The following is a 1,016,100-nucleotide window of genomic DNA, read 5'->3' on the forward strand; positions in this document are numbered from 1 at the left end:
TGCACAACTAGAAAGATGGTAGTTCTGGCGAAAAATAATAAACAGCGGAGGAATAGACTTGCAATTGAAATTCAATGTTTTGTTCAGAACAGGATAAATTTATTGTGCTAGTAACATACCAGTATTACAATAGCTAATATTCAATAAGAGCTTTGTGTCAGGTGCTTATCAGAAGGTAGTTGAAAAGGCTCACAGGGCATGCCTATATATATATAATTGATTGCATTTACTACCTCTGATTATCATACTGTGGCTATTACTACATCGAGTAGCATACTTTTTAAGAGACTTAACTACTCTTCAGCGAATCTTTGGATCTTTTTCCCAAAGTAAGAAAATTATTATAAAAATTAAATGCACTAGAATTATACTCAAGTAATTACTATTTTGTAATCATTCACAATAAAAATGAGAGACATTTTGTCTGGAGGTCTGCTGCCAAATGCAGCTGTTACTCCAACCTGGCATTTGTCTTCAGGATCCCTGTGGAGAAAGTCACACCTGGAGGCCCAAACTCATTACTTGTAACGGGGACACTTTAAAAGGCCTCTCCTCTCTCACCCACACTCTATCCCATAACATATCTTGAAACCAAAATGGCTCATGGCCTTTAACCACAGAACACAGCTAAAATAGCTGGCCTACATAAATAAACCAACACATATAGCCTTGCCATCTCTGGACCAACTAAGTCATCAGGTCACAGAAGATTCTCCATTTACATAACTGATAGCTAATTTATTTTTTTGAAGAGGCACTTTTGACTAACAGGCTTTCTCACTTAAATGACCACCCGGAACACACAGCTCATTCACCAAATGGAGAGCTATACTGATAAAATGAAAGAAGGCATTTCACTTGCTGTTAAAAGACAAGCAGTGACAATTTTCACTGTACAAATACCCTAGCCAAGAAGCTGATTCTGTAAAGAAGACATTCAAAAAGCAGCTATCACTTACTAGAACACAACAAAATGTTAAAGATGCAAAGCCTTGACTAAAGCTACTGCCACACAACGTGAAGACTGCCCAATGTCCAAAAACCTGTTTTGGAAGTAACTGAAATCCCAAAAGAGCCCATTACCACCTTTCAGTTAAATAAGCTGTAAATATGCAAATAAATGTCTCAGAAATAGGTGAAATTACTACTCAACAGTGGCAAGATTTTAAGAGTTTCATTTTATTAAAAATATAACACAATAGCAACATTTGATAAACCTTTTCTAGTACCATTTAGAAGTAGCCCTACTCACATAAATATACACCACCTATGCAGCATCTTTATGTTTACATTTTAAACTCTTTCCTTGATAATCATATTATTATGTAAAGAAGAGGACTATTGTATTAACCCAGTTAAGATGAAGGAGAGTGACATTTAACTATGCAACTGAACTACCTCTACACAAGTACACAGTACACTCAAATGCAAACTTCGGTGGAAATCAGAGAATTCTGTAGATTGCTTCCCAACAGTTTGTTGCCTTCCAGAAACTGATAACACTCAATCTCTTCAACTCTAATTCTTTCAGCATGATTTTCATGAATTTGAACTTACATTAATACTTAAGAAATTATCTATCTAGCAAATAAAAGTCAATCAAGAATGGAAGGAACTACAATTCCATTCCAATCCTGGGAAAATAAAACGCTAGTGGCAAAATATGTGAAGTTTCCAAAAAGTTGGCAATTTCCAAAGTTAAAATCTTAGCTAGATAAAACGTAAATTAAAAAATCAGGCAACGGACTAAAAACTTATTTTTAAAAACAATATATTAAGAAATGTCATATTAGATATAAATGCCTAATTGTAATAAATTAATTGCTATAAACTATAAAAGTACCTTAAAGTAGAATGGAAAAATATGTACTTCTTAGTTACTAAATCCAACCTAACTGAATATGGACCAAAAATCAGTAACAGCTTTTACTTTTAAAATAATGTATCAATCTTTAGGCAGAATCACCAATAAAAGTGTATTTAAGAACAATTCCAGGGGCCGGCCCCATGACAGAGGTTAAAGTTCCGTGTGCTCTGCTTCAGATGCCTGGGTTCCGGCGTGTGGATCCCGGGTGCAGGCCTACTCCACTCATCAGCCGTGCTGTGCCAGCACCACCCATACAAAGTGGAGGAAGATTGGCACAGATGTTAGCTCAGGGCTGATCTTCCTCAAGCAAAAGAGAAACAGAGGAGGAAGACTGGCAACAGATGTTAGCTCAGGGAGAATCTTCCTCACCAAAAAAAGAAAAACAATTTCACCTACAAACCCAAAAGTAAGTAGGGAAGTCAATTTTATTTTAAAAGATTATTTTTTTTTAAATATTTTATTTTATACTTTTTCTCCCCAAAGCCCCCCAGTACATAGTTGTATATTCTTCGTTGTGGGTCCTTCTAGTTGTGGCATGTGGGACGCTGCCTCAGCGTGGTTTGATGAGCAGTGCCATGTCCGCACCCAGGATTCGAACCAACGAAACAGTGGGCCGCCTGCAGCGGAGCGCATGAACTTAACCACTCGGCCACGGGGCCAGCCCCTAAAAGATTATTTTATTACATTATACTTGACTCCTGCTTCCAGAAACATAATTCATCTTTCTAAGAGCACTAACTGTGGAAATCTGAAAACAAATTTTAAATGAATATATTCGTAAACAAACATGAGAAAATATTAAGCATATAGGTAGTGAAAATAAAAGAATATTAAACACGTAAGAAACATAATTAATTTGTGGAAATGGCTCTACTTCATAACCTGCTCCCCACTCCCCCCCCATACCCCGACCAGTTAAAATCAGCTACTATTTTTTAGTGAAAATATTAAGAAATGACTCACTGGAAAGTAAAGTTATTCAATCCATCCCTCCGAAGGGATTTAATTGCTAATTCAACTACTAAAGAAAAATTTAAATCAAATCATACTATTTCTATTAGATTTTTTCAAACTTTTAAAAGCCTATTACTATACATTACAATCCTTAAGTTTGAATAATATATTCAGTTGAGAGGTTTGGATTAAGGTTTTTTTTGTTTTGTTTTAAGATAAAGATAGCAACATATACACGAATGAATGAGGGTCCTAAAAATGACTAATATCACAAAAGAAATTCTTTTCTTGACCAAAAAAAGCAATTCTAAATGCCAGTTTTTATTTTTAATTTCGTGTATCAAAATTTAAGCCTCTGACACTTTCTGAAGATCAACAGATCAACACAGTACATATTAAACGTCTTGAAAAAAAGAATTCTAAACATAAAATCACAAGCTGACTAGTGTTTGCAATTATAAGTTAATTAAATGGAAAATAATTAGAGATAGCTGCAGAAGTTAACAAGCTGTTTTCTCACACGAAACTGGCTAGGCTATGAAAGACCATCTTATACTACCAGTTCAGTGTGCAGTGCTGAAAAGCAAGAACAAGAGGACCCACAGAATTTGTCTAGAATGATCAGTAGCAACTACAATTTAAGGAAACAGAGTGTACTCTGTAATATACAAGCTAAAAAAGATAATTACAGAAGGTATCAAGTGTAAAATGGCTATCTTCTTGGCCTTACCTCAAGTTTTACTGACATCATCTATGTGGGATAAAAAAGAACAGTCTTAAAGAAAAAGCAGAATGCCTTCAAAGAAAATAATAGACAAAGAGAAACATATCAGCTCTTAAAAGCGAACGGAGAGGAAACCTGTCTCTCCCACACACACAGCTCCCCCATTCTCGCTCGATCCTAGAAAGCGTGGCTCCCATAAGCCCGTTTAGGAAAATGATTTCACTTTGTCCAGATCTCTTGTAGTCCTACTCATGCCCAACTTTTTTACAAGTCAATGTCTTTGAAGATTAGTATGATTATTTGAAAGCTGAATAAATATCATCAGCAAGAAAAATAATTAGCAGTAGGAATCAAATTAAATGTGTTAACTACCAACATAAAAAACATTTAATAGAGTCCGGAAACACTCAAACTCTAAATGATTGTTTTATAGACACCACACAAACATGCATTCTCCATGTCAAAAGAATTTCTATGCCAACTAAAACAAGAACAAGATAAAACTAAGATGCTGTTTTGAAATGCATAAACAAATACTTTCCTCTAAAATACTTAGCTTTATTAGAGAAACAGTACTAAAAATAACAAAGATTCAAACATTTGCTCTATTCTACTTACATATCATAAATAAGACAGCTGTTGATGCAAGACACACACTCCTTCAATCTTTCCATATGCACCCAAGCATTCTTGTATCAGAATAAGCTGTTTACCAGCCAACCGTATGTGGTTGAATGATTAAAATGACCATCTATACTTTACATAGTAAAGCATTTTCAAAACTTTTAATGTACAGTGACAAAAAGGAAAAAAAAAAAACACAGTAATTCTGAACACATGAAGAGTAATCAAGCAGCTTCATAATCAAACCAGGTTTCATTACTTGCAATAAGGGCAATTCTTTCCATTCTCCACCAAATACTTAAGTTTCAATAGTATTAATATTAAAAGAAAACTCAAGTTGAAACCAAGTAACTGATGTGCTACTCAGCTTTTTAAATCTATAAGTAACTCTTCCCATGAGGTAAGGCAACTGAGTAATTTGATTGTATTAGATTGCATTAAAATAATTATACTTGATTTTTTTTAATAACATGCTAATTAAAAGGTATAACTTTTTGGAAATATAACAACAATGAAAGAGTTCTGACACTATGAGTTATGGTTTTGGGGGAAAATACCAGCAATGTTGTCATTTTACTACTTGCATACTTTCTGCAAAAATTGAGCCTAAGAATGACGAATGACCTGTATTTTAAACTCAAGTAAACATACCCTTAAACATAAAACCACCTCATGTATTCTCCTTTAAGTATAATTTCTGCACATCATTTATGAGAAGATGATTGAGAGGTAATAATTAAGGCCATCCGATGTAGACAACTAAAGAGTCTGCTTTGATTTAAGTAAAATAAGAACATGCTTCATTTTCAATTATCACAGTATAAAACTGATGGTCCCAAAACTGCATTGTTGTTTTAAGCTCTAAAATCACTCTTGAAAATAGGACTTCCCTCTCATATTGGGTGAACTAAGTAAGAAGCTCTTCTGACATACCACTTGCACACTTCTCTATGGGAGTGAATGGAATATCCATCTAAATTCCATATGAATTGAGAGTAACTACCACATATAAAATTCTAGAAAACAGTATACCACATTGTAGAAGGCACTAAAGCTTCAGCTTGTGCTCCCATAGCCCATTTTGAAAACCCAGTTTTCTTTTTATAGTGGCACTTTTGCCACCTACAGCTGACAATACACACTGCAATATTATTCATAATAAGCTTGGAAATGTCAAGTTCAAAAGAAATGCTCACTTTGTGGGGAGACCCAATGATTCTAAACACTGAATACTAATACATTATTATTAGTATTCAACACAGTTGCTCTTCCTTTTAAAAGAGAACAGTAGCATGCATTGTCAGTTTTTTTAATCCACTTATTTAAGCAATTTTAATCTGTAAAACTATTTTAAAGAAAAACTGCTGTCCTAAACAGTGAGCAAAAGAAAACACAATAGTGAGAATTTAACACAATCACTACAAATCCTGTGAAGTAAATGTTAAAACTTCTCACATACTCTGCGCTTACAAGAGTGTGTATATATTTGCACCGATTTCAAGCACATCATCCATCAATCTGTATATATTGAAATTTAGGGAAAAAAAGGTAAAACAATACAAAATTCAGTAACTAGCATTTTTTTAAAGAGAGCCTCCAATGCTTATCTTCAGTCTTTATGGATAATCCAAATTTGAATCTTTGCTGTCCCATTTCTTTGTAATGGTTCTCGGCAAACACTAACAAACCACACAACAAGTGTGTCAGCCACCATGGAAATGCACAGATTCTAGAATGTGAGGGGTTTGGGTAACATCTGTTATTTTCATCACGTCCATGCTTTATTTTCTTACTCAGTAACAAGATGGCCACAAAGTCACCTAACAACTAGAAAAGCTGTCAGTTCATATTTTTATGCTCATCTGGATTTCTTCACTGTTTAACATCTTGTTGAGAGAATTAAAAGCTTTGGATTTTATTCCAGCGTGTGTTCAGAGGTGCATTTGTCAGTCCTATACTGCTTCTGTTTTGGTAGAGAGGTTTTCTTCATTTGGCTGACAACTCCCATTTTGCTGTACTTTGTTTTCCTCAGTCCTTGGTGCATCCTTGTCATCTACTTCTTTGCCCACACTTGAATCTGGTTCTTTATTGTGCTCCTTTTCCTACAATAAATGTTATGGTATACGTTTAATATTTTTCTCAAGAGCTGCCTGCTATTAACTTGGGTTATGGCTAAAATACGTGACTTTATCTTCTGTGAACTAATAAAACTGGATATTTTCTGCCATTACCTTTTCATATAAATAGGATATGCAAACATCTATCAATATGTCCTTTATACTTATAAAACATGGACAATCCGTGGAAATTGAATTAAAATAGGTGAACAGAAAGTCTAAGGAAGTATTCCTTAGTTGAATGTTGAAGTGAATGTTGCTGACTCACTTGAAAAAGTGGGTCAGATCCGCTAAAAGACTAAAAAAGGTGCCAAGACAGATCTGTAATCTGGGTATCAAAGAAGCAAAAATAAGGGGATATAGGAAAGGAAGTCACTATTCCTCACAGCAAGAGCTGTTCAAGAACAGTCCAAATTCTGACCTCAGCTTAAGGGAGAATTAAATGAGAACATGTGGGGACCAATGTCTGGCACACGGTAAGTGCTCAAGAGATGTTCTCAATGTTATTGAGGATGACGACAACCTTCTATGAGTATGAGAGGAAACAAAACTCTAAGATAAAAGCTCCAGAACTCATAATTGATTTCTAAATACAAATATACTTACCAGTATAATAAGGGAATTAACATAATTCACAAATACTTTAAATATTTATCCAAAAAAATCCTTATGTGGTGGAATTTGCTTTTCTATTAATTATTCTACTTCCACAAACCTAATTTCAGTATATATTACAAAACCAATGACGACAAACATTTGTCAAATTTGCTGAAACAAATATACTGAAAAAAATGGCATTGAAGTAGAAATCTTAGTATAAAATCAAATACATTTGTTATCTATAGATAGTCTAAAAATCATTGTATGCCATTCTATGATTCTCTAAAATAAGGAATGCAATTGTTTAAATTTTAATTAGCTCTTACCTCATCCCTTCAAAAATTTACTTTAAAAATATTATCAATTTAATAAATATTATAGAATAACAAAAATGTACAAGACACTGTTGCCCTAAAGGAGCTTTTAGTCTGAAACTAGTTCAATACAATAAAGCAGATCTCAAGCATTAACTGAGTGCTTAAGCACTGAATGACTGCTGCTTACTTTAAGTGAAGTGCTGTTCTTCTCCAGCTTTTCCTTCCCATCTCTGTCATTAGAACTCTTTCTTGTAGAGGTTGACCGTTCTCTCTCTCTTCTTTCACTGATGTGGTCCCTTTCTTTTTCTCTCTTTTTATCCTTCTTATTTCTGCTACAAGAATATTGATAATATGTCAGTTAACTTCTAAAATTACAGACCTACTATATTGTTGACAAAAACTTCTTACCTAACACTAACACATTGTAAATAAGTTAATCAGTCACCTAGTTTCACCAGGTAACATAAATGGGTCCTATAACCCCTCATACTCCCCCACATACCACAATTAATTTTTCAAAGATAGATAAATCATTTTTCCAGAGGCCACCATGTGTTCACATAAAACAATTTGGCAGTGTCAATTAGTTTTGAAACATTCAAGATTTATTTATCTAATATAATTAGAATAAAATAAACCCAAATATAGTGGTTTACCCACTTCTTCAAAGCAAAGAATGTGTAAGCAAAAAGGAATGAAAAGGATAAAGAATCAGATGTGGCTCCCAGGCAGGGCTGAATGACTCCTAGCAAAACCTGGAACTTCAAATAACCCACTGTGCCACAGGCCCCCCTCATTCACTACTACAAAGAAGTCCCACCAATTCGAGAGCAAAAGTGAAGCGGAGGATGGAATGACAGTTCCATTTATAAAAATAACAAACCCTAATAATTAGAGAGAAAAAATGATGCATTTCATATAAGAAGCGTAACACACAGTTTCTACTCAAAACAGCCCTAATACGAAATCCTAAACTTCTTTCTCTTAATTTGGAATAGTCTAAAAATAAACACAAAGACCAGTGGAACAAAGACACTTAGGAAACAGATCCAAGTACATACAAAAATTTAATACAACAATGGTGGCATCTCACATTAGGAGGGAAAATATGGTCTTTTATAAATAAAAGGCTTGGAGACAACAGGATTATTATTTGGTAAGTGATAAAATTTGACCCATATCTCATTCCATATAAATAAATCCAAATGGATTAGGGACTTAACTTTTTTAAGTGAAACAATACAAGTACTAGAAGAACACATGGGTGAATTTCTTTATAACTTAGGTGAAGGGAAAGTTTTTTTAACCATAACTAAAAGTCAAGGTACAAGAAAACAAAATATTAAAATGCCTACATAAACTTTTGCAAGGCAAAAAAAAAAAACATTACCATATTCAAAAGAAAAACTGAAAACCAAGAAAAATATATTTGCAACATATTTGCGTATATGTATTTTCACACAAAACTCTTAAAAGTCAAGGGAACAACCACATCAAACAGAATAAAATTCTTAGGAATAAATTTCACTGAGGTAGCAAAAAATTTGCTAAATGAAGTAAATACAAATAAATGGAAACACATCTCATGCTCATGGACTGGAAGACTTAAACACTGTTAAGACGACAATAGTACCCAGAGCGAACTACAGATTCAATGCAATCCCTATCAAAATCCCATTAGAACCGTTAGCAGAAATTTAAAAAAAAACCCATCCTAATATTCATATGGAATCTCAAGGGACATCAAATAACCTAAACAACCTTAAAAAGAAGAAAGTTGGAAGACCCACAATTCCCAATTTCAAAACTTACTGCAAAGCTACAGGAATCAAACAGTGTGGTACTGGAAGACGGACAGACATATACATCAATGGAACAGAATAGAAAGCCCAGAAATAAACTCTCACAAATATGGTTCAAATGATTTTTGACAAAGGTGCCAAGATTCCATCAAAGGGGAAAGAACAACCTTTTCAACAAACAATGTTGAGAAAACTGGATATCCTCATATGGAAAAGAGTGAAGTTGGACCCTTACCTCACACCATATATAAAAACTAACTCAAAATGAACTAAAGACCCAAATGTATAAAACTCTTAGAACAAAACCTAGGGAAAAATCTTCAAGACACTGGATTTGGCAATGATTTCTTGGGTATAACAACAAAAGCACAGGCAATAAAAGAAAAAAAGTAAACTTGGCTTCATCAAAATTAAAAACTTTTGTGCATCAAAGGATACTATCAAGAAAGTGAAAAAACCCACGGAATGGGAGAAAATATTTGCAAATCATATATCTGCTAATGGATTAAAATCCAGAATAAAAAGAATTCCTACCTCTTTCTTAACAACAGAAAACCAAATAACCCAATTTGAAATGAGTAAGACTTAGATGAATATTTCTCCAAAGATATACAAATGGTCAATAAGCACATGAAAAAATGCTCAACATCATTAATCATTAGAGAAATGCAAATCAAAACCACAACGAGATAGCACTATATTCTCACTAGGATGGCTGTACCAGAGAGAGGCAATAACAAGTGTCAGTGAAGATGTGGACAACTTGGGACTCTCATACACTGCGGATGAGAATGCAAAATGGCACAGCCATTTTGAAAAACAATTTGGAAGTTTCTCAAAAACAGAGAGAGTTCAGCAATTACCACTCCCAAGTATATACCAAAGATAAATGAAAACACATATCTGCACAAAAACTTACACAAAAATATTTATAGCAGCATTATTCATAATAGCCAAAAATGGAAACAATACTAAATGTCCATCAACTAATGAACAGATAAATAAAACATATTTTTATCCATACAACGGAATATTATTCACCCATAAAAAGGTAGAAATATTGGATTCATGCTACAACATGCATGAACCTTGAAAGGATTACATTTAGTCAAAGACAACAGACATAAAAGACCACACATACTATGAGTCCACATATGAAATGTCCAGAACAGACAAATCCAGAGAGAGAGAAAGAAGATTAGTGGCTGCCAGGAGCCATGGGAAGTAACTGCTAATGAGTATGGGCTTTCCTTTAAAGTGACAAAAATTCTGGAATTAAGCAGCAGCGATGGTTACACAACATTGTGAACATACTAAAAACCACTAAATTGCACATTTAAAAGGGCAAATTTTGCGATATGTAAATTATTTCTCAATATAAAAAATAATTCAAGGGGGCTGGCCCGGTGGTGCAGTGGTTAAGTGTGCACGTTCTGCTTCTCGGTGGCCCAGGGTTTGCTGGTTCGGATCCCAGGTGTGGACACAGCACCACTTGGCAAAAGCCATGCTGTGGTAGGCGTCCCACATATAAAGTAGAGGAAGACAGGCACAGATGTTAGCTCAGGGCTAGTCTTCCAGAGCAAAAAGAGGAGGACCAGCAGTAGTTAGCTTAGGGCTAATCCTCCTCAAAAAAAAATAATAATAATAATTTGAGGTGGAGGCAGAGCTGAGTACTGTCACTGACCATATACACACACAAACACACAGACTATATATATCATATGTATATATCATCTTTTGTGAAGGAGGAGAAATTCAAATATATGTATATGCTTAATTCTGCAAAAAGCAACAGGAATAAAAAAACAAACAACTGATCACTTACAGACAGTGGATAGGAAGCAAGGTAGCAGGAATGGGGAAGGGAGTGACACTTTGTGAATATGTCTCTTTGCCTAATCTGAGTTCACAAATGAGAAAAGTTTTTACTTTCATGAGCAAAGCATTTTTTTAAAAAATATAAAATATGGCCGACCTCTACAGTGCCTTAGGCTTTCCATTATTCTCACCTAAGAACAATAACCCATGAGCAAATAAACAAAAGATCCCTGTCTGAGAAACATGCCCCTATACTCCGGTAAGGCTTTTTATAAATTTCTCTTTTTTATACCTAGGAAACCAACTGATCAACTATGACCAATCAGGAAGGTAGTGCGATGAAAGAATAAGTATAGAGACAATAATAGCTCTACTATGTACAAACCCAACCACCAATTAGATGACAGAATGAAAGATCACATTTACAAGAGAAACAAAAAAGTGAAAAATAACTAGGAATAAAATTAGAAAACACATAAACTCTATATGAAACAAACAATGAAACATTTCCAAAAAACACTAAGAAAGGCCTGAATAAGTAAAAAGATATACTAGGTCCCTAGACAGACTCACCACCATAAAGGTTTATTTATTAATAAACCTATTTATCAATTTTCTCCAAGTTAAATTTTTTATTATTTTTTTAATTAAATTTTTTTTTTTTGAGGAAGATTAGCCTTGAGCTAACATCTGCCGCCAATCCTCCCCGTTTTGCTGAGGAAGACTGGCCCTGAGCTAACATCCATGCCCGTCTTCCTTTACTTTCTGTGGGACGCCTGCCACAGCATGGCTTGATGAGAGGTGCTAGGTCTGCATGAGGGATCCAGACCAGTGAACCCCAGGGCACTGAAGTGGAATGCACAAACTTAACCGCTGCGCCACTGGGCTGGCCCCTCTAAGTTAAATTTCATGCAACTGTAACACAAATCATCAACAGGTTTCATTTCTAGAACCCAGACAACTGACTCTTACCTTCAAAAGGAAAAATAAACATACAAGAATAGTCAGAAAAGCCCAAAAAAAGAGCAATGGGGAATGCAGGGGAGAATAGTCTTTACTAGACATTAAAAAGTACTATACAATCTGAATAATTAAAAGCATGGGGCACTGCTACATGAATCATCAGTCAAAACAATCTAAAAGTATAGAAGGCCCAGAAATAGACCCAAAGACAAAGAGAAAAATTTAGTATATGACAAAGGCAACATATCAAACTAGGGTTAGAAAAATTGAGTTTTTAGTTCTAATCCCAGGTCACCTGTCCTTAAAGGGACCACGTTTCTCTGCTGCAGACTCTGTCACGCTATGACCTGTACCAAATCAAAGGAAGGATGCCAAGGGACCCAAGAAACTTAGAAATGGCAGGTTACTTAAAAAGGAAAAGAAAGAGAAGTGACATCAGCATCTTGATGGAGTGAGCTCCCCTTAGATACAACAAAAAAGACATCCATAAACTAACAGAGCACATTCACACAATACAAAAGACGTCTGAGAGACCCATGCAGCCATACATCTGAAGGTGGAGGTGCTGGACGCCCCAGAGGAAGTGGAAGGAGACAAGGGGATCTCCTTCCTCTGCAGAAGTGACCCAGGGTGTGGGACCACACAGCTCTGAGAAAAGAGGGGCAAGGAGGGGCTCTCAGTGGGAACACCTTCACGTTCCAAGTTCCCTCATAGCCTGAGCAAAAGCCCCACAGAGATGGCTAAGCTAGTGCAGTGGCACATTCATCAAGCCAGCACCCCAAGAGGGTAGACAGCGAGGGCAGAGCAAGAACACCCCCAGGACACTACAGAGATACAAAGGATTATAAAAGAATACTATGAAACACTATATGCCAACAAACTGGACAATCTAGAAGAAATGGATAAATTCTTAAGACTTATACAACCTCCCAAAACTAAATCAAGAAGAAACAGAGAATCTGAATAGACCAACCACAACTAAACAGATTGAAACAGTAATCAAAAACCTCCCACAAAATAAAAGTCCAGGACCAGGAGGTTGGTGTCAAGATGGCGGCATAGGCAGACTCTGAACTCACCTCCTCCCATGAACACAACCAATCCAAAACTAACCTTGGAACAATTATCCCTGAGAAACAACTGAAATCTGGATAAAAAGAACCCCCACAACAATGGACAGTCCTGATTGAGGCGCAAGAGGCAGAAACTCCTTCTGGAGAGAAAAAAAGCCACTTTCACAAGCTGCAGCACATCACTGCCAGCCAGGAGCAATCCTAAGGTACGGAGCCTTCCCTGGGGAGTGTGGGACCTGAGCAGGGGAGTGTTGCTGCTATCAGCATCCTTTGGACTCAGCACAACTGAGAGGAGTCTCATAATATCTGGTTTTGCTGGCTATTAACTACAATGGGGAATACCCCTAGAAAAGCTATGGGATATAAGTGGAAAAAAGGCATCTCTTAAAGGGCCCACACACAAATTCACCCATTTCAGAAAGCAACCTAAAATCACCAGAAAGAAAGGTGCACAGTCCTTTGGTGAAAAGAGACTCACCTGATAGGCTCTCGGTGCATCTCAGTGAGAGGTGAGACCTCTCCAGGAACTGAGCCATTGGCAACAGCCATTACTGTGACCTAGTAGAGGTGTGGTGACATAGATGCTGGCAGATGCCAACGGAGTTCTTCCCCTGGCCTGTTAGCCCAAGGTCTGCCTCACCCACTGGAGTGCAGATTTAATCTAGTTCAGCCAGGGCAGGCAGCCTGTCCTAGGGACTGCTCCCACCCAACAGCAAGCCCTTGGGCAACTTTTCAGCCTGCACAGACTGGGTGCCTGGATCTTCTGCAGGCAGGCAAGTGTCTGCCTCTGCAGGGCAGGGCCTGCATAAGGAGTAGTGGCGTGGGTGGAGCATTAGTGGAATGTGTGGGGGCCTCTGCAGTGGGGTGACTGCATATAGTACAGGGGGCCAGAAGATGTACATGGCCAGGACTGTGTTAACAGTGTGTAGGCACTTGTGGTCCGTGGGGCTTATCAGCAACAGAAGACCTATGCTTCACAAAGAGCAAAATAAGCGATCAGTCCTGCCGCCTAAGGCCTGATACAACTGGATGCCTCCATGCTTGGGGCAAGGCACACCCAGCTGCAATCCTAAGAGGGCTCACAATAGCACTGCAGGCCAGAGGCCTACAGCAACTGTAAGCCCCTGAACCTAGCATCCAGCCACACTGAGGGCCTACTCACTTAACTGAAAAACTGCAACAGGAATGTGCCTTTAGATCTTGCAGCCAACTGTGCTGGGGCTCCCCAAACACAACAAAGTGACTAAAGGGTCCACAGCAGCCACACACAGCTGAGAATTACAACCAGCTGGCCAAGGAAACAGCCTAGACACCCTGGGCACCTGCAGCAAGAGCAATGCTGCCACAACAGAAAGACACATGTAGCCTACACAGGGGTCAGTCCTAGAACATTTGGAACTGGTGATGAGAGGGAAGCACACCGCTGGGCCTCAAAAGGCATCTCCCACATGAGGCCAATTCTCCAAGATCAGGAGACATAGGCAACTGACCTAATGCATAGACATAAGCACAGAAAAAGAGGCACAGGAATATGTTCCAAGCAAGGGAAGAGGACAAAATCCCAGAAAAAGATCTTAATGAAACAGAATTAACAATCTCCCTAAAAAAGACTTCACAGAAAAAGTCATAAAGATGCTCACTGATCTTGGGAGAAGAAAAGAACAACACAGTGAGAATGTCAATAAAGAACTGGAAAATATAAAAAAGAACCAATCAGAAATGAAGAATATAATACTGGAAATGACAAGTTCACTAGAGGGACTCAATAGCAGAGCAGATCATAAAGAAGACCGAATCAGCAACCTGGACCAAAGACTATGCAAATCACCCAAGATGAAGAGATAAAAGAAAAAGGAATTAGAAAGAACAAGAACAGTCTGAGGGAACTCTGGGACAACATCGAGCACACTAAAATTTGTATTACAGGTGTCCCAGAACAAAAAAAGGGAGACAAAGGGGCAGACAATGTATTTGAAGATATAATAGCTGAAAACTTTCCGAACCTAAGGAGGGAAACAGACATCCAAGTACAGGAAGCCCAGAGAGCACCAAACAAGATAAACTCAAAGAGGCCCACACCAAGACACATTATAATTAAAACATCCAAAATTAAAGATAAACAGAGAATACTAAAAGCAGCAAGAGAAAGGCAACAAGTAACATACAAAGGAAAGCCCATGAGGCTATCATCAGCTGACATCTCAGCCAAAACTTCACAGGCAAGAAGGGAGTGGCACAAGATATTTAAAGTGCTAAAAGGAAAAAACCTACAACCAAGAATACTCTACCTGGCAATGTTATCATTCAGAATGGAAGGAAAGAGAAAGAGATTTCCAGAAAAGCAAAAATTAAAGGAGTTTATCACCAAGAAACCAGTTTTACAGAAAATGCTAAAGGGACTTATTGAAGTAGGAAAGAAAAGACCACAAAGAGCGATAAGAAAATTATCAAAAAAAAACCTAGGAAATAAAATCACTGGTAAAGGGAAAAACACAGTAAAGATAGCAGAACAATAACCTATGAAGACAACACAAAGAAATGGAAAGATATTCCATCCTCTTGAACTGGAAGAATCAACATAGTTAAAATGTCCATACTTCCTAAAGCAATCTACAGGTTCAATGCAATCCCTATCAAAGTTCCAATGACATTTTTCACAGAAACACAACAAAGAATCCTAAAATTTATATGGAACAAAAGACCCTGACTAGCCAAAGGAATCCTGAGAAAAAAGAACAAACCTTGAGGTATCAGACTCCCTCATTTCAAAATGTACTACACAAAGCTATAGTAATCAAAACAGCATGGTACCGGCACAAAAACAGACAGACACAGATCAATGGAACAGCATCAAGAGCCCAGAAATAAACCCCCATACATCTATGGACAGCTAATTTTCGACAAGGGAGCCAAGAACATACAATGGAGAAAGGAAAGTCTCTTCAATAAATGTTTTTGGGAAAACTGGACACTAACATGCAAAAGAATGAAAGCAGACAATTATCTTTTGCCATACACAAAAATAAACTCAAAATGAATCAAGGACTTGGAGGTAACAACTGAAACCACAAAACTTCTAGAAGTAAATGGAGGTAGTACAGTCCTTGACATTGGTCTTAGAAGGATCTTTTTGAATACCATTATCTACATGGGGAACAGAAACAAAAGAAAAAACAAACAAGTGAGACTTCATCAGACTAAAGAGCTTTTGCAAGACAAAGGAAACCAGGAACAAAACAAAAAGACAACCCACCAACTGGGAGAAAATATTTGCAAATCATATATCCAACAAGGGGTTAATCTCTAACATATAGAAAGAACTCACATGACTCAACAACAAAAACATAAACAACCCGATAAAAAATGGGCAGAGGACACGAACAGACATTTTTCCAAAGAAGATACACAGATGGCCAACAGGCACATGAAAAGATGTTCTACATCACTAATCATCAGAGAAATGCAAATCAAAACTACACTAACATATCACCTTACACCCGTTAGAATGGCTATAATCACAACGAAAAATGACAAATGTTGGAGAAGATGTGGAGAAAAGGGAACTCTAACACACTGCTGGTGGGAATGCCAACTGATGTAGCCACTATGGAAAACAGTATGGAGATTTCTCAAAAAATGAAAAATAGAAATACCATATGACTCTGCTGTCCCACTACGGGCATTTACCCAAAGAACTTGCAATCAACAATTCAGAGACTTATGCACCCCTATGTTCATTGGAGCATTATTCACAATAGCCAAGAAGTGGAAGCAACCCAAGAGCCCATCGACTGATGACTGGATAAAGAAGATACAATGGAATACTACTCAGCCATAAAAAGTGACAAAATTGTCCCATTTGCAACAACATGGATGTAACTGGAGGGTATTACGTTAAGCAAGATAAGCTACACAGAGAAAGTTAAACACCATATGATTTCACTCATATGTGGACGATAAACAAATATATGGACAAAGAGAACAGATTAGTGATAAGTGGTAAAGGGGCACATACATATGGTGACTGACAAATAATATACAAATGAAATTTCACAATGTTATAAACTGTTATGACCTCAATCATAAAAATAATTTTTAAAAAGTAAAAGAAAAATTGAGTTTTTAATAAATGGTATTGAAGCCACAGAGAGGATCTGAAAAAATAAAATCAGAACCATATGTCACATTGTACATAAGCATAAACTCCTAATGGATCAAAGACTAAAATGCAAAAAGAAGACCATAAAAGTACAAGAAAAAACAATGGGGGAATTCTATCATAACCCTGGAATAGGAAAGACTTAAAAAAGTCTTTATGACTCAAAATCTAGAAGTCTTAAAAGAAAAAAATTGAGAAATTATATAAAAGTCAAAAACCTTTGTAAAATCAAGTCTCATAAACAATTCCTAAAAAGAAATGACAAAGTAGGAACGAGCCTTGAAATCAAATCACTAAATAATCTCCCTAATACAAAAAGAGCTCCTGGAAAGAATTTTCAAAAAACAGACCCCACAGAAAAATGGGCAAAGTATACAGACAATTCAAAGAAACGGAAATACAAATTACCTTTAAATATATGAAGAGATGGTCACCTTCATTCTTAAGAGAAAGGAAACTAAAAATTTTTATATACTGGTACCATTTCTCAACTATCAGATGGACAAAAACCACAACTTTCATAACATTGTTGTGGCTGTGGGGAAACGCACTCTCACACTCAGCTGGTTAAAGTGCAAGCTGCTGCCAATCCTCATGGAGGGGAATAAGGAAGTATCTCTCAAAATTACAAATACACTTACCCTCTGACCCAATAATACTATTTCTGGAAAATTTTCCTACATACTTGCACACTACAAACTGATGTAATTTCAAAGCTATTCAGTACAGCATTGTGTAATTTATAATAGGAAAATTAAGAAAACCTATTCTGCAGGCTGGTTAAATAAACCAAGGTATTGCGAAACAACGCAAGTCCACGCAGTTATAAAAAAAAAAAATGAAAATAAAAATTATATATTTTCATCTTTTATCTACATACAAAACCTGAAGAAGATTCCAAAAAACTAACAGCCTTACTTAAGGGGACAGAGTAGATGGGCACAAAGGTGGAAGACCTATCGAAGTACCACTTTTTATGCTACTGTGATTTCTGAACCATACAAATGTATTACATGTTACTCACTCAAAATAGAAAGTTTAAAAAATAGACTGAAGAGAGAATATTTTCCCTGCTCCCGCCTTAGTTTTAGCACATGCTTTCAACCTACCTCCTAGGGGACGGAGACCTAGAAGACTTTCTTTTCATGGTTTTTGATGTTCTTGGTGACCTGGAAGAACTCCTGCTCCTTCTCCTACGCCTTTCCCTGAAAGTCAAAGACATGTCACTGAAACAAAGAGCAATTCAAATACACAAAAGCAAAAGGGTCCTTAATGCTTTCAAGGGAATAGTATTCTTTAGAGGCCAGTTTAAACTCATGTCTTTTATAAGTATGTTCTGCTAACTAATTTTAGTGCAAGTTAAATTATGAACCATAAATTTCACAGACTGATGAAAACATCTTCTAAGATTTCATATTAGAAAGGGCATAGGACCACCTTTTTATATGATTTATTTGAACAATAATGTGAGTAGAAAAAATATTAATGGATGTTTCAGATTCTCTCAAGTTAAATATGTTGCTCATCAGCATCTAAAAAATATTTTGCTTGTCAGAGCCTTTGTCATGCATCTAGCTCCTTACTGCCCCATTGTGGATTATTTTATAACAAGATAATAGGCCCTTTTCAAGAACTGAAAGATAAATTTGCTTGCAAAATGTGAACTTCCTAGACCCAAGTATTTAGAATGTCTCTCAAAAGTATTTGCATTAGTTCATTTTACTCCTCCAACCTCCTACCATTTCATTACTGTTGTTCTATTCATTTAAAATTTAGTGTACAAGTTGCTTGAGAATAGTTAAAACCTAAGATTTAAATATGACAAAGTAAAAAATAATTACTAAATAGATTGACAGTGTTTATTATAATTAAAAACTATCCTGCTTCACATATTAGCAAATGATGCATATTCTAAATCACTTCATTTGTAAGAGTGGTCAACTTGGAAACAATGAAATTCAAGATATCCATAATTCAGGAGATGAGGCATGAGAATATATTTATCAATGATTAATGTATCCAATGACCTATCTCATAAGGAACTCTGATAATTAGTGGCCACATAGCTGAAAAAACCAAATCCTCTAGAATTCAAGTTCTCCTTACCATTTCAGTAAGTTGATTCTAGGTTAATGAAACATTCTGTTTTTCATTTATAAAATAAAAAACCAGAAAATGCTCAGATGTGGTATATGTGGTAGATGTTAAGGACAAAAAAGCTCAAGATCATTGAGAACACAAATCAATTCAAGTCTACCTAAGGCTCTCTCCTCCATTATCTAATTTTATTTCCAAGACACCCCAAAATTCTACTTCCTAAGATGGAAATTAAGATAATGATGTTCCATTCAATCAATGCCATTCTGTAAGTTTTCATAGCATGAGAATGTCAGAGTATCCCAGACTTTAAGTCTGCACAAAATCATTCCACCTTGATCAGTATAACTCTTCACTTGTTTGTTCACAAAGCATTATGTACAAGTGGGCATCTAGTAACTACCAGTTGACAATAATGAGAACCAAGGCTGGACAGACGGCAATCTAGAATGTGAATTAGTTGAGAAAGAAGGTGTTGGCTGTAGTATAAAGAACTGGAGTTGGTTAGACTTAGCTTTAAATTTTAGTTCCACACCTTACCAGCTGCACAACTGGGTCATATGACTTAATCTGAGTCTCATTTTTCCAACCGGAAGATGGAGACAATGACTCAAGCCTTGCAGTGCTGTTATGAGAATAATATCTGTAAAGTATCAAGCATAGTGCCAGGCACACAGTAGGCGCTCAATAAATATTTTCTCCTTCCCCTTCTTGGTCTCTTTATTGATAGTAACTTTTTTAAGTATTAGAAGTATTTCAAATATCAAAATTTTATTAGAAAACAATGTTGGAAATAAAAATATTAAGTAGACTTTTTCTGAGCAGTTAAAATGTTTCCCATTTACTAAACAAATCAGAGCACTTGAAAAGCAGAAAAATGCTAAAAGATGAGAAATTGAAACTTCACACTAAGCTTTTCTGAAAGCATGAAACATTCCAAACTGCTGGACCTTTAGGAACTAACGTTAGTCAGCATTTATTTTCCAGGCCCCAGAGGTTATTTAAGAATATATTTAGGACTGAATCTGAACGTCTGAACTTTCTTAAATATCAAGCCACTTAAAACGGCCCATGAAAAAATCCAACATTCCAAAGTCGTCAGAAAAAGTAAATTCAACTGAATTTGAAAGGAATCAGAACATTACTTGGTGTTGTTAAGGGCAATGTCTAAATGATCTCACAAACTCAAAGGAATGTGTAACACAAAACCAACGAAATCACTTTGCAGTAAAGTGCTGTCACAAAGGTCAACTGACACCCAACACAAATGAGGTTAAATTAATGCTTCAGTTTTTGGTTCACTGTGCTGAAATATGGCAGTGATCTGTTTATTTTAAGCCCATTTTAACCTATGCTGTTGTTTTCAACTTTATGCTTCTGAGGCATTTTTTTGAAGCAGATACCAAGTATTGATTAGAGAATTCTCTATTAAACTTAATAATCCCTAAAAAGAGAAAGAGCCACCACACTTTTTATACTAAAGTGCAGAGCAAATGGAAAATTTCCTCGAAGCTTCGGTTTCCTAATGATTTAAAACAGTGGTAATAATCAGTCTTCTCACAGGCGTATTGTGAAAATTAAATGAGGTTCATGAAAAACTCTGCTGAGACATAAAATCCCGCATATAGTAAAGCACTCAATAAATGCTTGCGATTATCTTGTACTACCTAACCAAAAACTAGTATTAAGAATAAGCTATGAAATCACAAGGTTAAAAAAAACAGGAAATACACATCCCTTTGTCTCAGAAATTATTTTCTATGAAAAATCATGTTTAAAATATCTTTAAAGCTTGCTAAAGTATATATATTTTTTAGTATTTTTTAAAATATAGTTTAACACAAATTAGAAATTTCAATTTATTTATAGTCACAGTATCATCTGGAGTAATGGATGTAGGTTTAATCTTGAATCAAGGAAGGTCCTCATTTTTGCAGGTGTTACTATGGCAACCTGCCGCCAACTGGTGGCAGTGTACCTATTAATAAATCAAGGGAACAGTCCTAAAAAAGCAAAACCTTAAATTGACAAATAAAAGAAAAACAAAAGTTAAATATCATGCACTCAACAAAATCCAGCAGTAAATATTAACTTAGATGACAAAAAGGGCTAACATGCAAGTTTGGAAATCATTTTGCACACTAAAATTTACCACACTATTACAAAGAAATATAGAAGCCTAAGAGATCAATTCTTCTATACTAAAAAAAATATATACAGGGGCCGGCCCAGTGGCTTAGTGGTTACGTTTGCATGCTCCACTTTGGCTGCCCAGGGTTCGTAGGTTTAGATCCCAGGCACGGACCTATGCACTGCTCATCAAGCCATGCTCTGGTGGCATCAGACATTGAAAACAGGCAGGTTGGCACAGCTGTTAGCTCAGGGCCAATCTTCCTCACCTATTTGCCCCCGCTATCCCACTCTCCCAAAAAAGCACCAGCAGTAGCCACCAGGTTAAAATAGTGGATTACAAAGATAGTTAAAACTTTCCAAATAATTTTGCCTAATATCATCTCTTCTTCCTCATAGGTGCAATACTGTGGCAATCCTGCTAGAGAAATGTTTACTCTGCAATTAGACGGAAATGTTCTGATATTATTGTGTTCATTCCACCCGCATGGAGTATCTTTTCCTCCTCAGTTAACATTTATGTTCTCATTCATCACCAGTAAACCCCTTGGTAAAAATCTTAAGCATTATCAAACCTGCTGGAACTACGAGATCTTCTTGATGCATTGTAACTTCTGGGTGGTGTTCTGGATTTTTTATCCTTCTTTCTTTTCTCATCTATCTCTTTGGATCTGTCCTTTTCTCGGTCCTTTTCTTTGTCCTGTTCCTTTTCCTTCTCTTTGTCTCGCTCCTTTTCATGCTCTTTTTCCCGCTCTCTCTCTCTGTCCTTTTCCTTGTCTTTATCCCGGTCCTTGTCCTTTTCCCGGTCTTTATCTTTGTTTTTACCCCGTTCCTTTTCTTTTTCACGTTCCTTTTCCCTGTCTCTCTCTTTATCCCTTTCCTTTTCTCTATCTTTTTCTTTCACTCTTTCCTTTTCCTTGATCTTTTCTCGGGTGTCTTTTCTCTTGTCCCTTTAAAAAACAAAAATAAATAAGTAAATTCACAACTAAAATAATTCTACTCCCCAAAAGGACTTCTCTTTCCTTCCTCCACAGTTATCAATACAAAACAACCTATAATATCTATAAGGCATTACAAATTTCTATATAACTCAGGTGTACATAAAGCTGCAAAATGAAACTGTACATAAAGATGCAAAATGAAACAATTACCAGGCTGAATTAAGTAGTTTGGAAACGTCATGAGATTCAAATCAATGGCCATCAACATTAATCATTACTGAAACCAACAGAAAAAAGTTTAATTTCTCTCATTAAAAACCTAAACCACAACAGATTTCTAACAAATGAAGCCACGAAAAGATTACCCTTAATTTCCCAAAAGCTCACCGTGAGCGCGAACGACTCCTTGACTTCCGTCTCTCCCTCGATTTAGAGCGTTTTCTATGTGGGCTCTTAGACCTACGTCTGTCTTTTTGTCTTGAACGTGATCTATTATGGGATCTACTCCTAAAGAAAATCAAATTTGTTACAATGTCAAAACTTACACTTAGATTTCAATTTTTAAAAATGTCATGTCCTTCATATAAGAGAATTTTAAAACCTATCCCAACATATTTATCAATATTTAAAAATTCTCTATTACATTTAATGCTTCAGTTAGATTATCTGAAATAAATTTACTGGAAACTTTACCAGATAGTTCTTGTCCAGAACACAAAGAGAAAACAGAAAAAGAATTTATTTCCCATGTTAGACTTAAGTTGTATTTTCAGGTGTGGCTTTCTTTTGTGCTAATCACTAATGTATCAATTAGTATAGATGACCTCCTATGGTCCAAATTTTCATACCATGTAATCATCTTTAACCCTTGACTTGCATGTAATATGACTACTTGTGGTTTTGACTTATCTTGACAGAGAGTAGTAGTAGTATGGTTCGATAGTTTCTATAAATGGCTGTATGCTGTTTATTATAAGAGATATTAACAAGAATGTATAAGAAGCACAATACTAATGATGGTATGAGTGTGACACTAATGTCACACTAATGTGTGTGACAGGAAAATAAATGTCATTACTTGTGAATTAAAGCCATTTATAATCAAACGTTGATTTGTAAGGCCTTGATTTTACAACTATATAAACATAGCTATTGAAAGAAACCTTTATTACCAAAATTCCTGCAGGAAAAATAAGTGTTATTCCAATTCTGAAATCCTCTAGGCTCCTTTTCCCCACTGAAATAATTACTTATATGATTTTTTCATAATGAGGTATCCTAGGAACTATTCATATAACAAAACTGAATGTACACAATTTAAATAACAAAGTGATGAGACTCACCGGCTTTGGAGTCAGACAATCTGGCTCTGACACTCAGCTCTGCCACACACTAGCTCTGAGAACTCTGGCTAGTCACTTAACCTCTCTAAGCATGAGTTTCCTCACCTATAAAGTGCAGTAAGAATCACACCTACATCTCCTAGAGCTGTCATGAGGATTAAATCAGATGATGCGTAGAAAACTGCCTAGCAGTCTCTGGCACAGAGTAAATGTAAAACTCTTAACTTGCACTATTCTCCATCATCGTTATTAACAATTAACATAAATGAAAACTTTAAATTATATCTATCTTTATTCCAAGGAGGTCAAATGAACTTCCATAACTATGCTTCATATAATTAAAACTCATCTTGATAGTCATGTTTAAATGAATTATTAAAATAAGTATCTATAAAAGAAATACAAATAGTTAAATGCTTGTGGTATGCTATGAAACCAGAAAAATCTCCAGATAATCCTCAAAAATAATGAAATCTTGCTTTGTAAACACATTTTTCAGTTAGCTAAAATTTGTTTTCCAACAGCTAATTTTCAACTAAACCACTCATCTATTATCCGGCTTCAACAATTATACATTTATCTTCATACCACATTTTTAAGAGGATAATTCATTGTTTGTTGAAAACTTTATTACTAACAATCTAAGAGACAAGGGTCAAGTAGTAGGTATTAAGGCAAAACGTGGAACAATTTTAATCCATTTACAGACATCCACATACAGTAACATTTTGAAGGGCCTTTGCTTCTGTGTACTTAATAAAAAGTCTTAAGATTTTTGTTTTAATTAAACTTGCTAAAAAATATAAATTTTGTTTTCCTCAAACAGTGCTTTCCAACCTTCATTAAGCAAAGAAACTCCTTTTAAAAAACTAAGCATAGCCCTAATAAAAATTAATAAAAAAACCCACTGATCACTTGGCTTCCTGCCTTACCCTGTGCGTCCTCAGAGTTTGAAAGTCACTGTCCAAGAGTAATTATCATATTTTAATTTTGGCATTAAATATTTTTATGTCTCAATCTCACCCACCAGTCGCCCACAAGTTTTCTGATTAGGAATGCTAAAAGCTTCAAATCAAGAGCAAATCTAATCCAACCAAAGATAAAGATTTGAGTATCATTAGCAGTTCTCATTTTAGCATAATGTGCAAAATTGCATTTATAAATGAAACTATAAATAAGCGGCAACTTACCATTATGTTGCATCAAAGTTCATTTGTAAGTCAGTTGTTTCCCATTAAAATATTATAAAATGTCTTACAGTTCCTATGCTGGTCTGTAAAGGTTACTTAACTTTAAAATATAATAATTATAGTACTACCCATCTTTTCTAACATTGTCCCTATGAAAAAAAAAAACATAAAACTTTGGACAAAGTGGAAACATAACTCCCCAGTTCTAGCCAAAGTCACAAGGACATGAAACCCCTTCCTCCCTCTTGCCATAAGAAGGGGAAGGAATAGGGAAAGAATGCAGGGAAACTCTAGAAGCATCTGAGAAGGCTGAGAAGGAATAAGAGGGTAGGCCTTCAAGAGCAAGGGCTCCTACAACCCACGCTCCTGCTAAGTCTAGTGGGTCTGGGTCAGAGTCAGAGCTGAGGGCAGACCCCACTAGCCGGAGAGGAGAAGCCACGAAATGCCTGCCATCCCCCTCCCCTATTGGAGAGGTGGAGTAAGGGAGTTCCTTCCATGTCAAAATCCTTAAGTCAAATGTTTTTAGGCATGGAATTTTTTTTTCCTTTAAACAGAATTCATCCTCTTTTGTATTTATGAACTTAGTAAGGGCTATGTGTGTTTCTCTACACCATGTTTAAAAACAGTATATGCTTACAAAAAAGATATATATATATATGTGAATGTGTGTATCTATTTGTATATGTGTGTGTGTGTATGCCAAGAACAAGTAATCTCTAATGCTACATAGTTAGATAGACCTACATGAAAGTATCCCATGAATAAGAACAATAATTAACAAATTTCATTTTAGACTGAAAAATCCTTCCCCCACTAATAACCCTTGGAAGGGGAAAACACCCACATGTATGTAAAATGATAAGAGCAAAGACCTTAAAATTAATAGTTAAAATTATTTGCCCTAATATAGAAAGCTTCACAGAGATTATCAAGGAAACAACGATATTAATCATCAAGTTTTGCTTTTTTCCAGCCTTAGACAAACACTAAGTTATCAGACTTGGAGTATGGCTCTTGTAATCAACACAAAATGAGATTCAGGTCATTGGTCTTTTTTCCCCTCAGAAAAGAAGTTATTACTCTTCAGCTCAATTCTGTATTTCCTTGATGTCCTTTACCTTCACCACATCCTGTCAACTTATGGAATATCCATAATCTAGTACCACTGTTTCTATACCACTTTCCTCCTCCAATTCTGGCTTCTGTTGCACTGCCTTATTCCTTGTACATGAAACAACTTCCTTCACTTGGATCTGAACTTGTCTTACTGTAAGGCCTTGGATGGAGATAGAAAGTAAAACCATATTCCACAAGAGATGGTGCAAACTAAGAATCACAGAGAAGTATATACCAGCAACTAGTTAGAAATATAGTTTACCAGAGTCAAAGAAAGAATGTCATTATTTTCCTATCTCATTGCTTCAACATCCTTGATCATCCCAGAAAAAGAGACTAAACTGAGCTTGCTGATGAGGTTCACCCTACAGCACACTGGTTCCTTTTTTCCCCTCCTCTCAAACCCTCCTTCTCTAATACCTCCACACTATGCACACACACTTTGCTCTATCTCTTCTCTTTAGACATAAGTATAAATATGTGTGTACATATAACAAGTAATTAGGATCCACTATACACATTTTCACATTTCAATAACAGCCCCCTCCACATCTTAAAGAAGACAACAAAACTTATCACTTAAGACATGATTCTCAGGGCACTTCCAATCAAGATGGTGTTGCAACTTTATATTTTGAGGTACCAAACACAACATGAAGTTAAAAAAAAAGAAAATTAAAATGACAGCTATGCTCAAAAATAAGATAAAACAGAAAGAGAGCCTGAGCACAAAACAACAGTTGGAGGCAAACCTCCAAGTTACTCCTGTGTTTCAGGACCCAACGTGGGTGGAGGAGGCTCTTATCACCAAGAGTACCAAGGACTTAAGGTGCTCCATTAGACTCATGGTCTGGAGATAGGTATTTACCTGAAACCAAGATCTGGGAGTGGTACTCCCCAGCCCTGCGTAGACTATGGGAAAGCAAAACAGCTGCAACTTCAGCAAGATTTTCAGCATCACCATACATATGGTCCCTGTCCTCAATATGGAGAAAAGTTTCTACCAGTTCTGTATAGACTAGTTTACTCTTAGAAAAATCAGGAATAGAGCATCTTAAGATAGAAAATCAACTTCTAAAACTGAAAATTAGTTGAATAAAAATTATATATTAATTAGATAAAATTCCATTCTTAACTATAACTAATTAAAGCAATATTTACTTGTAACCATATTTCCTGGTAAACTCCACTGAAATTTCTAAATTCCTATATTTAGACAAAAATGCAGAAAATCTTTATTTTAAATAGAAAACTTAAAAAATTTAAAATACGATAGAAATTCTCACCTGTGTTTTGACTGTGACCTTTTCCTTCTAGAATGGGATTTTGAGCTAGACCTGGATTTTGAACGAGTGTGGGAACGAGATCGACCGCCTTTTCTTTCATTGCTCTTTCCAGACTCTGGGAGGAAAAAACCACTTTGCAGTGTAAGCTCAGAACAATTAAAGATCCCAGTTAATAATCAGGCACAAGTGGAATGTACCACATATAGTGCAAGGGGCCTACTCTCTGTACATCCTCCTCCTGTGCAATTATCCTTCAGAAACATCCAAGAAAGTCATTGCATAAACTCGTTGAGTGCAGCCACCCTGCAGCAGTACATATAAACCAGATGATTATAAACAGCTGTTCGTAGTATTTTGTTGCTGCCATAACGTACGATTATAACATGTCTGTAATTCCTATGACAGTGATTTTAAATCCTTTCTTCATTTATTTTGCTAGAATTGAAGCTTAAATTCTGAGTGCTAATTTAGAAAATTTGCTCAAATGTAAATCACGTAGACATTTTTAGATTCGATTTTTAAATCTTAGTTAGCAATGCAAAAGTTTGAATAGGTGTTCCTTTACCTTGCTAAAACAAAGTCTCTGAATTTTTCCTAAATCATGAGCTCTCTTTTCTATTTTTAAAATTAAAGCCTTGAAGGAAAGTGAATCTGCTTAATCATAACATTTTAAATATATTTATTCCTGTTTTTAGCCTCACAACAATATTTATACTTTGCTTTAAGCAATCAGTTTTGAACACTAACTTTGCTATTAAAATACAAAGAACCAACTAACTCAGGCTAATGTGCCTCAACTCAGTATCATGGGAAAAGACAATATTTTGGCTAAGTAGTTCTTTGACCTTTGACACTACTAAGTCACTTACTCTTCTTGAGTTTCAGTCTTCTTGTTGGTAAAATGAAGGGACTAAACAAGATAATTTCTAAAGTTCCTTCCAGTTCTAAGACTCTATGATCTTAAACTATGACCTATGTAATAACACCATGGCCTTACCTGGTTCAATAGCTGCTGAGATAAAGGACTGAGCCTCTCGTACTCGCTTCATTACTTCTTCTAACTCCTTAGCTGCAGCCTGAGGTGTCATCTCAGGGGGTTTTACTATTGCATTGTTGGAGTGATTTATTCTAAATTAAAAATATTGGCATATCACAAATACACACCATATTTTACAAAACATGAAACAACTGTTTATATGATACACACATTTATAAAGCTGAGGACATCTTGAAAGCACATTAACAATGATATAGCTAAATACAGAATAACCAAAACATAATCAATCTCATTCCTACCTGCCATCATCTCTTGCTAACAAAGCCAAAAGCAAGGGGAAAAAAAAGAAAAACTGAACCCTAGCTGACTTCTTTAACTTGAACAGACCAGGACAAGTCCTTTTCCACACAGCTTTGAAATGCAATAAATTAAAATGTTGATACCAATATTAAAATGAATCAGTTCTATTCTTAGATTATAAGATTTTGCTGATAACTTCTGCACCTGGGAGGATGAAGGGGAAGCTGTGTATTATGTGCACCATTTTAAACAATACTGGATCATGCTGAGTCAGACACAGCTTCAAATGCGGGAGGCATCTGATAAAACTCTTCCCATACTGGGCAAGGGTGGTTTCTCTGATGCACATAAAGGAATTCTGTGCCTCACTTTACCCCTCCCATATTAAGACAGGAAATCACTAAGAACAGTTATTTATCCTTTAATAGCAGAATCCTGATCAACTATATAACTAACCTATGAAATTCAGACAAAACTGTTGCCTCAATAATCTACACAGAATAGAATTTCTGGTCTCTAGTATTTGAAAGGCTACATCAATTTTTCATTTTGCAAACAAGGATGTGAGCAAACCTTAAAACTCAAAATGTATGATTTAAAACATTTGTGGGTAGTTAATATTATTTTCTTCCTGGGATTCTGGATTTACCAAAATTCTTCTTACTGTGTTACTATAAGTTCAACCCATTTGTTAAATTGTCCATTAGTCTAGTCATAAATGCACAACCAACCTGACTTGTTAGAGCTAATGGAAAAAGACCTACAATCGTTATGTAGGGTATATAAATAACATTAACATAAAATTAGACCTTATAAAATAAAAAATAAGATGTCTTCAAATACAACTTTAGTTTAAAGGCTAAAATGGGAAGTATCTCGTGTATTTCATTTATACTTAACACAAAGTCTTCCTTTCCACAAATTGCCAAATACTATTAAAAAGAAAAAAAAAAGCCTTAATTATATCAAAAATACTTTAAATTTTTTCAAAATTATTAAAATTTCTTTGTTTAGGGTTTCTTACTTCAGTGGCCTGTCTCCAAACATAACTCCATTAAAAGCAAGGGCCCTTGGTACAGAATTTTGGTCTGCAAATTCCACAAAAGCAAACCGAGTTGGCTGAGTCTCATCACCTGCCATCCGCACAAACTTCACTTCTCCAACTTGTTTAAAAAATTCAAGTAGCTGATCAGCTGTTGTTGTCTGAAGAAACAAAGTAACATTTTAATAAAGTATATTGTTTTTAAAAAAACAAGTAAATATTACTGTATCAACCAATAGGATTTTTAAGAAGGAGAAAAGAGTAAGAGGTCCTACCACTGTTTCTTCTTAAATTAGTTACCTGGGAATTCAAATTGCCAACATAGACTGTTCTCCTAATCTCGTCGATCTTGGAAGGGTCCACATTTCCCATGAGCGGCGGCTGTGGGATCTCTCCAAGTGTTGCGATGTTGGGATCTAGTGCTGCTGCCGGTATAGCCCCCAAACTACTAAGGGAAACACCCAGCTAGAAAAGAAAAACAAAATAAAAAACAGAGCACATATCTTCCACTGCTACCAAAAATTACCATTCTCTAATTGTGAAAAGAATTAATCAACTCAACAAGAATGGGAAGAGACTAGGGACTCCCAACTTTAAGCTGGGTATATGTCTAGATTACTCAGAGTGAGGTCACAGTAGTTCTAAATGTAATTAGAAATACAACCTATTTCTTCACTATCTGGGTATTTTAACACTTTTAAACTCAGCACTAAAAAAAGTCAATTCTCGTTATTCGCAGTAGTTATGTCCTTTAAAGTTACCACAAACACTGAATTATCAAATATTGAGTCAACGCTCCTAGGGAAAATACAGTGCTAGTTGTCTGCGAGCCTCTAGTCACAACATTTTCATCAACAAATAAATACACAACCTTGTTTTAATGTGTACTTCAGTGTAAAGACACCTTATTTAATATAAATTGTTAATTTTATTAACATTGAACTCATGGCCAGTGACACTATCAACTCATGCCTGAATGAATTTTATCAAACACGTGTATTTTCTCTGTAAGGCAAATCACAGCCTTTCAGCCCTCAGGAACACTGATGACACTTTAGTAGTAGGCATGGGGCTAATTTAAACAGCAAAATCACCCCAAAAAAGCACAAAAATGTGAAAAACACGACACTAAAGAGACCACAAAAAAGACTTATTTACAGCATGAGAGCTAAAACAAGAAGGCAGAGTGTTGCTCTTCTGACCTCATCTGGGAGCAGACACATCAAGCACCTCAAATTTTTCATCATTCTACATGTGTCAATGAATGACTGCAAAAACACCACAATTATTGATTTTGAGGTTTCAAATAAATTTTAGCTAGTAGGTAAATTAAAAAATACAGAATTCACAAATAATGAGAATCGACTGTACCTTGGGCATTCAATGACACTGATTGTGTATGTGAGTTACTAACAGGTAATAATCATAGCACCAAACTTTTGATGACTTATTAACTTAATCCTCATATCAACCCTAAGAGACAGGTATTACTATTATGCCAATTCCACAGATAAAGAAAAAGACTTAAAGAAATTAAATAATTTTCCCAAAGCTACTCAACTACCAAGTGGTAAAAGCAAGGTACTACCATGCAAGACTAAAATTGAACCAGGGACAAAGTTTACCTAAGAAAAGACACCTAAAATATTAAACGGTTATTTATACTATGGTAGGAAAAGGACAAAAATCTTTGAATGATCTTTCATAATCTTACTAAATTGAGTTTTCAGTTCAAGCACTAAGGAACATGTTTTTAATGTGAATTTAAACTAGAAAAGATAGAAGATATCAGAATTTGAAAATGGAAAACTTTGCAGAATTAAAAAGACCTTTCAAGCAAAAAAAACCCTGCAATTTTCACTGCCATTTATGAGAGTTAAGAAAATTTTGAGCAGTGACTATATATTGTTGCAAAACTACTAAGATTTAACAACTGTTAAGTAACAACAACTTCCAAAAGGTGAAAACACAAGTTTTACGAAATGACTATCACTTAGGCTTGTCATAGCAGCCACTGTGTGATCTTTCTAAAACATGTCAGATCACGTCTTACCCTTGCTTAAAACCCATCAATGGCTTCTAATTACCTTTAGAATAAAACTCAAACTCCTTTCCATGGCCTAAGATGAACTACATAATCAGTGCCCTGTCTAGCCCTCCAATCTCAAAACACATACTCTCCTCCCCCTTACTCTCCAAGCTTCAACCACACTGCCTACCACTCTGCACCTCAAACACACAAGTTCTTCCCACATTAGCACTTTTCACTTGGCATTCCTTCTGCCTAGAAAGCTCTTCTTCCAGTTTCTGCCAGCTGAATCCTTTAAGCATCAGGTCAATCATCCCTTCCAAGAGACTTTCCTAGACTTTATATAAAGTCTCATTTACTCTCTACCACATCACTGTTTTATTCCTTCACAGTATTTATTATAATCTGTGGTATCTTGCTACTAACAGATCTTAGATTTGTGGCTCACTATCACTATTTCAAGTTATCATAAAGTTGTAGAAAATATCTTAGTGCAAGACAGATGAGTGACGTCTGAGTGAAGGCTCCCACCCTGAGCCTAGCCTCCCTCCACGTGTTGCCGCTGTAATCATACTCCTTTTCCCCCCACTTCACCCTCTATGGTCTAAGGTACACAGATGAATGAGGGTCAGACCTTAAATTTTTTCACTATGCAAGAGAATTATTATATACAGTTGAGTTAAATTAGAAATATGAGTCCTGTTAGTTTTGCATGAATTTGAAGCATTTCCAGGTATTCCCAGCTGTCAATCCCTGTAACTTGCAAATTTCTCCACGGGGACATATAACTGCAGATCCAGAATGGGTCTTCCCAATCGTCTAATCCAACCCCTTTGTTTTTCAAATTTAAAGATCACTCAGTTCTTTTTTAGACACTTTTTCCTGTCTCTCTCTTCTTTTCACTCTATCATTCTTCTATACCTGTGCTATTTAATATGGTACTCACTGATCACACGGCTATTTGAATTTTAATTATTAAAATTCAGTGTCTTAGTCACACCAGCTACATTTCAAGTGCTCAACAGCCACATGTTGCTAGTGGCTACCATACTTGATAGTACAGATATAGATTATTTCGCTCATAGCAGAAAGTTCCATTGGATGTGGCTGCTCTCTAACAGTACAATTACCCTTCTTCAGATGAGTCTGTTTTCTAGACTGGTCTGAGGGACCTAAGCACTTAGTTGCCCTTTCAGTCACTGATGGGTTAAAGATGACCTAGACTCCAGATATAACACTTTTGCCTTCTGACACAGAAACTCTGACCTCCCTGAAGATGTGACTTTTAAGCAGAAATATTATGAAAGAGTGAACCTTTTTAATGTCTGGAAAAGAAACGTTCCAGGCAGAAGATAAATAAGTACAAAAGCCTTAAGCACAAATAAGCTTGGCATGCCCAAGAAACAACAAAACCAATCCAGGGAAGCAGGTAGGAAAACAGGTCAGAGAGGTAGCCAAGAGCCAAATGACAATGGGCCACCTTTCCCCTGTTTTCTAACTGACACTCCTCTTCATAAATTAAGTTTTATAATAATAGATATGTATAGCTGAATTAAGAGGAAACCATCTCCCCTCACAGCAAGAAATTAAATAACAAAAACTTTATATTGTTGTTCAACAACCCCTAAAAATTTTCAAGACAGCAAGATAATATTCTCTCTGGAAGGGGCAGAAAAAGTGGTGATCCAGGAATTACTATGTTAAGATATACCAAAATAAACTCAAAATAAAATTTGTAGAAAGCCCAATTCAAATGATCAGATGTTCAATTAAAAAGCATTTTCTCACGATCACAATGCAGATTTCTGGCAGAATGTCATGTAAAAATTACAAGAGCTAAAATTTTGTACTTCAAAGTCTCACAAACTACTTTTATAACTTGGATAAATTAATTACGATCATAAAGTTTACTACGTCACTCCCTAAGAATCCAGTACTACAAAGATAGATACAACTTTCAATTAAGGTGAGTTTTGCATTTTGTCTTGGGTTTATTTTTGAAGAAAAATAACCCTTCTTGAGTTAACTTTTTGAATAAAAATGACCCTTCTTTTAAAATAAACATGACCAGAATCTTTTATATACAAAACAAGAGCCCAGTAACAGCAAAATCTATTTTGATCCCACTTGGAAACCAAAAGGGAGGCATTAAATTACTACTTAATTCCACACAGTAAATGAAAAAATATTTTTGCCATGTTTTTACCTTGTTACTTTTTCTCAACATCAGACAAACGCTTCTGTGAGATATTTTTTCCTACTACCAAGATTGTGGATCATTTCACATTTTTTAAATGTATTTAGTCCTCATGAACTGGGAAATATAGTTACCTAGATTCTCCAATTCCCCATGCTATCTAAAACGCAGTTCCAATAACTGATTACCTAATGAATAAACTATTTTAGTTGTCAAATTTAAGTGAATCCCCAACTACTTCAGAAGTAATTCCAAAAGGCAGTTTAAGTCAGTGATAATATGGGGGGAAAAAATTGAGTAGACATTTCAAATCCTCTCCACTAAAAAAAAAGAAAGATTCAAAATGGAAATAATTTTCTAAGCTCTTTCTCCAACTGACTACACAAGTGAACATTCACCCCTTTTAGAAGAGGGTGTACAGTACTTACTGTAGTCAAGGGATTGGGGGTCGGTATGGGGAGCAAGCCTGCACCAGGCATCAGACTTGTCATGGTTGGAGCAGGAGCCAATAAAGAGAGGGCTTTGGATTCCTCTGGGATTTTACCTGCAGAGGCAAGTTCCAAACATTACCGAAAGCAGAAACACCACACAAACTTTACACTATGATTTTACAATTACCCTTGCACTTAAAAAATAATAATAATAAATGAATCTATCAGATCCGTATAAAGAAATAAATAAGAACTTAAGTCTTTCCTTTTATCCTGCTCTACTAGGAAAAACAAAAGTGAGCAAAACTTCAAAGACTAACAATCTCATTAATGGAATATTATTTTAAAAATTGAATAATGTAGACAATTATTTAACACTTTGAGCTATGGGTCACCTGTACTGGAAACTTAATGTTCATGAACCAAACGATATCAAGCATGGACGCTTTCCCAGGACGGTGTTTTCGCGGTGATCGAAAGTTGTGTTACACATGACAACCGTTCGTGTTGGCTGCATCACTAATAGCACACAGAACATCAGATACAGAAAAGAAGAACATTTTTTAAAGTTTAATCCCCAGAAATGGCAAATAACCAAATTAGTCAAAAAAAAGAAAAAGAAAAAACAAATATGTGCGAATTGAAATTTGTTCCTTACTGAGTGCCCCTATCCTGTTACTGAACTACCTACTTGTGATGCGAACCATTTTGATACCCTTCCATCAGACTCCATTCAATTCCAAGTAGACAGAAAAAAACAAAGGCCCACTGCTTGTAATTAGCTTCAATTTAAAAGGAAGCCTGTACCCATTCAATTAATAAGGCATCTCACCAACACTGGAGATGCCTAAATCCAGTTCCAAATGTGCCTTGGGAAACTTAAAATTTTTGAGAAGGACTTACAAAAAAAGTTCCCTACTCTCAGGAAACTTCTTAAACTACTGACTTTTAGCATCAATTTATGTATACTTATCTGAAGAACAGTGGCTAACACCTAAACGTCTTGCTTATAAACATCTCAATTGCCTAATGACAATAACACTCAAATAATCTTAGACGCTAAGAAGAAAAAATCCCTACGACTAAAAAATGAAAAATTTACTCTGAAATAAGTACATCAATTTGCCAGACTTAATTACTGAATTCCAAGCAATTAATTTTGATAAGGACTGCAACTTTCATGCATTTTTCCTGGTCCTCTCTCTTCCCCGTCAGAAAAAAATATTAAAAAGTTGACTACATATAGCTATTTTAAAAGAACTACTCATAATTACGTGCTAGTTGGCTACATATTTCCATATGAATTCTTCAAAAGTAATTTAAAACACAGCGTACAAAATCACGCTAAATTGAAAGTAGCTTATGGAGTAAATTTTCAAAAGCATCGCACTAGGTTTTAGCAGTAAAAATTTGATTTAAAACAACCAGATGTGCAGGAATAAATCTCTAAACAATATTATCTGAATATATCTTTAAACATGGATGGAATTCAAGACGATCTGAAAACTTGCTTTAAATAATGGTTACATCTTATTATAGGAAGAGAAAAATTACATTTTATTAGCTTTAGCAAATGCCTACTTTTTCTAAGCTTTGCAACATCTAAGTCCACACTTCCTTAATTTACTAATTTCAAAAACAAAGTTATTTTATTATTTCAGTGTAAATTCTGCATAAGCACAGATTTTTCAACATGCATAAAGACAAATAAAAGCTAAGTAGGCCTTACTGAAGACATGAGAAAAACAATAATTTGTCTTATATTTATTAGTTACTAGTATTAACACATGTATCTGTATACCCACACATATACTAAACTATTTACACTGCTATCAGACATGTTTTATGATAAATAGGTATTATTCTTAAAATGTTTGTAAAACCTGAACACATCTTGAAAAACCAACTGAGGTCATGAGATACAAACTCTATGCTTCACTACCCTAATTTATGTACCTAAAAAGCAAATTAGGAGTTCCAATCTAATAATGTCCCCAATTTAACATTACCTGTCAATTAAATAAGCAAAACAATCCATATAATACAGTGTAGAAAAACTACACAAAAAGGGTATTCAACATGTGCCAAAAGTTGATTACTTAATATTATAAAGTCTTTCACTTTTGGCTTAAAAAAACTATCAGTAAAATTGTCTGACTCTCACTGCTTCTAACAGTAATAACAAACTATTATAAATATCAAGTCTAACTGTAAGCAATATAGTTTTCTCATTCTAATTACCATTAAAAATACTTAAAGAAAATAGTTCCATCACTTAATGTCCAAGATAGAATTCTATCAAATTTACCCTCCAAATACTATCAGAGTGTATAAAAGCATAAAACAAATAAGCATTTTAGCATTTTTCCCAAACTATACTCCTCAAAGACAACTGAGAGGGAAAACAACATCTCTCACAGTATTAAACTAGTGATCCTAATCTCAGAATCCATTTAAAAGCTAGTAACTGTAAAAATTTTTCAACAAAAAATTCAAGAGAAACACACACTAAAGTAAATATTCAACAGTTTCTCAAATATCCATTCCCCACATAGGAAACAAAGTCTTTATAAGTCAAGGAAATAAATTATTTTCTATAATGAATAACTATCATAAAAGTGAAAGTCTCCTTTTGTCCTCTACCCTCAGATTTTTATTAAAAATGTACTTATTTTCCTTGATGATTTTCTATGCCTAAAATTCTAGGGGGAAGGACAAAAACTAAAAGCTACCAGTTGGTTTTCATGAGAGATGTAGACCTGGAAGAAAAACTGCAAAAATGTTGCACTGAGACCAAAAGTGTTCCTAAGAATCTGATCAGTGTTTTAGTGTTTCAAAAACAAAATGTTCTTATCAGTCTATAAACACCAGTTAAGACTCACATTGAGCTTCGTGACACTGTATCCCAATTTACTGTGAAAACTGATTTTATCTTAAGGTTGAGCTCTGCTAATCATCTCCCAATATAATCTGTAAGGCAATGTTATGAACCCTTAATGGAATACCATTTAGAAAGAACTGGAAACCAGCTCACAAGTTAAAGTGAAAGAGATTTAACAAAACAAAAACAAAACAAAAACAAAAAAAGGGACAAAATAAATAAAACGAAATTAAAGTAAAACAATAAAAAACAGAGACAGGGCGTCCATCTTCTGCGGTTCAGACTCCGATCTCATTTCCCCAATGAAGGTTTCACTTGGCGGCAGGTTTAGTGGCATGGCAAACAATGCCTAACTCAGGCAAGTGTAACAGGTCTGCCTTGGCCAGTCTAGTCATCTAATAATGCACAAATATCACATAGAGAAAACATACAAAACCAAATTAATAGTCAAAATCCATCTACCAGAAAATGTGGACATAAAGTTACGACTGATGATTAGGCTGACACCCTTGTTATGTTCGACCTTATCTTTTTCTAAGTGTTAACATTTATAAAAAGAAATCTGAGATGCACGCAACAACAAAAAGAGGTCATCTTTGAATGAGTATAATGCAAGTATATTTTATTTTGAAATGGCATGTTTTATTAACAACAGCTAATGCTTAACATGTATAAAACTACTACACATCAAACATTACTTATACAGCTTAGGAACCTCTCAATCTGTCTGCATTAAAAAACCCAGCAAATTGAAAGAAACTGAAAAAACTTTTCTTAAAATTGTTTCTATGGTTTTCTCATTTTTTTCATACTGCTGTTTCTATAATATCAAGGAGAGAATGCAAGCAGTGAAGTAAACAGAAGTCTGCTCATAGCACCACAGAACATCTCCTCTTACAGAACTTACTCCACTGGAACTCTTTCCTTTGGTTTATTTAAAACTCACTTGCTATCTTTTTTAGTACAATAATACAGTATTACTTTGCTTAGAGTGCATAATCAGATCTTTAAATGCTCACCGTGACATTCTTCAGGATCTATAAACTCATCTCTGTTGTATTTAGTTTAATGAAAAAACGTATATATGAATGTTTTTCTGATACCAATTACTTTATAGGTTAGTGTTCTAAAATACCTATAACTAAACTGCAGTAAAAATATGCTTAAATTTTCATGTTCAAAAATAGTGAAACTTTGACTCAAAATGGTAATATTAAAATATTCAAAAGCTATTATAATACATGTATATTTACTCATCTCTATCAAGTAAAACAAACAAAAAAGAGGAACCTCTACATGCCCATAACCTTGAATATTTACAACAAATCCCGGTCAGGGCTTCTCACATATGTGACAAACTCTATGGGAATATAGCAAGGTTCCAACAAAGCAACACTGATAAAATTCTTTCTTACAATTCAGTAATGAGCTAACATAACACAAGATCCTGTGCTGCTGGTGGCATAATTTTCTGATATAACTAGTATTCCCCTTTAATAAACTTTCTACCTTATTTCTTTTTTCCCATGCAGTTTACTTGGTACGAAATTGATATGAACTTGGTATGCAGAACTAAACCATAACCAGCTCTTTTCTCACCTTGCTCTCCAATTTTGGGCTCATTGTCCTCTTACCCATCAGTAGATAAGCATAGTTTTAGCAAATAATTAACTTTAATACATTTTTATTCCCCCTACCCTACTCTAACCCCCAAGCATGGGAAAAATACTTTCAATTTATCTGAAAAAATCCAGAATGTCCTACTCTGCGACTTCAAAAATAACAGAATGGTACTCGCTGTATCTGACCGTAATGTTTCTGACATCCCAGAATAGGCATCCTGAAATAAGCACAAAGCCTTGAGAGTGTAGCAAACATATATTAAGTTATTTTAATGTTAGCCTGGTTTCTAAAAGATGTTTTAAAACATTACATATGAAAGCTCATTAAATTGTTTCAGATAAATTTTTTATGTGGCAGTTACCCCATCCACCAGTGAAAATACATATTAAAGACAGTGAAACTATAATAACCCAATTCTAAAATCCATGTACACATGCCATAGTCAGTGCTCCGAATAAAAGTTAATTACACACCAGAACTGTCAAATTCAGCACAGCCTATTATATGTGAGTAGCTCTGTAAACAGAAGCTACTAACAAAATAAATACTAGTAATAATTAGCTCTTAAAGCAGGCCAAGCCATAAAATTTAACAAAAAACTATAAGGCCTTTAGCCTTGTTCCCATCTTCAACAACTATTTCCTTGACTCAGGCTTTGGAAAATTGCTTTCCGTGATTTTTCTTCAACTGCCCCCCTCACTCAAAAAAAGCCAGTGAAAGAAAAAAGAAAATTCCAGTTGCATAGCAAACAATTACACTGAATATGAAATAATGGTCTGAGTAACAACTAAGGTAAATTACCTTAAGAGGATACTTTAAATCTTAAATCATGAAAATTTTTCTTATATCACTTAACCCCAATTTGGCAAAATGTATACACTATTTTTGTTTATGTAATATGATTAATATTGTATCCTAACATTTAAAATAATTTCCCCTACCAACTTAATACATTTTTTAAATTCAAAAAGCTTTACAACTCGCAGATTGACTACAGAAAGCCAAAGCAAACCAGTAAAGTCAATTAATTTATGAATTTTTAAATGTTTAGCTATAAAATCTCAAACATACATAAGTAATAAATTAACCATTTTAATATATTTCATTATTAGGTACAAATTCTTTCCTTCTCCAAATTTCATTCTTACTACCTCCCCCTCCCCCGCCCTCTGCCCCAGTACTATCTACTTGCCAATTTCTAGGAAAGCCAAAGGCGGTGACAGACAGGACAGAGATTTAAATAATAGAAAAAAACATGTGAGATACCAACCTTCTGCACAAGGAACAACTATCAGAGCTCTGTCAATAAAAACCGTGTTAGTTAGATGCTGGGCCACGCCAACACTTGATGGGTCACGAAACTTAACATAACATACTTTGGAAGAAAAAGCAAGAGGTGCGTTGCTGCAAGATAAAAAGAAAAACAATTGGACTAATAAACAGTTGGTTTTTGTCATTTTCATTTAAAATTTCTTACATCTTTACATAATCTTACATAATCAAGGCAAAAATTTTTGTTGCTAAGGATCATTAAGACATAAAATAGCAAAATTTAGTACTTTCATGGTGATTTGTCTGCAAAGACTGAGGCAATCTAGGCAGGTCTATAACCTTATTTGCCAAAATTTGAAATTTAAATAAACGCGCTTTTTTTTTAAGATTTTATTTTTCCTTTTTCTCCCCAAAGCCCCCCAGTACATAGTTGTGTATTTTTAGTTGTGAGTCCTTCTAGTTGTGGCATGTGGGGATGCTGTCTCAAGGTGGCCTGATGAGTGGTGCATGCATGCACTCAGGGTCCGAAACAGCGAAATCCTGGGCTGCTGAAGCAGAGCACGTGAATTTAACCACTTGGCCGTGAGGCTGGCCGCTAAATGAATTCTTAATCTGAGTGAAATGTGCAAACGGTTGATTTAACCCAAAGATGTTCAACCATTGTATCATCATCAATAGGCAAAATCCCTTTATAAAAGCCCCAATTCTCAAGACTCCAAATTTTGTAACCACTTCAACCTTTCCTAATGTGAGTCCCTGGCATTTAAATCACTAAAAACTTCACAACAGTCTTAGAAACAATCAGATAAAATGCAACTAAAATTAAGGACTTACTGGACTATTTTAGGCTAGGCCACACTGTGATTTTCCAGACAAAAGATTTTACAAACAAAATTTGACATATTTTATATGCAAAAGAGCATATACTGTTACAAGCCCTAGTAGATTCAGTTCAATCTAAGCAGGCCTGTACTAGAAAGGAACTAGACAGCACAGGTGAAAGCAATTTTCCCATAAGACGACTCCATCTTTTTAGATGCCAAAATATCCTATCCTTATGGATGATCATTTTGTCAATCTGTCCATAATTATTTTCAATTAAAGTCTACAACTGTCTTCAGCAAGAAAAAAAAGACCCAAACTAAATATCTATCTAATATACAACATAAATGTTCAATCCTTTAAAATATTAAAATTTTCACCCTGAAAAAGAAGAGAGATCACTTGAAAGATATCATATATGCCGTGTGCAATAACAGTAATTTACTTTACAAAAGAGATCAAGGAATCATAATCGTAGACCTGGCAAATGGCAAAGATCGGACTTAACGTCTAATCATCTAATTACATATCTCATTTAACCTTAATCATTCAACTAATCAAGAATTTTAAAGCCATTTTAATGCACTATTTAATTAGTAATTTCACAAATATTCATCACTAAAATAAAAAAATCTTCTATATATAGCAACAAATTAACCTTGATAATGGTTAAACATACATATGTGTGCTATTAACCAAAAACTATGATGATAAATTATATTTGCATTTAGAACTTGAAACTATTTATATTATTATTAACCAAAGTAGTCAGGCTAATTAAAGTTGCAAAAAGAAAAATAAGACCCTATCTGTTTCTCATCCTACCCAACTCAATTCATTCCTGCCTAAGGCAACCAATGCAGTCTTCAGGCCAACCCACTCCAACAATCCTCCACCATTCAAGATTTAAGTCAAGTACTTTATGTATTCGTCACTGAGGTAAATGTATTCGCATCCAGACTTAACTCACCTTTACACTACCAAATCTCCTGAGCTCTAGACTCCCAGATCCAAGTGCCTGCTGGAATAGTACACCTTGATGGTCATGGGGCCCACCCCTTAACTTACTGTGTCTAAGATAAATTCATCCTCTCCTTCCTCAACAATCCTGCCCTTTGTCCTATACTTTCCATCTCAGTTAAAAATACATTACCCAAGTCAGAAATCTTGGAGTCACTAATGTTCACCAAATCAGTGGTCAATTAATCTCTTCACCAAATATTTCCAAATCTGCTTCTGATTACATGGCAAAATTGCATTTCATTGTTCCTTGAAGTTTAAATGTGGCCATGCAACTTGCTTTGGCTAATTAAATATGAGCAGAACTGACATATGTCACTATTTAGTACCTTCAAGTGGCACTACCCAGCTCTGTTCCTCTGCCACAGGGACCAGTAGCATTTGAGAGAAGGGTCACTGATATATAAGCTTCAACCCAGAGTGAGGGACCACAATGAGTAGAGCTCCCCACCCACCAGTTCAGGTGTAAGTAATCATCTGTTTCTAACGAACTACTGAGATTTGGAGGCTGTTTCCATCCTTGACTCTTCTCTCCTCTTCATACAATTGGTCATTAAATCCTGTGAAGACTGACTCCCAAATATCTGTCACATTAATTCTTTCACCATTCTCATTATTAGTGTCTTAATTCAGGCCCTCATCATTTCTCACCTGGATTACTACAATGGCTCCTAACCAATCTTCCAATCTCAACTCCTTATTAATGGTCTTCCACAAAAGCTGCCAGAGTAATCTTTCTAAACCCTAAATTTCGTCATGTCACTCCAATCCTTAAATTTCCTCAAAGACACCTTTCTGTTCTTGCCTCATCGCTAAATGCACCAAAAAATCCAGGCACAACAATACTTGTGGTTGGGGCTGACCCCGTGGCTGAGCGGTTAAAGTTCCACACACTCCGCTTGGGCAGCCTGGGTTCACAGGTTCGGATCCTGGATGCAGACCTACTCCACTCACCAGCCATGCTGTGGAGGTATCCCACATACAAAAATAGAGGAAGAACGGCACAGATGTTAGCTCAGAGCTATCTTCCTCAAGCAAAAAACGAGAAAGATTGCCAATGGATGTTAGCCCAGGGCAAATCTTCTTTCTCACCAAAATAAATAAATAAATAAAAATACTTGTGGTTCCCAAAACACATCCTAAACATCTAGGTCATCTTTGTACATGTTGTTCCATTTGGCTATGATGTCCTCTCTAACTCCCTTTTTGAATGGTAATTCCACTGTTCTTCAAGGGTCAGGTTTCCAAGTCTTCTGGAAAGCCATTTTAAAAGTGATCAAGTGCCCCTCCTACAGGTACTACCAAAACATTCTATGGACTTTCAGCACAGACCTTATCAATTTCCTTATGTGAAACCCTCAACAGATCTTATAAGCTTCCAGCCACAACTGATTACCCACATGACACAAGGGCCCCATTTCACTGGCTAACTAGCAACCTATAATTTGTGTGGCTTGACCAAACAAACTTGGAACAATCAGATAATCTCTCTTGGGCTGGAAAATCACTTAGAGTCAGGACTTCCGTCAGATGCCAGATGAGTGAGCACAGAACAAATCTGCAAAGAAATTGAGTGGATACACAGAAACAAATTGAGCTGACAGTAAAGCCTCTCAGCAGACGCAGATAGTCACCTTGTTTGCTGATACTTTTCTGGGTCCCAGTCCCAGTTCCCAGGAGACCTAGCTGTACTATAGTCCTTATTCTTCAATTTAGGGAAATCTCCATCTTTTTAATACTGTCTCGTCTTTAGCTAGACTGGTAGCACTGTTTCTGTCCTTTGCAACAAAAAAAAATCTGTAATTAGAAACAGCTACTAAAGCCCTAGCAATTGCAACAAATACACTCTTATCACAGACATCTTCAAGAACCTGACAAGCCACTACTGAAAGTACATTTCCTAAATTGATAGATCCCATTGTGAAAGAATGGAAACCTAAATAATCACTGTTGAAAATAGAAACACATTTCCAAATACTCCTACTTGAAACGCACATCATCTCAAATTTAAAACATCCACAGGAATAGGAAATACAAGCCTGGTTATAGTTACTAGGCAGAAAAGCAACTACACGTTAAGACTTGCCCCCAAGACTTCAGAAACCCAGGAACTGCTTAAAAAATACTGGTCTGTTCTGAACAGCATCCTCACAGGAGCATGGACACTAGACATGGCTACACCACTGCTTTAAGCAATTTTCTTCACCTTCATCTCCAATCACCTTCTTCAAAAGGAAAAGTAAAGATCAATTTATATTTACTTTATAAAAATGTAAACATTTGGGGGCCTGGCCTGGTGGCACAGTGGTTAAGTTTGCACACTCTGCTTCAGTGGCCCGGGGTTTGCAGCTTTGGATCCCAGGTGCAGACCTAGCACCACTCGTCCAGTCACACTGTGGCGGCATCCCACATAAAGCAGAGGAAGATCGGCAGAGATATTAGCCCAGGGCCAGTCTTCCTCAAACAAAAACAGGAAGATTGGCAACAGATGTTAGCTCAGAGCCAATCTTCCTCACTAAAAAAAAGGTAAACATTTGAGCTTTTCAGGAGAAGTAATAACACTATTTATTTTGAACATTATAGGCTAAAATACGATACAGTGGCAACCCTAAATACAGATGATGAATATCTCACCAAATAAATGTGTATTTATTTATAAATTACCATGTTTCCAAGTCTTACATTTAGATCTCTCTAGTATATCTCAGGTAGTGAATAGATTTATTTTTTAATTATACAGGACTATCATTTTAAAATGTAATTCTGACCTACAGTTTTAATTTTTAAAAGGGGGTTACATATTACATTTGGTCTAAATGTCTGCTTCTAAAGAAAGCAGCAGTTCCCAAAGCAGTACCAAATAAAGCAGATTTTACTTTGACCTCATTTGTTGAATCAAGTTTTGTTTTTTTAAATATAAAACTTCCTACAATCGTTTTTCAAAAAAATCAGAATTTCTCATTGAGAATTTAATGCAGAAAAGACAGAACCAACTTTCTGAGCATCAGGTAAATTCCCTGGGCCCTAACTGTTTATTTTGATTCTTATTAAACATGGTGATGGCACTGTACAATCTTTTAAAGGGTCAATGTGGTAATAATAAATCCAATGTTTTATTATATTAATATACATCCTGTGAGGATCAACCAAAAAGGATATAATCCAGAACATGGACAGAGTCTACAGTTTGAGGCATGAGAACACTGACATACAAATATTTAGAACAGGCTTTCTCAGCAGGGCTCCAGGGAGACTTTGGCCGGCACCATTCTTCCCTGTGTGAGACTTTCTTATCAATTACTAACACTTACCATCAGATGCCAGAAGGCCCTCCAATCATTGCTGACAATCAAAAACACGTTTTCAAATGCTTCTAGCTCAAATCCACTGACTTATAAAACAAACACACACACACACACACACACACAGCAACTAAATATCCAATGACAGAATATCAAAAATACATTAACACCAAGGACATATTACAGTCTTTAAATATAACTGTAAATAAAATGCAGCAATACGATAAATGCTTATTACAGGTTGAGCCAAAAAAGTTTACAATCACAGTGTATAAATCCTTTGATTACAGTGTATTACAATAAACACATATAAAAAGGACTGAAGAGAAATACATGGAAGTGGAGAGAGGTTTTGAGAGGGTGTTAGGATCACATGTAGTGTTGTTCACTATTTCTCAAAGCGACTATTGGTTATATTAATTTTTTTAACTAAACAAACTTAAATAAGTAATTGACGGATTTAACCTTTCCTATTAGTACTTTTGAAGACCAGAGAAGTGAAGAAAACCAGCAAGCAAGAAAATCAACACAGGTGTTCATGTCAGAAGTGGTGTTAGAAATCAGGACAGGATTACTCTTTGGGGGTTGTCACTTGAAGGGGGGCGCGGGGGAAATTCCAGGACGCAGATAATCCTGATCACGGTGCTGGTTATACAGGTATTTTCACTTTGTGAAAATCCATCTTTTCTGTATGTACATTATACCTCAATAAAAAGCTAACTGAAAAAACTACAAAGATTTCTTACTGCTGTAAAAAGGTTTTCATAACATACGAGATTCACTTATTGTGCAGAAAGTTAAAATAGAAATTCTGGATACTTATCATCTGGAAGCACAAAAAAGATGACAAATAAGAATTTTTAACGTTTACAATCAACGTTGACAAATCTTTAATGTTTAAAAACTCAAAAACTGAATTGCTGCCTTGTGCCGAAAGAATTAAATTTAAAATCTGAATTTTCATATTAGCAACTGAATTCTTCAAAACCTAATGAGAAATTATTATCATACTCTATTAAAGAAATACATTTCCAAATTTAAAACAAATTTCTACTCAGCTCCAAAGATGTCCACCACACCACGACACAAAACAATTATCTGGGGCCAGCCTGTGGCGCAGCAGCCAGTTCCCACGTTATGCTTTGGCGGCCCGGGGTTCGCTGGTTCGGATCCCAGGTGCGGACCTAGCACCGCTTGGCAAAAGCCATGCTGTGGCAGGCATCCCACATGTAAAGTAGAAGAAAATGGGCACGGATGCTAACTCAGGGCCAGTCTTCCTCAGCAAAAAGAGGAGGATTGGCGGCAGATGTTACTTCAGAGCTAATCTTCCTCCAAAAAACAATTATCTGTCTTCAATACAGCTACTACTATTGCATTTTTACCCATTTCTGCCCAAATTTGCAAACACATCTTTAACATAAACACCAGGTTATGACAACTTGATTACAAAGCAGAAAACGGGCTGTTAGTAAAGCATGTCAATATTTTTGAAAAACAGGAATAAGGGATTCACTTATGGAAAAACTGGTTAAGGATTCTGTCTGTCCCACGTGTGTTATATTTACGTTACAATTTTGCAAAATGTATTACAATCTGTGACACACTAACTCCATATTAATGCACCATGTTTCAGGAAAGAGCTTTTTACTCTCTCTGACTTTTAAACTCCAACTATCCCTTCTTTCAAAGGATTCTGCACAACAAAATACTGAGGATTTTGAGATTCTAAGCTCTATTTCATAAAAAAAAAAAAGCGTATGAGTGTAAGAATGCGAACAACCCGCAAACCGCCTAGAAAAACAGTACTATACAAGGGGAACCTCACTTCAAAATACACAGCTTGGGAAGTGTCCGCGACCTACGAATGCCAGTCGAGAGCTGGACTTCTAAAGTATCCAGCAGGGATAATCCTGCGCCGACTGACACTTTGTCTGAAAGGTTCAGGACGGTGTCACCTTCCAGGAGGAAATTTTAATTTGCTGCCAAAAGAGGGCATAGACATGATCTTTAACAACATGGATGGGCTCGGTTACGTTAACCCCGAAGATGCTGTCTGTGCACACAGCCCCGGGGACAAATGGAGCCCTGATTCCATCTTGTCACCAGCCACAGGCTTTCTCGTCAGTAATAACGGCCTGACACTAAGGCCCTAAGAACCGGATAGTTTCTCCGGCGCAGTCTCCGCGATTTTCACGTTGCAAAAACGCTATCAGGCGTTGGCCATGAGGACTATTCCGGGCCCATCAGCGGCCATCTTAAGTTCGGGAAAAAAAAGCGGGGGGCGGGGGGGGGAGGCAGGAATTCGAGAACTCGGCGGCGACCACAAGTCCGAGAAGCACGCAAAAGGCCACCTCTCTGAATCCTTTGTAAGGGATCGGAGCAGAGGTTAACTCCCCAACTCCGACTAACAAGGAGAGCAGGCCCGCAGGGCGCCAGGCCCCGCTGCCCTCATCAAACATGGGCACCCAGGTAAGCCCGGCGGTCACGTGTCGGGCCCCGCGCGCCCCCGGCCGCGCTCTCCCCGACGCCTCGGTCCCCGAGGGCTCTATGGCGCCCGCGCCCTTCCCCCAGCCGAGCTCGAGCACTTACTCCGGGGGGTAGAGCCGCAGCTCCTCGATTTCTCCTAGGAAGGAAAAAAGCGTCCGCATCTGCTCGCTCGTCACCGCCGACGAGAGATTCGTCACCTGAATCACCGCCGTGGGGGTGAGGCCGAAGCCTAAGCCCAAACCGAAGCCGCCGCCGCTGTTCATCCCGATCCCGCTGCCTCCCGCTCCCCAACGTCCAAGACGCGTCAGCGACGGAGCCGGGAAAGCGAAGAACGCGCGGCCGCGAGCGCGCTCCCGCTGGCGAATTCACGGCGCCGGGCAGGTCTAGCCGCCCATTTCACAACTCCCCTGCTCCCAGGGCTGCGCGCGCCTGCCGGAAGCGTCGCCTCGGCAACCCGGCGGATCTCGCGAGGCTGAGACCTGGGGCTCCCGGGTCCCTGAGGCTGTTGCTGCCGCGGTTCTCCTCCACGGGTTTTTTATTGATTTTTTTTTTTTTCCCGGCTGCGACTCGTTCAAATTCTGTGCTCCTATAAACATGGGAGACCCAGCTCTTTCCGGTCTTTGCTCTAAGTCAGACTGGGAAACCCAGAGGCCTGGCCTGCTGGTGCGGGCTGTGAAGGAGGAATGACACTCGGGCATCACAGACAAATAGTTGACCAAACTCTAACATGTCATTGTTATATACAGGCAGCTCCCCCGCCCCAACTCTTTAAAAAATTGGTCGGCATCCTAATTGTGAAAAAACTTGGAAAACTTTACAAAACGTGTAAGTTCAGATTGAATTAAGAAAGAGGCAGTAAGATGAGGGCTGTGCGGTCGTTGTTTATAACTTGTCATTTATTCTCTCATTCCGCAGGTACTAATATTGAGTGTTATGTACCAGACACTTAGATAAGGGCACATCAAAGACAGTTACAGACAGTCCACATAGAACTTGCAACTTAATGAGAGACAATAGTAGTATGTGAAACAGGGCAGCTGTTCCCAAAATGCCATCCGCAGAACCCTGAGGGTCCTGGAGGCGCTCTCAGTGGGTCTGCAAGGTCAAAACAATTGTCACAGTCATATAAGACTTGTCTGGGGGCCGGCCAGGGCCGAGTGGTCAAGTTGGCGCGCTCTGCTTCAGTCGCCCAGGGTTTCGGGGGTTCAGATCCTGGGCGCGGACATGGCACCGCTCTTTGGGCCATGCTGGGGTGGCGTCCCACATGCCACAACTAGAGCAACCCACAACTAAAAAAATATACAACTATGTCCAGGGGGCTTTGGGGAGAAAAACGAAAAATAAAAATCTTTTTTAAAAAAAACGACGTTTTCCTTTTTCACTTTGTTTACATTTGCACTGATAGTGTTGTAGCAATAGGAGATTAAACTGCTGGCACTTTAGCAGGAATCAAGGCAGTGGCGCCAAACTGCACAAATAGTGGTATTTTATATTCTTCATATCCTTGCACTCATAGCATACAAAATTTAAGGTTTTTTTTTTTTTTTTTGAGGAAGATTAGCCCTGAGCTAACTACTGCCAGTCCTCCTCTTTTTTGCTGAGGAAGCCTGGCCCTGAGCTAACATCTGTGTCCATCTTCCTCTACTTTATAAGTGGGACCCCTACCACAGCATGGTGTGCCAAGCGGTGCCATGTCTGCACCGGGGATCCCAACCAGGGGACCCCAGGCCACCGAAGCGGAAGGTGCGCATTTAATCGCTGCGCCACTGGGCCAGCCCCCAAATTTAAGATTTTTAAAATAAGCTAGTTTGAACGTCCATGACCGGGGCCGGCCTGTGGCTGAGTGGTTAAGTTCAAGCGCTCTGCTTTGGCGGCCCAGGGTTTCGCTGGTTGGAGTTGGGTGCGGACATAGCACTGCTCATCAGGCCATGTTGAGGCTGCTTCCCACATAGCAGAGCTAGAAGGACCTACAACTAGAATATACACCTATGTACTGGGGGGCTTTGGGGAGAAGAAGAAGAAGAAAAGAAGGTTGGCAACAGATGCTAGCTCAGGTGCCAATCTTTAAAAAAAAAATGTCTTTGATAGAGGAGTAAAAATTATTGATTTTGTTAAAACTTCACCATAGCCTACACGTCCTTTTAATATGTGTGAAGAAATGGTAAATACTTCTGCTGCATGCCCAAATAGCTTGGTTGTCTCCAGAAAAAGCACGTGTGTGGTTAAGTTTTCAAACAAAAATCCAAATTTTGTAAAACTGGCATTCGCCACCTTGAGCTTGACAGCTTCCCACTACTTAAAGACTTTTCTGCTAAAAATACCAGTGATATTAACAAATGTACTTTTTTGACATTATATAATGAAATGTGAACGTTTGGAAGATCTCTACAACTCAATGAACAACTGTTTTCAAAATAACCAATGCAGAGTCACTGAAGTGTAAGATAGATCCATGGATTTTAATGTAGCAGAATATAAAAAGTTAATTGATATGGTTTTAGATTCAGTCCTCATGGCAACTGCACTTTTTTTTTTTTTTTGAGGAAGATTATCCCTGAGCTAACTACTGCCAATCCTCCTCTTTTTGCTGAGGAAGACTGGCCCTGAGCTAACATCCACACCCATCTTCCGAGCTAACATCCATGCTCATCTTCCTCTACTTTATACGTGGGATGCCTACTACAGCATGGCTTTTGCCAAGCAGTGCCATGCCCCCACCAGGAATCTGAACCGGCAATCCCTGGGCCACCAAGAAGTGGAACGTGCAATCTTAACTGCTGCGCCACCAGCCTGGTCCCGGCAACTGCACTTTAAGAGACTACCCCATGTCAAGTTTGGTGTAGTATCAAAGAAGGATATCTAGGTTTATCTAGAGAGGCTATGAAAATAGTTTTGGCTTTTCCAACTCCTTATCTGTGTGAGACCAGATTTTCTTCACATTTCAACCAAAACACCACAACCTTGAATGCACAGATGAGAGAGTACAGCTGTCTTCTGTTAAGCCAGACATTAGAGAGGTTTGAAAAATGTAAAACAATCCCCCTCTTCTCAAAATATTTTTTGGAAAATATCATTTTATCATAAAAATACATCATTTATATTAACCCATAATGGGTTTGTAATTATTTTTAAATCAGTTTTAAAATATTAAATTTCACAGATCTGATTTCTAATATGGTAAATATGGATGAAATATCCTATAAATCTCTTAGGATCCTCAATAATTTTTATGAGTGTAAAGGGGTTCTAAGACCAAGATGCTGAGAACTACTACCAGAGGGATAAACACAGGGAGAATTGGGAGCACAAAGGAGGGCCACTTAAACATAATCCTCACGGAAGACTTCCCAGAAGAGCTGTTGCTAGAAGTGAATCTTGAGCCAAAAGGAATTAGCCAGTCAAGGAGAGAGGAACAGTGAAGGGCTTTCCAGGCTGAGCATGCAGAATATACAAAGGCAGGGAGGTATGAGAGCCCAAGCGACGTCCAGAATATTCAAAGTTTATTATTGCTGGACCAAAGGCTGACAATGACTAGAGATGCATGCGAAAGAATAAGCCTTGATGAAAGGTGTTGTCTGTCATGCTAAAAGCTAACTTTATCATAAGCTATTGGGAGCCATTGAAGGTCTTTTAGCAGCAGAGTGACCATGATCAGATTCATGTTTTAGAATGATCATTGTCACTGCACCATGGAGATGCACTGAAAAGGGTGGAAACTAGAGGGCAAAGGGTCTAGATCAAAGGGTAAGTGGTGGTAGCAATGGAAAACAAGGAGCAGTCCCAAGTTTGGAAGTCTTTGAACCCATTTGAAGATGAAAGGAATAAAAGCACTCCTCTCAGAAAAATATATATGAACATACACGTGGTTTTAGATACAATTGCAGATGCTTTTTTGGTCCTCCTAAAGCCCAATCATGGATCCCTAGGATTAACAACCACTTGTTTAGAATACTGGTCCTCAGACTTTAGTGTGCCCTAAAATCAGCTGGAGGGCATGTTAAAACAGATTGCTGCGGGGCTGCCCAGCAGCATAGTGGTTAAGTTCGCAAGCTCCTCTTTGGTGGCTCAGGGTGTCCATGGGTTCAGATCCCAGGCACAGCCCTAGCACCGCTTGTCAAGCCACACTGTGGTGGCATCCCACATAAAGTAGATGAAGATTGGTACAGATGTTAGCTCAGCAACAATCGTCCTCAAGCAAAAAGAGGAAGATTGGCAACAGATGTTAGCTCAGGGCCAATCTTCCTCATGGGAAAAACAAAAAACAAAAAACAGAGTGCTGGATCCATCTCCAGAGTTTCTGATTTCATGGGTCTGGAGAGAGGCCTGAAAATTTCCATTTCTAACAAGTAGCCCAGTGATGCTGCTGCTGGTGATCTGAGAACCCCACTTTGAGAACCACTGGTTTAGAAGGTTGTAAAAGTAGTATATAGTAGATTTAGTAATCTTCTGTTGATGGTAAAGCAGAGGAGGAATTTATGTTTCTGGCATGGGAGATTGTGTAATAGCACTAATGTAGGACCAAATATATTTAGGACCAAATAATAGTTTAGGACCAAAAATAAGAAGGAAGAACAGCTTTGTGAGGAGGGAGCAGAAAATATTGAGATCCATTATGGACAAGTTCCTGAAATTAAATTTAGGGATAATGTCTAGAACTAAGATATAGTATGTGATTTAAGCTTGAAAGTAGATATAGTTATGCCAGGCACACGTACAGCAGAAGTGCAGTGGGTAACACTGAAGGGACAAATACAACAAACAGCCCAAAACAAAACCAAGCCAGAAGACAAACCAGGAGGGAGGACAGTACAAAAGTTTTAATAAGAAAAAGGGAAGAGTTGGGAGGAAAGAATGATGAAAAGTGTCAAAATTCTGCAGAAGAATGGATCAGCAAGCTAGATGAAAGACTAGAGGAAATCACCCAAGCAGAACAGAAAAAAGAAAAAAGAATTAGACAGAATGAGAACAGTCTAAGGGACTCTGGGACAATATCCAGTATGCTAAGATTCAGATTATAGGTGTCCCAGAAGGAGAAGAGAGAGACGAAGGGGCAGAAAATTTATTTGAAGAAATAATAGATGAAAATTTTCCTGATCTGAGGAAGGAAACAGACATCCAAGTTCAGGAAGCACAGAGAGCTCCAAAGAAGATAAGCCCAAAGAGCCCCACACCAAGACATATTATAATTAAAATGTCCAAAATTAAAGATAAAGAGAGAATCCTAAAAGCAGCAAGAGAAAGGCCACAAGTGACATATAAAAGGAAGCCCATCAGGCTATCAGCAGACTTCTCAGCTGAGATCCTACAGGCGAGAAGAGAATGGCACAACATATTTAAAGTGCTAAAAGGAAAAAACCTACAGCCAAGAATAGTCTATCCATCAAGGTTGTCATTCAAAGTGGAAGGAGAGATAAAGAGCTTCCCAGACAAGCACAAATTAAAGGAGTTTATCATCAAGAAACCAGGTCTAGAAGAAATGCTGAAGGGACTTATTTAAGTGGGAAAGCAATGACCACAAATAGAGATTAAAAAAAATTATTATCAAAAAAACAAAACAACAACAACAAAAAACAGGCAATAAAATCACTCGTAAAGGTAAAAACATAGTAAAGGTAGCAGATTAACTACCTGTGAAGATGATATGCAGGTTAAAAGACAAATGTACTAAAGTCACCTATTTCAATGATAAGAAGGTAACGGATGGACACACACTAAACAAGAGACTATATATGATTTGAAAAATATAAAATGTGGGAGGAGGGGAGTGAAAAAGTAGAGCTTTTAGAAAGAAGTCAAGCTAAAGAGTCTATCAACTCGATATAGACTGTTATATACATAGAATATTAACTAGGATCCTCATGGTAATCACAAATCAGAAACATATAATAAGTAAGCAAAAAGTAATACAAAAGAAATCAAACATATTACTAAAGAAAGCCATCAAACCACAAGGGAAGAGAGCAAGAGAAAAAGACAGGAACAGAGAAGAACTACTAAAACACCTAGGGGAAAAAAAGTAACAAAATGTCAATAAACACGTATTTATCAATAGCTACTTTAGATGTCAATGGACTAAATGCTCCAATCAAATGCCATAGGGTGGCCAATTGGATAAAAAAACAAGACCCATGTATATGCTGCATACAAGAGACACTCTTCAGACCTAAAGACACTCACAAAGTGAAAGCGAAAGGATGGAAAAAGATATTCCATGCAAATAGCAAAGAAAAGAAAGCAGGGGCAGCAATACTTATATCAGACAAAATAGACTTTAAAATAAAAACTGTAACAGGAGACAAAGGCGGGCACTACATAATGATAAAGGGAACAATCCAACAAGAAAATATAACACTTGTAAATATCTATGCACTCAACGTAGAAGCACCTATATATATAAAGTGATTATTAACAGACATAAAAGGAGAAATAGACAGTAACAGAATAATAGTAGGGGACTTTAACACTTCACTTACAGCAATGGATAGATCATCCAAACAGAAGATCAATAACGGAACACTGGCCTTAAAGGACACATTAGACCACATGGACTTAGTAGATACATACAGAACATTCCATCCAAAAACCACAGAATACACATTCTTTTCAGATGCACATGGAACATTCTCCAGGATTCATCACATATTAGGACACGAAACGAGTCTCAATAAATTTAAGAAGATCAAAATAATACCAAGCATCTTTTCTGACCACAAAGACATGAAACTACAAATCAACTACAGGAGGAAAACCAGAAAAGCCACAAAAATGTGCAGATTAAACAAAATGCTACTGAACAATGAATGGGTCAATGAAGAAATCAGAGGAGAAATCAGAAAATTCCTGGAGACAAATGAAAATGAAAATATGACATGCCAAAATCTGTGGGATACAGGAAAAGCAGTTCTAAGAGGGAAGTTTATAGCAATTCAGGCCTACCTCAACAAAGAAGAAAAATCCCAAACAGACCATGTAAAATCACATTTAAAGGTACTGGAAAAAGAACAAGAAACAAAGCCCAAAATCAGCAGAAGGAAGGAAATAATAAAAATCAGAGCAGAAATAAATGAAATAGAGACTAAAAAAAATAGAAAAAATTAATGAAACCAAGAGCTGGTTCTTCGAAAAGATAAACAAAATTGACAAACCCTTAGCTAGACTCACCAAGAAAAAAAGAGAGAAGGCTCAAATAAATAAAATCAGAAATGAAAGAGGAGAGATTACAACAGACACCTCAGAAATACAAAACATAATAAGAGAATACTATGAAAAGCTATACACCAACAAATTGGATAATCTGGAAGAAATGGATAAATTCTTAGAAACATAAAACATTCCAAAACTGGACCAAGAAGAAGTAGAAAATTTGAATAGACTGGTCACCAGTAAGGAGATCAAAACAGCAATCAAAAACCTCCCAAAAAATAAAAGTCCAGGACCAAATGGCTTCCCTGGTAAATTCTACCAAACATTCAAAGAAGACTTAATACCTATCCTTCTCAAACTCTTCCAAAAAATTGAAGAGGAGGGAAGCCTTCCTAAGTCATTCTACGAAGCCAACATTATCCTGATACTGAAACCAGAAAAGGACAATACAAAAAAAGAAAATTACAGGCCAATATCACTGATGAACGTTGATGCAAAAATCCTCAACAAAATACTTGCCAATCGAATACAATAGTACATTAAAAAGATCACACATCATAATCAAATGGTTTCACTCCAGGGATGGTTCAACATCCACAAATCTATCAACGTGACACAACATTAACAAAATGAAGAATAAAAATCACATGATCATCTCAATAGATGCAGAGAAAGCATTTGATGAGATACAGCATCATTTATGATAAAAACTCTAAATAAAATGGGTATAGAAGGAAAATACCTCAAGATAATAAAGGCCATATAGGACAAACCCACAGAAAATATAATTCTCAACTGAGGAAAACTGAAAGCTGTCCCTTTAAGAACAGGAACCAGACAAGGATGCTCACTGTCACCACTCTTACCTAACATAGTATTGGAAGTCCTAACCAGAGCAATCAGGCAAGAAAAAGAAATAAAAGGGATCCACATTGGAAAAGAAGAAGTGAAACTGTCACTCTTTGCAGACAATATGATTTTATATCTAGAAAACCCTAAAGAATCCACTAAAAAACTTTTGGAAACAGTAAAGGAATACAATCAAGTCGCGGGATACAAAATCAACGTACAAAAATCAGTTGTGTTTCTATACACTAACGAAGTAGCAGAAAGAGAAATTAAGAATACAATCCCATTTACAATTGCAACAAAAAGAATAAAATACCTAGGAATAAACTTAACCAAAGAAGTGAAAGATCTGTACACTGAAAACTATAAAACATTGTTGAAAGAAATCGAAGAAGACACAAAGAAATGGAAAGATATTCCTTGCTCCTGGATTGGAAGAATTGGCATCGTTAAAATGTCCATACTTCCTAAAGCAATCTATAGATCCAACGCAATCTCTATCAAAGTTCCAACATTTTTCACAGAAATAGAATAAAGAATCCTAAAATTTATATGGAACAACAAAAGACCCCAAATAGCCAAAGGATTCCTGAGAAAAAAAGAACAAAGCCGAAGGCATCACACTCCCTGATTTCAAAATATATTACAAAGCCATAGTAACCAAAACAGCATGGTACTGGCGCACAAACAGACACACAGATCAATGGAACAGAATTGAGAGCCCAGAAATAAACCCACGTATTTGTGGACAGCTAATATTCGACAAGGGAGCCAAGAGCATACGATGGAGAAAGGAGAGTCTCCTCAATAAATGGTGTTGGAAAAACTGGACAGCCACATGCAAAAGAATGAAAGTAGACCATTCCCTTACACCATGCACAAAAATCAAGTCAAAATGGATTAAAGAGTTGAATGTAAGACCAAAACCATGAAAGTTCTAGAAGAAAACATAGGCAGTACACTCTTTGACATTGGTCTTAGCAGCATATTTTCAAGTCCCATGTCTGACCAGGCAAGGGAGACAAAAGAAAAAATGAACAAATGGGACTACATCAAACTAAAAAGCTTCTGCACCGCAAAGGAAAGCATCAACAAAATGAAAAGACAACCTAACAATTGGGAGAAGATATTTGCAAACCATATATCAAATGAGTGGTTAATATCCAAAATATACAAAGAACTCATACAGCTCAACAACAAAAAAACCAACAATCCAATTAAAAAATGGGCAAAAGGTCTGAACAGAGACTTCTCCAAATAAGATATACGGATGGCCAACAGGCATGTGAAAAGATGCTCAACATCGTTAGCTATCAGGGAAATGTAAATCAAAACTACAATGAGATATCACCTCACTCCGGTCAGAATGGCTGTAATTAACAAAACAGGAAACAACAAGTGTTGGAGAGGATGTGGAGAGAAGGGAACCCTGTACACTGCTGGTGGGAGTGCAAACTGGTGCAGCCATTATGGAAAGCAGTATGGAGTATCCTCAGAAAATTAAGAATAGATCTACCATATGATCCAGCTATCCCACTGCTGGGTATTTATGCAAAGAACTTGAAAACGCAAATGCATAAAGATACCTGCACCCCTATGTTCATTGCAGCATTATACGCAATAGCCAAGACTTGGAAGCAACCTAGGTGCCCATCAAAGGACGAACTGGTAAAGAAGATGTGGTATTTGTACACGATGGAACACTACTCAGCCATAAGAAATGATGAAATCCGGCCATTTGTGACAACATGGATGGACCTTGAGTTTGTTTTTTTTTTTAAAGATTTTATTTTTTCCTTTTTCTCCCCAAAGCCCCTCAGTACATAGTTGTATATTCTTCGTTGTGGGTCCTTCTAGTTGTGGCATGTGGGACACTGCCTCAGCGTGGTTTGATGAGCAGTGCCATGTCCGCGCCCAGGATTCGAACCAATGAAACACTGTGCCGCCAGCAGCCGAGAGCGCGAACTCAACCACTTGGCCACAGGGCCAGCCCCAACAATAATCAGTTTTTGGCTGGTGAGCATGATGTAATCTACACAGAATCTGAAATATATTATGATGTACATCCAAAAGCTATATAATGTTATAATCCAATGTTACTGCAATTAAAAAAATAAAATAATTTTCAAAAAAAATGTCAAAATTCTTCAAAGATGACAAAGTCAGGGATACAGTGCTCCTGTTAGTAGATAGAATGTGACTATTGATACAAAAGCTACACAACCAGTTTAGAGAAGCAAAGGTCACAGTGTTGCTTCCATTGTCTCCTATATGAACCTCCCAGCAAAATTCCCCAGCCCTGGCCTGCCCCAGCCCTGCCAGCCCTTCTGGCCAGTGTCCAACTGCTCCACCTCTGACATACATTTTAGAATTCCAACCTCCGTGCCGTGTTCTGCCTCCAACCTCTGTAATCATTCTCATCGTCCCAGTTTGCAGATATTTCTTCATCACCAGGCCTCTTGGTTTCATCTGCCTACTGACCCAACACCTACTAACACAATAAGACAGGCAGTGACAACGTTTCAGTGCAGAAAGAGAGGGCTTCTCACAAGTAGGTTCCGGCCCGTGAGAGCAAACCAGAAGCCAAAGATAAGAAAGATAAACTCCAGTAAATAAGTTAACCAAATAAAGAGGAAAGATATGCATTAAAATTGTATGCATTTACTGGATTTCGAGCCAAGGGGTGAATTTGGAGAGAGCAGTTCCAGAGAGTACTGTGAGAGGAAGAGAAAGCTTGAGCCATAAAGGCATGCAGATGCGTGTAGACTGTATTTACAGGAAGAGGCTTTGGTGCCTTTGTTTAGTCTTCTTGTTCTGTTTTTCGAACAAGTGAGATCTGCAATGAGTCTACTCTATGGCATTTAAAGGAAATTTCGGCAGTAAGAGAATAATTTAGAAGGAATTTCAGGTAAGGAAGTCTCTATGAGTAGCCCTATCGTTGAAAGAAGAGTGCTAATTATAGTCTTAGGACAGTGAGAAAGCACTGGAAGAGGGGAGTGACAACTGCATACGTGAGTGCACCTGTGTGTGTATATGTGTGCAGGTGTGTAGTGTGTTTTCAAACAGGATTCTTCCAGAAATGAAGCAGAAACTCTCTTAGTCTTTTCCTGCACTAAACCACATGGCCCTCTTGTTTCAGTATCTAGAATTCTCAATCAGATCATGATGTCTCTAGTGGGCTAGCTCAGGAACCTTATCACTGGCATGTCATTATGTTTTTGTTTGTGTTTTTTTCTGATTACTAAAAATTAGCTTAAACAGAAAGGAAAGTGTAAACAATGATGGAAATGTTATTTCATGGAGTGGAAGAAATGATTACACAACCAAATCTTGAGAAGGGTGTGACTAGGGCATATTTATAACAGACTTTGGCTACCCTAAATAAAACAGAAAATATGTAAGAAGGTGGCTTAGGTATTTAAAGGAATTGCAGGAAGAATTGCACAAAGAAATCCTAGGAAGGGAAATGACCTGGGCAGCTCTGGGGACGTTAGCAGCCAACATTCATAGACCATCTCAAGAGTGTTGCCAATAAGGTAAATCAACTCCAGTAACTCCCCAGCTCCTGGCAAGCACTGATTTGCTTTCTGTCTCTATACATTTGTCTTTTTTGGAAATTACATGTAAATGTAGTTATATAATACATAGTCTTCAGTGTCTGGCTTCTATCACTGAGCATAATGTTTTTGAGGTTCATTCATGTTGGAGCATGTATTAGTTTATTCCTTTTTAATGCTGAATAGTAGACCATTGTATGAATGTTCAATGTTTTGTTTATTTGTTCAACAGTTGACGGACATTTGGATTGTTTCCTGTTCGGAGCTATTATGAATAATGCTACCATGATCATCCATGCACAAGTCTCATTTCTCTTGAGTAGATACCTAAGAGTAGAATCGCTGGGTCATATGGTAAGTTTGTTTAACTTTTTATGAAACTGCCAAACTGTTTTCCAAAGAGGTTGTACCATTTTACATACTGACCAGCAATGTGTAAGAGTTACAATTGCTCCACATCTTTACCAACACTTAATATTGTCATCCCTTTTGATTATAGACATTCTAGTGGGTATGTAGTGGTATCTCATTATGGTTTTAATTTCCATTTCCCTAATGGCTAATAATGTTGAGCAATTTTGCATGTGCTCTTTAGCCATTCGTATATCTTCTCTGATGATATGTCTATTCAAATATTCAAATCTTTTGTCATTTTTTAATTGGGTTGTTTGTTTTTATAGAGTTGTAAGAGTTCTTTATAATTTGGATACAAACGTATTGTCAGACATGTGACTTGCAAATATTTCTTCCTAATCTGTCACTTATCTTTTTCTTTTGTTTTTTTGAACATGCATCAACGTTTGTCTTTTCATGCTTTAATAGTGTCTTTTAAAGGGTAAAAGTTTTTTATTTTGTTTCAACAAAATATCAATGTTTTCTTTTATGGACTGTGTTTTTATTGTCACATCTAAGAAATCTTTGCTTAACCCAAGGTCACAGAGATTTTCTCCTGTGTCTTTTCTAGAAAACTTTAGTTTAGCTCTTACATTTAGGTCTCTGATCCATCCCTAGTTACATTTTATGTGTGGTGTGAGGTAAGGAGCTATGTCGCTGTGGTGGTGGTGGTGGTTCTGCCCCTCCTTCCCCTGTTTCCTCTCCCTGTTCTTCTTCCTCCTCCTCCTCCTCCTTCTTCTGCGTTCCTCTTGTTCCTCCTCTTCTTCTTCACATAATATCAAATTGTTCTAGCACCATTTGTCGAAAAGAATATACTTTCCCCATTGAATTGCCAGAGCACCTTTTTTTTTTTGAGGAAGATTAGCCCTGAGCTAACATCTGCCAATCCTCCTCTTTTTGCTGAGGAAGCCCGGCCCTGAGCTACCATCCGTATCCATCTTCCTCTACTTTATATGTGGGATGCCCACCACAGCATGGCGTGCCAAGCGGTGCCATGGCAAACCCCGGGCCGCCGAGAAGCAGAACGTGCAAACTTAACGGCTGCGCCACTGGGCCAGCCCCCAGGGCACATTTGTAAAAATCCAATTGACTATAAGTTGAAGGATTTTATTTCTGGACTCTCAATTCTGTCTTACTAATCTATGTATTTATCCTTATACCAATCCCACACTGTCTTAATTACTGTCTATTCATAAGAAGTTTTGAAATTGGGTAGTGTAAACCATACAAGTTTATTCCTCTTTTTCAAAGTCCTTTTAGCTTTCCAGGTTCTTTTCACATCCTTATAAACTTTAGTATCGGCTTTTGTGTTCTACAAAAACCTGCTGGGATTGTGACATTGAATCTATGGGTCAGTTTGGGAAGGACTGTCATCTTAACAATGCTGAGACTCCCAATCCATGAATGTGGAATTTCTTTCCAGTTTTTTAGATCTTCTTTACTTTCTCTCAGCAGTGTTTTGTAGTGCTTTTGCATTTTGTTAAATGTATTCCAAAGTATTTTATTCTTTCTGATATTTTGGAGAGTGGGATTGTTTTCTTAATTTTATTTTTGGACTGTTCTTTGCTAGCATACAGAAATGAAGTGGGTTTGTATATTGGTCTTGTACCCTGAGACCTTGCTAGACTAGTTCTAGTAGCTTTTTGATGATTCCTCGGGATTTCTGCATACAAGAGTGTGTCATCTGTCAATAGGAGCGGTTTTATTTCCTTTTTTCCTTCTAATATGTATGCCTTTAATTTATTGTTTCTTTTCTTATTGCACTGACTAGAACCTCTAGTATAACACTGAGTAGAATTGATGAGAAGAGACGTCTTTGTCTTGTTCCCAATCCTCAGGAGAAGAAATCATTCATTCACCATTTAGTATGAGGTTAGTTCTAGGTTTTCTTTTTGTTTTTTTTTTAAGATTTTCTATTTTTCCTTTTTCTCCCCAAAGCCCCCTGGTACATAGTTGTATATTTTTAGTTGTGGGTCCTTCTAGTTGTGGCATGTGGGACTCTGCCTCAGCATGGCCCAATGAGCTGTGCCATGTCCACGCCCAGGATCCGAACTGACAAGCCCGTGGGCTGCCCTAAGTGGAGCTCGAGAACCCAGCCACTCGGCCACGGGGCCAGCCCCTCTAGGTTTTTAAGAGAGGTTCCTTACCAGGTGAAGAAAGTCTCATTATAATCCTAGATTGAGTGGATGTTGGATTTTTAAAATGCTTTTTCTGCCTCTATTGAGATGATCATGTGATATTTCTAGGCTAAATTCCACTTGGTCGTGACGTGTAATCCTTTTTGTATGTTGTTGGATTTGGCTTGCTAATATTTTGTTAAGGATTTTAGTATTTCTTTTCATGAGGGATATTGGTTTATAGTTTTCTTTTTTCACAATGTCTCTATTTGGCTTTGGTGTCTGAATGATGTGGACTCGTTGAATGAGTTGGGGAGTGTTTCCTCTTCCTCTATTTTGTGAAGGATTTAGGTAGGATTGGTATTATTTCTTCTTCAGTTATTTCTTAGAACTTGCCTGTGAAGCCATCTGGCCCTGGGATTTTCTTTATGGAAAGATTTTTCATTACCAAGCTAAATTTTTACTTCTTATAGATCTATTCATATTTTCCACTTCTTAAAGATGTTTTGGTAGTTCTTGTCTTTCTCGGAATTTATCCATTTCATCTTAGTTGTATAATTTGTTGACAAAAAAGATGTTGAAAGAATACCTTATTATCCTTTCAATTTCTGTAGGGTCAGTAGTAATGTTCTCTCTGTAAATCCTGATGTCAGTAATTTATGCCTTCCTTTTTTTCTTGGTTGGTCTACCTAAAGATTTATCAGTTTTATTGATCTTTTCAAAGAAGCATCTTTTAGTTTCATTGATTTTCTCTATTGTTTTTCTGTTTTCTATTTCATTGATTTCCTCTCTGATTTTATTATTTCCTTGCTTCTGCTTGCTTTGGATTTAATTTGCACTTTTCTAGTTCATTTAGGTGAAAGCTTACATTATTGATGTGAGACTTTTTGTTTTCTAATATTAACATTTAATGCCAAATATTTTCCTCTAAGCACTGTGGGGAATTCTCCCTTTAGAGTGCTAAGGAAAGCTGTTCAGAGGTAAACGTCTCACCAGAAGCACTATGCTACAAAATCCAAATTTCTTTTTGTTATTGATTTATACTTGTTGTGTTGGAAAATATACTATGAATGATTTTAATTCTTTTAAATTTATCAAAGGGGCTGGCATGGTGGCACAGTGGTTAAGTTCATGTGCCCTGCTTCAGTGGCCCAGGGTTCACGGGTTTGGATCCTGGGTGTGGACCTATGCACCACTCATCGAGCCATGCTGTGGCGCTCTGCAAACGAAATAGAGGAATATTGGCATAGACGTTAGCTCAGCAACAATCTTCCTCAAGCAAAAAGAGGAAGATTGGCAACAGATCTTAGCTCAGGGCCAATCTTCCACACCAATAAATAAATAAATAAATGAATTTATCAAGACATTTTTTATGGGCTAGCACATGTTCTCTTCTGGAAATTGTGTGCACTTGAAAAGAATATGTATTCTGCTGTTGTTGGGTGGAGTGTTCTGTAAATGTCACTTAGGTCAAGTTGGTTGATAGTGTTGTTCAAAACTTTTATATGCTTGTGTGACATGCTGTGCAGGATCCTAGTACTGGAGAAGCTGCCCCTGCTGCAGAAGCATGGGGTAGGCAAATCAAGGACACTGTAGGAGCTGGACTCTGGTGAAACCATGTACCCTTCTGGTGCTGCCCAGCGAATGTATGCCAGAATCAGGAAGAAAAATCCTTTCCTATGGCAATGATTCCTCATCACCCTCTACTGAAAAAGTCTAACATTGTGCCGTCTGGCAAAGGAAAAATATTAAAAGTCCAGATTCTTTCCCACAGAGCTGACAATCAAGGGTAAATTTGGAGCCAAGGGATAATAAACACGTCTCTCCTGTGGAGGATGGCCATTCGTGTCCCTGCTCAGTTTTCTTTTTGATCCTTACTTTCATGTTTTAGCTTGCTTCCTGGATGTTGTCCCTCTGTCTGCATAGCCTGGTAGTCAGCCACTGATTGGCCCAAGGCTATGCTAAAACACCTCAAACTAGCAAGGTTTCCAACCCTTGCCCGTGGATTTGTATGTGGGTTTACGAGTACATTCAAAATTCAGGGATTTGCAAGGTCTGTCCCAGGTTTTACTTCTTACCAAGCCTCCCCTGGGCATGCTTGCAGGCTACCAGTTAGCCAGAGATGTATGGAGAGCTTGTCTAGCCTCTCTCTCTCCACCTTCATGACTTAATCACCTCCCAAATGCCCCACCTCCCAATACCATCACATTGAAGGTTAGAGTTTCAAGATATGAATTTTGGGAGGACACAAACATTCAGTCCCTAACATTCCTCAGCAATAAATTAGGTGTGAATAACACTTTTCAGTGTAAAGTGAACTTTTGAAGAACTTTACCTTGTTTGATCTGCATAAGAAATCCTTGAAGTAGGGGGGACGGCCCTGTGGCCTATTGGTTATGTTTGGTGCACTGTGCTTTGGTGACCCAGGTTCAGTTCTCAGGCGTGGACCTATACCACTGGTCAGCAGCCATGCTGTGGCAGAGATCCACATACAAAAGAGAGGAAGATTGGCACAGATGTTAGCTCAGGGACAATCTTCCTCAAGCAAAAAGAGGAAGATTGGCAACAGATGTTAGCTCAGGGACAATCTTCCTCAGCAAAAAAAAAAAAAAAAGAAAGAAAGAAAGAAAGAAAAAGAAATCCATGAAGTAGAAATTTTAGTAAAAGTTAAACTGAAGCATAAAAGGAGTGTTTAAGGGGCCGGCCCCATGGTCAAGTAGTTAAATTCAAGCGCTCTACTTCAGTGGCTCAGGGTTTCGCTGGTTCGTCCTGGGCGTGGACATGGCACCGCTCATCAAGCCATGCTGAGGCAGTGTCCCACATGCCACAACCAGAAGGACCCACAACTAAAAAAAATATACAACTATGTGCTAGGGGGCTTTGGGGAGAAAAAGGAAAAATAAAATCTTTAAAAAAAAAAATGGAGTCTTTCAAAGAAAAGACACACCCAAGACTTAAGCACAGTCTTTGTAATACCTAATTATTTCCCTTATTTATTAAACCATAATATCTTAGAACAAAAACCTTAATACGTGAAAAAACTTTATAGTGTAGATAATACATGCACATAATTCAAAAGGTACAAAAGGGTATCTAGTTAAAAGTCCATCCCAGCCCCTGTTTCCCGGCCACCCATTTTCCCTTTCATGGAGAATAAATTGTACTCTTGACCAGGGACTCCATCAACTAGGTGCCTAATAGGTCCTAGCAAAAGTATTTCAAAGTAAGCGCCTCCACACAGGATAGTGTTAAGACCGATATAAAGACAGCTGGATTTGGGGGAGCAGGGAATAAAACGGTACATGTTTATTTCTCAGTCATGGGTGACTGGGAATTCTGCTCATTGTGGTCCCCACACTATAGGAATAGAATCTGACATGCAAGATAGAATAGGCTTGACTTCTTACCCTAGTATAGCCTGTGATCTTCTAAGGAACCGAAACAAATTGAAGAAAAATCTTCTCCTAACCTATTTCAGTAAGTTTTGGAGGAAACATTCGCTAAAACCTCTAAGGAATAAACATTCTTATCTAATTTTTTCCCACAGAGACGCATAGGAACACTTGCAAATTTTAAGAGCAGAAATTTTATATTCTTCTCCTGTTTGACTGTTTAGACTTAGCTGTCCTTCTTAACAACTTAACTAAATAATAAAAATTGAAGCAAACTTTTCCACTGTGAAATGCTCAAAGCTCTTCACTCTCCCGTCAAGGAAGAGAAGTGTTGCTTGAGATGGGTCAGCACAAGGAAATGCATTGGTCCAACATGTTAGGCCATGAAATTTTTAATGTAATAAGCAGAAAAGTCAAAATGTGTCCTTCTTTAGCAATAGTCTATTTGTATTCACAGCTTGCCACTCTCCCCAAAGCTCCACGTGCTCACCAACCCAGAAGCTCTCTGAACCTCATCCCTTTGGGTGTTTATGGAGACTTTAGTACATAGTCATGATTTGTTAAATCATTGGCCAAAGGCGATTGATTCAACCTCCAGCCCCTCGCCTCTCCCCAGAGGTGTGTGTTGGGGGGGTGGAGGGGTAAGGCGGGACTGAAAGTTCTAATCCTCTAATGACACAGTTGGGTTCCTTGGCAACCAGCTCCCATCCTTAGGTTACCTAGATTGTTCAAAAGTCACTTCATTAACATAACAAAAGATACCTTTGTGGTTCTCATCAAGGATCATCCCGGGGGGGGGGGGGGGGGGGCGGGGGTTGAGGTACCAAAATCCTGAGATGCTCAAGTCCCTTAGTCTGCCCTCTTTATCCACATGTTCCGCATCCACAGATGCAGAGGGACGACTATATTTCTTAGTGTAAACCACAATATCACACCTACCTAAGCTAGAGATTTGTATCTCTAACTGCCTCCTGGTCATCTTGAATGCCCCAAAAGCCGCTCAAACTCAAAATGTCCAATAGTGATCCATTATTATTCCCTGATCCCCATATCAAACCTGCTGCTCCTTTGCACTTGTCAACCTCTCCAGGTGTACCTGTCCCTCAGACCCTTACCTGCCCTGCATTCTGTACTCTAGCCTTGTCAGGCTCCAGCTAGGTCCTCCAAGGTACAGTACTGTTATTCACATTTGTTACAGAAGGGCTTCTGCACCACGTAAGTGACTTAGTGCTATCCACAGTTCATTGTCCCTAACCCATTCCTCAGAGTCAGTTAATGCTTGGCACTTACTGCTGCATGGACGCAAAGGAAAAGATTGATGGCACCAAGCACTCAGCCCCCTATTCTCTCACTGCTGAACCCTGGCTAGAAGGCTATCTGGAGTCTGACTATTCTTCCTTTGCAAGGGATGTGGCTTTCAAGAGTTACAATGTTATTGGTGCTCTCCGGCCTCTGACTTGGCCTCTCAGATCCCAATCTGGCCCATCCCAGTGATAACTGGAGGAGTGAGGTGGGACCTTAGGGTGCTATCCTACCAGGAAGAATGTAGTTCTAGCTGCAGCCATCCAGTGTGTGACTCCTACCCCAGCTCCTGTTCACGAACCCTCTCCCTCAAAGCTGATACATCAGAAATAGGAAATGTAGCTCTCATACATATATTTCCTCATATGATATATGCAGAGAATTGTGGAGGAGGGTCTTATTACTAATGGTATAACTACTTTATGTAGGGAGACAAGTTTAATAAACAAAAAATTTCTTCTGACTTATGATGACCATTAACATTTATTTTTTGATTCATGATACATTTTAGCAGAAACATACTCTCTTGCACAACCAGAGACACTCATAACTAGAATATACAACTATGTACCGAGGGGGGGAGGGGCTTTGGGGAGGAGGAGGAGAAGAAGAAGAAGAAGGAAAAAAAAGAAGATTGGCAACAGATACCAGCTCAGGTGCCAATCTTTCAAAACACAAAACAAAACAAAACAAATATACTCCTAATTTCACCCCAAATATTATTAGCTACTTGGTTGTTTATTTTTCCAAAAGTAGAAAAATATTTATAAAAGAAATTGTCATACTCCAGCAGATGCTTGATTTATTTTTTTCCTTCTAAAAATCCTGGGTTGAGTAATCAAAAAATAGAACTTTAATAAATATCTTCCACAGCTTATTTGCCTTGTTTTCACGATATTGCTTCCTTGATCAGGAATGCTGTGTTAGTTTAATAGGTCTGCTGTAACAAAGTACCACAAACTAAATCCATAGACTCCATTGCATTTATTTATTTACTAATCTTTCTTCCCCTATGAGACTGTAAGTTGTTTGTGGGCAGGGACCTATCTTGCTCATTTTTCACCCCTTAGCATCTAGCAGAGAGAGTGTCTGGCACATAATTCATGATAAATAAATATTTGCTGATTGAATGAATGAACGGATGAATTGGGTATAGGCCAATTTAAATAGGAGAGGAAAACAAGCTCAATCCTCAGTATCTGTTAAAAAAAACAGGAGAACACAGGGAACTTGCCCATCAGGCTCAGCATTTGAGAGAACACAGGTGAAATTCTGTGGATCTGGGTCTGTAGTATCCAATATGGTTACCAGTAGCCACATGTGGCTATTTACATTTAAATAAATTAAAATTAAATACAATTAAAGAATTCAGTTCCTTAGTCACACTAGCCATATTTCAATGATCAATAGCCACGTGTAGCTATTTGGCTGCCATATTGCACAGCACAGATAGAGAACATGTCCGTTATTTCCGCAGATCCTATCGGACAGTGCTGATCTAGACCATACAATACTTTTAAGGAGACAATCCTTTCTCTCAGAGACAATTCTATTTAACAGTATTAATCCATCCTTTCAGATGAGACAGGTGCCACGTTTGGTGCTGACAAGAAACAAGAAACGAATAAGCTAAGTCTCTGATCTTAAGGGACTCACCATTTACTAGTTTTGTAAATTTGTTTAGAAATGTTATGCTAAGGAGAAATTTATTACATTTGAAAAGTCATCTACAAAGCGAACAACGTAAGGAAAGTTCGGAAAATGTTTACCCAGTGACATACCAGGAGGTGGTAGTCACTGTCTCTCTCATTATTGGATTATGAAATTAACAACTTAAAAATAAAAATGAAAATAGACTCCATATCCTCTAGATCCCTGTGAAGGGGACGGCTATCTTGCACACGTGCTGACCACGTTGTCAGAATGGAATCGGGCCACATTTTGCTTTAACAAACAGGTATCCAACCTGAGACTTCTTAAAATCAGTTTAATATTTAGCTGTGTTCTAGAATCTTATGAAGCACAATTAAACCAAACTAAATTACATTTTCTTTTGGTTTAGAAACTGCCTCAGAAACATCTTTGCTACAAATAATCAGATCAGGTAGGACCTGGGATCTAGCAGAAATCTAGGGAAAAACAACTTTCCAATGACATATGGCAGAGCTCCCTCAGGCTTATAATTAGACTGTAATAAACCGAAAGTCACCTTATGTGTCACAGAGGGTGTTTGTGCAAACATTCGAGAAGACCAAGTTGAATTCCAAAATGCATATATTGATTAACTTACAGATAAACTAAAAATATAAAGAACTTTGGAGAAATTAAGAGAAACCATTTAGTATGGAAAATAAGTTTCTTGCCTAGTAAATTCAAAAGCATATATATATATTTATTTTTTGAGGAAGATTAGCCCTGAGCTAACATCTGCCACCAATTCTCCTCTTTTTGCTAAGGAAGACTGGCCCTGAGCTAACATCAGTGCCCATCTTCCTCTCCTTTATCTGTGGGATGCCTGCCACAGCATGGCTTGACAAGCGGTGCTAGGTCCACACCTGGGATCCAAACCAGCGAACCCCAGGCTGCCGGAGCGGAACGTGTGAACTTAACCACTGGGCCACCAGACCAGCCCCTCGAAAGCATATTTATAGAAATATTTCAGTCCTTTTCAATAGAACTTTACCTTAAATATAACATTTAGCTTTGAGTTATATATAATACCTGATTTCATTGTTTTCTAGCTTTATTGAGACATAATTGACATAAAACCCTGTGTAGGTTTAAGACATACAAGGTGTTGATTTGATATACTTACATATTGCAAAATGGTTCCCACCATAGTGTTAGCTAACACCTCCATCATCACATCACACAATTACCATTTATTTTTGTGGTGAGAATGTTTAATCTACTCTCTTTATCATGTAGGCTTTTTTTCTGTTTTTGTTTTTTTAAATAACCGCAGGTTCTAAGTGTGCATTTTTGTCAAACTTTGCAACAGTTATTTCATACAGATGTTTAATATCTAAGTTATTGTGCTCTTGTCTGATAAGTATTCTGATTTTCAAGGATTACTTTTTTGTGTTATCAAAAAAGACATTTGAATTTAGCATTAAAACGAAACTTGGAGGGCCGGCCTCATGGCCCAGTGGTTAAGTTCACATGCTCTGCTTTGGCGGCCCAGGGTTTCACCGGTTCGGATCCCGGACACGGACCTAGCACCGCTCATCAGGCCATGCTGAGGCGGCATCCCACGTGCCACAACTAGAAGGACACACAGCTATGTACTGGGGGGTTTTGGGGAGAAGAAGGAAAAATTTTAAAAGTAAAATAAATAAAAAAAACACACAAAACTTGGCAACTTTAAAGTATATAATACAGTATTATTAACCATAATCACCATTCTGTACATTAGATTCTCACAATTTATTCGTCTTGTAACTGGAAGTCTGTACCCTTTCACCAACATCTCCCCATTTCCCCACCCCCTTAGTTCCTGGTAACCACCATTCTTTCCGTTTCTGTGTGTCCAGCTGTTTTAGATCAGACATATGTGATATCATACAGTATTTGTCTCGATCTGACTTATTTCACTTAGCACAATGCCCTCAAGGTCCATCCATGTTGTCACAAATGGCAGGATTTTCTTCTTTCTCATGGCTGAATAATATTTCATTATGTATCTCACACATCTTTATCCATTTGTCCATTAACAGACACATGATTTTCAGGTCTTTGCTATTGTAAATAATGCCACGATGAACATGGGATTGCTGATATCTTTTCAAGATCTTAATTTCATTTCCTTTGGGTATATACCCAGAAGTGAGATTACTGGATCATATGGTAGTTTTTGGGTTTTTTTTAAAGATTGGCACCTAAGCCAACAACTGTTGCCAATCTTTTTTTTTTTTCTGCTTTTTATCCCCAAATCCCCGCAGTTGTACATTTTAGTTATGGGTCCTTCTAGTTGTGGCATGTGGGACGCTGCCTCAGCATGGCCTGATGAGTGGTGCCATGTCTGCACCCAGGATCTGAACCAGCGACAGCATGGGCCACTGAAGCGGAGCACACGAATTTAATCACTCGGCCACAGCTGGCCCCCCATATGGTAGTTCTATTTGTAATTTTTTGAGGAGCCTCCATACTATTTTCCATAGTGGCTGTGCCAATTTACATTGCCACCAACAGTGCACAAGGGTTCCCTTTTCTCCATACCCTTGCCAACACTAGTTATCTCTTTTTGATGACAGCCATTCTAACAGGTGTGAGGTGATGTCTCATTATGGTTTTGATTTGCATTTCCCTGATTATTGCTAATGTCAAGCACACTTTTACGTAGCTGTTGGCCATTTGTAGATCTTCTTCGGAAAAACGTCTATTCAGTTTCTCTGCTCTTTTTCTTTTTTTTTTCTGAAAAAGATTTGCCCTGGGCTAACATCTGTTGCCAGTCTTCCTCTATTTTATATGTGGGTCAGTGCCACAGCATGGCTGATGACTCGTGTAGGTCCACACTCAGGATCTGAACCCACGAAACTGGGCCTCCAAAGCAAAGCATGCCAAAATTTACCACTATGCCAGGGGGCTGGCACCCCTCTGCTCATTTTTTAATCAGATTGGTTTTTTTTCTTTTTTCTCTTAAGTTATATGAATTCCTTATATATTTTGGATATTAATCTCTTACAGATATATGATTTGCAAATATTTTCTCCCATTCCATTGGTTGCCTTTTCATTTTGTTGATCATTTCTTTTGCTATGCAAAAACTTTTTAGTTTGATGTAGTCCCACCTGTTTATTTTTTAGTTTGTTGCTTGCATTTAGGTGTCAAATCCAAAAAAATAATTGCCAAGACCAAAGTCAAGGAGCTTTTTCCCTATGTTTTCTTCTAGGAACTTTATGGTTTCAGGTCTTATGTTTAAGTCTTTAATCCATTTCGAGTAAATTTTTGTGAGTGATATAAAATGGGGTCCAATTTCTTTCTTGTGCAGGTAGTTATCCAGTTTTCCCAACACCATTTATTGAAGAGAGTATCCTTTCGCTATTGAATATTCTTGGCTCCCTTATCAAATATTAATTGACCACATATGCAAGGGTTTGTTTCTGGGCTCATGATTCTGTTCCATTGGTCTATGTGTCTATTTTTATACCAGTACCGTACTGTTTTTATTACTATAGCTTTGTAGTATAGCTTGAAATCAGGAAGTGTGATGCCTCCAGCTTTGTTCTCCTGTCTCAGGATTGCTTTGGCTATGTGGGGTCTTTTATAGCTCCATACAAATGTTAGGATTAGTTGTCCTATTTCTGTGAAAAAATGCTGTTAGAATTTTGATAGGGATTATATTGAATCTATAGATGGCTTTGGGTAGTATGGGCATTTTAACAATGTTAATTTTTCTGATCAATGAACACAAGACATCTATTTTTGTGTGTCTTCAATTTCTTTCATGACAGTCTTGTAGTTTTCAGTGTACAGATCTTTCACCACCCTGGTTAAAATTGTCCCTAAGTATTTTATTATTTTTGACGCTATTGTGAATGGGATTGGTCTCTTTTTTTTCTTTTTAAGATATTTAGTTGTTAGTGTATAGAAGTGCAATTGATTTCTGTATGTTGATTTTATATGCTGCAACTTTACTAAATTTGTTGATTAGATCTAACAGTTTTTTGGGAAAGTCTTTACACTCTCTCTCTATAAGATCATATCATCTACAAACAAAGATAATTTTACTTCTTCTTTTCCAATTTGGATATCTTTTAATACTTTTTCTTTCCTGATTGCTCTGACTAGGAATTCTAGTCCTACGTTGAATAGGAGTGCTGAGAGTGGGCACCCATGTCTTGTTTCTGACCTTGGAGGAAAGGTTTCAGCCTTTCACCACTGAGTATGGTGTCAGCTGTGAACCTGCATATGTGTGTATCATATATGGCCTCTATTATGTTGAGATACGTTCTTTCTATACCCAATTTGTGGTATAGAGTGGTTTTATCATGAAAGAATGTTGCATTTTGTCAAATGCTTTTCCTACACCTACTGAGATGATCATATAATTTTTATCTTTCATCCTGTTAATGTGGTGTATCACATGTTTTGATTTGTATGTTGAACCATCATTCCATCCCAGGGATAAATCCCACTTGATCACAGCATAGGATCCCTTTAATTTCCTGTCAAATTCAGTTTGCTGATATTTTGTTGAGAATTTTTGCATCTATGTTCTTCAGGGATATTGGCCTGTAATTTTCTCTTCTTACAGTGTCCTTATCTGGCTTTGGTATCAGGGTAATGCTGACCTCGTAAAGTGAGTTTGGGGGTGTTCCTTCCTCTTTGGTTTTTGGGAAGAGATTGAGAAGAATTGGTGTCCATTCTTTAAATGTTTGGTAGAATTCCCCAGTGAAACCATCTGGTCTGGGCTTTATATATTGGGAGGTTTTGTATTACTGATTCAATGTCCTTACTAGTTATAGGTCTGTTCAGATTTTCTGTTTCTTCATGAGGCAGTCTTGGTAGGTTGTATCTTTTTAGAAATTTATCTATTTCTTCTAGGTTATACAACTCATCATAGTTTCTTATGATCCTTTGTATTTCTTTGGTATCAATTCTACTGACTCCTCTTTCATTTCTGATTATATTTGAGTCTTCTCCTTTTTTCTTAGTCTAGCTAAAGGTTTGTCAATTTTGTTTACCTTTTGAAAAAACTAGCCCATGGTTTCATGATCTTTTCTATTGTTCCCTTCCTTCTGTTAACTTTAGGCTTAATTTGCTCTTCTTTTTCTAGTACCTTAAGGTATAAAGTTAGATTGTTTATTTGACGTCTTTCTTTTTTTCCTAATGTAGACATTTATCACTATAAACTTCCCTCTTAGAACTGCTTTTGCTTCCTCCCATAGGTTTTGTATGTTGTTTTTACATTTGTGTTTGTTTCAAGTTATTTTTATTTCCCTTTTGATTTCTTCTTTGACTTATTAGTTCTTCAGGAGTGTGTTGTTTAATGTCCACACTTTTGTAATTTCCTAGTTGTTCTCCTGTTATTGACTTCCAGTTTCACACCATTGTTTTCAGGAAAGATGCTTGGTATGATTTCAATCTTAAATTTGGTGAGAATTTTTTTGTGACCTATCATATGATCTATCCTGGAGAATGTTTCACATGCGCTTGAGAAGAATGTGTATTCTGTTGCTGTAGGATGGAATATTCTGTATATGTCTGTTACTTTCTCTAAAGTATGGTTCAATTCCAACATTTTCTTGTTGATTTCTGTCTGGATATCTGCAACTGTTATTGTATTGTAGTCTATTTCTCCCTTCAGATCTGTTAGTCTTTGCTTTATACATTTAGGTGCTCTGGTGTTGGATGCATATAAATTTATGATTTTATATCTTCTTGATGAATTTCCCCCTTATCATATACTGACCTTCTCTGTCTCTGGTTACCATTTTTGGCTTACAGCCTATTTTGTCTGATAGGAATACAGCTACCTCAACTTTCTCCACTTGCATGGAATATCTTCTTGCATCCCTTCACTTTGAGCCTACGTGTGTCCCTGAAGCTGAAGTGAACCTTTTGTAGGCAGCATATAGTTGGATCTTATTTTTTTTTACCCATCTAGCCACTTTGTGTCTTTTGATTGAAGAATTCAGTCCATTTACATTTAAGTTAATTATTGATAGGTAAGGACTTACTAATGCCATCTTATGAATTGTTTTCTCACTGTTTTGAAGTTCCTTTCTTCCTTTCTTCCTCTCTTGCTGCGTTTCTCTCTGAATTGATTATTTTCCATACTGGTATGCTTTGATTCCCTTCTCTTTATACTTGTGAACCTACTGTAGTTTTGCTTTGTGATTACCATGAGGCTTACATAGTAAACATAGACATAACTGTTTATTTTATGCTTACAACAACTTAACTTTGTTTACGTATCAAAAACTCTACACTTTACCTACCCCCTTATGAGTTTTAATCACAATTTACCTCTTTTTATATTGTAGAACCATTAACAAATTGTTGTAGCTATTTTTAATACTTTTGTCCTTTAACTTTTCTAGTAAAGCTAAGTAGTTAACAAACAACCATATCACACTATTAGAGTATTCTGAATCTGACTATATGCTTACCTTTATGAGTGTGCTGTATATCTTCATATGTTTTCATGTTACTAATTAACATCCTTTCATTTCAATTTGAACTCCTTTCATCATTTCTTGTAAGTCAGGTTTGGTGGATAATGAATTCCCTCAGCTTTTATTTGTTTTGGGATTTTTAAAAAAATTATTTATTTTTATTGAGTTCATAACAGTTTACATCAATGTGAGATTTCAGTTGTACATTATTTCTTGACAGCCACCACATAAGTGCTCCCCTTCACCCCCTGGCTCACCCCATACCCCCCGTAACCACCGAACTGTTTTCTTTGTCCATGTGTTTGTTTATATTCCACATATGAGTGAAATCATCTGGTGTTTGTCTTTCTCGGACTGGCTTATTTCGCTTAGCATAATTCCCTCTAGGTCCATCCATGTTGTTGCAAATGGGATGAATTTGTCTTTTTTTCTGGCTGAGTAGTATTCCACTGAATATATATACCACATCTTCTTTATCCAATCATCAGTCGATGGGCACTTGGGTTGCTTCCATGTCTTGGCTCTTGTGAATAGTGCTGCAACAAACATAGGGGTGCATATGTTACTTTGGATTGTTGATTTCAAATTGTTTCGGTAGATACCCAGTAGTGGGATAGCTGGGTCATATGGAAGTTCTATTTTTAATTTTTTGAGGAATCTCCATACTGTTTTCCATAGTGGCTGCCCCAGTTTGCATTCCCACCAGCAGTGTATGACGGTTCCTTTCTCTCCACACCCTCTCCACCCTCTCCAACATTTGTTATTTTTAGTCTTAGTGATTATAGCCATTTTAACAGGCATAAGGTGGTATCTTAGTGTAGTTTTTCTTTCTTTTTTTTTGAGGAAGATTAACCCTGAGCTAACTATTGCCAGTCCTCCTCTTTTTGCTGAGGAAGACTGGCCCTGAGCTAACATCCGTGCCCATCTTCCTCTACTTTATACGTGGGACGCCTACCACAGCATGGTTTGCCAAGCAGTGCCATGTCCACACCCAGGATCTGAACCGGTGAACCCCGGGCTGCCGAAAAGCGGAATGTGCACACTTAACCACTGCGCCACCAGGCTGGCCCTCTTAGTGTAGTTTCGATTTGCATTTCCTTGATGCTTAGTGATGTTAAACATCTTTTCATGTGCCTAGTGGCCATCTGTATATCTTCTTTGGAAAAATGTCTGTTCATCTCCTTTGCCCATTTTTTGATCAGGTTGTTTGTTTTTTTCTTGTTCAGTTGTGTGACTTCCTTATATATTTTGGAGATTAACCTCTTGTCAGATACATAATTTGCAAATATTTTCTCCCAATTGGTGGGTTGTCTCTTTGTTTTGATTCTAGTTTCTTTTGCCTTGCAGAAGCTCTTTAGTCTGATGAATTCCCACTTGTTTATTTTTTCTTTTGTTTCCCTTGTCTGAGAGGACATGGTATTTGAAAAGATCTTTTTTAGTTCAATGTCAAAGAGTGTACTACCGGTATTATCTTCCGGGAGTATTATAGTTTCAGGACGTATCTTCAAGTCTTTGATCCATTTTGAGTTTATTTTTGTGTATGGTGTGAGATAGCGGTCTACCTTCATTCTTTTGCATGTGGCTGCCCAGTTTTCCCAACACCATATATTGAAGAGACTGTCTTTTCTCCATTGTATGTTCTTGGCACCTTTGTCGAAGATTAGCTGTCCACAGATGTGTGGTTTCATTTCTGGGCTTTTGGTTCAGTTCCATTGATCTGTGTGCCTGTTTTTGTAGCAGTACCATGCTGTTTTGATTACTGTAGCTTTGTAGTCCATTTTGAAGTCAGGGATTGTGATGCCTCCAGCTTTGTTCTTTTTTCTCAAGATTGCCTTAGCAATTCAGGGTCTTTGGTTGCCCCATATGAATTTTAGGATTCTTTGCTCTATTTCTGTGAAGAATGTCATTGGGATTCTGATAGGGATTGCATTGAATGTGTAGATTGCTTTGGGTAATGTGGACATTTTAACTATGTTTATTCTTCCAATCCAAGAGCAAGGAATCTCTTTCCATTTCTTTATGTCATTACCAATTTCTCTCAATAATGTCTTATAGTTTTCATTGTATAAGCCCTTCACCTCCTTGGTTAAACTTATTCCTAGGTATTTTATTCTTTAAGTTTTGATTGCAAATGGAATTGTATTCTTGAGTTCTCTTTCTGTAAGCTCATTATTGGAGTATAGAAAAGCAGCTGATTTTTGTAAATTGATTCTTTACCCTGCAACTTTACTGTAGTTGTTAATTATTTCTATTAGTTTTCTGATGGATTTTTTGGAGTTTTCTATATATAAGACCATGTTGTCTGCAAACAGCGAGAGTTTCACTTCTTCACTCCCTATTTGGATTTCTTTTAGTCCTTTCTCTTGCCTAATTGCTCTGGCCAAAACCACCAGTACTGTGTTGAATAAGAGTGGTGATAGAGGGCATCCTTGTCTTGTTCCTGTTCTCAGGGGGGTGGCGCTCAGTTTTTGCCCATTGAGTATGATGTTGGCTGTGGGTTTGTCATATGTGGCCTTTATTATGTTGAGGTAATTTCTTTCTATCCCCATTTTGTTCAGAGTTTTTATCATAAATGCTGTTGGATCTTGTCAAATGCTTTGTCTGCATCTATTGAGATGATCATGTGGTTTTTATTCCTCAGTTTGTTGATGCAGTGTACCATGTTGATTGATTTGCGGATGTTGAACCATCCCTGTGTCCCTGGTATGAGTCTCACTTGATCATGATGTATGATCCTTTTGATGTATTGCTGAATTTGGGTTGCCAAAATTTTGTGGAGAATTTTTGCATCTATGTTCATCAGTGATATTGGCCTGTAGTTCTCCTTTTTCATGCTGTCCTTGTCAGGCTTTGGTATCAGAGTGATGTTGACCTCATAGAATGTGTTAGGAAGTGTTTCATCTTCCCTAATTTTTTGGAATAGCTTGAGAAGGATAGGTATTAAGTCCTCTATGAAAGTTTGGTAAAATTTCCCAGGAAAGCCATCTGGTCCTGGGGTTTTATTCTTTGGGATGCTTTTGATTGCTGTTTCAATCTCTTTCCTTATGATTGGTCTGTTCAGATTGTCTGTTTCTTCTTGACTTAGCATTGGGACATTGTAAGAGTCTAAGAATTTATTCATTTCCTCTAGGTTATCTATTTTGCTGGCATATAGTTTTTCATAGTAGTCTCTTATAATCCGTTGTATTTCTGTGGAGTCTATTGTTATTTCTCCTCTTTCATTTCTCTTTTGTCTATTTGAGCTTTCTCTGTTTCTTTGTAAGTCTGGCTAGGGATTTGTCAATTTTATTTATCTTCTCAAAGAACCAGCTCTTTGTTTCATTGATCCTTTCTACTGCCTTTTTCGTTTCAATGGCATTTATTTCTGCCCTGATTTTTATTATTTCTCTCCTTCTGCTGACTTTGGGCTTTGTTTGTTCTTCTTTTCCTAATTCAATTAGGTGTAATTTGAGATCGCTTATTTGGGATTTTTATTGTTTGTTAAGGTGTGCCTGTATCGCGATGAATTTCCCTCTTAACAGCTTTTGCTGCATTGTTTTGGGAATTCTTTACCTCTCCTTCATTTCTGAAGGACAATCTTATTGGGTAAAGTATTCTTGGTGGGCAGTTTCTTTCAGCACTTTGAATATATCATCCTATTCTCTCCTGACCTGTAAGATCTCTGCTGAGAAATTCACTGATAGCCATGTGGCAATTCTCTTGTATGAAAGAATTTTTTTTTTCTCTTGCTGCTTTTAAAATTCTCTCTTTGTCTTTGATTTTAGACAGTTTTATCATAATGTGTCTTGAAGAAGATCATTGGATTAAAATTGTAGGATGATCTATTAGCTTATAAACTTGGATGTCCTAATCTCTCCCCAGGTTTGGGCAGTTTCCAGCCATTATTTCTGTAAATAAGCTTTCCACCCTTTTCTCCTTCTCTTCTCCTTCTGGGACTCCAATGGTAATGTACATTGTTTCTCAATGGTATCCAGTAAGTCTGTTGGCTTTCTTCACTCTTTTTCATTCTTTTTTTGTTTATTTGCTCCTCTGATTGGATAATTTCAATGGATCTGTCTTCTAGCTCACTCATTTTTTCTTTTGATTTGTCAAGACCACTGTTGAAGTTCCCTATTGAATTCTTCGGTTCAGTCATTGAGTTCTTCAGCTCCAGAATTTGTTTGATTCTACTTTGTTCCATCTCTTCGTTGAACTTCTCATTTTGTTCTTATTTTCCTGATATTGTTAAATTTTTTATCTGTGTTCTCTTGTAGCTCTCTGAACATCTTTTTTTTCCCCTAATGGTTGGCACCTGCGCTAACATCTGTTGTCAATCTTCCTTTTTTTCCTTCTTCTCCCCAAAGTCCCCCAGGACATAGTTGTATATTTTAGTCGTGGGTCCTTCTAGTTGTGGCATGTGGGACGCCACCTCAGCATGGTCAGATGAGCAGTGCCATGTCCTTGCCCAAGATCCGAACCAGTGAAACCCTGGGCTGCCAAAGTGGACCATGTGAACTTAACTACTCAGCCCTGTCCCATTGGCAGTTGCAAGGCATTATAAGGGTGAGGAGAGGCCTGGGAGAGGATCTCAGGAGGCTTATGTCACCGAATACAAATACCTGTGGGGCAAAAGCTAGTAAAATCTGTAGGGCATCTCTGGAGGATGTACTGGCTGTTAGTTTCTTCAGTGGCAAAAATGCTAAGTTTATCTGCAGGGCAGGTCACTATACACCGCATTGCTCCCACTGTGTGGCTGCTCCTGGTAGCCCCTGCTTTTCTTTCTTGGTCCTAGCCATCTCTGTGTCTCAGCTTTGCCCTTCTAGGTGAAGTGAAACCAAAGCGGGACCTTCATGCAGTGCCTGGAGAGGCTGGAGAAGCTGGTCGCTCACCCTGCTCTGCCTTTCCTGGTGAGAGGAACTCTTTCAAAGCTGGGAAATTCCCTCCTGGCACTGCCGGCTTGGGGGCTGAGATCATGCAGGCAAAATAAAGCTGTTCTCCTTCTCTTCCTACATGGTTATTCTCAGGTCTTTTGTTCCATTTTGTTGCTAAAATTTCTTAAATGGACTCCAGAGCTCTCCCAGAGTCGTCCTTATTCATGGATAGCTGTCTAATTGTTCATCTTTGGTGGGAGGGACAGTTGTTGGGATCTCCTACATTACCATTTTGGTCTACAACGCCTGCTTTCAAACTTCTCTGCTAGTTGCTAGTGGCAAAATATTTACTACTATATTTGATAATGACTGATCCAAGATCACTTTTTTCCTTTAAAATTTAGAAAGACAACTAACAATGACAAAAAGTTTTGATAATAAGGTAACAACTTTCCATTAAGCTATCACTTCAGTCTTTACATAGCATTTCTGTAGTGGCAATCATGGGGTACATATAATTTTATAAATTGCCTTTTCGACTTAACATTATGTTTATCTATATTGCCTTTCTATTATTTATGTTGCCCGCTTATCTTCCTAGTTATTATTTTAGTAATTTATACAGTAGACCAAGTACCTGTTTATTTAATTAATTATTCTCATATTACCACCTATTTGGGTTGCTACCAGTTTTTCGCTTTACGTATGGTACCACCATGAATACCAAAATAACTTTGTACAGCTCAGTGACATCAGGAATCCCATTTTGTCTGACAACAACCAATTCAAGAGTCGGTATTCTAGTTTGTACCCTGTCTCTTTTATATTTAGCACAGTTTAAAGCAAACTTAATAATACAAGCTTTTAGAAATTGTCTAGAATTAAATAATACCCAGATGTTTTTTACTGTTGTAGAAGGCTTCTTTTTCTCAATTTTCAGAGTGATGGAAAAATTTAGTGGATTTTTTTTGTTACTGACCAAAATAAAAGATGCTCAGGGGCTATTAAATACAAATAATGGAACATTTGATTTTTCCTAATCCAGTGAAATCCTTCCCTCTTTTTAAATGTTTCAATATACATTGGCTTTTGTCAATATATATGTATATTTTTTGAGGAAGTTTAGCCCTGAGCTAACTACTGCCAATCCTCCTCTTTTTGCTGAGGAAGACTGGCCCTGAGCTAACATCTGTGCCCATCTTCCTCTACTTTATATCTGGGACGCCTACCACAGCATGGCTTGCCAAGTGGTGCCATGTCTCCACATGGGATCCGAACCGGCGAACCCAGAGCCACCGAAGTGGAACATGCGCACTTAACTGCTGCGCCACCGGCTGGCCCCACCAGTAAATTTTATAATATAATAAATGCTTGATAAATGAAATTCTTAACTTATTAGTAGTATCTCCAAAGCTGTAGCACAAATAATGACATTTAAAAATGTAAGATTATGTACAGCTGTATACCATTTTCTTAACAGAGTAGCAAGAAAGTTTTCAAAAATATTAAGGTAGAAAAGCTGATGTTCTCTACCCTGGCATCTGTACAGTTGCCTGATGTATCAATAAATAATACTTGAAAATCTTAACCAGTTAAATCCATTTTTAAACCATGAATATGGTGATTAAAGTAGAGATGGTTTTGCCTTTGTTTCTAGAGATAATGAATGTGCTGTTGGGTTGTGAAGAAACTGCGGATAGAGAGCAGATGGGATTTTTGGCACAGAGCAGGCAAGTCTGACTGTCGGCAGCAGGAGCTGGCTAATGCTCCAGCATACAGTGCTGATAATACCGCAATCAATTAAACAAGTGCCATCCAGGATTTGACAGTCAGAAGACATCTTAACTACTTTCTCTTAAAGCCAAGAGCAGCTTCATTATAACCTCCTATGGGCCAAGCAGCCAACCTAGAATTCACTTTTGACAGTTGGCTGATGTCAGTTTTTCAATGAATATATGTTCATGCCTGGAAATACTGCTAATGGGAAACGTTACTATTTGTATAATACTATGTTACCATCTGAACAGCACGTGCATAATTTATTCATCAGCCACAAATATTTATTGAACTCAAATGTTGAGTGCTTTAATATGTACATAACAAATCTTGTTTTCAAAGCTGATTGTGCCACCCGTCAGCATGGGGCTTCCTGTGAATGCCATAGCTCTTTCTCCTGCGCCTCTCTTCATGGCACTTGTTACTTTCTTTTTATACTCTCTCCCTCCAAGTAAAAACCAGAGTCACCCTTACAATGGTCTAACAGACCCTACCCAAACTTCTCGTATATGTCTGACCTCTTGACCTCTTCTCCCTTTCTCTCTCTGTTCATGTGTGGATGAAATGTAAAATCTCATTGTAGAGAAACAAACTGCCCTTCCCACTGTGTGAAGTACTTATTACATACTCAGTACACCAGAGTGGATATAAAAGATTCTTCCATCAAGGAGTTTCCAGTAAGTTTGGAAATGAGACTAAATAATACACATGACAATATGAGAATAAATAAGTTGCTGCTAGATTGTGTGGTATAAATTTTAAACACCAAAGAATGGGAGAGTTCAGAGTTCAGAAGGGCATGATGAGGACTTGTCTCTGGTTGTATCCAGTGATCATGACAACAATAACAAACTGAAGGCCTCCAAATCTGGACCTCTCCCACTGCTTTCTCCTGAGCGCCACGGGAGCATTTCTAAATGCTCCAAACTAAGCAAGGGCAAGACAGAATTTATTATTTCTGATTTCAATTAGTGCCATCACCACCTATCCTCCAACTCCAGCCAGAACCGGAAGTCACCCTTAATTCCTTCTCTCCAGCTGCCTCCTCACCCCGTCTGCATCTTATTAGCCTGGCATTTCCTAAGTACGTCTTATATGTAGATCCCCTCCTCTAACATTTCTAGTACCTTGGCTGGTGCCAATGTCTCTGTCCTGTGTCTTACCACAACCTTTTAACCATGTCACTAACTCTAAGTTTTTCCCCCAGCCACTGCTACCCCATCCGTTTTACATACAACAGAGTAATCTTTCTAAAATTTAAATCAAATCATTTATGTCACTCACTATTGTCCTCAGAATAAAATCCTTTGCACGACATCAGTGGTCCTGCTTGTTATATATCCTTTCCTGATGATATTATGGATGCTCTCAGGTCTGATGGAAGGGAATGGGGTGCTCTCCCTATTAAGAAATCTAACAAGTCCCACTGGGGTCAATATTAATCGAGGGGTCTGATCCAAGGGAGTGGAGTTTGGGGGAGGGACTTTGGAAATGTGGTTCTAGGCACAAAGCCAAGGCCATGTGGTTAGGCTCTCGGACAGGCTCTGCTCCAGCTCTGTTGGAGAGCATGGGGAGTGGAAGTAGAAACTGACCTATGGCTAGTATCGGTTTTCTATTGCTATTGCTGCGACTACAAACTTAGCAGTTTAAAACAACACACATATCTCACAGTTTCTGTGGATCAGGAGTCCAGGCACGGCTTAGCTGGGACCTCTGCTCAGCTGGGCTGCATTCTCACCTGGAGCTTGGGTCCTCTTGCAAGCCCATTCAGCTTGTTAGGAGGATTCAGTTCCTTGCAGTAGATCTAGGGCCCTCAACTGCTAGAGGCTGTCCCTCTCCACAGGCAGTTCACAGTACAGCTGCTTCTTCAAGGTCAACAGGAGAGTATTTCTTTTGCTTTAAGTCTTTCTTTTAGAGAAGGCCTGGTCTCTCTCTGTCTCCTGTCTCTTTCGAAACATATCTCTTTAATTTTGTAGCTCCTCTATTTTATTATCCCTTCCTCTCTGATACTAGCTGTAAAAATACATTATGAAAAGGGAATCCTCTTTCTTGCTTGTTTTTTTTTGGATAACGTTGAATGGTTACTGTCATCCATTAACTTACAGAACTCCACACAACCAGTACTCGCTAAATGGTAGATCTGGAATTCAAGGGAGGGGACGATTGGGTAGCCTATGTCCTGCTCACAGTGGACCCTGAATGAAAAGAATGCAGGCGGAGAAGTAGCTGGAGACAGAAGTTGACTTTTTTTGTAGAGGTGGATATGTAGGTGTCAGGAGAGGGCATTGACAGTAATGATGTCAACCTGAGGTTTCCTTGGAAATGGGACTAAACGTCACTGGTACCTGCCATTTAAACAGGATCTACCTGACACAGACGATGAGATCACATTTAGTGTGAGGCTTTTGCTAAAATGGAGGGCCTGTTTATGCCACCCTTTGGAACGAAAGAGGAATTATGAAAACAAAACTCAGTGCATTTTTCCAATGAACTAGATGAAAAAAAAATGCATGCATACCACATTTGTGGAGTGCAAGGAGTTAGAAGGAATAGCAACTTCATCCGCTTGCAGAAGAAGGATTCAGAAAGATCCCGTTAGGTACAAATAATAAGCCTCAGCTTACAAATTCAATAATAAATTCCATAGTAATATAAGGTTCTGCCTTTGGACTTGACCTCTTTTTTTTATTGTGATAAAAACACATAACATGTACCATCTTAACCACGTAAGTTGTACAGCTCAGTAGTGTTAAGCATATTTACATTGTTGTGCAACAGATCTCTAGAACTTTTTCAACCAGTAGCACTGAAACTCTATACCCACTGAACACTACTTACCCCGCCTCTCTCCCTGCAGCCCTTGGTAACCGCCTTTATATTTTCTGTTTCTATGCTTTTTGACTACTTTAGATACTTCATATAAGTGGAATCATACAGTTTTTGTCCTTTGGTAACTGACATTTCTCTTAGCGTAATGTCCTCGAGGTTCATCCATGGTATAGCATGTGACAAGATTTCCTTTTTTTTAAGATTTTATTTTTTTCCTTTTTCTCCCCAAAGCCCCCCAGTACATAGTTGTATATTCTTCGTTGTGGGTCCTTCTAGTTGTGGCATGTGGGACGCTGTCTCAGCGTGGTTTGATGAGCAGTGCCAGGTCCACGCCCAGGATTCAAACCAACGAAACACTGGGCCGCCAGCAGCGCAGCGCGCGAACTCAACCACTCGGCCACGGGGCCAGCCCCTCCTTTTTTTTTTTTTAATGAAGGTTTTTTTTTAAAAGATTGGCACCTGAGCTAACATCTGTTGCAAATCGTTTTTTTTCTTCTTCCCAAAGCCCCCCAGTACATAGTTGTGTATTCTAGTTGTGAGTGCCTCTAGTTGTGCTATGTGGGACGCCGCCTCAGCATGGCCTGATGAGCTGTGCCATGTCTGCGCCTGGGATCCCAACTGGCAAAACCCTGAGCTGCTGAAGTGGAACCTGTGAACTTAACCACTCGGCCACTGGGCCGGCCCTCCTTTTTTTTCTTTTTAAAGGCTGCAGAATATTCCATTGTGTATATATACCACATTTCTTTACCTATTCATCTGTTGATAGACATTTGGGTTGCTTCCATATCTCGGCTATTGTGAATAATGCTGTGATGAACACAGGTGTGCAAATATTGCTGAGATCCTGTTTTGAATTCTTTTGGATATATTCCCAGAAGTGGGACTGCTGGATCATATGGTAATTCTATTTTTAATTTTTGGGGGAATCTCCATACTGTTTTCCATAATGGCCTCACCATTTTATATTCCAACTAACAATACAGCAGCATTCCAACTTCACATCCTTGCCAACACGTTATTTTCTGTTCTTTTGATAGTGGCCACCTGGTGGATGTGAGGTGGTATTTCATTGTGGTTTTGATTGGCATTTCCCTAATGATTAGTGATGTTGAACATCTTTTCACGTGCTTATTGGCCATTGTTATGACTTTGTTAAATTAACATTTTTTAAGTGGAGCACAGAAGGGTGAGCCAAAGTTCAATGACAGATCACAAGAGAAATTGAAATAGAGAAGTTTATTACTGATAAGTCCTAAGTCCTAGAGGAAGCACACTGTACTCCTTGAGGGGCCACACAGGGAGCTCAAGGCAGAGTGCAAACAGAGAGAGAGAGGCAGAACCTGGGGCACATGAATCCATGGGTGGAGGGCTTTAGGGTTCCTGACCTAAGGCTGGATTGGTCAATTCAAACCAAAAGAGTGGAGTTTTGGTAAGCCCGTAGGGGTCTTTTCTAAGGGGCACATAAGGCATACAGGTGCCGGGAGGCAGGGAGACTCCATCACAAGGGTTTTGGGGAAGTCATATTAGCACTTCCATTTGCGTGTGACTCTGCAACGGTTATCTAGGGCGTGCGCTTGCATGAAGGGGTTAGTGTCAGTTTAAGGTTCCTGCAGGCCTCTTGACCAAACTAAATGAATGCTGAGGCAACAATATCATGGACTAGCTTAGCTAAACTCTCAAGAGCCACTTGTATAATTTCTTTAGAGAAATGTCTATTCAAGTTCTTTGCCCATTTTTAATTGTTTTTGTTGTTGTTGTTGAGTTATAGAATTTTCTTATATATTCTGGATATTAACCCCTAGTCAGATATATAATTTGCAATTATTTTCTCCCTTTCCATACATTGCCTTTTCACTCTGTTGGTTATTTCTTTTGATGTGGAGAAATTTTTAAGTTTGATGTAGTCGCATTTGTCTATTTTTTGTTGCCTGTGCTTTTGGTGTCATATCTAAGAAATCATGGCCAAATTTAATGACCTGAAGCTTTCCCTTATATTTTCTTCTAAGAGTTTTATAGTTTTATGTCTTACATTTAGGTCTTTAATTCCTTTTGGGTTAATTTTTGTATATGGTGTAAGGTAAATGGTCTAACTTCCTTCTTTTGTATGTGGATATCCAGTTTTCCCACCACCATTTGTTGAAGAGACTGTCCTTTCCCCATCTGTAGTCTTGGGACCCTTGTCAAAAATCACTCGTCCCTCTATGCAAGAGTTTATTTCTGGGCTTTCTATTCGACTCCATTGGTTTATATATCTGTCTTAATGCCAGTAACACACTGTCTTAATTACTATTGCTTTGTAGTAGGCTTTGAAATCAGGACATCTGAGGCCTCCAACTTTGTTCTTCCTTTTCAAGATTGTTTTGGCTATTCAGGGTCCCTTGAGATTCTATATCAATTTTAGGATAGTTTTTCCTATTTCTGTGAGAAATGCCATTGGGATTTTGATAGGGATTGCATTGAACCTGTAGATTGTTTTGAGTAGTATGGACATTCTAACAGTATTACATCTTCCAAGCCACAGGCACAAGCTTTCTTTCCATTTATTTGTATCTTCTTTGACTTTTTTCAGCAATGTTTTGTACTTTTCAGTGTACAAGTCTTTCACTTCCTTACTTGAGTCTATTCCTCATTGTTTTATCCTTTTTGATGCTTCAGTAAATGGGATTGATTTTTGGACCTGCACTTTACTGAAATTCTTAGTTGTAATAGTGTGGAATCTTTAGAGTTTTCAATATATGTGATTATGCCATCTGCAGAGACGATTTTGTTTCTTTTCTAATTTGGATGCCTTCTATATGTTTTTCTTGTCTAATTGCTCTGGCTAGAACTTTTAATACTATATTGAATAGCAGTAGTGAGAATGGGCATCCTTGTCTTGTTCCTGATCTTAGAGGAAAAGCTTTCAAGTCTTTCACCATTGAGCATGATGTTAGCTGTGGGCTTTTCATATATGGCTTTTTTCTTTTTTTTAAAGATTGGCACCTGAGCTAACATCTGTTGCCAATCTTCTTTCATTGATTTATTTATTTTTTCTTCTCCCCAAAGCCCCCAGTACATAGTTGTATATTCTAGTTGTGAGTGCCTCTGGTTGTGCTATGTGGGACGCCACCTCAGCATGCCTTGATGAGTAGTGCCATGTCCGTGCCAGGGATCCGAGCAGACAAAACCCCAGGCCGCTGAAGGGGAGCACTTGAACTTAACCACACCGCCACAGGGCCAGCCCCTATATATGGCTTTTGTTATGTTGAGGTAGTTTCCTTCTGCTCCTTGTTTGTTAAGTGTTTTTATCATGAAAGGATGTTGGATTTTGTCAAATGCTTTTCTGCATCTATTGAGATGATCATGTGGTTTGGGTCCATATATTGACTATTTTCATATGTTCGACCATCCTTTATTTCAGTTATAAATCCCACTTAGTCATAGTATGTAGTCCTTACATATATTGTTGAATTTAGTTTGCTGGTATTTTGTTTAGGATTTTTGCATCAATATTCATCAGGGATATTAGTCTGTAGTTTTCTTTTCTTGGGATATATTTGGTTTTGGTATGAAGGATAATGCTGGCCTCATGGAATGAGTTTGGAAGTATTCTCTCCTCTTCGATTGTTTGGAAGAGTTTGAGAAGAACTGGTATTAATTCTTCTTTTAACAGTTGGTAGAATTCTCCAGTGAAACCATCTGGTCCTGGGCTTTACTTTGCTGGGAGGTTTTAAATTAATGATTCAGTCTTCTTACTAATTATAGGTCTGTTCAGATTTTCTATTTCTTCATGATTCACTCTTGGTAGGTTGTATGTTTCTAGGAATTTATCTATTTTTTCTAGGTTATACAATTTGTTGGTGTATAATTGTTCATAGTAATCTTATGATCCTTTTTATTTCTGTGGCATCAGTTATAATGTCTCCTCTTGCGTTTCTAATTTTAGCTATTTGAGCCTTCTCTCTTTTTTTCTTAGTCTAGCTGAAGTTTGTCAATTTCGTTGATCTTTTTAAAAAACCAACTCTTGGTTTCATTGATTTTTTCCCCATTGTTTTTCTATTCTCTGTTTCATTTATCTCAGCTCTAACCTTTATTATTTCCTCTCTTCTGTTAACTTTGGGTTTAGTTTGTTCTTTTTCTAGCGTAAGAAAAATGTAAGTTTACACCTTTACAAAGGTTGTTGATTTGAGAGCCTTCCCCTTTTTTAATGTAAGCATTTACCACTTATAAACTTCCACTTTCGTACTGATTTTGCTGCACCCCTAAGTTTTCATATGTTGTGTTTTTGTTTTCATTTGTCTTCAGTTATTTTCTAAATTTCCTTGTGATTTCTGCTTTGACTCATGGTTGTTTAAGAGTACCTTAATTTCCACATATTTGTGGATTTTCCTGTTTTCCTTCTGCTACTGATTTCTAATTTGATTCCATTGTGTTCAGAGAAGGTACTTTATATGACTTCAATCTTTTAAATTTTGTTGAGACTTATTTTGTGGCCTAACGTGGTCTGTCTTGGAGAATGTTCCATGTGCACTTGAGAAGAACGTACGTTCTGCTGTTGTTGGGTGGACTGTTCTGTCTGTGTCTGTTGGGTCTGATTGTTCCATAGTGTTTTTTAAGGCCTCTGTTTCCTTATTAATCTTCTGTCTAGTTGTTCTATCCATAACTGAAAGTAGGATATTGAAGTCTCCTACTATTGTTCCGCTGTCTGTTTCTCCCTTCAGTTCTGTCAATATTTACATCACATATTTGGGAGTTCTAATGTTACGGCATTTCTATTTATAATTGTTATATCTTCCTAGTGAATTGACCTTTATTATATAAAGTCCTTCTTTGTCTCTTGTGACACTTTTTATGTCTGATGTAGGTATGGCCATCCTTGTTTTCTTTCAGTTCCTGTTTGCATGGAATATCTTTTTATACCCTTTCACTTTTAGTCTATGTGTGTCCTTAGATCTAAAGTGAGTCTTCGAAACAGCATATAGTTAGATCTTATTTTTTATCCATTCAGCCAATCTATGTCTTTTAATTGGTGCATTTAATCTATTTACATTTAAAGTAACTATTGGTACAGAAGGACTTGTTATTGTCCTTTTGTTAGCGGTTTTCTGTATGCCCTGTATCTTTTTGTCCCACCTTTCTTCCCTTGTCACCTTCTTTTGAGTTTCATTGATTTTTTTTTTGTAGTGACATGTTTTGATTCCCTTCTCATTTGTCTTTATGTATATTCTTTAGATATTTTCTTTGTGGTCGCCACTGTAATTAAATATTTTAAAATTATAATGATCTATTTTAAACTGATAACACCTTCAATGGTGTATAAGAACTCTACTCCTTTCACCTCTGCCCCTTCTTAATGTTATTGATGACACAGATTAGCTTTTTATATGGTGTATTCATTAACATACATTTACAATTGCTTTTGTTTTTTGAATTATTTACTAGATATTAAAGTGATTTACACATATTTATTAAATACTACAGGATTCTATATTTGTCTATATATCTACCTTTACCAGGGAGTTTTATATTTTCATACTGTTTTGTGTTGCTGTTTATTCTCCTTTCACTTCAACCTGAAGAACTGTCTTAAGCATTTTTTGTAGGGCAGGCCCAGCACTGATGAACTCCCTCAGCCTTTGTTTATCTGGGAAAGTCTTAGTTTCTCCTTCATTTTTGAAGGATAGTTTTTGGTTAGCAGGTTTTTTCTTTCAGTACTTTGAATATATTCTCCCACTGCCTTCTAATCTGCAAGATTTCTCTGAGAAATCTGCTGATAATCTAAAGGAAGCTCCCTTGTATGTGATGAGTTGTTGTTCTCTTACTGCTTTCAAGATTCTCTCTTTGTCTATGATTTATGATAGTTTGATTCTGAGGTATCTTGGTAAGTCTTTAGATTTATCCTAGTTTGAGTCCTTTGGCCTTGTTGAATTTGTATGTCCAATCCTCTGTCAGATTTAGGAAGTTTTTGGCCATTACTACTTAAAAATAGGTTCTTTGCCCTTTCCTCTCTTTCTTCTCCTTCTGGCACTCCAATAACACATATGTTGTTCTGCTTGATGGTATCTCATAAGTCTCTCAGGCTCTCTTCAATTTTCTTCATTCTTTTTCCTTTTTGCTTCTCTGCTTTGGTAATTTTGAAATCCGGTCTATGAATTTGCTGGTTCTTTCTTCTGCTTGGTCAAGTCTGCTGTTGAGTTCCTCTTGTGAATTTTCCAATTCAGTTATTGCATTCTTCAGTTTCAGAAATTCTGTTTGGCTCTTCTTCATTGTTTCTAGCTCTTGGCTGATATTCTCATTTTGTGCATGTGTCATTTTTCTGATTTCATTTGTTTGTTTATCTGTGCTCTTTAAATTCATTGAGTATCCTTTGATGATAGCTTTGAATTGTCAGGTAATTCATATATGTCCATTTCTTTAGGGTCACTTTGTGAAGATTTCATTTGTTCCTTTAAATGTGCCATGTTTCCTTGTTTCTCTGCATGTTTTTTTGTTGGGATTTTGGCATTTGAAGAATCAGCCTCCTCTCTCAGACTTGCAGTCTGGTTTTGTATAGGGAATACACTCTCCACTCAACATGGCTAGAGATTCTGGAGACCTCCCAAGCGTTTTCTATGAATGCATCTTCTCCAGGCTATTTGTGTAATCTCCTAATTGAAGAAGTTTGCTGGTTTTTACTCAGGAGTTCTCCCTAGTGTCTATTTGCAATACTGGGACTCTCTGGTGCTATAATAAGTGGTGGTACTAGAGCCCCACCTAATGTCTGTCTGTGGTATTATAGGCTCTGGTGTGCATTGATGTCTGTTTTTAGAGACCCCCAACCTTGCACCTCATTCCTGTCAGTGCATGGATTCAGGTAAGACAGAAACCAGTCCCTCAGGCTGCACTCCCTAAGAGTTAGAATGTTGGATGTACATTCTACTCCTTCTTCTCCCCAGGGAGTAGAAGGTAGTTGGGGGTTATCTCCTAGTCACACTGCACAGCATGAGGGGGCTCTGGCAAGATGCATTGCCCCAAATTTTCCTACTAGGATTTGACATGGTTGGCTTTGTGTTTGCCCGGGGTGAGGAACCATTTAACTGGTTTCTCAATTTCTCACATAGGTGTTCGGTCCATGTATTGTTGTTAAATCTGTGTCTCCATGGAAGAATGAGGGTCTAGGGCTCCCTATTCCACCATTTGTTGACATCATTCTGGGCTTGACTCTCTTTTAAAGGTCTCATCTGATTAGGGTGCATCTATACAGGATAATCTCCTTTTTGATTCACTCAAAGTCAACTGATTACGTATCTTAATTTCATCCACAAAATTCCTACACTTTTGCCATATTCTATTGATTAGAAACAAGTCACAGGTTCTCCCTGTACTCCAGGGGAAGGGATTACACAAAGATGTGGACTCCAGGGGTCAGGAATCATGGAGGCCATGTTAGAATTCTGCCTACCACACTAGTCATATCTTAGTTGGGGGTGTGGGTACTTAGAGAGAGGCTAGAGCCTCACCCTAATATTTCCAGGAGCTGTATTAAATCTTGGCATAGAAGTGTTTTCTGACCCCATTTTTGATGGTGAAAATGGAGCTCTTGTTCTGATGTCAGCCTTTGCTCTCAGAGTTTAGGGCCTGAGAAGGGTTAAAAGTGTAGGAGGCAGGGTCTTATTGTCAAAGATTTTATTTTCTGGTAAATGATCACATTTGAACTTCCTGGTGCTCTCCAACCCAAGAGCTTCATGCCACCATTCCCTGAATAGTCCATATCTTCTGAGCCTTTGTTTGGATGGTCTCATAGATCACTGAGTTGCACAAAACAGAAACCCATTCAAATGAGCTTTGGCAGAAAACGAGAGGATTTTTAGTGTGGATGTAGAGGAAACTCCCAGAATCCAAGGGTATTAATTGGGTTTTATCAGGAACTGAAACTAGTAGCTGGAAACCTCTCAATCTCTGTGTAATGTTTCCTTCTGGGTCTACTTCATTCTTCTCTCTACTTTTTCAGCTTCTCAAAGCATACTATAGAAAACGGCTTTACTACAATAGAAATTTTAGCCCCTACTTTCCACGTTTACACAAGTCCAGTACCTGCTACTAACTGTCTAGAATCACTACCCCAATTCTGAATTCTTGAGAAGGGGAATCTGATTAGTCTGATTTGAGAAGGCGGTCCAATCAATTATGACCAATCACCCACCATGTTGATTTTGGCTGAAGTCTCTTATTAATTCTAAAAAAAGTTCTGTTAAATACATTAAAAAAAAATTTCTAGGTAGATTATGATGCTGTATGGAAAAACATGTTCTCTATTTTTCCAAAATCTATACTCAATTTATTTACTTATTTATTACTTTAGCTAGGATCACACTACAGTGTTGAGTAGTGGTGGTAATAATGGGTATCTTCCTTTTCTGCTGTGTTTAGCGAGAGTGCTTCTACAATTTCACCATGATATATTTTTATTTCCCTTTTGATTTCTTCCTTGACCCATTAATAGTTCAAGAATGCGTTGTTTAATTTCCACACATTTGTGAATTTTCCAGGAAAGGGGTTAGCAGCTTAAAATAGACTATCTCTATAAGATGTTTTATGTAAGCCACACGATAACTACAAAGCAAAAACCTGCAGTGGATTCACAAAAGATAAAGAGAAGGGAATCAAAGCATCCAACTGTGGAAAATCAATTCCAGTGGTTCTGGAGCAGTGTTTAATCCAGGGCTAATCATTTCCCATTCCTGAGACCAGACTTTTCTGTGTATACTACCTGACACCTGTGAATCTTGAGGTTTTCCATGCTTGCTGATGGAAACAGGCATTTTTACTCCTCTTTGTGAGCAGAGGGCTCTGTCACCTGCAAGTGCAGGTCACTGTTATCTCAGATCCTTTCAGGCAGTTCTTTACCCTGCTCTGAGGACTTTCTTCACACACCACACACGTGCTGATGAGTACTCAGCTGAGTTCACAAAGTGGACCCTCTCTGAAATTCTCTCTCTTTGCAACTCTCTCCTTTCCATTATTCTGCCCTGTGAACTGTACCTCCCTTGGTTTCCCTGGACTCTTAGTTCTACCTCCTCAATTTGGGGAGTCTGACAGGCTTGTCTGGGCTCCTCCTTCATGCTCCATGGCCTGGAAATTCTCTAGTAGTAAGCTGGGGACAATCATAGGGCTTACCACTTTTTTCACTCTGTACCTCAGGGATCACCATCCTTTATTTCCTGATGTGCAGTATTTTGAAAATCATTATTTCATACATTTTGTCTGTTTTTGGTGATTTCAGGAGTGAAAATAAATCCATCATGGCCAGAATAATCAGTGCTAACAAACTTACTCTGAAATGTACATGGAAAAATAAAAACGTACATATACCTGAGCCAATTTTGAAAAACAGGAGCAAAGAGCGAAGATAGTGATTCTCTGTTCTCCCCCTGACCCCAGCCTCAGCATCACTCAGAAAGTGGCTAGAAATCGAAATTCTTGGACACCAACCCAGACTGACTTAATCAAAAGCTCTGTGGGTGGGCCCGACAAGCCCTCCAGGCGACCGACGTGGTAAAGCTTGCGATTCACTGCCATCAGACATTAGGATATATGCAAAGTTTTAGTTATAAAAGTAACAGTACATCAAAGGAAATATAGAAAAATGTTAATATAAGAATCTAGATGGTAGGTATTCATTATAAAACTTTCAAATTTGCCGGGAAAAAAATGGTACAGATGGAGGAGCAGAAAAACAGACCAAAAGAACACTATAGAGAGCTCAGAAAGCGTGTGTATGCATGGGTACCTGATATATAACAAAGATTGCATCTCAGACCAATAGGAAGAAATAGGCTTGTTTAGTAAATGATATAGAGAAAACATGGAGCTTGACCTCAATTTTACACCATATACAACAGTGGACTCCAGGTGGATTAAAATCTCAGCATTAATAGTAAATACAGGGGCGGCCCGGTGGTGTAGTGGTTAAGTTCGTGCACTCCACTTTGGCGGCCCAGGGTTCGCAGGTTCAGATCCCGGATGCGGATCTAGCATTGCTTGTCAAGCCATTTTGTGGCAGCGTCCCCCATACAAAATAGAGGAAGCTCGGCACAGATGTTAGCTCAGCGACAATCTTCCTCACACACACACAAAATAAAGTAAAATCGAACAAAGTAAATATATATAGCTAATAGAAATAAATATGGGAAAACAGCCTTTTGACTCAGGAATGGAGAAGACAAGAATAATGAATCATAAATGATAGATTTGTCTTCATCTATGTTCAACTTTTTTTTATTAAACAAAGGACACCATAAACAAAGGTAAACAGAGTGTGGACTAAGAGAAGATATTTGCAATGTTTAAAATGACAGGAGAGTAATATCTGGAATAGACAAGGAACTCCTATGAATCAGTCTTAAAAACATCAGAAAAATGGGCAAAAAGAATAGGAAAATTACAGAATGGTAAAGCATAATGGCTAACAAGTATAGGTACTTGTCAGTAATCAAAGGAATGAAATTTAAACTGTCAAAATACAGTTATATTCATCAAATATACGAAAGGTAGAAAGTCACATAATACTATTTGCACATATGTGGGGAAATGAGATCCATGTTTAGCGAGTCAAAGTATAAACTGATGCAGACTTTCTGCAAAGGACGTTAGCAGTACTTAGTGAAAATAATAGTATCTATGACCTAGCAACCGTACTCCTAAGTATGTATTCTGGAGAAATTTTCACTTAGGTTAAAAAAATGACATGAATGATACCACCGTGGTGTTTATGGCAGCAGGGAGGTGAAGTGGAGGCATCACAGGTGTTCACCACGAGAAAAATGGGCAAGTCAAATGCAGTGGAGTCAAACCATGCATATATACACCATTGTGACAAAAGAAAATCTACAGCCTATTGCATTTATTTGTAAAAACACATAATACTAAATATTTATTCTTTGTGTAATCATTATTCACCCCATGAATTCCAACTTAGACTTTTTTATAAGAACTTAAAATTAACCGATATGTATAGTTTCTCTTAGAAAAAGTCTCTCTTCTCACTTGTAAAGATCATCAAGTATTTTTACATCCACATTCTTATTTGCTATCAATACTAATTACACATTTCTGCTCCACTACATGTGCGTTTTGGTCAACATTATTTCTTGGATCCGAAATCTCCTTTTGAGATTTATTTCTCATTTCATTCAAATATATTCCAATACATTTTTGGGGAAGTTTTGTGGGAAGTAAATTTTGAGACCTTGAATTCCTGACACTGTCTATTTCACCCTCTGACTTTTAATACTTTCGTTTTGGATATATTGCTTTACTCTATCCTTGCATCCAAACTTGCTGATCAAAGTTCTGATATCAGTCTGATTTTTCTCACTTTGCAAGTAATTTCCTTCACATTTTGGAACTTCGCAGGATGTTCTTTATACCTGATCTGAAATGTCATGAAGATATATCTAGAAGTGTGTGCATGATTATAGTTTTGTTTGGTTATGAATGGACCCATTCGGTCTGAGCACCTTTGTTGTGCTTCAGCTCTAGGAAATTTTCTTGCGTATTTTTTTCCTTCATTCTGTATTCATACCATTCCTTCTCCCTTCGAATTCCTATAGGTTCCATGTTGGAACATGGATACTTTCCTTCATGTCTCATTTCCCACTTTCAATTTCTTAAGTCGTCCGCATTACATTCTATGGACTCCAAAACCAAAGAGCTCACTGATTTGCTCTTTAGATGTAACCTTCCTACTCTTCAGCACAGCTGTTGAATTTGTGACAAACTTAACATGATATTTCAAAGATATTTAAATGCTTTCATAAGTTTGGTTTGCAAATTCAGTATTCTCACTTATCCTTCAGAAGACAGTTTTAAATCTCTTTGGATGTTTTTGCTTGTTTGGTGACTTTCTTCATGGTATTGCTTTTCTTCAGATGTTCAGTAACTATTGTCCTCATCTTAGTAAAAGCTTGCCTGAGAATGTTGCTTGCTTACCGCAAACTATCTGCACTGATGGTGGGCAAAAGGAAGGACATGAAACTGGGTAGGCCACACCACCTCAAAATGGCTGTACTGGTTTTCCTTTCTAGTCTAAGCATCCATGCTGATTGCTCCTGCCTTCAGCCAGACATCCTGCACACCGCATGGCATTTTTTTTTTTTAAAGATTTTATTTTTCCTTTTTCTCCCAAAGCCCCCGGATACATAGTTGTGTATTTTTAGTTGTGGGTCCTTCTAGTTGTGGCATGTGGGGTGCCACCTCGGCATGGCTTGATGAGCAGTGCCATGTCCACGCCCAGGATTCGAACTGGTGAATCCCTGGGCCGCCGAAGCAGAGCGCAAGAACTTAACCGCTCGGCCACGGGGCCAGCCCCTGCATGGCATTTTTAAAAAGGTAGTTGTCCTAACCAATTTCTTATGATGCAGTCAGTACCCCAACCATTATCTAGAATTCTTTCTTGATCTTTTATCCTGTCTCTACTTTTGAGGCATCCCTGAAGCCAAATTCACCTTTCTTGGTAGAATTTTCTGGCCCTATCTGCCCTAGGTCTTCCAAGAATTCCTCTAAATTTATCTATCCAGTGCACTCATTTTGCAGAACTGTGGAGACTAAATAATACTTTTACCTATTATAGTATTAAATAATAATCTGTTCTGTCACTTCCTGGAATGTGGATCGGAGGTGGAGCTTAAAGCCTGTGGCAGCATGCAATCTTGAACAATTTACTTTGTGCCAGTTAAGCCTGCACATGGTTCCTCCTGTTCTTGAGAAAATGAACGCTCCTTGAAGGATTGATCCAAATGTGAAAGCTGTTTTAATATCCATTCTGGGATGACATTAGTTCTTAGAGAGTATTAGGTTTATCCTTCGTGAAAATGGGGAGCCCGACAGTCATCCATCCTAAAAATCCACTCCATGCATTAATTTTTCTTCAATTTAAATTTTTATTTCATTTCTTCAATATTTAGTCTATTTTAAATTAGTTGAGAAGAGCACACTAAAAACGGATCCTTCTAAAGCTGTGCCTTGGAGGAACAAAACTGATTTGATTAGATTTAAGGGAGGTTGACTCAGGACAAACATTTACAGACTTAATACTTTTCATGCAAAATAAAAATAGTTTTATTAAATAACCAGGGGAGGGCCATAATTTTAAAGTTGGATTTCTTCCTTTATCACTGATACATGAGCTTCTCATATTTCATCCTGAAATGAGATTGAGAGATGATTAGGAAGCTAGACCCTCCACGTGAAATCCCATGGGAGATCATAACTGTCCCTAGTCGCTACATTTGAAAAGGAAATTGTACAATAGGATCATTTTTTCAGCCTCTTTCCTAACAATCCTACAGAAATGTTCAGGAGTACCTTAACTGTTCTCTAAAGAAAATCTGAGGACATTCTACTGAGGGGTTTTCCCTGAATAAACTTTCTCACAGTTTAGAATGGGCTTCTCAGGTGCTTGGATTTTAAGACCGTATATTTTTTGAAACCATAAGTTTTAATCTTACAAATTGCTTCACAAAGAGTCCTAAAAAAACAGCATTCTCTTAAGAGTTTTCCAAAACGTGACTGACTATGCTTACTATCCCCTGGGCTTAAAAATTCTGCAGAGGTAAAGAAACCGCAGCTTTAGATATAAGATGGACAACGTTTTCTCAGCTGTTAGAAACAAAGGGAATACCTGAAGGTTTGAGCTGGCTGCCTAATTCATCTAGATTACATTTTTAAAACGTGGTATCTTGTCCCCTTGTACAGTCACGCATCACTTAACGATGGGGATACATTCTGAGAAGTGTGCCATTAGGCAACTGCATTGTTGTGCAAACGTCACAGAGTGTACTTACACAATAGATAGTATAGCCTACTACAAACCTAGGCTCTATGGTACTGATCTTATGGGACCACTGTCATATGTGCGGTCCATCATTGACCAAAACATGGTTATGTAGTGCATGACTGTACATCATCAATTATGTGTATTCATTAATGCTTTTGATGAAACATAAAATTATTTTGATTTCAATGTTTCTTTTATAAGAAATCTATTTACTATACATTAAACCAAAAGGATAAGTAAATAAGAACTTCAAAGGAAAGAATTTTAAAAATACCCTTTCAAATGGATTTGACTGATCACCAATCTTTAACCAGAAAACACTTGCCATCCCAAAGGCTTCCTTTAGAAATAAAAATAATTTAAGGTAAACTACACTTCCTCCATACCCAGAAACACAAGAGTTTAAATGGTCAAAGAAAACAGTTGTATACCTTTTTATCGCAATCTTTCTCACCCTGAATTTCATAAAATAAATCACACAACTTTAAACAGCATTAGTTTATTACCTATTGACTGTTACTTCAAACAATCTAGATATATACAAAAATCTGGAATGTTTTATAAATGCTGATTGACAAAAAATATTACATAGCTGCTAATGGGATTTTCTTTTAAGCACAGCAAATTAATACTTGAAAGTTTAGTTCTGTTTATGGCAATGTTTGTGTTTAAAGAATTTTTCAAGTATATACACATCTTCAAGTCCAAAGAAGTCAGAAAAATATTTACAAAATAAATATGTAGGGAATTTTAGAATTTCAGGATTCAGATGAACTGATGATTTCTTAATGAATCAGCATATAACTTTAGTTTGTGTAAACAATTCTGTACTACATAAACTACTCTGAACATATTTTTAATGGTTTAAAATTTTAGGATGGTCAATTTTAAACACTTAAAAATAAGACAGTTTTGGTCTTGATGGTTTGCTACATAATACTTATTAAAATAAAGTCAGTTATAGGTATGGGCCTTAACTACAAATTACTCAGTAATATAGAAACTAAAAACGTCTTCTCTATTTCCTCAAAAGATTTAAATTATTACTCTTTTATTCAAATCTTGAAACTTTATCATTGCCAAAACAAAAGATCTAATTAAGAGTTCTTTTTATTTAATTTTCCAGTATTTTGGAAGAAAACTTTGACTATTAAGTGAAGAACTTTTATGCTTTTAGGTTTTTATATCATATCATGTATCACATTACTCCTCTTGGTAAACTTTCTTACTCAACTTCGTGTTACAAGAACATTAAAAAAATTTTAATTAACTAGAGTAGAATAAAATACTAGTGCATATAACACCTGTTGCCCTAGTACTATTTCAATATAATATACAGACAATTAACTTAAGGTTAGACCACTGACAAATCAGTTGTTCTTTGTGGCTTATTTCCTTTTCCAAAATTACACTCTGGGTATCTGATTCAAGGTAAAGTAGTTGAAAACGTCATAATTATACCGATTTTATGTATTCCTTATTAAAAGCAGAATGTGACTCTAAAAAACTGAAACCAAGAAAAAATGTGAATATCTTTTGATACCAAAATTATTTTAAAATAAACTATGAATAAAGGGAACACCGAGCCTTGTCTTAAAGAAGCTGTTTGTCATTCTTTTTTTTTTAAGAGATTACAACACACATACAATAAATGAATTTTATCAAAATACAGCACATTTCTTCTACTATATCCATAAAAATCAATTCCTATGTAAATAGTACTGAAAATCAACTAAAATGAGATAAAATTTACAAAGAGTTGTTGTTAAAGGGTTTCAATCAAAATTATTAAAACTATACAGTACAATAACCAATTGATAACATCTCCAGAAGTGCAATATTTGAGTTCACATCTTTTTAAAAGTACTGCCTATTAACTCTGACTAGCAAGAAAGGAACAAGTCCAACTCTCTTTTGCAAAAACAATGTAGATTGCTGTTTCTGCTAGTCCTATAAAAGTCTTAATTAAAACAAGATTGAAGAACAAAGGATAACAGATTAAAAATTCCAAAATTATATTTCTTAGTAATTCAAAGTGAATTGCAATAACTGAATATTGCTCTAATGAAAGGCTCCAGACTAGCCTCGGCTAAGAACAGTTATTGGTCTTCTATGGCACTTTTTTCTGGTCCAAATAACCATGCATTGATTCTTACCCTTGCATGTTACTCAAATTTTATTTGATTACATAGAACAAAAACAAAATTAATGGTTTGGATAAACAAAATTAATAAACCTCTATCAACATTTGTTACACTAACAAGGAACAAAGGCAGGTGGTGGCAACACGCTATTACACTGATACACTGAGAAACCCTTCGAAGACTCTGAAGTGTCAAGTTCACATTTAACGTTACCTGTAGGAACAGCCCTTTATTTGAACACCTTTACAGACTGGCAGGCCCGAAGGACCCATCCCTTTGCTCTACAACTCTCCACAGCAATTCTCTATCACTGTGCCAGTTTCACAAACTTGCTTTGGTTTCCTAGCTCCATGCGTACTGTTTCCTTTTACTTTACCAAGGCAATGTGAGGCCAAACAAAATCAAGAGGCTTTCCTAAATTTTCTTACATTTTGTGTTACAGCAACACCGTCTTAAAACTGGCCACTTTAATTTGCTGCTTAAGATAAAAATTATAAATTAAGATTAAAATGGAGTACTAATTATAAAAACAGATTGCAAGTACTACCATTTGCAAAAAATCAAGGGATTTCCAGATCACAGAAAATGCAGGGACATGCATTTACTCCATAGAGTTAAAAACTTCCTGTGACTAAAAAATTAAAAAAATTGAATCACCAGTGGCAAATGTATAGTCAATGGCTACGATAAGAACAAATCCTGTGGAGCTCATAAAACACAATTATCGTCTTTTTATTTCTTTAAAAAGACATTACATTTTTTATTGCATTATTCTATTAATAAAAACATACTAACAGACAGCTGTTTCTTCATTCTTTGCTTCCAGATTTTTTATAGGAATTAACTGTTTTAATCTGGCCTTGGAAAGTGAACCCACCAGCACCACCTTCACCTACTCACTCTTCAACTCAATATGCACATAGCAAAAGCCAACACTTCAAATCTCTTGCCCACATTAAAAAAAAAAAAAAAAAAGTAGTTTCAGCAGAAAAACATTAATACCAGTTGAATAAAAATAAGGGCATAAAAGCTATGAGATAGACAGCTCTGCCATCTGTCTCTGGGCTACAATCAAGGCTAACTAGAGCCTTGCACAGAGTTCAGTCATGTTTATGAAATCCAAAAATAAACCTACAATCTATACAAAAACAACATATGTTTGTTTTTGTAGCCTTGATTGCTATGTTTAGAAACCTAACAAGAAGCTTTATATGCTATGAATTCAACCGTCTCCCCTATATACTGTACAGTGGTTCTTTCCCTCTAACCACAAGTTCCATTATTTCATTAATGTACAAATGTGAACATAATTTTTTGAGTTCATCTTATATATAAAAATAGTCAAAATATTAATTTCCCCTGCAAGTCTCTTCCAATAAATCTTGCTCTGTCTTCCCCCCGCTATGTCCTCAGTTCTTATGAGGAAACCTCTCGGACAATGATGAGTTCTACTGTGTTCTGGAAAGTTTTTAGCAAGGACACTGCTTGTCCATGTTCAATATTGATAAAACTGTAGCCATTAGCCTAGAACAAAGAAGAAAAAGGCTTTTAAGAAAAACGTTTCATAGTAATTTATTTGCATTTAAAGTTCAGCCAGGTAGCACACATACCTGGCAGAAAATAAGAATCATTTTGGCAATTAAAACAACTTCTGGACTCCCAGGCCCTACTCCACATCTATGAAAATGAAATCTCTGAAGGTGGGACCCAGGAACCCGTATCTTGCCCACATTTTCAGATGATTCCTATGTAGCAACCTGTCATCAGGAATCACTTGTCTGAGACAAAGTGTCAGACATGGTGCCGTGAATATGCAATAACATGCAACTGAGGTCACCAAAGTTACAACGGTAGCAGAGGGCAAGGCCTGATCTTCTCTTTGCCTTAGAGCCATCAGATCAGCAAAACTACACTTCTCATAATTTAAGTTAAACATTTATTGAGGTCTTACTGTATACCAGACACACAATTCTAAGTATTTCACATGAATTAAATCCCTTAATTATTGTAACACACAGAGAAGATTCTTTTATCATCTCATCTTATAGAAGTTAACATTCCTGAACTTAAACAAAAGGCTAAGACATATCAAACAATGTATTCAACAATACCAGTATGATTTTCCAAGGTACAAGGTGGACATTTTTTTTTTTTGAGGAAGATTAGCCCTGAGCTAACTGCTGCCAATCCTCCTCTTTTTTGCTGAGGAAGACTGGCCCTGAGCTAACATCCGTGCCATCTTCTTCTACTTTATATGTGGCACGCCTGCCACAGCATGGCCTGCCAAGTGGTGCCATGTCTGCACCCAGGATCTGAACCGGCGAACCCAGGGCCGCTGAAGCGGAACGTGTGCACCCAACCGCTGCGCCACTGGGCCCACCCCTAAGGTGGAAATATTTTAAACTATGAAAGCACTAGAGGGGGCTGGCCCCATGGCCAAGTGGTTAAAGTTCTGGACACTGTGCTTCAGCGGCCCGGAATCACAAGTTTGGATCCCGGGTGCGGACCTACTGCACTCATCAGTCATGCGGTAGAGGCATCCCACATACAATGTAGGGGAAGACTGGCAGAGATGTTAGCTCAGGGCTAAACTTCCTCCAGCAGAAAAAAGAGGAGGATTGGCAATGGAAGTTAGCTCAAGGTAAATCTTCCTCACCAAAAAAAAAAAGCACCAGGAGTAGCCTATAAGAAATACTACTGTTTTCATTCACAAATATTTAAAGATAAATTTCATAAAATGTTTATTTTCAAATCCGGCATTTAATAATTCCTTGATGAGGAGGTAGATGCTATAAAATGAAAAATAAATAATAGAAAAGATGTATCTTAGTTACCTGAATAATTTTATCACCTGGTTGCAATAACTTTGATGCTGGTCCTTCAGGCTGTACCCTTGTTACAAATATACCCTTTAATAACAACAAAAAAGATAATTATTCAATGGAAAATAAAATAAATAACGGAGTGCCACAGAGAAATCTTTCTTTCACAGTAGGCAAATATCTGAGTCGTGGCACAAGTCTTCTCCCTCTTTTCTCTGAGTAATATTCTGACAATCCTATGTGATTTTTGCCCCTGGTAATTCTGACTTTACTAGAGTGATTTCTGTTAAAGTGATGAAGTTACTTCTATAGATATGCAGAAAAGTAATAAAATTAAAAATCACTTCACAATATGATAAAAATTAAAAATTTTGGTTAATTTTTATTCTGCAAACAATTAATTTGAACTGATTACATTTCAAAACAAAAAGCTGAACAATACAGAGGGAAGTCAAAAAGTGATGCCTGTCTAGATTTATATAAATATCTGTCAGATTTTTACTTATGTATAAGAGGTATTAAATTAGTGAATAAAACTTTATGGGAATTTCAAGGATATATGAACAAAACTCACATCGTCATCAGGTCTGAATGGGTTTCCTCTTCCCCCAACACCTCCTGATATGCTAAATCCAAGTTCTGGATCCTTTTCAACTCTCACTCGAATCTGAGTTAACATGAAAATAAAATAAACTATTATTACTATCTTAGAAAAAGCTACAATGCAATAACACCCATATTTAAATACTGGTAAATTAAAGCTAAGTAAACATAAATGTGTGAGGATTCATCTAAAATAAATATTTAGGCACATGAGGTGAAACTATGACAATATTATGTTAATGAGTTAGTGAGTTAAAGGCACAGCTGGGATTATAAGCATAGCTCCTAACTTAATCTACTGTTGTCTAATGAGGATAGGCAACCTAATTAATGTAGACCCTATTCTATTTTTTAGACGTCATGGATTTTAACGACATAGCGCATACACACAAAACATGTATTTTATCATCAGTTTCCATTTGTGAAATATTTAAATTACATAGCATCTCTCTCTATTGCATATTTCGTACAGTATCTGAAAGATTCCTGGGTGGTTGTTGGATATTAACTCCTTATTTCCTGAATCTGTTTATATGCTTCAAAGGAGTCAGGACTGATGATGAATTGATAATATTTTTTATAACCAAGCTATCAGGAAAGATGCAAAAACTAAACTTTTGTTCCTAAACACTCCCTTTGCCCAGAGAGCAATCCAAAATTAATAAAGCATCTGTTCTCCACCTAAGTTTCTCATAATATTATTTTACCAATAAACTATCAAAATGTATCAATATATGACTAGTGACTTTCTAAGTACTTTGTAAGATGTAATTCCCAAAGTAGTTTGGAGACTTGTCAAGTTTCAAAAGCTGAATGTCAAATGACAATAGCAAACCGTAACATGCCATTCAAGTTTAACGGTCTACTATTTATGTTCTTGAAGAGGGTCTGATTATTGGAGCATCATCAACCAGTTTTGGAAAAACAACCACTTTAGGGAAAAAAACCATAAGCAAAAGACCACATCCTATGTAATCAGAACGGGGGATCACAGAGTCAAGTTAAACCACAAAGTTGAACACCTTATAAATTTAATATGAAACCAAACTTTTGAACAAAATGGTAAAAACTACATTAAAATTCTATATGGATTTTATTGCTAATAATTAAATAACCTATAAAATACATGAAAAGCTTAGTCTCACATTTCAAATATTCTTGATTATTCTTACCTCTTGCCTTGACAGTTCATGGCCTTGTCTAGGAGAACAATGGGGCTGTGTATATGGAGGCTGGTGGGCCACTTTCAGCATCAAGTAATCAATTAGTTGTTCTCTAGAGGGATGCCTTGCCACAGATGCCTGAGGAAGGGGGTGATGTATTTGACTATAATTTGCCTGAGGCCTGAGAGGCTGGCCCATCTGTCCATTACCCAAAGGCATCTAAGAAAAACACGAAGTGTCTTAAAATGACTAATAATAATGTCTTATTACAAAATTTGGATTTTCTTCTTGGAGCATTACAAAAGCACTAGAGTTTAACAGTCTAAATCACACAATATCACGCCACTTACACTATTTTTTCTAATTTTACACTTTTAAAAGAAAAAGAAGCTAGTAATGTCTTAATTCGAAACTTGCCTGAGTGCTTACAGATAGATTCATTCTTTGAAAGTTTCAAATGAAAGTAAGTCATATCTACATTTAAAATTATTTGTTTTTCTGTTCGATATAAATGTACCTATCTTTGTTACAGTAACCAAATGTTAAAAAGGTAACAGTATGCCAAAATTTTAAAACTTAACCCCATTAAAAGGGTATCTCCTTCCATACTATACTTAATCTCTCACACACACACACAAAAGATGCATTTGCTGATGTTTTTCTTAAAAACAAAAGTAACTAATTTTGTGGTAGAATTTTTTCCTAATCTGAGTGTATTTTTCTACCTATATTCCTTCCTTTCCAGAATTAACAAGCCAAGTCAGCTATGTAATAGAAAATTGACTTGTTCCTCATGTGTGTCTGTCAGTTAGCCACTTTTAAACTCTCTAAATACTAATACAATTGAACATTAACCACAAAAAGTAAACCTTGACATTCCAAGGTTTGCTTACAGAGCTAAATCAAACACTTGAGATTTTGCTGTTGTTAAAGAATTAGCTTTCTTTCAATGCTTCTCATTTTTTAGAGACTGAATCTGAATTTTAGACTTAAAATCACTTTTGTGGAAATGTGGCTGATAGCTTATTCTGTTAGTGTGAGGAATCTATCTGAAAAATAAGAGGTTACATTTGTATTATAAATATTTGCATATAGAGATTTTTTAATAGAAGAAGAAATATGTTTAAGTTATTCAATCATTTAAAACTTCACTGTTGATTATTAATAAAAAGGTGACTTCATTCACAAGGAAATTACAGAAAAACTGTGAGAGAAATATTTGAGCCCCATTTCCCTAAAATTATCCAAAAGTAGAAAAGTTTGGCACAAGACTATGGCAATAGTTTCAGAACTACATGCTCCTCTTATGTGAGCCTTGCTGAAGGATACAAAGAGGTTGGCTTTGGTGAAGATTTTTACTTTAAAAAAATTCTCTTCTTCACTGTGTTATACTTGGGAACTTGGTTAATTCTGAAGTCTGGAAACATACATGATTTTCTGGTATTACTCTATGACAAATCTTACACTGGTGGGAGGGAAGGAGAAAGAGGTGCTATATTATTTCTATATCTTTTTTTAAAAATAGTTGTTCTTTACTACTTGATCACTGTAGATTTCAAGCAATTAGTCTGCTGAGGAGTATTTAAACAGTTGTGCTGTTATTTTATTATTTATGCACAACCCCGTAGACAGCACTTGCTTTTCTCCATGTTTATATCATTTATTCCTATTCTCCTGGAGAGAACTCTCTAGACAATTACTTCGGACTCATTATTACGACTTCCTGATGTCTAGATACTTGGTTGTGCCTGACATTTTACATCAATGTTAAACACGCCCATGGAATATATTAAGCTATGATTAGCAGATGGCTCAGGAGAATAAAAAGCTGAAAATGAACTCAATAACCCAAACCACGAAATGGATATTAAAAAGAGACTAGGTAACAGAGCTCAATTCAAAGAAAAACAGAAAAAAAAAAAAGGTAAAATAAATGGACACGTATGAGCTTATATGGATGGGTTCCTACTATCAAGAACAATGTAAAAGTTTATATAATATATAATAACTAAGCTTCCTAATTATATCTGGTTATACTAGGGATGTAAGGGATTTAGTTAAGAGAAAGAAAACCTGAGGAGAATACTAAAGAAAAGAACTATCTGGCATTGGTGACAGAAAAGTAAACTCTCTAAAATGAGTGATGCTTTAGTGACAAAAATAGTAAGAGTACAACATTCTACCATATACAAAAGTCTTTCAAGGTGATTTATAATTACATTTAAAGTATTTTAAAATGCCTTTAGTAACAGTAAAACTTCCTCAAATGAAGAATCTTTAACTCCCCAAATAGGTATACTATTAGGAATGCCAAAAAGCCTTTGATTCAAATGATAAAATAAGTAGGTGATACTATAAAAATCGCCCCCCTCCCCGCCCCAAAAAGCAAAATGATTCTCTAGTGGGGAAAAAACCATGGAATAATTTGAGAAATAGCAGAGCGAAATTCTATTTACTATTTCTCAATTATTAAAAAATAAATCCTTACTAATCAAGGGGGAAAAGTCCTCACGAAAGTATTTTCAGTGTTAAAGCACATATGATACTTCTAGTTCAAAAGCTGTAAAGCATAGGAAGCTCACAGACACTACTTCATTTATTTCCTGAGCACCTACTTTCATCAAGCTGTCTGGAGGAGCATCTTTGTGACTAAGTGTAGCTGATGAGTAGTTCTGCTGTCCTGAAAAGAATACATCATCTTGACAGGGATCTCCTGGACAGGATGTCTGGGGATGCTTCACATGAGGGGGAAATAAAAAGTAAACAAACAATGATCTTTAAGATGTAAAATCAAACTAATGATGATATCTGAGAGGAGATTAGGAAAAAATACTGCTAGATAATGGAAAGATGAAGAACCAAATTAAACATTATCATCACTATTAGTACCTTTATGACAGATGTTAACTAAACTTGTTGTGGTAATCATTTTGCAATATATATATCTCTCAAAGCATCATGATGTACACCTTGGATTAATACAGTCATGCAGCACTTAACAATGGCGATATGTTCTGAGAAATGCATCATTAGGCGATCTTGTCGTTATGTGACCATCATAGAGTGTACTTACACAGACCAAGATGGTTTAGCCTTTTACACACCTGGGATATATGGTACGAATCTTACAGGACCATTGTTGTATATGTGGTCTGTTGCTGACTGAAAAATTATGTGGCACGTGACTGTACAATGCTATACGTCAACTGTTTCTTAATAAAACTCGAAAAAAAAATATTAGTACCCTTAACAGTCTTCCAAAGTTACGTGGCAAAATGTTTGTTCTTGTAAGTGTGAAAAGTATATACGAATATATATACTGTTAAGCTATTTCTTTATAGTGCTTTTAGTTTTATTTACAGCAATATCTAGCTTTTAACATGTGAGCAATAAATTTAATTATTAATCCAAGTTAAGAGTCCCAAATTTTAAGAGCAACTAAAATATACTCCTGTTGAACACTACAGAAAGTTTCTTGGTAAAAAAATTAACTGCTGTTCTTTTACCAGCAAACTATAGGCCAGGATTTTCTTTTTAATGACAAGCAGTACCAAGAAACATAGTCTTATAAAACTTGCTTCAGCGTAATTCTGGCATACTAATATTAGCTCAATATTTTCAAAAGCACTGGTTTGGTGAAATGCTTTTAAAATTAACTAACTAGAGTTTATATTTTTATGCATCAAATAATATCCTTATATTATTGTTTATCCCACTGATAACTTTAGAGAAAAAACAGATTCAGTATCTCATTATCTCTGAATATTTCTTATAAATATGCTAGCAAGCAAGATGCCTACATTTTTCATTTTAATTTAGTTCTCGAAACACCTAGCTATATTTTAGAAAAGTAAAGAGATTGTGATAAATAGCATTATTGTTACTTATGCAAACTACTTCATCATGTTGAAAAATAATCTGAAATCTCCTTCATTACAACATGCCACAGGATACATATAAACCTGAGGGTTTATAATTTAATTTTAGAAACTATATCTGCCACAGATCTATCATGTGTAGTTAGTTGCTAGTTCAAACTATGGCTTAGCATTTTTAGATGTAGTTTCTTCTAATTTTGTGTATTTATGCAATGAATACTTTATTTTCCTTCTCTGTTTTTTGAGATTTGCTTTCAGAAAGCATAATAATCAACTTAGCTCACAGCTTGGAGTTTAAACTCAAGCCTGAATGGACAGCCATGTTTATCTAGTCTTTAAAAGAATAAGTATATTATGAATGAAAAAGTAAAATCCAACAGACTCAAAGGGTCTAAATTTAAGAATAACAAGCAAAAACTACTACTGTACAAGAATTTGGAAAGAACAATTTTTCCAGCTGATTATAAGGATTACCCAAGTTAATAAAAGCCCCTGGTCTTTACTCTGTGGCTTCAGTTGGAATGAGCACCAGAAATGCAGGCCTTAATAGTCATTACCCTTCCCCCTCACTGTTTCAAACTGAGAAGTTCCAGAACAACTGCTGCCACTATAACATAACACTGAAACCAAGTGGTAGCAGGTGACAGAGGGCAGAGTAAGATGGACAAGGTTCAGCCAGAGCAAAGTGAATCCAGGAGACTGCTCTTACCCTAGCACATGACAGAGCAAAGCCAGGAGGGAATTAAAAAGCTGGGGGGATGGGAAGAAGTCCAGGAAAAAAGCAAAGGACCCAGAAGTAGGCAGAGTCAATATGGAGAGAAAACTATGAGGAGGAGTGAAAATAAAGTTATAAGGGGAGAAAGGTCTTTTCAGAATGGAAGGAGAGGGGCAAAAGGAAATATTTATTTAGAGGCCATGCTACCACCCCAAGTTGTTATAGAGAGAAAAATCCTAAAACAGTCACACCAGAGTTGTTCTATTCTTTCTCCTCTGCCATTGTTATCCCCTATGCTTAAACTTTTATTACAAGAATAAACCTTTCTTTTTCACCACTAATGACTATGCTGAAATGTGGGTAATAAAGCATTTGGGTTTTGCCTTTTCCTTGGTACTTATTATAATTTCTCTAGCCTCACATTTAATCATGTTCACTGAATTATGATTAAAATTAGTTCCAGGTAGTGCTTTTTATCTGCCAACTCTCAATCACTAAAGTGAAAATCATTCTTCCCCACAACCCCTCTGTGGATTACATATGGCATAGCCTTAAAACCTTGAGTTAGGGACAGCAAGCTAATTTTATTAATAGAAAGCACTGCAAAGAATAATAATTTTTAAAAACCTCTCAGAGAGTAATTCCTATCGCTTATCCCTTTTTAAATAAACAAGAACTGACTACTCTTTAGTTGTTATCACAGAAACTTAAGAGAGAAAGATTAAATCAGCTTTCCAGGAAGTTTTAGAACTAAGCCATCGAAGAACTTGGAGTTAATCAAGATATCTAACCCACAGTAAAGATTTATTTTCTAGAGACATTTAAAATGTGGGGTTTTCTTTTCTTTTTCTATATACTAAAAGTACTGGTCTACTACAGGTACTCACTCGAAAAATGTGCCCACCAGAACCTCTTCCGTCTGCAATACTCAAGGCAAGACTGCCCTGGCTGCCATGCAGATCCCTAGAGCTGCCATAGTGAAAGCTGCTTACAGCAGTAAAATTGGAATTAAAGGACCTTGACAGCATGCTCTGAATAAAGAGGGGACAGATTTAACAGAGATTAGTGCAGCATGCAAAATTCACAAGACACGTTATATACATAGACATGTTTACAAGTAACCCCAATGCCACACAGAAATATCATACAACACTGAATTTTCAGTGCCACTGGAAGACACTGGCACTATTTACCATATTTTACATGACAACACACAAACATTCAAATTACATGTAAATCCAACCATTCACATGTTTAAACACCAAAGAAGAGAAGAAAGTACACACATATAGCTGCTTTTATAATGCTATTATTTCCTTTACCCCTAATATATCTTATTAGAAGTTTGTCAGAACAACTTCTGTTCGGTACATATATAGTTATACATGGAACACAAACTAATTTCTCTCTAAAGATATATTTTACCAACAACCAGTTACTTCTAGGTCAAAATGGACTCCTAGAGAGTCTGCTTCATTTTACAGAAATTGTCTTGCTATTAGAAAGTTTAAACATACATAAAACACAAAACATATCTGCAGAAAATATTTGGCTTTTGGCCATTGCCAATTTTAACAAAAAATTATCTTCCGCATTCAGAAAAATGTCTTACATTAGAGAAAAGTTTGACACATATGCAGAGTTTTAGGATGTAAGATTTAAAAGGCTCTCATTGCTTTATAATTGTTAGAAAATAAATAGAAAATATAAGTGTAAAAATTTTTCCCATTCAAATAAATATTAAAGATTATTATATTTTAGGAGTTAATAGTGGCTTCTACTGCTTAAACTTGAAGAACCACTGACGGAATCTTTCCACAGATTGAGTTTACACAAACGCCTAATCACTAATCCCAGAACTGCCTGGAAAATGCACCTCAATAAATGCACTGCCTGATTCTCCTTGTTTCTGCCTGTTCATGCCCAGAGTGGTTAAATGCTGTTCTTTCATGTGGATCCTTTTAGCCATGTCCCTGAATACTGAGAGTCTGATAAACTGGGAGAAACCACATTTTGAGCATGGCTTGCTATTAACAAATACAGAAATGCCATAACAAGCATTTCTATATTACTCTTAGGGAATATATACCTTCTCCAGATTAGGAAGTTGATTTGTAATACCAAGAAACAGTAATATGACATTCCACAACGAAAAGAGTCTATAAAATTACAATGTATACTCTTAGTTATTTTGTGGATTCTCAAGTAATGATTAAACAAAAAGCTAAACTTAATAGGACAGGTCTGTCTTTTCCCAAACCATTTCACTAACAATAAGGATTTGGCACAGGCAATACAGACATAAACATTTGATTGGAATGTAAAAATAAAGAGATTATACACACACACATCACATATATCTATGTGTGTGTATATATATATAAACACATAAACAACACCTCACTCATGTTATACAGTTTTAACATATTGTCAACTTGAGCGGCCTGACTGACCTGACCCTTTTCAATGATATGTAGATTTTGGAAGAAAGCTTTTTCTGTCATCTTTGAACATATATGGGGTTTTTGCAAATACATCAGTGACTCAGAAGGCTGAAGCTCAGAACAGGTCTGGTTTTGAATTCAGGCTTGTGCATAGAAATCCACATAAAACCGCTGCTGTCACAATACATCAACACATTGTGCAGAGCTCAATTAGGTGCCGGGCATATGTCCTGCGCACTGTTGTTCATTACATGCCAATAGTTACAGAATAGCAAGTGAACATGGAAATTATCATATTGCGTTAATCATATTCTGGTCCAGCGTGTCTCATCTGAGTTTTTAATATAACAAGGAATATTAGCAAAAATTCAACTTTGAAATAAGAATTTTTATGCCTTTTCAGTGTTCTTGATCAGTTTAAACAGGTCTTGAGATTTTTGAGGTGAGATCTTTTTTATATATTTGGGTTCCAGGTACAGTTTGTTGGACTGGCAGGAGGGATTACTGCTGTAAGGTTTAAAAACCTTACAAGTAAGTGTCAGTAACTTATCTATTTCTGTATTATTACTAAAGTCCCAGCTGGACAAAGAAGCAACCTTTGACTTTGGGACGTAGCTCTAGAGGTGGGGCAGACATTGTGAAATCCTCTGGGGAAATTTTTCACATGTCCACCATGCCACCAGAACTACGTTTGGGGGAGAGAGGTGGACTTGCAAAGGAGGGAATAGAGATCTTCCATCACCTTCCACCCATTTCCAACCAATGCTTTCAAGTTTGGAGTCTAAATCATGTTGCCCTGTGTCCTCACAAGACTTTTCTTAATTTCACTGAACTAATTCTCACCTCTAAATTACCAGTGGGCCCAACTGGGAAACTACTCTCACGTACTCTGCAAGCAACAGATTTCTAAATATAAAAAGCAGAGAGGCACAGTGAAAAATGAGGTGGCTGTTACTTACTAAAGTCCAGGCACATCTCTGTCAGACAGGAAGGTAATGGGAGAATAGCAATCTGAGACGTCAACTAATATAATGATAACCAAACTCATCTCTTCCTCCAAATTTGCTATTCCTCCTCTATGTCTAGTAACAGTTAATGGCATTCTCAACAACCAGTTATTCAAGGCACCAATCTCTGTAAGAGTTTACATCTGATTGGAATATTCCTGTAATCAGTCATTGAGGAAAAGGGATTAAGCTCGAGATAACTGCCTCTTGAATTCGTTCCTTTGTCTCCATCCCACTGATACTTTTTCTCACTTCATTTATTTTCTGGCCCACTAGACAGTCTCATAATTCAATCAACTAACTAGAGCCTCTTCTTCCCCAAATCCAGTTCCACACTATAACCAGAAGTTTAATTATAAAACAGCTACGTTACTACTCTAAGAAATTTCCAAATTTCTTAGAAAAAGCACACAAGTTCAAAGAACCTCAATAGTACGTACAAAGTTACAGCTGAAACAAAATGGACAGATGAGAACGAAGTTGCCTAACGCCTACAGATGCTCAGCTATTTAAAGTTGAGGGGACAGCACTCAAAGAGCTAACAATTACAGGCAGAGGGTCAATGCGAATTGGTAGAAGGTACTCATCATATTTTAGGCATTTATTTCTGAAAAATTTGACTTAAGGAATTTTTTAAAATAATGACTAACTGAAGTTATATACGTTTGGCTGTTTTTAAAAACATATATTTAACAAACAGAGGTAAGGTAATTCTTGGGTAAAATCCACTGCGAGATATGAAGCCAAATCTTAAAGAAAGAATATATCTTATACACTTGGGCGACAGAACTGTGGCACTAACACATCAGTTTTGCACAATTTTAAAACAACTTTTAACTCCTTTCAAAAACTGGACATTTACAAATAAAGTTAGAAACTGAACATGAGCATAAGTTATTTTACCAAATGATTTCCAGACTATATTAGAGCCATAGACACCTGAGTTCAAACAGGTCAGAAATGCAGTTCAGAAAAGTCAAGAGTAAATGCCATGCCAGAAGCCATCTGTGTCAGTGACAGTGTTAGTTATATAACATGGACTTGGGGGAAAACCTTAGATAAAATGTTCACATTTACAATACATTTCTTGTTATTCTGTTAACTATAAACTGCTATTTCCATACACATATTTATATAATTAAAAATTATTAATAGATGAGAATGGGAGGTCAGAAAATGCTAAATGGAGGTACACATGTATATACATGTATAATTTATAGCATGTGTGGCACAAGCTACAAGAGATACAAACATAGATACATAAAATGAATGTAATCCCATAGGAAAACATTGGGGAGGAAGAGGAGAGAAAGAAGCTTATGCTACCTTTTCAACTGTTTTGAGTCTGGCTAAATCTAAACTTGGAACTCTAATCTCAGCACCAAGTAAAAACGACAATATAAGTATATATTCAATAATTCAGAGTATCTTGTTTCCCGTTGTTTAAAAAACAAAGAATGCCAAATATGTTTAAGAAAAATGAGTAAATTCATGAAGAGAAGAATGAAAAATTCATGTTTAATTACCTTTTCTAACTTTTTGGCTTCAATGTGTCGTAGTACTTGTTCTCGCCAATCATGAGGAACTTTACTTTTTCCTGGAGGATCTAATAAAGAATGCTCAGAACCAACCCTCGCATTTGGTCTTTTTGAAGGACTAGTTCGTGAATAATTGAAATCACTGACTGACATAGTTCTCTCTGGTATTTCACTAACAGAGGGTCGAGCACTCTGAGGCCTTGATGCGTTTGGACCATCAATGCTGTATGTTCGTGCAGAAAGAGGTCTCTGTGATCCCGACATCATTGGAGGAGTTCTTCCCACTGAATGTAACTCTCTGTAGGATAAATAATCTCCTTCAGGAATTTGGGTCCGCCTCGTGGGACCTGGCTCACCAAGATTTACAGAGGCTGTAGAGGACACACTACTTTGTCGCTGAATTGTAGTTCGAGTTGCTCCGGGAATGAGTCGGTCATTTGGTGAGATGGCCCACATTTCCCCATGTCTTCCTGGCCCAAGTCTCTGATGTAAATGGTATCCAGTATTAGCTCGAACGTTGTTATGGTTAGAAAAATTCATATTGGCAGAATGCTTAGTATAACTGTGATTTTCTGTGCTCTCTGATCTAGGAAGGCGCTGAGGAGGAAAACTGACATGATCCATTTGGGGATTTTGTTTGGAGTGCCACAAAGTGTCCTTGACTGCAGCACTGCTACTGTACTGGATATTATATTGTGGAGGACCATATATTTGAGGTGCAGACTGTGGGCCACTTGTTGTGTGGCCTCTTATTACATTTGGCTCTTCAGGATTATGATTTGAATCAAACTTGAAAATCGCCTTTGTACCTGATATTAAATCAGAAGATGATGAAGAACCTGTAAATACCTGTAATGGTTGATCATACAAAAGTGTAGCCGACTTGCTCCTGACTATATTTTTTCCATCAATAGTAGACGTTACTTTAACTGTTGCACTTGGTTGCTGAGGTCCATTATCACTAAGAATGTCATAGATTTTGAGTCCTCCAGTCTCCATATTAGTTATACTATGAGATTTCACAACAGATCCAACTGGCCCACTTCTCTGAGGGGAGAGATCTTCGGTGCTTTTGGAAATACCTATGTCAATAGAAGAATCAGTGTCATGTGGTTCAGGCCTCCTAGGGGTCTGTGGAGGTTCCTCAGAATGTCCATTTACCTTATTTATGCATTCCAGATTAGGAAACTTGTTTCCATGTTCCAAGTGCTCAGCTTCTCCTTTAGCGTTAATACTTAAAAAGCCCGTTCCAAACACTATATCCTGTGTCTTTGATCTTTCCACTATCTCTGGTTGAAATGTATCATTAGTCACAAGTTTATTAAGATTCATATTGATATGGTCTAATTTGTGACATTCATCAGATGTGGCTGCTGGGTCAACACCTTTCTCAATAAGAACTAATCGCTCTTCAATATTCAAATCATATTCAGGTAAGTTAAAATCTTTTTTATCACGAACCTTGAATTTTTCCTCCGTTGAATGGTTTAAAATATCTCCATTTTGTAAAAGGTTGTTAAAATTTTCATCTTCTTGCCTAAAACAAAGATAATTTTATCACAAACATCACAAAACCCAGTTTTCTTAGTACTGGGGAACATTAATAACTAATGTGTAGGTACACAAAGTCAAAAGAGTTAATGGGAGTCAGAGATGAAAGGAATTTATTATCAAGCAGGTAATTTAAAAATATTATTGTAATAGTGAAATAATATAGATTTATAGTAAATGGAGACAAGTAAAACATATTAATTCATAATCAAGATTAATTTTCATTATCATAAATCACTTTGTCACAATATACTTTAATAGAGCTAAACAGTGAAGAAAAATGGACTTATTATGTATCCTCTTGTACTGCTGCATCTTTTCACAAATGTGCTAAAACATGAAATGCTTGAAAGATAGATATTTGGAGCAAAAGCCAGTAACCTGAATAGTTAAGAGCACGGAACATTTTTCCAAATAATTCTGAAACCTTACATTATTAACCATAGTTAATCACATTAACTAAAGAGTTATTATTAGATTCAAATATATACATAAGGAAATTGTACAAAGAACTAAACAATCACTCAAAGATCTATAAAATATGAAGAAAGATCAAAAAAACTAATCACTCTTCTAAGTGACTACATTGTATTTGGCAAATATTTACAGATATGCCATTTCAAAATTATAGAAAATATTTTATTTCTACTTGGTGATATGAAAATGTTCGTATCCTCTTGTATAAATATTTAAGTTATGTTTCAACAAATATTCCTTAATACTGATCTTCCTATTAGGTAAACAGATAATATTCATTATTAGAAATGCAACACAAAAAAGTGTGGCTATATCCATTTTTGAGCCTTTATTTCCTTATATAAAAAACATGATTTAGAAAATACTAAACTACTTCCCAACAATATCAGTAAAATTTCATTATTCAACAAATTAATCATTATCTTAACATCTCAGAGGTTATAAAAATTCATATTTTACCATACTGGGTCTTAGCCTCAAATTCAGAGAACAGATATAAATGATTAATCATAATTACAACTACATAATAGCTAAACTCATTTTGAGGCATAAAATTCATCTTCCTCTTACAACAATACATATCAATACATGCAAAAATTTGACTTAAATATGCCTGGAATTTAAGAACAACTTAACTCTAAAAAATAGTTAACAACATCCATACAGTAAGTTTTGGGTTCAGTAGCAACCCATACCTTTCTATCAAGCACTCTAGCTGATAGATTACCAGGAAGGTAAGATGGCATAGTCTTCCTTTGAGAACGAAACTTCTTGAGGGCCCAAATAATAAATGTGTTTTAAACTTCAGCAAAATTCCAGGCTGTACGAATTAAGTCTTGTTTCAGAGAGTTTGACCTACTAATTTAAGTCTAAGCCAAAGATACAGACTAATTAAAAGTATTTGAATGAACCTTTTAATGGCATCCCCTAAAAATGATTTTGCATTTCTATCTCTAAAAATACCCCCTTCAACTTGAATTGCTCCAAATAGGCAGTTTATGTTGTAAAACCTAGAAATACTGTAAAACCGGTACAATCTTTTAATGAAAAGAATTAGAATACATTTTAAATAGTTTCTTCTCTATTTAAGAAACTAATTTAAAATGACAATGTATAAAAACTAATTAGTAATAAAATGGAGAAGAAACCACATACTGCCTGAACCACTTCTCTAATATTAATTTGTGAAATCCTTTATGTTTTAGTCATATATCTTTGCCTTGCTATCTCTACTTATTGTACACATAAATTATTTTGTTAAGATGTTCACAAACCTGATTTTGGAATTAATACCAATATGAGTTTGTTTCACTGGAGAGCAGAGTGAGGTATCTTGACTACTATCAGTATTAAGAGAAACTGAATCAGACATCCGAGATGGAGAAGAACAGTTGCTGTTATTCTGATTGCTATTATGTGTAACTTCATCTGATAAAGAATCTGTATCCTTTGTATCATCTGAAACAAAAAAACTTAAGCCGTTGATCAAGTCACCAACAATTTGTGTGAAATACTTTCCAGTGAGGACAAATGACATTTATATTGTCCTGTTCAATATATAAGGTAAAGAATTATATGGATAAGATAACCAGGGGCACTTCTGAAAATTCAGTCCCAATACAGAGAAAATTAATTTACAAATAGTGACACCTTTTGTTTTTTAAAAATATAATCAATGTAGGGCTACTCAGAATTTGATTTAGTTTTAAATACTGACAAAATGATATTACACAATGTTTTCCAGGCCATCAATTAGTTTTAGTGAATATGCTTTTCCACTCATTTATAATTTTAAAAAGTCATAATAATAAAAAATACATAATGCAGTTCACAGCTTTGGTACACTTATCTGGAGGAAGTATTTCATACACATATGGAATTGTTTTCATCTACTCTGACAATAACAATGAGCAGCATAGTCAATCAAAAAACAAACATCAAACAAATCAAGGAATTTTCACAAGTCCTCCACATTTTAAAATCATTTCAAAGAATTATATAAGAATAGTGAACTCTCCAGATGTGAGATGGTTTTGTATGTAACAATTATATAAACAGAAATAGACAATATTCATATTCTATTACGGCAGGTAGTATAAAAATTAGTATTTTTTAAAAATAGTAATAAAGGGGCTGGCCCCGTGGCCAAGTGGTTAAGTTCGCGTGCTCCGCTGCAGGCGGCCCAGTGTTTCGTTGGTTCGAATCCTGGGCACGGACATGGCACTGCTCAGTAAACCACGATGAGGCAGCATCCCACATGCCACAACTAGAAGGACCCACAATGAAGAATATACAACTATGTACCAGGGGGCTTTGGAGTGAATAAAGGAAAGAATAAAAAATCTTAAAAAAAAAAAAATACACAACTCCTTTAAAAAAAAAAAAGTAATAAAAACATAACATAGTATCTTTACAACCCTAAAGGTTTTTTTAACTAAATCAATCCTAGCCAAATCATAGAAATAGTATATACAGACATAGTCATAGGAGATTATATGAATTAAGGATATATTTGTTGTTCCAAATATCTCAGTTCAAGTAGTCTGGATTGTGTTTACAGTTGAAAACAGTAGCACATGGGCTCTTCAACTTTAAGGTATTTGAGTCTTCAATTCTAAATTTTTTTTTTTTAAATTTTTCCTTCTTCACCCCAAAACCCTCCAGTACTTTGTTGTATATTTTAGTTGTGGGTCCTTCTAGTTGTGGACTCAGCATGGCTTGATGAGCAGCGCTAAGTCTGCGCCTAGGATGTGAACTGGCGAAACCCTGGGCTGCCGAAGCAGAGCGTGTGAACTTAACCACTTGGCTCCAGGGCCAGCCCTTGGATTCTGAATTTTTAAGATACTGTTAAAACCATATGGCACTTAAGTTCTTTCCTAGATATATTCCTCTTCTTCCACCTCCTTATCAGGGGGCAATTTTGACAATTAGATAATAACATGTAAAATATTTAGCATAGTAAGTAGCAATCAGTAAATACTCAGCAAATATCACTACCACCATTATTATGAAAACCAAGCTATCCAAGGGCCACCTTGATACTAAGTTTCATTAATGCCATAAGGGCAAAGGCTGGATAAATATTTGGTGGAGATAATGCAGAGAAGTTCAGGCACTGGTGGGGAGGAGTGAGGGAAGGATAAAAAGTAAGGATAGATATCCTGCAAGTTCCTTTTCATTTCTAAGAGTCTGAGGTTCTACGCTATATGAAAAAATGGCTTGGGGGGAGGGTTTAAAAAAATGTTTTGGGATAGATAAATAACAACAAGCATCTAATATACATTAGGAACTGTGCTAGATCTGAGTACACTGAATAATCTAGTACATTTGATATTCACAAAATCCTTCATCAGCCTCACTGTATGTCAAGTTAAATATGTACACACGGATAAAATGAAGTAGCTCAAGGATCACACAGCAAATAAGTGGTAGAAATGGAATCATAATCTAGGTTTGTCTACCTATAAAGTCCATGCCCTTATAAGTAAACTTGCACGAGGCAAAAGATCTATCAAGATTTTTCTTTAAAAACAAGACAGGTAATGATCAGACCTTTTAGAAAGACATGTTTTAAAAACTGTTTCTAAAAAAGTGTTTTCAATAACATAATGACATTTAATTAAAATTTACTCCAAAAAACATCTATAAATTTTATTCAGCCCATTTCTATTCTTAGTGCTTTCCTTTAATGTCTAACCTTTTTTGTTACTACTAAGTGCTACCACTTTTGGCTGGTTAATAGAGGTTTCAATTAATGGTGGTCGCATCTCCGCCATTTTCATCTCTTCATCAGAAGAAAGTTCTTCAGATTCCTAATTTAAAGAAAAAAAGAGAGAAAATATTTATAAAAATAAATTTTGGTTTCTTTAAATGAATAAATACTAAGTCATAAGAACTTCAAAGAGAAAAGAATATTTAGAATATGCATGAAACCTTTTTATTATAATAGTGACTAAAACTAGTATATGATTAATTTTAAATTTTTTAAGATATGGCAATTATTAATATGCCAAGTACTTCTGGGATAATTTTCTGTGACAGGCTTTAATTCAAGTGTATTCATCATTCCTATACTCTGGGTACTATGTCAAGCACCAGAGAAACAAAAATGAATAAAACACAATCCCTGCCATAAAAAACTCAGTTTAGTGAGGGTACTCCAACAAAAAGTCTCATCCTAATCCTCAAATTGATCCCCTCAAGGATCACTGGATTCCAAGGAATCCGGACTGAAGTGTTCTTCCACTAAAATAAATTAATGGCAATTTTTGCCCAATTTGAAGACAGAATTTTTTATTACTCTCTATGGATTTTTCTCTAGTATTTGGCAATCATCCCAGGTTATCCACCATTGAGTGTTATTAGATAGGCAAAAAAAATGACCTGTTAGTCAACAAATATCAACAGAAAAATTTTAACACTATATATACTATATATAAAATCAGATCTGGTGCAGGTTCAATTATTCCCAGTTAAGATGATGAAAATAAATAAAAGGTCTTAAAAAGGTGTCCTGTTAAAAATACTAAGACTTTTAGGTACTCATAAACGCCATAATAAAGATATGAACAGGAGTCAGTAAACTTTTTCAGTAAAAAGGCCAGAGAGTAAATATTTTATGCTTTGCAGGCCATACTGTCTCTGTTTCACTTATTCCATTCTGCCATTGTGGCACAAAAGTAGTCACAGACAATACGTAAAATGACTGTGGCTATGTGCCAGTAAAACTGAATTTCATCTAATTTTTCACATCATGAAATCTTCTTTTGATTCAACCATTTAATAATGTAAAAACTGCGCTTGCTTGCAAGCCATACAAAAACAGGCAGTGGGCTGGATTTGAGCCGTAGGCCACCATTTGCCAAGCCTGTTCAAGACGGTACTATAATGGAAAGTCAGACTACTGATTAGCAGAACAGGAAAAGAACATATATTTGGTTTAGTCTTGAAGGATGAGTTAAGAGGGGAATGACATTCTGAGTAGAGGAAAGCATGGAAATAAGAAAAGGCATAGCAAGTCAGCTCCATGCAGCTGGAGCTCAGGTTAAGTGGCAGGACAAAAAGGAGACTGGACTGCATGGTGAAAGGTTATGCTCTAACTACAGACTCAGTTAAGGATGTGTTGGTCATTATTGGAAGCTGCCAAGCCAGGAACTCACAAGATCAGATTATCTTTTAAAATAGTAACTCTGGTATTAAGAATGTATAGGAAGAGGGGGACAGCCCTGATGGCCTAGTGGTTAAGTTCGGCATGCTCCACTTCAGCAGCCTAGGTTTGGTTCCTGGGTGTGGACCTACACTGCTCTGTTGGCAGCCATGTTGTGCTGGTGGCCGACATACTAAAAAATAGAGTAAGACTGGCACAGATGTTTGCTCAGGACAAATCTTCCTCAGCAAAAAACAAAAATAAGAATGTATGGGAAGAGAAAGAGATTGGTGGAAAGGAATCTAGCTATCATAGAAGTCCTGAAGGAAAAAAGACCACCTCTGTCCTTGGGCAATGGCAGTGATGGTAGGTAAAGAGAAAAAGAATCTGACAGAAATTTTGGAATTAACAGGATTCAATGACAGAATGAATATGAACAATGAAAGAACAAGACAAGGAGAGGCAAATGGTCTGTTCTCATCTTTGATATCCGCAGCATTTAAATTGATGACCAGTCTTTCTCCTTCAGGAAATTACAGATCTTCTGAGACTAACGACAGGATTATGTCCTGATAAACCTATCCTAAGTTGAAAACATCATTTAATCAAAAACGCATATAATACACCCAACCTATGGAACATCATAGCTTAGCTGAGCCTACCTTAAATGTGCTCAGAACACTTACATTGGTCCACAGTTAGCCAAATCATCTAACAGAAAGCCTATTTTATAATAAAGTGTTGAGTATCTCATGTAATTTATTGAATACTGCACTGAAAGTGAAAAACAATAGTTGTAGGGGAAGAGAAAGGTTGTCAGTGTATCGGTTGTTTACACTCATGATCTGTGGCTGACTGGAAGCTGTGATTCACTGCCATTGCGCAGCATCATGAGAGAGTATCATCCTGCATATTGCTAGCTTGGGAAAAGATCAAAATTCAGAATTCAAAGTATGGTATCTACTGAATGCCTACTGCTTTCACACCACAGTGAAGTAAAAAAATCAGAAAAATCTTAAGTTGAACCATTGTAAATTGGAGACCATCTGCATATTACCACAGGCTTCTGCGAACTGCAGTCTCCTGAATCTCCTCCCACCTTTCTGTCCCCTTCGCTTGCAGGAATTAACCTTCCTGCAGTTAGCTCATATGTCTTCCTTTCTTACCCTTCCCCCTAGATATTGCGTTTTCTTCAATGATTATGTTTCCTGTAGACAATTCTCCAATTTATAACCTAGCTTTGATTTCTCTTCTGAGCGGAACCACATGTCCAGCTCCTTATTGAATTAACTACCTGATGGCCCTGTCAAATGTTCAAATTCCACATATCCAAAAATGAACTTGACCTTGTGAGTCTGTTTGTTCTCTAACATCCCTACTTCTGTTCATTGCATCATCACACTATTCAGGCATGGTTTTGTGGCTTTTCCTCTTCTCCATTCCTCATAGTCAGGGATATTTATACACAACATCTATAATATTCTTGTATAACTTCTAGTCTGCATTTTCTACTATCATTATTCAAAAGCCCTCAAACTTGGGAGAATTCAGTAGCTACTGCCAGATAACTCTCATACACAGCTCTGTCACAAGTAATGCCCTGCTAAAAAGCCTTCAGTGGTTCCCCAAAGATTACAGAACATCCTTGGTTCTTTGTAGCCAGAAAATATCTCTTTTCTAAATTTCTGTAGCACTTAGTACTTTCATTACTACTTTTCTTACACACTTAGCACAGTCTAACCTTGATTACATTCTATATATTCATTTATCCATTCTGCCTCAACTCCAAACAGTGCCTCAACTCCAAACAGTGCCTCACACATAGAAATTATACTAAATGAGACATAAGTTCACTGGGACAAACCTAAAAACCTTTCACAACTATGTTATATCACATTCAATGTATATAACAGTCTATTGAATGATGTGATCCATTTAGTACATTCAAAAACCATGACATTTTTCCTGCAGAAAATACTAGCTCACAGGATAACTTTGAAGATAAATGACGTACTTTGAAGGCATTTGAATTTTCAGCAATAAAGATGCTATTATAAATCCACAATATCACTATTTCTATACACCAGTGCTCCAGTGAAACCTTCTGTCATGATGGAAACCATCAGTGGGTCAACATGGTAGCCACTAACTAGACAGATGAGGTACTGAACATGTGAAATGTGGCTAGTGTAACAACGCAGCTCAGTGTTTTATTTAAATTTAAATAGCTACTTGTAGCTAATGGGTAGCATAGTGGATAATGAAGCTGTAAATGAAAAACACTTCAGAATTTCATTTTTAAAGGTTACAGCTTCACCATTTTACATTACCTCCAGCAGTATACGAGGGGAATGTAAAATGGTGCAACTGCATTTGGAAAAAGTGTTTGGCAGTTTCTCAAATAGTTAAATATAGAGTTACCATATGATCCAGCAATTCTACTCCTGGGTAGATACCCAAGAGAAACTAAACATAAATCCACACCAACACTTGTATGCAAAAATTCACAGCAGCCTTATTCACCATAGCCAAAATCAGGAAATAACTCAAATGTACATTGTTGACGATTACATGGAATATTATTCAGACATAAGAAATGGATGAAGTAGTACCAATACATGCTACAATTTGGATAATCTTGAAGGCATTATGTTAAGTGAAAGAAACCAGTCACAAAGACCACATACTGTATGATTACATTTATATGAAATGCCAAGAATAGCCAAATCTTTAGAGGCAGATAAGGTAGATAACTAGTTGCCTATGGATCAGCGGGATGGAGAATTTATGGGGTGAAGGCTAAGAAGTATGGGCTTTCTTTTTGGGATAATGAAAATGCTCTAAAAGTGATGGTGGTGAAGGTTGTACAACTTTTAGTGTTCTAAAAGCCACTGAGTTGTACCTTTATTTAAATAGGTGAATTTTACAGTATGAGTTATACCTCAATAAAGCTGTTTTTAAAAAAAGTTACAGCGTTTATTGATCCACTACAAGAAACACTAAAAAAAAAGCCTCAGACATTCAACAACAAAAAAAATACTTCACAATCAATGATAAATGCTTAAATAAGTCAAATAATTGAAGTATACCTATGGCAATCTTTTCATTTTTAAGTTACAGAAATAAAAGGAGTCACTATCATGTATTTTACAGAATTAGACCACCACAATCTAGCTTACATTTAAAATTAAATTAACTCAAACATTTGAGTAAAACGGGTATAAAAATTTTAAGTCTAAAGTGATAAATGAGTGATATTATAGCAAATATTACGGAATTTCACAATGGCAAATGCATGAGCTTATTTTCTGCTATTCATACCAGGTTTTTCCTGTCTTTACTTGGCAACAATGAAATGCTAAATTCTTATCAGTTGTTATGATCATTCTAGAATAATCGTAAAGCCATACCTCAAAAACATCATCATGATTAACAATATGCTTCAAGTTCTCAGACACTTTCATATTTGCAGTCACTGGTAGATTTCCAGGACTGATCTCAGCTTCAGGTTCACTGGTCTTCTGTGGAGAGTTTCCTATCACATACTTTTCTCTTTCATCGGGTTTGCTTCTTACTGGAGTAGTACTTTCTGAAGTCTAAGTAAAAGAAAGGATAAAAAATTCATATTCCTTAAGCTTTATATCTACCTATTCTTGTATTAAAGTTCAGATGAAAATTTAAAAGTAATTTAGCATGACTAATGTCAGCGTCACAGCAGAGTGAGCTCCTCGCTTAGACTGTCTCCACTCAGTTACAACGAAAAGCACACTTATAAACCAACAGAGGACATTCACACAACACAACAGACGTCTGAGAGATCCATGCAGCCAGATGTCTGAAGGTAGAGATGCTGGACCACGCTGAGGGCAGTTGAAGGAAGTAAGGGGAATCTCCTCTCTCCACCAAAGGGCAGCAATCTAGGGTGCAGGACCGCACATGGCTCTGAGAGGAGAATGGGGAAAGGGTGGCCCTCTACAGAAAAGCCTTCTCTTGGAGTTGCTTCCCAGGCCATGGTAGAGCTCCACACAGAGGAGGCTAAGCAATCCTGGGGGCATCTTCACCAAGCTGAGTACCCCAGGAAGGCAGATAGCAAGTGCAAAGCGGGAGCGCTCTCAGGATCATGCATGCAAAACAATGCAACCCTCCCCAGCCTACTGCACCAGCTTGGCTGGTTGGTCAAAGCAAGGGACCCCTGCCAGAGTGCCTGTGCATAACTGTGTAAAGCAGCGGCATTAAGTGAGCAACCACAGACAGACACTGTCAGCATAGCTTCCAAAGGACAGGTACAACTGCCAGGGATCACAGCAGGCTTAGAATTCACAGTTCCTGACCTCCCCACCCAGTGGTGGCAGGTGGAATCTCTGGCCAGATACTACCACCATGTGATGGCACAAATCCACCCCATCAAATAGTATGAAGAGGTATATTAACTTTGCAGACCAAAAGGAAAATGACAAGCACCCAGAAATCAATCCTGAAGGCACAGAAATTTACAATCTAAATGACAGACAATTCAAAATAGCGATAATAAAAAAAGTCAATGAGTTACAAGAAAACTCAGAAAGACAGTTCAATGAAATGAGGAATAAAATTAATGAACAGAAGGAATTCTTCACAAGAGACTGAAACTATATTTAAAAAAAATCAGAAATGTTGGAGATGAAAAACACAGCGCAAGAGAACAACAAGAAAAATCTCAAATAAGCAATCTTAAACTACACCTAACCAAATTAGAAAAAGAAGAACACACAAAGCCCAAGTCAGCAGGAGGGAAATAATAAAAATTAGAGCAGAAATAAATGTAATTGAAACCTAAAAAGCAGTAGAAAGGATCAATGAAACTAAGAGCTGGTTCTTTGAGACGATAAGCAAAATTGACAAACCCTCAGACTAAGAAAAAACAGAGAAGCCTCAAATAAATAAAATTAGAAACGAAAAAGGAGAAATCATAACAGATACCACAGAAATACAAAAGATTATAAGAGAATACTATGAAAAACTATATGCCAACAAAATGGAAAATCTAGAAGAAATGGATAAATTCTTAAGACACATACAACCTCCCAAAATGGAACCAAGAGGAAACAGAGAATCTGAATAGACCAATCACAAGTAAACAGATTGAAACAATAATCAAAAACCTCCCAAAAAATAAAAGTCCAGGGGGCCAGCCCAAGGTGTAGTAGTTAAGTTCACGTGTTCCGCTTTGGTGGCCCAGGGTTCACAAGTTCAGTTCCCATAGGCGGACCTACGCACATGAATCCATGCTGTGGCAGTGTCTCACATAAAAAAGAGAGGAAGACTGGCACAGATGTTAGCTTAATGACAATCTTCCTCAAGCAAAAAGAGGAAGACTGGCAACAGATATTAGCTCAGGGTCAATCTTCCTCACCAATCGATAAAATAAAAGTCCAGGACCAGATGGTTTCTCTGGAGAATTCTACCAAACATTCAAAGAAGGTTTAATACCTATCCTTCTCAAACTATTCCAAAAAGTTGAAGACAACAGAACACTTCCTAACACATTTATGAGGCCAATATCACCCTAATCCCAAAGCCAGAGAAGGACAACAGAAAGAAGGACAATTACAGGTCAATATTGCTGATGAACACAGATGCAAAACTCCTCAACAAAATACTGACAAACCAAATACAGCAGTACATTAAAAGGATCATACACCAAGACCAAGTGGGATTTATACCACTAAGGCAGGGATGGTTCAACATCTGCAAATCAATTAATGTGATACAGCACATTAACAAAATGAGGAAAAAAACCACATGATCATCTCAATAGACACTGAGGAAGCATGTGACAAGATCAAACATCCATTTATCATAAAAACTCTCAATAAAATGGGTATAGAAGGAAAGTAGCTCAACATAATAAAAGCCATATATGACAATCCCACAGCCAATATCATACTCAATTGGGAAAAGCTGAAAGCCATTCCTCTGAGAACAGGAACAAGACAAGGGTGCCCAGTCTCGCCACTCTTATTCAACATAGTACTGGAGGCAAGAGCAATTAGGCAAGAAAAAGAAGTAAAAGGTATCCAAATAGGCAATGAAGAAGTGAAACTCTCACTGTTGGCAGACTACATTTATATATAAAAAATCCTAACGAATGCATCAGAAAACTATTAGAAATAATCAACTATAACAAAGTTGCAGGGTACAAAATCAACTGACAAAAATCAGTTGCATTTCTACCTTCTAATAATGAACTAACAGAGAACTCAAAAGTACAATCCCATTTACAATTGCAACAAAAAGAACAAAATATCTAGGAATAAATTCAACCGAGGTGAAAGATCTATACAATGAAAACTATAAGACATTACTGAAAGAAAACGATGATGACATAAAGAACTGTGAAGATATTCCATGAACATGGATTGGAAGAATAAATATAGTTGAAATGTCCATACAACCCCAAAGCAATCTACAGATTCAATGCAATCCCAATTACAATCTCAACAACATTCTTCATGGAAATAGAAGAAAGTATCCTAATATTCATATAGGGCAACAAAGACCCCAATTAGTTAAAGCAATTCTGAGAAAAAAGAACAAAGCTGGAGGCATCACAATTTCTGACTTCAAAATATACCACAAAGCTACAGTAATCAAAACAGCCCAGTAATGGTACAAAACAAACACACAGATCAATGGAACAGAATAGAATATTCAGAAGTACAACTGCATATCTATGGACAGCTAATCTTCGACAAAGGAGCTAAGAACATACAAGGGAGAAAGGAAAGTCTCTTCAATAAATGGTGTTTGGAAAACTGGACAGCTGAATGCAAAAGAATGAAAGTAGACCATTATCTTTTGCCATACACAAAAATTAACTCAAAATGGATCAAAGACCTGAAGGCAAGACCTGAAACTCTTAAACTCCTAGAAGAAAATAAAGGCAGTACACTCTTTGACACTGATCTTAGAAGAATCTTTTCAAATACCATGTCTACTAGGGCAAGGGAAAGAAAAGAAAAAATAAACAAGCGGAACCTTTATCAGACTAAAGAGCTTCTGGAAGGCAAAGAAACCATGAACAAAACAAAAAGACAACCCACCAACTGGGAGAAAATATTTGCAAATCATAGATCCGACAAGGGGTTAATCTCCAAAATACATACAGAACTCATACAACTCAACAACAATAAAACAAACAACCTGATCAAAAAATGGGCAGAGGATATGAATAACCATTTTTTCCAAAGAAGATATACAGATGGCTAACAGGCAGATGAAAAGATGTTCAACATCACTAAACATCAGGGAAATGCAAATCAAAACTACAATGAGATATTACCTTACACATGTTAGAATGGATATAATTGCCAAGATAGAAAACAACAAATGTTGGAGAGGATGTGGAGAAAAGTGAACCCTCACACACCGCTGGTGGGAACATAATTGGTACAGCCACTATAGAAAACAGTATGGAGATTTCTCAAAAAATTAAAAATAGAAATACCATACGACCCAGCTATCCCACTACTGGGTATTTACTCAAAGAACTTGAAATCAACAATTAAAAGAGACTTACATACCCCTATGTTCATTGCTGTATTATTCACAATAGCCAAGACATGGAAGCAAACCAAATGCCCATCGATTGATGATTGGATAAAGAAGATGTGGTGTATACATATATATATACACACACACACACACACACACACAATGGACTATTACTCAGCCATAAAAAAGACAAAATCATCCCTCCCATTTGCAACAACATGGGGGACCTTGATATTACGTTAAGTGAAAGACGCCAGACAGATATTATCTTATATTACGTTAAGTGAAATGAGCCAGACATAGAAAGACAAACACCATATGTTTTCACTCATATGTGGAAGATAAACACACAGACAAAAAGAATAGATCAGTGCTTACCAGAGGGGAAAGGGGTTAGGGAGCAGGCACAGGGGTGAAAGGGTGCATATATATAGTGACTGACACACAAAATATACAAATGAAACTTTGAAATTTCACAATGTTATAAACTATTATGACCTCAAAGGAAAAAAAAAGGTAATTTAACATCTTCTTCTTCTGGATAAATTAGGGAAACTTTAAACACAGAAATCTGTAGCACTCACAGACAAAATGCTTATTTTGGAAACAGGTGGTCCCGAAAGGTCCATGAGACATAATAACTTTACAATTTAGCTGAGGCTACATTTCATCATATCAGTTGCACAGGTGATGTGCGTGAGTCATATATGTCAGCAGGCTCAAACTCAGGAGGGTTAGACTATTTTCTGCTCCTGTGGAATGCAGAGGAACTCTAGTGACAGGATAACATTTCTGTTTCTGTGATATAACGTGAGGAAAACAGTCCATTAAAGGAACACTCAATTTATGGATTTGTATAGGCTTCTGAAACATCCCAAAGAAATGCCAATGGTCTGTCATACTATTTGCATTTAAAATTGAAATTGGGTAGTGGATCAATATTACCAGGGTAAAAAAATTTTTTTCCATAAAAAAGTTATTTCTATAACAATGAATTTTCTTACATTCATTATTTTATTCTTGGTTTAGGCACTGATTTTTTTAAAGGCTATGTTAACACTCCCCTGCCCATCTGGACAGTCTGTAACCACACTGAAGCGGCAATAATAGCAATTAAGGAGTTCGCTGATTATTACAGCTTTTTGTTCAGGTAGCTGAGAACACCATCCTAGATTTGAGAGCACATTTTAGTGTATATAAAAAGGATCATCCTAACAATTATCATTTTAAAATTTTAAAGAACTTGAAATAGGTTTGGTCAATTCCTTTGAAATGAGTTTTCTAACCTTCACACCCACATCATTATTTACAACTTGCTGATCTTCGTGTGGTTTCAAATCTTTTCCCGAGTCTTCATTAGTTTCTTCATCTTTTAATCTATGTACAATGGTTTGAACAGTTTTGACCATATTCTTAAGCTCGTCTGGGTATGGTGTTGGGTATCTCTTTAAATTTCCCTCCTAGAAAAACAAGATAAGTGAAATTTAAAATATGGACAAATATTTCTAATTCCAATCTCAAAACAATCTATAATCCATCCCAATTACCTTGGATATCTAGGTCACACGGGGAACTGTGAAGACAGATGATAGGCTTTTGCAAGCATTTTAGACTCTTATAAGTATGATTTTATCAATAGCCAAAGACTTCACAGTTATAGATTTCAAGGTTTTAAAAGCTTTTTTAGAAGACATAAACATACTCCATTTGGAGAGATATGGTGTGGATATTGCCACACCATCACTTGGCTTTGAAACAGATATATGTTGTTCAGCTAGATATTTATCTAGGCACATGTAAAATTCCTACATTTATACACTATGTCTTATGCCCTGCAAACCAAACACTTCCAAGGTCAGCCTAATTGTCATTTTCTGTGATTCAGCTGGTTTATATAAGGGGAAAATAACCACATCCATAATTACATCCAAATACACTTACGTAAAAAAACATAAGTGTATCTGCTACTTCTATCACTGTGACATACATTCTCAATTCCATAAAAAAAAAAATGTTCATAATAAAGAGTTCTCTATCCCTAAAATATATATATATATAAATAATTAGAGAAAGGGAAGGAGGAAAACAATAATCTATTATTCTCTTACATTTACATACACTGTGAAATTTGGCTTTTAATCACATGGTTTTATATTGTTCTCAAATTCTTTCACAGGATACATATATTGGATCAATAAAACGTCACGTGCCTTGAGGGCAAGAAATGAAACCAATACTTCTTTGTATCCCCAAAACAGCACAGTATAGGTATATAGTACCCAATAAATTATCAGCAGAACTGTTTCAAATTTGAATGAAGAACACACTCACCCTGGGAGGTGCCTCCCTTTCATCTTTGTCTTCATCACATTCAAATGCCACTTGAGCCCGCTGTTTCCTCTGTTCCTCCCACAATGAGGGATTAAAACTTTCATTATCTGATATGAACATAACTAGAGAAAAACAAACAAAAAACAAAAACAATCCACTATATTTTACTGCAATTATGAAAAACTATTACCTGCTCATAATTTTCTTTATAAGATATGCTTATTAAGGTTAAGTCACGACTGGTCAATGCCAGCAGCTATAAATTCTACTCTAAAAACTAAGCTGTGATTCTAACAGTCTTTATAATATCAATCATACATCTTTTCTTCTCTAAAGCTAATTTGTCTTGTTTTGCTACCAGATGGGTTCCTGAAGAGAATCTAACAATTAAAACACTATAGGTATGTGATTTTGTGCAGTTCCCTACAAAAGGTAACATGGTAATATCTAAATTATTTCATCCAAGTTTTTGCATACAATGGAGAAAGGAGAGTCTCTTCAACAAACTGTGTTGGGAAAACTGGACAGGCACATGCAAAAGAATGAAAGTAGACCATTATCCTACACCATGCACAAAAATCAACTCAAAAGGATTAAAGACTTGAATGTAAGACCCAAAACTATGAAACTTCTAGAAGAAACCATAGGCAGTACACTCTTTGACATTGGTCTTAGCAGCATATTTTCAAGTCCCATGTCTGACCGGGCAAGGGAAACAAAAGAAAAAATAAACAAATGGGACTATATCAAACTAAAAAGCTTCTGCACAGTAAAGGAAACCATCAATAAAACAAAAAGACAACCTAACAATTGGGAGAAGATATTTGCAAACCATATATCAGATAAGGAGTTAATATCCAAAATATACAAAGAACTCATACAGCTCAACAACAAAAACACTAACAACCCAATTAAAAAATGGGCAAAGGATTTGAACAGAGATTTCTCCAAAGATATACGGACGGTCAACAGGCATATGAAAAGATGCTGAACATCATTAGCTATCAGAGAAACGCAAATCAAAATTACAATGAGATATCATCTCATTCTGGTCAGAATGGCTATAATTAACAAGACAGGAAACAAGTGTTGAAGAGGATGTGGAGAGAAGGGAACCCTTGTACACTGCTGGTGGGAGTACAAACTGGTGCAGCTACTATGGAAAGCAGTTTGGAGCATCCTCAGAAAATTAAGAATAGATCTACCATACGATCCAGCTATTCTACTGCTGGGTATTTATCCAAAGAACTTGAAAACGCAAATGCATAAAGATACATGCACTCCTATGTTCCTTGCAGCATTATTCACAGTAGCCCAGACTTGGAAGCAACCTAGGCAACCATCAAGGGACGAATGGATAAAGAAGATGTGGTACATATACACAATGGAATACTACTCAGCCACAAGAAATGATGAAATTTGGCCATTTGTGACAACATCGATGGACCTTCAGGGTATTATGCTAAGTAAAATAAGTCAGAGGGAGAAAGTCAAATACCGTATGATCTCACTCATAAGTAGAAGACAAAAACGACAAACATACACATAGCAACAGAGATTGGATTGGTGGTTACCATAGGGGAAGGGGGGAGGGGAAGAGCAAAAGGGGTGATTAGGCTCACATGTGTGGTGATGGACTATAATTAGCTTTTGGGTGGTGAACATGATGTAATCCACACAGAATTAGAAACATATTACAATGTACATCTGAAAGCTATATAATGTTATAATCCAATGTTACTACAATAAAAAAAATAAAGAAATAATCTTCCTAATTCCACTATTAGTCATTATGTATTGGTCAGGGGGTGGTTTAAGACAGAAAGAGTAAGATATTTTGCTAAAAAAGGATTACTCTGATGGCATATAATTACATCTTCACACTAAACACTGTATATAATATAGCTTTACTAAGTAAAGTGCTTACAAGACATTTTCTCCATGAAAATGCAAGAAAAAAATGAGAATTTAACATAAACTCAACACTTACATATCCTGCTATCCAATAAAATATTGAAGGTGAAGATTTAACAACCATTAAAGTTTTCTGCTTATCAGGGAACTAAAAAAAAATCTAAGGCTTAAAAAATTAATTCATTTGACTATTGTATATCACTCTACAGAAGTCTGCAATACAAAATAAAATCACAACTTGTTTTCTGCTCAATTAATAGAAAATGATTACACTTCTTCAAAACAAAAGGTATTAAAAGCACCTAAAATAAGCTAACAGAAAATCTAAGATTCCTGGAATACCCAAATATGGTCAATTCGAATATTTATGCAAAAGTAGAATAATTATCATTTATTTTTAGTCCTTATTTTAGGCTTCTTACCCTTTCTAATCTCATATCTAAACTAGGAATGCCATGAAACCAAATACTAACAATGAGAATGAAGTTGGGGATTCAGTTCTTCCTTTGTTTTCATTGTAGTCCAAGAATTTTTTCTTTAATTGCTTTGTGGAGTTGTTTAATAGTTAACAAATTAGAGTATTTGTTTTTGTTTGTGGAATGTGGTTCAAATTCCTAGGAATCCCTATTTACATACTGTTGTGGTATACTTGAGAAGGTAAGCAGAGTCAAGCAGTTTCTGACAAAGTCTATTTCCAGAATTCAGAAGATTCCCTTCCCATCTTAGGCAGTAATTCAATCACCAGCCTAAACCAGAGATCTCTAAGAGTATTAGATTATGTTAAAGCAATTTTACACCAGAATTTTTTCAGAACCCCGAGGTAAGTAACTTTTACTACGCCTCTCTCATTCTTGTCAAATTCCGGTCATCTACACTTTCTACCCTCTAGCATATATGTTACATCTTTTGAGATGCCACTAGACCCAATCATTTGGCATAATCATTGAGGACTCTAGTATTTACCTACAGTCTCTCTCTCTCCATCTGAAACCTGCCAATATCCTGAATAATGACAACGTGTGATGACCCCACCTAAACATTAAAAAACCTCATAGCTCCTTCATGGCCTCTATTCCAATGCCCATCTGCACTTCACCCCTGTGATTCACAACCATGCTATTACGCAAGACCTTGGCTTGTATAAAACTCTTCCACCTCCTTGACCACTACATTTGTCCTTCCAAATCATTCACTTCCTTATTATTGTTAGTAAACTTTGAGTTCCTTAACCTCATTTCTTTTTCTTCTTGTAAAATCACTCTAGGCTTTACTTCCTTCTCTATTTGGCTTAGACTTCATGAGGTATTATTTTAACCACTATCGCCTCTCTTGGGCCTTTTCTGTAAGTCATATCTATCTAACAAAACCCAAAATGTGGTACTTCAACCACCTACACTTTTCGCTCTGCAATGCCGAATTCTACCAGAGAAAAATGATATAACCTTGTTGTATAGAATCACTACAAAATTATGGTATTCTCATCTTTGCTCCATCTTCAAAGCTGTCCAGGAATCCTTCTATTTACTCCTAGTCAGTCTTTTTCTCCCACTCCAAATCACTACCACTTCCCTTAAATGTCCTCTCCCCAACCTCTAGAGGCAATTTTCTCTTTGACTTCACTGTGAAAAGAAAGGCAATAAAAACCATCAGACTGATACTCCCCCTACAACATCCTGTTTTCCCTAGCTACAAATTTATTGTTATATGGAAGCATACTTCTCCTTCTTGCTGTTCAAGACTGATTCCTCTAACTAGGCCCAAGACAGCATGCCTTCTTTCAGATTTATCCATCATTATCCCCCTTTAGGTCATGAGCTTCTTTTTTTTTTTTGAGGAAGATTAGCCCTGAGCTAAGACCCGCTGCCAATCCTCCTCTTTTCGCTGAGGGAGATTGGCCCTGAGCTAACATCCATACCCATCTTCCTCCACTTTATATGTGGGACGCCTGCCACAACATGGCTTGACAAGCAGTGCATAGGTCTGTGCCCAGGATCTGAATTGGCGAACCCTGGGCCGCTGAAGCAGAGTGCCCGAACTTAACTGGTACACCACCAGGCCAACCCCAGTCATGAGCTTCTTGAAAGCAAGTACCCTTATCTTTAAATTCTTAGATCTAAGACAATGCCTAGCACATGAATGGTCAATAAAAATGGAATAAATTAAATGTGAACAGACTGTCTACTTCTTTCAAAATGTTATAAAACTCCAACCCAAGAACATTATATTTTCTGACTCATCTATTTTTTAGAGACACTGTGATAAAGGAAAATCTTTTCTTGCAGTTGAAAAGAAATTCACCCACCTGACCATACCAGTGTAGTTTCTGATTTAGTGAGTGCAATGTGTTACAGTCCTCTCCTTGTAATACTCATAGTGAAATACTTTAAGAAACACATGAACTCTAAAAGGACTCAGAATATTATAAACATATCTCAGACTTTTCCCAGTAAACACTCTTCCACTCTAAAACACATCACCAAAATCTAAAATTAAAAGTGGCAAGATTTGGGGCCCTGCCCCGTTACTGAGTGGTCAAAGTTCCATGTGCTCCGCTTCTGTGGCGCAGGTTCAGATCCCAGGTGCAGACCTACTCCACTCACCAGTCACACTGTGCAGGTGTCCCACATACAAAAAAAAAGAGGAGGAGTGGCACAGATGTTAGCTGAGTGCTAATCCTCCTCAAGCAAAAAAAAAGAGGAGGATTGGCAATGGATGTTGGCTCAGGGCAAATCTTCCTCAGCAAAAGAGAAAGGGGGAGGAGTGTGGCCAAGATTTTATTTTGCTACTTCTACTCTTCCTATCAGAAATAAACTTTTTACCTGAACTATGACCTATTTTAAGAGGAAACAATAAGGGAATAAATCGAAATGACAGAAAAACAAAGTGGAGGCCAGGGGTCAGCCCCATGGCCGAGTGGTTCAGTTCGTGTGCTCTGCTTCAGCAGCCCAGGGTTTCACTGGTTCAGATCCTGGGTGTGGACGTGGCACCCCTTGTCAGGCCACACTGAGGTGGCATCCCACATGCCACAATTAGAAGGACCCACAACTAAATAATATACAATGATGTACTGGGGGATCTGGGGAGAAAAAGCAGAAGAAAAAAAAAAGGAAGATTGGCAACAGTTGTTAGCTCAGGTGCCAATCCAAAAAAAAAGGAGGCCAGGTGAATTCAAATCAGGGAAATGGAAAACAGTAAGAGACATCAAGGTGGGAGTATACCCATGATTACAACAGTTTAGAGCAGGGACAAGCAAACTTTTCCTGTAAATGGCCAGAGAATAAATATGTTAAGCTTTTTGAGCCAAGAGACAAAACTGAGGATATTATGTAGGTACTCAAATAACAAGAGAAGTAAAATTTCCACAAGATTTTTGACAAATTTAAAATATACTAATAATTGAGTACCATTTCAGTTAATACAGTTCTACTAATGACAAGACTGAAATTCTTATTGTTGGAATAACATTTTGTTTAATTGGGGTTCAACATCAGTGTTAACTATCACCAAACTGATGTAAACATTCTCCTGTAAAAACTATTCTTAGCTTGTGGGCTACACAAAAACAGGCAACAGATCAGATGTGACAATGGGCTATAATTTTTCAACCACTTTTTTTGGAATAAAAAGTGTTATGAAGGACCAGGCCCGTGGCTAAGTGGTTAAGTTCATCTACTCTGCTTCGACAGCCCAGGGTTTCACTGGTTTGGATCATGAGCGTGGACCTACCACCACTCATCAAGCCATGTTGAGGCAGCGTCTCACACAGCAGAACTAGAAGGATCTACAACTATGTACTGGGGGGTTTTGGGGAGAAGAAGAAGAAGAAAAAAAAGACTGGCAACAGATGTCAGCTCAGGGCCAATCTTAAAAAAAAAAAAAAAGATTCCATTGCATGGATGATTTAAAAAAAAAAAAGTTATGACACAGGATATTTATGTGTTTGTTCCCTGGAAGGGCCTCTCATAACTGTTTATTTAAAAATTTAGTTCATTACTCAAATTAAAATATATGTATACATTTGAGTAGTTTTATTCATTGTTTGAATCATGTTTGGTTATTTTAGCACAAGTAAAAGTGAAAGAAAAAAATGAACATTTTGAAGTCTCTATATGACAACAAAAGCAGGGAGGTAAAGCACTAATAATACAATATAATAAAATCATCAAAGATTAAACATGTCCTTTGGAGACTTGGTTCAATCACAGGGGGAAAAAACAATTTTGTTTGAGAATCTTCCTTTGGAATGATATCTCTGTTTGATTTCTTTCTAATATTTTTCAGTTTCTCTTATTTTTCTGAAACAATAAAAGCAGCAAAACAGAATAAAAATGAATTTTCCAAGTTTGGTTTTTCTATCCTCTAAGAAAGGGGACAGAAAACTATTACACCTGGCCCACTTCCTGTTTTTGTATAGCCTGCAACCTAAGAATGGCTTTAAAGTTTTTAAATGGTTGGAAAAAAAAAAAAAGAATATTTTATGACACAAAAATTACAAGAAATCTGAATTTATCTGTCCATTTATTAGAACATACCTATGCTTATTTGTTTACATACTATCTGTGACTGCTTTTGCACTAAAACGGCAGCGTCGAGTAGCTCCAACAGAAACCTTATGGTCTACAAAGCTCAAAATATTTATCAAATGGCCCTTTACTGAGATAGTTTGCCAACATATGCAATAGGACATTAAAGTCTCTTCTCTACACTAAGAATTCCTTCCCTCTCTTTCCTCACAAATATTTTAAGTTTTTTTTTTTTTTTTGAGGAAGATTAGCCCTGAGCTAACTACTGCCAGTCGTCCTCTTTTTGCTGAGGAAGCCTGGCCCCGAGCTAACATCGTGCCCATCTTCCTCTACTTCATATGTGGGACGCCTACCACTGCATGGCGCGCCAAGCTGTGCCATGTCCGCACCCAGGATCCGAACCAGCGAACCCCGGGCCGCCGAGAAGCAGAACGTGCGAATTTAACCGCTGCGTCACCAGGCCAGCCGCTCAAATATTTTAAGTATTAACATTCTACCTTCTCACACAAAAAAGCAATTATTTGAATATATTATATAGCTGATTGTAATATTTATACGATACTCACACTTACTTACTATTTCTTATTATCCAGAAATCACCTTCAGAGATGAAGTGGAAAACTGAGACATGAGTCCCAGTGATTAACGCAAACAAACAGAAAAACATCTACTGATGTATCCAAACATTTACAATAATTCCCTACACTGCACAAGTAGAGGCATAAGCCAGAGTTGGTATACCTATTTTGAACTTAATTTTCTAATGTACACACACAGACTACTTGCATAAAACACAACACTGACCATCTTTAAAATTAAATATACTACATTTTGTTATAGATATATAATTCCAAATTATATTGCTAAATATGGAGACTGGGGTAGACTTAAATACATGGAAGAGAAATCTAGTTTATAAACCTATTTTCTAATTCTTAATTATAGACCCTCCAATGAATGAAGCTATTTACATGTGAGGTATCACAAGTCTTAACTTCTAATTCAATTCAAAAGCCAAATAGTTTTGCGTCATCCAAATAAATCTCACCAAATATATCCATGAAACAATTAACTTCTCAAAGCAAGTCTTTTATTCCTTCTTGCAAAGTATAAGAATAATTAGTATAGAGAAGTAGAGTTTTCTAATTATTTATTCACAAGTTATGGAACAGAAGTTAAATGATTTTAAGTTTTAAATCTATCTAAGTATTTCAAAGCTCTTTGTTAAATCTGCCAAAAACAATATAATATAATAACAACATAATAATATAATAGGTAATTAGATTTTGTCATAGTGCTAAGCACTTTATATGCAATGTTTCTCACCTTTACAAAAACCCTGCAAAATAGATACTACTATCATTATTTCAAGATAAGGAAACTGAAGCTCAAGGATTGCTTTAACTTGCCTATAGTATATTTTATAAATTAAGCTAATGATTAATTCAGATTTTTTCCTCCAGTGTTATGTATTAAGAGTTAATTTGTAAATAACTTGGGCCATAAAGATTTTCACTGGTTTCAGGAAAATACACATAAAAATTATATTTTTATAAAGTTGTGAATATAACATACATCACACACACATGCACACACACATAGTACAACACACATTAGAAAGAATTTGTCCTGAGTCTAAAACACTTTCATACTTTAATTGTTGAAAAACATTTGCGATCAATAGTAAATAAAGGGTATATTCCCCTTTCTTGGCAAAATGTTAAGTAAGAACTTAGAAATAACATTTATAGTCAGAATTCTACAGACTTTCCTTATCTAGTGTGTAGATCCAAGGGTAGTATTAGGTCTACAACAACAGAAGTGAACAAAAAATGTCCTGGTTTAATAGTCCTAATTACATAAAACTTCACATGCATTCCTATCATTTAGCTAAATGTGATTTAGAGAGATCTATAATAGACGAAGGCCACTGTTTAATTTCAAGGAATCATTTAAAGAAGCATACGGTATACATATACCCTTAAATTCAACTATCTATAACCCTGAGATAGTGCCTTACTTTCCCATTTTCAGAGAACAGAGAACGGACCCATTCTCCAAATTCCCTCCAAGTTAGCAAGTCCTTAAGACTTAAAAACTCACATCACACTTTTGCTGGGATTTGTCAGTATTTGTTTAAAAGAAAAGAGATTCTTAAAATTCCTACCATCCTCAGTTCTTGGCTGCTGAGGGAACATGTAGTTAGTAAGCACCATTTTCTGGGTCTCTGAATCAGTCTCTTTTTGAAGAGGTATCAGGGGTTTGGACTAGGGAAAGAAAATAAATGTTTAATTTTCAATAATCCTAAAGCAAATACATATCCAGCAATTCCTGTGAACAGTACTCACCGTTTTTTCTATAAAGTATAAATGTGTAGGTTACAAAAACAAATTTAAATATATACAGTAAAACTTTAAGCACTTTGAAACCTTATAAAAATCTAAAAAATATAGTTTTAGTATAAAGCAAACTCATACTATATTGCAATTATCACTGATTATCAATAAAGTTTTAAAAGATTTCATATACTAAATATATCAATAGTCCAATAATTACTTATCATAGTGATTCAATAAACCTATAAAATAAGCCTTTCCATTCTGTTATTTTACCTCCTCTAGTATTCACTGCTGGGAAGATGCTTTTGTAGCAATTTAGAAGGTTTCGTTTAGTTATCTGTAGGTTATTCTAGCTGAAAAGAGAGTACTTAAAACAAACATTAAGTTGTAACTGGCTTCTCCCTTTTCCCATGTCTCCTGTCTCCATTAATGACACCACAAGCTACTCCGTGGTAGACCTAGAATCCCTAGTTATTCTAGACCTCATTTTTTCTTACGACTTTTTTCCTAACTGGTTATCAAGTGTTTTTTCAGTTTACTTCTTAATCTAACTAATACTTTTGCAGCCTATTGACCTAACATCCTAACAACCCAAGCCCAGGCAGACTCCAGATAGGCAGGGAACTACCCAATCCTCCCCTCACCTGCCACTATCAATGTATTCCTTGGACTTACTCTTGTGAAACCTTACAGCCAGCTAATTACATCCTTAAAATCTTACTCCCATTCAAACATTTCCTCCATGCCCCGTCCTTTTCCAGTTAACAAATGGCCCTGGCATCTCAAACATCGTCACTGGAAACTTCCCTTGACCTCCTCAGATAATGGAAATGGTAGGTCTACTCCTTTCCCAAAGACAGCGCTTCCCTGAAGCCTTCTCAGATACAGGTTGCTTATTCTCCCACATCTCATAAAACCCCAGGTTAGGAGGTGGAGTTAGCACTTACAAATACTGTGAGATCATTACTCCTCCTCCTCAAGTACAAAAACCTGCTCTTCTGAGGCACATTAAACCCTGCCTCTACCATTCTATCTCCTTCCCTAACACAGTCACGTGCCACAAAATTATGTTTTGGTCAACAGCAGACCACATATATAACAGAGGTCCCATAAGATTAGTACCATGTAGCCTAGAGGTGTAGTAGGCTATACTGTCCAGGTTTGTGTGAGCACACTTGATAATGTTCACGTAAGAACAAAATCCCCTAACAGCTCCTTTCTCAGAGCATGTTCCCCAGGGTTAAGAGACGCATCACTGTATCCACCACCTCCCAGTAGTATCCATCTAGTCCTGACGCTTTTAGGCCAAATCTTTCCGTGGTCTTGGGTAATTCAACAGATATAAAACATAGTCATACTTTCAGTCCAGTGATGAGGAGTGTGCGGGAAGGAGGAAAGAAGTCCACTTAGATGGACATATAAAAGTTATCTGAGAGGCTTTTAAAAACTAATCACCCCTGAAAAGGTTCTAAAGTTAACTGTGGTAATGGCTGTACAACTCTATCAATATATTAAAAACCATTAAATTGTACACTTTAAAATGAGTGAATTGTATCGTATGTGAATTATATTTAAATAAAGGTGTTATAAGAAAACTAATCATCTATTATTTATTGAGTGCAAAGGCAAAAAAGAGATTGAGAACAATTTATTGAGCCTCTTCATTTCTTAAAAACACCTAACTCAAGTGATCTTTATTCTTATTTCATTTCAGATACTCATTTCATTCCCTTGCCATAATTCCTATATATAACCCGTAAATATTCTTCCTCTGAAATCTAAAATCACTCATTAAATAAATATTTACTAAGTGCCTCTTATATGCCAAAGCACTATGACAGGCACTAGGTATAGAGTGGTGAGCTTACAGTATATGAGAGGAGGGATAGAAATAACAAAATAAGAAATTATGCTACGATGTAAGTACAGAACAAAGAGGATACAGGATGAAGAGAACATACAGGAGGAGGTGTTCACTTACCAGAATCTTGAGTGACTAGGAAAGCATTCCTGAAAGAATACCTTCCTAGATGAGGATGAGTAGGCATTAACTGGGTAAGAAGGGAGAACTCTTGGGGAAATGAGAATGAAAGTGTAAGGGGCAGAGGTGAAGCTAAGAGGATGAGCAGCATCTTGAAGGATATGATATAGAGAAAGGAGAAGCCATGAAAAGGTTTTAAGTATGTTAGTTCTAGAACCAGATTAAAGGATCACTTGAGTTGTAGTGGTTCAGAATGGAATTAGGGTGCTGTAAGATTGGGGGTGGTGGCAACACTGGACGGGGAGACCTGCTAGGAAGCTATGTCAATCGTCTAAGTCAACACTGTCCAACAGAAATAGAATGCGAGGCAAAAATGAGAATAGACAGTTTACAATTTTCTAATAGCCACATGTTTTCAAAAGACAAAAAGAAGTTAAATTAATTTTGATAACACATTTAATTTAACTTTACATATTCAAAATATTATAATTTTAGTGTGTAATCAATAATAAAAATTGTTAACATGGTATTTTACATTCTTTTGTCCATGCTAAGTATACAAAATCCAGTGTGTGTCTTACACTTAGAGCACAGCTCAATTTGGACTAGTCACATGACACTAGTTGTCTGCTGCATTGCACAGTGCAGGTCTAAGTGAGAGATGACGGTGGACTGTATTTAGGGACTGTACGAAGTGGGAGCAGGGACAAAACAAAAGCAGAAAAACACCTGAGACATCTAATAGTTAAGACTAAACAGAGCTTGGCAATTAACTGGACTGAAGCATAGAGAGAAAAAGTAGCTACAGGTTATATTCTCAGGTCTCTGTCTCTGGCAAGTACTTTTTACTGATGTAGGGAACCCAGGAAAAGACAAAGATTTAGAAAAGATGGAATGTTGTTTTCGGCTGGTTAATTTTGAGACATCTGGGTGGCCAGGTTAAGTAGATGATGTGAATGTGAAGTTCAGGAAAGAGAACTGGGCTGAAGATAATTGTTAGGAATAACGAGCATATCGATAGCAACTGCATCTTTCTTACAGGAAAGCAGAGGGAAAGAAACTAAAGCAGAGTCTAGAGCATCATGAGGGGCACCAACATATAAGGGACTGGTAGAAGAAAAAATCCTGAAAAGGAAACTCAGGAGTGATCAGTCAAAAGGACAAGCAGCAGAGTATGAGAACAGAGGCACCGTGCAGCAACCTCACTCCACTGCTCCCACAGCACTTGCTAATCAACCTCTCCAAGACTGCCACTCCCTTGGACTTTCAACTTTACCATCATCATTCTTTCCCGTCCTTGCTTCTCTTTTTTGTACCTCACCATATCTCCTTAGAGCCACTTTCCCACCAATTACCAAGACCTCCTGCTGCACTGTTCTTCTCTTGCACCTGACTTGGAAAAGCTGTAACCCAGAATCACTCCAATTGTGCACTTTCTCTGTATCACACAACAGAGCAAATAAGTATAACTACAAGTTTGTAGTAACCAACTTCAACAGGGCTCTCAATGTTGCCTGAAAATCCTTCTACATTTCCTAAATTGTATTCTGAAGACACTATCTTCTAAACTTTTTTAAAAATAAAAATAGAATTCAACTGCAAGAATTTGCTACATTCTAAGAGTTTCACCATGTACGTTATACGTCCTCTCTCACAAATTTCTGACCCGAGCTCCCTTCAAGAAGATAAGAATCTCTGCCAGAACTTTTGATTCCATCAGCTAACAGTGCAGTCATCCAACCCTCTCTTGTACCCTTAATCTCATTCTCCACACAGCCTCTTTCCAACAACCTATAAATGTACTCTCTAGTATTAAAGGATTCCTTTTTACTCTGCCCCAGCTACCATTCCACTCCTTTTCTTTCTCATCCAACCTTCTTTTTTTTTTTTGGGAGGAACATTGGCCCTGAGCTAACATCTATTGCCAATCCTCCTCTTTTTGCTTGAGGAAGACTGTCCCTGAGCTAACATCTGTGCCAATCTTCGTCTATTTTGTATGTGAGATAACGTCACAGCATGGCCTGATGAGTAGTGTTAGGTCTGCACCCGGGATCCAAACCCACAAACCCTGGTCCACCAAAGTGGAGCACACCAACCTAACCACCAGGCTGGCCCCTCATCCAACCTTCTTAAAAGACTAATCAATAATCACATGGCTCCATTCTCTCATTTATTTATTCCTTAAACTGCTGCAATATGGTTTCTGACATATATCTCTAAAATTACATTAGCTATAGTCAAGATAGGTTGGCAAGAGAGACGTAACTTGCCAAAATATAATGGATATTTCTCAGACTTTATTTGAACTGACCTGTCACAGCATTTATCCTGTTACAACTCCTTCCTTTAGGCCCATCGCTTCACCCTTAACTTGGAACCACCATCACATAGTTTTCCTTCTACCTCTGTGGCCACTCTTTCTGAGCCTATTAATCCACCTGCCACGTAAATGTTAGTATTCCTCAGGATTCACCCATCTCTAACATTTTAAAAAGTAATTCTTCATAATTCCTTTTGAGAAAATAATAACAGCTATAAAACCATTTCCCAGAAAAAGTGATTAAGATGATGGGCTGAACATATATCTCTCTTCTCATGCTGTAAATCTTTCAAATAAAGAAATTTTACAAATAAACAAAAGGAATAAATCTACAATGGTACTGGGAAAAAGGAAATTATGCCTTCAGGAGCAATTCTGAGAAATTCCTGGAGGTTAGAAATTAAAGGAATGGAGAAACCAAGAGCACAAAAACCACAGCCTAAAAGAAAGTTGGGGGGAGGGGGTGGGGTGGGGGATGATGGCCACTAGAACTGTTCTGTACATGCCTACTTGAAAATACCAAAGGTATTTTAAACTCAACATGCCTAACTGGAACTTAACATCTTCCCATAAACATATTTCTTTCTCTTGAGGTTCCCTATCTTTGTTATGGTATCCATATCTACCTAGTCACTCAAGCCAAATCTCTGAGGCTCATCTTTGCTTTTACTTTTTCTCACATCCATGCATTCTTCATATGTTCCACTGATGTGACCTTTTAAGTTATGCCTTAAATATATGAGTTTTTCCCTGGCCCTGCTATCATTACTTAATTTGAAGCCAACATTTTCTGTTGCCTTGAGTACGGCAATGCCCTCCAATCAGTCTCCCCTGCCTTCACACTTAGCACCACACTGGCTAAATCCACCTTCCATAATGCAACCCCCAAAGCCCTTCTAAAACATCAATCTGATCATACTATTAGTCTGCTCCTACATAATACTGGTTCCCCCTCTTATAATAGCAGGGTTGCTATGTATCACAGGATCACTTCTTCCTCCTAAACAGATGACATACATAAATAACGCATCATGACTATAATGACCAAATGCCCGATTTGCCTGGGACATCCCCATTTTACACATGCTGTTCTGACACAACTATCATAGAGCCCTCTTTCAATATCAGAAGTGTCCCGGTATGGACAATAAATTACACAGTCACCCTAATCACAGCAATTTTCCACTGAGCCTGACTACGGCTTCACAATCCTTAAAAGAATCTTTCAGAAGTCACTTGTAATTGAACAGGATTGACATGCAAGATAAAGAAATCTATTTACCATCCCTGAAATACAATGCAAGTTCCTTCACACAGCGTACGAAATCCTCTATGACCTGGTCCCTAACTACCTCTGTGGCCTAACTTCCTAAGTGTCCATCTCAAGGTTATGCTCTAGTCACAAACAAGCACTTGTAAAGCTACCAAATGCACTAGACTGCTTCGCCAGGAAGTGCTCAGGCTCATGATCTTCCTTCTAACCAGAAGACTTTCCCCTTTCTTTGTTTAAATTATATTATTCTTTTAAGCAATGCGGGCATCTCCTCCTCTGGGAAACCTGTCTTTACACCCCCAAGTTATGCTCCCCTTCTTTGATCCTGAAGCTTGGTCCTACCAAGTCTTTTACCACATGGTATTAAAATGACCTTCTTATTATCCTTATTTGGTCTACCTTAGTCTGCCTGGCACAAAGCAGTTGTTCAATAAATGTCTCCTGAATGAGAATGACAAAATGAATGAGGGAATGAATAATCAATTGTTCTGTTCAAGCCTTCAGAGAGACTCATGAAAATTACATGTACTGCCTATAGGTATATTCCCTATGTAGTTGGTGAAATATCCAGAAGCAATTTATATTCATTATTCATAAGCAAACTACTTTCACATACCTTCTCTTCTCCACTTTGTTCTTTTATAGCAAAATGACTGCGTCATACTGTAAAAGAGGTTTTACAGCTACGTTGGATGTGTTTTACCATTAACTACTTTACTATTTCGTCAAACTGAGGAAAACACATAGCCCTTCTCACTACAATTTTTGTGTGTTTTTTTTTTTGAGGAAAATTAGCCCTGAGCTAACATCTGCTGCCAATCCTCCTCTTTTTGCTGAGGAAGACTGGCCCTGAGCTAACATCCGTGCCCATCTTCCTCTACTTTATATGTGGGATGCCTACCACAGCAGGGCTTGCCAAGCGGTGCCATGTCCGCATCTGGGATCCAAATGGGCTAACTCCGGGCTGCTGAAGTGGAACATGTGCACTTAACTGCTGCGCCATCAGGCTAGCCCCACAATTTTTGTTTTAAAGTAATTAAATGAGAAGCAAGAAGAGGAGAATAAGAGAATGCTGTAAGTATGAAGAAACTGTATTAGATACTACATAATTTCACTAATATGAGTCATCTGGCATGATTTGCTGGCATCGATTTGTCCACAATACTGCTATTACACTAACAGTCACAGAGGACTCACAATCGGGAGCTACTGTCTCATTCATACTGTAGTAAGTAACAAGCATAGCCAGGGTTCAGCAAATATTCTGTGAATCCAGCTGCAAAATTTCAAATCAAGTTTCAAACGTAAATATTCAATGAAGAGGATTAGACAGTTAAGACTTCTACATATATGAACTGATACATTTAATAGATGCAGTAATCATTTGTGTTCAAGCCCTAATAAAAGCAAAGGTATCATCAATTGAATATTTCCTTCCATAACCTGCAAGTTAAGTTAATACCACAGTCTGATTCATAAGTACGGGTTGACATTAACTTAAAGCTTTTAGGATATTAATAAGAGTTAGGTGGAAAAGGGTCCTCAGTTAAGAAGTTTGGAGAATCCTGAAATACAGACAAGTGGGTTTCTTTACTGTGGTATCACATTAGGGTTGTTAATATAATCCAAAAGAGGGATATAACACAGTCTCCCCCAAGCAAATTTGACTACGGAACTTATGAATATCATATAAGACCAGTGTATCCAAACCTTGGGAAAATACACCTTTAGATAAATTACTATAAGGTATTGCTCAAAGGCAATTATGAAGCGTTAATTTATTTAAAAGATCAGCAAATTGTAAATTCTGCTTTGTTAAAAAACATTGACCTGTAAGAAATACCTGAGAATAGATATGGAAAACAGATTTCCTTATACTTCCAGATAATAAGTTAGCTCTTAGTTTTTTTCTTTAATTTTTATTTAAGACTTACAATCCGTTAGTTTTGATGACATTTTCTATCTATTAAAGTAGAAGGTTTACAACAATCTACATTGTGAATCCTTAGACTGAGAATCAGACATTTCAAATTAAATCCAAAATACATTTTGCCGATGTTTTTAACAGGTGAACTTTTAGCTATTGCTTGCGAGCATAAAATACTAACATTTAATTCAAAGACCAAGCAAATATACGAAGCTATATTATTAACTGTACAAATGGACACTTAGCTAGAGTACTAAGACATCTTCAATGTCCTGACCTTCTTGCCTTCCATGCACTACACCACACTGGATTCAGGCTTTCATCCCACCATTTCACTAAAACTACCATTCTTAAGGTGAGTAATTACCTCTATCTTGACAAACCCAAAGGCCAATTAGCAGTTCTCTTCTACCTGACCCACCAGCAACATTTGACATAGGTGATTTTTCTTGAAGCACTTCCTTCAGTTGGCTCTCTAGATAATACACTCTTCCATTGGCTGGTTCTTCTCATTCTCTTTTTGGGGTCCCCTTCATCTTGGAGCTCAATCTTTGACCTTTTCTTCTCTATCCTCTCTTCCTAGTAATCTCATACACTTCCATGGTGTTAAATCTCCTCTTTACAATGTTGATTCCCAAATTTTATCTCCAGCCAATACCCAAGTTCCAAAGATAGATATTCAACTACCAACCTGACATTCCTACTTTAACATCTGATAAGCTACTCAAATTTTAATAAAACTATTAATTTTATCCTCAGACTTATTCCTCTCCCACCTTCTGTATCTCAGAAAACAGCAACGCCAATATTCCACTTTCTCAGGTTAAAAATCTAAGAGCCATACTTGCTTCTGTTCTTTCTCACAAGTTCCACATTCAGTCCATCAGTAAGTCCCTTTGGCAATATCTTAAACAAATCCGAGCTCTTCCCACCATCTCCACTTTTATCACACTAGTCAAAGCCCAGCAGCATCTCCTTCTAAACTACTGCAACAGCCTCCTTATTCAACTCTCTGCTTCCACTGCCAAACAGCCCACTCTCACCCTCAGCACCCACAGTCCATTCCTCCCACAACAGTCGGGATGATCTTCTAAAAATGGAAATCACATCTTGTCATTTTCTGGCTTGAAATACAGATTTCTATCTAACTCAGAGTAAAACCCCAAGTGATTAGTATGGTATACAAGGTCCTATGTATCTAGTCCCAGTTTTCCTCTCTGATCTAATCTTATATAATTCTCTCCCTTGCTCACTACATTCCAGCCCTCTAGGCTTTCATCTGTTCCTCAATTACAGTGAACTCAATCCAATATTAGGGCTTTTATTCTCGGTATTCTCTAAACGCACCCCCTATTCCAACTCACCACCCCAGTCTATGCGTGGCTCACTCTTAATTTCATTTGAGAATCTGCTCTACTGTTCCCTTCTTCAGAGAGACACTTCCTAAATTATGCTATTTAAAATAGGATGTATACTATCTCCAATCCTGCTATTCTTCTAATGCCTATCAACCTTTATTTTTCTTTGTAGCTCTGAAATATTCTTACATAGTTACTCACTTTTCTCTCTCGCCCATGAGGATGTAAACTCAATGAGAACATAAGATTCCATTTGCTTCACAAACATATCTCTAGCTCCCAGAGCAGTTCATGGCCTACTGTAAGCTTTCAAAAAATGTTTGTCAAAGGACGAAGAGTCCAAGGAATATCTCTTCATTCCTTAGAAACACTTCTTTAAGGTTTGTGAAAATGCTCAATTAGAAGTATAATTTAAATTATCAAAATGCCACAGATATATGCCATAGAGGATCACTATAAAAACTTTAAAGTTAGGAGGTATTGTGTCTGATTTCCTAATCTATCTTTTTACAGATTTAGAAGAAATTAGACAAGTCCAAGAGAATTTATTGTTTATGAACCTGAACAGATTCCAGAAAAACTATCGTTATCTAAATACTAAGATTTTCCTTATATATATAAAATACATTTTTACACGCGTACCAGAGTATAACTGCTCTTAAATGATCCTATGTAAATTAGAATGCATAATTGTATAGCACAATTGAAATTCTTCTTATTTAAAAAATTAGAATGCCCACCTGATTATCTGAGAGCCACATAGCAGTCAATTGCTGTAGTTTTGTAAAGCTAAAGGGCAAATTCTTTAATCTGCGGGGGAAAAAAAATACAAACAAAAATTAAACTTTAAAATGAGAAATTAAAATATGAGAGCTAAACCTAACAGTCTTCTAAACAATGTTATATTATTGCATATGAAAAGAGAAGAAAAATAGTTAATTCAGGAGAAAATCCAATACAGGTCTTGGAACAGGCCAAAAGATAAAATATCCAGTTTTATAAGAATTAGCTTTAAAAATATAATTCTTTGATTTAATCAATTCAGCTGGGGGGAGAGGGAATGAATAATCTAATAACCTCAAAAATAACAACAATAATCTGCTAAGAAAAAAATGTTAACTCTCCCTACCTTAAGGCAAAGACAAGGACACATTAAGTAATGTCTCATAAAATTGCTTTGGTTATTTTATTTGTATTTAGAGAGAAAAAACTGTTTAGGAAGCAGTCTTAGTGATTGTTATGAAAACTGCACTGGTCTATATTTCATTGTGAACTACTACTTTCATGCTAAAGAAGACTATTTCAACATTATAATGACTAAAACAAAGTAATATACTCATTAGAATGGTGCCCCATTTAAAACAGAATGTCTACTTAAACCTTCTATCTTAGCCTATCTACTCTCCAATGTCTATCTTCCAAGGGAATTTGTTAGAACGTAGGGCTCTAATTTAGAGTACAAAGTATGAGCCAAAACAGGGATTTACTTAAAAACAAAAATAGGCAGTGGTTCTTCTTAAATAAAATGGAACAATCAGAATACTCTAACTAGTCAGAAAACTGGGTTTACATTAAAGCTCTAACCTTACAAGCTAAGTAAGTCACCTTAAACCCGAGTCTTAATTTTCTTCCTCATAATAATGGGAATAGCTGTTGTACTATTTCATAGGGTTGTTTTGAATACTTTGTTAAGACGCTATGAAAACAAAATGTGAAAATGCTCTACAAACACTCTTTTATCATTATCAGTATCTTTACTTCAGGAAAAATTATGGACAATCTGTTCTTAACTTAAGCATTATTCTAGTTTAGCAATCCTACTGACCTATTTGCTCTGCACCTTGGCTGTGTTGTTCAAGCTGTGTGAGTGGGTGCCTAATCACACCTCTGCCCACAAAAACACAAGGAGTAGATTAATTAAAAGAACTAGAAGGTGAGAGGATGGCACAAAAAGAACGGGCAGGGTTCTACTCCACTGTACACAGGGTTGCTAGGAGCTGGAATTAACAGGATGGCACTAACAACAAAGATTAGATTACAAGCTGCTTTGGGGGCCAGCCTGGTGACATAGAGGTTAAGTTCACATGTTCCACCACAGCGGCCCGGGGTTCGCAGGTTTGGATCCTGGGTGGACACCTAGCACTGCTCGTCAAGCCACGCTGCAGCGGCATCCCACATAAAACAGAGGAAGATTGGCACACATGTTAGCTCAGGGCCAATTTTCCTCCCTGAGGGAAAAAAAAGGCTGCTTTGTTCAACAGCAGTATTAAGGTCAAGATGTGACTTTAGGAATAAAAAAGTTATGATAAGGAGAGACTAAAGGCTGTATAGCTAAAGTCGACACAAAATGAACTGCGACAAATAATCACGGTATGATAATTAACATCAGGTAAAATTAGATCATTATTTCAAATAAAATTCTATTTTAAAAATATAAATAAATAATATGTATGAAAAGAACATACATTAGATTTTCTATCACATATAACAAAACCTTAATTTCATCCAATCACTGTCTTCTATAAACCAACTGACGAAGACATTATTACAAACCTATTATCACTCAAATTAGTGACTTTTAATTTTTGCATATCACCCATTTCCTCTGGAAGTGTCTCAAGTTTATTGGAATGGAGAAACAACACAGTTATATTCTTCCAGCTTCCAATCTGAAAGAGAAACACAAAATTGGGGATCAAAAATTTGGCCTACTGATTAATACACCTAAGTAAAATACCATTTTCAAAAGTTATGAAAAATACCCATTTTATAAGAGGAATTAGATTTTCCCTTTACAATTAGTAATCTTCAGGTATGACAAAAAGTATTTAGGTATCTCCTGTAAGTCAATATAGCTAATTATTATTCAGAAAATAAATAATTTAGTTACATAACTATTTCTGGAAGAAAATAAATAAAACCACCCTGGATAGCTATAATAAACAATTAGGAAAAAATGAAAATTAGAAACAAATTTAAAATATAGTACCTCTGGGGGTAACTGTTGTAAGTAATTATGATCTGCAGCAAAGGTTCTTATATTAGTAAGCTGCCCAATAGATGAAGGCAAAGCTTCAATCTCATTGAAGCTACAATCCAGTTCTTCTATTGATACTAACCTTTAATTAAAAAAGAAAACATACATTTAAGAAAAGATTTCCTATATATAATCCAAAACTTAAGAATATATGAACATTTGAACTTGACTTTAACAAACCTAGCACAACTCTATTTGCACTAAGCTAAAACGGCACCAATAAAAATTGGCCTATCTTTATTGTAAATATACCCAACCTGTAATCAATTGCTTATTTAAATATTTATGGGATCTCCTTTAGATGCTATGTACGCAATTATTTGAAAATATATATGGCATGAAGTGAAAATAAAATCTTCCAGATCTATTAATTTATAAAACTCTTACCCTCCTATAGAGTCTGGTAGATACATTAATTGATTTTCATCTATTTTAAGAGTCGTTAGATTCTTCAATGAACCTATTGAGGGAAGAAATAATACACAATTTTCCAGCTTGAACTAGAAGCAAGTCAACAGCAGTCAATGTGAGCTCATATTACATTTGACATGAATCATAAAGAACTTTCTTAATCAACCTATCTAAAAGAGACACCACCCCAACTCCATTATGCTCTATTCTCTTACTTCTGTTTTCAATTTTCACCTACATATTACCTCTTACCATTCATGTATATGTTTATGTATCTATTTAATCCCCCCTAAAACGTGAGCTTCAGAAGAGATGGGACTTTTTGTCACCTTTCTTCATTGCTGTAGCCCTGGCTCCTTAAACAGTGCCGTGGCATAGTGAAGACACACGATACAAACTGCGGTATTATAGATTAAATAAATGGTAGTATGAAGTGTATAACAAACTATTCTAATGTATACTAAAGACTAAAACAAATAATGGAGTTTAACTGAAAATTTAAAGTGCTGAATAAATTATAGTAGAATTTGCAAAATGTAACCTGAGCTTAAACTACATAATTCAATTGAAAAATATGAAAAAATATGTTTTGCTTTTATATTTAAACATTATGAAGATGCCAAGCTTTAAATTTTTGACTCTTTAATCAAAATAATTCAGTTTCTTCGAATCATCAGACAAGCCAACTACACAAATACAGACTCTCATAGGATTTGCTAAACTGAGAGTCTAAAATGAAATCAGACTAGGGGCCGGCCTGGTGGCACAGTGGTTAAGTTCACATGTTCCACTTTGGTGGCCTGGGGTTCGCAGGTTTGGATCCCGGGTGTGGATCTAGCACCACTCATCAAGCCACATTGTGGCGGCATCCCACAGAAAACACAGGAACACCGGCACAGACGTTAGCTCAGGGCCAATCTTTCTCACACACAAAAATAAATAAATAAGTAAGTAAAAATGAAGTAAGAATGAAAAATATTACCACGTAAAGGCTATGATTAAGAGTTAAACCAAGTGTGGACAAATTAACCTCTGTTTTAAAGAAGCTCTGAATCAAGCAATGGCAATAACTTAATTTCTCAGATTTTACATTAGTAAAAATTAATTACATGAATTAGAAAGTGATACAAACCAATAGTCTCAGGCAGTTGTTGAAGTGAATTGCTTGATAACAGGAGGTCTTGAAGATTTTCACATGCTGAAATTCCTTCTTCAACCATTTCAATATTATTTTTAGAAACATCCAAATATGTGAGCTGTTTCAAACTACCAATAAACTACACATAAAAAAAGGAAATGTAATGATTCTACCAACAGTAAGTAATTTGTAAAAAGTCTAGGTAGTAAACCTAAGACCAAGTTATAATTTATAATTAAGTGTTTATACGGGGGAGAAGATTCATAAAATTTTTTAAAATGCCATTAGTAATGTATTCAGTAATAAAGCTAAAAGCTCCTACTAATTTTAGCCCAGCAGATCGACAACGGGCATACATTGTTCTTTGGAAACTCAGTTGTCCATCATTGGCTAGAGAGAGTACATATGGGGATTCTTATGACTTTAGGTCTGGAAATGAACAAAATGTCAGTTGATAAGACAGAAACTACATGGAAAATATCCTACTTTAACAATTCCCTAGAAAAACTGAATTAGAATATAAAGTCAATTGCAACCACTGGCAAGGAGCTACTCCACAGTATTAAAAAGAGACTATTTTACAAAAGATTACGGAAATTTTTTAATTTTAATCAAGAATGTGTTGGTAGTAAAAAAAATAAAATTTGTTTCTACCTATCTAATATATTAAGAATTAAAAAACCATCCTTTTTTTTGTTTTACTAATTACAAGTAATTTAAAAATGTATAATTCACAAAACTGCAAAGGAAAGACAGCAATAAATGAAGCCATTTAAAATTTGATATACATACCCCTGGAATAAAAGTCAGTCTATTACCATCCATCCAAAATTCTTTCAATCCACTTAGTTGCTCAAGTACTTCAGGCTGTTTGTATAAGGAGGGGAGGAAGGAAAACCCAATAATTTACTTGAATGTCTTTATTAGGCAAAAGAAGCCCTTTGGAATTTCTAATGTTAACTTTTAGTTTAAAACATTAAAAAAATAAGGGAGAAAAAAAAACAGAGCCAAGACTTAAGCCCTTCCACTATATTATAGTTATTCCAGTAACAGTACTAAAGGAGAACTCAAAGATAGACTTACCATAACAGTAGATTGCATAAAACTCATTTAAACTTTTGATTATATAACAAGCTCAAGTATTTATACAATTAATAAATAAATAAAAATAAGACCCACTGCTTTGAAGAGTACAATAAAAAGATATTCTCAATCATTATCTGTAAAAACATGCAGCCTTTTAAGAAATCTTAGGAAAACCACAAAGATATTCTCTGGTGACGAAGAGGGAAGGAAAAAAAGAAATAAGGCAACATACATCTGAAATGTCCAACAATGAGAGAAAAGTAAGCAAGCCAAGGCATAACCACATAAGTGTATTCTGTTACTTTAAACTCCTGGGCATTACATGGCGGAGTATTACTTATAATATAGTGCTGAGGACCAAAAAATGAATCAAAGAGTTGTGGTGGACCTTGGTATTCAGGCAAGATTTCATCTTGGGCATTTGCCCTCAGAGGCTCTTCTAAATGCGTGCTTTGAAGATATTTGTCACCCACTCAAACCTGTGTCCAATCATTGACATTGTGATGGCATACAGTACCATCATACCTAAACATCATAATAACATGAGCGATACATAAAATGCACGTTATTCAGATTGACTGTTAACAATATAAATATAGGTAAGAATTCTAGGTATAACTTGGATTAAAAGAGATCTCCTTTTGTGGTTTACCTATTATAATTCTAATCATAAGTTTTTAAAAAATGTATAATGTTGGAAGACTAAAATGGTATGAAAATTAATGATTTTGAATGCCGTTCTGATTCTTAAAATTAAAAATAATTAAAAATTTTCAAATAGTTTATGTGAAAATAGATTAATACATGTAAAATGAACACTGAGAAAGAATACAACAGCTAGATAATTTAACAAGTATAGAGTACGTACTTTCTCACATTGAGTAAAAACTTCCACAACATACAATAAAACCCAACATAAACTATATGCAATTAAAATATAATAAATAATATGAAAGAGAGTATTTCAGAAAAAACATGAGGCATCTAAAACACCATGCTCCTCCACTGACTTTAGATGAAAAGCCATCTACTTAGTGAGCACATGTACACTCCAACACCCACAGGGTAACCCTCCAGCTGACAGCACAGAAACCCCTGTTCTTAAGACTACCATTTGAAATCTATCACACTTTTTAAAAACAAACTTGTAAACACAATGTAAAAATTTTAATGATAATGATATTCAGGTTAGTGAATTCCTCTTCAAGAAAATATCTAGCTTATTTTCTGAGTACTCTAAGACAAATGACAAAAGACAAAAAACTGCTTTAATACTCCTCTCATTTTTTGATTCAACATCATAGTACACTTTGCACAGAAACCAAAAACACAATCCAGAGATCTCATCACCAACTCAAAAATAACAACTGCTTCACTGAACATCTTCTCTTTAACTAGTAAGTAAATTATAGAAAGTATTTTATCATTGAATAAATTTCTAAGCAATACCCCCAGGGAGTTATTTTTAACTCAGAATTACTTTTCCCGATACATGCTACTCTCATGAAAGTTTGTTTTTTCCTTATAATCTCTCTCATTTTCTACTTTCTGTGCCTAAAAGCTTTTAGTTACCTTTTCCATGGGTTTCTCATTAATTTTAAGTTTTATCCTCCCTACTGTTAAATGTTTCTATCTGTCTGGTTAATTTTCCCTATTAAGAACTTTCATATCTTCTCTCTCAAAATTATGTGTATATCTTTACCCAATTTTATAATTAAAAAATGCAGAGAAATAAATATTTTAATATTCACATTTTGTTCTTAATCAAATATAAGATTCATGGCAAGTAAGAATGGTGAGAACTTACCACTTCTGTGAATTCATTACTTCCCAAATCCAGTCTTTCCAGCTGGGTCAGTCTATTCATGGTTCTATGCACAATGGATTAACAAAGAATTAAGTATACAAAAATATCAATTACATGAAAGCTTTCAAAATTAACAGTGGAAAACATTCTTACATAATATCTAATGATGTACAAAGCTTTCACATGTTAACAAAATAAAAACTTTCTAAGAAAAGAAATCTCATTATATTTAATTTCTAAATAAAATGAAGTAAGTTATCAATTATTCTTCAATTTTGGCTTCTTAGCAGGTTTTCATTTCTACTCTTAAGAAGTAATCACAGGGGGCTGGCCCCATGGTGTAGTGGTTAAGTTAGGCATGTTCTGCTTTAGCAGCCCAGGTTTGCAGGTTCAGATCCAGGGTATGGACTTACACCACTTGTCAGACACACTGTGGTGGTGATCCACATACAAAGTGAAGGAAGATTGGCAAAGATGTTAGCTCAGGGCTAATCTTCCTCAGCAAAAGAAAAAATTAGTCACAGTAAATTTAAACCCACAGGCCAGAATATGAGTAACTGATTTTTATTTTTTCATAAAATAAATTTTCATATAGTACAAATCAACTAATGAATTAGACTGTTTGGCAGCTACATAGTAATTACTACTATTTTTCAAGACTGTATTTATTTGTAAAACTTCAAGATTAACTCTAAAAATTAATAATCAGAATTCCAAGAACAGTAAATATTCCACTGATCCCCACATTTCAAAATAAATTCAATACAATTCAAAAATAGTTTATAAAATCACAAATATAACTTGTAGATGGTATTTATTTTAAAAAAAGCTACAAATACACCATTTTTAACTTCTAACTTAATACCAACATTTCTCTGCAACTACAGAGACTGGGAAAATGTACAAACTGATTTCATAATGAAATAAACCAAATTGTACTTTTACCTTTCATTCAATAAAAGCTTTTTAAACTAAACTAATCACTAATTAACTCAAACACATATTAATACAGGCATTCCTTGAAGCTACTGCAGGTTCATTCCAGACCATCTCAAGAAAAAGTCACATGAATTTTCTGGTTTCCCAGTGCATATAAAAGTTACGTTTCCACTATAGTGTAACCTATTAAGTGTGCAATAGTATTATGTCTAAAAAAACAATTTACATACCTTAATTAAAAAACACTTTATTGCTAAAAAAATGCTACCTGTCATCTAAGCCTTCAGCGCCTCATAATGTTTTTGTTGGTGGGGAATGTTGTTTCCATGTTGATGGCTGCTGACTGATCAAGACTGGAGTGGTTGTGGCAATTTCTTAAAATAAGACAACAATGAAGTTTGCCCCGTCAATTGACTCTTCCTTTCACAAATGATTTCTCTGTAGCATGCAATGCTGTTTGATAACACTTTACCCACAGTAGAACTTCTTTCAAAATTGGAGTCAATCCTCTCAAACCTGCCACTGCTTTATCAACTAAGTTTACGTAACATTCTAAATCCCTTATTGTAATTTCAACAATCTTCCCAGCATCTTCACCAGGAGTAGATTCTATCTCAAGAAACCATTTTCTTTGCTCTTTTATAAGAAGCAACTCCTCATCCGTTAAAGTTTTACCATGAGATTGAAGCAATTCAGTCACATCTTCAGGCTCCACTTCTAATTCTAGTTCTCTTGCTATTTCTACCACATTTGCAGTTACTTTCTCCACTGAAATCTTAAACCTCTCAAAGTCATCCATAAGGGTTGGAATCGACTTCTTCCAAACTCCTGTTAATGTTGATATTTTGACCTCTTCCCTTGAATCACAAATGTTCTTTAAGGGCATCTAGAAAGAACTCTTTACAGAGTGTTCTCAATTTACTTTGCCAAGATCCATCAAAGCAATCACTATTTATGGCAGCTATAGCCCTACAAAATGTATTTCTTAAATAAGACCTGGATGTTGAAATTACTCCTTGATCCATGGGCTGGAGAATGGATGTTGTTTTCGCAAGCATGAAAACAATAATCTCATTGTACATCTCCATCAGAGCTCTTGAGTGACCAGGTGCATTGCCAGTGAGCAGTAATATTTTGAAAGGAATCTTTTTTTCTGAGCAGCAGGTCTCAACAGTGGGCTTAAAATATTCAGTAAGCCATGTTGTTAACAAACTTGTGCTGTCATCCAGGCTTTGCTGTTCCATGTATAGAGCAGTGGCAAAGTAGATTTAGCATCATGCTTAAGGGCCCTAGGATTTTCAGAATGGTAAATGAGCACTGGCTTCAACTTAAAGTCACCAGCTGCATTAGCCCCTAGCAAGAGAGTCAGCCTATCTTTTGAAGCTTTGAAGCCAGGCACTGATTTCTCCTCTCTAGCTATGAAAGTCCTAGATGGTATCTTCTTCCAATATAAGGCTGTTTCATCTACATTGAAAATCTATTGTTTAGTGTGGCCACCTTCATGAATTACCTTAGCTAGATCTTCTGGATAACTTGCTGCAGCTTCTACAGCAGCATTTGCTGCTTCACCTTGCACTTTTATGTTATGGAGGTGGCTTTTTTCCTTAAACCTCAGGAACCAACCTCTGCCAGCTTCAAACTTTTCTTCTGTAGCTTCCTCACTTCTCTCAATCTTCATGGAATTGAAGAGAATTAGGGTCTTGCTCTGGATTAGACTTTGGCTTAAGGAAATGTTGTGGCTGGTTTGATTTTTCTAGACAGACCAGGAAAACTTTCTCCAAATTGGCAATAAGGCTAGTTTTGTTTTCTTATCATTCCTGTGTTCACTGGAGTAGCACTTTTAATTTCCTTCAAGAACTTTTCCTTTGCATTCACAATTCAGCTGTTTGGCACAAGAGGCCTACCTTTCAGCCTATCTTGGCTTTCAACATGCCTTCCTCACTACGCTTCATCATTTCTAGCTTCTGATTTAAAGTGACAGATGCACAACTCTTCCTTTTACTTGAAACTTAGAAGCCGTTGTAGAGTTGTTAATTAGTCTAATTTCAATATCGTTGTATCTCAGGGAATCAGGAGATCCAAGAAGAGGGAGAGAGATGGGGGAAGGGCTGGTGGGCAGAGCAGGTAGAACACACACATTTACTGATTAAGTTAGCTGCCTTATATGGGCGTGGCTCGTGGCACACCAAAACAATTACAATAGTAACATCAAAAATCACTGATCACAGGGGCTGGCCCCGTGGCCAAGTGGTTAGTTTCGCACACTCTGCTTCAGTGGCCCAGGGTTTCGCCAGTTCAAATCCTGAGAACGGACATGGCACCACTCATCAAGCCATGCTGAGGTGGCATCCCACATGCCGCAACTAGAAGAACCCACAACTAAAAATATACAACTATGTATCAGGGGAATTTGGGAGAAAAAGGAAAAACAAAATCTTTAAAAAAAAAAAAATCACTGATCACAGATCACCATAACAAATATAATAATAATGAAAAAGTTTGAAAAATTGTAAGAATTAACAAAATGTGACACAGACACATTAAGTGAGCAAATGCTGTTGGAAAAATGGCACCAATAGACTTGCTCAATGTTGGGCTGCCACAAACCTTCAATTTGTAAAAAATACAACATGTGCAAAGCACAATAAAATGAAGTGCAATAAAACGAAGTATGCCTGTACTCTTAAATTGCTATTTTTAGCAAAACCTATAATTTAATAGATTGAGGTACTACCAAGTACCAAGACAAGAAACTCTACATTAAAATACTACAAAATGATACCTAATACAGTTATCATATTATGAATATATTATATTAATATGTTAATAATTTGGAAATTAACAGCATTAAAAACCAATAGCTTCCTTAAAGTATGACACAAGATCACAGATTATTTCTATCTTCTTTGGAAATTTAACAAATTAAAAACAGTAAGATAAAACTCACTTAAAACATTTCTCTGGCTTTTTAGTGACAAAAATATAAGAAGAAATATAATTGCTATGCCACTGGTACTACTCATCTAACATTAGAGGAAGCTAATTTCCCCCAACTCTTCGATTTCAAATATGCCACCCTATCAACACTCCTTTAATTCATCTCACAACACCAATTTTTCTCAAGGCTGCTTTATTTAACTTAGATTTATTGAGTGCCTATTCTCAGGTACTATGAGGTATTATAATTCTGCTTCCCTTACTCATATCTGTCTTTGTACAGAAAACATCTAAGTCAGTTTTAGTTTGCTTCATAACAAAGCACAAGGAGTGTCCAGGACCTTTCTCAAGAAAGATTAGATGCTATGATATTAAACTCCCATGTCCATAATAATACTATACCAGGCGGACATTTGAGAAAAGTAAAGAGGGCTGTGAGGAGGGGAGGAAGACGGAAAGAAGAAAGCTTAATCTTGTTTTCCTTAATTCAATATTCTTATAATGACAAGATAACACAAAAAATTCACATGCAGCAATTAAACGCTTTATATCAACAAGGGTAAGTTATAAAAGAGGGTACCAAAAAAAAACCACAGTGCATTGGAAAAACTTAATTACAAATGACATCCTTAGAAAGTTAAGTTTTAAAACTGATTTAGGAAAATGTGAATGACACAGATATGTAACAAAAGAGAGGAAATATATCATAAAGTCCTAAAAGCATCTCCATCTCAATTTGCTGTAGCTAACACTGGCAACTTTGGTCCTACTCATATGCCTCAAAAATCTAAGACAAAATTTCACCTTTTCATTTTCAAGTCTTTTCATTTAAGATCCAGAGTCCTACTTTAAGAAGAAAGTAAAAACAATATCCCTCAAATTTCCTCCTGTTTACCTCTAAAATTCCTTTGTATTTAACTCATTTTTATCTTCTCTTCTGTCTCAGAGGAAAAATTTACATCCTTTGTGTTCTTGGTACTGTGCCCTCCAGTATTAAGATGGTATTAAATTTCACTTAACTACATATCTAAAACAGCTTTCCCACTGCTCTACTCTTTAATCATAAAAAGGTCCACTCATATAACCTGAACGCACATGACTTTCATAACATTTAAAACTATGGCCTCTTTATAGTTTGAGAGGCCTCAAAGCTTTCAATCCTAAGTCTTGAAAAGAAAGAAGGAAAGAATTATATTTGCAAATACATTGAGAGAGCCCAATCTGAAGTTAAATGAGTTAAATGAATTACCTATGATATCAGATAGACCATATTAACTGTAGGCTTAGCTATTTCAGTAAACAATTTACACCTTGGTTATTCAAATCTCTTAGAAAGCAGTCAAGTTTTGAGCTAAGGAGTCATCAACGCCTGTACCAAACCTGTAAAATATTTAAACCTTTTTGAATTTTAATATGGATCATAATTCCCATTTTAATTTATACTCACAACCCTCACTTTATATGCCAATCATTCCTGCACTGAACAATTACTCGGCTAATACACAACATCTTTTGGGGAATCAAAACTACATATGCTCTTTGTTCTCAAAGACTTACAATCAGGGGGAAAGGATACAAGTACATGTGCTCATATGTATATGTTGGTCAGGTAAGAAGGGAGTCAAATGTATAAAAAAATTAGACTAACGTGGTAAACGTCATAACAGATGTAAGTAAGATGCCACAGATGTTGAGTAAACAGAACAACTAACTCCTGGGGAGCTGGAGATGCTTCACTCAAGAGGTGACAATTAACTCTTGACAAATAAATTACAACAGGAGTCAGCAAAGTTTTCTGTAAAGGATCAGATAGTAAATGCTAGGCTTTGCATACAGTGTGCCACAACTACTTGACTCTACCCACCGTAGAGCAAAAGCAGCCACAGACAACATATGCATGAATGAATGCGGTTCCAATGAAACTTCATTAACGAAAATAGGCAGTGGGCCAGATTTAACCAGACGGTAGTTTGCCAGTGCCTAAACTGTAAAAATGGAGCAATGAATTCAGGGTGTATAAGACATTTCTTCAATAAATGGGCAGAGTCTACAGTGCATTTTGAGTTTGTAGACCCGTTTTAATTTTACCTTCGTACTTCCTCTTGGACTGCCCTCTTCTGGATGTTAGCTTACCACCAAGGGGCCCTCTACCCCATTTCTAACTTCAACAGGCCACAAAACCAGACAAGTTCTTAGAACTACAGTTATCAGACTTCCCATGAAGACCCTACTAATCTCTCTAATGAGTACTATGTAAGAGCTCTAGTGTATGAACTTTATTTGGGACTCATGTGGGCTTTACATACTTATTATTCTTACTTTTGTCACACAACACTGAGTTCCAAAGAGCTATGAAATCACTATTAAATACCAACAACAGATGCACGGATTTTTATATTGAATGCCACTAATAAAAATATGATGATCACAAATGTCAGTCTTTTAAAATATTTTGCACTCATATTTTAGATATTAAAAAGTGAATATTTCTCTAAGGACTTAAGAATTAAAAATTCTAAGCTAAATTCTAGACAGGATATCACCCTTACTTACTTCGGCAACATTTTCAACTGGTTTTCTCTAAGTTCTAATATCTGGAGTTTAGTTAATCTGCAAAACAAAGAAAACAAATGAAGAACCTATGACAAGGACAAAGAATTAGTTAACAAATTAATGGTATACTCAAGTTTCAAAGCAACCAATAGTTATTGTGTAACTACAATGTGCAGAATACTGTATTAAAACTTAACAAAGAAATACAAAGGAAGAAAAGACTATTTCTGCTCCTCAGAATTAGTGGGGGGAAAGGTAAACACTCATAGGCATATTCAAAGCACAAAACGATTGTCCCCAAATATCAACCTTAGAGCATTTCATGCCTTTTTTGTGAAAATACTTCCCCAAATTATTAGGCATTAGTAGATAATTCAACTCTAGAGCTCAACTCCCAGAGGGAAAAATAAAGGAAGACAAGGAACATGGAGAAAGAGAAATCCTCTGGCAATTTAGGGATGCACATTCCAATCAAACTAGAGAGAAAATGAGCAGAGTAAGTGGTGCAGAGGCACTAACTAATGCCATAATGACAATCATATAATAACACATAAATGTATCAAACCAACATGTTGTATACCTTACAAAATGTTATGTGTCAAATATATTTCAATTTTTAAAAAGAGGTCCAAATGCCAGATACAGAAAAGGAATTGGTGGGGCTGGCCTGGTGGCACAGCGGTTAAGTGTGCACATTCTGCTTTGGCAGCCCAGGGTTCACTAGTTTGGATCCCGGGTGCGGACATGGCATCGCTTGGCAAGCCATGCTGTGGGAGGCATCCCACATATAAAGTAGAGGAAGATGGGCATGGATGTTAGCTCAGAGCCAGTCTTCCACAGCAAAAAAAGGAGGATTGGCAGCAGTGTTAGGTCAGGGCTAACCTTCCTCAAAAAAAAAAAGAAAAGGAATTGGACAGGTACATAAATTTAATATATACATGGATAGATGCGTATATGTATACATGATGTGTCATAACATGGCTCCCACAGGACAGTCACTGGGCTGCAATAATTCCCAGAATTCATTTTTTCTTTATTGAAATATAACTGATATATAACATGGTACTAGTTTCAGGTGTACAACACAATCATTCAATATTTGTATGTATTGCAAAATGATCATCACAACAAGTCTAGTTAACATCCATCACCATACATAGTTACAAAAACTTTTTCTTATGATGAGAACTTTTAAGATCTATTCTCTTAGGGAACTTTCAAATATACAATACGGTATTATTAACTATAGTCACCATGCTGTGCATTCTATCTCCCTGACTTATTTTGTAAGTGGAAGTTTACACCTTTTGACCTCCTCCATCCATTTTGCCCACTCCCCACCCTGACTACCATCAATCTCTTCTGTGTTATCTCTGAGTTTAGGGTTTGGGGTTTTGGGTTTTTTTTAAGATTCCACATGTAAGTGAAATCACACAGTATTTGTCTTTAATTATTTTTAGACAAAAAGATGACTACAAAATTAACATGTAGTTGGATAGCACTTTCTCCAGTAATTTAAATACAATAATAATTTGATACCTATTAGCGATTCATTTATTGATTCATCTTTTCATTTAAAAAAATTATTCTGGGACTACAATATTATAATAAGACAAGAACTGCTCTACGTTCAGATATTGGGCACGGGGGCACCAATGGGGTGGACCCCAGAAACACATTTTCTTTTCTCCAGAATTTTGATTCTAGTAGAGGAGACAGTTAAGACGATAATTAGATCATTTTCCAATGTGACAAATGGTAAGAATAAAGCATTCCATATCTCAAATATACAGAAACTACTTCCATTTAAACTCCCTACTTTTGCATACTTTTTAAAAAAACAATTCAAATCTTAATTTACTTTTTTAAGTTTTCACTGCTTATTGTTTACTTGGGAAAATACATTAAAAGTCAGAATAACAAGTTCTGAGGCTGGCCCCGCGGCCAAGTAGTTAAGTTCACGCACTCCACTTCGGCGGCCCAGGGTTTCACCAGTTTGGATCCCGGGCGCGCGGACATGGCACCGCTCATCAGGCCATGCTGAGGCGGTATCCCACATAGCACAACCAGAGGCACTCACAACTAGAATATACAACTAGGTACTGGGGGCTTTGGGGAGAAGAAGAAGAAGAAGGAAAAGAAAAGTTCTGAAGAAACTATAAAAACCACAATGCTTGGAAATAATTACAAAAGAGCCTATGAAACTGTAATTAACAGTGTTACTAAAACAACTTGTAGTTTTGCAAACTTCACAAGAGCTAACAAGAAAAGGTTTTAGAAGAAACTATAATTTACCTGCCAAAATTAGCTGGCAAGAACTCAAGGAAAGCATCATTCAGATATAACTGGGTTAGGTTTAACAGCTGAGAAAATCCATCAGGAAGCCTATATAAAATATACCAGAATTTAAATTAAATTCACATACAGAATTTGTCTCATCAAAATATCTATAAGAATCTGTCTAAGCAACACATGTTCTTAACAGGTAACAGCCATCTCTTTACTTTTATGAGTGATCCTCAAATTGAGATTTGCCTTTTGTCATAATGTACCTGTTTCAATGCCTATATCTTCATCTCTTTGTAAAAAGGAAATGAGGCAATATTTATCTCAGTAAGATATAATCTACACAAAATAGTCAACTATGAATGAGCCACAAATACACAGAAATGTATTTAGGACATAACTATGACATCAGCCGGCACTCTTGAACTTGCCTTATCTAATGTCAATCCAAAGGACTAGATAATGAATTCTAATCCTTGACAGTGTTGACTTTTTGGGCTGGATAATTCTTTGTTGTGAGAAGGTTGTCTTATGCATTGTAAGATGTTTAGCAGCAGCCCTGGCCTCTACCCACTAGAAGCCAGTAGCACTGCCAACCACCACAGGTTGTAAAAACCAAAAACGTCTCCAGAATTTCTCAATGACCCTTGAAGGCAAAATCGTTCCCATCTGAGAATCACTGGTTTAGATTTTTTTCAGTTTCTACATTTGGCCCCTAAATAATCAAATGAAGATTGAATAATTTTACAATGAGCAAATGAGAAGAAATAATATAAAAAGCTGAGCGACATTTTAAGGCCATATATGTATTAGCTTTACTTTTATTTCCTCTGACTTACAAAACAAACTACAGATCTGGAACTTGAGGCTAGAGCAGTATTTTCAGATGAAGATAAAACATCATCCTTACATGTATGTCCAGGATTTTAACAAGTACAAAATTCCCTTGAAGTAAAACACATCAGTCTTTGACTCATCTTCTTTCTCTCCTGTGTCACATTCCTCCATCTTCTACAGCAAGTGAAGCAATGCAAAGTTTGGAAAAACTCAATACAGTACTATAATACGTGAAAGCTGGTTCACCTTTCAACTTAGCTATATTAAACTCTGCTTCACTCTATTCATCTTTTGCCTCACTATTCCATTTTTGCAAAATTTAACAGCTTTGGTGCCAGGAAAGCCTTCTGCTTACAGCCCTACCATCACAAAAGAATACCTATGACCTCTGGTATATGGTGTAACCAATCACATGGCTTTTCTTTTTTTGTTGTTTTTACCTTCTTGACCTTTCAGTTTCTTTTATTATTTTCAAAAGTTTGAGTGTGCTGCATATATAATTTGCAAGTGAAGACATTTTTATACTGTGCAAGCAACACTGAGTGGGGAGACCTGAATTCTAGTCTCATACCTGACCTCTGCTATCTGTGAAACCCGGAGTAAAGCACTTGCATTATCTGTTTGGATGTCAAATTTACCTTTGTAAAATATGGAGTTAGAAAGGTTATTTAAAAGGGTCCTTTTTAATCTAAAACTGAAATTTGGTATAGATTTAAGACTGCTAACTGCTCTTTAAAATGTAGAAAGTAATAGTCTACTGTTTTATAGCTGCTTTATTCACAAAACTAACTTGTAATTCAACAGAAAAGAACTTACTTGGAAATAGGATTTACACTGGCTTCTACAACTGTCAAAACTTTACAATTTTTTATATTTTCTGGAAACTCCTGTATTCCTAGAAAATGAACAAATAATGACCAAATTAAAAGAACATATTAAAAAGGACAAAATAATAACAATAATAATTAATGTATACCTTGCAGATTTGAATGTACCAACTAAGCAGGATCTAGATAAACTGGCAACACCAATGGTAACCAAAAAGAACCACCTCCACAACAATTTCTCTTTCATCTTTTGTTCATTTGCCTGTTTATAATAACTAATAACCTTGATTAGTTTTACCCTCCTTTCCTTTTCTTATCTCTTCTGAAAATTAGTGCCCTATGTGACAATGTTAAGGTCATACAATGCAGAACACTTAGCATTCTTTGTTTTTCTCACATAAAAAGAGGCAATACTTCTTTAATGCTGGGCTCCAGGTGGAGCTGGCCCCTAATACTTACAAAAGAACAAAGCTGAAAGCAAAGCTGAAGATAGAAGAGGTAGAAAATTCACATCAGATAGACCAGTGTCGTTGAAGACTAGAGTTGTAAGCCAATACTTGTGTAAAATATCGTACAAAAGTTGTGACAAGTCAAATTACGGTAAAACTTGCTCAGTACTTACTCTTATTTCCTCAACTGACCTAAGCAAAAATATAGTAACAGTAATTTGTGAACTAGCAACAATCCACAGACCAACTTCAAGTAGCACTGTTGTAATCTAGGCTAAACAAATGCTAATTACTAACTTTTTAAAATATTCCAAAAATTCTGCATTTATAAGACCCATTCCTCCACTAACAAGATATGCTTATTCAACAGGGTTGACACTAGAGGATCATTTAAGCCTCTTTCAAGTTCACCACTATATGATTCTAAGTAAGCAAATTTACCACAGTGTCCTATATAGAATTTCAGGTGATGAAAAATGAATGATGCAAAATCACCAAACGGCAAATACTACAGTAATAAATGCTCAGTCAAAACTTATCAATGGCTGCTAAAATCAGTAGGTAAAAGAATGATGAGAAAGAAGGTATTAATATAGTTTCTCACCAAAAACTACTTATTAATTACAAGAGGAAGAAAGGAACTTGACAATGAAGAAATCTCACAGGCACCACCTTAAACTGCTTCAGTTAGCATCACCAGTCAATATCATCATTATGGGGCACCTAATCTAAGATGCACTGAGAAGGGATGCAAAATCACTACTGTCCTGTTCTTGCCAAAAACACACAACCTGAATCTAATCACAAGCAAACATCAAACAAATCCATATTAAAGGAAATTCTACTATCCAACTGTCCAGTAATCTTCAAAATTGTCAAAGTCAAAAAAGATAAAGGAAGACTGCAGAACTACCTAGACAGGAGGAGACCCAAGAGACCTGATTGTGGTGAATATCCAAATCTACTACACACACACACAGTACAAGTAAACTGGGAAAATGTGAATAAGAGTCGAAGATTATATCAACGTCAATTTCAATACTGTTCTATAATATTGCAAAACGTTAGTATTGAGGAAAACTAGGTAACAAGTACACAGGACCACTCCGTGACATTTCTTACAACTGCATGTGAATCTACAATTATCCCAATAAAAATTTCAATTAAAAAAATCTGGACTCAATGGTTCCTTAAGGAAAAGTTTTATTATTATTGTTATTACTAATTTAATTTCTCTAACAGTTTCAAGATAATTCATTTTTTCAATTTCAGTTTTAGTAACTTTTGCTGGAATTAATGGAATTCATATAAACCTTCAAATCAGGAAATGTAAATACTGATGGATATCTAACCAGATTAAGGGATTATGGATGGCTGGTTTTTTTTTTAAGTGATAACAGCAGAGTGGTTTCATCTTAAAATATTTATGTATGAAAGAGGCTGTCTGTGATTTGCTTTAAAATAAAAAGAAGAGGCAAAGTAGGAGGTATAGATGAAACTACAACATGTTGATAAATGTTGAAGTTGGTTGATACGTACATTGGGTTTATCATATTATTCTATTTCTGTAAAATGCTTGAAATATTCCAATATAAAAGATTACCACTGTTCAGTCACTAGCAATAGACTCAGGGATAACAGAAATAACAAGATAAACAGAAAAAGACTTTAAAACAGGTATTGAACCATCATGCGTCACTCAACAATGGGGGATGGGGATATGTTCTGAGAAACGCTGTGTTAGGCAATTTCGCTACTGTGTGAACATCAGAGTTTACTTACACAAACCTAGATGGTATACACCCTACTACACACCTAGCCTATATGGTACTAATCTTATGGGACCACCATCGTATATGTGGTCCTTCATTGATTGAAACGTGCATGGCTGTACACTGCGAAGTAAAGCTCTCTTTATTTTTTCTACTTCCCATATAAAAACATTGTGCCAACACTTATGAAATACTTGTTTTCCTTATTTCATTGATTTGTAGAGGCATCTCTGTCATAATCCAAATTCTCACGTTATCTTTCTGGACAGTCTTTTCTGTTACATTCTTCTATTGATCTATTCCATAGTTTTATGCTTTTCCTCCATTTAGGTCATGCTGCACATTTTCTATTAAGTTCATTTCTAGATACACATGACAGACTGATTACATTAACGACCTCGCTCCCTCTGTAATGTGATGTTCCAGCTCCTTCCATCAAAATGTGAAGTGTGATTTCCCTCATCCTGATTCTGTACTCAGCCATCTGTTCTGCTTTGGCCAATGAAACATCAGCAAGAAATCAAGGGTTTAAAAGAGCTCTGGCTAATTTCCACTAGCTCTCACGTTCCTTTTACTGCCCTGTGAGAACATGCCTGGGATGCCTAGACTAGCCTGATAGAGGATGAGATCTACAGCAGTCATTTCTGTTACCCCAACAGTTCAATTTAAAAAATCTTTAGCCAGTCTTATTATTAAAGTGTATTACCCTTATAAACTGAGTCCCATATTTTCTCCCCTTTCTCTAATCTCTAGAATATTTTTTAGAAATTAGGGATTATCCCATTCCATGGAGGCTGGGCCAAACTTGTCCCTAAAAACTAGGCCTGGTAGTTTTTCTGACTACTAATTCAATTAAATATTGTGTTCATTGGTCTTTTCAGTTTTCTACTTCTTCTTGAGTTGACTCTGGATATTTTTCATTTCACCTAAGTTTTAAATTTTAGTGGCTTTGTAGCATTCATTCTTTTTCCTTTGAGTGAAAGTCATTTTTTAATAAAATGATGGTAATAGGGATGTGAGAAATATTGCTTTTGGAAGGAATGAGGGACAGAGGAATTTTCTTAATGGTAAAATAAAAACTTGACAACCCTATTACAAGTTTCAAAATTAGAAGCACTTACCTGCAAAGCATTCCTTTTACTTGGACATTTTACATTTCAATCATACATTTTAGGGCATTTAGACAATGAACTGCTTAATATCTGTGTGCTTCTTATATTACTGCTAATAGATTTTACTTAGGCTGACTCAATTTTCTATCTAAGCACATGTAACTATTTAGTATACTATACCTTTGTAGAACAAACATTTGCTAAATTTTACTAATCTACTAATAACATCCACATTTTTTACACTAATTTTCTTTTCTCCCATTCATTTGTGTAGAAAATATTTAAGGTTACTGAATCTTGTTCTTTAGAAGACAAACTCTTATTAGTCCTTTAACAATATGTCTCAAGTGATAATTCTATTCAGGCTACATTAAAATAACTCTGCTGATACATTAAGATGGACCCCCTTTGCTAAACTGGCTAGATATTTTTTATGAGGGTGGCAACAGGGCTCCCAGGGCAGATGTGGGAAACATGGAGGAAAAGGGCAGAAAAAGGAAGGAGTTCTGAATTATTTTTAAAAAGGTGCTATAAACGTTTGTAAAATTATTTTTAAAAAATCACTCCACGGACTATGTTTCATTTTTCTTGGGTAAACACCAAGGAATGGAATTACTGAGTGAGTTACAAGCCTACTGATATGGGAATTATACTGATAAATTTTCAAATATCGAACTAGCCTTGAATGCTTAGAATGGGTCTCACTTGGTTGTGGAATATAATTCTTATCATACACTTTTTTTTAAATAAAACATTCCACACTTAGAGGGAGGGTGGGGCAAGGACATTCTACACTGTTCTCATTAGCATCCCACTTCATTTTAAAATTTAGCTAAATATCTCATTTCTTTGGCTTTTATTAAAGTACATAAAGTATCTTGAAATAGTTTATAGAAAAGATATTATTCCAAGAGCTATAATATTTTTAGTACATAATAAAGTCTATCCAAGGAGAAAAAGACCAAAAACTATAGTGTGTTCTACTGATCTAAAATTTTATATAGAGAAAGAATAATTTCAGGAGTTCTATATTAGACTTCTATAATTTTAATAGTTAATGGAAAATAATGCTTGTATCATCTTCCAAAAATACATATACGCCATATTTTTCAAATTTTAAACTACTTTATTTCATAATATGTGATTTATAAAAGTAAACCATCAATACATGTGAAATTAGCAATTCTTTCTATAGCTCATCTATAGCTTCAGGTACATAGTAATAATTTTTCCCTTAGCAAGTAGTTTTGAAACACTTACCAGTTTTCTGCTTTTACAAATTGCTAGCAATGTATTTACTGTGACTTCAGTTCCTACCATATATATGTCTAGGTTCCAAATATGTATCTCCAGTTCCCTCCTGCTCCTTAACTCCAAATAAGAATTTTCAAATGTCCTTCAGGTATTGTTAAGGTACCTCAAACAAAACACGTCCCAAACTGAAATTACCTATCCTTTATATTATTCAGCAAATAAGTACCAACTACACATAGAGTCAGACACAGGACTGCAGATACTAAGACATGGTTCCCTTTCCTTGAGAAGGTAAAATGCAAGGAAAACAAATATTTTCATTCTTTGGGTTTCCTTCCTTCCGCACTAGTGTTCCTTCTTAGTATCTTTTGTACATTACTCCTGTTTTTCCAGATCTCTTAATGTTAGGTTACTATCAGGGCTCATTCTTTGGGCATCTTTTTTATTTCACACTCATGGCCTTGGTGACTGTATCTAATCTCAGGCTTTATATGCTGGCAAGTCCAAAACATGTACAGCTAGCACACTTTCCTCTTGACTGAACTCCAGACCCCCTATGAAAAACTAGATACCTTACCTTAAATGTAACACGTCCAAAAGCAAGCTCTTGATTTTTTTCCATTAAAAATTACAACTTCCATAAGAAGGCCCCATCTTGGCTGACAGCAACTCTGTTCTTCCACTTGCATAGACCAATACCACTATGGTCAGCCTTGACTCTTATCTCACATCCCACATCTAATCCATCAGGAAATCTCACTGACTCGACATTTAAGTATATCTAGAGATTGTCCACATCTCACTACTTCCACCACTATCACCACAGACGACTGAAACAGCATCTAAACTGGTCGCTTTTCACCCTTGTACCCAGAGTGTTTCTACACATAACCACAGTAAACCTTTAAAATACAAATCGGATATCATGCTCTGAATGCTCTGCTCAAAACTTTCCAAATAACTCCATATCACTGAGAGTAAATATCAAGTACATACACATGCGTACATGGGTCTACGTTATCTGCTGCTCCAAATCCCCTACCTCTCTCTCTACTACTCTCTCATCTTGCTCACTATGTTTTAGATACCCAGGCCTTCTGTTTCTCACTCTCACCTTATAAACTTTACACTGGATGTTGCCTCTTTCTGGTACATTCTTCCCTCAGATACCTACATGGCTAACTTCCTCAAGTCCTTGCTCAAGTCACTTTCTAAACAAGGCCTACCCTCAATGCTATGTTAGCTAGTTTCCAAAGATGGCTCATTTTTCCATATATGTAAAATATGCAGAACTTGAATACTATCATGAGATACTTCTTAATTCTCTAACAATTTCAACTATCTGTTCTTTTTCATTCTCACTTGACTACAATAGCACTCCTTCTTTGTCCTATCCTCTTTCTATAAGAATTTGACTCTGTTGTTCACTTAATAAAATGAAGCACTAGATTCAATATTTCAAAACCTGGCTATCCTCTTCATTTCATTGTTGTTTAATTACAGAATAACTCTCTCTTTGCTACTGAGATAGAATACCTCCTGATATACACGAGTTGGCCTGATACTATCAGCTAGTCCTTGGTCTAACCATGAACTAGCTGCTTGGCATTTAAAGGGAGGCCTTGGTATTTTCCTGTTGAACTAAATGATTTTGCAGAATATCAACATCAGACCAGGCCATTCTTTGACCATCACAGATCAAGATAAAAAGCAAATTTGTAATCATATCTGAACAAAGACAAAATATGAACATTGTCCAAGCTACAAAACACCAAACAACCCCTTCTCCCAGTAATAAGTGACTGCTGCTTCTTTACCGATTATAGTTTAAGCCTCACTCTGATCTGCCCTTCTCTACAGATAAGATTTATTAAGATTCCCAATAACAGAATTGCCCTTACTTCTTGACAGCATCCCATCGACAGCAAACCCTCCTATTACTTTTTCTCCCCAAATCCCCCCAGTACATAGTTGTATACATTTTAGTTGTGGGTCCTTCTAGTTGTGGCATGTGGGATGCTGCCTCAACGTGACCTGACGAGCGGTGCCATGTCCATGCCTAGGATCTGAACCGGTGAAACCCTGGGCCGCCGAAGCAGAGCACGTGAACTTAACCACTCAGCCACGGGGCCAGCCCCTAAACCCTCATATTCTTAAACTCTCCCCAAAATCACCAAACAAAAGCTCAAATCCTATAATGTCTTTTTTTTTTTTACCACCCTCTGAGACACCCCTTCAATCCCCATGGGATGGGTTTTCGCTCACAACATCAAGTAAGAAACCCTAATTGTTCAACTATAGGTGAGTTCCTGGTGATCTCTGCCTGGAGGGCATCAAAACTCCAATGTCCTAACTGTAAAATATAAGTTACTGTTTGTGCACTTTAAAGGCTATGGTAATAAATAACACAGTTCCAATTAAAACAGTCTAAGCCAGGAATTGCAAACGCAAATGACTGCATTAGTCTGGGGCTAATAGATGTATGATTTGGACCAGTTATAACACAATTCATGGTAAGGCCCATGGCAAGGCACGATGAGTACACACCTCAGTTACAATCTACATTATTAACACACCTGCCAGTGACTAATGATCACCAGTGTAAATATAAATTTTTAAGTTCCAGAATGGTTTAACACATGGCTTTTCTTCTTTCATTACCTTAAATAAACTGATTTATTAAAACAGCTGAACTTAAACATTAACTATTAAGCAAATCAGCAATTTTAGAAATTTTAAAACAATAAAAATACAGTGACTTCCCCAGCAATCTGTAATTTCCCTCATAATCAGTGTAACTTTTTTTGCTGAAGAAGATTCGCCCTGAGCTAACATCTGTGCCAATCTTCCTCTGTTTTGTAGGTGGGTTGCCGCCACAGCATGGTCACCAATGAGCGGTGTAGGTCCACGCCTGGGAACCGAACCCGGGACACTGAAGTAGAGCGCACCGAACCTAACCACTAGGCCACAGGGCTGGCCCCTCAGTGTAACTTCTTTGAGCTTAAAGAACCTTTTCCAGCAGTTTGTCCCCAATCATCAGATTTTCTCAGGTTCAATGAACTGCTTTCTGTTTTGACCACAAACTTTCAATTCATTCTTCCTAGCTTTTTGACTCAATTAAAAAGAAGGGCCTTATTTAACCTCCCTAGTATTCGCATATCAGATAGAAGGATCTGAGCTACTCTTTCTGGTTTTTCTGCCTTATAATTTCTGGCTTTTTCTTCAGCGTGCTCATACAGAAGAATTAACAACTAGACAGTCTTTTTTTTTTTAATCTCCCCTATGCACTAGCTTTGCCTATCAAGCACTTTAGCAGAATGTTTTAAGCATCATCCCTGTTAGTCTTCTCAAGAAGATAGGCCATTTGAACAGAACAGATGATAATTTCTCTAACACAGCTGCTGTTTGCAATGGCTTGGGATAGCAGCTTGGTGACCTTTTATTTCTTTAAAAACCTAACAAAACTTTAGACACAAAAAGGAAGAGCAAATTAAAACTCATAAATTAACACTCCAGTTTTATCATAGACTATAAATGATAAAAAAAAAAAAGGAATTCCTTACAAAATAAAGACAAATATTAATACCTTAAATTTATATACCTCCTATACACAGAGTGGTCGATAATGTGGTTGGCAGTCTCATGAGGAAGGCAGGGAAGGGTTAATATTGATAATATTATATATAGGTTAATTGAGAATTAGATTAATCCCCCAATTTAACAACAGGACCAATAAACAGAGAAACAATGATTAGAGTCCCATTCTTCTTATTCTTAAATAAGGTTTCAGTCACTAAATCATATTGCCTGACAGTTTTAAAAAAAACTGGAAGAACTACGTAAAAGATCACAAACTAAGAAGATCTAAAAGCAAAAATCCTAAAACAAATGCTTTTAAATAAATACAGCTTGCTGAAATACTAATAAATATGCCACAATGTTTCTTGCCTCTTTCCAAGCAGGGCATACTGCTAACGAATATGAAAACAGTATCTGGCAGATTAAAATATACTAGAATATTATTAGATTAAACTGATACAAACACATAAAACGAGAAAACACTAGTGGCTTAGATATGATTACAGCATCTTATTCAAGATTTAACATGATTAGATGTTATCACAGAGGAAAAATGTAGGGGTAATTCAATTTTCTCACTCAGAATATAAGATGAAACTCTCATCTATCTATAACAGTGGCCATCTCAATACTAAATAAAATTTTAATAATTTCAAAATCTGATAAACACTACTTTTGTTTAGTGTGCTAATCTTTCTTTTAAGCAAGTTACTACTTAATCAAACTTGCAACTAACAAAATTCATGTTTCTCATAACCAACATCAACCTATAGTATGCGTATGTTTTCAATAATATAGACTTGTAAAAGCATACACTTTAGGATTAAATATTCCAGGTTAATTGAAATAATCAAATAATCTCAGCTGTCCAAAAGTAAAATAAGTTAATTATATCAGTTATAATGATGAATATTCAAGATTCGCAATTAGAGTTAGTAGAGTTCTTATTAGTCAAGATAATGATTCTAACACTGTCATAGCTTCTTGTCTCTCCTCAGCTAGCTTTGTTTACCATCAGTGAAATGCTGTTTCATTTACACATCAGTTTAAAAGGAGAAAAAAACAAGGAAATAAGTAAAAGGCAAGGGACTGCTTCTGCCATTTAAAAAATAGATGTGGTCCTTTCTATGTGAAATTACGCAGAAAGAGATGAAAAGAATAGTAAATCAATTTAATTTTTAGTCAAAATAAATTGTAAAGTCTTACTGGCAGCAATAACTAATGCCATTCTCTTTCTGGACAGAATATTTCAGTGCTTATCGTAAATCTTTTGATCATATAGAAATTATCTCCAACTCTTTAAAAACACTCACAAGCTGACAGAATCATATAAAGCAGGTTTTCAATATAAGCGACAAGGAATTCCTAAAACTAGAATGAAAAAAGAAAAACACTACAGTCCAATAGGTTGTTGTAACGCACACACATTATTCTTTAACAAGTTACATGGAAGTGTAAGATAATCATTTAACGATGCTACAGGGCCATAAATGCACCATCCTCAATTTAGAGTAACAAATCTGGGATTAATGCATTTTCAGGAGGTTATACGCAAGCATCTTCCTTATTTAGCCAAGTAATATTTTCATACCATGAAGACTGGTAGCATACTTTACTTGCCTTTCCCAGGTACAATACTATCAATAATTCCCAGACTATTTCAGGTCTGTTTCCTCACACCTTAACATCTCCCGTTTAAAAAGAACCAAAAAGTAGAAAAGATATCCCTTTGGGATGGAAGGTTACACTTAATGACTTCTAATGTCACAACAATTCTAAAATTCTATAACACAATGGAGTTGACTTAACTGTCAGCATATGTAGAGCTACAATGATAATAGATTAAATTCATCTATTTTGAAATTTATCAAGCAACACCTGACACTATATTAAGCACCAGGAATGGAAACAAATTTCAAACTGCCCTTAAAGAGAACTTTCAAGGTGAGGAAACCTATTTAACCTGAATAAAATCATAAGGGTAGAAGTCACACAAATGAAAAACCAACTGACTTGAACTCTTCAAAAATGGCAATGTCATGAAAAACACAAAAAGATGGGCAAAGTGTTCCTGATTTTAAAAGATCAAAGAGACATAACTGAATGTTATATGTGATCTTTAACTTGCAGGCAGGTGGGGCAGGGCTGCAAATAGCTAAACGGGGTATTATTAGGCACCAGTGAAAATGTCAAATTTCTTGACAGCGACAGTGATATTGTGGTTATGTATAAGGATTTCCTTGTTCTATTTAAAGGTGAAGTTCATGTCTGCAACCTAAAATTTAATTAGGTTTATTAGCAAAAAGACATTTTATATAAGCAACAATGTGTATCTTTTTCCTGAAGATATATAAATTCAAGAAGAGAAATAAAGCAAATGTGGCAAAATGCTAACAATGGGTGATCCATGGGTATTCTGTCAGTTCTTATGTGGGTTTTTAATCTGAGGATGAAATTTTTAAAATAAGTTGGAAAAAAAGCAGGATATCATTATAAAGGAATCCAATCTAAATAATAATCAAATTTAAAATTTTTTATTTAAAAAACAAATTTTGGGGGCCGGCCCAATGGCATAGAGTTTAAGTTCATCCGCTCCACTTCGGCAGCCCAGGGTTTGCCAGTTCGGATCCCGGGCATGGACCTATACACGGCTTATCAAGCCATGCTGTGGCAGGCGTCCCACATATAAAGTAGAGGAAGAAGGGCACAGATGTTAGCTCAGGGCCAATATTCCTTAGCAAAAAGAGTAGGATTGGCAGTGGAAGTTAGCTCAGGGCTAATCCTCTTCATAAAAAAAAATAATAATAAAACAAATTTTCCATCTATAACAGAAATTTCTTTTTTCTTTGCTAAGGAAAATTCACCCTTGAGCTAACATCTGTGCCAATCTTCCTCTATTTCTTAGTATGTGGGCCACCAGCAAAGCATGGCTGCTAACAGAGCAGTGAAGGTCCACGCCCAGGAAGCAAACCCAGGCCACCAAAGTGGAGCGCAGTGAACTCAACCATAGGCCACCAGGACTGCCCCCCTATATATAACAGAAAAATTTTAAACCTAAAGTTAAATGACTCAATAACAAAAGGTTAAAAAAAATACTAGCTTTAAACCTAAAATTTATTGGCTATTGACAACTGAAACCCAGTAAGCCACTAACCACTATAAACTTCACCTGAACTTAGAGTGAATATAAATATATTATAAACCCTTAAAAAGGATTTACAACTTAAAATGAAAGTGTTAAATTGATCATTTCCTATAAAGGATACAATTTAATTGTTTGCTATAGATTGTCCAAAATGGATAACTGGGGTGTAGTAAATGAAGGCATGCAATAAATTCATATATTTATTTTATTTTAAAGTTCCTTTTTTGGGGGATGGAGATGGGTAGACACAGTAGCTAATTCATTTGCCAAAGTTAATTGCTAACTGTGAAAACAGGATGATTCTTTTTATCAGTCCTAAAGTGGCTTTCATAATAAGTCCTGAAATTTAGGAGAACTGATAAGACAGGACAACTACTGCTGGATACTCATACCATCAAGACAAAAAGTAACCTTGGAACTAACGGCCATGAAATATGATTACTAGTTATTGCTGGTGCTACTGCACTAACTTTTGGGCACTTGTTTATAAAGATTTTTTCCAAATGTTGTAAAGAATTACCTGAATATGACTTAGTTTTTAGCGTTTGCTGAAGTCCTATCTTTGGGCAAAGCATTTAAAATTTATCCTCCTGTGATTTTCTTCTCTTTTTTTTATAATTATAAAAGAAATATATGCTCATTCTAAAATTTTCAAGTATCTCTCCCTCTAAGATAAGCACTTAACATTTTGGAATATATCGTCCATACTTTCTGCAACGCATATGAAACTAAACCAAGACTATATGCCCCAGGGGAACAGTGACCATGTCCTTTTACTTTTCATCATTAATTGTAATCCTAGCTCCTAATAAACTACTTGGCACAGAGTGGTCTCTCAATAAACATTTGTTGATGTTCAATTCATTCATAATGTTAAACTTTTCTTTTTTTTACCTTTAACACTACACTGTAAATATTTCATGTCAGTATTGATGGAGCTACATTATATTCCACTCTTAAAGATATATCAAATTGTGTAATCAATAATGGACATTACAGTTACTAGTTTCTCATCATTACAAACAACAGTGCAGTAAATATATATAAACACACAAATTTAAGGACATACAAATATGTATATACATGTATCCACAGAATTTTAATTAAAGGGTCATTTAAAACTTTTTATATTTATTCTCCACCTTGTTTTAGGCTCTTATAGATTATTTATATATAAATTATATATATATGAAAGCTAACATAATATATTACAATCTGAATTTTTAATTTTATATTTTTATTTATTAAAACACAATAGAAATCTTAATAATATAACATGTTCCCAAGTACAAAAATTTAGTGGGAGAAAAATCTTACCATTCTTGCTCACATCCAGTTCCCTGAGATTAATGAGATTCGCAATAGATGCTGGTAATGTTGTTAAATCATTGTCTGGCAAACTCAGTTTGTGTAGAGACTGACAGTTAAAAAGTTGCTATTGAAAGAAGGTAGGAAAAGATTCTGGTTATTTCTTCAGTTTCCTTAAATATTTCATTTATTAACTTTTACACAAATAAATATTAGTGTTATTAAAACTGAATGAGTTATACCTACACAAATACCAGGAAAGATCTCCTATTGTTTTAGGCTGTTATAGATCTGAATACCACTGAACTACTCAGAATCATTTACACCCTCACACTGACAGCCTGAGCAAATGCACTTAGTGAGAATAAGTATATGGTTGTACTCTCTTTTGAGGTAGTAAAAAATAAGTGGCTGTTAAATATGGTAAACTTTGGAGCTTTTTATTTCAAGCATCTTTATTCCAGAATGAAAGTTGATATAAATTAAATTCAAATAAATACAGTGATTTAAAAGGACTCAAAATATAGAATTCTGATTTGAGAGGACAAAATAAATAAGGGAGCAAATACATGGTTATGCTAAAATTACAACAATAAAATGTGAACTAAAAATATATTTAACCAAAAGAAGTAGGTAAATGGGCCACTTCTAAGTTCCATACTAAAAAATTGTACAGAGCACATAAGACTTTCAGGGCAGTGAAAATACTCTGTATGATACCATAATGATGGATACGTGTCATTATACATTTGTCCAAACCCACAGAAAGTACAACGCCAAGAGTGAACCATAATGTAAACTATGGTGTTTGGGTGATTATGATTTTTCAACATAGGTTCATCAGTTGTAACAGATGTACCACTCTGGTGGGGGATGTTGATAATGGTGGAGGGTATGATACGTGGGGATAGAGTGGGTGTAAGGGAAACTTCTATAACTTCCTCTTAATTTTGCTGTGAATCTAAAACTGTTCTAAAAAAGTGAAGTCTTTAGGGAAAAAAAACCCTGCTGTCAGGACGGCATTGAGTAAGTCCCATATAAGAAGAATATTCTTCCAAAAATGGAAGATTGTTAGGTATGATAAGTGATCCAGTTATTGCACTAGGATAGCAAACCTTACTCTCTCTTCCACATAATCCTGACTGAGACCCTACTGGTGGTGATTAGCGAAAAAAACTAATCTCAGTCTTCCATGCTCTCTAGAACTAGCTAAGGAAGATAAATTACTTGCTGAAGAACAATATATAAGGAAACAGTAAATTACAAAGCACCCTATCACAACCTAGGCAATTAATTCACAAACATGCAACCCACAACCTTTAATATCTTAGCCATAGTCATATACAGATTTTGTTTAAGACAACCTTGGATGGTATTGGCTTTCAAAATGTTTTTACTACTGGTTACTGAAAGAAAAGCCTTTTCAAAACATTGCCGTCCGGTATGTAAACACATATGCACACAAATCTAAAACAAATATTTCAGGTAACAACAGATATGTGCAACAAATTCTATTTTCTATTCTATTTTAGTTAGGGTTGCCAGATAAAATAGGGGATACCTGATTAAATTTGGATTTCAGATACACGAGTAATTTTCTGGTAAAAGTATGTCCCATATATTGCATAAAACACACTTACGCAAAAAACGTATTCATTATTTATCTGAAAATTATAATTTAACTGGGTGTCCTATATTCTTATTTACTAAATCTGCCAGTCCAAATCATAGTTCATTTTTTGGAAATGCCATACATATTGAATTGATTTTTATGAACCACTGAGTCTCCACCCACAGTCTGGAAAACACTGCTATTTGGGTGACAAAATTTTTAACAGTTAAATTAAAGCTACTACAGCTTTTCTATTAAAAGAAAGAAATTGAGCAGGGGATAAAGAGGAATTAGGATTTAAGAAAAAAAGTAGCCACTGCAAAATTTTAGCTAAGAAGTCGATAATGTGAGAAGATGTTTCATGGCAACAACCCAACTTTCTCCTTCTAGTTGTTCCTACACTTCAGAAATGTTAAGCCCTCCAAAACTTTTCCAAACAAACTGAAATACAGCAAACCGAATACTGCCTCTAAAAAGCTTTTTAACAACAAAACTATGATGTGATAACTAAAAAGACAATTTATCCTCAATTACAATAACGTAGATCAATGTCCTATGAAAGCTAGAAAAAGAAAACATTAATTTTAATTCTTTGTCTAGTTAAATCTATTGACTGCATAAACTGTGTAGTCATATTATCTACCTTAATGGCTATAACAAAACTGGAACTAAATACAAAATTTTAAGTTATTTGCACAAGTATTCAAGCAATTAACAAAGAGACAAAGGTTAAAAATTCTATTTTAAAAAAATTTGAATTGTACTGCATACCCTAAGATAAAATTAAATTAAAAAATGGAAACAACGGGCCCATATATATCAGGCAGCATTATGGCAACATTGGGAATACCATATTTCTAGGTACAAAAATAACCAAAGGCAATTTTTGAAAGACATACCTTTGGAAGCTCTTCAATCTGATTAGCATCTAAATAGAGCTCCTCCAAAGTTTTCTCAAAAGTAAAAATCTCTTTGGGAACCTGTTCCAAACTGCAGTGTGAATAATCAAGAGTAGTGACAGTCTCTTCTTCCCCTCGTAGACAGCGACATGGTACCAACCGCACAAACAAACTTCGTTTTGTAGTCATTTTTAGACACTGCAATATTCAAATAAAAATAAACCTAGTTAAAACATACATATAACTAACAATTTTTCAAAACAAATCATTCCAATTGAATTATCACAGATAAAGACCTCCTCCCCTATACACACCCAATGGAATGCATTTAACATTGCTTTACTATCAAAGTTTATATATACTGAATTTCTAAACTCAAAGCACCTTTGTACTTTACAAAATGATTAAGTAACCATTTATTTATATGCTTCTATAATAACTATGCTTTATGAGTCTCCTCATCCTCAACAAGAAAAACTCTAATACAACAAAAATATTTCCTTAATTTCTGACTAACAGCTGTTTCTTAATTAAGAACTTGCCTAAGCGCAGTTTTGAGTAGGAAGTGGGAATACAAAGATATTTTCAGGTCTTCCTAACCAGCCATCAGAATAATCACCCTTTAGCTTTCCTATGACTGTCCTACATCAAAATTCCAATCTATGCCAAGTATATTTTGTTTCAATTATTAAGTATTGGCCTTTCAATTTTTCTAAAGATCTTATAGGTCTTAATATTTATTTAAGGTTACAAACTAGAGAATAAACTTGTTTCAATAAAGTACCTACTTCATTATTTCAAACTAACTTGGGGAAAAGTTCAATTCTGAAATAGTGAATATTCTCAGGGTTAATTTTATTAAGAACACTATATACATAGGTAGGTTAAGTCCAACTAGGCTAAGATTATATTAGCAAAGAAAAGCCCACTTCAATAAATAAGAATGACTGTTAATTAGTGTTATCAATTCTTTGTAAAATAATAAATTCTTTCCCTGGGAAGAAGACTCTATTAGAGCATTTAATTACTTTTAACCAGAGCCAAGACTAGGTGGAAGCCATGAGGCAAATGCCGCAGGCACAAAACGTAAGAAGGAACCAAAACATTCAGTAATCAAATTAAAGATTTTCATGCAATATGTTTTTAAAAAATCAAAATCACTGAAAAATAATCCATTTATGAACAAAACAGCTAAATTTTAAATAAAGACAGGATCAGCATTACTAATTTTTTCTTTGGCCTCAGGCTCCAATATGGCTCTGCAAGGCACTGCTTCCAACTCTTCTAATTCAAATTATATGTATAATATTTTATAAAGTGTTTGACAACAAATCGGATAAGCATTTCTCCCACAATCTTTTAAAAAATCTGACTATTCTTTTTTTGTTTGTTTGTTTTGAGGAAAATTTGCCCTGAGCTAACACCTGTTGCCAACCTCCCTTTCTATATGTGAGCCACCACCACAGCACAGCCACTAACAGACAAGTGGTGTAGGTCTGCATCCACGAACCAAATCCAGGCCATGGAAGCAGAGCACACCAAATTTAACCACTAGGCCACCAGGGCTGCCCCAAAAATCTGACTATTCTTTTTGTTTGTTTGTTTTAGTTTTATTGAGGTCATCACAGTTTATAACATTGTGAAATTTCAGTTGTATGTTATTATTTGTCAGTCACCATATAAATGTACCCCTTTACCCCTTATGCCCACCCCCAACCCTATTCCCCTTGGTAACCGCTAAACTGTTTTCTTTGTCCATGTGTTAATTTATCTTGCACATATGAGTGAAATCATATGGTTTTTATCTTTCTCTGTCTGGCTTATTTTGCTTAACATAATACCCTGAAGCTCCATCCATGTTGTCGAGAATGGGATAATTTTGTCTTTTTTTATGGCTGATTAGTATTCCACTGTATATAAATATACCACATCTTCTTTATCCAGTCATCAGTCGATGGGCACTTGGGTTGCTTCCACTTCTTGACTATTGTGAATAATGCTGCAATGAACATAGGGGAGCATAAGTCTCTTTGAATTGTTGCTTTCAAGTTCTTTGGATAAATATCCAGTAGTGGGATAGCTGGGTCCTATGATATTTCTATTTTTATTTTTTTGGAAATCTCTATACTGTTTTCCACAGTGGCTGCACCAGCTTGCATTCCCACCAGCAGAGTATGAGCATTCCCTTTTCTCCACATACTCTGCAATATGTGTTATCTTTTGTCTTGGTGATTAAAGCCATTCTAATAGGCGTAAGGTGATTTCTTAGTGTAGTTTTGATTTGCATTTCCCTGATGATTAGTGATGCTGAACATCTTTTTGTGTGCCTATTGGCCATCTGTATATCATTTTTGGAAAAATGTCTGTTCATACCCCTTGCCCATTTTTTGATCAGGTTCTTGGATTTTTTGCTGTTGAGTTGTGTGAGTTCTTTATATATTTTGGAGATTAACCCCTTGTGCATAATATTTTCTCCCAGTTGGTGGGTTGTCTTTTGGTTTTGATCCTGGTGTCCTTTGTCCTGCAGAAGCTCTTTAGTCTGAGGAAGTCTCACTTGTTTATTTTTTCTTTAGTTTCCTTTGTCTGAGTAGACATGGTATTTGAAAAGATCCTTCTTAGACCGATGTCAGAGTGTACTGCCTATATTTTCTTCTAGGAGTTTTAGTTTCAGGTCTTACCTTCAAGTCTTTGATCAATTTTGAGTTAATTTTTGTGTATGGTGAAAAATAATGTTCTTCTTTCACTCTTTTGCACATGGCTGTCCAGTTTTCCCCACACCATTATTGAAGACTTTCCTTTCTCCATTTTATGTTCTTTTTGCTCCCTTGTCAGAGATTAGCTGTCTGTAGATCTGTGTGGTTTTATTTCTGGGCTTTCAATTCTGTTCCACTGATTTGTGTGTCTCTTTTTGTACCAGTATCATGCTGTTTTGATTACTTTAGCTTTGTAGTATATTTTGAAGTCTGGGATTGTGATGCCTCCAGCCTTGTTTTTTTTCTCAGGATTGCTTTAACTATTCGGGGTCTTTTGTGGCCCCACATGAATTTTTGGATTCTTTGTTCTATTTCCATGAAGAATGAAAATCTGACTATTCTTAATCACCATATGTCAGACACTGTGCTAATCTTCAGATAAACTATATGCATATTTTTTCATCCTCATATATCTTCCTAAGGCATGTACTATTACGCCTATTTTTCCATAAAGAAACTGATTCTGTGCTCTTGCTGCACCATATTGCTTCTTCATATATAATGATATACTTGAACTCAGATTCGTGAAATGATTCAAATATCAATAGGTCTTTACTACATACTTCTCCTTTAGGGTTTACAAAAACAAACTACTGATGGAGTTCAGGACCCATCACTCTAAAATATGGCACCCTTGCATATTAAATATTTTACACTGAAGGAATTTGAGAAAACAGCAGAAGCAGGAAGGTTACTCTGACCTTCCTCCCTGCCGCCCCACTCTTCTCTCCTTGCACAGATCATCTGTGAGAGGTGCCCTCCCTATCCCAGGAGGAAAGGAGCAGCCTTATCTCTGAAGACAAAGGGAGAAGAATCCTAACCAACAGGTCTTGCTGAATTTCCCCCAGTTTACTACACTTACCTCATACTCTTTATCATATTTCTACATGACTGTCCACTCTTCATCATACCCAGCAGAAAAACACTCAGGTTTAACAGTTTCCTTGGGTCTTCATTTCCTTATGAAGGCTTGCATGTCACTTAAAACTTATATTAAATAAATTCATATGCTTTTCTCCTGTTAATCTTTGTCAGTTTAATTTTCAGACCCAGTCAGGGACCCTAAGAGGGTCAAGGAAAAATTCTTACTCCCATATACTATGATATCAAACATCAAATCTTTGTCTCACGAGAATGTAATCTACAGCATGGTGACTATAGTTAATAATACTGTACTGCACATTTGAACGTTGCTAAGAGAGTAGATCTTAAAAGTTCTTATCACAAGCAAAAAAATTTGTCACTATGCATGGTGACAAATGTTAAGTAGACTTACTGTGATCATTTCGCAATATATACAAATATCAAATCATTATGTTATAACCTGAAACTAACATAATGTTATATGTCAATTATACCTCAATAAAAATTTTTAAAACTTTGTCAACATCCAGAAAAACTCTGTCAATATCCAGAAAGTTTACTCAATGCTTAACAGATTAATCTACGCTTACATGAAGGTGTGTTTTACTGATAAGAATAAGCAGTTTTATTGATTTAATAAGAAGAATTTAATTGCTAAAGTGGATTTTAGCTTATATTTGTATTCATGAGATAATAAAAAAGATTCCAAAAATGAATATAAATTTCTTGTTCAAGAGAGTAGTCTAAGACTAACTGACAATGAGTTAGGGCGACACTTAAGAACAAAGGGCAAAAGCTCTATCTGATGTGTCCAGTATGGTAGCCACTAGACGTGTAGCAAAATTCAAGTTAAATCAAATAAAATTAAAAATCTAGTTTCTCAGTTGCACTAACCACATTTTAAACGTTCGATAGCCACCGGTGGCGAGTGGCTATTATACTGAATATGAGAAGATACAGAATATTTCTATCACTGCAGAAAGTTCTACGGGACAGTGCTGGTACAATGTCTCAAATTATTATTCTGGTTCATCTTATAACTACTGTAGCTTGTATTATATAATATGATAATATCAAAGAATTTGGAAGATACGGCCTAAAAAAATCCATTTTCCAGAAATCATAATGGATCTGCGAATAAAATTTCTAGCTGAGAATAAAGGACATGAAATGTTATTACCGAATATATGTGATTAAAGAGTATATTTATTTTAGATGTTATCATCTGTGCAGGGCACTTGACATATAAGGCAATTTATAGGGCAGAGTAATTGCTAATGAAGATAAAACAATCTACAACACTTTTCTGTAGTGCTCATCATAAATAGATCATATTGCAGACAGATGGTCAGAAATTGTAGGACTTCTCAGAAGAGAAAACAAATTCAGAAAAGGAAGATTAGATGCTGAGTCGTAGGAGGCTACAAAAAGAGTCTACATCTTAAATGAAAACCTCTGTGGACAGAGGCTGTGAAGAAAGCAGTTTAGCCCTCAGATTAAATTCTGTGGGCATCAAGCCAATACAAAAACGGACCCTGATTTAGCAAACCAAAAACTGTTGATTGATAAGAACAGAGGGGGACCTTAATTATTGAGGGCAGAGGAGGAAAGTACCATCTGAAAGAGAAATAAATAAGTAACAACACCCAAATAGATCCTCCCTTACACAATACTGCAAGGAAGTAACCAAAGAGAGAAAAAGCCTGGCCTGTTCTGAACAGGAAGCGATCAACATGAAGACTGCTAATCAGAATTTTAGTGTTGTGATAAGTAAGAGCCACTTCATAAATCAGACTCAACAAGGAGGACATAAAAATATTCTAATGAAATAAAGGAAGAGGAGCCAACCAAGAAAAAAGGCATGATAACAAGCCAAACACTTTCTAACAAAAGATATTAAAGCTACTTACCACTGGGTTGAATTTATCTCCCTGATGTTTCTTAACTGAGCCAACATTCTACGGAAATCAAAAAAAAGAAACAAATTAGCAATAAATATAGATCTTTGCAACTTAAGGAACATCTCTTCTAATTTCTTATTTATCTCACAACATTAACTCTCAAAAATTCACCAAAGTAAATTGACACACATAACTTTGCAACTTCTAAATAAATGGCTATCTTCTTCATTTTTTTTTCTTTTCTTTTTTGAGGAAGATTAGCCCTGAGCTAACTACTGCCAGTCCTCCTCTTTTTGCTGGGGAAGCCTGGCCCTGAGCTAACATCATGCCTATCTTCCTCTACTTTACATGTGGGACGCCTACCACAGCACGGTGTGCCAAGTGGTGCCATGTCCGCACCCAGGATCCGAACCTGCAAACCCCAGGCCACCGAGAAGGGGAATATGCAAACTTAACTGCTGCGCCACCGGGCTGGCCCCTAAATGGCTATCTTCCTAACCAGACACTGGATTGTTCCTAACATTTGTAAACCACTGAGAGTCCTCACCTACACCAGATAACAAATACCCCTCTATTTACCATTAAAATCTCTTTTATTTGAAGTTACTGGGAAATAATAAAGTTTTTCCAAGCAAATAAACTTTAATTACCAATTATATTTAAATTCCATAGTTTATGGTGGTTCTATGTGGCAGACATTGTTAATTGCTTATCATATTCTATTTCTCTTTTCCAGCATTTTTCTTTTTTCAGGGTAGTAATGGATCCAGCGAAAAAGCCACTTTTGAACTTTCCAAGAAAGGTGGACAGATGACACAGTTAAAGTCAATGACATATACTTAGAAGTCTGCTTTGGGAGTGGAACGGGGGTTGGTTCTGGGAAAACATTTGTCTTCCTTATCCAGGGAGAGATGTAAACACGATGTCTACTGCTGCAGCAACCATCTATGACCATAAGTCAATAAGCATGAGGATTAAAAAGGCAACCAATAAAGCTGACAAAGAAAGACAAAACAAGCTGGGGGTCTCTTATAGCAGTGCCTAGCAGCTGAACCAATCCTACTGCCTACTTCAGGATTTCTTAGTATGTAAGAAAACTAAATCCCTTATTTGCTTACTGAACTATTGCTAGCTTTTCTGTACCTACAGCCAACACATTCCAAAGTTAGCCCAAAAGCCAAAAGAATAGCATTAATAAAAAGTACATACATTACAAATCATCTTTTTCTGAAAAATTCAGTCATGTTAATAATGATGTGTTTCAGAATTTTAAAGTCACCCTAAATATATCAGGCTATTTGTCATATGTTAAGTGGTTTAGAACTACTCAGTTATTTAAACTTCTCCACAAATTCTACATATAGTACAGGCCACAAAAAATACTTTTGTGTATAGCAAGCAAAGACGGCCACTACATTTTTCATTCAACATACTCCCACACACATGATGGTCTAGTAGAATGGAATTGTCAATAAGCTGAGATGGAATAAGACTACAGAAGGAGCAGACTGAAGAAAAGAGAGATGAGAAGTGTGTATTCAGAAAATTTAGTTTGAAAGACCTGAAAGACGTCCTGTGGGATTATGAGTAGGCAGTTGGATATGGGTATTCAGAGATGCGGGGAGAGATCCAAGCTGAGGATATAAATTTAGAAGTCATCTGCTTAGAGATGATGTTTAAAGCAATAAAATTAGATCAAAACATCAATAGCGTGAGTATAGATAAAAAGGAGAACAGGTCCAATGATTGAGCCTTGAGATATTACAAAAATAAGAGGTCAGAAAGAAGAGATACAACCAGCAAAGGATGCTAAAGAGAAGCAATCACTGAGTCAAAACAAAACCTAAAAACAGCGTATATCCGAAAAGCCAAGTGAAAAAAATGTTTCAAGGAGGAAGAAGTTATCTGTGTTAAAGAGTATTTAGAATTGCCACTGTGTAGTGATGTAAAGGTCACTGATCTTGACAAGATCACTTATTTAGAGTGATGGAGACAAAACACTGTTTTGCAGGAGATTCAAGAAATAAGAGGATAACTCGACACAGCAAATATAGACAACTCAGTTTGGCTATAGAGGATATCAGAAAAACAGAGCAGTAGTGAGAGTAGAATGTGAAGCAAGAGTCGCAACAATGGATTTGTAGGCAGATGGGAATTATATAGTTAGAGAAAGAGAAGAGCCCATGGACACATTTTTATAAAGAGATTTGGGGAACCATTCATAGACTGTCCTAGCAAAATCTCCTACCAATAAAAAAGCCACTCATGAGGAAGAAAATAAATAAAACGTTGGGCACAATGGTATAACTAGGTGAATAAAATTCAGTAAGGGTGTTTTTCAAAAATATAGATTATTGTACCTTCTCCCTAGAGAGTCTGATTTAGGAGATTAGACATAAAACTCAAGATTCTTTCTCTTAAACAAAATGCTGATGTGGTTCTGTTTCCCCAACAGTTTCAACGATAATCAACACATGGTCAATCTTATTTCATCTATACTCAAACCACCATCTTTTCTCCCTCCTCATTCTCTACTATTGTTTGAGAAACTCTCAGTTTGGGAATTATCTTAACAATGGAAAAGTGAAATCACTAGAAACGTTTTTTAAAACATAGTACGTTGTATTTCCCTATTGATCTAAAGAGATCACAAATTATACTTGGCTAGATTTAAGAGAAATCTTATGTTGGAGCAATCTTTCTAAATGAGTCCAGAAGTTAAAACGCACAACAAAGGCTCCTCAAGCATGGCCACAGCTGGTAGATGGTATTTAGTGGTTGTATAAGATCATTTTAGTTTAATCATGGCTATCACAGTGTCTGCTAACCTGTATTTGATATACCCGCGCTTAGTTCTGAGGTATTTTACAGACATTATTAATCCATTACCGGTAAGTACATGAATAGTAAACAATTAAAAATAGTGATATGAAAAAGGAATAAGAATAGAAAGGCAAAAAAACTTACGTAACGAAAAAAGTATAAATGCCCTATGAGAGCATTTGATTCTAAAGGACAAAATCGATAACAATGTATAACACGTGCTATACCTACAACATATACAGCAGGAAATGAGAAAAGGAGGCTGATGAAATAGCTAAGTTTCACACTCGTGGGTACAAGATTAACATCAATGTCTGATCCCTACTAGCCTAATTCTAATCCAGTAGAAAGCTGAGAATTTCCTCAATATCAGCACTGTTAATCAAACTGTCATATCAAGCCATGGTTAGCCTAAACACGTCTAAAAAAAATCTTACTGTGGAATAAAGTAGTAGACATACATACTGAGGTTACTAAGGAGCTCCCATACTTGCAGAAATTTCCATTTTTATATTTTTCATATAATTTACCTAATAAAATGGACAGATCCGTATAGTCTGGCAAATGCGTACATCCATGTAACCGACTGCAATCAAGATATAAAATCTTTCCATCACCCCAGACAGTTACCATGTGCTACCTTCAAGTCAATGCCCTGACCAAGGCAACCTGTTGTGAACAAGAGCACGAGACATTTGTGTACAAATGTTATGAGACCGCAGGCTTCGGTTCTCATGGGTAAATACATGGAAGTAAAATTGCTGGGTCATAGTCTATAAGTATGTTTACTTTTACTTAATAAAAAAAAAGATTGTTTTACAAAGTGGTTTTATCACTTAACACTCCCAGAGTTCCAGTTAGATCCTCACCAACACTTGATACTCTCAGTCTTTCTTAATTTTAACCTATGTAGTGGGTGTGTATCAGTATCTCAGTGCATTTTTGTTTTGCATTTCTCTAATTACAAAAGGCATAGTGAAGCCTCACCTGTACTTATACCTCTTTTAGATGATAAGATACTGAACTTCAAGCCTGATATTCTAAAGGGATAAGACTTTTGGAGAAGAAAGTGATCAAATTTTGTGTATGGGAGGAATACAAATTATTGTGCAAGAGGATACATTGTTTTGGAAAACAATTCACCATGAACATCTCACATTTCTGCATGGTCTGGGTCCCCTGAGCAATAGCATTTACAGCCATTTAAGATATTTATATAAAGAGACATTCCAAGATAATAATGCTTAGCAACGCTGAGACAATACAACATCCTCTCTCCAGAAAAGACTTGCTTAAATTACAGAGTAAAGATAAGTCTCTCACTTCCAGAGAAGATAGGTCACCAATGGTCCTATGTAAGATCAGAGTTTCCTCACTTGGGATTTCTCTCCTGCAATGCACACTGCTGCTTGTGCAGGCACCATCTGATTCTCTGTTTCTCCCATGAAGATTAAGGGTTAGGTAATTGACACAAAATATGGCCCTGGTTGCTGCTTTTGCAGTGATTAATAAACTCTGTCTCTGATCTAGAGGTCTTGTGCCTTCTGGCAGGTTAACGTGTTAGCTTGTAAGTAGGGTAAAATCTCAGATCCTTTACTGTTTCTGATCTAACCACCATAAATTAAGAAACAGGGCCACAATGATTTATACCACCTAAGATGAAGAGATCGAAGCTATTTCCCCATTTCTTGAATCTGGGCTGACCTTGTGACTTGTTTATACCAACTCAATGTAGCAGAAGTTTCTTGGGCAAGTAACAGTGTCTATGCCTCAAGATTTATGACTTTCGCCTTTACCTCCTTTGAATGCCACCCTGAGAACACGATGCCATAAAGAAGTCTGGGATAAAAGACCACATGTTGATTCACAAATTCAAGACAAATATAAGTCACTGTTGTTTTAAGTCATCAATCTTTCTATCAACTATACTGATTTTTTTCAAAGAGGAAACTTTACACTTAATTCATTTTCTTATTTTATTTTGAATTTAATTGTCTTTTTCTGACTCTTAAGATGAAGCTTAAACAACTGAATAATTGATTCTAATACGTTCTTATTCAAGATTTAAAGCTATGAATTCTCCAAGTTGCATTTTATAATTTTTTTTTTTTAAAGACTGACACCTGAGCTAACAACTGTTGCCTATCTTTTTTTCCTTCTTCTTCTTCTCCCCAAAGCCCCCCAGTACATAGCTATATATTCTAGTTGTGAGTGCCTCTGGTTGTACCATGTGGGACACTGCCTCAACATGGCCTGATGAGCAGTGCTATGTCCGTGCCCAGGATCCAAACTGGTGAAACCCTGGGCCACCAAAGTGGAGCGCATGAACTTAACCACTTGACCGCAGGGCTGGCCTCGCATATTATAAACTTTGATATGTTATCTTTTTATTGAATTCGTTTAAAATGCTTCTAATTTCCCGTTTGATTTATCCTTTTACCCATGAGTTATTCAGAATCGCCTTAATTTCAAAATATTTGGGGATCTACTAAACCTCATTTTGTTACTGAATTCTAATTTAATTCCATAGTAGTCAGAGAACATACTACTATGATTTCAAGTCTTTACAATATGTTGAAGCTTTTCGATAGCCCCCACATAACATCTACCTTGGTGGGGGTTCTTTGTACACCTGAATGTCACTTTCTGCCTCTCTTGGAGTATGGTTCTATAAATGTGTTAAATTGGTTGATAGTGGTGTTCAGATCTTCTATATCCTTACCAATGTATGGCATTCTTTTCCTGCTAATTACTGAAAAGTACTGAAATCTCTAAGCATAGGTGTAAATAGATCTATTTCTCCTTTTATTTCTGTCAATTTTTATTTCATGTATTTTGAAGTTCTATTACAAAATGAGTACACATTTAGAGTTCTTATATCGTCTTGATGAATGCATCCTTTTACCATTTTAAGATGTTCTTTTTATATGCTAATCATCCTTGTCTTGAAATATATTTTTGCCTGATATCACTATAGAAACAGGAAATTTCTTTTGATAAGTGTTAATATGGCATATCCTTTTCCATCTACTACTTTTAACCAAATTTGTATTTATATTTAAAGTGCCTGGGGCCGGCCCAGTGGCACAGTGGTTAAGTGAGCATGTTCCGCTTCGGTGGCCGGGGGTTCCCTGGTTCCGATCCTGGGTGAGGACATGGTGCGGACATGGCACCACTTGTCAAGCCATGCTGTGGTAGGCATCCCACATATAAAGTAGAGAAGATGGGCAAGGATGTTAACTCAGGGCCAGTCTTCCTCAGCAAAAAGAGGAGGATTGGAAGCAGATGTTAGCTCAGGGCTGATCTTCCTCAAAAAGTAAATAAAATAAATAAATAAAGTGCCTATTTGAATGGGGCATACAGTTAGGTCTTGCTATTTTATCCAATCTGACAATTTCTATGTTTTGATGGTGCACTTAGACTATTTATATTTAATATAGTCATTAGTATGGCTTAATTAAGTCTATTACATTACTTAATTAAGTCTATTACAAAGTCTATTTTATATTTGTCCTTTTTTTTTCCTGCCTTCAAATAAAGTTATATTTTTCCATATTATCTCATTTTATGACCTTTTAGCTATACTATTTTTGGTTGCTCTAGGAATATACAGTATGCATTCTTAATTCATCATAGTCCACCTTTAAATAGTATTATGCCACTTCACAAATGATCTAAGAAATGTAAAAAAGTATAACTCATACTTACACTTACTGTCTCCCATATTTCATGCTATTGTCATTATTTTACTTCCACATATTATAAATCCTACAATATGTTTTTTGCTTTACACTATCAACTGTTATTTATATAAATTTAAAAACTAGAAAACAGACTTTCGCATTTATTCAAACATTTACCAATTCCTGCAGTCTATTTCTTACTACAACCTTGTGGTTAAGCCCATTCAGGTTTTTTACGATATTCCATTTTTCAGTTTTAGAATCTGTGTTTGGTTCTTTTTCAGAGTCTCCATTACTCTCCTGAAATACCCGATCCCCCATACATTATCTTGTAAATTGCTTTAAAATCCTTGTCTCCTAATTCTAATAACTGGGTAACCTATCAGCCTGCTTTTGTTTACTGTTTTCTCTTATACAATCATATTTTCCTGTTTCTTTGTATGTTTCATAATTTTTCATAGTATTCTAGATGCTGTTTGTTGGATAACAGTTGAAAATTAAGTATAACAGTGTTTTGTTAAGTTTTCCTTATTTCCCAGAGAGTCTATACTCTTCTCTCAGTTAGGATGAGTGACTGATAATTCAGATTCCTAGTAGAATCAATCTGAGCTGGGATTGGCTACAGCTTTAATTAGATTAAGCTCATCTGTGATTGATTTGACCCCTAACTTCCCCATGCCCAACCACGCCACCCTTCTGATCTTGCCAAAAACATGAAGTAGGAAGAATTTGGGCTGCAGTTCCCCATGTTTCTGGTTCACTTTATCTGTAGAGTCAACTCCGGTAGGGTCCCACGATTCAAGAACCATTAGAATTGGCAAGAATACACATTTCTTTAGGCTCTTCAACCCCTCCTCTATTGCTGCTTTGGGGCAACATTCAAGGCAGATGGAACTATCAGGCTTGATGATCTTACTTTGCCTTTGGGGCTCTGTCAGATTCCCATCCCTTCCCAAAAGCCCACACTGTCATTCAAGAATTGGATGATTTATCTGAATTCCTAAAGTCTCTCCATTTATGGCAAGTCCTGCTTCTCCATCCTATACTGATACCAAGCACATGCCCCCCAGGCAGGGAAACTTCCACACTCTTGACTCACCTATGTATGAGAGGTTCACGCATCTCTGGAATTCAGTTCACTAAGGCTTCCTTGATTTCACTGATTTTTGCAAGGCCTACTTCTTTTTCAAAGAGTGATTTTTATTCTTTCCAGGTTTTTCAATTCTTACCAGGGGAACAAAGGTTTTTTGTATCCTCCTGTATCCTAACAAGAAGCAGAAATATCAGGAGATTTTCAGTGTAGATGAAACTGTTCTCTTTATAGAAAAAACACTCCCATGGAAGATTTCCATCCTGACTCATCTCTTCATGAAGGAAACTTGGTCAAGGTAGAAGAAAAATCTTCAGAATTCTCCTCCATCTCAGTTTAGGAGGAATGACATAATTTATGCAACAACAAGAGGGCCTAATTATTTTTAGAGAAAAACTCTTTCATTCCACAATTAGAAATAAGGGTACAAATGCAAACATCCCAGGTAAAATTGGTTTACTTAAGTCTGAAAGCCTAACATTAGATCATTCTATAATCAGAGGAAGGAAGTAGGGGGAGAATGGGGAAAGAAAGAAGACTTTTGTCTTCATCACTTCAAGGGAAACTGTTCTTCCTAGGTCATCGATGGCTAACATATTGCTACATCAAATAGACAATTCTAAGTTCACATCTCCCCTGACTTATTAGCAGCATCGTTCCCCACTACTTTAACATTTTCTTCACCTAGCTTCCAAGACACCACATCCTCCTAATTTTGTTCATATCTCAGTCTCCTTTGCTAGTTGCTCCAATTTAGGCCAACCTCTTAACACATTAAAGTGGCAGAGAACGCAGATCTTGGCCCTCTTCTCTATCTACACCCATACCCTTGGTGATCATTCCATTTCAAGTCTTGAAATATTATCATCTCTTTAAATACTAAGTACTCTAATGACATCTGTCTTAGTTTTGGTTCTCCCAAAAGCAAAGGGTGAGGTAAGGACTTGAATGCAGGTAGCCTGTCTAGGAAATGACCTGAGGGAGCTGAAACAGTATGACAGAGATGGAAGAAAAGTCAATATAAGGAATGGCATATTATCAAAGTCATCCTTAAGGACAACAGGGGCTCATTCTACTTAAACTTCCTGAGAAGTACACAGAGGGTCTCTCAGAATTGCCTGCCTATAGGATCAGACACGAGCTGTTATCCATCTGCTCCTGTCTCCTACTGATTAAGGATGGCCTCTATGGACATACTTTCCTTCACTACTAGCCCATGCTTACGTTCTGATCTAGCTGGTGTCCCACAGCAGAGAAATTAACTGGCTCACTTTCACTAGGAAGGTCAGCCTGGGCTCTGAGCTCTCATGGTACTTTTTCTTACACCTAAGGTTAAAATCAGAGGTGAGCCAAAACGATGTGATGCTAGATACCAGAATGGCCTGCTACAACGAAAACAGGACCACTCACGTTAACCTCAGAGATGCATATCCCAACTCCCTGTTTTCTGTCTCCATTTCTAGTAGAGGGATTTAAAGGAAAAAACAAGAATTAATGATTTAGAGTAGAGAAAGTAAAAATGATGAATGAATCCAAGAGCTGGTTCTGTTTTTGGTGGGAGCAGCACAATATAAACGCTAAGAATAGACAATTTCCCAGCAAGTCTCAAGATACAAACACATCAGTAGGAATCAGAATGGCATAGATAAAAAGTATTTTTGTATTTTGCACTAAATATAGGCCTTTATTATATATTGCAAAACAAAGAGGTATTTAAAATAAATAAATTACTAAGTTCAAATATGCAGTGATGTGTTTTAAATTTTGCATCACTTTCCATAAAAATATACACTGCAAAACTGTCTCAAGAAATAGAAAATCACGGACGAAATTAAGGTTTTGTCAACAAATTACGCTCTAAAAGACACTAAGCACCTAAGCACTTGCAAACTTTCAAGTTCAAGGAATGGAATTTGATCACAAGGTTCAGCGCTCATAAGAAATATGGAAAACTTTCCCGTTCACATTACAAATTCAGTACACCTCTGACACCAACACCTATCAAAGTTATAATAAAGTATCCATATAGCACTCATATTTAAGAATACTTCAAAATATCCTAAATTATATAGAAGAAACTCAAACGCAGTAGTAATACTAAACATGACTAAGGAGAATCAATTTTAGGAATTGTCAAGATAAATATGAGAAGAATCTATTAACAGGACATCACACAAAGATAAAAAAGAGAAGAAGATAGGTCTTCTTGACAATGCCAAAAGGGAATCTAATAAACGACAGCACTCATTCTTGACAAAAATCTTAGTAAATTAAAAAAAGGATATCTCCTAAAAAAAAAAAAAAAACAAACCAGCTTCATGTCAAGAAAATAAAAGAAATACTAGAGACATTCACACTAAGATTAAAAAGAATATGAGCTCTATCAAACAAGTGAAAAAGACAACCCACAGAATGGGAGAAAACATTTGTAAATTATATATCTGATAAGAGACTTGTACCCAGAACATATAAAGAACTCTTAGAACTCAACAATAAAAAGAAGACAAAACTTAAAAATGGGCAAAGACTTTGAACAGGCATTTCTTAAAGTTATACTAATGGCCAATAAGCACATGAAAAGATGCTCAACATCATCAGTCATTAGGGAAATACTAATGAAAACCACAACAAGATAGTATTTTACACCAACTAGGGATGACTATGACCAAAAAGACAGGCAATAAGAGGTTTTAGGGAGGATGTGGAGAAACTGGAACCCCCATAGGTTACAGATGGAAATGTAAATTGCTGCAGTCACTTTTGGAAAAGTTTGGCAGTTCCTCCAAAGGGTTAAATATAGTTACCTTTAAGACCCATCAATTCCACTCCTAGGTAGTACGTAACCAAGAGGATTGAAAACACACGCTTTCAGAAAAACTTGTAACTAATGTTCATAGCAGCATTATCCATAGTGGCCAAAAAGTGGAAAGAATCTAATCCCCATCAACTAACAAATGGATAAACAAAATGTTCTATATCCATGCAATGGAATAGTATTCAGCTATAAACTAGAAATTACTGAATTGTACACTTGAAACAAGTGAATTTTACTGTATGTGAATTAGAGCTCAATGGAAAAATAGCTTTAAGGAAAAGAAAAAGAAACCAAGACACCAGTTAATGCCACTGTTATGTATTAATATAGTAGATTGCAAACGGATTTCCTAATCTCCTTCAGTCAGCACTTGACTTTTTCCTTAAAACTGTTTTATTACCTCCCTTCTTCCTTTAAAAACTTAAAATAAATTACTTATACCCAAAACTCCATAAGCTGATCTCAGTTTACCTTTATACAAGTTTACTACCGAGTCAAATCCTTTGCTCGGGTGAGGCCTTTTTACCTTACTACAGACTCGTCCTTCCACCTGTCACTTCAACTAATTACTTCTTTGATTCTCTATGTGGTATTTTAAATGAAGCTGTCTATAAATAAAGTGTTTTTATGCAGTGTGTACACTGTCCTAGAAACTGAGCCAAACTTGTTGAAAAGCATGACCTGAATTGAGAATCCTGGACGTGAGCGCTACAGTGCTTGAAATTCCACCGTTAGTTAGTTACTTTGGACCCTCTCCAAACAATTTCTATCAAAACATAAATTCACCTGGTGAAGACAAGGCCCTAAATTCTTAAGGTGAATTTCTTTATATTTTTTCCTAAGTTCGAGAGAAGAGACACTATAGAGAAGGAACCACAAGCAAAGAAAAGAAAAAGAAAAAATCAGCAAAAATAGCAAGAAGCCAGTTTAAAATGCACATTTTTCTGTAAAGCTAATGTGTTTATTACTCAGGGGGGTTAACTCAACCTGGGTATAATTATAAACATCACAAACCTTCCAAAGAAAACCAGATCACTTTCAACACTTGTTACAGAGGGATTTTAAAAGCTTAATTACTAACACTTATAAGCAAAGCTTTAAAATACAGCCACTTGATGAAATTCTTATCTACAAAAAGTTTCACTTTTAGTAGGATTCAGATTAATATTTTAGGTATAACATCTGTAATTTTATTAAGACATCCCAAACATCCCTTACGACAGAAGACTCATTTATTTTTAAAGTAAAATAGCATCATATATGTAGAGAAGAATAAAACAAAAAAATTTAAGCTGCTTCTACTAATCACACATTACTTTTTCTTCTTATTTTTTTAACCACATCATTTAGTCACTATCTATTGACTGCCTTACTACAAAGGTGTTATGGGAACATAAAGTATAACATGTGGTTCTCTGACCTCAGGGGCTTAGAAATATAATAGGGGATACAAGACAGAAATTTATTTTAAAAAGTCAGCCTAAAGGACAACAGTTAAAATGGCACATGGTTAAGAATTTGCTGGCAAAGCATAAACATTCTGATAAGATGCTGAATACCAGAAAACTATTACCTTTGTTATTATTAAGCAGAAGAACAATGTTTTAGGCTTTGAAGAAATCCCAAGTGTTAGTAAAAAAAAAAAATCATTATAGTAGAAAATGTACAGTTTAAAACATTATCTTGCTATAGTGCAAACTTATTTATAACTATTCCATTTAACCAAAGTGGAACCAGAAACTCCTAACTGTTGACATCCCTAATGTTACAAGTGGCTGTGTCTTAAAGTTAGAATTTAAATTAAAGATTAGTGATTGAGTCTCACTACTTGATGATACAAAATAAAACCAAAAATGGACATTTAGTGATTGCTGCTCTGTGCCAGGTACTCTGCTAAATGCTTATATGCATAATCTCATTTATTTCTCAGAATAATTCTGTAAAAAAGTATGCTCTAGTTTCATTCCTATTTCACAGATGAGGGTTTGTATTAGGCACGTGGCTGAGGAGGGTTCCTAAGCTCAGCCCTATTGGCTCCAAAGTCCCAGACATCAACCACTGCATATGCTCTTTGTAGAAACGTCCCACCTATATTTAAAACCTCTTGGGCTTATCTAATTTATAATGCCTGGAATTAGCCTTGATTTTTCAAATATGACTTTTGAAGCTTCTTTTGTTAAGTAAGAAATTTCTTTAAAATTCTCTGCAGAAAAGTGGGAAAATGTTAGAGGAGCTAAAAACTGCTGGGTGCTTTGTGACAAGTTCATTCACATATACTGAATGTCCATCTAAATTAGGTTTTTATGTGTACTTAAACAAAGGTCACAGGACAAATAAGAGGCAAGTCTTAAGACTCCGAGTATAACGGCATCAATCATTCTCAATGAGTGGACACCTTCAGTCCAAAAATGTCAAGGATTGGCATGAAAATAATTACACTTTCAATATTGCTGTTGAGAAAACACTTATATGCATATGAATTTGGGAGTCTTTTGCAATAAAAACTCCATGGCCTATGGTGGGAAACACTCTAAAATTTCAACACAAATATTCTGTCTATACCAAAATGGATGATGGGAAAAAATGACACAGCAGACACCTTTAGAATAACTTCACAATTCACAATGACTCCTCCTTTCTCTGAGAAAAAGTGACCACAAATCCATAAAATACCTCTGTGTAATTTTAAAAATAGAGCCCTAAAGGCAATACAATGGAGCAAAGACAGTCTTTTCAACAAATGGTGCTGGAACAACTGGACGTGCAAAAAACGATGCATGAAAAAAATGCAGAAGAGGCCAGCCCGGTGGCATAGTGGTTAAGTTCACACACTCCACTTCAGTGGCCCAGGGTTTGCAGGTTCAGATCCCAGACATGGATCTAGCACTGCTCATCAGGCCATGCTGTGGCTGCATCCCACATAAAATAGAGGAAGAATGGCACAGATGTTAGCTCAGGGCCAATCTTCTTCACCGCCCCCCCCCCCCAAAAAAGCAAAAAAAAAAACGAATCTAGACACAGACCTTAATACCTGTCACAAAAATTAACTTAAAAGGAATCACAGGCCTAAATGTAAAACACAAAATTATAAAACTCCTAGAAGATAATGTAGGAGAAAACCTAGATGACCTTGGATATGATGATTTTTTAGATACAACACCATATAGGCATGATCTGTGAAAAAAACAATCGATAAACTGGATTTCATTAAAATTACAAACTTTTGCTCTGAAAAAGTCAATGTCAACAGAATAAGAAGACAAGTCACAGACTGGCAGAAAATATTTGCAAAAGATACAACTGAAAAAGGACTGTTATCCAAAATACACAAAGAATTCTGAAAACTCAACAATAAGAAAACAATCTAATTAAAAAATTGACCAAAGATCTTAAAATTTATCTCACCAAAGAAGATACACAGATGGCAAATAAGCATATGAAAAGTTTCTCCACATCATATGTCATCAGGGAAATACAAATTAAAACAATGAGATAACCACTGAAAACCTTTAGAATGGCCAAAATCTGGAACACTGACAGCCCCAAATGCTGGCGAGGATGTGAAACTTTCATTCAACGCTGATGGGAAGGCAAAATGGTACAGTCACTTTGGAAGACAATTTGGTGGTTTCTTATAAAACTAAACATACTCTTACCATACAATCCAGGGATTGTGTGTGCTCTTTGGTATTTACCCAAAGGAGCTGGAAACTTAGGACCACAAAAAAACCTGCATGCAGATGTTTTTAGCAGCATTATGCATAATTGCCACTACTTGGAAACAACTACGATGTCCTTTAGTAGGTGAATGGACAAATACACTGTGGTACATTCAGACAATGCGTTATTCAGAGCTAAGAAGAAATGAGCTATCAAGCCATGAAAAGACATTGAGGAACCTTAAATGCACATTGCAAAGTAAAGGCAGCCAAGCTGAAAAGCTACACACATACATACCTATGATTCCAACTATATGACAAGCTGGAAAAGGTAAAACTATGGAGACAGTGAATAGATCAGAGGTTTCCAGGGGTTGCGTGCTAGCAGGGGAGTATGACTAGGTGGAGCACAGAGGATTTTTAGGGCAGTGAAAATACTCTGTATGATACTACAATGACAGATACATGTCATTATACATTTGTCCAAATGCACAGAATATACAAAACCAAGAGTGAACCTAGAGTAAACCATGAATTTTGGGTGATAATTATGTGTCAATGGAGGTTCATTAATTGTAACAAACGTACCACTCTGGTGGGGGATGGTTTTAATGGGAGAGGCTAGCACATGTGTAGGGCAAGGAGTATATGGGAAATCTCTTTACTTTATGCTCAATTTTTCTGTGAACCTAAAACTGTTGAAAAATCAAGTCTATTAAAGAAAAGGACAATTAGTTCTGACATTTAACATACTATGAAAAAAGGAATGGCTATACCTTAACTAGAAGAATTACAATCTCTGTCAGTGGCACTCCTACTCCAACAGGCAAGTATAGTGTAAAATAATACCTCACTCTAAGTCACCTCTTTCAATCCCCTGAAAAGTTGTTTAGTTTTTTTAAGTTAACTCAGTCAAGCAAAACAGGACACCATGCTGCCCAAAATATGACATTTCTTGGAAATATGAGGATTTTTTTACAGCAGACATCTGACTGGTTATACTACTGGAAATCTTGAAAGTCTTTTAAGCCAAAATGATCTGTATCACATTCTTCGGCATTTGTTTGTTTTTTGCTGAGGAAAATTAGTCCTAAGCTAACATCTGTGCCAATCTTCCTCCACTTTATATAGGGGTCACCACCAGAGCATGGCTGACAAGTCATGTAGGTCCACATCTAGGATCCAAACCCATGAACTCAGGCCACCAAAGCCAAGCACGCTGAACTTAACCACTACGCCACAGGGCTGGCCCCTCTTTGGTGTTTTTAGTGGTCTCAATAAAGCACTTGCATTAGGTGCCAGTAGCAGATCTAAACCTGCCTCCTGAGGAAACTGTAAGCTTTCTAACAGCAAGTACCCCTACAGAGAAGAAATGGCCTTCTAGTCAAACATAAATACTTCTCAACTTTCTTAAAACATACCGTTTCCTCAACTGATTTCCAGAGCATCAACAAGCAAAACAGAATTCTGACACGCCGTTATGCCGTTTTTTCATTAGAAAGCAAAATCCTAAAATTATCTGCTACCCAGCTAGCGAAAGTCCAAATCAGAACAATGGCTAGAGGAGAATAAAAAATACTGTATCTATTCACGCCTATTTTACTCTTAGATCAAGTTAGAGTATCAAAACAAAAAGAAAAATCTATTATTTTGAAGCACATTAGCGTACCATCATATATAATCTATCTTCACTGAGTTTTTTATATACTATATCCTTCTCTTTTTATCAACAACAAAAAAATTATTATAAAAAAGAGTCTGAGAGCTACCGAATCTGTGCTGCTAAATTGTTGTCAACAACACCGTCCATTCCTCTCTAAATAACTCTTACAGAAGGGAATTCACATTTTAGAAATCATTTAGAATTTAATGCAAGGAAAATCTTTGTCTCCTCTGAAGAACTTGTGATATATTTCTTTACTTAGCGTAATGAGAACCTTGGCTCCCAGGAAGCTTAGATAAATCTTATGTTCTATAACAGCAAAGATGCTAATTACTTAAAAGTTACATGTTTCCTCACTCCTTTCCTTAGATCTGACTTTCTATTAACTATTGTATTCACATCCCACTAAAAGTCACTTCAAGGGGCTAGCCCAGTAGTGGTCAAGTTTACGCACTGTGCTTCAGCAGCCTGGAGTTTGCCAGTTTGGATCCTGGGCATGATCTACCCACCACCCATCAAGCCATGCTGTGGCAGGCGTCTTACATATAAAATAGAGGGAGATGGGCATTGATGTTAGCTCAGGGACAATCTTGCTCAGCAAAAAGAGGAAGACTGGCAGTGGATGTTAGCTAGGGCCAATCTTCCTCAAAAAAAGAAAAAAAGCCACCTCATTTTTAAGAAGTAATAAAGATAATAGTCAAATTGAACATACACGGATCTTATTTAAAAATTATATCACATGGTGAAAGAACAAAAGATTAATTTTTTTTTGAAAAAAGAGGCTGCCCATGAAGTATCATTTGAAAAGACCTCCAAACAGACAAAAAATTGCTAGAAAGTTACATAACAAACTAACTGCATAAGTAAAGAGGCTGAATGGCACAATGGATACTGCCAAAGAATGCCTATGTGCTTCAGTTTCTTTGTTTACCAGAATAAACATAGGGCTACTTACTGACTAGTAATAGAATTAAGTAGGACTTCATATATTTGTCCCTTGTCCTCTCCCCTGAACCTAGAACAGTTCTCAGCATAATGTAGGTGCTTAAATACTGTTGTTGTATATACCTTCCAAAGCTGGAAGAGAATAGAATCTAGATTCTATATTTTCCTCCAGAAATCTGCCTCAAAGCCTTGTTCCTACACCAGAAGTAGACTAGATAGGTGAGACACCATAGTGTAGGAAAAAACTGTGCTCTGCAACCCAATACACTGGAACTTCTTCACCTTGTATACAATTCAAAGAAATAAACACTCTACTCTGAAGAAAATGCCAAATGCTGGAATTTACTCCAACGCATGGCAGAAGATAGCAGGTAAAAAAGGGGATAAAAAGTAAAGTAGAATTTTGTCTTTTTAAGGTAAACACTATATTCAGTAGGATGAGTCTGTCTAAATTAATTTAACAAGTATATACTAACAATATAATCATTATCCTGAATACTATGCTATGAAAAAAATGGATGGAAATACTATAAAATCCCATCAATAAAAACTACAGCAGAGCTACATTTAAAAAATTGAAAATGGCTCATCATAAAAAGAGAACAAAGCTAGGAACAATTTCTGGGTTTTTTTTACACAAAAAGTACATAATGTCATGCACTTATACACACCTGAAAGAAAAGACTAGAAAGGAATAATAAAATATTAATAGTGATTATCTCAAAGAGGTAGAATTGCATGTGATTTTTATTTTCTATTTTGTACCTTTCCTTATGTTAAAAAATATCTATACGTACAAATATTCCCAATTGCTTTTCAGCAAGAATGCAAAGCAACTCAACAGACGAAAAATGTAGCCTTTTCAAAAAATGGTGCTGGAACAATTGGTCATCCATAGGTCAAAAAAAGAACCTTGAGAGCATCATGGCAGAGTGAGCTTCCCCAGTAATCTCTCCCCTCCAACATACAACGAAAAGGACATTCATACTCCAACAGAGGACACCCAAACAACACAAAAAACGTTGGAGAAACTCACATAGCCATACCACAGAGGGCAGAGAGGCAGGAGGACCCCTAAGAGGTGGTGGAATGGAGTAACAGAAAATTTCTTTTCCCCCTCTAAAGACTGCGATCCAGGACTGTGGGAGGCCTCTGAGAGGGAAGGAGTGGGGGAGGGGATGTTCATTCATAGGAACATCAAGGATCCCCAGTGGGCTCTTGCAGCCTACAGGCAAGTCCTCTAGCGAGGTGACAGCTTTTGTCAGGGGTGACCTTATCAAGTCAACACCCCAGAAGAGCAGATAGCGAGAGCAGAGTGAGAAAACCCCCAAGAGCATGAAGGAGAAAGCGCCCCTCCCCCAACCCGCCCAGCCAGGCTCCATTGCTTAGGATCGCGCAGGAGGCAGAGGGCTCAGAATACGCGGCTCTTGACCCCCACCCAGTGGCAATAGACAGTAACTGTGACAAAATAACACCAGGATGCTAAAAAACATAGCCACTCCCTCTGGCAATATCAAACATTATATCAGATCTCCAGACCAGAGAGAAAACAACAAGTACCCAGAAATCAGTCCCGAGGACACAGAAATATGTAATCTAAATGACAGAGAATTCAAAACAGCTATCATCAAAAAACTCAACAAGTTAAAAAAGAATGTAGAGAAACAATTCAATGAGTTCAGAAGCTACTTCACAAAACAGGCTGAAACTATAAAGAAAAATCAATCTGAAATATTAAGAGATGAAAGACAGAATGGAAGAAATAAAACAAAATATGGATTCCCTGAACACTCAAGAGGGCATCATAAAGGAGAATATCAGCATAACTGAAGATAGACATGTTGAAATGCTCCAGCTAGAGGAGAAGAGAGAACTAAGACTTGAAAGAAATGGATAAAGTCTGCAAGAAACAGCTGACTCAATTAGGAAATGCAACATAAGAATCATAGGTATTCCAGAAGGAGAAAAGAGAATGGACCAGAAACCTTGTTCAAAGTAATAGTAGCAGAGAACTTCCTAAACCCAGGGAAGGGGATGGAAATCCAGGCGGAAGAGGCTACCAGATCTCCTAACTATGTCAATGTAAAAAGACCTACTGCAAGGCATATAATAGTGAAACAGGCAAAAGTGAATGACAAAGAAAGAATACTAAGGGCAGCAAGGCACAAGAAAATAACCTACAAAGGAACCTCTATCTGGCTTTCACTGGAGTTCTCTGCAGAAACCTTACAGGCTAGGAGAGACTGGAATGACATATTCAAATCTTTGAAGGACAACAGCTTTCAGTCAAGAATATACTATCCAATGAAAATATCCTTTAGATATGATGGAGAAATAAAAACTTTCCCAGACAAACATAAGCTAGGGGAGTTCTTAGCCATTAGACCCTCCCTACAAGAAATCCTCAAGAAAGCCCTCATACCTGAAAAAAAACACAGAGAAAGGGGTTACAAAGAATGCAGTAAAGCAATAAATAGGTAGGCAGAATCAGAGTAGGATAGCAAATACTCAAGTATAGCATTAAAGACAAAGAGAAGTAAAACACCAAAAACAAAGATAATCTTGTCATTTTAACCACAAACTCATAACACAAGATGGAATAAGATGTGAGACAAACAACTTAGGAGGGGAAGTGGAGAGGGACTGAATGGGTTTAGTCTAAGGAAATAAAAGGCCATCAGAAGAGGGACTATCTTATCCACGAGATTTTGAATACAATCCTCATGGTAACCACTAAACAAAAAAGCAGAACACAGAATTTGAAATATATTGTGATGTACATCTGAAAGTTATATATGTTATAGTCCAATGTAACTCCTATAAAAATTAAAATTAAAAAAAGTAATTAAAAAAAGCTGAAAAAAAACAAACAGAAAAGCAGAACAGAGACACAATAAATGAGAAAACAAAGAAAGATAACATAAAAACTACATTAACTCGACTGGTAGACCAAAACACAAAGGAGGAGAAACAAAGGAAATGCAGGAGAATTGGAAAACAAGTGATAAATTGGCAGCATTAAGTCCTCATATATCAATAATCACCCTAAATGTAAATGGGTTGAATTCTCCAATAAAAAGACACAGAGTGGTGAGGTGAATTAAAGAACAAGACCCAAAAATATGCTGCCTCGAGGAAACACATTTCAGCTCCAATTAAAAACACGGGCTTAGAGTGAAGGGATGGAAGATGATACTCCAAGCCAATGGCAAACAAAAGAAAGCAGGTGTTGCCATACCTACATCAAACAAAGTAGACTTCAAGATAAGACAGGTAAAGATAGACAAAGAGGGGCAGTTTATAATGATCAAAGGGAAATTCCATCAAGAAGACATAACACTTGTAAATATCTATACACTCAACACAGGAGCACCAAAGTACATAAAGCAACTATTAACAAACCTAAAAGCAGATGTTAATAACATAATAATAGTAGGGGACCTCAACACTCCACTCACATCAATGGATAGATCACCCAGACAGAAAATCAACAAGGAAACAGAGTAATTAAATGAAAACCTAGACTAGTTGGACTTAACAAATATATAGAGAACAGTCTACCCAAAAACAGCAGAATACACATTCTTCTCAAGTGCACGTGGAACGTTCTCAAGGGTAGACCATATGTTGGGAAACAAGAAAAGCCTCGATAAATTTAAGAAGATTGAAAATAATAACAAAGCATCTTTTCAGAGCACAATGCTATAAAGCTAGAAATTAACTGCAAGAAAAAAGCTGAGAAAGGGACAAAGATGTGGAAACTAAACAACATGCTATTGAACAAGCAATGGATCACTGAAGAGATTAGAGGAGGAATCAAAAAATATCTGGATAAAAATGAAAGTGAAAACATACCAGACCAACTAACATGGGATGCAGCAACAGCCGTATTAAGAGGGAAATTCATCGCAATACAGGCTCACCTTAACAAATATGAAAAATCCAAAATATGGAACCTCAAACTACACCTAACTGAATTAGAAAAAGAAGAACAAAGCCCAAAGTCAGCAGAAGGAGAGAGATAATACAAATCATAGCAGAAATAAATGCTATTGAAACAAAAAAAAAGCAGTAGAAAATGATCAATGAAACAAAGAGCTGATTCTTTGAGAAGATAAATAAAATTGACAAATCCGTAGCCAAACTTACAAACAAAAACAGAGAGAAAGCTCAGAAAGATAAAATTAGAAATGAAAGAGGAGAAATAACAAGAGGTACCACAGAAATACAACGGGTTATAAGAGAACATTACGAAAAACTATATGCCAACAAAATAGACAATCTACAGGAAATGGATAAATGCTTAGGCTCTTACAACCTCCCAAAGATGAATCAATAAGAAATAGAGACTCTAAATAGACCAATCACAAGTAAAGAGATTGAAACAGTAATCAAAAGCATCCCAAAGAATAAAAGCCAAAGACCAGACGGCTTCCCTGGGGAATTCTACCACACCTTCAGAGAGGATTTAATATCTATCCTTCTCAAGCTATTCCAAAAAACTGGGGAAGATGGAATGCTTCCTAACACATTCTACGAGGCCAACATCACTCTGATACCAAAGCGTGACGAGGACAACACAAAAAATGAAAACTGCAGGCCAATATCACTGATGAACATGGACGCAAAAATCCTCAACAAAATACTGGCAACCTGAACACAGCAACACATCAAAAAGATCATATATCATGATCAACTGGGATTTATTCCAGGGACAGAGGGATGGTTCAACATCTGCAAATCAATCAATGTGGTATACCACATTAACAAAATGAGGAATAAAAACCACATGATCATCTCAATAGACGCAGAGAAAACATCTGACAAGCTCTAACAGCCATTTAAGAAAAAAACACTTAAAATGGGGATAGAAGGAAATTACCTCAACATAATAAAGGCCATCTATGACAAACCCACAGCCAACATCAAACTCAACAGGGAAAAACTGAACACCATCCTTCTGAGAACAGGAACAAGACAAGGATGCCCACTATCACCACTCTTATTCAATACAGCACTGGAGGTTTTGGCCAGAGCAATTAGGCAAGAGAAAGGAATAAAAGGAATCCAAATAGGGAGTGAAGAAGTGAAACTCTCACTGTTTGCAGATGACATGATCTCATATATAGAAAACGCTAAAAAAATCCATCAGAAAACTATTAGAAATAATTAACAACTACAGTAAAGTGGCAGGGTACAAAATGGACTTACAAAAATCAGTTGCATTTCTGTACTCTAATAACAAACTTACAGAAAGAGAACTCAAGAATACAATTCCATTTACCATCGCAACAGAAAGAATAAAGTTCCTAGGAATACATTTAACTAAGGAGGTGAAGGATTTATACAATGAAAACTGTAAGATATTATTGAAAGAAATACCTAATGACATAAAGAGATGGAAAGAGATTCCATGCACATGGATGGGAAGAATAAACATAGCTAAAATGTCCATACTACATAAAGCAACCTACAGATCCAATGCAATCTCAATCAGAATCCCAACAACATTCTTCACAGAAATAGAACAAAGAAGCCTAAAGTTCATATGGGGCAACAAAAGACCCCAAATTGCAAGATCAATCCTGAGAAAAAAGAACAAAGCTGGAGGCATCACAATCCCTGACTTCAAAATATACTACAAAGTCATAGTGATCAAAACAGCATGGTACTGGTACAAAAACAGACACACAGGTCAATGGAACAGAACTGAAAGCCCAGAAATAAAACCACAGATATACAGACAGTTAATCTTCGACAAATGTGCCAAGAACACACAATGGAGAAAAGACAGTCTTTTCAACAAATAGTGTTGAGAAAATTGGACAGTCACATGCAAAAGAATGAAAGTAGACCATTATGTCATGCCATAGACAAAAATAAACTCAAAATGGATCAAACACTTGAAGATAACTGAAACCATAAAACTCCTGGAACAAAATATAGGTAGTACACTCTTTCACATCGAAGTTAAAAAAATCTTTTCAAATACCATGTCTTCTCAGACAAGGGAAACAAGAAAAAATAAACGAGTGGGACTTCATCAGACTAAACAGCTTCTGCAAGGCAAAAGAAACTAGGATCAAAACAAAAAGACAACCCACCAATTGGGAGAAAATATTTGCAAATCATGTATCATATAAGGGGTTAATCTCCATAACATATAAGAAACTCACACAACTGAACAAGAACAAAACAAACAGCCCGATCAAAAAATGGGCAGAGGATATGAACAGATATTTTTCCAAAGAGGATATACAGATGGCCAATAAACACATGAAAAGACGTTCAACATCACTAATCATGAGGGAAATGCAAATCAAAACTACACTAAGATAACACCTTATGCCTGTTAAAATGGCTATAATCACTAAGACTAAAAATAGCAAGTGTTGGAGAGGGTGTGGAGACAATGGAACCCTCACACACTGCTGGTGGGAATGCAAACTGGTGCAGCCACTATGGAAAACAGTATGGAGATTCCTCAAAAAACTAAAAATAGAACTACCATATGACCCAGCTATCCCACTACTGGGTATCTACCCAAACAACTTGAAATCAACAATCCAAAGCAACGTATGTACCCCTATATTTGTTGCAGCACTGTTCACAATAGCCAAGACACAGAAACAATCCAAGTGCCCATCAACCGATGACTGGATAAAGAAAATGTGGCGTACATATATACAATGGAATACTACTTAGCCATACAAAAAGACAAAATCACTCCACTTGCAACAACATGGATGGACCTGGAGGGAATAATGCTAAGTGAAATAAGCCAGACTGAGAAAGACAAACACCAGATGATTTCACTCATATGTGGAATATAAACAAACACATGGACAAAGAAAACAGTTTAGTGGTTACTGGGGGAAGGGGTCTGAGGGGTGGGCACAGAGGGTGAAGGGGAGCACTTATGTAGTGACAGAAAGAAATAAAGTACAACTGAAATTTCACAATGATGTAAACTACTATGAACTCAAATTAAAAAAAATTAAATGCAAAAAACAAAAGAACCTTTACCTAAATTTCACACCTTACACAAAAATTAACTCAATGGATCACAGACTCGAATGTAAAACAATAAAGCTTTCGGAAAAATATGGTAAAAAATTTTCAGAATACAGGAATAGGCAGAGTCTTAAGGCTTAATTAACTAAAGCACAATCCATAAAAGACTGATAAATTGGACCTCATGAAATTAAAAATGTTTCCTCTGCAAAAGACCCCGTTAAAAGAATGATAAGCTATACAATGGGAGAGAAAATTTGCAAACCACATATCCAAGAAAGGATCACTATGTAGGATATATAAAGAACTCTCAAAACTCAAGAGAAAAAAAATCCAATTAGAAAATGGACAAAAGATATGAACAGACATTGCACTGAAGAGAGTATGCAGATGGTGAATAAGCACATAAAAGATGTTCAATATCATTAGCCATTAGCAAAATGTAAATTAAAAATATGACGAGATACCACTATGTTCCTACAAGAATGGCTAAATGAAAATTAGAAAGAAAGAAAGAAATAGTAATACCAGGAAATGTTGGCAAGGGAGTGGAAAAACTGGGTCTCTCATACACTTCTGATGAGAATGCAAACTGGTACAGCCACTCTAGAAAACAATCTGATAGTTTGTTATAAAACTAAACTATGGAGGGAGTGACATCAGCATCATGGGAGAGTGAGCTCTTCCCTTAGACTCTGCCTACAAAGATTAAATGAAAAGGACATTCATAAACCAACAGAGAACACTCAAACAACACAAAAGATGTCTGAGAGAGTCTCACAGCCATACGTTTGAAGGTAGAGGTGCTGGATTCCCCGAAAGGAAGTGGAATGAGGTAAGGTGAGCTCCTCTCCCTCCCAAGTGGCAGCACCCCAGGGCATGGGATCACACGTGACTCTGAGAAAGGGGGGGAGGGGCAACTCTCTGTGGGAATACTTTTACTCTCCAAATTCCCTCACAGCCCATGGAAAAGCCACACAAAGGGGTGGCTAAGCTATTGCAAGGATGTCTCCATCAATTCAGCACCCCAGGAGAGCAGATAGCGAGGGCAGAGCAAGAACACTCCCGGGACTGCACATGAGAGAAAGCGCCCCTACCTCCACTCAGTGCTCTAGCTCAACCAGTGGGCCAAAGCAAGGGACCTCTGCCAGAGCACCCACAAATACATTAGAAAAGCCATAGCTATGAGCAAGGGAACCAGAAATTGCAGATGGGCCCTTTCAGCATAGATTCTAAGGACAGGCAGAGACATCACGAATAGTGGTGGGCTCAGAATACAGAGATTGTGACCCTCGCTCCCAGTGTCAGCAGGTGAAATCTGCAACCAGTTATTATCACTATGCGAAGGCCCAAATTCACATCATCAAACAGAATGAAGACATATATTAATACTCTAGACCACAGCAAAATGATAAGCACCCAGAAATCAACCCTGAAGGCACAGAAATTCACAACCAAAATGACGCAGAATTCAAAATATCTATCATAAAAAAACTCAACAACTTACAAAAAAATACAGATAGTTCAATGAAATCAGGAACAAAATTAATGAACAGAGGGAATTCTTTACAAAAGTGACTGAAACTGTAAGAGAAAAACCAATCACAAATGTTCGAGATGGAAAAACAACGCACGAAATAAAGAAGAATCTGGTGTCTTTAAATAACAGCTAATGTTATGGAGGACAGAAATATAGAAATGCTTCAGATGGAGGAGGAGAGAGAATTAAGACTAAAAAGAAACGAAAAAACTCCCCCAAGAAATACCACACTCAACACGGAAATGCAACAGAAGGATTCTGGTATTCCAGAGGGAGAAAAAGAGAGAGAATGGAGCAGAATGCTTGTTCAAATAAATAATAGCTGAGAACCTCCCAAACCCAGGGAAGGAGCTGGAAATACAAGTAAAAGAAGCTGACAGAACTCCTAATTATACCAACGTAAAAAGACCAACGTAAAAAGGAGAAGTCTGAGGCATACAGTAGTAAAACTGGCAAAAAGTCAATGACAAAGAAAAGATATTAAGGGCAGCAAGGCAGAAGAAAATAACTTACAAAGGAACCCTTATCAGTCTTTCAGCAGATTTCGCAGCAGAAACCTTAAAGTCTAGGAGACAGTGAATAATATATTCAAAATTCTGAAAGACAAAAACTTTCAGCCAACAGTACTGTATCTACTGAAAATATCCTTCAAATACGATGGAGAAATAAAAAATTTCCCAGATAAACAAGAACTTAGGGCGTTCATTGCCACAAACCCCCCCCAACTGTCAAGAAATGATCAAGAAAGCCCTCATACCTGGGGGGAAAAAAGGGTTTACAAAGCCTTGAGCAAGGAGACAAATAAGCCGGCAAAATCATAAAACTGCAGATCTCTATCAGAACAGGTTAACAAACACTCAATTATAACATTAATGATAAAAAGAAGGAAAACGTCAAAAATAAATATAATCTTTTCATTTGAACCACAAAGTCATGACACAAAATGGAATAAGTTATGACAACAATAACTTAGATGGGGAAGAGAAAAGGAATTAAACCTGCACAGACTAAGAAGATAAGAGGCTATCAGAAAATGACCTATCTTATCTACAAGATTTTTTATACAAACCTCATGGTAAATACTAAACAAATAATCAGAACAGAAATACAAATGATAACTAAAGAGAAAACTGAGAAAATCATCATAGAGAACAACCAAACTGAATTGGAAGTCTGAAATACACAGGATGAGAAACAAGGGAAATACAGAACAAAAAGAAAATGAGAGAGAAAATGGCAGCATTAAGGACTTATATATCAATAATCACTCTAAATGTAAATGGACTGAGTTTTCCAATCAAAAGACACAGAGTGGTGGGATGGATTAAAAAACAAGACCCAACAATAAGTGGCCTCATCTCTAAAGACAAACACAGGCTCAAAGTGAAGGGTCAGATGATATTCCAAGCTAATGGCAAAAAAAGAAAACAGGTGTTGCCATACTTTTATCAGACAAAGTAGACTTCAAGATAAAACAGGCACTAAGAGACAAAGAGGGGCAGTATATAACGATAAAAGGGACACTCCACCAATAATATATAACACCTATAAACATACATGCACCCAATGTGGCAGCACCAAAGTACATGAAGCAACTATTAACAGACCTAAAAGGAGACATTAACAACAACACAGTAACAGTAGGGGACCTCAACATCCCACTTACACCAATGGATAGATCATCTAGGCAGAAAGTGAACAAGGAAATAGTGGATTTAAACAAAAATCTAGACCTGATGAAGTTCATAAATATATAGAGAATACTCCATCCAAAGCAGCAGAATATACCTTCTCAAGTGCACATGGAACATTCTCAAGGATAGACCATATGTTGGGAAACAAGGAAAGCCTCAATAAATTTAAGAAGACTGAACTCATATCAAGCATCTTTTCCAACCATAATGCTATGAAACTAGAAATCAACTACAAAGAAAGAGCTAGGAAAGGGACAAAGATGTGAAGACTAAATAACAAGCTTCTGAACAATCAATGGCTCACTGAAGAAATTAAAGGAGAAATCAAAAAATATCTGGAGAAAAATGAAAATACAACATACATGGGCCGGCCCGGCGGTGCAGTGGTTCAGTTCGCACATTCTGCTTCTCGGCGGCCCAGGGTTCGCCAGTTCAGACACCGGGAGCGGACATGGCACCAATTGGCAGGCCATGCTGTGGGAGGCGTCCCACATATAAAGTAGAGGAAGATAGGCACAGATGTTAGCTCAGGGCCAGGCTTCCTCAGCAAAAAAGAGGAGGACTGGCAGTAGTAGTTAGTTCAAGGCTAATCTTCCTCAAAAAAAAAGAAAAGAAAAGAAATACAACATATGTACTCATGTGATGCAGCAAAAGTAGTCCTAAGAGGGAAATTCATAGCAATACAGACCTACCTTAACAAACAAGATTAATCTCAAATAAGCAATCTTAAACTACACCTCACCGAATTAGAAAAAGAAGAACCAACAAAACCCAAAGTCAGCAGGAGGGAAATAATAAAAATTAGAGCAGAAATAAATGAAATTGAAACCAAAAAACAGTAGACAGGATCAATGAAACAAAGCTGATTCTTTGAGAAGATAAACAAAATTGATAAACCCTTAGCCAGACTCACTAAGAAAAAAAGAGAGAAGACCCAAATAAATAAAACTAGAAATGAAATAAGAGAAATTACAACAGATATCACAGAGATACAAAGGATTCTAAGAGAATACTATGAAATACTATATGCCAACAAATTGGGCTAGCTAGAAGAAATGGATAAATTCTTAGGCTCAGACAACCTCCCAAAACTGAATCAAAAAATAAGAATCTGAATAGATCTATCACAAGTAAAGGGATTGAAACAGTAGTGAAAAACCTCCCCCAAAATAAAATCCCAGGACCAGATGGCTTCTCTGGAGAATTCTACCAAACATTCAAAGAAATTTTAACACCTATCATTCTCAAACCATTCCAGAAAGTTGAAGAATTCAGAACACTTCCTAACACATTTTACAAAGTCAACACCACTGTGGTTCCAGACAAGGATAACACAAAGAAGGAAAATTACAGGCCAATATCACTGATGAACAAAGAGCAAATATCCTTAACAAAATATCAACAAACCGAATACAGAAATACATCAAAAAGATCAAACATCATGATCCAGTAGCATTTATATCAGGGACGCAATGATGGTTCAACATCCACAAATCAATCCATGTGGTACATCACATTAACAAAATGAGGAATAAAAACCACATGATCATCTCAATAGATGCTAGGAAAGCATGTGACAAGATCAAACATGCATTTACTATAAAAACTCTCAATAAGATGGCTATAGGGGCCAGCCCGGTGGCACAGCAGTTAAGTTTGCATGTTCCACTTGGCGGCCTGGGGTTCACCGGTTTGGATCCCGCTTGTGGACACGGCACTGCTTGGCAAGCTAAGCTGTGGTAGGCATCCCACATATAAAGTAAAGGAAGATGGGCAAGGATGTTAGCTCAGGGCCAGTCTTCCTCAGCAAAAAGAGGAGGATTGGTGGCACATGTTAGCTCAGGGCTAATCTTCCTTAAAAAAAAAAAAAAAAAAAAGATGGGTATAGAAGGAAAGTACCTCAACATAATAAAGGCCATATATGACAAACCCACAGCCAACATCATACTCAACAGGGAAAAACTGAAAGCCAGCCCTCTGAGAACAGGAATAAGACAAGGATGCCCAATCTCACCACTCTTATTCAACAAGGTACTGGGGGTTTTGGCCAGAGCAATTAGGAAAGAAAAAGAAATAAAAGAAATCCAAATAGGCAATGAAGAAGTGAAACTCTCACTGTTTGCAAATGACATGATTTTATAGATAGAAAACCTAAAGAATCCATCGGAAAACTATTAGAAATAATCAACAACTACAGCAAAGTTGCAGGGTACACAGTCAACTTAGAAAAATCAGTTGCATTTCTATATTCTAACAACTACTAGAAGAAAGAGAACTCAAGAATACACTCCCATTTACAATCACAACAAAAAGAATAAAATATCTAGGAATAAATTTAACCAAAGAAGTGAAAGACCTATACAAGAAAAGTATAAGACACTATTGAAACAAATTGATGATGACATAAAGAAATGGAAAGATATTCCATGCACGTGGACTGGAAGAGTAAATATAGTCAAAACATCTATCTGACCTAAAGCAATCTACAGATTCAATGCAATCCCATCAGAATTCCAATGATATTCTTCAGGGAAATAGAACAAAGAATCCTAAAACTCATATGGGGCAACAAAAGACCCCAAATTGCTGACGCAGTCCTGAGACAAATGAAGAAAGCTGGAGGCATCACAAAGCTACAGTAATCAAATCAGCCTGGTAATGGTATAAAAACAGACACACAGATCAATGGAACAGAACTGAAAGCCCAGAAATAAAACCACACAACTACAGACAACTAATCTCTAACAAAAGAGCCAAGAACATACAATGCAGAAAGGAAAGTCCCTTCAATAGATGATATTGGGAAAACTGGACAGCCACATGCAAAAGAATGAAAGTAGACCGTTATCTTTCACCATAGACAAAAATTAAGTCAAAATGGATCAAAGACTTGGAGGTAAGACCTGAAACCATTAAACTCCTAGAAGAAAATACAAGCAGTACATTCTTTGACATCAGTCTTAGAAGGATCTTTTCGAATACCACCTCTACTCGGACAAGGGAAACAAAAGAAAAAATAAACAAATGGGACTTCATCAGACTAAAGAGCTTCTGCAAGACAAAGGAAACATGAACAAAACAAAGACAACTCACCACGTGGGAGAAAATATTTGCAAATCATATATCCAACGTGGGGTTAATCTCCAAAATACATAAAGAACTCACAACTCAACAGCAAAAACACCAACAACCCGATCAAAAAACGGGCAGAGGATATAAACAGATGTTTTTCCAAAGAGGATATACAGACGGCCAATAGGCACACGAAAAGATGTTTAACATCACTAATCATCAGGGAAATACAAATCAAAACTACACTAAAAAACCACCTTACACCTGTCAGAACAGCTATAATCACCAAGACAAAAAATAACAAATGTTGGAGAGGATGTGGAGAAAACGGAACCCTGATACACTGCTGGTGGGAATGCAAACTCGTGCAGGCACTGTGGAAAACAGTATGGAGATTTCAAAAAAAAAGAAAAGAATATCATACAACCCAACTATCCCACTACTGGGTATTTATCCAAAGAACTTAAAAGCAACAACATAAAAGGACTAAGCACCCCTATGTTCACTGCAGCATCATTCACAATAGCCAAGACGTGGAAGCCACCCAAGTGCCCATCAACCGATGACTGGATAAAGACGTTATATATATATATATATATATACGATGGAATAGTACTCAGCCATAAAAAAAGACAAAATCGTCCCATTCCCAACAACATGGATGGACCTTGAGGGTATTATGTTAACTGAAACAAGCCAGACAAAGACAAACACCATACGATTTGTCTCATATGATTCCACTCATATGCGGAAGATAAACTAACACATGGACAAAGAGAACAATTAGTGGTTACCAGAGGGGAAGGAGGGTGGAGGGTGGGCATTGATATGGTAACTGACAATAATGTACAACCGAAATTTCACAATGTTGTAAATTATGATGAGCTCAATAAAATTTTTAAAAAATAATAAAAACTAAACTATATAACACAGCAATTACACTCTTAGACATTTACCCCAGAAAAATGAGAACTTATCTTCACTCAAAATTCTGTACATAAATGTTCATAGAAGCTTTATTCATAACAGCCTCAAAGTGGAAACAACCTCAATATCCTTCAACGTAAAATAATTAAACAAACTGGTAGTACATCCATACTGTGGAATACCACTCATCAATAAAAATGAATAAATATTACTGTAATCAAGAACTTGGATGAAGCTCTAGGGAGTCTGGCTGTGTGCAAAAGCCAAACCCCAAAGTTACATACCATATGATTCCATTTATACAGTTTTGAAAAGACAAGGGGGTGGGGGGGGGCAGTAAGGGAGGGTGATAGGTATTGTAGTAATAAAAGGGAAACAACAGGGATTCTTGTGATGACGCAACTATTCTGTATCTGGACCATCAATTCCAATATCGTGTATGGGATACTGTACTGTAATTCTGCAAGGTGTTGCCTCAAGGGGAAAATGGGTAGAGAGTACATGAGATCTTGCTGAAGTATTTCTTAAAACTGTATGTGAATCTACAATTATCTCAAAATAAACGGTTTAATTGCAAAGAGAAGCCTGAAATGAAACATTTATAAACTGGGGAAAGAGAGAAGAATGCTAGCATTTCTACTTTTAATTAAAAAAGAAAAAATTTGGTTAGGTTAACCAAAATATCCAAGAACAATTAGAAAACAATACAAAACAGTTTATATATTTAAGTTTTAAATTAAATGTCAAAGCACTTTTTAAAGATATAAATCTAAACTAAAACTCTTAGAAGAAAACATAGGGCAAAAGCTTCATGACATTGGATTTGGCAATGAGTTCTTGGCTATGACATGAAAGCCAGAGGCAACAAAAGAAAAATCAGACAAATTGGATTTCATGAAAACTTAAAAATTATTGTGCATCAAGCTACTATCAACAAGAGTAAAATGGCAATCCACAGAATGAGAGAAAATATTTGCGAATCATATATCTGATTAATATCCAGAATACAGAGAACTCCTAAAGTTCAACAACAAAATAACCTGACTCAAAATTGGGCAAAGGGTTTGAACAGACATTTCTCCAAAGAAAATAAACAAATAAGCACACTAAAAGTGCTTATGGTCAATAAGCACATGAAAAGATGTTCCATATCACTCATCTGCAAATCAAAACTACAATGAGATATCACTTCACACCCATTAGGATGGCTACTATCACAAAATCCGCAAAAAAAAACAGAAAATAACTGTTGGCAAAGAGGTGTTGAAATTAGACTCCGTACGCACTGTTAATAGGGATGTAAAATAGTGCAACCACTGTGGAAAACAATATGGCAGTTCCTCAAAAAATTAAAAATAAAATTACCATATGATCCAGGAATTCCACTTGTGACTATATACCCAAAGAATTGCAAGAAGGGTCTGAAAGAGATATTTGTACACCTATGTTTATGGAAGCATTATTCACGACAGATAAAATGTGGAAGCAAACCAAGTGTCCATTATAGATGAACAGTTAAGCAAAACATAGTATATACAATGGAATACTCAGCCTTAAAAAGGAAATTCTGACGTGCTACAAGATGGATGAATGCTGAATACAATACGCTAAGTGAAATAAGCCAGACGCAAAAGGACAAATACTATATGGTTCCATTTATATGAGGCACTTAAAGCAGTAAAATCTTAGAGACAGTAGAATGGTGGTTGCCAGCGGCTGGGAGGAAGGAGGAAGGAATAGGGAGTCACTATTTATTGTGTATAGAGGTGCAATTTTGCAAGATGAAAAGAGTTCTAAAGATGGATAGTGGTAATTGATGCACAAGAATATATACTTAAAAAAACTGAACTGTACACTTAAAAGAGGTTAAGATAGTAAATTTTACGTTATGTGTATTTTACTACAATTTTTTTTTAAATTTAAACTATAAATCCAAAGGAGGGGAAACGTCTTAAATATCTGGGGAAGCTCCAGTGGAAACAATGACTTGAGCTGGGCTTTATGGATGAGCACACATTCGTGTACAAAGAGGCCAAGCAGGAGTTGTAAAACAATGACTAAAAAATTTAACGATGAGAATGCTTCCACTTTCATCTATAACCATTTGCCTATACCTCAGAAATAAAACAGGCCAACATTTAAATTTTAATTTTCCACAAACTGTGGACACAAATTACCAAAAGTTTATCATTTCTTTAAAAATCAGCTTCCAAATATCCAAGATAGGTGATTTTAGTATTTATATTACATTATTCCTACAGATGTGTCAGTAAAACGTAACTTGATCTTCGCAAGTAATGCAAGTACCTTATAACAGAGTATTCCCAATTCCTTCCTCCCATCCCTTTTAACATTGCTGTCATTAATTTCACTTATCCATAAACTATCACCACTGAATACACTGGCGCTATTATTAGCAACAATGGTGGATATCTGTCATTAAACATTTGTCAAAACCCAAAGAATGTACACCACAAAGAGTAAACCCGAATGTAAACTGAGAGTTAATAATGTATCAATATTGGTTCACCAATTCTAAGAAACATGCTGCAGTTAATAATATGGGAAACGGCAGGGAGGGGGTGGAGTATATGGGAACTCTATACTTTCCTCTCAATTTTTTGGAAACCTGAAACTACTCAAAAAATAAAGTCTATTTTTAAAAACCTGAGATTACAAATTACACACTGCTTTAGGACAAATCTTTCCATGGAACTTCTTGGCTCAAATGTTGACGCTAACATTTTTTGTAAACTGAGGTGTATTCCAGTTATTTCTAAAATTAAAAACAATCATCTATGACAAATTGTCATCTGACAAAGAAAAAAAAAGGTGTATTAACCCAAGGTTTCCTCATTTATGTGAACCCACACTTTTTTCCTATAACACTTATTAAAAATGTTCTGGAAAAAAAAAAGTAGTGGAGTTCTGGGGATTAATGCACAGCACTGTGATGGATTATAGTTAACAATACTGTATTATATACTTCAAACTTGCTAAGAGAGTAGATCTTACATGTTTTTACCACAAAAAAGAACAGGTAATTATGTGATATGATGGAAGCATTAGCTAATGCAACCGTGGTAATCATACTTTAACATACGTGTATCAAATCAACACGTTGTACCCCTTAAACTTACACAATCTTATATGTCAACTATATCCCAAGAGAGCTGGGGTGGGGGAACAATGAGATTTGAAAAGAGGTACAAAATAAACATTTGGCACATAAAAAGATAGTGCTATTCTAAAGAGATTCTACTTCAGAACACACCTAGGAAAATGCTGGTATAAGGGAAAAACCAATAGAGTCAGGAAACCTGGATTTATCTTTCTAATCTCACTTATGTCACTAACAAACTAGATGACCTCTAGGATTTCACTTCCTCTCTCTGGGCCAACAGTTTCCTCTTCTGTTAATTAAAAAGGAAAGGAAAGGTAGTTACCTAGACCATTTCAGAGTTAGTCACTGTCACTGATAAAATCCATTGAGCGAGAGGAAAATATCAGCATTCTAAGGAACATATCTTTCATTTATGCCAAATTATCTCTTAAATATATCACAAGGAAGTATAAGATCAAGTTCAGCAAAACATGTAAATTGACAAAAATAAACCCTAGGGTGTAACAAAAGTCCTGTGCACCCCAATGTTTACTGCAGCACTGTTTACAACAGCCAAGACGTGGAAGCAACCTAAGTGACCATCAACAGACGAATGGATAAAGATGTGGTACATATATACAATGGAATACTACTCAGCTGCAAAACAGAACAAAATCATTCCATTTGCAATAACATGGATGGACCTTGAGAGAATTATGTTAAGTGAAATAAGCCAGCAAGAGGAAGATAATCTGTGTATGACTCCACTCATATGAGGAATTTAAAACTATGGACCAAGAACAGTTTAGTGGATACCAGGGGAAAGGTGGGGTGGGGGGTGGGCACAAAGGGTGAAGTGGTGCACCTACAACATGACTGACAAACATTAATGTACAATTGAAATTTCACAAGATTGTAACCTATCAATAACTCAAAAAAAATGATAAAACAACAAAAAAAATAAAATAAAATAAACCCTAGGGTGTAAGCAGTGGCAAAGATCTCCTGGGAAACGTTTATTGTGTGTATAAACTACATAAGTAGAGAGTTTACTATTATAATCAAATAAAGGACCAGAATAACTCTAATTTAATGATATTCATAATTATTACTGTGCATTACACTGAATACTAAGCAGTTAAGGAAAATGTTTACAAGTAGCATTATTTTTTTCAGAGATAAACCAAAAAGCAGTTAAGGAACAGCAAGGTTCAAGAATCCATTTCTCTATCACTAAACACACCTTCAAGAGGAAGTTAAAGAGCTGAACAGTAGTAGAAGGGATCAACTTCTACATAAATCAACCCAAGGATTTTTGCTTCTCTAACAAAGGATACTCAGTCTTCCAAATTTTCTTTCTCCCCTGCCCATTCCCACAGCCAGACAATGCTAGAGAAAGCAAGTACAGTGTGATTAAATGGAAGCTCCTGGGTGGCAATAAAAATTCCCGATCCCCTTACTGAAGATTAATCAGACTGCTATCCTAACGTTGGAGGATGATCTCAAGCAATAGAAGGAAACAGAGGGAAGAATTTTGTAGTTAAAAAGAGGGGTTATCAAGTACTTGTTAGTATGCATAATAAATTATAAAGTATTAAAATATACAATTTAATATATTTATGATTCAACTAAAAATAAAAGGTACTATTGCTAGTGCATCTATAATTACATACTGAGAAGATCCAAGCATATCATCTAAAAATCTATTAGCAATGTTTTAAAGTCCTCAGTAGAATTTAGTAGGCAATAAACAAATGAAAAATTAACCTCTATTTAAATATCCAGTAAGAATACAAATAACAAAATAGCCCCATTCATAACAGCAGTAGCTCTCACCCTCCCTCAATTGTTTTTGAAATAAATTTAACAAAAAAATACATATTTCTTAATAACACCAAGAAATATGCATACTAAGAAGAAACAGGGATATGACAAGAAGAAAATCATAAACTCCACTGAATGGCATAAACTATTTAATAAACAGAAAAGGTATCTTCCTAGAAAGAGATATGCTATTGTAAAGGTATCAATTACTTCCTAAATTAATCTATAAATTCAAAGCACTCTCAATCAACATACAAACAAGATTTCTGGAAATAAGAATGATTCAAGTCCACCTGGAAAATTCTTTGAAAAGTAGAGTAATAAACTGACACTTCTAGATATTAAGCATACTATAATGAGAAAAGAAAAGATCAAGATAGCATAGTATTATCGTAACAAAAACAGTAAGAAAGAAAATAACACAGATTACGTAAATATATTTGGGAATTTACTATTGCTAACGAGAATTTTAGCTGTAAAAAGATGATTTATTCAACAAATAGTGTTACAACAACTGGTTAGAAATTTGGAGAGAATAAATCTAGATGATTATTTCACTCCTTAAAGCAAAACAGGAAAACTTAGGTTATTATTTTTATAATCTTGTCACGAATTTTTTCTAAGAATATCATTAAGCCCCCAAAATGCAGAAAGACTGACAAATTTGACTACACTAAAATTTAGACTTCCAGAAAAACTTAAATTCAAAAAAATTTTTAATTTCTACATAATAAACACCATAACCAAAGCATATAAGCAACAAACCAACTAAATCCATAGGGAACACAAAAGACATACAAATAGGTAATTCCTAAAAGAATTCTTTACATTTATCTTGCCAACGTCACAATTAGTTAGCAGATTTACATCTATGCAATCTGACTCCAAAGCCTATTATCTTATATATATAACTATATTGCCTGCCTCAGATTTGCACAAGTATTTTAAGACAGCTAATATCCAACCTCTTCAACAATACGCATACAGAGGTACTCTTATATACTACTGATTAAAGTATAAATTGATACAAACTCTCCAGAGGGAATTTGATTCTATGTATCAATTTTAACTACATACATAGCAAAATGCACTTTGGGTATTTATCCACCAGAAAAAATTCATATAAAAGTGCAAAAATTTATGTGCAAAGAGTACAATAAACCTATATTCTGTACAGCATTGTTATGTTTAACAACCTAGAAACACTCCTATTAACACATATACATATCTACTATATTCCCTTATATATAAATGAAATATATCTTCCATTTTTACTTAAAGATATTTATACATGTATACACCTGCACACTGCTATGTTGGAATATATATAGAAATCTTCAGAAGAATACACAACACATTAAGAGTATCAGTGGGAGATGGGATTATAGAGAATTTTCTTCTTCTACAGTATACATTTCTGTACTTGAATTTTTATAACCAGAAATAAAAATTAAGGTAATTGTTTTAGCCCTTTGCCTATCAAAAAGCCTCTCACTGCTTGTACCTTATCCAGCCTTCCTAGCCTACTCTACAGTATCTCCCTCTATACATAGTAAAAAGACAGAATTGAGAGAAATAGTATTGATTTCAATAACTAAGGTCAAGGATACTATCTTAACATCAGGTATCTCCAACAAATCAAACTGCATCTACTATACTCTGTCTCTGAGATTCTGCAGCTAGCCCCAGGACAATTAACTAATCCTTTTGAAGTCCCCAGAGATTAACAGGGCACCCAAAGAATCCATTTGCTGCTGCCAGGATCCTTATCTTTTCCTAGAAGACTGAAAGTATATCTATTCTAGTCACAAAAAGATATCCCAGTATGCCTCTTAAATCATTTCCAAAATCTCCAGGGATGAGGAAGTCAAACCAATTTATTCTAGGCTGGGTGATAGCCTTGGCAAAGAGATTCATTTTTAGATTACAGGATTCTTGAACGGCCCTATACAAATGAAACAATCTTCCCACCTCACTGTCCAAGATTCTAGAATTCATCTAAGGTTTGAAATTCCAAGGACACCATTATCAGGAAGATAGATACGTGCTGCAAACTTTGGGATCATACGAACAATATAACCTCAATATGGACAGACACAGTTGCATCAAAATTACTGCACTCATACTAAAGTCGAGATCCAACATTATGTCTATTAAGGAGCTTATCCAACATAGACAATACAAGTACTGATTCCTTTGCATCCACCTTTCACATAGTCATCAGGATAACTGAGAAATGAAATATTTCACTTAAGTGTATTTTACCAGATATTACATTTTAGAATTTTATCCCTTTAGAAATACTTTGCAAATTAATCAGACTACAGGGACATCTGACTGAAAATGTCTGTATGAACAAATGTTTACCTCATCTCTCTTATCAAAAAAAGTACAGAAACAAAACTAATTCTCATTGTCAGAGATAAATTACAAATATAGAAAGGGAAAACATTAGAATGAACCCCACGGTGCTGGATCAGAACTGGAGATATCATTGTGATATCATTGTGATATCATATATTTATAGAAATAAATATAGATGTAAATGTGAATGTGCACATCAAAATATCCTTTCGCTCTATACACTAACAAGGCCTGGCAGCAGCAACACTCTAAGAGCAATAAACACAAGAAGTGTTCAGATCTTGGCTTCTAAGTACCATTTTCCACTAAACACACCTGGAGCAAGTTTGAAGCTACGTCTGGAACATGATATTGTGCTAGATACAAGGAAGTGCTCAAAGAAGGAAGAGTTATGTCAAAAAGAAAATAAGCCAGCTGGAAGGGATTCCCATTAGCCAAATCAAGAATAATTTGAGAATCAAAATAAATGATAATGGATTATAACCCAGTGAATATAAACACGAATATATGTAGATGTAAACAGACAAATAAATTAAAAATCTGATCAAGAGCAAAATATTTACATACCCACACAAAAAATAAGGAAAAAGTACCTAGACATAGGAGACGTCTGGTAGTTACCACCTTAACCATATAATCAATGACTATCAGTACTGGGACAACTGAAATTGACCGCCACCTGGTAAGATGAAACGAGAAGAACGCAGCATCACTTCCATGATAACCCTACTAAAGATCTAATCCTGAAAATTTAATCAAAGATCTAATAAAAATATCGGAGAAATGCAAATTAAGAGGTATTCTACATAATAACTAGATCTATAATCTTCTAAAGTGCCAAGGCCCTGAATGTAAAGGAAAGACAAATTGTTCCAGATTAAAGGAGACCAACAGACATGACAACTAAATGTAACACATGATTCTAAACTGGATCCTTTTTCTCTCAAAGACACTGAGACAACACCTAACAGATTTAGGTGTCAGTAATGTATTCCTGTTAACTTCCTAATGTCGATGGTTATGATGTCATTATGTAGGAGAATGTCCTTATTTGGAGGAAATAAACATTACAGTATTTGGGGGTGTTGGGCACCAGGTGGGCAACATACTGTCAAATGGTTCAAAAACAAAAAAATTCTTTGTACTATGCTTCCAACTCTTCTGTTTTTCATCATTCCAAACTTTAAAATATGAAAAAAAAATTACAAAAAATCTATAGGAGTACTGGAAAACCTGGGAGTGGTCTATCTACAGAGAAGAACAGAAAGGAATTTGTAGAGAATACAAAGTGGATTGGTGGGGAAACGAAAGTAAAACATAACACGTCTGAGGAACCAGATACACAAAAGAAACATAAAGTGGGATCTCCAAAAAGAATAAGTTTTCTTAGCAAGACAGATTGGGAGAAATGTGTCCTAGGCAGTCAGCCCAGTAATAAAACCACAGCGGAACAGCTGCATAGTTAAGGCCTCCAGCAGAGCTCTCTGTGCAGTGGGAGATCTGACCCTCAGGCAGCATTAACTGTGAAAACAGGGGTTTATTATCTTCTGAGGGAGAGGAAACACGTGTAAGAGGACAAGCTACCCACATACCCTCAAGGAGAAACCCATATATACCAAAGCAAGAACAGGGATTCACTTGGACTGGGGAAATACAGTTAAATGACCAATATAGTCAAGTCTAGACCATAAGATAAAACTTTAGCCACAATGAAAAATCTAATATTTGAGCGAAAACCAAAAGCATGATAAATATACTAAGCACAAGAAAATCAAAAATTTGATCTATCTCTTGAATTTGATCAATCTCTTGAATCTTCTTCAGAGATGCAAGTTACATGTAGAAGAAATATACAACTAAAAAAATAAAAATCAACTTCTAAGAAAAAGCAAGAGTTCTCAGAAACTCTAATCCTCGCCCCCAAAAAGTAATGAAATAATTGAAAAGAACTGACGACCAAATTAGTATGCTAAAAGATCAAGCCTCAGGATTCTCCCAGAATTTCATACCAGAAGACCAAAAAAAAAAAAAAAAATCAAAAGAAGTAATGAACAGCTCCATAAATCCCAACACCCATCTAAGTTCTCAACGTGTAGTGTGTGGGCCTTTCAACTCCTGAGACACTTTCAAGGAGTCTTCAAGGTGAAAACAATTTTCATAATAATACTAAAACATCATTTGCCCTTTCCCATTGTATTCACAGCAATGGTGAGTAAAACTGCTAGCACCTTAGGACAAATAAGGGCAGTGGTATCAAGCTATACTAGCACTACTACATATTCTGATTTCTTGTTAAATGTCACTTTCACTTAGGAATAACTTTAATGGAGCAGTAAAGAAATCTCAACTTTTCAATATGTCATCTTCATATTCTATGTGAAGGAATGGCAATCTCAAGGAAAAGCACTTGAGAGCACTGGTGTAATTATGTTGAGTTATGAGCTAAATTAGCCTTTCTTTCATGGAACATCATTTTGACCCAAAAGAACAAACGACAAACTATGATTGTTACACAGACTCAGGAATCTGGCAGACATTTTCTCAAAAATAAACCAACCTAGTAACTTCAAGCGAAAAACATTAATACTATTTGCTACCAATGATTAATATTAGAACTTCCAAGTGAAAATTTAGAATTGTAAAAAACTTGTTATCTGCCACCCTGAGTTTGACAGCTTCATAGTATTAAAGACTTTTCTGATGAGATTAGTAGTGATATTAACAAAATTTTTTGTTTGCTACTACATAATTAAACATGTCAACATTTGGAAAAAACGTGTGACTCAATGAACCAGTATTTCCCAAACATAGTGTTACAAAATCATCAACAGGTAAAAGATTCAAAGTGCAAGATAAACCATGGATTTTCAGGTAACAAGAAATCAAAAATTCATTAATACAGTTCCAAATCCGACACTGCAGCTAACCTTTAAAAAACTACCACTGGTCAAATTTTAGTGTGCTATCAAAGAATACCCACAATTATCTACAAAGGCTGTGAAAATACGCCTTCCTTTTCCAACCATATATCTGTATAATGCTGGATTTTCTTCATATAACTTCAACTAAAACAACATATTGCAAGATTGAATGTAGAAGCAAACATGAGAATCAAGCTGTTTTCTCTTCAACCAGACATCAGAGACTTGCAATAATATATAACAATGCAACTCTTTTTGCTAAAGATCTGTTTTGGAAAACAGTAATTTTTTTTTATTAAAACAGTGTTATGTTAACATGCAATCATTTATTATTATTTTTAAATTAATTTTTTTAAATGTCCAATATGGGAAATATAATAAATACAACCCACATAAACCAAAGCTCTGTGGGGTTCTCAATAACCTATAAGAATATAAAGGGATCTAAGACCAGAAAATGTGAGAAGAGCTGCCTTAGGGATATTACTATTACTTGTAATTATACTATGTTATAACAGAATGAATCTTCCCAGGGACAAATGATATGTATAAGATACTCAGCCCCAAAGCAAGCTGTCTGGGACTGCTGTATTTTCTAAGTTAGTCAGTCTTCTTTCCATTTTTCTATTTCCTGACTGTAACACCAAAGGCCATAACTTTGCGATGCTGTCAATGTGCCTTTCTCACCCTTTCTAGGACACCAAAAAGGCAGGAAACAGCTCACTGCGTACAAAGTAAATGGGCTCTGAATAAGGATGTCCCTATGAATGAAGTCCTCTGACTTTATTACAACCATTCTGATTACTCAGATGTCTTTTTGATTATTTGCTAATTTTTCTACTGTATTCTATATACATAAAGTCATAGATTAAAAAAAACCTCCAGATAAGTAGAATTTTCTTTCATTAACTTAGTTTTTAGGTTTTCTTTTCTATTGTCTTACAAACTATCATTTATAAAGTCTTACAAGGCCTTCTTACAATGGTATGTGGGAAAAAACCAGAAGTGACAAGACTAAAGTGAGTGACAGAATTCCACTGTGCTTACTTCATAAAAACAAAGGCAATTTCAAAATTTTAGGGACAACACAGAAGACATCTAACTTGAGAGGTAGGACAGAAAGGAATAATGGAGAAGGAAAGTACAGAGGATATAAGCTTGTGTGTTTTAAGAGGCCAAAAGCATAATAAAACAAGAAGGTATAGGGGGTTGTAGAGTCTTAATACAAGAAAACATAGCAACCTGACCTGAACAGAGGTAACCCTGGGGATATTAAACAGGAAAAAAAGAATGGAAGAAACAAAGCATAAAAAAAAAAATATATTAATGAATATCAGATTAAAATATCGACATGTAAACTGAGTTGGAATGCAAAAGGGATATTCAGAATTGAATGGGGCTAATCAAATAAATTTTTTCTATTCATGTTTTGAACGGTCTTTAGGTATAAATACGGACTAATAAAGTTTAGAAAAGAAAGGAAGGGCAAAATATAAGTAAGAAACAACAGCTGAACATGGAGAAAATAGGGGAAGTAAATGAAGATAACAGTAATAATAGGAACCTAAAGGAATTAGAAGGAAAAAGCTGAATAATGCCTAGATTTCTTTTTTACAATTAGCAAACAGAAGACAGAGGAGAAAGCTAAAAGGTAAATCTGAAAAATGGGTGTAGCCTCGTTCAAGAGTTAGTGATGACAGGCACCAAGAAAGAAACAAAAAACAAATAATGTGAGTAAATCAAAGAAAAGTGGAAGTCAGAAATGCTAAGCTTATTTCCTCAGAAAATTCAAAAGTGGGTACTATACAGCATAATTCATGTATGCATTTTCTAGGACAGAGCAAACAGTGAGCATTCAAAAACAATAGTCTATTGTCAACAGCTAAACACAGGTACAACATACGTTGTCAGCAAAGGAAAAGAGAAAGACATTTTTAGGACCTCATAATACAGGTGTTCCCAGAAAAAAACAAAGCATATAACAGAGAAATGGATGAGCAAAGGAAAGAGTGAAAATAAAAATGCAAGCAACAAAGTGTGTTTAAAGAGAATTTAGATAAGTAGCAATTATAGAAAAGAAAATTACTTTGCTATCCAACATCACTAAAATTCTGCATAATCCCAAATACTTTGTAAACACTGCCAGAAACTACTTCTATATCAAAAACATTTTAAACTCTAAGTCATGTTACCTATAAGCAATTATTTAAAATAAATGCCTAAGTATGCACCTAATTTTCTGAAATTTTAAAGTGTGTTTATCAAAGTAAGGTAGTGTGTACTACCAAGAGCTCAATAGCAATACAGTCACGTGTCACATAATGATGGGATATATTTTGAGAAATATTTCATTAGGCCATTTCGTAACTGTGCGAACATCAGAGAGAGTACTTACACAAGATGGTACAGCCTACTCTAAACCTAGGCTACAGGGTACTAATCTTATGATACCACTGTCATATATGTGGCCCATCGTTGAGTGAACTGTTATGTGATGCATGACTGTATCTGTAAAATAACTGAATTTTAGAGATTTACCAATGTGATATATGTAAAACATCCGTAACTACAGTTATCACTTCATTAAGAAACAACAGGCACTAAATATTTCGTTTCCATATTTGAACCTCTCTAAGCTTTTCATACATCAAAAGTTTGCAATAGCTTCATCTCAAATAGCAGGCTGACTTCATAACATAATATTCAAATTACTTAGTTGAAGAATCAAGTTTACTACTATTGAAAACTCCTAAGTACCTTCAATAAACAGTGTCATTAAATGTGCATTTGTGCGATATAAGCAAGCACTCTGAAGTACTCTATACTTGCCAATTTAATCTATGAAAGCCCACATAATACTAAGAAGAATATACAAAATTTGAAGCTATTTAAAAATATTTTAGCTGATTATCGCTTTTTTAACCTCTTTTCAAACCACTGTCATATTTTAAACAAGGTTTTAAAAATATTTATACTCTGACAAGAGTATAATGCCTAAAATTCATTAATTCAGTGCTAAACTAACAAAATTCTAAGGAAACCACAAAGTAAATTCTGCCTTGTTGAAGGGAAAAAGGAATCGAAGGTAATTATAAAGGTCAACGTCTCACTTTTAAAAATGTGTGGTCTGCATCTAAACATACTATTGCTCCCTAAAGAAAAACAGCAATCAACAACTATATCTAAAAACAGGAATTTAAGTAGTTCTTTTCAAGTGCTACAATACTTTTTCACACGTAAAATTTACTAACGCAGAGAAACATCTTCACAGAGTGATAATTCTCTATAAAAGACTTGCTCTATTAAGGCTTTGTTGCTCTGAGGCCAAGTATAAGCCAAATAAGGAAAGCGAAGTTCAATGCCATTTATTTTGTTCCACTCTTTCAGATGCCCAAGAATAACCTCTTTTGCTGCCTAATGATACGTTCCAAAATGAAAAAGTAGATCAGTTATTTACTTTAAATTCCTTGATAAAGCTACTTTGACTTAAGAGGAATTACTTGATGGCTCACAAATCTTACCAACAATTTTCTTTTAACAAGAAGGATCTTTAGAGACTAAGCTCTGGGGAAAAGATCAAAACAATATATAGCAATAAATAGTTAAAAGAGTCTTATTTTGCAATATACTTAATAAAGTAACAACAAGCAAGTTGTGAAATAATTTGATCTTCCTATTTAAAACCTACCTTTTCTCCTCTTTGAGATAAAGAAAGCCAACTATTTTTCTTGGGGTACCATGGGCAAATTAAACATCAATTTATATTTAAGATATACCTACAATAGAATACCATATTTATCTAATATTTATCCAAAAGCACAGTATTATCTTTCACCTCCCTCACCCACAAAAATACTGGGGAAAAAAAAACAAACTTAAAAAGACACACTAAAACACCACTGAAGAAACCGTTTTGTGTTTGCTGCGACCAAAACTAGTTTGATCGATAAAGACACAGACTGGGTCAGAAGTGTTTATAACCCTGCCCGGTGGAATGTCTCTCACGCTTCACCAACTCCTGCCTCTACAGTAGGGACCTATCACTTATTAGGCAGAACCGGCCAAAACATTTGGGCCAACACAAAAATGCAAATACTGTACTATTCAAAAAGCACAGCTGTTGATCACAACGTGATTCCCACGAAAATCGTTTTAAGCATTTTACTTTCCTTCGTATAAATTCTGCTCTGAACTGCAGAGAAGTCCTAACAAATCAAACTACTTACAGGTGTTTTTGTTTGTTTTTTAATTATAACTATTTATCCATAACACTTAGACTTTCTCCTTTTTCTCCCTACTAGGTCAGTTACCCGAAAAAATTTAGCAGACGCTTGCTCTCAATTAATTAACCAAACAAGTATTATAAGGTTCCAAATGTCTGAAAGGGACAAGTTCCTGAAGAAATATATCACCCACCTAGGAAAACGACTAAGAACGGCAAAGTTCTCTTGTTTATACAATCCAACGAAACATATTTATAAGGGTAGGAACTAAAACATCTCTATATATGATTAAACGCAAAAGCCAAATAATCGGTAACAGTATCAACAAATGCGGCAGCCATCTCAACAGCAGCCAGCCAACTCGCTGCAGCGACCTAACTTTCTTCCAAAACAAAAGTGGCCGGTTCAGCAACTGAACAAATAAAAAATATACACTGTATACGTTCCGGGAAACTAAAACTTCTGGACCTGGCGCTGAACAAAGGCACTCTTTCTTCAGATTGCTTAAAACTTTTCGTCCCACTGCATTCTTTCAACCTCCTCTAAAATAACGCGAGTCCTGCTGGTAGAAGGGGGAAAACAAACCGGTTCTACTGTTTAGCACCTAAAACAGTGTCCAGTTCGACAGCAGAAAAGGAGAATTTAGGGCCACTTGGGAAAAAGTGAGACACACTCGAAGTCTCCTCTCTTTCCTGGACCAGGAGCTGGGTGACTTCTCGACACTTGTCAAAATTACCTTTCGGTCGGGCAGTGTCTCAGGGCAGCTCTTTCAAGGCTTCGGCTGACATGATTTCCTTCCCTTCATGAGTCACTTTGGATCCAGCCGAATTTCTCTCTCCGGTAAGAGCGGATGTGGAGCGGCCTCCCGCAGGAGGAAGACTAGGTTGCTTTGGTGGGGGCTGGGAAGCGCGCTGGCTTCCTGGTCTCGAGTTTTGCAGGAGTTTCCCAGCCCCAACCAGGATCTCCGCCGAAAAAAAACTTTTCACTCGTGACACCGCCCGGAATTACCGTGCGAAACTCACTTCCTGCCCCGGCGAGCGGCAGGAGCCAGTTCGGTCCAGGGGAACCCGGAAAACCAGCTCGGCGCGCGGAGGGGGGAGGGGCGCGCCCGGGAGGGGGCGTCGGCGCGGAGCCTCGGGCTCGGGGCGGCCGGCGCGCCCCGCACACCCGACGGCGGCCGGATCCGGCCGGCGGGCGCGAGGACGCCGCCGGGGCGCTGCGCGAGCCTCGGCCGCGCTAGGCCGCCACCTCCGCCTCGCCGCCGCCCCCAGAGCCGGGCGGCGGGGTTATTGTCTCGATCGCGCCCGCCGCGCCCTTCGCCCGCGCCGCCGCCGCCGCGGCCCCGAGCTGGAGCCGAGGGCCCCCGCAGGCTCGAGGGCGGCCCCCTCCCTGGGCCGCCCGTCGGGCTGTCCGTCCTTCCGTCCGTCCCTCCGCGCCTTCCTCCTTGCCCTCGAGCCCTCTTCTCCGCCCTCTCCCGTTTTCCCGCCGCCGTCCCTTCGCTCCCCTCCTCGTTCTCCTTCCCCGGCGGCGGCGGCTCCCCGGGAAGCGCAGGGGGCGGGGGCCGGCGGCGGCGGCGGCGTCTCCTCAGGAGCTCGCGGGGCCGCGGCAGGGGCCGAGGCTGCGTCCCGCGCCGCCGCGCCACATTCACTCGAGCGAGAGACGGCGCGGGGAGGGGAGGGGTGAGAGCAGAGAAAGGAGGAGGAAGGGGCTGGGGCGGAGGGGAGTGGACTGCCTCACAGGCCGCGGCGGCCACAGCGCCACCGCCCCGCCGGCGACGGGGGAAGAGGCTGCGCGGCGGCTCGGCGGCGGGGGCGGGGCGGCCTCCCGCCGGCTGCACCCCCGCCCACAGCCGGGCTGGAGGCCGCGCGAGCCAGTCACCGCGCACGGGGGCGGCGCGGCCGACGTCGGCGCGGCGAGGGGCGGCGGGCCGGGGCCGCGGGGAGGGGCCGGCGGCGGCGGCGGGGCTTCGCGTGCGGGGCGCGGCGTGAGGCCCGCTGGGCCCGGCCCGGGCAGGCCGCCTGCTGCTCCGCAGCCCCCTCCTCAGCCGCCCCAGGTGGGCACGCCGACGCCGCCGGCCCCGGGCGCCCCTGCCCAGCCCGGTAGACGGAGAGCGCGCGGGCTTCCACCGCCCCGGCCGCTTGAGTTTCTTTGTACGACAGTAATCCGTGCGCAGGGTTCAAGTCCAGCCGCGATTTTCAGGCTGCAGGTATCTGTTTCAGCTGCAGCGCTCCAACTTCCTCTAAGGGCACGCTCAGTTTGCAGGAAACCGCAGCGGCGGCTCGGGGGAGCTTCCCACGCCGGCCCTTGCTCCGAGCCTGCTCGCGCAGCAGCGCAGCTGGGGCTCCTCCAAGTCTCAGCCTCACACCGGCGGGGAGACAAAGCTGGCGCTGGGAGGGGGAAAATGGCCCGCGAAATTGCCTCAAGTTAGTGCCTTTGTTCGAGGAGACCTTGTATACACTCCGAAGGCAGCAGAGGCTTCCCAACCCCAAGCGGTTTCGGTGCACCAGTCGGTGAAATGCGCTGGCCCTCATCATTCAGCCTGGCAGGGTTTGCGTTTATTGCAGAGAGAGATTCTTAAGCATTCTGTCAACACATGTGACATGGAACGCCTCAACCATAACATTGCACGGTTTCTGCAGTTACTGCTTTAAATATGTTAACAGACAAGACGGCCTTGTTTTACCCGGAGAAGGAATGTAATAGACACCGAACAAACCATTCCCTGCCCCCAGTCTCTGCTGTACTTAACCGTGTGCAGTGATGGTAATTAGTCTCTGTGTCCCTGAAGTCACTGCTTCAGTTCTTCCGTCTGTGTTCCAGAGATAATTATTTATTACCAAGTTTGAATAAAGAGCTGTATGCTCTACGGATGATTTTTGGCTTGCATCCAAAGGAAGGAGTTCAAAAAGTCCATCAAAGAATTATTTACCAAAGTGAGTTGTACGCTGGTGACAAACACTTGAAATAACTCCAGAGATATTCAAGACATTCTCTTAGGGGTGGGAGCGTTTTAACTACTTCGAGAACTGCTGGAATTCACCAGGTAGTTCCTTAGCTTAGAGCAGAAGTTGAAGGTTCGCAGATGGTGGTATCAAAGTGGTCAGGCTTATTCAGTGCTGACCTGGAGGTAAGGGAGCATTAAACCAGGAAACGGCAGCCAGGTATACTAGTAATACCAAGCTAGTGATCCATTTTATGTGAATAGGACTCTTAACCGTTGTATAAAATCTGCAGTCAGCATATTGTATAAACTATTTTTAATCGTTGCAAGAAAGATTTCCTACTCCACTTTCAAAAACTGGTTTGAGTCTGACCAGATTCATTGGTTACCTCTGAACTCAAAAGGTCCCTCTCCTAAAGCATCCCAGGATGGAGTTTCTCCCATTCAGCCGGAGATCAGCTGGATTCTGGGATTCCAGTGTTGCATTTAGTCTCAGGTTGATTCAAGACCCCTTTAAATGTGGCATTATAGATTCAAGTAAGCCTAACGTCCCCCTGCAAACCTAAATAGATAGGACCACATCAGTTCCTAGGCTAGAAGCTGCCCTCGCCCCAGCCTTTATTTTGACTTGACCGCATAAAAGTCTCTATAACCAAAAACCCCTCCTCCCACTCACCTGAAATTTTCCCACTAGAGTTTAATCCCTTTGAGTAGTTTATTTCTCTAGCACAAAGCCATAATCCTGGGAAAGGTAATATTTTAAGCCAAATTAGTCTTTTATACCTAATTCATCAGATTGTTTCCCCAAAGCAGCTTTTGATGGGAGGGAATATAGAAATAGCATATGCTGATGCTGAGTAGGTAGGAGAGGGAAATGTGGTTTCATTCTTAGGGGCAATATATGGAGAGTAGAGAAATAGCAACACGAAAGTGCTTCCCGTTTGATTCTTCAGTAGGTCCTACTTATTCGTACTGTAAGAATGAGCCCCAGAACACTGGCCTTAAGAGGGTGGAAGCCAGGATACACTTACCAATATTACCTATTTGACAAATATTTCTTTAATAATCATTTTGTAAAGTATTTTCCGCAGAAATTCTGTATCTGTGCTCATGAGAAGGGTGAAATGACAGCTATATGATCAGGGTTTTCCACAGTCAGAAATAATGATTCATCTTTATTATTCATCGCTGACTACTTAGTTCTAGCTCATATGAGCAGCACCGACAGATATAGCCAAATCTTCTGTTTATTCTTTTACCAGGCACTCCTGTTCTGTGCTTTACAAATTAGTTTCCTTTGAAAATCCTTCCATAGCTGAACTAAGATGCACTTAATGTTTCAAATATGATTAAAAGGATAACTAAAACCCCACTTTAAATGAGGCTGCCTAACTTAATTCTGTAATGATTAGTGAACTCCAGGACCACCTTAGAGAGTAAGCTAATAAATATTTGTTAATAGTATAACTTGGTCTTCCCCATTGTGATTCTCTAAATAATTCCCCATGAAAGGCAGGGAATTCTTTCTTTGGGATTCTCCCTTCTAATGACTGGGCTCAGAAAAGGAATTACTGTCTACTAGAGGTAAGCCACATATCTGAGGGAAAGCCTCAAGGCCTTAAGCAGTCCAGGGAATGCACACAGCATCCATCAGAAAAAAAGTATCTCAACAGAGAGCCTATCCACTGTTTTAAAAACGGTCCACTGTCATCTCCCCATGCCAGCCAAGCAGCTGTGCAGAAGCATTGTGGAGACAAAGTTAGCAGAGGGCAAGAAAAAGTTCAGGATGATCATTCTTCTCTTCTCCCTTTCTCAACGTCTAGTAAAGAATTGGTTGCCTTAAAACCAAAGCTTTTTTCACAGTAGTATTTGGGAAAGATTGATCTTCAGACTAGAATGGCGTTAGATTAAAGAAAAAGTCTAGAAGCATTAGATCAATTAGATCAGAATACATTATAACATGTATTTTCAATAGGGATTGACTTCCCTATTTTCACTTCCATCTTAGCCCCTTGATAGAGAGGGCAGGAGGTTAGGGTGGTAAGCATGTGGGAAAGGGACATTTGGGCTCAAAAGAGGCAGTGCATGCAGGAACCAAAACTAAGGATTTTATACTACTTTAGGAATGGAATCATCCCTCCCATAGCATGTTTCTGCCTCTCAGACACGTTTTCAGTAATATTTTATGAATCGTGAGGAAGTCTCCCTCTATTTGTGAAAAGCTTTATGAAAAGTTCTGTAGCTGTTTTCCCCTAGTGTATCTTTGATAGTCTTTTTGTCTATCTATACATTTCCTAGCCTATCCAAGTTGAATGTCTTTCAGATTGTCTTATGAATGTTTTTAAAGTATGGAAAAAATGAATAATGCATGGTGATTATGTGTGTGACCTCTGAAACAAGACTGCTTGAATTAGAAACTTGGCTACTGAGTGACCTTGAGAAAGTTCCTGAAGATCTGTAAACATAAACTTGAGCTTCCTCATCTCCAGAATGGGGACTGTACTCATAAAGTACTGGGAGGGCCGTATGGGACAGTGCTCATAAAGTGCTTAGCACAGTGCCTGGCTGACTCAGAAGTGTTAGCTATTAGTAGTGGTGCACTTTTAAATGTACTGATAATATGTAACACAATTGCATCATTTCTAAGGTGACCATATAGTGTATCATCATCATCCAAACTAGAACACTTTTGAGAGTGAAAGCAGACATGAATACTAATTACGCAGAGACAACAAATGTAAAACCAGGACTGCTCTGGGCCAACCAAGGCAAATAGTCACCCTCATAATTTCCAACTTTATTATCTTCTTCTGATCCACTTCCCCTCTCAAATCTTCCTGGTATGAATCATAATCTATTTCAATCATATTACAATATGCACACTTCTTTCTAAATCATAACAGTATTAAATCAACAGCAGCAAGAAATGATTAAATACTGTGGCTTAATGCTCTTCATTGCTGGCTTTCACTTAAGAATATTATCTTTCTTTGGGTAACAAAATTGCTGTTTTCCTACTCACTTAAGCTCACACTTTTTTTTATAGTATTTTGTTTTAAAAAGTTGTCCAGCATCAAATTTTCCATAGAAATAGCTGATACATGAGTATTAAGCATAATTTGAGGTGTAGCAAGAGGCTAAATGCCCTGGTTTAAAATGCCAACTATGGGGCTGGCCCCGTGGCCGAGTGGTTAAGTTCGCGCGCTCCGCTGCAGGCGGCCCAGTGTTTCATTGGTTCAAATCCTGGGCGCGGACATGGCACTGCTCACCAAAACACGCTGAGGCAGTGTCCCACATACCACAACTGGAAGGACCCACAATGAAGAATATACAACTATGTACCAGGGGGCTTTGGGGAGAAAAAGGAAAAAAATAAAACCTTTAAAAAAAATAAATAAATAAAATCTTTAAAATGCCAACTATGTTACATAAAAACTTCTTTTTAAGTTAAGCAGCATATCATTCCTATTCCAAAGTAAGGGTGAGTCATCTCCATATTGTCGACGACGGCCATACCATAATCAGAATACTGGATAAATGTCACCTAAACCTGGTTCAATTAATATTTGGAAAATGATATTTCTCAATTGGATTTTCTAAAATAATTCTGGATATACCTTAACACTCATACATTCTTCCCTTGGAAAGAAATTTATTTTCTTGGAATTGACTGCAAATTTCCTTCAAAAATGCTGATCTAAATTATAACATATTTTTAAATATTTCCTCTCTCTTCTGTTTTCCCTGGTCCAATCTCTTTGTTTTTATGCCATTAAATTAATGTCAACCATCAGATTAATCATTTGATATTTTAGTTTTCCTAGTTATTAATTACTTTTAATTTTCTTGTTCTTTTCAGTTTTCCTCTAAAACAGATGCTGAATTTCTCTTCCTTCTACCTCTGGAAACTCCCTCTGAGAGTTGTTTCCTTATACAAAACTTTAGATAGTATATTTTTGATATTTCCTCCTATACAGCATACCGAACTATTAATAGAATTTTCACTTTCCTTCCAAAGGGGTTGTACTTCTTTATGTAGAAATAAATATGTAAAGAAGAATTTGCTTTCAAATATTTTATTTTATAATTTTCAACATAAGTTTTATTTCTCTTTCTTGATATTTTATTTCACTTACCTGATTTCTGGCCACCTTACCTCACAGATAACTGATATTTCTATTTTGTCTTCTGTAATATTGAAACATAGCCAATAAATTCTTTCTCATCAATATTGTCATCTTTCAGAAAAGTTTGGGCACTGGCATTAGCATTTACTAGCTGGTGACCTCGGTCAAATCATTTAATCTCTCTGTGCAATAGTTCATGATTTATAAAATGGAAAAATAAGCCCTGTCTTATCTATCTCATAAGGTTATCATGAGCACCAAATGAAATGATGTGCATGAAAACACACTATATAAACGTTTTTTTTAAGATTTTATTTTTTTTCCTTTTTCTCCCCAAAGCCCCCCGGTACATAGTTGTATATTCTTCATTGTGGGTCCTTCTAGTTGTGGCATGTGGGACGCTGCCTCAGTGTGGTTTGATGAGCAGTGCCATGTCCGCGCCCAGGATTCAAACCAACGAAACACTGGGCCGCCTGCAGCGGAGCACACAAACTTAACCACTCGGCCATGGGACCAGCCCCGAAAACACACTATAAACATTACATAAGTAAAAGCTATCTTTCTTTTCTCTTACATCAGTAGTAGTAATATATTTCATTATTATTATCAATAAAATATAAGACATATTCAATGTCCATTAACATAGTGGCTCCATAGTATGCATACTTTAGATTCCACATTAAATGCAGTATCTATTCTCTATAAAATCTATAACCTATAAGAGGAAGAATGTATAAATTCATCAAATTTTATATAAAAATTCAAGTCATTAAATCAGATGCCAAAAATTCAGAAGTTTTGACAATTCAGATACTGGCTAGATTTTACACTATAAAATGTTGCTAGGCAAATTCGAAGCGTTCATTTCAGGGAGAATGTCTGGCCTACTTAAAGAAAGTAAGCTTTTAAAACTCTAGAATTGGAGACTTTTCAGTAGTGGTTGAAGAAGCCGGAAGGGACCTTAGATGTCATCTGGTTTCCAATCCTGCTGTTTTTCATAGGTGAGGAAACTTAGATCCGAAGACTTGCCCAAAGTCACACTACTGGTTAGGGGCAGAACCGTAGTTAGAAGTCAGTTCACCCCCAGTTCAGTATGTGTTCGACTAACCCACATTGCCATCAAATGGTAATCCAAACATGGAACAACCAGAAACCACCAAAGAGAAGTTTAACAGATCGAGCTACCTAAATTTTTAAAACTTCTGTTGGCAAAAGACACCATAAACAAAGTTGAAAGACAAATGACAGTTTGGGAGAAAATATAACACATACAAGAAACAATAGCTGATAAGTATAAAGAGTTCTTATGAATCCAGAAGAAAATAACAATCCAATAGAAGATTTGCAAAAGACGTGAGCCAGCAGTTCACAAGAAAGAAATGCAAAGAGCCAATAAATATTTGAAACATGTAAGGGCCTTAAAAAAATCAGGTGGGGGGCACCCCCAGTTTAAAACCAGGATAAGTGAGACTAGCCAGCTTTTGCTCTTGTTGTAGTTGGGGTGGTAGTTCCTTCTCAGCTCTCTCAGTGAGCACAAGGAACCTCAGGGGGCCTGTCAAAAGGTGCTTGTATGACTTTGACAGAAAGGGAAGTGAACCAATCTGATGACAAGTAAATCGGAATTGAACTGACTTAAACATGGTCCCAGAAACTAGACATAGGGTGTTTCTGGTGGCACTCTCTATGAATGTCTGTGGGGAAACTCAACAGCACCACCTCAAAAGGGTCAGGCCTGGGTGTACGCTAGTGAACCTCTCTTTGGGTATATTCCCCTAGGCCAGACCACCAGGCTTCTGGATATGTATTTGCCACAGTTTGTCCAAATTCCAACAGTTATATATACTTTGGAAACCCTGGATGTTAAGATTTTAGGTTCCTCAAATAAGGGCTGAACAGGGTGAAATGGTAACAAACTGTTCTAGCAAATCAAAAGTGGATTTAAGTCCTCAAAGGAATTAACTCCCAAATTCCCCAGGCTCATGGACTAAGGTTCTGTTGGGCTGGAGAACCCTGTCAGGGATCCAAGGAGGCAAGTGCAGGAACAGCCATAGGAGTGAGGAAGGGCACAGAGGAAAGCCTCTCTCCTGCCCCTGTTTGTGAGGTGAACGCTCTCCACCCTTCACACTTCCTTGGACTTGCTTCCTGCCAGCTATCAGAAAGACGAGTAATAGAGAAAACATGGGGGCTGGCCCCGTGGCCGAGTGGCTAAGTCTGTGCGCTCCGCTGCAGGCGGCCCAGTGTTTCGTTGGTTCGAATCCTGGGCACGGACATGGCACTGCTCATCAAACCACGTTGAGGCAGCATCCCACATGCCACAACTAGAAGGACCCACAACGAAGAATATACAACTAGGTACTGGGGGGCTTTGGGGAGAAAAAGGAAAAATCTTTAAAAAAAAAAAAAGAAAACATGGAATCAGGTAGGAGAAGAAGAAAAAAAGTCAGCTTAAAATAATTTCTTAATAAAAGACTAATGCAGATCTAAAACTACGAATTGAAGTAAAATGTTTTTAAAAGATTGAAATACTTTTGTAGAAAACACAACAGATGAAGGGAGAGAGAAAAATGAGAGTTAAAAATCACTGAAAAGAGCAAGTAGAGAAAAAAAAGATTTAAATTTAAACTCTCCTAAAAGCCAGAAAATGAGATTGATTTCAATATATTATAAATATGAGGGGAAAAAAGTAAAAAAATAAAAGATGAATGACGTTCACATTAGAGAGGAGAATGGATAAACTAAAAAAACCCTATAATATTAAAAAATAAGAAAACAATAGCAGTTGTGAAGGAAGCACAAAGAGCATCTGCAGTTTAAATGTTACAGGGTCAAAAAGTTAAAAAGAAAGTAAGAAAACTGCTAGAGGCCATTTATTCCTGAGTGAGTCTGATACCCCCAGGAAACAGGGTCTTGCTGCACCAGAGGCCCCCAGTGTAGAAAATTAATGGAACAGAGGGCTACTCTGAAACTGCCCTGGGACACCCCACAGCTCATGGCTCGCAAGTGTCCTCAGGCACCTGTGGAAGCAAGTGTCTGACTTCTACAGCTGATCCAAGCAGCACAGCCTGCCTCTGTAAACTTCTCCCAAGCCCTTCACTCTCTCCTCTCCTTCCATACATCCTTATCAGAATAGTAAACCATGATGCCGGTTAATAGATAACCTACCTGCACAAGATGACCTGGCTAGGAAGTTGTGGGGCTGGAATGTGAACCCAGCAACCTGAGACCAGAGTGTTAGTGCCAACCATTAAATTCTATGTTGTCCTGTAACTACTTTTAATGCCTGTACCACTAAGTTTTCCACACCATGTATAAGCCAACATTTTCACTTTTAATCATTGGGGATTTTTTTTCATAATTCACAACCTTCTGTCGAATAAAAACAAAAGCAGCTTTAATTTCATCTTGAAATACTTCCTGTTTCTTTATCTTCCTCTTCCCCTGCTTCTTTAAAATAAACCTGCTCCCTTTCTTTTCTTCTCTTTTTTCTCTCTTTCTAGTCTAAATAAACGTATATGCACTGTAGAAAATAAAAGGCTTACAAAGTATACAAAATAAGAGGAAAATATTCCACCAAGTACAGACAGCTAAAAATAGGACCCTGATAATGGTGTGATTCAAGTGTCTGAGCATAATTGTAGAGACTAGGTGATTTCAAGGCCTTTTCTCCAGAACATAATGCTCCTTTTTTGTGTAGCAGCGATAAATGATTGTGCTAGATCCATAACTAGAGTCGCATCTTCCTTATTTGTGGGACTGAATAAAAAATGAGCCCTTCCAATTTGGTACTGCCGTAGTTTACAAGACTTGAAGAGATACTGTGTTTTCTGTTAACCTCATTTATAATCATTCCATCTCATTTTACCAAAAACCATTTGCGGTGGAATCTTGCTGATAATCATTCTTTACACATGTCTAATGGAGTATAACAAAAATAGAGTTAGCATGGCTTCAATACGGATATGCTAAATGGTGTCTAGTATCTTGGTGTTCTCTTTTCCTTTAATGTATATATGACTCATTGATGCTTCTGAGCCACCAGTAGACAAGGTAGTTTAAAAATCATTACCAACAAATTTCCATCCACAGACTCTACCTTTTACTTTCTCACACCACCTCATTTAAAGTCTTCTGTGTTTAAAAGTATGTAACAGCACTAAAAGAAAGTATTATATGTTTCATCTGTTGTTCCAAAAGAAGCGAGAAACTAGACTATTAACCTGCTGTGTAATCCCTGCACAGACTACAGCGCCTTTCAGCGGGAAGCCAGGCTCTGCCAACAGCAAGGAGGATTGCAGTTTAAACATTACAGGGTCAAGTTCAACATTTGTTCCATTCACAGAACTCCCACTGACATCAATGAGAGTTTTGTGCAGAGTAGAATTTCTTCCTCAGTTAAAGGATTTCTGTAATGCCTTCTATTTGGCCAGAACATATTCCACAAAGAATGTAATAAAGAAAATATATATAGTACTTCTCTCTCTTTTTTTTTTCCTGGCCTACTCTTGATTTCAATAAAATGTCATCTACAAAAAAGCATTTTTCTTACAGGACATGATTTAGAAGGTAAATAAGCCATTTTGTAGAGAATGTAAAGAGACTTTTAGATCATTCTAGACTCATCTGTTTGTAATTTTTGAGGGTTTTTTTTTTTTTTGGCCTGTGATATAAAAAATCATGATTGAATTGTCGAGAGCCTTTGAACTGCTGAAATTCTATACCCTATGATTTATCATAATTGACTGATTGGGAATATGGACTTCTTAAGCTGATTAGACCAAGGTATGTGGAGCTAAATATCAATTCCACAAACATCCCTGGGTAAATAAAGGTAAATAAAGGCTGCTAACCAGGAAAAGTGAAGGCACTGAATTTCATGTAATTGTTGGAGGGATAGGCAATCTATATTACTGGCAAAACAAAAGTTTGAACACTACAATACAATTTTATTGTTGTTAAGTATATATTGTTAATGAATATTCATAATTTATAATTAGCCTATTGTTTATGTGACATAATTTTAAGGGAAAAGAAATTATTAGAATATTAAAATATTAAATTTCTTTTAAGGGAAAGAAAATACTAGATTTTCTTTCTTTCAATAGCTATAGTAATTATCTGATTAACATTTCTAACAGTTTGGGAAATTACACATTAATTCACAGTACAATTAATTTCAATGTCTAACACCCTAATTTAAGGTCATCAAGATTTAAAAAGAAAATCTGAGGTTTCTTATAGATTCAAAAATCTGGTGTATGTTTTGCTTAATCTTCAGAAATATTTTAAAACAGATTGGATTCTAAACATTGTTAGTATTCTATAAAAAGCTTTGGCATGATGAATTCATACTTCACATAAGGAAGATGCTCCTATTTTTCTCTTGTTCAGGAAAGTTTTTAAAAAGGCAATCTGAGGAAGAAGAAAGCTGATAGAAAGTAAAAACAAAATGGAAAACAAAATAGGCACTCTGGCCTATGCAATGACTCGCTCCTCGTTATCTCCAACCAGCGCCCAACCGCAACATTTAGAAAAAATTTTAGTTTCTACAGAGGTTCCATTCCTCCTTCAAACTAACTGTGCCAGGCCTTTCAGAAAAATCACAAGGTCACGCTAACTACTATTTATTAATGGTTTTGCTCAAATAGTAAAAAAGTTCTGAGAAATTCAAACAAGTATCAGATGTCACCAACATTTGTGGAGTATCTGTTATGGACCCAGTACTGGGCTGGACATTTCAGAGGTGATATCTCATAAGGGAGTTTAAGAGACACCAAGTTGTGAAGTGTTAGATAAATCTATAAGGTAAATGGCAATTTCAGGAGGAATCAGTTGTTCGTTGATCCTCGGAATCAGAAAGGTCCCCAATTATGAGTAACTATGTGTTGTCTTTTGGTTTGGTATGATTTCAAATCTACTTGTTGATGACAAAGACAAAAAAGAAGTTGTTTTTAGAAATAAAGTTGTTTTTGATATAGTGATATAAGCTGTGTCAGGATGTCATTGTCTCATCTGATGTCATCATCTCATCTGTTGTCATTGATAAGCACTCAGTGCCTCAGCTGATGACCACACTGCTGGGGTCTTATTAGTAAGGACATATGGAGAAGCAACTATGGCAAGGGGACATTTAGACTATTAAATGACTATAAATACAGAAAGTTTGTGAGGACTATTCAGAGTTTCGGTCTGGGCAAGGCGACTCTTTGCTGACCTAAATAACTCTCCAAAGACTCTTGAGGCACTGGCTGTGGCCAGGCACTCCTGGTTGATAGTGGTGAAAACTGTGCAGTGGCCCACAAAGGAGATTAGCCTGCTGGTCAACACTGGCACCATGGTTCCCTAGCAACGTGCTCTAGCAACAATGGACTTTTATTTTGCACTGGCAGCCGGACCTCAGCTCTCAACTGGCAAAACGCTCTCTCCCCAGAGCCAACCTCATAGAAAAGGTACACCGCAACTGAATTTGGACTTTATTTCTGTCTCTCCCCTTGCCTGGAACAATAGTGTAATTAATCTATCATTGTTTTGGAGTATGTTATTTCCTTATTGGCTTATTAGGAGACATTATCCTGTATACTATTGGCTTGTGAAACTATTATAATTCCCACAGCGAAGCTGTGTTAAATAAACCATTGGCAAAGACAATCTCAGTCTCTGAGCTTAATTTTTCCCCCTGAGTCAAAACACCATGATAAATAGATTGTCAATTCTTTTGTGATCTTTTGGGTTGAGGACTGATATATGGGATGACGTGGTGGTTTTAAAATATGCCCACAAGCTCTTTGCTGTTTCTCTCAACAAATGTGCAATCTATGTACTCTATCCTCGAAAATGGGCTGGTTTTGCTTCTGCTTCAACCAATAGAATACAGAGAAAATGACCTATGTCACTTCCCAGATGAGGACATTAGAAGGCAAAGCGCTTCTACTGTGTTCACTGGAATACTAGTTTTTGAAGACATCAGCTACCAAGTAAGCATTCTGTCTATCTTGAGGGCATCATGTGTGAGAAAGGCCAAATTAGCCCACAAAGAAAGACCACACCGAGAGGCCCTCTGACTACATCTAGGAATTGAGAAAGAGAGAGCTGCCTACCCATTCTCAAGCTGTTCTAGCCTCCTTTCTAAGTCTGCCCTGCCCCACCGCCCATTTGTTACAACTTCAGCCACAATCACATGAGAAACTGTAAGAGCCAAAATTGCCCAGCCAAGTCCTTCCTAAATTTCTGACCCAGAGAAAATATGAGCTATAATATAATGATTATTGCATTATACCAGTGAATTTTAGGGTGATATGTTACACAGCAATAGTAACCAGAACAAATATAAATTTTCTAGTTTAAAAAAAAATTTTGTATTGAAAAATTTCAAATATATTGTATAGTAGAGAGATTGACTATAAAATGAACTGTCATGTACATTACCCAGATTCAACACACTAAAATTTTTGCCACATTTGCTTCATCTGTTCCCCTTTTTTCTCTTTGCTGAAGTATTTTAAACTCCATCCTAGACATTGTGTCATGTCAAGTATCATATGATACTTCAGTATGAATACCAAAAAATAGATATTTTCTTACATAACCAAAATGTCATCATCACACTTAACAAAATTAACAATAATTCTCTGGCATCCTCTAATATCCAGGCCACAATCAAATTTCCTGATTGTCTCAAAACTGTGTTTTTACAGTTCTTAGCATAAAGATCTAAACAATGTCTACATAGCATTTGAAAGCTGTTGTGCCTCTTAGCCTCTTTTCATCTAAAACAGTGGCTCCCTCTCCTTCCCTTTCCTGACTGCCGATAACTAGTTGCAGAAACCAGGTAAGTTGTCTGAGGAATGTTTGCTTTCTTGTGGTGTCATTTAACTTGCTCTTTTATCCCCTGTAGTTCCCATGAATGAAAGTTGGATCAAAAGAATTGATTAGAATCAGGGTTAACTTTTTTTTCCCATGAGGATACTTGGTAAGTGCTCTGTGCTCCATGATGCATCACATCAGGAGGCACTTGATATCTGGTTGTTTCACTTTTAGAGATGCTAAGATTAATCAGTTCTGTGCTGACGGCCTTATTATTCCTCATAGGAAAATTCCCACCTGCCTTTCCACTAACTGTTTCATTCAATGATGATTGCTGCCTGAATCAAGTATTTCATCCTTGTTACTGGGTTGTCACTTCTTCTAGGCCTTTTCAGTACTAGGAAATGTGTATTCAAAGGGGAAAAAATTGTTGATAGTGTTGATATTTCCAATTCAAATTTAACATTGTAACTGTGTTATCCTGTAAGATTTTTCGCTTAAGTACTTTGATTTTCTATTTGTTTCTCTTACACTGAAAATCTTGTTTCTAACATCAACATAATTACTTACGTGCATAAATCTATAGTGTATTTAACATAGTTTCAAAATAGTAACAGCTATATTGTCTCTAACAATTAGATACAGAATACAGTTTATGATTTCTTTGTACCTCTATTTGTTCTTAGAATGTGTTCTGTTACAGTATACCCTTGAAATAATTATTTTCTTTGTATCTTTTTCGTTGTGTCTTTTTGTGTTAACAACTTGATAAGTTCATTTGTTTCAATTCATTCATTCATCTCAGTTCAAATTAGGTTCATTTGTTTCATCTGCTTTTAATTTTTATAGATTGCTTTTATTTTATGTTTTTGAATATGTGAAACATGTATATACTTTACGTGAACAAACTATACAAGAAGATATATTCAGAGGAGTCATTTCATTCCTTTTCTCACCACCCTGTTCATTCCTTTTTGAGATAGTCGTTTTTTATTAGTTTTGGTTTGAGTGTTATATTTTAAAAAGATTTCGTTTATTTATGCTATCTTGAGAGAGTATGAAGGATGACAATTAGGCTTTGGGCTGAGTAACTCTTAGGTTCATTACAGCCGTAGGTTGAGGAAGACTTAGTCTTCAGAGGAGGTGGTCTTCATAAAAACAAATCATTTCAGCCTTTCTCCCCTCACTACCTCCCCAACAAAGTCTTTTCTAAATGGAGAAGTAGTTCTCTGCCTGTCTTCTTAATGGTTATTTATCACCTCCACTAAAATGTGCTTACCTAGTTAGAATATTTTTTTTAATGGTTAGAAAATAGAATTCATAATAGGATTCGATTTTACGTGTATATGTTTGCAAGAGGAAAACTAGTGATATGATATACCAAAATATTAATGATACTTAATTGTGAAGAGTGACATTTCAGATGATTTAATTTCATTTTATCTATATTTTCTAATTTTCTACAGTGATGATATAGCTGCATAATATTAAAGGGAAATGTGCTTTCCATTATACAAAAAGATAATAATCTTTTTAAAATGACTAAATGAATGGAGAATTATTGTTATGGGTATAGAATTTTTGTTTGGGATGAAGAAAAGTTCCAGAAATGGATAGTGGTGATGGTTGCACAACATTGTGAATGTACTTAATGCCAGTGAATTGTACTCTTAAAAATGGTTAAAATGGTAAGTTTTATGTTATGTATATTTTACCACAATAATAAAATAATAATAAAGGAGGCAGGAAAAGTTACTACATATTAGCCCTAGTATTAAATGAAACTTACTAAGTACCATGATCTTGCCATATTTCAGTTATGTTCTTTAGACAGGTGTCCAAAACATTATTACTTGCTTGGTGTATAAGCATAATAAACATAAGCTAATATTTATTGAGGGACTGAATAAGCATTTTACATACATGTCATTTAATATTCCCCAAAGTCCATGAGGTAAGGACAATTATTATCTCCATTTTTAAATATGAAGAAACTGAGGCTAAGAAAGTTTAGGTCACTTCTTAAAGGCCACTCGGCTAGTAAGTGGCAAAATCAGGGTTAGACCTAACATCTGTGAGACACCACATCACTGCTGTTAACCACCACAGAAGAGCAGTTTGACCACACCAGCTCAACATTGCTGTTTGGGGACTAGTTACACAGCCTCCTTGGGGTTATAACAAACTCTTTCATAACTTTCCAGCTATGAGTTTACTTAATGTCTGCCACATTTACTTTTAAACTCTCATGTTTCTGCTATGTTTAAAAACTGATTAACTGAGCTTTCATGAAAATCATTCCCACGATTATTATTCTTATTTTTATAGTCAGGTCAAATAATGATAATCGTGCTATATTTGCTCCATTTCAGCTAGAGACAGAGTCACTAAGAAGGTGCAAATTAGGGTGCATTTTGAACACGTTGTTCCAAGGTGAGGTCAACAGCTTTCTGGAAGTGCTCGAGAAAAAAATCATGCAATTATCTTTCTAAACCCGGAAACTTCAGTATCTCCAGGGCCTGGGGAGAGGACCAGGTTTTGGGTTAGATCTAAGTTTAAGAAACAGTCACCTCACACATTCTTCTTCCAATCTGGAAGCTTAAAGTGTACTTTATAAGTATACTCCCATGGCAGCCGGCTGGTCCTAAGACCAGCTCCTTACTTCTTCCTCACTCTCCAAAGTTCTCGTGAGTGAGTTCTGGTTAAGAGTTGGTAGAAATTTGGGCCCACTAGGATCTTCTGGCATGACTTAGAGCTCCTGCAAGGATCCTGGAACCAATTTATTTCCTTAGATGCCACTATGAATTCCAATTCTGAACCAGACATGTGGCCACTCTCTAGATGAACTATTAATAGGAGCACATTTCTTTAGCCCTTTTCAACTGACCCTTCAGACACTAAAGATCCATGTTTGGGATGCAGTAAGTTACCTAAGGATTGAAGTGCAGACAAGCAGCCACAAAATGAAAAAGTGTCTCTACAGTGAGCATGCTTGTAATGTGGCATTGTATTTACTTAATTTTTCCAAATAAAATTTAATTTATTCATTTAAAAGAAGGAATGCTGTTTCCAGAGCTGTCAAGACAAAAGTAAATTTAAGAGCATTGCAAGCTCACTGCTGGAAAAAATGTCAAAGGCAATTTAAAATTATCAACATTAACAATACTTTTAGTGTGAGGATGAGAAAGTAAACAGCATGCCAAGAATTTGTCCGGTCGTGCAGAACTGAAGTCTGAGCATACAAGTAACTCAGTTAATCAGGGTCAAAGGAGGAAAATGAAATAGGCCTTTGAGATACGGAGAGAATGTATAAAAACTGAATGAACATGCAGAAATGAAAAAATCAGAGGCTTGACCTTCTTGGAGTCCAAAAGATTTGACAGTGAGAATATTTTCCTCACTCTTAGTTAAGACTCCATGAAAAATTCTTCACATGAATTTCTACTGCCCGTAAATATGCCTCAGCAATTGTACAAATGACCAGCATTAGACACTTCCATTCAAGAAGAAGGGTGTCTACCATTGAAAGGTGTGCACAAGGAATAACAACTGCATATTCAATGTCCATTATCTTTGTTCACGGAGAGAAGTTGTGGAATAGAGAATTCAAAATGGAAGATAAGCACCAAATCACTCATACTTCAATTTGAAATACGTCTGTTAATTGTAAATCTCTTCCTTCTTTTATCCATATTTAGGCCAGGATTTCTCAACTCTAAAACTATTGAAATTTGGGACCTGATAATTCTTTGTTGTATCACGTGCATTGTAGGATGTTACCAGCAGCTCAGGCTTCTATCACTAGATGCAAGTTGTGACAACCAAAAATGTCCCCTGGGGAGACAAAGTCAGTTTCAGTTGAAAACCACTGATTACACCAATATCAAAATTACTTTGTCATTTCTGTTGGCACACACCAGCTGTATGGTAGGGAAAGTGGCCTAAGAGCACAAGAAGAGGCTGGTCTAGGACAAAGAAAATTTATTGCAGATAACCTGCCATGTAGATAATCAACAAGTAATTTATGGAGATTAAATATAGTGCTGGGAGCATCTTATTAGAACCAAGGTTCTCGATTGGTAGACAGTGAGTGATTGAGGTTGATCTAAGTACCGGACACAGTTGTAGTCAGCTTCCGGCCGCCGCCAGACCCCAGCCGGGGAAGATCAAATCAAGTATTCCGTTTATAGAACTGAATTACTTGATACACATTGTACAATTGAGAGCTTGCTTGTTTTTCATTCATTGACAGCTGGTCTAGCAGAAAGACTGCCAGACGCTTGGGTCATGCAACCAAGTCTTAAAAGGCATATTGGGCCTGGGAAGATATAGAGGCGAGGACTAAGGATTTTAAGAAAGACGAACTAATCACTTCCAACTTAAACATAAATTTGATGGTGTTTCTGATGCATTTAGGCAAAGTATATTTTAGACTCCTTCACATGTTGTAAAAAGATTTAGCTCCTTGTCCCTGTGTTTTATTGTCACTGGAAATATGTAGGCTTCACCTCAAACAGACAAGTAACAAAGAACAGATTAAGACACTCCAATTTAATCAATCTGGATTACTAATCTTTTGCTTCAAGTCCAATTCTTGCCCTCTGACTGTTCCCTTACTTGGCATTTTGGATTGTCCCTTAATTCTGGTCCAAACTTACATGGGAAGTGGCCACCAACTGTCTTTGCTTATACCTCACAGCCCCAAGCCAGCAAGGTCCCTCCCACAAGCAACCTAAAAATTCTGGCCTGGATCAAGCCCTGGGCCCTGCTAATTTGGAAAGGGGGCTGGGTAAGTCTGTTTTACTCTATGATGGAACCTTGTGTTTGGTTATGGGAGTCTTGTTAAGACAGATATTGACAAGATAAGGGTAATCAAAATGATGAAATAATTAGAAACCATACCACATGTATGCATTTGATCTCACTCAAAATACAGGTAAAGGATATTTTATACAAGGAAAAGCTGAGGAAACTGGAAGGCTTTAACCCAGGCAGGAAAGGGCACAGGTGTGTAGTTGGCATGATTGTGTTCCGCATGTGAACAGCTGTTATGAAAAGAGAATAGTCTTAATGTCACTTTACAAGTAGGAAATGCAAATAGGTGGAAGCTTTAAGGGAGAACTTTGGGTTTGATGGGAGGAAGAACTTAACCATAAAAAGGCATCTATTTTAGTCATGTTTACACACTGAAGAGAATGTACTGTCTTTTGAAACTGCAAAATTCAGAGGGAGGATTGGCTTCAGACTTCAGGGGAAATTGGGGTAAAATACAACAGAGGTAAGGAATCTACAACATTCTTGAGTCACTTTAAATTATCTCCAAGGTTTGGAGTGTTTTAGGGTCAATTTCTTGCATGAGGTTGGTTTTTAAAATATTTTGAAGAATAGAATGGATATGATTTTCAGGGGAACAATGAAAGATTGTTCACCGCAATGCAGCTGGGGTTGAGAGAAGAGAATAATGGGTGTTGTGAGAGGTTCTCTGTTTGACTAGACTGGAACAAGAAGGTAAAGAAGACTGAGTGGATGGGAAATTTGAGACAGTGGCGGAACAACTGATGAGTTAGTCTTATTCTAGCTCATATGGTATTTATGAAACATTTTAAGTCATAGACTCCTAAATGTTCTTTAATATTTACTTTTATTTAAAATGAGATCTGCTTATCTGGAAAAGAATTATTATATTATTTACAAAAATACATCGATATGTTATTAAAATATCACGTCATTGGATAACTTGTCAACAAGTCTATGACAATATTTACAGACCTGACATATCTTAAAAAGTGTCAAAATAGTATGTAAAGTATCAAGAGACTATGCTTTAAAATATTTTTATTCATAGCATATCTTTGGAAGAACATACAAGAGATTGGTAGTAATTGCGCCAAGGAAGGAGATCTAAAGGATGGGTTGGGGGTAGAAGGGAGAATTTTCATTTCACACCTTTTGGTACTATTTGAAAATTTATATCATATGTATGTATTACATACTCAACATTAACTAAATTATTAATTAATACAAATAGTAATCTTTTATTCATATTTCAATCAGTATCAAAAGTTTGAAAGACTTGGTATACATTTTTCCATTGATTTGACTGCTGGTTTTAATCTCCCTCCTTTTCCACATAATTTGGATCTTATTTTAACATGTTCTTTTTGGTAAACATGGCTAACTAAAATAGCTATTTGATCTAACTTGTTATCTCAGGACAAGCCCTTGAACCAGACTCATCTTCTTTTCCTTGCTATTGGGTCATTGTGGCACCTGGATAGGAAAATTCTTGAGGCAGAAATGGCTAGAAGTAATTTAAATGACCACTTCTCCAATGTGTCAAATTTTCTCCATTGCCACGGCTACTACCTTAACCTGGCCCATCATATGCTCTCTCCTGGTTACCCCTACAGTCTCCTCAATGGTCTCTCTAGCTTTAGTCCTGGCTGTCTCCAAGTTTTTCTCCACAGCGTGGCCAGCAATCTAATCATGTCATTCCTGATCAAAACCCTTGGATGGCTCACCATTGTCCCCAGGAAGAAGCCCAGACTCCTTTATATGGCTTACAGGATGTGGCCCCTGTCTCTTCAACATCATCTCTTTCCACCCTCCCCTTCTGTGCTCCAGTCTTTCAATTCCTGGATCTCACCAGGCCCTCCCTTACCCCTGGAACAGTCTGCTATACCATCTTTGCCTGGCTAACTCCTATTCATTCTTGAGTTTACTTCGGATTCACATCCCCTGGAAACCTCTCAGCCCCCCAAGTCTGAATTAGGGAGCCCTCCTATGTGCTTCCAGAGCCCCCTGTACTTCCTTTCATTGTCTGTGATTTCACTGCACTGTACCTACTGTACTTCCTCTGCTTCCCACATAGGATTCTCAGCTCCTTGAAGACATGTGATCACAGCTATATCCCTGGACCCTAGTGCAGGTCCTGGAATGGATAAGCACTGAAGTCAGTTAGAGGTATACACAGGAGAAAGGAACTACTTCTTCTTATGTGTTGAAAAATAAGATTGTCCTATTTAGTAATGGAGACTTGCCTGACAGGAACCACAGAAAAGAGGGATCTTATCAGTTTAATTTCTTAAATTGTGTTAATGTAGTTTTGTTCATGAATATTGTTTTTACTGAATTCCTGGAAGGAAGGCATTAGAATGTTTCCTTTGAGTTGTGGGTATATTTATATCTAAGACACATTAATAAGGCTGCCTCTGCTCTTAGAGAATTCTGTAATATAAGAATACCTGGACATCTAATTTTATTTGATGAGGATTTTATTAAATTTTCCTGAAAGTCACCTTTTGCTTGCCACCACTCTTTATCTTACAGTTCCTAACTTTGCATAATATATGCCTAAGTAACCTCTTTCCAATTTATATTTTATTTTATTTTATCCTAACTTGAGCACATTGTTTTTCCCTCTGAATAAAATGGTATGAAATTCAATTTTTATGGAATCATACATTGTCATTCTTCAATTTTAAGATGCCCAAAAGTTTTTTTTCAGGGATAAAACAAATATGAAACTAAATGTAGCCAACAATCTAAGACTCATCACAATTTTGGATATATTATAATATGAAAGAATTTGTGCCTTATGTACACACAAAAACATACATATATTTGGAGAAAAGAATGGAAGAAACTGGAGCAAAATATTAAGGTTGGTGAAATGTGGGATTATGATTAATTTTTGTTTTCCTCTTTCATATTTACCCAATGTTTCTACAGGGAGGAGGGCTGCATTTTTTGTGTACATAATCAACAAAAATTAATAGACTTAAAAAACAGGTATGATGTATTTAATATATCTTTTGCTTCTTTCTCCTCCAGACGCTTGAGGTCTCTGAGTTCTCAACATATGACATGAATCAACACACCCTTGTCTTAACTTTGGTCTACATACTCAATCCATTTGAGCCCAGTATTGATGGCTCTGCTTCTATTCTCTCTCTTTTTTGTTTTGAGAAAGATTAGCCCTGAGCTAACATTTGTGCCCATCTTCCTCTATTTTTATATGTGGGACACTGGCCACAGCATGGCTTGATAAGCAGTGCATATGTCCGTGCCCAGGATCCAAACCAGCGAACCCCGGGGCTGCTGAAGTGGAGCATGTGAACTTAACCGCTCCGCCACCAGGCCAGCCCCTCTGCTTCTGTTCTTTGCGGAGGAATGCCATTCTTCCTTCTGGATGTAATTCCATAGACAGCTTTTACATAGTCTTCAGCTCATTATTCCTTGTATGGCTGCCAATTTTTGTCTTCATCTGCACTTGCATGTTTTATGACATTCAGAAAATGAATTAGGGCACCTGACATAACTGTACATTCCAATACAAAGGGGACGTTACAGAAATCCATGTCTGAGAGGCTGCAGATGGTACTAGACTTTGTGACTATTGGATGGAATGAGTTAATGGTGGAGAACATGCTTTGTCAGTGTTCCATAAATGCTCTTCTTTCCTTCTCCTGCTTATGATGCCTGAGAAAAGAACAAAGCAGCTGAAGAGCCATTTTTTCCATCTATTTCTTTTGCCTATAGCATTTCTTTCCCAAACAAAAAATCTCCAGATTTTATGCAGCCCTTTCCTTTATAAAAGAATAAGCAAGCATCTTGGAAAATGGCACTTCCAATTAACTTCATTTTTTTTTTTCTTCAAGATTTTATTTTTCCTTCTTCTCCCCAAAGCCCCCCGGTACATAGTTGTATATATTTCTAGTTGTGGGTCCTTCTAGTTGTGGCATGTGGGACGCTGCCTCAGCGTGGCCTGATGAGCAGGGCCAGGTCCGCGCCCAGGATCTGAACCTGCGAAACCCTGGGCCGCTGAAGTGGAGCATGCGAACCCAACCACTCGGCCATGGGCTGGCCCCTAAATTCCGTTCTTGACAGTTTGTCTGGGAGCTGCTACACTGGTTCGCGGGGGCACTGAATTCCTGGAAGGGGCAGGACAGAGGTGTTACTGTGGGAAAAACAGCCAGTACAGTCAACATTTGTACATCTCAAAGCACTTTGTTAAAAGCTCGTTAAGTAGAAGAAACACAGGGAGAAGCATGAGCTCCTTCAATTAGTAACGTGGAACCCCCCAAAAAGAAGATTTCTTTACATGTTCACTCCTTGGTCATTCAAACTTTTGGACAGTCTTGGTGCCTTGAACTTAAAAGCTTCTAAATTCTGATAGCAATAATGATACACTGCTTCAGTGTTTTGTTTTGTGGGTTTTTTAAATAGCGTATTGCTATTCTGCTTAAACTTTCTCATTGAAGGAATCAATTGCTTTTAAAAAAATTAACTGATTGTTTTTTCCAATATGTCCCATGAAAATCAGTAGATCTTATCCACTCCTCTGGCTCCCAGTTCTAACATCTCTTACCCAGATCCCTCTCCTGAGTCTGATGATCAACTGCTAGCTAGAGATCTCAATTGGGATGTACCAGAAGTGCCTCATGCACTAGGTATTCAAAACTTATCATCTTCTTCCCATACCTTTCTCTCATCTTTAATTTCCTACCTAGGTGAATGGCCTCACCGTAAACCTAGTCTCCCAAGCCAGCAACCTGTCATCTCTGATCCACACCCGTCCATCAGCCCCCAAATCCAAATGCCAAATCTTGTTGATTCTACTTGCTAAACATATCTCAAACCACTTTTCTCCATCACCACTGCCACTAACAGTCCAAGCCACTAACAACTCCTACCTCAATGACTGCAAAAGACTTCTATATCACTTCCCTTGCCTTTGGTCTCTGTCCTTGAAGATCCAGTCTACACATTGCAGCTAGAGTGATCATCCTAAAACACAAACCTACTCATGCCACTCTCCTGCCACAGATATCCGCTGCCCTCAGAATTAAGTCCAAATTTCTCTAGCTTTATAAGATTTTCATGATCTGGTTCCTACTTGTTTCTATAACTTCACCCTCTGCCACCTCCCCTTCTCCCAAACCATGAGCTTCTTTTTGTATGCTCTGTTATTTCCTGGGCTTTGCATAGACGACACTGGCGACGCTCACCACTTGGAACACGCTGGCTTCTCTGCATCACCCAATCCTGCTTATCTTCTACACTCAGTCTCAGATCTCAGGGTAAATGCCATGTTCCGTGGGAAGCCCTCCCAGCATCACTCCCACCCTACGCTGAGTAAGGTGCTCTCTATACTCCCATAACACCCCATACTTACTCCTGTATTTCAATTTTTTGTTTACTTGTCTGCGTCCCTCTACTAGATTGTTAGCTCCCTAAGGACAAACACACTGTCTTATTTACTTTTATATCTCTTGTAAAGTGATCTTGTAAAGAACCGAGTAAAGTTCTGGAACCAGTAAGCTCTCAATTAACATTTATTGAACCAATGAATGAAATACAGAAGTAACAGGTTCCCTGGTTGCTGGAACATTTACAAATAAAACATGAGTTACTCTGACTGCTTGAATTAGCAAGTAAATCCTCAGACCTAGGCCAGATTGGGGAAAATCTGACTTGTGATGGAGGGCTTGGCCTAGCTTAGACTGACTCCAGAGCCAGCCGTTTCCTTAGCAGTCCAGAGCATGTGACTCATAAAAAGGCCCTAAGCCCTGATTCTGAGAGAAGGAACTTCGTCTTCAAAGTGGGTTATAAACTAGGCAAAGTGCATTTCCTGTTCTCTTCTTCATTGGAGCATTCTTCTAGGGATTAGATGGTTTCAACCTTAGATTCCAGAAAAACAGATAGGCAAGAAGATACAGATTAGTGCTGGGGGACAACGCAGGGACCGAGTTTTTGTGTGAATGGATTAGAGAGTTGAAATATTTTTATGGGAATATGCCAGAAACAGAAGTGAACAAGAAACAGTGCCCCTGAAGCATAGAAGAGAAGAGTCAGGCAACAAACAAATACATCAACAAGATAAAATCCGAAAGTGATCAATGTTATGATGTCAAAAACCAGGGGATATGATGGAGGTGGGGGATGGCCCCTTGCAAGATGGGGTCAGGGAAGGCATCTTTGAAGAGGTGACATTTGAGCTGAGACCTGAATGGTGAAAAGAAGGTAGGCATGTAAAGAAATGGAGGACGAATAATCCTGTTGGAAGGAATAATGACAGCAAAGAATACATTTGCAAGTTCAAGGAGGAGAAGGAAGAGCCACGTGAACATGGGGGCGTGGTTGCAGATGAAAGCAGGGCAGTGGGCAGGGGCTGGCTGAGCAAGGCCCGTTAGCCTGTGCTGGGGAGTTTGGGCATCATAATCAGTGCCCTGGGAAGCCACTGGAGGATTCTGAGCAAGTGATTGACTTTGCCTAAAAATCCTTGAATTTATAGACTGAGGAGGAAGGAGATAAAAGTGAAATAAAAAAAAGTTTTTTTTTAACCTTTTGTACTTAAGCTAAAACCATGTGTTTGTGTATTTTCAGCATTTCTGTACTCATGACGAATTATTGACATGTCAACTGCATTTATTGTAAATTTTATTTCCTTGATTGAAGGAGAACTTAGAAATATCCCTGACATTAGTGATTTTAGGTGAAGAATCAATATTCCTTGCTCATTTTTGTTTTTTTTTACCGTCCCTACCCAATGGGAGATTAGAAAGTAATTTTAAGAACTAAAATTAAAGTAATTACTAATTTTAACCTATTCTGTTCCCATGTGGTTATCACAATTAAAATCAGAATTTATAGCAGCTACATCCAATCAGAATTCACAGTTTTAAAACCTTTCATTCTAGACCTTTGAGTGAATAGCTGAAATCTTGCAAATCTTTTCTGTTTAATTGCAATTTACACAGCCTTTCTAGCAAAACTATGAGGTTTAAAGGTGAACTGAATCCGAGCGCAATTAAAAAGTTATTTGGACAGCATTCCTTGCTAGGAAATATTATCTACACAGTGTTTGTTAATGATTATAAAGCTTGGTCTGTTATCTATAATTCAGAAAGCTTACGTGGTTCTTTGTCAAAATAAAAACGTGGTATACTGCAGTACTGAAAAAAATTTTTTTTCTTCCTGAGGAACTCAAAGCACTTCACTGATGTTTTCTTATTAGTCCTTACCATTTCCCCAAGGTAAGTAGATGGAAAATGTTATGCACATTCAGCAGATGGGGGAACAAGGCCAAGAGAGATGAATGAACACGCCCAAGGTCATATACGTCAGTGGCAGAGGAGGGATGAATCTCAGGTCTTCGAATTCCCAGGGATCTGGCATTTTGTAATGTAGGGCCAGGAACAAAACCAGTTCTTGTTTTGTTTCGTACATTTGCGTCCCCATGTATACAACTACGGTGAACTAATAAGACATCAGTTCTAGGGTATATCTCCATGTTTGGTGTTTACGTCGGCAATGATTCTTAACTGTTATTTTATTTTATTTTTTTTAAGATTTTATTTTTTCCTTTTTCTCCCCAAAGCCCCCCAGTACATAGTTGTATATTCTTTGTTGTGTGTCCTTCTAGTTGTGGCATGTGGGACGCTGCCTCAGTGTGGTTTAATGAGCAGTGCCATGTTCGCGCCCAGGATTCGAACCAACGAAACACTGGGCCGCCTGCAGCAGAGCGCGCGAACTTAACCACTCGGCCACGGGGCCAGCCCCTTTAACTGTTATTTTTAAATGAAGACTTCGGGGGGTTTAAACAATGCAGTAAGATTAAATATTTATCTCATATATTATATGTGGGTTGTCTGTCCAGGAACCTATACTGGCTATAAGAACTTTATCATTTTGCAAAAGACTAGATTTGCTGGCTGCTATTTAAGGAATTAGAAATATAAACATACACACACACACACACACACACACACACACAAACTTTATTGTATTGTTTTCTCTTTGAATGCTTTTCTTCCATAATATGATATTTGAAACCTATGAGCTCCTATAAAAAGTTAAAGTTGTTTAAGCTTTGGTTTTTAGGTTTTGAAGTGTTTATGTGTCCTCTCATATTAGTATATGCTCTTGCTTTCTCCCCTTCTTCTCTCTCTCCCAAGACTAAATCTTTATTGTAGAAAATTCCAAACACACATAAGCATAGGAAGACAAGTACAATAAGCCTCCATATACCAATCACCCTGATTGTAATATATGTAATTACAATCACATAATTATAAAGATTTTGCAATATTTATCTCATTTGTCCTTTTTTCTTTTGCCTTTGCTGAACGTTCAAAAAGTAATCTCAGACATCAAGTCATCTCATCCTTGTGTACTTGACCCTACGAATCACTAAAAACAGGAACTTTTAAATCATGGTCATAATGCCATTATCACACCCAAAATTTATCAATAATGCCTTTGTATTATCTAAAATCCACTCCTTAATACAATTTCTCAGATTAATTAACAAACAATCTTTTCACAGTTGGTTTTATCAAATCAGGAGCCAAACACGTGGCGTTGGTTGTTGTGTTGGCCTCTTGGACTCTAGAGCAGCTCTTGCCCTTTCTCTCCACCCACTGCTGTTGACTAGCTGCAGAAACCAGGTAAGCTGCCCTGAGGAATGTTCCACACTCTGAAATTATCTGTTTGCTTCTTTGTGGTATTGTTTAGCTTATTTCTCTATCTCCCATATTTACTATGAATGGAAGTTAACTCTAGAGGCTTGATTACATTCAAGTTCATTTTTTTTTAATTGTTACTGCAAAAACACTTCATAGGAGGTGCTGCTGCCTATTACATCATATGAGGAGGCCTACAATGTCTGGTTGTTTCACTCTTAGGGATGCTAAGATTAGCAGAAGGGTCATATGGTGACAACCTGATCCCTCCATTGTAAAGTTCCCTATCAGCCTTTAAACTAATCGTATAAATCATTGATGATCTTTGCCTAAATCACTTATTTCAGAGCTTCAAATAACAGTTTTCTAATCCTATCATTCCTTCCACATTTATTAGCTGAACTTCTTCTGTAAAGAAGAACCTTTCCTCCTCAACTAAGCCTATTAGATTAAAGAGAGAATCAATGCTTAATTCTTTCCTTTTATTTCAGAGGGGTTTGGCATCCTAGTTACCCATTCATCAGTGTCCAATGAGGAGGGTTTCAATTAATTGAATTCTTGATTGTTCTTGATACTCAAATTCACGCACTGAATTTTTACTTCTAACAACAGCAAATAATGGAAGAATATAATACAGGTGGAGTACTCATTATGTATTGGTTTTTGGGGAAGGCAATGGAACAGCACATAGACTCCTCTCTCTACGACAATGTACTTTCCTGTTTCAACCAAACCTTTTCTTATGTTTCCTTTGGCTTTTCTCCACTCCCTTATGGGTATGAATGAGATGTAGAAACCAAAGAGGAGGAAAAAAGACCAGGTACAAACAAGAAGGGGAGAATTGTGACTCATGGTCGAAAGCCAAGCAGCCTAGAAAAAAGAAATACAATTAAACAGTTATTTCAAAGAAACCAAAAAATACTTCTACACCATCTCCAGGCTTGGAGGAAATGAACCAACTATAGAAAGTTCCTTATAACTCTGTTCAAGGTATGTAACTGAGCTTTATCAGTCTTTTGCCATTAAGGAATTAAATATTATTAAAGTTATCTAATTAATCGGTGAGTGTAGCTAAAATGGAGAGATGCTGATGATCAGGACTTCTTGCAATGCTAAACTCTTTCATGGTGTACATCAGAACAAGATCATTAGGGAATAATGCCCTTATAAACCCATAAGCTAAGGTAGATTGTACTTTGGTTCATCTATGAGCCCACAGGGTTTGTGGGCTACTAACACTAACAGAGAACATGGCCCTGTTTATGCAACTACCTCAGGCCTAACTGGTTGGATAACTTCTTTCTAATGACAACTCTTTATTCAACAACCACATATTTTATATTGTAAGTCTCAGAAATAATTTCATCCTTTGCTCATGTACAAAATGAGGCCAGGAAACTAACTTTGAAAAATGAAATTAATATGAACATTTATTATCTTTTTTTTTTTTTTTTGAAAGATTGGCCCTGAGCTAACATCTGTTGCCAATCTTCCTCTTTTTTTTTTTTCTATCCACAGCCCCCCAGTACACAGTTGTATATCCTAGTTGTGGGTCCTTCTACTTCTTCTATGCAGGACACCGCCTCAGCATGGCTTGATGAGCGGTGCTAGGTCTGCACCCCAGATCCAAACCGGCAAACCAGGGGCCGCCAAAGTGGAGAGTGTAAACTTACCCACTTGGCCACAGGGCCGGCCCCTAACATCTTTTAATGTTAGAGATATTTACATAATATTAGAGGTATTTACAAAAATTTAAAAGGTAAGGTTAATTTGCTATAATTTTTGAATGGCCCAAAAATTCATGTCGGAAATCATCCCTCAGAATAAGAATTCTTCGTTTTCCATTCACCTTCTCATAATGGACATTAATCCCTTGAGGTGTGAAACTTTTCTCTGCCCTGCCAAGTTACACATTCTAGAAATCAAATCTTATAAAACAGCCTGACATTCCTCAAAGATAAACAGCACTAGAGATGGAGGTCTTAGAACATGTAAGACAAGATGGAAGTAAGAAATTATTGACCTATTATAGAGAATAAGCTTAAATGGTGTCTTTTTCTAAAAACAGTTGAAAAGAATCTTGACACTCCATTCTGCTATCAATTTAGTGGTGGTCCTTGTGGGGAAAGTTATCCAAAGGTTATATTGGGAAGGTTTGACTAATGAGTTCCCAGAGGTTAAGGTAGAAATAATTGATTTTGGGTGTCGTGACAGTATTTCTCATTAAGTAGCTTATATGTTTGTGGATGGACATATGAGAGTGAATGTGAAGTGCGAAGATCTTTGTATCACACATTAATGCCCACCAGGGATCATCCACCATGAAAGAGGCATAAACAACCAAATAGACAAAAACTTAGCTGGTTGATGTCAGTCAGCCTATGTTATCTGCCACCCCAGTGCTGGCATGATGAGCACAATGAACAGACGGATCCATTGGGAAAGATGGAGGCTGTGCATGAGCCCAATTGCATGGGCTACGACTTACCAAATCTAGCGTTGATTGAACTAGTGTCACTGACAAATGGGCAACATATCAGCAAACAGGAACCAATGCTGAGTCACCACTGCAACACTATCCTCCAAAGAGACCAAATAGCCACTTGGTAAGAAGTTGAATACATTGGGCCCCTTCCACTCATTTTTTTTTGGACAGTGGTAGACAAATATTCTGGTTATATGTTAGCTTTTCCTGCCTATAGAGCCTCTGCCAGTACCACTATCCAAGACCTTATGGAGTGTTTGCTCCACTAACGTGGGACTCCACATAACAGCCATCAGATTAGGGAACCCACTTTACAGCAAAGGAAATGTGAGAGTGGGCCAATGACCATGGAATTCCCCTGGCTTTATCACATACCACACCAACCAGAAGCTGCTGGGCAGATAGAGATTTGGAATGGTTTGCTGAAAACATGCTTAAGTGTCAGTTCAGACCCAATACTTTGTAAGGATGGGGAACCACCCTCCAGGCTGCAATGTCCCTGATAGGTAAAATTCATGACTCCTGGTAACCAAGGAGTCAAAGCAAGAATGATCCTACTTATCACCACTCCCAATAACCCACCTGGGGAATTTGTGCCTCCCATTCCCATTATATTAGGCTCCGCAGGGTTATAGATTCTGATCCCCAAAGGGGGAACACTTCCTCCAAGGAACACAATAGGAGTCTCATTGAACCATAAGCAGGCTGTCCCTGAGCATTTCAGGCTCCTTGTGTTGAGGGACCAGCAAGCAAGAAAAGGAGTCACTATTTAGGCAGGGATAATTGACCCTGATCATCGAGAGGAGGTAGGGCCACAATGGGGGCATGGAGGCACATGTTATGGAAGGTGGGTGATCTACTTGGGTACCTCTCGTTACACCCTTACCAAACTGTGATGGAAATAGATGAGAGAAGTATCTCTAGTCTGATATGGGCACGGAGATGGGATGCTCATTCCCCTCAAAAATGAGAATCTGGCTCATGCTACCAGCTGAGCCACCAAAACCAGCAGAGATGCTCACTGAGAGTGAGGGGATTCTTGAATGGTTACTGGAAGAGAGACAAAGTGAGTATCAATTGCAGGGCAGAGACCAGGCTCAGTAGCAGGAGGTATAGTTTGTTCCACAAACCTTCCGCTCCTAAGGAGGAGAGGCCCTCTGGATGTAAATGAAGACGTGAATTCAAATAGCACCAGGGGTAGTCTGGGAGAGCAAGTGACAGAGAACCTGCGACTGTCAGTTCTTGTAGGGGCTGCCTCAGCTGCAGAGATCCACCTTATCTAAGGTTACATCCTTCTGGGGGTAGCCCACGTCCATTGAATGATGGAGGTGAGGATATAAAGGCTGACTAATTTGGCCAAATGTGAGACAACTCTGAGAGGCAATTTCAGCTCCTGAGCTCCCCAAGGGATTGACTGAGGCTGCCAGGCTTGCATCGCAGCTTGGCTTCTCCCTCTGCCCAATCCTTCTTCTCTCCTTCTCTGATAAATCTGTCTAACACTAAGCTCCGTCTCAGAGTCCACTTCCTAGAGTACCCAAACTGTGAGTATTGGTTACAGAGAATCCTGTTTTCATGATTTTGCCTAGGTCTGCCAATTCCTTTTGTTAATCATGTTCATTTGGGGTCTGTGATTGCCCGGGCAGAGTTGGCCCCTCATTTCTCTGTGCCCCCACAGCACTAAGTCTATTCCTCTCATTATAGCACTTGTTGCATCATGTTGAATTATTATTTCAACGTGTCAGTCTGCCTCTCTGGAATGTCAGTCTCACTCTTGAAGCCAGAGATCCCTTCCTCACCAACCTTCATGTTCCCAGTGCCTAATGCATAGTCAGCGCTCAGATTGTGTGGTTGAATGGTGATGAATGAAGGGAGAAGCCTTAACTGTCAATAAGGCTTTTGTTTCACTCCTTCTTGAAGCCCCAAGTCCTTTATGAAACAAACAAAGAGAGATCTTTATTAGAGCATCTTCATATTTGACTCTACGTCAAGGACAGTCATATGGATCACATCAGAGTTTATTTGCCCTTTGTGTTGAGTATGAATCAAGTAGTAAATGGCTATCAGCAGCTGAGTAGCAATAGATTTTCCAAGCAGAGGTTAAGGGGGAATGAGTCCTGTCAACTTCTCTGGCCAATATCCTGGCAGTCAGTGCCTCTCTGCTGACAACAGCAGTTATCATTTACTGAGAAGCTGCTATGCACCAGTACAGTGCTAGGCTCAGGGCCAGAGACAGGAAAGACAGTCCTACCCTAGGAAGGCTAACCTAACGAGGAAGACAGATGAGAAATGACACTTGAACAAGCCATGTTCTTCCTGAAACACCTGTGACAGCATCAGTACCAGGACACAAGTGAAATGTGAAGGATTCTTTGAAATTAGGTAATTAAAGCCAACCATAACAAAGTTTCATTGGAGACCACACACACACACACACACACACACATTTTCTGTATAGTTAGGTAGCTAAGGAATCACACACCTTTCAGCAGAAGACACTTAGAGAAAGGGCAGATTATTTACTGAGAAAAGAAATTAGGTGATCAAGTGACAATGAGAACTCAGGGATCAGTAGGGGATACCAGAAGACTTGTATTCTCTTTCTTCTCTCCACGTTGAGGAGGGTGTGGATTCAGGGGGCAGTCAAAGGAAAGTCCTTTCTTATAAAATGAGAAACTGTCAAAGTGGAGTTATCCTCTAGTTTTTAAATGTATGGGGTAGGAGGGATAAAAAGCTTTGTATCAGGATATCAATTAATTACTGATAAATGGAAAAAGAACAAAGTGTCAGAAAGCTGATGCATCTTCTGGAAGACTAGCACAAGAGCTGACATCAATGAGATAATAAATGTTACACTAAATCAATGTGATGCCCTTTGTCCACAATAAGGATGCTACAGCACCTGATCAGAAGGACTTTCTCTTTGAAGAATAATAGTGGATTTGTCCTAAACTAGCTCTACCCATTTACCCCTTGGTTAGGAGTTAGAGCAGGGAACAGGTCAGGCATTAGCAGGCCTTGTAGTTAGACATACACAGAAGATGACATGATCAGGGGAGAGCCCTGTCTAGGCAAGTGTCACATTTGGAGGAATATAATGAAGAAAGATGCCAGAGGATAAATGGAACACGGCACTAATCAAGGCAAGAAGGACAGCTCAGCCATCATCCAGGTGCCTATGGCAACACTCCAGGAAAGTCACTACTAAGCTTTGGTCCTAAAGCCTACGTGGAACCATAACTCTTACAGCTGGTAGATAGTATAGGAGCCAGAGAGACTTTCTCTTCTTTGCCCTAAGGTCTACCCTGAGAGCATGCACTCTCCTCAAGGCCCGGGACTAAATCTTGGTTTTCCCACTGCAATGGTGAAATGAGTCAAGGGGAGATAAATCCAAGGAAAATTAACCAATTAAAAGAACATAGACTAACAGATGGGTGAATCTCACAAACATAACAATGAGCAAAAGAAGCCAAGAGACAAAAAGAGCATACTGTATGATTTCATTTAAATCAAGTTCAAGAACAGCAAGGCTCACATATGGTGATAAAAGTCAGAACAGCAGTTATCTCTGGGTCCAGGCTGGTGGGAGTGTTAGACACTGCCTGGCAAGGGATTCAAGACATCTTTCTGGGGTGTGGGAAATGTTTTGTATCTTGATTTGGGTAAGGGTTACCTGGGTGTATCCAATATGTAAAAATTCATTAAACTATGCATTTAAAAATTGTACACTTTAGATATGCTACACCTCAAAAAGAAGTAGGAAAAAAACCACTTATTTTTAATCTCATTTCCCTTCCTTTCCCTTCCTTCCACCACACACACACACACACACATACACACGCACGCACGCACGCAAGTTATTCATCTGAGCTCCTCTTCCTCAGGAAACAGAGTTTAGGGAGGGGCAATCTTGCATTTCCCCTACCGGTTGGAGGGTGCCAGAGAGGCAGCGGTACGTAACACAGTCCCAGTTGAGGGGGCTGAGTATGAGCAGAACTTCGTTTCTTGAAATTTGGGAGTTAGGTAGGCAAGTCTAGAACCCTCAGGGAAAGGGGTATCTACAGAGATAAGAGTAGGTACCTACAGTGACTAAAAGAATTGGCCACAAAAACCAGGACTAGAGTCCTTTCCTGCCTGAAAGGCACAAGAACAGAAGAGGAGCAGAAATAGCAATGATTTTGCTGAACATCATGGAGCAAATAGCCTAGGTGCTGTGATTCCCCTGGTCTGAGAACAGGATTAGCTCCAAAATCTGCAGTGGAATTAAATGACAGCTAAGGATTGTTGTGTGGCCCCATTTTTGTGAAAGGAGCCAGAGCAATCACTAGAAATACCATCTGAGGCCATAGAAATCAAAGAAAACTAGCTCTCACGAGGGGATTAACCTGAAACCTTAGGCCCATTAGCACAGTATTTTAATCAAGTGTCTTCCAAATAGGTAATAGATACTCAAAACAAAATCGATAATGAACCTTTACAAGGTATGAGACCTATTACCTGCAGGGCTTTCAGCTTTGAGATAATATAATGTGTCGCTGGTATAGTGCCCATCACAGATTGGCAGGATGAAATCTCTCCTTGCAGTCAGTAGATCCATGAATATAAACACGGCTTGTCTGAGATCAGACATAGATGCTATTGTAATCAGAAGGACAGAGTGGCTCTCCACGCAGTGGTTTAAGGACAACGGTCACCATTTTAGCATGCAAAGACAACAACGCAGTCAGAAACAACAGCTGCATCTGAGAATACACTAGTCATCAGAGACCAGCTCTGAACTGGGCAATCAAATAGAAGTCCGGTAACTAATTAAGTTTAGAGATTGTTCCAAGCTAGCTCCTGATCTAATTCGCCAATGCAATTTATTAGAAGGATTTTTTTTTTCAGGCAGGATGAGAGTATGCGTTTATAAAGGTGAAAATACCATTGCCAGGGTCAGGAACTGCCGCTGGATTCACCTTCCTGAAACACTTTTTCTAGAATGCTCCTCTTCTGTTCACAATTGTTCATGACTCCTCTTTCCAATGTATCAAAAATGCATCATTTTAATTGGCTTTCAAGATACTCCATTATATGGCTTCATTCTGTGTAGCAAAGTTCTTTCTAACTACTTGCACAACTCCTTCTGCTTCGGTCAGTTTAGACGGCCTTTCCTGGTGTTGTTTGCCCTCATCTGGACCACTGTCTCAGCTTCCCTCTCACCGACTCAAACTCTGAGCAGGCTTCAGAACCAGCTCTAGATCCCCTTTCTACAGATGTGTAACTCATCTTGATTAAACCTTCAGCGAGTTCATCCTCAGGTCCCTCAGCACTCAGCCTCCCCAGACAAGTTAGCCCTTCATTTTATAGGAAGAATCTTAGGATTTTTGTTCTTGTTTGAAGTAATTTAGTCTTTTCCAGTACCTCAGAAGCCCCCATATGGCGCCTTCCTGATGATATTCTCATATCTCCCCACCAAGAAGAACCCTACTGTATATTTTCGTGCAAGAGTTTCTCTAGAATATATACCTGGGGATAGAATTGTAAGTTGTAAGGGTCACGTATATTCAACTTTACCAAGGAATTCCAAACTGTTTTATAAAGTGCTCATATCCATTTACCTTCCCACCGGGGAAGTAAACATTGACACAGAGATCACATGCAGAAAATTTACGAGGGCATACTCTTGGGATCAACAACTATGGCGGGGAAGGGAATGAAGCAGGACTGGACAGAGGGAGAAGCTGGACTGTGACGCAGTCTCAAGGAGAGCCTCAGCTCACCCCACGGGGGCTCTGAAGCTGAGGTCCTTCAGGGTTGTCCTTGTTTGGGGCTAGGGTGCTAGGCTTTGTAGTCCTCCGGGACCAGTCATTGGATGCAGGCTGCCCCAAGGGGGAGTACATAACTTTGGGCAAGACAACTCTCTTTAGCTGATTTATGACATTTTGTCATAAATCAAGTTTCCACAATGTGTAATTTTGTTTCTGGGCTCTCCATTATGTTCCCCCGGTTTGTCTGTTTTTTTTACAAACACCACATTGTCATAGTCACTATACCCGCATTGTAGCTATAGACCAATTTTGTGAGGGTATTCTTAAAATACTGTCTTCCTGTCTAAAACGATGGCTTATATCTCCAGATATTGAAGTCTTCTTTAATGTCATTCAAAAAAGTTTATAATCCTCTCCATATAGGTCTTACATATGTTTTGTTAGTTTTATTCCCAGGTACTTTATACTTTTTGTTGCTATTGTAAACGGTATTTTCTGACAGCTTATTGCCGGTGTTTAGAAATACAATGAATTTTTTTTTTAATTTAGGTAAAATTGGTATATAACATTATATAAGTTTCAGGTGTACAACATAATTCAGAAATACAATGAATTTTGATTTTTAGCTAGCACTCTTACTAAATTCTTATATTCATTGTAATAATTTTTGTAGATTCTTTTCAGTTTTCCAGTAATCATGTCTATTTCATATTATCGAACTAACATATTTCTGTAATAATTCACTACAATACAAGGATGTCTAAAACAAAGCTGAGCATTCCCCTCTTCCCTGCCACATTCCACATTCTATGTTATCGTCTTGAATTTACCAGTGTTAACAGCCTTCCACACTTTTCTCCTTGTTCATGCACCATATTAGACCAAGATGTAATGGGTCGGTTTGTTTACTTTTACCAGAACAGGACTATAACAAACATATTATTCTGCAAGCTGCTTTTTTAATTTGGTTATTATCATGAAGTTTCTTAACTCCATCTTTTTTTTTCTAATATCTTTATATGTTTTATGTAAATGAGCTCATATCACATATGCTGTTTGGTTGGTTTGAGTGCTCACTAAAACTGACCATAGACCATCGGTAGACCAAATGTGAAGGCCTTGACCTTCCAGTAAAAGATTGCTGAATTAGTTACACATGTAAGTTGTCAGTTTAGATAAAATAGTTAAGGAATCTATGTATCTTTTTTTAGTGATTCACAATTCTATTGATTTTTTGGATCATCAGGCACAATTAGAGTTAGACATACACTGCTGAGGGACAAAGTCTGCTAAACCATAAATTAGTGAGCAGACACGCAAACCAAATAAGAAGCCGTGCTCAGCAAAGTCCTTGTTAGGCCTCCAAAGATAAAATAACAATCTGACTTTATTTGTCCTCGGGTAATGTGCTGTATCAGGTGACTCCAGTTGTTTCAATGGCACCGTGCCGTGCCTCACAGATCAGATCTGTCCGGAGGGATTAAGTGAGGACAGAAACTGTTCCAATCAAGCTGCCAATAGCTTTTCTGAGACGTTCACGCTGTAATCTAGTAGCAATTTTAAACTAGAACATTAAGAGGAACTAAACAGCAAGACTTGGTCCTTCTTGCTATGTCTTTGCAGTAGAACATTCTATTTCTGTGACAGAAAATGAAGTCCCATTATGTCAAAACTGTAGAACACATGGAGCCTTCTGCAGAAGCTTGACGTGTTATCTGCCAAAAAGATATTAAGCAAACCAAATTCATCTGGTGTTTTCTATAAATGACTCACTATTATTGTCTAGCATCCTGTAAGTATTGACTATGTTTGTGAAAATAGAATTCAAGGAATGATTTACTCTGTTTTCTGTGATTTCACTGAAGAAACAGCATATTGTTTAGTCCATTTTATGTCAGCAATGTTTTACTACTATAATTCCATGTTAATATCTTATTCTTGATACCGTAAAGTCATAATATTTTCCAAACTAAGTGATTTGTTATTTCTTTAAAAGTTAGCAGTATGCATATTTCATAATCTTCATTGTCATCGTTAACAACAAATATTAAGAGTGTATCATATAGAAAACCCTACTATACAGAGTTTAGAGGATACTAAAATATATGGTGTGCAGTTTCTGCTATCCAGGGGTTGTCTGTCTAGATGGGGAGATGAGATGTCAGCAGATGAAAGAAGATAATCATAACACCAGCTTTTTCTGAACTATGAATTCTATGCTTTCATATTGTGCTGTTTTTCATAATTATCATAATCCTCATAATAACCCCATATGATAGATAGTATACCCCTATTTTACAAGTGAGAAAATGAAACTTAACTGGAACTTGAACTTGACTGTGAAGATTCATTCCTTCATTCAACAACGATCACTCCTTGAGTAGCAGATATTATATAACATTGGGATTCAAGGGAGGGAGAGCTCTACTTGGTAGCCCTTGATCTGAGCTTCATAGCCTGGTTGGATTTTATCAAATGAGGAGGAAGAAGGGCAACATTCCAAGCAAGAACAGGGCACTCTCGAAGGTCGAAAACATGAAAGCAAATTTGGTGAGAACCAGTTGGGCTCAAGTGAGTATAAGTAGGAGAGTGAAGGTGAAACTCACTTCTACCAACAAACATTTTGAGAAGACTGGCAAAAGTAGTTGAGGAGAAATTGTCGGGTGTTGTAAATATAAAGCCAAGGATCTCAGACTTTATTCTTCAGAAAGTGGAAAGTAAAAAATGATTTAATACATATTTAAATTATGTAAATTTATGTGATTTAAATTATGTAAATATGTGTATATATAAATGTGTATACATATAATACATACACAAATGTATATATAAAATTATTTAAACTATAATAGTAATGTTCATTAAAAAAATTCAAATAATACAGAAATATGGGAAGAATAGGTAAAAGTTCTCCTCCCTCCCACTTTACCATAATTTGACTTCCCAGAAATAATCACTGTTAATAGTTCGGGTACCTTTTAGAATTTCCAGTCTTTTAGAATTCACAAAACTATAGATCTACTTTTTAACATAAGTGGAATTATATTACACATGCTTTTTGGCTTTTTTTTCACTCAGTAAATGTGTCATGGACACCTTTGCATGTTAATACATGCCATGAAGACTTTTGAACAGCCTCAAGCATTTCAAAACTTGGAAGCACTAAAATGAAAAAACTAGAAAATGTATATTAACATAACCAATGTTGCAATAAATATCTTTGTATGATTATCTTCCCACTCTTGCCCAATTATTTCTTTAGGCTAAATTCCTAAAAGTGGAATTGCTGGATGTATACATACTAAAATTTGAAATATATTTTCAAATTGTCCTCTGGAAAAATTATATCAATTTATGCTCTCAAAGGTGTTTGAAGTCTTTTTTTCTCTGTACTTTCACCAGTACCAGATCTCATCAATAAGGAAGAGGTTTGAGCAAGGAAATGACATGATCATAGCTGTGGTATGTCAGGTAGCTGGTCTATTCCAGATCGTTTTTAATGAATGATTCATTGTCTATTTAAAGTCTTAAAGCCAACAACTGGGTAATTAGACACTAAGGAAAGGAAGATTTCTAATATATTAGGAAGGCGACTAAACAGAATAAATCTCACCTGGCAGAAAACTAATCTTATTGCTTTAAGTCAACGATTCTCAAACATTGGTGCACACTGAAATCTGGGGAGCTTTAAAACCCATCAGTGTCTGGGTCCCACACCCAAGTTCTCATTTAATTCGTCTGTGCCTAAGCATTGAGCTTTTTTAAAAGCCCCTTAGGCGATTCTAACGTGAGCCACAATCTAGAATTTCTGCTTTAAATGTTAATTTTAAAAGCTCTTGCTCACCTATCTCAAAGACGTCAGATGTCGCTTCCTTTTTCTGAGGCTCTCTTGAAAGTACAATACGGGTTCCACATTTGGGAAAGATCTCGCTAGATCCAAACCACGCACCGTATAGTAGTAGTCTGAAGAAGTCCGTGTTTCTTTTCTTGGCAAAGACCCTGGATTGTATCACAGGGCTTAATTTCATTTCTATACCTTCAGTCCCAAAGACTAAGAAACATAAGTATTCACGGGCTTGTGTTAGACATTATGTTAGGCCTCAGGTGAATTAAGCAGAGGCCTGGTAAATCCACAGAAAACAAACAAAATAAACAAACACGGTTCTTAGAACATTCCCTGGAAGATGAAATGTACAAGTTAGAGCAGCTCTGGCCTGGCCGACATCCAGAGAAGCAGGATCTACACAAGGCAATATTAGTAGATAATGAATGACCTAGTCCAATGGAGAATTGTTCTTCTGGTGTTTCAACTGTCTGAGATCTAATTTCTCCCATCTTGTTGCTATATAACCTTCAAACATATTCATGGTGATTAATGATACTGGAAGGGAAATCTCATCATGTTTTGAGGGATGAACGTCCCCTCACTTTGCTGACCCGGAGAATGAGTCACTCACTTCCTACAGACCTCAGGATATTTTGGTGCTCCATGTCAACCTATCATTGCCAAGGCAACAGACACTTTAAAGTGAATTTTTGCCCTTCAGAAATGGAAATGGAGCTCTAAATACGGGTATTCTGAGTTTCGCATTTGCCCGGGCCAGTAACTTTCTAGGTATTATGAGAAGCAGTTTGCTAAACATTGGCAACAGAGCATCAGGCCCGGGATTCACTTCCTGACATTTCAGTGCAAACAGGATGGCTCTTCCCCATGATGTGTTGGAAAACAAGCTCTGTGTGGTGGGAGCCACGTGTGAAGCAGCTGATTTGCAGCATTTGTCAATTTCTGTAGTGTAAATACTCCCATCGTGGCTGATTTTAGGCTACCAAAGTTTAACAATCAGCACTCAAAATCTGAATATTTAACAATCAGCTCTCTCCAGCTGGCTCTAGCACGCTATTGGTTCCACCTCACTAAGAATCAACAATCCTGGTTTGTCTGGTGGGTAACTACAGATTGACAGATAAAATATAGTGTAATTATTAGAGTTGAGGCCATTTTGTTGCTCAAAATTCAGCCTAAGTGAACAGCAAAGCCCAGTTCACGGCCGGACCACAAGTTCCTCAGCATCTACTTTCAAGGACTCTAAGCGTCTAACAACACGACAGCTCAGACTTTAGCACTTTAAAAAGGTTTATTTATAAGAATATTTATTAGAACTATAGTCTAAGGCAAAATAAGTATTTTGGGCTAGGACCACGGAACGTATTGAAATTTAAAAGATTTTTAATCTAATCGCTAAGTCATTGCCTGCTTGATCATGCTCCTCTTTCCTCATGAAGTTCAGATGTCCCTCTAGGAGTGAGCAGCTATCCCAGAGCCCATTTTATTTAATCCAAAAATGAGTTATAATCTCTTTGGAAGAAAGGACTTCTCTGCTTGCCTTGTGAAGTCCTATGTCCGTCAAGTGGATGGCTTCTAAGAATAGAAAGAGACACTAGTTGGCCTGCCTCCTATTTGGAAAAGGAACCAAATGGAAAATGATCATTTTTTTATACATATGTTTGTAGGAGGTAGTAATTATTTTTATTTAGCACTGTTCTCTTAAAAATATCAGAAATGTGTGAGTAAAACATGAGTAAACTACTTGTATGTGTTTTCTATACTGCCATGCCACAAAAACTGCTTATTATATTGCCATACAAAAATAGTAGTAACACTTGCATTTGTAAAGAGATTAAGAGTAATCTGGAGTCTGAACAGATGTTAGTTTGTATCCTCACTTATATCTTCAATTTGTAAATTAGTACCCTTATTTGTAAAAACAGACAGAAAAATAGTATCTACTTCCTGGGATTATTGTGAGGATTAAATGAGATAATATAAATAAAGCACTTAGCATAGGCTTAGCATTTAGTAGATGCACAATAAATCAAGAAATTATTATTTTTATATTGTTACTCTTTTGATCCTTTGCAAAGTTCTTTAATCAACCCACTCTCATATGATCTTTTATTATCATCACGTAAAGTATATAAGTAAGTAGTATTATAGCCCTTTTAAAGATGAAGAAATGAAGGCTTAGAAAAATTAAGAATTTGCTGTTAAATGGCAGCACTGGGATGTGCTGTAATATGTTATATATAATAAACCATAATATCACTTTGCTGACTCAAAATAGGATTAAACTAATGCATAGCAGTAAAACTGGTGTTCCAATCAGAAAAGTTTTTCATTCATGAGTAAGGTAAATATTGGTAGTTACTGATTTTTGGAAATACTATTATTCCTTGAAAACAACCACAAGTTTCTTCTGTTAGTAGCAGCAGCTGTTTTTATGTGCCAAGAACTATGTTAAACACTTTATATGCTTCATGCCATTTGATCTTCAGAGTAACCCTCTGTGGTAGGTATATGTTCTTTTTACAGATAATCATAATAGCTAACGTTTATGACCACGTAGTTTGTGCCAGACATGGTGCCAAGTATTTTACATGTATTATCTCCCAACAACCTTCTGAGCCACTATTATTATTATTATTCCAGTTTGCTAATGAAGATAATATACAGGCAAATTTGTACTAGAATTATAGAGGAGGGGGCTGGGCCCGTGGCCGTAGCTGAGTGGTTAAGTTCGTGCACTCCGCTTTGGCGGCCCAGGGTTTTGCTGGTTCAGATCCTGGACACGGATATAGCACCACTCATCAGGCCATGCTGAGCCGGCATCCCACATAGCACAAGCAGAAGGACCCACAACTAGAGTATGCAACTATGTACAAGGGGGCTGTGGGGAGGAGGAGGAGGAGGAGGAGGAGGAGGAGGAGGAGGAGGAGGAGGAGGGGGAGGGGAGGGGGAGGGGAGGGGGAGAAGAAGAAGGAAGAGGAAGAGGAAGAAGAAGAAGAAGAAGAAAAGAAGATTGGCAACAGATATTAGCTCAGGTGCCAATCTTTAAAAAAAAAAATGAATTATAGAGGAGGAAATTTTTTATTCGACATTATCTCTGTGTGATTATATACTTTAAAGGTCCTGCCAGGATTATCTTGCCAGAGCCAGTCCCATTAAAAATAATCATTGAAGTAGAGATTGGAGAGAAAACAGTTGTTGGGACAAAATGATGTTCAAAGTACGTTTGTGCCTTCTTTTGATACTACCCCTTCCCAGAGTTGTAGAATAAGACATGCTGTGAAAAACCTGAATGTTGGGGCATCATTGTACTAGTCAGGTCTTGTGCTGTAAAAATAAATTCAGTTTGGCAACTGCACACTGAAGTGTAAACCATTCTTAACACTAAGTAACACATCACAGCCTTTCCAAAGATAAAAACGGTGATAGGGTCAAAGAAGTATGTTGTTTCAGGGTGTGTGTTGCTATTAATACATCAGTCTCTCTGCAGGAAGTATACACAGACAGCTCACAAAAACAGGAAAGTCACTCAGACACCTGCTGTAAAACTCCTGGTCTGAACTCATGAAATTGCCCTAAAATCACAAGGAATGGATATCACAAAACAGAAGTCAAGGAGAAGAATACAGTTTTTCTCAAACTTTAACTCAAATAATACTGTATTTTCAACCCTGTGAAGACTGATCTAGACAGATGAAGGGATAGAACTTTTTACACCAACCCCATCATTTTATGGGTAAAGAAGCTAAGATCACAGCTGGAAATGATGGATGACAAGTGTTGTTGCCTGCCCAGAATCCATTTCCCCTTCTGGTAACAACCCACCCAATGGAATTTTCTTCAGTACTCCTCCATGACTCGTGGTGGTTTGGTTTGGAGAGGGCTTATCTCACCCCCAGTTCCAGGGGTGTGCATAGACCAGGCATAGACAAACGAGGTCACAGTAAAGCGTTCACTGACAGCTACGAGGCACAATATCAGTTGATTTAACACAGAGCGTAAAGTAAATTCAAGACCACACAGTTAATGCCACAGCTAGGACTATAGTCCAAGCCTAATCTTTTTCATACTACCATGCTGCAGAACTTACATAAGTAAAAAAAAAAAGTTCTTATTAACTTAAAAAATAGTCAGATTCCATTTCAGTTCTAATAAGCCCTTTACCAAAACAGGTATACACTCAACACACCCATATCTCTCAACTCTTCCTCACTCTTCCTCGCTGCCTACATTTAACAGTCGTCAAGTCCTAATGTGTTTTCTTTGCCACTCTCATATTGCTACATCATCAATGGCTGTTTGGACTAATAGTTTCTCAGCCACCAGTCTCCTCCTTCTCCCTTTGACCCTCAAGGAGATCTTTAAAATCACCAAACCAATCCTGCCAATCCCCCACCCTCTACACAAACTCAAAACAATTCAAGACTTCCTTATTTCCTTCAGGATAACATCCAAACTTCTTTAGTATGGCATTCAAAGCCTTTCAGGATCTGGCCTCCGGCTATCATTTTAGCATCATCTCTCACCAGCACCCCCTCCCCCTACCCCCTCCCCTTACTCCCCCATGTAGTCAGGGCCTCACTTCAGTCACATCAAACTACCTGAATTACTTAACTGCAGTTTCACGGTCCACTTTGCACAAGTTATTGTCTCTATTTGGAATACCTTGACCTTTCTATCTGGGGTTGATTAACTCACACTTGTTGACAAAAGAGTTTATATTGTGTTGTAGCTTTGGTGTAAAACAGAAGACTATTCATATATATGCTTTTATATACAGAGTTGTTTCTGGAGAAATACACAAGAAACTGGTAATGGTTGCCCCTGGAAAAGAGAACTGTGGAGCTAAGATGTAGGGATGGGAGAGAGACTTTCCACTCTGTACTCTTTCGTGCCTTCAGAATTTTGTCCCATGTAATTGATACTGAACCTCCAAATTTCATGTCCCTGTGCCTGATGCATGGTAAGCCAATCACTGAGACACTGGTGCTTGGAGGTTGAGAAAGGTTTATTTGAACTGGCCACAACAAGAAGGTGGAGGATAGGGTCTCTCAAACCTGCCTTAGCAAAAGAAGAAAGCAGGGGATTTTATAGTGCTGAGGGACTTGGGAGGAGAAGGGGAAATTCTGTTTCTTTCACTCCAGATAAACCCTTGGGCAATCAGATTTCTGGGCCCAATTGCAGCTGGGGGCTGGTTATCTGGTGATCATAACTTCCTTGAAGGCATTCTTTTTCTTCTGCAAAACAAGCTCATAAATCCTTGTGACCCTTGGGGCCGGCCTGATGGCGCAGTGGTTAAGTTCCCACATTCTGCTTCTTAGCAGCTCGGGGTTTGCTGGTTTGGATCTCGGGTGTGGACATGGCCCCCCTTGGCAAAAGCCATGCTGTGGTAGGCGTCCCAAGTATAAAGGTATAAAGTAGAAGAAGATGGGCATGGATGTTAGCTCAGGGCCAGTCTTCCTCAGCAAAAAGAGGAGGATTGGCAGTAGTTAGCTCAGGGCTAATCTTCCTCAAAAAAAAAAAAAAATCCTTGTGACCCTTGAGTCACCCCTCAGGTTAAAGAAGAAAACAGCAAATTAACGAGATTAACTTCTTTTCATCTATGTCTGTGTTGGGAACAAGGTCAAAAGGTAATCACATTCTTATTGAATATTTACAGTATCCCTCAAGCACCTGGCTTCATAAACATATCAACAATTTGATTAAAGCTAAAGCTATGTTTACTCTGTGACCCAGCAATTCCACTCTTTGCTATATAACCATGAGAAATGAGTGCATATGGCCACCAAAAAACATGTTCAAGAATCCTCAGAGCAGCTTTTCTCATAATAGACAAGAACTGAAAATAACCCAAATGTGCATCAACAGGAGAATGGCCATATAAATGGAAGTATATTTATTTAATGGAATACCACATAGCAATAAAAAACAATGATATAATCCATCAGGGACATAATATTTTTATTTTTCTTCTTCTTCTCCCCAAAGCCCCCCAGTACATAGTTGTATATTCTAGTTGTGAGTGCCTCTGGTTGTGCTGTGTGGGATGCCGCCTCAGCATGGCCTGATGAGTGGTGCTAGGTCTGCACCCAGGATACGAACTAGTGAAACCCTGGGCTTCTGAAGCGATCACGGGGCACGAGAACTTAACCACTCAGCCACGGGGTGGCCCCAGGGATGTAATATTGAGCTAAAGGATCCAACAAAAAAGAGTGAATACTGGATGATTCTATTTTCAAATTTAAAAACATGCAAAACTAATCAATGGTGATAGAAGTCAGAATAGTGATTACTTCAGGCAAGGGTGGGGCATGGAGGGTCCGGAGGGTGGGGTGGGAAGATGTTGATTGGGAAGTGATCATTTTGGGGTTGTTAGGAGTGTTCTGTATCTTGAAGTAGAGTGTGTGGTGGTTAAGTGGGTGTAAACGTATGTAAAATATAGATATAAAATGGATATAATCATAAGTAAAAGATAATTGAGCTGTACACTGTAGACGAGTGTATTTTGCTATATGTATGCTGATAAAATTTTTTTGTTTTTAAAAAGCATAACAAGTATATTTTACCAATTTGACAAAAAGATAAAATAATTTTTTAAAATCTCACCCAAATGTCAAGTGATTTCTCCCTTCACATTGATAAAAGTCAATACAACTTCCATACTGAGTCAATAAGGCAAATAGAGGAATAGGGAAAATACTAAGAACTTCTTTAAACTCAAGAAAAAGTCTGAAGCAACTATTATTGTAGGAATAAAATTCTGATTAAACCAATTATAAAACAAAAACTAAAACAGAGTTTTGTATCATGACTCCAAGCACTCAAAGACTGTAATATAATGCTTCAGCCCTCCTGGGGCAGAAAGATTCTTTCAGAAATGTATCAGACAGCTTTTAGAAATGTAAGTGAATAAGATGGAACTTGGACCGGCATCTTATCAGGGAACACCGTAGTAACTGGGGGAGAGAGTTCAGTTCGTGGAAACGTGGCAGCTAGAAATGGAGTGACAAGGGCAACACTGAGTAAATAAGCTTTCCCTGGTCCACGGAGAGGCAGAAGAGCAGTGATCTTTGGGAGGTAAAAGGACAGAAGAATCAGGTAGTCAAGAGAAAGAGAAAGGGGCAAAGAGCAGACAAGGCTCTAGGCAACCAGAACATTTATAAGTGCATTTAAAAAGGTCTGTGAAACTGTAAAATAAGCTGCTTTAGAATCTATTAGACAAGCTGAAACTCAAGAACAAGAGAAGGGAGAGAGAGAGAGTCACCCAAAGGGAAAGCGACATATCCTCCTTGTCAAAAAGACGCTTTTTCAGTTCAGGAGAGGCAGTGAGGTGCCGGGAGGCGTTTAGGTCAGCCTTCCCCACTCTCAAGATTTCATACTTTGAACGTCTAATTTGCCAGGATTTTCCCCTTCTGGATAAATTCTTTTTTGTTTTTTTTAGTAAAAAGTAATAAAGCTTCATTGTAGAAAATTTGGAAAATACAGAAAAATTTTAAGGAGAAACCAAAATTGCTCAAGAGATGACCATTGCAACATTTCGTATAGAACAATTTCTAACAGGAAGAGAGCAGCACAACAAGAGCGTGTCTGAGGCTCTCCCGCCCTGGAGACCCAGATGAGTTTATCATTGGAGACTTGCCATTTTATTTTATTGGTGCATTTTCCCACTAGAAGCTTCATGAGGGCAGAGATTTTGATCTCTGTTCTTCACTGCTGTATCCTGTTGCCTGGCACTCAATAGACACTCTGAAATATTGGTTGAATTAGGTATCTTTTTTTTTCACACTTACTTATGAAGATTAGCTGCTACTTCTTATTCTTTTTCTTCATAATTAAAACATTTAAAATACTTCTCAGGTTCCATTTCATGACTTTTCTTATTTATTAGAATAATCTAGTTATTAAATAAAAATGTCTATTGAAATTTAGGAAAACGTCAAATGTAAACAAAACTTCATGATTCACATTAATATCACATCGTATTTCTTCTGTAACGCCTAGGTGTCCACCCTCCCTGAATATTACAGAAACAATTCCTTCCATTCATTATGTTAACATATTGCCCATATAACTTGTCAAATGGAACTTAGAAACTAATTTAACATCTATGGTATTGCAGCTTATTTTCTCTTAAAAACTAGGATTTCTCTTTAAAATTTGAGTCAGGATACTGAAAAAATTTTTTTTTCCAAATTCAGGACTTGCCTTTGAATAGTGAAAAATGATCAAGGAGATTCCATGATGCTTAGAAGTCTAGTGAAGGAAGCTAAGAATAATGAATATTCTTGCCGTGAAAATTTTCAGGGGTGGTAGATGGAATTAATTATGCTTGAAATATAGCCAGAATTCTGTAGTCTACATTCCCATTCTTGGAATTAAAATAGGACCCTTGGAATCTTTCATAATCAGAGGTAGCCAGGGCCCTTCAATCATTCCAAATCTAGTAAGACCCTAGGGGCTACAATGCAGTTATTTTGGGGGGAAAAATACCACATAGTTAAGTAAAAGTGGGTTTTATTGATTCACATAACTGGGAAGTCTAGAGGTGGCACTAAGCTGGGCATGGCTGGGTCCAGGGGCTTAAACAATGTCAGGGTTCTCTTTCCCAGCATCCATGTGATCAAAATCTCAGGAGACCTATTGGTCCTGCTTGGATCACATACACTTTGCTGGATCATTAATAGTGAGTGGAGAAGAAGGTATCTGAATTGGCAGGGCTTGGGTAAGGCCTGAGCCACATACCCATCCATATAAGGAAGGAGGTAGGCTCATCCTCACCCAGACCAAGAGGACTCCCTATAGGGGGTGTTCTGTCACTGGATGGCGTGGCAAAGGGTGCTGGTGACAATGTTGAAATTTACCTGAGCCCTGTGCTCCACGCACACACCCACTGACCCTTTGTGTTCCAGGAAATGGCTTACTGCAGAGAACCACCCTTACCCATATGACTTAGATAAGACTTGTGGTGACCTCCTTGTCTACCTATGACAAGGCCAGACACAGACCCTCTAAATTTCCATTTTGCTTCATTAATGATTAGTTGAACTGTTTCTTCCACTGACTAAGTTCGAAAAAATGCCCACTAACTTGACTTGAGTAAACTTTAGTCAGGCTTCTCTCCTTCTCCCTGAACTTGGTCCCAGAACGTGGCCTACCTTTGAGTATTAGAACAAAGAGTAACCCCTCTTTAACTGCCCCGTCTGAGAATCAGCTGACCTCAGGGGAAAACATTCCCTCACCAACTGCCTGATAACTCCACCTACTCACCCCCACCCTCTACACCCGTCCTTTCCATCCAGGTTTCCTCCTCCCTGTGAAAGGCCTGATCCGCCTGACCTTTGAGATGTTTGTAGTTCTGATGGCCTATGATCAGAGCACTCTCCCTGTTAGAATAGTTCCCCACCTCTTACTGCAAAAGTCCTTTGGGATAAAGTCTTACCTCAGTCCAGATTTCTTTTTATTTGACACTGGCCAGACAAAACGATACATGTCTACCACAGCACTCCATTATCCAGTCCGACGGGTCTTGAGGGGATGAAAATTCATCATACTTCTTCTTCCCCCTCTCAGTTTTGAATCAATTGAGAAGCAAAAATAGAAGCTCGAATCAGGCAGATAAGAGTTCAAAGTGTCAGCTTCATTGACAGAGAAATGGATAAAGAAAATGTGGTCTATACATACATTGGAATATTATTCAGCCTTAAAAAGGAAGGAAATTTTGACCTGTACTACAACATTGATGAAGCTCGAGGATATTATGCTAAATGAAATGAGCCAGTCACAAAAGATAAATACTGTCTGACTCCTCTTATCTGGGCTATCTAGGGTAATCAAGTTCACTGAAACAGAAAGTAGAATGCTGGTTGCCAGGGGCTGGGAGAAGGGGGAAATGGAAGTCATTGATTAATGGGTAGAGAGTTCCAGTTTTGCAAGACAAAAAGTTCTGGAGATTGTTTGCTCAACAATGTGAATATAATTAACGCTACTGAATCTACTGAATTGCACACTCAGAAATGGTTAAGGGGCTGGCCCCGTGGTGCAGCAGTTAAGTTCTCATGTTCTGCTTCTCGGTGGCCCGGGTTCGCTGGTTCGGATCCCAGGTGTGGACATGGCACCGCTTGGCACGCCATGCTGTGGTAGGGGTCCCACATATAAAGTAGAGGAAGATGGACACAGATGTTAGCTCAGGGCCAGGCTTCCTCAGCAAAAAAGAGGAGGACTGGCAGTAGTTCGCTCAGGGCTAATCTTCCTCAAAAAAAAAAAAAAGTCAGCTTCATTACTAATAAAGCTGGTTGGAGAATGTGACACATCTGTGGTCAAATGGGCTTACTAACACTCACTTCGCTGAATTAAAACAAATTTCTTCAAACTTCAGGCCTTCTTGCAGGACAGAGCTTACCCTAGTAAGCTTATCACAAGTAAGTCCTTAAGGACAGGCCACTGTGAAAGAAATAAGGGCTGAGTGACACATTAGCTGTTCCTTCCCTCAATCGTACCAAAGAAGGTGCTTTTTCCCAAGGAAAGAGGAAAGGGGGAGAGGCCCGAGCGCCCCAAGTTGTCCCTCCTGGAGTGTGAACAGATCTGAGGGATAAGCGTTCAGTCCTAACCAGTCTCTTAAAAGAAAAACACACTAGAATACAGACTGGGAAGGAATGTGAAAACTGTGAAGTTTTTCACAGTTTTGTTGCTAGGATAACAGGACTTGGAGTTATCCTTCTCTTTTCTCAATTTAAACAATTTTACTAGTACGCCTTTTTTAAAATACAATTTTGCCAACATTGGAAGTACCACATTTATAATAATTTGATACACTCCATTTATTAAGTGGCTGAAAGGGGAAAAAATAAAAGGGATTATTAATGTACGGTTCCTATTTTGTGATTATCTTAACTATTTTCTGGCTTTTTGTCATGTAAGGTTCATTAACACTATCAGTGAAGCTGAATAGTTTCAAAATGCTTTTAATTGATATTAATACCAAAACAAGAGGATAATTTTGCATGGTAAAGCATACATCTGACTTACACATTTTCATTTGAAAAAGAAAGACACCCCCTTGGGTGCAAATACTTCAAGGTCAAATGCGAGTAGATATATTTGACAGACTACACATTTTTTTTTAATGTAAAATTTAATTCACTAGAGTCCTGGGACATCTCTGTCTTTCCAACATCTCTATGGAGAAGGCAGAGCAGATTTCATTTGTCTAGGTTATCAGATGAGGAAAAACAGAAGCATATCATGTTCATTATGCGCTTGGGATCTTATACCCAGGGAGTGAAATAGTCGAATTTAAAACTCCATTCTTTTCTCTTTGTGCTTTCCAAAGAGAGTATGTATAAATATATACTTCTCTCTCATTGACTAATTTGCAGTGAAAGGATTATCAAAAAGTTGCAGTTACTTGAAATCAGATTTTATACAGAAAAATTTATTCATACTGAATGTATGAATTATACCTAATTTAAAGATTTAAAGAACATAAAACAAGGTTGGGGGAAAAAGTCCTCTGTGGGAACTTCAGACAAATAAATGATCCATTAAGAACAGGCGGTAGTACGAGCCTTGGGACTTTGCATCTTTTAAAGAAAAGATGGACACTATTATGTCAAAAAAATGTATATCCTCTATCAACCCAAAGCATATTTGGTTTGAATAATTTCTACATCCTCAGAGACATTCTCTCTCTAAGGAATCAATCCATTTAGGAAATGACTTCCTAGAACTTACACTAAAAAAAGGAAGAGGCCTTATCCATTGCACTTGCTTTGAGGGGAAAATGGTGTGCCTTAGATAAAACATTACAGTGACCAAAATACTTCCCATCTGTCAACTTTATATTCCTCTCATTTGGTTTCTCATCGTGCACTTTGGCAGGATTTGTAGGAGAAAAGCAGACAAGAACCTATTTTTACCATTCTTGAAAGCATGCCAGTTTGGCAAGGGCATGGGACAATGGGCACTCTCATATACAGTAAAAAGTAGAAATTGGTTCAACCTTTCTGGAAGGTAATTTGGCAATATACAGGATATCAAAATTTTAAATACGCATATCCTTTGGCCCAGAAATTCAACTTCTGGGAATTTATCCCGGTGAACAAATTGGACAAATATGTAAAGATAGATATATAAAGGACCTTCATGAAGCATTGTTTACAGCAAGGATGAGTTAGAAACCAGCTAAGCCTTTTTTTCACTAATGGACTGATTGAATACATTATGGTACATCCGTTCAGTGGAGTACTTTGAGGTGCATTAGAAATCATGTATAATTGTGTTTATTGTTAAGGAAAAGTTATAAAATAGCACCTATAATCTGTGTTGTGAAAATTTTTTTACATCCATAAGAAAAAGCCTGAAAGGATAAAGGGCAATATAACGTTTTTATCTCTGAGTTGTGGGTTTTCAAGTGATTTTTACTTTTTTATTCCTTTTGTGTTTTTTGACATTATACCATGAGCATGTTTCACTTGTTTAGTCATAAAATACACACGTTCTTAGCTGAAAAAAAAATTAAAACATACCAACTTAACTGTTTTCAAGAGAATATATTTGCAAATCATATATCTGATGAGGGACTAATATCCAGAATACATAAAGAACTCCTACAACTCAACAACAAGAAAACCAAACAACTCAACTAAAAAATGGGCAAAGGACCTGAATAGATATTTCTCCAAAGAAGATATATAATTGGACAATAACCACATGAAAAGATGCTCAACATCACTAATCATTAGAGAAAAGCAAATCAAACCCACAGTGAGATACTATTTCATGCCCATTAGGATGGCTATTATAAAAAAAAAAAAAGGACCAGAAAATAACAAGTGTTGATGAGGATGCAGAGAAATTGGAACCCTTCTGCATTGCTGGTGGGAATGCTGCTGTGGAAGACAACATAGTGGTTCCTGAAAAAGTTAAACAGAATTACTTACACGATCTAGCAATTCCAATTCTGGATAAATACCCAAAAGAACTGAAAGCAGGGACTTGAGCAAATACTTGCACATTAATGTTCATAGCGGTATTATTCACAATAGGCAAAAGCTGGAAATGACCCAAATATCCATTGACAAAAGGAATGGATGAACAAAATGTAGTATACACATACAATGGGGTATTATTCAGCCTTGAAAATGAAGGAATTTCTGATACATGCTACAACATGGATGACACTTGAGGACATTATGCTAAATAAAATAAGACAGACACAAAAAACCCCCAAATATTGTATGATTCTACTTATATAAGTTATATAGAGAGGCTAAGTTCTTAGAGACAGAAAGGAGAATCTGATCGCCCAGGGGCTGAGGGGAGGGTGAAGTAGGGAGTTATTTAATGGGTTTGGTGGTGATGTTTGCACAACAATGTAAACGTACTTAACACTAATTAACTGTACACTTAAAAATGATTAAAATGGTAGTTTATGTTACGTATTATTTTAACACAATTGAAACAATTGTTTTCTACATAGAGGTATCTATTTCTTTCATGATTAAGGAAGATGTAACTTGTCACAAAAATATCTATAGACTTTAGAAAACAGAAAACTTACATTCATCTCATTTCATGTTCTCTTACCCAGAGCCTGGCCCATATTGGAAGGTACAAATGACATTAATCCAAATTAATCCAAATTGAGTTACCTGTCTTCATTTCCCTCAATCTGATTATGTTTATTTATACGTGACCCTTATTTCTCCAGATTGTACCAGATACCTGAAAGACTTGGAGAGGTTGTGAGGCGATGACAGGAAGATGTTTCCTCCAGACAGGTCAGCAATTTCAGCCCACCTGAAATAGTCTGGCTTGTAAGTGATTACAGCTCCTTAGGTTCTCTTACCCGGCTCTTACCCAGGCTAGTGGGGCCAATACTGCTGTGACCCCAGTTTGCACGACTCTCTCTTAGGCGTCCTCAACAACCTCGGCTAATGGCCTCAAAATGAACATGTCCTCCTCTCTTCAATCTGATGGTAAATTTTTGTCCTTTTCAGGGACCCTCTCCCCAGGGGTGGGAGCAGCTTTCAACACTCCTGATGGGAGCACTTTATTCTGGTAGAGAGCACTCCATTTCAATGTCCCCTGTGCTATCTCTCTCAGTTGCCATGGTGGAACTAAGGTGGACAGAAAGTGCTTGGTTTGGGGCTGGAGTGAAGATGGAGTGTCATTGACACAAAGACGGGCCAGATCACTACAGATCTGGGCTGGTGCTGAAAGGGCAGGATAGACTGCAGCCTCTGCTGAGTCAGACCCAGGCAAGTCAACAGCTGCCTGATTCTCTGTATAAGACCCTGTGACAGCATCCAGATAAGAACTCTACCTTACAGCATCTTCCATTTTTTTGGCAATTTCCTTTCCACCAGAGAAAAAGAAACAAACATTGTTCCCCCTCCTCTTTTTCACTACCCAAAGCTCCATTCTTCCTTAGTTAAAATCATCTTCCCTTCTAAAAAGAGAAAGGAAGGACTCTTTCTTTTTCTTCTATTTTTTCTAAGATTGGCACCTGAGCTAACATCTGTTGCCAATCTTCTTTATTTTTCTTCTTCTTCTTCTCCCCAAAAGCCCCCCAGTACATAGTTGTATATTCTAGTTGTGAGTGCCTCTGGCTGTGCTATGTGGGATGCCGCCTCAGCGTGGCTTGATGTGCGGTGCCATGTCCACACCCAGGATCCGAACCAGCAAAACCCTGGCCGCCGAAGCGGAGCGTGTGAACCTAACCATTCGGCCACGGGGCCGGCCCTAAGGACATTCTTTTTGTTGTTATGTCCTTGGGGCCCACACTCTGCACCGGCCACATTTTTACTGAGTACTCACTACCCGCTGCTTATGGAGGTGGGAGAACCTCATGCAGACAGGACCTCTGATTGCCTGCCCTGTCCTTGCTCCTTCCCTAGGTGAATGGGCCTATCAGACACGACTCTGATTCTCAAGGCAAGAGCCACAGACTCACAGGACTTTAGCGCTCAAAGGGACTATGAAAAACAACTAGTCTAGTTGCTTTAGTTTTTGATGAAGTTCAAGGACTTTAAGTGATCTGGCCAAGAATACAGCCATTGGGTGCAGAAATCTCCACCAGTAAGTCTAGAAATAATTAGGACCTCTCTCTTTTTATTGTTTGTTTTCTATCACTATTTTAAGTATCATCAGGGGAGAAGTAAGGCAAGAAAAAGAATCTCAAATTAGTCATTCTTCGTAGTTGTTCACAACTTGGATGAAAGGCTTTTGCAGTGAAGGAAGTTGAAATTCATGACTAATACAAATAATTTCTTAAAACTCTCTATTTTTCTAATATTCTCCCATTCTCATGAATATTTAAGAGTTTACAGAATTTAGCATATACTGCAATTAGCTGCATGGACAGAATGGTTAAGAACTTTGCATAATACAGGAAAAAAGCTAATTGAAAAATAATTTAATTTCTGAAAATCAGTCACAAAGTTAGGCATGTACACATACACACGCACAAATACACATACACACACTGAGTATTTTCAGTCTCAGCTTTGGAAAACTGGGTCCTACTTGCTTTTGCAAAGCCCTCATTCTCTGTGGCCGACCCACTCATGGTTAATTGGAATTGGTCTTTTAACCATCTTTTCCGGTTTATGCCATGGGACTTGGAAGCTTGATGCCCTGCTGGTGGCTGCATGGAGTTGGTAAGATGGGAAAAGTTTAAGATCTGCCTGTCAAAGTTGGACAGCAAGATGGACCTGGCTGCCAAGGTTGACTCCGGAAGCCTAGCCAGCTGGGACAGGCAAAGCTACTTATGCAGTGTCTAAAGGAGGCAATCATTTCAATTCCAGATATGGTAACCTCCGGGGTTCCAATAAAGTAGTCTGGGCACAGCAGTAGGAAATTCAGATGGTACTCACCACTCAGGACTCAGACTAAAGGGTGATGTAGGGGAAAGGGTTAGAAGGATAGGGAACGGCAGAAGTCTAGGATAATTTGGGTACAGAGATTGAAGCTGGGTAATTGAGGGTTACCGTAAATTTTCAATAAGAACATGATTACCAGGGCTGGCCCGGGGGTGCATCAGTTAAGTTTGCATGTTTCACTTTGGCAGCCCGGGGTTCACCAGTTCGGATCCCGGGTGCGGACATGGCACCGCTTGGCAAGCCATGCAGTGGCAGGTGTCCCACGTATAAAGTAGAGGAAGATGGCCACAGATGTTAGCTCAGGGCCAGTCTTCCTAGCAAAAAGAGGAGGATTGGCAGCAGTTAGCTCAGGGCTAATCTTCCTAAAAAAAAGAACATGATTACCTTTTGAACTTGTTCCCAATAGAGACACAGATGAAGTTAACCTTGTTAGTTCGCTGTTTTCTAGTTTAACCTGAGGGATGACTCAGGGTCGCAAGAATTTTATTTTTTTTAGGAAGACTGGCCCTGAGCTAACATCTGTGCCCATCTTCCTCTATTTTATATGTTGAATGCCGACCACAGCACGGCTTGACATGCCATGTGTAGGTCTGCACCTGGGATCTGAACCGGCGAACCCCAGGCTACTGAAGCAGAACATGCAAACTTAACCTCTCTGCCAACAGGCCGGCCCCTGGGTCACAAGAATTTATTAACTTGTTTTGAAGAAGAAAAAGAATGCCTTTAAGGAACAAGCCCCTATCTGCTGTTGGCGCCAAGAAGTCTGGATGCCCAAGGGCTTATCCAGAATGAAAGAAGTATGGACTTCCCCTTTGTTTCTCTGAAACTCCACCTCCTAAGCCTCTTTGCTCTATAAAGACCCCCCTGCTTTCTTCCTTCTGCTTTTAGTGGCATAGTGGTTAAGTTCAGTCGGCTTGAGTTTGCAGGTTTGGATCCCAGGTCTGGACCTAGCACCACTCCTCAAGCCATGCTGTGGCAGCATCCCACATAAAATAGGGTAAGATTGGCACAGATGTTAGCTCAGTGACAATCTTCCTCAAGCTAAAAGAGAAAGATTGGCAACAGATGTTAGCTCAGGGCCAATCATCCTCAGACACACACGAAAAGAGTAAAAAAAAAACAGGGCCAGCTTGGTGGCGTAGTTGCTAAGTTTGTGCACTCCACTTTGGCAGTCTGGGGTTTGAAGGTTCAGATCCAGGGCACAGACCCAGCACCACTCTTCAGGCCGCACTGTGGCACATCCCACATAAAATAGAGGAAGCTTGGCACAGATGTTAGCTCAGGGCCAATCTTCCTCACAAAAAAAAAAAAAAAAGAAAGAAAAAAGGTCAATCCAAAGGCAACTACATCATAGGCAGGGAGAGGGAAGAGATGGCAGCATATCCATGATCACTCACGGTTCATCCCTGCATACACCCTAAGTCCAGTTAACAGCGTGAATACTCAGCGACTAATTAGCTCCAGGGGTTGTCATTAGGACACTAGCAGTTGGAAGAATTCACCTGTTTTCAGCGCTCCTGCATGCTTTTCATATACATCACACACACACATACAAAGAAGGAGAGAGATATATTGCAAGGAATTGGCTACATGATTGTGGGGTGCCAGGTAGGCAAGTCCGGAGTCCGCAGGGCAGGCCATCGAGAAAGCAAGGCTGGAAACTCTCAGGAAGCAGTTGACACTGCCGTCCACAGGCAGAATTTCTTCTTTCTTGGGGGGAACCTCAATTCTTTCTTGGGGCTTTCAACTGATTGGATCAGGATCACCCAGATTAGGGAAAATAATCTCCTTTCCTTAAAGTTAACTGATTGTAGATGTTTATCACATCTCCAAAATACCTTCACAGCAACACCTAGATTTGCGTTTGATGGAACAACTCGGTACTGTATAGCCTAGCCACGTTCACAAATAAAACCGACCATCACACACGTTAAGTATCATTGGTATCTGTCAAGTATCTAATTTTAGATTTGGAATCTGAGCCTCTGAGAGGTAATGACTCTTGTCCTAGGCAGCAGGCTGTGGGGTTTTTTGTGTTACACCATGCCTCCCAGAAGGAGACAAATGCCTTCCGATCATCTGTATGATTTATGTTCCCCAGATCTTAAAAATGTGGGAGAGCCAGAACAAAAAATGTATAGCTTGTCTTAGAGATGTATAAATCTGAAAGCAAGTGTGACTGAGCCTTCTGGGGAAGAACTCAGTGACCAGTTGTGGGAACTAGGCAGGGCAGAGAGTGGGGGAGGCGCATAACCTCAGAAAAAGCTGATGGACTTTGGAATCAGACATGCCTGGGTTTGAATTATAGCTTACTCCTTTGCAAATGCTGAGACCTTCAGCAGATAGCTAGTTTAAAAAGATTCCCTTTATTGACATCTAATTTATACACAAAATAATGCACCCATTTAAGTGTGTACGTCAATGTGTTTTAACAATTTATACTCCTGCGTAATCACACACATAATCAAGATGCAGAACAAGTGCCTTGTACCCCTTCCCAGTCAATTGCCCCTAGTCACCAGCCAAGGCAGCCACTGACTTGCTTTCTGTCACTATTTATTGTAGTTCACTTTTAACTAACATGTATTGTGCACCTACTATATTTGGCGCACAATTCCGGGTGCTGCGATCTAGTAGTGAATAAAACAGACAAAAATAGCTGCCATTATGTAGAAGGAAACAGAAAGTAAACAAAATAGATAAGGAAATGTGCCATGGGTCACATGGTGATAAATTCTATGGACAAAAATATGGGAAGTCACTGGGGAGAACCAGAGTGAGGGTGAGGCACACATTGCTCTTTTCAGTAGGGTGTCAGAGGTCACATCACGAGGAAGGTGATGTTTGAGCAAAGGTCTGATGGAAGTGAGGGCAGGAGCGATGTGGATATTAGGAAAAGAAAGTTCCAGGTAGGAAGAACAGCAGGTGAAATGGCCAGTGGTGAGTGTTGGGGGAATGTTTGAGAAACTGCAAAGAATCCATCCAGTGTGGTTGGAGTGAAGAGAGAGGCAAAGCAGAAAAAGAAGAAGGAGTAAAGAGGACCAGGTAGGATAAGCCTTTAGCCAGCTGTGAAAACTTCAACTTTTTTTTTTTATGAGGAAGATTGGCCCTGAGCTAACATCTGTTGCCAATCTTCTTCTTTTTAATTGAGGAAGATTGTCGCGGAGCTAACATCTGTGCCAATCTTACTCTATTTTATGTGGGACGTGCCCAAAGCATGGCTTGAGGAGCGGTGCTAAGGTCCGAGCTCGGGCTCCAAACCGGCAAACCCCGGGCCCCCAAAGCGGAGTGCACGAACTTAACCACTACGCCACCGGGCGAGCCCCGAAAAACTCCAACTTTTAATCTTAGTGGAATAGGGAGCCATTGCAGGGTTTTGAGCAGAGAACTTGACCTGTTTAAAAGGCTCCTCTGGCTGCTGTGTCAGGAATTGACCGTAGGGGCCACGTGGAGCATTAATATAAAGTGCCTAGTACATAATAAATGTTCAATAAGGATCAGCTATTTGGAGAGTATTGATTTCTTAGTACAAATGAGGCTGCAACCTCTTTTTGTTTGTTTGTTTCTTTGTTTTTCTGTAGTGAAAATACAGATTCATTCACTTTCTCAACAAATATTTGTGCAGCATGATTATGCTAGGTGCTGAGGAATAACAGTTGAGTGAAAAAAGAGAAGACTGCTACAAATTCATAGAGACAGAGAGGAGAACGGCACCAGGCATGGGGGCAGGGAAAGCGGAAAGTTGTTGTCTAGTGGGTACAGAGTTTCAGTTTTGCAAGATGGGAAAGTTCTGGAAATCTGTTGCACAACAATGTGAATATACTTTACTAACTGTACACTTAAACATGAGTTAAGGTGGTAAATTTGAAATTACGTGCTTTTTACCACAATTTAAAAAATTTTAAGTAGCAAAAACGAAAAAAGATAACTGTTTTTAGGGGAGATAATAGACTGATTAAGAGAAATGTTAGGTAGAAATAAGTACTTACGATGAACACAATAATGGTGATATACTATGACTGAAGGGCTACTTTCGCTTAAAAAAAAATTAAGACCAGTGAAAAAAGAAAACATGACCCTATTATGTAAAGATTAAATACATAAGCAGGTGTCTGCTGCCTGACTAGACCCTACTCACTTACAAGCAATATCCCAAACAATATGAAAAAATCTTACTTCTTTCATCCCCTAGGATGTGGAATCAACTATATAGTTAAAATAGTTGCCATTTTTTCTTTTTGTCTTACTAAAAATAGATGTGTGCATATGTGTATATAACTTAGGTATGCATATGTGTGTCTATACATGTACACAAATATACACCATACATACACACGTATATATGCTTGTGTGTGTGAGTGTGTATGTGTACATGCCACATCGAACAGAGAAATGTCTGGTTGCTTATCAAGTGTCCAGGTAATAGGATGCAATTTGGGGTGACTTGACTTTCGTTTTTGTACTTTTCTGTATTGTTTGGATTATTTAAATAATAAGACTGTGCCGTTTTCCCTAAAAGGATAAAGGCATTTTTAAATTAAAAATACAACAACTCGAAAATATAGTTCTGCTGTGTGAGTTGATAAATGTGAAGTGCTGGGAGCGTGTTTGGAAGACAGTCAGAGCTGAACAAGCATTGGCTGTTATTGTCCTGCTCGTTCCTACGTGGCAGACCCTGCTCTAAATACTTAACGTGTATTTTCTCCCTTAATCCTTACAGAGACTGAGACACAGACAGGTGATGCCACAGATCACAGAGTTTTAAAGTAAGAAGACCATATTTTACAGACAAATGTCTTTTAATCCCTTTAACATAAACGGCTATTCAAAATGCCTTAGCCTGTATTTGTATAAAAACTCATTGCTGAGGATATTCTCAACTGATACTATGAATATGTAACTGCTTTATATGATTCAAAAGGATTACCTATAAATTCTCATAAGGTTTCTAGAAGCATCACTTTAAAATAAATGAGTTAAAATAACTATACATTCTAAGACCTATATAAGTCATATAGTGAACTAAAATTTGTACTTTAAACTTGGTAGCAAAATTACCAATAACAGTACCAGTTCGCCCTTGAATAGTGATTTATAGTTTACAAAGCGCATTCACATACATTGGCTCACCCTGATCTCCACAACCACTGAGGGAAGCAGTCGAGTAGGGTAGACATTAACATCCCTGCTTATAGTTGAGGAAGCTGAATCAGATATGTAAGCATCAATTAGAATGTCTTTGGCCACAAGGAAAAAAACTTAACTCTACCTGGTTTAAACAATACGAGAATACATTGGCTCACCTACCTCCATGCCCAGAGGTGAGGTGGTCTTCAGGGTTGACACAATCTAGCTGGCTAGACTCTATTTCTCTGATATTCTCTTGGTTCTGCCCCTCACCAAACTTTGGCTCCATCTTCAGCCTGACAATTAAATGGCTGCTATAGTTCTGGGGCTCAAAGCCATAAACAACAATGCCAGATGAAAAGGCCATTTCTTTCCGCAGCTTTATCCTGCAAACTAGGAAAACTGTCCTTAGAAGTCCTTAGCAAACATCTCCTCACTTATCGTTGGCCCAGATTAATTCATATGTCCATTCCTGAATCAATTATTGGCAAGGGACACGGGATTACCTTTAGATGAATCAAGACACCTGATGAAACGCCGGGCTCTGTTAGGAAGGAGGGAAAAAGGGAATGATAATGAATATTAGTTGAGCACTATAACCTGGGAAAGAGGCCAACTCCTCTAGGTAAAGCTCTGGACCTAAGAGTACCATTGAGACCAAGATGGCAGGATTCGGGCCCCTCAACTCCCACCTCTTCATATAACAGCCTCAATTGGTTCGTATTTTCATTAGATGAGGATGCTCATTTTTGGCTTCTATGGGGGCATTCTTAAAAAAAAGTTTGAATGTGGTAATTCCGTACGCCTGAGTTTGCAAGACTGAACTTGGACGGACTGGTAAATATTTGCCTTGAAAGCCACATTCTGACAAATCCCTCAGAAGTATTCTTCTTTTTTTTATTATAAAATATTTCAAGGAATAAAAAACAAAGCTTTAAAAAGCCTTCACATTACACCATATTTGCACTGGACTTTTAAAGAAAAAAATACCGCAGTTGTAGTTGAAGCTCCCTGAGTATGTCTTCCAGAACCCATTGTCCTTTCTCCCTCACCGGAGGAAACCACAGTCCTGAATTCGATGTCCAGTTTCATGTGGATGTTTTTATACTTTTACTAGTAAGTATAGATCTGAGATAAATATACATAGTATCGTTTTGAATATGTGTGTGTGTGTGTATAAGTGGTAACCTGAACATGTCCTTCTGCAATGACACTTTTTGCTCAAGGTTGTTCTTGTGTTGTTCTCTATTGAGATATATGGTGTAAGTTCACTCACTGGTAATTGCAATATAGCCCCTTGTTCAAATACGCTACAACGCATTATCCACTCTTCTGTTGATGGATATTTTGGTGGTTTTCTCTGTTTCGCTATTACAGAGCTATTGTGAACTTTCTAGCAGATATCTCACAGTGCACACGCAGAAAAGTTTGTCTGGTGGTGTGTATCTTGGAGTGGGATTATTGGATGTGTTCTTCTTCAACCTGAATAGACAGTGTCAGATTGCTGCCAATCTGACGGCTGTGACATGGAATTGCATTGCTGGTTTCAGAAGTATAATAATTTCTTTTTTCCCTTATATTTCTTATGCACTTGAAACTCTCCAGTTTCTCAAATTGATTCCATTTTTTCCCCCATATTGGAAATTTGTATTCTTTCCTTTATAATGGAAAATTGCAGTGGTTATTATGAGTTCATCTTGATATATCTTATTTAAGTTAGCCTCTTTTGTCCTTTGAAATAACTTTTATTACTTATTAGACATAGATAAATGACAAGGAGAGAAAAGAAATACAGACACATATATAGACACTTGTCATTTTCTCTCCAAATTGTTATTTTAGATAAGGCAAATTTTTCTTGATAATTTCTTGCTCACTTAACTAAGTATATAATGTTATCTGAATTTTTGTATTTTGTATGTAGAATAGCATATGTCTCCTTTTCTTCTCAGTGGAGAAATTCCAAGATCAGAAGATTTAAGAATAGTATTGATAACCCATTGGTTTCATTAGTATTTGGCAATCCTGTCTAGTAGAATCCTTGGACTTGCACCCGGAGTGGAGAGATGACATTACTGAACGATGCCACTTTAGCATCTTAAAGCACCACTCTCTTTTTATACAGCGTCTACCTAAGAGATTCAGCTGCACTCGGATACGCTTGCGGCGAGCTCCCTGAAGAGTTTCCCTGTGCTTGGAGGAAGAAGTAACGTCAGTAAATCAAAATTTACACCCTGTTGACCTTGGAAATACAAAGGCAACACAATAAACCAACATGAGGTCATGTTTCCATTCTGGTTGAGGACAGGGGAACATTTAATCCTGAGCAGAGTGAGGGAGACAGGAGGAAATAAAATGCATGCTGACTGAGACGGTACTGTTTTCTCTTGCAGTTTGCTCTGCAAGATCCAGTTGGGAAAGGAAGAAGCATTTATTTCTCTTGCTTTCCACACATACCTTTGAAGTGTCTTAGCATCAAAAGAAACACCCAGCCTGAAACTATATTTTCTTTACTCAAAACGTGTGGTGTAAGTGAGAATGGGTATGAGAGGGGGGAGGTGCAGGGGGAGCTTTGTGGGCACAAAGAAATAGTCAAGATAAAAATCATGATAAAAATCATAATTTCCAAGACTTAAGACAGATGCCTCTGATTGGGGAGAGTTATTTATGTTGGTTATAGGTTCCTAAAGGGCTGAATGACACAATTTGTCTTCTTGTTTATCGATTAGTCTGTTTAGAAATGTTACAAATTGTCGTCAAGTTTGCTAAACAGCTCCTTTTATTGCTTCCTCTAGAGTCTCAAGATGACAGCTAGATTTTTCTGGCATGAACAGTAAAGGTCAACTTTGGCAATGTTCCATTAATACATGACTGCAAACATTTTTATACATAAGAGGTAACAAGGAAATTTTTAGCAGTTTTCTTCTTACTCATACCTTCTATTACTAAAGATTAGTAAGACATGAAACCTTATTGGAATTGGTTAGATATTCTCTTCTATTACTTTCAAAAAGTAAAACTTCCCCTACTCATCTTGACTTAAAATAATAATTTGTTAATCAAGCATATCCTTGAAACCACTTTTTTCTCTTGAATATTAGTGTCCCCGCTTTGATTCTCGAAATTTCCCTCATTCACTGCCAGCACTTCCTGATGCCAAGTTCTCCGCCCTCCATTCTAACACTGACCTCCCAGCTTTTTACCTTCTGATAGGAACATTTAAACCTCAGCCTCCACACTAACCTCTGTCATTGCCATCTCGAATGTCATAACCCTTGATGTTCTTTACGTGGCACTTCTGCCTCACCCTTTCCCGGCTACCAGAACTCTTGCAGCTGCCGGATCTGTGACCTTAACCTGGGAGAGTCAGTGTGTTCAGGGTGAGAGGGGTGTATCCTGGGCACATGATTCACTTTCCAATGTAATGACTTCATTTCTCTTATCCCAGAGGAATGCAGCAGGCGTACTGACATTTGTCCATTGGCACCACAGAAAACAGTGTGTTGCTGTACTAACACACCCCGGCTGAGTCCTGAGAAACTTATTAGGTAGAGAGAGGAAGTGCTATAGTCAGGTCTTCATAAACTTTAACGCAAATACACCACCCTCATAAAACACGTTGGCTTTAACTAGGGAAAAGTTAAACCAGGGCTTAAAATGTTTAACTTGGGTTTAACTGGGGTTTCTCCCCCTCTTTAACCTGAACTTCAGGAGATAAAGGTCAACCAGGTGGCAGTCCGGCTTTCCTGGAACAAGTTCATAATCTAACTTAAAATTTGGTTGATGGGTTATGAAAGAAGCCAAATCTTTGAGAGCTCTTATGTATTCTGTTCAGACACTTAAAAAAGGCATTTCCTTTTAGGGGTGGTTGTATATAATTTATCCTTATTCTAATCCTTCCAAACCTCTTCTTTAGCCTACAGGCATTCGAACATCGACTGTAATTGAAAACCAGATGTTGTGAGAAAAACCCTACAAGCCGCTACTTCCAAATTAAAAACCACCTAGGTCTTTGTCCGGGGCCTCAGTGGCCGCAGTTTCCACCTCAGACCTCTGTGGTGCTCCTGCTGGGATTTGGAGGTTTGCTCAGAATCTTCCATTCATCTAATTAGTCCTTTGGGAGAAAGAAAGATGAAAGGAAGGGAGGGCAGGAGACACAGAGATGCTTCACATGGCTGTTTAGACCACGAATGTAGCTCATCTAGGAAAGAACTGGTGACATGAAAATAATGAAACAGAAGGATTGAGCTCTGTGAATTGAGAGGTTTTGTCTTCATTTAGATAAAGTCACCATTAAGCCACTCCTATTTCCTTACTCTTAACTAAGGTGGAATCAGGAAAGGAAATGCAAAGTTGGGTCACCTTTTCCAAATGGCTTCAGAAAAACTTCCCTAATCAGGGGCCCCCAAAAGGAGGAAATATACTGGGGTGTATAAGGCCTTGGTAGATGAAGTGTGAGGAATTTCTCTCTTGCCACCTGATTCCGGTTAGAAATTCACTGGCTGTGTCGCTGACTGAACAAAACAGAGGATAATAGCCGCTGGCTGAAGATTTTATAATTGAAGCTGAGACAGAGTGGGCCATGTGCATGTTTAGAACAGTGATTGCATTGTGAATTACAACAGAAGTCCCACTTGTCAGTCACACAAACGTTTAAGAGCATAGAAAGGCATCTGATTTGGGACAAGGATGACAAAATAGATCTTTTGGTTTCTCCCACTTTGCCCTGAGTACAAAGGGACTGATGACTGCTTTGTTCTGGGATAGAGTTTTAATTCCTCTTAGGATCTACCCAATTATTAACAGAGAAAGAAAATTCCTGTCTGGAACCACTCCTACCACTTTCCGAAAGAAGTAATCTTTAGTCCTCATCATCCAATGAGAGAAAGAGAGTAATATAAATGATATCGTGCCAGATTTTTTGCTTTGTTTATAATCATTACTTTTCCTCATGTATCTTTAGTGATGTCTCAATGTTAAACAACTGTAGTAAACACTGTTAAGAAACATGGCTCTAATTTGACAATATCAGTCAACATTTAAAATGCCTCTACCCTTTGAACCAGGAATTACATTTTTAAGAATTTCTTTAACAGATAAACTGAGAGATGTGGAAAATGATATATTTACAAAGATAAGCTTGGCAGCATTGTTTGTAACATCCAAAGAGTGAAAACAACCCAAAAGTTCATCAACAGATCAATTAAATAAATTACTGTATGTTTACACAAGGAAATGGAGTATCAGATTAAAGTCTGGTTCCAGTCCTTGTCATGAGCCTTGGAACTCTGAAGTTTTTTAGTCTTTCATTGATCCGCTTAATTAGTTGCACCCCTATTTAAGGAAGTTACAAACATTAGGCATTGAGGGATTGAAGACATGGGTGCTTTGCCTTCAGCTCTGGTTAGTAGTAACGGAAAATTATTAATACTGATGGGAGAAGAAAGTAAGGAATCTTGACTAATTCTGGATCATCTCTAAACAGCTCAGTGGCCATGTTAACAGGCTGTTTTCTAGATTTACAGGATGCACCGATGCCTCTTGGGTACATTATACTTCTTAGGTCAAGAGGACTCCCATGATGTTCTTCGAATGGCTAGAGTTTTATAGCCATTTGATCACAATGCATAAAAAAGGTTAAAGTGAATATTTTCATCTCTCACTCATGAGTCCTTTAACCACAGGGTCTAAGAAACTCCTGGATATAACAGAAATGGAAGAACCCCATTTAGTCCTATTGTTGACATGCCGCAAAGAGAAAACTATTTTGTTAGAAATAAATCTGTGGGGGCCGGCCCAGTGGCGCAGCAGTTAAGTTCGCACGTTCTGCTTCTCTGCGGCCTGGGGTTCGCCGGTTTGGATCCCGGGTGTGGACATGGCACCGCTTGGCAAGCCATGCTGTGGTAGACATCCCACATATAAAGTAGAGGAAGATGGGCACGGATGTTAGCTCAGGGCCAGTCTTCCTCAGCAAAAAGAGGAGAATTGGCAGCAGTTGGCTCAGGGCTAATCTCCCTCAAAAAAAAAGAAAAAAGAAAGAAATCTGTAGTGGCAGGTGGCATGGTAATCATAAAATTTTGTGGCACAAAGGTCTAATTATACAATGGAGTCAACAAGTGTTGGGGAAAAACAACAGAAAAGCTTTTTATACATACTTTTATTTTATAATTTCTCTCAAGCTCTTATGAACTAATTTGCCTTCCCCACTACTTTGTGAGCAAATTGGGCTCAGGGTTGTTCATCATTTTTGTATCCTCAGTGTCAAGCACAGGGCCTGATTTATAACAGGCACTCTATGGTCTTCAAATGGAATTCAAAACCAAAAGTTTGAAAATAAGTTGTTTAAGACAGTGTAGCTCTTAAATTTTCCTGATTAATACTAGGGATCCTCTCCCCAGAAAAAATGCACAGATCTATGTACACAAAAATTTCAATAAAATTTCAGGGCAGTCATGGACACTTGTCCTCTCTCTTGTCACAGATCTTCTAGGGACCCAGAGATTCTAGATTAAGAAATTCCTAAATTTAGAATGCATAATCACAGAGAAAAGTGGAGGAATCTTTAAAAACATCTCCCACCCCTCAATTTTTCCTTTACAAAAAGCTTGTTTCTTTCATCTACCTCATCCAGAAACTCTTTCGGTACACTGAGGAAAAGAGCTCCTTCACGTTGATGGTGTAAAAATAATTTAAGTAGTTTTAGATTCATTTATAAATTAGATATTTTGCAGTTATTGTAGAAAAATTCATCCTTATAGCGAAAGGTAATTTTAAAGAATGTTTATTTGGCAAATATTTATGGACTATTCACTATGAGTCAAGGACTGCACAGGACAGGGGATAGAAACTGACTCAAAGACATCATAATATGGTGGGGTGCATGCACACGAAACAGGTTATTGGGGTGGGATTTTTGCCTCTGTGTATGTGTCATGAAGACAGTGGTGGGTGGAATAGGTAGAGAGCAACTATAAATTCTGTAAAGGAAGAAAACAAACCTGTCTTCATTCTTTAAGAATCTTTGGCTTTACTATGATCATAGTCAACTATTAACCTCCCATCCTCAGTTACTAGATTATCCATTAGAAGTCTGACAATAACCTCTGGACAAGCACTGGCTGATTACAGATGAGGAGTAAGGCAACACCCAGACTCTAAATGCTTAAACTCTATCCTTGCAGTGTGAGGGAGCTGCGATCATCTAAACAACATTTCTAAGATCCAGTATGTAAACGTTTATTCCATATACATTATTTTTTTTCAGGTGTACGTCGTTATGTATTTCGATTTCTGTGTAGATTACATCATGTTCACCACCCAAAGACTAATTACAATCCATCACCACACACATGTGCCTAATCACCCCTTTTGCCTTCCTTCCTCCCTGCTTATCCTCTGGTTACCACCAATCCAATCTCCGTTTCTGTGTTTGTCTGTCATTTTTATCTTCTAGTTATGAGTGAGATCATATGGTATTTGACTTTCTCCCTCTGACTTATTTCACTGAGCATAATCCCCTCAAGATCCATCCATGTTGTCACAAATGACAGGATTTCATCATTTCTCACGGCTGAGTAGTATTCCATTGTGTATATATACCATATCTTCTTTATCCTGAATGATGTTTTTCTGATGATCATTATATATTTGCTACACCTTAAACTGTGGAGGAGACCTCGGAACTGACCTGGTATGAATGTCTACTCCGAAGAGAAATCCCCTCTGTCACACTCCTGGCAGCCACAGGCTTTGCTTCGATACTCATTAACAGCAGCAGAATGTATTTGGAGTCAACAATAATTATTAGAAACTAGTTCCTCATACTGAACTAAAGCCTTCTTAAATTTTCCAGCCATTTCTCTAAGCTTTGGCTTCTGAAGCAATGCAGAATAATCCTATTCTCTCTCCCATAGGCTTCAAGTATTTGAAAACAGCTATCATTTGTATTTCTGAATTCACCTCCAGGACGGAACTTCCCTAATTCTTTTATGTATTCTCCTCAAGAAGTATTTTCAAAGTCATCACCGTCCTGTTCCTACTCTTCCAAACACTGTAATCCTTGGCCAAAGTCTGCTTAAAATGTGACACCTAGAACAGAACACGATATTCTAGCTGCAACTGATCTTACCACATCAGAGTCCAGAGGGATTATTCCTTTGATGTGGACACATCCTTCCATCGATACACTCTTACAGGCCTTAGTTCTCTCCTCCTGTTCCCCTCCCAAGATGTGCTGAACTGTGGGCTTACGTTGGAATTTGGTCAAATAAAACTGCCAGGTCTTTTTTTCCTGATGGCTATCAAGTCAGGTTTTCCCTTCTTTCACCTTAGCAATGAAGTGTGTCCAATTTCATCTTAAATTTCTCTCAGCACTGAAGTAATTTTTGTTTTAAAGATTGGCACCTGTGCTAATAACTGTTACCAATATTCTTTTTTTTTCTGCTTTTTCTCCCCAAATCCCCCCAATACATAGTTGTATATTTTAGTTGTGGGTCCTTCTAGTTGTGGTAGGTGGGACCCCACCTCAGTATGGCCTGATGAGCAGTGCCATGTCTGGTCCCAGGATCCAAACTAGTGAAACCCTGGGCCGCTGAAGCAGAGCATGTGAACTTAACCACTCAGCCACAGGGCCGGCCCCAGCACGGAAGTAATTTTAAATCTTAATAATATCATATTTAACCATTACAGTTCAGTTATTGGTAAATTTGATGATACCTTCTATGGAATTTCTTGTCTTCATCTAAAGGACTGGAAATTTCCCTCAGTTTAACATGAATCAGCATTCAACTCTCTCAGGTTGTTTCAATAGCCAGGAATCCACCTGGCTAACGATTATTCAGTCAAATCCCCCATCTGAGCCACAAAGACGTCAACAGAGACGTCAAATACCTTGTTGGATTCAGTGAACACCATACTTTTAAACCAGTCTAACCCACACAGTTTCTGTGATGACAAAGGCTAGAGACATTTTATCACAGCAGTACAACTTTAGCTGAGCCTCCAAGCTCTATGAAACACGTAGTCAGAATGGGTGTCAGCTCACGTGAGCAGAAACAAGAGAGCCTGTGTCAGCGTCACCTCTTCCCTTTCCTCGCGCATACACAGTGGACCAGATGCATTGGACCTATATTTTATCAGGAGAGGGAACTCCAAGGGAAATTCAACCAAATAAAAACTCAGAAATCACTTACTGGAGGGTGTGTGTGAGGGATTGTGTTCATTACCTCAATTTTTCAAGAAGTCTTTACAAATACTCCACGTGTAGCATTGCTATGGGTATGCTGGAAAAGGCGACACGACCTTCTATTTAGACTTTATAACCTTCACTCTTTGCCTTGATACAGTTGTTGCTAGATAACCACTTAGGTGGATCTGCTTCCAGTGGAAATTTCTCCATTAAAGATGACTGAAAAAGTAAACTCGGGACACTGTTTTTCAAAGGAAAAGAAAGCATGTGTGTCTTTTTTGTTTTTATTCTCACCAAGCCTTCATAAAAGAAGGCATATTCGACTCTGAGGGGTGATCCAATTTCAGAGGGGAGACACATAATTGTAATAATGTTGTGTTGAGAGAAGAAAGCAGCCTTGGTCACTGCACCTATTCAGACGAGATAGGGTTCCTCTTGTAACACACTCTGGGGCTCAGTTAACTACGCCTATACCCAATTTTGGGGGATTAATATTTTAACGAAATTTCTTCAGAGCATGAAAAATTCTTCTTGTGCATGATAGGAAAGGAAAAAGTGAAATATGGTCATAACCAAACCAGCTGATCCACTGAGGGGGCGGGATCCCTATACATCTTAATTCATACACAAAAGCTAAAGGCAAATGGTAAAGTAGAAAGTTAAGTCACTCCCAGCTAGTTCAGGCAGGTACAAAATCCTATCATTTTTTTTTTTTTTAAGAGCTATTGTCTCTATTTTGGCCTCTTACCCATGCAGTTTGCCAAGTCTGAAGAGCTACAGGCCTCCATCTTTCAGCACGTTAGCTTTAGAAAGGCAAGATTTTGGTGTAAATAGCTCAGGTGGTAACTCTTCAGGATAATTTTTAGTTATTTATCTAGGTAACATGCAACATTTATACCAGAGGGAAAAAAATCTATATTAGGTGATATAACATTATGACTTTTCTTTCTCTTCTCTGTAGCATCTTAAAATTAAACCTTTAGAAATCAGGCCTATTATATATTAACATAAGATGTTTAAGAACTTGCCCTTAGCAACATAACGATACCCCCAAAACCTGAAACAGGCCCAGATCTCCTGGATCAATAACCCAGAGAGACTTTATTACATGTGGCTCAGTCCACAAGTCTCAAGTGTAGGCTGGCCAATCACAATTTTTATGGTTATCCACCATTCCAAGCGCCTCACCAACACCTGAGGCCCCGATCTGAAAAGAAGAACGAGCAGATGAATGGCTTTGAAAAGTAAGTCCTTAGTTTTGAATTGTGCTAGAGAATAAGTATTTGATTTTGTTGCTGTTTTTTGGTAGATTTTAAATACCAGATGTGGACCCTAAATAAAAAGAACACCATAGCTCTTTTGTTCTCTTATGCATTTCAGTTTTAACATTGAAGTATGAAAGAAATGTGAGGTCATTCTCATGGGTAGTAACACAACTTTATTGTGTGCAGCCTTTTTCACACCAAGTATTAGTTTTTCCACGTGAACTAAGTTAAGATTTAAAATGATAAAGTTATTGTTAGGGAGATACATTGGGCAAGAGAAAAAGCTGAAGAGAGTTTTTGTCTGAAACTGGAAAACAGAACAGTCTGGGGAAAAAAAAAGATATGAGAAAAATACCACAGGTTGCTAAGACCGAAAAAACCGCTTTGGGGGAGTTCAAGCCAGGCGATTCTCTCAAGGGGAGGGTGGGATTTCATGTGGATGTTTAACATATTTGCTTGGCAGTAATAATCTTAGAATTTTCTTCTGTGTTGCTCTAGCTCTTGATTTTTCCTGCTGTCTCTGATCTCATTATGCAGCATATTATTTTTTTATTTAGCACAAAGTCCATTTGGACTAGAGAATAGAAAGGTTCTGATTTTGTCCCTGGCCAGCAGTCATACCTCAGGTACACAGTGGGAAACAGTTGGAAGACTTATCAGAGGGCATTCAAAGTTTGTTTTTTTATTAAAACAATTTCATGATCCTGTTCTGGTTTCCTTATTGAGTAGACTCCTAGAGGAAAAATAAGTACTGTGAGTTTACTAGTCTGCTGTAGAATTGGAATTTGGGCCTACAGTAAAGAGTTAAAGAGAGATCTACAAGTTCACTTAAAATAAAAATCACCAGACAAAACAGGCTCCTGGCGAACCCTTCTCCCCATGGGGAGGTTCTGCACGCAGGGAACACCCTGGAGCAGCCGCGCTCCGACGCTTCTGCTGAGGACCCATCCTCTTCTGGAGTCTCAACTCCTCATGCTCCACGTCAGCTTCGCTCTCTTCCTGTGGCTCTCTAACCAGGCGCTCGTGACGTGGGCACCTGCCACTTTGGGTGAGGTGGGCAGTACAGGAGGCCAAGTCCCTACCACTTATTAGAAACATCAGGAAAGAAACACATCCTTGCACTCGCTTTAGTGCTCTAACTGGTAAATGTGCCAAAAGAGTGACGGTCTTGAGCGCTGAAGCAGAAATGGACCTTTAACACAAGATCCAAAATCCTCTAATACAAGACACAAAAACTTGCAATATACATTAGGTCAGTTCAGTTAAAACTCCTAGTTTTTTGGTACTGTCTGACTGGACTTTAGACAGAAAAGACAAACCCGAATGGAAGAACACAATTTAAGTGTGGCAGAAAGGTGGGAATCATAAGGCCTGAAAGGCAAAGATAAACGCATTACCGAGGCATAGTCCATAGTCCTCTGGCCCTGAGCTATGCAGGCAAAGAGCTCGCACTTTACTGAGACAGAGTCGAAGTCGATTCAGGGCTCCAAGAAAATATTCACCAGAGGAATGTGATGATTCATTTATCAGGCCAGAAATCCCAAGTACAAAACTTCAAGATGTAAGAAGGATCAAATTATATAATGTATATGATTCAATTTAAAAATTCTTAGCCCTCTTACATTACATTATCTAGATAATAGTAAAAAATCAAATTACTTTCATATGAAACTTCTATAAAAAGAAATCAAATCCATTTTTATGAAATTTTATAGTACAATTATTTTCTAATGGGTCTTTTCTTAGGTCACAGTATTTATAATTCCATTTACATCTGTATAATTTTCCAAATCGAAAAACAAAAGGCAGTCAATAGAAATCTAAACTTTCATTTGCAAAACTCCCTTCAGTTTCAGGCCAGTAACACATGGAGATGCCGACTTGTGCTCCAGACTTGGACTGCTCCCAGAGATCCCCAGTTTACGGAGCAGGCAGGCCTCGACTCATTAGGAACGCTTTTTGGTTTGGCTCACGTTTCAAGAAATTCTGGAGCATGTCCATGCCGTCCAGAGATCCCCCAGGTTTCAGGATTAGGTTTCTGTATTTCATTCCAACCTAATAAAATAAAACATCATGCCTAATAATTCATGGTTATAGCAATTTTCCAAATCTACAGATGCAAAAGAGAAAGAAGGGGGTAGGGGTGAAGGAAAGGAGCTTTAGCTCTACTCTCTTTTGCCCAGACTACAGCTCTGCAGTACCTATTTACTTGGGTAGCTAAGAGAGCTGGAGTTTAGACCCTCTACACTTCCCTTTATTACTGACTTGTCTCCTTAGATTCTCAGCAGTGAGCTGATGATGTGAGCAAACTGACAAACAAAAAATAGCCAAATGGAATATATAACAGGTTCCTATCTGTTATCCCATCTCAAATGCGATTTCAAAAGGGTTAGCAAAGCAAGTGTTCAAGAAGGCCACAGAGAGAGGATCTGTGTACCCGGAAACGGTGGCCCAGCTACTGCCCAGAGGACTTCTGCTATGTTTTTATGAGGGGCTCGTAAAAAACCTCTCCTCCTTATAGACACGGGTAGGACAACAGTACATGTCCCATGGTGTAAGACACTTCTGGGGGCCAGAGCTGGGAAGAAGGACCTCTGCAAAGTTTTCTCTAGGGATGAGGTTGGGAATTTTTAAACATATTGCAGTTTCTCTGCCTTCATTTACATAAACACATGAGCAAATAAAATGAAAGAAAACAACTGTAATTCATTATCAGCGTGATTCAATATTTTCACTTCCTTTTCATCGTCCTTTTAGGGAAGCATGGCAGGACAATTCAACAAAGCATAATTCTAAATATACACATAAAATAAGTAGTTCACAGAGTAACACTCTTAAATTTATATCCATGATATCATCTGATCAATACGATTAATAGTCTTTTTGAGGACAAGAATAGCTCGAGAATTTCCAAGGACAAAAGTAATCTAACCTTTGACTTATAACAATGATTCTGGTTGGTACAACCGTCAGAGGTAAGTCTAGTCAAACGGCTACGGAAAATAAAACGTGGGTGCACGAAATCTACCAAGTCAGATATAAAACTATTTAATGTCCTACAGGGTTATAAAATCAAAATGTTTGGGGTTATCTTTTGGTTATAAACAGAAATCATCTGCAACTTATTAATCATCTACAGGCTAACATCTAACTTCACAGCGAGGGCCCTAATCAGGAGTAAATCACTAGTCAAACAAAGTTACTTTCTCATAAACTCCAGAGCAGCCCTGTCCAATAGCAATATGATGTGAACCACATTTTTAACTTTAAATTATCTAGTAATCACATTAAAAAAGCTTAAAAAAAGCAAATAGGTGAAATTTAAAAAAATATTTCATTTAAACCAGTAGTATATCTACAGTATTATTTCCACATGTATTAATATAAAAAATTATTGAGATTTATTTTTTTGTTGTAAGTCCTCAAAATCTAGTGTGTTTTTTACATTTATAGCACATAATTCAATTCTTTAGTTGCACTAGCCACATTGCAAGTGCTCAACAGCCACATGTGACTATCATTTTGGAGAGGTGTAGGGCCTAGAACACAAGATGATTCTTAGAAGGACTTAGACGGTGTTCTAGTATGACACTGAAAGGCACGTAGTAATCTTGTTGCCTTATTTACAAGTTTTGGATAAATTTTCTTAAAAAGGGAGGGCTTGCAATCGCTGATATTTGACTTCCTGAAAACCCTGGTAAGAAGGGCTTAGAGCTAGACTGAATTTTCTTTAGGAAAAAAAAAATATGTCATTTCTCGTTTGGTCTGCAGCAAATCACTACTGATACAATCAATCTAGAACCTAAAATGTGAGTGATGGCTATTCTTTTCATAGACTTTATTATTCTAAGAAGCAACAGATCAGAGCTCTTGAGCCCAACTAAAATTTACCTCCTTTCTTTCACTGTCCATTGTGTCTGAAGTTAACCAGTGTTAAATTAGTTGGGGGGGAGGGGTAAGGAAGGACTGTGCTCTCTGGGTGTAGCAGTATAGGGAGAACTTAGAAAATGTGCATTAAATGTATGTGCAGAATTATAAAAATATTTTAATCCTTTTATTAGGAAAAAATTTAAAATATATACCAATAGCAGAGACGACAGTAAAATGAACCTCCATGTACCCATCAACCAACCTCAATAATTAATATTTATCTGCAGAATTTCTTTTCTTTTAATGATTGGCACCTGAGCTAACATCTGTTGCCAATCTTTTTCTTTTCTTCTCCCCAAAGCCCCCCAGTACATAGTTGTATATTCCAGGTGTGGGTCCTTCTAGTTCTGCTATGTAGGACGTGGCCTCAGCATGGCTTGATGAGCGGTGCCATGTCTGCGCCCAGGATCTGAACCAACAAAACTCTGGGGCGCTGAAGCGGAGCGCGTGAACTTAACCACTAGGCCATGGGGCGGGCCACTGCAGAAGTTGTTAATGCTCAAGATCTATTTATTGAAAAGACGTACTTCATTCCACAAATGTTACAGGTACATTAATGAAAAGCTAAATAAAGTAAAAAGATAAGTCACCCAACATGCTGATATTGGACAGAGTATTTTCATTTTGTGCAGAGAACCACAGTTCTCGGTAACAAAGAAAAGCAGGCCTTTGAGGAGCTGCTCTGTTGTGAAGGGCTTGCTCACACCCCCTCTGGACGGCACAGTCAGCGGAGAGCGGGGCAGCGCTCGGTCTCACAGCGCACGGCTCGGTGAAGCCCAAGTTCTGCCCTGCTTATAGCTCCAAACAAGTTGATTCAATTTCCTGAATTACAGAGCAATGGTCTTTTAATAGTTTCATTTCCTTTGCAATGAAGTTTGGAGAAGAGTGTAAGAGTCATTTTGGTAACAGGATCTTGCTTTTCTTTAAAAAAAAAAAGTTAAGTGAATTTTGGCGTTTTAGGAAGGGACTGGGCTCTCTGGGCAAGAGTACACGGTCTGGGAGACACATGCCACAGGTGCAAGAGTCTTTGCCATAAATTGTTCTTCTTTGTTTATGTAATAAAGAAACTTCAGCTGAGAAGGAAAGCAGAAAGAGAAGCTCTAAGATAACCACTGAAATTTTTCATGCTAAAAAATCCTCCAGGAGGATGTGCATGTAGAAGAGCTCCCATTAACTGTTCTGTGAAGGACAGTCGGCGTCACCTCTGTGCTTTTTAATCCTGGAAGACTAGAGTGTATCTTTTGGCAACTGTTCAGGTTCTCTCTAACAGTGATGTTTTCTAAAGCAAGATCAGGAGTTTTGGAGGCAGGCCCAGCTTTGAATCCCGGCTTCGTCCCCAGCTATGTGACCTTGGGAACACACCTACCTCACTTGGTTTAAGGGGAATCAGAGGAGAGGATTTCGGTACACAGCCCTCCCCCTAGTACACTACCTGGCGTATAGCGTATTCAGTAAACCTTAGCAGTCACTGATCCCTCTTTTACTTTCCTTTCCTTTCCTCTCACACTGCCCCTAAGTTCAGTTACTCATATATAGCTGAGGGAAACAAATGCATTCCTGGTTGGCATTTTCTTAAAATTAGTTCTGTCTCCGAATAAAGCTAGAAAAAAGCACAAGAGATTTAACCTCCACTATTAGTATGAAATAGGATATACAACTCAGTAGGAATATTAAGTAGGAGAGAAAAGGCGCTCATTTTATCTAAGAATATATACCCTTCATTTGAGGTAAGATTATAACAGCAATCACAATTATCTGAAGGAAGGATGCCCGTCACCTATCAGTAATGAGAATATATAAATGGGGAACAGATTGGGTCTCCCGCTCTCTCTGACATCATCTCTGAAGCAGCAAGGCAAGCTCCCACTGCCTTCCAACCTGGTTTCCCTCCCTCCCATTGTGCTTGACTCTGGGGAGTGGAGCCAGAGTCGTCTCCTTCCTACACCAACAGGCATCAGGGCAGAGAGCAGCCACCCAAGCACAGGTGGTGACGATCAGGCACCTGACAGGCCCACTAGCCAGCTTTAACATGGACTTTGAAACCTTTCCTTCTGTAGCCCATCTGTAAATGCCTTCCCAACAGCACACCCTTTGTTTTCTAGGCGTGTAGGGAGGATGTGGGTGGAAAAAAAATACCTTTGACAACAACAAAGGAGGAGGGAGAGAGTGAAAGACTGGTGCCGGCAGTCAGGGAGATGGAAACAAGAACGGTGGGAGAATCTTTGCCTCATTAGAGGAGGTTTTCTGGAAACCTGAAACAAAATTTCAATTTGTGAGAACAGAAGGCTAAATCTTTATTTATGGGGAGGGAGGAGATCAGGAGAAGAACAGGTACCCTGGGTAGCATGTATTAGTGGGGTAGAGGTGTGGAAGCAGATGGGGGAACTACCACTTAGGTCCAAAGAGGTACCCATATGGAACAATAATAACTAAACGTAACAGTTCTGAAGCAGAGGAGGAACTCAAAGATGAACAAAACAGTTCCTATGACAGGGCCTTACAATCTAGCAGGGGAGATAAAGGAGACAATCAACAAGGCAGATAATTAGGGCACTAAGAGGAACACAAAGAAGGGCTGAAAGAACACAAAGGAAGAAAAACTGCTTCCAGCTGGTTGGGCTTCAAGATGTAGAAGGCGGGGGCCAGGAGACATTCCAGAAGCAGGCTGGACATCAAGCCCATTCCCTTCCTTTACACCTTCAATGAGGCAACATCTAAGGCTGTTAGAAAAGCTTGATGCATAAGAAAAATCAGCTTTGGGGGGCAGATCTGGAGGGCTGACGTGGAATTTAATTCATCTGAAGGACCTTCAGGAGAGGAAATGTCATATCCTCCCTTAGCAACACAGTATAGCAGGAATTGGGCCTAGGACTCTGGGGACCACTGGAATACTTAGCTTTGTATTACACATTCTCTGCCAGGTAATTCTTTTTCATGTTTAACCAAGACTCATCATCTTTCTGTGTCTGTTATTGCATATAAAGATCTAGCTACTTCCTTGTGGCATTACAGATTGAAACACAATAGCTGCACTCATCCATCTTGACTGTCTGGGTATTCCTGCCCCCTGTGATACTTGGTTGCATTTCTTCTTCACTGATGGAAAAAACAAAGTTTAGCAATTTCTCTAAACGTAAAAGATGGAGATAATTCCAGCTTAACAATATAATTGCTTTGAATCCACAGTGTCTATTACCTCCTAGGAAATTTTCCCACAATGAAGCAGCCTTATAAAAAGAAATGGCCCTAGTTAAAATGCCCTATTTTTTTCAACCCTATGATTAGCTGTTGGTTCTGAAACTACATTTGGTGACCTTAAAGATATCCTTAAAAAGAGTGTCTAGAGCTTGCTGGAAAAGTGTCATCCCAAGCAGTTCCCTTCTGTAGTTATTTAAGAGATCAGTGGGAGAAGTAAATAATATGTCTAACAACGAGACAACTTCTCCATGTCCTACTGGAAACAAAGACCTTCGATAATATTTAACAAACTAAACAGTTAAGATGTCATCCCTATTTACTAGAAAACTACAGAAAAAACCAGAGGCGGTAGACTTTTAGGCCATTATAGGTAAGTGGGCAGTTCTAACACTTTGCTAGAGGCCCTCAAAACAACATGAAAACAACTGTTCCATGAAATAGTCTATGGCTAACATTTGGTATTCAGAAGACTGCTGGCTTCTGTTTGTATTATTTTCTCCCAGTGACTAACATGCTTTCTACAGGTCTGCCTGCTGAGATCTGAAATGGTTCTCAGAGTAGACCCTGAGCTTTGCAGGACGGCAAGAGCTTACAGAGAGAAGGCCCAGAGACATTTTTTTGTTGATACCAAAGACCGTGACCAGCAATGTCAACAGTACGTGATCTTTCAGCCTCCAGCCTCTCTAAAGCTTGAGGACTCAGAATAGCAGGCAGTGACTCCTTGAAGGGACATCCTGCTATCTTCTCAAAACGATCCAAATACATACTAGGGAGGGTGAGGCCTTGAGACAGCAAAGTCTGCATGATATAGTGTGATTGCTCTGACTCCCATGACCTCTGATCATAGTTAGTATTTCTTTATACCACAAAATTCTTTCTCTTCATCACAACATAGTTGTAATAAGGACCTGAAAGTTTTTGTAGAACAAGATTGCTGTTCTAAAGTATTAATTTTTAATAAGTAGGTATTTAAATTTTGTACATCAGGTGTTACTTTAGAGCAAACATTTATAAAAAAAAAAAATTTAACCAAACAAACAGTACACTGTAGGAGTGAATAAAATGGTTATTTAAAAAGCTGTTCCAGCATCTGCCACTACAGCGGAAGCGTGTGAGGGTGCAGAGGGATTCTCCTTGGCCACTGGAGCCAGAGTCACTACTGTTGTGACAGCAGGAGAGCAAGAAATGAAATGATATTCCAGAGTATTTAATAGGAAAGAAAAAAGAAGGAATTAAAGCCAGCTTCAGGGTGTAAGATGAGCAATAAGACACAGCACTGCTGAATCCAGAATTTTAGTAAAACTGAACACTGTTTTTAACATCACAAGGCAACAACTTTAAGTTGCTGGAAATCTTCCTTTCTCCAAGTTCAACCCGGCCCCTCTGTCTAAATTAAGAATAGTCTCGGCCTGCCAAGTTGTGAAGCTTGAGAATAAGAGGAAGCATGCAGAAGCATCATGGCAGGGAGTGCTTCTGCCGGACTGGCAAGTTCCTTGGGCTCCACTGGGAACAGTACTTTGGCTGTTACCTTGACAGCTGAAAGAAGAGAGGTAACAGTGCTAAGTCCTGAGGATGTGGGCATGTGAGTGGAAGCACAGAGGAGGTGAATGAGGAAGCTTAATCAAATGAAGGATGGTAGCATTTATGCCAGGAAGTCTCACCAGCTAATAAGAGCCAGTTACAGGTCATAATTATAACTTTACATATCTAGACCTTGTGTCTCTTTAAACATTGCTTTTGGATTTCTAAAATAATCCATGCTTTATGTAGAAATAAGGGAAAGCTCCATAAAAAGTACAGAAAAATATTAAATAACCACTTATAAACTTACCATCCAAAGAAAACAATTGACATTTTGATGTACTTTTTTCCTAAATATACATTTAAAAATAAAAATTTGTATCTTATGCTATAAAATATTTCATAACCTCATTTTTTTCACTTTGTGTAATAGTTACATTAAACATTCCAGACATCAAAAAAAAAGCTTATCGGGGCCCAGTGTTTCGTTGGTTCGAATCCTGGGCGCAGACATGGCACTGCTCATCAAACCACGCTGAGGCAGCGTCCCACATGCCACAATTAGAAGGACCCACAACGAAGAATATACAACTATGTACCAGGGGGTTTTGGGGAGAAAAAGGAAAAAATAAAATCTTTGGAAAAAAAAAAAAAAAGCTTATCGAAGCCTTTCCCCCATGCCCAAGTCTACTCTTCTGTTCAGAAAATGGAAAGGTCACTTTTGGTCTGGATGCTCTGGAAGATTTCATCCATGAGTGGCCATCTGAGTAGGGCCTTTAAGAATGGTAGGAGTTTTGAGAGGCATAGACAAGAAACGTGTACATTTCAGCTGGAAGAAACAAAAGGAATAAATTTGTGAAGGTGGAAAGACCTAGGGGAACACACAAATTTGGCTGACACAGGGAGTTCTGGGAAGCAAGGGAGGGATTTGACTGCTAAGCTCAGGGTTGTGAACAAAGACAGGAATAACAAAAAGCAGGAAGTTAAAAAAAAAAAGGTGGACGAGGGCCTTTGGGAGTTGGCAAGTGGTCATCAGTGGTAACTTTGAGGAGATGGGAACTTTCCCGTTCAATTGGTGAAAGCAAAAGCCAGGAAACAGAGGTCTGCAAAGACTGTTTCTTACACCAAGAAATTAGATTGTGAAAAGAACACCTGAGTAGTAGCACTGAGGTTATCAGAGTCAATAGAAATAACTCCAGTTTTTTTTCCAAGAGGGCAAAGCAGTAAGGCTTGGTATTAGAGACATCTCCTCTCAGACAGGAAGAAAGTAGAAAAGCACTGACATAGAGAAAGAGAAAGAGAGATGAAGGTGCTCACTCAATTCTCTGACTTTTCTTAGTAGAGAGGAGAGATCATCTGCTGAGGGAGGAGAGAGCAGTGGAGACTCGGGAAGTAGAGCAGGCCTGCAGAGTAACACTGGGCGCCCGATTTAGGTTGGACAGCATGACTTTGTTGTGGAGCATGTTAATGGAGTCATTTGGTCTTCCCCAGAACACTCTGAATCCCAAAAGCACCATCTATCTCTAAATGACATGGTGGAGGAATTCAGGGCTGGGCACCGGCTGAAGGTCATGCAGAAGTCAGGGTTCATGAGAACAACAGTGGTTGACCATTGTAAATGGGTTGGCCAGGGAATGCAAAGAGACTTAAAGGGCTCTAACAGCCTGGGTACAGTGGGAGGGAAGATGGGGTGACTGGGAAGGCTAGTGTATAGAATGGAGGTGCCCTGGAGGTGGTGTTTCTTTCTTTGGAGGGGTGGAGGTGGGGAGGATGGTGGTGTAAATTACATCAGCATATTTCAGTGCATCTGTGCAAGACGCTACGTAATCCTGAAACATCAAGGTCAGGGAACAAATCAGTTGGTTAAAACAAGCACAGAGAACCTGATTTTGATAATTTGTTCTTCTAATTTCTGAATCAAACAGAACGGAAAACACAATGGAAAATGCATCGGTCCTAGAAATAATCTGACAGCTGAGTCTTCAACAAGAGTGGAGATTGGGGACTGTAACTCAAGAAGGCTTGGCTGGCAGCCACCTGGCAGTCAAGTCACTGAACGCGGAAGGGAATGGCTCAGGTTAATGAAGCAGCTTAAATTACTTAAAGGCATTTAGGTTACAAACTATGTAGTAGGTGGGGTATGCCAGCCACAGAAAAGGGTGCCTCCCACAGAAAACGTACAAAGAAAACGTGTAGAGAATATCAAAACATAAGCAGACCATTTATATCAAGAAGCTGTTTACCTTTCTTTCCCACCCTCCTATAAAACTAAACATTGTATGGCACATGTCAAAACTAGCAGTTATAAACGCTCAAATGCATAAACAGAGCTTTGAATTTTAATTATGCAATATATTGGAATGTTAATAAGCAAGAAAATGCAGTGGGTTTTTTTAACTTACAGAAGCAGAGTTAATCACTTGTACACTGCAACCTAATGATGTATGATGATTTGAGAAGATGCAAGACTTTAAAGTTAAAAGGTGTTACCAAATCTCTTACTCTAAAATCTAGGTGTAATAAATATTTTACACTAGGAGTTAAAGGGAGGGAACAACTATAAAATTAACAAAAGGAGAAAAAAAAATACAGTACCTCTGGATTCATTATCCCTTCTTTTTTAAAACAGCTGTAAAACATGTCCATGGAAAATACTTCACTCCAAAGATATCCATAATATTGGCCATCATATCCCCCTGCCAAGTGTCCAAAAGTAGCTGGCATATTTGTGCCTTTAAGGAAAGATACACTTCAATCAGTGTGATGGCAAATGTTTATCAGGTTATCAGCTGGCTCAGGTTTCCCTATGGGGAGTGCAGCTGTGGGAGGAGAGAGTGATAACACCTCGCCTCTAGGACTCCCTGGGTTTACCTGTGTCCTTGGCCAAGATGTTTACAAACTTCTCTCCTACTACGGCTCAGCCTCAGAGCTGGTTTCGCCTCAAGCTCTGGAATGCCCAACAATAGTTTCAGAGGCTTTGTCCACACCCATCAGATAGCTCAGGGTTTCAGAACCCCTCAGTCCTTTCTCAGCCCTTAGACACATATGTGTCTTACAAATACTCTAATAGTAAGCCTATTGTTTGTCACAGCTCTTTATATCTAAAATGCGTCAGAATGGCACTTATTTTAGGTGCATGATTACTGAAAAATAACTCTTTACTTGAAAAGCTAAAAAGGTTTCACCAACTCAATCTTCCTCTAGGGCTACTTTAAAAAGGATTTTGTCAAAGTGGCTTGGGGCACAGAGTTGCTCTATGGTCTACTACAAACAGATCACAAAAGGAAGTGAGAAGCCTGGATTGACTCAACTGACCACTCTGGCTTGTATTACCTCTACAAATGTGACTGATTCATTTACATTTCCATTCCCTTGGTGGAAAAAAGTCATGCTACCAACTACTTATACGACTACCCGTTGGCCTAAAATACATAAATATAAAAGTAAACACACATGTGCACATACCTACCTACCCACCCACCCACATGAAGGTCAGAAATATCAGGTTAGAAACTTCTAGTCAAACTGCCTTAACTGATCTCAGAATCAGAATCAGAATCAGAAACAAGAAACAAGGTAGAGATTCGTGATTCTCTCTAAAATTGCCCCTTCTGCCAATTTCTTACTGAAATCATAGGGAGGTCATGGTGCATACAGGGAGGGCGGAGCCAGGTGGGTGCGCCAGATGTGAGTGGCTTTCTCTGCTCCTGGGTGGAGGCCAGTTGCTCACGCCTGATTACACTAAAATGCTGCAAAGCTTGAGCCACCTTTCCTTCAAGCACATAAGGACAAAGTATGCTTATCTGAAAGTCATGGCCTGACTGAAAAAAAATCAGCAACAAATTAAATTAGGTAGTCGGCCTGACCAACTCTACCTTCACTGGCAGTCTTAGGAGTACACCCTGTGCTTCACAGGAGAAATGAACTCAAGTCACAGTATTTACATACCTGGAGTAGCTGCAACACCTAAAATTTCTGCGCAATATTTGGCATATTCACTTGCAGCATCCAGCGATGTGTTGGTATGGAGAGACTGATCCACTTTGCTCAAAACAATCTGGCGTAAGGTAAGAAGACCTAAGAACATAAGAATGTTTGGGCATGTTTTGGAGAAAAGAAAACTATGTGTTCTAATGTCACAAGTTCATACATTTCAAAACTTATTCCTGTAGTACTGATTACAAAACGGGAGCAAGACATTTCATTCTATTTAAGATTTAAAAGGAGACTTTCTTTTTCCCTTGGACACAATTTCAGGATTCAGGATACCAGTACATTTAGTGGTCTTCCCTCCCCATATTAGCATTCTATGGGGCACTATCATTCTTAATGGGGAAATAAATACTAGAGAAGAAGATGGCAGCAATTCTCCGTGAAGCAATTCGAACGTATTTTGCTTTTCTAAAACTACAAGCCATACCTGTGTTGACCCGTCTAGAAGCAACAAGCTCCTCAAGCACATCACCCATAAGAGGGCTTCCGTCTCTGTAATGCTTTGACAGTCTCCGGAGGGACTCAACGTCCCACACCCAGTTTTCAAGCATTTGTGAAGGCACCTCTACAAAGTCAGTTTCCACATTTGTTCCACTAAATCGTGCAAAATCCGTCTAGAAAGTAAACAGAGAGGTCTTTTTTTTTAAAAAAACACTGAAAACTAGATATGTGATGAATTAAAATTAAGACTCTTCAAAACTTAAAGTCAGAATCAGAGTCATCTGCCCTTTGGTTTTTTTGTTTGTTTGTTTGTTTTTGAGGAAGATTAGCCCTGAGCTAATATCCGTGCCCATCTTCCTCTACTTTTTTTTATATGTGGGAAGCCTACCACAGCATGGCGTGCCAAGCGGTGCCATGTCCGCACCCGGGATCTGAACCAGCAAACCTCAGGCTGCCGAGAAGCAGAATGTGCGCACTTAACTGCTGCGCCACCGGGCTGGCCCCTCATCTGCCCCTTTGAATGAAAGGTTAGGATAACCTCAAATTTAAATGAAAATAAAATACAGCATGAAAAACAACCCCCAAATACTCTATATTAAAGTACTATTTTCTTCTTTTGAATTATAAACAAACTTGGAACAATCATCAGGAATTCATAAGTGTGAAAAAATCAGTTTAAGCTAAAACAAGGCTTAAGATTTGAAAGTAAAAATATTTCAAAAGAGTGTTCCATTAAAAGATCCATGATCTAAGACAATTTCTCCCTAGCTCCCCTTTCCGTTTGCGTATTTTTGTTTACTCAATACAAGCCTTTCTGGGGCACTCATCACCCTATTACTTAACTATCGAAGTTTTAGCCAAAATCAATGAAAGTTAAATTACAACATTACAGACAGATGTCCTGTGGGTGTGTGTTTTGTGTTCTAAACTTTAAATAAGTGGTTCTGAGATAACCATGTTGTAGAAAGCCTCAGTTGCGCCTCTCAGACTGGGTAGAAGATGCTACCTGAAAACAAGAAGCCACGTTAGTGGAAGTTAGGGCTGTGTATTAGTTGGCAAGTGGAATGAGTTAAATGCAGCCATAGGAAAAGAAAAACAAAGATTTACTCAGAAGTTAAAGCGCCTCTCATAAAAATAAAGGACTTATTCTGATGGTCTCGGTTAAGAGTTAAAAAAAAAGAGTTTTTTTCTTTAAAAGGGAAAGTTTAGTAAATTGTTGAGCCAGATGTCAGAAACGCTCTTGAGCAGAAAGGTGGGAATTCACTAGAACAGGCTGGTGTTTCACCCTCACACCGTGCACAGAACGCATGTACAACCGTCTCTGGCAGGGGAGATGCAGCATTCACCCAACTGGGCCGTCTGCAGAATGGGGGTTATCGATCTGTAGGCTTTCCTCGAACCTCTGTCCTGTTTCCCTGTTCAGATGCTTTGCATCCCAGTCTTCTCTCCCTGACTTCATCATCCCTGGGGCTCTAAAGGGTAGGGAGGAAGACGGACTTAACCACCGAGACGGCAGCAGACGGGACGCTGAGTCGGCAGCAAGGAACCATTCTGCTTTTGGCCCAGGGCAGAGGCACAGATGTCAGTGCCACCTCACAGTCTGCCTTCCTCTCGATGCAAAAAAATGCTTTGCTTGACTTCCCGTTATAATTGCACTGATTCTAGATAGGAAGAGCTGCAAATACTGAAGGGCCAACTAAGGGAAACTAAACTCACTGGGCACTGGAATCAGCCTCCTCTGTTTGAGGACATCCCAATACAAAATTCCTACAGGGAAAGAGACGAGGGTCCCAACAACCTGGATATTTTGCTTTCTTCTGGTATATAATCTTCTAAAATGACTACATCCTACATTATAGATAAAAAAATCTTACACGATAATTATAATAGCCAACATCTATTAAGATTTTACTATGTCAGGCATTCTGCTGGACTCTTTACACGGATTATCTGATTTATTTTTTATTTATTGAGGAAGATTAGCCCAGAGCTAACTACTGCCAATCCTCCTCTTTTTGCTGAGGAAGACTGGCCCTGAGCTAACATCCGTGCCCATCTTCCTCTATTTTATACGTGGGACGCCTACCACAGCATGGCTTTTGCCATGCGGTGCCACGTCCACACCCGGGATCTGAATCAGCGAACCCGGGGCTGCTGAAAAGCGGAACGTGCAAACTTAACCACTGTGCCACTGGGCCAGCCCCCTGGATTATCTGATTTAAATTCCAAAACAATTGTGTGAAGCACTGTAATCTCCATTTTTGAAAAGGAAATTGAGGTATATCAAGATTAATGGTAGACTTAAGATTTGAAACTAAGTGGTCTGACTCCAGAACCCATAATTTTAACCATAAATGCTATAATGACTCTCTCTCTCACAGAAAAAATTTAAAAAAAAAAAAGGCTAAATTACAATGTTACAAAGTGACAAAATCCTCTTGGAAGGGATCTAAAGTAGAAAAGCCTTATATTAAACTCCCCTTTATGTGTAGAGTAAAAGGGAGGTCTCAGTGTGCTTCCTTAGAAATCTGACTGCCTCTAAACACTGGAGTATTTTTCAAAAATCAAATATGAGGCTGAGGTGTGAAGGCCAGTCTTTGTAACCACCTATCCTGGACTTGGGATTTTGTAATACTAACTGCATAATTTTCTAAAGATTATTGTTTTTAAATAAGTACTAACAGAGCAAACAAAGGCAAAAATCACATCCTCATCTACCAGTATACAGTATTTTGACAAAAATATAAATTTTATATATTGTGCTTGAGTGAACATTTTTTAATTGGTATTTGCAGATGAGGGGGAAAATCAACCCCAAACAAAAATGAAAAGCATGTGTCTGTTTGGTGGTGGTGGCAGTGTTTCAGAATCTAGAAAAACACGAACAAATGAGTAACTGAGTTAAACTGAATTAGATAAGAATTAACACAGTTACATCACAAAGAGTAGAGAAGAGAGGGCTTATTCTATCCAAAGCTGTCCTGTAGAGCGGAGAGAGCACATAAATGAATGAACAGATCAACAACATCTTCTAAAGAGCAAAAGGAAATGTTTGCAAGGAGTAAAGGCTAAAAATAACTCTACTGCTTACTAATTTCCCGAAAGTCAGTCACGCTGTTTCTCTGTGTGCCTTTGGGCAATATCATTTAAATATTTTTCAAATGAGGAGGACAAAGAACTTACAAAATTCAAAAGCTCAACTTCCAGCAAACAACTAAATTCTAAAGAGAAAGGAATCCAGTCAGCCAGTGTGCATGTCCACACAGAAACCACGGGCAGGACTCAGGATCCTGCAGCCTGATGGGAGCCTGACACACAAAACAGCATGGCTGTTGAATTATTACTCACTGTTGATCAGCCAGCAAATACTACTCCCCAGTTTTAAACTGTGGGTTCCAAAGAACCCTAATTAGTACTTTATATAGTTTTCAATATAAACAATTTGAAGGTGTCGAATATCCTAGCTTATGCGCCATAGTAACTCTTGATGCTAATATACTTCCCAGATAAAGCAGAATACTGTAAAATAAACACAAAATTATCCAATTAACAAATCATTTTGCAGGTGACACTTTGAAAACCGTTAGCATATTATTGCTGCAGGAAATATTTTGACAATAAAAGCCTAGAAAACAATGTATACTTAGATTCTTGTTTAGTTACAAGTTCTTGAGAGAAAGAAAGTTGTCCAATGATGAGATTTTTCTTTATTATCTTTTTAAACAGACAACAGGATGCCTAACATATACTCCAGTATGGATTTTTGCAACAGATGATTTGATGCTATAGAGATTAACTTCTCAACTCATAGAATACAGGGAGAGTTGGAGCAAAATTATAGGAACTGAAGCTCAAAAAGTTGCGTGAGCTTTTGTTGTATTTAAAGACTAAAGTCCTATGGGTTATTGTTCTAATTCACAGACTGGTTGCTTTTAGTGGTTACAACTAAAGTGTTATTTTCATGATAGCAACACCCAACTCAAAAAAAGGGAAGTTGCTGAGATCAATAAGTGTATTGTATTTAGGGCAAAGAACAGGCTTCAGGAGAACCGCCCTCAGCTGTCTGGGGTGATCGCCTATTGATTTCTTAGCAGTCATTCCACATCCTGACCTGTGTGATCTACCCCCAAATCCAGGGATGGTGGAGAAGTTTACACAATAAGGCATTAACAAAAGAAAAGTATCACTGCCTCCTAGACCTTGCCATAATTAGAGCATTGAACGTCATACTTTTAATTTTACATATACCTAGCCAACACTGGAAGTAATGACAGTAATAGAGGTTGGCCCGGTGGCGCAGCGGTTGTGCATGTACGTTCTGCTTCTCGGCAGCCCGGGGTTTGCCGGTTCGGATCCCGGGTGCGGACATGGCACTGCTTGGCACGCCACGCTGTGGTAGGCGTCCCACATATAAAGTAGAGGAAGATGGGCACAGATGTTAGCTCAGGGCCAGGCTTCTTCAGCAAAAAAAAGAGGAGGACTGGCAGTAGTTAGCTCAGGGCTAATCTTCCTCAAAAACAAAACAAAAGAAAACAAAACAGTAATAAAGAGAACCTGAATAACACTTTGTTAGTTTTCCTATTAATCTTCACAACAGCCCTATAGTTCAACAGGTCAGGATCACCACCTCCATTTAAAAGACATGTGATACTTCACATAATCTGCAGAATTCCTGAATACTGCAACTTAAATTCACAGGCTTACCTCCAAACTGACTATAACTTCCTGATTATTACTTCTTATATATAAATTGCTTCTTTTTACATGAAAACAAATAAAAGTACTCATTCAAACTCAAATGCTAAGAAGGTTAGCAAGTATGTATGCCTTATTCACCAGTGTATTTCCAAAATCCAGCACATGCCCAGAAAGTTGCAGATGGTCGATAAATAAACGTGAAATAAATGAAGCTGTAAGGAGAATGTTTCTGTAAGAAGATCCAACCATAAACGACTCTAAGAGATTTTCTCTTATCATACTTGACCTGACCTTGTAGCCTCCAATCTAACATCACCTCTCTCTTTCAATACTCTCTCTATATATATATTTTGAGGAAGATTAGCCCTGAGCTAACTACTGCCAATCCTCCTCTTTTTGCTGAGGAAGACTGGCCCTGAGCTAACATCCATGCCCATCTTCCTCTACTTTATACGTGGGACGCCTACCACAGCATGGCTTTTGCCAAGCAGTGCCATGTCCACATCTCGGATCCGAACCGGCGAAACCCGGGCCTCCGAGAAACAGAACGTGTGCACTTAACCCCTGCACCACCGGGCCAGCCCCTCAATAAGTATTTAATTTGTATCTTTTTTCTTAATAATATTCTGTTTTAAATTTTAAAAATTTTGCATTTCATGTCCTCAAACTAAACTCTAATATTCAAGATACAATCTTCTTTTTCTTTTGAACCCCACCCTACCATATCTAGTATAATATGTCACACGATAATCAGTAACTCTGCTTTTAAGGAATCAACTGAAAATTTTTTCTCTTTTAAAAATATTTTTCTAGTTATTTTTAAAAAACATAAGTAGAAAATCCAGTAAGCAAATGAAAGAAATAAGTGCATCCCCAAACAGAAATAAACAATGTGTAGATTACCACTTTTGGTTTACGACTTTAGTATTTATTTTATGTACAAGGGTGTATGTATAACAAATAAATAAAATAACAAAAATGAGATCCTGAAAGAAATCACCTCTAACACTGGTGTTGGAAACTATAACAGGGTGCAGGGTTGGGGGTAGGGAGCACAGGCTACAAGGTTGTTGATAGATGTTCACTGTTCTTCAGGACTGAAATCTAGAAGGCCAACTTACACAGAGGGAAATATGGAACTAGATAAACTCATTCATTCCATACAGCTTACATGAGATTGATTTAGAGGGAATGCCATTCAAGAAACTTAGGAGAAATAAGTCTGTCCAACAAGAATACACACTTGGTAGTGGGAGGGCAAAAGAGGGCACATGTGTATGGTGACAGATGGCAACCAGTCTACATGGAAGTCGAAATACATTGATGTACACCTGAAGTTTATATAATGTTATAAATCAATGTGACCTCAGTTAAAAAAAAAAAGCATACATACTTGAGAGACCAAATTCAGACCACATGACATACTGCTGTCTCCAGTGCCTGGCTTGAGATAGCAAAGAATGGTTATACGCAATCAAGAAGAGTGGTGAAGAGCATGACAGTCAGATCTTGGGCAAATCATTTAATCTTTCTAAGTCTCAGTTTTTCCCACTTGCAAATGGGGGAAATAATAGTATAACAGTATAATGATAGAAGTAATTGGTAAATCTACTTCAGAGAATGCTTATAAGGATAAAATTAATGCATGAGTGTAAGGCACTGAGTATAGTGCCTGGCACATGGTAAGTGCTCAATAAACCTTAGCTGCTATTCATCTCCTTAGCGTGCCCAGTTTGCCTAACCAGGTGTGGTCTGGGCTGGTCTGACCAAGCTTGTCTCTGCTTCCTCCAGGTATCTGTTCCTTCGTGTTAATGCTGAAGATCAACATACCCACATTTCTCTCCAACTAATTTCCCACCACTCCCAATACTCTAAGCTGCTCATTCTGCTCCAGCTTCAGGAATCGACTTCTAAATAGGCAGTAATTGTTAAAATAAAACAAAATAAACAAAAACCTGATGCTTTCCCATCACCATCCACAGGTCTTCACCCCAAATCCATTGAGGGTAAGCATTTGTGAATTCTCTTAAATCTGAAGCGATACTACTTTACCTCATGGTGGCTTTTTTTCTCCTCTTAAATTATGACTTGCGTGCTACTTATTGATCCCAAAGGGTTGGAATATATATAAGCACAGTTAAAAGAATACCTCGGGTATGCACAGCACTTTATATGCCTTCCCAAGTAGCTTTTCACACGTTATGTAATCTCACCAGCTCCCCGGGAGGTAGGCATGAGAATTGTTGTTGTCCCTATTTTATGAACAAGAAAAATGAGATGGCTCAAGGAGGCCGAATAACTTGCCAAAAGTTACAAATACACAGATGATTTTTAATTCAGTGTTCTTGTCCTAACACTACGGTGCCTTCCTGACTGATAAAGGGGACATTTATTTACAACAGTACCTAATTCAAAATCTTTAAAGCAGACAAGATGCTCTATTAGTCTGATCAAATTAACAGATTGTTTGAAATCACATAATTTGAAGTTTTCCTGCCCTTCCATCCCTTTCACTTTTAATTAATAAGGCTTTATCGTGGTTCTGATGTATTGCTTTCAAAAAGTTATATCGAAGAGTCCAAAACTCATTACTGCTCTTGATGCCGGAACCAACACAGACATCACAATGGAGACTGTTAAAAGACATTACTCTTCTTTTCTACATAAGTTCAAAAGGCCAGTGATTACTGACAGCCCAAACCACAATAAAGCCATGAAACAGGAATAGATACTAGAGACACCACCTCTTGATTGCCGTCTTCAAAATTACCTACCCTGTAGCGTAAACGTGAGAAACTATGAGTGAAACTCAGCTCCTGAAATGATGAGATAGCAGAAATAACGAACTAGTGCATCTACATGTTTGAAAACCGGATGTTCCTGCCAGTACATTTACATATTACTATGACATGCTCTAAAGAGCTCTTCTGGTCACCAAACTTGCAAACTGCCACAGTGAACTCAAACACTGAGCTGCCATATCTTAAAACCAATCTATTGAATATGTACAGCCAATTTTTAATTTCACTCTATATATCTCAGATAATTCAGAAGTCTATTGAACATAGAAGCTATGAAACTCCTTATTCACTACATCCAGTTTAGTTCAGTACAAGTAGTTTTGAAATTATTATAAAGCAGCAAATATATGGATCTGTGCCTATTACTTTTAAGAAAAAAGTAGCAATCACTGGTTCCAAATACAGTTTGACCTTAAAAGTTCTTAAAATGTTACAGGACATTTGAAAGGACTAATAGACAAATAAGAGATTTTTCAAAGATAATCTCATAAAGAGACGATCAAGCAAGGGATTGTACTAACACACTACTCATCTGTATGACACATTTTGTTTTCATGAATGAGGTCAGGCAAACTCTGAGACTTGAAAGTCGTCCACTGTTTCAAGAGAAAGACACCAAACTGATAAATGGAATACATATATTTATATATATTTATTTATTTCAGCCACGAGTCAAATAGCCCTAAAATGACACAGTATTATGAAAATATTTTCCAGTACCAAGTGGCTATCTCAAACAATCAAAAATAATGTAAGAAATAATGAGAATAACACAAAGTTGTGGAGCACTGCCCTACGAAGACATGGAAAACATGTGATATTAAGGTTATAAGGGGAACTGTGTCTGAAAACAAGAACAAGCATCAAGAGCATTGAAAACCCTATTTGAGGATCACTATTATTTTAATAAATGTGATTAAGATACCAAATTACTTCCTAACAAAATCATTAGCTGATAATGAACATCCAAATAAGGAGGAAACTGCTATAATCCAGGAGTTATTAACTTGGAATTCATTATGGTCTGGGTTTCAAGGGGTCTGTGAGCCCTTTGGAAGCCCATGTAAAAATCCGAGTATGTGAGTGTATGTGTATTTTTTTGGAAGTGGTATCCATGGCTTAATTCAGATTTTCATAGGTCCTCAGATCCAAAAAATTTAAGATCTCCTGTTCTAAAAGCAGGCCATTGCTTTTCTATGTATAAATACATAACTAGATCTTGGATAATCTAATATCCCATAAGCCTAAAATTAAGAAAAGTATTTGACTTTTCTAAATTATTCATTAAAATATTTTAGAAAAGTGGAAACAAGACATCATTAAAGGAAATGTCAGCTATAGAATGGACACTGATGGAAAATAAATATTTCAGGAACCCTATTGCTGTGAAAATAGACTTTAAAATTATCTAAGAAAGAAAATTTAGGTTATTCTGAAAGATTTCTTCTCCTTGGATTAAACAGAGGGTAGAAATGGCTATATTAGTATATCAGAACTTATTTATCGGAACAGATTCATATCCCATTCCCCTCTGTTTTTTTTTAAATAAAACATGGAAGCACCGGGATGTAACGAAAAAATGTTGAAGGAACTAAACAGTTTTTAACAAAGGTGATGGCAGTATTCTGGAAATGAATGGGCAGATTTTTGCTTATTACAATGATTAGGGGCTACTCCGGAGGCCTGGGAGGCTAAATGTCCAGGACTGACCCGCACATGTCGGGACAACAAAAAATCGTCCCATATTCTGTACGTCATTCTTATGTCCTGCTGGATATTCATATAAATGAAAAAAAAATCTATAATTAAGTGAGCCTAGAAACTAACTCCATTGTGTGTATTTTTGCAGAGCATTTTTTATAAACTTTTAATTTCCAATACTCTACTGGGATCAACTGTGTAAATCAAAGTAACATTACTTTTTTTTTTTTTTTTAAAGATTTTATTTTTTTCCTTTTTCTCCCCAAAGCCCCCCCGATACATAGTTGTATGTTCTTCGTTGTGGGTCCTTCTAGTTGTGGCATGTGGGACGCTGCCTCAGCGTGGTTTGATGAGCAGTGCCATGTCCGCGCCCAGGATTCGAACCAGAGAAACACTGGGCCGCCTGCAGCGGAGCGCACAAACTTAACCACTCGGCCACAGGGTCAGCCCCATAACATTACTTTTTTATGTGGAAGTTTCCCAAGAGGTGTTCAACATTTTGGAAAATCATGTTGCCACTGGTGTTATGGACTGAATGTTTGCCTCCCCCCAAATTCATATGTTGAAAGCTCACTCCCAGTGTGATGGTAGGAGGTGGGGCGTTTGGGATGCGATTAGGTCATGAAGGTGGAGCCGTCATGAATGGGACTGGTGCCCTTATACAAGAGATCGCAGAGAGCTCCCTTACCCTTTCCACCACGTAAGGACACAGTGAGAAGGCACCGTTTCTGAACCAGAAAGCAGGTCTTTACCAGACACCAAATCTGCCAGCACTTTGATCTTGGAGTTTCAACCTCCAGAACTCTGAGAAATAATTTCTGTTGTTTATAAGCCACTCAATCTTTGGTTTTCTGTTATAGCAACTGAACTAAGACAACTGGGAATACCATTCTTGGACTTGAGTCCACAACACAAACCACTTGTAAGTGTCTGCAGTTTTTGCTGCTGGATTCAGGGTAATTCGTATATAGTGCAAGTCCCTGAATACTTCATTATGTCCTACTGCACAGCCATGCCCAGGGACTATCATTCAAGAAATGAAAAAAATTTCTTTTATGCTCAAAGGGGGCATTACATCAATTTAAAAAAATTCTCTGTATGCAGAAAGGCTGTGAGGGAAAAACTAGTAAAATCCATATAAATTGTGGAGTTTAGGAGCACCGTATCTGTGTTGGTTCTTGACTGCAACAAAGGTACTCTAGAAATGTAAGATATTAACAGCGGGGCAACAGGCTGAGGGGTCCATGGGAAATTTTTGTACTATCTTTGCAACTTTTCTGTAAATCTAAAACTATTCTTATAAAAAGATTATTTTTAAAAAAGTTTACCTTTAGAGATGCATAGAGTTTTCAAATTTGGAAAATAGTCCCTCTGTTTCTGTTAATAGCAGTTTTTTACACTGTTCTGTTGAACTACTGCTTCATAGTTGCTTTCATATGTCAATAGTGGTCAAATATGAGCACGTTCATATACTTTACCTTAGAATAGTCTGGGATTAGTTTACCGAACTGTGTTACAAAGTCAAGAACAAATGTACTTTTCATTTTCAGAAATAAAGAGAAATCAGTTGCAATCCATTGCACACACACATCCCCGCCCTAGCAGACTCTCCCCAAGGTTATATTACATTAATCTGTGGTTTTAATCTGAGGTTAATAAAGGAAGGTGTCACAAATATTTATTCTTAAAAAAGGAGTAAAGAATCTGAGACAGTTGAAAACCACCAAACTAAATAAAGCATTAAGAAGCAGAAGAGATAGATTACAGCACCGTTTATCTGTGAAGCTTACATCAAATTTCTATAGAAAGGAAAAGAATTAAAAGGAAAAGACAGAGGGCCGGCCTGGCGGTGTAGTGGTTAAGTTCTTGTGTTCCACTTTGCAGGCCCAGGGTTCGCAGATTTGGATCCTGGGCACGGACCTATACACCGCTCGTCAGGCCATGCTGTGGTTGCATCCCACATAAAATAGAGGAAAATTTCCACAGATGTTAGCTCAGGGCCAATCTTCCTCACAAAAAGAAACCAATAAAAAAAAGGAAAAGGTAGAGTTTTCATAACCCTTCCTGAATAACAGTCTTCTTTCTTTGTCCATAGGCTGGTATTCAATGAAGCTCATTCATCAGTGGATTAACCTGATGTAAATATGTTGTGTTTTTGCAGAAGGCCTATGAAATTTTTTTTTTTTAAGGAAGATTAGCCCTGAGCTAACTACTGCCAATCCTCCTCTTTTTGCTGAGGAAGACTGGCTCTGAGCTAACATCCATGCCCATCTTCCCCTATTTCATACGTGGGATGCCTACCACAGCATGGATTTTGCCAAGCGGTGCCATGTCCACACCCAGGATCCGAACCGGCGAACCCAGGGCCAGCGAGAAGCAGAACGTGCGAACTTAACCACTGCGCCACCCGGCCAGCCCCTGAAATTCTTGAATGTGTTCAGCTTCTGAAAAAACATGTTAAAGGGAGAAACCTGACAACAGTGGAAAAAAAAATCTGGAAAAGCAATTGGTAGGTTTACCATCAAAAATCACTCACCTGTGCACAGATCTGATGCATGACATGACCAAATTCATGGAAGTAAGTCCTCACCTCATCGTGCCTCAGGAGAGAGGGACGACCTGCAACTGGCTGTGAAAAGTTCACCACAAGGGCAGCCACAGACATCATGCGGCTCCCATCAGGGAGAAGGCAGCCAGGCTGGAGACCAAAACAGGCAGCGTGGTTGTATTTTCCTTCCCTGGGAACCAGAAGCAAGTCGGTGAGATATGAACACTCTTCTCTGGCAACAACATGGGCGTGGCCTCTCTCAGTCATTAAGTCATATTTGATACCAGAAAATGCTTTGAAACATTTAATGCACCCTGAAGTAGGTCAACATTTTGTTAAAATGGAAAAACTAAAACTAAACAAAAAAAAAACCCACTATCACTTCACATGAGTTATATCTACACGGTTTCTTTTGTGGAAAAATCTTAACGTAAGAATTAAGAATATACACCATAGATAGTGTACAGCTCAATGTCCAATTTATTTTAATGAACTCCTGCTTTTTCTTCTTCAAAGATGGAGTCACTAAACACTAAAGAGAGTTGAAGCAAATTCGACATAAAAGATTCAGTTTCACAGACTCATATATACAGAGAACAAACTGGTGGTTGCCAGAGGGGTGGGGGGTGGGGCTATGGTGAAATAGGTGAAAGGGATTAAGAGGTACAAACTTCCAGTTATAAAATTAATAAGGCATGGGACTATAATATACAACATAGGGAATGTAGTCAATAATATGGTACAGCTTTGTAGAGGGACAGATGGTAACTAGACTTATCGTGGTCATTTTGTAATGTGTATAAATATTGAATCACTATGTTGCACACCTGAAACTAACTTAATGTTGTATGTCAATAATACCTCAAAAAAAGAGATACAGTTTGATTCACTAGGTAGTTTTTCCTTAAAATTAGAATTGATAAAAACCCAGTAACAGACAATAAGTTTGTTCCTTTTATTCAAGAAGGGAAGAATCAGTACTCACAATTACATGAGTTCCTTTTATAAACTAGACAGGCCTTTCTGAAACAGAACCCTTTTAGTTAGCCTGGGAAAAAGCATAAATTATACTATAAAGTTGTCTCTTCTTGGACAGTGGGTATCAGTGATGCTCTCTGCAAAAGCCACGGGCCATTAGATTCTCTTCTAGGAGTAGGTTTCCTTCTTTTTTTTGCTCAGAAGACTAAAAGCACACTCAGGCTCAGGATGGACATTTTAGTTTAATTTGTTTTGATTTGTACATTTTTTCTGTATTATCTTTTCTTGGTAACTCGTATTTCACTCTGATTTTTTTCCTGCTGATGCTATTCCAGCTAAAAACAAACAAACTCATCTTTTTCCAGCTTCCTATAGGCTTTTTTCAGCTTCCTATTATGATGCGTAAAGCTGGAAAGGGCACTGCTTATGACAACAACATGTTGGACAATCTGCAAATCACAACTTTTCTTGAACCCATCAGAAAGTGGAGGTAGTAGGGCAATCAACTAACCTGCAATCTAAGACAGGTGCCTCCAGGGGGAGAGAGGAGTGAAGGAAGCAAGCACTTTTTAATCTGGAGCAGATACTAAAGATACCAGTAAGAAATTTTTGTGTGTGTGAGGAAGAGAGGCCCTGAGCCAATCTGTTGCCAATCTTCCTCTTTGTTTTTTTGCTTGAGGAAGATTGTCACTGAGCTAACACCTGTGCAATCCTCATCTATTTTTTTATGTGGGATGTTCCCACAGCATGGCATGACGAGTGGCACTCGGTCTGTGCCTGGGACCCAAACCTGCGGACCCTGGGCCGCCGAAGCAGAGCAGGTCAACTTAACCACTATGCCACCATGTCGGCCGCAGTAAGAAAAATTTTTAACCAATTGCTAAAGGTTGATAGTAGACCAGCAAAAATAGGGAGCCACCAGGAGCTGTAGATAAGTGAAATTTTGCATCGATTTGCAGGGCCTTCTCCATGGAGCTTACTGGGTGCACACAAACAGACAGGCAGGGTGAGAGCCCTGAGAAAGCATCAGGCCCACTGCAGGCCTGGGGGAAGGCAGCAGCGGCTGTGGTAAAGGCGTGAAGCATTGCCTAGGTCTGTTTTACCTCTCTGCTACAGAACAAAAGCCTTAAACTTCTGAGGGAAGGGCAACACACCCTGTTGTCCTAAGAGCCCTGGTGAAATCCACTGCCACTGGGGGAAGGGAACAGAAAAGCCCCTCTACCCCTGAAAGAAGGGCAGGAATACATCCACAGCCCAGACCCTAGCTAAGGGTGGCACAGGATCACTGAATAGGCACCACTCCTAAGACCCAGGGACACAGCCCTACCTAAGAACTGACACTTAATCAGAACAACAGAGAGTTCCCTCCCCTAAACCGGCTGATAAGCCCCCAGGAACAAATAATAGCAGTCTACTGCTAGGAGAGGAGCAAGAGCATGAAGAGTGACCTCCTCTGAGGCACAGCACAAAGGGAAGATCTAAAATTAAGGGCGGAACAGCCTCTGACGTAAACTCTGGCAACTAGCTCCTATCCTAAACACAAGACACAGGAATCTGAAGTTTTGGGTTCGCTGAAGTTGACCATAGCAACAACAAACCCAAGACCCAGCTCAACTACTGAATGGACTGAATGAAACGCTCACTTTCAAGGCCTAACAGAAATAAACATGTGTCCATTTCCAGGTACAAAAACTACTTACATCAGTCTTTACTGTCCTATATAAGAGGTCTGGCTTTCAAAAAAGTTGTGAGGCATACAAAGATGCAAGGAGAAAAACCTCACTGTCAAGAGGCAAAAAAACCAAGAGACACAGACTCAGATACGACAAAGATGTTGGAGCTGTCAGGGAAAGTATTTAAAATAACTAAAATTGTTAAACGTAAAGGTTCTGGAGGAAAAAGTGGACACCATGCACAGTCAGATGGATACATGTCATCATTCATTAGTCCAAACCCACAGAATGTATAATACCAAGAGGGAACCCTAACGTAAACTACAGACTTTGGATCATAAGGATGTGTCTTTGTAGGTTCATCAGCTGTAACAAATGTACCACTCTGGTGGGGGATGGTGATAATACGGCAAGCTATGCATGTGTGGGAGCAAGGGGTATATGGGAAATCTCTGTACCTCATGCTCAATTTTGCTGTGAACCTAAAACTGCTCTAAAAAATAAAGTCTACTTAGAATGAATGAATGAATGTAAATAACAAAGCGACTGTGCAAGGCTGAGCTAGGAGTGAGCAGTGACATGTGAAGGGAAGGCTGACAGAGGAGGGGAGAGATGGTGAAAGAACCAGTGGATATGTACACCAGAAAGTGTGTATTAAATTTGACTAAAAAATTTCAGCCAGCCCAGCCTCTGGGTATTCACTGGGCCCATCAGTGTTTCTGGAATGATTTCATGTAATTAGCTGGAAATGTGTAAAAAGATAAACAGGTCTATGAATCTTATTTTTAACAGGGTAAAACTCAAGTAATCCGGGAAGTATCTATCCTGTTATATTTTATACTTCTTGATATATTATAAAATGCCATAAAAGTATGCTTTATTTGAGAGTAATATGGGTGCTACTGCATTGGAGAGACAACAGTTGAGTAGTTTTCCTCCAAAAACCTTTGGGGAATTTTAAAAATCAAAGAATAGCTTAAAATCAAAGACATTCTATCAATTTAAAAATCTGTGACACTTAGGGGTTTTTATCTTTCCTTTTAAAAAATAAACAATTTATTTAATTTCAAAGGTTTCCTTATTCTGAGATTAAGCCTTTTTACATTTTGTTTATAAAATTATGGTGATTTAAAGAAAATGTCCTTACCAGGCTTATATTGAAACCATCAGAGATTTGGTTCTGTTTTAAAAATCCCAGTGTTTAATGAATGAAAATTGAAATGTGAGTGAAAAAAAAAAAAAGAAATTGGTCTTTCCTAGACCTACTCCAAATATCTTTTTTTTGATATTTTTAAGTCAATTAGACAAAGAAAACAAGCTAATCCATCTCACCTTTATGAAGTGAAGGTGACAGGAAGTGAACATTAACTAGGTCACTACTCTCACAACAGGTCACCCTCTGGTCCCCATACCAGAGTGCTGGCAGCAATGGCTAGATCTCTGAGTGTGAAAGAAACCGGCTATATTTTGGCAGAGAGACAGCAGGATAGGGCGTCAAGAACCGCTATCTTTGACCCTGGAAGAGAATCTGGGGATAGTTATAGGAGGCTCCAGTGTTGAAGGATTTCCCCTGAAAGAATTCTTGGCTTGAAACTGTTTCCTGACACTTTCAACTAAAAATAAACCAATCCACATTTACATGGCTTTATTTTTAGGTCATATCAGAAGTGAAAGCGAGTCCATAAAGCGTTGGGATGAGACATCTCTGCCCACAGCCTGAATGACACTGTTATCCACCCTCCTTCTCAGAAGCTACCTGCAGTCACCCAAAGTCAGTGGATTAAAAACTTGTATGTGCTACTGAACTAGGGGGACACTATAATTTCCTTCGGCCTCTTTAGTAAAATGGACTAGTAATTGCAACAGGCTGGCTTTGTTTTAGAAAGCAGCCGAGAGAGAAAGCGATCCAAATCCGTTCATGACTGATGAAACAGTATGGAGTCCACAGTTACCACAAGCTACAGAGACAATAATAATAATAATGGTAATTCTTACCACTGATTGAATGCCTCGGCTGGGTGATCAGCACATACTGTCTAATGCACAAAGCAATCCTGTAAAGGGATCATCAGTCCCATATTACAGAGGAGGAAACAGACTAAAAGAGGTTATGTCACTCAAGCCTTCCAATTCAAGTTTGACTGACTGCAATGATTTTTCTATTCCTTTATTCTGTGCTGCCTCTCAGCCAGACTGAGGGGAGTGGCCATAGATATAAGATTATTGGTAGACAGACTACCTCAATAATAAACATTTTGGGGGTCAATTTTAAAGCAAGTAAATACAGTACGCAAACTAGATGGTGATGATGATGATGATGACAGCACCGAACATGTATAAAGCACTTGCTATGTGTTGGGTAGTCTTCTAAAGGCTTTGCATGTAATTGACCATTTTAATCCTCACAGCAGTGCTACAAAGCAGGTACGATTAGGATTCCCATTTTATAGGACCTGTAATACAGGTAAGGAAATGGAGGTAGAGAACAATTAAGTAAATTGCCTACTAAGTGATGGAGCCAGATAGTCTGGCTTCAGAGCCCACATTTTTAATACCTTTACTAAGAACCACATGTGAAAACTACAGAAGACAAGAGTCTTAATCTGGGTAGAAACTGAATCCCAAAGGTCCCTTCCGACAATGTGATCCTCAGTACCTTGGATAAAGGTCCAAGTAGAACTGGCCCAAAACTTCTCCTGTAGCTTTATCCTTCACAGTGTAAAGTGTAACGCTTTTATTCCAAACGTGAGCATCGGCCACTTGCTCAAACGAAAGTCCCAACAGCTCCTGGTAGATGTTCAGCAAGCCTTCAGTGACCACTTCAATCGGGAAGTATTCCTTCAGGATCTCTTGGTCTATGGAGTACTTGAGTTCTTCTGTCTGAGTCATGTAGTAATGTAGATCCCAGGCATTGATTTTCCCATCGTATTCAAAACCTCTCTCTTCACATTCCTTTTTCTTCAAATTCAAAATAAACTCTCGTTCTGCCTCCCCCAAGGGTTTTAATTTCTGGCTTAAATCATCTGTGAGGGAAGTGGGAAAAGTCAGTGATCTACTGCTCTCGGGAGCAAGCACATTCATACACACCACCAGCATTTTAGCATGGCGTTTCCTCCTTTGTAGTACTTGACAGAGATAAAGTGGGAGAAAGAAGGCAGGCAGGCAGGAAGTCAGTGGGGAGGGAAGGAAAGCAGGCTCTACTGTGACAACACTGCTGGTCTCTTCAGGGTAATTTATTTTATGGCTCCTTGCCCCTTTTTCTTTTAGCACCATGCAAACCAGGCCATGACTTCCTCACAGCATCAACAAAGCTGAAGCTTACCTCAGAGAACTCTGCCTCAAGAATGTTGTAATTCAGGGAACAAAGCAATACTGAAACCAGACTTATGATTACACTTCAATGAGGTTAGGCCTCTCAGAAAGCCAGGGAAAATAAATCAGAGGTGACCTTTGATGAGGATCACTAAAATCTGCTCCCCACCCTCGATGGCCATGGGTTTAGTTTATCCCTCTCCATTTCTATGAAGAAAGTCTACTTGGACACAGCAATTCCACTTTTTAGATGGATACCACATTTATATGCTGTCATCAATTTTTGACTATTTCACTGTATTTGGCTAAACGATTATGTTCTTATTATGTATTTATCCTTCACAATTTGTTACATATGTAAGATAAACATATGTTTGGCTCTGTAAGGTATATGGCCGTTTGGGAAGCAACCCCATGGTGTGAGGTGAAGGCAACAGCCTGAGGGGTGCTGTGAAGAGAACAGAGGGAACTCATGGAAGACAGAAAGAGATATAATTCTGATTCGGCCTGTGAGAGACTATGTGAGTACAGTAGCAAGTGGATAACTCAGATGGGAATATGCCAGTTTTAAATTAGAGGGAAAACTACTTTAAAGGAATTAAATTAATCAGGTTGTTATTAAGGAAAAATTTCAGTATATGCAATCACCACTAAAGGAAACATTCTCACTAAACTTGTTAACTCCCGGAGCCATTCTCTCGTACAACATCCATCAGAATATATGGCAATTACCTGTTCACAAATCTGTTGTTTCCACTCAGTGGAAAATTCACTGAGGACAGGACCTTGTCTTATTCCTTTCTATGATCCTACCATTTAGCATACTGCCTAATACAGAGGAGTTATTTCATAAATGTCAAGTGAACGGATAAATGAATTATATAAAAATGAATAGCTACCATTTACAGATCTCCTGCTACATGTTGTATCTGATGCTAGCATATAGATTAATAATTCAAAGTACGGCCAGTGAGGACATAGTGGAGTAAATTTTGAGCTGAAGGCTGATTTTCACACATCATTATCATTTCCAACTTAATTAAGCTAATAAAAGGATATCAAAGTAATAGACTACATACTGTGACTATTTGTTAAAGGTGAATAAAGTCTGAAAGGGTCAATGAAGAAAGTTAAAAAAAATTATACTTTGGTAAACTCTGATTAGAGAAGATTACAACAAAAATTAGAACCATGGCTATGTTATTCAACCATTTTCACTGAGATGAAAGAGAAAAACAGTGACGTGGGAATAGTGACACCCAGATTTAGATGGTGATGAAGAAGACTGACAGAGTACCAGTGACTGAATGTCATGGATAAAAGGAAGCGTGGTTTTAAAAAGATCAATGAAAAAGTGATTTTAAATTACTGTGACTATAGTTATTAGATAATAGCTTTTTGTTTTTTTTGTTTGTTTGTTTTGAGGAAGATTAGCCCTGAGCTAACATCTGCTGCCAATCCTCCTCTTTTTGCTGAGGAAGACTGGCCCTGAGCTAACATCTGTGCCCATCTTCCTCTACTTTATACGTGGGATGCCTACCACAGCATGGCGTGCCAAGCGGTGCCAGGTCCACACCGGGGATCTGAACCAGCAAACCCCGGGCCGCCTAAGCGGAACATGAGAACTTAACTGCTGTACCTGGTCCCTAGATAACAGTTTTGATGTATATTATTTTATATTACTTTTGTATATAATAACTTGCTTCTGGAAGATAAAATTTTTTTTTATTTATATATGTTTTCTTTTCATTTATGTCACAATTGTCAACATATTTCACATGGATTCATACACACATAAACACTCTTAGCAGTGAACAAAGCTGATACTCTCTGTAAGAACCTAGATGTCTTTTTGGGAATGAGTATAACAATCCTAGTCAAGATACAAGAAGAATGAAGCAAGGACTACAATAATAATATAAACAACCAGCAACTCTTAGAATCAAGCACAGTATCTAACACACAGTAGGTGATCAATACATTTCTCTTGAATGAATGAAAAACAGGATGCCCTCAAAGGCACATTAGGTTCTGAGGCCCTCTGTCAAGTTTGTATCATGCAGCAAAACAGTCATAGAAAGAAAGAAACAGAAATCTACAAGTGATTACAAAAGAAGACCTCACCCAGAAAGGCTGTCACACGGCTTGTGGTCTTCGCAGTGTTCATTTCAAGGACGAAGTCAGCGTGAGTGCTATAGCCGAGTAGTTGGGCTACTTTGGCCCGCAGGGGGAGTAGCTGCTGCAGAATTATGGTGTTTTCCTAGTAATAAACATCAACGAAAACAAAGGTTAATAATTAATTTGTCCAAAGCACTTAAAAGAAGAGTAATTACAGGGGCTGGCCCCGTGGCCGAGTGGTTAAGTTCGCGCGCTCCGCTGCAGGCGGCCCAGCGTTTCGTTGGTTCGAATCCTGGGCGCGGACATGGCACTGCTCGTCAGACCACGCTGAGGCAGCGTCCCACATGCCACAACTAGAAGAATCCACAACGAAGAATACACAACTATGTACCGGGGGGCTTTGGGGAGAAAAAGGAAAAAATAAAATCTTTAAAAAAAAAAAAAAAAAAAAAGAGTAATTACATGTATTTTTAGGTTGGTGACACTGTCACATATTTTTAGACCATCTTACCTTCTACTAAATTATTCCAATTCAGTGTTACAGACTTTTTCTTGACTCATGATCCAATTATATTTCTGAAATAATTGACTTTTTAAACCTCAGGAGATCGTTCTGAGGTCCTAATGAAATTTTAGGTACTGTTAAACATAGAGTGAAACGTATTCTTAAGGACTATAGAGATTCCACATTTAATCTCATTGACAGGACTGCACCAAATATTGGTACCTAAAATTTTTTTTTTATTATGGTAACATATACATAACACAAAATTTGCTGCTTTATGTTTACACCCATTAGTATGGCTATTATCAAAAAAACAGAAAATAATGTGTTGACAAGATGTAGAGAATTTGAAACCTTTGTGCGTTGCTGACAGGAATGTAAAATGGTGCAGTTGCTGCTGAAAATGACATTGCAATTTCTCAAAAATTAAACACATAATTACCATATGATCCAGCAATTCCACTTGCGGGTATATATCCCAAAGAAGTGGAAGCAGGGACTCAAACAGATATTTGTACATCTGTGTTGACTGCAGCATTATGTGAATAACAGCCAAGTGGCAGAAGCAACCCAATATCCATCCGTGGATGAATGATAAAGAAAATGTGGTATACACATACAATGGAATATTATTCAGCCTTAAAAAGGAAAGACATTTTGACATATGCTAAAACAACCATAAACCTTGAAGACATTATGCTAAGTGAAATAACCCAGTCACAAAAGGACAAATATTATATGAGGTTCCTAGAGTAGTCAAATTCATAGAGACAGAGAGTAGAACGGTGGATACCAGGGGCTGGGGGACCGAGAATGTGAAGTTAGTGTTCAACGGGTACAGAGTTTCAGTTGGGAAAGATGGAAAAGTCTGGAGATGAATGGTAGTGATGGTTGCACAACAATATGAATATATTTAATGCCACAGAACTCTACACTTAAAAATGTTTCAGGGATTGTTTTTCAAATTATTACAAACATTTTTTTGTATTTTATTTGTATTAAAAATATAAATAATGATGTTGCTTTATTTAATTTTTAACAGTTAAAGGAAAAGTCATCTCCTAGAGAAAGTGGATTAAATGTTGAGGTCAAAGAAAAATTGCTCCCAATGATTAAGTAAGCAAATTATTTATAGACAGGTTTCTAAGGAAGATCACACACTGAGGTCAGACATTTGGCTCCACCACTTAATAGCTGTCTGACCTTTGGTAAGTCTCTTACCTTTCTGTGCCTCAGTTTTCTCATCTGCAAGAAGTGGATAATAAACATAGCTAAGTCATAGGGGTATAACGATGATTAAAATGAGAAAATCTGTGAAGTACATAGAAAAGTGCCTAGTACAAGAGTGACACTATATAATTATCTGCTATAATTATTACTTTAAAACTAGAGTGGAAACATGCATAGGAGAAATACGTGATATAATTCTCCAAGTTCTAAAATTAACTAGTTTTGAATTTTTCTTTCACCATGTTCAGTTTTCTTAGACCTTCTCGCTTGACTGCCAATTTTCTCCCAATATCTATTGGCCCATTCTTTATTTAGTAAGAGAATTCTCTGAGTTTTTGCTGGACACAGGGTCACCTGACTACCTTTCCCAGCCCCCCTTAAAGCTAGTTGTGGTGACGTGGTACACAGTGGGACAATGGACTGTGAATGAGGTGATGAGAGAAATTGCTGGGTCATCTCCTTAAAGATGCTTGTCTTGCTAGCTGTGAACTGAAGATGACAATGATGACCTTGGAAGCCATAATACTGAGGACGGCAGAGCTGTCCTCCAGCTCTGGATCACTCGCCTCCGTAGGGTTAGTTGCAAGACAAATAAATCTTCTTTTAAAAATTGTGGTAAAATATATATAACATAAAATATGCCATTTTAACCATTTTTAAGTGTATAATTCAGTGGCATTGATTACATTCGCACTGTGGTGCAACCATTACTATTTCCAAAATTTTTCCAACATCCCAAACAGAAACTTGGTAACCATTAAGCAATGATTCTCCAGTCTCCCCAGCCCCTCATAACCACTAATCCTTTCTGAAGAGAAATAACGTTTATCTTGAGTCACTGTGCTTTTGGTTGGCTTTTGTATAGTTGCTTAACCTGTACCCTAACACCCACAGAAACTGATATCAGGAATCAGGAGCTGCTATAACAAAAATGAAAAGCGTGCAGGAATGGAAGGTGAGGACAGTCACTGCAGGCTGAGAAGCTGGTAATCCTCATTGTATCGTGGATAACATTTGTTAAAACTACTGCTTTCCATAACTTGGAAGGCAGGCCAATTACCTACTGGGTCTCTGCTCTAGGGGAATTGTTTGGGAAAACTAATAATTATAGTGTGTGTTTGTTGGTATTTATTGCTTTTAGAAAGATTACATGAGAGGGATGAACTCAAGTGAGAATTGGTCAGTTTGCAGAAACAAAAGGAAAAGAATTCTGCTAACAGAGGTCAGCAGATGGCTGGGGCTTCAGATGGCTGGAAAAGCCAATTGCTCTGTACTCCTAACATCAGGAGAAAAGATCGTCACTCAGAGTTATTGAACTGTGGAGATTAGTTTGAGAATGCTGCCTTCCTCCTCAAGCCTACTGTTTCAGAGGGCCCAGGAGCAGACCTCATTAACTTGAGAAAAAGCAGGATGGATATGATACAAGAGCTAGTATATAAGAAAAGATCTGGTAGGTTTAAGAACTATGACCAAAAGTGGTATTTGGATGTAGTTATTTTAACATGAATCCGGAAGCAAACAGACAAGAAACCTATTAAGTTTTTGAAGGAATTTTATTACCAAAGATATTGTAAGCCTGACCTACAAAAGCTTGTGGTTATTTGACTCCTAAAGCAACCCTCAGGCTTCAAACCAGCATCAGCAGGTATCTATACCAGCAGCTGCCCTGGATATGATCATGGAGGGTTATGGACAAGAAAGAATTGCCTGCAGGCAAAACCAGGGACCACGGAGTACTATTGCTAAAGAAATTCCCGCTGGAAAGGAGACCCAAATAAGCCCAATAAGCTTTCTGAGGAAACTGACCAGAGCACGGAATCCTCACAATTCCTGCCAAATAGTTTTTAAAAATTGGTATGGGCCTGCTAGCTTTCCCATTCTTTCCTTTTCCAAATGGGAGGTTTTAGTGTGTTTATTCTGCTCCTGTTCTACCACTGAAAGCGTGTATTGGGCGTGAGTGGCCCAGACAACTTGTCTCCTGTCTCAGAGGTTGCTGATCATGAGAAGCTATAGCTGGGGAGGACTGTGTATCACCCAGATCTTTGACTGTGTATCACGGGTCTTTGAGCTCCAGGCAGTAGCTGGTTGGGATCTGACAAACAGGCTTCGTGTGTAGAAAAAAACGTGCTCATGGTTATCCGAACAGCCAGAGAGGCAGACTGTGGCAAAGCTGGCTAGCTGACTCTGAGAATCCATTTCTAACTCTTCCTTTTTTCCTTTTAGGAATAGAATCACCTTAGCTGAGCAAATGGCTGTCAACTAAAGATTACATTTCCCAGACTCTCCTTGCAGCTAGATATGGCTATCTGATGGAATTTGGGTCAATGGGATGTGAATGGTGTTGATGGATACCATTTCCAGGTCTTCTTCCTAAAGATGCTTGCTCTGTACTTAATTTTCCCTTTCCCCAACAGGGAGGGAAATGGTGACAACTGGAATGGCCTTGGAAGTGACTTGCTGAGGAGACAGAGATGCCCCGCCAGCCCTGAACTGTTGACTTGGGAGAAGAATACAACTTTTAGTTGATTTAACCCATTCTATTTTTATTAGAACAGCTTAGCCTGTGGCCATACCAAGCAGGCTGCCAACAATCAAAGAAAAAGCTACAAGTCTTGTAGGTTTGAGGAATGAGGAAGCATAACGCTCACACAAACAGGAATATCAATCTCTGAGCTGACTTCAACATTAGTGAACAAAACAAACGCTTTCCTTAAAATCTTCCATAAAAACAAAAGAAAGACAAACATTTATAGTACCTCTTTGCACCTTGTATTAAAAGCCATTTCCATCTTCCTTCTGGTCTCAGGGATACAACATTTCTTCATGACAGAAAAGTAATGTGGATATTTCAAGGTAACTTTATACTTGTCATCACCTGCCTTTTCTAAACTGTCAATGAAATCATCAGGAAGAGCACCTGCAAAAGATGTTCTCAGACATCAAGTTTTCCACTCATCGTTGGTTTATTCAGCATTGACATGGTGCCTTTAAGAAGCTCTAGGAATTTTGTGGAGTAACTGAAATTCAAGTAAAATCACGACAATCCTTATAATATTGTTTTGATGTTCTTGGAATGGGGGTGGTGGTTAGGGACAGGTGGCTTAGGAGATGGTAATTCAAAATATGAACAGGCTTCAGTGCATTTGTACAGATGGTGTTTTGATGGATAACCGGCAAGATTAAGCCAAAAAAGATCCAGAACAGAATAAGAAGAGACTAGTTTAAGTTACAATGTAGGGGACATTGTGCAAGAAAAAAATGTCCAGGCACTGAAGGTGGTTAAACACCAGCATAAGTTACTAAGAAAGATTATGAAATCTCCCCTGGACCGTCTCTAGAAACAGCACACGTTCTTGTTAGCCTAAAATCTAGGCGTGGTTTGGTTGTCTTTTCTGTAGCAGGGGTGGTGGGTTCTGTAGAAGTTACTGGATCATTTTTTAAAGAATTCTTTTAACTTTGATTTGGGAAACTGTGAGGTGACATTATTTGCTTAAATTATATCATTTAATCTAGAAAAATAACAAAATAACAAAATTTTACCAAGTTCAGCCTTGGAAAATACAAGGAAGGTATCATCCTCATTGAGGTTTTTGTTAAAGTCAATACACAGCTCACTCATTTTTTTCTTCATTGCTTTGATTTCCTGAAACGAAGGTATAAATGCAGGACATTAACAATAAAACAAAACTTTCATTTTTATCACTATCAGTTAAGTAAGTTTCACTTTTATATGAAGATTGGCTTCTGTACCCAACCCTCAGGATGTACTTTCTCACAGATGTGCTTGATAAAATAGTTTTTTGCAGTCGTGTGTGTTGTGTCCACGAATATCTGTAGGTAACATGTACAAAAAGGCAATCCTGGCAATGTGTTAGCAATTAGTTGCAAACTTGCAAGTACTAAATAAATTTAGGAGGTATAGTTAAAGCAGAGTCTGGCACATAGCATACACACTATAAATAGTTGATGAATGAATAAATGAATCTAATAGTCGGTTAATAACTACCATATTTCTAATCTTTCCTAATTCAAAATTTTAATTTAGTAAATCAGTATTCGGTGCTGAAGTAAACCAAGAGATAAGAAGTGAGTAATTAATTCTACGGTTGCTTTGGAAAAAAGGTTATGTCTTAGTTTTATAGAGATTTTGCAAATTAAGGTGATTTATGGGCCTTAATATTTGTATAAAAAATATTAGGTGGGAAATCAAAGGAAGCAATAAGAAGGCAATCACAAAAAAAAAAATGCAATAATTTTATTAACCTGTTCCACTCTCCTGAAAAGGCTAGATAATGAAATTTACATAAACCACACTGGTTCTCAAACTGTGGCCCTGAGGAAGCATCAACACCACCTGGGAATTGGTTAAAAATGCAAATTCTTATTTATTTATTTATTTTTAATTTTTTTTTAATAGAGGTTTTTGTTTTGCTTTTTTTTTTTGAGGAAGATTAGCCCTGAGCTAACTGCTGCCAATCCTCCTCTTTTTGCTGAGGAAGACTGGCCCTGAGCTAACATCCGTGCCCATCTTCTTCTACTTTATATGTGGGATGCCCACCACAGCATGGCTTTTGCCAAGCGGTGCCATGTCCGTACCCGGGATCTGAAAAGGCGAACCCCGGACTGCCAACAAGCGGAACGTGCGAACTTAACTGCTGCGTCACGGGGCCAGCCCCAAAAATGAAAATTCTTGATACCCACACCAAACCTACTGAAACACAAACTTTCAGAGGTGGGGCCGTGTAACCAGAGCTTTAACAAGCCCTGCAGGTAATTGTGAAGGACACTAAATCTGAGACTGTCGACTTCACACATGCTGCACAGAGTCATTTTTAAACACTCTGATTGTGTCCCCAAGCTCCCTTCCACCTCTCCCCCACTCTACAGCAGCCATGTACCTTGGGTGGGACCTGATCCTATCTGAAGTTCCAGGGGTGTGACTCTACCCCAGTTAGGTAATCCTATCCACACTGCAGTAGTGACTGGTTCATAACCCACACCTGGCATTCTTCTCACTGAAAGGGGATTCAGGATTAGGCATATGATCCAATCTGGGTCATTAAGACATGAGAGGAAGTTTGATGGGGGCTTCTCTATGTTCTTATGGATGGTGGGGATTTTAGACTTCCAGCCATTTTAGTGATAAAAGGAAGCCAACCTTCCAATAACACTAACACTGAGGAAGACATAGGAGAGAAATAGAAAGATCAGGTGGCCAATGGCACCACTGAGCATCTGGAGCAAACTAACCTGTGAACCCCAACTACCTCAGACCTTCCAGTCATATAAGCAAATAAATCTCTTCTATTGTTTAAACTGTATCAATAGGGTTTTGTTAGCTGTAACCAAACACGTTTTAACTAATGCAGCGTTCATGCCCCAAAGAGAACTGATGATGGACTAGGAAGGCAAAGGGTCAGGTAAGCGAGATCAGTCACATTTCTCCTGTAACTGGGATGAAGAGGATACAAGGTGATGAAAAGGCATTCAGGTGAGAGAAAGGTGCCCATATCTCAGTGGTGCCTTCAGGTATGGCTACCAAGCTGACACACTTGGTTTGGATATCCTTCAAACTTGTTTCCAGTTCTACTGGCTGGAAGTATGACCTGCAAATAAATCATGGGTTATGTTTCCTGTCCAAGAAGAATGAGTTAATTCCGTAACCAAGTCTACTTCTGAAGCTGGAAGATTTGACTAACATTAGACAAAAAAAAAATGTTTGAGAAGCACTTTTCAGCAGCTAATCTCTCCATCTTTAAAGGGCATTTATTAATCATAAGGTGTTCCATTCCAAAGTGCTGGTTTTAAAGCTCTCCATCGTATGAATTTTATTACCAGTGCCCTCTCTCTGTATGACCAAGGGAGTGAGAATACAAATCATCTATTAAGACCCACAACTATCTATTGGAGAATATAAAAGAGAGTAGGGAAAATAAGCCCAGGACACACGAAACAAATAAAATCTGGACAGGATTAAAGAACAACTAACTTATCAGTTGTTGCCAGTCACCAGGAGGTTAATAGGAGTTGGAGAATTTAAAACCATTCACTACCAAATACATTGTAAACAGATTTGTATTATGCATTATATCCCATATTACAAACGTGTTTCCCTATTTCCTGTTTTTTGTTGTATTTATTTATTTTTTATATATGAGAAAAGGAAACATAAACTTACATTTTGTACTTGTTCTGGAAGATGGAGCCCATTCCTTTTCCCCATTTTAACTGACTTTTCCAAGTATCGTCTGGCTTCAGGTTTTATCTTCCCCAGATCGCAGGTTTCCTGAAATTAAAGAGTGTGACAACTATTTCTGTTACTAGAGTGCATGAGTAAATTATAAACTGTGAGGCCAAAGCAAATTTATTCATCATCTCTGTTGGGCTATGAGGCACATAGGTGATTAAGGCAGGCCTTTTTGAAGACACAATTTCTTTTATGCTTTAGTGAGCTTCTGCTCATTTAAAACAGAAAAATTAAATACATAAAAGGCTAACCAGAATTGCCTTGCTTTGCATCAGAATCAAGAGTGCCTGTACCACTTGAAAGTGTGATAATAGAAACATTTGCATAATCTTATTCTGAGTATTCTCTATGACTGAGTGGTCTTTTTCACAAAACATATTCCTTATCACAAATCATCTGGATTTAATTTTCTATCATTTGCTAACCTGGTTCCACTTCAGAGGCAGGAATAGAAATAATGGGCAAATTCTACACAAATGGAGAGTGGGACTCCTTTGCCAACATACCAAACATGGACAGCCGGATAAAACCCCAGCCAAAGGCTTCCAACACTTCAGAAATGCCTTACTGCCATTTGGCAACAGAAATCGAGGGACTACAGCAAACTGCATATGAACAAGTATCTGGGGACAATGAGTCAGCGCTGCACAAAGAGGAGGAAAGCTGGACAGTACACTTGACGCTGCAGGCAGCAGCACAAACAACACTCCTCAAAACAACGGAGGGCCCTGGAGGAGATGGGAAAATTCCCCAGGCCGTGGCAAGGTAATAAAAACACCAGATGTTTTTTCAAAACAGGCAGCAGAATATACACGGCACATCTGGATGGCTGGTCAGTTTGTGGTCCTTGGGTGGAAAAGGATGCCAGACAGACTCAGCAGGTGTAACGGATTCAGTCTGGTTGAGAGTCTAAGAGGGCCTTCAGTCCTAGAGCCTCAGAGACCTCTCCGCCTTAGAGACCCACCATTGGTTGCACTCTCTCTCCATGAAAGACCTGGGTTGTCCATCCCTGAGCTTTTCATTTTCCCAACTAATTAGATCTTTAAAAGAACGGTGCTTAGCTTTAGAGCCTGCATGTTAGATCGTTGGTGCAAGGCTCTTGCTGCAATAATTCTGTAATGTTTTTTACATTTTGTTGCAGCAGGTAAATACAGAGTTGTATTTTAACTGAGGGTACTACTTCATACAACAATCTGTATCTCACTTTGCCTACCAATAAAAAAACTTATGTTATTGTACTAAAGCACTTGTTGTGCATACATTACCCACAGTAATGAGTTTATTTCCTCTGTGTTTATTCTCAGTGGAGGCAGAGAACAGTTAGACTCCTTTTTCCATAATAACCTCCTTTATGTCCTTGGAGAATTTCTGAGTACGCTGGCATTACTGGAGTTGGAACTCTCCCCCTAGCTGGTATTGGCACACACTGGGATCCCAGCAGCGGGTGCCTGCAATGTGAAGAAACCCAGAATGGGCAGGGAGATAACTGGGCTGTGGGCTGGTTCCCTCAGGGATGGCCAGCAGTTCAAACCACAGCGTTCCTGGGGATGTGATTAACCTGGGTCAATCACGGCTGTCTTTAACAGCGCCAGAAAGTCTGTCCTGAGGTGTGGGGTGTGGCAACAAGAGTCCCTAGACAGTACAATACTGGAAGATGTAAGGTTGGGGAGAACCTAGGCAGTAGCTAGGTATAGCAGGGGGAGAGGAAAAAAATCCCTGGTGAGAAAAGCCTGACAAGAGCTGGGTAAGCTGTGAAGGATCCAAGCGAGTAGGTTGAGATCCAGAGCAGAGGGCCTCCCAGCACGGCAGAGGGCCTCGGCAGAAGCCAGGAACATAGCTGGACAGCAGTGTGGGTACCCAGGTTCCCAGTGTTCACCTGGTCAAATCTGGCCCTGAGCTTAGGACAGACTTCATCACAAGTCTCACCAGCTGAAGTAAGCAGAATGGTTACTCTCTACACTATGCCTGATCAGGGTGGGCTCTCACACTAGGTGGGCCTGGACTCGCCATGTCGGGGAGGGGCAGGGCCGCCACTTCAGAAAGTCCGGAAGTATACTCAGCATAGTAAGCTCAAAACTCGTTGTCTAGGTTAGATGAAAGTACTCACTCTCCAAATAGGGTAAAACAAGTGTAAACAGGTGGAAGGATGTTCTGAGAAAAATCAGCACTGAATTAGGTCTAATTAAAATATGACTAATTATCTGTAACCAAATATTTGACTTACTGCAAGAATGACACTTAACAAAAATCAGACTCAATTATAACCAGACACCTTTTGCCAGTCAGACTCTGAGGTCTTGGGAAATCTCCGGAGGTCTCTGGTAGGAGTAAGGCACTTCTAAAATGTGCTTCTAAAGCACATTCCTGTCCAGAGCTGATTATAATAATATTCCCCCTTCCAGCCTCCAGGCAAGGTCAGCATTACTGCCCAAGGATTTCCTAGGAGAGACTCAGCAAACACTCGTGGACTGCTCTGCTGTGGTGGCACCTTCCTTCCTGAACAAGAATTTAATCCCCTTGAATCTGAACCAGGTCTCAGGTCTCTTTGGGTGAAGTTTCTCCTCTTTGGGGGCGGGGGTGTGGCGTGGGGCAGGGGTGGGGCTTAAATTCTCTGAAGTAATTTTCAAATTTATATAATCTGACAGCAGGAGCTCTTATTTTCATCTCTGTGATGACGTTATTTCCCCTCTAACTTCCTCTTGTAACAAAAAGCTTTTAAAATACACACACACGCACATTCTTACATGTATGCTTGTACACTCATTTTACAGATAAGTTAAATGATCTTCCCAAGATCACACACAGCTATTCAGTGGTAAAAATGGGGCTAGAAATAAATTCTTCAAATTGTTAGTTTAGCACTTTTCCGCATATGCCATACTACTACATTACCATCCTTAATTCATTATCTAGTCTTTAGAATTTCATAACAAAAAATGAAAAATTTTCTTAACTTCTCTCAAATCCTCCCCACCTTCTGTCCCATGACTTTGTCCTTTTCTTCACAAGACCTTCACATTCTCAGTTTCTAAAATATGTAAATAAAAAATTATTTCAAAGGGAGCTCTCACACACTGCTGGTGGGAGTGCAAACTGATGCAGCCACTATGGAAAACAGTATGGAGATTCCTCAAAAAATTAAGAATAGAACTACCTTATGACCCAGCCATCCTACTACTGGGTATATATTCAAAGAACACGAAAACACTACTTCGAAAAGATACATGCACCCCTATGTTCACTGCAGCATTATTCACAATAGCAAAGACTTGGAAGCAACCTAGGTGCCCATCAATGGGTGAATGGATAAAGAAGATGTGGTAGGTATATTCAATGCAAATACTACTCAGCCATAAAAAAAGATGAAATCTTGCTATTCGTGACAACATGGATGGACCCTGAGGGCATTATGTTAAGTAAAGTCAGTCAGATGGAAAAAGCCAAACACCATATGATTTCACTCATAGATAGAAGATAAAACAACAACAAATAAACAAACACGTAGACAACAGAGAATAGATTGATAGTTACCAAAGGGGAGGAACGGAGTGGAAAGGCCAAAGGGGTATAAGGGTACATGTGTACAGTGACAGATGGCAATCAAGACTTTTGGTGGTGAACACAACTTAGTCTACACAGACAGTGAAATACAATGATGTACGCCGGAAATTTATCTGTTATAAACCAATGTTACCTCAAAAAAAATTATTTCAGTGGGATTTGCTGTGTTGTGTATACAAAGTAGAAATTACAACGTTGCTAAAAGAACTCTGAAGATTAAACAGTAGATTCCTCTGAATATCATTTAGAAAAACTGATTCATAAGCTTTGAATATGCTAAAGAAACATAATAAGACAATAGAGTATAATATAGATAATATTGGAAAAGCTAAAATAGAGGTATAACATTTAATTAAACGTGTCATATTTGCAGTTTCATTCCCTTTTTTCTGTTTTTTTCAGCCAGTTATGTTTACTGTTAGGTTTCTAACCTACTTTTGTGAAGAAGACATTCTTAGGCGGCTACCTGCCTTCCTGGGCAGGAGGTTGCAGATAGGCCTGCTTGCTGACCACTAACTCGATAGACCATTCTCTGCTGAGTGTGAGGCAGAGTGAGGACACTGGGAGGGGAACGACACTACATGAAGACACTTTTTAACTGGGGCTAGTTCAGTTCCACTGGACGTAGAGCTCCTATTTATGCAAGGTGCTAGGGAAACAGATGAATATCCTTGAGGTGCTGTAAGTAATAGGAAGAAAAAAAGATACATTAGCAGATAATATCAATATCACATGGTGAGTGAAAAGAGAGGTAAGTACTGGGGAAGCACAAAAGAGGGGCGCCTGGCTAACGAGGAAACTAAGGCAAGGTAGTTGATGCTTTATATTGGGTCTCTAGGCTTTTAAGAGCCTGACAAAATTACAAGTTTCAGTAGTATTGATTATTACTAACAACTAGACTTAAACATTTCAAAATCAAGAAGGAACGGTAGGTTAAGGGAATTACCATTACTATGTTGAATTCTGCACATAGTTTTTCCTTTTTCTTTGGCCATGGTTTTTTTTTTTTTCAAGGAAGATTAGCCCTGAGCTAATTGCTGCCAATCCTCCTCTTTTTGCTGAGGAAGGCTGGCCCTGAGCTAACACCCGTGCCCATCTTCCTCTACTTTATATGTGGGATGCCTACCACAGCATGGCGTGCCAAGTGGTGCCATGTCTGTACCCAGGATCTGAACCAGCGGACCCCGGGCCACCAGAAGCAGAACGTGGGCACTTAAATGCTGTGCCACCAGGTTGGCCCTTTTGGCCCTGGTTTTAAGGCACTGATTCTTGTATTTTAATTTAGCACTAGGCCTCCATGGCTGGTAGAGTAGAAGATCAGATAATGCTTAAAAGCATCTTTACTTAATCCCATGACCTATTCATTTACACTGTAACATTAAAACTTTTCTGTTTAAATCACTAATTGGCTAAGATGAATTTGGCAAGACCAAAGCCCACAGCTCTGAAAAAAATATAAACAACATTACAACAGATAACTGTATTTTGCAATCTAGCTTGCATAATTCAGACTCTATTTCACTAAAGAATGCCTCTTGTGTACTTACTACTTAGCAGGGCACTGGAATAAAATATCATACGCCTGGATTGTTTTAACATGAAGACACTCGATACTTTTCTCACCAATATGGCTTGAAAGAGGGTCTATGAAACCTTTTTTGATCTTTGCTGGCTTTTTAGCCAATGGTTAAGAACCTTTGTCAGGACTGGAAAACACCAAGACCTGGGCCATAACTGCTGGCTTTTGATACCTGGACATTTTCTAGATAAAGGGTTGAGGAAATTCTTGTTTTCATTTCTTTTTCTTCTGGTAGAATTAGGATACATTTAATATGTTATACGTCCATGTATAAAAAAGGATACCTCACAAGATTGGTGCAAAAGTTAAATTAGATAATTATATTGTTATACAAATGTAAAGTGGCGTTAGTAGCCACACATTGGGAAGGAGGTAGGGAGACTAGCACACTGGTTAGTTTCATGTTCTCCTGTAATTTCATCCATCCATTTAGTCAACAAACTACTTACTTTGGAGATTCTGAAATATGACTGCAAGTTAGTTGATACTCCCTAAACTCAGATGCGGCATCCGTTGAATCCAGGAAGAGGGCAGTGACTAGTCAATCAATATGGCAGAAGTGATGCTATGTGACTTCTGAGAAAGACCATAAAATGCAATGCAGCTTCAGTGTAGTTTGTTGGAACACCCGCGTTGGAGCCCTGAGTCTCCATGAAAGAAGGCCTACTGGCTCGAGGCCGCCATGCTGTGAGGAAGACCAAAGGAGCCCACATAAAGCAACTACATGAAGATGCCTGGAGACGACATGAAGAGAGAGATGCCTGACTAGCCCCTATATCCTTCAGCTGCAGCCACTACTGCCTGAAACCACATGCAGGACTCCAAGAACTACCCAACTGAATCCTTTCTGAATTCTTCATCCACAAAAACTGTCAGAGAAAATAAAATGATTGTTCCTATTTTCAGCCACTAAGTTTTGGAGTAATATGTTATTCATCAATAGATAATGGAACCCTCATTGAGCACAGATTTTGCATAAAGAACTGTGAAATGTTATTTCACATTTCTATTCTTCATTCCTAAGTGAAAACTAACATGAGAGCTAAAATAATATTTTATATCCAATTAAGATGATATTATACTTGATTATTGTCTACATTGGTGGTATCTTGAGGCCTCAATAATATTCAGAGCATCCTCATTTTAGTAGAGCACGCCTGAAATTGCTGACTTCACATAAACTTAAGATCCTATTATTCAGCGTAATGAAGGCTTTATGTGTTATATCATGGTTGTCATACTTTACTTACAGTGTTACAGAGAAAAATAAACAGAATATTTAGATATATCTAACTTTGTCTTTTAGGTATGAATCAGATGAGATTTACCATTTATTAAAGTGTCCAACTCTAGCAGAAAACTGATACTGATAGTTCCAGATTTTAAAAGCTGCCTAAATAAACATAACTAATTTTCAAGGAAGGTGTTTAAAGGTAACAAAATTCATCAAACAAGCTCCAGTTCATAAATAAACACAATAGTTACTTTTTTGTTGTCCTGATGTAGCCTTAACAGACATTGTAAAAGTCCCTAAAAATGTTGACATAATAATCCGCATGTATGAGAGCAATTATGCCTTTGGAAAGAGGGAAAAATTATGGAACCAAATATGGAACTACTGTAAATTATTATAATAAAAGCCTGAAGTGAACCAGCTCAAACAAATGAACAACTCTGACGAATGCACTGGTGTCGATCAGATCACCACAGTGTGCTAGTCCCCTGTCTAGTCCAGTAAACAGGGGGCCACGTGTTCCCAGATTTAGCAGGATCAGTCCCCGATACAAACAAAATTTAAAAGCATAACAAAGAAATCTAACGTGACAAATCCCTCACATCTTGAAAATATTCATAAGAATCAGAGAAGGTGGAATAGTAACAAAAACGTTAGACATGATTAATAACGTTAAGACTGCAATATCTTTTTGAGGCTAGAAAATCCCAAATGAGAACTTAGAAGTCAGGATGAAAACAGAATTAATCAAAGGAAATTAGAAATTCTGGGGGGAAGTTCTAAAATACATATATAATATACAGCTAGAAAGGAAATCAGATTATTTTGGGATGCAATAAAAATAGGAGACCATTTGGGCCATGATTTGAATCACACAGAATAATAACTGGGCCCAAAAGGAGAAAAGAGAACAAGTTAACTAATAAAGAATAATCATAAAGTAATTTTAATTTATATTATTTTTAAAGTGCCAAAGATTAACTATTGTGAACCACAGTGATGAATACAAATTACAGGGTGAAAAACTCTTGTCTGAGAGAACAGACAGTAAATATTTCTTACATATCTAAATAAAGTCTTGATTACATATTCTATAGTGAGCTACAAATAAAACATTTGAAATAAAACTGCTTTTTTTTTTTCAACTCATCATAATTTGCTAAAAGGAACAAAAATTTTGGGGGGCTGGCCCCGTGGCCGAGTGGTTAAGTTTGCACAATCTGCTTCAGTGGCCCAGGGTTTCGCTGGTTCGGATCTGGGCATGGACATGGCACTGCTCATCAGTCCATGCTGAGGTGGCATCCACATAGCACAACCAGAGGCACTCACAACTAGAATATACAACTATACACTGGGGGGCTCTGGGGAGAAGAAAAAAAAGGAATAAAAAGAAGATTGGCGACAGATGTTAGCTCTGGTGCCAAGCTTTAAAAAAAAAAATTGAGATTTTGCATAAAGAAACATGCAAAATTAAACAAAAATGCCTAGGATTGTAAAACATTGGTTGTTTTCCAAATAAATTGCTGAACGTCATGAAAACAAAAATTGAAAGCAAAGACATGATGAAAATGCTAAGAAGCACATTGACATCAGTGATGAAAAGGTCAAAACCACTCAAGGCAGACCTGCCTAGAACATTCATTATCCATAATTTCCATGAGTCCTAAAAAATGTAAGGATGACAGACAGAAATGACACCACTGTGCAGCATCAAGAGTATGTCATCAACATCATGGCCAAAACCACACGATATTTATAGATAAACAACTCAATTTCATTTGCTTCTAGTCGATCTGATCTAATATAAATCTTGAAACATTTTGAAAATTCAAAGAGGTTTTCACACGTAACCATTAAGTTCATGATGGTTAAAAAGCCTTAGATTTATTAGACGTACACTCTTTTACACTTGGTCTTTAATTTTAAGTGAATGTAATTCGAAACTCAACATAAACCTAAGCAGTATAATATAACATTATATAACACTAAGCTATGCCCATTATTATAATAATTAGAAACAACAACTAGGAACATTCAAATACTTTTTCTCATTGGTCAAAGGTTTTCACTTTTTTATTGTAGATTTTTTTCCTTTTAAATGGATTTATAACATCATTTACCTGTAAGTGAACAATTCTCAGAAATATATCTTCTCTCATGCTCATCTCAATATCAAAACGAGAAAGTCTCTTGTCTGCTTCTGTACTTGCTGCCCGTACTTCTTTGTCAGAGGAGACGTGCTGGGGAAAGTCGAGCATGGTTCGCTCTACTGTTGACAGAGGAAAAAACTATAAGGACTCATCCAATCAGTATTAAGAAAAATGCCTCCTACCTAGACAAACGACTATCCCAATATAAGTTTTCCATTTTATACTTTCTGTAAAAGTTCCTGAGGCTCTCAAGAAACAGCATCTAATGCAGAATTTGGTTGCTCCTGTGGTGTTATTAGGAGCAATAAGGTTGCACTCTGAGCATTTATCAAAGTATGCTCAGGGTGTAATTTATTAACTAGGAATGTAGAAAGATAAAGATATAGTTCTTATACTGAGGCATTTGTATAGTCTGGGAAGTCGGGGGTAGGGACTAGTACATGAAAAGATAACGAACAAAACAGGACAGAGCAGTTTTGTCATCAAATGAATGGGATAGTAGCTCAAAGGCAGCAATCCCAAGGTCTGGAGCACTACGTAATGCCTCATGGAGAAGAGTGGACCTTAGAGGATCGTGGGGTAAGAGGAAGAGCTCAGTAGGGAACTGAATAAGTAGAGATTGCCAGTGTGGGGACTGGCAGAGGGAGAGCATATTTAAGAAACAAGTAGACCAATTTAGTGGCATGGGGTTTGTTTAGAATAGAAAAGGTCTTAACTTTTACTATAGACGCCTTAGAGAATGCAATCAAAGTTATGGACCTTCCCCCAAATGCAAACCTGCAGACAAACATAAGAACTTCCATACAATTTCAGAAGATTCCCAGAAATCTCAGTGGACACATCCAGCAAGCAGCTGAGTATCGGGGCTATTCCTGTTAAATGATGGTGGTAATGTAGTCTGCTCTAATCTTCACACAGTCAAGTTGGTTCTTGGGTTTTCCATTTGTATTTTGACTTTAATTAGGCAAAAATCTGATGTCAGTGAAATAATCCATACTATAGAAAAAAATAAGTATGGTTTATAGCGATGGTTATGGTTATGCTGTGACAGTGAATATATTTTTATTTTATTATCTTTACTACTTTGAAGGTATTGTAAACAGGTAAAATTTACACATGTGATATTTGTGTATACACATGTATAAACAGTAGAGCCATCCTTTACATACCAAGAAATTGTCCACTTAAACAAGCTATCTTGCTGACATCACTCTTCTTAAAACAGTTACAAATAAAGCTGTAAAAAAAAATTGTGGGGCCAGCCCCGTGGCCTATTGGTTAAGTTCAGCACGCTCTGCTTCAGTGGCCTGGGTTCAGTTCCCAGACGCAGACCTACAATACTTATTGGCAGCTATGCTGTGGCGGCAACAAACGTACAAAATAGAGAAGACTGGCACAGATGTTAGCTCAGGGCAAAGCTTGCTTAGAAAAAAAAATGGCCACAAATATCTGAATAAATTCATAATATGTGTTTTAAGAAATCAAATTAGATAATTATTCTTTAGGATTTGATTTAATATATAATTTGATGTTCTTTGATTAAAGAAAAAATGTAACAGAAGATTTAAAATTTAATACATACAGCACTTGTTAAGTGATAGAGTTAACTATATAGCCACAATTTCTGTTTAGTTTTTTAAATTAGCTCGAAAAGACATTAAGAAGGAATCAAAGTTGCTCAAGAACTTAAATGAGCAGAATAAAATGCAGGAGCCTAAAACTGAAAACATATTCTTAAACAAAGAAACTGAAAACCATTTCCTTCCTTACTTTGCCACAAAGACCTGAAACCAGACTTAAGCTCTCATTGCCAAACTATAAATAACACTGATGCCCAGTATCTGACACTAGACAAATGGGGTTTTAACAGCTATTGCAAGAGGCAGAATGAACTCTGAGAACATACACAAATAACAGAAAGTTAGTCCTTAAAAATCTAGTCCCAAACTCAAAAATTTTTATGATTAACCCAAAAAGACAAATTTATGGGACAACAAGAACAAATATCACAAAACTAAAAGTCTACTTAAAAGATATAATATCGAGGAAAAAACAGAATTTAAGATAATTCTTTTTCTTATGATTTTATTTGTTTTCTTCACCACTGATTTTTACATTTGTTAAACACATAGGTTACTAGGCTGGTACACCATCTTGGCTCTAAGTTACTGAAGAAGTGAGTATCTGAACCAAGGACAAACCATATGCAGGGGGGAGATACACAGGAAATTGCCTGCTGAGAAAGCTCTGCTGAATGGGGACCAGCTCCATCCCTCTGACTCTAACAAGACCAATCAGATCTTTTTTATTCAAGAGTTTAAACTCAAGGCTCATAGCAAGATTTAGTGGCCATTAATGAGAGTGAAGCAGTTGGTAGTAAGAGGCAAACAGAAATGGAGAGGTAAGAGAAAGTAGCCAAGTCCCTAATATGATGGGAGATAGGGTATGGAACTCCTGGTATCAAGGGGCTGGTAAAGGTAAAGAGATGACTAGGTCACTAGGGTGGTGCAGGATTCTGGACAACCTTGCAAATCCAGCATACATATGATATCCAGTCTACAGATAGCCTATGTTCTTATGAAGCCTAGATACACAGCCAAGGTTGTTTAGCCATCATCATCCTCCAAAATATGTTCAATCCTTAGTGGTGACTGGTGTGAATCTTCATTCCTTATAACTCAAAGGGTCTAACACTTACATTACATAAATAATATATTTTACAGGACCAGCCCAGTGGCGTAGTGGTTAAGTTCATAAACTCTGCTTTGGTGGCCTATGGTTCATGGGTTTGGATCCTGGGCAAGGATCTATACCACTCATCACTCCATGACGAGCATGTGGGCAGTGTCCCACATACAAACTAGAGGAAGACTGGCACAGATGTTAGCTCAGCGACAATCTTCCTCTAGCAAAAAGAGGAAGATTGGCAAGAGATCTTAGCTCAGTGCCAATCTTCCTCAACAAAATATATATATATTTATTATATATTATAAAATATATATTTATATATTTTATATATTAATATTAAAAATATAAATTATATATTATAAAATATGTATATTTTAAGTGTAGGAAATATGGAAAATAGAGGAAAACATAAAAGGTAAATTAAAAATCAACTGTAGGAGAGTGATGTCAGCATCACGGCAGAGTGAGCTCTCCCCTGTAAGATACAACAAAAAAGACATTCATATGCCAAAAGAGGACATTCACACCACACAAAAGAAGTCTGAGAGACCCACACAGCCATACGTGTGAAGGTGGAGGGGCTGGAATCCCTGGAGGAAGTGGAAGGAGGTAAGGGGAATCTTCCCTCCTTCTTGAACAGCAGTGGCCCCAGGACTGTGCACAGTTCTGAGAGGAAAGCGAAGCGGAGCAGCCCTCTGCAGGAACATGATCGCTCTCCGAGTTCCCTCACAGCCTGTGGGAATGCCCCACACAGAGATAACCAAGCCATCATGGGGGCGTCTTCATCAGGCAAGCACCCCAGGAGAGCAGATAGTGAGGGCTGAGTGAGAACTCCCCTGGGATCATGCAGGCAAAAGAAAGCACCCTTTCCCCAGCCTCGTGCTCCAGTTCAGCTGGTCGGCCAGAGCACTGCACTGATAGGAAAGTAGCCCGCAGCTGGAATAAGTGAGCCGCACATTGCAGTGGGCTCAGGATACACAGCTCCTGACCCCAACTCAGTGACAGCAGGTGGAGGCTGCAACCAGATACTACCACTATGTGGAGGCACAAATCCATGCTGTCAAGCAGCATGAAAAAATATATTAAATCTCCAGACCAGAAGGAAAATGAAAAGTACCCAGAAATCAATCCTGAAGGCACAGAAATTTATAATCCAAATGTCAGAGAATTCAAAATAGCTATCGTAAAAAAACTCAAAGAGTTACAAGAAAATACAGATAGACAGTTCCATGAAATCAGGAACTTCTTCACAAAAGAGACTGAAACCATAAAGAAGGACCAATCAGAAATGTTGGAGACAAAAAACACAATGGATGAAATAAAGAAAAATCTGGACTCCCTAAACAACAGAGCTGATATTATGGAGGAACAAATCATCAGTCTTGAGGACAGAAATATAGAAATGCTTCAGATGGAGGAGGAGAGAGAACTAAGACTAAAAAGAAATGAAGAAATTCTCCAAGAAATACCCGACTCAATTAGGAAATGCAACATAACGATTATAGGTATTCAAGAGGGAGAAGAGAAGGACAATGGAGCAGAAAGCTTGGTCAAAGAAATAATAGTGGAGAATTTCCCAAACCTGGGAAAGGAGCTGGAAATACAAGTGAAATAAGTCAATATATCTCCTAACCATATCAATGTAAAAAGACCTTCTCCAAGGCATATAGTAGTTAACCTTGCAAAAGTCAATGACAAAGAAAAAATATTAAGGGCAGCAAGGCAGAAGAAAATAACCTATAAAGGAACCTGTATCAGGCTTTCAGCAGATTTCCCAGCAGAAACCTTACAGGCCAGGAGAAAGTGGAATGATATATTCAAAATTCTGAAAGACAAGTTTCAGCCAAGAATACTCCATCCAGCAAAAATATCCTTCAGATATGATGGAGAAATAAAAACTTTCCCAGATAAACAAAAGCTAAGGGAGTTCATCACCATAAGATGCCTCTGACAAGAACTCCTAAAGAAGGCCCTGATACCTGGAAAAAAAGGGAGTTATAAAGCCCTGAGCAAGGAGATGAATAGGTAGGCAAGTCAGAAAATGGCAGCTCTCTATCAGAACAGGTTAGCAAACAATTATAACATTAAAGGTTAAGGAAAGGAAAATGCCAAAAATAAACATAATCTCATCATTTTAACCACAAACTCACAACATAAGATGGAATAATATGTGATGATAACAAGTTAGAAGGGGATGAGGAAAGGGATAGAATTGGCTTAGTCTAAGAAATTAGAGGCTATCAGCAAATGGACTATCTCATCTACAAGATTTTTTTTTTTTTTTTAAAGATTTTATTTTTTCCTTTTTCTCCCCAAAGCCCCCCCGGTACATAGTTGTGTATTCTTCGTTGTGGGTTCTTCTAGTTGTGGCATGTGGGACGCTGCCTCAGCGTGGTCTGATGAGCAGTGCCATGTCCGCGCCCGGGATTCGAACCAACGAAACACTGGGCCGCCTGCAGCGGAGCACGCGAACTTAACCACTCGGCCACGGGGCCAGCCCCATCTACAAGATTTTTTATACAAACCTCATGGTAACCACTAAACAAATAATTGGAACAAAGACACAAATGATAAATAAGAAGAAAACTAAGAAATTCATCATAGAAAATGACCTAACTGAACTGGTAGTCCAACATACATGAGATGAGAAACAAAGGAAATACAGAAGAACTGGAAAATGAGAGACAAAATGGCAGCATTAAGCCCTCACATATCAATAATGTAAATGGATTGAATTCTCCAATCAAAAGACACAGAGTGGCAGGATGGATTAAAAAACAAGATCCTAGGGGCTGGCCCCGTGGCCGAGTGGTTAAGTTCACGCGCTCCACTGCAGGCGGCCCAGTGTTTCGTTGGTTCGAATCCTGGGCGCGGACATGGCACTGCTCATCAAACCACGCTGAGGCAGCGTCCCACATACCACAACTAGAAGGACCCACAACGAAGAATATACAACTATGTACTGGGGGGGCTTTGGGGAGAAAAAGGAAAAAATAAAATCTTTAAAAAAAACAAAAAAAACAAAAAAAAACAAGATCCTACAATATGCTGCCTCAAGGAAACCCTTCTCAGCTCCAAAGACAAACACAGGCTCAGAGTAAAGGGATGGAAGATGATACTCCAAGCTAATGGCAAACAAAAGAAAGCAGGTGTTGACATACTTGTATGAGACAAAATAGACTGCAAGGTAAAACACATAAAGAGAGACAGGGAGGGGCAGTATATAATGATAAAAGGGACACTCCACCAAGGAGACATAACACTTATAATATTTATGCACCCAACACAGGAGCACCAAAGTACATAAAGCAACTATTAACATACCTAAAAGGAGATAATAACAACACCACAATAATAGTAGGGGACCTTAACACCCCACTTACACCAATGGATAGATCATCCAGAGAGAAAGTCAACAAGGCAATGGTGGAATTAAATGAAAAATTAGACCAGATGGAGTTTATAGACATATATATAGAACACTTCATTCAAAAGCAGCAGGATAAACATTCTTCTCAAGTATGCATGGAACATTCTCAAGGCTAGACCATATGTTAGGAAACCGGGCAAGCCTAAATAAATTCTTGAAATCATATCAAGAATCTTTTCCAACCAAAAAGGTATGAAACTAGACATCAACTACAAGAAAAAAGCTTGGAAAGACACAAAGATGTGGACACTAAACAGCATACTACTGAACAACCAATGGATCACTGAAGAAATTAAAGGAGAAATGAAAACATATCTGGAGACAAGTGAAAATGAAAACACACCCTACTAACTCATATGGGATGCAGCAAAAGCGGTCCTAAGAGGGAAAGTCATCGCAGTACAGGCCCACCTTAACAAACAAGAAAAATCTCAAATAAACTATCTCAAACTATACACAACAGAATTAGAAAAAGAGGAACAAACAAAGTCCTAAGTCAGCAGAAGGAGGAAAATAATAAAAGTTAGAGCAGAAATAAATAAAATTGAAACCAAAAAAGACAGCAGAAAGTATCAATGAAACAAAGAGCTGGTTCTGTGAGAAGATAAACAAAATTGCCAAACCCTTAGCCAGAATCAGTGAGAAAAAAAGAAAGAAGGCTCAAATAAATAAAATTAGAAATGAAAGAGGAGAAATTACAATGGATACCACAGAAATACAAAAGATTTAAGAGAATACTTTGAAAAACTACATGCCAACAAATTGGAGAATCTCGAAGAAATGGATAAATTCTTAGACTCTTATTACCTCTCAAAACTGAATCAAGAAGAAATAGAGAATCTGAACAGACCAATCACAAGTAAAGAGATTGAAACAGTACTCAAAAACCTCCTAAAAATTAAATCCCAGGACCAGATGGCTTCTCTGGAGAATTCTACCAGACATTCAAAGAAAATTTAAGATCTATCCTTCTCAAACTATTCCAAAATGCTGAAGAAGACAGAACACTTCCTAATACATTTTATGAGGCCAACATCACCCTGATGCCAGACAAGCAAGCTAGACAAGGACAACACAAAGAAGGAAAATAACAGGCCAATATTGCTGATAAATATAGATGCAAAAATCTTCAACAAAATATTGGCAAACCGAATACAGCAATACATTAAATTAAACAGATCATACACCGTGATCAAGCGGGATTTATACCAGGGACACAGGGATGGTTCAACATCTGCAAATCAATCAATGTGGTACACCACAGTAACAAAATGAGGAATAAAAACCACATGATCATCCCATAGAAATTGAGAAAGCATTTGACAAGATCCAACATCCATTAATGATAAAAACCCTCAATAAAACGGGTGTAGAAGGAAAGTATCTCAACATAATAAAGGCCTTATATGACAAACCACAGCCAACATCATACTCAATGGGGACAAACTGAAAGACATCCTCCTGAGAACAGGACCAAGACAAGGGTGCCCACACTCACTACTCTTATTCAACATAGTACTGGACGTTTTGGCCACAGCAGTGAGGCAAGAAAAAGAAATAAAAGGAATCCAAATGGGCAATGAAGAAGTGAAATTCTCACTGTTTGCAGACGACATGATTTTACATACAGAAAATCCTAAAGAATCCATCGGAAAGCTATTAGAAATAATCAATAACTACAGCAAATTTGCAGGGTATGAAGTCAACTTACAAAAATCAGTTGCATTTCTATACTCTAATAACGAACTAACAGAAAGAGAAGAATACAATCCCATTTACAATCACAACAAAAATAAAATATCTAGGAATAAATTTAACCAAGGAGGTGAAAGAACTATACAACAAATACTATAGGACATTACTGAAACAAATTGATGATGACATAAAGAAATAGAAAGATATCCTATACACATTGATTGGAAGAATAAACATAGTTAACATGTCCACACTACCCTAAATTCAGATTCAATGCAACACCAATCAGAATCTCAATGACATTCTTCTCAGAAATAGAACAAAAAAATCCAAAAATTTATATGGAACAACAAAACAGCCCAAATTGCTAAAGCAATCCTGAGAAGAAAGAACAAAACTGGAGGCATCACAATCCCTGAGTTCAAAATATACTGCAAAGCTATAGTAATCAAAACAGCATGGTACTGGTACAAAAACAGACACACAGATCAATGGAACAGAACTGATAGCCCAGAAATAAAACTACACATCTACAGACAGCTAATCTTTAACAAGGAAGCTAAGACCATACAATGGAGAAAGGAAACTCTCCTCAATAAATGGTGTTGGGAAAACTGGACAACCACATGCAAAAGAATGAAAGTAGACCATTACCTTTTGCCATACACAAAAATAAACTCAAAATGGATCAAAGACTTGGAGGTAAGACCTGAAACCATAAAACTTCTAGAAGAAAATATAGTCAGTACACTCTTTCATACTGGTCTTAGAAGGATCTTTTTGAATACCATGTTTACTTGGACAAGGGAAACAAAAGAAAAAACAAACAAGTGAGACTTCATCAGACGAAAGAGCTTCTGCACGGCAAAGGAAACCAGGATCAAAATGAAATGACAGCTCACCAATTGGGAGAAAATATTTGCGAATCATATGTCTGACATGGGGTTAATGTCCATAATATATAAAGAACTCAAAGAACTCAATAACAAAAAAACAAACAACCTGATCAAAAAATGGGCAGTGGATATGAACAGACATTTTTCCAAAGAAGATATACAGATGGCCAATAGGCACATGCAAAGATTTTCAACATCACTAATCATTAGGGAAATGCAAATCAAAACTACACTTAGGTATCACCTTACACTTATTAGAATGGCTATAATCATCAAAACAAAAAATAACAAATGTTGGAGAGGTTGTAGAGAAAAGGGAACCGTGATACACTGCTGGTGGGAATGCAAACTGGTGGAGCCACTATGGAAAACAGTATGGAGATTTCTCAAAAAATTAAAAATAGAAATACCATACAACCCTGTTATCCCACTACTGGGTATATATCCAGACAACTTGAAATGAACAATACAAAGAGACTTATGCACCCCTATGTTCATTGAAGCATTATTCACACTAGCCAAGATGTGGAAGCAACCCAAGTGTCATCAACTTATGAATGGATAAAGAAGATATGGAATATACACACACACACACTCACACACACATACACACACAATGGAATACTATTCAGCCATAAAAAAGACAAAATTGTCCCATTCACAATAACATGGATGGATCTTGAGGGCATTACGTTAAGTGAAATAATCCAGACAGAGAAAGACAAACACCATATGATTTCTTTTTTTTTTTTTTTTGAGGAAGATTAGCCCTGATCTAACTACTGCCAATCTTTTTCTTTTTGCTGAGGAAGACTGGCCCTGAGCTAACATCTGTGCCCATCTTCCTCTACTTTATACATGGGATGCCTACCACAGCATGGCTTTTGCCAAGCAGTGCCATGTCTGCACCCGGGATCAGAACTGGAGAACCCTGGGCTGCCGAGAAGCGGAACATGCAAACTTAACCACTGTGCCACCAGGCCGACCCCAAACACCATATGATTTCACTCATATGTGGAGGATAAAGAAATACATGTACAAAGACAACAGTTTAGTGGTTACCGGGGGAACAGGGTTGGGGGTGGGCACCAGGGGTGAAGAGGTATACTTATATGGTGATGGACAAATAATAATGTACAACTGAAATTTCACAATGTTACAAACTATTATGACCTCAATAGAAAAAAATCAATTGTAAACTCAACACTCAAGACGTTAGCCATTATTAAAATCTATGTATTCTCTTCTGGGTTTCTTTCTCTGTCCTTTTTTACTATGTTACTAAAGACTGCTCCTAAACATGATTTTAATGGCTACATAGTGTTACAGAGGGTCAATGTATCATAATTTATTTAGCCATTCTATTGGTTGACACTTATGGGCTGTTTCCAAGCTTTTACTAGGATAAAGTATCTGCTTATATGTAAATTTATGCATGATTTTTCCTGTATCTAATTATTTCCTTAGACTAAATGCCTAGAGGTGGAATTGCTGGGCTAGGGTATGAACTGCTTAAGAGTTTTGATACATATTGTCAAAGCGCTCTCCAGAAAGCAGCTGCAGTTAAGAGTGTACATTTCATTGCACCTTCGCCAACATAATAAACAATTTTAATCTTAGGTAATTTCATTCTAAGAAATTATGAATCATTAATCTTCTGAGCAATTACAAATCATTACGTAAAAATCAATGTCTTGTAAAATTGGAAAACGACTGCCAAGACAGAAAGCGTAAAACAGTTTATGATGCCCACAAAGTGAAATACTGATATGCTTTTGCATCTCACTTACCTATATACTTCACTTCCACATCTGCCAGTGCCTGCAAACAGTTCTCATGAGTTACTTCCTCAATGTCAAGCATTCCAATAGCATCGTACACTTGTTTGGTCTGCACAATGAGCTCCTCAGTTCTTGCTTTAATCTGCTCTGGTGAAAGATCCCATCTTAAAACATTTCTGCCCACTGCTGTATGGGAAGACATCGCCTGAAGAGAAGACATCACTTCTCTTCCTAAAGTCATCCTGAATAAAATCCTGGAACCACCAACTCTACAAAGAATCAGAAAAAGAACAAAAATTAGGTATTTCTGTTGGTCCAAAGTCAACATGCAAATGTGTATTCTCTAATTAAATTTTAAACTTAAAATAAACGTTTAATAAAATTGAGCAAATTTCTTTCAGGTGAACACATCTGCACAAAACTAAATGCTCTTGTACTTTCCTGAATGGTTATATAGTTAATGGAATTTATATTTTTCAAACACTGAATTGTTTATGTAATTAAATAATACAGAAAAATACAGTTAGGTCTCAAAAACATAGTAATTGTCCTTTATAAATTAAGCCAGTAATCTTTCTTATTTAAACGTTTTTCCTGTGCTAAGGTCCACCTACTATGAATATAGACCCAAAAATATTTTGGGATTCAGCAAGGAAACATTTTCAAAATTCTCTTTTTATGCCGAACACAATTAGAAATTTTTTTAACCAAAATTTCATGTAAATCAACTATGGCAATTTTAATTTAAGACTTGGAAAATAAACTCTGGTATTGCTATGGCATTATTTTAAGAGATAAAAGAAAAAAGAAATTAAGAATAGTGATACTAATTCTTCACACCCTTAAAATACCCAAACTAATAATTGATGCCATATGTGTGTGTGTATAATATATATTTATGTATAATTTTAGATCTTAAAAATACAATATTATAATTAATAACAAACATTTATTGTGTTTAGGCACTATACTAAATGATTTCCATTTAATAACTCAGTCCTCACAACAACTTTATGAGGGAGATACTGTGGTTATTCTCATTTTATCAAAGAGGAAACTAAAACATAGAGAAATTAAGTAACTTGCCCAAGGTCACACAGCTGGTTACATGGTGGGAATTAGGATAAAAAACCAGATAGTAGAGATCCAGAACCCACACTCTTAACCACAATGCTAAACTTCATTCCTATTATCTTACAACACCCCGAAACAACCTTGTGAGGTAGGCAGGGCATTATTCTCCTTTAACAATGATGCAATTGAGGTTCAGAGAGGCTAAGTGACTTGTTTAGGGTTATCTGCTCAACAAATATTTACTAGCATGTACTGTGCCTAGTCATTGTGCTAGGCACTGAGGGTAAAAAGGTAAATTGATTGGGACCCTGCTATTATAATATAGTGAAGAAGACAAATCGATAAACAGGCAATTACATTCTACTGAGATGAGTGCTATGATGGGGGAAGCAGAGGGAATTCTGAAAGACCACAGAAGGAGCTTTTCTAGGAAGATTTTCTAGAAGGAGCAATGAGCAAGCCAAGATCTGGACAACAGGCAGACATTATCCAAAGGCCAAAGGATGTAAGGAGAGAGAAGTCTGGAAAGATAAGAGGGGACTAGAGAATGAAGAGCCTCGGGAATTGTTAAAGAGCTGAACCTTATTTTGAAAGCATAAGAGAGAGCCATTGAAGGGTTTTAATCAGGTGAGAGATGAGATAAGATATGCATTTAGAGAAATCACTCAAATTATAGTGAGCTGAAAAGTTTGGAAAAGAGAGATCATTCTAGAGGGAAGCTATTACTGCAATTGGGGCATAATATTATGGAACACCGACTATGAAATAGGGGGAATTGGAGTGATTTAAAAGATATTCAGAAAATAGAATCAATGACTTGGTACTGAATGGATGGGGGCCGTGAGGGTGAGAGAGTTTCTGTCTTGAAATTGGATGGATGGATGGATGGTGGTGCCATCAGTAAAACAGGGAACTTAGAACAAGGAGGAGGCTCTTTGGGTGGAAAAAGAGAAACTCAATTTTGGAGATGCCAAGTTTGAACTGGCTGTGGTGCATGTAAGTGGAATTCATTAATATTAGATGGTAATTGGAGTTATAGGGGTGGTTGAACTGGCACAAGGGAGTTTGCAGAGTGAGAACAGAAGAACAACTGGGCCCTGATTCTAGCTTAATCTTTGAAGTACAAGGAGAACCGAGCCAGGATGGGTCTAGGAAGATGTCAAACATAAGCATCGAAAAAGGGAGGGAGTGAATAACAGTACCAAATGTTGTACGAATCTCAAGAAAGACAGAAGAGTCTGTGATGAATTTTACAACAGCAACGTCACCAATGCCTCTGGCAAGAGCAGCATCAGTGCGGTGCTGGGGGTGCAAGTTAGATTACCATCACTGAGGGTTACCAGAAGAGTAAAGAACTGGAGAGAGAGCACCCATGCACTTCTCTGCAGAACTGGCTGTGAAAACAAGGAGGGCTAACGCAGTGCAGCTGGAAGGGGCTGAGGCACAGAAGGGACGCATTTTAAAGAGAGACCTGATTACTGATCCCCCGAACCGTTCTCCACAATAACTGATGTCCCTTATGTGAAACACACTGGTTGATGGTTACGCTCAAGGCTGGCAGACTATTTTCTAACATACTTTCACATTTCTCATATCCATCAAGGGTCAAGTCTATTTGTTTCAAAACCTGTTTAAGCCTATTATACTTGTTTTCATATGACTTAAATATTTAACTGATTAAATGTATGCAAAAAGAATGATTTCTTGTTTAGGTAAACTGTTTTGGCAATACTTTTAAAAAGACAGTTACTAAAAAAGCCAATCAATAAAACTGCTGTTAGAGAAGCCTGAGAAAAGACTGGTGAAGATTCAGAAGGCTTCTGAAGTCAGAAGATTTATGAATGTCTTTATGTATGTTCTTGTTCTTTTTAAAGAAACAGAAATTAGAAATAAAAAATGATGTATTTCAGGTGTAGTTTATGTAGGACAGAGGGGAATGCCAATCAAGCAATTCACACTTAACAAAAAATATTTGGAAGTAAATATGCATTTTTATTTTGTTTGAATATATCATTTAAGCAATTTATCATTTTTTATGATTCTACTTGAAATATATTTTTTCAATTAATTATTAAATGACATATAGAACAAGGTCCTAACAAAGGTAGGAAGAAATGGCATATAAAGCGTGGGCAAAGCAATTGATTTTAGATAGGAAGAGAGACTACAGTCTCAGTAAAATCAATAAAACAGGTAAAATGGATGTGGTTGCATTATAGCAAAAAGTGAGATGTTTGAATTTAAGAATTTAAAGGTTAAGCAGTCTGACAAGACCCAGGATATTTTCCTGGAAGTGGATGGTGGATATAAAGGACTTGAAGAGTACAAAGAACCAACAACCTAGTATTGGATAAATTGTCTATGTGAACACTGGAGTCAGCAGCTTGATGGTTGGGCCTGGGAGGAGAAAGGAGGACTGAACCAGGAACCCAAGTCTTCAAAGAATGGAGAGGACCAACCAGGTGGTTGGCAGAGGACATCATGAACAGGGTATAGAGTGGTAAACCCAGATTCTGAGCCTCGAAGGTGTTTTTATACAATGGTGAAGAAGTGTTGGTCTGGGAGCATAACAGGGGACAAGGTGGGAGCCAGAGAACAAAGAAGATGTGGATGTCTCCTCCTGACTTTGTAGTATGAGATGTGGAGGAAAGAGGGATGTAGGGAAAGTATTTTCCTCAGGGTTGAGTGGATTACAGTAAAAGTTAAGAGAAGAGAAGATCCAGAGAATATACACAAGTGGAGGAGTTTGTTTACTATGGGAGCAGGGTTCCAGAAATAATAAGGGAGAAGTCTAAGAGTATAGGAGATAGCTAAATATCTGCTGGTTGTCCAGCCATTCACCTCTTTCCCCCTACCTAATTATACACATATTTTCTTCCCAGTACCCATGCATCCCCCACACAGTCCAGGATCCTTGGAAGTGGCTGCCCTGACCCTCAGAAGCCCTGTGAAACAAAGAGGTTTCATTTCTACTGAATGTGATTGAGCAAGCTTGAGTCCTTGACTGAAGCTGGCATCCATCTCATGAGAAAGAGTGGAACCCGACTTATGATGAAATAAACACTGTGAATGGAAGAATAAAGGAAGGAAACCAAATATTTACCGACATCACTGAGCCCCTAGATCAACTAATTCTGAAGGCTGCCCTAGAGCCAGACTTTCCAGTTATGTGAGTCTGTTGTTTAAGCCGGTATGAATGCGGTTTTATATTATTTGCCTTACACAGGATCCTAACTGATGAAGGAAGGAAAACTGATAAAGGAATGAGCACGGAAAAAAAGTATGAGGGTGAGAGTAAAAGAAATGGTGGACTAGAGGGTCTGACACACTGGGGGGTGGCCTCAAATAATAGGGACATGAAGTTCAGGGTGAAGAGTTGGCTGAAAATTTCCAAAATAATTATTCCCGCAATCCTTCATGGATACACAGAACTGAGGCATCAGAGAAGGAGTCAGCCATGACCATGATTAACTGGGGGTAAGAAGAATAAACATGTACTTCCTTCCACGGAAGCGCCAGCACAGGTGAAGAGGCTGGCGTGGGATTACCGAGGGAACAAACAGCAACTAGAAGATTGATGACTAAAACAGAGGACTTCTGTGCTTCAACACCCTGCTCTTTCCACCACTCCTCTCAGTACAAACCATTTATTATGGACAAATTTTCATTATTGTTAAACAGCTTTAAAAGAAAATTACTTCAAACATTTCACTGGTTTTCATTTATTTCCTAACATTTATCAAAAGATTGTGTTTGGTCACAGCATATCTGATTTTTTTTTTTTTTTTTTGAGGAAGATTAGCCCTGAGCTAACATCTGCTGCCAATCCTTCTCTTTTTGCTGAGGAAGACTGGCCCTGAGCTAACATCCGTGCCCATCTTCCTCTACTTTATATTTGGCACACCTGCCACAGCATGGCTTGACAAGAGGTGCTAGGTCCACACCCAGGATCCGAACCGGCAAACCCTGGGCTGCTGAAGCGGAACGTGCGCACTTAACTGCTGTGCCACCAGGCTGGCCCAGCATATCTGATTTTAAGACAGTTGTTTAACTGATCAAGATGTCAGCATCTCTACCTATGCTGAACAGATATACCCATAATCACCTTTGTATAGTTTTGCTGCAACTAACAAGAGCTACCCCTTCGTTAATGCAATATTATCCCCTGAATGTGGACGGGGCAAAGAAAAAAGGAATAGAAGCTGAAAATCATAATTTCATGGGTCAAAAGAGCACAATAAATTTGTTATCTTATATCTTCTTTTCTCACCATCTGGGATTTTTGTCTTAATGTCTTTCAGGATTTATAATTCTCATTACCAAAAAAAGGGAATGGAGACAGAAGGACTCTCTTATACTTCTGACTAAAATATCTGACCTACTGAGAATTTTTCTGTCTACATTGTCTCTGCCTTTCCTCTTCCATTGTCATTTTGCTGAGCATCCCTCTTCTTCCCCTCCGTTACAATTCGAAGCTCGTTCAATGTTTCGGATGCTGGTACATTGATCTCTTCTTCCCCTGTGTGCCAGTGCAGCCCTGGAGAACGGCACCTGGTGGGAAAACCAGGGCCCCTGCAGTCATCTTAGCAACCGTGCTACACCCTTGAGAATCTGGTGAGGATCTTTTTCTTGACTTTTTGCAACTGAGAGCTACAAGGTTGAAAGCAGGCAACACAGTGTGATCCTGTCTTTCTCTACAGGAGTCATTACATGCAATTATTTAAAAATGAAAATCTAGATTAAATCTGAGAATCCTTCTGTCTAATTCAACACCAGGGTTTTTTTCCTACAAACTGCCAAGCTCTTTTAAAGCACTTTCAACACACAACTTTGAAATTTCTAACCAAGAAATAACACAAAATACTATACTGGAATTGACAGGAAGGGACATTTGTTGTTTGAGCAGTAGTGTCTTGTGTTGAACAAACAAATGAGATACTTACGCAAAGAAAGCAAGTGGCACGGTTTTTGATAGAGATCACCAGGCTGCAGAATTTCACTGGGACAAATGAGCGTGCCACAGTTATTCTGAGTTAACTATTGTTTTAAAACTTTTGCAAAACATTTTATGGAACGTACTTTCAGAAATGTTCTGACTTACTGGATTCATTTCTTTTGAAGCATAGTTTAAAGGCCTCTACTTCCTCATATCAAGGCTTCTTTGACCATTCCAGTTCATCCAGATCTGAGCTTCTATCCCCTTTTATCTGTGCCATTCACTTTAGACATTTACATTACTGTCATTCACCTGTTCAATTGGTTTGTGTTGTATTCTAAATTAAACTAGGATTTTCCAACACAATAACCATTGTACATTTCTTTTGTCACAACCCCCACCCCAGCACACTGCACACTGCTGAGCACACAGATGCTCATATATACTCGAAATGCGATGGTATTGATGTGGCCAAAACATCACTGCAATACCATCTTCCTTCACCATCACAAACAAACATCCATAAAGGGGAATGTGTTTTATTATAGCCAGGACTAGAGTGAAACTCCATTATCTAAAAGGTCACAACTTCCATTTCCCCACAATTTACTTTTTATCCATGTTCCCAGTGTTTCACTCTTGTGTACTGTGTTGTAATACATGGTTTGCATCGCATTTCCTGAAATTTGCCCCAATTCTTCAAAACACTTGGCAAATATTCCTAGTATTTACTTTGGAACTAATGTTTCTTTACAGAAGATGCTATTGAGGGCTGCATTTCATCTATTCTCCTAGACTGGAAATCCTGTACTTTTTTTTATTCCTTGTCTGGCTATTTCATCAGAACCATTCCCTTCTAATCTTAATTCCTACTGTTCACAAAGTTGTCTTTTTCAGTCATCAATTTGACTAAGTCATCTCTCTCCTGTCAACTTACCAGGCCATAGCTCAAGCCCAGGCTCCTTTCATCAGAGCATACAGGGCTCCTTCATTTAGGATTTTACCAGTGCCAGAGCCCAGCGATGCACCTCCCCAAGGCTTACCCATTCCTTTAGGCACTTAGCCCACTTCTACCTTGAACCTTCAGCCAAACAGCACATTATCTACATCTCCACTACCTAATACGGCAGCCAGATTTGGTTCTTTAAATTTAAATTAATGTAAACAAAATTAGAAATTCAGTTCTTCAGTTGTGCTAGGCATATTTCAAATGCTCAACAGCCACTGTAGCAAGTGGCTACCATACTGGACAGCCAGCCAGAAAATATTTTCATCACTGTAGAAAGTTCTAAGCGACAGCGCTGCCCCAGACGATCTCACTTCAGGAATGAGATGCAGGCCTGTACCCTCTTAGGGGTATCCTTTCTCTTTTCCACTTGCAAAGTAGTTCCCATGGTGTCTTCTTTGGAGGGAAGAAAGAACAGAGAAATTGAGGAAGGAAGAACTCACTTACTGAGTAGTTCCTATGTCCCAGGCAGAGTTAAAAATACTCAGTCAGTCCTAACGACACTCAGAAATATGTATGAGTAGGCACCATTTTTAAGAGCATCAGTGTAGTACAAAAGACTTTTAGTTCTTTCTACAAGGGGCAGGGCCAAAGGTACTGGCAACATGATTAGAATGTAAAAGTGGTTTTCTCTAAGACTGTTTAAATTTCACATATCCTTTATTTTTACAATTGAGAGTTAATCTTATTTATTAGCTGTGTTTACCAAGATAGAGGTCAAGTTACAAAATTTTACCTACAGGTTCCTGGCACTAGACCCTCAATGTATCAAACATTTGTCAAGTGACGATTTTCTCTCTTCTTTGAGCCTCCTTACACGTCTTACATTCTTGTCACTGTCCGAGATGGTAAAGCATCTCCAAGTGGTGAAGCCCTCCCATACTCCTGGTCTCTCTCCTGATACTCAGACTCCCTTACAACCTTAATGTCTTCACAGAGCACTCTTTTCCACTCTGTCTTAACTGAAACCTGGACCCCTCAGAACCCATCGCCTCCCGCCTGATCATTCTCTCAAGCTCCTCATGCTCCTGGGCCTGGTGACAGGGTGCACTTTCTCCTCCATCTCCAACGCAGTTTCAAATCCTTCCTGTGTCACAACTCTAATCCTCTGAGGCTGCTGCCTTCCTGCTATATCACTGGCTGTTATGAGCTGACCTCTTTGCCATTCCTTCGTATTTATCAAAGACACGGCGCTACAGTCCTTTCCATCTTAAGCTCCAAAATCACCCTAGGGAAACTCTAAGGGATGAGCTAGACCACTCCCTTAACTTCAGTTTCTTGACCTACTTCAGTTCAAGAACCTTCATGTTTATTCTTCTTACCCCGACTTGGAGATGCTCCTCAGAAAGGATAAATTCTGATATTCCACTCTCTGGCCACCCCTTCTATCTTTTCAGCTCCCACTTCTCTACTCCTATGATTCTTATTTCTCCATCTCCTTTAGACTTCCGGTGCTTTGATCCCTCTAGTTTCTCACCCTATCAGGCTTCACCTGTAGCTCCACATAGACCTGGGCAATTACTATACTTCAGAGGGCCCCATTTGGCCCTCCTGCATCTTCTCTCTGCTCAAGAGAGCTAAGAGGAGGTGCCCATGCAGAGCCTACAATCCCCAGCCTACCCCACAACTATGCTTTTAGTACCAAGGCTCCAGAATTCCTCGCTCAAATGGCTCCCAGAGCCTATGCGGGCCTCTTTCCTCAGTCCATCCTCCTGAGGGTGAGCTGCCCATTGGTGTGCACACCTCTTGGAATGAGGGATGATCATCAGTAGGGAGAGTATGGTTGGAGCTTGGACTTTGAGGTGTCGGTATCCATGCACACGTGAGGCCCCTTCGTGGTACAGGAGGGGGCCAAGGGTGGCCTTCCATTTGTACTTGTCCCAGGTTGCACGAATGTCAAAAGTGAGTCTCATCTTTTAATTCAACCATCCTTCACTGAAACACCAACGGCCCTGCTCCAAGTCCTTCTGCTACGTCCACCTGATAAACCTCTGCTCAGGATGAGTTTAACCAGCCACTTTCTCTATTCTTACATCCAGATTACCAAACAGAGCTATGGGTTTAATGCTATTATATCATGGTCTCTAATTTGAGTTGAAACGTAAGGTTTCACAAAAATCACATCCATGATGTGTCATTCCCCACACCAGTTATTTCAAACGGTGACCAGCCTCCCAAAATATCTCCTCTCACTGTCACTAGCTGACTTTGCTGCCGACATCATCAATGCCATCAGAAAGAAATTCCTTCAGCTTCTCACCTACAAACATAGTGACATCTACATCATTTTTTCTTCTTTACTCCTAACTAGTGTAAGAGCTATCTGTCTTGTCTACAGCCAACTTCTCACTTTCCGCTTGGGTCATAACCAATCTTTCTAGGACATCACTCCATGAAATATTCTCTCTTTTACTAGATTTTTTGTTTTGTTTTGAGGAAGATTAGCCTTGAGCTAACATCTGCCACCAATCCTCCTCTTTTTGCTGAGGAAGACTGGCCCAGAGATAACACCTGGGCCCATCTTCCTCTACTTTATATGTGGGATGCTTGCCACAGTGTGGCTTGATAAGCAGTGCTAGGTCCATGCCCCGGATTGGAACCGGCGAACCCCGGGCTGCCGAAGCAGAGGGTACGAACTTAACTGCTACGCCACTGTGCTGGCCCCTAGTAGAATCTTAAATGTCTCATTTGTACTGCCTCTTTATACACACATACAGCTTGAGTGCTTAAGTTTTCTCAACTAAGTAAAACAAAACAAAACCTCCCTTGATCAGAGAAACCCACCCTCTATTTCTCCCCTTCCCTGCAACCCCAAGATTTTTCAGAGTGGTCCGGCCAGCCCTGCCATCTTCATGTCCTCATCACTCATATACTCTTCAACCCACTTCAATCTGGGCCCTGGTTTCATAAAAAATGGAAACTGCTATCACCAGGACCCCCAATACTAAAAAGCCACCTGACATTCTTCAGTACCTACCTGTCTTGACTTTTTGTGATATTTGACAGTGTTACTCACTCCTTCCTTTTTTAGCTCCCTCTTTTTCGGAACTTTTCCCTCCCTTAGCATCTGTGATAATGATTCCTCTTTCCATTCGATGTCTCTGGCTGTATCTTTAGAATTTCTACCATCTGCTTCTTTTTTATTCCCTTCCTTAGGATTCCTTAGGATTCAGTCCTATACCCTCTTTTTTCCTCTTTTCATTTTGCACACTTTTCCTGGGGTATTCTGGTCCACGTGTGTGGCTACATATGCTATCCTTAACTACAGGCTTCCAAATCTGTATCTCTAGCCCAAATCTCCTGAGTTTTAGACCTGTCTATCTAACACCTGTTGGACAGCTCCACTTAGATGTCAATGGTCGCCTTAAATCCAGTATGTCTAAAATTAAACTGACCATCTTCCTCACCCCAGAACCCAGCCTGTCCTCTTCCTGTATTCCTCATCTCAGTGAAGACCACCAGGATTGACTCAGTTGCTCGGGTCAGAAACCCAGGAGACTTTCTGGACACTTTCTAATCTGTTCTCCAGATTGCCTGCAGAGTAATCTTCCTAAAATGTAAATCTGATCATGCCACTCCCCTCCAGTGGCATGTTTCAGGAACAAGTTCTGGCTTCACTGAGTTCAGAATCAAGTTCAAGCTACTTAACTAAACATACCAGTCCCTTCCCAATCTGCCCCTAACTATCTCTCTGGCTTTCTCAGTGCCACCCTTTTGCCCTCAAGTCTATGCTCTAGGCATAACGAACCACTTTCACATCTCCTTCAAATTGTTATGTTCTCTTCAGGCCTTTGCAGCGTTTTTCCCTGTGCCTAGAACAGCTTTCCTTCCCCTCATCTGAGCAACATCTCTTTCATCTCTTACTTATCTTTTGGATCTCAGCTCAGACTTCATCTTCTCAGACATTCTTTGACTACCTCCAGCTGTTTGAGGAACTCTTCTTCTGTGCTCCTTCAGTACCCAAAACGTCCACTGAGCAAAGCACGTATCATACTGCATGGTACTCACCTACTTACCTGGCTGTGTCTCTCATAATCTTTGAGCAGAGACTGGGTTTTAGTGATATTTGTAGACTCTGAACCTAACGTAGTTTGTGGTGTATGCATATGTTAACAGTGACAAGTTTACCCAAAAAATTATACTTTAGCTTATTTGTTTAATACTTTTCTTTTATTATCTATATGCCTACTAGACATGTAGTTCCATCTGAGAGTGTTTAGCTTCCATGGAGCATTATATAAAGCCCCAATCTGCAAGTAGTGAAGATGATGCAGAGTAGCTATAATGACATATATTGGATACTCAAGCATCCTGAATGTTGCCAATAATTTTTCTTCTGAATGGACTGCTGCACTGGGGCATCAGATTCAGTAGTGCTCCACAGTTACTGAGGCCTCCAGTTTGGGTACTTATCGCCCTGTAACAAAGGTAAGATTCTGATATTTGAGTCACTAGGGTTGCAGACAACAGCTTTTCATTTAAGGACCCTTTTTTTTTTTTGGGTGAGGAAGAGTGGCTCAGAGCTAACGTCTGTTGCCAATCTTCCTCTATTTTATGTGAGATGCCCCCCCCAGCATGGCCTGACAAGCGGTGCTAGGTCTGTGAACCTAGCACTACACCTGTGAATCCCAGAGCCCTGAAGCAGAGCGTGGGAACTTAACCACTGCACCACTGGCCCAGTGCCTAAGGACCTTTTAATTTGGCTTAGGATGGATGGAACTGTTTTATGAACAAAATGTTAGGTAAGTAAGTCAACTTTTACGAGTATACAGAGACTCACACTCTCAGCCAAAATTGTTACTTTTGGTGTCCTTTACTAGAATTAATGTCCAGAAATAGTTAACTTTTGATGTTCTTTAGTAGAATTAATATCTAGAAAGACCATTCTAGCTTGGTTTCTGAGTTTACAGGAAATATAATTAAGTATGATAAATGTATTTATATCTCTACCCTTTCCCACCTTCTTTCTTAGTTTTAAAGAAAGATGTGTCCACCAGCCTATGGTCTTCAGTTTTTGAACCCCACAAATTTCCCACTTACTTTCTCCACTTCCTTGCCTATCACTAATTCTTCCACATTATTCCACTACAAGTGCTGGGGCAAAAGTCATTTTTCCTCTTTCCTAGTCCTTTCACTTTTCTGACCATTTCTTCTCAGTCTCCTTTGCTGCCTTCTTTACCTGTACCCATTCAAAAAAGTTGGTGTTTCCCATGATTCCATCCAGATCTCTAGCTGGAGCTCTAGACCCACAGACGTCTTAAATGCAACATGTTCAAAATTTGATCTTTCTCATGAATTCCCAATCTCAATTTACTACTCTTCTCCTAGGCACCGATGTTAGAAACTTGTCACACATGTGAGTGATGCGTGTCATCATTACCCCTAATATTTCTTAAGAGCCTGTTAATGTGCCAGGCACTACACCAAGAGTTTACACACATTTTCTTATTTAATCCTCCCAAGAAGCCAAGAGGCAGTATTATTAACTCAATTTTACCGGGCACACAGAGGTAAAGTAGCTTGCTCAGAGTCACACAGCAAGTGTGACTGACCACAGGCCTGTACTACAGAGCCCATACTCTTAACTGCTATGTTATACTCAGGTTGCAGCATCCTATAAAACGAAAACATCGATTTCTCACCAACTGCACCTCCCCTATCTTCCACCCTGCTTATAATGGAAAGAGAATAAGTAGCTAAAGCATACACACTGACATCACTTGTCAGATCTGTTATCTATACCACTCCCTGAAGGATTGCTGCAAGGCCTGTGGAGGAGTGCCCCACTTAAGCTTTCATCCAGCTCTGAAAAACAGGCTATGTAGGCACGGGCAGCTTTTAGTCACCCATTTCCAAAGAGTGAAACCACTCAAACTGGGACAACCTGATGGCTCCCCTTGGCACCCAAGCCTCCTTCTCTTCCAGAGCCCTTTGATGAACTGTTCTTAAGTCATCAGTAAACCACGTGACAAAGTGCACTCCTAGGAAGTAGCAAACACGTTCTCAAAGTATGCAGGCAAACAAACAATCTCCTTTTCTTGCACACGAGTTTCAGTTGAGGCACTCTAAGAAAACTTTCTATTTAACAAATGCTCGTTCTTGATTTTAGGGTGATTTCGCAGACAAGAGATATTGACTTGTTACCATTATCTGTGATTATGCCTACATTGCAGATTATATTACCCAAAAAAGGCCCATTATAAAGGGGTTTCCTATGAAGTAAATTAGTTGATTCAGTCATTCTTTCAGTAAATATTTACTGAGGTTACAAAGATGAATAAGACACAGTTATTGCCCTCTAGGAGCTTACAGACTTGTGAGGAAGAGACATAGAGACAGATGAGAATATCGGGCAGCAAATTCTAAATGAATAAAGTGATGGGGAATTTATAGGACAAAGTAAGTAACCGCCTTGGGGAGGTTCTTCTATATCTCTCACTCTACACAAACATACACACCCCTTCAGAACTTCGTTCTCTTTCTTTTATATCCTTCACATAAAATATTTTATGATTATTATTGATCTAGAGTATCATACTTTTATTTTATTTCAACTAGCATCTGCGGAAGGTCTTCTAAGTGTATTCCAGGAAATGTTACTCACAATGGCTACTTCTAACTTCTAAATGCCTTAAGTGCAATGTTTTAGGTCTATATGCCAATTGGTTACTTGCTCTATAACAATCTGTACTGAAAAATTTAAAAATCAAGATACTTCTCCTGAAGACTGTTTTGGTCTTTTTTTTTTTTTTTTACCTGTAAGGAAAAAAACCCCCATAAGTTTATAAATTAAGCCCCTAGACGGTGCCTGGTACTCTGTACATATTTGTTGAATGAATTAAAACCTGTGTGAATACTGAATGCCAGCCATGGACTGGTTGGAGATATCAGGAAGGCTGATTGATCTGCTCCCAGGTCACAGGAGGAACGAAGGAGACATTCTCCTTCTAAGTCCACTAGGATGTGATCTCTTTGAGAACATAGTCCATGTCTTAGTCACCTTTGTATTTCTTGGCAACTGCGGAAGAATATGTCAGCACACAGCATATATGTTGTAGCTGTTGAATCAATGAGTGTAGAAAAGTGACGAAAAATCTAAATTAGTGTTTCCTAGAATGACTACTGAGTTCAGCCCAAGACACCAAGAAAATAAGGTGATAAAGCAATCAAGAGAAGGTGTTGAGACAATAAAGCTGTTGAAGAAAAGTAATTAAGTGAGGGATATATCATAAAGATACTTTGAGTCATGGAGAGATTATCTACAGAACACGCCAGTATACTTGGAAAGCAAAGTACTGCCATTCAACTGCTCTTGCTTCCACCTGCTGGTATAGGAAAGTAATTTTTTAGATTGGGCAGAAAATGCTTAGCAGCTCTAGAAAAACCTTTAAGAAAACATTGAACTTTCAAAGTGTTCTTACCAAGGTAACACAGCACACTTCCCGTAAACAGCCACTCACAAAAACGTACATCACAAACTCAGGTACAAATGTGTTGAATACAAAGCAAAACTACCCTAAACATGGAGACATTCCAGTGGACTTTTTTCTGAGTAGCCTCCAGTGTCTGAAAGAGCCAAAAGCATTATCTGTTTTCTTTCATCGTACTGCCCTTTTTTTATACTCACAAAAGTAGCATTTAAATTTGATGACTAAAATGACCAGTGCAACTATAATGGTTCAATCTTGGTCTTATATAGTGAAAATATGTTACTTGTTTTGGAAACAGTGCCACACACAACCTCAGCTGTATACAACGTCCTGTATCAGTAAGGCTTAAAAGTAGAACTAATTATTTTACACAAAAGTTCCCCTAGGAATGAATAACGATTTACTTTCAATTCTTTCTTAAAATGTTAGAGACCCATTTAAAAAAAGACAAAAAGGCAATCTTATTTTTAGATTTTGGAATGTAACGCAAATAAGTTCTTGTTTCTAAATTTCATTGTAAATAAACGGGACTCTTCGAAGTCATCTTTTCCTAGAAACAGGAATAAAAATAAAAAGATATTAGAAATTGCTTAAGATCATATAAAGAAGTGTGTGGCAGTAGAAATATTTCTTAATATTTCTACTCTTGACAAACAGAATTTCAAGAAAGGATTCATATTACAAAGCTATAAAGAATTAAATAGAAAAATCTCAGGTTCTGAAAAACAAGAAACAGAAGATAATAGTCTAATTGACTTTCTCCTGTTTTTCTGTGTATAGGACAAATGGTTTAATAATTACAGGTTTTGGGGCCAGCCTGGTGGAGTAGCAGTTAAGTTAGTGCATTCTGCTTAGGCAGCCTGGGGTTCGCCGGTTCAGATCCTGGGTGCAGACCTACGTACTACTTATCAAGCTATGCTGTGGCAGGCGTGCCACACACAAAGCGGAGGAAGATGGGCACTAATGTTAGCTCAGGGCCAGTCTTCCTCAGCAAAAAGAGGAGGATTTGTGGCAGATGTTAGCTCAGGGCTAATCTTCCTAAAAAAAAAAAAAAACTTACAGGTTTTAAATAAATTTGTTATAAAAGAACATGAAAAGATTTCTCTTCTTAAATCCTTTAACTGGCTTTAAGTAAAGCCACCTGAGACCACAGAGCATCTACAATCAAGTGCTGCATCACAAATGAAATTAAGACTTCCTTAATAATTCATCAGTAAAGAGCCTACCCACACACATGGAAAACCACAACTCAAAAAAAGACACTCCACTTTTATTTTTCTCTAGGAGGCTGAATAAATTGCTTCTGGCACATTTAATTGGTGTTTGGGGCATAGTTTTCAGAATTGAAATCCTGAGTAAATTACTCAGGAGAGAGACTTCTCTTTTCATTATTTAATACTTAGGCTTTTTTTTAGAGGGTGGGGGTGGTCACGGTCATCTACACATGGACATTTTGAGTGAATGATGATGCCTAAAACCTCATCCTCAGCCTAGCCAATAACTAGTTTGCTTTTCTTTTTAAAGACTGGTTGCAATAGGTATTTATGGTTTTTACATATGACAACAATATTGTGATTATGTATTTTCAAAAAAATTTTTTATCTCTTAGAGCTATATGCTGAAACACTTATGGTTAAAGTAATATAATGCTGGGCATATGTTTCAAAATAATTGGAGGAAGGAGAGTTATATGAACAAAGATTGGCCATGAGCTGACAATTTTTTTTTTTTTTTGAGGAAGATTGGCCCTGAGCTAACATCTCTTACCAATCTTCCTCTTTTCTTTTCTCTCCCCAAAGCCCCAGTACATAGTTGTACATCCTAGTTGTAAGTCATTCTAGTTCTTCTATGTGGGATGCTGCCTCAGCATGGCCTGATGAGCAGTGCGTAGATCCACACTCAGGATCCGAACCAGCGAAAGCCTGGGCCATGGGAGTGGAGCATGTGAACTTAACCCCTCAGCCACAGGGCCAGCCCCATGAGCCGACAATTTTGAAGGCTGGTGATGGGGAGGTTCACTATGCTAACTTCTTGACCTTTGTTTATGATTGAAAACTTACATAATAAAAAGTTAAAAAAATTAATAATTGGTCATGTGCCTAGCTCTAGTAGCTATTCCAAATTTAGACATGGTCTGAAAAACATATGAATTCAACATTAAACAACACTCATGCTGACAAGCATATTAAAAGGGATAATCAACAGAGCAAACACCATGGGGAAACGAGACCATAGGTAACAACAAATATATTTGACCAGTAAATGAAGATTCATAGATTCACAGCTGGAAGGGGTCTGAGAAATCAGCTAGTTCAAATCCTTTCATTTAGAATGAAGCCCAGTGATGTTGAGTCATGAGTAATAACTAAGCCCCGTGCTTCAGCATTTTACTCTATTGCAGATAAGAGTGAATGTTACATTATAAACAAATTATTAGAGAAGAGTCAAGAGATGCTGCTTCCTCGTATATTTAAAATTTGAGGCTGACAACTCTGACCACAGCTGTCAGATGGCTGGCAGGCTACTTCGTCTGGTTATGAGTAAGCCTCTAGGTGCTGCTTGGCCCCTGCCACCCACCACTATCACCGTCATCAATAATAAGCACTATGTCAAATATTTATATAGCAGACACTGTTCTAAGTGCTTTACAAAAACTAACTCATTTAACCTTTCCAACAACACTGTGACATAGACTCTATTATTACCTCCATTTTTAGAGATGATGAAACTGAGGCACAGAGAGGTTAAATAACTTACCCAAGGTCACACCACTAGAAATGCCTAGTAACCCAGGCGGTCTTGCTCCAGAGTCAATGCTGTTAAATACTAACTCTATCACCAATCACACCAATTACTTTGGGAGGTCTGCCACTCTTTTCAAGTTGCCCTCAGCTACTAACCTAACACCTCGTCAGTGTCTGCTACTCGCTGCTACTTGTCTTTATTCTCTCCCACCCTGTTGAGAGACAGGCAGAGACATAATCAGAGGGCATGGCCCATGCAGCTGTGTGTCGACCCCTGCCATGTCCCAATTCTCCTGTTGGCCTGGCACAGCAACCCCTAAAAGCCAACTGCCATTTACATATTTGAGAATAAGTAAAGCAACAGACCTATTGGAGAAAGGAAAATAATGATAACACCTTGTATTTCTATAGTACTTTACGTACTTAGCAAATTTTGCCTCAAGATGATAAAAATGATTGCAAATTCTTTGACCTCCTATATATCAAAAGGCTACTCTTTAAAGCAGAGAAGAGAGTTTCCTCACCAATAAAAGCTAAAAGGCAGGTTTTTAAAAATTTCCTAACAAAGATGAAAGATGAATAATTACCATCTGAGGTCCTTTAGGTTTGGAAGCCACATTGAAAGCAAAGGAAAGCACCCACTTGAATAGAATACAAGGTCATTTACTTATGAAGTATTATTATGTCCTTGCACTGTGCTAAGGGTTTTCTACACATTATCACATTTAATCCTCACCCTGCAGACGAAGAAACCGAGGCAGAGAAAGGTTGAGTTAATCACTTCAAAGTCACACAGCTAAGTAAGCGGCAGATACAGGATGTGAGCCAGGCAATTTTATTCCAGAGCCTGAAATCTTAACTATTCACTAAGCTGCCTCTTTTAACCTAAAAATGTTATACTATTTTACATAAGCCAAGCTGCCGGTAACCAATAGAATAACATCGTTTCATAACGGGAGGTCACCCTAGACTGATTCTACTTCCTACAGCAGCCCCCAAGAGGCTTGGTGGGAGGAGGGGGGAGTCTAAGATGATGACTACATGTCCACTTTGCATGGATATGAGTGACAGCTAGAGGATTCAGGAGGAGAAGCAGATTAGAATGCTTCTTTTTCTTTTTTTGGGGGGATGGTGGGGTGCAGGTTGGGGGAAATAGGAGCTTTACATGCATTCAGTTTTAAACTGAGTTTGTAATGCCAGTAAAATATCCAAGTGGAGATGTGTTGTAGGCATTTGGTGCTCAGGAGAAAGTGAGCACAGAGCTAGTTGCTAAAGATGTAAGATGAATAAGTGAATAAGGCCTCAAGAAACTTACTGGCTAGTATGGCAGACAAACACATTAGAATTAATTTAGCAAATACTTATTGATCACTTATGTTACCAGACACTGAAAATGGCAATGCAGTGTTGTAAATGCAATTAGAGTTACATACAAGATGCTATAGTTGGATAGAGGAACAATACTGAACTCAGACTGGGGAGTCAGAAAAAGCTTCCTGGAGAGGGGGCATGAATAGGAACTACCCAGGAAAGGAGTGGGGAGATGTGTGAAGAAGCATAAAAACAAGCCTGGAATAGTGAACAGAAGAGCAAAGGCCCATTTTCAACCACTGCGATGGGTATTCCAGGAATTACAGCAATCTGGAAGTTAAAAATGGGAATTAGAGTGAGATGAGCCTGGAGAGGTTGATAGGCAAGATTCCGTGGGTTTTGTATTTCATGCTAGAGAGCTTAAGCTTTGTCCATAGGTAATGGGAAGCCTTGAGTGAGTGGGCGAGGTTTGTATTTAGCTAGGCACTCTGGTAACGGTGGGAAGTGCAGAAGTCAATTTTGGGAAGCAAAGGAGACCAGGTAGAAGACTTCAATAATCCAGATGAACAATTAGAATTAAAAGTGGTAGTAGGAGTGGGGGAGAAAACAATGGATTCAAAAAATATTCAAGAGGTAAAATTGGCAGGACTTTGTGAAAGACAGGATGGCGTAGATTTTAGTTTAGGTGAGAGAATGGATGGCAACACTACTGCTGAAACACAGCAAATTTACCATTGCAAATAGAAAATGCAAGAGCAAGGTCAGGTTTGGGGAAATATTACTAGGTGAGTTTCAGACACGTTAAGTTTTGAGTGCTTGTGAGATAAGCCAGGTGCGGAAATGCAGTGATGTGGCAGTTGGATGCATGAACCTGGAGACTACACAAGGGCTCTGGGTGGGAGACACAGATACAGATGTCTTCAGATGTACAATTCTTAGAATGGACTGGGACATCTAAGGGCACTATGTAGATAAGCACAGTGAGGGAGTCTGGAAAAATAGGGAAATGGCATACTAGCTGGATTGAGGGAATATTCCAGACAGGAGGGTGTGTGTAGAAGAGAATTCAGTATGTACATAGGCTCAAGGAAAGGAAACAGAAGAGAGATTTATGGTAGAAGTTGAGAAAAGAAACTTGAGAAAAACCAAGCACTAGAGGGGCAGGTGTCAGGGAAAGGAAGCTTGAAAGAAATCTGAGGAATGCTCACAGTAGAGGAAAATTAGGAATTTGTCTCTCTGGAAGTCAAGAAAGAACGTGTGGCCAACAGTGTAAATGTTATGTGGAGATATGTAAATGTTTGCAAAGCAGGACTGGAAAGTATCCATTGGATTTGGCAACTGACACCCAAGACTTAAAGTGTCATCTGATTAGTGATTCTTTCCTCTCTGTTCTTTAGCAGCCACTTCAATCTGCTAACTCATAACTGAACCTGGAAACAAGGCTGTAAGTTTCTCCCATGCGCTGCTCTTACATCATCCTGCTCTCATTCATTTGGTTTAAACACAGGACTTCATATTGACTACTACTAAGACTCTCCTTACTAGAATGGTGTTCTAGTGAGTTCAGATCCTCTGGAACTTCAATTTTTTACCTTTACTTAGAGTCACCTGCAAATTTTGATCAATAGATCATCTATATTCTCCCCCAGTCACTGACAATGCATTTGTGACTTTCAATATCCACATATAGTCAGTTCTTAATTATCCATTTCCTTAAGACTACTTTTTTCTATCTTGAATGGAAGGGAGGAAATTATAAGTTACTATGTACCTACTTGGTATCCAGCTCTGTGCTAGACATTTTTCAGATACATTAGTTCCTGCAATCCTTACAAAAATTATGAGAGGTAGTTAATGTTACCTCTATTTCACGGTTGAAGAAATTGAGGCTTAGTAAGATTACACAAGCATTTGTCTGCCTCCAAAGCCATGTGGTTTGCACATTCCCTCTTTTTTTTCTTTTTGTGAGGAAGATTGGCCCTAAGATAACATCTGTTGCCAATCGTCCTTGTTTTTTTCCCTCCCCATAGTTGTATATCCTAGTTGTAGGTCATTCTAGTTCTTCTACGTGGGATGCCACCACAGCATGGCTTGATGAGTGGTGTGTAGGTCTGTGCCCAGGATCTCAACCAATGAACCCAGTGCCACTGAAGTGGAGCACACAAACCCAACCACTCAGCCACGGGGCTGGCCCCTGCACATTCCCTTTTGTTGTTGTTGTTGTTGTTGTTGTAAATCTCCATACACTGAGCTTTGTTTTTTTCCAGCTTTATTGAGATACAATTCACACAGAGCATTAGATAAGTTTAAGCTGTAGCACATTCTCTTTCTTGGAGTCACTTCATTAGTTTTTAGCACGTTTGCCTTGGACACTCAACTTACTCAATGTGGCTAATTCTAAATTCTGTAAGTAAGTCTGTGGAGAAGAGAACATTCTCCCCTTATCCTCACATGTTCAAGGGCCAGTTATGGCTTCACTCCTTCCTTTTGTCCTGGAAGTAATCCCTTCCTTCCCGGAACTCCCATATCAATTTCTCCATTACTCTCTGTGGTACTTATCACCTTCTACCTTGTATTCTAACGATTTCTGTATGTGCTTTATCATCGAGGCTGCATTGCCCTGGCCTTTTAAGAAACATCAAAATAAAAAACAGCCCTTATAAAGTCTACTTATGCATTTATTATACAAGTATTCTTGAGGCTACTATGCACTGCATTTACTCAGTTTCCCCATATACAATGCATCTGCATGATAACTTTATCTCACAAACAGTACCAGGAAACACTCTATTCCCGATAATTCTTAAGAATGTGTTTTCCCTGTGCCCTGATTGCCTGAAAGCTCAGAGTAAAACTCTGGACCCAATTAAAACCAGGCCGACCCTAATGTTCCTTCTAATTTTTGCCTAATATTCTTTTCCCTTTATTTTATTAATCTTAAAGTGTACTTTTTAGGTAAGCAATCACAAATTAATTTTGGTAAAGAGGGGAGTATAAAATAAATTTCAACAAACAAGTAATAGCAAGCTCAGTGCCTTGCAAATAAGATCTAAGTTTGCTTTACACATCTGTCCTCGTGGTAGCTAGCACAGTCCCTGGCATGCGGTAATGGTACTTTAATATTTGTGGCACAAGTGAATGAAGATTTGGAACTGATACACAGCTTTCAAACAGGCACATTCTACTACCCACCATTTCTGTAACTTTACAATTTTCCAAACTCATTAAAAACACGTTTGATGAGCTTTTATACACCTTACTGAGTAGGCTTGGATCCTTTTTGCCATTCCAAGGAAGTTTTTCTTATTTTTACTCCCCTGTAGCTACTTCTGTAGAGTTGTGGAATATAGTACTTATAGCACTTATAGCATTTATAGGCCCTAGATCTAACAGAGCAGGCACGTGATGCGTTCCAGGATGTGAATCCAGCATCACGGCTTCTCTGGGGTCTCCTGGGTACTTTTTCACCAGGTAGGGCAAGCTGCATGTCATTACCTTCAGGGTCTGACCAACAAGTATTCCTGCTTCTCTCAGGATTATGTGTTTCCCCAGTCTCAAGTCATAAAAGCCCAGGGAATCTGGCTTCCCTGCCCTACGCTGACTTCAGGCCCACTCATGAGAAGTCTGCCTTCTGTTCTTTCTCAGCTTGGCTGCTTCTGACCCACTACTTCAGAGATTGGCACCTCCTTCAATTTCTTCCATATCCAGGTTGACATATTTAGAATGTTCTTTGTTCCCAGAGTATTCATTAACTAGACTATGAGTGTACAGATTCACCAACTGGGTCTGTAAGGCACCAAGTTATTGTTTGAATGCCCCCAGCGATGACAAGGGAACATGATAATCATTCTGTTAATGTACGGCTTTTCTTCTGCCTCACACCCACCCAGTGTACGCTCAAAATTTCTATGTATCTGTTGGTTAAGTTAGCTTCCTACTGCATATTACTCTACTTTGTAATTTTTTATCATACAATTAGGTCTAAGTTAATACTTAGACATAGTAATTCTCCCTGGCAACTTTTTTTTTTTTTTTGCATAAGGAAATTTGCAATGAGCTATTTCATATAGGGTTTGAAAGGTTTAGTCTCTACTGAAAGTTATACCTGTCATTATCAATATCAAAATGCCTAACCTAGGCCTATACTCCTTAGACATGAGCAATGAATGCTGAATTTTCAGTTATTTTCACTGATGACATCTTTTCATCCATCCATTCAATAAATTCATTTATTAAGCATCTACTATGTGAACACCACCATGTTAAGTGTTGGAGATACAGAAGTGCACAACAACAAAAAACAGGCTCCTGATCTCAGAAACCTTCCCAGCTAAGTGGGGAAGACAAACACTATTAATAGTAATGTCCATGCAATGGAAGCACTTACAGTATTCAGGGGGACCACATTTAGTGGGAGTCAAAGTTCACCCTGAGGAACTGCAAGCGAAGATGACATTGACAGCACTTATCACAATCTAACTATTTTAGAGATTTGTCTGATTATTCTCTGACTCCCTGAATAGCGGGAGGGCATGAACCCATGGAGGCAGTGAGAATTTCTGTCTCGTCCACAGCTGTATTTCAGAGTTTAGCTCAGTGGCTGGCATAGATAAAATACACTAGAAATACGTTTTTTGAAGGGAAATCAAACGAAATTTATCTAGAATATATAAAGAGTGCTTAAATTCAATATGAAAAAATAACCCAATAGGAAAACAGAGAGAAGACACAAACAGGCATGAAACACAAATAGCAAATAATCATAAGAACATGCTTGGGGGCCATCCCGGAGGCGCAACGGTTAAATTCACACGCTCCGCTTCTTCGAGGACAGGGGTTCGCTGGTTCAGGTCCCGGGAGTGGACATGGCGCTGCTTGGCAAAAGCCATGCTGTGGTAGGCGTCCCAAGTATAAAGTAGAGGAAGATGGGCATGGGTGTTAGCTCAGGGCCAGTCTTCCTCAGCAAAAAGAGGAGGATCGGTAGTAGTTAGCTCAGGGCTAATCTTCCTCAAAAAACAAAAAAAAAAGACAGAACATGCTCAAACTCATTAGTTAACACGGCAGTACATACAAAAACCAAGAGATACCATTTTACAAGCATCAGATTGGCAAATAGTCTGACACCAAGAGTTGCTGAGGATGGAGGATCAATGGCTACTCATGAACACCACACAAGGAGAGGGAGTAAATTAGCATTATCACTTTAAAAGAGAATTGGACATCATTTGGTAAAGTTGAGAATGTATACATCCCAAAACCTGCTGGTTTCTTTCTTAGGTCTATACCCTTGCACATACACATCAGGAGAAATTACAAGAATATTCACAGCAATATTTCTCATAACAGCAAATAACTGGTAACAACCCAATACTCATTGACAAGAAAAAGGATAATAAATTTTGCAATGGTCACACAACGAAAGATCTTACCACAGTATAAATGAACCATAGACACAGGAAACTAGTTTCATCACGTGAAACCAAACCATATGTTGTTTAGGGAAACAGGTTTGTGGTAACATCATAAACAAAAGCAAGAGGACAATAAATGTAAATTCAAGAGAGTGGTTATCTCTTGGATGAGGAGAAGGTATATGGTTGGAGAGGGGCACACAAGAGACTTCAAAGGTACTAGAAATATCCTTTTAGATATACAGATGCCCTTTTTCATTCTTTTAACTATATATTATACATATATAATACTTTTTGCATATAATATATCATAATAACTTTTTTTGGGGGAGGTGAGGAAGATTGGCCCTGAGCTAACACCTGTTGCCAACCTTCCTCTTTTTTTTTTTTTGCTTGAGGAAGAGTGGCCCTGAGCTAACATCTGTGCCTATCTTCCTCTATTTTTATGAGGGTCGTCGCCACAGCAAGGCTTGACGAGTGCTATAGGTCCACAGCTGGGATCTAAAACCACGAACCCAGGCCACTGAAGCTGAGCCCTCTGAACTTAACCACGAGGCCAGCCCCTCATAATAACTTTTAAGATGAATGACAAATAGTAGGCAGGCTGTGGAAAGGTAGGAGAAGAGAATGTTCTAAATAAGGGATCAGCGTATGCTAGTTTAAGGCCAGGAGATGAGGACGTGAACTCTCTGGCTGAAACACTGAGTCCACGGAGTGAGAGGAGAAGCTGGGAGAGCCAAGTAGTGGTCAGACTGTATAGGGATTTATAAGCCAGATGAAAGAGTTTTGATTTTATCCTAAGGTTAAGGGCAAACCAAAGAAGAATTTTAAACTGAAGAGTGACACGTCACTTTTGCATTTCACAAAGATCTCTGTTTTCGTCAGGAAAGTATATTAGTAGGAAGCAAAAAGTAAGGCTGGGACCCGTGATAAGGATTTGGATTATAGCAGTGGAAATGTGAATAGAGAAAAGAGAAGAAAATTGAAGACCTGGTAGTTGATGGAAAAGGTAGAAATAAAGAAAAAGGCCAGAAACAGGTCCCAGTCTTTTGACTTGGGTAACTGGTGATGTTCACTGGGACAGAGAACAATGGCAAAATGAGCAGATTTATAAGGAAATGTTGTAAATTTAGTTTAGGATAAGGTGATATTGAGATTAAACAAACAATAACATAACAGGTGCTCAATAAATATTTATAAAATGAAAAAGTGACTGAATATGAGACCTCCAAAAGGAACTGTCCAGTTGGTAGGTGGAATCTAATATCATTCATCTACTTCTCTTTTAAATAAATAATTTGTATTTCTCCATGTTACACCTTGCCAGACTAGAGCCTCATCTAGTCAAGGCTGAACAACTACAGAACATGCCTTTCTAACACAGAGCTTGCCATATGCATATGCACCCAATAAACATCAATTTCCTTGGCTTGCATATTTAATCTAGGTGCTTCTCCCCATGGAAGTTCTGTGCTATATCTTTTTTTTTTTTTGAGGAAGATTAGCCCTGAGCTAACATCTGCCAATCCTCCTCTTTTTGCTGAGGAAGACTGGCCCTGAGCTCACATCCGTGCCCGTCTTCTTCTACTTTATATGTGGGATGCCTGCCACAGCATGGCTTGCCACACGGTGCCATGTCCACACCCGGGATCCGAACTGGCGAACCCTGGGCCCCAGAAGTGGAACATGCACACTTAACTGCTGCGCCACCAGGCCAGCCCCTGTGCTGTGTCTTACCAAAGAGGTAATAATACTTAAGTTGAGAAAGTACTGGGATGTTTCCGTCCAAAACCAGGGGTAAAGAACAATTTTTTAAAAATCCTCCTTTAGAACTTTTAAAATCCATTTTTACAGATAATCTCAGTCTAGCCTTTGATACTTGTAACTTAAAACCTTTTCTTTATTAGTCAAACTATTTTTCTTGTACCATTGTCCTAAAATTTGGGGGTTTCTATTTACTGGATTTGGGGAGGCAATTTCAACTTCATTTAATTACAGTCAGATACATAAATATTATTAAACTTATGAAGGACTGTAGTTTAATTTGTCTGACTTTCTAAGACTTCCCACATGAATAAGTTTTCACATCAGAAAACTAACAGCATTTTGCTCTCTAGATCACAAGTCCTGAATTTTTGTTAAGGAATTATACTCACCAAATAAAAACTCAAAAAACATATTCCACTTATCAAATTGGTGAGGATAAAAAAAAAATTAAAATGCTCAGTGTTGGTAAAGGTATAGGAAACTAGCATTTACATACTTTGCTGGTAAGAGTATAATTTGGTAGAAGCTTTTTGGAGAATATGATAGTAAGTACCAAAGGCCTGGAAGCTATGCATGCCCTTTGATGTACAAATTCCATTGCTAAGAATTTATGCTAAGGAAAGAATTAAAGATTTGGAAAAAGATTAACACCAGGAATGTCTATCTAAGCACTGTTACTCATAGCATGAAGTGGAAATAGTTGACATGTCCAAAAGTAGGGATTAATTGTCATATATCCCTCAAATGGACTACATTGTAGCTGTTTATATTATGGAAGGGTGTTTATATTACATAAAAATTATAATAAGTATGGCATAACCTTATATTTGTAAAAAAAAGTCTACATGTAGAAAAGATTTTGGAAGTTGTTACTTGGTTTTTCTGGATGAGTGAATTGTGAATATTTTCTTTTGCTTGTCAATATTTTTTAAGTTTTCTATAATGAAGATGCATTGCTGTCATCATTTTAAAAACCAAGCATTGTTTTTTAATTGAAAAAGGAAACTAGGGCTATTACAGCCAAAATTTGGACTAAATACTGTTGAATCATCTTTCTCATTTGTTTTTTTGACCATGCCATCTATCCCTCACTCTATAATCTACATTAGATTTTGCTTGGCTCACATGTTGTGCAGTCTGGCTGAGGTAAGAGGGGAAATTCTCCTGGTTTAATTTCTACGGCAACAAGAGTTGAAAGAAACCTTAGATATCATTTAGTCTAGTCCTTTTCATTTTACAAAAGAAGAAACTCCAGGGAGATCAAGTGATTTACTTAAGGTCACAAGGTTAGTTGAACAGCAAGTACAATCCAACCTTCAGATTCCGGGTCCACTTATTCCCAAGAAATTGGCTTAATACTTCCCATCAATGATCCTGGCTGCCAAGCTAGCTTTGCGAAGGGGAAATAGCAACTCTGCCAACTGGAAACCCCAAGAGAAATCATAAGTCAGTGAGGCAAAAACCTAGTTACTCTTTTACTACTAAAATCAACTCTCAAGTATCAGAAAAAACAGAAAAAATATATGAAGAGAACAGAGAGGGCCTTCCATGATGTCTAGTATGGACTCCTTTTGGAGGATACGGATTTTGAAACAAAGGATGCAGATTCTGTGACTAAGTCACTCACAAGTGCCCTAGGTTAATGACTACTACTATATATGTGATTTACAGCGATATATGCCCTTAAATAACAAAATAGTTGATATATTTATGGTAGATTTGCAGTTTCTAACAAGGTAATGATTATATGGCTTTTTACATATTTATTTTCCTCCATGCATAAACAAAGAATCTGAATAACACGTATCAGTGGTTCTCAAAATGTGGTCTGCAATCCTTGGGGGTGGTGGTATGGGGAAGGCTCCTTGAGACCATTTCAAGAAGTCTGTGAAGTATTATTTCATAATACTACTAAGACTTTATTCACCTTTTTCCCTTGGTCAACATTTGCACTGATGGTGAAAAGCAATGGCAGATAAAATTGTTGGCACCTTATAACAAATACAGGCAGTGGCACCGAACTGTCCTAGCCGTCATTATATTCTTCATGCTAAAAACAATGTCAATTTCACTTTAGGATGCCCTTGATGAAACAGTAAAAATTATTAATTTTATTAAACCTGAATCATTGAATATATATGCGTGGCAAAGTATGCATAACGCACTCCTGCTGCACACCTGAGCACAACAGTTGTCCAGAGAATCTGGTCATCCAAATCAAAAGCACTTGTGCAACTGATTGAATTGTGAGCTGAAATAGCTCCTTTTTCATGAAACATCATTTGTACTTGAAAAAAATGACAAACTATGGTTATTCAGACTTAACTATTTGGCAGAAATTCTCTCAAAAATGTAACAAAGTGAGCCATCAGTTCAAGAAAAACAACTAATAGTATTTGTTACCAATGATAAAATTTCAGCTTTCTAATGAAAATTCAAATTTTGAAAAATTGTATCTTCCACCCTGAGTTTGCCAGCTTCCTAATACTTGAAGACTTTTATGATGAGATGGATGATGATATTAAGAAATATGATTGTTTGATACTATATAATGATATGTGTCAACATGAGGAAAATCTGTATAACACAGTCAACCAGGGTTTTCCAAATGACCAATGTTTGAAATTACAAGATCCATTCAAAGTATAAGACAGACCCATGGATTTAAATGTAACAGAGCAAGAAAAGTACATTGATAGTTTCATATTTCACACTGCCACTAACCTTTAAGAAACTAACACTTGTTAAACTTCGATGTGATACTAAAGAATAGCCAAGATTTTCTAAAAAAAAAAAGCTGATAAAATACTTCTTTTCCAACTACATATGAGTGAGAGGTGAGATTTTCTTTATCTTCTTAAATCAAAACAAAACACTGTAACAGATTAAATGCACAAGCAGATGCAAGAATCCAGCTATCTTCTATTAAGTCACACACTTACTTTGCAAAAGTGCGAAACAATGCCACTGCTAGGAGTTTTTATAAAAAAACAAAACCAGAAAACAGGTGTTGGTGAAGATGTGGAGAAACTGGAACCCTTGTGCACTGCTGATGGGAATGTAAAATGTTACAGCTGCTGTGGAAAACAGTATGGTGGTTCCTCAAAACATTACACATAGAATTACCATATGATCCAGTACCTCCACTTCTAGGTAGATATCCCTAAAAATTGAAAGCAGATACTCAAACAGATATGTGCCCACCAATGATCACAGCAGCATTATTCAAAACAGCCAAAAGGTGGAAACAACCCAGATGTCCATGGATGGATGAATGGCCAAACAAAATTCGGTATATCCATACAGTGGAATATAATTCAGCCTTAAAAAGGAAGGAAATTCTGACACATGCTACAACATGGATAAACCTTAAAAACATTATGCAGAGTGAAATACACCAGTCACAAAAGAACAAAAATTGTATGATTCTACTTGTAGGGGGTGCCTGAAATAGTCAAATTCAAAGAGACAGAAAAAATAGTAGTTACCAGGGACTGGGAGAGGGGATAATGAGATATTTTAATGGGTACAGAGTTTTGGTTTGGGGTGATGAAAGAAGTTCTGCAGATGGATAATGGTAATGGTTACACAACATGCAAATATACTTAATGCCACTAAATTGTGTGCTTAAAAATGATTAAAATGGTAAATTTTATGATATGTGTATTTTACCACAATAAAAAAAAAACTGAAAAAAAATACATTGCCACTCTTCTCACTGTTTTTGGAGGGGGAGGAGTTTGGAAAATAGCTATTTTTCATTAAAAATTTTATTTATGCATGTAATGAGTTTATCACTGTTTTTTAAATAAACTAATAAATACTTAAAAAATCTCCCAGTTTTCATTTCTAACACAGTAAATATGGAAAGCTAGAACCCCCATAAACAAAAGCTCTTAGGTCCTCAGTAATTTTTGAGAGGTAAAGGGGTCCTGAGACTAAAAAGTTTGAGAACTGCTGTCTTACACGAAATTTATTCTCCCTTCTCACACCTGCCTCATGTTAAGATTTTCACTTGTTGGTATAGCTTCATTTGACAGTTATATCACTTGCAGCCTGCAGACTAAAAGGACAGTCTCAAATATGGTCAAAATCATCACATTAACGCCTTATAATTACTACCGTCCCCGGATGCACCATAACTACGAGGACTGAGCAACACAAAGCCCCACACAGACGCGTGGCAACGCACAATAGAAAACTGTTAGGAAGCTTAAATACTGATATGTCCCAAAGTAGTTTTATAAGGACCCAGCAAGAAGCGCACATTTCCTCTTTTCTGTTGGAGCTTCATTCGGATTTACAATTCAAGGCTAGATTTGGGAACGAGGGTGGTGGCAGCATTGTTTCTGAAAACCACTCCATCCAGTGTATCCGTGCAAAGAATTTAATTCTCTCACCATCTTGCTACTGGTCTGTTGCAGAGGGGTGTGGTTAGGGAGCCAGGAAGCAATCCAAAACAGCAGCTGAGGCTCCCCAAACCGTGTCCAGGCAATAATTTCTTCCATTTGGGGCCAAGTTAATTTGCCCCGGCAAGAGGCCGAATGTTTTATGCGGAGAAGGTAAATAAAAGGGAAATTAGAAAGCATGGACGAAATAAGCTGCAAAACCATAGCGGTTTCATCTTGTGTGGATGTTAAACGATTTGTATGCTAATAATGTGCATAAGGGGCAAAAGAGAATTGTTATTCCTGAGTCTACAGCTGTGGCACTTTTAATGACAAGTCTGTAGGTCTGGACGGGGATGAAAGTCAAATAATTTTCTTATCCGGACCATCTTTCCGCATTCCTTTCGGGTCGGGCCTGTGACCCGTCTCGCTGACTGCAGCTGAGGCAGTCCCAAACAAAGGGGAATGGATGCCCTCCCGAGGGAGCGCAGGAGGGAAAGGTGGCCCCAAGTTCCCGCGCCAGGTGTCCCTGCGGGTAGACCATGCGGGCGGCGGGGAGGGAGGGTCCCAGGAGCGCCGTAGGGGTGCGGTCGGGAAAGGTTGCGCCGGGGCGACCGGCACTGACCGGGCCGAAGACCCGGCCCTACCCGCGGCCAAGGTTAACCCGCGCACGGGGGGTACCTGTGAAGGCCTCGCACAGCCGAAAGGCACTGGGCGATCATGGGAGCGCAGAGGCGGCGGCGGCGGGCGCGTCGTCTGCCCGTTCGGGGGTGGAGGAGGCGGGGCGCCCGGGAGCCGGGAGGCAGCCTGGCGGAGGAGGCGACAGCGGCGGCGGCCGGGCCCGCGGCCTCCCACGTGCGGCAGCCCCACGCCGGCGCCCGCTTCAGCCCCGCCCCGGGGGCGGCGCCGGAGAGACCCAGCGGCCGCGAGCCGAGCGCGCAGCCGGGTAGGCTGAGGGGCTGCGGCGGCCGGGGACCGGGGAAGTTTGGGCGACCGCTGGCTGCGCTGCGATCCGGAGCCGGGCTCCAGCCTTGAGGACCAGTGGGCGGGCAGGCTTACGGACGCCCGCGGGCCTGCTGCCACCGTCTCGCGTCCTCTTGTCTGGTAAGGGGCTTCTCTCTGGAAAGGGTGCGTCTCCCACCGCCCGGCACGGGGCCTGCACCGTGCGTCCGCAGCAATACCTGTCAGGGCCGAGGCGGGGCCCGGGTACCAAAGGGAGGGAGAAGGAGGTCGATGCGCTCTGGGGAGAGGAAGGTGGAGAAGTGTGGAGGAGGTTGGACATCTCCATTTCCTTCCGCACCCCTTTTTCCCCCATTCTTTTTTCACCTTCTGCCCTGAGGCCTTATTTAGAACTTGCTACCCCATGGCCTAGAGGCTAAGCTCGCCTTTCAAATAAGCAAACACAATAAACATCCTAGCGGCGGGTACCACACCCTGGCTTTGAATTAGGGAACCTGGGGAGCAGATGGAAGATGCGATTTAGCGGAAATAAGCCGTTAATGCCGGCTGGCCCTGCGCCACTGTTTGGATGCGATAGTATTCCGTGTGAATGAACATGACCGGGGAGCTTCCAGCTCGTCCACGGGAGCATGGCTACTGCAGAAGAGCACTGGCGGGTTGTAGTATCCATCGACTTAGGCAATGATTTCCTGACATGTCTGTTGATTAAAGAGAAATGCCATTTTTATTAAGAATGACACTCAATGGTCGAAGAACCTTTTATTAATGTATTTCCTCATCAAATAACTGTCTCAGCCTGCAAGAGTACGTGGAGTGTAAATTATGCATACATATTTTTAAAAATCTCATGAAATAGAGGAGGATATTCAGCGTGGATCAGCTTCTGAGTCAGCAGTATCAAATCTTCCTTAACTTAGTACTGAGGCCTTTTGGGGATTTCTACATTTGTATCTATACCCCGTCCTTATCTGTATTTATACCATATGTACTATTAAGATAGAGCGAGATAGTCGCTGAGAGTCTAAGCTTATGTTGTACATGTTTTGAGAAAATTTTTACTTTTGCAAATTTTAACATAATCTAATACTACTGGGTATAGATGAAAATATGTCATACATTACCGTAACAGTACTTCACGTCCTTCTGACTCCAAAAAACAGAATGGAGTGAAGGTAATACAAGCTTTTGTTGTTTTTTAACTTTTAATGTAATTTATCACTCCTGTTATTTATAATCTTTCTGAGTGATTCTTTAAAATAACTTAGTTCAGTGTTTTGCTTTTTCTTATCAAGGAAGAGTGTTTAAGCTTTTAAAATGTCATCTATCAAGCACCTAGTTTATGCAGTTATTCGTTTCTTACGGGAACAAAGTCAGATGGATGCTTATACTTCGGATGAACAAGAAAGTTTGGAAGGTAGGCACCTCTTCTTTATGTTCATTTGCGTTATAATTACAAGGACCGAAATAGCTATAAACCTGACTTTATGATCTCTTATGATAAAATCAGAATATTTTGTTGATCTTTCAAAAAGAGAGACCTAACTATAAGATTATCACGTTTCCATTCTTTGAGGCTTGTTTTGTTTTAGTTAACAACAAGATAAGAGGGCTATTGTTCATTTATTGAGCAATTATTATGTGTTAGAACTATGGCTATTCATATTGTAGGGAATTTTCTCTTCACAGTGACTGTTAAGTTAGTGTTATCCCCATTTAAAAGATAAATAAATGAAACCAGATAGATTAAGTAACATAACACAGCTAATATGTGGCAAAGTTGAGATTTAAGTCCTGGTTCTTACGCTGAAGTTCTTCTTGTCTCTTCTTTCAATAGGAAAGCATCAATAAATAAGAATACCTTAGTTATTATAAAAGCACCGTGTAAAAGTCTAATAATTATCTCACTAATAGCTTCCTATTGGGGGCCTTGAAATGAGAGGATTTCACCCTTGTTTTACATGGACTTTAAATGTTAGTCTCTGTAATCTGTAAAGTTGAGCAGACTTGGATGATCGCATCACCTGTTTCCTTGACACCATCTTTTCTGCCTCATGTTTATGCATTATAAAATTTAAATCCAGTGTAATCCTAACAAGATAGAATTCTGAAGATGGACTTGTGGAGGTTCAATGAGCCAGGCTTCCTTGTGGCCTAAAGACTTAATTATTGCAACGAGACAGTGCATTTGGGAGAATTTAATGAATAACAGTACAATTTGAATTTCCCGTCTCGAAGCTCTTTCTCCTATAAAGGGACACATCTGCTAGTTTCCACAAGCACCTCCCTTGTGAATGTGCTTTTAGGAGATGGGAATGAAAATTGGGCATTTGCTCTAAATCTGCTTGCAGTCTGGTGAGATGATGTCTTTTCAGGTGGCAGTGAGAGGATCAGGTGACACACAGTTGGGGAACATTGCAATCAGTCCATTTAATATCAAGGTATTTTTGTCCTCCTTGTTGGCTAGACTATGTGAAGATAAAGGTGATTGGTTATCTAAGGAAAATGTTGGTTATGGTTGCTCTGTAGCCAACAGATAAATGCGATTATTTAACAAAATATCTTTCTTTCCTAATCAAAGGCAGTATACATACTTTTAAAGGCTAAAAAGAAAACTGAGAGTTTTTAAAAAACCAGGATGTTATGTCCTATTTTTAGGATTTTTAGAATACCAATTCAGCCAAAAATATGTGCCTTTAGCTGTTTGTTATATATGGCAGTCAGAAATGGTGCCAATTGTTTTAGACCGACCCCTATTTTTGACTCTGTGAGTCTAATTTAATTGAATATGAAATCGTGTGGAGATGTCTGCCCACCTTCTAGACATTTAAGAAAGCCCTAGGAAAGGAACCTAAGTTGTAGTCCCAGCTTTACCACTGTGGTGAAGCTGTGCGTGTTATCAGCTTTGAGCCTTGTCTTCAGATTGTGTCACCCACTCCTCCTAATTGTTGTCATCTGCTGACATCTTTTTCATGTTTTGACTATGGTGGCTCCTGCTCACTGTCACTTTCTCTAGCAGCACTCCTGTCTTAATTCTTGGAAATGTCTGGAGATATTTTTGATTATCACAACTGGTGGCTGGTATTGCTGGCATCTAGTGAGTAGAGTCCACGGATGCTGCTCAACATACTACAGTGCACAAGATGGCCCCCAACAACAGAAAATGGTCCAGTCCAAAATCTCAGGACTGCTGAGGTTGAGAAACTCTTTCCTAGACCTTGTCATTACCCAAACTGCATCCCCTCCAGAATCTCTGTCTTCAACATTTTACTTCCTCAACACTACTGCCTGTCTTTCCAGCTCACTCCCTCTAGGTCCCTACCCCAACAGTTCTTTGACCCTGCCAATACCTCCAGTCTGTTGATCCCTTAACCTTTTCACATCCCTCTTCTTACCCATCTTAAATTCCATGGTTGATCATTATAATCATGCCCTTGTACATCTCTCCCTTTCATAGAAACCCAACCTTGTTTAAATCCAGCTCTCCACCTACTCTGTGCCTATAACCATTGGCTGTGTGTAGGTAGAGCAAAACACACAGCTTTGCTGACTGGTCCCGCTTTGAATTCATGACCACAAGCCTCAAGCAGAGCTTTAATGCTGCCTGGCAATCACACTGTCTGTTCTAAGTTCATTCATATTTTTTCTCTCCTGGAATACTTTCTGATGTCTTCTCAAACTCCCAAACCTTCTCCCTCTGTACTCATTTTTAGTTGATGACCGTGCTTCCTGTTCCACCAAGAAAAATGAAGTACTAAGAAAACAATTTCCACAGACTCCTCTGGCCCCATCTACCCACCCACCAGCATCTTACCCACGTACTCTGTCTGCTTGCCTGTCTATTACCATACACTATGGATTAAATATTTGTGTCCTCCCAAAACTTATATGTTGAAACCTAATGCCAAATGTGATGGTAGTAGGAGGTGGGACCCTTAAGATTGGGACTTGTGCCCTCATAAAAGAGACTCCAGAGAGCTCCCTCTCTCCTTCCACCATTTGAGGACAGCAAGAAGGCACCAGCTGTGAACCAGAAAGCAGGTCCTCACCAGACATCGAATCTGCTGGTGCCTTGATCCTGGACTTCCTAGCCTCCAGAACTATGAGAAATAAATTTCTGTTGTTTGTAAGCCACTCAGTCTGTGGTATTCTGTCATAGCAGGCTGAACTAAGACCTCATAGATGAATTATCCATTGCCCTTTGTAAATGGAACCACTCTGCCAGCATTCTGGATCCCATGCTGTCTCACCTCCTCCATGAGAGCACTCTGGCTATTCTACCCTCCTCATTTTACATCAGCAAATTTTCACTCTCTACTGGATCATTTCCATCAGAATATAAACCTTCCATTATTTTTCTCTTCTTAAAAAAGCAAAAACAACAATTAATTACTGTTGCCATACTCCCCCAACCCCTCCCCGAACTGCCCACTTTTTTTGCCTCCCTTTTGCCAGAAAACTCTTTGAAAGCGTTGTCAATACTTGCTTTCTCCATTTCCTCTCCTGTTCTTTCTTAAACGCACTCCAGCCAGGCCTTCGCCTCCATCTCTCCATACCTACCGTTCTCATCAAGGTCACCAGTGATTTCTGTGTTGTTGAGTTCCATGGTCAGTTCTCAGCCTTGATCTGACGACTTAGCTGCCACTGATGAAGCTGGTGATCACTCCCCTCTCCCCCTCATCCCACATGCTTTATTCCCATGGCTTCCAGGGTACCTCATACTGTCTTAGTTTTCTTCTTATCTCATTGTTTGCTCCTTCTCTGTCTCCTTTGTTGGGTCCTCTTCTTTCCCTGATGTGGAGTGCCCAGGGTCCAGTGCTTGATCTTCTTTTCATTATCGACACTCACTTTTTCTGGTGGTATCATTCAGCTTCTTGGCTTAAATATCCTGTATTTATATGTTGATATTTCTCAAATGTATACCCTCAGCCAAGACCTTTCTTCTCAACTCCAGGCTTCTATATCCTCCTATCTAGCCTACTAGATATCTCCACTTGTATGTCTAGTAGGCATCTCAAATGGAACATTTCCAAGACTGAACTCCTGATCCTCCCACCCAAAATCTGTTCTATCCAAAACTTCCCCATCTCAGTTGATGGCAACTCCAGTTTTTCAGTTGTTCAGGCCAAAAACTTTGGCGTCATTCTGGGCTCTTTCAGACTCTGCATCTAGTCGTTCAGTAAATTCTGTTAGCTGTAATTTCAAAATAGATTTAGAGTCTGACCTCTTCTTCCCACCTCCACTGATATCAGCCCTGGACAGAACTAAGTATTTCTCATCTCTTTTCCTGTGATAGCCCTAACTGGTCTTTCTGCTTCTATTCTTGCTGCTTCATTGACTGTTCTCAACACAGAGGCCTGTGATCTTTTAAAAGAGTAGGTCAGATTCTATCATTTCTTCACTCAAAATCTTGCAGTGACTCCTCATGTTACTTAGTCACTGTTTAAGGGATCTATATAATTTGGACTTCTGTGATGTATGTTTCACAGACTCTTCTCCTTTCTCATTTGGCTTTAGTAAATTAGCTTCCTCACTCTGAATGCACCAAATCCTTTTGCCCAAGGGCTTTTTTCTAGTTGTTTTCTCTGCCTGGAATGCTTTTCCCCTGGATAAGGGTAACACCGCCATCTCCTTCAAGTCTTTGTCAGATCTGTTTTTTGAATGAGACTTACCCTGAGCACTCTATTAATCTGCAGCCTGCTTCCCTGCTCTGCTCATCACACTCCTATCCTCTTCTCCCTGTCCTGCATTTTATTATTTATTGTTTATTGTCTACCTCTCCATCCCCCACTAGAATGTGAACCCCAAGAGGTCAGGGATCTTTTCTGTTTTATTCATTGGTATATCCAAAGTGTCTAGAAAAGTGCCTGACACATGGTAGGTTCTCAATAAATATTTGTTGAATTGAATTGATGAATCAAATAAAGTGATCCTGGGCATATCATTCAGCGGGTCTGTATCTTAATTTCTAAGTCTATTAGGTGGACCTGTCTGCTCCCTCAACATCTAGTAGATTTGTCAAGAGAATCAGAATCAGTGATAGCAGTTACATAGCTTTTGAATAAAGCGCTACACAGATGGGATATGGTATTATTGCATAAAATTCTTCACTTGTCCTTCTCTTTATCAGTACCAAACAGACTATCATTATTTGGAGTTAAAGTGGAACAATAAGTATTTCTTTGGATTTTTATGATTTATTCCTGAATATAACCTCCTAAAAGAAGGATCAAATGTAATAATCCTTGTTTCATAAATGAGAATCTTGAGGGTAAAGTAAGATAAATTCTTGCGCCCAGGTTATCTGACTTGGGGGGTGGGGAGTTGGATTAATAATGATGATGAGATAGTTCTGAGTTCCAAGGCTGTGGCGGCTTTCTTCACTAAACCATGTGTTTCTCTAAATATGTGTTAGTGTTGAACACTAAACATTTTGGCAACTAGGTTTACTTATCAAAGCAATTGTGTTTACTTATATGTAGAATTTAAAATAGCCAAACTTATAGAAGTAGAGAGTAGAATGCTGGTTGCTGGGGGCTGAGGTAAGAGGAAATGGGGGGGCCGGTCCCATGGCCAAGTGGTTAAGTTCGCACACTCTGCTGTGGTGGCCCAGGGTTTCACTGGTTTGGATTCCGGGTGCGGACATAGCACCACTCATCAAGCCATGCTGAGGCGGCATCCCACATGCCACAACTAAAAATATACAACTATGTACCAGGGGGCTTTGGGGAGAAAAAGGAAAAATAAAATCTTTTCTTTTAAAAAAAAAAAGAGGAAATGGGGAGGTGATGGTCAAAGACTACAAAGTTTCAGTTAAGCAAGATGAATAACTTCTGGAGACCTACTCTACAGCGTAGTGCCTGTAGCTAACAAATACCCTATTGTATGCTTAAAATTTGGTGAGAGGGTAGATCTTATGTTAAATGTTCTTCACACACACACACACACACACACAGACTAATAAAAGTGGACAAGAGGTAACTTTGGGAGGTGATGGATATGTCTATGACCTTGGTGGTGATGGTTTCATGGGTGTATACTTATCCCCAAACTCATCAAGTTGTATACATTAAATAATGTACAGCTTTTTATATGTTAATCATACTTCAGTAAAGTGGTTAAAAAAAAACCAAACAATTGTGTTTAGAACAAAACAGCCACCTCCTTTAGTAATGCTTAATTGAATCTAGTATGTGCCAAATCTGTGTTCTAAGGTTCGTGGCAGCAGAGATAACGGAGCTGGACTGGATTGCCTCGACAAGAGAGAGCGTAAAAATCCCTCTGTCACCATGTGGACTTTTCACTTGTCAGTGTTTAGCTCTGAAGAGCCATCCTCTGGTTTTTGGTTAAGGGCTGGGTTGGGTTCTGCCCATCTCTCACATGGCTGTGAGTTAATGCTTTGAGGGGGGAGAAGTGCTCTCTTCCACAGATTTTATTGTTTTTATTTCCACCGAAATTAAACTGTTACCTCCACTGTAAACAAAGAAGTAGATTAAAATTTATTGAACATCTACTATTTGCCAGACTGTGTTAAAGTCAAAGGTGAATAAAACGTAGCCCTTATCCTCAAGGAGGCAGTCTGTGATGGGAGACAGACATTTAAGTGCATATAATACAGTATGCGAAGTATAGTAAAGGAACATGTGCCAGCTACATGACCCAGTAAAGAAAATGACCAACCTGATCAGGGAGGAAAAATGTCGATCAAGAATAAATATATACATATACATACACACATACATTTATTATTATTTTAATTAAGTGTCTTCACAGCAATGAGAACCTTTTTCCTTGTGGTCCAGTGTTTTTAGTGTGAGTACAACTAAAGGGCAAGAATGACTGCTTGGCAGGAATAGAAAGGGAGAGAATGAGGGATAGGTAAACAGCGGATTATTTTCCATCTAAAAGGCGCTTGGATTTCTTGTAGTTGGTGACCTAGTTGCTTATTCAGTTTCTTTTCTAAGGAGAATTGCTCTGTGGATAGTGAAAGTAACGGTGTTTCTTTTATGACAGAGGTAGTTTTCTCAGGACCACAATTAATACATAACATATCTTTTAAAAGTCACGCAAATATAAGTGAATCTATAATAAGTCAGACAGAGAAAGACAAACAGCATATGATCTCCCTTATATGTGGAATCTAAAAAATAAAAATAAATGAATAACCAAGCTGTAGATACAGAGAACAGATTGGTGGTTGCCAGAGGTGGAGGTGGAAGGTGGGAGAAATAGGTGAACTGTTTTTGTTTTTAGTTTAAAGAAATTGAAAAGAAAGGTCATGCACCAATATAAGAGTATCTATTCCACACTGTCTGGAATTCCACTGGACATCTTGGCTACATTCTCATCTTGTTGCGCCAGGGAAGAATTCCTTTTCAAAGGAGAGCACTCTCAGGATAAGAATCTGCCTCCATTCCTCTCTGTAGGTACTTGCAGAAAGGACAGAATTTGCTTTCTTCACTGTTATTCCCCTAGTTTAGACTCCTTGTTGGTTTAGATCATTTAAGTAGGAACCCATCTGGTTTTCCGCTTCCACTTTCTCCTACAGCTTCCATCTCTAATCCATTCTTAACATTCCTACTGGACTTTTAATTCTAAACACATACCTAGGTGTTTTTCTCTACTAAATTGTTTAATGGCTCTCCATTTGCCCATAGCATGAAGTCCACATTCTTTAAAATGTTATTCATGGTGACTTGTCATCCAACAACATATTTCCTTTCTAGCATAATCTCCCACTATGTCTTTCCACGCAGTCTGTTCCTTAGTCATACCAGTTATCTTGTCATACACCAAATGTGGATGAGGCACCAATCACCACTTAGCATGCTATGTATTTTACATACTGTGTTTTTCTGCCTCCTTCTATTAAATGGATAGTGATTTCTGGGTTTTTTGGTGAGGAAGACTGGCCCTGAGCTAATACCTGTTGCCAATCTTCCTCTTTTTGCTTACGGAAGATTGTCGCTGAGCTAACATCTGTGCCAATCTTCCTCTGTTTTGTATGTGGGACACCGCCACAGCATGGCTTGATGAGCGATGTGTAGGTCCGCACCTGGGATCCAAACCTGTGTACCCTGGGCCACCGAAGTGGAGCGTGCAAACTTAACCACTACACCACTGGGCCGGCCCCAAATGGATAGTGATTTTTGTTTATTAGGTTAACTATTGCGTCTCTACCACTTAACAATAGCAACTTGCACATAGTAGGTACTTAATAAATTTGTATGCATGAGTGAATTTTTAAAGCTAACCTATCTTCACTTAAGTAAGTACACCGAAATCAATATTTAGTGCTTCCTATGTGCCATAGACTGCTTCTCTTACTGTTTATAATCAGGTTGAGAATTGTATTTGTCACATTAAAAATTTTTTTTAATTAGTTTTATTCAAGGCATTAGGACATTGGTGGTTAATCTAATATTGGTAGAGGGAAGTAAGTTGTTGTTCATGACTTGCTTCAACAAGAATATGATGTAATGCACATATTGAGAAATTATATTCTAGGGAACATTTTTCTTTAAGTGAGGAATGAGAAATCAAGTTGTCTTCCCTTAATAGCTGGTCTATAAACAGAAATCTCTGTGCAGCTGAACCGTTTAGTTTTCCTTATGTTCTGTGATCATAAATGCTAAATTCCCACAGATTGCAGAGTGCGGATTTATACCAGGAAAAAAGGTTGTTTCTTTTTTTAGGTTGCTGATTTTTTTTTTCACTGTTAAAATTTGTTTCAAGTTGCAATTCAGTGCTTGGAGACAGTTTTTAAAGTCAGCCCAGAAGATACACATCTAGCAGTTTCACAGCCTTTGACAGAAATGTTCATGAATTCCTTCTGTAAGGTAAGTTGTCATTGTTTTCTTGTGAGTATCTGATTTAAGTATGACTGCAATATTATGTTGGATTGTTACTATTTGAGGGGCCAGGCTGATAAGCAACTAGCTTCTTCTTGGGTGTAAGATAGTCCACATAGATGCAGTTTAGGACCCACAATATGGCTCTTTTAATGTGCTTTAGATTTTCATATTATTAGCCATTCTCATTCTCTCACCTTCTTTTATATATAATGACATGTCTTGGTTGACTTCTTCAGTCCTTTACAGCATCTGAGTATTTTTAGATTTCTGACATCTTACTTGACATACCCCTAAAACATGGATTACAAGTTAAAAACAGAAGTGTTAAACGTTTAGGAAAAAACCATGTAGAAATAGACTCATCAGGAATTGAGTCATCATTTTGAAGCAGATTTCAGAAATTTGGCCACTGATGAGGCTCTTTAAAACAGGCAACGTTTTGCGGTCAGTATGCAAAAGAAAGACTGAAACCCAGGTTTTCTGATCCCCGCTCCTGAGGACTGTTTACATGGCCTCTGGTTTCTGGCCTTTTCAGGAAACATGGACCATAAGATTATCTGGAAAACTTTAAAGTTAGTGAGTTTAGGGCCCCAGGATGACCTCCTATGTGTGTTTTCATTACATTTTGGTGCCTCCCGGACTCCTTTTGTTGTTCTGGCTCTGTATTCAAGCTTCAGTACAGAATGAGGAACTCAGGAGAGAAACTGAAACATGTAACGTACGTGTGGTGCAGCCTGGCAGGGACCTTGCTGTGAATATCACATTGACTGTTTCTAGAACTTGTTGGAAAGAGGTCCTTAGAGTTGCAATGAAGATGATACTTGGCAGTAAACTCCTCCCTCTTTTTATCCTTAGGAAAAGAATAATACAGTTATACATTAATTCATCAAACATAAATTCTAATTACGTGACAAGATGTAAGGAGATGGTGGCACGTGTCTGTGTTCCTCGTTGGGAAATTCCCCTTTTCTTCTTTTTGCAAGCTGTGGTTCTTCCACTGTCTTGGCTGCGGCCTCCTTAGGGAACCCCCTTTCGGTGGCTGGAAATGGCTAGGGCTGAAGCCAACCTTCTTTACTCCAGCATGCCCGAGAGGCCTGTGCTTGGGACAGCGTTTGGACTTGCTGATTCTGTAGCTCCTGTCGCCACTGACCTAGCACTGAAGAGATCAGAACTTTTTTTCGCCTCCCCGGAAGCTCAAATTGACTTTCATACTCTGTTTAAATAAGAGCTCTTTGTGCTTTTCTTTTGCTATTTCTCTCTGATTGTATTTAATTGTAAAAATTTCTTGCTTACTATTTTTAAGATATCGTTTCTTGAAACCGGCTGCATAGTATACTGCATAGTGTTGTTTGTGGTATCAGTCCTTTAGCACTCCTGGTTAACAGCCTTGGCTCCATTACATATGTGTTTGTTAGCAGAGTATGGCAGAGAAAGTCTAAAACTTGTCTGAAGCAGCATGAAGATTGTTATAATTAAAGAAACTATTTGTCTCACCCAGTATCCTTGGTTGTTCTATCGGTCATTTTATTTTTAGGATACTGCTTTCCTGTTTTTCCCCCCAATTAAGTTTATATACTAAGTGGATTCATTCCTTTTATATAAAGTAGATAACACATCCCCACATCATGACCTGTTTAAATGTACTCAATGAATGTAAGAAATCATTTTCAAAGTTGTAAAACTGTGACGATTTCATTAAAATAATTCGCAAGGATTTAGACAGAATGCATTATAATCCATTTTTCAATATGCTATTTTTCTGACCCAAAAAAGTCACTTTTTTTTGGTGCATAAACTGCCCAGGCTTGTGAGAAGAGTTGAAATAGAAGGAACCTTAAAAGCAAGTACTGCAGGGCGGTAATGCGTCTTTGAACTACACTTATATCCTGAGTGACCATAGTCAGTTTTAAGGAGTGACTTCTACTTATAAAGATTCCCATTTGATTCTGTACTTTTTATTTTGATGAGTTATGTTTCGGAAAACTGATTATTAGAGAAATATTTTTTAAAAATAAGAATGATTCATACACTTTATCAGTGATTTTGTACTTGTGAATATTTGTGTGTAGTTAGCAAAGTGTATTTCCAGTGTGAGAGCCATCAAGTCTAATGAAAGTTTAGTCAAGACAAAGGTAATGGTGGATATATTTTAAATACAGTACATGTAGACATATAGTAAATGTTGGCTATAAATTATGCTTTCTTGAAAATTGCAGATTTATTTATGAACTTCAGAATCAAGTTTAAAGGCAACGCAATTTTAAAAAGATCTTTCAAAAATGGAAAAATGCATTGTGTTCCCAGTGCCACTCAAGATATTTATAAATTTTCATTTAGTTTTTATAAGCACCTTTGGTTTGAATCTTATTAATGCAAAAGAGGTTTGAGGATGATAGTATAGTGCTAAAAACAGGAAATTTATACTGTTTTTTATCTTATGATGAAATTAATATATGCCTATTGTTTTAAAAAAATTTGGACAATATGGAAAGATATAAAGAAGAGACTGAAAATTTCACATGCAAATATCACTACTGTTAACCTTTTGTCTACACCTTTCCAGTCTTTGTTTTTTAGCCTGTGTGTGTGCACATATTTAAATAATAGGATAATATTATAAATGCTTATTTGGGTAAACTGTGAAATTGACTTAGTAGGATATCTCTTATGATGTTACATATTATGTTTCAAAATTGTCACTAATATAAAAAAATCCTTTGAACATATTTCTATTCCTATTCTTTGTACACTGGTTCTATTTTTTGTTTATGAAGTAGGATTTCTGGGTATAAGGAAAGCAAGTAAAAAAAAATTTTGATTTTTCTTTTTGCCCATTATCTTCTAGTAAAATTCCACATATTCATTTTTCTAATAAAAGTATGTGAGAAGATTTTTCCCCTATTTCTTGCCAACACTACTATTTAGGTGTTAGATTTCATGACATGGAATGATAGATGATTTACTGTAATCTGGGTAATTTATTATTACTTTACTTATAGTTCTCTGGGATGACACTTTACGTAGCTAAATGGAAGTATACTGATTTTTATTTAATTTCAGAATGACATTCTGCCTCTTTCAAACTCAGTGCCTGAAGATGTGGGAAAAGCTGACCAATTAAAAGATGAAGGTGAATATTTCATAGAAAAATTGCTTATTTAGTAAAAATTTCTGGAACTCTAGAGAAAGTGACTCTGTCAATTGATAAGATTCTGGATTACACTGCCAAAACTGGATTGTCATAAGTCCACATGGCATTTATGAAGCAGAAATTAATGTGGTAGGGAAGAAGCCTGGAAATACAGAAGGGCCTGTAGGCAATATAAGTCTGGCTTACTTCAAAAGAAGCAGATCCTTGGGGCCGGCCCTGTGGCGGAGTGGTTAAGTTTGCGTGCTCTGCTTCAGCGGCCCAGGGTTTCACCGGTTCGGATGGCACCACTCATCAAGCCATGCTGAGGCGGCATCCCACATGCCACAACTAGGAGGACCCACAGCTAAAAATACAGAACTATGTACTGGGGAACTTTGGGGAGAAAAATGAAAAATAAAATCTTTTAAAAAAAAAAGCAGCAGATTCAGGGCTGGCCCCGTGGCTGTGGTTAAAGGTCCATGTGCTGCGCTTTGGCAGCCTGGGTTTGCAGGTTTGGATCCTGGGTGTGGACCTACTCCACTCATCAGCCATGCTGTGGAGGCATCCCACATACAAAGTAGAGGAAGATGTTAGCTCAGGGCATATCTTCCTCAAGCAAAAACAAAAACAAAAAAGAGGAGGATTGGCAATGGATATTAGCTCAGGGTGAATCTTCCTCACCAAAAAAAAAAAAAAAGAAGAAGAAGAAGCAGGTCTGTTGTGAGTAAAACTTGCAAAGCAAATAAGTAAAGGGGTGATTACTTGTAACTGTATCTGTTATGTGTACTCTAGGATCCCAAATTCTTCTTAATGCTTAATCAAAGAGATGAAAATAATCTTCAGTACTATTTTAACTTTTGTATATTTAGTGTTTTTGAGTTCTTTGAAATTTGTTAAGGCATGCCTATGGCACTTGACTAAAGTGGTTATTAGCACGTTTGATTACTACATTATTAAATTTTCTAGTTTGGTTATTGAGGCATTCTTGGTTTTAATAAATCAGTCACTGTTGAGGGTCTGTGTTCACTTTTTCCGTCCTGTCAGCTACGTTGTGCTGTAGAGGAGAGCCAGGTCAGGCCTACAAGATTTGTTTTAGCAAGCTGTAGGGCAGAGACTTGACCTTTTAGCCGTGAATGAGAGCCAACAAATTCCCTGTCCTGTAGGCAGAGAGCAGTTAGGGAATACGCCATGTTCAGAAGCTATACAAAATGGTTCAGAACCGTTTTCTGGCCTTTTCTTTAGTTCGTATCCTGAAAAAGGCAGTTGAGTTAAAAAAAAAAAAAAGAATCAATTGGCATCTAAAAAAGTAGATATGGACAAGAGTATGCTTTTCCTACTGCTCAGGCCTGGTCGTCTCTATTAGGTCTGTAAATATACACCTATATCACATTTTTAATGGCTGCAGTGTTCCGTGGTACTATTAGATCATGACTTACTTATCTAAACAGATAATTTTGTAATCCTAAGTAACATTGTCTTAATATCTTTGTCTGTATTTTTGCTATTCTGTGATTATCTTCTTAAGATTACATTATGAAGTGCTGTGTTTCCAACAAATAGGCTGATTCCAGTTTTCAATTTTTTATCTCCTCTAAGAAATGACATCACTACAGTGACTTAAAATTTTAGAATATTATGACTTTCAAAAATTACATGCAAAATAAAGCAACTAGATCCTCATTGTCATTTGAGTTATAGTATTCCCCAAAGAGTTTGGATTTAACCTATCCAGATACAAATGCGTTTTTCATATATTAGTTTCTAATTGAAACACTCTAGTCTGATGTTTCATACTCTCCCTCATTTTTGTAGTGCATGAAAGCCTCAGTGATGTGGTGTGTTCTCCACGACATTTTGCTTTTGCAGCTCTCTTGGTTTAGCTCTAGTAATCATGTTGAATAACTGGCAAGTTGAAATTTTATTTTTGTCCCTCATGTTTGCTCCCCTGGGAGACTGCATTCCCTGTAGAGTTTGCTTTGATATAATGACTGTTACTCAGATGAGGGTCAGGAGGAGATACAGGGTGAGACTCACCTACTGTGGCAGCATGGGTAGGTTGAGTTACTTACTGCTTTTGCCTTTAACCAAAAGTTTTTCTTCTTTGTTTTCACTAAGGCATGTCACATCTAGGACACAGTACACATCAAGTTAGAGCAATTGTCATTTTTTACAGGTTTTGCTGTTTGAGTGAAAACAAATGGCCCTGGTAGATCGTCAAGCATAGGGTTATTGGAGGCTGCACGTTACACTCATGTGTGTTAATCCCGGCTTCTAGCCAACTAGTACCTTTCCATTAAGGTTGCTTTCAAATATTTTTGTGTGCTTTTGCTTCTGAAGAGCTGCAGTAAGATCAGACAGAACCAAGAAGGGTTTATTGCTGTCATTCCCTGACATGTCACAGAAGTATAGGCATATCTCATAGGGTCGTCTTGAGAATTAAAGGAGACAATTTTTAGGAGAGTGTCATGTAACTATAAAATGCTGTACAATGCTTAGTTATATTTATTTTCACAAATTTCTTTCTTTGTGTCCTGAATTTTTACATACTGAATATTTTATGGCTTGAAGCTTTTTATCATTAATATGTATATATATCACTAATATATATAGTATGTATATATTCAACATAGTGTCTACACATTTGAGATAGTTTACAGGAAATGTCATAAAATAGGTTTTAATAATAATAATAATAATAAAATGCCACCCCGAGACAAAAAAGCCCAAGAGCAACAAGAAAATCCCAGTAACCCAGAAAATATAAATCTTTTACATGGAAGAAGCAAATCTATTTAAGTACCTAGACTATTGTAGTTAACTTCTTGCTCAATTATAAAAACTATGTAATCCTCTTAGCTTCCTCAGAGGCTTTATCTTAATTTGTTTTTGGGAGTGGTGATCCAAATTCAGTTCTTTTAAACTTTTCAAAAACACCTTATTGAGCTATAATTCACGTACCATGCAATTGACTCCTTTAAAGTTTACAAATTCATTGGTTTTAGTTTATTCTCAGAGTTGTGCAGCCATCACCACAATTATAGAACATTTTTATCACCCCAAAAAGAAACCATGTCCCCATTAGCAGGCACTCTTTATATTCATTTCTGATTCTTTATTTGCAGTAATTCTTATATGATTTAGATGTTTTTATCTACCTGCCTTTCCTTTAATCTTCCTGTTTCTGTTCCCTGCAAATTTCCACCCTCCTTCTCCCATTAAGTAGCTAATAATTTATTAAAAAACAAGGCTAATTAGAGAGCCGCTGGTTTGGAGAAAGCTGGAAGGAATAATAGAGGCTTTTGTGATGTATAAATTCTTCCTTCTAATCCTAGTGTTTTAAAAATTTCGGTTTTAAACATTGGTTCTTAAAAGTGAATAGGACACTTTTTTCTCTTTAATGGATTACAAAAGATAGCCCCAGGAAGTCCTTTATTTTACTGCCAGTTGTTAACTTAGCTAAATTATTGCCAGATGGATCTGCAGAAGCTCTTCCTGAAAATTAGTGCCCGTTGGGCTAGCCATGGTCTCTGTAATTCTGTCTTTCTGTAAATAAATCTCAAATAGTCCCCTTTTTAAAAAGAATCTACGTCTGGAAGGGATAGCACATAAAATTATTATCTGCCAACAACATATTAGCGTGATTCGTTTTACCAGCTTACCCACACAGCGGAGTTCTGAGGGCTCGGTTACTCAGCTGAGGGATGTATCACAGGGAAGGAGTGCGAGGGCAGGTCCAGACTGAGATGGTGATTGATGAGGGTGTGGTATCTGGGATGGGGTGGGCAGCTCTAAAAGGCAGGAGAGAGATGAAGATACAGATTAGATTTCGCCATGAGATAATCATAACTGTTGCATTTACTCAATTATCGAAGCCCAGATTTTATAAGGTATACAACCATTAATTTTTTTTAAGCTGCATCGTTAAAATCATTCAAACACACTGAGGGCTAAGGGGTATCCACTCTATAGTACAATATAAAATTCATCTCCAGTGTGACTGAAAAATCATGTTGCTGACCTTCCCATTATTGTAGTTTCTAGGATTAAAATTTATCTTTCAGACTTTATATTTTTTCTGTATATTGTACTGACTGTACCTATTGATTACTTTATTTTAGGTAATAACCACATGAAAGAAGAAAATTATGCTGCTGCAGTGGATTGCTACACACGGGCAATAGAATTGGATCCAAATAATGCGGTTTATTATTGCAACAGGTAAACTGGCACTATTGTTGCATGTTTACAGTTCTAAAAAATTTGCGTTCATAGCTCTGAAGGAGAACTGTAGAACACTTATTTATTTAGAAAATTTTGAAAGTTCAGCAAAGTATAAAGAAGGAAAAAAATAAACTCATAAACTTACCACTTAGAGGTAACCGCTGTTAGTAAGCTTTTGTCATACTTTGTGTGATATAAGTGTAATCGATTTTAGATTCAGGTTTATTACTAGGCATATCATAACCACGTCCTTCGTTTATTGAAATCCTTCATAAATGTTATTTAAACTGAGACAAATTAGTCTATTACCTCTTAATCTTTTTTATATTCCTAGCACCTATTGTTGTGGTTGGCAAAGCAGCACTCAGTGTTATTTTTTAGTAAATACATAGATGTTCCTTAATTTACTTACTTGTTGACCTGCTGGTAGACGTTGAGGTTGTCCTTTTTTTTCAATATCATAAAGCTACCCTGAACATCTTTGTTTCTAAAATTATTTTCTGGACTTCAGATTTTCTAGACTTTGGGTTTATCTTTGAAAATTCACTCAGTAGATCTAACAGTGTATACATTTAAAAAATTGTTGATGCAAATTGTATAATTGTTCCAACTTCTTTGAAAATATTTTGAAAATTAATGTCCTCCCCTAGGAGTGTATGAGTGTATATATTTTTACCACACCCTTATCAGCACTAAGTACTTGAATTATTATTTATTATTGTTAATTTACTATTATTATTATTTTAATAGTAATTGTTCTAATTTACATTTAATTACTGGTGAGCTTAGACATTTTCCCCCCCAGGGAAAATTCACCCTGAGCTAACCTCTGTTGCCAATCTTCCTCTTTTTGGTTGAGGAAGATTTGCCCTGACCTAACCGCTGTGCCCGTCTTCCTCTACTTTGTATGTGGGTCACCACCACAGCATGGCTGTGGACAAGTGGTGTAGGTCCATGCCTGGGAACTGAACCTGGGCTGCTGAAGTAGAGTGTGCTGAACTTAACCACTAGGCCACGGGGCTGGTCCCCTTTGACATTTTTCAAATGTTGGCCATTTGTGAGTTTTTTTCTTGAAGTTATCTGTTTGTACCTGTGCCAGGCCTTACCCTGTTTGACCTTGGACTTTTTTTTTCTCTGTTCTGCCCTTTTTAACAGGGGTCTGACCCCTATAGGCTGCATTTCCCAGACTCCTTTGTCACTGAGGTTTTGTCTGGGTTCAGCCATGGGAGAAGCTGGCAGGAGGCTGGAGGGCAGAAGGGAGAAGTTGGGGGTATTTCTTCCCCTCTTTTTACATCACAGTGTTTATCCAGCAGGGGCTGCTTCTCATCCTTGTCTCGAGGTCCCACCCAAGGTACCTGCTATGGTCCCAGCTTTTGCCAGGTGATGTTGGGTTTTGGGCTCTGCACTTTGTCCTCTGTTTTAGGGATGGTCATGGCTCCCTGCTGTTGCTAGCCTCTGGATTGCTGCACAACCCCCTGTTTGGCATCTCAGCTCTTCTATCAGCTATGTAATCAATTCCCTGCACTAAATTATTCTGATTTAAAGTTCTCATAGAACTTTTTTGCAATGATGAACATAATTTATATCTGCATTGTCCAATACCGTAGGCACTGGCCACAGTGGCTATTGAGCATTTGGAATGTGGCTAGTGAAATTGAGTGACTAAATTTTTAATGTTTAATTAATTGAAGATCACTTTACATTTAAATAGCCACATGTAGCTTGTGGCTACTGTAATGGACAGCATAGCTCTATATTAAAGATATAATCCTTTTGTCCTAATTGCACAGCTTATTGTTTGCCTTTTAATGTTTCTTCATATGTCAAAGTTTTAAATATTTATATAGACAAATTTGGTTTTCTTTCCCTTTGAGCTTTATTCCAATGTTTTTAGGCTTAAAGCTCTTCGTATTTACAGATTTCACAGACTATTTTCTTATTTTTCCTTTACATTTAAATTTTATCATCTCACATCTATTTTAGTATGAGACTGGTATGACTGTTTTAACCAGTCTGAAACTTTTCATAACAGTTCATTATAAAGATTATAAAAATTACCTTTGATTATATAGTAAGTTCTTATATTTGCAAAAGATCTTTAATTTTATCTAATCTTTCACTGAGTTATTCTAACCATATTTAGGGTATTCATACCCTTCTGAGATAGTCTCAGAAGTCTCCCCACCTTTTCTTTTGTTTTTATATCTGTTAGAGAAGTCTTCCTTATCTTGACGCTGAATTTGTTTTCCTATAGCTTCTCTCAGTTGGCCTGATTTTTCTTCTTAAGGGCTATTACAGAATATGTATGATTCTTCTTTTTCATGACAGTACCTGACATTTCGAGGTTTTTCACCATATTCACTTGAGTTCTTTTCTTTTCTTCATGTTAAACGCTTGCAGCTTCTTCAATTAAACTCAGGTGGTACAGCTTGAAGTCCTGCACTTGTGCTCTAAACTTGCTCCAGTTTACCTGTGTCTGTTACTGTGTAGTTCCCAGAAGTTAACACAGTATATCTGACATCAGTCTGGCCAGAACAGTCTTGTATGGCTCTCATTCAACCTATATTAGGATTTCGTAGCATTATTTATTACATTCATATTTTGATTTTTGTTTATTAAAGCCTCTCTTTTTCGCATATTTGCTCTATCCTATCGTTCAATCATATATTCATTTGACAGGTTCTTGCCAAACACCTGCTATGTACCAGCCCTGTCACTGGAGGTAAAAGTTAGTTGTCTGGACTCAAATGAAGGATCTGATATTTTATCACTATAGAATTTTATCTTGTTACAGTCTCTTATTTATATGTCTCTTAACCTTTTGGGATAATTTGTAAAGTAATATATTTGCTTTTGCTCCTAGATTCATGTCGTCCACGAACTGGAGAAGAGTTTTGTATCTTACATTCTATCAGTTACAAAGTCAACCAATGGAGCAATCATAGGGGAGAGGTTAAGAGCAGGGTTCCAACTCAGACTCTTTGAATTCTAATTTCCAGCTCTGCTTCTTACTACCTAAATGGCCTTCAGCAAGTTATCTGACATATCTATGCCTTAGTTTCCCCATTGGTAAAATGTGGATAATAGTATTTACCTCAAAGGATTGTTGTAAAGACCAAATAGTTAATACATGGAAAGTGCTAGGAAAGTGTCTAGTGAAGAGTGTTGGATGCAATAATAGCTACTGTCATTATTTACACAGTCTGGGTTTTTGCCTCAATCGGAATATGAAGAGAGAGCCAAATTTTGGGGAGGTCCACAGATGTTGTCAATTATCTTTCTCTGATTTACCAGTCTGGTGGCAACCCTGTTAAAATAAAATAGAAATTATATTAGTGTGATAGGACTTGTTCTTAATTAATTTATTGTCATTTTCTTTCTTTTTTTGTTTTCAACAATTTTATGAAAATTTTCAAAGTTTGAAGATGTTTACAGTGAATACTCCTATATCCACATATAGATTTTGCTGTTAATCTTCTAGTATATTTGCTATATCACATATTTATTCATCTGTCTGCCTCTCTATTCATTGCTCCATCTTATTTTTGATGCATTTCAAGGTAAATTGCCGCCATGAGTGCACTTTCCCCCTAAATACTTTAGCTTGCATATCATTAGCTAGAGTTCAATATTTGTTTACTGTTTTTTAATTTTGAGGTAAAATTTACATGCAAGAAAATGTACAAATTTTAAGTGTACTTTCACTGAGTTTTGACAGATGCACATGCCTGTATAACCCAAACTCCTATCAAGATATTGAAAATTGCCATCAGCCCAGGAAGTTCCATAGGCCTACAACATTTACTGGAGGCAACCATTATTTTGGGATTTTGGATTTGATTTGTTTCTCTTACAATTTCATATAAAAGGAATCATATCATAGGTACCCTCTGGATTAGACTTTTTTTGCTCAGCATAATGGTTTTGAGATTGACCCATGTTGTTGCCTGTATCAGTGGTGTCCCATTGTTTGAATGTACCCCAGTTTGCTTAGCTGTTTTCCTCATCATGGTCACCTGGGCTGCTTTTAGTTTTTGTTCCTTTCGTATTTTGAACAGAATTTATAGTTATTTGTGAAAGGATGGGATCCATAGGACTTTAGCTGGCCATACTGGAAACTTCCATTTTCTTTTTTCACAAAAAAATCCCTTTATTTATCTGTTCTCATAATCTAGCCCAGAAAAAGAGAAAATCCAAATAATTTGTGAAGAATGAATTCCCCAAGCTGTGGTTTTATGTTTGAATGTTATTCGCTATAATCAGCTGAATATACATGTATTTTAATTTAGCATAAAAATCTTGAAATAAATCCATTTTAATAGTGTCACAAGATGTTATGATGAGCTATGTTATCAGACAATTGCTTATTTATAGAGCACAGTAAGCCATAGACTTATAACTATGAATATAGTAAATCTGAGCCTAAATAAATCATTTATTTTTAATGAGATCAAGGTTCATGAATAATCTTATGCCCACTAGTACTGTATCAGAAGAGATGCTTGGCAATGCCTATGCTTGCTTTTCATTTAATTATTGTTAAATTGAAATGAATAATTATGCTTCTCTTTTGCATTTAAATAGTATCCTTTTCCCTGAGGAGTTCAGTAATAGAGCATGCAGTTTAATATTAAAGAATTAGAAAACTTTATTTGTATATTTAATCAAAATATTGAATAAGCTTTAGAATCTTTTTCTTTTTTAGACTCTAGTAACTATAAATAATATCTCAGTAGCCTGTAGTCTTGCCAACTACCTCTTGCCATTTTTCTTAGCCAGCAGGCTGCCAAGAGTTGGAAGCTCAGAATAGCAGAACTGAATCTTCCTTTTAATATCCATTTCACAGTTTTATTACTAATTAAAATATTGTTCACGTACTAAAGTTGGTAGGATGAAGCAAAGTTTACTTTTTATAGAAGTAACTTTTTTATATGTTAGAAAATGATCAGTTGGCACATTTCTTAACATGAATCTTTCTTTTCTAACATTTGTCTTCTATTTTGGCCTTTTTAGGATCCTAATGATGCTTTAGGCTTAGCCTAGATACAAGGAAAAGCTGAGTCCTTCTTTGAAAATCTTTTATTTACTTTTGCTTTTTTTCTATGCTCCTAGCACTTACCATGATATGTAACATTTATAAGTTTATCATACATTCTGCCTTTCCTTATAGTTATGTATATATTTTTATTTCTTCATGTGAAGGGCAGAGATTGTATTTTGTGTCTGTTTGTATCCCCTATAGTACCTAGCGCTGTGCCTTACAGGAGTTCAGCCAATTTTTGTTGGATGCATGACAGACTACAGAAGAAATATAAGAAATTTCCAGTGACGTTGAAGTGACCAGACACTCACATTAACGTTTGTATTCATAAAACAACAAATGGTTGAGTACAGGTCTAAAACATTTCCAAGTCCTGTATGATATGGACTGAACAGCTAGTTTTTCTATGTCTTCTGTCCCTAAACAATGTTCTTATTTCTTTTGTACAACCTTAGTATGTATAGTTGTCTCCTGTTTGTGGGATGGCTGGATGGTTGGATGACTGAAGCAGTAAGTGGAATTAAAGATATACAGGAAGGAGAGAGAGCATGATAGAGAGAGCTTGTCTGGAAGGCCTCTCAGGTGATGGGGAATTCGAGCTGGAGCTGGATTTGATGGACAGGTAGAGCTTGGATGGACAGAGGAGAGGGGAAGGCATTTTAGGTTGGAGAGCATAGTTTAAAGGGCCAAGTTAGGCAGCATCAGGCCTTTGCACCAAGGAATGCTAGTGACAGTGTGAGCTCTGAGAAAGATGGGAACAGAGACCTCATTGTTTTGCGTGTCGTTTTTCCTCCACCTCCATGAGCACTATCTAGTCCCAGGTTCCCTGGGATTTGAACTTGGTTTTTGAACTTGGTGCTGAATCTCAGTTTAACTGCTTACTCGCTGGGTGACCTTGGGCAGCCACTTAACCTTTTCGAGCCTCAATTTCCTCACTTGTAAAATAGAGACAATACTACCACTTCACAGGGTAGTTGTGAGGGGTGATAATATATACAAACTCCCTAGCATAGTTCTAGGCTTTCAATGTGTGTTTCTTTCAAAAACAATGTGAGACATTTTTAGTTGTAAGAATAGGTTTTTGCTATAATTTATTTATGCATGGTATATAGCATGGGAAATGTAACATACCTGCACTTTTTTTCCTGCCTTATTTTCTATAAAAATAGAATGCAAGTTACTTTTGCTCTAACAAGGTAGAGAAGGCAAGGGTGTCTGAAAGCATGGTGACTCTGACTGTATTGTTCTGCTGGAATTCCATTAGTTATGCCCTGATAACCAGACAGCAGGGGCAGAGAGAGCACACCACATTGTTATTCAGTTCAGACCCTGGCATGTTTGGCTTCATGTCACAGAAGATTCAAATATAGCCTGACTTCTCTTCCCTTTCCTGGCCTCAGAGGTTCAGACGCCTCTCCTCTTTCTTTTGTGAGCTACACAAATCTGCTTTCATCCTAGCTTGCAGTTTATGATCTAAAGCTAAAGCCAGCAAGGTTAAAACATAGTCCTCCCCTTCCCTTTTGCCCACTCTTCTTTCTGGGTCTGATCTCTGTGCTTTATTCCTTGTCTTATTATCAGTATCCGAAGCAAGAAATCAGGGAGCCATCCACTATGTTTCCGTTTTCCATGTCCCTCCCACATAGCTAATTTGTTCCCAGCACCATTCTTTTGGTCTCGGTTCTTAACTTTTGCTAAACTAGTGCAAGGGTAACTTCAATTGGCTTCTTGTTTTCCCTTTCATTCCCCACTCCAGTCTTCTGCCAAAAAGACTTTTCTGAAATGTGACATTCACCATCTAACTCCTGCTTTCTGTTCACTAGTTCCAAAAATCTACATCATCAAATTTAAGTTCCTCAGCATGATACATAAGATCTTTTGTAATCTAGGCTCTTGCTTTTCTTTTCGCTGTATCATCTTCATTTTTCCTCCAACCCCGTTCCTGTTCTCTCTACTCTCCATGCACATGTAATGTGAAGCTTACTGATTTCTTAAAAATACTATGTTGGGACATCTCTCCATGCTTTTATGTGCTTCCTCCTCTGCCTAGAATATTTTCCGCTTATCTAATTGGTCGACTACTAGTCATCCTTCAAGACCATGTTGGGTGTTGCTTCTTTTGGGAAGACTTTCTTAGTTTCTTTTCTCCCTAACCCCCTCACCATACCTCTACACCCTTCTCTGCCAGCCATGTCCAGTGGAGTGATGCTGTCCAATATGGTAACTCCTAGGCACATGTGGCTGGTTAAATATAAATTAATTAAAATTAATAAAGTTAAAAAAATCAGTTTCTCATTTGCACCAGCGTATTTCAGATGCTCTTAAGTTATATGTATTTAGGGACTACTGTATTGCATAGTACAGATAAAGAATTTTTCTATCACAGAAAGTTCTATTAGACAGCTCCCCACCTTTCTCTGCGTCACCTCTTGCTTTGATACTTCCATTGTTGCATTTATCATACTATTTATTTATTTACATGTCTATTTCCCTATTAGACTGTGAAAAGTTGGAGGCCAGAGATATCCTCTTCATCTCTGTATATTTGGTTTTAAGTTCAAGGTTTAGCATATTATAGCTGTTCAACAAAAGTCTCAGTTGAATTGATTCAGTGAAAAGGAGAGTGGCCTCTACTTGAAGGCTTGTAATGATGAAGCAGTCACATGACAGCATGTTACATATATATGTATTTCCTAAATATATATGTATTTAGGAAAACAAGTTTAAACCTATTTAAACTTACTGAAAGAGTGATGCAATGAACATCCATATACGCTTACCCTGGAGTCAATAGTAGCTAACATTTTGCCACATTTCTCTCTCTCTTTCTCTCTCTCTGTGAGGGTGTGCATGTGTGTGTGTGTGTATATATATATATAAAATTCTCTTCTGATCCTAAATACTTCAGATATATCTCCTAAGAATAAGGATATACTCCACATAACTTTGATAGCATTCACATGTCAGAAAATTAGCATTAAAATTAAAATTTCTCCAATTGTCCCAAAAATACCTTCTGTAGCTATGTCTTTGTTCCAGAATCCAGTCAAGGTTCATGAACTGCATTTTGATATGTCACTTTAGTCTCTTTTAATCTAGAAAATATCCCTGTCTTTCTTGATTGTTTGTTTTACATGACGTAGACTTTTTTGGGGAGGAGGAAGATTGTCACTGAGCTAACATCTGTGCCAGTCTTCCTCTATTTTGTATGTGGGATGCCACCACAGCATAGCTTGATGAGTGGTGCGTAGGTCCACACCTGGGATCCAAACCCTGGCCCACCAGAGTGGAATGCGTGAACTTAACCACTACTCCACTGGGCTGGCCCTGACATAGACTTATTTGAGGAGTTCAGGACAATGATCTCATAGAATGTGCCATATTCTGGACTGGTGTGATCACTTCCTCAGGATTAAATGTAGGTTAAATCTTGGTATGAAGCCTACATGAATAGTTATGTGTACATTTATTGCATTATATTAGAAGGCGCATAATTTCAAACTATCCCGTTAGTGGTAATTCTAAGTTTGATATTTTAGGCTGGTGACCACTATATGAGTTATTCCTTTTCTAATTAAAAATAATCCATGGGGTCAGATCATGTGAATATCATGTTCCCCAACAGCCTTTTATCATTTCCGTTACATATATTTCCTCACATATTTCTGTAAAGAAGAGCTTTCTTCCCTGTACCCCCTTTTCCACCTTCCTCCTCCTTCCCTCTCCCTCAGCTTTTTTGGGTATCATTATGGACTCGTCAATTTTCAAAAATTCGCTATTCAATGTGTTATAATAAATTACCATAATTATTGTTTTTGGCACTTAAATTATCCCATGTTTGGCTAGTGGGAACCCCTTTAAACTGGCTGTGTCCTTTTATATAACTTCATTTGCTTTTGAACACTTTCTTGCTGTGTGAGACAGGGTATTCTAGATTTTCCTTGTGCTTTCTCTGCCCTAGACTTGGGCTCAGCTAACTTACAAGGAGTCCCTGTTCCTTTTAGTGGAGAATGGTATTTAGAAACCAAGATCTGGTTGCAGGACATGATCATTGCTACTGAAGTGTTACTGCTTCTAGGTTCTTTCAGTGGACAGAGCTAGGAAATATATATTTATATATATTATATATATATATATAGAGAGAGAGAGAGAGAGAGAGTGTGTGTGTGTGTGTGTGTGTGAGAGAGAGTGTGTGAGGAAGATTGGCCCTGAGCTGACATCTATTGCCGATCTTCCTCTTTTGTTTTGCTTGAGGAAGATTGTTGCTGAGCTAACATCTGTGCCAGTCTTCCTCTATTTTATGTGGGATGCCAACACAGCCTGGCTTGATGAGTGGTGCTAGGTCCCTGCCCGGTGTCCAAACCTGCGCACCCCAGGCAGCTGAAGCAGAGTGCATGAACTTAACCACTACACCACCTGGCTGGCCCCAGGAAATATATTTTTTGAAAAGTCATCAGCTTATATGGATAGCTTCAATTCACATTCCATTGTCACAGATATCTCCCTTACCATCTACATTTTATATTTGTGTCTTTTTTTTTTTTGAGGAAGATTAGCCTTGAGCTAACATCCGCCACCAGTCCTCCTGTTTTTGCTGAAGGAGATTGGCCCTGAGCTAACATATGTGCCCATCTTCCTCTATTTTATATGTGAGACACCTGTCACAGCATGGCTTGATAAGCAGTTCGTAGGTCTGCGCCTGGGATCTGAACTGGCGAACCGTGGGCCCCCAAAGCAGAGCATGCGAACTTAACCACTACACCACTGGGCTGGCCCCTCCATTTTATATTTATATGTCTTTTCTCCCATAGTGAAAACATTGCTTTCCAACAATACCAATATATTTACTCATTTACTCTATCCTTCAATATCTCTGAGTTGGTATTACAACACTAGTGTTACACTACTAACAAGTCTACTAAGTAAACTTCAGAATTTCTTTGCAATTTTTTCTTTTTGTCCTTAGAGTGTATCTCACTAAAGATGTATACTCAGAATATTGTGCTTGAAAGTTACTTGAATTCTTTCTTTTTGATATACAGTTAGGATTGCATGTTTCTGTTTTATTCAGTTTGAAGGTTTGCTTTTTCATTCTTTTTGAAGTCCCTTCTACTCCATTCCCACCCGTCCTCTATAGGATCAGAGTGAGACTTTTAATATAGGATTGACTTCTAAGCCATGTAAATGTTTTCCGCAAAATTAAACTAAAAAGGATGATCAGTAAATAATGACTCTCTCTATCTAATAATGTTCTTTGCCTTGTATCTAATATTAATGTCTCTATGCCAGCTTTCTTTGGCTTGGCTTTCAGTTTGCCTGATTGTCTTTTTCTATCCCTTTAACTTCACCCTGCGTGTGATTATGTTTTAGGTGATATCTTATGTATACAATTTGAAAATCTGATTTTTATCTAGGCAACTTTATGATTACTTATATATTTGAATTGTTTTCTGCTATCTTATTTTTTACCTTCTTTTCCATCCCCTTCTCTTTTTTTTGCCTTTTATTGTGTTGATTGAGTTATTTTTACTTCATTTTTTTATTTCTAATTATTTGGAAGTGACACATTCTGTATCTCTTCTTTTAATGGTCATTTTTGATGGTCATTGTTCTCATGCTATTAGTGGTGAGTATTCAGTCAAATAAACCCATACCTCTTTTTCATGTGACCTACCAAGATAGGTTTGTTGAATCCTGTACTTTCACATTAAAAATTTTTTAACTGAAGCACAGGAAACTACATGTTTATTTTTTTCAAATTTTATAATCTTAGCTTGAGAAGTAAGGGCCTCCGTCATGCTGTATGAAGAAAGGTTGACGGAAAATTGGACTCACCACCACCGTTTCTTCATAGCCTGCTGCCTACTATTCCTGCCGCTGCCCTTCCCCTCTCCCCTGGGATCTAAGCACTACAGAGGCCAGGAATATTATTTTGATTATTGCTCTATCCATTATGCCTAGAACAGTGTGTGTGCATTAGCTATCCCTCACTAGATATATTAGTTGAATGAATAAAGTGTGAATATTTAGTCTGGAGAAGAATGAATGGAGTGGTCGTGGGATGGAAGGCAGGAGACGTTATGGAACCTTCTAGTTTGAAGGACTTGCATGTTGAACAGTAATTCTGCTTGTTTGGTTTGGCCCTGGGGGTTGAAGTGAACACAAATACAGGAAAACAGAGAGCTATCTGTTACCAGGATTGTATGGATGGTTAGTAGGTGGCTTCATTATATTGTCAGGTCCCAGTTATTCCAGGAGAATTTTGTTGGCAGTAACCCAGAAGGGATTAAATAGTCCTTAATTGCTCTGAGATTCTATGCTCAGTAGATGGAATACATTGCCATCCTTAATTTACAGACAGATTTACGCACACGGGTAAGTTTTATTTTTCATCTTAGACTTGCCAGATTATCTTAACCCTACTAGTAAAGTGATCATTTAAAAGCACAACACCCTGAGTAATCATTCACTCTGTATGCCTCCCTAGTAATCCCAAATGTTCTAGTGTTTTCAGTTTGGTCAAATTAGAATGACAATAAGTGGGTAGATCAGTCATATGATTCACATATTTGTCTTTTCTATAGCAACACAAACAGTGAAAGGCATTATGCATATTTTCTCTGAATTTTGTTTCTGAGTTTTCTTTTTGTTTGATTATATAATTATCTTAGACAGTTTGATTTAGATATTTACCAGGAGGGATATACAAATTTGGACAAGGAAAACGTAGTTTCATTACTACTTGAAAACCTAAATTAGTGCCTTGAAGTCTGCTTATAATAAAAATCTCTTCTCTTTCTCATAGGGCTGCTGCTCAGAGTAAACTAGGTCACTACACAGATGCAATAAAGGATTGTGAAAAAGCAATAGCAATTGACTCAAAGTACAGCAAGGCCTATGGGAGAATGGGGTAAGTTCTGGGGGAATGTTCAAAGTGTACCAAGTCATATCAGATATGCTGTTCTTAAAGGCTTGATTTTGAATTTCCTGCTTAATATCTCAACCGCTATACTAATAAGAAGATAAATATGACATTGAGGGAGGAAATGACAGTAATTTCTGTGACTTGGGATTAGTTGAATAATGACTGGTTGATTGTTGGAGAAAATCACACAACCATACTGAGCAGACTCACTTTGTGTTCAAGGCTACAAATCTCAAATGAGCACTCAATATTTTGGCAGACAATCCACTGTACTTCCTTCCAAATTCACCTTACCACTCTCTGAGTTGACTGCTTCATCCCTGCTCTTCTCTCTTAAAATTTCCACCACATCCTCTATGGTGACTCTCAGCTGCTGAAATTGCCTTTCACTTAACTGAGAAAACAGATGCATTTAGAAGAAAAGTAACACACCCTCCTGCCTCCAGATCCACCAATCTACCTGCATTTGTAATCTGCACAGACTGCCTTTTTTCCTGTTGAAAAGGAAGGCTTCTCACTAAACAAATAGAAGAGAAACAAATTATAAATAAGGAGAAAACTAAGAAAACCAGCAGAGAAAACTACCTAACTGAATTGGTAGTCCGAAATACACGAGACGTGAAACAAAGGAAATGCAGGAGAACCGGAAAACGAGTGATAAAATGGCAGCATTAGGCTCTCATATATCAATAATCACTCTAAATGTAAATGGATTGAATTCTCCATTTGAAAGACACACAGTGGCAGGATGGATTGAAAAACAAGACCCAATAATATGCTGCCTCCAGGAAACACATCTCAGCCCCAAAGACAAACACAGACTCAGAGTGAAGGGATGGAAGATGATACTCCAAGCTAATGGCAAACAAAAGAAAGCAGGTGTTGCCATACTTATATCAGACAAAGGAGACTTCAAGATAAAACAGGTAAAGAGGGACAAAGAGAGGCAGTATATGATGATAAAAGGGACACTCCACCAAAAAGACATTACACTAATAAATATTTATGCATCCAACACAGGAGCACCAAAGTACATAAAGCAACTATTAACAAACCTAAAAGGAGATATTAACAACACCACAATAATAGTAGAGGACCTCAACACCCCACTTACACCAATGGATAGATCATCCAGACAGAAAGTCAACAAGGAAATTGTAGAATTAAATGAAAAACTAGACCAGATGAACTTAATAGATGTATATAGAACACTCCATCCAAAAACAGCAGGTTCCACATTCTTCTCAATTGCACATGGAACATTCTCAATAATAGACCATATGCTGGGAAATAAGGCAAGCCTCAGTAAATTTAAGAAGATTTAAATAATATCAAGCATCTTTTCTGACTATAATGCTATGAAACTAGAAATCAACTATAAGAAAAAAACCTGGAAAAGGGGCAAAGATGTGGAGATAAAACAATATGCTACTGAACAACCAATGGATTATTAAAGAAATTAAAGGAGAAATCACAAGTTATCTGGAGACAAATGAAAGTGAAAACACAGCATATCAACTCATTTGAGATGCAGCAAAAGCAATACTAAGAGGGAAATTCATTGCAATACAGGCTCACCTAACAAAGAAGAAAAATCTCAAATAAGCAATCTCAAACTACACCTAACACAATTAGAAAAAGAAGAACAAACAAAGCTGAAAGTTGGTAGCAGGAGGAAATAATAAAAATTAGAGCAGAAATAAATGAAATTGAAACAGAAAAGACAGTAGAAAGGATCACGGAAACAAAGAGCTGGTTCTTCAAGAAGATAAACAAAATTGACAAACCCTTAGCCAGGCTCACTAAGAAAAAAGGAGAGAAGGCTCAAATAAATAAAAGTAGAAATGAAAGAGGAGGAATTACAACAGATACCACAGAAATACAAAAGATTTAAGAAAATACTTTGAAAAACTACATGCCAACACATTGGATAACCTAGAAGATGTTCAACATCACTAATCATTAGGGAAATGCAAATCAAAACTACACTTAGATATCGTCTTACACCAGTTAGAATGGCTATAATCACCAAGACGAAAAATAACAAATGTTGGAGAGTTTGTGGAGAAAAGGGAGTACTCATACACTGCTGGTGGGAATGCCAACTGATGGAGCCACTATGGAAAACAGTATGGAGATTTCTCAAAAAATTAAAAATAGGAATACCATACAACCAGTTATCCCACTACTGGGTATTTATCCAAAGAACTTGAAATCAATAATTCAAGGAGACTTATGCACCCCTGTGTTCATGGCAGCATTATTAACAATAGCCAAGACATGGAAGCAACTCAAGTGCCCATTGACTTATGATTGGGTAAAGAAGGTATGGTGTATATATACAATGGGATGGTACTCAGCCATAAAAAATGACAAAATCGTCCCATTCACAACAACATGGATGGACCTAGAGGGTATTATGTTAAGTGAAATAAGCCAGATAGAGAAAGACAAACACTGTATGATTTCACTCATATGTGGAAGATAAATAAACACATGGACAAAGAGAACTATTTAGTGGTTACCAGGGGGAAGGGGTTGGGTGTGGGCACAAAGGGTGAAGGGGTGCATTTATATGGTGAATGACAAATAATAATGTACAACTGAAATTTCACAATGTTGTAAACTATCATAACCTCAATAAAAATAAATAAATAAATACAAATTTTAAAGAAAGGAAGGGTTCTTATGTAAGACTATTGTCTTCACTCATGCTTTAGATCTCATCCCTTTGTACCATCTCCAGGACTTTACACTTGTAATCATCTTTATCTCCTACACCACCAGTTTTCCTATTTCTCACAGTGATAATGAGTGCTTGTGAAAAGGTCATAAAAAATCATCTATTGGAACCATCCTTTTACCTAGCTGCGTCATTTCTCAGTTCCTTTTTCTCTGCAAAGCCCCTGATAGTTGTCTGTATTTGCTGTCTCATCTTCACCATCTCTCATTCTCTCTTCACTCACTCCAATAGGGCATTTGTCTGTATCACTCTACTGAGATCTCTATTCAAAGCCACCAGTTATTCTCACCGTACACCATCTTTTAGTATTTGGTGATTGACTTATTTTTTGAAATACTTCATTCTCTGGGCTTCTGTGACACCACACTTGCTGGTTTTCCTTCTACTTCACTGGATGCTCTTTCTCAGGCTCCCTTACTGGTTCTTCCTCCTCTGCCACCTCTTAATAATGGTGTGCTTCAGGGCTCTATCCTCTGCTGCTGCTGCTGTTTCTCTATCCTCTCTTCTGATTTCATCCTGTCCCGTGCTTTTAAAATCCATCTACAGTTGATACTCATTATTCATCGATTCTGTATTTGTGAATTTGCCTACTTGTTAAAATTTTTTTGTATCCCCCAAATCAATACTTACTCTACTTTTGTGGTCATTCACAGAGTGGTGAAAAATTTGAGTCACCCAACATGCAAGATCTCAGCTGAGGTTGGATAAGGCAATGCTCTGCCTTTTTATTTCAGCTCATGCTGTAAAAGAGTGTTCTTTTCACAGTATAATTAGTGGCATTTTTTTTTTTGTATTTTTGTGCCTTTGTTGTTGAGTTCCCTGTTTACAGTGGCCCCCAAACATATTCTGAAGTGTTATCTCCTGTTCCTAAGCCCAAGAAGGCTGTACATGTGTTAAAAAAATACATGTATTAGATAAGTTTTGTTCAGGCATGAGTTAATGCTGTTGGCTGTGGATTCAATGCTAATGAGTCAACAATATATATTAAATAAGGTTTCTTTGAACAGAAATATACATAAAACAAAGTTATGTATTGATCGGTTGATGAAAATGTGACCAGAGGCTCACAGGAACTTAACCTTATATTCCCCCTAGGAGCAGTTGTTTGGTATTTGCCAATTCAGTGTTTGCAGTAACTTTATAGAACATAGTTAGTGTAAAAAATGGAAATCAACTGTATATGTTGATGTATCTCTTAAGTAATATGTATGAACGCCATACTCATATATTCAACTATATTCCATCTCCACCTAGATGTTTAATAGGCATTTTAAACTTAACATGTCCCAAACAGAATTCTTGTTTCCTTCTTAAATCTTCCCTATCTCAGTAAATGGTACCATCATTCACCTACCCAGTGCTCAGGAGTCATCAAGTCAAAAAGTCAAAAGCCTAGGAGTCATCCTTCATTCTTAGTATACTTGACATATCTATCAGCAAGTCCTATCAATTCTAGTTTCCACATATATCTTGAATTCAAGCATTGATTGCTCTCTTGTTGATAATCCTAGTCCAAATTATCATCTCTCACCTAGGCTACTGCAGTAGCTTCCTCACTGGTTTCCCTGCCTCCACTCCATCCGCCTACTCATGTTGATCCTCTGCAGAGAAGCCAGAGTGAGCTTTCTAAAGCATTAATCAGAGCATGTCTCTTCATTGCAACCAGAACAAAATCCAGACTCCAAACCATGATCCTCTGTGATCTGGCACCTGATCACTCCCTGACATCATCTGTTTCCACGTATTGTTTTCTGTGCTCCCTCCCCATCAGTCTTTGTCCTGTTCCTTAAGCATGTCAAGCTGGCATTATTCTCAGGGCTTTTCTGTTACTGCTGCTTCTATTTAGAATGCTTCTCCCCTGGTTTTCATGACTGCTTTCTTCTCATCATTCAGGTCTTTTCACCGTGGTCACCTTTGAACAACTTCCCCATTCATTCTCTTTAATATTACTCTTTTTTATTTGCATGTTCATTGCTTGTCTTCCCCAGGTAGAATGAAATTTTCTTAAACTCCAGAACCTTACCTTTTTCATTGTGGAATCTAAAATAGTGCTTGGTACACAAAAGGGTTTCAATAAATATTTATTGACTATTGATTAATTGAGGACTCAGACGAAGTATCTTTCATGGTTGACTGGTAGAAAACTAATTAGGTTCTGAGGATTCTTCTGTGGTTAGGCTCTTATTTTATGTCGATCAGAAGTCTGTGAGGTAGGTCGGCCAAGAAAGAATTGGAATAATTTGTTAAAAACAAACCTAGAACAAATAAGAAAACCTCAATATTATCTCTCCATGTATACCATTATTGTTTAGTTCTGAAGTAATTTTCCAATAAATAAATTCTAACTAGGTGGAGGAAAACATAAAAATTTAATAACTCTTTGACCTGTGCTTGGGATAATAATGTGTTATTTGAGTTGTAAAGGATGCTAATTTTATCTATTTAACAACTAATGTGTCTTGTTCAGGGGTAGTTAACTGACACCTCACAGCCTATTTTTATTTATTTTTAATGGCAAATTGATATTTATTGTGGCTTAATGTCTCTGCCAGAAAGAAGGAAGAAAGTGAGACATTATGAAGCACAAATCTAGTTGAGAGTCATTAAAATGGTTTTAGCATCATGGAGTTATATGACCACAGGATTATTAGCTCACATCTTTGTGGAGCATCATCATTCATAAAGCAAATTACTTCACATATTAGGCTTAAAAATGGAAGGGTAGGTAAGGTTCATTTCTAAGTATTAAGTTCATGATTCGTTTAGGACAGCCAAGTTGTCAGCAAGCAGAATGGAGAGAGTCCAGACTCATAGAATCTTGGAATTATAAGGAATGTTAGTGATACTCATGTGATTCATAGTACGATGAATAAATTAAGTGTAATTTAGATTCAAATTTAATACCAAGACAGACATTTGACTACATTTGTGATGTCCTGATCTCCTTTAATCATATATCTTATAATCTTATACTCTGTTCTTTTCAGGCTAGCTCTCACTGCCATGAATAAATTTGAAGAAGCAGTTACAAGTTATCAAAAGGCATTAGATCTTGACCCTGAAAATGACTCCTATAAGTCGAATCTGAAAATAGCAGAACAGAAGTTGAGAGAGGTATCTAGTCCCGTAAGTTATTAATGCCAAATGAGTGAAATATCTTCTGTCATTCACAATGGTAATCAAATTGTAGTGGTTAGAATAATTCTCAGATATAATTGTTTTACAGACAGGAACTGGATTGAGCTTTGACATGGCCAGCTTAATAAATAATCCAGCCTTCATTAGTATGGTGAGTATATTTCCTTTTCTGCTCTGCTGGTCCTGTTTTCCATAGAGCTATTTGGTTCCAAAACTTTTTGGAAACAAATAAGGGAGCTTTTGTGGTGGGGGTGGTAGTAGACTGGTGATAGAATGCTATGGCGGAGGTTTTTAACCTGCCTGTGTACGTCTTTGTGAGAAAGCCATGGATAGACTTCAGGAAGCTCATGAATTCCCTAAGATTATATATAACAATTTGTGTACATGTGGTTATGTGTGTTTTTATAAGGAGAGAACCATATTTTTCATCAGATTGGCAAAGGGGCCTACAAATCTACAAAAGGTGAAAAACCACTCTCTTACATGAAATTGGCCCTAGGAATTATCTAATAATTGAGGCCTGAGGACTTTGGCTATTGTGGTTCCCTGAGCTCTTCTCAGCATTGTCTGCTTCCTTTCTATCTTAAGAGTTTATATTAACTTTTAGAATAATTCTCATATATATGTACTCTATCCTTCAAACCAACAAGATCATTTATGGATCTTTTTGAAAACACACATGCGCTGGCTCAATATGTGGAAACTCTGACTTAGTGGGTCAGGAATGTTACCTGGGCATTTAAAGCTCCTTGAGTGAATGTATATTTCTGCCTGAGAACCATTCTACCATATGCTATGTCCTTGGAAGGCCATACCACTTCTTATTCATCTTTGTTTCCTTCAAAAAATGTGTCTTATCCACTAAATCTTCAGTTGAATTGAAATGCACAGATGGCTCATTCCCAGCGAGATAAAGAAGTTTTTCGAACAATTGGTAAATTTGTAGCAATTGGTAGTTTAAAAGTGGTAGTTGAAATCTTTGTAGATGGTAGTTAATTTTTGAATTACTAACCCAAAATGAGGTGTTGGGAAAGCCACCACTTGCTTTTATTACTAGAGGGATAATTGTTTGACTGACTTGCATATAATTCAGTCACTCTCCTCGAGTTTCAGTTAGGATTAAGCCAATCAAATTTAAGTTGGTCTTCCTACCTACATGCCAGCAAGTATAGGTCTCTTTGTCGCTTTTGTGACATTTTTGAACATTGTTACCCATTTTCAGGCTTCAGGTTATGCTACTGTAGCAGGATGTGAAAATGGATTTTAGTTTCAAATTCAGCTTAGCCCTCAAGGTGCTATGTTCTGAAGTGAGGTGTGAGACTACCATGTAGGAGTTGCAAAAGGTGGGAGTTAAAAACATATTGTGTGATCTCATCAAGATGGTGGTGTAGGCAGACTCTGAACTCACCTCCTCCCACAAACACAACCAGGTTACAACTATTCTTGGAAAAATTACCCTGGAGAGAAAACTGAAAACTGGATAAAAAGAACCCCCACAATAAGGGACAGTCCTGACTGAGGGCAGAAGAGGCAGAAATTCCTTCTGGAGAGAAAAAAGCCACCTTTACAAGCCACGGACCTTCACAGCCAGCCAGGCGGGAGCCACCCTAAGGTACGCAGCCCTTCCTGGAGAAGTGGGGACCTGAATGGGGGCCTGTTACTACTCTAAGCATCCTTCAGACTCAGCACAACTGAGACGAATGTCCTACTATTTGGCTTCACTGGCTATTAACTGCAATGGGGGATACTCCCAGAAAAGCTATCAGAGGAAAGCTGAAAAAACTCGGCTCTTAAAGGGCCCATGCACAAATTCACCCGTCTCAAAGAGCAACCTAAAATCATCAAAAAGACAGCTGCACAGTCCTTTGGTGAAAAGAGACTCACCTGGTAGGCTCTGGGTGCATCTTGGTAAGAGGTGACACCTCTCCAGAGACTGATACATTGGTGGTGGCCATTGGTGTGACCCAGTACAGGAATGCTGACACAGACCCTGGCAGACACCATTGAAATTCTTCCCCTGGCCTGATAGCCCAGGGATCTGCCACACCCACTAGAGCACAGATTTAATCCAGTTCAATCAGGGCAGGCAGCCTGCCCTAGGGACTAGCCCCACCCAACAGCAGCCCTCAGGTTACTTGATGGCCTGCCTAGACCTGGTTCCTTGATTCTGTACAGGCAGGCTAGTGGGTGCACCTCTGTGGGGCAGGGCCTATGTGAGGAGCAGGTGTACTGTGGGGGGGTTGGTGGAGAGATGGGGGCCTCTGCAGTGGGGTGACTAGGTATGCTCTGGGTGGTTGGGAAGTGTGCATGGACCAGGGCTGTGTTGATGGTGTGTCTGGACCTGTGAGGGGTGAGGGTTATTAGTGGCAGAAGACTTGTGCTTCACAAATAGCCACAAAGAGGATTGGCCCCACCTTCCAAAGCCTGAAACAATTGGGTGCTCCCATGCCTAGGGCCAGCCCCACTCAGCTGCAATCCTAAGAGAGCTGACAACAGCGTTGCAGGCCTGAGGACTATGACTATAAGCCCCTAAGCCTAGCAACTAGCTACACTGGGTACTTACCCAATTATCAGGAAAACCGCAACACGAGTGTGCTATCAGGCCTTGTAGTCAACGGCATGGGGCTCCCCAAACCCAATTTACAAACAGCCTGACAAGAAGGGAAAGACTAGACTCCATAGGTACCTGCAGTAGGAGTAACCCTGCCACAGCAGGACACAAATAGCCCACACAAGGGTCACTCTTGGATCATTTGGACTGGTGATGAGAGGGAAGCACACTGCTGGGCCTCAAAAGGCATCTCTTACATACAGCCACTTTGCCAAGATCAGGAGACATAGCTGACTCACCTAACACATAGATATAAGCACAGAGAAAGAGGCAAAATGAGGAGGCAAAGGAATACATTGCAAACAAGGGAACAGGACAAAACCCCAGAAAAAGAACTAAATGAAACAGAAGTAAGCAATCTTCCTGACAAAAGGTTCAAACAAAAACTCATAAGGATGCTCACTGATATTGGGAGAAGACTGGATGAACACAGAGAGACCACGAAAGAACTGGAAAATATAAAAAAGAACTAATCAGAAATGAAGAATACAATACTGGAAATGAAAAATTCACTAGAGGGACTCAATAGCAAAGTAGATGATACAGAGAATAGATCAGCGAGCTGGAAGAAAGACTAGAGGAAATCACCCAAGCTGAACAGATAAAAGAAAAAAAAATTAGAACAGTCTAAGGGAACTCTGGGACAATGTCATGCGCACTAACATTCATATTATAGGGGTCCCATAAGGAGAAGAGGGAGACAAAGGGGCAGAGAATCTATTTGAAGAAATAATACCTGAAACTTTCCTAACCTAAGGAAGGAAACAGATGTCCAAGTACAGGAAGCCCAGAGAGCAGCCAACAAGATGAACACCAGCAGGCCCACACCGAGACATGTTATAATTAAAATGTCCAAAATTAAAGCTAAAGAGAGAATCCTAAAAGTGGCAAGAGAAAGGCAACAAGTGACATACAAAGGAAAGCCCATAAGGCTATTGGCGGACTTCTCAGCCGAGACCCTACAGGCTAGAAGAGACTGGCATGACATATTTAAAGTGCTGAAAGGAAAAAACCTACAGCCAAGAATACTTTATCCAGCATGATTGTCATTCAGAATGGAAGGGGAGAGAGAAAGAGCCTCCCAGACAAGCAAAAATTAAAGGAGTTTATCACCAAGAAACCAGTTCTACAAGAAATGCTGAAGGGATTTATTGAAGTGGGAAAGAGAAAACCATAAATAGGGATAAGAAAATTATCAAGAAAAAAAAACAACCAGGCAATAAAATCATTGGTAAAGGCAAAAATACAGTAAAGGTAGCAGATTAACCACTTATGAAGATATTATTAAGGTTAAAAGATAAAAGTACTAAAATTATCTATTTCACTGATAAAGAGGATAATGGATAGACACACACAAACAAGAGATTAGATATGATTTCAAAAACATAAAATGTGGGAGGAGGGGAGTAAAAGAGTAGAGCTTTTAGAAAGAGGTCAAGCCTAAGAGACTATCAACTCAATATAGATTTCTATATACGTAGGACATTATATAGGAACCTCATGGTAATCACAAACCACAAACCACAAACCTATAATAAGTAAACAAATAAGTAAGAGGAAAGAAATCAAACATATTACGGAAGAAAGCCATCAAACCACAAGGGAAGAGAGCAAGAGAAGAAGAAAGGTATAGAGAGGAACTACTAAAACATCCAGAAAAAAAGGTAACAAAATGGCAATAAATTCATTTTTATCAATAGCTACTTTAAATGTCAATGGACAAAATGCTCCAATCAAAAGACATAGGGTGGCCAAGTGGATTAAAAAAACAGGACCCTTATATATGCTGCATACAAGAGACACACTTCAGACCTAAAGACACTCACAAACTGAAAGTGAAAGGATGGAAAAAGATACTCCATGCAAATGGCAAAGAAAAGAAAGCAGGGGTAGTCATACTTATATCAGACAAAACAGACTTTAGAACAAAAACTGTAACAAGAGACAAAGAAGGGCACTACATAATGATAAAGGGAACACCCCATCAAGAGGATATAACACTTGTAAATATCTATGCACCCAACATAGGAACACCTAAATATATACAGCAATTATTAACAGACATAAAAGGAGAAATAGACAGTAATAGTAGGGGACTTTAACACTCCACTTACACCAATGGATAGATCATCCAAACAGAAGATCAATAAGGAAACATTGGCCTTAAATGACACATTAGACCAGATGGACTTAGTAGATAGATATAGAACATTCCATCCAAAAACTGCAGAATACACATTCTATTCCAATGCACATGGAACATTCTCCAGGAGTGATCACATGTTACACCACAAAACAAGTCTCACTACATTTAAGAAGATTGAAATAATACCAAACGTCTTTTCTGACCACAAAGGTATGAAACTAGAAGTCAACTATAAGAAGAAAATCAGAAAAGCCACAAAAATGTGGAGATTAAGCAAAATGCTACTCAAGAACGAATGGGTCAATGAAGAAATAAAGGAGGAATCAAAAAATTCCTGGAGACAATGAAAATGAAAAGACAACATGCCAAAATCAATGGGATATAGTGAAAGTGATTCTAAGAGGGAAGTTTATAGCAATTCAGGCCTACCTCAACAAACAAGAAAAACCCCAAATACACAATCTAACAGTGCACCTAAAGGAACTGGAAAAAGAAGAACAAACAAAGCCCCAAATCAGCAGAAGGAAAGAAATAATAAAAATCAGAGCAGAAATGAAATAGAGACTAAAAAAACAATAGAAAGAATTAATGAAACCAAGAGCTGGTTTTTTGAAAAGATAAACAAAAAAGACAGACCTTTAGCTAGACTCACCAAGAAAAAAGAGAGAAGGCTCAAATAAATAAAATCAGAATTGAAAGAGGAGAAATTATAATGGACACCTCAGAAATACAAAAGATTATAGGAGAACACTATGAAAAGCTATACATCAACAAATTGGATAACCTAGAAGAAATGGATAAATTCTTAGAATCATACAACCTTCCAAAACTGGGTCAAGAAGAAGTAAGAAATTTCAATAGACTAATCACCAGTAAGGAGATCGAAACAGTAATCAAAGACCTCCCAAAAAATAAAAGTCCAGGACCAGATGGCTCCCCTGGTGAATTCTATCAAACATCAAAGAAGACTTAATACCTATCCTTCTCAAACTTTTCCAAATAATTGAAGAGGAGCGGAGGCTTCCTAACTCATTCTACAAAGCCAACATTATCCTGATGCCAAAACCAGACAAGGACAACACAAAAAAAGAAAATTACAGGCCACTATCACTGATGAACATTGATGCAAAAATCCTGAACAAAATACTAGCAAATCGAATACAACAATATGTTACAAAGATCATACATCATGATCAAGTGGGATTTATTCCAGGGATGCAGGGATGGTTCAACATCCACAAATCAATGAACGTGATACACCACATTAACAAAATGAAGAATAAAAATCACACGATCAACTCAACACATGCAGAGGAAGCATCTGACAAGATACAGCATCCAGTTATGATAAAAACTCTAAATAAAATGGGTATAGAAGGAAAATACCTCAACATAATAAAGGCCATATATGTCAAACTCACAGCTAATATCATTCTCAACAGAGAAAAGCTGAAAGCTATCCTCCTAAGAAAAGGAACCAGACAAGGAGGCTGACTTTCACCACTCTTTTTAACATAGTATTGGAAGTCCTACCCAGAGCAATCAGGCAAGAAAAAGAAATAAAAGGGATCCAAATAGGAAAAGAGGAAGTGAAACTGTCAACTCTTTGCAGACAACATGATTTTATATATAGAAAACCCTAAAGAATCCATTAAAAAACTTTTAGAAATAGTAAATGAATATAGTCAAGTTGGAGGATAAAAAATCAACATACAAAAATCCATTATGTTTCTATAGACTAACAATAAAGTAGCAGAAAGAGAAATTGAGAATACAATCCCATTTACAATTGCAACAAAAAGAATAAAATACTTAGGAATAACCTTAACCAAAGAGGTGAAAGATCTGTACACTGAAAAATATAAAACATTGTTGAAAGAAATTGAAGAAGACATAAATAAATGGAAAGAGATTCCGTGCTCTTGGATTGGAAAAATTAACATAGTTAAAATGTCCAACTTCCTAAAGCAATCTACAGATTCAATGCAATCCCTATCAAAGTTCCAACAACATTTTTCAAAGAAATAGCACAAAGAATTCTAAAACTTATATCGAACAACAAAAGGCCCCGAATAGCCAAAGGAATCCTGAGAAAAAAGAACAAAGCTGAAGGTATTACACTCCCTAATTTCAAAATATACTACAAAGCTACAGTAACCAGAACAGCATGGTACTGGCACAAAAACAGACACAGAGATCAATGGAACAGAATTGAGAGCACAGAAATAAACCCACATATATGTGGACAGCCAATTTCCGACAAGGCAGCCAAGAGCATATAATGGAGAAAGGAGAGTCTCTTTAATAAATGGTGTTGGTAAAACTGGACAGCCACATGTAAAAGAATGAAAGTAGACCATTATCTTATATCATGCACAAAAATCAACTCAACATGGATTAAAGAGTTGAATGTAGGACCTGAAACCATGAAACTTCTAGCAGACAACATAGGCAGCATGCTCTTTGACATTGGCCTTAGCAGCATATTTTCAAGTACCATGTCTGACCGGGCAAGGGAAACAAAAGAAAAAATGAACAAATGGGACTAACTCAAACTAAAAAACTTCTGTACAGCAAAGGAAACCATCAACAAAACGAAAAGACAAGCTAACAATTGGGAGAAGATATTTGCAAACCCATATATCAGATAAGGGGTTAATATCTAAAATATACAAAGAACTTATACATTTCAATAACAAAAAGACCAACAACCCAATTAAAACATGGACAAAAGATCTGAACAGTCATTTCTCCAGTGAACATATATGGATGGCCAACAGGCACATGAAAAGATGTTCAACATCATTAACTAGCAGGGAAATGCAAATTAAAAGTACAATGAGATATCATCTCACTCTGGTCAGAATGGGTATAATTAACAAGACAGTAAACAACGTGTTGGAGAGGATGTGGAGAGAAAGGAACCCTTGTACACTGCTGATGGGAGTACAAACTGGTGCAGGCACTATAGAAAACAGTATGGAGAATCCTCAGAAAATTAAGAATAGATCTACTGTATGATCCAGCTATTCCACTGCTGGGTATTTATCCAAAGAACTTGAAAACGCAAATGCATCAAGATACATGCACCCCTATGTTCATCGCAGCATTATACACAATAGCCAAGACTTGGAAGCAACCTAGGTGCCCATCAAGGGACCAATGGATAAAGAAGATGTGGTATATATACACAATGGAATACTACTCAGCCATGAGAAATGATGAAATCTGGCCATTTGTGACAACATGGATGGACCTTGAGGGGATTATGATGAGTGAAATAAATCAGAGGGAGAAAGTCAAACACCATATGATCTCACTCATAAGTAGAAGGTAAAAAGAACGACAAACACACACATAGCAATGGAGATTTGATTGGATGTTACCAGAGGGGAAGCGGGGAATGGGGAGGGTGAAAGAGGTGATTAGGTACACGTGTGTGGTGATGGCTTGTAATTAGACTTTGGGTGGTGATCATGATGTAATCTACACAGAACTTGGAATATATTACGTTGTATATCTGAAAGTTATATAATGTTATAATCTAGTTTTACTGCAATTAAAAAAAAGAAAAAAAACCCATATTGTGTGACTCTTAAAAAGGGTCAGGTTGATAAAGATTGAAAGAGGATTTTTGGAGAGAACTATTGGAGTTACAGAGCCTTGTTCCATGTGTGAGGGAAGTAAGGGGGCCTGCCCTCCTCTCAAGCCCACTGAGAAAGGGCTTTACTGGCCTACTCGAGAGCTTTCTATATGACCCTCAGTTGGAAGACAGACTGGTGTCTGACTTGCCAGCTAAAGAAGCCACTGGCAGAATTAACTGTGTGGTTGAGGAATTAACTGTACTGATGACAGTGGAGTGGAGGTGTGTTTTCTGTGGACCAAGTTGAGCACACATGCTTGTAAGATACTTCCAGTCTGAATCTGCCCAAGAGGGCCTCTTGGAAGATGACAGGACCTCAACAGAGTGTCTCTAGAGGAGGAGTGCTAAGAACCTGGGACTAAAGGCAAAGTCCTAGCATCCATGCAGAGAGTAAATCACCCTTCTCAGAGAATGGATGAGAAATGCTCAAGGGGTTGGGGGTGGGAGAAGTATCTGAAGAACCTCAGGAAGTGCCCCATGAAAGAACCAGAGTAGTTTTAAACAACTTGCAAACCCAAAGACCACGAATGCAAAACCGCTAAGATAGTTCCAGTCATCAAATAACTTTCTTGCATGCCTTACTCTCTTCCCTCCACTTAACCCTGACCCTGGTGGGCCAGAACCCTTGGTCAACAAGCTGGGGGAGGAGGAGTGGAAGCATTGTGGGGAAAAGAGCAGCCAACTATGGCCCTCTATTCTAGTGCAGCTGGCCCATCTAGAGTTCACCCATGCTGGGGAGGGTGGGGGGGAAGTTTTACATGTGAATGAAGTTTCGTGTATTTGGTTATCACAGTGAGGAAGACATTAATTACTGAACTAGAGGTCATTTTCTAACTAAAAGTGACTGGAGGCCTGCTTACTTACAAGTGCCCAGAAAAGCCATACGATCTGCTCTGTATTTCTTCTAGGTCCTGGATTCTAAGGGAAGGAGAACTGCTTTTGCAGAATAGATTAAAGGGATTGTGAAGCAAAATGTTTTATGGTTACACCTCCTAAATCCTGCTTTTTCTGTGTAATGCCCATAGTACTCACATGTTGGTTCAGAGGCACCAATCCTAACTGAGACTCAAGGAGAGTTATTAAATTATTTGTAAGTCAGTTAAACAATTATCTTTATGGTGATAAAAGCAAGTGGTGGCTTTTTCCCACGCCTCATTTAGGGTCAGTGAATCAAAAATTAACTACTGTCTACAAAGGTTTAGACTAAATTAAAATTTTACATGAATATTGTTGACAGTGCCAATTTGGGGCAAAAATTTATGCTTTCAAAACAGGAAATTTTAAAAGTGTATGTGTGTATAAATAGAATTCCCCTCCCACTGTAGGTATGGGAAGGATTGACAGTACTCAGTCCCGTGAGCGAGGTCATATCTCTTAGAGTACTCTTCTGAAATGGACCCTCTCAAGTGTAGGAGATTCTTTGATTATATTTTTAAAGTTTCTATTTTCTGAAAACTTTTGGATTTATTGATCTGATCAGTGGCAGTAAGTAAACTGCTGTCAGTAGCCTTATAGTGTTTGTGAATTTCTTTATCCTTGCAATGTATTTGTAATACCATTTTTTTCTAGTACCTCCTCTTTTTTACATTCCCATTCACTTTGTATAGCACACTAACACTCGACAAAATGTTAGTACCTACATGGTTTAGCTTTCATTCCTCTGCTTTAAAAAAAATCATTGTTAAAGATCCCTAAGTATTAACTGCCTTTAATGGGAGATGCCATTTTTCAATTCCAGGCAGCAAGTTTAATGCAGAATCCTCAAGTTCAACAGCTGTAAGTATATCGAAAGAGCGTATTACATTTCCCCCTTCCACTGGCCAGTCTCCTAATATGAGCACATCAGCTCCAAAATAATAAAACTGGCCTGAATACCAGTCAGTGGGAACTTAACGCCATGCACATTTGGCCTAAGACTGTATATAGTGTGGGTATATTTAACTGACTTTTCATTGGCCAGTATCCTATTTGTTAAGGATACATGCCAATCCCAGTGCTATATCTCTTGCCTACTCTAGAATGTCAGGAATGATGACGAATGCCATTGGGGGACCTGCGGCTGGAGTTGGGGGCCTAACTGACCTGTCTAGCCTCATCCAAGCGTAAGTGTTACTTAAAATAGAAATAGTAAAAATGTTTATGTTTTATTTTGTCACTAAGGTGAGAGGACCAGGGCTTTCTTTTTAAGTTTTTATCTTTTACTGTTAGTATCAGTGGCCTTGATAGTTATTAAATCTAAAAGAAGTTCATAAATTGGAATTTTCAGACTGAAGAGCAGGAATCCAGAAGATCTGGATCCAAGAAAAAGTTTTTTGGAAGATTTCAATAATTACTCAAGGATGTAGATGAAAGTCTAATATCTACTTAAGGCATGTATTAATTTAGGTACACATATATATTTAAAAGTCATATATCACACATATTGATGTTCAGATAGTTTAGGGAACTGTTTTATTCACGCTTTTTCAGTGCATGTCATCACTAAAAGGACTCTGCATCTTCTCATTACTTGAGCACAGTACCCTCACTTCCATCCAAGTATCTTTTTTTTTTTTTTTTTGAGGAAGATCAGCCCTGAGCTAACATCTGCTGCCAATCCTCCTCTTTTTGCTGAGGAAGACTGGCCCTGAGCTAACATCTGTGCCCATCTTTCTCCATTTTATATGTGAGACACCTGCCACAGCATGGCTTGCCAAGCGGTGCCGTGTCCGCACCCGGGAGCCGAACCGGCAAACCCTGGGCCACTGAAGCAGAACGTGCGAACTTAACCGCTGTGCCACTGGCCTGGCCCTCATCCAAATATCTTAAGATGCTCTGCTTTTTTGTTTGTTTGAAGAAGATTAGCTGTCAGCTAACATCCACTGCCAATCCTCCTCTTTTTGCTGAGGAATATTGGCCCTGAGCTAACATCCGTGCCCATCTTCCTCTGTTATACGTGGGACGCCTGCCATGGCATGGCTTGACAAGCAGTGCCTAAGTCCACTCCTGGGATCCGAACCTGTGAATCCCAGCCACCAAAGCTGAGTGTGCGAAGTTAACTGCTAGGCCACTGGGCCGGCCCCGATGCTCTGCTTTTTGAATCTGTGTATGATGCTGTCACTGGAAATTTTATACGAAGTCACAAGTGCTATTTGCGATCATGACTATGTAACCCTATTTCCAATATTGTGTTTTTACATCTTTAAATGACGTGATTATAGTGATGTCTAACACCTGCAATTGACAGTCACAAACAGGAATTTATATTAGTCTTTTTTTTTAAAGATTGGCACCTGAGCTAACAACTGTTGCCAATCTTTTTTTTTTCTATTCTTCTCCCCAAAGCCCCCCAGTACATAGTTGTATATTCTAGTTGTGAGTGCCTCTGGTTGTGCTGTGTGGGACACCGCCTTAGCGTGGCCTGATGAGCGGTGCCATGTCCACACCCAGGATCCAAAGTGGCAAAACCCTGGGCCGCTGAAGCGGAGCGCATGAACTTAACCACTCGGCCACAGGGCCGGCCCCTCTTTGTCTTTTTAAAAATCAATTCTGCTAGGTGATCTCTATAAGCACCCCAAAATGGGTTTGACACTTGTCATATGAGAAACTATTAAGACTTGACTATATGAGCAAATACTTCACATTATATTTGAGCACATACAATAAAAGCACATACTTTTTAGCCCTTTGCTTATTGTGGTTAAGCACTAGAGGGGGTAGATTTCACCCAATTCAGGAACTCATTTTTTAGCTTGAGTGTTTTGTTTCTTATAAAGAATACTGCACTGTAACAATGCTATATGGAGACACTGGTAAACTTGCAGTTAACAGTCATGTGCCACCTAAAGACCTTTCAGTCAACAATGGACTGCATATATGATGGTGGTCCCATGAGAAGAGTACCATATAGCCTAGGTGTGTAGTAGGCTATACCATCCAGGTTTGTGTAAGTACGCTCTATGATGTTCACACAAGGACAAAATCACCTAATGATGCATTTTTCAGAATGCGTCCCTGTCGTTAAGCAATGCCTGTCTGTACTAAAGTTATGATTCTAAAACCTTGTGTTTTTTTTTTTTCCCCTGCTGAGGAAGATTAGCCCTGAGCTAACATCTGTTGCCAATCTTTCTCTTTTTCTGCTGAAGGAAGATTAGCCCTGAGCTACATCTGTGCCAGTAGTCCTCTACTTTCTATGTGGGTTGCTGCCACAGCATGGCTTGACAAGTGGTGTAGGTCTGTGCCCAGGGTCCCAACCCACGAACCCAGGCCACTGAAGTGGAGCGCGTGGAACTTTTAACCACTTGGCCATGGGGCCAGCCCCATAAAACCTTGTTTTTAATAGAACAAATTCCCTTTGGGTAGTACCCACATCCTTTGCAGTTCTTTTTGCATGGGCACTGTGTGACTGGAAATTCCCTCCTTCATATTCACTTTGTCTCTTTACTATAGGGGTCAGCAGTTTGCTCAGCAGATACAGCAACAGAATCCTGAGCTTATAGAGCAACTTAGAAATCACATCCGGAGCAGATCGTTCAGCAGCAGCACTGAAGAACATTCCTGACTTGACCAGGGACCCTGGCCCAGAATGTAAATGGTGATGGCTCTGAAGTGCTTGCTGTAGATAGTGGCCAAGAATAAAAAAAAAACAAAAACAAAAAACCTAAAGAATAAATCTGTCTAGACAATAGGTTTATCACAAACAGACTTGAACATAACATGACTCCTTTGTAAACGAATGTTCAGTAGTCTTGTTAAGTGCCAATATAGCACTGCACAGGGGCTTCCATTTTCAAATCATCATCATATTTGTATATTAGACTTAATAGCAGAGTATGTTTATTGAACAGTAAGGCTGTTTATTGATGAGTTCTCTGGCTCCAAATTCCCTTAAGCGAACTTTTTTGAAGGGGAGATGACCAAGAGGGCAGGTTTCTCATGCTAGTTTAGGAGATATAGACTTGCCACTGAGCAGTGTCTGGAGAGAAGAAATCTGCTATCTAGGCTCAGCTCTGACAGCGCTATCAGTCAAGAACATATGTCATAGAGGCCAGTACTAAATTTAATGCTGCTTGTTCTGGTGGGTGACTGGGAATCTTAAGAGCTGGTGGAAAGCAGCATTTGGAGCAAGGGCTGTTGTTTTGAAAAGAAAAAATAGATGCTATGAATGTATAGAAAGTGAAGGTAGGATGCTCAGGTTTCCTGCATAGTTCTTAACTAATCTTGCCTGCAGTTTGGTATTGATAATATTAGCATGGCCAATTACGCTCAGTACATAATAAAATACATTTAGAAATCCTTAACAGTACTGGTTAGGTCAGTTGTATAACTATTGAATTTAACTAGCACAATTTCCCCAGTGGTGATGTTACCGTGGAAACTCTCAAATATACCTATATTTAAATAAGCCAGTGGCTTGGCCCTTAACTTAAGGATTTTCTAAGTGGCATTTAATTATGTGCCTATAAACTGTTTTTTTTTTAAACTTAGTAATTATTTGATGGATTACAAAAAGCATCTGTCACTAACATTGCTTATTCATGTAATCCTCTGCTATAATTTGGCTTGACATGTCAAAGCCTTTATGCTTAACTGTAATATGATGCAACTTAAACATAACAGGGACTTAAAATACTTTATTGAAATTAGAAGAATACATATTAGTGGAGAGAAGTGGCATTAGTTATTAATGGCATGGCTCTAACTATAGTGATGGATGAGACTGTTCTAATTCCAACTGGAATTTCTTTTGTTTGTTAATTATGAAATTGGTAAAGTTGGGCAGACGTAATGATTTCACAAGTGTGAGAGAAAACTAAAAAGAAAGTAATATAAAATTACATCAGTAATACTGATGATGATCAGGGTCTTAATATAACTGTTCTCCTCAAAAGACTAATTATGTAGTATCTTCAAGTTTAAAAACCACCTTTTCCTTTCTTTCCCTTTGTGAGATTAGAACAGTGGTTCTATACTTTCACTGTAAGAATCACCTGTAGAATTCGTTAAAAATGCAGATTCAGGGCCACACTTAATTTTTATTTAGTCGGTCCTGTAATCAGTCCCAGGAATCTCCATTTTAAACAGCACACCAGGTGGTTCTGATGTAGGTCCAAGGACTCTAATTTAGAGCAACACTAGATTAGAGATTTCTCCTCATTTTGATCAGCAAATTCCTAACTGCCTGGGCTCAGGCCACAACGAAGACCTGTATGAACCTATAGTTCTGGCCAGAGATGAGCAGGATTTAAATCGTAGACCCTTTGAATTAAATTTCCTATATTCCGTCAAAACCAACTTAATGTTTCATGAAGTTAAATTCAGCTCCTAGTGTTCAGGTGTTATACGAATGAAGTACAAACTAATCACATGAAACTGATGACCATGATGAAAAAAAAAGAAGCAATGTTGATCCTTAATTAAAAATTAGTCAGTCTTATCCAGTGTTGAGTAAGAAAAAGATTCTGGCATAACTATCTTGCATGCATTAAAAACGCTTCCAGATTAGTAAACTTGGTAAGCCTCTAGGTGACTGACTAGGAAAAAGAGAAAATACAAATCAACAGGATCCAAAGTGAGAGAGGGGCTGTCACTGCAGCCCCTGTAAACAGGAAAAGGAGAGTCAGAAAATACTATAACCAGCTCTAGGATATACATTTAACAACTTAGATGAAACAAATTCCTTGTAAGATACAAATTACCAAGGCTCATTGAAGAAATAGATTATCCTCCAGAAAATGAAACCACGGGCCCACACAATTCCAATGATGAATTCTACCAAACACTTAAGGGAGAAACAATATCAATTCTACACCATCTCTTCCAGAAAACAGAAAAGGAGGAAACACTTCCCATCTCAATTTATTTACCCTTTACTCTGATACCAAAATAAGATAAAGATATTATAAGAAAAAACACTTTACAACAATGTCTTGATTTGTTAACATCTGTAGTTAAGATAGCCATTCTTTTTACATGAAGTAATGGGAACTGACGTATTTCTTCCATTTTACCTTTCTAATTTCTTTCTTTGCTAATATACCACGCATAGCAAATTGAATTTAGATGATATCTGTCCACTTACCTGGATTTCCATTCTATTCAAGCCATTTTTGCTCTTTAAGTACTTTCATCACTTTGGAATCACTGCATTGCAAGCTATTTCAAAAAGTTTTGTGTAGTTGGATTATGCTAGCTACTCTTAAAATTCTAAGGAATGCCCCAAATATTACTTTTGCTTGTTTGCAACAAGACGTTAAAGTAAATCTTTATATACATTCTACTTAGGAATGACTGACTTCCATTAACCATATTTCACTGTAGTAGCTGTAGCTGTTATGATGCTATGTAAAACTTAAAATATCCTTTGTATGCAAATGACCTTTTCATTTAATGTACCAAATTGTTTATCTAATTTTTATAATATTGTTTAAACAGATCCTTTTTAAGATGACATTATCTAACCTTTACTTAAAGTATGAACAGTATGTGTCTAGGTTATTGCTTCTAAAAAGATACTTTGTAATTAAATCAAGTTAATATTAGCAGACTCCAAGTGACCATTATATGTTACTTTTTAAATTTGAAACGAAGTGAAACAGAAGGTTCAGTCGAGAAGATGCTTGGAAAACAATCACAAGACCCAGTGCAGTGGCTATAGTGTCTTATTTCATCATTTAGTCAATCTCACTCATTTTGGAAGAAAGACAGACTTCAATTTTACACTGCTTGCACTTTATTTTGCACAGACATTTCATTAATTACTACTCCAATTTAAGGGGGAGATCTCATTCTAAATACAGCTTTCATTTTGGACCAAACAATTTGTCATGGCAATAAATAATTATGCATTTAAGAAAAACCAGTTTTTGTATTTGACTTAATGCACTCTTACATTTAAGCAATTATATATACATCCTTGAATTTCAACTTACCAAAATAACTTTTTATTTAACAGCATAAGCTTTTATTTTCCTGACAAAATATTGAAACTTTTATTACATTCATATTGCAAAGTTGTTAACAATCTTAACTTTCTCACTGTTTTGTTCATGGCATAAGTAAATTAGTGTGACTACATGCAGATATAGAAAGTTTTATAATTTTAATACATGATTGAGAGTCCAAAATCAAATATCAGAAGCTGAAAATCCTTTAAATACTTATGAAAATAATTGGATTATTTTTCAGTGGGAAAATAGCCCAGGCTTTTTGGCTTAGAATTAGAAAATTATCAGCCTTCTTAATTAAGAGTTAACAAAATAATTAACAATCTAAGAAATAAAACCAATTCTAATCTGCTGTTAGTAACTGAAAACTTAGACGTGTGTGTTTGTGTCTATACACAAACACAGATATATACCAATACACTAATTTTGAAAACAACTAGAAAAACTCATACTGTGTTAGCAAATACAAGGCTACACGAGGAATACCCCAGATGTTTTAAACAAACTTTTTCTGTTGACTGAGGTGCTAGGAAAAAAAGTGGGGTTAACTGAAATATTTCTAAATAATTAGAAGAATTCTAAGAAACAGCTGTATCTTCTAGATTGAGGGCAGCAAACTACGGCCTGCAAGCCCACTCTGGCCAGCTGCCTGTCTTTGTAAATACCGCTGTGCTCTTTGAGCCTGCTGGCTGCTCTCACACTACAACAGCAGAGTTGAGTCATTTCAATAGAAACCATAGGGGCTGCAAAGCCTAAAATATTCAGTATCTGGCCCTTCACATAAAAAGTTTGCTGACCTCTGTTCTAGATATTTGCTAGGGACAAATGGCCTCAAATATAGAGCTTTTGGAGAATGAAGTCCAATGCTCATCTAAAACGAAACAAAATAGGATAATGTGTAGAAAATGTACAAATGTCCATTTAGCATAAAACTGAAGATAATATCAATAGATGGTTCTTTTCAAAAGAAATATTTAAACTGTTTTCCAGGAAAGAAATTTAAATAATAGAAACTTATCTTTGCTGTTGATCATTTTACAAAGGTGACAAAAATACAGAAAGTTCTGTGAAACTCAACGAAAAGCATAATATCGGAAATTTTCTTCAGCTTTCCACTTTAACGGCCGAAGATACCACACAGACTTGTGCGATGTCATCATATTCATATGTTCTCTTTAAGAATGTGTCTGTAAGTCTTAAGCCGGAGACGCTCTATTGAGAGAAAGATAGAGGCCTACGTTTTCATTCATCGGTAATTACCAGAGAAAACAGAGATATAATAAATGACTATGGGTTCATATCCCCCCAATACTGAAATTAGTACAAAGAGAGCGAACCTGCAGTCCCTGGACTGAAGACAGCAGAGTAAGGGCAAGGCAGAGAGAGGAACTGGGATGCAGCTTTCCGAGCTGTCTTCCGGAAATACCACACCAGTGGATGGAACTGGTATTGCACATTTCCAAAACCAGATCCATAGTCCTTTCACTGCTGGAGGAATCAGAAAAACAGGAATAAACCTTGTTCTTTTCCCAGAGCTACTATTTCTTCCACTATTGCCAGTGAATTTGTTTTCTGGATGTCCAGGAGAATAAAAACCAGGAGAAATGAAATTTTTATTTCACTTAAGAGAGAATCAGGAAAATGGAAGGACACGGCATCTTTCAGGGTTTAAAGTGGCACTGAGACTAAGCTGCCTGTCTGGATGTAGCCTTCTGATTCTATTATTGAACACTGGCTGTGTTCTCATTGTATTGATCTGTTAACAGCCTTGCCATTTCTCTGGGACACTTCCAGATATCTGTGTCTAATCTTGTTGCTATGTATCCTTCCTATCTGTTAGGTAGTCTGCAGAAAGAAAAAGATAAACTGAGTCCGGTCCAGTGCTTTTGCCGTTTAATCTACGTTCTTTTACCGTGCAGATAACACAGAAAATGACTGACAAGATTTTTAAGAAGTAAATACTATTCATGTTTGTTCACTATTAACATGAAAAGACTACTTGTTTATAATTGGTATTACCAGTTCAGCTTAAACATGTTAAAAAAAAAACTGTTAATGAAAGCATGCACATTGTTTTTTTAAAAAAAATAACCAAAAGACTCATAATGAAAAATAGTCTCCTACTCTACCACCATTCATGACTACTTTCAACTCTTTCAGCTTTTTTTTCTCGTAGTTGGCTCCATATTTTAAAATACTTAAATTTTAATTTGATTTTTAGATATATTGATTTAATAATTAGCTTTTCTATGTCTCTGTGTCCCCAAAAAACATTTGAACATTTGAAATTCTGATTTTTAGACATATTGATTTAATGATAATTAGCCTTTATATGTCTCTGTGTCCCCAACAAACATCTGAAAAACATAGCATGGTATGCGCCACAGACCAGGTTAGAAGCACTACATGAATTTTCTCATTAAATTTCACAAACATCCAGTAAGTGTATATTGAATGTATCTGTGCGTGTGTGTGTGTGTGTGGGGGGGGGGGGGGTGAATCCCATTTTTATAGATGAGGAAACGGAAGATCTAAGAAACAAGTGGTTTTTAGAAAACATACGAATCACCAAAAGTTAAAGTGAACACCAAAAGAAACTGAATTTATGTTTTACAGTACTCTGTTATTTGGTAATAACTGATTTGCTATACCTTGAAAAACGCAAAACAAACAAAAAATTCAAAAGCATACCCTATATGCACAGGGTCTTTACCCTGTGTGTGTTGTTTACTGAGCTCCTATGATGTGGTTGGCACTGCATTACAATGCTGGGTAAGAAACGTTCCCTTTCTCTTGAATAATTCACCATCTAGTTGAGGAAGCGACTAATAATTATAGCAATATATGAGTGTCACTAAAAACTGTACTCAAATTTGCTGTGACAGAGAAAAGGATGATTCTGCATGGGAGAGTGTAGATAACGTCATAGGGGAAAGTAAGTATTTTTGTAATTTTGAAGGATGAATATTTCCTATTTCCCTCATATCATAAAGCTGGAATGGATATGGAATTAAAAAGGATTATACATTCACTTTAGAAGGACTGGGATTCATCACTGCCATATTATCAAAGTGCCCCAACTAATAATACATACCAAGTAATAATGCAAGTAGTAGGTGATAGGACTAGAATTTAATCCTAGGTTTTTCTGGCTTCAAAGCCCCAGGCTCTTTGCTTCCCAATAGCTAGATTATGCTCTCCTTTTTATCAAAGCCCTGTTTTCCAATCTGATTATCATTTATATTAAATTCACAACCAATTTTTACTTTTGTAATACTAAAGATACAGCACAGGTATAAGTATGGCTCAGAAAAATCTATCTTATTATGGCTCAAAAAAATCTATCTTATTACATTAAATGTATAATGTATTATTCTAGAAGAACCTACTAGGTCAAGCTTTCATAATCTAAAATATGAAGGATGTGTAAACAATGAAAAGAACATGGACTTTGAAGTCAAATATACCTGGTTTCAAATGCTGGTGCCATCTTCTCTAGCTCTCTGAGCATGAATAAAGTTACTTACACCTCTGAGTTGGCATTCTCTTGCACAGAAATACCTACCTCAGAGTATTATGCGTGAATGAAATAAGATACAGAACATGCCTCATATAGCAGGACCTCAAAAATACATAACGTACAGCTACCAGATGAAGACCTTTACAGTATTTGGAGAAGGCTATATGGTAAGAGGAAACTTAAAAGGAGATAGCATATTTAAAAGATTTTAAAATTCTCTTTTAGGTAGGTGAAGGGGAAAGAACATCCATCCACGAACACTGGCATTACCTGCAGTTTGTTATTTTACAGGTAATATGAAAAGGTTCTTCTAGGTTTACGGTATCTGGGATTGCCTCCAAAGACAACCTAACATCTCCATAGCCTGGAGCCTAAAAGAAAAGCAACACAGTTAACATACATCTACCACAAAACCTTTCCATTTTAATGAAGGGATCACGCCAACACATCCACCCAGTAGTTGGGTTTCCAAGCTGATGTTCTGAGGAAATACTTCTCAGTCATTGTACTCTTCTTTATTCTAACTTGTTTGGCTGCTACTACCTGTGGAATAGCACTAGAAACCCTAACTGTTTTTGCTATAATTACCCCATGTTTAGCAGAGTTAAAATGAATCTCATAGGTAAATAGTAAAGAAATTTCAGGGGCTCTGATCTTAAAGGAATGCTTTCCAAAGATACTATAGCTTATACTACATAACTCTAAATAGGTAAGGTTACTGCCTAGATAGAAAAAGGAAGAGCACTTCGATACGATCCAGGAAGAAAATCATGTCTGTTCACAAGACACGGGCAGGGACAAAGCACAGAAACATCAAAGCTTGGAACATGCCATGGCAGGATGATAGCTAATTGCTATATTTTAGATTTTTTTATTTTTTCCTTTTTCTCCCCAAAGCCCCCCGGTACATAGTTGTGTATTCTTCGTTGTGGGTTCTTCTAGTTGTGGCATGTGGGACGCTGCCTCAGCGTGGTCTGATGAGCAGTGCCATGTCCGCGCCCAGGATTCGAGCTAACGAAACACTGGGCTGCCTGCAGCGGAGCGCGCGAACTTAACCACTCGGCCACGGGGCCAGCCCCTGCTATATTTTAAAATAGGCCCAGTGATAATCCTTTTTTTCCCAATTATTACCTCAAATAGTAGAAGAAAAGTAAATTTTAGAATATATCACAATAGGTAGTATTTAGCATAAAGGGAGGATTCTGTAGCATATCCCAACTAACACAAGGAAAAGAACACTGGTAACTATCTACTCTCAGAGCAGAAATTAGGTAAAGTATCCAACCAATGCTTACAAGATAATGTTAGTGGGACTCACTTTCTGAGTTTCAGATGACTCAGATTTTAAATATCTTAAAAAAAGGCATGAACCAAGTAGGTGAATGTAGTAAGTCCAAAAGTTTCAGGACATTTCAAAAAAAAAAAAAAAACTTCATGTAATAGAAGTCAGATGAACAGTAAGCATGAATTACCATAGGAGGGAACAACTGATAATCACATATTTTAATTACTGTTTGGTAAAGTAAAAAACCATGTATTATAGTGAAATTAACATTTGAGTATTTTTCATTCATCTCGAAACCAATTTTCTACCTAGAGATCAGTGAAATTATTAGTGTTTTATCTTGTTCTCTAGCAATATTAATGCCTTATATAGTGCTCTGATTTTTAATGATAGATCTAGGGAAATTTGAGTTGTTCCCACTATCTGCCCCTTATGTGCCAGAATCCCCACTGATGTTTTTTCCAGACTCACCATTCTTTGAAGTTGGCTGGTCTGTAATCTTCCCCTTTCACCTAGATTTGTTTTCCACACTATATCCAATTTTCCAATTACTGTTACTCCCTTAATGATGCCTGCTTTTTCTGCAAACTCCTTCTTGGGCTTTAGGCAGTACAAGTACTGGCGTGTATCCATTGGCTGCAAATATGCTCTTGACCCAAACGTAGTTACACTGAGGGGTTGGAGATAGAGATGGAGAAAATTCTCTAGACTCTTTTAGAAGAAAAACCATGGCTGTGATTGTTACTTTGGACAGGAACTGAATTATTTACCATCCCAAAGATCTAGAACAGGTCAGTGGTTTCAATACAAATGAAAAGGACTTGTACTGAGAGGATTACTTTTCCTTAATTTTTTCCAGTTGATACGGAAAATCTAGAGGTTCTTTATAATAGAATGCAATGTATTACCTAAAACATTGGACATGTATCAAGTAACTGAAAAAATGCAATAGAAATCAGAACCTTAAGTGTCTTCTTTTCTCTAAAATTATCAAATAGTTTAGAATAAGAGGGAACATACCATTCTAAACCAAATAATCATTTTTAAAATGAACTAGAAGACCAGAAAAAGAATGGAAAATGATTGTTTTCATTAGTGGGGGTATGGGAGGCTACAAACATTTTTGTGTTTAACCACCATAATAAGATAAAAGTAAACTTTTCATTCTTGATTAAGAAAATTAGATATTTTCTTTAGCTATTACCTTCTTATCCATATTAATGTCAACCTTACATTTATTTATTATTCTTTTAAATTACCTATAGAAAGACATATGAACAGTCATGCACCAGATACAACATTTTGGTCAATAACAGATCACATATACCACAGTAGTCAAATAAGATTAATACCATCTAGCCAAGGGGTGCAGTAGGCTATACCGTCTAGGTTTGTGTAAGAACACTCTGATGTTCACATGATGCCGAAATTGCCTAATGACACATTTCTCAGAATGTATCTCCAGTGTTAAGTGATACATGACTGAAGTTCATTTTCACAAAAAATTAGATCATCTATTCCTATATCTACTCCTTTTGATGAGAGAATATTTCTTTTTAAAACTCACCCTCACCCTTTGCCTTTCTAACTTCTCCATCATCCCGTCGTGTGTCTCAGTTTTATCATTTGCAGGATAAGGATGAAACTGAATTATCATGAAAATTAAAAGAACAAGTGCTTCAAACAGCGAAAGATAAAATGCAAATAGCTAGGAGGGAGGGATGAACAGGCGGAGCACAGAAGATTTTCAGGGCAATGAAACTATGCTGGATAATGCAGTAACGGGGGCTACATAGCATTACGTTTGTCAAAGCTCATAGACCACACAACAGAAAGAGTGAACCCTAATGGAAACTAGGGACTTTAGTTAATAATAAGTATCAAGATTAGTTCATCAATTGTAACAAATGTGTCACATTAAAACAAGATGTAAACAATTAAGTGGGGAGGGGGGCATGTGGGAACTCTGCACTTTCTGATCAATTTTTCTGTGAGCATAAAACTTCTTTAAAAAAATAAGGTCTATTAATTTAAAAAAATTATAAACCATGCAAGAGTAATGGATGTTAGAAAAGTTCATATCTTTCAAAATAAGAACAAATGCTTCATAATTCATATTTACCATTCTCCAGCTTGGTTGACTGAATTTAATTCTGCTACATTATACATTATAGATGGCTCCAATGAAACTTTCTCCATAAACATGGGTGAGGTTGTAATATTCTGAATCTGGGCTTCCAGAAACACTTCATCAGTCTGAGGATATGAAAAAAATATCCACCAAAGTGTGATAATATTTAAAATATTTACTTCAACAAAAACATCTGATCTATATGAAGAAAAAATATTAACCACAAATGTGATTAGTTCATGCCTGCAAATCAAAGTTATAATTAATCAAGAAAAGAAATCTTCATCCTAATGTAATTAACGGGGAAAGTCAAGTGTTAGTCAACTGATACCTTGCTAAACAATGGATGAGGGATAACTACAATATTTTTTGTATTAACATCCAAAAATATTTATTTAACTGGAATTTCATTCACAAATATCCTAAACTTTCTAGTAAGTCATTAACATGTTAAAATGTGATTTACTATGATGAAAATACCTGTCCACCTATCATTTCAGTGATCAAAGAATTAGGCATTCATTATATTCCAGCATAATATAACTTCAGTTGTCATATTACTTCAATTTAGCCAGTACAGGGACCACTAGTACAGTGAATAATCTTATAGGACTTAACTTTTTAATTAAAGCAATTTGTTAGTGGTCATTAGTGATTTCTTGGTTCATTTTAAATTTTATTTAGGGCTAAAAAAATGTGAATTATACCTGACAATCTTAGAGCTTTTAAATCAAACAAAAGATATTTGTAGCCTTAGTGACAGATTTGAAAACTAATGCTGTTTAGCGGTACTTTAATCAATGGGTAATTTAAATACGTACTTTTATGTAAATTTTTAATTCCCTGATTATTTATGCTAAACATCCTTCTTTTGACACTATTTGGGTATTTTTTTGTGTAAGTGTAATTGAAAGATAACAGACAACTTGGTTCATTTTTGAAACAAACCTATATGAAAACATGTGAAGGATATTCAAGAATTATTTTGTTCAAAAGTTTCATAGTAATATATATAGAAATAAAACAAAATAAACTATGACCAAAAAAATTTGGTACTTATGACCTTTTTTTAACACTAAATCCAGGAAAATGGAAATCAATTGCAAAAATATAATGATGAAGTTATAATTTAATGTACTATTATCTAAAGTAAAACAGATTCTAGTCCTTGGCACATGTGCTCAAATGAAAATAGAAATACAATGACTTAACAATTTAAAAGAATGTCCAATTTAGAGGCATTATTCTGTTACTTTTTCTTTAAAAAAAAAGTAAATATATCCCATCAATCCATTGCTTTAAAAAACATAACCACAGACCCACATTTCCAATTTAAAAATGCAATTTTCTGCATAAATTTAGGAAGAGCTTAGATAAAAATGAAAGAAAAACAAGCAGCATAATGGAAAATTAAGTTAGTTTGAACAGTTACTATAATTTGACATTTGAAAAATTAAGATAAGAATTCAGTGCTAAGGCAACTGATGTATGTTGTGTGCTGCTTACATTAAATAAAATTTTGAAAATATGATTTTGGTCAACTTGGGAAGATTTGATTTTCTTCTGTTTACAGTTGTCAAAGGGCCATCTTTACGTGACCCAGACTTAAAACTAAAACCATGGTGCATTGAAGATGAATTTCAACCGGATACTTTATTCAGAGAATTGAAGTATAATAGGGTATTTTATATTAAGATGTTGAAAATCTCAAGGCTATTTTTAAAAAAGTTAACATGCCTCTTTTAAAAAATACCTAAAGGAAAAACCCTAAAAATAAGAATATAATTATTTCAATATGACAATTTAATCACTGATCTAATTTTTCCCCAAAGAATAAGAATCAATTATAATATTAAAAGCACTAACAAATTATATAAATCTTTTTGAAGTCACAAGGGTAGTAGTCACAACTAACTTTGTTTTTCCACTATGTTTTGTAAAGAGAGATTAATTACGCAGAGCCAAAAAGTAGTGAGTAAGAAAAGCATATAAATTTATAATAAAAAATCAAATTACCACAGAATTGAGGTCACTCTAATGGAAAAAAAGAAAAATTAGAAAAATCAGAATTAAATGTTAAAGAAAAAGATTAACTAACTTTAAAATAAAATGCATTTCTGCATTTTTTTTAATTTACTAAACAAGACAGCATTAGTAAAACAAGAAAGTAAACAGAAGGCAACATAAAGAAATACGACAAATCATTCTTCTAAAAAGGTGAAACTGCTAGGGTTAAATGAATAGCAAAGAACACTACAGGTGAATACTTAAACAGGAGCAAATACTCAAGGGCACATCCTGGAGGGAGAGGGGCATCCCACGCCTTTCTATTCTATGAATGCGTTACCTATGTTGTAATTCTTCATAGATTACTTAGGATGGAAATATACTATCCTCCACATTCAGTATAGATTTATACTGTATAGCTTCTCTTAAATTTACCTAATAATGGCATGCTTTTCAAGGAGCATCTTGGATGATGAGAGTTCTACGGATCACACTTCAGGGGAATGCTGCGTTAGACCACTTCAGACAATTGAGACTTTATTCTCCTTTTGTTAATGGATCTCATAGTCTTTTTTCCATATATATATTTCTAAAGCTACTTATTCATCAAAGGCCATTTCAAATGTCACCGCTTTTGTCAAACACACAGCTGGAAATGTTTTTGCCTCTTTATGTTCCCAGAGTATAAGCACCCTTCCTCCTCTGGACGGGAGAGCTGCTTACCCTGCAGCTGTGCCACGTCAGTCTCCACTAGATCTAAGTTCCTTGACGAGTGGGAAGATGTGCAGTTTACATTTATTTCTCTTCAGTACCTGGCATGGAGGGAGCTCTGTAATCAGCAGGTGACCAAATGTTTGAATACTAGCTTCTACTGTAACCAAACTTCTTGCAAGGCTTTCCTATTCTAGAAGACTGCAACAAAGTTTCTCATGAAACTTGTTTTACTTTAGGTGATTTGCATATTATTAGAATTGTTAGAAACAGCATAAAAAGCATGTATTTGAGACAAATGTAGGGCCAATAATAGTTGTTGTGTAAGGACTATGGTACAGAGTAATAAATATCATCTACCGATATTAGTGTGGTTTACTAATTCCGACAATCTACCTGAATTTCCTAGTTAGAAATTCGTGCTACAGGCCGAGGAGTATTTGCTTGCCTAATAGGTAAGACCAAATATCTTCAACAGATCCTAAATGCTATTTGTTCACTCTTGGTTTTTAAAGAGATGTCTATTTTCAAAAGTTCAGAATTTTACTAAAATTTTTTTTGCTTAAGTTTGTTGGCAAAGTTTAAATATTATGTCTATCTATAACGTTAACTAAAAAAGGCAACAAACAAAATTGTTGCTATGATTATAAAAACAGAACATTACATATAAATGAGTAAAGACAAAGAGAATATGGATTAATGAAAAATCAACTACCTGTTGGTGTGGTGGAATTGTGGGGGTTTTTTTCTTTCTTTTTGGAAAGTACATAAGTTCTATAATATTATTTATGGAATAACTAGCAATTTAAAAAACTGTCGGCAAATCATTCTGAATATTAGTGTTATAAAACTACTTGACAATTATCTTAATGTACCACCACATTTTCAACAAAGAAAACCTACAATAGCTTAATATGTGCCTTCCTAGGAGCCAATTATACCAAAAAAGAGCCACCTCCAGCCCTACTTGTTTTTAATTTTCCAACATAGCTATTCCAAGAGAATGGCTACCAATCTCCCCTCATACTATGGATGAATCTTTCTCAGCAAAATGATAAATTAAGACTATTTAAAATTTACCAAGCTGAATAGCTGTAATTTATCAACAGTACACAATTAATAACAAAAAAGGTGGAACAAATATGTAGCATCCAAACTCCTCTACCCTCTAAAAGACATGTCAACTCTTTAAACATCTAGTAATGCCCTTGATGACACTGTACCCTTCCATCAAATATGCTTGCTCTTCATTATGTGCTCAATATTCCACGTGCATTTGTAACTCTGCTTGGAATGCCTTCACTCTTCTGACACTTTGATCTTTGCAACATCCATTCCTTCTAGACTCTGCTCCAGTTCCCCTCCTCTTCCATGAAGCTTCTTCAGACTACTCCACAATCTCATGCCCACAGTTCCTGTAGCACATCTTTTTATAGCATTCTCTTTAGATTCACTATATACTATACTGGGTAGTTTTTTAATTTTATGCACTTTTTTCTTTTCTCCTAGTAGGTCTGTACAGCAGGTCAGTTTCCTTATCTTAGACATCTTATGCCCAGCTGCAGTATAAACTTTATACTCAATAAAAACTCAGATGCTGATGGTAAAAATATATATCGACTTTGACATGTGACTGCAAATCTCTAATCATCTGGTTTTAGAGTAATAAAGATATAATTTTCATCTCAAAATACTATATTTGAATATCTTTGAATTTATCACTGTGGTACAAAACACATGATTTTTGAGAGATCAGGGGCCCATTAGGAAATTTGCTTTTTCTGAAGCTCTAGAAGCCAGGATAAAATAGAATTTTGTAAAAGAAATCCAAGCAATAAAACCTTTCTCCTATGGCAAATTTTATTTTATCTCTTTTGTTAGGCTAGAATATAGATTACCTTCTATTGTAAAAGTTACTTCTTTCTATATTTTTGCCAAACTTCTTTCTCCCAACGAACATTTCAAGCCATTCACCAAACTCAGCATCCTAACTCTGGCTGGCATATTGACTTCCCAGGATAAAGAATTTAGTGTGCTGAGCTTTGCTTCTCCTTGTTTTTCCATGTGAACATTAACTCTTTTTTGTAGGGTTAGATCCACTACTTCAATTCTTTTTCTTTTTTTTTTAGGAAGATTGGTCCTGAGCTAACATCTGTTGCCAATCTTCCTCTTTTTGCTTGAGGAAAACTGTTGCTGAGCTAACACCTGTGCCAATCTTCCTCTGTTTTATGTGGGATGCTGCTACAGCATTGCTTGATGAGCAGTGCTAGGTCCACGCCTGGGATCTGAACCTGTGAACCCTGGGCCACTGAAGTGGAGCACAAGAACTTAACCACTACCCCACCAGGCCTGCCCCTACTACTTCAATTTTTGTAATGTCAGAACCACATTGTAAATATTTAACAGGTTGCTAATGTTTTTAGACAGTAGCAACAACCATTAAATGGAATATAGGGCAAGCATTTAATTAAAGGGGGTGAAAGCCTCACAAAATTAACGAGAATAAAAATCAAGGCATAATGATTTCATGTAAGTAGAAAACAGTAGATTAAAAGAGATCTACAATAAAATTATTCACTTTGAACTTTATGCTCATTTTTCACAAGATATTTGCAGTCATATCAGCAATTTACTTCAATATGAAAAGAAATGTAATACATCAGAATTTTAGTCAAATAAGAACTTAAAACAATAATCTGAAATCACATTAAGTGCCCAACACTTACCTCTGCATTGTAAAATTTGGTTTTCACATCCAGTGGTTTGAGAACCTAGTTGAATAAAGCATATCAATCAGAGGAGATTCTTATCATTTGACCATTTATTTTTTCTCATTTGTTTTAAATCATAGTGTTTAAATTTGTCAAAGGCATTTTCCAATTTTAATTCTAAAAGACTTTTCTAACAAGTGTGCAATACTCTTGCAAAAACAAAAAAAGAAACAACAATCCCCAGTCTATTTTTAAAAAGGCAGCCATCATTTCCTCACTGGGTGATAGATAGTTACATGAGTTACCTGGATGTTTACTTCAGAATATTTTGCTAAACTGAACACACATATTTTATGTATTTTTCTATTTATATATTTCACCAAAAATGCTTATCAAAATAAGCAATCGAACCTTCTATTTTCCTTAGCATGTGAAACTTGAAACAAATGAGTGATGCAGCCAAGCAACAGCAAAATCTTTTTTCCCATTGATAGCACTTTTTCTTCTACTAACAAACAGAGGAATGAAAAATCTATATAACATCATATACAGATCCATATTTATATAGATATCTATGGTCATCTCATCTCCCCACCCATACACATACATGTGTTAAACCAGTGGGTTTTGACTGTTTTTGATCATGGACTTTGAAAATTGTATATAAATATAAAATTCTACCTACAATTCCAGTGACTCATGGAATACCTGAAAGAAGCTTAGACCACTCAGCCCAAGTCAACAATCTCTCATTTAAATATTTCTTTAGAAATTTGATATTATTTACACTTATTTTATCTGGATTTTACACTCATTTTATCCCTCTTCTAGATTCTTGTGTGTTTTGTCAAGCATGAAAACAAAAATAATTACTGTTTTGGATAAAAATCTTCAAGAGAGGGGCTGGCCTGGTGGCACAGTGGTTAAGTTCGTGTGATCTGCTTCGGTGGCCTGGGGTTCACGGGTTTGGATCCCAGGCATGGACCTACACCACATGCTCATCAAGCCATGCTGTGGTGGCATTCCACGTACAAAATAGAGGAAGATTGGCACAGATGTTCCTCAGAGACAATTTTCCTCAAGCAAAAAGAGGAAGATTGGCAATAGATGTTAGCTCAAGGCCAATCTTCGTCACCAAAAAAAAAACTTCGAGTGAAACATTACATTGGCAATGATAATTTCTCTGCTTTTATTTAAATTTAGTTTGACTTTAGATTGATAGTAACGTGACAAATCCAAAAATATTAAGCTATTTGCTTTCTTTGGAGCCTGTTTTCAGAGCAAATAAATAAAAATAACTTCATAGGGAAGAAAAGGCATCTAAAAACTATTTACCATTGTCATGTTCAATACCTGAAATTTGAAGAATTTTCTAAAATACATTTTTTCTCCACCCTGAGTTGTATAACTCACTGCACACACCAAGCTGAAACAGAAAGATGTTTTAATGATTTTGAATCATTTTTAATTTTGTTTCTTAACAGCAATTCAATACACTTCAATTCTACCCATGAATTTGGAAAATATTTATGCCAATGACATGAAAGTGAAGTCAAATGAACCTAGAGAAGGAAAAAATGAGTTCCAGCAGATATAGATATAATTACATGAACAAGAAAGCTCTGATTAGTAAAATAAGATATGCCATCTTTGGAGCAGGAAGTCAGAATCTTTTCTTCTAAAAGGTGAAATATATTTCAAAATAAGTCTCAGAATAACCAAATAGTTGAAGGTAAATAATAAGTTCGTATAAACTAGAAGAAAATACAAATATAAAAAAATTCTAGGATGGGCAAAGACTTCTTAACATAAATGCCATGGAAAGGAAAAGATTCTTAAAAATTTATAAATTGAATAAATCAAAAGCAGTAAAACAAAATAAAAAAGCAGATAACAAACTGGGATAAAATACTGCTAACAATATAAAGAGAAATTTCTGTAAACAAAACATTAATATCTTGCTCAAAATAGGAGGGAAGGATACGCAGACAAATCGTACTACCATAATTGGCAAATAAAAAATGTGAAAATGTTCAGTCTCACAAGTGGTCAAAGAAACAAATTAAAACTGCGATAAGATTTTTCCATCTCAAGATTTGGCAAAAATTCTTTATAAGTAAAATCAGAGTTGGTGAGGGTTTAGAGAAACTGACTCTTTTTACACTGCTAGTGGTTATAAGAGATTTAGAAAACAATCCTTCAATAAAAGAGTCTTAAAAGTGCTCATATGCTCCTATAGTAAACACACTTCAAGCAATCTAGCATAAGGAAATATTAAGGTGCTAATCACTGTGTTATTTATAATAGTGAAAAACTGGAAATAATCTAAAGTTCAACATTAGGGTAGACAAAGTAAAGTACACGGTCCAAGTGTGTAAGATAAAGCCATTTAAAAAATAATGTTTTCAAAGAATACTGACTCAAATGGGAAAATGTTCACAGTGAGTTGAAGAAGGTAAAACCACGGGTAATATGATGATGAAAATTTTGTAAAATATTATTTATTTATACATATGTATAGAAAAAGGAATGAAAAGAAATATGCTGATATTTTAATAATGGGTATACTAGCTGGTGATAATATAAGTAATTTAATGTCTCCTTTTACTTGTGCCCAGTACTCAGCCCGGTGCTCAGGATATGGGGTTGATCAGAACACAATACCTGCTCTCAAAGCGCTCACAGCAGGAAGCAGTGTAACCAATTTCAGGTTTTGAAGCTAGATTTAGATTTGACTTCTATGCCATTATTTTCTAACTATTTAACTCTACAAGAGTCTCATTTTCTGTAAAAGGGGGCTTTTACACATTTAATATCATTTCAATAAACACAAATTCAACAAATATTGACCACTATTCTCTGCGAGATCCTGGGGATAGAGTAGACTTCGCGGAACTCATACTTTAATGGGGATGGCAGGCACTCAGTAAGCAACCGTAAGTATAAAAGGCATAAAAAAAAAGACAAGTTATGTATGCTATAGAATATACAAAAGGGGGGATTTAATCTAGTCTCGGAGGCCGGGAAAGCCTCTTTGAGGAAGTCATGCTGAGTCCGAAATATGAAGAAGTAAATGTAAACTCAAAATGACACAGGCATTCCTTTGTAAGGGAAGAACACATTTCAGGTCATGGAGGAGTTCAAAGGTAAGAGAAGTCCCATATAACTGCTGTGAAGAGAGGAGAAGAGTGACAAAAAGTGAGAAGTAGAATGGCTGGTAAGGACTAAGTTGCGGTGAGGTTTGCAAAACCTATACGAAGCCAGAACTTCCTAAGGGTAGGGGGAGGTCACTGAAGAGTGAAGTGACTTATCCAAGATGGCACAGTTAATAAATGATGGAGCTAAAATTTGACCCCAAAGCTCATACCAATCACACAATATATATTAAAAAGTGTCTACAACAGAGCTTGTCACCAAAATAAGCTGATTAAATAACAGCTAATATTATATACTTTAATATTACATACTTCTTTAAGACAAAGAAGAGAAGCAAAAATGATGTAAGTGGACATGAAGAAAAGAGAATAATGAGAGATATTTAATAAGAACGAATAGGCCTTTGTGAATTGATAGGATGTGGGGGTGGTAAAGTAGATGGAGAAGTCTAAAATTACTTTAGATGGCTGCAATTTTCATATTTGCCTCTCAGACAAAGAAAAATGGAACATTCACATTCAAATACTTCCACAGGCCAGAAATACAGGATTTGAATTTTTTTTCCTCATAGCTTGTCTTTGGTTCTGTATTTCTGAGTTCTCAGGAGAGTGCATATACACAGTTAAGTACAGAATACAGAACTGAAAAATTGTAAATTTTAAGATAAATGCTATTAATACCAGTTGCTAGCATTTTAAAAAATAAGAAACATACTTTTAGACAGAGTGTTACCTGGGTTTTAAACATTTGCATGTTTTTTTATGTTTTAGATAAGACTGCCTGTAGACGCAAAAATGAAACTAGAGAAAAAAGAGGACAAATTAAGATTCCTTCCCCTACAAAACAAACATTTTGTTTGAAGTTTGCTCTGGTAAGCATGCAAACGTGGCATGTAAAATTCCTTCTGAAGTAGGTTCTTAGGCTTAATAATATGTGGAAATAAAGCAAAAACTTCAAATTAAAGCATATATAAGTAAAAGCCTTTGAGAACTATTAAAATTAATCCTTACATGTGTGTTCCAATTTCCTTTACTTCATGGTGTATGACATCATCAATACAACAATCAGGTTTAAGTTCAGCCACTGCAGCATTGGAGGCTGAAAGATTTAAACGTTGAGAACTTGTCTGAAGATCAGCCTTGAATGAAAGAGGTAAAAAAAGTCCAAATGAGACTGGTTACCTACAGGGTGTATGGGTATGTGTGGAAAGAACAGGGGAATAGGAACAAGGAAGTAGGGATGACAGGGGAGCAACACTTCTCTGTGTAAATCTTTCTGTATAGCTCTGACGCTTAGAACCGGGACAATGGTTCACACACACACCAACAATAAATAAATATAATCGGCCAGGAAGTTGGAGGAATCCAAAATGAAATAAAAACGGTACCAGGGGCCGGCCCAGTGGCCAAGTGGTTAAGTTTGCGTGCTCCTGCTGCAGCGGTCCAGGGTTTCGCAGGTTTGGATCCTGGGCGTGGACATGGTACGGCTTGTCAGGCCACGTTGAGGTGGCGTCCCACATGCCACAACTAGAAGGACCCACAACTAAAAGATACACAACTATATACTGGGGGGCTTTGGGAGAAAAAGGAAAAAAAAAAAAACTCAAAAAAAAAAAACCAAAACGGTACCAAATGAACCTGACTGCATTACAAACGAACACAACCATGGCCCGGGGCTGGGGAGAACTAACCTAAAGTTTGGCAAACAAAAGCTAAAGACAAAAAGAATGGCATGCAAATGTACTCTAGCTAGCCCATTTGCTTTGTCACTGGGGTATGGATTAGTAATTCCGAAACCTTTACATATACACTAGGACTAAACAAAAAAAAAGGAATATATTATGGATAACAAGAGACAAATTTATCACCTTCAGAGAAAAAGAAGTACAAATAAGGAAGGGGAAAAGGCTGCAATGAAACCTTTGCTGTTGGACTGGAATTTGAGGCAACAGTATGAACATAGTTTTTTTTAGGAAGATCAGCCCTGAGCTAACATCTGCTGCCAATCCTCCTCTTTTTGCTGAGGAAGACTGGCCTTAAGCTAACATCCGTGCCCATCTTCCTTTATATGTGGGATGCCTGCCACAGCATAGCTTGCCAAGTGGTGCCAAGTCTGCAACCGGGATTGGAATCGGTGAACCCTGGGCTGCCAAAGTGGAACTTTCATGCTTAACCGCCGCGCCCCTGGGCCGGCCCTGAACATACAGTTTTTAAATATATATATAGATGGATATTACAGAAACAAATATACATAGATGTGTATGCATGTGTTAGTATATAACATCAAAGGTAAATAACCATTCAAAACAACATTAGATGTCAGAGACCAAGTGATTCGTAGACCTAGAGATCGGCATTGAAGTCATCAACTAAGAAAGGACTACCTTCTCTAAAGTAGTACCCCCTCCCACCTAGTTACTCTCTATCCTATTCACCTTTTCATTTCCTTTTGATCATTTATCACTCTCTCTAATCGTCTTAAATGACATTGTCTCTTAATGTCCGCCACTTTCTATCACATTCAACTTTAACTTCCTTTGTAACAGTTATCACATTCTATAATTACTTTATTTATGATTTTGTTCACCTGTTTCTTTCTGTCTCCCCTACCAGAAATGTCAGATTTATGGAGGCAGGAACCTCTTGTCCTCTCTTGCTCACCACTATAACACAGTGCCTGGCACATTGCAGGCAATTAAGAAATATTTGTTGAATACTGAATGAATGAAGTTATGATAAAACTTCAAGGCAAATGTCAAGAAATATTCAGAGAAAGCAAAGATCACATTAACTCATGTTGATTAGGAGAAGTTTTTACATAAGAGCTAGGATTCTTTTAAGTTTTTGTTTCTTTTAAAAACCAGTTAACAGGTTTTCTGCAGTTAATTCTAACCTAACATTCTTACTGCTAGGCATTTTGAAGTGGGATATTTATTAGGGCGATCTCTTTTGTTATTGTATTCAGTTATCAAACAGGAGTAGCTCACACTTATTCGGTACCTACTACGTGCAAGACCCTGTTCCAAGCACACTGCTAACTTAATGCTCACCATCCTGAAGCAGCTAGTTGTACTATCCCTGTTTTATAGACAATAAAACCAAGGCAAAGGGAAGAAACGACTTCCTCAAGGTTATACAACTAATAAGTAATGGAGTGGAGATTGAAAATTCTTTAACAAACATTTTAGGAATTAGAGAAGTGGGGGAAGGAAACAGTTAAATCCATGGGCTTTCTGTCTAATGTTTTCCTACGTGTCATTTTCTAAACATTAATCATAACTACAGTGTATTTTACATATGGCTGAACACTTTTATCTTTCTCCTTTTCCACTATTATAAACAATGCTGCCTGAAGATTTATTTCCTAATTACCTACTAGAGTATGCCAGGGCTTTTCCAGAAGCTGGAGATAGATCCAGTGAACAAAACAGACAAAATTTCTGCCCTTGTGGGATTTAAATGTTTGGAGAAAATAATAGCAGAGAAAAGGAGGAATGGAGGGCTGGCTTAGGGTAGGGGAATGCAATTTAAATTGCAGGGCAGGCTTCCTGCTGCAAACTGATTTTTGGATGAGCAGAATCTGAACAGGCCGAGGGGGAAGGGGAGAGAGGGATCCCTCCAAGTAAGTTAAACAAAGCTGGCAAAACCCTAAGTGGGAAAGCTCAAGACGTCTTCAGAGGCCATCAAGAGTCTGGTATAATTAAGGGATTCATGTTCAGGAATAGAGAGAAAATATTTAAACACATTTAGAATAAGCTTCAGGAGAATAGAGGCTAAGGTTTTCAGACTTACTAGTGAAGTTTTTTTTTTTCAATTACAAAACAAAAAAACTAGTGGTTTCCAGTTAAACGTGGTAGATTACACAAGCATTCTTATTCTCAAAAAGAACACAAAAATGACAGCAAAGGAATAAAAAAAGCACAGATCCACAATCTGTTCCACAATTCTAAAATCCCAGGAACTGGAAAAACTTAAGCTTTGAGGGCAGAATGTCGGGTGGCTCTTGTTAAGTCTTCTATACCTTGACTTTCTTTTTTTGTCAACTTGAGGTGTCTTGTACTGAATGTGGCAATATGTCAATCTCATATTATTAGTACGTTTCTATTTAGATCTTTCTATCTCTCTTACACTTTTTGCTTTATAAAGCCTGTGCTGTTTGGTGCACAGATGTATGTATACTTGTGAACTGTAGCTACAAGCAGTTGTTCTTGAACTAGGAATATCAAAGCACTCCAAACTGTACTTCACAGAAGGCAAAGGCACCAAGTCTTCATCTATACAAAAACACTGCAACAATCTTCTAAGTGGTCTACTTCCTGCAAACCACCCCATACAATGCTTTCATAGCAGTCTTCTAACAGTGTGAATACCTCTGCTCAAAAGTCTTCACTGGGGACGGCCCCGTGGCCAAGTGGTTAAGTTCGCACGCTCTGCTGCGGCGGCCCAGGGTTTGGCTGGTTCAGATCCTGGGCGCGGACATGGCACCGCTCATCAAGCCATGCTGAGGCGGCATCCCACATGCCACAACTAGAAGGACCCACAACTAAAAATACACAACTATGTACTGGGAGACTTTGGGGAGAAAAAGGAAAAATAAAATCTTTAAAAAGAAAAAAAAAGTCCTCACTGACTGCCCACTGCATTAAAAAAAAAGGCTAAAACCTTAGCCCAGCTTTCAAGATGCTCCACTGTATGGGTACTACACATCTCTACAACCTTACCTTTACCAAGTGAATTCTGTTCACTCCTACGAGAACCCATTATGTGTTCCTATGTCTCCACCTCTAATTACCATGTCCCTTTTGCCTTTTTCTCTAAATCCTACCATTCTTTCAAGATCCTCTCGTGTTCCCTCTCCTCCAATAAACCTTCCTGATTGATACAGTCCCCTGTGATCTTTCCTCCTCTTTCAAATTTTGTCAATCACAAATTATTAATAAAAACCAACAATTACTTTTGACTATACATTTTCTCACTCAAACTATCACAAACTTTGAGGATAAGGAAAAATGATTCTGTGCTTAGCATATCTTATACTTTTAGATGTTCAATTAATGCTTGTTGTTAATTACAATTAAAAAGTCCAGTATCAAACATACATTTTAACGAAGTTTCAAAAAGATAACAGATGAAATTAAAAAGTTTTCTGTAAAAAACTACATCCCAAACAAGAATACCACTTACTTTTACCAATATGTCTTTTACAACTTGATTGCTATCATTATGAACGCTGATATAACTGGAAAAGGTCTCTCCCAAAAATATATTCCTGTGAAAAAAAATCAATTTTTAGGCAGAAATCCACTCAAGTTTTATTACAAATATGCTATTTGAGCACCACCGAGAACTACAAATGGAGAAAAATTTACTGACGGACAGAGATCAGGTGAAATACTCCTTTAATATCCCTTTGTTTACACGAGGCTGTTCATTCATTACCTAGTGCAATGCAAAATACTGATTTAATTTATAAAACAGGATCCATATCTTGGCCCTCAACTACCGCACAAACCTCCAGCCTCCCTAGAAACAAGTTATTGAAGTCAGATCCATGCTAAGACTCTTATGATTTGTATCTGAAGAGGCTAGAAAAAGGCAATTTTCCATTTTTGAAATAACTTATGTCCTGAATCTAGAAGAGACCCGAGTTATTAATCTCAGAGTATTTTCTACCAATTTATTTTATTTTTCTAAGTTATTCTACTAATGACTAGTGCCTTTACTTTACATATTTATAATAAATAAATATTAACAAAGATTATAAATATAAATATATTTATATATTATACAAAAATATAAAAATCTAATTGCATATATTTTATAAATATATTCATTTATATTTTCTACATTAATATATTTCTAGGTTTTCAAGACACTAGTCAATGACCACATTCTGTAAACCTTTTTTTTTTTTTTGAGGAAGATTGGCCCTGAGCTAACATCTGCTGCCAATTTTCCTCTTTTTGCTGAGGAATACTGGCCCTGAGCTAACATCCATGCCCATCGTCCCCTACTTTATACGTGGGACGCCTACCACAGCATGGCTTGCTAAGCAGTGTCATGTCCGCACCTGGCATCCGAACTGGCGAACCCCAGGCCGCCAAAGCAGAATGTGCGTACTTAACCGCTGTGCCACTGGGCTGGCCCCTGTAAACCTTTTAAAAAAACCTGAAAAATTTCTTTTGGTCTCAAATTCTCTCAGTTGCAAAAAGTGTGGAACCAGGGGCTTCTACCTCATTAATAATCTAGAATAAGAAAACAGCTAAGAGCAAGACAAGGAATAATGAATTTAGAGTTCCTAATTAGCTGACAAGTCAAATAACTTATGTCGGGAGAGGGCTGTGAAGGTGAATAAAAGAGCTGCTTCTTAAAGACATTTAGATTAGTTAAAATAAAAGGAATACATGGGCATTAAATAATATAATAAGATCTAGAAAAGAAAGTTAAAATTTTATCACCCTAGGAACCACTATTAATATTTTGATATGTATCTTATTTTTTTTAATTAAAAATATCCAGAATCACATAGTATAATTTTGGTAAATCTTATTTTTACCACTTAAATATATCGTGACCACTTTTCCACCCCATAGTTATTTTTTGAAAACATGATTTGTAACGGCTTTAAAGTATTGTTGCATTTCTTATGTGAATGTATCGTTCTTACCCGAAATTCTGTGGTAAAGTCAACATTTCTCCCAACATTAATATTTCTGCACCATTTACAGTTGAAGGATCATCTCTCATGAGTTGGTTAAAGAGATCTCCTGTAGAAAGAGAAAAACATAAAATTCTAACACCTACCCTGTAAGTAAGTTTTACTTACATAAAGAAATAGCTGGGAAAGATATCTTTTAAAAAAATCTCTTGACAAAAATTGTATTAAAAAATTAATTTCTAATCTTCAATACAACAAATGCATGCCAAAAAAATTCTGGTTTCACAGAGAATGAACACTTCAGAAACAAAGACTAATATAGGTCATGAGATATAAAATATATTATAGAAAGCTCCAATAATTTTAAATAAAGGGAATGCTAATACATACACTGATGAAACACTTGGGGATAAATACAATTTCAATAGTATCATGACTATAAATGTATCTTTACTAAACTAAAAGTCTCCTGTTGCCATGGGATATCAATAGTGTCTTGACTTATAGATTGTGAGTGAGACCTATTAGATGGCGACCACCCACATGGTTCAAAAACAGGCAACAAAGGATTTACATAAGATTGGCAACGTTAGGCTTATTTCAAGGAATTATAGGCAATCCAGGTTTCAACTTTTCCCTAGGTGCAAGTAAAGTATGTGCCATACCAGGTAAGTCTTTCTCTTCACATGTTACTGGAATATTGGTGAATAAAGTAGGCTTAGTCAACCGCATCACTGTGAATTAAGAAAATAAAAAAAAGAATAAAATATTAATTATTCTTTGGACTAAGTGCAAAGTGTATGGTTTCATCAATTTTATACTACTATAAAATATAACGTAAATGATTCTTAAATATTAAAATACTTCCTAAGATTATTACACGGCAGTGATTTACTAAAAATGTTAATATATAACAAAAAGAATTCTATATATAAGGAAAAAGAACAACTTTGTTTTTATTTACAACCTAAAGAATTATACAGGTTAAATGGAAATGTAATATACCTCATTATAGAAAAACTGTAAAATAAAGGAATTTTAAAGCTTAAGGTATATTATGAGAATAAGGTTTGAAAAAAGATCCAGAGTGACTTCATTATAAATGATATCAACAAAATATTAACTAATATTGTCCTGACATGGAAACAAGTTTACATGCACCATTTTGAATATGAAACGAATTTTATGAGAAAAGGATCTTTATGAGCTTTATCCCTCAGTTATAATCACTGGCCACTGGAACTTCAGTAAGTGGTCTTTCAAGTAATATTAATTCTGTGTAGAAATTATGACAATATCAGTCAATGCACATGTTTATAAATTCCAACCAAAACTAAGATTCTTCTTGGAACATGTCAGAATGTGTCTAAAGTTTATCTAGAAAAACAAACAAATGAAAATAAGTTAAGGAAATTAATGGGAAAAAATGAGGAAGAACTGGACTTATACTAAAACAATTAAGTCCATAATCAACAAATCGGCTTATTAATATAAGACCATACAGACATATTAAAAAGAAGGATTATTAGAATGCAGCAAAAAAAAAAAAATCAACTTATAAGGTGCTAAGACAACTGGTTAGCTATCTGGGAAAAATAAAATTTAATTGACAAATTCATTTCAAATACCAAATAAACTGCATATGTATCAAATAGTTAAATAAGACAAAAATTAAGCCACAGAAAACTAGAAAAAGTGAAAATTTATTAAATCTAGTCTAGAGAGGATAGGACGTTCTAATCAAAAAAATTTTTTTTCAATTATTTCTAAGGATTGACATTTGACCACATCAAAATAAAGACAAAACACAAAATTAATAAATCATACAAACTTGTAAAATAGTTCAGAAAATGAATCACAGAAAACTATGTATTTACACTCTATTAAAAATGTTCATTCAAATCAAAGCCAAAACCTTCAAAGGCAATAGACCTAAATGGTCAGTTCACAACATAAGCAGTATTCATTAGAACATGTAAAAATGTACCAATTAACTACTAACTATCTAGCCCTATCATTCATATCAAATTTAGTGCCTTTCTCATGCTGGTCTGAGCTTAAATGTCATCTTTTTCAGAAAAGAAGTAACACGTCACCCTGTTTCATAACATCTTGTATTTATCATAAACTGTATTTATTTACATATTTGTTTATAGCACTCCTATCCAAATTCCATGAGGTTTGGGCTCTTACAAATTATGCTCAGTTTGTGGCCTAAGTGCTTGACACAAGTTTTGGCATATAGTCTGTTTTACAGATTTTTGCTGAATCAGAGAGTTAGCATCTCACCAAAGCCCTTAAGAAATGGGCATTATTTTGAAGATGTACGTTTCATGAGCTGAGGCCATTAAACAATGTTATACTAAATAGGTGGCTGTTGAAATAGTCCACAAATGATAACCTTAACTTTCTGAAGTCACTTGTATACATGGTATTTACTGAGCATTTACTAGTGCCAGACATTATGCTAAATTCTTTACAAGTATTAACACTTTAATTCTCCTGACGATTCTGCAAGGTTGGTGCTATTATTATCGCCCGTTTACAGATAAGGACGATGCCTGGAGGGGGTAATTGGCATATAAATGATTATACAGCAGATAGATGGCAGAACTAGATCTGAACCCAGCTGATTTCACTCTGTTCAAAAATAATTCTCTACATTATTAATTATAAGCCCAGCGTCAAAAATCTGGAATGTCGTGTGTTATCAGAAACATCCCCTGGGAATTCAAAGTAGGACTCTATCTCAAACAGGGCAGTAACTAGCTAAAGATCAATGTCTTTCATTTTCAACTAGGAAAACAGATAAAAATTAACTACAGTCTGAAGGGGATAGAAAGGTGCTCTGCAAATGATATAGAGACAGTTTTTCTCACAATCTAAATATTTAAGACACTAACCTCACTTTTAACACCAATTAGTGTTCTCTATTTCTTCCTCATTTTTTTCATTTCGGAAGAAACCAAACCTTAACAAATGAGGAAGTACACTCTCAAGGGAATCCCGAAACTCTTTTTAAAGTGTCCTCAAGTTCACCCAAATGTGTAGCCAACTTATTTGCTTATAATACACTCAAACTTCCATTATGTACAAAAGTCCTATAAAGCTTTGTTTCTGCTGATTCTGTTTTTAGTTCTGTGGATAAAGAACAACCCTCCATTAACAATAAATAGATCTCAAACTGGTATTAAAAATACTTGTTTCCTTCATATTTTCAAAAAATGGTAAAAATCAGCAGGGGGTAGCAGTTGGTAAGAAAAGCTATCACCTTGTAGACACGAGGAAAATGACTATATAGCACAGTTTGTCACATTGCAGATTCTTAAACTGACAAAGCCGAGTTAGTGACATACAACTGTCTCACTCCTTGAAGGACAAAGTATGCCCATATCAAATACAGATTTAAAACTCAGTATTTCCTGCTTTATAATGAATTACTGGACCTCAAAAATTAAACATAATGTTAGCTGGAAAACAGCAAATACCAACAAAAAGGTTAAAAAAAAAAACTGGCAGAGGAATTAGAATAAAGCACTGGTAATTAAACAGTAATTTTGTATCCAGCCTTGAATATTAAAGCAGGGTCTTGGTCAAAAATTAAAAGAGGCAAAAAGAATATGTGATTTTTCAGTCAGGTCAATTATTCACTACCCAGTTAGCGCTATGTGTAGAGACACTCTCAGTGGAACTTGCAAAACAGAGACATTTCATTTACTTATGAAATTCAGGTTTCATCTAAAATCTAATAAAAAGGACTTTTATAAGTCTTCCGTAAATTAAGAAAAAGATAGCCCTGAGGTTACAAACTAACGAATTGGGTCAAGATCATCTTGCATATACATTTTTCTTGTCTAGAAGATTAAAAAAAAAAATTACAGAGAATCTTCTTCAGGTTTAAGAATCCCTACCACATTCTACAATTTTACCTGAAAGCATTCAAGTTTGTGAGTCTTGGATTAATTTTGGGCATTTTGAGCAGATTAAGTCAAACTGAATCATTATGCACTTTTGGAAATTTTAAAAAATAGGTCTTTAGGTTATTTAATAAGTTGGTAAATGAAGTTCAACTCACGTGATGCCCTCCACATCTTTTTTCTTTGAAGTCGACAACATTTATTTGAAGGTAGATAGCTTGTCAGGAAAAATAAAATTATGGTACTGCTGCCACTTTCAGAGAGAACAAATGCTGTTGGTATTTTACCAAATGCCCTCAGATTCCACTTTTGCAGACACATCTTTGTTTCCCCAATTTCCATGTCTATTACTTAACAGTGGAACCCAGAAATACTGCTGAGCTCTACTACTAGCTAACACTAGAGCAATCAGTCCTAAGGTTCTAAATACTCTAAAAAGGCTTCAAAGAAGAAGCAGTGGATTCTGAATTCCTAGGCCTTGATTACTTCTTAAGTTCTGTCTAGGCAGATGATAAATGAAGCTCTCCTTTATTTTTTATTTTTAATCTTTTTTTTTTGAGGAAGATTAGCCCTGAGCTAACATCCACCACCAATCCTCCTCTTTCTGCTGAGGAATATTGGCCCTGAGCTAACGCCTGTGCCCATCTTCTTCTATTTTAGATGTGGGATGCCTGCCACCAGCATGGCCTGATAAGCAGTGCGTAGGTCCACACCCAGGATCTGAACCAGTGAACCCCAGGCCACAGAAGCAGAACCTGTGAACTTAACTGCTGCACCACTGCGCTGGCCTCGAAACTCTCCTTCTTTTAAGGTCACTGCATTACCTGCAATAAAACTCAATCTTCAATTTCCCAGTTCTGAATTATCTATTCATTGTTCCTCAAAGGGATAGAAAGCAATTTATTTAGAGCAAATCAGGAAAATTTAAATCTACCACATACAGATAAAAAGCAGCTCTTTTTAATGTGTGCTTTTTGGACTAAAAAACTACTTGTAAGAATCCTATGGCCCCTGACCGTACCTTATATTTTCAGTTCTATGTACAATTATTTCAAATGAATAAAAATGTATCATAAAAAAAACCCACTGTATTCTTTGTAAGTGACCCTGTCTTATGATTATCAAACTTCTAATGCTTGATTAGCAGCCTTATGGTAAATAAGACCTGAACAATAAAAATCAAATCCACCATTTATGATTGCCTAATAATATCAACCACTGCAAGCCTGTTGGCAATACTGAATAACTTCTTGAAGTTTCTCCAGCAGTCTTGATTGAAAAGTAAGAAGATTAATGAATAAAAGAGGAAATAATTATTGAAAAAGTTACCTTGGAAACTCCCTCTACACCCAGTGATTTTTCATTTAAAGACTTTTGGAAGCAGTCATGCACATGATGATTATTTTCTAGACAGGATTCTCACTGAGATAACAAAAGGGTACTAAAAGTAGTTAAAAACAAAACAATGTCTGGATAGAGTGAAACCTAATTGGAAAAGATTATCTGTTTAGTTAAAATTAGGAGACTCCCTGTATTTTAAGCAACCTCAGCCAGCCCAGGCTACCAAGAGTCCTTCCAAAGGGCACATTTACCATGTATTATCAAGCCCTATCACGCCAGGCAGTGCCACAGGGGAATCATGTCTCTGCTTTCCTAATGAGCACAGTCTTACTGGTTTTTTTCATGGACTTGGTTTGACTACTTAATAGTAGTAACGCCATGTAAGTTCCATAAGGGCAGAGCCTATGTTTGTTTCCTTCCCTACTATATTCTAGCACTTAGCTCATCATAGGCATTTAAATTTGCTAAATGAATACATGTTTTTATAAAACCTTTATTTTATCATCACTTTGGGTATTTTTATGAGGTGACATGTAAATCCAATTTATAACATTTTGCTTATGAGAAACTCACAATGATTCCAAGAACTAGCCAACTAGTAATCCGCATTAATGGTCATTAAGACTGAATTACCTGTATTAGAATAAATAAAGAATAACTTGATCTCTTATCTGAATTTGATACCTCCCTTCAAAACAGGTTATAGCCTTAAAGATACATTATGGACTTGGGCAAATTATACATTTTGTACCTTTGTTTTAAAACGACACATCAACTATTATCTATTACTTAAAACAACACATCAACTACTGTCTATTACATATCTTTGGAAATATCAGCAGAATCTGGACTGATCTCCCAATTTGAACTACATTCATGCCACTTGAATAGTATTCCTAGTATTCCCAATAGAACTGGTTTTAGTTTTATTTTTTAAAAAAAGTCATTACACTTTAGGTGAGTAAAGAAAAAAACTATAAAGTTAGATTTGAGGGCTTCACCAAAATCCTATTTCCTATGATTCATAGGAATATCTAAGTCAACCACTGAAAAAGTAACACAACGAAAGGAATACATTTACCTGTAAATTCATTGTAAATAATAATTTATTCCAATTTATTTAAAAGAAGGCTGACACAAGTATAACCCAGAAAGTTCTTAACTGACAAGACTAGGAATTCACTTGATAGTAATTTACTTCTGGGATACAAACCATATACCTATTACCACACGTTATTTTTCACAATGTTAAGAATAAACTGGCTATATTAGCAAAGCGTCAAATAAAAAGTCAGTAAAAATTTAAAACTGGTAAAAAATTTATTCATTTCAGTATTGCAGTTCATACTCAGTTCATTGAGAATATTCTTTTGACAATCAGTGGAATTCATTACATACTAAAAATAACACCATATTTATGCACAAATAAATCAATTTTCCCAGTAAGAGCCAATCTTCCTTTTAGAAGATTTCCCACATATTCACAGTACATAACATCACAGAACACCCATATTTGGCCTAAATGTCTCTGAATCGTAGCATTACAAGACGGAAGTTCATTGTGCCTGATAATTCGATTGAGTTTTGCCCAAATGTCTTCCAGACTCTGGCTCTTACAGACAGTGTGTTCTATTGTCCATCTTGCTCTATAAAGTGAGTGCAAATTTAGTGCCTTTAAACTCTCTTGCAATTTTTTGGACAAAGGAAAAATATTTTCAGTACTATTACTGCTAGGAAGTGAAACACTCCAAGACCTCTTCCTGAACCATTTTCCTTTTTCTGATTGCTCATCCAGACTTCCAGAATTAGTCTGTTCATCCAGTGTGTGTGACCGGATTAAGTGCTTCTTTTTTTTCAGATCAGGTTGAAACTCCAATAGATCTACTGTGCAATCATAACTCTGTGATTTAACATCACGTTCTGAAATGGTTAAGTACTGTTTCACATCTTCAGCTGCCTCCTTAGAAATCACAGGTGGTGATTTTTTAGGTTTGAGTGGAAGTTTGGACCCATCATGCAGAAACCAAGGAATAAATCTCGATAATGGACGTGTAGGAAAGTCTTGAATTGCTTTCTCTGCAATTTTTGGCAGTTGTGTGGGATCACTCTCATATGGTCGATAATGAAATATTACTTCTGTAGTCATTCTGCAGTAATCCAGTTACTCAATGAAGATAAAATTTCTCAGCTGAGCTCCTCAGAGCTAGAATGTAATTTACAATGACAAGACTGTCTCTCTTTCCAAATCAGAGGGAAACAGGACCTGAAGTGGAAGTATTGCAAAGAATAAGATATGGTAGGGACAGCCTACATACAAATAGGCAGGAAGAAAAAGAAAATCAAAAATCAATCGCAACATGATATTTTATCAAAGTGCTATTGGTAATTGTAATCCACAAAATTGGAAATTTTCTCTCTCACCAAAATAAGGGATCTGAATTAAACGCCCTATAAGATCACTTCCAGCCTAAAAATGGTAGTAGTCAACATGTTTAACTCAACAGATATAAGAGTTTTGGAAGTATTGATATTAATATATTAAGTAATAATCTTAAGACTACAGCAGAAACAAAGAGCAAATCAGTGATTCTTAAAATACTAGATCCATATGAAGATAACAAAAATGTAATAATAGTTAAAAATTTGAGCTATCTGAATTGAGGACAATGAAAATCACTGTAATTTTTAACCTATCTTGAAGAAAATGGATCATCTTATACTTTAAATATTTTATTTTTTTTATTTTTCCTTTTTCTCCCCAAATCCCCCCAGTACACAGTTGCATATTTTTAGTTGTGGGTCCTTCCAGCTGCGGCACGTGGGACGCTGCCTCAGCATGGCCTGACAAGCGGTGCCATGTCCTCGCCCAGGATCCGAACTGGCGAAACCCTGGGCCGCCAAAGCGGAGTGCGCAAACCCAACCACTCGGACACAGGGCTGGCCCCCATTTTATACTTTAAATGAATTTTACCAAATAAATGTATAGACAGAATACATAATGATTTTATTTCATTCTCAGTAGTAAACACTAAAAACTTGAAAATGGTTTAACTGCGTTTTGGTCAGGCTAGGAACTGGTTTTGTGACAAAGTCTGCTCTGCATAATTGGGGCACTTAAGCAGTATCAAGACCTCAGTACCATGGTTCCTGAATTCCAATCTGGAGAAGGAATAAGAAGGCTAGACCCTTATTTTTTTTTCTCTTAGAAAACAAAAGTCCTCAAATTGCCCCAATTAAGTCATTGATAATAAGTTCCAGCATATAGTACCTAGGCTCAAGAACGGTGGGGCTGGCCCTGTGGCCTAGTGGTTAAGTTCCGTGTGCTCCACTTTGTCAGCCTGGGTTCGGTTCCCTACACCACTCACTGGTGACCATACTGTGGCAGCGACCCACATACAAAATAGAGGAAGACTGGAACAGATGTTAGCTGAGTGAGAATCTTCCTCAGAAAAAAAAAGAAAAGAGAGAAAAAGAATGGAGCCTTTCAGGTTCTGCAAGTTATGCTTCCTAACCAGGCCCAAAGCTGCAAGAGCCATAATGCAGGCTCTTCCATATCCTAACTACTGTAGAAAAAAAATAAGAAGTTGAATTCTTTCTTCCCCAAATCATTAGAGAACTACTTGATGAAGGTTCTTCCATTGCTAGGATGACAGGAGTGTGGACTCCTGTCATGATGTCACAGTACTCACTTGACCACTGATTCTGAAGAGTCAGATGTAACTAATCTCATAACGATTCTTTCACCTACTGTTAATATCCAGTGACTATCAAATTTGACAATTCTGAAATTCACACATGACTGTGATCCTTAACATCCATATTTTTAATATAGATCTACATATAAATAGCATATTCTTTCAAGAACTAACCAAGCTTTTAATTTTTTCTTCCCTCTTCCTTACACTCTCAGCTTGTAAGATAGGGGTCTGAGAATTCTTTCATCATTGCCTGAGCTTATTCAGTGTTGTACTCCAGGGACACTGAAGTTGTGAGCTCCTTAATATTTACATACATAAGAAAGTAAACTTAAATGACATATAAATTGATATATTTGGCATCCAACATCAGTAAAATTAAAACTTGTGAAATTCTAGATTAACTAGGAAATGGGGAAGAACGGTCCCAAAGAGCTTTAATCAAGTTTAAACTATCTCTGAATTTCAAAGCACTTGTCTTTTTAGGCTGCTAAAATACTCTTTCCCAAGTGTCTTCTGTTTTGGAAAATAAAGAATAATAGAAAACTAGAAATTCCCAGCCAGCCCTTGTGGTATAGTGGTTAGGATTTGGTGCTCTCACCACAGTGGCCCAAGTTCATTTCCCGGTCAGGGAACCACACTATCCGTCTGTCAGTCGTCATACTGTTGGGGCTGTGTATTACTGTGATGCTGAAAGCTATGCCACTTGTATTTCAAATTCTGGCAAGGTCACTCAGGATGAAGAGGTTTCAGCGGAACTTCCAGACTAAGGTAGACTAGAAAGAAGGACCTGGCCACCCACTTCCGAAAAAACTGGCCAGGAAAACCCTACGAATAGCAGCAGAGCATTGTCTGATAGAGCACCAGAACATGAGAGGATGATGCAAAAAACACCAGGCAGGGTTGTGCTCTGCTGTACACAGGTTCACTAGGAGTCAGAATCGACTTGATGGCGCTAAGGAGAGTCAGAATCGACTTGATGGCACTAAGGACAACAACAAAATTCCCAATGACAGTTAGCCTCCATATCACTGGAATTGAGAATTAAAGAACATGACAGTTCCTTTTTTTCTTTTTCTTTAGGAATAACCCATTTCAGTTCAGTTCATTTGCTCAGGCTAAATTTCCAGGTCCTATTGCTATATAACTTAATATTGCAATTTCTTAGTTCTACAGTCAGAGACAGTCTTGTTAACCCCAGCTACCAGTATATGAATTTATGTTACAAGTGGGACTGGTGAGCTTCTGGAATGTTTGATGCCTACATCATAACTGGTGGGGATAATGGTCCCTTAAAACGGATGCCACAAGGAAGGTAAGTGCCATTCAACTGAATTCAAATGTCTATTGAGTATTTTCTCAGCTCAGTCCAAGAAGGTATTAGTAACCACAAAGTACAGCATCCAAGAAATAAAAAGTGCATATGTGGTAGTAGAAAACAGATGAAATAAAGCTGAAAGTATTTCAAATAAAAGGTTCTCAGAAAACGAAAGGAATTCTAAAAAAAACTCTGCCCTGCTGGTTTTCCCTAAATAATGATCTAATTAAACCATCAAACTTACTCAAAATTGTTTGCTATGTACAGAAAATGAAACTTGACACGAATTTTCCCATGCACACAATACTTTGAAGCGTAGCAAGTTTTAACAAACCTAAATTATATGTTGTAGTACTACGTATTCCTAAATCCTTGGCACTGCTGACGCCGCGATACTAGGCCAATTTTACAGATGAAGCTGAAGCCTGGTCACTTCCTCAGTGCCACATGAAGAGACAAGAGACAGAAAGGAAAACCACTTTAGATGTCCGCCGTAAATCATCTTGGTTCACAGAGCTCTCCCCGGGTTCGGGTGGGGACGTCAGCTTCTGCAGCTAAAATCTGCCTGGTGATCGCAGCAGCATATAACAGAGTGAGTGATTTACCAGGTATCTATTCCATTCTGGTGGGAGGCTCTCAAACCTAAAAGGCAAAGAGGTGAAATTGCTTCCTCCCGCTTGGCGCCACAGGACAGAGCAGGAGGACGAGCACTGACAGTGTTTAAGAAGGACGAGGCCTACATCCCAGAGGCCAGGTCTTTGCGGCAAAGGCTTCGAGAATTAGTGAGAGAAGAGGAGAAAACAGATTAAGGGGAGTCAGGTTCGCAAAAGTTTACCTTTCAGAGCCAGCAGGTGCTCCTGCTTGGGGGGATTCACTTCCATTTTGACCTGCACTTCCGACCCACTGCCTACGGAAGCTGAAGAGGTTCAACCCAGCCCGGAAGAAAACAGAAAAGCGCACGTTCGGGTTTGACAGGCTGTCAAACAGGCACCCGACGGCTTCTCTTTGCCGGTGGTGCCTCAAATTTTCTTCTTCCCACGTCCTTTGCGGATCCAACGGCTTCTTTCTACCACAGCCATCTCTTGCCGCTTAGAGCCCTACACATAAAACACCTCTCTATCTTCCAGCCACAATCACACATCGCGACTTCAAGAAACCATTTCTTGGTAACAATACCCGGCCTCGTAAATACCTACACTGTAGAGTAAAAGATACCGATGTGGCATGCTGGGATTTGTAGTTTATACAAAACCGCATTGCATGCGGGGAGATGTAGTCTCTCCTCGCCCCTTCCGTTTTAAAATCGGGAGAAGAGATCGTAACTGGAGCGGGAGTTTCACCGTGAAACTTTACTTCTGTTTTGTGCCATCTTTTTTCTCCTGCCTGAACTTTATTCTTTCCATCAGTTGCAGACTTCTTAACAATAAAAATACAGCGCCATGTGTAACGCTGCGCAAACAGCTAGCGACAGGCAGGAGGAGGAGCAAAGAGGTCGGCCGACCGGCGCCCCGCGTCGTACTGCGCCTGTGTGCCAGTGGCGAGCGCCGAGACCTCTGGGTAGGTGGCTCAACCCCGCCCCTCGGTGGAACCCCGGGACGGCCGCTTCTGCGGCGCGGCTCCTCCTGGGATGGCTGCCCTGGTTGTAAACAAGGCTGGAGCGGGACTAGACAGTGGTCGTCAGGGCAGCCGAGGGACGGCCGTGGTGAAGGTGAGGGACCTTGCGTGCTCTGTTCTCCACCATCGGCCTCCCTTCGCTTCATCCCCGAGGTCTGGCGGCAGCACCGCGGCCCTGGCTGCTTTGGGCGGTATGCGCCGGCTTCTGGGCCCCTGTCGGCTTTATAAGCTTTGCCATCCCGTCCGCGACCTTCATCCCTGCTGGCCTGAAGTTGCCTGGTCTTTTATCCATGCCAGTCCTCTGCTTGGCATCGCCAACGGGGACGCTTGTGAAATGTCGCTTATGGGCCTGTGAGAGTGACCTGGGCTGATCTTTCCCCAGGTCTTCCGCTTTTAGTTAAGCTCAACAGGCATTAATTAGCTCATTTTTATTAAATTGAGCCGTTATTATCGCCAGGTACTGTGTTAGGTATTTTAGCTTAATACGTACTTATGAAGTAGATGTTAGTTCCCATTTTACAGGTGAGGAAACTCAGGTTTAGGTTAACGGATTGTGTGGCAGAGCCAGAATTGACTGGCTCTAAAGTCTGCTTTTACTGTAGTTCTACTTCTAATAATCAGGCATCTAGTACTGGCTGATCTGCCCCCTCCTCTCTTGGTAGTACAGTCTGTTAAGGCTTGAGAAATGTCCAACAGCAGCATAGCTGGGCATTAACGCCACGGTATATGAATTGCCCTTTGCTTGAACTTTGGAATTCTACCATGTGTAAACGCTCCAAAATGCATTTATTAAAAAACAAATCAATTGAAATAGGTGAATTCATTTTCCCCTTCCGCTGTCTGTATGTGGAAAGATCTGAAAGGGAGAACTGATCTCAGTGGTTTGTAGAGTAAACAACTTTCAGGATCATCTGTAATTTGAGCGATTGGTAATTCTCATTCCTGGCTTCATATTAGGATCACTGCAGACTTTAAAAAAAAACCGGGTGCACTCCTCCTCTCTCAGTTCTGATTAACTTGACGTCAGCATATTTGTTACATTCCTAGAAGTGATTTTAATGTGCAACCAGGGTTGAGAATCGCTGGAGCAGATAGTATCTGAAGTTTTTTTAGGATCTTGACCAACTATGTTATCCATTAGTATTGGTGGTGGTTGATTTATCTGACTTTTATATATTAATGAGGTTATTCTGAAGGTACAAAGCATATCTGAGATGCAGAAGAGCCCTCTTATTATTAGGTGTGTTGTATGGTTGAGATTTTATTTATTGAATTGTGCTTTTCCCAAGAGAATACCTGAAGATTATTTTGTGAATTAACTTGAATTAAGTTGTCATTGGGGCCAGCCAAGTGTTTTAAGTTCCCACGCTCTGCTTCAGTGGCCTGGGGTTTTGCTGGTTCAGATCCTGGGCGAGGACCTGGCACCACTCATCAAGCCATGCTGAGGTGGAGTCCCACATAGCACAACCAGAAGGACCTATAACCAGAATATCCAACTATGTACTGCGGGGCTTTGGGGAAAAGAAGAAGAGGAAAAAAAAGATTGACAACAGATGTTAGCTCAGGTGCTAATTTGTAAAAAAAAAAAAAAAAAAAAAAAAAAAAAAGGTTGTAATTGGAATGGACATATTCCTGTATCTAGTTTTGTTACTGTTTGCCTCAAAAATATACCAAAGCCTGATATATCTCCATTTTGTCACAGCGCAGAGTTTGATATATTAGAGGCTCACTTTGTTCATTTTCATCTTTACATGTAAAATATGCCTGAGCTATGCAATAAGATAGTCCTTTTTGGCAAAATCTCATTGTCATTTTCAGAGATGAAAGCAAGAAGTATTCATTGGAAGGTAAAAGTTGAAGTATATAATGCTAATAATATGTAAAATGGCCTCTTGCTTAATGAACAAGTTGATAATAACAGGGTTTTTATCGTTAGGGAAAACAAAGACAAAAATCTGATGTTATGAGTTTATTTACATTCAAAAAGGAATCAGGGGGCCGCCCTCTGGCGGAGTGGTTAAGTTCACACGCTCCGCTTCAGTGGCCCAGGGTTTTGCAGCTTTGGATCCTGGGCATGGACATGGCACTGTTCATCAGGCCATGCTGAGGTGGCATCCCACATGCCACAACTAGAAGGACCCACAACTAGAAATACACAACTATGTACCAGGGGACTTTGGGGAGAAAAAGGAAAAATTAAAAAAGTCTTTTAAAAAAAAGAAGGAAGTTTCTTTTGAATAGTGAGCCTCCTAAGTCTTTTTAAAATATGAGCTGGTTTATTAAAATTTGATTTGCATGTAATAGGTTTGAAGGCTTTTTTGGCATATGTGTGAAGTTTGTAGAATTAAGAGCCTTTTTCCTATCTAGGACTTAATTTCTTATGCTGTTAGCCACAATTCCTATTCATAAATGCTGAAGGAAGAATTTCTTACTCTGTTATTTACTGAATTGATGCAAAACAGTCTAGTAACTTTAGTTTTGGACCGGTGTTTTGTTTATTAATCAGTGGAATTTTACTAGTGCTTTTTGAAAAATTCCATGGTAGCAGCATAAGTTCTTTCCTCTTGTGCAATGATGGAATCAGAGAGATATAAGACGTGAATGAACTAAGTAAAATTTTAATTTGGTTCTTTGGAATTTCTTGTTATACACAAATTTAATATATTACGGTGTCATAATAGAACATTTATAGAAAATGCGTTTATTTTATGATATCGAATTCTGTTGTGAATATCTTCTGTATTTGAAGTATTTGAATTTGATATTTAAAAATAATTTTTTTAAACATCATTTTTATAATGTTTTTTTTGTGTGTGTGTAAGATTAGCCCTGAGCTAACATCCACTACCAATTCTCCTGTTTTTGCTGAGGAAGACTGGCCCTGAGCTAACACTGGTGCCCATCTTCCTCTGCTTTATATGTGGGATGCCTACCACAGCGTGGCTTGCCAAGCAGTGCCATGTCCGTACCCGGGATCAGAACCAGTGAACCCAGGGCTGCTGAAGTGGAATGTGCACGCTTAACTGCTGTGCCACCGGGCTGGCCCCTAAGTGAGGATATTTAAGTGAAAGTTTTTTCCTGCCTGTTTAAAAAATGTAAGATAAATTGAAATGTATAATATATATAATTTGTGTGTAACTGTTCTCCAACTGTTTCCTTTCCTCGTAGAGAACCACTATTCCAATGTAATCAGTTTCCTGTGTATCCTGTCAGAAAGATAGTATGCCTATATGCTATGTATATATAAATAAATAGATGCTCTCTTTCTCTTCCCACCTTTATGCAAAAGTTAATATATTCTGTATATCATTTTCACTTTGCGTTATTCCTGTGAAATAATTTTGTGTGTACATAAAAAACTTCCTAACTCTTCCTCACTAGACTGCATAGTTTGTGGTATATGAATGTACCACAATGTATTTTCCAGTCTTGTATTGATGTATATTTACTTTATTTCCAATCTTTTGCTAATGCAAATGGTGCTGTAAGGAATGACATACACATCTTGTCATACATGTGTGATATATTTGTAGGGTAAAGTCCTGAAGTAGAATTACTGAGCTATTCAGACTTTTGATGGGTTTTGCTGAATTGCCTTCCATAGAGGCTACATCAGTCAGTAAACATTTCACAGCAACCAGCAATGAGTGTATCTGCTCTCCCACACTTGCACCAGCGCAAAGTGTTATCAGCCTTTTTGATCTAATCTGAGAAAAAGTATATTAGTGTAGCTTTAATTGCATTTCAGTGTTTTGAGTGAGGTTGAATATCTTTTCATATATTTAAAGAGCTGTTTTCATTACCTTTTCTGTGAATTGTGTTTTGCATTTATGCTTTTTTTGAACCGTACTGGGATGCAAGCCAATAATAAATTATCAGTTTATTTATAGTAAAAGATGTTTGCATTTCAAGCACTAAATCCAAATTAATTGCAGAGTTAAGATTAAAATTTAAATAGATTAAGTCTGGAGTGGCGCAGCAGTTAAATTCACACATTCCGATTCAGCAGCCTGGGGTTCCCTGGTTCTGATCCAGGGTGTGGACCTACACACAGCTTGTCAAGCCATGCTGTGGCAGGCATCCCACATATAAAGTAGAGGAAGATGGGCACGGATGTTAGCTCAGGGCCAGCCTTCCTCAGCAAAAAGAGGAAGTTGGGCAGTGGATGTTAGCTCAGGGCTGATCTTCCTCAAAAAAAAAAAAAGGAACAATTGTAAATAGATTAAGTCTGGTTTCCACCCTTGGTTTTCTTTTCTTTTTTCTTTTTTCACCTTGTATTGTGTATTTGTTGTGGGATGGTGGTTGGCTGAGCTGTCTTTAAATTTTTATTTTGTCCGACTTTATATAAGCACATAGGTGCTTGGGATTTGGAATACCCTGTTCCTTAGGGTTTTTTGGTCTAGTAGAGAAAGACAAGATGGAAAGCCAATACGGTATTAAAGTGTTTTGTGTGTTAAGATAGACACATTTCCATGGTACATGGGGCCCAAGGGATAGCGTGGTCATTTCGGTTGGAGTGAGCTGTAGATAGACCCGAGAGAGACAGTTGTTTAGGAGTTGGTTTATTAATGTAAAAAAAGGATCCACTAGGAAAATGTCTATTTACTGTTTCCTCAGTATTAGCATAAAGAAAGAGGCAAAAACAGTTTGTCATGTTCTGGGAACTAGAAGCTGTTTGATATAGTTGGAGAACAGAGTCTGAAAGAGGTGGCAGTGAAGCAACAGAGGCCAGGATTGGAGCAGGTCATGGATGGCAGGCACAGGAGTTAGTGGGACAGTTGAACAGTTCAGTGTGGGTGTTTTTTATCAATTAATTAAAATTGTGAAACACTTCGGATATGTTAAGAAATGGAAGTACCGAAAATGCTTCAATGATATAAATATAGTTTGTTGAATAATTATAAAACAAACTTGTGGGCCTGGGAATCAGAATATGCCGATTCTTGTCTCCTTTCTTTTAACTGACTATCTAGCCTTTGGCAAGTGAAGTACCTGTAATTAGAACAAGATAGACAAAATATTTTCTAACCCAAGGGCATATTTATTAATTGAGAACAAGGAATTGAAATTTAAGGTGATTGCTTTCTTGCCTTTGCATTATATGAGGTAAATGGGTACTAGAAGATACTTGAAAATTAGTTACAGTCTTTTCTTAGCAAGTTCTTTATCATTTACAAGGGTAAATTGTCATCCTAGCACATATTTCGAATTATTTTTGTCTACATTAATGATGGTTTAGGGGAGATTAGGTAATTGCAGAGAAATTAAGAACCCAACTTCAGTAGAGTTATGTATTGTTACAGATTCAGATGTAATGAAAGAGTCATAATTTCAAAACGTAAATATGATGTTAATTTGCAACATTATCTTGGTCCCTAACACTTAACATTTCAAGGAGATTTCACCATGAAAATTCTGGTAGTGCCTGTCAGATGAAATGATAAAGGGCGATTTACAGTTTTACAACCTAGACAGTTTTTTTCATGGAGGAATAAAGTAATTTAACAAAATTGATCAATATATTAGATCAGGGTTTTTTTTTTAAGCTAAAATATGTATATTTTTAAAATCATTTAAAGAGCACATGTTCCCTTTCCAAATATTAGGTGCTGGAGTGTGGAGTTTGTGAAGATGTCTTTTCTTTGCAAGGAGATAAAGTTCCTCGCCTTCTGCTTTGTGGCCACACAGTCTGTCATGACTGTCTCACCCGCCTGCCTCTTCATGGAAGAGCAATCCGTTGCCCTTTTGATCGACAAGTAACAGACCTAGGTAGGAAAATATATACGTATGTATTTAAGATTTAAAATTGTTCACGTAATACAAATGTCATAGGAAATAATTTCTTTCTACTTGATTTTTAAAATTATAAAATTCCAAGGTGGTTTCAGTTTCTATTAAGGCTGGTAGTCTCATAACTATAAACCAGCTCACTTTTAGGTACTAATTTTATTTAATCTTTTTAGATGTTTATATTCAGTACTTATATATGAAGAGCTTTAAGACAGCTTAGAAAAACATGCTAACGTTATTCAAAGAAATAAGAAAATTCGTTTACGTGACGCCATTAATCCAATAAAACAGTGTTTCCTTTATAGATGAATAAGCCAGTAATGAAAATACACATAAGTAATTTGAGTCTCGGCATGTTTTTATTTACTGATATCAGAGACAGAAGTGTTTGTAGCTTGAGATAACTGCCCCTTGTTTTCTGTTACAATTACAGAAAGTCTTACGGATTTCTTTTTCAGTTTCCTGCATACTTTTAAAACTTTGCTTTATATATTTCAAGATGAGTTATTACCTTGGAATACCTGAATTGGAAATAATAATGTTTATTAATATTTAAACAGTTATTTTACAGACATAACGTAAGTTCTCTAAGTTTACTCTTTTTTTTAATGATTTTATTTTTTTCCTTTTTCTCCCCAAAGCCCCCCAGTACATAGTTGTATATTCTTAGTTGTGGGTCCTTCTAGTTGTGGCATGTGGGACACTGCCTCAGCGTGGTTTGATGAGCAGTGCCATGTCCGCGCCCAGGATTCGAACCAACGAAACACTGGGCCGCCTGTAGCAGAGCACGCCAACTTAACCACTCGGCCACGGGGCCAGCCCCATCTAAGTTTACTCTTTTTGATAACAGAATTTTCTCCAAAGTAAATAGTTTAAGGTTGTCATTTTTTTCAGGTTAGTAGCACTATTTTTTTTAAGGCTGTTCTAATGTATTCATAGTGTATGTCAAGTGGAACACATTCAAAATAATTCATCCATCAAAAAAAGAAAGCAGGCTTTCTTTTTAGAGTGGAAAGCTTTAAAAATCTAAAAAGTATGGTCTTAAAGTGTTTTCTTATAGGGAAAGAATAGATTTCTTAAAGTTTTGGTAGTCTTTGATTTACGTAAGTAGTATGCCCCTTTGCCAGAAAATTGATATAAGACAGTGTTAGCATTAACATAGATAATGTTACTTTGCTATTAGCCAAGAAATAATAAGGGTGGAGGGGGAAGATGTCTCTATTTTGACATTCTCTTATTTGGTCTTTTATTCTGTGAGATATATATATGTATGTATCATACCATCTTCATATAAATCTGTATAGAAATAATATTTTACAAATGGAGGATAGACCCTTCCTTCCATCTTTTTGAAGGGCACTCTACCTTCCTTACATAAATACCACGGTGTGGGTTGTTACCACCCTAATGTGTAACTAAACTAGAAATTTGTGACAGGGAGTGGTTAGTCATGTCTTAGGTTGAAATCAAACATGATTGTTATCATATGAACATTAGAAAAAATAAACCAACAACTCTGCCATGGATATAGATTCTAATTACTATTACTATAGCTTGTAGGTTAGACTTTTACTGTGATTCCAGCCTTATGCAATTTCTGTTAGTGACCCTTATATAGTTTGATGTCATTATTTTTTTTTAGAAAATCTGTTTTTAATTGTATTATAGAAATAATGTATATATACTTTGCAGAAAATACGAAAATTTATAAAAGTATAAAGAAGAAAAAAATAATTTCCAATTCCTCCTTCTAGAGAAGAAGACTGTTGAGAGAATTAGGAACAAAATTCTTCTCTAGTCCAAGAAGAATATCAGTAGTCATATGTGGTAGTTATTAGTACTGTTCGGTGATATTTGTGGTTCTTCGCTTCTGTCCGCAGGGTACAATTACACTTCTCTGCCCTCTTATAGTTAGGTATGGCTGTGTGATTTCTTTTTAACTAGTAAAATGGGAGTAGATGTGAAGTGTTAACTTCCAGGTACAAGCTGTTAAGAGGGGATTTATGAAGCTTTGCAGTAAATCCTCTTTGCTACAGTGAGATGGTCGAGGTGGTTGGAGGTTCAGTGGCCTGTGTCGCTCATCTTGGATAGACAGTAGGGGACAGAATCTCTCTTGTTGCAAGAGCAAAAAGTAAATCATGTTTTTTTAAGCCATTGAGATTTTAGAGGTATTTTGACACTTACAGAAGTATGAAGGGATATACGAGGCAGTAGATAGATACTGCGTACATGCTGCTAGGAGTTTATGTGTATGTGTTCGTTATATAATGACAGTATTTGGAAAATTGTCAAGACAATATTTTTAAATAAAGGACTCAGTATACTTCTTAATCTTTATATAAAGGGAGTAGATAGAACTCAGCTTGTGGTAGAATATGTATGAAAATTTAAAACAAGGAGAAAGGCTTGTGGCGGTGGCAAGGCTGAGGGCGAAATACTGGGTGGCTGCATGAAGGTACGTGGGAAAGGAGGTCGCAGAGGTCAGAGAGGAGGCTAAAGATATTTAGCCTAGTTTAAAATTTTTTGGAGAACCACAATGAGAGATGGTTTCTTTTTTTTTCTTTTTCTTTTTTTAAAGAAAAGGAGGGCCAAGAGCAAGGAGAGCCCTGCAGCCAATGACCCCATGATCCTTTTGTTTATTTATTCATTCAGTAAATATGTATTAGGCAGCAGCTATGTGTTGGATGATATTTGTTGCATAGAAGCTTACCATAACAGACAGATATTTCTTCTAACTGCTGAAGCATCTGGCTTTTATTTATAGGCCCAGGAAGAGTTTGTGTGTTTTTGTGTGCATGTGCACATGCACACATGTGCATATGCATGCTCATTTGACCTTTTGTGGTCAGTTCTCGGGGAAAGAAGCATTGGTCCTTATTCACTTGTGCCTAGAGTCTTATCTGCCTCCAAGGGATTGTTGTCTTGCTTTGATGTGAGGCTCTGTCTATTTGCATGGGGAGTTTTTATAGTCATTGACTGCTGTAGGGTTCGAAGTTAGATGAGGGATGGGGAAAAATATTACCTTTAGCTGTTCTGGTTCCAGTTTACTTAGAGATGGAGTTATTTTAGGTTAAGTGTACCTTTCATACAGTGGTGTTCAAACATGAGTGATAGCTTATTTGTGGTTATGAAATCAGTTTAATTAGTTGTGAACAGAACTTTTTAAAAAGAAAGAAAATAGAATAAAAAATATCAGAGTGTATTACATACTGTAAAGGTGAATATTGGTGTGTGAAACTTGTTTCAATTATATGTATATATACTATATATGTTATTCTGGGTTGTAATGTAAAATGTATTTCTTACTATAGGTTGCTGTAAAAAAATATTTCAAAGCACTTATTTTAGTATGTATAGTAAAAGTCAGTGACAAAATAGAATTTATAAAGTTAAATGATAGGAAAATAATAGAACTTTAAAATATATTCTACTTAGAATGCTGAGGAGTTCACTTTATAAAGAGAATATTAACAAGACAATTGTTTTAGCATAAAAAAATGGGGAATATTTGAATTTTTAAAGTTTAGACATTAGTGACTAAACTATATAACTTAGAAATTGCGGTTGAGATATGAGGTAAAATGATTAATATTCCATTTTGTTAGATTTATTTTTATTTTTATATTTTAGGTGATTCAGGTGTCTGGGGATTGAAAAAAAATTTTGCTTTATTGGAGCTGTTGGAGCGACTGCAGAATGGACATATTGGTCAGTATGGAGCTGCAGAAGAAGCCATCGGGATATCTGGAGAGGTACTGATTGAACTTGGTGAAATATTTGTTACAAGCATGAGCTTTTTCTTTTAATTTAAAATACTTGCCATTAAAAGCACAATATTAACTCACCTACTCCAGCAGGTAGGATTCCAGAAACACATCTTTTCATTACATTACAATTCTGAAGACAACAGTATTCCCAACGGAAGTAAAACTGAAACTTGAATTCTCTGAAAATACTATACCCAAACTATGTTTGTGTGCAAAAACTTGTCTCCTTAGCATAATTCAGTTCTGTCCAGGGATAAAGTGAAAGAGTAAAAGATTATGGAAGAGTAAGAAGGATGTGTAAGCTACATTAAAGCAGAGGATGGGAAAGTGAATCAGTCAACAGTAAAGCACAAAGAAAGGAACTCCATGAAGAGGCCATTTAGTGTAGATAGCAGCAGCTTCTGAGGGTCTTACTATTATTAAATATCTTCATGGAAAGGTTAAATTATGTGTAGATGTACTCTCTTTATCCAGACAGGCAAATGTCTAGTGAATGTTAGAAAGAAGTCCATTAACCTAGGTTAAAATACACGTTTTTTTTTTTTTTGAGAAAGATTGGCCCTGAGCTAACATCTGTGCCCATCTTCCTCTACTTTATATGCGGGACACTTGCCACTGCATGGCTTTAAAGTGGTGTGCAGGTCCACACCTGGGATCCAAACCGGTGAACCCTGGGGCGCCGAAGCAGAGTGCACGAACTTAACTGCTACTCCACTGGGCCGGCCCTGAAAATACATTTTTAACGCTTAAAGGATTGTCTGCATAGCTCATAGGTTCTGGATATAAGAATAGTTGTAGTAAATAACAGTTAGTGATTTTTGTGATCAACTTAAAACCACATGTTTAGTATCAAGGGAAAAAAATGTCAGGTTGATTTCTACTTCTCTTTTATTAGATCATGATTTCTTTATATAAAGTGCATCATTGAAGTGAATTTCAGACTGAAGCACTGTTTTCTTGAGTTTTTGCAGTTCTTTCACTTGCTATATCTTTCATCCTTATTTCAAAAGACACTAAAATATTAACTAATGTTGACCTTGTAAATTATTGGTCAGTTCTAGAAAACAGAAGACTTGAATTTTTATTTTACAGGTACACATTTCTCATAATTGCAAACAAAACTGTTTACCTTTAGATTCTTTTTTTTTTAATGTGATATTGAATGATACCATTGATGTATTTTCTAATTTTTTTTTCTGGAAAAATTTATACCAAATCTAATTATTGCCTTTGAATATTCAGCAAAAGTTTTCAAAGCATTCTTGATTACCTGACAGGTAAAATTTTCAAACTTGAAATGCTTTTTGGTGATTCATGAAAATTAGAAACAATATTTAAAAGCTTGCATATCATAGAGGTTTTTTTTTATTTGCCTGAATCAGTGGTTTTCAACTAGGATTATGCAATGGACTCACCTGTGGAGCTTTAGGAATAAATACACAAACTCAGGCTTCATTTACAACCTATTGAAATAAGTATTTCCCAGGTTGGAGTCTGGGCATCTGTGTTTTTAAAAGCTTCACACTGATGCACACCCCTGGTTATCTAAATAGCATTTGTGCTTCTTCTCTTCCTAGACATCATCGTGACAAGTAATATTTTAAGCAGTGGGGATGTATTTAATATCAGTGTTTTTAGTCTTAAAAAAAGACTTCTGTTGTTCAGTTCCTTGTGTGTAAAGTGAGGGAATTTTGTGGAAGATATCTTTGCACTGACTGTAAACTATGAGGTTAGTTTTATTTTTGGCCTCAAATTTGAAGCATATATTGATAGTCGGTTTTGGAAATAGCTTCTCACTTATCCATAGAAATGAATACTGTCTTCAGATGAGTAATGGATGACCTTTGTACTTAATTACCAGTATATTTTCATATATAAAGACTGATCAGTTAAAAAAAAAGATTATGGGCTTTTATATTTCAAAATTTGTCATGTTATACTGATTAGATTCATGTAATGATTCACTATAATGATTCAGTTTTAAGACATTAATTTTTTATTTATCAGAGCATCATTCGTTGTGATGAAGATGAAGCTCACGTTGCATCTGTATATTGCACTGTATGTGCAACTCACCTGTGCTCAGAGTGTTCCCAAGTTACTCATTCTACAAAGACATTAGCAAAGCACAGGCGAGTGCCTCTAGCTGATAAACCTCATGAGAAAACCATGTGCTCTCAGCATCAGGTGCATGCCATTGAGTTTGTTTGCTTGGAAGAAGGCTGTCAAACTAGCCCACTTATGTGCTGTGTCTGCAAAGAATATGGAAAGCACCAAGGTCACAAGGTATGAGTATAATTAACCTGGATGACGCTACTTAGTTTACCAGCCCACCATTTGTTTTCGCTGACTTGGGTCTTTATGTTAGAAGTAGGGATTGAAGCAGAGTTAAGTGATGAATGACTTGAGCTTGGTAGCCTGTAAAGAAACAAGAGATTTAATTTCTGAATGTTGTAATAAAAATTTCAGAGCTGCATCCTGATTCTTTCTTTACTGAACAACGGCTTTCTAGCAGAAAACAGAAGTTCTCTTCTTTGTGTGCATGTTTTCATAATGCACTGGATTGTTTTGACAATATTTATATCTACTGATAAACTACTGTTTATAATAAAATTTTCAAGTTGCTTGGATTCTTGTTTATTAATAAATGGATTTTCAAATTTTAAATTATTTCTTTGCAGGATAAATAGTTTTGGGGTGAAGGCAAATTAGTATTTCTTATGCTGTGCTTTTTGTAAATGTTTATAAAGCCACTTGTGACTGATTTTTTTATTAATGGCGATTTGAATAGCTTTTTATATCATTAGTCAATATTGAGTTCTTTTCTATAATTATGTTGCATTTTATAGCATTCAGTATTGGAACCAGAAGCTAACCAGATCCGAGCATCAATTTTAGATATGGCTCACTGTATACGGACCTTCACTGAGGAAATCTCAGATTATTCCAGAAAATTAGTTGGGATTGTTCAGCACATTGAAGGAGGAGAACAAATAGTGGAAGATGGAATTGGAATGGCCCACACAGAGCATGTATGGATTTTTTTTTTCCTTCTTTACCTTCTTACCTTTTTCCATCTAATCTTTTTGCCTTCTAGTGTTTATTGAGCAATTACAATGTGCCAGTACTGCTAGTCACTGGAAATAAATTTTTTAAAAAAGTCTCTGACTTCATGGAATTTATGATCTATCCTGGAAGAGAGATTTTCAAGTGTGGTAATGGTTTATTTTGTGGGGGAAGTACAGGATGCCGTGGCAGTCTATAAAAGGGGCAATAATTTAGGTGAATCAGGGAAGGCTTCTTAGAAGATGTGATAACTAAACTGAGATTTGAAGCAGTTTAGTCAGGGGGAAGAGTAGGGTAAGGAGTGAGTTATTCCAGAGAGGGAAGTGTCTGTTAAAATGTCTGCAAGTGAGAACTGGACATAAGGTGGAAACTTAAGTAAGTTCACTATGGTTGAAGCTTTGGGTATTGGGTGGGGCATGGTAAGAAAGGAGGTTGGAGAGTTAAGGGCCACATCATGCAGGATTTTGTTAGCCATGTTAAAGGGTTTGGACATTGTCTTAAGGGCAGTGATGAGACATTGACGAATTGGCATAGGAATAACATAATCATATTTGCATTAAGAAAGGTTGCCCTTCAGTGTAGAAAATGAATTGCAGGAGCAACAAGACTGGAAGCAGGGAGACCTATTAGGAGGTTGCTGAAATTATCCAGTTGAGAGATGTATATGGCCTGTAATACTAGAGTAGTGAGAATCGAGAGAAGTAGATGGATTTAAGATATTAAAGTAGAATAGGTAGGTCTTAGTGATTGATTGATAATATTGATTGGATAGCTAACTTAGAGGGCCAGGCATTAGGCCTAGGTATCTGCTTTGCCTAACTGGGTGGATGGTGGTATCAAGTACTAATAGGGGAGGAAGAAGAATTTTGGGAGGGGATAATGGCACCAAGGTTATAAGTTTAATTTGGATGTTGAATTTATTATTTCTATGAAATTATCAAGGGGAGATAGGCTCCAGTGAATTGAAGAGTAAGTGGGTGTTGGGAAATGAGTGTGTCTAACTTTTAGGAAGTTGGGCTGTGAAGAGAAGGAAGGAAGTAAGGTGATAGTTGTAGTTGCTTTTTAAAATTGAATTATAGAGGAGAAAGGAATCTTTTCAGATGAGAATATAAGTGCAATGACAAAATGCAGACAAAATGTGATATTTTTCTTTGGTAATCACACAAATTTAAAACTAAGTCATTGAGGAATAATGTTAGAACTGCTCTGTCAAATATAGTAGCCATTAGCCACATGTGACTATTGAAGTTTAACTTAGTTAAAAATTAAATAAAATACAAAATTTGGTCCCTCAGTCCCACTAGCCACATTTCAAGTACATGTAGCTAGTGGCTACCATATTGGACAGCGCAGATATAGAACATGTCCATTTTCATAGAAAGTTCTCTTGGACATTGTTGTGCTAGAGTGGAAATACTTTATTCATTCCGTCAGCAAATATTTATTGAACACATACCAAGTGCTAGACACTGTCCTAGCTGAGGAGACACCACTGTACAAGTCAAAAAGCTCCGCCTTTGCAGGGTTTACTTTCTACTGTGAAGAGAGAATAAGCAAGGAAAACACTTATGGGAGAAGTACGTTAGGTGCTTTGGAGAAAAACAAGGGAAAGGTGGAGTGCACTTTTATATGGGGTGTTCAGGGGCAGACTTCCTGAGAAGGGGACACTGAGCAAAGACCTAAAGGAGATGAGAAAGGGAGCCATACTATTTTTGGGGTGAAGAGTGTTCCAGGCAGAGAGAAGGGCAAGTACAGAGGTTCTGCGGTAGGAGTGTGCCTGGTGTGCTTAAGAAACTGTGAGGAGGCTGAGTGGCTAGAGTAGAGTGATCGAGGGGGAGCAGGCAGGAGTTGAGGTCAGAGAGGGCCTTAGAGGCACTTGCTCTTCTTTTTTCCAGGAATGCTCTTGAAGATATTCGCGTGGTTCCCTCTCTTACCTCCTTCAGGTCCTCCCTCAGATGTCCCTTTCTCAGGGAGTCTGTCCTTGAACTCCCCATATAAAGGACTTTGGCATTTACTCTGTGTGGAATGAGAAACTGCTGAAGAATTTTGAGCAAAAGAATACTTATCTTCCTGACTTAACCTTTAAAAAGGATCAGTCTGGCTGCTGGCTGGAGAGTACATTGTTGGGGCAGCAGTAGATCTAGTGAGACGAATCAGAAGACTATTATAATAATTGGATGAGAGATGATAATAGCTTGGATCAGGTTGGTAGAGGTGGAGGTGGTGAGGCATGATCAGATTCTGGATCTATTTTGAAGTCAGCAGAATTTTCTGAGCAACTAGTTGTGGGATAAGAAAGAGAAGTGTTAAGGGTGACTCCAATTATTTTGTCTTTAACAACCTGGAGGAGGGAGTTGCCATTTACTGAGATGGAGGAAACTAGGTTTGGGGGTGGGAGAGACTGGAGGTAAGGTATTCCATTTGCTTGAGATGTCGTTTAAACAGTTGGAGTATCTAAAGGCTGTGGTTAAAGGGAAAGATCCAGTGTCGAGATACAAATTTTTTAATTTTTAAGGATATAGGTGGTATTTAAATTTTTATTATTTCACATATAAAGTCTTTGTTAACGTTACCGTTGTTTAAAACTTCTTCTTGTAGGTACCAGGTACTGCAGAGAATGCCCGGTCATGTGTCCGAGCTTATTTTTCTGATCTGCATGAAACTCTGTGTCGCCAAGAAGAAATGGCCCTAAGTGTTGTGGATGCTCATGTTCGAGAAAAACTGATTTGGCTCAGGCAGCAACAAGAAGATATGACTATTTTGTTGTCCCAGGTTTCAACAGCCTGTCTCCATTGTGAAAAGACTTTGCAACAGGTTGGTAGTTTAAACATGGTTGAGACGTAGTTTAAGAAGGAGAATTCATAGGGTTAAGTAGATAATTACCAGAGGTACACACTAGTCTATTTTCTTAATTTAATCAATAAGTTTCTATTGCTACCATTGTTACTGCGTGCATTCATATTGTGCTTAGGACATGAGGGCTCTAACCTCAAATTGTGCTGCCAACCGTATCAGCGTCCTTCCCTTCATATGCCCTCCTCACCATAAAGCCATGGGTTCTAGAACCTCTCTAACTTCTTGTCATTCTTCAGTCATGCCAAAGCCTTTAACTCTCCTTTGCCAAGCATGTACTATTCTGTTTGCTTGGTGGGCTCATCTCCCTTTTCTGATAGTGGAAATCCTTCTTCAAAGTCTAGCTCAAATGTTTGCTGTTCTTTGAAGCTCTCTCTTTCTTGCTTTTCTTTTGGGTGCCTCTCTAGCATGTACTACCTATCTCTGCCCTAATTCAGTGGTTCTTAACTTCCATGTTACAGCAAACCTATGTTTTTTAATGGCTGAGGTATCATAAGCAATTTGTTACCCAGTTTGCAGGAATGTACTTTTAAAATAAAGTAGATTTAAGGTTATTCTAACAAAAATGACAATCTCACTCATTTCTGTTTTGGATCTGTTTTCATGAGTGGGCGATGTAAGGCTAATTATTGCCCTAGGAATTCCCAATAAACTGCAGTCTATCGTATCTTTACTGATAAATTGCTAATAATTGTGTTGATTTCGAAGCATTGTAGAGCTAAGCTAAACTCTTTACCATTGTAGAGCTTTTTCCCCTGAATCAAATATCTGATTAGACTTAGATGAATGAGGCCAGGCTGTAACCACAGCAGTCTTGAGCTCTTGTTTAGTCCTTATCCCCTTGAATTGTAATAATTGATGTGTATGCCATTTATTAAGTTAGCTTTGAGCTCCAATCCTATTCTTCTGTCCTCTGCTTTGTGATGCTGGGACTGGAACTCTACAAATCATATCTGCTTTGCCAGCCGGCTCCATGTTAGTTTAGGCTCTGCCAATAGAGGGGACATCAGAGGGAGTCTGGAAAGCTGAAGTGGTTTCCTGTGGGTTCCCATTTGCTTGGGGTTCCTGTGACTGTCGCCCCTCACAAGAGGAGACTGCTTTCCTCCGAATCTGAGTTTCAGCTCTGTGGGGTCCCTCCTGTAAGTTTCTAAGTTTTTGTAATTCCAGCATCTCCCTTTTATTCCTCCGGCTCTGGGGGTGGTAGCTGTTTCCTACAGTTGCTTCCTCCATGTTACCTCAGAGGTTTTTCTTTTACCTTTTTAGTTACCTGGTTAATAACTACACCTAGTTAACAGGTCTTCCTATTAAGTTCTCTCTATTCTGATAACTGGTATGGTTTTTGTCTTCTGATTGCAATATGATTCAGTATGCATATTTGTCCTTCTAGATGTTGACTGGATACATCTTGTTCATCTTTGTATCTCTAAATTCTTTGTATCTGGCTAGAAAGAGCTTAATAAATACTTGTTCAGTTCATGATGGGTAATCAAGCTACAGAGCAAAGTCAGAAATGGATTCATGTCCTAAAATACTTCAAAGTATTTTTACATTAATTTTATTAAAAAGTATGTTTGTGGGGCTGGCCCTGTGGTGTAGTGGTTAAGTTTGGCATGCTCTGCTTTGGTGGCTCAGGTTTGGATCCCCAGCATGGACCTACACCACTCATCACCCATGTTGTGGCAGGGACCCACATACAAAACAGAGGAAGATTGGCATAGATGTTAGCTCACGGCTAATCTTCCTCAGACAAGAAAGAGGAAGATTGGCAACAGATGTTAGCTCAGGGCTAAGCTTCCTCACCAAAAAAAAAAAAAGGTATGTCTGTAGTTACTGAGATATTTAGAAGTATTTTAGAGTTTCTGAAGTGTTTTATCAAAGTGATGATAATTGTTAATGATATGGTATTGTCTCACTATGGTAAAGCAATTAAAATTGGGGTCTTAGATTCATTTTTCATATGGACCTATTAGTTTTGTTCTGATTTATGGCCATAGAACCCTCACTCCAACCAATATTCTTAAAAGTTCTTGCCACAGAGGTAATTGAACAAAGGAATGGATGAAACATCCATACATTTATTACCAATTTTGAGAACAAAACTTAATCATCTCTCCCCTCCAAAAAACTGATGCATCATCTAAGTTGAAGGCATGCTGCTGAATGGTGAGGACTTGTTTATTCCTTTAGCAAATGTGTACTGAATGCCTATGTGCTGTATACATTCTAGGTACATGGGATATATCAGTAAACAAAACAAAGCCATAATCTTTGGAATTAGCATTCTTGTTTTGTTTTGTTTTAAAGATCGGCACCTGAGTTAACATCTGTTGCCAGTCTTCTTTTTCTTCTTCTTCTCCCCAAAGCCCCCCCAGTACATAGTTGTTTATTCTAGTTATAGGTCCTTCTGGTTGTGCTATGTAGGATGCCACCTCAGCATGGCTTGATGAGTGGTGCCATGTCTGTGCCCAGGATCTGAACTGGCGAAACCCTGGCTAGCCAAAGTGGAGTGCATGAACTTAACCACTTGGCCATGGGGCTGGCCCCTGGAATTAGCATTCTAGCAAGGAGAAGACAGACAGTAAACTATAACCATATCTGAATAAGTAAATTTTATACTATGTTTAAGTGATAAGAGCTAAGGAAAAAAGAAAACATGTGTGGGTATAGCAGATTGCATTATTAGTCAGGGTGAGCATCATTGAGAAAAGGTGAGATCTGAGCAAAGACTCAAAGGAGAAGAAGGTGAAGGAATTAGTTCAAGCCCTAATGGGGGAAAGAACATTCCAGCTGAGGAAACGGTTAGGGCAAAAACCTTAGGGCAGCATCCTGGTGTATTTGAGGAACAGTAAAAGAGGGCACTGTGGCTGGAATAGATAAAGCAAAGGAGAGAGTAAAAGGAGCTAAAATCAGAGCTAATAAGGAATTATGTGTGAGGAAGCCCTTGTGGGTCACTGGAAGGACTTCAGCTTTTACTGATTGAAATGGGGAAACCATTGTGGGGTTTGGAGCACAAGAATGACTTGATCCTACCTGTTAAGAGGATTACTCTGGCTGATGTGTAAAAAATAGGAAAAGGAAATCAAAGATGAAAGAAAGGAGTTCAATTGTTAGGAGGCTGTTGTAGAATTCCAAATGAGAGAGAATAGTGCTTGGATAGTGGGGGTTAGAAGTGTCCAGATTCTGGGTATCCAATAGGATTTGTTGATAGATTGCATGTGGGGCATGAGGGAGGAGAAGGCAAGAATGACTTCAAGGTTTTTGTTCTGAGCAACTGCAACAATGGAATTTCTATCAACTAATAATGTGCAACAGTGAGCAAAATCCAACAACACCACTGCTCTCATGGAGCTTACATATTGTTGGGAGATCTCTCTTAGGAAGAATATATTGGTATACGTATAGAATATCTCTGAAATAATATTTGAGAAACTGTAGAGTGCTTGGCTTGGAGGAGAGGGCCTGGGGCTCTTTCACAGTTTGACCTTTAGTCCCCTTTTTTTTAAACCAATGCGTGTATATCTTAAATTATTTTAAAAACTTCTCTTAGAAGTATAACATACATACAGAAATGAGTGTGTAAGTGTTCAGCTGGCTGAATTTGCAGACTAGACATTGCTGTGTGACTGGCACCCAGATCAAGTAACAGAACTTTACCAGCACCCCAGAAACCCCTCAGACTCCTTTTAATAACTACTTGCCTTCCCCTCTAAGGATAAATTACTATTCTGGCTTCTAATGCATACCTTATTTTTGCCTGTTTTGGTAATTAATATAAATGGAATCATACAGTATGAATTTTTCATGTCATTTCTTCTTTTCCTCTACATTATGTTTGTGAAGTTCATATTATCACATGTAATTGTGGTTCATTTTCCTTGTGGTATACTGTTGCATTTGTGAATATACCATAATTTACTTATTTATTCTTCTGTTGATGGGCTCTTAAATTGTCTATTAATGCCCAGTTATTATTATCCTAGTCAAATTATATTTAAGTTAACTTTGAATATTACAAGGCTCAATGAGCTTTTCTTGAGTTTTGGTGATATCTCTTTTTTCCCTTATTTCTCTACTGAGTTCACAAGACATACTGTCTTCTCTTTTCTAGGATGATTGTAGAGTTGTCTTGGCAAAACAAGAAATTACAAGGTTACTGGAAACATTGCAAAAACAGCAGCAGCAGTTTACAGAGGTTGCAGATCACATTCAATTGGATGCCAGCATCCCTGTCACTTTTACAAAGGTAATGTACTGTACTTCATTTTTAGGTATGTTTTCCAACAAATCATAATTGTTTTACATTCCATGATAATCAGCTTGAAGAGACAACTAAGAAATTCATGAATCATAGGATTTAAAATAAAAATTTTTATCAGTGGAAAATAGAAAGTAGTAATGAATCTCCCTATACCCATCACCTGCTTTAACATTTAAAAACTTTTTATTTCATATACCCTTTTCCCTACTCCCCTTTCTACCTACAGTCTCCCAGGTTATTTTGAAACAAATCCCAACATGTCATTTCATTCCAAGTTCATATCATTTGATCTATGAGATATTTTCGGGCGTATCTCTAAAAAGTAAGGACTCTTTTTAAAAAATAGGTAAAATACTGTTATCACACCCAAAAAATTTAATAGTAAATCTCTAAAATTACCTGTTATTCAGCTAATATTCAAATTTCAAAGATTTAAAACAAATTTTTTTTTTGACAGAATCCAAACAAGTCCTGTATGGGCACTTGATTGATATATTTTGGTTTCTTTTAAAGTGATTCCCCCTAATTTAAAAATGTTCGTGTGTTCCATGTTGCATTTTTAGGGACTGTTTTTCTTCACATTTAATTTTGTTTTATAATTATGTGAAACATTTACATGGTCCAGAGTCAAATCTACCAAGCAAGGTGTATTCAGAGAAGTCTAGCTTCTATCCCTAACCCCTCCACCCATTTCCTCCCTTCCCCATAGAAAACCATTAAGAATTTTTCTCAGTTTTGTTCATCATTTAAAAAAATATAGGGACACATGTTTACATATTTGTATGCACATCCCCCACATTTGAAGGTAGAATACCTTACACACTTCTTCACTTTGCTCTTCTCACTTAAGTGTACATCCTGGAGATCACTCGATAGCATTATACAGCAACATTTTCTGTTCCCATTTTACAGCTGCAAGGTACTTTATTGTGAGGATGTACCACATTTTTTTTACTGTTGTAAAAAACACATAATATGAAATTTACCATCTTACCCATTTTTAAGTGTACAGTTCAGTATTATTGAGTATATTTACATTGTGTGAAACAGATTTCCAGAAATTTTTCATCTTACAAATCTGAAACTCTGTATCTTAATAAACAATAACCCTCTTTTTCCCTCCTTTCACCAGCTCGTGGTAACCACCATTCTACTTTCTGTTTCTTTGAATTTGACTACTCTAAATACCTCATATAAGTAGAATCATACGGTATTTGTCTTTTTATAACTGGCTTATTTCATTTAGCATAATGTGCTCAAAGTTCATTCATGTAGCATGTGACAGAACTTCCTTCTCTTTTAAGGCTAAATGATATTCCGTTGTCTGTGTATACCACATTTTGTTTTTCTGTTCATCCATTGATGGACATTTGGGTTACTTCCACCTCTTGGCTATTGTGAATAGTGCTGCTATGAACATGGGTGTGCAAATATCTCTTTGAGACCTTGCTTTCAGTTCTTTTGTATATATGTCCAGAAGTGGGAATACTGGATCCTATGGTAGTTCTATTTTTAGTTCTTTGAGGAAATGCTATACTGTTTATTGTAGTGGCTGCACCATATTATAATCCCATCAACAGTGCACAAGTGTTCCAGTTGCTCCATATTTTCACCAACACTTGTTATTTTTTGTTTCTGTTTTTGATAGTAGCCATCCTGATGGTTATGAGGTGATCTCTCATTGTGGCTTTGATTTGCATTTCTCTGATGACTAGTAATGTTGAGCATCTTTTCATGCTTGTTAGCCATTTTATATCTTCTTTGGAGAAATTTTGCACGAGTCCTTTCCCCATTTTTAAATCAAGTTACTTGATTTTTTGTTGTTGAGTTGTTGGAGTTCTTTATTTTTATATTCTGGATACGAATCCATGATCAGATATATGATTTGCAAATATTTTCTCCCATTCCATAGGTTGCTTCTTCGCTCTGTTCAGAGTATCCTTTGATTCACAAAAGTTTTTAAGATTGATACAGTGCCATTTGTCTAATTTTTCCTTTTGTTGACTGTGCTTTTGGTGCCATATCCAGGAAATCATTGCCAAATCCAGTGTCATGAACCTTTTCCCATTTTCTTCTAGGAGTTTTAGTTTTGGGTCTTATGTTTAGGGCTTTAATCCATATATTTATAATCCAAATATTTATAATTGTTATACCTTCTTCATAAATTTACCCTTTAATGATATAATGACCTTTGTTTCTTATAACAGTTTCTGATTTAAAGTCTATTTGTCTCATATTAGGATAGTCACCCCTGCTCTCTTTTCAGTTTGATTTACCTGGAATATCTTTTTCTATTCTTTCACTTTCAGCCTGTGTGTGTCCTTAGATATAAAGTGAGTCTCCTGTGGACAGCATATTGTTGGATTTTGTTTTTTTATCCATTTAGTCAAACTGTGTCTTTTAATTGGTGGACTAAATCCATTTCTATTTAAAGTTATTATTGATAGGTAAGGACTTACTATTTCCATTTTGTTAATTGTTTTCTGTTATCTTAAAGCTTTTTTGTCTCTCTTTTCCTCTTACTGCCTTCTTTTGTGTTTTATTGATTTTTTTGTAGTGACATGGTTTGATTCCCTTTTGTGATTCATTTCCTTTTGTGTATATTCTGTGGGGTTTTTGTGTGTTTACCATTGCAGTTACAGGCATACCTCGCTTTATTGTACTTCGCTTTATTGTGCTTTGCAGATATTGCATTTTTTACAAGGCCCTCCACCAGCAAAAAGATTATAATTCACAGAAGGCTCAGATGATGGTTAGCATTTTTTAGCAATAAAGTATTTTTTAATTAAGGTATGTACTTTTTTTTAGACATAATGCTATTGCACACTTAATAGGTTACAGTATAGTGTAAACATAACTTTTATATGCAGTGGGAAACCAAAAAATTGGTGTGACTTGCTTTGAGATACTCACTTTATTGCAGTGGTCTGGAACTGAACCCACAGTATTTCTGAGGAATGTCTGTACATGAAACATCTTAGTTATAACATTCTATTTTATTTTATTTTTTGTTTTTCTCAGGAAGGCTATTTCACTTTGGTCATTTTAAAATACAGACCTGAGGCCAGGAAGAGATGCCTCTGGGGAAGGGAAGAACTAAAATAGGTTGGTGGACCCAGAGGGAGGTGAGGTCGGGGGACAGCGACAGCCACTGCAGCTCTTGGCTGCAGAGGATGCCAGGGAGATGTGTATAGGGTAGGCCTGGCAGAAAACATTGTATTTTAAACTGATAACAATTTAACTTCAATTGCATACAAAAACTCTTCTCTTTTACAGCTCCACCCCCCCATATGTTATTGATGTCACAAATTACATCATTATGTATTGTATACCTATTAACAGGCTTATAGTACTTTTTATATTTTTATTATTTTAGTTCTATAAATAAATTTATGCACCAAAATTACAATAATACAGGTTTATTATTTGTCTGTGTATTTACCTTTACCATTTTATATTTTCATATGGTTTCCTATTGTTGTCCAGCATCCTTTTGTTTCAACTTGAAGGACCCCTTTAGCAGGTCTAGTAGAGCAGGTCTAGTGGTAATGACTCCCTCAGCTTTTGCTGTGAAGGAGAGTTTTGCCTTATATAACATTCTTGGTTGACAGCTTTTTTCTTTTTAGCACTTTGAATATATCATCCTACTCCCTTCTGGCCTGCACACTTTCTGCTGAGATATCCGCTGATAATCTCCTGGAAGCTCCCTTGTGTGTGATGAGTCACTTTCTCTTGATGTTTTCAAGATTCTCTCTTTTTTTTTTTTTTTTTTTTTGAGGAAGATTAGCTCTGAGCTAACTACTGCCAATCTTCTTCTTTTTGCTGAGAAAGACTGGCCCTGAGCTAACATCCATGCCCATCTTCCTCCATTTTATATGTGGGATGCCTACCACAGCATGGCTTTTGCCAAGCGGTGCCGTGTCCACACCCGGGATCCACACTGGCGAACCCTGGGCCACTGAGAAGCGGAACGTGCACACTTAACTGCTGCGCCACCAGGCTGGACCCTCTCTCTTTGTTTTTGAGTTTTGAGTTTGATTGTAATGTGTCTTAGTGTCGGTCTCTTTGAGTTTATCCTGATGGAATACGTTGAGCTTCTAGAATTTTTATGTCCATTTTTCTCTTCAGACTTGGAAGTTTTCAGCCATTATTTCTTCAAATAAGCTCTCTCTGCTCCTTTTCTTCTCTCTCCTCCTTTTGGGGCTCTCATAATGTCTATGTTGGTTGGCTTACTAGTGTCCCATAAGTCCCTTAGGCTCTCTTCACTTCTCTTCATCGTTTTTTCTTTTTGTTCCTCTAACTTGATGATTTCAGATGACTTGTCTTTGAGTTTGCTGATTATTTCTTCTGCCTGATGAAGTTTACTGTTGAAACTCTCTAGTGAACTTGCCAGGGCAGTTAGTATATTTTCAGCTCTGGAATTTCTGTTTAGTTCTTTTTTTGATATTCTTTTGTCTGTTCATCATTTTCCTGATTTTGTTTACTTGTCTGTGTTTCTTTTTGCTCAGTGAGCATCTCTTTGACAGTTATTTTAAATTCTTTGTCCAGCAACTCATAGATCTGAATTTCTTCAGTGTCACTTTTTCAAAGTTTATTTCTTCCTTTGAATGGGCCATATTTCCCTGTTTCTTGATATGCCTTGTAATCTTTCGTTGAGATTCGGGCATTTGAAAAAACAACCACCTCTCCCAATCTTTTTTTTTTTTTTTTTTGAGGAAGATTAGCCCTCAGCTAACTACTGCCAGTCCTCCTCTTTTTGCTGAGGAAGCCTGGCCCTGAGCTAACATCCGTGCCCATCTTCCTCTGCTTTATATGTGGGACGCCTACCACAGCATGGTGTGTCAAGCGGTGCTATGTCCGCACCCGGGATCCGAACCAGTGAACCCCAGGCCGCTGAGAAGCGGAACGTGCGAACTTAACCACTGCGCCACCAGGCCGGCCCCCTCCCAATCTTTATGGACTAGCTTTGAAGACTTCACCCATCAGCCAACTAGAGATTCTAGGACTTCTAAAAGCTCTTCTGGGGATGTGTCTTCTCTGGGCTTGTGCGTGTGCTTTTACCTGTCTCAAATTCCCTAAGCAGCTTTCCCCTATGTTTTCTTGAAGGCCAGTAATCTCTTGCTCCCATGGGCTCTCTGCAGAACTCTAACATGCCATATCCTTGCCTCTCTTTCCACTGGCTTCCAAACCGTACTGCCAGTCCCTAGGAGGTCCAAGTTGGATGAAACAGAAACCAGTCTCTAGGGGAGCCCCAAGATAAGCCAGAACATTGCTCAGTCCACTCGTTTGTTTCTGTCCCAAGGAAGGAGCCTCATATGGGACTTTTCCTCCTGATTGCACCATGCTATGCCCCCCCCCCCCCCAGGTAGGGGGATGGGCACAGATGGTACACAGAATTCTGTGAATTCTCCTATCCCTTTTGCTGGAATCCTTTCCTGGTTTTATGTTGGTCTGGGTGCTGTAGCTTCTCAGTTGGTCTCTAGAGTTCTCACAAAGGTATTCTGATCCATATATTGTTTTATTTCTGAGGTTTTGGACTGGACTGAAGTGTAGATTTGGGAGCCATTGTTATATAGACGGTAATTGACGTGTATGGAGTAAATGAGAAAGTATAGAATGAGAAACAGGCCTCATAATGACTCTTAAGAATACCAGCATTGAAGAAGTGGATAAAAGGAAAATGAGAGTGAGCATCCAAAAAGGTGGGATGAAACCTAAAAAATTTGTATCATAAAAGCCAAGAAAAGAATGCTCAAATGAGAAAGCAAAATAATAATTGCTGACACTCATGTAGCACTCATCATATGCCAGTGCCAGGAGCTGTTATAATTACTTTTACATGTATTTTTGAAAATGAATCCTTGCAAAAATCCTGTGTAAGTTTGGTACTATTTTTATCCTCATTTTATAGATGAAAGAAGTGAGGCAGAGAGCTCATGCAGCTAGTAATATATACAAGTATGTTCATTGCAGCATTATTTATAATGTCGAAAATTAGGGATGACCTAATATCTATCAGTTGGGGATTGGTTAAATTGTGGTTCATGGAATATAATGAAACAATTGAAAGAAAAAGGTAGGTCTGTATGTTTTGAAATGAAAGGATTCCATAATATACTGTTGAGTGTAAAAAGTTATTTTGCAGTATGTATGTTCTTTTAAATTTATTAGTTTTAAAAAATATATATATATTTTTGTGTGTATATATAAACCAATGTGTGCTTAGGAAAATGGGTGGTTTATGAAATTGTTAACAGTGGATATTTGTGGGAAATGATCAGTTTTCATTTTTAATTAATATATTGATGATTCACTTGAGCTAGAAAATCTGGAAAAATTAAGGGTGTGTGTATGCAATTTTTTTTTTTTCTGAGGAGGATTCACCCTGAGCTAACATCTGTGCCAGACTTCTTCTGTTTTGTATGTGGGTTGCCACCACAGCATGGCCGCTGACAGGTGGTGTAGGTCTGTGCCTGGGAACCGAACCTGGGCTGCCAAAGTGGAGCACGCCGAACTTAACCACTAGGCATGGGGCTGGCCCCTGCATTTATTAATTTATATAAAAACAAAGTAGTCAGTTATATTTCTTTTTTTTTTTTAAAGATTGGCACCTGAGCTAACATCTGTTGCCAGTCCTTTTTTTTCTTCTTCTTCTCCCCAAAGCTCCCCAGTACGTAGTTGTGTATTCTAGTTGTAGGCACTTCTAGTTCTGCTATGTGGCATGCTGCCTCAGCATGGCTTGATGAGTGGTGCTAGGTCTGTGTCCAGATCTGAACCGGTGAAACCCTGGGCTGCCAAAGGGGAGTGTGCAAACTTAACCACTTGGCCACGGGGCTGGCCTCTAGCCAGTTTTCTTGAGGAGAGATGTAGCAATGAGGAGTGATTCATCTCTCTGAGAAGATGTTATTCATGGTATCTTGGGAATACAACTCAGATTTCAACTCCGGGTTGAGGAATGAGTAAGAGATGAGGAAATAATTAACAGAGGTATTTTATATTAAAGCATAAATAATAATACTTTCTAATTCTATATCAAATAAAAATATTTAAAAATTTTTTAATTATAGGACAATAGAGTTCACATTGGACCAAAAATGGAAATTCGAGTTGTTACGTTAGGATTAGATGGTGCTGGGAAAACTACTATTTTGTTTAAGTTAAAACAGGATGAGTTCATGCAGCCTATTCCAACAATTGGTAAGTATGAGTATTGCTTTTTACTTTAATGGACATTTTATAGACAACCCTAGCTTAAGCTGAGTTTTCAGGGTCTTATTTTATGCCAATCTGGTATGGTGGTGGGCTCTTTTTTGGCTGTAAGACACCAGCATTTCAGAGAAAAAACGCAAGATTCAGTGGCTGCGGGATTGAAATGTGGATGGCGGGACAGTGGGAAGGAGCAGAATATTGGTGGGAGAGTTGGAAGGAATAAAGGATTGGTGACTCTGGCTGAGGGGTAGGGGTGAGGGGGTGCTAGTCGTGCAGAGCTGGCAGGCACTTGGGTTTCAAGGTCCTAAGGACCTTGGTGGAGGTTTAGAGGGCTAATGGCTGTTAAAGGTATGCATTCTGCATGTAGTTTTATTAGGAGTGGAGCTGGTTGGACAGCAGTAGATATTGCTGTATGTAGATAATTTGTAAGTCACAGTTATAAACAGGGGGTAGCCTGTGTTTGGTGTGTCACTCGTAAATATAAGTTCAGTATTAAAGTAACTTTTTTTAAAAACAGGTTTTAATGTGGAAACTGTAGAATATAAAAATCTTAAGTTCACTATTTGGGATGTAGGTGGAAAACACAAATTAAGACCATTGTGGAAACATTATTACCTCAATACCCAAGGTAAGAGTAAAAAATGACATCTTATGATTGCTGGCAATATTGTGACATGGAATAAGTAGAATTTGTGGCATATGGTTCTGCTGCTCTATTCAATTGAAATGAACATTTATCCTACTATAATCTCTCAATAGCTCCATTCCTCATTTCCATTCATAATTAGCTATTATCTGCAGAAGAACCTACAGTGGCTTGCTTTTGACCAAACTGTGTCACGTCATCCATTCCACCTAGCACATTATTCACAGTTGAGTCCCATTCTATGCTTTGGCCTCCTAGACTCAACATGCGGCTTATGGTTATGCTGCCTGTTCCATATGTCATTCTACTTTCTACCTAGAAGAGAGACTAGATAATTATTTTTACTTTGGGATTTTAGTATAAGCCAGTGGTTAATGGGGAAAAAATCGAATTTGAAACATGAGGAATGGCTGAAAGTCTGGGGATATGTAGCTACTCTAAGGTAGCTGGAAAGAGTTCAAAAGAGAATCCACAGGATAGATATTTATGAAGTTTCTGCTGTGTAGTTTGAGTGCAGTCTATGTGGAAAGTGTTTGCTAGACACCTGGAGAGAATACTTTGGAGAGAGAAAGATGGTGACTTACTTATTTTTAAAAGACTGTCTTTTGGTAAAGGAAGTAGTTACCAAAGAACAAGTAGTAGCAGCAGGTAGATCATAAGAGGTACATTTTCATTCATTCAGAGAAAAATATTAATTGATATACATAGCAGTTGTGTTTGGTAGAGCAAGTGTTGCAAATCCTGTTATAGGTGGGGAAATGAAAGCTGAAAAGTTATGTGAACTACTTGAGATCCTACTGTTGATTATTGCTAGGTACTTCTATAATAATAGGCAGCTTTTCTGTAAAAATAGTGATGGTAGGTTAACTACTCATGTATAATAATGAGAGCATTAAAATATTTGGTCCGTTTACTAAAACTTAACAAGTGACTAATTGAATATTTTTGTCATCTTCTTTGGTAGCTGTTGTATTTGTTGTTGATAGCAGTCACAGAGACAGAGTTAGCGAAGCACACAGTGAACTTGCAAAGTTGTTAACAGAAAAAGAACTCCGAGATGCTTTGCTCCTGATTTTTGCTAACAAACAGGTAACACGTTTGTATTTCAGAATATTTATTTTAGCAGTTTTGTGCATTCCACGTCATGAGGTAGCTGGAAATATTTCAAAAGAGAGATAACTCAATAGATATTTAAGAAATTTCTGCTTTGTATTTTGAGTACAATTTGTGTGGAAAGTGCTTTGCTCAGTACCTAGGAGCATACAAAAGTAATAAGCTAGCTGATGGAGTCCACAAAAAGAAATAAGGTAGTTGATGGTCACCAGAAACTTCTGTGTATGTAAGTAAACATGTAAGTAAATATATATGAGATTCTAATAAAAAAAAAACCCTGGTAATTAACTTCAATAATATTAACAAAGTGTTATGGGAAATTAGAGAGTAATTCTAAAGGTGGCATTTTGTAAGATTTGTAAAAAATAGGATTTGAATTGAAATTATGATTTGAAATTATGGATAAGACTGAGTCAATATGTGAGGGAAAGAACATTGCAGGCAGAGAATAGAAAAGCATGAGTATTTTTAGGGAGCATCAAGGAGATCTATATGTGAGGGACAGGCAGAGGATGAAGAAAATCTAGAACAATAGATGAGACTATACTTTGAAGGCCTGACAAGGCCAGACTGAGAAATTTAGGTTTTATTCTGTGAGCAAAGGGGAACCATTGAAAGGTTTTTGGACTAGTTGGTGATAAGCTCATATCAGTGTTTTAAGACTAATCCTGGGAGTAGAATGTAGAATGAATCAGGGGCAAGGGACTAGAGATGGGGAGATGCAGGAAATTGCTGCAATAATTCAAGTGAGAGAGTTAAGATCCTGAATCAGAGGAAGAGAAGGCTGGAAGCAGACTTTATGGAGGTAGAATTGTTAGAATTTGGTGACCGAATGGGGAGGATGAAGGACCGGGAGTTAGCTGAAGATTCCTAGATCTTGAGCCTAAGCTTCTAGGAGGATGAGAATGCTTTTAAGTGCAATAGGGGGGCTTAGATGTAATAAGAAGGAGGAGTTGGATGAAGAATAAAGGATTTTCCCTGAAAAGAAAAAAAAAGGGCAAACTATTACAAGCTGATACACCTTTCTTATGATTAAAGACATGCAAATAAGACAAAATGAAATAGCGTTTTCCACCTATCATATCATTAAAGACAAAAGTGTTTGATAATCCTCAGATGCACACTGTGGGTATGGTTATTAAACAGAGACGTTTTTCTTGGAGGGCAATTTGGCAGTACCTGTCAAAGTTTTAGATGCATATACCCTTTTACCCTGCAATTCTGCCTCTAGTAATGTATGCTGCAGACAAATGTCTTAAGGTTATCCTACAGATAATTTTGCAAATGTATGTATGTAAAAATATGGATGTATATGTATGTATTTGTGTACATGAGCACACAACTTCAATCTAAATATTTAGTATAGGACTGGTTAAGAAAATTGTTGCACCTACACAGTGGAATGCAATTCAGACATTAAAAATAATGCAGAAAATAAGCTTGTCCTGATAATAGAAACATATCTATCTTCAAGATGTGTGTTAAGTGAGAAACAAAAAACTAGAATATGTTCCATTTTGTGTTTATTTGCATGAATGTGCATGGAAATTTTCTGGAAAAATATTAAAGAAATTGTTAGTGGTGGTTGCTTTCTGGGAAGTAGGGGTGTGAGAGTTTAATAAACTCTTCATTATATAAATCCTGCATATAAGCCATTTTTATGATATACCCATGTTAATTTTTAAGTTGATGCCTTATAAATGACTCAGGCAGTATCTTTTATTCAAGCTGCATGGCTTTTACTGATTTCATTGTGAGGCTATTCCTACAAACTATATATATTATGAATAAATAAATGATTTTAACCCAAACTCTATTTTGTTCTATTCTTATTAATCTCAGAATAATTAACTGAAAGATGATTCTAGGTTTTAGCTTTAGGCTTGTTAGAGTGGTACAAACCGAATTCTATGTAAATAGTAATAATTAGAAAAATTATAATTTTGATGGACTGACTAAAAAAAATTGATGTGTCTATATCTTTCAGGATGTTGCTGGAGCTCTGTCAGTAGAAGAAATCACTGAACTTCTCAGTCTCCATAAGCTGTGCTGTGGTCGTAGCTGGTATATTCAGGGCTGTGATGCTCGAAGTGGTATGGGACTGTACGAAGGGTTGGACTGGCTCTCACGGCAACTCGTGGCTGCTGGAGTACTGGATGTTGCTTGATTTTAAATGCAGCAATTGTCTAAAGTTTTGTGGTTAAAAGTTATTTTGCACATATGTTGTAAGAAATTCTACATCTCAAAGATAGTTTAATTTAGGATGTGTACATAGAAGGAGTCTTGGATTGGTAATTCAGTACAATACTGCTTTTAAAAAAATTATCCTGTAGCGAAATTTAAGTATCTGAGCAGATTAGATTGGATTAAATAGGGATTTCTTGAGTATAAATTTTTTTAAATGTACATTTGCTATTTAAGTTTTTGAGATTATATGTGATCCACTTATTGGGAAACAAGTAGTCACAGAGAAAGGGTACGTGAAGGTTTATTCTCAGTGAAAAACGAGTAGCCAGCGAATGCCTAATGGACGCAGGTGAAGCGCAGCTGCTGCGTTAACTTGCCTTCTCACTGAATGGTGGCAGTTCTTAGTAGAAAACACGGCAGTGACTTAAGGAAATAGAATCCAAACTGCATCTTTGGGTAATAGGATTAGTTTACTTTTATTTTCAGTATAACAGAACACCTTTTATGCTAAGAACTATAAACTATAGAAAATTAATATTTTATACATTGTTTTATTAAAACTTTCTCCTCAAGCATTTTGTATAAAACCCAGTGAGTCAAAATGAAATGTTAACTAGGCCTGATTGTCAGATTAGTACTAAACTGAAGAACAATTAATAATGAAACTGTGAAAGTCGGTTATGTTCTAGTTGATCTTCACTTACGAAAGACCCATTTGCAGGGCTGAACCTGGATGTATTATTTGTTAGGTCAGAGCTCTGAGTTGGTCCTTCTGTTTTTCAACATATTTAAAGTACTTAGTAGTGTTTCTTTTAAAAATAATATCGCATCCTTAGTGGGAATGACCATAGGTAAAATGTAGTAAGTTACACATAGAACCACAGTTGGCTTTTCAGTAAAGATAGAGATTTAGGTAGAAAACTACCTTTACCTTAAGAGAAATCATTTAAACAGTGAGAATGCTTATTACATCAATTACTTTAAAATGATTTCCCAAAATAAGTGCATTTATCTTGACAATAAAACGTGAACAAGGCTCTCTGTGACAAGGCCTTGAAAAGTTGAGAGTAAGAATGTGTCTGAGGAAGAAACGTTCAAAAAGTTTACATCACGTTTATTATGCAGTGTTGTAAAAGTTTAAAGATTTTGTGCTCTTTACTGTTTTTCATTTTTTAAGGACACTCTGTTATGGCAGTACGATTTATTGTATTTAAATATAGCTAGATTGAATTTTGGTGTTTTTTTTAATGCTCTTTATACTTTAGGATGAAGTTCAATCCTAAACTTTACTAGTTGAACTTCTATGAGAACACTGATGTCTGATGATAAGATGTGACTTTTAGGTGGCACTGTTTTGGTTCAGTCTCTTCAAATGTACTTTTGTTAAAAACAACAAAAGTTTTAGAAAACAAAGCATTAAAAAAAAAGCCCATCAGTGTTATGGGCAATGTGTAAATAAGTAAATATAATATTTCGTCCTTTATTTTTCAAGTAAAAGTTCATGCTGTTACAAGTGTAGTTTGTGGGTATAATACTTCTGAATTAAATTATTTAATATTTGATTGCAATAACTGTGAAAAATACAAAGGTGTTACATTTGCCTGTGAGCCCTTGAGCTGTTTTCTCTACTAGGTATAGAAAAGAAAAAGTCTAACACTAACATGTAAACTTAATTTCTTTGTAAATTATCAAGTTTATTTGACCAACTTTGCTAACCTTTGTAATTCCCATTCTCAGCATATTACTAAACACAATTTAAAAATTGTGCTTAGATTTGATTATAATGTATTTAATAGTAGTGTTTGTGTGTGATTTTTTTTAAGAAATATTTTTCTGAGGCTCTTATTACTATTTGTGGTTGTATTCCTTCACTAATTATTAGTCAAGACTGTGCTAGTTCCCTCTGGGAAATATCAGTTTTAAGAATGAGAGATATTTTAAATACACTCTATTAGGATTTGCCCCTTAGCTCTGAATTTCTGTATTAAGCCTAAATATTATTGTATGGTTTATGTAAAGCAGGTTTTTCAAGTGTATAGCCCTGGTCTGTAATTCCGGAATGCTTTACAATCACCAGAAGCCATTATTTGCATTACATATATGATCACTATAGACAGCAATAAAATGTTAAAATCATGTTAAAGAAGTCTTATCATCATTCTAAAAATTCTGTTTCTTGAACTGTCTATGTAGTAGTATTGCTAGTAACCAATTAAAAAAGTCATATTTGTGCTGTGGTTGAGAGAGACAATAAAACAAAGTAGGTGAGGACTGACTTAAATGTCAAATTTGAGAGGTAGTTTTTTAAGATTTAGAAATAACTTATTCTGTATTTGCAATGTCACATTTAAATGAATATTGTAACTGTAGTGTTTTGAAAGGAGAGCTAAAATTCTGTGTTTAACAAAGTGAAACTACGGCTTTAAAAATTTTAAATATAACCTTGTTTCATTTGAAAATATAGCATTTTAAATGACTGTTTTAGAAAATGTCTTGGAAAACTTAGGTGTAACGTATAAACTAGTGTTGCTAAGAAAAAGACTTTTCATATAACATTGAGATATTTCGCAGCTTGCAGAGTGGTAATAGGGAAGACAGATGTACTTTTCCCTAAAAGAATAATGAATCAAAAGGACTAATGACTAAGTATCAGATGGTTATCTTGCTAGTAATTTAGTTTTATTTATTTTTTGCTAAGGAAGATTAGCCCTGAGCTAACATCTGTGCCAGTCTTCCTCTATTTTATATGTGGGTCACTGCCACAGCATGGCTGACAAGTTGTGTAGGTCCGCACCTGGGATCCGAACCTATGACCCTGTGCCAGGGAAGCAGACCATGCTGAGCTTAACCACTAGGCCATGGGGCTGGCCCCTGCTAGTAATTTAAAACATGCTTTAAAAAAAAATCTGGCAATGTATGTTTTTAGGTCTACCAATTGTCAAATTTGTGACATCGAATGGAAAATCCATTAATACGATTTTCGCTCAAAGCAAAATAATTCTATTTTGGGAGGGAATGAGGCATCACCACCACTTGGTGGCAGTATTACCAAAACTTTAGGATTAAGCTTTTAGGAATGAATAAGTAGCTAGGCAGATAAATCTAAACACCTAAAATTAGGGAGAAAAGGTAAATGTCACAGTGAAAAGGCATTTTATCCAACTCTAAGTTCGACTTAAAGGAGGACACAATATTAGTTTAAAGTAGCACAATTTGGCATATTCTTCCATCACACAAAAGTTTGTGGTACAAAATGAATAAAGGAAATAATCTTGCTGATCAACAGAAGGAAAAGTATAAGCTGTGATTTAAAGCTTAAGTATGTGAATTCCCTAAACAGGTCTGTTGAACATGTTCTTCCTATAAGTTCTTGGAGAGTCTGTCTGGAAACTAGAAGCAGTTGTTCTTCATAGTTATGAAGTAAGTTATGAGGGAAATGAAGAAATGGAATCAATACAAGACTCTGGACTCATATTGTTTTATTACTCCAATTTCTACTAATCTCTCCATTATTAGATTTTAAAAATTCTACTAAATATATACTTTCCTGATGATAGTATTTCTAAAAATTTTTTTTCAAGATTGGCACCTGAGCTAACATCTGTTGCCAATCTTGCTTTTTCTTCTTCTCCCCAAAGCCCCCCCAGTACATAGTTGTATATTCTAGTTGTAGGTCCTTCTGGCTCTGCTATGTGGGATGCCGCCTCAGCAGGCCTATAAGTGGTGCCATGTCCATGCCCAGGATCTGAACCAGTGAAACCCTGGGCCGCCAAAGCGGAGTGCATGAACTTAAACACTCGGCCACGGGGCTGGCCCCTCCTGATAGTATATTTAGTAAGGTAAGGAAAGATGTATTATAACTTAAGGACAGAAAATCTGTTTAGCTGCATTAGAAAAAGAATGTGAAAATAGTTAATGAATCTGTATATAGAACCAAGGACTCAGGTGTTCATTTATTCTGATTCTTATATTTGAATGAATCTTTCCTACTTATTAAGGAATTTAACACTTTATTTATTGAAGTTTTATTTACCACTACTTAACAATGATCAAAATACGAAACCATTTGGCATGAAACATAAACCTTGTAAAAGAAAGGAAATGGTACATGCTGTCAGAGCCTGATACTCCTTCTTAGTAGATCTTAAAAAACATGTAAGGGCATGTTTTTCAAAAGCTAAGGAACAAATGCATACAACTCTCATTTTTTAATATGGTTTTGAGTCTCATGAGAAATTACATATAAGGATTGCTATTTGCCCAAGTTTAGTCCGTTTCAATTTATCACCTCCTAGGATGAGAAATATTGCAAGAAAAGTCAAAAGCAGAGTTTTAAAAAGTGGTCTTTAATGAAAAATATAAAAATATAATACTACATCCTTGAAACATGATTTGTACGTTCAGCAAGTCTTAAGAGATTCCTAATATAAAATAATCCTGTGTTTAATATATATGTATTTTTATTTACATAGACAATGAAACCTTCTTTTACTTGACAGTAATATTTATGATGCTGACATCCTCATACGGCTTATCTGTTTTGGGATTGACTTTGACGTTGGAGATCCTTTGTACAACTTCCATTCCTTTAGTCACTCGTCCAAATACTGTGTGCTTATTATCAAGCCAAGGCTGTGTTGGAGGACAAATGGAAAATCTTGGTAAACCCAGATTTTTTAAATCACACCCTCTGGGTGAGCAAATCAGAGAATTTAAATTTATGGCCAAAGTAGTCTTGAGAAAGAATAAGAAAGCTGGAAGCATCATGCTCCCTGATTTCAAATTATATTACAAAGCTACAGTAATTAAAACAGTACTGTAGTGGCATAAAAACAGACACATAAATCAATGGAACAAAAAAGAGAGCCCAGAAATAAACCCACACATATATGGTCAATTAATTCACAACAAAGGAGCCAAGAATACACACTGGGGAAAGGACAGTCTCTTCAATACATGATGTTGGGAAAATTGGACAGCCACATGAAAAGAATGAAACTGGGTCATTATGTTACACCATACACAAAAATGAACTCAAAACGGATTAAAGACTTGAACATAAGACTTGGAACCATAAGACTCACAGGAGAAAACACAGGCAATAACCTCTTTGACATAGGTCTTGGCAATGATATTTTTAATCTGACACCAAAAGCAAAAGCAAAAATAAACAAGTGGAACTACATCAAACTAAAAAGCTTCTGCACAGCCAAGGAAACCACCAACAAAACGAAAAGAACCTACTGAATGGGAGAAAATATGTGTAAATCATGTGTCTGTTAAGGGGCTAATATCCAAAATATATAAAAAACTCATACAACTCAATAGCAAAAAACCCAATCCAATTAAAAAATGCACAGAAGATCTGAATAGACATTTTTCCAAAGAAGACATACAGATAGCCAACAGGTACATGAAAAGATGCTCAACATCATCAGTTATTAGGGAAGTACAAATCAAAACCACAATGAATTATCACCTCATACCTGTTAGTATGGCTATTACCAAAACAACTAGAATTAAGTGTTGGCAAGGATGTGGAGAAAATGGAACCCTTGTGTACTGTTGTTGGCAATGTAAATTGGTACACTATGGAAAACAGTATGGAGGTTCCTCAAAAATTTAAAAATAGAGAACTACCATAGAATCCAGCAATTCCACTTCTGGGTGTTTATCCAAAGAAAATGAAAACACTAACTTGAAAAGATAGTTATGTACTCCCATGTTCACTGCAGCATTATTTACAATAACCCAGACATGGAAACAACCTGTGTCCATCCATGGATAAACGGATAAAGAAAGGAATATTATTCAGCCATAAAAAAGAATGAGGCCAGCCCTGGTGGCCTAGTGATTAAGTTTGGTGCACTCCAGTGGCCTGGGTTCGGTTCCTGGGTGTGGACCTACACCACTCATCTGTCAGTGGCCATGCTGTGGTAGCGGCTTACATACAAAAAGAGGAAGATTGGCAGTGGATGTTAGCTCAGGGTAAATCTTCCTCAGCAAAAAGAATGACATTTTGCCATTTGTGACAACATGGATGGACCTTGAGGGCATTATGCTAAGTAAAATAAGTCAGACAGAGAAAAACAAATACTGTATAATCTCTCTTACATGTGGAATCTAATAAATAAAACCAAGCTCATAGATACTGAGAACAGATTGGTAGTTGCCAGAAATGGGGGTGTGGAGGGAGGGAGAGAAATGGGTGAATTGGTTTTTTGTTTGTTTTCAGTTTAAATAAAAAAAAATTATGCTTTTTTTATATATTAAAGAGATGTACAATAATTTCACTTAGCAGTTTTTAAGAGTGATTTCCATGTTTATATGAAAAAATATAAAAGCATAGTATAATGTTTAAATATCTGCATCTTTTGGCCTAAAGGGAGCTAGAAGATGTTTGCTAAAGGTAAGTTTCTTTCCATGGCTTAAAGAATTATGGCTAAGCCTTTCAAAGTTCTCTGCAGGAATCCTACCTGCACAATTAAGAGGCAATTTGGAATAGTTTGGGCAGCACGTGCTTTGACATTAGAGAGATGGGAATTCAAATGCTAGTTCTGCTACTTACTTGACCTTTGGCAATTTAATCACGTCTCACTGTCTGTTTCTTCATCTATTATTTAAAACTGGGTACAGTGATACTAGAAATATTGTGAATATAACATGAGATTATCTGCCTGGCAGATAGTAGTTATAAATATTTTTCCTTCATTGCTTGGTGCTTACTTCCGAAAAATAGTGTTTAACTTTTATAATTTTGTGGAACTGCATAGTAATAGAGCTAGATATTCTTATACTGTATTTCATCAAATCTATAATGCTATTGATCATGGATTGCAGTCTCATTTTATATAAAAACGTGGAGAAAAAAAGTCTTAAAGTCAGGAATTCATACACTCTAATCACCCCATTCTAAAGATGAGGAAACAGGCCCAGAGGTGAAATAATTTGTTTTGGATAGTACAATTAAGAATGGCAAAATTGGCTGAAACTCAAGTGTCCTGCATTACAGAAGTATTGTTTTACAAAGTAAAATCTGATTTGTTAGGTAATTTTACATTTTCTTCTTTAAATTGTTTTCCTTTTTATATCCTGGCAGTTGTAAATAATGTTAAAGAATAATGCAGCTCTCTCTTCCATTGAATTTACTCTCTTAATTCATAACCTATGAATCTTTGGCTTATAGACAATGTTGTTCTACTTACCGTTGGTACTACTGTTATGAAAAACTGGGATCCATTAGTATTTGATCCAGCATTGGCCATGCTCAGTGTATAGGGTCTGTCATGTCGTAATGTTGAATGAAATTCATCTTCAAATTCTCCTCCCCATATGCTTTCTCCTCCCATACCAGTACCTGTTGGATCTCCTGTCTGAATCATGAAGCCCTTAAAAGGAAGTATACAAAAAATTTATTACACTGTCCTTTTCTATATGTATGCTTTGGAGTCTTATAAGTTTGTCAAGAGTGCTTTGTATTCAGTAAGATCTTCACTTTCTTGATAGTCACTCTATAAAGTGATTTTATTAAACCTTTAGTTATACTTTAATTTGGGTGATGTATTTTTATTGCTCAACCACTACCTTACTTTAATGATGGAAACAAAAATGCAAAGGTCATCTCATTTATAGACATGTACTATCTTTTCCAACAATCCAATTAAAACCAATTAATAGTGGAAATAAGTTTTAGGATCTGTGAGGTATGTTAGGTCTTATACAATTGCCCCATTCTCCTCTCCTCCCTTTCCCTATCACTCTGGATTTCCAAGTGAGTCATTTCACTCATTCCTTCAAAACCCTGAAATCTGATTTTTCCTCCTGCCATTTCTCCTGTCATTTCTGGCCTGCCAATAACCAAGAACTATATCACTGCCCCACCTATTTAATGGAATGCTGCTCAACAAAATCCTGGTTTGAGTTCATTCCGCTCTTCAGGTATTAATGATGGTTCTCAAAGATTAAGTGGCAACTTGGCTCTTCTATTATTTAAAATCTTACGTTCTAGATCTAGATCTTATCTAGCCACTAGGAACAGATTACCTTGGCTATCGGTTTTATCTAAGCATGACCCTTTACCCTTTACTTATTATCTGACCCTTTGCTTTAGCTGCTGACCAAATATTGCTGCAGTGTTTCTAAAAAGGTGACCATGTTACTATTCCTATCCTTGATTCTAGATCTGATATTCATGACCATCTATTCTGGCTTCCATAGTCCATTTTTCCTATTTCTTTCTAAAAAACTGGTAAGTGTGACAGAATAAGATTCCTTAGGTTTAAATTTCTTGTTATGTAATAACATACTATTCCTTAAATCACATAAAATGTGCGTAACTTACCTTAATGATACGGTGAAATGTATGTCCATTATAATAACCATTTCTGCTGTGCACACAGAAGTTTTCCACTGTCTTAGGGCACCTAGTAAGATATACATTAAAAATATGAAATCTATTCAGAGCAACTTAAGACAGTTTTCTTTGCAGTGCTGCTTCCTAATGGTGTTTTCAATATCTTCTGAATGTTTCAGAGGGCTAGTGTTTTTTCATAACCTCTTCTAATTTCAGGAAAAGGAAGAGTTGAAAGGGCATATAAGCAGTAGTATATTTTTACTGTTTAATGTAGTATCTTTAGATCATGATTGCTTTGAAGGTCGTTTAGCAGTTTAAAAAACAACCATAAGGGGCAAGCCTGGTGGCATAGTCGTTAAGTTCGTGTGCTCCGCTTTGGTGGCCCAGGGTTCGCCAGTTCAGATCCTGGGTACAGACCTACACGCTGCTCATCAAGCCATGCTGTGGCGGCATCCCACATACAAGGACTAGAAAGACTTACAACTAGGATATACAACTATGTACTGGGGCTTTGGGGAGAAAGAAAGAAAAAAGAGGCAGATTGTCAACAGATGTTAGCTCAGGGCCAATATTCCTCACCAAAAAAAAGGGAAAGACAACATTCTAAAAAAAGAAAACAACAAACAACCATACAATCTTAAAATATATATATAGTTCACTGCATATAGTGGGTTAAGTTCCTGGGAAACGTAATTTCCTTATAAAAACAATGTTATGTTACAGTGACACATTCCTGACCAAGACTGACACACTGAAATATCTCTTAAATTTAGTCAACTTTAAAAGACAGTCATACACTCAGAGTAGTCTTCTAAATAATATTAACTAATCTCATGAGATGATTTAATATGATACATTGTCATGTAATAGCTCTTAGAGCTCGAAATGGGAGGAAGTATCAAGAAAATCTTGCACCAAGTACATCAGGTGACAGGCTCAATATGTGTATGCCTTCTGAGCACTTGAAATGATCTGATGCAGAAGTTTAGAACTGCCTAGTTCTTTGTTCTGTACTAAGGTATGGTATGATAAAACATTCATATCCAAAATAAAAAAGTGCTTTTAGTTAAGGTGTTATAAAAGATGTCACCTTTTGGATCAAGAATAGCCAGAGATATTCTATTGTATTTGGTATTGCATGTTCATTTTGCAAGTTTTCAAACTGTCTAAAATACTTTTCTGCTTTTTTCAATGGAAACTTTTGGTTTTTTGTTGGAATTCATTTTTAAAACATATAGCTACTGGGATTAAAGAAGAGGTAGTAGATGTCTAGCAAATGTGAGGAAGGAAAAATAATTATCCTCCCCTTAAGGATTTGCTTTGAGAGGAAAGCCAGTTATAACAAGCAAGCCACAAAACCTACAGTTGGGAAGTACAGTTAATGGTAATGGTAATATTCATTTGTATGTCACCTTATAGTTGATATTCAGCACTTTCATAGCCAATATATTTTGTTCTCATAATAATAAACCTGTAAAGTATGTATATATATGTATAAAATTTTTCCATTTTCTAGTGGAACAGTTATCAGAAAGCTTAGGATAGATGCTCTATCAAACATTTCAATTTTTCAAAATTCCTTAAGTCAAAATAACAAGAATTTTAAGTTGCATAGTTTCTTCAAATATACACATTTACATTGGTGTTTATTTAAGACAACAAAAACAGTACGTACTCAACAGGAAAAAGTTTGATGTGAATGTCTCCCATGCTTGTGTGGATAATGGCACTATCTGAAACTCGTTTAGGTCCTTCAGCTTGAGTAGCTGCCATGACTTCTTCTTTAGAAGGTTTCTCATTAAATACATCTCGGTCAGAGTCTGCACTTTTTGTATCTTCTGGTTCTCGTTTGGTAAACTCAAAGAGGAAAGTAAAAAGTGAGTGAATGAATTAAATTCTTCATCTGTTCAAATTTATGAACAAGAAAATTTCATTTCTAAGAAAGTATTTGAGGAAGGAAGAATGCACATCAGAAATAAATCCTTTTTCAGGAGACATAAGGCAGTTAAATAATTTTTATGCTTACCTAATATGAAAATAATCCATATAATGAAGATATATCATTTCAAATGGAATTTAATTTCCTTTTGGGTGGAAATTTTTTTGGGTACACACTTAACAAGACACAGTTTTATCTGAAGTAGCTCTCTACTTTGCCTTCCAGCCTGTCCTTAACCTGCCAGCTGTTGCTTACTTTTCACTATTTAGATTGCTTAGGTTTGAATTCCAGCTCTGCTACTCACTAATTATGTGATTTTGGGGAAGCAAATTCATTTCTTCCATTTCCTCATTCATAAACGGGGAGAAAAATAACTACCTCAAAATGGTACCTGTTGTGAAAGTTAAATGGAGGGATATAAAGTGCTTAGAGAACAGTGCCTAACATATAGAGGGCACCATATACATATTATTAATTACTATGAGCAGAACCTGGTGCTCGGTAGGATGAGGATTCAAAGAAGAATCAATAATGTATCTAGATTTTTTTTTTTTCCTGCAGAGTCCCATCTGATCTATCTAAACCCTGAAGTTTGGGAGAAAGAACACAAAGTTTGAGTGAAGGTGTAGAAATCTCAGGATCCTCAGTGTATAGGGAGAATTGAGAAACACTTTTCAGTTGTTAAAACTCTGGACTTCTTAAGGCCTGGTTCTTTTATTTGATTTTCAGTAAGCAGAAATCTTTGCTCCCAACAAAGCTCTACCTGATGCCAACTGAGTTCCAGGAAGGTAAAGCTAATGCCCCATGTCCTGTCTTGCCTAATGTCATTCCTTGATCCACTTGGATAGATTCAAATAAACAACCAACCAAGCTAGTATGTTATTGCCTTAATATCTTATTCTCCAGTTTTCAAAGGAATGGCATGTCTGTTGTGCTATTTATTTATACGTATTTTTAAATAGTTATCTTGATTTAGCTCACATATGGAACTACTAAAGTTCAAATTTTGTAAAATTTTACTTTTATTTCATGATATTGGATTTGAAAAAGGTATAAAAAATTTATATATATATGTATACCACCTTAGTTTTGCTTAAGAATATGTACATCTAATACAACTGAAAAATAATTTGTGAAATTTTAGCTGTATAAAGATGCACTGTGAGTGGTTTATTTTTTGTTTTTCTATTTCCTCAAAGTTTACAAGGAACATGTATGGTGTAGTCAACATAAAAGCAAACTCTGGGGAAAGAAAAAGAAAACTTGTTACATAAAGTTTTTTAATAAAGTAGATGGAAAATGAGTATATGTGTTTTTAGTATATATCAAGAATTCTCTTTTATGATTAATTTTTATGTTCGAAACAGTTAAAAGCAAGAAAAATTATTTTCCTTTAACATATTAATAAATTTTTGGCAATGACTTTATAAGCAAAATTCTCATCTTAAAAGAATGAACCCATTTTAGGTTAAAAGCTTGGATGTGGTAGGGAAACTGCTATGTCCTACATTTATCAAATGCTAGTAATCTTAATAGCATCACAGCTGCTTACAATTTATCAGATGAATGAATGAGCATACTAAAATGGCTCAGACACTTTACTAAGCTTTGTGGATTTTATAGTGAAGAAAACATAGTGCTTGGCTGAACAATTAGGATGGCCCTACTCCTAGAAAGCTTAGTAGTTTGAGTTTGAGCCCAATCTCAGTTAACATGCAAAGGACTTTGAGTTCTCCAGAAAAAAACAAAACCTCAGGAAATACAATTACAAGGTAGCACCATTACACTGGAATCAAAAGGTAAAAAAAAGAAATGTGTTTAAAGAAGGAAGCATGGAAGTTCAGGGAGATAAATTATGTTCAAGAGTAAGAGCTGAAAAATAATAAAAACAGAAGAATTTTTAAAACCCCATTGTGAAAATTATTTTGGATGCAAGTATTACTATAACCACGTACTTCTTATTATTTTAGACAACACAAATAGCTATAAAAGCCAGGCTGAAAAATTTTCAAAACAAGATGGAAAACAGTTCAGAAATACTTCAAATCAAGTCCTAGTCAAAAAGTCTACAATATTTATGTTGTAAGATGGCATTCTGGTTGTTTAGAAAGTCTGCTGTTATGCCAACATTCTCGTCAGCTGAAAGCACAGCTAAGAAAATAAAACCCCAACTGGAAGTGGAAGAACTGGAAGAAACATTAAGGTCCATCTCCTCGTACTTCCACATACCATATAAAATCTATTCTTTTTGAAAGATGTACAGACTATTGTTGGATCAGCTTGAATATTCTGCAGAACGGGATTTTCAGAAGCTTTCATTTCTATAGTAGTTGCAGCACGATGTTTTTTGGCTATTCCTTGGAACAAAGCCAATTGCATCACTCTAATATTTTCTTGCTTGCCTAAGATCCGCACACACCTGGAAAATACAATATTTTATACAGTAAAATTATCAGAACTAATTCCAATTATAACAACTTTACAGATAAAAGCTAAGAATCAACTATCCTTTAGCTTTGTAAAAAATAACTAGTGAAAGGTTTTTAAAAAGTGTTTGGCTATGCCTCCCACAAAGTTATTTTAAATTGACAGGCAGCTATAATTTTCAGGTTAAAAAAAATACAATCATTCAGTCATACAGTTTTAACCTATCCCAATTATTTTAATCCTTCTGTAAGCCTTCAAAGACTTTGTATTGCCAAGAACTACAATATAAGTTTGTTTATATGTGAGAATGTACAGCATCAGATTCTTTTCTCCTTAAAATATATTTTAAGTTCTTTTCATTTACATTCAGTGATAGGATCTGATTATAGCTATTTTGTACTAAGACCAAATGGAGTGTTTGCACAAAAGGCTTATTGTGGTTTCATGCATTTTAACTTCTGATTTTATGTCTAGCAGGATGTAATGCTGAATTCTGTGGTTAAAATATTTGGCAACATTTAACGTGAACCAGGCTAATTTAAATCAATAAGCAAAAGACAGACTGAAACTTGTTAAAAAAAAAACAACTTGAAACTATGCATATCTTCTTTCCATTTTTTTCACAAACATGAGTGGAAACTTTTTACATAAGATTATAAACAACCAAAAGACCACAGAAAAATCCAGTCAAAACATTTGGTTAAGTTTAGACATTTGGGACCATTCCACTTGTCTTGGAACAAACAAAACTCCCATTGTTTCCCTGAAGGAGAAATGGTTGCCCCAAAAATGCATTTTTTAGAAACATACATCATATTAAAGCTTACCGGTTTGTTTCTACATTTATAACTTTAATACCCAGCATTGTTCCATAGAGCACGAAGTGTCCAGTTTCATCAAAAACTATATTAATTAATCTTACTGCATCCACCTTCTCCAACTCACGTTCTACAGCCATTCGCCGGCCAAATTCCATGTCTGGTAGCTGTTGCCTCATCTGCTGCAGTTCAGTAAACATCTAGGAAACAAACTATTTATTAACAAAAAAGCTACATAATAAAGACAATGGGAATTTAAATAGAAGCAGAGTATACACTAAGAGCCACTGACAGTTTGTGTACTTATGTATCGTCTTAAGGAGGATTCTGAACACTATAAGCAGGAAATAAAAAGACATTAGTAAGTTCAGTCATAGAACTTAGGTTTTCTTGTCTCCAGTCTCTGACACTGATATATTATTGCTTACTCATGTGCCAGAAATAGCCTAGATGCTGGGCTACATTTTTGTAGTGAAGGACCCTTGATTACTTTTGCTAGAGAGAGGATTCAGTTTCAAGACTTAAGGTTTGTAGATGGCCATCTGCCCACATATAAGTATTTCATAAACATTAATCCAACTTGATAAGCACATCAGAATCTTTTTACATATTCTAGTCTCAATAGCAGGGCCTCTGTAATACATAACTGTATGGCCATATGCAGTGATCCTGGTTAATAAATACTAAAAGATATAACTTCACACCATCCAATTAAATATCTTGTCTGTTAAACTAGGACTCCAACTGGTTACAAGATCTCCTTTCTCCCTTAGTATCGAACTGTGAGAGTCCAGTCATTTATTAGTCACTAGCATTGTAACTAATTTCCTTGGCATTTGGCTTTTATTTTTGCAAAATCTCTCATTCTGAATCTCAACTTCTGTCATAAGTTTTACTACTGACCTTCTCTTATCACCTCGGCCCTTTCAGTTCAACAAATGTTGACAACAATGAAGAAACAGAGTGGATTAAACAGCTAAGAGTGTGTGTTAAGTGACTGATATCCAGATACTAGGTTCTGAATATTTCTGTTCCTAAGGAATCTTGGAAGAGCTGCAAGTTGGTAAAGAGTTTTTACGTTAAATTATATTTAAGTTGAAACTAATATCTAGTTACTAGCCAGCATTGAAGAAAACATCACAAAGAAAGGTTTCTCCTTTTCTTAAAGGCACAGAGGAAAACTATCTTCTTCAACAAAACAATGAGTCATGAGGATGATGTGACTAGCACATCTTCATACTTGTCTGGATTCACATTACTTCAGGCAGCTAATTCGCCAAACTTATTACCACTTGCCACCAAACAAGAGTGTCACTAATAACAGTGATAGAGTTTTTAAAGAGCTTAATGCAGGGAACTGTAATGAAAATTGGTCACTACCAAGACAGTAGAATTGACAGTCATACAATATACCTTATTGCTACAAAGGTTCAACTCACAGACTCTCAGAGGATTCAACACACCATTAGCGTTTAGAGAACCACCCGATGGAAACAGTTGATGAGGCCCAAGTTTCCACAAAAACTAGTTAACTACGCATGGACAAAAACTCTTATTCTACAACTACCTGCTCTAACAAACTCTTGTGAGCAGTAATTATGAGTCAGGTACTGTTCTTAGTGCTGGAGATAAAATCATGAGCCACAACAGATACAGGACCATAGATCTTATAGAGTTTAGTCTACTGGGGGTTGATACACATTAATCAAATAATAAGACCACGTCAAATGCTCTAAAAGAAAATAAACAGAGTGATATACAGTCACATAAAAAAAACTTCTCCTAGACTGGATGAATAGTAAAAACTTCCCAAAGGAAGTAATCCTTTGAGATTTGAAGGATGAATTCAAAAGGTAATGGAAGGAATGGGGTGAGGGGTCACTTCAGGCAGAAGGCACAGCATACACAAAGGCCTCGTGGTGAGAAGCACGTTCAGGGACTTTAAAGAAGGCCTAACTGGCTAGAGTAAGAGGCAGGGAGAAAGGTGATTTATGGTAGGTTATAGCAGAAGGCAGGGGCAACAACATGGGAGGCCATGAGTTTGGTCTTGATCCTAAGAACAACAGGAAGTCACTGAAAGGTTCAAAGGATGACATGATCAGATATGTGTTTTTAAGAGATTGCTCTGTGTGTAGTGTGGATAACAGATTAGGAGGAAGCCAGAAGAGATATAGGCCAGGTAGGCCATCTAATAGGCCAGGCAAAAGATCGTGAATGTAGGGTAGTGAGAGCTGTGCTAAAAGGAAATGGATGGATTTAAAGTATATTTAGAAAGTAAAACTAACAGGACTCACGATGAATTAAATAAAGGGGTAAGGAAAAAGTTAAGGATGACTCAGGTTTCTGGCTTGTGCAAGCAGATAGATACTGATGCCATTCATGAACACAGCAAAAAAAAAAAAAAAACAGGAATAGGACCAGGTTGCTTCATAACAAAAAGCTAGAGAAGTAAATTTGGGAGTAGTCATATTCAGACAGGAGTGAATAGAGTGAGAAGAAAAGTGGGCTTAGAATGAGTTTTGATGATCTTAGGAGGAGGAGCTTGCAAACAAAACAAAACTGAAAAAGCCACATAAGCTGAAGGATAACGGTCTCAGAAGACGTCACATCACAAACCTAGGGAAGAGAGTTTGAGGAGCAACAATGCAAGACAGCAGACAGTTGAATATTATCTTTGACGTGCTAAAATAGCCACCAATCTAAATGTCTATATCCAGAAAAAAAATCTTTTAAGAAATAGCACAAAATAGACATTTTCAGAAAAGTAAAATCTGATTAAGTTTAAACTGCACTTACACTTAGTGATTCATCGAAGACTCTCATGAGTTTTCCAGTTAAAAACCTGAAAATTCTAACTTTTCTATCAGAACCAATAGTAGCTATTTTCTTCCCATCAGGTGAAAAACATATGCTGGTTGGATAAGCCTTGCACTTGGCAAATTCATACAAATCTGTGTCAGTTTTATATTCCCAGTTCACATTTTTGGGGAATTTATACTCATTAGGAGGCCCAGTCCAGTATTCAATCATTCCAGATTTGTCAGAAGACAGTATTGCTTTGTAAACTGGGTTTAGTCGTATCTGAGTAAGAGGTGATGTATGCAGTTTGTCAAAAATATGAAGTGGCTGATTATCTCCTCGACCATCATAAATGAAAATTTTTCCTGTACTCTTCTCAGAAGCAGCAACTGAAGATATGGCATCCCCTGGGCAATAGATCCACTCACATTGTCCAGGAAAATAGCTAAAATAGTAAAGAATTGAGAGGAAAAAACAGGTCAATCCAACAAGTAAGTATCCCTCACAACCATTACCACCAAATAATGTCCTGGCCAGTGATTTAGCTAGTTCTGGATCCCTTGCTCAAAAGTAACAGATAGAGATACAGAATTGGGAGGAACAACTAAGAAGGTTACTAATTTGTCTCTTTCTGACCTTGTCAATGCAGTGATAATAACTTCTGATGATCTATTAAATCACAAGAAGAGAACAGCATGTGGCAGACCATTTACGTCTCTTGGGTAGATAAGAAAACCTAATCAGACCTGGGCCTTAAAATATTCTCAAGTATTGCTTTTTGGATCTCTATCTATGTCTCAGTCTATTCATAACTTACTTCTAAATAGGTTAGCATGTTACAGTATACTTTGTAAGTCATTCTTAAAATATTTAAGATCAAAATATTTTAGTTATGACTATGTTCAAAAGAAAAACATTCTTATACCACACTCCCATTATTAGTAACTTGATCTTAAAACTATAAACTTTGAACACGCCACCTGATAAAGTGTAAAAGAACTGGGACAGATTTAATTAATATACCAAACTTATACACTCAAGTGAGTGTTGTCTCTTTCAAAGAAGTCAGTCTGAGAAATCACACAGTCATTCTAATGATGGTGCTGATGCTCAAAACCTTTTTGGGGACTCTTCTTTTACAGTTTCTGTCAAAGTCTAAAAATAATACTCCTTCAAAATCCTCAAAGGTGGTAAATGTTCAACATTTACAAATAGATTTCATTTTTATAAATGCCTAAATTCGGGGGAAACAAAGCTGAAGAATACGACAGATGATCAATAGGTATTCCTATTTGTAGTCAAAAAGTAAAGTTATGACCATAAATAATGAGACTGATTTCCTTTAGTGGCTCATAAATTGATTTTGAAGGAAAATTCCAAAAGAAGTCCTGCTGTGAACTGAACTGTGGCCCCCTCCCCACCAACTTATATGTTGATGCCCTAACCCCCAATGTGATTATATCTGGAGATAGGGTCTTTAGGAGGTAATTAGGGTGAAATGAGGTCATAAGGGTGGGGCCCTAATCCTATAGGCCTGTAGCCTTCTAAGAAGAGGAAGAGAGAGAAATCATTTCCCCCTCCATCCCTTGCCCACAATGAGGGCACAGCGTGAAACTTGGATAAGAGTCCTTGCCAGAAACCAACCCCTTCTGGAACCTTGATCTTGGACTTTCCAGCCTCTGGAACTGTGAGAAAATAAACTTCTGTTGTTTAAGCCACCCAGTCTATGGTCTTTTCTTGTGGCAGACTGGGAAAACTAAGACATGTCCCCAAACAGTTTCTGACAATACCAGGACTTTCAAGCTAACTTTCATTTAGATGCATATAAATTCAGTATGTTATCTTAAAAAATACATCTTAAAACAAAGTATTCATCTCATTACTGTACAATCTAACCATATAGTTTGGGTATCAATATACCTCACAATTAAAAATCACCAACAAATAACATCAATTCCAAAAATGAGCATACACCTTATAAGAACACAATACCATATTACTGAAATAAGCACAGAAGGAAGTTAATTCTAAGTACCAGTAAATCAGATATGATAAATCCTCATTAATCTATTAAATAGTGTTAGATGGTTATAATGAATTCTTGTTATGATGCTATTTGGAAATTTCTGCTGTGATTATGAGAAAAACCACAGCAGAAACCTCCAAACAGCATCATTACAAGGATTCTTCATATCTAATTTCCTAAGCAAAATCTAAAGGCACATTTTTTAATGGAATGGTTATATACTCTTTTTAGAAATACCTATGAAACTGTGAAGTTTAGTTTAAAAATTATTTCACTAAGTTAAAAAATACACACTTTAAAAAAGACTCACCCAAGCTTCAGCATATTGATCATGTCAAAGTTCACTACATCAAATACCTTCATTGCTTTATCGTCACCCACAGAACAGAACAAGGCTCCCTCAGAGCTAACTGCAATACTTTCAATAACTCCTGTTTAAATAAGCCAAATTAAAACATTCTAGTAAATAGCAATGAAATAAATGTGCACGATTCAAAGAAAAAACATTTTTAAATAAACTTTAACCAGTACAGTTTAAAAGAAAGCCACAAAAAGAAAAAGGTGAAATTCTTACCCAGGTGACTACGAAAATGTTTAACAAATTCAATTCCCTCTTCTATCTTTTTCCAGAACTTAACATGTCCATCATGACTGGCAGTAATAATAAAGTCTGTCCTGCATATATAAAATTGTAAAAGTTAATCACTAGACTGTAGGATCCTAACAAAAATTATCTTATAAATAGTCTTTTCATGGGGAAAATGCACTATTTTTCAGAAGCTCATAAATAATTAAATCCCAACATACTACCTTCATATGCAGCAAAATTCAATGCAAGTTTGTTTTGTATCCTATCCAAGATATTTTGGTTGTTTAAGTATCATAAAGATTTTGTACAGAATAGTCTGCCCTGTAAGGTATATAAAAATAAAAGCCATTTATTGAAATCTACCATATGTCGGGTACTTTACCCACATTACCTTAGCTAATCTTTACAGCAGCTCTACTAGGGTGGTATCATCATTTTACAAATTAGGAAATAGTTAAAAAATTTTAAATGTATTTGCCCTAGGTCCACAGTTGGAGAGTGGCATTCAAGATCACCTCTGCCTAACTTCAAAACCTATAATCTATCACATAATGCTGCCTTGGGTTAAAAAAAACAACAAAAACAAACGAGAGAGTGATAGTAATGCTAGTCCTATATGCTGCTTTATATGTACTGACAACTTTGGGCCAAAAAAAGTCAGAATTACGCTATAAATTGAATATAAAGATATTTTAATTATATTTTGTATCTTAAACTGGTTCCAAGAGATCAAGAATAGACTGATCTAAAGAGCTAAGCAATTAATCTACTTCTTTCCATACCCACTGCCAATACCATCAAAGCTACCATCATTTCTCTTTCAGATTTCTATCCTAGCCTCCTAATTGCTCTCTGTATCCAATTTTTCCCTATTTGAATCCAATCATCTCACCAAAGGCACAGTGGTCTTTAAAAAAAAAATAAATCTGATGTTACTCTCTTGATTATAGGTTCAAAATCCATATAACAAATGGAAAACCCTTAGGGATTCAGCCCTTGCCACTTTTCTCCAGCCTCATCTGCCTTTTAACCTCTCTAAACCTGTTCCCTTATCTATAAAATGCAGATTATATACTACCTCTTAAGATTGCTCTCTTTTTTTTCATGTTTCTTTCTTTCTTTTTTTTATGAGGAAGATTAGTCCTGAGCTAACGTCTGCCACAGATCCTCCTCTTTTTGATGAGGAAGATTGGCCCTGAGCTAAGATCCATGCCCATCTTCCTCTGCTTTCTATGTGGAATGCCTGCCACAGCATGGCTTGACAAGTGGTGCATAGGTCCACAGCCAGAATCTGAACTGGCAAACCCTGGGCTGCCGAAGTGGAACATGCAAACTTAACTACTACACCACCAGGGTGGCCCCTGAAGACCGTTCTTAAGATAAATGAGATAATTTATGAAAAAGCCTTAACACAGTACCTGGACAGAATTTGAGCTCAACAAATAGTAGCATATTACTACTATTATTATCCTTCTCTAAATCCCCATTCATCTATTTTGAAGGTCTTGTGACATTTTTAGGATGTCTTAGGTCTCATCATTTTCCCCATTAGTACTGAAGAGGCCAGCTACCAATTACTTCCATCTCAACTAGTACACGCTTCTTCTTGGAAGCTCAGACACTACTTGGTTCATCTCCTTTTGACATTTATTTCCAAAAGACATAGACATAAACTAGGGAGTTCTGTCTTAGAGAACACATTCCTTGTATGATATAAGAAAGAACATGTAGGCCTATATTTAACTTAAACTATTACAGAACCTATGGAATTAAATAGAAATCCATAATATCCTAAAGTTAATTCTACAGATCCACCTTAAAATTAAAGCATTTTTTTAAAAAAATGAACAAACTTTTCAGAAAAAGATAAAAAAGATGTGCTAGACTTACTTGGTGCACACCACATGGGTGATAACATCTCTGTGCATGTAACTACGTTCATACATGGATGCACTGGGGAGATTATCAAGATAAACTCTTTCAAACTCTAGAACTGAAAAAAAGATAAAGAAAAAAATTTATTTTTAACAACTGGAACTAAATACTATTTTGCAATTCCTTTATTTAAAATTTTCTAAATTATATTTTGTATTTTCTTCTAGATTTTCTTTAATTTCTCTGAACTCACATGTAACGAAAAAAAAATCCAGTGTCTCAAGTATTACACATACACTTAACTGTTCCCAGAACTTAACAACTGAGTGGTTCTGGCTTAACATGCAGGTTCCATTAAAAAACAAAAACATAACCAAAAACCTTAAAAACTTTCATGAAAATATCACAACCATCTTTCTAACCATGTAGATCCAATCATTAGTACTAATTTAAATAAGTACAGACCTTCCTCAACCTATGATGGGGTTATGTCCCAAATAAACCCACTGCAAGTTGAAAATATCATAAATTGAAATGCATTTAATACACCTAACCTACCGAACATGATAGCTTAGCCTAGCCTACCTTAAACATGCTCAGAACACTTACATTAGCCCACAGCTGGGTGAAATCATCTAACACAAAGCATATTTTATAATAAAGTGTTGAATATCTCATGTAATTTATTGAATACTGTACTGAAAATGAAAAAAAGGTGGTATGTGGATACAGAATGGTTATTAAGTGTACTGGTTGTTTTCTCTGGTGATTGTGTACTTGACTGGGAGCTGCAGCTCACTGCTGCTGCCCAGCATCATGAGATACTGCATATTGCTAGCCAGAGAAAAGATTAAAATTCAAAGTTCGAAGTAGTTTCTACTGAATACACATAGCTTTCGCACCATGCTAAAGTAAAAAATCATAAGTCGAACCATTGTTAAGTTGGGGACCATCTGTAATAAGAGGCCAGTGGCCATCTATAAAACATCAGTTTTTTTTGTTTTTTTGGAGGAAGATTAGCCCTGAGCTAACATCTGCTGCCAATCTTCCTCTTTTTGCTGAGGAAGACTGGCCTTGAGCTAACATCCGTGCCCATCTTCCTCTACTTTATATGTGGGATGCCTGCCACAGCACAGCTTGACAAGCAGTGCATAGGTCTGCACCCAGGATCCAAACTGGTGAACCCCAGGCCACTGAAGCAGAATGTGCGAACTTAACTGGTGTGCCACCAGGTGGGCCCCTACATCAGTTTATCTTTAAGGCACTGATCTGCTTTGAAATCACTGATACTGGGTTTTGTCTTTGTTTTTGTTTTTTTGAGGAAGATTAGCCTGAGCTAACATCTGCCACAAATCCTCCTCTTTTTGCTGAGGAAGACTGGCCCTGAGCTAACATTCATGCCCATCTTCCTCTACTTTATTTGTGGGGCACCTGCGTGGCACGGCTTGACCAGTGGCGCACATGTCTGCACTGGGGATCTGAACTGGTGAATCCTGGGCCGCTGAAGTGGAACATGCAAACTTAACCACTGTGCCACCAGGCTGGGCCCTGATATGGGGTTTGAAATAGGTAAACGTTAATAAAACACCTAGATTTTTAGAGTTGAGAAAATCCTAGAGAGTATCCTGTTGAATGCTTCTCAAACTTTTTCCAGTGGCAAAACATTTGTAAGAGTGGTAATCTGAGGAAACATTGATTTTATTATATGAGCTATGAACAATTTTACTAGTAAAAAATATTATATGTGTACCTAATAAAATAATTGAGTGATGGCCAAAGGTGTACTAAAAGTTGCTAAATTAAACACAGCGAGATGTTTCAGTTTTTCATAACCATTGTATAGCAGACTCAAAGTTGTATTCAATGAACTACTTTTCCCTTCAGTTTTAGTAACAGAACCCCCATTTTTTATGTGCATATTGACATTCAGATGTAAGATGACCTTTCTCATCTTCTGCAGTTAGGAGTTATCTCATGTGCCAACGAGATAAAAGTGGAAGTGTTGTGTGACAGTCAAGAAGTCTCCTTGAAAAGGTGTGCCCTTCTTCCCTTCCTCAATCCTACAGCTTGGAACTGAGATGAACACTGTAATTCTAATAACCACTCAGGACAAAGATGAGGGTATACCCTAGTAATGTTTGGGCAGAAAGCTGGAAAAAGCTTAGGTCCCTTTGGAGCCTCCATACAAATCCTAGACAGTCTACTTTGGGACTTCTTTTACACAGGAGGGGAGTATACCTCTATCTTTTTAATATTATAGCAATTTTGGGTTTTTCTGTAATAGGTAGCTAAATTTAATCCCATCTGATATATACTCCTTTTGCTGTTTGTTAGTTCACTTGTTGAAGAGATATTTATTGAAAACAAAATAGGTTCCAAGGCACATGGACATAAAGAAGAGTAACATCTAATTCTTGTCCTTGAGAAACCATCAGTTTAATTAAAGGTAGGGCTGCATAATCTCATTTATAATGTCTTTCTGAAAATGTATACAAAGTCCCATGTCCAAAGAACATGTTAAAGGGGATGGTTGCACTTCTAGAAAGCTATATATATTAAACCGCTGCCCTTTTAGATAAAATTCTCAACAATATTTCTTTAACATTTGATACAAGTTTTTCAATTTTTTTCTTCAAACTGAATACATTATTGACTGGCTTAAATACAACAAATATCTAATTAAGGGTAAAGATTTTCAGCCCTAATAATTTCCATCTCTGTCTCAACTGTCCTAAGTTTATAAGATCTTTGTCTCCTAAAGCTAATATCAGCACTTTGATATTTTTTTATTTTCCCATTCCCCTTATTCATTTCTATTAAAAAAGGACATGCAAAAATATTCTAATGCAATAAAATAAACGAGAGCATAAATATCGTAATATTCATTCATTCATTCAATAAATACTTATTGAGCACCTGCTATAAGCAAAGCACTGTGCCAAGCACTGGAGCAAAACAGGCATGGTCCTTACTCTTGCATGCTTATAGTCTGAGCAGTGGAGAGAAACATTAATCAATCATATGAGTAAATATACAATTACAAAGTGTAGCAAGTGCAATGAGGAAAAAGCTGCTATGGAAGCATTTAACAGGAAGATCTGGCAATAAAAAAGTAACACACTTTAACGGTGTCAAGTACAATGTTCAAAAAAGTAGCTTCTTCGAAATTCAGATACATAAAATATGAAGATTACCTGTAAATTCTATGTGATAAACATGACTTCAGAGTTATGATCTTACGTGCTTTAGAAACCTAGCCCAGACTGGAGAAATCACAGGTTTCCCGGAGGAGGTGATAGCTGAGTTGAGTGCTAAAGGTTGAACAAAATTAGCCAAGTGAAAGGGGTGAGGGAAATTATTCTAGGTGGAGACATCAAGATACACCTTGGAAGGCATCCAGAGGAGGAAAAAAGCATGGCCCAAGTGTTTTAGTATGGCTAGAGCACAGAGCAAAGGGAAAGACAGAGTTAGGAAAGAGAAGTAATGGAAATGTGCTGGGAGGGTAAGGAGAGATCATAACATGAAGGGCCTTGTATGCCATGTTAGGGAGTTTGGACTTTGTTTTGAAAATAATGAGAAACCGCTGAAGAGTTAAGTAGAGGAGAGTGATAAAGTAAGATTTGAGCTTTCGGAAAGATCATATTTTAATCGTCTCACATGTTTAAGGAACACATTTCATAGAAAAACCTGAAAAATAAGAAAATTTAATCTATTCCTTCCTCTACCCCTTTTATTCGATAAAATTTTGTCTCTATTCCACCTTAGCGGCAAAATGCTTCAGGCCACGGTATCTCATGAGTATGGATTGAAAACCACACACCTCAGGTTTCAGATGAAAAATTTGTGACCCAGGAAACTTATGTAACTTGTTCTAGGTAAGAAAACTCACTAGTAGAACAGTCAGGATTGAAATTATCTTTACCTATTCTTTAGGATGCTACATGGGCACTATCTCCCTCCTCCGCCAATTTTAAATAGGTACGGCCATCCCCCCACATCCCAACATACTAATACCACTCCTGAATGAAAAGCCTTGTAAAGCACCCAGTACCCTTTTCCACATCTGCTAACAGAGTTAGAAGTTCCAACCTCCTACGGCTGCTGTAGGGACTAAATGAGAGGCGCCAAGCCCATAGTAAGTATCGGTATATGTTACCCTTAGTATCTATTACTACATATCAGTGATTAATAGTGTTAGATATTATCCAAAAGACGCTGTACTTAACCCAATCACTATCTCTGGAGGACGTGAAAGTACAGAGTGGCCAGAAGTGAGAAGATGACCCTCTGTTCTGAGAGCACAAAATGCCACAATCACACGCTAGCCGTTTTCGGGTCTGGAGGACGCAGCCTCCTCGCCCTGTGCCTATCTATCTCTGAATCTACCTTTCCTCTTCTTGGCCAGTGTTGCCTCTACAGGTAAAGGCCCAACCCAGCGCTCTTCATTTTCCTCTTCATTCTCTTGGGCGACCGCCACTGACACTGCCAGCTCTCTTTCTCTGCGTTCCGTTTTTTCCGGTTCCTCCGGATCCCGGCGCCTTCGCCGTCTCAGCTGTGAATCGCTACCACCTTCCGCCGCCATATTGCACGAGTCGTCAGAAACGACGCGACCGCCACAGCTCGGCTACCAATCCCAAAGCAGCGGCGCAGCCCTCTCGTCACGGCCGAGCGAACTTGGGGATTGGCTGGGCTGGGTCGGAGCAGATCCAATCAGCAAGCAGCGCGCGCACAGGGCCTGGGCGGGGAAGTCCGGTCTGCGGCCGGCTGAGGCGACCTGAAGGCTCCGGCTCTGCGCTGGTAAGCGGTGGGCAGGGGCAGGCGCCGCGACGGTTGAAACTTGCCGTCGCGGCTGGCGGCTCCAGGGTGTGGGGCTGCAGCCGCGATGGTGGGAGCCTTCCCCCGGGGGAGCTGGATACCCGACGGGCAGCCAGGCCTTGAGTCGCGCTCTTCTCCGGCTCTGGCAGCCCGCGGGTCAGAAGAGACGGAGGGGTGGGGAGATGAAGGAACTGCCGCCGGTCCCCTGCCCTTCTCGATTCGCTCACACCCTCGGAGGAAGGTGGGGAGCGCTCCGTCCCGTTTTCCGGGGAGAGGACCTGCGGCAGGACCGTTCACCCTCTGCCTCCTTCACCCTGCTCTGAGCTTCCTATCCGTCAGCGGCCTTCTGGCCTTCAGCTCTCTTCTTTAAAAAAAAAAAATTATTGTGATAAGAAAACACACAACATAAAATTTACCGTCTTAATTTCTTTTTTAATCCGTTAAATACAGTTTATCGAAATGACCTCCTTAAAACTGCTTTCAAAACCCCACTCAAAATCATCCTGGTTGCTTGTTCCAAACCAGATAAATCTCTTCTTTCCTTTTGCTGTGAGGCGGACACCGGGTACAGGGAAGGAACCGCCCATAGTAAGCCCTTTTTAGAGGGCTTTCTTGTCTTTGTTTTTTCGAATTTTAAAGGCTCCCATTGTTGGACCCGTCCTACCTGGCAAGTCTCCTCGCTTGTCTGCCTTCTGCTCTCCTCAGACCGCTTCGTTTTGTGTCTCAGGTTTGCCGTGCTCACCCTTGCCTCCCAGGCTTGTGTTTTTATGCCTTGACAGCCTCTCCACGGCAAGCCTAGCCTTCACCTTTCCGACTTCTCACCTGATGGAGCCCAAGGCAGCAGTAAGGAGGAGGAGGGGAGGGAGCTAGTACTGTGTACAAGCACTCTCCTGGCCCCTTGTTCTTGCAGGCAGATTCCTCTAGTCTTCTCTGTCCTGAAGGCTGGAGGCACTTGCAGCCTGTGTTGTCTACCTTACCACATCATGGCACCTCTGACTACCTGAAATCCCAGCAGGTGTTTAGTTGTCCGTTTGTTCATTTTCTCTCTCCTCAGTGAAGATGTAAGCGCCACGAGGACGGAGACCTTGTCACCTACTCAGCTGTAGCCACAGTGTCTCACAAATGGCACACATTAAGAACGTGTTTGTTGGACAAAGGACTACAGCTCGGAATTGTATAGGCACTTTCTATTGCTTTATTTCAGGAATATTAGTTTTTCTCCAGTAACAGTAGGGGTTTCTTCAATCTAGTGTTAGATCTGTTAAGTTTGTATGGAATAGTATCCCTAAATATAGCAATATTTTTCTTCAGTAAATGGGAATTGGAGTACTGACTGAGGACCTCAACAAATTGACTTTTCTCTTTCCAGAAGGGTAGATTTAAGGATACAAAATATGGGAAAGGGATAAAGTTAAAGTCTTAACTGTTTTTATTTGTATTCTAGTGCTACATTGAGCTGCCAGTCCAGCTAATTTGTTGAATATCTGTCCACACACGTGCATGCACGCACACAGTTTCACATTACTTTTGTGTGCTGATAATGTATATTGTTCGTTAGTATACTACAAAGTGGGGAAAGATTAATTTGCACTTCATTTCTAAGTTAAGGTGTATTTAAAACAAATATTTGTATAATGTTTGACTGTTTTGCTTAAAAATATTCTAAAATTGTTAATGAATTTATGGCTTTGCAAACTTAACTATATCTTTTGTACATGGCAAGGAAGATGTTTAGTGTAAACATTTTTGGATGTGGCATAAATTATTTAACCAGTCTTCTACTAGTTGACATTGAGATTGTTAACAGTAATATTAGCAGCTAATACTGATAGAGCTCTTTATATGTGAGGCACAAGTCTAAGAGCTTTACATATATTAACTCATTTAATTGTTATCACAACCCTGTGGGGTAAGTTCTGTTATTATCTTCATTTTACAGATCACTGGAAACTGAGGCACAGACGGTTTAAGTGACTTGCTCAAGGTTACACAGCTTGTAAGTGTTGAAGCCAAGATTTAAACCTAGACAGTCTGATTGCAGAGTTCACACTTAAAAGTTTTTTATAGATAATGCTACAGTAAGCATACCTGAGTAGACTTATGCAAATATATATATTACTAGGAGTAGAATTTCTGGGTCAAAGATAAATGCATTTAAAAATTTGATGGATATTGCTTATTATCCTACAAAGTGACTGGTCTGCCAACCATGCATCCCTCTTGTTCTACACTCTTGCCAATGTTGTTTCTTATAAAATTTTTCATTATTGCTAGTCTGAATGAAAAGTAACTCTAATTTGCATTTTTATAAGTTTGACTGAGGTTAAGAAGGCATTTTTTCTATATTTAAAGATGTTTCTTATTTTTTCTTTTTTCTTTAAATTCCCACTTGTGTCCTTTGCCCTTTTCTATTGCAATGTTTTTGTTGTTTACCTTTAGTCTCTCCATTTGGTCTATTTCAGTCAGAAGCCTCTCTCTTCTAATACCTCCTTCTCTCCCTCCCTCCAAAAGTAATCGATAGCCTGACTTTTATAGTGATAGTTTTTTTGAGGGTTTTTTTTTATGATTGGTTGTTAGTTTTTTCTTCTAAATTTGTAGGCATTCATTATACATCAAGGAAATTAGGTCTTGGGTGCCATACATATTAGAGATATTTTTCTTAGGTTTTTGGGTTTTAAATTTTAACTTTTTAATGATATTATTATCCATGCAGAATTTTAAAAAATTTTATATAGAGATTTTACTTAGTTTTCCTTAGAAAGGCCTTTCCTAATCCAAGATCAAAAAAAAAATTCTCCATGTTTTCTTCCTGTTTGTTTTTATGATTTCTGTTTGGATTTTTTGAGAGATGGAGGAGTGGTGTAAACATCAAGGTATATGTCTAGGCTTATTTTTTCTCCCCAAATACTATGCAGTTTGTTTAAAAAAACCAAAAAAGGAGGGGGTCTATATGTGCCAAAATATACATGGAAAAAAACCCAGAGTAGTGTATAAAATATGCTCCTATTTGGATTGTTCTTTCCCTTTAATTTGCATTGCTTCTTTTGTCATATATCACTCACCATAAATGTGTGAGTCTAGAAAGGCTTTATATTATGTTCCATTGTTTAATTTGCCTATCCATGTGCTAATTCCAAACTATCATAATTAGTATAGTTTTATAATATGTTTAACATCTGGTAAGGCAAATTTTCCAATCTTATTCTTCATGATGGTCTTGGCTGTTTTTGGCCCTTTGTATTTCCATATAAAGTTTAGAATTAGCTTGTCAAGTGCCAGACATACAGAAAAATTTAGAATTTTGATTAAGATTCAATAGACCAATTTTGGGGAAATTAACATGTTTATAATATTGAGTCCTCCAATCTATGAACATGATGTATCTATTCAAGTCATCTTTAAAACCTCTTTGTTGATAAGTAATTGATTAAGCTATATAAAACTTAAGTTCCATATGAATAAAAGTATTTTCGGGGGGTGGGTTATTCTGATTCGCATTTGGTGTTGTGGAGTAGACACCCTCATTGTTCTTTATGGCTCCGCCCACCTCCATAAAATTGCCCAACTTTGGATCTCATCCATCAGTCTGCCACCTGCCATTCCTCTTTGCAGCAGTCATCTAGCACGATTATGTCACGCTCCTCATTCCTTGAAGACTTTCAGCTCTTGGCTCACTGTCACCCTCTGCAGCACTACTACCATAATTCTTGGTGATTTTAATATCCACATAGAAGATACTTCCAATAACCTGGCCTCTGTTTTTCTTGACCTTTCCTCCAGTGATTATATTCTCTATCTTAGCTGTGTACTCCTATGGTCATATCTGAGAGACTTTGTCATTCTTTCACTCTGTCTCTCTCTGCATCTATGCTACTACACTGTAGAGAAAAATGTACAACTGTGTATTAGTTTCACTTTAGATTCATGACTGCTAATCTCAAATGGGCCTTTAGTGCTACCCAGTAATCCTACTATTTTACCCTCTTCCGTCTCTTCCATATCTGTTTTATACATTTCTTCTGCTTTTAAACCTCCAATGCTTTGTTTCCATCCTCATTCACAGCTGATGACCTTAGTTACCATTTCACTGAGAAAAGAGAAACAACCCAAACAGAACTGCCGTAAGCTCCTAGCAACAGATCTACTCACCTACCTACATTTGTGTCCCTAATATTCTGCCTACCATCACATTAAAATAGATGAACCGTGTGTACATTCAAAGCCAACCCCTCTACTTGTGTACTAGATCCCATTCTTCTTGTTCTCTCCTTTCTCTCCTGCATCAACAATATTTCCTCTTACTGTATCATATAAAGACGCTGTACTTTCTCTCATCTTACAAAAAAGAAATCTCTCTCTTGACCCCAATCTCCCTCCAGGTGGTACCTTATTTCTCTTTTCCTTTAGAGAAAAAATTCTTTAGAACGTTTTATACACTGGGTATGTTTAGTTACTTGCCTTCTATTCTCTCTTAAATCCACTCCAATCAGGCTTTCACTGCTACCATTCTACTGAAACTGCTCTTATAAAGATTAACAGTGGCCTCCATTGTTATGATTTACTCCAGTGAAATTGTTGTGACAAATTACCCCAAAACTTAGAGGTGTAAAACAACCGTTTATTATGCTCAGCCATTCTGTGCATCAAGAATTCAGACAAGGCACAGCAGGGACACCTTGTCTCTGTTCCACAATGTCTGGACCCCGTCTAAAAGATTCAAAGCCTGGGGACTGAGTCATCAGAAAACTTGTTCATGTGCATGTCTGGTGATTGAGTCTGACTTTTGGTTGGGAACCTCAGTTCCTTTCTATGTGCACTTCTCCGTGTGGTCTCTTCATTTTGTGTTAGTTTGGGCTTCCTCACAGCATGGTGGCTGGGTTGCAAGGGTGAGTGTTCCAAGAGAGAGGCAGACGTAAGCTATATTACCCTTTGTGACTTAGTTTTGGAAGTCATGTGGTGTGTCTTCCACTTTATTCTATTCATAAAGGCAATCAGAAAGTCACACTGAAGTTCAAGGGGAGGGTAAATAGGCTCTGCCTCTGGATGAGGGGGTGACAACCTGAAATAATTGCTGTGACTATTTTTGGAAAATACAGTCCCATATCTATATTGCTAAGTTAATTGTCAATTCTCTGTTTCTATCTTACTTGACCTATCTCTAGTATTTGACAGTTCACCACTCCTTCCTTGAACGCTTTCTTATCTTGGGTTTCAGGATATCAAACTCTAGATTTTCCTCTTACCTTACCTGGTGCTCCTTCTAAGACTATTTAGATGGTTCTTCCTCATCTTCTCAAACTCTCCAGGTCTGAAACTCTTCTTATTTCTGTACATTCTTGCTTTTCTGAACTCAGCCAGCCTCATGGCTTTAAATATCTGTATGGTGATGACTGAAATTCTAACTTGAAACTTTCCCTTGAACTCCAGGCATGTATATCCAACTGCCTAATCAGCAGCTCTACTAATAGACACCTTAAATTTCATGTGTCCTAAACTGAATTCTTAATCATCACTCCCCTGCATCTTGCTGAATCTATTTCTTCCATCACCTTTCCCGTCTCAGTAACTGGCAACTCCATCTCTCCATTGCTTAGGCACAAATTTTTTTAGTAATAATTGACTCCTCTCTTTCTTTGACACTCTATACACAGGATGTTAGGAAATCCTGTTGGCTCTATCTTGAAAATATATTCAGAATTGCACATTTTGTACTGCCTCAATATTATCCTGGTCCACATCTTGCTTGGATCATTGCAATAGCTTTCTAACAGGCTTTCTTGCTTATGTTCTTCCTGGCTGTAGTAAACAGAATTATACTGTTAAAACGTAATTCAAGTCATGTCATTTCTCTGTTCAAAATCCTCTAACTGCTTATCATCTCAGCCTAAGTCCTTAAAATGGCCTACAAAGCCCACATGATCTCAATCCTATTATCTCTCTGACCTCATCTTCTGTTCTCTACCTTACTTACTCTGCTCTGGTCACATGGGCTGCTTTGCTGCTCTAGGAACATGGCAGTCATATTTCTGCACAAAGGCTTTTGCACTTGCAGTTCCCTCTGCTTGGAGCCTCTTCCCCTGAATGTCCCCATGTCTCACTTCCTTATCTCTTTCAGGTTTTTGCTTAACTGTCAACTTCTCAGTGACCTTATCTGACAAGGTTATGTAAAATTACATTGCCTCTGCCCTAGCACTCCCTGTGTTTCTTCCCTGCCTTACTTTTCTCCATAGCACTTATAAATCATTGGATATACTCAGTATATATATTTTTAATTTTTTTGGTTTATTTTCTGTTTTCCGTAACTAGAACGTAAGCTCCATAGTAGGAGGATTTTTGCCTATTTTATTCACCATTTCATCTTTAGCTCCTAACTGAGTATCTGGCAGGTAATAGATGGTCAACAAATATTGTTAAACGAATAAAAATTTTTTACTTTAGATTTTCTTATAAGGCTAAGAAAATTATAAGGCACATGTCAGTGAATCAGCAAGATCTAGATCCAGATAGTACTACAGAAGTGGAAGATGTTACAGATGCTGAAGAAGAACTTATTAAAGAATGTGAAGAACTGTGGAAAGATATGGAAGAAGTAAGTATCAAGAGATAAAAGTGATATATCAATTAATTACTATAAGATTTAAATTTAATTTCAATAATAGATTTAGGAAACAAATAATTATGCTGGTTCCTGAAAGCCATTGTATTATATGATAAATATTTATATAGTTTTTAGACCTATAACCATTCATTCAAGAAACTTTATACTAGGTGAGCTGTAGAAAGAGAAAAAATTATAGCAATCCTGGCCCTCAATGAGATTATTATCTAATGGAGGCAAAAGCCATTATATTAGAAGTATTGTGGCAGAAGTGCAAAGACTATACTTAAGAGAAGTACTAAACATAGACTAAAGAGGTCAAGGATACTTTCTAAAAGAAGTAATAACTGAATTAATTTCTAAAGGGTAAATAGGAATTAGCCTATGAAAGTGGGAGCAGTATACAAAGCAGAAAGAACAAAATATATAAAAGTTGGGAGAGTTTAGAAAAATCTAAGTAGAATATTATGGTTTATGTAAATTAGGAGAAGAAGGACTTGTGGAGTGAAACTGGAGAGGTAATTAGGGGCAAGAACATGAAGGATTTTCTTGAGTGTATACTATGAGGAGCCATTAAAGGATTATAAACATGAAGTGACATGATGGGTTTTGTAGTTTGGGAAAATCACTCTGGTGGTTTTGAAGAAAATGGAATGCAAAAGAGTGAGAAAACAGGTAGAGGGCCGGCCCGGTGGCTCAGTGGTTAAGTTCGCACGTTCTGCTTTGCGGTGGCCCGGGGTTCACCGGTTCAGATCCCGGGTGTGGACGTGGCGCTGCTTGGCAAAAGCCATGCTGTGGTAGGTGTCCCACATATAAAGTGGAGGAAGATGGGCACGGATGTTAGCTCAGGGCCAGTCTTCCTCAGCAAAAAGAGGAGGATTTGCAGTAGTTAGCTCAAGGCTAATTTTCCTCAAAAAAAAAAAAATTTAAAAAAAAATAGAAAACAGTTAGAAAGAGCATTTAGGAGGCTCTAGTAGTCTTGTTAAGTACTGAAGGCCTAGATTCTGTCATTGCAAAGAGAGAAGAATGGATTCAAGAGATATGAAGGAGGTAGAATCAAAAGGACTTGGAAGTCACTTGTGAAATGGGGAGGAATTATGGGTAGTTTCAGGTTCATGGTTTGAGCCATTGGGTGGTTGGTGGGGTTATTTCCTAAGATAGAGAATATAGAAGTGAGGAGAACACATAATTATGGAGTTTGAGTGAAAATATGGACTAAGTTAGAAAATGTGTTTGAAATGTATGTACATTTTCTGGGGTAGTGCAACAGAACCACTTCTGGTACACTACAGGATGTTGGTAAAAATTTGTTCTACTTATAGTAGTGTAATGGATGATATATAGGCCACAGACATTTTTCATATCCTGTTCTGTCCAGTAAAGTTTCAGATTAGGACAGGTTAGTGGCTCTTTTGCTTTAAAAAGATTTTTTTTAACGTAAATCTTTGGTACTCCATCATTAAGTGTATTTTCAAGGTAATTTATATAATCCTTTTTTTTGCTTTTGTTATTTTTTCACTATAGAAATTTGAATTTAAAAATATAATTTTTTTGGTAGAAGAATATTGTAACTATAAATAAGTACAATTAAAATTTAAATTATTCATATTTTTACCTCAGATATAATCACTCTTAATGGTTGTAGATTTTTTTTTTGATGGCATAGAAACACTGTCTCCTGAAGACTATTTTCTTATGATCTTAACTATCTTCTTACCTCTTTTATTATTTTTCTATAATGCTTTCCCTCTTATTCTCTTATTTTCCATTTTTCCAGTATCTGGCTTTTAATTCACTCTAGCTATTAGTTTTTGTTTTGTTTTTCCTTATGCTCATTTTCTCATTCTGTATAAAAGGCTAGTATCCCCTTTTGCTTTTCATGTATTCACCTTGGGACCTGTTTGGCTTCCTTCCTGATCCTCTTGCTTAGAAAGGGAGGAATTAAACAAACTCTTCTCTTTCATCAGATATTTGTATATTTAGAGGAATATTACATTGAGTGGTCTAAAAGGGGAGAAGAAGAGAATTGGCTGTGGGTTATAGTATGTGACTTGATTTTCTTTACTTTTTACATCAAGTGTCAGAATAAACTATCACTTGTTGGAACTGAGACACTCACTGAATCAAATGCTCAGGTATGAATCCTTTTTATCTTCCTGAAATAGCTAAGTGGAATTCATTGTATTTTGGATAAGAAGTATATTTGTCTATATTTATCCCAAGTGTAATAGCTGTGTTAACAGCTGTGTGCCTAATCATTTGGAAAATACTCTTTCTGACTTAAGAAAGTATTCTAAAAAATTTTTGACTAAGCTGTTATAAATAAATAAGAGAATATTTTCTTTGTTATATATCTTTTAACAGCTACATATACATTTAACTGTTGAGTGACTTGCTCTTTGGCTGCTATTATGATACCTGTTAAAAGAACAAAGACTGTCTTACTTTGTGTTAGGTACAGCAGCCACAGTTATTTTAATATCTGTATGGAATCTTAACTGATTTTACCCTAAGCTTAACAAAGGATTATTATCCATTTTAGTAATCAAAGACCTATGGAATTGGTTTAGGAATAAACCAATGGATAAAGTTGAACAGAGTAACACTTTAAAATGTGAGTAAGATGGTAGTTTCAATCTGTGGGAAAGTGATGAATTAATTTATAAATGGTAGTGGTACAACTAGATATCCATCTGGGAGAAAATAAAATTGGACTTCTATGTCTCATTATATAGACATAAATTCTAGATAGATATGCCATACGTATCTTATAAGAAAAGCTCAGAGACTATTAGTGCAATCTAGGGACAGGGGAAAACTCTTGGCTAATAATAGAAATCTAGACATTATAAAAGAAAATTTAGATGTATTTGACCATATAAAAAGTCAAAAATATTTTATTGATAAAAATTCTAAGAACAAAGTCAATGATACAAATGATTTCAATGAAAGTTCTCCAGAACTTTTGGGAGCATATCAAAAGACATAGGAACCAATTGAAGGCACTCTTGTTGCCCAAATTTGGTATCATGTGAGCATCAAAAGGAATAATGGCTTTGATTTATTATAGCTATGAAAAAATAAAAGTCTATGAGCATAATAATACTCAATAAAAAATGAGAATGAGAGAGATAAGGAAAGAAGGGGAAAAAACTAATTTGTCACTTTTGAAACTGCCTATTGCACTAGATCTTTAATCTAAAAATGGATGATAAAGAATTAAGCTGTCTTTTGGAAAAATTTTTTTATCCATCAAATATAGAGTTCTATGGTACAGTGTAAAACTGATTTTTTATTTGGAAAAGCTTTATACAGTAAATAAGCTATCATCTGGTTTTCTTGGGAAGTGTGGTTCTTATGTTGTAGAAATTGAGACCTCCTGACTGAGAATCATTTGGGATGGGGCCTATAAGTGTCCTGAATGATTTTCATGCAATAAGCCAAACACTGGCTTTGAGGGAAGTGCTTATGTAATTGTAAATGTGCAATGTCCTGAGATATTCAATAATAACGTTATCTAAAGAATTCACAAAATGCCTTTTCCTATTGTATTGAGGGTCCCCAAGAATACTCCCAGGTTGATGATTCTCTAAGGGGACTCATAGAACTCAGTATATGGTCATACTCATGGCTGAGATTTATTACATTGAAAGGATACAGAATAAAACCAGTAAAGAGAAAAAGAGATGGGTGAAGTCCAGAGGAAACCAGGTGTGAACTTTCAGGAGTCCTCTCCCAGTGGAGTCACTTAAGACGTGCTTAATTTCCCCAGAGAGTTCTGATAAGTGTGAAATGTTGTCTACCAGGGAACCTCCTTAGAGACTCAGTGCCCAAGGTTTTTTGTAGGGGCTAGTTACATAGCCACCCTCTGCCTAGCAGTTATCAAAATACCAGACTCCCAGAAGGAAAGCAGGTATTCAGCAGAAATCATAATCTTTGCACATTTTAGGCACAGAGAGCCAGTCTTATCAGTTAGGTTAGTGGGAACCATTTCAAAATTCAAATTCCCAGATGCCAGACAAGAGCCTTTAAGGATAGTCTCAGACTTGCTTTGTTAACTCTTTTCTGCACACCTAATAACTTCAAAACTTCAATATTAAAATTCAGTTCATTTTCTGAAGCAAGAAGTTGGATATTTTAAATGAGAAAATGGCAAGATTTCTCAAGTTTTTGTGTTTAAATCACTTTAGAAATACTACTGTTACTTTCTTTTCTTAGAAAATGTTTAATTTTATAGCGAGATCAGAAATAATTTGGGTATTTGCCTTACCTGGGCTTTGGCAAGGTAAGAGCTGTGCTTCGTCAATACAGTGTGAAGTTGAACTGTATGAAATTACTGGTTTTTAATAGGTTGAAAAATGAATATCGGTAACTATATGTTTCAACTTGATATGTACAGAAAAAGTGATATGGATTCCTTATCATTATGATGGTTTTGCCTATTTTAGATACTACTTTCTAAGAATTTGTTATCCTTTCCTAGTGATAATAATAATTAACATTTATAAATCGCTTTATAGTTCACAAAAAACTTTTTCACATTCTTATTTAATTATTTATAAGAAAATAATGTTAAACTCTCCTTTGGTAAAAATTTTAAATACCTGTAAATGCATTTTTATATAATTATATAAAGCATTCAAAGAGACCAGTTTCTTTTTCCTTTGACTGTTTAACAGGCAATGTTATGATACAGAGCAGAGTCTTTGAGCTACCTGCTCTGTATCGTAAAATTGGGTTAGAAAAGACAGTACTTGGTGTCCTTTTAGTGTAAATATTCCAGTAATACCGATTGCATTTTTGAAATGTGAATTTTTGATCTGTCTGGCTATTAATAAGGATTATATAGAGGAGATAAAAAATGTTCTGAAATTTAACTTTAAGCGTACATAGACTTTAATTTTATGGTCTGATCAAGCGACAGATTTATCACATAGATTTGTAATTATCAGAATTATAATGATTGGAGCCGCCTAATATCAGAGACATATCCATCCTAATTTATCTTTGGCTAAAGGGGTGCACAATTTAAAATTTGTGTAAAAAATGTTGGCAAGAAATAGCCTATTTTTTAAAGAAATATTGGTTTAGAGAATAAACTTAATGTATGTATGTTCTTTTATTTTAGGTTGAGTGGTGAAGTAGAATTGATCTTTTTTTAATACTATATCATTAGTATAACAGTCAATTTATGAGCTATGATTAGTATGTTTTAAAGCAGAATTCTGTTTGGAGTGATAATCTTTTATAGTTTAGCTAGGTAATTATGTTAGCTATTTATGTTAGAAACTTGTATTAAAGTATAAGAATGTCTATACTTTCGTCTATGAATGGCTATGAATGGCATTCAACAAGAAATGATTTTGTCTTATTCTCTTGTTCTTTTTTAATAGCTATCATTATTAATTATGCAAATGAAATGTTTGACTGCTGAACTCAGTCAATGGCAGAAAGAAACTCCTAAAAGTAAGATTCTTATTTTTAGGTTTATATTTTTGTAAACAAATTACTGTAATGGCAAGTTAATTTAGTGATCACAAGAAGAGTTACAAGATCCAGTTAGCCTTCTTGAAATTGCCTAAATTCCATTGATATTAGAAAGCCACCTCAGTTTTCTTTCTGTTTACACATTGTTTTCTGCTTATTTTATTATATAGATAATAAGAAACATATCTGTCTCACGTTAGAGTGTAGTAATTTTGATTATGGAGACCTTATTATAGCCATCATTTTATCCTGATAGATACTATCTTATATGCTCAGTAGAAACTATAAGTTGTTTCTTAATGAATGAAACTTATCTAGTATAAGAGAAAAGTTATTTTAGATACTTATTTATGTAAGGGCCGCATAGATTGTTATGTTGCCTCTTGATTTGTCCAGCAGAGGCCGACTGTATTTTTGCCTTTAGTTGAGATATAGAAGATGGCTTAAAAATCTGTAGTTATAATACCCAGCTGACCATGTGTGTATCTGTATTTGTGGTCTATATAAATTGTACCCTCTTTTTCCATGTACATCTTCCTTCCCCTTTCTCCTACCCCTCTGTCTCCTATTCCTTTAACTCCCTCCACTTCCCTTCTCAGTCTCCTTTGTTGGCTTATCATTCTCTATTCCAGTTATGGGGATTCTTTTCTCCTCATTCTCTTCCTAGATAATTTCATCCATTCTTGGTTTTAATTACTATATTTACGCTAATGTCCTTCATTGTTCCACGTCTTCGCTACCACTTAGTAGTCTTTTTAATTTTAGCACTTCTGGTAAGTATATGTATATACAATTGTGATTTTAATTTGCATTAAACTTTATATCCTATTGCCTCCTCAGCCTATATTGAGCATCTCAAAGGCTGCTCATAATCTGCTGTTAAAATCTTGGTGTTCTCCCGAGGACTGTGCTCAGCTGTTTTTGCTTCTTACTCTGTATGTTATTCCAGCATTATATTTTCTGCTTCTGTTTTTGTTTATTATATCTGTATTAATGACTTGTGTAGTAGTTTGCTAGGGCTGCCCTAACAAAGTACCATGGACTGGGTGGCTTAAACAACAGAAATTTATTTTCTCACAATTTTGGAGGCTAAAAGTCCAAGATCAAGGTATTGACAGGGTTGGTTCCTTCTGAGGCCTTTTTTCTTGGCTTATAGATAGCTGTCTTCTCCTAGTGTCTTCACATGGTCTCCCTCTGTGCCCATCTGTGTCCTAATCTCTTTGTATAGGGATGCCAGTCACGTTTAAGTAAGGCCCATCTGAATGACCTCATTTAACATAATTGCCTCTTTAAAGACCCTATTGTAAGTACAGTCACATTCTCAGGTACTGGGAGGTTAGGACTTCAACGTGAATTGGTCTAGGGGAGAGGCACGATTTTCATAACAACTTGCAAATCTATATATCCAAATCATACTTATATAGCTTTCTACCTTAGAGAGATCATTTCCAAAATATTCTATAGATTCAGATTCATGTCTCAGATTCATGAACTGATCTCTGTTCCCAAAATATTCTACAGATGCCTCAGATTCATGGTCTGATCTCTGTTGAATGGAATCTATTTGATTAGACATAAATTTAATAGTCCTTCTAGATTCTTCCTTTTTCATATTTCACATACAGCCAGTTATTAACTATTGAGCCCTACTGCCACAGATTTAGTTTAGGCCTTCATCACCAATCCATTAGATTATTATAATAGACTTTTTACTTCTTGATCAAGATATTTTTAATTAGTTGTAGAAACTTTCAAACTTAAAGAAAAGTTAAAGGTCCAACTTCATTCTTTTGCATGTGTATCGAGTTTTTCCAATACCGTTTGTTGAGATAACTGTCTTTTCCCCCATTGAATTGTCTTGGCACCCTTGTCAAAAAAATGTGAGGATTTATTTCTGGGCTCTGTTCTATCCTGTCGGTCTATATGTCTGTCTCTATGCCAGTAGCATACTGTTTTGATTACTGTAGCTTGTAGTAACTTTTGAAATTAGAAAATATGAAACCTCCAACTTTGTTCTTTTTTCCCCAAGATTGTTTTGGCCATGTGGGTTCCCTTGAGATTCTGTGTGAATTTTAGGATGGATTTTTCTGTTTCTGCAAAAAACATTGGGATTTTGATAGGGATTGCATTGAATCTGTAGCTCACTTTGAGGTAGTATTGACATCTTAACAATGTTAAGTCTTATAATCATGGAACACATATGTCTTTCTATTTATTGGTGTCTTTAATTTCTTTCAGCAATATTTTGTAGTTTTTAGGATACAGATCTTTTGCCTCCTGGGCTAAATTTTATTTCTAAGTATTCTTTTTGAGGCTATATATCGGAGTTTTTAATTTTTATTTTTCTTATTATCATCATCCCTTACATACACACCTTGTCCTGGTAACACCAAACACACAGGCTGCCATATTGGTCAAGTACCCTTCTTAAGGTTGCCAGTTTCATAGGCTGCCACACTGTAAGGATTTTAAAAATCTTTATATTCTTAGAACCTGCCGTATTGTATTGGTTGAAATGACTGAATGAATATTGAAATGCTTCTCTTGGCCAAACTGGCCAAGAGGAAGATTTTTAGACTTTGTGTTCTTAAAATCCTTCTCACTGCATTTTTTGATATGAATAGTAGCCCTCCTGAGACTTCTAATCGGTTCTAATATAGAACCTATGAAGCACATCTAGGAAGCTCTTTCCTATTAGAAGACCCTATAGAATAGCAGATAGCTTAGAAAGTTTTTGGTAGCATGTCATTTGAGAAATTTTAAATAGCACTTTGTTAGGAAAGGTAAACTTTCCTAAGTATATGGGTTGAACTTTTCTAAGCATAAGGATTTAATTTTGCTATACAAAATTAAAATGAAATATTAGTTTGTGCTCATCAGATTGGCACAAATTTTAGAAGAGTTTATATCTTTTGCTGTTTCTTATTCATTGTTCATAGAAATTCTTTAGAAAATAATCTGGCATCCTGTATTAAAATTCAAAATACACATTTCCTTCTGTGAAATTCCACGTCTGGGAATCTGTCCCACAGAAATTAAAGCACAAATACATAAAGACACAAATAAAAGAATGTTACTGTATCATTGCTTTTTGTGGCCAAAGCTAGACATAAATTTAATGCTATCATTGGCAAAACCACTGAATACATGGTATATTCACCCTGTGGAATATTATGCAGCGACTTAAAGGTATTAATTAGAGTTATACTAGATCAATAGAAAGGATTCTCATGGGGCTTTTTTTGAGTCAAAACAAGATACGAATAATATGTGTGCTATGATCCCATTCTTGTAAAACCAGCAATGAAATAATTAATAACCCTTGGATGTATATGTATATATATGTATATGTATGCATGCATAGGATCATATGAGTACAGAAAGAAATATTAAGGAACACATTATAGATTATTAATTTTGCTTTTGAGGGATTGAGAAAACAAAACAAGAAAGGAAAAAGGTACTAAAAACAAAATGCATAAATATCACATTTGTCTAAAATTATATATGTTGGTTATATATGTAAAGATGTTAAAAATGATTTCATAAAAACTGCACACATTTCATAAAAACTTCTGTAATATGTACATAGAAAGGGAAGAGAGTTTCCTAGAAAGCACAAAATCAAATTTTTTATTTTTGAGGGTTAACTAAGCGTTTGTATAATTTTGTTTCATTTTGTTTCTGTAGTAATTCCACTGAATGAAGAAGTTCTGCTAACATTGGGAAAAGAAGAGGTAAGTCACTTAATGAATTTCTATAACCCCAAAAATTTATTACTAGAAGTGTTTTGGATAAGTTCATGACATAAGAAGTAGGGTGAAACCACTTTAAAACCATATTAATTTTTCTATTTTTATCTTAATTATGTTTTATTAAACAGAATATTTTGAGTTTTAAAATTTTTGAATTCAATCCAAAAATTTGAATTTTGAACTCAATTTGTATATCAGAACTATCACTAAAGTTTAATATGTAAACTTTTACTCTTGTACTTAATTTTTAGTTTATTAAACTCTCTTCATAATAAAGAAGAAAGGTTAAGCTAAATTGTCATACATATCCATCTTTCCTTCTCAAAACTTAAGATAAATGTCAATACAGACATGTTTTTAAAGTTTAATTCCATTTGGTCAAAGTATAGGAGAGAAGATAGACTCAAACAGGAATTTTAAACAAGGTTGTAGAACATGCAAAGAGATAAGTATCTGTGTGCCCTTAGAGACAGAAATAGTGATTAAAAGAGAGATTATCTGCCTTATAGAATTGAAGAAAGGCTTGGAATTTGAAGGAACCTGGTACTGCAAAATTCAGGGTTCAAGCGTGTGCTAAAAACAAGGTTTCTTTAAAGTCAGAACACGGACTATTAGAATTTTTCTCTCTTATAGTCAAACAGCTAACTTTTTATTCACATACCTGAAAACTGGAGGTATATGGCATAGAGGCATTAAATTATTGAGGCTCTGGACTCAGGGACACCAGGTTGGGTGTTTAGTAGGGGTGGTGTGCAGGTCAAAAGTCAGAAAGCTCAAGTTAACATTTTCATACAGTTTGGTGGAAGTACCAGCTCTTCTCCCTGCTCTGTCTCTAGAGGTTCTGTAGCCTGGTATAAAAATAGCCTCCAACAGGAGATAAAATAATCTCTGGAAAATCTAAATGGCCCAAGAAAAAAGATCTATAAGTATTAATAAATGGAAGTCCCTGGTAAAAAAGCAGGGTGGCTGTACTAACAAAGCCCCATTCATAAACAGAGTTTTTAGTAAGTTTTTGATTTTTAAATATGAACGTCCAGCCAATGATCATCAATATTTGTGAAATGCCTCCAAATGGAAAGGCAGAAACCCAAAACAGTTGACAAATATGAACCTTAAGGAAATAGAAAAATTCAAGGAACAAGGAGAGTTTAATAAAATAATATCTTCAGAGAGATAAAACAATTTGTTGAGTCCACAAAATAACAATGCCAGTTTTTAAAAAAGACAACTTTATATCCCCTATGATGGCTATGATCAAAAGATAGACAATAACAAGTATTGGTGAAGATGTGGAGAAATTAGAACACATATACACTGCTGATAGGAATGTGAGATACTGTAGCCATTTTGCAAAACAGGCTGGTAGTTCCTCAAAAGGTAAACGAGTTATTGTCTGAACCAGCAGTTTCACACCTAGGTATATACCCAAGAGAAATGAAAATATGTGTGTGAAAAACTTACACACAAATGTTCATAACAACATTTTTCTTAATAGCCAAAAGGGGCAAGCAACCCAAATGTTAATCAACTGATGGATGGATAAATAAAATGTGATGTATTTATACAATGGCATATTATTTGTCAATAAAAAGAAATGAAGTACTGATATATGCTATAATATGGATGTACCTTGAAAACCTTATGCTAAATGAAAGAAGCCAGTCACAAAGGATCACATATTATACGATTCCATTTATATCAAATATTCATAATAGGAAAATGTATAGGGATGGAAAGTAGATTGTTGCTTGTTGATTCAGGCTGGGTGATTAGAAAGGACATAGTGAGTGCCTGCTAAAGGATACTGCTAACAGGTTTCCTTTTGGGGTGTGAAAATGTTCAAAAATTGGTTGTGGTGATGTTTGTACAACTCTGTGAATATACTAAAAATCATTGAATTATATACTTTAGATGAGTAAATTGTATGATATGTGAATTATACCTCAATAATGCTGTTAATTTTAAAAGGGAGCATTCAGAGAACAAGAAGGTGCCCTTCTAAATGAAAATATGATAGCTGAAATAATCACAAAGGAGATTGGTAATTATAGTCATGGAAATCTCCTAGAGAGTAGGTTAGGAATGGAGAAAAAAAGGAAAATTAGAATAATAGAAGATAAGAAAACTAGAGTATCAACTCAAAAGGACAAAATATGGCCAGTAGAAGTTCCACAGTAGAAAAAAGTAGAAAGGAAGATATTATAAAATAAATACATGAACATTTTTCCCAGAATGAAAGATAATGATTTTTCTCCACATTGAAAAGGTCCACCAAATTTCCAACATCATTAATTAAAAATGATATATGACATAATGATCCAGCATAATTTTCCCATTGGTAGCAGCCCTTAGGCTAGCAGCTGTAGTTTGGACTGGCCGAAATCCAAACCTGATGCAGTGCCAGTATCTGCCTCAACAGTCTACTTTTGTTTTAACTGTTACAGATAAAAATAACAAAAGGATTGAATATTTGGCTTGTTTCTCATTATTTTGCACTTCCTTATGCATTCAGTGAGCCAACTCTGAGAATTATTTCTATCATGTCTGAATTTCATTGATAAAGTCTACCTACAGTAACTGATCACAGTGCAGCTCTTGTCGTATACCTTTGTTGACTTGATAACCATCAGGCATCAAAGATTCATCATCCCCTGGCCCATCATCCTTCCTTTTCCCGAACAGTGCTTTCACCAGGTTTCAGTAAGACAGGGTCATTATAGTAAATTCCACTTCTGATGCCAGCTGTGTCAGGGTTTTCCCCAAGATCAGTCTGAGGTCCAGTGATTCACTACATGGGCTCACAGGACTCAGATGAACTATTATACTCATGGTTACAGTTTATTATAGTGAGAGGACACAGGTAACAATGAGCAAAGGGAAAAAAGGCACATGGACCAAGCTTACAGGAGTCCTTCCCCAGTGGAGTTGCATGGATGCATTTAATTCTCCCTGCAACTGTGTGTGGCAATATGTGCCAAGTGTTGATACAGGGAAATTCACCCAAGCCTTGTTGTCCAGTGTTTTTATCAGGAAGCAGTCACCGTGTGCGTAGGGCCTCTGTGACTGACTACCCAGAGTCACCTCTGTGAGCTACCCAGACTCCAGCCCCCCCAGAGCAAAAATCCATTCACCATAAATCACATAGTTAGAATAAACTCTCTTATCAAATTGATACTAAGCCGCCCAAGGCCCCAGGCATATGAAAGCACTCTTATCAGGCAGAATATTCCAAGGCATCAGAGCTCATCTTCCAGGAGTCCACCAGGGACCAGTCCTAAAGACGGACCTTTCTTGGTAATGTGCAGAGTTTGTGCAACCTTGGCCTGCTGAGTTAACCCTTTCCTGTATACTTGTCTTTTTATTCTCTAAACAGTGTCTTTTGAAGAACTTAAGTTCCTAATTTGATTAACTCCATTTTCTCAGGTTTTCTCTTAAGGTTTGTGCTCACATATAAGAAATATTTGCCCAACTTAACGTTACAAAGATTTCTTGCATATTTTCTTTTAGAAATTTTAAAGTTTTAGGTTTCAAATTTAGATCTGTGATACATTTTGAAACAATGTTTGTATATGGAATGAGTTATTGATAAAGGTTTTTTTTAATATGGATACTAATTGTTTCAGCACAAGTTGTTGAAAAAATGATCCTTTCTCTTGAATTTCCTTTGCACATTTATTGAAAATTAATTGGATCTATTTCTAGACTCTCCCTTTGTTCTCCATTTCTGCACTGTGGATAGTTCTCTTCCTTTGTTCTATGTTTTTCTCTTCAGGCCCAGTAGGACAGTGTTTAATCTACTGCAGCTTTATCAGTCTTGAAATTAAATGGTATGAGTTCTCTGACTTTGTTGTTCTTTACCAAAATTGTTTCATATTTTCATATAAATTAGAGTTGGCTTGTCACTCTATCCCGTAAAAAGGTTTACTGGAATCTTGATTGAGATTACCCTGAATCTATAGTTTAATTTGAGGAGAACTGGTATCTTTAACATATTGAGTCTCAGTTCAGATCCGTGAGCACTCTATGATCTCTGCAATTATTTAGGTTTCCATTTGTTTGGTATTTAGAAAATTTATCTCACCCATGTTTTGTAATTTACTATATCAACAGACTAAAAGAAGAAAAAAATCGTTTGATCACCTCAATGAATTCAGAAAAGAATAATTGACAAAATTGAATGTTAATTCATGAATTAAAAAAAGACTTCATAAATTATAATAAAAGTGTACAGGTCCTGTACATGTTTTGTCAAATTCATCTCTTTAGTATTGCTTTCTCTTTTTTTTTCTTTTGCTGAGGAAGATCCACCCTGAGCTAACATCTATTGCCAATCTTCCTCTTTTTGCTGAGGAAGATCCACCCTGAGCTAACATCTGTTGCCAATCTTCCTTTTTTTATGTGAGCCACAGTGACAACATGTCACTGACAAAAGAGTGGTGTAGGTCCATGCCCAGCAACCGAACCTGGGCCACCGAAGCAGAGCACACCAAACTTAACCACTAGGCCACTGGGGCTGGCCCAACTATATCATATTTTTGATGCTTTTAAAATGGTATTCTTTTTTTAAATTTCGGTTTCCAATTATTTATTGCTGATACATACAAATACAGTTAATATTTTTATATTAATCCTGTATCTAGTGAGCATGATAAACCCCTTTATTCTAGTAGCTTTTTTGTAGATTATGTAGGATTTTCTACACAGGTAGTCATGTCATCTGACATCAAAGGCAGTTTTTCTTATTCCTTTCCATCTGGATGCTTTTTTTATCTTTTTCTTGATTTATTGTACTGTCCTAGAACATTTAGTAATATATGGAATAAAAGTGGTGAGAATGGACACTTTTGCCTTGTTCCTGATCTTAGTAGATAGCACTTGCTCTTTCACCATTAAGTGTCATGTTAGCAGTAGGTTTTTCATATATGCCCTTGGTTAAGTTGAGGAAATTACCTTTTGTTACAATTTATGAAGTCGTCTTTTTTTTTAAATCATGAATTAACTTTGAATTTTGTCACTCATTCTTTCTGAGTTCATTGAGATCAAATTTTTTTTTAGTCTGTTGATGTAGTAAATTCATTGATCTTTTAATATTGATTTTAACTGTTTACTATGCATTCCTAGAATAAGTCCCACTTTGCCATAATGTATTAATCTTTTTTATTTATTGATGGATTTTTATTAAGATTTTTGCATCTGTGTTTATGAGATATATTGGTCTGTGGTTTTCTTTTCTTGTGACATTTTTGTCTGGCTTTGATATCATGGTGATATCAGCCTCAAAGAATGAGTTGAGAAGTATTCTGTCCTCTTCAGAAGAGTTTGTATAGATTCAGTATTAATAATTTTTTAAACATTTGTTAGAATTCACAAGTGAAATCATCAGGGCCTAGAGTTTTCTTTGTGGGAAAATTTTTTACTACAAATTCAATTTCTTTATGGTTAGTCAGGTTTTCTATTTTTCTCTGAATGAGATTTGGTAGGTTGTATCTTTCAAAGAGTTTGTTCATCTCATCTAATTTGTCAAATTTATTGACATAAAATTGTTCAAAGCATTCCCCCATTATTGTATTAATGTTTTTAGTAATGTCACCTTTCTCGTTCCTCATGTTGGTGATTTGTGTCCTTTTTTCTCCTGTAATTAGTCTGGGTAATTTTGTCGAAATTCTCAAAGAATGAGCTTTGTGTTTCATTGATTCTCCCGTTTTCTTTTTGTTTTTCTATTATACTGATTTAAGTTTTTAATCATTTTTTCCTTCAGTTTATGTTCGGTTTTATTTGCTCTTTTTCTAGTTTCTTAGGGTGGAAGCTGAGGACATTAATTTGAGAGCTTTCTTTTTTCTAAAATAGGCGTTTAGTGCTATAAATTCTCATCTGAGTGCTTTTGCTTCATCCCAGAAATTTTGATTATATTTTATTTTCAGACAGTTCATAATAATTTCTTATTTCCCTTTTGATTGCTTCTTTGACCCAATGATTATTTAGAAGTGTGTTTTTAGTGAGGGGGTGGAGCAAAATGGTGGGGTGAGCTGACCCGGGATTCTCTCCCCTCCAAAATACAACAAAGGATTGGAAAAACTGAATTTCAGAGAATAAACATAATGCCAACATGTTAGAGACCTACAATACCAAGAAGGCGGAGATCATAAACCCTACTTACAGCCTCGGTGGCGCTGGAACGGTGGGAGAGAACATCGCATCCTCCTCTAGAGTCTGCGATTGCTGCGTGGGTCAGGAGGGAGTGGGGGAGGGGCTGCGCGACCGGGGATCATCCAGGGCTCCTGCCCTGGTTCAGTGGAGACCCGCTGACGGGGGGGAAAGCTTCCGTCCGCGGGGACCCCATAAACCAAGGGCCTCGGGAGACCAGAGAACAGAACTGATCTGAACACAGACCGGCGCGTGTGAGTAACAGCCCCTCCCTCCTGGCAAAGCCAGTGGGCGCAGCCATCTTGCCCGAAGGCGGAGAGCTCACAACGCGTGGCTCTCGACCCCCATCTAGTGGCGACAGGTTGTAACTGCAACCGAATGCTACCACCATGCGAAAAAAACCGCTCCTCTACCATCCAGCAATTTATAAAAGCCCCAGACCAGAAGGAAAACAATAAAAACATAGAAATAAGTCCTGAGGACTTGGAATTAGGTAAACTAAGTGATAATGAGTTCAGAGCAGCTATAATCAAAAAACTCAAAGAGGTAGAGAGAAAGATAGAGAAACAAGCCGAGTTCTGGAGTTCCTTCACAAAAGAGATTGAAATCATAAACAAGAATCAAACAGAATTACTTGAGATGAAAAACACAATGGACTAGATAAAACAGAATACGGATTCCCTGAATGCCCGTGTAGACACCATAGAAGAGCAAATTAACATAATTGAAGATAGACAGGCTGAATGGCTCCAGACAGAGGAAGAAAGAGAACTAAGAATTAAAAAAAAATGAGGAAAATCTCCAAGAGATAATGGATTCAATGAGGAGTAAGAACATAAGGATCATAGGAATTCCTGAGAATGTGGAAAAGGAAAATGGAGCAGACAGTGTGCTTAACAAAATTATTGAAGAGAACTTCCCAAATCTAGGGATCGACAGAGAAATGTGTGTGGAGGATGGTTTTAGATCTCCTAGATTTGTCAGTGTAAGAAGACATACTGCAAGGCACATAGTAGTAAAATTGGCAAAAAGGAAGGATAAGGAAAGAATACTCAGGGGAATAAGAAAAACAAAGAGAATAACCTATAAAGGAGCCGCTATCAGACTGTCAGCGGATTTCTCTACAGAAACCTTACAAGCTAGGAGAGAATGGAGTGACATATTCAAAGCTTTAAAGGATAAAAATCTTCAGCCAAGAATACTCTATCCAGCAAGAATTTCCTTCAGATATGAGGGAGAAATTAAATCTTTTCCAGACAAACAAAAGTTAAGGGAATTTGTAACTAGAAGCCCTCCATTACAAGAAATCCTCAAGAAGGCTCTCATACTTGAAAAAAGAAAAAAGGGAGAAAGGGGACACAATCCACAGACTAGGGAGACTGATGGATAGAACCAGAACAGGATAGCAAATATTCAACTATAGCATTTGCAACATATAGTATTTGCAAGTCATATATCTGACAAAGGCTTAATATCCTTAATATATAAAGAACTCTCGCAACTCAACCACAAAACATCAAACAACCCAATCAAAAAATGGGCTGGAGACATGAACAGACATTGCTGCAAAGAAGATGTACAGATGGCCAACAGGCACATGAAAAGATGCTCAGCATCGCTGATCATTAGGGAAATGCAAATCAAAACTACACTAAGATGTAACCTTACACCCGTTAGAATGACAAAAGTGTCTAAAACTAAGAGCAACAAATGTTGGAAAGGTTGCGGAGAAAAAGGAACCCTCATACACTGTTGGTGGGAATGCAAACTGGTTCAGCCACGATGGAAAACAGTACGGAGATTTCTCAAAAAATTAAAAATAGAACTAGCATACGATCCAGCCATCCCACTACTGGGTATTTATCCAAAGAGCTTGAAGTCAGCAATCCCAAAAGTCCTATGCACCCCAATGTTTATTGCAGCACTGTTTACAATAGCCAAGACGTGGAAGCAACCTAAGTGTCCATCAACAGACGAATGGATAAAGAAGATGTGGTACATATATACAATGGAATACTACTCAGCTGTAAAACAGAACAAAAACATTCCATTTGCAATCTCATGGATGGACCTTGAGGGAATTATGTTAAGTGAAATAAGCCAGCGAGAGAAGGTTAATCTGTGTATGACTCCACTCATATGAGGAATTTGAAATTATGGACCAAGAACAGTTTAGTGGATACCAGGGGAAATGTGGGGTGGGGGGTGGGCACAAAGGGTGAAGTGGTGCACCTACAACATGACTGACAAACATTAATGTACAACTGACATTTCACAAGATTGTAACCTATCATTAACTCAATAAAAAAAAAAAAGTGTGTTTTTAGTATCCAAATATTTGGAAAATTTTCCAAAAATCTTTCTATTATGAATTTTTAGTTTAATTTCATTGTTAGATCATATCTAGTGTAATATCAGTATGGTCACATTGAAATCTACATTCTTGATTTTTCTTTCCTATTTGTCCTACCTTTTCCCTGTTCCTGTTTTCCTCTTTTCCCACTTTCTTGAATTAATTGCATATTTAAAAAAATAAACCCATTTTATTTACACTATTGGCTTATTACTTACATCTTTTCATTTTTTCATGGTTGCTCTAGGATTTATAATATACATCCTTAACTTATTACTGATTCAGATTTAGAAAAAGCTAATGGAAACTCTTGACATCAGGAGAATGGAACACTAGCTAATGTGTTCTAGAAACAAAAGGACACTAGACAAAGTCTAGAGTTTATTGTAATTTCCTATAACCACAGTCTTCTTTGATCCTCAAATACCTCAACCACACTCCTGCCTCAGGGCCTTTGTACTTATGAGGCCCTCTGCCTGGAACATTCTTTTGCTAGATAATGACATGGCTTATCTCTTGCCTTCTTACTTTGTTGCTAAGCTGTTAACCAGATCAGAGAGATCTTTCCATAGTATAATACGTAAAAGAACCATCCCTGCTCTTCCTTCTGTACTCTTACTTTGATGTATTTTTTTTCTTCTTGGTACTTATCACTTATCAGTCACTTAAGTTATATATTTGTTGCTCTGGATTGCCCTCTTTGTTCTGTTCACCTTTACGTGCCTGACTCCTTCAACAGTGCCTGGTAATCAATAACTGATCAATAAATATTTGTTTAATGAGTGATATTCATTTGTGTCTGTGTTTGTGTAGTCTCCTTAGAAAAGAGACCTAATCCACTTGATTAATGAAAACTTACCAAATTGCCTTAAATATGAAATTGAAATACATTTCTCAAAACACTTTCTTATATTTTTGAATTTAACAATGAAATGTTACAAAGAACTTAGTACCTGTTGTATATTTCCCTTTCAAAGACTTTCTGCTAGGCTTTTTTGCTGTTGACTTCTGAATATGTATTCTAGACCAATATGTAAATTTCACTATCATTTAGAAATACAACTATTTATGTGATGAAAGACTAAGCAATTAACTTGAATTATTTTGTTCTAGTTCCAAAAATTGAGACATGATCTTGAATTGGTACTCTCCACTATTCAGTCAAAGAATGAAAAGTTAAAGGAAGACCTGGAAAGGTATATTTATGTTATAATTACCATTAATCATTGATATATGTTGAATTGGCATTAATGTTTTATTTGGCTATTGTTTGTTTTGTTGTCCATATTTAAAGGGAGCAACAATGGTTGAAAGAACAGCAACAGCTCCTGGAATCTCTTAATGTACTACACAAGGAATTGAAACAGCAGGTTGTGACAGTTTCTGAATCAAGGTATTAATTTTGTATTCTAGCTATTTAAAATAGGAGAAAATATTTTCTTTTTTATGTTACATGTAATATGTAGATGAAAAGAAGGTAAATTACACCAGAAATCGTGAGTCTTACTCTACCTTTTGCCAACTATCAGTTACATGATCTTTTATGAATAACTTAACCTGGTTGTACCTTTAGTTTCCCTACATGTTAAGTAGAGTGTGTTACTTTCATAAAGCTAGTTATTTGGTTTGAACAAATGAAGTTTGAACAAAGTTTTTGATCAACTTTATATGTAATCAGTTATATATTCTTATGTATTTTATCACTGAAATATTTCTCTTATTGTTTTTTAAATCTATTAGAATCTTTAATGAACTAAAAACTAAAATGCATGATATAAAAGAATATAAGGAGAAACTCTTGATTACCTTGGGTGAGTTTCTAGAAGACCATTTTCCTCTGCCTGATAGAAATGTTAAAAAGAAAAAGGTAAGTTTTAGAGAAGACATTCATGTAGATATTCATATCTGAAATTGTTTCAGATAGGTGCAAATGTAAATTTTCTGATAAACTTTTTTATGTTTTATTATGCATTTCAAAGATACACACAGAGATACATGTACAGAAATATTCCATCACATTATAATATTTATTGAAAAATTAGAAGCAACCTAGTTGTTCAATAAAATAGGATTAAATACATTTTTTATATTTTATCCATATGATTGGGAAAAACATGCAGATTTAAAAAATAATGTATTGAATATTATTGAAGGAGTTAATGAAATGCTCACAATTTATTGTTAAGTGGATAAAACACAGATGATTTAATTGTATGAGTCTAATTTGTACCAAAAAATGTAACAGTTCTTATGTGTGGAGGCAAAGATTATATGTCAGATTTGCTTTTGTTTTCACTATTTTCCAAATTTTCCATGATGAACATATGTAACTTTTAAAATTGGAAGAATGTTGTTTAAAATCTGTTAGTTAATGTAAGTTATTGGCTATTTTAATAGTAGTTATGATGGAATAAACCTTTTCCACAAAAGCAATAAATATTTCATTGGATGACAGAAGATTGGGAGCAACTACTTTGATTCCTGTTTTTAAAAAAGTATATAGTTTAAATATAGAGAACTTGTGGAAATGGAATAGGCATTGAAACTGGCACCGGAATGATCTTTCTAAAAAAATATAGTTTAATCATTTTTAAACAAAACTTTTGATAGCTCCCTGTAGGATGAAGTTTATATTCTGGACTTTGTTTCTTTAGCCTCCTTTTCAACCTTCTTTACCCACTGCTTGCATGAATTCATTCAGTCTTGCTATTGTAGTTCCAGCAAATACGCAATGACATGTCACTTTTTTGTGCCTTATACTTTCTATTCCCTTACAAGACACTTCCTATCTGTGAGGATAACAAATTCCTACTTAAGGCAACTGAAACGTCATCTGTTTTTTAAAAAAATTATTTATTTATTTTTTTGAGGAAGATTAGCTGTGAGCTAATTGCTGCCAATCCTCCTCTTTTTGCTGAGGAAGACTGGCCCTGAGCTAACATCCAGGCCCATCTTCCTCTACTTTATATGTGGGATGCCTACCACAGCATGGCTTGCCAAGCAGTGCCATGTCTGCACCCAGGATCCACATCAGTGAATCCTGGGCTGCCGAAGCGAAACGTGTGCACTTAATGGCTGCACCACTGGGCCAGCCCATCAAACATCGTCTTTTGTGTGAAGCATGGAATGAAGTTTACGTGTTATTTTATTAGCATTTGTCATCTCATTTTGTGATGATCATTATGTCTGACTCCCTGTTTGCCCACCATGCACTGTGAACTCTTTGATGTGTTTAACTCATCTCTGTATCTCTACTATCTTGCATATCTATTATAGTACCTTTCTGAGTTCATGTTTATTGAATGACTGTGAATATATTAGGAAAAGGAGAAAAAGTTTTCTTAGAATGTGTGGTTTTTTTTATTCTTCCCTTTCTTCTTTGTAACTTTCAGTAGGCTTTACATTTATTATGGACTATGTCAGCCATTCTCTCTGTTATTTATACCCCGTATTCATTTCTGAAATTGTTGACAGCCTGCCGTTAATCATTTCATTAAGTTCATGATTGCTTGATGCTTAATGATCATATTCCTACAGTAACTCACTGACTGACTTTTTGATCCTAATCTCTCTTTTTTTCAAAAATTTTTTTAACCTATTAAGTTTCTCCACAATAGAACCAGAAGTTTGAGGCGTTCTGAAAAGGAAGCATTGATCACTGGAAGCCATTAAGCTAGCTCTTTTTTTAATGAAGTATACGAACTATTAATACATGTTACAAAATAATCGATTGCTTTCTCTCTCACGCACTAATACTGGATGTATACTCGGCTGAAGCTGCCATAACAAAATATCATAGACTCTCAGTGGCTTAAACAAAAGAAATTTATTTTTTCACAGTTCTGGAGGCTAGAAGTCCAAGATCAAGGTGCCATTAGGGGTTGGTTTCTGCTGAGGCCTTTCTTCCTTTCTGTGGCTGCTGCCTTCTCGCTGTGTCCTCACATGGCTTTTACTCTGTGTGAGTGTAGAGTCCTTATCATAAGTCCTTATTATAAGGACACCAGTTCAATTGGATTAGGGTCCCACCCTCATGACTGTATTTAACCTTAATTATCTCTTTGAAGGCTCTATCTCTAAATATTGTCACATTATGGATTAGGACTTCAACATATGAATTTTGTGAGGCACAGTTCAGTTCATAACACTGGACTTTATTATTCAAAGATGTGTACAAAGGAGAAAGAAACAACCAAAATCCCTCTACCAGATCATTATTATTAGATGAATGTCATATGAAACATCTTCCTGAATACGTATATGTATAGAAACATGAATGGATGGGTGGATCAATGTAGTTTTGTACAAGCTAATATAAAATAAGTATTATATGTAATTTTACTTAAATTTGATAGAAGAAAAATAAGTGAGGATGAATTGTTGAACTGAGATAAATATTTCTTTGCTTCAAGTGATTTTAGTTCTGGAGAGATCCCTAATGTAAAGAAAACAAATTATGAAAAACATTATTAAAGATTATAATAGTTTGCTTAATTTCATCTTTTAATTTTGAGTAGTATTAATAGACTTCCTGCTATGAAAGGTGAGGAAATTAACATTCTCCCTCCTATACCCTCATTTATATTCTATCCTGATACCATCATTCGTGTATATGTTTAGTCTTTATTCTACATTGTATTGGATTCAATGCTTGTCATCTTGTACTATTCATTTTTGAGTTCTCAAGTTTAATCCATCATTTGATTTGATGGGTTTCTTTGACAAGTAATTTATTGAAGAAGAATTCCTGGGTGTCTTATTTTTTGAATTCTTGAATTCAAAATACTTGAATTCTTGAATACTGAAAATACTTTATTTGCCTTTATACTCAAAGGATATCTTTGGCACATTTTTTTAAAATCTCAAGGCTTGGTAGGGATTGCTCCCTTCTTCTGAGATGGATTGTGCTGTGGAGAAGTCTGAAGCCAGCCCGTAGATGTCTGGCTGCCTCTGACTGTAGGCCTGAGGAGTTCTTTATCTTTGAACTTCAGAAATGTAACAGGGATATATCATGATGTTGATCATTCAGTATCAGTTTTGCTTTGAAGATATATTATTTCCAGGGGCAGATTTAGGTCGCATTTCATTTTACAGACATTTTATTTTATGTATCTTACATTGTTTATCATATCCTTATGTTGAAACTTTTTTTTCTTTACTTGCTTTCATTATATTTTTCTTCTGCATTTTCTTTGATTGTCTCAAACCTTTAATTTTAATCTGTGCTTTGCTGCTGCTTATTTGTCAATTTTATAATTGGGTTTTCTTTCATCACTGGTAAATCATATGCTGCATTTTACTACTCTTCCACTTAGTAAGATAGTAGAGGTCAGGATATTTTGAGATCCAGCTGTACTATCTTTACTCAGGAATCACATTTTTTTGTGTGTTTATGAGGAAGATTGGCCCTGAGCTAACATCTGTTGCCAATTGTCCTCTTTTTGCTTGAGGAAGATTGTCTCTGAGCTAACATCTGTGGCAGTCTTCTTCTGTTTTGTATGTGGGTTGCTACCACGGCATGGCTTGATGAGTGGTGGAGGTCCATGCCTGGGATCCAAACCCACAAACCCCAGGCAGCTGAAGCAGAGTGCACAAACCCAACCACTACGCTGCCAGGCCAGCCCAGAAATCACGTTTATTTTTGTCAGGGTTATTTTACTATTTCTCTAATATATTTGTATTTCTTTAAGACTTTATAAGAACTTCATGGTAATCTTTGACCAGTTTCAGGAAAGTTCTGTCACTATAACAGGTGACTTTGCAATTAGTAGAATGTCTGAACTCAAAAGCTGCTGATTAGGATTAGTATTATTTTGGAAGGAGATTTCTACCAGTTATCGTTAGAGCCTTGTCCTATTGAACACGTTTTCTTTTTTTTTTAAGATTGGCACCTGAGCGAACATCTGTTGCTAATCTTCTTTTTTTCTTCTTCTCCCCAAAGATCCCCCAGTATATAGTTGTGTATTCTAGTTGTAGGTCCTTCTAGCTCTGCTATATGGGAGACTGCCTCAGCATGGCTTGATGAGTGGTGCTAGGTTTGTGCCCAGGATCTGAAGCAGCGAAACCCTGGGCTGCTGAAGTGGAGTGTGCAAACTTAACCCCGTGGCCACAGGGTGGCCACCTATTGAACATTTTTAACAGTAATTTGGATAAAGAGGTATAAGACATGATTGTCAAAATTTGCAAATGATATGAAATTAAGAAGGCTAGATAGTAAATATATTGGATGACAGAATTAGGACTATATTTTTTAGCAGGCTACGAACTAGGCCAAATGAAATAGGATGATATTTAGTGAAGGTACATAGAATATCTTTCTTGGATTTAAAACATTAAAGAATGAAGGTGACAGGGTTGGCCTGGTGGCCTAGTGGTTTAGTTTGCTTGTTCTGCTTCCATGGCCCAGGGTTTGTGGGTTCAGAACCCCGGGTGCAGACCTACACACTGCTCATCAAGCTATGCTGTGGCAGCATCCCACATACAAAATAGAGGAGTATTGGCACAGATGTTAGCTCAGTGACAATCTTCCTCAAACACAAAGAGGAAGATTGGCAACAGATGTTAGCCCAAGGCCAATCTTCCTCACCAAAAAAAAAAAAAAAAGATGGAGGAGACATAACTTAGGTAGATGTATGAAAGAGACTTTGGCATTTTAGACGATAGTATGTTCAGATAGATGTCAGTAAGATGAAATAGATGTCCAAGAGCTAATGCAATCTTAAACTTAATAAATAGAATTCTGTCATCTACAAGTATGGAAGTGAGTCTTCCTTTTCATCTTTGGTGTTCGAATCACACCGAGATCATTGTGGAGACTGCATTATAAAAAAAAAAATAGACAAATTAGAGCACATTCAGAGATCAACCATCATATTGAGGGGCCACAAGTCTATGGCTTATGAAGAATAATTGAAGGAACTGATCATGATTAACATGGAGAAGACTTGAGGCTCATAATAGCTGTCTTCAAATATTGGAGGAACTCTTGGATGGAATTGGAATAAGATTTATTCTCTGTCATTCCAAGGAAAAAAGAACCAGTGAGGTGAGTTAACATGAACCATCAAGAACTATTCAAAGATAAACAGGGCTCCCTGGGATGCAAGTTTTCCTGTCCTGAAGCTGTATAAATACAGTTTGGAATGTCATTTGTTTGGGATATTTTGGTTGAGGAGTTCAAACAATAGGTTTTTTAAATATGAGTATATACAATATATTTAATATAATTTATCTATTTTATATTTACAGGTAGTTTGAATTGTATCTTCTAGTAATTACAAAAGATTTCACTGTCTTAAAGGTTGTTTCAACTGCATTTTTATGAACCTGACTGTTTAGTACAAGCAGGTTGTTTACTTTCAGAATTCTTTTAAAACCATCTAATTATCAATGTTTGGTTTTAGTGTACCTTGTACCATAACAATTAAATATTTTTTAAATTTTGTAAATAATGCATCCTACTGTTCTGCCACTTGCAGAACTGAAATGTTAATTGTTTGTTATTCACATTTCTCTCAAAGAAAAACGTTCAAGAATCCACTGCACAGCTGATAACACTGCATGAAATGTTAGAGGTAAGTGTTTTGTGTAGTTGTTTTGTCTTGAAGCTGTCTCTTAGTTAGTGATTTGTGAACAATTATACACAGTCTTAAAAAGGAACTGCTTTAGTTCTTAAAGTATACACCAATCTTTGTTAAATATATTTATATTAATTTATCTTTAGTATAAAATTAGATTCTGTTTTCTATACAGTACTAGAAAGAATATTGTAATTTTTTAAAAGAACATGAAATTAGAGTCTTAACCCTTAATCATGTTCCCAAGATTATTACTTTAAGGAAATTTTTGTGATGTTATTTAGAATTTACACAGTGAAATCCTATGCTTTTACATTGATAGAATCTTTAGTTGGTAACTCTCAATTCTATCTAAAATACATAAGTGAGGTTAGCGATTCTTTTCATAAAGTTGCAGAAATTTGTGCAAAGTTTTCCTTAATGCATCAGCCTCTTTTTCACAATGTAAAGACTGGGTAATTTCAACTTTTTTCTGCTTGATATTTACTTTTTTTAAAAAATATCTTTGACCTTTTTAAAAAAATGTTTTTGAACTTCAGTCAGTTATCAAATATATTAAATATTTTAGAAGATCTTGATAGACACTGCATTGCTAATTAAGTGAAGAAGAAGGTAAAATAGTCTATGAAGAGCAGGATGTTTAACAATATGTGCCTTTTAAACATCACTGATGAGTTGAAAGAGTGATTTCAGAAAACTTGTGGCATTGTAATTTTATGAATTAGATGCTAAATTGTCTATTTTTATTCAGCTAAGTAGTTTTGTTGTCTCAGGATATCTTAATATGGAATATTATTGCTTTGAAAAGCAAAATACAAATATTTATTAGATTAGTAATTAGAACAGATGAGTGATTAGATTAGATTAGATTAGTGATTAGAATCTTTTAACATATTTCTAGTTACTCCAAGTTATGCTGAAACTAAGAAACTACTACTTCTTAAGGATGAGTTAACTTTTCGTAAATAAAAGTTGTCATATATGTGGCAAATATTGACAAGTTTTAACTGGGAAATACATGTGTAGCTTTTGAATAGTATACTGTGAGGTACCATATGAAACTTAGAATTAGAAATCGTTTTTGTCTCCAAGGCTAGTATTATCAATGATAAAAGTAACCAATATTAAACTCCAATTCAGTGAAAAATAAAACAATATATGTGTTTATTTTGAAGTTGAACTTTTAGCATTTTATTATTTCTAGATCTACTAGAATTTTGATTAATATAATTGAAATTAGAAATGGAAGGTAAGAAAGATCTGAAATTGTATTAAAATAAGCAGTTGCTTTAAAGTAGGAATAATATTTAATTTTTTAATTATCATACCTAATATAAATGAGAGCAAAAACTTTTTTACCCAGGATGTGGTACTTGAAATAGCTAAGTTAATGGTAGGTAAAAATTTCATTTCAAGTATTGAGATATTGATATTATTATGAAACGTGATTGAAATGAGAGCTTCATAGTTTAATTTTATTTCTATGATACTTTATTTTGTATAAATTATGCTTTTTTTCTTTTCCTCATTCCTTAAAATTATATCTTTTAATTGAAGCTTTGGCCTGGCAATTCAGAGATATGGAGTGTAATCCATGATCTGCTGCTTATTACGTGCCCCTTGGGGAAATTCTTAACCCTTCCGAGTTCTGATTTTTAATTTGTGAAGGTGCTGTGTGGTAGCGGAGGAGGCAGAGTAATAGATATTTAGCATTTTTGAGTATGTTTGATAGGACGTAAGTGTTCAAAGAATTGTAAATATGTGTTTCTTGACAAAACTTTCCCAATGCCAATGGATTTGGGAAAGACAGGATTCTCAGTGCACGTTAGCATTCTTTCCCCCAGCTTATTTGACCATAGAAACTCTGTTTTTCAAAACTAAGAACATCCTTAGGGAGACCAATTCCATTGAAAGCAGTTTAGGAAATGTTAGATTATATAATTTACTACAAATGCTCAAAACTTTATAATTTGTGATTGTAACTCCTCAACATCCTTAGTGAAGAAATCAGAGATATTCCAGATGAAGTTGAAGGAAATGATGATGATAGAAATATTGTTTTGAAGATTTATCAGAAGACTAGGTGTCTTTTTTGGGGGATTGGGTTGGTGATTCCTTTTTCCCTCAAATATTAATACACGCATACTAACTGTTTTTTGAACTTTGTGCATATTTTGTTGAGTATTAAATTTGTTTGTTTCTTATTTTTATTTTTAAGAAATAATTATAACCAAACATCTAATCTAAGGAAATTATTAATCCTGAGAAGTGGGAGAATTGTAAATGCCTTTTAAAAAGTTTTTAGAAAATGTTTTCAATTATTAAAAGAGGGAATGTTCCTTCTTTGGTGAAAAACATTATTAATGTCTTATTATAGTTGTATCAATTTTTTCCCAAGTAAGGTATATTTTGAATGCTATTTTTTCCTAGATTCTTTTAAATAGATTATTTGATGTTCCACATGATCCATATGTCAAAATTAGTGATTCTTTTTGGCCACCATATATTGAGCTGCTCCTGCGTAATGGAATTGCCTTGAGACATCCAGAAGATCCAACCCGAATAAGATTAGAAGCCTACCATCAGTAAAAGGATGGTCTCTTTTTCACACAGTACTCGAAAGAATTTTGTCATTCAAGGATAATGGAAACATTGAGGATTACTTGGATAAAGAATATTATTTGCAAATCAAAGCACATAGTCCATCTTTCTTTTATCCTTAAAATGACACATGCTGTCATCTCCTATTCATTTAAAAATGGTCCTTTCACATTCAGGAAGTGCTTTGGTGTTTTAAACTAGATGGACAAGAATGCAAGTAAAAAATATTCTAGACTTAATCATTATAAAACATTTAATGTATCTTACTTTTGCAATATTCTTTGGAAAATTCTTTGCTAATTTATGATATTACTAATGTAATATTTTCCTTTTAAAATTTATGACAGTTTCCATTTTGCATTTTGAGTTGTAGTTGATGCTTCACCTCCTTTAAATTTAGGAATTATAATGGAAAGCCCTTTAATTTGCAGATGGCTTTAAAATTGACTTAGTATCTGATGTAGAAGGAAGTGTAATTTAAAAGTGTTTAGTAAATTTGTTCCATGTATACTGTCTTATTTCTAGATTTGCTAAAAATTGGAATATAAAAAACTAATGGATAAAGATAGCATGAAAACTATATTTTAATGTATATTATATAACAAGTGATATTATATATTAACCCACTCTTGACTTTGTTAATCATTACTAACAAAATTGTGTTCATAAAATTTTGTTTATCCACTGTGACTTTTCTGTAAATAAAATTCTGTCATCTAAAAATCTCTAGCTGTTTTGGTGATGTGGCATGATATTTTAATAAGTTAAATAGGCTTTTTGTAGGTAGATAAATGAAAATATTATAGGACTTATTCAGGCTTACATACAAGCTACACTAGAGAATTCCAAACCAATTTAGTATCATTAGTTTTTTAAGAGGACTTAGTGTGTACTTTTACATTTGAAAATGCTTTTTAGTATATATCATTCAAGTTTCTTGCTTAAATACTTCATCTTTTTTAAAGTAAGCAAATAATATTCCAAGTATACTTTGTCCCTTCTATAGGAAATACAAATACTGTTATATTTTAGTGAATGTAAGTTCTTTTATGGGAAGATGACATATAAAGTACCTTCCTAGAATACTCTAGTTGGGAGTCAAAGAATGAGCAACTTTTATTCCTTGAAGTTACTGGAGAAGGGAGAAATGGTTCTGGCAGTATAAGTCTGACGGTAATTCTACAGATCAGGCAGAGCTGTTGTCGGGGACTTCCCTGTGTTGCGAATTACAGAAAGAAATAAATAAAAGCAAAAAACAACTTGATGATTTATTTGGCAAGTATTCATTTTGCATTTTACTGAAGAATCTACTGGTTAGGATCATTTTACTACAGTGTCTTTTATAAGGCTCTAAAGAAAACTATGATGATTGCATCCTACTTTAATTCATTAACCCAGGCTTCTTACATAACAAGATTATTTGCCTACTTTTGATCTCAATCATAAACAAAGTAAATTATAGTGGAATTAGTCTTGATTTGTACTCCATCTAAGCTTACAGCCCTTAAAGCTTTTTGTGGTTTTGAGTATGTTGGAGAAAATGTTTCAGGTTCTGAAGACCTGTATGTATTTTCACTCTTCATTGATTTAAGAAAATCGCTGAAATCTATTAAAACTTAGAATTTGTTTTTATTTCACCAGGTCTTAAATATGATAATGCAAAATATCTGAAAGTAATACCACATTCTAGCTTTCCCACACCAGATGGTGATGTTAGCCTAACTTAGAAACAAAAATTTGTTTTGGTCTACCACAAAATATATTTAACTTTGTGATTGGTTGATATGTATGCATGGATCGATTTGGGAGAAATTAAATCTCTATTTGGTTCAAAATTCAACCCAGTTGAATATGACCTTCTTGAGTCTTATTCTGTATTTTATATGGTTGTACATCTATATTAACATTTTTGACTCCCTTATTTTCCTTAGTTTACTTTGTTGTTCATTTAGCTAACTTTTAGTTTAATTCTTTTTGCTTTTACCAAGAATTATATTTTTCAATTCTATGCAATATCTTACCTCACTTTATTTTCTGATATTTACTAGTAAGTGATTAATAATAATAACTGAAATAAGAATGGTGAATGAGATGTCCTGTTGCCCTTTTGGTATTTTCTAATCAAAACATTAAAAATATGTAATCTTTATGCTTATGATGCCTACTGATAGACTGTATTTTTTCTAAAGTTTTTGTGGGTCTGTCAATATGCCACCACTTGCTAAATGCAGCATCCCAATACTTTATTGTTAACCTTTTATGACATGTGGACTCAGAAGCATCAATTAGTAAAGTGAAAAATTGCATACTATTACCTTATTTTTAATATTTTTCTTCATTTGTTCTTTGTCTTCTACCTTGTGTGGATTGAATATCCCTTTTTATGGCATTCAGAGATTTTAATTTTTATCTGATTTTCAATTATACAAAAAAATGAATACATTCGTTTTTGAAAAATTATTACAGATATTACAGATAAATCTACGTTTCCTTTGACCACATTTGGAATTTGGGTTCCCCATACCAATGAGGTAGCCACTGTTTGATACATGCTATTAATTTTCAGCTTACATTATCATCTTTTCCTACCATTTAACTGTGTCAAGAATATAATAAAATCCATGTTAATGAATCTTCTTTTGTAGTAATCACAGAGCCAATTCACATCACAGTGGGTTATTACATATCTGTTCACTATCCCCATATAAAATTTCTGCGTTACAGTGTTTAATGTTAATACAAGTCTTTAGTATAAAAATATAATTTGATTTGTTCAACTGTATTAATTTTGTTGAAAGATAATTATGGTTAATATAATTTTAAAATAGTTTTTTAACTTTTCTGAGTAATAAATGATTCTTTTGAACCCCAGAAGTGCTCTATTCTTTTAAACAATATAAGAAGCAATATTTGCCAGCCATTTTGATAGATACATGAGGCATGTAGGAATCTGGGCAAGGGAAGTAGCAGGAATATGTGATGTAATTATGGATAATTCAAATGGGCTAGACTTACTAACATAATCTGATGGGAGGAAAATGCTTACATTCTCTTGAATGCTTTGGTTAGTCTGCTGTAATATATTTGTCTGTTTGGTCATTATAACTTGCTGAAAGTACTGAATTTGCTTCTAGTTGGTAGCTAATTTAGGGTACCTGTTACAAAGAAGGAGAGAGAAGAATCTTGAGTCTCAGTAATTTCATTTTTTGTATTTTGCCATTCCTATTATTTGTTAAAAGATATACCTAAAAAGTTAGGTCTCTGTAGCCTCTTTTAATTGTACTGTGAGAGTAAAATAAAATCTTTTATTTTTCTTATTTGTAATCTATCATAACAGTTTATTCCATAATATCAACAGTGTATTCTGTGATTATATGTTATGGATAAGTAAAGTGATTGACAACCCTGTTAATTTACCTTCATTTATTCCTTCTCTAACACTCTTCCTTTCTTTTTGTAGATCCAAGTTTCTAACCCACATCATTTTCTTCACTCTGAAGAATTTTTTTTAACATTTCTTGCAAGGCAAGGCAACTAACAACAAAATCCCTCAATTTTTGTTTGTCTGTGAAAGTCTTTTTTTCCCCTTCCCTCTTGAAGGATAATTTCACTGGTTACAGAATTCTAAGTTGGTGGTTTTTAATCTTTAAAACACTAAATATTTCACTCGACTCTTTTCTTGTTTTCATGATTTCTAAAGAGAAGTCTAATGTAATTCTTATCCTTATTCCTCCATTTCAAGATTTTTATTCCTCTGGCTTCTTTCAATACTTTGTTTTTGTTTTTCTGGAATTTGAATATGATATGCTTCTGTGTAGATTTTTTTGACATTTATCCTGCTTGGTGTTTTCTGAGCTTCCTGGATTTGTGACTTGGTATCTGTCATTATCATTATTACTTCAAATATTTCGTGTCCCTTTCTTCTCCTTCTGATAGTCCCATGATGTGTATGTTAAACCTTTTGTAATCATCTAATAGTTCTTAGCTATTCTGTCTGGTCTTTGTCACTCTTTTTTTCTGTCTGCATTTCAGTTTTGGAAGTTTCTATTGACACATTTTCAAGCACACTGATTCTTTCCTCAGCTGTGCCCACTCTCTTGGTGAGCCAATCAAAAGCATTCTTCATTTCTGTTACATTGTTTTTAATTTTTAGCACTTCCTTTTGATTCTTTCTTAGAGTCTTTATCTCTGCTTATATTACTATTTATTTTTTCACCTTATTTACTTTTTCCATCAGAGCCTATAGCATATTAATTGTAGTTGTTTTAAATTCCTGGTCTGATCATTCCAAAATCTCTGTCATATCTGAGTATGGTTCTTATGCTTTTTCTCTTCAAGGTGCCTTTTTTGTCTTTTACTATGGCTTTTAATTTTTGTTAATCCAGACATGATGTACTGGATAAAAAGGAATCTGGTACTGGCTCCACTGGCTATTTCTGCTCCTGGGCTTCTGCTCTAGTAACTGTGATGTTATGTATTTGTCTGTCTGTGATTGACAGCAAATGTAAGAGATTAGTGGGAGGAATTTGAAATACTGGTATAAAGTATTTGCATTACTTGTTATGTGGTATAATATTATTTGAAAGTAACGTTGGATTAGTTTTAAGGTCTATATTGCAAACTCTAGCGCAATAACTAAAAAAAAAGGTTTTTAAGGAAAAGCATCATATAAAATGCTTGTTTAAACTAGAGAAGGCAAAAAAGTGGAAAACAAAAATGAACAAGGGCAATAAATAGAAAACAGTAACAAACACGGTAGATCTAAATCCAACTATATCAATAATCACTAAATGTGACTAGACTGAATATACAAATTAATACAGGACTGTCAGAGTAGTTGATAAAACAAGACTCAACTATGTTTATTACAAGAATGCATTTGAAATATAAAGACTCAGATTAAAAGTAAAGGGATGGAGAAAGATATACCATGCTAACATTAATGAAAAGAAACCTAGACTTAGCTATATTAATTTCAGACAAAGCAGACTTCAGAGCAAGGAAAATGACCAGGAATTATGAATGGCACTTTGTATTGATAAAGTGGTCAATTCTCTAAGAAGACATAATAATCCTTAATGTGTTTGCACCTAACAACATTATCATAATACATGAGGCAAAAACTGATAGAACTCCAAGAAGATATAGCTGAGTTCGCTATTGTAGTTGGAACCTTCAGCATTCCTGTATCAGTAATTGATGGGTCCAGCAGGCAGAAAGTTAGTAAGGGTTTAGTTAAACTGAACAGCACCATCAATCAACTGGTTCTAATTGACATTTGTAGAATACTTATCCAGTAACAGCAGAATACATGTTCTTTTCAAGTTCACGTGGAACATTTACTAAGACCTCATTCTGGGTCATGAATAAATTTTTAAAAATAGACTGCAAAGTATGCTCTCAGACTACAATAGAATTAAACTAGAAATCCCAATAACAGAAAGATACCTGGAAAATCCCACAATATTTGGAGATTAAACAACACACTCCAAAATAATACACAAATCAAAGAAGTCTCAAGAGAAACTTTTAAATATTTTGAACTAAATGAAAATGCTACTCATCAAAATTTGTGAGATGCAGCAAAAACAGTTTAGAGAGAAATTTATAGCATTGAATGTATTTCTTAGAAAAGATGAAAGAGCTAAAAGCAATAATCTAAGATTCCACCTTAGGAAACTGGAAAAAGAAGAGCAAGTTAAATCCAAAGTAAACAGAAGAAAAGAAATAATAAAAATCAGACTTGAAATCAGTGAAAATGAAAACAGGAGAAATCAGTGGAGCAAATCAATGAAACCAAAAGCTGCTTGTTTGAAAATATCAATAGAATTGATAAATCTGTAGCCAGGCTAACTAAGAAAGAAAGAAAACAAAAATTACGATATCAGAAATTAAGAGGGACCATCATTACTGATCCCAGGAAGATTAAAAAGATAATAAAAAATAAGTTTAAAACAAAACAGGGAAGATAAAGGTATATTATGAACAACTTTATGCCCACAAATTTTATAATTTAGATGAAATGGAACAATTTTATGAAAGACAATCTACTAAAATTCACACAAAGGAAAATAGCTACTTTGCTTAAGCCTATATCTATTAAAGGAATTGAATCAATAAATAATAAGTTTCCAAAACAGAAAGCATCAGGCTCAGATGGTTCCAGTGGTGAATTCTACCAAATATTCAAGAAGGAAATGATGCCAATTCTTTACAATCTGTTCTATAAAGTAGAAGCAAAGAGAATGGTTCTGACTCGTTCTATGAGGCCAGCATTACCCCAGTACCAAAACCAGACAAAGACGTTACAAGAAAGGAAAGCTACAAATATCTCTCATGAATATAGGTGCAAGAATCCTCAAGAAAAGTAATGAGATTCAGGGCTGGCCCCGTGGCCAAGTGCTTAAGTTCGCATGCTCCACTTCGGTGGCCCAGGGTTTCACCAGTTGGGATCCTGGGCATGGACATGGCACTGCTTGTCAGGCCATGCTGAGGCAGCGTCCCACATGCCACAACTAGAAGGACCCACAGCTGAAAAACATACAAGTATATACTAAGGGGGTTTGGGGAGAAAAAACAGGGGAAAAAAAGTAATGAAATTCAACAATGTATCACAAAAGAGTATATACCATAGCCAGTCACATTTATTACAGGTATGCAAGAATGGTTCAATATTCAAAAATCAATTAATGTAATCTATCACACCATCATACTAAAGCAGAAAAATCATATGATCATACCAATAGATTACAGAAAAGCCGTTTGACAAAATCCAACAGCCATTCATGATAAAAACTCTCAGCAAGCTAGGAATAGAAAGGAATTTCCTTAACTTGATAAAGAACATCTGCAAAAAACTTACAGCTAACGTACCTTCTTAATGATGGGAAACTAAATGCTTTTTCTCTAAGCTCGAGAGCAAGTCAAGAATGTCTCACCGCTCCTAGTCAACATTGTATTAGAAGTTCTACCTAATGCAGTAAGACAAAAAACATCCCAAGAATCAACAAAAAATCTCTTGGAACTAAAGTCCGGTTATAACAAGGTTGCAGGATATAAGGTTAACATACAAAAGTTACCTGTATACACTTGAAAGTCAAAACATCATTTACATTAACGCCAAAAAAAGAGAGAGAGAAATACTTATTATAAATCTAACAGAATATGTACAAGATTTATACGAGGAAACCTACAAAAGTTATAAAAGAAATCAAAGAAGATCTAAATAAATGGAAAGATACTCCATGTTTATGGATAGAAAAACTTAAAGTCTCAATTCTTCCCAAATTGATTTATAGATTTAAAGCAATCCCAATCAAAATCCCAGCAAGTTACTTTGTGGAAATTAACAAATTGATTCTAAAGTTTATATGGAAAGGCAGAAGACTCAGAATAGCTGCCACAATGTTGAAGAAGAACAAAGTTGGAAGACACCAACTTTAAGACTTACTATAAAGCTATAGTAACCAAGACAGTGTGATATTGGTGAAAGAATAGACAAATAGATCAATGGAATAGAACAGAGAGCTCAGAAATAGACCCATGCAAATATGGCCAGCTGATCTTTGACAAAGGAACAAAGGCAGTCCAATGGAGAAAGCTTAGTCTTTTTCAACAAATGGTCTTAGAACAGTACATGCACATGCAAAAAGAAAAACAAATGAAAACAACAAGCAAACAAAAACTAGACACTGACATTACACCTTTAACAAAAATTAAAATGGATCATAGGCCTAAATGTAAAATGCACAGCTGTAAAACTTCTAGAAAATAACATGAGAAAATCTAGTTTGACTTTGGGTTTGGTGAAGACTTTGTAGATACAACAGCAAAAGTACATTTCATGAAAAAAAAATGATAAGTTGGACTTTATTCAAATTAACAACTTCTGCTCTGTTAAAGACTGTATGGAAAAGACATAGAATGAAAAAGTAAGCCACAGACTGGGAGAAAATATTTGCAAAACACATATCTGATAAAGATAACACAAAACTAATCAAAATATACAAACAACTCTTAAAATTCAACAATAAGACAACAAACATCTCAATTAAAAAGAAGGTAAAAGATCTGAACACGGGACCGGCCCCATAGCTGAGCGGTTAAATTTGTGCACTCCACTTTGGCAGCCCAGGGTTTCACTGGTTGGGATTCTGGGCGCAGACCAAGCACCGCTCATCAAGCCATGCTGATGTGGCATCCCACATAGCTCAACTGGAAGAACTTACAATTGGAACATACAACTGTGTACTGGGGAGATTAGGGAGAAGAAAAAAAGAAAAAGATCTGAACAGACAGCTCACAAAAGAAGATATACAGTAGGCCATGCTGTGGTGGCATCCCACATAGAAGAACTAGAATGACTTACAACTATGTACTGGGGCTTTGGGGAGGAAAAAAAAACCGAAAAAAAAAAGAGGAAGATTGGCAACGTGTTAGTTCAGGGCCAATCTTCCTCACCAAAAAGCATACCTTAAAAAAAAAACAAAGGATGGCTCAAATCAAAAACGTTGGCAACAACAAATGCTGGTGAAAATGTGGAGCAACAGGGAATCTCATTCACTGCTGGTGGGAATGCAAAATGATACAGCCACCCTGGAAAGCAGTTGGGCAGTTTCTTACAATATTAAGCATACTCTTACCATGCGACCCACTGATTACACTCCTTGATATTTACCCAAATGAGTTGAAAACGTAGGTCCATACAAAATCCTGCACACAAATGTTTATAGCAGCGTTTTTCATAACTGCCAAAAATTGGAAGCAATCCAGATGTTCTTCAATAAGTGAATGGACAAACTGTGGTACATCCGTACAGTGGAATATTATTCAGCCATGAAAACAAATGAACTATCAAGCCATGAAAAAATATGGAGGAACCTTAAATGCATATTGCTAAGTGAAAGAAGCCAATCTGAAAAGGCTACATACTATATAATTCCAGCTATATGACATTCTGGAAAAGGCAAAACTATGGAGACAATTAAATAATCTATGGTTACTAGGGACTGTTAACTGGGGTGGGATGGACAGGGTAGGGAGGGGTGGGATAAGTAGGTGGAGTACAGGGAATTTTTAGGGCAGTGAAACTATTTTTTGTGATACTGTAATGGTGAATATATAACATGCATTGTCAAAACCTATAGAACTGTACAATACAGAATGAATCCTAATGGAAACTATGGACTTTACTTAATAACAATGTATCAACATCAACAAATACAATGTATCAATAATGTATCAATATGAGTTCATCGATTGTAACAAGTGTAACACAAATACAAGATGTTAAAGACAGGGGAACCTATGGGTGGGGGAAAGGTAGTATATGGGAAATCTGTACTTCTCAATTTCTCTGTAAACCTAAAACTGCTCTAAAAATAAAGTCCCACAAGGATGGGAGAAGGGAGAGAGAAAAAACAAAATATAAAATGCTTATTTTCATATAGATGTTAGGTAGATGTTAAGGGATACCAAACAAACAAAAACTAATCAGATAGTAAAAGGTTAAATAAGAGAAAAGTTATAATTAACAAGTTAACCACTAGAACAAAAATGCAAACCTTCCTAAATACGAGAAAAGTTTAAATCAGAGCAAAGAATACATATAGAGAATGAAACATAACATATAACAAAATTCACATAATTAAAAAACATCATGATAATGTCTGGGGAGAACCCCAACTTCATATAAGATGACAAGGAGTAAATTTCTTACACTTCCATAAGTGCTGAAAGTATATGCAATTTAATGGATCAGAGCCAAACAGTTTATTACAGCATTGCAAACAAGAGGAGTTATCAGCATTGTTGTGCTAGCTTTCGTTGTCCCCAAGTCCCGTGGAGCAATATAATGAGGCTAGATGGAGGCCACATATGCAGTGGGTTTTGCCACAGCTTAGGAAGCCAGGATCAAAGAATGCTTAGCACCTTTTGTAGCAAGCAGCAAATAAGTCAGTACTCCTCACTGGGGAGCAGCAAGCACTTAAATCGTGGTCATGCTTTGGTTACCTTGACATACTTATTTGCCTATGTGACTAGTTCCAGAAAGTGCTCAATATCAGAAGTGGGTAACCCTTGTAGTTTTGCACTCAGCAAGAGCGTGAAGAAATGCTCATAGCCTCAGGAGGCCTGCCTCTCCTAAAATAGATATGAGACCAAACATATTGGTCATAACAATGAGAATCTCCTTAGCTCACAAAGCAAAACCCAAGTGCAGTATATGTGAGGCATACCTAAAACAAAATAATTTAAAGAGCCTAAACGTAAAGGGATAGAAAGAAGTCTATAAGGCAAATGGAAATTTTTTGCCCATTTTGAAATTGGGTTGTCTGTCATCTTATTGAGTTTTGAGAGTGTTTGTGTATTCTGAATACAAATCTTTTATCACATATATGATTTACAAATATTAGGTAGGCTCCTGGATGAGAAAAACAGCAATAGCGGAAAAACTGGTGAAATTTGAGTATGGTCTAGTTAATAGTATTGTACCAATGTTAGTTTACTGAGTTTGATAATTATAATACAGGTTTATAAGCTTTTAACATTACAGAAACCAGGTGAAGGACACATAGGAACTCTGTACTACCTTTGCAAGTTTAAAATAAAAAGCTAAAAAAAAAGTATGACTTCAAAGTGATACAGTGAGTTCTCACATTAGTGTACTCTTTATTCTAACATGTGGCTTTGATATGTAAAGTTTAAAAGAGAAAACATAAGGAAAAATGTATAGAAAGACTTAAAAACTAGATAAGCATATTAGTGGATCAGAAATCAGAAGAGAAATAGAAAGCTGTGAGTGGAAATGATGCCACAGTTGTATTTGACTCTAAGTTTAGAAGTACTTGATGATTAGGAGAATTTGGTTCTTTCCTGATAATGAATATTAAAAGTTCTCCATATGAGAAAGACTAGAATCAGGGTCACTGATTGAAGCTAAGGGCTTGAGCGGGTCTCTTCACACTCGAAACCTTATGAAAGGAGATCTAAAATAAAAACAAAACCTCTATGTCTTATAACAAGCTGTGGCCTAGGAAAGTGAAAGTCGCACAGATATGGCTGTATCATCAGAAATTAAGTGGGGATGTGTTAAATATCTAATCTCACTTAGATGGATGCAATAGCCAGTCTCCAAGATCAATGATCCTCCCCTGCTGGTATTCATGTCCTTGGTTAGCGCTGCCTCTGCAATATTGTGTCCTTGTTGGTCTCTGTGACTGATAGAACATAGTGAAAGTGACAGTGTGCAGCTTAGAGGACAACATCATAAAAGCTAGCAATCCAACTGAGATCAAGATGGAAGAGGCAATGTCTTTTATGACAAACAACCTGTGTTGAGGCCTGCATGAGCAGGAACTGAGGTCTGTCAACAACCAGCACCACCCTGTCAGCTGTGTCACTGAGCCACCTTCAGCCTTCAGATAACTGTAGCCCTGGCCAAAATCTTGACTGCAACCTCATGAGAAACTCCAAGCCACAACTGTTCAGCTAAGCTGTTTCTGAATTTCTGACACACTGAAACTGTGAAGAAATAAATGTTTGTTGTTTAATTTTGGATTATCTTATTATATAGTAATAGACAATTTTATCATTGGAATGATAAAACACCATTACAGTTGGAGGTGGGACAGACTAAAGCAATTTAAAAACTCCTAGGTGAGGAGGGGTCAAAACAGGGATAGGAAGGGAGTAAAAATGACATACCATAAACATAACACTTTTCCCAGTAAAATGACCATGCAAACCAAAATGATGAATAAGTGAAGGAATTTAAAGATAGCCAAGGCAGCAAATTTTGTTGCTTGCCTCTACTCTTACTGCTAACAGAACTAAATTTTGTTTGGGTAATCCATTCTTGTCTACACAGCCATGCATTTAGCTAAACCGAACATGGTTGTCTGAATCCCCTTCTTAGTGATTTATTTCGGAATGCATTTGATGCAATATTGGCTTAATATATATGTCTACTGAAGAACTTTTGGGAAAGTTTTTTTACTGATTAAAAAAATGTATGGGAAGAGATGGGTTCTTTTGTTTGGTGGATGTTATTGGGTATGCATCAAACATCTGGAACTATTTAGCCACTTTGTAACCATAAGGAGAGCTGCCGTGGACAAATCTGGCATATTTAGTATGGCAGAGTCACAAAAGATAACAAATTCTGATAATGTTATTGAGCCAGTGAATTAATTGGCCCTAGAGCTGCTCTACTATGGAACATGATATATAAAATAATAAATTTTCCTTCTGGTTTAAATCAATTGAGATAGGTTTTTATGTTACTTGTAACTGAATGCACTCTAGCTGGTAGCAACATACAACAGAATTATCAAATGGAACATTCATCTCAATGAAACTAATTTTATAGGACAATCTGACAAAGACTTTAAAACGTGTATTTTGAGGTTCTTTGAAGAAATAAATTTCTTCCATTTCAAAAAGGCTGGAATTGTAACACAAAATGAGGACCAATTGAAACAACATTTGGTTATGAAAAGGAATTAATTACAAATCTCATATATGATTAAATATAATAATTTAAATACAAATTCTACAAGGGGGATAAACTTAACTGGATAGAGTCAAAGATTGAATTAATGAATTGAAAGATAATTTGATAAATTCATCCAGAAAGATAAAGAGATAAAAATTATGAAGAGCAGATAAGAGATATAGAGGGCAAATTGAAGTACTTCCCCAAGACAGAAGTTCCTGGTGAAAAGAACAGAGAGAATGATGGATAAGTACTATTTGGATACATAACAGCTGAAAAAGTTCCAGCATGCAGAACAACAGAAATCCTCAGAAAAACATGTACATTGAATACCATGCAGGATAAATCAAGCTAAAACCACACCATGAAGTAGTTTAGTGAAACTGCAAAACATCAAGGAGAAAATTTTCAAAGATACCAAAGAGAAAAGATAGTTTAGCAACACAGAAGTAGCAATTAAGGTTATCTGCAACAATAGATGTTGGTGCTGAGGGGAAAAAAAAGACCGTCAGCCTAGAATTCCATAATCAGCTAAACTATTATTCAAGAATGAGAACAAAATAAATTTTCTGACATATGAAAACTAGAAATCCTTCTCATCACACACCTCCCTAAAAGAACTGTTAGTAGACATACTTCAACAAGCAGAAAAGTTAATTTAGCAGAAGGATGAGGGATAAAAGAAACAAACATAAACACACAAATTTATTTAATAACAGTTATGAAAGGAAGATATTTAGAAAAAGTATTTTTGGAAAAGATGTTGCAAGGATATCATACTTAAGAACATCTGGCTATTCAAATAGGAAAATACAACCTATGTTTAAAGGAAAAATCCCTACAACGTTACCAAGTTTGTGTTAACTTGTTCATAGTGACAGGGAAAAAGCAATTTTGTCACATTGTTATCATATGCATATAAGTTGTGACCTATTTTTAGGAATCGATATTGCAGAAGTAAAGAATAAATGTTTGGTAGGAAGTTAATTTATGGGAAATACTCAAGAGTTTTTGAAGACAAAATAGGAATTCCCTCTTATTTTTGGCTTATCCTAGGGCATAAAATGTTTGTTTGGCCTGTGGAGCATGATATGCATTCTTACTGTGTAATGGCAGCAGGGCAAAGGGTTGCTATTGCTTCATGACAATTGCATATTATAAAGAAACCAATGGTTTTTGCTTTTTTGTAAGAAAAAAATATATAGTAAGTAGGCAAAAATCTCTTTAAGAATACAAAGAGCCCTAAACATAAAAGAAAAAAAGTTAAAATGGACTATATTAAAATTAGGAATTTTTGTCTATAAAAAAGGAAAACACCTTTAGAGAGTTAGAAGGAAACCTGTAGAATGGGAGAAAGTATTTACAGTATCTATATCCAACGAAGAACTCAAATGTGTCATATATAAAGAATGCTGAAAAATCAATAAATAGAAGACATTCATCCCAGTTAGAAATTTTATTGGTAAAAAGACTTGAGACACTTTATAATAGAGAACAATTACCTTGAAAATCTTTTAAAAATAATGGAGAGAGAGAGTCTTAGTCTGTTTGGGCTGTTATAACTAAATACTACAAACTGGGTAACTTATAAGCAACAGAAATTTATTTCTCACAGTTCTGCAGGCTAAAAGTCTGAGATCAGGGTACCAGCATGGTCGGGTGAGGGCCTTCTTCCTGTTTCATAGCTGGTGACTTCTCTGCATGTCCTCACGTGGTGAAAGGGGTGAGAGATTTCTATAGGGTCTCTTTTATAAGAACACTAATCCCATTTATGAAGGTTCCACTCTAATGACCTAAGCACCTCCCCAAAGCCCCAGCTCCTAATACCATCACATTGGGCATTAGGATTTCAACATATGAATTTTGGGGAGGTAGGGGTTCACAATCAGACCATAGTCGAGAGGAATTCTAGTTTCTGACTAAGATGGAATAGACACACTTCTCCCTATTCCTCCCACTAAGTACAGCTAAAAACTGCACTTTATGTATAAACCACATGTTAAGAAAACTGAACAGTAGACTAAAGAAGGCCTACTGGCTAGGGAGTTGGTGAATTGTGGTTCCATTTACAGATGGAAAAGACAGAGAAACAGGTTGAATTCTGTTTATGTCACATGAAGTTTGTGTTGCCTATGAGACACACTCAAGCAGACATTTAGATACAGGAATCATTGGCATACAGATGGTCTTTAAAGACATGGAAAAGGATACATTAATCAGTCAATAGAGAATAGAATGGGTATGAGGACTGACCCCAGGGCATTTTAATATTTAGTGATTGAGCAGGGGAGGAGAAGGGACCATTGGGGAAGGAGAAAATCTAGGAGAGTGTAGTGTTACAGAACCTGAGGGAAGAAAATACAGCATTTCCAGAAGTTGGGAGTGATCAACTGCATTCTATGTCGCTGGGAGTTCAAGTAAGAATCACTAAATTGACCACCAGATTTGGCAACATGGATGTCAGAAAAATGATTATTTAGACTTCACTGAATTTTCTATTATTTGAAGCCCATAGCATTTACAATATATGTCATTAAATTATATAACTTGCTGCATTTTCCCTTATCATACTTTAATCCTATTTTCCAATTTGTCTGTAGATTTATTGAGGAAAGGAACCTTGCCTTATAGTTTTATACTTCTTAACCCTTCCCACAATGCAAAGGAGCAGGCAATTGTTACTAGCATATCAGGGTCTTTGCTGTTGTTAACTCAGTGATACGTTTTGACTTCATCTTCTTCTTCTTTTTGAATATTAGATATTATTTGTATAATATAGTTATAAACCGTTGGTAATACCCTTTTTTTCTCAAGTTTTTTTTTCTTCTTGCTATTGGTCTCATACTCTAATAAGAAAATAAATAAGAGAGGTTAAAATGAAACTATTGTTTGTCACTATCTGTGGTAAAAACTTTGGGTAGAAAGACTGAAATTATAAGCTAAATCTAATACATGAATTTCAGTTAGCTCTGCTCACCTGTAATATATCATTATATTGCTAATTGGCAATTTAAAGTATTTAAAGTATTTCTGAAATTGCCATATAAGTTGTAGTAACAAATAGTAATCTTCTCTTTTTTTTCCTTTTTTTAAGATTGTAAATTATTCCAACTATATAGAGATTAAAATAATAGATAACCATGTATGCTGAATATATTGAACTAGCACATGTTAACATTTTATGATAATTTAGATTGTTTTGTTTTTTAGACACAATTTTACAGATTTAGTTGATGCCCACTTTGTGCTCCTCCTTAATTCTGTTCTCTTCTCTTTCTCCCCCAGGTAACTATGATCGTCAAGATAGTATATATTCTTCGTGTGAATACTTTTGTAAGTTTAAAAAATATATTTGGTGTGCTATTAAAAATTTATATAAATGGTATCATATTATATACATTTTATCCCAATTTGAATTATAATATATCCTATTGCAGCATTTCAATTCAATGTTATATAGTTTATCCATGTTGACACATATATATTTTGTCCATCATTTAACTATCACATAATATTCCATTGTAGGTATAAATTACAATTTATTTAGTTCCCTACTGATAATCATTTAGGTCGTTTCCAATTATTCACTGCTACAAATAGTCTTGCCATAATTATTAATGAGGATTCTCATATGCAAGAATTTCTTAACATGATATATTTAAAAGTGGAGTGGCTGGGTCAAAGACTATGCACATCTTTCTGTTTATTAGATATTTCCAAGTTGCTCTCTGTGGTGTTTGCACTTAAATTATACTTCTATCAACAGTATATCAGATGACCAATATGGCCAATGACCAGTATATCAAATCCTCCCCAACACTAGATCTTATCAAATTTTAATATTTTTGCCACTCTCATGAAAGAGAAACATTTCCATTTCCATGATTGCTTCCAAGATTGAACACTTTATTATTCATTTATTGGTCGTTAGCTTCTTTTCTCCTGCAACTTTTCTATTTATGCCATTTTCCTATTCTTAATTTTTTCTTGCCTATCTTTTCAGATTTGTGAGAGTTCTGTAAATATTGTAGATATTTATTGTGTTTCAGTTACATGTGTTGCAAATTCTTCTCCCAATCTCTACCTACATTTTCACTTTTTAATAGTTTTAAAAATTTCATTTAATGAAGTTGTCAGTCTTCTCCTCTATGCTCTGAGCCTTTACACCTTATTTAAGAAATCCCACAACCATCCTTCAATAGTTTAGAAAATATTTGTTTTTACTATATCAAATTCGAATTCAATCTCATTGAAAGAATAAAATGTATTGTGTAGAAAGTATATGGAATTTGGTTTTAATGTGTTGAATCTGGTTTTAATGTCTGGGAGGTAGAATTCAAAATTCATTATCTTTAGAGATAGTCATCTGCTCCAATTTAATAATTCCAAGCAAGCATAAAATCAGAATTTTTAATCTCAGTTTTCTGAAAATACAAGCAAAAAGTCCAATTTTAAGAAATGCCTTGGTTTTTAACTGAAAAAATTAAGTTTAATTTACATGCTAATGTATTAAAAATTCTAAGTTAGCAGTCTATTCTTACCTCTAAAATTCCTCGGTCCCTATTCTTTGCCTCTCAAACTTTTATGCCTTTCCTTCTGTTTTTCAGTCTCTGAAATACACACATACATACATGCATGTATACGTACATACAAATTCTTTCCTTTCCTAAATTTCCATTTATTCCATCTTTAATTTCTTGAAAAGGCCCTGTTTGCTTAGATTTATTAGGCTTCTAAATACTGCTAGTAAAGCTTTTTTTTAGGTATAAGTAGGAGGTTTGCTATCAACTTTACTCTGCCTATAACCTTCATTTCTTAAACAGAGAAAAAAAGGACAGCTGGAGGGAAAAATTTTCAGAATAAAGGGATGGTCACTATAAAAATTTAAAAAAATTTCTACTGCAACTGAAAGTCGTGCAGGGGTTAATTTAAATTTGTTTCATATCATTCAAATAACAAAAAACACAGGTATTGTACTAAAACATTTGCATGCTAATGGAAGTGCTATATATAGTATTAAGGTGGCAGGATATTAATATGGCATTTATATTGCAAGATAAAGAAGAAATGAGGAGGAACTGATAGATTAAAAGAGTTACATGGTTACATGAGTAGGTTCACTTTGTAAGGATTTATTAGACTGAACATTTTTTATCAGACTATATATTTATGTACTTTTCTGTATGAATATTCTACTTCAATAAAAAGTTTTTTAAAAAGAGACGTAAGAGATAGATCATCTAATGCAATATATGCATCCTGATTCCAATAAAGAGAGTTTTTTTAAGCCTTTATTTGAAACTGAAGAAATCTGATATTTGAGAAAATTAAGGAATCATTAATATTTTAAGAGTAATAGTGGTATAGAAGTGGTTATTTATTTTTGGGGCCTTATAGTTTATAAATACAGGGAAATACTTAATCGATGCAATGAAATGTTATCTGGGATTGGCTTCAAGATAATCCAGTGGGGTAGAGTAGTAATGGGAAAAAATTGGCCGTGTGATGACACATGATAGATACATTGGTGTTGATGATACTATTTTCTACTTTTGTATTTGTTTGAATTTTCTGTAATGCAATTAAAATGTACACTCACACACACACACATATATAAAGTTAAATTGACACTTCATCATTTCTCATGCTAATAAGTTTCACCCTTACTCATACTGTTTTCCTTAACTCAGTCATTTGGAGCAGAAAAGGAATCTGTTGGAAAATTTTCATTACTCTGTTTAGACGCAGGATGGCACTCTTTGAATAAGTAATTAGCCAAAGTCCACTTCTCACTGAGTAAGTGCCTTTCCTTCACAATGCTGCCACTGCCTAGGGCAGTTTGTCTTGGTTGAGAGTAAAAAGTTTTCAGATAGCTCACTACTCAGATAGATTACTACTCACACCTTAACTTTAGTTTTCTCTGCTGGCTGTATTTATCTACTTATTGGTTCTTGCAAAATTAAGGATAAAGTTCACAACTGTTTAAAGGGTGGTTTGATACAAAAACAGCTCTGTGCCCACCTGTCTTATTTTTGGTGCTTACAATTATTGCTATGAGATTAGCTATCTTATTCATTTTAATACAAATATATATATGTACATATAATCTCCATATGAATCATCTTTGTTGAAAACTGTGAATGCTAACCACTAGAGGTATCCTATGTATTTCTACGTTTTAAATGGCATTGAGCCAAATACTACCGATTAAGGTCAAGATGAGGACTATTGACTGTGGACAGATGCTTTCCTCTTTCAATCCTCAAAAAAGAATGGAAATAACTGTATTCTTGGACGTACTCAGTCTGATTCATACCTTCTTTTAGCCAAGTATTCATGTATTCACCAGAAGAATTACACCTACTACCTCCGGTGTAGGAAGAAAAAAAATCAAATGAGCAATAATGTTAGCAGAAGCTTGAAACTTAAGAGCCAGTATTCAAAAAGGTCCTGCTCTCCACCCCCTTCCCTCCGGTCCAATTCCCTTTTCTGGTTCTGGCCGTCGGAAATTGACTTGGCGTTAACTACCAACTGGAATTTCAAGGCGTCAGTTCCCGTCCCCCTTACCCCCCAACCTCTGAAACTCTTAAACCTCTCCCTACCCTACCCTCAACGATAGGGACAGATAAATGATGCAGCTCATTACACTGCTGAAAGGCAACATTTGTCCTAAGCTATTTTCACATTTTTTTCTGTTTCCGATTTGTGTGCCAGACTTTGTTTGCTTGCTTAGGACATGGAAAACATATTTGGGCATTTCCCTCACCGTTTAATGTCAGTGGCTTTCTCCCAGCAAATGAAAGTGAAAGTGCTACGTTGTAGCGGTATTTTATCCTTAAAATATGGACCGGCAGCTGGTGTGTATGGAGGTGTGTGTGTGGGGGGAGGGTGGGATTGGGAAGCTCGAAGAACCAGTTTTGAGGTTTTGTTTGTTTATCTTGAGATCACAGCAGGGTTCCTGTTTTTTCCGCCCTTGTTGGGGGGGTCTGACTTCGGATTTATTTTCATTTGGGCAGTCATTGAGGTTTCATTCAATGTACTGACTTAAAAAAAATACACTCCACTTGTAGCTTTCCCCAGTTGCACTTTAAAACACCATCCAGTCTCACCCTCATCTGGAAATAATGCAAGCTTCTCTCTCTTCCCCCGCTCCCTCCTCCCCCACCTCCTTTTTTTTTTTCTTTTAAAGCCCCACATAACCTGAAGTCGGTAATCAGATGGAAAATGTGCTGGTCTTACTTTAGTCTACTCTCCCTTTTGGTGGCAATCTTACTTGCTGAGTTATATCAAAAAAAAAAAGGATTTTGTGCACATGTAGCTACCGAGTCTTGAAATCTGCCGCTGATCTAAGTCTCCTCAAAGACACTGGTAATTGCAACTTTTAACATTTTTGTTGTGTGGACTTAAAAAAAAAATGCATGAAGAAGGACACCAGAGATCTTAACAGTGACATTAGTTCATCTAAAGTCATTCATCCTCTCCCTCCCCCTTCCCTTTTCCAAGAAACAGCTAATCACAAACCAGGCTAGGATTTCTAAAAGAGGTTAGAGGAGGAGGAGGAAAAGAGGCGGAGTGGGGTAGGGGATTGAGGTTAGAAGGGCCAGAATTTCTCTCATTCACTCGGTGGAAAAGTTGACATTGTCTAAGCCCTGCTGAATGGCTGGTAGTTGGTTACCCCGATTGTACCTCTACCTCCCCTCCCCCTCCACGTGACGACCCGGGACACATGCGCACCCGACGCAGCCCGGCACATCTGCAGACTGACGTCAGTGTGCTCTGCCTCCGAGGAAAAGCTGCCAAAATTTTCTCCTGCTGCAATTCAAGTTGGCTGGGGGCCGGTAGTGAGATCTAGGGCTACTTCAACAAAACTTTGCTGCCCTTCCTGCTCCTCTTGTCTTCTTTTCTCCTGATACCTTTTGATGCTCTTCACATGTTATTTGCATAGCAAAGGCACTAAGCTGTCCAGGAAGAGAGGGCACCACTTCCACCCCCAATAAGTCTTTTTTTTTCCTTCCTTCTTTTCTTTTTTTCCTTTCCTTTTTTTGGAGGAGGGGGGCAGAGAGAAAGGGGGTTTGCAAAGGCAGCATCTCAGGGTGTATTGAAGGCATCTCTTTTTCTGCCAAATCGGAAAGTCCGTTCTCTAAAGCCCGGTTAGCCAGACTATAGGGTTTTTATTCTGGCTGCAGAATAACTAACTGACTGCTGTGGCTTTGCAAAGGGGGGCAGAGAAAAAAAGTTAGAGAGGAGAGGGAGTACGTGAGTCGTCCAGTGCAATCTCTATTGTTTGAAACTTACTTTTTATCAGAATTTGAAGATGAAAACGGTAAGGAAGACTTCACAATATTCAATGAAACCGTTTTTTTAAAAAAAGTAAAACTTGTGCTTTGCTTGTCTTCCGAATAACGCGTAGAAAACTTTTTTCTGTGTGTGTGTATGTGTCTTTTTTTTTTTTTTAATGGCAATGAGTGAGCTTGACTGAACTCATTTTACAGATAGAAATCTTTTTAACTCCAGACTAGTCGGGGGTGGAGAATTCTTGGTCTTGCAAGTAGTTCATGATGCAAAAATTATACGTTTATTATACGAATAGACACGTTTTGTGAAGTATGACTTGATTATGATTATTGTGGTTTTTTAACTAATCACCAAATAGTAATTGGGAAAGTAATAATGATGTGTATTTTAAACTGACTTCTAGTTTTCTTAAAGAAAAACCTTCTGCATTTTATACTTTCATGTCAGTGTCTTAAGTAGTCAGACAAGTGCATATTTTATGCCTGGGCTCAGAGGGCAGAATTAATGTGCTAGCTATAGCCCTGATGCTCTAGGATATGTTAAGCTCTTAATAGGCTAATCAAAGAGATGGAAGCGTGTGGTTTTGATTTACTTTTGGCCACTTGGGACGTGCTAGACTCATAACCCTCCGGAGCCTTGAATATCGGGGTATGTCTGTATAAATGGTATATGGGATCAAAGTTCAGGGATTTGGGGTGGAGGGGACCGTTGAGTGCTGAAGGGGTTTTTGGAAAGCTGCCTTCTGATAATGTGTACTACAATTCCTGTCCTTGGTGATTTCTGTTCTTGTTGTACTAGAGGCAAAGAGAGTGAGAGAGTGAGAAAGCGCACTGAGAGGGAACAAGAGAGTGAGTTTCTTACTCTTGTTTTTATTTGAGCTGCCGGTGCAACGCGTTTGGGCCAAATGCCAACTGTCTGGGTCACACGCGTTTTATCCAAATAGATTTAGCGCTGCTGTCTGGAAATGGGCTGCTGAATGTTAACTTTAGGATCAACTCAACCAGGGCAGCTCAGACTGTTACCCTCTGTCTGGGCAAAGTGGGATTGGGGGGCGGGGGCAGGCGGGGGCGCGAGGGTGTGCAGAACCAGGGAAGAAAAGGGAAACTGAACCAATGCTTGGAACTTTTAAAGAGACACTCAAGTGTGATTTTCAGTATATTCTTTTATGTTCAAATTTCTTGGACTAATCTTCTTTTCTTTCTTTCTTTCTTTTTTTAATTTTTTTAGCTTATGTTGATTTGAAACTTATATGTGAGAATGACAGTTCTCAAAATTCATGACAGGGAAAGAAATGTAATATAAAACTCATGTAGTTGAAGGAAATTGAGAAAATTAATTTTGGAGATAATTGTTTTCCTGTGTTTCTCCAAAGTGGTAGCTGCAGTTCTGGTTTATATTAATTTAGTGCTTAAATGTGATCATTGGTGCTTTGAATTTTTGAAGAATAGCATATAGAGGCAAATAAGTTGGTTTCAAACAAATCAAATTCATTCATTTGCCACAAATGGCAGCAAATGAAATCTGTGTTGTAGTATTAATATTTTTGTGATTCTCAAGGGGGAAAACCTCTAACCTCAAGACGTGAAATATTTTAATACTTTTCATGTCTGGGCCAATATGTGTAAGATTAATTCCTACCCTTGTCTACTCTTACTACTTCCTCTTCATTTCTTTAGCAACCACTAGTAGCTACTGGTGGTTTAGGATGGGCCTCTATGCCAAATCTTATCCTGTGTGTGACTTTTGTGAGAGAATAAGGAGAGTTAACTTATTAAGAGAGTTAATAGCACATTCCTTGGGGGAAGAAGAAAAGGTGGAAGAGATGGATAGCTCTTTTGGTTCTACCAAAAGACGTAGTTGATTATCAACATTTTGAACTAACCTCGGGAGAAAAAGGTGTTTCTGTTTTTCGGGAGAGAAGTTATAATACAGATAACATAGATTTAATTTGCCATCTGGAAAAAACAGTTTGGGACTATATGTAATTTAGGGCTTGATTTTTGTAGAGTGATGTTTTGTATTTTTGCTTTTTGCTCATTTGCTTTTCTTGGTAGATAAGTTTTAAGTCTGTTTAATTTATACTTTTCTTTGGAAACCAATCTCACAAAGTTTATAAAAGATCTGGAAACATTTGTGCTTAGAGCCTACTGGTGTCCTTGGCATATAGTAGGTGACGATAAATATTTGCTGAGAGAATAAATGGAAAATGAAATGAGAACTTAATTTTCACATATAAAAATTAAGTACCTGAAGGGAGCATAGTATTATTGCTTGCTCTATGAAGCTTTAAAGAAATCAGCCAAATCAGCCTTAAAATAAAAAGCCAGAGTTAAGAAGGATGAAAGAAGTTGTGAAGGATGTTATACATCTTCTTTAGCTCCATAATGATAGATCATGAGAGGAAATTATTGCCTTGGCTGCTCCCAGATCACTTGAGTGAAAAGTAAAGATGAGAGAGGAAAAAGACAAGTAAGTACCCTACAACCAGGACAGACTACTGAGGGAATCACTGTAGTGCAAGTTATCTGATCTTATTTCTACTCAGCTAGTGTAGCTTTGATCCATGAAAGCAGGTAAACGACCCCTTAACTTGACTGGCTGGTGCATTCGTATTAGGGGAATAAGCATATGTGAAATCAAAGTAAAATGGAAATTTTAATTCTATTTTCCAATTTAAAATAGTTGTAAGTGCAGTTATCATGACCTAAATTCTTTGCTGTTTTCTTTAAAAGACAATACAACCTAGTTGATGGATTCCATCATCATATCCAACTATTCCACATTTTTTAGGAAGGGAGGAACGTGAAACTATTTTTGAAGGAAGGCCTTTGAAAAGTGATGAGTAAGATAAGGAGGAGAGGGGGCTAATATTTATTTAGCCATTAAAGTAAAGCGTGGACACATTTCATCATGTGTAATCCAACTTAATCTCTCAACAAGTCTTTGTAAGGTAGATATCATTATCACAGTTTTATAGATGAGGAAACAGATCCAGAGAGGTTAAGTAACTTGGAGTCAAGCCAGAACTCAAAGCCTTTGTACTTTCCACATCATATTAATGCTTCTGCTATACAATGTAAGGAGTTAATGCATTATCATTTCTGGACAATTACATAATATTTTAATCTTAGTCTGAATCTGGAAAAGTCAGTGCTTATACATACGTGTTTATCATGTCCAGATTAACCTCTCCAGCAGGTGTCAGAAAGTAGGTTAACTCATTCATTTATATTGTGTAGATGACTAAGAGGGGTTAGATGTGTTAGTTGTTGATTTTAATTGAGTTGAGCCAACTCATTTACTTATGATTAAGTTTCTTCACTGACACTGGAGGCTTGAAAAAACGTGGGGAGTGAGGGAGGGAGTGAGAAGGGAGAAAGAAAGTCAAATTTATTGATACTGTAGCTAGTGGTGGAACGAAGGCTATAGATCTGGTTTGTTTAACTTCAAAGCTTCTGCTCTTTCTACTGTGCACCAATGCACTTTTTACTACAAGTCCTTAAATCAAATGTTAGTCTACTTCTGGCCAAGTAGTTACATATTACTTTTTCTCTCAATGCTACTGGATTACTTAATTTGGGCGTTTACAGGACAGTGCTAGTAATGGTAAGAGTGGAAGTTACAAAACTGTGAAGAACAGGAAATTTCTCGAGGGGGAAAATAGTTGTTCCCTAAACACAGCCAACTATATTATAAGTTTGTCTTTAGTTTCAGAGCCCAGGAAAATATGGAAAAAAGGATGAATGATTCTTGTAAATCTATCACCACTGATAGAAAGTTAACTCAAATGTGTTATATATATAGTCCTCTTTAAAGGAAGGTTTCTTTAAAGTATATGAGGGACTCTTTTAATGTCAGCCGTTATTATGCAAAACACTCAAATGATCCAAAAAAATTTAAAACAATGAGCGTTGTTCACGAAGCAACAATTATACTTTAATATCTCATGAGAAGGTTTGGAGTATGAAGACTGTATATAAGTAGGTTGGGAATCAAGATAACTGGATTCTTTTCATTACTGTTCTGAATAATGATGTGATTTCATCTCTTTATAGATTTTTGTCTGAGAAAATATGTGTAGTGCCTGCTGTCTTGCCTAAATCATTGTAGAAGTAATTTTTGAGATTAAACATTTATTGTGTATAAAGTTGCTTTAGGCTATTCACGTTAATTAACCAATACCATTTATGAATATCTTATTTGATGCTAGGTATATGGAACTGCTATTAAATATTTAAGTTGGAGTGCCTTAAACTAGAAGTATGATATGATAGAAAGAATTTGGACTTTAGAACCAGAGAGCATTGTGTATGACTCTGGGCTGTGCTGTTTTCTAGCTATCTGACCACTATGAGCTTCAACTTCTTTATCTGTAAATTGGCAGCCATATTACTTATCAATTGCTACAAAAAAATTACCTTACACTTAGTGGCTTAAAGCAACACACATTTATTATCTCATAGTTTCTGTGGCTCAGGAGTCTGGGCATGGCTTAGCTGTGTCCTGTGCTTCGGGGTCTCTCATGAGGCTGCAGTCAAGGTGCTTGCAATTACTGTGATCACCACCGAAGGCTCGACTGGGGAGGGAGCTTCTAAGCTCACGTGTTAGTTGCCAGGATTCAGTTTCTTGCAGACTATTACATCGAAGGCCTCAGTTCCTTGCTAGTGGTTATCTGGAGGCTGCTCTCAATTCCTAACCCTGTGAGCTTCTCTGCATGGCAGCTTGCTTCATTAAAGCCAACAAGGGAGAGAGTCTACTAGTAAGATGGAAATCACAATCTTTTGTACTCTAATCAGAGAAGTGACAGCCCCTCAATGTTTTGAGGTATTTTATTGGTTAGGGTCAAATTACTGAAGGGCAGGGGATTACACAAGGGCATGGATATCAGGAGGCAGTATCATTGGGACCGTCTTAGAGTCCACCAGACACAGGGCAATAATACCTACTTTACAAGATTGTTGTGAATATTAAAAGAAGTAACATATATTTAAACTTTTCTTTACTTTTGATCTGACCTTAAACTACATTTCCAGGTATTACCTGTTAATCTTCTGCATAGGAACCAAACTTACTGTTATTACTAGTACTACTTTCCATTTGTTTTCTTGCCATCTAGACTTTGTGGAGTCTATTTCTTTAATTTGCAATGATTGCCCCTAGCAATTTGACTTGTGAAATTCTGTTCATCTTCCAGGGCCTATCTCAAATGCTACTTTTTTCATGAACTTTCTTTGACCCATACTTCTCTGACTCAGAAATCATCTCCCTCATCTGATCTCCTATAACATGTTTTTATAACTTTATTATGGCATATGTCAGTCTGCCTTGAATTTTTTCTTTGTCACTTACATTATGAGCTCCCAAAGGGCAAGGATTGTATCTTAATCTTTTCTGTATCCTCATATTGTTATAATATCATTTTTAAAACATAGTAAGATAATATTTGTTGATTAACAAATTAGTTCTTCCAAGGCTTAGCAGTTTAGTAACTTGTAGAGACAGATGTAAGAAGTTTTAAATGGTTGTGGTTGTTTTATATGTTGTAATAACCAATGTTTCTAGCACCATAGGGAATGAAGTATTCCACACAAGTCAATTTTCCAATTAACTACAAATATCCTTTTATATGCCTAAAGTGACTTTATTTTAATCACTATTTATTTATTCATTCATTTTTTTCAGCCAACAAATATGTAAGCTTTTATTATATGATAAGCCCATATATTAGGCACTTGGGATGAAAATCTTCCTAGTATGTTTTGTGTACTTCTCTATCTTAACAGTAAGTTGTCTTATTAAAAGTAATTTAACCTTTTCTTCCTAACTCTGGCATAGTATTTTGCATATCAGATATTGAGCTGTAACACAGTTGTATATACAATAGGAACTGTTAAACTACATGAGGACTATTTGCCTCTGCCCCAAACTGTATTATTTTGGGGTTGTAAAACTGCTTTTTAGTTTTTCTCCTTTTGTGCCACTTTTGTGCTGTTAGTGAGCTAGTTTCTAGTCCCTTTGTTATTTTCTTCTTCTAGACTGCTGTGTGCTGGGAAATCAGGGAGCTGTGTCCTGTATAAAATGTGAATTCTTGGACTCTGAGTAAGGTTGTAAGTCGAAAGGAAAGTACATGAGATAGGACATGAAATCTGTTGTGATACCCGAAATGAATTTTTAAAAATTCTTTTCTTTTCAGAAAATGAGTTTCTTTTCTTTTCAGTTACATTCTAGATAGTTGAAATTGTGTCATAGGTGTTGCCTTGGAAGTCGTATAAGTCATATAAGACTTCCAGATAAAGTCAAGGGTTACAGTAAATATGGTTCAACTTTTTAGAAGTTTAGTTTGTGCTACTGTCTGAATGTTCATAGACAGCTGCTAAATGTCACTGCGTATTTGTACATCTACTCTGTAAGAAAAAATGATAGGTGCCTCATAAAGAAAGAAATCAATCTCTGTATATGAGTGTGCTGAAAAGTATGTTAAGGAATGGAGACACATACTGTTTATCACTTACTTAAAATGAACGTTGATTGTGAAGTCAGTCTACTTTTTGTTTTATCAAAAGGAGGGTAGTCACTGCACCCACACACTGTTATCTTCAAACTTAAAAAAAAAGAATTTTTATGATCTCTCTTCAGATTTCTTCTTTGTTATTAAGTAGCTCTGGCATTATCCTGTTAACCACTTAGGTTTCTAATTCTGTATTTAGTCTTGTGAATGTTTATTTAGACTATAAAGAACAACGATGGTCTAATTTAACTATGTTATTTTGTACTATATGTCCTTTGACAAGCATTCAGCAATATAGATCTGTCCATTCAGGATATTTTTCAGTTAACTTAAATTTTTTTTGTTTTTCTAGGTTAAAAAATGGCCATACCTTAGTAACTAATCAGCCTAATGCTTTGCTTATGAAAATTTTACCATCATTATTTTTTTCATTTTGGATTGAGAAAATGAATCCAGATATAGAAGAAAGTATGAGATGTTGGAAAAAAGTACCTGTTAAACAGTGGAACATCTAATAACTAATTTGCAAGAAGTTTTAAAGAAATAAAATTGTTATGCTTCGATTTTGGTATGGTATTGACTCTCTAGCACGTAGGTAGCCCTCCAAAAAATCATCCAGTTTTCTAAATTATGGAAATTTTGTGGAAGACGTTGACCTGGATTTTGAGCCTCATCATGGCTTCATCGGAATTTCATAGTGACCACAGGCTTTCATACAGTTCTCAAGGTAGGATTCTTGCTTTTGAAACTCACAAAGAATATTGCTATTAATCTGACAAGAAAAGATTCTGAATATTCAGTTTGGGTAAACATTTTCTTTGGGATATGTAGTGACAGGAGCAGAGGCCTACTGTGTCAGTTCAGTGCTAGTTTCATAAATGTTGAGGACTCTAACGGTGTGTTTAACTTGTCCTACTGTAGTTAACGTCTGATGGATTTTATAGTTGACTGGTCTGTCTTAGATCCACCCAGGCCTCTTCTTCTTCTTCTGAATCCTCAACTTTAATAGGCTCATTCATTGCTAGAGTTTGCAGGCAAGGTAATGTTTAAAAGGAATCCAAAGGTTTATGCTGTGAAAGAGCAAGAAACTGGACAAATTCTGATACAAGATCCTTCTAATATGGACCTTTAGTGAAAAAAATGTTTTTCCAAACTTAAGAATTCGGATCTAAGGACTAGAACCTGGGTAAAAGTAAGAGTTGTAAGAAGTTTAGCTTTTCAAATTTTAATCCATAGGGCCCTATAATTTTAATCCATAGAATTGAACTTTGTATCATAGAAAAGATCTTAACAGAAGTCGCAGGAGCAAATATCATTTTGTTTTCCATGGACTAGTCCAATCCTTATAGAATTATTGAAGCTTACCTTTTGGATTCCTCTCCCATGAATGTATAGTAACAGATGACTTTTTTTTTTTGGTGCTATGATCCAGATTTTCAAGGCTATTATCATTGATGTATATGTCTAGAAGTCCATATGTACAAAATATGGCCCTCAAAGTAGATCAGCAAAGCCATAGCATTTAGTATGAGCTCTTATTTATAAGAGTGAAATAAATAGTCTTTCAATTTATTTCCATTTGGTCATGGTTTCATGGGAGTTTATATTTATGGGTGAACTCCATGTATAGATAGTGAGTCAGCAGGCAGACATTTGGTTTTCTTTAGTGGTAAACCTAGCTAAAGGAAGATGTAGTTAAGAAGGTAGATTGGTAATATTTAGTACACTAAAGTGAAGAAAATATATTTAATAGTCCTCTGAATGTTTTGTCAATCTGATGGTTTTTTAACAGCTTTATTGAGATATAATATACATACCATATACTTCACTCATTTAAGGTGTACAATTCAATGGTTTATAATATATTCACAGAGTTGTACATCCATCACCACAATCAATTTTAGAACATTTCATCTCCCCTAAAGAAACCCTCTACCCATTAATAGTCACATTCAAATTTCTTCAAACTACCCTCCACCTCCAGCCCTAGGCAAACTCCTATCTACTTCTGTGTCTAGAGATTTGCCTATTCTAGATATTTCATATAATTGGAATCACATAATATTTGGTCTTTTGTGACTGGTTTCTTTCACTTAGCATAATGTTTTTATAAATGTTAGACAATGAACTTTGATTCTTAAGGCAATTTATTATGAAAGTTCATTCGTGTCATAACATATATCAGTACTGCATTCGTTTATTGCAGAATAGCATTCTATTGTGTGAATATACCACATTTTATTTATCCATTCATCAGTTGATGGACATTTGGGTTATTTTTCCATTTTGGCTGTTATGAATAATGCTGCTGTGAACATTCATGTACAAGTTTTTGTGTGGATGTGTGTTTTCATTTCTTTTAGGTGTATACCTAGGAATGGGATTTCTGGGTCAAATGGTAGTTCCATGTTTAACCTTTTGAGGAATTGCCAGACTGTTTTCTAAAGTGGCTGCAGTATTTTACATTCCAACTGATGATTTAAAAAAAAAATTTCTATAAGGCTTTATAGTTTCTATGTAAACTCTTTTGGATAACTTTTACAAGCATATTTTATCTGAGCTAAATTCTTTTCTTTTACGTATTTGTATTCTTCACTGTTTTTTATTTCAATATAAACTATTCATATTTCCTGTAGAATTTAGCTCTTAGAATCCATGATTTTTAAAATTAAATTTAAAAAAGAAAAATCGTCTTTCAAAATAATTTAAAATAATGTTATTTTGAAGAATGAAATAATTGAAATTTAATTAATCTCTAGATTTTAAACTTTTACTCTTTCATTTTTGTTTAATATAACTTTTTTTGTCCATACCTCACATATAATGATGCATAGTTTTAACCAATATAGTTATTGTTTATACTGCTACTTCTTTGTTCTGTTAAATTTTCTTTTCTTCCATGTGTTTTTTCTGGATTCTCTGCCTTGTGATTACAAAGAGGAATTCCTGACTTATCTAGAACACTACCAGCTAACTATTCCAATAAGGGTTGATCAAAATGGAGCTTTTCTCAGCTTTACTGTGAAAAATGATAAACACTCCAGAAGAAGACGGAGTATGGACCCTATCGATCCACAGCAGGCAGTATCTAAGTTATTTTTTAAACTTTCAGCCTATGGCAAGCACTTTCATCTAAACTTGACTCTCAATACAGATTTTGTGTCCAAACATTTTACAGTAGAATATTGGGGGAAAGATGGACCCCAGTGGAAACATGATTTTTTAGACAACTGTCATTACACAGGATACTTGCAAGATCAACGTAGTACAACTAAAGTGGCTTTAAGCAACTGTGTTGGGTTGGTAAGTAGATGTTATAATTTTAAATTTCTGATGGGGAAATAAATTCACAATGTAAATGTTTTTTCTCAGATTAAACACACACACACACACATATATATATATATATATTTAGGTGGTTTAAGTAGGGAAGGTAACAGTCTAAAATTTTTGTTTTTTCTGCCCCCATTGCTTTTGATAGTCTTTTTGATAATGTTTGCGTTGACTTTTCAAAGTAAGAATAATTTTAAAACTCTATATTGTTAGTAGAAGAATGAATGAAACTTCAGATTTCCTTTTAGATTTAAGTTTTTCTCTTCAAATAAGATATCTTTTATGCGTAAACAAAACTCAATCATTGGGGAAGAGTTTAAGGGTATGTGTGTATGTATGTGTGTGTATTATGGCAGGAAACCACAAACTGATTGCCTCTTTAGGTTTCTTTCTATAATATCTTTCTCTGATAGGCAACATGACTTAAAATTACGTATGACCTACTTATGGTTACAAGTTCTTGAAGCAAAATCTTTTATACCAATATCTCTTTATGAAATAATTTTTTCCTACATTTATTTGGAGATTGATTATAAATCTTATTTTACTTAGAAAACGGATTCAAGAGTCTAGGAGGTATGCTGGGCATTTGAGTCTGTTCTAGTCTAATAATAAATACACAGTTCAAGGTTATACAGAGTAATTGTTGTAGAATAAAGCATATTCCTATGCTTCCTATCCTGCTTTTACCCTGTTTGGGCTAATGTAGATGTTCCATTAAAGCTTTATCTGTGTGAAAGACTACAAACATTTTGATGCTTCAGTAATATTTTCAGAAACTGTTTTTCTTCTTACTCTATCACATCCATGTTCTCATTCGTACTTCAATGTAAAAAACTACATAATTAGATTGGGTTTAAATAAGTTCTAAATTTGAAAGGAGTATTAAGAACCACACAGTGGAGAAAAATGTTCACTATAAGTATATATAAGAATTTGCTCAGATTGTCCATTTTCTATAACTGTTAATGAGTCAAAATGATTACTTAGGGGCCGGCCCCGTGGCCAAGTGGTTAAGTTCACACACTCTGCTTGGGCTGCCCAGGGTTTCGCCGGTTTGGTTCCTGGGCGTGGACATGGCACCGCTCATCAGGCCATGCTGAGGCAGCATCCCGCATAGCACAAACAGAGGCACTCACAACTAGAATATACAACTATGTGTGTGTGGGGGGGTGCTTTGGGGAGAAGAAGAAGGAAAGAAAAAGAAGATTGGCAACAGATGTTAGCTTAGGTGCCTATCTTTGAAAAAACAGAAATGATTACTTAGATTTTAAGATTTGGGTTTAATTCCTATAAACAGACACATTGAATACATTTATGGCTAATTTCTTTCTCTGTAAGCAGTGTTAGGCTTTACAGGGTTTTTGAATAAAGATAAATTATCCAAAATAAATCTGTTCTAAAACATCTCATATGTTAAAATGACACGCTGTTAAATATGGTAGAAAAATACTATTCCTAGTCATTGACCAAGTCCTTTAAATTTGGCATTGTCATTAATTTTGCCATTGATAGTTTAACAGAGTAGTGAAATGAAGAAATTGAGATTTAGGAAAAAAAGCCTAATTCCATAATTCCATTTTGAGATTGAAGGAAGAGGATTGATTGGAGATAGGAAGATGAGTTAGAACTTGTAGGAGCTTTGTTGTTCGTGCTAATGTCAGTGTTTGTTGGAGTCGCTCCTGACAGATAGTTCCCCTTTGTACAGCAGAGTGGTACGCTTCTGGGTCTTTTTGACGCCATCCTTTCACCTTCCCGTGCTGTATCAGACAGTGCTCTGCTGCTTTTCCTAGGGTTTTCATGGTCAACATTTTTGAAGGTGGGTGGCCAGATTCTTCCTAGTCTGAAAGCTCCACTGAAACCTGTTCACCGTGGGTGACCCTGCTGGTATTTGAAATAGCAGTGGCATAGCTTTCAGTATCATAGCAACATGCAGCTGCCACAGTCTGACAACTGACAGACAGACAGATGATATGGTTCCCCAACCAGGAAATGGACCCAGGTGTTGGAGCGCTGAATCTTAACCACTAGACCACCAGGGCTGGCTATGTAGGAGAAAATGAAGGGCTATACAAAGACTATGGCACTGGGAATGGAGAGAGAAAATGAATTTGAGCCACATTTTGGTGAGAAAGTTTGGAGGATTTTTGTCTTATAAATTTTTTCTTCTCTGGCATCTAATAAGACATATAATACATAGTACATATTTTATAATATTTTTAAAAATTGAAATAGAATTGAACGGGGTATGGGATGAAGGAGAGAAAGTGATTGAAGATGGCTGAGGTTTCTCTTTTGGATGGGGATGTATATGAATTTTACTAGCTGAGAAAGGGAATGCCAGTGGAATGCTGGATTGGAGAGGAAGATGAAGAGAATGATTTTGATATAGTAAACGTGGGGAATCTGAAGAAATAGGTTAAAGATGTTAGTCGGCATCTGGGAAATATAACTGAAAGAAAGAATTTAATAGTGAAAACAAGTAATTTGAGAGTCATTAATGTAAGCAACTATTTATGAAATTGAAAAAGATGTTTGATAAATCAAAAGTGAGAATAAGCTTGAAAATGGAAACTTTTCTATACTTAGGGGATAGCAGGGTGTCATGCATCTATTCTTCATTTTCACTGAGACTTTTTGTCTCTTGTTTTCTTCCCCTCTCGTTGTTAACACCTTTCTGTTTTACTTTGCTTCCTATTGAAACTGCATGGTCTATGATGACTAACTTTGATTACTTCATTAAGGTGTGGTCTGCCAAGTTTGCCCTCTAAAGTGACTGTTTTCCCTGTAGCAACTAATAGGGAACTTGTGAGCAGACACTTTGAGACTGTAAATATCCTGTTCCTCATCATACTTTTACCCATCAGTCTTAGTAACCCTTGCCCTCATTCTTATTTTGTATTATGTTACATTTTTAATCAAATAGAATATGTAAACAAATTTTTTAAAAATCCCACTTTTCAAAGGCCTCTCTTAATCAATTCTGTTTTTAACTGTTCTATATAAAATCGTTTTCAACATAGAGATTATTAGTATTTTCTAATCATATTTCTTTACCTATAATTTCAATGTTACAACCCTTGTTCTATTCAAAGGAAAAAATTCCTAATGTTACAGTCTGTCTATTCAAAATAATCTCCCATTTTAGTTTGCTTTATGTTTGGAACATGGCTTTCTTATCCAGGTTTTGATTTTCTGGAGTTTCTAATTACTTTTACTTTGTTTTATTGAGAAAAAATTATTTCTTTACCAAGTGATGCATGTTATCCAGTTCTTTAATCCTTATGTCTGTTGCTTGGAATATATTCCACTCTTCTTTGGAGGCATTTTTCTTGGAGTCTACTGGTTAATTAATTTCTTGAGCTACTACATATTTCTCATCTTGGGATTTCTTTTTTCCTAGGTTAATTCCATATCTTCCTCTTTCTGAGTTTATATCCTGGTTTTGTTGGAGAACATCTTCAAGTAATTACTTCAGAAAAAGTGCCTGGGAAGTTAAATTTCTGAGTCCTGGCCTATTTGAAAGTGGCTTTATATTGCCCTCATGTTTGGTTAATAATTTAGCTGGATGTGGAATTCTAGGTTCAAAATTATTTTCCTTCAGAACCATGGATGGTAGAATTGGGCAAGGGAAATATAGAGCATCAAATTTATCTATACAGTTTTGTATCTTAGGAAAAGAAGTAAAGATCTGAAAAAATTAGCATTAATTCGTTTCGAGTGGCAGATAGAAGTTGGTTTCTTGTACTTTTTTTTTTCTTAAAATTGTTTCCTCAATGAAGTGATGTGATCTTCTCTTTATCCTTCCTGTTTCAAGAATTTTATAATAATGTGGTAAGCTGTGGGTCATCTTTCCTTATCCCTACTTGGCATTTGATGGGTGCTTTAAATTTAAAGACTCTCCTTCACCTTAGAGAAATTTAAAAGATTATTTCCTTGATAATTTTCTCTCCTTGTTTCCCTCCTTTCTATACTTGGTTCTCTTTTTCTCCTATCTCTTTTTTCATTTTTTCCTTTTTTGTTCTAAGTTCTATGAGATTTCCCCACTTTGCCTACTTTTCCTTCAATTAATTTAAAAATTACAGCAGTTATATTTCTAATTTTCAAGAGATCATTCCTTTTTTGATTGTTCCTTTCTTTACATTTTGTTCTTATATCATGAAAAATGATTTTCTTTAATCTCTCTGAAGCTAGTTAGAAAAGACCAGTGACCCCATTAGACTTTCTATTCATTTAGTTATGTCCACAGTGCCTTTCCACTTTTTCCATTATTCATTCATCCATTCACCAAATACTTATAAGTACCTATCATATAATAGGCAGTGTTCTAGGTGCTAGGAGTACAACAGTAAACAAAACAAAAATCCCTATCATCATTTAGCTTGCATTCTAGTGGAGGAGATACACAATAATACAAATAAATAAAAATCATAGTATGTTGATAATGATAAATTCTAAGGCAGAAAAAATATTGAGTAAAGACCTTAAGGGGAATGCTGACATCTGAGGGCTATTTCCAGGTGGAACTCTTCAAATACAGAGGTCTGATCTGAGAGTGTTTGAGGAACAGCAAGAAGACTACCACGACTAGAGCTAAGTGAAAGAGAGGAAGAGTAATGGAAGGTGAGATTAACAAGAGAAGGGTGGCCAGATATTAGGTTTTAGAGGACACAGGATAGAATCATTGATAACTTCAAGCTTGAGGCCTGAGCAACAAGAAGAATAGAGCAGTCATCAAATGAGATGAGAAAGACTCAGGGATTAACTGAGATGGAAGAGCTGTAGGAGGCGTAGGTTGGGGGGTGATGCATATCACAAGTTCAGTTGGACAGATTAAACTTGAGATGTTGTGTAGGATGTTGGATATGCAAGTTGGGAGTTCAGGAGAGAGATGTGAATTGTGGAGTTATAAGTTTGGGTGTCATCATCTGTAGATGACGTTTAAAGGAAGGGGATTATATGAAATTAATAGAGGTGGGGAATATAGACAGAATAAAGAATAGGTCTAAGGACTGAGCCTTTGGGTACTCCAAGGTAACCCCTTAGGGAGGTCAGAAAAATGTGGAAGGGGTGGTAAAGAACAGTGGAATAAGAAAGTTGAAGGAAAACTAGGCAAATATCCTAGAAGCCAAGAGAAGGAAGTATTTTAACTGCTGAGTCAAAATAAGAGTAGTACTGAAAACTGACATTGAATTTATCAATGAGGAAGTTATTGGTGACCTTGACAAAAGCAGTTTTGCTAAATCATGTAAAGTTTGGAAAAGAGGAAAAAACCTGATTAGAGTAGGTTTCAGAAGGAATGGGAGAAAAGAAAAGATTATATACACAATTATTTTAAGGACTTTTGGGAAAGCAAGAAATGATCAGTTGCTGCAGGCAGAAGTAGGAGTCAGAGGAGGTTTTGTTTTGTTTGATAAAGATAGGAATGATTATGTAGAGAAGGGAGATTTCTGGAATGATGTCATTGATGGGTGAGAAGGGATGGAATCATGTATAAATAGAATAATTGTCCTTAGCTAGGAGAATAGACAGTTTATCCATAATAACAGGAAATAAAATAGATTATATTTACATGAGGTGCAGGTAGGTGGGTATTTGTGGTTGTAGGAGTTTGCAGCAGGTTGTGCAGTGTTGTCTATTGGAACAGAAGATGGAAAGATGAAGTGGTAGGGGATTAAGAGGAGAAGAAAAAGTATGAAATATTTATCCAGGAGAGTGGATACTGAATGAACTAGAGAAACATAGTATAATTGCCATGAAGCATTAAGAGCACAGTTGAGACCATGATGATGAATTTAAAGTGAGACCACTCTCACTTTCTTGGTTGTGTTTTTCTCTGGCTAGATGGAACTGCAAAGGTGCAGGCTGAAGTAGCAACACTGAATTTAGTCAGGGTTGTGGTTTAGCCAAATAAATTCCATGAAGGGAAAACAGGGTAAGGGAATTGAAGGTGAAATTGAGTCTGGGTTAGGAGGGAAGTAATGACATGAGGTGGGTGGAGGACAACGAAAAGGTGACAGAATCAGTGGGTCCTGGTGGGCATAAAAGGACTGTCTCTTGGTGTCAGAATGCTAGAGCATCGGTGCTGGAAAGACAGAAGAATGGGAAGTTGAGATTATGGCAGGGTTGCAAATGCTGATAGTGCTGAAGTCTAGGGTTTGACTGTGGAAAGGTAAAGTGAAGGACAAGATATTTGAAAGAGGGAAGTTCAAGGAATTGAGAGGGCAGGGATTGAAGAGACCATTTATGTCAATAGTTCTTAACCTGAGGTCCATGGATGGAGTTCAGGGGGTTTGTGAACTGGAATGTGGAAAATTATGTCTTTATTTTTACTAATTCTTAACTGAAATTTAACATTTCCTTCAGTTATGAATATGAGTAACAACCAGTAATGTAACAGCAGTACCTGTGACTTTGTCCCCAAAAGAAATTATAGATATTTTCGTATCATGTTACAGGTTTTGCACGTTCTTCAAAATATTATTTATGTTAATCGCTATTGTGAAATTGTGGTGGTTATTAGATCCACTTCAGATCTTCTGATTTAAAGTGTTAGGAAAAGTTATATATATTTACTTTATTACATTTTGAAAATATTTTTATAATTGTATTTTACTACAATTTCTTTTATTTATAATCCTGTATATTTTTTCTGCATTTACAATATTATTCTGAGAAGGTCCCTAGGCTTCACCCCTAGACTTCCAAAGGGATCCAGGGCCCATGCACACACACACAAATTTTAAGAGATGATGATACAAGAAGATATTGAAATCAACAGTTATTTCGGGAATGGAATTACAGAGAGTGACAGTGATCCAGAAGCAAAATCTTTAAGGAATGAGGAAAGTGACTCTGGGTCAGTAGATTGCTGCGACTAGCAGAGGGAGAGGGTGATGGCGTGAGATTCCAAGATGGTGGATTTGTTTGTTTGTTTGTTTTTGTTTTTTGTGGAGAAGGGAGAGAGAGAGAATTGTTTGGAAATGGCAGTGAGTCACAAGGACACTTACCTGACCTCCATGTCCAATAGGAGACATGTAGGAGAGAAAGCAGCCACCATTCTAAAGGATTATGGGGAAGAAAGAGTGTCATTTGAGGAGATTCAGATTTTTGTTTGAACAAGATGAAGTGAACATTCACAGATGAGGCTGAGGGTATAGGAGATTTTGTTGCTAATTGACCTTAAGTTTGAGAGGGCACAGTAGAAGTGTTTTAAATGCTGAATAAGGGAAGTAGGAGATGGGATCAGAAAACATGATGTACATAATCATATGGGGAATAGAATCCAGGGGATGAGTCTTGGGCTTCTTGTAGGGAGTGGCATGGCAGGGGAAGGGGGCATGATGAGGTTAATCCTGATGTTCCTGAAGCAGACAGTGTAGTGGTGAGTGGGGATGCTGAGGGAAGTGACAGCAGGGCCCTTGCTAGGCATGCACAGATTTCTGGGGCTCCCACTTACCTCAGATCCTCCATCAACTGGCTTCTAGCACCTTTCTAATCTCATAATCTTTTTCCCCTTCCCTCCCTCTAGCCACAGTAACTCCTTCCCGTTTCGCAAATACTGCACACATGCTCCTTCCCCACTGCCTCTGTATTTGCCATGCCCACTGTTGGGTCTGTCTTTCTTAAGATACCTATTTGGCTTGCTCCTTCACTTTATTCAGGTTTCTGTTCAAACATCACCTTATTAGAGAGAATGTCCCTAACCATACTAAATAGTTTGTATAATTCCCTCATTTCTGATTACTCTGTCCTCTTACACTACTCTGTTTTTCTTCTTAACATGTATCACAATCTGATTGATCATTATTTATCAAATGAATGATTTACTTTTTTCTGCCTCCTCCCACCAGAATGTAAGCCCCACGATAGAGCTGAAACTTTGTTTTGTTCACTATTGTATCCCCACCACCTAGAACAGTACCTGCCGTGTGATAGGCACTCAACGCATACTTGGTGAATGAATAAATAAAGTCAGAAACAGCCCTCAGAGGATAAGGGCATTATAATAATACAGTGTGTAAGAGTCCAGGCTCCAGAGTCAATTGAGTGAGTTTGTTACTTAACTTTGCTTGGTCTTGGTTTCTCCTCTGCAAAGTGGAGCTGATAGTAGTACTTACTTCAAAGAGCTGTAAGATTAAATGAGATAATGTGTATAAACATCTTATACAGCACCTAACACATAAAATTTCTGAGTTTTCTTCCAGAGTCTTTCCATTCTTGAAATTAGAGACTTTGTTTACTTACCAGGCTTCTGACTCTCTTTTTCACCAGCAACTTGAGTTCTTGTCTGGGACCTTTTCAGCGTCCTTCTGCCCACAGTCCAGCATGACATGACTTCAGTGCTCTACCTTTTCTGGGCAGCACTCTAACCCTGCTTCCTATATTTCCCTCTTATCATAATTTCTTATACATGCCCTCTTTTCTGCAGGTGCCCTCTTATATGCAGGAACCCTGCTCAGTTTGCTATCATATTGTTAACCTTCGTGGTAAAGTAATTCATGCTCAGGTATTAGAGTTTGTTAAAGGCATATTATGTGATTCCTGTCAGTATTTACATTTAATTTAGGGACTAATATCCTTAAAATAAAGCAAACAATGGTACAAATAATATGAAGTGACTAAGGGTTACTTTTTTTGTTTTTTGCATTCCTTACCTTGTTTAGTGTAGATGGCTGCCAGCTTCATCCATAAGTTAGAGTAGAGCAGCTCTAATTATGTCTTATCTTTATGTCCAAGCTTGTGGTACTTAACATGAATTTCCCTAAACAGAATCACAGAGGTTTAGATTCAAAGAGACCTTAGAGATTATCTGGATCAGAGATTTTCAGCTTTTTTCTTTTTAAAGCTGCAAAACCCTCCTTTTCTCAAATGAAATGTTATGTGGAAATTTAATATATAGATTAATAAAAGCACAGTTGATTCCTAAGCCTAGGAATCCAAGCACTATAGGTCTCCCTTTGTTGTCTGGGGCAATCCCCTGAGGGCACTTCCATGGAACCCTCAGGGCTCCCCAGAGTGCTGTTTTAAAACCACTAATTTACCCCAACCCTTTCATTTTTCCAGCTGAGGAAATACACCCAGAGAGTTTGTGTTTTATCCAGTGTTACAGGGTAAATTAGTTGGATTAGGAGCAGTCCTCACATGTGCCATACGTAGGAAAACACTGCTAGATAAGGATGGAAGTTCTTATTTCTGATGCAGATAACTTTTACTATCTCATTTCTTTTAATCAGCAAACTTTTATTTGGCATACATACTATATATGAGATACTTTCTATGGCTGTAACTGATACAAAGAAATATGAGACGTGACCCTTTGCCTTAAGAAAGCAAATAGTGTAGTAGGGAAGATAAAACATGCGGCTGAAAAGTTCTACCGGATTTGAATATAGCTTCAAGACCCTAGATGTAGCAAAGCAGTATGGAATTAATTAAAAATAAATGATACCAGTAATAAGCTCTGTTGGAGCTCAGAGGAGGGCGAAGCTACTCCATTTGGGCTAGAGAAAGTTTTAAAAGAGGAGCTATGATTGAACTGAGTAGGACTTGGCTGAGTACGTGTAAGCAGCAGAATACTGTGAATAAGAGCAGAGCTTTGTGTGAGTTCCAGCTCCTCTCTTACCTCTGTCTAATTTTGGGCAAGTTCTTAACCTCTGAGCCTGTTACTTCATCTGTAACATGGAGATGTATGGGATTTATATTAATAAGCACATATCAATTAGTGTAACATAAACCTTAAAATGTCAGTAGTTTATCACAATAGAAATTCATTTTTCCCTTATGTTAGTGTCTATGTTGGACAGCTTCCCATGAGGTCCCTCAAGGGCTCAGGTTCCTTCTCTTTTGGCTTCCACCTGCCCTAAGTCTTTTTTCAGAGAGAGTGGAGGATTCCACTGGGGAGTTTTTCAGGGGCTGGGCCTGAAAGTGGTATACAACAGCCTGCCCATTTTCTTTTCTTTTGAGGAAGATTAACCCTGAGCTAACATCTGTCACCAATCCTCCTCTTTTTGCTGAGGAAAACTGGCCCTGAGCTAACATCTGTGACCATCTTCCTCTACTTTATACTTGGGACACCTACCACAGCATGGCTTTTGCCAAGCAGTACCGTGTCCGCACCCGGGATCTGAACCAGTGAACCCTGGGCTGCCGAAGCTGAACTTGTGAACTTAACCGCTGCGCCCCTAGGCCAGGCCCAACCCTGCCCATTTTCTATTGGCCAAAACTCAATTACAAAGCTATACCTAAACACAGAGGATGTAGTTAAGTTGTTTGCACAATTTGGAAAGGAAATAAGCCTGAGTGAACACCTAGAGGTCTCTGTTACCTTACAGAGTTGTTGAGATTGGAGAAATAGGTAAGTGTCATGCTTAGTACAGGGCATAGCAATTAGAGGTATTTAAACATCTTTTTTAAAGAATATGAAAATTTATACACTGTTTTGCTGAGTACAGATAATTCACTAAATTTCTATTAACATGTCTCTTAACCTCCTTTTTGGAGAGATCAATTTATTTTTGACCCTTGGTAATAATGATAATACTTAAAATGATTCTTCTTGGTAAATTCTTTGTTTCCTTTTATTTTAGCATGGTGTTATTGCTACAGAAGATGAAGAATATTTTATTGAACCATTAAAGAATACCACAGAAGATTCCAAACATTTCAGTTATGAAAATGGCCATCCACATGTTATTTATAAAAAGTCTACCCTTCAGCAACGGCATCTGTTTGATCACTCTCATTGTGGGGTTTCGGGTGAGTGAATGTATAGATTTTAGAAAGCATATTGTATGGTATTGCCACTCTCTTTCTTCTGGCACATATGGTAAGGTTAATAATAAAAGTAAATCGGAATTTGAGTAATTAGAATGATAATGCCCAGAGTCCTCTTAAAAGGTGTCACCCATCAATAGTTTTAAGTCAATTTTGGAGGCTCTTTGAGAAGTCTTTAAAATATAAGTCTGTATAAAATTTGATTTTTTTATTCCTTTGAAGGGAAAAAACCCACCTTATTTTATCTAGGTAATTGTTACAGCTTTCATGCACACGTGTTCCATAGTACTCTGTGCTATTTGGTTACCCTGATATTTTTATTCTAGTGTCAGGAATCTAGACACTTGAATAAGACTTGAAGAGTCTTAAGGTAGTATTCAAAGATAGTGATAGTCAGGGTACTATAGAAATACATAGTAGAAATAACAAACCTAGATTTCAGTGGTCAAAGAAGGCTTCACGGAGGAAGTGACTTCTAAGCTGAGGCTCTAGGGATAAGAGAAGTTAGCTGGGCAAAGTGGAGTGAGCAGTGGATGGAGTGTTCTGCATGGAGGAAAGAGCATTTACAAAACCAACAGAGAGGATGTCACATTCCACGAATTGGCAGTTCATATAACCAACTGGATATTAGAATGTGGGTTGGAGAGAGAGGGGTGGGTGAGATTCATAGTGGTTGGGGGAATGGTTGTGAGAGGTGAATCTGGAGAGATAAGAAGGGGCCAAATCATGAGAGGCTTGTTTAAACCTTATTGGGGAGTTTGTTTATTCTAATTGTGCTGGAAACCCATTGACAGGTTTTAAGCAGTAGGAATCACATGATCAGATTTGGGTTTTAGAAAGATTACTCTGGCAGCCCTATGGAGACTGAAGCGGAGAACAGCAAGATTTAGAGGTATGGAGTTAGGAAGCTGTTTAGTCTAAAGATTAAAACACTTAGAGAAATAGAGTGGAAAGAACATGGGCTTTGGTGTAGCTTTGGACAAATTACCCAACCTCTCTGAGTAGTCCTTTTGGCACACGTTAGTTACTCAGTCAAATTGTAGCTATCATTGTTGTTGGGATGACTGTTTCTAGCAATTATTTATTTATTTAAAGATTGGCACCTGAGCTAACAACTATTGCCAATCTTCTTTTTTTTTCCTTCTTCTTCCCCCCAAAGTCCCCCAGTACATACCTGTATACTACTTGTAGGTCCTTCTGGTTGTGCTATGTGGGACGTGGCCTCAGCATGGCCTGATGAGCAGTGCCATGTTCGTGCCCAGAATCCAAACCAGCGAAACTCTGGGCCACAGAAGTGGAGCGTGCGAGCTTAACCACTCAGCTCCGGGGCCAACTCTGTTTCTAGCATTTAAAGAGCTATCATATTAAAAAAAAAAAAAAAAGATTAGATTTGTTCAGTGTAGTTCTAGTAGCTAGAACCAGGGGGAGAGTATTTCAGAGGCAGATTTCAGCTTAATACAAAGAAGAATTCACCAGCAAGTAAATTTAGTTAAAAGTGGAATGGGTTCAACAAGTAGATTTGTAAAATATGGAATGTGTTGCCTTGTGAATTAGTGAATGCATCACTCTTTTGTTCCTTCTCCATTCTATCCTTCATGGGCTCCTTTTCTTCTACTTCAAGCGTAAGTGTTCTTTGGAGGGCTTTTCTCAACTGAACTCATTCTGCATACTCTCTTCTTGAATAATCTCTGAGGCTTTTAATTATGGGAGGTCCTTGCTAGTTCAGAATAATTGGTACTACAGAAAGCCCACTTAAAGTGAATTCATGTAAAACGTGAAATAAAATTTTATAGTAAATAACAACAAAAGGTTCGACTGGTCTTTGTATTGAGTAATGAAACTAAATATTATGCAAATAGTTTATTTTATCTTATATTTAACAAAATTTAGGCGATAATTACAACTGTATACAAATTGTTTAAAAACTAGGCTTCAAATATTTAGCTGTTTATTGTAGTATAATTTTCCCATCTTTTCCATAACATGACATCCTTCTCTATATGATTGTAAAGGTCACTTTTGGCAAAAGTATTTAAAGATTTCATCATATTCTGAAAGGTATCTCTTAATCCTTTGATATTCAAATTAGCCTCTTTTGAAGTGCCTATCTCATAATTAGCTGGTCTTACTCAGGCAGATCCTTATTTTTCAATGGTTTAGTTGAGTCAGACAGTTCTCCAAATCTACTCTTATTGCCATGATAAAATTCTGCCCTTTTAGGGGGAGATTTTCTTCCACAATCTCTCCCCCTGGATTACTATTTCCTAAATTGTCCTCGCTTTTAATCTATTCCACTCACTAGCCATTTCTACTACCCCTAACACCTGTTCATTTAGTTCAGCCCCTCATTGTCTCCTGCCTAGACCACTGTAATGGCTTTCTAACTGGTCTTCCTGTCTCCAGGTTTGTCCTGTCTTTAGTCAATCTGTCTCCTAAATTAGGCAGTATTAGTCACCTTCAAACACTTCACTGGCTTCCCAATAGTGAGAATATAGTAGTAGTTCCCTAAGTTCCATGGGAAAGTTACTAGATGTTATTGGAAAAAAAGCGTTTTGTGTTTACTAAGTTTGAGAAATGTCTGGTTAAGAACTATTAATGTTAATTGTGACACTATTTCAACAGCATAGTTCAAGTGAGATGTGCATTTATAGGCATACACTGCTGCTTAACCTGTTATGGAGAACTCAAGTTTATATCAAAACATGAGATATAAAAGCCCTTTTGACAGTGGGTATATTTATCTTGTATTCAGATATGAATTTCCCCATTCTAATTAGATTTAAGCTATCAATTTAAAAATTTGTATGAAAATAATATCTATTCTTTGTAGAAAATTTGGAAAGTACAGGATAAAAAGAAAAAAAGAAAGTTGAATGTTTTATAGTCCATTGATATAGATATTATTACGTCTCTATACCTGCCTTATCTACTTATGTATTTATTAAATAAATACTTATCTAGCATGTATATGCAAGGCTATTCTAGACGCTGGGGATGCAGAATAAATAAAGCAGGAAGAGTCCCTGGTCCCATGGAGCTTATATTCTAGTGAGGAGAGACAGTTAACTAAATAAGTGATCAAACAAACAAAGAAAGCAATGGCCAACTGCCAAGAAGTAATAGTGCTATGAATGAAAAATAAAGCAGGTCAATGAAATAATCTTGAATGGCTGTACGTATTAAAAAATATTTTGAGACTGATTGAAAACTTAAAATCTTATTTCAGATGGCAAAGAGATCCATGTATTTAGTTTTGGGGAAAAGTTTTTTATTGTATGTGTTTATGGAGGAGAGTTTTCTTTAGCATTCTACACTCTATCCAAAATTAAACTGAGCAAATCTTATGTCATGAGTATCATTTGAAGAACTGCTAATCTTTATTTTGAACCAAAACAAAATAAGTCAATTGTGTATTCTATTTTAGACTGAAAAACATATTAGGTACAGATCATTAAGCCATCATTGAGTAGTCAATCTACAATTATAGAATGTAAATATTGTTTTGTGATGATCTAATTATACTGCATTAATTTAATTTTTAAATGAAACTGAAGATATTCTCTCTTGATTTTATTCACTCAGTATGGATGTATGAATATTATATATATGTATATATATATCAAACTGCAAATTCTTTGAGTATAAGGACTATATCTTTTTATTTACAAATGACTATCAAAGACATTATATATGTATTTAATTATGAAAATGATGATAATAAAAGCAGCTAGTTTATACTGAATGCTATCAAATGAGAAATACCCTTGCTAAATGTCTAGCACTTACATTGCCTAATCATGTCTAACTCTTTTCACAATACTTTAAATAAAAATAGGGAGAAATTGAATGGATTAGAGAAGTGACAATGATCAAAATAATGGAAATTAAATCTTATGTTTAGACATTTAAGCTGTCCAGCCATAGGAAGGGAAGACTAGGCATAATTTTAATACATGAGTGGTTTTATGATCACAGAAGACTGAGCAGGAGAAATTAGAGTTATGTTAATGCAGAAAAGATTTTGACTGTTTCATAACAATATTATCACAAACCCAATGGCTTAAGCAATATGCTTTTATCATCTCACAGTTTCTGCGCATCAGGAGTTTGTGCATGGATGAGTTATCTACTTAGCCTCAGCCAGGGCTGTGTTCTTATCTGGAGTCTTGATTGGGGAAAATCCATTTCTCCATTCCCATGGCTGTGGGCAGCATTTAGTTGCTTGCTGTTGTAGGAATGAAAGCTTTAGTTTCTGGCTGATTGCCAGAGACCACCTCCAGTTCCTTGCCATGTACACCAACATAGTTGTTTACTTCCTCTAAGCCAGCAAGAGAAAGACTCTAGTGAGAGAGATTTTACAGTATTATGTTAACATAATTATGTACTCATATACATGTAATCATGTAGATCCCATCATCTTTGCTGTATTGCATTGGTTAGAAGCAAGTCACAAGTCCCACCCATATTCAAGGGGAGAAGATCACACAAATGCGTGAACATTAGGAGGCCACCTTAAGAGTCTGTCTGCCACAACTGGACATAGGGGAATACTTACTGGCTGTCTTGGGTATATACTATTCAAATAGAAGTAGTATGTCTCTGCCTCTCTTAATCTTTAGGAATAAAGACACATTTAATTTATATGAGATTCAAAAGTATTTGATAACTTCTTGTGGTCATTTCCATCTCATTTCTTAAAATTTGTAACTTCTACCTGCTTTTTTTTTTTTTTTTTTTTTGGTGAGGAAGGTTGGCCGTGAGCTAACATCTGTTGACAATCTTCCTCTATTTTGTATGTGAGATGCTGCCATAACATGGCTTAATGAGAAGTGTGTAGGTCTGCACCTGGGATTTTAGCAAATCCCATGCTGCTGAAGCAGAGCACAAGAACTTAACCACTATGCCACTGGGCCAGCCCCTCCCTAACTAATTTTTAAAAGGAAAAGCTAAAGAAGTTAGAAAAATAGAAAATAGTGCTACTTTCTGTCAAGTATATTATGTAAATTAATCTAAGTTTTCCTCACTAAATTTTTCAATAAGTGGAGGTTAGAAGGATTTCCTGTTCAACCTAAGGATATGAAAGTGAGGTATGCAAAGGACATGTACCTGCTCAAGGTTATTAAATGAAGATGAATTTAGATGAGGCAAGTGTTTACAAATGCCATAGTACTAAAAGGTTTCCTCTGTACTGAACGACCAAATGTGTATAAAACAAAGGAAAAACTACAATCCACACCAAAATGTGATTTAAAGTGAGTCATGCTAGAATCGTGATCTTTCAACTCTGATTCTAATACCATTTACCTCTAGGTTTTGGAAAAGGAATACTTTAAGTACTTTGTTAGTATAAATAGTTTAGACTGTAAAACTAAGGAATTAAAAAATTCACAGCCTTGTTAGGACTGACATTACTAAAGCAGTAGAATTGTTCTAATTAAGATAGTTTAAGAAAAAGTATCTTACTTTAAAATAAATGCTCAAAAGCATCTTAGGAATAGATTTTCACGACATTAATTGTTCTTCATCAGAACTGTCTTAGGCTGTTTAGAAAGTTAATGCTCTAGTTGCTTTTTAAACAACTTTAAATGATTTTTTTAAAGTACATATTCTAAATTAAAATTAGTCTGACAATCACTCACTGGAATGATATGAAATGATTATTTGAAAATTCTTTTTTATTAAGTAATTCATTAGATTTACTTTGTTTTGTTTTCATGGGCAGTTGAATGTTATTAATGTTTAATTTTTTTCTGAAAATATGATTAGTTTGAAAAATATAAAGAATTTAATTTTCTCACTACTGCATTTCCTCATTCCCTCCTATTTTGAAAAATCTTAAAATGAATTTATGAACATAAAAATTTATGTTTACATGAAAGATCTATAAATAAATAAGTTTAATTAGTGAACTTTTCTGAACTAGTTAATTGTTTTTATTGTAGACCTCATAAGAAGTGGCAAACCTTGGTGGCTGAATGACACATCTGCTTTTCCCTCTTCTCTACCAATTAATGACACACATAGCCGCCACAGACAGAAGAGATCAGTAAGCGTTGAGCGGTTTGTGGAGACATTAGTAGTGGCAGACAAAATGATGGTGGGCTACCATGGCCGCAAAGACATTGAACATTACATTTTGAGTGTGATGAATATTGTAAGTTTGATCCCTCTATATAATATTTTAACTTAATAGTTTGTTGTGTTTTTAACTAAGGTCATGGATTTTTATTGTGAAATAATGATTTTTAGAATGTACTCACTTAAAATGAGAAAGAATTGATCTATTGTTTCAGTTCCATTGAAAATACATTTAAGGGTGATCTTATTGTTCACTTTCAGACAATATGACTTTTTGAATGTGTCATGTTAAATCTTGTTTAAGAGGTTTTCTTTAATTTGAAACATTCAGCTCACCCTCTTAATTACTATGTTGTGGTTCATCTTTAGGAGAAATATTTCTTGTGGTAGACTTGTATAAAAACCTTTTACCAAGGGATCTTAAGGGTAGAGTTCTAAGTGATATGGAATAAAAGAATATCTTTTTATATATACAGTGGTTAAATTCTTGAAAAATTATTTTACCACTCTTTTAAAAAATATCAAATGGTCACCCTATGATTTTTGTCTGACTTTGTGTCTTTTCTTATTTTCTGGAGGTCAGGTTGCCAAACTTTACCGTGATTCCAGCCTAGGAAACGTTGTGAATATTATAGTGGCCCGCTTAATTGTTCTCACAGAAGATCAGGTAAGAATGAGTTAGTTTATAAATCTAAAACTCTTAACAGGCTACAGAATTATGTATTATAAAATAATATATTTTATTACTTCTTCTCTTAGGAAGTTCTAGTTTAATATGACTTTCAGCTCTAAGCATTTAATATTTAAAGCAAATCGTAAATAGTTTACAAGAATATACCTCTTATGTCATGGTAAAGCTATATATGTATCTTTAGCTATGTGTTTCAGTATAAAGATGGGCATTTGCATGGCAGACCTTATAATAGTGGTTTTATATGCTGATGATCACATATATTCACATTATCATTAAAGCTGGAACTGGAGAGAATGTCGGTTCAATAATACACTAAATTAACTCTCAGATATTACAGAAATAAAAATTGGCAAGAGATTATTCCTAGAAACCACTGCTTCTAATTATAGTCCCACTTTAGTCTTCAAAAGTTTTAACAACTGACCTTAGTAATTTGTTTGGAACATTTCTGGTATGCATGTTGTATTGCAGCCAAACTTGGAGATAAACCACCATGCAGACAAGTCCCTCGATAGCTTCTGTAAGTGGCAGAAATCCATTCTCTCCCACCAAAGTGATGGAAACACCATTCCAGAAAATGGGATTGCCCACCACGATAATGCGGTTCTTATTACTAGGTATGGTTTGTTGCAAGTATTTTACCTTTGATTGTTGTGTTTGATATTGTAATTATATTTGGTTCTATCTAAAGCCTCATTCAGGTAATGAGTATAGAGAAAGTAAAATGGTGATTTATTATTCACCACTGAGAAAGAATATATTACGCTTATTGTGTTTGCATCGAATGAACCAAATGAGAAAAAAGAAAAGATTTAGAGTTGACTTAGAAATTTAATAAATACCTTTCCTTCTGCTAAGGTCTATTTGTAAGGTTTAATAGGAAGCACATATATGTTTTGTTAATTGAACATAATACATACTAAAAGCAAGATTAAAAAATATGAGAAAATATATTTAAAAAATAAAAATGAGTCATCACACTTTGTTCTAAAACATTAATTATTCTTACCTCCAAATTGTTAAAAGGAAGGACTTTGGTAGTTACACAGTTTACTTAAGTGAATGTTTATTTCATTAAAAATATTTTAATTAAGAGACATAAATATAAAGAAGCAGATTTATTACACTGTATGTTGAACAGCTTGTCTCACAGGCAAAATTATTACTTGATGATAACCCAATGAATTCATGTTGTTTCTTTCCGGTTTTACAAAATTGCATTCAGATCCATTCTATTCCTTACTCTCCATCAACAACTTTGTGAAGTAGATATTGTTATTATTTTTCCCACGTAAGAAATGAGGAAACTGGTTTAAAATACTTAAATTGCTTGAGATTACTGCTAGTAAGTGAAAGACCAGGGCTTAAACCCTGTTAATTCTGTCTTTTTTGATTGTACTATGCTATCTGTCTTAGTTTTTCTATAGTCCAGTTATGATTGGTTAGAAGTGTGTTTAAATCATTTTAAGATAAGTTTGTCTTTTGACTTCTTGTGAATACTTAAAAATGAGAACAAAATAAATAATAGCAAAAAAACAAAAGCAAAATGGAAGCTTTATTGTCTCTTGGCTAAATGGAATAGCCTTTGTTATCTTGATTACTTCTCGTAATTCGCAAGGCAGTATTTGACCTATACTTCATCAGTGGATGCCCATTGACTCTACATTAAACTCTCCGGAGGGAGTATAAAGTATATAGGATCAGAATCTCGAGACCCAGTAAGATAATGTGAATTTAGCTTTAAAAAAAAAGTCCCTGTTAACTGAGTTGTAGAGTTAAAAGTTTCTGAGTTTATTTTTTTTTACAGTTACACTTACTTTAATTGACTTCATCTACCTGGCATCGTAAACCAGAAAATTTTGTTGATGCTATGCTTGCCGAATTAAAACAACATTGTGTGGTTCTATATTCATATGCGTTGACACATCGGTCTGATAAATTCTGCAATTCCTCAGAGTCTTGTGGTCTGGAATGATTCCCAAATATAGTTGAGGAGTTAAAAATATACTAGGAATTGTGCAAATATAGAAACCTTTGTATAAAAATATATATGGATATGATTAGTGTCAATGAAATTACTAAAGGAAAATGTCTGTTATATATGGTTAGCAAAATGATCACAGATATTTACATTGGCTTCTGTATTTATATTTATAAAGCCCTACCTCTCCCCAAAAACGCAATGCCCAGTGGGCTCCGATGCTTCACATTTTCATAATTGTTTTTGCATTGGATTTTTAACTTTTGCATCAAATGACAGAAGTTATACCAAGAGTGCACATTTATAAGTATTGAAGTGGTGAAATACATCTGGGCAGTTAGCCACTCTTTCTTTGCACTGGCTACAACATTTGGCTGCCTGACTTGTTACTCTGAATTGGTCCAGATATTTTTCTGATCCTCTACAGAGCTCTTCTTTGCTTCTCCAAGCTACTTCAAGTGCCTTTTTGATGTCTGAGATTTGAACATAAAATTTTTGTTTTAAACTTGTCTCCTCTTGGTTAGACTAGCACTAGAAATGATCTCAGGATTTAATGGGACAGTGCTTCAAAGAGTTCATATCCCATGTCATTTTAGATTGGGTATGTAATGGAGATTAGAAAAATGCCTCTTTGGCGCAGCGTAGAATGCCTTTTTGAATTGTTATTCAAGTCTCAAAGTATGTTTTAGCCCATTTAAAAGTCAACAATCTTTGAATTATTAGGGCTACAGAGTCACGTCTAAATGAGATGGCTATCATCTCTAATATTTCGTGTTTTTTTGTTGGGGGGTTTACCAGTGTTTGAATCTCCCTTATATATTTTTGATTTGTGAAATTGAACATATGTTTAAGTCATACTGCTACCTTTAGTAAAAACAATTATGAGAATTCCATAGATGATTTTATATTAGTGTTGAAAATTGCTTTATATAACTCACTTATTAACAAGTTCAGGGTTGTGACTCCACCATTTAGAGGTAAGATCATGATTTGTGTTTACTTGAAATGTCAGCTCACTAGGGAGAATGTATAATGTTTTTATCAAGAATTCCAGAGAAAAATTGATGGATATGTTTATCTCCTCTAGGCCAAATTTTGTCCTAGGGATTTAAATGTTTTAAGCAGAAAACCATTTTGAACTGTAGTACTTAGGTAATAATAGTTTCTTTTGAAAAAAAATTAAAAAACTCAAAATTTTATCTCCTCTTAGCAAGTATTTTATTTTATTACCATAAATTTGAAATAAATTGTGCACTACAAAGCTATCAGATCCCTGTGAATAGACAGAAAGAAAATAAAGACAATTTAAAAATGTAAAATTTTGTTGTTTTATCTCATATTAAAAATATTGAATTAACATCAGAGAGCATATTAAAAGCTATTTTATATATGCATTTTAATTTTTATATACATTTATGTTTATTTTTGTGTGTAAGTATATATGTATAAGATATACTGAACATCTGTTATATGCCATCCAGCTTTATCTAATCTTTTTTTAAAAACTGAAGTATGATTTACAAATAAAATTGTATATATTTAAAGTGTACAACATGATGATTTGATATACATACACATTGTGAGCTGATTACCAGAATCAAGTTAAATACATCCATCACCTCAGTTACCTTATTTTCTTTTTCTTATTTTGAATGAGAACGCTTCACGTATACTCTCGTAGCAAATTTCAATGTACATATGGCATTATTAACTATAGTCACTATGCTGTACATTAGATCCTCAGAACTTATTCATCTTAAAACTAAAAGTTTGTACCCTTTGACCAATATCTCCCCGTTTCCCCCATCCCCCAACCCTTGGCCATTGCCATCCTACTCTTGGTTTCTGTGAGTTCAACTTTTAAAAAAAATCCATATATAACTGAGATTATATGGTATTTGTCTTTCTCTATCTGGCTTATTTCACTTAGCATAATAGCCTCCAGGTTTATCCATGTTGTCACAAATAACAACATTGCCTTCTTTTTTATAACTGAATAATATTCCATTATATGTACCACATTTTCTTTATCCATTCAGCCATCAATGGACAATTAGATTGTTTCCATATCTTGGCTGTTTTGAATAATGCTGCAATGAACGTGGAAGTGCAAGTATCTCTTTGAGATACTAATTTCGCTTCCTTCAGATATGTACCCAGAAGTGGGATTGCTGGATCGTATGGTAGTTCAGTTTTTAAATTTTTGAGGAAACTCCATGCTGTTTTCCATAATGATTGTACTAATTTACATGCCTACCAACTGCACAAGGGTTCCTTTTTCTCTACATCCTCGCTAACATTTGTTATCTCTTGTCTTTTTGATAATCCATCCTAACAGGTGAGAGATGATATGTCATTATGGTTTTGATTTGCATTTCCTTGATGAGTGGTGGTGTTGAGCACCTTTTCATGTTCCTGTTGGCCATTTTTATGTCGTCTTGGAAAAATGTCTATTTAAGTTCTTTGCCCATTTTTAAATCAGATTATTTCATTTTGCTATGGAGTTGTGTAGATTCTTTATATATTTGAGATATTAATCCATTATCAGATATGTGGCTTCCAAATGTTTTCTCCCATTCCTTAGATTGCCGTTTCATTTTGTGTTGTTTCCTGTACAGTGCCGAAGTTTTGTAGTTTGATGTAGTCTCACTTGTTTTTTTTGCTTTTGTCGCCTGTGCTTTTAGTGTCATATCCAAAAAACCATTGCCAAGACCAATGTCAAGGAGGTTTCCCCTATGTTTTGTTCTAGGAGTTTTCCAGTTTCAGATCTTACATTTAAATCTTTAGTATGTTTTGAGTTAATTTTTGTGAGTGGTGTAAGATAGGGCATTAATTTCATTCTTTTGCATATGGATATTCACTTTTCCCAACATTGTTTATTTCAGAGACTGTCCTTTTCCCACTGTGTTTTTTTGGCACCCTTGTCAAAGATTAGTTGACCATATATTCATGGATTTATTTCTGGGCTCTCTATCCTTTTCCATTGGTCTATGTGTCTTTTTATGCTACTTCTCTACTGTTTTGATTACTTTAGCTTTGTAATATAGTTTGACACTAGGAAGTGTGATGCCTTCAGCTTTGTTCTTCTTTCTCAAGAATGATTTGTCTATTTGAGATCTTTTGTGGTTCCATATAAATTTTAGTGTTGTTTTTTCTATTTCTTTGAAAAATCTCCTTGGAATTTTAATTGGAATTGCATTGACTCTGTAGATTGCTTTGGGTGATATAGACATTTTAACATTAATTCTTGCAGTCCAAGAACAAGAGATGCCTTTCCATTTATTTGTGTCTTCTTCAGTTTCTTTGATCAATATCTTATAATTTTCAGTTTTAATTTTTATAATCTTATAATTTTACAGATCTTTCACCTCCTCAGTTAAATTTATTCCTAAGTATTTTATTGTTTTTGATACCATTGTAAATGAGATTGCTTTCTTAATTTCTTTTTCGGATAGTTCACTGTAGTGTATAGAAGCACAACTTATTTTTGTGTTTTGATTTTGTATACTACAACTTTACTGAATCCATTTTGGTACTAGCAGTTTTTTAGTGGAGTCTTTAGGATTTTTTATGTATAAGATCATGTTATCTGCAAACAGAATTTTACTTCTTCCTTTCTAATTTGGATACCTTTTATTTCTTTTTCTTGCCTAATTGCTCCGACTAGGACTTCTAGTACTATGTTGGATAGAAGTGGTGAGAGCAGGCATCCTTGCTTGTTTCTGATCTTAGTGGAAAAGCTTTTAACTTTTCAACATTGAGTATAATGTTAGCGTGGGCTTGTCATACGTGGTCTTTATTATGTTGAGGTACATTCCATCTATTCCTAATTTCTTGGGAATTTTTATCATGAAAGGATATTGAATTTTGTCAAATACCTTTCCTGTAGCTATTGAGATGATCATATAATTTTTATTCTTTATTCTGTTTGTGTGGTGTATCACATTCATTAATTCATTTATGTTGAACCATCCTTGTGTTCTAGGGATGAATCCCACTTGATCTTGGTGTATGAACCTTTTAATGTGCTGGTGCATTTGGTTTGCTAGCATTTTGTTGAGGATTTTTGCTTTATGTGCACCATGGATATTGGCCTGTAATTTCATTTTGTTGAATATCTTTATTTGACTTTGGTATCAGAATAATGTTGTGCCCTTCAAATGAGTTTGGAAATGTTCATTCCTCTTCAATATTTGGGAAGAGTTTGAGAAGGATTGGTATTATTCTTCTTTAAATGTTTGATAGAAATCATCAATGAAGCCATCTGGTACTGGGCTTTTCTTTACCGGGAGAGTTTTGATTACTGATTCAATTTCCTTACTTGTTATAGGTCTAGTCATATTTTCTATTTCTTATGGGTAGGTTGTATGTTTCTTGAAATTTTTCATTTCTTGTACGTTATCCAATTTGTTGGTGTATAATTGTTCATAACGGTCTCTTATGATCCTTTATAGTTCTGTGGTATCAGTTATAATGTCTCATCTTTCACTACTCATTTTATTTATTTGAATCTTCTTTTTTTCTTAGTCTGGCTAAAGATTTGTCAATTTTGTTTTTCTTTTCAGAAAAACAGCTCTTAGTTTTGTTGATCTTTTCTGTTTGTTTTATAGTTTCTATTTCATTTATTTGTTCTCTGATCTTTATTATTTCCTTCCTTCTACTAACTTTGGGCCGCGTTTGTTCTTTTTCTGTTTTCTGTAAGGTGTAAAGTTAGGTTGTTTATTTGAGATCTTTATTTTTTGCTAATTTAGACATATTTTGCTATAAAGTTCTCTCTTAGAACTGCTTTTGCTGCATCCCATGTCTTGGTATGTTGTTTTTTCCATTTTTGTTAGTCTCAAGATACTTTTTGATTATCTTTTTGATTTCTTCTTTGTGTCATTGATTTTCAGCAATGTATTGTTTAATTTCCACATATTTTGAAATTCTCCTGCTTTTCTCCTGTTGTTGATTTTTAGTTTCATACCATTGTTGTCAGAAAAGAGCCTTCTTATGATTTCAATCTTAAATTTGTTGAGACTTATTTTGTGACCTATCATATAATCTTTTCTGGATACTGTTCTGTATGTGCTTGAGAAGAATGTGTATTCTGCTTCTTTTGAGTGGAATGTTCTGTATATGTCCGGTAAATCCATTTGGTCTAAAGTGTAGTTCAAGTCCCATATTTTCTTAATTGATTTTCTGTCTCAGTGATCTATCCATTGTTGAAAGTGGGTTATTGAAGTTCCCTACTATTATTGCATTGCTGTCTATTTCTGCCTTCAGATATGCCAATATTTGCTTAATATGTTAAAACACTGATTTGGGGGTACATTTATATTTATAATTGTTATATCCTCTTGATGAATTAATCCCTTCATCATTATATGACCTTTGTCTTTTGTTTCAGCTTTTGATTTAAAGTCTATTTTGTCTGATGTAAGTTTAGCTACCCCTTTTCTATTTTGGTTTCTATTTGCATGAAATAACTTTTTTCATCCCTTCACTTTCAGTGTATATGTAATTCTTAAAGCTGAATTGAGTCTCTTATAGGCATTATATAGTTGGGTCTTATTTTTTGTTATCCTTTTGGCCACTCTATGTCTTTTCAATTAAAGGATTTAACCTATTTACATATAAAGTAATTATTGATAGATAAGGACTTACTAATGCCATCTTATGAATTGTTTTCTGGCTGTATTGTAGTTCCTTTGTTCCTTTCTTCCTCTTTTGCTGTCTTCCTTTGTGATTTGGTGATTTTATGTAGTGGCATGCTTTGATTTCTTTCTCTTTGTCTTTTGTGTATCTACTATAGGTTTTTACTTTGTAGTTACCATGAGGCTTACATAAAACATTTGACAGTTATTAGTCTATTATAAGCTGATAACAATTTAACTTCAATATACGAAAACTCTACCATTTTATTCCCCCTTTTATGTTTTTTGATGTCACAATTTGCATCTTTTTATATTGTTTATTCATTAGAAATATTGTAGCTATAGTTATTTTTAATACTTTTGTCTTTTAGCCTTTCTACTAGGTTTAAGTGATCTACACTCCACCATTACAGTATTAGAGTATTCTGAATTTGACAGTTTACTTACCTTTATCAGTGAATTTTAGATTTTCATTTGTTTTCATGTTACTAATTAGCATCCTTTCTTTTCCACATGAAGAACTCCCTTTAGCATTTCTTGTAAGGCAATTCTAGTGGTGATGAACTCTTTCAGCTTTTGCTTGTCTGGGAAAGCCTTTGTCTCCCTTCATTTTTGAAGGACAGCATTGCTGGGTACAGCATTCTTGGTTGGTCGTTTTTTTCATTCAGCACTTTGAATTTATTATCTTACTCTCTTCTGGCCTGCAAGGTTTCTGCTGATAAATCTACTGATAACATTATAGGAGTTCCTTTGAATGAGATAAGGTTTTTTTTCTCTTGCTGCTTTCAAAATTTTCTCTGCATCTTTTATTTTTGACAATTTTATTACAATGTCTCAGTGAAGTCTTCTCTGAGTCAAATCTGTATGGGCACTTGTGAGCTTCATGTAATTGGATTTCCATATCTTTCCTAGATATAGGAAATTCTCAGCCGTTATTTCTTTCAATAAGCTTTCTACTCCTTTCTCTCTCTCTTTGCGTTTTGGGACTCCCATAATGCAAGTCTTATTTCACTTGATGGTATTTCATAATTTAGGTAGGCTTCCTTCACTCTTTTTCATTTTTCTTCCCTTAGTGGATAATTTCAAATGAAATGTCTTTAAGTTCACAGATTTTTCTCATGCTTGATCATGTCTACTGGTGATACTCTTTATTGCAGTTTTCATCTCATTCTTCAGTTTCAGAATTTCTGTTTGATTCTTTTATATAATTTATTTCTCTCTTTTGAACTTATTTTATTCATATATTCTTTTCCTAATATCACTGATTTGTGGATCTGTGCTCAGCTTCCTTAAAATGCTTATTTTGAATTCTTTGTCAATTTGTAGATCTCTATATTTTTGCAGACAGTTACTGGAAAATTTTGTGTTCATTTGGTGGTGTCAGGTTTTCTCGATATTTTGCATTTCTGTAGCTTTGCATTGTTGTCTGTGCATTTTATTGAACAGTCATTTCTTCCAGCATTACAGACTTATTTTGGTAGAGAAAGATCTTCATCTGCAAATGAAAACTGGGGCACTGATTGGGTTGGGTATGGTGTTTCTAGCTGTGGGGAAGGCCCAACAGTGTAGTCACCATGCAGCTTCGTCAGCTGAAGGTAGCATTGGTGAAGATCACAGGGATTCTTAAAGGCCAAGTCTGCAGTTTTCTGCAGCAGCAGAGAAGGTGCCTGGGGACCACTTGATATCTTTTTCTCCCATGGGGGATGTCACTGTAAAAGAGATCCCTCTTAGTGCTTGGCCCAACTGATAGCACTGGTGTCTGATGTGCAGGCAGCTGTGGAATATTCATGAAGCCAGAGACTGGAGTGTCAGTGCTCACAGAGTGACAGTAGTCTGAGGTCTGATGCACTGGCTATCCTGCAGCAGCAATGATGTTTGAGATGCAGGTATGTCTTCATGGCTACGAGGACACTGTCTGAAGCATGGGCATGCTAAGAATAATGTGGCACTTGGGTCTGGAGTGCTGGCTTGCTTCCAGTGGTGTGGCTCTGGTTTTGGAGATGTGAGCATATGTAGAACAGCCACAGGGCTGGAGTCTGGAGCATGCGTGCACATTGAGCAGCCCTGGAGTCAGAGTCTGAAGTGTGAAAGCAGGCCGAGCAGCTGTGACTCTGGGATCTGGGGCACGCTGAGGGTCGCAGTGTGCTTGGAGCCCTAGTCCCAGTGCAGCACAACAGTGGTATTTCTCCCCCTGAGGTCTGGGGAAATGATGGCTGTTGGTTACCTTGGTGGTGAAAGCTGCTAGTGTCCTCTGCGGAGCAGGCTGCTGAGGGCCATGCCGACGAACACAATGGAGTCTTCCACTGTGAAAGCTGCAGGGAGTCTGCAGCTGTCATGAGGCTGTTGAGGTCCTCAGTGGCGAATGCTGCTGGGGTCCTCTGCAGAGCATACCACTGAGGACCATGATCTTATGCGACTTGTGGCTAATACCAATAGCTCCCACCCTTTGTCTTTGTTCGTCCTTGCCTCCAGAAATTTCCACTAAGCCAATTTCTTCAGCAATCCTTTCTGCAAGATTATTCTCCACTTTTTGCTCCACTGTTTTGCTGTAGATTCTTAACTGGACTCTTGAGGCCTCCCATGTGCTATTTTCGTTTGTGGCTAGCTGTCTGTTGTTTTTTGTCAGGGGACGAGGGCTGGTATCTCCTCCTTCACCATCTTGCTGATGTCACTCTCTTAGCTTTATCAAATCTTAACATGATGCCATACCAAAGAGCAGTATCATATCACTTTCTGACGTAGTATATGGTTACTGCTCTATGATATGTCAACTACCTGACGTCTTAGCTCTAAATGCCAAAGTTAGTTCTATAATGTATAAATTTGTAGAAATATGGCCACATGTAATAAACATTAGTGGTGGAATAATGAAACTGATCTTTCATTCCTGTGATATGTCTTTAGTTAAAATATCAGTATAAGTAACTTATATTGATTGTTTTTGTAGACTAGATCTATTAGAATTATTTGACGATTATTAGTGTTCACCAAAATTAGCTTGACATTTAGTAACTCTCTTTAAAATAATGAACTATGACACTATATAACCTAGTTATATTAGTATTTTGTACTAGTTCTTACTAGCATTTTGTATAGTACTTGAAACTCTAGAAACAGAATTGAAGAAGATAAAACAGGACTACACATATACACCTAAAAAGTTACTCTTGCTACAAAATTTTCAGATTATCCTTATTAAACTTGTATTGAGAATCTGTAAATTAATAGTTACCTAAAAATGTACAATTTGACAGATTGTTTTTTAAATTATTTCTGTTTACACATGAAGTCAGGAAATGTCCACCACAAATTTAAAGTCAAGCCAATTTCTAAATTTATTTTGTGGCAAAAATATTCAAGAAATCCATTTATAGTATGGAAATAAGTAGAAATTTAGTGACATAGACTGTACTTGCATCCAGGTTGAGCAATTAACATGAACAGACTAATGCATACATTTCTTGACTTTCTCCTATCAAGCACTGGAATCATGTTTTCCATCGTTAAGATGTTAATATAGAAAAGTACATATTTTGGATAGGAATTCTAATCTAAGTTCTTCTTTTTGGTAACAGCTTTATTGGGATATAATTCACAGACCGTACAATTTACCCATTTAAAGTGTACAATTCAATGGTTTTTGGTATATTGCCAGTGTTGTGCAACAATTACTACAATTAATTTTGGAACATTTCCGTCATTCCCAAAGGAAGTTACTGCCCATTCCCTTCTCCTCCTCATCCCAGCCCTAGCCTTATGCAACTACTAACTTACTTTCTGCCTCTATAGATTTGCCTAATCTGGACCTTTCATGTGAATGGAATCATGTAATGTGTAGTCTTTGTGACTGGCTTCTTTTACTTTGCATAGTGTTTTCAAAGTTCATCCATGTTGTAGCATGTACCAGGACTTCATTCCTCTCATTAGCCTAATTTATTGAAAATTCAAGGTACAGATCTTTTAAGAATGCCTCTGTTAATAGGCTATTCTTCATAATTATTTTTCCTTTTCAATTTTTCATTAACGAAAGGCACAGGACATATAAATACATCTCAAAGTACAGATGTAAAAATTGCACACAAGTCACATAATGTAGAATTTAATTAAAATGAGCATATTTATCCTCTTAAGGGATCATGACTATTTGCTTTGATGCTGCTGGATTTTAAACGGATTAGAATTTACAAAGTCAACTTTGGGAGGTGGGAGATTAAAAATAGCTTTGTCTGTAATGTGTGGATTTAAAGAAGTTTTCTTACTTTTTAAAGAATGTATCTATCACAATGATATATTGACTTCATGATTATATATTAAAACAGATAGAGGAATGGGAAATTAAATGTGGTACATTGACATTTATTTGGTATTCACTTATGGATTTTTTTTATCCTTAAGGAAATGCCAGTCAAATTTTTTTAAACTATTACTAAGCTTTTAAGAATATGCTACGTTTAATGGCAGCAGAGGAATCCTGAATTCAGATTATGGATGGTTTTGGTATTTGGGCATTTTCAAGCATTTATTATTCTCTTACCTCTCTGGCTCTACCATTCCTACCCATCCCCACTGCCTATACCCTTTTTCTTACTTTTTCTTTCTTATTACTTTGTCCGTGGTTTGCTGGTTCCTTACTCAGATGTGCTCATCTAGATTCAGTTTCCATTCCAGTCTTATGGAATTATGACAAACTGGGGTGACCTTAATTTCTTGCTCAATCTGGGACACTTTTAAGAGTGAAAGAGAGTACCATTGATAGTTATGTGTAGACAGTAGGCACAAACTAGGACCAGGCAGAACAGGATTATGGTCATCCCAGGCATTACCTATGTTTGCTTATTCAACTTTTTTTTTTTTTTAAAGATTGGCACCTGAGCTAACATCTGTCACCAATCTTCTTTTTTTTTTTTTCTTCTCCCCAAAGTCCCCCAGTACATAGTTGTATATTGGTATATTCTAGTTGTAGGTCCTTCTGGTTGAGCTATGTGGGACGCCACCTCAGCATGGCTTGATGAGTGGCGCCATGTCTGCGTCCAGGATCTGAACTGGTGAAACCCTGGGCCACCGAAGTGGAGCGTGTGCACCCAGCCACCTGGCCACGGGTCTGGCCCCCTGCTTATTAAACTTTAATTAAAAGTGAGAATAAGAAGATACTTTTCCCTCAGTGCCTAAAGTTGACTAAGTACATGTAATTTAGTAAACTATCTTTGAACACATCTTGACTAAAATTGTGCTTTAAATATAATAGGCATCATTACATAGTTAAATCAAGGAAAGATATGTTGTAATAAACACTTAACTTTAAGGAATAGTAAGTGTAGTATTTATATTCGTTTTATGGCTATATTTATGCAGTTGCTTATGTGCCAAATCCTTAAGTGCTTTACAGAAATTTAATCATTTAAATCTCACAATAACTGCATGAGATAGGTTCTGTTATTACCTCCATTTTATCGATGAACAAATGAGGCACAGGGAAGTTAAACGTTTGGCAAAATCACATATTAATTAGAAGATCCGAGATTTAAACTAGGTAATCTGGCTCTAGAGTCCTTTTAGAGGAATTGTAAGAGTGTTCAACAAAAAATAATGTGGGAATACCTTAATTGTATCAGCGCCTGTGATAGGCAGACTTCTAAGATAGCTCCCGTGATCTCTGCCTCCTGGTGTGTGACTTTTTTTGTAATCCCCTCGTCTTCAGTTGGCTGGACCTAGTGAATTGATATCTTAACAATGTGAATTCTTCCTGCCTACAAACAAGTATATCTCTCAATTTATTTAGGTCGTCTTTAATCCCTCTCAGCAGTGTTTTGTGGTTTTAAGTGTTTCACATCTTTTGTCATTTTTTGGATATTATTGTAAATGGTATTGTTTTTTAAAATTTCATTTTGTAATTATTCATCTCAAGTATATAAAAATACAATTGATTTTGTATCCTGCAATCTTGCTAAGTTCATTTATTAGTTTTAGTAGATTTTTTAAAGATTACAATGAATTTTCTATGAAGTTGGTCATGTTTTCTGAGATTAAGGATAATTTTTCTCCCTCTTTTTAATCATGAATGACTTTTATTTCTTTTTCTTGCCTTATTGAACTAACTAGAACCTCCAGTACAATGTGGAATACAGATAGTGTTGGCACACACCCTTCCCTTGTTCCCCATCTTAGTGGGAAAACATTCCATCATTAAGCGTTACATTAGCTATGGGGTTTTTGTAGATGCCCTTTTTTTATCAGGCTGACAAAGTTCTCTTCTATTCTTAGTTTGATGAGAGTTTTTATCAGGAATGGATGTTGGAATTTTGTCAAATATTTTTTCCACATCTATTGAGATGATCTAATGGTTTTACTTTTTTTAGCTAATTAATACAGTGAATTGCATTGATTGGTTTAGAATGTTATACTAACCTCGTGTTCCTGGGATAAACTCAATTTGATCATGATGTATTATCCTCTTAATATATTGTCAGATATGATTTGCCAAAATTTTTTGTTTTTGTTTTTGTTTTGTTTTTGCATCAATGTCTTTGTCTGGTTTTGGTGTTAGAGTAGTGTTGACCTCACACACTGAGTTAGAGAATATTTTCTGGAAAAGTTCACATAGAATTGGTATTATTTCTTCAGCAAATGTTTTTTAGAATTCACGAGAGAAGCCATCTGGGTCTGCAGTTTTCTTTGTGGGACAATGTTTAACTACCAGTTCAAATTGTTTAATAGATATGGGGCTATTAAGGTTATCTTATTCACTTTGCTTTAGTAGTTTGAGTCTTTAAGAGATGCATTTCATCAAGGTTGTGGAATGTATTGAGATAGTCGTTCCTAATATCTTCTTTTATCCTTTTAATATCTGTAGAATATACAGTGACATTACCTCTCTCTTTCTGATATTGGTAATTTTTGTTCTCTTTTTTTCCTAGTCACTCTGGCTAGAGTTTTAATGATCTACCCAAATTTAGTTTCTTTGGTTTTCTCTATTGTCTTTCTGTTTTGTATTTCTTTTATTTCTGCCATGATATTTATTGTTTCCTTTCCTGTACTTGCTTTGAGTTTAATTTGCTCTTGTTTTTGTAGTTTCTTAAGGTAGAAGCTGTGGTCATTAATTTGTGACTCTCTTCTTTTCTGATGTAAGTGTTTAGTGTTATAAAACTTACCCCTAAATTCAGCTTTATCACATCCCACAAATTTGTTTAGGTTGTGTTTCAGTTTTATTTAGCTCAAAATACTTTCCAGAGTCAGCTCTGATGGCCTAGCAGTTAAAGTCCTGCACATTCCTCTTTGGTGGCCTGGGTTTGGTTTCCAGGTGCAGACCCACACCACTTGTCTGTCATTAGCCATGCTGTGGTGGCATCTCACATGGAAGAACCAGAAGAACTTATAAGTGTACACAACTCTGTACTGGGGCTTTGGGAGTGGGGGAAGGAAGAAAAAAGGAGGGAGATTGGCAATAGATGTTAGCTTAGGGTGAATCTTCCCACCCTCTCAAAACAAAAAAAAAGCTTGGAGGACACCCTAATTAAAAGCATGATTTCTAGTAGTTAAAAGCATGATTTCCAATATTGATTTAAAGCAAAAAAACTTTCTAATTTCCCTTTATTTCTTTTTTGACCCATGCACTATTTAGAACTGTGCTATTTAGTTCCACATGTTTGGTTTTTTTTCCCCTCAGAGATCATTCTGTTATTTATTTGTAATTTAATTCCACTACAGTCAGAGAACATACTGACTTGGATGCTTTTCAATTCATTGAGACTTGTTTTATGGCCCAGAATATGGTCTTTCTTGGTACACATTCCAGGTGCATGTGAAAAAAATGTGTATTCTGCTATTGTTGGATGGAATGTTCTAAAAATATCAATTAGGTTAATTTGGGCAATCATGGTTTTCAACTCTTTTATAGCCTTACTGATGTGAACAATTTGATTATGATGTGTTTTGGAATAGTTTTCTTCATGTTTGGGGTTGTTAAGCTATTTATATCTGATTTTATCAAATTTTAAAATTTTTAGTCATTGTTTCCTGAAATATATTTTTGGTTTTGCCTCCCTCCTTCTTTGTTGACTCAAATTGCATGTGTTATTTGGCTGCTTGAAGTTGTTCCACAGCTCACTGAAGGTCTGTTTATTATTTTAAATTCTCTCTTTTCTGTGTTTTCATTTGGAGTAGTTCCTATTGCTATGTCTTCAAGTTCACTAATTTTTTTTCTTGCAATGTCTAATGTGTCATTAGTTGCGTCTAATTTACATTTTTATCTTACACTGTATAATTTTTTTCATTTCTAATAGTTTGAGGTTTTTTCTTTTTAATTTCCACATCTCTTTGGAGATGTAAAAACTTTAGAAAATATGAAAACTATTTTAAAAATCTTGTCTGGTAATTTTAGTATCTGTGTCAGTTCTGAATAAGTTTCAATTGACTAATTTGTTTCTTGATCATGTGTTGTATTTTCCTGCTCCTTTGCATACTTGGTAGTCTTTGATTGGATGCCAGATATTTGTTATTTTACCGTGTTGGGTACTGGATATTTTTGTATTCCTATAAATATTCTGATTTTCTGGGAATCAGTTAAGTTCCTTGGAACTTGATTCTTTTCTTTTGTGTCTTGCTTTTAAGATTTGTTATGTGAAACAGGAACTAATAGGAGCAGGAGCTTAGTCTGGGGCTAATTATTCCCCAGTGCTGAGGCAAGTCCCTTCTGAGTGCTCTACCCAAAGCCCTGTGAATCTTGGGGTTTTCCAGTTGGGCTGGCTGGCTGGGAATAAGCCCCTTTATCCAATGCTGTGTAAATGATGGGCTGTGTTACCTCTAATCCTTTGGGTGATTCTTTCCCTGGCTTTGGGTACTTCTCTCACACCCATTTGCTGATCACTACTCAACTGAATAGTCAACAATTCCCCTCTTCAAGTTTCCAGAATTCCCTCTTTCTGTAGCTGTCTCTTCTCCTGTACTTAGTCCTGTAAATTCTGGCTATCTTGGTCTTCCTTATGTTCTGCTCTCTCTCGTCTACTCAGAATCTATTGGGCTCTCCTGGTTTTCCCCACTCTGTGCTGTGGCCTGGAGATTCTCAAGGTAGTAAGCTTGGGTAATCACAGGGCTCACTTTGTTTGCTTACTGTTTCTCAGGGATCACTATCCTTGGTTTCCTGATGTCTAGTGTATTGCAAATTCATATTTTATATATTTTGTTCCTTTTAAAAATAGTTTCAGGAAGGAGTGTAAACTTGATCCCTATTATTCCATCTTGGCTGGAAGTGGAAGTCCCAGGCAAACATTTAAAAATTTCTGTCTACCATTTAAAAGTAATTGGAGACACTACTCCCCTTTACCCCAAATCAGTTTTTTCCTAAGAAAAAGGATATTTTCTATGTAACTGCAGAACACCTGTCAAAATCAAGGTATTTAGCATTGATACAATACCGTTATTTAATAATCTACAGTTCATATTCAGACTTCATCAATTATCCTAATATTCTTTATAGCTATTTTTCCCCTCAGGCCAGTATCTAATCTAGTATCACACTTTGCATTTATTTGTCTTGTCTTGTTCAAGAGTCTTTTCATCTGAAACAGTTCCTCAGTGTTTCTTTCTCTTGGCTTTGACATTTTTAAAGAGTACATAACAGTTTTTCATGAAATGTACCGTAATTTGGGTTTTTCCGATGTTCCCTCAGGATTAAATTCAATTTGGACACATTTTTCAGGAATACTATTAAAGGAATATTTTGTCCTTTCAGGTACATTGTATTGTGAGGCATATGATATCAATTTTTCCATCTATTAGAGATGTTAACTTTAATCACTTGGTTAACGTGATGTTCACCAAATTTTTCCTTTGTGTTTTTCCTTTTTTAATTAATAAGTAATTTTGAAGAGTTACTTTAAGACTCTGTAAATGTCCTGTCTGTGATCAATTTTTTACTCTCTAGTTTTGTCATCTATTGATGATTTTCTAACTCCATCATTCCTTTTAAATTTTTTAGTTGGCGTTCTACACAAGTTGTAGAGTTCTCCTTTCTTGCTTTCTTTCTGACTTTTTTTCTTTCTTTATATGAATAAAGGCTTGTAGATTTTTAAAATACAAATTTAGGGGTTTCCTTTCTATGGCTCCCTACTTTCTAGGATTTTACCTCATTTTTCAGCAACTCTTCTGTCTCTCTGTAGCACCCTGTCCTCTGACTCCTCCAGCTAGTAAGACTGCTTGCTTTCCTTTTTATTTTGTCACCCTGCCAGTACTTAGTAGCTCCATATATTCCCACAAATGTTTTTGTAAATTACTGGCCAAGTGACTATATAACTTTAATATTGCATGTACTAGGGATTGTCTTTTTAGGTCTAGCTTGTTAAACAAGAACAACAACAAACACACACAAAAATAATAAACTCATAAAATTGTTTCAGTTATATTCTAAAAATCTATTAAATTTAAAATATTGTTAATTAGAAAGTTTAGTCATCTCTCATCTTCTTGCTTGTTGTACTTCTATAATATTTTCTTAATTGGTTTGGCTTATCTTCAGAAATGTTTGAGTTAGAATCAAGAAATTTCTTAACTGTACGTTCCCTAGGTGATTTGGGGGTGGCTTTAATTCTTAATGTTAATATTATTTAAATATAAGAATTTTTTTGTAGTTAAAAGACATCAGGGGCTGGCCCCGTGGCCGAGTGGTTAAGTTCGCGTGCTCCGCTGCAGGCGGCCCAGTGTTTCGTCAGATCGAATCCTGGGCACGGGCATGGCACTGCTCATCGAGCCACGCTGAGGTGGTGTCCCACATGCCACAACTAGAAGGACCTACAACTAAGAATATACAACTATGTACCGGGGGGCTTTGGGGAGAAAAAGAAAAAAAAAAAAGACATCAGACTCTGAGGAAATTAAAAGAATTTACATGAACCAGTACATAAGTAAAAATGTGATACTGAAAGGCTGTATATTACATCATAAATGTCAACCAGTGGGTGATTTGCAACTAAGTAACAAGAGCTATGTAAGTGGAATGTTTTCCTCTAACTATAAAAGGCCTTGATAACTCTATTTGTAACTTAGTCTCATCTTAATAACAGGTGTATCTTTGAGTTTAGTATTAACGCAGTGTGTTTCTTTAACTGTAAAAGAAAGAGATAAATGATTTATTTAAGATTAGTTGTTAGTGAAAATTGAGCAATTAGTAAAATAAAAACCTCTAGGTGTACTTACTTTAAGTACAAATAAGTGATAAAGGCATACTAAAATATATTAAGTAACAAGAAAAATAAGATCTGATATGTAATAATAATATATTGTCCTTCACACGTAAAAAACATATTTGATTTCCAGTATATGCAAGGCATTATCTTAGATGATGGGATCTGGGGTGAACAAGGCAAATTCTCTGCCTTCACAGAGCTTACATTCTGATGTATGGAAGTAAATAATAAGCAGCTAAACAAATAAACCAGATAATATCATAGTTATAAGTGACGTTAAAGTTAGAGAAAGTTTCTATTGCCATTTTAGAGTTGTTCAGTATAGAGAAGAAAACAAATAAAGATTCTTTTGTTCTTTAGTTTTGGTTAGTAGAGGCAATGTCTAGGGGTGGCTTAGTGGTACATTCTCTATCACTTATCTCCAATCTCTGTTAGCTACCCTCCAAACTAGCCAACTAAGCATACAAACTAAGTAAAACAGGGTCCATGCTATGCAAATAAAACCTCAAGATTGAGGATGGGAATGGGAGGAGGGAGAATTACATGAAGGAGATTGCTATCCCTTAATCAATCTTTCTTTCTTTCTTTTTTTTTTATGGGGAAGATTGGCCCTGAGCTAACATCTGTTGCCAGTCTTCCTCTTTTTGCTTGAGGAAGATTGTCACTGTGCTTTTACCATCTGTGCCAATCTTCCTCTAGTTTATGTGGGATGCCACCACAGTGTGGCTTGAGGAGCAGTGCTAGGTCCGTGCGCGGGATTTGAACCTGTGAACCTCTGGCTGCCAAAGCGAAATGTGCGAACTTAACCGATACACAACGGGGCTGGCCCCCTTAATCTTTCTTGTATAGAAACTCCAGAGTTGCCATCTTGGATGGGCTTATATTTTTGTTTGTTTGGTAGTTTGTTTCTATCAAATCTCTCTGACTGTAGGTCTAGTAAATGGTAATAAGATCTTTCCAAATATGTGTTTATTATATAAATAAAAATATATTCAAAGAAAGGAAATACTTAACATGAAGTCTAACTAAATGGATTCCAAAGTGTGTACTCCATGTTCAGCACTAGCCGAGGGAGAGGATAACCCCCTCAGCAAGTGTGAGCACACCAAAATATCATGGCAGATATTTTCTTGGGTGGAAGATAGGTCTATCTATAGTCTCCCGATGTTGTCCGTTAAAATATATAAGTATGATATAGGAATCCTTCTTTTATACTGAGTGTTGCGTGAGCCTCTAGGAAAATATTTTATTCCATTTTGAAAATCAGTTTTGGGTGAACAGCAAAATGAGTAAAGGCTTGGGAAATAGATTTTATGTTGAGAAGCTAATCCAACCAGGCTTCTTTAGCTTTAGAGATGAGAAAACTGACTTAGATCTGAACTCTTCAAAATGTCAAGGAATGTTTTTTGAATGTTAAGTAAATATTCTTGCTCTTCAATAGATCACCCTGTCAAAGGGGTAACGTTTAAATTATGCAGTCGTAGGGATGCCTTAACTTGGATATTAAAAAATACTTTATTGACTGGCAGGTTTGAAATACATTCTTAATAACGATCATGGTGTTTCCATTTTGAAAGATTTTTAAACAAGGGGCTACAGCTGTCTTTCTTAAATGATTTGAATGAAGGCTTGCCTTGAAGTGGGGGCATTGACTATCTTTCAAGACTCCTTCCAACTTTAGGATTCCGTGCTAAGATAAAATAAGGTACAAATTGAAATAATGTCACAATTTACTGAGGAGGAAGCAAATTTGATAAGAAATAAAGTGGTGGCCTATACCTTCCTTAGTTGGGCTTTCTTTTAAATCTTCAAAATACATTAAATAATTTTGGTGTTTAGAAATGATAGTAATAAGGATTATCATCACTATTTGATCTCTGCAGTTACTTACATTTTTATTATATTTTGATATTTTATTGTTTTTACTTTAAAAGTTTAAATCTTTTTATTTTGAACTAATGTTAGAATTACAAAAAAAAGCTCAAAGTGTTCCCTTATGACCCTCATCTTGGTTCATTAGCTAGTTTAAAACATTCCAAAACTGAAAAATACATGAAAGAATATAACAGATATCTATGTAGATTTAGCAAATGTAAACATTTTACCATATTTTCTTTGAATTCTTTGAAAAAATAAAGATCACTCATAAAGTCGAAGGCTTTCCTACATTCCACTTCTATTCCCTCATTTCTTCACCTGAGATAACCACCAACTTGAAGTTTGTATGGATCCTTCACATGCGTATTTTTTGTTCTTTTGCTGCATCAGCATATATACTTAAAAATTATGATTATAACAATATATAGGATATGTTTTTATTTTGTTTTATATTTTAAATTAATTTGTATTTAATTTTGTGTATTAATTGCAGTGTCTTCACAACTGCAATTATTCTTTTTAAATTTAATTTTTAGAACTCATCTATTTCTGTTTTCAGGATTTATCTATTTGATATACATAGGTCTATTTAATATGAATAATTTTTAAACTTGCTGATGAGCATTTAGATTACTTACATATTTTTCCTTATTATAAACAATGCTGCAGTCAGCATCTTTGTCTCCATAAGTATATGTGAGGAGTTCCCTAGGGCAAATGTGCAGAGGTAGAATTGCTGGGTCCTAAAGGATGAGCAATTTCAACTTTACTAAATGTTGGCTAAATGTTCTACAAAGTGGTTTTACCAATTTACACACTCTAAAGCAGTGTAGGGCAGTTCCAGTTTACCCCGGTTTGCTAACACAGTGCTTAGCTTTATAATGCTTAGTGCATTGTAAGTAGTCGCTAAGTGTTATATATTAGTAAGTTAGTAGTTATTATTGGACTCAAATTAATGTCACTTTACATTTTAAAATTTTACTGATAACAAGAGAAGATTTAGAGAAGTAATTTGTGCATTTTTCTGTTATGAACGTGACTTATCATTTGTTTCCAACTTTAATTAGTGGCTTGTTTTAATGTATTTTTTTCTCCCATGTCACAGATGAATAAAATCAAGGGTAGGTCCAGTTCTATCAGTTTCTTTTTTTTTTCTGTAACAGCTTTAGTGAAATATAATTCACACACCATGCAGTCCACCCATTTAATATGTACAATTCAATGGTTTTTAGTATAGAGTTGTGCAACTATCACCACCATCTCTTTGAGAATATTTCCATAACCCCAAAATGAAACCTTATACCTATTAGCGCTCACCCACTGTTTTTCCTAGTTCTAGGAAACCACTAACCTACCTTCTGTCTAGATTTTCCTATTCTGGACATTTTATAGACATAGAATAATAAAATATGTGCCCTTTTGTAACTGGTTTCTTTCACTTAGAATGTTTTCAAGATTCATTCATGTTGTGGCATGTATCAATACTTCTTTCCTTTTTATGGCCAAATAATACTCTATTGTATAATTATCCATTCATCAGTTGATAGACATTTGGATTGTCTCCCCTTTTCAGGTACTATGAATAATGTTGCTCTGAACGTTCATGTACAAGTTTTTGTGTGGATGCGTTTTTTGTTTTGTTTTGTTTTTTCTGAGGAAGATTAGCCCTGAGCTAACATCTGTGCCAGTCTTCCTCCACTTTATATGCGGGTTGCCAGCACAGCGTGGCTGACAAGTGGTGTAGGTCCACACTCAGGATCCGAACCCGTGAACCCAGACTGCTGGAGTGGAGTACGCTGAACTTAACCATTGCGTCATGGGGCTGGCCCCTGTGCATGTGTGTTTTAATTTCTCTTAAGTATGTACCTGGGAGTGGAATTGCTGGGTGTTAACCTTTTGAAGAACTGCCAGATTGTTTTTCAAAGTAGTTGTACTATTGACATTCCCACCAGCAATATAAGGGTTCAAATTTCTCAGGATCCTGACCAACATTTTTTATTGTCTTTCTTGGTCATGGTATTTCTAGTGAGTGTGAAGTGGTATCTTACTGTGGTTTTGACTTGCATTTCCTTGATGGCTAATTATGTTGAGCATTTTTTCATATTCTTATTAGCTATTTGTGTATCTCCCTTGGAGAAATATATAATGTACTTTTATTTGACTAGCTTGCATTTCTTTTATTACATTTATATAAGAAGTTATATAAAGATGAACATTTAACTTTATGCAAAATAAAATAGTCACTCTGAAGAGTATATTAGTTATTCAAATATTTATTCAATACATATTGTTGCATAGAAAAATGACACTTTGTACAGTGTTAGGCACCTGATAAGGAGGCATAGTAATAATTTGGAGCTATTATTAACTATATGTTAGATACAACCAGGCTTTGAGAGAAGACAAAGTATAGTGGAATCGTAAAAACAGCACCTAATTTTCGTGGAGGAGAATCCAAGCATGACTGAATTTAGGATATAATATTTGATCAGGGACTTCAAAGTTTAATAGGAATTTGAATAAATGAAGGGTGCCTGTCAAGAAGGAGCCACTGTGTGCAATGATGTGGAAAATGTGAGAGAAAAATAACCTGAGTTGGGGAACTAAAAGCTCAGTATTTTTAGGATGGAAAGTGTGGGTAAGGATTATTGGAGCTGAGGTTGGACAGGTAGAAATTCATTCACTGATCCATTCATTCAACCTATGCTTATTGAATAGATAATATGTCATGGTGCTGTTGGCTGCTAGATATTCAGTGGTGAATAAGTCAAAGAATGAAATTGGTGGGTTTGAGGAAAAGAAGTGAAATGTGGTGAACAAAGGGGAGAATGATATGCAGTCATGTTAGGGAAATTGCAGGGACCAGAGCACGAAAGCTTTCCTATTCCATGCTTGTAAGTACCATGGTATATACATGTATAACCATTTCCCCCATTCACGAGTATTTAAATTGATTTCTTTTGTTTATTTTTTAGTTATTGAAAGCAGTGGAATTCTCTTTGTACAGAGGTACAAGTATGTCCATACTATGCAATGCTAATCAGGAATATATGGACATGGAAAATTCTTCACGATATAAAGTAAAGCAAGCAAACAAAGTTACCGAATAATGCATAAAGCATTATTTCTTTTATTTTTTTAATGAATCAATACAACTAGTACAAAAAGAAATTTAGCTTTTATTTTCTTTACATAATGGATGACACTGGAGAAATTTAACTGGAAAAGTGACATGAGATTAAAAAAAATGTCCTTGGCAAGGGTGTGGAGGCTAGATTATGTCTGTGTGATTAAGTGCTAATATATGCAAAGCAGTGAAAAATGGGTAGAAAAAATTCAATGCCTCTTTTCTCTGCAGTTCAGAAAGGCTTTTTAGAACCATTTGAATTAGCATTTCACTTTTCTTTCTTTCTTATCCCGAAGAACTGGATGCCAGGCAAAAATCTTTGAGTTCTGATGTTGGGAGATGAGGAGTTCTTGATGAGTGAAGTAAAAGAGTAAAGGAGAAAGAGGAAAAGGAGACTTGGGGAATAAAGAAGGGGAAATCTCCATTTAGAGACATTTATTAGAAGTTCTTTCTCTTTTTTGATTAAGTTTTCCCACAGGGTTATTTTGGGACAATATTTACTAAATTGGCTATATCCTTCCTACCCCACCCCCCAAAACTTTATCAAGAACTAGCATCCCTACAAATGATATCTTTCTCATTTTGTAAATTCTCAGCACCTTAATAATAGGCCAATGTTAAAGAATTGTTGATGGAAAGAATTCTGAAAAGTATTTCTAGAATAAGAAAAAGCAATGTTTGAGTGTTTTACCCACTTCTCTCACAATCTCGTCTCATGTTACATTTACTTTTAATAATCTCATTCATTTTCATGGTTTTAAGTACCATCTGTACACTTAAGCACATCTGTATAGTTTTAAGTGCCATTTACGTCCAAATATACATCTCCAGCCCTGACCCCTCCTCTAAACTCTATATGTATATTAAGTTGCCTACTTGATATCTCCATGCGTCTCAAACTTAACATGTCCAAAACCGGATTCCCAATCTTTCCTTTAAACTTGTTCTTTCTGTGTCTTTTCTTATTTCAGGTTCTTCGTATGTGGCAATTACAATATTTTTGCCTGTTATGCAAAAAGCAAAAGAGGTTTCAATTAGGAAACTAATATCAAGAAATTAGTAACTTGACATTGGGAAATTAATATATATTAGGTTCAGCTCTGACAGAATTTTCAAGCATTTCCTCTGTTTCCTTGCTTTACATTGATATTTTTTGTTTACTCATCTCCTATATATTTGGTCCAATCTCCTAAAGGTTAGTTTACATATGTCATGAGCTATATTAGAAAACCATACATACTTAGAAACACTGTTAAGAGGGAAGAAGATGAATTATAGTTCCTGTAAAGGTATATGAACTGTTTACGGGAGCCTACCTACCAGTCTCTTTCTCTGGAATTCTGCATCTAACTTTGCAGATGGCTTTGGGACCTGAAAAATTCACTTAAAATGGTATGATGCCTTTTCAAAAGTTCCTTCAAAAATAGTTTTTCTATTTTACTGTTAATAAAGGATATTGAAAAAGCAAAGACTAAGAGATTTATATAGGGCTTCATAGGGCTGCAGTGGAAAGACTGGGAAAAGGAATAGGAAAACTATTAAAAATAATCTTGAGACATGTAGAAATTATCTCCACCAAGGCATACCATAAAGCTCCATTTATTCATTCATTGAGACATTCAACAAACATTTATTGAGTGCTTACTGTGTGTAAATTTTGGGGATCATCTAGCAGTAAATTTTTGGGATCTAAGCTTTTATCTTTCACTCTAGAGAGAGAAATAGATTATGAATAAATAAACAAAGAAATATGTAATTTTAATGTGTGGTATACGTATAGGGGAGAGAGAGAGACACAAACTGTGTAAGGTAGTAGAAAAGTCTCTCTGATAAGATAACTTGATTTGAAAGTTCTGAAGGATGAGTAGTCAGCCATATTGGGGGAAGAAATGACCATGGCATGTGTTTTAGGCAAAAGAAACAGCACGTGCAAATACTAAATGAACACTAGTAAGTAAATGAGGTGAGGAAGAGTTTGGCTTATATGAGACTATCTGCTACAAGTGCATGCACATGTTCTCTTTCTTCCTCTGTTTATTTTTGCTTTGAGCCCCCTTGGCTGTTTGTTCATATTGAAAAAATGCTAATTGGGAACCTCATTTACATGAGGTAGGGCTTGTTGACGGAGGATTTCTCTTAGGGTGATTGGATGTTGGTTGACTTTTTCCTGGGGGAGCAAAAGTGTCAGTGTCTATGGGTCTTTTCTGTGAGACCACTCAGTTTCTCCAGAAAATAACCCAAGTGTTCTGACAGCAAGATTGGGGAGGAGGTGGGAAGGTTCCAAGTGTACATACTGTTCTGACAGCAAGATTGGGGAGGAGGTGGGAAGGTTCCAAGTGTACATACTGTTATGGCACAAAGGGCAGAATTTGCTTGTCCCAAGACAAAAGCCAATTGTCCGGAGACAAGATTGTGGCAGAGAAAGGGCATTTTATTAAAGTTTACTAGCAAGAGAGAAGATGGCCGACTAATGTCCAAAAGAATCATTTTAAGGGGGGGCACAGAATCTTGAAGCAGTTATATAGGCCAGTGGGTTATAGGGGCAGGGGTTAGGAATGTTGACCGAGGAGTCGGGACACCAGATCTTTCAGTTGTCATTGATGATAGCTATCAGCATAGACTCTCTGTTTGGGATCATCACACTCCTAAGGAACTCAAAAGAACAAAGTTGTCCTCTTATCACAGCTGGGAGGAACATGCACAAGTAGGGGTCATAAAATCTACAGAGCAGGTGGATCTCCTGGAAGGTGCAAATCCAGCTGGGTTAGTTAGTCAGAGGTCATTCAAAGTTACAATATGGTCTCTTTTCTACACTATGTCTTCCCTTATGTCAACCTTGTGTTGAGCTGGTTTCTGTACTGTTACTGTTTTCAGCCTTGGGCTTTGCCTTCGCCATCCACTGCGTAAGATGTTGGTGAAACTGGGCCTCTCTAGTTTCATTTCTTAAGAGAACAAAACTGGAGGTCAGGGCGTGGAGGAGGGCTGTTTTCTAAACTTGCAGGAGTACCAAATATTTTGTATAGTACAGACTTTTAACTAATCCCTGTTTTCAGCCTCATGCCTCAGCCCTTTCAAAAGTAGTTAATTCTTAATTTTCCATTTCCTTTTAGCAAAGATAATTTATTTAAATAAATTGCCTTCATTCAGAAATGTAGAACTAATGTTGATGATAGCTGAAGTTATCAGCTGTTATGGTGATAGTTGAGCTTATCAACTGAGAGTGATATAAATATGTGGAGTAGACAAAATTTTGTTAAATTTAAGACAATTTAGTTACTATAATTTTATGACTTCTTGGAATGTACCATGGTAGCACCTTAATTATTGAGTGACAGTTGTTAGAATACCTACTGTCTTAAAATACTACCTATAAAATCAAAAATGATTGGAGTACATAATATGTAATAGTTTCTAATTTTGTTTATAAACTCTTGATTATTCAAGTAGAATTATTGTGCATTTTCCTGTCAAATGTATTACTAGCTTTCCATTTTATTGACTTTCTTTTAAAATGTCTCCAATTTAATGATTTAATTTTAATGTTGTCCTGTTACTTAGGGTTGGTTAATTCTGATTAATCATTCAGTAGGATGATGGTAAATAATATTGTATATAGTAAATTTATTTATTTATTTAAAGATTGGCACCTGGGCTAACAACCGTTGCCAATCTTTTTTTTTTTTTTCTGCTTTTATCTCCCCAAACCTCCCCTGTACACAGTTATATATCTTAGTGGCACGTCTTTCTAGCTGTGGGATGTGGGACACCACCTCAACGTGGCCTGACGAGCAGTGCCATGTCCGCACCCAGGATCCAAACTCCAGGCTGCCGCAGCAGAGCGCACGAACTTAACCACTCGGCCATGGAGCCGGCCCCATAGTAAATTTATTTATTTATTTATTTATTTTAAAGATTTTATTTTTTCCTCTTTCTCCCCAAAGCCCCCCAGTACATAGTTGTATATTCTTCGTTGTGGGTCCTTCTAGTTGTGGCATGTGGGACGCCGCCTCAGCGTGGTTTGATGAGCAGTGCCATGTCTGCACCCAGGATTCGAACCAACGAAACACTGGGCCGCCTGCAGCGGAGCACGCGAACTTAACCACTCGGCCACGGGGCCAGCCCCCATAGTAAATTTATTTTTAAACTCGTTTTTACTTTGTCTTTCTCTTTTCCCTTTGACCCCATTCCTACCAATGGCAGTTTTTCACTTCCTTAATTTTTTTCTTTAGTATTTTGGTGTGATCCTTAGTCTAGTTAGGAAGAAAACTTTTGTACAAGTGTCAGCTCACCATAGACTGAGCATGCCCTCTGGACTTCTCCCAGGTAAAGTAGTCCCTAGGAAGTCATCAGGACTGCCAGATAATAAGGGATTTCGTTACGTAGCAGGGTCCTCAAGGAAAATTCAAATATGTAAAATAAATTGTTTAATAGTTTCCAGAAAAAAGCAAGCATATTATCTACCCAACTTGGGTGCAGCTTGTAAATTAAGGAATCATTTTGGTGCTTAGTAGGCAAGTACTCCACAGAGCCGTTTGAATCTGCTCTACCTTTCCTCCTTTGGCCTGCAAGTACTTTTACTTTTCCATAGAGTTGTAGAAGAATAATGATTGTATTCATGGATCTGAATGTTTATTAAATGAAAGGTGACTAAAAATAGTAACATTTTCTGTGTGTGCTTAGTGAACCTTTCTAGTGTGAACAGAGGCAACAATTGAATCTACTTGAAATCACGGTTTTTGAACTTTTGAAGTGAACTTCTTACATTACTTCTCCTTTTTCATAAATGATTTCTTATAGCATGAGAGGTTTGTAATAAGAATTTCTTTATTAACTTAATTGTGATTAGAATTTTGATTGGTTATGTTTTTTTATTTTCAAAACTTACCCCTTTTTTCTAGAAGCATAGCTTTAAATTAAAGAAAGTTTTTTTCAAATATTGTTCTGAGTTGTACTGGCATTTTGGCTTATACCTGCATTAGCTGAATTTGGCTATCTATCCTCTTATTCTAAAGTTTGGGTTTGTTTGTGTACCAAATATCTGTTTGCACTTTCAGTGAACGAGACTGTTGTTGCTGTGCTTTTTGTAAGCCAGTTGTGTTTGCCACTTGTAACCAGTCCCAGTTTTAGGCAATCAGTGCATTTATAGAGGAAACCAAAACATAGCTGTCTTATTTCTTTTGGATTGAGTTTTTTTGGTAACAATTTTATTTATATACAATCCACAGACCAATTCACCCATTTAAAGTATACAATGCAGTGTTTTATAGTATATTCACAGAGTTATGCAACCATCACCACAATGTATTGATTGAATTGTTTGCTTATTTGTTTTTACTATTTCTTTTCCCCCTCTCCTCTATTTGTATGGGAGTTATATATTTCATTTTTGTTCTTTTAATGGTTACTCTTGAAATTTTGTCAAGCCTACTTAACAAAGTAAAGCTAATCGGTATTATTCTTTCCTGAACAACTCAAACACATTAAAACATGTAAGTATGACCACTCCTCTTGGTTTCTATGGTATTATTCTTCTATTTTATTTCTAATTTCTTTTTAACTCCATAAACTAGACACCACCACCATCACTGCTACCGCCACCATCATCATTGCAATTTTTATATGGACAACAGTTGTTTTTGTTTATTTACATATGTGCCAATTTCTTTCTTCACTATACTTCCTTGAATATTAGGGATCATTTTCCTTTTTCCTGAAGTTTATTTTTTAGAAATTTCTTTAAAGGATTGTATTCATAGTGAAGTTTCTATCATTGATCTGGAATTATTTCTATTTTGCTCTAGTTCTTAAAAGATAGTTTTTCTGGACTCACAATGGCAAGTTGTTAGTTTCTTTCAACATTTTGAAAATCATGTTTTAGTCTCTTTTGGCTCCCATTGTTGCTGTTAAAATGTGTGAGGTTAGTGTAATTGTCATTTTATATGAGATCTCTCTTTTAGCTGCTTTCAAGTTCTTCTCTCTATCTTTACCATTCTTAATTTTGCTTAAGGAATACATTTCTAGTTATTTATCCCACTTAGTATAGAATGTGCCTTTTGTGTCTGTGGATTCATATCTTTCATCAGTGCTAGAAGCTTCTCAGGCATTAGATTTGCAAGTATAGGTTCTCTTCAACTCTTTCTATTCTCTCCTAAGTCTCTTTAAATGTATATTTGACTAATTCTCATTTAACCTCCTGTTTCCTTAATCTTTTTTTTCCCCCATAATCTTCATCAACTTGTCACTCTGTGTTGTAATCTAGGTAATTTTTTTGTATCTGCAAGTTTCTAATTCTCTCTTCAGCTATGGTTAATTTGGCATTTAACTTATTCACTGAGTTTTTGTTTTAAAATTATACATTTTTTCCTTTTTAGAAATTCTTTTCTCAACTTTGCCTAGCTATTTTTATCAGTTTGTTTTTCCTTGCTTTTAAAATATTTTATTCTATTTTTTGTTTTTAACATTTTACAATCACTTTCATTTTCTCCATGTATCTAGTTCCCCTATGTAAAATAAAAAGTAGATTAACCTTGAAGCACTAATTGAACTCGTGTAGTAACTTTGCCTTTCTTCTTTTAGGTTTGTTTACTTAGTTTTTACATAATAATAAGGTAATGATGTTTTAGGAAGATATAAATGATAATGGCTAAATTGGACTAGGGACAGTAAGACTAGTTAGGAGGCATCTACATGGCATAAATATCAAACTGTAGAATTAGAGAGTGAGGAATATATGTTAATCAAATACATCACAGGAATTTTTGGAAGATGGTGGCATAGGAGGATCCTGAGCTTGCCTCCTCCCATGGACACAACAAACATACAACTAAGTGTGGGACAATTTCCTCTGAGAATGGAAAGACATAAAGAGTTTTCCAGACAAGCAAAAATTAAAGGAGTTCATCACCACTAACTATCCTTAGAAGAAATGTTAAAAGGAAAAGAAAAGACCACAAATAGGTATAATAAAATTATGAAAGAAAAAGTGTCACTGGTAAAGGCAAATATATAGTAATGGTAGTGAATCAACCACCTATAAAGGTGGTATGAAGGTCAAAAGACAAAAGTACTAAAATCATCTAAAATCACTACAATAATTTTGTGTAATGGATACACAGAAATTAAAGAGGTAAACTATCATGTCAAAAATATAAAACATGGAGGGAGGAGTAAAAGTGTAGAGCCTTCAGTATGAGGTCAAAATTAGGAGACCATCAACATAATATAGATTGTTATATATGTGGGTTATCATATATGAACCTCATGTTAACTACAAGACAAAAACCTATAATAAATACACAAAAAATAAAGAGAAAGAGACCCAAACATAACACTAAAGAAAGGCATCAGATCAGAAGGGAAGAGAGCAAGAGAAGCAGAAAGGAACAGGTAAGAACTACAAACAAAATAGCAATAAGTACATACCTATCTTTAAATAACTTTAAATGTAAATGGACTAAATGCTCCAATCAAAAGACGTGGCGTGGCTGAATGGATAAAAAAACCAAGAGCCATATATATGTTGCATAGAAGAGGCACACTTCAGATCTAAAGACACTGACAGACTGAAAATGAGGGGGTAGAAAAGCGTATTCCCTGGAAATGGCAATGAAAAGAAAGCTGGGGTAGCTATACTTATACCAGACAAAATAGACTTAAAAGGAAAACTGTAACAAGAGACAAAGAAAGGTGTTACATAATGATAAAGGGAAAAATCCAACGGAAGAATGAAACACTTGTTAATTATCTATGCACCCAAAATAGGAGCACCTAAATACATAAAGCAAATATTAACAGACATAAAAGGAGAAATTGACAGTAACACAATAATAGTAGGGGATTTTAACAGCCCGCCTACATCGGTGGATAGATCATCCAGACAGATCTATAAGGAAACATTGGCCTTAAATGACGCATTAGACCAGATGGACTTAATAGATATATACAGAACGTTTCATTCCCAAACCTGCAGAATACATGTTCTTTTTGACTGTGCAGAGAGCATTCTCCATGATAGATCACATATTAGGCCACAAAACAAATCTCAATAAATTTAAGAAGATTAAAATAACATCATGGATCTTTTTTGACTACAATGGTGTGAAACTAGAAATCAACTACAAGGAGAAAACTGGAAAACTCACAAATATGTGGAGATTAAACAAAATACTACTGAACAAATACTGGATCAATGACGAAATCAAAGGAGAAATAAAAAAAAAACCTGGAGACAAATGAAAATACAACATACTGAAATCTGTGGGATACAGCAAAAGCAGTACTAAAGGGAAGTTTATAGCAATACAGATCCACCTCAAAAAACAAGAAAAATCTCAAACAGCCTAACGTACCTAAAATAACTAGAAAAAGAAGAACAAATGAAGCCCCAAATCAGCAGAAGGAAGAAAATAATAAAAATCAGAGTGGAAATAAATGAAATAGAGACTAAAAAGATGTAGAAAAGATAGATCAATGAAACTTAGAGCCGGTTCTTTGAAAAGATAAACAAAATTGATAAATCTTTAGCTAGACTCACTAAAAAAAAAAAGAAGGCTCAAATAGTAAAATTGGAAACAAAAGAACAGAAATTACAACAGATGCCACAGAAATACAAAGAATTATAAGAGGATGCTAAAAAACTATATGCCAACACATTGGATAACCTAGAAGAAATGGATAAATTCTTAGAATTATACAGCCTTCCAAAACTGAATGAAGAAGCAATAGAGAATCTGAATAGATCAATCACTAGTAAGGAGATTGAAACAGTAAACCTCCCAAAAAACAAAAGTCTGGGACCAGACAGCTTCCCCTGCAAATTCTACCAACCATTCAAAGAAGATTTAATAATTGTCCTTTTCAAATTCTTTCTAACAACTGAAGGGGATGAGGGCTGGCCCAGTGGCACAGTGGTTAAGTTTACGTGCTCCACTTCGGTGCCCTGGGGTTTGCTGGTTCAGATCCCAGGCACAGACCCACCCACTGCTTATCAAGCCATGCTGTGGCAGGCGTCCCACATATAAAGTAGAGGGAGATGGGCACAGATGCTAGCTCGGGGCCAATCTTCCTCAGCAAAAAGAGGAAGATTGGCAGTGGTTGTTAGCTCAGGGTTAATCTTCCTCAAAAAAAAAAAAAAATTGAAGAGGATGGTATGCTTCATAATTCATTTTACAAGACCAACATTACTCTGATAATAAAACCAGGCAAAGATAACACAAAAAGAAAATTACAGGTCAATATCTCTGATGAACCTGGTTGCAAAAATCCTCAATAAAATATTAGCAAATTGAATACAACAATACATTAAAAGGATCATACACCACAATCAAGCGGGATTTATCCCAAAGAGGCAAGAATGGTTCAACATCTGCAAATCAACCAATGTGATACACAACATTAACCAAATGAAGCATAAAAAATCACATGATCATCTCAATAGTTGGAGAGAAAGCATTCAAGAAGGTACAGCATCCATTTATGACAAAAACTCTCAATAAAATTGGTATAGAATGAAATTGCCTCAATGTAATTAAAGCCATGTATGAGAAACCCACAGCTAACATCATACTCAATGATAAAAAGCTGAAAGCTACCCCTCTAAGCATAGGAACAAGACAAAGATGCCCACTTTCATCACTCTTATCAACATAGTATTGGAAGTCCTAGCCAGAGCAATTAGGCAAGAAAAAGAAATAGAAGGGATCCAAATTGGAAAGGAAGAAGTAAAATTGTCACAATTTGCAGATGACATGATTTCATAAATAGGAAACCCTAAAGAATCCACCAAAAAACTACTAGAAATAATTAATGCATACAGTAAAGTTTTAAGGTCCAAAATCAACATACAAAAATCGGTTGTATGTCTATATACTAATTATGAACTAGAAGAAAGAGAAAGCAACAACACAATCCTATTTACAATCAGAAGAAAAATAATAAAACACCTTGGAATAAATTTAACTAAGGAGGTGAAAGACCTGTATGCTGAAAACTATAAGACATTGTTGAAAGAAATTGAAGAGGACATAAAGAAATGGCAAGATATTCCATGCTCATCGATTGGAAGAATTAACATAGTTAAAATGTCCATATTTCCTAAAGCAATCTAAAGATTCAGTGCAATCCCAATCAGAATCCCAATGACATTTTTCTTGGAAATAGAACAAAGATTCCTAAAATTTCTATGGAACAACAAAAGACCCCTAATAGCTAAGCAATCCTGAGAAAAGAGAACAAAGCTGCAGGCATCACACTCCCTGGTTTCAAAGTGCACTACAAAGCTGTAGTAATCAAAACAGCATGGTACTTGCAGAAAAACAGAAGCACAGAACAATGGAACAGTATTAAGAGGCCAGAAATAAACCCATGCATCTGTAGACAGCTAATATTTGACAAAGGAGCCAAGAACATACAATGGAGGAGGGAAAGTTTCTTCAATAAATGGGAAAACTGGACAGGCACGTGTAAAAGAAGGAAAGGAGATCACTATCTTACAGCATACACAAAAAGTAACTCTAAATGAATTAAAAACTTGAATGTAAGAACTGAACCATAAAACTCCTAGAAGAAAAAATAGAATGCTTTTTTACCTCAGTCTTAGCAGTATCTTTTTGACTATGTCTCACCAGGGAAGGGAAACACTAGAAAAAATAAACAAATAGGGCTACATCAAACTAAAAAGCATCTGCATGGCAAAAAAAACCATCAATAAAATGAAAAGACAACCTTCCAATTAGGAGAAGATGTTTGCAAATCATATATTTGAGAAGAGATTAATATCCAAAATACATAAAGAACTGATTCAACTCAACAACACGAAAACAACCAATTAAAAAATGGGCAGAGGACCTGAACAGAAATTTTTCTGAAGATATACAGATGGCCAACAGGCATATGAAAACATGTGCAACATCACTAATTATTAGGGAAATGCAAATCAAAACCACAATGAGATATTACCTCATGCCCACTAGAATGGTTATCATTAAAAAGACAAGAAATAGCAAGTGTTAGGATGTTGAGACATGGGAACCCTCATACACCGCTGGTAGGAATGTAAACTGGTGCAGCTACCATGAAAATCAGTATGGAGATTCTTCAAAAATTAAAAATAGAACTTCCATATGATCCAGCTATTCCACTTCTGGATGTTTATCCAAAGCATGTGAAAACACTAATTTGAGAAGATATTTCACCCATATGTTCATTGCAGCATTATTTACAATAGCCAAGACTTGGAAACAACCTAAGTGCCCATCAAGAGATGAATGGATAAAGAAGATGTGGAACATATACATACAATGAAATAGTACTCAGCTATAAAAAAGGTGAAATCTTGTCATTTGTGACAGCATGGATGGACCTTGAGGATATTATGCTAAGTGAAGTAAATCAGATGGAGAAAGATGAATACTCTATGATTTCACTCATATGTGGAAGATAAAACAAGAACAAACAAACACATAGATACAGAGAATAGACTGGTTGTTAGCAGAGGGGATAGGCAGTGTTGGGAGGGCAAAAGGAGTAAAGGGTGACCTTTGTATGTTGATGGATGGCAACTAGATTTTTGATAGTGGACATGATGTAATCTATAGAGAAGTCAAATATAATGATATACACCTGAAATTTATATAATGTTATAACCAATGTTACCTCAATAAAACAAGAGAGATAAGTGAGAGAAAAAAGCAAGAAAGAAAAGGAAGAATCCCAAAGTCAAGTAATTTAAATTGTCTTACTGCTGGACTAATACCATAGAATAAACATATATATATATATATATATATATATATATATATATATATATAATTTATGCTTATTTTCAAAATAATGCATTTTTTTCCCAAAAGAATACCATTAAAATATATGGTCCCTGTTTAAAAAAAAAAAGACAGACAGTTCTGGACTATTCTGTGTGAGAACAAAGAAAGAGAAGTCAAAAATAACACCCAAGTTTCAACTTGGGGGATGAGAAGGATTTTTGCATTTACAGGTATGGAAAAGTTGAGAAAGTTATTGAGGCTTTAAAATATGAGAGTGTTGGTAGGATATTAGGGTAGAAAGATCCATTAGGTAAAAGAAAATACGGGTCTAACATTCACAAAGTAAAACTTTGCGTATTATTAGGATAAAGAGAGCGGGAACAAAGGGAGTAGAAAGCCTCCAGAGACGTTAAATTCAAAAGGGACTGAGACTTAGATATAATCCAAATTAGGTCTTAGAAATTGATGTAGAGTCCTTTGAACAAGACAAGTGATATAGTTAAGAAGGTAGGTTAAATAAAATCAGTGAAATAATTGATAAATTCATTGAGTATAAGTTTTATCATCTTTTACTGTAGAATTGACTTGAGATTTTTGGGTGTGCATGGACTTTTTTTTCTTTTTCTAGATAGGACAATTTCAAATAAGTACAGGAAAAGATGTTCAACATCACTAGCTTTAGGGAAATACAAATCAAAACCATGATAAGGTATCACTACACAACTATTAGAATGGTTAACATTACAAAACAAACAACGCACAACACCAAGTGCTGACTGGGATGAGGAGCGACTGGAACTCTCATACATTGCTGGTAAGAGTTCAAAATGGTGCAGCCACTCTAGAAAATAGTGTGGCAAGTTTTAATAAAGTTGTGTACACTTAGCCAATGACCCAGCAATTACCCTCCTGGGTATTTATTGTAGGGAAATGAAATTTGTCTTCACATAAAGACCTGTGTATGGATGTTTATAGAAGCTCTAGTCATAATCACCCAAATGGGGAAACAACCCAAATGTTCATCAACAGGTGAATGCTACTCTGCAATCCAAAGAAAAGAGCTATTGACACGCGCAGCAATGTGGATGAATCTCAAAGATATTATGCATAACCAGTCTCAAAGGTTACTTATTGTATGATTCACATTCTTGAAAAGACAAAACTCTAGTATGGAGATCAGTGTGGTTGCCAAGGATTAGGGTTAGGGAGATAGCATGAGTATAAAGGGATAGCAGGAGGGAGTTTTTTTTAGAGTGATGGAACTGTTTGATTGGGGAAGTGGTTACACATGTATACATGTGTTAAAATTCATAGAACTATACACAAAAAGTTAATTTTACTATATAGTAGTTGTTAAAAGAAAATTTTTGTCTTTTTTTTTAAAAAAAGGTAATTTTGCAACAGCCATAAAAATTTAAGTGCATGCTCTTCTAAGCAATTCCACTTCTAGGAATATATATAGCTGTGCTGTCCATGTGATAGCCAATGGCCGCATTTGGTTACTGAGCACTTGAAATGTGGCTCATCTGAATAGAGATGTAATTAAAGTGTAAGAAACACACTGGATATCAAAGACTTACTACAAATAAAAGAATGTACAATATCTCATTACTAATTCGTTACATTAATTTACATGTTGAGATGATATTTTGGGCATAGTGAGTTAAATATGTTATATTTTTAAAATAAAAAAATAGGCCATTTAGTGCCTTATAGATGCAGTCTTTTTAATCCATTACTATGTTTCAAAGTATACCGGCATAGAATTATTTGTGGAAAAGTGTTCTCAGAGCTTTAATCTGAAATGCAACAGTAATGGAAATGCCCTCTCCTCCAACTATGCTCATTTAGCACTGTTAAATGTATAACCATTTACATATTATTCCTGGAGTTTTGATATAGTCAGATAAGAGACTTTGTTAAGTTCATGCACCTCTTTGCCGAGCATCCGCTGACGATATGATAAGCTAGTTTTATAAATTTCTAATTTAAAAATAAGAAATATGGTTCATAATTGAATGACTTTGAGTACACTTAGTCTTTATATATGAATTTGATTTTCCAACTAAAATTGCCCATTTAATTGCTGACTTCATGAGTTCTGTAGCAGATCTTTTTGGGAAAAGTGGGTTTTAGAAAAGCTTTGATTTATTCTTTTTTCATGGTCTGTACTTCAAAGTGGAATTTTCCTTGCTTGATTACACTTAGGGGAAGTGGGGGGGACATGAAGGGGGAAAATCAAAGTAAGCTATGCTTTCAAAAAGAAAAGAAAAAAGCAATCACAGCCTGGAAAACAAATTTGCCTCTTTAGTTTTGTATTGTTTCAGCTAAACCCTGTGATGAGGTAATTCCTGGTGAACTACTTATTTCTTACAAATGCTGTTGTTGTCTTGCTGTCTTGATATTTAGGAACTGAACAAATTAAGAGAACTAGTCAGTACATGTTTGATGAGTTAGATAGATTTGTTCATTGTTGATATTGCTTCCTACACGTAAAATGCGAAATGGTTCTGAATAATGGGCTTTTAGATTCTTTCTTTTAAGTGGCAGCTATTACAGTGTAAAATAAATACTAGGTAAAATTGTATTCATAGTTTCACATTCTGTATTTTGTGATTAAAATTGGGCAGGAATCCAAAAAGATATATAACTTCAAATGCATTACTATCATATTTTTGTTTATTCTTTGAGGATTTTTCTTCTAGTATGAATTTGAGATTAGTTTTGCTGGAACAACAGCAACAAAAAAAAACCAAGAAGAAAATGTTTTATCTTAAACAAAAGATTTTATACAGGCTTTTGCTTTTAATTGCTATTCATTATCAGCTAAACAATGTAACCTTAACTTTAGAAAGGGAGGCTTACCTTTCAACTTTTGTTTGATTTTAAACCAGCAATGTTAAAATCTTGCCCTGGAAATAAGGTTACATTCTTAGCTTCTGGAAATAGGAACTATAATGAGATGTAACTTATAAAACCTCTCCCTCTTTTTAAGTAAGAGACACTGAAAGTTGAGTTTAAAATGCTTTTCCCTTTGCAGAAAATAGTTTGATTAGTGTTACCTTGATCTAATTTGTTGATAATTTAATTTGAGTTTGGAATACATCTATAGAGATCATATTATTTATTATTCTTTTACTATAGAAAATTTTTTAAATTTAGTTATTTTCCAATGGAAATGCACAGAACCTTTTGATTTTGCATGCAAACACATGCATGCACATGAAGTTTTAAAGAAATTTACATTGTTTTAAACTACTCCAGAAATAGAGTTGGCGTGGAATTATAGGGAACTTCACTCTTTCTTTAATATTTGGTTGTTTTGTGTGTGCCATGAGGGCATTACTTTTGGAAGAAAGAAAAACAATACAGAGACTTTTAAAAAGAAGTAATTTTTATGTGTCTTACTACAGATGCCAGTTGTTTATTTCAGTTTTATGGTAGCTTCTTAAGGTAGATTTTTCCATTCATTTGAGAGAAGTATGATCCACAAATACAGACTCATTAGTTTAAGACTCGTTACGTTTCCTTTGTTGCTACTATAGCACATCTTGCAACCTACTTTGTATTTCCTGCAGTTTGCTCTGATTTCTCAGAAATCATTGTTGAATGCTTTCATTGCTTCTGTAGAATTGACTAGCTCATAAAAGCAACCGGTAATTATACCATCTTTTTCATAGCTTTCATTTTCCACTTCTCTTCTTTTAGACATGCTCACATAATTGTAAACTGCTACTGATCATTTTTGGAAAGATAACATATGAATATCAAATGATTCATAGCTGTCTTATGAGAATCTTACTGAAGGGATATAGAAGTTGTTTTTTTTCCTCCCCAAAGCCCCAGTGCGTGGTTGTATGTCCTACTTGTAAGTCCTTCTAGTTCTTCTGTGTGAGCTGCTGCCACAGCAAGGCAAGTGACAGTTGTGTGACATGATTCCGCGACTGAGACTGGGAAACGAACCCAGCCCACTGAAGCAGTGAGAGCACTGAACTTTAACCACAAGGCCATCAGGGCTGACTCCAGAAGTTTTTTTAAAGTATGTAATAAATTTAGACACTGATATCCGAGCCAGTATTGAGGAATGAAATATAAAAATTTATCTTGTGACATTCATATTGACAGCTTAGAATAAGAAAGATTTCAAAGTCATCATTCTGTTCATAATAGTAATATCAATTATTATTAATGCTCATAAGTGTGTAATATTTATATTAATTTGCCTCTGACCAAAGGATTACCTTTACAAAGTTATCTTTGAAGTTCAGTAGCAATAAGTGAACTAAATATTTTTCCTTTCTTAATATGTCAGAATTACTGCCCCAAAATTTAGAGGAATGTTTAGGGAGTGAAGATCGAAAGATTACCATTGGAATATTCATTATAAGTATGATTAAAGATAATATGGTCTAATTTTATTGCTAAAGTCTTCAGAGGTTTCTATATGTAGAAGGAAATGCTAGCTCTTAATTCATATTTAACATTTGGCTCTAAATTGAGAACATAAATTTGTCTAAGGTTTTTAATTTTATCAGATTTTTTTTTCTTAAGGTAGATCAGCCCTGAGCTAACATCGTGTCCATCTTCCTCAACTTTTTATGTGGGACGCCTGCCACAGCATGGCTTGATAAGCGGTACATAGGTCTGTGTCCAGGATATGAACCGGTGAACCCCCGGCCACCAAAGTGGATCACGTGAACCCAACCACTATGCCACCAGGCTGGCCTCAATTTTATCAGATTTTAAAGGAAAATTTTAAGTTTTGTTTCTAACTTCTGAATTACCTAAGAAAGTGATTTTATGACAGGAATACTAAACACTAGAAATTGATAAGAAGAAGATGCTTTGAGATTTCATATCATGTTGTACTTTGGCTTTTAAATTTTTTATTAAAGATTGATTTATAAGTTGCCATTATGAATGTATTGTGAATGCAAATGCACATTTTAAAAAATTAAAGATTTTCTAATAAAGAATCAATAGAAGAATAAGATGTAATAAATAATTTTGAATCCTACTAGGGGCTCTGGTGGCACTTTAAAAATTATTAAGGAAAGAGGCTAAGGGAACAAGGCCCATAAGTAGTGGGAGCTAGGTTTAGGAGCTAAGAAAGACACAGAACACTTGAGATAGAAGAGAGAAGAAAAAATTCTGGGACAGTTTTACACCCATGAGTTCCTGGTAGCATCATACAGTAAGAGTTTAACATTTGTGGGAGAATGAAGGAGACATTGAGGGGGGCAAGTCAGAGACTCTGAGAAATTATGTGTAAGAATTTTATAAGAGGAGTGGTGAGGCTGACTGACTTGGATGGATGGGTGTATCGGGGAGGTGATGTTATGGTAAGAGCCAGCCCTGGTGGTCTGGTGGTTGGATTCAGCGCTGTCACCTCCACAACCCGGGTTCCTTTCCCATTCAGAGAAGCATCTCAGACATCTGTCAGTTGTCATTCTGTGAAATAGCAGCAGAGCACTGTCTGATATAGTGTGGGAAGGTGAGAGGATGGTGCAAAAAGACCAGGCAGGGTTCAACTCTGCTGTATGCAGGGTCACTAGGAGTCAACTCCATGGTTCTAACAACAAATTATGGTAAGGGATCCAGAAAGGATGAGGTTACTTTGGAAAAGGATTGGTAATGAATTTCTAAGGCACTTTCATTTTATGTAAAATGAATTGGTGACCACTGTCCGATACCTGATATTAAAGTGCAACAGAAAGACTTCCTTCAGGTTTGACACTAGATATCCTTTAATCATCATTATTATCAGCAGTAGCATATATCTTTTGAGTTATTGATTTTAACCTTGGGTAAAACATTCTTTGGAGATTGGTTTAGGAGAAAATAAAAGTCAAAGGAGGTTATCAAAGATTTAAACCTAAAACGACAAATTACAGGTATTAAAAAGGAATAGAATAATTGTTTTTAATATTAAAGGACAGTTACTGACTACTACATTATAGTTAAATTTTATCCAAATTATAGTTGGATTTTATCCAAATTTTGCTTTATTACTATTAATGAAAATTGGAGAACCTAAACAGAATTTTATCTTTAGTTCATTAAGTCACTCAATTTATTTGATACTTACTTAGAGGGATTTTTTTTTTTAATGGTAGCTTATTGAGCTTTTCCTCATAATTATTCTTCCTGACTGTAATATCTTCAGTAGCACTCTTTTGCCCTTTAATTTAAACAATATTCAAACTTTAGAATTCAATTAAGTAAAAAATTGAATAGACATTCCTCCAGAGAAGATATGCAAATGGCCAATAACACTTAAAAATATGGTCAACATCTTTAGTCATTAGGAAAAAGCAAATCAAAGTATACCATTCTACACCCACTAAGATGGCTATAATCAAAATTATGGACAACAAGTGCTAGTAAAGATATGGAGGAATTGGAACCCTCATGCATTGCTGATATAAATGTAAAATAGTGCAGCCATTTTGGAAAACAATTTGGCAATTCTTCAAGGGTTAAATGTAGAATTACTGTATGACTCAGCAATTCCATTCCTAGATATATACCCAAGAGAATTGAAAACATATGTTTACGCAAAAACTTGTACACTAATATTAAAACACCATTATTTATAATAGCCAAAAAGGGAAAACAACCCCAAAGTCCAACTATTGATGAATGGGAATGAAAATGTGGTAGATCGATTCAATGTAATATTATTCAGTCATAAAAAGGAATGAAGTATTGATTCATGCTACAACATGGATGAACGTTGAAACCATTATGCTATATGAAAAAAGCCAAACACAAAAGGCTATGTATTGTATGGTTCTGTTTATATGAAAGGTTTGGAATAAGCAAAACTATAGAAACAGAATGGAGATTAGTGGTTGCCGAGGGCTGGGAAGAAATAGGGAGTGACTGCTAATGGGTGCAAGGTTTCTTTTTGGGATGATGAAAGTGTTCTGGAATTAGATAGTGGTGATGGTTGTACCACTTTGTGAATATACTAAAGCAATTGTATTTTGTACTTTTAAAAGGTAGATTTTATGACACATGAATTCTACCTCAGTTTAAAAAAAAAGAAAGGACAAAAAAAGAAGTCACTTTTGAAAGCAATAAAAAGTATTAAATATAGTGGGGGATAAAGTTACAAGGGTAGATTAGAATCAAATGGTAAAATTTTTTATTGATTTATAGTAGTTCCTTATATATTCTGTATACTAGACTTTTATCAAATATATGATTTGCAGATATTTTTTTCCCATTCTCTGGATTGTCTTTTCACTTTCCTGGTAGTGGTTCTTAAGCCTAAAAGTTTGAAATTTTAATGGATTCCAATTTATTTTTTCTTTGGTTGCTTGTGCTTTTAGTGTCATATCTGAGGAACCATTGCTTAATACATGGCCATAGAAATTGAATCCTATATTTTCTTCTAAAATTTTCACAGCTTTAGCTGTTACATTTAGGTCAGATCTATTTTGAGTTAATTTTTGTGTATGATGTGAGGTAGTGGCAAAAGACACTTCTTGTCCTTTTTGTTTACAAAACACATTTTCACAATTTTTGCCTTTATAGTGTTCTTGCACTTGGGCTAATCTTCTGCTAGTCTGAATCATCTCCAAGTTTTATCTATCCTTTGTGGTCTAGCTCAAATGCCTGGAAAACCTTTTAAGATTTCTCTCCTTTACCACCCAAGAAACCAGGAATAATCTCTCTCATATAGCTTTATCTATATCCTTCTTATAGTACCTTTGCCACTTTCCATCTAGTATTATAGTTATTTATGTAAATGTACTAGCATTGCCTCCCTAAGGGCCAGTGCATAGTTTGATTTGTTTTCCATAGTTTAGTATTTAGTATATATCTATTGATTGAATTATGATAATAGATTCCTGGTATAGTGGTGGCAAAAGGAAATTGCGATTGTTTAGAGAAGGAATAAGATTAATCTAAAACACCAGTAGACTAGTAATATTGAATGTCCACTGAATGTGTATTTTATTCATACACATTCTACACGTAATTATACACATAATAATGTAGAATGTTCTTTAGTAATTTTATTATTCTAATGTGTAAGAAAGGAATATACTTTTATTGTCAAATGACTTTTACCTTATGGCATCAAGTTACAAATGTAATTTTTTGTGGAATTAGAAATGGGAGACATTAGATGAAAACGTTTTGGGGCGCTAGAGAAAAATACTACATTATACAATTTAACTGGCCAATTAGGGATGATTAATAATATTTCTTATATTTTTGTCTTATTTTAAATATTAATCTTCATTCACAAATGGACATTTATAGAAAATAGTGATAAAAGTTTACTTAAAAAAAGATCCCTGCAGTGCTAGTTATTGGAAATGTTTCTGGAAAAGCTGAGTAATACATTGCCCTACTGAAGAAAACTGCCTGGGAAAAATGTGACTGACAGCTTACGTTAAGGTTTGCAATCTGGCGTAGGTATCATGCCAAGTTTTCATTTATTCACTTTCTTAAAAGTGGAAAGAGACTTAGAAAAATATAGGCTTACCACAGAGATCCTTTAGAGAAACCATTGTCACATGAGAGGATGTCCCGCTGAGCCTGCCTATTGTTGTAGCCAATGATTCTTTAAGAAGATATGCAGCCTGTTGCTAGGTCTTATAAGGTCATTTTGAGAGGCTACAAATTGATCAAAAAGACAAGTTCTTCCTTTGGTGCTAGAGAGAAGTAAATGCAGTTCCATGAACTTTGATTTTTGATGTGTTAGGTTAGACTTATTTATTAGCAAACTATTAAGCAAGTTATAAAGTTTACTAAAGCTTCATATTCATAAAATTAAGCATTATAGTAGAGAGTACACATGATTAAGGATTTGTAAATTAATATTAAATGCTTTCAGCTACAAGTAGTTGGATTTTCAGAAAAACACTTTATCAGTGTTGTTTTGAATTAGTCATGGGCTTGAATGACTTAAATTGTTGCTTTTCAATCATATTATTTAGTTTCATTTAATTAGTTTTGTATCAAATATTATTTTATATCAAATTATTTGGTATCAAATACATGCTTTGCATAAACAATCTTTTCTGTTTTGGTTTTGTTTTTGTTTTTTGCTGAGGAAGATTAGCCCTGAGCAAACATCTGTTGCCTATCTTCCTCTATTTTATATGTGAGTCGCCACCACAGCATGGGTGACAAGTGGTGTAGGTCTGCACCTGGGATCTGAATCTGCGAACCCGGACCGCTGAAATGGAGTGTGCCGAACTTAATCACTAGGTCATGGGGCTGGCCCCTTCTGTTTGTTTTTGACCTATAATATTCCAATAACTGAACTGTCCTATATTTCCAATATGAATCATCTACAACCTTATTGCTAAAGCAGATGTATGCAAAAAACCATCTTCTCCGAATTTATTTGTATAGGGATTTATTATTGGTGATGTGTGCCTATGAATGTGTAACATGTAAATAACTTACAATATACTGTCAAGGTAAGAGAAATAAGTTTATTTCCTTAAAGATATTTGCAGGACATTGTTTTATGATATAAAATCATGTGTATATGGTAAAGTTATATGTGTGTGTGTATGTGTACTTGCATAGAAAAGTACTTGTACACGACTTTACAATCCTAATCCATTCTTCCAAGGACTAACTTTATTAATAAGTCAGCCTCTGCATTAGTACTTGTCTTTCTACTATTACAATTTAATTTCTTGGTTCTTAAAGCCTTTTAGCATTTGATATTCCTGTTTTCACTTTTTTAAGTATTTATTCTTCCAGAATATATCATATCTTAATGATATATTACATTAAAGATCTTTTTTGCTTTTGTCACTTTCCTAACTATGTGTCCTTAGGCAAGTTACTTTACTTCTTTGTGCTTAATTTTCCTCAACTATAAATTGGGGATTATAATAATGATATACTTCATAGGGTGATTGTGAAGATTAAATAATTCTTGTAAGTGTTTTAGAACAATGCCTAGTACAAGTTAGCTTTCATTAAATGATAGCTATTATTAATATTTAGCACCCTAGTGGGGTTAATTGACTTGGCAGGAGACTTATGAATGAGATACATAGTAGGGCATCTTTAATTCCCTGTATCCCCACTCTTGAGGTCATAGTAAAGGGACCTACAGGGGAATCTAGAAGTTTAGCTTGTGACCACCTTCCACAAATGCGTAATTTCTTTCAAGACTTCTGTGTAAATTTTACTCCGTAATATATCCATGTTTATTTTAATATAAATGTTTTCAGTTACCATTTAAATTGTTTTTCTCTCCTTCCTCTTCCCCGGTGTACCCTTATCTTTGAAAAAAATTGAACAGCAAGAGGATGCACCAAATTTGTCTTATGGTTTTGCCTATCTTATGGCCACCTGCCAAGCTCCTCTAGTTACTCATACTTCAGTTTGAGAAGCACGGGGAACACACAGACTGTGGGGAAGGATTGGTAGCAAAAGGTGGCAGGCAGCTGGAACAGGAAGGAGATGCTGATGAAGGAGATATTAGGATTCTATTAGATTAGAGTTATTTATAGAAATTTGGCATATAAACATTTTTTTCTTTATAAGTTGTCTTAGTCAGCTCAAGCTGCAATGACAAATACCACAGACTGGGAGGCTTAAACAACAGGAATTTATTTCTTATAGGAGGCTGGGAAGTTCAAGATGTAAGTGCCAGCCAATTCTGTTTCCCAATGAGGGCCCTTCTCCTGGCTTGTAGATGGCTACCTTTTTGCTGTGCCCTCACATAGCAGATAGACAGAGAGAGAGAGAGAAGGCATGAGAGAGCACTCTGATCTCTGCTTTTTCTTTTAAGGACACTAATCTCATCGTGGAGACAAACTCTCATGACATCATCTAAACCTGGTTACCTCCCTAAGGCCCAATCTCCAAATACTATCACTGTGGGAGTTAGGGCTTCAACATATGAATTTTGGAGGTCATACAAACATTCAGTCCCTAACATAATAAAAAGAAAGCTTACAACTCTTATTAGCTATCACTTGTATCCTTAATTTATGAGTTTGTTAGTGCCATCAAGTCGATTCTGACTCCTACTGACCCTGTGTTCAGAGTGGAACCTTGCCCAGTCTTTTTTTCACCATTCTCTCACCTTCCAGCCCTCTATCAGACAATGCTCTACCAATTTTTTCAGAAGTGGATGGCTGAGTCCTTCTTTCTAGGCTGTCTTAGTCTGGAAGCTCCACTGAAACCTGGCCACCGAGGTTTTTGAACTGTAGGTATTTAAAATTCTGGTCGCATAGATTTCAGCATCACAGCAACATGCAGCTGCCACAGAATGACAACCGACAGATGGTTTGGTGTGGTTACCTGACCAGTAAACAAACCCAGGCCTCAGCCAAATATTAAGCACTAAACTGACAGGGCTGGCTGAATTATGAGTAGCTCAATATAAATTAAGTGTAATATGATTGAATTTGTATAGAATAATAATTTATATAAGAATAAATGTTATTTTTCATATTACGTAGACATGTTGCATAATTGATTATCTACAATGTCTGCGACCTGAGCACTTGTGACATGGCCAGTTTGGTCATTGGGATTCCCAACTTCTCTTTTTGATGCCCTGCCTCACTCTTTCCTTGCTCCCAGTATTGTCTGTCTTTTCTCCCAAACGTAAGTATGTTTTTAGGAAAGAACTTAGGAAAGATAAATTCAATCAAATAGAGTTGTAAGTAATTTTCTCAAATCACAAATGCTATGTTTTATCTTCCTGGAGTATGTGATTTTCGTAGAGGCCGAAGCCTTTAAGTAACTTACACTGCTTATGTTAAAAACTAACTCAAGGTGACAGTCAAGAAATAATGTACAACTGAAATCTCACATTGATGTAAACTATTATGAACTCAATAAAAAAAACAAATAAAAAGGCTACTCAATGGAATAAAATAACTAAAATATATTTTTAATTCATTAATGAATCCATGATATCAATACTAAAATGTGAAAGTTTATTAGAATTTTTTCAGGACTTAGTATATCACATCTGGATATAATTGACAACTTGAGTGAAGATTCTCAAGCAGTGACTTTAAATTGGGAGAATGTGATATTCATAAATTTATTTTTATTGACCACTTCTATACAGTGCATTGTAAGTGGTGAAGTACAGCAGTGAACAAAAAAAAAAAATTCCTGTTCTCTTTTGAAGAGCTTACCTTTTATTAGGGGACTCAGATGAAAAGCAAGATAAATGAGTACAAAGTAAGTTAGCTAGTGATAAATACATGAAAATATGAGAATCTAGAGAGTCATAGTGTGAGTTTATATAGGTGTGTGGGAATTGCTGTTTTACATAGTGTGGTCAGGAGGCTTCTTTTAAGGTGGCATTTAATTTTAGATACTCAGGTGATGTGATGGAGTAAACCAGGTAAATATTAAGATAAGGGCATTCTGGTCAAAGGGAACAGGAAGAATAAAGGCCTTGAGGCAGGAGCAAGCTAAACATATTCAAGGAAAAACCAAGGGGCCAGTGTGGCAGGAGCTGAGTAAATGATGGGGAGATAGGTAGAAGATAAGATCAGAGAGGGTCAGGGATCAGATTATATATGTCCTTGGAGACCATGATGAAGACAGTATTTTACTCTGAATGAGAGAGAAAGGCAGTACAAGATCATTTTGGTTTTTAGATGGATAACATGCTGTAGAAGAACAAGGGTGAAAGCAGAGTTACCAGGTTAAACCTATTCAGTATTTCCAGTCTGACATGTTAGGAGCTTGGACCAGTGTGGTGGCAATGGAGTCACATTCTAAATATACTTAGAAAGCAGAGTCAACAGATTTTGCCCATGTATTGAATGGAGGTATGAGAGAAAGAGAAGACTAAATGAAAACTCCAAAGTTTTAGACTAATTGGTTGAATGGAGTTCCTTTTTACAACAAATGGGGAGGCATGATGGAGGAACAGGTTTGTAGGGGAAGATCAAGAGTTCTTGGTCTTGCTAATTTTAAGATATTTATTAGATACCCAACAGGAAATATCAAGTAGGTAATTGGATACATGAGTCTGGATTTCAGTAGGGAGGATGGCACTGTAGTTAAAAATTTGGGAAATGTTAGTATATAGACGGCATTTAAAGCCATTGATCTGGATTAGATCCCCAAGGAAGTAAGTACATGTAGAGAAAAAAAGTGGCCCCAAGATTGAGTTTTGATTACTTCAATGTTTAGAGGTCAGAGAGAAGAGGCAAAATCAAGAAAAGAGAGTGAGAATAACCAGCCAGTGAGTTAGAAGAATCAAGAGAGTGTGGGGTTCTGGAAGACAAGTGAGGAAAGAGTTTCAAGGAGGAGAACATGAGCAACTATATCAAGTGCTCCTGACTGAATAAAATGAAGTCGTGGAAATCACCATTAGATTAGGAAAGATGGAGGCTATTGGTGATCTTGAAAAGAGTGGTTTCAGTGGAAGGGTGAGATGAAAGCCTGATTGGAATGAGTTCATGGAAAAAAAAGTGAAAGGAAAATAAGTGGAGACAGTGAATATGCAAAAGTTTTTTTCAACGAGTTTTGCTATAATCAGACTAGAGAAATCAGGCAGTAGCAAGAGACATCATGGAGTTCATGGAGGTTTTTGTTTTTGTTTTGTTTTGCTTTTTTAGGATGGAAAAATATTACGTTTATTGTATGATAGTGAGAATCATAAAAGACAGGTAAAAATTGATAGTATAGAAGAGGGAAAATCTGCAGTAACAATGCCCTTGAGAAAGCTTAAAGGGATGGGATCTTAGTACTCAATATGAGGCAGTATCCTTGGATGGGAGCTTGGAGAATTTATTCATTGTGATAGGAGAGAAGGCAGAGTATGTATGTCAAAATATAGTTAGTCAGATTTGGTGTGGGAGCATCTGGAAGTTTTCTTCTGGTTGATTTCATTTTCTCAGGGAAATAGGAAACAGTCAACTTAGAATGAATAAGGTGGAGGTTTTGAAGATTTGAGGAGAGAGAAGTGTGAAATAACCATTGAAAGTAAGAGAGTGACAAGTGAAATGTAGTAGCATTGTTGGGAATTGCTAAAGGCTTACTTGAAGCTACTTCTTGATTTTCAAATGAAGTCAGTCAACATAGTCATGTTTTTTCTTCAGGTGCATTCACCTGGTTGGGTGCGGGTGTAGGATAGGTGGAGGTTTGTATTTCCTTAGGATTGAGGGTTTTGCAAGTAGGTACACTGAAGGGAGAGAAGAGAAAGGGACATAAAGGGTATATGTAAGAATGTGATAATAATGCTTGAACATGGTGTCTAAGCCTGGTAAAGAGGGGAAGTAATTACATGAAGGTAGTGAGGAACAGTGAAAAGTGGTAAGAAGTTGGGAAAAAGAAGATGGTGGTCAAAGGGTGGAATGCTTGAAATTAGTAATGACAGGGTCTTGGATATGACCATAGGGGTAGGTGGCTGAGGCAGAGGGGGGACAAGACTATTGGAAATAAGGTTGTCAAATAATGAGGGCCAGGCTGTTTGGATGATTTAAACTGGTATTGAAATCATTAAGAGTTATGACAAGTGATAGTGGAGGCAGAGAAAGGAAAGGAGGGAGGAAGGGATGGAAAAGGAAGAAAGAGAGGGGGAGGAAAGAATGAGGGAGAGTGACCTGAAAAGGTGATATTTTCTCTGTGCAAATCATTTTGTTAGGTATTATAATGATTACAGAAAAGTAAATATAAGGAACTGGGTGATGAATTCTTATTTTAAAAATACATGTTCTAAAAGAGGAGGAAAGATGAAGAAATGAGGTTGTCTTAGAGAGGAATAGAATAAGAGTTGATTTAGTTAATTATTTTTAAGTATCCAAATGATATTTGAGTGTGAGATGCTGAGCAATTATTTTCTGTTTTCACAGAGGATGGAACATGTGTTATGGTGCCTGATTACTTTAACTCTACTCTAATGCACAGACATGGTACCTAAGAAATCAGCAAAATAGCACATATTTTTATTCTTTTGCTTTTTATGAATAGAGGAGATTTTGAACAAATTACCGTTAAATATTCCTTCCATAGGGAAAAAATAAATTTCCTTTGAGAGTAGATGGAAGAGATTAAAGTTATCCTATGAAACAAAGATAGTATTCTGTTCTTTCTGTTTAAGCATATTAGAAGTTATCTAACAAATTAATTGATCAAGTTGGGGATTGTGGTAGAGAGAAGTTAAAAATTTGATTTGTTTGAAACACTTTCAAAACTAATTTGAAAGTTTTTAATGAATGAAGTACATTTTATGAAGATTCCGCAAGAAGCAAAAAGAGTTTCTATAAATTACAGGATTATGTTAGGTGAGCTGTTCTTCTAGGTTATCCATAGCCCCACAGTTTGGTTCCTCTAGAAATTCCTCTTGCAGTTCACTCACACAGGCAAAACACTGGCAACATTGCTGAAAAACTTGTGAGAAGTTGACTCAATGAAGCTGGGACTTTGAAGGTGCAGGACATTCATCTGCCTCATTGTTTCTTTGGAAGTACTATCTTATTATTGAAGACGTCTCTTTATAGGAGTTTAGTATTAAAAGGGCTCTTAGAAATTGCCTTGACCAAGTTTTCATTTTATTGCCGAAAAACTAGGAAAAAAAGGAATTTTATTCAGATGCTAATTCAAGGGAGAGGAATCTGATTGAAGTGTTTAGACATTATGAAATAAAAAGGTATGTATGACCTTATGGAACCAAAGTAGTCTTTTGAACCTATACAAGGAGCTTCTGAAAAAGGAGTTATCCAAATGATTTCCCAGAGATGAATTATGTAATTAGTAGTTAGTATGCTCATCAACTGTACAGGAAAATACTGAACTCTCTGAAAATTGTGTAGCGTGGATAGCATAATTCACACATATATATGTTTAATATATATGTAATTCATATATGAATATATTTGTAATATTCAAGAAGAAAATGCTATAAACCTAAAATGGACTTAGTAGAAAAATAAGCGTAGGAAAGTTGTCAGGGGTTAAACAATAAAACAAAAACAAAACTGAATTTAAATGTTAAGAGTGATTGTAGAGCATTAAAAAAAAAAAAAAAAGCAACCACCAGTTAGGATTTAAGGTGGGCTGATAACCCACCTATTTTATATATTATATATAAAATTCATACCTCTGCTGTGAAATCTCTAGTTGTTGAAGAGGAAATTGGAGAGTTGGAAAGGGAAGGAGGGGAGCAGTTGACAGCACAAATGAGGTGGGTTAGGTGAGGAGTGACCAGGGGAGAAGCTGGGTGGCCATGGATAGGAAATGTCTGTTCCAATCAGATAGTAGTGTAGTTTTCTTTCTTATCTCATGATCAAGACATTTTAAGCCCTGTAAGTTTTATCATAAGTTTCTTTTTCTGAACTTAAATGTTTTACTTAGATAAAGACTGTTGTCTCATTCCAGTTCTTGGCAAGAATTATTAAAATGGCTGTATACATGTGTAAAAAACAGAGAGATAGAAACTAGAAATATCATCTGCACTGTTTATTCACTTTCGAAAAAAGGGGAAGAGGAACAAAATGTTTTTAGAGTTCTAGTTTGCTTTCTTGAGATAACTAGTTTGTTATTTTTTGTCTCTGTAAATTTTCTAAAGGGGAATAAATAATCAGGTTAACCTCTCTTGGCATATTACTTTAATTGTATTTATCTGTTTATTTTTCAAGCACTGAAGTGCCATTCTAGTGATTAAATAAGTGCATTGTGGCCTATGGTGGGCCAAGGTGACAAGTATGTGGCTTGAAGCCAGTGAAATGTCTGCAGGTTTCCAACCATACTCAAGTTGTTTCCAGAGATGTAACTGTCATAATTACTATGCCTGCTATACTGTTACGATCCTGTCTATTGTAATAGTACAACTTACTGTTTAACCGTCAAAATGTAAGTTGTGTGGTTTCTTTGTATCATCAGTTGGGAAGAATTTTTTTTGGTGTATCTTTTCAATGTTGCAAAAGGGACCAGGGATTTACAGTAGAACTACAGAAGCTTTAAAATATTAACAGCCCGTTAAGTACAGGATATGGTTCATGAGGTTTAATGGGAAGTTGTTAAAAGGAGATGGAACTATTCCAATGGTTGGGGAGGGGTGGTTAGTGGCAAAGAACAGGCAAAGAATACAAAAAGCTTGTTTTTCCATAAATATTCAGTGTTTGAGTACACTAAACAACAACAACAATAGCAACAAATGTCTTCTTTTATGATAAGCAGTATTTGAGCTCAGTGAGAATTCCATTTGCTCCATATGTTAAATGTTCTTTTCAGAGGATATCTAGCAATGTTGTGTTAAAAAAAATTTCCTGCGGATTTAAGATGCTTGGCATTCATTAAATCAAACCTTTGGAGTTTGAAATAGCACCTACTTTGTTTAACATTTAAAAAATTACAAGGCTCCTGAGATTAGTCCTTGGACTAGCCTTTAGTGATTATCCAGAGAATAATAAAAATGCAAGTTTTTCAGAGAAGAGTATTTTAAAAGCAAAAAAGTATAACACGCAAGAGCATAATATTTAACATACACCTGAGTCTTCATTCCTTGGAGAGTGGCACACTCACAATGTGCACCACGTAGTTAGTGACAGAGTTTATGTATCACGTGTGTTCCACACACATACTTAGGTCTTGGCTCCCAGGTCAAGGTAGCAGGCCTAGTCTTTTACTTGTTTGGATAGAATGCTTTTTTCCCCCAGCTCTTCAATCCTGAGCAATTTATATAAGTTTTCTGAGTCTCAGTTCTTCTGAGGCTCTGCTACTTTACAAGATTATTTATAAGATCAAATGAAATCATGTACATGAAATCACTTTGTAAATTATTAAGTGATATAATTAGTATATATAATATTACTAGGTTAGAATAGGTAAATCAGAAGCTCAGCTTCTGGACCTTTGTAGATAGGCCCAATTGTTGGAATCATAGTTCTACTTGATGCTGCTGTTACCGAACCAGGTTTATTTTTCCCTGCTGCCCAGAAAGCCAAACACCGAGATGACGAGATTGCAGCAGAGAGAGGGTTTACTCACAAGGCAGCCACATGAGGAAACGAGGGCATGAGCCTCATATTCACTTCCCCAAAAATAGGGACTCAGGAAAATTTATGGGATGGGGGCAAGGTGGTCTGAAATGTGGAGAGAGGTGATTGGAGGTGAAGAGAAGTGAGGTAACTGATGACCTGCACAAGCATAGTCAGACTCCATGCCTCTTCACAGGACCCATGTTCTCAAAATGGCGGCATTAACATGATCTGAGGGTCGAGTTTTCAGCCTCTTGACATCAAAAGGTTGCCTATTGGACATCTGTGTGGGCCTGGTTGATGAGTTGGTGGTCTCAACCAGCCTGAAGTAGACAAGGGGCTCTAATTCCTGAAAAATAGCTCACACACTCATTACCATGGTGACCCAGGCTGGAGGGAGATGTTATCTGTAGGAGCCTAGTGGGAATCAGAGAGCATATTGCCTAAGCCCCACAGTTAACAATGGGTGGGTTAAACAGCTAAAAACCTGTAATCAGTAATTGCAAAAAGGAAAACAAAACTTCAGTACCTAAATACTTAATCATCAATGGCTGTTTGTCGGTTTCACCGCTGCTAACTCTTTTCAGCAGACTAAAGTTAGCTTTGCCACATATGCTTCATGATTTTTTTTTGCTTTGGAGTTTATATTAATTGATATTGAATGAACTTTGAAGAAAAGTGAGAGCCCCGTGGAAACCAGAATGAGAATTACAATAAACATTCAGCATGACTTGTACACCTTTAATTCCTTACCTGACATTCCTTTTCAACCCAGCCCACAGTTTTATTCAGTATTCACTGTTTGGAATGCTGACATGTTCCACTGATCTATTGCTGCATAACAAATCACCCCAAAACGTAGTGGTTCCCAACAACAGCACTCTTTTTTATTATTGCTCGCAGATTCCCTGGGTGAGGAATTTGGGAAGGCCCCAGCTGCACAGTGCTGGCTCCATCTTTAATGTGGTTGCAGTGAGACAGTGGCCAGAGCTGATAAGGAGCTGAAGCAGCTCGGGGCTGACTGAGCATCTTTCTCTCTTCATGTGGCTTCTCCATGTGGTCTAGTTGGGGTTTTCTCACAGAATGTTGGCCTTAGGGCAGCCAGCCTGCCCATGTGGAAGCTCCAAAAGCCAGTGTCCAGGGAAAAACAAGCAGAAGGTGTAATGCCTCTGAGGTCACATGCCTGCCAAGATTCAAGGGTAAGAAACATAGATCCCACCTCTTGATGAAAAGAGGGTCAAAATCACAGTGAATGGGAGATGTGATTATGACCATCTTTGGAACAAACAATCTGCCACATGAATGATGAAAAATTCAGTCATTTCAGATACGTATAGTTCTTGCCCCCTGTTAACCTGACCTCTCTAAGGCCACTATGTGGAATGATTTACTTTCCCTTTTCTTTTGTAACTATACAATTTTCTTGCTATTTATGAACAAGGAAGAAATAAGAGCTAACTAAAATTAATAGGGCTACTCTTTTTAATCGTCTCTTAAATCTAAAATCAGCCTCATTTTGGAAGGATTATTCAACACATATAATGAAAAGAATTTTCCTTGGAGTCATATTTACTTGCCAAAAGATGTGCTACTAAATATTGGTTTGGAAAGAACATATTAAAAGAATGCATTGCCACTGACTTGCATTAAAACTCCAAGAAACTCTTGTTTGGAGAACAATTTGTGCTCCGACAGTTAGCGAGGATGTTTATTCTTATTTCGTATGGCACTTTTTTGTACACTGCTCTTAATAAATTTATCATTTCCACCCTATATTATAGTTATGTGCATGTCATCTTCCTAATACACTGTCATCTCTTTATGAGTAGAATTTGTTGTCGATTCGTGACTACTGCAGGCGCTTGATAAATATTTGCTGAATTTGAGAAAATAATCTATATGTTCAGGGAGTTGACAGGGATGATTTCTGGGAGGGAGATGGGCACCCTGATATGTCAACATTCCTCTATAGCCAGTGGCTGGTGCCCATGGGTAGTGGCAGTTATTCAGTATTAAAGAATATTAGTTATTGGCACATTTCTGGTTTTGAAATCTCTCTTAATAATTCAAGGATTAATTGGGTAATTTATTCATACTAAGTGAAACTTATTCCTATTCTATTCTCCTTTTGTCTCCCAGATTTATTGAGATGTAATTGACATGTAAAATTATGTAAGTTTAGGGTGTACAATGTGACAATTTGATATATGTATATATTGTAAAATGATTACCATAATAAGGTTGGTTAACACATTCATCACGTCACATAGTTACCTTTTTTATGTGTGTGGAGAGAACTTTTAAGATCTACTTTTTTAGCAACTTTCAAGTTTACAATATGATGTTGTTAACTATGGTCATCATGCTGTACATTAGATCTCAGAACTTATTCGTCTTATAACTGGAAATTTGTACTCTTTGACCACCTTCATTTCCCTCCCATTTCTCTCCCCCAATCTCCCCACCTCCTCACCCCTCTACCCCTGGCAAGCACTGATCTACTCTTTGTTTCTATGAGTTCAATTTTTTTTTTTAACTCTACATGTAAGTGAGATCATATAGCATTTATCTTTCTTTGTGTGACATATTTCACTTAACATAATGTCCTTAAGGTCCATCTATGTTGTCACAAATGGCAGAATTGCCTTCTTTTTTTATGGCTGAATAATATTCACATATATATATATATGTATATATGACATTTTCTTTATCTGTTCATTATTCAGTGGATACTTAGGTTGTTTCCATGTCTTGGCTATTGTAAATAATGCTGCAATGAACGTGGGGGTACAGATACCTCTTGCAATAGTGATTTCATTTCCTTCTCATATATATCCAGGAGTAGGATCACTGGATCATACGGTAGTTCTATTTTTAATTTTTGGAGGCACCTCAATATTGTTTTCCATGATGGCTATACCAATTTACATTCTCACCAACAGTGTACAAGGCTTTCCTTTTCTGTTCATCCTCAACAGCCCTTTTTATCACTTGTCTTTTCAATAAAGCTATTCTAACAGGTGTGAGGGGTTATCCCATTGTGGTTTTGGTTTGCATTTCCTTGATGATTAATGATGTTGAGCATCTTTTCATATGCCTGTTGGCCATGTGGATGTCCGCTTTGGAAAAATGTCTATTTAGCTCTTTTGCCCACTTTTAATTGGATTGTTTGGTTGTTGCTATTGAGTTGTGTGAGTTCCTTATATATTTTGAATATTACTCCTTCTCAGATGTATGATTTGCAAATATTTTTTTCTGTTCTGTAGGTTGCCTTTTTATTTTATTGATTGTTCTTTTGCTTCACAGAAGCTTTTTTTTTTTATTGAGTTAATGATAGGTTACAATCTTGTGAAATTTCAGTTGTACATTAGTGTTTGTCAGTCATGTTGTAGGTGCACCACTTCACCCTTTGTACCCACCCCCCATCCCACTTTTCCCCTGGTATCCACTAAACTGTTCTTAGTTCATAATTTTAAATTCCTCATATGAGTGGGGTCATACACAGATTATCCTTCTCTCGCTGGCTTATTTCAGTTAACATAATTCCCTCAAGGTCCGTCCATGTTATTGCAAATGGAATGATTTTGTTCTGTTTTACAGCTGAGTAGTATTCCATTGTATATATGTACCACATCTTCTTTATCCATTCGTCTGTTGCTGGGCACTTAGGTTGCTTCCATGTCTTGGCTATAGTAAATAATGCTGCAGTAAACATTGGGATGCATAGGACTTTTGGGATTGCTGACTTCAAGCTCTTTGGATAAATACCCAGTAGTAGGATGGCTGGATCATATGGTAGTTCTATTTTTAGTTTTTTGAGGAATCTCCATACTGTTTTCCATCGTGGCTGCACCAGTTTGCATTCCCACCAATAGTGTATGAGGGTTCGTTTTTCTCCGCAACCTCTCCAACATTTGTTACTATTAGTTTTAGATATTTTTGTCATTCTAACGGGTGTAAGGTGATATCTTAGTGTGGTTTTGATTTGCATTTCCCTGATGATCAGTGATGATGAGCATCTTTTCATGTGCCTATTGGCCATCCGTATATCTTCTTTGGAGAAATGTCTGTTCATGTCTCCAGCCCATTTTTTTGATTGGGTTGTTTGATGTTTTGTTGTTGAATTGTGAGAGTTCTTTATATATTAAGGATATTAAGCCTTTGTCAGATATATGACTTGCAAATATTTTTTCCCAGTTAGTGGGTTGTTTTTTTTGTTTCAATCCTGTTTTCATTTGCCTTGAAGAAGCTCTTTAGTCTGATGAAGTCCCATTTGTTTATTCTTTCTATTGTTTCCCTTCTCTGAGAAGGCATGGTGTCTGAAAAGATCCTTTTAATACTGATGTCAAAGAGTGTACTGCCTACATTTTCTTCCAGAAGGCTTATGGTTTCAGGTCTCACCTTTAGGTCTTTGATCCATTTTGAGTTTATTTTGGTGAATAGTGAAAAAGAATGGTCAATTTTCATTCTTTTACATATGGCTTTCCAGTTTTCCCAGCACCATTTGTTGAAAAGACTTTCTTTTCTCCATTGTATGCCCTCAGCTCCTTTGTCAAAGATAAGCTGTCCATAGATGTGTGGTTTTATTTCTGGGCTTTCAATTCTGTTCCATTGATCTGTGCACCTTCACAGAAGCTTTTGGATGTAGTCCCGTTTGTTTGGCTTTTGTTGCTTACGCTTCTGGTGTCATAGCCAAAAAAATCATTGCAAAGATTAATGTCAAGGAGCTTTTTCCCTATGTTTTCTTCTAGAAGTTTTACAGTTTCAGGTCTTACATTTACATCTTTATTCCATTTTGAGTTAATTTTTGTGAGTGGTGTATGATAGGGGTCCAATTTCATTCTTTTGCATGAGAATATCAAGTTTTCCCAACATCATTTATTGAATTTTCCACATTGAGTTTCTTGGCTTCCTTGTCAAATATTAGTTGACTGTATATGTGTGGGTTATTTTAAAAAAATTAACTCTTCTGATCCTTGACCACAGAATAGCTTGCCATTTATTTGTGTCCTCTTCAGTTCCTCTCATAAATGTCTTATAGTTTTTTCTATAAAAATCTTTCACCTCCTTGGCTAAATTTTTTCCTAAATATCTTATTGTTTTTGCTGCTATTCTAAATGAGACTGCTTTCTTTACTTCTTTGTCAAATAGGTCATTGTTAGTGTATTTTTGTATTGTTGATTTTTAAATGATTGTTGATTTTATAAGTTATTTTTGTATGTTGATTTTGTATTCTGTACTTTACTGAATTTGTTTATTAGTTCTAACCATTTTTTGGTGGGGGTCTTTAGGATTTTCTGTATACAAGATCCTGTCATCTGCAAACAGGGACAATTTTACTTCTTTTCTGATTTGGATGCCTTTTATTTCTTTTTCTTGCCTGATTGGTCTGGCTAGGACTTCCAGTATTATGTTGAATAGGAATGGTAAGACTGGAGAAGACAACCTTTTCTTAGAGGAAAAGCTTTCAACCTTTCACTGTTGGCTTTGCATAGCTATGGGCTTATCGTATTTGTCATATGACACTTTATTATGTTGAGGTATGTTCCTTCCATATCCACTTTGTTGAGCATTTTTATAATGAAAGGAGGTTGAATTTTGTCAAATGCTTTTCCTGCATGTACTAAGATGATCACATGATTTTTATCTTTCATTCTGTTAATATGATATATCTCATTTATTGATTTGTGTGTGTTGAACCATCCTTGCATACCAGAGATGAATCCTACTTGATCCAGTGCATGATGCTTTTAATGTGCAGGGGGTTTTTTGCTAGTATTTTGTTGAGAATTTTTGCATCTGTATTCATCAGGGATATTCAAAAGGAGTTTGAAATGACATTTTTCCTACAAACTTCTTTAAGCAATCTTACAAATCATCAACTGTCCATAAGTTCAATACATATAACATTTTAAGCCAAAAAAGTACAGTAGTCTCCCCTTATTTGCAGAGGATATCTGCTAAGACCCCCCAGCAGCTGTCTGAAACTGCAGATAGTACTGAATTCTATATATACTGTTTTTTCCTAAACATACATACCTATGATAAAGTTTAATTTATAAATTAAGCACAGTAAGAGATTATCATCAATAATTAATAATAAAATAATTATAACAGTATACTATAACAAAAGTTATGTGAATGTGGTTTCTCTCAAAATATCTTATTGTACTGTACTCACTCTTCTTCTTTTGATGATGTGAGATGATACAGTGCTTACATGTTGAGACGAAGTCAAGGGGAATGAAGTAGGCATTGTGACATAGCGTTATTTTCAGACGGCAGTTGACCACAGGTAACTGAAACCACCCGAGAAAGCGAAACCACTGATAAGGGGACTACAGTAATAAAGAAGACATTCTTTTTATTATACCAGCTATTTGTCCTCTGGAGAAAGGATTGTTTCTTAAGTACTTTTTGGCTTTAATGTTTTAATTAGTTTTCAAGATTGGCTTTAAATGAATGACTATAAAATGATAGATATTTGAGCACATTTGGGAAATCAGTTTTTAACAGGAAAAATAAAAGTATCGACAATTTGAAATGTTGAGGAAATTTGGCAGAGTTGTCAGGGAATATTTAGAGTACACTACTCACATCCTAAGTTTCTAGGTTAGTTAGAAAGAAATGTAAAATATAATCTTTTAAAATTTCATAATTATCATGATTTAGATGGCTCTGAAATTAATTGATAATTAAGACATTTAAACTTTTCAACAATTTGATAAATTTCTTTTTAATTTTAAACCACTGGGCAATTTTATAATGTTGGATTCTCCAGTGTTTTAGAACCTGCTAAAAGTGATCTTCAAATTCTAAGAATTAAAAATATTACAACTTTGCAAAGAAAAGGAGGACCAGACACTCCTTAGAGAAATGGCTGGTATCAGCAGTAGATTAGGATCAGTGCTAAAAAAAATGATGGTATCATATAACAAGAACCCAAGAGCCCTATTGAAGGTGCTCGTATTGTCCAACCTGGGACCAATTGACCACCAAAATAATTAAGTATAGTAATAAATTATAAACCATTGAAGAACTAGTAATTGATGAGTCCATAAATAGGAAAGAGAGGCTCTTGCTTATAGTAGAATGCAGAGGGCTGACTGGTAAGTATAGAGGTGATCTGGAGTTGGAAAATCATCATGATAACGTTTAGATCAGGCAAGGATCACGTATAAATGCTAAATCTAGGGGGAAATTTTGATGAGGAGCAGGATATTTGATTAACTCCACAGCTGCTCATTAAGTTGCAAGAGAACAAAAAAATCCCAGTAATTATTCAGTGGAGAAATCAGGCAACAGCTTGACCAGATGATGAAAGTTTGCAGAATGAATGAATAACAGATAGACCTAGCATGTTCCCAGATGTGATATTCTGGTCTCAGGAATGCCTGATTTCATCCTAATCACATCAGACAAATGCAAAATGAGGAATCATTTTATTAAAAGAAAGGAGGAAGGACTGTGCCCTTTAAAAATGTCAATGTCATAAGAGACAAATAAAGGCTTTGGAAATGTTCACAGTGAAAGTGACTAAAGAGAAATGACATGACAGACCGGACCCTAGACTATTTCCTGTACTGGAGGAGGAAAAAAAAATACTAAAAAGGACATTATTAGGTCAACTGACAAAATTAGAATATGGACAGGAGATTAAAGTATTTTATCAATGTAAATTTATGCAGTTGATAATCTCTGTGGTTATACAAGAGAATATCCCTAAGTGGGTTTCTTGGGAAATACACACTGAGATTTTAGGGGTTAAAAGCCATGATGTATGTAACTTACCATCAAATGGCTCAGGAAAAAAATTGTATGTGTGTGTACAGAGCATGGGTACAAATAATAAATCAAATATGGTAAAATGTTAACAATAGGTGAATCTGGGTAAAAGGTAAGTGTCCTTTGTGCTATTTTTGTTTCTGCAACTTTTTGTAAATTTGAAATTTTTGAATAAGGAGGTTTGCTTTTTTAGGAAAACTGAAAACATCTAGCTGATGTTAGAATTAAAAAAACAAACAAAAGCAAAACCAAAATCTTCCCAAGGCATAATTTCATTATTTAATAAGTTAGTAGGGGATCCATTACTTTGAGATATTTGAAACTATATCTCATAAAACCATGAAGGAGATTATTTGATGAAGGCCTCAAAGTGAACATGAGGTGATTCTCTCTGGTGTCTATGATTCTTTCTCTCTATGAGTTTGTAACTGGTATAACCAAAGCTGTGAGGAAAACTTGTAGTAAGGATAAAACAAAATTAGCAATGAGCTTATTGATAATGTCCTAACGTATTTTTCTATTATTTTGGGGTATTCAAATGTGTGAGAAAAAGGGATCCAAAGTATTATCTTTCGTTTTAGGATATATAGAATTAGAGAACAAACAGCATACCTTATTTTCAATGACTGAATGACCATGAATTTATACTGTCAACTTGTGAAAACAGTTGCCTGACCTATGCTAGTATATTAATCATTCCTTTGTTTATATCTTCTTTGAAAGCTCCCTTTGCTGCTGTCCTGCAGCTCTGTAATTAGATTCATTGACCCTCTAATCTACTCTAGTGTTCACCGGCTCACTGAAATCTCTGGCAGTCTACTCTATCAATGCCTTCCTTACTTATTTTTTCCTCTTGTCTTTGATCCAGTGATAGAGTTCCTCTTGTGAACTAATTAGTCAGGAAGAATCCTGACCAATTCAAACAGTTTATTTTATTTTTATTATTTTTATTTTTAAAGATTGGCACCTGAGCTAACATCTGTTGCCAATCTTCTTTTGTTCTTCTTCTTCTCCCCAAAGCCCCCCAGTACATAGTTGTGTATTCTAGTTGTAGGTCCTTCTGGTTGTGCCACGTGGGATGCCACCTCAGCATGGCTTGATGAGTCGTGCCATGTCTGCGCCCAGGATCCGAACCTGTGAAACTCTGAGCTGCCGAAAGCGGAGCACGCAAACTTAACCACTCGTCCGTGGGGCCGGCCCCCAAACAGTTTAAAAATGCTTCACTAAGCAAGTTACAACACCTGATGATATCTCTCTCTGCAGCTGACATGATGTATGATGAAACTTGTCTTATTTCTGTGGCTTCATTAATATTAATATGCATGTATCAAATTATTTATTGAAAAAGGTTATAAATAAATGAATAAAAGTAGTCTGTTTGCAATAACTTCCTACTTCTACTTTCAGAATTGTTTGAGAAGACTAGAATTACTATATAATCTGTTAGACCCTAATTACTTCTGCTTCTAAGAAACTTTATGATTCCAACCTTTGAGAGTTCTCTTGAATACTTTACATCTTGTTCTCTTCATTAATCCACATTTAACATTTCTAATGATAAAATTCCAAGAACGGCTATTAAAGGTGACTTTTGTTTTTACTCAGGTGACACCAAAAACTGATTACTAAATCTGCCAACCTATAACCATTAATTAATTTTTGCTGTATAAAACCTGAAAACTGAAACCAAATCTTGCCCATGAGACCACCCCTTCCCCACCCCCCGTTATTACCATGGACTGGAAAAAACAAACCTAGCGAAATGCCAGATACCTTTGTAATAATTAATATGTACAGAGAAAGAGAACTGAATTTTACAAATAACTATCTTGGGCTAAGCACTATGTATACATTATCCCAGTTTCAAAACGAGAAGTGTACAGACTCCTTTTAAAGAAAAAAATATTGTCACAGACCCTCCAATATTAACTTAAATTATTTTTATTAGCATTGTTATTTAAATATGTACAAATATAAAACAATGTATTGGTTCCTTATGCTTATAGCTCTTACAGAACCATAAAACCAAAAGAAATTATAAATTTAATAACAAAGAAAGCACAAACCCCGTAAAAGTTACCTCACAATTACTATGAAGGCAAAAACTATTGTTGAAACTAAATTGCCTTCTCAAAGCGAATACGACACAGGTCGTCTGAGTTCAGCATGCCTATACCACTGGGTGATGACTATTCTCCCATCATTTTTCTCTATTCAAACTGTTAGAAACTTTCATTTATATAGCATTATGACCTCATTTGGCCTTCACTTGACGCAAAAACATTTTTTATGTAAGTATTCCTCTGTTGGTTTTCCATTAGGCTATAGGAATTAAAGGAGTACTATTTGAGGACAGTGTGATCCAGAACACAAATGCCAAAGCAGGCACTGACACTACACAACGGTACTTTGTTTTAAGATCTTCATTCACTTTCTATGTTTATTTTTACCATACTTATGTCTCTTATTTAAAAAAAGATTGTCACCCAAATGAAAATCTAAAACTAAAAATAATTATCAGTAAACCTCTGACCTGGAGGAGTTTGTGGACTACATTATCGGATTTAATCCTTATAACAACCTTAGTAGATTGATATTATTTTTACTATTTACAGTTGAGGAGATCGAGATTCAGAGAAATTAAATAATTTGCTTCAAATCACACAATAAGAAAGTAAATTTAGGAGACCCTTAGATGCAGTGTGCTCCAGAAGGGTGGTAGTTGGAGGAGTGATAAGGGTTGGGTTGCATGTTATAATATTTAGTGTAACAGTTTTACAACATTTATTGTACAAATTCTGTCATTTATTTACTTTCTTCTTGGATCTCACACCTTAGACGGGTATCCTAAGGCAGGAGAATATTATGTTATTTAAGCTCACTGTTCCAATTCACTGAGTAGTCTTTTGTATATGGTACCATATGGTAATCTACTCCTTTTTTTTTTTTTTGGCCAGAAGATTAACCAACCAACCTCATTGTGGAAATTTCCAGGGTAATCCAGGAGTTTAATCCACATGAGGTGCACATGAAATGAGCTATTGATGCTGTCCTTCCTCACCACCCTCTGAGACCATAAATGTCACCACTATAAAATTGCTGATGATTACCTACTTACAGAGTAAGGAACTTCCTCCTACAGTCCAATGCCCTGTTCCATCACTCAGACATCAGATTGACTTGACCTAACCATGAATCTGACGTTTACAATGACCTTACTGTCAACCTGTCAGACATTTTAAACCTTTGATTTAAAAGACACACTATAACCATATATAAAGTATAAATTTCTAGTCCTATGCTGGATATAGAATTATAAAATTTAAAAAATGTGATATTGAGCACCTAGTTATAATATTTTAATGATTGAGAAATGAAGGAATTAGCTAATCTATGAGGTACATTTTATCTATTTTGAATATGGTTTAAATGAAGTGAACATGAATATATTTTTGTGTTTAAGGGTAATTATATATACAGAAAGTTATTTTTCTAGCTTTTACACTAAAATTCAGATTAATAATGTAGATTTTGTTTCTTATCACTAAATATTTTTATTAAAATAAATAGATCACCTAGGCTGAGATCAATAAACCTTGATTATCCTACATACTGCCCCATATTTTGAACCAAAGAGAGATGTTGGGGACTTGATTTTACAATAAGATCATGTCATTATATTTTATTTTCTTCAGATTCCATTTTAAAATCTCAGGTTGTTTTATTGTTAATCATTATATGCACAAGTTCATCACTATGTACTTTTTTCCTGCTCTGGAGAATGCATAAAGAAGCACAGAGAATGACCTTGTCTTCAGAACGTTTTTAGTATATTCAGAGAGATAACTTATATGGAATAGCAGTGAATGATACAAGCAAATGATATATAATGAAGGATTACATTGTATAGTATGGTGTTGTGGTAGTTAAGAGGAGAAAGCAATTAGAGCATTCTTAAGTTCAAGAAAGGTTATTTGGAAGAGGTATGTTTGGGATAAGCTTTGAGGGTTGCTTTTTTAAGTAGATGAAAATCCCTTTAGATGAGTGTAACTTCTTAAGCCAGGGTAAGACGCAAGAATGAACCTGGAGTTTTTTAAGGGGATTCACATATTGGGGAGAAGTGAAGAAAATGGTATATAGAATGGATGCTTGAATGGGAAGATCTTGGAAGTAGAGAGGTCAATTCAGAGACTGTTGGAATGAATCAGACTCAAGGGGCTAAACTAAATTAATGCCATCTCGAAAGAAATATTGATAGAATTGATGGTTTATTGAATATCAGGAGAAGATAGAGAAAAATGAGTTAAAGATAATCCAAGAGGTCCAGGAGTGTAATGATAGAGTAGAAAAATTTGTAGGAGAAAATATTGCATTTATATTTGATGCAATAGTTCATCTAATTTGAAATGTCCATTTGGCAGATGCTGTATGGGTTGGATTGTATCTCTCAAAAGAGACGTGTTGAAGTCCTAACCCCACTACCTCAGAATGTGACCTTATGTGGAAATGGGATCATTGCAGATATAGTTACTTAAGTTAAGATGAGGTCATATTGGAGTAGTGTGGACGCTTAATTCAACAAGACTGGTATCCTCATAAGAAGTGGAAAAGAAGAGACAGAGACAGAGACATAGGGAGAAGACAGCCATGTGACAACAGATTCAGATATTGAAGTGATGTATGTACAAGCCAAGGAACCCCATGGATCGTTGGCACATACCAGAAGCTAGAAAAGGCAAGGGAGGATTCTCCCCTACAGGTTTCAGAGGCAACATGGCCCTGCTGACACCTTGATTTTGAACACCTACCCTCCAGAAATGAGAGGCAAAATATTTCTAAGCCGCATAGTTTGTGGTACTTTGTTATGGCAACCACTGGAAACTAATACAGGTGCTGATACTATTCTTTGATTCTTTTTTTTAACCATCCCCTTCCCCCAACTTTCTCCCTGGGAAAAATTTACAAAAACAAAACACAAATGGGTGTATGAAGTCAAAAGTAGAGAGAACAGTTTGTTAAATTTTTTTCTTATCTGTTTATTCATTAGTATTTTATTTTCTTATCATCATCATTCTTAAATGGGATTTTAATATGGGCCAAATCATCTTGTTGGATTGTGTAGGGCTAGCTCATTGTGCTAGCTCATGTGCATTGCATATACTTTTAGGGAGTAAAGATAGTAATATGTCTTTCCAGCTTGTTTGGCAATCTAAAATCCTATTGCCTGTCTTTTCAAGGATGTTAGATGTCAGAATGAAGTAGAAACTTAGCCATGTGAAGTGGGACGAATATGGGGATCACAAGGTATGCGAAGCAAGCATGGGTCACAGAACCTGTGGGTAACGGCATTTGCTCAAATGCCTTGAGGACCTGCTGTAATAAAAGGAAGTTAAAAAGGAAGAGTAGTAAATGCTTGTCTTTGTCCCTCTCCAGAGAGGTCCCATTTAAGCACTTGTATTAATGCCATTGTCTTAACTTACAAATTCAATTTTTTAATGCTTGGAATTAGATTGAGGTGTAACACTGTTCCCTGTCCCCTTAATCTACTTTTCTGGCTTGCTTTCTGGTGTATATTTATATATGTAGGTTTTCCATAGGGGAATACCCTCCTTTAGGCTACCAGATATTTGAAATAATTTGGGAAGTAAAACTGTTTTAAGTGCATGTGAACATATGATCTTTTGGAACTTGCAGTGTCTAAGCCACAACTTTTTATTCTTTTTTAAGTGAAAATATAGACTTTGAGGCTTGTTGACCTTCGAACATAAGTTCTTTTTCCCAAAAGAGTATACACTGTCCATTTGGTTTCTATGCAAAACTCTCCCTTTAACATATTGGTAAAGAGCAGTCTTTATTTCCAAAGAAGTTAGTTCTATTAAAAAAATCTGAAATCTGAGTGACTCTACACTTTTCCTGGTTCAGATGATTTCTAGACTTGCTATCTTGTTGCAGAATTAATCACAGCAAGAGAAAATGTGGAAAATTTTAGGCTGAAAAGAAGCCAGATAGCTCATATTTGTATAGATGTTAACAATGTATCCAATTTATGGTACTTCATATCCTTATTCTGTTACTAATTTGATTAAATAAAATGCCAAAAGATTTTAATATTCACTCTTAATAAGATCTCATAAGGCTATTTAACTGGGTGCTTAAAATTTCTTGATGTATTAATTGTTTTCTATAAAATCTGAGTTGGCTGTAATCATCGTTCACATTTGCTTTGTTCAGATTCTAGTGTTTATTTTATTTTTTAAACATGAAGCATAACAGTGATTATTAAATGGCTCAGCTGGCTAAGAACGTAAGGAAGGTTTGAATGCTTAGCAAAAAATAAAAAACATTTTTCTTTCTGAATTTCTGTACTTAGTTTGAACCATATGAAACTGCCATTTTTTGTAGGTCATACAGATGACTTCATATGGTTCAGCCTATTATTTAATTTAGAATAATAAAGTCCATGGTGCATCCTGCTCTAACCACCTCTGTGTAAGACTATAATATATGGGCTGTAAAATAACAATTGATCTCATTTCTACATCTTTTGGCATAATTAGAATGGTGTTTCAGATTTGAAAGGTAGTTTATTTTTTAATCCAGTGCTTTAATTATTTTATGGTTTAAGGTCAATTTAGACTGTGAAATTACTGTGCCGTAGCTGATGAAAGTGAAATTCTGTATGTAATAAAGGTCCCCTCTTACTGCTTAAATGGATATTTGATAGTTAAGACAAGTAAAACAAAGACAGAAAATTAAACTGTTATTGGCTTCAATATGGAATTAGACTATTCAAATAAAACAACATTCTGGAAATTTGATGTTAAGTTAACTTTATTTGAACAGATACAAAACTGCTTCCTAAGAGGGGGACTCTGGCTTTTCCTATAGAGCTTCTGCAGTTTATCACCGCATAAGTGAGGTGGTTTTCCAGCTAGACAAGACTACATGAGGCTTGAATTTTCATAATATAACATTGACTTTTCCTAGTGTCTACAACATAGATTTTTGTTTTGTCAGCAACACAGACACCTGCACAAATAACATTTAGCAACCTCATTCTTGCAGTTTTAGACAGGGTGTTTAATCATCCAAAAGGACGTGTTAACCATCCATCGTTCTAGCATAGCCCTTGTTTTATATCGCATTAGATTACTAGACCAAGTAATACAGCTTTCAAAGACCCAGTTTAAGCTGTGTGTCTCCTTTCAGTTTATCCCTAGCTCAATTTCCTTCCCTCCCTTCAGCCCCTTCTTTCTTCCTTTCATTCATTATTATGAATGAATTAGTGAATATGATTCAGTCCCTGACCTCTCTTAACATATAGTCTAATTCAGGGAAACGTGCAAAGAAAATGTTATTCAGTATCCCTGTATAAAAACTTAGTGATAAGTTCTTTATAGGATTTAATGTTAGAAGTTTGTTTCTTTTAGCACACAGACATGCTTCTTGTTATTAAACAATGAATATAATGGAAAACTAAAAATAAATAAATCCTTTACTGGTTTAAATCATTATTTTTCTTATGTAATAAGAAGTCTGGCCATAGCCAGTCCAAGGGCAGGTGTAGTGGTTCTGTATTTCCACTCTGCTATACTTAGCATGTGGCTTTCATTCTTTTCCTTTTTGCTTTAGACCCAGTATGGCTGCTGCATTTCCAGGCATTACATTTACTTTCCAGGCAGGAAGAAAAATGGAAAACCTCATTTTTGTGAGGCTTCCTCCCACTCCCCACAAAGAAGGTAAAGTCTCACTAGAGACTTCTGCCTGCATCTCATTGTCTAGAATTGTGTTACATGCCTAACAGCATTTTAGTTTTCTAGTCTTCATGATAGAGGAAGGCAAGGGAGAGAGGCATTGAAATGGCTATTGATTAATACTGAGAAGCAACAAATGATAACCCATTCAAGACTAATAAATTTCAGGCCAGTTGTGTTGGTCATTCCATTCTAAAAGCAGATGTGCTTTGAATAACATCAGGATCAAAAAGAAATCCTGTTGTTGGTGAAATGATAGTTTAAATAAGCAAAAGGAGTTTTTCCTCTTAAGCATAGAAAAACAAATTGATTTCTGATAACCATATTTGCTACAGGAAAATGTGAAGTTAAAATAAGGAGGCAAAATAGATATACTAGGACCAACTCTAAAAAGTTAAGTGACCTTAAGTCTTATCTTTATTAAATCTTTCCTTTCAAAATATAGGCCTCTAAACTTTCTAAATTTCATGACCTTAATGAAGGTAGACGTTCACTCTTTGATTGCTTTTTTTTAATAGAAATAAAGCCTGAACTAAGAAAAAGAATTTTGTACAGTAGGATATGATATAGTATGATCTTAAATAGAATTTTATTTGATTGCTTATATATATATATATATATATATATATATATATAGTCTTGTTTGATTTATGTATGTAATTCTGTTTGATTTCTCTAAAACAGTTGCAGGTTGATTCCCTAGAAGGCAGTATTAATATGCAGGTTGTTTGTTGGTAAGAACTCTAGGGATTTATACCTGTAGGGGAAGGGAGGGACACGGGATTGGGTTCAAGGAAGCATCAGGCTGTGATGCAGTCAGAACAAAGGCCTCAGCCAATTCCATGGGGAGGCTGTTTGGAGCTGTTCTAGGCTGAAGTGAAGGGGCTGAGTCTTTGTTGCCCCACCCTGACTTGTTATTTGATGCAAGCTACCCCCAAGAGGGGGTGTGACCCTGGACAAAGTGATACAACTGAGAGTAATTCCCAGAGACAACTGACAGCTGAGGGTTGATAGCAGTTGGAGAATAAATTCTTCAAACTTAATTTAACATTGTAACTGTGGGAAAATCATGTTTAACTATAAATTTTAGTTTTACATTACACTTTTTAGGAATAGTACCCACAGTAAGTGCAAGATCTATTGATAATGTGTTCTCAATTAAGGCTCTGGAGTTGGACCATTAAAGGTGACTTATTCCAACACAAGATAAATAGTTTTTGTTTTTAGGATTGATATGGAAGCTTCACCTGAGTCTCCCCCATCTCCACAAATAATAAGTTAATTCTGTTAAATCACTTATTTGTAACAGCATTCTGCACATGCTGAATACTAAATAGGAACAGTGAATTGTCATTCCGTTTCTTTAGTTTTTAATTAAATTTGCTTATGGGAATATTCGTTTTAGTATATCTCTGATTATCTTTGTAATATTTTGAAGGATTCTGATGTCACACATAATTCTCCATTCCCTTGTCCTGGCTCATAAATTAATTTGCCTATGTTGAAAGAGTCTCCCCATCCCTTCCCTCCCCCCCAATTCTCTTTCTTGAAATGGAAGTTTAGAAAGGAGAGAATCTGTCTTGGTTGTTATCCATGCCTTCCTTGCTTCTTGGATAGACTGCTATAATTTATTTTCTTTTGGCCTTTCCCTGAAAGTCATCCAGAAGCAACAGTATTTGTAGAACAGAGCAGCTCTACTACTGAACTTGGCAGGGGGCACAGGGGTCGGGGGAGTATCCTCTGGAGCTTGTATTGACTGCAAGAACAACAGTCAGATGGATTGAATTTAGATTTTACTGATTTAATGCTTAGAACAACCTGGACTTTAAATCTATGACCAGTTTGTGAGAATACAGGGTCAGTAAGATGATAGCTTTAGGAACATGGGTTTTGATGAAACTAGATTATAATGGACACGCTAGTTATATGAGAGTCTCACACATCTTGCATAGCAGAGTTAAAATTTTTGGAGCGTAAATCCACAAGGCTAAAAAAATCAGTAGTGGTTGAAGCATCATTTTACTCAGCTGCCAGAGACATTGTGACTAACTGCTTGGTTCAGGTACTCCTGGTCTTGATTAGATTCAAATATTATTAGTAGATTTTGGTAGAATTTCTATATTAAGTGTTTTCTTCCTCCCTATCCCACTTTCTTCTACCTCTTTGGCTATTTTAAGACATATCAGAATGGAAATTATAGAGGTGGTACTTTTATAAGGCCTGCCAAATTTTTTACCATTACTATTAACAAACAGTTTAAACTAGTCAATGTAGGATTCTTTGAATAATAATTTTCGCTTCTACCTTTATGTACTACTAAAGGTTTTGTATCCCTTTGTTCCTTAGGAGATTGCATTAACCAGGTTAGTTGCATTTTCTTCAGGTTAGTTTTAGAAGCAAGTTTATCTGAGATTTCATGAAATTATCTAGTTTAAATCTGGAACAAATAGATTTTTGTTTTTTAAGTGTAGTTTATGACTTTGTGCCTATGGCAACGAAAGGGGTGTTTTGACTTCCTTTGAAGACTGTAAAGAACAAATGCAGAACCAGAAACTTCCCTGTTAGCATTTGATTGTATAGGAATGCTTATTCCCGAAAGTGTAGGTGTATTAAATCTCTAAAATGCTAAAAAGTCTGTACTTGAGTGAAACAATTAGCAGACAAAGACACTGTTGTGTATTATAATGTAATAATCTTTACTCTACCTTGTAGAAAGAAGTTACATTGCTTGCTTCTCTAATTCAGATTTGAGTTAATTTTACATCAAAAAATGTGACCCATCTAAAGAAAGACACCCTAAATATGGTCCCTAGAACAAATAGACCCTTAGAAATTCTGTTCCAAATAATTTATTTAACATTGCTGTGTTCAATTAATATTGAGAAGACTTTTCAATTAAAAATTTGCCCATTTACAAAATAATGTTTAAATACTGTGTTTTAGCTTAAGAGCACTTTGGCCTATTTCTTAGGTGATTTTATCCTAATACTTCTATGGGATAGTCAAGACAGTTATATTATTTTCCCTAATCTATAGGTGAAGGATCTGAGGCATATAATTAACAAAGGGTAAATCTCCTGACTCCAGTGGTCTTTATACCACATTGTACTATTTCCCATGGATGATTAATTGTTTTGATTTCAACAGAAGTTAAGTGGAATTTCTCTCTGTCTCTGCCTTAAGCAAGCAAAACCCTTTTAAAAAAGCAGGAATAGGTTATAAAAGATGCAAGAACTATAAACTGGTAAAGTGGTCTGATCTGGGCAGCACATCTACAATAAGTTGACTACATCAAAATGTCATGATTCCATGATCAGGAACTTAGCAAGGAAGCAGGAAAGCTTTAATGGTGATGGCGATACCAGGGCTGTCTAAGTTTTAAAACTCCAGGGGGCATACTCATATTTTATTCTCTATGAATTTTATCCTCTGGAGTTGTGCAACATGGAGGTACTCCATGATATATGAAGAATACTAAAAGAGAGCAGTTATTTAGTGAAGAAGCTCTGAAGACTGAGGCCTTTTGTTCTGGCTAACTCTGATAATCAGTAAGTCATTTTCCCAGACAGAATCTTTTGGTCTTAAAAAGCTGAGGTCAACTCTCACAGCTGCAGTTTCTCCAGGGAAAAATAGTCCTTTTACTTAGCCAAAAGCCTTTCACATCAATATTTGAAGATAGAGAGCCATATCCTGCAGTCAAATTGAGGATATTTATCCTCCTTCCAAACACAGAGAGGTTGGCTTCTTAGATGGTGAACTGTGTTTGGCAAGGTGACAGGAGTTCAGAACACCAGAATTCTTATCATATCTTCATGTGATTTTTGCACTTCAGTTTTTCTAAATTCAAAATAGATTGTGAAGGTAGCTCTCAGTTGGTTCTGATAATTTTAAGTTATAGCTTAGATCAAGTTAAAATATCCTGGAGTGATTTTTAAATGATTCATAGGTACGAGATTGTCATGATGTTAACACTTCTATTTGACACAGAAAGTCATTTTTTTTGAGTAGTTGATGATTTATTTTGATTTGAAATTATAAATCCCAAAGATAATTTACTTACCATGAACACTGTGTTGTTTGGCAGGTAGCTTTCCCTAAAGATTATTTAAAGGTCTCTTACTCTTAATTGAATATGTTATACAGCATAAAAGTCCACTAAGCAATGCTTCCAAAAATTACTTGCATTTAGTGGATTGTGTATAACCCCCTTTTAGATTTGATGAAAGGAGTCAATAATAGTAAAATAAGCTCAAATGCATTTTCAAGATGTTGAAACACTCATTGCCAAGGAGAAGAATAAGTATTAGTCTGAAATGAATTGATAATGTATTCTGTATTTTATAGCAAAAAGTATCATTTGGGAGGGAAAAGATAAGGATTTTAAAAATTCATGTTGATGCTAAAATTTTCTTTTACTTTTCTAATGGTAACATTAAAGTTAGCCAAAATAGCATTATTTGCAGTCTGGGCATTAAGGATATGTAATTTTCCTAGCATAAAAGAGGTTGAAACTCTTGTTACAACCTGTTGGCCATAGATTAAACCATTTTAGTATCTTAACCATATTGTCTTAATAGAAAAATAAGAAAACTAGCATTTGAAGCAGCTTATATTTTAATTATATCAGTAACATACTATAGTATTCGCTAGTCTCTTCTCCAAAAGGATGGAGAATTAGGTATTTATTTACATGAGAATTACAATATTTTTATCCATGGATTAATATGTATTCACAGAACTAGACTACAATAAATACTTAATGCAAAAATTACTTTGAAAGTAATTTGTTATATGATGAACCAGAAAAACCTGACAGGCTCCTGCTTTGTCTTGGGTACATCTGGACTTTATGAAGTCCAGATATTATACAACACCATGGAAAAATGCTAGTTGTTTTCATTTTACCTTTTGGATTTTGGATAAACTGGGATTTGTTATATATTTCTTCTACATTCTTTGATGCCAAATATTCAGAAACAATGTTTAGTGTTTTGGGGTTTTTTTGGTGAGGAAGATTGGCCCTGAGCTAACATCCATTGCCAATCTGGAGGAAGATTACTTGAGGAAGATTGTCATCAAGCCAACATCTGTGCCAGTCTTCCTCTGTTTTGTATGTGGGACACCTCCACAGAATGGCTTGTTGAGTAGTGTGTAGGTCTGCACCTGGGATCCAAACCCACGAATCCTGGGCTGCTGAAACAGAGCATGTGAACTTAACTGCTATACCACTGGGCCAGCTACAAATTTTTGTAGAAACAATTTTTTTATTCAGTGATATTTAAACATCTCCCTTTTAAAAAAGTTCTTTGCTAAAATAGGATAGCTCTGTTTGATTTTAAAATCACATTTATGAATGACTTCTCTCCTGGAGTGGAAAATTGTAGACTGAATTCTATTTGTCTCTCCCCTGACTGAAGGCAGAAGTCTCTTCTGAAGTCAGTAAAAGGTTAGCAAGAGAGAAGAAAAATATGTGTCTGAAAGTATTGAGCCCAGTAATTCCTTCTATTATGGTAACTTTCATCTGAAACATGTGGAGTACTTTTCAAGCTCTATTTCCCATTGTTGAATTAATATAATAAATATCTATAGGCTAAGATTTAAGCAGTGCTTACTTTTCTAGATTTATAATTTGATTTTTTAGGAAACAGTCTCAGGAAAGTACTTAGGCTTGGATAATTTTTTTTGGAGCACAAATAATATTCATTGACAGAATTTTCTCTGGGTTAAAAAAGTGAAATGAAGTTATTTTTATTAACCTTGATTGGTTAATTTATTAAGTTCATTAAGTACTTTTCTATTCATGTAGAATACTTCTTCTGCCTCTCCTGGCAATGCCGTGAAGTTGAGAGAGCCAGTATGGGAAAATGTGGCACAGTGAGATGACTTGCTAAAGGGAATATAACGAGTAACTGGTAGCACCACGACTAGAAGTCAGATCTCCTGACAGGCCAACTTCGTGTTCCCTTCAGTCAACCACAGTCTCACTCTGCAACCTGTTGATCACTGTGCAGCCAAACTTTCAACATTATAAAAATGAACTCTTTCAAAAATGTACCAGAATGATTCTTTCAGGTACACTACCATTACTTCATACAAAGCTATTTTTTTGAGTGATAAATCAAAAACCATTTTTACTAAATTTTTGTTTTTACCATTTTTAGTGGTAAAAATGTTTAATTTTAAATTTTTACCATTTTTAAATGGTAAAAATCATTTTTACTCAAAAAGATAGAGAATGGAAAGAAGGTGATGCATTGGGTTAAGACACCAATTTCTAGCCCAACCAACTTAGATCTTTATCCTGGCATGAATTTGGTGGCACCTCCTAGTCCCTCATGGACTTTTTTCCACATCAGACAAAACCACTGAATGGTTTTGTTCAATCTGGCAGAGTTGTTAGTTGCAGTGGTGTAGAAACGGAAACAATTTGGGAGTTGTAGGTTGAAACTGAGGTGCCTGGCTCTATGAAGTGGTATTGGTACTGAACTTTGAGTACCAAATTTATGTATATATTTAAAACAGTTTTTTTTTAAGGTAGATGGTAGTGGTGGCTATTTAAGTGCCTTTGGAAGACTGAGACATTCAACATAATTGTACATCTCATAAAGAGGAATTTTGGAGCAGGATGGGTTATAAATTCACTGCAAATTTAGAATCCAAACAAAACTCATTTCATGTTTGTATAAACTATTTTAAGCCATCTTGTTCTTACTAAAACTTTTTTCTTGAGTCTGTAGTTTTTGTTTTTAAGGCTAGTTTCCCCCTTTTCACTATGGGATTCATATTCATGGACCTCCTGAATCACTTCTAGATGGTCCCAAAAGAGGCTCATGCCACTCTGTGTAGTCTTTATTTGGAAATCATTATTGCAGATCCACAGAATTCACCAAGTTCTTAAAATAGCTTACATGGTAGAGAGAAGATATGATCAACACTTTCCAAAAGCTTGTGTTGAAGGGGCATTAGGCCAGCATGGTAAACTATTAAAAAATATGAAACATTTTATATTGGGGCTGGCCTGGTAGCGTAGTGGTTAAATTTGCATACTCTGCTGCGGCAGCCCAGTGTTCGCGGTTTCAGATCCTGGGTGCAGACCTACACACTGCTCATCAAGCCATGTTGTTGTGGCATCTCACATGCAAAATAGAGGAATATTGGCACAGATTAATAGCTCAGGGACAATCTTCCTCATCCCCCCCCACCCCCCAAAAAAGAAAAGAAACATTTTATAAAAGAGATACAGCATTAAGGTTGTATTTTAAGCAACTTCTATACATGAAATAGATAAATGTGGAGTTGCTTTGAGGAAGTACTCTCTCTTCTGAACTCTCACAACATTCACTATCTTTCTTAGGTCTCTGGGTTGAAGGGCTAGATCACAGTGCTTTGTACTGGTAAACTCTCAATGTGTGAATGAAATAAGGAAAATGGTTTTGAATTACAAATATAATATTGCCTTAACATATGCAATTCCACTAATTTTTTACAAAATCATGTTTAATTGCTTCCCAAGGAATTATAACAGAGTAGTTTTATACATAGTTTTGAGTGCAGTTAGTTGTATTAATTATGCTTTTATCATTTGTTTGACACTCCTCTCCTCTTTTACCTTCACCCCTACCACATCCCACAATAAACTCTATGCCAAACCCAGTTAGTGGAGCCCAGTCTACACTAGAGGCTATTTCATTAATAATCTTATCACTCTTGAAAAATATGTGATTATCTTCATTTAAAATGAAAAGCCAAATAAAAGTGAGTTGAGATGTGGAAGAAAAGAGGAGGTAGAAAGCTGAACACCTTCAATGTTCATTCTCCAAAACACACAATTTTAAGATACCCTAAATCTTCAGGGAGCAGCTGCATCAATATTTAGTTGGAACATAAAATCCCTAATAAATTCCAACTTCCCAGCAAGATAGAGTTTGAGCAAAGTGATAAATGTTAGTATGGTGCCATTGGCTTGAATTAATTTGAAGAAACATACGCATAGGGTATCCCTGGCACTGATGAAAATGCATATAAACAAAAGATATTTAAATGCTAAACAAGGAAAGGTGCAAAATATTTTCCCTAAGACAAGAACTGGATAGCATGGCTCTTCGGGGCTAGCCAGCTGCTCTCTGGGTCCTGGGAGCTGGGGTCCTGTTGTTTGGCTTTTTCTTTCATATTGCATGTCTTTCATTCTTATGGAATATGCTTTTGAGATAAACAAGGCGGAAAGAATAGCAGTCCTCATTTGACATAATTGTAGAGAAGTTCAATGACACACCACAACCAAGAACAGGATGCTGTTCTCCTGTTTGCTGAGTTCAGGGCTCTTTCTTTTGAGGACAGCTAGTCAGCAAGAGACCCACAAACATGTTTTATTTTCAAGATAAAATATTTGCAACTGAGAATATTTCAGTGGATTATTATTAAAAATGTCTGTGTCGCTCTAATTTTTTTGTGATTCCTTGTATTTTTCTGAGTGTCCAGCTTGCAAAATATGTATCATATTGATAAATTGGATATATGAAATGTATTGACAAAATCTGAAACAGTGTAAACTTTTAATCTATTTAAAAGTATGTCTACTAAAGGTCATAGCCCTGATACTAAAAAAAAAAAAAAAAAACGACTCCTCCTAACATGAATAGTTTCTTAGCATCAGTTTATTGGTAAATATGTGTGTTTGTGTTTGAGCTAGGAGTGAGGAATAGAACGAGGGAATTAGAGGATAGAAGGAAACAATTTAAAAAATAAGAAACAATTAAAATATATAATCCAATGTTATGACAGCAATTATAAATTGCAGACATATTTTCTGAAATAATCTCATACCTGAAGAGTGTGTAGTATTAGTTTTATTAAACTTGTTCCTACTCCTGTTATAATACTAACGCAAAATCCAAAAATTTAATTAAAATGAAGCTGATAATGTGAAAGCATCTTGGGCATGCTTTACAGAGGGTGTTTGACTTCTCTTGCTTACTCTTTGTTCTCTATTTCCGATGGGTAGAGTGAACCCAGTTCTATTTATCTAAGGTGGCTTTGTGTTTTATCTCTCAAGTAGTCACTATTTTGAAACCTAAGTGGCTAAGTGCCATGACAGGCTGAAGATGGATTTAGAGAAGGCATTTGATTTGAGTGAGAAAAAGACTATCTTTACTTTGGTCAAACTTTTTTTCTCGGTTCAGTAATGCCAGATGTGGGTATCACAGTTCAATTTCCCTTTTGTCATAATGATTCCTTGGTGAGAGTAGACTCGTGTCCTTTGTAGCACAGGAAATGAGTAAGTTGATAATGGAAGTTGAAACCTTGAGTGAAGATAAATTTTCTTTTTTGGTATTTGGAGGGTCATTCTGAATTCTAGGATCTTGCTTTTTGTGTCTAAAAGAAGGTCCCCACGTTGGATTATTACCTTGCCTTTGTATAGTTTTAACATATCATTGTCATCACATCTTTTAACTACAGTCATGTGTCACATCACAATATTTTGGTCAACCATGGACTTCATATACAACGGTGATCCCGTAAGATGAGTACCATATAACCTAGGTGTGTAGTAAGCTATATTATCTAGGTTTGTGTAAGTACACTCTGTGATGTTTGCACAATGACTACATCACCTAATGTTGCATTTCTCAGAACATATCCCTGTTGTTAAGGGATTCATGTCTATATTCCTACAGTGATTTGTTTTCACATTATATTTGTGTTGATGTTCATATCAATATGATGCTTTTACAACAGAACATCACCACATCACATTGCCACACACCTTTGGATTACCATGACTCCACAAGAGTGGCCATCAAGACTTTTGGTCAGAAAAATTTTTATTCGTGGGAGCAATGTAAATTGCAAGGAACAAGAGGAAAAAATAGAAGATATACTACATTTGGCCAACAAACAGCAAGAGCACTTTGAGAGTTTCAAATTTGATTTATAACTATTCTAAAAAAAAGTTGACTACTTTTACAGTGCTCACAAAGACTAAAAGAATAGTGTTTTGGAAGAAAGGTTGAGGATTCTTTAAATTGGCAAATGGAGAAAATTTACCAGCCGAATAGGCATTCATACTTGCCACAAAACCTTTCCTGACATTTCATCTATCTTAACTACATTAGGCTAATAAGTTTTTAGGTTGGCAACCTCCAAGGAAAACCTTGTTGACGGTTTGGAATAAATTGTGCGGCAGTTCCCAGCTTGCTATTAGTTACATTATAATACTACAAATATCATCTTTCATTGTCGGTTTTATGAATTCTGTTAAGTGGCAATCTACAGAAAGTAGGATATTGTTAATTGCTTTTTATAGTCTTTAGTAAGAGAGTTATTGTTATTTCTAAATTATGTAATTTACTGATATGAAATTTGAAATTTGTGATTAAGCTTTAATAGAGAGATGAAAGAAAAAGAAGTTACTAGTATTATCAAACATAGTTGCAAAAGACAATTCCCATTAACTGCTGAGTGAGACGAACCTAATCAACTAGTTCAGAAATATTTATTCATATTAACAAAAGCAATAATAATTAAAATATCAATAATATTTGTTAAGCACTTATTGTGCCAATATGCATAGCATATATGCAGTACCTAAGTTTATCCACAAAGCAATTCTAGGAGCTGTAGTTACTATTATTTTCCTCATTTTATAGATGAGAAAACAAATTATACAAGTAAGTGAGAGATGGAGTGGTTCTAGAACTAGAATCTATGTTGGAACCCTGTTAGGGAGGATATAGAAGCAGTAGAAATCATTGCCTCTGCTCTCACTAGGCTTACAAACTAGTTGGAGAGATAAAATTAAATGGAAAAAGAACAGTGAAAAATATGAGGCAATATATAATTAATCAATAATTTAAGTGCAGCCAGAGCTCAAAAGAGAGATCAACAGAAGAGTCAGCAGAAAATGCTTCCTGGATGAGGTGAATCTTGGATATATCATATTTGTATAGAAAGATGGTAGAAGAGATCAGGGGAAAGAAAATTAGAACATGTATGGAAGAAGTCATCAACATTGTGTTTGAAAGCAATCCAAAAAGAACGATGAGTCATAAATAGCATACAATTTCTTAATTGTCTCACAAATAGAGATAAAACATTTTCATCAAAGTTTAGAATATCTTTAAATAATTCCTAGTATATTGTAAGTGCTGAAAAGAATTTTGGTAGAATGTCTGACATATATAATATATCTTAAACTATTTATAAATGCCTTAGTTGAATAAAATTAAACATTTGGTGGCATAATGTTTCCTATTAGGGTTTTTTTCCAAAAAGAAGTAAATTAACATTATTTAATTACTTATTATTTTAAAATTTAAAATTTATTAATCTTTTGCAAGGAAAGGTTTAAATACTCTTCTAAAGAGAAGTTTTGTTTTTTGGGGCATATTTTTGTTATAGTATCAATATTCATTAAAATTCACATTACCCAAATCTGTCATAGGGAGAGAGCTCCCTTTAGAATTCTGTAAAGAGCCAAAGAAATAGAAACCTTGTGTGTCTTGTTCACTGCTCAATTCACAGAACCTAGAACAGTGCCTAGCACATGGTAGGTTCTCATTAATTATTTGTTGAATAAATGAATGAATTCACAAATATGTAGGATTTGTGAGTAACATTACAGTTTTTAATCTGAGGACATTTAAGCAGTTTCCAAATGTTAGTCATTAGCAAATATCACAGTCATTTTATTTAACTAGGAACTGAAGAATAGTGAGAGATCATGTTTACCCAGTCCTCCGTGGTGATTCAGTGTTGGTGACAAGGATCTTCAGATTATCTCCTTTTCAAAAGTAAAAGTTTCCATTGTGTTACCTTCAACAAATAATAGGGGCACTAGACTATTTTTCAAAATTGGTAGGTTAGAATCCCACCCCGTTTCACCACTTACTAGCCATGTGGTCCCGGGTAAGTTATTTAACATCTGTAAATCTCAGTTTGCTCAGTCATGGAATGAAAATAATACCTTTTTGGTTCCTACACCATGGAGGCGGTTGTGAAGTCTAAATGAGAAAATTTCTATGGGAACTATTAGCTATTTTTTTACAAATGTCATATATTTTGAGTCATTTCTTTAATACTAACAATGTTCGCGGCTAACACATACATGATAACAACATAACGTTAAGCCTGTTATTACTATGGCACTGATGATGGACTGCAAGTATATACCAATTAGGTAAGTTTCATTCATTCATATGAAGATCTAGGAAAGAATCTTCAGGTGGAAATAAGCCTTGCATGTTTGGGGAAGAATGCAGGTTAGTGTGGTCGGTTCATAGTGAGTGAGCAGGAACATAGTACTGGAGAGGTAGGCAAGGCCGGACCAGTTATAGCCTTATAGTCTCTGATAAGTAGTTTGCATTTTTTGTGAGTATAATATTATCATGATGCTTATTTGAAATACAGTACTCTTCAACTGAGGATGGCAATGTTACCCTACTTTTTAATTTGAAGAGGGATCAAGGTAAACAGGCATCCTTCACGTGTTTTAGACTAAAAACCATTAATGACTCTCTATGATTATTGAAGACTCTGTCTTGTATTAACATTTATTTGTATAGTTGTCATCTAATATAGTCTAAATTTCTTTTGGCCATGGGTTGTGTTTTAATCCACCTTGTATAAAACAGGATTTTTTTTTTGTTTTTTTTTTTAACACCAAAATAATATATTTTTATGGTAACAAGCAGCAGTCTCTTGCCCCATCCCTTCCCAGCTGTCACTTCTGGGAGTAAGTGTTTTCTCTCTAAATAATATGATTTTACAACAGTTTTTTGATTTGTCAATTTTAGACATTCTCTTTTATTTGCTTCTCTTATGGATAATAATTTCACTGATTTAAACTGATGACTGTATGCCCATCTTCCCAAAATATTTAATTATTTTTAATTCCTCTTTCGGTTACTATTTAAACTTTAAACAATAAATTAAACTTTCTTGTTTTATCACTTATAAACATCTTTTGCTTCTACACTTTGTAGAGGACAATATTAGTGCTCAGTAGATATTTTTAAAAGTTGGCTGGAACAACTTTGTTCAGCTGAAGCATAGAATATCTTGATTACTTTTCTTCTCCATAGCAATTAAGTACTGACCCTTGTCTTCCATCTCTTAAGTGCATTTACTCTTGAACTACGTATGATATGTAATTCATGTCTATGTGATAGCGACAGATGACTTGATGGATTTTATGTGCTACATATACTTCCATGTTAGTATGTTGTTTAAATATCTGGTTCCTACGCAGTGAAAGCCAGATCAGTTTAATTTTCTTGGTATTTTATCTGGCACAGCTCCATATGTAATAAGGTCATTGTGAAAGTGCTTTTTGATATTTATCAGTAAACATTTAAACAAATCTTATTCAGTTAATCATGGAATAGAAGACCTAGTAGAGCAAGGTAACGCAAATAGTTATAATATATTGTGATTATCCACGTTTCTCTGCATTGGAGGATCCTCCATTGTTTTCTGCAAAGGAAACTGGTCAATATATTGGAAAATTTTTAATCTAGTTTTTTGAGACTTTATGGGTTATCAAAAGATTTTGGTTTTCTTATACCTTATACCCTCTAGCCCCTGAGACAGTCAGTGTTGGGCTGGGACCTGAAGGTGATGGAGCAAATTTAACAAGGCCTCCACAATCATGCTTTTTCAGAGGATGATGAATTCTGACACTCAGTTTTTTAAAACACTTAGACCCCTCTTATAGACATGTAATGATTAGGTGTTCTAATATTCTTAATAAATTATTGGCAATTGTAGTTGGAGAGAAATATGATAAGAGGCATAATGCCTTTTTATCATGGTAGAAGGTAGTGTTAGACTAGAATAATTTATCAAATTGGAGTATTGATTAGAAAGTAGGATAATGAAATATAGTGGGGGACAAATATAAAGCAGTGTAGTTAGAGAGGAAAAATAGCATAAACTCCAGAGGATGAAGAACTGGCTATATTTAAGTAAAGTTGGAAACTCCCTAGTAGTAAAGGAATAATAAGATTAGTATGAGTTAACAATGTAGAATTGTGGTTAAAGCAAACACAATACAAGGTCACATAAATAAGAACCAAGAATGTAGGAAACTTGAGATTATTTTCCCATTGTACTTGCCACTGGTCAGACACTTATGAGAGCATTGTTTCTAGTTCTGAGCTCTACCACTAAAGAAGGACATGGAGAACTTGGAGAAAGTTCAGAGGAGGACCACAAAGATGATTAAAGGGTTGAAAAAGAAACCTAAAAGAAAAATTTTAAAGTAGCAGGGATTATTATTATTTCAGAGAAGACTTAGAGGTATTTAACTTATGCATGAAGGATGGAGACCAGATGTTCTCAATCTTCACTGAAGGTCAAACAGAAAGAAATCAACCTAACCTGCAGCATGAAGGATTTAGATTCGATCTGAGGAAAATTTTACACTTAGAATGTTAAAATAAATGACTATGGGACATGTGAAATCTTTTATAACACTGTAGATCCTTATTGATAACATCAAATTGCTCAAAGGGCACTTGAGGCATTTATTATTCTAGTAGCTTATTAGGTAAACTTGCAATTTTTTCATTCTTTTGTTTTTTTGACTGAGGAAAATTAACAGTTGGTTGAGAGATTCTGATTTATGATCAGTCCTTAAGGAAAAAGTATCTAGTTGGCTTGATAGAGATAATGAAATTTGAGTTATAATCAATTCTGTTAATAAGACAGTGGAGTATGATGTTTCATTAAATCAGAAGGATTGTCAATATGACCTCTTTCTCCACATTCTTTCAACTAGACCATACTTTAGAAGACAAATGACAGCTATTGCTTGTTAATTGGTTTGCTGGTAAATATCAATAAAAGAGAGAAATGGTTATGTTGAAGTTTAAATGTATTTTTACTTTAGATTTTTAACATGTATACATATTTACAAATGATAAAGTAGAGCAGCCCTTTCATATGCATTTTAAAAATGCAATCAGGCTTTCAAAATCAATGTTGTTAAAGTTTGCCTGACCGTAAATAAAAATTTATCTTCGCAAATCAACTATCAAAATATTGCCTAACCAAACTAGACTATTGGTTGCTTGTGGTTAGATTTAAAAGACCCATACACTAACAATAGAAAAATTCTTCCCCCTATTGAGCAATGCTTTACATGTGTATTATGCTTTTTCCTTTTTTGCTTTAAATAGCTTCTTTGGTTTTGAGGTTTTTGAAGAGGAAGACGAAATAAGCTGTGTACTTTATTTTAAGGCAAAGAGCTGTTGTGGTCTACCATGTTCTGTAAAACTAAAAAAATGCTATAATAAAAATTTAGAAAGAAAAAAATTTTAGATGTAATAAAGTTGTAAAGTTATTTGTATAAACTTTCCTTATATTATAAATAATGTAAAATGGACTGATCAATCCTTCATTGCTTATAAAACATTTCCATTATATGTTCATGTTAAATATAATTTTTTCTCAATACTAAGAGGGAGTTGTATTTTTTATAATTTGATTTCTAATTTCTGTTAATTATTTTATTTTTTAGAAAACCAACTTTTGTGTGTGTGTGTGTGTGTGAGGAAGATTGGCCCTGAGCTAACATCTGTGCCAATCTTTCTCTATTTTTTTTAATTCATAATAGCTTACAACATTATGAAAATTCAGTTGCACATTATTACTTGTCCGTCACCATTTGAGTGCTCCCCTTCACCCCGTGTGCCCACTCCACAGCCCCCTTCCCCTGGTAACCACTGAACTGTTCTCTTTGTCCGTGTGTTTATCTTCCACATATGAGTGAAATCATATGGTGTTTGTCTTTCTCTGTCTGGCTTATTTCACTTAACGTAATTCCCTCCAGGTCCATCCACATTGTTGCAAATGGGACAACTTTGTCTATTTTTATGGCTGAGTAGTATTCCATTGTATATATATACCACATGTGCTTTATCCAGTCATGTGTAGAAGGGCACTTGGGTTGCTTCACATCTTGGCTATTGTGAATAATGCTGCACTGAACATAGGGGTGCATAAGTCTTTGAACTGTTGTTTTCAAGTTCTTTGGATAGATACCTAGTAATGGGATAGCTGGGTCATATGGTATTTTTGTTTTTAGGTTTTTGAGAAATCTCCATACTGTTTTCCGTAGTGGCTGCACCAGTTTGCATTCCCACCAGCAGTGTATGTATTCCCTTTTTTCCACATCCTATCCAACATTTGTTGTTTTTTGTCTTGGTAATTATAGGCATTCTCACTGGTGTAAGGTGATACCTCATCATAGTTTTGATCCACATTTCCCTAATAATTAATGCTGTTGAGCATTGTTTCATGTCTCTGTTGGCCATCTGTATATTTTCCTCAGAAAAATATCTCTTCGTATCCTCTGCCCAGTTTTTGATCGGGTTGTTTTTGTTGTTGAGTAGTATGTGTTCTTTATGTATTTTGCAGATCAACCCCTTGTCTGATAAATGATTTGCAAATATTTTCTCCCAGGTGTTGGGATATCTTTCCATTTTTGTTTGTGGTTTCCTTTGCTTTGCAGAAGCTTTTTAGTCTGATGTAGTCCCATTTGTTAACTTTTTCTTTTGTTTCCCTTGCTTGAGTACTCATGGTATTCGAAAAGATGTTGCTAAGACCAATGTTAAAGAGTATGCTGCCTATATTTTCTTCTAGGAGTTTTACGGTTTCAGGTCTTACATTCAAATCTTAAATCCATTTAGAGTTAATTTTTGTGTATGGTGCAAGATAATGGTCTACTTTCATTGTTTTGCATGTGGCTGTCCAGTTTTCCCAACATCATTTATTGAAGAGACTTTCCTTGCTCCATTGTATATTCTTGGCTTCTTTGTCAAAGATTAACTGTCCATAGATGTGTGGTTTTATTTCTGGGCTTTCAATTCTGATCCATTGTTCTGTTTGTCTGTTTTTGTGCCAGTACCATGCTGTTTTGATTACTATAGCATTGCTGTATGTTTTGAAGTCAGAGATTGTGTTGCCTCCAGCTTTAATTGCAAGTACAGAGATTGAAACAGTAATTGAAAATGTCCCAAAAAACAAAATTCCAGGACCAGATGGCTCCTCTGGAGAATTCTATCAAATAGTCAAAGAAGATTTAATACCTATCTTTTTTGAAACTCTTCTGAAAAATTGAAGAAGATGGAATCCTTCCTGACACATTCTATAAGGCCAACATTACCCTGATACTAAAACCAGACAAGGACAACACAAAGAAGGAAAACTACAGGCCAATATTGCTGATGAACTTAGATGTAAAAATCCTCAACAAAATATTGGCAAACCGATTACAGCAATGCATTAAAAGGATCATCCACCACGATCAAGTGGGATTTATTCCATGGATGCAGGGACAGTTCATCATCAGCAAATCAACCAATGTGATACACGATGTTAACAAAATGGGGAATAAGAATCACATGATCATCTCAATAGATGCAGAGAAAGCATTTGACAAGATCCAACGACCATTTATGATAAAAACTCTCAACAAAATGGGTATAGAAGGAAGTACCTCAACATGATAAAGGCCATATATGACAATCCCTCATCCAGCATCATACGTTATAGTGAAGAACTGAAAGCCGTCCCTCTGAAAACAGAAACAAGACAAGGGTGCCCATGCTCGCCACTCCTATTCAATATAGTACTGGAGGTGTTGGCCAGAGCAGTTAGGCAAGAAAAAAAAAATAAAAGGAATCCAAATTAGAAATGAAGAAGTGAAACTTTTACTATGTGCAGATGACATTTGTTATTTTTTGTCTTAGGGATTATAGCCATTTTAATGGGTGTAAGTTAATATCTTAGTGTAGTTTTCATTTGCATTTCCCTGATGATTAATGATGTTGAAAATCTTTTCATGTACCTATTGTCCATCTGTATATCTTTGGAGAAATGTTTGTTCATATCCTCTGCCTATTTTTTTATTGAGTTGTTCTGTTGTTCAGTTGTGTGACTTCTTTATATATTATGGAGATTAACCCCCTGCTGGATATATGATTTGAAAATATTTTCTCCCAATTGGTGGTTTGTCTTTTTGTTTTGATCCTGGTTTCCTTTGCACAGGCTCTTTAGTCTGATGAAGACCCACTTGTTTAATTTTCTTTTGTTTCCCTTGTTGGAGAAGACATGGTATTCAAAAAGATCCTTTTAAGATTAATGTCAAAGAGTGTACTACGTATATTTTCTTCCAGAAGTTTTATGATTTCTGGTCTTGTCTTCAACTCTTTGATCCATTTTCAGTTAATTTTTGTGTATGGCAAAAGATAATGGTCCACTTTCATTCTTTTGCATGTGGTTGTTCAGTTTCCCCAACACCATTTATTGGAGAGACTATCTTTTCTGTATTGTATGTTCTTAGCACCTTTGTCAAAGATTAGCTGTCTGTATGTATGTGGTTTAATTCTGGGCTTTCAATTCCGTTTCATTGATCTATGGGCCTGTTTTTCTACCAGGACCATGCTGTTTTGATTACTGTAGCTTTGTAGTACATTTTGAAATCAGAGATTGTGATGCCTCCAGCATTGTTCTTTGTTTTCAGGTTTGCTTTAACTACTTGGGGTCTTTTGTCACCCCATGTGACTTCTGGGATTCTTTGTTGTATTTCTGTGAAGAATGTCACTGGGATTCTGATTGGGATTGCATTGAATCTGTAGATTGCTTTAGGTAGTGTGGACATTTTAACCTTGTTTATTCTTCCAATCCATGTGCATGAAATATCTTTCTATTTCTTTATGTCACTGTTGATTTCTTTCAAGAATGTCTTATAGTTTTCAAGGTATAAGTCTTTCACCTCCTTGGTTAAATTTATTCCTAGATATTTTATTCATTTTGTTGTGATTGTAAATAGAATTGTATTCTTGAGTTCTCTTTCTGTTAGTTCATCATTAGAGTATAGAAATGCAACTTATTTTTGCAAGTTGATTTTGTACCCTGCAACTTTTCTGTAGTTGTTGATTATTTCTGATAGTTTTCTGGTGGATTCTTTAGAGTTTCCTATATATAAAATCATGTTATCTACAAACTGAAAGAGTTTAGCTTCTTCATTTCCTATTTGGGTTGCTTTTATTCCTTTTTCTTGCCAAATTGCTCTGGCCAAAACCTCCAGTACAATGCTGAATTAACGTGGTGAGAGTGGGCACCCTTGTTTCGTTCCTGTTCTCAGAGGGATGGCATTCAGTTTTTCCCCATTGAGTATGATATTGGCTGTGTTTTTGTCATATATGGCTTTTATTATGTTGAGATAATTTCCTTCTATCATTTTATTAAGCATTTTTATCATAAATGGCTGTTGGATCTTGTCAAATGCATTCTCTGTGTCTATTGAGATGATTGTGTGGTTTTTATTCCTCATTTTGTTATTCCTCATTTTATTCCTCATTGTGTGTGTCACATTGATTGATTTGTGGATTTTGAACCATCCCTGTGTCCCTGATATAAATCCCACTTGATCAAGGTATACAGTCTTTTTGATGTATTGCTGTATTCGGGTTTCCAATATTTTGTGGAGGATTTTTGCATCTATATTCATCAGCAATATTAGCTTACAGTTTTCCTTTTTGGTGCTGTCCTTCTCAGGTTTTAGTATTAAGGCAATGTTCGCCACGTAGGATGGGTTAGGAAGTATTCTGTCTCCCCTGATTTTTTGGAATAGTTTGAGAAGGATAGGTATTAAATCTTTGAATATTTGGTAGAATTCAGGGAATCCATCTCGTCCTGGTCTTTTATTTTTTGGGGTGTTTTTGATTACTGTTTCAATCTCTTTACTTGTTATTGGTCTACTCAGATTATCTATTTCTTCTTGATTCAGCTGTCAGAGGTTCTAAGAGTCTAAGAATTTATCCATTTCTTCTAGATTGTCCAGTTTGTTGGCATATAGCTTTTCATGGTATTCTCTTATAGTCATTTGTATTTCTGTGGTATCCATTGTAATTTCTCCTCTTTCGTTTCTAATTTTGTGTATCTGAGCCTTTTCTCTTTTCTTCTTTGTAAGTCTGGCTGGGGATTTGTCATTTTGTTTATCTGTTCAAAGAAATAGCTCTTTGTTTCATTTATCCTTTTGACTGTCACTTTTCTTTCACTTGCATTTATTTCTACTCTGATTTTTATTATTTTCCTTCTGCTGACTTTGGGCTTTGTTTGTTCTTTTTCGAATTCAGTTAGGTGTAGTTTGATATTGCTTATTGCTTTATTCTTGTTTCTTAAGGTGAGCCTGTATTGAGATGAATTTCCCTCTTAGTACTGCTTTTGCTACATCCCATATGAGTTGGTATGGTGTGTTTTCATTTTAATTTGTCTCCAGATATTTCTTGATTTCTACTTTAATTTCTTCAATGATCCATTGGTTATTCAGTAGCATGTTGTTTAGTCTCCACATCTTTTTCCTTTCTCAGCTCTGCTCTTGTAGTTAATTTCCAGTTTTATAGTATTTTGGTCAGAAAAGATGCTTGTTATTATTTCAATCTTCTTAAATTTATTGCAGCTTGCCTTATTTCCCAACATATGGTCTATCCTTGAGAATGTTCCATGCGCACTTGAGAAAAATGTGTATTTTGCTTTTTTTGAATGGAGACTTCTATATATATCTATTAAGTCCTTCTGGTCTAGTTTTTCAGTTAATTCCACTGTTTCCTTGTTGACCTCCTGTCTGGATGATCTATCCATTGTGTGAGTGGAGTGTTTGGGTCTCCTACTATTCTTGTGTTGTTGGTAATGTCTCCTTTTAGGTTTGTTAATAGTTGCTTTGTGTACTTTGGTGCTCCTGTTTTGGGTGCATAGATATTTATAAGTATTATATCTTGTTGGTGGAGTGTCTCTTTGATCATTATATACTGCCCTTCTTTGTCTCTCTTTACCTGTCTTGTCTTGAAGTCTATTTTGTCTGATGTAAGTATTGCAATACCTTCTTTCTTTTGTTTGCCATTATCTTGGAGTATCATCTGCCTTCACTTCACTCTCAGCCTGTGTTTGTCTTAGGAGCTGAGATGTGTTTCCTGGAGGCAGCATATTGTTGGGTCTTATTGTTTAATCCATCTCACCACTCTGTGTCTTTTTATTGGAGAATTCAATCCGTTTACATTTAGATGGTTGTTGATATATAAGAGCTTATTGCTGCCATTTTATTGCCCATTTTCTGGTTCTCCTGTATTTCCTTTGTTTCTCATCCTATGTACTTTGGACTACCAATTTGGTTAGGTAGCTTTTTTATGCTGGATTTCTTCATTTTCTCCCTATTTATTATTTGTGTCTCTGTTCTACTTTTTTGTTTAGTTGTTACCAGGAGGCTTGTATGTGAGAGCTCATAGATGAGATAGTCCATTTTCTGTTGACCTTTTATTTCCTTAAACTAAGCTGATTCAGTCCCTTTCCTCTTTCCCTCCTAAGTTGTTTCTGTCACATCTTATTCTACCTTGTATTGTGAGTTTGTGGTTAAAATGACAGGATTATCTTTGTTCTTGGTGTTTTCCTTCCCTTTATCTTTAATGTTTTACTTGAGTATTTGCTAACCCGTTCTGGTGGATGGCTACAATTTTCTGATTTTGTCTACCTATTTGTATCCTTACTCAGGGTTTTGTAACCCTTCATTTTTATGTCAGGTATGAGGTCCTTCTTCTCAATCTTCTTGTTGAGGCAGATTTTGTGGTGATGAAATCCCTTAGCTTTGGTTTACCTGGGAAAGTTTTTATTTCTATATCATATCTGAAGGATATTTTCACTGGATTATGTATTCTTGGCTGAAAGGTTTTGTCTTTCAAAGATTTGAATATCTCATTCCAGTCTCTCCTAGCCTGTAAGATTTCTGCTGAGAAATGTGCTGAAAGCCTGATAGAGGTTCGTTTGTAAGTTATTTTTTTCTGCCTTCTGCCCTTAGTATTTTTCGTTTGTCATTGACTTTTGTCTACTTCACTACTATATGCCTTGCAGTAGGTCTTTTTACATGGACATAGTTAACCTCTTTTACGTGGATTTCGGTCCCCTTCCCAAGGTTTGGGAAGTTCTCCAGTATTATTTCTTTGAAGAAGCTTTCTGCTCCATCCTTCTCTTCTCCCTGTGGAATACTTTTAATCCTTATGTTGCATTTCCTAATTGAGTCGGATATTTCTCAGTGACTTTATTCATTTCTTTTTAGTCTTAGTTCTCTCTTCTCCTCCATCTGCAGTATGTTTACATTTCTGTCCTCAATGTTGCTGATTTGTTCCTCCATGATATCAGCCCTATGGTTCAGGTAGTCCATATTCTACTTTATTGCTTCCATTTTGTTTTTCATCTCCAATATTTCCAATTGATTCTTCTTTATAGATTCAATGTTTTTTGTGAAGTAGCTGCTGAACTTCTTGAATTGTCCATCTGCATTCTCTTTTAATTCGTTGCGTTTTTTAATGACATCTATTTTGAATTCCCTGTCATTTAGGTTGTAGATTTCTGTGTCTTCAGGATTGATTTCTGGGTCCTTGTCATTTCCCTGCTGGTCTGGAGAGTTAATATATTTTTTCATACTGCTAGACAGTGTGGATTTCTATTTGCACATTGTAGTAGTATTTGATTGTTTCTTCAACCTGCTGCCCCTGGGTGGGGGTCAAAAGGTACATATTCTGAGCCTGCTGCAATCCATGGGGACACATTCCAGGTGCTGGGCCAGGGCCCTGGGCAGGGAAGAGGGATGCTTTCTTTCTCTTGCGTGATCTCAGGGGTTTCTCACTCTGCCCATGCTATATGTTCTTCTAGGGTATTGGCTTGATGAGGACACCCCCACAATAGCTCGTCACCTCTGTGGGGGAGTTTCCCAGGGCTTTGAAAGCCATTGGAGATGTATGGTGTTCCTGCAGAGGGCCACTGCTTCCTCCCTGCTTTCTTCCCAGAGGCTGCACACAATCTCTGGGTCACTGTCCTTCAAGGAGAAAGAGAAGCATTCTATTACTTGATTCCACTTCCTTGGGGAGGGGCTCCAACATCTCCACCTTCCTATGTATGGCTGTGTGGGTCCCTCAGGCATCTTTTGTGTTGTGTGGATATCCTCTGCTGGAATATGAATGTCCTTTTTGTTGCATCTTTGAGGGCAGGCTTTATGGGGAGAGCTTACTCTGCTATTATATTGACATCACTTCTCAAAAAACAACTTTTTCATTCAAAAGTTTTGTTCATTTTTGTTCCAGGTGCTATAATGGTTGTAAACACGTTAATACTAAAAATCCATGGTGTGTTTGTCCATGCAGCTCCAAGGGAATATTGGTATTCTTGTTATTTACTTCCTAAAGAAGACAGTGTATCTCTCAGCTGGCATTTATACATTAGGTGAATGTAGTATACTGTAGATCTTGACCCTTAACCTCTGAGATTTAAAAACCTGATTTTTTGTCAGCAACAAATCTACTTTTTTTTAATTAGGGTTATGAAAGTTAACATCCTTGTGAAATTACAGTTGTACACTATTATTAGTCTTGTTGTAGGTGCACCACTCACCCCTAGTGCCCTCCCCCACCCCCCTTTCCCCTGGCAACCACCGATCAGTTCTTTGTCCATATGTTAACTACCACCTATAAGTGGAGTCATACAGAGTCCGTCTTTCTCTGTCTGGCTTATTTCACTCAACATAATACCCTCAAGGTCTATCCATGTTGTTGTGAATGGGACGACTTTGTCCTTTTTTATGGCTGAGTAGTATTCCATTGTATATATATACCACATCTTCTTTATCCAATCATCAGTTGCTGGGCATTTAGGCTGGTTCCATGACTTGGCTATTGTGAATAATGCTGCGATGAACATAGAGGTGCATGGAACTTTTGGAATTGCTGATTTCAGGTTCTTGGGATAGATACCCAGTAGTGGGATGGCTGGGTCATAAGGCATTTCTATTCTTAACTTTTTGAGGAATCTCCTTACTGTTTTCCATAGTGGCTGCACCAGTTTGCATTCCCACCAACAGCGTATGAGGGTTCCCTTTTCTCCACAGCCTCTCCAACATTTGTCACTCTTGAGTTTGGATATTTTTGCCATTCTAACAGATGTAAGATGATCTCTTAGTGTAGTTTTGATTTGCATTTCCCTGATGATTAGTGATGATGAGCATCTTTTCATGTGTTTATTGGCCATCCATATAACTTCTTTGGAGAAATGTCTGTTCATGTCCCCTGCCCATTTTGTAATTGGGTTGTTTGATTTTTTATTGTTGAGTTGTGTGAGTTCTTTGTATATTATGGAGATTAAGCCTTTGTCAGATAACTTGTGAATATTTTTTCCCAATTAGTGGGCTGTTTTTTTGTTTCAATCCTGTTTTCCCTTGCCTTGAAGAGGCTCTTTAGTCTGATGAAGTCCATTTGTTTATTCTTTCTATTGTTTCCCTCATGTGAGGGGTTATGGTGTCCGAAAAGATTCTTTTGAAGCTGATGTCAAAGAGTGTACTGCCGATATTCTCTTCTAGAAGACTTATTGTTTCAGGCCTAATCTTTAGCTCTTTGATCCATTTTGAGTCTATTTTAATACATGGTGAAAAAGAATGGTTGATTTTCATTCTTTTACATGTGGCTGTCCAGTTTTCCCAGCACCATTTGTTGAAGAGACTTTCTTTCCTCCATTGTAGGCCCTCAGCTCCTTTGTCAAAGATTAGCTGTCCATAGATGTGTGGTTTTATTTCTGGGCTTTCAATTCTGTTCCATTGATCTATGCATCTGTTTTTGTACCAGTACCATGCTGTTTTGATTACTGTAGCTTTGTAGTATGCTTTGAAGTCAGCGATTGTGATGCCTCCAGCTTTGTTCTTCTTTCTCAGGATTGCTTTAGCAATTCGGGGTCTTTTGTTGCCCCATATGAATTTTAGGATTCTTTGTTCAATTTCTGTAAAGAATGACGTTGGAATTCTGATTGGGATAGCATTGAATCTGTAGATTGCTTTAGGTAGTATGGACATTTTAACTATGTTTATTCTTCAAATCCATGTGCATGGAATGTCTTTCCAACTCTTTATGTTGTCATCGATTTCTTTCAAGAAGGTCTTGTAGTTTTCATTGTATAGATCTTTCACTTCCTTGGTTAAATTTATCCCAAAGTATTTTATTCTTTTCATTGCGATCGTGAATGGGAATGAGTTCTTGAGATCTTTTTCTGTTAGTTCACTGTTAGCATATAGAAATGCTACTGATTTATGTATGTTGATTTTATACCCTGCACTTTGCTGTAGTTGTTGATTGTTTCTAATAGTTTTTCTATGGATTCTTTGGGGTTTTCTATATATAGGATCATGTCATCTGCAAACAGCGAGAGTTTTACTTCTTCATTGCCTATTTGGATTCCTTTTATTTCTTTTTCCTGCCAAATTGCTCTGGCCAAAACCTCCAGTACTATGTTGAATAAGAGTGGTGAAAGTGGGCACCCTTGTCTTGTTCCTGTTTTGAGAGGGATGGGTTTCAGTTTTTGTCCGTTGAGTATGATGTTGGCTGTGGGTTTGTCATATATGGCCTTTATTATGTTGAGGTACTTTCCTTCTATTTTATTGAGGGTTTTTATCATAAATGGATGTTGGATCTTGTTGAATGCTTTCTCTGCATCTATTGAGATGATCATGTGGTTTTTCTTTCTCATTTTGTTAATGTAGTGAATCACGTTGATTGACTTGCGGATGTTGAACCATCCCTGTGTCCCTGGTATAAATCCCACTTGATCATTGTGTGTAATCTTTTTGATATATTGCTGTATTCGGTTTGCCAAAATTTTGTTGAGGATTTTTGCATCTATGTTCATCAGTGATATTGGCCTGTAGTTTTCCTTCTTTGTGTTGTCCTTGTCAGGTTTGGGGATCAGGGTGATGTTGGCTTCATAGAGTGTATTAGGGAGTGCTCCATCTTCCTCTATTTTCTGGAATAGTTTGAGAAGGATAGGTATTACCTCTTCTTTGAATGTTTGGTAGAATTCTCCAGAGCAGCCATCTGGCCCTGGACTCTTATATTTGGGGAGGTTTTTGATTACTGTTTCTATTTCTTTACTTGTGATTGGTCTATTCAGATTCTCTATTTCTTCCTGATTCAGTTTGGGTAGGTTGTATGAGTCTAGGAATTTATCCATTTCTTCTAGGTTGTTCAATTTGTTTGCATATAGTTTTTCATAGTATTGTCTTATGATCCTTTCTATTTCTTCAGTATCTGTTGTGATTTCTCCTCTCTCGTTTCTAATTTTATTTATTTGAGACTTCTCTCTTTTCTTTTTAGTGAGTCTGGCTAAGGGTTTGTCGATTTTGTTAATTTTTTCAAAAAACCAACTCTTTGTTTCATTGATCCTTTCTACTGTCTTTTTTGTTTCAATATCATTTATTTCTGCTCTAATTTTTATTATTTCCCTCCTTCTACTGACTTTGGGCTTTGTTTGTTCTTCTTTTTCTAATTCCATCAGGTGTCATTTGAGGTTGTTCATGTAAGATTTTTCTTGCTTATTGAGGTGAGCCTGTATTGCAATGAATTTCCCTCTTAGGACTGCCTTTCTTGCGTCCCAAATAATTTGGTACAGTGTGTTTTCATTTTCATTTGTCTCCAGATAATATTTGATTTCTTCTTTAATTTCTTCAATATTCCATTGTTTGTTCAGTAGCATGTTGTTTAGTCTCCACATTTTTGGCCCTTTCCCAGTTTTAATCTTGTAGTTGATTTCTAGTTTCATAGCATTATGATCAGAAAAGATGCTTGGTATTATTTCAACCCTCTTGAACTTATTGATGCTTGCTTTGTTTCCCAAGATATGGTCTATCCTTGAGAATGTTCCATGCCTGCTTGAGAAGAATGTGTAACCTGCTGTTTTTGGATGAAGTGTCCTATATATATCTATTAGGTCCATCTGATGTAATATTTTATTTAATTCTATAATTTCCTTGTTGATTTTCTGTCTGGATGATCTGTCCATTGGTGTTAATGGGGTGTTGAGGTCACCTACAATTATTGTATTGCTGTTGCTATCTCCTTTTAGTTTTGTTAACAGTTTCTTTATGAATTTTGGTGCTCCTGTGTTAGGTGCATATATATTTATAAGTGTTATGTCATCTTGGTGGAGCATCCCTTTTATCATTATATACTGCCCCTCTTCGTCTTTCTTTCTCTGTTTTCCTTTGAAGTCTACTTTGTCTGATATAAGTATGGCAACACCTGCTTTCTTTTGTTCGTTATTAGCTTGCAGTATTGTCTTCCATCCCTTCACTTTGAGTCTGTGTTTGTCTTTGGGGCTGAGCTGTGTTTCCTGGAGGCAGCATATTGTTGGATCTTGTTCTTTGATCCATCGTGCCACTCTGTGCCTTTTGATTGGAGAGTTCAATCCATTCACGTTTAGAGTGATTATTGAAACGTGGGGGCCTACTGTTGCCATTTTATCACTTGTTTTCCAGTTCTTTTCCATTTTGTCCTGATGGACAGCTGTTGCTTTGTGTTATTGTCCTTCTGCTTATCTCCTTTGTTCTGGATTTTGTAGCCCCTTTCCTTTTTTTGATTTTTCAGGAAGGAGGTTCTTCCTGAGCATTTCTTGAAGAGGAGGTTTTGTGGCAATGAACTCCCTTAACTTTTGTTTATCTGGGAAAGTTTTTATTTCTCCATCATATTTGAAGGATATTTTCACTGGGTAGAGTATTCTTGGCTGCAGGTTTTTGTCCTTCAGAGTTTTGGATATTTCATTCCAATCTCTTCTAGCCTGTAACGTCTCTCCTAAGAAATCTGCTGATAGCCTTATGGGGTTTCCTTTGTAAATTATTTTCTTCTGCCTGGCTGCCCTTAGTATTTTCTCTTTGTCGTTGACTTTTGCTAGTTTCACTACTATATGCCTTGGGGTTGGTCTTCTTGCATTAATAAAGTTTGGAGATCTATTGGCTTCTGTCACATGAAGTTCCATCTCTCTTCCAAGTTTGGAAAGTTCGCAGCTATTGTTTCTTTGAACAGGCCTTCTGCCCCGTTCTCCTGCTCTTCTCCCTCTGGTATACCTATAATCCTTATGTTGCATCTCCTAGTTGAGTCGGATAATTCTCAGAGAGTTTCTTCATTTCTTTTTAGTCTTAGTTCTCTTTCCTCCTCTGTCTGCAGCATTTCTATATTCCTATCCTCCAAATTGCTAATTCTGTCCTCCATATTCTCGACCCTACTGTTCAGAGAGTCCAGATTTTTCTTAATCTCCTCCATTGTGTTCTTCATCTCCAGTATTTCTAATTGGTTCTTCTTTATAGTGTCAAGCTCTTTTGTGACATAGCTCCTGAACTCATTGAGTTGTCTATCTGAATTCTCTTTTAAGTCATTGTTTTTTAATAATGGCAGTTTTGAAATCATCGTCATTTAGATTATAGATTTCATTGTCTTTGGGATTGTTTTCTGGGTGCTTATCATTTTCCTTCTGTTCTGGAGATTTAATATATTTTTTCATACTGCTTGATGGTGTGCATTTGTGCTTCCACATAGAGATAGAGTTTAGTCGCTGCTTCCACTTGTTGCAACCGGTGGGGGGTGGGCAGCTGTTTAGACTGCACCAACCAGGAACCCTGTCAGCTGTTACTGACTGGACCTGGACCCCTCCTGGTACTCACAGTGGTCCCGTGGGGTCCCTCGTCGGTTGTGGGGGCAATCGCAAGGGGGCCTCAGGCTGCTGGTGCCTACTGAGCAACAAATCTACTTTTAAAGATACATTCGCAATCAACCAAACTCTTGAAACTTGGCTATATGAATTCAAAATGCACCACTCATTATTAATTTACAGTCAAAAATATAGCTGACAGTGGACTAGAATATATAAATTAGCATGATCAGCGTATTTCTTCCTTGTAGCTAAACCACATGAAAAGCTTAATCATAATCTGAAGGCCTTTTAATAATTTTACAATGAGAAATATAAATATCCCAGGGATCAAACACCTGTAAAACATTATAGTCATTCTTTTTTTTTTTTTCTTTTCCTTTTGGCAATAGGCAGATTTTATTATTTTCCCTAAATATTATTTATTTATTTATTTTTAAGATTGGCACTTGAGCTAACAACTGTTGCCAATCTTCTTCTTTTTTTTCCTGCTTTTTTGTTCCCAACCCACTCCCAGTACATGATTTTGTATTTTAGTTATGGGTCCTTCCAGTTGTGGCATGTGGGATGCTGCCTCAGTGTGGCCTGACAAGCAGTGCCATGTCTGCACCCAGCTATGAACCAGCAAAACTCTGGGCTGCAGAAGCAGAAGGCACAAACTTAATCACTTGGCCATGGGGCCAGCCCCCTCCCTAAATATTATTGATGACACTATTTGGGAGGAAAATCAGGCTTATGTAAGTAACTGTGGTATAAAACAACAATGTGAAACACAAGAGTGCTGTAATACTTAGAGAAGTGATAGATTACTTCAGGCTTCATGATGGATGAAGTATTTGAACTGAGCCTGAAGAGTGTCTAGAATTTTACATTGGAAATGGCAGGAGGATATTGCATGAACAACATGTGGACACAAGAAAGATCAAGACCTTTTTAGAGAGTGGTGACTATATGACCAAATTTGGCTAGAGTAGAAGCCATATGTAGGGAGAAGTAAAAGATAATTCTAACAAGATACGTTAAGGCTAGATTTTGAGCAGAGCTCTGCTTTAGCAATAATAAACTATGTCTAAGATAAACTTGGATAAAAGATATTTGCATTCATCCCAACAAGAGATACTTAAGGATATAAATTAGGGAGTTATAAGTAGGGTTGCAACTGAAAGGATGAATAGAGTTACACTGAGGAAAGATTACTCAGTTCATGCAAAAGAAAAAAGAAAAAGGACACAAAAATAACTCTAAAATGACTAAAGTTCAATCCAATAAATTGTACTCCAGTGGTGTAAATGAGTGAAAACATTTTCTCTTTCTGGTGATGCCTGATTAAACCTGATCTTAGAAAAGTTTCTAAGCTTCTTAAGGTGAAGGGAGTATGTTAGTTTTGTTCATGGTATGGTTTTCCTTACATGGTAAGGACATTTTTCTGACACATGGTAAGCTCTCAGTAAATATTAGTTGATGAAATGGCTTAATTTTTTGACCCATTAATATGAGAGAATATTTTAGTAGATAAATTTTTGATGAATCAAAATTATTCCATTATCTACTTAGCAAGGCAGTACTATATTAAATGTACCTTTAAAAATGCTTCCCTGACAAAACAGGTTTGAAACAAAAAAACAACCCACTTTCAAAAAATATTTGAAAGTCATATATCTGACAAAGGGTTAATCTCCATAATATATAAAGACCTCACACAACTCAACAACAAGAAATCATACAACCTGATCAAAAAAGGGGAAGGAGACATCAACAGACATTTCTCCAAAGAAAATATATGGATGGCCAGCAGGCACATGAAAAGATGTTCATCATCACTGATCATCAGAGAAATGCACATCAAAACTACACTAAGATATCACCTTATACCCGTTAGAATGGCAAAAATAACCAAAACAAAAAGTAGCAAATGTTGGAGAGGTTGTGGAGAAAAAGGAACCCTCATACACTGTTGGTGGGAATGCAAACTGGTGCAGCCACTATGGAAAACAGTATGTAGATTTCTCAAAAAATTAAAAATAGAAATACCATATGACCCAGCCATCCCACTACTGGCTATCTATCCAAAGAACTTGAAATCAGCACTTCCAAAAGTCCCATGCACTCCTATGTTCATTGCAGCATTATTTACAATAGCCAAGACATGGAAGCCCATGTGCCTAAGTGCCCATCAACTGATGACTGGATAAAGAAGATATGGTATATATATATACAATGGAATACTACCCAGCCATAAAAAAGAATAAAATCGTCCTATTCACAACAACATGGATGGACCTTGAGGGTATTATGCTAAGTGAAATAAGCCAGATAGAGAAAGACAATCTCTGTATGACTCCACTCATATGTGGAAGTTAAACATGTAGACAAAGAGGACAGATTAGTGGCTACCAGGGGAAAGAGGGGGTGGGAGGTGGGCACAAAGGGTGAATTGATGCACGTACAACACGACTGACAAACAATAATGCATAATTGAAATTTCACAAGGTTGTAAAGTATCATAAACTTCATAAAAATTAAAAAAAAAATGCTTCCCTGACAAACACACAAGAACTTCATTATCCAACTGTATTTTGATACCTTAAAATAACTTTCTTCCTATTAACTGTTGACAAGAGCATTGGGCAATGGACTTGTGGAATCATAAACTGGTAAAACCTTTCTAGGGGGCTTTAATTCCGTAAACACGAAATACCTACTGTGCTCCAGGCATTGTGCAAGGTGCTGGCATACAGTAGTGAGAGAAACAGACCAGTCCCTAATCTCAGAGATTTTGCAATCTAATGGGAAGACACATACGTGAAATTACCAGTCTAAGAAAAGCTATGAACTAAAAATTTACGGAACTCAACAAGTATTTATTAGGGGAACCTCATCTAATCAGGGTTGACTTCCTTGAGGAAGTGCATTGACCAGGGATCTGGAAGATTAGTAGGAGTAACCTAGCAACAAGAATGGGTTCAGTAGAAAAGTGTTTCAGATAGAGGGAAGAGCAAGGTCAAAGTTCAGGAAATGAGAAGAAATATGAGTATGTTTAGGAAATGAAAAGAAGGCAAATATGGCTTGAGATTGCAAAGAGGGGACAGAGGTGGACATAAGGCTAGTGAACTGGGCAGTGGTGAGATCATGAAAATAGAATGATAACACTTCAATGTGTCTCACTTCTAGGAGTTTATGATAGAAAAATTATCAGGCAAATGTGCAAAGATATAGAGATGTTCATCGCAACTAAATTTGTATCAGTGAAAACTTGGAAACGTTTTAAGGTTTCAACAATAGGAAATTGTTTAAATATATTCGCTACATCCAAACAGTGGAATTTGATAAGGCTATTAGAATGAAGTGCATGTGTCTTTACTGACCTAGAAAGATGTTCAAAATATATTGGTAGCTAAAAGACAGGATGCAAACAATTTAATATCCCATTTCTGTAAATATGTAGAAATATAGTAACAATTTATTCATTGTAGATAAATGTATCATGATTTAATGACCAAAAAAATCAATGAGAAAGTTACTTAGTTGACCAGGAGGTGGGAAAGGATTGAAATGGTAATGAGGAAAGGCCCAGAGGACAAATATGATAATCTGTTAACTTGAGGTTATTGATGATTACGAAAGAGTGAAGATCCTGTATTTGTAGGCTTTTATAACTTAGATATGAAATTCTCAGTCTTGTCGGCTAGATCAATATTTTACAGTGGTGTGGGGACAATTTTGCAAGGGCAAAAGACATTCCTGGCTAACTATCTCTATGATTCCCAATAGAAACACCCTAGTAGAATGAACAGAAAACTTGTATTATGATGTGAGTAGCCAGGGAGATATTTTACAAACCAAAGATAAATTTTTAATTCATTCCATGAGCAAAAACATGGGCAGCCTCTGACATATGACAGGAATTAGTAGCTAAAAGTATCTAATACTTATTAAGCAAATAACCTTGTCATAGCTTTGAGAACTACTGTATGAGATGTTTACGTAATAATAATAAATATGTCACCTCATCAGATAGTATACATATGGTTGGTCTTAAGTTTTAGGTATTCAAAAATATCAGCAAGGGACAACTCCCATGGCCTAGTGGTTAAGTGCAGCATGCTCTGCTTTGGTAGCCTGGGTTTGGTTCCTGGGCTCAGACCTACACCACTCATCAGTGGCCATGCTGTGGCGGCAACCCATATACAAAGTAGAGGAAGATTGGCACAGATGTTAGCTCAGGGTGAATCTTCCTCAAGCAAAAAGAGGAAGATTGGCAACAGATGCTAGCTCAGGGTGGATCTTCCTCAGCAAAAAATGAGTAAATAAATAAAAAATCAGCAAGTAACTCTCCCCAGATTATTAATATCATTTAGGTAAAGACATGAATATTAATCAAAGATGTAACCTGTGAAATGAGGTACATAAACCAAACCAAATTACCTATTTATTTAACATGGTGTTATGGACTGGATAATGTTTGTGTTCTCCTAAAATTCATATGTTTATCTTAACCCCCAATGTTATGGTATTAGGAGCTGGGGCCTTTAGGAGGTAATTAGATTTAGATGAGATTTTTGAGGGTGGAGCCCCCAGGGTGGGATTAGTGCTCTTACGAGAAGACAACAGGAGCAGAGCCATTCCTCTCTCAATGATGTGAAGATACAGCAAAAATGTGGCCCTCTGCAAGTCAGAAAGAAGACACCAAATCTGCCAGCATCTTGATCTTGGACTTCCTAGCCTGTAGAACTATTAGAAATAAATGTTTGTTGTTTGTCACCCAGTTCTTGGTAATTTTTTTATTACAACCCAAGCTGACTAATTCAGCAGTTGGTACTGAGACATGGGGTGCTGCTGTAACAAATACCTAAAACTGTGGAAGCTTTGGAACTGGATAATGAGTAGAGGCTGGAAGAGTTTTAAGGTGCATGCTAGAAGAAGCCAAGCTTGCTGTGAAGGGACTTTTAAAGGTGATTCTGGTGAGAGCTCACAAAGAAAAGAGGAGAGTTGTAGAGAAAGCTTCCATCTTCTTAGAAAATACACAAATACTCATAAGCTGAATTTTGGAGAAATATGGATTGTAAAGGCCATTTTTGGTGATGTCTCTGTCAGAAATGAGGAATGTGTTATTGGACAGCGGAGAAAAGGTGATCTTTGTTATAAAGTGGCAAAGAACTTGACTGAATTATGTTTGTGTTCTAGTGTTTTGTGGAAAGTAGCACTTGTGAATGATGAAACTGGGTATTTAGCTGAGATTTCTAAGCAAAGCATTGAAAGAGTGGCTTGATTCCTCCTGACTGCTTTGAGTAAAATGTGAGAAGAGAGAAATGAATTGAAGAAGGAATTGTTAAGTAAAAAGGCATGGGAATTTAAAGATTTGGAAAACTTTTACCCTGTCCATATTGCAAAAAATGAGGGTGCATGTTCAGAAGAGAACACTAAGAGTGTGGCTGACTGACAGTTTGATAAGGAGATTAGTGTGAATGTGAACTAATTAGCCATCTCAACAGAGTCAAGAATACAGTTGAGATTATATCAGGAGAAACACTGCCAGGTGGGACTAAAGGAAACAAAGAATATAGGTAGGAATTGAAGGAAGGCTGTGAACATTCATTATCCTTCAAGAAAAGGGAAGAAGGACCCTAAAGGCAATTCAGAGATCATCAGGGCTGCTACTCCCACCAGAGTCCCAGACTGCATGGCCTGAGAGGCAGGACAGCCTCTACTTTGGTTTCAAAGGGCAGGACCACCGCCCTGCAAAGCTGCACTGGAGGGCCCAAATAGAGAGTAGAGTGGGTGAGGCCCTCATGGAGAGCCATGTGGGCAGCATTCTGCCAAGCTGAAGGTGTGGGGCCACCCTGTGGAGCCATGGGGTGATGCCACCACACCAGTGAGTCCAGAGGGAAGAACATCAGACCAAAGAGGATTGTTCTCAAGCATTAAGATCTAATAGTTTTGCCATGCTGGGTTTTAGACTTACTTGGCACTCATCACTCCTTTCTTCCTTCTGATTTCTCCCTTTTGGAATGGGAATGTCTATCCTATGCCTGTCCCACCATTGAATTTTGGAACTACGTAATTTTCATGATTTCACAGGTTCATAGCTGAAAAGAAATTTTGCCTCAGGATGAATTGTACCTAGAGTCTCAGCTTTATGTGATTCAGGTGCTATTTAGATAAGACTCTGAACTTTAGATTTGAGGCTAGAATGAGTTAAGACTCTTGGAGCTGTTGAGATGGAATGAATGTATTTGTATGGGAGAAGGACATGAATTTGGCGGGGGTAGGGATGAAATGTTGTGGACTGAATGTTTGTCCCCCTCAAATTCTAATGTTGAGTTCCTAATCACTGGTGTGTTGGTATTTGGAGATGGGGCCTTAGAGGTGATTAGGTTTAGATGAGGTGATGAGAGTAGAACCCTCATGATGCAATTAGTCCCTTATAAGAAGAGGAAGAGACACCAGAGCTTTCTCTCTCTCCATAAGTAAGCATCAATGAAAGGCCATGTGAGCATACAAGGAGAAATCTGCTGTACACAAGCTAGGAAGCAGGCTCTCACCAGATACCACATCTGCTGGGACCTTCATCTTGGACTTCCTAGCCTCCAGAGCTGTGAGAAATAGATGTCTGTTGTTTAAGCCACCCAGACTGTGGTATTCTGTTACAGCAGCCCATTATAAAATAAGTGGTCTTATAATCTTTTTCATTTATCGTAAAGAGTGGTATACATTCTTGCATATGAGTTAAAATAATTCTTTCTCTCTATTATTTTGTTACAATTGTTTTTAGAACTGAAGCTAGTTTTATAATGGTGCTGCCTTAGTACATGTAAAGAAAGCAGAGAAGTGCTGTGTTGCTATCACTTGGCTTTCACCACCACATCTAAGAGAACTAAATGAGACACCACAGTACATAGGGCATTCTGTTTGGAAGTAAGTCTGTGACTCACTGTTAAACAAATGAGACTCAAAGTTTAGATTTCGATTCATTCCATTTTCAAAACTAAATCATTGGAAGGAACACTTCTTTGTAATGATTGTTTCTCTTACATAAGAATGGAATGTAGTTTTTGGAAAAGGTTTTAGGAACCCATACATGTGTTTCATCATAGTAAGGCAGTGCTCTATTTTGCAGACCTTAAAATGGGACTTAATCATTTGTTTGGTCAGTTTCTTCTGATAGCCATGCCCAGCCAAAAGTGATTAGGAGATTAAAGAGTTGAAAGTATCTACAGCAGAAAAGTAAGTATACCAATGTTATAGTAACAGATATTCAACCAACTCTGGTTTTGATCTTGCTCCATCAATCCAATTGTATGAATTTAGGGTAAGAGAATGACAATGTGTGCATTCATCTACTCATCCAAAAGCAGAACCCTGATTTCCTTTAGATTTCTGACTTTATGTAGATTCCCTAAGATCGTGTTTCTTAGTTTTTCTTTTTTCATCTGCCCTGAGTTCTCTATTATTCTTTTATGAAAAGAAAACAGAAAAAGGTACCACAGTGATAAGGTGGGATTTTTTTTGTTTTTTGGGTTTTTTTGTGAAGAAGATTGGCCCTGAGCTAACATCTGTTGCCAATTCTCCTCTGTTTGCTTGAGGAAGATTGTTGCTGAGCTAACATCTGTACCAATCTTCCTCTATTTTGTGTGGGATGCCACCACAGCGTGGCTAGATGAGGAGCACTATGTCCTTGTCCGGGATCCTAACCTGTGAACCCCAGGCCGCTGAAGCAGAGAGCGCGAACTTAATCACTGTGCCACTGGGCTGGCCCTGATCAGGCGTTCTTTCTGTTCAAATTCAGAAGCCGGAGAACCTTTTCTAATCATATTTCAGCTTTTCTCTTGCTTCTTAAGACTCCAGTGTACTTCTTAGCCTAGCCTGTAGTTTAGACCAAAGGCCTAGGTTTAGGGGCTCTTGCCACATCTGGAGGTCAAAATTTAGTAGAGATTAATTTGTTTAGAGAGTGCTAAGAGTGGACAGTGGGGAACTCCTTTTCCTCAGTCTCTTCTATGTTCAATTTGCGTGGCAAGATAATTCCTAAAAGCACACCATTCATATCTTTAGGCTGAAACAAGATTCCTTGCATTATTTTTCTTTGCAATTTTTCCTGAAGTGACTCAGTTTTGGAGGAAAATAAGGCAAAATCATAGTATGACAGAGAAGCGTTGATAGGATATAGAGTAAATTTGATGCAAGGTAAAAATGAGAAAGTAAGGAGAAAGAAAGGCGTGCAGTGTGAAGTTTGTGAGGATTACCATGGCATACTGTTGAAAAATGATGTTTGAAGGGAAGACATGAGAAGACTGAGAGATATATATAGGAACTAAAATAAGCTGGTTGAGGGGCTGGCCCCATGGCCGAGTGGTTAAGTTCACGCGCTCCGCTGCAGGCAGCCCAGTGTTTCGTCGGTTCGAATCCTGGGCGCGGACATGACACCGCTCATCAAACCACGCTGAGGCAGCGTCCCACATGCCACAACTAGAAGGACCCACAACAAAGAATACACAACTATGTACCGGGGGGCTTTGGGGAGAAAAAGGAAAAAATAAAATCTTTAAAATAAGCTGGTTGATACTTGACTTAATTTGAGAAATCATGGTTTAAGTGTAGTATAGCTTGAATTTAGGTAACTTCTCAAGATTCTGACCATTTGTAGAAATATGAGACTGACTGCAAAGAGAATAGTTTGTAGGAAGGGAAAGAATCAGAAATTTATACATGAAAAAGAAGGAAAAATAGTTATGAGAGAATATGTGGAATAAGAAATAACACACAAAAGAGAAATTAAAAAAGGTAAAATGTTAAAGAATAGTAAGTTTATAAAAATATAAAGAAACTGAATTAAAGCAATTTTTAACTTTTTTAATGTCTCAGCACTTGTGCTGAACATTTTGTTATGTACAGGTAACACATTGTTGGGTGAGCACACACAATCAAGGTATGAAAATATATTTGTATTAATCAATTTTTATTGAAGTGGAAAATCAATACAGTTCAGGAAGTTTAACTTGAATAGAAACAGGCTTTTTAGATTTATCATTCCTAATTTTTATATAACTACAATTTGATTCTATATTATGTAATTCATGGATAAGACCGTGTAAAGCTTTTAATTCATGGCTGAAGTCTTCCTCTTGCTCACAATTATAATAATAGCCTAAAGAAGAGAAATCTTTTAGGAGTATGTATTGTAGTGGATATAGCCACATGTAAATTATTTTTCTTATTACTATATCACCTCTTCCTTTCATCAATCAGGAATTTTTATTGTTTCAAACTGACCTAGGCTAATATGATCAAGCAAACTCTTAGGGTTTGGTGAGTGAGTATTGTTATCAGTTATAATGAAGGGAGTTTTAGATCAAATTCCATTAAGCATATACCTATTTATTAAACAAACAAGGAGGCATAAGAGAGTTCATAGTCCTCGTTTTATAAGCTTGAAGACGTTCCAGCTGTCTGTTATTTAGGTGCTCTGACAACACTTTGCATGAAAAATGCACTCAATAAGTACATGAACATATTTTGGGGACAGAATTCTGTTGCTGTTGTGTCTCTGAAATATTTTGGCTGATCTACAGATCTGGAACACCACTAATTTCTTTCTTCAATGAAAAACACATTTTCAACATTTATTAAACATTTATTAGACTAATTATCAATTATCTCTTGTGTTCATCATCAGAAACAGGCATAGTTGGAATACTTTCTGATTAAATGTTAGTTATACAGAAATATGTATATATTATATATTGGGGGAATATATATATAAAATATATATATACATATATATTATATATATAAAAAATGGAGTTAAAATCATTATATTCTTCTTACTTTCCCATCTCTTCCTTATATACTCATTGTTATCCTCCCAGATTTTTATCTGTATACAAACTCAATATGTATACACATCACATAAATATACTTAAAAAGAAAACTTTCCTACTATATCAACTAATTTTTAAGTTTCTATTTTGGAAAAAACAAATCTGGTTTGCCATTCAAGGTAACTAATATTAATACTCTGTCCTCCCCAAATTGAATTTCTAAATTTATTTTCTGATATTTTGTTATACATTCATGTTCAGCCTCTCTGGACTTCTCATAGTTCCCTGCATGTGCCGTACCCTTTCTAGATTCTGTTCTTTTGATTATTCTGTTCTCTGCTTGGAATGTCTTTAGTTTTCTTTTTTATCTGGCTAAGTCTTCAGATATTATGTCCTATATGAATCTATTTCCTAATTTTTTGTTGTGGAATTTCTCCTTGCTCTGTATTTTCATAGTATCTTGTATATAACTTAATTATGGCAATAATAGTCATTATAATAGCTAACAAGTATTGGCTCTATTATGTGTAAGTTTAACTTATTTTTACATTTATTTGATTTGGTTGTTTTTCCGCATTATTTTGTCACTTATCTGCTTATGTGTCTTTTCCCAAATAGACCACAACTAACTTACTTATCCATCTTTAGATTCTAGTATATGACACTATACCTGAGCATATGATAGGTGCTCAGCAAATCCATATTTTGAAAGAATGAATGTAAAAATGTTCTTCAGTGCTTGGTATCAAAGGTAAATGCATAGATCATAACTGCTTTCTGTGAATATGGAATAGAGAGGGATATAGTGTGAATTGAATGCATGCAAAAACCAAGAGAAAATGGCATGCCTTTTCCCTATAGAATGTCTTATAGAGAATTATACAAGTATGTTAGAGGATTGGGGAAAGACGAAGAAAGTGAAAATAGAATTACCTTAGTCTAAGATGCTTTAGCTTGCATTATTTGTTGATAGCTTTAGCCTTTATGTAGGTATTTTGGGCAGTCATGGCAAATTGAAATAATATTCATCATGAGTGTAAAATAAAAGGTGTGGACAAAATGAGAGCAACGAGAGGAGATGAGAAAGGACTGTTTTGAGGTAGCAATATAAGTAGTATTTGTCTGTGGTCTTCAAGCTTTTTGCTTAATTTGCCTCCTACAATAATTTTGAAAAATTGTGTGCCACATTGCATATTTTAAAGTTGATGTCTAAAATACTTTTTATCCTAAGTTTAAGTAGCTACAGAGACTATAGTTAAAAACATATTATATGCTGTATATATGCTTTAAATAAATTCTGTCAAAACTTTGGAGCTGACTAGTTCATTCAGTCACGAAAAATGTTCACCATTTAATCTAGTTGGCTAACTCAGTCCTCATTGCCAAACTGCTTAGCTAAGTCAGACTTGTCTGTCAATAACAAGCCTGACTTCATTTTTTAGATCAAATGTACATGTTAATACACTCCGTGACAACCATCTCACTTCTGAATTCTAATTGTGAGATAGACTTATATATTGATTTTATAAACAGTCAGACTGGCAGAAAGACAGAGTCTTGCCAGGATGAAATAAGCATCATCCCCCTCAGTTTTTCTTGCTTTGCTCATTGGGATTATCCTCCAGGATTACTGCATTCTTGAGTTATCCCTTTGTATTATGCTCTGGAGACTTTTACACCCGGGGAGCAATGTACCATAACAAGGTTTGGGATGGGTGAGAAGTATGCTTTCTTTTTTGTAAAGTAGAAACAGGGTGATTATGAAAGGCAAAAAAGGAGTGGAACACTGGTGGCTTGCAGGTGGATTCTCAGGCACATCAGTTGTAGGAAAGGGCACATATGAAAGTTAGGGATTTGGAAATAGATTCCATTTAAACATTTATATCTGCATTACTCATGAAAAGTCTTCGTTTACATTTTCTTGAAGCCTGCTGGTGTGGGTTGTGTCTATGTAATGTCATAGGCATTACAGGCTATGATCACAGATAAATTGATTGTGACACCCAGAATATACTTTCTGTTGCTTTGGTAAACACACCAAGTACCCTCTCTATATCTTACATTCAAGAGTGTACCAGATACTGCAATCTCATGCCTGCCAATTACAAGAGAAGAGAGGGGATGACTGTGTGACTGGTCAGAAGAGAAAGTTATGCAAGAGGAGAAATCCGTTTCCTCAAATGTAAAGTGAACAAGATGAAGGGTTTGAAATTCTAAAAACAGGCAAAGGGAATCTCCAGGGATTTTAATGAGTTCAACAACACAGTGATATGCTGACTGTAATATTTGTTTCTTGGACATACATTTTGATCTGATGAACAAAAATGAGATTAATTACTAACCCCTTCCCCCAATAATATGGACTAGCCATTATTTATATACAATAAAAGAAAACTTTTACAACGTAGATTTTCCTGTAGTTTGTGAAATTTTGTTTTTTACCTGAAAAGCTTTTCGTTTCTGGAATAAAACATAGGCAAATAAAAATGTTTAGTCTTCTTAAATTTCTTTTTTATTCTTACTTTACAAACTCTGCATACTTTTGGTTTTAAAGATTGGTTTACGAGGATATTATAAAAATGCTTAAAATAAATGTTCACATCAATATTGATTTAGCATTCTAAATGTAATATATTTTAAAATGTGCAACATTGCTTTATGGACGCCACCTTTTGTACTGAGTTATAATGCAGTACCACATTAGAATAAATCTGACCAACATTAGACAAGCTTTCTGTTGAGCTATTTGATTAGCTGTTTGTGAAGTCACTTAAAAATATTTGTGTTGGGGGCCAGCCCCAGTGGTTAAGTTCGCACGCTGTGCTTTGGCGGCCCAGGGTTTGGATCCTGGATGTGGACATGGCACTGCTCATTAGGCCATGTGGAGGTGGCGTCCCACATGCCACAACTAGAAGGACCCACAACTAAAATATACAACTATATACTAGGGGGATTTGGGGAGAAAAAAAAGCAGGAAAAAAAATATTTGTGTTAATCACACAATTGCTAGTATACAACTAGGAAAACTATGTGATATCAATTTTATTCCCATTACTGTATTGTAGTAGTTCTTTGTTTAAAAACAAACAGACAAACAAACAAACAAGAATCTGTGTTAGAGTCGAAGGAACTCCAAATAGTGCTTGTAGCTCAGAAGTATAAAATACAATCTGTGGCTATAATAAGAAAATATTCCAGCAGGTTCAAAAGAGCTTGGGAATAAAAAGCCACCCATTTGCTTTTGTAGAAGCAGTAGCAATCTGTAGACAAGCTATTCTAGCTTCAAAACAGTATGGTAGATGATTTTATGGAACTCACGATTACAAAAATCCACTTTAACCTTCCTTTCTTACTGGCAGGTGTCCTACTGGCTTGCAGCCAGAGGCTGTGAGTGTAGTGCAGCCGGCTGAGTCCCCCAGAGTGCTGAAAATGCCAGCACTCCAGCTGGCTGCTCATAATTGCGCTGATTGTGGTCTGACAACCAGAGTTCCAAGACAGAAATGTGATAAATATACAAAAATATTTTACAAATTTGATCAGATTATAAATTTCGTCTCTCTTTTTTCTCCTCTATAGATATGACATCTGCACTTATAAAAATAAGCCCTGTGGAACACTGGGTAAGTTTTTTATAAAGGGAAGATAGTTCAGATTGTCTTTTTGGTCAATGACTTTACCTTTTATTATTCATTTGGTAATTTTCCTTTCTGGCACATCTGAAATTACTCCTATAAATTGTTAAACCTGACCTTTGTGGATATGTCACTTACCGTGAAACACGTAGAATGATGATTAAAAACAACTTAGAAGCTGCTTCAAAATCATTGAACAATAATGATAAATCAAAGGTTGCCATTCATTTTCATATAATCCATCTCTATAATGTATTTTCCAAAAATACCAAGGAGTTTGAGAGCAGATGAAAGCAACCAGCATCTTCAAATCTCAGGCTAGGAAAGGATAAGAAGAAAAGGCTGGGGGCTATTTAAAGGAGAGGCATTAAGAACAGTACTTCTTTTGGTACAATTTTGTGGAAAGCATATATCCCCATAAATTAAGATATTATTGGAAATTTTTATTACATGAACAAAAAAGGGGCAATTTTGTAAAATATAGCCAGAGGTGGAGAGGACAGGATTATCTTTTTTGTGCTCCCGCAATATCATTTGTTTTGTGAAAAACAATTCTGTAGTATTCTAGAATTTAAAAAAAAAAATCACCTTATGTTCCGGAGCGTAACTTCATACGGGTTAAAAGTTAACTGTACGAGGCCAGCCCCGTGGCCGAGTGGTTAAATTTGCGCCCTCTGGTTTAGCGGCCCAGGGTCTCACAGGCCCAGGGTTTTGCCAGTTCGGATCCTGGGTGTGGGCGTGGCACTGCTCATTGGGCCATGCTGGGGCAGCATCCCACATGCCACAACTAGAAGGACCCACAACTAAAAATATACAATACAACTATGTACCGGGGGGCTTTGGGGAGAAAAAGGAAAAATAAAGTCTTAAAAAAAAAAAGTTAACTGCAAATACAAGTAGGGGAAAATAGTAGCTTTCAAGTAGACTAAATTATTAAGCAACTAGAGTTATTTAAAAAACAGGAACTTTTTTCTAATAATATTTTTAGTGTCATAGAGACCTTTTACAGACTCAGAAGTTAATCAACTGAAGGCAAATTCTCTCTGGCAAGTCTCAATTTTCTTATCTGTAAAAGAATAGTTATGAAATCTAGTCCTATGCACCTCATAAGAGTTTTGGGAAGATCACATTTAAGGATGAGGTGGGAGAAAAAGTGTTACCCAAATTCCTTAGGAATTCAGTGAAACATCTCTTCGGAAATTAAAATTTCTCTTGATAATTTTTCTCTGCCTTCCCAGGCTTCCCTTACCCCATTTCCCTCAGGATTTATGGCAAGAGAAGAAATCCCAATTAGCCAATGATAAACAAGTATTACGGTGGAGAAGTTTGCTAGTTAAAAAGCAGAAAGAGCTCTCTTTGCTGAGAGGCTCAAATCAAAAAGACTTTCTTCATAGTGTTTTAGGTTAACAAAACCAACGTAATCCGAAGGAGGGGACCTTGAAATGAAAGCTTTGACAGTTTCAGTGCGTTACATTTTACAGTTTATTTAGCCCTTTCTTCCTCAGTTTCCTTATCTATGGTGTAGTAGTAATATCTGCCCTTATGCTGCAGGGATATTGTTAAAATAATGTAAGGAAGAAACTATAAAGGTGTTTCATAAAGAATACTATAAAAAATGGACTCTTATTCTTATTTAATGTAGAAATTGTATGTACTCTTTAACTGACCCACCTCTATTATTGTTCAAATTCTGTAAGCATTTACTAAGTGCTTAATCAATTTTAGGTACAATACACACTAAACCTCAAAGAAGGTACAGGCTAGACCTTGTATTTTTCTAGTATATATATTTTGAGGAAATGAATATGTATAGATATACACAGATATATACATCTGTATCTATACATATTCTATTCTGCTTTTTGAAGGTAGATTATTTACATTGAGATATGTTCTTCCTTGAGATGTTAGTATAACACTGCCTAGTACTTTTGTTGTCATTTTGCCAAAGTAGCTTTGAGATATTTTCCTACTCTACTCTCATTTTTTTTCAAAATAATGTGTTCCAATTTTGATAGTTTACTAATTTCTAGAATCAATACATTAATACTTGGGTACATGTCAATGCATTTTTAAGCTCAATATAAATTATTTTTCAAATAAAAAACATTATAAATTATTTTTATACTATCCCATGGTGAAAACTGAGTGAACTGCATATTTATACATGTGTTTACCATCATATGTGGAAAATATATTATCAGTACAGAATTGATCAGGTTTTTTCTTTTTGAATGGTCATTCTGGTAACTTTCATGTTGATTTTTATGCCGATTCTTGCATATTTTCTTGCTTAGTACTTCTGATGACCAATTGTAACATGGCTAAATAGATTTAAGGGTGCAAACTGTGGCCATCAAACTGACGAAATCTAAATGACCCAAATAGTATCAAACCCCTATTAACACAATGACACATAAGAACTTTGATAGCTTCAATTTTATAGGAATACAGGAAATAGTGTGGGGTTATGAAAATACATTAGTATCTAAATTATTCTTTTATTTTAGTTAATATTTACCTTTATATTTTCAACAAGTAGTAGTTATTTTCCAAATATGTTCTTTCTTAAGTTGTTCTTTCAGTAGAGCTAACAATTTTATATCAGATGCGGCGGTAAATCCGTGGTTGCAAATACACTTTGAGGAGTCATTGAGAATTCTCAACTAAAAATGCAGCCACATGGCACATACCAAACAACAACAACAACATCAAACAAAAAGCTAACCCACGCGATAATATATTTTTGGAAATATAAGAAATGTTAATTTAGCAGTAATTTTTCTAGCAATTCTTTTTTTAAGCCAAATTTCATGAAGCTCAAAATGAAGATGGTATTCAGAGTGACTTCATTTTTCCCATATCAAGAACCATATTGAACCCAATAGTTTAACATACTTAAGCTGCAGATACTGTACTGCAAACTTTTTTTGTAGTCTTTCTCTCTCTCTCCCTCTTTCTCTCAGTGGAATTTGAAAGTAAGTTACATTAAATATTTTTGATTAACCACAAAATTAAGTCGTCTTGCCCCAATTATTCCCTCTTTTTACTTCCTCTTCTTCAGGTCCCAAGACTTCTAAGTGAATGGACAGGCAGCACAAGGGTATCGCTAGTATTTGTATAATAACTGTGAGGCAGAAATCAACCCCTTCTGTAACTTCCCCTTCCACATAAAACAGTGGGAAAAACAAACAATGTATTACCAAATAGAGCACTAACCTCAACTCTGTTTCAATGTGGTTATTATTTCAATATTTTATACTGGAAGATATGGAGAAACACAATTTCCAGAGCTTTCTTGTCAGTAAAAATATGAATTGAATAGCTTTTACTACTGTTCAAAATTAGTGCAAATGGGAAATTGTACCTAGCAGAGGACATTGTTTATTGCATTCAATAAATAGTCATTGAATTGGATTGAAATCGCTTTTGGTGGGAAGTTAATTCTCAGTATTTGAGTGACAATAGTAGACTACTAACATGTGAAATTTTTTCCTACCTTTACTTTAGTTTCTCTTAAATAATTTTTGTCTCTATGTGTGTGAAGTATCATTTGGCATTGTTTCCTTATAAACGTGACATTTTGTCTTTCATACAAAAATTTTTTCTAAGCACTGTTTTAAAGTTGCATACTAATTCACAGAGCATGATATTCATCTGGAAGTAAATGTTAAATCTTCTGTATACTAAAATTCCCATGGGAAGAATACCTTGAGTAACATAACATTTCACTAGAATCAGCGAATTAACACCAAAATTTTTTGCTTTATTAGTAAAACTCTAACTCATCGAAGGGGGATGGGAGAGGGGAGAGCTACACTGAATGTGTAAATGACTTTCATCCCATTAAAATGCTTGAAGAAATTATTGCATCACTATCAGGACTAATTTCAGAAGATTAAAAAAATCCAAAAACCTCTCATCTTTACAGTTCTTTTTCTTTTGAATCATTCATTTTTGTTTTTATAAAAATGTCATTTTAAAAAACCATTTGGGATTCTCTCTTTTTTTTTTTTTTGGTAACTAAAAAGTTGCTTGTATATTTTTATGAACCCATTAAACTTAAACAGATCTCTTTAGAAAAATAATGTCGATATATTTTGCTTTCTACAGCCTGAAGAATGTTAAAATAGAAATGCTTTCTTGAATTCCCTCTTCTGGCTCAAGTTACTAGGTGGTCCCAAGTTACCAGAAGTAAAATTTATAAATCTAACCCCTAGTCTAGACATTTTCCAGCACTGACTGCAGTTCAAAAAATATTAATGTCTAGCCGGCAAAGTGAAACTCCCCCCAGTGATTTTGCAAATGACTAGAAAGTTAACCTTTTGCCAACTGCTCCTTCTGTGCATGGAGGTTATTAAAAAGAATCCAGGCATTTATAAGTATGGGCTTTTTAAGACTGAAACACCTTGGCTTGACCCTTTGTGTCTCCTTCTGTTTATTCAGGCTTGGCCTCTGTGGCTGGAATGTGTGAGCCTGAAAGGAGCTGCAGCATTAATGAAGACATTGGCCTGGGTTCAGCTTTTACCATTGCACATGAGATTGGTCACAAGTGAGTGAGTTTAAGAAAATCAAAATAAATTTTAGAACTCCACTCTTTTGAGCAACTCATAACTACTGTGTGGAACGCCTGTGCTCAACCATATTTTACTGCCTTTTTGTCTGATTTCAATAGAGAATGTTATCATTTGAGTATTGGGATAAATCATCTTAAGAACTGGAGAGCTGTTAAATAATCTTTCTGATTCAATGATTAGTGTGCTTGGAGTGGTGACTGTACCCCACTTAAGTTTTGTTATATACATTTGAAATGAGTCAGCATTAGCATGGTCTACTCAACACTGTTTCTCAAAGTCAAATTGTTTAATGATTTTTCTTTTCCTCAAGTGACAATACATATATATTTTAAAATCATCATTGACACTACTACCATAAATTATTCCTTGAGTTTTCACTCTTCATACAGCTGTGAGCATACCTTTTCCAAGCATAAGGCTTGTGCAATCATTGCTATGGAACTTGTATTTTTTAGATATACTTGTATGTCGTTGACAAAAAAACCTAATGTTGCAAAAGCAGTGAGATATCATCCTCACCCGTTTTTAGGTGGATCTGGAGTTTTCAATATTTGTTTTAAATAAATTTGTGCCAAAAACTGTCCTGTGGGTCCCCCACCATCCCACATCCTAATAGCAATAAAACTCTTACTTTCTTTGTTTCAAACAATAGGCAATAGTAAATGTAAAAGTTTGCCCACATGTGGAGGGAGAGAAGTTTGAAAACTTTAAATGATAGTTAAACATTTTTAACTAAAACAAGCAGCCTATTTGCAAGAACTCCTGACATTTGTATGATTTAAGTTTTACATTTTACAGTCTGCTTTTTGGTAGAGAAATAGATGGGGAAAAAAGAACAAATAAGAATGAATGTTTATTATACACTTGCCTCAGAGGTCATTCCTGAGATAAATCTGTAGTTCAGCTTTTTTTTTTTTTTTTCCCGAAGTGGAGAGTTAAGTTGGGTCAGTCTGTTGCATTATTTTGAAAATTGCAATTTAAACTTTACCAAATTGGTATTGATTTATGTGTAAATTTAAGTAACTAGCAAGTTTCAAATCTGACGTGGTTCATACACAGGGAAAAGTCAGTATTACACTTTTAATGAAGTCCTAAAAATATTGGTATTCTAGTTTCCATTGCAATAAACAGCAGGGGAACAAAAGGGAAAAGCTCTCTTAACCAGTCAATCATCAACTCACTTAAAAATCTGGCTCATTAATGACTGTCATAATCTTATGCAACCAGACTGAATTTAATAAGTTCTGTAAGATTTAATTAAATTGAAAGGTTAGGACAAGTAACATACAGTGGATGAATAATGTGTGTATGAGAGTACTGTTACCTCATGCAGTCACAAGTTGATCAATGTCAGTATATGTATTATAAGTCCCATTCTTGTATTTGCTTAAATAGCCGAGGTGAGGGTTTATTGCTCTTTGTATCTTTTATTAAGATTCTAACTGGGCTACTCCCAGGCTTCCTAGATATTTTTGTCAGCCTTATGGGTAATTCCTTTTAATTCTTCCTAAGATGAATGATTTGTACCTTATGTAGAAGAATTATGAAAGAGAAGTAGAATGTCTCTTAAGATTAATGTGCCTTGGAGTAACTCTATTTCACAGCTAATTCCTGTTTGATAGTGTGAGAGTTAAAAATGGGGGAGGGGAATCCGCAGAATCCTTTATACTGAGAGTCAGAAGAAATGCTGCCCTTCAAAAATGTTATTTGACAGACTAAAAATTGGCTTGCTTTCCATGTCCAGTTGATTACTATATCATTGTCCCCTTCTACCTCTTTTCCCAGACAACTAGGCAGGATGTGTTTAACATACTATCTGTTTCAATATGTCAGATTATAATTTGGTCAGTTAGGGAAAAATCTCTTTTATGGATGAAGAATCTTTACTTCCTTTTAAGATCTTAGGGTTTAGCTTTAAGGAACTTAGCAAGTCAATTGTGGTACAACTCATGTCATTAAAATGTAGTGCTCTTTCTTCCCGAAACAAAGCAATAGCCATGGGAAATATATCAAGTATGCTTTTCAGATAAGGTATACTGAATTTTTAAATTTTTATCATTTAGTAGGACTGACGTTGAATGATGTGGTGATATCTGCAGATTGATCACAGTGGAGAACATGTGACCAGGAATTACTGAGAAGTGCCCCTCCTGAGTCACTAGACTGTGTGAATATTTCTACCTTTCTTCCAATGGTGGAAAATATACTTTTGCACTCAGTGTATACTTGTGTAGGGATATAATATCTGTATTATACAGCTATGGGATAGCTTTTTTCTTTGTCTAGAACTTAGTGACTTTTATTTCTCTCCATGCCTTTGTGAAAACAAGAAATTAGTTTCCTTGTCAAATGAAAAATTGAGGTTTATCCTCTGTTTAAATGACATATCTAGCTTTAATGGAGACTGTAAGCCAAAGGCGCCTAATGAAATCTTATAGAAAAGAATGTTCCTTGAAAGAGTTTTTTCTTATTACTTATGTAGTTGCCATAGATTTCAGAAGTTGAAAAAATTCTGATGTTGAAGAGGGGTAACAAGAATTCAGCCAGACTTCTAGTATGTTGAGAAAGCTATCTAATACTACACTTTACAGAAATAAATAATCTTAAAAAGATTTGGGGGCTGGCCTGGTGGCATAGTGGTTAAGTTTGTGCGTTCGCTTCAGTGGCTCAGGGTATGTGGGTTTGTATTCTGGGTGTGGACCTACACACTGCTCATCAAGCCATGCTGTGGTGGCATCCCACATACAAAATAGAGGAAGACTGGCACAGGTGTTAGCTCAGTGACAATCTTCCTCACCAAAAAAAAAAAAAGATTCATATTTTTTAGAATACATATTGAAATATGTAGGACTGAAGTGACAGAATGTCTGAGATTTGCTTTTAAAAAAAAGGAGGAAAGAAGAGAAAAATAAAGCAAGAATAACAACATCTAGAACCTTATAATCTTGGTGTGTGGATGGGAGTTCATTATGCTACTCTTTCTACTATTATATATGTCCAATTTTTTTCACAAAAAAGAATGTCTTAAGATCATAAAGCGTTTAGAAGTGACAACTCGTTTATTAATTAATAGTGATTGAGTAGACTGTAACTAATTTTGAGAGAATTTAAAGTATTAAAAGTTGTATTGAAAGCTGCAGGAGTATATCAGTCTTGCTTTGGAAATCAGTATCAGTGTTTTGTCTTACCAATAGGGATATACTTTTTATAGAAGATTGGTTAGGAGATGAGTTTTTTAAAAAAGGAGAAATGTGGAAGACTTCGGGATAAAATGGTAAATTAGGATATCTCTGTTAGGAGGCTCTTACTGCTGTTTTCTTTCATCCAAACTTCCCTTCTCCAGCTGCAAGTACGTAAGTGTCTTTAAGTGCTTGATCAATGCTGTGTTTTCATAATAGAAGGCTAACAATAAACACACACTAAGATATTTGGGACTTTAACACCTTTGTCCAGTTTTGGTATCAAAATAATGTTAGTCTTAGAAAATGAGTTAAGAAATATTCCATTTTCTGGAAGAGTTCGCTTTTCCATGAGTATATTTTAAAACATTAAGTATAATTTACATATAATGAAAATGCATTCATTTTTCTGTACAGTTCAATAAGTTTTGACAAATGTATATAACCATTTGACCACCACCACAATCAAGATATCTCCATTTCCATTACCTGAAAAAGTCCCCTGGTTCTTCAATCTCCACCTTCCTCCCCCTTTCCTTGGCCCCAGACAATCACAGATTTACTTTGTATCATTATAGATTAGACTTGTCTTTTCTATAGTCTCATTTAAGAGGACTTATATAGTGAGTACTCTTTTGTGTTTAGCTTTTTTCCCTCAGTACTATGTGTTTGAAATTCATCCATGTGGTTGTGTCTATCAGTAATTCTTTTTTTTCTGAATAGTATTCCTCATCACAATAGCACATATCACATTTTAGGTTGTTTCTAGTTTTGGGCTATTATGAATAGAACTGCTACGAATTTCCATGTACAAGTATTTGTATGGGCATATGCTTTAATTTCTCTTGGGTGGTTCTGCTGGTAGTATGGTATGTGTTCATTTAACTTTATAATAAAAAAACTGTTTTTCAAAGTGGGTATACCATTTTGCATTCCCACTAGCAGTCTATGAGAGTTCTGATTACTTCAGATCCTCACAGACATTTATTGTTTTAAGTCTTTTTGATTTTAGCAATTATTATGCATTTTAGTGTTATCTCATTGTAGTTTTAATTTGTTGGTCATCTGTTTTCTGATAAATAATGATGTTAGTTATGATGAGCATCTTTTCATGTGCTTTCTTGTCATTCATATATCTTCTTTGAATGTCTATCCAAATCCTTTTCCCATGTTTTTAAATTGAAGAGTTTTCTTGTTATTGAATTGTAAGAGTTCTCAGTATATTCTAGGTAAAAGTCTTCATCATATGGACATAATGTGAATATTTTTTCCAAGTCTATTGCTTACCATTCATTTTTTAATGGTGTCTTGTGAAAAGCAGAATTTTAAAATTTTGATGAGGTCTAATTTAAATTTTTTCTTTTATGGTTTATACTTTTTGTGCCCTAAGAAATCATTGCCTCCTTCCAGACTATGAAAATGTTCTCCTATATTTTCATCTAGAATTTTATACTTTTAGCTTTTATATTTGGATCTGTGATCCATTTTGAGTTAATTTTTACGTATGGTATGAGGTAAGGGTTGAGATTCCGTTTTTCCCCCATATGAATATACAATTATTTCAACACAATTTGTTTAAAAAAATTGATTGGTTTGTAGTTTCCTTTTAATGTCTTTGCATAGTTTTCATATCAGAATAAAGTTAGTCTTATAAATTGAATCAGAAAGTGTTCTATTTTCTGGAAGTTTGTGTATGTAAGGTTGATGTTATTATTTTTTTTTAATGTTTGATAGAATTCACCAATAACACCATCTGAGCCTGGAATTTACTTTGTGTGAAGGTTTTTAATTAATAATTTAATTTCTTTATTAGATATAGGATAGCATATTATCTAAATCTTTCGTGTTTTTTTGTTAATTTATATCTTTCAAAGTATTAGACTATTTAGCTAAATTGTCAAATTTATTATAATACAATTGCTCATAATATTCTTATTGTCTTTTTAAATGTCTGTGATATAAATAATGATGTTCCACCATTCATTCCTGATATTTGTAATTTGTGTTTTCTCCTCTTTTTTTCAGCATTATTGAGATATAATTGACATATAACATTGTATAAGTTTAAGGTGTACAACATGATGATTTGATACACGTATATATTGCGAAATGATTACCATGATAAGGTTAGTTAACGTATCCATCACATCATAAAATTACCTTTTGTGTGTGTGTGTGTTGAGAACATTTAAGATTCATTCTCTTAGTAACTTTCAGGTATACAATACAGTATTATTAACTAAGTCACCGTGTTTTACATGAGATCCTAGAACTTATCTCATAACTGGAAGTTTGTACACTTTGAATAACATCTCCCCCCTGATATCTCACCCCTTGGCAACCACCAATCTACTCTCTGTTTCTATGAGTTTGGCTTTTTTTGATTCCACATATAATTGATATCATATCATACATTTATCTTTCTCTGTAACTTATTTGACTTACCACAATGCCCTCAGAGTTCATCCATGTTATCGCAAATGGCAGGATTTCCTTCTTTTTTTATGACTAAATAATATTCCATTGTATATATATACACCACATTTTCTTTACCATTCATCCAATGATGGACACTTAGGTTGTTTCCACATTGTGGCTTTTGTAAATAATGCTTCAATGAACATAGGGGCAGCAAATATCTCTTTGAGATAGTGATTTCATTTCCTTCAAACCTATAACCAGAGTGGAATTGCTGGAGCATATGGTAGTTTGAATTTTAATTTTTTGAGAAACCTCCATATTGTTTTTCATTTTGGCTGCACCAATTTACATATCTACGAACAGTGCACAAGGGATCCCTTTTTTCCACATCCTCATCAGCACTAATTTTTTGTCTTTTTGATAACGGTCATTCTGATAGGTGTTAGGTGATATCTCCTTGTGGTTTTGATTTGCATTTCCCTGATAAATAGTGGTGTTGAGCATCTTTTCACGTAATTGTTGGCCATTTGTATGTCTTCTTTAGAAAAACGTCTATTCAGGTCCTTTGCCCATTTTTAAATTGGATTTTTTTTCTGCTATTGAGATGTGTTAATTCCTTATATATTTTAGATATTAACCACTTATCAGATGTGTGGTTTGCAAACATTTTCTCCCAATCTTTACATTGCCTTTTCATTTTGTTGATCATTTCTTTTGCTGTGTAGAAGCTTTTTAGTTTGATGTGATCCCACTTTTGTTTATTTTTACTTTGTTACTTGTGCTTTTGGTGTCATATCCAAATAATCATTTCTAAGACCATTGTCAAGGAGACTTTTCCCTATGTTTTCTTCTAGGAGTTTTACAGTTTTAAGACTTACATTTAATTCTTTAATCCGTTTTGAGTTACTTTTTGTGAGTGGTGAAAGATGTGTCCAAGTCCATTCTTTTTGCATGGGACTGTCCAGTTTTCCCAGAACCATTTGTTAAAGAGACTGTCCTTTTCCCACTGAGTATTCTTGGCTCCTTTTTCAAATATTAGTTGACCATATATCTGTAGGTTTATTTTTGGTTCTCCCTATTCTGTTCCATTGTTCTGTGTCTGTTTTTATGCCAGTACATTACTGTCTTGATTACTATAGCTTTGTAATATAGTCTGAAATCAGAAAGTGTGATGCCTCCAGCTTTGTTCTTTCTTAGGATTACTTTGGCTATTTGGGGTCTCTTGTGGTTCCACACAAATTTTAGGATTGTTTATCTATCTGTAAGTATTTTATTATTTTTGATGCTGTTTTAAATGAAATTGCTTTCTTTATTTCTTTTTCAGATAGTTCATTGTTAGTGTACAGAAACACAATTGATTTTTGTATGTTGATTTTGTATCTTGTAACTTTACTGAATTCATATTCTAACCTTTTTTTGGCAGAGTCTTTAGGATTTTCTATGTACAAGATCATGTCATCCACAAACAGAGACAATTTAATTCTTCTTTTCTGATTTGCAATGCCTTTTATTTCTTTTTATTGCCTGATTGGTCTGGCTAGGACTTTTAGCACTATGTTGAAGAGTGGAGAAGACACCCTTGTCTTGTTCCTGATCTTAGAGGAAAATCTTTCAACTTTTCACCATTGAGTATAATGTTAGCTCAGGGCTTATCAGATATGGCCTTCATTACGTTGAAGTACATTCCTTCTATACTCACTTTGTTGAGAGTTTTTATATTGAAAGGAGGTTGAATTTTGTCAGATGTGTTTTCTGCGTCTACTGAGATGATTGTATGATATTTATCTTTTATTCTATTAATGTGATGTACCACATTTTTTGATTTGCATATGTTGAACCATCCTTGCATCCTAAGGATGAATCCTACTTGTTCATGGCATGTGAATTCTTTTAATGTGCTCTTAAACTTGGTTTGCCACTATTTTGTTGAGAACTTTTGCATCTATATTCATCAGGATATTGGCTTGTAGTTTTCTTTTCTTGTAGTATCCTTAGCCAGTGCTGGCTTTGGTGTCAGGGTAATGCTGGCCTTGTTAAATGAATTTGGGTGTGTTTGTTCCTCTTCAATTTTTCTGGAAGGGTTTGAGAAGGATTGGCATTAATTCTTTAAATGTTTGGTAGAATTCACTAGTGAATCTATCTGGCCCTGAGCTTTTCTTTGTTGGGAAGTTTTTGATCACCGATGAGTCTTAGTTGTTAATTGGTTTGTTCAGAACTTCTATTTCTTCATCACAGTCTTGGTAAGTTGTATGTTTCAAGGAACTTTTCCATTTCCTCTAGGTTGTCCAATTTGTTGATGTATAATTGTTCAAGGTAGTCTCTTATGATCCTTGTGTTTCTGTGGTATCCACTGTAATGTACCTCTTTCATTTCCCATTTTATTTATTTGTTTTCTTTTTTCTAGTTAGTCTATCTAAAGGTTTGTCAGTTTTGTTTATCTTTTCAAAAAACTAGCCCTTGGTTGTATTGATCTTTCCTATTTTTCTAGTCTCTGTTTCATTTATTTCTGCTCTCATCTTTGTTATTTTCTTCCTACTGTGAAATTTGGGCTTATTTTGTTCTTTTTTTTCCAGTTCTTTTAGGCGTACATTTAGGCTGTTTGAGATCTTTTTTTTCCTTAATGTAGGTGTTTATCACTATAAACTCCTTCTTAGGACTGCTTTTGCTGTGTACCATAAGTTTTGATATGTTGTGTTTCCATTTACTTTTACCTCAAGATAGCTTTTGATATCCCTTTTGATTTCTTCTTTGGCTTATTGATTGTTCAGTAGTGTGGTGTTTAATTACCATGTGTTTGTGAATTTTCCTGCTTTTCTTCTGTTGTTGATTTCTAGTTTCATACTATTGTGGTCAGAAAAGAGACTTGATATGATTTCAGTCTTCTTAAATTTGTTAAGACTTGCATTTTGACGTATTGCATGATCTATCCTAGAGAATATTCTTTGTGCACTTGAGAAGATGTGTATTCTGCTGTTATTGGCTGGAATGTCTATATATGTCTTTTAGGTCCATTTGATCTAAAGTGTAGTTCAGTTCCCAGTGTTTCTTGATTTTCTGTCCGGATGATCTAGCCATTGTTGAAAGTGGGGTATTGTAGTCCCAACTATTATTGTATTGCTGTTTGTTTCTCCTTTCAGTTCTGTTAGTATTTGCTTTACATGTTTAGGTGCTCCAACATTGGGTGCATAAATACTTGTTATATCCTCTTGATGAATTGAGCCCTTTATCATTACACTTATGACCTACTTTGTCTCTCGTTACAGTCTGAATTAAAGTCTTTTTTGTATGTTATAAGTTTAGCTACCTCTGGTCTCTTTTAGTTTACATTGTCATGAAATATCTTTTTCTATCTCTTCACATGTGTTCTTAAGCCTGAGGTGAGTCTCTTGTAGGCAGCTTATGGTTGAGTGTTACTTTTTTGTTCATTCAACCACTCTGTCTTTTGATTGGAAAATTTAATCTTTTTACATTTAAAGTAATTATTGATAGGTAATGATTTAGTAATGCCATTTTATTAATTTTTTTCTAGCTGCTTTGTAATTTCTTTCTTCCTCTCTTGCTGTCTTCCTTTGTGAATTGGTGATTTTCTGTGGTGGTATGGTTTGATTCCCTTCTCTTTATCTTTTGCGTATCTACTGTAGGTTTTTGCTTTGTGATTACTATAAGCCTTACATAAATTATATTATAGATATAATTATCTTAACCTGATAACAACCTAACTTTGATGCATATGAATACTCTACCCTTTTATTCCCCCCATATTTTATATTTTTAATGTCACAATTTACATCTTTTTATATAGTCTATCAATTAACAAATTATTGTAGCTATAGTTATTTTTATATTTTATTTCTTTAACCTTTGTGCTAGGATTAAGTGATTAACACACGACCATATTACAGTATTTGAGTATTCGGAATTTGACTATATATTTACCTTCTCCAATGTGTTTTCTATTTTTATATGTTTCATATTATTTATCAGCATCTTATTATTAGCATCTTTTTATTTTAGCTTGAATAACTCCTTTAAGTATATCTTGTAAGGCAGGTCTTGTGGTGATGAACTCCCTCAGTTTTTTTTTTGTCTGGTAAAGTCTTCATCACTCCTTCATTTCTGAAGGACGTCTTTGCCAGGTAAAGCGTTCTTGGTTGGTTGTTTTTTTCTTTCAGCAGTTTGAATATATCATCCCACTCTCTCCTAGTTGCAAGATTTCTGCTGAGAAATCTACTGATAGCCTTATGGGGGTTCCCTGGTAAGTGAAGAATTTTTTTTCTTGCTTCTTTTGAAATTCTCTCTGTCTTTTATTTTAGACAGTTTTTTTAAAGTAAATTTTGTTTTATTTTTATTCGTGTGTGTGTGTGTGTGTGTGAGGAAGATTGCCCCTGAACTACATCTATGCCAGTCTTCCTCTATTTCATATGTGAGATGCCACTACAGCATGGCTTGATGAGCAGTGTGTAGGTCTGTGCCTGAGATCCAAACCTGCAAACCCCAGGCTGCTGAAGCAGAGCATGTGAACTTAATGACTACACCACTGGGCTGGCCCCTAGACAGTTTTATTATAATTTGTCCTAGAGAAGATATTTTTGGGTTGAAACTATTTGGGCTCCTATAAGCTCAATGAACTTGGAAGTTCATTAAATCCATCTGAGGATTTGGGAAGTTATTATCCAGTATTTCTATGTGTATAAGCTTTCTGCCCCTTTCTCTCCCTTTTCTTTTGAGTCTCCAATAATGCATAGATAGTTTCTTTTAATGGTATCCAATAATTCACTTTGGCTTTCTTCACTCTTTTTCATTTTCTTTTCTTTTTGCCCTCTGAAGGGATAGTTTCAATTGACGTGGGGTTTTTTTAATGATTTTTATTTTATTTTATTGAGGTCACAATAGTTTGTAACATTGTGAAATTTCAGTTGTACATTATTATTTGTCAGTCACCATATATATGTGCCCCTTTACGCCTTATTCCCACCCCACAACCCTCTTTCCCTCTGGTAACCACTAATCTGTTCTCTTTATCCATGTATTTGCTTATCTTCCACCTATGAGTCAAATCATATGGTGTTTGTCTTTCTCTGTCAGGCTTATTTCACCTAAAAAAATACCCTCAAGGTCCATCCATGTTCTTGCGAATGGGACAATTTTGTCCTTTTGATGGCTGAGTAGTATTCCGTTCTATGTATATGCCACATCTTCTTTAACAATTCATCAGTTGATGGGTACTTGGGTTGCTTCCACATTTTGGCTATTGTGAGTAATGTTGCAATGAACATAGGGGTGCATAAGTCTCTTTGAATTTTTGCTTTCAATTTCTTTGGATAAATACCCAGTAGTGGGATAGGTTGTTCATATGGTATTTCTATTTTTAATTTTTTGAGAAATCTCCGTAATGTTTTCCGTAGTGACTGCACCAGTTTTCATTCAACAGCAGCAGTGTATGAGCATTCCCTTTGCTCCACATCCTCTCTGACATTTGTAATTTTTTGTCTTGGTGATTATAGCCATTCTAACGGGTGTAAGGTCATATCTAAGTGTAGTTTTGATTTGCATTTCCCTGATGATTAGAGATGTTGAACATCTTTTCATGTGTCTGTTGGCCATCTGTATATCTTCTTTGGGAAAATGTCTGCTCATATCCTCTGCCCACTTTTTAATCAGTTGTTTTTTCGTAGTTCAGTTCTGTGAGTTTTTATGTATTCTGGAGATTAACCCCTTGTTGGATATATGATTTGCAAATATTTTCTCCCAGATGGTGAGTTGTCTTCATTTTGTTCCTGGTTTCCTTTGCATTGCAGAAGCTCTTTAGTCAGATGAAGTCCCACTTGTTTATTCTTTCTTTTGTTTCCTTTGTCCGAGTAGACATAGTATTCGAAAAGATGCTTCTAAGACTGATGTCAAAGGGTATACTGCCTATATTTTCTTCTAGTAGTTTTATGTTTTCATGTCTTACCTTCAAGTCTTTGATCCATTTTGAGTTAATTTTTGTGTATGGCAAAAGATAATGGTCCACTTTCATTCTTTTGCATGTGGTTGTTCAGTTTCCCCAACACCATTTATTGGAGAGACTATCTTTTCTCTATTGTATATTCTTAGCACCTTTGTCAAAGATTAGCTGTCTGTATGTATGGTGAAAGATAATGGTCTATTTTCATTCTTTTGCAAGTGGTTGTCCAGTTTTCCTGCCATCGTTTTTCCCAACACCATTTATTGAAGAGATTTTCCTTCAATGCAAGAGATTGTATGTTTTTACCTCCTTTATTGAAGATTAGGTGTCCATTGATGTGTGATTTTATTTCTGGGCTTTCAATTCTGTTCCATTGATCTGTGTGTCTGTTTTTGTACCTGTACTATGCTGTTTTGATTACTGTAGCTTTGTAGTATATTTTGAAGTCAGAGATTGTGATGTCTCCAACTTTGTTTTTTTTCTCAGGATTGCTTTAGCTATTTGTTGCCCCATATGAATTTTAGGATTCTTTGTTCTGTTTCCACAAAGAATAGCATGGGGATTCTGATTGGGATTGCATTGAATTTGTAGATTGCTTTAGGGAGTATGGACATTTTAACTGTGCGTATTCTTCCGATTCATGTTCATGGAATAACTTTCCATTTCTTTATGTATCATTGATTTCTTTCAGTAATGTCTTATAGTTTTCCTTGAATACATCTTTCACCTCGTTGGTTAAATTTATTCCTAGATATGTTATTCTTTTTGTTGAGATTGTAAATTGGATTGTATTCTTGACTTCTGTTTATGTTAGTTCATTATGAGAATATACAAATGCAACTGATTTTTGTAAGTTGATTTTGTACCCTGCAACTTTTCTGTAGTTGTTGATTATTTATGATAATTTTAAGATGGATTCTTTAGGGTTTTCTACATATAAATTCATGTCATCTGCAAACAGCAAGAATTTCTCTTTTTCTTTGCCAGTTTGGATACCTTTTATTTCTTTTTCTTGACTAATTGCTTGGGCCAAAACCTCCAGTACTATGTTGAATAAGAGTGGTGAGAGTGGGCACCCTTGTCTTCTTCCTGTTCTCAGAGGGATGGCTTTCAGTTTTTCCCCATTGAGTATGATGTTGGTTGTGGGTTTGCCATGTATGGCCTTTATTATATTGAGGTAGTTTCCTTCTATACCCATTTTATTGAGAGTTTTTATCATAATTGTGTGTTAGATCTCGTCAAATGCTTTCTCAGTATCTATTAAGATGATCATTTTTTTTACTCCTCATTTTTTTAGAAGACATCTTGTCCTGGACTTTTGTTTTTTGGGTGGTTTTTGATTATTGTTTCACTCTCTTTACTTGTGATTGGTCTATTCATATTCTCTCTTTCTTCTTGATTCAGTTTTGGGAGGTTGTGTGAGTCTAAGAATTTATCCGTTTCTTCTAGATTGTCCAATTTGTTGACATATGGATTTTATAGTATTCTCTTATAATCCTTTGTATTTCTGTTGTAATGTCTCCTCTTTCATTTCTAATTTTATTTATTTGAGCCTTCTTTTTTTTTTTTCTTAGTGAGTCTGGGTAAGAGTTTGTCATTTTGTTTGTCTTCTCAGAGAGCCACCTCTTAGTTTCATTGATCCTTTCTACTGTTTTTTTGGTTTCAATTTCATTTATTTCTGCTCTAATTTTTCTTATTTCTCTCCTTCTGCTCATCTTGGCCTTTGTTTGTTCTTCTTTTTATAATTCTGTTAGGTGTAGTTTAAGATTGCTTAGTTGAGATTTTTCTTGCTTGCTAAGGGAGCCTGTGTTGCTATGAATTCCCCCCTTAGGATCACTTTTGCTGCATCCTATGTAAGTTCGTATATTGTAATTTTATTTTCATTTGTCTCCAGGTATTTTTTGATTTCTCCTTTAATGTCTTCAGTGATCTTTTGGTTGTTCAGTAGCATGTTATTTAGTCTCTACGTATTTGTTGCTTTCCTAGCTTTTTTCTTGTAGTTGATTTCTAGTTTCATAGTATCATTGTCAGAAAAGATACTCGACATGGGTCCTGTCTTCCTAAATTTATTGAGGCTTGCCTTGTTTCCTAACATATGGTCTGTCTCTGAGTGTGTTCCATTTGCACTTGAGAGGAATGTGTATTCTGCTGTTTGTGGGTGGAGTGTTCTATATACATATATTAAGTCCATCTGGTCTAGTTTTTTGTTTAATTCCACTATTTCTTGTTGACTTTCTGTCTAGATGATCTACCCATTGATGTAAGTTGGGTGTTCAGGTCCCCTAATATTATTGTGCTGTTGTTAATATCTACTTTTAGGTCTGTTAATAGTTGCTTTACCTACTTTGGTGCTCGTGTGGTAGGTGCATATATATGTATAAGTGTTATTTCCTCTTGGTGGAGTATCTCTTTTATCATTATGTACTGCCCCTCTTTGTTACTCATTGCCTTTTTTATCTTCTAGTCTACTTTATCTGATATAAGGATGGCAACACCTGCTTTCTTTTGTTTGCCGTTAGCTTGGAATATCATCTTCCACCCCCTCACTCTGAGTCTGTCTTTACAGCTGAGATATGTTTCCTGGAGGCAGCACATTGTTGGGGCTTGTTTTTTAACCCATCCCACATCTGTGTCTTTTTATTGGAGTATTCAATCCATTTACAATTAGAGTGATTATTGATATATGAGGGCTTAATACTGCCATTTTATCACTTGTTTTCTTGTTGTTCTATATTTCCCTTGATTCTTGTCCTGTGTATTTCAGACTGCCAATTCAGTTGGGTGGTTCTCTATGATGGTTTTCTCAGTTTTCTCTGTATTTATCATTTGTGTCTCTGTTCTGATTATTTGTCTAGTGTTTACCATGAGGTTTATATAAAAGATCTCCTAGGTGAGATAGTCCATTTTCTGATAGCCTCTTATTTCCTTAGTCTAAGCAGGTCCCATCCCTTTCCTCTTCCCCTAAGTTATTGTCTAAGTTATTGTCACAACTTATTCCATTTTGTGTTATAAGTTTCTGGTTAAAATGAAGTGATTGTAGTTATTCTTGATGTTTTCCTTCCCTTTGTATAATTAAGTGTTTGCTAAGCTGTTCTGATAGAGATCTGCAATTTTCTGATTTTGTCTGCCTATTTATCTCCTTGCTCAAGTCTTTCTAAACCCTTTCTTTTTTTTTTTTCAGATATAAGGGCCTTCTTGATCACTTCTTGTGTGTTTAGGGGGGGACTTGTAGCAATGAACTCCTACAGCTTTTGGTTATCTGGGAAAGTTTTTATTTCTCCATCATATCTGAAGGATATTTTTGCTGAGTAGAGTGTTCTTTCCTGAAGGTTTTTGTCATTCAGAACTTTGAATATATCATTCTACTCTCTCCTAGCCTGTAAGGTTTCTGCTAAGAAATCCACTGAATGCCTGATAGGGCATCCTTTGTATGCTATTTTCTTCTGCCTTGCTGCCCTCAATATTTTTTCTTTGTCATTGACTTTTGTCAGTTTTGCTAATACATGCCTTGGAGAAGATCTGTTTACATTGATGAAATTAGGGGTTCTATTAGCTTCTTTTACTTGTAATTACAGCTTATTCCCCAGGTTTTGGAAGTTCTCAGCTATTATTCCTGTGAAAAAGCTCTCTGCTTTTTCAGCAAGAAACACCTTTTTCAGAAAGAAAAACTTTTCTCCCTCTGGAATATCTATAATCCTTATGTTGTTTGTCCTAATTGAGTTAGGTATTTCTTGGAGAATTTCTTCATTTCTTTTTAGTCTTATTTCTGTCTCCTCCTCCCTCTGAAGCATTTGTATATTTCTGTTGTCTAAATTGCTGATTCCCTCTGCCATAATGTCAGCTCTCTTATTTAAGGACTCCAGATTTTTCTTTATCTCATTCGTTATTTTTTTTTCATCTCCAACATTTCTGAATGCTTTTTTCTTTATAGTTTGTCTCTTTTGTGAAGAATTTCCTCTGTTCATTAATTTTATTCCTGATTTCATTGAACTGTCCCTCTGAGTTTTCTTGCAACTCATTGAGTTTTTTTTAGATTAGCTATTTTGAATTCTCTCTCATTTACATTGTAAATTTCTGTGCCTTCAGGTTTGATTTCTGGGTGTTTGTCTTTTTCCTTCTGGTGGGGAGTATTAATATACCTCTTCATACTATTTGATGGATTGGATTTATTCCTTTTCATAGTGGTATTATCTCATCATAGATTCCACCTACTGCCACTGGGTGGCTTGGGGAGCTGTGTATTATAGGTTTGCCATGATCCCTGGGAGCTGTGCCTGTCTGAGCCTGGGCCACTCCTTGGGTCCACAGTGGCATTGTGGGCTCTCCCACTGGACAGGAAAGGAAACACATGGGGGCTCAGGGCTGCTGCTACCTGTTCCCACCATCCTTCTGAGATGCACTCCCAGCTTCAGGGCTACTGTATTATATGGGTGTTCATAGCAGCCAGGAAATCCTTAGCTGGGGCATGTAGAACCTCTACCACCTCTTTCTAGGTCACACTTGCCGTTGTGCTTGGTGGGTGGGGCTTCCCTTTGGGGTCCAAGCCTGGGTCACTCCCTGGGTCTACGGTGGCACCATAGGCTCTCCCACCAGATGAGAAAGCAATCATGCAGGGGCTTAGGGCTGCTACCACCTGCTCTCACAGTCCTGCTGAGATGCACTCCCACCTTTGAGGCTGCAGCAGTGCTATGGGCATTAGTGGCAGCTGGGAAATTGTTTGCTCAGTTGCACAGATTCGCTGCTGCCTCTTCTTAAGTTGCACTAGCCATTGTGTTTGGTGGGCGGGGCCTTCCCCTGGGGTTTGAGCCTGGGCCACTCCCTGGGACTGTGGCAACACTGTGGGCTCTCACCCTGGATGGTAAAGCAATCACACAAGTGCTCAGGGCTGCCCTCACCTGTTCCTGCAGTTATGCCGAGGTTATCTTCTACCCTCAGGGCTGCAGTGGTACTATGGGTGCTCCAGCCGGGAGAGGAGTTGGACATGTGCACAGGGCTGCCAGTGGGCCGGAGAGTGGTCACCTATCTCCACCACCTCACCAGGTGTAGTCCATCCACCTTCAGATGAATAGCTGCATGGGTCCCTCAGGGTTCCTTTTGTGCTGCATGGATATACACCATTGATCAATGAATGTCTATTTTGTTGTAATTCAAAGGGGGAGAGATAAAGGGAATAGCTCACTCCACCATGTTGCTGATGTCAAGAACCTGGAAATCACACAGCACACCTGGGGCCACACAGTAAGATTGCAGATAGAGAGAGAGTTCAATTGACTTATTTTTGAGTTCACTGATTCTTTCTTCTACTTGGTCAAGTCCATTGTTGAAGCTCTCTGTGGAATTCTTCAGTTTGGTCATTGCATCAGCCATTGGATTTCTGTTTGTTTGGGGTTTTTTAATGGTTTCTATTTCGTTGTTGAACTTCTGATTTTGTTCATGTATTGTTTTTCCAATTTTATTGAGTCATATGTCTGTTTTTCTCATAGTTCTCTGAATTTATTTAAGAGGATTATTCTGAATTCTTTGTCACTCAGTTCATAGATCTCCATCACTTTAGGTTCAGTCATTGGAGCATATTAGTTTCCTTTGATCCTGGAAGTTTACTTGATTCTTTGTGATATTTGTATCCTTGCATTGGTATCTGTGCATTTGAGGAAGCCATCTACCCTTCTAGCCTTTCTCAGCAGTTGTGTGGAGCTACTGATGTACTTCTTTGTCATGGCTGACTTTAGGATGTGCTGCACAGCTTCCTGGCATCCCAGGCTAGGCCTCCTGGTCATGAGGGGCTGGAGGTTATGCTTAGCAGTTGGGTTCAACCAGTAACTTGCTTCCTTGTGTGAGTGGGTCTCTAAGAATGAGTCAATGGCTAGGGACCCAAACCCAGCAGAACTGTCTGTTGAGTTTCCCAGCCGTAAAGGGCCCCTGGCTCAGCTCTGCAGGTGAGCAGAGTCATTGGTTGGCATCTGCTAAGGCACTACACCATCATGAACACAGAGTGCTTGTTGCTATGAACCTCTCTTCTCTTCACTGTCTTTGGCTAATCCCCCCGCTGATCCCTATGAAACCTCCTGGTACTCATTCTGGAATGCTGGGGGATGTGGGTGTTCACCTTGGGATCTCCTTTCTCCACTGGAAAAACTGCATGCCAGGGGGAATCCCTTGTGTGATGCTGTGCCAGCCTGGGAGAAGGGCAATATGGTCAAATTGAAATTGCTCCTCTTATCTTTGTATTGCAGTTTTTCTCAGTTTTTGTGCTCCAAGGCTGTGCTTCAGCATCACCCCTGGGTTCTGTGCTCTTGACAGTGATATGTTTATGGATATTTACTAGTTCCTTTTTCTGTGAAGGGGACCAAAGTAGGAAAATACCTATTTCTCCATCTTGCTGACGTCACTCCTCCTTTTTTTCTTGATCAGTGTAGCTATAGGTTTATTAATTCCACTGTTTTCTTTAAAAACTCAGCTTTTAATTTCCTTGATTTTTCTTTATTGTTTTTTGATGTTTAACATTTCATTGGTGTACTCATTATTTCCTTCCTTATGGTTACTTTGGGTTTAATTTACTCTCCTTTTTCATCCTTTTAAAGTAGAAGCTTAGATTATTGATTTTGGACCTCTTTTCTTTCATAAAAATAAAGCCTTAAAGCTATAAATTTTGGGCCGGCCCTGTGGCTCAGTGGTTAAGTTCACGCGCTCCACTGTGGCGGCCCAGGGTTTCACCAGTTCAGATCCTGGGTACAGACATGGCACCACTCGTCAGACCATGTTGAGGCAGCATCCCACATGCCACAACTAGAAGGACCTGCAACTAAGATCTACAACTATGTACCAGGGGGATTTGGGGAGATAAAATAGGAAAAAAATTAAAAAAAGATTGGCAATGGTTGTTAGCTCAGGTGCCAATCTTTTAAAAAAAAAAAAGCTATAAATTTCTTTCTAGGCCCTTCTTCAGCAGCATCTCACAAGATTTTTTTTTTTAAAGATTTTATTTTTTCCTTTTTCTCCCCAAAGCCCCCCAGTACATAGTTGTATATTCTTCATTGTGGGTCCTTCTAGTTGTGGCATGTGGGACGCTGCCTCAGCGTGGTCTGACGAGCAGTGCCATGTCCACGCCCAGGATTCGAACCAACGAAACACTGGGCCACTTGCAGCGGAGCGCGCGAACTTAACCACTCGGCCACGGGGCCAGCCCCCATCTCACAAGATTTTTTATGCTGTATTTTCATTTTCATTCAGTTAATATATATGTTTTTGTGATTTCTTCTTTGATTGTGAGCAGATAATATACTCTCTGATTTTGATCTTTCTTTGTTGATATTGCTTTATTGTCCATCATATTTTATATCTTGGTGAATGTATCTTGCACCCTTGAAAAGAAAATGTTTTCTGGTGTTGGTTTGGAGTGGAATGTTGTAGTATTGTCAGTTAGATACATTTGATTGATAATGTTGCTCAAGTCTTTATTCTTACAGTGTTTCTTACAGTTGATCTATCAATTGCTAATAGAGAAGCTTTAAAAATCTCCAAATATATGTGTAGATTTCTCTATTTCTCCTTTCATTTCTATCAGTTTTACTTCATATATTTTGAAGTTTTCTAATTAAGAACATTCACATTTAGGATTATATAATTTATTTTTCTATTGAAGTATAGTTGAAATACAATACTGTATTAGTTTCAGGTGTACACAGTGATTTGACATTTATGTACCTTATGAAATGATCACCCTGACAAGACTAGTAATCATCTGTCATCATAAAAAATTATTACAATATTGTTGACTATATTCCCTATGCTGTATATTACATCCCCTTGACTTATTTATTTTGTGACTAGAAGTTTGTACTTCTTAATCCCCTTCATCTATTTTGCCCTTCCTCCCACCCTTCTCCCCTCTGGCAACCACCAGTTTGTTCTTTTTATCTATGAGTCTGTTTCTGTTTGTTTTATTTGTTTGTTTTATTTTGTTTTAGATTCCACATATAAGTGAAATCATATGGTATTCTTTCTCTGTCTGACTTATTTTACTACATTGAGGATTATTATGTCTTCTCGGTGAATCAACCCTTTAACATTATGAAATGTCCCTTTTTATCCTTAGCAATATTGCTTGTTCTGAAATCTATTTTGTCTCTTTAATAATTAATATAGCAACTCCAGCTTTCACCTTATTGTTTACATAGTATATCCTTTCTTATCCTTTTACTATGAACTTACCTTTGTGTTCATGTTTAAAGTGGGTTTCTTTTGGACATATTATAGTTGAGTTTTGCTTTTTTTATATACTCTGACAATTTACATCTTTTAATTGTTTTGTTTTGTCCACTTACATTTAATGTAATTATTGATAAACTTGGTTTTGTTCATTAATCTTCTTTATTTTCTAGTTTTTCCTGTCTAGTTTTGTTCCGTTTTTCTCTCAATTAACTGAATATTTTTAAAATGTCATTTTATCTTCATTATTGGCTTATTTCCTATAACTGATTGGCTTATTTATTTTTACTTGTTCTGTGATTTACAATGTGGATCTTTAATTTATCACAATTTACGTTCAAATAAAATTGTTGCACTTCTCCTGTAGTATATTATACTTCCTTTTCCTTCCTCCTGTCTTTTGGTTATTGTTGTCATAGATTTTACTTCTTCATATATTGTAAATCCTACATGCCCTTGTCATAATTTTTGCTTTAGACAGTCAATTATCTTTTACAGAAATTTAAAAATAAGAAATAATGTATTTTATACTTGAACACATTTTTACCATTTCAAGTGCTTTTTTTTATTCCTTCAAATAGATCCAAGTTTTCATCTATTATGTTCCTTCTGCCTGAAAAACTTCCATTAGTATTTCTTACAATGAAGTTTTTCTGGTAACTTATTCACTTAACTTTTATTTGTCTGAAAATATTTTATTTTGTCTTTACTTTTGAAAGATATTTCATTAGATTAAAATTCTCCAATGGCAGTTTTTTTGAGCAAGGTATGTGAAATGTAAAAGAACATGATGCATCATGATGACTACATGGAGTTTAATGATGCTGGATGGTGAAATGCTGAAACAAGAAATTGCAAGATGACACTGTTGAGGTAGACAAGAAGTAGGTGAAAGAGGGCTTTACATACATATTAAGGAACTTGCATGTTATATCGTAGGACAGTGGAAAGTCACCAAGTGATTTTGAACAGAGATGGCTTGACCAGATTTTTGTTTCAGATAAGTCACTGTAGAAGCTGCATGGAATGTGACTTTCATACAGGAAGCCATGCTGTTGCAGTTGTCCAAATTAATACTACTAATATTAATTGGGGGGGTTATTGCCATATTCCAGAAGTGTGTTAATAACAGTGAATGCACACAATAATAAATATTTTTCCTATTATACAGATGAATTAACTGAGACACAGAGAAATTAACAGGTTAAGCCAGGGTTGAAGGCAAATCCTCTAACTCTATGATGGCTCCTGAATCTTTCCGCTATACAAGTTAGAGATAATAAGGGCTAATGGCATCTGGATGGACTAAAGACATATTGAGAAGATAAAATTAGCAGAGTTTGATGCTTAATTGATTGTGAGTGATGACAGAGCCGAAGTTAAAAATTGCTCTCGTATTTCTACCTTAGTGAATGAGACTGATGACACATTAGTACCACCCACTGAAATAAGTAGAACCAGTTTAATTGAAGAAGTAATGAGTTCACTTTTTCATATATTTAGTTTGAGGTGCCTGTAGGACATCCAGGTGGAACTGTACAGAAGGTGATTTTATGTACAAGTTTAAAATTAATAAGATAGGTGTGGGTTGAATATTAACTTTTGGAGTCATTTATAAACATAATTTCCTAGAGAACTAGTGTAAAGTAAAAAGAGCAGAGGGCTCAGACATGTGTACATAATATCTGGTAAAAATTTAAAGTTTAAGATTTGGTAGTGCTATTCAAATTGCTTTACGTCCCAAGTTCTGTTTTTTATAAAATGTTTGTCGTTATATAATAGCCATCACTAAGCAATTATGCACATAATAAAGCATATTGAATCAAGATGGTGAAGTTAAGATATATTTAGATGTGATACTTGAATTTAAGAACTCTAAATCATGAAAGACAATTTTAGGATAAATAGATTAATATTTATCTTTTTTCACAATAATAAACTTATCAAATTATTATGCTAAAAGATATTTCAGCATGAAAATGTGAATAAATTTAAGATAATTATGAGTCCTCTACTCTTTTAAGTCCTCTCTTCTTGAGAGAAAAGAGCATCACTTATTGATTTTTGCATCCCTAATGTCTACTATATACTCAGTCTTTGTCTGCGAACAATAGTTCTTTAAATAGTAAATCCCAAAGGGATGGAACTTCAAGATTAGTCTCTGCATACTTAACCTTTTGAATTAGTGCCATATGTACTTTCGATGCTACTGTGGATATTGAATTCTGAACTTATATAGAAAATGTCTTAAACTTATATGACATTAAAATAATACAGCACATGTATTCATTTTTTTAAACATGGGAAATTGATAAAGTAATTATTGAAATCTTTCATCTTTACAGCAATGTTCCCTTTTGTCTGACATCAAGCATGAGAAATGTCTGTAACTTAAATGTTGGGTCTAATAGATTTAGAAGTGTCTAATTTAATTTAAAATCAAATTTTGAACAAGATGTTTGAGTTTATGCCTTGGTATGTGTGTAGCAGAGTAATGGATTATGTAATGTCTGAAGTAGGGGAAAACCCACAATATTACTTTTCAACTCAGCACTTTCTAATATTTACTTAGATTGTTTTAATTTTTGCTTGATATTTACATTAGGCACTAAATACACAATATAATACTTCTTGTAATTAATCTATAAGTATGTAATATATGTTTATGTATGCAGTTTTATATATAATACACATATAATAATATTTATACATAATAAAAACAAAAATTACCATTTACCCTTTTCTCTCATGATGCTATCTTCTTCAGACAGTCATGTTTAACATGTACATTTCTAGTCTGTACATTCACATATATAAATTTGTTTGTTTTTATGGAAATAAGATGTTTCTATATGCTTTGTTTTTTAAATTTAATGTTGTATTTCTCTATATTTATGAACTCCATTTTGTACCTTTTGTTTATCTATTCCCACTTTGTATTTATTTGTTTTTTGTTGAGGAAGACTCACCCTAAGCTAACATCTGCTGCCAATCTTCCTATCTTTTATGTGAGCTGCCACCATAACATGGCTACTGACAGACAAGTAGTGTAGGTCTGTGCCTGGGAACCAAACCCGGGTCACCAAAGTGGAGCATACTGAACTTAACCACGAAGCCACTGGGACTGTCCCGATTCCCATTTTAGTTACTGTAGCTTCATAATGTGTTTGACACCAGGTAAGACATTGTTTCACATTTTCAAGATTTTTTCATCATTTTTGTACATTTCTCTCCCAACTGAACATGAGAAATATTTTTGTTTCATAAAAATATGTATTGGGATTTTGATGTGAGCTCATTGAATTTATAGATAAGAACATAATATTTCGTTCCATTTAGTAAGGTTTTTATTGTATCCATCAGTGTAGATTTTTTTCTTCATAGAGTCTTTTTTTAATATCTAGGTTTTTTTATTATTGCTAACTTGTAAATGGGATCTTTTTTCATTATATTTTCTAATTCACTATTGTTGGAGCCAGAAAAACCATTATTATTTTTTCTTTTTGATGAGGAAGATTGGCCCTGAGCCAATATCTGTTGCCAATCTTCCTCTATTTTTTGTGTATGGGGCACCACGACAGCATGGCTTGATGAACAGTGTATAGATCCACACCTGAGATCTAAACTTGTGAACCCCAGGTCACCAAAGCAGAGCATGTGAACGTAACCACTATGCCACTGGGCCAGCCCCAACCATTAATTGTTTCAATGTTGATCTTATATCTGGCTACTTTAACATTTTTATTAGCTTCAGCAGTGTGTTTTGAATTTTCTATGCAGACAATTATAATTTCTTCAAATAATTCATACTTTGTCTCTTTCTTTCCAATATCTACCTCTAGATTTACTTATTTATGTATCTTGTTTTGGCTAGGGTGTCCAATAAAATCTTAGATAGTATTGGTAATAGTGGGTGCCCTTTCTCAGTCTTGACTTTAGTAGAAAAGCTTCTAATATTTTATCAGTAAACATAATATTGTTTCCTCTTATTTCTACGTTTTAAAGTTAATCTTTGTAAATTTGTAATGGGTGTTGAATTTTATCAATTTTTCTTTGATCTGCTGAGATGAAACTGCCTAGATTCAAATCCTGATTCTGCTGCTTACCAGTTTTATGACCTTGAAGTTACTTAACTTTATGCATTGGTTTCCGTAGCTGTAAACTGGGAAATTGTGATAAATTAAAAAAGTTATTATTTATAAAGTATTTAGAACAGTACCTGGCTCCTTGTAAGCACTATATAAGAGTTTCCCATTATTATTTTTTCTTTAATTTTTAAATATATAGTTAATATATATTTGTTGATATATAGTGATTTACGTAATAGACTTCTTAAAGTTGAGCTATCCTTACATTCTTAAAATAACCCTTGCTTGATCATGAATAGTATTTTTTTGATAAGTTGTTATATTCAATGGCTAATATTTTATTTAGGATTTCTGAATTTATGTTCCTAAATTAAATTGACCAGGAGGTTTGTGTGTGTGTGTGTGTGTTGTTTCATCCAGTTTTGGTATTGTGGTTTGTCTAGTCTCATAGATTGACTGAATTTATTTCTTAACCTGATCATTCAAGGTTTAAGTTTAGTGAGAACATGAACCTAAATGCTTCTTTAATATTGTTTCTTGGTTTTTGTTTCATATTTTGTAGAACATTGAATAATATCAGTAGTAGTTTTGGAAATTTTTCTCACATTACTATGTTATGGAAACCAATAGAAAAATTTAGTCTTTTGGTGGAATAAAGAGGTTCTTTCTCAGGTCTTAAGGTTGTTAAGATTCAACTTTTATGAATTAATTTTTTAAAACCCTCTCTTATTGAAGACAATTATAATTTATTCTCCAGTTGAGAAAATTTTTCCTTTACTGTAAGAATCAAGAAATAGTAATTTCATTAATGTATCCTAATTCTTCTGTTATTTTATTGCAGTTATAAAAACATATAGCTTGGGGGCCAGCTCCATGGCCGAGTGGTTAAGTTCGCGGGCTCCGCTGCGGCAGCCCAGGGTTCGGATCCTGGGCGCGGACATGGCGCCACTTGTCAGGCCACGTTGAGGTGGCATCCCACATCCCACAACTAGAAGGACCTGCAACTAAGATATACAACTATGTATGGGGGGGTTTGGGGAGATAAAGCAGAAAAAAAAAAAAAAAGATTGGCAACAGTTGTTAGCTCAGGTGCCAATCTTTTAAAAAATATATATATAGCTTAAGTAAATTAGAAAATATTTCATAACTTTGATAAAAGTGATTTATTGCCATCATAGACTACAATATTTTAATTATGAAGCTTGAAATATCATGAATCTAGTCATTGTGATTTAATTTTTCTCATCTTTCATAAAAATTATTTCTAAGTTTAACATTACACAATTCTAAAGTCAGTAGTCTTAATTAGAATTCTGTGATCAACAAAAACAAAACACTTTTGGGGCCAGCCATGTGGCTGAGTGGTTAAAGTTCCGTGTGCTCCACTTTGACAGCCCGGGTTCACGAGTTCAGATCTGGGTGCGGACCTGCTCCACTCATCAGCCATGCTATGGAGGCATCCCACATACAAAATAGAGGAAGATTGGCAACAGACGTTAGCTCAGGGTGAATCTTCCTCACCAAAAAAACCCACAACAAACCAATTTTAACACATCTTATTACATGCAAAAGAGAAGTTGAATAAATGGAGGTTAGAAGAAGGGATAGACAACATCCGAGTTATATTAACTTTGGTTTCACATCCTGCAGAGAACTTATTGTAAACATTTCTTTTTCATTATTTGAGTAAGTGCAAAATTGTTGTTCTTTTTATCAAAGATCAGTTGACTATATTTATGTGAGTTTGTTTCTGGGTTCTTTATTCTGTTCTCTTTATCTGTGTTTCTGTTCTTTTGCCAATAACCACACTGTCCTGATTACTGTAGCTTTATTGTAAGTATTAAAATTGCTAGTGTGAGTCTTCCAACTTTGATTTTTCTTTGATAGTCTGTTGGCTATGCTGGGTCTTTTGCTTTTCCATATAAACATTAGAATCAGTTTTTTGATATCTGCAAAAATAGCTTGCTGGGATTTTGTTTGGGATTTCATTGAATCTAGAGATCAAATTGGGAAGAATTGACATCCTAACAGTATTGAGTCTTCCAATTCACAAACAGAATATCTCTCCGTATATTTAGATCTTTGATTTATTTTATCAGAATTTTGTAATTTTCTGTATATAGATCCTGAAGTTATTTTTTTAAATATATAGCGAAGTATTTAATTTTTTGGTGCTATTGTAAATGGTATTATGTTTTAAACTTCTGATTCCAGTTGCTCTTTGCTGTATATGAAGAAGCAACTGACTTTTGTACGTTAACCTCACATTCTGCAACTTTACTATACTTTCTACTTAGTTCCAGGAATTTTTTTGGTCTGATATTTTCTACAGAGATAATCCTGTCATCTGTGAACAAAGACAATTTTATTTCTTCTTTCCCAATCTCTATTCCTTTCTACTTTTTTTTTTTTCTTACTGCACTAGCTAAGATTTCCAGTATGATGTTGAATAGGTATGAATAGGTGAAAGAACACCCTTTGTTTGAAAGTTATCAGTGTTAGGGTGAGAGTGTCTAGTTTCTCACCATTAAATATGATGCCTATAGGTGTTCTTTAATAGTTATTATTTATCAAGTTGAAGAAGTTGCCTTCTATGTCTTGCTTGCTGAGAGCTTTTATCATGAATAGGAGTTGGATTTTAGCAAATGGTTTTTCTGTATCAATTGATATCATTATATGATTTTTTAAAGTTAGCCTGTTGATGTGATGGAAAATATTGGTTGATTTTCAAATGTTAAACCAGTCTTGGATACCTGAAATAAAACCCAAATGGTCATGGTGTATAGGTCTCTTTATAATTGTTGGATTTGATTTGCTGACATTTTGTTGAAGATAGTTTCATGATAATATTAGTCTTTATTTTCCTTTCTTGTAATATTTTTATCTGATTTTCGTATTAGGGTAATGCTGGCTTCACAGAATGAGTTAGGAAGTGTTCCCTCTGCCTCTCTTTTCTGGAAAATATTGTGGAAAATTGGTATAGTTTCTTCCTCAAATGTTTGATTGAATTCACCATGAAATCGTCTTGGCCTGGTGTTTTCTATTTTGAAAGGTTATTAATTAGTGATTCAATTATTTTATATATATGCCTATTCAGATTATAAATTTCTCTTTGTGTGAGTTTTGGTAGTTTATGTCTTTCAGGAATTGGTCCGTTTCAGCTAAGTTATCAAATTTGTTAACATAGAGTTGTTCATAGTCTTCCTTTATTATTATTTTTAAATATCCAAGGGATCAGTAGTGATGACCCATCTTTCTGATATTGGTAATCTGTGTCTTCTCTCTGTTTTAGTTGGTTAGCTTGACTAGAGATTTATCAATTTTATTGATCTTTTCAACAAATCAGCTTTGGTTTCTTTATTGTTTTCAATTTCTTCAATTTCTGCTCTAATTTTTATTATTTCTTCTCTTCTATTTGTTTTAGGCTTCAGTGCTCTTCTTTCTTTAGTTCTCTAAGGTGGAAACATAGATGATTGATTTTTAATCTTTCTTATTTTCGAATATATGCATTCAATGCTATGAATTTCCCCCTAAGCACTGCTTTTGCTGCATTCCACAAATTTTGATAAGTTGTATTTTCATTTTCATTTAGTGCAAAATAGTTTTGAATTTTTCCTGAAACTTCTTTGACACATGTTATTTGGAAATGTGTTCTTTGATCTCCAAGTATTTTAAGATTTGCCAACTATCTTTATGTTACTGATTTCTAGTTTAATTCCATTGTGATCTAAGAATATATTTTGTATGATTCCTATTCTTTTAAACTTGTTAAGGTATGTTTTATGGCTTATAATATGGTCTATCTTGGTGAGTATTCCTTGAAAGCTTGAGAAAAATATATATTCTGCAGTCGTTGGATGGAGTATTCTATAAATGTCATTTGGATGAAATTGCTTGATAGTGCTGCTGAGGTCAACAATATCCTTACTGATTTTTTTTTCCTGTGTGATCAATTACTGAAGAAAATGTGTGGAAGTCTCCAACTATAATAGTGGATTTGTGTATTTCCCTATGCATTTCTGTCAGTTTTTGACTCAAATGTTTTGACACTCTCTTGTTAAATGCATGCACACTGCGGATTTTTGTCTTCTTGGAGAATTGACCCTTTTATCATTATGTAATGTTATTCTTTATCCCTGAGAATTTTCCTTTTTCTGAATTGTACTTTGTCTGAAATTAATATAGCTACTCCAACTTTCTTTTGATTTATGTTAGCATGGTATATCTTTCTCCATCCATCCCTTACTTTTAACCTAGCTGGGTCTTTATATTTATAGTAGATTTCTTATGTTTAACATATAGTTGGGTCTTGTATTTTTATTCACTGTGACAATCTTTGTCTTTTAATTGACGTATTTAGATCATTCATATTTAAAGTGATTATTAATATAGTTGGATTAATATGTACCATGTATGTAACTGTTTTTTATTTGTTGCACTTTGTTTCTTTTTCTCTCTTCTTTAGTTTTAAGCATTGTATATGATTCCATTTTATCTGTTCTCATAGCTTATCAATTATATTTCTTTTAAAAAATTTTAATGATTGCTCTTGAGTTTTAATATAAGAATTTCATATGAAATATACTTAGTAATATACATAACTATATAAAATTTGTATATAAATACATAAAAATCTATAAATTTATCTATATATTTATAAACTTACATATATGTTATAATAATCACCTTCAAATAATGGTATCCTGCCTTGTATGTAGTACAGGTACCTTATAACAGCATACTTTCAATTCCCCATTCCTGACCCTTATGACATTGCTGTCCTTCATTTCACTTGGCCATTTACTATAATCATCAAAATATTGTTACTATTATTACCTTTAACAAACAGTAATCTTTTGTATTAATTAAGAATAAGAAAAATAGATTTTAATTTTGTTTCATTTACCTTTTCTGATGCCCTTCTTTTCTGTATGTAGATTCACATTTCTGATCTATGTCATTTCCCTTTTCCTGAAGAACTTTTAGTATTTCTTGCAGTGCAGATCTTGTTGATAATAAATTTCCTCAGTTTTGTTTGTTTGAGAAAATATTTATATATCCTTCACTTTTGAAGAATACTTTTACTGGATATAGAATCTGCAAGGTTTCTGATCAGAAATTGCTATAATTCCTACCCTTGTTACTTGATAGGTAAGGTGGGGTTTTTTCCCTCTGGCTCTTTTCAAGATTTTCTCTGTGTCTTTCATCTTCTGTAGTTTCAATATGATATCCATAAGTGTAGATTTGTTAGTATTTATTCTTTTTGATATTGTCTGAATTTCCTGGGTCTGTGTTTTGGTGTCTGTCATTAATTTTGGAAAATACTTGGCCATTATTACTTCAAATATTCATTCTGCTCCATTCTCTCTTTCTTCTACTTCTGGTATTCAAAATACATGTATGTTACACCTTCAGATATTGACCCAGAAATCACTGATGCTCTGTTCTGTTTTGTGGGGTTTTTTAAATTTTCATTCTTTTTAATCTCTGCATTTCAGTTTGGGAAGCTTCTGTTGGCCCATTGTCAAGCTCACAGATTCTTTCCTCAGTGAGTCCAGTCTACTGATGAGACTATCTAAGGCATTCTTTGTTTCTATTACAGTGTTTTTGATTTCTAGAATTTCCTTTTTATTCTTTCTTAGACTTTTATCTTTCTGCCTGCATTACCTATCTGCTATTGCATATTGTCTGCTTTTTCCATTAGAACCCTTAATGTATTAATCATAATTATTTTAAGTCCCCTTTTTGTTAATTCCAAAATTTGTGTCTTATTTGAGCCTAGCTTTGATACTTGTTTTGTCTCTTTTAACTGTGTTTTGCATGCCTTGCCATTTTCAAAGCCAGACATGATGTATTGGGTAATAGGGACTGAGGTAAATAGTCCTTTAATGTAAGATAATAGACATTCTATCAATAACTGTTAATGAGTGAATGAATGATGAATGTATTGCGAGGCCTTACTCTAAAATGAAACTTGTGGTTCTTTTAAGGCTTTATACCCTTTAGAAGAAGCAAATTAACTTATTTTTTTCTGGTATGAAAACATCTTTAGTCAATGGAGTATGACTGAAGCATTTAATTGTCAGTTGATTAAGCTTCAGAGCCATATAGTGCCATTGTTACTTGCCCAAACTAATAATACCATGCATGGCAATGCTGTTTTCTTATTTCTCCCCATTTATATTAGATTTTGTTGATCTATTATAAAATTTTTATATTTTTCAAATTAGAACATATTGCTATTATTATTAAAATTGTACCCCATTATTGTCTTTTAATGAATATTACATTTGATCAGGGCCAGTAAGATGCCAAAATTATGTTACCTATCTGTCCACACATACGCATACATGCACATGCATATAAACAGTTATATATTATGTATACAATATACATTTTCATATCTTGGCGGTCACATATGTAGCTAAAACAATAATAATACATAAATACTTTCCTTAGAAAAGTTATTATAGCAAAGTCTAACAATTAAATTATTTCAATAATTAAGCCTTTGCCATGATATGCACTAATGACAAAAAATAGGTAAGACCAATCAGGTAATTACTGCATCAAGTATCTGTAATTACAGAATAAAGTAAGTGTACATGTGTGTGTGTGTATGTTATAGAAGTAATAAACCTACTGAAGTAGAGGTTAGTCAGTATCAACTTTAGGAACTTTGATAAGGCATTCTCTTCATTTTGCTTGAAAATCAAAGAAATGAATTTGGAGGTAGACACTACAGTACTAATTAGTTGGTATGAATTTCAGCTGCTATAAACTAATTCAGTTACATTTTGCCCATAGTACAAGGAAGATTATAATGGCAAAAATTTCCTTGTTCCAGCTACCTTCCCTGTCTTTGCCTTGATTATTATACATGCAAACACAAATGTACACACATATACGCCATACCCAAAATCTTAATATATCTATAATAGCTTGTTTCCTCTGGTCCCTGGCATCTTTATAGTTAGATGAAAGGGAAAAAGTAGAAAGTAGTAGTAGAAAAGATGTAAATGTACTATAGTGATTTCATTAGCTCTGGAAACCTAACTTTCAACTCAGAAGTGTTTATAGTAAGTGGAACATTGCTTATATAGGTATGGAAAGATTCTAGGTCCTAGATTCTGCTAGACACCCTCCTCATTAAATATCTTCCTAAATAAGTTCAGAATCTTGAGTTCACTTAATTCAGTAAATTGTACATATAGTCCAAAAGTAGAATTGAGTTCCAAACTCTGTTTTAGAAAACACATGAGCAAATCGTAATAACCATCCTATTGGGTAACTATTAAATCTGAAAATGTTTGCCAGATGCGGGTATAGAAGGCTCTGAATGCATCCCTTAAATTTTGTCTTTGCTTTATTATAACAAGTGATTCATAGCCAAGATCAGTTGTGAATGAGAACAGATCAAAGAGATTACAAATGGAAAATAATTCCAAAGAAAGATGCCCATTTATTCCCTTGTATTTTTCTGCTACGTTGAGAAGGCTTAGTTTTGAGATTTTGTAGTTTTTGCTACTTATAATTGTCTCATCACTTTTTAAAGAGAAATTTAATCATATTAAAAACATTAGGAAACTATTTTTTAATTCTGTAATTGTATATGTGTTATTTTTTTGAAAAACTGAGTGATCATCTAATTTTTTCCTTTAGTGGCAGAATTTAAAAGTACATGCTCTGTGTACTAGTGATTGTTTTCAAGATAGAGTTTAAAGTACCATGATTATGTAACAGAAACAATGATGTTGACGTATTAGGAACACGGTAAAATTAAGATTGCTTAGATACAAAAATTGCATTAAGCGTTTTAAGATTTTCCTTAGGTATACAGATCTTCTGTTTGGTTTGAAAACATCTGTTATGATTTTAAAAAGAAATCCAGACTAAATTCATATTAAATTTATACTCAGTAGTCTATATTTACTTTTTCATTCTTACAAATCTTCCAAAAGAACCAGTAAGAATTGCGTACTAAATTTGAGTAAGCTATTATTTTGTTTGGCAAAATAGATTATATTATGTTATATTACTTTTGCAATGTTAAATGGTCATATATGGTGAAATGATGTAAAGTACAATCACAAATGAGCTTCCTCTTATGTATCCTAAAAAACAAAAAGATATGGGAAATTCTCTTATATCTCTCTCTATATATATATTTACCATATATAACAAAATTTTTTTCTTAAATATAGTTTCAAAGGAAAAAATTTCATTTGCATAGAAAACTAATTTACTATAGAAAAATATTTGAGAAAAGCATATGTGTCAATAGATTGATGCATATGATAGATTCTCTCTGAGTTACAGAAGCTGAATTTAATGAATAACCTTTACTGCACAGTCTCTCAGTCTCTGTATAGCAACCACCTTGTTTCTGACTGGTGATGCTACATATTATGACCCAAACTCTCCCTTTCCCCTTTTATTGCTTATTATATGATATTATATATTTTTATTACATTATTCACCATTAAGGGAAGTATACATATATGATACTTCCCAAAGTCTGTCTCTCATGGTTTATAGTTGATCAATAGATAGTCTTTCTCTGATGCACAATTTATTTGATTCCAGAGAATTATTGAGCACCTCCTGTATTTACCCTAACATAGAGAGCATTGTGGATACAGAGATGATGAAAACAAAGCTCCTATCCTGAAGGAACACATCTTTTTAATTCACTTTTCCCTTTTCCTACTCTTAATCAATTTTCCAACTCTTCATCAATCATTTCAAGAACATCTTCTTCTAACTCCCATTCATGAACCAAAACAAAAAGCAAAACCACTGGGCTTGGTTGATGTAGTGTTTATAGTATATCTTTATGAAGGAAAATAAGAAAACATAAAGTTTTAAATTTAGACATACTAGAATCAGAACCATTTACCTGTAGAACTTTTGATTATACTTACAAGTCCCCTTTAGAACTCCTTCAGTAACTCTCGCTTATCTTTCCCTTTAGGAAACCTGCTTTTCTTCAAGTGCTACTAATTCTACAGAAGAAATTAAAATATATGCCATTTTGTTTAATTCTTAATTCCAACAGTGTTGTCATATACTATTTTTCACTTCAGAGGCACAGATTTGGTCTATAAAATAGGTTAAATAGGCTTATGTGGGCTATCCTGGACATACTGTAATAATTTATACCATTATTTCTAGAGTAAAATGTTTCAAGTGTCCAAAAATCAGCTTTAAAACTTTAGAACTAAGTCAACTTAGAAAGCCAAGTTGGCTATCTTCTGTATTTGTCTGAGAGGAAAATTTAATTGCTAAGTTTTAGAACAAAGTATTCTTTATATATTCAGATACATGTAATTAATTATGTAGACATTTTATTTTAAAATGTTTTACTTTGAAATACTCTGTGTGTGTGTGTTATAACAGACATCCATGTGCATACCATTCAGATTTAACAAATGTTAATATTGTCCCATATTTATTTTGGGGCTTTTATTGTTGTTATTTTCAAAGGGTCCCTGTGCCAATATCATGTTGTTTTAATTACCATAGTTTTATAACAGATACTGAAGTTCTCCCCTATTTCTTCAAAATCATCTTGGCTCTTTCTGACCCTCTACTTTCCTATATTAATTTTGGAATCCTAGTGTCCATTTCCGTAAAAAATATCTGATAGGATTTTAATTAACCTTTTTATTAAAATGATATTGATAGGTTAACAGGCTATTTACATGATTCCTGAGTGTTTCCCCATGCACTGAATGAATACCTGCCCTCATATGGGGTGAAGTCCAGAACCTAGGTTGCATTTAGTGAGAGGGCCATCCAGGGAGAGTTGTACCCCAGAAAAGAGAAACCCTGCTCAGTAGGGTGAGTGATGAAATCAGGCTAAATGAATAGAGTGCCTTTTTTTTTTTCCTTTAATGGCATAGTTGCAGTTCTTCAGATCCTATGTTAATTAAAATTGTGTTTAAAAATATTGTTTGCGCATGAAAAAAAATGATTAGCAACCAGAGTTTCAAATTCATTATTTCCTACAGAAATTAAACTACTAAAGGTTTTGATCAAACCTGACAAAACAAACCTAATTGCATCATCTTTTACCTTTTAAGCAACACTTCACAGCTACTGTCCTCTCTTTCCCTTCATCCTTGACCCTGTATTTTTGCTTGGAGTACAATGCATAAGCATCAATAGTTCTTAACAAAAGCACACAAAACCGTGAGTAAAATAACACTCTAATAAAGTAACTCAAATAAAGCAACTATGTGTTCCTATGCTACAGACATAAGCTTTTTTCCTCCTAGATTGGTCTAGTTCCCACTACCCTCTGCTGTATAACCAACAGGGCTCTATTTAAAGCAAATTATGTTAACTAATTAATTAAACACATTATATCCAATTCGCATTGTGAGAACTTTACTAGTTTAGTCTGGCAGCAGTGCTTAGATAAAAATTCAGTCAGGAAATTGTTAACATCACAGAAGTCTTGTGGATAGCTGTAAGTGTGTATCCCAAAGAGTGGAGCATAACGGAGCCTGGGTTACATACCCAGGACTTCAATACCCCAAAGCCGAAGGAATCCCTGCTCAAAAAGAAGTAGAATACTGTCCAGGGTCTCAGTCTCAGGAGCAAAGGAAATAAACAAGGGATTCAGTTACTAAGACTCAGGAGTAAATTAGTGTCTTTTTTACAAGAAATAGGAGCAGAGCCCAACAAATACAATTACCTCAAAAGCTAGAACAGAACTGGACCAACAACATGCCTGCCATATTTTAATGCTGCTCCACAAAGCTATTGGCTTTAACCTCTTTAAATTTTCCCTAACAATGAACGAAATTGGTCCCAGAGCCTCTGAGCAGTGTTGAACCTTCTTGCGTCTGTGAGTTATGTAACTCTAGTTAGGGTGATTGCAAGAATAAGGGGGGCAGAAAAATCGAAGTTCCTCAGTGAGTATGGAACTCCTGGCAGATTCTGTGGATCCCGTGCCTTACGTGAGAGTGTTTATGAGCTCCACATTTTAACCCTGTGGGTCTTCTTAGCTTACCCAAGTTGAACCTCAGCTGATAGACTCTTCGTCCACTTCACCAAGCCTCTCAGCCTTCATCATGAAACTCTGATTATATGCTAACTACTCTGAATAAAATTAAATCTAAAAAATACTTTCAGCTCAGTGAAATAACTAGGAAAAATGGATCCCTCTGTGAAGCCATACATACGATTAAAGATTTATTGTTGATAGCCACTTTGAAAGACAGTTTGGCAGTTTCTTACAAAACTAAATATACTCTTACCACAGGATCCAACAATACCTAAACATGGAAATCAAATTATTACAGGTTTTAGAACAAAACAGAGAAGTAAATCCTCATGAGATTAGGGTAAAGGAGGATTTTTTAAAAACGAGACATAAAAAACACTAACCGTGAAGTATATGATTGATCTATTTAACCATGTTAAAATTAGAAACTTAATTGAAAGGCATCATAAAATGAAAAGACAGGACCCACTGAAGGAAAGATGTTGCAGCTGACATGTGGCTGATATGAGGAACTCCTACAAATTAAATATACAAAATAATTGAACATTTTACAAAAGAAGAAATCCAAACGGCCAATAAGCGTATAAAAAGATGTTTAGCCTGGCGCTGGCCCCGTGGCCGAGTGGTTAAATTCCCGCGCTCCGCTGCAGGTGGCCCAGTGTTTCGTCGGTTCAAATCCTGGGCACGGACATGGCACTGCTCATCAAGCCACGCTGAGGCAGCGTCCCACATGCCACAACTAGAAGGACCCACAACGAAGAATATACAACTATGTACCGGGGGCTTTGGGGAGAAAAAGGAAAAAAATAAAATCTTTAAAAAAAAAAAATGTTCAGCCTAATTAAACATCAGGAAAATGCAAATTATGTCCGCCATTTAACACAAATTTAATACAAATTTAAAAGTCTGACAATTCCAAATATGGGTGAAGATGTGGTGCAACTGGAATTTTAGTACACTACAAGGGAGAATGTAAATTGGTGCAACCGCTATGAAAAGCTGTTTGGCATTATCTAGTAAAGTTGAAATTTTACATAACGCATGACCCAACAATTTATTTGCTACATATATCCTAGAGCAGTGATTCTCAGATTGTGGTCCATGGACCCCTCGTATTCCTGAAGCACTTTCACACTGAAACTATTTTCATAATAATACCAAAACTTGATTTGCCTTTTTTTGTTAAATAACTGTGCTGATGTTTACATTGGTTGTGCAAAAGCCATGGTGGTATCTTAGCATGAATCAAGGCAACCATACTAGTAGTCATTGTATTTGTCACTGCCATGCCAGTTTCACTGAAGAATGTCCTTGATAAGGCAGAAAAATTATTAATTTTATTAAATCATGACCCTTAACTACATCTTTTAAAAAATATTCTGTGCAACAAAATTGATGTAAAGCCCTTTTTACTCCATATCTTAGTCTGATAGTTGTCACTTGTGCAATTCTTTGAGATGAACTAGCTGCTTTTTTTCCTAGAACACAATTTTTATTTGCAAGAATGACTGAGAATCTATGAGCACTTAGGAGATGTTCACTTGAAAAATGAACAGATGAGCACGTATTCAAGGAGAACAACTGACACTCTTTATTGCCAATGATAAAATTTGAGCTTTTGAGTAAAAATTAGAATTTAGAATAAACTTTCTCTGTCATGAGCTTGACAGCTTCCTAATACTTAAAGACTTTCTGATGAGATTGGTGATATTAATGAAACAGAATATAGAAAGATTATGGATATGGTTTCAGAATTCACATTGCAACTAACCTTTAAAAAATTAGTAGTCATCAAGTTTTATCATAGTGTCAAAAAAAATATACAGTTACCTGAAAGGGCTATTAAAATATTCTTCCCTTTTCCAACTACATACTACTTTGAGGCCAAATTTTAATCATATGCTTGAACCAAAAGAAAATACCATAACAGATTGAATGAAGAAGCAGATATGAAAATCCAGGTGTCTTCTAGTAAGCCAGATACACTAAAGATATTAGCAAAAATATAATTACACAATGCTGCTCTTCTCACTGAAATTCTTTTGTTTTGGAAGATATTTTTAATTGAAATGGTTATTTATATTATCATATATTGGGTTTATTAATACTTGAATTAATAACCAGCTTTTAAATTTCTGCTTTAATTTTTAATATGATAAACATCACTACATTCAACCTCATAAACAAAACGTCTTTGGGGTCCTCAATATTTTTAAGACTATAAAGGACCCTGAGGCCAAAAGTTTAAGAAACTGTTCTAGAGATAATTTTACATATATGACCAGGAGATATGTTCAAGAATGCTCATAGCAGCATTGTCCATAGTAGCCCTGTAGTAGGAACCATCCCAAATTCATCATGGAATGGATAATTAAATGATACATTTACAATGGAAATCTATACAGCAGTGAAAATGAATGATATGTAGTTCGGCAGCTAAGCAGAGATGATCTCCTTTAACAAATTGTTCAAAGAAAGAAGCAAGTTATAAAAAAATACATACAGTGTGGTTCCACTTCTGTGGATTTCAAAACCAGGCAAAATTAACATGTATTGTTTAGAGATGGACAGGGAATGATTACTACAAAAGTCAGGATAGTGGTTCTCTCTTACGGGAGGAAGAAGAATATGATTATGAAGATAAACACAAGAGGCAAGCTTTTATTATTCTGAAAATGTTCTGTTTCTTTTTTTTTAAGTTGTCTTATCTTTCTTTTTTTTTGTTTTTTTGAGGGAGATTAGCCCTGAACTAACATCTGCTGCCAATCCTCTCTTTTTGCTGAGGAAGATTGGCCCTGAGCTAACATCTGTGCCCATCTTCCTCTACTTTATATGTGTGATGCCTGCCACAGTATGGCCTGACAAGCAGTGTGTAGGTCCACACCCAGGATCCAAACCGGTGAACCCCAGGCCGCCAAAGTGGAACGTGCAAACTTAACCTCTGTGCCACCAGGCTGACCCCTAAAATGTTCTATTTCTTAAATTTGGTAGGGATAACATGGATTTTGCTTCATAATTATTCTTTTAAATGCAAATGTTTTATTCTCTCTTAAGTATGAAGTTTATCTTGTAGCAGTTTTTCTAAGAATGATTCATGAGACCTCTATTCCTTGAGTTCTTGTTCAGAATTATTTTTACACTCCGTTTGGCTAGGTGCAAGATTTTGCTAGGCATTGCTCCATACTATGCTGGTGTTAGGTGTCACCATGGAGAAATCTGAGGCTAATTTGATTGTTTTACCATTATAGACAATTTGTTCTTTTGCCCTGATTGCCCAAAATATATCTTAGTTTTGAAGTCCAAAAAGTTAACTAGAATGTGGCTCTGTGTGAATTATTCTGTGTCAGTTTTTCCTAGGACATGAAATAGTTCACTTTTGATCAGATTTTAGGTGTTTTTATTTCTCAAAAGTTTTCTTGCGTATTTTTATCATTTTTCTTTCTGTTTTATTATTTTGGTTCTTTTCTTTGGGGACAACAGTGATACATATGTTGGATTCTTTCACTTTGATTCTTTTAAACTCTTTATCTATTTTCATATTGCTTGTTTTTTTCACTCTAGTGAGAAATGTTTTCGAGAGTTGCCTATTTTTTTTTTTTTTTGCAACCTCAGCATGGCCTTTTTCCTGTGATGGTTTTATTTTTTCCTCCCACTTATTTCCTCTGACAGTTCATGTTTTCACCTCCTGTCTTGCCATATCTTTCCTGATGTCTTGTGTGTCTGCATTAAATTCTTGTTTTTATAAAATGATAGCTTAAAAAATAAATAAATAGGTGATAGCTTCATTACGTTTGTTCAAATTCATATATGTACAATTTTTATTTTTCCTATAGCAACATTTTTTTTCTGCTATGTCTTTCATCTTATATTTGTATTTTTCTGTTCTTTTTAAAAAATTTATTTGGTATATTTGTAGATCCACTTTTTGTTCCTTTTGAATCACACATTTTTTAATGAGTTTGATTTTTCTAGATGAACTATTTGTAGGAGGTTTGTGTTGGGTAGGGACGAGCGCTACTTTTTCAGCAGGAATTTATTACTGCTATACAATATTGTATGTGATTCAAGCTCTTTAACCCTGTATCTCTTTATGCAACTGTTAGCGAGGTAGAATCTCTCTTTCACCTTTCCTCACCGACAGCTGCTTCCTACACATATAGTTTGTGTAACTCATACAAGTTAGCCCAGTTTATTCTTCTCCTGACAACTAGAGTGAGGGTGTATATTCCAACAATTTGCACCCTTATTCTACTTGTTCATGAGAAGGTATTGTTGAATTTGACCCTCAGATTGTTGCGCTTAACTGTGGAGGAATATGCTCTACTTGTTTTAGCTGAGACCGTCAGTTGTTGTTTTCTTTCTGTGTCTTTCTGCATTCCTCTTTGAATTTTCTGTATTCAGTCATCCTTCCACCTACATTATGATATTGTGGCTTATGGTTTTAGAAGTTTCCTACTTTTCATTAAATGCAGAGTTTGTATTTCTTTTTTTATTTTTCTTATTGCTTTTGGGTGATATCTTACAGGAAAATAGGGAATACTTTTTACTTAATACAGAAATAAGAAGTGTTCTTTAAACTTTTGGGATAGGAACAGAAATAGCAAAATATGAGAAAGGGAGTTTCTGTTCTTTTACTTGTATCTACTGGGAGGTTTAGTTGAAAATTTTCAACATATAATTTATTTCCTAGGAACGAAAAAAAACAAAGAGCATACTTTGTTTTAATAGATATTATTGAGGATTTAGGCTTCATTTTCTGAAAAATTAACACTAATTTGATGTACGTTGCTTTCAGGATTACTTAGCTTTCCATAATTAGATATGTTATCCTAATCACCTACACACTTCTCTCTCATTGGATTTAAGATATGATTTTACCCTATGTATAAGCTAATAAGTTAACCCAGTATTGTTGCATGGGTACTAGCAAGACGTGAGCTTCCTGAGTCAGAGACAAAGGATTTTGTTACTTACAGCACAGCAAGGAACATAAGTATCAGCATATTTATTTTGGTTCCTCTTGGCCTCAAGTCCCACAAAGGGCAACACAATATGGATCATGCTGCACATGCAGTAGGTCTGCTTCAAAACTGAGAAACATTGAACTTGGGAAATCTATCACTTTTATAGCAAGTAGTAAATGAACTTGCTCTTTGTCCAGGGGAGATAACTTTGTCAAAGTTATCCTGAGAAATGGCCTGGGTAAAGAGCAAGATTTGCAGACTTGACATACCCAGTAAAATATGGGAAATCATAAGAACCCCAACAAAGACTGCCTCTCCCAACCTCTCTCTGTCTCTGTTCCTAAAACCCTCAATGAAAGAGAATCATTATCTTTTTATAATCTGAAATGTTTCGTTAAACACACAAAACCAATCACTGAAGTATTATCTTCTTATCATTGTTCTCTCATTGGGATGCACTCCCGGTTCACCAAACTCTCTTTCGTTCTTGTTCTTGTTCTTGTTTTTCTTAGTTATTATTTTTGAAACTCAAGAACAGAGAATTGAGTCTATTTCACATTTATCTGTCTATCTAGTTCTCTATCCCTAGTTCTTGGCAAAACATCATCAATCCCAGTAAGAACTCTTTTTGTTTAATATATGTACATATGTATTTATTTCTATATTCCCATTCCCTACTCCCATTTCTTTGCTATTGTGAATTATAAATTTAGTATGTATATTTGAATCTGTATGCATCCTTATAAAATATTGCAGATTTTTTTGTGTATATATGTGTTCATTTTTTAACTTTTTAAGTTGGAATTGATTTTAAACTTACAGAAAAATTGATATAGTAGAAAGATTTCCCACGTGCCCTTCACTCAGATTCAAAAATTGTTAATATTTTGCATCATTTGCTTTCTTTCTCTTTCTGTATACGTACATGTATTTTTTTCTTAACTATTTGAAAGTTGTAGACATATCCCTTATCCCTAAAATATTTCAGCACCTGCTTCCTAAGAAGAAAAGATAATGTCTTATATAACAACAGTACAATTATCAAATAAGAAATAACATTGACACACTACTATTATCTAATATACAGTCAATTTCAAATTTCATCACTAGTCCTAGCAATGTCCTTTACTCCTTTTCAACCTTCCCCTCCCGCTAATCCAGTTTCAGTTGCATTTAGTTATGTCTCTTTTGTCTTTAATCTGGAACAATTCCTTGGCCTTTCTTTGTTATCTGAGAGTGTGTATGTAATTTTTGTTTGCATATATGATATAGCGCTATAGACCTTGTTCCTTTTCTTAATTTTTTTGCTGTTTTTAAGATCCATCTATATTTATGTGTAGATATTTATCTTGTTTGCTGCTTCCAGCTTCTGCTTAGTATTCCATAATATGTGTCTGCCAAAGTTTACTTATCTATTCCCCAGTGGCTGACACCTAGATTGTCTTCAGCTCCTTGCTATCATAAATAATTCTGTCATGAACATCTTCATACATGTTCCCTTTGGGAATATTTATAGGATATATATCCAAGAATAGGATTGCTGGGTCATAATGTATCTGCCTATTTAATTTGACTAAATACTGCTGAATTGCTCTCCAGAACAGCTGCCCTGGCTACACTACTACTGTTGTACACCAAGACCCCAGTGTCTCTAGACCACTGCCAACACTTTGTCCTGGGTAATGTTGTAATTCTTGCCAGTATGATGCCACTTTTTAAAGTGACTCTTATTTATTCTCTCTGATCACTAATGAGTTTTTACTTCTTTTGCCAAACTCTTCATTGATAGAGTTTCCTCAGGAGGGAATCTGTCTTTTAAAATATACATATATTTTATGTTCCAGCCTAATCAGCCTTGAAGTGATCTCTTGAAGCTGATGTCGTGAATGGCAATTGTAAACTCTCATTTCACTTTGTGTCACTGTCAGTGAACTATTTGCCATTGGTCGGGTTATTTCTAGGATTTCTTATGTTTGAAATATAAGCTACAAAAGTATACATTCTCTTACACGACTGAAACCTAAATCCTTAAGACAACTATCTGCATCTGTCACCTAAGCTATAAAGATTAGGAATAGAAGTAGAACTTAAGAGTTCATCTTTCAGATACTTGAATTCATTAGTTTTCAAATCTTTTCTCATATACTCCTGAAAGAATTTTTTTAAATTATTACCCTATTCTATATTTTTCAGTTGATGTCTAAATTTTTTATTTTATGTCTAAGTAATTGCAAAAGATAGAATTTCTGGAGTACTGCAAATATTAGTGTGTAAAAACTAAAATTGTTATATCTCTTTTAAATATATCCACTAAATGCCATTGCAATTTGGTAACTATCATTATGCATTTAAAAAATACACAAGCAGGTTCTTTATCTTTTTCTTTTTTCTTTTTTTGAGAAAGATTAGCCGTGAGCTAACATCTGCTGCCAATCCTCCTCTTTTTGCTGAGGAAGACTGGCCCTGAGCTAAGATCCGTGTCCATCTTTCTCTACTTTATATGTGGGATGCCTACCACAGCATGGCCTGACAAGCAGTGCCATGTCCGCACCCTGGATCCAAACCAGCAAACCCCGGGCCGCTGAATCGGAATGTATGAACCCAACCGCTGTGCCACCGGGCCAGTCCCAGGTTCTTCTTTTATAGTCAAAATTTACAAATTTTTTCCCTCTTTTAACTCAATATGTCTAATCCTCCTTTCCCTCACAGAATATTATCCTAATGTATATTTTAATATTTCTTAACATATTTTTAAAATGTATTTGGTTGCTTAAAATATTTTCAATTAAATCAAATATCTCTATAACAAAAATATATTTAAATTGAAATTACGCTTAAAATATTTCCTATCATAACACAAATTTTTTCTCCATTATACATTTATTACTTTGCAATCATTATTAGTTAATGATTGATCAGAAGAGTATATACATATTATAAATTTTAATAATTAATTAAATATAAAAGTTTTTATTAGAAGATGTATCTTTAATTAGACATAGTTTTTCAGTTACTGCATTTATCTCTGTACTGCTAGAATGTGGCAGGACTTCAGCATCAGTTTTATTTCTTTATTTTGTTTCTGCAAATGTGAATGCTGAGAAAATTTGTTCACATAAGTAGGTAGGTGAGATGAAAGGAGTTTATTACAGAAATATCACTCAGTTCTTTGAACTCTTTTTGAATTATTTGTCAAAACATACCATGGTGATCTATCATCAAAAAATATTTTTAATCACCTGTCAGCTGTTAATTTGATTATATCTTCCTGTAAATTTGATGAGAGTAAGAAACTATATGATTTGTTATGCAGTCATTAAAGTCTTTCTCAACATTGATACCACATGTTTTCAATTGTCTCTTTTCTTGACACTCATGTTTTTATATCGAAAGGAAATGAACTATTGTAAAATTATGGATGGGTGAAAGATAAGTTTTTCTTTTGTAAGGTGGGAGAAGTATTTAAAAAGGAGAAGTTTGACTTTTTTTAGAAAAGGATACGTAAGGAAGTTGAGGATCTGGAAAATGATTCAAAGCCATCTGTGCCTGTCTACACCTGTCTTGACATGACTCTGGGACATGTATAAGACCACTGCTAACAGGGAATATTTTTAAAGCTGTCATCATTTGAAAAGAATCATAGTAGTATTCACACAGTAGCATTGACCTTTGAGAGAAATATAGAATATTAAGTTTATTGAATTACATAGTTACAGTAAAGAGCCTTTAATATAAATTTGCAGCTGATTATTTTGACAGAATATATGTCTAATTCAACAAACTATAAATTCCACCATCATGTTCCTAGAAGACCATTCAAAGAGGTTGACTCCAATGTGTTGATGTCAAACAAGAAGACTAGATACTACTGTTTTTGGAAGGTTATTTGGTGTTTTAATTTAGGGCTCTGGATACTCTCATACACTTCTTTTCCTTTGCTTATGTTAGTCCCTCCACCTAAATTACTAGTTTCTCTTCCTTGCCCCCGTATATGAACATATTATAAGTCTTCATTATGGCTCTTTTATGTTGTAGTTATGAAGGTAAATTCATTCAGCTTCCTAAGTATGTCTCAAACCTAATTCCACCTCTCTGTCCAGTGCCCTAGTTCAGACCAACATCGTTTCTCAATTGGTGAGGATCTTCCAACTGCTCTCCCTGGCTCCATTCTCTTCCCACTTCAATATCTCCACCATAGAATTACTATAATGACTCATCTAAAATACAGGTGATTCCATATTCTCTTACTCAGAAATCTTCAGTTGCTCTTACTCACAAATCTTCAACATCTCTACACTGCCAAAAGTGTTAATATTTACTTTCATTTATCATCTTGTAATTATCTGTTCTCAACTACCTTTCCAAAGTTTTCTCCAGCAACTGCTCTCATCTAGGTTATATTCTTGTCACACAAATTACTTATTTCTTTGAATACTTATTGTGGTGCATTTATTAGAATATCGCAATGAAGGCATAAATTTATTTTTTTGGTAATATTCAGCCTAAATTTCTGGCTACTTGTGCAGAAAGGTTATAATTTATTCATATGCAGTGGATATATTCTTTACAGAAAAATTTTATGATTTATCTTTTACACATGGTTTTAGGTCACATTGATAGCACAAAGCATGGATGTAGAACACAGGAGAAAATAACAAAGAAAAGCTTTTAAAAATTAAGGAAAGCCGTGGTAAAGAAAATCTCTATATCCATAATCCTTAAATGTGTTGAGGTTTTTCAAAAGGTGTTTTGAAAGCACATATGCACACACACAAACATAAATTATGTATGTATTTAATTCTCGTTTATCCATATTAATAAGAAAAAGGATTTCTGTGTTTGGCCTATAACCTAGAACTCAATGGATCATAACTATCTTTTTATAATTCCCTTTTGGATTCAGCATAGCGAGGTGGCATGTACTCCAGCATGTTAAACGACAGGTTCTACTAATAATTTCAACACTTACTAACTGTATGATCTTTAATGGGTCATTTGTCTTTATTAAATCTCAATTTTTCTCATATATAAAGTGAGAATTAATATATATTCTCTATCTGCTCAAGGAGAGATTGTATTATATGAGATAACATTGGAGAGTATATAATACATTTAAAGAGATTTAGAAATATATTGTATCATTGGATTATTCCTTAGTCTGTTTAACTTTAATGCTATATTTCCTTACAGGATCTAGCCTGTCTTGATGGAAGGCATATGTCGAGAAGGTTAATAATTGATCAAATAAGGAAATAAAGGATATATTGGGGAGTTGTCTGTTTTATTTTTTTCTTATTTCTTTCTTTTATGTTTCTTATGTTTCTTCATTTTTAAAACAGTTTTGGTATGAACCATGATGGAATTGGAAATTCTTGTGGGACGAAAGGTCACGAAGCAGCAAAACTTATGGCAGCTCACATTACTGCAAATACCAATCCTTTTTCCTGGTCTGCCTGCAGTCGAGACTATATCACCAGCTTTCTAGAGTAAGTAATCTCTGGAGAGTGATGATGAATTGCTCCAGAAGTAAGCCATTGGTAGAAGCCTAATATGTAGTGCTTCAAACTTTGCATAGTGAGTAACTTTTATAGGGCCCAGTGATATTTTAGGCTGTTCCCAAAATACTTTAATATATCATTGTGGCAAATTTTTTCCTTCAAACTCAAACAGAACTTACTGAATAGATTAGAGGAACTGGAGCAAGGATATAAGTGGGGTTGATGATGTGAGTGTTAGAAATGTTCAATGAATGGAAACAATATCACAAAGAACTTAGATTTACGTAATTTAATACAGCATAGGCCGAACTTTAATTCAATGATTATATATTTCATTTTGTTGGTGAAAAAAACTGAATTCTGTAGGAATGCCAAAGTATCTAATAGTGACAAACAACAACAACAAAAACAAACACCCAGGAAATGAAAAAGAGAAAATGAAAATTTGTCTTTGAAAATTTATTAAGTGGCTCATCTTTTCTACAGTCTGGGAGCTTCTTTGCTGGTCCTTTAATGTGTATTCCAAGAGCCTGGTTACTTAAATATGAAGAATATAAATTAGCTCAAGTATAACTATGTTTAGGAAAGCAGATGTTCTTCCACATCTCACTTGCATGAGGCTTCAGGATTGGACTTTGAAAACTGATAGACTTAGGTCTCACTTTCTAACTTTGTGACTTGGATGTGTTACTTAACCTTTGAAATCTTCAGTGACCTCATTTGTTAAATGAGTTTAGGTTGTTATGTATATAATTATGCATAATGCTATAATGTATATAAAACACTTAACAGACATTAATTAAGTGGTAAATATTATTATTTTAAATAATATTGAAGTTTTAAGCTTTATTGCTCTAACATTACCTTCAACTATTTTGTGCCATTTTTTCTTGGGGAGGAGAGATTAAATACTGTAAAAAGTGAGTCATACATAAAGCACAGGTGAGCAACAGAATTTCTTTTTAAAAATTGTTCAAAGTTCACACTAACATGAATATAGTGTAAAATTTAAAAAATTCGGATAGGTTATGTATGGTAACATTATTCATTAAAGTTTTAGTTCATATCTACTAATAGCCAGATCATATTCTGAGAACTTATAACTACATATTTTTTTAAAAGCCCCAAACAAGAGATTTTAAATTACATAGCACAGGGGCTGGCCCTGTGGCCGAGTGGTTAAGTTCGTGGGCTCAATTTCGGCAGCCCAGGGTTTCACTGGTTTGGATCCTGCGTGCGGACATAGCACCGCTCATCAAGCCATGCTGAGGCGGCGTCCCACATGCCACAACTAGAAGGACGCACAACTTAAAATAGACAACTATGTACCGGGAGGCTTTGGGGAGAAAAAGGAAAAATAAAATCTTAAATAAATAAATTACATAGCACAATACTTTTCTTGAAGATCAAAAGATAAATGTTTAAAATGGCTCTTTTTAATTAATTAATATAATAATGAAATTGAAGGAATTGGAAATTTATTTCAGAAGGTAGTTCTTCTGAATAACCATACTATAACCTAACAATTTTTAATCCTAGTAATAGCTAATGGTACCACTGTACTTTCCTAGTGCCAAAACTGGGTGAAGAGCTATAAAGACAGACCACTGTGAATTTGTTTGACATCTTTTGGTAGTTTTTAATCACGAAGCACTAGCAATGTCATTCTCCAAGATGTTTTTAATGAGATCATATTACCTAAATTTTAAACGTTGTTGAAGATCTGCATCCCCGGAAATCAAGCTGGATCTGAAATCTCTCCCTGGACAGGCTCATGTTTTTATAACGGAATCTTGATGTCTGTCACCAGAAAGACAAACTCTATAACATGCTCAGTATTCCTGCGCATTTTCAAAGGCTTCCCTCCTCTTGTTTTTTTCGAGTACCATTTTCTTTCTCCTCTATCCTGTTTCTATTGCACAGCCCATTTGCTAGGACCATCTCTATGTACTAAATACAAGGCCCAGTTTTGATCTCTTGCCAGACTCTACCTAGTTGATACGATATCAAAGATGTTAAAGCACTCCGAAAGGGAATCTCTAATTGCTCATAAAATACAGTTAAGAAATCATCACTTGTTTGGTGAGAGATGTAAAATTATTACTAGTTGCAATAAAGTGTTCCATTGAATTAATTAAAAGAATTAATCCAGAAAGTATTATTTAAGCCTTATTGCCTCTTTGCATTTTGTATGTGTAAGCATGATTAGTGTTGACAGGGTTGTAATGGTCTTATTTATCCTGTATTTTATAAAAATATTTCTGTTGTGCATTTTCATGGCAATGCTCTCAAAATTAAAATCGTTAGTAAAAGATAGATATGAAAGACAATGAGTAGACATTTGGGGAAAAGTAGGCTTTTTTTTCTCTTTAATAGTAAACTAAACAACTCTGATTATAATCTGACCAAGCACTAAAGGATTTTTAAACACAAGGCCCTTTAAAAAGGTCAGTTCACTGGAGCACAAAGACATAATAGTAACTTTCTTGAATTTCTTTGTTCCTTTCTATTAATGCAGTGGACTTAATTGCTTTAACAGCTATGTGTGATATTTTTTAAAATGCAGTGATATTTTGATCAGGGATTGAGGTTACATTTATGTTTTATAGTTGGCTCAAAAAGACTCATAACATTTTATTTTAGTTTCTCTTCTCAAGAAAAAGAAATCTTGAAAGATGAATTGTTTAGGAACTGCAGCCCAGCCAACAAATGCATACCTTTCTCTACTTAGTGACTGTATAGGCCAAAGATGATGGTGGATTTTAACAATGAGCTTTCTATGATTTATAGAGATTCACTATTCACTATGTTCAACTGAAAACAATTCCATGGGCTTTAGAAGCCAGTAAAGTAAAAAGTCTCTCATGTCATTCTGAAACACTAGGTGCTATTGATCAATCAGGAGATGGTGTTTACCAACTCCCAATATTTTTTTTCAGATTTCTTAAACTCGGTGATTCAATAAGTGGTTCATGAATCGCCCAGAAGCCGTCCTGATTAAATAATAAAGAACCCATTTCCGTTAAAATGGACGTGTTATGCCAGCTTCTGATGTTTTCCGACGACGGCTTTGCAGGTAGTGTCTTTCCTATCTGCCTGCGGGACTTATTTATTCATTTATTCATTTATTTATTTATTTATTTAGAAAATAGAGAAAGATGAACCTGGTATTGTGGCTCACACTCATTGATGACTATGGGCTAATTTACCAGGCAGTGGAAGGCAGCCAGAAGTAATTTAGACCAGTTTTTCATACATTTTCCACCACTTAGTGGTAGTACAGAGTAATTTCATATAGTTTTCAAAAATTCCAGGGCCTCTGTGAATAAACTCCTGCTCTATTTAAATTAAAGTCTGTTAAATTGTTTAAACTGTCGGAGATCCATAGCAAAATTTTCTACAGTTCCAAATTAAATACAGACTAGCCATTTTCACAGAAATGATGGAAGCTGAAAAAAGAGAGGCAATGTTAAGGTTGAAGGTGAGCCAGGAAGAAAGGTGAATGTAGAGCTTTAAGAGAAGTGATATGAGAGGAACAGGATGACCAAAGCACTCACATTTCCTCTATAGCAATTACCTTTGAAGGTTGATGTCAATAATCTATTAGGCAGAAAACAATTTTATACATGAGAACTTTTTTTTTTAATGTGGAACCCAAGAAACAGCTTAGCAAATCAGGTCTCCTCCTTCCATTTATCTGACACATTTGAGAGACTTCACTCTAACACGTAAATATCTTTAATAAGTCATAATTACATATGGAGAAAAAGAGAACATAACTGAGTAAACCATTGTCAATTCGGTGTTTGTATATTGGAAGCCTCAAGTTCAGCTGTATTCAAGCACCCCAGTCATGCAGAGGGCAAGAGAGAAAGGTCTGACTTAGAGTGACTCATTTTAGGAGGTAATGTATTGTTAATTTTGTGAAGACTGATAGAGCAGTTTATGAGAACATGGTAGGTAAGACACTTGACTTACCATAGGTGATACCAACCTAATTAATTTTTTCTTAATTTAGGTATATTAGCACAATTTTGTAGAAAAAAAATAGGAGACGGCATTAAATGTTAACTTTTTGTTGTTGTTGTTAACAGACTGTTAAGATATGTCCAGGGTTATATAGAAAGATTTGTTATTTAGATTGACCCAGTGTGTTGTAGTCTGAAGGCCTATACTTTATAGCATGATTGTTTAAATGAAAAATTAATCTAAAATTACAATTAGGAGTATGTCCTCATGTATTTTGGAAACAAAGCCAAGAGTGCATATTTTACATAGGGATCTGTAAATTTTAGTTGAAGACTCAACTCTGGCTCGTTTTCCCATTTTCAAGGCTAATTTTTGAACTATGTAATAAAACTTCTCTAAATTAGAAGTGGAATACATAAAATATGACTTTGCTATCATGCTGCAAGGATTTCTGGAAATGTAAATATACTTTGACTTACCAAGAATTTTATAATCAAGGAAAAAGCGTGTTCTCAAGCTAATATATTTTTGCCTTGTCTTAGAAGCGTAAACAAGAGTCTATGCATTAATAATTATCTATATTGCTGTAGATATTAATTAGGATTGGGCTGTTAGTTGTGAAATATATGTTGCTAGGGAAATAACCATAGTTCTACTTTTTATGTATACAGTTTTGCTCTGGACAAGTATATCTATGCTTAACAATATTACGTTATAATAGCATCTCATAGATAGAAACTACTAATAGTGTTCTTCATTTCATTTATTAATAAGTGAGGTTTATATTTTCTGAGTGGAAAAATTCACATATGACACCAAGGCACAAACCATCTATGTTTAAAAGTGCGGTTTGATGAGAAAATTCAAGAAGATTTATATATAATATCACTACTATTATTTCGATAATAGTAGCAGAAATAACACTAGACTCAGCATCATAAGAATTGTATAGTTATATCAATTAGCTAGAACCCTAGATTACACAAAAATTACTCATAACTTCCATTTTGTTAAAAGGAGACAATTACAAAATATAGGAAAATAACTCATATCTAATATTTTTGAGAAAGGAAAAACATTGTACCAGGAGACCTGTACAAAAATGTTTGTATTGGCATAATTTGCAATTTCCAGAAATTAGCAACAATCTAAACATTCGTTAATAGAGGAATGGATAAATAAGTGTGGCATAGTCTTAAGTGGAATGTTAAAGAAGAATATAAATGGACAGGCTACAGTTATACACATCAAATGAATGTATCTCACATTAATAATATTGAGTGAAAGAATAAAGTCACAAAATATGACTCCTTCTACATAGAACCCAGAAATGGGCAGATGAATAATTGGGAGGTAAAACTACCAAAAAAAAACCACAAAGAAATTCTTATTTTAAAAATCAGAATATAGGTGATTTTTTTGCAGGGGGAGTGAAGGATGTGATTGGAGTTAAGCACTTGCGTATTTTCTTAAGAAAAAAAAGAAAAGCACTTCCAGGCTTAACTATACATCTCTCAGACCCGTGTCCTCTACCTTCTATACCTATACCTGTATCTGTGATATTTCATAATGGTAATTGATGACTCAGAGGCATGGAAATATCCAGAGTTATTATTTCTAAGAGTTAATTAATAATTTTGATCTATAGATTTAGGTTACTTGATAGTTGTAGAAAAGTAGCAGACAAATTTTAGTAACATTATGCAAAAAGTATTTTCTCACTTAATCTTCAGTTAAGAATTAAATATGAAAACTGCCTCATCCCTCAAATACTTTATTCAAGGTTTTACTGTATATACCAGAATGGTTACTAGGTATAAAATATGCAGTACATTTTCAACCCAAAAGGCAGAAACAATTTAAGTCAGCCTTGCACATATCCACACTCTTGCTTTCCCAGAGCCACTAACAGTAGGTAAGACGCTTGTCTTGCAAACATTGGTAATTTGTACAAATATAGCCAAACCCATTTCAAAAGGCCTTTGTTGATGCCATGTTCCTAAACACATGTTCATTTTTAAAAGATCTATATGATTTTTCACTTATATTTTCTTTCATAAGGTGTTTTATTCTTCTGTAAAAATATACTGGAAAAGGAGAACAAGACATGTGTGGATATTTAATTAGACCATATTAATACAAAGCAATAGGTTCTTCCAAAAAACTGAAACAAAAACCCACTTTTGGGAGAAACTCTCTCGGAAGAATTTGGCCACAGGTGACCACAGTGTATGGCCTTCTCCATTGTCTGGAGGCTCTTGCAATGGTCGTCTGATTTGGTATTTTTACAGAACAGAAACCATGATTAGAAGACAATTAATATCTGGGAATAAGAACTTAGATGAAGTAATTATTCTTGCTTCCTCCTGGGTTAAGCCAGTTTTCAGTTTGCTACCAGGAAAACTTTTTTCCTCTGGGTATCTATTCTTAAACTCTTGGGGTCCATATAATTTTTCCTCTAAGTTTTTAGGTTAATTTTCTGTATTCCTAAAAGTAATTATGTATATTAATTTTTAATAGATTTTGAGTTGGTTCCACTTAGGTGAATATATCTTTTACTTCCTCATTATACTATTGGCAAATACTTTTATCTGTAGGATTGCATACTAATTACTTCAGTACTTCAATTTTTCCCATTTATTTATAGTAGTACTTAACTTGATATTTTATTTTTATTACACATTTAACTCTTTCATCAAGACTTTTATAATTTTGTTGTAGATATAGATGAAACTGATATTTTAGGAGAAAAATTAAGGAATTAAACTACTAAGCCAGTCATCTCACAAATATTTCGTATTATCAAAATGGTTCATTTTCTTCCATTAGACTTTTCACATTTGACCTCTTTACCATTAACCTTAATATAAAATTGTGAATTTACTAGTAGGATTACATTTGCCTAAAGTTTGCATACCCATAAAGATTAAGGATATTTTACATAATAAAATAAAAAGAACTTGCTATTTTTAAAATTCATCTAGAAATGATTTTTCTTACTGAGGTACATGTCAATTTCTAAAAGTACAATGAACAGGAAATAAAGTGTTCTGTCATGAAAACCAGATAGCTGAGTGAAAAAAAGTTGTTCTCTATTAGTTAGATACCTTCAGAGGTGACAAGTAAAATGATTGTAATAGCCAGTAGTAAAATCTATCTATATTTGTACCACATTTAATATTCCATCTAAATATTTTTTATTGACTAAAAAGTTAATCAAGATGTGTGTAAATGAAAGAAAAAGAGTGTAAAGAAGACAGTATTCTGTCCCTTGGGTCTTTGAATCTATCACTTTATGAATAGTATGGTTCCATTTTTAAAAGATATTAATTTGCAGCTGTGCAAATATACATTTTTCTATAGCAAATTAACTCTTACATTTTAACAATATGATAAAATTTTAACTGAATATAAAACCCATTATTATGCATCATTGTTTCTTACTTATCTATAAATGAAATTTGTACTGTCCTAAATAATAGTTGAGGAACTTCTACTTGTGAAATTATTTTCCTTTGGCAAAGTGGATGGAAAAGATTTGGGAAAAAAATACAAGTGCTGGCACAATTGACAGGAATGTTGGAAAAAATTTTTAAATGTTGGCATAGGAATTCTTTAAAAATTCTAACTTACATGTGAAATGAAAGTAAAAAAGCATCTGTCCTATTTTATGCACACTAAATAAAAATGAACAATTATATTTAGCAAAGTATAAAGCTCTTTAAACTAAGGTATTCTGTCTGGCTCTGGCAACCTTTATGTTATTTGTTCCACCGAATTAAAATATTATGTTTGAGTGCAAGCACACTTTGAAAAGCAGAAATTATATAGAGAGGAGAACATTCTCTTTTCCAACTCTGATGACCCTAGATGAAATATGAAATTTTTGAGAGACTAAACACTTCTGATATACTTGAGAGGAGAGCTTTGGATCTTGGCCTCATCTGTCACTCAGCTCATTTATTATTGAAATATTTCAAGAACCTTTGGACATGTCTTACCACAGCATCTATTGTTCTGCCCAAGGTGGAAGTATATAGCTTAGGTCTTTAAGGATTACAACCACAATTTTTTTTTATTTTCCACATTTTATGTTTTTAATTCTACTACCAGATGTGATTATATTTTCACTGAAAACAAACAAGAAACTTAGAACAATATGAAATTCTGTTTTGATTCCTTCAGAAATTAGTTTAAATAAGTGTTTAAGGCCAAAATCATATTTTCAGATTATTCTCTGAGATGCTTTTATTATGTCTTGGTGCTGGAAAAAACTATTGGAACTCTTATTCAGGTTTCAGTAAAGCTATTCTATTTTGCCATGTGATTAGTTATTGGTAGAATGTATTGTTTTTCATACATCAGTTTTAATAAAAACAAAGAGCTCAACACATGGTTTCATAATTGTGATTGAAGTAGTCCGTACCTAATTTCCTTTGGTCCTTTATGTTGAACAGTTCAGGCCGTGGTACTTGCCTTGATAATGAGCCTCCCAAGCGTGACTTTCTTTATCCAGCTGTGGCCCCAGGTCAGGTGTATGATGCTGATGAGCAATGCCGTTTCCAGTATGGAGCAACATCCCGCCAATGTAAATATGGGGTAAGAAGTCTTAATCCTTACGTTTAGTCATTTATATGTGTTCTTCCTGACACAAATGTCAAGATGGAATTTTGATGAATGTAGTTTACCTCTGGTTACATCTGGTAACATCATTAATACAAAAATGACCTTTGACACTCCTCTTTTTCTGATATCATTTGTATAAGATCTATTTCTAAATGTTTGAATAATCCTAAATTAAACAAATTTCAAATGTCTTGTGAGGGATGCAGATAGAATTTTAATAATTTCTGATGTATTCCTTCTTTAAGTCCTGAGTTTATGATGCCAAGTTTAGTTTGTCTTTTGAAATGTTATGGTTTTGAATGCCCCTCTCCCCACCACCTTTTCTGGTACTCTAAGAATTGGGTTAGGGTCATTTTTACATTGGATGGAAGCCTTTACTTTAACTTATACCTTTTAGTACCGAGTCATTTCAAGTTGCTTCATCCACTGCCCACATTCTAACACAACAACCAAGCGGGGACAAGATAACATTAACCCAAAGAAAGAAACAAGGAAAATTGTGATGGGAAAAAAAAATGTAGGTATCATAATTGATTCTTCATGTCTGCCTAAAATAGTCCCAGTGTCTATCTCAGAAAATGAATAAAAAATTATTCCTGGGGCCAGCTCAGAGGCATAGTGGTTAGGTTCACGGGCTCCACTTCGGTGGCCCAGGGTTCATGGGTTTGGATCCCAGGCCTGGAGGTATGCACCACTTATCAAGCCATACTGTGGTAGGCGTCCCACATATAAAGTAGAGGAAGCTGGGCACAGATGTTAGCTCAGAGCCAACCTTCCTCAGCAAAAAGAGGAGGATTGGCAGTGAATGTTAGCTCAGGGCTACTCTTCCTCAAAAAAAAAAGAAAACATTCTTCCTAAGTTTCATAGAGAAAGATTTCAGTGTCTAGTATAGGGACTTGCTCATAATACGTACACAATATAGTAGTCCCCACTTATCGATGGGGGGATACGTTCCAAGACCCCCAGTGGATGCCTGAAACCGTGGATAGTACCAAACCCTATACATACTATGTTTTTTCCTACACCTACATACCTATGATAAGGTTTAATTTATAAATTAGGCACAGTAAGAGATTAACAACAATAACTTTTCTTTGGCATATCTGGATTGCCAGCATTACTACTCTTGCTCTTTGGGGCCATTATTAAGTAAAATAAGGGTTATTTGAATACAAGCACTGCAATAAAGTAGATTTGATAACCAAGACAGCTGGCTACTAAGTGACTAACAGGCAAGTAGCATATACAGCGTGGATTCAGTGGACAAAGGGGTGATTCACGTCCTGGGCGAGACAGAGTAGGACATCGCAAGATTTCATCACGCTACTCAGAATGGCACACAATTTAAACTTATGAATCATTTATTTCTGGAATTTTCTGTTTAATATTTTCAGACTGCAGTTGTCCATGGCTAAGTGAAACCACGGAAAGTTAAATCATGGATAAGGGGGGACTACTGTTGAATGAAAGAATAGGATTTTTAAATGACGAGTTGTTTGTCAAAAAATATTCAGTTAAAAAATAAGTTTAAAGACTTTATTCCTATTTTTATGCAAATAGTGTTTAAAATCCCTTTTTGAAAATAATCACAGTAAAAAAGAATTCAGTTTTAATGGAGTCAAGACTAAACAATATGTACATTGTTCTACACCAATTATTCCTCTTGAGTAGAGTACAAGGGAAAGTGATTTTTTAAATATCCATTGGGTGAGAAGTATATTATTAGTCATAGTAAGCTTTAGCAGCACATTTTGTGCACTAGATTGAAAGATTGTGTGCAACTATCTGCATATCTAAAACCTTGAGTGAAACTTTGGCCTTTCTTGTCTCTCTGTAAAGAGTCTGCATCTCTGTTATTATTTCTGTATGGTTTTAGTTTCTTTTTTTCTTGGGTTGCTTTTTCCATCAGAAAAAGTTGGTCAAACTTTAATCATGGTTTTTGTATATACTTGTAGTTTAGTAGGTTGAAATTCCTGATCAAATGGGGTTACAGATTTTCTGTTAGAGTATTCTTATCTATGGTCTCTCATTTCTTTCCATGAGAAATAGCTAATCTACGTTTTAGTTTTTCTTTTGGAAACTGGGTTTTAACTCCACCTATATATTTCCATATTATATAATTTATATTATCAGTTTTACGGGATCTATGGATGTATTTTTTTCTTCAATAAATTAATAAAAATTTTCACCTGATTATCCTATCTATATATCAGTATATTTACAATTGCAAAATTGTGTATTTTGTGTTTATGTTCCTTATAGTCAGCTTTTAGATTCTATTTCTTTATGGGTTATGTTTATAAAGACTTTTGTAATAGATGTAAAATAAAATTGGAAAACTTGAAGAAAGACACTAGCATCTTACAATCCTATACAATTTCACATATTTTCTTATGAATCTTTTCACTTTGATTTGCAGCAAAATGGTTTCCCTAGACTCTATATTATATGAAAATGCTTATGCTATTTTTTAATAAAGTGCTATGTATTACTAACAAAGTATCTTGATTCATAATAGGTTCTTTACAGCCACTCCCACCTCTTAAATTTGTGCCTGAAAAATTGGGTTTACACGATTAATAGCACTCAAACACACATTGTGTTTTATCTGGTGAATCCCTAATGTTTTAAATAACTCTAAATACTGCTTTTGAAAACAGTAGTGGCTTTGAAGGTAAGAGTCCAGTCAGGTAAATAAGTCATGCTTCAGATCATGGCTGAAGGGAAAACAAACCAGCCCTGGTTTAGATAGCTGTCTGAGTGTAGCATCCTGAGATGACCGCTAAACACAAGTACTGTAGCCTTTGAGTGAGGGGATACTTGTGGGGTTGAAGCATCTTAAAATGACCCTTCTTTCAACTAGCAGGTCTCTAATGATGTCAGAGAAGATTTCAAACAGCTATAAAATGATCCATAACTGCAGCCGTGATTAACTTTCCGTCTCTTCTACTTTGGTCATCGTGTGGTCTTTGCTGGTGTTACCAGTGATTATATCTGTAGTTATGAAAAATTTTGCCTGAATTCTTTGTGGATAGCTTCATTAATATACGTGTCAGTTACATTTGGGGATTTACATGAAAGTTTTTCTTTTTTCTTTTACTTCAGGGCAACCTTTTCTATCATTATCCTTATATATCACTACTTATATTTTCCAGATACTCCTAAATTCCAATAGAAGTAGTAAGGAGATTGTAATGGCTATAAATACAAAGAACAAAACAGTACAGTGCAATATACAGAGTAATATAGTTGTATAATGTAGGAATTTATAAATGATATATAGTTTCTGATATTTACATAGTGACTATTTTCTGAGAGACTTCATACTGCTTTGATAAAAAATATAATTATCTTATAGTATTTTATAGATGGGGAAACTAAAAATACAGAATGTGATTTACCTGCCCCAAGGTAAAAACAAAACTTTAAAAAGGTCTAAATCTGTCAGTTCCATTTTTCTATCAGATATGGTAAATATGTTAATAAAATAAAGGTAACAGAAATATTTTAGGAGACTCTTTTTATCAGTTTTCATTAGATGATGTCTGTTTCTAAATATCTTCTCGATATTCTCCATCTTTTCCCAGTTCTTTTTGGGAGAGAGGTGTTCAGGAGAGCTTCTCTAAACTTATTTTCAGAGTCATAAATTCTCAGATGTCTGAAACCCTGAGTCTTGAATTTGAGTTTCATTTTCTTTGACCTTATGTATAAGTATACAAGCAGTATGCAAAACAAGATCGTACTAGATCATCTAAAAAAATCTTCTAGCTATGTGTGAGCAAGTTTCTAAGGGGGCCTTTGATGTGTTCTGGTTGAAAATGCATTGCAAATAAAATGGTATCAGTTTGTCCAAAAGATGTTTCTTTGTCTATTTAGAGGCAAATTGCTTCCTGTAAAGCTCTGTGGAACCTATTGTCTCATTCCTGTTCCACTTTCCATTGGTCTACTCTTTCTGAGTAGAAGAGAATTATTAAAACCATATTAACAAAAAGTATTTTGTAATAATAAAATTAAACTTTGGAAGGAAATCACTAGTGAGCCTATATATTGTAGGGGGTGTGGGTGAGCTTTTGACTGTTGTCTAAAAAGCACAGATCAGGGCCAGCCCCATGATATAGGGGTTGGGTACAGCACATTCTGCTTCGGCAGCCCAAGTTTACAGGTTCGGATCCTGGGTGCGAACCTACACCACTTGTCAAGCCATGCTGTGGCAGCAACCCACATACAAATAGAGGAAGATTGGCACACGATGTTAGCTCAGAGTCAATCTTCCTCAAGCAAAAAAAAAAAGAAAAAAAAAAGCAGGAGAAGATTGGTAATGGCTGTTAGCTCAGAGTGAATCTTACTCACCAGAAAAATAAGTAAATAAAATAAAAAGCACAGATTAATTCAGGGCTCACTCTCAGACCTAGATCTGTTATTTCTTTATTCTGTCACTTTAAATCATATCCCAATCATTGTTTCAAATGCACTTGATGGTTCAGTATAGGTTAACAGTATCCAATATGTAATTTACTGTTAACTATCAAGAGAAGATTGCCCCATTGTCATTTTTTTTAACAGAAGTAGGAAAAATAATCCTAAAATTCATTTGGAACCACAAAAGATCCTGAATGGCCAAAGCAATTTTGAGCAAGAAGACTAAAGCTGGAGGCATCATACTTCCTGATTTCAAAATATATTACAAAGCTACAGTAATCAAAATAGTATGATACTGGCATAACAACAGATATATAGACCAATGGAACAGAATACAGAGCTGAGAAATAAATAAACCCTCACATATATGATCAACTGATCTTCAACCAGGGTGCCAAGAACAAATACACAGTGGGGAAAGGACAGTCTCTTCAATAAATGGTGTTGGAAAAACTGGACAGCCACATGCAAAAGAATGAAACTGGACCCTTATCTTACACCATACATGAAAAGTAACTCTAAATGGGTTAAAGACTTAAATGTAAGACTTAAAACTCTAAAACTCCTAAAAGAAAACATGGGGCAAAAAGCTTCTTGATTTTAGTCTTGGTGATGATTTCTTAGATATGACACCAAAAGCCAAAATAGACAATTGAGACTACATCAAACTAAGATACTTCTGCCCAGCAAAGGAGCTAGTCAACAAAATGAAAAGGGAATTTATGGAATTGGAGGAAATATTTGCAAAACATCTATCTCTTAAAGGGTTAATGTCCAAAATAGATAAGAAACTTGTACAACTCAATAGCAAAAAAGCAAATAACCCAATTAAGAAATGGACAAAAGAACTGAATAGACATTTCTCAAACAGATGGCCAACCAGTATATGGAAAGGTGCTAAACATCACTAATCATCAGGAAAATACAACTCAAAACTATAATGAGATATCACCTCACACCTGTTAGGATGGTTATTATCAAAAAAGCAAAAGATAACAAGTGTTGACAAATGTGTGGAGAAAGGAGAACCCTTGTACACTGTTGGTAAGAATGTAAATTGGTGCAGCTATGATGGGAAACAGTATGGAGATTTCTCAAAAAATTAAAAATAGAACTACCATATGATCCAACAATCCCACTTATGTGTGTATATCCGAAGGATCTTGAAGAGATATGTGTATTCTCATATTTACTGCAACATTATTCACAGTAGCTAAGACAAGGAAGCAACCTAAATATCCATTGACAGACAAATGGATAAAGTGTGGTATATATATACAATGGCATATTATTCAGTCTTAGAAAGAAGGAAATGTTGCCATCTGTGACATGAGTGAAACTGGAAGACATTATGCTAAGTGAAATAAGGCAGACAAAGGACAAATACTACATGATAACACTTATATGAAGAATATAAAATAGTCAAACTCATAGAAGCAGAGAGTAGAATGGTGGTTGCCAAGAACTGGGGAAAGGACTGGTTGCCAAGAAATGGGGAAGTATTAGTTAAAGGGTACAAAGTTCAGTTATGAAAGATGAATACATCCTAGAGATCTACTGTACAGCATAGGGCCTGTAGTAAACAATATTAAGTTGTATAATTAAAAATTTGCTGGGAGGGTAGATCTTATGTTATGCATTCTTATCACATACACACAAAAAATAGTAATTAAAGAGGATAGGAGAAAACTTTTGGAGGTAATGGATATGTTTATGGCATAGTTAGTGGTGATGGTTTCATGGATATATAGTTATCTTCAAATTCACCAAGTTGTATACATTAACTATGTACAGCTTTTTGTATGTCAATATACCTCAATAAAGTGGTTTTAAAAAGAGAGAGAGAGATGGTTGCTCATCCACAGGCAGATTTAGGGCTCAGGACAAAACCAGAGAAATTTTATAGATATCATAGCTTTGTTTAATTTATGAGGAATTTTTATATCTATGAAGTTTGTCTCTGTTCACATAGACTTAGTCTGCACATAAATGCATAATAGCATGTTGTACATTTTTATTACTTTAAGGTAGAAGTGAAAAGCTTTTATCAATGGACTATGTATTCTGAAACATAAATGGGAGCACCTGATCTAGTACATGGTTTCACAATGGAACAGAATATTTTTTTAACAGACTATTTTAAATAAAATGTCTGCTCACTGTTAACTATTACCTTTGACCTCAAATTGACTGTTGATAGATTTTTTTTTCTCTTCTTCTTCTCCCCAAGTCCCCCGAGTACATAGTTGTATATTCTAGTTATAGATCCTTCTGGTTGTGCTATGTGGGATGCCGCCTCAGCATGGCCTGATGAGTGGTGCCATGTCCACACCCAGGATCTGAACTGGCGAAACCCTGGGCCGCCGGAGTGGAGTGCGCAAACTTAACCACTAGGCCACGGGGCTGGCCCCTCATTGATAGATTTTACTCAGACACTTTTTCCGGGTAACGGCAGTCAACTTGTTCTTGTAAGCTTCAGATAGCAAAACGGTATGATGAGCATGCAAAGTGATTTTCGTTTACCTGGCACATGGCAGACATACAATAAATGTTTCCCTTTCTTCTATGAATATCTGTGTCTTCCATGATATCATTCCTGTATAGTTGATATGCTAGTAGTGCTTTAGGAGAATCTGAGACATCTGTATTGTGGGGAGCATATTAAGATGTTCCAAGGGTCACATTCTGACTCATTCTTATCCTTCAGTCTCAGCACAAATGCAGTTTCTCGTCAGACAGGCCTTCTGTCTGATCAGTCTATATACAAAGGCTTCTCCCCATTCCTCTCTTTCACATTACGCTTTTTATTTCCTTTATAGCACTTATTACAATCCATATTTATTCTGCTTATTTGATACTTGTTAATGATTTAAATATGATCTTTCAGGTAAGACCTATCCCTAACAACCTTACACGTGCATGCACACACAAACACAGTCACTTCCTGTAATTTTTCCTTGCTTTATTTTTCTCCTTAACATTTGTTACTTTCTAACATATTGTGTATTTTACTTCTTCATCTTGCTTATTGTCTGCTTTCCCCACTAGAATCAGTTTTACTTGGAGGCAGAGATTTTGCCTGTTTCATTCACTGCTTTATACCCAACACCTAGAACAGTGCCTGGCTCATGGTAGTACTCAATAAATATTTGTTGAGTGAATGAACTGATAATTATTATAGAACATAAGTTCCATGAAAGCAGGAATGCTACCTGACTTGTTCATGGCTATTTATATAGTAAGCGGCACAATGCCTTCTTCACAATAGGAGCTCAGAAAATGTTTGTTGAATAAATAAGTGAGGAGAATTATCTGGTGAAGAGAGAGTGAAGACCCTGAGACCATATTTGAAGAGCTGAGAAAAGGTCAATGTAGCTAAAGCTCTCAAAGCAAGCACCATATAAATGAGACAGGAATAGACAGTAGGAGCCAAATTTGACTGCACCTTGTAGGCCAAGTTAAGAATTCTAGGTTTTTATCTTAAGAGCAATGGGAAACTATTAAAGGGTTTTTATTGAGTGAGACCAAAAGAGATTACTGATGTGCAGAAAATCACAGACTTTCTAAGACATATTGTGTCTTAGGAAACAAATGTAGTTCTGTAATCTGGAAAAATCATGTTGGAAAATTGAAGACTTTTATAAAGTGATCTGTGTCCCCCTCTTTCCCCTTTATTCTTCCCCTCCAAATACATCCTACACAGAGTACTAAAGCAGCTCTGCCACTGAAGACAGTCCCTTGTAGCAATGCCCTTGCTTTTCTAAATGTATTCTTTTTACACCAAAGGATACTGCATCATAACTCTGAGATGAAATGGAGGTGTTTATGTATAACGTGTGTGGGCTCTATAATTTTGACTTTAAGATTGCAGAATCTAAGTGTGTTGTGGTGGATATAAAACATACAAAAAGAAAATATGACATGACTCTGGAAATTTTAAGATTTCTCATTAATTTTGAATCCTTCGGGGGAAATAATTTCGTGGCAAGGGCTGTATTTTACTGACAGGTCATCAAACTTTTCAATGTATTCTCTTCTACATGCCTCAATTAAGTGATTAATAATAGAATAACCTACAAATGGTTAAGTGTACCATATTTGTTCCATACTTTAAGTGAGGAGAGATTTTTAGGATCTAATATTTAAAATGAAAGCTCAAAGGGAATATATATATGTTTATATATAGAAAGTTGGATTTATTAATTTATAGTAAAAAACATAGCTTCACAGTTTACATTCAGTCAACTATACTGAAATTTGCACATTTTCTCACTGAAGGAAATCTACCCAATTATTATATCCAAGTATGCCAATTATTATCAAAAGGTTGTTTGGTAAGCATAGAATTAAAAATGGGGCAGTATAAATCATCTTTTTTAACATGTTAATTAATAACCATAATAAGAATGCCATCAAGCTATATCAGCCTGAAGTTTGGCTCTTTGCAGTCAGGGTAACCTGCTAAAGATGAGATAGTTGAGTTCTCTAATCAGAGTATCCTCCCCCTGAAGAGTACTTAATAGACTGATATATTTTGTCTCTCACACTCAAGTTTTTAATATTTTTGTGCTTACTCCCTTTTATTTATTATTTTATCACCACCAGTTAGCTAAGATTCAAGTCATTATTGCTTTCTCTTGAGAATCATTCTAATAAAAACACTTTATTTGTCTTTTTAGGGTATTGTTGGCTACCTACCCAATTTTTTTTTTAAGAGATGCAGATAACTTGGGAGAGGATAATAGTGAAATACTTAGAAGTACATATAAGGGAAGTTTAAAGAAATTGAGTTTGAGTAGCCTGTAAAAAAGAAAGCTAAAGTTGGCCTTAAAACCATCTTCAGGCTTTGGAACATTTATTATAGTTTGATTGCTGGTAACAAATTGTTCTCCTTCCCTACCAAGGGCATAAAAAAACACAACGGCTTTAATTTTTACAGCTGGAAGGTTGTGGATTAGGTAGTAGGAGGAATTTCAAGTTATTAAGTGCTGGAATGTTGCACTGAGGGAGATTGTAGAGTCACTTTCCTTGAAGTGGAAAGGGGGCGTACATACTCTGTAGTGTGATTTGATATGGGCTCAGAGAATAAAAGGCATGGAATTATTTTAGCACCTCAATCATATATATTTATCAAGCATATACTTGACAAGACGTCAATTTTATTTTTATTTTTCCTTAAATTTCAAGCCAAAATCCTAGATCCATAATCACTTGTATCCTTAAAGATCAGTAGTTTTTACTCTGGGTTTGCTTCTTAGAGGTATTATTTTTAAACCACTTAATCATATTTTTAATCCCTTCGAATTGACAATTAGTTATTGAACCTGAATTTGTAGATTAGTTTTTTGTTATATATATAATAAAATATAATATAAAATATATATATAATAAAATACATGTATTTTTATATATAATGTATATACGTACATACACATATATGTATGTGTATATATAACAAATATATATATATATATGATTTTTTGGGGCCTTTCTAGGATCTCTTGCACTTAAATTACTCACATAACAGGATTAAGGTATTTAAAGCTGAAATAAGGGCACATTATTCTCTTTCTTCAGATGGCTACTAAACACCTGGAGCCAGGCCTCAGGGTCACCATATGTTGGTTTTCAATTTTCCTTTGTGTGATACAATGATAAGTAACCTTTCTAATCATTGATGCTCTTTCCTGACCTCTTCAGGGCTCTGTTCTCCCCCTTGGCCATCAAGATCCTTTATTGCAAACAGCTGTTGAGAGATGTTACTGATAGAGTAGTGAGGACAAAGAGAATGTTTCATATCCAGAACCAAGGAGCCAAGATGGCATAAGGTTTAGGATTTCCCAAGAGCAGAAAATTTGCGTATATCTCTTTTATGATCTTTATGGTTGTTAAAAAAATTAAAAACCTAAAACTATCCAGCAAGAAAGATGTAATTTTCTTTACATATACTGTTTTAGTTCCTTAATAATGTGATAATTATAAAACGGTTTTGCACTTTATAACATCCCTTTCCCCCTTCTGTAAATGGCTAATTTTAATTTTTCCATGTAAATCAAAGGGCTTTTCTTCCCAAGTTTTAGTATTATTTAATAGCTTATAGTTACTTGAAAAGGATAAAAACATTAGAAAAGATCATTTTAATTTACTTTATTGTATTGAAAGTGTCTTTGACTGTAAAATAATCAATTCTTTTCTAATCAAAGAAACCGTAGTTCAGTTCTTTACAAAGTTATATTCTAAATATAGGTACGTCATTTTACACTAGATAATTACTTTGACTCCATTCTTTATATGTATTTTTGTTATGATTTATATTTGCTAATATTTTTTATTATTGTTAATGTTTTCAAACAGTATCATTCATCTGAAAAATAAAATAGACTAGAAATCTGGGAGTTGACATTAACATTTTAAATAAGTAGGAATATTTTAAATGTCTTGTCTCTTGGAAGACCATGGAATACTTTTGAGGAGTGTGTTAACAGCATCTTGTTAAAATCCAAACACAAGTGGTGATGTTACATTCAGAAGTTCCAATAATAATGATGTATAAGTTGATGCCTAAGCTCCTGTAGTAAATATGTGTTATGAATTAGTACATAATAGTCTTAATATGGAGATATCTTCCTTTAAAATACAAGTAAAGAGTAAGAGGGTATTATGAACATTTAGTGAGATTTTATATTGGATTAGATTACAAGTAAACCTTTACTAATCATCCTTAATTGGCCAGTGACTTTATTTATTTCTGACAAATTTAAGAGAAGTGGGAGAGTAGCTTAGTGTGTGGAGATATTTTTGGCATTGATATGAGACAGAGCTGATTCAAATATAGATTTAGTTAGGATTGAAGCAAATTGCTAAATCTTTCTGAACCTGAGGTTTCTTAAACTTTCTAAGATTGTTGTGATGATTAAATTAGATACAAATATGAATATGCCTTGCACTGTAGTTGACAGAATACCCTGAAAAAGTGTTCGTTTCTTTCTTTTTTTCCTGCCTACAACATCACTGCTAAGAAGTCATGAAGGATACACCGGAGTTTCTCCAGTAATGGGAGATTCAGTTTTATTTCATCATTGTTCAGCTCTAACTTTTCTAAGATTTTTCTGTATAGTGAACTGAAATCTGCTCCTCCTTGCTTTTACCCATTGGTTGCTGGTACATGTATTTTGTTTTCAATCTTTTATATACTTGCCTTTTTAAAGTCTAGGAAAAGAGATTCAGTTTCAAAAACATGACAGACAGTAAACACAATCACTTCTGCAGGCATATAAACAGAAAACGCTAGATAAATATAACTAACAAAACATAATTAAATATCATTTATTTAGCTACAACACGTATTTCTGATGAGAAGAAACATAGGTAAAATCCACAAATTGTGGAATACTGCCAGTATAATGCATAAGTCTTCTTTGTTCATCTGTGATTATTTCCTGGTGCATTAATGATGTGAAGCTGTCAGGGAAGCTTTCTCGCGAAAATAAAATCTATAGCAATATATAAAGACTCTTAGAAAAAATTGAAAGTCTTATAGAAGGGTCTTTCTTTATTGGACATAGTGGATAGCTTAGTGGCTTCATTCCAAACACTAAGCTGTCTATTAAAGTTATGAGGGCAGATGAAGAATCTAAAGACACATCTCTTTGTGTTATTTTTTTAAAAGTTGATTGATAAAGAAACCCCATACCCTATACCCTAATTCAATACTTAATTTTTATGAAAGTGGTCTCCGTTGGAGGCAGATACCCTCAAAGACCTACATCTCTAGGAAGGAAATATCACAAGCTACAGGATTTAAGTCTACAAAGGATCAACTAATTGGGAGTATCCCAGTAGGGAACAAAGGCCAGCAGAGATTTAACTGTGCAAATGTTTTAATTAGTACTGTTGATGTTTTTGTTTGTTTTCTGGCTACAAAGTTATGTAATTTTTGAGTGGTCTGCTCGAACTCTGTTTTTCCCATAAACCTGTTTTTTATAAGTGATTTTGCAAAATGCAGGGTTTTTCATGGAATGCATTTATCACCTTTCAGCAGAAAGCTTGTATATATCAGGACCAAAAAAGGGAGGTAAGGGTGTGCCAGAAATGAAAAGGAGTGTTTTTCACATAGTAAGCTGTTGTTGGGATAGGAGACATCACCTTGGGATGAGCTAAGGAACTGGAATTGAGACCTTTTCGTAAAGTCAGATCTTTAGGAGAGTCATCTCTATTGTGAAGAAAGAACTAAGTGGAAGTGACAAGTAGGCTTGTCTGCCCTTTGCTCCAGATGGGGAAAAATAGCTCCCATAAGAAACTAAAGCGCTAGGCTTGTGCCTCACATAAGAACAGAGTATGACTTTATACAGTCTGCGTATATGGTACTGACTAAGTAAATCGACATGAAAACTGGTTCAGTGAAACATTGGATTGTATGGTAGAAACAACCACATGAGGCTACATTTCTACAACTCAGGAGGCACAGACTGCGCAAAGGAAAGAATATTCACTGAAGATAAGCTTGAATACATAACAATCTGAGGAAAAAATCCACCATGAAGTCAGCAAACAGAAAGATTAGCACCCCAAGAGAAAAAAATATGGAAAATATGAGAAGAGGTTAAGAGACAGGATGGTTAGAATAAGAAAGTCCAATATAAATAAAATAAGAGTTCCAGAAGAAAGAATGGGATATATTAAAAGAGATAATAACTAATAATTTTCTGAATCAAAGAAAGATATGATAGCAAAAGATACTTTAAATAAAGAAACTTTAAAGCATGAATTCCCAACTAGATAAATAAAAAGAGCACCTAGATACAGTGGTAAAACTGCACTAAAAAAAAGACAAAGATAAATTCTTGAAAGTAGCTAGAAAGACTATATCACAAAGAAACAGCAATTAGACTACAAGTGACTTTTCATCAGCCTCCACAGAGTCCAGATGGCAATGAACTTAATACCTTCAAATGCTGAGGTAAGATAAATGTTAGCCTAAAACTCTTACATTCAACTAAACTATTTTTCTTAATGAGGGTAAAATAAATAAATTTTTAGACAAATAGAAACAGGAATCCTTTGCTAAATTAACTACTAAGAGATGTATATCAAGGAGAAAGAAATTGAGTTCAGAAGTTAGTAGGGGGATGTAGGAAGCAATTGGTTATTAAATGCATTGGTAGACACATAGATACATCTAAATAAACATTGATTATCAAGTTTTGGGCAATGAGTGATTGACAAACTTAGATTTTTGTAGGTAAAGAAAATTTCTCTACAAGAATTAATGAACCAACATAGTGATGCTCACTTTTAATTTTGCCAAGTAAAAACATTTTGCAAAGACTGCCATTAGCACACACACTCTGCCTTTAGGAATCTTAGTCTATTGTAACGCTTAAAAAGTAAAAATAGGGCCTGGCCCCGTGGCCGAGTGGTTCGAGCGTTCTGCTTCAGTGGCCCAGGGTTTCACCCGTTTGAATTCTGGGCATGGACATGGCGCTGCTCATCAGGCCACGCTGAGGCACCATCCCACATGCCACAGCTAGAAGGACCCACAACTAAAAAAAAATACACAACTGTGAACCAGGGGGCTTAGGGGAGAAAAAGGAAAAATAAAATCTTTAAAAGAAAAAAAAGTAAAAATAATAAAAATAAATACAGTCCTTTAAAATAAAAAATTTAGTTTCATGAAAAAAACCTAACCACATTGACATCACTCTTCTAATTTTATCACAGAATATTAAAAACGTTATCATAAAGCAGTACGAATACATGACATTTGGGCTACATGTCTGATTATACCCTACCTTCTCCCTGGTTCCTGTAAATTCTCAGTGATAGTGTTATTTTTTCATAACACAGCATAATGACTGTTGAATAATAGATGCTCAACAAATATTCTTCAATGAATGGGAAATCATGCTATTACTTTTGTTTTACCAGGCAATCCCCCTCATTAGTTAGGAGTTGACCCCACGAAATTAGAGTCCATTTCCAATTTTCAGTGTCATGTAACAGAAATTTCCCTTAGTGGATACTTGATAACTTCTCTCTCCTTCCTTAAACTCAAGGGCAAGCACGAAGACCCAAATTTCTCCTAGAGAGTCTGCCCAAAATGAATTGTAGGGTTAGAGAAGGGAATTCATTGCTTTAACATACATGGTTTATTAGTTTATAGAGGTCATGAGACTAATCTTAATAAATTTTAACTTCTCCTAAAAAGAATCATGAGTATGTAAAAGAGAACTATGTTCTTCTAAAGCTAAACTGATGAGTACTCAAAAAAATCATCAATCCCTCTAACTAACTATACTCCATGACCTTTTATATTTTATTTAGGGAAGTTAATCCACCTACTATGATGGTTGTTATACAAATTCTCCAAGAGGCAAAAAATTTCAGAATGCATATAGCTTTATTAGAGATTGGGACCTTCTTTAGCGTAATTATTCAGCAACTGGTATACATATGCAATAAAAATTGAAATACCTATGCAAATATATCATCCATGTTCTAGAATCCAGCAGTTTAGAGAAGAAAGGGTATTTCTGAAAGTGAAATTGTTCTCAAGTTCTTTCTGGAAGTGTACCTCTTGCTTTCTTGGTATGAAATGAAATTTTCTTGTTTTTTGTCTTTCAAGAGAGTATTTTCCATCTTGGGAAATCTTAATTGGAATATCAAAATCTTTCTTATCCAGGTTGATATTCTAGATGAGAGATCTATTTGAAAACTCTTCAGAGCCTTCTCCAAGACTAGTTTAACATCTTGGGAGTATTTCCCATATATAGGTTTCCAATCCCATGCTTTAAACAGTAATCTGTGAGAAGTTAATACCCTAGCAAAATTCAAATGCCCAGGAGCCGACTAAGGTAATAAAATCCTGTTTAGAAGTGGAAATCTACCTTTCAAAATGTGTTATTCTCTAAAAGATAAGAGGGCTCTATCAGAGGGCTCTATTGTGAATCTTGAGATTAAAGTTTTGGAAAAAGTCTCTTGAGCACTTGCTACTTTGGGTAGAGATTTTCAAGGCACTTTTGGAAAATAAAGTTTCTGTAACTTGACTAAATAGTATGTTTTCCTAATAGATGCTATAAATATTGTCTTTTTCAATGATAGAATTTTCATTGCATAGTTCTGTCTAAAGTAAACTTTAGGCTTCTTTTACTTCTGTCTAAAGTAAGATTTAGACCTAATAAAAATCATAAAAAATCAGGTGTATGGTCCAGGATTATGGATAAATTTTTTTTGGTAATCTTTTAATATGTTGTTCTGGCAATGCTTCTCTATTTTTGTGAACACATTTTTTTTTAGAATGTAGGTATTTTTGATACATGGGACAATATATTAAGACTCGAAATTGTTAGTACTACTGCTTTTTTAACGTTACGCTAAAAGAATATATTTAGGAACATATACTAAGAAATCACGTCTTATAGAAAAGGAAGAATAAGGTAGTATAAATAACCTCTTAAAACAGAACTGTAGCTTTGAAAGAAAATAGAATTTGTAATAAATTGGATTGTAAGAACAGAAAAGTTTTATCTTTATATTATGATCCACAGTGCACGTGGCCCAAAGAGATCCCTTTGATTTGCTATACTCTGTGGGGCATTTCCATTTGTAGAAACAGTGAACCATTGAATTGAGTATGTTACCACTTTATTTCTGAATTGTGTTTACGTGACATAAGTTCTTATAATTGTTTTGAGAGTTAAAAGAGCAGTTGGGGAATAAGAGCAATAGAATTGAATGTTATATATAAATTTATCTTTGCACTCCAGATTAATATATTTTTATTAAAAATATATATTTTATACTAAATGGTTCTAGTTTAAATTAAAAACTTGTAATATTAGTAATGATACTAATTGGTGATCATATATAAAAAGAAACAAAAATTTGAGTATTTTCTTCAAAGTAAGCTTCTTTTTGGCTGTTAGTTAAAATACTTTACTCAAGGACACCTTGGACAGCTTATTTTAAAATCTGATAGATTAATATGTGCGAACAAAATGAAGTATTGTATATTGCTCATATTAGAATAAGTGTTGTAGTTCTCCCATACTGAGGTAGGATAATGAGAAATCATAATAAAGAAAAGACATCATCGAAAACATGTCATTTATGGAAATGGAGCATAAGTGGCAGCATTTGTTCAAAATCAGATTTCCTTTCATGAAAGTGGACTACATTGATGAACTACAAATAACATTGGTAGATTGTTCTTTAGGCATATGTGAATTTTAGAAATTATTCACTGCTCATTCCCATGGTCTCTCTTTTATTTCTTTTTAAATGGTCTTTATATGAGTATTACAGTGGGTCCAGGAAGAAGTCATCTACCTGGCAACACTTTATTAGTAATTGGTAAATTTCTGCTATTGTATATTCTTGAGGGTAAGAAACATATAATTCCTTTCTACATATTCATTCTTTCTCCCTGCTCTTCTGTATTAAAGAAATTTCTCCACATTATTTTAAAAAGCTCCTAATCAATATTAAAAACTAAGATATAATTTACCCACTAAAATAAGAATTACAAAGATAAATGTTTAAATGATTCTGCAAAATGACTAACCCACCTTCCGTAAGAACCTCCTCCACAATCCTCTTCTCTGATGCTTCAACAGCAGCAGCAGACATGATGTGTCTTTTTAAAATAATGCTGAGTGACTGTAGGTATATTTTATGGAAGAAATGAACACGATTTTAGTCTCTACTTCTGATCAACTTGCTTTTGCCTTCTTTCCTAGGAAGTGTGTAGAGAGCTCTGGTGTCTCAGCAAAAGCAACCGCTGTGTCACCAACAGTATTCCTGCAGCTGAAGGAACACTCTGTCAAACTGGGAATATTGAAAAGGGGGTAAGCTCAAATGATTTATTAGCTATTTGCCGTGTAGACTAAGCTGATAAGTTTCTGGTATTTATATTCAATCACTATGAAATTATGCATACTGCTTTAAAATGTGCTTGAGAAAATAATAAATTCCTAGCCTAATGAGTTGTCACTTGATATCTGCAAATATGCATTGTTTAGGAAATTACAGTGAGTAACTATTTTCTGAATCAGTTTCACCTTTCTGTAAGTATATGTATGAATTATATTTGTACAAAAAAATCCAACGACAATCTTATAGTCATATAACATAGTCTGTTTAGTCATATAAGTCTAGTTTGGTTTTTTTTGATAAATAATTCCCAGGAAAATTATGTGACAGCAAAATAGATTTTATAACTATAGCCTGACTAGATAGTCACTTTTTAATTGCAGTATGAGAGACAGGGCTAGTAGTAGAATAATTAAATGACTTATTGAGCAATGAAATTAGAGCTAAATAATTGTAGTTTCATCAGTCTAGTTTTGAAAAAATATCATTATTAAGAATTATTCAAACAGATAAGAATAGTTTATGCTATTCCTGAAATTCCTTAGGAATTGCTATATGTGAATTCTAAAATTTATTGCTATGGACTGAATTTACAATAATAACTACTACTGTCATCTGTTCTCAGTTCTGACTTCTTCCATGTTAGTTGGGTTAGTTTCAACAAAGATTACACTGAATTTCAGCTTGCAATCTGATGTTTAAATGAAAAGAATGAAAGCTTTTGGGCAGCTGTCACACTTTATTAATCCTTGCTGACGGCTTCATTCAGGACCCATGACCTAGTGCCATGTTGATGGCTTTTCCATGCTGAGTTTGGAAATGTTGGTAAATTATGCTAAATGTATGAATTGATAGGGTCATTTTGAAAGGATTAAGAATCTTTTTTTGAGACTTTGTAAGTAGCCAATAAAAATAGAGACCTTCACACACTACCAGAAATTCCTTCTTTTTTTTTCCTGAAGTAATAGAAAATATTAGGAACCGCATTCTTGAAACAACAGTCTAGGTTTATTTTGGAACCAACAGTTCTTGCCAATGACAGGTAGCAATTTACATCAAGCTGTCCTTAGAAGAAATACACAACTGTAAGGGGGAAAGTCACAGTGGGAATCTGTTTCTTTATTTGCCATTGATTATTCTTGTGATTTAGTCCATGGGCCATAGTTTCTGTTTGCCTAGAATAATACTATCACTAGCTCTGATGGCTCTTTTTATTTTTCTTTATTTTTTAACTCAAAGCATAAAGAATTCATTCTTTTAAACACCTCAGAGTTCTCCTAGAAGCATTCTATAGATTATTTAATTCCTCCAAGTAAGTAAACCTTGAGTAGTGGCTATCTGAGAACACATAGCTCAATCCCACCAATCGTTTATATAGTAAACACATATTTACTGTCTTATTTCTGCTTAATAGCAGGACCCTCAAATGTCATATCTTAGAACTATGTGCATATATATGATAGATATGACATTTTCTTGGAAATTACAGACAATTTTGAGGGATACTTAGAAAACACTCTCAATAATATTAAAGCTAACAGTATTAAATTTAAACTTAGGTAAGCAAATAGAAAGGAAATATAATTACTCTAAGCATAAATAAGCAGAGACAAGAGACAGTGCATAAAATGGGGCAAAAATATTGCCCCATAAAAAAATTTGATTTCTAAAGATTCCCATTCTTAATCTGGGTTAATGATTATCAAATTTCAATCCCTAAACCCTTTCTTCAAATGACATCAACAGAATTCTCATATATATACATTTGAAAAAATGGAAATGCTCTGGTTAAAGGAACCCCTTGCCTGTCTCCTTACCCTGTCCTTGAACCCTTGTCAGTTTCCAACATACCTTGGCAGAACATCCTAGGCTCCATGAAAAACTATTTAAGAAGCTTAGAAGTGTAGCAAAGTTTGTGTACCAAGAGGTCATTCATATTCATGACATTAGAGTGTAGTTTTGTAAAGTCAATATGTTGGATTTCACCGTCTACAATTAATCTACAAAACTAATCTTAGCCATTCTTCTAGAGACCTGGATGGTTGATAGACAGCTTTAGGAATGGCACTAACAAGTCTTAAAGTGAATGAATAAGTAAATGAAAAAAGCAAATACATATGCAGACTCCTAGAAAGAAAAAGGATAGAAGACCCTCAAAATATCTCTGTCATTAACTTTGAATTTACAAAGATGCTTTCAAAGAACTAGATCAACCTACATTTTTAGGAAAAAAAGGTACGAAGAACTAGATGTGAGCTGATCACTTCTTATTTTTTATTTATTTTTGACTAACCGCATTTGCCATGTTATCTATTTATGAATTTTTGTTATTGTTAATTTTAGTTATTTTTTTTCCTTAAAAGATAAGCATGTTTACTCTTGCAAAATACAGATTTTTTTCCTTCTTAAGCTATATCTTTTTGGAAATTAAACCAGGGTTCAGAATTTTGACTCAAGTCAAAACAGCCGTGCAAAGAGCTAGTGAAAAAATTAAGATGGAATTTTTAATTGTTCTGGTCAACTTTGTGTGGCTAGTCTGTATTCTTGTCATGTGAAAATAGTTGGCATTACCAGTAACAATGATGATGATGATAATGAATATTTTCAAAATACTTACACTGTGCTAGGCCCATATTTGTTCTGTTTAATATTGACAAAAATCCTATGAGGTGGGTACTGTATTACTCCACTTTACAGATGAAGAAAGACTTGAAAGCCTAAGATTACACAGCAATTTAATAGCAGGGTTGAGATTCCAGCCCAGGTCTTTCTGATTCTAAAGTTGAAAACTTTGCCCCTCTCTACTGCCTCTGATTTCACTTTACCTTCAGATGGGAAATTTTGCAGAAAAAAGAGCAAATTTTTGTTGTCACAGGAATAAAGTGAGTCACTGAGCCTGAGATGGGTGGTGACAATGTATTTTACCCTTTAATACTAAGTGGATTTTTCCTTATCTACCTGTAACAGTTTATCTCAGGAATCTAAGAAGGCACTGTAGACAAAAATATTGAACTAAGAATATATGATTGTGTTATGATTGGCAAAATAATGAATCTCCACTTTAAAAATGAGAAAAAATATATTTCAACATGTTTCATAGAGATGTGAGGATGAAATGACATAATATCTGAGTGAGCTTTTTGTGGGCTTCCTCAGAGGGAAGGCACTAATATATATTACTAGAGCGTCATGTTTACTTTTCATTATTATTTGCCAACCTGATGATGGTGAGCACACAGTTCTTTGCCAGACTGTCTTAATCGGCAGTAATGAACATCAGAGAGTGTAAGCATGAGTTTATGTGTCTCAGAAACATGAATGGAATATCCATGACCTCTGATCTTAACTCTGAATTTCAAAACTGCTCTCATCAGAAGGAACAAGAAAGAACCTACATTCTGTCTAGCCAGCAGGATAAAACCAAAGCTGCTCATAGTTTTTTGAATATATCTTTCTTTCAAAAAGGTAGGGGGAGGGGAGAAATATTGCTCAAGTGACATATCCAGAGGACTGGATCCACAATGATCTCGTCAAACTCTGGCTGCAAAAGAGATGGGATCCCTGCCCAGGGGCACAGTTCCACAAATGTTCCATGTAAGTATGGGAACTGTTCCATGCACATTTAGCAGATGGAGTAAGAAATATGGCCAAAAAATTAAAAACTGATCTTTGCGGGAGTCCTGGGGGGTCTGACATCGCTATTACAGCCATTGGATGTTTGCCTGAATAAACCATTCAAGGACTGAATAAGAACCATATGGTCTGAATGGATGTACTCAGGGACAGTAGCATTAACCAAAGGAGGAAATTTGATGAACCCAGACGGTGTGCTGGTTGGTACTGTATGTACGTGGGTCAAACTCCTACAAATTAATCAATATAACTTTCAGCCAAAAGAACTTTCCTTAGACATGGCATATAGCCCTTGGACACAAATCGGAAGGTTGCCATATTTGATGAAATAGTAAACAAAGATTTAGAGTGTAAAAACTCCGATAGTAGTGTTGGCATTGTTACTGAGCAGGACATTAAGGATAATCAAAACCCAATCCTTGCAAGCTCTGATGCTGACCACAAAGAAGATCTCAAATACTTGGTTTATTGCCAAAAGATTGATTTAGTGATTCTACAAGATCCAATTGGAGATCTAGCCCAGCATTTTTATACATGACGCTCATTCTTAGTATCTGTGCATGGGAGATGTGGGGCTAGATTAGAATAGGATTATTATATGCCCTTCTAAATCACTGGCTATATCATAGGGCATTTGCAGCCTTAGAGCTTAATTCGCTTAGAGTAGAATATAATATTTTGACTGGGTCCAAAATTATAAACACAGGAAGTGAAGAAAGAATAGCTCTTCCAATTGCTCTAGAAATTTAAATAGTATGGGATGACAAGTTCTGATTTAGAATTTGGGCTGAAATAAGCTTTAGCATTCCTGCACCTGCACAGTGGAAAGATAAGGCTTTTAATAGTGCTGTGTTCCAACTCTGAGCTTTTCTGACTTGGGAAGAATGTTCTACATTGAATCACCAATATCACTTCCTTTAAAATCTTAGGATTTCCTTAGAGGTGTCTCATTCCAGATGCTGGCTGGACCCAGTGCTGGCTGTGGTACAAGATCTACCATAATCACATCCTGAAATGGCTCTTGTTTAAAATATATATATATATATATATATATATTTAAAATACTGCGTATGCTCATCTTGAAATTTTCTTTTGTGGAATTCTGACAAATTCTCAAAGTTATATTGTTTGATTTTATAATATATCTTGCTTGAAAATAACTCCCTGTTGTAGATCATGAAATTCAGTGGTCTAATAACAAGAGATGTTGTTTAATAATGAATAAGTGTTTCTTAAGAAAACTTTTAAAGCCTTACTGGACTATACCATCTTTATAGATAGTTTTTAAAACATATTTATTTTATTTAGAAGGAATGTGAAGAGAAAAAATGAACAACATGAGATTTTATTCTTGGAATGTGATAGTTTCACTTCTTTCACCTTTCTGAATCTGGTTAAACACACCTGAATTAGCAAAAAAGGCCAAATTTATCCAGTTTATCTGAATAATTTAGCTGAAGTAACATGACTGATATTTAAAATAGTCCAAAATCACTAGATTAGACATAACCTTTGAAGATAAAGATTAGAAACTGGTTTCCATCTGAATATTTAACTTTTCTAGTTTAAGAAATGAACTAAAATTCTATGCCTATAGAAATAGAGTTTTTACAGTTTTGACAACGTCAGGTAAAAAAATAAGGATAAAAATAGAAAACGATACTCAAAATTTTCGCCTTTATATTCTTACAGGATTTATATACTTCAGGTTGCTTTATTTGGTATAATCTAATTATATTACTTACGACTTACGCACATTAAAATCTTAGTATATATTGCTTAATCTTTTAGAAAATTAGCTCATATAACTTCATCCACATGAAGTCCCCGATAAGTTTCCTAAAGCACTTATAATTAAGTTAAATAAGTTTCTTCTCTTAAAATCATATGCTACATCAACATAGCATATGGTAGTAGTCTGCTCCTATCACCAGAGAAGAGAGGTAATGAGAATTCCAAAGAGATCCTTTCCTATAAATACAAGGTGGGGGGAACTAAACAAAACACAAAAGAACATTTTACCAGAGATCAAAATCAAACAAGTCCTGTGATAGATTTTTAACTTCTTTGAAGGTATGTCTGCATAGAACTAATTTCTAAAGTAGTCCTAATCCAAACCATATTAGAATCAAAAACTAAAGTTAGTCCCCATTTTATTGTTTGGAAAACTAGAGAAAAGAAGCAAATGACTTGCTTTGGACCAAAGATATCGCTAGGATGAAAACTTGGTTTTATAACACAGCCTACACACAGACAAAGTTGTTAACTTGTTAACTATTTAAGTCGTTAATTAATTAGTTGTGAAACTAGACACTAGTCTCTTGTCAGCTGCTAAATGACTGATACTTATATTCTTATTATGAATTCTTCATTTTTTGCCCATTAATTTTTATTGTTTATCTTTCTGATATAATTGTCTATCATGTTATAATTCCATGGAATAGATATAATCAATAGCATAAATTTCTGCAGTAAAAGATTCTAGCTAACCACTTATGAAATGCTACTGCTCTGTAGATGTTAATTAATGATGAGAACTGAGCAACATTTTACAAAATGAAAATTGTATTTATCTTTTACCTTAAAAATAAATTTTAAAAGGAAACCAAGAGAATTTATCTGACTTCTTTTCCTGGCCTACATTTTGTGAGCATCCATGAAACATGTATAACAATATTATTAAATACTTCGGAACCTACATCTTTCAGTATTCTTATGGCCTTCACAATTCCTTTGTCCCCTGAAAAATGTAAAAAGTGAAATTTTTTCTCTACCAATTATAGGAATACTCAAGGAGGTCTGAAATAACATTGGATGTACACTTGCAGCTAAATGGGTTTTTTTAATCTGTAGTGTTATTTTGTATTTTATGTCATAAAAACAAAGTATATTAGAGTATTCTTTAATGTTTTAAAATATATAATCCTATACCTCCAATTGATTTTTTCCACTGATTTTTGTATATTTTTGGACAGATAATCCCTTTTCTGCCAGTGAGTGACCTTGGGCAAGTCAGCCTCCTTCAAGTTCTGGTTTCCTCATCTGAAAAATGAAGTGCTTAGACTGCATTAATTCTGAAGTCCTTTGAGCTTTACATGCAGCTTTGTGATTATATAAAATAAATGTAAAATCAAGCTTTAATGTTATTTGAAATCAATAATGCTAAATCTCCAACTTGAACAAATATGCAAATTTTAAGATTTGGAATTTTTTAGAGTGTTAGTTGTCGTTAATTGAAACTATGGGAAAAAATCAGTAATTGCTGGTCAGAACTACATTACTCAGTTATTCTCATAGGGAAATAAGCACAGAGATAAATATTCTTACACACAGCTACTTGTAGCAACAAAAATGTAAAACTGGGGATTATTTGACCCAGTATTGTGACTTTTATATATGTGGGTGAAGGTCTAACACAATTGGTATATCATTATACAATGATTGTTCTTCCAGGTCAGTTAGGTAAGTCATAAACTGGCAGCTGGAACATTCTTTCCCACTCAAGTGTACATTATCAGCAGCCCTGCCCCCAGCATTGATACTATATTATCAGTTCAGCCAACTACCTCTGCTTCATAATTTTGGACAGATGATTTTTTTCTTCATGGTAATTCTCATTGCCCCAAACTCATAATTCTTTCTTAATGTCCTACTTTAATATTTATGAGATTTAGGGTCAGAATGTTCTGTCTTATACCCAACCAAATTTTGACTTCCTCTTGCCTAGTTTTCTATGGACAAATGATAATTGTTCAGCAGTTCTCTAAAAGACTCCTTTATGTTGTTACAACTACTGACACATTCACTGAGTGCCACCTACAGGGGCAACAAAGATGAATTTGACTTTCTTTACCCACCAGCATTTCCAGTTCCTTCCCAACATGTAGTAACCAAAACAGGACACAGAATTCTGTAACTTAACTAACGTATTCATCCATGCAATAAATTTTTGTTGCATATCTACTACATGCTAGGTACTGTTCTAGACATTCAGTATTTCCAGTAGAACATTCTGTGATGATAGAAATGTTCTATGTCTGTTCTGTCCAACATAGTTACCACTAGCCTCATGTGGCTATGGAATCCTTTAAATGTGGCTAGTGGGTCTGAGGAACAGAATTTTTAATTTTAATTGAGTTTAATTTAAATAGCCACATGTGGCTCTTAAGCTTTTACATACTAATGAGAGGAGACAAACAAAGAAATAAAGAAATAATTTGAAAAATAAACAGGATAATTTAAAGTAGTGTTAAGTGGAAAGAGGAAACTAAAACAGGGTGATGTAACCACTATTACATCTTAGAGTCGGGGGAGGGGAGGGCAGGAAGGGATGGTGAGGTACCACTTCAGAACAAGGGTGGTCATCTCTGTGAAATGACACTTGACCTGAGACCGAATGATGAGAAGACAGCAATATAAGGAACTGAGAGAAGAATATTCCCAGAAGGACCAGCAAATGCAAATGCCATATGGACGGCACAAGCTTAGTGTATTAAGGAAAAGAAAGAAGGCCTGTATCTGGAGCAATCTGTGAAAGAGAGAATAAGCCTGGAAAATAAGGCAAGGGCTAGATCACAGAGGCCACTGCTGACCAGAGTTAAGGGAAGTAGGAAACCACCACAGTGTTTTAAGCAAAAAAGTGACATGATGTGATAATATGTTTTTAAAAGGTCGCTCTGAATTCTCACTGGAGAATAGATTGATTATAGGTAGATAGATTGATTATAGGTAGAAAAAAGTTGAGGCAGGGGAACCAGGTAAGAAGCTATTCCATTTACCAGTTTGGTCTAGGATGGTAGCAATGAAAAAGGTGAACCATGAAAGAATTCCAGATATAGAGGATTAATATAACAAACGTTACTTTCTAGGCATAACATGTCATAATCCCTTCACATTTTAATATAAGTTTGCATTTTTATTTACAATCCAACATTGCTGACAGTTATTCAACTGTAATAATCTTCCGTTTTGTTATCCATATAAACAAATGACTTTCAGAGCATCAGTATGGTTTGTCAAAGTTTGATAATTCAGAAAAATGCACCAATAAAGCCTAGAAATGCTTGGTTTAAAAAAAAAGGTTTTCATTTTTACCATACTCTGCAAATAAGATTTATCATGTTAGAGTTATGAGCTGATTATTTGATGTCTGCATCTCGATAAATTATTCCTGGCTTTCTACTTATGTGCAGTATGTGTGGTTTATTGCAGAGAGTAAAGCTGAGAAGAATTCCAGTACACATGTTCATGCAGGGGCTATACACATGGCTAGTCAGTGTATATAAGGGTTTTTTTGTACCCGGTCCCTGGTGTCTTGGCATTACTTTTATTATGTCTGCAGTACTCGTGTAGATGAAATGCCACAACACATTCTTTTACTATTGTAGCCTCAACCGGCCTTTTTTTTTTTTTTTTTTTTTAAAGAAAAAGCAATTACCATCATAAAAATTCCTTACTGGGGAACTTTCCATGTTGCGTTATCATTCCATGAGTCTAATAATAGTGGAATATAAAGAAAAAAATTTTTAATACTAAAATATCTGAAAAAGACTTTTGAGGCCTCTATAATGAGAAACACTAAAAGTCTGGAGTAGGAGAAATAAGGAAAAGAAGTAAAGTCAAGATTTTTAGACTCCTGGTACGTGTTAGCGATTTATAAATCATTGCCTCGACAAAGATAATTTGCAAATCACATGCACCTTCACCAATTTCTAAACACAGTAAAGAACTCTCTCAGCCTGTTATCTATTGGGAGAATGCTAATGCCTATAATTGGTCATTGCCTGACCCTTATGTATTTCTATCCTGATAGCTCTATCTGCCTAAAAGCTAATTCTGTGTTTTCTGTGAAATCTTGCAGTGGTGTTATCAGGGAGATTGTGTTCCTTTTGGCACTTGGCCCCAGAGCATAGATGGGGGCTGGGGTCCCTGGTCACTATGGGGAGAGTGCAGCAGGACCTGCGGGGGAGGCGTCTCCTCATCCCTAAGACACTGTGACAGTCCAGCGTAAGTAGCTAAAGTAAGCCGGAGCCAACAAAAAGACACCATTGGAAATGATTCAAAGCTGTGGTTTCACATGTTATCTGTAAAAACGTTTCACTAGTGAGCCAAGTTCTTGTCTTCAGAACAGCAATAGACACAGGAAAGTGGAGGAGCCTTGTTAGACAGACTTTCCTTTTCTTCCTTTCCCCTTACTATGTAACTAAAAATAAAAGAAAAAGAAAAAGAAAAGCATTGTGTATCTATCCCAGGTATAGACAGACTTTTAATCTAGTAATAATCAGATAGATTTCCTCCTCCAAAAACTACTGAATTATGGATGAATCCAGGTCTGGTCTTAGCTACATTACCATTATTCCCAGGAAACCTAAGATCTTTTCACGTGTCACATAAAATTATTACTGCTACATTAGTATTAAAAGGACCAATGAGAGCACTTCAAGGGTTGAAATGCCTTGATTCGCATCACAAATCACAATGAAAAGAATACTGCCCATGTGTTAAAATAGTTTCCATTCTCATGCCCCCATTAATCATCTTCCAGAGCTGCCACCACTTTTCTCCCCGTGACTATTTTATGCAGGTCAGGCTGTTCCTCTCCCACCACTCTTTTTCTCCAGGCAGAGTCTGCCTGGCATGAAGCCAGCCCCATCAGTATTCTTTGCTAGCTGTATTGCTTCTGCCTCCCACTAGTGCCCATTACAGGTGGACTGGTCCTCTAGTTGGCCTTTTCTGCCCTCCCAAAGACTAGACTGCTCCTTAGCTGCTGCATGTCAAGTGCTCCCATTTTTGTCTAAAGCTCAGGTTCAGGACCTTCTTTCCGGAGAAATATTTGGTGCAGAATGATGTTATGATGTCACTTCTGCTTTTTCCCCCTTCTGGGGTAAAAGACGGTCAATTTGTGCTTTTTAGTTTTTCTCATTTTCATTCAGGATCCCCCTCTTTGGTTCCTGTCTCTAAATGTCTCTATCTTCTCTCTCTTTTTAGCTTGAAATTGTTTCCCTTTATATTAGTTCTCTGTTTTCATTCTCCCACTTTCTGTCTATTATTACCCACCTGCTAAACAGCTCACTGTCACCCGCTCATAAACCAGTCATGCTACCACCATCCCTACTACCTTGTTTTTGTCTACCAACCCATTTCTCCCAAACTGGCTTAAGATGGGCCATTTCTTTTCCTTATTTAGAGTCAGCATTCACTGGCATTCAAAGTATATTCAAAATGTAACCTTAATTATTCCATTGATAACCAGTGAGCCCAAATTATAATTTAGACTTCATCTTTTTTGAGCAAGTACAGAATAATTAACCTAAGTTCAACTGCAGGTTATTGTAAATTCGTAACCAAAAGTATAAAACCCTATAATAAATAATATATTCAGATACTTAAGAGAATAACTTGGACCTCTTTTAAAGAACAAGTTGGTTTTTCCATTCAAAAATAGCATGCCCAAATAATAGCATATGGCTTTCCCTAATGTTAAATATTTCAAAAATTAATTTATGTAAATCAAGTATTTGACATTTTACTTTTTCATTAATTTGAGTGTAATATAAAGTATTAAAAAGGCAAACTCATCTGATGTTTAGATTTAATTTTTTAAAACTTCATGTAATATTTGAAATGAGATAGAAATTCATTTCTGCATTATTTACTTTGAACTGAAGCTATTTCCAGAGTTATTTAGTGTCCCCTCCTTGTTTCCAGTCTGGAAAAAAGGGCAAACTTTTTGTTTCCTACTCGGTGAACATATAGCATCAGATTATGAGTTTGTTGAATATGATTCAAACTTTTCATTATAAATAAGTGATTTTTAAACTCATTGTGATGGACTGAGCACCTGTTTACTATGATAATTAGAAAACTCATTGATTTAATTGCATTTTTTTAAGAATATAAATCATGACAATTGAGTGTTGTAAACTTACTCAAATTGCCTTAATTCTTGTGTTCAACAACCATAAGCATTATTGCTGACAATTGCCAATGTGGTTATTATTTTAATAACTAATAAAATGTCAAAATTTATATTTTCTTAAAGTAAATGCTAATATGTTTTCATCAAGCAATATATGTACTCTTTATGTGGATAAATATATTCACATGTTAAACAAAATGTGTTTTCAGACCTTCAGGAGGTGGAAAATATTGCCTTGGGGAAAGGAAACGGTATCGCTCCTGTAACACAGATGTAAGTAAAACCAAACTCTCCTATGAAAAATTAGCTTACATTTCCCCTAGAGCAGGGAAGTTTTTTAAATTGTAAGCTATTTGATCAGAAATCCATGTGTGTGGGGTCATATGAATTTTTTAAATTGTTAATAATGAATGGACTTGTCTTAGGTCCATCAATTCCATCAACAAGAGTCAAGAGGAAGCTCCAGCACTAGGAACAAATACACTCTCCCCCAACAGGAATCAAAAGAGCCACACACATCCTGAACTGCCCTGGCCCCCCCACCACAACTTTGCCACCATTATCTTTCTTGAGTCCAACAGGATTAATCTTATTATGCCCTTTACCCCATTTTATGTTTGTCACTGCAAGAAGCCCTAGACCCCCACATTATTCCTTATCTCTTGCCATCCAATCCCAGAAAGCTCTACGTATCCCCTCTTCCATTTCCTATCCCTGCCCAACTACTGAAACTTTTCGGTGCCCTCAGAAATTCATGATCCCTCATGAGTAACCTTATATCCTGACATCTCTGAATTTTCCTTCCCTTCACTTTCTTGTTCTAATGGAAACTGGCTCTCCTCTGAAGATACTGCTTCTTCTGTAGCCCTATAAAGTTGGGGACTTGTGTTTTCCCCCAAGCTCTTGAATGTCTGGGCCTGGAAGTGGATTGACTATCTTCTTTTATCTTCCAGATAATTCTTCCTCCCTCCTCTCTAAAAGCCACAGCTTTTAATTTCATATCATCAGACTGTTACTCACTATTCTTCACTCTCATGCTCTCCAACCCTATGCTTCTCTTAATTCTTAGTTATTCCATAAATATGTAGATGATTTTTCTCTTCTGGATTTTTCTGTAAGCATATAAACATGCTGTTATTTCTACTGTCATGAGAAAACAAAAATAAAAAACCTGCCAGTTAGTTTCCTATTTCTTTCCTCCTTTTGAAACAAAATTCCTCAAAATAATTGTCTATACTCACTGTATCCAATCTCCTCATTTTTTCCTAAAACTGTACCTGTCAGGTTTTTGCCCCCATCATTCCACTTAAAATGCTCTTGTCAAGTCACAGATGACTTCCATGTTGCTAAATCCAATAGTCAATTCTGAGTGTTTATATTACATGATCTTCACTAGGCTTCCATGACACTGCAACTTTTTGGTTGTCCTTTTTTATTACTACTTACTTTTTCTCATTCTCCTTTGCTGGTGCCTACTCTTTTCTCTGACATTTTAATGTTAGAGTGCCCAGGACTTAGTTCTTGGCTTTTTTCCTCTGCCTACCAGTGTTCATTTCCTTGGTGATCTCATCCAGTTTTATTACTTTTGATACCATTCATATGTCATTTGACTCCCAAATTTATAATTTCGCCCCAGACTTCTTCCATGCATTCCACTGATTCTTACCACTGATTAGATTTTTAACAGACATCTAATATTTAACATGTCCAAATGTTATCTCCAAAATATTTCCATAAACCTATTCCTCCAGCAGTTTTTCCCATCTCAGATGTCAACTCCATCTGGCTCAAGCCCCAAACCCTCAAGTCATTATTGATCTCTCTCTCAGGCTGACAGCCTATATCCAATCTCTTAGGAAGTCCCATTGGCTTTGCCTTCAAAATCATAGATCTGACTACTTGTCACTTCTTCCACTGCTACCACTCTATCTTTCACTGGATTACTCTAAACTGCTTTTTCCCTGGATTTCCCAATAATGCTCTTGCTCTCTACAGTCCTCAATATAGGAGGCAGAGTGAGTCACATCCTTTACTCAAAAGCCTTCAATGACTGCCCATTTTACTTAAATCCAAAGTCCTTATAACAGCCTGCAAGGCCTATACAATCTGGCTTTCTGTTGTTTCTCTGAACTCCTTCCTTCTACATGCCAGGCTTTTGCATTGGCTATTCCCTTTGCCTAGTATATTCTTCTCCTAAAATATCTACATGGTCAACTCTCTTACCTCACCTTTACTCAACTGTCACCTTCTCAATGAGGCCTAGCTTGAATACTGTATTTAAAATTGCAGCCCTCCTGCTCCCTATAACCCTGGGACTCCTATTCCTCCTTACCCTGCTCTATTACCCCCATACCACCTTCTAACACACTCTATAGCTTATTTATCATATTTAATTCCATTAAATCTGCATCTTGAAGTAATTACATGTAGCTTCAATTGCAATTATCGTTTCAAGTTATCAGCATTATTTAATCCTTCACTCAACAAATAATCGAGTGCCTACTGTATATCAGATTGTGCTAGAGTAAGAAAGACAATCTCTGCCCTCAAGCCATCTTATAATTTCCTGGAAAACCCACTTAAATATAGAAAATCGCAATACAAAGTGATATGATAGATATGATATGAGATGATAGAATAAATATGGGATGTTATAAAAGCACAGAGAATTGGCACATAACCTCATTAGGGATTTAGGAATTTCTTCCCCTACGATGCTAAAGATCTGAAGGGCAGATAGGAGCTGACCAGAAAAGAAGAAAGTGACAATGAGAGCGTTCTAGGCAGAAGGAAAATTAAGTGTGAGGCATGGAGGTTAAAGAGTGTGATCTTTATCTTGAGGCATGAAGAAACCATTGAAAGATTTAGCCTCAGATTTATGCTTTAGCTGAGAATGGGTTGCAGAAAGGCAAGATTGTAACATAATAACAAACAAATCAAGAAGAATAGAATTTAAGGATACCAGTAAGAATGATTGAAGTGCTGAGCCATGTGCTCTACACTAGGAATGACAGTGGAGTCTAAAAAGGCCTAACAGAGAGAAAATTAAAGACTTAACTTAAAAAAATCCGTAAAAATCAGAGAACCAGTGTTGCAGGAGAAACAGGTGAAGGAGATAGCAGGTGAGGGGATCAGAGAATGGAATGTATTTGAATTTAAGATATGAGAAGTAAGACTCTTCTCAGTGATGTCAAATCTGGAGTGTGGCCATGGAAGTGCATGCCTAACCTTGAGTGAAGGTAAAGGAGTTCAAGGAAAATCAAGGCCAGAGAATTTGAGGAGTCTTCCGTGTGGATGCTGAAGTCACTCAAGATGTTGTTAGAACTTGGGGTATATAGTGAGACTGTGAACCAGGTATCAAACTCTTCAGTAAATGAAGGGAAATGACTATCATGAGGTTAGTAGGAAGCAGTGATGAAGCCAGATAGTGATTTGGATGGATAATATGAATCTTAGAAGAATAGAGGTTTTATCCAAGGGTAGAAGAATTGAATACCTACGGTATATCAGACTGTGTTAGGTAGAAGTGAGAAAGCCAAACTCACCTCTCAATTCCAATCTATTTCCATTGTTTATATAATTGTAAGGGTGGGCACACATTTTGGCCCTAATAACATAGTACTATATAATATGAATAATGTGTGATAGGTAACAGGAAAAGAAAAAAACATGCCCAACATCTCAGGCTTGTTGCATTTTGCCCATGAGATATGTGTTAGATGCTTATATTGTAGAGCTTGCTATTGGTGGGTTGAACATTTCTATTACCATCTTTGTCTTCTGTTTCAGCTTTTAGCAAATGATAAGCAGATACAGTTAACATAACTATATCATAGATATACAAATAATTATGTTTTTTTTAAATTAAACTTGACTCTGCTAGTTTAGCATTTGAGGCAATTCATTTCCCACACTGGAATTTATTTTCATGCTATCCAAGTTAGTAAACCTGTCTGAGCATAAGTTGTGTAAGCTGGGGCCTTTTAAAATATAATCTAGTATATGAAAATTTAAGCTTTCAGAACACCATAATCTAGCCCAGTGCTGTTCAAGAGAACTTTCTTCAATGATAGAAATGTTCTATATGTACACTCTCCAGTCTGGTAGCCACTAGCCAAAGTAGCTATTGAGCACTTGACATGTGGCTAGTGCAACTGAAGAGCAGAATTTTTAAGTTTAATTAATTTAAATCTGAATAGCCACTTGTGGCTAGTGGCAACCGTATTGGACAGTACAGAGCTAGACAGTTGAGCTATGCAGTAGAAAACTAATTGTTATAAAGAAGATTGTAAATGTTGTAGATAACATTCTCAAAACAAATCAATCTTAGATCATTTTAGAAACAAATGTAAGAGACTTCCATTTTTGGTAATGACAGAATAGGTTATTCTGACAGATATCTTAAAAAAAATTACTGAATAAGATTGTTTTTTTATCATTTTAAAATCAGCAAAGAGCATAGAAGATAGTGAGAGAGATGCCTGAAGGTCAAATTCTTTGAGAAAGGGGAATTCAAAAATATAAATGGAACATCAGAGCACCTAAAGTACTTTTCCCCTGACAATATTCAGAGGAAGAGAAGAGAAGCCACTCCAGTGTCTCTTTCTTACATATAAGGAAAGGTTTTCCCAAAGCTTCTCCCCTGCTCCCTTAGCAAACTTCCTTCGTGTTTTATTGGCCATGAGGCCACATGCCTACCCTTAAACCTGTCATAGGCAAAATGAATGGGATTACCATAATTGGTTTAGACTAACCCAAATATACCCCTAAAATGGGGTTAAGGTCACCTTCCCTGAGAAGTAGATTCCTGAACAAAAATTAGAATTTGGTTAGCAAGAAAGTAGGGAGTAATAGACACTGGGTATGCCACAGGTGTCCGCCTCAGAGTTCTTTTAGTTTCCAACTTTACTGATAGAAGTAGCAGTTGCGGAAGAAGAAGAAGAAGTAGTAGTAGTAGTAGTAGTAGTAGCAGCAGCAGCAGCAGCAGTAGCTGTTGCTAACATTTATTGAACACTGACTACATACCAGAGCTATTATTTTAACCGTATTTTCTTCCTGTACTAAGAGTTCTCCTCAGTAGTGAGTTGACTTGGTAAAATATTTTAAATTTCCATTCTTTTAATATAAATCTAGAAAAACTATGATAATTTAAAGTTTTGGTATAGTCTGTTCTGTTACAACCTTGTTTCTGTAACACAAATTAGCTTATAAGCGATTGAGTTATTTTGTGCCATATTTTGTACTGCTAAGTAATACAGCAGCTGAAGTCAAACTACATTAACACAGCTGAACATCAGAGAAGACTGTACTGGACGTGATGACCATTCACCCCACCTTCTCTTTTGGCTCAGTTTGGCCACATACTCTCTCATAGAACTCCCTATTGTGTGTTTCTGCCTGTTCTTTGTAGATTGGCCTCTTGTCTCTATAATCCAGCAGCCTCAACCCTTCCTTATTAACTTATTTCACCTTTTTTTTTTTTTTAAGATAAAGTCCTATGTTTACTCTAGTATTTTTTTGTTAGGAATTTACCATGTATTTTAAAAATTGTGCTAGTATTTTATTAGAATTGTTACTGTTTTTGTTAGTGTTCTGTCTTTGACTCGTTTGCCTCTACTGCTATTTTTCCCATATGCCATTTTTAGTGTGCAATTTTGCAGAAAGATTTTTCAGGAATGTATGTATCGTATTAGAGAAGAAATTCTAATATTTTAAACTATTTTCAAAATCTATTCTAAAACTTTCTAGTATTATAAAGACTATATTATAAGACAGAATTTAATGACAAATCATGAATTGATTGGAATTAAGATTGAGTAATGCAAGCAAGACTTCAGTATTTTCCAGTTATCATAGAATGTGTGTTACTATAGGAGCATTATAGGGCTATTGTGTATGTATCCTTTAACGTTGATACTTTTTTCTAAATGTATAATGGTTTAAATTATCTTTTTTTATATAATGCCTAGGTGTCTGTTATGTGTGAGCTACCCAAATTTAAGAGATTCAAAAGAGTATACTTGTCTTTTATCAGTTCAGCCTCCTGCCTTAGTGCATGTTTTACATAATTTAAAATTATGCACATCATATTTAGTGACCCTGTAAATAAGATCTGAGAGAAAATTTTCCAATTAGTTAGAATCAATTTGACGGTCAAGAAGTAGAAAACAATTCATAAGCATTTTTGACTTGGTCATTTCTGATCCAAGAGCTTTCCTTGAGACTTAAATAGGGTTAATACAAAGGATAAATTCAGATGATCGTGGAAGAATTTTTAAATTAGTGCCTAGAATGAGATCATGTCAGGTAGTCAAACAGCAGGGGCCCCAGGATTCTTTATTGAGTGTGATGAATCTTTGAGACTTGCTCCACAGAGATAGAAGAGGCAACTTATAAAGAAAAAAAATCTCAATCTTTCAAGATATTAAAATAGATCAGAAAAGGGTATCCAGCTGTAAAATTGACCTGACCACTCTCAACAGCAACATAACCAGCCTAGAGGCCAAGGGTATACACATGCTAGACTCTCAGGCTTATTATCTACATCAGGATGTTTTGGATCAGCCGTTTATTCCCTGCATCACCATTGGTCACCCTCAAATCCTTCAAAAGCAACTAGACAAGAACTCTTTCTTTCACATCCACATGATCTTCTCCAGGACAGAATAGCAGGTAAAGACAATAGCTATAGCAGGAACAAATTAATATGCTTTTCATCTTGAAGCTACTGAGAGACCAGGAGCATTTATTAAAGACATATAGGAGAATTGGATGAAGTTTGGTCTCACCATTAAACCAGGAACTACAATAGAATATTTGGGACCATAAACTAATCTAATAGACATGACCTTGTGGAACTTAGGTTTGGAGAACAGATTTTATGGAAGTCATGATGCCAAGATTCGTTGCTTGAGGACACAGTTCCCCTCCTTGGCATGGAGATAAATGGTTGAGAAGGTCCTGATAGTTTATATAAATGTGCTAAGGTGGGAGCTGACATGATGGTTGGGTAGTGCCATTATGAGAAGTAAAGACCTAGATCTGTGTTCAATCTACTGGAAAGTGTTTGCTCAAGAGCTATTCAGAAATATACTTTTGATTATTATGTATATTGAACCTCCTTTTTACTGGCATAAAAGAATATTGACTGTTAATTGGGTATTTCTGCTTTCCTGAGCAATTTTTCATTCCAGTGGCTTAAAACTATTATGCAAAATGTTCTAAGAAGGTAAACATTGGTGTACATAGTATAACTATTTTAAGTAGCAGAATTTATGGGTTAGTGTTGTGAATACCTTACTTGAAAACTTGGTTTTTTTAGAGTAAAAATATGTCTTTATAAATGTTATAAGCCAATTTTTTTTTTTTTTTTGAGGAAGATTAGCCCTGAGCTAACTACTGCCAGTCCTCCTCTTCTTTGCTGAGGAAGCCTGGCCCTGAGCTAACATCCATGCCCATCTTCCTCTGCTTTATATGTGGGACACCTACCACAGCATGGTGTGCCAAGCAGTGCCATGTCTGCACCAAAGCCAAATTTTATATCAAAGCCTAAAGAAGAAATATTAGCTACTATGAGAAGGACTTTTCTACATTACTAAAAAGAATTTCCTGGTGTTGCTAAGCTGTTTTCCAAAACCAAGAAAATCCTGGTGTTTTTCCTATTCCATATTATTTGTGATTTGTGTATTTCCTTGATAACATGACTAGGATAGAAATTCTGGTTAAAAATGTGAGCTCTACTTTGGCTAGGATGGAAAGTCATATTATTCTTGCGTCTTAAACATCTCATTTCCCTCCTTTATGCATCAAAACTATAAAAATTATGGAGTCCAAGGGTTTTCCAGGTCATCTGTGGTCTGTTCTAAAATTTAAGTATAGATTCTGTAGTACCTGGGTATTTCCTCAGTCAGCTTTGCTAGAGGGGCATGCTATTCTCCAATTTTTTTCTTCTTCAATCTATTGCTTAAGGCCATTAAACAGAGTTATTGCCTTGGTCGTGGTACACAGGAAGAGTGTAGCCTATATTTGGAGGTAGGATTATAGTGAAAAAAGTATGGACTTTGGATTCAAATTGACTTAAATTTGAATCCTGATTATAACACTTGTTGCTGTTTGACCTTGGCAAGACATCTAACCTCACTAAATTTCAGGAACTCCTTTATACATCGAGTAGAATTATATCAAACTTGCAGGGTTGTTTGAGAATTAAAAGAAGGAACACATGTTAAATATCTAGTGCTAGTCCTAGTACTTAATGTGTATTCAATACAGTGTAGCTATTATTATATACATTTATGTTTTGTAGATTACAAAGTACTGTCATACATAACCTCCTTAAATCTTCAAATCACTTTCGTAAAGAGAAAGGACGAGTATTTTTTAAAAGTATTTTAAAAATGAGGTCACTAAAGCTTAGCAACAGGCTAGTACCATGGAAGAGATTCAGTAAGGTATAGAATTTCGGAGTACTGATTGCTATGCTCTTAGAACAGATGGAGCCCCTGGGAGGTGGGTGTGGCAAGGTAAGCTTCTCTGAAAGAGTTTGGTCACCTTTGACATTGTCTTACTTCCAGTCTAACCTTACCCTGCAGCAGAACCAGATAGCTGAGAACATTCTGAAACTACAGACCTTGCCCCCAGGGAGAGGTGTGGGGTAAGTGATGACAAGGTACAGAGTTGATCCATTAACTAACAGTGTTATAACTGTGTCCCAAGTTATAATTAGAAAACAAATATGTATCAACCAGTTTATTCTTATAAATATTATATGTAGTATTTATTATATATATGGCAATAACATGAGCAGTGTCATTAATCTTCTTTAGGTTAGTATGAATTTTATGGTGTGCATCATGTTTTGAGAAATAAGGACTAGCTTTTAAATACAGATTAGAGCTTGCTTGTTTATTTTGTTCTCAAAAGGAATATTTAAAAAATACAAAGTAAAAGTTTGTTTCTTAACATTTTCATAGGCTTAGAGAAAAGGGTTATGCTATGGAGAGATGGCATTTTAATTAAATTCAGGCTATATAAGGCCTATAGAAATAGCTTTAATTTTGAAAACTTGCATAGAAGATTATGGTATCAAATATGACAGCTAGCTTCAAGTTTGTCTGGACAATGTAGGCTTATCAAACTTATGTTTGCTTTTTCTTTAAAAGTAAATGTACAATGAAACTACAAAAAAAAATCAGAAACTATTTGGAGGAGGAAAGATGAGAAGGTTGAATCAAAGCCTGGGTTTGAGATAATTCATTATGTACATTGAACACTAAATTCAACTTTAATGAGCTAATCTGACAGTACCTGATATCTAGGAAATCAGGAATTTTGTTTGCAACTTGTAAGAGAGGGTGTGGAAGCAAGGACTTTGTTAGCCTGTGTGGCATCTTTGCGTAATTTAGAAAAACATGCCTGTCTTGGTGAACAAACAGAAATATGCCCCTTCTTCACAGTCCCATGTCAAGTGCATTACTTGCTAAGCAGAGCGGGAGTTGGAATCTGAACTTCAATATGCTCCCTCAATACATGGGGTATAAGTGGCTAAGAATATGTTGCTACCCTGGAGAGGAAGAAGAGAATTAGATTTGGGGAGTGTAGAAGGTTGGTCTAGTCTAATAGTGAAGAAGCAAAAGAGCATTTGGCTTAAAAGCAAGAAAGGAAAAAGCAGCGGAAGGTGGGAAAGAGAGAGAGAAAGGAGGTAGAAGAACTAAAGGCCAATTTTGCTCGCTTTGCAATTTTCCCTGAGGCCCTAGGATCCTAGTATCTCCTCAGCCTGCCCATCTCCTTGAGGGAGAAGAGAGGAAAGAGAAAAGGGAAAAAGAGTTGTCATTCTCCACCTGCTTCTTGCTCTTTATTACTCCTATAAGACATAATATAGTATTTTCAGGATTTTCTTCTTTTGCAAAACATTTTGGGATGTGTTAAAAGTAAGGGTACTTTGGGTGTGTTTTGCAAATGAAAAAAAGAAGACATAAGGGGATTCCAGAACTTGCCGAGGTCACACTAATCTTTGGGACAAAACCGGGATGAGAACCCCAGTAATAGATGTGCCACTGGAAAGGTTGTCAGCAGAAACTGAGATTTCTTTCTATAGCAACTTTTATGCCCCAATGAATTAGTCTGTTTTTAGATTTATCTACCGATAAAAAGTATTAAGTTTAGTCAAAGGGAGATGCTTTTAAACTTTCAGTATAATTGGAAGCATAAGATTGTCTATAGAATGTGCTAACTTAACATAGATCTCTAAAAAAAAGTGATGATAAAGATGCTAATATTAATTTTTTCATTTCTTTGAAAATACGAAGCTCAGAAGATGCTGAGATTTGCAACTTTGCTCTCTGGATTTATGTGGGGCCCCGCTAGGCGCTTTTTAGAAGGAGAGGATGCTTGATTAGTGTTAACACTAGGAGGCTGAAAACCTGTCAGGCTTTACATAAAAAACTTGTTGCTATGCCCACTGTTTTCTGTTAGGGTTTCTGCATGGTGTCAGCACTTATTATCCTCAAGTAATTTAAAAAGCATTACTCCCTAAACTCTCCACTATTCCTAAACAAAACAAAAATATATTTTATGTAATTTTCCTCAAGAAATTACCCTTTTCCTTAATCGCTCTCATTCTTTGAAACCAGCATATACAACTCCTACTGAGCTTTTTTCTAATCAACACAAATTCAGAGCATTCACTGAAGGAAGGATTTAAAGCAAAAGAATAGAACGTTAGCTTGATATAGTCTAGAAATAGAAAAGCATGGGATCAGGTCCCCAAGTCTACTACAATTGCCTTAAGCCCTTCCATCCTCCAAGCTATCCTATGAACATCCTAAACACACTCCTGCCTCAGGGCCTTTGCAGTTACTGTTTCCTGGAACGCCCTTTTCACAGATGTGTACATAGGTCACTCCCTCAGTTTCTTTTAACTCTCTGCTCGGGTGTGCCCCCTTATCAGAGAGAATTTTTCTGACCATGTTATTTACAACAACTTCTCTCCTGCCTCACTATCAATCTCGGTATCTTGCTTTATTTTTCTTCTTTCACGTCTTCAACAGAGTGAGCTCCATGAAAGAAGGGACCTAATCTGTTTTGTTTATTGCCTTATCTCCAGAGCCTGGATAATAGGTGACACATAGTAAGCATTTTATGTATGTTTACTGAATAAAGGAAAAGACACTGAAGGCTGGTTCTTGGTGCCTGGTTTTAAGAAGACTAATGATAAGTTATGATGTGCCCATAGGAAAGCCTTCAAGGTCTGGACGCCTTTGAGTCAGGGATTAGATTTGTTCGGTGTGACTCTAGAAGAAAGGAGCAAGACACTGGGTTATAGGAAGCAGATTTTGGCTGAAAGTAAGAAAGAACCTGATAATAATTGCAGCTGTCTGAAAAGTATTTGGTATTTCTGTAGATGTTTACACAGATTATAGGAACACTTTGGGGATAATTGTAGAGGAAATTTAAGCATCTTATGCAGATTAGGTTATATTACCTCTAACATCAGTTCTTAAAAGTAGATGATTCTCTATTGACTCAAAAATTAATAATGGAGTTTAGTTCTACTGCAAAATTCTGCCAGACAGATGTATCTATTATGTTAACACCCTAAGTCAGGGGCTGGCAAATTGCACCTCCTGGGCCAAATTTGGCCCTGACTTCTTTTTGTAAATAAAATTTTATTGGAACACAACCCTGACCATTCATTTATGTATTGTTTATGTTTTTTTCACACTATAATGGCACAGCTGAGTGGTCGCAACAGACACTGTATGGCACACAATGCCTAAAATATTTACCAAGTGGCCCTTTACAGAAAAAGTTTGCTAACTTCTGCCCTTAACCAATAAACTGCAAAAAATAACACATGAAAATGTATCTCTATTCAGTCTCTCAAGTACTTCATCATCATCGTCATCACTATTATTATTACTGATTGTTGTATCAGTAAAGATTCAACCATAATAATAGAAACAACTCTGAATATTTAAATAGAAGGAATTTAATGAAAAAATTTGTTACACATTGGTTACATGGATGATGGAAGCGGCTGACAAGCCCATAGATCAGTGTCAGCAGGAAGATGCCACCACTCCTACCAGGAAGACACAGGCAGGAGGTAGTTTTATCAAAGCCCAGAGGCTGGAATCATACAGCAGAAGCTGGGACCATAGGATGGAGTGGGAGTCGGGGATATTGCCTGAAGTTGGAGCCACAAAAAGATTCTGCTTCTGCCTAAGATACTGCCTGAGGTAGAGAGGAAATCAGAGAAATACCCTGGCTTCTCCTACTAGTGCCTTCCGTTGCCTGAACCCAACCAGAAGTCAGCTGACACAGAAGTCTGGGAAATGGAACTTGTAGAGTTTGTTTCCCTGAAATACAGAGCAGAGCAGAAGGGTGAGGAATGAATCCAAGGATGCCTAGACCCAAGATCAGCACAGCTGCTAGTAGTTACTGAGTGCTGCTGTATGCCAGATACAGAGCTAAACAGTTTATGTGAGTCCTCACCTAGAAGGTAAATACTAGTATTATCCTCAGTTTATAGATGAGGCTTGCATTGCACAAGGCCATGAATTAAATAAATGGCCGAGATAGAATTGAATCCAAGTCTGTCTAACTCCAGAATTCTTAGTTTTAGCTCTCTCATTTTATAAATGAGAAAAAAAGTAGTTTGGAGAAGATGAGAAACTTGCAGCTGGTAAAGACAGGCCTAGGTCTAGAACCCAAGTTTCTCCTATTAGGTTTTTGCACATCTTAACAGAGCTAAAACTTTGTGCGGTTATTGTGGCATTTAGAGAGTGTCCAGAAGAAGCTCCCCCTCAGATGAGGGAGGTGTTCTTGCTCTCTGATACTATTGCTAAGCAACCTTTCTGTACCCAGTTTACTTTGTTGTAAAATGGGATTATTGATCCTATCTACCTCAAAGGAGTGTTGAGAGAGATTAAGTAGATAATACATCTGGAGACCTCTGAACAGTGTGACACAGAGTAGGTACCTACTAAGTGCTTAGTAAATGCTAAGTAGCTGTTGTCATTATTAATATTTTTATTATGCTGACCCTCGGAGTGGTTATCACAGGAAAGGAGTAGATCAGAAACCTTATGAAATATTATCCAAGTGCTTCGTTAAACAGTAGTAAAGCTCCTATTGGACCTTTTACGTCTTTTCTGTTTAGGAAAATCATTACAAGATAGTCAAAACAGGAGTTTTGTTTTGTTTGTTTTTAAGTGAATGGCCCTCATGATGCTTTAGTTTGTTAATTCAGGGCTTTTTTATGTACCAGTGCTTATCTATGAAATGTCATCTCCTCTTATGCTTTCATACAGTTCCTTTCTTTCATCTAAAATGGCCTTTATCCAACTGTTCCCAACATATGACCTTTTCCTTGCTGTCTCCATAGCTTTACTTGACTTCATTCTTAATAGTTTTTCCCCCAGAAGTCCTTTTTCTTTCTTAACCAGCTCAATTCCTATAATACTTTATAATATTACAAAGAATAAGTATTTATAATACTTTTATTATACTTCTTATAATCCACTCAAGATTTTCTTCCTCAACAAATATTTTCTTAGCTAATCACAAGACACATTGATCTTTCATCTATATATAGCACCTATAGACAATCTGTAACACGCTGTCATAGACATATTGCCGGAAGTAGGACTGTAGTTTTTCATCTGTATGATGTTTCTCCAACTAGATTGAAAGCCATGCTTAGATAAACTTTTAGGTGGTCGGTGCTTTACAAGTACTTAGTTATTATGTGAAAACTTGTAGCTAGTGTTCAAGTTACTTGTATTTTTTTAAATTGATGATATTTGCTTAAAAACTAGTCTTGCTACAATGGCAAACCCACTGACATCTTTAGTCCTCATGTGGGATTCCCTGAAAATGGCTAGAAAAGGAAAGCATTCTTTCCATCCAAAGATTAGCACACCATGAAGCAAAAGACCCTGGAAACATATCCTCCCAGCATGATGCACTATGTAGCCTATGGTAAATATTTATTTTTCATTTTCTTCAAAGGCAAGCAAGAATGGTAGTTTGACAAGCAGAATCGTTAGGTTTGTGGTTGCAGTGTCATATTTTAATATGCAGAAAATATTTTTAAATGCAGGGCTCATAACAGAGTGTATACCTGCTGCCACTATTTTCAGAATCTGAGGCTTTGGACTTGATATGGTAGAAATTTGAACCACAGTATACAGGAAGTAATGATGACCAAGCAATGATTTGTACATTGTGGTCTATTATTTTTACACATGCTTCAAGGGACTGTTTCCAATGTACTGACCTTAGAGAACTGTATCAAGTTAATGTAGAGATCCAAGGGAGGGTAGCAACAAGTCTTCAAAGTGATCTCTGAGAATGTCTGTAACATACTCATCGTTTAGTCACAATTAAGAATTTTATTATTGACTTGTTCTTCCATATTTAAAGGGAATGTTTTCTCAGTCAGTGTTTCAAAAGCAGTAACTTTGTTTTTTAAGTGCTCCAGCTGCAGAACTCTAAAAGATAGGTCAAATTAGGTCATACTGCTCAAACACTGTGAGATTATACTTTTAATTCTTTGTGAAGTTAAAGATTTAATTTAGGATAGTTCTCTAGTATTTGGAATCTAGACCTAGCTAGATTGGCAAGATTTTCCACGTTAAAAAATTCAGGTAGAAGAAGCATTCCAATCTTTTAAAAACAAATAATCCTCTCTTCACCCTCTCAACATCCTTCTCTCCCCTCACCCTACACATGTACATGTTTTGAACCAATTTTAGTATTTTATTTTCTATGATGTTAATAGATTAAACATAAATCTTAATAAGTCCAAATTCCTTGAATTTGAAGGTGTTTAGACTTGAGGCCTAGCATTTTGCCCAGTTCATTCCATGTCTTAAAATATGTTTTTTGTCAGACCTAGACAGTAAACAGTTATAGGAGGAGGGATCCAAACCACAATTAATAGTGCTGAATGTCATGTTACAAATCTGCCTCTTGATTCCTTAAGTAAAGAGGCAAGAGTAGCTGTGGCAGCTGGACCTCAAATACTGTTAACCGAAAAGGATTTTATGTTTTACTTTTTTTCACCAAGTTTTTATGTATGTTTATTAGGAGATACCTGACGGATTGATTGCAAAGTGGACTATGACATGCATCTAAGTGAAAATTTATATGGAAACTGTCTAACACTTAACTTTGTTTAAATTACTTCAGTTATTTCTTCTGTGACTGAGATTACAATTCAGACACTTCAGTCTGAATACTGGTTGTTAAAACAGTAAAGCAAATGCCAGAATTATAGCCAGAGAGTAAGGCAGTGAGCTAATGTGATGGAGTTCAGGCAATTTTAATTTTAGGGACATTGTCCCTTGGTTTTGGTATTTTTCAACAATCGTACCATTTATGATTTTATTTTATTTTAGCCATGTCCTTTGGGGGCCCGAGATTTTCGAGAGAAACAGTGTGCAGACTTTGACAATATGCCTTTCCGTGGAAAGTATTATAACTGGAAACCCTATACTGGAGGTAATGTATAACCTGGCAGAGCATTCATCATGCTTGAGAGCTTTGCAAATATAAAAGAATATATAAATACATACAAACACACACATACATTCATACACATACTAGTAAAAATTAGTGTTTGCAAATCAAAGCAGGAAAGTGCTTATAGTACTAAGCAAATCTCACATTTTAGTTTCCTTGTAATAAAGTTTATATGTTAGTACAGATGATCAGAAATAATTTTTAAAAACCTAATTCTCTTTAGCAAGTACAAAAGTCCTAGAAAGGATATAAATCCAAATAATATTTCAGCGTTTTTGAGACTTCCTTGGGGTATATGGACATTACATTATAATCATTTATAATCATCGAATATTTGGAATTATCATGCTAAAAACAAATTATAACAATGTAAATAAACTCAAAAGAGGCCAGAAAAATCTGTGTTCTTTCTTGGTCAAAGGCCAAGGATCTTTCCATAGATTTTTATTATTCTTTTTTAGTGTTGGGAAACATTTTTGCTCTTTAACTTGGTCATGTATCATACACTAATTTTTCTGTAAGTACAAAAAGTTTTCTTATGCTCCCAAAATGCAAACTAAATTTTGTTAAAATTTTTTCTTGAAAAAATTGAATGTGCTTTTTAAAACTGTTTATTGTTTGTATATTTTTCCAACATCTTACTTTGAAATTTTTCTAACATAGAACAATATTAAAAGAATTTTACAGTGAGACGTTATACCCACCACCAAGATTCTACTATTAACATTTTAGTGTGCTTTTTTTTGTTACATCTAATCATCTCTCTGTCCATTCATTAATTTATCCTATTTTTTTATGCATTTCAAAGTAAATTGTAGTCATTAGTATACTTTCCTCTAAATACTTCAGCATATATAACATTAACCACAGTTCAGTATTTATTTACTTTTTTCTTTTGAGTTAAGATTATGTACAATGAAATGCACAAATCTTAAGTGTACTTTCCCTGAATTTTGACAAACGCATACACCTGTAAAAACCTGTTGAGATATAGAACATTGCCATTACCTCCAAAATTCTCATAGTCCTCATAGTCCTACCCAGTCAATAGCTGCTTCTACCTACTTCTTCCAAGAGGTAACCACTGTTCTGATTTTTTTTCTTACCATAGATTAGTTTTGCCTGTTGCAGAACTTCATATAAATGAAATCATGTCATATTTACTCTTTTGCGCAAGGCTTCTTTAAGCCTGTTTTTGAGATCCATCCATGTTATTGCATGTATCACTAGTTTACTCCTTTTTATTGCTGAGCAGTATTCCATTGTAATAACCAGTTTGTTTTTCTATTCTACTACTGATGGACACCTGGGTTGTTTCTAGTTTTAAGTTGTTATGAATAAGCTGCTGTGAATATTTGTGTGCGACTCTTTTTATGAGCATATAGTTTCATTTTTCTTGAGTAAAAACTTAGGGGCGGAATTGCTGGGCAGTAGGGTGGGTGTGAGTTTAGTTTTAAAAAAAACTGTCAGATGTTTTTCCAAAGTGATTGTACACTATCACACTCCCACCAACAATGTAGGAGAGTTCTGTTTGTTCGACATCCTTGGCAACATTTGATGTTTTCAATCTTCTTCTGGTGGATGTATAATGGTGTCTCAATGTAATTTTCATTTTCATTTTCTGGTCATTGATTATGTAGAGCATGTTTTCATGTGCTTAGTGACCACTTCTCTATCCTCCTTAGCAAAGTGCCTATTCATATCCTTTGCCTGGTTTTTAATTGGTTATTTATCTTTTTATTCTCAAGTGGTAGTCATTTATCAGATAAGTTTTACAAATATTTTCTCAGTCTGTGGTTTTCCTGGTACTTTTTTAGTGGTGTTTTGGATGAGTACAAGATTTTCATTTTGATGAATTCTAACTTTTCAATTTTTTTCTTTATGGTTATTGTATTCTTGTCCTGTCTTAGAAATCTTTGCCTACTTCAACTCAAGAAGATATTTTCTTGTGGTTTCTTCTAAAAGCCATATGGCTTTGGTCTTTACATTTAGATCTACAATCTGAAAATAATTTGGGGGTTATGGTGTGTATTTGTAGTGTATTTATAGACTCTATTTTCTTTCATTGATCTATTTGTCAACCCTATGTTAGTACCACATTGACTTAATTACTGTAATGTATGGTCTTGGACATGGGTAGTGTAAGTTCCTTCAACTTTGATCCTTTTTTCAAGAGTTCTTTGGATACTCTAAGTGCTTTGCATTTCCATATAAATTTTAGAATTATTTGTTAATTTCTACAGAAAAACATGCTGGGCTTATGATTGCTATTGTGTTGAATCTATAGATCAATTGAGGGAGAACTGATAAATTAACAATATTGAATTTTCCAATTTATAAACATGGTATATATCTTCATTTACTTATGTGTTCTTTTATCTCTCAACTATGTTTTGTAGTTTTCCTCATAAGGTCTTGCACATCTTTCGTTAAATCTATTGCATAGTAATTTATGTTTTTTGACACCATTGTAAATAAGGTTTAAAACATTTTCATTTTCAATTGTTTTCTCTCATATATAAAAATAAAATTTATTTTTGTATACAGATGGTCCCGACTTAAGATGGTTTGACTTAGAACTTTTTGACTTTACAAAGATGTGAAAGCAATATGCATTCAGTAGAAACCATATTTTGAATTTTGAATTTTGCTCTTTTCCTGGGCCAGCTGTATGTGTATGATCCTCTCTCCTGATACTGGGCAGCGGCAGCGAGCACAGCTCCCAGTCAGCCTTGCGAACACGAGGGTAAATAACCAATAAACTTACAGCCATTCTGTACCCATGCAACCATTCTGTTTTTCACTTTCAATACAGTATTCAATAAATTACATGAGATAGTCAATACTTTACTGTAAAATAGGCTCTGCGTTAGATGATTTTGCCCAACTATAGGGTAATGTAAGTGTTCTTAGCTCATTTAAGGAAGCCTAGGCTAAGTTATGGTGTTCTGTAGGTTAGGTATATTAAATGCATTTTCGACTTCCATTTTCAATTTACTATGGGTTTATTGGGATGTAACCCCATCATAAGTCCAGGAAGATCTGTATTTACTTTGTATTCTATGACCTTTCTAAATTCCTTTATTAGTTCTAATAGTTGTTTGTGGATGGCTTAGGATTTTCTTGGTAAACAGTCATTTTATTTAGAAATAGAGACTACCTATTTTAATCATTATGCCTTTTATTTCATTTTCTTGCCTTAATGCACTGGCTTGGCCCTTCAGGACAATTTGTGCATGTATTGATTGTATGTGTTTTTCTTCTTTATTCTGTTAATGTTGTCAATTACTTGATAGATTTTATAATGTCAAACCCACCTTTTATTCCCAGGATAAACCCCATGTGGTGATGATTTATTATCTGTTTATATGTTACTGGATTTAATTGCTCGTATTTTTGTTTTTTGAGGAAGATTAGCCCTGAGCTAACTACTATCAATCCTCTTTTTCTTTTATTTTTGCTGAGGAAGACTGGCCCTGAGCTAACATCCATGCCTATCTTCCTCTACTTTACACATGGGACACCTACCACAGCATGGCTTTTGCCAAGCAGTGCCATGTCCGCACCCAGGATCCGAACTGGCGAACCCTGGGCTGCCGAGAAGCAGAATGTGTGCACTTAACCACTGCACCACCGGCTGGCCCCTAATTGCTAATATTTTATTAAGGATGTTTGCATCTATGTTCATAAGGAATACTGATTTGTAAATTTTTTCTTGTCATGTCTTTGACAAGTTTTGGTATCAGAGTTACTCTGGCTTCCAGAAATAGAATCTTTATTTATTTTGAGAGAGTTTGTAGCATGGTATTATTCTTCCTTAGAGTAGATTTTACTAGTGAAATAACCTAGGCTTGGTATTTTCTTTGTGAAAAAAATTATTGCAGGGGCCAGCCCGGTGGCACAGCAGTTAAGTGCACATGTTCCACTTCTCGGCGGCCTGGGGTTCGCCGGTTCAGATCCTGGGTGCAGACATGGCACCACTTGGCACACCATGCTATGGTAGGCATCCCACATATAAAGTAGAGGAAGATGGGCATGGAAGTTAGCTCAGGGCCAGCCTTCCTCAGCAAAAAGAGGAGGATTGACAGCAGTTAGCTCACGGCTAATCTTCCTCAAAAATTATTACAAATTCAACTCTTTTAATAGATAAAGGGCTATTCAGATTTTTAAAAATTCTTATGTCAGTTTTTGAGTTTGTGTCTTCAAGAGATTTATTCTGGGGGCCGGCCTGGTGGTGCAGCGGTTAAGTTCTCACGTTCCCCTTCAGCAGCCCAGGGCTTGCCATTTCGAATCCCGGGTGGGGACATGGCACCGCTTGGCAAGCCATGCTGTAGTAGGCGTCCCACATATAAAATAGAGGAAGATCGGCACAGATGTTAGCTCAGGGCCAATCTTCCTCAGCAAAAAGAGGAGGATTGGCAGCAGATGTTAGCTCAGGGCTAATCTTCCTCAAAAAAAAAAAAAAAGAGAGAGAGAGAAAGAGATTTATTCCTTCTGTGGTGTCCAATTTATTGACAGAAAATCGATCGTAACATTCTTTTATTATCCTACTTAATATCATGCAATCTGTAGTGATGTATGCTCTTTCATTTCTGGTATATGTGTTGATAATATGTGTTTTATCTCTTTTTCTTGATAAGTCTTGTTGAGGTTTATCAATTTTATTAATCTTTTCAAAGAATCAACTTTTAGCTTTATACTTTATTACTGTCTTTTCTCTCTTTCATTAATTTTTGTTCTATATTTATTATTTTGGGTTTATTTTACTCTTCTGCATTCCCAAAATTTGATGTGTTTTTTATTTCCTTCAGTTCAAAATATTTTCTCATTTACGTTGTGATTTCTTCTTTGACCCATGGGTTATTTAGAACTATGTTATTTTTATTTCAAAATAATTGATAATTTTCTACATTTTTTTATACTGATTTATAATTTAATTCTGTTATGATACAAGAATACTCTGTATGATTTAAATTTTTAAAGTATTGAGATTTGCTTTATAATACAGCTTATTTTCCATGTTGGTGAATGTTCTACATATACTTGAAAAGAATGTGTTTTCTGCAATTGCTGGATATAGTGTTCTGTAGATATCCAAGAGGTTGAGCTGGCTGATTGTGTTGTTCAAATCTTTTATATTCTTTGTGACTTTTTTCTGCTCTAGTTCTTCTATCAAATACTGAGAGAACTGTGTTCAAATTTCCAACTATTATTTGGCTTTGCTTTCCTTTTTATGAATTTTTGCTCCATGTATTTTTAATTGCTCTTATTAAGTGCCTCTGCATTTGGGATTGTTTTGTTTTACTGTAGTAGGAGAAGAAATAGATGTCTCAAGTAATTCACAGATTTAATAATTAGTCTTTACATAATTATGTGCTTAGTGAATGAACCTAAATTCATAATAAGCTTTAACTGAAGGTAATTGGTAATATGACCTTCCATTTAGAGAATCATCTTAAATCCCTTCTTGAAATAATAGCAGTAGCTCTTCTGAAAATTCATTGTAGCAGAGGGAGCTGAACATATCTTCAGCAACAAAAAAAGAAATTTGTTCCTATTATCATCATGTAGTGTAGTGGGTTAAGGAAAACATCCATAGCAATTATATGTCCTGCCTATCAAATACTGCCTTACATAATTAATGTAATGTTAAAACTGAGTAAACAAAAGGCTCATATTCTCTGTTTAAAGACTTATATATTAAAAGCTTACACATTAAAAGACTTATACATTAAATTCCAAAGCATTGCAATTAAAAATGGGAGAACTCTATCGGGTAATGATGAAAAAAATCACTGTAAGATTCATGGAAATTTAGAGCAGTTTTATTTGTAAGACTCTTACAAAAATAAATATAAATACCTTGATTATCAGTTGAGGAAGACATTAATTACTTGTTACTTTCTGTGCTCAGTACAGCAAAGTATATCATTAACCTAAGCCTAATAATAATATTACAAGTTATATAGCCTTTAGACATTGAAAATGGAAGAAAACGTGGACTTGGGCCAGAGGTTGTAAACTGACAGCTCAGGCACCAGTCTTTACTTACTTACATGTTTATCCTTCACAGTATTTTTGAAAACTTTGAATGAGTTCCCAGGAAGAGTTTATATTTTAAAATCTAGGTTTTCATTGTCTCTTGAAAAAACAGAATTTCTGACAATATTGGGCAATCTTCTTGCATGACAACAATCAACTGTAACAGTGATCTTTGATGGAATGTTCTCTAATTTATCATCGTCTCCACCACTCCGTTGGCTTCTTTCTTTTATTTCACATACCTTTACCCTGCAGAAACCTGGTTTCTACCTTTGCTGAGACTAGGCATGTCATTTCATCTTTCTGCCTTGTTTGCTTTATGAGAAGTAGTCTTCACTTTGAAGAGAAATTTTATCAGCATAATTAGAATAGGGTCAAAGTATTTTAAACTTCATGAAATAAATCTTCAACAGAAAGTACTTTTAAGTCATAATTTCAATCAGTAGTTATATGTTTATAAGTAGCTTTTTCATGCACTGTTCTGAATAAGATAAATCCATATTTACTGATACTTTTCCAGTATACTATGAGGTTATGATATGTACTCTGCTTGTTTTTTTACATTGCTACTATTTATGCCTTTTTTTATATCAATCTTAAAAAATACAAATTTCGAGGACAAAATGAAAATGTTTAAGTTTCATTATATGCACTTATTCACAAAATAAAATTAGATATTTTTAATTATTCAAGTTTAATGCTGTGTGTAATATTTATCTTTGATTTGTTAATCTCATAAGAATGACTCAAATTTAATGCTATAATTCATTTTATCTTTGATTTGCTAATCTCTTAAGAATTTATCTTCATCCTAAAGCCACGTTCATGGAATGTGGTGCAAATTTAGTTTTATTTTGCAACCACCATATCCCTGCTTGAAGTAGCAGAGTTTTTGTATCAGCTTCAGTAACCAGTGGCATGTATTGCAGAAAACTCCTATTTTTTATATGAAGTTATTGTCTCAAGCCTCCTTAGACTTTATTTTCTTAGTTAGTTTTTTAGATAATTTTTATTTCATCCATTTTTTTTAACATTCAGTTACCTCCACTGTGATCCATTTTGACCTAAAATACATTGTTATTATATATTGGAAATATCTGAACATTTTAAACCTTAAAACTACACAGCAGGTTCTCCATCAAGTTGCACTAGCAATGAAAATAAACATGAAATTTTAGCAAAGGAAGAAAGAAATCTATACATCTAGATATATAGTCAGGGAATGATGTCTATATGAAGTGTAAATTTCTTATGGCTAGTATTGAATCACTGTTCCTTAGGAGAACCACTTCATTTATTTCTCTTCTACCATATTTGTCCAGGTGGGGTAAAACCTTGTGCATTAAACTGCCTGGCTGAAGGTTACAATTTCTACACTGAACGTGCCCCTGCGGTGATTGATGGGACTCAGTGCAATGCGGATTCACTGGATATCTGTATCAACGGAGAATGCAAGGTTGCTCAGATTGTGACTTCCACTGCTTTTTGTTGGGGTTTTTGAGACTTTCATCTTTCTTCTCAGATAGTAGCTCCTAATTAATGCTATGCTCAGTTTTAATAAAGAGAGCTACATTTTAGAGAAATTCAGTCTCCAGTAAGGATGACAATATATATAGCTAGAGGTAGAAGGACCCATTCATATTCAAGCTCCATGCAAATATGATTTATTCCGGTGTTCTAGTTATGTTTATAGTGATTGCTAGAGCTATGAAAATGTTTTGGACTTTAATTCCTATTATTCTTCTGTTCTGTTTACAAACAAGATGATAGAAAAAGAGAGAGAACAAGGATTCAGCTCTTATTCATACGGCAACCATATGTTCTCACTGGAAGATTATCTGATATATTTCATAGCACAATTTTTCCTCGAAGTGTGAAACAGCTATGCTCCTCCTACCTTCTCCTTTTGAAGTCTCTACAATAGTTTTCATTACAGAGTTAGTCTTTACCTTATTAAATCATTTACTTTAAACAATTAGCCAGACTAGTTGTGAGTTGTAGGAGAAAATCCATGCTATTTTCCTAGACCTGTTTATGAATCTTATCATAATAAGAAAAGCCACAAAACCACTGTTTTCATAACTTTTTCTTTGTTTGTTTTTGTTTCACATTAAAGAGAAGCACAAAACTAAGTCCCAGAAACTGAGAAAGAAGAGATAAAAACACTATTTTACTTAGCCTCATAATTTCTTGCAAGAGTTTCTGTCCTTCTAGCTACTTGCCTCCAGATGTATATGATGACCCAGTGTGTGTGTGTGTGTGTGTGTGTGTGTGTGTGTGTGTTACTTTATTTGCTTGAAGAAAAAGTTATTTCTGTGACAGTATTAAAGTTTGGGGGGGGGGGAGTAAAAAAGACCCAGATACGGGTTTTACTCAGAGTACATGCCTGGTATCAGTGACTAAAGGTCAAATGTTCAAATTCAAGTGCCAAAATACTATAAAAGTCCAAATTTCTGTGATTAATTGCAAAATTGATAGGTAGAATTTCAACTTCTAAAATTGCATGCCTATATCTCCTTTTTGTTTATAGCAATTTTATTCAGCTAGTGGAAACAGGTATTCATTTTTTAAGATTTACTCAGGCGTGAATTCCACAACTAATCCTTGACACTAACAATTGGATATCCAAAAGAGCCTGTGGTTTGAAAAAGGCAAACCGTAATGCTCAGTCAAGACTCATACTGTTATAATCCTGTATAGGACCATATGCCATTTTTCTTAATTCTTGCATTTCTTGATTGAGAGTATAAATCAGAACCCATTGCTAACAAATTAAAATATTTTAAGAATTGGAGCATGGTATCAATAAATGAAGAAGAGATCCAGGTTAGAAATATAGACATACATTCCTGGGGAATCAGAGGGTTTTTTCTTTAAACTTATATGTTGAAAAATGTTAGCCAGAACTTACTGGAGAGTGAAGGTAAAAGTGGAAAGAGGAAAATATTTCCTGTTTTGATTTTCTTTACTGGAAAAACAGGTAGTAAGCAAATTATATTATTTGGTTAGTTATGATTCCAAGAATTTCTCTTTTTCACATACTGAATATTCTTCTCTGTTTTCAGCATGTAGGTTGTGATAATATTTTGGGATCCGATGCTAGGGAAGATAGATGTCGAGTCTGTGGAGGGGATGGAAGCACATGCGATGCCATTGAAGGGTTCTTCAATGATTCGTTGCCCAGAGGAGGTGAGTGTGTAGAGAGAACTCTTCCTCACACCTCTGGTGTACTTGGAATAGCCAAAACACTTGACTTCCCCTCCCCGCTTATTTTTAAATTTCTTTATTTAGGCAGACAATGTTTTTTCCCCAAATTGCTTTCAGTCCTTTAAGTATTACATGTGGCTTCATGTAGGATATTTTAAGGAAATATTATTCCTTTCTACTTGACTTCATTTAGCCATGTTTCTTTAAGATGGGAATTTCCGCAGAGCATTAATGTGAGGGCCATGTGTTGAGGAAAAAACATGAACCAATATTATACATGTTGAGGCTTTAAAGATAACTTGAGATAATTTTAGAGAAAAAGAAAAATACTCTAGATGTATTCATGAACCCAAAGGGGAATTTGCCCATATTTCATAATTGTAAAAGTGCAAAATCAAAGGAAGAATGGAAGAGGAAGGAAACTGTTGTAACTGAATGGTTACTCAGCACTCATTTTCTGACCAAGGCTGCAGATGCTGCTTGTTACTGGCTGTCTTCTGTGTTCCAGGCTACATGGAAGTAGTGCAGATACCAAGAGGCTCTGTTCATATTGAAGTCAGAGAAGTTGCCATGTCAAAGAACTATATTGGTAAGTAGCATATTTTGCTAGATTTTAAAAATTAGTGAGGAAAAGCAGCACAGCATCATGAAGGAAAAGACATACTGCTTTGAGATAGAATTCTTTCATGCTAAAATGAAGGAAGTTCCAAGTTTTATAGGACCACGTGAGAACTAAACAAAAAAGTAGTAGTTTATAGCTTACTCTTCACTGGGTTGGTTATTTGATTTTTAAAATCTATTTTATTGAGGTCTAATTTACATATAATAAAGTGCATCCATTGTAAGTATACAGTTCATAGAGTAATAATTATATGTATATATGTAAATGCCACATATACATATATATATATATATATATATAACACAACCAAGACATAGAACATTTCTATGACTCCAAAGCATTCTCTTATTTGCCTTTACAATCAAATCCCCTCAGCCTTAGCCTCAGGCAAACATTGATCTCTTTTCTGATGTTACATATTTTTACTTTTTTTTTTGAGGAAGATTAGCCCTGAGCTAACTACTGCCGTTCCTCCTCTTTTTGCTGAGGAAGACTGGCCTGGAGCTAACATCCATGCCCATCTTCCTCTACTTTATATGTGGGACACCTACCACAGCATGGCGTGCCAAGCGGTACCATGTCCGTGCCCAGGATCTGAACTGGCGAACCCCAGGCTGCCAAAGCGGAGCGTGTGCACTTAACCACTGTGCCACCGGGCTGGCCCCCTGTATTTTACTTTTATTTGTTCTGGTATTTGACATAAATTGGATCATACAGTATATACTCTTACATCTGCTTTTTTTGCTCAACATAATGTTTTTGAGATTTATCTATATTGATGAGTATATCCAAAGTTCATTCCTTTTTATTGCCAAATAATATTCCATTATGTGGATATTCCATAATTTGTTCATACATTCATTTGTTGGTAGATATTTGGGTCATTTCCAGTCTTTGACTATTATGAATAAAGCTTTTTTGATTCGTAGACAAGCTTTGTGTGGACATATATTTTCATTTTTCCTGGATAAAAGTCTAGGAGTAATATGGCTGTGTCATATGATAAGTACATGTTTAACTTTAAGAAATTACTAAACTCTTTTCCAAAGGGGTTGTGTCATTTATATTCCCACCAGTAATTTTGAAGAGTTGCAGTTGCTCTACATCCTTGTCAATACTTAATATTGTCAGTCTTTTAAATTTTACCCATATATATATCTTTTTTGTCACATCTAAACAAGTATTTTGCCTATTTTTAATTTTTTTGGTTTTTATCAAGTTAGAGAGTCCTTTGTATATTCTAGATACAAGTCTTTATTCAAATATATCTTTTATAAATACTTTCTCCTAGTCAGTGCCTTGTTTATTCCTGTTCTTAATGATGTCTTTTAATTTTCATGAAATCTAATTTATTAATTTTTTTATAGTTTGGGCTTTTGTGTTCTACCTTAGAAATTTTGCCTACGCCAAGGTTGCAAATATTGTCCCCAGTATTTCTTCCAGAAATTATAGTTTTTGCTTTTACTTTTATATATATGGTCTGTTTTGAGTTTTTATATAAAGTATAAAGTAAGGGTTGAGATTCAGTTTTTTTCATATAGAACTCAATTATTATAGCACCATTTGTTGAAAAGACTGTCATTTCCCCATTGAATTACCTTGACATTTTTTTAGAGATCAATTGAACATGAATGTATGGGTCTATTTCCATTCCCTCCAGTTAATATATATGTCTGTCCTTAAACCAAAACCACACTGTATTGATTAATAGACCTTTCCAGTAGGTCTTAAAAATAGGAACATAAGGTCCTTAAATTTGTTCTTCTTTGTCAAAATTATTTTTGCCTTTCTAGATCCTTTACTTTTCTATACGCATTTTAGAATCAACTTATCACTTTCTGCAAAAAGAGATTACAATCGTCTGTTACTTAACGATGGGGATACATTCTGAGAAATGCATCGTTAAGTGATTTCCTCATTGTGCAAACATCCTAGAGGGTACTTATACAAACCTAGATGGTATAACCTACTACACACCTCAACTATATGGTACTAATCTTATGGGACCACCATCATATATACCATCTGTTGTTGACCAAAACGTCGTTATGTGACACATGACTGTATATGGAATCTGTAGATCAGTTTGGGGAGAATTGACATCTTTAAGATATTATCTTCCAATACATGAAAATATTTCCCTATATATTTATTTAAGTCTTTATATTTGTTCACCAGTGTTTATTTTAAATGCATAGATCTTACACCTATTTTTTCTGAAGTCTATCACTAAATATTTTATGCTTTTTGATGTTATTGTAAATGGTATTAAAATTTTAATTTCATTTTTGAATTGTTTGTTATTATGTAGCAATACAATTGATTTCTTTTTGTATTTACTTCATGTCGTATGACCTGGTTATATTCACTTATTAGTTTTAATAGTTGTTTTGTAGGTTTCCTTTTCAACATAAATTATCATGTCATGCTTGAACAAAGGCAGTTTTACATCTATTTTTCCAATCTTTATGCCTTTTATTTCTTCTTTCTTGCCTTATAATAGTGGCCCTTCAGTACAATGTTGAATAAAAGTGAGGAGAGTGGACATCCTTTCATTGTTACTGATCTTGAGGGAAAGCATTTAGTTTTTTCACCATTTAATATGAAATTAGCCAGAAGATTTATATAGATGCTCTTTATCAGGTTGAGGAAGTTCCCTTCTATGTTTAGTTTTCTGAAAGTTTTCTTCATGAATGGATGTTGAGGTTTTCTGAATCTATTGCATGATCATGTGTTGTTTTTTTCCTCCTCTTCCCTATTAATATAGTAAATGCATTGATTGGTTTTCAAATGTTAAATCAATCTAGCATTCTTGGGATAAAAACCACTTTTTCATTATATATTATCTTTTTTATATACTGCTAAAATTGATTTACTAATATTCTATTAAGAATATTTGCATCTATGTTCATAAGGGGTACTGATCTGTAGTATTGTCTTGTAATGTGTTTGTTGGTTTTGATATCAGGATAAACCTGGCCTTATAAATTGAATTGGGCAGTGTTCTTTTCTCCTCTATTTTCTGAAAGAGTCTGAGTAAAATCAGTATTATTTCTTAATGTTTGATAGAATTCAACTGTGAAGCCATCTGGACTGGAGTTTTCCTTGTAGGAAGTTTTAATGAAAAATTCAATTTTCATAATAGCTATAAAGTTGTAGAATTTATTGGCATAAAGTTGTGCATAATATTCCCTTATTAGCCTTTTAATGTCTGTAGGATATGTAGTGATGACTCTTCTTTCATTTCTCACATTGGTAATTTGTGTTTTCTTCTTTTTGATTATTCTAGTGAGAGGTTATTAATTTTATTGATCTTTTCAAGGAACAACCTATTAGCTTAAATGATTTTTTCTATTACTCATCCATTTTCCATTATATTGATTCCCACTTGTCTCTATTATTTTTTTCTATTCACTTTGTATGTTATTTTCTAGCTTCTCAAGATAGAAACTTATATTATTGATTTTTAAAATCTTTTTTCTATTCTAAAATAAGCATTTTGTACTATAAATTTCCCTGCTTTAACTTCATCCCACATATTTTGATATGTTATATTTTCATTATCATTCAATTTAAAGTATTTTCTTGTTTACTTTGTGACTCAGCTTAGAAAGTATTATTTAATTTCCAAATATTTAGAGGTTTCCCAGATCTTTTTTGGTGCAGATTTCTAGTTTAATTTTATTATAGGCAGAAAACATCCTTTGTATGATTTTAGTTCTTTGGTGGAGGTTTGTTTTATGGCCCAGCATATGGTCTATCTTAGTGAATGTTCCGTGTGCACTTGAGAAGAATGTATATTCTGGTGTTATTGGGTTTATTATTCCATAAATGGCAATTAAACTAAATTGGCTGCTAGTTTTGTTCAAGTCATCTATATTCTTACTTATTTTCTGCCTTCTTGTTTAAGCAATTACTGAATCATGTTGAAATCTCCAAATAGAATTGTGAATTTATTTCTTTCATTTGTTTGTAAAGTTTTGCTTTATTTGTTTTGAAACTTTGGTCTTAGGTGTATAGACATTTACAATGATTATATCTTCTTGATATATTGAACATTTTATCATTATTAAATGTTCCTTTTTATTCCTGATAATGTTCTTTGATCTGAAGTCTATTTTGTCTGATACTTCTCTAGCCACTGAGATTTCTTCTGGTTAGTGTTTGCATAGTAAATCTTTTTTTCCATTCATCCACTTTTCACATATAGGTGTTTCTGAATTTAAAATATGCCTCTTGTAGACTGCATGTAGTTTGATTTTGATTTCTTATTGTGTCTAACAATCTATGCTTTTTTGCATAGCTATTTGCAATCGCTATATGGGGGGGTGGTTGACAAACTTTTTCTATAAAGGGCCAGGTAATAAATATTTTCAGCTTTATAGGACATGCAGTCTCTGTCTCTGCTATTCAATTCTTCTATTGTAGTGTGAAAACTGACATAGATAATACATAAATGAATGAGTGTGGCTGTGTTCCAATAAAACTTTATTTATAAAACAGGTGGTAGGCCATAGTTTGCCAACTCCTTGTCTGGATCATTTGTATTTAATGTAATTATCAATATCATTGGTATTTTTCTATTTTTTTCTGTTTGTTCTATGTGGTTTTTTTCCCTTTTATATCTTCTTTTAGATTAATCTAGTGCTTTGTAGTATTCCATTTGATCTCTACTAATGGCTTATAACTATACTTTTCTGTTCTATTTAATTAGTGGTTGCTCTAAAGTTTACAAAAGGCATCTTTAATTTATCACAGTACACCTTCAAATAATATTACACCATTTTGTGTATAATGCAAAGCCCTTACAACAGTTTACTTCCACTGTCTTCTTCCATCCTTTGTGCTATTTTTTTTAAAATACCTTTTACTTCTCCATATGTTATAAATCCCACAATACGTTATTATTTTTGTTTTAAAGAGTCAATTATCTTTTTAAAAATTAAAAAATAAAAAAAATTATTACTTCCTTTCTTTGTATAAATCTGAGCATCCATCTATATATATCTTCCAGTTTCTTCTCATTATAATTGTTTTCCTTTAAAATCCTTGAGTATATTTATAATAGCTATTTCAAATGTTCCGCTAATTCCATAATTTCTGTCATTTCTGAATGTTTCTTTTACTTGGCTTTCTTCTTGGTTTGGGTCCCATTTTCCTGCTTTTTTCCATTTGTAGTAATTTTTCATTGTGTTTTGTACATTGTGAGTATTTTTTTATTGAGAGTCTGGATTTTGTTTTCTTTCTTTAAAGAGTGTTAAGTAACATGTAGATGAGCTTGATCCTTTTGAGGCTTGTTTTTGAGCTTTGTTTGGAGGAGTCCAGAGTAGCCTTTATTTCTAGAGTTTACTCAGCCCTACTGAAAAGGCATGATTCTTCTTGGGTCTCTACTGAATGCCCTAGTGGTTGAAACTCTGAATTCTTGCTCTGAAAATTTTTCTGCTTATAGCTCCCTAGTAGTTTTTTTGCCTGGCTTCATGGAATTTTATCCTCTGCATACACAGATTACTATTCAGCAACAGATTCCCTCCTACTCTAGTTCTCTGATGCTGCTAATTCCAGCTGTCTTAGCCTTCCCAATTTCTGATCTCTGTCTTCTAACTTGGTGAGACCACCAGGCTTTGCTTGGGTTCTTCCATTCTACACTGACAGAAAGTGCCTCCAGGCAGAAAGCTGAGAGATTATATGACTCACCTTGTTGCATGTATCACAGTCCTGGCCAATTTCTAAGAATATCTGATTCATATATTTTGTGGGTTTTCTAGTTATTAACAGTTGGAGGGCAAGTCCAGTACCAGTTATTTCAACGTGGGAAGAAGTGGGAATTTCATTTATTTGATGTTTGATCCTTTGAGACAGATTTAGACTTTCAAGAGGCCCCTAGAAAGACCTGGACAAGTCCTTACTCCCTTTAAATATCACCCTCTTTTCTTTAAATATTTTAACAATAAGATTACATCTAGAATGTATGTTTAGATAGAACACCAGTATCATCACACTCTTCCTTCCTTTATTTAAAAAGACCTTTTTATTTTTACACTATAATTTTGGATTCTTTTCTGCATCAGCAAGACTCAAAACAAAAATAAGGTTTCTAACATCAGATTTTTCCCTTTGCTAATTCTCTGTCCATGATGCCACATCCTTCTCCCTTAGTAAATTCTTATTCAGTCCTTCTTAAAATGCTGGATGTATTTCTGAATTACAATATGGTACCAGCAAAAGTGAGTTAGGATCCCTTCACTGAGTAGTGGAGAAAATGGGGAGTGAGAGCTCACATAGAAGGAGAATTCAAAGCTGCTGGGGTTTTGTTTTTATTTTTGTTTTTACTATGTCATATTGTACACGCTCAAATGTCCTTCTACAACTTAAGTAATTTTGATGTTTTAAATGAGATGGGAAACCACTGTGAGGGTTGAAAATAAAAATTTTAAATTTAAGACTAAATAATCCTTAAAATCGGTTATGTTCCTATCTCAGCAGGTTAATTGATTTAATATTGACAATTAAGTCAATCTTTACAACATAGCTGAAGTCAAGAAACCACAAGTGTATTTGCCAGGCAGATGGGAGTTGGGGAATGAAAATGGTCTATAATATTAAGGACAAGCAGAGGAGGTCCAGAGATTCAGAAACTCTCTGTACTATACCGCTTTTAGTTCTTTTGAGCTGCTTGTTTACCTGGTCTGATAAATTAAAGTTTTTGAAGAAACTAGCATACTGACAAAACAGTAAACTGACATGTTTCTCATTGTCAAATCATGATAATCATTATCAAAATTATCACTGTCTTATTTATTTATAGGAGTTTTTTTGTAGTAGTGCTAATAATAACCCTTTTTTGTCACTTATTTTTAAACTTTTTTAATACATTCTTTCTTTATGGAGTTTTTAAAAAGTATGCCTGTGTATTTATTAATCTTTCCCTTTATAGTTCCTGAGTTTTTAAAATCATGATTTGCAGAGCTTTTCATACCTTGATATTATTTTTTGAACAGTTCTCCCACATTTTCTCCTAGCATTTTGTGATTTAACTATATTTATTTTACATTTAAATATTTAACCATCTGGCATTTATCCTTTTTCTCTCTCTTTTTTTTTTTAACTTTGCTTTTGTTGAGATGAAAGTAAGATAACATAGAATTTAACCATTTTAGAGTGAACAGTTTATTGGCATTTAGTACATTCCAAAATATTTTCATTACCTGAAACGCAATCCTGTCTCCATTAAGCAGTTACTTCAAATTCCCTAGCCCCTGTCAACCACCAATCTGCTTTTTGTCTCTATGGATTGGCCTATACACATAAATTGAATCATACAATTTGTGACCTTTTCTGTCTAGTCTGTTCCACTTAATGTTTTTTGAGGTTCATCCTCATTGAAGCGTGTATCAATACTTCACTCCTTTTTATGGCTGAATAGTATTCCATTGTATTGTATATACCACAGTTTGTTTATCCATTCATCCATTGGTGGACGTTTGGGCTGTTTCCATCTTTGGCTATTGGGAATAGCGCTACTATAAACATATGTGTACAAATATTTGTTTAAGTACCTATTTTCATTTCTTTTAGATATATACTTAAGAGTAGAATTGTGGTATTTATTCTTATATATTGGTATTCATTCTTTATATACTCTTATATAAAGATCAAGATATAAATTCAGCGATATTTATTTATATATTTTGCCAAAAGGCTAGTCTTTTGTCTTAGTTCCATTTCTTGTTATCTTTCCTTTACTAATTTAAGACACTTCCTTTGTCGTATACTAATCTTATATGTACTTGGGTTTATTTCTTAACTGTCTCTTTGGTTCCATTGTTCTGTGAATCTGTGTGCCATGCCAGTACTACAGGTTCTCTGAGCTACCCCTATTCATATAATTACTGTTTTAATATTTGGACAGGAAAATGTGCTCCTTACCTCCCACCCCCACCCCTAGTTATTCCTTTTGTCATAATTTTTCTTGCTAATTCCACATGTTTATAAACACATAAACTTTTCATTTCTTCAGATAAACCTTTCATTTCTTTCTATCAGTAACGTTATACTTAATATCTTCTTGACATTCACATGGGAAATTACCCTTTTAATCTGTACTTAGGAAAATGGTCAAGAATCCCATCTCTAAATTGACATAGATATTCATTGTACACTTCAGTGCAGTTATTATTAGTCAGTGACATTGTAGTAAATGAAGTTTCACATTTTTAGGTGGACTGTGTTTTTTTTTTTGTTTGTTTTTTTTTAGCCTTAAAATCTGAAGGGGATGATTACTATATTAATGGTGCCTGGACTATTGACTGGCCTAGGAAGTTTGATGTTGCTGGGACAGCTTTTCACTATAAGAGACCAACTGATGAACCAGAATCCTTGGAAGCTCTAGGTCCCACCTCAGAAAATCTCATTGTCATGGTAAATGTGTCTTTGCCATTTCATTTCTACTGTTTGTAATCTGCCCTCTGAGGTAGAAAGGGACAGGCTTTATTATCTCTGTTTTACAGGTGGTGAAATTAAGGTAAATAAAGGTAAAATGGTTTGCCTAAGGGTGTAAAATATGTGTAAAGTTAAGGCCGTAGTGCTCTTTCCAAATGACTGCTTGATCTTTTCAATGCCTGCTTGAATAATATTTTTATAACCGAACAAGGCAGGTGAGAGAAATGACTCCAAATTACGCATGAAAATGGAAGGAGAATATTCAGTATAAGTGCATGTGTTCTAAAGGTTATCTTAAATTTCCTATAAGACTTACTTTATGACATTTTCTTCTTCAAAAGAAATAATAAATATCTGAGTGAAGGCTCATTATATTTTAATTATCTTCACCAGTTGTTTTCAATGGCAGGTTCTGCTTCAGGAACAGAATTTGGGAATTAGGTATAAGTTCAACGTTCCCATCGCTCGGACTGGCAGTGGAGACAATGAAGTTGGCTTTACATGGAATCATCAGCCTTGGTCAGAATGCTCAGCTACTTGTGCTGGAGGTAAGACACCCACTAGGCAGCCCACCCAGAGGGCAGGATGGAAAGCAAAACATACTCTGAGCTATGGTTTGTGTTTGCTAAAGAAGCTAATTGGAAACATTTCTTGCAGGTTTGCTTCAAGCTGTAATTTAGCAAAAGAAACTTTGCTTTAATTATATTATATTCCGTTTGTTTTTAACCTCATGTAATTTGTACAGATTTGTTGGTAAAATACATCTTGGCACAATGAGTGTCTCTGCTGGTGCTTCTCCCAAGACTATCTTGAAGGTGGGCTGTATGCTTTTCGTGAACGCATTCTTGGTAAAGAACATCAAGAGTTTTAAATAAGAAAATGAGCAAGAATCAGACGGCACAGATGCAACTTCTTGTAATGGGGGATGAGAATGTATGTCTGTGTGCTGTGTGTTTGTGTTTGTGTGCTTGTGTGTTTCCCACAATCCTATTAAAATTCCCTTCTCCACCCATCAAAGTTAAGGGACTATATACTGGGAAACTACAATAATTACTGGTGTCTGGGTCTCTAAGTTAATGGTGTATGCTGACCCCATTATAGTCCCTCAGAGAGGTAGCTGCTAGGCGGTGGTTGGTGATGTGTTGGTTGTCCCATGTGCGTTTTTCATGGGTGCCTTTTCCCCACAATTTACTCTATTCCTAATCCTCCTCCCTCTAGTGGCCACCAATGCAATTCTTTACCTCTGGCTGGGAGAGCAGGACAGTTGGCTTCCTTCAAAGCCAACACCCTTGCTGCTGCATGGACTGGTGAGTAGAAGTGCTGTGCAAGCAGCATCTTCCTTCTCTCTGGAGACTAAATGCATCGCCTCCACCGTACACCTTGATCCCAGTAGGCAAGGAAACAAACCCATCCCTCAGGCCTAGGCTGGACTAGAGCACATCACCATTCCAAAAGCAAAGATTAAGTTTTCAGTAGTGATATTTAGAACGGGAAAAATTGAAATAAAGTGGATCATCCCATTTTACCCCATATTCCAATGTATTACCTACTTTCCCTTTCTAAACTGCTCAGAAACATATGATTTAACATGGACTTTATCCTATCTTGTCCCGTACTCACTGAATCTCTAAACACCTCTGATTCTTAAGGCTTGAATCAGAGAAATTATTTTCACAGAAATGATTATCATATAGTAGATTCAGTATTTTTAGACTCATATAGAATTAAAATCATTGATTGACAACTACAACTTAAGTAGTAAACACTATACCAAATAAAAAAGCAAATGAATAAGAATAATGTTTTCTCCTGTGTGAATTGTCATGAAACATGGTTATGTATAATTTGTGGCATATTTAAAAAGATTTCTAATTCCCATCCATTTTGTGTATGAAATGGCTGGTGATTTATAATGTAAAGTTTTAAAAACTATAGGGTGTTACTATTTCTTTTAGTAAAATAAAGGATATTTGACATTAATTATTTAAGTTAATGCCATTATATTATATTTTAGTGGCATTTATACTTATATCTTTCTTTGTTTCAATTAAATTCCTTCTTATTCAATCTATCAATTAACTTCCCCCTTCCAAAAATGTTTTCATAACAATATATACATAATTCAGTCCCTGAAGTAAGATGGGATAAGCTTATTAAAGAAGAGTCAAAATAATTCAAAGTTTAGGAAATCTAATGAGGAAAGTCTAAATGTTGAGGCTGATTAGCTTGGAGAGGAGAAGGCTGAGGGAAAGTATATTAGTATCTTCAAGGATGTGACAGAATGTTGAATAGGAAATTCTTAGTGCCTGTTCGTCTTTGTACTGAAAATTGCTATATTTGGCGATGGTTTAGACACAGTCTTGTCTGAGGCCAAGGAGGGATTATGTGAATTCTCAATGTTCCTTCTAACCCTATGATTCTTTTGTTCAAAAAGGAGATAATTCAGCAAAAAAGAAAAAAAGGCCATGAGAACTGAATTTAGAAGAAAATCTATGATTTTATGAAAGTAAAGAAGTATGAAAAATCTTTAATGAGTGTTATTCTTGTCCATAACACTTGTATTGAGAAATCATAACACAAAAGTGATTTCTTGTGATAGGAGATTAAACGAAAAAAACATGAGGAGGGAGAAAAGCCCCCGGAGAGAGAATTTTCTCTTCTTTGTTATTTATACTTCTTTCTTCTATTCTGGAGCTACTGATCCTAGATACTTGAGGTGGTTCTGGGAACCAGAATGCTGCTCAGTTGTGATATGACAGCATTCATGAGGCCATTGCCTTCTTTGGAAGAGAGATATCCAGTGCTTGAAAGTTGGCAGGCATAGTGTGAAGAGCTGCAATTTGTCTTACTTGGTAAGTGGTTCTCAAAGTGGCCCCTGGACCAGCAGCATCAACATCGCCTGAGAACTTATAAGAAATGTTAATTTGGGGGCCCCATCTCAAACCTACTGAATAGAAACTTTCTGTGGGGGCCAACAATCTATGTTTTAACAACCTCTCCAGGTGATTCTGATGCTTGCTCAAGTTTGAGTACCACTGGTCATGGTTGACAGAGAAACCAAAACCTAGCACTCTAGACACATAGAATCTGTGTCCTTATCACTGAAGGCTGTGCATCCCTCTAGACTCATTTTGCACCTAGAACAATGTCTGAAACATACTAGGCACTCAATAAATGTTTATAAATGAGTGAATGAACACAAGGAATTAATTATTTTGGTAATTATATATTTGTGCTAGTTCTTTCCAATATGAGAAATGAGTGTTTAGAATTGCTAATTTTCTTATGAGATGGAGCGAAGGGATTGCCCAGGAGAGACAGCATAGTTTTGGTTAGAATGAATAAGTAAAACCAAGCTCCTCTCTTTGTTTACTTTGAATAGGTGGAAAATATTTCCTAGGATATAGAGTACGGATATCTCTATTCTTCCTATACCCTTTTAACCTTCCTATACCCTTTTATACAGAAGGCTTGTGATTGAGGGAAGTAAAATGCCTTAGGACTCAGGAATCTTGATCAAAGTAGAGAGCCAGAGTCAGCTGCTTGGTAATAGTAAATGGAACTTCATCTATACTTAAGGAATCTTTCAGGAAAAAGTCATTTCTACCTAGTTTTCACTAAGGAACTACGGATCAATACCAAAGTCAGTTCTTAATTGGGATACTCCACTCTCATCTTTCCAGGGTGATGCTAGGTGTCTTGAGGCTGCCAGAACTTTTAAAAATGGAAAAAGAGAAAATAAGAAAGATCTCAAAGAACTTTCTTTTGCAACCTCACAATCTTCTCACCTATTGCTGTCCTGCATATATTTTATTAATGGCAAGATCTTTGGACTTTGAGTTTGGGAGCAATGTTGACAGCTGTCTCTTTTGAGATCTTGTAAGATAAGAAGTTTTGAGACTGTTTTTCTGTTGCTTAGCAGACTCAATGACAAATCTGCTGCTGCAGGAAGCATTGGTGGTGATTCAGTACCAGTAACGGTCTTCTCTCTGAGTCGGTGATGAAACACTTCCTCAGCCTGAATAAGAACATTGAGATGCTGTGGGGTGTTGTCTTCAGGATAAATGTGATTTTTAAGATATAGATGTGACTCTTCCTCTGAGAGAAACTCAAGCCCAGTGAATTAAAATTTGACTATTTCTGAACCGTTGTTACTCCTACTAGAGTTTTGTTTCTTTACTCCTTATCCAAAGTATTGTATACTCTGTAATTTATCCAACTCCCAAATTTATATACTACCATTGTATTCATGATTAATGTGTTAATTGGTAAAGTTTGGCTGGATAGTGAGAATTATATTATTTTAAAATATAAAGTTTTGGGGCCAGCCCGGTGGCGTAGCAGTTGAGTTCTCTTGCTGTGCTTCAGCAGCTTGGGCTTCGCCAGTTTGGATTCAGGGCACAGACCTATGCACTGCTTATCAAGCATGCTGTGGTAGGCATCCCACATAGAAAATAGAGGAAGATGAGCACAGATGTTAGCTCAGGGCTAATCTTCCTCAAAAAAAAATAAAATAAAATAAATAGGGGCCAGCCTGGTAGCGCAGTGGTTAAGTTAGCACATTCCACTTCGGGCAGCCCGGGGTTCACCAGTTTGGATCCTGGGTGCGGACTTACCCACCGCTCGTCAAGCCATGCTATGGCAGGCGTCCCACATGTAAAGTGGAGGAAGATGGGCACGGATGTTAGCTCAGGGCCAGTCTTCCTCAGCAAAAAGAGGAGGATTGGCAGCAGATGTTAGCTCAGGGCAAATCTTCCTCAAAAAATAAAAAATTAAATAAAATACAAAGTTTTAGGAAGTTTTTTTTTAAGTAGTAATTTATGCCAGTATGCCTTTGAACTGTGACTTTTAAAGGTTCAAATAACAAATACTGTATATTCAACTTTTGATTTTAGTCATACATAGTGTCTTTTTGCTAATGCTTGGCTAGATGTGAAGTTCTTAAATTTTAGTATGCATCAGAATCACCCAGATGTCTTGTTCAAACAGATTGCAAGGTTATGCCTCCAGTTTCTGATTCAGTGGGTCTGGGGTAGACTCCAAGAATGTGCATTTCTAACAAGTTTCCAGGTAATGTTGGTGCTACTGGTTTGGGAACCATACTTCAAGAAACACTGAGCTAGACACTTAGATTTCAGGAAGTACCTATTAAAACAAAATGACAAATCTTTTAGGTAATAATCCATATTATAGTTATAATCCACATTACAACTAGTCTTTTTAATGATAAATAGTTCTACTGCTCAGCTATGTCATAATAAAATTTTACAGTTTATAAAACATTTTCTGGTGCCCTGTTTCATTTGATCATCCTCAACAGCACCAAGAGATAGTCATTGCTATTATTATTTTTATTTTATAAATAAAACTCCAGCAAAGTAGCTTGCTAAAATCAAGACTTACAAATTGAGTCTCTAGTGATTTTTTTTGTTATGAGCATTTTCTCTCATAATAAAAATGGTCCTTTACCTTGAACAGAACTTTTTCACCAGTTTGCAACCTCAACATAGCAACATGACATATCTCCACTCAAAAACATCTCCTTTACTAGCTTTGAAATTTTATTTTTTCAAATGCTTTCCCTAAACTGATGGTTCTCAACTTTGGCCTTACGTTGGAATCACCTGGAGGACTTTAAAAAATTCTGATGCTTGAGGCCACACTCCTAACGAATTAAATCTGTGGCCTGAATGTTAAGAACTCCCTAGGTAATTCTAATGTGCAGCCAAGGTTGAGAAGTACTGCCTTTGAGGCTGATTGAAGTTTATTTAGTTTTCAAATAATTTACATTCAGATGCAAATACCTCTGGGAGCATTACTAACACATCTCTGTTATTAATTGGCTACTAGTTGAAAGCAAAGTTAGTGGAAGTTAAGTATAAGTATCTGGAGTGGGAAAGTAGAGAGAGGCATCAGAGAAGGGAATGAAAAAAAACAGTAGAATGCTAATTAATGTCATAATTTTGTTTAGAGTGGCCGTTGGCCTTGCACACGCCTTTAGAATGCTTTTTTGTAGTTTGGTTTATTTACAGGCTTTCTTCTTTACCTGATGGATCATTTATAAGCATCTAATGAATGCTTTTAAAACTGACTGAAATTGCCCTAAATATTGCTTCTTGGCCTTTTGGCTAAGGTCGAGTAAAATTGTGCTAAACAGATTTTCCAAAGTTCTTCCTTCTAGTTTGAAGCATCTGTGGTCCTTAGGGAGCTATAATGAATCAGTGGTTATATACTAAACCAACTTTAATTTAGACCCACAGGTCAGAATATGAGGCATATGGCCCCTGTTTTAACTCAATATTTATAAAAACTGATAACAAACTTTTTTCTTCTTTGTGACTTATAGTTCTAATCAGAGAAAGCCTTCTGTTTTTCTGGGAAATTGTTCCATTAGGGAATGAATCTTTGCAAAATGCAGCAGTATTCATGATAATTTCCTTCCCTACCTTTCTGGATGTGTCTCATTTCCCACTATTCAGGCCATTCCCTCCCCACCCCTCACCCCCGCCCCAATCCCTAATCCCTCCTCTTGTTTAATACAATACTTAGGCTTTAAAGCAAAGCCTTCCAAAGCCACTTAACTGAGAGTTGATGCTGTACTGTTGCATTCAACTTCGCAACTGTCCTGTTACAAAAGAAACCTTAAGAATGCTTTATTTGTGGTGCAAAGAAACGTCAGACATACATATATATTTTGCATTGTATTAGTTTTAAATTTATACTCTAAATATACAGTCTTTGCCCTGTGATCTACTCTATTGACATTTCTTATTACTTTCTTCAAACTGTTTTTTCTAGGATTTTCTTTCTTCCTCTTTGTGTAAGTACAAAAATTGTGTACCAAAGAACTCAATTTAGTCAGGTTTCTGCTGACAAACAGAGGCATCTCTCTGCTAAACATTGTTTGGCAGCTCAGAGGGGAAAAGATAAGCTACAGCCATGCTTAGACTGAGAAGGAGGAAGAAGGAGGCAGGTTTATTTTTACAGCCAATTTTGATTTTGTTTGCACATCAAAGAGCACAGATTTCCTTACATACACTATGGGGTTATTCAGGACTGTTTCTGATCAATTGTTATTGACTATATTTAAAATTTTATCATTACTTTTCCTTTTACATTTACATAGCCTAATTAATTTTCCTTGTATGTTTGATGGTTATTTTATTTGGGTGCTTATTTTATTTATTATTCTTTTTCTTCCCTGGATGTCATCTTAAGCCTAGTTCGTGCATGCGTGTGTGTGTGTGTGTGTGTGTGTGTGTGTGACTATCTTATAAACGTAACAGACATTCTATGTGTTTCTTCTTTCCAGCTAGGACAAATTCTTCGTATTTACTTTTTGTGATTTCACCTGATTCACCTGAATTCTTATACAAATTGCAGCTGGCTTCTACTCTTTAAGATTTTTAAGATGCTTTACATAGTTTCCAACTACTATTTTGTATTTTACTGATTTAGGGCTATATTTTGCAAACTGCACCGTGGTGCTCCAAGACACCACAGCAGACTTAGAGGCACTGCAGGATATTGTATGTTTTCAATGGAAGCACAGCAACATCCGTTGTACACCACACAGATTATTACTGTTATGTTATTTAATAGTACTATTTAATAAGTGAAACTCTTAGATATTTTTTTCTGGCTAGCAAGTGTTGAAAAAAATTGCTGAGACAGTAAGGGTGCCATGAACCAAGAAAGTTTGAGAACTCTTGATTTAAAGTCAAGCAAGTGTAATTAAAGTTGGATAAAAATTAGACACCTCCCTTTCTTTCAGTAGATGCTGAATTTCATTTCATGAAAGGAAAAAAATGCATATAAACCTCTTATTCAGGGTCCTGGTGATGTTCAGAGTTTAAAAATAGAGACTCTCCCATACTTCCAGTTAAGGAACTAGAGGTCTTGAATAGTATGTAAATTTCTCCTTCATGTCTGTATTAAGTATTCCTTCTGCTGTGTCCTGAATATGTTTCCTTCCTCTGTCTCTGTTAGTTCAGTTAAGATTGGCAGGTGATTAAAGCAAAAAAGAGGAAAAAAAAGAAAGTAGAAGACGACGACGAAGAAAGAAAAAGAAATCATATACTTTAAAAAGCCCCGATAGCAAATTCCTCTTTGCAGCTTACTACCTAACAAGTTTATGTAATAATCTATGATATTCCAATTATTAATAGCATACTTTTAAAATTATTTTAATGAATCTATCATGTGGATTGCCTTCGCCCCTTTAAAAAGTTGGATATTTCTACATTGTTTCAATGGAAACATTATATGTTCATGTTATATATTTTATTGTTTTCAAGAATGATGCAACACAAGCATAATGTGCTCTTAAAAGTGTAGCAAATCCATTCTAAAATAACACTTTTAGAACTGTTTTTCAAAAGTAATTACTAAAGAAAAATACAATGCAATGTTTAGGCCAGTACTAACACCTGACTGAAAGAGAACATCTCTCCAAGTACTAGATAAAACAGAGGCAAGGGCTGTGCATTTTCACAGATGTCCTTCTAATTCCTTGATAATTCTGAGATCCCTAACACATCTAACATCACTAATAACGGTCAATTCACATTATTAGTGAACTAACAGAATGTGCTTCAAACAAACAAGGGATTCAAGACTTCACTTTTATAGACATAATAATAATAATAATAATAATAATAATAATAATGACTGATACTTGTATTGGGATTTATAAATGCCATGTACACTGTAGCTTTCACAGAAACTTAAAGTGGAGAAGTCCAAATTGGAACAGACAGAGGAAAACAAAATCCAATTGTTTTTCAAGATTTAAAATAGACATGATTGAAATTAAGTGTGAAAGACATAAGAAAGTTGAATCTTATAACTATGTTTGCTTCTCTTTGATTTATGATTTACCATTCCAAAAGTTACTTTCAAAGTGAAAGATAACAGATGGAAATTTTAGTTTGAATAATTAAAAACACTTTACTCATTGCCATCTCTTTCTCTTTAAAGAAACATAGTTATATAATTAGTTTTTAAGAAAAATTCCCTATAAAAGATATTTTCTGTGTGAGGTTGCACAATGTACTATTGTTTGAAACTGTGAGGGTCGTTTTATATTTTATTTCTGTATATACCAAATTTAGACATAAAACAGATCACTGTGATATTTTTAATAATACAAGTCCCTTGTAAGGAGTGACTTGAGTTTACAAGGAATAAAGATTTGCATTCAGTTTTGTTCATTTTTCTCTTTAGTCTTTGAAAAATAAAATATTTATAAGAGTAGACAATGGTCTATCATTGCATTGATCATGGCATTCCCCTATTCATTCTCTCCCACGTCCCCTCCTTTCAGATCATTTTCAATGTTGAGAAGGAAGAGAACCCTTTAACATATGAGATTAGTTGTACCAGGCATCATGGCAGATCACCTGTGAACGTCACAGCTCCCAAAAGCCTAGGCTTTGGAGCCATCAGTTGCATCTGCCTCTGTTCTCATATAACAAGCCCTTGAGAGGAGTGACTCCTCTAGACAAAACCATACTCTTGCTTGGTTCACACTTCTGGAAGTTAATACATTTGTTCATTTATTCATCTATAATAATTGCTTCTGTTTATCTTTTTCCTTAAGCATATGGCTTCCGCTATATATTTATAAAATTATTTGAATTCTCCTATGTATTTTCAATATAATTTAAGCTTTCTAACCTTGTAAAAAGTCTTACCTATGAAAGTTTCGTTTGATAACCTGACATTTTTTTATTGTTTACTCCTGCATATTGTGGCTTGAATTTTGTCTAATGTTAAGATTTATAGCTGAAGGCAAGAAATTTCTGCTAACCCAAAATGTTCCCCCTTAGTGCTGTTTTCCTTCCTCTTTCATCTCATTTATATTACTTTGGAGATTATATTCTTTCCTAACGTGACCAGGGCCTGGATACATATTTGCTCACTGAAAAACCTGGATAAGGCTGAAACCAAAGTCTGAGTGCATTCCTATTGTAATAATGTATGTGTCACAGGTCCATGTTTCACTTCACAATAATTCTTTCCTAAATAGCATTTTTAACAATCATAGCATTATGCATCTTTACAAGGTATTATACATAAAATGCTTTTGGAGAGAGTTAATCCTTAAATGGTAAGCATCATCCTGATTTTATAGGACCTTATGATATCACCATTCCCACTTATTTTTACTTGAAGAAAATGAAGATTTTAGTTTAAAAGCTATACAGCTTGTTTATTACTCAATTCTGAAATATTTACTCTTTGGTTTCAAGAAAGGAGTTTTATATAGAATTAAAAGAAAAGCTTCTCGGGGGGCTGGCCCGGTGGCGCAGTGGTTAAGTTTGCACGTTCCGCTTCTCAGCCGCCCGGGATTCGCCGGTTTGGATCCCAGGTGCGGACATGGCACCGCTTGGCAAGCCATGCTGTGGTAGGCATCCCACAGAGAAAGTGTAGGAAGATGGGCATGGATGTTAGCTCAGGGCTGGTCTTCCTCAACAAAAAAGAGGAGGATTGGCAGTAGTTAGCTCAGGGCTAATATTCCTCAAAAAAAAAAAACTTCTCTATTAATAGGTAATAAATCCAGGGGCTGGCCCCGTGGCCGAGTGGTTAAGTTCGTGCGCTCCGCTGCAGGCGGCCCAGTGTTTCGTCGGTTCGAATCCTGGGTGCGGACATGGCACTGCTCGTCAGACCACGCTGAGGCGGCATCCCACATGCCACAACTAGAGGAACCCACAACGAAGAACACACAACTATGTACCGGGGGGCTTTGGGGAGAAAAAGGAAAAAATAAAATCTTAAAAAAAAAAAAAAATAGGTAATAAATCCATCACAATGTGTGGAATAAGCTTAAGGTCTTCTTATACTCTTAAGATATTATTTCCTCTAAATTTTTATTAATAAAATACCAGAAACAGGGCCTGCCCAGTGGCACAGCGGTTAAATTTGCACATTCCACTTCAGGTGGCCCTGGGTTCGCCAGTTTGGATCCCTGGTGCAGACTTATGCACCTTGTCAAACCATGCTGTGGCAGGCATCCCACATATAAAGTAGAGGAAGATGGGCATGGATGTTAGCTCAGGGTCAGTCTTCCTCAGCAAAAAGAAGAGAATTGGCAGCGGATATTAGCTCAGGACTTTTCTTCCTCAAAATAAAAAATAAAAAATAAATAAGCTCCTACTAAAGATCATGGAGATTCCTTGTTAGTATAATATGAGTTAGTCCTTTATATTAGGAAACTTGCCTCTCACAAATTCTTATTTCTAGTTAGTGTTCCACCTCTTGACATGTCTAGCCCCTTTGATGTGTACCTCACACTGGTAAGAACTCAGGCACTGAAACTAGACTACAAAACTAATGGGATCTCACAAAGGCCTGTTTTCCAGACTTATTATTCTGTAGAGTACAGGGGAAAAGCAGACATAGAAAGTAAAAAATATTGAACAATTGAATTGTGGAAACAGAAAAGAAGAGACAACTTTCATAGAATTTTGGATCTGGAAGAAACATTAGGATTCATCTAATTTGAGTGTCTCATTTTACCAAGGAGAATGAAAACTTGTTTTAGGTCATTTACCTAAACTGCCAAGAATTCAAAAAGAGGTAACTAAACATGGCAGAAGTTGGAGTAAGGAAAAACATAGTAACAAGATAAAGTGAAGGGATATTGCAGACATTTGGCTATGAAAAGAGTTTTAAAATATCAATGAAGATCAGGGAAAGAGAAATCAGACAGAATATAGCAAAATGGAAGAATTATAAAATTAAAAATATTAGACCTGAAAATGCATTATTTTATTAAATAAAGTATCTTCCATAATGTAATTATAATGGTACTTGCCTTGTCTCCTCCCTTCCCCCATTTTAATGTAATCTCATTGAGGTCAAGACTATCTCACTCATTTTCCTCCCTTATGATAATGAAAAACCATGCCTTACAGATAGTAGGAATTCAATGAGTTAAAGTGTTAGACACTTTCCATGGGAGAGGTTACTATTAAAATCTAATGAGTAGTAGGAATTCCCTCCGGAGATGGTGATTTCAAATAAACATAGTATATGTTTGCCCCCACCCTATTTTACCATCAGAAAACACAATTGCTCTAGAAAAAACAGTATTTTGAGAGCCACATTTTCCTTTTGATAATTCTGTTTCCTTGGGACACCTAGTTTTGCTTAGGACAGAAAGGAAGACCCTGGGAAGGCAGAGAAAGGAAGCCTTTGCAAGGTGAAAACTATCAGGAGGCTCTTCAGAAGCAAGCATATGGGTGGAGCTGATTGGTACCCGGGGTGCCAGCTGTTAGATCCAAGGCAGATGGGCTTTGCTCTGCCCTGCAAATGCTTGTGTCTGGCCAATAATCACACAGCACAACAGCCAGATTCCAGCAGTGAAAGGCAGAGCAGAGAGACATTTTTTTTCCTGGCACTTGTTGCTCTTTGGATGCTATCTGCAGTGAAGATTTAGATTAAATTAATATTGCTGGCCATATGCTTTGTATATTGTGGTTATATAGTGTTGTCTTGGTTGCTAGCTACTTTGGATGCTGTGGTTAAGCAAATTGTTGCCTTAGCCACTAACCACGTTTTTAGTATTAGTTCTGACTTTGTAACATTTTCCCCCCTCTTCTTCTTCAGAAAACTGTTTCTTGGGTAGATATGGCGTGCTTATGCCACTAGATTAAATTATGTAGATATAATCCTAAGGATACATTTGTACCTCCCTTTCTTTCCCTTATTGATTCCTCACATGTGTTGTAGACTGCTCACTTACCAGTTGAATGGTCTAAGACTGAAATGCTGGGTCTTATGAGTAGATTTGCCAAGACCCAGAAGGTCTTTCTCCTGCCTTTAACCTTCCCCACATCCTTCTTGGTTTAACACATAGTACTTTCCAAGTGAAATTTAAGTGGTAATTTCTGTGCATTGAGTGCCCTCTCTCTACTTTTAAAATAGTAAACTGTCCTGAGAAAAACAATGTATTACCAAATATTGTTACAAATGAATTTATAAAATTATTTAATTCTCTGAAAGAAGAGAGAGATGGGACATGAGAGCATTGAGCAGCTACTCCCCTTCAAGGGGGGTAGAGGAGGGATTGAAAAGAAGGCAGGGAAATGAAGAGGAGCTGTGTCTGGAATCTTCACTCAGGATTGCTCTTAGGACTGTAGCTGCTGAGCAAAAGACCCCATGTTTTTCACTTGAACCATCGCCATCTCCTAGAGTAAGCACAGCGGATGAAGCATTCTATCCGGGACTCACTTGCAGCTTGGTGGACTTCTTGATCATTTTCCTGTGATATATGCTGTTTCAAAATCCTGAAAGCCATTTCTTGATGTGTAGCTAGAGCAGTGATTCAAGTTAGGCACTCCCTTTCATTGGACAAGGGGACCTCTGGTGGGAAAATAGATCATCTGTAATTTTTAACTATTGGCAGAAAACTAAATATAAGATCTGACAAAATGTAAACTTCTAGACTAAAAGTAAGCGTTGTGTTTCCATGTTAAGAACCATCATATTTGACTCTTTGATATCAAATTGTTTTGATCAAAAAAAAAATTCTTTGATACTCATTTTAGAGAGTTTAAAGGAAATATGTATTGGTAATGGCAACTTGTACTTAAATTCTTAATATGAAACCATTGATTTTTTTTTAATCATAGAAGAGGGATTGCATTAAAAAAAGTAAAGATTTTGCGTGCCAGTAACTTTAGGTATTTAAGAATAAAATGTAGTTAGTGCGGTTTTAAATTTGACCAAAAAATTATGCAGAACCTCTGCATTTATCCAGGGAGCATGGACACTAAGCCACTAGAATTTTGTTTTTGATTGGGCATATACTGACTGGTCATGTGGATATTTTATGTTTTTGATTATAAACTATAAGTGTTTAGATATGAAAGCATAATGGCTTTGTGTAATTGCATGTAATTATTCCCGGCAAGGTTTAAATCAACTTCTTAGCAGTGTTTTACAGATTACTTTAAAAGGAGCTATGTACAATAGGCTTGATCATATACAAAGATTCTAAACTCAATCATTTTTCTTGTTGACTTAGTTTAGATTATTTCCAGTTGATCTGTATTTTCTACTTTCTAAGCTAAAAACTGCATTTTCTTTAATCCAAAAATATGTGTTTAAAATTCCGTCCAATTGGGTGCATTGGTTTAGAGAGTTATCCTGTTGCTACTGACTTGAAAAGAAAAAAAACTCTGTAAACTTGCCAAGTGTGGGGGTACAAGTTGGAAGATTTGCGTGCTGTTGGAAGACGATAGTTCAACATTGTAGGAAGATTTGGAATAGATTACCGGTACAGTCAGTTCTTGAGTGTGAGATACCACACTGTCTAATGTAACATTTTAGAAGAAAATTAATAAAAGATGGATGCAAGGGAAAATACATCTTCATAAAACATAGAGTAATTTCAGCTGTTTATTCAAGGACTTTAATTTTTACTCCATAAAAAATAGTGTTCTGAAATGACGAAACTGAAATGAACTCCAAAATACCCTAATTCCTAATTTTTAAGAAGTTTGCAAGGCATGACCAAAATTAAGTCAATTTGTAATTCTTAGCACTTAGCCCAATATCTCATAAGAAGCACGGTGCCTTGTGTTTAGTAACTATTCTCTATTGAATGAATGAATGGATGAGTGAAAGAATGAATGACCTGCCAACCACATATAGCTGGTCTTTTTAGTTTGTGTACTATGTAATTGTAAACTAATTACTGGATCCCACCAAAGAGCAAAATAGCCTTAAAAGTCCAAAACAAAGATATGAGATTATGGATAATTTTTATTTTGTTCTTTGTGGTTTTGTGTATTTTCCAAATTTTTAACGTGTCACGTAGCTAAATTTTTTTAAGATACATACGTGGCTAGAATTATCTTAAAATCAAATATCAATTTCATCTCTAGTAACTAGCTCATCTGTGATTCAGATTGCAGAGGACTTGCTTTTACATTAAAGGCTACTTTTAAAAACTAATGTAATTATAACCAAAAAATATTTCTAGGGTTAATTTAAAGGAAGTAGAATTGTATCTTAACCTGTAGAAACTGAATTAATCTTTCTGCCACTGCTACAAAGCAATGTCAGTTCTATTTTATAGTGTTGAAAAATGTTTATCCTTCTCTGAAAAACAATCAAGATACTAGGTTGAATGCCAACTTTCTTGTTGGGAGTATAGTCATGTATTTTTTATTATTAAACATATTTATAAAAGTTGAGTAAAGTTGTAAGTCCTTTGTGTTGGTGGATGGTTTGAGTCTCCCTCCTCCAAGTATAATCATATTTGAATGACTTAAAAAAAAAAAATAACCACACTAACCTATAAAAACAATCCCCTGCTTTCCCTGTTAGGAACAAAATATTGAACCTGGGTGGATGGACATTCTGAGCCTCTGTGGCAGTTGGTAGTTGAGTCCTATGACTAATGGTAGAGAATTTTGTCTAGGTGGATCACATGGACTTAGTTATCTGCCCACTGTTATGACACAATGGGGAGATATCTGATGAATATTGTGGAACATCTGTGAATGGATCATAGCAAGGCCTGATGTGAATCATTCTTCCCTCAAAAATCTAAAGTTTAATAGTTTAAAAATTCCAAACTGTTGTCTGATAAACTGAGATATTTGGCCTATTTTAGAGCTTGGGAGGGAATGAATACAACACATACTCTGACATTTTGCCAGTAAGTCATTTGCTGTTTTAAACCCCTACATTTAGGACAACCTAAAAACTTGTTGAAGGCGATCAGATCAGTAAGAGCCTTCTAATAAAATATACTTTTTTTGATGCTCTCCACCATCATGGAATCTACAAGACTTAATAGTTTTCCCTATCAGGGAAATAGATTTCCCTGTCTTTAATTCAAAGGGCTTAGTTGAAAGTGCGCATAGCATGGTGACTGAGGCACTCCCCCCTGCAACATTCCTTGACTCCAAAGGGACCCTGGGGGAAGCATTTGGTGCGTAGCTCTTTCAGAGACAGTTTCCTTCACTGAATGATCCTGTTTCACGTGATTTCCCTAATTTGGTATCAAATTCTTTTATTTAGGGTGCTGTTAAAAGCAACCGGGGGGGACAAAAGGGGATTGGGGAGCAAAACTGAAGGTTGTGTGGGACTAGCTAGGTGTGAAGCTGTGGTTTCCCAGATACTGCTAATGCTGCTTTTATGCTCTTTCTGGGTAATTTTGCCTACCTGGTTACAGAGATGGGGTGGGTGAGTAGGGGATAGTTTAGTTTGTGCTTTTATTTCCGATTCCAGAAATAACCTGCTACCTCCATATGATCTGAAACAGATAACATTGTCTTGTAGTTTGACTTTTTCTCTGATACCTTAATATACCTGTCTTTGCTTCTTTTGATTCCTTGACACTAAAGAGATCATGGGTCTGCATAAAGTCTATTCACCAGGGTGTTTACGATTAAGAGTGTGTTTGTGTGTGTCTTTGTATTTTGTGAAATGTGAGCGAGTTGTGGTGGATATCTTTGCCAATAAATAAAATATATATATTTATATTTTTACAAATTTTATAATGAGAATATTTTTAGCTCTGGCAAACAGGTCACATAGACCAATTTTTAAGAATGAGATAAGAACTTTGTAAGTTAATATTTGATGGAATATATATATCTGTTTGACAATGGTGTAATTATCAGGGGCCAACTCTGTTAAAGCAAACAGACTAATGGGTTGCAGTCCACAAGAGGCCTACTACAATCTCTACATTGTAGACATTATGGGCTTTTAGAGAAATAAATCTATAAATGGAAGAAAAAAATGAAATATGTGAATGTGATGTGTTCATACCAAAGACTAAATTGATGGAGTTTGTCCTACAAAATATCAAAAAGTGAATTTATCCCAATTGTTTTATTTTCAAATAGATATACAACCATTGTTTTGCACTGAAATGTATATTCATACATTTTATCTGATAATATTTTGGGAAAATGAAGTTTGGCTTTTTTTTTAAGGAAAGCACGAAGGAGAAAATACAAGTGGGAAAACTAATTGTTTAAAATTACCAATAATTTCTTTTCTGAAGTTGAAACAGTTATGTTTCTAATATGAGAACAATAATTTTGCCTACAATTGCAGTGTAATGACCAGGACTTCTCTCCTTTTAGAGAAGCAGTCAAATGTTTCTGGAACAGATAAGACTGCAGCGATCCAGTGAGGTTGATTTCCCACAGAAGAAAACTATGCATACCTAACTTATTGGAAGGTAAACGACTCTTTGATTAATGCTATCCTCCTTTTCTCAAGGTGTCCAAAGACAGGAGGTGGTCTGTAAAAGGTTGGATGACAACTCCATTGTCCAGAACAATTACTGTGACCCTGACAGTAAGCCACCTGAAAATCACAGAGCCTGCAACGCTGAGCCCTGCCCTCCTGAGTAAGTAAGAGGAAGAAGTGAGAATTATTTTCTTCAAGTGCAAAGAGAAAACATTAGATAGTCATATTTGGAAACATACAGTCATATGATAGGAATAAATTAGACTGAGAAAAGGGGATAAAATGTCACAGAGGGTGGAATTTTGATGCCCCTTTCACTGAGCAAAAATTTCTATTTATTCATAGTTTTCAGTTATTAACTGCTTTAAGGCAGGAACTTCAGGAGTTGATCCTGACACAGTACTGGAAGTTATCATATTTCATCAATTCTGAGGTACATATCTCTTCACATTTTAATATCTCTGAAATTGAGATTCATCTTGCAGTTGATAGTGTCTTGCAATAATATCAGCATTATTTTTTTCTTTCTTAATGGTACATAAAATAATGGTATCTTTGATTCAATAAAATACGGTAGATTGGTGTGCCGTCCTATCTATTCCAGATATTTAGGATAAATATCCTAAAGGCCTAAAGACTTTCAAAATGGCTTAGAAATATTTTGCAGTGGAATATCACTGCTTTAATTTGCTGGCCCAGTTTTAAGTTCTGTCATCCTAAGGCATCCTGTCTTTTGACAGTTAGCCATAGCGTAGAGGTATACTTCAGTCTCTGTCAGTTGATTAATGCAACAATTAAGCTCACTGTAAAGGGAGGCACAGGAGAGAGCCCATTCATCTTAATGATGACTTTAAAAAAATAAAAATTTAAAAATATGAGACCTGGTGTCAGTGAGCCATACTTTATAATCTGTAAGAACAGGAAGATTTCTTGATTGAGCAAAAGGCAATGATTATGTGAAAAAAGACAAAGATTCTGAGTTGATCATGAAAATATTGATCTTTGTAGGGATTTTGCCTGATTGGCAACTGCAAAACAGAACATGTGTAAATGGCATTTTATTCTTGTTTGAGAAATCAGAGTAACCATTATCTCCCTGGTTAACTAATTATCCCAACATGAAATTGATAAGGAAAAAGAATAAACATATCCCAAGCTCTCTAGAACTGGAGAGAAAAGCTCTATAATGAAGCAATCCCTTTTTCTGAAAATGACTGCAGTGGAGACACAAAAACCTGGGACTTACAAAGGATAAAGAAATCAGCTCCCTAATATGGTTAAAGCAAGGGGCATTTCTTAATAATTCTTCCAACACAGTAATGCCTTCTGAACTTTCATTATCCAGAGTCAGTGTCTGCCAGAATATTTGAAGCTTAAAGGGAAATATTCACTACTAATCTCTTGAAAACATTTAGGACAAGAAATTTTTATTCTAAGATTTTTAAAATTTCGTGTCTCTTCTTTTCAAAATGTGATCACCATGTAACTAATTCCTTAAAATTCAGACATGGGAAAGTATAGAAATATGATCTATGATATGTATTATAAAGACAAAATGTTTAATTTTTTAATTTTCCTCCTTTGTGCCAATTATTTTTATATATTTAACTCAAGAGAAACTGAAAAACTATATAAAACAAAGTGAAGCTCAAAAACCATAGGCTAATTTTGTTCCTTCCCGTGTTTCCAATAACTTCAACATATTTTCATATAATTGTGTGTCTCAACTCATCAAGTTAATTCCCTGACACTCCGGATTTTAAGTATTATGTTTGGCATTTGATCAGCCATGTAAGGCATCTGAGAGGGCCTGGTCACACCTGTTCTACTTTGGCCTCAGCTTTTTTATTTGTTTAAGCTTAAACACTATTTGAAGGTCCATGGAGCTTTCAATGGTAGGTCATTGCATCCCATATATTTTGAGCTTGAGTATTACATTGGAGGCTTTTTTTAAACAGTTTAAGGATTATTGACATATTTGAATGAACATAAATGATTAAAATTGTTTCCTGTCTCCTTTCCTTTTGTAATTCTGAAATAAAACATTATTTATTATTTTTTTAAAAGTTTGGAGGTAAAAGAATGGAATTTGAAGAAGAAAAGTAAAGAGAATATTAGAAAGAAAATTTAGTCTGACTTTTCTTTTTTGGAAAGAGCTAAAGATATATATTTAAAATATTACTCTTTATTGCTCCATTTTATTCTTAGCTCCTTTTTAATTTATTCTTTATTCCTTTGAATTCAGACTATGAAAAAGGAAATCTCAATTCTTTAGAATAGTTATTGTATATAATAAGATTCTCCATAGACATTTGTATTAAAAAAATCACAGGAAAATACTCAATTCAATAACACTGAGTGTGGAAGAAAGGAAAGGAGATACGTTTTTTCAGATTATGATGTGATAATTGTATTTGTTTTTTGTAATACATATTAAAGCATAAAATTTTTTTAAATGCAGATACGTAAAAAGAGGAAGATTAAAAATGCCTGTAATATTTTAATACCACTATTAATATTTTGATGTATATATTTCCAGTTTTTTTCCTATGTCTACATAGACATGTGTATATAACAAAATGGCATTATATTATTTATGATGCTTTGCAGTCAGTTCTCAACATATTTTGAACGTTAAATATCTTCTACAACATTTAGTAGATATATCATTGTTTGTTTAAGTTGGTTTTCCACTGTCGAACAATTTTGGCTGTGTTCTAGCTTTTGATCCCTTACAATACCACAGCAGTAACCATTTTTGCTACTAAAACGTGTTCTCCATAATTATGCCCTTATACTAAACGAGTAGGAATAGAATTTCTGGTTCAAATGGAAATATATTTTAGTCTTTGAAACGCATTCTTAAATTTTTCTTCAGAAAGAATGTATGAATGTATACTCCACTAACAGTATATAAGAATGTCATTTCCCTGAACTGCATGACACTGAGTAGTATTATTTTGAAAACAATCTTTGACTATTTTATAGAGAAAAAAGCCTTGATATCTGATTGTTGTTTTATTTTGTATTTCTGGGATTGCAAATGAGACCAACATTGAGAAATTAGGTTCAATGGGCCTTTGTATTATTTCTTTTTTGCTTTTCCTCTTCATGGCCTGTCCCATTTTTCTGCTGAAGTGTTTATCATTTTGTTATTGATTTGTATGAACTCTTAATGTATTATGGATATTAACTCTTTTACCTGTGTTCCAAGTACTCTTTCCTAGTTTGTCATATTTTTCCATATTATTTATGGTATTATGATCTATTTTTACTTATAAAAGTTTTAAAATATTATATAGGAAAACTATCGAACTTTTATTTCTTTCATTGGTATAATTTTTAGAAAGGCCTTACCCACTCTAAGACTATACTTTCCAAGTTTCTTTTTTTCAGTGTAAACTTTAATCTATCTGAAATATATTTGCCTGCTTTGAGGAAAGGATCTATTTATTTTCTTTTTGTGTGTGTGAGGAAGATTGGCCCTGAGCTAACACCTGTTACAATCTTCCTCTTTTTTTTGTTTTTTTTTGCTTGAGGAAGATTGGCCCCGAGCATATATCCATGCCAATCTTCCTCTATTTTGCATGTGGGGCGCTGCCACAGCACAGCCTGATGAGTGGTGTGAAGGGCCACACCCATGATCCTAAGCCTTGAACCACAGGCCACCATAGCAGAGCATGCAAACTTAACCACAACACCACTGGACTGGTCCATATATTTATTTTCAAATATTATTGTTTTCCTAATACCATTAATTTAAAATCTGAAATGGTATTTTTTTATCAGAATGTATCTTTTCAAATAATAAAGTATTTTGAATGTCTTTTAGTCATATGGGAGACTTTATAAGTAGAGTATGGAGGAATAGAGGGTGGTAAGATTTATCCATGTCTTGTATAAAGAAAATGAGAAGGGAGTAGGAAGAATAGACAAAAGAGTCTTTGGTAGAGTAATAATAATAAAAAATGTTTATTTGGAAGACCTTGAAAGGACAGAGGAAAGCTTGCTGGGAAAAATTAGTGTGCTCCGAGCAACAGCTCTTTTATGAGAAAGAGTATAGAAGTCAAGATTGGGAGAGGGGAAAAAACAAGAATTCTAGAGAAATTGAGTGAAAATGGTGGGATTCACGACATAGCGTTAAATAATTGACAAAAGGAGGGGGCTGGCCCGGTGGCACAGTGGTTAAGTTCTCACATTCCGCTTCTGCGGCCTGGAGTTCACTGGTTCGGATCCCGGGTGAGAACCAACGCACCGCTTGTCAAGCCATGCTGTGGCAGGCGTCCCGCGTATAAAGTAGAGGAAGATGGGCATGGACATTAGCTCAGAGCCAGTCTTCCTCAGCAAAAAGAGGAGGATTGGCACTAGTTGGCTCAGGGCTAATCTTCCTAAAAATAAAAAAAATTGACAAAAGGAAAAGGGAGGAGTTGATATTAAAGAACATGACTGATAGGAAGCTGGTGCCCCACCATGAGAAAAAAAAGTAATGCTGACTTGGAATCTGAAGAGAAAGGCCAAGAGTTCAGTTTTGACCATGCTGTGTAATAGCAAGAATATTTTTATATATGACCTCATTGAAGTATCCTTGGATACAGGTGTTATTCCTGTATGATACTGTGGTTTTTAAATTTGTGAAAATCAGAAAAGTGAGAACAATAGAGCACCAAACATTGTGATAAAACTGTGACCAAAAACCGAAGCAACGTTTTTTAAGCAACCGCAGTGCGGAAGGCAATGTGCTTTGGGAGAAACGGTTCCTTTTCCTAAAGGCAATCTAATTTGGTAAATACATTAAAAAATAATTATAGTACAAGGCAAAACATGTTAAATATAATAAGAGAGTTATAAGCAAAATTGCACAGGATGCTCAGACTGGGGAGAGATTATTACCCAGGTGCTAGGTTTTATTTAATGGTATCTTTTATGATAAAATGCTTAACAATTATTTTGAGTCACTGCACCCCACCCATGGACAACTATAATCTGTTATTTTAAGTTTAGAAAAAGATTCATCAGAGTCCTCTATAAAACTCCAAAATTTAAGACCTGGAAAGAATCATAGAGATCATGTAGGCCAACTCCCATCGTTTTAGAGATGAGGGTATGCTAATCTCTGGTGATGCTTTTCCCATTACAGGCACACCTCGGAGATATTGCAGCTTCAGCTCCAGACCACCACAATAAAGCAAATATCGCAATAAAGCGAATCACACAAACTTTTTGGTTTCCCAGTGCCTATAAATGCTATGTTTCCACCAAACTGTAGTCTAAGAAGTGTGCAGTAGCATTATGTCTAAAAAAAAATTTACATTCCTAAATTAAAAAATACTTTATTGCTAAAAAATGCTCTAACCATACAGACCCTTCAGCAAGTTGTAATCCTTTTGCTGACGGAGGGTCTTGCCTCACTGTTGATGGCTGCCGACTGATCAGGGTGGTGGTTGCTGAAGGTTGGGGTGGCTGTCGCGATTTCTTAAAATAAGACAACAGTAAAGGTTGCTGCATCGGTTGAATCTTCCTTTCATGAATGATTTTTCTATAGCATGTGATGCTGTTTGCTGGCATTTTACCCACAGTAGAACTGCTCTCAAAATTGGAGTCAATCCTCTCAAACCCACCGCTGCTTTATCAACTGAGTTTATGTAACATTCTAAATCCTATGCTGTCATTTCAACAGTCTTCACAGCATCTTCACCAGAAGTGGATTTCATCTCAAGAAACCACTTTCTTTGCTCACTTATAAGAAGCAACTCCTCATCTGTTTAAATTTTATCCTGAGATTCAGCAATTCAGCCACGTCTCAGGCCCCACTTCTCGTTCTAGTTCTCTTGCTGTATCCGCCACATCTGCAGTTACTTCCTCCACTGAAGTCTTGAACCTCTCGAAGTCATTCATAAGGGTTGGAATCAACTTCTTCCAAACTCCTGTTAATGTTGACATTTTGACCTCTTCCCATCAATCACAAATGTTCTTAATGGTATCTAGAATGGTGAATCCTTTCGTCTCCTTTGAAGCTTTGAAGCCAGGCATTGACCTCTCCTCTTTAGTTATGAAAGTCCTAGATGGCATCTTCCTCCCATAGAAGGCTGTTTCATCTACGTTGAAAATCTGTTGTTTAGTGTAGCCAGCTTCATTAATTATCTTAGATCTTCTGGATAACTTGCTGTAGCTTCTACGTCAGAACTTGCTGCTTCACCTTGTACTTTTGTGTTACAAAGATGGTGTCTTTACTTAAACCTCATGAAGCAGCCTCTGCCAGCTTCAAACTTTTCTTCTGCAGCTTCCTCACCTCCCTCAGCCTTCACAGAATTGAAGAGAGTTAGGACCTTGCTCTGGATTATTAGTCTTTGGCTTAAGGGAGTGTTGTGGCTAGTTTGACGTTCTATCCAGACCATTAAAACTTTCTCCATATCAGCAATAAGGCTATTTGGCTCTTTTTTCTTTTTTTTCTTTTTTTTTTTTGCAGAGGAAGATTCACCCTAAGCTAACATCTGTTGCCAATCTTCCTCTTTTTTTCTTTCTTTCCCACCCACCCAAAGCCCCAGTACATAGTTGTGTATAGTTGTAAGTTCTTCTACTTCTTCTATGTGATCCTCTGCCACAGTATGGCTACTTACAGACAAGTGGTGTGTTACCAGACCTGGGAACCAAACCCGGGCCGCCAAAGTGAAGTACGCCAAACTTTAGCCTCTAGGCCATCAGGGCTGGTTCTGTTTGGCTTTCTTATCATTTGAGTATTCACTGGAGTAGGACTTTTGATTTCCTTCAAGAACTTTGCCTTTGCATTCACAACTTGGCTAATCCTTTGGCTCAAGAGGCCTAGCTTTCAGCTTATCTGGGCTTTCTAAATGCCTTCCTCACTAAGCTTATGATTTTGATTTAAAGCGAGAGACATGCAACTAGTTCTTTCATATGAACACTTAGAGACCATTGTAGGGTTATTACTTGGTCTAATTTCAATATTGTTGTGTCTCAGGGAATAAGGAGGCGCAAGGAGAGGGAGAGAGACAGGGAATGGCCAGTCAGTGGATCAGTCAGAACACACACAACATTTATCCATTGTTTGCTGTCTTATATGGGCACAGTTTGTGATGCCCCAAAACAATTACAGTAGTAACATCAAAGATCACAGATCACCATAACAAATATAATAATAATGAAAAAGTTTGAAATGTTGCAAGAATTACCAAGATGTGACACAGAGATATAAAGTGAGCAAATGCTGTTGGAAAAATGGCACCAACAGACTTGCTTGGTTCAGGGTTAACATGAACCTTAATTTTTGAGAAGACCGCGCAATATCTGTGAAGTACAATAAAGTGAAGCACAATAAAATGAGGTTATGCCTGTATACCAGACATCACTACCTTTGTAAGGTACAAATCAAACATCTGGTGGCACTTTAATATTTCCAATTTTGCTTGTTTCATTGACACATTCTCAACTGCCATAATTTCAGAGATGTTTATTACATTAATTTTTAAAAATTTAGAAAAAATATCAACTATGGAATGTTTAGGACATAGAGGTTTCTGCTTGATATTAGTTTTACTTTCCAATTAGCTGAAGAATTAGCACATTTTCTTTTTTTTTTTTTTACCAACTTTTTGTTCTGGAAATTTTTCTAAAGTCTATTTTAAAAGCTAGGAAAGTTTTAGTATCTAAATATTTAATACATTACATTCTTGAATCTCTCTTTGAGTAAACATACTCTTGTCAAATTCTGAAGACTTTTTTTATTTGGCTATATTGTGTTTATAAAAAGAGTTGATAATTAGACCTTTGACTCTAGGACAGAGGCTGGGAAATCTCTCTCTCTTTTTTAATCCAAATATCTAATACAGCACTCCCCCCTTTCCTGCGGTTTTACTTTCTGCGGTTTCAGCTACCCGCTGTCAACCAAGATCTGAAAATATTAAGTGGAAATTCCAGAAATAAATGATTCTTAAGTTTTAAATTGCACACCATTCTGAGTTGCATGATGAAATCTCGCGCCATCCTGCTTCTTCCCTCCTGGTATGTGAATCATCCCTTTGTCCAGCATATCCACGCTGCACACATTACCTGCCCATTAGTCACTTAGTAGCCATTTCAGTTATCAGATTGTCTGTTGTGGTATCACAGTGCTTCTGTTCAGATTACCCTTATTTTACTTAATAATGGCCCCAAAGTGCAAGAGTGGTGATGCTGGCAATTCAGATATGCCAAAAAGAAGCCATAAAGTGCTTCCTTTAATGGAAGAGAACATAGCATGTATAGTGTTCAGTACTATCCACAGTTTCAGGCATCCACCGGGGGTCTTGGAATGTATCCCAAGATAAGAGGGGACTACTGTATCAGTTTATTTTCATATGCTTTTCCATTTTCCTTTAAGTTAGAAAGGAAAAATAATATTCTGGTTTTATGATGGGTTCTTTCTTCAAAAATATTCTGGTTAACGTAGGTTGGGGCAAAATTTTTTATAGTGTCTCTTTTATACCCTCCCCTGATAATGTTATTTTTTGTTCTATTAATGTATAGATACTGTAGATCAGATTACATAGGCTGCACCAAGCCACTCATCTCAGACACTCAAACATTAATCTCACTAATTGTTAGCATCTAATGGACATGAAGGCATGTGTTAGGATGTAAGACAATTTGATCACTGGGTGATAGGAAGAGTTCAGAAAGAAACAGCCCCAGTATTGTTCAGACTATAATTATTCAGCAATTGATATTCCCAGAGAGAATTTTTCTGTTCATGTTTTCATGACCAAACTTGGAGGAAAAACTAGAAATAAGGAGAATGTCATCAGAGGGTCAAATACATGGAGAATGAAGGTGAAGGGAGCAGTATGTCTTAAACTGGACGGGAGAGTGGAGAAACTGAGACAAGTAGATGCTGTGGTAAAATTGCAGAACTATTTAAATAATTAGGGTGTGATTTAATCCTTTAGAGAGATGTGGGAAGAGATGATTTGGTAAGCAATAAAGATGCAACAGGGACTGAATGTGAAGCCTGAAATCAGACTTAAAGTCAGAAGGGAAATTGGGAGGGTGGGTAATACTTTTACTTTCATACATTCCAAGTTAAATGCTAGAGTGATGCATCTAAGCTAAGAGATGGTTGGTTATAAAAGAGATGATGGAGAATAACAAGGTGGGAGGTGGCCCTGACCTCAAGCAGCAAAGAGCCGCAACACGTCCTGAGTCACGGCTGTTACTCTGGGCACCTGTGTTTAATTTGAAGGCCTCCATCCCTCTCACATTATGAGACCTAATGAGATCATGGCTGGAGGTGGTATGACTGAACTTTTTGTGGCTGAGTTATACACATTTCTGTTTTATCCCCTAATCTTGGTGATGAAATCACTGTTGTGAATTGAATCAGAGTTTCACTATGGCCGGCATGCAAGTTATTATTCTCAGTACACATTTTCCTCTTTACCAAAAATGGTACTAACAACTTGGGATCATGTTCATCTGTGGAAAACAAAATGGAAAGACTATGAAAATCACTTTAAATCTCCTCTGGAAAATGACTTAGAAAAAAAATGTTAATGTTAGATTTTCAGGATTAAATTATCATTCTTCAAATGAATTTTAGGTTGAAAATTTTTAGATTTTGAACATATTTTAAGTTTGAGAAACTGGTTAATTACAATATTTCTAAATGCTTGTTTCCGTCTATAAGTAACAATAATACAAGTGATAATGAATAAAGCCACTATGGCTTATTTGACTAAGTACAGGCTCAAATTTAGGTTATTAGTACTCTGACTTCACTAGGTACTATCTTCCCCATACAAAACTGGCACAATGAGCTAAGCTCATGGAAATAGTGCAAAATGTGTTCTTAAGCTTTCATACTCTTCTCTCTGGGTAGTCTCCCACCCAAGGGCATGAGCATATCCATCCAGGATAGTTACATGATTTATGATCATGGATTAAAGAAAATGTCTTCTCACCTCATGCTCAGAACCCAGATTCTACTATTTAGCTGTGTTAAAAATGAAATTTAGGGCTGGTCCCATGGCTGAGCGGTTGGGTTCCTGCGCTCAGCTTCGGCAGCCTGGTGTTCGCCAGTTTGGATCCTGGGTGTGGACCTGGCATGGCTCATCAAGCCAGGCTGAGGTGGCATCCCACATAGCACAACTGGAAGGACCTGCAACTAGAATATACAACTATGTACTGGGGGGGCTTTGGGAATAAGAAGAAGGGGAAAAAAAAAGATTGGCAACAGATATTAGCTCAGGGGCCAATCTTTAAAAAAATAAGAAAGAAATTTAGTGGAAACAGCAATTGATGGGTATCTAGTCCTAGTTCCATCATTGCTCTTTTCATGATTTTGGAGAACCATTTTCCTACCACTGGTCTTATTTTCTTCTTCTATAAAACAAAGCACAGTGCCTTTAATATAGTAAGTATTCAGCATATATTTATTAAATTAAATACAATAATGTGTCAGTCAGGACTCAGGTTGGAAATAACTTCAACTTCAGCTAGCTTCTGCACAGAAGAGGATTTACTGGTTTACATGACAAAGCTGAGGGAAGGATAAGAATGGACCTAGCTTGAGGAATGGCTAGAAATCAAGGATTCAAACACTCTCAGGACTCTATCTCCTGTGAATTCTTTCAAATCAGCTAATTCCACTTGACAGGAAACATGACCACCCACAGCTCTTATATCTTTATCCATCTTTGTGACCAGAAAGGAAAGGGTCCCTTTTGCTCTAGTCAAGATGTAAAAATTCTAAAGCCAAATTCTCATTGGTCTGATTTGGATCATGAGTCACATCCCTTGGACCAATTAATGTGCCTAAGAGAGTGAGTCCTGCAGAAGTAGTACACACACCAAAACCCCCTGAAATTATATATGTGTATATAAATATGAAAGTTCATTGATGACCTTAGGAAAAAAGAGTAGTATACCTAGAAATGTGAGACATGTTCATTTTGTTAAAACATCTCAGTTTTTTCTCACATTAGCTGTGTAGAAGCTATTTTTAGCAGTAAAAGGGTCAAAGCAAGGGAACTCCATGTTTTCACAGAGGTGGCTCGGGGCTCTGCTCTTGGTGCAGGTTTTTAAAGACTCCCACATCTTCAAGATGGATACCTGGTCTTCTCTCCCCCTGTAAGGACAGTAAAGGTATTCTATCTTCTGCAAAGCCTAATGTTCATTTCTGAGAATCAGAAAACAAATCTCTAGCTTTTTTCTACTCCTTTAGCAGAAAATCCTTGATTGTGCGAGACTCTGCTCAATGTAATAATAATACAGCTACTGTTTCTTGTTTGTTGTATCCCAGACACAATGTTAGAAGCTTTCAGTGGTGTGCTGAAGCCAGCTAGTACTGGCTCCTGAGACCGTATTAATAGCACATCTTCTCTTGTTCATAGTCAGTATGTTTAGGTGGTGGCTTGAAATTGGTGATGGTGAGGTATTTATACCACAAAAATTGGCAAATACAACAAATTAGGACTCCCTGCCTCCCATGAAGAGCCAGTTGTTAAACATTTAACAGCTTCATATATATTACCTTACTTAATCCTCCTGACAATCTTATGATTGATATTGTTATCCTCATTTTAGAAATTAATAAAAAAGAAGGAGAAAAATCAGAGGTTTAAAAACACATAGTGCATTACTTGTTGAAACCTGGGTTCTGCCTGCTCCAAAGCCCATGCACTATACTTTAGGCTGTAACTGACGGTGAGTTATCTTTTCCTTAGCAGTTCTCCCATCTGTCATTTGTCACGTCAACCAACACTGACCTGTCAGCCCTTCTAGGAAAAGGATGTAGTCCATTGATGAAAGTGCCTTCACTCAGCTGAAAATCTCTGGCTGCACTGAGGAAATGCTTGTCTGTGTTTCTTCCACTTCTTGCTGCAGGTGGTTCATTGGGGATTGGTTGGAGTGTAGCAAGACTTGTGATGGTGGAATGCGCACAAGGGCAGTGCTCTGCATCAGGAAGATCGGACCTTCTGAGGAGGAGACACTGGACTACAGTGGTTGTTTAACACACCGGCCTATTGAAAAAGAGCCCTGCAATAACCAGTCATGTCCACCTCAGTGGGTGGCTTTGGACTGGTCAGAAGTAAGGAAATCTGAGGCTGTATGTTTTGAGATGTCTTAACTATCAATACCAAAGCATTTAATATTAAGGACACCTGAGCGTGTGAGCGTCTTAGAACTCAACAAGTAAGGACTGCATAACAGTGAATTTAGCCATGTTATATTTTATTGCTGCTTGTCAGGAAGTAGAGTTTTTTGGGTCAGAGCAATCAATGAGAAACTAGTCATCAATTTGATACAAATAAGCCTAAAGTGAATTTGAAAGATTGTTATAGTGAGTGCTCATATAAGTGGTTTTTCTTTCTTTACTATTCTTAAACAGCATCACAGGCTCAGAATTAGTGATATGTTGTATCTTTTTTCCAAGTAATGTTCCAGCCTAACTGCAGAACTCTGAGATATGAATCTTTATGAATTTATTATCACTTTTTATATGTCTCTCTATATGTTTTAATTGCTTCTTTTGCATCTGGAGAAGAAACATGGAGTTGAGGGTTATAATATACCAAAAAGTCACATTCAGATTTTATCGTTACTTCCACTTACATGATTAGTGAGGAAGAGTTGACTAAGATAATGTTTTTCTGGCATACATGTATATAAAAGAGCCTAAAATAATCCAAAGGCCTCAGAAAAATGGTCTTATGAAAAAAGAAGTAAGAGGTGGAGTTAATTCTTGACTCCTTATTCTGCGTGAGACATACACATATACACACTGTACCATTCTCCACATTTCCCAAAGAAGAGCTGAATCCTTCTGTAGCATTGGTTAATGTTAAAAAGAACGAGTACCTGACTTTTTAACTAAAGGTCATTCTTCCTCGTTAGCAAAACAGGATGCATTTCCTGCTGGAAACATTGTGATACTTGCTTTGGGTATTTCCTGTAGACCACATAAGTTTGTCAAAAAATAAACAAAAACCAAATTAAACATTGTTCTTTAGGAACCTGTGGATGTAACTTTTCCCCCTGTGAATCTTACTGCTTGAGTGGCCTTATTTTGCTAGAGGCCCAGGGCTAAAAGAGGGACTGTGTTTAAGATGGCACATGGAAATGGAGATTCTGACCAGTCATGGTTATCCGTGGAATCTTTAGGAGGAATTGGGAGTGTTCTCCCAAGTTTCCTGGCCATACTCCAGTTTCAGTAATTACATTCTGCCTACCTAACTTTTATTTGTGTTTCAATCAAATGTAGAGATGTTCTTGATATTATTCACTCAGTGGTTATGGAAAACAATGTGAACTCTTCTGTTCCCTAACAGTGAGTGGATTAACTCCTAAATTCATTTGAAAGATAAAATCCATTGATAGAGAATAGACATTCTACAGAGTTGTACACATGTAAGTCATTATTTTACTTGCAATTCAGTGCCCAAGACTTTTATAGAAGTCCATACCTAGTCATTGACAATGATGACAAATTTGTCATTGGAAAATCATAATGGGAGACCTGATGATTGGCTGCAACAGTTTTAGGGTTTCAGGTCAAGTCAGTAGGTATGACTGGGTGCTTACTAAACACAATGAGTTAAGCAGTATGGAGAACACGAAAGAATCCTATAAGCTTAGGAAAATAAGAAATATCTGTGAAACAACTAGAGAATGATATAAGATAGTGTTTAATGAAGTGGGGCATTGTGAAGTATAAGTGTATAGAAGTGATATATAAATACAGAGCTAAGAAGGTAAGAATAGCCTGGAGTAGGATCACAGGCTTTTAGTTGATGTGAGTTGAACCATTGGAGTATAGAATATGAAGTAGGGAAGAGAATAGGGAAGGTGGAGAAGGTGCTCTTGATAAAAGAAACCACTGGACAGAAACACAAAGACCATGTGGTGAAAGTAGGATGGGGGAAAAGGATGTTTTCAAGAATAAATGGAAGATAAGATTAAATAAAGTAGTGATAAGTAATAAGAAGGCTTGAATACAGAACTTTATACCACATTATTCTTCTACAAAAAGTAGAGAAAAAAAGATAAGTTGATAAGCAGAAACTAGAAGAAATTTCTGCCGACCATGAAAACACTAAAACCTCCTCATATGTAGACTCATTTCACGTTGGTCTCCTGACTTACACTTTTCTGTATCATCATATTTTTATTTGAATATAAAACAACCAAATATAATCACCTTGAGAAACAACTTATCTATATTACTGTATGTTTCCATTCTAATTACCATTTTAAGATTTTCTTCCTAATTCAACCTCATATGGGTTATAGTGACCCTACTTTTAGAATTTTGATTCTTATCTGTCTAGTCTTAGAAGTGACTTGCTCAAATAGCTCCACCAGGCTCTTAGGCACTCCTGGAGGCTGCCTGAAGAAATAGGAATAAGCTAAGGGGGTTTTTAATCACATTTCTGCTATCTTCTTTAAGATGGCTGAGTCAAAACTTAGGGGAAAGGAGTGCTGAGGGCATGGAGTGTTGGGACTACCACCACCGATAAAGCATTGGTAGCTGCTGTTGTCTGTCCACAGACAGTGCAGGAAAACTATTCTGAGGTAAGCACAGGCCAAGAAATGCTGCCATTACCATCTCAAAGATTCTAGTTAACACCTTCTGTACCATCATCTCCATCCTTTGTTCAGGAAGAAAGAGATGATTTTTGCCCCATACAGTCTCTCCTATTTATTTTCCAAAAGAGGGAGTGTACTCTCACACTTCCATTTCCTTGCTTTACAAGGAAGACCACTTCTTTCCTAGGTGGGTTAAAAATGACTAAAAGTAAAGAGCCTTAAGTGATAAATGTCTCAGTAGCTATGGAGAACAAAAGGAGAATAAGGAGCCTGTTCTACCCAGAGGAATGGAACACCTCCCACTAATGAAAAGAGGAGGTTCCAGCAGAAGAGCAGGCAATGTTCAATGTCTTCCAGTTAACTTTTGCAAATATTTCACATAATATTCTTTTGACACGCCCTTGAAAACTTCCCTTCTCTTTCTGCCCCCCTCCCCACTTCCAGCTATCCGCTGTCTAAGCTCTGCTAATCACAACGGTGAGGTTCAACTGGTGAAAACATGTTGCAGCAAGAGGAATGTACTCTTTGACCTTTTCCTTTTCTTTGCCGGCTGCTCTAATATAAAATTTCCATTGTTGTAAAGCCAGGAACCGTTTTTCGTTTTCCCCATCAGTGAAACCCACCCAGTGCTATGGCAAAAGAGAAAAAAAAAAGCCAAATTACCTTGGTGGGAAATGGCTCTTTGGCAGCCTTTTGTGAAACTAATGAAGCCATGGCTTTCCCATTTCCTATAATCCAGCTTCACTCTTGGGATCGCCCATGCTATGTTGGACTTAAATGGTTTTCTGTTTTTGCCCTCTCTTGGCAAGTAACTCTTAAAAGCATTGCTGCATACTGTGGATTGGCTCCAGCAATCCTAAACCATTCTTTTGATGTATCGGAATAGTTTCTTTTGACTCCCACAGAATGCCCATTGAGAAAGGTCTGTTTCTTGTACTTACTCTTGGACAAGTGGATGACTGATATCATACTCAATTGACTTTATAGGACTTATATTTAGGTACCATTACTTAAGAAGGCCGGGGGGGTGGGGCACGGAATCTACCTACAAGGGACTGGGCTTTTAGAAGACAATTGTGACATCACCTTGGCTTCTCCTAGGTTCTACTTAGTACTATGATCAAGAGAATTAAACCCACCTCTCCAGAGAGAACTCAGTCTAACCTCAAAACGTTAATGTTTCTATCCTTTACAAGTGAGAGCCAAATTGTTTTCCTTGGTGTGGTTTCAAATACTTTTTTCTGCAAAATTTTTTTTTGCTTCTTAATCACAGAACGTTAAGCTAAAAGCATAAAAGCATCTCTCGTAAAAATCACCTCCTCTATCCCATTGAGATAAAAACAAAAAACAAATGGTTTGGTCAGATTTTAAATAATTGTGAGATTCTGATTATGTGAATAAAAGAGGAAAAATAGATATTTACCTGCAGGAAGGAAACAGTAAAAAATAACTTTATTAAATAATGGATTGCCCAGTGAAATAATATCTTCCATCCAGCTACCTAATGGTTTACTGTGAGAATAAATGGAATGGATTTTGATATTTGCAACTATGATTTAATCTAAAAGATGAATTTTTATTACTGAACTAAATATTGAATTTCTAATTATTACTAATGAATTTTACTGCAGAATTAACAAGTGCAAAAATATACCCGTAACAGGGGCCAGCCCCATGGCTGAGTGGTTAAGTTCACGTGCTCCACTTCAGCGGCCCAGGGTTTCACTGGTTTGGATCCTAGGCGTGTACATAGCACTACTCATCAAGCCACGCTGAGGCGGCGTCCCACATAGTACGACCAGAAAGGCCTGCAGCTAGAATCTACAACTATGTACTGGGGGGCTTTGGGGAGAAGAAGAAGAAAAAAAGAAGATTGGCAACAGATGTTAGCTCAGGTGCCAATCTTTAAAGAAAAAAAAAAAGCATATATATATATATATACCTGTTACATGGGTATAGACCAATGATTATCTGTGAAGCACTCATAATAAAGTTAAATGCCTATTAATCATGCATAATCATGGCAACATCTTGCTTCTCTAGAATTTCTTATTTTTTGAGATAGCTAAATAAAGCTGAGACTGTCAGATGGATAAACATATTTATTTATCAGAAGGCTAAAGAGAGGCAAAGATGAAATGTAGGCTAAATAAAGCGATGGGAAGAAGTAAAACTAAAAACATCTCTGCTTGAACATCTCTGACCTCAGGTCAGAAGAATTTGCAGGAGACAGTTCTACCTAGAGTGAAGCTGGTCCCTGTGCCTTTACTGTTTTTTTTCAAGCAATTTTTAAACATTTAATTTTATAATCACCCTTAAGAAGCACAATATTTGCAGAGACCAGAGTTGAGATTCTGGCTTTAGACATGTAATATTTGTGGCTAGATCTGCAGGGCTCAGGGCTGTTTTATTCATTGAGTCAGAATGTGGCAGAAATGTAGTTTTCAGTCATTCACTATTTTCAGAATCCTGTTGATTATCTCTCTACTTCTAGTGCTACAAGATAGAATATCCTTGGCTTATTTAGTGGAGTTTTGGCTGTAATTTTCTAAAATTATTTCGTGTCTCCATAGAAGATGTCATTGTATCTTCAGCGTTGCATATAACTGCACATTGTCCCACAGAGGGTTTGTGTCTTTGTACATTTGCATTTCAGAGTTTTATTCCAGTGGGAACCTGCTATCTGGATTTATCTGTGCTTCTCATTGCTTCAGTTTCCCCCCTCTAAAATGGGTGTGAAAACAGTACTTCAGGAGGTTTCCATGACGATGAGGTAGATTATGACATGCAAAGGACTTAAAACACTGCCTGATACTTAACAAGTAAATGTTAGCGTTGCTTTCTCTTTTTATTCACCTCCCTATTATTATCAATCTGTTTTGTTTTGTTTTTGGTCTCCTGGGGACTTTTCAGACACAAATGAATGAATTGTCTGTCCTTGCATTGTCTGCCTCCCCTAATTGTAAGCAGGACTTTGGCAAAGGCTCTTAAGAAAGACTGCTACATATTACTACCGTCTTCAAATAATAGCAGAAGTTTCTTGCTACTGGAAAAAGATGTTAGAATAAGCAAGGGACATATGTCCCAGGCTTTAATATACATTTGCATGCATTTAAAATGTGAAGGGGAGAGGGGTACATATTTTGATAAATGTTCCCAATATAAAGAACTAGTCGTAGCCTAAAATACTAAAACTAAATTCTCTATACATCCTATGTGTTGCTGCCTTTCTCCCTAAAGTCAGAAGTACCCTTCTATCCTCTTGTACTTTACCTCAATTTATCTTTTGTAATAATTAATACTTCTCATGTCTTCCCATGACTTTGTTTCTCCAATGCTAAGAGCTACAGTATGGATTAGAAGGTTTAGGATTTAGTTCCAGCTCTGCCAGTTGGTATCCATTTAACCTTAGGTTGCTTAAGCTTTCCACATCTGTAACAATTCTCAAAAGTTTTTCTAAGAGTAATGTATCTGAAAGTATTTTGTGAACTGTGAAACTCTAATGGAATGTAAGGTAGCAGTGTTATTATTATCAATAATAATATTAAGCATTAAGAAAGTGACAGAAATCCTCCATGGCTGTGGCTTCTAACATTGGTGGATGGTGAAGGAAACTTGGTGTGAAGTCAAGAGGACTAGACACAAGTAGGGCAAACTCAGGAGACCTGAATCAGGGCTTTACTCATTCTACAGAATACATGATTATAAGACATAGTTGTCTGTCTTGGTTTCTTGAAATATAAAGTGATAACGTTGTTGTGAGGATTAAACGAGACAATATATGCAAAGTACATAGGGTAGTGCCTAACATCCAGGAAACACTCAATAGGAGTGAGCATTAACACTGCCGTTTAATAGCTGCATGACTTTCTACCAACCACTTATTCAAAGATTGTTTCCTCATTTTAAAAACAGAATAATAATTGCCATCTCACAGGATTTTTGTGAGGACTCTAAATTATAGCACTTAGCACAACACTCAGTATGTACAGTGTTTATTGAATGGTAGCTGCTGTTACTATTATCATTATTCATAGTAGTAGTAGTCATAGAAGCAGCCGCAGCATTAGCTTTGTGTGTGGCACTGGGCTAGCACTAGACAATACTGCAAATTAGTTAGGATGGAGAGATGAATCTGAAGAAGTAAGCAAGCCTTCCTATCCAAGTGTAGTAAGCATAAATTTAAAGAGTTTGCATTTTTATCTTGAAGACAATATTGAGCAATTAAAGGATGCTTTGTAATCAAAAGAGAATATAATTGGATTTATGCTTTAGAGAGTGGATTGGTGTGAGGTAAGAGCAAGAAATGAGAGACCTGTTAGAAAGGCATTGCAGTATTACACTGTAAGAAATGATGTTTATCTGAAGTAAAGTTAGTGGCGACAGAGAGTAATCAACAGATGTGAGAGAGATTTAGGAGTTGGATTAGTAGGACCTAGTAATTGAAAATATGGGTAGACTGAGGCAGCAGCTGGCAATAAGGATGTTGATTTGGCTGTGAAAGGAAGAACAGGGATCAGGAATTTCTCTCCTGATCTCTAAGTCCCTAACTAAAGCCTCTTCTGGAGCTATATTGGGAAGAACTGGATGTTATCCTCCTTTGAAATGCATCTTAATGAAACTTTTTCTAAGTTCTACATTCATTGTGGTGAAGAGTTTTCACGGGATCCTTGATTTTCACCTGAAAAACGTTAATATTTTTCTTTCTTTCTATGACATGTACCAGGTTCAAGGATTGCCCCTGACAAAGCCACTCAGGGGTGTGTACAGTGTTCATTAAGACATCCTGTCCCACAACTAATACGTCTTCATTTACCTAATGGTAAATGAAAGCCATCATCATTTCAGATAAAGGACAGTATGTATTTATTGAGTGCATACTCAAAGCCCTCTGCTAGATCCTGGGGGTCAGGGTGGGTGGTGTTCAAAGAAGAAACAGAAATGAAATAATTTTAAGGAGCTTATAGTCTGGTAGGGTTGAGAAGACATGTAAATACATAATTATAAATAGGCAGATGGTGATTAGTGATACAAAAATTATATATTCTGCATCCTCTTTTTTGGTACTTAACCTGTGGTCACAAGTCTGTCTCCAACATAAAACTGTGAGCTCCTTGAGGGTAGAGACCATCTTATTTATTTTATTTTATTTTATTTATTTTATTTTATTTTTTTATGCTTTATCTCCCCACATCCCCCCAGTATGTAGTTGTATATCTTAATTGCAGGTCCTTCTAGTTGTGGCATGTGGGACGCTGCCTCAACGTGGCCTGACGAGTGGTGCCATGTCCACGCACAGGATCCGAACTGGCGAAACCCTGGGCCGCCGCAGTGGAGCTCGCAAACTTAACCACTCGGCCACGGGGCGGCCCCTCTTATTTATTTTATACTCCCCTTCCCCCACTCTAGTGTAGTACCTGTAGGAAATCTGGAAATGTTTTTTGAGTGAAAGGTATAGAAACAGGGCTTCAAAATGTTGTGGATAAGGTCCTCACTTGACTGATAGGAAGTACAGACTTTAAAGAAGGGTTCAGACGTACAGGGGAGAAAGGTGGGGGACTTCAGTAGGCCACCAGACTAAACAAGTGCCTCTAGAAACAGAGCACTCCAATTAACCTGGAAGAGAGGTAAATAATAGACTTTGTAACATAGAAAGAGTCTTTTCTTCAGTATAAAGAACAGACTGGCTCAACTAAAGAGTAGTCAAATCCATTATGTTTAACTGATAGAGAAAGGTCTAGAGATTTTCTGCACAATAAACCTTCACCTGTGACCGTGCATTCTTAGCCACCACATTGTAAGAATCAGCATCTCAATCAAACCCCAGCTTGCTTCACAAAGAAAAGTTCTTGCGGTCTACTAATAACATAAGAATTCTTTTCAGAAGACTATACCCAGCAGCTAGAAAACCAAGAATTCCACATTCCAAAAATTAGCAGAATCTTGTCACAGCTGAATGTGGCCAAGGATAGGGAGGAATGGAGGAGTAAACCTACCTTCAATAAAAGAAGAAAATAAATTAGCCAAGAAAAGCAAACTTTGGATTTAGCTCTTAAAGACCTTAGGAAAAAAGATAAAAGTACTTCTGTTTAAAAACCTAAGAAATTTTCATATCTGAAAGATTTTGCCTAGAATTTAGTGTATAAGTATATTGAATACACATACATTAACTTTAAGACTTCCCTTAAATTTTCCTTTTTAAACTGTCCTTATTCATTAGCATTTGTTTTATTTCCAGTGCACTCCCAAATGCGGTCCAGGTTTCAAGCATCGGATTGTTCTGTGCAAGAGCAGTGACCTCGCTAAAACATTCCCAGCTGCACAATGTCCAGAGGAGAGCAAACCTCCTGTCCGCATCCGCTGCAGTTTGGGCCGTTGCCCTCCTCCTCGCTGGGTGACAGGAGACTGGGGCCAGGTAAGGCAGGTGGACTGTGGCTCCTGCTGAAGCAGCAGCTTGAGGCACTTGAGGCTCCTGATTGGGTCATTGTAAGGGCTCAAGAGATGAGTAACAGCACAGAAATCTAGGTCGGAGATACGTGTCTGAAATAATGCACAAACACCAGCAGCCACACAGATACACACTTAGCCATGTTTCTTCCATATCCACGCACTTCCCACTTCTACCTACTCCTTGCATCCTAACATGTTAACTTAGAATTAAAAGAGAAATAGTTGAGATGGCCAGAGATTTGAATAAGCTACGAAAACTTTGGATTATAAGCAAAACTCTCTCAACTAATTCAAAAACAAATCAGTTAACACCAGTGTCTTAATTTTCCCGCTTGCAGAGTAACTCCTCTCAACCTCACAAAAAAGATGTGGGGGTTTTAATTAGCTTGATAATGTGATTGACAATTTTTGAAATATTGCTTATTCTTCAATGGATTTATCTGATGGACATTATGAATTGGGAAGCAAGTATACAGGGCTTTTGGTATATATTTTTGTGTTAGACTTATTTCCATTTTATGTTCCAATTCCTATTTTTTCTCTCTTCTTTCTCACTTACTTTTAAATTGTGTTGTCTTGACGAAGGCCACTTTAAATCCTTTAAAAACAAATTGGCATATTTGGATAGAAGAAAAATTGAGTATTGTTCTTTTGAATGTCAAAAAGAAAATCTATTAAGTTTCATTAAAAAATAATGCTCCAGAAAGTAAATTCTAGATAATCAATGCCCTTTTCCTGTGGTTTTATAATTAACCTTGTAGCTAGTCATTTTCTAATATCTGAGACCCAAATAAATCATAATGGCATGTAACTACATTAGTATGATTCTTTTTGGGCTCTGAACCTGCCATTACTTATTAAAAATGGCATTTCATGGAAGTAGTTACCAAAATTTCTGGACAAAATTCAATATTGCTAGATTGTGTTAGTATCTACAGACCTCTTTTGTGACATTTGGGAGAGGGCAAAGATTTTCAGTCTACCTTAAGGCAAATAAATTTACTTGCTCTGTGCTCAGCCCTGTGGAGAGACAAAAGAAATATGATCATAAAGTAATTAACCTTTGCGTTTGTGTAACAATATTTAGTTTAATTTGCAAAGTACTCAAGTGGAATACACAAGTATGTAGTGCAGTATAAAATACAGTGTAAGAGTATTATGTGCAGTTAAACATTTCTCTGTAGAAGTGTAACAGTTTCATAATATATGATTGATATCATGCTATTAAAGAACAAGATATGCTGTCTTAATTTTTATTTAAACCAGGTAGGCATTTCCTTCCTTATATATTCTTTCTTTCAAGGCACTATTATATAAAGGTCAGTTGAAAGTTTTTGCATGTTAGTGATTTCACTAAATTTACAATTATCAATTTGAGATTATTCTTTTAAATATTGTCAAGTCTTTTTCTTTTCATCTGTATTTTCAATTCAGTTTCCTAAAATTGAGATTAACCAGTGAAAATATCTTTTCAAAGATGCTTTAATACATTTTTTTTTTTGCCTTTTTCTCCCCAAAGCCCCCTGGTACATAGTTGTATATTTTTTTGTGGGTTCTTCTAGTTGTGGCATGTGGAGGCTGCCTCAGCGTGGCCTGATGAGCGGTGCCATGTCCACGCCCAGGATCCCAACCAGCGAAACTCTGGGCCGCCGAAGTGGAGCGCGCGAACGTAACCACTTGGCCACGGGACCGGCACTGCTTTAATACATTTTTATGGTGCATTTATTTGTAACTCTGTATTTAGAAGCTTAAAAATAGACGTATTTATGAATATCCATGAGAATCCTGTCAGTGCTTTGAGAGTTTTTGCAAACAAATCCAAGAGGGCCTTGGTTTGTTTACCTTGTAAACATCATCCTCACTTGGCACCAGTTAGCTCCTCATCTTTTTGGTCCCAAATCTCACAGGCTTTCTGGTATTCTAGGGGGCGGGCCCAAAGAAGAGACCCAGCTTCCTTCTTCAGCTTGGATAGCTGATCAGTCCCAGCTGAAACTAAACCGCTCAGAGAATAACTTCAATTCTGAAGTAACTAAATCCCTGATTACATGAAAAAGGAGAGGGACACATGCTAATTGGCTAATGCCAGACCACTTCTCAGGTTTTGTGTGGCTGACAATACCTTGGAAAATTCAAGGTACCTATTTAAGCTCTTTTTTTTTTTTCAAACTGGCCCCATCACCAGGCCCTACAGCAGTCATTTCTGTTATTCTGAACTAATATTTTGGTCAGATTCACAGCACTCCAATGGACCATCAGGTTGTTTGCCCACAAGCCTGTAATAAACAGAAAGCACCAGTGATGTCCCAGCCCTAGAATCTCTGATTATTCTACTTCATCCTGAGGATTTTCACACTATACTGTTAGGGTTCACCAGCACTGCTTGGAACTGTTGGAATAATAGCCCAAGAAATTGCCATCTCTTGTCTTCTGGGAACTATGTTGCTTCCGTTTCTAGGGTAACAACATGATCCTTGAGTTTCTAAACCAATTCTGCAGTAGAATGACCTAATCATACAGCTCTCCAAGATGAACTACATCTGAGCTTTAAAAGCTAATGTATACAGTCTTTGAAATTATGTAGTATCTTTTTTACCTCCTGAAAATTGTTAAGATCAGTATTTTGTTTCTCTCTGTCTTTGGGTTTAGTGTTCTGCTCAGTGCGGCCTTGGACAGCAAATGCGGACTGTGCAATGTCTCTCCTACACTGGACAGGCATCTAGTGACTGTCCAGAAACTGTCCGGCCTCCATCGATGCAGCAGTGTGAAAGCAAATGTGACAGTACCCCCATTTCCAATACTGAAGGTGAGTTTTCCATGGAGAAGGGGCCTGTGGTCTCTAGTGACTTACCTATACTGGTTCCCAGGGTTTGAAGAGACCCATAAAATGACCATTGTGGTATAGTTTGTAAAGAGCATTTGGGAAAGCTGAATATATGCTGGATATGTGATCAGGAAACCTGTGGTCTTCCCTGACTCTTCCACTGGCTATATGACCTTGTTAAGTCACTGCATCTTTCTGGAGCTAAGTTGATTTATCCATACAATGAGAGATTGGAGTGGATAATCTCAAAGATCATGTCCAACCTAGCATTCTAGAAATATAGATGATTTCTAATGAACCACACATAAAAGTGAAAACTTCTGTTTCTTTTTGGATATAACAATGGATCTCTACCTTCGTGAAGATTAAAATTCATGCTCGTTATAAGACTGTAATGAAAGTGTGTGTTTGAAACTACTTGTGTTTCAAATGCTAATTTTCTCATTGTAGAAAAGTAGAAAAAGATAATTATATAGCTGTTTATAAAGGGAGACAAAGATCTTCGGGCTCTGACATTTTTCTTTCCTATATATTGGGAAATCCATTTATTAACAGCCAACGCCTAGCCAACACTAAATTTTCTTATATCTTATTTAAATAAATGTACTTCGTTTATTCACTAACAAATGAATATGTTAGGCATTCATTTGAAATTTCCTGAATGCTACTATGTAAAAAGCACTATATCAGAAACCATGGGAATACGGAGACAAATATGGCGTAGTCAGTAAGTTCAGACTACCTTCTTATATGGAAATAGAGACATGATCAAATACATGCACATGAACACATGAAGCCGTGAATTTAAATTATGTAAGAAACTCAACTATAGGGTTCTGCTTAAAAAACAAAACAAAAATAAAGAACTATCCTGAATATAATTTGTTAGTATTTTTCAAATGAAAATTATATGCTTATGAACCTATTAAAAAGAGATCTATTCCTTTTGGCCAGATTTATCCATTTGAAGTGATTTTTAAAAAATTACATTCAAGGCCTAGCCTCGTGGCATAGTGGTTAAGTTCGCGCACTCCACTTCAGTGGCCCAGGTTTGGATCCTGGGCGTGGACTTAGACACTGCTCATCAAGCCATGCTGTGGTGGTGTCCCACATATAAAATAGAGGGAGACTGCCACAGATGTTAGCTCAGTGCCAATCTTCTTCACCAAAAAAAAAAATTACATTCACTTTTTTGAAATGTTTCCATAGGAATTTATTTTAGGGAGTGCAATCATCTTGTATGACAGGATACAGCAATCTTGCATCTTTGCAAGTAGTCTGGTTTTTATATCTGAGCCTCAAAATGGTATACTTATTGTATGATGTTCTCTCTCAAAGAAATATAGCCTTGTTCTACTTTAATTCAAAATCACAGCTTTAATTTGCAAAACCTCTGGCTCTAATGCCATCTATTTCTTTTTTGTCCCTTTGGTAAAGGACATTCTGGAAATATAGCTTTCCTTGTCTTGAGAAGGGCTCAAAATCCATGACAAACAAAAGTACTTTTCTTAGCAAAACTCTCTCTTTTAAATGATCTAAATCAAAATATCTCTTTTCTGTAAGACTGCAGCAAACAACTTTTATCCATTGTAAATTATTAGCAATCAATCATGTGTGTTTAGGGGTTTGTTTTTCTTTCAGAGTTGGAAGATAAAAGGTTGAGGTGGAAAAGAGGATATAACTATCATATTAAACTGCTGTATGTTAGGTATTATCTTAGGTTCTTTATTTTTATTATCCATCTTATATATAAGATGTATATCTCATATACAGAGAGGAATAGTGACTTGCCCAAATTACAAGACTAGGAACTAGTAGAGTCAGAACTTGAACCCAGATTTGGCAGAGCCCAAGGGCATGTCAGTTTCAACTACATTTTCATGTTGCTCTTAATTTACTCTTTAAAGTAGGCTATGAACTTTAGCATGAAAACAGAGCTTCTGGTTATGAAGTAGAGAAACTTCTGGCATGACCATCAGCCTGATTCAACAGATTAAGGCTTAATCATTGCTGAAAGAACTGGCTTTTTGACATGCCCACAACAATAAATATGTTAAAGTTATGTTTATGGCTTTATTTTAGGCCATTTTAGTAATTTCTCCAAAAGCTTTTCTTTGGTTGTTCATTATTTATACACAAGCTTTGCAGGTGAAGATGCAGTGCTGGTTTCAGAGTGAGTGGAATATCGTTTGCAACTGCACTTATTTCTGCCTTAAAGAAATTCTGTTAAAATGAATAGGTGTTAATCTGAGGTTTCTTGAATTATTTGGAGAAACACCTCATGGTCATTTAATCTGCTTGGTCAAATTACTTTTATTAATCTGAAGTAAGCAGTTAAGACAGTATTTTTAGTCTTCTCAGTATAGGAGAAAACTTTTAGGAAATTATTAATCCAACAAAGTATGACTAATCTTAGAATTGTTATTCCCTAAAACTGTTGGCTCATTTAAAAGAAAGAGGATCAGTCTCTTTTACAAAATTAGATTTAAAGCATAAAGAGTATGTCTGTCATAACTTGTTTTGTGTTCTCTTTGGCTTCCCAATAGCATATATCGAACACATTTAAATACCTGAAACTATCTGTTCATTTCATCAGCAGCTAATTATTGAATGCTTGCTGTGGCCAGCCTCTGCCATTCATTATGGAAAATTCAAATACATTTATAACTTCATAGTCTTACAGGGAAGATACTTTAAAAAAAAAATAAAGGAAGGTGGAAGGTGTTATGTGGAGCAGTCTACACAAGTGCTAAGACAACTCAGATGAAGGACCAATGACCTTAACCTTTTGGATCAAGGCAAGCTTCATAGACTAAGTGGTCTGTGAGCCAGCCATAATGTGTAGTTGGAACAACCCAGCATGTACTTGGGAAAAGTAGATGAAACAGTTGTGTTGAATCATAAGTTGTCATTCCTAGAGTTATGGAATGGGCAGATAACATGGTTTTCAAAGGAGAAGAGGCTGTTGCATGAAAGGATCGTGAGAGTAACCTGATATGGCTTCTGGGAATCAGATCAGGGAGAGAAGAAATGCTCTTACTAAGGGAAATTTGGGAGAAAAGTCCAGTAGTCGGGGAAACAGCATGTTCTGGTGAATGTACAAGGGCAGAAGAGGACCTACTTCTCCCCTGAAGAGTCAGAGTCTCTTGACTCATAGTGGGAGGCTACTGAGAACCTGGTTCAGCTCTACCGGAAAACGGAGTAGGACAAATAGAGATCTCTTGGGATCTAAAATAAAGTCTTTCAGGGAGGGCTCTATGGATGAAATGGGCCACTGATAGAATCTTGAGAATAGTTTTAACTACCAAAGTTTAAGAAATGGTTCCCCTTCTAACATTGATACACAAAGTTGAAAGGATTTTACAATGAATACCCACCATCTGGATCTAGCTTTAACAGTTTACTGAACTTGCTTTATCTCATATGAATGTATATGTGACGTTTTTTAAATAATGTGCTCCATTAATCCAACCATTAATTCATTAGCAAACATACCTACTGTTGACAGGCACTGAGACTATGAAAGGAATATGACAAGATCCCTGTCCTCAAAGGGAGCACAGTTTAGTAAGGGCAGCCACATGCAAACAAATGATTTTCACAATATGGGCAGGCAGTACCGTACGTAACAGGGGTAGAAAGAAGCTAGCATGAGTCCACAGAGTAGTACCCACAGAGGAGTGTCCGTGATTACCCACAGAGGAAGGGGTAATCAGCAGAAGCATGATGGAAAATGCAGGCTTGAGTGGGGCACTGGAAGGTATGAAACTGTGAAGTAGACATTGAGATGCTGGGCATTCCTAGCAGGGGACGTCATGGGGCGTGGAGGCAATGCAGTATGGCTGCAGTGGGTTGGCAGATGAGCAGGCAGTGGAGATGAGGCTACAAACAGACAGGGACTTGGTTTTGGAGGGTCCTGTATGCAGTAGAAAGAGGTTAGGGCTCTATCTACGAGTTCTAGGGAACAAGTGAAGGAAACTGGGGACTGACATGCTTAGGATGGCAAAGGTGTAAAGGGGCAGAGGGAGGGCAGCCTTGTGTGGGAAAAGAGTTAGAAAGTTGTTCTAAGAGTCCAGGCTAGAGATGATAAAGGCTTGAACTAAGGCAGATATAGTAGGGATCAAAAGGTGGGTAACGAATTGGAAAAAAAGAATAAAATGGAAAGGAGATAAAAAGAACCTGATGAACAGTTAGACAAGGGGATGAGAGATACAGAGTGGTTCAGTGACTCCCAAGTTTCAGATTTAGGTGACTGGGTACCATTAATCAAGATAAGGAATTTAGGCATCTATAGGGAAATTAAGTGCTTTAGTCAGCAAAAGCCATAATAACATAATGGAATTTGAATAAGATTTTTAAAAATAAAAATAAACAATGGAGAGAGATCTAAGAAATGGAAGGAGGGTAAGGCAACAGAGGTTAGTAAGAGAAGGAAAATCAGAAGTGGAGCATCAAGAAATTAAAAGTTAATAGTGCGAGGGAAATAGGAGGAGGAAGAAGGGAGGTCCAATTTGCCGTGTTCAACATCTGCTTTAGTTTTTTATTCCTGAAAACCTTCAGCTAAGAGTTAAAGCATTATAGGCTTGATCTTGACAGACTGCCACTGATGAGGGTAACACCACGTTGCTGCTGAGAGTGAATTATAGTCATACTGGGTATCACTACATTTGAAATACTACTCAGAGGAATTTTTTAAAGTACATCTGGCAGCTGAGACTAGCCTACTCCAGCTCACCTGAAATTCTATCCCAAATGCCATTTTATTCATCTTTATGCAGTTTCAAGTTCCCTTGTAGTTTATATGGTGAGTCTTTTCAGCTTCTCAATAGCACAAGGCACTCTGTCATCTAGTATTTATTGCTGCCAGGTAATGATTCATGGTGTGCCATGAGCTGGTAACCGAGCCCGGGAAGGTGTGGTTAGTGCACATTGGTTTAGCAGCCCAGGCTGTCTGACAGTGGGTCTCCATCTCCCTCTAGAAAATGACTCTGAGAAAGCCTGAGCAGCTCCAGAAATCTTGTAAGACCTCTGAAACTAAACAGCTACTAAATTTGGGTTTTTAAAGTGGCATCTAATGTATTAAAATCAGTGAAAGGAACAGAGAAGGTCATTTGAAGACTTTGATTTCAAGGAGATGAGGAAGACCAGTTTTTCTTTGCCATTTTAAAGAGCTCATAATCCATATTAGCATTCAGGTTCACATTCCTGGCTGCCTATTTTGGAGGGAACCCTGGATTGACGTTGGGATTATATACCTTGAGGTTGAGTGTGGGTAGCATCCAGGGAGTAAGACTGGGTAAGAAGAAACTGAGGAAGCAAAGAGAGAAAGGAATGCTTAGTCTATGGTAAGATGAAATCAGAATTAAGTTTCATAGTTGATATCACCTTGCTTTGAGGATAAAAAGTTGGTGGACTGCTCCCGTTGCAATGAATAATGTCAAGTTCCCAAGTGAAATTTGTTTCATCCTTTTCCAGTCTGAATATGTAAAATATCAAGGGGTCAAGTACAATTTTATCAGGAAAAGTATGCTGAGTTCACATCCCCCTCCCCCAACTCTTGCCACACACATGCACATGCACAGACTTTGTCATCTCACTTCTCACCAGGCTCTGCATCTCCATGGGCAGTTTGACAGAGGTGCAGCTGGTTGTACTTTTGAAATCCAAAAGCTAGACCCTTAGGTGCTTAAGTCATAACTCTCTACTTACTGTGTTCTTCCTCTGAATCTCATAAAGAACTTACAGGCCCTGAGGGCATGCGCTCTCCAAAGAAAGATGCTGAATGGTCCAACCTGGTCATGGAAGGATATATCCCTGTGTAGCCCAACTCCCTCCAATAATACAATTTAGCCAGGCTTTGCAACATTTCATGACATAAATACAAGAGCGCTGCATTTCAGGGGTTGCTCTTGGACTCCTTGGACCAATTCAAGCCTTCAAAGTCACAATGAATCTGAATCCAGTTGCATCCTAAATTCATAAGCCTCTGTTCAGTATATTTTGAAATTACGTCTTTTAGGTCAGGGCTTTGAAAAATTAATATCAAGCACCTGGGGAAAAAGCCATTGGCACGTCAATGATAAGTAGATTCATGTGTTGCCTATGAAACAGGTTGTCTTATTTTATCATCCAACTCTATCAAAACCCAGAATACCAGTGAGACCCACTCCAGCATACCCGGCAAGTTACTTAAGATTCTAATAATGTGTCTGGATCACATTGCAGAGCCCAGGGGCTGGCTTCCAGCACTTGGTATATTCCAAGACTCCCTGAGAAGAATTTAGGAATACTCCATAAATTGTCCTTCCCACCAAAGTCTCTGGCTTTGGGTAAAGTGAAACTTGTTATCAGGGGAGTGGGGAGGGAAATGTAAAAAAAGGAGAGACTAGTTAGGGCCACAAACTATTTCCTAGAAACCACACAATAAGGACCTCTCACCCTTCCAATAGCCTCATAAGAAAAAAGAGAATGAATGTCTTGTCATTCTCCTCCCAGGGGAGTACTTAGCTGGTACATGATGATAGCAGAAGAGAAAATCAGACTCCTTCATCTTGAAATCCTTGACCCTACTGGCTCAGATTCCATTACTTAAAAAGCATTAGATACAAGTGTATCTGCATGAAGAAAATATGATAATAAAGACCAAAACCTTCAGAATAGATCAGTTACAGAGTGAATATATTAAAAAAAGATTCTACTTAAACTAAAGGTTCCTTTTAATAAATCTCCTAGCATAATTGTTTATTTACAGATTATGTATTACTTGGGTAAAGAGAAACTTTTATTTTTTTAGATATTTTAGACATTGGCTAGAAATCAATGCCAACTAAAGATCACTCAGAAATTTAAACAGAACATTTCTGTTATGATTTTAATTTTAGTGGGAAAATGTGATTTAATTTACGCACAAATTTTTCAGAATGATTTTATCACAAATGTAAGCTATACTGTGTATTGGCTCAAGGGTGGGATTGAAAAGACTATTTCAGCAGGCTTTGAGGATAAGGCAGACTAATGAATGCTAAGTGTCATACTTAATGCCTAACTACATCAGTAAAATGTCAGTGAGTCAGTCCAAGAGCTCAACAAGTCATCCTCTCTAGCTAAGCTAAACAAGTGGCAGATGGGTTGAATGTACCAATAAAATTTAAAACTGATACTAATATTTTAAAGATTACATTTAGCTTTCTGTAAAAATGGGGCTTTAAAACTTCTTGGTGTGTCTAAAATCACCTTTCACTCATGTGATTTTACTAAATTTGAGGAAGGTATAGCTGAAGAAAAGTATTCAGGCCCACACCCTAGAACCCTCCTTTTAAAAAACATTTTCCCTTCTCTAAGGTGGCCGAGCAAACCCCTGATAATAATGCCCAAGAGGTTGGCTTGTCATCAGTGGTATCTGCCAAGAATACAGAAGCATTGACAGGGAGAAACCTTTTCACATTTAGATGTCAACAGAGTGGATTTGGAGTTAGAAAAACCTGAGTTCTGGTCCCAGTTCTCAGACAAACTAGCTGTGACCCAGCATGAGTTTCGTAACCTCTTTGAGCTTCAGTGTTGTTGTCTGTGTCAAGCTGACATTTTATATACTTAAAAGGATTAAATATATAAATATGTAAAACTGCCTAAGGCAGTGCCTGGCCTATAGGAGGCACTTGATAAATCATTTTTAATGTTATTCTTACTAGATTAAACTCTCACGGAGTTGAAAGGCTGAGAGAATGAAAGGCCAGTCATGGTTGACCTTCTTTGGTGAATAATTTTCATCAATCTGAAGACTGAGTCTTCCAGTCTAGGCAGTCCCTGGAAGGCAAAACCAAGAAGTAGGAATGGAATCTTGCTCAGGGCTCCTCTTTCATGGGAGCCCCCTACACTCCAATAAGGCTGAGTGTCCTCATACAGCCTAAGAGTCTCCATTTTAATGTATCATCAAGGCCCTTTGTCCGAGTCTTGGCAGCCCCCATCCCTGTATCTTCCCCTAGGTCCCTCCCCACCCCCATCATAATTTACCTGCTCTGTTTAATATCTTTCTGTTAATTTGCTGATGTATGCCAATAGGTAACCCCTCCCGGGAGCCTATATACATTCTGAAGGACCCCAGAGAAATAATACATGACGCTTGTTCTCAAAGGCAGATGTGTTGGTGGTGATAGTGAGAGCTAATGAACTGAGTGTTCACTGGAGCAGGGCGCTGTGGCATGTGCTGCATAGGTACTACCTCACGTGAGCTTCCAACATCCTATGAGCAGGTCTCAGCACCTCTCCGCTTCACAGATGAAGAAGCTGAAGTACAGAGAGGCTAGGTACCTTGGCTAAGGACAAACAAAAGCTGAGAGGAGGCAGCTTCAGAATCCAACCCCAGCCCATCTGACTCCACATCTCCCGCTGCTGACCACCGTGTTGTGCTGCTGGTGAAGGCAGGTCCTGGGACATTCATAAGCAGTCTCTACCTCCCAAAGCTTGGTCCTGCTCCCAGGACCCAAGAGGTTTCCTGCTCTCAATCAGCTTAGTCGCAATCAAGTTAGTTGGGAACTAACTTACAGAGATATTGGGAAGTTCAGAGAGGGACACCCTGGGAGCTGTCTTCCAGCCTACCCCTACGCTAGATGGTGCTCCTGGCCACAGGGCCGTGTGCTGGGCCTTTCTGTGCCCAGGAGAGTCTCCTCATTTCCAGCTCTTACCTAAGGAGCAGAATTCCTATTTATATTTGTAATAGTCTGAATGGGGAGATGGAGCGGTAGTTGAGAGGAGAAATAATTTACAAATACTTTATTCTATTCATTATTTATTATCTATTATTTAATCAGATTCCAAAGTCTCAATCTAAGGAAAAAAATCTATGAATTTGCTTGTATTTTGCTCATCCCAGAGTTTTCCTGATCCATCAACTCTTCCAAAAATGGAATAATGAATCTCCCAATAAAGTTCTACCCCAGAAATACTGACTTGTGTCCATAGGACATTTTCTCAGTAGTAATCTAAACACTCCTCATCAAGAAATTCAGAGTGCAACTTACTGTCATCGGGTGGTAAGAGATAATAATAACTAATATTGATAATAGTAATAGTAATTCAATATATTACACTTACCGAGTGCTAATAAACTTTCTGTGTGCTGCTCTAGGTGAGATCATAGGATACACATGTTCCCTGTGGGAGTGGGAACTCTCATCATCCCGATTTACAGATGAGGGAACTTAGGCACAGAGAGGTTAAGCGATTTGTTGAGAGTCATGAAGTTAGTGAGTGGTAAAGGTAGGATTAAAGCCCAGCAGTCTGGCTTCTAATTTTATTTCCTTGTGCTATTAAACCAACCGATCCTCCTCTATCTGTTATTATCCACCAAATCATTTTTATATGTTGGCAAAGAGGGCCAAAGCTGCAGTTTCTTTTGTACTTGAAGCAGTCCCCCGAAGCCCTGTGGCAGAGTATGAGAGCAGCGGTTTCTGCTGGTGGGCTGCCCCATTGGATGGTGATCTGGAATTAAAGATGAGTGATACTGTGTCAGCGCTTCTCACCATTTTTTTTTTTAAAGATTGGCCCTGAGCTAACATCTGCTGCCGATGTTTTCTTTATTTTCTTCTTCTTCTTCTCCCCAAAGTCCCCCGGTACATAGTTGTATATTCTAGTTTTAGGTCCTTCTAGTTGTGGCATGTGGGATGCCACCTCAGCTTGACTTGATGAGTGGTGCCATGTCCACGCCCAGGATCCAAACTGGCGAAACCCTGGGCCTCTGAAGCAGAGCGCGCAAACTTAACCACTCGGCCACCGGACCGGCCCCCCTCAGCATTTTAATAGTTGCATTGTCTTGACAATATATCTTTCTTGGTAACACTGGTAAAAAAAAAATTTCCACAAAAATATTCTCAGTCTAAACTTTTTTTGGTTACTTTTTACTTGTCATGACAGAGAGGAAAAGAAAAAAATACCAGTGACCTCCAAATTAAAGTATGTGGAGATCTTTTCACCTCAAGTTCAAACTTGATTCACCAAATATCATCTGATTTCATTTTTTAGTACAAAGTTTAAAGAAATTTTTCCTATCTCCCCTACCTTTTTTCAGCCAAAACAAATTTATTGAGAATCCTAGTGTGGAAAGTTTCTATTCGAATCTCTATTATTCTCTTTGTGAATCAAATCTTGAGTGAGGGAGCTTGATGGTGGCAGAGCTTATGTTTTCAGAGGATTGAGGGTTCCAGTTTAAAATTTTAAGTCTTTCACTGAAAGAACCTTGAAAGTGAAATCAAAAAATTGTCACCTTATTTTTCAATAAGAAGACCTGGAGACTTTGCCATTTCTTTGCATTTAATTTTCCAAGGTTATCATATGGCTCATGTACCATGTACATTATCTCTTAGAACTTTAGTAGGTTTCTGAACCCATGAAAAAACAAGCAAATAAACAAGTAAACAACAATAGCAACAACAATGCTGTTCTACTCCACTGAACTTTACCTAGTGTTCTGCCTAATTCTAATTACTTTAAACAACTTACCCGGCATGCTTCAGTATAACCACCTGGAAAAATCAGGGTGGAACTTTGATTCTGGGAGGCATATGGAAATTTAATTACTAGGTTTACAAAGTATTTTAAAATCCCCAGATAAAAGTGATCAAAACCACAACCAGAGGAACCTACAGCTAGAATATACAACTGCATACTGGGGGGCTTTGGGGAGAAGAAGAAAAAAAAAAAGTGATGAGAAGACTGGAGAAGAATATCATTATTAGCAGTACTGGGATTAGATGGGGGTATAGGGGGTTGCTGAGAATCAAAGGCTGTGTCCCTTTCTCTATGCTGTCCCCTCAGTACCATCTTCTGGAACCAGCCTCAAGGGGAGATGGAGAAAGAATCGTTTATTCATCTTCTGGCTGCAGGAACTGCAGACCTCAACTGTGGCAATTCTAGCACTGAGGAGAAAATACACATAGGAAAAAAAAGGCCATGTCTCACTTCCAAATTAAAAAAAGACATTTCTACATGTTTCCATAACCCACAGACTGCTGCCATTTGAGGCCAACCCCTCAAAGTTTTCCTCTTTGTCTAGTGTAGTTGCTGAATCTAGGCCACTGTCAGCAATCCTTTTCATTCACCCAGGCCCATCCCCAGGCTTCACAGATGCAGAGATTCTCTGGAGACATGTGTACTTTGGTATCAAACAATGCAACTCATGTTTGATTTTGGATAACCTTGCACTGCAGAATAAAATAACCCTTGAGAAAGAAGCAATAAAAGCGCTGTAAGAAAAATGACTCATGTTTCCAAGCTGTCTAAAGTGATCACTTATCCCAACAAATGGTAATTCTTTCAAGACACAGTGGGCATGCACCATACTTATAAAAGTCTGGGAGAAAAGCCTTGCAATCATTTTTTTAAAAATTTGTGTTAAAATATATCAAAAGAATGTTTCTGGTAGGCTGTACCAGACAGAGTGTGCTTAAAAACAAAAACAAAAACCACATGGATGAGAAAGCCAAGGTGGATTGGCGCAAGGGGGGGTCCCTGCTGAGCATCCAGGCTCATCGGCTTGTTTATGTGCCTCTAATTGTTTTCCATTTTCTGCCCCCATTTGTTAGAGTGCAAAGATGTGAACAAAGTGGCTTATTGCCCACTGGTGCTGAAGTTCAAGTTCTGCAGTCGAGCATACTTCAGACAGATGTGTTGTAAGACCTGCCAAGGACACTGACCCACGGAAAGCCAGAGAGAGCGCCCTGTCATTTCATCATGGAAATGTGTCCATCAAAGAGAGCCACCCAGAGGAAGAGGATTGATGTCCTTGCAGATGCGTTACCCTGTGGAAAACGTAACCACTGGTCAGCCCTAGCTGACAGGATTTCAATATTATTTTAACTTCTGTGAAGTGGGATTTATTGATCCAAAGTGCTGGACACAGTATTAGGAGGGAATGCCAGATTGGAGAGAGCCAAACAGCACAGGGAGACTTGCTTACTGTGGACCGTTTGAGTTCTTTCGAGTAAATCCAATAGCCTGTTTACCTCCTTGGACCATTAAGATAATTTTTATTATGGACTTAGCAATGACACTGAATCCATTTGTATTTAAAACTGTTTAAAATGTAGCTGTTATGACTTGGTCAACTATGGAAGTAAAGAAGCTTCAGAAATCTTAAGTCATAGCTTAAAAATATTTACTATACTTTATCTCACTACAACCACACCACAATTTAAATTCTAAAAGGGGCTTTGAACTGTAATTTAAGGAGCAATTATAAATCAAGTGTAATGAAAGTTTGTATTATTTTTCTTCATTCCACTTAATTTCCTTAGGAATAATCCCCCTGTTCTGAACACTGCTGTGAGCCATCTATAAACTCTATTAAACCGAACAACAATGAAGGACTTAGTTTCAAGCAGTGCGTCAGTTACTGCAGCTGCGCGAGTCTGTAACGCAGCACTAACAGGCTGGCCAGCTTGCCATTGTGCAAGTGAAGCTAAGATTTCCATTAAAACTTTAAGACAAAAACATTTCAATTTCACGCAGAAGCCAGACCTGGGGTATGGTAGAGACTGAGGTACCAGGCCCTTTGCCACCATCACACAGGATGCCTCAGCTCTTGTTTGAGTCACTCCAACTCAATTGTGTTTACATCCTCACCAGCCACAGAACGGCTGCTGCCCCATTGGATTGTTGTACGCGTGTTGAGTTTACTGAGATGATGCTATGCAAAAGATAGACTGGCTCAGTGACAACCAGGCAGATCCTTTTGCTGACAATTACGATGGGTTCCAGATGTCCCTTCTTTGATATGGCAGAAGGGCATTTATTTATATGAGAACAAGTGTGTGTGTGCGGGCGCTTTTGAGTGTATGGGTAAATGAGTGTGCTTGCACATAAGTGTGCTCTGAGTTTAAAGTAGGCAAGGGATAACAACCAAAGAAGAACAACTCATGAAGACTAGAGATCATAAAGCATAATCTTAACAGTCACTCAACCAAGTATTTTGTATTTTTTACGGATACTCTGAATGGCAATTAAACGTGAAACCCAGTTTCTCGGGCAAGTCAAATTCTAGAATCAAATCTACCTAAATTAAATTGGCTAGCTCATATTTTCCCTATCCACAAGTTTCACATCATGCTCACCAAGAAATTCGACAGTGAGATTGAAAAAAAAGAAAGAAGAGAGTACTTGTTTATATTAATATTGTGTACTTGAACACTTGGAGCCGGGAGCAGGTTCTTGATGGCTGTGCTTTTTGTCCTACACATTGTACACCACGCTACACCAACACCTCAAACTCAGACCAAATGGCTACTTTGTAAAGATAGTACTTGCAGTTTAAAGAGCATGTCTGACTTAAATCCATCACTGTGCTCTGAAACTACTTGTCAGGTGTGTCACATATACCATGACCTGATGTGATGATTAAGTTTTTTCAGAAAGGAAAGAGACTCACAGACTTTAAAAGCCAATCTGAACTTCAAGTTTGCTCTGGACAGTCGGCACAGGATGTTCTTCTGCACGCTTAGTCATGGTCGTCTGTATCTCATCACCTACTTTCTCTCTCAACCCCACGGCTCATGTCCCTGAGCTTTCGAGAGAGACCTATTGACGATACACGACTGTAGGTGCCAAGGCTGCTATTTATGCTGCTCTTAGAAGACCAGCCCAGCTGCACCGTAACCATTCGGTGAAGGAAGGCAGCCCATGGCAGCGCGGCCCCAGCACTGAATTCCTTTGGTCCTTTGCAAAGAGCAGTTAACTTGGTGCTAATGTGCCCTGGTGAAATAAAATAAATAAAAGATGGGTGGTTTCTGTGGCATTTTAGGCATAGCTTTGCTATCGGGATCTGCTTTTCTCCAACATAAATATCAGCTCATGTTTTTATTTCAAAAAGATTTCATACGTTACTGACAAGACTATTTTTCACCTTGCCTGGAAACTAACATTGTGAGGGCCATCCCCCTGGACCCCATGTAGCAGCCCCTTGGTGCTGGAAGCGGGGGCAGCTAGTGTTCCCTCTGGGGTGTGCACCAGTACCAAGGCCAGGAGGCACAGAGCTCCTGGGGGCAGCATCAGCTTACCATTCTAGAAGGAACCAACACAGAATGTAACAGGACTAAATATTTTCAATAGGCGCTGAATTTAAACCTGAGTGGGGAAAAAAGTCGTATTCCACAGCGCATCACAAAACCGTTGCCGCTCTGTAGTCAACCATGTGGCTACATGATGCTCTATTCCTAAAGAATAACAATAGGGTTGTCAGGGGAGGCTGAGCCACCATGACAGGCCCCACAAAAGTAGTGAACTTTATAGACTACTTAGGGAACCCCAAGGAGACTGGCACCCCATGGCTGAGAACAGTATCTGCCACTTGCATCAAGGCCGACCAAAAGGGGAAGGTAAACATACCCCAGTAATTAACCCCTTGAGATACATATGACTCCCCAAGCAGTCCATTTCATTAGGAATTTTTTATTTGAGTGAATGTCACGTAGGTATCCTTAATAATACAGAACGAAATTACCTTTGTATTATTGTGATTAGTTGTTGCTTATTATTTTATACTCAGTATTAATGTGGTACACTGTTACTTTTTTTCCTTTTGTAAATTATATTCTAATTTATTGCCATGTTTCCTAACACTTGTCCTACATTCATTCTCCTGCTTGTAATGAAAATGAAAAAGACATTGTAACACTTGATGGAGTGAAATTCCACACCAGGCACAGATCTTTTTTTACCATAGATAATTTAGTAAAAATAAAAATTCAGCTTGTAAGAATGATTCAGATGGAAGTTGTCTATTCCCTGAAAAGCTGGGGTTAAATTTGCAGTAGGAGGAATCTATCCCTTGGAATACCACACTACGTTATCCAAATTATCTAGGTAGTGTCCGGGATTGAGATAATTGGTTGCATCCTTTTTACCCTCCTCTGAGACTGCATCTACCTATTTGTGAGTGTTTGAGTAACATCTAAATGCATGGACTTCGATATTTCTGGTGGGGCTATATCCCCAGATGCCACCAGCCAGCTCTTCTAAGGCTAGAAAAGAAGTCCAGATTGGTCGCTGCCACATACCATCGATCATTTGGCCCATAACCGTTTTGCCCCCTCCTTTTGCCTTCCATGTAAACTCTTTATTGTAGAAGAGGATGCGAGATATTTCATTGTGGAAAGGGCGCTGAACAAAAGAATTTGTATTTGAAGGATTTTTTCTACTCACATTCAACGGGGAGCATAGAAACATGATGGGCATTCTTTTCTACCTTCAGACATTTCCTCGTAGGCTGCGCTAATGGTTCAGCCATTGCTGAGCTGGAGGATGCTATCATATGCAAAGGTAGCTCTGCAGTTTTTGAAACTCAACAGCTGATATGAAGGTGACCTTCCTGCATACTTAGCTATTTGAGTACTTTCGTAATGACAAGTTCGTCAACTACATAAGACGATGTGGAATGCACAATCATGGTTGTGCTTTAATCCACTTACCCCCGTGCCTCATACATACACATTCAATCTTATACATAGGAAGAAATCAGGTGAGATGGTTAGACATCTTGGGTAAGTATTTCTGCAAGATGGTTCTAGAAGCCAAAAGTGGCTGAAGTATTATAATGCTCAGTTAATAGAAGACCTTGGGACTAAACATTTTAACCTCCCACTGCATTCGGCAGGAGTTGGGGAGGGGGCAATACCAGCAAACAAGCTTGCCTTAGCTTAGATTCCTCAGACTCAAGTCCGTCTTTCCATCTACAGTAGTTTTCAAACTTCCAGTTAAATGCTTTTCTCCCCTTGAAATATCTAACGGGCATCATCCTGCTTAGGGTACTGACACCAGAGACAATCTGCCTCCACGGAGATCCTGCCAGTCTCCAGGGAGCACGAGGATCATCCTTAAGCCTTTTTGCTCCAAAAGGCCGGGTGATATTTTCTCAAGTAAATTAAGATGAAAGTTGGGTATTGATCTTGGTGACAAATGTGTGAATGTGTTTGGCTAGGATAAGATTCCTTACTTTTAAAAGAAGGGAAAAGAAATATAATTCAGGGAGAAAGAAAAGCTCACAGCCCAGGAGGACTGGAAAATTCTAAATAAGTGGTCACCGGAAAGAGAAAAGATCAGTCACTGAATAAAAAATGACAGATAAGCTGTGTTTGGAATTCTGTCTCATTCAGCTCATCAGAATGAGCGGAATAAACTAACATACGTTTTTAAAAAGAACAGCTGTTCACAATGGTTTTGTGCCTCAGAATTCAAAACCTCAAGCTGAAACTTATAAAGAAAATGGTCTTTTCTCCCATCTCTTTCTCAGAGGGTTATTTCTAGCATTCTTTGTCCCTCATTTCATCCACAGATGATATCCGAGGTCAGAAATGGAACAGTGGTTTGAGGGCTGGCTCCACTCTCGGGAGGAAACCAAGGTTATGCCCATATTGTCTCTTGGTCAATGGCTCTTCTTAGCCCCCTGAAAGCCTTGAGCTGCATAGGTGATGAAAGCTAATTCCACAGCAATGTCTTCACCAGAACAACACTGTGTGCTTACACAAGGGCCCAATAGTAACTTTTGTCCCGGGCTCCAGGGATTAGGGAGCCTGAATATTCCAGTTCACTTCAGGGCATGGAACATCATGCCTGACCAGTCAGAAGTCAGATTCCATTGCCCCAGACCTTAAGGCTTATGAAATTCAATCAAGAAGTCTCTTCTTGGATACCTTACCTTACAGAGAGGTTTCACGTGAGAGAGGGCAAGTTATTTCACCAGTTTCAGGCCTCCCAGAAGGTAGACTGCCTTCCTCAGGTCAGTGGCTCAACAATGAGTGGCTTCTACTAGCTCCAGGCCAATGTAATTCTTGGAGGGGCCTGATCTGTGTCCCCAGCAAGGGCAGTTGTGGAAAGCAGGCTACCTTATGGGCCCACAGAGCAGTATTTGTGAGATGAGGCCCCGAAATCTTAAGCCAAAGTGGCCTCAGGAAGTTCTAGTCCAAGCCGGGTGTGGCTTCTGTGTCTAGAGAGTGGCATCAGCCAGAGCCATTGATTTATACAACCGAGATTCGCTGAGGACCTGTTGTAACCAGGTTCTGTGTTAGGTACTTATATGCCCTCTCATTGAATGGGTTACAACAAAACAACCAGGGCAGTACTGTCGGTCCCCACTTACAGATGCCAAAACTGAGGCTCAGAGAGGTTAAGTTGCCAAAGGTCGCAGAACCAGTGAGGGGAGTGTCACCTCTTCAGCACATGGAAGAGAGCTGCCTGATCTGTGTCTGGGACAGGGAAGTTGGGAAAGTCTCCTCTGCCTGAGAGAAACTGACTCATCAGCCAGAGGAAATGGAATCCTGTTTCCTGGGTAGCAGTGGGCCTGAGGCCTTGGGAGGGGCCTCAGGGGTCAGACAAGGGCTCCTGTCTTGGTAGGTGGTGGTGTTCACTATGAAAATTCCTGTGTCTGATGACAAAATTACAAGTGGAGACCCAGAGTGGTTTCTAAGCATGTAGTTAGTTTGTGGGAAGAGGAGGAAAAGGAAGGTCAGAGACATTTGAGGATGGACAGTGTCTGCAACGGCAGTTAGCAGCCAAACACAACGTGAAGGCTCCCACCTCCCAGGAAACATCCTGTTTTGAATCATAGAGCCTGTCCCTGTCTGACAGCCCTTCCACACCATTTCCAGACATGCCAGATGGCCTCACTGACCTATTTCAACACAACTGAAGCAGAATGATTCCTGTTGGCTTCGGGGTAAGTTTTCAGAAAGAATGGTGGGTTTCTCTCTGTTTCAGTCAGGGCAAGACCACTGGGGCTTGAAAACTCGGGCCATCAGGTTGCTGCCAGTGAGCACATTCTTTGACCTTCTGTGGTGGGTCCACAGAGTGGAACCAGGTGTTCTTTCAGCCCATGCCAGAATGTATTGGCCACCCAACTGGCCACCTGCCTCCACCCCACTGACGGGGCTTTGGCTGGCCCTCAACCAGACAGCTGTGCTGGGAGCCACAGGTGGCCGCCCACGCTTGTGCCCAAGCCAGCAGCTGCATTGGCCTGACTCAGCCTGGCAGGATGGACCTCGTGTGCCTCTGCCTCTGCCCCAGCTCCTCCCCCAGCCAGGTCATTCAAGGGGCTGGGGAGAAGGAAACCAAAACTTAACTACACTAGGAATTGTTTTTGTGGTCCAAAGGCAATCAAAAAGCATAGTGTTCTCTTCCCCCTCCTTCAATAGAATCAATTTTGGTATTTTATTTTTAATCATGTAAATTAATCAGATGTAAATGAATAGACATTCAATTCCTGTTGGTAGGTGTATTATTGTTAGAATAAAAATCTCCTGGTGCTATGGACCTATTTAAATCTAAAGGCAAAGGAGGATGACATCCCAACTTCATAACAATAGTATCTAGGAAAGCATCCTAAGTATCTAGATAATAATGGCATACAAGAGCATTACTTGGTATTCTGAAAAAACACCACAGAAGTGGTAAAATATGATTTTGAATTAAAGTGGGGAGCAAAAAAAAGTTATTGCATCCAAAGTAACTGCAATAAGACATTATTTGATTCATAGTTTTAAACTTGAGAACAGAGAAAAGTAAAATTGAGAAATTAAATATTTTATTTTGAGATTTTAAAAAAAATGTATGTTGAAATTATGAAACAAGATAATAACCTGGAGCCACGTTTAGCTTTGAAGATTTTCTGGACCCAGAAGATGTCAGTCCCTACTGTGCTCCGGGTCCATGGCCCCGGCATGGGCAAAGCTCCTACTGAAGGAAAGTAATAGGGGACCCACTGATTTATTTCATCCCACGTTTAATCTCAATCGCCGAAACTACATGTGCCAACCATCTCTCGTCTGGCTTTTTAAATCAATACATAAGAACTTAACTCCCCAAATGAATGTTCCCCATCCATGTAGTCTCTGGGGATCACTCTGTACTCATTCTCAGAGCAAAATCATCATTCAAAACAGTTTTAAAATTGCTTGTTTAGACTATTTCCAAGGGTAGGATGGATTTGATTTTTGCAAAAGTCCAAAATCAAATCTGGTGAGTAATTTGCATATAATCATTTTGGCTACAAGTATCTTATGTGTCTTACAAATTGACCACAGGCAATACCACAAAAGGAACTCCAAATATGCTTGAGTAAGTGATTACTTTGAAGGATTTCACTCATTTGGATATAAAAGTGCTGGTGTTTTGTCTAAAAATTTTGGGCATTGCTCTGTAATCCAACTTAAAATTAATATAACACAACATTTCACTAACTGTTTTGCTATTTCCAATTCTAAAATTAGCTGGAACCTGGACTACCTAAATGCCATATTATCTGTTAGCGAGAAAAAAATTATCTCTGACATCTTGGGATTGAGCAACCCTTAAATCCAGGAAGCCAAACCGCTTTTCGGACCCTCGAAGTCAGCAAACAGCTGTCCTTACAGGATTCTCCTTCCCGAAGTCTGGAGTAAAAACCCTCCCTCCAGAGACGCTAACTAACCAAGATCTGGCGCACCATTAATGAAGCCATGGCTGAGTGGGCGACTCAGAGCTCTGCCTCCTCACCACGGAGGCGGGGTGGCCATACTGTGGGTCCTGATTTACACAATTGTAGGTGTGTTCTATTTCTACAGCTTGAATCATTTCCCATTTGCTTAAATGATAATTCCAAGATAAGCCTGTTCTTTGACTGATCCTTATTTGTCTGTATGTTGGACCAAAAATCCGGCATTGAGTGTCTTCTCCCTTAGCCTGCCTTCCTCATAGAGTTTTCAAGGAAATTGTTAATGATATGTAAGCAGATACTTAAACGTATGGGGAGACTGCTATTGCAAGGAATTCCAAGAGTGGGTCTTTTGAAAAGGATAGTTACCCCCTTATTCATCTAACTTTGAAGTGTGAATTTTCACCACAGGTTTTTTATAAAACAGATACCCATATATGAATCAACACACAAATCAAAACTTCTTTCCCAACATTTTTGCTGGAACATGACTTAAAATCCATAATTTTTATATCTTTTTCCCCTTGAAAGAATCAAATCATTTTTAATTCACACCCTCTCTCTCCAAACAGTGTCAAAAAGACTTCTTGTGTGGCCGGGAATTCCTGTTTCCCAAATTTAGCAATGGTAGCTGTGGTGGGGGCACTCTTGGAGTCCATTGTCACTCTGAATCAAGAAGAAAACTTCGCTTTAAACATAATGTCTACAATTTTTCCCCCAAGATAGTCTAACCAGATCGATCTTTTTCATCAGCTTCATAATAATTCAACTGCTGATAACTGACGAGGAGAAAAGCTCTGATAACACAGATAGATGGGGTCCCTTCAGGGAGTTTAGCAAAGAAAAGAATGAGTGATTATGTATTTATTTAATGCAGTGTCCTTTAAAAGGGCAAAGGATGCTGAAAAATGAGGTTTCCTACACTATTAAAAATATTTAATTCAACGTTCTTTGCTTTAGGCTAGAAATTATCAATTTTTGTGTGTTTATTTTTGTTTTGTTTTCTTTTTATTTATTTTAGAAAATGTCAAGTGTATGCAAAAGTAGAGACTGGTTTAATGATTCCTTCTTCACCAGCTTCCACAACTATCAACACATGGCCATCCTATTTCCATCTGTACTCGTTTACTGTGGCTTATCTAAGCATATACTATATTATTTCGTCATTAAATACTTTGGAATGTATCCCTAAAGGATAAAGACTCCTTAAAAAAGACTATACTACTATTAACAAGATCTTCATATTTTCATTGTAAAATTGAATTTTCTCTTTTTAAATCTGCCGTCACCAAACGGGGAAAGTAATAATAATTGTATATACCCTTTAATGAGCACCTATAACATGCTCTATTCAGGGCAGAATAGTAGGTTTTTTCTGTCCATGATCTTATCATCATTATTGTTGATTTGATAGAAGAGGAAATGAGGCTGAGAGAGACTGAGACACTCGCCCACTGGCAAGCTGAGCCCAGCAGGACTGCAGAAGACCAGGATTTACAAGAAAACAACTCTTTCACCACCTCTGCCTCTCCTGTTTCTCTGTTGCAAATCACTTTCGGAAGGGAAACATCCAGCATGGCCCTCTGCTTGTTGGTCCCAGAAGAATGTTATAAAAACAAGTAACTCACGGAGAAAACAAAGCCTCCTTCTCTGGCCCATCTGGACCACGGCTGCTTTGAGCCTTAGTCAAGCAAGACAGTGCTGCCTCCGTGCAACTGCCTTGTTGCTGCAAATGATTTTAACCACATTTTTCTTTACAGTCAGTGTGTCCAAAGCTACCCTGGTTAATGAACCTTCTCTCAAACTTCCATTTGAGTCTCCAGCGCCATTGCAAAACTTCCAGCTGTAACTGTTGGTAATTAATGTCACTAACTGTGGAAGAAAATGTGCAATTAAAAGTTATCTTTGTAGGGAAATGTCATGATATCTGCAAATAGTTTTCCAACAATTGACTTTTAAAAATGGGGGGAGGGAGGAATAGAGAGACAGAGCAGTAAAACAAATATGGCAAATGCTAATAATTGGTGAAGAAAGGTGATGGATGCATGGAAGGGAAAGAGTTCATCCCCATAGAAGGTGCGTATCTGTGTTTGTGTAAATTTGTGTGTGCATGTGTATATGTGTGTGTGCATATATGTGTGCATGTGTATATGTGTATATGCGTGTATGTGTATATGAGTGTGCATATGTGTATGTGTGTGTGTGTATATGTATGGGGATGGGGGGAGTGTGGAGAGAAAGAGAGAGAGCAAGGGTGTTTTGATATCTCAGTCAAAAAAGTTAAAGCTCAGAGAACTCCTCTTTTCTTTCCTTTATCTTCTTTCTAAGCGGGAAACCAAGCGAAGGGCAGGAGTTGGAGTCACAGGTCTTTCATGTGAAGAGTGGCCAAAAAGGACAACAACTGGGCTAAAACCCAATTCTGAGTCCTGGTCCAAGACTGAGTGTTTCTCAGGTTAGAGCAGTGGTTCCCAGACTTTCAGATTTCAGGGACCAGTAAAACTTCAAAACTACTTTGAAGACTGATGTGGAGTTGCTGACTTTTTACTTCGCGAAATAAGGCTATTAAAATTAAAAAATCTATCATTTATTATTACCATAAAAGGTACCTTTCTAAAATAAATACATTTTAACCCTCAAAAACTGAGTACCTTTTACTTTAGTAGAAGTTTCTACATTGTTCTCATTTTTCCATCTATGACTTTTTCAACTAAGAAGGCTTTTAGTTGCAAGCATACAAAGCTAAACAAGTGACTTAAACACTAAAGGCAGGGCAGTTCAAGAGTGAAATCCACTGTTCCACAAGGTCCTGGAGGACCCAGGGGTTCCTCTCCCGTCTGTCCCCTCTGCCTATCTGCGTGTGTACACGGGCACCTGCATCTGCAAGACGGTGGCAGCAGTTCCAGGGGCACATGCAGAAGAGAGAACAGCTGCACAGAGGAGAGTCTCTTTCTGCTGGTATGCCACTTTCTGTCAGGAGAAAGAGTGTTCCCAGAAGCCCCTAGCAAGTTTACCTAAGGACACAGTGGCTGGGACTGAGCCATACTCTGTGCCCCAGCACCAGAGAGGCTGAGGCCATCTGAGTACTTTTGCCTCCACCAGAAGCTGCCTCTGTTTGTAGGGACCAAGGGGCCATACCAGGTCTCTGAAAGCCTCATCTGGGCCAGCATGAGTCTGAAGCCCGATATCTGGGAGCTAATCACTTAGAGATTCCCGTGCTGAGGCCTGCAGTGCCTGCTGAGCACATACCCACAGTCTAAGAAATCCTTTATTTAGCTTCATCCAAGTTTAGAGCAGAAATCTGTGTAAATAACTATCAGTCGGCCTGCTTTGCAAGGGAGCCTGAAGAAGCCCAGCCAAATGATATCATAGCTCTGTTGAGACAAGCTCGAATAATCTCCCATCATTTCACTCCCAATTGCATATGGACAATTGCTCATCTTTATTAATTGCCTTATTGAATTATTCATGAAAACAAAGGTATTCAAACCCAAAGGACTGGCCTTCCTCTGCTACATAAAGGAAATTATAACAGCTCCTAGTGATGGTTAGTGTAATTAGAATGAACTTTTTATTATCTTGACAAGCTATGGAAAATGTGATAACGCACAAGTAATTTTAAAAGCAACATGTTAGCCTGTAGCTGCAGTCTCTTCTGTGACATGTACCATCACTGAAATTGTATAGAAGATAAATTACAATTTTAAGCAAAAACTGAAGAAACAGGTTTCCAGGATAAGATGATAGAATGAAACAATAATATAGAATCTCTGTTCCCCCAGCCTAACAAAATAAAACAAACCAAAAAAGAGAATAAATAGACCAAGAAAAAATCACTAGCAGTAAACACACAAGAGAGGCAGAATAATTTTCTGCTGTCAATATTGAAAAACGGTAGTTGAAGAAAAGTCTTGCGCAGCCCACAGTTTGACACAGCTTCTAACTTTGCCCCGACCCACCATAAATGGTACTTAGAAAAGAAAGTAAGTCAACAAAACCCTGAAAATTCTCACTAATACTCTCAAACATGAGGAGAAGCAGACTGAGGGAGTAAATGGATGGCTCTGGGAAAAATAGGGAACTTCATCAAGTCCCTGCCTACCACAAGTTTAGAGATAAGAAAAGCCACAATCTATGAAAAACAGTATAGGCATTTCTCAAAAAATTAAACATAGAATTACCATCTGTTCCATGTCTGGGTTGTATACCCAAAAGAATTGAAAGTAGACACTCCAAGAGATATTTGTATGCCGGTGTTCATAGCAGCATTATTCACAATAGTCAAAAGGTGAAGCAACCCAAATGTCCATCAACAGATGAATAACGAAACAAAATATGATATATGCATACAATGGAATATTATTCAGCCTTAAAAAGGAAGGAAATTCTGACACATACTACAACATGGATGAACCTTGAGGACATTATACTAAGTGAAATAAGCCAGTCACAAAAAGACAAATACTGTATGATTCCACTTATATGAGGTACCTAGAGTAGTCAAATTCACAGAGAGAGAAAGTAGATGCCAGGGGCTGGGTTGGGGTGCTGGCACTAGCATTTAACGGGCACAGAGTTTCAGTTGGAGAAGATGAAAAAGTTCTGGAGATGGATGATGGTGATGGTTGTATGACAATGTAAATGTACTTAATGAAATTGAACTGTGTGCTTAAAAATGGTTAAGTGGTAAATTTTATGTTATGTATATTATATTACAATTAAAGAAAGAAAGTCCACAAGGACTTGCCATTTCCTAAATCACTGTAGATTTTGGGAAAGATCCAAGCCCACAGGCTAGGGATATGCCAGCTACGTAAGTGGGTCATGATATAGGGCTATCGTGGAATGTTTTGTCATTCCCAGCTGCTCCCTCCCTTTTCCATCCTTGCCCTTTGCCATGTGACTTGAAGTGGCCCCTGCTATGGAGTCTACTTCTCTGCCCAATTGACTTTGACCATATGACTTACTGTGACAACTAATGGAATGTGAGCAAATGTGATAAACTCTATATCCTAGCCATTGGTGATTGGCTCTCTTTTTTTCCTTCTGCTGTGAGATTGGCTTGTCCAAGATAAGCACTGCTTGGATGATTTCTATTTTGGATGTTCATTTGAGTGCATTGGAAGCATATATCCACACTAAGAACAAGAAAACGTTGATATGTTAGCACATATTCCACATAGCAGTGAAGTGATCCTCTTTGCCTACCTTCTCTTCTCTCCATAACTGTGTCCCTCACATCCCCCTGTAGGGAGAATGCTTCTTGAAAACATTGCCCTAGATAGAATATTCTTTTCTGCCACATGCCTGGCTTCCCAATCTTGTGAGCCAGGTCCTAGCTGAGGGTGACTATTCTGAGATTCCGTTGTGAAATCTGTCTTCCTGCAAATTTATCTAGAGAAATGAAAAGAGCCCATCCTTATGAGCTCGTGGGAAAATCCTGGAACTCTTGCCAGAGCATCAGAAGGGAAAGGCCATTGCTTTAGATAGACAGGGTTGTCCAAACCTGGAGTGGAGGGAACATTCTTCACCATGGCCCAATCATTCAACTTTCTTCCTTAGTTCATATAAATACACCCTCCATTCTCTATTCCAATATTCAGAATTTTTCTACTCTTACTTGAGATGTGTAAGTTGCTAAATCCGGGGCAGATCCTTTCTTTCCCGATGTAACTCTACAGGAATTCTCCCCTGTTCCCTCAGTGACTGCCCAAAATAGGTACAGTTATGAGAGCTGCTGCTGCCCACAAAATGCAGGCTGCTGTCCCCCGGGCTGCGGAGCAGACAGTGGGAATGGGAGAGGGTTTGTGCTCAGAAGGCCTGTGGCAGAAGCCTGGATGCACACACTTGCCAGACAGAAAACAGCCCAAGATGATGATCTCAACTTATTCTCAATTGCTAATTTCTAGTTGTTGTGCTGAACACAGAGTTAGAAACAGTCTGTGCTCAGGGGTTTGCAGTCTAAGCTGCCAGTGGTATGCCCCGGGCAGACACTAGTCAATAAATATTATTTGATGAGCCAGCAGTGGTTCAGGAGGGAGGGACACACTGGCTCTCTGAACAGCTCAAGCAGTCAGTCCAAGAGGAGAGAAATGGGATTCCGCCAGAAATCAAAGTGTGGCCTAGTTGAGAAGTAGCAATGAAATGATAAATAATCATGCCTGTTTATGAGCAAGGAGCTTTTTATACCACAGGGCTCAGGAACTTTTGAACACAGCTCCCTACCCTGCCCAGTGACATCAGGAAACTCTGAGGGACAGAATCATCTCCATTTTTGAGGAGGAGAAGATGAGCTACAGAAACATGAGCCAGCTTTTCCACGGTCATATGGTACAAATAGTCCCAGAGTGAGGTTTCCCACCTCCCAGCCAAGGGAGGCATTTTTCAGACCTCTCGCCTCCTTCACAGGACTCTTCTGATATAAGTGTCACCTGCCAAACATCCAAAAAATTCTAAGGCCCTACATGGCTTTGGCTTTGAATTCAAGTTGGCAAACAATTGGCGATGTGAAATGGAGACTTCCCCAAAAGAGGCAGAACAGCAGAGCAGGAGTGCGTGTGGCCCAGGTCAGTGTCCTCCGCTACAGGGAAGCAGACAGTCACCAGACACCTCTGCTGTTCCTAATGTGTAGCTTCCACAGGTGACAAACAGGAAAGACGCGCCCCCACCTCCCGCAGCCCAGTGCTCAGATCGCCATCTGAGACACTTTATAGCAAAGTTGGCAAATAACAGACTCCACACCTGGCTGACTCAGCTCAGCCCCATCTCTGAAAACGAGCATGTGGCTCAAAAACCCCCATAAGTGCCCACAGGAACGGCTGCCTCCATTCAGCTAGTCTGGGACAATTTGAAATGCCTAGAACCAACTTAAGAAAACGAAACGGCTTCCCCACAGGCAGGGTTGCCAAGTTGATTACCAGCAAAGGAAAACATCAATACACTGAATTATTCTGAAAAAATGAAATGGAAGCCAGCTAGCTTAACCAAAGAGGCAAGATACTTAGTTTTTAAAAAATTCACCAGAAGTCACCAAAGAAGATAAAATACAAAGCCAGGAGTTCTAAGTCGGTAGAGACCTGGCATGTTGAGCGTGGTGGGCCAGCTGTAAATGGTGACAGGATTGTTGTTGATGGGACAGGCCTCCAGGGGAATGGGCTTTGGATGGTGTTGGCCTGGCCCAATCGCAGTAATTTACATCTGCTCCCTGGAACACTAAACAGCTTTGTGCACCAAGCCCAAAGCCTCCAAAACCTAGCTGCTGCCCCCTTGGAAACACAGATGGCCCTGTCCTCAGAAGAATCCTCCACACACAGGTCAACCAGAGGGCACAAGGTGACACTGTGGCAGAAAAAGCACTAGAAGAGGGGTCAGAAGAGCTGACCTCTGCTTCTGTCACCAGTCTGACACACTGGCCTCAGTTTCCTCTAGGTAAAGTGGAGTTCGTAGTTACCTCCCCCGTGTTGATGTGAGGCTCAAAGGACACCCTGTGTGTAAAACGCAAGGTGTTGAGGTTGTTGGTGTCCCAGGGCTATTCCCCCACTGCTTTGGCTGGCGGTAGATCTCAGGTGGTCCCGTCCCACCATCTCAGTCACATGTAGCGCTTGGCCTGCACATCTGCCTCGATGTTTGGAGTGTGAATGTGCTGCATTCTTTGGATATTCCTGTGGGTGGATTGTCACTCCTGCTGAATGATTGTCAACTAGTGACGGCAGCCACACACCAATGTATGTCCCTGTTCCTGGAGCATGTTTGCTAGAATCCAGTGTTGGCTCCACTCCAAGCAGACACTGAAGATTCTGGCAGGCTTAGAGTATCTCCTAAACCTACCCCAAGAATCAATCTTACAGAATATCATTTGACAAATCCTGAGAATCAGCACTATGATCTCCACATTAGAGGAGGGAACTGAGAAGTCAGGACTGAAAACTGAAATGGAGCCCTTTGTAAGACAAAAGTTTGAGATGATCATAGCGAATGCATGAAAACACACGGAAATTGTGAGTTGAAGTCAGATTGTAAAGGACTAGAGTTGACACATTTTGAGGTGTCTGCTCAGTCCCTCTTCTCTGAGAAGGGCTTCCTCATCCATCAGGTGACAGCCCCACAGTTATATTTGTGTCATGTGGCCCTGCTTCCTTGGCTATAGCTGATCAGGTAGAACCTTGGTCTAGATGGGCCCATTGGATTTCCCTGGGAATCTGGAGTTGGGATTCAAGGATGCAGCCAGTCTCTGAATGTGGCTGGACCTGAGGGGCATATAAACTTGCGCTCTGTGGAGCAGACATCTGCCACGTGCATAGAGGTACAGAGAAAGCTGACCTAATAGAAAGGAGCAAAAGCAGACACATAGAGACAGCCAGAAACATGAGTGCATATGGCCCCAAGGAAAGAGTGGTTGCCTGAGTTCCTGACAGAGTCCCAGGGCCTGATTCCAGTCCCTTGTTAAGTGCGGTGCCTTCCCTACTATTCCATGAGACAATTCTAAATCCTTATACCACATCCTTCTTTTTCACTTACATTAGATTGAGTTCATTTCTATTATTTGCAATTCTAATAACCTTAAGGAGATCAAGAACCTTGCAGGTCAAATGAAGACATTTAGACTTTATTCTATAAGCAATAGGGATAGTGCGCCACCAGTAAGTAAATTAGTAGCTCCTCACAAACCATCTCTCAAAGAAAATGTTGAAATGTATCTGATACAACGTCTTACACATAACAGCCACTCAGTAAATGGTTCTTGAATTACACAGTCAAGATGGGACTTCAGTCATGTGTAGGACGCTACACCGTAGTACATGAAAAGAGAGGAAGATGAGGAGAACAAGCTGCTGATAGGTCTGACTAATTTTCAAGAACATCAAATGATCTGTTATTTAGGAAATGATACCTGGGGACCGCCATGTCTTCTAGAAAGTCTATTTTTAGAATACATCTACACATTCTGGCATCTAGTAGTGCTTAGATGGTACAAGAAAGGCAATATTTATAGGGTCTTCTTTTACGTATGGTTATTACAGACAGATGGATGCACACTCCAAAATACTTCCAAGTAAAGATGTTTCCAAAATTCATGAAAATATTAGACAAATGCTAGGAGGGAAAACCTAAATACTTCCTTTCCAGTGACACAGTACTTCTCAACTCTCCTCTCATTAAGCTATATTGGAGACTGTGCTAGGGACCAGAGAAGAATGGTCAGAGACAAACTAGAGAATGAACATATAAAACACCATATGAAGGGACTTTACTTTAAAGAATGAGCTCTGGCAAAAACAGACACACAGATCAATGGAACAAAATTGAGAGCCCAGAAGTAAACCCACGCGTTTATGGACAGCTAATATTCGACAAGGGAGCCAAGAGCATATGATGGAGAAAGGAGAGTCTCTTCAATAAATGGTGTTGGGAAAACTGGACAACCACATGCAAAAGAATGAAAGTAGACCATTCCCTTACACCATGCACAAAAATCAACTCAAAATGGGTTAAAGACTTGAATGTAAGACCCGAAACCATGAGACTTCTAGAAGAAAACATAGGCAGTACGCTCTATGACATTGGTCTGAGCAGCGTATTTTCAAGTCCCATGTCTGACCAGGCAAGGGAAACAAAAGAAAAAATGAACAAATGGGACTACATCAAACAAAAAAGCTTCTGCACGGCAAAGGAAACCATCAACAAAACAAAAAGACAACCTAACAATTGGGAGAAGATATTTGCAAACCACATATCAGATAAGGGGTTAATATCCAAAATATACAAAGAACTAATACAGCTCAACAACAAAAAAACCAACAATCCAATTAGAAAATGGGCAAAAGATCTGAACAGAGATTTCTCCAAAGAAGATATACAGATGGCCAACAGGCATATGAAAAGATGCTCAACATCATTAGCTACCAGGGAAATGCAAATCAAAACTACAATGAGGTATCACCTCACTCTGGTCAGAATGGCTATAATTAACAAGACAGGAAATAACAAATGTTGGAGAGGGTGTGGAGAGAAGGGAACCCTTGTTCACTGCTGGTGGCAGTGCAAACTGGTGCAGCCACTATGGAAAGCAGTTTGGAGTATCCTCAGAAAATTAAGGGTAGATCTACCATACGATCCAGCTATTCCACTGCTGGGTATTTATCCAAAGAACTTGAAAACACAAATGCATAAAGATACTTGCACCCCTATGTTCATTGCAGCATTATACACAATAGCCAAGACTTGGAAGCAACCTAGGTGCCCATCAAGGGACGAATGGATAAAGAAGATGTGGTATTTATACACGATGGACTACTACTCAGCCATAAGAAATGATGAAATCCGGCCATTTGTGACAACATGGATGGAACTTGAGAGTATTATGCTGAGCGAAATAAGTCGGAGGGAGAAAGTCAAATACTATATGATCTCACTCATAAGTAGAAGATAAAAACGACAAAAAAAAAAAAACACATAGCATTGGAGATTGGGCTGGTGGTTACCATTGGGGAAGGGGGGAGGGGGGAGGGCAAGAGGGGTGATTAGGGCACATGGGAGGGGATGCACTGTAATTAGTGTTCAGGTGGTGAACATGATGTAATGTATACAGAATTTGAAATATGATGTACTTCCGAAAAAAATAAAAATTAAAAAAATAATAGGAAAAAAAATAAAATAAAAAAAGAATGAGCTCTTGGACCAGAGAATATTTGTCACGGAGATGAATTCTTAGTCTTTACACCTGTCTTTAAATATTTTAAAGATTTTCAAGTTGGAGAGAAATTACATGTGTCAAGGGCTGTTCTAGAGGAGGAAACTACAGGAGCATCTTTTTCGTCCAACACAAGCAATATTGTCCCAATATTATGTAGTTGGTGTGGCTTTTTGACCTCTTCTTCTGGGAACAGCTACTGTGCTTGGCCTCGCAATGGGCCAATCATGGAATCGTGCCTTGGCCCTTCCCATTGTTTGGAACGTGAATCAGGAATTTCCCTTTCCACTGGTGTCTTAGACTGTTTGGGCTGTTATAACAACATACCAGAGACCGGGTGGCTTATAAACAACAGAAATTTATTTCTCACAGTTTTGGAGGCTGGGAAGTCCAGGATCAAGGTGTCAGCATGTTCACATTCTGGTGAGGGCCCTCTTCCTGGGTCATAGCTGGTGCCTTCTCACCGTGTCCTCACATGGTGGAACGGGTGAGGGAATTCTGTGGGAGCTCATAAGATCACTAACGCCATTCATAAGGGCTCCATCCTCAGGACCTCAGCACCTCCTCAAGGCCCCACCTCCTAATACCGTCATTGTTTGGGGTTGTAATTTAAACACATGAAATTTGGGGGGGCACAAACATTTAGACCATAACAATTGGGTTCATGTTGCGAGCAGCTGAATGACTGATAAGACCTCTAAGAGCTGCCTGACAAGAAGCAGGTTGGCTCTCAGCAGTCAGTTCCTACCATGGTACGTATTCACAGAGGGGCAAGCAGTAACTTAAAGGGGACATTGAGGGAAGTGAAAAATCAAGACATCCTCTGCACTGTGATCCCTCCAGCTTCCTGATCATTGAATAATAGTAATATTCTTCTCTCACAAATTTTTCATTGGCAAGCAGAAAATAATGTATGGTACATGCCACATAAAAAAAAAAGATAGCAAGGGGCTGGCCCCGTGGCCGAGCGGTTAAGTTCGCGCGCTCCGCTGCAGGCGGCCCAGTGTTTCGTTGGTTCGAATCCTGGGCGCGGACATGACACCGCTCATCAAACCACGCTGAGGCAGCGTCCCACATGCCACAACTAGAAGGACCCACAACGAAGAATATACAACTATGTACCGGGGGGCTTTGGGGAGAAAAAGGAAAAAATAAAATCTTTAAAAAAAAAAAAGATAGCAAAATGCCATAAATAAATTAATACTGTATTCAATTACAACTTAAATTTATTACTCAGCTCATCTTTATTAACAGCTACTTCTCCTCCTACACTGTAGGTTCCTCGAGAACAGGGTCTATGTCTTTCTTTTTTTGTCTTTGTTTTTTTCTGTATCCCAGGACTTGGCACAAACATTTTTTGAATAATTGAAATATAAGTTGATCTTCATTTTTTTAAAATCATTTTCAGCATTAAAGGAAACAACTTACTTGAATTCAGGGATTTAGCAGTTTAGGCAAGTGCATGTCTTAGCTTGGGCTGCCACACAAAATGCCATAGACTGGGTGGCTTAAAAACAGACATTTACTTCTCCCATTTCTGGAGACTGGGAAGTCCAAGATCAAGCTGCTGGCAGGTTTGGTTCCTGGTGAGGGCCCTCTTCTTGGCTTTCAGACGGCCACCGTCTTGCTATGTGCTCACGTGGCAGAGAGAGAGCTCTAGTATCTCTTCTTGACACTAATCCCGTCATGGGGACCCTACGCTTATCATCTCATCTAAACCTAATTCTCTCTCAAAGGCTCCACCACCAAATACCATTACATTGGGGAATTAGGGCTTCAATATATGAATTTGGGGGGAAATATGCAATTAGTCCATAACATACACTTATTAGGAAAAGAAATTCTCCGCAGACTCATCCGAGGTCCATTATTCCTCTTGGAGGAAGAAGAGAGTGCTCCTTCTGGCTGTGCACCAGGTGGAGTTCTAATTTCGCACCTCCCCGAGGCCATAAAGCGTGTCCTGCCACGGGGGGATGTTTGAAGCAGGATCTCTCTTATCCCAGGATGGGATCGGGCCGCCTGGCAGGTTGTCCTGCTGCTGTGAGATTATATTAGTGTCAGATTTCTTACCTTAGCCCTGGACTTGACAAGGCATGGAAGCTGCCCTCCAGAAATAAGTCATGCTAAAATGAGCCCCGCCAAACTCCAAACAGGAAACACTACGACTCTTCAAGCTGAACCTCCCCAGGCTGACCCAGGGCAGCAGGAACTGTTAGAATGTTTAAACAAGATTTCTTGCAGCTTTGGCCCCTTTGGCAGCCATTATTGCTGCTCTCTGACCCCAGCTGGCTATGCTCAAGGGCTCTCAGATCACCAGAGGGCAAGGGCCTCAGATCTCCCTTCAATAAACAGTTGTCAGTCACCATCCAATGGCATCCTTTGGATGCTGGAATTACTGAACATATGGAAGCAGTGGAATAATTTTGAGAGGTTGTAATCTTTTTTTTTTTATAGAGTAGAGGCTTTTATAGGGTGAGGGTGACCAGACAGAACTGTGATCTCTGTTCCTGGAGAGAAAGAAACTTAAAAATCATTTAATTATGACATTTGGGCTTAATATTAACAAGCTCAAAAGTTTTCCAACACCCTTCCCCAAAGCCTGTCAGCCTCCAAATGACTTCAGCTCCTCCGAGACAATCCACTCTGTGTCTGGAGCATCAATTTGATTTACAGAGCATTTCAAAATATTTATATATTTTTTAGGGTTTCCATCACGGCCTCAGCCAGTAACCTGCTGTGTTTGAAAATGTCTGGGCAGTAATTGTCATTGTTTGCAATAGCTATTTTGGACTCCAGTGAGTGCCATGGCATTTTGTAGAATCTAGGAATGCAATTACCAAAGTTGTATACATAATCCAAGTGACCTCCTGGCTTCAGAAGCTCAACCCCTAGGAAAAAAAGGATAACAACAGCAAAACGTTTGTTTAATTTTTCTTCTGTAGTTGGTCAGTGGTAGGTGGATTATATTATGGCCAATTTGGCAAAACGATGATTAGTGTAACAATTCCTTATAAGTACAAAACAATGTTGAATTAAACATACAAGAAAGAATATGACTGGGATGATGGGCCCTTCTGACCCACTTTCCTACCTAAGTGTCTGTGGAGGAAACTGGATACTGAGGGGAGGTCTGCGTCCTGTAATGACATCCTTCATGATGCAAGAGATTGTTTTTTACCAATTAAAAGAGAGCACTCTAACGTCATTTAAAAAACAAGTTGCTAACAGTCAAGAAGTTTATGCAAAAAGAAAAAAACCAAAAAACCTATTCAATAAGAAAGAGACCATTTTGGAGTCAGTAAATGAATTTACAAGGTGCCCTGAGTGTCAGTAGGGATTGGTTTCTTGGATCTTACCAGTTTCTGACAGGCTCAGGTTACTCCCAAATTATCTTCTTCTCTCTCGTTGTATTTTTGCTTTCAGATGCTCTCTGGAAGCCGCACTGTGAGAGCCCTCCGTAGTGTGAAGCAGACTTGTGAGACCTAAGTAAAGAACCGGTAAACAGAATCTCTTCATTTCCAAGAAGATCAGTGGTTTGGGTAACTCCTGCTAGAAACACAGAATTGCTAAGAACAGTCTTGAAACTTTCAGGCTTCCTTTAAGAAAAACATGGTAATTTGTCCACTAGAAATGCCCATGCTCATTTTGCTAGTACCTTTCGGGCTTGCACGCCAGCTCCCCTCGCCCAGCCGACTAGACGCGTGTACAGCGCCTGTGGGTCTGAACCTCGGGGAGCGTCGGGCTCTGCCACAGCTTCCATCAGATGCAGAGCCAGATGATGAAGTCCCTCCCAGGGCTGCCCGGGGCCTTTTCTAGATGGTGGTCTTTGCTTTCCAGTTTGTTTTCAGTCTGACAAAAGGCCACTGAGAAACTAAAATGAAACTGGCCCTAAGTGGGTCCTCTGAAGGCCTATGCGGGGCCTAAACCTCCCTGCAGTGACTCAAGACCAAAAAAATGGGACCCAGGTGACCCTGGGCTCTCTCACTGTTTGGGGTCCCTTTTTATTTATTCCACTTTACCAACCCCTTCACTTCCTCACTGTTTCCCCATTCGTGCACGGAATCACACTAAGCATAGACAAACACCCCTGCACCCCCAAATAACACGTGCAGTCTGCAGCACCGCTCCAAGCCGTGGCCAGGCTCCCCAGACATCTCTGAGAACCGCAGGCGCGCGCCGGCAGCACACACGGCGTGGCTCCGCGGGCAGCACTGCCACACTGCCGGCGGCGCTCGGGGCGGGAAGAGCCGCGACAGCACCGGCTGATCAGTCCCAGGCGGCAGGGCTGCGCGGAGACAGCTGTCAGCCCTGGTGACCAGGAGGCAGCCAGCCGGAGGGGCTGGGAGGGGCCTGAGCCCAGACTCCGGGGGTACTCAGATAATGGTAACAATAATTGTATCTAAAGTGTCTGCCACCTAAAGAGGTGACCTCATGCACAGTCTCTTGATAAATCATCCAGAAAGCTCCAGCAGGAAATTGTCCTCGAGGAGAATCTCCAATTTTTTCTTTTCAGGTTATGCACATGGCCAAGATAAAATATCTCAGTGGCTACCGTTTACATAAATTGTATGGCTCTGAAATGCCCATGTTGTATCCAGACAGGCAAATCTTTCAGCCAAAGGGGCTTTTATAATTGGAGCTTTACTGGGTACTTCCTCCCTCTTTCGTGTGTACTCAGTTACCCCAGTTTGTCTTTTATTACTGTAAGCATGGCTTTTGATTAAAGGAAATGAAAGCATTGACATTTGTGTTCATTCATTCATTTATTTTAAAAGGCGACTGATGCTTTTGTGATGTAAAGATGTTCCCTGGGAAGCAATGACAGCCTCCGCAGGAAGAGCAGATTTAACAACAAATACATTATTCTTGCACAGTTTTTCCTTGTGCCAGGAATCAAAGCAATCTGAGCTTCATGGGGAAGCTGCTCTGTCCGTGCAGATTCAAGGCGGCAGAAAGCGTTTCAGACCCGCCCGGGGTTCACTCCGACGACAGGCAAAAGTGCCTCACACTCGGAGCAGAGCGAGCAAATTAACCCTTTCTTATGTCTTATTAAAGTCTAGGTGCCAGGAGAATGAAGAGGCTACAAATTTACCATCCATCATTTATGCCTGAGTCTTAATGAAAGATCTGAGAGCAGATTTTGATAGAAGGGAATCATAGAACGTGAGAATCCACAATCTGTAGAGAATATCAAACCCAGCCTCTCAGTCCTGTATTACACTTTCTAGGTGGTCCATGGACACCACCAGTCGGTCCACAGGCCTGTGGGAGGGCTGTGCTTTGGAATTACATCACCAAGTGATATTGGTCCTAATTCTGCTGTGTGGAGTGAAAAATAAGATAGTCTCTTTTTTACCTAAAGGGCTTCAAATATTTGAGGATAATCATCATGTTTCCACCAGTGCTCTATTCTATGGGTTCTGGTCTGTTCCTTCAACCTCTCTTCTTACAGTAGGATTTCCAGATCCACCATGTCCTGACTGTCATCTACTAACCCTACTCCAGTAGATGAGGGTTTTAAAAATGTGATGCCTAAAATCAAACACAATGTGCCAGGTGCTCTGTGGATCACGTTCTGTAATCCAAACAATACAATTCTCTTCTCAGAGCCCACGCTCCTTAACCTAAGGCCAAGTTTCTTCCTCATGAACTGGTATCAAACCACGTCCCTCCCATCCTGTACTTGTTTTTAATGTAAAATTTATATTTATCCATATGAAATTTCTCCTTGATGCTTCCAGTCATGGTTGCATCTTGATTCTGACATCTTTTATACTTGCTATCCTACTTAGTTTTGTGTCATTCTCATTCTCAAATTCTCAAACGTGACAAACAAGTCTCCTATATATGTTTACCAAAATCATGGATAATAATATTGACAATAATATAATATAATATAGACAATTCCTGATGTTTGTGGCATGCCACTGAGGACCTCCCTTTAGATGGAAACTGATCCACTGAATGGCATTTTTGGATTCTGTTCTTATGTACTTTCTACCGTGATCAATTTCCCTTTATATCTCCCGTAACTAGCACAGTGCCTGGCACAGTGTAATTTAGCTGTTTGCTGGATGAACGGCATCCACCATATTTTTCCACTCAATGCATAAGAATAGACACGTATATATCTCGCTAAATGGAAGGTAAACTGTCTGCATTGTCTTCCCTAATCTATTAATGTAGTAGCCCATGTAAAAGGAAGTGAGTTTGTTTAGAAAAACTAATTCAGGGTCACGTTCTTTCCCAACCAGGACCTGGACCTTGGCATAGCATACCTGCCACAGTTGGGAACTCAACCTTCTTTGGAGTATGACTTTCTTCGCCATCCTTCAGGGGCTGAAAGCCTTTTTGTATGATGCCTGGGAGGCCCTTTGCTTTTACATGTCACTTTCAGTTGCCTGTTATTTGCTCTCAGCATTTTATTATCTTTTCCTAACGTAGGGGAGGAAGACAAATCCTCTACCCTCTGGGTCCTTCTGGCTGGGCTATGAATTAAATTCACATGAGACAGAATAACAGGAGAAAATCAAAGGAAGCTTTATAAATGTGTACGTGGGAGAAACTATGGAAGCTGGGTAACTCAATGAAATGGCCGAGCTGTCAGCTTAAATATTATCTTCAGCTACAGGCAAAGGAGGATGTTGTGGGTAGTGGGTTGGGATTTCAGAGGGGAAGAAGACAATTTTCATGAAGATAGAAATGCAAATGATTATAAAGCAAGTTCTGCTAGGCCAAAAATGGGCTGTTGGTGCCTTTCTGTCACACCTATTTTACATTATACTGTAGGGAGAACATCAAAGTTTCTTTCAGAGTCTTTTGTTCTTAAAAATAAGCCAAAGAGACACATTTTGGGGTGGCCAATTCTTATCCCCCACACTAATGTCCATGGAGCTTAGCAATAACCATTCAATTTCATTGCCCTCACAGTTACCATTTGCCTCATACACCTCAAAGGCCTGTTACTTTGCTCCGGCTCTTATATTCCCTTCCATTAGTACAACATCCCAATTCACCAATAGTGGTGGTGTTAACAATTGGACCTACACTGTGTGCCAGAGGCTATTTGTTCCAGGGGCTATTTGTGCTCCATCTACCACCAACTAGGCTATAAGTGACCCAGCTTTAAAACTTGACTTTATTATCTGCGCTCCCAGACCAGAGGTACCAACTTCTTCAGGAAGCAGCCGGAGACAGAATGCATCATGCAGGGTGTTTAATAGGGAGTGCCCTCACGACCAACACCTGTGAAAGGTGGAGAAGGACGCAGGATTGGGCAGAGGGAGAGGTTAAGCTGCAATGCAGGATCTGGAGCTAAAATGGCCCATCAGCGTTCTCTCACATTGGGCAGAAATAGGCAGGCCTTTATGACCTCCCTCCTTCAGTTACTGGATGTGGGCCCCTCAAAAAGGGCAAGCCCTTGGGCCACATGGCTGTCTGCAACTAAGACAGTCTCTGTAGAGGCCATCAACTTAGTCTGTCCACTCCCAGCAGCTGAGACAGGTCCTTTCTTGTCACCACACGAGTCAATATACAATTATGCAATTATGTCAGACTCTTTTATTAACTGTTTATTTTTTAAGATTTCCCATGATTCTTTGATGTTAATTCTCCCAAAATTGATCCACAGATTCAACACAATCCCAATACAAATTGCAGTAGCTGTTTTTCTAGAAAAAAAGACAAGCCTCAATAAAGTTGATTTTAAAAACTTAAAGGTAACTACTAAAAAAATAATATGAGGATTATAATTTCCAAACAAGTGGAAGGGAAAAGTGAAAAAAAATTTAAAAACAAAACAAACTCTGGATCAATCCAAAAGAAGGTAGGAAAAGAGATGTCACAAAGGAAAGAAGCATTTTAGAGAGATGACACATTTTTTAGTAAAAATAAGCTCAAATATATTGGTAATTACAATAAGTGTAAATGGATTATAGTTAATTATTAAAGACAGCAATTCTCAAATTAGATTATAAAAACAAAATTCAACTATTTGATGTTTTCAAGAAACCACTTCAAGCATAAATATACAGAAAGTTTGAAAGGAATGGAAAAATTGTACTGGTCAAATTTTAAATAAAAGAAAGGTAGCATGGTAAGAATTATATCTGAAAAAGTAGATTTTAAGATAAAAAATTATATGAATAAAAATATATATAATATAAATAAATATAATAATAATATGATAATTTACTTAATACAAACAATTTACTCACTTTAGGATGATATGAAAAAAATTTGCCTACCTAATGATAATATAAATAATTTACTCAATGAAAATATGAAAATTAATCTAATGAACAATTTCCTTGGAAAATATAACAATCCTGTACTTATACACACCTGAAAGCATTGCACATAAACAAAACCTCACAAATGTACAAAGAGAAATTGGGAGGATATTAACCCATCACTTAGAAACCACTAAGATTAAACAGCCTAAAAATTAGCAAGATAGAGAAGATTTGAACCACACAATTAACAAACAATCCAGTGGACATAGCTTAAATCCTGCATGTAAAAGACAGACATATCCTCTTTTTTGACGAAAAGGGAATATTTACAACTGGGACTTAACATAAATCTCAACAAATACTAAATAATTGACATAACACTGATCACTTCCTCTCACCACACTCTAAAAATTAGAAATCAGTAACAAATTGATGTCTTATTTCCTAAAGTCTAAGAGAAACATTTAACTGTGCTCCGTATTTTGATTTCTCAGATGACTTTACAACTTTCTCTCAAGGTTTTTATAATTTATTTCCCCATCACCAACCAAATTCTTCTTGGCCAGAATTAAGTTTAGCACAGTAGCTTCCCTGTTTGTTTACTTATTTTTTTAAGAGATGAAATTGTAGGTAAAGAAGGCCAAAATTTTATCAAATATTCTGCTTTCAGCCAAATAGTACTTACTGCTAACACATGTCTATGTGGTTAAAATATTTCATTACTATTACATCAGTTTAATAATCTGTACTGAGAAAATATTTTTTAAAAATAAAGTATTTCTCACATGCTTAGCCCTGCCAGGCCATTTTCAATTTGCTCCTGTGACATCATCACCTCCATTCCTGAATTCTTTTATTTTTCGTCCATATGTTCTTTGCTTTGCTTCTGACCCCAGGCTTATGGATTCCCAAGTAGGTATATACTTTTGTGACTCAAATTCTAGTCTCCTAATCTCTACTTCTATCTGAATCTTTTCTTTCAAATTATCTTATTCATTATAGTATTCTATTTCTTCATATAAACCCACCTTATACATTAAACCCATATACTTTTTCAGTAATACCCATAAAAGTTCATGTTTCTAAAAATTTTATTAGAACTGGTAGTTTCCATGTTTGTCTCCATCTTCTGTCCATTGGTACACTGATAATAAATCCAAAAATTGTTTCTCAGCCTTCTTTCATTTCCTTTCCAACAGAGAATTTTTGAGTAACTTTCCACTATACTTACTCCTGGGCCACCTTAGTTTTTCTCAATAAGATATACTTTTATAATTTTTTATTTAGATAGTTTTTACTCCATTTTCCATTCTGATTTCACTACATAAGAGCTTTGTTTTCTTGAGACATACTTTACCTTTCTGTGCTTCAATTTCCTCATCAATGAAATGAAGATTGCAATGGTACCAATTTCATAGGTTGTTGTAAGAATTAAATGAGTGAATACATTCAAAGTGTGAGGCTGGTGTTCATAGAGTTCAATAAGAATTAGCTGCTGTTAAATAGATTTGCTTTCAAAATTCAGTTTAGAACCCTCTTGATTACTTTAGTGCATCTTCTGCCAAATACACTCTTGCAGGACTTTTTGTAGCCTACTATGTCCCTTGCTTTCTGGTTCACAGTTCAGGATACTCAACCTCTTCTTGAGACCACTGGCAAAGCTGTTTGCTCACATTGTATAGGCAGAATCATAAAATGTAGAAAAGACTTTTTTAAAAAAACATGTGTTCCTAAATCCTCCCATCTCCTACGCAGCATCTCAGTTGTTAGAAACACATTTCGGAGTTTTTCTGACTATATCAGTTCTCTCCACGTAAATCAGTAGATGTGGATGGGCTCAAAAAAAAGTTACAGAGCTCAAAACTAAGGTTGCTTCCATAATCCTTAGAGCAGGGAGAGTCACCAGCCAATATAACTCCTGTGTTCTTCCCAGCCCAAAATACTTATATGCACTTCTATACAGTAGCAATGAACAACCCAAAAAGAAAATTCAGAAAACAATTTCATTTATAACATTTTCAGAAAGTATCAAACACTTAGGAATAAATATAATCAAGAAGGTGCAAGATTCGCCCACTGAAAACTATGAAGCATTGTTGAAAGAAATTAAAGAAGACCTAAATAAATGAAAAGACATCATATGTTAATGGATTAGAAGATTTAATGCTGTTAAAATTGCAATATTTCCCAAATGGATCTACAGATTCAATGCAATTCTTATCAAAATTCCTCCTGCCTTTTTGCAGAAATTGGACAAGCTGATCTTTATATGGAATTGCAAGGACCCCCAAATAGTTAAAACAATTTTGAAAAAGAAAAACAAAGTTGAAGAATTCACACTTTCTAATTTCAAAACCTACTACAAAGCTACAGTAATCAAAACAGTATGGTACTGGCATCAGTATAGATGATATATGATCAATGGAATAAAAATGGGAGTCCAGAAATAAATCCATAAATCTATGGTCAATTGATTTTGGACAAGGGTAGAAAGACCATCTAATGAGGAAAGAATAGTCTCTTTCACAAATAGTGGTGAGACAACTGGATAGATATCCATCTGCAAAATAATGTAGTTGGACCCTTACCTCACACCATATACAAAAATTAACTCAAAATGAATCAAAGATCTAAACATAAATGTTAAGGCTATAAAACTCTTAGAATAAAGCATAGGCGTAAATCTTCGTGATTTTGGATTTGGCAATGAATTTTTAGATATGACATCAAAAACACAAGCAGTGAAAAGAAAAATAGATAAATTGGACTTCATCAAACTGAAAATCTTTTGTGCATCAAAGGACTCTATCAAGAAAATAAAAAGACAATCCACAGAATGGAGAAAATATTTGCAAATCATACAGACGATAAGAGTCTAGCATCCAGAATATACAAAGAACACTTACAACTCAACAACAAAAAGACAAATAACCCAATTAAAGAATGAGCAAAGGACTTGAGTAGACATTTCTCCATAGAAGATATACCAATAGTCAATAAGTACATGAAAAGATGCTCAATATCCTTAGTTATTAGGGAAATAAAACACATACACAAGCACACACACATGTGAGGCAGCACTGCATGACTACTGGGATGGCTATAATAATAATTTAAAAAAAAGGAAAACAAGTGTTGGTGAGGATGTGGAGAAACTGGATCCCTCACACATTGATGGTAGGAATGTAAAATGATGCAGCTGCTGTGCAAAACAGTTCAGTGGTTCCTCAAAAAGTTAAACAGAATTACCACATGACCCAGAAATTCTGTTCCTAGTTATAGATCTAAAAGAATTAAAAATAGTCATTCAAACAAAAAGCTGTGCACGCATGTTCATAGTAGCATTATTCATAATATCCAAAAGGTGGAAACAACCTAAGTGTCCATCAACAAATGAATGGACAAACAAAATGTGGTATATCCATGCGATGGAATATCGTTCAGTCACAAAAAGGAATGAAATGCTGATGCATGTTACAATATGGACGAACTTTGAAAATATTGTGCTAAGTGAAACAAGGTGGAAACAAAGGTCACATATTTTATTATTCAATTTATATGAAATGTCCAGAATAGGCAAATATCCAGAATAGGCAAATCCTTAGAGACAGGAAGCAGATTAATGATTGCCAGGGGCTGGGGGGAGGGTAGATTAGGGAGTGACTGCTTAACAGGTGCAGAGTTTCTTTCGGGAGTAATGAAAATGTTCTGGAATTAGATAATGGTGATAGCTACACAACACTGTGAATGTACTAAAACCCACCGAATTGTACACTTTAAAATAGTTAAAATGGTGAATGGGGGGGGGACCCTAAAAGCCAGATACAAAAAGGACATTAAAAGTTAAGAATAAAAGACAAGGATGACATTTTTATCCTCAAGACGTCATGATAGATTGCTAAATTGGCCTTGTAAAGTCACAGATAGATTTTGCTGCAAATCTCCGTGTAAATCAATAGACATGAGGGGGTTGACTACACACAGGTATAGAAACTGTGTATTTCACAGCTTCTTGAAACAATCTAATCTTATTTGATTGTGCTGTTTTCAATAAAGATTCATTATATATAAAACAAAAATGGGGCTAGACAATAAATAAGGATACTTACAATTTAAATAGTGGGTGATTCCACCTGCCTACAGTTTCTGCTGGCATCTCATGGTGAGGGCATCTTATCGCCGTGTCACCCTGCTGTATAAAAATATGATATTTTCCACACAATATGACCCCAAAATGCAAGTCAACTGTCTTTTTGGGGTTTAAATGAAGAAACAGTAATGTATTTGGACTCTGGAGGGAAAACTGGCTGTTTGAACTGACAGATGATGACCTTTGGTCCTAACATGGCATCTTCCTGAGGAAATGGCCAGGGGGATTTGAGTCTACATGATTTTCATACGACGTGTTGGCCTAGGAGTCTAAGCCCGTGTGAGCTCTGTTCCACCGCCCTGAACAGTTCCCCTGTCCTCCTCAGCTCACTTGCCTTTGCCTGTTCTCTCGAGCTTCACATTGTGCCTGAGGGCAGAAAGCAACGGAGTGCATTGACCCAGGCACTGAGGGGAAACCTGCCTACATCACCAGTTCGTCCAGATTTGGAGATGAGTAAGCCACAGAGTATTCTCACTTCTCACCCTACATTCACTGATATTCTCATTCATTCAACAAATATTTGTGACTGTCTGCTATTTGCCAGGCAGTGGGAATCAAATGTGAAAAGCCACGGGCTCTGCTTTTGTAACTTCCTCCTGGGACAGATAGAAATATAACCAAATAATGTTGGTAGTGATAAAGAAAATAAAACATGTACGTGCAATCACAGAGGTACAGAAAGCAACATGGCATAATGAACTTGAGCACAGACCTTGGAGCCTTGAGACCTGGGTTTGAAATGTGACAATGGAAACCTTAACCATGAAGATGTGGGCAGGTCACTTAACCTCTCTTTACCTCAATTGCTAATTTCTTTATTGGAGACAGCAGTCCATATACACTAAGGGTGAGCAGCAGAGGGACTAGCATATAGTATATGTGTGATATGCTACAGAAGACTACTCTAAACCTGCTAAAGGAAGTTATGGCCATCTTCCCGCATCTCAGTTGTCTTAAGCTTGTCAGGTTGACATGGGAGAAAGCACATTCTAAGCAGAGGGAACTACATGTATAAAGGTAGAATGACAAGCATCCAGAATGACATTGAGGTAATCAGGGTGACGCATGTCCAGAAGGGGCAGGAGATGAGGTGGGAAGTGTCATCTTTGGCCAGATCATTAAAGAGATGGAGTCTATCTTGAAAACATCATTTAAGATCTTTAAAGGGGCAACACAATCAGCATTGCATTTTCATAAAGATAATTCTGGTTGCCATGGGGAGATTGGGTTGAAGTGAACAAAGCTTTTAATCAAGGAGACTGGTTAGAAGGCTACTATGCCCATCGGGCAGGGTTGGCAGAGACAGAGAGTAGAAGAGATAACTGACAAGCTTTGTTGATTGAATGGATATTGAGGAGAGGAAAGGAGGAGTCACAAAGTGACTCCCAGGTTTCTGGACTGTGCTTCTAGGAGGATCAGGACCACTGGAAGAGGAACGGTTTGGGATACAGTTGGAAATACACATCTGGAACTCAGTGGAGAGATTCTAGAAATACATATTTGAGAGCCATCAGTGAACAGGTTGTAACTGGTACTATTAATTTACTAGGTCCAGCCCTGTACCAGGTTCTGGAGATACTACAACATGGACTTGCTCTCAGGGTCTTATAGACTAGCGGGGGAAAAGTAAGACATTTAATAAGTAATTATCATAAGAAGTGTGATGAGCAGTGTTGTGATCAAGGAAATACAGAATCCTTAACCCAGTTTAGGGTTCAGAGAAAGCGGCTCTCACAACGGGATCTTTACACTTTGACTTTAAGGACGAATTGCAATTACTTGCAGAAGAGCAGTCCAGTCGGAATGAATACTATGTACGAAGGTCCAGAGAGGAGAGCATTGCACGTTGGGGTCACTGAGTATGAGAGCCGGGAATGCAAGAGATGGGATGAGAGAAGTAAGCAGGAGTGAACGTGTGCAGGGCCTCGTGAGCCTTGGAAAAAATTTGGATGTTTAAGTCAGGGGTGTCTTGATAAAGTTTGTGTTCTAGAAAAGTCATAGAGGCTGCACCGGGAGAATCACATAAAGGGGAGCGAGGCTACTTGCAGAAATCAGTTAGAAGGCTTTCAGTGGCCTGGATCGGGCTGACGGTGGTATGTAGAAAATGAAGAGGGAACATGCCAAATTTGATTATTACATTAATATATACTATTACTCTTTCAAAGGGACAGAAACGACCTCAAAGGAGCTCTCTTAAAAGTGGGGAACCGTTGGCTCCAGCAACCAAATCATGGAAAGGCAAGGGAGCTGCTGGCCGTGTGACGGCTGGGGGGGTGGGGAATGGAATGCTGTCATCTCTTTCTATTTTCGTTCTCATCTCTGCTTATCTCTGAAAGTTAACTGTTCACTCTTTCAGGCCTGGTAGGGTACACGACCTATTGGTGGCTCTGAAATCATGTCTTTACAGCTTCTGACTGAAGAAGGAGACTGCTGTCTGATTCAGAACAGATTCAGAATGAGGGTCCCAGGAAAGGCTGCCATTGGCCAGGCTTGGGTCATGTGTTACCCCTGGGCTCATCTCTGCATCTAAGGGGAGAGGTACTTTGTCCAAGGGACATGCTCATGCCAGTGGTCCAGGAGGTAAGGTCTGTTAGCAGATAAGTGGACAGGAGATGTGGGCAGTCCCAGGCAGACACAAAGGCACCGCAGAATTAACTGAACTTGGTGACTGATTGTGCATGAGGGGCAGGAACGAGCCAAGGATGACACTTAGATTTGTAGCTCGGGTGACTGGGAACATGTTGGGGCCCTTCTCTTAGACAGGAAACAGCAGAGTAGAAGCAGGTTTGAAGGAGAAGACAGTGAGTTCAGATTTGTACCTAGAGAGTGCTGAAGAGTACATGGGACATGCTATTCGAGATGCCCAGTAACGCGCCTGCTACCCAGAAGAAAAAGCTGGGCAGAGATTTGGGAATCTTCAGTGTTGAGAGGGTCCTTGAAGCCCCAGGATTGGATGCCATCCTCCAGGGAGAATGTAGAGTGAGAAAGGAGTGGTTGAGGAGGAACTCTGGGAAACACCAGGATCTGAAGGTGAGACAGTAAAAACTAAGAAGGAACAGTAAGGAGGAGGAAATCGGAGCGAATCCTATTATTATGTGAATTCTGGTTCATGATTGTTGGAAGAGCTGGCAAAGAAGGATCAAAAAGCTGTTGGCAAAGTAGTCTCTGAGAAGCTCAAAAGTCTCTCTAGCAAGACAAGAACCCAGCACCTAACAGAGCAGGTAGTGTGTGATTGGTGCCAAACTGAGCTCGAGGAGCGAGGGAGAAAGGGAGCACTGTGGATTGGTGTAGCCAGAGGAAGCAGGACTTAAGTAAATCCTGAAAAAAAAGGGGCAAGATTTGAATAGTTGGACAGTAGGAGTCGGGGGAGAAATTCCAGGTTAGAAGATTTCATGAACAAAGGCGAAACCACACCAGGAACATTCAGGAGATGTGCTTACGCTGAGGCTTGATGAGAGAGAATTTTGGGAAGGTTGAGTTTGGGCCAGATGGAGAGGGCCTTAAATGCCAAGCTAAAACATCTGATAATAAACTTTAGTTAGTAGCCAGCCTTCAAAGGTTTCGGATACTCCCTTAAAGAAACTGACCTGTGGTATTGTTTTTGTTTTCTTCCCTTTCAAAGCATCCCTGGCAGACCGGTCCCTGTTATATAACTCCCTTCTCTCCTCTCTTTGTTGACTTTGTTTTATAGAACATTAGGTGTGACTCCGACACTTCTTGAGTGTCAAAGCTGATCCGGGACTGTTCAGAAGCTTTCTCCAACAGGTAGTTAAGTTTTCTTTTCTTCCATCCTATTACTTCCAGTTGCATCCCTCAGGGACCATGTGAAACTATTCCACGTTCTCCTTGTGTTTATGTTCTGAGGATGCTTATACAGTTTCCACATTCCCTCTGCTTTGAGCTTAGCCAAGGTATACATGTTTAATTCTTTTAATCTCTCCCCCTAAGTCACTCCCTCTGGCCTCTTAATCATCCTAATTGCTCTTCTCTGAATGGCAGCCAACTCAGTGTGTGCATCTTCCTTGTGAGGCCGTGAGGAACACAGTATTCCACGTGTGGTCTCACTAGACCCATATATTACCTCCCAGTTTCATCATCCGATGGCTGGACATGGGAAGCCGCACCCCTCTTGCCCTCCCCCTCCCCACAGTGCACCCTGGCCTCGGTAAATCCCTTATCTCAACAGGTTATCTTCCCATTTCCAGGTGGCCTGTTCCAAAGCTTGGAACCGGTGTTCACCACATGTTCTCCCCCACGCTCCCATCCCAGGAGGTCTCTGACTGGGGAAGGTGGCCTGGGACCAGGCCGAGTATCTGTGGAAAATTGCAGCTAAGCTTGCATAAGTAAACCTTGGAAGAGGGGAGGCCGAGGAGTGCCCGGAATGAGAGGACGCGGCGCCTGCCATGAGCTCTCCGGCCTGCCGAGCTGGGAGCGTCCGGGAAGGTGCAACTTGGAGGCTGCTTCTCTGTTTCCAATTATCCTTTTTATCTCTGCTCTGGCCTTTCTCCTTACCTAAGTGTTTTCAGAGCTCTCAGCCATTACTGTTTAGCTTTGGGAGGATAAACGTGAAACCAAACAAATTATAAATATCCCGTTTCAAGATGTGTTATCACTGTGAATAGAAAACCCCAGAAGCCTGAGTCTTTTGAAAGCTCTAGTCTTTTTCTTTAAGCTTTGAAAAAGAAAAAATCCTCTGCCCCTCTAAGGATGTGGTGGCAGAGGTTAAACTGCCTTTGAGAAAGCCAAATGTTTGGATTTCACTGAAGGTTGACATGGAAACCCACCTGAGGCTTCCTCGGGTGTCTCGGGAGGAAATAAAACCCGAGATGGATGTTGCTGTGGCAGGAGGCAGCTCGCTGGCGGGGCGGCAGGTACCCCGGCCCTTTGCAGGAAGAAACGCGGCGGGGGGGGGGGGGGGGGGGGGGGCGGGGCCGGAAAGCGAAGTCGAGGGAGAGGAAACGAAAAGCCAGAAAGGGCACGACTGGTGGGTGCCTGCGGATGGCCGGGGAGATCCCGGCTGTCTCCGACCTTTCCAGAGCCAGAGTGCTTGCGCCTCCGCGGCTGGAAAGTTGTTTTTATTCGCTTTATGCCCTTTTGGAGCAGTGGAGTAAATAGCAGCCACAGGCCTGCGGGCACCTCCCCCGGCCCCACGCGGCAGCCTGGTGGGCTGCAGATCCAGAAGGAGCTGAGCCTTCGCCACGTCTGTGCCACACTTCAGTCACATCTGCACTTAGGCACTGGAAGACTACAGTGAAAGAGTCTTTTGTTATTTTGGTTTTGGGGGGCTTGGGGGAGTGAAGAGGAGAAGAGAGAGCCCTGGGGGAGGGGAAGAAGGAGGAAAAACGCCAGAGCGGGGAACCTGCAGGAAGAGGAAGCGGGGCGTAAATCTGGTTCCTTCCACCCTCTCCTGTCTCCTTCCACACGGATGTCTCGGAAGGGGGCCAGGCGTCCGAGGTCACTCGCCCTGCCTGCAGGCTGACTCAGACTCTCCGCTTCTCCTTTGGGTACCTGAGGATGCCCTAGGAAAGAAACCTTGAGAACCTCTGTCTTAGGGGTTTTGAGGGCCTCCGTTTTCTCCGGCCGCTGTTTCTTCCCCGCCTGGGGTATCCACTCCGGGTAGGGTCGCCGGATAAAATACAGGGCCCCAGTGCAGTTTGAATATCAGATAAACAAGGAAGAATTTTTAGTATAAGTATGTCCCATACAGTGTCTTTTGTCTGTTTTCTAAATCTGGCCACCCTAATTCAATATGCATTTATGATTCTTCTAATTCAATTCGTGTCCAGACAGCAATAAAGCAGGATGGGGACACGCCCTCAGTGCGCCAGCCACCAGGCACAATTCCCCGCGTCCCCCTTCTCCTCTCTAAAATTGGTGTAAGTTCAGCTTTAGGCCCAACCCTCGGGTGTTTTCTGGGGCAGTGGGTGTAGAGAGCTGAGGTGGGAGTACAGACCCAGCGGGCAGTAATTTAGGTTGCCTAAGCCGGCAATTGGAATTTCCAACGTGAGATAATGTTTCTAGTACTTGCTGTATTCTCGTTTATTGGAGGCATTTACAAGATGTGCTGTGAACATAAGAGTTAAATAGTAATTGCCTTTTGTAAGTGGCAATTCTAACTGGGGTTTACATTTGGGATTAATAGTAAACTCCTCAGGCCTTACTGACACAAGAATGTAGTTGCCCAAATAAACAACGTTCTCGATCAGGACTCAGAACCAGTCCTCCGAGCACGCAGGCTCTTCCTCTTGGTAGCAAGGAGCATTTCCCAACTCTGAAGTAATTTGTAATGTGCTGGGAAAACATTTTCAAAAATGGATATCTTAGATACCATAAAAGGGAAAACAATTCTCTCTTTTGAAGTAATAAATAACCTTTGTAGCAGAATGCCTTCAGTTTGCATTTCTGAATTATTTCCTAATAATACTAGGCTTATGGGGCCTGAGTAGTGCCTACTGCCTAGTAAGGAAGAGGCTAATGGAACAATGGGGGTCTGGGGTTTACTGTCCTCTAAATGTTAACATTCTTCTTGGTACATAAAACTAAGAACACCTCCCACTTATTGGATTGCGGTGGACTTCATGGGGCTGGCCGTTCAGACACAGAGTGGAGGCGCCTCAGATGGAATTCTGTTACACCACCTCCCAGTGGTCCCTGTTCCTTTGGTTTCCCCAACCAAAGGGGGAGAAGGAATTTTCAACATTTCCTGAGGAATACCAACTTTCCAGCTAAATGCTTTCTTCTTCTTCCCATCCTGACTGGAACATCACACGCTGGATTCCAGTGAGACAGAGCATCTTGACAAAGAAACGCTGCCCTTTGATAGAAATGTGAATGCGCAGAGAAGCACAGAAAGCATGTTGTTCTCCTGGGAGGTCTCAAACTGCTCCAGGAAGACTCTTGAAAAGGCAGCGGCTCTCGGTCAACTCCAAAAGTGCTGCTCACTCTGCCCCCTGGTGCATGTGTGTGTGGCTCATCCAATAAGGAATTCCTTCCTCCCCACTTCCAGGTGATGCTGTGAGTGGCTTTGGAGAATCCCGCCTCCCAGGGGGCCAGTGAATGTTTCTCACTCTGTGCATCCTGTGCTGAAGGCTTGGGGAAACTGAAGACTTGGATTCCTTTCCAATTCATTCCTTCAACAAATATTTGTTGATCTCCTGCTGTGTCCGCCTCACTCTTCACCAAACTGTCAAGGGAAGCAAGCCTGTGGATGAACGTGGGGTTCTGAGTCATGGTTGGGAGTGATGCGGGGTGGGGGATGGCAAGGAGAGAGGATGGGCATGCAGGAGTTCAGTGACAGTAAAGCCACTGTGTGTCCAGTGTCTAGCACTGTGCCTGGCACAAAACAGAAGCTCAGAAAATATTTGTTGAATCTATTTGAAGATGAAGTATTCCGAGTGATTAACTTTTTTTTATTATCCCTAAACTATCTCCTCCTCATCTCATCAAATCTCTCATCAATGCTACCTCAGTAATGATGTATACTAAACAAAGCTGATTGTTTTTTTCTTGGAAGTTTAAATATCTTGCAGCATGTCAGACTGATCATTCTGATCTTGGATTGTGCCTAGCTGGTAACGAGTCCTGTAGCCAGAGGCATTGCAGGAGATGGAATGAATGTGCAGCGACCCAGCGACAGGGCCGGCTTTTCTGAAAAGCCAAAAACTCATGGGAGTTTTTTTGGTCGAGATGCTGTATCTCACTGAAATCCCGCATGTGATGTTTGGGGTCAGGATGGGAAAGAGAGTAAAGCAATCGGAAAATTGGTGTTCCTTTGGAGCCCAGGGAATTAACGCAGTGTATGTGTCTAGCCCAGGGCAACATGCAGGTGGTTTAGGTTTGCTTGAGTAAAGTGGACGGGCCTCTCCGCAGTCTTTGGTGCATAAGAACACATCTAGGAGACTCCCATCGAATCCACATGGCCGGCTGCTTGCCCTCATGAAATGTTCTGGAAAAGTTTGCCCAGCAGTTGGCATGAAAAACAATGCTGCTGACTATTCAAACAATTAAGTATTTTTCAATTAGTGTTTATTGAGTCTAGGATGTGAGAACATTCCATGGTGCTCTATGTGGCGAGGGCTGGAGAGGAAGAAGAAGGTTCTGTCTTTTCCTTTTGGGAGCCATAGTGTAGCTGAGGATTCCAACATAACACCAGCAGAACCATCAAGTAGTGATAAGACAAGGAATGTAGAGGAGGTAGAGGAAGGCATGCATGGGTCTTAGGAGCCAGAGAGAGTGGGAGGGTGAGTAGGGACTTGAGTTGATGGGGCCAGTAATAATGTGCCAGGCCCTGCGCTAACGGAGTGAGTAGATGGTATCTGTGACTCCTCACACAGCTCTGTGGAAGTTGTACTGTTGTTGCCCCAATTTTTCACATGAGAAAACTGAGCCTGGTAAAAGTTAAGTAACTTGCCCCAGGTCACTGAGCAAGTAAATGGCATTTGTACAGAAGGTAAGAAGGGTGGGTGGGTGTAAAACGTAGTGTAGTGGGAAAAAACACCGTTTTCTCTCCCCCTTCTCTCTTTAAAGTGCGGATAATAATTCCTGCCTTTCAGGATTGTTGGGTGGGATAAATGAGAGCGTTGTGAACGGTCGTTTGCTGCCGGGTGCTCAGTGGGAAGTCAGACTGCATTAGGGAAGAGGGGGTGGAGACATCGCCTAGAGGGAACTGCTGCGTGACTAATGGGAGCAGGGGGAAATAAATTTGGAAACGAAAAGGGATCCGGTTTATAGAGAACCTTAAAACCTAAAAAAGAGGGTGGGGATTGATGTGGCATTAGATACTTTCACAAAAGTGATTGTTCTTTTCTGATTTTAAAAGTAGTATGTACTCGTCAATATTTTGGGGAAAAAACCCAGGAAAGTATAAAGTTGAAAATAAGATAATTCTACCAGCCGGAGATAATCACTTATAATCTTTTTTGTATTACCTAACTTTATCCTAACTTCATAAAATATGAAATTATGATCTTAACTTGAAATAAAGTTTTTATGTATGCATATGTATTTATATACTTATAATATTCTTTATGATTATACTATACAATAAACTCTGTTGCTTTTCACTCTTTGCTGTGAACATTTTCCTCATCACTAGATAATATTAGAAAAAACTGTTTAAGGCTATACAATTTTAATAAAGTAGAAGTACCATTATATTTAACAATTTCTCTATTATTGACTATTTAAGTTGTTTCCAATCTTTCACTACTAGAAAGAGCACTGTGATGAGTATCCTTACACATAAAACTTTAACTGCATTTCAAAAATTATTTCTTTAGGCTGAATTCCTAGAAATAGAGACACTAGGTCAAAGAGTATAATGTTTTTAAGGCTCTTGATTCATATTGCCAAATGGCTTTCCAGAAAGGTTGAACCCATTTATATTCCCACTAGAGTGTGCCCATTTAAGGGAACTCTTGCCAATGAACTTTTTTTAACTTTGTCAATTTCATAGAAAAAAATAGCATCTTGTTTTAATTTGCATTTCTTCAATTATAAATAAGATGGAACAACTTTTTCAGTTTGTTGGCCATTTGTATTTCTTCTTTTGTGATTTTTCTCTCTCTTTTCTTTTCAAAGATTGGCACCTGAGCTAACATCTGCTGCGAATCTTCTTTTTTTTCTCTTCTTCTTCTCCCCAAAGCCCCCCAGTACATAGTTGTATATTCTAGTTGCAGGTCCTTCTAGTTGTATATTCTTGTGCTATGTGGGATGCCTCCTCAGCATGGCCTGATGAACAGTGCCATGTCCGTGCCCAGGATCAGAATCAGTGAGGAGCACGTGAACTTAACCACTTGGCCATGGGGCCGGCCCCTATTTTCTTGACCATTATTCTAAAACAGCACTAGAAAATTTAAAATTACATATATGGTTCACAAATGTAATTTTAAATTTTCTAGTAGCCGTATTAAACAAGTAAAAAAAAAGGTAAAATAAATTTTAATGATAAAATTATTTTAATAAGAAAAATCTTAATAATAAAATTTATTTAACTAAATATACCCCACATATTATCATTTCAACATTGGCACTAGACACATTTCAAGTGTTCTTGTGGCTAGTGGCTACCATATTGGACAGTGCAGATTTAGAATATTTCCATCATCACAGAAAGTTCAACTGGACAGCATAAAATGTTAGTATCTTTGATATTTATTTATAAGGGACCTTTATATATTAGAGACATTAGCCTTTTCCCTGTCATACTTGTTATAACATTTTCTAGTATGTCATTTGCCTTTTAATTTTACTTTTTTTTGAATTACGTATTTTTAAATTATATAGGCAAATCTATCATTCTTTCCCTTTGTTATTTCTTCTATTGTTTTTAGACTTACCCATTCCTGGATTAGTTAATTTTTCACATATAATTACCCCAAGATTTTTTTATTGACTTCATTTTTAATGTAATTATTTAATCCTGGAATTTGTAGCATTTATTTTTAAAGTCAACTTGATTTATCAAAAAGATCACTCTAGTTGTATGTCTATTGATTTCTCCTTGTAGTTTTTAGTTGTTTCTATCTTCTGTGTTTTGATGCTGTGTTATTTAGTGTATAGTGTATAGTGTTCATGATTGTTGATACTTGTAAAGGACTATGATCCTCCTTGTCCTTTCCAATGTTTTTTGCTTTAACTCCACTTTGAATTAATTAAAACCCCTGGTTTTGGTGTCTGTATTTGCCCAAGAAATCATTGCCCAATCTTCAATTTTTAAAATTTCACTCTTATTTTGCATATAGTTTTGTGATAATTTTTATAACTCATTTAATCTTAACTGTTAAATTGAGTTTGGCTCTTATTACTGGTCCTTTTGTGTGGCATTTTCTCCTATTTTTCATTTCTTACTTTCGTTTTGTTTTATCACTCAGACAGTTGAAGTACACCTTCAAGTAATTATTTTCAAGTGCTTCTCTTATAGTTCTCTTATAGTCAATAAATGTTTTCTGAATAAAGGAATGAAGAGTGTTAAGCCTATGCACACCATAGAAAATCTTTCTGTTACTGTCATTCATGAATGACAGTGTAATTAAAAATGAAATCTCCCCTCAAAATTCTGTAAACATTGCTGAATGATCACAGTAGAATAATAGAAGAGAACTGGACATCAGCATGAGTTTTTATTTTGTGATAAATCTACTTTTCACCCCTGGATAATGGTCTCATATATAATGGTCTCTCTTTTTTTAACAAACTGTTAATTTTCGAACTTTACATATACTTTACATTTAAACATTTTGCTAGGATATGTCTATATTTTGGGTTCTTTTCATTTGTTTTGCCTGGAACAGAATGAGACTCTTTTATCTGCAAATTTAAGCCTTTTTCAATTCAAGAAAGTTTTGTTCTGGTATATATTTGTCTGTCTTATATGGTTGTTGTGGATCCATCTTTAGGGAACATGACTAATTTTGAGGTTGGACCCTAGCCTTTAGCCCTCATGTCTATCATTAATTTTTCTCTATTTGTCCATTTTATGTGTATTTTAAGGGAGTTTTGGCAAATGGTATAATGTGAGGAATGAAGTTGGTCTTTTTCTAACTAATTTGCTTTCTCAAAACTGAAAAAAAAAAATACAAGCTTGTTTTTATGTTTCTCATTCCATTTTCAGAAACATCAATTGTGTCCTTTATGGGCTGTGATGTATATTTCACTTCTGCTATTACTTTATTTATTTACTTATTATATCTCAAGCTGCTTCTTTTTTATCCCAGCCTGTTTGCTACTCATAGTTTTCTGCTCTTGTTTCATAAAGTGCATGTGTCCTTGTGTCTTAATAATGATGCCAAGCATTATTAAATATTCATATGATTATCCTGATAGTTTTCAGATGTCTGTTTCAGCAAGAAGCTCTCTTTCTCTCATTCTTCAATAACTTTCTTTCTTTTATATTTATTTTTGTAAATGTTTTGTTGATTAATAACATACATACACAAAAGTACATAAATTATAAATGGACTGCTTCATGAATTTTCTCAAAATGAATACCTCCATATAACTACCACTCAAATCAAGAAAGAGAACAGTGCCAATGTCAGAGAAGCACCTCTCATATCTCTTCCCACTTACCACCCCCAGCGGTAACCACTATCCTGACTGCTGTCACCATCTATTAGTTTTGCCTGGGTTTAAACTTTATATAACCAGATTTCAATAATTATCTTATTTTACTTTTTCAGCTATCCTGAGACAAGAAGAGATAGACCCAGATCTGGTCTTGACCAACAGACTGGATGGTAGTTCCCTTGTCCTTTTCACTATCTTTTTGAGTGCACCATACCAGAGAGATTCCCCTTCTCAGAGTACAGCACAAGTGAAGTCAGAGAGGTATACTTTCTAGCCCAGTTTTCTAGAAGGGTGAATTGTTACATCCTTCTCTCCCAACTCTCTTTTTTCTACATACTCAGAATATATGGTGCATGAAAAACATAATTCCCAGCACATATTATGTATTAGCTAGGATTAGGTTCAGTGCATGAAATAGAGAAAAAAAATTACAGCCGCTTACTAAAGATAGGCATTTATTTCTCTCTCAAATATGAGTCCAAAGACATGCAGTTTGAGGCTGGTGTGAGAGTTCTGCTCCACAAAGTTTTTGACAAGCCAGGCTCTTTCCAGCTTTCTGCTTTGCCATCCGTAGGGTGTGGTACTCATTCTCAGGGTTCAAAGCAAGCGTTAGAATGATGGACAGTAGAATGGAAAAAGGGAAGAAGAAAAGGAGGAAGAGGGAATGCACCATCTGTCTCTTAAAGAGACTCGTGTGTCTTCTACTTATGTGCCACTGGTCAGAACTTAGTTCATGGGATACCTAGGTGAAGGGGAAGCTGGGATATGTAGTCTTCATTCTTGGAAGCCATCATCTAGGTAACACTCTTACCACAGAAGAAGCCAGAATAGATATGTGAGGACAACCAGAAGTCTCTGCCACAGAAATAGCAGAGTTCTCTGTCTCCATCTGGCTCATGGCACATTGCATTATAGGAGGTGTGTCTCCACAGCCATTTTTCTATACTTCCATCCTGTTATAGTCTGGGAGTGACAATCCTAAAGGACTTAGAAGGGCAGATCTTATGAGGACATGAGGGGGTCCAAAATGTGCTTTTCCAAAAAGTAGTACCCACACAGTACAGTGACAGCTGCCTGATTTTCTACAGTACATACCTGAATGTCTGACAAGGAGCAGGAAGTGGGAAGGAAATAACTATGTCTTTGCCTTCTTTCAGGCTCTGGTTTTTCAATTTTAAGTGGCAAAAATATTTCATCTTTTACAGTATTTCTCAATTCAGTTCCAAAAGTTTTGTATTTAGTAGAATTTCCTCCCAGATTTTAGAAATAGGTTGAGAGTCAATCTTGGTTTTTAATTTTTCTCTGTTCATGGATATATTAGCTCATGGAAGAGGTTACATTAGGATTTTTAAACAAACATCACGTTTTCCTCTGTGTTAGTAATTAATATTTGACCAGAAGTTGACACCATAAAACTCATGTTTTAAAAGGGCGTCTGACTTTACAGAAGACATTTTGGAAGAGTTTGAGCCTGGATACATGTAGACAAGCTCGGAGGCAAATGCCACCATCTGAAGATGAGGCAATGACACTAGGTGGGCTAGAGTCACTAGGAATGGAGCAGAAAATGTGTATCCACAAAACAGTTCTGCTCAAAGGAAACAGTGGGTCTTTGTTAAAAAAAAAAAAAAAAAATTGGACATAGCCAACGAAGAGAAAGGAAAGAGCTGTCTTTAATCTTTTTTGTTCTGGTGGACAGAAAGAATGATATTGCTTCTGCAAAAAAATGGGAGAGTTGGAAACATTATAGGAAAATGGTATTTTAATTTGGGATATCCTGAACTGGAGGGAAAAGCAATCCATTTGTGGAAAGAAACTGAAGATTAGCTTATTCAACATCTATTCAATCTCCCTTCCAGCTTGTTGTCTATCATAGAGACTAGAAAGCTAACCATCTATTTCTCTCAATGTCCTCAGCAGACAGACTGAAAACATGCGATCTAAGTCCCACCATTAGTGCACCTTGTGAGATTTAATTGCAGAATTAAGCACACAGGCTTGTGAAAGAGGTGACATTTGAGTTAGGCTCAGTAACTATGTGCTGAGAGGAATGGAATGGTCAAAGATTGGCTACTCCAATGGAAGAAGAAAAATGTGTTGGCAGAAAGTGTGGAGATTGTGTTAAGGAGCTACTTTGAAAAGCACAAAAGATTATGTGCAATTAGAGGCAGCTGTGGGGCTGCTTAAGACTGAAGGGCAATCTATACTATACTATAACTATAAGGGCCATGTCGATTCAATTTTCTGTCTTTTTTCATTGGGAGCCAAAGAGGTGCCTGGCACAGAGTAACATGATATAACTATTTACTATGCCTTTGTAATTACTTTTAATAATATGACCTTGAGCAAGTTGCTTAGCATCTCTGAATTTCAGCTTCCTAATCTGTAAAATGAATATTATCTTATATATCTAACAGAATTTTTGTCAGGATTGAAGCACCCTCCAAAATGAATATTCAATAGCAGTTCCCTGCTCCTATGTCTCAGGCAACGTACTAGGCAATTAAGATACAATGATTATTATGACAAAGTCCCTGCTCTCCGGAGCTCACATTCTATTCGGGGAAACAGACAAACAAACAATAATTACAGTACAAATAGCGCTATGATAAAGGTACACACAAGGTGCATCTCTGCTTGGGTAGGCCTGGGGAATGACGGAGGAAATCAGGGAAGGATTCTCAGAGAAGGGTAGATTTGCTCTGGATCAGAGGGGTGAATATAAGTGTTTGGATGAGAAAGCAGTTGAAGTAATTTCTCGCCGATTCAACAGTGTGAACAATGGCGTGGAGACGTGGAAATTCTCGTCCAGCCTGGGGGAAGCACTAGTAGTGTGTCTAGGTACACAGGGACGAGGGGTAACCTGATCTGACTGTTGTATTGCCCTGGAACTTGCTCTATCAACTGACTCCTCCTCCCTTTCCACTGTCTTCATAATTTGTCTCCCCTGGATACTTCTCCTTAGCCAAAGCCCAGAAACCCAAGTCTCCTCAGTCCTGAAATAATTTTCCTTGTTTGGCTGAGTCTCAGTCTACTGTCCTGTGTCTCTCCTTCCTTTCCTTTCACTCTTAGCCTCCATTTCTTCCCTTCTCAACTCATTACTCAATCCCCTATGCACTGGGTTCTCTGTCCGTTCCTCCCTAAAGGGTTCTTACTACAGGTCACCAGTGGCCTCTTGGTGGCCAGAACCCGTTACCCTCTTTTCTATTTCCTTCTTATTTACTTCTGTGATATCTGGCTTTTCGCCACTTCTTCCTGAGTTTTCTGTCTCACTATCTTCTCAGATTTTCTTGAGTCTTCTGTCATCTTTGGCGGTTCTGCTGCCCAAGCCTAAAGTTTGATGTTTTATAGCATTCCTTTATGGGCTCCTTTCTTACAGTCAACTCTCTCTGAGTAATATCATTCACTCCTGAGGTTTCAGTCACCTCTCTTAATTATTCTAGTGATTCCCAAAACTTTATTTGTGGCCTCTGCTTCTTTTCTGGGGTTCCAATTCACGTTTCCCATCTCCTACCGAGGACGCTACTTCTCTGTCCCTTGGGCATCTCTAAGTGAATACATTCCAAATCAAACTTATTATCTTCTCCAACAATCCTATTTTTTACGTACCTTATTTCCATTCCCATTTCACAGTCCAAACTTGAAACCTGGGAGTGGTCCTCACTCTCTCCTCCATATCCAATCTGTCAACAAATCTTTTTATTTCTACTTTCTATATATCTCATGAGTTTATTCTCCTCTCTGTGTCTCCCCGTCATTGTCAGAAGTTCTAATCATTGTTCAACTTGATCAACTTTCTAACTAATGTCCTTGCCTTTTCCTTTTACTCCACTCAAATCCATCCTTGACTATCTTTTAGAGTGATCATTCTAAAATACATTCATTTCTACAATGAATGATTTAAATCATCCTACACTCATGATTTAAAATGTGTGACTGTTTTCTATTACCTAAAACAGTAGTTCCCAATCCTTTTTTCAAGGAGCCTTTTTCATGTCAAAAAGCTGTGGATGTCCACATGATAGCTGTACTCTTCTTACCTGTTAATTGAGAAATTACATACAAAAATCTACTTCAAATTCAGCAACAATTTTAAATTTATTTTGTTATTAATTAATATAACATTGACATACATTTGACCAATAATAATATATATTCAGAAACATAAAATGTATTCAATCTGTAGACAATGATGGCAGATTCTTAGACTCCCTGCAATAACTAGTTAACTCTTAAGGCAGTCAAGAACCACTGCCTTAAAGATGACATCCAAATTAATTAGTGAGCCCTATAAGATACTTTAAACTCTTGGAACTATTATTTCCAGTCTCATCTCCAGTCATTTTGCTCTCCTCGCCTCTCACCCCACGTTAGCCACACAAGCTGCTCCTGCTCCTCCCATTCCTCGCTCATCACTTTCCCCAGGAATGCCCTTCCTTCGTTTTCATTGCCTGGAACACCCTCACCTTATCCCTCAACACCTGACAAAAATGTCAGGAGAAACCTTTTCAGATTCCTTTTAGAGTTATTTGCTCTGTCATGCGACTCAGAACACTTCATGCATTATCTCCAGAGAAGCATTTATTACACCTTGCAGGACATTTGGTATTGTCCAAGATATCCATAATACATTTGGTCCATGCTGAAAGGTCCTTGATATTTGGTCCTGTCTAAAACGTCCGTAAGACGTTTGGTCCATCAGACATTTGGTCTATGCCAAAAGGTCCTTGACATTTGGTCTTGTCCAAAACATCCATGAGCATATTTAGTCCATGCCAAATGGTTCTGGACAGGACCAAATATTAAGGAACTTTTGGGCATGGACCCAAGGTCTCTGTGGACATTTTGGATAAGACCAAATATCACCAGATCTCAAGGACCTTTTGCCATGGACCAAGTGTCTGATGGACGTTTTGAATGGGATCAGATGCCTGCTAATCCTTATTACATTAAACTGCGATGGCTTTTACATTTGTCACCCTCATCAGATTCTGCACTTTTAGGTAGAGTCTGGGGCTTATTCACCTTTGTATCCTGGGCTCCTGGAATAGTGCCTGGTACATAGAAGTGCTCACAGGGTAGAGATGGTGGATTCATAGTGACTATTAGAATATCTTTGGCAACCTTAGAAGAAGCAGTTTCTTCCTGGCAGAAGAAGAAAAGCAAAATAGCCCTGCCCTGAGAGCCCAGGTCTACAGGAACACAGTTTTCAGCTTTCTCTATATTCTGGTTCTTGATTCATTTCCTTTGGATCCTGACTTGTCTATATTCCTCCTAGGTTGTTCGAGTAAGCTGCTCATTTACAAAAGCTGTAAAATTTGTTTCAGTGCCTAACATGAATGCTTGCAATCTGTAGATAATTTATACTTTCAAATAATTTAGACATTTCAACCTCATTCTTGGCCAAGTCATTTATCGGGCAGTATCTAAGGAGGAACAAAGTTGGCATATTTGAATTCTAATTTCATTTACTTCTCTTGCCCAGGCTCTGGTGGAAGCGTGAATGGGCAGTAAAGTGCCAAAGGCAAGTGGCTAGAGGAAGAGCAGCAACCTGGACATTCAAACTCTGGAAAAATGAAAATCCACTAAGTTCACTCTCATTTCAGAGATTAGAACCTGCCTGGTTTCTATGACTTCTGAGTGTTGAGCCTCAAATGCCTTGTGTTAGATAGGGGATGGGTATTTTTCTGGCAACACAGATGAATTTGTGTGGGCAATGATTTGTAAGGAGCTGTGAAGTAAGTAGCTTGCAGGAAAATATGGAGAAAATCTGTCTTTGGCAAGATGCTGAGCCACTGAAGTGTCTTCAGGGCACTGCGTAAGACATGGAAAAAATTAAACTCTCTTCTGTTGCATCCAACTGACTGCATGGTCACTTTGAGAACAACAAAGTGGTAGTTATTCTTGAAGAAGTGTGTAGAAGAAAGCAAAAGGAAGTTACAACCTAGGACTTCTGAAGTGTCTGCCCAAGACCTAAACTAGATTACTGCCTCCCCATGGAGGGAAAGCCTTGGGCAATCTCTCTGAATTTAAATAAGTATTCCTGCTAGCCATTAAAAATGAAAATCATCCTATTCCAGTAGCCTATGGGTGTGCAAGTATCCTTACCAATCTGTATTCCACCTTTTGACAAAATAATGTGACCTGAACTCATCTGTCTATTTACACTATAAACAAAATTCCTAACTCCAAGAGATAAAAATTGTCAGGCTCCCAAATTCAAGTCTAGAGAAGTTAGAATCCTGATTGTTTACAAAGCTTGTCCATCAAATGGAGCTGGTGTTAATTAATTCTGGCATCCCTAAGTTCATTTTGCATATTCAGTGGTTGCTATGAAAAGCTAGGTCCGAAATAAATGCACAGACAGCACCATGAAGCAGAGTGCAGGCATCACGGTTTTTTCCTTGGGTTGCTTCTGTTACCAATCAAACTTGCAGACGTGAGACTAGAGCGTTTCTGACAGTAAGTGCCACAAAAAGATGCTGTTCATTTATTTTGGCAGTGGGTTACACTATTCTAAGAAGGCAGCTGTGTGTGGCAGAGCCCAACATTAGAAACTCAAAATCTGTCCTTTCTTAACACTTGCAGGACATTGGTTTATGGCATTTTAGAAGGAGATGGAACAAACAGAAGGCCACGTTGAGAAACGATAGTTAAAATGCTATGATTTATAAAATCCCTTCTGTTTTCAGTTATTAAATGAGCATAATTTAAAGGGCAATTTACTTTTCATCATTTGTACTGTTGTATATTCCTACCATGCTGGTCAGTTTTATTTCTTCGTAGACAATTTTTAACATGTACAGTTCAATAGTAGTTCATGGGTATTTTTAAATCTCAAGCCAAGAGGTTTACGTTGCTATTTTAGAAATTATAGTGAGCATTTTTCAAGTTATGTTAAATTCTACAAATGCCCTATTTAAACAGAATATTCTGGACATAAGAAAGCTAGCAACACAATAACTGAGAAGTGGGCCTTTCTTTTTCACCCAGCAGTTTTCTGGACAATACAGTGTGAGTTCACTTTGAGAGGATTCTGAGGCACACGGGAAAGATGCGCGTCTACAGCCCAGGAGCACTGGCCTACTGTGATGAGAATGGCTTTGTCTGGGCTCACGTGACAAAAAGATTCATGCACACTCTAATGGTAGACCCATCTTTTTCCTTTTGGTTTTTGGTAAGATCTCCACTATAAACCGACAGCAGGCTGGTTGCTAAGCAGAGTTGGGGGTGAGAAGGAAGGGAGACGATAACAGAGTGCCTCAAGCAATTTTTTATTTTTTCTGCAGCATGTACTTTTCATGCTTGGGAAAAGTATTTGTTTCCTCCATAAATCATAAATCACCAGGCAAATATCCAACTATCTTTACATACACTCTAATCAACTTCTTTGTCAATGCTTCTGGGATAAAATACTACCAGCATCCAGGGGCATAGATATACATCCTATTTTATTATCTTTGCGTATATTCTAAAGTCTAATGAGTCCATTCATTCCCTTGTATCAATGTAAGTCATAGCTGTACCTGCATCTTGTGGTGTTGGAATAGAGATTTGGGTTTAGAATTGAGATCCATCCATATTGGTTTTTTAAAATTCCTCCCTCTCAGATTGTCCCTTTTTTTCTACTCTGCTTTAGACCAGACACTCCTAAAAGCATCTCTTGGACAGACTGGGCCTTGTTGGGGATACGTGCTGTGGTTCTGTGGAAATCATGTCCACGATCAGGAAGCAAGCACCAGGCCTGTTGTACTGATACTATGATGTGTGTCACTAATGTAACACCTGACGTGTGAGAACTGGCCAAGAAGTGCTCCCCTAAGCGTTGCTGTGCAGAATGCTGTGGGGGTTGGAGCTAATCGGAAGTGTAGCCCATGACTGTTTGGGGAAGGTGAAGTTATGCCAGCTCAGAGGCAGGCCTTTCCCTTCTGCTTCTCAGTGGGATCCTGTTTCTTTAATAGTGCTCATGGCTTTATCTCAGTGAGGGGGCACAAGAGGCCATTTGCTTCCTGCACATCAATCACGATGGACCTGTGACCTCAGGGTATACTCTTCAGAAGGCGACCACACAAGCCTCGCTCCCGAATTCTTGGAGAGCGCTCAAACAAGTCAGCTAGCTGCAAGGGTCCAATTCATCAGACTCTACGGCGGAAAGAGGTGTGAAGAAAAACTCAGGTGTCTTCAAATGATTAAGCAAAACAAACTGCTTATCTGTTAGTGTCTGTGGCATCATGGGCCTACTCTAAGCCAGGGGTCAGCAAACTATGGCCTTCAGCCTGATTTTGGGTGGCCCACAAACTAAAAGTGATTTTTACATTTTAGAGTAGTTTAAAAAAGACCAAACTAAAAGCAAAGAATTTGGGATAGACTGTATGTGAGCCACGAAACCTAAAATATTTTCTATTTGGCCTTTTACAGAAAAAATTCTAAGCTAGGAGGGTGCAATAATGAGAAGTTTCTCCTTGCTAGCTGCCACATCATTTCTCTTTGCCCCTCAAAGTCCATCTGTATTGTCAGTCGGCCCAGGAGAGGACTTGGCTTTGACTTAAGGGACCCTATGAGAACCATGTGTCGTTTTGGGGTTTCTTGCACCACTTTCGGGCAGCCTTACCACAATCCAAGGCTACCATACCTTGTGGTCAGTGGGTAATTGGATGGAGAACCAAGGGTTTATAAAAAGTTAGATTGAAGACAGATTAGAACAATCTCCCTAACTTTCCAGCCCACAACAGGGCTTTAGTGCAGCCCAGCCTCTCAGCGAGCACACGTTTATCAGATCTTTTGAGCCATTTGATACTTGGGTGTTTTTCGGCCATACCCTTCTTTAAGAGTTGGCCCACCTCCAAGGCTTTGGGAAGATAAGATTCTAAATTAATTTCTACAGTTTCTGGGTAGATAGAGACTGCCTTTCCATCGGGGTTCTTCCTCTTTGTTCTTTGATCAGAATCCCAGGCGAGTCATGAGGGTTTCTCCTGCAGCAGCTTTGTCTGAATATTGCCAGGAAGCTCTGCTGATGTGCCCCTAGGTTGATTACACGGGGGTAGGGGTGGAGGAGGGGAGCATCCTTTGTCTTGCTTTCTCTTTGGGCAAAACTCTTCTTGATGGAACACAAATCCCAAAACTAATGTGCTCCCCCTGAGTTTAGGTATCCCCTACATAAGCAGAATGAGTAAAAACCCTAGGATTTAAACAAGCTCCAGGGTTGACATCCATCACCATTTCCTTGTGACTCTCATTTTCCCCACTCTTATTCATCCACTTTGATATTGCCCTAATTAGGCCATCATTATCTCTCACTGAGATCAGGGCAGTGGTCTCTTCACTGGTGACTCGAATCTAAAGGCCAACTCAGGCCACCCTACACCCTGTTTCCAGGGAGCTGAAAACCTGGTCATGTCACCAAGGGTTGGAACATTTTTTTTTGGTTTCCCAATTGCCTACAGAACAAAAGTTCTACTTTGTTGTAGCATTTTGAGATCTGCCTACTTTTCTGGTAGATCTGCTTACTTCCTTACCTCACCTTCCATCCTTTAACCATGGTTACTGGGAGGCATGTAATTCCTTAAGCAGATTGCCTCACACACCCATGCCTTTACTTATGCTGGTTCCACCACATGAAATCCCCTCCCCTGCTCTCTCTCCAGTTTTCTTCACCTAAGCATCTTTCAAGCTGGGGGTCAAGGGTCATGCTAAGGATTGAATTATGGCCCCTCAAAGATGTTGAAGTCTTAACCTCGGTACCTGTGAATGTGACCTTAGCTGGAAATAGGGGTTTTGCAGACGATCAAGTTAAGATGGAGTCACTATGGTGGGCCCTAATCCAAAATAACTAGTGTCCTTATAAAAAGGGTAAATTTGGACACAGACCGACTTGCATGGAGGAAAGACAATGTGAAGACACAGAGACAAGCCAAGCTACAAGCCAAGGAATTGCTGAGACTATCCGAAGCGAAGAGAGAGGCATGGAACCGATTCTCCACAGCCCTCAAAAGAAGCCAACACTGCTGACACCTTGATCTTGGACTTCTAGTCTCCAGAACTGCGAGAGAATAAATATCTGTTCTTTAAGCCACCTAGTTTTTGGTGCTTTATTGTGGCAGCTATAGCAAATTAATACAAGTCATTTTTAGTGTAGAGCTTTTCTTGATCCACATAAAGTCAAAATGACTAGCCTCTTGTGTGCTCCAGCTTGTTCCAGGTATATCCTGCAATCCCAGAGCCATAACACAATAAAGCAGCGATTTCAAACTATAATGTGCATCAAATTGTCTGGTAATCTTGTTAAAATGCAGATTCTGATTCATTAGGCCTGGGTTGGAGGCTGAGATGCTGAATTTTAACAAGCTCCCAGGTGATGCTGATGCTGCTGGTCCATAGGCTACACTTTGAGTACAAAAGCTTTAGGGCAAGAGTTTGCACGGGTCAACGCAAATAATCTGTAATCAATCTATAACTCAAAATTGGGGTGAGTTTCTTATGAACCAGCTTTGAGGACTATAGCCTGGGGCCTTCTTTTCCCAAGGAAGGAAGGGTACCAAAGAAGTGGGGTATAAGGAGTGGTTATATACCATCTTGGAACAAAAAACATACATCACATATGACAGGAATGTCCCTTTTACTACTGTCACGAGATGCTTAGCTGGCACAGCAGGTGGGTGGTCAGCAGGTCAATGATCACAAGGTGAGGACAGCAGGCCCGTAACTCTTCCTTAGTTTCCAGGAGGGGATGCTTATCAAAGAAATGCTGATATGGGAGGGAGTTACATACCTATCTTTAAGGGCATCATTCTTGACTTTGGGACATAGTAAATGTTTAAAGCAGATGTACAATGCATACTCAACAGGCAAGTGAAGCTCTTTTGGAAAAATGAGGTCAGGCTGAATTAGTTTTATGCCAAATGGCTTCCTCATATACTCCCATATATCCCATTGCTTTTCATTTATTTACCATGTCTGTCCACAATGCTATAATGTAGCTGGAGGCAGGGACTATGTCTTTGAATACCTAGTATTTAATGCAGTGCTGGGAACATGACAGGCACACTAAATGTTGGTTGAATGGCTGACGAATGACTGAATCTATGTTATTAGGATCATACCTCAGTATTGAAGGGTTCATGGTCATTCCCAAGATATGTTAGGCATACAACAATTGCACTGCCAACTGTCTCCTAGCTTTCCCACTCTTCAACATTTTATTCATTTGAAACTTATCTTGGAGAAGAAATGAAGCTCCAGTTACACACTTGAGGAAAACATTCTGGAATGCCATAGTGATGGTAGGCAGGTGTATCACTAATCTTTCAACTGAAGTCAACTCTTTAACACCAGTTGGCAAAAACACCCCCTTCCTTCATCTCTCCTCCCTTTCTACTCTTTGTGTAACTGCCCAGAAGCTGGAGGACAGGCAAGGAATGTACATGACTAAGCTCATAGTAGGATTCTCGCACTGGACACTTAAACGAGCTCGTTGAAGTGGTATTATTATTCCTGTTTACAGACAGAAAACTGAGGCTTAAAGAAGTAGTTTGCCCAAAGCTATCAAACTGGTGGGTGACAGAACCAGGAGTCAAATAGTAGGTTTAACTTCAAAGTCCGTGTCTTTTCCATGACACTGTAAAAGACAGAGCGACTTGTCTCACTGGCCACACTGTTAGGATATCTATGCTGCCCTCTCTCTTCCCCATAACAAATTGAAAGCAATAGATATTACTCTATAGATCAGAGGCAATTACTCAGCTGCTTTCTAGAGTATTCCAATTCTGATAGTCACACAAATGCCTCATTTTTCTGGCATATTCAAGAAACATGATGATTCTTTCCTTTAAATTTAAAAAATTATTTTAATGATTTTAGATGGAATAATTCTGACATATGGTACACTTCTTTTGCCTTCTTAAACAAGGTATATCTTTTCTTAATGCCTCAGGGCCATTGTTACGGATTGTCGATCCCAGCGCTATGCTGATATTCATTCATATTGTCAGGTGCTACTGAAACACACTGAGCTGTTTGCCCCCACATTAAATGATCTCAGACATAATATTTTTTGAGATAAGCTTTCTGCTTTTATAGTTTTTTTTTTCCTCTTCTTCCCTTAATCTAAAGACTAACAGTTATTCCTTTTTGCTGCTGTCAAAGAATCTGCTTCTAATATTATCTTGTTTCTAATTTGTTAATTTGCTTCTCAAGGATGAGAAAAACTGATATGGAAGCTTGTTAGAAATATATGCAAAGTAAAAGCGAGGAGCATATGAGTTGAGCATCTGAAAGATTTCCTTCTAAGTTAGTGTATGAGATTGAGGGTCTTTAAACAGTTGTTTTTGATTCCCCAGAGGTTCTCTTCATTTCCTGGTTCTGAACACTATATTTTCAAGTTAAGGTCATCCGAAAAATAATATCTATAAAGGTACAATGGTGGTATACAATGCATTAGTTTTAGATTCCTTATTGCTTATAAAACAGCTAATTACAGTAAAACCTCACTAATCTGCAACAACTCAAAAGGAGAAGAGATTCTGAATTATTTTTTAAAAATCTGATTTAAAGTATTTTTTAAAAGTTACGTGGGTTTCTGGCTTTCAAAATAAAAAAGTGACTCATATTAGCTGCTGGGAAAATATTACCAAGACTTCTTGCTGGATGTATTCTGTTGAATAAATAACAATATCCATTTGGCTTTAAATAGTATGTCCAAACACTTTATTGTCTTAACTAATTTAAACTTAATGCAATAATCTTTTACAAGATTACACCCTGTCAAATCATTTCTAAATAGTAAAAAGATAAACTTGAGTCTCGACCAGGTTGAATTATCACAAATCCCTAATTAATAGGGCCTACATTTACTCTACATATTTTAACTACTAAAGAGTCATCGCAACGACCTTCTGATATTTCACAATTTAAGGTTTTCCTGTACCTTTGGGAAGAAGTTTTAAAGCTGAAAGCTAATTTTATTTATACCTACTTATCAAATTAAATACTACCACGTCTCATTTTGAAAAATGAGAAGAGAACAAATGAAGAACAAGCAAAGATGAAGAGGAGAAGGGCAGTTGGTCAAAATGAAACGTGAACTATGTAAGGCAGTTGGGGGCCGGAGGCCAGCCCTGCTCTGATTGATTGGAATGTCTGCTGGGTAAGGAAGGGAAGGCACAGCTCTGGAGGCAGCCTACGCCTGATTGTTGCTTACGGACAAATGACCCTTAGGTTCATCTCAAAAAACAGCATTTGAAAAGCCAGTGTGATTTATCTAAGAAGAAATCAGTGCCCGCAAATTAGCTCTTTTAAACATACAAACAAACATAAGGATTATTTTCTTTTCTAGACTGGGTTTTTCATTCCAAAAAGCTTTGAATAAAGAGATTCACTACAAACCAAAAGTACACTCATCTCAGATAATGCAACAAGTTTGAGTTCTAACAGGATTTCCTGGTTTAACAGAAGCTTTCCACAAAAAAATAACTGTAGTGTAGCAAAAACAGGGAAACCATGCTTTAAATGTCTCTATTCTTTTGCAATAATAGCACAGTTTTTAAAAAAGTTTCTATGATTTATGAAATAGGATAATATGTTGTAGCTTAAAGCTAAACACACAAGGCAAAACATGCAGTTTAAAGAAATTTACAGCTTACCAGCCAGAACCACATCTGTTGGGCAAAAGGTCTTCCTAAAATAATTATGAATATAAATTAACTTCGGTTTATGTTGATCATGTAGAAAAATTAAGTCATCTCTTTGGCAATAATAGTACTATCAAAAAAAGAAAGAAAAAAGAAGAAAGAACATTTTCATAAGACATGTTTTTACACAATCTAAACAAATTCTTCAAGAAATATAATCACCTAGGTGCAAATTAAATGCTTTCCTAAACTCCATTTGTTTTTACCACTGTTTCACCAGCCTTATTTTTTTCTTATTTTCGTTTAAAGAAAAAGGCTATTTCCACGTCGTGCTTCAAAGAGCAGGAAAGTCTCTAATCAATAAGCTCCTTTAAGCTTTCTGCTCATCCACATCAAAAGGCTTGGACTATCTACTTGTCCGCCAATCAGAGAGGCGGTCTTCTTTTCATGCTTCAAAAAGGATCTCGTCTGCTCCCTAACTGTGGGGGAGAAATCTGCGTTCTACTAGGGGAAATTTAAATCGTGTTTGCCTATTCCTACAACTCCTCCATCTTTCTTTTTTCCAGGTTGGAAACTTCCAAATCAGAAACCAAGGGGAAAAAAAGAGGAAGATAAACATGTCAGCGAGACTCCTCACAGTTGGTGACAATTCCTTGATGGTTTCGTTCTAACTAGAAAAGATTTCTCAGGAAAATACACTAATTGGTTTTTTAAAACTCCCTCTTTATATTATTGAAGCTCAAGTCTGTATACAAATTAATTTGCCTTGAATTACTAAGCCCTGTGAAAATCAATAAACAGAAACCTCATTTAAAGTGGAGTCCAAGGCCAGAAGAGAGAACTCTCACTCAAGCGCCACTCAACGCACACTAGGGATCCAAGCGGAAGAGAGGGACCCTGCACCATCCGCAGGAAGGGATACAACTTGACTACCCCAGCAGAAGGAAAGAAACGCCTCCTGGCCCAGCAACAGCTCAGCCAATGAGAGACTGCCATAACTCAGCCGTAACTCAGCCGATGAAAAGGCGCTATGCTTCAAACTCCCTACTTCCTTCGCTGGACTTTTCCTTTCTAACAGCACCTTCCAACTTCAGAAAAGAACCTTGCTCTCCTCCGTTTCTCCGAACTTGCCTGTGGTTTGTGTAGACTGGAGGTCACAAGTTGCAATTCTTTGCTGTTCTGGAATAAATACATTTTGCTGGGAAAATAACTGGCTATTTATTTTATGTCAATAGCTCTTAGTCGATTTCAAAACTGCGTCTCAAAGAAGCTTTTTTGGAGCACTTAAAAATAGATTTGAACAAAAGTTTTAATAAAAAAGCCAATGTAAAGAAAAGGAGCATTATTACACAGTCCATTTTGCAGGTGGACGACGAGGACAGTATGTTAGAGACAAAAATTACTAGTGGGTCTAAAATCCCACTAGGAGAATGCTCCTATCCAATTACTCGTGTTACTCGTGATTGCTCTTGACATACTCCATATCTCTGATGCTGGAAAATAATGTACAAGGTTCACTGATGTTGCACGCTTTGGTTACCAATTTTTCCAACCAGTTTTAAAAGTAAACATTTCGTATATGTCCTAAACTATTCCTCAGTCTTGAGTTTTATTATGAGAAATGAACTTTAAATGATTTTTGGCCAAGATAAAATGTTTGACTTCACTATCATGCCAGACATTTTTTTCTTAAGTTTGTAAGAAATTGGTAAACTTCTTCTTCTTGTAATCCATGGTCGTGGGGAGTGTGTGTGTGTGTGTGTGTGTGTGTGTGTGTGTGTGTGTTGTTTTTAAGTAAATGCTGAGACATTTAAGTAAATGTTTTTAAGCAAATTTGATTCTTTATTTTAAACAATCTGAGCTTCCCTCTCAAAATTGTGGTTATGGGTGAGAAACTCCTGGTTTCAATGTTCCAGTGATCCAACTTTCCAGTTACTCAGACTGCACCCCCAGAAAACTCTAAAGTCTTTCCTCAAGAGAGACTGTGCCCACAAATTCCAATGTCCTTATTGATCTCTTTCCATCGGTGAATCAACAAATACTTTATGTGGTTCTGAAGGGGGCAGCCTCTTTTCCCTCCGTACTCAAGTGGGTACACCCACATTGACTATAGAAATGGATTTTATCTTTTTGTGAGAATCTTGTTCATTTGAATTGGGCGTCCTGTTAGCTTTTTGTGGTAAGGGAGCGGCACTTAAACAATTCCGTACCTTTCTGCTGGAAAATATGTCTCACCCTGGTCTGTTATCTTCTTTTTGTGTAGAGTTAGGTAAAGAAATGATTTATTCGCTCAACTGCAGGCTCTGCATTGTCTCACTGACTTCCCTTGCTGACTCTCCATGGGATCTGAGAATTTCTATTTCCTTGCTTTTGTTTGCTGATTGTATAAAGGATTTTAATCTTTTTGTCTCAAGTTAAATCTCACAAGCTAGGATTTCCTTTCCTCAGTAACACTTTGTCCCCTAAGCATTTTTCAGTTTTTTTTTTTTTGTTTGCTCACACTCTGTATCACTCTTATTTAGTTTCTTTTTTCATGTATACTTTAAGAAGGTATTGTCTTTCAGCTCTTTTGTCTCTTTCTTTCTTTTTAAAATCGATTTCTTTAGAATGGCAAACTATTTATTTCTCTCTCTCTTTTTCTCTACTGTCTTTTTTTCACTATTATTTAAAATGATCTAAAAGGTCAGGACTCCTATTTTTTTCTGCCCTAAAAGTACCACCGATCAGAACTCACACCCACCCTGAATAGCTGTTCTCAAATTAGAATCACTTATGGTCATCTACCTAGTGTCATTTGTCCTTTGGGGTGTAAACTTAGCTCCCTTCAGGTGAAACAGAATATACACCAGAGGGAACAAGAGAACAAAGACTGTCATTCTCTGGGCTCCCACCTACGTAATCACCAGCAGACAGGGACTCAGCTCAACAAACACTGCAGGCCTGGGGCTTAAATGTTTCACACCAGGGAAAGTGTGTGGTATATGTTAATTTCTGTAAGAACAAAGAAAATTGATTAATTTCATAGAAGACAAAAGAAATAACATTACAAGTTAAATTCAATTGGAATGAAATAATTGTGGCAGAAGCTATATTTCTGTTTTCCAAGTTGCAGCTGATGGCTCACATTTTTTTAAAACAATATTCAGTATAACAAAATTCCAAGTCAATGAAACTGGAATAGTGCCTCAGTATTTGTTGCAAGCAAATTTGGTTTGTATTAAGTTAATTCACTTGTTGTTTTACAGTTTTTCTCTTAAAGAATACTTTCTTAAAAAATGTACCTGGTAAGTGGTAGCATTAGTTTGATTCAGGTTTATCATAAGGTATAAAGTAAAATATCTAATAGGTTATAGGGTTTAAGGCAGCAGTGAAAATGCCTGGCTCTAAAAATTTCACCTTAGCAACAACAGCGAAAAGAATCAAACTAAATCATCAGCGTTTTCAAAACATTAACTGTACCGTTTAGAGAATCAGCAGCAGCAGGAGGAAAATACATCGCCCTAAGATGTAGGACATCAGCAGTTAGGAGACGTCGGCAGAAAAGGCTATCTGAAAAGCGAGAGTTTTAACAGGCACAGCAAAGATGCCTGATTTCCTCTAGCCCCTTGTTTCAGAATGTCCAGCTTTCACGATTGTGTCTGGTGTTTTCTATGTGTGTACTGTCGAGGCCTTATATCACAATCTAAATCCACCTTTAAAACAGAATGGGCAATGATGCGGATCAAGGCTGCCCCAGGTAGAGAAGCCCAAGGTGACCTGGCCTACATGCCGATCTATATGACCCAGTGGATTTTATGGTATGAATTAGGGCTGCCCCAGGGAGAGAAGCCCAGGGCATCCTGGCCTACATGCTGATGTATATGACCAGATCCATGTCTAAAATTATATGACCACACAATAACCAGACCCCATCTGCACTGAAATCATTTAATGATTTTTTACATCATCTTTTCTTTTTCCAGTAAAAATAAGTCACGTACCCATGCCTTATAAATTTAGCCCTAACCCTCAACTCAGGGCAGCAGCTCTGACTGCCCATGGGTCCTGTCCCCATGCTATTCCACACTGTTCTCTAAATAAAAGAGCACTACTGCCAGACCTTGAGAGTCCAAGATATCTTTCTTTCGACTCTTCAGCTCGCCGTACCCGCATCAGGCAAGAGGATTTTTAGGGCAGAAAAACGACTCTATATGGAACTATAATGATGGCTATATGTCATTATACATTTGTCCAAACCCACAGAATGTACAACACCAAGAGTAAACTGTAATGTAAACTCTGGTCTTTGAGTGAAAATGATGTGTCAGTGTGGATTCATCAGCAGTAACAGATGTACTGCTATGGTGGGGGACGCTGATAATAGGGGAGGCTGTGCATGCGTAGGGGCACAGGTTTATGGGAAATCCCTATACTGTTCTCTCAATTTTGCTGTGAACCTAAAACTGCTCTAAAAAATAAATCTATTACCAAAAAAAAATACCATATGCATAGCAGAGACCTCCCCACCTCTCTTGCCCCCTCCCTCTAGGCATTTCAGTTCAGCTTTTCAAATGCTTTGGGATAACAGAAAACACACAAGTGGCCTCCAGACATGTCCTGTATCTAACATGACCATAGAGTTTATTAACTACATAAGGCACTTTTGGGAGTGAAGGGGCCACTTTAAATAATTGGGACAACAAGCACCTGGGCACCTGTGACTATTCCAGCAAAACAAGATGTGTGACCACTCTATCTAATATTCCATGTTTATTAACATTTTTAGACTATAAAAGTAATGTAGCAGGGCCAGCCTGGTGGCATAGAGGTTAAGTTCAGTGTACTCTGCTTTGGTGGCCTGGGTTCCTGGATCTACACCACTCATCAAGCTATGCTGTGGTGGCATCCCACATACAAAATAGAGGAAGATGGGCACAGATGTTACCTCAGGGCCACTCTTCCGCAAGCAAAAAGAGGATGATTGCCAACATGTATTAGCTCTGGGCCAATCTTCCTCATCAAAAAAAAAAGATGAAAAAAAACCACAATGTAGCAACATCATAGGAAGTTTGAAGACTAGGGGGAAAAAACATAATCCCATCATCCTAAGACAACTACTCAGTTAATGATTTTGGATACTCTTCCAATGTTTTCCATATTTCTTTTTTGCAATTGCCATGGTAATATGTATGTGATTTTGTACCCCATGTTTTTCTCTTCATGTTATGTCATAAACTTTTTTGTGTTGCCAGTTTTCAAAATCATTTTAACATCTATGCCAGTATTCCAAGGAGAAGATGTACCTCTCATTTATTTAGTCATGTCAGTGTTTGATGTTTTTAGCTGCATATAACATAAGCCCTTGCTACTCAGAGTGTGGCCTGCAGACCAGTTGCATGGGTATCACCTCAGAATTTGTTAGAAATGCAGAGCTGTAAACCCCATCCGAGATGTACTGAATCTGCCTTTTCAGAAGATCTCCAAGTGATCACATCAAAGTTTGAGAAGCACTGAGTTGGTCTACTTATAAATACTTCTGCTGTGAACATCTTCATGTGTATATATTTCCCATGCTTGTGGATAATTTAGCTGTATTCAATTCCCTGAAGTGAGATTATGAGTTCAAAGGACTTGCAGATTTTTATGCTTGCCAGAACTGCAGGAGGGTGCTATAAGAGCCAGAGGGATGGGTTTAACCTAGTGTTAGAACCAGATGATTGGTCCAGCTAATGCCCTCTGTCGGCTGGTGGATTATGATTGACCTGTTGGGGCCCTCTGCCATTAAAACTCCTACAATTTAGAGAACAAGTCTCATATTCCCATCTGGAGGCAGAGTGAGGAAAATAACTTTCTGTTCCATCTCTCTGCCCCATAGACTCACAGAGCTTCTTGCAGTGCCCATCAGATTGCAAGGCTGACAACTCCTAAATATTCCAGATACAGGCCAGAAACCTCCTTAGATTTCATGTCTAGGAACTCATTCCTGACTTTCTCTGAGTCATGAAGAGAAAGAAATGCTTCTTTCGGGGGCTTTTAGATTCACCTTCCAAGCCACAGTAATTCTAGCTTTGTTCTCACATCCATAACCCCTTTGGGTTATGGATCACTCTGCTGCTTCCTTAATGGCTCGCTAAATCTCTTTTCCTCCCCAGGAGCTGCAGATATTTTCTTTTACAGGTAATCTCGACCCTTTATGGGTCTGTAATGCCAGTGCTTATGCCATCCTCATTGGGTTCTAACACATTATCCAGACTTTTCTCTGCTCACCACTGCTTTCGTATCTGACCTGCTTTTCTACTCCAGCATCTCCAGTTTTTCAGTTGGCCTCTGGGTTGCTGTTTTTCTTGGGGCAGTGTCACATTCTGAGGTTTATGATATGCTTCCCTGATAGTGATATTGTCCAGATCCTCAGTTTGTTTCTTAGTGTTCTTAAGCCTGCCCATCAAAACTGCCACACATCAAGCCAGCTTATCTGTGTGGTTGTCTGGGACAGAGTCTGGCAACTTCATTCTGCTAATTTTACCTTCATTTAAGGATGATCGCAAATGGACATCTGGATTTGTCTTAAGATTACTGGGATATCAATATCCATCCTGACAGACTTAACTAGATCACTAACATGCATTTACTATTTCTTCTGAAGACATTTTCCCCAATTAGGTTGCTTTCCCTTTCCATCAATGACAGAGCTTCATGTTATGTCACAGAGAAATGGAAGAGCACATTCCATGACCTACTCTTCTTTATGGGATTTGACCTGTAAGACCCACTTTATGTTTATGTGGTTATCTTTTGTGTTCAAGCATGGTACTATAATAAGCATCATTTGGAACTGTTTGTATAAGAGTGTGTGTGTGTGTGAGAGAGAGAGAGAAGGAGAGAGAGTCTAACTGAACTTTACCTGTAGTTCATTTTGCTCTGAGACAGAACAAGTGGAGTAACTTGTCCCACAGATGGCTGACAACAATACTTTCCATATGCACAAGCCATCCTCCCATTGCAAGTAGAACCTCTGCTTCCATTTCCTTGAGTCTGGGCTGACCTCTGAATGCTGTGACCAGGAGAGAAGTGAGGCTTGGTCGTAAGAATGCTTACAGCCTTTGCGTGGCTCCCCTGGAATGTTCACCCTGGGGGAATCCAGCCAGGATATAAGAGATCTGACTACCCCAAGACTGCCATGCTGTGAGGAAGCCCAAGGTAGCCACATGGAGAAGCCACATGGATGGAGATATGACCAAAAGGCCCATAGCCATGCCAGCCCACATGCCAGACATGTGAAGGAAGAAACCTTTAGAAGACTCCAATCTCTGCCTCCATGCAACTGAAATTATAGGAGGGTCCCCAAAAAACAAGCACCCAGCTGAGCCCTGAAAGCCTCAGAGCCATGAAAGATAATGGTAAAATAGTTGTTGTTATCTACTAAGTTTCAGGGTGGTTTGTTATGCAGCTATGGGTAGCTGGAATACCAAGTATCTATTTTTTGTAAGGAAACCTCTCAGATCCCAGGTACTAAACTGCACCTGTGATTATGCCATAGGGTTTGAAGTTCTGCTTCAAGTTGTCATGAAAAGCTATGGCATGCTCAATTCTTCTGGAAAGGGTAAAGTGCTATGGTATCCTAATTTGCTATCTAGATGTGGCTTGGATGTGTTATTTCTCCAGAGCTGGTTGATGAAGGACATCAATTCTATGCTGATGGACTGGTTATGTACAAGGACTTTATTCTGGGAGAGTCTGACATTATTAATATTAACTACAATATGAAGATAGGCAACAGTCATAAAAAGAGGAAGAAAGGGCCATATATATAGAAATTGCCTAGTCTGGCCACATATATTTTTTTTCTCAGATTAGATAAACAGAGGTGCATACAAGTAAAGGGTCTTGCCCAGATCACAGAGCTGGTTGGTGTCAATGACAGGACACATCCAGATCTCCTGTCCCAGGAGGAGCTCCTTTCACATATCCCTCTGCCTCTTGAATGCTAAAGAAATGCTGAGAAATCAGTATGCCATGTGGTTATATCGTCCCTTCTATTTATTGTGTATGTCTTATGTGCTATTGATCTGTACCATGGGGCTAATATCTACCTCATGTGATTTTTATGAGGGTTAAAGGAGATAGCTTATGAAAATTACCTGGCACTTATTGTGTACTCAATAAATGGTAAGTATCGTCTTCAAGAGTCTAGTAAAACAAATTTTTTGGATACCTATCCCAAGGTACTTTAAATTGAAAGAATTTTCCTCACAAACAGTACCCTAGGTATGAGAAATTCATCACTGGGGAGGACTAAAGAAGGGAATTCAGCATTCACTGAGTTCTAACCCAGACAAGCAGACATTTAAACGACCTGTGAGAAAAGCAAGGAGTGGGATGTGGATAATTAGCATAAGCACATGGAGTCACTCACCAGCCTGCAAAGGGAGACAGAGAGGGCTGAGTCAGCTCTGGACACAAGAATGAGAAGAGAGCAGGCCTGCATGTCTGGGGTTCTTTCTGTCAACTTTTTATAAACATAAGTACCTCTAGCTGTCTGTCTGTCTGCTGAGGAGACGATCCATCACCCAGTCTGTGAAAGTAGCTCTCCTTGGGTCTGGCTCTCCAGACTTGTGTTGTGGTTGCTTGTCTCTCTGTGGTTATCCCCATGTCTGCTTCTCTGTCTCCCTTGTATCACACGTGCTGTGTGTGTGAAACTCTTTATGTGGAGTCTGGGAATGGTTTTTAATACATTCAGAGCAATAAGCCAGAACCTCCACCTTTAATACCTGCTCCTGCCATTTCTCGTCAATAGGGCTGCGGGCACATGTGGGGAGCAGTCGCCCGTGACGGATGGGGCCTCATTGTGCAAGGAGAAGCAGATGTGGAGAAAAGGGAGCTGTTATACTGAACACCTGTCCAGCAATCGGGATCCCCAAAAAAGGTATTCTAGAGGCCGTGAGGAACAGTCCACAGAGCCCAGGTTGTAGACACTGTAAACAAGGGATGCCACAGGCTAACTACCATTTGAATGCAGGCGACAAGTGGGAAAAATCATTTTCACTTTTTTTGCTCACTGCATGGTAAGGTGAAGTTGTTTCCAAGCTGTTGGCAGAAGCCTTCAGAATTAGACTGATGGGTTCAAATCCCAGGGCTGCTGCTGGTTGGCTTTGCGATTTGTGGTAAGCTCTTTAACTTCTTTGAGCTGTAATTTCCTCACCTGAAAAATGGGGATGATGATAATGCCTGCTTTACAGGCAGGTAGTAAAGAAGATCACATGGAACTAGGGTAGGAGAAGCGCCCATCACGCCCTGGAGTAGTGCAGATGCTCCAAAAATAGCCATTATTATGTTGATAATGATTTTCAAAATAAAGGGGAAAAATGCTGTAGAGTGAACAAAATTAGTTTACTCATTTGGACTAATTCTCGAACCCAGCTCTTAAGACACTTAACCTCCTTGGATCTATTAAATAAGGCTCCTTTTGTCTGGCCCATTCATAGATGTGGTGAATCTTAACGTTAGATCTAGAGGGATTCCCTTTTCACTGCAACGGCAAGATGTCTAGCTCCAGAGGATGTGAGGATTTTAATCTGAGGGTCAGGGTTCATCTGAATCTGTTTATAACACAAATTCAAGGATTTTTTTTATATGATGAGAAATTGTTTGAGCTCCTCCTCAAAAGGACACATTATAAACATCTGCTACAATTGTTTGTGCTTTAAAAATGTTGATGTTCTACATAAAGAGTGAAAAAGGATCTCCTAGTCCTACGTGTTTTGCTAACAGTTTTTTAGTAAGTATAACAGTGGATTGTGTTTATAGACTTAGCTAACAATAAAAAGCGGAGAAACAATCATCTAATGAATGCCTGCTATGTGCCAGGCATGTCACAGTCCTCCCCTGAGGGAAGGAGGTGCATTCCCATTTTACAGAGGAGAAACACGAGACTCCAAGAGATTAAGTCCTGCCGAAATGCCTGTTGGCAACTGATGGAGCTGGTGTTTAGATACAGATCACTCTGATCGCTACAGATCGCTCTGTCTAGTCTTTACTTTACCGCCTCCAGTCTCAGCCTCATTTGCTTGGCTTTAATGAGGACCCAATAGAAACTCAGCCTCACAGTGTTCTTGGGCCACTGAGATCCTATGAACTCTCCTTGCTCTCATCTTTTGAGTAGCACTGCTGCTTCCATGCTGCCTCCAGATGATAGAAACTCTCTGTGCACATGTCAGTTATTTCAAGATGCTGCGTGTGAAACTTTTAATCAAGTATTTCAGGGGAAGCCCACATCTGGAAACAGTTATCCAGATGTTATAAACCACTTTGGCCAGCAGTTGCCAGACTGCTGTCCTGGTGATGAGTATGGGACACCCCCCTCCAGATGTGGAAGATGTTCTGGAGGAACAGAGAGCTGGGGAATTTGTAACTACTGTGCTGCATTCTTCCCTGGAAGGGTCGTCAGGGACCTGTGTCGCACACCTCCAAGAACAAGGAGGTCCTAATGACTCAGAAGAATCTCCGAGCAGAAGAATAAGTGGCTCCATTTTTCTCATTATCCCTAGTGCTATACCCTGAAAGAGGGGTTGGCGAGTGGTCTGCGCAGCTACAAGGCTATGGGCACCTGCCCCCCATGGCTCAAATTTAGGACTATGTTTATGGGTTGCTTTCTTTTCCCCCAAACCTGACAGAGAAAGCTGTGAATCCCAGAGCCACTCTAGAGAGAAAAGCTATAGAATCACAGAGTTAACAGTACTGAGAGACAGAGGAATGGAGCTGATACTCCACCATGATGTCCAGATTTTTTAATAACTAGACTCACCATCCACAAGTGGGAGTCCTCCCTGTGATTCATACAGCTTTGTTCTAAGACAAAAATGACACAGGTCACTGAATTCTAGTCAACCTTTATGATTTGTTCCATATCACATAAACTTTTGGTTTTGATCTCAGTGATCATTGCGCTATTCATTGCCCACTGATGCCAGCCTACGCATAGGAAGCAATACGGTCTCAGGCCAAAAGGATAGAAAGCATAGATGTGGAAGTTAAACTGTCCGCATTCAAATCCATTGCTTTCCACCTGTGTGACCTGGGACAAGTTATCCCTAATCTCTCAAAGCTTCAGTTTTCTCCCCCGAAAACTGGTAATACAACGGTAACGCTAAACTTCATAGGGTTGGTGTGAGAATCTAAGGACATGATGCATGTAAAACACTTAGGACAATGTAAGCGCTCAGTGAACATCATTATTGTGTTGGTGGGCTGCTGATGACCATTTGTTCTGAGAAAATTTGTTGTCTTCCTGTTAGCTGGAAGGTGAATGGCGAGTGTTGGGGTCACTTACATTGAAACTCAAACAACTGGCTAGTGATTTGGGCCTGAGAAGGGAAAGGCTGACTAGGAGGGTCTGAGATCTAGCTGATGCTATTCATGTTCACACTAGCAGACTCAATTTGCACTCTGGCCCAACCAGCTTGATTCAAAACCAGCCTCTCCACAGGAATTTCACACATGCAAATGAGAATTTTGATGGTCCTTGTAAAATAACACCTAGTTTAGTCTGCACAGCCCTACCATTCGAGAGCCAAAGTCCCCAAGATGGGCCAAAATGACTGAACAATTGCTCTAGTCTCAGCCCAGCCTCGAGAACCACAGAGGCAACAGTTTTCAACCTTCCAGTGCTGGTGGAAGCCCACAGCATTGCCGCTGAGTGAGTGGGCTCTGTGGTTATTTCTGAGCAGACAGCTAGACAACACTTGGTCTAGGAAACAAAAGTGGACTCTCATTAGCTCCCACTGTTTAACAATATGTTCAAACAAAAACGTCAATTTAACCTTTAAGAATGAGAATCACAGGTCTATAGAGCCAGGAGGACCCTTTCAAGGTGTACCCACTTACAAATTTTTCTTGATATATAGTCAACATTTTGGATCTCCTTTTTATACCTGTAATTATACACTTACCCCTAAAAAGGTTTCTTTTTTATTTTGTTTTATTTTTATTTTTTTCAGGAGAGTGAAATAGTTGAGCTCTTGGATATATTTAAGTATAGTTTTGTTTTCTTTTATGTGGTACATCTGGATTATTTTAGTCCCAGGCAAAGATCCATTAGCATCAAACAACAGAACTATGTTGTCTTCAAACTCTATTTTTGACTAAAATTTCCACCTTGAAGCAAATGACGTTTATGTAGATTAATACAGAGGAGACTCATTTATACTCTGACTTCTTGGATGATCTCTATGTACTTCTTTCTTCCTCTCCCTCAAATGTGGGCCTGTCCAAAGGTCTGTCCTTGGTCCTCTTCCCTAGTCTCCAATGCTCTGACCACAGAGATCTTAGGCACCTCTCCTGCTTTACCTGTCACCCTCTATCAGGTGCCGTCCACATAGCGCTGCTAAGAAAAACCAGAGCGGAATGATCCCTGTTTAAAGGCGTTGAGCTTGGGGAGCCCACAGGACGTTCAAATAGAAAAGTCCAGCAGATGCATGCAGAGACGCTCTTACGCAAAATCTTTATTCAACTTTCTCTTGCCTAGAATCATGCCTTGAAAAATCTCCTGTTCTAATAAATCATGGGCCATATCTGTTTGCCAGAGAGGCTGACGAAGCAGGTCTATTTTTCTAAATTCTTCTTTTTTCGAGCCTGTGGGGTCTCTCATTTCATGCTTCTGTTTATCCAAGTTTTATTTACAATATCCTAATAAATCTCTATGCTGTAGGAACATGCGGACATGAAGAGGGTTTCGGGGGTTACCCATGAGTGCTGTAATGTTAGGAACCATATGGCAATGCTTTACTATGGAGGACACAGGGATCTGACTGTGTGAGACTGAAGAAAGGCTCCTTGCTCTTGACATAAGGAAAGTGATTCAGACGGAGGACAGGACCGAGTCTTACACAGGCCCTGTCCAAAGCACCACTGGGCTCCGAACAGCGAAAAATGCCCATGCTATCCCTTCCTCGCTTGGATGATGACAGGTGGGAGCAAATTACTTCTATAATAAAAGTGTACGTAAAAACTCCTGTCCAAATGTCCCTAAGTCTCACCTGCCTACAGATATAAATGAAGCCGTGCTGGTGCCCTCGCTCAGCCCGCTCCGCAAAGCCTTCCCATGTCATTTTGGGGAGTCCCCAGGACTGTCCTGCATGGGTTAATATTTGGATATCATTCCATCTGGACATATATTTGGTATATATTATTTCATCATCTCTTTTTTCATTTTGTATACTGTGAGCTTTCTCCTATGGGTCAGATATTTTTCTGTAACATGATTTTTTTACGGTTATATGTTATTACATAATACGGCTAATTTGTCTAACCAGTCCTCTATTGTTGTGCATTTACCACCAGTAAGCATAATTCTGTGGTGAGTGTCTTTGCACACATCTCTAATTACTGTCCTGAAGTAATTCCTGGGCATGAAATTGCTTGGCCAAGAGTGTGCTTATCATAAAGGGTTAATGCTATTATTATTAATAAATAATGATAATGAGATCAAATACTACTAAACATTGGGCCAATTGGGGCAATTTCTCTGGAGAGAGCTCTTGAAAACAAAAATACAACACTCAGAGTCTTTAAAAAAAAAGAATTTTAGGGAACAAGAACCATTCCTAATTTATCAATACAAAGGAATAATTTTGAATTTTTGAGCCCCTTTATAATCTGACATTTCTGTTTCCTAAAGTTTAAATTAGATACAGTATTTTTATGTAGAAGTGGTAAACTTCTATTTAAAGGATAACAATGAGTACATTGTTTATTAGTGATGTTTATCACTGATAAGCCATGCAGGTCTGGACAGATATTTTATGGTTCCTGTGAAAGCTCAGCATCTTGAAGTTTGTTAATTCTCTACCAGGGAGATTTTAAAGTTCCAGTGGTCCATAAGGGATTAAGTGGAATGTATGACTTGTGTCCTCAACTAGATTTTAAGAGAAAGGAGTTGTCACCAATATATTTTGACCAAACGTCTTATTAAAGGCACCACCAAGACGGGAGCTTGGAAGCAGGGGAGCCCAGACACCCCTGGCAGCTCCATCATTCTGTACTTTAATAACTCACTGGCAACAGGATGAAGCAGTTTATGTTCCAGACTTTGCCTCCTGGTCTCTAGATTTTTATAGGTGTTTTGACCGAGGTGTAGAGGAGGCATTCTTTCGGCTGCTGATTTCTATTCCAGATTGTGGGATGTGAATAATTTGGTAAATTAACATCAATGGGTTAGACTGTTCTTTGTTACCAAGGCCCCTGGGCTGTCTGTTCCACTGGATGGTCACATTAATTTGCAACCACATGACGATGGCTGCTGGGCACACACGCCCAAGTTAAATTTCCTTTTGCAGGTTTTCCCCCTATTTTGGATATTCAGGTAGCCACTGAGTTCTGAGGCAGCTCTCTCTTGTGCATTCATAATTCTGGCTAAACCTAGGGCTTCCAAAACTAATATCAGGGAGGAAAGATCCAAACCTTAGTGCTTTTGTGGCTTTTTTTTCCTGGGGCCAGCGTTCGGCCATGTTTCCAATGATCAGTCTGTAATCCTAGTTATATACGAAATGCATAAACGGTGTGTGCTACAAATGATGTTTTTCTAGCCTGTCCATATAGCATATTAAACCAGAGTTGGCAGTTTTCCATCCCTTAGGAGAGGCATTTGGCATAAATAATATTGTCATTTGGGAAGGCTAGACATGGTTTGAAGAAGTGACCTTGTATAAATATTGTCTGAGGTATGACTGAGGCTAAATTATATGACAGGGAGCTAGTATAGTCTGGGCTCTGGGCCCTCCTGGTGATGAAGTTGCTTCTTGTAGTAATGGAACCATTTGAATTGAAAATGTAATCAAATACATCAGAGGCTATTAAAAACACAGGAACCAGCCTATTTATGAACCCCCAGGGTCTGGAGGATGGCAAAATGGTACTGGAATTTCTTTGTCATTCAAACAGCTTTGTCTTTTTAAGAGACAAGATGTCCTAGAAAGTGCCTTTTGTCCTTGCCACAGAACTTCCCTCAGTGTTGAGACTGCTGAACATGACGGCATTTGTTGATCTTCCACCCACATTTGGGATGAGCAGTCAGCACTGAGCACAGTGCTGCTAGGCTGTTTGTGGGTGACCTGGTTTATCAGTAGCACAAGACAGTCCCAAAGACAGTTACTTTCCATTCCCTTCTCAACACCCTAGTTTAGGATTTCATTCCTCTTTCCTGGCCTAACAGCCTCCTAATTATACAGAACTCCTTCCCTTCACTTTCTCTCCCTTCTGTTAATTGATTTGCCAGGTCTGTCTTTCAAAAGCCTGATTTTATTTTCATAGATTCATTGATTTATCCATTTATTCAACAAATATTTATTAAATGCCAACTGCGTGTCAAGCACTTTGCTCCATGCCATAATAAGATTTATAGTCTAATGAGGGAGACAGACATTTGACAAATAATCCCAGTCCTGAACATCCAATTACAAGCTAGTGTGAGCATTCTGTAGAAGGAAGCAAGATTCTTTGATAGTATAAAACAAAGAAACCTCATCTGGACTGAGGAGTCAGGAAAGCTCCCCTGAGGAAATGATAATTAAGTTGCAATGTGAGCGTGTATGGGTATAGGTTTCATGAAGGCAAAGGAGGGGTCTGGGGAGTGGGGACGGGATGGGGTGAAGGAGTGTTTTCCAAACAGAGTAGCAGGCCGTGGCAGCGGGTAAGCATGATGCCATCCAAGGAATGGAGAGAAGGCCACTGTGGCTGGAGTATGGAGAGCGAGGCACACACCAGGAGGGTTATATAAGCCATGTTAAGAATTGTGGTCTATATCAAACAGCAGTGGGAAGCCATTAAAGAGCATGCAAGCAGGCTGTGATTTGATTAGATTCACATTTTGAAAAGACCACTTAGGTCTCAGTGGGGAGAATTGATTGGCAGTGACCAAAAAGATCCAGAAGGAGAGATAACAGGGAACATGGGTATTAGCAGTGGAGATGAGAAATAGACAGGTTTGAGCACTGTTTATGTAGGGGAAAAGACAACACAGGGTTTGATAATGGAGTAGGGAGAGGGAATCATCAAGGATGACTTTGAGGCTCCAATTTGTGCACGTGGATTGGTTGAGCTGCCATTTACTGAGTGGAGGATTACAAAAAGGAGGACTGAAATCATAAACAAAGGCTTTGAATTAAGAGAAAACCTGACGATTTTCAAGGAATAGCAAGAAGGAGAGTCAGAGAGGTGTGATTGGCAGAGGTGGCAGGTTGAATAATGTAGGGCCTGGTAGCCACTGGAAAAGGGTTTTAGCTTTTAACTGAGTAGGATGGGAAGCTATTGGAGGGTTTTGAGCAGAGGAATTACATGATCTACCTTACATTTTTGAAAGATTACTGTGGCTGCTATATGGAGAAAAGACTCTAGGGACAAGGTCAACATCAAGGAGAGCAGTTGGGTGACAATTACAATAATCCAAGTGGAAGATGGTGGTGGTGTCTTACATCAGGGTGGTAACTGAGAAGGCGGTGAGAAGTGGTTAGAACCTGGACAGATTTTTAATACAGAACCAGCAGCATTTTCTGATGGATTGGATATAGTGAGAAAGAAAGAGAGGAGTAAAGGATGACACCAAAGGGGTAAAGGATTTTTGGCTTGAGCTATTGGAAAGATGGATTGCCATTCATGAAGACACAGAAGACTGCTGGAAATTCAAAAGTTTGGTTTTGAATATTAGGTTTGAGTTCCTTATTAGATATCCAAGTGGAAAGATTGAGTAGGCTGTTGGACACATGGGCTAAAGTTCAAAGAAGAGATCCAGAATAAAAACGTAAATGTGGTTATATTTGAGGTGTAGATAGATGATACTCAAACCTATGAGAAAGGATGAGTTCACTGAAGGAATAAGGATAAAGAAAGGGAACAATATGTTTAGAAGCTAAGCATAAAGAAGAAGATAATTCTAGTCAGTAATCAAAGCTGATGTCACCAGTAATAAGACATATCAGCATCATATACCCCCTTGCTATGATGCACTGAGAAGGGTATAACATCACTTCTGTGGTATTTTAGCCAAAAAACGCATAATCTCAATCTAACCATGAGAAAACATCAGAGAAATCCAAACTGAGAGACATTCTACAAAATAACTGACCAGTACTCTTCCAAGGTGTCAAGGTCACGAAAGACAATGAATGACTGAGAAACTATCACAGATTGAAAGAAACTAAAAGGGCACAGCAACTGAATACAATGTAGGATCCCAGATTGGATCCTGGAACAAAGAAAGGATGTTAGTGGTAAAACTGCTGAAATTCAAATAAAGACTCTAGTTTAGTCGATAGTATTGTACCAATGTTATTTTCCTGGCTTTGATCATTGTACTATGGTTATATAAGATGTTAACATTCAGGGAAGCTGGTTTAAGGAAATGGAGGAACTTTCTGTTTTATTTTTGCAACTTATCTTTAAGTCTAAAATTGTTCCAAAAGAGAAAGTTAAAGAAAATAAGGTTTATGGCTTTTAGGCATGTATCCCCCCAAGGATGCTGCTGCCTTCGCGTCCAATCTTCCTAGCTTAGCTTAGAGATGCTGGCGAAGGAGACAGGGCCACCCGATGGGGTCTTTAGACTGTGTTAAAGATTTTGGACTTTCCTCTAAGAGCCAGTGAAGGATTAGTCAGGGAATGTGGAGGAAGATGGGAAACTAGACATGTTTGTTTTAGGCAAAAAGAGACAAGAAAACAGAATAAATACTGGGTTAGGCCCAGATTCAGGCAAACACCCAGTTACTCTCAATTATTCATCTTGTTCTCCAAACAGAATTGACCATGAGTTAGTTCATGACTCATGAGGGTGTTAGCACGTTGTAACGTCTGGCTGGGAAGATTGCTCAAATCCCAAAGGATTATCCTTGAGGAGCCTTGCAGCGTCCTGTTTTCTCCTGGCACTCGTACAGTTCAGGCGTAACTGTAGAGGGGATTTTAAGCTTGCAGGCCTGAAAGGTAAGTCGTGTGTGCATTATATCTGACTCTCCCTGTCTGGAATGATTCCAGCACAAAGACTGCAGCTGGATTGAGATACCAATCTGCAGTGAGTGAGGAAATGACCCACTAGGAATGAGGAGACAGACTCCTGCACCCTTCTCAGCCAGCTCTGCTTGGGGAGGGGCTTGCGGGAAAGTGGGGTGGGGTGGGGAGTATTAAAGATTCCATCACATCCAAGTTCCCGAGGGTGTTGCAGACCAGTTGGAGATGGTGACTGGGAAGCGCTAATTATAAAATTATATATTAAATATCATCCTTGAGGAAATTGTAAAAGGGGTTCATAAAGAAGACAGAAGGGTTGCCTGAAGCTGGGGAGTCTGTGCCTCTGCCTAAAGAAGGGATGAACCATTGAAAAAGATGTGCCCTTTAACCTCCTTGCTGGCCTAAGAATCAGGAGAATCTCTAGAGTCTAGGTACAATCCCTCCCCACTCTCTCCAGCACCAACCTACCTCATCACCTGGCCTGGCAGGAAACTGCACACCAGCACCAAAGGCTAAGTCTGCTCTCAGAAACTCTGAAATCATGCAGTCCAACACCCTAAGGCTGAAATCTTACAAAATGCTGTTATTAACAGTAGCTGTCAATTTCTGAATGCTCACTACATGCTAGGCTCTTCATGTAATTGTTTCTAATCCTTTCAACAACTCTGCAAAGTAGTTATTATCATCCTCATTTTACAGGAGATCTTCCTGGTGAGGAAATAGAGGCTTAGCTTGTCAGGTCACACAACTAGCAAGTGGCTGAGCCAGCATTTGAACCCAGGTCTGGCTTCCCACAGTCCCAGAGCTTTCCGCTAAACCTGATGCCGCCCCAATATTAATGACCTCATGGTGCCAGGAGTAAGTTCTCCCCAGGGAGAACATTACATTACGACTCTGGGAAGTACTGTGACTAGCACTGACCATCACTCTTGGTAGCCCAACTTTACAGACACACCAGTGTGCAGGATTTCAGGAAATTTCACTGGGGATGTGGAATCAGCAGCCCATGACTCATCAGGCTGAATTCCGGGGAGGCGGTCTGACGGTGCTGCAGGCAGTTTACAGTAACTAAGTTTTCTGAAGAGTGAGGGGGAAGGGCATGAAGAGTCGTGACGGGCACACCTGGGCTCCTGATGTTGGAAAATCATGAGGATGTTCTGTCAGTGTTGGCCTGCAGCTACATTTCTGGCTTAAATTTTGAGTGGCTTTCCCAAGCCTCAAAGGCAGAAAGAACAAATCATACTGAGAGTTTGACAGGGAGCAAGGTCCAGGGTGTTAGCTGGCTCTTTGCCACAGACTTGACACGTGAAGAGGAGCAGAGAAGCTTTCTCCTTACCATCAAAGTCTGTCATCTGCCCTGGGTGTCCCACAGAGAGAAAGGTGGCCAGGCCTCAGCGTGGCTCCCTGGAGTGAACCCCTTTGATGCAGAATAGTAGAGGAGTCCAGGCCCATAAAAGACATTGTGTAATGACCTACCACATTGATAAAATAGATCTGCTATTAATTATATTCATTAAGTACAAGCAATGGGGTAGAGCATTTTGTGTGTTGGAGAAATTTTCAGAAGTCAGTGTTTCCAGTAAAAGTAAAGGAGAAAAAAGAAAAGTCAGCTTCTCATTGTGGGTGTTGAGAAGAGGAAGTTGAGAAGAGCTCCATAGCAAATTCACAAGATCGGATCCCTGCCTTTGCCTTGTTTTACCTCCCTCTGTTGCCCTCCTTGGCCTTTGTTCCAGCCATATTGTTCTCTTGCTTCTCTGCTTTTGCACATTTTTGCCTCTCCCTGGGACAGCCCCTGCCATATTCCTCTCCTTGCTCCCCATCACCTGAGTAGCTCCTACTTGCCCTTCTCAACTCAGCTCAGTATCTTCCCTCTGGAAGGTCTTTCCTGCCCACTTGAGCTTAAGTAGGAGCAATTCCATGTGTACCCTGTGGATTCTTCTAGCAAAACACTCACCACTTTGTTTTGTTAGCTCCTCGAAGGCAGGAACTGAATCCTGCTATCATTATTCCCCAGCTCTTCACATGCCAGTCTTCAGGGATACATGGAAAACAAGAAAGTGAGAACATCCAGCTGTAGACTAGACACCTCTACAGGAGTGTCTCACTGGCTCCTCCTATTGAACTGACCTGGACCTCCACTTAGCTTCCTTATCACTTCAATGCCCATCAACTATCTTTAACTCTTCTCTCTCCCACCTCCTTTATTCAATCACCCACTAAGTCTTGTGCGTTCAAATAACAATAAGATAAAGCACTAAATATACGTTAGGTATTGTCAAAAGTCCTATCTATGTATTAAGTCATTTAAGACTCACAACAACTTTATAAAGTGGATCCTGTCATATTATTGCTATACAGATGAGGAAATTGAGGTTAAGCAAAAGAGTTTAAGTAATTTGTTAAAGTCAAACAGCTAAAAAACAATGGAGCCAGAATTGAAACCCAGGTAGTCTGTCTTCAAAGCCCTAAATCCTAAATATGTCTCAGTCCATACAGGCCACCATGATGTCATTTTCCCCAGCAGTCCATTCCACATAATGCAGCTAGAGCAATTTTTCTAGATGAACTCTCCTTAAAACCCTCTGTAGCTGTCTATTTCCCTCTAGACAGAGTCCAAATTTTTTAAGGCAACAGACAAGACCCTTCCCCCATCTACCCCTGCCCACCTTCCAGCCTTGTCTCTCGCCATAACTCACCTCAACTCTTGGGCCCAGCATTTTCTGTGTGTGGAACACTGTGGCCTCCTCCTCTCTTTGCCTGGCCAATCCCTGCTTGCCCTCAGGTCTCAGCTTAGATGTCTCTGCTTCCAGGAAGTTCTCCTTGACCCCCTGACTCCTTAGTGCTGCCACGGCATCCAGTGCTTACCCTTTTGTGGCAACTATCCTACCTTTACAAAGCCTGGTCCGTTCCTCTGTTTCCTCCACCAGCTGTAAGCTCATGAATGCAAACATTGGGTCTCGTTTTCAATCTCCCAGGAGCAGCACAGTATTCAACAAACATTTGTTGAATGAAGGAATAAAGGGATGACTTCTAGGTCAAAGTTCTGATCTTGGCTGATTCTATGAAGGTCCCTGTCTCTGCCTCTTCCTACCTTATAGAACATACAAAAGTGCCAGATTCATGAGTGAAGACAGTATTAAAGGGCAGATGACATGGCAGAGGGGACCACAAAGGGAAGCAGCCACTGTCCCCTTGACACAATATCAACTTCCACCAGAGGACACAGAAGCCTTCCTGGAATTGTTAGCGTCTCTGGCCTTCCATCGAATCTCCTGCACCTGTGCACCAGCCAGAGCGCTGCATGAGAGTCAGGCTGCCTGTGGCTTCTTCAGGAGTCAGCTCTACTCACTGGCTTTTGGACTTGGATTTCGTTTTATGGAGCCTCATTTTACTCATCTGGAAAAGACCACCTGGGTTTCAGTTTCTTGTAGTGTAACAAATTAGATACACTGTATGACCATTCCAGTTGAAGCAACTAAAATGAAGGAAGAGAAAAAAAAATGTGTTGTGGATTTTTTTTTTTTAGCATATTATTAAACTGTCTTAAAAGTAAAGAATCTGTGAATCTCAAAAGGGAATTAACAGCAGGAACCCAGAAGTAACTGAAGAACAAGGTGATTTTCACCCTGAGGTTTTCTGCCTATGCCAGGAAATTTGACCTTCTACTTTCACGGATGGACAGGACTGGAGAGGTAGGAGATAAAGCCTAGAGCTTGTCCAAAGTGGAGATTGAATAAGATGCCTTAGCACAAGCTGGGATCCCAAAGGCATGAACAAGAAAAACAACCCTGCTACACAAAAAGGCAGAGCAAGGAGGCTTGCCTATATTGACCTAGTGACTGGGTGGAGGGACAGAGCAACTCCTCCCCCAAGATTATGTAACCACAACTGAGCTCTCATAATGATTTATCAGTCTGAATGCATGCCACCTGTATGGTCAAAAAACTTTGAGTGAAGAATTCAACTTAAACTAGTACCAGATTAGTGCCCCTAGGAGACTAGCAAAAGCAATTTGAATCTTCTTGAAAGAAACTCAACTTCAACCCAGGCCCTAAAAATTTATTTCAGATAAAGTTACAAGGAAAATGAGCAACTCAACTCACAATAAAACAAAAGTAAAAAAACACACCAGGAAAACAGGACACTATGAATGAGAACAAGAAAAAAAAAGCAGAAGCAAAACTATAGTTCTCAGATGTCAGAATAATCAGACACAACCTTAAAATACTATGTTTAATTGCTTCAAGAAAAAAAGGGAAAGCTTGAAAACACCTGCTGGGAACATGAATGAATTTGAAAAGGAACTATAAAAAGAAATTCTAGAAATAAAAAATTATTGAAATTTAAAACTCAATGGATAAACTAAATAAGGCATTAAAGCTGAAGAGAAAATTGGTGAACTGGAATATAGGAGTGAAGAAATTACCCAGAATGCAGCACAGAAAGATAAAGAGATGGAAAACGTGTGAGATCAAATAGAAATAGACTGAGAAAGTCTAGCATACTTTTAATCAAAGTATAAGGAAATTGGGGCTGGCCCTGTGGCTGAGTGGTTAAGTTGGCATGCTCCACTTCGGCGGCCCAGGGTTTTGCCGGTTCAGATCCTGGGCACGGACATGGCACTGCTCATCAGGTCATACTGAGGCAGCATCCCACATAGCACAACTAGAAGGATCTACAACTAAAATATGCAACCAGGTACCGGGGGGATTTAGGGAGAAGAAGAAGAAGAAAAAACAAGATTGGCAACAGTTGTTAGCTCAGGTGCCAATCTTTAAAAAAAAGTATAAGGAAATAGTAGAAAGAATGTAGAGGAAACAATATTTAAAGAGATAATGGCTGCAATGTTTTTCAGAATAATTTAAAGACTCCAATCTTCAGATCCAGTAATCTCAATGACTTCCCAGAAGAATTACCAAAAAAATCCACAGATAAACATATAATGGTAAAACTACAGAATACCAAAAAAGAAACAGACATACTAAAAGCCATCAGAAAGAATGGTGCAGTCACTTTGGAAAACAACGTGGCAGATCCTCAAAATGTTAAACATAGAATTACTGCGGCAATTACAATGCTAGGTATATACTTAATGCAATGAAAACATGTATCTACACAAAACTTGTACATTCATGGTCATAGTGGCATTATTCATAATAGCCAAAAAGTGGAAACAACCCAAATATCCATCACCTGATAAATGAATAACCAAAATGTGGTATATCCATACAATGGAATATTATTCAGCCATAAAAGGGATGAACTACTGATACATGATACAGCATGGATGAACCTTAAAAGCATCATGCTCGAGTGAAAGAAGTCAGTCACAAAAAGTCACATATAATGAGATGTCCAGAATAGGCAAGTCCATAGAAACAGAAATATGCTAAAAACCACTGAATTGTACACTTTTAAAAAGTGAATTTTATGATATACGAATTATATCTCAATAAAGTAGTTATAAAAACAATCAGAGACAAAAAACAGATAACCATCAGAGGACCAAGAGTTACAATGACAATTGATTCTTCTCAGCAGCAACAATGAAAGTCATATACAAACATCAAGTTCAAGGGGAATAATGACTTAAATATGAAAGGCAAAGGTATAAAACTCTTAGAAGACAAATTAGGAGAATATCCTTATGATACTCTAAGGATAAAGAAGGATTTCTTTGAGCAAGACACAAAAACACCATAAAAGAAAAGTTGAAAAATTCAATTCTATTAAATGTCTGTCATCAAAATATACCATACGGGGAATAAAAAGAGAAGTCATAAAAATGAAAAAGATATTTCAACACATAAAATCAATAATCAAAAAAACTAGTATCCAGAGTACATTTAAAATTCCTAGGAATCAGTAAGAAAAAGACAACACATTCCAATAGAAAAATGGACAAAAATAGGTACTTCATGAGAGAGGAGTTCAACTTCATTAGTATTCCTCCTTTTTAGTAATCAAGGAAATACATTTTAAAGTGATAATTTCCTACTCACTGCATAGGCAAAAAGTTTAATTCTGATAAATCCAGACGTTGGCAAGTCTGTGGAGTCACGAGACTCTAATCCACTCTTAGCAGGAATGCAACTTGACATACACATTTCAGAAACACTTTGGGATTACCTAGGAAAGTTAAAATGGGCGTATCCTGAACCCATCCATTATATTCTGAGTGTGTAGCCTAGAGAAACTCTGCCTAAGTGCCCTAAAAGACGTGCAGAAGAATGTTCGTAATAGCTCTGACTGGTAGGACTCCAAAACTCCATAAAGAGTAGAATAGATAGACTGTAGTTTATTTACACCATGGAAAATCACACAGCAGAGAAAATGATTGAACTGCTACTACATGTATCAACACGGATGAACCTCGAAAAACATGATGATGATCAAAAGAAATAAGCTACTAAGACTACAAGTAGCATGATTCCATTTGTATAAAGAACAAAAATTGGCAAAACTAAGTACTGTACTCTAACAGATGCATCCACAGTCAGCAAACTATAAAGAAAAGCAGAGCTAGGATTAACACAAAATTCAGACACTGTTTCTCTGGCACGGAAGAGAGGGCGATATAATTGGAGAGAGGTCCCCAGAAGCCTCTAAGACACTGGTGATGTTCTGTTTCTAATCCGGGCAGTGATTATGCATTTCATTATCATTTTTAAAATTCTACAGATAAAATTTATTTAGTTTTATACATGACATATTCTGCAATTAACTGAAAATTCTTCTTTGTGGTATCATGGCAAAGATTGAATGACACAAGAAAAAAAGTGCCAGGCATCTAAGAAGTGCTCAATATGGTATGTGTATAAATTTAAAAAACAGAATAAAATAACCTTTCCCTGAGGCCTGGGGGCGGGACAGAGGAGTGCCCTACGGACAGCAGGACAGATTCTCCTGGGCCCCAAGTAAGGACTCAGAGACTCCGACATTGACTGGAGCTCATCCAGTCCTTGAGGAATCTGCCAAGCGAAGCAGGCAGACACATTCCAGAGGATGGCATGTTTACAACCTCTTGGCCCTAGACCACTGCCATAAAAGCAGTCAGTCCAAATCCCTTTGTTCTAATCTACAAATGAGCCCCAGGACATTATACCCTTCCTGGGAGAAAATACTGACTTCTAAGACAAGACCTGCATTCACTATCCCTCCTCCCCATCCAGCAGTCCCGCGGAGATTTAGCAGGGAACGAGGTGGCCACCAGACAGTGCTTATCCACAACCCCCGCCCATGAGGGAAGGGCTCCAACACACTCCCTGGAGGCCAGGTCTCACTGGTGGCCCTCAAGTTCTTTTAACAAAACTTAAAAGAGCATCTGATAACTGCAAGACACTTTGCTAGACACATGGCATTTGGGTTGAGTTGTATGCCCCCAAAATATGTTGAAGTCCTAAATCCCCATCCCTGTGATCGTGACCTTATTTGAAAACAGGGTCGTTGCATGTGATCGAGTTAAGATGAAGTCATTAGGGTGGGCCCTAATCCAAAGAGACTGTCTCCTTATAAAAGGGAAATTTGGACACAGAGACGAGGCACACAGGGAGAACGCCATGTGAAGATTAGCGTTCTGCTGCCACAAGCCAAGAAACTACCAGAAGGTAGGAGAGAGGCCTGGAACAGATCCTCCCTTGGCGTCTCCAGAGGGAGCACGGCCCTGCCTACACCTTCATCTCAGACCTCCAGCCTTCAGAACTGTGAGACAATAAATCTCTGTTGTTTAAGCCCCCTAATTTGTGGTACTTTATTTTGGCAACTGTACGAAAATAATAAATGGGCAGACATAGAAATGTAAAAGATATGACTTCCTGCCCTCAAGGAGCTTACGGTCTCCAAGAAAATGGAAAGAAACAGTTATATTTCAAGCAGAATGAAATAAATAAAATAATATAAAAGCAAGAAAACTGTCCTGGCTGTGCAGGCCAGAGAGTGAGAAATTCTAACTGTGGAATACAATACAAAACTTCACCCTTTCATTTATTTATTCTTTCTTCCACATGGTCGTCCATTTTATTCACAGGGGGCTGTCAAGTACATTGATTAAAGGTATGCGCTTTGGAATCAAATAAATCCAAGTTCAAATTTCACCTGAATTGGTTTGTAGTCACGTGATAGTGGGAAAGCTACTTATCGTCATTAAGGCTCATTTCCCCCATCTGTAAAATGAAGATAATCATACCTACCTCACAGAGTCAGTATATGTATTAAATAACACATTACATGGGAATATATATGTATCTGTACAGCGTCTGAAACATGGTAAGTGTTCCATAAATGGAACTATCAGCAGCAGCATTACTATTCACCCAGCAGAAGTTTATTGTGTCTGCTATGAGCCAGACAACATGTTAGAGGTACAAAAATAAGGGAATGGTTTCTGCCTTCAAGGAGGTCACAGTTGAGCTCCTTCGTGTCATGGAGACAGATATGGAAGTAAATAATTACGAAACAATAGAGTAAGTACTGATAAAGGTGAGTCTCAAGGGAGAGCCCAGATGGGAGTCTCTCATCTCGAATGAGTGATCAAGAGAGAGGCAGAGGGGCCGGCCTGGTGGCGCAGCAGTTAAGTTCACACGTTCTGCTTCTCCGTGGCCCAGGGTTAGCTGGTTTGGATCTTGGGGGCAACATGGCACTGCTTGGCAAAAGCCATGCTGTGGTAGGCATCCCATTTATAAAGTAGAGGAAGATGGGCATGGATGTTAGCTCAGGGCCAGTCTTCCTCAGCAAAAAAAAGAGGAGGACTGGCAGTAGTTAGCTCAGGGCTAATCTTCCTCAAAAAAAAAAAAAAAAAGAGAGAGAGAGGCAGAGGTGATTCTTGAGATGAATTTTGAAGGATGAGCAAGAGTTTGTTGGGGAGCCATTCCATGGAGCAGGAAGGAGTATGTACGGAGGAACAGAAGCAGGAGAGAAAGGGCAACGTTTGGAGAAGGGCAAATGGTTTGGTGCAGCTGAAGCACGGGATCCTGAGTGAGGAGAAGATCTTGGAAAGGGTTGTGTTCTAAAAAGCTCTACATGTCAATCTGAGGAGTTTGGGTCATCTATAGGCAATGAGAGCTTTTAAGGGACTCTTCATTTTTTAATAATGGATGGTAAGTAAGAGAGTGACATGGTAAGATTTGCTTCCAGACATAGGGCCATAGCTTGAGTGTGGAGGTGAGAAAAGGCGGGGGAACCAGTTAGGAGAATATCCCATTAGTCAAGACCACAAACTATGAAGACTAGAGCTGAGTCAGTGGGGGTGAGGTAGGCTTGGGAAACAGAAGATAGTGTTAACTGACATCTGTGATGTCTTGCGGCTGCCCTACATTTCTTGAACACCCTTCCTACGGTTGGGGAATTTCCCAGCTTATGAGTCCACCTCCTCAAAGAAGAAGCCAGAAACTCACTTTGCAAACCTCCTTGTCAGCTGAGGTGCAGGCGTGTGATCTGGGTTCTGCCCATCAGGACTTTGTTTAGAAAAGAGGGACGTGAAGAAGGAGCTAGCACATGGAGTCTATTCTGACGAGGACAGCGGTGGGGCACCGAGTTTTGAGACATAGTGGCCCTAGCAATCACTCTTCTCCCTGGAGTGCATTGTGATCCATGGTGTGCCAGCAGTGGCAGCAGCGGCATTTCCACTGCACAGCCTGGCACGGTGACTTGGGCATAGTCCCTGTCTACAAAGCCTCCACGTCTGTCTCTCAGGCCCTCCTAAAGATTCTGCGTGCTACCTAGTAATTTAATAAATTCTTTTTGTTGTTATTCAAACTAGCTAGAGTGACTTCTATTGTTTGTAACTAACAATACAATCTGATACAAGCAGAAATGACAGGATTCGGGGATAGACTGGGGGTGAGAAAGAGGGTGGAATCTAGAATGATGACCAGACTTCTGTCTTGGGTGCCTGGGTGAATGATTGTGCTGTTAACTAAGCATGGGAATGATGAGAAGAGCAGCCAGGGGAAGAGAATGGGAAGCAATCATGAGCTCAGTTTTCAACATGCTGAGTTTGAGTTTCCTTGGGACATATGGGTCATAGACAGTGAGAAATATGGATCTAGATATCAGCAAGGAAGTTTAAAAACAGATTTTGGATTTCTTAGAATATAGTCATACATTAAATGAATATTAATTGAGCTCTCACAATGTGCCAGGCACTGTGGAAACAACTGTGAATAAGACAAGATCCTTGCTCTCATAAAATTTATAATTTAATGGGATAAATCAGAAATAAGTAAACAAGTAACTATAAAATATGATTTTGAGAATGGTAAGTGCTACAAAGGAGTAGAGCAGAATAAAGAGATAAAGAGTGGTTGTTGGATGTGGAGTTGGAACAGCTGTTTTAGAAAGGGTGTCCAGGAAGTCATCTCTAAGGAAGTGACATTTGAATAGAATTAGGGAGTAAGCTCTACAAAGGTTTGAGGACAAAGAAAAGCAATCTAGGCAAAGGGAACAGCAAATGCAAAGGGAAACTAAGCATAGGGTCTTTAAAGAACAGCAAGAAGGCCAATACGGCTAAAGCGAAATGAGCAAGAGGAGAGGGCAGAAGATGATCTTGGAGAGGTGGTCAGCGACCAGATCACGTAGCATCTACATTGTTGACCATGATGAGGAATTTTTATTTCATTCTAAGTTTGATGAGAAACTTTTAGAGGGTCCTGAGGAGGAAGAGAAATGATGTGACATGCTTTTAAAGATCACTGCTGCCACTTGGAGCGATCCTTGGGGGAGCAAGAGTAGAAGGTAGACCAGACAGGAGGCTGGTGCAGTAATCCAGGCAGGAGCTGATCGTGGCTTAGACTAAAGAGGTGTTGGGGATGGCAGGGTGGTGAGAAGTGTCTGGATGCTGGATATCTTTAGAAGGTAAAACCACTAGAACTTGCCAATGGAATTGCTGTGCATGTTAGGGAGAGAACGATCTAGGATGACTCCCATATTTTTGGCCTAAGGAACTAGGTGACCAGTGGTATGATTTAATGAGGTGGGCGAGAGCAGGTTTGGGGAATGGTGGTGGAAATCAAGTATTTTGGTTTGGACTTAAGTTGAAGTGGTCTATTAGATATCAAAATGGAAAGGCTGGAGCCAGATTTATCAATTTGGAAGTCATCATCTCAGAGACAGTATTTAACTGTCTCCCCTTCCACCCCTCCCCTAAAAATCCCTTCTCAAATCCCCCGGCAGCCTTAGGGAAGCTTCCTGTCACAGGTGAGTTATGGAAGGAATCTTTATCTTTCCTCTCTGGCACAAGTCTTTCCCCAGGAGGTCTGAGCTGAGCCTAGCACAAGTAAAATATAGAAAATAGGAAAAGCAGAAAACCAAGGCAAGACATTTTAAAGAAAAGTACATTGCATCGCATTATGAATTTAAAAATTGTAAGTTGAGTGAGTATATATGTGTGCTATATTTTAGGATTTAAATTTCCATAAGGCAGCAATTGTTCTGTTTGTGTCTTTTGGGAGGCAGTTTTTAGAGAAGGCGTTAAGATCACTGGCCTTGAAATCACACTTCGTGGGTCCAACTTAGAAACGTGTAATCTTGGCCCAGTTACTAAATCTCTCAGTGCCTCAGGATCCTCATCTGTAAAACGGAGATTCTAATGGAACCGCTACTTTAGGAATGTGGTGGAGATCAAATGACTGAATGTGTGTAAGGCCCTCAGCATGGTGCCCGTGTTGAATGCACTCAATAACCACTAGCTGTTAGTATTATGTATTCTATAGGATCGTAGGCATATTGTGGACCCCACAGAGAAAATGCTCAAGCAGCGGCTCAAATAAAATGTAGAGGATATAAAAATGTTGTCGGAGGAACACTGTATTGGGATGGGGTGGTTTCTGCATCTACAATCTTCTAATTTTGGATTCTTTTTCATTCTAGGAAATAACTCCTGTGCTGCCATGCCGTGTTGACTTTTCGACAAAGTGTGAGTCTGGTAAACAGGGAACTTCTCTGTCCCCTTTCAATGCTACCTCCTTTCTTGAGTTGCTTACTTTTATCCCCGGTGCCAGATGATCTCCTGTGCTTCCTGCTTATTCGGGTCTTTGCCTCTCCATGCTTCCTATCGGGGGAAGTCCTTTTGCCACATAACCCACCTCTCCATCAACTGGAAGAATAGCCTATCCCGATTCCTGATTCTTTGGGTGACAGTCTCTGCTAGCCAGCTGACCATGAGGGTTAATCTTTCATCCTTACTTCTAGGCAATATCTGCATTTCAGCAGAGGCCACTGGGATGAGGTGGCAGAAGTGAGTGGTGACGGGCACACCGAGCGTGGGAGGTCAGGGCTCACATGGGGCAGTGTAGTGGGCTCTGCACAGTCGCAGGGCCCTGTGGCCCATTCTGCTGGAGACAGAGGGAGAGTTATTCTAGCAGGGATTAAATTTATCTAAACTCTAAGCTCTGGAAAATAGGAAATGAAGTTTGTCTACTCACGGGTGTCACCATGCTGTCTCCTGGAGAGACGGATAAGATCTTTATATCTGGAAACAAGGACAGTAAAACTCCTTTGCAGCTGTGTTTGAATGTTGTACTGCTGTTCTGAGGTAGGCACCATATCCCTGAGCTTGCCCCAGAAAATCCAGGTTAATGTGTGCTTTGCATAAAAACACCTAATAGAGCTGCCATAGCCGTTCAGTGTCATCTCCACGTGCTTCCTTCCAGATGTAACTGGACACTGTCTCCTCTGCGCCTCTCTCACTGAGACCATGAGGAGGTTGGTCCTTGTCTAACTATTTAATGGGAGGTCTCACAAGGGGAAATGTCAACACTTTCACTGGGTCTTTGTGTAACTAAGAGAGCAGCCAATAACAAAACTCATGTCCTCTACCTGAAGGGACATGACAGCCAAACATAATGCATGACTCCTGACTGGATCCTGAATTGGAAAAAAAAAATAACCCTCAAAGATATTTTAGGACAACTGAAGAAAGTTGAATATGGATTGAATATTAATTAGGTCCTCGCTACTCAGAGCGTCAGCCGTGGCCCAGCAGCCGCAGCAGCATATGGACGGTTGTTAGAAATGCAGTTTCAGCCCCTACCCCACGTGGTTTATATTCATACTAAAGGTTGAGAAGCACTGTTTAGACAATATTATTGTACCGATGTTACATTTCTTGTGCGTGGTAATGGTCTGGCAGGAGAGTGTGTATGTGTCTCTGCGTGTGCGTGTGGCTTCCGAGCGGAAGAATTCAGATGCGTGTCTGGAATCCAGACTGAAGTTGAGGCCTCCAAGGGAAGTAGACCCCAGACTTTCTTCAGGCACTGTGTACCGTCCTGCTGGAGCCATTAGTGTGTTCTAGGCAGGACGGGCCAGGCATGGAGATGTGTCTACACCGAGAAGACAAAGAATGCCGGAGTCAGACCACCCCATGGGAAGAAGGCCCAGAGTCCCGAAGGTGCCCAGAGGTTCATTTCCATCATGGGACAACAAGTCAACAAGGTTAGGAGTTTGGGTGTGTCGCCTTAGTTCGGTGGGGATTGTTTTCCTTTTGTTGGATGACACAACTTAAAATTCCTTCCTTCATATGTTGTAATTCCCTTTGGTTTTCCCCAACCCTGTACTGAGGACTGACACACCCCTACAACTGTGTGTTGGTGACAGGAAAGAAATGAGACCTGCCCTGTGTTCACAGCCCTCAGTGGAGACTTCTGCAGAAGTAGCAGCATTGCTCCCAGGGGGTGGAGGTCCCCGGGTTCCAGGCTGCATTTTCCAGAAGGGGAGTAGAGCTGCTGCCAGCTCCTGGGTCTCATTTGAATGTCTCTGTCTCCTTGGCAGGTCTGAGTCTTGTATCCGTCAGTACAGTCTTACACTAACTCTGAGACCTTTTCTCTAATTGTCAAATTACATAAGGGTAAGTGGTAAGCACGAAGCCGCCCCAATTCCCAAGTTTCTGTAGCTGTAGAGAATTTGATTCATGCTGGGCTGTTTATTTCAAATAAAGACCAGCATAAACCGAAAAGACCTGAGAAATTACCTCCTCCCACTCTTGTCTCCAAATTCCGTTCAGGTTTGGAACTTATTTGAACAATTTTCATTTTGAAACATGAAAAGGTGGAAGAATTCAGTCTCTTTCTGCTAACAGTAGACAAAGATAAGCATCTCTCCACAAAGGTACAAGATTATGTTACCCTTCTGGAATCTTGGTAGCCAATTCAAGTTGTTTTTGAAGCACAATGCTACCCATGAGGCCTAAACCAAAAGAACCAGACATTCCAGATTGACTCAAATAATTCCATTTTTTAAATGTAATGTTCTGGCACCTCTGTGATTTCCATATTTGTTCCAGTTTTCATCATACCCTGGGATATTGAATGGCAAGATCAAGAACAAAATGCTTCTTCGAACAACTCAGCTGCCTTCCTACCTTGTGGCTGTCAGGTACAGGACAGTCTGTCAGGAATTAAAGGAAACCAAAATTTCCATTCAAGAATTTAATTCTTTTTCAACAAATATAAAGAGGGGAAAAATTGTTTTGTGGTTTACTGTGGGGAGGAGAATTCTTATAAAAAAAACCAAAGGAAAGAAATTCTCAATGGAAACTATGGATCTTTGATGAACTTTTCATTTCTGCATGATTTGAGATTTATTAAAAGCCAAACTAAAATCTATTTTGTTTCTCACTGTGTCTTGTAAGTAGGGGAAAAAATGACATTAGTAACTACTGAGCCACTGACTCTCAAATACATAGTAACTTGGCGTTGCAGGCAAGTCACAATGGTTCTAGAAACCCCAAGATGGGAAGGTTAACTCCTTTTCATTTTCTTTGGAACTATCTGGAAACATTCACTGTTTCCAAATACAGATGGGACGTCTGTATATGTATATACATATGTTCCTATATGTCTATGTCCCAAAGACATATGGCATGTCTGTCCTATAGTCCATGAAGCATGGCTGTGTTGCCTGTGACTTCACAAAACAAGAGTTTACAACCAAACTGGAAAACATCTGTCCTGGGGCCGGCCCGTGGCTGAGTGGTTAAGTTCCTGCGCTCAGCTGCGGTGGCCCAGGGTTTTGCCAGTTTGGATCCTGGTCACGGACATGGCACTGCTCATCAAACCACGCTGAGGTGGCATCCCACATGTCAAAAGTAGAAAGACCCACATCTAAAAAATATACAACTACGCACCAGGGGGCTTTGGGGAGAAAAAGGAAAAATAAAATCTTTAAAAAGAAATAAAAAGAAAACAGCTCTCCTGTGCTCTGTCTAGTCCAGTCTGCGAAGGCCAGACTTTATCAGTTTTTGGTACTCTGTGTGATAATTACCGCTTGCCAAACACGCTTGTCTGAAATATTCCATAAAACACACTTGATAAATGGACTTATCAAGACCACTAGGTCTTGAAGAACCTAAATTAGTCCCAGATGACTCTCTTTTCAGTTAAAAAATAAATTTAAATAAAATCTGAATGTAAACATGTTTTTGACTTAGAGTTCTATTTCAACCACTGAAGCACATTCTGGCACTCAGCACTATATTTATTTTTGATGTTTATGACTTTTGCGTTTGTTGGAAACAAACAAGATCTCAGGTGGTTGTATCTCTTTTTTATATTTATGACTCTTTTGTATTTTCTGGAAACAATCAAGTTCTTGATTTTCTAACTGTAAAATAAAAGAATAACAGCTGCTTCATTAGGATCTTAGGATGATTAAATAAGATAGTAGACAAAAAGTGTTTTTCAGAGTACTGGGTACATAGTGAGTGTTCAATAAATGTTATAACAATTCCTTTAGCTCATGGTAGATGTACACAGACTTGGGAGGTGATTTAAGTATATTAATTTCTATCAGTTTTCAAATTAACATATTTATCTTTCATTGGAAAATAGTGGATTTCAATAGCAATTCAGAGCTAATTTTTTGTGCATCGGGTAAGTTTTAAAATTTAAAGCTATCCAGATCTGCGTTTAAGTCCCTCTGCTTTTCTGGTTCTACTCCACACCACTTCTTTCATGCTCCCAACTCACCACTCTGACGGAACCATGTACCGGTCCTGTTACACACTCCAGTTTCTTTTCCAACTTTATTGAGATATAAGTGACATACAACACTGCATAAGTTTAAGGTGTATAACGTGTTGATTTAATACACTTATATACTGCACAATGATCACCACCATAGAATTAGCTAACACCTCCATCACATCGCATGATTACCATTTCTTTTTTGTGGTTGGAACATATAAGATAAACTCTCTTATTCCAAAGAAGATATACAGATGGCCAACAGGCACATGAAAAGATGTTCAACATCACTAATTATTAGGGAAATGCAATCAAATCAAAACCATACTAAGATATCACCACACACTTGTCAGAATGGCTATTATGAAAAGGACAAGAAATAACAAGTGTTGGAGAGGATGTGGGGAAAAGGGAACCTTCACACACTGCTGTTGGAAATGTAAACTGGTGTAGCCACTATGGAAAACAGTATGGCAATCTCTCAAAAAATTAAGAATAGAACTACCATATGATAAAGATATTCCACTTCTGGGTATTTATCCAAAGAACATGAAAACACTCATTTGAAAAGATATATGCACCCCTATGTTCATTTGCAGTATTATTCACAACAGCTGAGACATGGAAACACCTGAGTGCCCACTGACAGATGAACGGATAAAGAAGATGTGATATATATATATATATTTATAATGGAATACTACTCAGCCATAAAATAATGAAATTCTGTCATTTGTGACAATGTGGACTGACCTTGAGGTTACTATGCTAATTGAAATAAGACATAGAAAGTCAAATACTGTATGATTTCACTCATATGTGGAAGATAAAACAACAACAAATAAACACGAGGATACAGAGAACAGATTGGTGACTATCAGAGGGGAACAGGGACGAGGGGAGGATGGAATGGGTAAAGGAGGTCATTTGTATGGTGATAGAAGGAAACTAGACTTTTGTTGGTGAACACAATATAATGCATACAGAATTCAAATTACAACGATGTATACCTGAAATCTGTATCATTTTATAAACCAATGTTACCTCAATAAAAACAACCACAAAAATCTATGACTCCTACAAAACTAAACACATTCTTACCATATGATCCAGCAATTGCACTCCTTGGAATTTACCCAAAAGAGCTGAAAACTTATGTCCACACAAAAACCTGCACACAGATGTTTATAGCAGCTTTATTCATAATTGGCAAAACCTGGAAGCAACCAAGGTGTCTTTCAGTAGGGGAATGGATAAACTGGTCCATCCAGACAATGGAATATTATTCAGTGCTAAACACAAATGAGCTATCAAGTCATGAAGAGACCAGGAAGAATCTTAAATACATATCACCAAGTGAAAGAGGACAATCTGAAAATGCTATATACTACATGAGTTGAATTAAATGACGTTCTGGAAAAGGTACAACAATGGGGACAGTAAAAATATCACTGGTTGCCAGGAGTTGGGGAGAAAGGGGTGAAGAGGCAGAGCACAGAGGATTTTTAGGGCAGCGAAAATACTCTGTATGATACTAGAATGATGCATACAAGTCATTATACATTTGTTCAAACCCACAAACACCAAGAGGAAGGCTAATGTAAACTATGGAGTTTGGGTGATGATGATGTCAATCAAGCTTCATCAATTGTAATGAATGTACTGCTCTGGTGGGGAATGTCGATAATCGGGGTGGCTATGCATATATGCGGGCAGGGGGTATATGGTATATGGGAAATCTCTGTACCTTCTCCTCAATTTTGCTGTGAACCTAAAACTGCCCTAAAAAAATAAGGTCAATTAGAGAAAAGATTTACTCTCTTAGGAACTTTCAAGAATATAATACAGGGGCCGGCCCCGTGGCCAAGTGGTTAAGTTCCTGTGCTCCGCTGTGGTGGCCCAGGGTTTTGCCAGTTTGGATCCTGGGGGCAGACATGGCACTGCTCGTCAGGCCATGTTGAGATGGCGTCCCATATGCCACAACTAGAGGGACCTGCAGCTAGGATATATGACAATGTGCTGGGGGGGATTTGGGGAGATAAAGCAGAACAAAAAAAGACTGGAAACAGTTGTTAGCTGAGGTGCCAATCTTTAAAAAAAAAAAAAAAGAAGAATATAATATAGTATTATTAACTATAATCGCCATGCTACACATTAGATCCCCAGAACTTATTCATTTTATAACTACAAGTTTGTACTCTTTGACCAACATCTATTTCCTACCACCCCCCTCGCCTCTGATAATCACTATTCTACTCTCTGTTTCCATGAGTTAGATTTTTTTAGATTCTACATATAAGCGATATCATAAAGTATTTGTCTTTATATGACTTATTTCACTTAGCATAATGCCTTTAAGATTCATCCATGTTGTCGAAAACAGGAGGATGTCCTTATTTCCTGTGGCTGAATAATACTTCATTGTATTATATACCACACCTTCTTTATCCATTCATCTGTTGACGGGTAATTAGGTTGTTTCCATATTGGCTATTGACTCCTCAGTTTCTTGTATCATTTTTCCCCTGTCTAGAAAGCTTGTTCCCCAGTTCTCTTTATTATTATTCCATTCTTCCTGTAAGACCCAGTTTACACATCTTTTCTTCTACAAAGTCATCTCCAATTTCCTTAGTCCAAAAGTAATCTCCCCCTTATAGTCATTCTCATGACACTGAATATTTTTTAAATAAATAAATAAATATATACTATATGTAAATTTTTTAAAATAAACATTTAACTTAGGATAGGACTATATTTACAGAAAAATTACAAAGATTGTATAGAGAATTCCCATATACCCCTTAGCTAGTTTGCCCTAACTGTTCACATCTTACATTACTACGGTATATTTGCCACAACTAAGAATCTAGCATTGTACATACATTGAGCACTTTTAACTTATATTGTAGCTGACTCTTAACTATAAACTCCTTGAAGTCAGGCCCTGTGACCACTAACTCATTCATATCTGTAATATGTACAAAGTCTATGCATAGGATTAAGCACTGAGTGGGCACTAAAACAATACTTACTGAATGAAGGCATAATTGCCTTCACTGCCTATCTTAACAAAAACCCTGATGTTTATCGTAAGCCAACTTTTTACTGAGGTGGAACATACATGCAGAAAAACGTGATCATAAACATAGAGCTCAACGAATTTTCACAAAGTGAACCCACTCATGTAACTATCAGCCAGATCTTCAAACAGAACATTTCTTGCACATTTCCTTTCCCCAGAAGCCCCCCAATACATGCCTTCAAATGGCTACTGCCTTCTTATATAGTCCTCAGTTTCATTTTAATAATGGGACACAGTGTCATGGTTCATGATTATAATAACCCACTTTTATATTATCATATCCACGCAAAGTGGCTTGAATCTATCTATTAAAAAACTCACTGCTTGATTAAAGGAAGTACAATGAAGTAGATTTTCCAACAGCCAAACAATGTCCATTGTCTTTGTAGTTTATATAGCTTCTGCATCAAGGCCCAGCTTATGGTTGGGTGTACCCACTCTGGGCTGAAGGACAATTCTAGTCTAACAACATCAGTCAGGCCGGTGTAGGAAGTAGGACATAACCCATTTTGGTTTCTGTTCCCTTAGAAACACATGGAACAAAATAAAGTTTGCCAAATGGAAATATCCAAAACCACTGGGGAAATAAATGCTATTTTTAAGCTTTTGAGAGGCTATCACAAATAACTGGGAGGAGAATGGAAAGAATTCAAAAGCAGGTGACCTTTTAACAGGCAGAACACAGCAGGGTCAGCAAGTGCCTGGAGAAGGTTGTGACCTGGAGAAAGAGATGCTGAGATATCAGGTCAGGAGGGACATGTCACTGGACATGATGAGAATGGAGCCAGCTCTTTCCTAACCCTCCGAGAGCTGGACAGCAAAAAGGAAATCATCGTCCAGAAACGGGAGCTACGAGAATCCCTGGGTACTAAAAAAGGAACAGATTGGGAGAGCTGGGAGCTGGTGGGTTTACTGCTGGCAGCCAGGTCTGGAGTGTCGCCCTCACAAGGCTGGCTCTCCTCTAGTCTTAGAGCAAATATCACTCTGTGGAGACACCATGATGCCTAGGTGGAGACCACAGAGGCGAAGCAAGGGAGTCAGGAGGCGCATGGCCACAGTGTCAGTAGAGAGAGCTGCTCCAGAAAGGGGATAGGGAGCAGGGCAGGCACGACTTCTGGGTTCAGAGGGAAAAGAAAGCCACCATGACCTGTCTCTGCCCTTCTGAAATTATATCACTGCTTCACTGCTAGTTCTCAGATGGGTCAGGAATTGACAGCTACTTTGCAAAGTAGATGCCAATTACACAGATTGCCTGCTTTGTGGTGTGTATTTAAATCAAGACAGAGAATGTTGCCAGTTGGTCAGTCTAGCTTTCCTCACAGAGATAGCATTGAGGAATCTGGCTCGGCTAGAGACAGAGTTTGAGCCACATTTTCTTTCATAAAGGGAAAGCCTTCCCAGATCAAGCAAAGGGAGAGATGCAAAGAGGGAGATGCCAAGAGCTAGCTGTTCCCGCTTATCTTTCGGGTTACAGACAGTCACAGCTCCAAGCACAGCAGGGACCTATCCGATTTTGGTATTCACACAACTAGTAGGGGTGTATGCCCTTTACTAACCAGACTAACCAATGACACAGTGTGTAAGACCTCCTGGAAAAAAGGCCCCAGGAGCTTGAATTTACTCTCAAACCACCAGCTTTTCTCCCACCATCCCTTCTGCTACCACCATCTTCAAAGTGACTCGCTGGAGATAAACAGAAATAGGCTGCAGCTCACAGAGAAGTTTTGGATGGCTCATGGCCTCTCCTTATCCCAGATATCTGGATTCCTACAAAAACAGGACACCAGTCTCTCCCAAAGTAGACAGAGACTTTCCAGAGGGCTAGATCACAGCAAGGCAGACAGGGCACTAGGTGGTGTCACTCTCCCTTCATTTAGGCCCAGTTCCTTCTTTGATTTTCTTTTCAGTAAGAGAAAGAGACAAGAAGAGTTTTCCCAAAGAATACATCGGAGCTTGTGAACAATAGAATTAAATAGGATGCTCGACGTCAATGTTCTAAAAGTCATCAGCCACTTATCTTCATGGGGAGTTTCTCCCTTCGTGGCAGCTCACCGTCTCCTCCTTGGTCTCTCTTTCTCACCTGAGTGGGAGGTGCAGCCTCTTCTGCCACAGGCCTCACTCCAACGCGAAGCTTGTGACATCCCACTGCACAGGCACAAGAGCCCAGCTTGCCGGTCTGCACAATCAGCCTCCTACTCTGGTTCTTTACTATCAGCAACATGGAAAAGAGCAGACGTTTTCAAGTTTCTGTCACTGTTGCACATAATACTTGGTGAAATTCTTAGCTGGGATTGTATGCTCCACTAACCAAGAACCCCGGGGCAAACCTGGGGAAGGGCGCAGGGACGGTCTCTCCACTACCTCTGTGTTAGCTGGAACTATCCTAGGTGCCCATAAATTGAAATAATATTTAAGTAACTGAGGGTACGTCCACTAAGGGGGCTCTTTATGAGCTTTAAAGCAATACTTGTTAAAAGTACATAAAATGTTCCTGCTACAATACTAAGTTTAAAAGGCAGAATACAAAATAATTTAGTTATACCATGGCTGCAGATGAACAATGTTTACAACCTGAAAATCTGTTGCAAAGAAACAACGCCTTGGCCAGGCGTCCGGGAGGGCGGGGTCCGCGGGAAAGCAGGACCTGCTCAGGCCGGAGCCTTCAGAGAGGAGCCTGCTTCATCTCTGAGCAGGGATGACGTCACCCTAAGAAAACCAGAAAGTGCTGATTAATCACGAAGTCAGGACTACTCCCTGAAAAGAACTCGGGTAGGGGTGAGACGAGAGGGTTCCCCGACGGGACGGCGATCTCAGACGCCGCCGCGGGGCCGTAGTCGGGGCCGCCACGCCGCGCCGCCCAGCCGCCCCCACCCACTCCGTGGCCGGCCGCGCAGGGGCGCATGCGCAGCAGCCTGCAGCCTGGCCCCTCCCGCCGCTGGCCCGCCACCTGCTCGCCGTCGCCGGCCTGGCTCCTGCCCCGGGGCAGGTTCGCTGTGTCCTGCGACTGTTCGTGGTCGCGAACCGAGGAGCAGCGTCTTAAAGGTGACAGTCAGCATGGTGGTGAGACAGTTGTTTGGTCGAGATCTGTTGCAGTACCAGAGCTGAAGTGGGTAAATTAGATGTTGGACCGTAATTGGAAGACACTTGGATAGAGAGGCCGCACTTCTTATTTTTAAAGTATAGGGTTTTACAGCCGCCTGTTTTATTGAGATCTGTATTATAGTCACATATTATTCATGATTTTAGTTTTACTAAGATTGTTTTAACACTTTCATCCCGTTGTTAGCACACCGTAGTCTGCGGCTTTGGGGAGTAATTGGCGGCTCCCCCAGCTCCGTGCTGGAGTGGCTGGGCTCCGAGATCCAGAGCCAGGCTGGAGGCCGACAGTCCCCACAGGTCCTTCTGAGGAGCCACGGCAGGAAAAACAGAATGGGCATCTAGCAGCGTTGAGGTTGTAGATCCCTGGGGAGGCCCGCTGAGGCATAATGAATCTTGGATGCCAAAATCAAGTTTTCCTTGGAGAAAGTCCTCACACCGTCTGAAAGAGGATTTGCATAAAAGCTGTAGTGCCCTTGAGGAGAAAAGAAACTGATAGAAGGATTCAGGGGAGTCTGAGATGTCAGGAAAGATACCTTGCAGTGAAACATAACGAATGGCTTTATAAACTCTTCCAAGAAGAATTCTAGGTGAGGCCAGACACTGTTTTTAGGTGGATCAAGCAGAAGGAGGACTTGAAGCATTTTAAGTGGGAAGCTACAGGGTTCTGCTCAGAAGGAAATGCTAGGGAGTGTGCCCAGGAGCAGATGGAGTGAGGGACGCCTCGGTCTTGCCTTCACAGCATTTCTTCTTACAGCAGTTTCTTACATTAACTTGGCCTAGTGGTCAGTCTTGAAGGAGCTTCTACTGGAGTCCCTGCAGCTCAGTGCCCCAGCTCCCCCATCCTGTGCTAGTCGGCTGGTTTATTAGGCAAATATTAACCAGTGAACCACAGAGGCCCATGGTCCAGTGGGCAGGGTGTAGGAAATTACCTGGAACCTGGCGATGAATGGAGATAGAGCTGGAGTTTGGGTCCAGGTGAGCAGAACTGGCACCCCTCAAAAATACCCACAAACACAAATTGCCCTGCTTGTTTATTTTAGTCACATCAAGGCTCGTCACAATCTTTCTTTCATTTTCTTTCTTTTTTCCTTTCTCTTACTAAACAAAGGTCCCTCTGGGGTTGCTTTCTGAACTTCACCGGTGCAGTTCGTGATGCCTCCCGTTAGATTGCCTTGGCAGCGAGAAGGGCGTTTATCTGCCTTGGATCGCTGTGGGAGTCTCAGGCCTTTAAATCTTTTGAACTCACATCCATTGTTCCACACTAGCTGCTACCGATTCTACAACCCCGGTGTCCTCTTGATTATCTTTCTTTGGCTCAAATGTGATGTCTTTGCTGTCTCTCTTGGGCTCGAGGGGTGGGGATGCAGAGGAGGGTTCCTAAGCCATAATCAGCAGCTTGAGTCCCTGTGACCCGTTTGGAGCTCCTAGTAACCAGAGTCAACAACTAACTGGGTTAAGGGGAAACAGGAGCAGGTTTATGTAGCTCAGGAAAGATAATCCAATTCCAAGACATGGGAGGAATAGATAGGGATGTTTGGTAACTGCTAAAATCAGAGCTTCTCAAACTAGGGTTATCATCAGAATCACTTAGGAAACTACAAACTTCCAGGATTAGGAGTGGGGCAGACATCTGTGTTTTTCAAAGCTCTTGGGTGATTCTGACATCAGCCAAGGCAGGGCCCACTGGTCCGTGGCTTGCGCTACTGTGAATCAGGGGCAGCGCTCAGCTTAGGCAATACAGCATGTCTGAGGGTTGGGTTGCTGATCAGAACTTCTGAGCTTCCGGAGATACATTTGGCCTAGTTTTACAAAATTATAGCCTTACTTTTGGGGATGACCTTAAGACTTGGGACTTAGAGCTAAAGGGATCTGAGAAGAGGACAGAAGAACCTACCTCCTGAGTGACCAAGAAGCAAAGACCTACAGGTCCCTAAGCCCAGGGGAAGGGTGTTAGGCTCAGGTCAAAGAACCACCAGTGGAGACAGATAGTAACCGGAGAACCCAAGGTGGCTGCTGTTCTGCTGAGCATCCACCCCCCTGGTTCCGAGCTCGGCCAGCAGGGAGGAGCTGTAAGGTAAAGTTTAATAATAATAACCATTACTAAAACAAATGCTATTGTGGTCAGCATTTGTTTAGCACTGGGCTAGAGATACTTTACAAGTAGTAGCCAATTTAATCCCTCACAACAATCTTTTGAGGTAAACTTTATGTCTGATTTACAGTTGGGGAAACCAAAGCTCAGAGAGTTTAGGTGCATCCTCTGAGGATTCCCAGCTAGTTGGTGGCAGAGACAGAACTTGAACTTAAGGCTGTTTGACTCCAGAGTGTGAGCTCTTTTGATGTCAGACTTCCCATTTCATGGGCCTGTTTAGTCCCAGAATGGAGTTGAATACAAGCTGAAGAGTTGAGGTGGTGGTGGTGAAAGATGCTTAGGGAATGAATGACAGTCAATGCTAAAAGATGCAAATAACAATTGATTTGAAAACTCACATCTTACATATTTAGGGTTGTTGTTTCAGTTTGGTTATTCGTAGTCTGAGATCTTGGTAGGTCCGTGACATCTTAATATCAACCTGAGGATTAGGTAGGGGCATCATAAACCAAGTCAGTGGAGCTAGAGGATGATTAAGTTCTAAATCTTATTTTAATAAACAATTTTTCATACCTTTCCAGAATCATTTAAAAGGAAACTGGTATAATTTTGTTACTATAACCCTCACATTTTTGCACTGTCTCTAAAGTGCTCACCAACTTGATTTGAAGAGATTGGCAATGACTTGGAAACCATGTCGTCCTTGTAACGTGGGTTTGAGAGTCTAGTGAGGGAAGAGGACAGAAATCTATATGTGAAAATAATCAGACCTTGGGGATCTTGGAGGGTCTGCAAGCACTACTGATTACTCACCAGCTGTAAGATCTCCCAGCATTAATCCATCTTGGCAGTGGGAAGGACATTACCAAATGACTACATTGCCTGCTGGCTTCTTCCAAAGTCCTGGCTGGAAAAGAAAATGAGTGAATATTCACTCTGGAAGGTAGGATTATTTCCTGCATAGAGTCTACCTCATGGAGGTCCTGCAGGCAAGTAAATCAGGATTTGAAATTTTATTTTTCTGTTGATCACATTCCAACAAATTCTGAAGCAACTAAGTCCATCTTGGAAGCAGTTTCCTTAAGGTTTAACTAGACTCATGTCAGGCCAACGACCACCAAGGTTATTTTTTAGCCCTATAGTAAATTTAGAGTGCTATGGAAATGTCAAGCCTTGCCCCATCAAATTGGCTGAGAAGGGCAAAATATTGCTTGGCTCTTGAAGGTGCTTTAACATTTTTAGGTCAATGTTTACTTCACTTCTAGCACATAGGAAGCTTGGAGAAAAGTGCACTTGTAGAAAAACAAAAAAGCGAAACACTTTTTTTCTGTATTGGTGGGATACATTTTACTCACAAACAGTAAGGATCACGTGGGACAGAAGGCAAAGGGAGCTGGCATGCAGGTGCATTTAGATGCTGGAAGAATTCTCTGGCCACCACAGGTTTTGAAATGGCTGCCTCTTCTTCAGGTGGTTCTCAATGAGATTGTCAGAAAACAAAGCCCCATTATTAACCGATAAGCCTCAGGAGACATTGAGTGTCTTAGATATGTAAAGGAGTGAGAGAGAGAGACAGAGAGCTGTACGTGTACCATTCTAGCATATTACTTGTTAGCAGAGAGGAGGTTTTTTTTGAATAGAGACACTAAATAGATTTCCCACATTATGCATACAGACAGGCTTTACCCAGGAGCAGGAGGCAGGTCATGGACCATATCAGAATGTCATCCAGGAATAATCCCCTAGCCCACTAGTTCACGAAGACGTCATTCTTAAACCTGGGACTATCACCAGTGTATGGAGAGACACTTTAGCTACTCGTATAGCTCACGGGGCTGGGAAGAATGTCTTTGATCCTCATCTTAGTAGGTGGCCATTGAATTACAGGTTTAGTGAAGAATAACTTCCTCCTCAGAAGGCTGCAGAAGGTTGGGGGCCAGAGGCAGAGGGCTGTCGCCCTGACAATGACTCACAGAATTCTCTTTAGTTATTGGAGACCCTGAACCTCCCGATCTTCTTCCTGAACAAGCCATGGGCCTCTGTAGATGAGATGGAACATCATATGGTCCAAGGCACAGATTATGCTCTTGTCACTAAATCTAGAGGCCTGTGCCCCAAGTTTTACAGAAAGACAAGTATTTGACTGGAGTATTTGCTGAAGGAAACAGTGAAGTGGTACAGGCTAAGTCAGATGGGACGGGCAGCACTTTTAGCTTCCAACTGCTAAATGCTACCTCCAAAGGTCATTTTTATCTCAGGGAGTGTTGACCAGATTCCTTGGAACTAGAGTCTAGGAACAGAGTCCACAAAAACAGGAGCAGACCAAGAAATTGCTGGTAGGAAAGGGAGAAAGAGAATCAGGATTCAAAGTTGGAAGAGAAAATTCCAAGAAGGTAGAATTTGGCAGGAAGAATATCGTGAGTGATCTCTGAGAGAGCACTTTTATAGAATTTCAGTAGGACTTGAAGGAGCATTCGGGCTGGCTAGCAAATGGAGAGGGCCGACAATGAGCGGGGCGAGCAGGAAGAGCTGTCATGCACATCTATGCTGTTGAGCATTGCATGAGGGTACCACATCAAAGGGGACATGACTCATATCATAGGCAACATATAGATATGATATTGCTTATGAGAATTTTGCCTGCAGATGCAGTAAAGTATCTTGCTCAAACAAAATCAGTACGTTATCACAATTTTCTGACATATGGAAATAAAGTTTCTTGGGGAATGGGTGCCTTTTTCTAATTCACACAAAGGTACCGTAGGGGCTAGCAATTGGCTTGAGGAAAAAAACGTACAGTACTCAATGAAATACTCTAAAGAGAATCTGTTTATTTCTTACTCTTATCAATACTATGGTTCAGATGGAGGCATTGAAGGTGGATATTTGATGTGGAAAGGGAAGCAATTAAGAAGGAGATCACTGGAAATGAATCTTTCTTTCTGTTTTAACCTGTATCAGAATGCAAGTACTTTACATGTTCTGAAAATTCCTAGGGTTTTGTTTTGCAGTCCTGTCTTGTCCTAACTTGCTTCCACTAGGGCTTGAGACCATTTCCTGTGGTTGCTAGATGAGATCTGAAAGTGGCACAAGAAGGGATAAGGGGGAGAGAATCACTACTCAGGTCAAAACCACTTGGCTTACATATGAAATCCTTGATGTATTTCAAAGCATCATTGGAAGCACATTAAAAGTAAGTTTGACTTTCACTTGTGACACCTTAGGTAATGAAGGTCCTCTAATAAATTCTCCCAATTTATTTTGTGTCCTATATCCTTGGGAAAAGATTTAGGAAAATGAGTTGAGTTTAAGGCAAACAGAACCATAGTACCAGAAAAAAAATCCACTTATCTTCCTTGTAGTATAGTTATTGCTGCCAAAAGAGAGGCACCTAAGAGATTATATGTAAAGAACAAACACTCTAATCTTGATGTTAGGATGGGGGACCTTTCACTGATTAACTTTTTGAATAACTAGTTTGCTATCTACTAACTTCGAGGTATTTCTTATAAAACGATGGCTGTGGAAAGATTATATGCAAACACCTGGATAAATCACCCATTGTTTCAGAGAACCCAACTGCTTTTTTCTATTTGATAAATAGGTGACTCACTTAGCCTTGGAACACTAGAAAGACTTACCGCGATCATTAATTACATTTCCCCATCATGTAAACATTGTGTTCAGGAAGGGCTGTAGTGGGCAGTGCTGTGAAATCACAACAGACAAGCTGTCCTGCTTGTCTTCTGGACTTCTCAGGTTGATTGTACAGGTATACTTGACTTTATGCAGTTTCTGTGAAAAATTCTGCATCTCAAAGAACACAGTGAATTTACCTAAAAGCTTATTACGTAAAGGAATAATTAAGGGATGTGATTCTTGGGTGAGAAAAAAATTAAAGGTATATTACCATTTTAGATTCACATGCCCAATAGATGTTTTTCATTCTCTAGCTTTCTGCTTTAGCGAAGCATCTAAGTTTGATTTTCAGAAAATAGGCATCAGAATTAGTTGGAGGAGCTTGTTAAAACCAAACAAAAGGGGCCGGCCCCATGCCAAGTGGTTAAGTTTGAGCGCTCTGCTTTGGCAGTCCAGGGTTTTGCTGGTCCGGATCCTGGGCGCGGACAAGCCACCGCTCATCAGGCCATGCTGAGGCAGCGTCCCACAGGCTACACCTAGAAGGACCCACGACTACAATATATAACTATGTACTGGGGAGATTTGGGGAGAAAAAGCAGGAAAAAAAAAAAAAGATTGGCAATAGTTGTTAGCTTAGGTGCCAATCCTTAAACAAACAAACAAACAAACAAAAAACGACTCATTCTTGGGCTCCCACCCCAGATCAACCGACTTGTCATTTCTGAGGCCTGGGAAACTGATTTTAACAAGTTTCCGGACCCCTCCACCTCCTCCAGGGTGATTCTGAAACACATTAATATATTTATGATTTCACATTCTGTGTTGTTCCTCTGGTTGGGGGACAAGGAAGGAGAGAAGAGAGTTAGAGATTCTGAATTTTGGACCAAACCATGAACAAAGAGAGATTAACCTCTGTTGAAGCTTCTTTCTCGGTTGAAATAAATGAAGAAGTAGTTGGGGACACCTGGATATGTTCATAAAGAGCACACAACTGGATGTGTGGGCTGATAAGCCTGGGGCTGAAAACATTTGAAACTGCAAACGTGCAAAACCATGAATTGCATAGATATTTAGAATTTTTTTTAATAAATGGAAACATATTCTCATACAACTATCATTGTTTGAATCCTAATAAATTGGAATTTGTGACTCTTTTTTTGTTTTCGTTTTTTAAAGATTGGTACCTTAGCTAACATCTGTTGCCAATCTTTTTTTTTTTCTTCCTCTTCTCCCCAAAGCTCCCCAGTACATAGTTGTATATTGTAGTTGCAGGTCCTTCTAGATGTGCCATGTGGGATGCCACCTGAGCATGGCTTGATGAGCGGTGCGAGGTCTGCGCCCAGGATCCGAACCGGCAAAACCCTGGGCCGCCAAAGCGGAGCGTGCGAACTTAACCACTGGGCCATGGGGCTGGCCCCTAGAATTTGTGACTCTTTATAAAGGTAAACGTGATTCTTACCAGATAAGATGTTTGGAATTTAAAAAAATCTAGCAAAATATCTAAACCAAGAATTGAATGTTCCAAGGTTTCATAAATTAAGGATTTTAAAAAATATATTATAAATTATTGGATTCACCCATTAATTTTTGCCTGTTAACAGGTTTTTGTGATGCTATTCTGTCAAGTAATATAGGTACTTTGTAATTTCTCATAATTTCATTTCATCTAATTTACTCATACCCCATACATCTTAGTTTACATTATATGCTGTATGAAAGCAAATGCCATTAAAATATTATCTTTTTAGGCTTTTCGCTGAAGCTGTGTCTACCTGACAATCTGTGTGTAGCATTCTCAATCCTTTTGTGAAATTGAACTAGAAGGAAAATCAGATTAGATGGCTCTAAAATGGTTAGGGAACCAAGTATGAGAGTTGCGTTCGTGGTCTCCAAGCATCCTGTGCCTGTGGCCGGGCTGTGCCTCTGGATCAGAGGTTGAGTGGAGGGGTCTCCTGGGGATTCCCTCTTGGTCCTCACTGTGGTGAGGCTTACAGCAGCTGCTTTCCCAGGCCTCGGCACTTCCAACCTTGGGCTGATGTGCAGTTTCACTCCCTTGTCTAGCCCATCATGACTTCCTGTTCTTTTTCTGTAATGTTTTTCAGATCCGCTCCTTCCTGTTGCTTTCCCAGGCCTGATTCTGGTCCAGGCTCTAATTACCTCACACACACCTGCACTCTCCTAACATCCTCTTTCCTGTCTACAACTTTTCCTCTCACCATTTTTTTCTTCACACAGTTGTTAGAATCCTCTTCCTTAAGCATCATTTCCATCACAGTGCTCCTCCAGCTGCTCCCAGTTGCATTAGATCCACCTCCAGGTCCTCTGCTCCAAAGCCCCCTCTTATTGCCTCGACCACTGTCTCCTTTACAGCTGGACTCCACTCCAGCCAAGCAAACGTCCTGACACTATGTCTATACAACGCTGTAACATCTGGTTAATCCAGTCAACTATGTCAAATCTTCAGTTAATCATCTGGATGTTTTGTCTACAAGATGCCAAACATCTGGATTGACTGAAGAAATTCACTACATTGATGGAGGTTTTTTTCACAACTGAATCCACCAGATGTTTTGGCATCATGTAGACACATTGCTGTCTCCTACACTTGTCTTAATAGCTTGTCTGCACAGCATTCTCTCCACCTGGAACATGACCTGTCTCAGCAATGCCATGTTCTCCCTTCTGTCCAAATTATGGTCAAAATTCCCTCTGCCACGAAACAGTTCTAGATTAATCCCACTAAGTTGATCTCTTGGTTCATTCTAGCATTCACTTAGTTTCTACATATATCATTCTTCTCAACTAAAATCACTGTTTTGTGTTTTTATTTTTGGGTGTTGTCCTCTTCTCCACCCCACTAGATTATAAACTCTATAGGTAAATATAAGGTGTACCACAGAACAATCTAGCTTGTGTGTGAGAGGCATAGTAGCAACTCTGGAAGTCAGACTTGTTTTAAATACCAGTTCCATTATTTACAGTGTGACCTGGACAAATTATTTAACTTTGCTAAGCCTTAAGTCTCCTCTTCATTTGTAAAATGGAGATAATAATAGAGCCTACCTCATGGAGTTGTTTCTAAGGATTAAAAGAGTTAATGCAGATAAAGTGCTTAGAAGAGTGTCTGGCATAAAGTAAGTATCCGTTAAATGTTAGCTTTTATCATTTTCTTGTTTATTCTTTCTTTTGACTGTGACAGCTAGGTAGGTAAGGCAGCTGTTACTATTCCCAAATGAGAGAGGAGAAAACAGATATTAAGAGGTTATATCATTTGCCTGTTAAATCAGTTGCAGGTGTGAAGCCTTAAAGCCTTACTTTCAACACATTACATGTTGACCCTCAGTTCTTTCTAGTTCAGGAATTAGAATATTGCTTTCTAGCAGGTACTCAAGGAAGGAATACAAGAAGAAATGTGTTTTCCTACAGACCGGTGGTTGCCCCAAACTGGTCTATGGATCCGTTGCCACCTGTGACAGCGTCTTATGTTAGAATGAGAAAAAGACAATGTAGTTAGGTTTTCCTAAAGCTAAATTTATTCAAATGTTAGAGCTGTCCCTGAACTGAGGTAGTATCTTTGCTTCATTTATAGTGTAAAAATGTCCTAACTTTATGAGATTATGGTAATATTAAATTATAAAATATGGAGTAACCCTATATTGGAAGCTTTTTTGGGGGAATGTATTGGTTTATTTATTTATTCAATAAATATTTACTAAGTGTCTACTATTTGTTAGGCATGGTTCTGAGCACTGAACAGTAGTAAACAAGCTGACAAAAATCCTTGCCCTCCTGGAGGGCGTTCTAGGGTGGGAGATGGACGATAAACAATAAATAAGCAATTAACCTCTCAAGGTTAAGTTCCCTCATCTGTAAAATGATAAGAAGAGCCCCTATTTCATAGGGTTCTTTGTAAGAGTTAAATAAGTTAATAAGGCAGATTGCCTAGGAGTTTATAGTGCCTTTGAATATAACTGGAGAGGGAGATTGAGAGAGATTGAGCACGTGGGAAGGGGACGGATTGCAATTTTAAAGTAGACTAATTACTGTGGGCCTCATTGAAAACCTGCCATTTGAGCAGACTTGAAGGAGCTGAGGGAGTCAGCCATTTGGACATCTGGGGGACAAGCGTTCCAGGCAGACGGATGGGCCAGTGCAAAGCACCTGAGATGGACCATACCTAGCTCATTTGATGAAGCGCAGGAAGGATGGCTGGTGCAGTGAGTGATGGGGAGGGTAGTGAGAGAGGAGGTCGGAGATTGAGGGGAGAACGTGGCGATCACCTAGACCCTTGTAGGTCATTGTAATGACATGGGCTTTTACTCTGAATAAAATGGGGGGCCATTGAAGGATTCTGAACAGAGAAGTATAACAATGTGACTTATGTTTTAAAAGGTTTCTCTTGGCTGCTATGTTCATAATAAATTATAGGGAAACAAGGGTGAAAGCAGGAAGACTGGGAATTGTGCTATAATAGTAGTTGGCATGAGAGTTGTTGGTCCCTTTGACCAGGGTGGTAGCAGTAGGAAGTGGTAACTAGTAGTGAAGGTCTGGATATATTTTGAAGGTAGAGCCAACAGAATATCATAACAGACTGGATGTGGGGTGTGAAATAAAGACAGGAATCCAAACTATTTGGCCTGAGCGACTGGAAAGATGGCATTGCCAATAACAGAGGTGGGGAAAAGTGCAGATGAAGCAGGTCTGGTGGAGGCAGGGCTAGGAGGTGGAGATGAGAGTTTAGTTTTGGACACTTCGGGTTTGATGGGACATGAAATCCACATTATGGGCATTATGAAATTTCACTCTGAAATAGACCTATGCCTCACATAATATCATGTATAACTTTTCTAAATTAATTCAGAAATCACTTATTGAGTTCTTTGGTTGCTTTGGTGATAGATCCATTCTTAATCAGTAGTCTCATTTACACCAATAACATAGTATAACTTTAGAACAGAGATAAAATGATCACATTCCAGCTCTAATAAAATATTTCCTCAACAATTGCAAATTAAAGAACAGTTTACACACATCACACACAAAAAGAGGAAACTCACAAATTATGTTTACTCACAACTGTTGAGAACTAACCATAGAGCATATCCTTTAGTCATTTATTTTCTATACATGATGCCCTTCATTGTAAGTATATTCTGTTATTAGAGCATTTGAATATTACAATAAAACTCCAACTAGATTAAATTCAGAAAATAAAGGGAAAATCACTTAGGAGTTTTCTGCTCTCAAAATTATCCTGATCTTTAAAAGGTGCCAGAACTTTAGCAATGATTATTGTTTTTGGCATCAAGAGAGTGGGAAAAATAATAGTTTTCTAAAAGACCAAGAACACCTTCTTTTTGACTGGTGCTATGAAGAAAGCCTCCAAAAGATATTTTTGCTGATCTAATAACATGAATTAATACCACTGTCTAACCTTAAAGCAATAATCCCCAGCAGATGTGGAAGAGACAGATCAGAGCCCTGTCTGCATTTCATGTGGAAGCCAGTCTTCTCTTCTCTCCAGGTAGGAGTCTCCATCCCTAACCCAAAATAACTTAAAGAAAAAATTGAATGATGAATCTATACATTATCACTTACAGGGAATAATTCAAAGAACTATGATTATATTTCTTTCCTTCCTCTCCCCTCTTTTTTTGTGTGAGATTTGGTTGCTTCTTGAATTGAACATATGACTAACTGAGACAAAAAAGACAGAGGGAAAAATAAATGTGAGCCAAGTGGCTTTGGAAAACTTCATCAACAGAGAGTCTAAAGATACAAACTAGTCATAAAATCATAGGGTGCAGATGTTGCTAGAACTTAGAACTTAACCAAGCTGTGTGAAGTAATCACATAAAATAGAAATATGCATGAAGATTGTGATCTTGGAAAAAGGTTAAAAGCCTTTGTGAGTTTTTTGTGCCAGTGCAAGAGTTACTGTATAAGCTGTTAGCTAGCAGAGGAACAGAATGGGAAACATAACCAGTGTATACCGGGGCTTCCTTTGGTGGCTTGAAATCAGCCACGGTGAGTCTTTACACCATGGAAATCAGCCAATGCTGCAAATCAGGGCTCTTCTTTCTTTCCATCTTTCTAGGGAGCCAGTTTACAGCACATCACTGAAAACAACTCTCCCCAGGGATTAATAAAACGCTCAACACCTGTGACAAAGACATTCGCCTATGGCTTTGGTGAGGGGGATTTTTGGGAATAAACAAGTATTCTTTCTATAAGCAGGGAACTTCTAATACCCATTTTAGTAAGATTTGCTGTTTTATTCTTTCTCCTGGAACTCAAATTTCATCAAATCCTTATTAGAAAGAATTTCTCTAAAATATGGTTCCTGTTTCACTTCTCTTCATTAAAAGCTAAAAGAGGAAAGGAGATAAAAATATGTGTGGGACAGGAACCTCCTGCTTTCTAGTAAGCAGAAGTGGTATTGCCTGATAAAGTGTATAGAGTCACTGGAATGGAGGCAAAGCCATAGAGAAACCAGACCTGCTCTTTTTTTGTGAATGACAGTGGTAAAGAATGTCACCCCTCTTAACTTCTCTACACCCTGTATGTACAAATTGCTTATACCGATACCACCCTCAATGGTAACTCACTTCACACCTCCATTTTCTTTCTTCTTATCGCCAAGATTAAACAGCATGTTTGGGCAATATTCTGCATCTATCTAACCTTTTCCGTACAGGCCACACTGACACAACAGAACAGGTTTATGTACCTCACACGTCAGATCCTATCAAGAAACTTGGTAGTGACAGTTTGATAAGGACACCATAGCTTATTGAATGTGTTCTAAAAACAACAGCAGCAAACCACTCATCTCCTCACACTTTTTAATGACCTTGTTCTACGGTGTCCCCATTTTTAGATGCAGCAGATGCATTACTGACTGTGTGGCCTCAGAGCATACAGAGAGCGGAGCGCATGTGACAATGTTTGTTTTGATATTACACCATTAAAAATTCTAGAGAGATCTGCATTTACTTCAATAACCTATTAAGAAAGGAGAAGTCTAGGGTTAGTTTTCACTTTCCCCTTGCCAACAGTTTCAACCAAGATGAAAAAAAGGCTTGTCAGAAAATGAGAAAAAAAGATGGCCAGGAATTGCTTTTCTCTTTTGCTCTCCAGAATGTCCAGCACTGTCATAGACGAACAGTGAACAAGAATGCTAACAAACTTCACTGTTTCAGGACAACATCCCTAGGGCAAGACGCATACAGGAAGAATAAACCTAAATAAATATAAAATTAGAACGAACTATAAAGGCTAATTTTCTTACCTGTTTTCTTTTTTTTCGTCTTTGAAGTAATTTTTTTTTTTGAAATTCATATGTCCCTAACAGGCCCTATGACATTTCCAAAGACTTTACTATAAGCACATTTAATACCATATGTAACAGATAATTAAATTGTGTTCTTAAGCTTCTAATAAATTGTTTCTGCAATTATTCAGTTAAGTTCAAAGTGAATTTTATTATCATGGTGAAATTCTTCTGATGAGATTCTAATCTCTGTGGAATTTCACATCTTTCTGCTCCTTGTGATTAAAGCAGGATAAGGAGCACTCTACCACTCTGAGGATTTAAGTTTGTCGTTCAGTTATGTTTTTAAACCTGAAAACATTCTTCTTCTGGCTTGTGCTTTGGAGAGAATACCACACTGGTAAAGGTGGACACATTGGAGGAGGAATGGTAGAGAAACCTATAGGGTACAGATCCAGTGGTGCATTTCATAATAACCAACAGACTTTGTGAGTTTGGAAAGCAAAATTTTGCTTTGTGTGTATCTCTAATATAACCAATATTACAACTTTGTGGTGAGGGGAAGATGGGGCACACTTCCAAACACTGACTTACGCTTTGGTGGCTTTGAGTTTGACCACTCTGCATTCCAGTGAGTTGACATTTCCCCAGAACATCTCTATCATGCCCCTCTCCTCCTCTTTGAAACTTTCTCCTACTTCTTGAAGCAAACAAGAAAGGGTTCTTGTTAGTAGTGGGAGTGCTGTCTTCTCACCTCAGGTCTAGATGTGATCATAAAGAAAAAATTATGAAATATTTCAGGTGTACCAAAATGTATAAAGAATAATACGAGGATTGAGTACCCACCTTCTACTTTAAGGAATAAAACATTACAAAGACAAGTGAAGCCCCCCGTGTATTCCTTCCGCCTCCTCAGAGGTAACCACTACTTTCATATGTTTTTATACTTTTGCTACATATGTGTACATGCATAAACAATAGATAATAGTGTGTTGTGTGTTTTAAATTTTTATATAGATGTTTCCTTTTTTTCACATTATTTTTAAGATAAGCTAATACACATAGCTCTGGTTTATTGATGTTCACCACTACAAAGTATTTGATAGTATGTATATACAACTTATTTATCCATTCTTTGGTTGCTGCCTCAATGTATATTTAGTACAGATCTCCTTGAGCAACATGTGAGAATGTCTTTAGGGTACTGACCTAGGGTTAGAATTTTTGCATCACTGGATATGCACATCTTTAGCTTTACTAGATACTGCCCATCTCCAAAGATTGAATCACTAGCAGTGAGGCCAGCAATGGTGTTTAACAGACCTACCAGGTTCAAAGTTTCAGTCAGACTCATTCGCCTGGAAGTGGGAGTTGGTGGTGGGTAGTAGGGCAAGAATTCGCATTTCTAACATGTCCCCAGCGATGCTGCTGCTGCTGTAGTGTGGTCTCTGGGACTGCATTCTGAAAACGAGAGCTCTGGAGAAAGCCTATTTGGATTACATTTCGAAAGAGTGAGCTAATGAGACACTTATCTGAAAAGACGTGGCTGGTGAGGTGTTACTAGATAACCGAAAGTTCGCC

The 1,016,100-nt window shown here is 37.0% G+C and overlaps 10 protein-coding genes and 3 long non-coding RNA genes across 59 annotated transcripts; 6 read left to right on the top strand and 7 right to left on the bottom strand.

The window, feature by feature from the left end:
* Positions 1-1,159: 1,159 nt before the first annotated feature.
* On the bottom strand, positions 1,160-48,872 carry SREK1 (splicing regulatory glutamic acid and lysine rich protein 1). Of its 6 annotated transcripts, XM_070246187.1 has the most exons (14): positions 47,627-47,955; positions 39,892-40,025; positions 37,000-37,393; positions 34,513-34,636; positions 34,115-34,230; positions 29,761-29,925; positions 29,443-29,621; positions 28,119-28,249; positions 27,122-27,236; positions 22,574-22,693; positions 21,821-22,195; positions 18,128-18,223; positions 7,391-7,535; positions 1,160-6,271 (listed from the first exon to the last, which is right to left on the bottom strand). In XM_070246187.1, the coding sequence occupies exons 5-14, from the start codon at positions 34,175-34,177 to the stop codon at positions 6,122-6,124; spliced, it is 1,539 nt and encodes a 512-aa protein (XP_070102288.1). In that variant the 5' UTR covers positions 34,178-34,230; positions 34,513-34,636; positions 37,000-37,393; positions 39,892-40,025; positions 47,627-47,955; the 3' UTR covers positions 1,160-6,121. The 6 variants fall into 6 exon arrangements, with proteins under 6 accessions (XP_070102288.1, XP_070102290.1, XP_070102287.1 ...); XM_070246189.1 differs by lacking the exon at positions 37,000-37,393 and having other exon boundaries at positions 7,391-7,532; positions 47,627-47,964; XM_070246186.1 differs by lacking the exon at positions 37,000-37,393 and having other exon boundaries at positions 47,627-47,964.
* Positions 48,873-98,130: 49,258 nt separating this feature from the next.
* Positions 98,131-233,697, bottom strand: ERBIN (erbb2 interacting protein). 15 transcript variants are annotated; one of them, XM_023625265.2, is made up of 28 exons: positions 233,237-233,539; positions 194,746-194,910; positions 187,150-187,197; positions 181,623-181,820; positions 179,121-179,238; positions 166,482-166,560; positions 164,838-164,927; positions 162,543-162,599; positions 156,114-156,177; positions 154,013-154,087; positions 153,215-153,359; positions 152,059-152,131; positions 151,624-151,753; positions 151,188-151,303; positions 149,375-149,444; positions 139,604-139,703; positions 131,000-131,121; positions 129,955-130,128; positions 124,546-124,731; positions 119,687-119,801; positions 117,264-117,447; positions 113,950-115,498; positions 109,860-110,003; positions 106,995-107,114; positions 104,389-104,598; positions 103,188-103,280; positions 102,626-102,700; positions 98,131-101,315 (listed from the first exon to the last, which is right to left on the bottom strand). In XM_023625265.2, the coding sequence occupies exons 4-28, from the start codon at positions 181,809-181,811 to the stop codon at positions 101,208-101,210; spliced, it is 4,386 nt and encodes a 1,461-aa protein (XP_023481033.2). In that variant the 5' UTR covers positions 181,812-181,820; positions 187,150-187,197; positions 194,746-194,910; positions 233,237-233,539; the 3' UTR covers positions 98,131-101,207.
* A 57,924-nt stretch (positions 233,698-291,621) lies between these two features.
* Positions 291,622-299,204, top strand: LOC111769712 (uncharacterized). The gene is made up of 5 exons (XR_011430336.1): positions 291,622-291,836; positions 296,044-296,198; positions 296,312-296,446; positions 296,714-296,814; positions 297,835-299,204. It is a non-coding gene; the product is annotated as an uncharacterized lncRNA (long non-coding RNA).
* A 5,316-nt stretch (positions 299,205-304,520) lies between these two features.
* On the bottom strand, positions 304,521-395,241 carry NLN (neurolysin). The gene is made up of 13 exons (XM_005604217.4): positions 395,027-395,241; positions 364,288-364,547; positions 353,759-353,907; positions 345,196-345,303; positions 342,558-342,660; positions 341,774-341,934; positions 337,289-337,424; positions 334,509-334,875; positions 329,190-329,391; positions 317,440-317,626; positions 316,968-317,096; positions 315,615-315,751; positions 304,521-306,425 (listed from the first exon to the last, which is right to left on the bottom strand). The coding sequence occupies exons 1-13, from the start codon at positions 395,065-395,067 to the stop codon at positions 306,291-306,293; spliced, it is 2,115 nt and encodes a 704-aa protein (XP_005604274.2). The 5' UTR covers positions 395,068-395,241; the 3' UTR covers positions 304,521-306,290.
* SGTB (small glutamine rich tetratricopeptide repeat co-chaperone beta) lies at positions 395,150-446,588 on the top strand. 6 transcript variants are annotated; one of them, XM_001492435.7, is made up of 11 exons: positions 395,150-395,449; positions 396,598-396,719; positions 405,038-405,141; positions 408,217-408,286; positions 412,405-412,504; positions 424,351-424,455; positions 430,201-430,339; positions 430,440-430,502; positions 440,490-440,527; positions 440,770-440,853; positions 443,180-446,588. In XM_001492435.7, exons 2-11 carry the CDS (start codon positions 396,620-396,622, stop codon positions 443,289-443,291), a joined length of 915 nt encoding a protein of 304 aa, XP_001492485.1. In that variant the 5' UTR covers positions 395,150-395,449; positions 396,598-396,619; the 3' UTR covers positions 443,292-446,588. The 6 variants fall into 6 exon arrangements, with proteins under 6 accessions (XP_001492485.1, XP_023481373.1, XP_023481371.1 ...); XM_023625605.2 differs by having other exon boundaries at positions 395,179-395,449; positions 430,201-430,327; XM_023625603.2 differs by having other exon boundaries at positions 395,222-395,449; positions 396,602-396,719.
* On the bottom strand, positions 446,445-480,346 carry TRAPPC13 (trafficking protein particle complex subunit 13). 13 transcript variants are annotated; one of them, XM_070246192.1, is made up of 14 exons: positions 479,961-480,331; positions 479,460-479,767; positions 469,520-469,588; positions 468,864-468,963; positions 467,381-467,465; positions 463,208-463,335; positions 460,395-460,467; positions 459,057-459,101; positions 455,629-455,646; positions 453,604-453,737; positions 451,953-452,151; positions 450,467-450,567; positions 448,014-448,161; positions 446,445-447,888 (listed from the first exon to the last, which is right to left on the bottom strand). In XM_070246192.1, the coding sequence occupies exons 3-14, from the start codon at positions 469,584-469,586 to the stop codon at positions 447,781-447,783; spliced, it is 1,206 nt and encodes a 401-aa protein (XP_070102293.1). In that variant the 5' UTR covers positions 469,587-469,588; positions 479,460-479,767; positions 479,961-480,331; the 3' UTR covers positions 446,445-447,780. The 13 variants fall into 13 exon arrangements, with proteins under 13 accessions (XP_070102293.1, XP_005604277.1, XP_005604275.1 ...); XM_005604220.4 differs by having other exon boundaries at positions 448,014-448,164; positions 479,961-480,063; XM_005604218.4 differs by lacking the exon at positions 479,460-479,767 and having other exon boundaries at positions 479,961-480,346.
* On the bottom strand, positions 475,414-480,092 carry SHLD3 (shieldin complex subunit 3). Of its 2 annotated transcripts, none has more exons than XM_070246206.1 (2): positions 479,961-480,092; positions 475,414-476,375 (listed from the first exon to the last, which is right to left on the bottom strand). In XM_070246206.1, exon 2 carries the CDS (start codon positions 476,256-476,258, stop codon positions 475,503-475,505), a length of 756 nt encoding a protein of 251 aa, XP_070102307.1. In that variant the 5' UTR covers positions 476,259-476,375; positions 479,961-480,092; the 3' UTR covers positions 475,414-475,502. The 2 variants fall into 2 exon arrangements, with proteins under 2 accessions (XP_070102307.1, XP_070102306.1); XM_070246205.1 differs by lacking the exon at positions 479,961-480,092 and adding an exon at positions 479,460-479,595.
* A 299-nt stretch (positions 480,347-480,645) lies between the features above and the next one.
* Positions 480,646-513,771, top strand: TRIM23 (tripartite motif containing 23). The gene is made up of 11 exons (XM_005604224.4): positions 480,646-480,833; positions 486,346-486,508; positions 490,160-490,281; positions 492,304-492,582; positions 493,146-493,328; positions 495,961-496,176; positions 500,324-500,458; positions 507,541-507,670; positions 508,200-508,310; positions 509,293-509,417; positions 511,429-513,771. Exons 1-11 carry the CDS (start codon positions 480,753-480,755, stop codon positions 511,606-511,608), a joined length of 1,725 nt encoding a protein of 574 aa, XP_005604281.1. The 5' UTR covers positions 480,646-480,752; the 3' UTR covers positions 511,609-513,771.
* A 2,184-nt stretch (positions 513,772-515,955) lies between these two features.
* On the bottom strand, positions 515,956-537,045 carry PPWD1 (peptidylprolyl isomerase domain and WD repeat containing 1). The gene is made up of 11 exons (XM_001492811.5): positions 536,841-537,045; positions 532,470-532,572; positions 530,565-530,665; positions 530,301-530,421; positions 527,962-528,409; positions 525,175-525,365; positions 524,150-524,339; positions 521,657-521,838; positions 519,970-520,051; positions 518,834-519,016; positions 515,956-516,260 (listed from the first exon to the last, which is right to left on the bottom strand). The coding sequence occupies exons 1-11, from the start codon at positions 537,034-537,036 to the stop codon at positions 516,117-516,119; spliced, it is 1,941 nt and encodes a 646-aa protein (XP_001492861.1). The 5' UTR covers positions 537,037-537,045; the 3' UTR covers positions 515,956-516,116.
* Positions 537,046-537,118: 73 nt separating this feature from the next.
* Positions 537,119-599,606, top strand: CENPK (centromere protein K). 5 transcript variants are annotated; one of them, XM_023625278.2, is made up of 12 exons: positions 537,157-537,251; positions 539,209-539,265; positions 543,708-543,858; positions 545,946-546,002; positions 549,261-549,333; positions 553,045-553,091; positions 562,720-562,802; positions 562,901-562,999; positions 563,347-563,473; positions 569,124-569,177; positions 587,560-587,607; positions 599,430-599,606. In XM_023625278.2, exons 3-12 carry the CDS (start codon positions 543,742-543,744, stop codon positions 599,457-599,459), a joined length of 735 nt encoding a protein of 244 aa, XP_023481046.1. In that variant the 5' UTR covers positions 537,157-537,251; positions 539,209-539,265; positions 543,708-543,741; the 3' UTR covers positions 599,460-599,606.
* Positions 599,602-907,951, top strand: ADAMTS6 (ADAM metallopeptidase with thrombospondin type 1 motif 6). Of its 6 annotated transcripts, none has more exons than XR_011430332.1 (25): positions 599,602-599,804; positions 602,016-602,380; positions 613,000-613,168; positions 619,129-619,340; positions 619,848-619,931; positions 620,430-620,575; positions 730,907-730,950; positions 735,409-735,514; positions 780,700-780,846; positions 789,285-789,426; positions 806,610-806,717; positions 816,236-816,381; positions 818,503-818,566; positions 833,698-833,800; positions 841,186-841,319; positions 842,929-843,052; positions 843,537-843,659; positions 851,947-852,110; positions 852,541-852,679; positions 853,350-853,438; positions 869,385-869,514; positions 881,229-881,433; positions 890,170-890,346; positions 893,028-893,184; positions 904,779-907,951. XR_011430332.1 is itself a non-coding variant. In XM_070246190.1 (24 exons), the coding sequence occupies exons 1-24, from the start codon at positions 599,708-599,710 to the stop codon at positions 904,886-904,888; spliced, it is 3,396 nt and encodes a 1,131-aa protein (XP_070102291.1). In that variant the 5' UTR covers positions 599,602-599,707; the 3' UTR covers positions 904,889-907,951. The 6 variants fall into 6 exon arrangements, 3 of the variants coding, with proteins under 3 accessions (XP_070102291.1, XP_023481378.1, XP_070102292.1); XR_011430333.1 differs by having other exon boundaries at positions 843,579-843,659; XM_070246190.1 differs by lacking the exon at positions 853,350-853,438.
* LOC111769718 (uncharacterized) lies at positions 879,748-884,996 on the bottom strand. Its single transcript, XR_002802518.2, has 3 exons — positions 884,873-884,996; positions 881,111-881,365; positions 879,748-880,470 (listed from the first exon to the last, which is right to left on the bottom strand). It is a non-coding gene; the product is annotated as an uncharacterized lncRNA (long non-coding RNA).
* A 2,824-nt stretch (positions 907,952-910,775) lies between the features above and the next one.
* LOC138919818 (uncharacterized) lies at positions 910,776-915,292 on the top strand. Its single transcript, XR_011430389.1, has 2 exons — positions 910,776-910,900; positions 913,674-915,292. It is a non-coding gene; the product is annotated as an uncharacterized lncRNA (long non-coding RNA).
* The last annotated feature ends 100,808 nt before the right edge of the window (positions 915,293-1,016,100 follow it).

Source organism: Equus caballus, chromosome 21, assembly GCF_041296265.1.
Source record: "Equus caballus isolate H_3958 breed thoroughbred chromosome 21, TB-T2T, whole genome shotgun sequence".
Lineage (NCBI taxonomy): Eukaryota > Metazoa > Chordata > Mammalia > Perissodactyla > Equidae > Equus > Equus caballus.

What these genes read in the sequence shown, in the direction of transcription:
- ERBIN (XM_023625264.2), bottom strand. Translation starts at nt 181,811, where the DNA reads ATGACTACAAAACGAAGTTTGTTTGTGCGGTTGGTACCATGTCGCTGT. An exon ending in TACAACAGTTACCCCCAGAG is followed by an intron (nt 151,304 to 151,623) that starts GTACTATATTTT and finishes TTTCTCTTTCAG; the next exon opens with ATTGGAAGCTGGAAGAATAT. An exon ending in CTCCAGACAGCTTGATGAAA is followed by an intron (nt 104,599 to 106,994) that starts GTAGGTGCTCAG and finishes TGTTTTTCTTAG; the next exon opens with ATGCCTTTGGGTAATGGACA.
- NLN (XM_005604217.4), bottom strand. Translation starts at nt 395,067, where the DNA reads ATGATCGCCCAGTGCCTTTCGGCTGTGCGAGGCCTTCACAG. An exon ending in TGAGAATTGTTCACTTACAG is followed by an intron (nt 345,304 to 353,758) that starts GTAAATGATGTT and finishes CTTTAATTTCAG; the next exon opens with GAAACCTGCGATCTGGGGAA. An exon ending in TTAATACAAGGTGCAAAGAG is followed by an intron (nt 337,425 to 341,773) that starts GTACTATAAATG and finishes GTTTATTACTAG; the next exon opens with GAAAACACCATAATTCTGCA.
- SHLD3 (XM_070246206.1), bottom strand. Translation starts at nt 476,258, where the DNA reads ATGACTACAGAAGTAATATTTCATTATCGACCATATGAGAGTGATCCC.
- TRAPPC13 (XM_003363846.5), bottom strand. Translation starts at nt 480,006, where the DNA reads ATGGAAGTGAATCCCCCCAAGCAGGAGCACCTGCTGGCTCTGAAAG. An exon ending in GCACCTGCTGGCTCTGAAAG is followed by an intron (nt 469,589 to 479,960) that starts GTAAACTTTTGC and finishes CTTAATTCACAG; the next exon opens with TGATGCGGTTGACTAAGCCT. An exon ending in GTCAACCAAGCTGGAGAATG is followed by an intron (nt 452,152 to 453,603) that starts GTAAATATGAAT and finishes CCAACCCCTCAG; the next exon opens with TGTAACTACGTTTGGGTCAA.
- TRIM23 (XM_005604224.4), top strand. Translation starts at nt 480,753, where the DNA reads ATGGCTGCCCTGGTTGTAAACAAGGCTGGAGCGGGACTAGACAGTGGT. An exon ending in TCGACAAGTAACAGACCTAG is followed by an intron (nt 486,509 to 490,159) that starts GTAGGAAAATAT and finishes TTTATATTTTAG; the next exon opens with GTGATTCAGGTGTCTGGGGA. An exon ending in GTGAAAAGACTTTGCAACAG is followed by an intron (nt 496,177 to 500,323) that starts GTTGGTAGTTTA and finishes TCTCTTTTCTAG; the next exon opens with GATGATTGTAGAGTTGTCTT.
- SREK1 (XM_001492047.6), bottom strand. Translation starts at nt 47,787, where the DNA reads ATGAACAGCGGCGGCGGCTTCGGTTTGGGCTTAGGCTTCGGCCTCACC. An exon ending in AGGTCACAGTCAAAACACAG is followed by an intron (nt 22,694 to 27,121) that starts GTGAGAATTTCT and finishes GATTTTCTTTAG; the next exon opens with GAGTAGATCCCATAATAGAT. An exon ending in AGATCTCGTAGTTCCAGCAG is followed by an intron (nt 18,224 to 21,820) that starts GTTTGATAATGC and finishes TTTGACTTTCAG; the next exon opens with GGAAAGGCGTAGGAGAAGGA.
- PPWD1 (XM_001492811.5), bottom strand. Translation starts at nt 537,036, where the DNA reads ATGGCGGCGGAAGGTGGTAGCGATTCACAGCTGAGACGGCGAAGGCGC. An exon ending in ATCAATATGCTGAAGCTTGG is followed by an intron (nt 528,410 to 530,300) that starts GTGAGTCTTTTT and finishes TTACTATTTTAG; the next exon opens with CTATTTTCCTGGACAATGTG. An exon ending in TCTTCGATGAATCACTAAGT is followed by an intron (nt 525,366 to 527,961) that starts GTAAGTGCAGTT and finishes TTTGTTTCCTAG; the next exon opens with ATGTTTACTGAACTGCAGCA.
- ADAMTS6 (XM_070246190.1), top strand. Translation starts at nt 599,708, where the DNA reads ATGGAAATTTTGTGGAAGACGTTGACCTGGATTTTGAGCCTCATCATG. An exon ending in CAGAAAATCTCATTGTCATG is followed by an intron (nt 852,111 to 852,540) that starts GTAAATGTGTCT and finishes TTTCAATGGCAG; the next exon opens with GTTCTGCTTCAGGAACAGAA. An exon ending in TGACAGGAGACTGGGGCCAG is followed by an intron (nt 890,347 to 893,027) that starts GTAAGGCAGGTG and finishes CTTTGGGTTTAG; the next exon opens with TGTTCTGCTCAGTGCGGCCT.
- CENPK (XM_001490758.6), top strand. Translation starts at nt 543,742, where the DNA reads ATGTCAGTGAATCAGCAAGATCTAGATCCAGATAGTACTACAGAAGTG. An exon ending in TCACTGAATCAAATGCTCAG is followed by an intron (nt 546,003 to 549,260) that starts GTATGAATCCTT and finishes CTTTTTTAATAG; the next exon opens with CTATCATTATTAATTATGCA. An exon ending in TTAAAGGAAGACCTGGAAAG is followed by an intron (nt 562,803 to 562,900) that starts GTATATTTATGT and finishes CCATATTTAAAG; the next exon opens with GGAGCAACAATGGTTGAAAG.
- SGTB (XM_001492435.7), top strand. Translation starts at nt 396,620, where the DNA reads ATGTCATCTATCAAGCACCTAGTTTATGCAGTTATTCGTTTCTTACGG. An exon ending in GCGGTTTATTATTGCAACAG is followed by an intron (nt 412,505 to 424,350) that starts GTAAACTGGCAC and finishes TCTTTCTCATAG; the next exon opens with GGCTGCTGCTCAGAGTAAAC. An exon ending in TGAGAGAGGTATCTAGTCCC is followed by an intron (nt 430,340 to 430,439) that starts GTAAGTTATTAA and finishes ATTGTTTTACAG; the next exon opens with ACAGGAACTGGATTGAGCTT.